This window comes from Corvus moneduloides, chromosome 4 (assembly GCF_009650955.1).
Source record: "Corvus moneduloides isolate bCorMon1 chromosome 4, bCorMon1.pri, whole genome shotgun sequence".
Classification (NCBI taxonomy): Eukaryota; Metazoa; Chordata; class Aves; order Passeriformes; family Corvidae; genus Corvus; species Corvus moneduloides.
The window spans coordinates 4,786,850-5,927,899 of record NC_045479.1 but is presented as its reverse complement, the minus strand read 5'-3'; the positions used below and the strand labels follow the sequence as shown (position 1 = coordinate 5,927,899).

At 44.5% G+C, this 1,141,050-nt stretch overlaps 14 protein-coding genes and 1 long non-coding RNA gene across 63 annotated transcripts; 7 read left to right on the top strand and 8 right to left on the bottom strand.

Moving 5' to 3' along the window:
- The first annotated feature begins 6,424 nt into the window (after positions 1 to 6,424).
- ADIPOR2 (adiponectin receptor 2) lies at positions 6,425 to 51,474 on the top strand. 8 transcript variants are annotated; one of them, XM_032106073.1, is made up of 9 exons: positions 16,688 to 16,698; positions 20,786 to 20,791; positions 29,024 to 29,259; positions 41,779 to 41,898; positions 43,754 to 43,925; positions 44,368 to 44,554; positions 45,617 to 45,804; positions 47,024 to 47,217; positions 48,715 to 49,421. In XM_032106073.1, exons 3-9 carry the CDS (start codon positions 29,092 to 29,094, stop codon positions 48,844 to 48,846), a joined length of 1,161 nt encoding a protein of 386 aa, XP_031961964.1. In that variant the 5' UTR covers positions 16,688 to 16,698; positions 20,786 to 20,791; positions 29,024 to 29,091; the 3' UTR covers positions 48,847 to 49,421. The 8 variants fall into 8 exon arrangements, with proteins under 8 accessions (XP_031961962.1, XP_031961965.1, XP_031961966.1 ...); XM_032106071.1 differs by lacking the exons at positions 16,688 to 16,698; positions 20,786 to 20,791 and adding an exon at positions 6,425 to 6,519 and having other exon boundaries at positions 48,715 to 51,474; XM_032106074.1 differs by lacking the exons at positions 16,688 to 16,698; positions 20,786 to 20,791 and adding an exon at positions 6,775 to 6,886.
- Positions 51,475 to 56,901: 5,427 nt separating this feature from the next.
- On the bottom strand, positions 56,902 to 178,944 carry CACNA2D4 (calcium voltage-gated channel auxiliary subunit alpha2delta 4). 3 transcript variants are annotated; one of them, XM_032106004.1, is made up of 40 exons: positions 178,410 to 178,944; positions 173,522 to 173,603; positions 167,694 to 167,810; positions 166,150 to 166,209; positions 164,397 to 164,559; positions 162,605 to 162,736; positions 161,593 to 161,653; positions 161,005 to 161,155; positions 159,359 to 159,433; positions 158,406 to 158,495; positions 151,603 to 151,716; positions 150,486 to 150,564; positions 148,346 to 148,479; positions 147,454 to 147,471; positions 146,136 to 146,213; positions 144,724 to 144,804; positions 142,274 to 142,348; positions 141,256 to 141,342; positions 137,914 to 137,985; positions 133,645 to 133,706; positions 132,874 to 132,941; positions 132,707 to 132,752; positions 131,158 to 131,255; positions 128,906 to 128,999; positions 127,831 to 127,926; positions 125,501 to 125,628; positions 122,092 to 122,172; positions 81,075 to 81,136; positions 79,968 to 79,982; positions 77,505 to 77,549; positions 76,520 to 76,582; positions 71,171 to 71,241; positions 70,250 to 70,325; positions 68,452 to 68,504; positions 67,438 to 67,493; positions 66,037 to 66,057; positions 60,965 to 61,082; positions 58,672 to 58,784; positions 58,283 to 58,365; positions 56,902 to 57,827 (listed from the first exon to the last, which is right to left on the bottom strand). In XM_032106004.1, exons 1-40 carry the CDS (start codon positions 178,514 to 178,516, stop codon positions 57,741 to 57,743), a joined length of 3,312 nt encoding a protein of 1,103 aa, XP_031961895.1. In that variant the 5' UTR covers positions 178,517 to 178,944; the 3' UTR covers positions 56,902 to 57,740. The 3 variants fall into 3 exon arrangements, with proteins under 3 accessions (XP_031961895.1, XP_031961894.1, XP_031961893.1); XM_032106003.1 differs by lacking the exon at positions 66,037 to 66,057 and having other exon boundaries at positions 56,903 to 57,827; positions 178,410 to 178,673; XM_032106002.1 differs by lacking the exon at positions 147,454 to 147,471 and having other exon boundaries at positions 56,903 to 57,827; positions 178,410 to 178,673.
- Positions 84,689 to 107,900, top strand: LRTM2 (leucine rich repeats and transmembrane domains 2). Of its 3 annotated transcripts, none has more exons than XM_032106006.1 (5): positions 84,690 to 85,481; positions 95,989 to 96,128; positions 97,602 to 97,763; positions 101,483 to 102,073; positions 103,561 to 107,900. In XM_032106006.1, the coding sequence occupies exons 3-5, from the start codon at positions 97,697 to 97,699 to the stop codon at positions 104,013 to 104,015; spliced, it is 1,113 nt and encodes a 370-aa protein (XP_031961897.1). In that variant the 5' UTR covers positions 84,690 to 85,481; positions 95,989 to 96,128; positions 97,602 to 97,696; the 3' UTR covers positions 104,016 to 107,900. The 3 variants fall into 3 exon arrangements, with proteins under 3 accessions (XP_031961896.1, XP_031961897.1, XP_031961898.1); XM_032106007.1 differs by lacking the exon at positions 84,690 to 85,481 and adding an exon at positions 96,943 to 97,094 and having other exon boundaries at positions 90,502 to 96,128; XM_032106005.1 differs by lacking the exon at positions 95,989 to 96,128 and having other exon boundaries at positions 84,689 to 85,481.
- A 17,734-nt stretch (positions 178,945 to 196,678) lies between the features above and the next one.
- DCP1B (decapping mRNA 1B) lies at positions 196,679 to 237,857 on the bottom strand. Of its 5 annotated transcripts, none has more exons than XM_032106996.1 (9): positions 237,692 to 237,856; positions 236,621 to 236,661; positions 234,308 to 234,435; positions 214,353 to 214,419; positions 212,097 to 212,232; positions 207,469 to 207,597; positions 205,883 to 206,722; positions 199,388 to 199,636; positions 196,679 to 197,635 (listed from the first exon to the last, which is right to left on the bottom strand). In XM_032106996.1, the coding sequence occupies exons 1-9, from the start codon at positions 237,824 to 237,826 to the stop codon at positions 197,555 to 197,557; spliced, it is 1,806 nt and encodes a 601-aa protein (XP_031962887.1). In that variant the 5' UTR covers positions 237,827 to 237,856; the 3' UTR covers positions 196,679 to 197,554. The 5 variants fall into 5 exon arrangements, with proteins under 5 accessions (XP_031962887.1, XP_031962888.1, XP_031962889.1 ...); XM_032106997.1 differs by lacking the exon at positions 237,692 to 237,856 and adding an exon at positions 237,161 to 237,333; XM_032106998.1 differs by lacking the exon at positions 237,692 to 237,856 and adding an exon at positions 237,072 to 237,154.
- On the top strand, positions 225,419 to 691,272 carry CACNA1C (calcium voltage-gated channel subunit alpha1 C). Of its 20 annotated transcripts, none has more exons than XM_032106993.1 (49): positions 225,419 to 225,940; positions 295,504 to 295,825; positions 299,481 to 299,586; positions 493,700 to 493,839; positions 500,747 to 500,886; positions 522,019 to 522,180; positions 523,817 to 524,013; positions 544,652 to 544,755; positions 550,740 to 550,912; positions 570,821 to 570,911; positions 580,583 to 580,609; positions 582,555 to 582,715; positions 583,520 to 583,745; positions 589,635 to 589,842; positions 590,664 to 590,784; positions 592,592 to 592,706; positions 593,752 to 593,872; positions 594,000 to 594,069; positions 600,231 to 600,363; positions 602,000 to 602,129; positions 605,684 to 605,743; positions 605,880 to 605,939; positions 609,248 to 609,354; positions 610,789 to 610,876; positions 611,957 to 612,064; positions 612,737 to 612,789; positions 612,896 to 613,042; positions 613,688 to 613,889; positions 614,357 to 614,515; positions 617,241 to 617,351; positions 634,720 to 634,803; positions 635,454 to 635,537; positions 654,899 to 654,931; positions 657,845 to 657,973; positions 661,911 to 661,976; positions 665,132 to 665,223; positions 665,982 to 666,147; positions 667,014 to 667,141; positions 668,812 to 668,908; positions 670,210 to 670,312; positions 671,944 to 672,045; positions 673,012 to 673,139; positions 674,272 to 674,406; positions 675,351 to 675,703; positions 677,897 to 678,025; positions 678,490 to 678,599; positions 680,439 to 680,542; positions 683,451 to 683,768; positions 684,017 to 691,272. In XM_032106993.1, the coding sequence occupies exons 1-49, from the start codon at positions 225,811 to 225,813 to the stop codon at positions 684,311 to 684,313; spliced, it is 6,630 nt and encodes a 2,209-aa protein (XP_031962884.1). In that variant the 5' UTR covers positions 225,419 to 225,810; the 3' UTR covers positions 684,314 to 691,272. The 20 variants fall into 20 exon arrangements, with proteins under 20 accessions (XP_031962884.1, XP_031962869.1, XP_031962881.1 ...); XM_032106979.1 differs by lacking the exons at positions 225,419 to 225,940; positions 544,652 to 544,755; positions 605,684 to 605,743; positions 634,720 to 634,803 and adding exons at positions 267,853 to 268,577; positions 544,172 to 544,275; positions 568,766 to 568,840; positions 676,563 to 676,589 and having other exon boundaries at positions 674,257 to 674,406; XM_032106978.1 differs by lacking the exons at positions 605,880 to 605,939; positions 635,454 to 635,537 and adding an exon at positions 676,563 to 676,589 and having other exon boundaries at positions 674,257 to 674,406.
- A 1,706-nt stretch (positions 691,273 to 692,978) lies between these two features.
- IL17RA (interleukin 17 receptor A) lies at positions 692,979 to 715,644 on the top strand. The gene is made up of 13 exons (XM_032107932.1): positions 692,979 to 693,102; positions 701,334 to 701,358; positions 703,210 to 703,356; positions 704,194 to 704,318; positions 705,322 to 705,448; positions 706,857 to 706,904; positions 706,992 to 707,149; positions 708,362 to 708,439; positions 708,880 to 708,955; positions 709,039 to 709,053; positions 710,276 to 710,377; positions 711,435 to 711,476; positions 712,081 to 715,644. The coding sequence occupies exons 1-13, from the start codon at positions 692,989 to 692,991 to the stop codon at positions 713,583 to 713,585; spliced, it is 2,562 nt and encodes an 853-aa protein (XP_031963823.1). The 5' UTR covers positions 692,979 to 692,988; the 3' UTR covers positions 713,586 to 715,644.
- A 248-nt stretch (positions 715,645 to 715,892) lies between these two features.
- TMEM121B (transmembrane protein 121B) lies at positions 715,893 to 720,758 on the bottom strand. Its single transcript, XM_032105683.1, has 2 exons — positions 720,285 to 720,758; positions 715,893 to 720,233 (listed from the first exon to the last, which is right to left on the bottom strand). The coding sequence occupies exons 1-2, from the start codon at positions 720,714 to 720,716 to the stop codon at positions 719,169 to 719,171; spliced, it is 1,497 nt and encodes a 498-aa protein (XP_031961574.1). The 5' UTR covers positions 720,717 to 720,758; the 3' UTR covers positions 715,893 to 719,168.
- A 6,062-nt stretch (positions 720,759 to 726,820) lies between these two features.
- Positions 726,821 to 735,076, bottom strand: HDHD5 (haloacid dehalogenase like hydrolase domain containing 5). Its single transcript, XM_032107930.1, has 8 exons — positions 734,982 to 735,076; positions 734,698 to 734,898; positions 734,384 to 734,496; positions 733,026 to 733,119; positions 732,503 to 732,536; positions 731,955 to 732,129; positions 731,462 to 731,650; positions 726,821 to 731,014 (listed from the first exon to the last, which is right to left on the bottom strand). Exons 1-8 carry the CDS (start codon positions 735,066 to 735,068, stop codon positions 730,645 to 730,647), a joined length of 1,263 nt encoding a protein of 420 aa, XP_031963821.1. The 5' UTR covers positions 735,069 to 735,076; the 3' UTR covers positions 726,821 to 730,644.
- A 4,806-nt stretch (positions 735,077 to 739,882) lies between these two features.
- Positions 739,883 to 761,628, bottom strand: ADA2 (adenosine deaminase 2). 3 transcript variants are annotated; one of them, XM_032107056.1, is made up of 10 exons: positions 761,451 to 761,626; positions 760,195 to 760,520; positions 757,680 to 757,905; positions 751,124 to 751,334; positions 747,913 to 748,040; positions 746,743 to 746,833; positions 746,335 to 746,443; positions 745,230 to 745,387; positions 744,195 to 744,397; positions 739,883 to 743,267 (listed from the first exon to the last, which is right to left on the bottom strand). In XM_032107056.1, exons 2-10 carry the CDS (start codon positions 760,505 to 760,507, stop codon positions 743,159 to 743,161), a joined length of 1,548 nt encoding a protein of 515 aa, XP_031962947.1. In that variant the 5' UTR covers positions 760,508 to 760,520; positions 761,451 to 761,626; the 3' UTR covers positions 739,883 to 743,158. The 3 variants fall into 3 exon arrangements, with proteins under 3 accessions (XP_031962947.1, XP_031962945.1, XP_031962946.1); XM_032107054.1 differs by having other exon boundaries at positions 761,455 to 761,626; XM_032107055.1 differs by lacking the exon at positions 739,883 to 743,267 and adding an exon at positions 743,274 to 744,040 and having other exon boundaries at positions 761,455 to 761,628.
- A 26,769-nt stretch (positions 761,629 to 788,397) lies between these two features.
- LOC116442919 (cat eye syndrome critical region protein 2) lies at positions 788,398 to 889,444 on the top strand. Of its 2 annotated transcripts, XM_032106590.1 has the most exons (19): positions 788,398 to 788,638; positions 838,165 to 838,259; positions 858,551 to 858,734; positions 859,439 to 859,578; positions 860,070 to 860,174; positions 860,785 to 860,834; positions 863,174 to 863,343; positions 864,089 to 864,166; positions 868,969 to 869,125; positions 872,812 to 872,941; positions 873,228 to 873,265; positions 873,373 to 873,464; positions 873,737 to 873,863; positions 875,229 to 875,662; positions 876,750 to 876,878; positions 876,963 to 877,782; positions 879,284 to 880,691; positions 881,534 to 881,639; positions 881,858 to 889,444. In XM_032106590.1, exons 1-19 carry the CDS (start codon positions 788,453 to 788,455, stop codon positions 881,861 to 881,863), a joined length of 4,455 nt encoding a protein of 1,484 aa, XP_031962481.1. In that variant the 5' UTR covers positions 788,398 to 788,452; the 3' UTR covers positions 881,864 to 889,444. The 2 variants fall into 2 exon arrangements, with proteins under 2 accessions (XP_031962481.1, XP_031962482.1); XM_032106591.1 differs by lacking the exon at positions 864,089 to 864,166.
- A 10,763-nt stretch (positions 889,445 to 900,207) lies between these two features.
- ATP6V1E1 (ATPase H+ transporting V1 subunit E1) lies at positions 900,208 to 911,327 on the bottom strand. The gene is made up of 9 exons (XM_032107489.1): positions 911,138 to 911,327; positions 907,636 to 907,701; positions 906,629 to 906,738; positions 906,081 to 906,147; positions 904,174 to 904,263; positions 902,831 to 902,899; positions 902,353 to 902,447; positions 901,412 to 901,499; positions 900,208 to 900,822 (listed from the first exon to the last, which is right to left on the bottom strand). Exons 1-9 carry the CDS (start codon positions 911,168 to 911,170, stop codon positions 900,760 to 900,762), a joined length of 681 nt encoding a protein of 226 aa, XP_031963380.1. The 5' UTR covers positions 911,171 to 911,327; the 3' UTR covers positions 900,208 to 900,759.
- Positions 911,328 to 911,415: 88 nt separating this feature from the next.
- LOC116443359 lies at positions 911,416 to 912,644 on the top strand. Its single transcript, XR_004239842.1, has 2 exons — positions 911,416 to 911,552; positions 911,667 to 912,644. It is a non-coding gene; the product is annotated as an uncharacterized LOC116443359 (long non-coding RNA).
- Positions 912,645 to 913,089: 445 nt separating this feature from the next.
- On the top strand, positions 913,090 to 953,169 carry BCL2L13 (BCL2 like 13). Of its 4 annotated transcripts, none has more exons than XM_032107485.1 (7): positions 913,090 to 913,182; positions 918,406 to 918,583; positions 927,398 to 927,508; positions 928,457 to 928,613; positions 930,579 to 930,648; positions 935,045 to 935,188; positions 945,443 to 953,169. In XM_032107485.1, the coding sequence occupies exons 2-7, from the start codon at positions 918,463 to 918,465 to the stop codon at positions 946,250 to 946,252; spliced, it is 1,413 nt and encodes a 470-aa protein (XP_031963376.1). In that variant the 5' UTR covers positions 913,090 to 913,182; positions 918,406 to 918,462; the 3' UTR covers positions 946,253 to 953,169. The 4 variants fall into 4 exon arrangements, with proteins under 4 accessions (XP_031963376.1, XP_031963379.1, XP_031963377.1 ...); XM_032107486.1 differs by lacking the exon at positions 913,090 to 913,182 and adding an exon at positions 914,707 to 914,729; XM_032107487.1 differs by lacking the exon at positions 913,090 to 913,182 and adding an exon at positions 915,221 to 915,238.
- Positions 953,170 to 953,387: 218 nt separating this feature from the next.
- BID (BH3 interacting domain death agonist) lies at positions 953,388 to 973,168 on the bottom strand. Of its 3 annotated transcripts, none has more exons than XM_032107491.1 (7): positions 973,084 to 973,168; positions 961,464 to 961,571; positions 959,941 to 960,009; positions 957,925 to 958,114; positions 956,469 to 956,611; positions 955,440 to 955,643; positions 953,388 to 954,257 (listed from the first exon to the last, which is right to left on the bottom strand). In XM_032107491.1, the coding sequence occupies exons 3-7, from the start codon at positions 959,947 to 959,949 to the stop codon at positions 954,246 to 954,248; spliced, it is 558 nt and encodes a 185-aa protein (XP_031963382.1). In that variant the 5' UTR covers positions 959,950 to 960,009; positions 961,464 to 961,571; positions 973,084 to 973,168; the 3' UTR covers positions 953,388 to 954,245. The 3 variants fall into 3 exon arrangements, with proteins under 3 accessions (XP_031963382.1, XP_031963383.1, XP_031963381.1); XM_032107492.1 differs by having other exon boundaries at positions 957,934 to 958,114; positions 973,053 to 973,158; XM_032107490.1 differs by having other exon boundaries at positions 973,053 to 973,157.
- A 3,327-nt stretch (positions 973,169 to 976,495) lies between these two features.
- Positions 976,496 to 1,139,552, bottom strand: MICAL3 (microtubule associated monooxygenase, calponin and LIM domain containing 3). Of its 7 annotated transcripts, XM_032107223.1 has the most exons (44): positions 1,139,239 to 1,139,552; positions 1,084,891 to 1,085,266; positions 1,079,071 to 1,079,278; positions 1,077,576 to 1,077,692; positions 1,076,792 to 1,076,893; positions 1,076,088 to 1,076,243; positions 1,075,454 to 1,075,554; positions 1,074,612 to 1,074,869; positions 1,073,901 to 1,074,016; positions 1,072,506 to 1,072,632; positions 1,071,902 to 1,071,995; positions 1,070,616 to 1,070,763; positions 1,069,164 to 1,069,360; positions 1,068,160 to 1,068,272; positions 1,067,620 to 1,067,682; positions 1,066,735 to 1,066,908; positions 1,065,570 to 1,065,662; positions 1,060,238 to 1,060,333; positions 1,058,088 to 1,058,144; positions 1,056,140 to 1,056,244; positions 1,053,534 to 1,053,641; positions 1,050,843 to 1,050,950; positions 1,050,031 to 1,050,217; positions 1,046,985 to 1,047,073; positions 1,045,772 to 1,045,859; positions 1,026,125 to 1,026,320; positions 1,020,302 to 1,020,540; positions 1,019,103 to 1,019,192; positions 1,015,884 to 1,016,021; positions 1,013,687 to 1,013,749; positions 1,010,394 to 1,010,498; positions 1,009,665 to 1,009,799; positions 1,009,169 to 1,009,260; positions 1,005,783 to 1,007,652; positions 1,004,779 to 1,004,873; positions 1,002,913 to 1,002,960; positions 1,001,018 to 1,001,068; positions 999,320 to 999,427; positions 998,503 to 998,596; positions 993,600 to 993,650; positions 984,962 to 985,027; positions 982,537 to 982,636; positions 981,514 to 981,587; positions 976,496 to 981,429 (listed from the first exon to the last, which is right to left on the bottom strand). In XM_032107223.1, the coding sequence occupies exons 2-44, from the start codon at positions 1,085,152 to 1,085,154 to the stop codon at positions 981,245 to 981,247; spliced, it is 6,969 nt and encodes a 2,322-aa protein (XP_031963114.1). In that variant the 5' UTR covers positions 1,085,155 to 1,085,266; positions 1,139,239 to 1,139,552; the 3' UTR covers positions 976,496 to 981,244. The 7 variants fall into 7 exon arrangements, with proteins under 7 accessions (XP_031963114.1, XP_031963115.1, XP_031963116.1 ...); XM_032107224.1 differs by lacking the exons at positions 993,600 to 993,650; positions 1,002,913 to 1,002,960 and having other exon boundaries at positions 1,139,239 to 1,139,550; XM_032107225.1 differs by lacking the exons at positions 984,962 to 985,027; positions 1,002,913 to 1,002,960 and having other exon boundaries at positions 1,139,239 to 1,139,549.
- Positions 1,139,553 to 1,141,050: the final 1,498 nt, after the last annotated feature.

Below are 1,141,050 nucleotides of genomic sequence, written 5' to 3'. Positions count from 1 at the left end.
ATATATTTGCTGGCATCCCAGAATGTAGTTTTTTGGAATATAAACAGTGGCCTAGATTTACTTTATTATATAAAATCCAAAGCCAGTGGTATTGTAATTCAAAGTAACGGAAATAGTTTTCCATGCATGGAAAAAATGTGAGTGCAGTGGCCTGATCCAACTCCCATTAAACTTCAGTGGGAGCTGGACTGAGCCCAAGATTGGATCAAATGTGTGAGCTGTTCACTCCTGGGATTCTCTGTTTCTAGCCGTGTAATAAAATTCCCTGTACCTTGGATACATCTGAAAAAGACCTTTCCTCCCACCACCCTCACCTCATGTTCTTGCCCATCCTTATTGCATCAGTGCTTGAAGGTGTCAGCTATTTGTGTATGACACCCTCAGGCATTGTTAATGTGTCTAATAGTTCAAAATTACTTCATCTGGCCTTTCTGATAAAGACCACACATTTCTGGGAGTCACAACTCTCCTTGCGGTTTGGCACCACAATTAATTTTGTAGGTGTAAACAACTTTGGGAGCGGAACAGTTGGCATTGTTAGGGCTGCTATTCATCTGGGTGTCCCTGGATATGTCCTTCTTTCTCCACCTAAAATGTTGTCTGGATGGAAAAAAGATGTTTTTTGGCCTTTTGTCCCAGCATTCCAGACCTCTGGCAGCCTGGTTGGAGCCAGCAGTTCCTATTGGACTGGGACCTTATAGCCATAGGAGAGAAGTGACCATTAGATTTCTTTCCTCCCTCTTTTTTTCACAAGACCCAGATTTCAGTATTTTAGATTTTCTGGGAATTTTGTAAGCAAAAATTTGATCCCACTGAATTCTACCTTCAAACTTAATTTCAATGGCGCTCACACATGAAAGAACCTCCATAGGGTGGTAGTAAGTATGAAATGAGAACACAGCCAGATTGGTTCGATGCAAATCCAGAGGAAGTCAAACAGAAAGCTGCAGCAGAACTGCTTCTTTCCTACGGAAGTTAAAGAGCGGTGGATTTTAAGTTGTGCCTTGTTTGATGCACCAAGCGATAGAGAGGGGTATGGGGCTGGGAGCTAAGCTTAATTCTCAGCTCTGCCAATAATCTGCTTTGTAATTTTCAAATAGTTACTTAATTTCTTTGCATTTTAGCCTCCAGCCTCCTTCTGTATAAAATAAGGAGCAGGAGACCTTTTTCTGTAAGGCTCTTTTGAGAAATACGGCTGAAAAAAGTTTAATGGAAGGCCTAGGTTCTCTGCTCATTAACTCTGGCAGGCAGACAGCTGTATCCACACTGGAGGGGGGACACTCAGTTGGGCACAAAGAGGCTCAGCAGCACCTTGCAGGGTCGGAGGTGGTTGCTGGGGGGCTCAGCAGGAGCCTCGGAGGGTCTGGAGCAGCAAAGCATTACTCTGGCACAATGCCGGAGGAAGGACTGTGCTGCAGAAGAGAGGTCAGCTCAGGGCTTGTTTATTTATGGGTATTGAAGATCTTGTAGCTAAAGTAAGGCTTAGGGAGCTCAGCCTGGTTTCTGCCTGCTCAGATTCTGCATGTGGTTTCATATGGAGGAGATACACAATACCCTGTTACACACCGGGGGCTGGTACCTGGCTGCCACATTCCAGCCCTGAAGTCACTGCACTTCAAGGCTGATAGACAAGGCCACCCTTAAGTCAAGTAAAACTAAAATGCTTTGGGCTTAAAGGCACTATGCAAATATACTGTTACTGCAAATCAGTGAATGTGGGCTCCTAAATGGAGCAGAAGAGGATGCAAATCTGTCATCATTTTCCAACTGGCAAGTACTGCCTAAGAGTGGGAATGAATGAGGCCTTAGTATGCTCTGCTGCCAGGTAAGCTAAGCAATAGCTGATCCCAGAACAGAAACTTTCAGTTGATTTTAATCATGCTAAAAAGAAGGTGGCAGGGTTGTGAGAAAATTTAAATGAATCTTTAAACACTGCTGAACTTCAGGCCATTTGACTCAGTTGGAAGCTCCCATTCTTTGTTCCCAAAAAGTCTGTGCCTGCTTAGAGCTCAATGTAACAGAGCAGTTGCTGCCTTTTGCAATTCAGGAAACAGCCACACTGAATGCAGACATGCAGCACTGCTGTTATGTATGCCTTCTGTATGGACCAAAGTTTTGTAGCCCTAACGAAGCACAGATGAAGCAGATCTTGTTCAGTCATATGAAATCAAACATGTGAGAGTCTCTCTCTGCTCACTTGACCCCATCCAGGGAGAAGCCTAGTAGGTTTAAATTACACTGTGGAAGCAATTCCTAATCACCTGTGGCTATGGAGATATAGACAGTATTTTCATCTGCTGACACAGCCACAGAACATCCCAAGGAGAAATGCCTTCCAGTGACTTCAGGGCATTTCTCAAGTGTCTGTCACAAGGCTTTTCCAGAATCAGCAGCTTATATGGTCATTAACTTTCATTTAGCTTTTGTTTAACTACATTTCAGGTTAAATAGTTTCTAGCAGATACTCTATGAAGTCAAGTTCACTGAAGGGCAGGCTCTGAAGGAGCTGTCATAGGACAAACAGAAGATGTGAACACACTATCAGATCCACTTCTCACAGGCAGACTGTGGCTATGTCTAATCCCTGGGACCCAGAGATGCATCCCATCTCCTCGGTGTGGATGTGTATCCTGGCCGTATTCTGACTCCCTGGCACCAGTACGCTGTGTGCAAGGGCTTATGGATGCAGAGACTGTTGAGTGGGTAGCCTGTCCCAGCTCCAGGCTTCGGGACTGGGCCACATCCTGAGCATACCAGCCCTGAAGTCTAAATATAACCAGCTCGAAGATGAGAAAAGATTAGATTTCCATGCCCAACAGAACGTGTGCCAGAAAGGACAAAAAGAATCATGATCAGCAGTTATAAATCCCTAAATAATAATGAGCCCCCCAGTATGATACAATGATCTCAGCATGCTCATGCGTTCCTTCCATCAGTCTTCTCCTGCAGGACCTGCAGATGATACTATACTCCCTTAGTTCTGTTTAAACGACAGTTGAAATCTATTTTTTTTTTTTAATTAGAATTCAAAAGGTATGACCTACATGACAGCATTTCCTTGAAGATAGAGAGAAAGGGGGAGCAAACAGGGTCAGGAGTTCTCCCTGTGAGCGTTGATAACATGCAGCAGCCATAAAAAGAACTACTAAATACCACCCTGTGACACTCAGTTGGACACCTGCCCTAAGCGTCCCAGTTACCTCTCCATGTTACCCACCCAGTGCAAGCTGGCTCTGATGTTCCCCCCAGACCCCAGTACCAGCAACAGTTCCAGCTGTTTGGACTGGGGTGGGTGCAGCAGGCACCAGTCTTCAGCAGCATGCCTGGGAGTGTGGTGAGGGTCAGGCCCTTGGTGATTTGGGAGGAGAGGAAGACTCTGATCTTCGCTGGGAGGCAGGGAGACTGCAGCACCTTCCCCAGGCCCCTTCCCCGTTGGCGCTGTCACATGTGGCAGCTGTCCTGGGGAATTCAGAAGGGAGCTGCTCAGGTATGTTTGCCAACAGAGGTGAAGCAGTTTAAAGGCTTGCAGCAATAACACACATCCTGAAAAAAAAAAAGGTCCAGGCTCTTCCTTACCCTAAGGCAGTTTTATTCTGAATCATCATTTGTCTTATGGCTCTTCCTAGAGTGCCATATCGCTGTGTCAGCCCTTCACAAGACTCCCAGAGCGTTGAGATCACGCGGGATGGGCAGGATGAGGCCTTACCATGCAAGGACAACGCTGCCTTTCAGGGGAAAAAACCTAAAAGATGCGGGGTAGACCCAGTGCTGGAGCAAATTGTAACCCTGTCTTGTGCACAGCCTCAAGGAACTGCAGAAGTGCTCAGCATCTTCTTGGGCTGAGGAAACATCTAGACCAGCTTTTAGAGTGGCAGCTCTCTGCAATTCACTGTGATGATTCTGGCCAGTCTCAGTTTCATTTGCCACAGGCAAATTTGTTTTCTCTTGCTTGGGAACAACAGAGTTAACGTGTAATGACCTGCCAACTTCCACAAATCACAGGGCTGTCTATATAGGACAAACACATTCCGAGGGAATTATGGCAATGAACATTTTATTACTACTACATTTTCTAGGAACCATCTGTAAATGCCCAGGCTGTACATAACACTGTTTTTGAAAATGTGTTTCGCCGTATTGCGGAGCACAGCTTTGCTTTTTGATTTCCAGGCTCCTGAACCAGAATAAACTACCCAAATTCCTTTCATTTAATATTCATTGAATCAGTATTCCTACCTCATTTTCCCTCTTAATTGGCTGCATACACATTAAGTTATGGTGACAGGAAATGACAGATGAAAATGATATGCCGTTTTTACATATATTTTTCGTCAATGAGACTCAAAATATTTGAAAATCATTAGCGCCATTTTACAGAACAAATCCTGAAAGACAGGGCAGGAAATACTTCATCTGACAGGCACAGGGTGGAGCTGGAGCAGCCACTGCAGCTGCTGCTCCCCGTGCTGCTCCCCAATGGCTGTCAAAACACATTTTGATTGATGAGAGCAACCATAAGTACACGTAAGAGTGCAACTGTAATGTTCAGTCACTACCTTGCTCCCTTCACAACAACAAAAACTTTAATGAATGTGTGAGATGGGACATACTTTAAAGCAGACAACAGGGAATCATACTTTTATAAACAGAGTTTTAAGGAAAGGGCGGGATGTATTTATTGTTTGTGGGCATTAGGGATCAAAATAACTCAAATATTAATTTATAGGGATAATTTTGCTTCCATTAATTATCTCATTCACACTCACGGGTTTGAGCTAAAATTTCTGGGTGTGGGGACAAGTGTGTTGATTGGAGCATGGCTCAGCAAAGCACTAAAGTACATAGAGCCACACAAATTACAGACAGGCTCTCCAAATCATCCAGTTATTCTCCCTGGCAATTGCTAAGATTGTCCTCTAACAGAATAGTGTTCCCTTCGTGTTTTGACTGGTAAAACATGCAAGTGTAGGGTTTCCACCATTTTCCCCAAGGACACTATTTTGGGAGGCGAAACCTCCACGTCACATAGGTTTTCCTGCTGCTCTGCCAACACTTCCCATTCCTTAACAGGGCCAGTTCTTGTTCTCTTTGGTGCTCCCCCTCCGTGCCTCTACACTAGACACAGGCGTTTGGGCCCTGTCCCCTGAGCCAGGCTTCCCAGATGCCTCCTGCGACATCAGCCCTGGGAACACTGTCTGGTTTTCGTCATCCTTCTGGGCTTGTACCAGCTGTGGCCTCCCCACCCAGTGCCATGCCCGGAGCAGACAGGTCAGTCCCGAGCACGGAACTCCATCCAGCAGGGCCTCTTCCCCCTCCTCCAGCTGCCCTGGACACGGGGGATGTCCACACCACAGAATCACAAGCTGGGTCAGGCTGGAAGGGACCACAGTGGATCATCTGGACCCACGTCCCTGCTAGAGCAGGAACATCCCGGAGCACATGGCACAGGATTGCATCCAGATGGTTCTGGAGTGTCTCCATAAAGGGACATTCCACACCCTCTCTGGACATTCTGTCCCAGTGCACAGTCACTTGAAAAGTAAAGAAGTTCTTCCTCATATTCAGGTGAAATTTCCTGTGCATCAGTGTCTGCCCATTGCCTCTTGTCCTATTGCTTGGCATCACCGAGAGGAGTCTGGCTCCATCGTCTTGGCACCCCGCTTTGATACTTACAGACATGGATGAGGGCCCCTCCCAATCATCTCTTCTAATGGAAAAAAAAATAGATTTCAACTGTCATTTAAATAGAGCTAAGAAACAACACGGAGGCCATCGCTGGGGGCTGGAAACTCCCTTCTTTGCCAACCCCTGCCGTTCTTTGGCCACAACGATCCCATGTAGTGCTACGGGCTGGGGACAGAGTGGTTGGAAAGCCCGCTGGAAAAGGACCTGGGAGTGTTGGCCAACAGCTGGCTGACCATGAGCCAGTGTGCCCAGGTGGGCAAGCAGGCCAATGGCATCCTGGCTTGTATCAGGAACGAGAGCACAGTCTTAAATTGCGCCAGCTGAAGGCTTAGCTTGCACATTAGGAAGAAGTTCTTCACAGAAAGGGTGATTAGACACAGGAATGGGCTGCCCAGGGAGCCGGTGGAGTCACCGTCCCTGGGGTGTTTCGGAAAGAGTGGACATGGCCCTGCCATGTCCAGCTAACATGGTGGTGGCTGGTCACGGGTTGGACCCGAGGATCCCAGAGCCCCTTCCCCACCGACTCCACGAACCCGTTCCCGGCAGGGAGGGGGATGACCCCGGCCCCGGCCCCCGCTCCACTCTCGGTGCGGCTGCGCGGCCGCGGCGCCGCCTCCCTCCCTCCCCGCGCGGGCCGGGCCGGGCCGGGCCCGCTCCGCGTCCTTCCGGCCCGGGCGCGCAGCCGCGGCGGCGCGTCCCGCATTGGCGGCGGCGGCCTCGTGCGATGGTGACGCCGTAGGGCCGGAGGAGGCGGCGGCCGGGCCGGGCGGGCGGCGGCGGCAGCGGCGGCCGCGGGACGGGGGCGGCGGCAGCACCTCCGCCGGCCGTTGCCAGGTGAGCGAGCGCCGGGGAGCCGCGGCCCCGCTCCGCTCCGCGGCGGCTGCGCGGCCCGGCCGCCCCCCGCGGGGCCGGGGGTTCCCCGCCCGGGCGTGCGGCCGCTCGTCGGGGCGGCGGGAGGGACCCCGCGGCGGCGGGGCGCGGCCTGGGCTGGCGGCGCTCCCCGGCGGGGCCGGGGGAGGCGGGCGGCGGGCGCTGCCCGCGCCGGGCCGGGCTGAGGCCCTGCGGGCGGGTGTCCGGGGCGGCGGCGAGCGCAGCCTGCGGTCAGCGAGGTCGCTCCGGGGCACGGCGGCGCGCCGGGGAATTGCCGGCTGCTGGAGGAGGCTTTAGGCCGGTGGAGCGCTCTAAGTGGGTCAAGAGCACCGTAAGTGGGTCTTGTTTATAGCCTTCCGTGCACTTGTTGCTTGTCAGGGCAGGGAAATCTGCTGCTGCGCCTGAAATCTTCTTACAGAGGCAATATAAATAATAATTCCTCCGCTTGCACAATATGGGAACCTTTTTTTACTCGCAGAGTGTTTTTTAAGTGCGTGTATCTATAAACACTGGAATTACCAGCAGCAGATAACGTAATATAAATATTTGATATTAGAGTAACCACAATTTGGATAGTCTCAAGTGGCATCTGAAGAAACTTTTTTAAAAGTTGGTTTGATTTTTTTTTTCCCTGAGAGAATCAGGTATTCATCTCTTGTTTGCTTGGGATGAACAACAAAGACGTTTAAACATATGGTAATCGCCTGGAAGACAAAGAAGAGATGACAGCTGTTGTTCTTTACTGGGGTTTTCAAGCAGTGTTAGTTTGTTTCTGTGTGTGTTGTAGCCTTACAAGTCAGTTGATTTTGTGGCTTCGGTAGATGTGTGGGCATTTGTTTTGAGAAAACCATTAATATTAAATTATAACTTTTTTTTGTCATACGGGCTTTGTCACTCTGTGTATGTAAACCATCATGCAGTTGTCGCATAGCAGAAAAGCTTTTAGATCTTACCCCTTGTTTAAAGAAACTTTGTGTTCTTCATGCAGCACTGAAGTTCTTCAGGCAGTTGAATTGTCTTGTGTATCACAACTGTGTTGTGTATTTTTAAAAATGGATTGACTTTCACGAAACTGGCCAGGCCCTGTGGGCAAACCCTTCTCGGCATAATCTGGTTTCAAGAGCTGATGTCTTAGAGTGCAATTTAAACTCTTGTTTTCACTCCCTTGCTGTAGTCAGTGTTGCAGAGTATTGAATTTCTGGCCCCATCCTGGCTCTGGTCTTCACAGATCTGTTCTGGAAGTCAGTGAAGAGCTGTGTGCTGCACTTCACTCTCAGTATTGTTGTAAAAATCCTCAGCTTTCAGAGGCGTTTCTGTAGTATTTCAGTGTGGAGGTGCTTGTTTGCTGCAGAACCTTAGTGAGACTACTTCAAATTGGTGGTAGCTGCTGTAACAGAGAAAAATAAGTTTGTGATCTACAGAAGTAGGTGTTGTGTCATGGAATTATGGGTGCAGCACAATCATAAAACATGGCCTTGTTGTCTTTGGCTATGACCTAGTCTTGTTTGTAGGAGAGAGGAAGTTTGTGTTTTGAGTTTGTTTTTTGCTTTTCCTGTAGGGTTGCAAGCCAGTTGCAATTAAGAAGATTTCATGCTATGGTTCTTGCATTAATAGGGATAACTTATAAATAATGTGTAAACTTCATCTGTTCTGTGACACTTAAACCTATATGAAGACTGTAAGTCTGTGTTAGTAGGCAACTTAAAAAGAAGGTCACTGTTGTGTTGGAAGTGTAAGATTAGTTGATAAAATACAGAAATGATTCCCTTGTCTGAGCTGACAACTAAATATGGTTGTGAATAAGGTTGTTGGCAGCTTTGCTGTGAAAGCCATGGAGGATAGTTGCTAATGTGGAAAACTGAATCAGAATAAGTGATGGAGGAGCTAAAAGCTGCATCCCAACTCAGCCCAGGTTTTCAAAATGATGCTTTCTGAGTGTAAATCAGATATGAAAACATAATGTGGTGTGAAGGACAAGAGTGTATTTTTGGCTTCTTCAAGCAAAATCTTTCATGGTGAAAATTTCTTCAACAGATTCTTATATATTATATGTATATTCTCAAGTATAGATCGAGAATGTGATGGGTATAGGAGCTGAAATTGTCTTAAAGAGACAAGAGAGCCAGACCCATGGGGCTTTCCATCAGCCTGTTACCCCAGTCTTTGCCCTGATGGAGTTGGATCAGTGCTGTTGAACCGGTGACACTGCTATGAGTTTGTCCAAGCGGCTAGTGACCAGTGCTTTTGGCAGTGTGGGTGAGATTCAGACTGGAAAGCTGATTCCTGGACACACAGGATTAAAAGACTGGGCTTTGGAAAGCCTGTGCTTGCGTTTCTGTAGATCTGTGGTGAAGGAAAATTAATGGGAATTGGCAGGGCATGTAATGCCAGTGATTTTAATGCTTGGATCTCTGCTCTTATGTCTTCAGTTGCATGTTCAAGGAGCTGTGCCGAGCATTCATGTACGAAAGATGCTCAATATTAGGCACTAAAAATTTTGCAGGTTTTACAGGTTTTGGATTGCATAACCGTATTGTCCAAGACACTGTGCAAAGCAACAAGGCTAGCTTTCATCAGTGGAGATGCTGTTTGTGCATGAGGAAAATCTTGATAAGGAAACGTCAGGAGGTCGTCGGATTATTATGCCATCAGCAATTCAAATCCTTGAACAGAAGTAGTTCTGAAATGGAAATAGCAATTTTGAGTATTTATGATTTGGAAGTGTCTGTCTGAGTCATTCAGTGAATTTTCTGACAGACGGTGTTGGTAGATTTGAAAAGACGTTACAGAAGATAATGGTGGTGATTATGAAAAAGTACTTGGGTCAGTGTTTAAGGGGAGGACTGTTATTTTAGACTGTATTGTTTTCTGATAGGACTTGTTTTAAATGCCTTGTCTTTTTACAAGACATTGTATTTCAGCCGGTTGTGCTTAACATGGTGGCTGTCTGCCTCTGCTTTTTAAAGCACTCTGTTTCTCAAGACAAGTATGACAAAGAAACCGGTTTTTGAAAATTAAGAATATGGAAACAAATAAGATACTAGTTCTGATTCTTCAGGAAACTGATTTCCAAAAACATTTTTAACTTTCGTTTGTTTATTTGAATATGTTCCTACTACTGGAACATTGGACTTTTGAAGTAGGGTGCTGCGGGTCAGTGTGTAAACTGGTAAGAAGCAGGAGGTGAGTTGTTTTCACATAGTTCCTGTTACAGAGCTTTGAAGAGAACAACCCCCTGCCTTTTGTGTTGTGCAGTGAGAGATTCAGGCTTTTACCACCACGTAACCGTAAAACTCAACTTGCCCAGTGATTACATGTGTTTTCTGGAAAGTTTGTCTCAATGGTTTGACATAAAAATATAATCATGGTCCAGCTTGAGGATGGACCTCAAGGTTTCCTTTCAGGACAGAGTGACAGACTTTCTGTTCCCAGAGGCTGTTCACCACGCTGGGATGTGGCAGCTGGTGTGGCGATAAGCGGGCAGCCTCTCTCAGGAAGGGAGGTGCCACGCAGTTGCTACTTGATTTGAGAAATAGCAAAGAACTTGAAGTTAAGGTGCTTAGAAATATGAAAAGCAGATATTGTATGTCTAAATAGCATTTTGCTTACTGATTTAACATGATCACTCATGTATTCTGGAGTTGCAGGTCTCTGCTGTGCTGTTGGTGGAGGAGGGGGTCTCTTTTTCTGTCCCTGATACAGGGACATCTCAGGGCTGTTTCGTGGTTAAATTGACTGCAGAAAGGTGCCTTCAAATGTATAGGTGGATATAAATTTCACAGGACACATAACTGTCAGTGTAGAAAAATGTGCTGCATGGTTCAGATGGATTTCAATAGCTGTGAAAATGCAGTGGAGTCTGCTGGGATGTGCCAGCTGCTGTAGCACTCTGTGAACAGGACTAATTAAGCCCTTGTGAGAACAGAAAATAGTCAGGCACTATTTACAGGAGGAAAGTGTTGGAACAGGCAGAGCTATAATCATTGGCTCTGAGGTACCTTTAGACAGCAGTAGGCAAGAGAGTAGACAATTTTCTTGCACAATGGGCTGAAAGTCGTATCTGAATACCCAGAGTGGGTATTTCAGTGTTCTGCTAGCACATCTAAGTGCATGGCAAACTTCTCTTGAGACCTGCTATGGGAAAGGCTACTTCCTCTTTTTGCCCTGTTTTATTCTCTTCCTTCTGCTAGTATTTTATCTCAAAATGCTGAACGTTCGTGTTTCTCACCTAATGGGGAAAACCAAATTTACACCAGATATAGATGTCATAATGTTACAGTGTTGCCTGCCTTTGAATAGGTCCTGTAAGAGTCTAGCTGTCTGCCAGAGAGAATGGTTGTTTTTCTAAGGGTGTCTGTGATCATCTGCATATATGTAAAGATAAGGTGTCACTAGGCTGCTTTATCACAGCCACACCAAAGCCATTTCTCCTAGCTGTTCATCCAGTTTTCCTCCTTCTCTTAACCAAATTAAATGCTCTTTTTCCCTAACATGTTTGGTTCCATCTGCTTAGAGGATTGCAGAGACTGCCATTCCTTGTTTGAAGCCAAGGTCAATTGTGCTGCGCTGTTTAGGTCTAGAGGATGACAATTTATGTGCTGTGGAACTTCTTGGATCACTGGGTGTGTTAAGCAGTCCTACAACTTCTAGATAGGGTCATTTTGCTGGTAGGAGCCTTTAGTGGGCTTTTCTCTGTTTTAATGACAGCATTGTGGCGAGGTTCCTGTTTTAGCTCCTTACTGATGGATGTTTTTTACTTGTCAAGTTTGATTTTTCTCAAAATGTTGTCGTAAGTGTGTGTTAGTAAATTGGGTGTCATAGATATTTGAATAACAGGGTGTTCCTGGAGGGAACAAGCCATGGGCCTTCCTGCTATATGAAATACTTTCTTCATGTAATTCATTAAAGGCACTTATTTGTGCTCCTTTGGTTTCTTGTGCAAACTACTTGGTAGGTGATACTAGATTTTGGGAGGTGTAACCATGATAAGAACTTCAAGATCAGGTATGTCTGTACATTGTTTCTGTTTTTTTGTAAAATGCAGAACTTGTGATGGAAATGAGATAGTTGAATAGAAGCAGTAAAAGCTGTCTTTTGAGAGCAAATGCCAACTCTGGCTTCTTAGATTAAATCTGAATGGTAAAATTCCTTTAGCTGGTGGTAAAACTCCAGAAGTTAATCTTTAACTCTTGCTTGTATTGGAAACATATCCATGTCTCCTGGACAGCAGTGGGAGCAGTTTGAAAAAGCCATGCAGTGCAAAGATAAGTATAGCTGAGACTGACTGTATCTCAGTCCTGAGAGTCCTGGCAGGCTTTTAGCTGCAGGGAAAGGGATTTTAGCACTTGGAACAAGGAAGTGGCTGGCTAGTAGGACTTGGGGTGAAGAGTCACATGCGTTTCAGCATCTCTCAGCTGACAGCTTAGGTATGCTTTTGTCATGAAGAACTCTGCACTGCATTTCCTGGTGGGCTGCTCCTGAGACTGAGCAGTTGCCATTCCCTAGTGTAAACGGTAGGATTTACCTTTTCTGTTTTCTTTCCTAATGCTTTAATTTGTGTGTTGGTCTCCATGGTTGGTGGATTTTGTGGGCATGTATTACTAAGACAAATACAAAAGCTGTGGAGGTAAGTTAGTGGTGGTGGAATCTGGTGCTTTCAGACATTAGGAGATGATACAGCCAATTTGCTCATGAAGAGCAATGTGCTTTGCAAATTGTGTTAGTTTAAGAATTATTTGTGTGTCTGTGTATTCCCTAGAATGGCATATGGCACTGCAAGGCTGGTCACAGCAATGTTCTGCTGTTCTCAGTATTAATCTTTTAGGAAAATAGTTTTTTGTTTTAATGGAACATGGCTGTAGAAATAAAAGTAAGAGCCTACTCATAATTTTTATTAAAGTAGATATGTGACAAAGCGCCAACTATTGGCTTTCTGCCTGCTGTACCTTCAGTGGGGAACAGAATGGATTATTTTCTGAGATGAGTGTTCTGGGAGTTGAGAAAAGCATAACAAAGTCAACAAAAGCTTTACTTAGTGGTTTTCTGACCTTTACATATTCCAAGCTAGAAGGAGGATGCTGAAAAAGGCCTCTGTCATGGTTATCTTAATGTCCATACTTAAGTGCAACTGCTCTTTGACTTCCTGCTCTGTGACATTTCAATAACTGGCAACCATGTGAAATCCACAGTATTACAGAAATAGTTCAATAATAGGTATCTTATAAAAATCCTTTCCTTTTTACGAGCTTCACTAATGCAGGGAAGGAAGTTGCTAGGTAGCTTAGGCTTGATTTGTAAGGTATTTCTCAAGGGGCAATTTTCAAATACATTTTTGGTATAGAAGAGGAATACTAAATTTAAATATAAATACTATATTTTTTTAAATATATACCAGTTATTTGTTCTCTTTTTAGATCATCCCCCAGAAACAGTATAATTTGCTAAAGTCTCTTTTCTCTCTATTAGGATTTTTCATAGGTGTTTGTTCTGGTGTTCTTGTATCAACCAGGGCTGTAAAGAAAGAGGGTCAGTAATAAAATGTTAAAACTTTCTGGGTTACAAAAGAAATCTTTGATTCAGTAAGAAGTGACTTGTTGCTAAAATAACTGAGGAGGTGTCTATTGGTTTTAGTTACTTTGTCTGTAAAACTCTTCTACTTTGGCCTTGAACCTCTGCTCTAGAGTTTAAGGGTAGGATGTATCAGAATACATCCTCTGCCTTGAAGGCAGTCAATTTCAAGTTAAGCTTGTCCTTGATGGACAGCAAGAGAAGCTGACCAAGTTTCAGAGCCCTGGCATAAATGTTTGTGTTGCAAATGTCCGAGCAGCGCGTGATGCTGTTGAAAATGCCAGTTGTGACAAGTGATTTGGAAGGACTCCAGGATACGGGTCAGTGTGGGGAAAGGGAGATGATGCACAAGACTGTTGGAGATGTTACTCCACAGTCTCAAATACTCAGATAAGGTCAGGGTTGATGTAGCAGCACGGCTCTGCAGGACTGTGGGTAACCAGGGCGCGTGTTGGGTTGGGAGCAGCAGAGTCTTAAAATGCTGTTGGAAAGGTGGTACAAGATGCTCTCAGAAGCACATTAGTTTTTCATTCCTTCGTGTAAGCCCTTTCCAGTGGACTTTTTCTGTGTCAGTTAACTGGATCAAACAGCCCCTTGTTACACATCACAGTAAAGGCATTGTGAGAAACAAAGCATGATCACAGAACCCATGACTGTTTTCCTCTGAAAACTCATGTCTTGGCTCTGCTTCAATAGTTCATTATTATCCAAGTGCCTGAGGGCTTATCTGCCTACAAGACTCACATGAGTGTTTTCTGTAGGCTAAGGCCATCCTTGAAAAGGCACAATTGCACATTCCTGTTCTTTTAGCAGTAAGTGTGATGTGCCCAGTAGTTCCTGTACTACCACCTGAAATCGCATTACTTTTTCAGAGATTATCGCATGTAGACATTAAAACTTCCTTAAAGCTCAGTGCTTCCTTCTTGAAGATCCTGTTTTGAGGTAACACTTTCTCATGTCAAGCCGAAGGGACTCATGAATTGGACAGTAATGGAAGTAATGCCTTTGTAATAAATGAACAGTTCGTAAGTGTATTATTTGTTACAACAGTCAGAGTCACAGGTAACACTGGTGGTATTTGGGGTTGACCAAAGCATAGTTGCATAATTCCTATCGTGGAATGACATTTAGTCATGCTAATGATGGAGCAATTGAGAATTACTGGCACTTAAAATTAATTACTAGGCAAACATAAAAAGGAAAGGTGGGGAATATACTCATTACTGCTGCTTGCATCCGAGACTGCTTCTTCAGGGGATGTGACAGGTAATAGACCAGTACCAATGTGTTGTGCTGGTTGTGGGGATCCAATTGCTAAGCAAACATGCAGGATGTGTATGTTAAAACTGCTTCTCTTCAGGGATTGCCCAGCAGTCTTTATTCATCTTTGAGCTTTTGGTTTGTTTGTACTGAAATCTTGGATCATCTGGTAAGTCGTCTAGAGAATTGATTATATTAGGAAGCAAGTGGTCTGCTAGTGAAAACCAGTTCTGCTTTCTATTGGAAATGTTGAATAAGGAAGCCCTGCAACTGGGGAGGTTTTAAACTGTTTGATGTAAGACTTTGTATAGAAATATTACCAGCACTTACTGTACATAATGTAGTATGTGTAATGTTGGAGCCAGATTTTCTGTCTTGTGTACTACTTGCAGTATGGATGAAGTAGGTTGTATAAATTACAAGCCTTCCCTCCTCCACTGGAGTGCAATGAATGTCAGATTGAGGCTGTCATGCTGGTTCTTTACAACTCCAGCGACACAGGATCCTAAGATAAACTCAGCCTTCATTTAGGGAAATTTTTAGGCTTTAACAACATGCCATGAAGTGAAGCAGAGAAAATGGAAATGGATTACAGGAAAAGTCTTCTGTGTTCGTTGCTGTTTTCATGCTGTAATATTTATGTCATAGAGGATCTCTCCCAAGCTCTGATTTCAAACTCCCATGTGGACCAAAAGCAACATTTTATATGGCTTGACAAAGGTCCCTTTTCACTAACTTCAAGTGACCTGAGGCAGATTAACATGCAGATTAATGTATTTGACAGTAATAAATCAGCTTTAACAAGTACCGAGGCAGAGATTTGTTTGGCAGAGAGTTTGGATAAGATACGGTATCTGGAGTTAAGTTGAACGTTTCATAGAGAATGATATAGTGGAGATGGTTGAAAATTTCCTGTTTTCCTTGATTTTGTGCTGATGCATCTTCATGCAATTTAGCTGTAACTGTGCGGAGTTTTAAGTCAAAGTTATCTGGGTGAGTGAGCCTACAAAAATGGAAGGATGTTAATTTAGATGAATGCATTCATTTTGTCATCCAGCGTGATGTAAATGTTTACAAGCTGCTGCGTAGGACACAGACTCCTTGGACTTTTTTCCCTCTCTGTATAAATATATTATCTAGTTTTTAGTTTTCTCGGAGAAACAGCCTTCATGTTGATTAGACATCTTTCTTGTAGGAGTCTTGGACTGTAACCTTTCCAAGCTTGAATACAAACATCAAGAACCAGTGAGGAATCTGAGGTGAGAGAAATTGATCTGTGCTTCCTCATTTGTAGCACAGCTGTTTGTCAGAGAGCAGTAATAAATTAGAGCTAGGAGTACTTTGTGTGTTGGGGAAAATTATTGCAGGGGTTAAGATAACTGCTGTGTGTTACTCCATGTGGAAGGTACAAGACCTGTTTGTTTCATTGTTCTGTGCTGTATTTCTCAGAAATTTGAATGTTTCTGCAACAAGGTAACAGTGTGACAAGTGGGGCTTCCAAATTGAAGTTGATTGTTGAGGTGAGGTGCAGGAGAATACAAACCAGTCAGAGACAGGACCGGAAGATGTCATTCTTTTTCTCTTCAGGAGGAAAACTGTAGCAATGAATCAAGGAATTAATAGGATTGGGGTTTTTTTGAAGGGTTTGTTTTGTTTATTTTTCAGTTTTGTGAATTTTGGGGGGGGGGGGGTTTTATGCATGGGGTTGGGTATTTTTGCTTAGTTTTTTCTTTTCCATTTGCTCTTACTGTTCTGACTTTTGTCAGTGGAAATCAGTGGTATCAAATTGCTGTGTGTCAGTTTAAACACTATCCCTGAAAGAAATTAGAAGTCATAGTTAACAGATTTTATCTAATCTGTATGTAAGAAAAAAAACTGGGGCACACTGAGTGCTTTGATTTCTTTAAGACTCTGGAAAAAAGCAAGTTAATTCCATCGAAACTTGAAATTCCAGGATAGCTATAACTAGTAAACTATAAACTAGTAAAACTTGCCCTGGATCAGGATTCTGCCTTCATTGTGGAGTTGCTGCTTAGGCTTCTGCCCCCTGAGACTCTCTGAGCACCCTCTTGTGTGTAATCCAAGCAGGCTGTGTGATATCCACCCGTGTGCCTCCAAGCCCTGCTGTTGAAACACCTTTGTGTTCTTGTACTTCACTTGCTCAATTTTCTTGCCCCTGTGTGTCACCCACGCACAAAGTGACAAGACCTCCTTGAAAGAGAGAGGCCAAGAAGCTTTGGGCTGGTTGTGCTCAGCAGGCTATGTGTGTCAGTAGAGCTGAGGTGGGGGGCAGTGTGAGAGTTGTGCCCCGGCCGTGTTCACGGCACGGTTCACTTGATGTGTCCCTGGCTGCAGGATGAAATCCTGACGTGCGTGTGCCAAATGTGCCAGCTTGCAGCACCTCTAACTGAGCCTTTGACTGTGCTTTGTCCCTGACCTTCCTAGTTATACCCTCTGAGTCTGCAGCCTGGCCAAGTTGCAGGACCACCTACCAGTCCCAGCCAAGCTGACCATTCAGGGGAGAAGGAAGAAACTTGGCAGCCACAGGGTTTTTCTGTCCCCTTGTCCTCTTACATAAGTCACTGGCCAGAGCCTCTCAGGGTAGTGCCTACTGGCTTCTTGGATGCCTTTGGGGAGCTATTGGTATTCTTAGGGTGCTTTGCCTGGTATCCCTAGGAAATTTTGTTTCAACCCTCATCCTTTCTTCTGTGGAGTTTTTTGTCTTCTGTCTCATAATAATTTTACTTCCTTCCTGTTGTATTTCATTTCTGTGCATTAGGCCCTTTGCTGTCCTTCCTCAGAGAGAACTCTTCTAGTGAGTTTTTAGTGAGGATGTCCATCCCCTAAGGAAGAAAATAGCTTCAAACCATGAATGTGCAAGCTACATGACATAAATGCACCCTGGTATACAGGGGTTTCTTGAGCTAAAGGTGGCTTCATGTGCTTAATACCCTTTGATGGATTTACCCTGTATGTTTGTCCATTTTCCCTGTGGATCCTCATCCTGTAGCAAGAAGTTCCAAGGTTTATCTATTGCTGTGTCAAAAACGACTTTGTTGTGTTTGAGGTCGCCTAACGTGATCTGCTAACTCTGTGTGGCCTTGCCTTGGTTGATGGGCAGTGGTTGGTATCTTCACTTTCTCTTCTTGCTGTTTGGGGTGGTGTTGTTGTTGTAGACACAAAGATTAGGAACCCTTGTGCTGTGTTGAAATCTTAACTGCAATTTTGGGTGGTCACCTCTGGTTTTACATAAAGCTTGCTTTCCTATCACAAAGGAAACCTTCTCTCAAATAATTTAGTACATGTGTAAAATGTGATGTAAAACTTACGAACTATTACAGATTAACTAGCACATATTAAAGGTAGATACTAGATTTTGTATTTCATAAATTCAAGGCTTGTTTCACTTCTTACTTGTTTACTTAACTGCCAGCTGCTTGCTTATCTACGTAAGTCAGGACTTGCCTGGTTATCTGGGCAGGTCAATGGTCCTCCAAGGTTTTCCTTCTGCTTTTTCTAATGTATTAAATTCATGGCGCTGGTTATTGACTTTCCTGAGGACTTACAGCCTGTCAGTGTCTACTTTTTCTTCCAAAATCATATCTGCCACTACTGTGCTGTCAATACTGGAAGAACCTTTCATGCTTTCCATAATAGTGTACCTAGGGATACAGGTGGGGAAGGCTCTGTTCAGGTCTGACCCCCTGTATGGAGTTCTCAGCTGGAGAACTCAGCTGAGTACATCTTTGGCATACGAATTGGTGGCTGGCTTCTATATGTAGCACTCAGTCTCTGCTGAGAAGCTTGGCCTGTGTCTTCTGTCTGTCTGTGCACATCGGGTGAATCTAAAGAGCTGTGTTGCATCTCGGTCACACTGTGGATATGGTAGTTTGTCTTCACATCAAAATTATATTTGATAGCTTATTTTTCTTACAGAGAGAGAATAAACTTATCCTAGAATAAGATCCTTTATTTGCTAACTCCATGGACAGTAGGTGTTGTGTCAGCCTAAGGTATTTTTTTCTTCTTTTCAGAGCAGTTTATCTGTCTTAGTTCTCCATGTCTTAATACCCCTTATAGATGCAGTTGGGCTAGGGCAAGAGTACCTTCAGTAAGTATTTGAAAACTAGGACAAATAACTATTCAGTAGTTTGCTGACCCAGTTCTTGCCTTCTGCTCGTGTTCCTCCTGTCTGGGCCCTTGTCCAGGAAATCAACTGAAATTCCTGCCCTTCCTACTCTTAAGATTGTGAGGGCTTATTGACTCGGCCATGTTTCCTTCCTGTTCTTAGGGTTTCTTAAAGAAATGGAATGTCTTCTATGATGTCTGCAGATTCTTTCTGCAAACAGAAAGCACAGACAGTGAGTGCCTGGCTCACTGTTTTGTGTTCAGGTGCTGTTGTAGGAGAGTGTGTATGTGTATGAAAGGCCCTTAAGGTACAGAACAACACTGACAGGTCACTCCAGCAGAGTTCACTCTCTGGGCAGAGAGTGTTACCAGTTCAGGTGGCCCATTCGGTTGCTTTTCCTGGGGCTGTTTCAGACCTTGTTACTCTATTGTAATTTTCCTATAACGCTTTAAAGACAACCATGGATGGAGTCTTGCATTCCTTCTCCTTTGTTGTTATGTTCTTTATGGTAAAGAGGAAGTACCCCTTGTGCATGTGGCTATTTATAAAAGTAACATGCATGCAAGTAAGGCCAAGAACTTATTGTTGGTACAATGGAAATTTTAGCAGTGTGACTCAGTTTTTCTTTATGAACGTCTCCCTAATGATTCTAAGAAGAATGTGGCAGTTACATCCACGAAAATGTTACCAAACACAGCTAAAATTGTAACACACGGACTTTTTGGTTTCTGTCCCTTCTCTGTGATTTGTTTTCACCCTTCCATTGCTGCTCTGGGTCTTTAGGTCAGCAGCTTTGGACTGCTGGAGGGGGTAACGGAGGTTGTCAGCCCTAGGAATCATTTGTTGGGAGGGGTGTGATGTTGCTGTTCCCTGTTTCTTCTTCCTCCCTCCAGGATCCACTTGAGTTTCCTTGGTATCTTTGCTAATATGCTTTTATTCCTCTTTTCTTTCTTCATTGGTCTAAAGCTCCAGGTTATGTCTGAATTTACTATATACAGTGTCCCTTATGTATGTTAGTTACAATTTCTTTGTTACCCCGAAAGCCGGCTTTAGGCTACAGGCCTGCCTTTTTTAACTGTCCTTTAATGAGTTCTTTAGCTGTGGGGTCACCATGTGGCAAGGCTGTGTCCTGTCTCGTATCCCATGCCTGTACTCCTGTGTGCTGCATCCTGCCTCTCCACTGTTGTCATGCTAGGCCGGTATTTCTCAACATCGCTGAGAATTCCTCTTTCTGTGGAGTATAACTAGAGGTTGTATCACACCAAGGTAAGCAAAAGTCAATGGCATCTGGGCAGTTAGAAGAGCTCCTGTCACAGCTAAACTGCTTAAAAGCTGAAGTTCTGACAGAGGAAATGTGATAAACCTCAGCGCTGGCCTTGTGGCTCGATATGGAGCACGTGGGCTCCTGCTGGCACCGGCAGTGCTGCGTGTACAAGGTTGCACGTTGTTGATTTTCCCCTCGTTCAATGTCCCCAGATCCCTGCATGTCCCTTGCAAGTCTAGGAAGGGTGTGGCAGACCCTCTTGTGACTCCAGGCTCTGGAGCAGGAGTAAATGATCCTGGATAAATCCTATCTTTTGTATCTTACCTTGCCATGTGGGGATCTGTGTAGGTGAGAGGGTAGTCAGTAGTGCTTAACTGTGATACACATCCATCACTGCTTACTGTAAATGCTTCACATAATGCTGTGTTTCCTTTTGTGAATTTCATAATTAGAGTAAATGCTGTATTTTACCCATGATAAAGGCAACCTGGAGGTCTGGCTTCAACTTTTTCTGTTTATGTGAAATTTAGCCTTTATTCCTGTTTTGTAATAAGAGATTTTTGTAAGTGTAAGCATTGTGTCTGTTTCCCTCGAGGAATTTGTTGCTTAATCTGCTGTTGCTGGTATTTTATGTTGTAAATTATCTTCTGTAAATAGTTTGCCAGAAAAAATAATCTTTATTTTCCTGTAATGGTGCTGATTGTCATTAATCCAATGTTACAGCCAGTCCCCATTGTACTTAGCAAGCAGTGTAGCTCTGTTACCAAAGGGTGGATGGCAATTACATGCTCCAAAGTAGGGACACAGTATTTTTTTTGCACTGGAAGTATCTAGAAGGTAGGTGCTCCTCATTGCCCAGCTCATTTACAGCGTTTTTTTCTCTCAACTCCATTGTGTGTTTGGGGGACTTCTCTGGTTTTGAGGGGGGTTTTTTGAGTTGAAAGCAATGTGGATCACATACACACACCCCCATCACCCCCCCGTGGTTATCTGAATGCACCAGTAAGTAGTGCCAAGTTGTGGAAAACATCTAAGGTGCATATTCACAAAATGCTTCCTGATTACCTGTAAATGAACATGAGGCATGTTTATGATCTTAAGCTGTTTCAAACTTAGAATTTACACTGGTATCGCTGTACTGGTTAGACCACAGACTGCAGCAAAAACCTCTGTGGGGAGCACAGTGGTACTAGCAAAAAGTATTTTGGTCAAACAAACCACAGCAAGATGATGTTTTGTGTGAGTGTCTTGGTCTAGGACCTGCAGATGCGTTTTGAGTTCAAGCTACATCCCCACTTCATTTTAGCAGTATATTCTCATAAGTAGACTGTGGGTGTTTTGAAATCTCTCCTTAGTCATAGGGCAGTAGAAAGTAAAAGATTAACTTAACATTTCTACTTTTAAATTGTGTCAGTGTTGTCTTATGATATCAGTGTCTTTGGTCTTGGTTCAGAAGTCAAGATGATTTTGAACTATGTTACCACAAAAGATATTTGTGTCTGAAGGAGTGGCACTAAATGTAGAGGAGACTAATGTTCACATCAGCTTTTCTTAACTCTCAATAATATTTGTCTTTTAAAACTGAAATTATTCTCTGGCCATTGCATTAAGGAAGTTAAAATAAGTAATTAATAAGTAGCTTTACCCGGTCTTACGTGGAACTTCAGCCACTTGACTAAATCTGCTTCTAATTGGCATAAATTAGATGCAGTCCTAGTTATAGTGGATCTGCTTCTTTTCCTTGAATTTTGGTGGTTAAGAAGGAATCTGAAAGATGATGCACCGCTTTTTGATCCTAGACTGATACAATTCTGTGGATGTTATTTCCAAAATGTTCTTGTAGAATTTTTGCTACAGAAAAGTAGCAGCTTTTTAGTTGTCTGACTTGTGGCAAAACAACAGCATGGCTTTTGAGGAGAGGATGTGCTGCTTTCAGCTGAAGAAATGCCATTGCTGAGGGCAGCTGAAGCAGTAACTTCACTTTGTTCTTATTTTTTTACTAATATGGGAATGCAGATATTCTGTAGACCAAGCCTGTCAGACACAAAACAAAACACTGATGAGCAAGCTCACAACCTCATGTGTAAAGCTTATCAAAATTATCAGTAAAACTAGAGAGCAGGTGCTTCCGAAAACTAGGAAGAGTGTCAGCTTTTTACAACCCGGCCTCCGAATCCTGTGAGCTCAATTAAAAGTAGGGACCTTGGTAGGGTGTCTGGTTTGCTGTGCCAGGTATGGTCTGCCCTGGTTGACAGGTCATAGTAAAGGCCACAGTGTGTACATATATAACGATTAAAGGTTAGGGCCAACAGATAACTGCCAGGTTTTCATTAGGCTAGGAAAATTCTGCCTAGAATATATGTAGAGTTAAACCTTTGGGGCTGGGGTGCTGCCCTTTGTCACGTTGTCCACGCTGCTTCCCCGATAGTGCGTTGAGCCAGTGCACTTTATGCGTTCGACGGCATTTGCGTTTTACGTGGCAAATGATGATCTCATTCCCCTCCCCTGGTTAATGGTTTTCCACGCTGTCACCTGGAAGGGCTTGTGACAAATATCAGAGTGCCTCTGGGGTGGGCAGCTGTGAGAAGTGGAGCTGTTCATTGCCTGTACAGGGGAAAGTGGAGCTGCCCCCTCTGGGCACCAGCCAGGCCTTAAATCTGCGCAGCGGTGGCATCTAAATAAAGAGGTCTCCAAGCAGGCCAGTAAGGAGCACTGAAAGCAGCTGTCCTAAGGATTTGCTGGTGGAAGTTTGCAGCCTGAAATGTGCGTATTCCTCTTTGGTTTTCAAAGCAGGGCTGCAGCGTTTGTTTTTGTACAGTTGCTCCGGGCCTTGGAGCATTTTCTTGATCTGTAAAAGATCTTGATTCAGTTTTTAGAGATTGAAACACAGGCTTCCTAGGAGGAAGGGTAGGGGAATATTTGTCTCTGGATTGCTGCTATCTTGGTGCCCTTTACATTCCCATGCAAAGATTCTCTCTGTAGAGGGGTTAAAGGAATGTAACCTCAGTTCGTGGTCTAGCTCTGGATTTTAGTGCCTGCTCCAAATACTTTGGTTTCTTCATCTTCACCCAACAGTTTTGTGAATTGGATGTCCTTGAGGCAGTAGCTAAAAGTATGTATTCTGAATTTTCACTTAAAAGAAAAGTGATGTTTAATTTCAGTCTTTCACTTCTAGGCAATCTGTGATCCCAAGTGTTACTAACATAAAAGAACTGCATCTTTTTGTTGTTGGCAGCCATGAAGCAAGTTGGTGTGAGTAGCATGCCGCAGAAATAAAATCATTAAAAGGCAAAAGATGGAATGCTTTTCACTTGGAGAAACAGCCATTTAATGAAAAGTGAACCAAAAGCAGGTTTTCCAGGTCTGGGCTGTGGATATTTGTGGAATGTAATGTGAAAGGAACTTGAACTTCTGTTCTTAGTTTTGTACTGCTTTTGTGACAATTCACTTGGTTTTGGTTTATTGAAGAGTAGAACTGATTTACAGCAGTCATCCAGTCTGTAAGGACCGGACACTGTGCTCTGGGGGTGGGCCAGCCTCTGACATAACTCTCAACCCAGTTAAAAAACTGGGGTCCAATTTGCAGTACAAATTGGACAAATGTAACAATGTAATGGGATCCTCTGAAAGGGAAGCATTTCGATAATGCAGGCAGGCTGCTGGCTTGTTCCCTTTCTTTGCATCCAAATGCATCAGAATGTGCTTGATTGTTTGCCTCTGCAGCCTGCTGTGAAGTAGCTTAGGCTGAAGCGTCCAGTGACAGTTTACAAGTTACAAAGACAGCTTTTTGGCCACTGACCCTCTGCGGGAGTCTAATCTTTGTTTTGTAGATGTCTCTTTATCTAGGGAAATTACATCAAGAAAAGAGGTGTTGGATTACTTCCTCATGGCTCCTCATTGTTAAAGATGACCTCCAAAGAATTTTTACAGCCTGATTCGTACTTTTCCTTTAGGGTACATTGAGAAAACAAAGTCTTCTGTGAGAATTTCCTTCTCCTCCTGTTCATACATACCCTTGTTTGCTTTGTTTTTGACTGTAGCTTTAGAGAATATTTGGAATGTGAACTGTGAATGTTTAACTCCTGAATTGAAAAAGACAGCTCAATGGTTGAAAGACTGTTAAATAAAAAAAAAAAAAAAAAAGAATATAAAAATCCTGTATTTCAAGTTGGCCTTACTGTACTATTTGTGAGGGACTACTTGTGACAGAAGCTCCCTACCAGAGGATAGTACTAGAAATACAATGTGCCAAGAAAAGTGCATTTCAATCACTATACCTTGTTTCACTCAAGGTAGCCAGAATCAACTGTTTCATAGGCACAAAATTCCCCATCGCCCTGTGTAAGCTGTGTTCTTATCCCAGTCAGTCTGTCCATGGGTTGTAGTGGAAGTGCTCTGCCATTTGTGCCTGTGCTGACAGTTCTGGGAATGGAATTGTGCCTATTCTATTCCTGAGGCCTTGCCTAAACCGCTGGGGATTCGGTAAAGTCTCACTGTTCGATCAGCTTTGCCCTTCCACTGGCACGGTTGTAGCTGCCATGGCACGTGGACACAGGCAAGGCAAAGTTTGTAGACTGATACAGCATCTCTTACAAAATTTTTTGGGCACTCAAGCCCTTCATTAAACATTAAGCATTAATGAATATTCTGAGAAATGTGTAGCCTGAAATTTTCACGATAGTCTTTTGTTCTTTTGATAAGTTCTGTTAGAGGGAATGAGCTAATCTTAGGAAGAACCATCCACTGTGTATACATTGTTTGTGCTGCTTTAATGGATGCTTTGGAAGAGGTTTATCAAGGAAACAGCATACAGTGGATGCCATTGACTACCTGCACAGGAAAGTTTCTGCCAGAAAGGCAGTTGAGAGGGGAGTGTAGGGAGAAGAATTTTCATTTTCCTACAGGCAGAATTAAATACCTCCTGAGGATCATTCTTGTGCTGCTTACAGGAAAGAACATAACTGATGAGAGTGGAGTACTGGAGAGATTGCTTTGCTTAGGGGTAGTGGGAGGTAGTCTGACCATCCAGGCTGTGTTTTGTCCTAAAAAGGGAGTGACAGATCTTTTAAATTTAATTACAAACACTACCGTTAATGCGTTTGCTTTGTTTTACTACCATGTGTCATGGTTTAGCCTAGGCAGTAAATCAGTCCTTGTGCCAGGTGAATTCTGGGAGGTTAGAAGGGCTATGGTGCTTATCCTAGGGAGTGTCATATAGAGAATAATAGCATTATCCTGTGGTGCTTAAGTTTGTATAACTAGTCTTTCCATATCAAGGAGTGAAGCAGTGTCCTAAATATGCCGATAGCTGTGGGTGTTGACTCCTGTCCATTGCACAGTGGCAGTGAATGCTGGAATAATACTGCCTGCTAGTTCTGTTTGGAAAGATGGCAGGGCTGAGCCTCAGGCTGGCACTGACTGTCCTTGTGTGGGGTTGGCCGCTGCTGAACCGGGCTGGAGGGAGCAGCTGAGGCTGCTCTAGGGGGTGTGTGGCAAGGCAGCAGCACACAGAGTTGGCTGAAGGAGTGCCTCGTTTTGTGTTTGTAGGCTGTGTTTAGAACTCTGCTTCTGTTAAACTGCTAAGTCCTTTCTAAAAGCTGACAGAGCATCTAGAAGTTTTCTGTATTAAAAAACCCAACAGACCAAACTCTGTAGATGCTTTTCTCAGCTTATTTAAACACAGCAGGAACTCACTGATTCATCTACATGCTGATATTATGTATGCAATCATTAAGTAGATTTTAAGTCATAATGGCAACTTCCTCTTTAAATGGAAACTAATTTTAATGAAACCTTTAATTTGCATGCAACAAAAAATGTTGAAGGACTTTATTTATGAGATTTATCATCTCCATGAAACACAAAGCAATATTTTCCAAGACCTCAGGTGTTCTATAGATTTCTTTTTTCTAGTTTTTGTTTTTGTGAACTGTGCAATCTTAGAATGAGGCAGTAAGTCTCCTCACAGTGTTTCAACCATCATCTTCTGGTTAGCTGCTACTGACCATACTTAGACTTCCTAATTTCTTAAGAAAAGGTCATTGTTCACTGAGCTGTGAGTCATAGAAACTTTAAGATAGAACTTAAAGACCACCTATGCCTTTCCTGTTCATAGTCTTCACTGCTTTCTTTCACCTGTGAACAGATATTTCAGGCTATTAGCACTTCTGTGTTGGCACCTTCCTGTTGCATTCAGTCATGTATTTCTTGCTGTTGTAGTACATTTTTAAAAAGAACTAAGGCCCAGTAGAGATGCTTTTGGATTAGCTTTTATCTTGCTTACCTTTGCATGCTCATTTAGGGCAAGCATATTTAGCACTAAGAGGATCCTGCATGAATGACATGGAAACATCTTAGTTCACTGAACAATCTCACTGTATTTTCAAGAAACAACAACCTCTATTTCTGCAGAGCTCTGAAGACCAGCTCTACTGCTGAAGGCAAATCTGACTCGCTGGAGGTGAGATGCATCTTTTATTTTTAACCTTAGTGAATGCTTGGCAGCGAGTGCTCGTGCAGTAAATCCTCAAGGTCTGATGTAAAAGTCTCTTGGCATTCCTGTATCTTGTATTAGCAGAGCCTTTCGCAAGCATCTCGGCCAAATGTGGTTCAGCCTGTTGTGTGGCTGTACTTCATCCCAGAGCATTGCTCCCACAATGTCACAGAGGTGATGTAAGGACAGGCCATTAGGCAATATAGTGGTAATGCAGCACACAGGGGCAGTGCTATTGCTTAAATCTGGCAGAAAGAAAAACCAGTAAAGCTTGCTGGTTAAACGTCTCATGAAATTGCCCAATCTGTGGAACGAGCTAGGGCTGTTAGTACTGACTTCCTGTTTGAAATGTGTGGAATAGCAGGTAGGGGGGTGTGCCTGTGTGTAACTGTTGTTTATAAACAGCTGCTCTGCTTACTTGCATTTTTCTGGTTTTAGCTATGGTTTCAAATTGATTCAGTGTACTTGTTGTGGTCTAACCCTAGCGGGCAGCTAAGCCCTGCACAGCTGCTTGCTCACTCTGCCCCGCTGGGATGGGGGAGAGAATCCTAAGAGTAAAAGAGAGAACCTGTGGGTTCAGATAAAGACAGTTCAATAAGTAAAGCAAAAGTTGTGGATACAAGCAAAGCAAACCAAGGAATTCATTCACCACTTCCCACGGGCAGGCAGGTGTTCAGCCATCCCCAGGAAAGACAGGCTCCATCACATGTAATGGTTACTTGGGAAGAAAATTAGCTGTATCCCAGCCAAAACCAGCGTAGTACTGTACTGAAATGAGTCTCTTACAGGCTGCCTTTTAGATTAAGGTGCCTGTTAGCTTAGTTTCAAGCTGTAGTTGTTGTTGCATACTCTTTTCTTTCTTACATCAGTTTTGCCAAATGGCAGTGTGATTATGCCTTCATGTTTCTTGCATAAAAATAGAATTGTGAATTGGCTGCTTGAAATATGACAAAAACAGTCAAGATTTCAGTTCTCTGGCTTTCTAAATATTTGTTCCTGCTCTTAAAATCTACTTGCTCAACTTCTTCACTGAGCTTCCTGTGTAATGTTGCTAAACTTCATCTTAATTCTCCTGTGGCCCTTGTGTTTACCAAGTAAACAGCTGTGGCTGTTTTAGATGTTGCTTCTCAGATGGAGGTTGCTGACCCTGTAGTGAAGGTAGCAGGAAGGTGGGGATGCCATCTGCTCTACTGTCAGATTGTCACCTTACTATCTTGGGTGATTAAAGCAGTGTGCCATACTGAAATTGGACAACTTGGTATCATTTAGTTCTGCAGAGTCTGTTACCTGCTCATTAGCAGCTCTCTCCTCTGAGGATTGCCAGGCAGCTGAGGGGATATAGTATTACAAACTGCTGCAGCAAAATTACCTATAGCCCATTTGTCAGAGCTGAGAATTACCTTGTAGTGATCATATGTAAATGAAATGAGTTCCTGTAAGGACAGAATACATTATTTATTGGCTTTTTGGAGGTGACATTTTATTACAAAACTGCCAATATCAATTCCCTATCTTATATTTTTAATTTTCCCTCCTACATTATGACAAATTTCAGCATCATTTATTGGCCACTAAAATTCCAATTTAATTATGCATACTGGCAAGTTAAAACTTGTTAGATGGGTTGTCTTAATGTAGTTATGTGTTAGTAACATCTGAGTACTTAGGTGCTACAGTAATAAGAATGACGCCAAGTGATTAGTGCAAAATGAATAGATGGTCATTCAGAGTGATTCTGAAGCCTCAGCTGTGGCTTCATTCTCATAATACATTCTGATGCTTTGTGGCACTCAGATTGTTCTCTGGAGATTGTGCCTCCCAAGGCTACCAGTGTCAAACAGGTATCTCTTAACTGGCTGCTGAAGTGACACCACACAGTGATGTACAAAACAAATGTGACCAATAATACTCTTGGATGAGGGCTCAGATTAACAGTTGTCACCAAATTTCTGTAAATTTGATCAAATCTTTAGCATTTTGAGTTAAATTTACCCTGAATCCTTTTTGCAGTGTTGTAAGTGTAAAATACAATTACTTTTCTGAGTAGAAATCATGGTTATTGTTTTCGGGGGGATTTACCTGTTTCTGATGGCTCTGATGGAATGAACAGTGTTTAAATTTGCGTGCTCTAATTCCTTGCCCAAGTAAAGGTACAAACCCGTTCCTGGCAGTGATTGTGACCGTGTTAATTCAAGCAAGGGAAGCATGACTGCTCTGTGTGCTACTGCCCTCCTTGCAGTCTGTTTAAAATTAGTTGCTGCTTGAGCTCTGCTTGAGCTTTGCTTGATTGCTATAACCAGTACTTAATGTCCTAGTTTTGATGAAACCTAGACTGGATAACTGAGCTTGGGTATGAGCTTCATACCTGCAAAAAATACAATAATTGTGGAGTACTTGTGATAAGTAGATTATTTCTAAATAGTATTTACAGCCTGGTGCTTGCAACTTTGTAGAAATAATTCATAAAAATTTGCTGTGGTTTTGTAGATTTACTGTTTTATGAAGCTCAGTTTTCTATCATCCTTCAGAGTTGTGTTTCACTTGTGTTAGGGTATGAAACCGTTAGTGGTCTCAGGATGAGAATTCATTATCCAGCAGTGTAGAAATCTGTGTGATTGATCTGGTGGGAGTTTGGGCACATATAAAGGCAGTTGTCGTAGCTGTTTGGTAGCTCGTAAGCAAGCTCTTCTTCCAGCCAACTTTTGCACTCTTCTTTTCAACTGCAGTTGAGTTACACAAACCATTTGTCTTTCAGAGCCAAGGCATAATCAGCCAAACTGAACCAAGAAGAAAGAGAATATTTGAGAAGGCTTCCAGCATCTCATGAATGAGCTAACGGAACTCGATAATGCTGGTTCTCCAGAGCCGGGTCTACGGCTCAGAAAAGGACACATGTCTGACACTGCAACAGCACAGGCAACCTTTGAAGAGGACAGCTCTCAGGAGAGCCTTCTTCTAGTGGAGCCACCACTGTCTTCTGATCAGGAAAATGTAAGTCATATGGTTACTTGTTAGGCTTGATAGGAAAAATGAGTTTTGACGTAAGTGCTTCAGCATTTTAAATAGCTTTCAGAAATGTGGACCATGAGCCTACAACCTTTTAATGCCTGCTAAATAACTGTAATAATACCAGGAAGATTCCAGAAGTATGCAGTTGAATGTATGGGAACTTGGGTGACAAGACTGGGCATAACTAGTTTTACCAGCTTTTCTGTTTTTATTTTTTCCTCAAAGAAATGGGACTTGTATTGGTTTGTTCTCTGCTGAGATGCTGCTCATACAAAAATATTTTTGTTCTGTAATTTTCAATTAATTATAGGTGAAAGGAGAAGTATTGACTCCGGCTGCATATAATCAGAACCTTGGCTAATTGATATCTTTCTGATGATTAGGACAGAAAGATCTGTTTGCAAGCATTCCTGCTGGAATTAGACTAAACAATGCACGATATCCTATCTCAGACAGCAGCCAGTAACAGACTCACAAGGAAGAGCAAAAGGATGGGGAAGCACCTTGTGTTGCTTGCCTCAGACACTCTTCCAGCCTTTAGCAGTTGGTGGCTCACACATTTTCTAAGCCAGTGGCAGTGTTTATAAATTTTTGGTGCATGAACCTTTGGAAGTTTTAGCAGCCACAACATGCAGAAAGGCATCTGCAGCTTAATCAGGTGTTCTACAAAGACAATGTCTAAGCACTGGACAAAAGTACCTTCTGGTTAGACAGTTCCAGAAATGTAATTAATGCTTCTCCCAGGATATATTCAGGTAGATATCAGCATAGTTAAGTGGAAGAGGCCTTTGTCTTAGACTCACTATCCAGTTTATCATGGAGTAATGAGTTTACTGTATCAGCTCAGTCACAGCAACTGTGTGGTTTTAGCCAGCAGCAAAAACATGCTGGTGCTACTTAATGTATGTTGGGCGGTGGCTGTAATTGCATTTGCCACAAATTCTGGGTGTGTGTGTGGCCCCCTGTCATGGATCAGCTGACATGAGAACTGGTATTTGCCTTCTCAGCTTGATGAGTTGGAGCCCTTACAGAATTTAGTTCTGTGCATTCTTGTAATGAGAAGTCAGGGTTGGTATTCATGTCTAGTAAGCCAAGCCAAGGCGCTCGCAGCTGTACTGCTGTGACTTCTCTAAGGACATTCTCAGTACCGTGACGAGGGAAATACCCAGAGTCGTCTTCTGCTTTGTACAAGGTTGTGAAGCATGTGTTTAAGGTGGAAGGCCTTGGCCAAGACTGGTTAGAAAAAGAAAAGTTGAGTTGTGCTAGCAGATATTTTGAAGTTACATGTTTATCTGTTGGTGTTTTTGGGATCATCTGTTTTGAAGGCTGTTTTCATTCTTGCCTCTGACTTCCCTGGTTGAATAATGAGAGTTACCTGTTGCCTGTGGATGGAATAGCCAAGGTAAAAGTCCATAATTGGTTATGTGCTTTAATTCTTTCTGTACATTTGCTTAGCTACACAGAAATTATCTGGATGAATCAGTGTTTAATTCTAACATTTTGGAAATGAAATGATTGAAGTACTTTCATTCCCTCTTTCAGACATTCTTAGCACATGTTGTCTTTTTGGTTTTTTGCTTTCATCCATACAACAAAAGTTTGTGGTTTTTTTTGTTTTGGCTCACTACAAATGTTTGGTTTTCTCATGTTTGATTTCTCTTTCCTGGTCTTCTAAAGTGCTGTCACAGAAATTTGTTTTTGCCATTTGGGCCTTGCTGTTCTATCTTAATCTGTATCACTTTCTCTGCCATAGATGGCCTCCTGCCTTTTTGAATTGTTTTTTACCCTTTTATTCCTGTCCTCTGTGATTTCTTGGGTTTGTTAGTATGATGTCTTTAAATTGTTTTTTGTCTTAAAAGGCTGAATAATTGATGCTTCTAATGGATCATCCCAAAACACTTTGCTGTCAAAAGTACCAATATTGGCTTGCCAAATGGCCTTTATTATGTGATATTTTGCAGTGTTCCAAATAATCTGGAAAAAACATTATGCTGTACATCTTCCTCTGCCTTGTGTAAGCCTCAGCACAGCTGTTGCTCGAATGTCAGCTAGGATTCACTCTTCTGCTCTGCTGTGCATTCTGGCTCTGTGCAACTGTCTCAGCAGAGAGACTTATTAGTTCATTAGCATGACTTATAAGTTCAAAAGCCTGGTTTTCCTCTGGTCTGGAAGAGGTTCATGTTTAGATAACAGTAATATAAGGATATTGTTCTTGGCTAGATGGCAATAGTACTCAGGCACTCAAGCTAAACATAGCCTTATAAAAGGTCTCAAGTAGTGCTCACTGCATCAGTGTTTAGTGCTAAATGCAGCCACGATGGAACTGATGGTAACAATTCCTTGTTGGAGGAGGGACGTGGATGAGGGCTGTGTAGTGTCTTGATGGTAGAACCCCCATCATCATTTAATATGCTATTAAATGCTTCTACTTAGGAAAAGCTTTTATCATAATAAATATGTATTCTAAAATGTACTGGGCCTAAGACTTGAGGTATTAGTGTAAAAATGTGTACCTTTTTATCCTGTGATAATACTGCATTGTTTATTTTCCCACTGCCTCCTATTACCCTGCTTACACCATTGCAGCTCTTTACTTGTATAAAATCTTCTCCAAACTCTCCTGTACAACAAGATTGCTTTCCCTTTCCCTACTTGTATATCCACTTCCTGCTCCACTTGTAGAAGTAAGCAGTCTGAGCTCTTAAGAGGTAGTAGTTGATTTTGATGAATTATTTTAATAGTCTTTTCTAAGGAGGAAAGCATGGAAGCATGTCATTATGTTGTTAAGAATTATTTTCCATCTTCCTCACAGCTTGCATTGCATACTGTGTACTCCTCATTTTGATGGGCCACAATATTGGTCCTCATAACTAGTAAAGCATTTTCTTGGGAAAAAAAATGGAGATAATATTAAGAAATAAGATTTACTCCTAAAAGGTTTTTTTCTGAGGCTTTTGACCCTGGCACCAGTAACCTACCTGGGAGGTTGCATAGCTGTGAGCTAAAAATTAAAGATCTTACTTCCTGTAAATTGTGGCATTCAGATACATGTAGCAAAGAATTACTAGCCATATTGAACATGCTTATTCAAAATAATAATGACACAGCTGCATCCTTCTGCCAGTGCTGTTCATCTGCCAATTATATAGTGATTCCTATGAGAAGATACAAGTCATACATCATCAATATCCTATTTATACCCAAACCTCTTAGTCTGTGTTTTATTCCATAACTCTGTTCTCTCCTAGAGTGCAAATATGTCCACAGATTATCCCCTCTTCCAAGTACCAGTTTCAAGAACTAGATACATGTCTTGCTATCTTTAAACATGAAAATAGTGTAGTGGCAGGTGAGTGGTGAGCCTTCTGTGATTTGGAGAAATAGTAACCATTTGTCTGTATGGTAAGCATTTGATGATGAGAAAGGGATCAAGCAAGCTGCATAATTCTTCTCATTCCTTCAGCAGTTTAAACCTTTTTTCCTTTTTCTGGTTTACACTATGTGCTGATAAGGCATTTTTCAGCAGGTGCTTCCCTCCTGTAGCATCCTGGATTGCCTTGCCTTTGGGACAGCATCCTTTCTCGTGTCCCAGAGTTTCTGTGTCTTAACTGCCTTTGCAATTCCATCAGTGATAGTTCCTAAAGAAATCTCTCCTGCTGTGACTTTGTTAAGCTGACACAATCAAATGCATGTGACTTCTTACAATGTGATGAATGGGCTCTTTATGCAGCCCAAAACCCTGTGCTTGACTCTTTCCTTTTGTACTTAAACCTGTCGGTGACAGGAGGTAAACAAAAGAACCGTTTTCTTTCCCTTTGTTTCAGTCATGTCATCGGGTTTTCCGTGCTTGGATGCCGATTGCTTTCATCTTCCATGCAGTTGAGCTGCGTTGTGCAGTTGTCCTGTGTGGCACCAAAATGTGCCCATAAAGTGGAGACCTGTTGCTTTGAAGTGTTTGGTAACCTACAGTAAGGTTCTGGGAGGAGGTTTGTGTAGCCCTCAAGTCATCTGAATGGGCAGAAGAAATTTGGGTAAATACTCCTCTGGATTGCTTCTCAAGGGAGTATGGGCTTTCAAAGGAGAACTTAATTGACCTCTGACAAATTTCATGATATCTCCATGTACCTACAGGAGTCTTTCTAGAACATAAATACCAAAGTGACTTGAAAGAGGAAGGCAGAAGGATGTAACAGGATTTCAGGTACAAAAGAGAATTCTGGAGTAATTGAGGGTGAGCAAATGACTCGAGGCTTTTAATTTGAATCCTAGGACTTACTCAAAGCCTTCTCTGTAACAGAAGTGTTTACATGTTATCTGCGGAAGCAGACTACAGACATACTTTTTGGTATTGCGGAAGGGTGCATGTAAATAAATGGAATCGTCAGCTTGGCTTTCTGGTGCATGCCAGCTGAGTGAAAAAGACTGAGGTGAAGTCTTGAAGGTCAAAGGGAGACATTTGAGTCTTAGGAATAGTCTTTCTGGAGCTAATATTTGTTAATTCTGATTGTGTGAAATTTCATCCTTTGTAGATCTACTTGCAAGTTTAAACCATTTAGCTTCCTTTTCAGTCTGGCGTTTTTCTATTGGTTCTTTGGGGTTATGATTGCAAAGTTGGCATTTGCTTCTGTATTTGCCTTCTTCCTCCATTGCATTGCAGGTTTTATTGGTAGAGTGTGAATGGAAGAGGCCTGGCAAAATCAAGTTTGAGGTCCCACCAAAGCACATTTCCTTTTGTTTTAAAGCTGATTGTGTTCAAATGTTGTTGTTCTGTAGATTTCTTTATTATCTCTTCCTTTCCTCCATTTTTGCAACTCTTGGGAAGAAATGTTATTTCTTTGAAAGCATGTGAGTTGACATTTTGCTTCAGATCAAAAAGATCTTAACATCTGCATTTCTCCTTCACTTGCTGTTCTAAGAACTGGAAGTAATGTGAATTTTACTCAGATTCCTAGTCACTGAAGTGCTTGAGTAGAGTAGGGTTTTTTTTTTTTTTTTTGTACTGGAAAGCATTTTTGGATACACAGAGCAGAATATCTCCAAGTATTCCCACTTAGACAGTATGAGGACAGTGTGACACGTTTATGGAGATGGTTTCCAGGCTCCACAGGCCTGAGTTGGTCAGATGCTGATGCCTCCCTTGCTGGCAGTTGATGTGGCTGGGTTATGAACAGACTGTGAGAGCTTGAAAGGCTGCAGAAAAGGCAACCTGGTGACCCAGTCAGGCATTCTCAGGCAGTGCCCAGAAGGCTGGTAACATGTAGGAAATGTCCATGTCTCTGTGTCTGCTCTGTCTCCCAGAAAACTCTCGCCGAATTACCAAGGAATTTGTCCTAGGTGAAGGCTGTTGAGTTGCAGCTGGGTTCAACTGTGTCCCATTACTGTGGAGTGTTTCCGTGCTTTGGGAGGGAGGGGAAGTGGTGGTGCTCAGAGTTTGCTGCCTGCCAGCAGGTTTTGTAACCATTGCTTGCTGTGCTGCGTGTTGCAACTAGGAGAGGGAGGGAGTAGTTCTGTTTATAATTCACTGGCACAACAGTTTCTCTGGACAAGGGTTGGATTCCATGGGTTTTGCCTTTGTTCTCCTGGAGATCATATCTGCCTGATTTGGGCAGCAGCGGGGGGGTGCGTCGACCTTTCACAGTGATAGAAGAGAAAAAAATAGTGTTATGCTGGTGGGTTAACTTGCATCTTCCTCCAACTGTTTCAGATTGATTGACTCTGCTGTTACGTTAAGTTCAGGAGTACACTTTCAATCTCTCTTTGCTTATTTTTGTAACAGAGCATTTCTTTTTCCATAAGCCCAGCATGCTTGTTTTCTTTTTCTCCTGTCAGGATTGACAATGGCAGAGGAGCAGAAAAAGGCACATGAGACTCTTCTGCAGTAGAGACAATTTGTACAGGCTCTCCTCCAAACTGTACTGATGAGCACATGTGGGCATTGAGGCCTTGGGCCCTCGTCAAATACTGGGCATTAACAGAAAATCAGTAGCAGCTGCTGCTGCTGCTCAGAGGTTCAACAGACCCTTTCCATCTGAAGATACTTAAGAAGGGAGCTAGTTCTAATCAGTGTTCTAGCAAGGCTGCTGAAACCAAAATGTGACTTTGTCCTAGGACTATTTGCTAAATGCGTTTTGAATGTTAGTGCTTGTTTTTAATGAGTGCCAGCAAGCAGTCACCCGTGGCCAGTTGTGTAAAGCTGTTTTCAAGTGCTATATTAAATGGACTGTATCTTTTATAAGAAGGTGACCTACAAAGGAAAAACATTAAACTCCAGGAACCTTCAAGTACTTGACATTTTGACCAACAGGCCTGAAGGGTTTTAAGTGCTAATGAAAGACTTGTTTTGGTCCAGTGACAGCAAACGCAACTTTGCACACCCTGCTTAGAGGATGGATGTAGTCAGCCTTTTGGAAACTGTGGTGTGGCTGTGTTTACAAGCTTGTCAGGGAGAATGTGAATTCTAAAGGACAGAGCTGTTATTTTAAAATAACTTGGTATGTGCAGAAGTTAGGGGAAGTCGAGGAAAGTTTTATGGTGCTGTTCGTTTCCGGTTGATTTCTTACAACACAAAGAATATAAGTTGATGAAATTCTGAAAAATGTGCAACAGGCTTTTAGAAGAGATGGCGTGGCAGTACTTATTGCTGCTTCCCCCTTACAAGAGGCTGGTTGATAAAAGGTCAGTTGACAGAATGGGCACAGAGGAGTTGCTGCTGAAAAAAAGCAATCTGGCCAGCTGAAAAGGATGTTACAGAGCTGTGATTAGAAAAATAACATTTTTATATTATAGCCTTGAACGTATCTTGGCCATTATGCTGAATGCTCTCGAGTTACTGAATCTGGCACACTGCCCCAAGGAACATAAAATGACTTGAATGTCATGTTAAGCACTATTAATCATTCATCTGATGAGATCAAGATAAACAAGAGTAAGAACTCAGAGTCATGTCTAGACTTTGTGACTTCAGTTTAATATGGGGGATAACAGTGGTATTGTAAATGCAGCAACATATGTTTGTAACTTGAGTTTTAGGAAGAAACTAGGGTATAAATACCATGTCATATAATATGCCATGACTCAGTGTTAATCAAGACATTTGGTTTTTCTGAGCTATCTTGCCTGTGTTCCTACCAAAGCACAGAGTTCTGTCAGGGCAGAGATCAAGAAGAGAGGGGGGGAGTGTCTGTCAGCAGCTGAGGGAAGCAAGAATATCAGAACAGATACAGACTGCGTGGTACTTTGAAAATTCCTGCAGTGGTAGGTTTAGGGCACTGGTGACATCGTGGTGGTGACTTGGCATGACAAACAGTTGACCTTTGAGACCTGGGAGTTCATTAGCTGCAGAGCTTAATACTACATAGGTATGTGCACGGTCAGTTAGGCTCCTGGGTAACTGAGTAATGGCTCTGTCTGAAAAGAAGCCCTGATACAGAAAACTTGTGCCCTTTCTGGGGTTTAGGAGAGTTTTATTGCTGTTACTAATTGTCCTAGTTTTGACTGGGATAGCTGATTTTCTCCCTGGCAGCTGGTACAGTTCTGTGGTTTGGATTTAGGATGAGAATAGCATTGATAACACACTGATGTTTTAGTTGTTGCTCAGTGGTGCTTACCCTGAGACAAGGACTTTTCAGCACCCCAGCTCTGCCAGTGAGGAGAGGCACCAGAAGCTGGGAGGGAGCATGGCCAGGGCAGCTGACCTGAACTGGCCAAGGGGATATTCCATAGCGTGGAACATGGAGCCCAGTGTATGAACTGGGGAGAGCCAGTTGGGAGCTGCTGATCTCTGCTGGGGGACGGGATGGGCATTGGTCAGATGGGGGTGAGGAAGGAGATGGCCACTTTTTACAGAGTAAAAGGTGGCTCTGTTCAGATTTAACTTATGTTTTAGTTTGCACACTCAAATCAACAACATTGATGACACTTTCTGAAGTGATGAACCAGAACTTGCTTGTCACCTGTGCAAGCAGCAGTCACGTGCAAACTCTGAAACTTTCTAGAAGTCTTCAAATTGACATCAAGAAACTACAGACCAAAATACGCTTTGACTGCTTGAAGTCCATTGAACATAACTTAGTGAAAAGTGGGAAAAATGTTTCTGGAATCTTTTTCTGCAATTATGAATTGACTTCTGACAGGCTTTTCCATAGTAAGGACATTATTAAACAGCATGTCTATTAACAGATTTGAGAGTGATAGTATAGAAACTGTTAGTCTATGTGAGAAGGATAAGCTGTTGTAGTAGACAAGAGAAGTATGTTGCATTTACTAGAGCAGGTTTTACTGCACTTTTCTCTGTAACAGGATCTTTGGCTATGTGATCTGACATTTTTGGACTGCATTCAGATGAGAAATTCTTGTACTAAATGTAAACCTTTTTTTACCTTTTGTACCATTGCTATATAAGAGTGAGATTTTACTGTTAAACTTTTCTCATGATCAGCACTGTGCGATGGAGCTCTAGGGTGTCTTGCTCTTCGTTTGCTCTGGTGATCTAAGTCTTGGGTTTGGTATTAAACCTCTTTGATCCCTACCAAAACATGCTCTGAAATTCTTGTTTAGATGATGATCTGTCCCTGGAAGTGTGTTGCCTGGTTCTCATACAAAGTGATATAATTAAGTCTGATCTCTACCTTTTTCTTCTACATTCTTGTCTGTCACTGTTATCACAAAAGAAACTGTAACACTTGACAAAATAAAGTGAATATGGATAAACCAGTAAAGCTGGTTCCTCTGGATATTTTCACTTGTCGTTCAGATTTGTTTGATTCTCTGGTACCGTTACTCAACTCAGATTGTACTTATACATCTGTTGGATAATTTCCATCTCATTAGGTACCTGTGCTGGTTTTTGGTGGCTTTAACACTTCGGGAATTTGCAAAGGCAGTAGGATTAAAGTTGGAATGATTGCTTGGCATTTCCATAGAATTAAGTGTCCAGACCTTTTAGAGTGTAAGTACCCAGAAGCCATGATTTCTGATTAATGTGAAAGACTGATTGTATGCATTGCTGCATGTGTGCACTAGAAGAGTGACAGCTGAGGATTGTAACAAGTTTGCTTGTTACAAACAAGGGTTTTTTTTTAAAGGTACTCTAAAATGCTCTGAAGACTTCACAGAATTATTTAGTCAAACCTGGGATGCTTTAAAAGAAGTTGAGTAAATGAGATGATGTAAAAGAACATCTGGAACATCCCTTTGGCCTATGGTCTAGGAACTACAAAGGCAAAAGTTATTCTTGAAGCACTTAATTCAGGATATACCATAGCTCATTAAAAGTGGGAGTATCAGAGTTTTCTTCTGGGCTCTCACTTCCTTCATGGTCTTAGAAACCCAATATGTTTCTGATTTTAAAATGTGATTCTGTGGGCAGGACTTAGAAATAGTTGAAAACGGGTCCTAAAAGAATGTGCCTGCTTGTGTTGTTACGGGCTAGAAGTAGTCTTGAATTTCTGATACAATCAGCCAAAGAGGAGAAAATAGGTGAGTCCTAAGATATGAAGGAACTTGTCATAGTGGAAGTGTTACCTTCGGAGCAGAAGAGTGGTATTTTTTCCTTTCAGTTATTGCCTTAAGAACTGAAGGTCAGTAGACTCCTTCAGATTTCCAAGTGAAAACTGGTGTTGGTGTTGCCCTCCCCTCTGGATTTCTGGCTTCCAACAGACACAGTTTGCTGTTCTTCCCAATGAGACGGTACAGGAGGGAGTCAAGGGAGGATGGATGTTCCAGAACAGGCCTCATTTTGCCTCCTTAGCAAGAAAAGGACTAAGAAGCTGAGCTTTAGTTTTTTTCCCTTGAATGCTAATTTTGCAGTTTAATGGCAGGAAGGAGATAGTAAAATCAATTCCATTTTTTGGCAGTAATCTGGACTGTGTATATGATATGAATTCCTTTTATCACCAAAAGAAGCTCAGTAATGATTTGTTTGTAGGCACGTGGCCAAAATGCAAAGATTTTGGACTAGTTCAGAAATAGCTGTGCTCTTCAAGCTTTACAGTCTGTTCAAATTTAAGCCTTCCCATCATTCTAGAAATGGGAGTATGTGCAGAGGGGGAAATGAACATTTTTTGGCTTTGAGTCACTGGGCTGACCGCAATGAATACAGGCTTTGATTCCGTAAGGGACCTTTTTCCTTCAGTCCACCCAGTTGTGTAAGTTGAGGATGACTAACTTGTTCACCCCGTTTGAGCTGGTTACTGTGTGCAGCTGGGGGAGGCAATTCTAGAGCAGCTGAAAGGCATAGCAGTGCTTCCTCTGTCAAACACACTGGAACCTAAGTGCCAGCCTTGCTTTTCCATAAAGCATGCTCCTGGAAACCAAAGGTTTCTTTGGGTGCTAAATTGTGCAGACTGTCATGAGCATCTTATCCAGACCTCCACAGCAGGGGACTTAGGCTAGTTGATCTTTAAAGCTGCCTTCTAACCCAAACCATTCTGTGTTTCTATGACCTTGAGTTAATTATTTATGATACTGAAAACTGAGAATCCTAGAGAGCTCCATTAGTAGAAAAAGCCAGTAAAATTGACAGTGTGAGAAATAATGTCAGTGAATGTTGTTGAGTCAGAATGAAACCAAATTTTTAAAAAATTCCAATGCCTAACAGAAATTGTGCTTGTTTTAGAAGGATATTAAACCTGTTTGCATCTTGCTGGTGCCTTTCTGAGTAGAACTAGTGGGATAACCTAGGCAGAGTGAGTGTATTTAATACTGTCTTACTCTGCTGGAGAATCTGCTTAGAGCTGGTCAATATATCAATCGTTGCTGTAAAATACGAGAGATTGTTCAGAGGGGTTGTTCACTGGAATGATAAATGAAGGTGAGCAGACAGTACAAGGGACATGGGTTATCCACAAAGATTTGTTTATGCAATCAAGTTTTCCTAGTGTGGACAAATGTGAGGTCATATGTAAAACTTGAAGGATGTATATACTGTGTATTACGTACCAGAAATTGCATTCTGGATAAGCAAAATTGGGTCAAGGACTGATTGATGGGACCTCTTTGAAAGATGAAGCTTCAGTGACTGCAGCAAGCATTGGGTACAAAAGCAGGTATTAGCATGTCATTTCTCTATCAAAACCCCAAAAATATTGAAGACTCTGGATAGCTCACTGTAGGCTAGAAGAAGTCTCCTTTTTTTATTCAAAAATTAAAATTTTAAGCAGCTCATTGAGTTAACTTGGCAGAAACAGTTAATAAGGCTTTACACTAAGGAGAGAGCTGTAATGTGGGACAAATGCACAGCCAGCTCCCATCCCTGGCTTGAACATTCAGGGCATTAATCTGCATTACTGATAATAATTTGTAGATAAAGTAAGTGAGGTTATATACTATATTCTCAGCCACTTTGGATGGTGTTATTGATCCATCATCTTGATTTGAAAGCTGTTAACCTTGATACGGGAATAGGAGGGGAAGAAGTGTTCTGGGAAATGTGGAGGAGGCCAGTCTCCCTCTCTGCTGGCTGTGGAGCTTTCTTGGCTTGGTCACGGGGTGCGTGGCAGCTCTCTGCATTAAGTCTGAAGCTCCTTCTCTCTTTCCTAGCTTCCTCCCATTTGTTTTCCTTGGAAGCTGAAGTGTTGAACGGAGTCTCTGATGGGCCATGAGCATTGCAGGAAGCAAACAGGAATGTGGAACTTCCATGGCTCCCTGCATCTCTCCTGCATGGGAAGCTAGAGTGTATCATAATATGCAGATGATGTGATAAGTCGTGATAAGTCATGATAGAGCAGAAAACTACCAAATGTTGTTCCTGTGAAGTTATTAATGATGTGTACCAGCCTGATATCCCAGCTCAGGAGATCGTTTTAGTTTTCCTTTTCATAATTCTCTTGGTACACCTGGAGGAGATGGATGTTTCTCTATATTTGAACTTTGCTTAAAACTCTGATCCCTGTTGCTGCTTTTCTCTGATAATTTGCCTTTGTCTAACTGGCAGAAGTTTCATAGTAGTTTCTGAAATACCTTGAAAAATCAAACAAATGAGTAAATTCCAGTGCTGGATTACAAGCTGAACAGAAGTGTCAGTTAAACAGAATAGGTTTTTGGATTTGGACTGAAAATTGAGGTGAAACATTTCTAACAAGGTAAATGGATTCCTCTCCTTGACTTACCTTTTATTACCCTAAAATGCCAGATACATTATAGAGGCATTAACACCAGCACAGTGACATTGAAACATAAAATAGGGAGTAATCCTTCCCTAGAGGTGGGTATGCTGCAAGCCTCAGACTCCATACCTGGGATTTAATGAAGCATGACTTAGAGGAGCACTGCTTGCTTCCAAACCTGCTGGAAACATATGCAGAATGGATTAGACATGTGAGTTGTTCTCAGATACCTAAGAATGTAATCATTTTTTTGCTTGTTCTTTTGAATTCTTTTCTCAGTGCTGTACATGGAAAGACTTCTTTATTTGCCAGGACCTCAAATCATAGTTCTGTATGGAAAACAACATCACCTTTCTCTGTCTTTCTATAAAGCATTTTCTCTGTTTTTTCCCTCCAGTGTTCTGAGGATAATAAACACAATGATGAGCCACCTCAAGAAGATGAAGGTTTTATGGGTATGTCACCTCTTCTACAAGCCCACCATGCTATGGAGAGAATGGAGGAGTTTGTGTGTAAGGTAAGAGCACGTGGAAACTGCTGAAGTAATTTCCTTTTTCTTGGAAGCTCCAGTGGGCAGCAGCTCCCTCCATTGGAGCGACTGCACTACTGATGTGAGGGAGAGGAGGTTCTCACTGTCCCCAGATGGGCATCTCGTGTTCTAGCTGGCAATAGTACACTTCCTCAGCATCTGTCTGTCATACCGGATTAAATTGTAGAGCGTGGAACAATAGGGATTTACAACTGAGACTCCAGAGCTGATCATGCAACTCAGGTGTGTCCCTTGAGAAACACCTGTGAGTGCAAAGCAGAATAAAAGCCTTCTGGTTCGAGGCACTTTGATGTACAAGGTCATTTGTCCAGATCTTTTCAGATTTGCAAATATTTTGCTTTTCCAGCACCATTTGCATCTATTGTAGAATAAGCTTTGTCCCTGACTTGAAAACAATACTGTATTGAAACCATACGTAAGTAAATCCATTGTAGATTTTGTAATTGTTGACCTTGGCTCAATTTTTGCTACTTTTTAGAGCCACTGGGCTGTGTCAGTCTCTGGCCCTCCTCTCTTGCTGAAAGGAATGCTGCCCCTTTATACACTGGTTCCTGCTGGGTTTATGAACTATTTTTGATGTTTTACAGAGGGACCCTAGTTACTTGGTGGTCTTTTGTGCACGGGTCGTTTTGGGGGTTTTTTTGCTTTTGTTGGTTATTTTTTTTACTATGCATCTTTGCCTCTTATTTTAAAATGTTTTGTAGGGTGGATTGTGTAAATTGAATTCCCTCCTTCTGTTTCTACCTCAATTCACATTTTTTGTTCATGAACTAAACCAGTTATTTCCTTGTTTAATGTATTTAAGAACCCAGTCTTTAACTGGGCTGGTTATTCTGAATGGTTTTGTTTTGCTTCCATGCACGAGTGTGGAGAATTGATTTAAAAACTCTGGGCTCTTGTTGTTGAAACTGAAATAAGAATGTAGCTTTTTAAACTTAGTGTTTCAGGAACCTTCAGCCTTGCTCCTGTAACTCTAGCCAGCCGGCAGATCCAAGGAACCCTGCAGAAACACCCCCGGTACATAAAGCAGTTCCCTGCCACCCCTGTCCTTGGCAGTGCTGCCAGACTGAAGCCTCCATGTGTCTTGTGTTACTGAAGCAGTGCTGGGAACATCTGTGCACACTTATTTCCTGTGGAGCCAGCTGCAAGAATAGCTCTGTGCACAAACCCCTCTCTCCCTTTCAAGAAGAAGTCCCGTGGAATTGAGAGTCACGAGTCTGTTGCCTTAACTGCTCTGTCACCATTTGTTTTGTGAGCCTGGGAGCATTTTTTAGCCAACCTGAATAAGGGGTTGGACTCTTCTAGCTGGGCTCTCGCCCTTTCACATTTTTCTGGCCCCTGTTAGTGCTGATGGGTAGCTGCTTTTGCTAGCCTGCCCCAAATGCTAGCAGACAGTCAGGTTGGCTTGTGGTGGAGGAACAGGCTTACTTATGTATGGGAGAGAACTTACTCAGTTCTTGCAGGCTTCTTCAATTAAATGGAAAAGAATACCTGTAAAATAACAGAACATGGAAGTGAATTAGATGTTTTCCCTTCATTAACAGTAAAAAAGCTCAGTAGCCTTCCTGTCCTATGAAATGCTGAAGTATTTCTTTCTCTGATGATGCAGTTCATAATGACACAGTTTTGAACAGGGAACAGTGACTTTAGCATGGTATTTCCAGTGTAAAGCCTTTTCCCCAGAGACATCCCATCAGCTCTCTTTTGTTTTCTGTACTCATAGGTTAACTCCAGCACTTTTACTAACACGGGTTTTCTGACTATTTCCGTGCACTGATGGAACTCCATTCCCTGCATTTCACTAAAATCTTTCAACCCCTAGGTGTGGGAGGGCCGATGGAGAGTCATTCCTCACGATGTTCTGCCTGACTGGCTAAAGGACAATGACTACCTGCTGCATGGACACAGACCACCCATGCCTTCCTTCCGGGCTTGTTTCAAGAGCATCTTCAGAATACACACAGAGACTGGCAACATCTGGACACATCTCCTAGGTATTCTCAGCTTGCTTTAATCTAATGCTAAATCTAACCCAGTGGTTTCATTGCTCTCAAAGAAAAGAGAGCAAGACAGAAAGGGCTGTGGTTTGGTCAGCATTATCATTCCACTAGTAACCTGTTAAAATTAGCATCTTGGTATACCTCTCCTAATTTTATCCCGCCAGAGTTGGATGGGACTTCCTTAATCATGGCATACCATACAAACAAATGCTATAAACATTTCCTAATAGTTGATAAATTACTGGTAGATCCTTCTTTTCCCAAGTGTGTAGGTGTTAATTGGGATCCCATTTCTTGCCACAGGAACACACTTAAGTTGCAGCTTCTCTGAGTGGTTTCAACTTGTGAGAGCCTTGAAGGGAAGTGGTGATGCTTTTAGACAGAAAAGCTTTCAGTATGCATGAACTTGACACCTCTCTGCCTTGCTGTTTTTCAGGATGTGTGTTCTTCCTTTGTCTGGGAATCTTCTACATGTTCCGGCCAAACATGTCCTTCGTAGCACCTGTGCAGGAGAAAGTGGTCGTTGGATTGTTCTTCTTGGGAGCCATACTCTGCCTCTCCTTCTCATGGCTCTTCCACACAGTTTATTGCCACTCAGAAGGTGTTTCCCGGCTCTTCTCCAAGTAAGTGCCTAGAGAACAGGGTAGGCCAAATAGGAAACAGGTGGGAAAACAGGGCTGGGATTTGTGCCTGGAGCCCTAGTGTGGGAGTTGTTCATTTCATGACTGCATGTACTTTGGAACAGAGTTGAGCAGAGATTTAATGCAGCTTCTTCTAATTATAGTTTGTTTCAGTGTGAGTTTTTGTGCTGTCATTTGAGTCTTAAAACTCCATCATTTTCTGCTGTTTGGCAGGCTTGTGCTTGCATCTTGCTGCTGTAAGTAATACGCCTCGAGCTTAGTTGCAGGACTTTGAATTTTTAGTGCCACCGTTACTTCTTGTCGTTTCAGCCGTTGTGACTAACTTTGAACCTTAAACTTATGTAAGACAGTTTCACAGTGTATCAAGATGTCTTGGTCTTTTGGTTTTACTGCACGTTCTTTTTTGGCTGGCTGCTGAATATCTCATATTTCCTAAGACTGTGCAACCCAGGATTCTGTAATCTGCAAGACCACCTCTAAGGTAGTCCAGCAGTTAAAATCCTCTGCTGAAAAATTAGCTCCATCAACTTTTGCAGGAGTATTTTGTCAGGGTGTGGTAAAAAGCGGTGGCTGTGGATTTCCTTTTTTATACTTGTGTACAAAAAACCAGCGTGGTTGAAAAATTGCAACATTATTCCACTGTGGTCACTGAAGCTGATGCCCAGCTAACTCACACATGTCAGATACTGAAGTGCTTGCCTTGGCTGTGTTCTCAGAACATACTGTGTGCCCTGTCTTTAGAGGGCTCTTGTGCTGCTTTTCTCCTCTTCTGAAACTCAAATGTGAGTTTTCCTCAGAAAGCTTTGGTCTAAAGGCTGCTGAAGGTATTGCTGATGACTGTCTCAAAAATGGCCTTACTGGCTGTGTGTCAAGGTAATCCATCACTGTAGGTGGAAGAGTTGCCATCAGGACCTAAGCTGCAATAGTGAGAGTAATTTAGTTGCAGTGAGAAGTAGACAGCTGGTCCACTAAAGAAGAGTGTGTGGGTGTGAGGACTTCCAAAGGTTCCCATTTCTTATGACACTGATTTTTGTTTTCTTCTAGGCTGGATTATTCTGGCATTGCACTCCTCATAATGGGCAGCTTTGTACCATGGCTGTACTACTCCTTCTATTGCAACCCTCAGCCTTGCTTCATCTACTTGATTGTGATTTGTGTCCTGGGCATTGCAGCCATAATTGTCTCACAATGGGACATGTTTGCCACCCCTGAATACCGGGGTGTAAGGGCAGGTAAGACCTGAAGTTAACTGTTTCACTTCTTGACTTCCTTTCCTGCTTCCTACTTGTCACTTGGAAAAACCACCGTGGGAAGACTTAAGAGAGCTTAATTTTATAGACACTTGATATTCTTGGATTGGGAGCTTGATGGCTTTTCTTTCAGTATTTATTGTACCCAACTGGATGCACAGATAAGGGCTGGTGCAAGTCCTGGAAGTGCATTCCTGAAATGGACAGTAACACATGCAGTAGGAAAGGTGGTGCAAAGAATTTCTAGCTGCATCTAGCAACTTTGCTCTCTCAAAAAACGACTGACTGCTTGGTGTGTGTATGTGTACTTGCAGTGCTTGTCCTTTTTTTGTAACACTAGACTCAGACACCAGCAAATCATTGAATGATTGAATTAATCTGAATGATTTGCCTGGATAAAACACAGAGCTAAGATAAAGACTGTTTTTCTCTTCGCATCATCAAAAGAACAAAACCAGATTTGGTTTCACATTTCGAGGTAGGAAGAAAGAGAGCTTTAGGGGGTAGCTGTGGAATGTGCACACAGCTGGGTTGAATAGTAATATTTCTCATTTCTTAACCTGCACATGCTGTCTACAGTAAATCTAGATTTCCTGGACAAGTTATGGGTACCTTCAGAGCGTTCAGCTTTCCAAACTTAAAATCTCTCTATGGGACAGGAATATTCCCCCCATGCCCACTGTTTTTACAAGTTTTCCGTCCTTGCTGCTAAACTCTAAACAAATAAACAGGGTTCTCTTATATGGCAGATCAGATGAGCACAGATGCTGCTTTTCTGTTTCCTAGGACTGCTTGTGCAGAATATGATAAACAATCTCTTTGTTGTGTCTCCTTGTCTTGCTCTTGAGCGGTTGTGGTGAAGTGAGGCGCAGTCTGTGTGGTGTCAGTTCCCTCTACAGGCCGAGAGCAGGAACTGGCCTCACGTACACTGGAGCTGGCAGGCACGGTCAGGAAATGAAATACTCCAGCTATCTGCTGGAACACAGAACTGAGTAGCTTCTGGTATATGAAGGAAGTTTGTGCATTCTTTAGCTTCCTTTCCAATAAATCTCTTCTGGGGACCTCCAGCTTCAAGAGCTGTCACCTCTCTGCTGCTTTGGCAAATACTGAGTTTTCCTTCCGTAGCTTTTGTGTTTTCATTGTCTCCCTTTACCGCCAATGTGTTCAAACCTGACTCTCCCGCATTTTCTTTACCTCCCAGGAGTATTTCTAGGTCTGGGTCTTAGTGGGGTGATTCCCACTCTGCACTTTGTCATCTCTGAGGGGCTCCTGAAAGCAGCCACAATGGGGCAGATAGGCTGGCTGGCACTCATGGCATGCCTGTACATCACTGGTGCTGCACTATATGCTGCCCGCATCCCGGAGAGATTCTTCCCTGGCAAGTGTGACATCTGGGTGAGTCTACTGAGTGACTGGATGAGGAGACCAATTTGAAAGCTGGTTCCCCTTGAGCCTGAAGGATGTTGTGTCAATGTTTTCTTATTGCAAGTGTCAAACTGCTGCACCAGGAGCAATAGGTCTTCAGGGGCCAAACCACGGGGCTTTCTGAGCCTGCCTTAGCTGGTGCCTCTCTTCCCAAGTTGTCACAACCTGGCTGGTCTGAGGTAACTGCTGGTGTGCAGATTCACCTCAGCACAGTTCTGGAGAGCTTTAACAGATGGGCAAGGAATTCTGCAAACATTTTTGTGTGTGTGTGTTGAGGATCCTACAAAGACACGTCTTTACCTTGCTTCTTTGCAGAGCAGTGCATGGTTATTTCAGTGGTGTTCAGTGTGTTCTCTGGGATCTTCCCCCTGTCTGGCTCCTCATCTTGTTATAGCCAGTGAAAATGCTGGACAGAGATGGTAGGCTTTGGGGGGATCCCTGGCCCAGAAGGGAAAGTGGGGTGAGCAAGTGGGTGGTGGGGGAAACTTGGTATGAGGGAAAGCATCAATGAAGGCTTGAGGAGAAATACCTGAGGAAGTGTAAGGAAAGGAGTTGGGTGGAGCAAGAGTAGAGGGGAAGTGTACCTTTTGAAGGCCACTGTACTTGCACTTAGGATTGTTTAAGACCCCTAAAGAAGACTAGAAGTGAGAGTGAGGCCTGGTTGTTTGGCTTTTGCACAGCACCAGTTTGCTTGGTTTGTTTAAGTGGCCAAAGCATTGTAACTACAATGAGCTAAGCTCCAAAAGCACTGGTGCACCACCAGCTCTTTTCCAAGCTTCCCATGAAGCCTGCAAATACACATTTGTAGGAATATTTCAGGAGCATTATCCACAGTGGTATGGCTTCCCTCAGACAAGGCATGCTTTGTCATGTAGCTCCCTCACGGATTTCGTTCTGCTCTGCTCCAGTCAGTGACATCCTGGGCATTCATTCAGAACATCCAGTTGTTTCTAGGTTTTATTATAATGCCACGTTTCTCTGTTCTGTTTCTTGGTGGTAAGAGAAACAAAATACCAGCATGCAGAACCCACTTGGTAAAACTTACACCTGTGACCAGAGCAGAGTTTGTACCTGTTATCTGTAGGAGAGGACCCTTTTTATCCATAAACCACCATTGTGTCTTGTGGAGGAACTAATTTTGAAAGTGTCCTGCTTAAGCCTTTTGCCTAGGGTTCTGAAATGATCCTTGTCCCTTTGCAAAGATGAGTTACAACACTTCTGTTGCACAATTTTGGGTTGACCAGCTGGTTCAGGTGACTCTGAAGGGAAGGGGGGGGATGTGTGTGTGCGGAGAATTGGATTATTTTGCTGAAGACAGTAGAGGGGTGGGCTTTAACACACAGCTTGGAGAGCTCTGCAGCCCGTGGTGTGAGGCACTGCTCTGTGTTACTGTGTACTTCAGCTGAATGTGGGGCTGCTGAGGGCCAGGGGGCCCCGGGGCTGAACAGAAGCGTTTCCTCCCCGCAGTTCCACTCCCATCAGCTGTTCCACGTGTTCGTCGTGGCTGGCGCTTTCGTGCACTTCCACGGAGTCTCCAACCTGCAGGAGTTCCGCTTCACGGTCGGAGGGGGCTGCACAGAGGAGGAGGGGATGCAGTAGGAGCAGCCTTCAGCCCAAGGTCACAACCAAAAGAGAGCCGCCGGCACGGGCCAAGCATCCAGGCTCAGCAAAAGGAATACCTAAGAAGAATCCAAGTTTCAGCTGATGAGGCATGGAGCTTCATGGGGATTCTGACTAACCAAGATAAATTCTATACCTCAAGCAATGGAATAAATCAATTTGAAGACCAGGAAATTCTGAAAACCTAATTTATTCTTGGGATCTACAGATTGAGCTACAGAGGACCCTTTCCAAATCGGCTTCTGTTCAATGCCATATTTATTTGTAGAATTGGGGAGGGATAGCTTAGCAGTTTCCTTTTTTTTTTAAAAAAAAAGAAAAAAAAAAGTCAAGGTTAAATTTATATCCTCTTGGAGGGTTTGGGCGTTGATTTTAGATGCTCTTTTGGGAGAAAAACAAATTGTAAATAAGATTTCTAACTTTCTGTTTAAATAAAATTTATATAAATGTTTTAAACAATGGGTGGGGGGAAAAGGGTTTTTGTAAAGAATGCAACATGCAAGTACCACACACTGTTTCAATTTTGCACAAAACAAACGACTGCAGGAGGACCAGGTAAAATTCCCAGGAGTGAAGCACGTTGGCCCTGTAGATTTTCCTGGTGGCCAGCATGCCCTGGGCAATGTGGGGTCCTGGCCAGCACCTGGAGTAGGTTCAGGACATGTACACGAGGGTTGTGAAGGCTGGATTAATCATGGTGTCATTCAGGTCACAGTGTGAGCAAATGGATTTGCTCCAGTAGCTGGGAAGGTGCATCTGCTCCCTGCAGATGTGTGGGACAGCTGCCTTCCCAGCCCGGGTGGAGTGGGCAGTTGGGATCATGGATCCTACAGTTGGTTGGTTTGGGTGTCACCCTAGGAACTGCAGCGTGGTGGGATAACTGCACTTGAATGGCAAACAGTCCAACTCCATCAGTGCCTGCCTACACCCAAAGGCCCCCAGGGAGAGGATGGTTGCCATTTGCAAGCTTTGTTTGGTCTGAGGGATGATGGTAATAGACTTGTCAGAAAATAGTTGAGCATGTGAGGGGAAGCAGAGGTGGGGTTAAGATGGACTGGAAAGAGGAAGCTGTGTGCTCCAGTTAACAGGCACTGGCATCACCATCCTGTGTGTCAGGCTCCATATGCCAAGGCAGTTTGAGGGGGTTTTTTTTAGGAGGAATAGATCCCTAACCAGCCCAGTGCAGTTCCTCCTTTTTCTTTTTTTTCCTTTTTTTCTTTCTTTTTTTTTTTTTTTTGTCCTTAGGTCTGCTTTCCATCTGTGCTTTTGCAATGGGACTGCTGGTATTTCTTAAGCCTAGACCTGAGAGTTCAGCTGGATTGCTGTGGAGCAGACACACCTCCTATATAAGGGGAGGCAAATACCCTTCTCCTGTGTAATTGATGTAGCTTGAGCTTTGGAGCCCAGTCAGAAGCCAGACTTGAAGGAGAATCTTTGGAGTCGTAAGGTGAAACTTGAACATTTTGTTTGTTATGGCACAGGTATTGCTTGGAGGCTTTAGCTGGAAATTCAGAGCAATTACCTCTCTCACAGATGAGTTAAACAGCTCACACCATGATGCAGTATTTCACAGGGAAGGAAGGAAAAGGGTGGTTGGTTGTTGTGCAGGGTCGGTTTTTTTGTTGTTGGGTTTTGGTTTGGTTTTTTTTTTTAGATTCCCTCAAGTTTCAGTTTTTATCCTTCAAGATAAAGAGGTGGATTGCAAAGATCTTCCCATCCCCTGGATGTCACAGTGTGTTTTGGGGAGTTAGTTACTTTGTCTAATGGAGTCAGGTAGAAGCAGAATGGCCTCCTAAAGCTGAGTGGGTATTAAGGCTTCACCCCTCGAGTGGAGTAAAGCCTCTGAGAGCAAGGTCAGTGCAGAAGGAGGAGCTGCAGCAGTCTGCAGGCTAGAGGGATGTGTTCTCAGTAGGATCCCTCACTGGATGCCTGCAGGGCTGGAAGTAGTTGATCCCAGGTCTGTGGTATTTAAATGAAGGAAAGAGCAGTATTACCTTGGATGTAAGGGCCAATAGCGCTGGCATCCCAGACAAGGCTGGTGTGTGAGCGAAGCGTGGTACATATCACAACCAGAGCTGGCTGGAAGGTGCTTTGGGATACCTCTGAACAGTACCAGCAGAAGCAGCAGTCTCCATCCTGGGTCATCCCACGTTCACTCCTCGAAGGGTGATTGTAACCTGGTCCTACACAGCACAGAACTATTACAAAAACACAGTACTCCACCTGCTATTCTTAACCCAGTCAGTCTCTCCGTTCAAGAAGTTTGTGTGTTCCAATAAAAACAACCTAGCTGTGCACTTTTCTGTAGCTTTTGCTGAGAACTCTTCCCAGGTTGGCACCTGAATGCCTTACTCTCAGCAGTCAGAGGCTTGCTTGCTCTGTGTGCAGGTTATTGCCATAGAATAGTTAGGACCTACAGCTTCTTTCCTTCCCCATTAAATAGTGGCCTTGTTCAGTATATTTCTTTTTAACAATTGCTTACTGTTGGAAGCAATGAAGCACATTCTGGGGTTTTGATGGCTGGGGGCTCTGGTGATGGTTCCATATAAGATGGGATCTTATTACTTGCTGTATTCTTAACTTCTGCTAATAAAAGAACCAAATGGATTATTGTCTAGTTTGGGTCTTTCTGCACTGTGTGGGCAAGAGGGGGCAGGGGTGCAAAGAACAGGAGGTGGGGGGGAAAAGAGGGTCATTGCTGGAGACTTTGGTGGTTGTGGGCAAAATTTTAGGTGAAGTTCAAGAAGTTCAGGAGGCCTGGGCTTGAATTCCTGGTGTAGAGGAAATGCCTCCTCCCATCCTGTATCCATGTAAAGGATTGATCATCTCCTCATGGTGTGCAGGCTTAGGGGCTGGCATGAGTGGGGCTTGACTGGGGAGGGAGAGGGGCTGGTGGTGGCCAGAACAGCCTGTGCCCAGTGGGGCCTTCTGCTGTTCCCTGGCTGTCAGCAAACATCTGGGAAAGCCTGGGAAGGATACCCCTAATCCTGCTCTTGTGTTGGCTCACACCAGGTCTGGGTATCCACAGCTGAGCTGTGCTTTTTACCAGTTCCTTCACTCAAGATGAGTGTTCAGCAGTGACTGGTAAGAGAGACAGCTCCTGTTAATGACCGTGACAGCTTGATGGATGTTTTGGGATGGATTATTATTATTGTTGTTATTATTATTTTAATGAAAAGCAAATTCAAGGAACGTGGAGAATGTTGGTATCAGATTTCACACAAATTGCACTAAAAGTGCATTTGAATATGAATTGGGTTTATTCTGTTTCCAGAAAGCAGAGTGATACTTAAAAGTTGTCTGGTCAGGATAAAATTGTATATCCTGCCTCCTCTGTGTGTAGCTGTGTCCATGCTCTGCCCTCTCCCAAGAATCACTTGCTTCATTCATTGCCAAGTATCCCAAGTATGGGTTGAAGTGCTGCAATCAAGGTGAGTGTCTGAGGCCACTGCCTAACTTTAAGGAGCTGGAAATAAATGAAGCACATGATTAGGACAGAAGAGCTGACTGGTTTAGTTGAAGCTATTAAAGGCTTCCCTGCAAAACTGAGCTCTTTTTCCTTTTCTCTTTTTTTTACCCCTGCCTCCTGTGTGGCATCAAAGCATCTTGTTTGAACCAAACCCTCCTGTTGCACAGTGCTGCTGTATCTGCCTGGAATGCCCAGGCTGAAATTCTCCAGGCTGATTTCCAGGAGTGCAGAGCACTAATGTGGTTTGAATGAAGTGGCTTAAGAAGATCGATTCCTTGGAGGGGATGTGTGGTAATTCCTAGGTACATACTGCTCTTGAAGGAGGAATACTGGCCTTGAGTGCACGGCAGCATGAAGAATGCCACACCTGGTCATCTCCAGCTCTTTTAACAATGAGCAGTGAAGGAAAAGTGCAGGGGGGGAAACTGCCCAACACCACCTGGGCAGCTGCTGTGAGAGCCTTGCAGTGTGAGCAGTCCCGTGTTCACCACTGGAAGGTTGGTTCCTCGGGCAGGGATGGTGGGCTGAGAGCCCAGCGCTCCTGGCTGAGTGTACAGAGCTGGTTTGCCAGCTTGATCTTACAGAGTCATAGAATGGTTTGGGGTGGGAGGGACCTTAAAGATCACATCGTTCCAACCCCCCTGCCATGGACAGGGACACCTTTCCAACCACGGATGGGGCAGCCACAGCTTCTCTGGGCAACCTGTGCCAGTGACTCACCACCCACATAGTGATGAAATTCTCTGGCACTTCCAGAAGCTTCACCTTTGCCTTTCTCTAGTAAAATTCATGTTTAAACTACAGAGGTTTTGCTGTTCCTGAGCTGGGAGATGCTTGCGCCGGAGATTCACCATGATCTTGTTTAGTAGCAGCTTCATCTCTGTACTGGCACCGCTGAGCACAGAGGCTCTTCACAGCACAAAAACTGAACTGGTCTAGTTGTAAATGAGATGGGAACATCACTGGCCTGGCCGGGTTCCCAGAGCAATGGTGTGTTTCCCTTGGAGAGGCAAATGTCACCCCAGCCAGTTCCAGTGGCTGGCTTTGCTTTCACCTCTAAGCGTGCCCAACCTGTGCCTGTGGTTTGGGGATTGCCTTGGCGCCGGCTGGAGCTGAGCTGCCCCAAACCCAAGTTTTGTGTGTGGCTGTGGCCAGGCTGCGGGGCTGGCGCTGGCAGACGGGGGCTGTGGGGTGGCATCTGCTGCTGGCACGGGCAGCCAGCCCTCCCGGGAGGGAGCAGCCGCTGCCACCACCTCCCTGCCGGCTCCTGGCCACGGCGGCCAGCCCGGGGCTCTGCCCTGGCTCTGGCCCAGCTCCGCCATCCCGCTGCCTGCAGGAGCAGCCGGGCTGGCCTTGCTGCCTTTGCCAGGGAGCCTCCTGCCAGCTTTGGAAGCGATACTGTGTCCCTCGGGGCGGGCAGGAGGAGGTGACAGCAGGCTCCAGCCCCGCTGCCAGGGGCTAAAGAAAGGCGCTGCTGGCCGAGGCAGCCAAGCAGGAGCAGCCGGGGGCTTTGGCCGGTGCCGCTGGTGCGGGGCTTCCCCGGCAGCTCCCTGTCCCTCTCCCTGCTGCCTGAGAGAGGCCAAGCCTTTGTGCAGCGGTGGCCTCCAGTGAGGCCGGCGGCTCCTGTGGCCACAGCCTCTCCTGGAGGAGAGCTGCGGGAGCACCCGCGCACATCCCTGCGCCAGGCAGGCTCTGCTCCCGGCGGCACTGGGGGGAAGGACAGCGGCAGCTGCCGGGCCCCGGCGCAGCCAAAGAGGTCTGAAGACAGGGCTCAGAGCCCAGTCCTGCTCTGCTGCCAGCAGGGGCCTGCCTGGGGAAAGGCGGGGTGCCAGGGCTCCCAAAATCGGAGGCAGCAGCAGCAGCAAGCAAAGCAGGAAGGCTGATGACATTTCCTGCGGGTATTTACAGCAGAAACGGGCTTGGTGGCGTCCGAGTGGGGCCACTCCAGAGTGCAGCAGGCGCTGCTGAGGAGCTGCACGCGTAGCTGTGTCCCGGGACAGTGACAGAGGGACAGTGACTGCCGGCCGAGGGACAGGAGGTGTAAAGGCTCCTGTCAAGGGCAGGCAGAGGTGGCGTGGGGGAGCAGCCTGTGCCGAGGGATGGGGGAGCCCAGCTGGTGATGGAGTGTTTGGCACACGGCGTTTGATGCTCCTTCTCTGCTTGCTCTTGAGACTTAGCTTAGCTCAAAAGAATGTGCTGCATTAGGCTGCCCTCAGCTCTCTCCCCTGCAAGCAGAGGCTTGTGAGAGCCCAGGATTTCTGTGCTCACAGTGCCACTGGGCTTTTTCAGCAGAAAAAGCATCCTGGAAAATACTCTGAGGAGCCCGAGTTTGAGGTGTGCATGAAGCCAAGCAGAACTGTGGTACTGGTCCTTTGCTGTGGCAGAGATGGGCCGCACACCCCACACACCTCTTAACACACTTGGAGCCTGTGGCTCCTGGCCGTGGCCACTGCTATGCCCCGCCTGCAATGTGCCAGTCTCTTGCTAAGTGTAAGCCAACTCAGGCCAGCCTCCTTTTGTGGCCAATCCCAACTGCAAACAGCTGCTGTAAATCCAGGGCTGATTTTCCTACTCTTTTGTAGGATGAAGTCATCCCTGTCTGGGCACACTCGAAGGCGTAGCCACCAGCCTGCTCTGTCCCATGCCGTGAGTCAGGGGAGGGCACGCGTGTGACGCTGTGCAAGGTGTGTGTCCCTGCCCACCACAGCGTTTGGGGGAGATCCAGGGTTACCTCAGCCTGCACTGAGGCGATTCTGAAGCCTGTAAGGAGTGTCATGGAGAGAGTTCAGGCCCCTTCCCAGCTCCTGTCCCCCTGCCTGCGAGGAATTTGGCTGCAGATCTGGGGCTTGTGAAGCCCCTGATTTGTACAGCGGTGGGATGTGGGTCTGCTGGACACCCCTGGCTGCAGAGCACCACTCAGGAATTATCTCCCATTGCATCTTCCCATAAGAGAACAAGCCCTGATGGCTCCAGTTTGTGCTCACAGGGGCGGACGGGATGGGGCAGGAGGACAGCTGGGCTCTATGGAGCTGTATCAGGATGGCAGTAGGATGCTGCTCAGCTGCAAGTGAGAGATGGCTCCTCTCACAGCTGCTCCGCTGCTGGTTGGGTCCTCTGGCCTCAGCTTGCTGTTTGCTTTTGCTGACCTGTTTTCATCTGCTGTGCCCAGCACATGGCTGCAGAAGTTGGAAGCTAAGGCAGCTGCTCTTCCTGGGGATTTTTCTCTTGCTGAAGGGCCATGAGTCATTATCTCTGTCAGAGCATGAAATGGAATTTGCTTAACCCCGTGTTGGAGCCCAGAAACAGGTAGGCTTGCTTAGGGTCTGCCTTGCTGCAAAAAAAGAAGGAAGCTGTTCCTGGTGTGTGTTTTGAGTCAGGCAAACCTTTGCTCGTATTTCTCAGTTTAAGGAATAATCCAGTTGTCACCCCTGTCCCATTCCCTTCAGTTACCACCTGTGTACAAACTCAGTGAGCCAACTAAGCCAGGTATAACTCATGTCCTTGCTCTCTCGGTGCAGGTATCGCCACAGGACCGTGTTTATTGTGGATTAATGCACCTGAAACCAAGCACGGCTCATCTGCAGCAGAGCAATGTGTATTTGTGTGTCCTGTTTCAGCTCAGTGGACATGGGGCTGCTAATCCTTTCTGACAGGGAGGTCATCCTTGAGAGTGGTGCCCCAGGAGGGCAGGCACTGTGGGCAGGCACGTGGAGCTGGGGAGCTGTGCCAGCCCAGGGGGTGCCCTGAGCCAGTGGCTCCTCCATCTGCAAGCAGCTCCTGGCTCCTCAGCCTTGACAGCAGCTCCTTTTCCCTCTGTCCTGCCTTCATCTTCCTTGGCTGCTGCTGGCTCTGATAAGGTCACTGCCTCTGAAGTCTGGAACCTTCTCCAGTTTTACTTCCAGGACTGCAGTGGTTCCTCTCCTCTTTGCTCTAACACTGCCTGTAGCAAGGCAAAACCCTGCAGCAGGAGCTCTAAGGTCTTGAAAGGTCCCCACCAGGACCTGGCTGGGACTGATACTGTCCCCTTAGTGTCAGGTGACATGGGTGGCAAGAAGGACAGCATCCCTAGCACGCCTGGAGCACATTTGTGGGTGCCTGCTGTGCAGGGAAGGAACAGACCTGGTGTGAGGATAAAGCCCTTTCCCATCCAACTGCTCTTTGCAGCAGCTGCCCAGGAGTCCAGGCCCGCAGTGGTGGCTGTGGGAGTGGGTGCTGTGGTGGCCCTGGAGAGGAGCCCCCAGCTCCCCGTGGCAGGCACGTGGCAGGGCACGTATGGGCACTGCTGCTTGTCAGGCAGCGAGCGAGGAGGGCCCTTGTCCTGAAGGAGGTGACATCTCGGTGTGACGAGCCACTCTGGGGGCCTGGAGGGGTGCAGGAGGCTCCCAGGGTGACCAGGGAAAGGTTCTGCCTTGCTGCTGTACTACCCTGCTGCCTTAGGGCCACCACAGCTGTGTCTGCAGCCCCTCCACCCACACCCTGTCCCCACGGGTTTCTGGGATTTGTGTGGGGCTGTGATGACCACCAAACATGCTGAAGCTGTGGCGTCTATGTAGAATATGCCATACATTTGTTTTTAATGAGATGGTATGGAACAGTTCATACAAAAAAAAAAAAAAAAAGAGAGAGAAAAATGTGTGCTGCCCACCCATTGTCTGTAAAGCTCTGTGAGAAACAGCCCGTGCCCACCAGCTGGGAATGCCAGGCTCAGGGCAGGGAACAACCATGGGCAGCTGCAATAAGCAGGGCAGAGCTGTTCCCAGGGGAAAAGTGCCTGTTTCTTAGCTGCTTCTGCAATGAAGAGAGCAGGTAAGTCTCTTTCGGTGGGTCATGCAAAACCGCTTTCCAGAGGTAACTCCACACGTAGACAAGAACCAAGGTCTCCTTGGCAGAGCTGGCGTGGCTGCAGCTCTCCAGTGAGGCTGTGCTGCTTCCCACTGTCCAGCTGCAGGTGAGGCTGGTGCAGTTCAGCTTTGGTGCCATGTCCCACCCCGGGGGTCCCGGCTGAGGACCGCCCCCAAGACCAGGAGATGCTGCTTCCAGAGCCGGGTGCTCAAAATCCCGGTGGCTCCCCCTGAGGGACAGGCAGATGGTGTCCGCTGGCCCTCCTGCTCTCCTAAAGCCAGCCCTGCCCCTCCGAGCCGCCTGTAGCCCGAGTGGCTCCGTGGGGGTCAGGCTGGGGGTGGGATGCTGGCCGTGCCGATGGCCGCGGCTTTGGTGTCCGGGGGGAGCCGCTCGGCAGCCGCTGTGCCAGGAGCCGGCCCCGCTGCTTCCCGCATCTCCTTCTGCCACAGCAGCCGGCAGCGAGCTGGGCCGGGCGGTGAAGGTGTCCCAGAAGGGTCGGTATCCACATGTCCTGCCGTGCCACCGCTCCGCCCTGCCGGGTCCCCGCCGCCCGCGGGCAGCGTCACCGCAGCAGCAGCACCAGGGGCAGCAGCAGCAGCGTCGGACACACGGAGATCCCAGCGGTGCCGCCGCAGTCCTGGGCGTTTTCCTGGGAGATGGGAGACAAGGTGTCAGCCTGCCTACTGCCAAGCCCGCCTGTCACCTTTGGAAGAGGGAGCAGTGCCTGTGGCCGAAAGGAAAGATCACCAGGGGCGAAGGAAGGGACTGGTTTGATTCCTGTTGGCCATAGCAGCCCCCATAGTGAGCCAGGAAGCCACTTGCCTCCCGGGCTCCTCGCAGGGGGTGTGTGTGCATGTGTGCTTGCTTCTGACCCCGTGCTATCCCAGCTCAAGCCCTTCCCAGGTGGGACTCAGGTGACAGTCCTCCTGCTAGGAACCCCCTTGGGATTCACAGGCCGTGTCTGGGTCCAGCCAGCAGGATGGGCACCTGAGACAGCGCACGCCAGGGTGCCAGAGGAGACACTTGTGCATTTTGGGTACAGGCATGCCCGTGGTGCCCCCAGCCGTGTGCTCTCCCTCCCTGTCTCCCCGCTCCCCGGGGTACCTCAGGGTGGAACGCGTGGCACGAGTCCGGCCGCCGCCGCAGCTTCTGGGACCGCATCCGCTCACACTTCACTGAGGCGTTATGTGCGAGGCTGTCAAGGACACCTTAAGGACAGGGCAGGCAGGCAAAGGGGGTGAATGCCACACACACCCACGGGGCCCCACGCAGGTTTGTCTGGGTGTAACTGCACGGCCCGGGAGACACAGCGGGGAGGACAAGGGAAGGGCAGGACACCCTGCTCGGGCTGGAGACCTCTGCGAGCTCTCACAGGCTGGGTCATGCTCTCCAGCCCCATGGCAATGGCAGCAGAAGCACATTTTCCACCCTGGCAAACACGGAGATGACAAGGCCTGTGGAGCCCTGCGTCCTGGCTGTGCATGGAAGGATATATTTGACCTCTTTTGCATCCATTGGGACGGGTGGGAAGACACTGCAGTCGCAGACAGCATCCGTGACGAGGAGCAGGAGGTTGCTGCTGATGATCTGCTGTGCCACAAACATCCTGCAAGGGAAGAGCAGGTGAGACAAAGCACAACTCTCCAGCTACAGTGCCAGAGCAGCAGCCCTGGCATTGCCTGAACCACAGCAAAGAATTGACAGAAAACAGAGATCATTGGAAACAGGGTGTCAGTAGGAAGCAGGAGAGACCAGTGAGCAGCTGTACACAGGGAGAAGTGCCATTGGCACTCCTTTTTGGCCTCAGAAAGCTCTGAACTGGCTCGAATCTACAACTCCATGCTTTTAGGCACAAAAGTCAAAATCAACCCAAAAACACAACCAACCAACCAAACCCAACGCAAGGCCTCCCCAGACGGGGCAGCATGTCACAGCAGATGACACCTGAGAAAGCCTGGTTTCACCCAGAGGTATGGCAATGTCTATTTAATGTATATTTACGTGTGCTTGCACAATGCAAGGGTGTCTGCATTCGGAGGTCCTGCGACGAGCAGAGTTGTGCTAAATTTCCTGTTACTTGAGAGAGAAATAGAGGATCCCAGTAATGCTGTGCGTTACACTGGTGTGATGGGACTGACCAGCTGGTGCTTGGCAGGGAGCCAGCAAGCTGTCCTGGAGCCACTGGGCACAGGGAAGGCTGGGGACATCAGGCTCAGCGTGCCTGCACTGGTGGCAGGGCTGCGAGGCTGCAGCCGGTGCATGGCTCGGTGACCCCCCATCCTGCTAACCACGGCCCAGCCAAGGGAGAGGGCTTCTGGAATAGAAATAGAGGCTTGTGGGGAAGTGCCCACTGCACTGACTGTGCTGGAGGAGTGCCCAGGCTCCCTGGTTATTCACCACCTGGCCTTGCTGCCTTCGAGCCTTCAGGGATTTCCGTGTTCCCTTTTAAAGGTGTTGAATGCCACACACACAGCTGACCATTTCATTAGTGTTCCCTGACTAATGACTGCCTTCGGAGCTTTGACAAGCAGCCCTCAACCCATGCACAAATCCAGTCACCAGGACAGAGGTGGCCCATGCAGCAATCAATCCACAAGCCAAAGTTTTTGCCCAGGATGGAGCACCCAGCCTACCCCTGCTCCACCAGGACCTTGTGGAATGTGATCAGGAACGCCTGCATGCCAGCCCCTGGCTAATGTTCCACAGAGCCTGTGGCAGGGGGTGTGTCTCTGACAAATATCTGGAGAAAAGATGCACAAGAGATGCACCTGGGAGCCAGAGGCTGTAACTACGAAGGAGCTGAGTGGGACCGGCACTGGTGAGATGCTGCCTCCAGCAGGGAAGGGTCAGTCCCAGGCCTCGTTTGTGGCAGAGATGTGTGACCCAAATAGGTCACTCAGTTCCTCTGGATCTGCCCAGAGCTTAATACACCACCTTGTTGTCATCAAATCTGCAGTCTCTTCTGAAACAATGTTTGGCAAGGCCTGGTTTTCCTAAAGTCATGCTGACTAGTGGAGGCTGTTTTTCTAACCTTTGAGTCTTTCCTGCAGTTGATCAAACACTGCAGAATAGGTAGGATTGTTTTGGGGTTTTTTTAAGAGAAATCCCAGTCAGATCTGTTTGGCCTCCTCACATTAGGAAAAGCTGGATCAGTGGAAACTCATCTTTTTGTCACCTTTCCACATGTGATTGCTGATGGCACTGTGCAACCACTGAGAACAGCCTCTTTTCACAATGACTCTCCTGTTACTTTTGAGTGTCCATTCTCTTACAGTGAAAATAGGAAATATAAAAGTGGACCCTTGTTTTCAGTTCTTTCAGTCTAACACTTCCTTTTTTTTTTTTTTCATGATCCCTGTTTTTTTTTTTTTGTTTCTGTAGAAATACATAAAAAGGGGGAAATAAAAAAAAAAGGAAAGCCAAAAGCATTGCAAAAAGGAAAACTTGCTAAGAAGAAAACTTTCACCAGAAACATGAAAAAACAGAAAAAGTTGCTTTCTGAAATCTGTGGAATGGAAAGATATATATATATATATTTTAATGTTGTTTTCTTTGTTCTCCAGCCACCTCTGCTTATTAACAGATGGTTTTAATTTTTTTTTTTTTTTGCCAAGGATCAGTACCCTGGACTCTTCATGTCTCTCTGCCCAGCATGGCTGTTTATCTCTGCAGGTGTCGTGGTGGCCGAGCCATGGGCACAGCGGCAGGTGACCCTTCTCAGGTTGCTGTCACCACCAGCAGCCCTGGGACAAGGCCCCCAGATGAAAGGGAAGCTGCAAGCCTTACTTTTGGCAGTCTCCACACTCGATGAGCCCGTTGGTCTCCTTGATGGCCGGCTCGTACACGAACACGGGGTACTCGGTGTCGCAGGGCTGCAGCGTGTCGTGCTTCTTGTGCTTGTGAGCTGCCGGGGGGGCGAGACAAGGGCACAAGTGAGGGGCACAGGAGCACACGGCAGCTGCCTGCACTGAGCTGGGAACGTTCCAGAGCGGCGGTGGACCTTGGAGGAGCAGCCCTGCGTGCCCGCTACCCCCAGCAGTGGCCGGGAGCAGGTGCCCACCGGAGAAGAAGGGGAAGGAGATGCTGCGGAGAGCAGCCAGGCAGTGATCCCTGCTCCCACTAGGTGGTGCGGGAAAACCAGCCTATGTGAGCAATGCCTTCAATGCTGCCACTCGCCTTCCCCCAGCGAGCCCGGACCCTGCCGTGCCGGAGCTGCAGCCGAGGGGCCGCAGTGGCCACAGCAGCCCAGGGACCCCCCCAGCCAGGCAGGCAGGGACATTTGGCACAGGTACGCCCCTGTGTTCAAAGGAGCGGGGGTTCCTACTGAACCAGCAGCGTTAATGAAATCCCTCCTGCCTAAGGCAGCCCTGGTTCTTGTGCTTTTTAAAACGCTGAAACCTGTGCCTGGGCTGGTCCTCTGTGCCCGTGCCAAGGCTCTGCCCCTGCGGGAACCCTGCGTGTCTGTGCCGGGGCTCTCCATCGGCTGCTGATCCCTCCTGAGCCCACTGACATTTCAGAGCGAGCTCACAGCAGGACATTTGAGGGGTTCAATACGTGTCATGTTGAGAAGAAACCACCACCAGCAAACAGATCTGGCCTGAGACCACAGGGAAACAGATGACAGCTCTCGAGGACCAGCAGAGACCCAGCTAATGAACAGCACTGGCTCCTGGAGGGAGCAGCTGCTCCATCACTCATCAGTCACACTCTGTGGGACTCCCAAACTAATTTGGGGATGAGGGGGAGCCGAACTGCCTTACTAAGCCTCCCTCAAGAAGGAAGAGCATTCTTTCTAGGAGTTCAGCAAAATCTATCTTGCCTGAAACTACTGCCTTGGGCCCTTCTGGCAATTATTTTCTGCAGTTGGAGGTAGCAAAGCCAGCTCCTGCCTCTGTAGGACACAGGGGACTGCTGCTGATGGAAATGTGAAGCTTTGTTGCTAGGGCAGAGGTGGTTGTGGCTCAGCCAGCAGCAAGTACGAGAAACGGTTTCTCCATCAGCTTTGGGCCTGAGCACAAAAGCCTCACTTTGCAGCCCCCCACCCACACAGCAGCCACAGGCAGAGCTCCTGGGGGGACCAGCAGGAAAGAGGGTCCTCCTGACGTGGAGGACACCCAGTTTATCCCTTGCAGCAGAAGCGCTGAAGATTTATAAAAAAACGCAGCAACCTGGGTTTTAATCAGCAAATGTATGGTGAGAAGGCATCGAGAGGGCATCCGTGATTGGATGGGTGATTTGCATCACTATGAAACCCTCACTGCTGAGAGCAATGGTCTCCTCTCCCTCGGCACTGCCAGAGCAGGCAGAAAGCAGCAGGCACCTCCCCGCAGAGCTTGCCGTCCAAACAATGTGGATTACATGAGAGAGAGAAAAACTGCTTGATTTTCTCTGATTTTTCTCTCCACCATGGCAATCCAGCAACACAAGACATCCATTAAGAGCCAGGAACCGCAGCCCAATCTTCCCTCTAATGCCTTGCCCAGGTGAATATGATGGGCACTCAAACCTCTCCCTGCAGTGCAGTCTCTGGTAATTGTGCTTTGTGCTTTTCTTCAGAAGTCTCAGAAGAGCAGCGCTCAGGAGGCAGCCCCCTGCTTAAATCCTCCCAGACTGTGGGACCCACCTTTCGGTGTCATGGTTAGGTTCATTTTGCACAGATTCAAAGGCACGCAGAGCCTGACTGCAGCACAGTGCCTTGTTCTGTATTCACCCTGGATTCACACTGAATTAATCAACTGAACTTGTCATTCCAGGGGCCGGCAGCACCTCTGCCACCAGCCAGGAGCTGTCTGGCTGTGCTCTGCCACCCCTCGCTGTCCCTCCCTGTGCAAACCCCACACTGCAGAAGCAGGGAAAAGCCTCTCCCATTTCTGCTGATGGAGAATGCCTCTGACTAGGACCTGCCTCAGGGACTGACAGTCCTGAGGAGATGAGATGGGATGTGCAGAAGAAGACTATGTTTCTGAGGTGAATTTCAAAGACTTCAACACTTCTGGTAGGGCACGCAGAATATCCCCGTTTGTGCTGTAAGGAGAGAGCTGCAAACACTTTCTAGCTCTGACAGCTGCAGGGCTGGTAGCTGTATTCTGACCAGGAAAGTCCCCAAACTAAGACTAAAGGAGTGTGAGAAACAGAGCAGGAGCCCTTTCTTTCAGCCTGAATTCACTGTACTTGGGGCTGGGAAAGCAGCTCCAAATCCTGAGACAGGTGGCCTGGCTATCACAGTCTGGACCAGGGACAGCCCTTCTCAGGGACATGCTTGTGGCAAGACCACACACTGGTCCCTCAGCCACAAACCACCGGAGTCCTGTTGAGCTGCCCCTGGATTTACAGCAGTGCCACTGCAGCACAGCTGTTGGCAATGGACTGTGCAGTTCTTGCTCCGAAGAATCGCTGGGATGACCACAAGGGTGACCTCATAAAGCTGGGGCAAACTGCTTGCAAGGATTTAACGTATGGCTCATGGCATGAGTGGCAAAGAGCCCTGACACACCAGGACCTCATTTTTCCCCCGTGCCTGGTAAAGAATGACATCCTTTACTAGCTCCTGTTATAGTATCATATCCTTTACTAGCTTCCTGTCATAACATCATCAAAGCAGATGGAGTTAAAGCAATATAAAATACCGTAGTGTGAAGAACGGGGCACAGGGAGGGGTGAATGAGACCATCAGCCTGGAAAATGCAGAATGGAAGTTGATCTGAGGCCTCTCAGCCTCAGCCAGGGTTGAATGAGGGCTGTCATGGTGGGCTTGGAGAACCAGGCCCCTCAAGGGGAAAGTCAATTAAGGAGACTTCATGAACCACACCCAGGACAAATGTGGCCAGCACCAAGGTGTATTTTTAAACTGGCACAAGTGCCCTGCACAGACCTTAACTCTTTTTCTGGCACAAGCTGAATGAAAAGAAGCTGCTTTAAAATCTCCCAACTCCTGCACAGAGACAAGACCTATGATAGAGATTATGCTTAAGCCTCCTGCCACTTAATTTTCTGGGAAGCAAAGCAGCTGCAGCAGTATTGAGAAGTTCAGAGAAGCCCAGTACATCATCAGCAAAAGGCTCGGGCTGAGCCTCTGCATGCACATGCTGGACATCAGAATGTTATCAGCACCCTCAGAGTCTGCTGGTCAGGGATTAGTAAACAGCCAGAGGAGCTGATAACAAATTGCAAACTTTATAGCAAAGAGTGAGTTAATTCCAGGCTGTCGTTGCTACCATCTGCACTGCCAGAAAGACTTTGTCAGACATTTGGCAACCAATCCTTCAGAGCAGCAAAGGCAGTTGCTGTGCCTCTTTATGAACCATAGAGCCCAGATTGTGAACTCTTTCCCACCAGCATAAATCATGCACCCGAGTCAGTGGATTTACTCCGGGACACGTGACAAAATCTGCCACTTAGTTACCAATATATAACATAGAATTTAACCAATTATCTTGTAAAATATCTTCTGTGTACATTACCATGCAGTAAAAAAAACTTTTATGATCTACAGAATTCTAGAAATAGTTCTTTCTAGGCTGCATGCCTTGGCTGGAGGTATTTTTGGCTTAATTAAAAGCTTTCAAACCTGCAGTGATGTCCATAAAAGCAGAAGCCCTTATAAACACAGAGAGAAATTGAGATGCTGGGAGCAGAGAAAAATCTGTGGCAGCAAACACGTCTTCTCACCACCTCTGAAAAGCAGATTTGTATGATGAGTGCAGTCTGAATACATCATGCCCATATTCCAACAGCAAGTCTCACCTTCCAGGAAAACAAGAGAACTTGGGAAGCAGAAATAGGCTCAGTGCTGCAGAGCCAGAGGTACACAGTCAGGCAAGGGAGAGCATTAGATCCCTGATCGTTAATTCCTCTGCACATAACCCGGAAAAAATGTGTGTGCTCAATTTCTCTCTCACAAAATGTCTCCTTCGCTTCATATTTTTCGCATACACCAGCCTTGGCGTGCAGTCAAGAAAATGTTAACGTCTCTGGCAAAAATCTACAGCCCCTTCTTAACAACATGTGCAATCCATTTCCTCCAGCCCCAATAGTATTCTTCCACCCTGCTACTCCCCCACACACATGGACACTCATTTTTGTCATCTGCAGACACCCTCCCTTGCTCTTCCTCTTCTCCATCCAGTAAGACACATTCCAACTGTCTCTATTTCTCCATCTCTGTCTCACACATACGTCTTGCTGGGCAGAGAGCAAATTGGCAAATACAAGCTAGATATGGAAGCAGGGAGATAGAAACACAGCCACAGTCTGGACTCTGTCTTGGAGGAATTTCTAACTCGCCTGTAGGAGAGGATTTATGAGCTACAGCATATACTTATCAGTTGAACCGCTTGAAAGTCCTTCTGCATTATCCCAGAGCTGGGCTGGGATTTATCAGAAGGAGCTAAGCCATGGGCTGTGGAAAAGAAGACTTAAATTACTTCTTAATAACTGAAGTCTACAAGACCCATATAGTTTTTCCTGCAAGAAGGCACGGGTTGGTCTTTGGTTTGGGAACAACAGCCGAAAAGAAAGGGCCAGCTGGGTGAAGGACATGCCATGGAACACGGGCCACAGGCCCAGCCAGGCCGCAGGAATGAGTGATGACGCTGTCTGTGACTGCAGTTCCTCAGGAGGCTTGTGTGTTCCTTCTTTTATCAGCTTCTCACTGACAGACCTTCAATCACCAGCTCAGCCAGCTAAATGAGCAACAGCATCTCTTCTTTGCAGACCAGGGAAATAGAGCCAGGCACTGCCTTGGCCCTGTCACGCCTTTCTGCAAGTCCCCCACGGTACAAAAGGTGGAAAAAAGTCTTTCCTAGCTTAGGAATTTCTAGTTAATTCTCTTTTTTTCACCATTAAGGGGTTCTACTTACAGTGATGGAAGACAGCCTTGGCTGGAGAAGTCCCATGACACACAGACACACAGGGACGATGGAGCCACGTGACAGTTTCACAAGATGGCAGTGACATGAAGACATGAATTTGCACACAGCAGTCATGGAGGTGATGTGGGAAAGAGATGAAGGAAGCACAAAAGGAAATGGTGATGAGCAGGACAGCAGTGACAACCCCCCTCCCTTTTTGCTCACATCTCCTCAAGCAAAGACTAAATCAGACTGCAGCCACGGACCATCCACAGCAGGAACGCCACGTCGGCCTGTTCTGCAGAATGAGCAGTCTCTCCTGCCCTGCCATGAGTACTGCACCTGCTCACCTGACTCTTCCTCCCCTATTTCTGCACTGGGACACTCCTGTTATCCTGATGTGTGTTAGTCAGCAGCCAGGGCTGCTTAGGGGACAGCTGCATCTCCTACTGCCATCTCTTTGGAGGAGGAGACTGGTACCTGGACAGCACCCACAGACCTCCTTCTCTAGAGGGGAATTTTGCTTTCAAAAAATGACTGTTTCCCCATTGTGCCAGGAAAGTTCAATGCAGAACACCCATCCCCACAGCTGGCATGGAAGGTACCACTGCCTCCACTAAAGGCACTACTAGTGATCAATAATTAGCAAGACTAATGACAGCCCCGACACGGCTGCACAGAGCACACCTGCCCGTCCCCTCTGAGCCTCCTCAGGGCCATTAACATCCCCCCTGCTTGCAGGGGCTGGGATGGGACTGCAGAGATTCCTGGGGTGCTTCCAGCAGGCAGCAGTTCAGCTGCAGGACAGGTCACTGGATTGCAGACCAGAGACACCCACCCCTCTGCTGAAGGCAGCTGCTGTGCAATACCACGTGCCATGATCTTCTCTCTTCCAGAGCAGGCCCGGTGGGTAAGTGAAGACCCCGCGCAAGTTACTGAATTCTAAGGTTTCTGTCTAGCTTCCTGGGACCTCTGCTAGGCTCTGGAGAGCGTGCTGTTCCACCCCTGCTCTGTCCTGTCCTGTAGCAGACTGGAAGGGATACTTTCCAACAGTTCTTTGCAGCTGATGGCCTCTCTCATCCCACTGCACACAGGGTAGGGGTCCTCAGGAAGAAGTGTCCCCCCTCTCCTCAGCAAATTGCCCTCAGGAAAGCAGGCAGTGTGCTCCAAGCAGCACACACCTCACACTGACCACCCTGGTGCTGTGGCATTTCATTAAGGATGAAATGGGGGTGGAAATGGGGGCAGATGGTGGGATCTGGCAGCTGGATTCCAGTGTCCGTGGAGGAAGGGGTGTGGGGCAGATGGCAGGCTCCTTGCACAAGGCCAGGCTTCCCCGTACAGTTTCTTCTGTCACCAGTGGCTGCAACACTCACGTGCTATGGGGTGGCTGGACTCTTGTGTACTCACCATCTGCCAAGTTGTCTGAGTGCCAGAAGCTACTCATGTTAAACTCCAAAAGGAAGCTGTCAAAAGAGCAAGAACAGAGGATGCTTTTTCAGCAGCCTGGAAGGATGCAGGTGTCAGGGAGATGGCCCTGTCGCCCAGCGAGTATCAGTTCTAAAATGTTTACTACAAATTTCTGGCAGTGCAAGTCTGATCTTTCTTTTAAAATTTTAAATCTTTTTTTTTCCCCCTCTCCACATGCTAGAATGTAGCTCTGTATCATGGGATCTGTGCTGTGGAAGATCTGAAGTATATCCTGTGCAAGGGCTCACCAGTGAAGGAAGAAATGAGTTTGGCAGCCCCTGAGGCTGGGAGGGGATTCAGCCACAGTAGGACTCACCTGAGGAGCAGGCATGATGGCCATCAGAAAGCCACTCTCTGGCTACTTGGAGGTAGCTACACTGAATTATTCTGTACCAATAGGCTAAAGCCCTCAGAGCTGGACCTTTACCGCATCTCCCCTTTTGCACACCCAGCAAGTTGAGCAATGGCACTTTCATCCTAATCTGGGCTTGAACTCTGATTCACCCCAGAAGTCTGAGGTGAACCCAAATGCAGAGGAGAGCCTCCCCTCTCCCCCCCCTTGCCTGGCACTCACACCTGAGCTGCTTGGCTTGCTTCCTTCAGCCTCCTCCCCCCGTGAGAGGAAGATGTGCATTCACTCATCACGGGCAAAGGAGACAGGCAAGAGGACTTGGCATCAAGGATCTGCACAGAGCCCCAGGAGACCCAAGTCCTATTTCTGACTCAGGCACTTTGTACTGAGTGACTTCAGGTAAATCCCAGACCCACTCTGGGCCTCTGCCTCTCAAAATGGCAATAGTAATAGCTTTCTGTCTCCCAGGAGCACGGTGCAGAGCTGAATGTCAGGAGAAGGCTGACAGCAGTGCCCTACGCGGGGGCTTCTGCTCCCAGCTTTCCCAGTTCTTGCCCCTCTTGGTCTAAGCCTCCCAAACACCCCCATCTTTTGGTACTCACATGAGGAAATCACTTATCAGCCACTTCACTGCAGCTAGAAAGGCATAAATTGGCTGGAGAACAAAAGAAGAAATGAGAAATACCATAAGGACCTGGTCAGAGAATTTATAATTGTTATGCAGGACCCCACATTTTAGACCAAGTCCCTCCACTGATCAGAGCTCTTGAAGACAGGCTGGAAATTCAAGGTCTGGGCATCACTGGAAAATGTTCAAAATACATCAAAAGCCAGCAGAGCTGCCTTGCTACTAATAATATCTCTTCACCCCCTCCCCATCAGGGTCAGGGAGTTTATCAGGAATGTATGAAGGACTTTGAAGACGTAATTGCTTGATGATTTCTCTCCAGCGTGGATGACCTTCAGAGCTCAGAGCAGGAGAGAAACACAGCTAAATGGGACACTACCAGTTCAGGATGCTTTTGTGTTCTGAGAGCAAGTGGTGTTTCTAGGACAGCACTGCCCAGGATTTGGTATTATCTGCCATTGATTGATTATGCTTAACCGTGCTTTCATCCAGCTTTTCCTCAAGATGGCACGACTTCTATCATCCTCTTGCTTTTCAGCTCCAAACTGGAAATCCAGCATTATCCCAGGGACAATTCATCTGCAGAGGATACTGCTGCTTCTTTTCTTCATGGTAACCACATCTAATTTTCATCTCCCCCTCTCATAATCATGCCCATGTCCTTAAACCCAAAACAGATGCAGCAGTCACAGGACACAGGATAATGTTCCATTACTGCTGACTTATCTTCAGCCAAAATAAGTCAGCAAATAGTAAAATATAGAGATGGTTGGGAATTTGACTGATTTTTATGTCTGTATATGAAAAACTGACTTTTCTTGATTTCTTCCTTTCCAAGGGTTTTGCTAAGAGGGGAAGATGAGAGATAGAGGCTGAATGCTCACCTTTTTATTCTTTTCCCAATTCACCTAATTTTTGGCAGCTCACAGTTTGTGACATTTCTTTCAGTGATCAGGAGGATATAATCAAGCAAATGTTTTCACTACAATCACCATTTATTATCTAGCCAGAGTAAGTATAGCCATTGCAAAACAGATGTTGTTAAAAGTGGTATTCTTAAAAATGCTGTTAAAAGGTAATATGTTGTTGAAAATTCTTTTACTGGAAAAAAATTATAATGTCACGCTGTAAGGAGTACTTCCAGCACTCCTTCCAGTATCAAAGGATCATAACAATAATGAACACACCCCTGATTAGGGTTGTGTCAAGTAGTTTGAAGTGGCCTAAGTGGTGAGTAGTTCCTTTGTTCTGCCTGTTTGAGGCAAGGTTAGGAAGGTGCAGTGGGATTAGATTAAGAGAGGCTGCATTTGGGTACTGGTAAAACCCTTCACTCTTTGTTTGCTCCCTGGGTTACCAGCATTCTCACTCTTTCTCTTGCTCCAGGCTCAGTCTTCCTTTCCCAATGACTGCCAGTTTTCCCCACATGCTCTGCTCCCTGAGAGTGCAACTGTCCTTCTTGAGCTGCTGAGTAAACCATGCCCTGTAAAAGCATTCCTATTCACTTCAGCTGCTGGCTGATTCCTTGGCTTTTAGGAGAACCTGCCATCGTCTAGTTCCTGTCCTTTCCCTGGTCCTTCCAATTTTCAGTGAGATCCTATATGGCAATAGAGAGCCACACTGGAAACCACCATCACTGGCCACCACTGCTTCAGGAATCTGCCTGAGGTGAGTCTGGACACTCCCATCACTTGACAGCAAACATCTCCTCAAGTCTTTTGGGGAATGTTGGAGAGGCCTAGCCCAGGGAGGGCTGCACGGTGACAGATACGTACGCTGAGCAGGGGCCGGGCGCCGCTGTGGTGGTGGTAGGGCACCTTGCACATTGCCTGGTAATCATACATGGTCACTCTGCAAGCAGAACAAAACAAGCAAGCAGTCAAAAGCAAGCAATGCAGCCGCCCATGGGACAGACACGTCAGCTTTTTCTCAAAAAATGTCATGTATGAACTGTTTCCTGTATTCAGTAAAGCAGTGACCTGCTTACATGTGTCTTTGCTGTTTGGCCAGTGCTGGATCTTGCAGAGCAAGAAATACAGGCTCTGGATTAATGTAACTGGGTCAGTACAGGAGGAAATACGTCCCTAATTTCAGACAGTGAGTAAACCAGGCTGTGAAGCAGAGGAATTACAATTGTAACTACCTCAGGTCCCCCTAGTTCCTGTTTTCAAGCCACTGAAACCCTGAACTCTCTTTTGACATCGGCTGGGGGAGTGGAGAGAGATGAACAGAGGTATTTTTAAGAGAGAGAGAAACATGGTCAGCCAGCTGCAATGCTGCATCTGTGGGGCTCTCAGACAACCACTCCACAGAAAGGCTTTCCGAGTGGCAGGAGGAACTGAAGCACTTCTGCGCCCAAAATGCCAAGAAATGCTTCCCATAACATCTTGCCCTGGAAAAGACAGAGAAGCAGCTGCTCTCTGGCCACACAGAGACTGGAAGTTTCTGTCTCTCTGTGTTTTGCAGCAGGTGGAAGAGCAAGAGATGAGGAGAAACAGTGTGTGTGGTGACGACGGCTGAGCGAGTCAGCAGAGGGGGCAGGTAGCTAAAGGAGCTCTTGTGTCTAAGCAAGAGAGTCACATGCATCATCAGCATGTGCATTTTCCCCGGCTCAAGTGCTTCTTAGAGGGACCAATATGCTCTGACCCACACACCAGCGGAGAACAAGAAGTACAGGGTGGAGATCCCCCACTTACCGCCTGAACATGCCCATGTTTAGCAGCTGGGTCATCACTGAGCCATCCACTGCACCAAAAAATTTTCCAGTCTGCAAGCACAAAAAGGGAAAAACAGAATAAGCAAAATTTTCCAAATGCCTGATGGCTCCAGCTGATCTAGTCTGTCTGGAGGCCTGCTGTACACAACCAGGGTTTTTGCAAGGAGGCAATGCCAGGCTTTGTCCTTTGGCTGGCTGGAAAGCTTGAGGAAGGACTTCCCCCATCACCAGCTGGGCATCCTGCACCATTCCTACCACGCGTGGAAATGATTTAGCCCACGTAAGTCCCTGCAGCTTGTGACAGAAAAAGGCAGACTCTCAAGCTGCAGAGACCCAGGCATGCTGAATCATTGGAAGCCTGGACTCTCCTGTGGGTTGTTGGGAATCCATGTTGTCTGGATCTGAATGCCTGAGTCTTCCATTTGAGTCTCTCTGCTACCCGTGGCCACAGTGGATTTGGAAACCTCTGCTCTCCTGCTGCCCTAGGTGAACTGGCCCACCATGCATGACTGTGACATACGGATTTATTTAGGTAGCAAATACAATTTTACAACTTGCTGCTGTGCGAGTTCTGAGCAGGCAGTAACCCAAACAACACAACACGAACTCTCCCACCCCTGTAGCTTTCATACTGTGCACTGGCATAGCTAGAACTAAGTTGCATTTGTGGGGGAAAAACAACCCCCCAGTCCCCTTGCATGCCTCAACTAAAGGTGGAGCTTGTGGCCCTCTGGTCCCATGAACGCCTCAGAGTGAATAACCTCAAATATGGACCCGATCTCAAATCTGGTAACTGCTGCTTTAAACATTTCCTCAAACAAACAATTCTGGCCTTCCTGATTACTAAACCATGACAAATGTATTGCAAAAACACTTCAAACCTGTCAAGTCCACTGCTTTGTTCACAGGCAAGTAAATGAAATGTTTGTAAATAATAGAAGTGCAGATATGAGCTGTCCTCTCTCTGTTTCCTGGCTCATGGGTCCTGACAGAGTAAATAGCTCCCATGCGTTGTGGAAGCATTCCCATAGTCTGGGATGTTTTGCTTATCCACTGATGGGCTAGCAGTCATTTAGCACGTATTAGCACATGACAGATGACTTCATTTATTTGAGTGGGACATTTTCACAAGCAAAGCCCGAACCTTAGGCAGATTTACCTAAGATCGCATGGTAATCATCTAACAGTAGTGTTACATGGTTATGAGCCTTTTCCCAAAAGGCTTTAGAAGTCATTTCACTGTATTTCACATACATTGTTGTGTATCAATCACCCAAATTGATACTCAACTCCGCTTTGAGCATTTAGGCTGTAATTGTTTCAGGCAATCCAATGTGCCTGAGCAAGCACTAACTTTTTTCACCTCCCTCGCTCTTTCAATCTGATTAGGGTGGTGAAGAGGCCAGCTGCTTCCATTTAATACCAGTCTGCAAACCCAGCAGGAGCCAGAGCAGTGGGATTTAACACAGTGAAAGCTGCAGACAGTGGGGCAAGGAGAGGGGGTTTGTAAATGAGGCCCATCCTGTCAAGAGATGCTGATGTCTGACCGAATTTCTCCATGTAGGACATCATCTGTATAGGTGTAAGAATGAGGAGCTATTAGTGTGCGTATGGCTGAGGGAGTGTGCTCAGAAAGGCATCAGCAAACTGGCCTCTAACACCAAACCAGACATTCAGAGCTTGCTGCTGTTTCAGGTGCCCTGTGCAGGCAGTAACACAGAAAAGCATCACCCGGCAGAAACGCAACGTTTTGTAAAGCAGCTCTCACTACACCCCGCTTCCTCCAGTGACTGCTGCTCTCCCAGGCAGCCCTCTGCTGGGTTTCTCCTGACTCCCATCTCTGGACAAGTTTCCACAGGCCCTTGCCCTCTCAGAGGCTCACGGCACGCAGCTCTGCTCTGCCATCCCCGCGGCACACGCTGTGCCACACCCCCTGCAGCTGAGCGCACATGTGCGGGCTGTGCACAGGAAGGAGACGCAACCCAGGCACACGTGTGACTCAAAAGCTACATCACTGCTCACATGCATCCGTGCTTTGCTGGCTTATTGAGCAATTTACACTTTTGGTACACTCAGAAGCTGTGGACAAGCAGGATCTGCCAAAGTGCCCAGCTTTGTGGGCAGGCAGGCAGCCTCTTGTTGCGTGGCTCAAACAGAGCCAGCCCTTGCTTCTCCACAAGCTCTGAGCTCTGGTGGCATCTTGACCTTTTAGCTGCCTCCCTGCAGCCTGCCCGGAGTCCCACCTGGGCAGAGCTTGCAGATGTACTCTGCAAAATGCCTCAGGCAGAAGGCAGCAATCCTAGAAAAAGAGGTTTAGTGATCGAGGGAACATCTGGATGCAGCAGGCGGAGGGAGCTCAAGGCCTGTGATCCACAGCTGTGCCTACGACTGGCAGCGAGAGGCAGCTAAAAACTCAGGGGTGGTTGTGGGGCCACAACGAACGTGGCAGAAAACGCAGAGCAGCCCTCCCAGCAGCACAGCCTGACTCTGCCTCTTATTTTCCCTTCCTCCCCAGCCCAAGAACATCTAGTCCTCACTCACTCCCTTCTCCTGCATTTTAACTCTTTGCTCCCTCTGGGATGAGACTGGATGGGGAGATTAGCTCGAATTAAGAGATTACCCGTTCTTTCCCAAGTAATCCTGCAGGGAGCTTCCAACTTGTCACTCATTAAAATCCTGAGTTCCTTTTCCATGGTGGTTTCCAACTGTCAATAAGCTTCCTGCTGCCTTCATACAGAGGTTATTAGAGCCAATCCCCCATCCTGGTCCCCCATGCCAAGGGCAGAGGAGAGCACAGCCGGAGCTACGCTGTCCTCGCCCTGTTCTTGCAGGAAGCTGCTCTGATTTCCAGTGTGGTCACCCAGGCAGCAGGCAGCTCTGGCAGGCAGAAAAGCCAAAATACCCACAAAAATCCAGGTATGGGATTTTTTTTTTTTTTGGCATTATGTTAAAGGATGACTTGAGGGAAGAGGATGGGGCAGGGAAGGCCACATAGCAGCAAGTGATCCCATGCAGCAATACCCAGGTGGCAAAGCTGTGAAACCCAGGATATTGATTTAATGCTGCTGTTTTGAATTCCCTGTAGGGTTTAACAGTGTGGACACTCATGGTGCCATCAGGAAATAAAAACAGTAACTGCAATAGGATAAAGAAATCAGAAAGAAAAGCAGTGGTGAACTTTCTGAGGTCAGGGAAGGTAAAAGCTGGAGGAGGACAGCTCTGGTGCTTGCCAAAATGCCTGATCTTGGAGGCATGTGGATAATGTTTATAATTTACCCAAATCCACTATAATGCCATGTTTCTGTTAGTCAGATCTTTCAGACATGAACTTTGGAAAAACCTATTTTCCATAAGATGCAGGAAAAAATACAGAGGCAGAACCCAGGAGGGCAGTGCTGAGGACACACAGGAGACAGAGTAGCTAAAGGGTGTAGTTGTCTCCACTGATGGACACACGTCATAGGACTCAGTAGAGCATCTTTGAAAATGCCATGGGGGTCAGAGGAGAAAACAGCAATTCCTAAGACCACCAGCCCACCCCAAACACGCAGTAGGACCTGGCCTCCCAGAGGAGGGAGCCAATACAACTTTTACAGCATTTCTCCTCCTTATTTTTCAAGCTCTATTTGCTTTTTTGTTTTTTGGCACACCACTTCACTGAAGGGACACCTCTACCAGACCATTCAGTGTGCTGGGTGGGGCACTTTTCACTTTTCCACACAAAAGAGGTTGGTTATTGCTTGCAATAAGCCCCCCTTGGCATCTGTATCCCCCCTGGCGCCTCTGTTTTGCCAATTGGCTTTGCTCTGTGACTCTCAAGAGTTCTTATCTTGGCCTCTCTGAACTCACTGTGCAGTGCCTGCAGAATGCACAGTCTCACCTTTTCTTTTGCCAGCCCATTCTGAATATGCTAACCAACCCAAGTCCAGGTGGGAAACCATGGGACTCATACAGCTGATGTTTTCCATCTAAATAACCATCTAAAAATTCTTCTTTCTTTTCTGTCCCAGCTACTTTGAGATCAATGTCACTACTTCATGCTTCATCGTTTCACCAGCTTCTTGTAAGGGACTCTGTTCAAGGCTGAGGAGAACTGAAATTCAGTAGGTTATCTAGCCTCCCTTATCTCCTGATTTTGTCACACTTTCAAAGAACTTAGCTGGTAAGTGTTCTTCCTTCTGGAAGCTGTGCTGCTTGTGCCAATCACATCCACCAGGAGTTCTGTTACCTTAAGTTCCATTTCAATCTGTTTGTCACATCTTGAAGAAAGTAATTTCTGGGATTGGATCTGCTGCCTTTTGGAAATACCCAAACTGCATTTGTTAACTCCAGTACAATGGCAATTTTAATGAAACTCCACAATTCTGTCAGTAACAAAACCCCTTTGTTTCCCATTTCTTGTCTAAGCCCACTCTTACTATTGACTTATTGCTCTGTAGTTTATGAGACTGTTCCCATTCATCACTTTCTGACGCCCAGAACTGTGGGGTTTAATTATTTTGAAACAAGTAGCTCTGTGGTGAATTTATCAGAGAACAGAAAAGTGTAGCTCAACTGTGCAGTGGCTGCTAGTGTTGACTCTACCCAGCTGCACAGGATGTCACATCAAACTTGCACCCCTTCAGCTCCCTAGAAATGGCTGTGGAACCACACACCTTGTTTTTATTTCTGTTCTGAGCCTTTTCCCTTGCTCCTTTCACCTCTGCAAGTCCAGTAAACCCTCCAGTTCTTTAGGCGTGTTCCTGTTTCCAATTTGCTTAAATTCTTTTGTCTGTTTTTCACCTTTAGCATTTTGCTCTTACTATCCCCTCAGTTTCCTTTCCTGAAGAACACCCACTTTGGCTTCAGAAACACTCAAAAGTGCTGCTCCCTTCCCTTCCCTTCCCTTCCCTTCCCTTCCCTTCCCTTCCCTTCCCTTCCCTTCCCTTCCCTTCCCTTCCCTTCCCTTCCCTTCCCTTCCCTTCCCTTCCCTTCCCTTCCCTTCCCTTCCCTTCCCTTCCCTTCCCTTCCCTTCCCTTCCCATGCCTGCCTTCTGGGACTGTCTCAGATCATCTTTCAATAGCATCTGTGCCAAGGGAAAGGAGTCTAATTTCCTTTCTTCTGATCAAAAGATATTTTGACTAGTTCCTTCCTTATCACTGCAAACTCCTTCCTCACCTAGGATGTGCTGTCACTCTGCTGGGAGCCTTCCCCCTCACTGCACAGTTGAATTTAATTACACCACAGCCACCCTCATTGCACAATTGAACTTCATTTGTTTTAAGCTGCTCTGGTGGGTTATTCAGGAACAAGCAGACCCCACTCTCCTCCTTCTCTTAGGCTCTCTTACCTCTTCAGGTATTTTGGAAACAAGTATAAAGCCGTTGTTGTCAATGAGGAAGCAGTTCAGAATCTGTAGAGATGAAAGAGAAGCGATATTAAAGATGGCTTTTTCCCTGTTTGTGTTCAGGATGCAGCAGTGTGGGTTTGTGATGATGGCAACAGCCTCAGCATTTCCATGCCAAGCCCCACAGCTCGGCTACCACGAGTTTTACACAATTCTTTTCCCTTTCTGCCTCCACTTTGAGGCATTGAGTTCCTGAGCTGTGACAGAGATTGTCTCTTGCCAGGGCTCTGTGCAGGCCTAGCAGGCTGTGAGCCACACTTCAGGCAAGGCATCCTTCAGGAAGAGAAAGGATATCTGGAGTGCTCTTCTCTTTAATAATATGGTATCTAATGCTTTCCATCTTCAGATTTCAGAGTTTTATAACCACTCATGAAATAACCCTCTCCCCACCACTGAGTATCAGCACTGATCTTATTTTTACTTTGCAAAGCAGGAAATGGAGGCACAGAATTTAGATGAAAACCTGCAGGTCTTGCAGGGAAAAACTAGGAGGCAGAGAAAATCCTGCATGAACACACAACAAAAAATCTCCGGTGATCTCACTTTTCAGGGCAGAGGAGCTCCTGTCCCAAATATTCTTGAGAACAAGGCTGAAGCAGTGGCATAAACACAAAGAGAGGTGCCCAGCATGCATGTCATGCTGACAGCCACTTTTTTTGGGAAGAGCTGGGATGCCAGGGAGACAGACTTAAAGGAGATGGACTTTCCTCAGAGTCACTGGCTGGAATCCCAATGTCTCTGCCCTGGCCCTGCTGTGGGGAAGACCTAAACTGCAGACTTGTCTCATTAGTATGAGGTCCTGCCCCAGCTGTGCAACCTCTTATGAGGAGACAACAGGCAATACCTTTTTGGGGAGACCGAGATCTCCACAGAGCAGGTGGTCAATCACACCCATCACAGGTACAGACAAGAAACCGAGGCAACTTACATCATCCTGACAGCTGAGTGGACAGGCACCGTCCAAGGCACTGCACTGGGAAGGAAAAGCAGAGAATTAACCATGGCATTGAGGAAACTTCCCAGTCTGACCATGTGTGAGCTGCTCTGGCAGTCCCACTCCCACCACCAGAGGCTTTCACTGCTGGGACTGAGGCAGCAGCAGCTCCAGTGACCCCACGGGTCCCCTCCTGACTCCCCATACACCCCACCCTCACACCCAGACAAGTTTTCCTTACTGGTTCAACTCCATGTTTCCCACAGCAGAGTCTCAGAGATCCAGAACCTTACAGCAATTTATTCGTGGTGCAGCAACACAGGAAGAGCTCAAGCTGGTGCCTCTGAGGAGGGGCCCTGAACAAAGGAAACTGGGCTTTTATACCCTCACAGTCTATGCGTGTGATTGTCCGGGGTCGTCCTGGTGAGACATCTGCTCCTGCTGTGCCTCCAGGTGGCTGGACACCTGGCTGTCCCACATGTCCCTGTGGTGCCCTTTGTTGTGCAAAGGGTCAGTGCCAGTTCAGGGCTTCTTGCCTGGGGCTCCCAGAGCTCAACCTGCAGCTGCACCCTGAGCTACCTGCACGGGGTGTATCCCTCAACACATGGCATGAGCTCATCTTACTGTCTCGCCCTTGGGACTGCTGGGCTAAAGGATTCCATACCAGTATCCCAGACAGCTCTGCAATTCAGCTGGCATTTCCACCAGGACAAGCTCGACAGCATGCACAGGTACCCAAGCCAGCCACTCGAACTCCTGCCTCTACGAGCAACATCCCCTTTCCTGAGGGCTCAGATCCTGCACCTGCCTCCCCGACATGCTCCCAGCAGGACCTGTGCACTCCAAGCAGAGGTGGCACTTGTAAAGAAAGGGCGAAAGCAAAGGTTACTGTGCACCAGGGAGAAACCAGCATGCATTTCAGCATCTGTCAGTATCCAGACTCAGAACATAGCATGGTATTTTAGATCAGGGTTCTTCTCAGGCAGGGATTTTTTTGTTGTTGTTGCTGTTGGTTTCTTTATTCTCCAGACAGCTAATGATAAAATAGGATGTGAATGGTGCACATGTAGCCCAAGGCACCATCCATTTGCTTCATTTAGAATTTCTGCGTACTGGACTTGACATGTGTTTCACAACCCTGAACGGGGTGGGGACACGAGGGGTTAAGTGGTGAGTAACAAAGCCCTTCAGGTGCTTATTGATTTCATAATTGTTCAGAGTTTGCTGCATGTGTCTGTCTCTTTGTGTTATTTTTTAATTCTATTTTCTCCAGCAGCAGAGGGAAGAAAGCTGACACGGTGTGGCCATTTCTGTGCATGGAGTCCCCCTCCTGCCAGAGGTTTTCTGGGGTCAGGAAGGACACTGGCAGAGCACACAGCCTGTCTGCTCTCAGCCAGCTACCCACTATTTTCTCAAAACCCTTAGACATAAAACCCAACCCCCTTTCTGGGTGATTCTCAGTAACAAGAGGTAAATTGGCCATTCCAGACCACAACAAGATCGCAACTTTCAGTTAGAATTTGTTTCTGCTCTTGAGTTTTGCAGAACAAAACCAGTTTTCTGTCCCTCTGTTTAACTTCAGAGGAGGTTTAGAGATGCCTGAGTTTGTTTCAAGTCCCATGGCTTTGCAATATCACATGTTCACACTCTGAATCCAGCTGGCTTTTTGAGACTCTAGGGATGATAGCTTAAAAACATTCCTTTATCCACAGTTGCAAGCATCATCTCACCCCTGCCTCACCACAAAACAGCACATGGTTGTTTTGTTTCCCCGGATATATTCCTAGAGGTGGCCTTGCACTTCACCCTGGCAGGTTCCTTCCTTTGGTCAGCAGAGGAACATGATCACAACAAACCACAGTTATGGCCTTGGGGAATAACAAATACAGAGCCCAGGGTTCAGATACCAGAACAGAAACCCAGGTGAACCACAGTGGTTCTCCACAAGAAGGGCTGGTGTCTCACACATCCTCCTCAGCAGTCTGAGGGCTGAGTCTCACTGCCACTGCACTTCCAGACCTGGAGAAGTTCCAACAGTGCCTGGGGCTGGACTGGCCATACAGCAGCAGCACCACAGCAAGGACCCTGGTTTGAGAGCACGGGCAGCCTGCAGGGAGCCCCTGAGATGGGGGCAGAACTGAGCCTGTGCTCCCTGGTTGCTCTGAGACCACATCTGCTGCTTCATGGGCACAGCTCCCTCCTCAGAGACCAGCCTACCTCACAGCATCCTCCTGCTGTTGGTCAGGTCTCTGTGACCCAGAGCACTTTGAGCTTTGCCAAAGACACTTAATTACTGTGAAGACAAACACAGCCTATGACAGGTTTGGACCCTCTCCAGTGACTACAGACAAGGGACAGTGCCTATAATATGCTGGCACACAAATGACACAATTAGGAAGCCAAGCTGCAGCGAGGCATGCCAGGATGCCTCCCTGTCCCCAGCTTTTGTCTACTTACATCACTGTCATTGGGCTGAGAGGCACAGCGTGGACATCCAGAGCAGCACAGCATCAGTGAAGCAGGAGAGAGAGAGAAAACAAAATCTGTTAGTCATTCCTCTGTCAAACGGCGGTCACATCCTGGGACACCACACCAGCACCTACCAGGGCCATGGCTCGCAGCCACTTGGCACACAGGCCTCCTTCACCTGCTTTAATAAGGCTTCCCAGCTTCACCTAACACCCATGAGGGCTTGCTTGTGTGAGAACTTTCTGCGTATGGCCCTCAGCAGGTTTTTAAAACCAATCTCTCTGCTGCTGTTTCAGGATGAGCTCATGTGCTTTGCAGAAATCCTTTTAGCTCAGGTTATGTTTATGTGATCTCCCACCTGTGAGGATGCTCCTGCCTCCACAGAGCAGCTTCCTGCCCTCCCATCTTCTCTGTCACCCCCGTCTGATGAGTTCCCTCTCCTGACAGCAGAGAGCCACTTCTGCTGTGGGCTGCTACAGTCCTGTCACTCTCACCCTTCCACAAGACCTCCCTGAATGCAAAGCCTGGGGAGAAAGCCCCTGGGTGGTAAGGGAAAAGTGTTTCATTTTTCTTGCTCCTCAGACTGGGGGAGTTGTTTTAATTATTCCACTTCTCTCAGTCCAGAAGAGTATCTAATATTAGGACAACACCAAATGCTTATCCCTGGGGCAAATAATTTTTATTTTGGCAAGCTGGTAGTGTTTTGTTATCATTATCAAGATGATAAGAGAAGGCAGTTGATATTTTTTGCTGTGTGCCCAAAATCACAGATTTCCATGAGGTTTCTGAAAGGCTGAATGAGCACAAGCATATTTCCACAATTAAATGTGTCATATGCAGCAGAGCTAATGCCAGGCCAGGATGCTGACACTGTCACCACGGCATTTGCAGAACAGACTCACGGCTCACACGGCATTAGTGCCGTCAAAGGATTACAGAAATGTGTGACTTCAAACTAATCTACTTCATAAATCTTTTAATATGAATTTCACAAGAGCCCTCATTAAAATGCCTTCATATGTGATGTAACATAGTATCGACCTTGCTGATGAAGAGCATTAAATTGTCTCTCTACATGCTTGCTGATGCTCCTACCTGTTGCATGGCCATCCAAAACTTGCGTTGGAGCAAATCCAGCTTGATTTGCACACCCACCGCTGCAGAAAACAAAAAGAGGGGAGGATCAAAAGAGGAGCATGAAAGACAAATACAAATCAGGAAAATAGGAGTAAGTATTTGCCCAAGGTGATGGGATGGAAATCACAATTGCAACCTGCTTCCAAATGTGAATGATAAGCGCTGAGTCAGACTGCCAAGTGAGAGTCAGAGGGTTAGCAAGGGAGAGGGAAAGGGGACACTGACTGTACTGAGGTACTGAGATTTTCCCTCACACTAAACACTATGAAGCTACAAACAAATTAACAAACAAACAAACAAACAAATCCCCCAAAAGCCCTCCAATGTGGCATGGGCTTTTGCCTTTGTCTTTTTCAGATTTTGCCTGGCCAGAATGGATGTTTGTGATCGCCCCAGCCTCAACTCCTATACCACGCAGCATCAGTCAGAAATAAAGTAGGCCAGTGAGGAAGGGATTAATTTGAAAACCCACCTGTCTCAAGGGGGAACCACAGAGATTTAGATTTTTCCTAAGCCACTACAAAAGCACAGAATTATGAATGCCACTTGACAGAAAGTGTCGATTATGAATAGTGATTTGTTACCTGGTCCCAGCCTAGTGCACGGTGAGCTAAGCAGCACTCTGTGTGTGTGTGTTTCCTAATGAAGTGTGTCCTAATTTCGTGGCTTAATTTCTCTTCTATTCCCAGCATCATGCTCCTGAATTAAGGCATAGCTCCAGAGGAGAAGGAACAGTGCAGGGTCTCCCTGACAGGACAACCTGGCTGTCCCTGGGTAGGCTGCCTATGAGCATGCACAATAACCAGTGCAGTCGTGCATAGCCTGGCACGGTGATGGGGAACAACTGGGCTGTGTGTCAACTAGTTGAATCCAAGAGCTCTGGAGGAATTACACCCTCAAGCAGGACCTTGAAATAGAATATAAAGTGCAAGGGGAGGGTGAAAAAGAAATACAGGGAGGGAGATCTGTAGCCTTTTTTCACAACCACCAATATCAGGCGGATGAAATGTTGCTGTTTCTACAGATTTCCTCTGAATTAGAAGGAGCGTCAAAGGGGGGAACAGATCCTTTAAATGTGAATCATGCCGTGTGGGTGCTTTTAAGCTAACGGTATGATATGATGCTCTAATTCAGATGGGTATGAATTAAAACTGGAGTATGCAATGGTGTATTTTCTTGCTGCATGTACAGAGACCCTGGCACCTGGCATCGGCTCTGCCTTTTACACCAGTGTCCTTGCCACATTCCTGCTGCAGGTACATCTTACAAATCCCATGTATCAGAGGCACATTTCTTTTCCAGCTCTCCTGCTGTAAACTGAATTTGCCTGTCTGAGGGGGAAAGGAATGATCCTGTGGAGCTACATTGCCCTAAGCCTCGCAGAGCACAAACCAGACAAGACAAAGAATGCAAACAAAGGAGGAAGGACAGGGCTGAGTCTGGCCTGGGCGAGATTCCTGTACTTCAGCAGGGCTATGGCAGGCATGGTTTGGCTTGGTGCCCCTGCTGACAAACCGGCACTCCGTGACAGAAGGCAAGCGGTGCTGTTGCTGCTGAGTCCCATGAGGCCCACGCACCCGATTTGGTACGGCGCTTTAAATAAATTCATCCTTCCAAACCATCTCAAGAAAGAGTCATTCCCTTTATCACAGCAGATCACATCAATGGGACTGAGCATTACCCAGGACATATAGTTTTCATGAGACTTGAAGAGGAGTCAATACCTACATAACTAACCTTGCAATGCACTTACTCAGTGGCTCATGTTTTTGCCAGTGGGAACACTTGGCCTCAAATTGTTCTTCAGAGAGATCTTAGCCCCTGGTTGTAAATCCTTGCTTCTGCCCAGGAGGCATAAGTAGCACATACCCAGCCTGGACAGAGCTGCCTGCAACGTGACGAGGAAGAAAACCTGGAGGGCTGCACTGGTGGCCAGTGGCAGGGACAAAAGGTGGAAGCTACTGGTAAGAACTGTAAGAAACTTTCAGACATTCAGGTGACCTGAGTAAGACATGGGAGGTGAGGAGAAGCAGGCCACAATCAACCCCCCCAGTGCTAGTAACAGTCATCTGGGCGTCTTCACACTGCTGGTGAGGTCAAGGAGAAAGGAGGAAAGCAGTGATTCAGTCTGACATAAGGATGATGCTATAGCTCAAGTGAGAGGGGAAAAACTGGAATAAACTCCTCTGTGCTTGTTCCAAAGAATAACAGATTGTTAATGAGCCTTTTTGCTCTGGTGGCAAAGGGTAGGCTGCATCAGTGGGAAGATCTGAGGTCCATGAAATGATGAGTGGCCGCTGCAGAGTCCCCAGAGAGACCATGGCTAATAGTTCTATTCCTGCTCACATGCAAGAGACCTGTGCCACTGCAGCACCCCGGCAGTGCAGTAGAACAGGAGGACAGGCGGTCCTGAACACCTTGCACAGGTAGGCGTTGCTTCCCTGTGTTGATATGGTGCCCCAAGCTGTGCACGACTTCCCACCCTGCCTGCAAAGCCATGGCTGCAGTGGGCCCTCTCTGGAGCTGTGCACTGCCATTCATCATGGAGATCAGAGCCGTCCCCTCCACCTGTTCATCCCTCTGTTGAGCACGCCTGCTTCATTAGCTCATCCTCTGCTTGCCTCTCTTTCTGCCTGCAGTCTCTGGCTTCTCTCTTTGATTATCCATATGTTGTTCTCATAAGGAGCTTTCCCCAAGATTTAATTCTTGGGCCTGCTGCACAACAAAAAGGCATAACAACGAGTCTCAAGATTGCATCCTGCAGAGTGCTTATCAAGATTTACCTTGCCATTCACAACCTGTTTTTGTGGCAGCTGGTCCAGCAGTTAAATAAAACCTGTGATTCAAATGGAAGGTACCAGAACAGCAGAGCAGCCATGCCCATACTACCCATTTGCATTCTCCATTCCCTATTTCTGAAATATTTGTATTTTCCCTCTTGAGTCAGTAACCTGAAATTTTACTTTGAGTCCTCTAAAAATTTTACTTAAAAAGATAACTTCCAGACAAATCAAAATGAACAAAAAGCCCAAATTGGCCTGTTTATTACACTGGACCTGACAGAAGGGGCAGTTTAAGTAGATCAGCAAAAGAGTAATTCTTGCAAATGTGAGCTACTGAGGTCCTCATCAAGATGGAGAAAGGCAAGATAGGGGTCTGATTTTGGGAGGGAAGGCTACAGGAGCCCACGGGAGAGCACAGAGGGAATCCTAACAGAGGCAGTGGGCTGGATTTGGCTGCTTACAGCACCCCTGTACTAGCAGGCTATGTCAGGGAGGGCAGGGAATGCCTGTCACTGATGGATGTTACCACACCTGACACGTGCGCCGGACCTATGGCTGAGCACAGTCTCTGCTGCACACAAAGTTCAGGGGAATAAACTGTGGATCTTTCACCCATTCCCCTCGTCCCAGCCCCCTCCTAACAGCACCCCTCAAGTTTTCCCTGAATCCCTAAGGAAACAGACACAGGATTGTGCTGGCTGCCGTGGGCACCTCTCAGTTAAGTCTCCCTGTTGGATGTGCTGCCTCCCCACTGCCGTCTCTGGAGCACCAGCGGGAAGGGGCTGCCTTTCTCCCAAGCCCCCCGGATTCTCCCCCGCTGTCTCCCCATCGCTGCAGCCGCTCGCCTCGCTCCCATACAAAAGCCAGGGCTCGTCCCTTCTCATCCCGACGCCTTTCTCCCTGAGTTTATTGTCATCAGCCGTAGCAGGCGAGAGATGAAGGGAGGGGAGGAACTGTTTAGCTCGGTGCCTTCTCTTGTAACCTGTGCCTGACCAATCTACCTCCTGAGGGGCTGTGGGGAGCTCCTCCCGCCTGGCATCTCCTCACCCCTCCTCGAGCCCCTCGGCTCCTGGCACGCGGAGAGGGATGGCAGCGAGGGCGGGATGAGGGAGAGAGACGGACTGACAGCAACTGCCCTTTCTCCAGGATGCGTTGAACGGAATGAAAACCTCCCGAGCTCCTTCCTCCGGGTGTCTGGGAGCAGATCCTGCCTGCCTGGCGGGGTGACTCCTCTGCACTGTCTGTGCGCGTTCCTGTGCGTGTGCTGCTGCCATCGCAGATGTACCCCCAGCTGTCACTTCACCGCGCACAGTCGCTCCCTCTCCCGCCTCTCTCTCTCTTTCTCTCTCCCCCTATTTATTATTTACGGAGGATTACAGTCCCTTTCCCACGCTGTCATCTCGCTGTGCGGCTCCTCTGCCCTCCACGCGAGGCAAGCGGCTGGCTAGGGAGGGCTCCTGCCAGCTAGGGTCCAGCTGCGAACAGAGGCACTTTCTGCTGGATTTGCTTTGGGATTGTACCGGGTCAAGAGAGCTGGAAGAGCTGCCGTTCTCACAGGAGGGTCCCTTCCAGCCTGACAGAGGTAAGTAAAGACGTCTCCCTTTGGCGTTTTTCCCCATCCCCAGCTAAGCGAGGTGAGCGGAGCTGCCCCCAGGAAGCGGCTTCCCCGGGGAGGAGAGTGTCAGGCAGGGGCAGCGCTGTCTGCCAGACAGCTCAGTGCAGGAGGCTCCCTTGTGCGAGACTGTCGGGCAGCGACTTCCCCCGTAAAGCAGAACGGCAGACCTGCTGCAGAGGTTGCTGGTTCCAGTCCAGTTTCAGTGCAGGCAGACAGGAGCAACTTCTCCCAGCTGAGAATGGCACCGGCACCTTTCCTTGCGCCACGGGCGGCTCCAGGTGCGGCTTTGAGGCTGAGAGCTCGGTGCTGGGGTCACCCCGTACCGGGCAGCTCCTGCTGAGCCCTGCCTTTTGTCCCCTCCTCGGGGCTCTCAGAGGGGTCAGCATGAGAGGTGCCACTCGCCTGACCTGTGATGGCTTTGCTGGCTATCATTTTGGACTCGGCTGTCTTAGTAACAACAACCTAAAATGGAGAAGTACGGACCAAAATTGAACAGGTTCAGCACTCAGTACACAGCTTTAGGATCGGGGCGGGGGGGGGGGGGGGGGGTGTATGTGTGTAAGTGTGTGGGTGTGTGTGCTCACAGACATGACCACAGGACACCAAGTGAAGGATGCCAAATCACAAGCAGAGCCAAAAATAAGTCCCAAGTTGCTTTCAGCATCTCTGCAGGCTGAGCCTGTGATTTCTGAACTTTTGGGTGGAAGGCACAGCACCGAGGGGGGTGGGTGAAACACAGCACAGAGAAGCTTCACACCCTTTTCCAGCCCTGACTGGGAGGAAGGGGTGAGAATGAGCCCCAAATGAGCCGAGGTGAAGTGCACTATGGATAGGGGTGTATCTGTAAGCGTTAGCCTCTGTGTGTGTGTGTGCACATACATACGCATGCACAGACATGTGCACACATACATCCCACACAGGGCATTCTGCCCCCTCCTCCTCCCTCTGCCTGACCAGTTTATTACCGTCCCTGCATCTCCTGCTAATTATGAAAGACTCGTTAAACTGGAGCTCTCCCGATCTGGGGAGAGAGGATATTTGAAGCTGTTGCTCCAACCAGGTCATGACCAAGCTGGGCCCCAGGCCCACCACGTGGACTGTCAGGTAACCTGAATGTGCCACATCCAGCACAGCCCTGATGGGAATGGCAGCGAGCAGGATACAGCACTGCTCTGCTGCTGGTGTCTGACCTGCCACTCAAGGATGGAGAGAGAAATTAAGATCTCATTTGGGGAAGGATTGGAGTAGCTCCTATTGCAGGGTTTAGAGAAGGAAACCCTTAAAAGACAGGGGAACCCTTAAAGGCACTCAGCGACTTGTCCCAAAGCAAGGGATCTTTCTAGCAGTGAGGAGAAGAGAGCCTTTCCAGAACTGCAAACAATTTTTCTTCCGAGCTTTGTCACTCAGGTCTGTTGGGGGAGCAGGGGGGTTGGATCTTCCTCTAACTGCTGTGGGCAAACAACATTTGCAAGGGAATTATTCCACATGAGCGAAAGGCTTGCGGGAGTTGTCTCCCTGTCAGACATCAGTGCTGCCTCTGTTAGTGCATCCTGTCCACTTGGAGGAACTATGGTAAATCCTGAGCAAAGGAGCTGCTTGCAAAGAGAAAGGGGGGAAGCCTTCTTACGTAATTTTTATACCAGATCATAGCTTTACCCTTTCCTCCAGCCAACTGAATGTCACATGCTAGCAAGGTGCACTCTCAGCTCAGGTATCTTTAAGAGTTACTCCAGCTTCCTGCCCTTCCTCTGGCTTTTTTTAAAGCCTGATGCAGAAATGATTTTCTAGGCTCTTCTGCACCACAGAAGCCTGATGAAGGCAGACCTGTGTCTCAGTAGGGCTGGGAGGGTCAGCAGCAGCATGGGGCCATAAGGATACCTCAGCAGGAGCATTCAGGGAGCAACAGAGGCTGGAACAGGATGGGGAGAGGCTCAAGCCTGTGGGAGGGCATTTCTGGCTAGTTCTTTGGTGACTCTTCAGCACTTGCCTGCTGCTGACTCAAAAGACAGAGCAGGCAGTTTCCTTCACTTGCCATGTTTGGTTACAAGCAGCTGCTTACACTGCTTGACAACTGTCCCAGTCCTGGGTGGCTCAAACCATAACTCAAACGACCATACTGGGATGCTGCTGCCAGCTGGCTAATGCTTCAGCGTGCTACACCACGACACACGCTCAGCTCTCAGTGGAAAGAAGCAGGAGTGGGAGTTCTGGGATGTTCCTCCTGCTGCAGGGAAATACCTTGTCACACAGACCTTATTCCTGCTGTGGCTTTACTAAAATGCTGGTTCACAAAAAAGCTTTCTGTGACTGAGGGTATGATAACAGCAAGAAGATGTACATTTTTTTCTAGAAACCAGTTCAATTCCAGACTCGAGAGATGGAAGGAAAAGTTGCTTCACCTGTGAGGGGTTGGATTATGTGAAATATATTATTCGCATTGCAAAAACAAGCAGTTGAAAGTTAGGAAATGTCGCTACTGGAGGCAGCGTGCCACTTGCATGGGGTTGCAGTCCTGACTGGTGGGATCACGTGCTGTATTTCCATGAGCTGCTTCATCCAGGGTACTGGCTACATGGTGCTCAAGGAGTGAAGCAGGGGGCTGTTATTTTTTTTTGGGTACTGCAAAATGCGTGCCTGTTTTATTTGTTTACTGCCTGCCAAGCAAGCCCTGCAGGCAATACATCACTATTCATTGTCTTGTGGTGTTCTGAAGATGTTAGCTGCTACAGTTGCCTTGTAGCTGATGATAGAGGATTTATGCTCCTGATGAGGCAAGAGACAGAGTGGTTGTTTTCCTGGCTTTTGAAGGGAAAAGAGACTTCCCCTTTTAGCCACACGGGGAAGGAGCAGCAGGTGCAGGGCCAGAGCCTGGGACCTCTTGGCTCTCAGTGCTATTGAGTCCTCAAGGCTGTACCAGTTTGCTGGCTAAGCTGCCAGCATTTTGGAAAACAGCTGCGAGTGTTCAGCAGTTCTGCAAAATGGCCCCTAGGGTCTTGTGTTGGGCACCCGCAAAATTAGGAATGTACAGACTGTGGCCTCCTGCCAAAACTGTGGTTTAATATTTAATTCTGACCATACAAAAATAGCCTTATTTATTACAGCATCCTCATTGTTAGCTCGAGTATCGTGTGTCCTTTGCACTGAGTATGGGACGGGGTCCTGTGAAAAAAGAAGCAGTACTTGGTCGGGTAAGCAGTGCTGCGCTGCATCCACACAAGTGGCTGAATGAAGGCTGGGCAAGTATAAGCTCACGTTAAAGTCCTTGGCTTTGCAAGCCTATTTTATCATATGGCAAATTTTTTCTTCTTTTCATGAGAATGACACTTAATTGGTTATTTTTTTATGAATGGGAAAACAAGAGCCTGTCTGTTATTTATGCCCTGCAATGCCCCATGCCCATCACAGGAAGAACTGAGACTTAAATTTACAGCAAAGCCGCACAAGTCAGAACTTCTCGACTGACTGCAAGCAAAAGCTGTTACTTGGAAGACATGCTCTGCTACCACGCTCCTCCTCCCTTCAGGGAGGCTGGGAAGATTTCTTCCCCATGAACCATGCTCTCACACAAGGGATAGAAAAGGAAGACCTCACCCTGAGTCTGGAGATGAGCTGTTAGAGGCAACTTGCCCTGGCACTCATCTCTTGGGCTCCCTTCCCACTCCTGCTGAGACTCTCTAGAGCCAGTGCTGCCCAAAGCAGGGTGTGGTGCTGCTGTGACTGTGCTGTGAGAGACCTGTGCAGGGGCAGAGGGGTGAAGGTGTGCCCTGCTCTCCACACCACTCCCATCTAGTGATTTTGATGGGATGTGAACTTTGCCACAAAGGCGTCTCTTCTGTGCCTGCAAACCCGGTAGAGAACTGAAGTCACATCAAATTTGCAGACCTTCCTCAGCCTCGGCAAGCCCTGCAGCATGAGGCTGTGGGCTGTGTGCTAACCCACATGCATCCCAAGATCCTGGCTGGAGCTCTGGGTTGTGAGAGCTGTCACCACATCTTGTTGAGCTATGGGCAATGTTCCCAGCTTGTAAAAAGCGTAACTGTGTCTCAGAGACCCGCAGGCACCCTTGGAGCTGAAGGCAGCAGCCCAGATCCAGTCTGAGTGGACTTTGCAGGGTTGCTCTGGGAAGGTGATGGGGGCCAATGGGGCAGCAGAACAGCTCCAGGCTCTTGCAGACAGCACCAACACCCTTGTGCCACAGTGGGAACCAAGTGAGACAGATCCCTGCAACTCACTAAGGCAGAAAAAGGCCTCCTTCAGAGTCCAGTACAAATGCATGGTGTGGGAATGATGAGAGCCAGCCTTTCCTCGGGAGGTTTGCCAGGAGCTGTGTGCATGCTGGGACACCAATCCCCTTATGATAAGAGCTGAGAGGATTTTTACTGCCAGCATCTTGTGCTCTGCCCCACCACTGTGCAGGCATGGATGGTCCCTGCCCCTCTGGACATGCCCAGGGCACAACCTCGTGAGACCTTAGCGAAGTTCTTCCCTTGTTCCAGTGTCTCTCTCTCCTCCTGCTCCAGCTGCCAGAGTGACAAGCCACTACCCTGGCAGCCAGTGGTTTCATTTTGGGAGTCTGGCACCCAGGGAAGCACAGCCAACGTGGGGAGTGAGCAAAAGGAGGAGGGATCCGAGGGATTCTCTTGCTCAGCAGCCTGGGCGGCAGCAGTTCATCACCATGCTCTCGTCTTCACCGTAAGAAAGAAAGAGCAACAAGAGTCGAGCACAAGGAAGACCAGTGAGCTCAAGGGCCCAGTGTATTTCAAAGTGCAGGCTTTGAAAAAAGCAAAGCCAGTTTTTGGGCTGATGCAGACATGAATGATGGGAAACAAGCAGCTGTGGGGCATTTTGTGTGCAAGGGATCACTCAGGCTTGCAGAAGCTTGCCTCATTTTTGGAATGAGAAATCACAAGGAGAAAGGCTTATGGCTGAAGTGCCTTGACCTCCGTAAGATGTGAAAGGGGCCTCTTGGTATTGATCTGGAAGCCCCTTGATTTGGCAGTCTGGTCATGCTGTTCAGCACACATCTGGCCTAGTGCTTCAGGGACAGAGCTTATATTGATTACAAACCTACATTTTCCTATCTTGCAGCTAAATTGATGCACCTCCATCTACTATTCTGTGCATGTAAATGTATCTCTTATCTCAAGACAGGCTGGCACCTTCCCTCTTAAAGATCTGCTGCATCCTTTGACTCTAAATAAGAGACCCAGGGAAGGTATTGGGCCATGTCCAAATTCCTGAGCCCTCAGAGAATCCTTCACAAATGTGGGCCCATACATACCTTCCTTCTTGAACACCACCTGAACAAAAACAAGAAAGAGAATCCTTTGGGATTCAGAGCACTGTCCAACCAAGAAGTGCAGGAAATACCTGTGTGCACAACAGTGATGGGAATGAGGACCAGAGAACCAGGATTCTCCCACCAAGCTGTCTTCTCTCCCTGCAACCTTTTCCTGGTTGTACCACCCACCCACACCCCCGGGGTAGGCTTGCCAGGAAGGGGAGAGAGCATTTTAAATGCCAGTGAGCTGGAGGATGCTCGTGGGGTGTAGAGGAGGAACTGGGAGCAGAAGGTGCCTCCCTCAGACCTGCCAGGTCAGGAGCAGCTGCAGTCCTTCTGTCAAGGGACCGAGCGAAAGGATTAAGGGCCTGAGCTACCACTGACCATGGGATTAACCCCTGCAGGAAATTAAAGTTGTAGAGGAGGCTCTTCACTCCACAGCTGAGAGAAAGAGAAAAACTGGGATCTGGAATAGAACTGGCAGGGCTGGTGACAAGCCACCACCCACAGCCAACTGTTCCCGGCTGGATCAGAAAATGTTATCTCAACCTCCATGTAGAACCCCCCTCCACATCTCACTTGGTTACCAATTTTTGCCAACGGTGTGAGAACAACAAAAACATCACCCTGTGGCAAGAAAAAGAGGAGGAAACTGGGTAGTCGGCTCACGTGTCCCTCCTCTGAGCCCCTCTCCCACTCCCTCACCCGCTTCCCTTCTCAGCTGCCTCCGTTTTGCAGGGAGGAAACATGCACGTGGTCTGTCGCGTTCAGCAAGACTTGGAGAAGATGCTGGCACACACATGGCTGGATTTCTTCCTGTCAGCTGCCCCCTCAGCTCTCCTCCTGCTGCTGCTCTGGGCCTCCTCCATATGCCGCACTCTCACTGTGCTGGGACTTTCCTGTCACTCCTGGTTGGATATCCCGGTCTCTCCACCTGCTTCCACAGCTTCCCAAGGAATTCCACATCTCCACAGCAATCTGGGTCTTTCCCAGCAGTGCTACCTTCCCTGTCTCCCCTTCCGATGCTCTGTATTTCTCAGAGGATTTGCTGAGGCTTCATGCCCTTGGTGTTTCCAGCTCCTCCAGAATTTCCCAGTCTCATTATTGTGCATTGGTCAGGGAGGCTTGGGAAGCAAATAGTGTTTTCTGCTTAAGGTATGGAATGAGGTATCAAGAAAAGTGGCCTCTCTCCTGTTTTTGCCACAAGCCTTCAGGAAAACCTGGCTAAAAATCCTTTATTCTGTGTAACTTTGAAAAGGCCTACAAATACTCTTTGCAGGACAGGAGAGCATTTACAAGCCCAAGTGCAAACGCTGCACTTGATAGCTTTGAAAATCCTGAGTGAGTGAGGAAGTGTTGTGGACTAATGATGAACTATCAAAAGCAAGGCAGCTGAAATTTCAGCCAGCCAAAATCAGCAGCCAGTTTTACCTGCATCATACTTTACTCCTCCATAAAATGGGGATAAAGTTGATCTTTCTTGGAGGGTCCTGAGGAAGAAACATTTTTTACCATCAACATATTTGCACTTCAGAGGTGCCCACATTGCCAATCCAAAAATCAGAAGCTTTTTGACCTTTTCACATCACAGAGAAAAGGGTGAGGTTTTTATTCATACCAGGCCAGGAATGTGGCATAGTCCCTTACAAGACCAAGTGGGTTTTACACTTTTTCTACTCACTTTACAGCTTTCTGTATGAGGTGTTTTGCTTAGCTGTGATTGATCACTGCAAGTCAGAGGGCACTATTTCTTCTGCAGCTGTGTTTCTCGTATGAATTTAAAATGTGCTTTCCATTGATTGTGACAGCACAACACTAATGAATCTTGAACACATGTGTTAATAAATCAGCAAGTGCTGCAAATGAAGCCCCCAGCTCTTTAGCTTGGAAGCTCACTGGGGCAGTGACACGCACTGGATCTTTCCACTTACCTTTCCAGTCCTGCTGAGCTTCTCTGCCACCTCTGAGTGCTTTTGCATTCCAGAGAGGACAAATGAGGGGCTGCCACTGAAACAAAGTGACCTCTTTCGATCGATAATTTGCACAACTAACAGGTCTGTTGGGGGACCAAGAATGGGTGAGGTCTCCATGCCATCTGAAGCCATTCGTGATGTAGTAGTCAGGCCACACAGATTATGAGTCTCTGCTGTCAATTGTCCCTCCAAGGGCAGATGAAGGAGCATGCATAGAACAACATGCTTTGGTCACTAAATGCTGGGGTACCACTGTCCCCCTCCATTATGGGGTGATAGCAATAAAACATGAATCCTAAAACCAACAAGGAAAGGGGAAGGAAAGAAGATAATCGCCTTAAAGTGTCCTCCATGCCCTCCCTCATGCTGCTGCTTTTCTGATAAAGGCTAAAGCAATTCAGCACCAGAAAGGGGAAAGGGACTTTGCCATCAAGGAGAGTGTGGGGGAGGGATGAAAAGTCTGTGCACACTTTCTGATAATTTATTGCTGGCATCTGTTGCAGTCTCTGCTACCCACCCTTCTGTAATATAGGTCACCCACATGCCCTGCCAATGCTCATAAGCCAGGCTGTTAACGGAGTCTGATCCCTCAGCCATGATCCAAGGGTTAGTGCAAGGGACTTGGAGAGATAATCACAGACAGAGGTTGCTGGACTCTGTTTGTGACAGTGTCTCATCCTAGTGACACAGTCACCTGTGTCTCCAGCTTCAGTGGTGGTGTCTGGAGAATGGGATAGATTTATCCACCTACCTAGAGCAGAGGCACTACCAGCTCTTACCTCAGCCTTACTTCTGGGGGCCATTAAACACAAAATAACACCACCTACAGCTACGGTAAGAGCCATTCACAGAGCACATGGCAAGCTTTGGATAGAAGGTGACACGGAATTGGGAAGAGTTACTAAGCCAGTGCATGGATGCAGTAAACTGAAACCCTCCCCGCCGTTCTAGCATGATCCTTGGGACCTTCCCCACAAAAGCTACGGCTTTGGAGTGATACTGCAAACATTACCAGTGTCTGGGCACAGAGAAGCAAGCACGAGGCAGGAATAGTGCCTGCTGTAGATTTTAGGCCCTGGCAAGGGCTGCAGAGTCATTACAATCCCCTCTTTTCCCTCCTCCTGCCCCCAGCAGTAAGGTTTGCTGTTCAATCTAATTAGGGGAATCCTCATTAGAGAGTCCTCTAGAGTCTGACAGCAGGCCAAATGTCCAAGTGGCACTTCAGCTCGGTGTATTTTTGGCCACTGGAGCCCATGGGCCAGAAACGGATGATTTCATTTTTGTTGCTTTGAGCTGAAACTAAAAAAGTTGTCTTTTACTGTCCTATTTGAAACAGTAATAAGAAAAGGCCATCACCAGCCCCACAGGCTACCCTGTTTTCTCCAGAATCTGGAAAGACATTCAACTCCAAGCACATGGAAGAAAGCTCTGGACACCGTGCCCCATGGATCATAGGGCGTTCAGTTGACATGTTGCTCTAGGGAGAAGGAACCATCTAGAAAGCCCATGAGAAAGACTAATGCCTGGTTTGTGGAGCCCTTGGGTGACTTCAGAGCATTCAGAGCTTCAGCAGCACTGACCAGCCTTGAGCCCCCAAACCCAAGCAATGCCAGGCAAGTTCAGAAGAGATGGCATGGTGCCTCTCTTGTTGAGCTGGGGGCACACAGGGAGCACTCCTAGGTCTGGCAGAGTGCTTGCTGCTGGAAAAATCCCTGACTGTCAGGCTGAAAGCAGCCAGACAGATCTGGTGCTGCTCTGCAGAGGCTTGAGGTGTGGGCAGGTGCTACTTGCCCCAAGATGACACGTTCCCAGTGCGGCACTGGCAGTGAGCGCAGTTGGCCTGGTGCTCCGCAGAGCAGAAGGCATCTCTTGGGCCACAAGAAAACTGCTAATTAAGTCAGAATTCAAGACAAGCCAGAGGAAATCTTTAAAAAAGAAACTCTTAAAAATCCTCTCTGCCTCCTTGCTCTCTCCTGACTGTGGAATATTAATCACTAAGAGTATAATGTTCTTATGGGCAGTAGATGCATAGGAGAAACTGGTTTTCTTCTGGATCCTTGGAATTTAAATTTCTCCATGAACGTACTTCTTCAAGGTATAAATGCAGAAGCCCATTGACCCTCACCCTTCAGCAGCCAAGAACCTCTATGTATTCCAAATCTACTGCTCTGCCACCTGGGCATATGTTATGCTTGGAGAAGCAGGCAGCTTTGTGAAGACACGGAGGTTAATAAATATGGGTTACAGAAGAGTCTCCGGCACATGTGCAAGCCCAACTCTGTGCACACACTTGTAAATGTAAGCTAGATTGGTGACTCTGTGCATTTGTACATGAAGGTGGCTGCTTTTAAGTCTTGGAAACACGTGTATGAGTGCACACAGGGTGGCTGCTATCTATGGAGTATGGCATATATGTGACATGCTTTAAAATAATCTCGGGTTTATCAAGGCCCCTCCATCTTTGTGCATGTTGCAGCGCAGGAGACAGCATTAAAGCCTGAACAGGTGTTAATCACTATGCACTGTAATAAATTCTAAACATAGGGAAAAGGCTTATTTATACATGGCTGCTCCTCCCACCCTGCACTCTCTGCTTGAGCCTTGGTGCTGCTTGAGGGAAAGAGGCGCCCATGAGGTACCAGAAATGAGTGCAAGAGCTGGACCTGCCAGAGCAGAAGGAGCTGGGGGTAGAAACCCTGACCCTGTCCCCATCCTCGTGCCTGGGTGTTCCAGCCTTGCCCTCGGCCCCCCACCGTCGCCTGGGGATGGCGTGGATGGATTGCACAGGGCACGGTGGGAGAGACACCAGTGCATGGCCTGAGCGGGGGCCCGGGCTGAGGGGACACTGCAGAGGGAAACCGTGTCACAAAGCACCCGAAGAAGCTGGTTTTGGTTTTGGTTTGTTTTTTGTTTTTTGGGGTTTTTTTTTTAATTGCTTAGCCCCCCTAATTGGAACCAAGCCAGCTGATACAGATGGGGTGTTACAAAACAGAGCCAAAAGGCAAGAGCACAAGGAACAGAGCTATCTATAACCCTGACAAAGTTAGACGGAGTGAAGGTGGGGAAAGAGGGAAAGGCAGAGCATGGCAGGCGGCTGCCCCTGATGCTGAGAGCAAGGACGTGATCATTTGGCAACAGGATTTGGAGCTGATCGACTGGCGCTATCCAGCAGGCAGATAAGGCTCTGTGGCTGTCAGCTTAACTCTGCCGTTTATTCCAGTGCTGTAGGGAGTTAAATAGAGCACACGGAAAGCTTGCTGCTGGGGAGTGAAAGTCAAGGAGGGAGAGGGAAGGAAGAGGCTGTAATTGGGCAGTGTCCGGGGAGTCGGGTGGAAGTGGCTGCAGGCAGAACCCCTCCAGGTAAGTGCTTGTGGCTTTTCATCCTCCTTTTCGATATGGACAGGTGGGGACAGGAGACTTCAGGGGTGGCATTTAGGATGGAGACGTTTCTATGGGGGAGGCTGAAAGTCTCCTCAGTGAGGTTGAGCGCAAACACCAAATGGGGACAGCTATTTGTTGCAGCTTCTCCTTCAGGGGGGACTGCAGGGAAAGGGCTCCAGCTCAGTTTGGGGAGTGGGGGGCTGCAGCGGATGAAGGCTGAATTGGTTTCTGTACCATGAGAGGTATTTGGTGCATTGGCATTTAGGTAAATGATCTAAACAGCCTTGCAAATGTGCTAGTCTAGGTACTGAACCTGCTCATAATTTTCATCAAGATGCTAATTTTAATATCTCCTGGTGGTTTACATTCTCATATAAAATAAATCAGTCCTGGGAGCCTGGGGGAGGGTAGGCACCTGGCACGTGTGTGGGGAGAGAGTCCTGGTGGCAGTGCAGCACCCAGCTAAAACAGCCGCTATGGATGTTGTCAGAGCCCCTCAGAGGGGATGGAGAATGGCTTATTTCTGTACTCTGGTTGAAATGTGTCCATCTAACTGCTGCTGCGACTGTGGGTGGCACGTCAGAGAGTACGCAGGGGGACAGAAGGGTTCGTGGTGTTTTCATTTTTCCTGCCTCCTTGTATCCAAAAGGGAAGCAGGAGGGAAGTTGAAACCTGTTGTCAGTCACTTATTGTCAGGGGAGAGTTTATGGTCTTTGGGTTTACTAATTAAACTGAGGATTTTTCCTTCTACTAATTAAGATGCAATTCCTCTCTTTTCAACACTCCCACTCAGTCTCCCCCGCCTCAGGTCCTTCCTTCTCCTTCTCCTCCGAGGCTCGCTCGCTCTTCAGCTCCTGCAGTTGCTGCAGTGGGAAATCCCCAAGCTGAAGCTGTGCTGCTCTAGCCACCACATCCATTTTACCTTAAAACAGACAGGAAGTGCTGGTAGGGAATACGGCATGGGGGGGTGTGGTGGAGTGGGGGGAGGAGGAGGGGGGAGAGAAGCAGCTTGGCAGCCGCTGGTGCCCAGCTCTCAGTGAGCCTGAGCCGTGCGTCAGGCAGAGGATGCACAGGTGGCACCAGCCTGCATGGAGGCGACAGGAATGAGCCAGAGTCTGCTGCCCTGGCAGGGTCACCTTAGCAATTCATCAGGTTAACCTTGAGCATGAGGCTAATGTAGCTACCATGGCAGGCTATTCAAGCACAAACTTCTCTCTGGCACTTAGGTGAATCAGGTTTTATTTCTGCACCGTGAGGTTCAAAATGAATTAATGTTGCGCCTTCAACGTGCTGCGCCTCCTGGAATATCCCCCGTTTCTCCTCCAAAACAGAACTGATGCCTCAAAGGCAAAACACTCATTGCGGAGGGCAAAGGACAGCACTGAGCTCAGCCCCGTGTGCTGCACCCAGGGAAGTGAATCTCATCCGCTCTGCTCTGCTTTCCCACTCCAGGATCTGGCAGGCAGGCTACAAGGTCATTCCTTCTCCCTTTGGGGCCGTGTGCCAGGCTGGCTGTTGGATGTGAAGGCACACTGGAGAAGACAACGATGCTGCCTACAAGTGCTGGCCACCGGTGGAGGAGCAGGTTCCTCATGAGCTGGCAGGAGGCTTGTCGTAAGTAATGCCTGCTCAGGTACCAAGTACAGTATTCCTGTTTGTCAAGGGAGTGGGAAGAAAATAGGTCACATCAGGGTTAAGAACAGGGGAGAGGGACAGCTAAGAATGGAGATGTTTGAACTAATTCCTGATTCCTTTAGAGGCCAGGCTAGCTGGGAGGGAGAGTGATATTCTAAAGCTGAAGATGGGCTTAAAGTGGGACAGTGAGTGATGATTGCTTCTGAATTCCAGTGGGCCTGGCAGGTGAGAAACAGCATGACAGACACCATTGCACAAACATCCACCCCAAACAGTTCTCAAATCAGTATCTTGTAAGCTGCAGACTCCTCTCTGTGGCTGGGGTTTATACACAGGCTGCTGAGCAAGGCTCCCAGCTCTTCACAGCAAAAGTCATGACAGATCTTAGAAGGACATGCAGGATGTGAAGGCAGAATTCTCCTACTGGGCACTGCCACATGTAGTGAAAATCAAAGAGTAAATAAAGAAGCTCTCTTTCAAATTAAATTGTAAATGTTCAGCCTGTGCATATTCCCAGTGGGCTGGGGCAGCTGCTACAGTACCCCTGAGTGCAGAGCAGGCACTGCTGGGGTGATGTGCGGCTTCTGGGAGTGTATCTGCATCTCAGAGAAGCATCTGGGGACCACAGCAGAGTAAAGGGGACACTTGGAGCGTGTCTCTCACTACTGCATGCCCAGGCACCAAGTAGGTCTGTGGTTTCCCTTGTTCCAGTCCTCCTGATCCCATTTGGAGCTGCAGCTGTAAGAAGCTGGGGGAATTATTTCCTTCCCCAGAAAGCAGGCATCTTTGTAATCCATCCTCACAGACTAGACTGTATAAATAATTTGTAATGAAAGCTACTGAGTCTTGACTTAATCTGATATACCTGGATCAGCTTTCTGCCACCTACTAGAGTCACCAAACACCCCACAAAGTAACTTCATCTTCCCCAAACACAAAACCACTTATTACTCATCCTTCTGTAGGGCTGGAAGTTGGCTTCAAGTTCTGTCTATTGCTTCCCTGGCTCCCTTTCCTGTAGAGCTGCATCCTAACCAACGCAATGAATTCCCTGGCCTCAGCTCACATCCTCGTGGATGCACTTCTTGCAGGGAAATGAAAACAAAATCAGACTTTCTCTTCTCTGTGTGATTTTAGTAAAATATTTCCAAAAGCATACAGCAATATATGGGTAACAACAAGACATTTTTGGCATATCCTACATGGCTGCAGAAGCTTGGCATAAATCCATTTCCTGAACATAACCACAGCCAGCTGCCTGAGACTTTGTTCCTGCCAGCCACTGCCAGCATACACACTGGTGGAACCCCACAGCCACCCAGTCGGCGCCGGAGGCGGCCAGGCATTCTGAGAGATAAGCCCTGAACAGAATGCCACCTGTATAGCATTACACACGGGCTGCTCTTGCCTTTCTTGGTGTACAAAGCAGCTAAGTGTTATCTCATCATCACAGCTGCCAATCTATTATTAATACTGGGCTTTTGTTAAGCATCCAGGAAAAGACGGGGTCACTTGAGTGACTCATGGCTCTTTCCCTTCCCCACTCCAGCTCCCATTCTTTTAATTCTCTCCCTACAACAAGAGTGTGACGTAGTCGGAACAGAATTAAATATCAGCCAGCCAGTCAGTACCTGTACTGCAGTAGTCCATAGGCCATGATCTACTTTCATGGCACTTTCTGCTGTGGGCCCCAGCCTTTGCATGACAAGAAAGTACAGAGGTGCTCAGGGTAAAGCTTTGTCTTGCATTTCACCACAAGGATCCATAATTCTCCTTAAAAGAGCACATTTATTGGCATGGCCTGGGCTGATGTACACCTGAGATCTCAACTGTAGGACAGTAAAAAATTATTGAAGAATTGCAAAAGACGGATGAAATAACAGAGGACTGACATATTATCTCTGAACATTCATCCCTTGGTCTTTGATAAAGTCATATAGCTTAGGATTCAAACTGGATAGCTCTCTTTAGACCACCAGTCCATGAATCTGCCAATTTGCACAAGGATTGCTGGGAACACAAAACCTGCCCTATGCAGGATGACGGGGTTGGAGTATGAAGGCACAACACTGACAGAAGCAAAGTCGCTATACAAAAATGTGCTGTGGGTCAGATTAAACTCTAGAGAGTGGCACAAGGGAGGAGAGGAAGAGCACAGCTGACTGCAAAGCTGCTCCAGGCAGACCTTCTCCAGAGCATGGGTCTCCTTTGGCTCCCTCTCTTGTGGCAGTCCTTTCTCAATGCCTTTAGGATTAAGAAGCCAAACACCTGCTTGTTGGTTCTTTGAAGAAAAGCAGGACAGAAGAACCTGATTTCCAGTTCAGGAGGGAATGGTGAGACAATAAATGCATCCACTTTAGCTACTGTTCACCTCTAAAAAGACTCTACCAACCCAAGTGACTGCCTTCTCTGAAGAAAAGTGAGAAAGGGAGAGGACAGGCATGATGTACAGACAAACCTGCTTCAGTTTTAGTCAAATGCTCAAACTTGTCACCTTAAAAACCGCGAGGGAGCTGAATTTGCTTCCCACACTGAAGAATAATGGAATTCATTGTGCAATCTCAATTCCACAAAAGGCATTAAGATGAAGGATGCAAATGTTTTACATTGTCTGCTTAAACATAACTCCCACTCCTCTAATGACAGGAGGCACAAAGCTTGCTTTCTTGTTGATAATGCTTCTTTGTCACAAAAATGAGAGTTTGAAAAGCCACTGGCTCCCAGGGAAGGTTGGTAACCAGTGCCACTGGCAGGATCTGGCCCCATGTCTGGAATCCAGAGCAGCTCTAAAGAAATGCTGATTTGTGGATTGTCCGACCTTAACTTTGAGATAGTGCAGGAGAAAGGAGGTGTGTGTGTTAACCCTTTCCCTGACACTCCTTTTGCCAATTACCAACTTACACTTCTTTTCCTCGTTCCATTGCTGTGGGCAATTTTGGTCAGAGGAGCTATTTTGGGGCTATTGCTGTGGGATTCAGGAACTGTTTTGAGAGCAATGGCAAGAACCAGGTGTCCAGTGATTTAGGGACTCCTTGTTACTTTTTAGCGGTTTTCTTGGTCATCCCTTTGTAATGTAATGTAATTCATTAAAAAGTGGACACAAGGCCCATACGACACACTGTGAATATGCTAAGCAAATGATACCGTGATTTAGAGTCTTAGATCTGAGTCTTATCTATCACAAATATTAAGATTCAAACTGCAGGAGCACATCTGAAATGTAGGTTGCTTTATTTTCATTTTTCTTAAAAGCTTTTTAATAACATATCTATTCCTGAAAAATTGGAACTTCTTAAATATACCTGGTCCCTCGTCTCTCTACCTTGACTGTTTAGAAAGAGTTGTCCTTTATCAGAGGTGACACCTCCCACCACTCTCTGCTCCATTCTCCTCTGACAGGTACCAGTGCTCCAGTGTCTCTCGGCAGAGCCCTCTGGGATGCACTGTTCTGACTCCATTGTGAAACTGGAAGGATATTTACTTGCTTGTTCATTAAAAAAAAAGGCTAAGAGGAAAGTCATGCTGTCAGGATGCAGGCCAGCAGTAAAGGGATGTAGCTGTGAGGAAAGTCATTACACTGCAGGGCACTGCAGTGAAGAGCCCTGCTGTGAGGGCTGTGCTGTAGTCGGTGGTGGGTGAGGATGGGAAAGCACTCGTCTAATCCATGCCCTCTTTCTTCCCTGCTTTTCACCTACCAGTGCTTGGCTGCTGGCTCTCACTATGTGCTGCTGAGTCCTTCTTTGCTTGTCCTTCCTCCTGCAAGTGTAACAGTGGCAACCTGGAAGTGGACTGTAGTGGCTTGGGCCTCTCTTCCATTCCCTCAGACATCCCCACAAACACCAGGACCTTCCTCTTTCTCAACAACAAACTCAGCATCCTGCCAGGAGCAGTGTTTTCCAACCTCTCTGCTCTACAGAGGCTGGATCTATCCAACAACTTCTTGGACCAGCTCCCTCAGAACATCTTCAGTGACCTGGGGAACCTCACAGAGCTCCAGCTGAGGAACAACAGCATCCGGGCCTTGGACAAGGACCTGCTACAACACACGGCCCTGCTGCGCCAGCTGGACCTCTCCATCAACGGCCTGGCCCAGATTCCTTCGGGCATCTTTGACGACCTGCCTGCTCTCCGCTCCCTCTCTCTCAGGTCCAATCGCCTGCAGAGCCTAGACAGGGTGACCTTCGAGCCTCTAACCAGCCTGCAGCAGCTCCAGGTTGGGGATAACCCCTGGGAATGCGACTGCAACCTCCGAGACTTCAAGCACTGGATGGAGTGGTTCTCCTACCGAGGTAGGTGCTCGCGCTGCGGGAGGCAGGTGGAGGAGTGCTGCTGTGCCATGGAAAGGCAAACAAAGGCAGGCAGGGGAGAAACAGGAGCAGATACAACTGGCAGGTCAGGCTGACCTGAGTGACAGGTCTCAGCCAAAGAGCATGAGGACCCTGCTACAGTTTAGTGCCACTGCACCTTCATATAGCAACACTGCCAGTCTATGAAGTCCTCAGCAGCCCTAGATCTCCTATTTCCTTGTTTTGTTTCTAATCTGAACTGTTACCTGTTTTTTTTAATCTTGAGAGAAGAAAGAACTTTCCTCAAGTAACATTAAAATTTTAGGATTATGAATTCACCTCACTCTTTCTGCCTAAAGAGAAGAAATGCTTTTCACACTCGGAAATAACCATCCCATTCTCTTTCTTAAGCTGAGAGAATTAGAAGTCAGATTTGGCTGTAAAGCATCAGGTTTGCTGCCAACAAAAGAACCCTAGGGAACAGTGACACTTAGGAAAAACACTGCAACTAATATTGGAGAACCCAACCTACAGCTCAAATTAGCAAGCCAGGCCCCAAGTCAGGCTGGCTATAAAATCATCATTTCAAACTCAGCAGTCTTTGACAAGTTTGTATTTCCAGATTTTCCTTGAAACACAGAAGACTAGAAAGGTACATGTCACTTATCAGGAATGCTGATGGGATGACATGCTTTCAGGAGCTGCAACTCAAAGAAAGATGGCACATTTTACAGGAATGACGATTGAGGGCTTGACCTTCTGTTTCTGGAACCAATGAGTAGGAAAGGGTCTCAAATCACACGGATAGCAACAGTCAGCTGTCACATCCCTGCTGCTCACAGCCATGCTGCAAGGAGATTATCTCTGCCTATGGCTACACTGCAGTCTGAAATATGCATTTGTGTGAGCAGAATCAAACAAGCATATGAGTACCACTTTTCACTTTTTAAAAATTTTTTTTTCTTAACTGCCATATCACAGTCAGTGCAAAGCACACAGACATAACTTTGCTCTTTTTCTCCCCTTCCAAAGAAATTGCCCAAACTCATTCAAGCATTTGTTTCAACATCTGTCATTATTTTCACAGAGATGGATTAGTTGTCAGAAGATGAGATGTGTATCTGTTGTTTTTTTGAGAAGATACAGCCTGGTCCTATCTTTTTGCTTTAATTTCTTCTTTTTAAAAGTGGTTCTACTGACACTTACATAACTCACTAAACAGTATGAGGCTGACTTAAATGGTTTCAGAGGGCTTTCATATCTTGGCCTGAAAGATGCCTATGCAGATAGCATGTGCCAGGAGCTCTAGTGTCAAACCCAACCTAGGCAGAGGCACACTGGCCAGCTGACATGGTTGAAGCTTCTGCAGGGAAAATACTTTAGCAGGTGTGAATGGAGGCCCGTGAACTCACCCTGCCTGAGGATCTCACCCTGCTGCCTTTGTATGGGGATGAAGCTGTGATTCACCCCTGTTATCTCTATTGGAACAGGTGGGAAAATCGACCAGCTGGCCTGCACCTTGCCCAAGGAGCTGAAAGGAAAGGACATGCGGATGGTGCCCATGGAGATGTTTAACTACTGCTCCCAGCTGGATGACGAGAACAGCTCTACAGTGCTGGACAATACTGGCCCACCTTGCACTAAAGGAAGCCCAACTCCTTCCAAATCTAAATCAGGCCCAGAAACAGAAGTGGAGCCCAGTGTGGGATGCCCTCAGAAACAGCGGTACAGGCCTGTGAGCGTGCGCCGGGCTATTGGAACTGTGATCATTGCAGGGGTGGTTTGTGGCATCGTTTGCATCATGATGGTGGTGGCAGCTGCCTACGGTTGCATCTATGCCTCCCTCATGGCCAAGTACCACCAGGAGCTGAAGAAGAGGCAGCCACTCATGGGTGACACAGAGGGTGAACATGAAGAACAAAAACAAATCTCTTCTGTGGCGTGAAACTGTTCTAGGAAGGAAGGGACAGCGATGAAAAAAGGTACCTGAGAGCAGTCAAGCATGGGGTCCTCCCAAAATACATCTTCCCAGACAGACTGTGCTATTGCTCCACTCACCCAAGTAGTACAACATGCTTCTGGGGGGTCAGGGCACCTGGCTCAATTTCTTTTCCTCTGCCCCAGGCCCATTTTGTGCCCTTTCACCCTTGGGCCCTCCCAGACAAATAAAGTAGAGTCAGACCTCGAGTGCTTGCTGTGCCTCATGCCCTTGCACAGAGCTTCCCTCACATGCCTGCTGCAAAGGCAGCTGGCACCTTCTGGGAACCTGTGTCATCCTCTCAGCTTCGGTCCTGAGTCGTCCTGTACCCTGTCAAGAGTTCTCTGCAAACAGAGAGCAGCTGTGTGAAACCTTATGTGGGGAGCAGGGCACCAGAAGTGTCCGTGCCTCACTGTCAGGTCACTGCTGTTGTGTGACACTAAGTTGCTGCCTACCCTACAAACCAGTGCTGGCAAGATTACATCAGAAGGGAGGCAAGGTCCCTAGGGTAGGGCAACAGTCAGTGGGAGATTTCCCTTCTCACTTTTAGAGGAGGAAAGGTACCTGTATCACTCCAACACACTGCCAGGGAGCACAGTGTCCCTCTCTTTGCTCCTGGCCAAGTCCAAACCTTTGAGCTGACACGCACGTCACCTGCTGTAGGTGCACAGGCCCAGAGTCATCCTCCTGTACACACACACACTGACTCATTCTGATCCCAACACGCACACATGGCCAGTCCCGGTTCCAGGCATCCAGGCACCCCACCTGCCCATGCAGAGCTATCACACATGCCCATGCTGACCTGCCCTCTGCATGCAGCCATGGATACACTCAGCCACTTTACCTTACCCTGATCATAGTAGTGCGTATCGCCTTCTGCTTCAGACAAAAAACATACACACCACTGAGGAGTAACAAAAACATCTCAGCCATAGTGCAGAGCCAGTGGAAACTGGCAGGAGAGGGTGGGGAGAGGCAAATTTATTGAGATTACAGCACCAGTCTGTGGAAATAAGTACACAGCATGAAAAAAAAAAAGGAAGTGTGTTCCTATCTATTTTATGTCTCCTCTGATAAATGGAGAGGGTAAGGATATGAAGCCTCCATTTAGAAATGTTTGACTGGCAGATCAGAAGTGGGTCATCAGGAAAGACTAGAGGAGGAGGTGGCTTACCCATCGTGCAAGCCGTGCTGAGTAGTGTGAGCCGAGGGGAAGGTGTCAGGGGAAGAAGTCGCACAACCCAGGAGCTGCCATGGCTGGCACAGGGGCCAGCACGGTGTGTGGAACAAGGTGATGCAGCCGGGGTGACCAAAAAAGAGTGCCAGAATTCTGGAGGGTGTTGAGGTGAAGGCTGGAACCTGGAACACAGCGTGGCACTTGTGGGAGAGCCCAGGAAGGGTCTGGCACGGAAGGCAGCAGAGCCCACAGGCACTCCCTTCACCATCACTGGGGTGTTCAGTGCCACCCACAGCTGCACCCGAGTGTGCCCACACACAGAGCCGTGCACACTGCCACTGTCATGTAGGGTGACCTCCCCCAACCAGATTTTAAAGCCCTCAGACTGCAGTGCCTCCTATTAGTCTTAGCTCATTCTGACCTGACAGGGAAAAAAAAAAGTGAGAGGGGAAAAAAAAAAAGAAAGGAACTCAACATAAGGACTCATTTTGTATCACTGGAAGTGGGATAAAATGCTGTCTCCAGGGGAGAGCGCACATTGCCATGGTAACCTGCTCTAACCCGTCACAGTGGGTATTCCTGGGCGCAGAAGATGACACCGGAGGTCGTGCATCCACAGTGCCTGTGGATGGTGTGATCCCTGCCATCAGGAAACAAGCTGGCAGCCAGCCCAGCTTTGCAGGGTGTTTCGCTAGCAACCTGTGTTCAGAGCCCTGCATGCTCTGCGGGTGGACCCTGCCAGGGCACATCACCTCTTCCACCTGCTCCATCTGAATCCCAGTGCCGTCTGACATCTCACAGCCCGCCTGCTCGCTGTGACTGGACCCCTGTGGAAGCAATGCACGCTGGCTCCTCACTCCTTCTGGTCCCAGGCAGGTGTTTGTACCGTCTCATGGGCACACGACATCATTAATCAAACCTGGAGTGGCAAAATCCCTCCTGGTCTACCCAGGGTCACCAGAGTAAAGGAGACAGGACGCTCTGGACTGTTTTAGCATGACTTCCCTTCAACACAGGGATGCATGGGACAGGGGAGGATGTTCTTCAGGGAAGCAGAAGACCAGGCTGCCATGGAGGAAGAACTGGGAGAAGCAGTCAGTCCACCCACCAGTGTGCGCACACACTTTCCCCCCGCTTCCAGCACACTGTTTGTGGGGAAGAGGAAGAGAAGGAGGGGGGCTGGTGAGACATGAGGAGGAAGGACTCTTCCCCCATGCACTGTACAGCCACTCCAACCATCCCATCTGCTCCAAGTGTAGCCCGCTCTGAAGGGCAGAACTGGTGCACTGCAGACTCCGTATGCGTGTTACTGCTGCTCCACATTCCCAGCAAGCCAGGACTAGACTCTGCCTGCTGGATCCAAACCTCTCCCCAACCTCCCTCTCAGGGGAACTTCTCCCTTTACCATACTGGACTCCGCAATCATACTTGAAATGGGACTTAAGTCAGAGCGGTATATTTATAGATCTATATTTTACTTGCATCAAATAATGGTGACATGTTGCACAAAACAAATGGGATCTATATATGTGTGTGTGTGTGTATGTGTGTGTGTGTGTGTGTGTGTGTGAGATAAGAGAGAGACTGTTTTTAAGGGAATAGACTGGAGGTGAAATGAATGGGAAGAGGGGTAAGGGACAATGCAGGGGTTGAGGGTGTGAAATCCTCCTTTTCCTGCACCTTCCCTGTGACTTCCTCCTGCCCTGACCAATTTTTCTTTGTTGCTAATAATATTTTCTATATCCTGTGTTGTGGGGCTGGTGATGACCTTGCCCATCCTTTCCTTTTTTTGTTTTAATTTATACGGCAGAAAGTCTGGATTTATCTCAACCCTAGACAAGGGACTGCTATGTTTAGAAACCCACCCAGGAAAGGAGAAGACAGGAAAGGGGAGAACTGAGTGTTGCTGGGAAACACGAAGGCAGGCTATGAGGAGTCCACTGGAAAGCAAATACTCTGTTCAGCAGGATGAGGACCTGTCCTTTCACACGCAGAGCAGAGCAATAGAGTTCACTGGGAAGGGCCCTCTTCATGGCACTGTTTGCAAACAGGCTCTTTCTCCATTCCCCAGTGCCCCTGGAAATCAGGCTGCCCTGGTGTGACTGCGCTGCCCACGGGCCCTGTAGGGAACTGGGCATCCCGAGCGGGCAGAAACGAGTCTCTCCTACAGGATGCTCGCTACAGAATGAGACCCGGTGCTCCTTGTGTGCCCAGCTGACAGGTTCCTCTGCTGTGTGGGGACAGCAGCTCCTGTTGTCCCTGCAGGCACAGCTGGGCATGAGGGAAATCCCCCTGGATGCACCCTTTGCTGAGGCAGGTGCTCCAATGCCACATGCAGGAGCCTGCCCTCAGGAAAGGGTCTTCTGGGGCCGGCAGGTCCAACGCATGCCAGGGCGATGGAGGGCTGGCAGGGCCACCAGGAACGCCCCTCCTGCTCCCCCCGCTCCTCTTCCCCACACATCCACCTGTGGGACAGGCAGGCACATTCCTTGCAGGGAACAGATAGCACTTGTAATTCCTTTTTCTTTTTTGTTACCGTTTGAGGGAGAGCGACAAGATTTTCTAAAATGATTGAATGGAGGTTTCTTTGGCATGAGACAGACAATTTTTAAAGGTATATTATATTTCTGGCTTGTTGTTACAGAATAATAATAAAGAATGTATTTTCCTATGCTCCTTCTTGTTTAAATGAGATCTCTGATGGTAACATTCACTCTTTCCCTACCCACTGCAAAAGCAAATACCACAGGGATACAGCCAGCCAAAGGAGAAAGCCCCTCAATTCCCACAGATGGATCCTTGTCTGTACACAGTCTGAAGTTGGAGTGACCATGCACACACACACACACACAGTATCAGTGTAAGTCAGGACTCAACACACAGTCAGTCAAGGTGAGATCCTAGATCTAGAAACACACACACAGAATGCTCCAGGGACACAGCCAGCCAAGGGTGATTGTGTAACAAGGATAAGATACTGTGGCAATCAGCTCATTACATAAAAGTAGAAAGGGCCAAATTAATCCCTAGTGTAAGAACACAGGAGCCAATGGAGTTATATTCAGGTCAAATTTGATTCCAAAAGCTTTTTTTTTTTTTTTAAATTAGAACATAATGTAACAAATAGGGAGCTATGGGTTCCTACATCTCCAGATTCCTGACCCTCTTGAGCAAGGTTATTTTGAAATGGATGGAAAATGCTGTCTAATCCTATTGCACCCCCAAGTACACAAGCTGTCACCCCTAGAGCTAAAAGAGTCTGTCCACCAGCTGTTCCCTGGCTAGGTCTATCACACACAGCTAAGAAGTTTAAATTCCCCACTTTGCCACTTTCAGTGCTAAGCATACACAACTCATCACATTCCCTTGCTGTAAGAATAAGCTCATCCTGACGCATGTGGAAACGCAAAAGATGTTAAACCCCACCACAAGCAAACCCTTGTGCCACCCTACTCACACTGTTATACTCGGCCACCCTGCTATGCTCAGTCTGATCTTCAGAGAGAAACCGGGAGCAGAACCCAGCTACTCTTAATCCGCTCACAGCTGAGACATCTGTTCTGCTCAAAAAGTATGTGCTGCAGGAGAATCACCATTATTGCTTAATAGCATGGTGTCTATGACACATAGTTTAATCTAATTTTGCCAGGTAGGTAGAGGAGTGCACACAGATACTACTCAGCTGTTCATATAATACCAGAAACACAGAGCAGAAAAAAAGCAAAGCCAACACACTCATCTGATGACTCTAGGCTTTTTCAGTTCATGAACCATCTGGGAGCAGGCTGCCATTTTCTGCAATTTGATTTATTATTTTTATTACTATTTGATATTGATAAACATGTTTGTCCTGCTGACATACCTACTCATGCACACATATAACACCCTACATAACCATGTAATTCTGTATATATAACATGCAAAATACATAAAATAGGATTCCTCCTCAGTATCTCATCCATCAGAAGCCCACCATGCTGGCTTGAAGAGTGTTTGCTAGCACTGATTGGAAGCACAGGTCAGAGGGTCAGCTTCTATCCTCTGACCAGATAAATGCAAGTCCTAGCATGGGATTTCTGAGGACCAAAAAGACTTCCCTCCAAGAATAATGGGAAATACAACAAGCATTCACCAATGAATACAGTTACAGAATGACATGTGAGTAAATAAAGATTTCCTGCGTCATTTTGGGGTGCTCTCCACGTCTGTCGCAGCCCTGGAAACATGGGGACAAGGCAGCATCCTCACAGCTTTGCTCCCTTTAGGGAATGGGGGAAAAGCACCCAACAAGGGCCAGATCTGTCTTTCCCACAGTGATGCTGTGCTGCAGCCAGGCAGAGGCCATGTGCAGGGCACCTGGATCCAAGGAGAAAGCAAAGCGTGATGCTAATAATAACTCTGCCTCGCGTGGAGCTTCTGGGCCAGGACAACAACGTGCCGCTCTCTGCTTGGGGCTCCAGGCAGAGATTTGCCCCTTCACATTTGCTTTTGCTGAGTCCTAACTTGGGAATAAACTTGTTTGTTAGCACAGCCGCAGGAAATCAACTGCAGGAGTGAGGAATGCAGGTATTTCATTTGAGGGAATACACACAGACGATACCGCGCGATATTCAACCAGCCCCGCGTAAAGCTCAAAGGGAAATATGCAGAGTAACAACAGTGCTTTGCATTTCTATAGTGCTTGCCTTTGGCAGCTCTCTGGGAGCTTGCAAACATTAATGAATTCACAGAGGCAGAGATTCAGAGAATATAAAGGCCAGAAGGGACTTTAGATCATCCAGTCTGACCTTCTGTGTATTGCACGCTACTTGGAAATTGTGTGGAAAAGAACCACAAACATTATTTGAGGGTGGCAGAAAATGCCTTCCTGTGAAAGGCTTAAAGAGCTCAATCTGTTTAGCTTATGAAACAGAAATTAGAGAAGCTATGCTGTAGAAATACCAACAGTATTTACATGCAGCGAAGTCGAATCTTCCAGAAAGGCATCTACCTTTGATTAGAAAAACACTCAAGAAAGGGAAAAATACTGTTTCCCTCGGTATCTTATGACAATACCTATTCATGGTCATTGTTAGCATTCACGTTTACTAACTCATTTCAATCTGTTTGGTTTTTCTGTCACAGTTTCTGTTATTTTCTCCCCTAGATTAAAAAAATGAACCTTCAGTAACCAGCAGCTCTCTCTGTGGAGGCACTTTATACTCTAAATCAAATAATCTCTGTCTTCTTTTAGGTACAATAGGCAGATTGAGTTCATTAAGCCTTTCACTGAAAGCATTCCCTCACCTCTGAACAACACTGTAGCCTATTGTCACACTGCTTCCAGTTTTTTCTCCTCCTTTTAGAAGTATTTTCCACATTCACTACTGTCTGTGCTCTATATTGTAGACACTACATGACTTTTGCCACTTTTCTCTACTCCTTCTCACCAAAGAATGTCTCACAGCACACTCACTAGGCTGTGTGAATATTGTTCCTGCTTTAAAGATGGAGGCAAATGGAAATGCTAGGACAAAACCCTAACAAGTAATTTTGAGGGAGGCAGATTATGGGTAAGTGGTTCTGATCCTACTCATAACCACCTTTACAGTAGTACAAAATCAGTGCATTTTAAACATGAACCTCCAGATTTATGCAATTCTTGGCAAGAGAAAATCTAGCCCTTTATTTAAAAGGATGATCCCCTTCCAGCATTTTCCAATTTTTCATCCACTCATGGCCTCATATGGTTATTTTTCACATATTTTTCACTGGACATAAATGTCTTGGATTCCCCAGTTATTCCTTCTCTTTCCCCTTATTTTCATCTTCTTGTGACTGATCATCCCCTTTTCAGAGAGTGCCTCTGACCAGCTGCTTCTCAGATTCTCCCTTCTCTGGTCTGCTCAACTGCTCAGCTGCCACAAAACACATCAGCCCCCACATCCCCATCTGCTTTTCAAGGGCTTGTTACCATAAGCAGGGGTTTTTCTACTCACTATTCTTTACTTTGCAAAACCCAATGCACTCAAGAGAAACCACCACAACATCAAAGGCTGAGAGGGGGGTTTAGGTCAGCCTTAGCTTCTTCCTGCCTCCCAGGTGCTGTGCTGGGACTCTCACCTGCATTAACAAACACCTTTTTATTCAGTCATGACTAAAATCCTGGAGTGTGTGAACTACAGGGTAAGAATGCCCAGCCTTGTACCCAAGGGGAACGCTGCAGTGAGTGGGAAGTTCCCTGAGTGTTCACCTTGCTTGCTGCTGGTTTTTGTACTGTGACATGGTGACACCCGGGACTTCAGCTGTTCCCTGGTGAAGGGATGACAGGCTAACAGAGTCTCAGCTCTTTCTATTCAAGGCACCACCACTTTCTTACACACTTTTCAAGCTCCAGCTTAAAGCCGTTGTCTTCATGCTCAGATTCTGGGTAAAGCTGCAGTACTCTAACAGACAGAATCCCACTTCTAGTTTTGCACCCTAAGTGTTTTGCTGGCCGGCCTATACTACACTATCTCCATACAGCTGTGTGCTTCAGTTTAACCGTGTCCCCCAAGATGCATTTATTGCAGCAATCCTATCTGCTCTGGCCTCGGCTGCATGTGGTTAAAGAAGCTGGGTGCTCCCAGGTTCCTCTCACAGAGTCAGACTTCCTTTTCCTCTCATCATCTGTCTGTCCAGTCTGCTCCTGTCTCAGCCTGTATTCCTTTGACCAAAACTGTAACACAGACTAGAGAGAGGTCTCACAGGGCTTTGGGTAGGAGCATCAATGTATTTTCCCACTGGGAACACCTCCCTGAGTACTAGCACGGCATTTGCTTTGCCCATAACTGCATCACACTGTGACTCACCATCATCCCACCACCACCTAATACAGAAGATCCCAGCATTTTTTTCCTGAGCTTTCTCAGGGTATGTCTACCATTAAGTCCATCCATCTGCCTTTCCGCAAGGTTCTCAGGACAGATCTTGGCAGATGACAATGGTTCCCTGAATTTTATGTGGGCATCAGGGAGCAAAACAGCTTATGCTGATGATCCACACTGAAGATCCTCACTGAGACTTGGCAAAATTGGCTCAACAGTTCCCAGAAGACAAAGACTGCCTCTAGTCCTGCTTGCTGTGCTCTCTGCCAGATCTCTCAGAGTTCCCAGCTTACAGAAGATTTCTATTATTAGTTGTCAAGCATATGACCTTGTCTGTCGTACTACTGAAATTCATTCTGTTTCTGGTACTCCTGCCAAGGTCAAATAAGGCTTTCTCTACAATATCCTGGTCCTTCCCTGTAGTAGCAATGCCTTCTAGTGTTGAATTATTAGGATACTCCCTCACTCTCCACAGCTATCCGAGTCAGGGTCTCAGGTTAATATTAGCTAATCCCATGGGTGACCACGGGGAGTGTAACAAGTAACCTTTTGCTAGACTTTAACAGGTGATCTTGCTGCTGCTCTCTTCCCAGATTGCCTTCTCCCTCCCTCCCTTTTACAACTCCTCTGCCTCCCTTGATCTTCTCCAGTCTAACTAATTGTTTCTTATGTGGCATGTATCAATGCTTTACTGAAATACAGAGATGAGACCTTTGAAATTTCTTTTGCCTTCCAGGAAAACAATCATCTGAAAGCTGTTGGCTTGGCCTGGTGTTATCCAGCCCTGATAAACTCATATAGCCTGACTTTCTTTTCCCCTAATTGCTTGGTAGTAATTATACTTTCCTTGAAGATCTCCTCTAAAGTTCTACAAACATTGCAGAGGTCACACTTAAAAGTCTGAGACTGACAAACTTATTTCTCATCCTTCTTTAGTCCTAACTGCTGAATTTTCACTTTTCCAGACTGCACGGAGTCACCACTGTGTGCAGAGCTGAAAAAAGCCCTTTGCTGTAAGTGTGTGTTTCCATGTGCCAGCTCTCCCAGGGCCAGAGAGCACCCAGGCCCAGCACTGGGAGTGCACTAATCAGCTTGAGCTGCTTAATCACAGTAGTCAGCTTGTTTCTTTCCCCAAGGCTGATATTTCTGTCCTTATCAATAACTTGGGCACAGAGTCTTCTTTGGTTTTGGCTCAGACTATAGACTCCTTGATCCCAACTTCACTCTTATTGACCACAAGTGGCCCTAATTCTTCTTCTTCTTTCTTTCTTATTTTTTCTTTCCAAATAGCTGAAGAATATTATGCTGTTTGTTTTAACCTCCTTTGCAAGGTCTAACTCAGCTTGATATGTAAGCAATCCTCACTTTATCCTTACAATTCTGACCTCTAAGGGAGGGCAGGGCAGGGCAGGGCTAGGCAGCCTTCTTTGCTGTCTTTTTTCCATTCCACATAGCCTCTCTCTGCAGAGCCAGCTTAAGCAGTTGCTTGTCATGGCAGACAGATGGAGGGCAAGAGAATCAGGATCCTCACAGAAATGGGGGCTCTACACTGTCCCCAAAAGCTCAACTGCTCCCTCCCCACACTCCAGACTTTGCACAGCTGCCTGTGAAAGCAGTGCCAGGAGCCAGCAGCAGAACACCCTCCACACACTCAGGGCCATCTAACCAGAATTATCTGTGATCCTATCAGTGGGGTTTCTGTAACCCAGTGAGAGAAAGGAAGAGAAGTAAAAGGTCTTGTGAAGCAAAAGGGATGGCAGTCAGAGTCCCATTACAAAGCCTTATGATGGGGGAGATTTGTGCCTTAGGTAACAGGTCGGGCAGGAGAAAAAGAATTTGGGCTGATTTTGGTGGTTAAAAGAATGTATCTTAGGAGGAGGCTGGAGCTGTACTCAGATCTGCTAAGTTTCTGTGGTTCTCACCCTGCAAAACTTGTCTGCTTCTGCCTTGGCTGAATTTAAGCGACACCACCATACAAGACATTTCCTATAACCTCCTCTGCTGTGACATTTAGCTCCTTCATCCTTACATCTACAGACAGTTCATGTGATCCTTTTCAGCATCTTCTCATGTGGCTTTGCTCCTCTGCTGAGCTGTAGGTGCTGATACAGCTCAGGACATCAGCTATACCTGGGCTAAGACTACAGACAAAGCACTTTACTCCATGCATTTTGGGTAAAAGACATGGGGCACTGTGGGGATAGGTGTGAGCAGGGTAATGAACTGGCCTTGCATTCACACAGAGATTTGGGTGGTGTCAGGGGTGTCAGTGCCGCTTGCCTGGCAGCCTGAGGATCTTCACACAGCTTCAAGTGGAAGGTCCTGCACCATTCGTGACCCTTGCACTTTGTCAGTCCCCCTGAATACCCAGTGCTTATTGACAGCCCCTGCACACTGGGTAAAACTGCATGGCCACAGGGATCAATCCTGGACCTACCTGGAAAACACCACAGACAGGAATAGGTGCAAATTGCTCAGTGGTTCTGAGTGTCTGTGCATGTCCCCAGCGAGATGTGCAGACAGGGATCCCAGGATGTCACAGCACACCGCACAGGAGCTGTTTACGTATGCAGATGCACACACATATGCACAAATCCCCTCACACATCGCTTATCTACACATCCTACGCACTCCCACGAGCACCTCTGTGCAGGGATACAGGGCCCTGCTGATGCTGGGTAGGCAGGAGTTAATGGAAGAGAGGCTGGGAAGGAAATTAAAAGCAAAAAGAAGTTGAAAGCCCAGCACATGATTCTTCTCCTATCACATCTGTGAATCCTGGAGCGCAAGAGTAATTGTCTGCAATGAGTCAGACCAAAAGGCACAAGGAAATGGTTGCTATGGCAACCCGTGCACTGCTCTAATTCGGCTCAGAATTAAAATGGTATCAAATAATTTGCAAGCAAAGGGAACATGGCAAAGGCGCTGGGTGCCAATCTAAAAAATCCAGCTATATGCAAGTCTCCCCTGAGTCAGTGTCAAGGGCCCCTTTTGCTTCAAGAGTGACAACCATGGCAATCAGAGGAGCTGTAGAGGCGGCGGTGATGGATAACCTTGGGTGAGCAGATTTCTGCTAGGCACAGGCAAGAATGGGGTCCTGGGCTGGCTCCAGCCTGGAACAGGCTCCGGGGCTGAGGATGTCCTGGAGAGATGCCTCACCAGACCCCAAATGGGAAAACTCTTTGCTCACAATTTTTTGTTTGGGTCCCATTGAGAAAATTCCCTGAGAGGGCTGGTGAGGGCAGGGCCTGGGCACAGGAACCTACCCACAGGGTCTGTGCTGGGTGAAGCACTGCCTGCATGGGCTGAGGACGGCAGGGCTCACCCCTTTATGCTTTTTCCCTGGTAAGTGGTGCAGTGTACATAGTCAGGCACTCAGCAGAGCCTACAAAGGAATATTTACTCTACAAAATTGGCTATTGTCTTCGATTTTTTCCCCAGACAAGGACGCATCCCAAGGCAATAGACAATGTCTGCACACACAGGGAGGAGGCATGGTCCCTGTGCTGAAGATCTTACAGCCTAAGCAGGCAGCACACACACCATGGAAGAAAAGGAATTTGCTAAGGTCCAGCCAGGGTGAGCAGAATGCTATGAAAGATGCCCCATGTGACTATTTTTAGCATTCTTTTGAGGTCAAAATAGACTTATTTGTCCCTCTTGTCCCCAGTTACTGTCTGTGCATGGAGACATCTATATGGAGTTCTGCAGGCAGATGTTGCTCTCTCTGCCTGTTCACTGACCCAGCTGGAGGACAATCAGCTCTGAAAAGGGAACCATGTGGCCCCAGCACTGATGCCAAACCTTGACGAAAGGCAAAGTTTGTAAGACCAGAGCCAGTGCAAAATGATGCAACCACCTCCCTTTTGTCTGGCTCATAGAACAGCTTGTGTGGGCCCCAGAAACACCCCAAAAAGCAGCCTGTGTGCTTGCAGGTGTCCCCCAGGGCTCAGTGTGTAAGTAGAATGCAATGGGAGGCAGGCAGGCAGACGGGTGGATGAAGGGTGCAAGAGACACTGCTTTTGGCACACCAATGGCCCCATGCCATGGGGATACTGGCTCAACCCTCAGGGCAGTCAAATGTCTACCCACTGCTAACAGCCCCCAGACAGATGTGCTGGGAGGTGGAGACAGCACAGCTGCTCTCAGCACTAAAACCAGCAGCATTTCTGTCTTACGAGTGCCCCTAACACTTTCTGTGACTCAGTTCCAGGGCACAGCCTGTTCAGATGTCTCTGATTTTGCTGGATCAAATGGATACGTGAGAAACTGCTCGGGCTAGCGGGATTGCCAGGAGGGGCTGGCACCAGGAAGAGACCAGACATAGCAGGTGATGGGCTGAAAATGAGTTGTCTTCCTTCTTTTTATCCATCCTACCACTGCACGCTGGGGGGACCAGGATTTCCATAAAGGCACCTGGTGTTGCCTCAGGAGCTCACGGAAGTCTCTGCACTGAGACAACTTTGGCACAACCTTCGGCATGAAAAGAGGGACAGCATTCCTTGTGAATACTGCAGCACACATTCAAGAGATCAGCTACCCTCATATTTTGTATGGGTATCTCAATGCTGCTTTCCGAACCGGCCTAGTGAAATAATTTTAATTCTCCAGTTTATATGCAGCTATTTCTGTGGAAAAGGGGCTTATGCTATTAGAGCTTATTTCCGTGCATTTTAACAGCTTCTGCTGATGCTACTGGCACTTTCCAGAGAGAAGGTTGAAATGTTTTATCCATCCAAGCAACAAAACTGTAGGAATACAGAATTGTGTGCAGATTAGCTTGAAAAATGCCACGGCAACAGTCCTGCTGAAAAAGCCACGTGTACCTCCTGTTCCTGCTTGCTGGTAGCAGACAGCAGGTAGCCAAAATTGGAGACCAAGGAAGAGGAGAGACATCAAGCTGGCCAGGAATTGCTTTTCAAATGAAGAGCTTCCATCAGACTGATAGAGGCTGGATTCTAACCAGAGGTAAAATGGCAAAATTACTCCTCATTACCTGCTTTTCAGACTGATTGATTTCAAATTCTTTTGAAAAAAAAAATCAAAATACATTTTTAAAATCTGCTCCTGCTGTGAGTACAGAGCTCTTGTAAAAATACTGGTCTTGATAGCTCAGTGCCCCAAAACTCTGTCTTCAAAACAGAGACAACATTTCTCTTCTCTGCCCCTGGTTTGAGTTTGCCTAGGGCTCTCCCCAAATCCATCTGCATGAATTGCTGGTGTCATGGGATAACGATTTCACTGTGGTCCAATAACTGCTGGTAAGAACAGCAACTTCCAATACAAACAGAGGAGAGAAGTGTTGTATAAAATAAACCCACACCTCCCATTTGGATTATTTTTATTGGGCACCATGTGCACCCCCCATTGTCTGTTTCCCACCCCTGACACATGACAACCATGGCAGGGAACCTCACCCTACCTGTCCCTGTGGGGACTGGCAGCCAGCTGACAGCCACGGAAGTTGAACAGCAAGAAGGTCAGGCAATGAAAGAGACGTCATCCACAGCCCAAAGTGACAGCTCAACTCCTGCACAGATTCCAGCGGTTTCACTGGGGCTTTAAATCACTAAAGCTTCTGTCAGCAACTCCATGTGATTTCTGCCTTGCAGCCTGGGGATCAGAAAGCCCCAGGCTACTGACTCACGGGAGGGAGCAGATGACAGTGCTATCTGGGGCAGGACATGGCTTGGGGAGAATGCCATCAACATTCCTTATTTCTCATTTCCAACGCAGTTAGTGTGCGTGAAAGGTACTGGACTGACGTCCCAGGAGAATAGCTGCCTTCTAATTAACTATAATTAATCATCCAGGCATTACTTAATGTTTGCACAGTGCTTTGAAGTGCCAAAGCACAATAAAGCAGGTAGATAATATTCATTCCAAGAAATGGGTATCGTCAAACCAGAGCTGCCTGTGTGGCTTCCCACCAAAGAGACCACACCAACTCAGCTCATACAAGTGGACCCTGCCTTGGCTCCACCATGTCCTCCAAGAAATCTGTGTGCACACTGAACCCCTTGTGCACCCCTTCCAGGCCCATGGGGAAAGGAGAGGGATGGATGAAAGGGGGGAGGCGAGGGCAGGGCAAAGGACAATGCTTTTTCCTCCTGAATTTGGCCACCTCTCCATCTGGAGCATGGAGGAGCATCTCTAATGGCAAGAGGTGCAGCTTGGACTTCCCCTCAAACCCATTCTGGGATTTCCCACTGAGCTAAGACAGACTGAACCAGGAGGAAGGAGGCCCTTGGGCTTCCCCCGCCATCCCTTCTCTCAGCCCTCCAGACTGTAACTCTCTAATACCATCTGACTGCTCCCTCACTCCCTGACAGCAGCCAGGCCTTTGTCATCTTCCTGGACATTTGATTTCACCAGTTTGCCTTACTCTGCCCTGGCTGGGCACTGCCATTCATCTGCCAGAAGAAAAGGGGCCCAACACTCCCTGTCACTGACATTCTCCCCAAGGGGGCACTGGGGGTGCTCCCTCCCCATGAGCACGGCTGTAAATCCTGCAGCTTAATTTTTCACTGCATGCATAGTGAACATTTCAAAGTGCTTACAAATCCCCTCAAGCACCAAGTCAGACAAGTGACAGTGTTTGTAATGATCAGTGACAGAATGACAGGCCAGTTCATACCACTTGTTCTTTTAGAGGGGCACTTAAAAAGTCTCTGTTGTTCCCCTTTTACAGAACTGTGGCTGCATTTGTTCAGAAACTACAAGTCTACACAGATATTTGGCTTTCTGGGAACCAATGCTGGGTACCAAACTTCTGGTAGTATCATAACTCTAAATTACCATGGTATCATCCCACTGAGAGCTGATGCCATCAGAATAACAATAACACCAATCTGCATCCCATTCTGCTCTGATTGCCTCTTCTGTGCCTCCACGCTCCCTCCCCTTCCTTCACCTCTCTCCCATACCCAGGATGGTGTTGCAGCACTGTCCAGTGTAATTTCTGCTGCAGCCTCTGCTGTGGAATGAAGTTCCCTAGAATCAGGATCTAGCCACTCAGGAGGATGATATTACTGTGAGGAGAGATGAAGTGAGATCTATATCCTTACTCTCAAAGCTGACATCCTCAAGAAACAAACCAGTATTTCAATTGGCAGTGTGACCACTAGTTATTGCCCTTTTTTTAAATGACTGCTGGTATGAAAGATTCAGATGATGAACCTTTCACTACTGGAAACAGAGCAAATGGTAATACAGTACCTTTTTGCTCCCTGAACCCCCCCAAGCATGGTGTGAACTGACACCCAAGCCAGCACATGGGACATATCTCAGCAAACCCTTGCACTCCTGCTGAAGTCCTTGGAAGCTACAGCTGGGGACATGAGGAACTTTGGACACTTTGGGAGATGCTATTTGTCCTGATGCTGTTATTTAGCCCACCCATACCATGGATCAAAGATGGGTTGTTTTCATCAGAGCAAAGGAAACCAAGAATGAAGAACATCCACCATGTGTGGGAGCAGCAGAAGATGCTTATGGTCAGGCCACCTGAAGTACCTGCTAGTGACAGGGACCATGGTACCTTTAAGGAACAAAAGCAATTTAAAATTCATTTCTCTGTCTCAACTTCGTGGTTGCCAGTGAGAAAACTGGTTCTGCATCATTTCCTCAAATGACAGATTTTTTTCCTTATTGTTACTGTTTTAACACGATTTGTTTCCCTATCCTCTGCTGTTTCCTCCACCCTCTGCAGAGGATCCTGTCCCTTCACAGCATGTCCACAGACAGTATTCAGCATAACTGAGTGGGTGGAAATCTCCACAGGGGTTGTGAAAAGCACTGCTGGCAGAAGAGAAATGGCTCTGTCAGGGGCAGATCCTCCTGGCACTTGTTCTTGCTCCAGTGCTTCCACTGAGAAGTTTCCTTCCTTGTATTTATGCTGAGTGCCAGATTGTCCTGGTTTCAGCTAGGCTAGAGTTAATTTCTTCTCAGTAGCTGTTAGAGTGCTGCGTTTTGAATTCATAATGAGAATGGTGTTGATAACACACTGATGTTTCGGGTTTTTGCTAAGTTGTGTTTATCCTAAGTCGAGGGCTTTTTTCCTTGTCTCGTGCTCCGCCAGTGAGGAGGAGAACAAAGGAAACTGGGAGGGAGCATAGCTGGGACAGGTGACCTGAACTGACCAAAGGGACATTCTACACCACAGAACATCATGCCCAGTATATAAACTGGGGGGAGTTACCCAGAAGGGGGACCAGTCTGGGCTTGGGAAGAGGGGTCTGGCATGGGGCAGTGGGTGGTGAGCAATTGTATGGTGCATTGCTTGTTTTTCCCTTTTCATTATTATCATTCTTTATCATGTACCATTGTTGTTGTTGTATTTTACTTTATTTTCAATTATTCAACTCTTCTTATCTCAAACTGCGAGTTTTACTTTGATTCTCCTCCCTGTTCCACCACGGTGGAGGGGTGAGAGGGAGGTTGGGTGAGCGGCTGTGTGGTGCTTAATTTCCAGCTGGGCTTAAACCACAACACAGATGAACTGCTTGTGCCTCTGCTCTAATCCACAGGTCAGGACGGCGAAGGAAAAAGATCATGAAAAACAAACTCCTTTAAAAAAAAAAATGTTCTTTTCTCCTCTCAAATTAATGCTTAGAAAAATGCTTCAGTGCTGTACTGAGACCCTTGGTGCAGTTTCAGTGCTCTTTCATTTTCTGCTGGGTATAACAGTGTCAGGTGGTACCAATTTTGGGAGCAGTTTCTATCATCCAAGCACCTATTGATGTGAACTTTGCTGAAACTATCTCTGTTCACAGGTGTCTCTGGACAGACCTCATAATAATTTTCTCCCTTTGGGTATAACATAGTGAAATGTTCTACTTCATAACACCTATCCTTCAGCTTATAAGTACTTTCTCAATGCCCATGTGATAATTAAAGACTATCATTGTCAGCTAGAACTTAGTGAAATCCTGGAAATTAAGGAATGCTTCATCAGGTGAAGTTAAATTGCTATAGTTTTACTGGCTAGTAGCATTGAAGAGCATTCAATGTATCCTACCCAACCTAGGCAAATGCAGTGGCAGACTCTGTGATCTGAAGGTTATCTGCTGTATGGCCTTCTCTCTTCCCTATCCTATCTATAGGATACTCCTATAACAAAATTGTTCTTTGGTGTCTCTTATCAGTCATTCCTTCCACCATACAAAGTTCCATTAACACTGACCATTCTTTCACAAGAAGCTTTGCATCACAGCACATTTCTGGTGATAATTACTCCATTACCTGTTCCATCAACCTCTTCCTTTAGTCACTGCTTCCAGGAATAAAAAAATTTCCATGGAGCTGCATCTTCTCTTACCCCAATACTCCCATGCTGAGTGGTTAAATTGGGCATGGTGCCAGGGTTACTGATAGTGTTGATTTGTTTTGTTGAATGGCTGCTCTGTTTTGCTTCTGAGTTCAGTGTACTTCTGTAAAGGCTGAAGCAATTAATACAGAAAATGGCAACTCTTCAAAAGCTTTGGGGTTCTCTTGGAAACAATGTGCTGTATGAATTTTCCAAAAGAAGGTGCAATCTAGTGAAGGTCTGCCAAAAGGAGTTTAAAGCTCAGATACAACAATAAGTTTGGCAATCTGTAGATCTGAGTTGGAGATCTAGCAACATGCCCATTCCACCAGCAGAAGTTATTTTTCATTTGAGATAATAATGGAGACACATAAACATGATGCTGTTCCAAAGCCAAAAGCTTTTCTTGCAAAGTTTTAAACCTGCATGGACTTCCCAACCTACTCATGCTCCAGAGAAAGAGTCTCAATCCCCAATTCACCAGCACTGGAGATGGGAAGCTTCCATTCAAACAGCCTGTTTCCCTTTTGGAAGCCTGTCAGCCACTCAGTACCTGTTCCATTATTCTCTGTTTAGCCTAGTTTTCAATACCACAAGCTATTGTGGCTCCTGTCACTTCCTCTGAATGACAAGCTAACAGCTCTCAGCTCCCACTCTGAATGCAAGATGCAGCCATTTCATTCAAGATAAAAAGAGAAACCAGTGTCCTACCTGCAGCAATTCCCATCTTCCCATCCACAGACACAGACACAGACGTGCTCACTGTCACCACTTTTGGCAGGCCACCTCCCTCTGTCAAGACACAAATACAGCAGGCTTGGTTAACTTACCCCCAAAAAGGAGTAAAATACAGCAGGAGAAGCTTGCCGACACATTTTCCCATCCAGGACAGTGTGTACATATGCCTCAACTCTGAAACACCCCAGAATTTGGACGGCTGCATCTTTCAAGACACATAAGCAGCCTAATGGACTATGAGTGGATTTTCTTTTTCTCTTCTCTCTGGCTCATGATACAAGTGGCATCCTCAGCATAAAGGAAGCACCCAAGGCTGGATGGGGCTTCGAGCAACCTGGTCTCATGGAAGACATGCCTGCCCATGGCAAGAGGTATGGAACTAAGTGACCTTTAAGGTCCCTTTCAGTCCCAAACGTTCCATGATTCTGGGATAAAATGTAAAGGATTGGCCTCCTCGATTTTGGGCATGTGGAGCTTCTCTTCGGCCTTCTCTTAGCTGTTCTGCTCAATGTGCCATCTGAACTCTGGAGACAGAGGAGAAGCAGGACAGGTAATTCCAACACCACTTGCACAGTGAAGGCCAGGCTTATGTCTAACTCTTACCCAAGCCAGGCCAGCACTTCAAACTGCAGACACAGCACTTCCAGGTGCTTCCAGAGTGCACTCCATTTTAGGAACAAAGTCTTCTGGGACTTTGTTGCCTAAACTCTCTTATGCTCCAGGGTCTCCCAGTTCTCCTTGAGCTACTTCTGTAAGCATTCTGTAGGTCCTGTGACACATCTGCCAGCCCTGTGCAGACCTCTGAGCTCCCACAGGGCATTTAAAACCACATGGCTGGATAGGCTCAAGCAACTGAACCCCACCTCCCTTTGTCGGTGCAGTTGTTTCAGCCTGCAATTGTCCATGTGGCAGATTCCCTTTGTGTATTTTTTTAAAGTGATTAGATAGCTTCAGCTGGGGCACCTCTTTGGGAGCTGCCAGGGGACAGTCTGGAGGCCAGTCTGATGGATGTAGTCCGCACCTGCTTCCCTCCTCACGTGCTCTGTGGAAATCTCTTGCTTAGACAGATGGGTCAGGGACTCTTCCCTTCCCCACATCTCCAGCATTTGTTTCTGCTTTCCACGTCTGCCTTTATCATTCTAGGTGTGTCCAGAGCACAATTCAGCACCTACCACAGTTCAGCCTGCAAGCTCTGACTATTCTGGCTTTGTTTTTTGATCAAAGCCAGATTAACCTGCTCAAGTGTCTCAAAAGTGGTAAAACTCTTGCAAAACAAATACTCAGCTCACATCCCTTGGGCATGATCCTGCCTTTATGGTGAACCCCAAATGTCTTGTTCTAGGATGGGACAAAGAAGCAAAATACACACAGGCTTTCTAGAAAAAAAAAATCTGCCCAACACATGAAAAATCTGGGTTGTAAGAACAGTACTACTTGACATGCAGAGGCTTCCCTGCTGTCCTTTTATCTCTGAGACTTCTGGACACTGGAAGTAGGTGCTGTGCCTAAATGATCCTGATGACCTGCAGTCATTTCCTGCTGGTCTCCTCCTCAACAGAGAGCTCTTGGGGGTTTTCCTTTTTAGATGATTAGAAGTCCATCTGCCATGAAAACCTCCTGAAACAGCAGGGGATTTGTGGAAAACATGAAAAGGGGACTTCAGCATCTGATAGAATTTAATAAGAAACTGGGTGGCCTATTTTGGCTAAAATGTGGGGCAGCCCTGCTTCATCAGATGTCGAGGAAGGCCCTGGACTGTGCTTTACAGTGAACCACTGTCTCAGAAGCACTGGGTAGTATTTCCTGATGCTTTCCAGGCATATTGTGTGATCCCATGGATCACAGTCTCTCTAAGCCCAACTGCTCATCCCTAAACAGGCTAATAATCTCCCTTACAGTTTAGGGCATGAGGTCTTCAGGGCCAAGTGCTACTTCTTACAATGTGCCTGCAGGGTTTCCAGGTGAATGGGGTTCTGAACTTGATTGAAGCTTCTGACCCATGGCCATGTGAAACCAAGAACAGTGCCAGCTACTTGTCTTCTGGCTTCATCCCAAACTAGCTATGACTTCTAAGAAGGCCACAGCAAGCCACAACCTCAATGTTTAGCCAGCAATGACTACTGTGGCCTGGGTAATGGCTGCCCTGGGAAGTCCCACAGGGTGTCACTGCCTGGTTTTCCAACCAGTGCTCTATTCCAAAGAGCAGATGCCATGGCTTGCAGGGGAGTAAAAGGTCCCTCCTGCCATCTCTCCACACCTGCCTTTTAAGTGAGATGTAAGAGTGCTGGGCAGAGAGAGGCTTTTGTAGGTTTCGAGTATTTTCTCTTTCCATTCCTTTCCCTTTCCATCCTGGTTCATCTCTTGCCTCCCAGGCTGGTTTTCTTCTCTTTGCTACTTGCTTTCCCACCCACCAGACTCCCACCACTGTGCCACAAAAAGCTTTAACAGCTACAGTGCCGAGCTCTGTGACAGAGGAGGAGAGCTAGGGGCCAGGGAGGAGCACAGAGGGGATTTCTGCCTTCTGTGGAGGAGTCTCACATGAGTATTTTGTTTTGCTTGTTTCTATTTAGGCTCTTCTGCTCTCTTCCAGCCTTTGAGAAGGTCCTGGCTGGCCCTGCATACTCACAGGAACCAACACCCTAAGCAAGAGATACTGAAAAGCCACTCCTTGCTTTCTTCTAGCGTTTGAACTTCTTTGCCAAGCAAGAGATGCCATATTCTAGTACTAGGATTGGAAGGATGCAGGGCACCAATGCTATGGAAAAGCCTTCCCCCTCCACCCTTTTCCTCCATCATCTTCCATAACAAACCCATCCTTTCCTGTCATGGAAAGCGGTGATGGAAAAAATGATACCCTCTAAACTTAGACTTCCTGACTGTTTGCTGGTCCCTCACCAGTGCCAGCTGTTACTGTCATCCAGCAGGGCTGATGTTGTTCCCTCCCAAGCCTGGCCACACCTATGTGTCTCATCCCTTCTGCAACACCTTTCCTGTTCCCTTGTCACGTTTCGTGTGTTTTCCAGCCCCACAAAAACCTTGTGTTCCCCCAGCTCCTGCCTACCTAAACCTTTCCATCTACCCGAGCCCTGCATTTCCATTTCCATTTCCATTTCCATCCTTCCCCTCCCCTGTAGCCCTGCATTTCTCATTCCTGACTGCCTTCCCCACACCTTGTAGCTTCATCTTTCCGCTGTGATTGGTATCGTGGCCATGACCTCTCTGTCCCTACGCTGGTGCGAAGGTAACGCCAAGAGGGCAGGTCTCAGCCCTTCCCAGCAGGCGGGAGGCAGCGATAAAGGGATCGGGATGGGCGTGCTGTGGGATGCAAGGTGTGAAAAGCTTTTTTCTCTTTCCCTCTGCTCTGTGTTCAGGCTGGCGTTACCTGAATCATCTTCTGAGACAATGCTGTAGATGAAGCTCCCGGGGGGATGCTCGGCCGCCCTGCGGTACCACAGAGGGAAGTGGTCCATGGTGAAGATACTTTCCTTGTCCTTCTGTGTCAGGAATTTCCTGCCGGGAGAAAACACGTTGCTCACGGTGCGGAGGAGCGGCAGCCCTCCTCGGGACAACGCAGTGGGACACCTGAGGCAGGGTGCACGGCCGGCATCTCATCGCCCGGGGCTTTCCCGTGGGCGAGGGCACACGGTGTCTCCCGGTGTCTCCCGGTGTCCCCCGGTGTCCCCCCGGGGCAGCACCGGGCCCTCCCCGGCTCCTGAGGGGCGGCCGCTCCCGCCGCGCCTCCCGCCGCCGCCGCCAGGTGCCGCTGTTGGCCCGGCCGAGGCCCGCGGCGGCGGCCCCGGGGCGGGCGGTGGGGCCGGGCCGCCCGCGGGCTCTGAGGGCCGGGCCGGGCGGGAGGGGAACCGGGCAGGATGGAAGGGTTACCGGGCAGGATGGGAGGGTTACCGGGCAGCACACCCCGCGAGGAGCAGGGGCAGCGCCGGAGCGTGGATGAGGCGCGGCAGGTGTGAGCAGGTGGGCGAGGGAGGAGCAGGTGCGGCTGGCTTGTGGCCATTGCTCACTGCAGGGGCTGGGGAGCGGGGGAGGCAAGGGGATTAGGCAGTCTCCTACAAAAACAAACAACCCACCCCAAACATAAGGTTATGCAACTGTGGGTAAATCCTCATCTCCTCGGGAGACTCTCTCTTTGAGCAGAGACCTCCTAGCAGCCTTCTAGTATCTGAAGGGGGCCTATTGGGAAGGTGGAGAGGGACTCTGCTAGGAACTGTAGTGACAGGACAAGGAGGAATGGGTACAGATTGAAAGAGGGGAAATTTAGGTAAGATACTGGGAAGAATTTTTTTACTGTGAGGGTGGTGAGGAAGCTGCAACAGGTTGCTGAAGGAGTTGTGGATGCCCCAACCCTGACAGTGTTCAAGACTGGATAAGTCCTTGAATAACCCAGGCTAGTGGGAGGTGTCCCTCCCCATGGCAGAGTGGGTCGGGAACAGATGATCTTTCAAGTCCATTCCAACCCCTTAATAAATTCTATGATTCTGTGATTCCTAGAGATGCAGGGATTGAAGTGTTAGAGAAAAGGGGTCCTTCCAAAGGTAAGAGGATGTATCGTGGGGGCATGGCAAGACAGGCAGTGGGTGCTCAGGAGAGACCACATGAAAATCAGGTCATTTCCTTCCCTGGAGGTTCATACAGCTTGCCTGGCAAATCCCTTTGTTTTCAGGCTCTTGTTTTGCTGTATATTTTGACGTAATGATAATTCCTCATTTATGATTCCTTCCTTTCAGGGGATTCCAGAAGCTGCTCCTGTGGGATGTGTGGGGGTCTGTCTCTGCAGCGTGGTGACTGTGCCTCTTTAAAGCATTGACCGCTGTTCCTGATGAGCAGTGGGGAATCAGGAGTCCTGTTAGCCTCCTGCAGCACACGGCATTTCTCCCTTGTTGCCAGAGGCTGCTACTCTGAATTGTTCAGACTGCTTCGAACACATGAAGAATGTCACCTTTCAGGCACAGCAGAGCTTAAATGTAGGACTCATGTTAGGGGAACTTGGGGACAGTGAAACAGCTGCCAAGAAGCTAATAACCACCACCTGCATGGTCCCTTTCTGTTCCATCTGCTGGTGTGCCTCTGTGACCTGTCCTTTCTTACAGCAGCATGCACCAGCCTTCGTGTTCAAAATGCAGCAGAATGCAAACTACCCTTTCCACGTCAAAACCCTTCACTGCACACACACTCCTGCCTTGAGGGAGAGGACAAGAGAATGAATGGGATGTGACAGATGTCAGTCACGTCACTTAATGCCTCACTGCAAGGCACTGGGATGCTGCTGCGATGTGGGCAATGTAAGAGGCAGAACAGAATAAATCTGGAAGAGGAATTGAGACAGAAAGATCAAACATAGCCAAGCTGCAATGTCGCTGGGGCACTGGAGTGCAGAGCCTTTGCACTGCAAAATGGTCCTGGGGGTATGTAGTAACTGTGGGCATTGTCTGGGTCAGATGACTGAAGTCAGGGAATGGTTGAAGGTTTTCATTCAAATGAGTGCACTTGGGGATAGTATTTTAAGCAGAACTCAAAAAGAGAGGAAGACAAAGGCCCCCTACTCTGACTCTGTGAATCAGCCTGAATGCCATTAAGGTGTTGCTTCTTTCCATTCTATTTCTGTCTCCCCAAAAACATTTCTAAGGCTGGTGGTGATTTCATGCTGCCCCTTCAGAGACACTGACAGAGACCCCTTAATGCAGTTTAGGGACTTACTTGTTGGAAATTTTCTCCGAGCCCACATACAGGGCACTCCTCATGAGTCCAGCCCGAGTGCCCAGAAACGCCATCTCAACACCTGCCTCAGTGTCCCTGTGGAACAGAAACACACAGGCAGAAGCAAACAGTTCTCAGAAGAACAGCTGTGATCCCTGCCCCAGGGTGAGGGCCTTTCAAGCTCGAAGCTACATCTGGACACCTGGTCCCAAGTTCATTTGCAATATAACCCACCTACACCAGGAGTGATACTGGCTCCTCCCTGCTAATGGCAACAGGTTGTTACTGGCTGACAACTGGCAGGTTTAAGACTTGTCCTCAGATTTAAACCTTTGAAGTCTGCTTATTTCATTCTTTTTTAAGTAGACCATAAGCTCCTCTGTCCCTGCTAGCTTTGCTCCAGGCTGCTCTCATGAGGCTGAAGTGCAGGAGAGGAACAGCAGAAGGAGAATGGCTGGATCAGGGATGCAGAGAATGGCCAGGGTAGCAGAATGTGATTGAAGAGGGTGTGTTGGTGTAGCTGTTTAAAGCTGTGCTGATAATTGGGTATCCTAGCAGGATTGTCACTGGCTCAGCTTCTGTCGGTTCAGGGATACAAGGAACTGAAATGGAGACAGGAGGCCAGTGGCCATGTGTATCTGTAAGTAACACGTTGTCTGCTGGAAGAAGATCTGTGTGACATGATACAAGATACCACAAGCAACAGGTGCCTCACTGGAAGTAATAAAACAGAAAGTTGTTTGCTGAAGCCAGCCTGTGCAGTACCTGCCTGCGGTTCAATCTGAAGGCATCACCAACAGAGACAAGACTAAACTCCCTTTCTCCGCTGGAAAAACCCTTACCAAACTAAAGGCTCTCCCAAGGAGGCCCAGCCTACTGGAGTTCACTCCCAAGAGACGCTTTTCAAGTTATTTCTAAAGCTATTGTGCTATTTCTATCAGCTTTTGAGCTATTTCTACAGGGTCTTGTATGCTGTGCAAAAGTTCGTGACTGTTTCAGGCACTGCATAAATACACAGCATCTGGAGATGCATCTTCAGTGGTGTTCTACCCATATTTATTTCTCCTAGACTTACAAGGACATATTGAGGGCTAGTGTTGTCCAGTAGGCCTCCATGGGGGCAGTGACCACTGCATCAAACAGCACTTCCTGGACCAACTCTTCATCACCTAAGGAGAGAAAGGAAGAACAAAAATCAGGAGAGAAAGACATCTTTCTCCCTAGATGTTTTAGAGAGTCCCTTGGTGAGGAACATCTGCCTGTCCAGGACAGTGGATCAGTGTGGCACAAAAAAGAGGCCTCCCATTACAGGGCAGAGAAGTGGTCCTAGCACCCTGGGTGGTGGGAAGCACAGGAGCTGATGTCACAGCCAAGATCACAGAATTACAGAATCAATGAGGTTGGGAAAGACCTCTGAGAGCATCGAGTCCAACCTATGACCCAATACCACCAGACCAACCAGACCACACTGAGTGCCATGTCCAGTCTTTCCTTAAACGCCTCCAGGGACAGTGACCCCACCATCTCCCTGGGCAGCTAATAACTAATCACCCTTTCTGCGAAGAATTTCTTCCTAATATTCAAAATCATCAGACCCGTTCCCCTCCAAACTCTGTGGAAGGGTGGGTGCCCAAACAAGTGTGGGCAAGTGAGAGGCTTTCAACTGAAGTTATTCATTAGACCTTCACTTGACTCTTCCATTGAACAGGCTGTCCATAGCCATTGCCTCAAATCCCTGCCTTGAACTTTCTTCTGGGTATCCTGTAGAGAGGATACCAGCCACCATCTTCCACTCAAGTAGCTTCCTTCAAAACCACTAATGACTTTTTTGTGGCTTCTACTCTGTCCCTTTGCTCACTGGCTTCTCTGTTAGCCCTCCTTCCTTACTGTGAGTCACAAAACATTGTCCTGTCCTGGTTTTCACCAGATGCTCAAGCCAGTCCAGGCTCTGACTCTAATCCCCTTTGCACTGGAGCTAAGAAGCGATTAGGAATCTTCCAGGTATCATCATGTTCTAAATGACGTGCCCCAGAATCCCATTTCTTTGACCTGCTTCGTTTCTCTATTGCCCTGCTTGCACTAATTGGTGAGAACATGGTGACCATTGTGCAGAAATGCCCCTTTCAGTGCTGTTCTAGGTGGAGCCACCTAGAACACCCATCACTTCAGTGTTTCTGGCACTGAACTTTCTGGGTTGATGTTCCAGGTGTCCCTTAATGTTTTATCTCAAGTTCTCCCAAATTTCTTTGTCACAGATCTCGGGATCCTCCTCTCCATAGTTGTTGTTATTCAAGCCTCAAAATCAGAGCCCATCATGAGATCTTTCCCTCTTCAGGTCCCCCATGTCTAGGATGTGTTCAAATCATATTTTTCCTCCACAGCACTTCCAAGTCTGCGTATTTCTCACCATCAGCTCTCCTGAAACTTTCCTCTTCCCTGGCCTCTTCAACTCATACATCTCCTCTTTCCAGCCTACCCCAAGGACAGCCAGGAGGGGACTGCTCACATTGTGCAAGAGAGGAAGAATTACCAGATTACAGTTGATTTTACTTTTAAGAGATTCCCATCCTTGTGCCAAAGCTTTGTGCCTGCCTCTCAGGTGCAGCATTACAGGCAAAAGCTTGTACTTGGCACAGCTAAGGGGGCTGAAGGACGTCCTAAAACCCAATTGCTGTAAGGAATTCCTGTGTACAGCTGCCCATCTCTGCCCCCTGATAGAGATCCCATTCTTTAGTGGTGCTGTATCAACTGTAGGAAAATGGGACCTGGTGCAAGGGATGAGCAGCAGGGGGAGCAGGAAAGATGATAATCCTGTGACCACTTTTTTCTCCTGGATCAGTTACCTGCTGTGTTTGGAAAACAAAATTAATAATCCTTGTTCTGAAAGAATCCATCTCTCTCTAGAGGGCACCGTGAGTCCTTGGAGGATGATGCCTGGGGTCCCTGGGAAACTGAATCATCTCAGCACTTTTCCTGGCTTCTGCTATTGCCCCCCTCTAGCCCAGTCAGTCAGTCTTAAACCTGGTGTGCAGCCCCTGCCAAGCTCCATTCAAGCCTTCCATTTTCCAGTATTTCCTGTGTTGAGACCTCCAATAAGGTTGAGTTTTGTGTCAGCTTTGAAATGGAAAAAATCCCCTGACAGAGACAAGGAAGTGGATCCTCAGCTCATTTCCACTTGTGAATTAATCTGGCTTGAGTTCAGTCCTGCCTGTGTGAGCAAACGGCACAGGAGTTCAGTCTGACACCAATCAGTTTGTCACAGTCCCCTCTCCCTTGTGATGGGTACAGGAAGACCCCAGCAGGGCCCTTTCAGTGCCTGGGACTCACATTCCAGGTCAGGCTCCTCTCCAGTGAGGAAACGGATCACAGCCTCCAGCTGGCTGAGCTTTCGGTGGTCGGGATCAATGTCGGTGATGCAGTAAATCCTGGTGGGAAGTGGAGAAGAAGCCCAAAAGGGCAAAGAGAAACAACAGTCAAACAAATGCTCCTGAAAGATAATAACTGCAAAAAGAAAGTCAGCAAGAAACCTTGGTCTACAAAGTCTTTACCATTGCTGCATGTTGTGCCCACTCTAAATCCAACAATGTGACTGTAAGTCAAACCCTACCACTAAACCAAACACCAATTAACCCAACTGCTGTGCTTAGTGGGGCTGCTGTGTTCTCCAGCATAAGCTCACCATGCAACAGAGCTGTTCCAAATCCTGCCAGCAGCCTCCTGCGCTAAGCTGTGTAAGATGTGTACGTGTGCCTGTATAGACAATAACACTGATGGAGAGACCTGAAAAGCAGAGGGTCATGTGCAATGTGAGAGCAGACCAGAAGCAGAAAAAATAAAGAGAGGAACAAAATGTGGTATGAGGAATGATCCTGCAGTGTGATAGGGTGACAACAAAAGCTGTCCCACAGGGACAACTGCAGGAGCCTCAGAACACAGTTTAGGGAGAAGTGGAAGAATGTATTGGAAATGCTCTGTGCTGTAAAAGAAACCAGTCTTTTAATCCTGCTTCCAATTTTGACCGCTCCGTTGTCAGGACAAGGGAGAGGAAGGGGTTATAAGAGAGAATCAAAACTCATAAAGGGGCTGAAAGGAGTGATTTATGAGAAAGTCTTAAGCGAAATGAATATGTAAAGTGTGGTAAGCTGACACCTGAAGTCAGGAGTAAAAGGAGAAGTCGCTGTTTGTGTCTCAAATGTGCTGCTTGTGAAACTTGACAGTGTAATGAGAGGTGAGAAGGGGTGCAGGGATTCTTGGATATAGTTATTTTGGCTTTGATACAGCCTGGGTTCATGTGACTGAGTGGGACTGAATGTTGGGTTCGTGAAAACCCCAAACCTCACAGCAATAAATGGAAAGTGCCGTGCTTCACCCTGTTTCATATCCAAACCAAGCAAAACCGTAAGTTCTGCTTGCTATTGAAACAGGGGTCATAAATCACCTTCATGTTCACCAGAAGTTAGGTCTAGGCTCAGTTCAGAAGGATGCCAACCAAAAATAAAACTAGAATTTTAAAAAGCATTTGAATCTCTCACCAAGCTTGCAACAAAATTCCCTAACAGGTCTGACATACTGTAGGTTTTGTAAGACAATTCTGAGCAACACGAGGGGGAACAAAGTAAGTCTGAGCACAGAAGACTGAGGATAAATCTCAGCTGTTTCTTAGGAGAGGAATGTGCCAGGTCTTGATGGGATGTCCCAAAGGAAAAGGTGAAACTCAATTGCATGGAGACAACCAGGTCTTTGCAGATACAGCACCTGAACAGCACTGCTTTTTGTCTGGGCCACAGAGGGTGGTGAACTCGAGCCAGATTGCTGGGAACTTTGCCCAAATATCATGACAAAGTCCTGTGTCACTGACAGGATTTCCTCCACTTACCATTCATTTGCTAAAGACAAGTCTGGCTGGAGCAGGTCGTGCAAACCTGAAACCAGAGAGTACATGGAGTATTCAGTGAGGAAGCAGACAGACACATGCAGGCTCTGAAGGAGAAGTGAAGTGGTGACATTCAGAGTAGCTCCCTTGTCCCTTTCAGATTAACCTACCTTCTTCCACTGACGTGTTCCCCAGCAGAATGTACTCCCCGTGCCCCCTGGACAGCACAACACCCAGGCTGTGGGCAAGAAGGAAAACAGAGGGCTTGTCAGCAAGGAGAGGTGGCATTCCCAAACACGACACTGCATTCCCTGCAGTCACAACCCTTAAAGACATTAACTCCCTCCACAGCTATTACACACAAGAACATCACTGGAAGAGGATTAAGTGAGATCCGATTTCAGCACAGGGGGCTAAGGAAACTGTATGCAGAGCTCTGAGGCATTGCTGGTGACAACTATTTTGGCCAACATTGTAGGTCCAGGTCAACGATAACATTTCTCAAATCTGTGCCAGCTTCAAACCATCTCAGCTGGGGGGAAAAAACCAACACCCCCTCCCTCCCCTTCCTCCCCTCCCCCAATTTCATTCATTTGTTATTTGTTGTTTTATAATTTTCAGTGTGTAACAATGTTGAGGTTTTTTAAAGCCATACACCATATTCAGTGGAAATGAAAATTTAAGCTGTCTCATTTCTCTGAAATGAAACAACATGCTTTACCTAAGGTATAGATTTTGGACTCTGAATTTCAGGTAAATCATAATATACCTTTTGAATTGACCCCAAATAATATTCTAATGGCTATAGGAACAAAGAAGTCAGTTATGCCTACTGCTCTACCTATGACTTGTAGCAAGATTTATGAAGAGAAGGGACCAATGTGCTGTCCCTGATCAGACTTCTGATACACTGTATTGGTGCCACACGAGTCCTTGCTCACCTGAAGGGTGTGCCACTGATGTCCGTGAAGAAATAATCATTGGTGAGGAAGAGAACTCGTTTCTGAAATAAGAGGATGAATAAGAGAGACCATCTGACACACCAAGGGCGTAGTGGTGATGGAGACCTGGGATACATGTCCCCAAGGCTAGGCAAAACCAACACCTCACACCCTGCTAGGGCTGGCTGGAGGCAGGGATGAATGTGCAGTATTCAGCACACCCAGCACCTTGGGACTTTCAGGATCCAGGCAGCCACTCTATCTTTCCAATAAGGGCTTCAGATAAACCCTTCTTTGTTCCAGGGCTCCTGCACTGGCTGCAGGAAGGGGTGGGGGGAAGCTGCCCTCCCTCTTGCCTCCTCCATGCACAAGTGCTGGGGCCCTGCTGCTCTTCTGCTAGACACAGCAACCTTGACAGCCTTGCACATCATCATCATCATCATCTCCAGCAGGAGCGGGGCTCAGGGGCAGATAGGAAGGAGGGGTGGAGTTGAAGGAGAGGCAGAATGGCAAATCTACCCTCTGTGTGGGTGGGCAGCCAGGGCCAAGTCTCCCCACTCCTGTGGGAAACACTGATATTCCTGACATTTGCTTTCATGCCAGAGTGGAACAAAACATTAGCATATTCCAATTTTGTTTAAAAAATCAGTACAAAAAAAATTCACATTTTCAATTTGGAAAAAAAGTGCTGTTTCAAATCCAAGCCATTCTGATTCCCATGCAAATATTTTTTTCAGACTGACATTTCAACTGAAGACATTTCAGATTATTGAAAGCTGCTTCAGAACTTCATCTGTTTGCCAGACTGGCCTTTTCCTGTAGGAAAGTGTTGATTTCAGTGGAACTCTTTTCCAAAGGAGAAAAGTTTCTGGAAAGTTTCTATCCAAGCCTTATGCCAGTATATGAACCCTAATATGTTTAAAATCCTAGACCCAGTCTGAGAACGAGGTGAGAGGATGTGTGTGGGAGACAGGGGAGTGAACACAGAAAACTCAGTGTTCCCCAGGGAAAGTTGTGCCTGCTCTGACCTGCTCGAGCTGTGCAGCCCTGGAAGTGGAGCGGGGCACAAAGGGCTCCAGCTGCACAGTGTGCACCAAGTTTGTGCTCGCTGGGCTGATGGGGCTGGGGGATATCGTTAGGTGTGACGGGGATTCAGGATATTGTTAGGCGAGGAGGTGGCAAGTGGCTTAACCCCTTTCCTCCTCTCTCTCCTCCTCCATGTGTGGCAACTGTACTGCTGAACAACAGGATCTTCTGCTGTGCCAAGACCACACAGAGTCACCAAGGTTGGAAAAGACCTCTGAGATCGCTAAGCCCATCCTCTGACTTATCACCACCTTGTCAAGTAGACCATAGCACTGAGTGCCGTGTCCAGTGGTTTCTTGAACATCTCCAGGGATGGTGACTCCACCACCTCCCTGGGCAGTCCATTCCAATTTTTAAATAACCTTTTCCATGAAGTTATTTCTCTCAGTGTGCAAGATCTTCCAAAGGGCTGTGATACCCCCAAAGAATGTCACTTGGTGGTGTTTTGGTGGCTGTGGGTGGTACAAAACCCTCCCTTTTCTTGCCTGTCTGATCTGATGACGGATGCAGGGAGGCATGGAAAAGACCTGGCCACTACTCTGAGACCCTTTCTTTTAGCAGGGCTTGTTCTGCTCATCATTTTCCCCCCTAACCTGCCCCTCTTCTGGTGTGTGCCCAGCCATCCCCAAGACAGCTGAAGGTACCCTCACTTATCCAGGGGATGGAAGAGAAGCAGAGGCACCCTTGAGCCAAGGGGGGCTGAGGATGATCAGGCAGGACTTTGCTGCATAGTGAGGATCAAGGGAGAAGAGCCTGGGCACGTTGGCACAGTGACAGGACGGCGGACTGCCATCCCCTGCAGTCTGGGAACACGTGGCTTTCCAGACTGGATGCTGTGCTAGGCATCCAGGCCTGACTATTGCCATTTCCAGAGCTTTGCCACAGCTTCTACCCGTGTCCTCTCTCTTTTGCTTTCACATTCACAGCCCTTTTGTACTCAAGCTGCAAGCAAAGGCAGTTCTGCCACTAGATCTCCCTAACGACTGCCTCTTGTATTTGTTCCTTATTTTTCCCTCTCTACCTCACTCTGTTCTCGATACCTTCCTGAAATCAATGTGGGGTATTGACATTTACATGGCTGACAGAATAATTTCTATCCCCTTCACTCAGGTCTTCTCTGCACAGTCTGGCTGCCTCATTCTCTTTGTTTCAAGGCTCTGTCAGCACTTTCTTTGTTTCGATGCTGCTCTGCTTCATCAGCTAGCAGAGTACAAGTGGGAATTACTGAGCTTCATTTCTGGTTTCCACGCCATGTGTATTCTGATAACAGTAAAACTGTCACATACTCAGCCTCAGTCCCCTACTGTGCTTCATAAGGCTTCCAGAGCTGCAGAATGAAACAAATAATATCTCTTTACCAAGGCTACTTTTTATTATCTTCTTTTTCCCCTGGCTAGGGGAGCAGAAGGATGTCTCTAAAATATTGAACTACAAAGATTATCATTGGATGACTCAGAAGAAGTGTTACTGAGGGTGCACAAAGAGGTTAAACTAGCAAAATAAGCCATCTAGACCTACAAAGAACAGATCTTGCTTTAAAACCTTGATTACTTTTCTGACAGAATAACTAAGGTAATGGATGAAGGAAATAAAGGATATGCAATATATCTGGGTTTATATAAAGTACTTGAAACAGCTTCTCATGAACGTTTATTCCAAAGAATCGGTTAAAGTGGGCTTAAATAAGATATGGAGGGAGAACCAGCTGCAGCACTGTAAACAAAAAGAAACAGTAAACAACAGGCCATCAGGTGAAAAAAATCTAATGGGAGGAACAGACTCTGCCTTAGCAGCCCTTCTGCACAGGGATCTATCTGTAAGACAAAATAGAACAACATTTCTCTGCATACTGAAAAAAGTGTCTCAACAGCCCTTAAAATTAGAAAGGCTGGATGAAAAGGAGAAGTGGGTTCCATGTGGAAAAATGGCAACTGGAAAAAATAGCTAAGAAACACAGAAGTGAGGGTGGCAGCTCCAGCGCAGCCGTGGGAGGGAACAAAAATTGAAGGGACAGCAGAAAGGAGATTGGGGGCTCCCTGTTCAGAAATACCCTATTGCAGAGAATAGCTGCTTTGTACACAGCAACAGGGAAACAGGCACATAATTCAGTGAAGCCCTGGTACTTGTGCACCAGAAACAATAGAAGAATCAACAGAACAGTCATAATAGCTGAGAAGTGTGCAAATATTTCAAATGCAGATGTTGGCAAAGCCCAGGAGACAAAAGGCAAAGCCATTGACAGGTACCTGAGCGTTGCAAACACCAAGAAAAGAGAGAAAAAAATTAGTGACAAGATCTAGCAGGACAAGCACTCAGAGGAAACAGAGGGGTGTCTTCATTAGGAAATGGCACCATTTCAGCAGTGGCTGGGAGCATTTGGTTTGTTGGAATTGGTGCTGACTGTGGCTTAGCATGGGAGCAGTTCAGCCAGCTGCTGAAAAAAATGCCCTCTATAAAGGATGGAAAATTTTCCTGAAATATGGAAGACTTCTGGGCAGTGTAACTTGCAGGACTCTGGAATACTTCCTAACAGGAAACGATGAAAGCCAAAATCTTTGAGAGAGTTAAATAAACGTGAATGAAAAAGTACCAGTGAACATAAACGTACAAGATAATTTCACACTGACTCCATAGGAAGATGTATAACCCTGCCCTAGAGCTGGTAGGGAGTGTTCAAAAGTCTCCATTTCACTAAGGTTTTTCATAAAACCTCTGCAAATATTTGCATAGAAATTTAATCCTGGACCTGGATAAAGGGAATCACAGTCTGACGAAGTGAGGGACTAAGTTTTCATGAGTGGTTTTAGGTAGGGAAAGAGGGTGGCAAAATAGTCTCCAAATCTCGTTATAAGTCAGTTCAGCATTCTAACTCTTGAAGATCTCTGATTCATTTCACAGCCCTATAAACAATGAACAACATGCTTTTTGGCTTTGCCTGGACAAAGTAGGGAGCTGAGAGACGTTTCCAATGCCTTTCCAGGAGCAGAATATTGGTAGGTGTAATGAGCACTTCTAATGATGCTCTCTTGTATGTCTTTAGCACATGCGTTATATACGTGGTGAAACAATAAAATCCTCACGCTCAGGAATGCTGAACATTAAAAACCACATCCTTTGTGGTTTTTCAGCATCCACTTCCCATCCACTCCCCTGTGTGACCTGAACAGAAGGATAATTTCTTACCCCTTTGTCCACGGGGACCTTCACATCCATAGAGAGGTAGCCTGTTTCCCCATTGATCATAGCAGTTCTCAGCTGCAGAGGTGAACAAGCTTGGTATTAGTGACTCCAGGCAGGGCAGAGCAGGAATGAACAGAGCCACTTGTCATTAACACACATGGGCTGGCAGAAAGAATCACTGTTGGTTCCCTCTCCTCCCCAGCTCTGTCTTGCTTCTTTTGAACAGAAAACCTGTTTGCAGTGATCAAAATCCTTGTACGGTCAAGCTGATAAGTGATAAAGAATAGTAATAGTTTATCCTGAAAGCTTGTTGATATGTCCTTTTAGCAAAAAGAAAGGATCTGGAATCTATGAAATTGCCAGTCCCAGTTACAGACTTCACTGTTTGGCAGCCAGAAATTCATTAGCACAGTGCTTTGAGAGCCTGGAAGAGGAGAAAACTGAGAAACCCACTAACTCCCTCAGACTGAATCCAAAGCTCTTTGACATTTTTAAAACTGATTTATAAATTATAGGCTGTATTCAGCACCACTTCTGAGGTGCAGCAAAGCAGCTGTTTAGCACAGCAAAGCAAGACTGTGTGAGAGCAGGGTAGGCAGTGAGGAGACCACTTTATTCAATCCAGGTTCCAAAAGTAAAATGTAATCTTCACAGTGACTCCCAGCCTCTTGCAAGAAAGATCCAGGAAATTTTTCCATAAATACAGAGGCTTTGACTTCAGGTCCAGCCTGCCAGAGCATATCAAGTCTATTGCTTCAGGCTGGATAGAAAAAAATAGGTGGAAAGTAACTTACTCATTCACAAATTGTTTCCTTACTTCCAGAGACAGGCCCCCATTCAGGTGCTAGCCAGTCTCAACTGCACTGGCTTTACAAGGCCACGGTTTTGTTTATTATGGCTGTTTGATGTGGGTTATTTACAGACCTAGAATATGAAGCTCACGTTTCCCAAGGCCCACATCTTGGAAATGAAAACACTGACTGGTACTATTACTCGTTTTTGGCTAAGAGTGTTTGACCTCCTTCCAGAGCCTCGGCATACTCTCTGTTCTGGTCTGACAGCCTGCAGGATTTGCCGTGGGTTCTGGGTTTAGAATCATAGAATATCCTGAATTGGAAACAAGGATCATCAAGTCCAGCTCCTGGCCCTGCACAGCACCATCCCCAGGAGCCACACCATGTGCCTGGAGCGTTGTCCAAACGCTTCCCGAGCTCCGTCAGGCTGGTGCTGTGCCCAGTGCCCTGGGGAGCCTGGTCCAGTGCCCAGCCACCCTCGGGGGGAAAAACCTTCTCTGAGACCCAACCTAAACCTCCCCTGGCACAGCTTCGGGCCATTCCCTCGGGTCCTGTCCCTGGTCACTGCAGAGAGGAGACCAGTGCCTGCCCCTCCTCTTCCCCTCTCAGGGAAGCTCTAACAGCAGTGAGGTCTCTCCTCAGCCTCCTCCAGGCTGAACAGACCAAGAGACCTCAGCCACTCCTTGTATGGCTTCCCCATCAGACTGTGGCCCTTTTTCCTCTCACACTGTGAATATCCCTGTGTTGCTTTACAGGCAAGCCCAAGCCCTTGCTGCTGCCTGGCTGCAAGTGGCATCAGTTGGCATTTTCCAGGCAATGCCATCTTCCCTCCCCTGGATTTCTTTTTAGCAGCTGGCTGTATTACACATCATTAGCACTTGGGCATTTTTTTCCAGTCTGAATGTGCTGCTTATCAGTGTTGCTGAGATTATACTGCAACTGATGTTGAGTCTGTCATTGATCTAATACCATAGCTACAAATTGGAGTGTTGAAATGTTGGCAGCTTTCTACTGCAGTGGGTGTATCTTGAGAGTCTCTAGACTTGCTGAAGTCACACTGCAGATATCACTCACGTCACTGAATGTCTCTGCACCCTCAGCGACTGCAACCTTTCTTTCTTCTGGAAGATGCAGTACAAGAACACAAAGTGGCTTTTGTTTTTCATGCTGGCTTCATGACGTTTTTTTTCCCCTGGATAGTTTTACTCTGGTTGCCTATAGAACCTTACACTTGGTATCATATTTGCATTCAGGTGTCAGTGTTAGCTGGTCAGATAGGAACCCGTTAGCCAAATAAATATCAGAGCAAAGCAAATTCCTTTCATTTCCTGGACTTTTTTTTTTTTTTTTTTTAATAGCAAACTAGGCAAAGAGGAACAGATCTAAAAGTGGCTCCAGTGAGAGAGAAAACTACAGTGGGAGCAAAGTCCTATAAGAGATCAGTGAACCTATACAAAGCTGCTGGCAACTTGCATCTTGATGGTTCCACTGTATGTAGGACCTCTTTATTTTTGTCTTGCTTTCCATGTTACACAGCCAGTTCTGCTGTGTTCCCTTTCTCAATTTGCCACTCTTCCACTTCCCAAGTTCCTTTGATGTTGCCCTTGTACTTGGCCTGCACTAGTGGCAGTAGCTACTTTGATCCTCTTGCTGCTCTGTTTGTCCTACCTGTTTAAGTGGATATCTATAGCATCAGATCCGTTTATCTCAGCAGTCTCCCCTGTAATCCAGAAGCATGTGTCTCACAGCTAATTCTATCTTACTCCAAATTCAGTTCTTATCTTAGTAATTTAAGTATCTATTTCCTCCTAGTTCTGAGTAAAATGAAACCAGCCACAGAAGAACCTCTCTTTATTCTGATTTTGTCTGGGTTCCTAGATGTGCAAAGCAGCAATGTGCAGCTATTAAAGGTGCATGCTGTTTCTTCTTTATCACTTTTTAATAATTTTGCTCCAAAGACAGTAGAGAAGGTTCTTTTTTAATCTTTTTCCTCTGGTCAGTTATTGTTTTCAGTGCAATAAGGTGGTTTCTGGATTTTTTTTCCACCCAAGTGTCTAAGTCCTTTATCCTCTGTGTCCACTATTAATAGTGACTGCAAGCTTTAGTCTCTTGGTGAATGTACTTTCTTCCTTGTTGCAGATCTCGTTAGTTGAGTGGCTTCAGCTGCATCTCACATTCTGCATGGATGGTGACATCACAGGACACTGCCACACTCCTCAACTACTCTGGCTCTGTATTAAGGCAGCATCAGAGCCTTGTACACACAGACTGGCTCCCTGGAGCATCCTCCAAAGTGCTTCCTTCCTCCTCCCAGCACTTCTCCTTCTTTGTTCCACGAGAAGGAAGACTCATACTGGGAAGGAAGACAAGCACTTGGTAGGGGAGCTTCATGCTTTGTCCTCTTGTAGACCACCTGTCTCTTAGCCAGAGCCAGTCAGGCACAGAAAACCACCAGGAGTGCCCACTGCTCCCCCACACCTTCTGTACGGGCACACAAAGTAGTAGAAAGAAGGTGCTACAAAAAAGGCTGAATTCACTTTCTCATACTCACTATTTCATCCCGGTCTTCCCACTCCACTTCTGAGAGATCTACGCTGTTGTAGTTCGGCTTAGGCTTCAGTTTCTTTCCTTCTTTATACTGGCATTTAAAAAGAAAAAAAAAGAAAAAAAGAAAGAAAAATACTCAAGTAAGCAGCTAGATAACTTCCTAAGCTAAGCCTTTAAGAACTGGTGTATAATTTGAAAAATAGGGGTGTCTCATTTATTCACTGACGAGGAAGGCAGCGTTTGTGCAAGTATCTCCTTGGTCTCATGTCACGTATTTCTGTATGCAGGCTGCTAGGGGAGTTCGAGTGGGACAGGCTGCTCCAGGAGCAAGGGACAGACAGGAACACAGCTAAACGTGCAAGTGAAGGCTGTGGCCTTCTTCTAAACAGATCAGTACAACACATTTGCCTGCAGGAAATCAGGTTTTTCCCTGCAGCTAAGAGTATAATCCCATTAACATTATAATACCAGCAGGAGATCTCTTCTGATGGGAGTCAGGCTTTGACTCCGCTGATGGGAGACTTTTCACCTGGAGCTAATTGACGCAAGATCCCACTAATCTCCGGGGTGAGGGAAAAGGCGTGAATGGGACTAGGAGAGGCCAATTTACGGTGGAAGGATGAAGCAGCGCCCTCGCCTAGCTTTGCCTTGCCCCGCCCTGCAAACACGGCGTGTCCCTTCTCTTCGCACCCTGAAGCAGCTCCCCGTGCCTGTGGTCTCGCTGTGCGAAGCTGCCTTTTTGAAGACAGCTGCTGTGGTGGCCCTCTCTCTTGTGGTGACCACACTAATGCTTACAGCTGTGTGCAGGTGGCTTTGTGCTGACCAGCACGTGTCTGAAATGGAAAATCATCGCGTGCCCGGGCACCTCAGCAACGAGGCCAGCTGGTCCTCGGGCTCCTGGGTGCCTGTATGTCAGAGGCTGGTGGCCTTCACAGCTCAAAAAGCCCAAAGAAATCAGAAGCAGCACTGAAAGTCACTGTTTTCAAGCCAGCAAAGGTTCTCAGATCCACAGCTCTACGTACCAAGGGACGGAGGTCTGGGTGTGAAAGGATGTAGCCGTTGTTGGTGTTCAGGAAGGCGTATCCATGGACACCCAGCTGGAGAAAGAGGCAACAGAATAATCAGAGCTTTAGCTACAAACACTGCTGTGGAATGGGTGCTACTGATACCCTGGCACCACCAATATTGAGAAGTATTTCCCTTTTAAAGGTATTGATCAGCAGAAGATAGAATCCATCCCAAAGCAGGTATCTGTCTGCTCTGTCTGCGCTTGGATGCACACAAGGATGTGCAGGTAGTAGGTTTCTGTACACATTCAGAAAAATATGCCCTGCTAGAGCCTGACTATCATCGTGGACAATTACCATGCAGAGGCAGACTGAGCTCTCCAGAGCAGGCACAGCAGAGCTGCACAGGGAATGGGCAATGACGGGCAATGTTGCAAACAGCACAGAAACAGTGGGGACAGGTCTGTGTGCCCATCACTGCACTGCAGAGCACCGAATGCACAAGTGAGGATGAATCTCACTGATGGCTTCCCTGGAAACCCGGTGAGCCTTCAGAGGAGCTCTGTGCTATGTTTCAGTATTGGCAAGACCAGACCTAACCCAGGCCAATTGTACAAGCCTGTAGCCTTAAAATGCTGTTTAAGGAATAGCAGAATCTAACAAGAGCAGACACTGGCTGACCCGATCTGCGAGCGATTTCCGAGAGAGCAATTACTCAGCTCAAGCCCATATATAATGCAAGTTCCAGCTATACCCTGAGTTGCTAAAAAACTGCAGAGAGCCTGTGCTTGCCAAAACAAGAGGTGTCTCAAGGAAAACAATAATGGATAAGGTTTCTGTCTTCAATAAAAAAAAGTTGCACCTTTATTTTCCTATAGAGCCAATCCTGGAGGGATTACAGTAGGGAAGTGAGGAGGTAAGTCATTTACAATCTGTCTGTGCATTCAGGGAATCAGTTCTGTATTTCACACATGCCAGACCAAAACTTTGGACCGTCTCTATGTGAAGCAGTTTTTTGAAAGGCACACTTGGCTTAACTGAGTGTGGCAAGAATGAAACCAAGACACTGGATCAGCAAATTTCTTTTTTGGCCTGTAAAAGCTGAAATTTCCCAGCCTAGTAAAAGCACGATCATTAATGTACAAGCTCCAGAGGGCTGGGACTCTGGAACTGGTCCTTTTGGAACCCATATGCCAGGGAATTCGAGTTGAGGATCCTACATTTCCAAACTGGTCTGGAGTTGGAAGAGTTTCTGAGAAGATGTGTCCTGCCTCTGATACGAGGAAATCCAAATTTTTTCCCCCTCCTTTCCTGGCACTGCTTGGAGGAAAGGACAGTAACCCTCCTTAGCCCAGAAGAAAAATTATTGTCTATCTGTCCTTTGAGTGACATGGAGAAAGGAAGATGAAAAGGCATTATTCTTATAGAGACCATAATCATACAAAAATTGGCCCAGACCAGCCAGCTTTGCATGCTGAAGGCAGGCACCCTGGCATGCACAGTCCCAGGGTTGTCCGAAGGATCATTTCCTGCAGCTGCCTGTTCATGGTCTGCCCTGCATCCATGTCTGGAAGTGCCACAGAAATTCACAGCTTCTGACAGCACTTTCAGTCCTGTGAGTCTTCAGCAATCGGATTCTGGACAACTGCCTCACTGGTAGTAGTTGTCTGATAGTTATTTAAGAGAAACCGAGAACTTGAAATGTTGGCTCAAATTGCCAGATTTCATGGTGGTCCTTGGATGTGCTTGTTGTCTCCTGGTGTGCAGCCTGACTGAGCAAAGGGTCACTGCACGGAATTTACAGCAGAAACCAAACCAAACAGTGCACCTCTGGGGGAATTTCCTAGGGATGAACATTTTTTTTAAGATACACTGAACGTAGAGCTAATGGAAAGTTTTTTGACTAACAATTGTGGAGAGCAAATACTCTATCCAGGTACCGCACTGAGTGAGAGCCAACTTTCTGTATGCTGTCCTGCCAAGAAACCATCATGCTGATCTGGAGAAAGGAACCTCTAGGCATGACAGGAGAGCTGGCTCTCCACAATCCATTCAGCCCTCAGTTTTTCTGCTAAGAATATTGACAGTGAAACGAGAACATTTTTTGCCAGCTGGCATGGCAACTCTTGCCCACTGGGAACTGGATATAAAACTTTAATTCTTCTAAGGCTGTCATCTCTGAGGGATCTAGGTTGGTGACCATCAGCATGCGAAGGTTCTGTGACCTTTTGCCAACCTGCTGGATCACCCAGTCCTTGTTTTCCTGAAGCAGCCTAAAAGCTTGTAATAGTGAATGATTTCATATGTGCTGTACAGAAACCACACACCACTCCACTGAACAACTCTTCCTTTATGCTGGTAGTTTTTTTCTGCAGAGCAGAGAAATGGCTTTTCAGTCGTGCCCGTGGAAGTATGAGTAGTGACTCTGCTGTGCAAAGGAGCAAATTGCATTAGCTCAGTCTTACCTTATACCGTGGAGCAAGTTTCAACAGCTCTCTCAGTGGTACATCGGAGCCCACCACACCCAGAAGAATGCCATGGGATCGCTTTAAAACAAAGGAGAATCCATTTTCAGAAGCAGACCTGGGTAGCTTTCTACCTGAAAACACATTATTGTCTCCCTAGTAGTCTCTCACCTGTCCCCTCTAGGCTTGTGAGAATGTGTTTATTCAAAACCAATTAGCATACTTCAAAAAGTCCAAAGAGGTTATTCCAGTGTTTATGCAGAAGAGTATTTCTACACAACACTAGTCAGTATTGGTTACTGCGATTCAGAAGCAACATAAAATCACTGGGAACAAGGTTTGAGGGCAAACCCCTGCATTCAGTATGTGTAAATACCAATAAGGTCAAGACAATAATGCAAACCAACATGAATGGGTTGATAAATTGGGCCAACTAAATCAAATGCCAAATACAAAACTGTTAACCTAGAAAAAAGGATATCTCCCCTCCATGACATGGGGATCTGGTTGTTTAATGAGCATCTGGAGAGCACAATGGAGAATTACACACAGGCTCCCACTGCAGTGCTGTGCTAATGCAGGCTAAGGCCAGCCCCAGGTGGAGAAGGCAGACAGTTGTTTGTAGGACCTGGATGAAGAGTTTGTCCCTCATACAGCAATGGTAAGGTACCATTTTCCAATTTAAAAGGATGCTGAGAAGTTAGAAATGGTGCAGAAAAGAGTGTCTAAAGGGTTTCAAACCCCAGAGGAAATGCCCTTATCAAATAATCTAAATGATTCGACCTTTTAATCTTATCAACATGGACAGGTTTGACTTTATGGCAGTGTAGAAGATACTTCCCACGAGAACTTACTAAAGGGTACAGGCTTTTTAATCTAACAGAGGAAGCCATTATGACAGGAAGGTGAGGTCAGACAAATTAAAAGCGGAATTTAGACACCAGTTTTTCATGAAGAGTTAGAAACCACAGTGGAGAGAGCTTGGGGCTGGATGCCTTTCTTCAGTGATGCTTTTGCCCAAACCAGGGTATTTAGCTCATCTATGTGAGATGTAAAGATCTGCAATAAAATGCAGACTAGACAAGGTAATCACTAGAAGAGGTAATCACTAGAAGAGGTAATCACCTCTTCCAGCCTGAAATTTTAGGGTCTGTGAACTAGGCTCTGAAAATGGAACGGATAAAACAAGGAGAAGTGTTGTATTTAAGGGGTATTTTGAAGAAATAGCATCCAGAGGAAATGATGGACTATCATTCTGACAGATAAATTATCAGCCATGCACCCTGCCAGAGGTCTGCTGCCTTCCCTAATGGCTGGATGTTCATTCAGAGGCCCTTTAAAACCCCACAAGTCCCGCTGCATCCCGTGCCCTCTGCCGGCAGAGGAGAGCGAGCCCACGCCCACTCACTCACCGTCTCATTCTTCTTGCTGAAGACGGGCATGGCCACTGTCGTCATGAGCAACAGGCTCTGAGCCTGCGATGCAAAGAGCTGCCACGGGACAACAGGATGGGTGTTAGCGAGTGCAGGACCCCAGAGAGCCCCAGGGAAAGGCGCTGCAATTCCCAAGGACCCAGATGTTGACTGCAATTGGCCACCTCCTTGCCTCCCACACTTCTTGAAGAACAGATGGCAGCACTTTTAAATACTGGGTTGTGGGATGGACGCTTGCTCGTGTGGGGTGATGAGGATGGGATGAAAGCCAGTGAAATGCGTTGAAGAGTTGTTTTAATGAAGAGACAGGAACGTGTAGAAGCGGTGGCACAATTCGTATCCACCACTCTTTAAGAGTGTACACATGAGCACTTCCACAATGAGTGCAAAAACCACCACCAAGGAGCACAGCACAGAGAAAAGCAACGCAAATATGAGCAAAACCACAAACAAGGTATCATCTACACTACAAACATATGAACACCACAAACGAAAAACACCACAGACAAATATTTAAATGACACAAATACACACAAAGCCTACTTATATATACTTGTCACTCAACCCTCTAAGCTTAGGAAAAAGAGACAAAATCATGATCCAACAGATAACACCACAGTGAGCTATCTCTATGAGGGACACGGGACACGCATGTATAATGGCATAACAGATGCTCCCAATTCAACAGAAGACAGATGCTCCAAAAGCACACATGAGAGGAGGTAAAACAGGCAAGCCATATGCAAAGGAGTCTCCCAAACATGCCTAGCTATCAAAAGACTCTAATCCTTTGCTGCCAGTAGCATCCATCATTCCATCTCTCATTTGGTCAAGTAAGGAAGGCAAGGAAGGACCTCCTGTCCCTATTACAGAACATGCTGGGAGCCATAAAGGAGCCAGCCAATAACCTATAGGGTCACTTGATAGAGATTTGAACTTGGTATCTTGAGTTACTAGGCTGGATGATTTTTTGTGGAAACTTCCCGTTCACAGCAAGACTCACACTAACACACAGCAAGCAAACTTCTCCTGCACTTCTTGGACGTAGGGGACACGAGATCAGGTGAATTAAACTACTGCACAACACAGCCCTACCTACTCTGAACCAACAGCACAGCACAGCTCTCCAGTACATCCAGCACTTCCTCTCCTCTTCTTGCCAGCGTGAGAGGACTCTGCGTGCTGCAGCCCCCACCCCCTCCAGATGTACAGGCCAGCTGTGGCTGTGGAGGCCAGCACTCACACACTGACGGGCACTGGGGAAACAGCACGCTCACAAAACACAGGGTGCAGTTACCTCCTCAGACTGTGGCAGCTGGTGAGAGACATGGACGAACACATAAATGAATACATGAATGCAGGAATGAATCAAAAGACAGGAGAGGAAGGGACAGAGGAAGAGAATGGCAAGCCAAGACAAGAGGCACGAAAAGAGATGCAGAAAAAAAATGTGCGGCAAACAAATCGCTGTGGCTGCCTTGGGAAGTGCGACCCTATACACCAGTGCCAGGGGTGGCAAGTCTGCTGATAAAATAAACTTCCTGGGTAATTAGTACCATTTCTGGAGGTTTTGATTAGTACCATGTCCCAGACCTCACTTGGCACAGTTCAGGCAGCAGAAGATAACCCCATGTCACCCTCACAGAGCCAAATGTCTTCCCACAGTGCAGGCCTGATTCAAAGCAGGGGGCACTGGGAGTGCTGACTGTCTGGTCCTTTGCAATGTGTCCTTTGCCCACAGGGCTGGGCTCAGGACCACTGTGGTGAGTCGGGTCATGCTAGTTTAAGGAAGGAAAGAGTGAGCCTGCTGCCCCAGCTGAAATCTGTATCTTTGAGTAGCAAACAATTTGCAGTCAGAGACTAGGCTGGAGGAAATCAATCTCTGTGACCCTACCCTGAGCCACGAATAATCTATTCTGTGAATAATCCTTTAGAAGGTAACCTGCTTGCACAGAAGCACTACTTAAGTGATGTTGTGCCTGTGTGATTAGTCCTGGGCATGTGAGTCACTGCAGATTCAGATCTGAGCCTGCATACGCATCTTAGCTCCAGAAGCAAGCAGAAAAGAAATATTGTCCATGTCAGTAAAGCCAGAGACCACTAATTTCTATCAATCAACCAACTCCTGCCTTGTTTTACCTAAATGTCAGGAGTTTATTTAGGTTTTGACTTGTGCTCGAGGCCCTTACCGCGCTGTCCATGTAGGCTTCGGTCCAGATGATGTCGTGGTCGTGGTTGATGACCATGGGCCGGCTGAGCACGTGCAGGTACTCCATGACGTTCTCCTGGACATCTGCCAGCGTGGAGATCTGAGTGTAGTAGCCTTTGTGGAGAAACAGAGGTGTGAGTCACTCTGCTGACACGTCTCCCCTATTTCTAAATGAGTGCAAAGCTAGAAAACTGGATGTCAAAGGCTGTATCTACCCAGGGGGATAATCTGCTCTTTGTAAAATGGGCCTTGACATGCCTTGCATCCACAAGCTTCTGTGGAAATCTAGAGTTTCACAGCAGTGGCTCTGCTCTTCTAAAAATGCTGAAGCAATGTGCAAGATGAGAGTCTTGATATAACCAGATTTGTGCAAAGCAGATGAAAAATGTTGCTTTGAGTCTCAGGAAAACCTTCCACTGATCAGGCTGCCTTTAGTCTGGAAGGCCAAACATACACAAGCAAAGTGTTTCACCAGGCTACCCACTTGCCCTGCCCTATTTTATATTAAGACCAAATTCCCACCTCCTCTTCCAGATTTTTTCCAGCACTCTTCAGTCTGCCTAGCTTTACATCCAAGGATGGCAACTACTTCCATCTGCACATTGGAAGCAGAATAAAAAGGGCAAGTTACCTATTTCCAAAGCTTTGTCCCTGCAGTTGCACCTGTAACAGTCTAAAACTACAACACAATACAGGGGAAGAATGTTTTCAAGTTACCAAAAGGTCCTTAAAACCAGCTGCTGGTTAGAAGTGCTAACACAGAGTAATGGCATGAGGATTCTTGTGTCCTGCTTCTCACCACAGGCATTGGTTGTACTTGGTGTAGAACACATCAGATAGATGGAAAACCTTCCTACCACTAGGAAAACACTGTCATGTGAAAGGGCTTGTGTTCTGACAAGCTTTGTGATGTGGAAACAGACCTAGTGTGCTCGAAAACAAGGACCACAAGAGTTATACAATGCACCGAAACAGAAGAACCAAAATCAGGGAGCCTTCTGCACAGCTCAGATCTGGTAAGTGAGAACCCAAGTGCAAAGAGCACATTTTTGTTCTCTGGTTATTCAGAAGAACCCATTCTGACGTTTCACAGTGAACCAACAGTACCATGATTTCTCTGTCACTGATCTTCTGGCTGAATACGCAATCTGAAACCCAGGGGTTTGTTTCATTTAACAAAACCTGAAAACATTAAGTGTAATTCATAGTGCTAATTAGATGAATGCTTGAGCCTTGAGCATCCCCAGCTCACAGACATTCTGCAGGCCAGCAACTCTCCTGTCAACAGTTTTCAGCAGCAAATGCTCCCATGCCTTTCATGGTCTGCTGGAACCACTGCTCAGGGTGGAAAACAGTTTGTACCCCACACTCAGCTTCAGTTTTCCCTTCCTTTCCCTGTTTAAACAGGACACTGATGTAACAAGCATCCCTGTCTCCAGAGGCCAGGTCACTCCCAAACATAGATGGCTTTTCTCCCCCCTCCCTTTCTTCCTTTACTCTTGCAGACTCTGACAGTGCTAACTTGACCTTTTTAACTGGCCCCAATGCATAGAGGTGACTCACCTACTGTGGATGGATTTTCTCATTCACGTAATTTCATGCTAGTTAGAGAGAACAGTGGGTTTGGGGTGGGATTAACAAGCTATTTTGGTGCCTCAGTGAAAACCACTTACACACAAAGAATTTGGCCGGGATACAGGGGTTAACCTGCAGACCTTGTGAAAATTGCTGTAAAATCTTTAAAGCAGCAGTGTTTGTTTTATATCTCAGCCAAAAGATGTCAGGCTCTCTGACAGAGCTTTAGACGGATTGTCAAAAGCCAGCAACTGGGACACAATAAGCACAGGGACTTAGGTGGACTACAGCCAGCATGAATCTCGGTCATAGTGTCCCTTGGCACGGTGACAGGAAAATGCGGTGGCTCAGCATGGAGGACTTGTGTTAGTTGGACACAGGCACCCTTCATGTGGGCCAGCAGGGTCTGCTTTTTCCTTAGGTATCTTCCAAGCAAGGGCTCGTGGGCCCCAGCAGTAGTGGGTAAGCCTTAGAGGGGTGCAGGACTGGCTGCAGCCCACGCGTGACGTGCGAGATGGAGACTGGGAACCGCTGCCACACGGCACCTTTGTTGTTGCAGGCGATCCATTTCACATTCGGGGCAAAAGTGACCTCCCGTCCGATGAGGTACGTGAACACCCGGACCTGGGAACAAGGATGCAAGGACAGGAGAATTAGGCTGTAACGTGCTACCAAATCCAAGTGGCTGAAGTTTGGCATCCCCTTTTCCACTGGTGTGAATGTGGCGAGAGCAGTAGCTCTGCCTTCACAGAGACAGGAGCCTCTTGTGCCATTTGTTTCCTCTTTTGTGGCCTGGAACTTAATTTCCTATTACAATAAGGCCAGAAAGCCAAGTAGCACCTGAGATCATCTGAATAACAAAGCAAAAGTGCAAATTCTGCTTGATTTTATGATAGCAGCTCTGCCAGGCAGTCAGCAACCAAATGCAGAGAGGTTTACAGCTCCCAGGAATCCTTTACCCAGGGGAACAACTGCCCACATGAATCATTTAGAGAGATGTTTACCATTTCTCTTGAGTTTGACCACCAAGAAAAGAGCCAATCCTGAAATAAACTGTTTCAACAGCCCCCTGCTTTGGTCTCTCAGTAGGCTGCTTCTCTGCCTTTGTGCATTGCTGGGATGAGATAAACAAATAAATCAGAAGGGTTTAGGATGAACAGTGGTCTATTCCACTTGCACAGTCAGCTCTGCTAGTGCAAGCCTGTAATCACAGACATCAGAGTAAAGAGGGCTGGAAGGCACCTAGAGAGGGTGTTCGGATCATTCCCCTGGCCACCATAAGAACTGGTAATAGCCAAACCTTTCCCAAACAGGACCAATTATAAACAGTCCTGCATGGGATTAAAACTCTCTGCAAAAGTTGGTTTTAAATTTTGAAATACTCCAGTCAGTCTTTATAATCTCATCAGGAGAACGTTTTGATTGCCCACACCTTTAGAAAAGAAAGTGTACGAAAAAGAAAAGCTTCCCTGACCTAGAGATGTGTGTTTGTAATCCTCTCACCTCGGGAATCACTGCAGTATGCTCCTGCCTGGCTGCTTGGTTTGCATTTACAGTCAGGAGCACATGGGTAGGCAGGTACTGGAATATGTGAATGCTCAGCTGTGCCTGATACCCTGGCCCCTTTCCCCTCCCTTTCTATTTATCACTTCCCAGACAAACCTTCCGATCGGGCCAGTTGTATTTTTCAAACACAGCTTCATAATCCTCCACGGCTCCGTCGGTGATCAGCATGATGGCTTGGTTACACAGACCTCCTTGGCCAGCATCTCTGAACTGCAGACAGAGAGGGAGAGCACTGCTTATCCCAGCACAGGCTGCTTCTGAGTAACTGCACCCTATTTATTCACGGTGGGCCAGATCCTGACTTCCACTCACAACCCTCACACTGCTCAGAAAGAGGATTGTGTTTGCGCACTGCATGTAAATTTTTTATTTATACAGCCCTGCCAGGCACATGCAGACACAGGAGGCTTTGCAGAAGTAAAATAATGAGGAGAAGATAAGCGTTGTGGAGGAAGGGTGCGATTCCCTGCTGCTTCACATCTTGCACAGTTGCATTAGTTTATGCAAAACAACTATAGATCGACCATAAACATGGCAATTCTGATTTGACAGCAATAACTGTCACTCTTTATGGCCGAAAATGTGAGAGGAGTGGGAAATCAGACTCATTATTTCAGGGTGAATCCATCAATCTGCCAAAGAATAGCAAAGAAAGGCAGGAGCATATGAAAAAAGAAGGCTACTGCCACTGGAGCTGGGAAAGGTTATGGATGTGCCAGATAGAGAGGCCCTACACTGACATGACAGATGACCTATTACCTATGCAAAGGTGATATTTAAGGCAGAGCAGAAGCGCACCAGGACTCTGGTACAAATGCTGACGTGCTTCCAAGGGCACCTGCAGAGGTGTTGGGCAGACTTGCTCCTACAAGCAAGCCAGACCCTGCCTGTCCAGCCAGGCAGAAGCAGCCTTGGAATGCTGCCTGTGTCCTGCTCCTGCAGAGCCGTGTGCCTCCCATGCCCTCAGGTACCCACTCTAGAGAACTGAGGGCCTTATGCAGCACCAACAGAGTGTTAAAGCCAGCAGCAGGGGCAGCTGAGGACATCCCAGGGACAAAACCGAGCAGCCACTTCGCTGCAGCTCCCAGCTCGGTGGCACTCTGAGCTCCTCCTTGTGCTGTCTCTCACTGCTTCTATGCCCTGAGCAAGGAAAAGCCTGATCAACAGAGGAGGGTACAGAAACTGATGCAGAGCTAAAACATTATGGGAAGAAGGAGACATGGCAGGTCCCCTGATAACGAAGATTAACGAGAGGCAATAGCGCAGGATGGAGAGTATACAGGAGCCCAGCTGAAGGGTGACTAAGGTTACATCAAACAGCAGCAATTTTAAACTGGAGAGAATAGTCGTATCTTATAAATGAGAAAAAAGGTATCCAAGTGGCAAGATTAATTGCATAAAATGAAATCCCTGCATGGGGGAGCAAGAGCACACACCATGAATCGGGAGTTTTTAGATGCTTTAGGGCTCAATTTACAACTCCTTTCGGGTTTGCTAACGCTATGTTACGACAGACAAATGCCTTTACCAACGTGGCTGGTCCTGTGGTTGCACTGCAGATTAACATCACAACCACTAATACCTCAAAGCCAGCTCTAAGCCCAGACCTCCCCAGTAATTTCACCACTCCTACAATTACATTTGTGATTGTCCCTTATCATGAAATTACCAGGTTCAGTGCTGATATCACCATAACGTCACCTTCCACCACCATCTGTGTTATCAGTCCTGCCTCCTCCAGCTTTACACTGCACCTATAACTACACTGCAGGAAGCATGGATTCAACAGCTTCTGAATGACCACAGGGATAAACCCCTCTCTGGCTGTGCCACTGCTTGTAGCAGTGTCCAGGACCAGGACAGATGACCATAAGTGAGAAGGGTGCTGGAATAGGGTCATTCCTAGCGGGTTGTTCTCAGGTGAAACATCCGTGGGAAATACCGAGTCAGGGTGAGGCATTTGGATGTGCTCCTCCTCCCTTCTGTCCCCACATTCAGAGGGGAGACAGACAGTAAAGGCTGAGGGTGTACAACAGGAACAAGCACAGGATGCTCTTAGGAGCAAGCCAAAGGAGAAAAGCAGGTGAGAGCCACATGGGATTCTGCTAAAGACCAGCAGGTAGGAAAAAACCAGAGCCTCAAGTGAGCTACTTCTAGGACAGAGATCAAGTGGGTGCAGATTAGCAGAGAGAACAGACAGTGTGAGCGTCCACCAGGGAGGCACAGGGTGCAGGAGATCCTGTCAGAATGAGGCTCAGGTCACAGATACATGAACCTTGGTACGAAAGCAGCTTATTCCAAACTGTTGCAATCTACAACATGTTTGTTCAGATTATTATTAAATTAACACTTAATTAAGGTCACCCACCATTTCATCAAACTACTTAAGATCTCTTCATGAAGCTTACTTCAGAACTCATAATACTGAGATACTGAGAAATTAGACGTTGTATCAGAACCAGCAATCTCCTAATTACAGGAGTAGATGATATTTTCAACAGGGAAAATGAGATCATCAGTGTCATAGAAATGGAGATTAAAAAGACAGATTTAGAAAACAAACGAACAAGAGGTAATCCCTGGTTTTTAGGTCCTTTGTGACTGGCTGCAGCTGTAGCAAACGATCTGACAGCACTCACATCAAGCTCTGAGCATAATTCCCTGCTCTGACTGCAGTCTCAGGAGCGTGAACGAAGGGGAGGTGAGGAATAGCATGTCCACAGAAGAGATGTCTGAAGGAATGCAGGCTAGAGCTGGGTCTGTGAAGGAGGCACAGGGCTGTGTGTTCTCCTATATAACTTCAGTCACGTTGCCAGGACTAACAGGCATGATCTCATTAATTCAGGGTCACAGTCTCTTGTACTCCCTTGTTTGCTCATTGCCTCTTACTCTGCAGTTACAGGCTGGCACAGAGCTCCTAGTGAAGCAAGAGGAACCATCAGCATCGCTCAGAGATGCGCAGGCACGCGTGCTGATTATGTGCACATCTGACCAGGGCACTGAGCAGCCCCTCTCCATCTCCTCATGCCCCATTATTATGCAGACCTGCCTCTGGAATGGCCTCCAGAACTACTGAAAATTCAAACTTGGTGCAAAGCGTCTCATGGGGAGAAAAATCAGCAGTAGTCAAGAAAACAAAGCCAGTGAAGAAGAAACAAGAAAGGGCATTAAGCAAAATAGTAGGAACTGGTAAACAGGAAAGTCTGAGCTTTGCATACCCTGAAAAATATGCTGTAGAATCCAGGTCCATAAAAACGTGACTGGAATCAAGAAACAATTTATAAGTGTTCAGAGAAGAAGCAAGAAAGGGAGTAAAAATAATATGATGCCAGATGATAAAAAACAGAGGGAAATGGTCAGGCAGAGATGCTTTAGAGCCTCCATACTTTATCATCAAAAGGACAATATTGTAGTGCCTGAGTACCCACTGAAGTAATAAGAAACAAAGAAAAGAATGAATGAATTACAGGCAGGGTCACAAAGTAGTAGGGTTAAAGAAAAAACTAATTGAAAGCATTTGAATAATCTGTGCTCAGCATGAAGGGAAAGAATTGCAGAAGGTGTAGCTGAACTACTTGCCTCATGGGCTGAGACCTGACTGGGACTATACAAGATCCCAAAGGATGAAGAGGGAATCAATAGAAAACACAGAAAATAGATGGATAAATTGTCCTTAACCATCTAGCATGCTACTAGAAAAATTAGTAACACATGCATCTTGTGAGTGTGTAAATGAAGTGCTTCCCCACACAAGTGGGACATAAGAGGCCACAAACCTTTGTTTACTTAAATCAGCACACAGCTTCATCCTTTTTACAGCCCCAGTTTGCTCGAGTTAGGCAGAATTTTATGTCTCACTGAAATCCAGTCTGTTACCAGTTTCATCATCCTTTTTTCACCTACAGTTGTTTTGAAATGACCCACTCAGTTAACCTCAATGCTTACGTGATTTCTGAGATTGGCAGAGAGTCCAGGCATGATTAAACCTTGGTGATAAGAGGAAACATCATTCCAAGGTGGCCTTGGAAAGCAGAACTTGGCTTTTCTTTTCCTCCACAGCATGGGAAAAGCAACAGCTTTCAAAATACTTGTTCTGAGTGTATCCTGAGAAAGGAGAACACGTGCACATGGGAAAGGAGAGGCAGCAGCTCAAACGCAGAAGAGGAGGGTGGATACTGCCTGGGGAGGGATGCTGCAGAGACGCATCAGCTGGATAGGAATTAACAATGTGACAGTGCCTGAAAAAAAACAGAGCTGTTGTCTTACGTCGTGTTAAGAGGACGAGGGTGTGTAAAACAGGGAAGGCAATTATTCTGCTCTGCTTAGCTCTTGATAGCTCTCAGCTGCAGCACTCACAAGCTGTTGGGAGCATGGTGTTTCAGGGGAGGCAGCCTGGAAGCAGAGCAGGGCCAGAACAAAGGGGTATAAATCCTGCAGGAAAAAGGGGAGAGAACAAGACGGGCCAAGCTTGTTGAAACAAGGAAGAGAAGATAGCAGCCAGAGAGACTAAAACTTAATAAATAAGAAAAGACCTCAAAAGATCGCACTTGACACCTGAGAATGTTGAAGCACTTCGTAAAGGTGTGCTTAAGAACATGGTTCCCTGGAATGCATATTTTATTGAAACCACTTTGTTTGTGGCTAAATCGAAATGGAGTTCAAGTGGTTTATTGAGCATGGCAGAGAGGGACAGGGGGCTCTGGCTAACTGTTCTCCTGAAACTGGTCTGCAAATTGTGTCGTGGATTAAAACATGCCCTGTCTCCCCCAGAGGATAATGGAGGAAAACAAAGACAGTGAGGGATTTGTGCTCTTCTGCAACCCCTCTTTGCTCGAGTAGTTCTCTGCTGGGCTATTAATTCTGTGAGCAATTGGACTGAGGAAAATTACCAGGGAAATTTTGCAGCCACTTTCATTACAGATATTATGACTGGTTGTCTGTTGTAATCAGCAAAGCCTGTTTCATCAGTGCGGTGTCACAATTTTCATTCTCTTGCGTGTGCTCCCGTGGACAATAACAGGAGAACCAGCGAGGAACAGCAGAGAATGGGAATTTTGTCTGATGAGAAGGAGGTGGTCAATTCCACCAAAGTTCCCCTTTCTCCTGCCTGCATGACTGCAGCAGCACAGATTTGTTTCAGGGCACACTGAGGAAAACCCTTTTCCTTTGCTATTACTGATACAGGTGGTCTAAGAACCTTGAGGAGAGGATTTCAGAGAGCCCTTAAACCACATGAGCACTTGGCAGGTGGCACACTTTCACCTTCAGCTGTGGTACTTGCAGAGCCTGAGGTGCTCCAGCTCCTGCTATCAAGGCACTCTGTAGATAAGCCTTATCAGGGAATCCACAGTCTGAGGAAGGCTGCCACAGGACAACAGGAATGAGTCCACACTTCCATGCCTACGTACGCGCAGCCTCTGGAGCTGCCACGCGTGCACAGAGACAATGTCTGTCTCTTCTGAATGCCACCAGAAATCCTGGCATGAAAATGCAAAGTGACTTGCAAGAGGTCCTGCAGGTCTCCTGCTGCACGTGCAGCTGTCCCACAACTGGCTGGCAGCACAGCTCCCAGCTGAGGGTGGCCTTGGACTGAGGTCCTGTTGCACTGAAGGGCACACAATCACAGCCCGTGCTGCAGCGAACGGCACACAGCAGGACAGCTGGAGCCTGGGGAAGGAAAGCTGTCTGGAAGAGATATGGAGCCCTGCTTCACACATTTCTTTGATAAAGGTACTGTTTGTGAACCACTGCTCTTTGGTGTAAGCCATTTCCAAGGCACAGGAAAGCATAACACCTTTCCTCATCTGCAGGTGCTCAAACGCCGGAGCCAGACAGATCCAAGGTGATAGCAAAAGGCACGAGGGAAGCAGTACTTCACCTTGTGAGTGAATAACAGCAGAAGGTTTTATCACCACTGGGTGCTGCACTGTCCAAGAGCGATCTCAGAGCTGTTTTGAGCTCATTAAGCAAGAGAGGATCAACAAGAATCAAGATAAGCAATGACTACTAGAACTGTTGACTGCATTTTTTAACACTAAATAGAGAGAAAATAAATTCTTTACCCACCAAGGAGTTTCTTCTCTATTACTGCAGTGGAGTCACCTTAGTCCACTAGGGTGCATGGGCAACACTCTCTCCCTGGAGGTATTTTTGGTTCAGAGGACATTTTGTCTCAGCTTTTAAGGTCCCTTCCAACCCAAGCCTTTCTATGATTCTATGATCCACTGGCATCTTTAGGCCAGCCCCACTATGGACAGTGCCATGAGGGGACGGGGGTGTTCAGCTGGTTCTTGCTCCTTTTTCTTGTTACCATTCCTTAAGAAACAGAATTAAATTGTATGTTTACCTCCAGGCTACTGAATTTCCCATTCACATGAGGCAATGAATCATTTATGGTTCTTATCAGAGGGCATGATCAGAGTGATTAATTCTCCTGTACCTGTGATTTCTTCCCCAAGCACTGGTACTCAGCAAAGTGACATTGAAATAAATCTGAAGAATAATCTTTCATGTCTTCATCATCTTCTACTGCTCACTAATAATATTACTTACAGCCAGAACTGTGGCCCTCAGCTGATCAGTTATATTTTATTGCCACCATCTGTAAAGGTGCCTGGGCAATGCCCAGTTGTAGAGCTCATTACAAAAACTCAAGAGGCCCCAGCCTTGCTGGCTCCTGATCCTCCCTGGGCAGGGACTGGTGGCTGTGGACATCATGCACAAACCACCATTTCCCCTAAGATGGGTGAGCCCTGCACACTGTTTGTCACAGATTTGGGATCCGTGAGATTAGCTCATGCCCGCTCCCCGCTGCAGCGCCCTGAGGGATGTGCTGGCACTGGCTGCAGGGGTGGGCAGGGACACTCGTGCCCCACACAAGCATCAGCACCAACTCTTACCTCTCTCAGGATTTTGAAGGACTCTGTCAAAGCCTTGCTCACAGTCCCCACTCCTTTCGCCTGCAGTTCCTCCACCAGCTGCTTGAAGTGCTGGCAAGAAGAGAGGGAAAAACCAGGAATGAGTTGCAGGTAGGGTGTTCCCTGTGACCAGGGGAGGAAAGGGTAGCCTGGAAAAGGTTGTGCCCATGCAGCTACAGCAGGACTGCATTTCTCAGTCTCTGGACCAACAATCCATGTAAGATCATGGAAAGGGCAGAACTACTGGAAATCTGACCTTCCCTTATCTGCCTCTTCAGGAAAAAAAAAACATCCTATGCACCCAAAAGCAACAGGAGAGGAAAAAAGAAAAAATCTGAATGCTTGTCTATGACTTAAGAGGCATTGATCTGCTTAAAGGAAACCCTCTCTGCAAGATAGTGTCAAGGAGGTTTGGGAATCCTTTGCGAAACACTGCAGAAGACTTCATCCTCCAGAGTCATACTCTGAGACCCAGGGCTAAGCTGGGAAAGAAATATGGTTGTTGAAGGCATGGAAGGATGTATTAATACAAACTAAAAAAATTGAAAGTGAAAGGAAAAAAAACCAGAGAGAGAAGCTAAAACTACCAGTCAGCCCAGAGGGTGGTGGAGCACCTGGACACAGGCTGGCCACCTCAGGGCTGCTGAACCCTGCTGGATCAGAGCACCAAAAGCCCTCCTCAGTGGGGACACAGGGAAGCCTTTGCTACTGCTCACCCCACCAGCTGACCCCGTGTTGCAGCAGCTTGGTGTAAGCCAAGGTGAGCCACGGAGCCAGCACACACCTCTGAACTGGTGCTGGCTTCTGAAGGGCAAACCCTGCTGGGAGAGGGCTGTTCCTTGTCCCTGGAGCTCCATCTCACAGCATCTTAACCCCATGCTCTGCTTACATGAAGAGAGCTACCTGAGCTCCATCGAGAGGGGCCCAGCACTCACCTCTCTGTTATCTCTGTCTGCTTGGACCAGGATACCCTTAAAACAGGGTTCAATAAAATGAACATAATCATTGTACTGCAAAGAGAAAGCAAAAAGAAAGGGGTTGTCATGGGAGAAAATTCACAAAATGGGCTCGTGTCCTAGGTGGATGTTGAGAAAACAGCATGGAGAATTATACCATTTGATACCTATTTCCCTTAAAATTGTTTATAGTGATCACAGCAAATCAGGATTTTGAAGAATCTTCTGTTTGTTTAAATAACGCATTAATTCTTGCGTTTTGCTGAGTTCTAGCATATCTACACATACAAAGTTCCTTTTTTTTCCCCCCCCCCTCACACCATAAAGTTTTTATCCACACTCTATGGACTTGTATGCCTGGCCTTGCTTCTAGCACTTTTTGCACCTAGTTTTGACTTCTGGAGATTTTGTGAGTCCCCAGCCACCAGCTGAACCTTGCAACCTGAAGTCTGAAGCCTCTGGTGCACAGCTGAGCAATAACAAACCAGGTTAGCACACACCCACTGAACTGGGATACTTAGGGGAGTGGATGATTCTAGGCTGTTACATGTGAGGTGAAGCTTGGCAATGCCCCTGTGAACCTTTTCCTGCAAGGTTCAGCAGAGTGCAGTTCCTAAGAGGCCACTGATGCTCAGCTGATCAATGGGAGCTTAGGTCAGGCTATAATGTCTCTGAGCCAGTGGGTTCTTGGTGTGAGTGCAGTAAAGGAATATATATATATATATATATATATATATAAAAACCAGGGTATTTCTGGGGCTGTTTTTGAAGAACAGATGATATTTCAAACTCCTTAATGACTCCCCCCTCCATTTTTCTGCCAACACTGTTCACTCTTCCATCTGTCCAGTCATATAAAGACAGAATTGTTGCCACTGGAGTTTCTAATTAGCTAGCATAAGAAGCTATCAACAGAAAGTAGAATTTATATCTCAGTGGCTGTGCCCTGGCACGCTAGCATAGAAAGAAGCCCGGGGAAAGAGATGGTGTTTCAATTAGCTTTGAAAATTAGAAGGTGAGGAGCCTTTAACATGGCACCAGTCTTGGCATGAATCATGGAAAGAAGTTTTGCTTTCTGTGGTCAGTGGAGCTGGTTCTCTGCAGGTAACCAGCCCATCCTCACCCTGCCAGGGCTTAAAAAGGAAGAGAGTAACCCTGAGCCTTCATGACCAAGCTCAATGCAGGCCCAGCTGATGGACTCAGAACCATATGGGCAGCCTGGCAGGATGCTGGAGCACAAGAAGGCATAGAGTGGTACTTTTCTAGCCTGGAAGTGTTATCCCGAGGATCATACTGCTGCTGCTGGACCCAAACATAGTGTTATGGCAAGCTGGGTGAATTTATTAGCTCAGGTCCTTGCTAGCTCAGGTGTCTCTCTACAGCCTTTTGTTATCTGTTGCAGTCACATCCCTAAGCAAGCAAAAAGATGCAGCCAACATCCTCTGTGGAGGAGGGATGAAGTGACCTGGCAGCCACCCTGCTGACCACACAAAGCTGGCTTGCCAAGGGTAATTTGGGTTAATCCCCCACCCAGCACAGGTGCTGCTGTAGGTAGGTCACTGTGATTTGCTGAGGGGATGAGGCTCAAGGGAGACAGCTCAGCACTGCAGTGGAGACAGACATACTGCAATGATGTTGACAAAGTCGTTTTCTCCCAGAGTATCCAAAATGGTGACGATGGTGTGCTTGGCAATGGTCATCCTCAGGCCCTTCATGCTGCCACTGACATCCACAATGATGACGATGTCCTTGGGAGAGGTGGCTGCTTGGATGTACCTGCACAAAAAAAGAACACAGGGAAGCAGGGTGAGCAGCCAGGGAGGAGGAATGCTGGACATGCCACCGTCACACTGTGCCAGCCACGGCACCACATGCACCGTGACCACAGCTACCCAGCAGCATCAGGCTGCCCCAGCACCTCGCTTCCCACAGACTGAGTAAACACACCACACTTCTGAAGGCTGAATATCCCCTTCTCCCAGTCACAGAAGGGTAATTTCCATGTGGCACACGAGATGCCACAGGGGAAGCTGTTGCTGGCAGCTGGCAAAGCTTCCTAACCTGCTGTTACCTTTGTTTATGTACCCCCCCACCTCCAGCAGGAGTGTCACAGGACACCAATTATTGATCAGCAACTCACCAAGGCATCACCTTGGAGAAGGGGGAGAGAGGAAGGATGACAGGTGCTTCAGCCAAGGCTCTCCAAAACTTACCAGCCACGGTTCCTGCAGTCAAAGGAGATGACTCCGTTCTCATCTGGTAACCACTTTATTCCTGAAGAGAGCAGCAAGAGGAGCAGTCAACACACACAGGCAGGCAGGCCTCTGCTCCTGCTCTGCTGCTGTTCCCTGCTGAGCCCTGGCTACCCCAGGGAGCACACGAGTCTGGCCAGCCATAGCAGTGGCCATTCTGCAGAAATACAAGCAGAGCTGCTCGGTCTCCGGCAGTTTTGAGTAAACTGCTTATTAAGTTTCCATTTAAAAAACTGTACCTAGGCATAGTCTGTTGAAATTTGGGAAGCAATTGCGTGCACTTTGGACTTTTTGTCACTTTGATGTAGTTCTCAACAACAGATGTTTTTTCTCCCAGAGGGTGGTTGAGAGCATAAAAAAAGCAGCAGGGGCAGGGATGCATCCCAGATTCCCTGCTACAGGCTCTGTTCACAGCCCTCTCTGCTTCCCCCTTCCCCCGCACATGCCAGGTCACAGAACACAGGCATGCAGCCACCTGACCAAGTGGCCACCGGGCCAAGCTGCAGCTGCAGAATCTCGTGGGTTCCTCCAAGCACTGGACCTCCCTCCTGTGCCATGAGCTAATGTGCCACTCACAGCTGGTGAGTGGATAACCAGGCAGGCTGGCCACTGCATCTGTCACCTGTATCCTCAGAGAGGCTTTGGCCACCACTCAAACCCACAGGGGAGCCTGAGGCATAGCCCTGCTGTAGTGTTTTGGGAGCTTTTTGGGGGACCCCTGCCAGCAGACTCCTCTGGGGTTGCATGGGCAACGTGCCTGAGGGGCTGGTTCTAATGGGAGAAAGTGGTTTATGCCTGCTGGATCCTACTCCTTCAGCCTTATCAGCCCATGCAGGAGTATTTTGCTCACTGCATCCTGCCCCTCTTGGGGCTGTGCTGCCCCAGACTTCCCAGATTGCACTCTTCTGTGGCACAGACCCTGTCCTGCAAAGCTGCTGTGTTGCACTGAAAGAGCAAAGCCAATCTCTTTTACCTGGGTAGAGCCTGAAGAATCCAGTGGAGCTGCCAAAGTACTGCCAGGTCAGTGTGGGATCCCTTTCAAAGTTGTCCACAAAAATAGGATTCAGGGCTTCTGACATGTAAACTCCATTAAGGATGTCAGGGTCTGTGGGGAAGAAAGGGTGTAAAAGAAGGGAGGACATCTGCCACCCCGACAGAGGAGAAGGATGGGAACAAAGGCAGCTCCAGGAGGAATGCAACCTTATCCAAAGCTTTTACATTGCTACATCCTGTTCCCTGCCCATTCAAGGGAATCCTGGAGGCCAGGCCAGACCACCACTGGCCACTGCAGGTGATCTCAGCTTGGTCAGACACCATTAACCCCATTTCTCCTTCCAGCCTTGGCTGCCCTTGAGCACTGCATCTGGTTGGAATAATGCTCTCAGAGACTCAGGGAGGCCATCACGGTGCTGAGCACAGCTGGCACACCCTACAGGCAGTGCTCAGCTGCTGCCAGACAGGGGACATGTGGCTCTTGAGAAGCAGCTGCCTGATGCATCACTGACAGCCTTTCTACAAAGACTGTCTACATTTATGCTAGGTGTAATCACCTAGGACACAGGAGCCCTAGGATTCACACAGTTGCACTCTCTCTCCTCTTTTCCTCCTCAAATCTGTCTTTTCTTCTTTGCCTGCCATTTCTTTGACAAAGCCTGGGCTGTCCTACCATGCCCCCATCTCCTCAGAATCAATAGGAAGTTGCAGATTCCAAGAACTCCGAGGAGGCAGCCTATATTTGGTGTCTGTGTTGACTCACTGCCTCAGGAGACCAAAGAGCAGCAGCAGTAGGAACAGGGAGTCATGAGAAACTGGTCATTGTCAGATTAACTGTGTTTGTGTTGAAAAGAGTGGAGCTTTGACCTACCACTTCCTCTTTAGTCACTTTAGTAAAGGCAGTTTTGGTCAAAAGGAGGGAAAAACTGGATTGTGACTCCCCAGGGATGAGGCCAAAGTAAGTCCTGCGGGAAGGAAGAGCTAGAAATGCTGGGGAGAGCCAGGGTTGCTGCTGTTTGCCAGAGGGGGAGTGAGCGCTGGGGGACACTGCTCCCTGGAGGATCCGTGGGCATGGAAGCGGCCCTCCTCCTTCACACCTCCTGCTCATCCTGCAGCCACAGCCAGAGGAGCTGGTTGGTTCATGGCGAGGTGTAGAGGCAAGAAATCTGCTGGCTGGGCAGTGCCTCTCTGCTGGCTGGCATTCGACCACCTCTCTCCATACTCTGCTGAGGGCAGCAGTCTGCTTGGTACAGTTCTGCTGCTCCTACCCACAGCCAGCTCTGCTGGTGGCTCTGTTGTGAGCAAGATTGTAGGGTCTGGGGCTGCCAGACCACGTGGAACTGATTTAAAATCATGGGGGAAAGAGAACTCCCTCTATTGTGTCTCTAAATAACAGCAGTTGTGAGCACAGTCACCAATGAGATTCTTGACAACTAAAGGCCTTGACAGAGCCAGCCCTTCATCCAGTGTGACAATTGCCAATAAAGTCTCACCACAGTTTGTCTCACAGCATCTTTGGTTGGGTAGAGGGCCTGCAGGAGAATACTCTACCCACCATAAGAGGTTTTCCAAGAGCAGATAGTACCTAAGCCCTGCCACAGTGACAGTGCAGCACAGACTGACTGTCCCTTGGTCAGCACCTTTCCAACCCTGCCTTTTTTTTCCCCCCCCCTCTGTCAGGTGCTGTTTTTCTATCCCCATCCTTGCTTCCAGTATTAATGCTGATAATTTGCACACCGACCTCCCAGCAGTGAGAAAGTAGAGGCCATTACCTTTGTTGTAGACATTGGTGGGGAGCTGGATATCGCTGTAGGTTGTGTTCACCAGCAGGTTATTGAAATGCTCATTTGGCTCCAGAATGAATTCATCCCCAAGCTCCACGTAATTGTCATTTTCATCCTTATTGTTAATCAGGAGAGAGTTGTAGTAATCAAACTGTTGATGAAGGCAATGGAAGAGAGAAAGACAAAGAGGGAACAGGACAGACTATTACCAGCACTGCTGGGAAAAGCACTCTTTAAAACAAAGAGGGGACATATGGAGAATCAGGGCTTCGAAGAGGATCAAAATGAGCAGCAAACAAGCTGTTACCAACTGGAAGTGTCAGGCTGCCCAAACGATGGTTTCTGGCCAGTTTCTTGTTGTCGTGTGCCCGTATGACCAAAAGCACTGTCAATGCCAGGAGCAGAAGAGCCACTTAGGCACAGAGGGGCAGGGTGGCAGACTGCTGCGGCCCCTCAGAGCTATTTCAGGGATTAGCTGGAGAGCTGAAGTGCCTCACTGGGTCTGGCTCCCAGGTTTAGCACAGGACACGGCAATGCCGACCTCACCTGCCCTGTCCCTGCAGCTGTCACTTACCGAGTTAACTCCTGCTGTACATCCAGCCAGGATTATCCCCTCATCCTGTCACTGCAAGGAGCAGGCACTCATCAAGAGCAAAGGATCAAGCAGAAGGTGCTCAAAGACAACGCAGTGTGCCCCCTGTGAAGGTCACTGGAGATTTACCACCTACAGCCACTTTAGTATATTCAGGGCATTCTTTGTCCTTGGGTAACCTGCGTTTTTAAGATGTTTTGCTGACTTTATCTGAGCCAGAGGTTATGTAAGGATTCATGTTCAAGCACTTACAGCACTCAGAGGGTGCAAATGTAGTGTGCAAATACAGAGTCATGTACCTCAACTCACCCATGACCCTCACTGTGAATGCGGCTGACCCAACTAGCATGACTAATGGGATTCTTTTACAAAAAGGAAAAAAAAAAAAGGCAAGATGAAATTAGTAACTAGCTTGATTTCAAGGAGTGTTTTCATTCCCAGCCTTTCCCAGCACTGAGACATGTACTTGCATGGGTAGCCTGTCCATCTGCTAAGCTGTCTGTGCTTGTGCTGTGGACAGAGGGCTTCCTTCCACAGCCTTTTCACTCCAGCTCCCTTCACCAGCAATAATCCCATAGCTTGGCCACAACAAACAGTTATTAACAGAAAGCCAATTATCCAAATTGCTTGGGCAGCACCAAACTTTCACCTTAAGGGAAGTCCTGACGAGTGGGTGTCTGTCTGGTACAGAAAAGATGATGGGAGCTGTTAAGAAAGATGGTGAGAAACTCAGTTCATTTGGATTAACGGATTGCTGTGGGTATTTGTAACAGCATCCTCCTCATTGTTCATTCACACTCAATTTTTAGCTCATTTTCCAGTCAAGTAACCCACAAAGTGCCAGCTAATTTGCTCTAAAACGTCGCCTAACGACAGTGTTGGCTGTGCAGTGAAAGTAATGCCAATAATATCATGCAGCCCAATGTCTTCCCAAATCCTTCCCCTCCCAGGGCCAAAGGAACTAATCTTCTCGGTGTTTCTGTGTTTGGGATCTGCCAAGGATGTCTCTTACTCGCAGTAGTCTCTAGACAAGCTGAGTGTCCTGAGGAGAAGGTGATTCCTGACCTGCCCAGGAGCCTGCGGGGGTGGGCTCCTGGCTCTGCCCGTTCTCTGTGTGCCACGTTTTGTCACTGACCAGGACAAACTCACCTCCAGCGAGGAGTTGTACTCGTGGTTCAGATCTGCATCTTCTGCTGCTTCCACCAACCTCTAAAGCAAGCACACAGAAAGGAAGGTGAGCGGGTGCTGGGGCAGAGCCCTCCAGAATTTCTTCCAGCTGCATCAGCGACTGCCTCCTTCCCCACAACCATGTCTTGGGTTACAAGCTTCCCTCTTTCCCTCCTTTCCCGCTGACCTGTCGTTCTGTGCTGCACTTTTACAGCTTGGAAGGTATACTATTTGCAGCTATTTATTGCCAAGTGTATTCACACCTACTTACTCCGGAGTCCCTACTAAACCCCTGAGCAATTTTAGGTATCACAGGACATATACAAACAGAAACAGGTCCATTTACAGGAACAACAGACAGATTTAATTTCATTTTCCACAAACCCTTCCAAAAAGCCATGGGAAAGGCATTTCAGCCCCAGCTTGATGTCAGTATCTCATCAAAGGAAAAGGCCTTGTGGGAGTCTCAGTCTGGTATTGTTACTGAGACAAAGACCATGACTGGATTTCGTAAAGGGCTCAGCCATGCTGTGGCCATTTATAAGCTCTTACCATTTATGGAAGGCAATAAAATCAGCCAGTTTTCTCCAGTATGATGCTTCAGGGCACTAATTCTCAATTGGTACAGACTGGGAAGGGATCCAACAGAACACGTACGTGTTTTCAGGGTTGCACAATCAGCAACAGTCTCAGCAAAACTACATTTTGCTCCTTCACAAAGGATAAGGCAATCCAAACCCTGGAAAAGCCTGGCTAAGAATTTCATGCAATGGGCCAAAGCTCTGGGACTAAATATGCCCACATTTCACTTGGAGACTCAAATGATGTGTTTCTGGATGACTTTTCCACATTAGAAACCTTAAACAGTCGAGGCTCTGTGACTACAGAAATATGCTTTTCATAGTAGGTAAACACATGGGAATATGATAAATCCTTAGATGCAGGAAGTAAGAGGGGCCAGGACGATTGCCTGCTCTGATCTCCCACACAGCAACAGCTACAGACCTCTTGCCACCTCCTCCACACTTCCCCGTGTACACAGCTGGAAACCCAAGCACCTTCCTTGCAGCTTGTGTTCAGGAGGTGCAGAAATTCCCCTTGAGCCACACACACAGCTGAAACAAGCGCCTAGTCTTCAGCGGCCAGAGCACATTAGAGAAGGATGAACTCAGTTTTTCACTTCTGAGAGGTTTTTCTTCTCCCCCTCCTTTAAACAGCTTGTCTCCTCAAAGAGTGTTCATTCCCTCATATTTATTCCTAGACTTTGTTTTTATCTTGTTTTCTAATTTGAGCACAGGGAGAAGCCAGCATCCCCTTGTCTGAACGCCCACACCCTCCCACCAGTGTCTGCTTAAAGCTCAGAGCGAGCAGCCAGCTGCACCAGCAGGCTCTTGCTTGGGCAGGGAAGTCCTCACACAACCCCTGCACCCACACACTCCTGGTGCAGGCAGGAGGCCTGTGCCTGCTGCTCCAGGGCTGACAGGACATGAATTCCCTCCCAAAGCCCCAAGCCCCAGTGGTCATACCTCAACAGCTTCGACCTTCCTGCGGAGCATGCTCTCCATCTGATCTGAGAACTTCTTCACCAGCTCCAAGCCATCCACCTCCTTGATTTTCAGAGTTGGCTCCACATCTTTGTACTTCTACCCAAGGGAAAGAAGAAAATCCTGCTGAGCAGGAGGCTCTTAAGGAGAGGGACAAATCTATTATTGCTAGTTGGGTATTGTCTTTGGTGAGGGAGGGTGTGTTGAAACAACTGCTTTGATTTTATCACCTTCTTCCATCTTTGCCTTTCCCTCTTTTCCAGCCTGTAATTCAGGGTGTGCAGATCAGTGGCTGTAACTCAAAGCACTTTGACCAAGTAAAAACAACTGGCCCACTTGAGAGCTTGTGGCTGTTGAAAGCAGCAATGCACCTGCAGCAATTAGTGACTACAAATTAGAGAGAGAAGCAGGAGGCCAGGTTTTAAAAACCCAAACCATGCACTGTGATGACATCTGTAATAGCATTGTACACATCATGCCCCTCCAGCTTGCTTAAGGCAGAGGGAGGAGCAAGGGAGTGGAGCTATGTGCTGTCATTGCACCTCTTCCTGTGTCACATGTGCTCTGGGGGCACTGGTGGGGAGATGTCCTGGCAGTGTCCCTGCTGTCCTGCCCCAGTGCCACCACCTCTGTGAGGGAACTTGCCAGGTCTCCAGCAAGAAGGGCCTGCTTATGTGGGAGCCTGCCAAGGAAAGCTGAGACAGACAGTTATGATGCTACTTTTATTGGGCACCCAGGAGCATAAGCTAGGCCAAGCAATTCCCAGAAACTAGGAGCTACGAGCATGGCTACTTGGTGCTGCCTCCACAGGGAGAGATGCTGTAACAAGGAGGATCTAGATCTCACAGCTTTAGAGATAACCAGTTTATTCTCACCATGTTTCATATAACCTAGGAATTAAAAAAACCCCAAGAGTACATCTAAACTGTGTAACCATAATCTGCCCTGGACTGGATACAGTGGCCTTTATTTCTCCTTTCCAAAAAAAAACCCCACAGCTAACAGAGATAGCCAGAAAGAAAGAGTAATAAAACCCACAAAAGGACACAGGATGATTAACTTATTTCAGAAAAGACAGAGCCTTATCTCCTGAGCTGTGTGGAAACACAAAGGCAACCAACTGCAATTCCCTGGTCCCTCATCATCAGTTTTGTCTGCAGTGTGTACAGCCCCCCTCCATCCTCACGTTGTGTTAGCATCACAGCAGCAATCTCAGCCAGGGCTGGGCTTCTTGTGCTGGGAAAAAAACAAGGTGGTGAAAAGGGCAAGGAGACACCAGGGGCTCTGGTGGCACTTTTGAATTAGAGGGGAGCAGCGGGGAAAGGACTTTGAATGTCATTAGGGTGAGCCAGTGGAGCCCCTTTCGTTCAAGAAGCTCCCTGACCATCCAGGAGGGTGGCTGAGCACGGGCAGAGGAAGAAACGCTGAGGAGGTCAGACAGAAATAGCAGCAGCATCCAGCCTGCAGCAGGCACGGCAGGGAGGCTGCTCGCTCTGCCTGGCACCATTAACAGCAAGGGCTTTACTGGATTAAAAACGCCAGGCCTCGCATCCCCTCCGCTGGGGCTGGGGAGCCGGGACACGCGGGCGGGGGAGCAGCAGGAGGAGAGGAGGGGTTGAGCAGGAAGGCTGGGGTAACCACGCTGCCAAAAGAGGAACGTGCAGCCACAACCCCCACCGAGGTCCCTGGCTGGTGGTGAGACCGCAGCACGGCCCAGCTGGTGTCTGTCCCATTTAGCTCCATGCCACGGGGCCGCCGGGAGAGAGGCGATCTCTGCCAGGCTGGGCTCTAACCAGGCCCTGCTCGGGGCAGGAGGGGAATCTCTCCTGGGAACACTAGCAAAGGGGGGCAAGCGTGCACCTCACAGAGTGACCTGCCCCTGGTTGCCTTGGGTCACAGCTGCAATTAAAAGCAGCAGGGCTTTCCCCCCCCTCTCCATTAATTTTTTTTTTAATGTGCTTTTGACATACTCACAAGCAGATGTTACTGGGGTGAAAGTAATCATGAGAAATCACAAGCAGTCTGACACATCTCAGCCCTGAGCTCTAGCCAGAGATGGGAAAAAACCCCAAAACCAAACCCCAACACAAAACACCATAAAAAACCCCCAACAACTTTCTGCAAAGTTTCATTTCCCTAAGGAATACACCAGGTTTGAGCTGAAATCCTATTTGAGCTTTTTTCCTACGCATGAACCAGCAAACCACTACATGCCTGCATTCCTGCCACTGAAACCTCTGGCTATTGATGACTATTCATCCAAGATTTCCCAATGGTGGGCAATGGAGTGGTGATTCCAACACTGACACCAGACACCATGGCTGAAAGTCAGCTCAGGTGCTTGTAGTTGGCCAAGATTATCCTGTACAACCTGTGCTTAGGGTTCAGGCTATCAGATCATTGTAAAGTACAGAGCGGGGATCAGGCTTGGGAGAACTGGCTGAAAGGATCTGATGTTGAAAAGAGGCCAAAAAGTTAGCTCAGCTCTAACAGAAAATCTTTTCTTATGCATCTAACACTTAGCATTCCCTTAAAACAGCAGGAGCAATTCATTAAGATTCCCCTTCTGCAGTGACGGGGGTGGTGATTTAGAAGTAGAATATCCAGAATTCAGTATCCCGAGTTTTATCTGTGAACAGAGATATGTCACCAAATATATATTCTTGTCCCCACCTCCATAAAATTCAGCCTATTGAAGTACACGGTGCTGCATTACTCACTGCTAGTGGAACTAAATTAAGAGTGTGAAAGACATTCCTTTCATCTTCACCCAGGAAAACGTCTTGACTGAACTTCTCAAGTTTGTCTGGTCTTTGCCACATTTTTTGGGCTTTCTAATAACTGCAGGGCAAAGCTCTCTGATGCAAGGTAAAAGCCTGCCCTTGGGGATTCAAGGGATGTCTGTTAGTTCACCAGGTCTCTGGGAATGATAAAGCCTGGTGGAAAGTCAACCACCTGGGTTTGCAACATATTAGGGCTCTTCTGGAGGAAACAAACAAAAAGTCCAAAGAAAAGCAAGCAAACTCAAAACCACAAAAGAAAGCTTATGTAAGTAGTTCAAGAGTATTAGGCACAAGGGAGACACAAAATAAGATCCAAACTGAGATAACAGCACCTTCTGTATTTCCTCAAAGACAAAATGCCCGTGGACTTAGACAAGCACTGAGAAAAGAATCACCCGGACCTCCGTGCTGTGCTCCCCACCCTTCTGCTGGGTCACACCCATGCATGCAGAGAAATACTTGATGTGAAAAACAGGTAACAGCCTAAAAAAGAGAAATGTGCCTGGGGCACAGGCAAACCCTCGTGCTTGAGTTCCACACTTTGGCGTGTTTGGCTGCCTGGGCCTAATGCACCCACAGTCTGTGCCAATGAGATGATCTACATAAAGATGTTTGGGGTCTGCCAGGGTGCATGAAAACATTGCCTAATAGTCAAAGATCTGTTGGCATCCACTTGTAGTGCTGGAGGTGCCAGGGTCGCAGTGGCAGCCCCCTGGGATGGTCCCTGCTTCGAGATGAGGAACTGGGAGAAGGTGCCCAACCTACCTAAAGAAAAGGAGGCTGAGAGAAGGACTGGAGTGAGGGCTGGCTGGTTTTCCCCGCTTTCCTTATTTCCCAGGGAAATAAGAGGAGATGAAAAGGCTCAAGAAGTGAGGTTGAAAGGTAAACTTGAGCTGCTTAAACTGCTCAAGTTAGGGCAGGGCACGACACAACACAAATTTAGGAGATGGCTCTTTGCTGGAGTGTTTACAGAGCAAGGCTGGATGAAGCTCATCTGTACCCCCTGCTCAAAGTGACATTTTCCTCCTGAGTCACAGGTGACATTGTGTCCAGCTCAGGGATCTCCAGAGACTGTGCCCAGGCATCAACACACGCAAGAGCAAAGCAGACACCTTCCCCTTCAAGAACAAAACTGTGTGTGAGGACTGGGCAGGCAAGTGGTATTATTTCATAAGGCTCATCAGGAAAATACAGCTCTGCTTTAATTCTTCTTGACATGAACACTAGATTGGATTTGGTTACATTCAGGCTTCTTTTTCATCTGAAACTGAGCTTTCTTTGCTTCCAATGAATCATACCAACGGCTGATAAAGAGTTGTGAGTTTTTGTTCAAGAACTAGCTGCTGTAACTCTAATTCTTAGTGGCACTATGAGCACCTGCAGGCCTCATTTAATCCCAATCCCAAAGGAATCAAGATCCTAAGAGACAAAACACATGATGCAACACATCCAGAGGGGCAGCACAGCACAGCTGTCTTGGCACTCACAGCAGTACCACACGTGCCATTCCTGGCCTGCATTGACAACTTTCACAGCACTGGTACTTTCAGGCTAACCCCAGTTCCCCTTCCCCAGTCAGTGTCACTGACTCCTGGGCCCCAAGGAACATGAACTCACTGAATCTCTCAGCAGAAGCAGCACAAGCTGTCTGTCAGCCCACACCTACACAGCATCAGAAAGATGCCTAAATATCAAACAACCCAAATCTGCATTGTCCCCCCACCCAGAGCTCCAGCTCTCACCAGAGATGCTCACATGTCACCTTGCCTCTGGCAGCTATGGCATGGGGACCCCAGGGGACAACAGGCAATGCAGAAGCATCATCAAAACTGCTACAAGGCAAACTTTAGCCTGCATCTACATCCTGCTGCAGCTGCCTCATGGTTAGTGCATGAAGTACCTTTATCAGTGCTGGCAGCCTTTTATTGCATGGTGAATCTTTCCTCCCAAGAGGAGCTGATGATCAGCATAGCCCTTGGTGATGGGTGCTGAAAGCCTGTCTTGGCCAAACCTAGCAAAGTTAGTGCTGCAGGATGTGATCCCTTACTCCAAGCAAAAAGCAGCACTCTGGGGACAGGGAAACAGGGCTCAGCAGCAAGGCAAGGAAAATGATATCCAACTCCTTTGTGCTGCACTAGGATGTGGGTGTAATTGCTAATGTGAGGACAGAACTCAGACCCAGAAGGTGTAAAGGACAACTCATGGCTTGTGTTGAAGGATCAGAGAAAGAGCAAAGACAAAAGAACTGGATGGCTGCAGAGTGGAGTCTGCACTCCTTTGGATGCAATCAGCAGCCACCAGTCCCCCAGAGCAGCACTCGGGAGGTGCAGGGCAGAGATCCCCAAGGCTGAAAGAGAGCAGCCATTCACCACGGACTTAAGGAAGTTTCTCTACAGCCACAAAAGGGACCATTTGTTTAAAGCCCCTGGAGCTACAGCCTTGAATGCTGGTAGAGAGTTTACTGCAGTAGTGCCTGTTTGGTGATCAAGCCAAGCAGAGCTCTGCCTCTGGCTTCCAGGGCACCTGCCTGAAGCAGAGTCTTAAGGGCAAAATTCAAAGAATTGATAAACAACTGGCTGAATACAGATGAGAAAGCAAAAAGAAATTAGTGTCAGCTGGAGAGCTGCAGGAGGGGATGATGGGGTGACAATGAGCAGCTGAGTGATGAGCAGCAGAGGGACTTAGGAAAGGAGGAATGAAGGGTCAGTACAGGGGAGCACGAAGTGATCATCAGAGTGGAAACATGAGGAGTGCTGTTAAAGAGTACTTTTAACAAAAAGTGGTACAATTAAGGTGGTGTGCAGCAGTGGCTGATGAAAGCAGGGAAGGCATTGAATGGATCTCCCTCTCCAGCTCATGCAGAGCTGCCACAGGGCATCTCTCTGTGCTTATGGACACAGAGCTCCGTGATTTTAAAAGGCAGCTGGACACCAGTGCCTCATTCTTTCCTCCACCCTGGGGGGAACCTTGGAAGGCCACATGGGGAGGTGAGATGAAGCAAAGAGAACCCTCACACATTTTGCCTACCTTCTGCAACAGAGGGGAGCCCGAATACTTAGTCACAATGGAGTACAGCTCCCCACCAAAGGCATCTGCCCAGGACTTCACCCTAAAGAAAGGGCAAGAAAAGAAAAATCAATGTTATTAGTGCAAAGTCTGCAAAACTGGTTACTTCTTCAGACAGGCAAAGCTCCATCTTTCTGAGCACAAATCCCCCTATATTTCTCTAAGCCACTCTTCCAACAGTAGCACTGTTCTGTCCCCAGACTCAAGCCAGACAAGCAGCAAGGCAGGAAACAGTGCTGCTCTTGGACATTCTGCCCAGGACACTGGTCAGCAGGGAGAAACACTGAGTTCTGCTGGTCTCAGTCACTGTGCTTCGAGTTGAGTATGTCCCACCTAACTTCAGATGTACAAATTTGGTCTTACAGAGCATCCAAGTTCCTTCTGTTGCTGGCAAAGTGAAATAAATTGCTTTCTGCAGACACCTATCTGTCCTCCCTGACAGGCCCTGGGGTGAAGGGCTAGACACCTAGTGCCAAACCTGCTGAAGAGACATAAGTGTCAGAACTTAAGGAAGGCGTCATGATTCTCCCCTTGGATTCAGCTCCTCCAGCAGAGCAGGCCAGAGACTAATGAGCCAGATGAATCCTCTGCTCTCACTGGTGCTGCTGCTGCTGCTCGATGATGCCACAGCAGACTGTGCCTTGTCACGGTAAGCACCCCTCACACTCGTGCCATCCTGGAAATAATGGATGGCAGCAAGCCCACGTGGAGAACATGCAGATGTCCAGGAGCAGCCTGAACACTGAGCTCTCCAAACCGAAGGAGATGGCTCCCAAAACGGACAGAGCACTTCAGAGAGCTGCTACATGATCCATGTTAGGCAGCTCCACCTATACGGATTCACCTAAGAGAGATTTATTTAATGCAATAAATGGCCTTCTCCACTTACCAGAGTACACCACTTATTCCTGGTGTGTAGAGCCTCACCTACAGCTCCCAGCAGATTTCTTCAAGTCCCAAGCAGGCTTTAACCCCAGGGCCTGATTTCCCAGTGCACTGCACCACAAATAATACACCAACACAGAGATGAGCTCGGGAGCAAAGCCAGCACAGCAATGGTGGAATAATGACAACAGCTCCCTTCAACCCAGGAAAGCCTGCTCAGCCTCCCCTCTCACACACAGGAACACACAGGCAGCTACAGGAGCACACACAAAGCTGCAGCTCTGCACTACACCTCTCCCCGCTACTACAAAAAAAGCATGAGACAGTGGGTGCCTTTTTAAATCAATCCTTAATTGGCAATGAGGCATTCATATTTAACCACTGAGTGTGAACTAGCACCAGCTGAAGTCAATTTTTTTTTTTTTTTTTTTTTGCACTGTGCTCTGCATCTTGTTTTGAGAGCCAGAGCTTTTATCTCATCATTTCGTCCTTAGAGAAAAAGACATACAGGTATTTTCTAGGAGACCAGGATTTATTGGGCTATATCAGAGTTAGTCTAGCAAGCCTAGAATAAAAGAAGGAACGAGAGACAGGGATCCCATGGGATGCTTTCCTGTTTGTTGTAGTAGTGACTAACGCATCCCCTTAGATATGAGGATCTCTGCATCAACGTTTAACCTGATGCCCATCTGCTGCTGCTGGCTTTTTAAGTTTCATGTATGAGCTGTTTTGTGCTGGTATTATTAACTAATATTCTCCAGTCTCCTTGCCTTTTACTGCAGGATGAGAGAACCTAAACATGAAGGGACAGTAATTTTAGCAGGGATGTTTATTTTTACCCCATTTCCCTCCCCCCACCTCTGTTTTGTGTCATGTGTGTGGCCATGTGTGTGCCCCTACTCCTTCCAGCCCTCATCATTTTTCAGCCCAGCAGGGTGGAAGAGTCTGTGGTGTGATTTCTGATTAGTGGGTGCAGTTGAGCATCTTCTTGAAAGTTCTTGAAACTTCCAGCCACAGCAGAACTTGAATTAAAAAGGGGTTTGTGTCATTTTGGGATGTCTGCTCTGGCTCAGGGACTGGTATTTCTTCTGGTCTCAAAGCAGAGGAGGAACGAGGCACAAAGACAGGGGGACCAAAAAGAGGGCCAGAGAGCGGCAGCTTTGGAGGACTGGTTGGAAAGTTAGGGGGCACAGAGGAACGAGAGGGCACAAAGGCACCAAATCCCTGTGTCACAGGGCTAAAGATTGTGTCATTAAAAATATCTGGTGGCATTTCACAGAAGCTGAAAAGTAGGAAAGTGAAGAGGCAGAAATACACCGGCATTTACATCTTTAAAAGACAATTATTTGCCAGGGAAATTAACAATCTTAGAGTACTGGGAGATTAAGAGCAGCCTGCTGAACTTAAATAGGTTTCCTTAATTTTTTAATAAGTGAGAGAAAAGGTCAGTCTAAGACTCATCAGGTTGAGAGGAATTTCTTCTAAGGTCTCTGGCTCTGTCCAACTCACAGGCAGATGTATAAAGGCAATAAGAACAGCCTATAGAGGCCATACCAGATTGAACTCTGCCTCTCCCACCAGCATTCCCCAGTGGTTCCATTACCCCAAGAAGAAGCCAGCCCCAACTCCTCACCATCCTCACAGCTGCCAGCACTCCTGCCCATGCCATGGCTGGCACACAGCCAGAGCTGTGTCCAGTGGGAAGGAAGAGGTGGTTCGGAAAGAAGAGGTGGTTTGTGTGCTGAACTTGCACCCCAGAAGCATCACTAGGAACTGACTGAGCAGATTTTTGCACTGCTGGAGCTAAAGCTGAGTGAGCTTTGGGATAAGCTGGCGGTGATCCAAGCGCGATGCAGCAAAGCCAGACACGGCACAGGCCGAGCAAGCCGTGTGTCGCTTCACCCCGATCGAACCCAGCTGCTGCTTGAAGGACTCTGGTTTTGTGTCCCCAAAATGTCCCCGTGTAACCCAGGAAGCAGATCCATTTTCTGCTCATTTACTCCCTTTGGGCCTCTGGCCAATGTGCTTCTCTACTGAAATTTCACTTCAAAAGGGCGACTTTTGTGTTGTGGTTAAATTCACGAGTGGATTTGAAACAACAGGGATTAATTCAGCCATTGGTCTGGTTTTAGTACCAGAGGAGAAAAGCTCTTTTTCTATTGTTTATTCTTTGTTCTTGTACAGGAATAAGTTCCAAATTGTACAAAGTGACGTAAATATTTTTTTTTCCAGTAGTAAAGGGCTATCACATTATAATGAAACACATCAGAAAAGGATTTGGTCAGAGATTGCCTGCCTCTAATCCCTGCTCTTGTATTCAGTGGCAAGAACAGCAGGAAGGACAGGCTGGCTTCTAAATGCCACAGGCTTCAATGCTGAAAGGTATTCCTTAAATATGCAGTATTTATCCTGGACATGGAAAGTTGATTTGCATGGTTTGAAGTTAGCAGAAGGTGGATTTTATCTTGTGTAACCTCTGTGCCCTTTCTGTGAAACCCCAATCAGAAGCACTTTGCTGGGGAAGGGCTTGGCAGTGCAAGAGTAAAATCGGTAGCAGTTTCCTGAGAGCCCCCTGGATAAGGTCAGTGCAACTCCTGGTCAGATGGGCTGTACTGGTGGCACATCTATAAGGGTGTGATTGGCAATTTTTGAATAAAAAACATTTCCCCAAACGCAGGAAAGGGCTTAAGCTGACTTGATTTTTCAGATGTATCTCCTTCTGAAACCTGCTGGCAGTGTTGTCTCCTCTCCAGACCAAGTCCTGCACCCACAACCCTGGGATACAGCACCCCAGAAGCTGCCCCACAACAACTTTTACCAATCGTGGTGCCGATGTTTTTAATCCTTAAAGGATTTAACTTGTCTAAATCAGCTTACCAAGGTGAAGTTTTATAAACGGGGATTGCTGAGAGCTGTTGTGCTCCTGGGGGGCTGCCAGGGCTGTGTTGCTGGCGGGGAGCTTTCCAGCAGTGACCGTGCTGGAGGAGCCGCTCGTCACACCAACACACGTGGGCGTGGGTGCACTGCAAACCCACATCCCAAAAGCTACATCAAGACTCCCAGCATGTGCAGTGCATGCACAAACCACGGCTGGGTGTGCTCTGTATTGCAGCTCAGCGCCTCATTCCTTTGCTCCAGAGCTCTGGGAAGGACCATTACGCCTTTGTAGAGAGGTGGAGCAAGAACAAGTGAGAAGTGCTGTGGCCTCTTCCTCTATTTAGCTTCCTCCCATTAACATCCTCTGACGGCCACACACGTGAATAACCACGTCTGTGTGTATTACCCAGGCTCTTTTCAGCCAGTAGAGATCCAGACCAACGCAAGGGACCAGAGCTTCGGGGCTGCAAACCTCGCCCTGCACAATCTGGCTGGGTCTTGTGCGTGGCAAAGAGATGCGTCCTCGCTCAAACGTCCCGTGTGCATCCCCCACGGGCAGAACCTGGCCAGTGCTGGGCATCCCCTGGGTGTTCCCAGCACACTGAAACCCAGCAGTGTCACTGAAACCACTCTGCTCAGCTGGGAGCTGCCAAACTGGGGCCACTCGTGTCCTTCTCCATGGTGGGATCTCCGCAAGTTGCAGCAGCAGCAGCAGCAGCAGCAGCAGCAGCGGGGTTTTACGAGTGTGTCTTTAAACTGGTTTTGCCTTCTGTTGCCCAGTGCATTAAGCAGAGCATTAATAGATGTCAAAGTACTTAACTAAAGCAGATGAGTATCATTGCTACTCTTGAATGCGGAAGAAGAGGTATTGCATTCTAGCCTAGATCTGGGCACCAGGTCTGTGGCTCCCATGTCTGTGTCCTCTGCCAGGAGCCAAGGTACAGAAATGCCACTCCGCTGCAGCGATGTGCCCCTCTGGAGGAGCCTGTCCCCGCCGATGCTGCCACTGCCAGGGCGGCATTCCCACCCGCCTGCCCATGCCCTCGGCACTGCTCGCTCCACGCCAGCCACGGAGAGAAACACTTACGTCTCCAGCGGGATCTTCGTCTGGGCCCTGGCAGAGGGCGGGAGGCAGAGCAGACAGAGCATCATCCACGGGACGGCCCAGGGCCCCATCCTCCGGGCACCAGCCATCAGCAGCGGCTCCGGCCGGCGGCATGCGGGGGCTCCCCGCCGTTCCTGCTGCGCTGGGGGGGCTCCCCCGCGGCCCCCGCCATGGTGCCGGGCTGGGAGCCCTGTTCGTGCGGGGCCGGGCCCCGGGGGCACCGCGGGCACCGCGGGCACCGCAGCCGCCTCTGCCCCGGGAGCGCCGCTGCCGCTGCCGGGCGCCGTCGGGGGTGTCCGGCCCGGGGGTGTCCGGCCAGGGGGTGTCCGGCCCGGGGGTGTCCGGCCAGGGGGTGTCCGGCCAGGGGGTGTCCGGCCCGGGGGTGTCCGGCCCAGGGCAGCCGGAGCCGCGGCAGCTGCGGGCGGGGTGCGCACCCAGAGGTGCGGAGCGGCTCCGTGCCCCGGAGCGGCCGCGCCAGGACGGAGCTCCGCGCTGGGAGCTGCAGTGGCTGCGTAATCCCCTGCCAGCCCTTAATCCCCTCGCCAAGCAGCAGCAGCCACAGATTTAGGGAAGTGGAGTGGGATAAAATCACCCGGGATTACTCTGATTTCTGAAGACGGGTCTTGGCTTCTCCAGCCGGAGGTCAGGCCGTGCCTGCTTTAAAGGGGTCGCATCCACATCCCCCAAACCCCTCCCTGACCTTTGATCTCTGCCTAGCAGGGCCTCCCCGACCCGCAGGGTGCTGGCGGGTCCCTGCGGCAGGTAGTCCCAGCATTATCTCCTGCCCGAAGGGGATCTGGGGCTGGCACCAGGAGCGTGGGGGCAGTGGTGGAGCCCTGAAGGTACCAGCAGCGGGTTCGTGCTGGTTCACCCCTGCTCGGTGCTGAGGAATGATGAGTCTGGGCAGAGCCTTGGCAGCAGCCAGGGCAGCTCCGAGGCAATTGCCAAGGCAATCTCCTTCCAAGCCATGTCTGTGGGTCTCACGCTGGCGAGGGGAGAGGAGGGAAAAGGAGCAGTGGAAAGCAAAAGTGGCGTGAAAGAAAGGACTCTGCCAGTTTCAACGGATCACCTCCTAATGTGAATGATTATTTATTAATAGCCAGACCTTTCCGTTTGGCCAACATTCAATTGAGATTGCCATCCCCTCGTCTGTGTCTGGAGACCAATGAATCAAAGGAGCCCAATTGCTGAGCTTGATGAATAGCAGGGAGCAGCAAACTGCATGCTCCGATGGGGGACACGCTATGGAAGCTCATTATCATCATGAGAAGTATGAATTATAAATAACTGCAGATATGGCAGCAGAAAGAGCATAAATTACTACAGCGACCTGTTGAACAGCTTGACTCTATGGCTGTGAATGAACCCATTTATTAGAGTATCTTCCAATCGTCTTTTGCACGTTTACAAATGGCTTGTTTGATATAAAAGGCAAGGCCACATGAGATTATCAGGTTGCTCTTAAGGACGTGGAGGGGGACACTGGCTGTCACAGCACTGAAATAAAATTAAGGCACCTGCTATAGATGTGCTCTGAGTGCAGCTCTGGTACCTGTCATGGTTTGACTCCCGCTGGCAGCTGGGCCCCACACAGTTACTTGGTCACTCTCCCGTGGAGGGATGGGGGAGAGAATCAGAAGAATAGGAGAGAAAACTCATGGGTTGAGCTAAAGACAGTTTAATAAGGAAAGCAAGAGCCGCACACGCAAGCCAAGCAGGAAAAATGGGAATTCATCCACCACTTCACCTGGGCAGGCAGGTGTTCAGCCAGAACCAGGACAGCAGGGCTCCATCACTGGCTCGGGAAGACAAACACCATCACTCTGAATGCCTTCCCTTTTCTCCTTCCTCCCCCCAGTTCGACATGCTGGGCAAGGTACTATAGGGTGTGGAATATCCCTTGGGTCAGCTGGAGTCAGTGATGCTGGCTGCGTCCCCTCACAGCTCCTCGTGCACCTCCCCAGCCCCCTCGCTGGTCAGGTGGGCTGAGAGGCAGAAAAAGCCTTGGCTCTGTGTAAACACTGCTCAGCAATAACCAAAACATCCCTGTAGTACCATCAGTTTTCAGCACAAATCCAAAACACAGCCCCATACAAGCTACTGTAAAGAAAATTAACTGTATCCCAGCCAAAAGCAGCATGGATGCACTTTAAATGGGATAGTAGAAGTGACAGAGGAAATACTGAAAAGGGAATAAAACCAGGAAACATTGAATAGAGGTTAAATTGTATGATAAAGAGGCTGAAAGCCTGTGGTAAGGAATTAAGTAATTCCAGGAATAACTCACCTCAGGATAGGATGGTTTTGTCATTTATTACAATATTTACTCCAGACTGAATGTCTTATTGAAAGTTACAGTCTTCTTCAAGCAGAAGCTGTGGGCCTGGAGGGCATAAATTTCTCTTTATGATTTTAAGTCTGTGTAAAGTGTTACATGGGAAAGTCAAAATGGTTCTTTCTGACCTTAAAATCTGCAAAAAAATCAATTTCTACACAACAAACACTCAAGAGACAGTGCCTTCAGCACATCACATGGCCGCACAGCAGCTGCCTGAGCCAGCTTTGGAAGGCAACAGGCAGAGCAGATCTGGGCCTGTGTGGTTCACCTCTCTCAAATGGCCAAAATGTGCTGCCCCCTCCTGCTCTGCAGCTGGAAAAGAGGAGAAAATCGCTCTTAGAGGAGCTAGGAAGACTGACAATGAAGGCTTCATTTGCCTGTGCTTACCAGGATTAAAGCTGAGGGGAGGCATCCAGGGTGACAGGCTTCCCTGTCCGCACCCTTCAGAAAGAGAGGATAAAAATTCACATTCTGAAAAAAAATCTGAAATGAGATCTGAAGGCAGGAGCATCAACATTTTAGATGGCATTTCCCCTCCATCACTCACAATTGTTGTTGTGAGTGATTTTTGCAGGATCTCTTCACTAATCCTGTGTGCTGTTTGCAGCTGGGACCCAGTTTCACCCAGATGGGTTCTGGCAAGAGCCCTTGTCTGGGTGTGTTTGGTAACCCCTGAAACTCTGATAGAGAAGGCGGTGAGGCAGCAACCCGCTGAACTGGGAGATCCAAATCCCTTTATTTGGATTTATCTCATTTGCTGGATATATCTCACTTAACCCCTTAATGATCTAAAATTGCAAGGAAGCAAGATGGGAAGATTAAATGAAAATAGCACTGAAAACTGAAAACCCCAGGTGCCTGAGGGCCCTTAATGGGATTAGTGTGCATCCAGTCACTCCTGCAGAGCTCAGCCTCCACAGTGTGTGAGCGCAGTTGGAGCAAGGGAAGGAGATAACAGCAGGGTCTGACTGGGGAAAAGGAAAATGCAACCTGTGAGAAAGAATGAAAGCAAACACATAACAAGGAGTGACAATTTAAGGCTGCAAGAGATATGAGGTGAGCAAGTGCAGCAATTTAGAGCTACATTTGCAAAACCATGAGGCGATTAAAAAAACACCAGTGTGGTTTTGTGCTGTAGACACAGGCAGGGGAGAGATTCAGCTGCTCTGTTTATTTCTGGTTTGACTAAAACCAGAGTTCAGTTGGGATTATCACGTTATGAGAAGATCCTGGCAAACGTTACAACCAGCAAAAGAACAAATACCATCGGAACACTGGTTAAGAAGTGCAGTGTCTCCGTGGGTACATACAAGGAGAGTGGGGCAAGATGAAGCGACAGGAACTGTACACCCAGCACCATGGGATCACAGAACAGAGCCATGGAAGCACTGAGGTGGGAAAAGACCTTTAGGGTCACATAGTCCAACCATTAACCTACACTGCCAGGTCAAGCACTAAAGCATGTCCCTAAACCCCGCATGTACACATCTTTCAAAAACCTCCGAGAGCTGATTAGAAGGTGCCAGGTGAGGCACAACCTCTTGAGGCCACCTCCCTCCATGCAGTGCTGCTCAGCAAGGTTTTGTAGTGATGCCTTGAGAGGCCACCTGAGAACAGAGACTGGACAGGAATGAAGGAATAAAGGCAGGTATTTATTTGAAGGGCCTTCAGAGGTACCCTGGGGAGCCAGAGGCCGCTGCTGAGATGGACCCCAAGGTGGACCCCAAGTCATGAGTTCTTCACCCTTTTATAGGTTTGGTTCATTTGCATAGCAGGGTTAATTCTCCAATTAAAGCTTCAGTTAATGATGCAATTTCCCCAAGCTTGCCCCCCTTTCAGAGGCTTTGGTTTACACATTTTGGGCCTCGGACAGTCTGGGTGTCCTCGGGGAGCAGGCCCGGAGAGGCTTTGTTGTGTCTGCCCAGCACAGAGAGCAGAAGTGAACAGGCTCCAAGGAACTCTGGAGTTACACACCAGGCAGTGCAGGATTTGGAAAATATGAAAGTTAAAACCTAAGGCATCAGTAGCAGCCCAGTGTCTCTCTGTTGGAGCAGGGCATATGGCAGCAACCTTGAACACAGCCAAGAGAAGGGGGTACAGCTTCATGGAGGTGAAGAGTAGATGGGGCGGTGTCTCAGCTTCCTCAGGCATCAAACTCATTGTGATGCTGTTTGTGTTGCCGGGAGGTTTGTTGAGTGAAGCTGGTGACCAGAGACACTTCTCCCTGTGGCACCCGTGGTACTGCTCTCCCAGCTGGCCCATGCAGTGAGGCAGGGCTGCTCCAGGGCTCACAGCAGGGTCCTTTGTGCACCACAGATATCAGGACCAGAGAAGAGGTTGCAAGACATCAGCACTGACTTGCTTTTCATTCTTGGAGATTCAGGGATCTTGCTGTGAGCCTACCACCACGGCACACCTCAAGGCAAGTCTTTGCTCCATCATGATCCTGAGCTTGAAACATCTGGGACACAACCACTTAAAATACGAGTCATTTCCTTTGATTTCAAATACTGTAAAATAAGTCATGATGGGAATAAACGATGCAGTCTTGTTCCCAGCAGATATCTTCATCTGAGATCACAGCCTTGTGCCTCTCCTTACCTCTTGACAGGGCTCCTTAGATGAGCATCTGGCACAAAATCGCCTTTCTACCTGGTCAGATACTCTGCTTTTGACACTGCTCTCTCAGCAGTGTTTGAGCTTGTGTCCTGTTGAGGAGACACGAGGAGACTGCCTCGTGTGAGTAGCTGTGACCATTCCTCAGGGTGCTTTGGAAGGCGGGCAGGCAGTGTTTGGCCAATACTACAGAATCCAATCTCCCTATCCCAGCAGCTGCCAGGGGAGGGGATCCTTGCCAGAGGCAGCGATGGAAAAGTACTTTTAGTCATGGTTTTACTGACTGGTCATGCAGGTCTCTTCTGCTGGAGCTGCAGTGCTGTGGAGAGTTAGCACTGCAGAGGTGGGGATTTGATGGCAGTGGGAAGGAGCTGCTCCTGCATGAGTGGTGGTGCTGGACGCTGGACCAGGGGAGGTGTCCCTCAGCTGAGCACTGCCCTCCCAACCCATTTGGTCCCATCAGGGCCTGTGCAATCCCAGCTGAGCTCTGGGAAGCTGCAGTGAAACAGGGAGATGCTGTCTGGTCTAGGACTCTGCTGGCTACAAGACTGGCAGCGCCTGGGACTTGGCAAGTTTGGGATGGTGAGACCTGGAAGATCTTCAGCACTGGCTGGTGCTGGGTGAGCAGAGCCTCTGTGAGTGCCCCCTCCTCACCACAGCCCTGCTGCAAAAACAGCTCCCTCACTTCCAGGTGTGTTTTGGGTTAAACGAGCGAGTTTGAACACCATCTGGGTGCAGGGGAAATGCTTCACACAGCCTGCAGCTGTGCATGGAGAGGTCCTCCTGCCCATGGAGACCAGGCTGGTGAGTGCCAGTGGTCACAAGGACCACTGATATGATCCCCAGAGGAGGCACACAAAGTCTGTTCACCCCGGGAAGGCACTGATACCTGCTCGCCTGACACCTCACTGGAGTCTGCAGAGCAGTAGAGTCACCCCTGGTGTGACACAGGGGTTATGGGTACCCTGACTGGCATGGAGGCAGGCATTACACCCCTGCCTTCCCTCCAGGTGGCCTCAGAGGCTGTGAAGAATGGTGAATGCCTGGCCCGCAGAGCACCATCAGCCATCGGCAGGATGACTCGGAGCACACGTGTCCTCCCAGAGCCCACATCACACCCGGTGCTCGGTACATTTCTGCCTGCAGACCCCATCATCTGCCAGCCACATGCTCTCCCTGCAGTTTATAGAAGCAGCTGCATAGGTGTCACATTAATTAATGCCTTCGGCTGGTTACTTTGCCTTTTTTCCTTTTTAGTTTTTTTCCACAGCTCCGCTCTAAATTTAGACTTGTTTAAATACTCCAAGATGAAATGAGCATTTTTTTAAAATTTGTTTTTGCTAGCAGCATTTTAAACCCTCATCAGACACAGTGTTCTGAGCAGCAGGAAATCTGGGGCACAGAGGGAGACACCAAGGGAGAGCAGAATGCACAGGAAACAAAGAGCACTGGAGCATCTTCCCACCACCTCTGAAGCCATGGCAAGAAAAAGAAGAATGAATTAAAAAAAAAAAAAGAACAAGAAAAGGAAAGTAAGAGAAAGCAGATGCTCTGTTTGGGGAGAACTGTGAGCAGAATGCAGCTTTCCTGTGTGCTGCCACAGAAGCACCCAGAGTGAAAGTCAACTTTATTCTTCCCTCTCCACTATCAAAGGGTTAAACTTAATCTTTTACATTTCACGTCCACCTGAAGGAGCTTGATTAAGAGAAAAAGAAATCCCATTTTAAAAGAGATTAAAGCCTTTTGTGATGAACTGGCTGCACTAGAACAGCTTTCTCATGGGGGGAGGCTTTGCTTTGTGGGGAGCCCCAGGAATTGTGGTGCATCAAGTGACTGAATAAATGATGCCAGTCGTTGTGGTAATCTGTGCTGCAGAGACACCTGACTCAGTGCACATCTAGCAACATCATCTCTGCTGCCAAATCCTTTGTATTAAATGCATGATGCAATGACCCTGTTCGGGGAACACGCTGCAGATCCCTCCTTCTCTCTGTTCCATGTGTTAGTCCGGATTCAGGATTTTGCAAGGTTATCAGGACAGAGGTATTTGGGCCAAATTAAAGTTGTTCCAGCCTGGCAGGGCTACAGAAAAGGAGGGTCCCTCCTCCATCTGTTCCACTGTCAGGGCCAGCAGGTGTGGAAAGCACAGAGATGAGTTACTTGCCTTTACGGTCTGATGTTACTGGTTCACCTATTCTCTGAAATCCTGATAAGGATCTCTTAGGTTATGGCCATAGGGTATTTTGGAAATACAGTAATTCTCTGAGCTGTTGCAGGGGGAGACAGCAGAGCCTCCAGTGCCAAGGACCCTCTTCTGGCTTGGCAAGTGATCCATAGGGACAAAGCAGCAAAGCCCTCTGCTTCCTTGCCCTGTCCCAATGTATTTGGATCACACCGTCAGTTTAGCAGGCTTGGACTGAGCCCACGGGAGGTTTCCTCTGTTCCCAGGCAGTAGAGGTGGATCAGGAGGCAGTGCAGCTGGGCTGCAGCACTCTGCAGGCCTCTCTCTAGTGATCCAGGCATCGAGCATCTGCCTGTCAGGAGAAATGGCATCAGAGCAGCTGAGCTGGCTCTCCCCAGCGCGGTGTCTGTGGGCCACGGGCTCTGCATCTGTGGGCTCGCACGGCACGTACAGAGCTCCTGCCTCATCCTTGGGGAAGCTGCTGCATGCTACCACAGCACAAATAAAGGGCAGTGTCTGGGCAGAAAGAGCTTTTTTTAAAAAAAAATCTTTCAAAGGTTGAGAATCTTTGTACCTTTCCTGCTAATTTTGTTCTGTTGCTGGTACTGGGTGTTCAGGCAAGACCCGTTGTAGAAACGTGTATCAGAATTTCTGGAATATTCAGAACTCAATTAAAAATCTTAAAATTCTTACTAGTATTATTATTATTTTCCTTCCTTTCGATTTCACAGAAGGCAGCAGCCTTGCCAAAATTCTAGGTCACAAATGATAACATTTCATGCTTTTCTCCTTTGAAAACAAGACTGCTTTTTTTTCCCCACAAAAATCAGAGGCGATCAGTTTCAGTGTGATTAAAGATAAAAGCTGGGCTTTGGATACATTTTACCACACATTGATGTAGGTGTAGATAAAAACAGTCCATTCTTTCATGAATATTAATGAAAACATGTTTTGTGATTTCAGGCGACCATCAATTGTTATTAAAAATACCCTGACAGTTTTGAAGAAGAGAAAGAGGTGGGGGAAGGCTCTGCAAAAGGCTTTCCACATCCAATTAACACCATTTCGTGTTTTGCTGTGGAATTACCCTGTACTGAGTGTGAAAGGTGCTTCCCTGACCTCCAGCTGCTCAGCGGGCTGGCAGGGAATGGTGTTCACCCATCCAAGCGTGGCAGCGCCGGCACCGCTCCTTTTAAACTCTTTTAACCTCTGGTTACAATTCAAGTCACTTCCCGTCACCCTAAATTGCCTCCGAGTTCGTAATTAGCTCAGTCACCTGCCAGCTTCCATAGCACACACTCATTCTTCCTCCCTTCGACATCTGACAGCATCTCGCCCGGCGAGTGCCTTTCACACAGAGTTCCCCTCCACCCCAGGGGCTTTTGTGCTGCGAGCCTGCCCTGGAAGGATGAAGACACAAATCACGTTGTGCGCAGAAGGATCATTAAATGCCTGCTTGGATTCCCTTCAAGGAGCACAAACGAGCTGAGGAAGCGAACCAGCGCGTTCCTTGCCAGCATTTTTAGTCGATGTTTTTCAACCCCCCTCGGTGTGGGATGATGGAGCCAGCCACCCTCTGTGGTGGGTGAGGTCTCTCCAGCTCACAGCCATCTCCTCCCGACATGGGTGCTGGCTAAGGACACTGTCAGCCCCCCAGGAAAGAGTGCTTCCCAAGGATTTAGCCTGCTCTGGGCACATACGTTATGATGGAAAAGAATCTCTCTCTTACTGCTGGAACGTGTAGCAGTGGGCAAAGTATGTGTCTGAAAAGATCCGTTTCTAGCAGCCTGGCTCCTTCTGCTTCCCCCTGCTGTTGTCAGCATCTGGGCAGCACATGGGACAGGCAGGAGGGAGACAGGGACAGCTCAGCAAACCACTGGGCCAGGGACAGAGCGGTCTGCAGCACGCTGGAGATAAAACCAAGAACTGTGCTCACTGTCTGTGACCAAAGGTGGAATGTAGGATTACAAGAGGTAGAGATAAATAGTATTTAATATACAGAAAATGTAAATGTAAAATTTTAATAAACATTTCTAAATTTTATGTTGCAAGAAAGAAAATTTCTATTCCAACTCGTGACGTCTGTCTAAAATCATCTTTCATTTGCCAAAGCTGCACTCCAACTCCTGCCCTCTTGTTAGTGCAGCGTTGAGCTGAAGTTTACATCTTTCTGAGCCAGAGGCTCCTGAAGTTTCAGACAGAAGCCAAACAGTTGTGCCCTGAGGGATTCCTTCACAGGAAATCTGATGTGCATAAAGTAGGCAGAGCAGCGCTGAAATCTCGTTAGTGCTGGTTGCTTGCTGCAGCTCTGACCGGCTTAATTCATTCAAGTGATGCTGGAGTTAATTGGCGTTCTCAGTTTGGAGTGATTCCCTTTTCCAAGGGCAGTTTAAGCCTAGATCTACTCTGCTCACAGGCCTGTGACTCCCCTGGACAGGAAAAGCATTACCTGGCTGTTGCTGTGCTCTGATGGACGGTGTCACACTCTGACAGCCCCTGAGCTACTTCATGGCAGCCCCTGAGTGTCAGCCTCCCGTGTGGAGCCCAGGGCTGCAGGGAAGCCACGGCCAAGCACAGCAGCTGGGTTTTACAGTGGATGTTGTTGTGCAGCACTGAGGTTCTCCACACTCTGTCACCAGGCACAGGGACAGCCACCCCTCCCAGCACACTCCACCTGCTCCAGCAAATTCCCCTTACTCACCCCACACCTCTCCCCCTTGCCGGCTCTGGCTCGTGTGGGAGGTGGATTCCTGAGTCTGGCAGTGGCTCTCTGTGGTTGTTGGGGAAGTACACAGGGCCAGAGACACAGCTCTCCTCACCCTCCTCATCCCACCTGGAGATGTTTTTCCCTTTCCAACTGTGCCTGGGATTCCACAAGTCCTTTCCTGGGCCACCTTCAAACTGTGCTGTGCTGTGCTGTTGTCACAGTCCTCAGTTGCTGGTCAGCTTTGTCCCATCCTTGGAGTGCCATAACTTTCTACTTGCCTTCTAGAGGCTTTTCCAGAGCTCTGCTGGTATTTTTTTTTGCTAATACCTATTTTTACACCCACCACCAGCTGGTTTTTTCTCATCTACCCAGGCAGAAACAGCAACCAGAAAGGTCATTCACTTCCAAAGCCTTCCCTCCAAGGATGGTCTGCAGCAGCAAAGGGCAGGCTGGTGTTCTTGCTTATCTCACTGACACAAGCATCTGTTGAGGGTGATCAGGAAAGAAAGGAACTCATTGCTTTCACAGCCCTCCCAAAATGCTGCAGGGAGTCCAGCACACTTCCAAATTCTGCACCACGCTGGTCATGCTCAGGCTAAAAGATTAAAAAGGAATAACACATCCAGTATGGAATGAGATGGAAGCAGAGAAGGTTGATGTGACTAGAACTCCTTAGAACTGGTTGTTTAGGAGGGCTGGGAAATCCAACAGGTTAAAATAGCCATGGAGCCCTTGTCCTGCTTTTGGCAGGGAAGACACGGATTAGCTGGATTCAGTACGCTGCTGAATGTGTTAACCAAGGAGAAAATTGTTATTAGCTCCAGAAAATTGCCACTTGTGCCTGTGGCAGCTCAGGGCCATGAAGGTGTAGAAAGAAATGCAGAGAGCACAGAGGGAGCTCAGTCTCTGGACAGGGGTTTTGTGGAGAAGATCCTGTGTCCAGGAGCCAGGAATGTTTTGCTGCCCACAGTGGGTTGTTTTCAGCATTGCTGAGCAGTGCTGTGCTGGGCCATGAGCTTCCCTGGTGCATGAAGACTGGGGTGGCAAAGGACAAGGGCAGAAACAGATCTCAGCAGCTCAACAGCTCACCCTATTCTGGCAAAGCCATGTTTGTGGGGAAGTAGCTAACATGGGAGGTTTTGCCTTTTCCTCTCCCAGTGCAAATGGACTTTTTGTAATTCTGGACAGTAGCAATTGTTCACCTCTGGACAGACAATCAAAGCCCCTTTAAGACTCCCATTAAGCTGCTGCAGTCATCAGGCAAGGGAAAAACACTTCCAAGGAAGAAGCACAACAGCAGCTTTGACAGCAGCACATTGCAAATCATGTCAAGAGACTGAGCAAAGAGCAAGGGAAGAGCAGACGCTGATGGGACAGGAAGGAAAACAGGAAACTTGCACCAACTGGCCTCCTTAGTGTCCTCTTTACCACACAGCTGGAGAGAGCATTTCTTAGAGCAACTGTAATTTGTTTTTTGATCAATACAGGAGCTGCATGTGAAAATACTCCCGCTGTTCTGGCCACTCCTGCTGGCTTTGTTCATTTGCCTGGCCCACAACAGGCTCAGGGCATGCCAGGCTGCCACATGCCAGCCACTAGGATGCTGCAGAGGAAGGGAGAGGGGAAGGGATTCCTGCTGGGTGATAAAGTACCTGCAAAGGGAAGGGAATATAATATCAGAAGTCCTGCATTTGTCAGGACTAATTTTTGGTTGCTAGGCTGCTGCTGTTGCCTCTATCTGCTCCTTGCTTTCCCAGTTTTCGCTGCCTACACAACTTTCGCTGCTGATCTCTTATGAAGCGCTGAATCTGGGAAACAGAGCAGTTTGGGCTGGACTGAGGGATTTCTCAGTTGGCTGCAAACAAAATTGAAGCGTTGGGAGAGGAGCGAAGCCCCAGTGAGGTGTGACTAAGCATCAGTCTCTGCCTTTCCCTCTTGGCTTCTTCTGTGACCTCCATACATCCATTATGGAACCGCTCTTCATGTCCATTTCAAGTGGGATAATATTCTTCTCTCTCCTTCAGAAGGGTAATGTGTAGAAAAAGCACTTCTAGAGACTTCTATCTAGCTGTTTATGTAAATGCACTTGGAGAGCAATGTTGAAGACTTAAAAAATATATGTAAGAAATAGAAATCCTTTAAAATCCTGTAAGAGTTCTCATCCAAAGGTGTTTCAGGGGATTAAGAAATCATCACTTCCAAAAAAAGGAGGAGAGCACTTTAGGTTAAATACCCACAGAGTGTCTGTGTCCCTCTGTTCAGTATCTGAACAAAGTGGTGTTCCCCTCCCCACCTTCTGTCCGTCCAGGCCTGCCCTCTCAGCACACTGTAATTAAGCAGGTTGTTATGGTGTGAGGAGAAGAGCCCCACTCCTACCCTTCTGTCACCTCCTAAGCTCACATTTTATCTCTGAGATCTTCCCACTTCCTAACCTGGTTTCTCCCAGGTGTGCACCGCAGCCCTGGCAGAGGCACGAGGGCTCGTTGTCTTCATCTCTGGCCATGCGACTGCCCCCTGCTCTGGACACTGGTGAGCCTTGTCTGCTGGATTTAGCAGCCCCCTGCAGTGAGGGATTAGCTTGGTGTCCTGAAATTTAATGCTCTCTAAACTTCTGCTTTTATGCAAGGAAGTGAAAGTTTTCCTAAACACAATCATGTTTCGCTTGTGCTCTTCTATCTCCCTGCTCTCTCTTCTCATTTCCACACCTTTGCTTCTGCCCTTAGAAGTGAGCTGAAAATTTCCAGTTTTCACTTCTATTTAGAATTATTCACTAATTTCAAACTCCTTACTGGATTTTCTGGAGTACACAGTCATCATTTCTTCATATCTCTCAGACAAAGGAGTTAACTGGAGATTCCTCAACTTTATGTTTCTACTCATTCCCTCTACCCTTCCCTTGAAGCTCCTGTTTTATGATCCCTGGAGGGACTTTTCTCAAAGACAACAGTGCTTTTGTTTCATCATCTTCATCTGTGGTCCTGCTGACACTGCTGAGACATTCCTGAGTTGTGGCACACTTTTGGTGGGACGTGGTGGACCTGGGAGGAGCCTGTGGTGATGGCCTGTGCTTGCTCATGGGGCACACAAGGGTTACAACATCTCCCGAAGCTGCTTTGGAGGAACTGGAGGTGGTGATGGTAGGAATTGGGGCAGGGGTGAGGAGGAGGGCACGGCTTGCTTGGAAGCACCGGGTTTTGGCCTTCAGGGGGAAAAACAGGAGAAGGGAAGGAGAGTGAGACAGAAGAGACAAGCAGCTGATCCTGCTTGCAAACACCTCCGGCAGAGATACTGCGCCTCTGCTGCCAAACTTCAAGCATTAAGCAGGGCATTCCTGAACTGTGTTACCATACTGCAACTCTCCAGCTCCCCTAATTCAAACCCTTGGCCACAGCTCGCTGCATCCATGGCAGAAGGCAGGAGAGGCAGGACTTCCCTGATAAGAACCCAAGAGGGGGGCCTCAGGCACACAGAGACGCTGCGCAGCTGAATGGGAAATGCAGGCACTGGCACTAAGTGGTAGGTCTGGGGCTGCTGCTCCAAGCAGAAGGCAGGAGGCTGTTAGTGAGCCAGACTGCAAAGCAGCAGTAAAAATGAAGGAAAACAGAGCTTTTGTTCCCAGCCTGAGTAGCCCTGCTCTGGGAGGGCTGCCAAGAGCCTCCTCTCCTCTCTCCCTCTCAACCTCGTATTTACAGGCAGGTGCTGATGAAAAACCCACAGGTGGGCAGGGTTCTGAGGTGACATACTAATAATCTTTCTCTGCCTTCTAAGATGTCTGAGAAGCAGATTTCAGGTCTGGGTGAAGAAATCCAGGATGAGTGGCTGTACCTGCAGACACAAGAGATGTGTGGCAGCAGCACTTGGGCAAGGAAAATGTTAATATTTGCATAAGGTCTAACCGTGGGATTGGCACCCCTGTATGTGCACAGTAGCAGCTGCAGGAATGCCATCATTTTCCAGAGTTCCCTCATGGCTCTCCCTCATGCTGATAATAAGATGGCATCCCTCCTATTTCTTGGCTCTTGTTTAGTCACCACACGCCGGAGCGTTTTTCCTTCTGCCCTTAGTGACTGGTGGTGTTTGTGCAGACACCTTGTGCTGAACTCAGGGCTTACCTGGCTTTCTGTGGAATTTGTGTCCAAACAGAGAAAAAACGGATTTTAATTTATATGTGCTCCAAAAGGTTTAAAAAATGTTGTGGGTTTTTTGATTACATGTATGACTGAAGCTGCTGCTCTCAAAAAATGTCCAGTGACTTCCTATTGTGTATACCAGATGTTTATTCTAAATTAATTTATTGGGTTTTTTATGTTGTTGCTCACCTATTGAAAGGAAGAAGCATGGAGATTACTTGCAACTTGATTTCTTTCCACAACAGCTATAAAGGAAAGCCATTTCTACATGAAACACATTTCCTCCAAAATTTATTCTTTACAATGACCTAAAAATCTCTTTTTTCTCTTCCCTTTACCTTCCCAGTGCTTATTTCCTGCTTGTTTCAGTAGTTTTTTCAGCTATACATAAAGCAATGTGGTTCCTGCATTTCACATTCACTTCCATGCTGGGCAGATTTATATCTGAACACTCTGTTCTGGTTCGAGGGTACAATCTCCATTAAATTAAAACCCCAGAAATATGAAGGGAAGATTCACCCACCCTCTGCTGTAGTCTGAGGAGAGGTAGGGGCTGGCACTGGTGCCAGTGCTGGTTCAGCACAGGGTGGTGCTGGTGGGGAAGGTGTCTGCACAGGCTAACTTTAGCCCAGACACTCTAATCCCCCACACTAAATTAGGTTTGCACCGAGGCTTGCCCTCACAGAGATCCCGTCTTTCCGCTGGGTCTGCGCTCAGATTAGGCTGGGGATCAGCAGTTACCCCTTGGGAGGGCACCTGCACGGATTCCCAGAGTCAGCCAAGGCAGGGGAAAGAACAAAGTCACTCTTGGAATTTGTGGTGTTTTCCAAGTCTTAATGTCAGCAGAGAGGGGGAGGCCTTTGGATCCCAGTCTCCCCCATGCCTCAGATCAATTTAGTGCAGAGCTGCAGCTCCGCTCTCCTGCCTCTCTCTGCTCTCTCCTCGTCCCAGCCACCCCAGCCCACGGCTGCACACCCCATCCATGCCCTGAAACAGTGCCTGGGCTGCCACCTCTGAGCCCCACCACATCAAACCCAACCTTGGCATGCTGCACTAATTCTGCTGCAAGACATTTTCCCATGCAGCCATCTTAAAATTTAAAAAAAGGAGAAAAATGAAGGGAAAAGGCAGAAAAGACTGGTGTGGGAGCAGGGATGAGCAGCCAGAAGTGGCTTCCTCTTCAGCAGCAGAGCCAGCTCAGAGTATTTATAAAGCCACCACCTTTGTTTCCTCAGGGTCTTGCAGAACCCCATTTGCCACTGGCAGCCCGTATATGCCAAGCTCCCTGCCCCAGCGTTCCCAACTGAGCTGTGCCCGGATCTACAGCTACAGGCCAGAACAAGCTTGTTAGAGATATTCACAGGGGTTTGGAAAAGGCAAGGACTTGTAAGAGTCTCTTAAAAGTCCTTAGAATTAGCAGTGAAGTTTACTGTAGGTTGACTGAGGATTGGTTTCTTAGTGCATTATTCATCTCCAGGAGTGGAATTTTGCCTTTCTGTGGTTTCAGGGACCCCTCTGGGTAAAGCCGCCTTCTCATAACATTTTTTACGTTACAGCCTCAAATGCTTACGGAAAAATGTCTTTTAATTTTGCCTTTTCCTTGGAAGCAAAGACTTCCAAGTTTGCTAAAATATGGAACTATGATTTTAATGTCCTAAAGGGACACTGGTATCTCCAATACCCACTGCTTTTACAACTGAAGTTCAAAGCTCAACACGTTCTAAATAGGCTGTCAGAGGAGGCGAAGCATCCTGTCTGCTCAGCTGCATCCTGCTCCTGGAAAAATTTATTTTGCTGTGCCATTTTAATTATCCCCATTGCAGCTACAACAAGCAGTAATAGAGGAGCAACAGAGAGCTAATGAATAAAAATCAAATTAAGGAGTGGAGTTTTATGTGAGGAAATATTTGGATATTCTGAATAATCACTGAATATCACAGATTTCCATGATAAACACTGACAGAAATGATGCTTCAGTATTTCAGTGACTTTCTACTCCTTGTCTTCTCACTCTAGTTTAATAGGCGTGGAATTTTCTAAGGAAGTGGGCAGTGATTAAGTGGAACTACACTGAAAACTAATATCAACTCAAGGCTGAGAATGGGAGTAATGAATAAAGCACTGCTGCAACTGCTTTTGGAATGCCTGCTAGTCCCAAATGTGCAAGATTTTAATTGTACTGGAAGAAAAAGAAAACCCACCACACAATTCAAAGTGAGCAGTATCTTAAGAAATACACAGACAATAAAAAAATATTACACATGCATACTGTGCAATCGTCTAAAGCAGAGTTAATGTGAGCCTTACATACTTTCTGATTTTCTGCTTGCTCTCTTTTTTCCATCTTCAGATTAAAAAAACCCAAAACAGGCCCAAAGAAAGGCAATTCTAACTGCTGCAGTCTTTTCTTCTCAAAAGGCCTCGTTAGCCTAGGAGCTCATAGCTCTAACAGTGTCCTTAAAAAAAATCCAATCAAATAAAAGAACCCAAATGTTCACAACCACCATATTCAGAGGTGAACTACCAACCCCAGAACAGCCTCTTTGGTGTCAGGCACAGACCTGGCTGCATGGAGACACTCCCAGCTGACACAGAGCTGCTAAAAACCCACAATGCCAAAAGACAGAGATTAAGTTTTCAGTATCACATGGGAATCCTGCAGCTTTCCACGATGCTGGAAGCCTCCAACTATATTTCTGGATGATGCCTTTTCCTGAGACAAGTGCTACAGTTTGCAGTAGAAAGGGACACAGCTCAGTTTGACACTCCAGTATGACTCCAAGCTCAGTCTCCAGTTCCCAAATGCACCTGGTAAAGCAGATCCTGCCCTCTTAAGATGGAAACCTAGACAAAAAGTTTGGCTTCATTTCTCAGCAGATTTCTCTCACTACCTTCCTGCTCATTGTCATAAAACTCAGGGTTTCTTCCTGAGCTGGTTCTATCTTCTTACCACTGCTGTTGTTGGTAAACAGGATAGAGGTTAAAACAGCACCTCCCTTCTCAAGCAACAACTTTTCTTCACTCCACAAAGGGCAAGTTTATGCCTTCTGAATAATCCACAAAATCCCTTACAGTGCAATACAGTGTGAGAAATCCAATTCTGCCAGCATTACTTGGCGTAGATGTAACCAGAGGAGAGGGCAGTGAAAAGAAACCCTGAATTAGCTCAATCCTTGTCTGCTTTCAGAGAAGCCTCAGCTTTTCAAGCATAATGCCAATACTACAGTTTTCATAAGCATCAGGAGTTAACAGATGTTGTAAAAAACATGCCTCTAATTTTTGTAAATTGCTCTGGCAAGCAATAAATAAGAATGTTTTTAAAACTTCTACTTGCCTTTTTGTAAATGAAATATTTCCCCTGTAACTAGAAAATCTATTACCAGGGCAGCTTGAGATGCTTAAGGATTATTTTTACCCACCAATTACAGAAGTTCTGCATGTCAAATGAGGTCTTAACTATGTGTCCCCATCATCTTTAAATTGCACTCTCAGATAATCCAACATCACAGACACCAATTATGCATGCATTTAGTTTCAAACTCTTTTGTGTAGATTGCAATTTCTTCCACACCAGTTCATTCAGAAATAATAGCAATTAACTCAGTAGAATCCCATAAATTATGAAGGCTACAGGATTAGAATTTGCTGTCTTTAAAGTCTGCTTCTCCTGATGTCTGCTCAACACATTCATTTCACTGAATCTGCAAGAATCATGCAGTAACCAAATAAAACGAGGGTATGACTTGCTGTCTAGTGGAGGGCAACTCCAGCAGTTTCCTGGGGTTATTTGCTTATGTGAATAAAGAAACTAGCTCTTCAGTCTGGATTTTTTCCTATTGATTTGTAGCCTTTCCCAAGAAATGTGAACAAATTGCCCCTGCCCTTGCATGGGGTAGGAGCAACTGTTTGACTCATTACAACTCTACCAATGGAAACCTGCAGCCAAATTTCCACTGAAGAACTTTCACAGATGAGGCTACTGAGTTGTGCCTACATCAGTGCCCACAGGAAAGAAGACTGAATAATCATTTATGGATTACAGTTTGGGCTCTCTGCACCCACAGAAGAAATGCCTCCTCAGCAACAACTGTGTATTCCTAAACTGTAGTAAACTGGCACTTCAGCAGCAGATGCTGATAAAAATATACAGAAAAATTCCTTCAATCATTTATTCTAATTGATTTAAAACCTCACGTATCTTCTGCCAAGCATAAAAACACTTTAGAGTCATACAAACTAAATATATAGCCCATGGCACAATAAAATGAAATCAGCACATAGTAGGGATTATCCATTTTATTTCCTTTAGAAATGGATCAATGAAATCACTGTGCTCCAGGAACACGCTTAAAAAAAAAAATTAATACAACAGGTAGCCTTCCCCTTAAAAAATTTTCACATTGCTTATGATTATGCAGATTGGAGCTGGAATAACAGAAACATGAATCCAGTGTCACCCCAGAGCTATGTGATAGCAAGTACATTCACAAACCCCCCCCCCCCCCCCCCACCCCCCCCAATTCCTCAAACGCCTGCAGAATCCCATTTCTACAGCTAGCTAAAAATATTCTTGTCAAAATAGAAAAAGATTTTACTACAAAAATTTTGGGGGAAGTCATGACACTTCTTCTAAATTGCTTTGCAGACAACTAAGTACGATGATCAGTCTTCCCGAAACTTCCCGTTGCAAGGGCTCACGCGGATTTCCGTGTTCCTAAAAATAGTCCAACATTGCCACCATGTGGTCAGGGACGGGCGCGTTCCGGGACAGCTGCGCAGGACGGCTCGGGCAGCACCAGCGGACAAATACCTCGGCAATGAGCAACCACACTGCAAGTGAAAAAGGAAACCGGATCCTGAGAACTGAGTCCTTATGCCGGGAAACCGACTCGAAGTATGGACCAGGGTAAGAAAAATAATTTAAGATATTTTGTGAGTAATTCTTCAGCATCGTGACGCTCCCCTCGCTAAAGGCACAATCCATTTCTGCTCACCTTCTTCTCAGTACAGCACGTACTTGCCAACAAGGAAAATCGAAGTGTACGCAAAATGCCTAAGACCATTCGTTTCTTCAAACATAATCATACTTGAAAACTTCCAAATCTTCTTCCTGGAGTTCAGGAAGCCATGGATATTGGATTTAAAGATCGTCTTTCACATGGACTTTTTCATTGCTGCCTTCCTCACACTGAAGAGGTATGCTTCATAAATAATGTTTAAGAAGTTGTCGTCATTCTGAAAAACAAAACAGGCAATTGTTAGCAGGACAGGCAGTTGGAGTAAAGAGATTAGAAGGTTATTCCATTTTATGGACCAGATACTTTTCAGCCTTACTCTTTTTTTAGAAGAGAGCAATAGCAAAGCCCTTTCCTTCACCAAAGATCTGTTTTATTTCCCATGACTGTACCTCAGTAAGGAGCAACGAGTACACAGAAAGAAGATTTTCTAAACTCACAGTGCATTTAAATTGAGTCCAGTATTGTTGCATAATAACTCAGTGATGATACTGAAATTACAAGCCTGGAATTTCTCTTCTTTGCCCCCTTTATCTAGGGAATTCCTTAGGTTGTGTCCTCCATCAGGTCAGTGATAATTCCAAGCATGTCTGATGGAATAATGAAACACTCTGGATTTTAATCCTAAACTAAAATCCTACCTGGGCAAATCCTTGCATCTTGTTTAGCTCTTGTAGGCCTAATGCTCCTAAGGGATGCTGCTCCCTTTGCTCTGATGCTTAACTTTTTCCTTCTGAAGAAGGTTTTGCAAGAATGAGTCAGCCCACATTAAGAAAGAATGTTATAAGTAGCTCACATAAACATATGAGGATAATTACAATCAAGATAATATTTAAGGAAAATTAGGCACATCTGAGATTGTAGTTTTATATAATGGAAAATAACAGTTAACAAATCAGCAGTGAATAATTTCCAGGTAACTCAGTCAATCCTAGCTACCACCAAGAATAGCAGGGTTAAATATGTATTTTACAAGTACAAAGTTACCAATCTTCCTTGACTAGTTTCCTCTTCATGTATGGTTTTAATGGTATCCACACATTCAAATTATGTAGAGACAAGACAATGGGATATTTTTTTTTTTAATCCCAAAATAAAAATACAGGGAAAAATGAGAAAGCCCTCTGGCTTGTCAGAGATACTATTTCTTTTCTGAATTTATAACTTAAATAATGTTTTAAGTAAGTTACAATAATGACTTTTAATTTTATTCCAAAGCCATACAGGCACATGGTTTGGACCTACAAACTGGATGTGTTTCTCTGCTCCTTGTGTTCTGTAGCCAGGTCTTTAGTTATGTAATGTCTCCTCAACTTCTACTCTTCAGCTGTTACTCACATGGCAAGTTAAGGAAAAAATATTCATAATTATGCATCATGCCAGAGTGGTAAACAATCATCTCATACATAACATTGTTAATGCTTTGTCACAATGAAACCTGAACTACTGCAGCAAAAGGAATTTTATTCAATGTCATTCTCTAGTTCAAATGCTAAACTGAATTAATATATTTATTCATGTTATCTAACTCATATTTTTAAAGTTGCTCACATTCATCCTGCAATTTTAATTTCCCATCTGAATTCCTCTTAGTGCTTACACACATCTCTGAAATTTTTGGCAGCTAGGATAATCACCCATTATTTATCCTTAGCTAAAAATATAAGAGATGTCTCTCTGGCTCATAGGCTGACCTTACAAAGCTTTCAGTCATCTTTGTTCTTTTCCACCAAATTTATTATCTTTCCTGAACCCCAAATCAGATGCATTAATCAAAATGTAGTTAAGCCAGCAGTGTGCAAGGAGAGCCTATTGCATCCCCAGCCTATGCCATGGTGCCCTGTTACCATGCAGCCACAAGCAGCACAATTCATTCATTTCGCCTTTAGACAGATACAGCCAATTACAGGGCGCTCGTACCAAAACAGGCAGCAGGATGTTAAGCAAAGTGGGAGAATTCTTGGCACTTTACCTGGATGAGGTGTAGCAGTGTTTCCTGCAGCTGCATCTTGGTCATGGAGGTGCTGCTGCCCACGGCTGGCTCTGGGGTTGGCAGGGGCAGGAGCAGACTGGCCGAGCTGGCGGCGGGCTCGGGGTTTGCTGCTGCCAAACGGCCGCTCTCAGGGGCTTTTGGAGGAGCAGGCGTGGCCTGGGTGAACACCATTGGGGACATCAGCAGCGTGGGAGTCACCGTGGCAGGAATGCGCTGAGGTGAGATGACCTGTCGGGATAAAAGCACGGCATCAGTGAAAGCTGTCGCTCCATTCTGCGGGAGCCAAGGCACAGAGATTGGCACAGAGATTGGCAGCCGACACAGAGACTGCTGGAGGTCAATACTGTGATCTGAAACTCCAGCTCAGCACCACCTCTATGATCTATTTCCAGATCAAAAGGCCTTCCATCCAATTTGAGATTGCAGCCATAGGCAAATGATCTTAGGACAAGAGGATTTTATTACAGAAATCAGACTACTATGAAATATCAGCACTTAGAGAATGCAGCTGTAAAGTCTTCTACACAGGGACAGTAAGTCAGAAAGTTCAATCTTTGAGAACATGAGACATGTAAATATCACTGTTAGACTAACCCCTGTACCTAAAACTCGAAAGTATTTTCCAATTTATAAACTTTATAAACATCTATATATGTGTGTATTTTACCTTCTCATTTTACTTAAGGAGAGAGGAGACAAAAACAGAGGTTCAGTGATTTAGCTAAAGGTCCATAGTGAGCTCATGGCACTGTCAGAAACAGAACAGACTCACAACCAACACACTGTTGACAAAATCAAAATGGCCCTCAAAGAGAACCTTGATGCTGCCAGCAGTTCTGCAAGTTCCCTCAGCATCCTAGCCACACCAACCTGCATATTTGCCAAATAACTTTCACTTTCAAATCTTGCAGTGCATCTTGGAACTGTAAAACATGCAGGATTAGCAAATACGATCAGATATAATATTAGCAAATACTATCAGATGTAATATACAACATAACAGAAAGTTAATTCACTTGCAGACATCAGATCTCTCCAGGTAATTCCAGTAATAAATCTTAATCCTAATCAGCTATCTTCTTGCTATTCAGGTATCCAGCCTTTTTAAAGAACGTACAAAGGAATTGATACAAGCTCACCAAAGTTCCTCCCTTTTAGACTGGAGCATGATTTATTGCTACCATATTAAGGTGAAAGGCTACTGAATCACTTCACTCTGTCCTGGATTACATTTCAATTTTGAAGAAAAATTAAGCTTAAGAAAATAGGACTGAGGTTGATCTCCTAGGTATGCAAAACCACACAGATTAGCATTAAAGAAGAGTCACATTTTTGTAGCTTGTCTTTCTCCTACCCAAGACATTTCTGAACAATGTTCGTGAGACCATGATACAAAGAGAAATAGAAAGAAACAAAGAGGACTGAGATGTCATGCTGTTTTATGGAAAATTTAAGGAAGCAGAAAGACTAGGGCTCAGGAAAGAAAGCACCAAATATACACCTAATGCAAAAATCTCCTTTTTTTCCCCCCCCACAATATTTACCCTGTTAGGTAAATACTGTGTCTGTTTCTCAAACACAGAGTACTACAAAACTCTTCACTACAGCTTTCTTCCAACCCCACAGCATGTAATCAAACCAGCAATCACCAGGTCTGTGTTCCAAGCCTCTGACTAAGCAGAGGTATTTCTAACTCACTGCAGGTTTGCACACCTATGCTTAGGAAACAACATTTATTTTAGAAGAAAACCAGTGTGAGTCCTAAGTGACACGCCTCTGTGGAGTGAGACCTTCAGACTCTGCACAGATCTGCTCCTGCCTGTGGAACACCAACTACCCCCAGACACTTACCCCAGCACTTCTGCTCTACTCATCCATGCTGCTGGAGCGACTTCTCTTTAATTTACCTCCAGTGAAATTGGCAGGGTTTGCTTAAACAAGATGATTCTTCCTAATGTGATTTCAAGAATGCATATACAAACTGCTCTGCAGGGGCAGAAACCTCCTGCAAAGGGAAGGTTGGGAGCAGCTGGAGGAGATAAAGTGTCCCACTAACGCAGCTGAATCTACTGCAGACTCTGTCAGACCCAGATAACACAGCCCTCGAAACCAGCAGACATTTTTCTCATTTGCCCAAGGCAAATAAACTAAACCCGAGACAAACTGTGCTCTTAATAACACACAGCTCCTCCTGACAAGCACATGTTGTGGTTTAAAAGACATATGAAGAATGATTTGTCTTCTCTGGACAGAAAGGTCTGTTTGGTAGGACACGCCAAGCATATGGAAACTATATGGAATGAGCAATGTTGCCATCTACTGGTGACACAGCCAACAGCTACAGGGGACTGCACAACTTCAGATACTCTCTCAGAAGAAGAATAGAGAGTGTAAGTACCTTTTTTCAGGGCATAGCGTTTGTGTCTGTACTCAACATTAAAATGTATCTTTTGCTAGCAGCTCAAGCTCAAAGCTTCTGCCATTTAACAAACCTTTACATAAAAAACATGGATTGTTTGGGGTTTGTTTTAAACAGAAAGGAGACCTTCCATTTGAGATTCAGCTCAGATCACCTTGAGTCCCTGGGACAACTGACGCCCACCAGAAAACAGGATGCTGATCTTGGCATTACCAGTGCAGTTCCTGTAAGACCATGCTTTTGCAGAAGGCACTGTAAATGCTCTGTAGGGACACTAACAGCCTTTGGACCAATCTTCTAGCTTTGAGTAACTTCTCACAAGTCATAACAGCCCTTCCAAAATCCTGTTGATCGACTCCTTACCCACAGAACCTGAGCTGTTGTTCATCCATTACCTCCGGCTCTGTCAGGTCAACGCTCAACCTCTGAGTCACTAATAACAGAGTAGGAGTCTGCCGTCAGCTGTGCGGCAATGAAGGAAGAACAATGAAAAATGTGCACAACAACTGCTGCTGTATCTAGCATTCCTTCCTTGAAGCCCAAATGCTCACTAAGATAGCAGCTTGGTGCTCTGTGGGGCTGTTGGCAGCTGGATGACACCACAGCTGGCAACTTCCCAGAACACCATGAACCGAGGAGTGCACTGCAATGCAAACTGGCACCTTCTGTTGCCTCCTGTGTGAACAGAATCCCAGGTGGGTCGAGTGCTCCTCTGGAACATCAGTACCCAGTGGGTGCCATGGGCCCTGAGCAGTTTTCAGTGGCATTACTTGAAACTGAGAACATTTAATCTAAGAATGGTTGAGGAACTTCAAAGGCAGTTAATTAAAGCCGGCTACAATGCTAACATTGCTTTGTCTTTCAAGTTTAATTTAGAATATTTTAACTGATGTTTAGCTCCAGAAGCTGAAATTACTTTTGGAAACAAGTTTAATGCAGCTATTTGCATTATACAGTTGCATGCTGAAACTGCAGTCAGGACAAGAGAGAAGCAGTACTGTGATGCTCACACCACATACACTGGGTTTCATGTACATACTCAGAAGATGTAACATTATGCACAAAATACATTCTTGGTGGAAAAATGCTCCAAGAAATGTGAAAAATGAGATGCAAGATATGTGGCCTTCTGAAGAAAAGATGAATTTGTGTCTGGGTTATTGTAAGCACTCTTAAAACCATAATTCTGATTAACATAAACACTTAAGCATGCATGCAACTATAATCAGGATAACACATGCCTAACACTAAACATATCCCTAAAAGCCCACTGTAGATTAATGCTTTTTTATTGTATCTTAAGCACACGTTACTCACTGTCTGCATAAGGAATATTTCACAAAATAGGGCTGGCACCAGACCAGACTGAATGCTTCCAAGCATTATTCTTCAGCTTTTGCTTTTTTCCTTCTTCTCTCTTTTTTTTCCCCATTTTTTTGGTAACTGGTCTCTTCCTTTCCATGTGGGAGATCACAGTTCTTATACCATATGGAGATGCAGCAGAAGCCAATTTAAACTTGGACTTGTAATGTGTCAGTTGTGGAAAGGACTATTGCTTACATTTTCTTAGTGCTGCTGATGGATTTAGGGTGTTCCTTTAATATGATTTTTCCAACGACAGACACTATTCAGATATTTCTCTATTCCTGTCAGACTTTTGCTTTTTCTGTATGCTGAAGCACAGTAGAAGAGGCAATACCAAAAGACAAATAATTACAGAGAACAAACCTTTTGCTGCACTTGTTGTCAGAATCTGCTTTGATCAATTTTGCATGAGCATGTGCAGATATATTTGTGCCAATTCAATTTCACTCAAATATCTACTCTGCAGGCATGGAAGCACTTGAAGCCTCTGGTCTACTGCAAGGATAATATTATAAAAAGATGAATGCTGGTTTTAAAAGTTTTTATCTGCCAGGGTTTTTTTCGAAAGTAGGGAAGTTTCGTGCAGCTAATTAATGGCTTCCAGAGGAACAGAGTCCTTCCCTCATTTTTAACCTCCCTGCTTTTATTTTGTGGCAATCTGCTGCATGTGCAAGAGGCTGTTCCTCCCAGACAGGAGCTTTAGGTGTCCTAAACAATAATTAGTGACACTTTCCTTACCATTTTTGGTCTATGCATGAAATCTCCAAAGCAGCACTAAATGTGTGCATCAATACCATGTCACTAGCAGCTGTGGCAGCCTGCGAAGCCACTCCTAGACAGCCTCAGTCTCCTCTGTCGGCTCACAGCCGTGCAAACAGAGACTGAGAACCTCAGTTGCTTCTGCTTTTTTTAAGGCAAACTTGCAGCAATAATCACAGTGAATGAGCCTTGTTCCAGAGAAGACTTTTCTCACAAGCTAGTGTTCTCTCTGTACTCAAGCAGTCAAACTGTTGCAATTGCATTAGGCCAGACCTCAGGAACTGCCTTTCCATACTGCAACTAATGCTGGCACAACTGTCTTTTTCATATATACAACATTAAAGTCATTGGCCATAGCAGCATCTCTAGGGATTTTTTATCTGAAAAATATATCAGCATATTTCCTTATTTTTTATTCATGCACACTGACTTACAATGTATAGCTTGGACTTGCCTCATTTCACTTTTACCTTCAAAGTAGGAATGCCTTCCTTGTGTCCTCATGCTATCAGTACAAGTATCAGTGAATCACACAATTTCTTATATTTAACGCAGGCAAGTTCCATACCCAGTGAAAACAAATACATTTTTTTGACTCTGGATCCTCCTTTTATTCTTTAGCTCTCCACTGGAAAGTCAGCGTTACCATCTGTAAGCAACTGATCCTGAATAATTTCAATGACTAATCCCCAAAAAACTCTTTTACACAGATTCAAATCCTACTGCATTAATTCAAACAACAAAAATTATGATGGCTATTTGCTGTATCAGATTCATATTCCTCCTGCCTCTCTCATGGAATTAGAAAACTTGACCTGTCACAGACCTGGTGACAGATGTAGCTCTTATGTTATTAAATGACTGATTCAGCCTCTCCATGTACAGGATAACTTTCTAGCACATTGAAATATTCGGTAGTCTTTCATTCAGGTTTTGATAGAAATAGAGAAACAGAATAAAACAGAAATAGAAAAATGGAATAGTTGCAACAGAAAAGCAGCTTCTGAACTTTACACTGGAAAGGGGAATGCTTGGGATCAGTAACTTCCAGATTCCAATACAAGTCAGACTCCAGTACAACCCAGCCTATCCACAATAAAGGAAGCTGAAAGGAGCTTAGGTGCATCCCCAAACAGGACACGTAAAGACACTCTAGTGTAGAAAATCCTACAGAAAATGAAGTTGTTAGACAGTAATTGTTTTGGATGGGATATTTTGTACTTGCACATGTTGCTTTTCCGAAGAACATTAAAATGTATTCAGGAGAGAGATACAGGCTCTTAGCACCTCCTGAATTTTTTAAGACACCAATCTGATGTCTAGCATCAAAATAAACAGAATTTTTTAATGTCATTCAGGCACAAGACCTTTTTTCAGAATAATGCACAGCACATTAAGAAAACCAGCTAATGAATATCTAGAAGTAGCAGGTGAGGTACAAGATAACTAACTGATCAATATACAAATACTTCAAAAAGCTGCTGTTAGAAGACAAGAGACCTTTTAAGTATCTTTAGCAACTGGCATACAAAAGAATGCATATCTACACAGAGAAAGCTATGACTAATTTTGCAGAAAAAAATTATTAAACTCAAAATATTACACTCAGTAGCCAGCAATTACACATAACAGCCCAAGTAAGGCAAGTGAAAACTTGCCTTAAACAAGTGATTTTTCAAAAGGCCTCTGGAAAAACCCAACACTGAAGTATACCTGGTCATCATTGATGGGCAAAAGATGTGGCCTTCAGGATTTACAGTATCACACCTTGGTAAATCAGAATTTACTCGATGTTGGGAAAGCATCACCTGCAAAACGAATGATGTGCAACATGCAGCAGGACAGTGAAGCCAAGACTAACCTAACAAAACATCAAGTTTAAAAGCTTGCTAGATTTGTATCTCTTTATGCTGAAGAAGTTCCCCATTTACCTGCAAGAGAGAGCTCTGTTTTTCCGTGCCCGGAGCCTTTTCTATCCAGGAATCCAGTGGTTTCAGGGCATTGGTGTTCTGGGCAACAACAGGGAACTTAGCTGCCAACGTTGGTCTGCTGGATACATGGAGCTGCTGTTCTTGTTGCACAATCTGGAGCTTTTTCAATAATTCTTGAGGTGAAATCACCCCAGAGTTGGCTGCTTGATTGCCAGAGAGAGGAAGTGGCTGCCTGGGAAGTTTGGACTGTTCTTTACCAAGTGTCTGAGCCTCTAAAGTCTGGCCTGGTAGGGACCCATTGAAATACACCAGAGGGGGCTGGCTCATGTTATTTACTGGTGCTGCTGGTGCTCCAACAGGAGCAGGAGTCCTGCTGAACACGGGAGCTGTCGAGTTCCCAGGTCCTGTGGCACCGGGGTCCATTTTGGTCACCGACCCTGGCTGACTTTGCAGTTTCTGCAGCAAGCTCTGAGTGCCAGCAGTGTCCTGAACCACGTGAGACGCTGCAATCCCGTGGGAAGTCACAGGTTGGAAGAGCCCTGTGAAAGTTTCCCCCACAGGGGGGATATTGCCATTTTCACAGAGGCGGCTCTCAGGGAACTCGGCGAGGGGATGAAGGTCTGTGCCACGCACCATGAGCTTCTGGATGGCAGGGCAGAGCTGCTTCTCTGCACAAGGCGAGTGCCTGCTGGGCTCCTCGTAGGACAGCGAGCGAACCACAGCCTGCCTGACGGGGAGGTTCTCCTGATGCTGCTTATTAAGGGCTTCTGAGACATCCGGCTTGTCCTGCTTGCCGAACAGCGCTGTCAAAGACAAGTGCTGGGGCTCAGGATCCGCATTCTGTGGGGGGACAAAAGAAAAGAGTAAACATAGTTCCCTCATGCATAAGTTACATTAAGTGGCAACAATATTTAGCCAGCAGTATTCAATGAAAAGCTGAGAAAACTGTTATGCTCTTTTTTCCCCAAGAGGATTTTTAGTAGTTTTGTCACATAGGAAGGGCAAGGAGACTGCTGTCAAGCTGCTAATGCGGGAGAAAATCAGCGAATCTGAGATATAGCAGTGGCTTTGCTTTAAATAACATGAAAGAGCATCTTCTCATACAGCCATCAGTACAATATTAGTAAGAGACAGAAATCTGCCTGGGTATGAAGTAGAGCCACTTCTTGTGCATCTGCTGGTCACAGCTGAATTCAGCTTTTAGGATTTTGCAGTGTGATGTGGCTTGAAGATACACCAAGAGACTTTTCTTTATTTAGATCAAATGATTTCCCCTGAAAAAAACCCAAACAAAAACCCACAAAAGGTGTGGTCCAGCAATGGAACAGATCAGCTTGTGATCAAAACACAAATTTGAAAGAGCAGTATTTCTTTGTTGCATCAGGATAGTATGTCTGCAGTTTACGTGTTTCCACATCATACAGTGGGGGTTGGGGAGCTTTTACAACACAGATTAGTTGTGCTTTAAAATCATGCCGTACAGTGGTTCCATCTCAAATCCCTGCAGTGACCTTCAAACTCAAATCAATGCTCCTGTTACTCGGGGACAGCAGCAGCAGTCAGGAAACACCACACACACGCTTTACCTTGCTCTGCTGGGAGATTCGCTGATGCTGATTCTCACTCGGCTTCACTGGAATCGGTTTGATCAGGTTGGGGTTGCTATAGATTGCAGAGGAACTGGTTATTTGTTTTGGCTCTGAGCAGGTCTTACACTGCAACAGGAAAAAAGGATTTCTTAGTATGTGTGACAGTACCTTTTCCCCCAGTTCCCAACCACAGTAAAATGCAGACATAACCGGGTATTCAATAACCAAAAACACTAATTGCAGCACTGACGGTGAAGTGTTATGCTATTAGAAGAACTGTAGCAACTGCAACCTAATTTTCTAAAACCATAAGACATATGTAAAACTGAGCACTTGATTCCAAGATTTCCCTAGTATGAGGCTTCCCTCTAATTTAAATCTCACTACTCCTTTTGGCCTTCTGCTTTTCCTGCACTTAAAAAACATAAAATACTTTTTTAAAGCACCTTCGAAACCAAGCAACAGACAGGCTATTCCTGCATCAACAGGCAGCTAGAAGTAGTTTAGGTCCATGAAGGATTAATGTGCCCATAAAAATCATTTGAAATGCTTTTGTCAAAAAGTGGAATTATAACTCAAACTCTTTTGCATTAATCTTCAAATGGTGGGAACTTGCAGGATGCATATACATGCACAGAAAAGTAATTAAAGATTTAATCAATTTGTAGAATCAGTAGGCTTTCTTATGAAATAATAAATAAATAAATGACCATCATTAACAATATTTATAAAAAAGATGGTCAGAGACAGAAAACTAAAAGTGATCAGGGACAAAAAATGTCATATGGAGAGAAAAGGGCATGATTTAATTCAGAAAAACCCCCACATAAAATGCTCCATGAAAGAGAAATAGTAAATGGAAAAGGAAAATGTGAATAAGATGCTATATATAAGGATATAGTCAATGAAACTAAAAAAGCATTGGGTATACATGGAATACTACTGCCAGCAGAAAAGAAGACAGTATATTTGAAGTCATTGTCACTTGATACAATTGAAACCAAGAAACTGGAAAGATTTTTAAAAGAATTATCTAACAAGAAGTTAATTCTATCCAACAATAATATTCATAGTTCATTATCTGAATTTGATGGGCTCAAAATTTTATGCCACAGGACAAGTGGTTGGGGAAGGACGACCAATTTTGGTTTCTCCTTCACTCCAAAAGTCCAGTCTTGTGCTTTCCTGGGGCCAGAATTCCAGAGTGGGCAGACTGCTCTGTGGACACACGGCAGAGCCACTGCTTTGTGACCCTGAAAATATCAGTGTCCTTTCCAGAACTTTCTGAGACAAACTCCTCAGAATGCAAATGTGCCAGGTGAGAAAACAACCCCCACCCTCAAGTACACAAAACGGATCACTTCACCCATTTCTGACTCCTGCTGCAACAATAAACAGAGACATGCTGGTTCCAGGGCTGCCCACTAAAGCAGAATTTGAGTTCTCGTGGGGACTTCAGGGGCTCTAATATGATCTGGATACGTTCAGTTGTTTTTCAGATTGGACAGATTCTACATGGACCAAAACTGCACTTCAGTAAGATTAAATAGCTTTCTTTTTCCTCCCAAACAGTTCTCTTTCTAATGATGCCGCCTTTTCTTCAACATATATTCTTCTCATTGCTATTTTTCAATATAACTTTCTGGGCAAAAAGCATATAACCTTTTTCTTTAACACGATGGATAACACCCTCTTGAATATTTCACAGTGAGTTCTGCAGAAATTTAAATAATACCCTTATTTCCTCAGGATATTTTAATAGGCTGAATTCTTCAGAAACATTAAGTACCTCAGATTCCACTGTCATTCCCTGCATGATCACAGAACTAAGAACATAAAAATGAGGTGAGAAGCAGTAGTGTTTAACAGAGTTATCACTATATGAGCATTTTTTAGACCAAATTCCTCAGCAAAATGAGCATCAGTACACACAAGGGCCTACAGAGAATGACATTGACCTGACTTGGTATCATTGCTGCGTTTTGATAACAAGGCTAGTAGGCGGCTATCAAACACAGAAGCACATGGAAGAGAAAAGAAGCCTGTGAGGATTTCAGAAGTCTCTGTAACTATTGGAGCACAGAATATAAAGCCATCTTGGCAGATGGGGAGCATGGCCTTGCTGATGAGTAAGTTGGGAGCACTAGCATGACATTTTAAGCAGCTGTCAGGTAGACAGGTAAAGAAGATATCAGATGCTATTATCAACAAACAGCATGAAAGAAATGTCACCGTGCTCTTTAGTGATAGAATCAGAGTCCTCACCAGCTACATTTGGCAATTACTACATCTTGCTTCACAGGTCTGTCCTTAACTCAGGTGTCCTATTCAAAGTTCTGCTGCTACAAAAGATGCCTAAGTAATCAAAAAGGTTCTAAGATCAAGTCAAAGAAAGGCTCAGCAACACTGGAACAAAACCAGAGACACATGGTGAATATGGATCAAGAAGAGCAAGAAAATCACTGAGGGGGTTTTGGCAAGTTTGGTATAGTCAGAGATATTTGAGGCAAACAACTCTCTGCGTTGTGAGAGTCACAGTCTACCTGTACAATATGAAGCTGAAAATGCTGAATGCTGGGAGAAGAACTGTGCAGCACCGAGCTAAACCCAGAGCTTGTCCTGCAGTACAAGACAAGGCACAATGGTTAAGAATAAACCCATTTTGTCATGCTTTGTTCTGTACCCTTGCAGCTCTTCAGCTGTTTTTCTCCCTGGCTATCACTGAGGCCAGCTTTTTCTTACCAGAGATCAAGAGAAGGCAACTGTATAAGAAGTACATTTTTAAAAAAAAACCTCAGGGGTTTAGCATCTTAGAGCTCCATTAATTAAAAAAGGAAGGGGAAAGCTGTGTATTTTATTTTGCATGTGACCTCTAAATGTATAAGATAATCTGGGAACAAGATATACTCTTCAAAATTAGTTACACTCTTAAAAATTGAGCAAAAACTTCCTTAGAAGTTTGGAAAATTGATGTCCTTATTCTACAGCTTCCAACACTTTAAAACACTCTTCACTGAATAAACACAGAATTCAAAGAAGAGAACAACATATTTCATAACTGATTTCAGCACATCAGATTGTAAGTAATAAAACACACACTGACAAGAAAGTAGATGTCATAAACCAGTCAAAAAGCACGATTGCTCTGAAACATATTGACATTAAATAGAAAAATGGTTGTCACTGCCTTTATTTATCACACTCTTGAAATTTATATTACTAGCAATACAAGAAATCACACATATCCTGTTCTTAAGAGGTCAGGCATTCCTAGCACTCATGTCCCAGATGAGGAGGAAGCTTTCATGTTATTTTTTTATTTCCTTGGAAATGCCTTAAATGCAGAAAGATCGAAGATAAAGTAAGAAGCAAATTTGCAAAAGATTCTAAAGGGAAAAGTGTCCTAAAAGCTATTATTTAAACAACAGAATTTCCTCTCCTTTGTCTTGGTTTCTGTGTGCTCATGTAGAAATGGAAGGTAACATCTTTTAGATTTATCACCCTCTTTTCACAGAATCTGAAGATAGCCTGATATTTTTTCCAGTTTTCCATTTGCAGTATTTTTAAGGTTATCTAATGAAAACCTCTTAAACATTTCAGAGCATCTCAAATCCTATTCTCTGATGCCAAGATTAGATACTGATTCAGTATTAAAATATGGGAAAGATACCAGGTTTTGGAAGTGTTTGTCCACTATAATAAATTACATCTCTACTACAGAAAATACAAAGGCCCCAAGCTTCAACAGAAACTATACACAATAAAAAGGGCTGCATTTCACCCTAGCTCAAATAGTGTGCTATCATCTTCCTGAGGATTTTATTAGCAGCTACATTTCAGAAAAAATAAACACAAGAAATGTAAGGAGAGAAAAAGCTAAGATATATGTATATTTCCAGACTCTTATGGAACACTTAGGAGCTCTATTATCGCATGGCAGCACATAAGCAACACAGGAAACAGCAGCAGGAACCTGCAGGCTCTGTAACAATTTGCAGCTTATATATGGATAGTTAAAATTATTAGATTTTTATTCCCCAAAGTAAAACGTTTTTGATTGCTCAATAATAGAGAACATTATTAGTCCATTAGTTACTTCTTTATTTAGAAGCCTCAGAAGACCAAAGCAGCACACGGGCTGAAATCATACTACATTTCAACCTTTTTATTTCCTTCCATTAGTGTCTGAAAGTAGCTAACAACCACAATTAAGAGCACTAACTTCACTGTCAAAAGTCTCCTGAACCAAGTGCTTTGTACAAACCACAGAAACTATTACCAGGTAAATACCTCACCCAGAAAGAAGGCACAGCTTCCAGGTGCTACTCAATAGGCACAGGAGCTCTAAGGGTCAGAATGAAAGGCAATTTATACTTGCTCTTAGCCTCTACCATTCAACAAACAATCATACGCACATTCTCCTTCCAGAACTTTTTATTGACAGCATTAATTTCTTTTGAATTTTTAGCAACTTCTGTCAAAACTTTTTTACCAGCCACTTCCACACAAAATGGGAGAGCACACTGCCCCAAATCACTTTCACTTTGAGCAGAACTATTCAAAACCCACAAAAACCAGAATCAAACATTTTATGTTTCATAATGTAAAGTGGGAGCATGTCTCACCTTGGTATACTCATCTTTGGCCTTGGTAAGCATCCGTAAGATATCCACTTCTTTGTTATTAGCAGAATTCATGATCATGGGGGACGCCCCTGCTCCTGTGCCCTGCTGTGCTTTGAACTGCTCCTGCTGAGTTAGGCTGAAAGGTGGGGCAAATACGAGACAAAAAGTACAGATAAAATAGAAATATTTAACCACAATTACTATACAAGACTTAATGGAAACTCAAATATTTGTCTTCCCTCATCTACATGAAAACACGCATTAAAAAAATCGCTATTGAAAGATCTCTGTAAAATCACAATTTGACATGAGATTAATTTTCTCCAATCTTGAATACACTAGACCATAGAATAAAATTTCCATAACTGAGTCACAATTTCTATACCCAGAAGGAGCAGGGAATTTATAGTGTTATTCAGTTCTGCTGGTGGTGGAGGATGGCAAACACACACAAATCGGGCATTAACTACTAGCAAATGACCAATTTCCTGCCCCAGCTGTTTTATTATTATTGTAGAATGCTGAGAATTAAAACACACAGCCAATTGGCTGAGCAACAGGGTATTTTTTATCTATATGAAATACTGCTATTATAAACCACTACACGTGGTTTACATTTGCATGAATCCTCTGAAAACTAGGTTTTATTGTAGTAAATTACCAGTTTGAGAGTACCTAATCACCACCAACTGAAACTTGAGCTAGTTAACTAAAATGAGCTGTCAAAAACCTGGGTTTCCTAGGGTTCATTGTTTATTTCCGTAAATTCATCCCCATCAATTATTTCTTGGGTCACAACTGACTCATTTTAGAGCTGTAGGATATACAGCAAACCCAACAAACCCCACAGAACAAAACCCCACCCCTGTCACAGTCTGTGTTTCACACTGTTTTGTCACTGCAAAATGAAAAGCAGCAGGTATTACTTTAAAAAAAGGATCTATAGAGGAAAGATGACTACCTTCCCATCCAGGATTTTATCACAAATCCTATCTGGAACATAGTGGTAGGAGAGTGAAAGCAGTTTGCTGTGAACTGGGATGTGTGAGGATGAGCCTTGCGGGGATTTTTACAGAAATGGGCTTTGGGGCCCTTGGCAACTTTGGCAATCAAACTTGATGTCACTCCTCAGCAACTTCTGGCTACAGAAGCTGTTAAAGACTGAGACAGATGAGCAGCAAAGGAGATTCACAGGTCTGGCAGGGCCTTTGCACTGTGCTCTGTTAGTCCCTAATGCTCGACTGCATCCTGTGGGTTTCCTTGGGATGCCAAAGACCCGGATCAACATCATCCCTCCTGTCCGTGACAGGACTTGTGTCTGTGGTGTGTCTACCCCTATACACCACAGACAACTGGAACATCCAATCACTGCCTGCTCCTACCCAGCCCCTTTACTACATCCTCCACATTATAGCTCTAAAAAAAAGTACATTGCATATGCTGATAAAATCTGTACGACTTCAGCTCCTTCCTCCTCCAAGCAAACATGGAAACCTGCAGAACACAGTCCTAAGAAAAGGCTCCCTGCAAACAGTGCAGAATGAGCCCTGTCCATCCTGGACACGTGAAGAAAAGAGTGATACTGAAAACAACTACCCATATGACATTCTAAGGTTAAAATACAGCTGAGAACACAGTTCTGTGTGAAATCTGCACCTCTGGCTGGACTGCAAAAGTAAAGTTTGTGTCATGTGTATAAAACCACATTTTTATGTGTATGAAAGCAATGACTTTAAAGCTAACTGAAGTCTTGCTTTAAATGCCAAAAACAAAGTGGGTTTTGTATATATTGCTAATAAATGAGGAAGCAGGAATTCAGCCATGATGTACAAACAGGACAAAACCCACAGAAATTCTATTAATACAGCATGCCCTCCTGATATCCTGCACTTACCTTGATATCAGGAAAAGAAAAGATAACAATATTAAAAAATAAAATCTCCCCAAATTGAAAAATACATGAAACCCCCAAAGAATACAATTCTTTAAAATAGATCTCTGAGTCATCAGGAAATAAATCATATCAACTGTTACACTCTGATGTAGCTGGAGAGCTGCACTACAAATTAGAAAAAATAGCTGCAATACAGTGACTTATTTCTGATTTTATGAAATGCAGGCTTGACACTTGCAACAAATTTAATACATATAATCTTAAAGTAGAAAGGTATGATTATCCCAAAAACATAAAATGTGCATGTATGTACAGAAATACATACATAAATAGCACAGAATTCTTGTTTACCCATCACTTACTTTTTCATGAGCTCTGCAATTCTTTGGCATTCTTCCTTATCATAAAACCAAATCCCATATATGGACACTGTAAATGCACATCAAACACAAACCATGAGCATCTTCTCAAACAGCAATTCTACCTGGTAGATATTTAAATGTGACCTGTAAACGAATTTTAAAATTTATTTCCATCTTATATTTTCCCCATCTAGAAACACAAAATGACACCTCAGATCCTGTAAAATCAAAAAAGGTCAAAGGCACATCTCCAAGCATGTAAATTACAAGCTCTTAAATATTCAATTAAGGCAAAGGTATTTGATCCTTTTCTTCAGAACACTCAACCAGTGGGGTTTTCCTCTTTAAAATCTTTTTCTCTGTCCTTTATTTCAGTTGCCATACCATGTCCATTAGACTCCACTACCAGCACACAGCAGGAGCATTGCATACCTATGGAAGTAGGAAAATATGTTTAGTTTTCAAACAATATTCAGGTCTATTTTATATAGCATCCAAGTTGGTGGAGTCGTATGAACATACCTCTGCCTCCCTGTAGATTTGCTATAATTCTGCCCATTATTTTCAACAGCAAATGAGCAATTATCTGTAGCCAACCCCAGTATTAGAAATCTGTATTTAAGTTCAGATCTCCTCTGAATGAGAGATTTGAATTTCCTGGTAGCTCAAGTTTCTCAGACACACACAACACAAATGAAAACATCATGATGGTAAGAACCATTAGGGGACTGAGTTAGTGCAGGTTCCACAGTCATTCCGAACTGGGAGCTCTTTCCACTTGCACCCATGCTATATAGCCTGGGGAGGACAGCTGGGAATCAACCCTCAACACTGTCTCCAAACAATCTGTCCACGTTCGGCAGGGCAACTGTCCTAGTTTTAACCTCAGGCATCTGCGGTGAGAAGGGGAGACAGAAGCACTTAAAGGCTTAATCCAGATCTTTCCCTGTCCATCACCACAGCCTGGGGCAACGTCCATGTTCCCAGTAACAAACAAGGAGATCCTGGCTTTCCTCCTCCTTCCCTCCCTACCCTACGGCAGGCAAGAGTCGTGTCAACCTAGCTAAGAATTGGCAGCTCCTAACATGTCTTCAAACATAGTAGAGGCTACATTTCATTTGGAAATGGATTTCATTAGAAATGGGTTGAGCACCTGTTTAAAAACAATTGCAACACTGACCCTGATGATGTAATATTTCCTAATAGTAGGAGAGTCCAAAAGCAATACCTCCTTCAATTCCACAGAGCCAAACCCGTGGCATGTGAAGTGTACCTTGGCTTTGTTAATGCTTGGAAAGAAAATGAATGTACAGCTGCTTGCAAGAGACAAGTATAATATTTTCTCCATTCCCCCCCAAATTTTTAGCTGTGTGTTATCTTCTATAGAACTAAAAATGGTTCCAATTCTTTAATACAGCATATTGGCAAAAAGTCTAAAATATCCCACAAACCAGACATCCTGTAGCCATACAAAAATTAACTTTTAAAATATGCACTGTCCTTTTTATGATTATTGAAAAGTGTGATGATTTCTATTATTCACCTAAAAAAGGCGAGTAACATAACATGCACCAGTGGTTCTACAAATGTGCAATGTAAGAGCTGAACTGCACAAGCAACCTCAGCTTTTTGAACATAAATATTAACATATGCATTTCAAATACACATAATATTCCAGCATATTCCAATGGGCATCCAGTAATAAGCTGTGAACCTGTCGAAAAGTGTGCAAACAACTCATGAGGTTCCAGAAGGCTGAGCTGTTATGCAAAACTTCACATCCTTCTGATGAAACACAGTTGAAAACTTGTTGTCTAAAGCATAAGTAACTCCATATTCTTCAGTGCAACAGCACAGCAAGAAAACTGAGAACCCCAGACAAATCAAATTTGTTTTAATCAAGATTCTTCTTTTTTATAAAACAATATCCAGTAGAGAACTGATGAAATTTTGGCCATCTGCTCCATCTTCTCGAGTTTTCTTCTGTCTACCACAGCTGGTGGCATCATCAATATGCAACACAGGCTGGACAGCTTCACCTTTGGCCAACAGAACAGACCTGTCATAAGACTATTTATGAATATCTCATAAATCTGAAAGCTGGCGGTCCCTTGGAAATGCTGCACTGCTTCTGGCCATTAGAAGCTGAAAGACTCAAACCAACAGCAGAAGCAAGCCAGTTTACCTCAGCTCCGAGACAAACACAAGTAAAGTGATAACCAGAATAAAAGACCATTCTGGATTTTCCAGAACTACAACTAATATTTTGAAGTACAATTGCAACAAATACAACCCGATTTTGGGTCACAGAACAAGGACACTGGGTCTGTGCCACCAAACCAATCCACACCGCCACCCAACAACATATCCCATCTTAACTCCAGTTTTAAGTCGGGATACTGCAGATGCAGAGACCTTTAGCCTAGATGTCAGCTGAGCTTCAAACACACCCACATTTACTTTCTCACCTTGGTTAAATATATTTTCAAGCCAGATTAGGAAGCACTGCTGAAAGCAAGCTAAGACCAAAGCCCAACATCCTCTGAGCTTAGAGGTCACCCAGTAAGTGGTGAAATCTTTCAGAAGTGGACAGTCCTACTGCTCTTCCTTCCACAGTGCTCCCATCTGTCCAGAACAGATGAACACTTCAGAAACACACCGAGAAACAATCACTCAGCTTGTGGCAGCACAACATACCCCCAGCTCTTTCATGCATGTGAGAATGAGGGACCAGTGAGAACGCAGTAACTTGTGGAAATCTGAGATACGTGGAGTAACCGTGGCATAAATTCACAGTGCAGTGGTATATTCTGCTGTAATCCCTATTTAAGAGAAAAATGTGTAAATAGCAGTAGTAAGAGTAAGTATTAATGGCCTCCATCTTGATTAATGATGAAGGCAAAATGGCAAAAGACAATTCTTCTGTGTGTGACAACACATAAAACCCCACAACCAGAAATCTAAGATGATAACGAACTGTAATTGCCATAGAACCCGGCACACTCGTACACACAATGCAATTTCACTGCAAGCTTTCTACCAGCATGAAAACACTGCGGGTCTTATCAGGATTAAACATAAACAGATTACTTTTATCTGCCTTCCCACTCCATCAGACTGTTTGACAAAATAGAATTCCAGATCTAAGTATCATTTGTAGAGTGGTAATTTCATGTTCATGTTAAAAATGAATCACGAAACATCAGAGGCACAAAGCAAATTTTTCTACTGCCACACAGAAGAGGAAATATTAAGTCACTTTTTGGCCCAGCTTCAACCATAAAGTTATGTAAGAAGAGATTATTGTAAAAAACAGAAAAAGATAAAATCAAACCTGAGTAATGAATTGATGACATTAAAGGAAAAAAAGTGCCAAAATTACATTGTTGTTAACAAGATTACACAAAACTATGACATAATGCAGCTATGAAATCAAGAAGATCCAATTAATATTGAATGGGAAGCTAAATAAATTACTTAAACAAACTGACTGAAATTATTAATTAGTAAGGGATATCAGTCTTTAGAATTTTTAGAATTTGAGAAAGGCAGGCTACTCATAAATCGAAACTGAAAAATTATAACAAAATCTGTGAAGCTCCTTTAATAGCTCAGTGATTGAATTTCAGGAAGGACACTATTTAAGTTTTAAATCACGACTTCAGAGCCAATTCGAAAGCTTCCGCCTTACAATTTTCATTTTTTGGCTACGGATTTCTCCTGTCCTCACAGACACTAGAACACTTGATACTATTTATAAGCAGAAGCTGACAGCTGCTATCTCCCAGAATTACAGATAACAATTTCTAACCTCTCGATACTTGAAACATTCGTTTGGTTATTATGATAATACAGGATTTCTTACCAACTTCAATCATTCGTGTTAAGTATTCTGTTAAAAAGAAAGGCATTCTCTAGGATTATTTTTTTCCTCTTCATTATGCCAGTGATTAGATTTTTGTCTTCTGGATAGACATTTCCATTATCAAAGCTTTTGTTTCAGTGTACCTGCAACACGTGATTTTTAAGCTTTTCCTCCACAGACTGCACAAAGTCTTTAAGCTTGGTAAAGACGAATACAGAAATAACTACTGACTAGAGATTCCCCTGTACCTAGGAACTGTTTTATACTTGCTGGTATTAAAAAAGTAAACAAATTCTTAATTTTTTTGTTTTATTCTTGATTTCATGCTTAAGGTATTTTACTTCATGTATAGTCTAGGCTCTTGCTCCTGAATATGTAAATCCACACTTGGCTATGTTAAAAAGAAGTTCCTGTATCCATGTCTTGCAAGGCAGGCAGACACCTTTATGTTGCTCATCTTTTCTCTCTGCTGTCTACCATCCATGCAATATCTGACCCTTCAGCAAACTACCAATGCTTGCATTTCTTTCTCCAGTATTTTTTAAACTACTGCAGCCTCCAATTGCAGGACCTATTGAAAAAAGAACCAAAGTGGGTTATATCCACAACAATGGTTTTCAATCTATGAGTTTGTAGTTTAAAAAAGGAACTAAAGCATGCCATGCTAATTTTGTGCTCTTCTGCTCCAATATGAGTGCGTTCCTCTCATCCATGATGTTTTACAATCACAATACAAGCATATGAGGTTCCTTCTCCTTTGCTCAGGCTCACGTGGTACAGGAGACCTGCCTGTTGAAGCTCTGCATCCTGCTCTCCAGCATAGTGCATGAGAGGACTGCAACAAGGGAAAGAAAATATAAAAAACCTGCAGCTAAGACAGCTGCACACTATCCTGGAAGGCTGAATTCCATCCCAGAGATGTTATGCAATGATACACAAGCTGTGAAATGTCATCTGAAGTGGCTGCACAGGCTGGGTATGCTGCATTTCCCAGGGGCTGAGTTGAGATCCTAGACCTGGGTGCAAGATTTGAGTGCATGACCTGCAAAAACACCAATCATCCCAATCCAAGTCTGTAAGAAGTGTTTTTGAACCTGTGAATAATAAAGACACTGGAAAAATTTGGCTTGAGTAATTAAAATCAGATATTCCATATTTAATTGGTCTCTAATTGTAACCACTCTGCCCTAGGATCCCAATTTGTGAAATGGGAAAAATAACATTCCTAATCTGAGCAAGGTAAAACAGTTTGGTTTGTTCACGAGTTATCAGCTATTATAGTGATGATCATTGGAGAAAACAACAAGAAAACCCAATAATTCTGTCTCTAGTGCAGAACTTCAGTGGTACATAACAAAGAAAGTGACCCATGCATCAGTAATGAGAAAAAAACAGAATACTGAGTAGCCTCTGGATGTGAACACCACCCCAACTATTTGATAACTGAAACAAAGTCCTTATTGCAAAAGAAGACAATCACACAATATAAAATTCCATAAACAGAGAGATTGCACAACCAACCTTAATGCTGGTATTTCCTGGTTTAGGAGCCCTAAAGTTCTTCTAGCTCTAAACAGGCTTTAAGTTCTTTCAAATGCAAAATTTTTCTCTTTAGATACTTAAACCCAGAACACTAGAAAAAACCCCTTCAGTTGTATCCTATTATACCAAATTGATAGAAATGTGGCTCATCAACAGGACTGGGATTTTTAGGCTTCTTGCTTCTTGAGATTGTGCAAAGCTGCACAGTACAAAATATGTATTAGGTAAATGCATTTGTTTCTAAATAGTGGAAATTCCTCTCTGGCTATATCCTGTTATTTCTGGAAGCTTTTAAAGAGAAGTCAAATTTTTTTATGGTTTCTCAGGCACAAAAATTTCGATAAATTGAAGCAAGGTAAGAGTTTTTCAAACAATGAAAATGTGTATTTTGATATGAGCTTCACCTAAATTCCTGAAAAGCTCTGAAAAGGCCCTACCTGTTAAATTATCAGACACTTGCTCTTTCATTTAAAGGTTGATAAAGCTCCTAACCCACTTAATTGGAGAACTGTTAATAAAGACAGAAAAAAGGAAGACTTGCTATTTCCACTATCTCAAATGTTTAAAATATTATATATGAACAAGCAAGCAAGAAGAAAACTCAAAACCCAACCAAACCAGTTATTAAAGGAAAAATAATCCTACTCAGAGACATGTTAATGCCAAGCATTGATTACACATGGCCATTTTTCAGCTTAACCAGTGAAACTCAAGTGAAGAAAGAAGTGTTTAAGCAATTTTATTGAAAAAAACCAAACACAAAATATGAAGCAACAAAATCCCCAACAAAATGAAAAGGCCCCTCCAGACCCCTTCCCCCAAAAGCAAATGGTTTGAGAGTGGGCAATGATTGGCAATGCCACTCAAGTCAAGAATAAGTTCCTCACTACCATCTGTTTGTGCTTGGAACCATGCCTTAAAAGTCAAGACAAAATTTTTGTTAATAGAATGGACCCTGAAATATTCCTGCCATCATCTAGCAGTCCATGAAAGTTGGGGGACCAATTTGCAGACTTCCAGATAGAGCCAGCAAATATTTCTGGTTTCATGAGGCAAAAAAAAAGGGACAGCACAGACACAGTGGATTGTTTAATAAATCTTATCTGTGGCTCTACTGTGAGAGACTGACTTCAGGCAGATTTTAAATCCAAATTTATCAGAATTTTTTTGCGATGAAAAGTCAACTGTGTACCAGTCAAACAAAACAGGGTCACTGGAAACCCCCTAAATGGCCTCAAAGCTGAAGTTCTGTTAGCACTGCAGGAAAATGTAAAGCCCATTGATCCGTTTATTTCCATAAAGCTCAGCAGATCTAAGGGTCCATCAGCAGGTTCTTTACTTTTTTTGGAAAAGAGCCCAAATGCAAACTGTATTTGCAAGATTTCCCTTAAATATGCCTTCTGTTGATGCTACAAGAAATTTTTAGTCATGACACAGGAATAGCATCTATGTTATGATCCATCTGGCTTAGAGAATTTATTTTTTTCCCCCCACACCACTGGTTTTCCAGTCACCTCCTGCCATTGCATCATCAGTTCCAAATAATTTTTAAATCATGATGGTGCGTGACACTGAAATTAAGGCAGGAAGGCTGTAGATGCCAGGCTATCAATTTCTTAAATAACAAGTTGGTCTTAATAAATATTTTTTTCTTATAAATAGGCTCTCTTAAATAACAAGTGGTTCTCGTTACTATTTCACAGTAGACTTCCAAAATGTCCCCATCAGACTAGAGCTCCATTGCCTTTTGTAATGGAAATGACTGAAGAGTCTCACTCAAGGAGTGTAAAAGGTAAGTGAAGAGGTACTAAGAGAAACGAATGGTGGGTGAAAGTCCTGTTCTAGTTTTGATAGAGAAAAATGATAGACACTGACTTTAGAAAGGTAAGTGAAAAAGTCTGCAGCAAAGCTAAAAACTACATCCACATATCCTCAGCCAACACAAGCATGGTTCGTGTGAAATGAAAACCCATCAGAGAAAGGCTTACTGGAAAACAAATGCAACTGCTCAACATCTGAAACTATTCTCTTTTTTAGCTTACCTGTGCTCTATATTCTCTGCTAACTTTCTAAAGCAAACAATAAAACATGTCTTCAACGCACCGAAACGAAGCCAGGCCCTGATCTACAGAACTCATCCGAACACAACACAAAAATGCCTTACACAAATCTAGGCTAAATATAAATCCATACCTTCCAGCAGCAGAAAGGCTTACACTAACAGCACTCTCACAAGTGGAAGAGGTTCAACTAGAAACCTTTTCTTGATTCTGTGCACTTCACTCCTACCTAGTAACAAAGAGCAAAGAGAACTCTCCTCAATCAAGAAGGGGACAACATAGCTTTTCCAGCCTGGGGACAACAGAAGAACTACTTTTATTGGAAAGAACAGAAAGGAGAGCTACCTTCAGTGTCTCAATTTCCATCCCTTTTCTTTCCACCTGCCTTCCACTATGTTAAGAAAAGCAGCAGCTTCTGTATGTTCCTCGTGGAGTATCTGGGCATCCAGTCCCATGGGGAAAAGGTGCTCTGCTGTGTGTGACACACACAGCTGGTAGAGGACTCACCAGGATTCTCACATCAAGGTTTTCATTTATAATTTAGTCCAATCTAAGAATATGTTCCCAATTATTTTTAAAGTGCATCTCTGAGGTACCTGCCAAAGGTACACCTCTAATTCCACAGCTATAGGTAAATTCAAGGTCACGTTGTTTTCCAAACTCTGACAGTGCCATTTTCCAGTACATCTGAAGAGAGGGGAAAAAAGAGAAGACGATTTTAACCTCAAATAGGTGTTCAAGAGCATGTCATTTTTTCCTGAAACCTGAATTTTTACTATAATCAGTATGATGAGCTGTCACTCCAAATGGTTTAACTCCCACAAAATAATGAACTTCAAAAAGGCCTTCATGAGGAAAATAAGCAACCTTAACTATAGATGATGTTTCTAATTCTGACTGTTGTGATCTCATCTCGTATTTCTTAACTGCATACCTTCAGATCCTAAGTAATGGAAATACATTTGCAGATCTGGACTAAGTTCTTAGCCTGCAACAATAAAAGTCTAAGTTACTTGTATATACTTGTAACAAGAAACATGTAAGAAATACCCTAAGATCAAGAGAATTTCAACCCCCTCATTTTTGTATTTTTCCATTTGGATACTCTGTACACACTATCATTTTGGAGGTAGGCAATTGTTTGATTTTTCCTACACCATCTCTAGTTCTAAAATGCTTAGAAGAAGAATTAAAAAATTCACACAGAAATAGGCAAAAGTCAACTACTCCTCCTGAGATCTCACACAGCTCGTATTTACAGCGTATCTCATGCATTCCCTTTTATTGCTTTGCCGCAGCCTGTTAACATGTTATACTCAACACATTAAAGAGTTCTCTGCTGTTCTGTAGCCATTCCTTCTCTTGCAGTCAGCTCTTACACTGCCTTCAGCAACATCTGCTTGGCTGTAGAGCTGCAGAAACTTTTCAGTACAATTTTTAGCAATATAATACAACTTCCAGGCACAGAAAGGACTTCCACTGCTCTCACAGAGTGACAGGCAAACAGTGATAGGCTTACTCCAGTTGTGAGTAGGTTCACACTGTGTTCACAAGCTAAATTTCACCCTGAAGCCTTTATCATTCACATATGGTCACTGCATTTTTACGTGCTTGAAACGTGAAGGATCGTTAAAGTACTAATATAAATGTTACACCTGCATTTTCGTTGTGAAATTGAAATTTAGCAATTTCTTTCATGAAGATACGAATACCATCCCTTTGAAGTACCTTGCTGCTTTTTTCTTTTAATTACTGTAATTCTAATTCACATTTGTATATATTTTAAAATTTTATATTAACTGCTGAAGTTAGTGTTCAGGTTACAGAAGAGTCAGTAAACTTCTGAGTATTCTTGCACACGAGACATTCTGTGTGCAAGAATACAGAATATTGTGTGTACAAAGAGAGAAACAACACACCCCTGAGATCAAATTTGTCACCAAGCAAATGTAATTTAAGTAGTAAACAGTTTCTTATTTAACCTGTAATTCAACAGAAAAGAAACCCCTCACAGTTATCAAATTCATTTTATATTAGCAGCTAAACATTTCACAATAGCAGCACTGGGAGGTAGCCTGCAACTTTGAATCCCTGATTATAGAGATAGTTATATTTAAATAAAAATTTGGGATTTTTGCCTTGGACTATTTTCACTGCAGCAACTGTATTATTTCCACACAAAGTACAAATGCATATTTCATTTTGCTTCAGAAGTCAGCAGTGTTTTACTAGCTTATGCATAATCCTTTAGGAGGAAAACTTAAGGGTTATCATCATCTCCTTCCTCAGTCTCTCCCTTCCTTCAGCTTTTAACTCTCAGTGCAAATTTGAACATCTGCTTTTCTTTCTGTTAAAGAGCGTTAGAGAGAGAGAGAAATAGTCACATGAGAGAAACCAGAATAAGAACAACAGGTAACAATAAACAAAAAGTAGCAAAGCCCTGCAGGAAGACATACCATACCTTACAAAAAAAATTCCAATGTCATTTCTCTCCTTTTTCTAATTATTATGAAATTTCATGAACTTGTTAATTGAGAGATGCTACATGTTCCTGTATAGAGGATTTAACACTGTATGTTGTTTAGGAAAAGATATTGAAATGTTACAGAAAGGCAGTTTGTTTGGCAGAGACAAAAGAATTGGTACAGCTCATCAAACAGAAAGTCCATACCCTGTCTAAGACAATGGCCAGCAGCAGATGATTCACAGAAAGAATCTTCTGAGTCCCTTTATTGTTGACTTCTGACCTGAAGCATGTGTCTTACATCACTTACTTTTTCTTTTCCCCCTGGCTACAGAATCTCTCTGGTTGGTTTAATGCACGTAAATAATACCTCTGTTATGCAAAGGGATTACTAAACCAGGCTCCAAAAGTCCTAGGCATATGTATGTCCAAAATAATGAAGCCAGAAGGAAAAACCCACCAGGGTATTTTTTCAGACTGATTTTAAGCAATGCATTACAATATGAAGACTTTGTATTTTATTAAAGGAAGCTCCTCTGCAAACCCAACAACTGGGTTGCAGCCACAATGATTAAAGCAGAGCAGGCAGCAGGCATTCAGCCCAGTGCTGTTACTGGTTTGTATGCCAGTTAAGACAAAAAAGCCATGCAGCATTTGCAGCCCGAGTGGAATTCCACTGGAGCACTTGCACCGTGGTTCTGTATGTAACACATTCCTTGTCCTTTAAAGGGTATGCTATCTTACACTTGGGAAGGGTTTCTTTCCTTTTCCCTCCTGTAATTGAAAAGTATTCTTTACTGCCGATTTAAGGCTTGTTTTGACAAAGAGAGCACTGATGAGGCACTCAAGAGCTTGTATTAAATCAAAGTTAGACAGAAGTGAGCAGCTTGTATATGTGCTGTGGGATACACTTGCTCACATATTTATCTTCCATGTTTTGAGAGAAGGTTACAAATATTTTTATACACATACACATACATATAAAAGAGTGTGAGTAAGCAAGCTCACATTCCAAGAGAAGTTTTCTGGCTATGTCAGGAGCGTAGTCCACCCTCTGCTAAGCAAACCTATTTTTTTCAAGCACAAGAGGATATTATCAGAGGAGCCCGTGTGGACATACAGAAACCAGAGATCGTCATGGCTCGCTGAGGTGATGAGCTGACGGGTGGACGGCGCCCATTATCTTCACTCCTCAATCCAAGTTTTCCTGAAAAACGGACAGGGGGAGGAGAAGGCTCCAACTGAGTGTAAGGCACAGAGGACAAGCAAAGGATTAGGAGTGAACAGCAAGAAAAGGAAGGAGAATGCAAAAGATATTGCAAACATTTCAAAGAGCTAGAAAATAGTTCCTAGATGAGAAGATCCAGTTGTCAGCAATTTAAAACAATATTCAGGTTTTAAATTCTGTACAAGGCTATTACATAAAATAACTCTGAAGCAAGAAAATTAACCAAAAGGAATGTGCCTTCACTATCTCTAGAAAATACACTTAGGTTCAGCTGCTTCAACGCTCCTTGGAATTTAAAAATGTTTCAAGCCTTGGTTCGGCAAGCGTATCACCCCCTGGCCAGCCACCAGCCAGGGGAACCCGACACGAAGTACAAGGGGAAGGTGGTGCATGAAACTCAGCTGAACTGCTTCTACATCAAACCTGGAGGTAAGACAACATCACCCACTTGTGTGCACAGAACCTGTACTGCTAGCTGCCAGGAGTGTTGTCCTCGTGTTTAAATAGAGCAATCTGTGTAATGTAGGAGACTACACTAATACCTCGCAGCAGTATTTGGTGATAATGTACTGTGAAGCCCTAAATGTGTGATCACACCACCACAGGATCTAGATAATTCTGGTAATTCTCAAATCTGGGGAGTTAAGTAGATGGATGGTTATACATGGTAGATGGATGGTTATATCTTGGTTATATATTGTATTTTGAGCATCTAATGAACATTGCTTCCCCACTTCCACTGTGACATGATTAAAAAAAAAGGAATGCAAGTATAAGAAAAAGAAACAAAAGGGTTTTTTTGTAGACAAAGAGGCTAAGAAGTTTAAAACATACAAAAGCTGGAAATACTAAATACATGCGTGCGTATGTGAAGGGATTAAGCTGCAAAGGCGGTTACACAAGGGATTTGTGAAAAGCAGTCAGCTCTGGGATATCCTTGTTTGCAGGAGAAATACATAGACACTCATGTACGTACTGCCCCTGATCCTGAAACACTTCCCATTTTATGCTATACCAGGAGGGATGTGTGAAGTAGAGGCTGTACAGGTAGCCACATGAAAATAACCCCTCTGAAAAAAAATCATTATCTGTTGCAAGCCGAACTCTTGAGCATTACTGCATCATATGCCTATCTTATCTTGAAAAGACGTCAGGAATGCCCAGCACTGGCACTACACTCTCCACAGTAAACCTCCAGACAAGCTAATTTGTTGCTTATATGCTGACATCCATAAATGGGAAACAAAGACTGTGTCTAGCAGATATATGCAGTATTACTCTCCTGCCATTCCATACAGAAACTCATCACAAAGGTGGGATGCTTGATACATGCTTCTAACTCTATTCCATATTCTGTTCCTACTGATTTGTTTGCCCAGGCAGAGCTACAGCTCCCCCATGCATAAAATAATTACCAGCCATCAAAAAACTACACAGCTTTTTTATCTTAGCTCCGTAGCCTGTTTCTTCTCGCATGGCATAAAGCTGCTCTGACTTCCAGATTGGGCTGAAACTGAAAACCTACATTAGGATTTCTGCACTTCTTTTCCTTACACTTTTTTTAAAGCACCTCCAACACACAACAGAACACATCATTAGAGCAAAAAGATGGCTGCAGTCATCGTATTTACAGCTGCAAAAAGCCACTCGACAAATGAAAACCATTCTTAACTGCTTGCTTTGTTCGGTCAAAGGCTTCCACAATTGGCACCAAATCCTCAGGGTAGGAATGGTGAGGAAGAAACACCTGAAACATCCTTTTTAGAAAGTCTGAATAGAAATACCTATGCTGAGATGGGCGGCGTGACAAGGGACGTGGTGTTACGCATCAAAAATTAAAACTTAAGGCCTTCAGAAGTGGTGCCTACAGCTTCCACTGAAAAACATAAACTGTATTTAGTTTGAAGGAAAATATGAATAATAAGGCAGCCCTGGAAAAACTAAATTTAGAAACACTTATTAGTACAAACTATTTTGCTTTAAAAACAACAAACAAAAAATAGTTTTGCAGTTCGTCCTCCTTTTTTTGTTTTTTAATATGAACTGTAAAAACCTAAATCATAGAACATTTACTCTCCACAATACACAGAAAAAAACCCCCAAACACCCTAAAGCTGAATTAACTAATACCTGCTAATCCTAGAATCACAGTAATAATTTAGTTTGGCTGGGGTCTCTGCAGTTCACTTAGCCCAACCTTCTGCTCAGAATAGTGGCAGCTGCAGCGTGAGAGACACTTAGGGAACGAAGAAATCATGATCAACTACAAGGTTCCATAAAAAACTATATCCTATGGCAAAAATAAATCAGTTGATTTATTTTTAATTAATATTTTTGTTCACTTCCCTATGTTAGAAACCCACTCCCCCTTCCATAGATTTAAGCAGAGTTTAGCTACAGGTTTCAAAACCTGTAGTTTGTGCACTCTAGAACAGGCAAGCCAAAAAGCAACCAGACTGCAAAATCCTAATTCCTGATGTTAAAACCCACTTCCCCTGAGCCAGCACTGCTGCATGTCCATCTATCCCCAAGTGCAATATTAAGTTATACCATCAAGTTATAATAATATTTTTATATCTCAGCAGGCAGGCATTAAAGATTTTCAGGTATCCTTGAAAATTAAAATGAGACAGGAAAGCACAAAAATCTAATATATAAATGCACATATTTTATGGTTCTAGTGATAAAAATGTAAATTGGTATCTATACAATTTCCGAGGGGCAGTTTATTATTTTTCTTGACATTCTGAAGTAATTTTTACCATTTTCTAAGCACATTAAAATCATTGCTTAGTTGAAGTATAGACCACAAAGGCAGGAACTACATGGGAAACGTAGTAGAAAATTAGTAATGCTTTTATCTATGCTTTTACAAACTGGTTTATGAACAGATAATTTCTGAGTGTAGGTACAAGGAAGTCAATAAACTGAGTGCTAGAGGCCACCTCGCATGAAAGAAAAAATTATCAGCACTATGAATCCAATAAATAGAGGCAGGAAGAAACTGGCTCGCCTCTCTCAAGAAAATCTGCAGATGACAAACTATAAAACAGTTAAGTTGGACAGAAACTTAAAAAGGTTTCCAAAAAAATGCATGCAACATGACAAAGCTCATGCTGCATCCTTCATCTTCTGGGTTTAGAATCAACTCTTACAAAAACATTAATTATTTTCAGCGTGCGTGTTTTCTTTGGAAATTTAAAAAAGGGAAATAATGCCTATGCTTAAGAGTGTTAGCATTCCAACACTCAGCAAAACTGAGGTTTCACTTTAAGGTCAGGAACATCCAGGGAAGATAATCATGACCTCTGCTGCTGTTCTGTCTTGCTGGATACAGGATGAATTTTTAAAATGCTGACCAAAGGAGAGAAACTGGAATGGAAAGGAGGAGAGATTTGTTTGTATCTCTGAGACAAAAATGTCTCCAAGGACAGAACCTCAGGTAAACCACAATCATTTGTATTCTGCACAAATGGCAGTAGTCAGTCCAGGCTGACTTTTTAAGAAGAGCTTTACCCAAAACTGTTTAGCAAAAAACCAGGCTGAGAAGAATACATCCCGAAAAAGGACAAGGCCCTTCTGCCAAAACTACTTTGCATTTCTACAGTATGGGTTGACGCTTCTGTTTCAAACTGACAAACACTTTTCAAAGACTTTTAAACTACAGAAATATTTTCTTCAACAAAACATGCAGGTTGTAGCAGGATGGAATAATAATTCTGCAAACAAACTTAACCTTAAAAAACCTGGTTTTAAGTTATTCAGTTGTGACAAAACCACCACATTTTGCTTAATAATGCAGCAACAGAAAGCCATTTCTGAATCAGTAGACCACTGAGTTTAGAGAAAAAATAACACAAACTGGAAAAAGTTAAAACTATTTACAGGTATTTGTTTCAAAATTCTGAAAGACGAATGAGCATTTGGGGAATAATCAACTGAATACACATTTCAGTTTTCTGCATTTATCCTGCTGGGCTTTTGATACTGGACCTGATAATGCATGTTGGCAGGGAGGAGGTTGATAAATAAGGTTCTCCTTTCTAAACTGACATTTTTACCCAAACCAAAAACATTGAACAGAAACTACTACATCATAAAGACAAAGGCTGGAATATCTATTTTGCCTGTCTCAATGGACCAAGTAGTAGTTTATTGGTCAATATACAGAAGACCGAGTCTAAATATACACACAAGTAAATTTAACCACCAAATACTGGTTTCATTCTCAAATTAGAAAAAAAAAATCAGAATGAAGAATAGGTTTAAAATATTGTATTACACAATAACGTAGTATAGACTATGAACACATTTCAAGGGGAGAAAGACACCATGGTAGCCAAAAGACTGTTTGTCATCATATTTTACATGTCACTCAGATTCTCTTCTTTTTGCCTCCTACTTTCCCTTCAGAAGTAAACTTTATAAGTCTTCAAGCTAAGATGCTCTTTACAAGAGAAATGTCACTTGCAGGGTCACTGCAGAGGTGAGACACTTATTATCCATTTGTATTTTTACCAGGATGTATCACCTTAGAAGGGTGAACTAAAATGAGCCATGATCAGCCTCAAAAGAAGATGAGTTGTTCTATTTGAGAGGGCTCATGGATGCTGTAACACAATCTAAGAATGAAAAATAATAGTTTGAGGAAAATATACACTGTTACCTTTTCCTAAACATTTTACAATCACTTGCCCTCAAGCATATATTTAGAAAAATTTTCATACATAATTATGAACGACGGGGGAAGAACAAAAAATACCCATGAACAAAAGATAAAACCCACAAAATTTCTTTAGACACCTGGCAAACTTCCCTCTCCCTCCTGTCCCATTTACCAGATGTCTCTGCAGTGTAGGAATCTGGGAAAATACTACCAAATTTTCAGGGTTCTGATAGACATATGGTGGCAGGTTAAACTGCAGAACTGAAACAAGTGTGAGGTTATGTACATACCACATGCGTCTGCACAGCTTTGCCCAAACCAGGCATGCCTGTACTCCTTGCTGAGCCTCTGCAGAAGGCCAAATCCAGCAGACACATCTCACTAGAAGGCTTTATTCCATGGCAAGCTTAGGAGATGACATGAGCAAAGCCCTTGCTACAATGTGGCACAGAAGTAAAAAGTAACTTCTGTGTCCAAATAGGTACAGAAACTGTCAGAGAGAATTGGTTGACGCGTCACACAATTCTTCTCCACTCAATATAGCATAAAAGCACCCAGTTAACCTGTATCAGATCATTGTCACAATTAGCATACTATTTTAAGGTAGGATCTTGTGTTCTTGGCAGCTGAAATGCTCAAGGTGAAGCCAGCTCTGAGATAAGCAACTTGATATTCCCCAAATTCTCTGTTTCCTATAAGCATCAAAACCAATGTTCAGCCATGAAAAGGTAAATGAGTGAAATCAAGAAATAATTCACTGACCCAGCACACAGACAAACACCTGGCACAGACTGGGGAATAGCTGTTATTATTATATAGCTGCTAAAGGGAGAAAACGAAGATAATTTAATCAATAATTTACTGCTATGTATGTCTTCTGAACTATCTCATATCAATCAACATCAAGGCTTAAGCAGCAGGCTCTAAATATTGGCTTTCCCAATAACTATCACCAAAAACTAATGAAAAAAGTTGTAGTTATGTAGTTTAGTCAAATACACGACTCCTGAAATTTTAAAAAATCTTTAAAACTGTTAGATCATCTACACAAAACCAGAACTACTGTCTTGCTCTCAGAAAGCAAACATCTGAAATTGCAGTTAACTATGTGAGTTTAAAGGTCTCATTGCAAATTGCCTGTTTGATCCATAAACCTTCTGTTCCTTGGTGGACAAAGATTTCTGCTGGCATTAAAAACTGTAATTTGAGCTTCCCTCCTGGCTTTGAAATGAATAAGCCCAGCTCTACCCTAACAGATTCCCCAAACAAAACTTTTCTGTGAAATAGTGGATCAGTGCAAACATTAACTGGCATGGATCCCAAATCCAGCCTGAAAAGTCCTGGGACTAGACTGTGTCTCCAACATGGTGTTTAGACAATATTTCAGCTTAAGATGACCAGGATCATATGAAACAATAGAAGAAATATGAAAAAATAATCAAGTAAAAAGATGAAATATACCTTTTTTATTTTAACCATTCTAAAATATGTATTTATTGTGTATCATTTTGGAAAATTTTGTCTGTTGGAATCATATACTGGATACAAAGCAAGCTTTATAAAAGGATAGCTATTACATGACAAAATGTTGTTGGACTTGTCCAGTACACAAGTACCACCTTTTGCTGCCAAGAGGATTTATTTTAGACTGTGTGATACAACCAGCCACAGAAATTCAGCTGTACAAAATGAATTTTGAATACTGGAACAAACAAAACAATGGGGAGAGCCAGCAATTAGAAACACAGAGGAAATGGTTAGTTTTGTTAGATCTAATAAGAAGACATGTATGAAAAACAGCATAAGAAGTCACCAAGTCAAACAACACGTTAGAAAAAGATAATTTGTTTCCAGTTACTGTTAAGTATTACTGCCAAACTGTCCACTGTTCTGCCAAGTAAACAGCTATTACTGAGTACTCCTTGCTAGTATGTGAAAGCAGGAGATAAAAATAATATGACAACACAAGGGCCTGAGCCCCCCAGTTTTGTATGAGAACTTCATTTAACAAGGAATAAGCCTCAAGCCTTAGTTTTGCAAAAAGCTATAAAGACAAGTTGTACAATAAAGCACAACAGCAGGAAAATATTCCTATAGAAAATTCAAGAGGACATTCAGAACTGTGTTTGGATGAGACCCTTGTGAAAACACATCCTTAAGGTTGAGGAGATTATTTTATGTTGCAAAGGCTTTGAAATACAAAGTAAGGAAGAAAGGGCAAGAGGTATCTGCAACTCAGTGAAGAAATCACCACATGAACTATTTGTAGGGACCTAAAGAAAAGTCAAATGAGCTGGCAAATAACTTGTCTTCCAATTTGCTCTGGAAACAGATGTCCTCATGAAAATCCGAGAAAACAACAGTTTTTCCTTTGAAGTATCAAACCTTCAGTTTTCTTGAAGAAATAATAATTAAACCTTTGTAAGATTATTTTAGGAAGGTAAACAGCTAGGGGTAACATATCCTTATACCAGAACTCACCTGACACTGACAGATTTTATAGGGTTTTTTTAGTAAAACAAACATGAATCTTCTCTCAAACAACCAAATTCTTGATTCAATTAAGAGGTATAGATTTACCTAGGTTAGATCAAACAGCTAACCCTGGTAAAAATCAGATCCACAGACCCAGGCATCCTGCTCAGAAGCACAGGCTACTTCTTATATTTGAGACCCCACAAATCTAAAATTTTGACATCTCTTAGTGAAAAGACAGCTTACATCCCTCAACCCCTGATTTTTCTGCTAGTAAAAAAAATAAATTACTACACATAAACTGTGATTACTGCACATAAACACTTATTTTCTGTCCCTACAGAATTATGACAATTTCTAATTACTCATTATACCACTTGTCTCAACAAAAATAAAAAATTAAGAGATCAGGTTTCAAAAGGTAGATATTAGTATCTACATAAATAAACTCCTATGGAGTTTCAAAACGAGATTAAACAAGATTACACCTACGTAAGAAAAACCCTTCCAAATCAGAGGGAATAAAGAGGTGTCATAGTACTTCAAATCCTAATGGCTGGTCCAGTCTAGGTTAGCCTGGATATGTCTGCGAATCTTTTCAGTTTCTTTCTGAATTCCAATTCTTTGTCAACCTAGCAAATACTCTCAAAAATAGCAGTTTCATTTAGGCTATTTAGAATGTTCTTTCTCTATTGTTTCTACCACACAGTGTGTGTGAACAACAGGATTCCCTCTTGAAATATTTTCCAACTCCAAATTAGTTTATGAAATAAAAAGGTCTAGCACATTATCAAATTGGGCTGCTTTGCAAGCCACAGATTGCTTCTGCCTTTCCTTCACCCAGAGGGAACACTTGAGCATCACAGTTCACATAAACCACTTGTGCAATCTGATTTTATGCATAAAGGACAAAGCCCAGATCATGTGCTACAGCTCTGCTTCAAGCACAGCTACGAACTGTGGATTTACAACTGCTCCCTGCACATTGTAACAGTCTGTGTGCGGATCTGCATGCACAAGTGAGCTTCCTCACATCTTCCACTCATTTCTGAGCTTGCCTGACACTTGCTAATTCTTGTGCAAAGATAATCATGCAATATAAACAGAAAGCCCAAAGTAATAACTTTGTCTTTCAGCGGGGTTTAAATTAGACTCAGCATTATGTTGTCAAGAGTTACGCCTAATAGTTGAGAAGCAACCTGCCTTCCAGCGTGCTCCAAGAACAGTATTTTGGAGCTGAAGCAGAACACAGGGTTTGGATTGGCTGCATTTGTCTATTTTTATGCAGAAAATCAAGACTACAAATATTACACTGAGACTTCCCAGCACTGACTGGGGTATATTCAGAAAACACACGCACACACAGAGACTTTCTCTGTCTCTCGCAGCCCATCACAGACACGCAACCATAAGGATCCAAATTTGTCAGTGGAACTAGGAGATTACTCCTAAGCTCATTCTAACGCTTTCTTTAGCAGAGTGGCATTTTAGGGAGCACTGAGCAATTCTTCTCTCTCAGCACACCAAAAAAGCAAAATGCATTCCTTCAATTTCAGCCCGTGGAAGCTGCAGTCTAAGCACTTGGACTACCTTAACCAAGAACAGACTGAAGGGAACCCGACTCCAGCATTTAACCCAACGTGTCACATACTTACACCTGGCATTTCTGTAGAGTAGGAAGGGGTCCTGTAGCTGGAAATCGAGGTCTTTAGTAATAGGTTCTGTTCGATTTTCCATGCTCAGTCTGTTCATGATTGTGAAACCATGCCTTGGAGAAGCCGATCTGAAAAGGAACAAGTAGAAACCCCATCGAGTCGAGGAAAAAGGAAATAATGAGAATTTCTTTGCTGTGTAGTGCTCCAAATTCATTATTTATTTATTTCTAGGAGATGCTACAAAAATCTAGTTTTGTTGCCAAGGAAATAACAATTGACTCCTGCAGTTTCGTTAATCCTTTTAATTATGACAAAGCCCTACATGATACATGAGGAATAAACAGACCCTCAGCATCACATGATCCAATGCCACCATCTGCCCTATAGTTCCTCACTGGACAAGAGGGCAGCAAATAAAACAAGTCAGAGCAAGCAAACTTTTCAGCACCCAGGTTAACAACTGCAGATACTAACAGTCATCAAAGAGAGAATGTCCTGTACCACCTAAAGCATAAGGACAAAAGTGACCATGTGAGGAACTGAAACAGGCTGCCCCAGAGCAGCTGTGAATCCTCCCCCAGCCATGAATGATCCCTGATAAACGATGAACCTGAACCACTCTATGACTCTAAATCATTATGCTCATTCATGGGGATTACGTGTCAAGTCTCTCAGATAAAAGTGAGCTGTGAAACTTATCATGATCCTGACAGGAAATACTCCTTTCAAACCAAGTTTGGCAACAAAGGAAAATAAGATGGCTAAATACTGGGGGAAAGTGCCATCTCTGCTTAATTGCTGGAGTGTGGATTTCTCTATGGAACCAAAACACAGGAACCTGTATTACAGGATTGGTGTCAACCAAAAAATAAACGAAAGGGAAATTTTTGACAAGAATCCTTGTTTGCAAGGGTCAATATTTCACTTAAAACAAACAAACAGTCCACTTCCACTGGTAGTAACCCAGCTGGAAGTCTGGCTTTTTAACTGCTCCTCAGAACTCACAAAGATGAGCTGGGCAGTAAATAAGCCAGCCCAAGTAATGTCATTTTACATTGTGACTGTGGTAATGAGAAGCAACAAAGGCAACACCAGTGGTCGCCAAAATGTCTGTTGGCAATGTCTTTTCTGCAGAAGTCACAGAAAGTTAAAACTGATGATGATGTTACTCTCAGTTCACAACCTGTTCCATACTGCTGCCTAAAGGGCAGCCAGGCAGTAACCTCTGCCCTAAATGGAAACTTCCTCAGGCAACAAAAAGAACAGTGAAAGGTAACAAATACCAGAAGAAGCAGGTTTCGTGTTGTCAGTTCTGGAGCTCTGAAACCAACATACCAGGAAACACTGCTTCTGCTTTGCAGCACACAAGTTGCCACATCCACCTACTGCCACCACAACAAAGGGCTGCTTCTTTCCTCTCGTGGTGGTAATTTTAACAGCATCTGATCTCCACTCACCTGAGAGCAGTTTAGAAAAATTACTGATGACCATTGCCACTGCTGGTACAAGAGAGCCGGAAAGACTGGAACCAGCATTCCCACTTCCCATAAAGCTGACAGGCTCTTGGGCCTCTCTGTCACCTCACACGCACCCCTCTCGTCTTCTCAAAACCATCTCTTGCTTTCTCAGCTCTCCTACCGGATCCTCTTTGACATAAAAGTTGAAAAAGTAACTTTATGCTTTGGCCTTATACCCCAGCAGCTACTGCAAGACCTGCTGACTGTGTAACTTTCTGATTTTAACAACAGTCACAGAGAAATGCTGGGGCACCAGCATGGAAACCCCAGCATGAGGCAGGCTTTGCAACAGAACAAACATTATGTGCATTTTTACAAATGCCGTAAAAAATGATGCTCTGAAAGCCACAACCGGAGTTGCTGCTAAAAGAAAGGATTAAAATCACCCAAAATGTTGGACGTATTATGCACGAAAAATGAATAGACACAGGTAGTATGACAGTTCCCCAAGTAGGGAACACAATATTTCAAAAGCTCTGCCATTCCCTTCCTTTAAGCAATATCATTATTTATTTCACTCCTTTTTGTTCAGACACTTTTAAACTGCAAATCTTATTTAAATTTACACAAAAAATTCCTACAGTTTACCCATACCGAGATTTAAATCACATTTGGAAGTCCTATCAAAATACAAGGTAATGTCTCCTTCAGAGTGTTTTCTTCCCCACTTTCCTTTTGTTTCTGCTAGTTTCAGTTTCTTTTCACCCTTGAGCAAGGGGGAGCATTTTACTTCATTCCAGCCAGCTTTTCCATATCCACAGCTTTCACCCGTTAGGTTAAAATGTAGCCTCCTCACCTCGTGTAAACAAACAGCGTTCCCTCCACATCTGTCTTCTCCTGCAGAAATGGAACATTAAAGAAGTTGAAGACAGGGCAGTGTTTTGCTCACCATCAGTGAGCCCCCTTTCCTCTGTTTTACCAGTACCATCAGTTACACCTGTCTCACCCAAGCCAGGAAAAAATAACTAAACCCAGCTTCATGGGCTGGTGGGGACAGGCTGGAGCTAGCACAGGTCACCATGCAGCTGACCCAAGTTTCGAGGTAAGGTATGAAAATGCTAAAGGCACACCACCATTGCACTGGGTTAATTCTAGGCTACACATGAGCACAACACACAGGCAAGAGGGAGAGAGAGGACTTTCCAAAGGACACCTGCTTTGGAACAGAATGTTTGGGACAGAAATGGGGGAAAACAACACAGAAGGCAGACTGGGCAGGTTCTTCAAATACAGGACCTGAGCCTCACCATTACAACAAGCCAAGAACCACCTGCAACGAGCCTGAATGTTCTATTAGCCAAAGTTTCCCCATGGATATTCCATTCGTGCATCTTACACCAGCGCTGTTAGCGCTGCTGACTCCACCACTCCCCCGGGCACGCCTGGGTTCCATTACAGCTGCTGGAAGGGCAGCGCAGCGCCTGAGGCCCACAGCCCGGGGCTGCACCCCACTCTCCCATGGCCTTGCTTAAAAACGAGACCTGGGCTAAACTCCAGCCTCCACAACCCTCCATGGGCTCGCACTAAACTCCAGCCTCCATAATCCTAGATTAAACCCCAGGCGTCCATGACCCGAGGTTAAACCCCAGCCTCCACAGCCCCTGCTGCACGCGGCACAGCTGCTGCACGCGGCACAGCTCCTCCACGCTGCAGCCCCCCCCCCCAGAGCCTTCCCGAGCACCGCGGGGCCCCTCAGCGGGCCCAGAGCGGCCGAACCGGGGAGCCCCGGGGAGCCCCTCCCGCTCCCCACCCTCACACCTCGCCCACGGCGGGGGGCGGGGCCGGCGGGGGGCGGGGCGTGTCCCGCGAGGCCCCGCCCCCGGCGCGCGCGGTGGGCGGGGCGGGGCGGGGCGGCGCGCGCACGTACCCACTGGCTGGCGCGGTGCCCGAAGGTGTAGAGCGCCACCTGGCTGGCCACGTCCACGATGCCGCTGATGTAGGGGTCGTGCTGCCGCAGCGCCGCCAGGCTGATGTCCAGCCCCCGGCCCAGCGCCGCCGCCATCTTGCGCCCGCCGCGCAGCCCCGACCAATCCACCGCCGAGCCGCGCCGCGCCGGCTCCCGCCCGAGAGCAGCCGCCGCAATCGAGCGCCGAGCGCCGGCCGCGCGGGATGGCGGGCGGTGGCGAGGGGCGGGCCGGAGACGGACGGACGGACGGACGGACGGACGGAGGGACGCGGGGGCGCTGGGAGTGGGAAGCCCGCAGCTGGACACAGCATGCAGGCACACACCGTCCCTCACACGACGCCGTGTGCCGGGTTGAGGCTGGTGGCTGCAGCTCCGGCTTAGCGTGTGGCTCCCTGTCCTGCTGGGAGGGTTGCGGTGCTCCCGCTCCTGCTCCGGCTGGACTCATCCCTTAGGAGTCTAGTCCAGGAGAGAGAAAGCTAAGGGGGATCTCATCAATACATGTAAATATCTCCAAGGCAGGTGCCAAGAGGAAAGTGCCAGCCTTGAGTGGAGCCCAGCGACAGGAGGAGGAGCAGCGGACACAAACTAAAACACGAGGAGCTCCACCTCAACACGCAGAACTTTACACTGAGGCTGGCAGAGCCCTGGAACGCTGCCCAGGGTGGTCATGGAGTCTCTCTGGAGACATCCCAAACCCACCTGGACGCGTTCCTGTGCCACCTGCTCCAGGTCATCCTCCTCTGGGATGACCCCCACAGGTCCCTCCCAGCCCGAACAAGTCCGTGGCTCCGTGTGGGCGCTCTGGCGTCCCCGCGGGGAGCAGCACCGAGCCCGTCCAGCCCGTGTGTCTGTAAGCGCCGCTGGCCGGGAGCTCCTGTGCGCTTCCCGGGCGCTCAGCCCGGCTCCAGCCCCGGGCCAGGAGCGGGGTGGGATCGCTGAGCACACGCAGTCCGTGTTTGCTGGCACACACTCCCACAGCCCTGCACCGAGCCGAGGGGAACAGCGCTGCAAACTAAACCAGCACACACCCCTCGTGTGGATATATATACACACGCACACGTATTTATATATATACTCATACGTGCGGCAAGCAGCTGAAACCTAAACAGGCATACTATAATATGGAGTTACACAAACAGCAAGCAACAGATGGACAAGACCAAGGATTCAGTTGCCACATTTTCCCGTCAGACATACATATTTATTATTAATCTATTGGTACCAACAGTTTACAGCAAATACGTGAGCTTTATGTGGCATGCAGATAAGCTCAGTACATACTTACATTGGAAAGATTTGCTTAACTCTCCTGCCTGAACCCCTGCAAGAGCAAATTTTTTTTACCTCATCACCTCAGACTGATGTAGCAGTTCTGGAGGCAGTTACCACCTTCCCTATATGGAAGCAGTAGGGTGATATATTTAATTCCAGAGAGCAAGGTACCCTGGAAGAACCAAGGTGGTGGTAGTGGATGCTGTCTTAATTGTTTGCGATATTCCCGACACAACATTTTTAGAAGGACAGTAGCTGGACAGAGAGGATGAGGTCTGCTATAGTGTTTTCTTCCCTTCTTCTCACTCCAGGCCAGATGGAGCCTGTGGGATAGAGTGAGCAGCAGCATCTGTTCCAAGAGCAAATGGGCAAGCCTAGGGAAAAGACTGCCACAGTGTGAAGTGGGGAGAGGAGAGAACTGAGGGACAGCAAGCTGGGAATTCATAGCATTAAATGTAGGGACAGTGAGTCTCTTGAGCAGGGTTAGGAATGGCCATGTTGTCAAAAAGGACAGAAAGAAAGGCTGGGTTTTGGGACTTAGGAGAGACTGTGTAGGTTTTATTGTATCTCAGAAGGCCACTAAAAATTTCATCACGAAGAATGAGGACCTACAGCTTGCTCTGCAAACATGTATTAGGAGAGGAAACATCTGAGCATACTCTAGTTATAATCTATCTCACTCTCCCTCCTTGTCTAAAGCCACCTTGTTTCATTTGGGGCTGTGATGAAACACAGCTTTAGAGTTTAGAATTTTATAAGTGTTTTTGTGATACTTGTGGTAGGAAAATGGCTCTAAGCAGTTCCACTGCCAAGCTCTGGCTGACCTGCAGATCCGGTAACAGCAAGGAAGATACATGGGCTCATGGTGGACAAGGAAAACTGCTGTCCTTGGTCTGGACATGATCAGAGTAGAAAGGCAAAAAAAAGAAAAAAGAGGAAAAGTAGTAAGTAGGAAAGATAAGTCAGCTGTTGCTTAAGTTTTTAACAGATGCACATTAGTTTCTTTTTGCTGATTAAATAGTTCTCAATTCACAGTTTCCGGGCACCCTTAAGCACATTCCTCCTCACGTGCTGGGGCTTCTGTTTACCATCATCTTCAATTCTTTAGCAATTCTCCTGCTAACACGAAGTACAAACTTGTCACCAAGGCTTAGAAGTGTGAAACTCTGGGAGTCCCAGTACTGGATTTTTCCTTCACAGATGCTTTCCCTGCCTCCAACAATAATACTTTAAAGAAGTGCCCTGCTTTCTCCTTCTTTTTTTTTTTTTTTTGGTGATGGTTGGGTGGGGTGCACACTGAAAAGGTCCCATAAGGAAGAGTGCGCTGCAGAAATTGTGTTTGAAAGGCTATTTATTTGAATTTAAAAAGTTACTGTTACTGTGTAGGAGAAAGCAGTGTATAGATTATAGAAGGTATATTGCAGGCCTGAAAAAAAATGTTTGAGGCAGAAATAAGGTGCCTTTTGGTTGTCACAACTTACCTTGTTTCTGTTGTTGCCTCTTTTGCCAGGCCAAGCAGTAAGCAATACTCGAAGCCTTGCACATCTGTTGTGTTAGAGAGGCTGACTGGCTCCAGATTATCTCCTGTGCCCTTTTCTTGCTGTAGGAAGGCTGTAGAGCATCCTGTTTCCTTGAGGTCCCTGGAACAAAATTCAGCTGTGAGGTTAAATATCTTGAAGCAGACCTGTCAGATATTTTGCCTGTGTGTTTCTGGTGCCCTGTTTGTAGCTGCTTTTTACCACCTCCCTCCCAGGTCCCTGTGCCCCTTTCTCACACAGCTGGACAGATGTGGTGTTTTGAGTCAGCAAACCTGTCAAGCTTCTGATCAGGCCTTTTTATATTTTCTGTTGCACCCTGAGGTACCTTCAGCTGGTTCCAGCTGTTTTCCTGCATAAGTGGGATGTAATTGCTCCTTCCATTTAGCCTGAAGTAAATACACTTAATAAAGCCATTAATTCTGCCCTGCTTTATGGGATCACTTGAGAGTAGACTAAAACTTTTCCAATGAAACAGGATGCTGTTAAAAAGAGAAACACTGTGAATTCTCACTGTGTCTAAAAACTTAAGGATGTTTCAGCAAAAACGTCACAGCTTAAAAACATTGATTCTTTAAACTATGGTTCTTTCTCTCACAGTCAGTAATCCGGTAGTTCATAATAACTATAAAATCGAGTCAGAGTGATTTTGCTGTAATTTTGTTTATGAAACAAAGTAATTTTCTAGCTTTCAAAATGTCATAATTCCATGAAGTATATAATTAGAATGTCACTTTTTTGTCTTCTACCTACCTGGATAGTGTTCTGTTAAAAAAACCCCAACCTGTTCCAGTTTGGGCAAATTTAGAAATATATCCTCTGAGAGAAGGCACAACCACCCCTCCCCCACCAGGTTCGGGAAAAAATAAATTTTCCTCGAAGGAAAGTGAAGAAGATAAAACTATTTATTTAACAAACACATGGGAAGGAAAATAATGTTAGATGGTAAAATCTTTCGCGGTAGAGGAAAAAACCTGGGAAAGTGTTCGAGTCCTCCCTTTGGTCTCCTCGGAGCTGGGGCTTGGCCCAGGGCCAGGCCCTCTGTGCCCGGTGGAAAGTCCTCCCGATGTGCTCTGATGTTACAGCAATCAAGCAGTCCAGTAGAAAAGGGGAAAAAATCCGGAATTCCAGAGAAGGAAATCCAAAGTCCAACTCTCAGTCTCTCTCCAGAGAACAAGAAGAAGAAAAAACTGGCCAAAAACTCACTGGAAAAAAACAAGCCGGGTGCTTCCTCCCTCCCCTGCCCCAGCTAGGGAAAAAAAAAAAAACCTGCTATCTTTTTGTAACCTTGAACGAGCTGCAAACTGCTTTGAGAAAGTTTTGCTCAGTTTTTTCCTTCCCCCTTTCAGGCTCAGTTTAGAGGCATAGAAAGGCACAAAAATTAATTTCTGGGCATAGGCAGCGATATGGGATACACATCATAAGGTCACCCCAAGACACAACCACATCTTGCTTTTGATATGGTATGAAGAGGATTTTGTGTAGGTAATATTCACACCAATTTAAGGTGAAATCCATGCAGCATGACATTTGGAAGGTCTCCTTTAAAACAAATGTGGAGATGCTTAGGCCGAACCTTTTCACGAGGGTTGTTCCAGCAGTTGTTAAACCTTCACAGTCAAGAATCTGTGACACTTGTAAAGATTCAGGCATGCTTCCTCCAGCAAATCATTGGCACTGAGCGTGTGCTTCTCTGCGGATGTATTTGGTGGCACTGCTGAGCGTGTGCCAGCCCTGCCCCAGGTCCCAGGCGTTCAGTCCTGCCCTGCTGGCACCTTGGTTCTGGCCTGGCACAGGTGTGTCCGTGGCCTCAGTGTGAACCAGACAGATGGTGGAAGTGAACTGTGTGAGGAACAAGTGTTTGCAGCACTGCTGAGCTCACAGCCTCCCCGGCTGCCTGCCTACCTGCCCACATTCGCTCCTTTCTCTGAGCTGCACCTGTTTCTGATAAACAGCAGCAATCTTGAGCCAGTGTAGTGTTGAGCACCTCATTTGCCTCACTTCCTCTTCCCCAGCCCCTTTGGAGTTGTTATTGCATGGTAGTTGCCTCTTCATTTTCATTCCTTCCCAAAGGCTGCCATCATTTTCTTCTCACTCTGACTGGTAGCACCACTGCTGCCCCTGCTAGAGGAGAGCTTGCTGAGGCAGCATTAATAAGTTCCCCTTACTCATGCAGGGCCACTGAAACACGTTTGTGTGATGCCTTCCAGCACGCTGGTTTCCTGGGAGCAGCAGGTTGCTCTGGTGGAGCCAGGATGATCCAACAAGGCTTGGTTATCCGTGCTCCACGTATTCCTGGGCGTGTGCCTTCAGTGCTGCAGCAGGGCGCCTCTCCCCCTTTGGGAACCAGAGCCCTGTGCTTTGAGCTGGAGTCTGGCTGCATCCCTTCCCAGGCTCAACTGAAATACGTGGTCTTTTCAGGCCACATTTATAAAGGCTTTCAGTAGATTGCACTGGAATACTTTCCTCATGCTCAAAAGTTCAAAGTCTCCGTCACTCTCTGAGACCACTTCTTAACTGCAGCCCTAATGGTTAAAACAATTTGAGTCTTTTCATTAGGAATTTGTTGCTTGCTGAAGGCTCCTTCATGAGTGTAGGGTCAGACCATTATAGTTTCATCTGCTGCTGTTATTGAAATACTCTCTCTCTGCACTAGAGCTAAATTTGGCTGCTTTCATTCCGATTTTAAACAGCTCCCCCCTGCCCCCAGATAAACCCCGGCACACTGGGTTCTTAGCAGGCACGTGCTTGTCTGCAATGTGGCTCCCTGGTGAAGTTTAGGAGACTGTTTTGAGAATTTCTGCAAATGCTAGTCCACCCAGGAATGGGATAGTGCTCTTTAGCATTGTTGGATTTGGAATGCTGATATTACACATAATAATTAACTGTAATTTACTATGATTTTCAGTTGAGGGTTGCATTTTTCCTGCATGTAAGAGCCTAGGTTTTTACCAAAGGACTTTTTTCTCTTTGACTGACTTACTGTCAGAATCATTTAGCAAAATATATCTCTTTACTTCCTCTTTTGCTATGCATTTATTTGCAAGGTACTGAGCTTTTACCTTTTTTATAGGCCTAGTTCTTGCCCGTGGCCTAGCTTGAGGAGAGCTAGAGGAGAGTTACCCACAATCATTAGTAGAGCTACATTTTTTTCTTTCTAAATTCCTGTCTACATCTTATACTTGTGGAGTGAAAAATTCTTTCAGATTTACCTTCAGTCACTTTTCAGAGGGCACAATCCAAGCTGGAAAAGCAAGTTTAACACCAGGAAAAGACTTATTTCAGGTGGAGGAAGGGAGAGTCTATACCAATCGAACTGCATTGAATTGTAGTGTTATTCAGGAAAAGAAAAAGTCTTCCTTGTGTACATTTAATCAGTAAAAAAAATTATCAATGTGAGATTTTCAATGTTTTAAGCAACTATGTAATTTCAATGTCTTATCTTTAGATGACCAGAAATGAGAATATGATAAACCTAAAGAAGATATGTGGAATGTTTTGTGTGTGGAATATTTTTCCTGGTTGTGTTGCCTTTATCCCCCAAATTTGCCTGACTTCTATAGCTATACATTTGTGAGTATGATTCTGTCAGATCTCTTAATAGAAGTCTAGATTTCATCCTCCAGTCTCTCTCGAATGCTGATAATGTTCCACACATATATTGTTGATTTTCCTGCTATAGCAAAGAAGAAATACTGTCAGAACTTACAGAAGGCTTTTTCCTCCTCCTTTATTTATTTAATGCAACAGAATACACTGACTTCAGCAGCATTTCTCGTAAGGTTTAACTTTGCAAATTCCTTTACTTCCACCTCCATACCACTTTAATCACAGTTAAAATTTGACACTAGATTTTATCATGAGAAGGCAGCCGTTTGGAGCCAGTGTGTGATCTTTTTCTGTGATTTTGTTACCACAACTGTATGGGCTGAAGTTCATTAAAAATTATTGCTAGCCATTACTTTATTGCTGTCCTGACAAACTGGCATAAACTGTTTGGGGCCATCAGTTTCATTCTTTGCTCAGCTGTTTGGCTAGACAAACCACCAAAATATTGAAGAGGATCAGGCAGTCCTGCTATTTCCCACAGGTTAATAAGATTCAGTAGCAATTATATCTTCCCTAAGATAATACCTTTCCAACCACATCTCCCTGCTAATCACCATTTAATTTGGCAGAATCAAACACCTGTTGCTCGAAAAGAGGTGTTTTCCAACCAGTTCCAGAGAAGATGGCCCCATTTAATTAATTCCCAGTATGGAAAGTTCCATCAGATAATTACATTAAGTCAGGACCTCATTTTTACACCTCACCTGGCATAGCAGCTCTTGCCCTGTGAAGGGAATGGAGTCATCACAGAGCCACTGTTGCTGCTGCAGAGAGTCTGGTGGTGCTGGGGAGCTGTGCCTGTGGTGCCAAAATATCTTGTTATGAGTTCTAAACGTTCCCACCAGCTTTTGTTTGAGCTAATTGAGGAAGTGGAAGGAGAAAGTCTGAATAACTTCATGCTTTTAGCTGTCACAGTGTTACTTTATTAAGAGAATTTGCATTATTTCCTTCTCAAGCGACAGAAGCCTCTTCTTGGGTTTTGCTGTCATGTTTGTTTGTTTTTGAAATGAAGAATGTTGGTGTTAAAGGCTGACACAGCTTTTCATGGCTTTAGATATAAGCAAATGAAGAGTAACAGTACTGAATTTCAGAGAGCAGATAAATGATGATATAAGGAAGGATCCCTAAACTTAAAGCAACCAAGCAAATAAAGGGAAGTTTCTGTCGTAAATATTCCCCCATTGCTTTTGTATTTTTGATGGCTGCCCGTGGATATTGCTGTGGGGAAATTCTTGTGGTGCTAATGGCTATTTCAGCTCTGCTCCTCCAGGTGGGCAGAGCTGCTGAAGGCTCTCACAAATATACCTTCTGTGGTTAAAGTTAGCCTTAAAAGCTATTTTAAGTGTCTTTTAAGGTGAGATCACCTAAACTATAATAGCATGTTCTTTATATTTTGGCACAACACCTTGGATGATCATTTTTATTTGTTACTGGGTTTATTTGGCTAGAAAATATGAAGGAGAGATTTGTTTTAAAGTAAGCTTCCTTTCAAGCCGAAATTTGACCTTTTTTTTTTCTTTTGTTATGCAGCATGTTGCAGTAAGGATCCACAATTACCTCTATGCTTCAAATGCAGTTACCTGCAGCTTCCTGAAGAGTAAAAATGTTTCATTTTTATTTTAAAGCTTCATTCTGGTCATTATTTGTGTTGCTTTAAGGTTTGTGGGTATGAGGAGAAAGGCCTGGGTAGAAAAAGGAGTTCAGATTTGTGTAACTGTACCAGAAAATAAAACTTGGTAACATTTGAAGTGTTGCCCTTGGAAACAATAAATGCAGTCTATCTCTGGTTTTTAGAAGGGTTGGATTTGGGCAAAGGCACCTTCCATCAGGCAGTCAGTAGAAGATTTAAGCACTTTTGAATGAGATTTTGAAGTGGAAACTAAAGGTATTATCACCACAAACCTCCAGTAAGTGTCTGAGTCTGGGTTTATTACAGTTGTGTGAATTTGTTTCTCTCAGTAGATTCTGAGAGCTGTGAAGGCATTTGGCTGTCCCTGTCTTGCAATCTGATTTTGTCATTTTCTGGCGATGCTGTGCTGCTTCTTCTGTCAGATTAGATTTACAGGCATATTACCTCGCCTGACAGAAACATGAACTGCATGGATTTTTCAAAGGAAAGCTTCCATGAGGAGTAACACGACAGGGTTTCTTCTTTTCCCCCCTCTTATTTTTCATGCTGGACTGCCCAAATCTGTTAATTTTATTATCATCCTAAATTAATCTTACAATATTCAGCTGAGCTTGCTTTCTTATCTACAGTGAAATTGCTGTGTCATCGAGGCACTAGTAAACCTACCAAGACTGTGTACAACTAAATCGGGTTCAGGGCATTTTTGTTGGGGGTTTTTTGTTATTTACTTTTGACTTGCTACTCAGCTTTAAGGAAAGATCCTTCTGCAACTGTTTTACATGGCTTCTGAGGGAGTTCTGTTATTAAAAGGTCAGCTAATACAGCATTTCTTGGTGCTCTCAGAATTGCAGAAGGGTTCAGGTTGAAAGGGGCATCTGGAGGTCGTGTTGTTCAGCACAATTGTGGAGGGGAGGCGAGGATTGGAAGAAAACTGCTGAGAGTGTTGTGTCATTGTTGGTGCAGTACAGGAACATCCAGACTGGGCAGGTGGGATGCATGAACCCCAGCTGGTGTCATGAGGGGACAGAAGGACCAGGAAGCTTGGGATGGACTACAGGAGGCAGGGCTGAGGTGGAGCAAGACCTGCCGTGGTGGAGTGGAAGGCAGGATTAGCATGCAGGCAGAACTGAAGGAGGTTTGCAGCCAGAATGGGACACCTGCTAGGAAGAAAATGAAATGGAAAGGACATTTCATGTAGGTCTCAGGGCAGGAAAATTCAGGTAGATTTTACAACTGGAAATGGAGTAAGAGGAGTGTTTTGATGGAAGGAAAATGCTGAGCACAAGGATGGGTAAACAGTGTGCTGTCATTACCAAGAACTGTCCTTCTGCCACAGCCATTTTTTGGGTGACTTTAATTGCTGGTTGTGATGTGACCTAGTTGGAAGTGGCTGCTGCTATGGAACAGAACCTATGGAGAGTCTCCCCTCATGCAGCACTGAGCAATTGGAAAGCAGATACAGCATCACACACATTTTCTGTCTCTTTGTCTCCGAGGGGTTTCTGAGGGATACAGACCAACAGACATTTTCTCTCGAGGAAGAAAGAGATGTAGACTTAACAGTTGTGGGAGAAGTTGATTGATCACCGAGAAAAAAGTTGTAATGATTGAGGAAGCATTTATGAAATGATAAAGCCTGCTAGAAAGCATCTCTGTTTTCCCTACTACTTGGCAACAGTTGCCACAAGATGTAGAAGCCCTCTGTACAGTTCCAAGAGAGATGATGCGGTCTAACATTTTCAAATGTCTAGGTGTCATTAACTCCAGCTTACAAACAGCAGTTACATTTTATCCTGAAAGTCATACTTATCCTAAAAGTATGTCAATAGAGACTGTGGTTTGAATTGGGGTTTAGGATCCAGAGGAAGGAAAAGGTGTGGGGTACTATTTTTAACATTCTATCTTCGATATTGCTGTTTGCAAAAATTATGTAAACCAAGCTGTTTTGTCTGAGCTTTAGGTAATATGTGTGATTGTATGCAAAAAACCCACAGGCCCAAAAGGAGAGAGAGGCTCATTTTACTTATCACTAAAAATTTCAAGCAATGAGACAATGTAAAGCTTTCCTGAAGTTTGATTGCCTCTTATCTGCATTGGGTCCATCAGTGATGACTCCATTTTCATTCAGTGTAAGTGAATAAGATCGCCTGACTTATGGGTTTTTCCTTTCACATGGCAAATCCAGCTTGCTGTACTGGGGGAGAATGATAACCACATTAGTTCTATAGTTGCATTGATTCTGAGCTGTCCTGTGGTACTGAGGAATATGATCTTTGTTCTGTGAATGAGAATACTGTACTTCAACTGCTACAGTAACAGGAGAAAAAGATCCCCAATTTGCCTTTTCTGTAAAAATGTTTCTGAACAGATCTTTGGCTAAAACTAAAGTAGTAGCAACAGCAATGGAGATTCCACAGCATTTCTGGGCGACCTATTCCAGTGTCTTACTACCCTCATAATAAAAATTCTTTTCCCTGCATCTAATGGGAGTTTCTTCCTTTATGATTTGTCTGCTGCCTCTCATCCTTTTGCTGTGCACCTCTGATAAGAGGCAGGCACCAACTGCTCTATACCCTCCTCTTGAACCCCTGAAGACAGCAACAAGTAATCTAAGTAATCTCTTCTTCAATCTTAGCCCAGTTCTCTCAGCCTGTACTCATACACTCAGCCCCCTAATTCCCTTAGAGGCTCTGGACTTGTTCTTATTGCAGTGTCTTGTACTGAGCAGCCCCAAACTAGATGGGGCATTCCAGTGGTGGTCTCACGGAATGACTTCCCTGTGGCCTGCTGGCAACATCCTTGTTGAGTAGGTCCAGGATGTGGTTGGCCTCCCTCACAGCCAGGGCATGCTACTTGCTCATGTTCAGCTTTTTGTCTGCCACGACACCTGGCTCTTTTCTGCAAAGCTGCTTCCCAACCTCTCCTAGTGCATGGGATTATTCCATCCCAGGGGCAGGGTTTGGCATTTGCAATTTGTGCCAGTCCAGGGAAGTTTTCATCTTTCTTCCACACCTATATTACAGCTCTGCAACTGAGCCACAAAGTTGTATGGGAGACTGTCAAAAGTCGTGTTAAAGTCAAGGTAAGTGGAACCCATTACCCTCTCCTTGTCCACAGAGCCAGTGATCTTACCATAGAAGGTAGTCAGGTTGGTGTGGCACTGTGTGCCTGTGGTCATTCCAACCTGGCTGTTCCTTTTTACCCTTTGTGTGCTTGGATATGGCTTCTAAGATGACTTACTCCATGAGCTTTCCAGGAACTGAAGTTAGGTTGACTGCCCTACAGCTCCCTGGCTCCTCCTTCTTGGAGATGGATATGGTGTTTGTCTTGCTGTTCATCAAGAACCTCACCTGATAGTCCTGACCTTTCAAAAATGAGAGGACAGCTTTCATTGACACTGGCCTCCTTTCTCCACACCTTCGGATACAGCTCATGTTGTTCCAAGGATCTGGGTATGTCCTACTGGCTGAAGTGCTCCTCTCCCACTGACTGACACTGGGCTTGGAGACTCTGAAGGCCTAAAGACAAACCTTACCAGGAACTAAACTCCTTCCCCACAAAAAAACCCAAACAACCCCTCTAAACCCAAAAATAAACAGGAAAAGATGTAAGGCAAAACAGTCATTGAGTACCTGAGCCTCATGCATGTCCTCTCTCACTGCTTTCCCTGCCAGACTGAGCTGTGGGACCATATTCTTCCCAGCCTTCCCTTTGCTGCCAAAGTACTTACAGCAGCCCTTCTTCCCGTTAATCTCTCAGTTTTTCCATCTATGTCTGAGCTTTGGCATTGGCCTTCCACCTCCATGTTCTTGAGCTGAGATGGGAGTTCCCTGTTCATCCGTGCTAGCTTCCTGCCTGTCAGACTGACCTGTGCACTCAAAAGGGGCTCCATGAGGACCAACCACATGTCCTGGGTCACTTAACCCAGCAGGGCTGGCTTCTAAGGGATCCCCCACAGCCCATTCCTAAACAAGCCGAAATATGGTCCGAATTCCAAAGCTGTGATTCCAGTATTTCTCTTGCTCAACTTGTTCCAGGATGTTGAACTGCAGAATGCTGTGTTTGCTGCAGCCTAGGCTGCCCTTGACCTTCACACCGCCCAGCTCCTCATCCTTTTTTTATGAATAGCAGGCTGAATGCCTCTCCCAGCCATCTTCTTGATAAGCCACATCAAGAAATTGTCATCGACATATTAACATGATTATTCATGAGAAGGAGTTGATTTCATGAAGTGTCTAGTTCAAAATTACAGACTAAAGAAGTTTGAATAAGTTTCCCAAACTACTGGGTAATTATCCAAACAGAACCATCCAACGCTTTTCCACTCCTTGTATTAATAGGAGCCACAATATTCCCATGCTGACTATGAGAGGAAAAATCAATATCAGCAAATGTACATTCATATTGATTTATCTTCCCTTCTGGTTTTCTAATTTAGTAAAGGCTACTAATGCAACATTACATAAAGATTCTCAGGAGAGTAAAAAGGCTAATAAGAGCAGGTATTGCTGTTTGTTCTGGGGAAGTGAACTGACTGTACTGTTCATAGTCAATTGTTGCCCAGCCTCTGGTACGTGGACTTTCGAGCCGTGTATCAGAGAGCATTATTCCAGGGAAAGGGATTAGAAGGTCAAGATGACTTTTTGGAATGCAGGCCCAGCCCACTGTTAGGATTTTTGAGTGTCCTTGTGTATATGTACAGAGCAGTTAGTGACCTTTGTGAAATTAGGTTAGAAACGGCTTTTCAGGTCATGTTCAATTCTTCCGTGTATATTTGATTTTTAATACATTGTTTTGTGTCTGGTGTGAGGAAAAAGGAATGCCTTATGAAAATGACCATCTTGTTTTGGTCACTCATTCTAAACAAAGCAAAGGGAAGCAAATGAGGGGAGGAGATATTTTGTATGATTGGAAAACTGAAGTTTATGACTGTCCAGGACACCAGAAAGTTGTCATGTGGGGAAATGAGTCAGCTACACACCTCTATGTTACATCCTCAGAGATTAAATGGGGATGTGGTATAGTACAAGCTATTGCATGTTTCAGCTGATATAAAGCTTAAAAAAACCCCCCTTTTAGTAAAAAAATACTCCTTGTGACGTTACAAACGTGGAAGTGCAACAGGTTATAAAATGGGAAGAGCATTCTCTGTGCTCTTACTATGCACCATCAATAGGCACAGGTTCATGACTGGAAGTGTTCCACATGGTTGGGGTATTTTTTTCCTCCCCTTTTTGAGGATAGGGCATTCATGAGGACACTGTCAAAATGTAGGACATTTCCTTATCCTACCAAAGGACAAGGAAAACAAGAGATTACTGAAAAATAAGACAGAATAATTAGGTCGTTGAAGGTCTGGGCTCATAGAGGTATTTAGTGTCCCAGAAGAACAGCTGATAATCTACAGCTGAAAAATCACCTTTTGAGGATGATTGTAAAAGTTGAGTTCCATCTTCTAAGGCCCAAATTCCTAGCTTTTTTTGTTTCAACTTTTATTGAATTTGGCCATCAAGGCATTCTATTAGAGAAGTACGTGCAAGGACAGCCTTTGTCCCTCTCTAACTGATGGAAAATTAATTTACCTTAGTCGCCTTCATTGAACCATCACCGAGTTCTTGCATAGGAAGGAGGATTACAGCTTGATTTGGAGTACCAAATGACAGGGTGGTTGTCTCTAAATGGCCATGACATCATAGTTGGAAAAACTGTGTTCAAACTGCTCTTCCCTGTTGTCCATCAGCCAAGACTGTGACTCCTGCTGGGACTTACAGAGTGGTTCACTACAGAGATGTGCCTTTTTCCTAGGGAAAGGGATTTCACTGTAAATACAACCTCTTCACTCAGTCTTTTAGTTCCAAAGGTAGAGAAGATAAATCAGTGTCACAGAAGTAAGGTATTCCAGGGGTTCTGTCAGGAAGTAGTACTTGAACATAATGTAAATATTATAATTCCATGGAAACAGAGTGAGGATTTTACTCACAGAGGCTTCATTCTTGTATCATTCAGAGCCTTTTGGATGTCATTTTCTTGGTGTGCATCTCCTGAAACACACACTTTCACCTACCCCCAAATTCAAATAAGCAAAATGGTTTTTACTGCTCAGTTTATTAAAACAGCTGAAACATTTCTGTTCATAGCCCTTATTTTACCATTTGGAAACCAGGAGTAACTGGTGACAAGTGCAGGTGGTCACACTCTTATGTCAGCCCTGAGGAAAAAACAGGGGCTACGCCTGCAGCAGTGTGTAGAGAGCCAGGTATGAAGTTCCAGTTAGTTTTTAAGGTCAGTGCCTTGTGTGTTCTGGGATGGTTCTGGCCCTATAGCATACTGAGCATATGGAAGTCACAATTCCTTTATGGAACTTTAACTTGACAAGATTCAAGTCATGTACATGACAGAAGGCCTTGAAATCTGGGCAACGTTGCTCATCAGATTGCAAGTCCTGGCTCTGAAGCATTTATTACCCATTTTCATTGGGAATTTCTAGTGTGTGAATTTTTGAATATTGTGGGATAAAGCACTTCTTACCCTTCTTTTAAAAATGACTGATTTTTTTCTCCAGAAACCTGCAGAATAAAGTCAACCTCCAACCTGAGAAATTTCAATCCAAACAGCTAGAAGTTTGTTATCAAAAACTGAAAAGAAAGCCTTGTAGTAGTGTTGCCTTGTACTTATGTTGTGTTAAAGAGGGGTTATTTTTAAATGAAAATCAAACTACAGAGTGCCATTTAGTAACACTGTAGCTCATGTGGATTTTCAGTTCTTTCATTACAAGGTCTCAACTTCACGAATACCTCAGTGAGATGCAGAAATACTATATTCATCTTATTTTGAAATAAAAATAGGGTGGGAAAGGCTGCATTTGGTCAATGTGAGTGAAGAGGCAACCAGTGTTTGTGGTTAGAGATGAAATAATTTACCAAGTCCTTCCTGTTAACCTTTGAAACTGCAGATTTAGGGAATACTTAATAGTTCCATTTTTGTTTAGGATGGCTGCAATATTCACTGAGGTCAGTGTGGCCCTGTGACTTCAGTAACTTTTGATTAAGGTCTCTTATTGCTTGCACAGTCACGAAAACCTTGCTTAGTTGCGAAAATGTATGGGTTCCTTTAGCCTCCACGTTCCATTGTAGGGAATGCCTGGGCATGTCCTGCCCAGGTGCCTGGTTAGTGAATACCAGACTTCAGCTATTTCAGATATTCACTACTTTAGATATTCACTTCCACCATTCTGGTCTGGCTAGGGCAAAGCCACGATCACCTGGGATACCTGGTCTAGAAAAACGCTTCTCAAGGCAAAGATTAACTTGGAAGTAATTATGGATAGCTTCTAATAGAGGACTCTCTTGGTGCCCTTTCTTTAAAGAGAGTCTATTGACTGGAAGTTAAATGGATACTCTCAAGAAAAAATTTGCAAGAGGAAAATTTTGAATGTATTTTAGCTGTGGGCCTGTAGCTTTTAGGAATGTTTTTTTTTTTAATCAATGCTGATCATGTTTGTGTACATTTTGCTTTGGAATCTTATTGCAATGACCATGGTCATTCTGCATTTACAATCATTTTTACCTTCTATTTCTAATGCACTGTCCAGTAGTTTATCTCATGTAACTTGGTGAAGTTATTAACCTCTTTACACTCACAGATTTGCCCATATTAATGAAATACCTCTGAAGATACCTAATATATCATCTGTCTAGATGATTTTCTGCTGGTGAAAAAATAGGAACGTTTTTTTCAGAAATATTTCCAGTATTTAGCAAGTTTGCCAGTCAAAATATTGACAGTGTTGTGTGCAAATGATGTAGTTTCCCTCATGGAGAGTTTAGCAAGGAGATGTCAAGTGTGTGTTTCTTAAATGTGATCTGAACCCAGAAAGCTGAGTAGGGGTAAGAATGATAGACCACGAGGGAAGTATGCAGAAGATGCAATGAATTGATACCTTAAACAGCACTGAGTATTGGAAAAACAAAAGTAAAATATGTTGTATGTTTTTTCCTTTTTTGGGGGGGAGGGTGGGGGCAAAGGTGGGACAGCTGGTAAATCTCCTATTTAAATACAGTGCATTTTATGGTGTACTCTGGCTTATCCTTTGGAACTGACTAGGAGCAAGTGTCTGATAACAAAGGCTTTGAGTATTTCAGAAGTCATTAATCTTTCTCTGAGTATTCAGTAGTCATTGTCACTTGGGGATTCAGGGTGACAGCACTCTTTTCCTCAATGTTTTGTTATTGTGAGAGTAAATTATTCAGGAGCACCTTCTTTATGCACCACTTGTAGTAACTTCCACGTGTTGGCCTCTCACAGGATGACATTTTACTCACTGAGTTCATGGTTTCATGTGGTTTTCCCTCCCCACTTTATGGGGGAGCACATGGCTCAGGTCACTTGGTGGGTGTATTCCCTGATCAGAGCTGAAAGGGGGTTGTGTAGGGAGGGCAGTGCAGGGTGCTTTTTGCTTTTTTGGATACTCTGTGGTACACAGAGGTAAGTGGTACCCTCAGTCCCTCCTGGGATCGCTTTTTACACTCCGAAGAAATAAGGTGGTGGAAAACAGCTTCCTTCCCACCCTGCTGCATGGGTGTTTTCTGGTGGGAGAGGATAATCCAGTTGGTGATGCCTTCGTGATGTGCACTGTAGTTTTGTGGGTCCAGTTCTGCCAAGTGTGTAGATGGTAGCAGGCCAAATGCAGCCTTTTACTTTCGTCTACAAAGAGCTTAATTTCATCCTGGCATAAATTCTGATTGCTTAAAGCCACAAAGCAACTTTTTCCCTTTCTTTTAACCCTATACAAAAGGAGACTGCTGCTACTGTTGCAAAATCATTGAGCCAGAGCCTCTCGCAATCAAAAGATGATTAGCTTCTTGTGTTTATGTGTGTTCTGATGTGAACCAATCTATTATGTCTGTTTTGTGTTCCTAGGGATGCACTATTTTTGTGTGGAACTTGCAAAAGCAGACACAGTTCACTGATGTTTATCCGTGACCTTGTCTTGTCCTCTGAATTATGGACAGTCTGCTTTGAACACGGGGAAATGCTACTAGCAGTCATTAAGTGGATGTTAGGGGTTTTTGTAGTTGTTTAACCTCTCCAAGGCCCTGCTGCAATTCTAGATGTAAAAAAAAGGAGAAACTGAATTATGGGTGTTTAAAGCTGAAATATTTATAGAAGCAGTTTTTTATTTAAAAATAGCATTTGTGCCTGAGAAGATCAGATGTACCACTTCAGTATGAAAAACCAAACCAGATTTTAGTTCATATTGTTAATAAAAATTGCATGAAATTTGATAATGTAATTTAGCTGAAAATATTTTCTTCCAGCCTAGGTTTTGGAGTGGCTTTTGTGTTACTAAATATTACAAAGAAAACAATTTTTAAAAAATTCTGTGTTTTTTATGGTTATAGAATACAAAGAGCAGTAGTTGAATTACTGTTTATTAAAGAAGAGAATATACCAAGTATCAGAACACGAGCAATAGAGATGAGACCTTTCAAATGAAAACAAAGGCAAATGATATTAGAAAAACCATTTTGCTTACCATGGGAAGATAGAAGGGGGTTCCATCACCAACAAAATGCAATATATTAAGATGAAAGTGTGTTTCAGAAATAGATTACAATTAAAAACTGGATTATTTAGGATCAAAAATTACCTTAATTGCCTGTGAAGGAAGCTGATGTGGACTTCAGAAATCCATCCTTATTAAAAATGAAAAGCGACAGTATGTGAAATCATGAAGTCCTTGTTGATTTGAAGTCACTATTTAGGTTGATTAGCATTTTACCTGAGTGAGTGTAAGTGCTGCAGGATGTGGCCCAAGTGATTTTAAGGTGGTGGCAATTGTTAGTGCTCCAGTATCAAAATTGTATCCAAATTTGGGTTGTTTGGAAATGCTTCCTTCTTTGAGAAATCCTACACTGATGGGATTGAAAGAGTAAAGAAATATCCTGAATTTCTCTGTTGAAGCTCAGGAAAAGGATGTATCACTGTGGTGTTTTTTCAGTTCAGTGAAAGGAACTCTTGCAAATTCTTTGTAAAGTGCTGAATTGTGGCAGGGAGTAAAAGAAGTGACTATTGTGAGTTACTGCTTTTACTTATCAAATATTATCTTAGAGCACAATCTGGGGGGGGAGAGAAGTCCCACAGAGCAATGATCCACAACTCCAAATAAAAAATGTCAATTTGAGTGCATTTTGAAGAGGGGTGTTCCCAATACTGTGACAACTCTCTAAAATAAAAATTTACTGAAAAAAATCTGCCTAAACCTTTGGGTACCGACTACAGAAACCAAATCCTGTCTGAACAAGGAGAAATTCCTGCTTCATGTTTCCCTAGAATGACAGATCTCCTTGGCTTTGCAGCCTTCTTCCCCCAGCCAGCATGAAGCAGCACTCTTGATTAGTCCAGAGAAGGCAGCATGCAAACATTAATAGTAACTCTATCACATCACACCATCTGGCTCCACCAGCTTGGAAAGGATGGCCTCAGTCGTGTAGCTTTCCTTACTCATGGCTGACAGGAAACAGCAAATTAATTGGGGGTACAGTTGTGATTTACCTTTTACCCCTTACTCTTGGCCCCCCGTCGTCTACCTTCATTTTGTCTTTGGAAGGCCTCACACTTCTAAGAGTCTTGTTTGATCTGTTAAGAAGAGAATATTTGTTGTTTACCAGAGCACTAAGTATATAAAGAAAGACAAAAAGTAGGTGGAAGCTGGCATAGAGCTTAAGTTTTCTTTTAAAAAGCCACAAAACTCTTTTTAAGCTGCAGAGTTGAAGGAATATGCTTTTCTGTGAGGGCCCATTAAACATTTTTTTCTCAGAGGTATTTATGGACAGAGAGGGGAATGTTAACATCCAGGAATACTGCAAGGCAGCCACCTACTCACCTTTTTATTTCCTAGCACAGGATTGACCTGACATCCTGCTTTATTTGAAAATACACTGCATCTTGCCTCCACAGGTATAATTTTGCTACAAGGTGTCCAAGCTCCCTGCAATTTAGGCAGGCTCAATCCAAGCATAAAGAACAAGATCTTATTTGCTGTCTTCATGGATACTCTAAGAATTAATTAGTCAATATTTTGCAATGCTTTAAAGAGTTACGGTTCTATGTAAACATGACAATTTGGTTCTTCACTCCAGTGTAGCCCAGCTTTTAGTTGTTCTGCTTGCCATAGTACCAGGAATTGAGCTCTTGCAAAATCAGTTGTAGTTACTAATCCAAGGAGACTTCAAGAAGAAATTAGGGTGGCAGCAGATGTAAGGAGGCTGGTCAGCAGATTCCACTCTTCTCCTGGAATAAGCACTGAGCTGACAAAACTATGGCTGGGGTTTCCCCTTGCTGCCCAGTGTGCAGCCTCTCTGGAATTGTAACATCCAACTGATAGCTCAACAGTTTATGGTCGTTCTACACCTCGCTGAGCCTCCTCATGTTCATATTCTCAGCAAGTTCTTACGATAGTAAATCATGTCACACGGCGTTTTTCAGTTCCAATTCCAAAGTGTGGTGCGGTGTTAATTCAAAATGAAGCTTTAACTCAAATGTCAATTGTGACTAGTAAAATTATTTTTAAACACTTTTTGTGTGCTCTGAAGTTTTTTTGGATGCACTCTGGATATCATCAGTGACTGTATTTTATGCTGCTGCAGACTATGGGAGCTTCATCTCAAGGACTGAGGAACTCAGAACAGGGGAGTCACGAGTATGTTCTTAACTAGTGCCAGAACATCAGCTCAAGCTGATTGCTGCTTTGTGCCACTCTTAGGGCAAGAGTGTGATTCATCACTTCCATTTTGCTGAACACCAAAGTGCAGATGCATCTTTATGGGTTAGATTTTGCTTCCATTGAAGGCTAAATGGCATCGTGATCTCATTTGTAATAATGTAAGTTGGGAGCAATTTGGTAAAAGTGATTGACCTACATCAGTATAATTCTTGTGAGAGACCTTATCAGATTTCACAGCTTCTCTGGAAACAGTGTGGGTCTTAGCAAACACATGTGTTTAGTTTCCCAGGAATGCACGTGGATTTCCCCTGCACTGGGGAGCGTCTGTGGATTCTGCTGCTTATTCGTCACTAGAATATCTGTAAAATAAATTAAGACATTGAAACCTTGTGTTCTCCACGTGTGGAAGTTGAGGCACGATGTAGCTCTCAATGAATTACTAGACTTGACCACCAGCTCGCTTCCATTTTGACAATAATACCATCTGCCATTCTTTCGTAGTGTGCTTGTTCCTCTATCTTTGTAACTCTCTTGATGACTACATTGTTTTGATATGCTAGGCCAGTTAAGCTGCAAAAATCTAGTTTAAAAATAGCTGTATGATTTTAAAATGATTTTTAAAAACTGGAGGAGCACAGAAGAAAAAATTGTTTATATATGGTTATAGATCTATTTTTGTAGTTCTATTTCTGGTAAACTGAAGCTGATACACCAGCACAAAGGGGAAGATTTATGTGAGTATAGATATGGAGTCATTTCAGGCTGTGGTCAGGATCATCTTACTGGCATGTCTTTGGGTCACTGGGCCAAGCAGGATTTGTTTAGGTTTTGGTGTGCATTTTTTTTTTTTCCCCCCCCGCCCCGTTTGTAGCATTCTTCTTCTGTCAACCTATTTTATTCTGAGAGCAGAATTTCCTCCCTAGTTTCTTCCTTCTTCAACTAATTGATGTCTTTTGCTTCTAGACACCCGCTGGGCTGCAAAAACAGCAGTACAGTAGTGTACAGCTAAATAGAGATATTCAAAATGTGAAACCCGTCGGTCCATCCTTTGGGCACAAACCTGTGCCTACTCATGTTAGAACAACAGCCACATGCCTTATGAGATCAGGTGCTCTTTATGCAGCCCGTGTACTGTGGAGTTTCTCTGCTCTGTGGTGCATAAGCTCCACTGTTGTGCTTGTGCTGATAAGAGTGCCTTCCTCGGGCTGCAGTGGAACCCAGCAGCCCCTGTTGTGCATGGCAGCAATTGCCACAGACACTACAGATTCGAATGGGAGACAGAGGGAGTCAGAGGGATGTAAAGGTCCCATATTATTTATTTCTACTATTTTACTTAGTATTCATCTCCTACATTCTCAGAATCTGCCAGCCCGGAACCTTCAGGCTGCGCTTTTCCTCTGGGACTGACAGGCAGCACTGACCAGTAGAGAGCTCCGATTGTCGATGCCTCCATTTCCCAGCCTTTCTCCAAAGTTCAAGCTGTGTTTCTTCAGGAGATGGCAGCAGATGATACAATAACTGTAAAAGTCAGACTCTCCTCTGAGACTGAAGAGGGAAAGGTGTCCAGCAGTTACTCAGTTAAATAACAGAATCATCGAGCCTTTTGCACTGCAATGATACCGATGGAACCGAGTCAGATTTTGAGCCTTTTGTGTTCCTTTGATGCAAGAGAAGAACCCTTCAGACTATAGAAAGGTGGTCCGGTGCCTGACAGCTCACAGTGTGAAAAAGAGTTTTCATGTCAGGTTGGATCCTCCTGGTTTTAGCTCATGAGCACTGGCACTCGTGCCTGTTTGTAAGGAGCCTGGCTTTGTTTTGCTCTGGAAGTCTAGAAGAAGAAACTAAGGAACTGGACAGAGACTTCTTCAGGAGTTTAGTTGTTAAGGAGCCAGGTCTGAAATGTTCATCTTGCTTTCACTCACCCAATCTTCTTCTGAAGTCACGAGACTCGCACTGTCTTATGGGAGCACAGGTAAATGAGACATAGAGGACACTGAAATGGCCATCAGGGAACAAAGTGGGAAGTGGGGCTCCTTCTGTTCTCTTTGCAGCTTGGTTCTTGTGCAACACTGGGTCAGGCATTTATTCTGTTTTTACCAGTATGAAAGATTACCTATGAAAAGTATCATTATCTTTTATCAGGATCAAGACCTCAGTTCTTTACAACTCCTGGTTTTTTTTTTTTTCTGATTTAAGAAAACAGTGCAAAAATCTGGGGAAGGGGGCAGGAAAGGAGGATAATGTCAAGGAATGAAATGATGCAATTACATGAACTTGCTATATGTGTAATTGGCATGAGCTTTCCATTCTCTTCCTTATTTTATTTGATTTTTTAAATTCTTATTAAAAAATATTAGTTTCTCTTCCCATAATGTAAAAGGAAAAATCAAATAAAGACTTAAAAATTCCACAGTGCTTTAAAAAAGGGTGAGTTATGAATAACAGTTGAAGCAGTCTTAGCCAGTGATGTAACCTATTCTGAAACCTACCTGTTTTCTACTCAGTGTAAAACTATTGCTATTTGAAGTTCAAGCAGGAGGTGGTTTTTCTCTATATCTCTCTTACTCTCCCATTAATCAAAGAGGATATTAAACCTGATCTATAAAACTTATTTCTTCTGATGCATTTCTTTCAGATAAAACTATTCTTTTTCTTTTTCTTTTTCTTTTTCTTTTTCTTTTTCTTTTTCTTTTTCTTTTTCTTTTTCTTTTTCTTTTTCTCTTTTCTTTTCTTTTCTATTTTCTTCTCTTCTTGTGTATGTTGGGAGCTTAGCTTGGTCATTCATGGTCTCATGGGGTTCTGGAGAGGCAACTCTTATAAACTAGTGTACACATTGATGGCATTATAAAATAACTGAACTCTTAACCATTTCTGCTAAGGAAATATAAATAATTCCTTCAGAACATGTGGAAACAGTGAGTAAAGATTTTAAAGTCGCTTATTGTTTTATTTTGATTGTCTTCATGTTTAAGCAAAGATGGGCAAATTAAAAGGCGAGACATAAATAAACTGTTCTGATTGCATGTTGGAGGGGTAGTTTAAATAACAGTCAAACATTTTTCTGGGCTTCTAAAGCTTCAGATTTTTTGGAGAAACTGCAAACATAACATGAACATTTCTTACACTATGTTGATTCAGAACCTACTACCTTGCTGTGTTATCCTCCAAATCAAGAAATGCTCTCGACTTTGCTGTCTGTCACTTCACCTGTTTTTCTGCTTCTGTTCCATCAAGGTTCCACTGCAGCTGAGGGAGCTTTAGAGAGCACATATTCAGGCAACCACCCATTACATGTTGCTACAAGTATTTGGAATTGTCTTCAGCAGTCTTGGAGTTCACAGTCACAGCCACACAACCATTTTTAAATTAAAGCTATTTGAATAATAGCTTTATTGTTGCGTGCAAGCCCAAATCTGTGCAACTGAAGCAGATTTAATTTATCCAGTGTTCAGGAACCTTTAATATCTCTCCTGCAAAACACACTTCCAAACGCTTTGTTTCACACTCCCAGAACTTCTGTAACATTTTATTAAAGTCCCCCTAAATGACTTTTTGGATGTCCTAGGAGAGGGATTAGTCAAGATGGTACCTTAATGAAATACACAGCTTTAACATTGATGATGTAACCAAATCAATTAGGGTTTGTGTAGCGTTTGCTTGTGGTGTTTTGACAATTTTTTTTCTTTTTTTTTGAAATAAAGAGAGCTCTTTTGAGCAATCTCTTGGAACTAATTTTTGTTTTAAAGGGCAGTTTGCAAAAAATCAAACACAATGTTTAGGTGGTGCTGAGACAACCCTGGTTTGTCTGTAGTCTGCAACCATACAAGTCTGGAAAATGGGGTTGAAATCAAACATTGCTACATGTGGAAGTTGTTTCTAACTTAGTGCCCTTTTTGAACTGACCACAAAATCATTGTTCAACTAAACACAATTACCAGCCATTTTAACAGAAGGCAATGGGAGAACTGCAAGTTGTAGGACAGACTTTAAGATCACACAAAAAAAAGTTGCTGCAGTTGAAACAGAGGCTGATTGCTGGATGAGTTGTGTTTTTCTTCATTTTGGAGAGAAATAATTGGGGGAAAAAAAGCCAGAGGGACACCACAAAGATTGCATTATAATCAAATACACTTACTAAGCAGTTCAGCCCTTCAGTATAGAAAGAGCCATTGTTGAAGATGAAATGTTGATATTGTATATCAGGCCAACATCACAGTAACTGACTATTCTAACAAATTAATCTAATCATCTTCCTTGCAGCTGATACGTAAGATGGAGTATTTTTAGACCATTTTATCTCATTAGTGATTATTGCAGATCCTCCAGAATCTGTCAGAACTCCAAATTGCTGGCTTCCTTGAGTTTGTCAATAATTTTCTGTGTTGACAAAGCATATTTAAAAGTTCTGAATCTTTAAATTCCAAAAGACAAGGAAGGAACTTGGTCTTACAGCCTTCCCCAACATTAACTTTTTTCTCTTTTTTGAACTCAGTTTATGAATTTTATACTTGGAATTGGTTGTCCTAGCTAAATATGTTTTTCTGCATTGCCTTCTTATTTTGACTTTGTGTAGTTTTCATTGTTTGCTAATTAGGTCCACTGAGGTTTCCAAATGTCAGCATCATGTAATTCTTCCAGTCACTGTCAGGTCTTCCTCAACAACTTGCAAAAGTTTATTCTTTGAAGAATCCCTCTCTTCCAAAATAGTCTCTTTGTGCTTGCCCTGAATCTCAGCTTCTGTGTGGTTCTTAGTTGAGAGCAAGCTACAAACGACATATTCTTGTGTATTTTCTAGAGCTATGTTAGAAGATTAGAATGGTAGTAAGTTCTTAATTTTTGTTGTGTTAGCAGTGGCAAGTAGCAAAGATACCCTCAGGAGTGTGCATGATTATTTTCACTGATGTAGGCTGATTGGATGAAAATTTCATTTTTCATTGTACATCTCCTTGTAGACATTATAAATTCATGTCTTTTGTTTAACTGGTGATTTTAGACTATTATTAACAGCAATAATTTTGCTCTTTTCTCTCTTTTTTTCTCTTTTTAATTGGCAGAAGCTAATGAACCAATGCTGAATTTAAATCTCTTTATATCAGTACATAACCAGTCTAGATAGACTCAATTATTTCTTATTGAAAGTAGAAACAGTGCAACACTTTTTGTTAAGTTTGAGTCTTTCTCTTAAGCTGTAGTGGCAGAGCCACCAAATTTTTCCTCCTTGAGGAACAGAGAATGCTTTTGTATTTAAATTCTGCAAAGGTGTTCAACCTTCCTCCCTGGCCAGGTACCCATGATGGTGATGGCATAATGAAAACTGCCAGAAGTTCTTTTCAAGTCCTATAAGCATAGCTGCATTTATATTTTAACGTGGGTCAAATGTCTGCTTTGTTGTTTCAGAGAGTTCAAGCAGTTGTTTGCTGTTACACCTTGAAACTGTGCGTGGACTCGTGCAATGCTGCCTGGCCATAAACATCAGTCACCTCTTCCCATGGTGACTTCTTCCTTTTCTACAGCTGGGATTAAAAAAAGCACCTCTGCCACCACCCACTGAGTCACAGACCACGGCTGAAAGCTAGGCTAGCCAGTGAGATGTGAATAAAATCCCACTTGCACACATCCAGGTTACTGTCTAGAGGCTTCTGCAGTCTAGAAAAGCAAAACCTGCTTGAAGGCTTTCAATTTCATCTACTTCCTTCTCTTCTGTGTCTAATGACCATTTATTCTCCTTCCTAGCTGCTTCCTACCCAGCTGTCAATTATTTCATTCTTTCCTTTTTCCCCCTTAGATCTAATATTTTCTGTCACTTACCACTACTGGGCCTTCATGTGCTTTAGTGGACCATGCAACTACCTCACTAATAATTTCCCTTCTAGCTTTTTGTAGTTGCTTGACAACATTTAAATGTAAATATAAAAGCTAGTGACTGAAATTTCAAAGCCTAATAACCACTCCTTTTAATTTGAATGGGAAAAATACAGCTAAGTTCCTCAAGCTGACTTTGAAAATCAATCTTTTTTACTGTATAAAATTTCAAGAGTTCCTGTGTGTATGTCACTGTTCCAGATTTTAAGAAGGGAAATCACCTAGGAATCCTGATCATCAATCTTCTGTTTTCCATCCATCCCAGATTTTTTTTTATCTTGAGAAAGTCTCCTGTGTTCTAGCTAGCTGATAATTTTGAAATGTCTGCAGTTTCCTGACCACGCTTGGAATAGCTTTAGATAGCTCTATCAGTTGCTTTCATTTCAATTAAAATTGAGCAACCAAGAAAAGTCAAATAAAGAACATTTTTATAAATCTATATTCATAGGTTCAAACAGGTATTTTTTTCCATTAACAAATAAGAAGTTCAAGTGTAGAGCATGATACGGTTTTAGATGATATGTAGTTCAAAAGAATCAAAAATAAATTGGAGAACAATTCACAGTGCTCCTGAAATATGAGAAAAATTTGTTATCATCAATATTTCATTTAAAAGAAAAAAATTACATTGCAGTCATGCAACAGCAGCAAATACTCAATATTGGTATTATCCCGTGGATGGACCAACAGTGCAGTGTTGTCAGAAAGGGCAGAGGTTGTCAGGAGTACCATGCTGCTCGTGCACAGTGATTCTTTAGGGTACCCAGGGCTGCTCAGGCTGTTGCTTGAGGCTGGAATGGCCACTAGACAGAAACCAGAATTAGTGACATGTTAGCCTTTGAAGGAAAGGAGGGTCGGACTTCATGCAAAGACTGCATTGTGTTTAGATCCCATTTATTTGAATCTATGGAAAAAAAGATATCCCATAGCCTTCAGGGCAAGAAAGTGCAGATTCTTATGGGAAGCCTTCTCTGTTTGTTGGCAGAGGTGCAAAACCTAAAATCTGCAGGGAAAAAACACCTTTCAGCAGAGTAATACAGAGCTCTGGCACTGTTTTCTCTGAGCTGGCCCTGGAAGGAATTGCATTTGTATTGTGAGCATTAGTACTGTTTCTGGGATAAAATACATTTCTTTTCCACTTTTGAATAATTTACCCTTTTCTTTTAGAGTAGAAGGCATTACTGCCAAAAGAGTGTGAGCATAATCTACTGCAATTAGACAGCCTGTGCAGTAGGCCCAATGAAAACCCTACATCATTTTAGAAGCACTGAGACTGCTTAAAAGAGCCTTACAAATAATGTTATAAGTTACAAAAATAGTTCAGTGCAGAGTTTTTGCACGCTCTGGTCTGTTTCTAACCCATGGCTTTCCGGCCCCATCGTTCCACACAGCATGGCAGTAACTCCTCCTTTGGGAGCCAGGGAGATGCTCTCCTGCTCAACATTCAGGTGATTTCTGCTCTGAAGACAGAGGCAGGTCCTGCTACTGGATTTTGATGAAGCTGTTGTGGCCAGTATACTCTTTATAAGGCTGGATAAGAGGGAAGGGCTGCATGCTGTACACAGAAGAAAACATTCCTGACATGCAGAGTGGACTTGCACGTTCACAGTAGGTGCCCTACGAGTCATTTTTTGATGCTTTATAACTTTAAATAGCAGTTTTCCAGGAATCTCTGGCTTGGTGCTTTGTATGGCCCTCATCACAATTGTTCTCAGAGCGACTGGAGAACAGTTTTTCTTCTTGCATGGGATAGAAAATTTATGTCTCCACCTTTGGGAGGCCTAAGGCTGAATGCACGTTGGATCATTTGTGCAATCTATTGTCATGTGCTTAGAGGAAGTTCACAAGCACAGAAGCAGGCCACTGTGAGATACCCTTGTGTCTGATCTGTCCATTGTCCATCTTCCCTCCAAATCTGCTGGCTGCCCCATCAGGCAGGGACTAACAACTTTTGAATTTGTTTGGTATTGAAATAATAATTCTTTCATGATTTTCTTTGAAGATGATCTCTCACTAGTGCTCTCCTCTTTGGGTGTGTCTGTGGGGATTGAACTCTGCAGAAGGCTAATTTTCCTAGCTTCTGTGAAGGCTGACACCTCAAGTTCCTTCCTGATGGAATCAATATTAAATGTGCATTTCAGTAGTCACATTAAGGAAAAGTCTTACAAGCAGCTTTAGTTCACATGCCACCTCCTTACCAAGCCTGCTTGCATGGACTGCATCTCCTTTGTGTACTTGGACAATACAAATTGTACTTGGACAAAACAAATACTTTTAGGGGAAGGTGTGATGTTCACTCTTACGCCACCTGATCCATTAGCAGGATCTTTCCATCTTAATCCTACAACCAGTTTCTTCCCATTTCTCTGCATAGGAAATGATTTTATTAGAATTGCTGAGTAAGGAAACCTCAAGTCATAGTAGAATTTTATTTATGCTGGAGAAATTAATGCCAGCTAATAGCCTTGTTTCTTGTTCTATTTTTCTTTGGTATTTGATTTTTGGTAATTGGCCCAACTTGTGTCCTACTGTGGGAGCTTGGCAGAGAGAGAGGGATAAAGAACGGAGAAAAAGATTTGTAGGTGTCAGAGACAGCTTGTGTATGTGCCTGCATACATATGTGAGCTGGCATAAAGCAGGGCTATGTGGATTTTAACTGTTTAAATAATACTGTACATAAATCTTTAGCTAGCTGAGAATGTGACCCGAGAATGGCAAAAGAAATATTTACAGGTGCTCCACCAGTGTCTGATGTCTGGACAGGGGTGATCAGCATGTGCTTACTTCCCAAGATACTTTGTCCATGCAAGGGTGAATCACCCAAGACTCAGTTGACTCATGGATGGAAAAAAATGGAGTTAGCACAACCCAAAGTGGCAAGGATTTGTGGTCGCAAGGAGAAAAACAAAATCTACATTTACACAACAAATGCAGGCAGCGAAGGATTTTCTATTCAGTCCTTTTTATAATGGTGAAGGGAGGACTTGACTTTTTTTAAGAGAAGGAAACTTGAACTGAAAATGAAAGCCAATATATTGCCATTCTACCTCTAGCTGTGATCTTGCCTGTTCTGGTAAGTTAAATGGGTAAGTGCATGTGACATTATTAGAGAAAAACTAGGCAAGAGAGGACAGAGTATTTTAATTGCTCAGAGGAACTCTTCCTCCTGAGTCAGAAGTAAAGCTGTGCCTCTACATGCTGTCAATGGCAATATGGTGTTGGTTAATTACCCTTTGAATAGCATCTAATGCAGAAGTTTTGATGATCAGTGGTTATTAGGAACCAAAATGACCTTTATTTAGAACAAGTGATTTGGCTGCATCCAGTTTTTGGTAAGTGCTTTACATCTATTCTAGTTTTTCTTGTAGTTCCAAATGGGTGTGGGATTTTTTTGTTTCTTTCCATAAATCTGTTAGGTGGTGATGCTTTCTGTAATATTTTGAGTTCCAGCTGAGAGACAGCTCAATTAAAGTGGTGGGGAGGAAGCCTCATGAAGAGATGGATATTTGATACATCCCACTGAAATGTGTTTGTAGAGAAGGCGCTGAGTTTGTTCAGAAGTAATTCCTTTATAGGGGTATTACCAATTGTAAATACTCTTTTTTTTTTTTTCTAGTTAAAATGGAAAACCACTTGAAAGGAAATAACCACGGCGTTTTAAGCTCCACAAATAGTATTGCATGCATGTGCTGTTAGGTGGATGCTGGGTTATGGTGAGAACCTACAGCCACGGGTTTGCAGGTAGGACAGGGTATTCCAGGCGTTCACCTCCGTGGATGTCAGAGTGCTTTAGTTCTTCAGCTTGTGGCAGTTTCTGCAGTGGTTCTGAGAGGTGTTTCAGAACTGTGCATCTCTTGTTTAACATGGCAGCTCGGAGAGTCCAGATAGCTTTAACATGTACTGCATTCAGTTCGCATTTCATTTTAGAGGAGTCATTTCTGCTCTCTGCGGAGGCTTCAATTATAGAGGGCCAACTGACAGGCATAATTAAGGCAAGTGGTGGGATACCAGCGGAGCACTTTGGCGTTTCCACCAAGGATTTTGCAAATCCTAGCTTGATTAATCTGTTTAAACATCTGTGCATCCTCTCGTCTGTGCAGCTCACCCCCGGGCATCTCTCCCTTGCGCTGCCTGCCTACCGTGCCTGTGTCTGCCTGCTCGCGGGGGCTCAGGCGGAGCCGCAGCCGCTCTGCCGCCGCGTTCAGCGCTCGCACACGATGCGAACGGCTCCGTGCTCCTTGCAATGCAGCTCACACTCGCATTCCGTGGCGGAACCGCAGGGCAGAGCCCACACTGTTGAGAAAGCGGATCGCAGCGGGGCGCGGTGCCGGGGCCGTGCCGCTGTCCGGCCGCGCCGCCGCTGCCCCTGCCCGGCCGGCGCTGCCCCGGCCGCCGCCCCCGGGCCGGCCCCGCCGCCGCCCCCTCGCCGTCCCCCCGCTCCTCCGGCAGCCGGCTCCAGCTCGCCTCCTTGACGTCATGTCTGTAGCCAGGCTTCAGCAGGCGCAGTGGAGGCAGGCAGCGTGTTAAACTTTCAGATCAAGTCCGGCGGCTCCCAACGCCGTGCGCGGGGAGCTGCGTGCAGCCGCCGCAGCTGGAACATCTGGAAGCGTTCAGTGTGTCTGTCTGTCGGCGAGAGGGAGAGAGCGGGGAGCGAGCGCGCTGAGGGAGGGGAGGGAGTAAGGGGCTGGGACTGTGCTCTCTTCCTCTGCAGAAACAGCTCCCTGCCAACACAACGCGCTCAGAATGGCTTTGAAGAGGAGGAGCAGCAGCGTTTGAACATCTCCCTTTTTTTTCCGCTCTTCCTCCTGTTCTTACTCTTGTAGTTGGTGGATTTTAAAAAGACATTTAACCCTCAGAGGTTTGTTCTGGATGCTTTTGCTTTTTTCCGTTTTTTTTTTTCCCCCCCCTCTCGCGTTTCCCCCCTTCCTGTTCTTTTTTATGGTTTAACAGCCAGAGGTGCTGTGCTAAATTCTTGGAAGGGGCCCGGATGTACTGAGGATGCATTGCAATTTCACTAAAGGAGGCAGTAGTGGAAAGGATCAGTTTTTGGTGTTTGATGCAATAATGGGAATCAGGTAATAATAAAAGGGGAAATTCTGCAGCTCCATTCTTCCTTGTATCTTACCAAGCCGATTTTCGGAGGGATTATTCTGGACTCGTTTTAAATGGTCAATGAAAACAAGAGGATGTACATTCCAGAAGAAAACCATCAAGGTAAGCCTGAGATTTACCTCCGAGGACCTAGCAACCATTCCCTACCCTGCCCTTTGTCCCTTATCTCTCGGTTCAGCTCAGCCGCTGCCGGCGCCGGAGGCGGGCGCGGGGCCGGGGCAGAGGACAGCCTTTGACACCGGGTTCCATTCGGAGCACACAGCTCCCCTCGGCCGGGAGACCCCCGCAGCCCCTCGCGGAACGGCTGCTTCTTAGGAAAGCCTGGGCAAAGAAAAGTTGCTTTAAGTCGCCGTCGTCGCCTTCCCAGGCGAAGGGACGAGGAGGGGCGGCCGGCGAGGGGGCTGCGCGCTGGGGCCGGGGGCTCAGGGGAGCCGCGGAGCGGCCGCTCCTCCGTGTCAGACGAGGATTAACTCGCAGGCCGGCCGGGATTAGGGGATCTTTCCCAATTAACGTCGTCCCGGTCCTCCTAGCCTCCATCTGGGTACGGCTTCCTAAGGCACCGGGAGAGGAGCCCTTCCCTTCTCTTACGCTATTTCTAATCTCTCACACGAAAGGGGAGGGGAAGGGAGAATTATCTGTTTACACACATATGCACCATACATGCGCCCATCCTGAGAGAACGAGGGACACCGGGGGTGCCTGTATTAAAATTAAAGTTGGGTTTTACTCGGGGCAGTGATTTCTCGCCGAGCTCCTCTCAGGATCGCCTGCATCATGGATACCACCAACCCGTGCTGTTGCTCCTCGGCATTAGCAAATGTCCCCCGCTATTCCCTGTAGTAAAACTTTGTTTGTCCAAACTCCAGAAGCCTTCCCCCGCCCCCCCCGCCCAAGCCCGATGTGCCGTTCCTGGAGTTATTTTTATCCTGTTACCTGCATGGTGTCACCCCCTCCCTTCCCTTCCCTCCAGCCCTGGCTGCACACACACGTCGGTGTTGCAGAGCAGGCAGAGCCATTTCCTCCCCTCGGCGAGGCAGGAGCAGCGCTCCGCCGGGAGCGGCTGCCGGGGTGTCTCTCTCTGCACAGCAGAGCCCCCCGCCCCGGCCAACTTCTTCCTCATCTCCCCCTCGCCCCCCGCCTGCTGCTCAGGGCAGCCCCTCCCTCGGCCGGTGACAACTTCCCCGCTGGCAAACGTGCCCCCGCCCGCTGGCATCCAACACCTGCTCCGGGGCGAGCCCCCAGGTACCCCCGAGTGCCTTGGAGGGGCGGCTGACGGTGCAGCTGGGGAGGGGCAGCAGAGCTGTGGCAGCCCTCAGTGGTGGAAGGGTAGTGGGGTTTTAAGAGATAACACCACCCTCCTTCCGATTAAATACAGATTAAAAAGAATAAAACCACCCGGCACCCCCACCCCTAACCACTCCATCGAAATGAGGTGGGAGGGGAAAGGAAGCAGCCCCTGATCCAGAGTGCTTCTTCCAAGTGGGAGCGAGTCTGCAGTGCAGGCATTCAGCAGGCATAATTGGGCTGCTCTTCCTGGTCCAGAGCTGATAAAGTGGATGAAGAGCTCAGCCTCCATAGCAATATGCCAACGCTATGGCAACCTAAATCCAGCTCCCTCCTTATCAGCTGCAGTGATTATATAATTGGAGGAACAGTTTTGCATCTGTCTCTTGATGCGGATTGCCATTGCTTGCAGGTGAAAGAGCAACTTCTAAAGCAAACAGAAAATCAGCCAGGTGGAAGAGAGTTCTGTTCCCTAGTAGTGCTCCGGCTGCCATTTATTTACAATCTATTCTTATTTTGTGCAAACAGCACCTGAAAGGTTAAATTGATCAGTAGTCAAGAAAACCTGGTGGTGAGGAGATGGGAGCAAACCAATCACAACGTGGAATGGAGCCATTAAAGCAACCACGGATTGCTAGTTGCAAGGTAGTGATAGGAGGGGAGTAGAAGATGAAGCCAGGTCTGGGATCCTGGTCTGCTCCTCTCTTCTGCCGTGGAAGACTGATTTGGATCAGTCCTTACTCTTGCATCCTGCTCAGCTGCTGGCAGCAAGGTGAATGTTCCAGGTACTAGTGGCGCAAGGTAAATTTTGATGTCTGTTCTTGAAATGTGACTGACACAAGTAGGCCTCTGCCAGCAGTTGCTGTCTGCACAGGACTGGTATCAGTCAGCCCCTTCTCAGGCTACCTGGGCAGCAGGGGAGCTGCTGTAATGGAGCTTAAAGAAAATAATTAAATAGAGCATTGAGAGGCTGTTAGTGACATTGTGAGAACTGTGGGGAAGAGGAATTGTATTTGAAAGTGCTTCATGGACTTCTGAACTGCTAGCTTGGGTAGGTTTGCAAGATACTTGTTTTACACTTCTGAATGTGGCTACGTGTCCTGAAAATCTTCGACCCTGAAGTAAGAATTTCCTCATTTTTTTGGATGTTAAGCCTGCTGTGCTTTCATTGCAGTCTCTTATTGCACAAAAGCAAGTAAATAGTCTGTTATTTGTTGATGCTGAGACACAACGTTCCTTTTTTGCTGCTCAATGGAGTATTTTTTTTTAAATAATAATTATTCGTTAATAGTGTTTGTCTAGAAAATTACAAAGCCCCACCCAAGAAGCACCAGCAAAAGCTTCCAAAACTAACTACATCACATCTACTGCACATGTGGGCTGGGTGGAATTCTAGATGGGCATCTCCAGCGCCTTCCCTCGTAATACTTTTGAAAACTTGCTCTCTCAACGTAGAAAAACATAGAGAACCAGTTCGCAATCCCACGTGTTGCAGCCCCCTCCAGGCAGGGAGCGAGCGGAACGAGCCCGCCCGGCTCGGACACCCGGTTAACCTGGGCGCCGGCGGGACCTGCGCGGGGCGGATGGGGCAGGACGGGAGCGGGGGCTGCGGTGGGGCGGGGAGCGGGGGGTCCCGGGGATCCTGGGGAGCGGGGTTCCGGGCAGCAGGGTCTCGGGTTGCGGGGTCCCGGGCTGCGCTCCCGGAAGGTGGCGGTGCAGGGCCGCGGAGGCCGGCGGCGCGGCGGGAGGCGCTGCCCGGGATGCCGCAGCCGGCTCCGCGGGCACGGGCAGGTGCGGCCCCGGGACACGGGTGCCCATCCCGGAATAGAGCCCCTGGTAGGTCATTTATTCCGCACAGGAATGAGCCTCTGAGTGGAAAGCCGTTTCTGATGCCGTGCCTGAACTATCCTTCCTTCAATTTCAGCTAATGCCTTTGGGCTTTGTCCTTATTGCATATTTTGAACAGATTGCTACCTGCTGCTTGTAGAAAAGAACCCCCTCAGGTATTTGTCAACCATAATTAGGTCTTCTTGCAACCTCCTTTCCTAACCTGCACATACCCTGTTCTTGAAATGTTTCCCTGTAAGACACTCTTTTCATAGTCCTTGTATCTCCTGTATCTGTTAAATTAAGAACTAATTAGTATACCCTTTATTTCTCGGAAGCCTATTGATAGCGAGAGGGTTAAGTCACAAGCACAGTCCCTAATGCATTTTCTGACCTGAAATGAGGGTCAAACCCACAAATATTCCCCTTAACTTTGCAGGTATAAATAGAGATGAGTGTGTACACTTCACAGCTGATTTCAGTTGGAGGCTTGAAATCTGTCTCATGCTGTGCTGCAAAACAAAACCATTGGCTATAGGCACTGGAATTTATTGGATGTTTCCTTTAATTTTCTGCTCTATTTTCAGAATACCAATTTCATTTCCTGTTTGCTTTGGGGCACTGTTTTCATGTGTAGGAGAAACCACGCTCTTTCCATGGTGACAAAGTGACCAGATTAGCAAACTTAGTCGTCATGTTTGAGTATTTGTTCTTGTGCTCTTCTTTTGCTATAAAGGTTGGTCAGAGTAGGTATTAGTCATGGGGCATAAAGAATTTCCATGTGGTCTGAAACAGCTTATCTTCAGGATTTTTGGAGAAAAAGAGTCTGAATCACTGTTTAAAGATGCAGTACTAGAATTCCAACTTCCCCTGATTTGACAATAAACGCTTGTATTTATGAAGTATCATCTTCCGCCTCAAAGTACTTGGAACTTTAGGTTGGTGCAAAGCATTTAATTCAATATAATGTGAAATAGCAGTGTAATATAAAGATATTTAATGCATGTTAAGTAACAGTACTTAAACATTCTGCATAACACAGTGCACTGCATTTCATTGTGAAAGTTGCCAGTAGAGTCTTCGGGAAGGTATTTAAGTGCTTTCAAGCATTTCCTATCCTTAAAAGGAGTATTTAAGTATCCTGCTAAAGGCATGGAATTTAAAGTATATACTTTTGAAAGGTTTTCTTTGAAATTATCTGCAGTCTCAGAGACCACTTTGGTTAGGTCATCATCAGTGCTCCTGCTGACTGGTTCTTCCTGAAGTTTGCACTGCTGTCATGAGCTCTTACCTGGTGTGCTCTCTGCAGCCAAGGCACCCTTATGAACCCCCTCTTGCTTGCATCTCTACTCTGCAATCAAATATGGTTTTTGGGGTTACATCTGAGTAATTTGGTGTGGCAGATGTGACACAGCCTAGCCATGTGGAATTAATTTATCCTAGCGAGATATTTACTTTGAATTATTTGTCCTCATCTTTTTGTTTTGTTTCCTCAAAACACTTCAGAGGACATGTTCTATAGCTGCAGTGCTGCCATGTATGTTTAGTTTTGGCTTACTTGCTTTCAGTTTTGTGGAAAATGGTTCAGCATCCATGCTTTAAATAGGATTTGTCTGAATGGCAATCACTCTTAAATTTACTTCTTGTGTGTGTGTATTGTCATTGTGGCCATTCGAAGTGCTAGGAAGTGTCTTGTTTAACCCTTTCGGGGAGAGAATGAAAGGAACAGAGTCATTCAAGTTCAGGAACAGCAAATAAAAGACCTCTTCTGTGCAAGTGTTCTCTAAATTTATTGACTATCAACCAGCATAACAGATGTAACTGTGTGCAGTAAATGTCTCTCTTAAATTATTGAACACAACGAATCAGATCAACACCAAAGAAAGCTTTTACCAGTGGCAGACATATGCTTTACAAAACATAATGTTATTAAATGCTTCAATTGCCTATATTTTTTTTTAAACTGTACGCACACCCAGTATATTTTTTGTCAATCATTTATCTGAAACACTGGTTTTATTTAGGTAGTGGGGATGATATGAATTTGAGAGCAAGTGTATTCATTAAAATGTTTATTGCTGGATTTCAGCATCATTAATTTTACAAAGAGGAAACACTGTTAAGGGTTCAGATGTGTTGGTGGCCACTGAACACTTTTCCTTTTTCTGGTAGTTCCTCTATCACCCAACATAAAATTGGCATTTCTTCTTTGTAATATTACCAATGACAGTTAAAAAAAAAAAAGAGTTACCATTTTTGGAAATTTTCTGTTTCATTGGAGTAAAAGCATCACTGTGCATTTAAGCTACTTCAGGCTTTATTTTTTTTTCCTCAGCCTTCCTTTTTTTTCTAATGAGAGAGGAAGTCCCAGCCAGTCCTCAGTGCAGAGAGGGCAGTGATGGGCTCCCAGTGCTTCTGCCAGAGAGCAGCTGTGGTTTCAGGTGGTGGAGTGGGCCTGTTGGGATCTCTGATACCCAGGGCTGAGGTTATATGATCACAAAGGCAAGTGTTGCTCTTGCAAGGTTGCTGTGGAATGTGTCAGGGCACAGCTGATAGTAAATAGAAACCTTCTTCTGAAAGAGTCCCTGGAAACGTTTCTGTCAGTTTCTATAGCTGAGACGTAATTGCGAGAGGAGTATAAACTTCTTAAAGAACTTGAGCTGGTTTTGGGATAGGTCTGTTCCAGCTGGAAGAGTCACAGGTGTCTCTGTACCACGTATGGAGATTTCCAGAACAAAAGGCCTGGCCAAATTTCCCCCAGAACCCCAAATACAACATTAGAGATTGCATGGTTTGGATAGGTGCATTTGCTGGTCTGTGAGAGGTGTGGGGTGGCAAAAAAAGGAGAAAACATTAATATATGTGTCATAGAAGGTGACAGAAGATTTGATGGAATCACATTTTGTCTTTATTTGGTCAAATTGGCAGTTGGCCAGGCACCAAGGTTGTGTTATTGCAATCTAGAGCTGAGAGGTTATTAGCACAGCTCCTCCTCAAGAGGAGATGAGATTGAGGAGAACTGACTGCTGCTGGCTTTGAAGGTGGTCTGCTCTGCGTGTCACCTTCCCAGGCACCCTTCCCAAAAAGAGTTCTGGGAGGTGCTGCTCTCACTGGCTCAGCTTTCACTGCAAAAATTGCATTTCTGGGAAGTGAGGATTAAATGAAATGGTGCTGTGTGATGGAAGGGACCTGCTGAGGCTGGGTGGTTCAACACCCTACTCCAAGCAGATCTGACTAGGTGGGGTTGTCCAGGGCCGTGTCCTGGCAAATCCTGAGTATCTTTGAGGATGGAGCTTCCACAAACTCACTGGGCAGCAGAGTTTAACTACCCTCACAACAACAACCAAACCAACTCCACACGTTGTTCCTGGTACCTGCTCTGGATGTTTCAATCTGTACCTGTGAAGATGGAGAGCTCATTTCCGAACGGCACCCAACAGCTGAGCTGCTGCCACGTCTCTGTGCTTAGTCAGACACAGAAGGTGTCTGAGGGCCTTCTGCCTCAGTGCATCACACCAGTTTTGGAGCAATTTGCCTTTCTGGGAATCTCTGGGATGTTCAAGCTGATACAGGGATGCTAAAACTGTGTATTTGTAGAGGATCTCTGCAATTTTCCCTTTTTTTTTTTTTTTTTTTTCTGTATGTGTCTGTGGTTTTTTTCAGTCCCACATGTAAGATTCTAAATTTCAGTGGCTGTCTCAGCAGGCAAAACATTCAGAATTCATGAAAAAACACCAGCAAGTTGAGTGTCCTTCAACAGCTGGGAGAAATTAGCAGAGTACCAGTTGAAGCTTTGTCTGTGGGGGGAGGGAGTGTTATTTAACCCAGCACCTGTCAAGAAATAAAGGAAATCCACAAGTCTTACCTGGGCACCAAGAAACTCAATAAATTTAGGAGGGAGGAAAAGTTTGCTTCTTTGATAAAAAGACAAAAGAGTAAAATAAAATAATTATTCAGGGTGACTGGAAACTTAGTGGTTTTCAAACCAGACACAGTAATAAAACAAAACAAAAATCTGGCTAATTGCACAGGAACTCTTTTTGAGTTTTGTACATAAACCTTAAAGTTAATTGTTGCAAGGAAAATATTGTCTGTGAGCCACCTAACCTTAGAGAATAATCTATGATATATTTAAAACATGCCTTTCTAAATGGTATTGTTATTTATCTAAAATATTCAGGTTTTTAACCCACTATGTGTATGGTTGCCCTTGGGTATTTTGGAAAAAACAATTAAATATGACTGAACATGACATTATAATTACAAAGTAAATATGCTCTAATTGAGTAATTAACTCAACATTTCTTCCTAAAGGCATTGTAGGAACGAATTCTTGTTACTGATCAGATTTCAGAATCTTTATTCCAAAGGAGAAAAAAAAAAGCTTCCATTCTCCAAGATGGCTGGCTGGATGCAAGACTCCCTAAGATGCCTCAGTTTTTAAATGTAAAGTGTAATTTTTGAAATTTATTATTGATACATCAGATATTCTTCCAATGTTTTTTGTCAGATGAAATTATCTTTTATATAGACAGACTACTTGTGTCTCTTTGCTTATAAGTCAGCTCAACTCTTTTAGGTAGCAGCTATATTCTGCTTCACGTACTATTGGCAAAAGTAATGATTCTGAAATTGAAACTGAAAGAATAATAATAATTCTGAAATGGAAATCCTGTGTGGTCTGGCTGTCAGTAGCAGAGTTCCTGAGTCATGGCTACAGGAATGCAACAATGAACTGTGTGAGAAGCAAATGCAATCTGTGTGAATAGAGGAATTAAAATTGATGTGTGCTGAAGACAGAGGGGAAGATGAATTATTGCACCTAAATACACTGCGTGGAGGATTCATGTTGAACCTTACTTGTGATGCAGGCTGGCAAATACCAGGAAGCTGATAGTTAAGAGTGATCTGTAATGCCCAACTTTGCTGGGTTTTCTATCTCGTAGCTTCCGTAGAGTTCACAGAAGAACGTTTTCCATGCAGACCCTAAATGTAAATATCAGACATTTGAATTAAGTACCAAGGGGTCGGATGGCCTGGGCAGGAATTTAACATGTTGACAGCAGAGTCAGCAGAGGAAGTCAGATAAACCCAAGGGTCATTAAGAAAACAGAGGAAATCCATGGTATTCCTGACTCTCTGGAGTTGTGAACAAATTGACTCATGCAGGGAGGAAAGCTTCACCTGTGTGCTGAAACTCGTGTATGATAATTAAATTGCCTATTATTGCTTTTATAAATTGTATACTGCCGGTTATTATTGCCTGTTATAAATTGTATAGATGCACAGAGTGTTTTCAGGTGTAATTTAAATTCAAATTGGTGTCTTTAGAGAGAAGTAAAAGGCATTTATGGAGTGAAAATTGAAAGTGATCAGGTTTAATTGTGGGTTTAATGGAACTTTAGTATGACTATATTCAGGAGCAATAACTAGGAGTAGATTACATGAAATTTTTACATCACTTTCACCTAAGTGAAAATTTTAAGTGGAAAGCCTGAGATTTGCAGACATCAGTTATGTTTAGTGATGGCAGCACCAAAGTTGAATTCATAGATCAGTGAATTTGTTGAGCAACAGAACTCCAGTACCTTGCCTGGCAGGTTCTCGCTGGCTTTGGCTCAATTGCACAAATTCTGTGAGTGTGAAATGTTTATTAGCAGGTGTTTGGCATGTGCTGGTCCTGCACACTGCTGAGGTCTCGAAAATTTTTCTCCATTGTTTTCTTTGAGAATTGTTTGCTATTTGTTTAGTGTAACAAAGCTTTTTGCTTAAATCAGAAATGAGCAAAATCCTGAGGGAATATGCTGAAAAAACAAATCCTTAATTTAGTGTTTTCGAGTTATGTTATGACCAAAAGAGTTAATAGTTGCATTTTAATTTCGGATTTGAAAGCAAATGCAATGGGACAGTGATGACTGGCACCGAGCATCTCTGAGTAGCTCTTGTCTTTTCAGCCATTATGGCAAAAGTCAGAAATAAAAGCAGAGAGTGAAAGCCCAAGACGAACATGGCTTGAATTCTTTTCTCTGCTTTAGAGCAAAGAGTGTCAAGAAAGATGGTAAGAGATGAAAGGCTGTGTCCCAACTTGCATGCAGTGATAAAAGCTGTTATGCATGCCAGGAAATCTGTCAAAAATAACAAGAGGGACTTGCTACTGGCAGTTCTTAAAGACAACCAAAGTGTTTTGAAATAAAATTAAAAAAAAATTCAGGTCTCAAACTTCAGAAAAACTGAGCATGGAGCTTTACAGGTGCCTGGCAGAATCCCTGGGAAAGTATCATGGCACATGGTCAAATGTGAAGTGCTTAAAAAAGGATCTCATCTTGAGGCATGAATAATTCAACAAAACATTGCAGGAAGTTTTTAATGCTGATAATGCAACTTCTGCTACTTTCTATGAAACGTTGTGCTTAGGCATCTCCTTAAGTGCTTTTAATTTGTGATGTGGTTTACACAGCTTGGAGTATTTCTGTAGAGAGAGATGCATTTGACTGGAGCATACATCCTGCTGTTTCAGGGCAAAGCTTGTATCTAAACGAGTACATATGGGTCAGCAGTTCTTTATCTCTTTTTCCAGTACTTAGCATCCTTATTGAGAGCTCTGCTGTTATCTTGTTTTGCCTTGAACTTGCTCTTATTTCACCAGAACGCTTTTTTTACTTTTATTTTGGGGCATGCATTCCTGAGATTGTTGTCTGTTGTGCTTTAAGGTGGTTTCTGATGGAGAACATCAGTGCACAGAACATGGAGCTAGGTCTGGCTGGGTGCTCCTAAGGATGCTGTAGGGCCAGAGGACTCATTATTTGTGAGAAATACGGATGGGAAAGCCCTGTGTGGAGTCGATGCTACAAATATCAGAGGGAAGGAAATGCATTCTTTTAGCACATATCAGTGGTGCTTGATACTTCAAAAGGAATGTGATGTAAGCTCATCCAGATGGCTTAATACATTGGTGAATTTTATTACTCGTCTCCCTATGGCAGTGCTGGAATACTATTTTAGAATGCTATCTATTTAAAGACAGAATTACTGCAGAAGATGGAAAGCCCCACTCGTCATCTTAGGCTTTAGACCTCTAGTTCACGTAGCTTGTTGTTCTGATAACAGCAGTAGAAAGTATCTAAACCTGATTCTGCAGCTACAACATCATGAATTCTGACAGAATTTCAGATGCTGTTTGGGAGATTAACGTAAAGAATGGAGTATGGACATTTAGAGGATCAGAATGTACTCTAATTTATTTCTGTGGTAGGATGGAGACTTTCAGAAAGTCTCGTACCTCCACAAAAGCTGTACTTCTTTGCCTTTGGAAGCGTGAATAAGATATGTTCTCTGAAGTTATTTATTTCCCCTCTTATATATTTACAGGGTCACAATCCCTGTAATATGAACATCTTCCTGGATTAAAAAACTCTCTCCATCTTCCCAGTGTGCAGGGTTAATAGGCTTGGAAAATTAATTTTCTCTTCCTTCATCAGCTATGTTGTGTGTGCTTATGTGGAGAGATTATCCTGGAAGGTGCATGCAAAGAAATTAATAAGGCATTTAATTTTCATAAGATCCATGTTATGAAATGGTGTTTAGTTACTGATGTCATCAAGTGTGGGCCAGACACAGCAGTACTGGGTGTCTGATCCCCGTGTCTGGGTGCAAATCAGGCAGAGCAGCCCCTGCCCAGGTCCTCCTGAGTGCACAAGTAGGTTTGGGTTTTGTGGTACGATTAGAACAACAGCTTGGGTATTTTGTCCTGGCCCAGCTGTGGTGATCAAGGGCAGGGCTCCTGATGGAGACCCCCATGCCACTGTTGTGCCATGATTTGCATTATCCTGTTCCAGTTCTTCTGACTTGCTTTTTCTCTGTCTTTGTGTCTCCCTTCTCACTCCAGTGTTCTCCAGAATAAACAACCCAACCCTAGTTTTGTTGGTTTTTTTTCCCCACTGCACCAGCTTTTCTACCTCCATACCCAAATTTGGTGTTTCTGGTACCGGTTTTCAGTAATCCTGGCCTTATTTCACATTCCTAACACAGTTACCTGGGCACTGTTGTCCCTGTGGTACTCCCCTGTAGGACTCCAGTACTTTCCTCAACTAAGTGTGAAGTTTGTTCCTCTGTGACTCAGCTCCCTCTGAACTGTCTGGAATCTGGCCATTTCTCACAATGCCACCTGTAACTCTTGTCAGCTTCTCACTTTATTATCACTTCTGGTAATTTCTCATGTCACAGCCAGTAGTTTTCCATGTCCTGCTTGGTTACCCAGGCCAGGCTGAGCCTGCAGCCCTAATACCAATTATTCTGAGGACTCTGAACTTCAGTAATGAGTGCTGTGTATGAATAAGCAAGGAGGGTTCTCTTCTTTGCAAGTGCAATCTTTCCCTGGTGATGATCAGTTCTATAGTTGGGATGTAACAGCCATGGAAGGAGGCTGATGTCCTAGGAACTGGAAAGAAATGATCAGACAGGTTTATGAGGAGTCGTTTGAATTTTGAACCAGGTGCTTTATGTGTGTGGTTTCCCTCTCAGATGTAAATTGCAGAGATAAAGTGTGTTTCTCTTGAATGTAGACATTGCCATGGTCCAATGGGAGTCTGATAGGAAAGGGAGCTGCTGTCTGGTCTCTCTCTGGGGACTGCACTGGTGCTCTGTGGTGTGCACAGAGCCTACTTGGATAGGAGGAGGCAGACCTCTCTTTTCTTCCCAGATCTACACACACTCATCACTAGGCACCTCTGGGGCTTGAATAGCAACCTGGATACACAGATATTTCTGATTTTTATCTGCCATCTTTCCAGTGTGGGTATCATGAGGCATTTTTATGTTTGTTTCCAAATAGCTGGGAAAAATGATCTACTCTTGGGAACCATTAGAGAGTCTTTGAGATGTCTGCAGTTGCACTGTGCCTACACAGTTGAGTGTATATATAGGCAGAAGTATAATTTGCTTAGTGGACCAGAATGAATAAGTGACTGTGATTGGAGGCATCTAGCTGTGTTATAAAGGATTTTGAAAGAAATAGAATAGTATGAAATTAAAGAGAAATGGTCTGTGTTTCCAGATTGTCATTCTTCATCTAGTAAAACTGATCGTTCGGCATAGATTTCACTTTACCTCACTGAAGGTGCTTAAATTGCCTAGTTAGAACTAATCCTTTAGAGCTGGTGTGTAGCGAGTGGAGAGGAAGGCAGCCATGGCCAAAGAACATTAGAGATATCTAAAACAGGTGGGGTAGGCTGCTTTTTTGGGAGCTACTTAACTCTGCCTTGACTATATTGCTAAAGCTTTGATGACTAAGTCAGACTAAATGTCAGATTTTAGATTCCTAGAGCTAGTGAACTGAATTCTACCTTCTGCATGTGTGTTGATTTCCAATTCTGGTTGTCAACAACAGAAGCACGGTGTGAAGGAAGGACTTCTATGCCTGTATTAGGTTTAAGTCACCTGTCTTTCGGGTGCCCTGTGTGAAGGCAAATGCTTTCAGTGTGTGCTTCCTGCCTGGATGCATGCCGTTAAACAAAAGAAATTGGCAAAGACAAGCATGATAAGAAAAATAATAACCTGGGAAAAATCCCAGTTGGAAATTCATGGAAGCTGCTTCTCGAGGAATGTCCCTGTCTCCATCTAGGTTGAGAACAATTCATTTTTCCTAAGGTTGTGTTTGGGAGTGGGGGACTTTGTGAATGCAGACCAGGTAGCTTCAGGAGAGAGATGGGCTTCCCAGGCAGTGTCAGAGAGGGATGGCAAGCGTGGCAGGAGGCACAGCATCAGAGGAATTACAGTGCCATCAGTCCAGCCTTTACTCCCTGGCTGCTGAGTGTGGGCAGCTGAGCTGGCTGGGATGTACCAAACTCAGCAGGAAAGATTAGTAGCTGGGTGACAGCAGTGTGGAGAGGGCTCTCTGCAGTAACTCTGGTTGGTGTGGGCTGCTTTGGGGCGAACCAATGCAGCAGACCTGGGTTTGAGAGTCATGGACCACTCCTCCTCTAGCAGGGTCTCAAAGAGAAGATAAATGAGGTGTGAAATTCATTTGGTCTCATGAACTTGGTGACTTTGTTCAACCGTGGGCGTGTTGGCAGATGGGGTTCTGCCTACCAGAGCCCGGAGTGGCAGGTGGGGTGTGCTGGATCTGTGATTTCAGTCACAGGGAGAGCCCTTGTCCCTCCAGGACGCAGCCAGAGGAGTGATGCTTCTGGTGACATCAGAAGAAAAGGAGAACCTGTCTTGGCAGAGAAAGTTTTTATCATTGTAAATAAAGGGTGGCACACTCTTTCTTTATACCTTTGTGCTCCTGTACAAAGAATGTGTATCCTTTCAAATGTCTCCCTCTCGCTGCCACGAGCGAGGACACAAAGTCTTTCTGTATCATCCTGTTGTCTCTTCAGGGGCTCTTTCCTCAGAGTTTACGGCTCTGGCTCTGTCCTGCTGCCCTTTGCCCAGGCTCTTCAGGGGCTCTTTCCTCAGAATTTACGGCTCTGGCTCTGTCCTGCTGCCCTTTGCCCAGGCTCTTCAGGGGCTCTTTCCTCAGAATTTACGGCTCTGGCTCTGTCCTGCTGCCCTTTGCCCAGGCTCTGTAGTGCCCAAACACCTGCTGTGCCCCGGGAGAAGGGCTGTGCACGGCACCCACGGCGTGTGGGGCAGCTGTTAGAGCTTCCTGGAGGGCACCAGCGAGAGGCTCTCCCCACAGAAGCTGGAGTCTGCAGTGGGACAGACCAGCTCAAAGCAATGCTCGCCCTTCTCGTGGGGTGCTGGCGAAACAACTGAACTTTGTGAGCTCAGCTGTGGGATCTGAGTTTTGAAAAAAGGAAGCAAGGGGATTTTTTTAACGAAATAACAGCCCTTAGACATAGTATTTACCGTTAGTGGCTTCCGGTTTAATCTCTTGAAAGAAATCACAAACATATGTTTTGCCTCTTTGAAATGCTATTCTGTAATTTTGCATGGGGTTGTCTCTGATGTTTTCTGTCATCGTTTCACCATTTGCTTTTGAATGCTCATTTACTGTCTGTGCCTAGTAATGATACAATGACTCAAAACAAGAGGAAATGTATGGATTTAAGTGGGAGTAATTTACTTAAAATAATGTAACTGTTTTTGTAACACTGCTTTTCTGATTGAGCCATTGTACTGCAAATAACTCGAAATAAGGACAATGGGGATCCCTAGCCTACGTGAAAATGTTGCATTTGTCCCACTACAGGCCTCAACGTGTTGCAAAAGATGCAGTTTTTTACAGAGACATTTCCAATTGGTGTACTTTAAATATCATCCTGATAGCTTTGAGGTTCCTACTGTCCTTGGGCTGTCTGGGGGTAACAGATTTTTGGGGACATCTGCCAAGCTGAAGAGTCTCTCCCAGCAGTTTCTGAATCTAGTTTCTGATCTGAATTGTTTGATCACCAAAAGGGTCATTAGAAAATTAAGCAGACCTGCCCTGGGGAGATGAAGTGGAAGCGACCCCTGACATTTCACAGTGAAGTTTTCCCTGGTTAGGCCTCCTCATTGTCACCCGTGTACACCTTCTTACACATCCGAATTTGCTTAGTTACAGCTACCAAATATTGAATATTTGGTTATTCCATTCAGTTGGAAGGGTCATGAGGCGTGTCAAAAGCCTTTCACGTGCTCGTGCTCGTTAATTCCGATCAATTTTTTAAAACTCTCTCTTACGTAAGGCTAAACGGTTCAGCTATTTTTGGTCTCTCATTGAAGATATTATCCCGCTCTACATTTCTTACACCTCTTTTTTTCTCAGTTCCTTAAGCTATTTTACTATTCTTTTTGAGGAGTGGGCTCTGGAACCGGGGCCTGCCATGTTGGGTTGCATGGTTATGCTCTGTACAGCCACACTCCCTGGACTTTTAGGCTCACACATAGGTTGAAATTCGTCCAGGGCTGTGTTTCTGTGTGCTGGTTCATTCTGTCCAGTGGTTAGAGCCAACAAGGACAAAGCAGCTCAGTCATGGAGGAGGAGTGAACCTGCATGCACCTTCTTCCTGCAGACAGGGAGGGCATGAGACTGATGGGAGACTCCAGAGGTAATAAGAGATTCTTAATCCTTGTGAATAGGCTGGATGTTTTGAGGTTTTCTGCTATGTTTTTGTTAGTTTGTCGGTTTGGGTTTTTGTGGTTTTCTTTTTGTTTTGATTCTCTAAGGAGCTGTAAAAACACAGAATCTCTTGGCCAGTGCTCAGATGCTGTCAGAGTAAATGGTTTATAGGAAATTTCCTGCTGCTTTTGTGATGCTGATCCTGCAAAGTGCAGAGCATCCCAAGAAAGGAACACAAAAGCCTCAGCTTTCACCGTCCTTGGTGTGATCTGCAAACTCTGAAGCCAGAGCTGGAGCAGCTGCCAGAGCCTTCTCTCAGTGGCAGTGCTCACACACAGCCTGCTGAGCTCTAATCAAGTGCTCTGCAAACCTGGTGTGGATCTGCTCGTGCCACCTTTGCTCTGCTCTGCGTAAATTCAGCAATGATCAATGGATCTGCTTCCATATAAACAGGAGCCTTTATTTTTAGAAAGAATCTCCAAAGACTGCCTCAAACACTTGTCTGCATCCACTGTAGAAAAGGTCACAGGGAAGCAGCTTAACAATCTTTGTATAGTCAACCAGTGACACAAGAACTATTTTGGGGTTCTGTGTGACAGCGTTGAGCCTGAGATGTAAAGCAGATGCTGATTTGCCTCATACAGGTGCTTGCAAAGATTGTCTCCTGCTAATTTTCCCCACCCCTTATTATCTCTCTCCCTTAGTTCCCCTCTTTGGTACAGTTGCAATCTTCTGATTAGTGCCTTGTTTAGTTTGGAAAGGCTCGTAACTAGCAGGGTAAGCCAAGAGCTCTTGGTTCTGCATCTGTACATTAGACATGCTTAATATTTAGACTTGGAACATTCAGTGAGAAGATACCAGATAAAAAGTATTAGAGGAAAGTCTGCATGCTGGAAATAGAACCCGTTACTTTAGGTACCAAACAACTCAGTTGAATTATTTTCCTCTATGCAAGGTTTGCTGTAAAAATATGACTCTAAATCTGTTATGCAATAATACCTCTGGATCACAAAGTTCTGCTTTGAGTAAATGAATGGTTTGGGGTTGGGTTTTTTTTGTTGTTTACTTATCTTTTAATGTCACCCTGAATATTAACTGAGCTACTGTTTTCCTTGGGTGTATAGCATGGTTTACATTCGTGTGGCTAGTGATTTGCTGTGGGTTTGTTTGAAGGGAGGTTCACAAGGACTTCCTTTACCTTGGTTTGCAGAGCATGTTGGATATAAAGCATCCCCCTGAGATTTTGTGGATGAAAGGAAATAGCATGGAAGAAGCTTTTATTCTTCCCTCAGTTCAAATTTTCCCTTTTTCTGCATGATCTTTTTCCAGTACCTTAATGATGCCAAATTACAAAGAGCCCTCCTGTTTGAATACTTTTATTTTGTCTAAAGTTGTTCAAAAATGAGATAACATTAATTAGATGACTGAAATTAGGAGAAACACCAAACTTTTCTATTTTTACTTACTAAATTCTTAGGATTTGGTAGAACTTTTTGTATAATTTGTTTCAAAACTTTCCTCTTCAGTTGGTTTTGGCGATGTTTTGTTGGTATAATTGCAAGCAGCAGGGGAAGAAAAATAAATCACATTTTAAGAATAGAAAAATGTGGTTTTTAGAACACTAAGATTAATAGCTGAAGTCAAAGTCAGTTTTGACACTTGAAGCATCTTATAATACCTTTTCCTTTGAAACTGCCTGCATTTCAAGAAGGGAGTGCATCTTTAATTTATTAGGATATTGCATGCCTAATCTAAAATTAGATAAATGCATCTTAAAATAAATTGTTGCCCTTCTGGAAAGCAGCAAACAGTTTTTAAGTGGCTGTTTTGTGTGTGTGCCAATGTCTGGTTTCCACTGAGGATAATGTAGTAGGTACCTCTGGAAATCAGAGAGATTATACACTGAGATGTATTTTTATATATATATGTGTGTGTGTATATATATATATATATTCATATATATTCTCCTGAATTGTATGCCCAGTAGCTGAATGAATCTTTGATTTGGGTGAGTTCTCCCAACCCCACACAGACTCAGAGGTAACAGTACAGCTGCAAAGTGTGCTGCTGGAGAGCCAAAGAGGTCGATGAAATTTGCCCACTTTGAAGGAGGGGGCTGAAAAGGAGGAGGATGTGGAGCAGATGGCCTTTGGAGGTCCCTTTTAATCTGAGTTATTGTGTCATAATGCGGATTAATGGCTTCCTGGGGTGGGTATGGCACTGTGAGGGAGGGCTGGCACCAAGCTCTTATGGCTTGTATAGGAGGTAAATGTAAACTCTCCTTCTCTGCGCTTGCTGAGCTCCTTCCCACAAACTCTGCTGCTATCTGGCTTTGTGCAGCTGAACACTGACTCTGTGAACAGCAAGAGGAAGCAAAAGCCCTCAGCCTGTCAGAATTGCCACTGTCTATTGTTTGTCAGGGCTGATCTCCATTTAGATCTGGCTGCAAAAGTTTGATTTCTTTTTGTGTCGGTTTGGGTGAGTCTGTCTTTATAGAAATGTCTGTTGTCTGTAACTCAGATACAGACCTATATAGAGATCCCTTTGTGCTTTTTAGCCACCCTCTGCTGTAAATGGGAACAGACTGCTATTTCTGGACTGAGAATACTATGAGTTGTGGAAGAACTGTGATTGATTTTTCTAGGATGAAGACTATTGAGATTGCAGGCTTTGAATTATTTAGATCTCATATGCTTGTACATATTTTCCAAACTGTGTCACATGTTTAGGGCCAAAGGCAGCTACAGAATTGGGCTAAAAGCAGCTGCAGAGCTGCTCTCTACCTTGTGCACAAGCACATGTGCATGCATGTGCTCCCCTCAAATAAATGGGCATCATTTAATCTTATTTAATCCACTTAAATTTGTTGTGCAGTTAAACTTATGTTTTAGATTACTTCTGTACAGTAAGAGAAACTGGCACTTTGAGCAGCTGCTTTCACTTGTGTTTCAGAAATCCATCCTAAGGGTGGGGGAAATGATCCTCTGCACTGACTATGGAGGGGGTTTAGACCAAATCCCTTTTTTAAAATGGTTTGGGTAGGATGAGGCAAATCAAATTCACAGGTTTGTGTATTGGTTTCTATCCCACTCTGCATTCTCAGACAAGGAATCTGGAGACCATCTAATACAGCGAGGATTATTTTTGAAGTGTAAGAGCTTAATTTCTGTAAAGAAGTTATATTTAGATTACTCACTAAGTGGAGAACAATCATTCACCAATAAGAAAATGACGAGCAGTTAAGATGACAGGTTTGTCAGAAGAATCCAATTTATTGAGTTACAGTTAATCTCCAGAGAAATTTTACTGAAGTCTAGGAAATCTCACCAAAGATGTGCTTGGGCCCAGGATCTGGAATGGTGGTAACAAGAATTTAGACAAATGGTGGAAAAAAATTGCATTTAAACAAGAAAGCTCTTTTTTGGTGTCTCCAAAAAGGAGGATCTGTGCCTGGAGTTTGCCCAGGAAGCCTGGTGTTGCTCCAAGAAGCTCACCATGATGTGCGTGCATGGTACTGCAAAGGTTTTGTGCTGACAGGTGCCCTACTTTAGGCAGATGTATCAAAGCACTACCCCATGAGACAGGTGTCTCCAGCTGCCTCAAGGTGAGGAACTTTGGGCTTTTACTTACTTGCCCTTTGGTGTTGGAATTGCCCCTGTGCTCTGCTGGGGATTGTGCTATCCCAGGAGAAACGTGGGTTTCTGTAAAAACCCTTGCTAGCTGTTCCTTCAAACACACGGCTGATTGGGTTCTCTCAGGCTTGTTTGAGACAAGTACAGATGCTGTTACCAGCACAAAGGTGTTTGTCACTCCTCCTCTCTTGCTGTTGGTGGGTTTTATGGACGCTTCACCTAGCTGTGGTTGAAGGAAAGTGTTCCCTGGCTTGACTTCTGGTGCCACCAGAAACTCATCCCAAGCAGCCGAAAAGGATTCTCTGAGAGTTTCTTTGGGCTTTCTTGTAGCTTGAAGGTTGCAAAAGAAAAAAATGCAAGTGTTTTGAAGGAAATTGCCCCCTTAATGCCTCCTCACCCTAATAAATTTATCTCCTAATAGAATCTGTGATTCAGCTGAGTTGACCTCTATCAATTATCACACCTTTCACATTAGACTCTTGCCTAGGGGCTTATTATGTAGTAGGGTTCATGCTTCCCCCCCCCCCCCTTCATCCTCTCTAAAAAACCCCACCTCCCAGTCTGGTTCTCTTGAATCCATAGTTACAGAAGAGAAACTTCCCAAGCTAGATGGATTTTTGTGTCTGCTGAGAATTTTCAAACTTGGAGCTTTCTACTTTCTCCTGGGCAAGGTTTGGTGAGATGCCTCTTTGGTGAAGGAGGCAGAACAGAGTTGCTTTAAACCCCAAGTTTATCAGTAAATAGGAATATAATTTGTTTTTACTACAAGTAAAAGATTGTGTCTTTTATTAAAAAAAGCCCACAATGCAACAGAAACAGCGCCCCTTCCTTTCTCCCCACCCTCAAGAAAATAAAAGCCTCAAAAAACTCAAACCACCCTAAACACTGGAACTGTGTTCATTGAAAACCACAGCATTCTCAAGGGAAATCCTAGAAATCTGTATCTTGCTGTCTGGATCTCTTGTATGGCCAAGATTTGTGCATGTAGAAAGAATAACCTGATTAGGAAGCAAGGAGTTTGCAAAATATTCTGAAATACGGAATTTTTGCATGGAGAGAACTTAATTTTAAGAAGATTTTAAGGAAGAGTTGTCCCATGCTTTATCTCAGTAAGGAATTATTATTGCTTGTAGTCTTGTGCCTCATTCAGGAGCCAGGAATCCACTGTGCTGCCTGTTCTACTGGTCTGGAACCTTCCTCAGAAAATTCAAAATCTCAGTGGTGTTGGCAAAGCTTCAGTGATTTGCCATGCAGTGTCAGGAGTTAATTTTCAAGCCTAAATATTTAACTTGGAGGCACTGGAAGTGAGAGCAGCCTGTTCACTTGTGCTCTTTGTTGAAATGGACTTTTTTTCACATTGCTAGAAGCTCACTGCATCTTCTGTTAATGGCATGCAGGAAAAACCTCCTAGTTTTTGAGGAGGGAAATAAAGGAAGATCAAGATCTTGTTTCAAATGAAGCACAGTTTTTGAAAACGGTATTTTTGTTGAGATTTTAAAAGAAATGTTTAGTCTCAACTATGGCAAACAAACTGCCTTAAATCATGTATTTTCTATGTGTGTGTGTGTTCTGAAACCCTCAATTTACAGGAGAAATTCTTTAGCCCTCTTATCTGGGCTAACAACTACACACTGGGACTCAGCCTGTGATGTTTAAAACTCTATGTGTCTATTATAAATCTTGTAGAAAAAAATCCTAGTTCAAGTTGTGACCCAGCTTTCATCATAATTCCTACTTCTACTTACAAAATGCCTTCAGATAAAGCTTCTATTTGGGGGAAAAACACCTAGTGTCGCTTTTAGCCAATAGAGATCAGGATTAATGTCTTTTCAACTTCTTTTAAAAAGGCTAATAGGGAAAAATATACACCTCATGCTTCAAAGAAAGAGCTTTAGTTGTATGTGCAGCCTTGCACTCACTACAGGAAGTTTCCAGGTGTGGCAACTGAAAAGTTACTAAAGATTTCTGGGTAAAAACCCCCTGTTTTGTCATACAAATAATTGGGTCCATTTCATGTCAAGATTTTAAAGTTTGTGTGTGGCTGGTCGCTGTCCTGAGATCCTGAAAGTCTTTGAGACTTTTAATATTTGCAAAGTGAGGTTTTAAAACCAAAGAAAGAGTTCCAGGTCGATGGTCCTGAGCATCCCCATCCTCCCCCCACCGTGGATGATGAACACACACACGGAAAAGGGAGCCTTGCCAGGTGCTGAGGTAGCTGTGATCATCTGAAGTTTGGAGTGAAGCAGGGCTTATGCAGAGGGGTCTCTTTTGATGGAGTAACTGATGGAATAAATCCATAATCTTTCTGTGCAAAGGCTTTTCTTCATGTCAAACTTGCTTTAAACTAACAAAAGGAACTACTGCTCACTAGAAATCTCACCTCAGGTGTGTGATTGCAGATAGAGGTTTTTTCCTGGCCTGATCTAAGAGACTTGAGAGTGTGGAAGGAATTTTTCTTACTGCCAAACCCACTGCTTATTGCCTGTGAGTTTGGTGATAGATATTGCCTTTTTGTTCTTTGGAATACATACATATATGTCTAGAAATGTATATTAACCCCAGATATATTATATATATACAGACACATGGTTCAAGACTGCTATCCTGCCATGCTCCCCCTCACATCCCCAGGAACAGCAGGCTGACTCCTGCCATTCCTGTTTCTGGGACTTTGGCTCACCTTTTCCAGGCCTTTGGTTGCTTTCCTTGCTCCCTTCTGGGCAGCCTGAACTGAGCCAGTGTGTCTGGAGTGTGGAACCCAAACCTGCCCACTGTGTTTCAGCTGAAGCCCTGCCAATGCTGAGCTGAAGGGGAGGATTGCTTGTGGTGTTGCATGGATGTTATCCCTGTTTGTACACTACTCTGGGATGACTGCATTTTAATGGGAACAAGGCAGAATGACAATATCAGCTTCTGTTCTGTTGGGGATCCAATATAAACCCCAAGGCTTTTCTGAAAATAATTCAGGCAGATGATTCATTTTGCTTAAATACTTTCCATTTGTCCCTGCTGAACTCCAGCCTCTTTTAAAGATTTTTTTTCTTCAATTCATGAAGTTAATTTTAAATTCAGATCCTGTCCTTCAGTGTATTTGCTTTACCTCCCAGCTTCACAGTTACCTGTGTGTTTAATAACACTATTCACCGTTTAATCATCCAGATCATTAATTGAGCAGAATCAAAACGTGGAACAGAATCAGACCCAGGGCAGGCAGCTGGGTACTTCCCTGTGACACATCCTCCAATTTAGATGTACAGCAATGATAATCCACTGGTTTCATACTCATGATACACCAATTTTTTTCTTGCTTCTACGTCCCCAGAATTCTTATGAAACTATCCTGATTAATAAAATCAGGAGACATGGACCCTACTGCTTCCATCTTGCCTGTGAATTCTGTTGCTCGCTTCTGGAAGAAGCTGGTTTTCTTTGATGCAATGTGTTCATGACAGGTCCATGTCTCTTGCTCTTTTTCTGCTTGTCCTGCAAGTACTTGCTGATGTTTGTTTATTTTACTCATTCCAGATTTTTTCTCTTTTTTGAAACTGAAGTTAAACCGGTTGGTAAATTTGCCCTCCTTCTCCTTTTTAGCTGGGGATTCAATTTACCCTTTCTGAGTCCTCTGAGATCTCTTCCATGAGTCCAAACCCAGCAGCCAACAGCTTTGAGGTTACTTCAGAGAGTGCTTTAAATACCCTAGGACATTCTAGGGTGCAGTACCAAAGTAGCTGGAAGCATGGGCATTATCCAAGTACTTGTTTCCCTTTTCCAGCTGGAAACAATACCTGCTTTGGTTTGAGGATTGTTTGTCCTAGGCACCAGCTCTTGATGGATTTTTTTTTTTTTCTTTTGTAAAAATTGATGCAAAAATGTCATGTAATACTTAATCCTTCTTGCAACCATATATCAAATGCTCTCCTTTTTCCATTGGTTAATGGATCAATGTTTTCCACATTCTTCCTCATTAACTGATGATCTCACACACTGACTTTTTTTGGTGTGTTGTTCTTTGTGCTTCTGATTTTGACACCTCTCACTTCAGTATTTGATAACATTTTTCCTGTGTGCTTGAACTGGTTTCACACATGATCTTAATGATGTGACCCATTCCCTACTTCCTGTTTGCTTTCATTCTGAGGGCAGTTAAGACACTGAGTGAACCAATCTCACCTTTTACTGTACCCAGCTCTACTCTGCTTTGGGGAAAAACGCAGCAGTGCCAAGGTGTGTGGCTTTAGGGTTCTGCTGTCTTGAAAGTGATGGGGGAAAAAGAATAATGACACTCCACATCAGGATCTTTCTGTTTTCATTTAAATAATTAGTCTAAGCCCAAATTTCTCTAAAATAAAGATATGGCAAATTAGATGAAGTCAAAAAACCTCAGAAGCTAGGATTCCATTGTGTCAGTCACTTGCCCATGCCTTGTGTCAGATGGTCACTGCAGAGTTGGGGTTTTTTTATGATCTTTTGTTGAGATCGTTAGTAGGTGGCATGACAGATGGTATTAGAATGCAAATACCACTTATGAAACTATGAATGGTCATCACTGGGTATTTTAATAGGGTTTTTGGTAATGGCAGTTTTGGTGATTTAGTTGTAAGCTTTCAGCATCAGGTACTTTGTGAGATGTGGTTTATTTCCTGTTGTAAAGCAACATTACCTGCTATTTTGTGACTTACCTCTGATTCTCGAGACCTGTTTTTCTGTTGTTTCTGCATCTGTTTTAGCTCTGCACATCTGCATTTTTTCAGAAGTGAAAGTCTTTTCCAAAGACTTTGTAATCAAACTTGTTCATGTATATGGACTTTTCAGTTTAATTATATTGAGATGCTTAAATTAATGAACCGTAGCACAGAAGGACTTGAGAGAGCAGAATTTTGTGCACCAGCTGGACACAGTCAACAACACAAATTCTTGCTGAAGGGTGGTGGGGATTAGCAGGGTGATGATGCTGTGGATCACAGTGTTTACTTAGTTACTGCATTTGGGTGGGGGCTCAATCTCCATTTCCTAGTTCTGCTCAACATCCAGCTTAATAATGGTGTGTTTGGTAGCATGAAACTTTATCTGTAGTGGGGAAATTGAATGAAGTATTTCACTGCTACACTGCAAAAAGAAAAGCCCCAAATCCAGTAAATGCAGCTCTCAGGTTGCAGCAAAAATTTTGTGGTGGGGAGAAATGAGAGCTGTAGGTGAAATTTCAGCATGGTGCCTCACGAGTTCAATATGAACTGTGCTCTCCTTATTTCCCAGGAATTAACCCTAAGCGTTTAGATTACAGGGTGGAATTTCATTCTCCCTGAGACTTTGGCTATGCTGTCTTTGAAAATATTTTGCTTGGTTCTTGAATGTAGCTGTAGGAGCTTCACTCTTTTATTCAAACTATTTCTATAAAGTACCTCTAGAACAAGTCATTTGTCACTGTCATTAGTCATTTACTACAGATCGTGTCTGCAGCCTCTGAGCTTCATAAAACAGACAGATCCTTATCAGTAATCAATATTAGTAATATTTGTTAATATAAATCTGTCATTACTGACTCATCGTTTGAAATTAATTTGAGACAAAGCACTTTGTTATGGGGCTGCTGATTATATTAGAAGCAAAACCAATGAAAGCACCAAAAGCTGGATCCTTAACTTTGCTGGCACATCAAAGTCAAAATGCACAGGCTTAGATCCTCATATGGAACCTAACTAATCTGAAATAACAATGAAGATGCTTGGCACGTTCCCAAATTGCAGAAAAGTCTTCATTAAGATCCAGCAGCTCTTTATTTACAGGACCACATGGTCTAGTCAGCATGATAAGAACACTGTGGAGAGGGATCAGCAAGTTTGCTTTTGCTGGAAAACACACATCTTTCTTATCCCCTCTAATGGGTCAGCATTAAAGAAGAGCTGGAGTTGGAGAATAATTAGAGTAATTTTCCATTTATTTTTCCTTTCCAGCATGCCTCAGGCTAGGGAGGTCAAATAGATGCTAAAGAGAAAAACTGCATCTGGAACTAGTCTGAAAATAAATACGTATCCCATGAGTAGTGCTGTGCACAATTTGCTTAGCCTTAGGAAACTAAGTTTGTCTGCCACTTGATTGCCTGCTTCATCGAGGAAATCTGCTTAGCCTGTATGATTCTGAAAGCTCTTTTTCTTCACTTTCAAAATCCGAGGGATGTGAATTAACCATTTCCCATTCCTTGTTTCTTTCAGCTTTCCCTTTCACATATCAGAGTCGCATTACTCATCAGCTTCCTTTGGCTGGTTTGCAGCTAGGAGGCTTTTCAGTGAGCAGAGACAAGCTCTAGGTTTCTCTGCTATGTCATGGGACTATGACAGCCTGAAAACCTTATGGCAATGCCTGTCATAAAATAACATCTGACTCTAGCACGTCCTTCCTTGAGAGCCAGTGAGATGAATTTACAAATCTCAAATGCTTTCGAGGTGGAGGCATATCCTGTTGCACTCTGCGTCAGTGTCATTGTATTGATTCTACCTGCTTTAATTCATCAGTAGTGCAGTCAGTGCTGTGATACCTTGGCACTGCACATCCAGCTATGAAATATGCATCTTGAGTAATTATTTCCATTTGAGAAGAGCTTGCCAGCTCCCTGGTTTTAAATGTCTTTCATCTGATACTGTAAATGAAACACAGTTAGAAGTGGTCTTTGTCTGATGGTCTACAGGAGCCTGTCTGTCCTGTTCAGTTCTGCACAAATCCAAAGTGGAGCATGGTGAGCAGGAGGCTTTGAGCTTGCTTTGAGATAGGTGATCTAACTCCTTGACTGGCTTCCTGCTCTCTGCCCCTTGTGTGTGCACTTTCTCTGAAGCGTTGTCTGCTGCTCAGATGTAAATGGAAGCACCAGTCTCAGGGCAAGGTTTTGAAGCTGGGCTGTGGAGAAATAAGATCTGTTGACCCCTCAGGCCTCCTTTTACCTGTACCTCAACATATAGGCCACAGGCAAACTCACAAGACCACAACAAATAAAAGTAGTCTCTTAAATATGACATAGGACATACATAAATAAGGCACTCTTTTTAATCAAAGTTTGCTGTTGTGACTTTGTGTAGATTCTATGTTGCACTTTTTAAGCAGGGCTTACATTTTCTTCTGTAAAGTGTCTGGGGAAAATTCAGTTATCTTTCACAAGTTCTTGCAGAACTCAGCTGAAGCACAGTCCAAAGAGTAAGGCTATCTGTTTTGAAGTTTCAAAATTCTCTCCTCTCGAAGTGATTGAGGTTTTAATTTCAGTCACTGGAAGAGCCTCATTGAAGAGGCACAGGTGACTTAGCTGTCTCTACTGAAACACTGGAACAACTGCACTAGCTTGAAAGAGTGACTTTGTTTCTTGTACTGCTAAGACCTTCTCAGTATCAGCCACATGTCACCTGATGTGTATATTCCATTATTATGATTGGACAAATGCATACACTTCCTCACATTCTGCTAAAGAAGCTGCAAAACTTGGGACTGCTGGGTTTTGGAATTCTTATTAATTCATGCTTTTAAAACCCATTTCTCCATTGGTTCAGCAGGTCGTCTATCGCTTTATCAGGATATGGAATTGGTTCCAATTTCTAAATATATGTTGGTTGGCCTAAACTCTGTACAGGAACATATAGAGTACAAAGGCCATGAGCCCTGCCTTTGTGTGCTGGTTTCTGCTCCACTGCATCTTCTGGTCAGGCTATTCCGAGGCTCATACATAGGTACTGTTTGCAGAGGGAATTTAGCTTATTGGTAAAATTTCACTTTACCTTGAGGTAATCTTGAAAAAGCATAAAGATTTTTATGGTAAGAGTTGACAGTCTCGTTTGGCTCCTTTGCCACGTGCTGGATAGCATAGTGCTGCATGTCTGAGTGATAAGGGGATGAGGGCTGGCCTCACCTTTTGAGCTTTCAAACAGTCTGACTTGCAAAATATGTGGGTAAAAAAGAAAAAGAAGGGTAGTTTCTTTTCTGTGACTCTCTAGAGACTGTATTGATTGGAGGCACTTTGAACAGCTCAGTATCCATCAGTCTTACTTGGGAGTCTCTTGCAAGACAAAGGATTGCAGAGTAGTATCACTTTACAATGAAGAATTTGAGTTACCTGCAATACCCTACACTTCTCCTTAACCTCAGCTCTCGAGGTTTGCTGACGCTGGAGGTTTTTTCAAAAACTCTAGCTACCTCTCCTGCAGTTTAAAAAAAAAGCCTCTTCACAATTTTCTCCGGTTTAGTTTACTTCTGTTTTTTTCCCCACCAGGTTCCAACTATGGGAGTCCCCGTCCAGCTCATGCCAACATGAACGCCAATGCGGCCGCAGGGCTCGCCCCGGAGCACATCCCCACGCCGGGGGCAGCTCTGTCCTGGCAAGCTGCGATCGATGCTGCCAGGCAGGCCAAGCTGATGGGCAGCGCTGGCAACGCAACCATCTCCACAGCCAGCTCCACGCAGAGGAAACGGCAGCAGTATGGCAAGCAGAAGAAGCAGGGTACCACCACAGCCACGCGTCCGCCTCGGGCGCTGCTGTGCCTCACGCTGAAGAATCCCATCCGGAGGGCGTGCATCAGCATCGTCGAATGGAAATATCCTTTGGCAGGGGCTGGGCGGGCAGCGGAGCGTGTGTGCACATCAGCTCCTGCTCCTCAGCGCGGGGGAGTCCATGCATTGAGTTGAAAGGCACTGCCGGGAGCTTAAAGCCCACGGAGAGTTTTGGTGTCTTCACTGAGATCCTTTATGCTGGGGGGGCGGCAGGAAAGGGGATTAGAACTGAAATCTGAACTATACCTGCGTGTGAGAAACCACTGGGAGCTTGAAAGGTAAAGGTTAGTGGTTGAATTCTGCTCTTAGAAAAACATATGGGCCAGGCTAAAATGCATGGGAGATACTCAAGGTGTCTGAGGTCAGAATTGAACTGATTCAGTGGGGGACAGCAGCTTCTGGCTTTCCCTTTATTTATTTTAAAGTTCTGGTACTTTGAATCCCACGCTTTTTTTTGTTAAACATGTGACATCACACTTTCCACAGTATGAAGAAAAGAGTGGGGCAGAAGGACAAGGTAAAAAAACCCCAAAGGTATTGCAGTAAGACCCTGAGACAGGGCTGAGGACTGTGGTTAAATTCTGGTTAAAATAATAAGGCTCAGTAATGTATGGTGAGGGATAATGGTTCTGTAGGAGAAGGGAAAAGGAAATACAGTTAAAGCAATCCTGCAACATGTACAAATGCAGTGCAGAGGCAGATCTCATAGTCTGAACTAGAGACAGTGTCACAGATGACAGACAGTGTCACAGATGATAGATGATAACCACTGGCACAGAACTGCGGAGTGTAGGGGTCGGTGCTGCTTCCCTGGAAAGCCAGGGAGAGCTGCACCATCACTTTATTATGTGCAAGGAGCAAAGCCTTTTTAGTCACCCAAGTCTGAGCAGTGCAAGCTGGAATTTGAGTCTTTGGTGTGGAACTCAAACTGAAATGAGGTGTGCCTCCTTGGCACCCTCAAAGAGAAACCAGGATCAACCCTGAGCAGTAATCACAAGCTAATGGGGTTCTTCAGGAAATACAAAAGAAAAAGAATGTTTTTAGGGACACATAAGCATGTCAGGGAAAGGCAGTACAGAACTTGGCAGTAGTTAATACGATAAAAAACGAATTAAGGCATTTAAGACAATGTGATAATATTATTCCTTTGGGTGTCTGGTGGGATGCTGGGTGAAAACAGAAAATGAGTATATTAGGTATTGCTGACATGGACATGTTTTTCAGATGAAGAACTTGTTAAAAATGCTCTTGTCAATCCTTCCATGTCCTTAAACTACCTGCCTGCCTGTTCCTTTCTTCTTTACATGCTAATTTTTGATCCCCTGATTAAGTTTGCTACTTTTTATTGCTTCTGACATAAGTCTGATACTTTAAGCATGAGATGATGGGTGATGACTAACAGCATAAAACTGAATCTTGGTTTACTTAGCAGCACCCCAGTAACCACATGTCTTCAGAGAAAGCAGTGAGTGACATTTGATAGATGAATAAGATCAGCAGTGAATGATGGGAATGATGCCTTGTAAACCAGGATACAGCACTGCTGAGATCAAGAGATGACCAAACAAAGCCATTAAAACCATACAAAGATGCTGAAGCTTGCAGTTTTTGGGTTTTGTTTGGTTTTAGGTGAGTTGATGGAAGTACTTTTTTTTCCCATCAGAACCTCTCATTGGACACCTAGAATTTGTAAACATGAAACACTTCGATGACAAGAAGCAGTGTCAAAGGGTTGTGACAAGGTTTAGTTTAACTCTATATTCTGGCTTTTCCAACTTGCTGAAAACTACTGAGAAAGGGTTAACTTAATTGGTTGTGCCACTAAAGTTTAAGCATAAGATATTAAACAAGTATCAGGTGGTACTTCAGTGGTGTTTCTTACAACCCAAATCTTACAATGTTAAGAGCTTGAATGAACAATTGCATTTAAGAGAAACGAAATGAAGCAATTACCTTATTTTGCAAAGACTTAGCTGTGTATTTGATTTTCTGCCTTTCGTATTTTTAGATTTTACAGAATTTAATGTTTAGAGTTCAAAAAGGGAAAAGAAGTAAAAGAAAATATGTGTAAACAGCGATAAGTTAATGGACAATAACCCTGCCAAAACAAAAAATCTGTGGGAAAAAATGATTAAGAAAGTGAAAGCCTGTGGAAATTCAGGTCTTTAAACAGTAAACATTATACAAACAGCCTGAGGTGTAGTATATGCCTGAGAATTCTTCCTGATTTCTGGTGTAGCCTTCCTATCTTGATCTGCTCTTCTTCCTCTGTGGTACCACTTATTTCCTATTATTCACAGGCTTGAGCACAGTAGTCTGGTGAGTTGGGAACCCTTTGACTGTTCCATCTGTGAAATGTAGAATGTGTTGGAGTATAAACAGTGGTCAGGTGCCTGGAATTTGTGTGTATCTTGCAGCTCAGCTTAACATTCAAAGATCTCCTGTTCTCTCCTGCTAAAGCCTGCTGAGAACAGTGCTCTGCTGACCAAAATCATACATGCTGCGTTGACATTTGGCAGTGCTGTAGAGCCAGTCCCGTGGTAGATAAATTCATGCTTGAATGCACTCTGGGGCACAGGTTATGCTTGGCATCCTCCCTGTTCTATCCTGCTCCTCATTCCCCTCCAGGGTACTGGTGAGTTATCCCAGAACTAGCCTCCAGGATATTCTTGCAGGCCAGTAAATGTAGACAGACCATAAATCTGGTCTCTAGTCTCAGTTTGGAGACACTTCACAGCAACTGAGATTAAGGAGACCCCTGAAGTAGATAAAGTGCAGTGCCAGGAGACTGGGCAGTAGAAAAATGCCCTTTGATTCCAGTGGACAGTCAGGGGGGCATTGAGCCTGTGCAGGATTTCTTTGTTGAGCATTCCAAATGTTTGGTTTTTCTTTTCCCTAACAGAGTTGATGCAAGGCTGAAATGCCTATGGATTGTTTCTCTGTCAGAAGGGACTTTCAGCTTCCTGGTGTTCCTAATATAATGTGCAGGGACATTTGTGTTCCCTCTGATGCCAAATGAAATGCAACTAAGGGAAAAAGAAATACTCCCTCAAATAATTTAAAAGCAAAACAAGTATACATGGCAGTGTGCAGCGTAAGCATGTTTTGGACAAAGACCTTTTTTTTTTGCCTTAATAAAATCTATCCTTTTTAAAATGTCTTCTAAACGTGTATGCATGTATTGCTTGGGCCCTCACATTGAACTCTGAGATATGAGAGAGAAACTGAGAAAGGTGGGAAAAACTACAGCAACAACAGCTAAAAGAAAAACCCCAAAATGTTTGTTAAAATTATCTGTGAATTTATAAATGCAGATTAAAACAACCAAGAAAAATTGATCCTGAAAGGAACAAGGGCAATCATTATAAAACAGGTTTCTCTCATTAAAACTAGTGCAGCCACACTCGAAGGAAAGTTGGGAAAATGCAATCTAAACAAGTAAAAGAAGAAAAAACTTTTAAGAAATCTGTGTTTACTCTGGCACGCGACTGGCCTACACTGCTTTTGACATATTAGGAAGAGTCTTGGCTGGGAGCGCCTAAAAGCACTTAAAAAGGCATATGTTTCTTTTCAGAATATAAGGGGCTTGGAATGCTTCCTTTAAACAGAATTCTTATAAATCTTTTTTTTTTTTTTTTTTAATTTCGTTTTATTTTTGTGTGCTCATTTTGAAACAATTTCCTTAACTCCATTCCTCAGACCATTTGAAATAATTATTTTACTGACTATTTTTGCCAATTGTGTGGCCTTAGCTATCTATATCCCCTTTCCAGAAGATGATTCCAATGCCACCAATTCCAATCTGGTAAGTCCTCAATGGTGTTGTCTTGCTATTTTGAAAGTCCTTTTGAAAATTGGTCGTGGAGACTTTTGAAGGTAGGGAATGTAAATATATCCACCAAAGGTTAGAACATCATAAAAATTGGTTTTGACTGCTATGTCTTGTCAATTCATGTTAGTACCTGTATCAGCTGAGCTGGTTTTAGAGAAGAATATTCCAAAAAATTGCACAGGTGCTGGATGTGATGTTTAGATTAACAAATTTCTGCATGCTGCAAAAAACACTTGGTGGATTTCAATCTGCAGGTATTTGTGGGAGATAACCCCTGATTAAAAGATATCTGGTGGCTTTTGTCTTACTGTGTGCCATTGTGAGGTTGGTACTGTCCTCTTCCCAAGTGATAGCTGAGAGCACAACTTGATGACTTTTTAATGCTTGCATTTCAGACCCATGCATTGATTTGGCTGAACAATATTTGTGGGGTTGGGGTTTTTTGTTTGTTTTGGTGTTTGGTTGGGGTTGGTTGGGTCTTTTTAATTTTATTTTTGGGTTTTTTGATTACTCCCTCTTGTTGGGGGAATACAGCTTTTCTTCTGTCCCCACTGATACCAGTGTTGGTACTTTGGGATTGAGCTGTCTGTATAAAAAGGAAGAGTGTTTACTTTTGGCTTAGCATGAAGCCATAGCAAAGGATTCTGTTCAGTAAGGGCAAAACACAAACCAGCTCTGGAACGCGCTTCACTGAATTAGCAGAAAACATTTTTTTTCCTCTCAAATATGTGAATAAATCTGCTGCTTGTTGGGTTGGATCAGGGTGAAAACTTACTCCCAGAGTTTAGGAAGGAGTAGGGATGCTATTTCCTGGATAAAATTTATTGAGACTTAAGAAACTTTCGAGCAACAGTGGAGGAAAACAAAATCCATACTTCTAAAGTAGCGACAGCTGGGGTGGCTGACAGGCATTGTAATTAAAAAGATTCATGCTGCTCTTGGAAGTCAGTCATTTGATTAAATATCTCTTGAAGTTTTAGAAAACACATTGCAAACTTCAGGAATTGCTGAAAACAATACTTTTGTGTTTAAAAGAAAAAGAGGTTAGTAAAAACTTGTCGTGCGGTGCCTTTGCAAGGTAACTCCTTAAAGAAGTAGAAAAAGAGGAGCAGGAGGTGATGAGTGGTTGTTAACCACTCCCTACATGTACAGTGCACATGAGTTGGTCTTGTTTCTCTTTGCCTGCTCTTTGCTAGTGTCACTTGGCGTTTAACAATGATGAATTGTGGGGTGTACAATTAAAAAGCTTCAGTAGGCCACCTCTGAAAAGTTACCATATTTTATTTAATAAAAAGCAGATTCACTTGATCCCCGGGTGAGGAAAACAGGTATGTTCATGCATGTTCTGACTTGCAAGGCTGAAAGAGGAAGATGAAGCAGATTTGAAGGTTAAAGGACTCACAGTTTGTGTTGTCTTTATTTGGGTTGTGGGTATTTGCCTTAATTCAGTGAGGAGACTGCTGGCTAAAACCAGGTTGGAAGTATGTTTGTAATTGGACGAGATGTATTGAAACTGTTCTGCTGTCGAGGAATATGTGCACCTTTTGAGTTAAGTTTCTCTTCTGCATCTGTTTTCCAAGACATCTTTTGCATCATTTAGAATGTCTATAAAAACACTCATGTTTTTTGTTGGTAGGGTTTAAAAAAACCTAGCCAAGCAGGAGTTATCATCTCAGGAAAGTTTGGAGATGCTACAGCCTTGAGGATGAGGAGGAATTGTTAATTTACCTAAATAGCTGCTTCACAGAAGTAGAGGAAGAATAAAGTCAAATGAGTAATCTGCTTGACTCCACTTTGTGTCTTAATGGAAAAAATAATTAAACCTGGAAAACGGAATACTTAGTGTGTACTGGTGAAGTCGAGACTCTTCTATGGTACAGATCAAACCCTGGAGCTCTGACTCCTCACTAGCCTGTGATCTCCTGTTGGTCTGTGTTTGTGGCTGTTGGGTTTTGTGTGTTTTGCTGTTGTTTTCTCAGCTGATGTACTCGTCCCTTGGCGTGTATGCACCGGTATTGGGGAACACACTTTGAGTACATAGCATCTGCTGCACAATGTGAGTAAAGTCCTGAGCAACAGGGAGGGGAAGAGAGGGCAAATGGGTGAGATAAGGGTGGAAAAAGGCATTAGTTGTGTTTTGGAATGGGATGAAAGAATGGGTGACAGCTAAAGGAAAGCTCTTCCACAAGGCAGGAAATGTGTAAGAGTGGGACCTTACTGTCAAAGAGCCAAACTGTACGTGGAAGAGACTAGAAAGAAGCTGGGGTTCCTGTATAAGCTCATGTACTCCATCTTTTAATTTTTTTTTCTACTTGGGAGCATCTATTTCACAATCAGATTAATTTTGTAGCCATGAAGTTGAGGGCTGCAAAGGCTGTGATGTGACACAGGCAAGGGGTGTCTGAGTGAAATGTGTGTGGGGGCCATGCTCTGATGTGTGTGCTGTGCAGAAAAGTGATTGAATGCATGCAGAATCTTTCTAGCTGAAAACGAATCAGAGCTCTTGATTTATTTTCATGTTGCAATTTAGCTTTTTCAGGGTTAAAGCTACCAGAGAAACTCCCACATCCCTAGTTTCCTAAGCCATCTCTAACTCCTTGAGATACAAGGACCTACCTACAGAGAACATGACGGGCAGTAACTGTTTTACAAGCTCTGAAAGAGTCATAACACTTTTCCAATAAGCTGCCAGATTTGCCTCAGGCTCTGAGTATTCCTTCTCCAAGGTTTCATCATATCTTTTCAAATAATGTTTTCCTTGGTGACCGAGGTTAAAAATTCAGTCAACTGCCTTCAACAAGCTAATGGAGAAGAGGATGGGGAGGGAAGAGAAAGGAATCCTGAATCGTGTGGGTGCCTTCTTTCCTTCTCTCTGTAAAAGTAGAAAAATGGTACCTAAATAATACTTTGGTAAATAATTTCTGTGTGTGGATGTCAGATGTGTGACCAGCCACTGGCCACATGGGGCACGTGCAGTGCTGTGTGCCTCCACTGAAGTCTTGGAGACACGAGCCCCACTTACCTGAACAAAACCAGGAACCTCCTGCATGTCTTCATTTGTCTTTAGCTGCAAGACCTGTGTGATAGGATGCCTCAGAGATGAGCACTGGAGCTAGGTACAGAAGAGTCCAGTAAATAATTCCTTCCCTTTTGCATTAGCCAGGAATTGTGAATAGCTGTTATGTGTTACAAGTTTAGGCTAAATACCACAAAGATATTCTGCCTGTTTCTCTGCAATCTATCTTCCTGTGATAATAATTCCTATAAGTCTTCAGGCCTTTTTTATCAAGTCTAGGGATGGTAACTTGGACTGTGAAGCACTTTCAGTTTTGGAATGCACATTTATCCTAAACCCCAAATTTCCTATTTTTATGCTCATTGCAGTGTCTTTGTCACTGGCTTTAAGAAATATGCCAGAATAGTATAATGTAGTCATAAAAATGTTTGAAATTGGCTTCAGCAGTTTTTATGGAGTATGCAGTAGCACTGCAAAAGTAACTGTAAAACTATTGTTACTGGCAAGTTACTGGAAACTATTGAACTTACACAAATGGGGGAGAGTTGTATTAGGTGCAAAATATTTTTTTTTCTATTAATGAACTTGCTGAGACTTAATTTAAATTTACAAGTGAAGTGAGCTCATGTATAAGCCTGTGCAAAGAACAGTTGTGTGTTAATGCAATCAGAAAAAATGGAGGTGGTTTGAGGGGAATTAAAGTCAGCCTGCATCAGAGGCTGTAACTGATACGGAGGCTTTCTGGTTGTTATCCCTGCAATTCTGCATTAGGACAGAGATAACGTACATGTAGGAATAAAAACTATAGACTGCCTAAGATAGGAAGCTGAGAGGAAAATGCTTCTGTCACTTTACTGGCAACTGCAAATGGCACAAGCCTGGCGGTATCACAGCATGGTGATAACATAATGAGGTTAAGACCAAGGTTTACAGCACCTTCCAGGGAAGGCAACTCGGTTGGTTGTTTATCCTTTGGATAAGGAGCAGGGAAATCTTTCTTCTGGTGTTTTGATAGTTCTGCTTTCCCTTCCTTGTAGGAAGGAAATCCTCTTGTATACTACTTAAATATAAAGAAAGATCTCTTGTGTTTATATATGAGCTTATAATGGGATGTCACCTTTGGACTAATTTGTTAAACCTCAAATAGGACCCTGTGGAAAGGAAGATGGGATTTCTGCTTGCTTGTCAGTTCTCGTGCCAGCCAGTGTTTGTGTCCCCCCATGGAAAGGGGGCTTGCCTTTCTGGAAGTATGGTTGCTTTATTACTTGGTTATTATGGGAGTATCCTGTAGAGCAGGTGATTCCTGTATTAAAAAAGAAGGAAGTGGTCTTAATTTTGTTTTTTCTGGCATTTTCAGGAGACTGACACAATAGGTGTGGATGTGGTTATCTATTACATTTCTATCTATTGGCATAATAAACTGCAGCAATTTTTGTATCAGAGAATTCTGGAGTCACCAGATAGAACAGGCTCAATTTTTCCTGTGTGAAGTCAGAAAGTGTTAGAGAGCAAAGTGGGGGTGATGGGGTTGGGAGAGGAAAGAATGGTTTTTCTGGAAAAGGGTGGGGAAGAGCGCTGCACAAAAGCATTTGGTTCTGTTGTGTCACTGCTATCATCCTCCTGTGTGCCAGTTCCCAGCTAGTGAGTGAAGAGGGCAATGAGAGATGCTAACATCAGGGCTGAGGGACAGAGTGCATGCTGAGCTAATAAGCGCTGATAGGTTTATTACCTTGGGCCCCGTGCCAGCACTGCTCCAGCTGGGGGAGCTTACACAGTTGTAGTATTTGAGGAGTGAGGACTGAGTGACAGAAGCTGGAAGAGCGATGCTGAGGCGGCTGGAATGGGATTGGAGTCAGGATGAGAAGAAAGGAAATTGTGCCAAAAAATCCTTGAGGGTTTCTTCCAGAAAGACTGTTGAATCACTGTGTGATTCTGAGGAGGTTGAATATAATGGAATTTAGGCTCAGTGTTTCCCAAAGTTCTCAGAAACCCTGATTCTGACAGGGTGATACTCAGCATCCCTGGCTGTAGAGGAGCACAGTGTGGAAGAATAAGCACTGGGTTTAAGAGGAAGGCACTCAACTTGTGTGCTGGCCCTGGTATTGGCAAGCTGTGTGGCCTTGGATGAATTTCTATCTCAATTTTTCCATCACACCATTACAAGAAATGATGTAGAAAAGACTGTAAAAAAGAAGAAAATCCCTAGCAATCAATTCCAAGACAGTAGTCACTAACTAAAAAAGAAATGTAAAAAGTAGGTTGTTTGTTTGTTTGTTTAATAGTGGTGTCATTTCCTAGGCTTTGTGAAGATGGAACTGGTAAAGCAGACACTGATATATGTATTACTAGCAGGAACAAAACTGTTGGGTTTGGAGTCCCAACCAAGTCCCAGCTTCTCTTTGTACCAGTGGCCCCAGAGTCCTCAACCAGCCTGTGCTTGTTGCTGTTTGCCATCTCTTTGTCAGGTCTGAGATCTCTTGTGGCTGTGTCCCCCCCCGGTTTTGTTGCTTTTTAAATTCATAATCCTTGCCAAGTAATTCTCCTTGTTCCAGTGCACATTCTGACGGACCTGTCCCTTTTGCTTTTCCTTTTTCCTCCCAACTGCAAGTCTCCCTTCCACAGTGGTTTCATGTTTCCCACCTGTTTTCTCATTTGTTCTCATTGCTCTGCTTACTCAGCTTCAGCTTCCAACTACTTCTCTTGCTAATTTTGCTCTTGAATTCCCTTTTTTTCCCTTAAACCTGGACTCTGTGAGTGATTAATCCCAGTGCACATTCTAGCTCCTTATTTTCTAGCTCTGTTCTCAACACCTTGGTCTCCTAATCTGAGCCTTTTGCTTTTGAAATCAGTGTTCTTCCCAATGTAGACATGGATACTTGTATGCACTTACAGTAGGACTGTAGGTTGTGTAAAAAACAAAGAATAATAAACTGTTCCACTAACTAATCCAACGCCAAGAAAATAGTAACTTGAAATTTGGAGGCTGTATGTTTCTGTGTAAGTCATTTTGACATTTTAGCTGTATGTTTTGGTTCTGATTGATGGCAAGTTTATCGAGTTAGTCCAAACATTAAACCATTTATCCCATTTTTGTATTCAGCTCTGATTACCATTTTCCCTTTTTTTATGTGTAGGCTTTCTAAATCTTAACAAGTGTGTTAGTTGGTTTTTTTCAGGTGGTAATTATTCTTGTTTATCAAACCTCAGGTTCAGCGTAGAATTCAGTGCGTGTGATTCGTTTGGATTTTTTTACCTCTTTTTGTACTTGTTTAGGAAAGATAGAAAAAATGTGGAAGCAGGCCAAACAAGAGTATTTAAGTACTGATGTTTTCACTGCAGTCTAATTCCTTCCACTGCAAAAATAACAGTCTTTTAAAAGCAGTGGAAATTTTCAATATAGCAGGTCATTTTTGTACTGTCCTTTTGGTACAAGTATCCTTATCCTTCTATGAGTCTTTGGGATGTTTGACTTTTGTTCATGAGCTCTTCAGAATCTTTTAATGACATCAGGAAGGAAATAAGCATCTAGAAAACCTAGAAATTCAATTGAGTATATTACATACGACCTTTGGATTCCTTTATGTGTAGTTTGTATTGCACCATGTTCTTGGGTTTTAAGTCAGGCAAACTTCCCATGGCCTTCTCTGGAGTTTGACTGTCACTGAAAACCATCCACTAATTCAGTGCATGCCACTGACAAACAATCCTTGGAACATCAGGCTTTGCTGACATGTACAAAATCATTGAGTCTAAAGGCAATGCTCCACGTATTGCTCAAGCTAGAAAAAACCCCAAGAACTTTTCATAGTTCCCTTAGAAGTAAAATAATGGACGTGCTGCTTGCCAAGGGACAGAATTGCCAAAAGGGAAGGATGGTTTGTGTGTTTGTCAGAGTTTTGACTGGCTGTTCCTCTCAAGGACTATTCCTATTTTCTCCTATGCTTTCTAATTCCGAAAACATGAGGGTCTGTATGTCATAGCAGCTCTTCATTCCTCTTGGCTGAATGACAGACAGCCTCAAAGCAAGATGGATTTCACCTTCAAGAAAAGCTGGACAATATATAATCAATGTTGTCTGTAACCTCCTGGAAGGAAATTTCTTTTCCTGCTTGTAGAATACAATGAAGAGCCTGTACTTAGCAAAGATACTTCTTGATTAAGAATATGATGTTGAAAGAGCACTGGTTAGGGCAGGACTTCCAGCAAGCAGCAGGAAACGTTCATTAGTGTCTTTGCAGTATGTTGCCTCTCTGGCAGATGCTGGAAAGTTGGCTCAGCAGGTTATCTCCTGAAGACACCCTTAGCAAGTTCTGTTTCACCTGAGCCTAGGCAAGGCAGCTGGACCATCCTTGGACAGCAGTGTTTCCCTAAGCTTTTGCTCTAACCTTAACAGCTTGTGATGATCTGTGGGACACTGAGGATTGCACATTTTGCTCAGCAGAGACACTTTAATGGTGTAGAGCTGTAAAGTTTGATAGACATGATGTAAATTAATGTCTTGGTGCTTGTGGTGAGCTTACCTGTACAGAGCTTGAATGGTGAGCAGCCAGAGGAGCATCTTTGGAGGCTGCTCCCTTCCTGGGGTTGCTGCTGGTACAGTTCCTCTACAGCCTCTCTAACAGTGTGTCAACACCTTTAGCCCTGTGTGCTAAATTTGGCAATGGCACGTGTGAGATGCCCAGCTCCCACAGCAGAATCTCCCTGGAATGGAAATGGGATGTGTGTGGTTCCCTGGCTAGCTGTGCTGGCAAGTGTGCAGCTGCTTTTCAGGCTGCCCTGATAAACTTGCATTGGTGGAGAGCTTGGGGTTTTGGAATTCATCATTCTGCTGGTTTGCCATTGTCTGTTGCTTGTAAAACTTATATTTAGGTAGCTTGTATTAGGAACTGAAGCAAACATCTTTTGCATATGGTTAGCTTCATCTGGTATGTTGAAATGTTTTTCTACTTAGCAATAAATGTGCTTAATCTTTTACTATTACTCTTTGATCTGAAGCATGGGGAATGCTTTTTATGCAGATGTTTTAAAATGTTTCTGTTCTATTACATGCCCTCAAATAGAAAACCCCACACAAAAGTGGAACTTGCATGTAATTTTATTATTATTATTTTTATCCATTGAAAACCACTTAGAGTGCTGTTATCCTTGTGTGGCCTTATTGTCTGAGTCACTTTTAAACAAGAATCCCTGTTTAGATGAGATTATGCAGGCAAATACGTGGTCACAAAGATTTTTTTAAAGATCTAGTTGCATAATTTTTTCACAATCTAAACCTGTATTTGAAGACAAACAAACAGAAAGCATGTCCTCATTATGGTCACCACAACAATTAATGTCTGAATCTGTTCAAAAGGCACATCAATGCCCTTCAGGAGCAGTTGGATGAGGTGAAAAATGGATTGAAATACCATTGAATGCACAGCTTCTACAGTGGTAGCTAAATCATAACAATGACAAGAGATGATCTCAAGCACTCACGGGGCTGGTGTCACTGTGGTGACAGCTGTTGGGGCATTTAATTGTTAAGGATTGTTTTGCTGTAGAACAAGGAAATCAGCTGCTTCTGCTCTTTAAAATCCCTGCTGTCCCTGCAACAGAGGGAAGGAAATAGAGGAATCCCAGCTTCCTGCTTCTGTTAAATGCCTCAGGTGCCTCCTGAGTCCAAGCACCTAACGGGGCATTTGCTTGTGCAGGTACTGAATAATCATATGCAGGTACTGAATAATCATGTGTATAGTGATACCAGGGTTCCATCTGGAGCTCTCTGCAAAATCCAGTGCTGTATGTCCAAGCAGGGAGAGCAGTAAAAGCTGGCATCTACATGGAAATTCCTGGGCTGAATGTGCAGCTGTGGTTTACAACTTAAGTTGCATTGATTTAGACCAGCTAGAATCTGATAAATCTCCCTTAAACCAACCAACTTGCATCCTAATTGTTATAAGTCATTAACCATGATATATTCTTCCCTTATTCAACCTGAACCAAGTTTTAGCTGTGAATCAAGTCACTGGCTCTTTTATAGATCATCTTATTTAATGTTTTCATTGTATCCTACTTCTCATTTGACAGTTACACAATTTTTATCCATCTCAGGGGTGTGATGCTTTCCTCCTGACATAAATAAATTTTTGTTTATAGCAGTTCATACTCCAGCATTACCCTTAACTTACTTAAATTGTTTGCTACATTTTACAACATGCTTAAAAATTACATTCCACTTTCAGCCTTTTTTTTTTAATATTGGATATAAATATTAATGTCCAGATCACTTGATCTCCAATTTCATTGTCCCTAGGATAAAACCAGCACTGCTGCTGCTTTGTTTTCCTTTTGACACACCAGGCTGTTGCATGCAAGTATTTGACAGCTCATAGGGGAAAAAGGAAGAAGCAGCTGAAGCAAAATTGAGTGTTTAAGTCTTTCAGAGGCCATGAATATGATAATGTTTGAGTATTTTTGATGTTTGTTCTGTACCGAAATCTTACGGAGTGAAAGAAAAATAAAAAGAGGCGGAAAAAATAAATGAGGAAATGGATTTGTAACTTTCAGAAAGTCTAATTCTGTTAAGTTTTGAGCTTGTAGTTAGCAGTCCTTGTACAGAGGATAGGCAGTATGAGGGACAGAGCAGTATAAAGAGCAGGAGCTAATCTAGGGAAAATGCAGTGTGGTATTTGAGAGAAGTAACTGCTGATACAGCCCTGGAAATACTGCTGATAAATAGCTCTTGAAATAAATTCAGTCCTGGCTGACAGTTCCTTTTGGAAATGTTTACCTTTGCTTTTGCATTTTGGTATGTATTGAAAAGGGAGACTGCAGAAGGTTAATCCCTCTTTCAGAGGAAGAAGGACCATAGCTTGTGTTCAAGGTGCTGCTCATGGGTTTCCCTCAGCTCATCTTGGTTACTCAGGTAATTTTCCTTGGTACACAGGTAACACTGTGGGGCTCTGATGTGAATTTAAGGAGCACGTTTAAAACAGACTTTTTGTGGTTCACTCTCTCCTTCCACCACCCAGCCCTGAGTCAGATGTGTCTGCCAGTTTGTGTGTCCACTGCTGCTCTTTGATAATGTGCAAAGAAAAGTTTCATTGGATGAAAAGCATTCTTGAAAGAACAGTCATTTCCCAAGTAGGATTTTCATATCACTGGTTCTTCAGTATGTCTTGGGCTTTATTTATTTTTTTTTTTTTTTTTTAATGCCTCTGTTGAACTAAGACATTGAAGCAGAACTGATGAAGAGCACGGTTCTACCTTTGCTGGGATCCACTTCTGCGCTCTTCCTGTGGGTGAGGGTTATGGGCATTTCTGGGTGATGCTCGTAGCAACTCACACCACTGGGAGGCTGTGTAATTGTCAGAGCTAGGTCTTTTCCCTGCCATTCCCAGTCTTTTCCAAAAGTACCCCGTGGTGCTGACACAGACCTTGAGGGGACAGGCACGAGGCTGGGGCTGCTCCCTCGCCTCTGAGTGCGAAGGAGGGGAGCCTCTTCCTCTGCCTTGCACCTTCCCTCCTGGCTCCCCGGGATGGGGGGCAGGCTCTCTCAGCGGTCCGTGCAGGAAAGAAGGCTGCTGTGCCTTTGGAACAGAGCAGGTGCTGTGTTCTCCCCTGGGCACTGCTTTAGCTTTGATCAGGAGAGTGCTCAAACCCGCCTCTGATCGATGCATCCCCACACGTGGGCAGAGCGACAGCCACGCTGCCCCGTGTGCCTCTGGCCACAGAAACTGATGGGCCTTTACTGTTCCAGCCCAGAAGGCAAACTGGGCTCTGCAGAGCCTTTGACCTTTTGAAAGCACTAAAATCCATAGGGAGCTGAGAATTATTCCTTTTTCATTGAACTGCTTAATATAAAGTGGCCTACGACCTCTCGAAGGTGTGTCTGACCCTATGGGACTAGGGAGAGACCAAATGAACTAGACCATAGCAGGACCGAGTGGTGAGCACAGATTCCAAGTTTTAGGCAAATTCTATAGGTCAGACTATATTTTAAAGTGGGAAAAGATGATTTCAAGAATCTAGTGTTGCTTTCTGCTGGTCATATAAATTCATGCTGTAACTGCTTTATCAAGAAAAGGGAAGGTGTTTAGAACATACTTGTAAGAACAGGCTCACTTGTAATTTAAAGCTGTTGAAGAATGATATAACCTGAAAAAATGTAGAGGGTTTTTTCCTCCATACATTCCTCTACTGCTTGACACATTTACACTGAAGAATGAAAATGTATTTCTTAACTCTGTGTAAATTCTGACAGATTATGCTTGATTGTACTAAAAGGGATGTAACTTTTTCTAAGTTCCTGATGATGGTAATTCTTTTTGTTCTTTTTTTTCTCCTGAAGATGCTCATCAACATCATGTTTGAAGGATGGCCACTGAAGGTAGATAAAGCTTTCGATTTTGCTGTCACTAGCACAGCAAAGACGTTAACAACTCATTGGCCATCCTGGAATCTTATTAGCCATGTTATCCAAAAGCTGTGCCCTGATGCTTGTGTTCAGTTGACCTTGGGCATGATCTGGAAGCCACCCTGAGAAGCTGTTGCTCTCCAATGCATAATAAGAGTTGGATAAGCTTGACCTGCGTTCCTTGATCCCAAGCACATGCCTTTGCTTCTGGCTATGCTGAGAATGATGGTTCAATAGTTCCCAATTCTCTAATAAATACACTTAAGCCTGCCCTGCTTCAGGAAAATTGGAAACATGCAGGCTGATCTCAGTGGGTGAGTGAGTGTTGCTTGCACAGCTTGCAGACACACTGTTGTGTTTCCTCTGCTGTTTGGCTACTCCTGTCATGTCTCTACATCTTCTCTCCTTCATACCTGCTGGAGCCCTGTGCTGTACACCACTGATTATGTAGTTATTCTCCTCTGCTATCAGTAAATATGTTTTAATTGGACTACAGAGTGAAGAGAGACTGATTGTGAGCTTTGAGTCTGTTCTATTTGCTTGCCATGCTAAAACCTGTTATTTTAGATCCCCTGGTCTGATTCAGAAAAGCAAGGTCTGAAAGCTTGTAAGCAAATCCAGATCTTGCTTCCTAAGACACAGATGAGAATGTATTCTGCCACGTCATACATAAGTGAGTAAAGGGGTGATGATTATAAAGCAAACACTGAGCAGAAAATGGCTCCTAGAATAATGCACAGAAAAAGCACTGAGTAAATTTTTAAAAAGCCCTCATGTTATTCCTGGCCATCAAGGATTGTACAACAGTTTCTTCAGGCATTTAACGTAAGAAAAAGAAATTGTTCCCACTTCAGGATATTTGCCATTTTCTTTACAATAGTGAAATGCTTTATATGGCCCTAAATATTTTGGAATCTAATCTCATCATGTCCATCAGATGACCATGCGTGAGGTATTTATTGATGAGGCTGGATAAATCCAAGCTGAAGAGAACACCACTTGTCACAGAGTGAGTAAAATCCTGGGCATGATGCCAGGCTCTCAGGGACAGTTTTGCCTTGATGGCATACCATGATTTATACTTTGCTTCCATCACCGGGTGCTAGAACAGGGAGAAGAGAGGCAGGAGGAAAGCAAAAGCACTGTGTTCTCACATGGATGTTATTTACTTAGAAATTAAAATCTGCTCATTGCCTCATCATTTTCTGTAAAAAAAATACTCCTAGCTTCATTTTAGGTGATAGTCTGTGCTATTATACAGATGTGATGGTTGTTGGGTCTTTCTCAACCTAACCTTTTTTTTTTTTTTTCTCTGAAATACTCGCAATCCTGTGACAGCAGAAAGTCATTTGTTAAATAATCTTACTCTGGACTGCTTATATATAGGCTGAGTTCTTGGTAGATTTTTTTCTTGCTACTTGGTGATGTTTTGTTTCAGTGAGCAAAAGTTCATTTTCCAGCCTGCTTTCAGTGAATCAGAGAAGTCTATCCACTTTGTGTTGGTCAGCTTCCATCTTTAAGCAGCCTTCTATGACTTTCAGTAAAACCTTTTGTTTTGGTAGCTTATTAAAATGAGCTTTTGCACTTGGGAGCTGAGTGACTGACTTGTGCAAGGAGCAATAGTTTCCACCTATTCCCCATAGCCTCACAGGAAAATAGCATTCCCGGACAAAAGTTGAATCAGGAGACAGGAATGACTCATTCTTCTCACTGTTCCCCTCTGACATTACTTCAAGAACAAGCAAGAGGTTTAGTCTGAAGTATTACTGTTGTATAAGAATGCAGCAAGTTTACATTAACTCTAGAGGAGAGTGGAACAAGAATTTGGAAGACGGGGCCCATTGAGGATTAGTAATTAGATAAACTGCATCCAGCTGAGGAAATCCCCTGAGCTGAAAGTAATTGAAGGCTGGGAGAAGGATGAAGGAGAGGTAGAAGCCTGTCTGGTCGTTGATCTCCCTTTGGCTTTCAATTTGGTCACTCCTGAAGGCACAGTTCTGAGTTAGATGAAGCCTTTTTTGGAGGGATGAGAGAGAACTTTGGGATTCAAAATACAGAAGAAGGAGTTCAACATTTTTTGCTTTAGGGCTTTGTGGCCAACATTCTGCTGTCATGGTGGAGGGGGGAGGACAGTAAAGGAACCAGTGTATTCTGAATATCCTTGACTGTCCCTAAAGGCATAGGATTTTTTGGGTTGGAAGGGACCTTAAAGATCCTCTACTTCCAATGCCCCTGTGATACACAGGGACACTTCGTGCTAGCCCAGGTTGCTCAAAGGCCTGTCCAGCCCGGCCTTTCAGTGAATTTGGTTTAAGAGGATTGTAAGTGAAGCTGAAGATTTGTGGCTTGTTATTGTAATTAAATCTGAGGAAAGAGGAAGGTTCAGGGTTGTCAGCTGAGATGTTCTTCCTGAGACAGTAATGTAGGAACCACCAAACTCAGACATCTGAAAAGGCACTGGTATCTCAAACTGCTGATTTTGTTGGTAAAAATGTTTGGCTTCATATGTATTGTGGACACAGATCTGAATGAATTTGGGAAATGAAATCTGGTTGTGACAAGTAAAACTATATACAGGGAATTTCCTACTTCTGCATCCCTTCACATGGGAGAATTCCTCCCAAGAAAATGCCTTTAATTTCCTCTTAGTAGGTTTTTAATTAGGCTGGTCATCAAAGTCATATCTTGTAAACCAAACCCACCAGAGATTCCTGCCTATCCCATTATCCCATTATCCATGTGATAATCCTGGTCATATGTATATTAACCTGGCATTGCCAATAGCTAAATTCTGTGCTTTCCTGGACCTTTCAGGATGCTGTCATGTGTTGTTCAAAGCACTGAAGGTGAAAGTGGTCTTCCTGTTAAGTAAGGAAGTATTTCTTTTGGGAGTTTAGAAATTGTGAAAGAATATTCAGCAAAAACTCTTCTTCTCAGAAAGGTACACAGACTTAGAAGAGTGATATTAAGCTGAGGTGGCACTCTCAGCTAGAAATTAAGGGGAAGGGAGACAGATAATTTCACAGTGTTGGTGTGTTCATTTGTGATATAGCCCTATATACAAAACATGTATTTTTAAATCTAATTTTGTTTTCACACTGCAGTTAAGCAAGAGAAACTGGAAATCTGTGAAGTGGCACTGCATTAGTCTTGGCAATGTAGGGTCACAAAGAAGCTGACAATTCAGCATCAGGCTGGTGACACTTTGGTATATTCATGATGCCCTTCAGTAGCTTTATTTCAAGGAGCTTTTAGTGGAGAGTCACATACAAGGACTATAAAGGAGATGGCAGGACCCAAGACATTTCAGCCTCTCTGAGGAAAACAGACCTAGCAGCATGGTCTAGATACTGTCCCTATTTTCATCAATTCCCTTGCCAGTTTGAATCCAGAAATAAGTGTCCCAGATATCTGAAAAAATGGTTCCCTCTAAGGCCTCAGAAACCTTGCTGGAACAGAATCCTCTCAGTCTTTCCAATAAAGTTCCTGACGGGGGAACTTTCGCAGAAGACATCTTAGGGGACCAAGTTGTGCTCAGTCCTCACACGCAGCATCAACAAGTGCCAGCTCTGGTGACACAGGGGTGTCCCACCCTCTTCTGACAAGGTGTCTGCCTCCCTTCCAGCCCTGCCCCTGCTGGGGAGGGGCAGCACACCACCGGTCTGACATCATTCCCAGGTGGCTCAGCCACTTTGCCAGCTGTGCAGAGATCCTACTGGAACCCATTCAAAGCTGGGCACAGCAGAATGTGGAGGCGACTGCACTCTCTGTATCAATAAGGAAAGGGAGTTTCTCTGGGCCCAGGAACTAGCCTGGGATGAGCTCTGTGGTATCTAGGGCAGTCTCTAGTGTTGTCTGGATGCTGACTCTTTTTTGGAAAATATGCTGCTGGTTTTGCATTAGTTTTTGGCAATTCTCAGATTTTCTAGGAAGACAGTTCAGCAAAATTGTCCTGAAAGCTGGTAAAAATAAGTTGAAAAAAATTTTTTAGCTCACTAATATATCACCAGGATGCCATTATAATCCAGACATTGATGCATTTGCAAATGGGGATATTTTTCTCTGTACGCATGCTTCTGTCAAATTTTGCTGTTAAATTTATCTTTTGTTGATAAGGTTTCCTTTATGGACTGCTATTGGTTGTTGCTCATTTCCTGAGGATGTTAAAATACTCTAGCACAACTTGGAATCACAGTTGTGAATTTCTTAAGATGGGTAAGCAAATCTGCTGTGTTACATAATCTGTGATTGGATCTGTGGACTTCCAGTTGGCCACTGTGCCCTCTGTATCAGCAGCTGTGGAGGGTGATTAGCACAGGCCACCTGCTGGATCAGTGAGCTTCTGGGAACCTCACATTCAAAACAGGACAGCAATACAGGAACATATCCCACAGGGTTAAGAGGGTCCTATAATGGCTCTTCAGATCACCAGATTCACTTCTTGCACTTTATCTAAATCCAATCTGTGTGAAAATGTTTACGGAGCTACTTTGTCTCTTTTTTTTTTTTTTTTTTTTTTTTTTTTTTTTTGTGGCCTGGAAGTCTGATATAACCATTCTCGTTATATCATTCCTCTTTTCACAACTTTTCTAAGAATAGAGCTGTCATGTAAAGACAATCATCCAGTCACAGCTGATAAGGAAATGAGTGATATGTTAGTTGTTTCTCTACATTTGCTTTCACTCCAGAGTTGGGTACCCAGAGTTAGGACAGGCATCAGTTCCTGTCAGACACTTCTTAAAGAGAACAATTTTAACAATGTCATGAGAAGGTCACAGAACCCACATAAGTATAATCTGTGAGGGGTTATAGTAATTCTGCACCTGTAAATTATAAATGTGTATCATGACAATGCCTTTGTCATTTTAGTAACAGTTAATATAGCAATTCTATGAAAAGCAGTTCAGTCCTATTAGGAACACTAATTATACACTTTTGAAAAGACTCTGATGGTACATAGGACAAAGGAGTTATAAAATGGTTATAAAAATCCTTGAGTTGAAACTTTCCGGTAAGTGACTCAGGCTGATAGGCCTAATTCAACCAGCACAAATAAATCCAGTAAAAATATGTGACCTAAATTATGTGAATAGCACTATGGGCTCTGAGAAGGCTCTGTTTGTTATCACTGATAGACTATTTTAAAAAGACTAATTTAAAACTGGACAAGTAAATATTTTTATATTTCTCTCCAAATTATGTCATTATCAGATAAACAGTCATTAGCAGTAAAATTATGTGCTTGTTTCTTGAAAGAACTTTTTTGGAAAAGAGAAGGAAGCTGCACTTACTGATATTCATCTGATTTTTTTTTTTTTTAAGCAGCACTGAACTAGATCAAATAACACGAGCAAGACAATGTGTAAATACGGATGTTGGAAATGTTAACAATTGTGAATCGGTTCACTGTTTTTGCATTATGTCGATGCTCTGAGAGGGTCTGTGTCCCTTCATTACTGATATGAACATTTTGTGGCTGGCAAAATGTGAGTTCTGCCCACGGATCAGTGTTTGCTGTTTTGGGTGTGCCTGTGAGTGCATTTGGGGGGATGGCCTGTGGTCATCCCTGTTCAGGTGAAAGCAGTACAGCAGCAGGGCTTTCAGAACTGAAGCATGAGGCTGAATTTCAGTGCGCTAGAGCCGCTTCTAGAAGCGTTTTGTGTATCCTGCTGAGAATGTCTTCAACACAGCCTTAAGTGAGGCTTGTCATCTCAGCTTTGCTCTCCTGAGTGAGTGCAGCCACAGAGTGAAATGCCACAGGAGCAGCCCAGAGCACTTGCAGCAGCAGCAGCAGCGTGGAGGAGTGCACAGATTGACCCACCTGTGCCATCCGTGCCGTTAGAGTGCCCGGAAATTATTTAGGGAACCAAAGCTGCTCAAGGCCTTCCAGATAGGCCCAACCCCATTGCGCTAAGCGTTACAGAGAATAAAAGCTGAGCCCTGCCCCAAATCTTTCAGTGTAGTGCTTGGAAGAAGCAATCCTGTGTGGCTTGAACAGTTTTCTGCAAGTGCTAGGTTCTTTCTCACAAATGTGAGCACGGGATTTGTCTGTCAATACTCGCGGTTATCTGAGTGAGTTTATCTGTGTATCAAGAGCTATCTTGAAGCCAGAGACATGTATCAAAGCAAGTGGCAGATATCATAGCAATTACTGCTTTACAAGCCTATTTTTAAGAATGTGTGAGGTTACAGAACATTTTCAGTTTCTTAAGATGAGTATCAAAACAGAAGGAGAGGGTTTAGGATTATTCTGTCATAGCACTATATCTGTCAGTGTAAAATTGAAGTTAATTTGGTTTTTAAGGTACATTTTCTGATAGGATGCAACTGGAAGAAGAGGTGTCTCATTGCTTCTTGTGTGTCTAGAAGTACAATAAAGCACCACTGCCTCTAAATAAAATATTTTAGAATACAAAAATATCACTGGGGGTTTTTGTGCTTTATTGTAGCTCTGAATTATGATCACTGTGTTTTCAGCTGTATCTAATGAATATAAGACAAAAAAAAAAAATCAGAAGAGGACAAAGTAAATTTAAAAGAAACTAAACCAACCAAAAAGATAATCCCATAAAGTGGGATTTTGCCATCTTTACAGAGCTTTTTCCTCTGCCTGGACTAAATGTTGTGACTCTACTATATTATATTGCTGGCAAGTGTTCAGCTCCTGGGTATTTAGCCCCATAATGGCTCACTGAGGATTAGAAGGGAAGAAGATGCCCTCTATAATTACCCAGTCCACTTTCTATAACACTTCTGCTCACATTCTGTGTCTAGGTTCTCCTTGTGCCCAGACCTCCTTAGTTTTTGTGATTTAATGTTTGAGAACTGTCGTAACTTAAACGGATTGAGCACCAAGGATCCTGGATATAGCCACAGTATTTTGAAACGAATTTTTGAGTGGCTGGCTTGAGACTGCTGCCAAAGGGTTATGTTTTTTAATTGACAGAAAGTTTCCAACTTTGTGGTGTAGGAACAAAAAGTAAATCAGGAAACTGAACTAGGTTGAGAGAAGGAACAATAGGCTTAAGGAATCTATTCTCTCGTTGCCTTCAGGTACTCTACAGGTGGGTAAAAATTCTAGATTGAATGAAGCACAGTTTGTAAAGAACTATGGGTTATAATAACTTTGTTTAAAAAAAAAAGAGGAAAATAAGCTTTTTAACTAGCAATTTGGAATGGAGTCATCATGATAAGCTGAACCCTTATTTTGTGGCCTTTGCAGTTCTGCTTTCTCCTCCCTTCTTCGATCGCTTAAAGCCAGATGACATATAGACACTAAATTTTTCACCCCATTCTTGAAGAATAACTCTTGGAGGAAGATTCATTGTTACAGATTTACACGGTATAAAACCTTGATGTAGGACCAGGAAGGAGAAGGAGAGTTTTCTTCTGGATCTAGAGTAATTCCAATCAAACAGTGTAATAATTCAGCTTCAGTCATTGCAGTGAGTCACTGTCCTGAAGGCTTTGTGGTCTGACACTGCAGTGGATTAAGACAGACTCTTGCATCTTTTCTTTGTGCATGACAAGCGATTTGGAAGAGCTGTGCAGCTGGCAGAGCAGAGGTGTGACCACGTCCATCTCCTTGACAGGCCTGACACTCTTCCAGCTACATTAGGTAAAATGAACTTATTGACTGGGGGCAGCTTCTAGTTTGTGCCAGGATAAGGAAGAAGACCTTCAGCATGATTTACCTTCATTCTTATTTTCATAAACTTCATAGTATGTGATTGTATCAAGGGTAAATGTATTTGCTAGCAACACAAGTGGCTTTGTTTTATTCACATTCACACGTAACTGTGCGCAGAAATTCATGAAATGCTTATAAAGATGTTAATCTGTAGGACTTCTGATAAAACAATGTGGTAGCAGGACTCCAAAGCAGGAAATTAATGATTAGCATAGTTTAATTATGCAGTGGCCTTTGGCATAAGAGGTCCCACTGCCTTGGGGGAGTCCGTGAAATTCCTCGCACCTCTGTACTTCCCACGTGCTCACAGATTTCTGATCTCGTCCAAAGGTACGATGGAGACTTTGGGCTTTTCTAGGAAATGTTAGAAACTGGCCACTACCCAGCATAGGTTATCTGACCAGACCAGAGATCTGGCTGCATTGGATATGAGTTCATAGGTTACTTTCATTATTCTCCTCTGTGATTTTTTTGTGAGTGGCGGAACTTTCATCCTGTGATTGCTCCTGAAATTCGGTGGGCTGGATATTGTTGTCTTTGATCTGGGATGTCAAAATTTGTATTCTTGATAAACTCTTGGCAGTGCATTCCTATTAAGACCAAAAAGGAAAACCATAGCTATTTTTGTGTCCCTGTATGGAGAATGTGGCAATGAATTCCAGTACTGATATAAAAGCTTTTTATTTATTCAGGCTTTTCTGCTCCACCTGTTAAATTTTCTAGCTGTATCATGAAAAAGAAAAGAAAGCATGTCAAATAAACTTTGAAAACCACACTTTCTTAGGAAAAAACCCCAAGAATTTCAGTGGCTTAGAATCTCTGTTCTGAAAAGTCAAGCAGAAGCAGTATGCTCAGCACTTTAGAGAATTAAACCACTGCTTCAGAGGCTGAGGAAGAGGCACAGAATGCCAACTTCAAGCAGTTGCTATACAAACTCTTGCTTTTTGTAACAAATATCGGTGAGCAGCAGTATGGCACAACATGCCAGAAGCTAAAAAAATGAAAACTCCTGTATGATAATAGGTTAAAATCTATTTAAATTTCTGTTTCCTTGGCTGATTCTGCTGCACTCTGGATCAAAGAACTGGCTGAAGGCCTGGAGATAGCTATCTCCCTGCTATTTTGTAGAATGATGATACTATTTCCCAGTTTATAAGGGCTGAAATTCACAGCCCAATCCTCTCCCTAGAAGGTTAGAAGTAATTCAGTTTTTAAGTGGGGGAACTCTAATTTATTAGCAGATGTGTTTTGAGACCAATTTACATGGTTTCATTTGTGAGGCTTGAAGAAAAATAGTTCAAGTATGGTTGAAAGTTAGATGGGAAAACAAGAGAAAACTTGAACTATAAAATTATATTGGAGAAGGCCATTTACATGCATTTTTCTACAGGAGTAAATTGAATAACAAAATAAAGGTATTAAGGTTGACACAATAAATCATGCAAAAGAACTAATTCATTAGAGCCTAACAAACTTTTTAAAAGTGGAAATTCTGTCCAAACACCATTAGTAGATTGAAGCACAATTTATGACACAATCTCAAAATAATATTTTTTAAAAGATGGTAAGATAAGGATGAAAAATAAAATGCTCTGGAGATGTGATGCAAGATAACTGAATATTTAAACAGAGGCTTCTGCTTCTACTATCAGATGACCTGCAGAATTTTTTTTGCAGAAAATATTGAGGAAATTGTTCATGAAAACTAAATTTCTCTCTAAAAAAAAAAAAAGTGTGTGGCCTCAACTGAAAATGAAACTTTTGAAGTAGAGTTATGTCTCTTTGTGTATTTGTAGTTTGATGTAGTTTCATGTTCTCCTTGACTGGCACAGGATTGTTTGGAGTTTTTTGAATTGGAGTGATGGCAGCTTGAAGATTTTTTTTTTTAATTGCTTCTATTTAAGTACCTGTAGTAATCAGAAACTATGTTCAAACTAAGTACTTTGAACAGATAGACAAAACCAGAGAAGTTAATATCTGTGTTTCAGAATCTGGGATGATTTAGGATATTATTTTATTCCCAGTCAGCTTCTAGATCTAAACCATGAAGAGAAATGGCAGATAAGGGTTGAGGAAACATCATGGATCCACAAAAACAACTTTGATCAAAGACCTGAACTTGCAAAAAAAAGGAAAAAAAGAAAATCCCCAAACTGTGAAGACTCAGAAACTGAATCTATTTAAGGGCAGAATGGTTTAAAGACCTGAAGTCTGCATTGAGCCCAGAGCCTGCCTTGGGTTGGATTACCTCCAGAGGTCCCTTCCAACCTAGATACCTTTACAATTCTTTGTCTCTCTGGCCTGTTTACAGTAGGCACAGAGAGGTACTTGTTACCCTGGGCTTGTGCCAGATGAATTCAAAGGGATTGCAGCTCCCCTGGCCGTGCCTCGGGGTGTGGTACAATTTGGCACACAGAAATGCCACTTTTGGGGGCCCTGCTGACTGGCAAGGATGAAGTTAGGGTTTGGATTCTCATCCTGCCACAGGTGCTTTGCAAGTGAACCACTGAACTTATGCTCAGGAGGAGTCTTGAATGCAATTCAATCCTCCTTTCCTTGGGAATTAAATGTGATGAGCTGTGTTCAAACTGTCGCTGCGTTCACCTACAGATACGAATCTGTTTTCAAAGATGTGGCTAAGATGAAATTATTTTCCTTCTTCAGTCTTCTGGTCAAAATTATTTAAACCAGACCTTGGCTTTTAATGACACTCTGTGTTCATTAGAACAATATCTAAATCTGCTTGAAACTTGGCCAGTAGTAGTCTTCTCTGCACTGCTTGGTGCCTAGCAACCATCATCAGGGCCAGTATTTTCATCCACTTTCCCTCTGAAGTGTTTTCCAGTTTCTTGTGGCTAAGGTATGAAATAAAAACAGCCTGAGAGACACTTACCTCTGTATGTAATGGCAATAGCTGATTTTATGTACTTCAGGGCAAGCTTCCTGTGGTAGGCAGCCCTCCAAATTGTTCTTTATTATTCTAATATTATGATTTGGACTCCTTGACTTTAATCGCTTGGAAACCCATCCCATGCAGGTGGTGGAAGGATGCAAGAATTTGTGTGCTCTCTGTCACTTAAAAAAAAAATAAAAATCACAGACAATCTACAGGGAGGAAAAGAAATAAAAAACTAGTCCTAAAGAACAGCTTTCCCAAAGTTGCTCTTTATATGTGTTATCAAGAGGAAATGAGTGCTTTCTAAATAAGCAGACAGCTTGCAGATACAAACAGTTCTTCTTCTTCGTGCTGTTCAGAAAATAATCCTATTTTCTCAGTATTAATAACTGCAGTGGCTTGGGGGGGAAATCCACTCTTGCAGCAGATGTTAAACCAAAACTGCGCAGCCTGGGCCTTACGTGCAGACTTCTTGCTTTCTTTGCCGGGTTTCAGTTGGAAGGTCCATTGTTCTGGTACCATCCTTTTTCTTTTTTTTTTCATGTTTTTACTCTGTAAGGAAGGATATTGTGCCTGCATTATTTGAACAGTATCGTGAGACTTGTAAATGTATTTGCAAGTGCCATTTGTCTGTTGCATAAGGCTGCTTTCCCTTGTCCTGCCTTAGTATGATTATTTCTCTTGGCAGTAAAGCAAAAGAAGGAAATAAGGATGTTGCTTTCTTTTAAATCAAATAGCTTTAAAGAGGCCCGTGTGCCTTGTGAGCTGCAGCATTTTGTTTCTTAGAGTGTAATAGCTCAGCCAGAGCTTGTAGTTCATGGAGGTTCTGCAGAGGCAGCTCAGGCCACGCTGCAGAACTCGCAGTTCACTTGCACAATAGCAATCCTTGCTCTAATGAAAACACAATTAAAACCAGGCAGGAGCCTCAGGACTCCTACTATAAGTTATTTAATTACAGCTCATGGATGGCCAGTGAGATGAGATCATTTCTGCCCATATGAGGCTCCTATGGTGATGAGTTATTTGTGAAGATGAAACAGTTTGCAATAAAATATCCCAAACAAACAGCAGTCTTAGAGCTAGGTCCTCAGACTGTGTAAACTCGTGTAACCACACAGATTTCAATGAAACTGGCTTATAACTGTTTGAAAACTGGGTTTTCATGTTAAAAACAAGCTCAGTTGTGGTGAGGGTGGGGAACAACCAACAACTATAAGCTCCTCTTCCCTGGGCATTTCCTTATTTTTCTGCTTTCCTGCAGTCTTTCCACCTACATAGCGGTCTTTCTTCTTTAGCTGTCACACCGAGGAACAAAAGCTATTTGTGCAGTTACAATTCGTTTTGGGACACTGTCCTCAGGCACTGGTTGCTGTAGCACAAACATAAACTAAAGATGTGTTACTTGAGCCACACAAAGTTGGATGCTTGAGTGAGAAAAGATGATCTGCAAATATTCTTGCAGATGGTGACTGACCTTTGCCTAATGGAGGTTTGGGGTTTCTTATCTGGTTACCTCACTCTGCTGAAACATTGCACTTCAAACTGGGGTTCAGGATTTCTTTCAAGCAAATTTAATGCTTACAGCTGTGAAATCAAATGTTCTGCATTGGAGTCTGGCTGTCTTATCCAGTGAGAAATACATGTCTGTTATCTCTTGCTGAGCCAAGGGATGTTCTGTGTCTTATGCACAGATACAGTACTGCCAGGATGTATTTGTAATTCATTTTCTCACATTCCAGGTAAAATTTTAAAATATTACATTTGTCATGTTGATTTATTTCCTTGAAGTACCAGTTCTGTTTCAGAAGCACCTTCAGATTTTAAAAACCATTGCTATGTATTGCATGTTATATAACGTAGGTAGTGATGTTCCTTAATTTGGTTGTAAACCTTCGTTTGGAATGTCCTACTGTCCTGGATTTGGCTGGAGGGGAGAAAGAATTTAACAACAGAGGGATTGGTTATTTTTTTTTTTTTTTTTTTTTTTTTTTTTTCCTGGTTCTCTCACCTTTGGGCTCCTCAGTGCATGAGGAGAAAGAAGATGAGGAACATGATCATCAGAGTGTGCTTGTTAAAATGTGTGGAAGGAAGGTGGTTAAATTCATCCAAGATGGCATTGTCATATTTACCATCATACAGCTCATTTATGCCAGATCTTCACTTGAGTCATCCAGATTCTTGTGGTAGCCTTGTTTACAGAGAGATGGAGGAGGCAAGGCAGTGGATTTTTTTTTTTTTTTTTTGATAGAAGCCTCATTTTTAAGACAGAAAAGCCGGCAATTATGTCCTCTAATACAGATCCAGTTGTATAATTGCATAAATCAGACTGGAACGTCTGCGTGTGTCACAATAGTCACTTTTTATAGCAGTGTACACTACCATTTCCTGCAGGAAAAGCTGGTTAGTCTCAGAGAGGAATTTATAGTTAAGATGAGAAAGCACAGAACCTGAAACAGCTGCTGGCAGCTCAGTGGCCAGGGCCCTCACTCAATGCAGTGACTCAGATTCAAGTCTTCAAGCAGCTCAGCAGCTTAAAGTAGTGGCTTCTCTACCCAGCAAATGCCCCAACCATCAGGCTACAGAATCATTCCTGGCTTTTTTTCCTGCCAGATATATTCTTGGTGAGCTTAATTACAGTGCGGAACAAGTGAGGGGAGCTGAATCCATGTCCACAGTAAGGACAATCGCTAGAGATGTACAAAAGGGATTCAAGACTGGTCTGCAGTGAGTCAACCATTTATACACAATGAGGTCTCTCCAACAGGAAACTTTGGGAGGCAATGATTCTCTATTTATTTACTAAGAAATTCTTTTAAAAAATTTAAGATTCACCTCCTTAAATAGGTGGAGTAAAGATCTGTATTGGAATTTCCCAAAACCCCAAGATGGATGCCATAGTCAGTTGCAGAGATTCTACTTAATGCAGTGGGTAAGGGCTCTGTTTTTTCCTTCTAGGCTCCAGAATACCTTCATCTGTAAGAAAAATTAGTTTCCAGCTCTTGCAATATGAAGCAATGGACCTGTTTCATGCTTAGATTCAGTTGCCTGGGTCTGGATGGGGTGTTCCATAGTGCCTCAGCGCTGAGTACGATAGGTGGCTTCACTCCATTTTACGTGTATATTCTTTGGCTGCTGTTGCATTGTGATCCTCTGTGGACAAAGGATGTCCATTTATGTACCAAGTTACTTGTAGCTGCCTTCTTTGCAGCTCCCCGTATAAATGGGCAGAAAGAATTACGAAAGCCAGTAAAAAAGCAATACCATTTGTGTCATTAAACTGCCTTTGTTGTTTTGCAATGTCTCAAGTGCAACAGGAGATAATTTGGAAAAAGGCCCGTGTATGTTTCACCGTGATGTTTCAATTACTTTAACCCTTATTCAATGAACTGTACTAAACTAAGTGCTTAAAAGCCTTATAAATTGTCACAAAATTTGTAAGCAGCCTTTTTGAACCCAAAGCAGGCTAATGAGAAACACTGATTTAAAGGAACCAAATAACTTCGGCTGAAATTAGAAATGAGACAAGAGAACATTTTACTTGCTTCAGTAGCTTGTGTGAAATGAATTGGTGGCCCCAGTCCAGTTTCTAGTAAATGTTTCTCTGCTACAGTAATAGTCTCTCTATAAATCATCAGTAGTGCCCACATCAGAAAAGTCACCACTGGTATTTGACCATAATTGGCTGAGTGATCGTCCTCAATGCCTTTCAAAGGAGTTCTGCTTTGCCAATGCTAAAAAGCAGTGGCAAGGAATATGGAGGGTGGGGAGGGAGAGGGGAGACAAAGTTTGGTGATTGTGGTGCAGATGTTCTTTGGGTAAACCCCCTCAATTTCTAATTCTGTAAAAGTTTCCTTTTTGTCCGAACTAAAATTCAATGAAAATGAAGAGGAGGAAGAAAGAGGATAAAGAAAGGTATTGAACTGTACAGTCCTGACTCTCTTCTGTTCTTCTGACTGGCGTTTCGGTTATTCTTGTGCTGCTGCCTTCCCAGTGGCATGGACAAGAGTGTCAGTAGTAATTCTATTTTTGGGTGTTCACAGAAAATGTATTCTGCAATTCTTTACTTTGTTCCAACACTCACTGGTGTTTTCTTTACCTTTAATCCAGTAAACCTGTTTTATACGCTCCGATTTGTCCTGAGTTGGCTGCTGGTTTAAGTTTTCTTCATGGGCTGTACTGTCTTGCCAGATTACCTTTACTGGATTACCTTTACTGATTACCTTTACTGGATTACCTTTAATCCAGTAAACCTGTTTTATACTCTCCAATTTGTCCTGAGTTGGCTGCTGGTTTAAGTTTTCTTCATGGGCTCTACTGTCTTGCCTGCTGTCCCCTCATTTGTCCTAGGCAATCTCCACAATATGTGCCCCTTAATGGGAGCTAGTAAGGTGTGCTTGGTCAAGCTGCCAGTTTGTCAGCATAAAAACCTCTTCAGAGTCTTAAAAATCTGAAACCTATGTCACAGCATTGGTTTAAATCCACAGGACTGTGTTATTAGAGCACATAGGACAGCCATTATGGATAGGTGAATCAGCTCTGATAAAATTAGAACTGACTGCCTTTACCAAGTCCTTGAACTAAACCTAGATCAGATTACTTTTGAAGTAACTGTGGAGTCTCTCACATATTTTTAATTGGAATCACTCAGTCAGGACTCTGATATTTCCCTTTTATTAAAGTTAATCCACTTTTGTTCACTTTTATGAAGTCTATACATCCTTGTTCTAGCGAAGGCCTTTTGCTCAAGATCTGCACCTTAGAAGGGTAACTTCCATCCAGGCCAGACTTGGGAGGGATCAGAATCCTTACCATGGAAAAATAATACCAACCAAATACAGCAAAGCAAGAAACACAAATTCCCACATCTGCTCTTGCCAGATTTATTCTGTGTTAAGAAACCAAAGAGGTTTGGTAAAGGTTTGGGAAATCAGCCATTTGGTGTACTTAACAGAACCTCAAGTCTCCAGTGGTCTGACTGTCACTGGTCAGAGTTAAAAAGGTTTTTCTTGATTGAGAGTAGGAGGCATATCTAACAGCCAGTCTCTTCCATAGTGTGCTCCAGACACAGCAGTATGCTATTAGCGTTAGCAGACAGTCCTCTTAAAGGTCAGATGAAGTCAGAGAAGCATATTCCTCAGTGATAATAAAATAAAGCCAAAGCTGACACTTCAGTAGTGACAAGGAAAATGCAGACTGTTTTTGTGTGCATGCGTGCACAGGCACCTGAATCAGAAAGCCAGACTCTGCATTCTTTTATACCACCACAATAACTTCATAAGGAGTAGGTTCCACAGAGAAACATCATATTGGCACTTGTAATGAGAATGTATTTTTTGTTTTCTTGAGACACTGATTAATAAGCAGCAGTGAGCCACATGCTGTGGCTAGGAAACTGTGGCCCGTGCTGGTTGCATTTGTATCTTTTTTGCTTATGACAGATTAAAATAATAGAATCATGGGAGATATCTGAAGACAAATTCATTAGGAAGGATAAAATCATGGTACCTTTTGTTTTACCTCATCCTACTTTATTTCCATGTACTATTCAAGGTAATTAGTAAGGCTTTGGAGTGTGGCATGACAGACGATGCTGGGAATGTTACTTTGATTAGGTTATTTCAGTATTTACTCTACAAACATATTTAGTCTAATTGGGGCAGTCAGGTAAAAAAATCAGAACAAGCAGAAACAAATGAATGGCCCAAAGGCACTTCCTCCGCAGCGAGTAATTCACAGTTGGATTTTGGAAGGCTGTTTTCTTACTCAGCACTACGGATGAGAAGTCCAAATTGAAGTAAACCACAGCAGTGTAACTCAGCCACGTCTGCTGGGTTGTACTGCAGCCCATAGTCTGGGTACGAGTTAAAAACCATGGGAATTTCCTGCTGAGTAGAAAAATGAAGCCCAGGAGGTACACAGAACTGGGCATGGCTTGTATGCCAGCTGTACAGAAGAATCAGTGGAGCAGAAGTGATCACATGTGGTGCTTCTCAGGCTGCAGGTGGGCCAGCAGCTGTGTGCCCATCGACGGTTAAAAAAGAGAAAAGCAATCAGCTTGGGTTGTTGTGACCCAAGCTCGGGTTGTTGGAGGTCTGTTCTTCCTTCCAATCCCTATCTAACATATTGGCATAATTCTCTTCAGAAATTAAAGCTGCTTCCTAATGAGGCTGATCTATGGAAACGGATGGAATTTCTAGAACATCGATGATAAAATATATTCTCTGCAGAACGGTAGCTGTCAACATCACGTTTGTTGGTCGTTTCCAAAATCAAGAATGAGGTGTCTTATTGCATACAAGAAGACCTTCAACACTAGAAAGTTAAAATTCTAGCAAGGCTGAAGAGACCTTTGGCATAAGTCCTGGGAGTGTAAATCATTCCTATCTTTTGGTGCAGGTGTCTCTTATCTTGCATTCTTGCCTCATCTAGTTTCAAGCTCATGATCTTCTGACTGCTGCACTTACATATCTCCCATCTGAACCACAATGTGGAGATGAATGTTCTGCTCCCCTTCCTGGTACAGATGCAAATGTCTGAATGAGACAAAAGTACAGAAACTCCACTTCAAAATTGCACCAGGGTCCCTCCTCCTTCAGGACTCTGAGGTGTGTGAGAGGGTGGATGCTCACAGAAAACCTCAGAGGGGCTGGAAATATGTGCCGGCCTCAGTGGTGACTGGCTAGAGGGAGGTGGTCACTCAATGTAAGATGTGCTTTGAAAACAGACCTGGCAAAAGAACAGCAGGTGGAACTCTGTGGAGGATCATCACAGCAGTGTGATAACTTCAGCCTGTACTCCTGAGAGTTATAGGATGCTTCTGTCCTTAACCTGGAAAGGCTGACCTTGGAGACAAAGTCACAGAATGAATTAGGTGGCTGGGGACTTCTCAGGGTCATCAGATCTGAGCCACCACTGAAATTAGAGGCAGCTTTGAGGTTACAGTGAGCTTACTGCTCAGTGCCCTGTCTGGGTGAGTTTTGATTGTCTTTAAGGATGGAGATTCCACAGCTTGTCACTTTGATCACATCTGTGATGAAGTGTTTTTGCTAATATCCTATCGGAAATGCTGTGGTAAGGCTTTCTATATATATATTAAGTCTGGTCTGAGTTACATCCTGTCATCACAGAAAGCAGATATATGTAGTTGGAAACTGCAGTTTATTTTAATAATTCAGAACACTTCAATACTAATTTGTTTTTATAATTCTATTCAATTTTTTTTTTTGTGGCAAACTGAGTTTGCAAAAGTAGAGGAAATGCTTCCATTCTCAATAATTTTGAGGCATATAATATTGGGAGAGAAAACAAATGAGGAGTCTGAACTCTTAAGAACTAGATAGCTTTTTCTATCATGCTTCAGTCTTCAACATTTGTGTGTTTCTGTGGGACACTGAAATGGAAGGTATTATTTCTTAAAGATAAGTTTGGTTCTTTTTCATTAGCAAGAGTCTTTCATGGACATATAAGGTCATGTTATTCCAAAATTGCACTAAAAAGGTGAATGAAATCCAAAGCGCTTAGATGTAATATTTCTATGCTGATATATACCTGTGAAAATCATACTGTTTTCTGAAGCAACAAAGCCTACATATAGAGAAAATCACTATCTAAACATCTTTTCAATGCTCCAGGAATTAGATATCTGTGTGCTTAACTTTGTTATGTAGGCAGTGAAGAACTAGAAATCAATTTTTCAATTTTTTATTTCAGATTATACCTATTTGTTGGGTTTCTACTGAAGATTTGAGAGGAATGTGTCACTTTCAGTTGCAATCACATATATGTAAAAGAAATGTTAGAAACTTTTTTTTATGATCTTCTAAAAACATAGCATGGTGTCTGCCATTTTTCTGGTGTAAATATTACATATATGTAGACATTTCTTCTGTGGTTTTGCTTTCTTCAATGAAACTCTTCTAACCAAACAGCTTTTTTTCCATCTTTTGCACCTTGATTTGACCTTGGTTCACGTGGACTGCTCCTTAACCTGAGTTAATTTTGCTAAGATGTGCCTGCGCACTTTGCCCTTCCGTTGGGGAACTAAATAGTCACTTCTTGTTTTATTTTAGTTCAGATCCACCACTGCTCTTGGATGGTGCCCACATCCAGACTGTGCTGGTGTCCTTTCTGTAAACCTTCTGAGTAGCAACAGTTTTTGTTTCCTTGGAGTGGAACTGATGCTTGTTGTTCAAGTAATCCTGAAAGGGAGAACATTATGATGCTAAGTATCATTGCTTTAGGAATGAAGATGGAACAAATAGTGTGAGATAGAATATCTGAGATGATGGCATTTCAGTCATGTGAGGAAAGCTATTTCATAGTTAGGAACTGGCTCATAATCTTCAGCATAAATACATTCACAGCTTGAATATTCCTAGATCTTCCATCATTTCTGTCAGCTTCTTAAATCTCATTAGAGGCTGGTATAGATGTGTCCTGGAAAATCAGGGTGCATGTATATCATATCTAGATTTGATGAAACAGGAAGCATAAATAGAATGTTTTAACATGTTTGTAGTTGCCAGGACATCATCAATCAAAGATTTAGCAGGAGTCTGTGGCCGGTAGATTTGGATGTGTGAAAGAGACCCAACAAAGTCCTTTTTAGTGCTTCTGTCTTTTGTGAAATTTTTGGGGGTTTTTCTGAGTAGGCAATGAAGAAAACATGAAGGGATTTCAAAAATCTGATTTGGAAATGTAAATTTTATCTTTCTTTGAGGTCTGACATTTAGTTAGGGAGCAGTCCTATTTCGTATAATTAGATGATGATTTGGGAGTTTTTTGTTTCCTATGATGGAAATTCCCTGAATGCTAACATGTTTTGTTAAATATATTGTTTATTATTATTGACTTCGAGTGAAATAATTAATAATGTACTGATGGAAGTTGCTGGTCACTAAAGTTATGAGACATTATACTGCCAAAGAAGATCTGATATACTTGATGATTAGACCAAAGTAGTAAAAATCAAGTACTCTTGTAGCCCAAAATGCCTTAAGGAACTAACAAGAAGAAATGGTGGTATCATCTGAAGAGCATGTTTTGGAAAAAGCTGAGGTGGTTATAGTCTGGCTAGAGGGTGAGTGTGAATTTCCAGTGCAACTTAGCCCAGAAGGAGGTTAATATGTTCCTGGTGTCAAGAGAAGTCCAGTAGACTGAAAGAGGTAATAACCCTGTTGTACATGGTACTCCACAGCTGGTGATCGTTGATGTTAGATGTGAATGAGCCCAAGGGGTGGGGAAAGTCCTAACAGGAGTAAGAGAATGAAAACTGTTATCTGTCAAGTTGATTGCAGTATTTGCACTAGTCCTGCTCACAAAACGAAGCTGAAGAGGAGGTACAGTTACTGCCTACAAGTTCTTAGAGAATAAGTATTACAGAGAAAAATACTGTGTTTATGGCATTGCCAGGGAAATAGTTTATCATACAGTGAAGCCTCATTTTAAATTTGCATTGATTTTATATAGAAAAAAATAGAATTTTTTTTCATTCCTTCCTACAGCCCAAACAACCCCTGCATATTTTGAAGCAGAGAATGTATGAATAACATTGTCCCCAGATGCAAGTTCAAGTTATGCTGTTGGGCAAGGTCCTTGCTACAAGTCTTGGTTGCTAAGGGAGTGGTGGAGGTTGAGCTGAGTGAAGGCTGAGTGTGTTGGTGAAGCAAAAGGAGCTCAGGTGTACCAGTGCTGAGGAATGTTATGTAGAAACACTGAGAAATTTATATTATTTCCACGGCCTATCCATGTTAAATTGATGTCCATGCTTCTCTTGAGAGCAGCAGAGAGACTGATAGTGTAACTTCATACACCTGGAGTGTCCCACTCAAATATTGGAGACAAGACCTGCTTTGGTTTTTAACCCTAACAGAGTCCAAAATCCATTGCATCTGCAACTGTGAAGTAGGGTTTGCTGGTTTCTTAGAGTTGGAATAAATAGAATACTGGTCACAGCTGAAGTAAGCACATCATCTAACAGGTGCTGGAGATTTATAGGTTTCCACAAAACCAGCTTGAATTTGTCCTCCAGTATCCCCTTCCTTGTGGGCAATGAAAGCATTCCTGAGGAGCTAATACCCCAAGGTCACTTTGAAAGTTTGTGAGGCTTTCCTGGTCCTTTCCTGTTCACATTTGTTTGTGGACAAGTATGGCCACAGTTTAAAACCAGGAACAACAAAGAAAATCTAAATTTAGTGAAATACTGACAAATACTTGCTTTTGGGAGTCTGTTTTTTCATAAGGGTCTACAAATCCCATAAAAAGGATTGTCTAACAACTGTGAATAGGGCTGGTAAGGACTGCCTTTTTTTTTTTTTTTTTTTTTTACATATAAATGATTCCATCTGAGAATGAGTTCACTGAAAAGAAAGCTTTTTTAGGAATCTAGTGTTTTTGACAGAACTTAAATCAGAAAGGGTTCTGAAATCTTGGATGGGGTTCCTGGCTAACAGCACTTCTAGCATGGCCAGTGTTCTGGCTGATGAAGCACTGATTTGGGACACAGGAAAGAGGGGTCTGAGTTCTCTTCTGATTCCTTCTGGGAATCTGGGACAGGAGTTCAGCTGGAATGGTTTGACTGCTGGAAAAATGTAGCTTTGTTCATTGCAGTGAGCAGGTGAAACTTGGTTTTCCTCATCCCACAAGAGACTGGTGAACAGTGAGGGCTACGTTTTTCTGTCCCTGTTACTACTTACTCATCCAAAACAGGATTATTACATGAGGAGGAAGTGGAAGAGAACAGCTGTGCCTGAGTCTTCAGCTGGGTTTAGACTGTGTAGGATTAAAAGCTTTGTTGTCCTGGCTGTGGGAAGGGGTTTTAAGATTCCATGTTCTACATGTCAGAGGCATTGTCTGCCATGTACCTAGGTGGATCTTTACAGTACAGCACTAGGATTCCTTTTAAACTGAAAAAATATGAAGTATTTCGCATTTTTGAGGCAAACAGTTTTCCAAGTCTTAAAAACCTTACATGGGAGGAAAGAGATTTTATAAAATTTCTGTCGTTCTTTGCAGATGAAGTGTTGCTTCTTGAGGAAGGAATATTTCCCTCTTGAGTCAGCAACTGCTCTGCATGGAGTCTGTAGGGACAATCAGTGGTCCACAGGCCAGAGTTTGCAAGTCGCTGGTTTCAGTAGGGGTCATTGTAGAGCTCTTAGAGCCTGGAGAGTGTAACAAGGGTGGAGAGCAGAACTAGCCAGAAAAGAGTTATGTACCTGAAATAACAGAAATTAACACATGTAGTACTGTGTCAGGGGCTGTTGGAATAACACATTTTTTCAGAAACCATGTACTATTTAAACCAATAACTATTTTCCAAACAAAATAAACCCCTGAAATGATGAAAATAGAAGGGTATTTTCATCTGCTGCAGTTAATCTCTCTTGCATTTGATATATATACAACAGAAATTTAAGAATGAGGTTGTGGGCTGTTTTGCAAGAAAGGATATAAAATGTTATGACCTTCTTGTGTGGTTTCATTTAAGACCTGAGGTGCACCATATTCAATCAAATGGGTCAGTGCTGCATGTTCAATCTGTCGAAATAGGAGTCACTTATTTGGTAGAGGGACCATTGTATTTATTTTTAACACTTTGCAGAAAGATTTGGTAGAAAACTGACAGTATTCTTGACTGATTATTTATTAATTTTATAGTGAATTATTAATCAAAGTATTTAAAGGCAAAAACTCATAGAAACCAAATGCTCAATCATGTTTAGGTTGGAAAAATCCCATCAAAATTATTGCAGCAGCATTTCAGTCTTTTTAAGAGTTTTCCATCTGCCACCCCTTGGTGAACTGCCTTAATGACTAGAATGGAATGTTTTTCTGGCAAGTTTGCCCTGATTTCTCCTGTGTGTTCTTAGATACCTTCCTTCTATAAAGAAGGTGAAATTCACATCCTCTTAGAAGGACCAATACAAGGCCACACTTTGTTTTCCGGTGTTGAAAAACAACGAATAGAAGATTTTTGGTATAGGAGGGAAGGGGGAAAGAGACTGAATAGGGAAATAGGAACTAGAATCATCAAATAATTAAGGCTGGAAAAGAACTTTAAGATAAATAAGTCCAACCACTAATGCAGCACTGATGAGGCCACCTCCAAACCATGTCCCCAAGTGCCACCTCTACCCACCTTTTAAATACCTCCAGGGATGGTGACTCAAACACTGCCCTGGGCAGCCTGTTCTAGGGCTCGGCAACACTTTGGGGGAAGAAAATTTTCCTAATATCCAATCCAAACCTCTCGTGGCACAACTTCAGGCCATTTGGTGTCATTCTGTTGCTCGGGAGAAGAGACTGACCCCCACCTCGCTACCACCTCCTTTCAGGTCTTTCTAGAGAGCAGAGAGGTTGCCCCTCAGGCTCTTTTCTCGAGGTTTAATAGCCTGTAGTGGGAATGACACATTGCACGACCTTGAGCAAAACAACTTGCAATTTCTCCTAACTCTGTATGAAGCTCCAGCTGAGCTGGCCAAGGAAAAAAGTGTAATATAACAAGAAAAGTTACACTGAGATCACGTTAGTTATAGCAATCTGAGATGAGTTTTGTGACAAAAGAAAGAATAACGCCACGAATGACAGCTCTTTGAACTGTGTTTTTGCATAAGTTCTTGAAGAAAAAAGTATGTGATAGCACCTTCTGTCAGTCTCCTGCTAATAAGTTTTGAGTTTGTTGGCAAATTTTAATCAAAGTTAGAATGTAGACAGATATCTCAGAGGTGGTGAGTTCCTAAAACAATTATCAGAAAGCGTGGCTAATGGAAGCAGGGAAAACCTGTTAATGGCCCCACAGCAGAGAAACTTGGCCATTATCTACGGAGTTTGGCAGGAGCCAGTCAGGCAGAAGCACAAGGGTACAACTCAGGCAACCAGCACAGAATCACAGAATGAACTAGGCTGGAAAAGACCTTTGAGATCACCGAGTCCAACCTGTGACCCAGCACCTCCTCATCAACTAAACCATGGCACTGAGTGCCACGGCCAACCATCAGCTAAGAGCATGCACAGCTTTGGGCAGACAGGTCAATGAGTTCTAGGACAAATGAGGAATATTGCTGCCAGGAGATGGGGTAAAGGAACATAACCAACAATATGGAGTAATAATGCAAATGTGGGGAGGAGCAGAAGGTCTTTAGCAGGTAGCTGTTGTTGCAGGTATCTGGGGAAGCCTGGAAATCTCATGGAAGTACAACAGGAAACATGGGGTGGGCTGAGATTCTCATCATGAAAGTAGAGGAGGCAGAAGACATGGTGGAAATTTGCTGGAAAAGCCTAAGGAGCCATTTTCCCCCTTTAATTTTGCATGTGTGTGTTTGTGCACTCTTATTCCTTTTAGATAGAGCTGAATCTGGCCAAGGTTTAGTGCTTGCATCTCTGCATAAGGGTCCTCACCCCACAGATAGATCTGAATTTTTTAAAGTTTTACTTTAAATATTGTGTGTATTTAAAGACTCCATTACAGAGAAAGAAGAGAATCGTTTGCTTTAATTTGACTCTGTCTTGGTTGTCACATTCAAGTTTTCTTTGAAAATTGTAAATTAGAGATTTGTGCTATGTCAGAGACCTTTCAAAAGAGTCAGAAATACCCATATTCAAGAACCTCATGTTCCTTGGATGCTGATCAACATCTCTGTTTTTCCTTTGTGTCTCTTACTAGTTGGAGCAAAAAGGATGTGTCATGCTACCTTTCTCTTCTTTTTTCTGGTCATTGGGGCTCTGTTTGGAAGTTGGTGTTTAATTTATCGTTTCATGTCGGCTTGTTCCTCACTCGAAGTCATAACTAAGGCCGATTAAATCTTTCCTTTTCTCCCCAAGAAGTGAGATGCTTCAGTTTTGATGGCAATTACATAAAATCTCAGTCAGAATTTCAGCAAAACAGGTACGGATTAGTGTAAATTAGTGCATGCACGAGGCATGGCAGATAAGTGATCAAGTCCTTCATTCCATCAAAAAAAAAAAGAGATCAAAACTTCAAACAGGTTCACTATGTAAATTTGTTGTTTTCCTGCCAGTCTTACCAATATTCCATACGGAAAAATTTATTATTTGAAGGTGATGAGTTTGTTTCTATGAGATGGGCTAGAATAATTAAGAAGTAATAAACTGGAAAAAATATAGATGACTTTCTGATCTTAGCCTTTCAGATGGTGTAACTGGTTTTCAAAATGCATTCATCCCTATCTGAGTTGTTTTGAGGAAAAACCCAGCAGTGGTGGACTACTGTGGGTGATGTGAAGAAATGAGGTTGGAGCAGCAGGGTGGAGAGACAGGAAAGAGGCTGACTGGAGGCTGACAGGTCTTAGGCCTCTCTTAGGAAGCAATTCTCAGCAAAGTAGTGCAAACTGCTGCACTGGAGCACTGGATGATTTCTAGCCTGCTTTCCAGAGCTTCCCAGGAGATGGGATGTGGTGATCACTCCTGAAGGACAAAGTTCTGTTCATTTCTCCTGGGCACCTCTGAAGGAAAGCCACCCTTCCAAGGGGTATGTGAAATGATTGATGTGAATCTAAAGGTGTCTGCTGGAGCTTTGCATGTTCATTATGCCCGCTTTCTGCTTTCATAACTGACTCAGACCTCAAAACTTGAAAGACTCCTGAAATTGCAGTTCTTCTCAAAATGTGACTTTGTTCAAAAAGAAAAAAGGTGTGATAGGTTGTCATGTTTCTTTCTCCATAACTTCAGATCAAATATATTTAGATTACAGATATTTTTGCTGTCAGCCTTGCAGACTTAGCAAAGAAAGACAAATCTGATTCCTTCCTACTTTGTGCATCATCACTGATAATATTCTGCAGCATAACTTGACTCTCGATGGTTTTACAGGTGCCATAAACTTCCAAATCTGGCTCTTCAATGGAAACTTATAAATTGATAAATAAGCCAAAAATGAGCTTGTCTGACTTTGACCAACATGGTTTTTCTCCTCTTTGATAGGAAGAAGAAAAGGAACTTATAGCAGCATCTAAGGCAGTTAGGTATAAAAAAGTCGTGTAGCTACTGTTCGCGTTGATGGAATTATTTTTATGGGTTGCTTTGTAGAAGAGAAGCCATGAAGAGATTTGTGAATCTTTCAAGTATATTTGAGTCAACTATAAGTTTTTAGTGTAAATTAGCTGCAACTCAATGATTTTAGGGAAAATTTTACTCTAAGTTTTAGGTTTCACTAGAGTTAAACTGGCAAAAAGGCATTGTTCCCAGCAAAATGTATATATGTTCATTTTAGGTGTGTATTTTTGACTCAGAAATTTTTCAGTTCTTACCCAGTCAAGGGACAAGAGTCCTGTAACTACTGAATTAACTACAACTGAGCAAAACCACAGAGAAGTCTAGCAAAGGAAAAGGATAAATAATTTTTTTCTGCTATCCATTTGGAAGAAAATAAACTTTCCCAGCTGACAAACCACTTTTATAGTGATATATATGCCTTTACCTTGCAATTAGGGTGACGTTTTCTCAAACTGAACAATGGTCCAGTGGACCTGGGGAGACGAGATCCAGTGCTGCACTAGAATGAGATCTATGTTCCTTCTGGCTACAGGTCTTATCAGCAGTTTTCCCTTCACTGTGCAATCTCTACATTTTGGGTTAATAGAGAGGTTTGTTGTGTCTTACACGATTCCTGCTCTGGGACTCCAACCAGATGCATTTCCCTGCTCCTCTCATTTGTTATTCGAACACATTTCTATGTTGCAAGGAAAGAAGTTAATGTCGTGAGAGCTTTCTCATTGTATTTCATGGGATAACTGTTATTCTAACTATAAAATATAAAGCAGATATGAAGGAAAAAAAAAGGAAAAAGAGTAAGTATAAAATTGTTCTGGAGGCTAGAGAAGAGACACATATGAAATTTTTCGAATTTAAATTCTATGCTAATGCCAATATTCTGGAGATAAATTAATAATCACTTTTTCTTGAGTGTATTCAATTTAGCTGATGCCCCTGGTGATGCCTTTTCCTGGTCTTAAAATCAAGAGTCAAACACGGTTAGAAGGGGAAAAGGGATTTTACCTTGGTATTTATTTTAAGGATCCTTAGGTGCACACGGCCAGGTCATGTGCACCGAGATGTACCCCACCGAGTCTATCCCCAAAGATCGGGTGTGTCATTATAGGTGTTACTAATTAGCAGATCTCTCAAAGATTCCCCAATGAGAGGCTCAAGTGATTCCCCCTCCCCAAGGAACCTTCCCCTGGATTGTTCTATCTTGGTTTACAGAATGTGTTCTGGAGAGGACCTCGGGCTCTGGGGCACACTGATCCCTAGCTACAAAGCTTCTAAAATGTTTAATCTCTCAGCTTGACAAACAAGTCCAAGAATGTAGGCAAAAAGCATTGAGAATACAGGAGTTGAAAAAGGTAAAATGGGTATAAAAGAAAAGGCAAAAATCTTCATGGCATCACTGGACTTCAACTTCTTCCCCAGAAGATTCATGTGAATGTATGACAGTTGTTTGTCTAAAATATCAGTTTTCCTCTTCAAATTTCAAAATTCAAGTAGAAAATATTTTCAAGTTGGAATATATATTTAATATTTTTAAAAATTAAAATTCAAAATATAGCAATCAATTTAGTGGTATCAAAACATTTTCATTAATTTTACTTCCACATTTTTATTGTATTACCTCCTTAAGTATAATATATATTATTTTTACATTTACAATTACAAGTAATAGTTTAGAGTGAGAGTAAATTAATTGCTATGTTCAACACCTGGAGTGGAAAGCTTTGACAATGTTCTGTCAAAAACTTAGTTGATATCCACATGCTGCAAAAATTCGCAATTTTGTAAAAGTTATTTTTATGTAAATTCTCCACCATTGTGGGTTTTTTTTTTTTTTTGGAAGGGGGGGAAGGAGGAGGTTTGGTGGGGTTTTTTTTAAGCATTAAAAGATGCAAAAGAAAAACTTACTATAGGTAAAAGAAGCACAGCAAAAATGATGTGAGAAAGACAGGACACCACCTGATGATGGCTGTTCCCTCATTTTCTCGTAGTTCTGTCCTGTTAAAACTAGAAATAAGAGCTCACCTCTTCCTTCTGCTTCCCCCTACCCCTCCCAGCTGTCTCTGTGACTCTGTAAGTGAGGGACTTTTGCTCCAACATAACCAGAAGCCCTCGCTGGGCTTTGCTCTGTCCCTCAGGCAGCATCCAGACCCCGGTTTTGGGGCTGCTGTGGGGTTTGCCATGAAAGGCTCCTTGGGGCAGCACTGTCTCCCTGGCTTGGTTAAGCAGCCTGGAGACAAAGGGAGTCTCGAGCATGGCACAGGGAACAGAATGTCTTTATAAAGTCATCCCACTTGGTGCCCTGCTTCAGGGGAGCTGAGAACGGGCACCTCCATATACGCCAGAACTTGGCTTGGGCTGAGCAATCTCTAACTGTGCTTTAGAAACAAAGCCCAGAAACTCAGAGAGTTCAAAATAACTCCTTTGAACTTCAGAAAACATTGTATCTCTGGAAACCATCCCTAGGATGGGCATTTGTCTTTCCCCAAGGGATGGAACACGACGGAATAATCAAGTCAGATTTTTTTCTGCATTCAATTTTGTGGCTCCTTTAAAGATTATCACCACACTTGCAATTGCTTAGTGTTTCTGGGGGAGCTGAAGCCCATCTGGACAAAAATCAAACTCTAGCAGAGTTAACACACAGTTACATTAAGTGTTCTGTGTGTCTGCCTATGTTTGTGTAAATTGATCTTATCTGATTCTCAGCAGGTCAAAACGTATAAAATTCAGTCATGGGTGCCAGAACAAAAGGAAGAGGATAAGAATGATTCTTATAACTTGAAGAGGCGTTTTGATTTTCAGTCCTTTCTTAAAACAAACAGTCACTACTAAGAAACCCAGCTCTCATTGTTTTAGCTTCCTTTATATTGTTTTTGTTCACTTTTGGAAGTAATTTTCCACTCAAATTTGGCCTCTTTTTTTTTTTTTTTCTCTTTTTTTTGGGTGCCTTTGTGTGGTGTCTAAAAATATGTTTTTAGGATATTCTCAATAAACCCACTGCTTCTTTATGTCACTATTTCAAATGTTTTTGTGCACAGGGATGTTATTCCAGTTTCTGAAATACACCATGCTGCTATTAAGTGTTTGTTGTGACATTTTCCACTTCCCATTGATTTTAATATACACTGAAGAATATATATTATTCGCTGAAATATGGAAAAGAAAAAGTGAGGGAATCGTCCTTATAGTGCGGTTTAGTGCTCTATCTCTCTAAACATTAGGGTCACATACAACATAGAATTTAGGAGGAAATATTTTTCTGGGCTAGTTGCTTGAGATAGAAGACTGAACATTTTCATCGGATTATACTGCTACTGAAATGCAGCTTTTGCAACATGCAAGATGTTTTAGAAATTGTTTTTTTTGTTGCCAAGTTACTCATTTGAAGCAACGCTGTTCAAAAACTACCAAATGTTTCATTTTAACATCTTAAGCATTGAAAGTTTACACTGTTTAAATCTGAAGTTACTTTCAATTTCCTAATTCCTCTTTTGGTTTACGTCATTACATTTTGTTTTCAGCTTACAGAAAAAGGAAGAAAACAGTGTTTCCTAATAGAAAGAATTAATGTTTCAACAGATTTTCCTTACTTGAAATGAAGGGGGAGGGGGGGAAAGAAAAATTCCTTTTTTTTTTTTTTTTTTTTTAGTTAATCCAAAGGAATTGTTTATTTTGTACATTGAAATGGATTCAGATGTGATATTTCATTCATTGTCTAATTTTTCCTGTAAAAGGAGTCATCCTGAGAAGCAGCTTGGCCCAATCCTGCAGTATTTCTGCCATGGACTTATCCGTTGAAACCTCTAAGGAATGATTCCGGGGAATCCAGTAGCACAAATGCATGCAGATCTTGGAGTCAATAACTGTAAAACACAAGTGGTCACAATTACACTCAATTTTTGGTATTTTACTTTGCAGGGACTCTTACAGCTTTCTCTCCTTTAAAATACTTGCTCCTGGGAAGAAAGATGATGCAGATCTGTCTTTCCACGTGGCCTGGGGTGACCTGTGGCTTTTTTGGTTTGGGGCTTTTTTTTTTGGTTATGCATCCATGTAGTGACTAGGAAGAAGCAGGAAAGGCCACGTTTTCTCTTCTTAGTAACTTGTGTTGAAAAATTTTTTGCTGCAACAGCCTTTCATTGCTTAGGGATGAGCCTTTGCAACATTTGCTTTCACAAACCCTGTGGCAATGAGTGAGATATGGCACATCCTGTATTCCCATCATGTCTTCGATCCAAGGGTGCCAAGGCCCTTGATGTGCTCTGTTGCATAATCTTCTAAGTTGCATTTTCTCCTATTTTATAGGGTCCATATGCAGAATGTTTAGGGATGAAAATTAAGTCAATTTTTTCCCTACCCCTTAAGTACAGGACAGGTGATGTAAACCAGCAGAGCTGCCACACTTTCTGACTCTGCTGATGCAGAGATTTAGAAAGGATTTAGTCTTTTATCTGTCAGTTTCTTTGAATATTCGAAAGGGTTTATCTCCTTTCCTGCTTTTCTGTCTCATGTTTTCATTGATTTGGAATATCTTCCCACTGTCATGATTTGGTTGTTTTTGTTGCCTAGAAAAACATGCTAATTTTAGAAGGTGATCAAAGCCTGTGGAATAGAAACACCCCGTAACTGCCGAGATCTTGAGGGAGTTTTATTATTATTTTGCCTGTTACATACGAGCATCTAGGAAAAAAAAAAGCCCCGACACCTTTATTTTTAGGCCTTGCTAATTCTTAGCCTTCTCTTAGTTGCCGGCTACCTGGCAACAGCTGATTGCCATGGCAACGGTTCTGCTGCTCCAGGCTCGGCCTGGCTGCGGGATGCAGGCCCGTAATGGCCACTGAGGGCCGCAGCCCCACGGGCTCCTGGCTCGCTGCAGGTGCTGCCGTGTGCCAGGGCCTCCTGTGTGCTGGGAGAGAGGGAAGGAAGGAACTCATTGCCTGGAGTTCAGAATTTTGTTGGGAAATAGAGATCTCCTCCTGTCGAATTCATCTCGTCCCTTGAGTCGTTATCCAGACTCCCGATGCGCTCGTTGTGTTTGTTGGGATCACTGCTGCAGTTGCATTGGTACCTGTTTGTGCTCCTTACTCTGCTTGCTGACAAAGCTTTTCCTTTAACTCTCTGAATTCTGCTCTCAGCCAAAGGCACCCAGCTTGTGGTGCTGGGACATTTCCTGGTTACGTTCAGATGGTTCATGCCTGGTATTGCGCCTTCTGCAAGACACCAGGGGTAGCTTTGTCACTGATGCTACAGCTTTACCTGGAACTTTAGTGTGGGGGCTGTAAATCAGAGCAGAATGTTGACCATTTCATGCAATGAGGTGAGACTGGTACAACAGGAGAAAGCTATGTGTCCATTTGTAAATTAATGCTAGTTCAGATGTAAGGGTTTTTTTGATTTTTATGCTTATTCCACTGTCACTCAAAATACAAAATTTAGAGTTTTTGAGTTTTCGGGATCTTAGCATGAAAGTTTGCTAGAGAAAGTTGTTGCACAAAGACTGTTCTCTCCCCTGGATGCTGTGACACATTGCTTGGTTTGCTAACAGCTTTGGGTTGCTGCAGCTTCCACATCTTGGTTTTAGCTCTGAAAGTAACTCAGGCTTGACTGCTCTTGTTTGTGAGATGGATGCAAATTAGAAATGATCAACACATTTAATTAGGAAACGTTTTTATTGAAAGTCTTCTCAGTGTGGCTTGGGAAGGAGTGGGTGGATCCTACAGGTGATCAACTGGTGGCAAAGCTGCTTTTCACAGCAAAGTTTCTACTTCTGTCACTCTGGGATTCTCCTTAAGAATCGAGGACTGCTAAGGAGGGATGGGATCTGCCTTACTGAGTGGGTCAAAAGTAACTTTGCCAACAGGCTGGGTGAGAATGTTAAACTAGGAGCAGCTGGGGAAAGGAATAATGACCCACAATGAAGTGAAGAAGGGGTGCACTGAGTTTGTAAGCAAAGGGTGCAGGGTTTTGTAGGCAGGAGAGAGCTCTTAATCCACAGCAGTGAAGGGGGGCCCACATCAAGCCTATGCACACAATAAGGAAATGCCTACAGGACAGCATTACAGGGAAAGCTTTCACGCCTTTCCTGGGAAATGAATGTGACCAGGTACCCTTCTGAAGGGTCTGTCTGCTCAAGCAGATGGTGTAGGGAAGAACCAGGAGGAGTTAGGGTCTGTGTGCACTTTCAGAGCTACAGAATCATCTGAACTGCAGATGTGGTGGGATAGCTCACACAAGAGTAGCACAGTAGTGGGTGTACACACAAGCTTGTCAGGAAGGATGGGCCAGGACAGCATAGGAAGAGTTAATTTTCATGTGAGTGAGGTGGAGGAGTGCATGGAGCTCTCCCTCTGATGAGCCAGATGAGATCTTATATGTTCGGGCTATAGGTTAGGGAGCATTCAAACAAAATGGACATACACAAATCCATGGGTCCTCATGGGATGCACTCATGAGAGCTGAGGGAGCTGCCCTGGTCATCGTGAGACAACTTTTGATTATATTTTTAATTAGTTTTGATAGAAAGCATCAGTGTGTTATCAACATTATTCTTGTACTGAATCTAAAACAACAGCACTGTACCAGATACTAAGAAAAAATGAGCCCTATTCCAGCCAAAACCAGGACAAAGGTATGGCAATAGGGGGTTTCCTCGCGACTGGAGCATGCTGTAGTTTTTTCCTCTGTAGTGTGCAAATGAAATTATGTACTAATCATAACAATGGAAGAAAAAGTAGATTCAAGGATGCTCTCAGACTGGTAATCAGAAGCTGAATTTGTCTTGGTTTTCAAAAAATCTGAACCTACTAAACACTGTATGTTAAAACTAAATCAGTGTTATCTACAGAAAAGCAGGCTTGTTTTTCCCAGAAGGTTTGCTGGTTCCAAAATTTGATTTTGCCCACGGAAGTTTCTGTGGGGACCAAAAGGTTGCTCTGAATCATTCTTGTTTGACATGATACCTGCTGGTTTGCCATTCTTTTTGGGTTGATGTCAATGTAACCAAAGTGATCAATAAGCAGTGTGTCATGAAGGTCTTTGATGTTGCCACTGCCTTTTTGAATGTGTAAGGCAGCTCTGAACAAAATTCCTTTCAGCAGAGGAGCAGCCTCGGCACATGTGCTAATGGTCAAACACAGAAGGGATGAAGTGGCACAGAGCAGATCCAGCACCAATGGAGATCTGGGGCATCAGGCTCACTCAAAAACACTTGCAAGGACAAATTCCTCCCAGAGCCTGCTTTCAGAACTGAGTGGGAGTCTGCCTTGTACTCATGAAGTGACTGACACCAGCATTCCTTGGGTTCTGCTGAGTTTCCACCAGCATATTCCAATATTCCCAGTCTTACCTGGGAAAGAAGCATGACATTTGATATACTGTACTTGGCAGGTAGATCACCGACATCTGCCTTGGCATTTCTCATCTTGAAGATGAATTGGTAGGTTTGGAACTTTTTTTTTTTAATTGCATTTTAATGTCTTAGATTTTCTATGTGTTACTGCACATTGGGCTCAGTGGTACCACTTGGAGGGTTTTGATAATATAGAAGTGAAAAGTTTTTCATTTTTACCAACAATACTCAAATACACACTCTTAAACCCCAGGTACACTTCCCTTTGAGGGCCTGTAGTTGCCCGTAAGAGCACTGATTTGATACCCTGATTTCCCTTATCTTTCAGAGGAATAAAATACTCTCTGACTGATCTGGTATTTTAGCAGCTGTCATCTCATACCTCTGTTAAGAGTAGTAAACCACCAACTGCTAATGCTAAATTCCACACTTTTGAACTTGACTGAAATTTCTGTGTTAGTGCAAACTACAGAATTAATGACTGTGTAGAATATGCATCTTGATTTAGAAAACACTGGAGGGGAACTTGAATGTGCAGGTATGTATGTTACAAGAAATGATGACATCTAGTATTTTTACCATTTGCCTTCTACACCATTCCTCATTATGGTTAAAATGCTGTATCATGTGGCATGTGAAATTATGTTGATTTCAAGCAGCTGCACTTAGTAATTTGGATTGAGTTTAAAAAAAAAATGCTGTAAAGCTACAGACGAAATCCTTATTGATACTTGCTGATCGAGAGTATTCTGTTTAGTATCACTGGGTGGACTCTACATTGTTGAACACTATGACTTAAATGATTTTGTTGGTCAAGATAGTGACCTACTTATGGGAGATTACTTTTAAATTTTGTAAAGGCATGGAGTTCTTGTAAACTCCTTAGCTAAGTGAGATAACAATCAGTACAGTCTCATTCCATCAGTAATTGATCTTTACTCTGAGTCTAAATATCACTGTTAGATCGCTGAGGTTCTCATGTAAAGATTGGTGGAAATCCTAATAAGTAAGAATCTTAAAAGAATTTAATTAGTACAAAATACTTAAAAGGGTTCAACCTAACATTTATAAAGAGATTCTTTGTCATTTTGATCCAAAATCTACAGTACAGTTTGGAGCTTTGAAATCTTCGGTAATAATTTTGCAGTTTGTCAATCCTATTCAGGCCTCTGGAAAAGCTAAGTGTATCTTATGTTAAAAACTCATTTTACTCAAGAAAGGCTTCCAAGAGTCTTATTTTAACACTTTAAAGCTGAAGTTATGATCTTTGTTGCCTCTACTTCAGTTTCAGGGCTTTGTAATACACCCTAAGCCCTTAACACAAGGCTTGAGGACCTTCTGAGTCTTTTTGGTATCTGTAGAAGTTGTTGCTGGAAGCCTTAGACAAACTTTGTAGTGGGAAAAAATATATCTCCTTTACTATTAAGAGTGAGGGAGCTATTGGAAAGAATGCATAAACAAAAGAGAAACCTCTAATCACTCAAATGCTCTTCCAGGATAAGGAGTCGGCAGCACTGGGCTGCGTTGTGCTCACAGCGATAAGATAGAAGATGACTGACACCCTTGGAAGATAGGGAGGAAAGGATGGGATGCTGTGAGCTCTGCAAGACAAAATTCTCTTCTGGTTGAGAATATTTGTACAGATATCACTCTTTATTTTAGCACATAGGTCTATTTTGGGGAGAGACTCTGAACGTTCATGTGGGGTTTTTTCCCCGATATAGTTACCCTGCTGACACAGTAAACATTTTATTCTCTCAATAATAATAATAATCTGTTCAACAAGCTGTTGGCAGGATGGAAAATGCCTTAGAATACAACCAAGCTACGAGTCCTTTTGCAATTATTGCATGGTTGCAGGTGGTTGCTTGTAGTTCATCGTTCCTTTGGAAATAAAAGCCTTAAAAATTTATAGAAAAACACAGCTATTGCAAATAGGACTATTGCCAAGGGGCAGGACTCTGTTGCCCTGGTAGGCTTTTAGAAATATATTCAGGATTGTAGTTGTTAGTTGAGCCACAGTTTGTTGTCTCTTGGCACCTCAGTTCCTCAAACTGGGTGATTAAAAGAAATAAAAATGTTGTTTCTCTCTCCTTCCTGTAGGTCTGGCAGCACCTTTGTGTCCAGAGTTTCCTCTCTTACCCTGAAGTATCTTGCCCAAGCTGTGGTGTAAACATTTGTGGTGCAAATACTCAGCACTTAGGAGAAGAGAAGGGTATGGGAGGGTTTTGGGGAGAAACAAAACCTGAGGTGCATTCCAACAGCAGCTTTGAGGGGTGTACGGATAGTTTGCTTTAACTTTCTATCAATTGCCTGCAAGCAACAAAAGCAGAAAACAAGGACACTTTGGAACTGATCTTTTTTGTTCCTAATCCAGTAGAGTCCCTGTGTGTGTGTGTGCAGCTTGCCTGAAGAGAGAAGTGGGATGATTCACAGTGCTAAAAAGAGGAATAAATACTGAAATTCTTTAGGAGAATACATCTATGCAATTCTTCATTGTAAATTACAATTATGGAGCAGAGTCTGAATCCTTTTATTTTTAACTGTGAAGGGTTGACAGTGTGTTATGTAACTTCAAAATATTGCCCTCACGCTTTCCTCGAACATCTCACTTAAGACCCAGGAACAAAAGCATATAAAAAAAGCAGTGCTTTGTGTTGTGTGCCCTGTAAGCATCATCAGCCTGGGCTGAATATGCAGTGCTGTGTAGTGTTGCTATCACAGATGCATTTCTGCAATCAAAAATTTTCCCTTTCACAAGATGAAAAGATATTTTCTTAATGTTCATTACAGTGTATTAAAACATTAGTGCTCGGATCCTTTCAGTGCATTAGAGAGAGCATTGTCATTCTATTTTCTCATTAGATGAAATAATCGTTTATCTGAAATTGCATTACCTTCAGAGAAAACAGGGAAGGATATGGGCTCAAGCTTTGACAATCAGGGCTTACTTTAGGTAATGCAGTTAACCACTTGAAATAGCAGAGTGAGACACCTGAGCCATTGCCACGTAGCAAAACAGCAGAAGATGGGCAAGGCTTTTGACTTGTTCTACAACACTGCATGCCTATTTAAGACAAAACCTAAAGCAAAGGTCAGTCTACTTGTGATAAACTTTCAAGCTGATTTTGCATTTATAGGTGAGAGAGACAAGAAACTGTTAAGGAAAAATAAGAACATGGTATTTTCATGACTTTTTTTCCTATTTTTTACAGAGCCACAGATGTTTGTGGCACTCTACAGACAAATAAAACAACAGGTCCTGACACTGAGGAATTAATACTACAGTGAAATGTTACACAAAAGGATAACAGTATTCACAGGGAGATTGGAGGAAAATGTTTTCACAGCAGTGAAATATCTTGAAATGTGTTTATTACACACATTTTGATGTCTGTCTAATGAAATGTCAAAGCAAAGATATGCTTAATACTGTAACTAGTGTCCCAGAATGAGGGTTGAGCTGAAGGTCACTGATGGAATGATGTCTGGAAAACTTAGAGCCATCAGGCATCTGAAGATGGAGAGATGAAAGACAGGATCTGGGAGAAAATTACAAGCCATGGGCAGGGCATGGTAGGAAAAAACATGGATTCTGCCAAACCTCAGCAAGTGATACTCAAACTATAGGTCCCTGAAATTTTCGTTGTGGTTGCCAACCCACGGAAATAGATCTGTGCAAGACTAATCAAAGACCCCATGCGCTTCCAGCCCCCTGTGAAACAGTGTCTGTTTTCTCTCCCAGTTTCATGTGAGTGAAGGGATAGTCTGTTAGAGGTAGTGGAAGTGACTGAGCAGTCAGTGCAGGGAAGGAAAGAGCAGGAGACAGCGATGCCCTGGGTTCAAGCAATCGATGGAGGGACCATTTAGCCTCTGTGGAAATGAGAAACTTAAGGGAAGTGGGAGAATTTTGTAGAAACAGCCTGCTCTGCTGATCACATCATACAAGCTTTGGAGCACACTGGGTTGGGGAAATTGTCTGTTTTCTTCTGGAGAGCTTTTAATGGGGCTGTTCTCTGGGTGCTGTGGTGGTAAACAGGCAGAGTTTGGTTGGAGATGTTCAGCAGAGCCTTCTGTGAGTTTCATGACTAGAATGTTCTTGCTGCTTTTCCTTGTGAAACAAAACGACAAGGAATGTTTTCAAAGAAAGTTTCATTTTTACCTCTTCTCCAGGAATTGAAATAAACTCTGTTCATAGAAAAGAAAACCTGCAGAGATTTGCTGTTTCTTGGAAAGACCATTTCCTGTTTGATAGCTGTAGCGCTGAGTGTCTTAAAAGAGACTTCATGGTGATGTGTAGTTTGCTTATTTTCTTTTGAATCCAAATGCATGAAGATCAAAGAATTGAATTCAATTTCTGAACGACTTCTAAAGTACTTGAGCCTGGACAGAAAGAGAGTGGCATTATCAATTGGCAGAATTTTATGTACCATGAAATTGTTAGTGTTTGTCATCTGCTTAGCAGTACCTCTGTGTTGAAGTGGAGATGGGGAATGGAGTAATGATTGTATATTGAAAATAAAACTCTGAATTTAAGTGGACTATGAAAGGCTTTGGAAACTGTCTGCCAGATGTAGTTTAGTCAAAATAAAGACATTCATCAGCTTTAGGGGGTTATCGTTCAGATATGTGATTTTTCAGACAGGAGTACTGAATTGAAAATAAAAACATTGTTATGGATGTGCTTTTTCCAAATGCATTTTGAACTCAGGAATCCTTTAATCCTGATTTTTTTTTTTGTTTGTTTTTGGATTTTTTATGTTTTTTAATTAATCTGCCTAGAGATGCTCCTGAAGATTTTAGGAATAAAACAATGTGCTTTGCTTCTTTGATAAGCTTATTTTTTTGAGTAAATAATTTTAGCTATTTTAAAACTTATCTGAATAAATTTAGCATGACAAATGAGAGCTGGAATGCACATTGTGTGATGCTGAGGGGTGTTTCTCTTAACTAAGAATAGTAACAACCTACCAAATCTATTTCACTGTATTATAACAAAGGTAATGTCTAGGGAAGGTCAATTGCTTCCTGTTCCATGTGCATAGGAAAATGATACTTTCCTGACTCAATCCTGAATTCCTTAATCAGTTTTCCCTCCATCATTATTTAAAGAGACACTTTATTCAGTCAAGGTGAAGTTAGTAAAGAATGAATGAAAATGTGGGAACTTGTCCCTTGAGGCTTTTTCATGGTAATTTAATACAATGAAAGTATATTTTGGGATTAGGAGAGAACTCCATCGGAAGAGATGTTTTTGAAATGGAGAAATTTCAGTTAGCTGCCACAGAGCCATTCTCCACAACAATTTGCATAATAATAATAAATAGTTTACACTTCTATAGGTTCTTTCAGCCAAGAATCATGAAATGCTTTTGAAAAAGGCCTCATATTATTTATCCTCACTTTGCAGATAAGAAATTGAATTAAATAGTGTTTGAAGCGCAGGTTGAAGGTCTCAAATGAAGCAGGCATATCCAAGCTCACAAATAAACTTACTTTTGAAACCATGAGACCATCCTGCCAATCCTTGTGTCACTTCTTTTTAGCACACAAACTTCAGCAGATTGCAGTGAGGTTTTTCTGAACTGACAACCATTTGGGCTTTATGGGTGGCTGGTCTTAATTAAGCAGATTTGCAATCCTTGCACAAACTGAGATTTAGGTCTAGTTGGTAATTATATCTTTTCATTGATGACAGGGCAATCATCAATGCTTTCGGATGACTGAACAGATTCACACTTGGCTGTTAGCTTGACCTCTCTGTGAGCTGATTTTTCTCCTTTTTTTTAATAGGTTTATTCAGGAGTCTTTTGATACATATTTTATGAGTTTCATATCTTCACACAAAATTTGATTTAGTTAAATATTTCAGTCACTAATTTCCACACAAGAAAAATTGCATAAATTATACTTAAGAATAGCTGAATCCAGATCTATAAGAAACGTTAAATTCTTGCTGCACACTTCCACTCTCCTTCTAAGCAATTGCACAGCAGTGGATTTAAATGGACATTTTGACATTCAAGTTTGTTGTTTGATATTAAAGGCACGTGCTCTAACTTCCCAAGCCAGCAGAAATTAGGAGTCTTAAATTTAAGTCTAAGCTCCACAATATTGTATATTTTAAGTCAATGGGAATGCATGAGAACAGATTAGCCTTCCCTTCCCATTATTAGCATCCTTCAGCTCCACTTTTCCTTCTGAAAAAAATATTGTACATCTTGGGTTCGTGTTCTCCCAGTTCTTTTTTTTTTTTGGTGGTTACTTCCTGTTACTCTTTTATTGCCCTCAGTTCTCTCACATTTGTCTTCCTTGTCCATGTAACATCATAATATCATTGAGAGAGGCACTGTCTCAGCTGATGTAGAAATATGATCCCTGAAGTGATGGGAATTGAACTTCCATAAGCACTCTCAGTAGCAAAAAGATAAAGCTTCGGGGAAAATAATAATTCCTGCATCTTGGGTGATGTGGAAAAATATTACACAGACTAAAACTTCTGCAAAACCTGCTCAGGAAAGTACTTTAGCGTTTGTGTCAGTCTCTTTGTAAGACTGCTGTACAGGTCCAAAGTAAATAATTTTCTTAAGCACTCTTCCGTATCCAGAGCCTACATTATAATCTGTTGCTGTATGTTTGTTTTTTCTAACAAAACCTTCATTAAAATGCAAGTTTTCATTACTGTTATTCATTGTTATTTGGGAAACTGCATAGAGGAGTCACTGGAGAAATAAAAGCCAAAAGGACAGGTAAAATGGCATAATTGACAAACACAGAGAGAGCCCCAGTGAGACTAAATCTCATTAACACTGCTGTAGAACTGAACTGGGTAATCTCTTTCCTGATTTCCTTCTTTCATGGAAAGATAGTTGTCATGTACATTAGTAGCAGAGAAGAATCCCAGCTACGCAGTTTTATATTTTCTTTATTAACCTTTGAGAAGGTCTATTTATGCTCCCTATTGTTCACTTGTACCCAGCAAATTAACAATGAGGAAATCCCTTCCTAAAGACAATAAACTTCAAGCAAGAATCCCTCTTCATCACTGTGGAGGTTTTTGAAGCTGGGGACAAACTTTGTTCTGAAGCCAAACCGTGCTGTGTTTGACCTACACACCAGTAATGGCTCTTTGGTGCTACTTTTGCTATTAGTTTTATGAACTTTGAAAATTAATTGTATTGGCTATACGCAGGCTGCAGGATTCAACACCTTGATCCTTCAAGACTTGCAAACACAAATCACTTTGTCGTTAGATGAGCATTAGAAGACTGCATTCGATCCAGAGATCTCATATCAGTTTAGGTTATTCTCAGGGAGTTGATATTCTTTTTCATTTGTAGAAAACTGAAAAGAAACCCTCATTCATCATCAGAGAGTATGGCTTCTGTGGAGCTGTATTATTATATAAACCTAGCAGAGATTAATTCACAAAGGATGCCTGCAGAATACTGCCACAGGAAATGAGGACCAAGGAGACCTTCTGCATGGTTCTGTCAAGTTAGGGATGCCAGGAATCAAAACAACACACATCTCTGCTTCTTTTCATGCATGCAAATAGAGAAGATGCTAAACAGACCTTTGGGTTTTAACATGATCTCTCCCAGATTTTATTTATCTGTTTCTCTCCAGTCTTCAGGTAGTGTTGAAGTGGCTGCTATGGTAACTTCTGCTTAAAAGCCAGCACAAAATTTTCTGTTTTAAAGATTTCCTTTTGCCTTTGCCATTCTCTCCACACTTTTACCGGAGTGATATTCCAGGATTCTATTAACAAATAAGTGAAAATAATGAATTAAAATTGTGGTTTGTTTTTTTTTTTTTTTTTCAAGTGAGAATTAACTAGGCCAAGAAACAGCTGGATAAATTGATCCAGATGGAGGAAGGTGAGAGAGAGGAACGCTCACTGCACACCTCCAGTGATGTGTTGTGGTGACAGTATTGGAAAAGAGTTCAAACAGGTCCCTGTCAAAGGTCTGCAATGAAAAGACAACACTAAGAATCATATTTGCAGATCACAAGGCTGTCAGTAGGGTCTGTATGGCACAAGTGCCAAATGGCAGCTTACAGGATTGATTTGGAGCGATCTTTATTGACTCAATAAGTTTAAAAGCAGCTGTGTTAACATCTCCTCATTTGGAGATATGTAATAAATAAATACATATATATATATAAAGGCTCCCTGAAAGCCGATAAAAATGAAGGATGAAATAAACCAAAAGTTTACTAAAAGGGATTCCCTAAGCAATTAGATTTTAGGGGTGAACTGATCAAGAAGAATAATTCTAACAATATATTTATTACCTGATAATTTAAAAATAGATGCTGATAAATTTAAACCTGCACTTTCCAGAACTGTATGCTCAAATTAGCATGAAATTGAATTGCCTTTTTCCTGCCTCTATTTGGTCTGTATTCTCTACAACAAGATTCTCTTAGCCAGAAATAACTTGTCTCATAATGTTTTCCTTGCTGTTGTACAAGTTCTACCCCACTTCACAATGAGGTGGAATTTGCTCTAGTTCTCATCTGGTACCAGAATGCTTGCTGGAAGGAATAAGCCAATTTTATTTTGGTTTTGATATATCTATAAGATCAAGACAACTGTGTCCCCAGTCATGACACCTTCATTTATCTTTCAGTAAAATTTTATGGATATTATTTGATCTGGACTTCAGAGGCAATTAGTAGGAAGGGGCAGAAAGACTGTCTCCTGTCCTGTGAGATGTTGCAACATTTAAAATATTGACTCAATCTGTAGATGGACAACCCTTTCAAAGAAAGGAAAGATGCTCCTCCTAGAGCCGTAGGACAGGTACTCATTTTCCATGATGAAGTCTACGCTTACTGAAGCAAAGTTTTAAACCTCCCATTCTGGGAGGCTAGAATATGAGTTCTCTTTTACTTATTCAGATTCTCTTACTGCCAAACTGAGCTTGGTAAAGCCATTCTCCTTTTTCCAATATCTGTCTTCGTTGGTACAGGCAGAGGTGTTCATTTGAAGTTTTGACTTCAATTTATCAACATCTCTCAGGAAAAAGCCAACAGATGTATAATTGAAAAATCTTTAGCCAGCTTTCACAGATGCTATAGTTGAAACACCTCTCTGGTGACTGGTGGCAGACTTTGGACAGGACTCTTTGCCTCAGAAGATGCAGTTTTCTGTGTAATGGACATCATAACACTTACCTGCCTCATATAAGAGTTGTGGGGGTGAGGGAATTTATGTTTGCGCCTTGCTGGTTTTCTTCCTAAAGCTAAATGCTGCCTGAGAATGAGAGTCCTGACCTTGAAATTGGATGTAGTACTTTTACAGGCAAAACTTATCACCGAGAAAATGTGCCAACCCTCTATTTATCACTTACCCAGCTGTTCTGCTAAATTACAGCTCCTTTAAAATTACACTCTAATTCATCAATAATTCAGGGCTGAAGTCTCATGAAGAAAACACTAGATGCCATTTTGAATAGCTCCACTATCAAATGATAAGCTATTCGGAGGGGAGAGCGGCAATACTGCTGAGGTGCTGTGTCTGTGTTGCCGAGGGAAATCCAGTTCACATTAGAGAAAGCTACAACGCAACAGGGCTCAGGAGATTGTTCCACAGCAGACCTTTGGTAGACACAGACCGGAATGACGGGAGGGGAGCGGGAAGCTGCGGGGTAAATACATGGATGGGATCTTCCTGCCGCTTTGCAGGCTCATCTGGCTATTTAAAGCCCACACGAGCAAAGCAGATCGATGCCTCGCCCGGCGGACCGCGCATGAGCGCCGGGCTCGGCGCGCCTCCAGCCTCGCCAGCGCTGCGATTAGCGCGTGTGTGCTAAACAGATGTGTGTGTGCTATCCCTGGCAGCGAGGATTAACCCTTCTGGGGTGCCTGGCACAGCTCAGGGGGCTGCTGCACTTGTCTGCAGCTCTGGCCTGTGCACCGCGGGCACCTGCTCACCCTGCAGGGTGCTGGGCAGGCGTGGGTGCAGCAGCGCGTTTGGTTCGTTCAGTTTTGCCGTGGCAGAGTCATTTCAGTAGCACTCAGCATCTTGGACGACTGTCCTCTCTGCTGCTCCCTCTTCCGCTGTGTGTTGTGCTGTGTGACAGAACATTTGTGATGATGTCTCCAGACAGAAGCTGGAGGTACGCAGCAATGCTGTGGTAGCAATGGGGGAGACAGTGCATGGTAAATCATGGTTAGATCAAATGGATCGTATCGGTGCAAATGAATTAGCTTGTACAGTAATTCATCTGCCTTCATTTTTGCTTTACACTGAAGTTCTGATGGGCTTTTAAGCTTAAATATAGTTTTGAAAAACATCCCAATATGTTGTAAATTTTCTTCTAATGAGAAGATATTTGTGAGACTGAGAGGACTTTGGTCAAAAATATTCTATGTTTGTAGCTCCAGCTTTTTTGTATGATAGGAGATGAAGAAACCTTCTCCCAAAACAGTTTTCATGCAAAATATCTGACCCTTGGAACCCCCTTGATTCCCTGCAACGCTTGAAAATCAGCACCAAGGTGGAAGCTGCACCACCCGCGATTTGTATGGGTCTGTATGCTCCCATACAAAATTTGAGGTCTATCAGAAGACAAAATTGTCTCTTTTTCAGTTCTGGTTGCTTTTTCACTTGATCCTGTTGATGCTGGTTTCTTATCAGTCATATTTTTCTCTATGCCCTCCCCTTAAGTCCCTGAATTTTTTAGATTTATCTACCTCCTGTTACCTTAGGCTTCCCAGGAGATTTGCTTATTGTTCCATTCCTTGAAGAGAACAGCCTTTAGAGTCTCTGGATCAGGTAACAGCTACATGTCTTTTTCAGGGCCCACCTTGTAACTCTGAAATGAGCCACTCTGTGCAGGTGCTATTTAGCACTTGGTGGGAAAAAGTCACCTTTGCCTCAGAATCTCGGTCCACTACCGATGTTAGCTGTGGTTATTTCTCTATGGTAACACCTAAGAACAGCAGCCCTGTCCTGCCTAGACAATCATTCTGATGGCAGCAGAATTAGAACAGTGCTCTTATGTATAAAGCACTCCTCGTTTCTTGTTTTATTCTGTTTGTTTAAACAAGGAATCACTCATTTGAACATTAAAATTCAGTAACTCTAAATAAATAACGTAGTTTTAAAATGCAAACAGATTAAAAACAAAGGCAGCATCCTACTCTCCTTCTCTCTCTTACACATCTACAGGCTCAGAAGGGAGACTGGGAAAGACACTGCATTAATAAACATAAGGCCAGAAGTAATCATTAAATAAATATCATTTTTAAAATCCCCTTGATATTTAAAAAATGCTGAAGGTTTTGTTTAATAAAAAATGGCTAGGAATGTAAGATGAAATGGATACTGTAGAGCAGTGAATTCCACTATCAGGAAATCAGCCACAACGAAGTACAAAGACCCAATATTTCAACAGGCAGCAGCAGAATCCCTGGAACAAGGGTGGTGCCAGGTCAGTACCGTGGTCTCTGTGCTATAAAGGGTCTTTCCAATGGAGGTTTTAAACCTTAGTGAGATCACCTTCCAGTCAAAATACCAGTCTGAGCAGCCCCTGGAAAGCACTCAGGGCAGACTAAATCTGACAGCGCTTTGGGGAACAGAGGAGCAGATGGGCTAATCCTTCCTGAACAAGCTGCGAGCCTGGGAGCTGCAGAATCACAACCCCTCTGGCCATGTGGTGACCAGGGCACGTGTTGCTGCTGGGAGATTGCAGTAAGTAAGGGCCACCCCAAATGCAAGCTATGCAATGGGAAAAACATGGTCAGACATGTATTTACATCTCTTTCCAGGGGGAGGCGAAATTGGTGGCAGGATTCAGCTCGCTTGTTTTCAGCTTCTGTGAAATGTTGGGCCACAAAAGAGGGAGCCAGGAAGAGAAGTGGGAAATTGTCTAGTTCCAAACTGATGTGTTGGCCTGGTATGCTCAAATCATCAGAAGCTTTAAAGAAAATAATACCTGTTTTTAGAGAAAATAATACCTCTTTTTACACCTGCTGAAGGTTGTAGAGTGGGAAGTCTTTTCCAAATACACACAACATGAAATCTTTTGGGAATTATAAGACTCAGAAGTAGCTTCTTATTCAATCGAAATAGATGACAGATCGATCTGAACAACGGCATATATAACAGCAGCTTGTGCAAAAGTAGCAGCACTAGCTTTAAAACTGAGTATCTTGGCTAGCAGAAGCTCTTTAACCACAGCAAGCTAACTGCCACCCTGTTTTCTGAGCGTCTCATGGAAGCTTTGCACTTTGCTTGGCACCCTGGGATTCCCAGCTGTGCTGGTGGCAGAACATCTGGAAGCTGTGTTCAGGCATAACTGTGGGAATGTGGCTGTTCATAGATTTTGCACCACTTGTGAGTGGGATCTCCACATATGCAACCGTCCCCTACAGCAAATCCAAAGGGTTTTGAGTTGTTCGTTTCTTCTCCCGTGACACATAAGTTGGAACATTTTGCAGTTACCGTGAGCTCAGTCGTAGTATTTGAGTTGTAGAATTCAAAGTTCTTCTAAATGAATGTGTTGGTACTCCTGGCATCATATAGGCAATACTTAGTAATGAGCAGCATTTTTGCTCATAGATGGTGTGAATCCAGAACATTCACTTTTTGATAGACCTTTTACATCTAATTGACTTTTATTGTACCTATGAAATGGGAATGCATTAAAGGGCATCTCCATTTCACTTATAAGACTAATATCCAATTTTCCGTTCTGTCTTTTGAGAATTCTTAATTGTCTTCCATAATTAGGTATTGGGAGTGTAAACAATTATAAGGGCTCTTTTTTAATGCATGTTATACTGTAAATATATGAGTATTGGGCTGCTGCAGCAGTGTTTCCTATTTTTCTTTTGTGCATTGAATTTTACTTTTGTAATTTCTGTTCCTCATTCAGTTCTGCGTAATTTCTTAAATGTAAAGTATTAAAAAATCTAACAGTGTCTAACACTTGCAAATTATGTTGTCCCCAGAATTTTTAAGCAACCGATAGAATATTGAGACACTCCAACGGGATACCCCAGTTTTTAATGTAGAATAGTTACTGTTCTGTAGCATCTGGAGACATCAAAACCCCTATTTTTCCTGGTTTTTGTCTTTTTGGCTTCCCCCCAAAAAATCCACTAGCAAGTTCACACTGCTATACTTTGCAAAACATTACCGACCAGAAAGTTCTGTGAGTGGGGGAACATCTATTTTAGCCCCCAGAGCAAAACCAGGTAAAAGCAGAACTATCCCAAGGTATTTTTTATTGAAATGCAGGTTTGGTATTGTTTGGTCCATTTGAATTCACGTGACATTTGGCAAACAGAGCGCTTTGCCTTGAGTATTTCATTTGGAATGACAGTGGCTCTCATTTCTATCTGATACTCGTTGTGCAGTTTGTGGGTGTCACCACTTTGTATCCAACCTCAGGTGCATTCCTCATATGAACTATCAAGGGGAAGGCTTGGCTACAAGTCTTATATTTGCAGTATTCATCTCTGCTCATTTTGAGGGACTAGTCAGTCCATCCAGTCTGTTCCAGTGAATAAACCATCTGAGCTTTGGAGCTGTAGAAAAGTTACTCAAGTAAATGATCAGATAATATTTGGACAGCCACATGATACCACTTGGCTCTGAAGGACGTACTCAGCTGTAGGAAGGAACAAATTAGCTCAAATAAGCCTTAAATTGGACTTGATGGGCCATAGAGACAGATCTTTGTCCCAAGGTACTTGAGATTGTTGCTGTTGCTTTATAACATATGCTGAAACATGTGCTTTTGTCAAACTTCCCCTTGTGTCCTGCTCCTCTTCCACCCCTGATTTCCACAGTAGTTACCAGGGCATGAACAGGGCAGACTTTGTGTCCCATGATGGATGGGTCTGTACAGTGTGCAAAGCACAAGCTATAGATCACCATTCTCTTCCATTTCCCCCTCAAGTTCCATCTGCTCTGAGAGTTTGACCACATTTCCCTACAGTTAATAACACTTTTTAAATGCAGCAGGCCCTGCTTGCATTAGGAATAAGACTCCCTTTTGGATCTTGGTTTTTTGTTTTTTGGTTGAAAGAGCAGTTTTAATATTAGCAAGTGGCTGCTCCTGCGTTGTTTTTGATATGTTGCTAATCTTAAGTACCTGCTCCTGTCAGTGGCTGAGGGCCTCCTGTGCCGTGGGTAGCGTGCTCAGCTTCCACTGATTTCAGCAGAAGCTGAGGATAATCAGTGCTCTGCAGGACAGGCTGCCAGCGAATGCTCCAGAAAATGGGAGCTCACAAGGGCAATCACAGTGCTAATGAAAGCAATAGGTGGCTGTCTGTGAAATACAGTTTTTCCTATTGAGTTTGTCTTGAGAGATTAAAAAGAGGTTTTGCTCGAATTAAGTGTGTACAACCAAAAAAAGAAAAAAGGAACAGGAGAGAAGATTATTCACATTTCAGGTTTCTGTTCTTAATCTGCCACACTAGGCCTGCTTAAAGGAAATGTCACTGGAGTTCTCAGACAGGACATAGAGGAAAGAATATTTTCCTGTTGGCTAATAGCACAATCATTTTGACTGAAATAATTTCAAAAAAAAATCCTCCCAAACTCAGCTTGAGGTAGGATGAAAAATTTCTAGCAAGATTTCTAACATGTCAGTAATAAGCAGTGGAAAAAATATGTTGTAATAGGAAGCATTTTACAGCCTTGAACTCGATGTGCTGACAGGAATTTTGCCACCTGCGATAGCTTGTTTGCCCAATAGTAGAGAGAAAGTGGGGACGTGGTAGAATGGTGTAAATCTAACACTGAAGAGAACCTTTTTTAGGATGCATCTAGAGGGTTAAACAGAGATAATGACAGGAAATTGTAACAGGCTAGTTTTAGATCTGAGGAGAATAGGTTGTAGAACAGAGAAATGGTGGGAACCCTATTGTTGACACATTTAAATATAGACCGGACAAAATGTTAATAAATGTACAATAGGGAAAAATGTGACTTTGCACTCAAGGAGATGGAAAGGATGCAGTAATGGCTCTTTTCGAAAGAACTGTCAGGTTCTCAATACACTTCATTGTGATATTTATTTCACTTTCAATGTGTTTATATTTAATATAAATACAACAATATTTCTCCTGTTTAATGAAGGAACTTTTAATCTTTTCTTTTCCCCCCTATTCAAACATTGCACTTTTATATTCAACTCCCTGTCCTTGGTTGTCTGGTAGGGCATGGGGCTTTCTGCTGACTTGTACCTAGTGAGTGCATAGACAGTGGTAATTTATCTTTTTGAACCTTAAAGGCACTAACCAGTTTTAGAAAATCATCCCAGAGAAGGGAATGGTGCTCAAATTTGATCCTTTGAATCTGAAAACCCACTGAAACTGTGGAAGGGAGGAATGTTTATATAGAAGCAGTACAGGATCTGTTAGATATTGCTCTTGATATTTTCTGTATATCACAGAGTCTATATATCTATATATTGTCTGTATCCCACAGCCATAAATCACCAATACTAAACTGCTGAAAACAATCACCACTATCAAGAAGGTAATTTTTAATTTGCAGGCAAGACACACTACAGGAGTGATGGAGCTGCCAGCTAAGGAGGAGATACAATGAATGAGCCAAATGAATATGTATTTTATATGATTGCGTTGTGTTAATTTAGTTCATCCTTTTAAACTCAAGCAAATCTTCAGAAAATAACATGTTGAAAGATGGTCCTTGACATAAAAGTTCTAGGTCAAGTGTAAGAACTTACAAATCTAGGAAAAAGTGTCTTTCCAGTGACATATAAAAATAATTTACGTTTGCTGCCGGTTTTCATCCTGGAGGAGGTCCAGCTATTTTAAAGCTTCCACACTTGTGATTAATTTCTCACTAATAGGAATTTAATGTTTATAAATTGTTGGTATACAAAATGTCCTCGACATTCTATAGGTACAGGAGCAGTCAGTCATTGTCCAGAGGGTTTGCTTGCTAATAATACACACAGTGCAGCAAGGGAGGCACTCCAAAACCAGGTCAAGCAGTCTTAGGGTTATAACATTGCTGAGTGAAAGTAAAAGTCTGGTGAGAAAATATTTCTCTCTGCTATAATTGCCTCAGCTTTTACTAAAATGATTTTAGCTTGAGGATATCCTTCCTACTAATTCTCCCTCTGACATTTCACTTCTCAGCACATTCTTCCTGCTTCTCCCTTTCCTTCTGCTGGCCACCAAGCTGGCCACTTCCTTTGGGGTACAGCCCTTGTTGAGTAACACTACAGATCATGGGTTGATGCCTTAGGTTTTAACTTTTGTGTTTCTCAAATCCTGCACTGCCTGGTGTGTAACTCTGAAGTTTCATGCAGCCTGTCAGCTGCTGCTCTCTCATGCTGGTTAGACATAACAAACCTCTCCAGGTTTGCTCTTCAAGGACACCCAGATTGTCCTAGGCCCAAAATGTGTAAACTAAGAGGAGGGGCAAACTTGGGGTAGTTACATCATTAACTGAAGCTTTAATTGGAGAATTAACCCTGATACGCAAATGGACCAAACTTATAAAAGTGTGAAGAACCAGTGACTCAGGGTCTATCTTGGGTGCAGCCTTTGGCCTGCCCAGGGTGTACCTTTGAAGGCCCTTCAAATAAATACCTACCCTTATTCCCTTATTCTTGTCTAGTCTCTGTTTTTAGGTTGGCCACTTCAGGCATTGAGGTGAAATCCAAAAAGTGAGGAGTTCACAGCATTACAAGGTGTTCTGAATATTTTAGTGTTCACCAGGATTCTGCTGCCTATCTGGAAATATATGGCTTTGGAGGTGGATGAGTTTATGAGCAAGCTAATAAATTACAGATGATACCTGAGAACTTTACGGCAAATCAAAAAGAATTACCTTTCTGTGATATTGTATATTTTGAGATTCATAGTCACAGCTCTTGGGAGGAAAACGTGTTCTCCTGTTCATATATAATGTTCATTATCTCTAAATAATATATATTGCAAAAACTTACTTTATGTATCTTTTCTCTTTCTTAGAGGATTTAACTAGATTACATGCTAGGAAACCTTCTTGAAATTCTTATCAGAGGTTTGATGGCATGGTATTAACCCAAGAAGCAAAATAAAGAAACCTAGTGTGACACTGAGCTTACTTTTGAAGAGAGCAAGCGCTGACACAGTTCAGTATTATAGTTCCACCAGTAGACAATGCCCTGGAAGCAGACTTTTGCAAACCTCATATTCCGTTTCATATTTAATTTTTTCTTTACAGTGCTCTGTACATTTCTTATGGTCATACTTTTCATAAGAGAATATTAGATGAGACCTTGTGAGTAAAAATAATGGTATTGAAGGGGTTTTACTTCTTTTAAACTGAGTTGAGCATTAAAACATGAGTTGGTCATCCTGAATGGAAGGTAGTGAACATTCAGCTTTTCTCCCTTCCCTGGAAGTGAGCATCCCATGCCTCAGTTCTAAAGCAGAAGGAACATTTTTTTGTGTTGGAAGGGCTTTGGATCTATAAACATTTAATCTGTGGTCTCTTAAACAGTCAAGGTCCTGTTGATGTCTGAGATAATGACTCTGCTAGCCCTGTTTTCTCCTGGGATATTTCAGCACTGAGGGCTGAAGGAGGATCTGCCTCACCCATGTCACGCCTACATGGTGTGTTGGATGCACTGAAGTGCGTATTACCACTGCAGCTGTAAAAGTGCTTCTCTTGTGGGGTTGTGGGTTTTTCTACCTTAGTAAGCATGGGGGGAGAGGAGGGGATAGGGCAGGCAGTTTGACCTGCTCTTCAGCAAGTCTGAGGGAGCTGACAGTGAGCCTGTGAGCACATCCTCCAGTACTTTCAATCCTTTGTGTATTTGTGATGGGTGAGTGCTGGTAGCTGTAGCTGGGAAGGACAGGAAAATGGGGGCATCCCAAACTCAGAGAACATTGTACCAAACAGAGCAAGACTGAATAGAAGGCTGGCTGTTGCTAAATAATGGTTTGTGTAGCAGGGAGAGAAACAAGTTGAGGAAAGAGTAGACAAGATTAAATGGTTTTTGTATCCTGCACTTTACATTAATTCTAAAACAGCATGAAAGCAACTATGCACCAGCCAGTTCCTTGTGTCACCTCCTGTTCGCCTGCCCTAGAAATGGTTTTTATTAAATGACCTAGATGTATTACTAATACCAATTAAAAGTAAAGAAGGGGGAACATAACTGCATGCGTGAGTTCCTTAGCTGACAGGATGAGAGCGACAAACAGACCCACAGTGGATATCCAGTTTTGTTTTCCTTTTTGTACAAATTGCCATTTGTACAATCTGGTTTGAAAGAACCTCTGCTGCTCTGGAGACCCTTGTGATAGCAGGCTTTTTGTAGCATGGGGGTTAGGCACAGCTTTGTTGCATTCACGTTTGCAGGCTGGCTGACACTCAGTGCAAGGAGCCAACCTCAGTCTGCCAGAGCAAAGCCACCACATCTCCCTCTCATTTGCATTCCACATGCCGTGTTTCGGTTGTCCACCATTAAACAATAATTTGTAGCTCTGTATAATCTTTTATTAGGGATCTCAGAAAGCTTTATGAATATTGCATGAATGAATGGAGCCTCGCAAGACGCCCGTGAAGTACAACTAGGGAAGGGTCATTATCGCTGTTTCATGCAGGAGCAAGATAGGATGCTAAAGTTTAGGAAGATTAGGCTCTGAATTCCATCCCCAAATTGTGAAAGCACTATCTCCTAGTGAAGCACACACCTGTTGAACCAATATATTTGCAAAAGGCTGATATGGCATATGCAGGTAACTCGAGTGCAGCTTCAAACTACAACCTTTTATCTTCAAGGTCGTGTAGTGAGTTCAGTCAGAGCGAGGAAGAGAACTGATGTCTTTAGTCTCCCTGGTCTATGTTTTAAACCCAGAGCTATTTATCCTCCTTGAAAGACTCAAATTAACAGGAAAGTTGATGTGTCCCAGTGAGGATTAATCCTCCCCAAAACTTCGTGTGGGCTTCTCTGATTTATTTTTTTGTGTTTGCGAAATGGTTGGAGTTTTTTTCCTCACATTGTCTTTTCAGTCAGATTGAACCCCCACTGAGTTAAAAGTGAATGTCAAACAATATGACTGAAGGAAAAATCCGTGTGTTCCAGAACTGCTTTCCCCAGGAAACACTAGCCAATTAATTGAGCAGAATGAGGGATTTTGCCTAGGGAGCCATCATGAAATAAGAAGTGTATATAAATACATGCACAAAGAGACACATACAAACACATTAAAAGAGCATTTCATTTGGACAGGATCTACTTATCAGCGTGGAGATTTATGAGGCACTGTAGAGCATGGACAAGCAGAAATCACAGGGAGGATGCTATTTTGAAAGGCTAATGAAATTTTCCTTGTACTTATTTTTTTTGCTACTGCAGCAGGAATCTTCATGAAGACCATGAAGCTGTTACTGGTTAAGCCTCTGCTGCAGAAGTTCTTAAACAGATGTTTTTCCCCAAAACATTTAGGAGGATGTTATAATTCATCTATTTACTAGCATTTTCATGCAACAAGAAATTTTCTTGTCATACAGCTTGAGTATCTCTCTCTGACAGTCTTCAGTAACCATTTAACTGTCTCTGTGGAGGTTTGCTCTAATATCCAGTGACACTTGATATTATTTGCTTATAGCTAGTGGGATTTCTGGCTGGGTTTCAAGCCCAGATTTTCTGTATTGTCTTTGTACAAGTCGCCCGTGTTGTTTCTAAGTGATCTGTGCACATGACATGCAATGTACATTCATCTTCAGATCACCCATCCTTGTCTTAATCTTCCCCACTTAAAGGCTAGTAAATATTCTTAAATAGCTATCCCAGCCATGTCAGGTGGGAAAAAAGACTTCTTAATAGAAAGACTCGCTATTAAAAATGCCAGACTGTTAAAAGAAATAATTCACTTTCTGAAATCTTAGGGATTACTAGTGGCAGAAGCAATAAAAATCTTCTTTAAATATCTTCTGTGAATTATTAAATAAATTTCTTTCAAACTGCTTTATTACTCATAGGAATTGTATCAATCAACAGTGAGAGCTAAATTACTAGATCAGTCAGAAAATATTGTTGCAGCTAAAGAATCAATGCTAATTGAATCATTAAGGCATTATTACACGAAACATAAATACCTCAGGATGATAACTCTTTGCTCTGCTTGATCTATAGTCTACAAAGAAGGCATAATACCAACTACTGTAATGCTTGTTTGTTCTCCTAAGCATAGTATTTTCTCAGTGCAGTATTTTTCTCTATTGGTGTCCTTTTGCTTATAAGTCTCCCACTAGTAAATAAAAAAGAAAAAAAAAGGTGGCTTTTGATTAATGCAATGCACATTTTCTCTGCAGTTCAAAGGCCAAACTCACTTCAGCCAGACTCTCACTGACTGCTATGAAGTTCAGAGCTGGGGGCATTTTTAGCTTGACCTATTTTTGCATTTTTGAAGAGCCTTGTCAGTGCTGCTCTCACTATGTTGGTTGAAGCGAGGCTGGGTCTGATGGAAACTTTTCATGATATGTGTAAAACTTATCTTGATTAAGGGAACTCTGTGCCTTGTGTCTCCTCTACGTGTGTGTTTTGCCCTGGCTCAGTCCTCACTGACAGCCAGAAAAGCTGGATATTACTGCAGGAGAGGAAGGCTGTGGGTGCTGTCATTACCCTTGCTCTGTCACACAGGACGAACACAGATGATGTGGTACCTTCTGAGTGCTGCATGGGCCCCCAGCACTAAATATCTGCAGCCAGTTTGCTAGACTTTGTTCCTGGGAGACTGAATAAACATTTCTCTGACTTCTGGCTGTTGTAATGATGCCGTGATGATTTTTTGCCTTTTCTTTTATACCCCTGTTATACCTTTTTATAACTTCTGTATTCTCAGTGCTTTTTGCCTACATTCTTGGACTTGTCTGTCAAGCTGAGAGACTGAACATTTTAGAAGCTTTGTAGCTAGGGATCAGTGTGCCCCAGACCCCAAGGTCCTCTCCAGAACACATTCTGTAAACTAAGACAGAACCATCCAGGGGAAGGTTCCTTGGGGAGGGGGGCTCACTTGAGCCTCTCACTGGGGAATCTTTGATAGATCTGCTAATTAGTAACTCCTATAATGCTGTACCAGATCTTTTGGGGTGGGCATTGTGGTGTGCACTGAGGTGCATTCCACCTGGCTGTGTGCACCTAAGGATCCTTAAAATAAATACCAAGGTAAAAACCCTTTTTCCCTTCTAACCATGTTTGACTCTGGATTTTAAGACCAGGAAAAGGCATCAGTAACATCATTGTGTCATGGCTAAGGTGCAGTGACAGACTGAGAGCCCATGGACTACTGACGTGTATGCGGGTGAGAAAGTGACTATATGTGAGTGCTGCTGCCTATGTGCCAGCAGCACTGATGAGCATAGTATTTAGGTGGGTAGATGGAGGCTTGCTGGGGTAGATGGGAACAAGAGCATCTCTGTGAGAAAGTGTGTGAATATGTAGGTTAGAGTAGGTTTGAGATGGTGTTTTTGTTTTGATCTTCCTACTCCTTCTTCCCCCCCCCCCCCATGAAAAAACAACTTTGGGTTTAACATATGGGCTTGCAGTCATAGCAGGATTTTGATGTATGGGTTGTGCTTGTTTCTCATCTCCTCCCAACAGTAAAACCTGAATATTGTCTGTCAAAGAAAACAGGGTGTTTCCAGCCTCTTGGTTTTTCATTTTTCTAGATAAGGAACATAATTTTGGTGTATAGGATAATTTTTTTCTGCAAATTGACACCTTCCATTCTCATCAAAGTTTTTGAGTATTGTTTGCATGTAGTGATCACCTAACAAGCTGTATGGAGCTGGGGAAAAAAGTCAAGGAATCACAGAAGCAACAACATATTCTTTAGTTCCAAAGTTCTTTGGCTGCATTAAGAAGACTAAGGAATAAAAGGTCTTGATGCCAGCAATGGCCTGGAGTGCACCTTTGGAATTTGTGTTAATGTAGTTTAGTGGGTAGAACAATACAGATGCATAACTTCTTTTCTGGTTGGGGTTTGGTTTGGGTTTTTTTTTTTTTTCCTTCTCTTCTATTAAATCAAACATTCTGTTTTGTATTCGTGCCGATGGCTCTGCCACAACCTTTCCAGGTGGTTTGCCTGCCAATCTGATACAGCAGCTGGGAAATTTACAAAGCACTTTCTTCTTTCCCCACCCTTTCCACATTTCTGCTCCTCATCGGTGCCCCAGGCAAGCGGTTGCCAAGTTCTGTAATCACAGGACTGCAGAGGCTCATCATCCCAGGCTGGTGTGAAATATGGAGCAAGATGCAGTGGGGAGGCCCCAAAACATCATTAAATCCTTTTCACTCAAGTCAAAATATATCCAAAGATTATTTTCTCCCCTGCCACCCCCACCCCTCACCCCCTTCCTTCACTCCAGTTCCCAGGCCTGTGTAATCCAAGGCAAGGCAGCATGACAGGCATACATTCACATCTCACCTGATGAAGTTCTTATCTGAACCGTAGAAGTTGGGGGTTTCTGCTTGGCAAACAAACAAACCCATGGGAAGATCCCTCCATAGTGAAAAAGAGCAATTGTGTTAAAGCAGGCACAGTTAGAGCAGGATTTTAGAGGAGACATTTCTGGGCATATCAGATAGTTAGGAAGTAACTCCCTAGGTGGAAATTTAGCTGGGGCACAAGGCTGATGATGCACTCTGTGGATATGTGGGGCCTCTTGGGAGAGACGGAGATCTGATTCAAAGCTCCCTCCTGCTTCCTCCTCTGAGGAGTGGTCCCTACCTACAACCACAGAATGCTTCAAAAGTAGCAGGATTCCAGAGCTAATTCACTAACAACCCTTGCAGAATGTTATTTTTTGCCTTTGGATAGTCTCCATTTGGAAATGACCTATTCCCACCTCGTAGAGCTTGAGGTGCTACCGACTGAAACAGCAACCACAATATGGCTGAATCAGAAGATTCTCTGCCATTCAGGGAATTTAACAGCGATTTAACAGTGATTTAACAGTGATTTACTAGCTCATCTGTCTTGTGCATTTCTTTTTTTATATTTCCAATAAGGGCCTGTCAGCAGTTTCTTCAGACCTCTGAAGTTTAGTTCATGGGATCTGTGACTAATCCTACTGAAGTTACTGAGATTTATTCCATATTTTCAGTGAGAACAGGATTTGATCTATAAAGATTGGACGAAATGTTTAAAAGGAAAAGGAAGGATCCTAAGATCTCTTTCAGGTTAGTTAAAGGTAAAAAAGCTCTAACATAGGGAAAAATGAGGCCAAGGATAAAATGAAAAGGAGGACTTACTGCCAAATACTCTAAAAATACCAAGAACAACATCTGAAACTAAGGATGCAGAAATCAACACAACCTTTTCCATCACCTGTGATTGTGAGAAATCCCAAATCCCAAGTTCCTTTTTCAAGTATAGTTCTACATCTTCCTGGCTCTAAAGATTATTAATCTCTCTCACCAAAATAAGTTGATTTTAAGAGGTTTTATTCCCTCCTCCAGTGCTCCATGTTTGAATATCAGGGCTTAGAAATCAAATGTGCTTACCAAGAACAATGAAGCTAAATCCTGTTTTCAACCTGCACCTTCAGAGAGTCACTCCATGCTCCTCTTTCAAATGTGTCACTTAGGCCACATTCTTAACATCATTCACATGAGAGCTGCTGGGGAGACTCAGCCCTCACACTCAGGTACAGCTGGAGATGGTCTTGCCTCCTCATGAAGTCTAACTGTGTGAACTCAATGCTCTCCCGTTCTCGGTGCTGCCAGGCTTCTGTGCACAGGATACATCAGCTGCTCATTCCTGCCTCTAGAGGTGGGCAGTCTGTGAGAACTGGCCTTGACACAGAGCTGCAGGATGGCTAGCAGAGGACTTAGGAACCTAAGAAACGCTCAGAACAGAAAAAGGCCAGTTATTCCTCTATTTCTGTTTTTACTCTGTGTTCCTGATTTTACGTTCTGTCCCTTGGTTCTCCTCCAAAAATAAATCTGGACATTTCTTCAGTTTCTGAAATGCTTTGATTTTGAAGGCTTGTTCCGGCAAGTAAAGTTAGCTCCCTACGGTAAATCCTAAAGAAATCCTCAAAGAAAACAGATGATTAATTTTTTCAGTGTTGGGTTCTCAGAACCTCTTAGACTGCCAGCAGATCATCTAGGCCATGCAAATCAAATCTCACATGAATTCAAACCTAGTTTCTAGGTAGCCTGAAAATAGCTGTTGAATTTGCTCACCAGTTTTATTTGGGTGGACAGCTTCTGGTCTGCAATTCCACGTGACTTTGCATGTTGACCTTCCCTGGAAATTTTCTCCTACTCTTAAAAAAGCTATTGACTGGGATTAGCTGCAGCAACAGACTTCCTGCTCAGTCTGGTGCCAGTAACTGGCTGTGTTGGGATCTGATGGTGTTAAGAAGAGCACAGTGAGATCTGTCTGGAAAGTGCCTTCTGGACCAGCCCTCTGGACACTTGCTGGTGATATTTGAAGGGAATGTTTTGAATGGATTGCGAATGAAAAGTAGGTTTACTGAGCTGGAGCTGATGTGAAACATTCAGGTCAACTTCACTGTTTATGGAAAGACAGTAGGAAGCACTGACTCCCGTGACCATCCCCTTCTGTGTCCTGTAACCTGTGTGTGATCTGTGCAGCTTCCGTCCCTTCCTAGATGAGCTGTGTTACAGCAGGAGAAGATCACAGTCCGGTTGCTCTCTGTCCTGCACCCAACTTCCCAGGCTTTGGAAGTCAAAGGGAAAAAGCATCACCTGCATCTTTCTTGGGGCAGTTCTCCTCCTCCTCCTTCTCCAGAGATGCCTGGGGCAGCTCAGGAAAAGGCAAAAGGAGAACAGGCTGATGGCAGATAATGTGAGACACCAAAAGCAGTTCAGGTTGATTTAATCAGACCAAGAGTTGAAAAAGCAACTGCTCTGTGAACTGTATGCCGAGTGCCCTCCCTTCTGCTGCTGCTGGATCCTGCCCACAGAGCTCTGCCCAGGTGCTCAGGTGAGTAGAGAACTCCAGTGTCCTCTGTGTGTGTCCCTGTAGGCTTCCTCTCTCCACCCCTGCTTCCTGCCTCCATCTCCTGAGCTGGGTGGTGCTGTGGTACTCTCCACGTCCCTGACTCTCGCTGGCAGTCTTGGTAGAGAGCACAGCAGCTCTCTGGCTGCTCTAACTTGACCCTGTTAGCTGTGATTTGTAAGGGCTCTCACACAGTGTGACAGACACCATGCCACAATCACTTCCTTCCCCTCTGCTTGCTGCAGCTCAGACCCCTGGCTGGCTGGATGGATGCTGGCCAGGGCAGTTCTGGCCTGCTGGTGCTTTCCTTGTCTAAATCCTGTTCTGAGTAGAAGAGCAGCTTGGTGATAGAGGATCTGTCCCAAAGCATTTCCTGTGAGCTTTCCAAATCAGTTCTGTTAATACTCACTGTGAATTGATTGGCTTTTGCTTTTTTGCAGGATGGTATGACAGTGCATCATATTGATGTTGAGATGCTTCATTATGCAGAGCTGCATTTGCTGTCTTTGTTGCTGAGCGAATGTGTGGTTGGATAGAGGTCACAGTCCTCAAACCCTCCAATAGCTTTTGCTTTGCTTGAGCATGGATCCTGTGACAGTATTAATTAAAACTTAGAGGTCCCAATAATTTAGGTACAGATTCTGCCTTCGGCTATCTGTGTTCTTTTCACAAACAAGTAAGACTTCCCTGTTTATTTTACATTCATCTATCCTCATCTTCCTTTGATTTTTCAGAAAGGCATTTGCTATTGAAATTCAGGGCAAAAGTAAGGAACAGAAAAATATAGAAATCTTTAAAATTCAGCTTTGAATAAGGCCCTGAGTTTTCCCTTTCTCAGATTTTACTGGGGCATCCCTCACTCACAGAAGCTCGGTTCCTACAATCCTCTCCGAAAAATTCAGATTTCGAATTTAACACTCCTGGTCTATTTTGAAATCTAAAAGCACCTAAAATGGCTCAGGCAGAGTCTCCATTTTGGGATGATCATCCACGCGTTCTGCATTCCTCCTCAGATTGTTTATGCTGAGCATTCTCTTAATCTCACTCACTGTAGTGCCATTCCCTTTGTACGAAATAATAAATCAGGCTCGTGCTGTTCTTCCTCTGCCACCCACCTTTAGTCCAGGGCCCATGCAGAGTGAGCAGACCCAGCTTCAGTGATGGTGCAGGAATGCTTGGAATCTCTCTGATCTGTTTCCAGGGAACATTCCCCCATGGCATGGCCAACCAGCAAGAACATTTTCCTTTACCTTGCAACAAAGCTGGAGCCCTTCCTCCGCTCGGGCTCCTCCGTGCCTTTGGCTTCTGGCTGCAGTGAGGAGCTGTGTCCTTGGTGGCACAGCCCCTGACAGGTGGTGGATGGTGCCAGCTGGCATCCCACCTAGGAAACAGAGCAGAGCGGAGAGGTGCTGGCACTACCTGATGAATGAGAGTGGTTTCCTTCAGCTGGCACCAATCCTGTTATCCAAAGGCTTTACTCTGTGTGGGGAGAGCAGCCAGTGATGCTCAGGTTGTGCCTCTGCTCCCTGAACATTTATGGAACATTTATGGAAGTGGAGTGAGGCAGGGAATAATGGCAGATGGTTCTTCTCATCCACTGCCATGCCCACAGAGGGGGCAAAGGCTAACTGGTGTTTGAATGTCCATCTGTACTTCTCTGCAAAGTCAAACATTTGAGGTACTCAGATGATGGAAAACTCAAGTGATATAATTAGAAGAACATCTAGGACCAGGCCCTAAGTAAAGTTTAAAGGTGTGATGAAAATTAGGCTTCTACATCTTTCCTCATCCCAGGTGGGTAGCTACTGAGATCAGTGCTTTTTAAAACCATGCTGCCTTTCTAAATATTTAAACATGAGTCGGAAGCTTATTTTCAGAAATCTGGTTATGGAAACACATAGCAGAGTAATACAAATATTTTTCTTACTCCTCCTTTTAATGAAGATGGCACTGATTTGCAGCTCTTCAAACTATCTATTAATGTCCAGCAGCTTGACTTCAAAAAATACTTCCTCAAGTGCTGCTCTGTCTTTAATACAAAAAGCCATATCAGATCCTTGTTTGGCAAATTAGTATTATTACTTCTATTTTGAGAATAAGGAGCAGAAGGATTGAAATGTTTGGTCCTATCTGCTGAGAGAGCTGGTGGTAGTGCTTCAAACAAGAAGAAATCTTGACTATCAATTTAAATGTTTTTAAGTCTTTGGCTTTTTCTGCCTTCGGGATATTTTGAAGGTAGACTTTTTTTGACAAACCATAATTTTTTTTATTTGAAAGAACTATAATTATTTCATTCCTTTGTTTTGAATTGAAATTTTATTTGCATTTCCAAGTATAAATTGTAAAAAAACCCAGGACTATTTATGGGTTTTCTCCTTTTCCTTGTTGGCTACCAAACATTATTTTTGACTAAGAAACAGAAAATGAAGAGAAGTAGAAAATTAAGGTTAAGGATTTGGCAGCAGGGAGGGGTAACTCCCCAGACTTGGACAGTGAAAAAAATCTAGGAGAAAATTTTAAAGCTGGGAAAATTAATGACTTTCTCTTATTCAGTTTGCATTCTTCTGATGATGAAAGTTTGAAAGTTTCTTCTTTTTTTTTTTTATCCTTATATTAAAATTGCTTTCCCTTAGATGGAAGTTAATTGATTAAAAAAAAAAAAAGACATTTAAATTCCCTCTTCCCAAAAGTGAAAAGTATAATTATAAAGTAAATATTTTCTGAAACAAATCACACTGATAAGATTATGCTTCCAACCATAATCCAAATTTTGAAGTTACAACTTTTGTTTCAGAGAAACAAGGTTTTCACTAAGCATTGCCTTTCTTCAATATTTTGTGCAATATTAAGTAGATATATTGTTGTGCCTTAGCGTTGGTGGATAAATGTTCACTCAGTTGAAAAAATGATTTTCTTTACCATACGGATACAAAATACAATAAAAAAATACAAAAAAGGTTTAATCTGAAGGATTTCATGTAGCTGCAGTGTAAGTGGTGTCATATCCCTGGATTTATTTTTTGTACTGGATCTTTGAAATCAAGCAGTGCTCAGGAGAGTGAGGGACTAGAGAGTTCTATGGAGTGACCATGTGGAGAACCTTTACCCGACATCCACAAACGTGTCCCTGCTACACACGTCAGCTGTAGGACTGGGTTTTCCAAATCTAAGCTCACCAGAGGAGAGAGAAAATGAAATTCATTATTGGAGTCTGGGGTAATAGCAACCCAAAACAATCTAGATTCAAACCACTGGAAAATGTATTAGTGCTGAATTTGGTAAATATTTTCAATTTTAAGAGGACATTAAACCAAGTTTTTCACCTTATCAGATCCCCATCTTCATTTTGTTGCCTGTTGTGGACAGTCAGAACTTCCTGGCAAAGTCTGAGAACATCTTGCAGTAAGAGCAGGTGCTGTTCCAAGAGCACAAACCACATGAGTTAAATGAGACACTGTCTCATATTGATGAAATTGGAAGGGCCATTGCACACCCATAAAAAATTTGGGTTCTGTTCAACAGAGAGCAGTGGTGTAAAATGCACATTAAGAGACAATTAAAGACAATGTCATTATAAGCAATTTTCTTGTTGGGTAGCTAACGCAGCTCTCTGACTCTGTCTTATCCTCTTATGTTGTGTTGGAAACCTGATTATTCTGCTGCCAAAGGACAAAATGCTCTGGAAGTTGGTCTATTTTATCTTATGTCTCAAGTGCCAGTGCCTGGCTGCCGCTTCTCTTTTCATATTTAGGGTTCTGCATCTATGGACTGTTTCAGAACCAAAAGCAGGCCTCCTCCCAGTAAGTGACAGAGCAGTTCCTTGGGCTGGGTGCTCTGAGCACTTTGCCAGCTCTAAGGGTTTCATTTCACACACATGTAACGATAACATTCGAGAAGAATTAATTAAAATGAGCTTCCAGTCTTTTCCAAGAACCGGTGTGCTCAGGGCACCGGAGCAGTGGAATACATGGCTTCATACCCAGCCATGCCTTTATCCAGCTCTGTGAGCAGGAGCTCAGCTCTCCCAGCTGCTAAAACCAAAACTGGATGGGGGATATAGGAGCCATGCATTCCCTTGACATAAATTTTGGTTTAATTTTGACCATCTGAATTTACATCTGTGTTGGAAAATCCTTCTGGAGGAGCTTCCAGATCAAGGGGAAATCACATATTCAGGTTTATTCTCTGTCTGCTAAGGACTGTGTACTTAAGCCTAGTCTCATATGTGTGTGACCACTATAATCACAAGAGTTACTGCAGGAAGGGGCTGTGCTCTGTTCTAATCAGAGACCCCCCCCCCAAAAAAAAAAAAAAGAAGAAATAGGAGGAGCTTCCATGAAATGTAATTTATGCTTCCTAGCTCTCCTGGTTAGAAGATGGAAGAAAGTGTCTTGTGATATTAGAAAAGTTCACCTGCATTTAAACACGATGTAGAAGTGATGTGCAGGGAGGATGAGCAACACCTTCAATCGACATCAGGGGCTCTACAGCTGGTTTTGTTTCTCCAGACTGGGAAAGCATCTAAGAAATTTCAAATACACTTTTAGTTCAGTAAGAAAGTTCCACTGTTTCTCTTCGGAGAAAGGAAAATGTTTGGTCAGGACACCGAGAAATAGGAAGGGATATGGAACCCTTTCAAGAGTCCAAAAATAAACATTTCTGTTCACCCTGCTCTCAAAAGTTATGTGCTCACACAAACTAACAAGCACTCCTTTGGGAGAGTTAGGACATGAGGACATTTTTGTGACAAGCTTATGTTTTTTGGCCCAGCTTCTGCTTTGGCACCTGTTTGACCTGGCAATTTAAGTGCCTTTCTGAAAAACAGGGTTTGTCTCTTAACTGTGCTGGAAATAGGAATCTCAGTGGGAATTTGTGATCCCAGCAACCTGTGAATAGCCTTTGTCCTTCCACGTATGTCCTCCTAACCCCTGCAGAATTCAAAATGTACAGGAGCCGCCTAAGCAATGACTTGTGCCATTTCACTGACTTGTACTTCTATCACCACCAGTAACAATAAAAGCAGTGAAATGAAAGCTGTAACAAGCTGCTGCTTTGGCATAATAGCTTGGAAGTACTTTATCCATAGTTAATATGCACCTGGTGTACTCTCAGATAAACACCCCAAGCAGGGACCTGAATAAAATATATGCCCAATACATATCTGAAAAGGGCACAAATGATCTTTGACATTATTAGAGTCCTTACTGCACTGTATGCGTGCTCCCCACATCTGGAATGTGTTGTCTGTTGGTCATACTGCTTGGAAGCTCATCTGTCTTAGACTTTTTTTTTTTTAAAAAAAGAGGTCTTCCTGCAGCACTGGGAAATGCAAAGAAGAGTAGGGATGACTGGTTTTAGATGAACAAGCCGTGACTGAATTCAATGCCGGGGATCTGTTTCTCTTATATCCTTTATGTTTTAATTTTCTGTTACTTTGTAGGAATTAGGAGCAATTTCTGAAGAACACAGGGAGGGCATGGTTGGGTTTGCTACCTTGAATCATGTTGTTGGTTCCTCAGCTCTAACACCTTTACCTGGGAATGCTGACCATTTGAGGCATCAGAAGAATATTAAAAACAAAACCAAGAAAGGCCACCGGCATTTAAGGCGTGCAGGGATCTTTTGGGGTGAGGAATGAGCCTCTTATTCCCACAGAAGCACATTTTGGACACCAACAATAGCTTGCATTCTTCCAGATGTTATTGATAAAGTTATGCAACTCATCTTGTCCTTTGGCTTCCCCATGTGATGAATTAATTTCTCAAGTTTAGTATAGAAAGAGTAAGAAAAGATGTATTTCGCTTCAGAAATTCTGTTTCTCTTAAATTTACTGAATTTTAGTTTTAAACTGGCGTTAGGAGTTTTATACATTTTTTCTCATGCCTGCAGTAAGTAATACCTGTCTTTGCATCCTCTACTTCAAAATGCAGTGAGTTGAACTACAGATCTGAATCCATTTGGATCAGAACTGTGGATTTGGATTAGTAACCTTTCTTCCTTGTATACTTGCATGCTTCATTCCATGCTTCTCTTTTCTAGGCCCTTCCTGGCTGCACATTTGAATGGGTTTGTCTGCCTTACACTATAATTAAATCCCATATTTTATTCTATAGTTACAATTTAAGTAAGTAGATTTTTTTAATGTCTAGAGATCTTCAAGCTCTTGGTGCATTTGGTGTAGACCAGACAACTTAGGTAAGAGAACCTCACCTGGAATGAAAACGTAGCCTATTCCTTCACAGCTGGTACTCTGCCGTTTCACTCTCTTCTCTCCCTCTTGGAAGGTCATGTTACAGTGTTAAGTGCAAATTTCCATTCAGTGTTACTTTAATAAGAGTTTTCAAGCTGTTCCATTTTCCACATTGTCCTTTGCTCAGTGGTTTGGTTGTGCTCTGTAAACAGAATGACTCAGATGTGTTGTACTGAGTAGAGGCTTGATGGCAAAGCTGAGACGTTAAGCCTTTTTAGAAAGCATTGTTTTCAGGCTTTTGCAGGTTATTTGGTGAGTCAAACCCAAGTGGAACTCTGCCTTAGAGAATCTCCTCAGTCAGTGTTCGCAGCCAGCCTGAGGCATATGTATCACACCCACCCTACTTACAACATTCACGTTAGAGTTAAATATTTATAGCATTAATTATATCTATCAATAAATATTCATATATTAGGGCTCAAACTTTATGCTGGGCTTTCACACACGGAATTCATCTCCTCACCCACTTAAAAGGAAACTTGCATCAGAACCTCCAGCAGCCTCTTTAATGACATTACTATGCGTGAATTAATTTTAAAAGATTTTTTAAATGGTCTAATTTTCTGTTGAATTGTTTGAGTCTATGAAGGGCTGTGTTAAGCACTGTATCAATTGAATTACATTCTCCCCATCCTGCAGAATCACTGCCAATCTTTGGAGAGTATAAAAATACCATTTACATAAGCTTTTGTCCATTCATAAAATCTGATAACAGGAGTCTTGACTAACATTTTAATATACAAATAAAGGGCCAGCTTGACCTCATTTTTTAACAATTGCTTGTTCACTTTGTTGCTGTAGTTATTTCTAAAAAGAAACAATTGAATGTCTCTAAAGGTAAAAGGACTTTTTCAAACAAAAATATTTTTTCAAACAAGAGTATTTTTGATAGATGCTCTTTTTTGTGCAGACATCTCTTTTTAAATATTTTGGCAGTTAGTAATTCTCAGGACCACAAATCACTTCCAAAACTAAGCCAAATAATTTAGCTCTTACATACCACAGTGTCTTAGCCCGTCAGGGTTGAATGCCCTTAGCAAATATTATGGCTTTGTTGGACTGGAAAATAACAAGTTGGAAAACCAACAGGATTGAAAGCTGCTGCACACCAGACTGGGAAGATAATATTCCCATTATCATATTCAGGGGATTATCATATTCCCATTATAATTCAGGGGATTATAAGAGCTGGGTAGACTTTCAGGTTGTTGAAGTTTCTCTTTGCTGATCATAAAATGATGCAGGGTATATGTTTGCGAAATTTGGTATGCATCTCCTCAGAGAGTAATTTTTCAGATGAAAAAATGTGACCAAAGAAAGAAAGTCTGAGTTCACTGTCTACACTGTGACAGACAAAATAAGTGAACCATACCTTAAAATGAAGTGATGGGCCCCATGTGATATAAATACATCCATGCAGTCCTCACAGTGCTCAGGCCTATTTTTCATAGCTCTATGCCTTTCTGTGTTCCACATCCATTCAAGATACACTCCCATTAAGTACTTCAGTGTTCTTTATTTTTAATTATCCCATTACAGCCAAAATGAGAGGTGGCTTTACCCCAGCATTTTGGTACAGAGGAGCGGTGCAGTTCTGAAACAAATCCTCTGACTGCCCGCACTTACCACCTCTTGCTACATTTCTCATGTGTGGTTTTGGTTCATGCTAAATAGATTCTTCTCAAATTAGAAGCTCTGGTCTGCCTACGTGTCCAGAGGATTCAAAATCCTAAAGGGAGCGTGGGGGTCTGAACCAGGGATCAGTCTTCTGGAGAACTTTACATCCCATACATAGTGGGTATGCTTTGATCCAGGAAAACAGATTAGATTTCATCTGAAGTTACAGCAGAACTTCATATGGGGGAGATGCAGGGGCCTGAGCAGCCACTGCTCTGACCTACTGATCCTCTTCTGCTGTGTTTGAAAAATTTCTCCTGGAGACATAGTAAAAAAAAATGGGTTTTGAACCCATGGGTTCTCAGTGTTGTTATAAAACTGTCACCAACCATTCTTTTTCTCATTCTGCTTTCTACCTCCAAATGATGGGACATTGTACTGCATTCTAGAGCTGCACTTGATGGTTGAAAATAAGGTGTGCTGCAGAATAAAAAGGGAAATACTGCCACAGGACAATAGTCTTCCATTCTTCCAGCTCTGCAGGCAGAGAACAGCTACTAGCTGCCACTGTGAAACCAAACAGAATGACATACAAAATGCTAACATGCCTTCCTAGTGGGAGTGCTTGTAGTGGTACCAGGTAATTGCTCGTACTCCTGCTCTGGAAGGTCATTCTGGATTGAAACACAGATGCTCCCATCTTGTCCTTGCTGTAAGTACAGTTACAGCAAGAAGGAAAGGCAGCCTGCTTTAATGGGAGCCTGCTGCTGCTGAGCCTGCTGAAGGAAATGCAGGATAATATCTTTCTGAGCGTTCTGCTGCTATGAAAAGAAGATTAAAGGATAAGTGGCTTATACTGTTACATTGACTCAAGCCCACAAAACAAAATGGCAGAATTTTTTTCCATGGCAGTTTTGATATGCTGTTTGTCAGTAGTGGGATAGCTTCCATCTGAGAGTTAAAGGAATTTTACTCTGTAGGGAGGAATGTATTCCAGGGCAAGGAGTGTGAGAAACATAGAAATTGGTATTCTAACTAATTGCTCCATGAGTTCAGGTAAGTCATACTTTCCAGCATTTTCAAACATAACTGCCTGAAATTAGGTCATTGCAATGTTGAAGCTTGCCTAACTGTAGGAAAGAAATGAAGGATGCCCAGAGCCCTGCACACACATGGAACATTTTTCTGGTTGAGAACTTTGCTTGTGGGGAATCCTCACTAATCGGGAGAATTTGCTGCTTTCAGAAAAGTAATTGGCTGTATGCTGCCATCCTCTCAGGAATTCCTTTTGAATCAGCTGTTTGAAAATTCTTTTATAAACATGCAGCAAGGTTCCTATGCAAGAGAAATGTGAAGAAATACCAACTTCTAATCCAGCTCTGTCACCTAAAAGGAGTAGGGCTCTACTCAGAGGGTGGAAGCACACCTAATTGCCCCACAGCATTGATGATTTACTACAGGGGTAAGGGGCATCGTGCACAAACGACCTGTAAATTAGTTGTTGCTAAAAAGCACTTTTTTGATGTGCAACATCAGCTTCTTCTTGCCAGGATACAGGCATGTAATTTCTCTCTCTGCCTTCCTAGTTCTACTCTGCTGGAATCCACTTATGAATCCCTTGCAGAGCCAAGGTAGATTCTTTCTGCTAAGCCACAAACAAGGACTCTCGAGGCTTCATTCTTTGAGATCCAAGCATGCTTATATTCCCTTCCCGAAGAACCAACTACATATGTTTGCTGTCTTCACTTCTCTCACCAGGAGCATAAACACAGGTTTAACTCTTCAAAGGCATACAGCCTTTATTATTTTCCACATTGTTACTGACCAACTTAATGCTGAGTGAGTTTGGTAAGCCTTGACTTAAAGCTTCAAGCAAAATTCTCATGGAAGGTTCAGTTTTGTGTCTCCATGGACAACAATGCTCCGAGAAAGTGGGAAGTGGCCCTTCCAGACTGTTCTCATGAAATACAGAGAACTGGAACATTCTTTCTACCTGGACTTTTTGACTCTTGTGGTTCTCACTGTCCTGATGAGTCCTTGGCCACTGTGCTGCAGGCAACTGGGAGGTTGCATCTCCAGGGTCAAGACAGTGTAGAATTAAATGCTCGTGCACTGTCAAAATACTGACAGTTTAAAAAGGCTCCAGCCAGGAACTCGTTGGACAGCGAGCAATGAGCACAATTACTTCAATATGCAGAAGAAATTTAGATGCCCTGAGGGAATACCAGTTCAGAGAGATAGTAATAGGGATTACTACTTGTTTCATAATGTGGCTTGAAAGAAATCAAGCAGACCAGTCCTGCTGCCTGGGAGTGCACTAAGCTGCAGTCACAATGCAGAAAGGAAGATGTTAACCATCCATCTTGCCTTCATCCTGCCTCTTCCTCCTCTGACCTCTTCTGCCCCTCTTCTTTTCTGTCTCTAATTAAACAACCTTTCTGTGACTCCATCTGCCCCTCCCTTTTCCACCTCGTACCTTTCTCTGCCTTACCTGAGAACTTACTGAGTGAATAACCGGCAGATGTTGCCCTGAGTGCTGCCTCCTCCTGTCTGACAACCTGTATAACCCACTTCTACCTGCCTTCTTTTTTCTCTCTTCTGTAGTAACTGCCCTCATTAAGGCCTCGGGAAGTTTCTTTGTAGACAAATCTCCTGTCCTCTTTGCCACCCTGCACCCTTTTTCTTGGGTGTATCACTCCTGAGGAAGTTTTTCTCTGCTCTCTTTTCCGTTCCCTCCTTTGCATCTTCCAGTTACTGTGGAGTTTCTTCTGGCCCACTTAACCTCCAGTTTGGAAAAGGAAATTGCACTTTGGCATGTTAGCTGGGAAATACTGCTGACCCCTCATTTAATTTCAGCTGTCTGACATGCTCAGCCCTCTGCTCTCTTGCTTTGCAATGTTTCTTCTGCCACATTTTATGGAAGAGAGTCAAAAGATGGAAGGATAATCTGTGAGTCACTTGTGCAGTGACGGCTTGCAGATTTTCTTCTTTCCATGCTAATTTTTCTATCCTGACAATCTTTTATTTCAGTTTCTTCTGTAAAAGGGTGAGAATTCATTTGAAGAGAACACTGAATTCCTCTCAATGCAAAGTATTTTTAAAATATTATCAATACTTATAGAAGAATTTCTCCACTTTCATCTGCAGAGTGTATTTAAAGGATTTTTTCTTTTTGGCAGAAAACATAATCTTATCACAGAGATTTTGGAGCCCTATTCATGACAGCTCAGACAGGGAGGTTATACACTCTTTGAGCTCTTCTTCTCTGATTAGAAGCTGACTTTTTCCTTATGTGCTTGTGCTTTTTCTGTCCCACCCCTCGCCTCTTTCTCCCCCACCCTCTGCCATGTTGTTTAAACTCTGTTTGACCATGGAGATACTGTAACCTGATGATTTAGGGTACTGAAAACATATTAGTTATTGGGGATATAGGATGTTTGGTGCTGGTTGAGTGGGGAGGTATAATTTAGTACTGCCCTGGGCACTTTGGTTTTGACATGACTATTCTGGAAGTCATCTGGAGTTTCTGCTTGGGCCAGACAGTTGCCTTGCTATGTGAGTCTATCAGTGACTGTCTGGGTAGAGAAGAGAAACTCTCAAAAGAGAAATGAGAGAGAATATTATATAGTTTTATTTTAATATATTTGCTGATAGCATTGTTTTGAATATATCTTTCGGGCTGCTTTTTTTTGATCTGCCCATGAATTAGTTATTGCCATATGATCTATAAGTAGAATTTGTGTCATTGTTCAACAGTCATCATTGGACTACGAGACTTAACAACGTTTTCAGTTTTCCCTCTTTGACATTTTTAGGATAAATATGTTTTTGCAGTGCCTTGGTTTATTATGTACTCAAAGGTGCTGTCAGATAGAGCTACCCAGGCAGCTCATCCCTGGATTGTGACATCTCAATAATTGAAAATCGTAATTTAAATTAGAGATAAGGTCACTAAATTAACATAGTTAGTAAGATAAAGTGGATTGTTTGCAGATAATCTCAGAATTTAACATGTAAAGGATCCTCTTTTTAATAAGGTTAAAAAATGAGAAATATCTCAAAATATGACTTCAGATTTAAAAATTTTTAGATGACTGATCAACTGATATTTTGTCATCCTTCCAGAGAATACTGGAGCTTTTACAGCTCATAGACCATAAATCTGAAAGACTGTACAAGGCTTTAATATTTCTTTAAGAAAGCAAGCTATGAATAATAAAGGACACATGCAGCCTCCTATTTTGATTTATTTCTGAAATGTAATATATTTCATATATATATTTCATTTCATATATTATATATAAATACGATATATATATTTCATATATATCACTCCAATTCCACGATACATATTGCAATTGGAGTGAGTTACTTCTTCATTTGGTGTTATTTTTTATAGGCTAGGAGTGTTAGCCACTATAATAAAAATGAAATGTGTGATTTCTAACTAAAGAAGCTTAGCATGTTTGTGTTGCTAGCAACATGTGTTTGCATGGAAAAAGTTGCTGAAAGCTGATCCCATACTGGGAAAATTGCTGATCTCCAAGCAGAATCCTAAACAACTTAATACAAACATTTTACTGCATTTATTTGTGAGGTCATCTTGCACATTCTTAGACAGTATTTCATTGCACATTGGCCATGTGAACGGCTTGTGCCTCCAAAATGTTGTTGTTTCGTTTCCCAAGGAATCTTCTCGTCCCTACACTATGCCATGGTCGCCTCATTTAATATTTTCTCAAATGAACACGTGAAGTCAGCCTTTCTTTTTGGGGTTTCTTTGTTGAATTGTAAAAGTCTCTTCCAGCCTTCCAACACTGAGTGAAATCCTGGCTTTGACTGAAATTGGTAGCAGAAGTACTGAGTTCAACGCAGTCATGGCTTCCTCACCTGAACGCATTAACTTTATATTCATTAACAATTCTAAAACCAATAATGATCTCTTATGTCTCAAAGGTCTGATGGCTCAATCTATCATCTTTAAATATCTGAACAGCTTCAGATGAAGTAGATAGGAGTATTATTCTCAGTACTGAAGTGCATATCTTAAAAATACATCTCAATTCCTTTTGCATTTACCTAATGGAGTGTGATAATAAAGTCTTACAGCCATGGTGAGCCTTCCCTTATCCCATCTTCCCATAGCATCTCCCTGGAGAATCTGGCTGCTCATGTCTCCTTACTGGGTGACACACTGGCTGTATGGCTTATCCAATTCTATTTTCTTTCTTTTCTGTATCCACTGGTTTTCATGTTTTTACGAACTGATTCTTTGTAAAAAAGCTGTATTCTGTGGTGTGTCATGAAGTGCCTCGACTCCTGAATCTGAATCCAGGTGACAGCTTACTGTACTGTTAATATGATTAGCAATACCACATTTTACCAAATGCTTCTTTAGTTCTGCACCAACATTTAACACTTAGGTTACATCATTGACATGATATTTGTATGAAATTAGCTTAAAAATATTAGGGATATTTTTAGTTCAACAACAAAAATACAGAAGTTGAGTCAGGGAAATAATAATGTGTGGCTAGCAAGGGGGTGGGACTCGATGATAGAGCTACATTCCCAAACCCTCTTGCTGCTTCCAGGCTCGTGCTGATTTCCCTGGGCAGGCTGCAGTAGGAGCTGTATCACTTGGCTCTGACCTTTGAAATGGGGAACACTGGTTATAAAATAATGCTCCACTGGCCTGGTGGTCTGCAGCTGGATGTGCAGCTAAGCAGGTGTACCACACTCAGGTTACAGTGGCTCTATGGCTTATCAGCTTTCTCCTGAGACCCTTAAGGCTGGCTTTAGGTTTCTCACACTTTAATTGGCTTGGAACAGAGCTGTTTATATGAAGCCCCAACATGGAATTGTTTTCCTGTGCTTCTCCTTTGTTGCATATTAACATTTAATTAGCAAAAAAGATCCTATTACCCCAGCACTAAAAGTGAGAATAGCTAAGGGGCCTGCTAAATATAAAATTAAATGCGCAGTCAACCTTTAAGCTGGTCGTAATGCTGTTACCTAAATATTGTTCTAACTCCTACCATAAACTCCGATTTGATTGATTCTGAAATGTTTGTACCCAGAGTGTCTGGCACAACTTGTTTTTGTGAGTATGCTGAAGTCAAAATGTCTGAACGAAAGAGACAACTACTCCTAACAAGCTTTATTTGGGGTTTTCTTTGGTTCAAGTGTCCTTTCTTCAGAATGGGAACTGAGCTGGAATCCAAGTTGAACTTAAACCAAGAAAAACAATGCTCTAAGCTTACTTTAATCACCCATAAATATTCTCATGGCTCTGAGGACTGTCTTTCAGAGGAATCTGTTTCTGAAGGAATAGAAGGCTTTTCCCCTATGGTGCTAGAAATTGTGGGTGCAGAACTAAAAGGCAGATGTAGCACAGATTATATATAGGAAAATATATTATTTTGATCAGTTCTTGTTTCGGGGTGAGAAGCGTGAAGCCAAAATAGATGGAAGTTTTCCCAGTGGGATACATGAGGAATGGCAAATGAAAGGGTTCTTGGTATCTGCAGCTTTAAGCATATCTTGGCTATTTATTACAACTATTACCACAACAGTGAAATAGGCTTTTGGTAACATGCCCGCTGCAGAATCTCTTGACTATTTTTTCCACTTAGTTTTGGTTGCTAAGTTCTGTTTCTATACATGACAGCTTTCTGGTTTGCTTTGTATTGTGATGTCTCAGCAGCAATATTTCATCACGGACGCTTGTTTCGATACTCATCTATTAATACAGCAATGGACATCTCACACAGCCCTCTATTTGAAATTTGGTTCTCAAATCATGGTCTGAGAACACATACTAAGGTTGCTGGGATGTTATAAGGCATACATCTGAAATTTTCTGACAGCATAGAAAATATGTTTGATCCAGTTCACAGTAAAATCGGAGATATATAACCAAAATTTATATAACTAAAATTTTGATTATGCTTTCCCTTGCAGCCTCCAATTCAGAAAGTCTCTTCATTAGAGAGAATCACACAAGTGATTTGTTTTTATAGTTTCGGAACAGGATATCTCTTGAGAGGATTAGGTTTTGCAACAGTTTTAAGCAGTTTGCAAATGAAAGAGGATTTCTTTGGTCTGTGTTATTATTTATTGCAACATTTTCTTGAAACATTACTTGAAATAAAACTTGTCTTTTGAAAAACTTACATTTTCCTTCAAAAAAAAAAAAAAAGTTACCAGTGTTTTGTTTTCCTTGGAAGAGAAAGCAAAATATTTAATTTTGAGTCTGGTTAGTCTGAAACAAAATTTTTCATTGTGTGGAACAGTACAGGAACATCTTCTTTTTGCTGTTAATTTCCTGAGCTGATTTAATGCCTCACAAGAGAAGTGGTTGAGGTATCTGCTCTGTAGGGATTAGCCTCGGTCTACAACACACTCACAGCCTGTTCTCTGGTTGTACACCAAGCATCCATCATGGGAGATCTAATCCCTGGAATTTGACATGGAACACCACAAACACATCTAAGAAGCAATATCTCAGGTTGCAAGAGTTCCCACTAATATCGTATTAAACTTAGAGAGTTTTCTTTTCAATGGATGGTGTCAAACATAATTAGTGCAGCAATTCCAAACATTTTTTAACATCTTCAAACAATTGCTGGAAATATTTAATTATTAGAGCCTTAACCTTCAGCATGTTTTAGGTACAACAGTGCTGGAGAGATGGTTCTTGTTTGTCATTCTGAGTGGACAGGTATGGAAACATAAATGAGAGAGGAATTGCATTTACTGGTATGAAATCTTGCAACATGGAATGCAATACTTATTAGAAGACTACAAATATAATTCAAATTCCTCTGCCCACCATGCCTTGGCAGGTAGTCTGCAATTTCTGGAGCACACAATTGCTGTTAGTGTATTGATTTTTGTGGTTGGTTCACTGACTAGCTACTCTTGGGACTCTACTCTTTCCTCAGATATTTGCCAATATTATTTTTGTCGTGTATTGATTAAGTTCTCCCATTTGTTTGAGTCTTTAACTGTGTTGCTGGGACAGCTCTGAAGCTTTCCATTAGGCAACAAAAAGAAAGCTGATGGAAGCTCCTAATTTGATCTCTATAACTCCCTGAGGCTGGAGCCAGGTGGGGGTCGGGCTCTTCTCCCAGGCGACAGCAACAGGACAGGAGGCCACTGCCTCAAGCTACACCAGGAGAGGTTCAGGCTGGACATCAGGAGGGATAACTTCATGGGAAAGGCTTGGCAAACCTTGGAGCGGGCTTCCCAGGGAGGCAGGGTGGCCACCATCCCTGGAGGTGTCCAAGAAACAGCTGGGTGTGGCACTCGGTGCCAAGGCCTTGTTGACAAGGTGGTGATTGAAGATTGGACTCGATCTTAAAGGTCTTTTCCAACCTAAATGATTCTGTGATTCTGTAATTCCCTGAGAATACATTTTCCTCTGCATTTTAAGAGCTGTTTATTAGTTCTGGCTCGGAATGAAAAATGCTGACCAAACACTGGAAATGCATTCCAGATTTGCTTGGGGTTGAACCCACTTGATATTGAAGGGGGGAAAGGTTGAGCTTGCCACGATGCATTTTCCTGCTGTGTGCACCAGCAGCTGGGGACAGCTCACTGCTCCTGACTCAAGTGAAGCTCACGTCCCGAGTGACTCTGTGTTTTCTGCCAGTGGCTGCCATGCTGTACCACCACTGTGTTACTCATAAAAGATGTGCTGGAGTCCTCTTTAAAAAGGCCAGGCTCACCTGCTGCAAGGACAGATGGGATTAGTCAGCAGCCTGATGTGGACACAAGGAGACAGAATTGAGGGGAATGTGTGACAGCTTCCAGCTGATCCCAACAGCAGCCAGCCCCAGTACGGGTAGGCATAGCCTTCACCTTAAAGCACCACAGGCTGCAAGCAGGATGGCTCCCTCTCTAAAGCAGGTGAACCATTGCAAATGACTTTTGCACACTACAGTATTCCTGACTTGGTTATATATTTGTCAAATTTCCTTCTTTCCTTTGGTCTCGTGTGCATCTCACTACTGCTTTAAATTTGTGCTGTCTGTGTTAGTTATCCTGATCCCTGCTAGCACAACGTATGTCCTGTGCACTTGTTTTAATGCAGCTCTAGTGCAATGTGATTCTGTGCATAGAATTCTAATTTTCCAGTTCTCTTGCATGAGCTCTTGTTGAACAGTTTTCACTATCATGGTGACCTGATTCCACCCTCAGTGAACTAGATTTATTTGCAAAACTAGAATTAGGGGCCCAGGACTATGTTCTTTTCCAAACAGGTTATTTGGAAAAGAATAAATTTTTCTGCTTCCATAAAAACTTAAGAAAAGCAGAACAAATGAACAAAGAACCTCTTCAATCCACAGACAAGAAATTCTTTTGGTGCTTGTATATGTTATGCAAAGATCAGATTTAATTTAGGTATTTGGAGTGTGAACACCATCTTTCAAAATAGTTTAGAAACAATGTCCTCTTTGGTATTACAGATCTCCAAATGTCCAAACTGAGCAGGAGCACCTGAGAGTGGATGCCAGCTTTTTAGTTACTTTGAGCAGAAGTTGAGTTATTAGCCCTCGTCCTGAGAGAGACAATTGAAATGCCTGCTAATGCAGGCAAAGCAGAGACCAAGAGGGAGATTTTTCAAGTTGTCTAAAAGATCTGGAGTCCCAGAATGGGTGGCTTTGAAAAACTCACCTTAAAATCTGTCAAAATAAAAAAGAAGAAGGGAAAGGAAAAATAATTGCGTGACAATCCGAGTAGAACTCATCCTTCAGGCTTCACCCTTATTTTCCTGGCATCCTTAATAGGTTTTCTGCTCAGACCAGCTCTGTAGCAGGACAACTGGCACTGGAGGTGAAGGAGAATCCAGCAAGTCTCCCCCTGCGGCCCATCCTCTCCCCGTCCTGTGTTTCCTAGCTGGGACCTGAGCTGTTGCATTGCAGGAGCTCCCTCACTGTTCCATTACTAATTTGTGTGCAGAGTTCTAATTACAATTTACCCAAATGTTTTTCCATTTTCCATCTATCATGTTCTGAGTCTATAAAAGAGTGGGTGAGAAGACTTGTCAGTAAGTCACACCTCTTCCATTTTTTAAGCTGTATTTTTAGTTGACTGACTCAGATGGACTTTTGCTGTCAGAATATCAAAAAAGCCTTACCCAGCATGTGTGTCTTCTTCCCTGATCAGTCATTTGGAATTCAGGATTTGAGTTCATGAAGGAATGTATTTGTATCCTCAACTTACTGATTTATTTCAGCTTAGATGTTGTTTCGCTCTCCTGAAGGCTGAGGGTGGATTCCTGGGGGTAGGGATGTGACATACTGCAATCTTACCAGTTGCTTCTTCCCATAGTTTCAGTAGTGAGCATCTGCACTTTGTGGCCTGACTGCTGTTGACACATAACCTGAAATTTAGCTCTAATTATATTGCAGGCACTGATGAGTCTGTGGTCTCTGTAATGGCAGTGAGCATTCTTTTTCTTATCTGGGAGGGTAAAAGACCTTGGAGATGCGATAGGATACGGAGGAGAGCTGTTGCTCCTTGTTTGATTTCTCTCATGATTCCTCCATGTCTAGCACTTTTAGCATTGCTACTCGCTTCTCATTTTTTCATTAGTATTATGTTTTGTTCTTTAGTAATTGTATATGTTCTGGACAAACATCTGTAAATTGTTTTCTCCAATAATAACTTTTTTTTTTCTTATTTATTTCTTGTCTGCTTGCATATACCCACAGTCACTGTGCATTTTTACACCCGCCTGAATACAGCAAACGCACCTGCATGAGCACACACAGTTCTTTTTGTGGAAGATGGAACTGCTAGGAAGCCTTCCTTATGCTTTTTATGTCAGTCATTCCACATAACAGTGTACCATCTTTTCCCAAGATGTATTCTAAAGAGCTGCTTCAAGTTCAAAGCCCAACTCTGAACACCCTAGGGCTGCAAAAACTCTGTTTCTGAGCTGAAAATTTTCAGTTTTATGTGGTCGTCAACACAGAGGCTCAGGGTGAGTCGGTGGTGTGAGGAATTGCTGCTTTCCAAAGTGTATGTCAGTCTTAATTTCAGTCTCTTCCATTATGGTCAGAGTGCTTAAAATGTAAACATCCCCAACAGGAAACAATTCATTCCTCATTGATCTTTCCTGGCAGCTTGCTTCCTCCCTCCAGTGGAGTGGAGTAGTGCACCTTTGGGTTTTCCTGCCACATTGCTGGCTATTTCAAACCGGTATTGACTTTACTGAAGCTTTGTGGAGCCTCTCCACCATGGGGAGTTAAGACCTGAGTGTTTCATGTCTCCTCGGTGCTTGTCACAAAGAGGAACAAAACACTGCTTGAGAGATTGCAGGGACAGACCTGACCCCAGCTGGCCCAGAGAAGGTTAACAGGAGCTGTGCAATATCACCGTACCAGCTTTGCTCCTTTGATCTAATCTTTTCAAGACCTCTTATGGGAGGCAGTGAAATTCCCCCTTTCCTCTTGTTCTGTCTTTGCTGTCAAAGCTGTAGTAAATTTCTGCCCAGCTCTGTACTCTCTCCTCTATGTATACTTTTTCTTGCATCCACATGTGCTAAGAAATGCCTGTTACTAAAGCCTTTGAGCTTATCTTTGTTTCACTAGGTTTCTTCAAGTGCATCACCAGCTTTGATGTCCAGTAAAATATGAAAGTGCAAGTCCACTTACTGCCTTCTGTGGCACAGTATGCAAAGGAGCAAAAGAAATGAAAACCAGGGTGAAGAAAGCTCTGTCTTCAGTTCTCTGGTTCTAGGAATCACAGAAGATCACTGGAGCGACCTTGAGAGGGCTGTGTTACCTCCAAACCTGACTCACTGCTAAGCTGAAAAGAGCACAGGCGTTGATTTGGCCAGCACAGGTTGCTCTCCTTAGAGCAAATCACCTCTAACAAGGTGCTCCTGTGCAGGACAGGGAACCCAGACTGTTGTGCTGAAAATCAGAGGGCTGCCCAGGTGTCCTTCATGACCCTCATTAAGGGTGTGAAGGAGTCCCTCCCCACTGGGGTACTGTGGGGCATAAAGACTGGCTCTCTTGCCTTTCTCTGCAAAGCTGAGCTTGCTTCCCTTCAGACAGGCACCTGCCGAGCAGCAGCTCCCAGCTCTCCCTGACCCCTCTGCTCGAGCACCCATGTGAGTACAGCCCCAGGCTGGCAATCCCTGAGCTGGGGTGTTTGCTGCTGCTTGCCTTTCTTGTTGAGATTGCTGATCCTTGGCCTGCTGGCAATTGTTACAGCACACGTGTGCTTCTAGCGTGTGGCTGGTTTATGGGAAGCCCATGGGGTTTTTGTGTTATGTTCCCTTTCCAAGTGTTCCTCTGCATAGGCTGCACAGTGAATGCTAAGAGCACAGTTGCTTGTGAATGCAGTGAAGGGGTGGGGGAGAGGGCACTGTACATACTGATGAGCACACAGCTCGATTTGCTGCTATCTAGTGGCTCTTGCAGCCTGTGTCGAGTAATGTTTAGTGTGCTTAGTTGGGAGAGTTGTGACTGTCAAAAGGTAGCACTAATAGGTACATCTGACCTGAAAATTGTACTATAAACTGCAGGGCAGTGTATGTAGTATAGCCAATTTTAATTAAACTCTGTTCAAAAGCTATGTAGCTCGTTAAAATGATGGGATGCCAAATTGTCAACCTGCCAGTCAAGCTAAAAAGGTTTCCATCTAACAGAGTGGACTGGTTTGAAAAATATGGTTTGTTAAAATTCGGTGCCTTTGAATAATTACGTACTAAATGTGTCTGCCCTGTGGAGCAACACCACAATGGATGGAGTTGTGCCTGGCAGACAGAAGCTTCCTGAGCAATAAAGAGGCTGTGAGACAAGCAGAGTTTGTGTGTTAGGAGTGCAGAGGGCAAGGGGGGGCTTCACAGTGGCCTAGCTGCAAGACCATCATTATGTGGGTCTCTGCTGGTTTAAAGACGACTTTTCAGCCTGTAAGTTTTGTGATTTGTTGTAGAAATCAGGGATTTTAGGCCACTTGAGATCATGGCTACCTAATGTTTCTTGCTAAGTCACTGAGGTGACTGAATCTGTCTAGATCCAAGGTAATGTGATGCAGGTGTCTCTAGCTGTAGATGCATTTTAATTGTGGCGTGAAAGTGCAAGTTGAGTCCATTACCAATTATTTTAAGTATGCTAATTGAGCTCTATGCAAAATACTATTAAAACTGCTTTACAAAGGAGGAATTCGACACCATTTCTGAATTTAATTAACCCATTAGTAACTGTGGGCACATTCTTTCTGTCTTGTTTTTTCAAGATCAGGGTCATTCACAGGTCCCATGTTAAGACTGGTATTCAGAATTCTAAACATTTTGATGTATTTTATCCTTACCTGAGAAAGAATAATATTGATAATCTCAAGAGGAATGGGCTCTGGAATACTCTTGATGCCAATAACTCAGAAATAAAAGAGGAAAATGCCTGTTTTATTTTGATGACAACTTATGATGTTTTGTGTAAAGAATATTCTCGGGCGTGGATGATTCTACTGTTCATTTGACAGACAGAAGGGAAAGCAAATGAGCTGAGGTGAACAGGAAGGCTCTGGTGTAGTAGACAAATGTCTTTGGTGTCCTTGATTTCTGACTGGCACTATAAATGTTGGACCTTTTTCCTTCAGCAGTACAAACACCAGCCTGTTTTCAGGGCTTTGGTCTGGAAGTGCTGCTCAAACAGCTTCAGGTTATGAAGAGCACCTTAAAGGTGTCAGCCCAGTTGGCATAAGAAAGGTAGAGCCATTACAGCTCTGCAAATAATGAAGTATGGAGCAAACAGGCAGCAGTATGTGTTGAACTTGCCTTGGCATTTCTTGCATCCATTGATTTCCTACTTGGACAAGTTAGGAGTGGATTATACTTTTCAATAAAAAAAAAACCCAACCGAAAACTGGGAGCACTTAAGGTACTGAAGCTGTTTCAACTTGATAACTGCAGCATTTTCACCAACATATACCTTGATTGCATAATAGTGTTGGGTCTCACTTCCTGTGTTTGCAAGCTAAGTCAGGTTCTTGTATGAACTCCAGTCCTTGTGTGAACTATTCGTGGCTATAAGGAAGGCAGTTCCTTTGCTCTGCTCCCCAAGGTGTTGGAGACTTGTTCCTGTCTCCCAGAAGTGAACAAGATGTTGGTGCTCAACAGCTGGGGAGTGCAGCAGAGACAGACAGGTGTTTTTCTAGCACAGTGCAGCAACATCAGAGTGTGCTGCAATCTTGAAGAAGTGCTGAACCAGAAATAATATTCAGGATATTGGGGTTATGGAATATGGGCTGAATGTTGCAGGGCTTTTGTCTTCTTTGAAGGTAATGGGCAAACAAAAGGAAAACTGTGGTTCAGTTATCATTTGTGGACCTTGCCAAAGAGGTGCACTTTCATTTTTCTTGCCTTTAATTATATATTTCTGCCACACCTCTTGTGCTGCTCTGTGGTGAGGCAGATCAGGGTGAAGGATAAACCCGCAGGAGAGCCGTGGCTGGCTTTTGGTGGAGCTGAGGTGCATGGGAAGTGCTCAGGGATGAGGAGCTAAGTGAGCAGACTCCCCCTTTGGACCCCAGAAAGTGCTTAAACATTGGCATTAAGCCTCATGAACAGTGGCTTGAAACCTACAGCGTTCAACCTACTGACAGTCATGAGTTGTGCTTCTTTGGAAGGTTTGGGGTGTCAACCTCTCCAACTCCAGGAAATGCATTCCTCTCTGCTAAATCACTCTTTTGGCTGGATAGGATAAGCTTCACATGTTGTCTTTTATTCTGCTACAAATGTTCTCTTCTCCCTGAATTGAGGTGGGGAAGGCTTCAGCCATGGCTGAAATACAGATTTTTCTTCTTATTTTTTTAATTACTTTTTTTTTCTTTATCTCTTCCCTGCTTCTTGGGAGGTGTTATGATGCCAGTGATTTGAAGATACTCGGAAGCAGTTGGATCTAAAGCAGTGTGGGAAGGCAGAGTGCTCTTAAAAGATATAAGGAACCTCAGCAATATGCTTTTTGCTTATTTGCCCAACAGAAAAATGGTGGTTTCCCTGCCACTTAGCAAAAATTCAACAGCAGAGTGCTGCAGTGAGGTCTTTCAAAAGCAAAGTCTTAAGCAATAAAAATATGCCCAAGGCATTTACTATTACCGTAAGAAATATTATCATAAATAACCCGCACTATAAATGACATTTGGGAAATTATCAAAGTACTTTGTGAGATGTGCATTGTGCTTGCTGTTGTGTTAGTGCCATTTGTTACTTGATACACAAGAAAATTCAGGAATTTTCCCCATTTCATGATGAAAGAAATGGGAGAAATGGCAATTTAATGTATAAATGTAGCATCTGAAGGCTATAGTTTCGTCACGCAGACAAAGAAGTTCAGTGATTTCTGTGAAGTTGTACTCGGTGTCCAACTAATGTTGAAAACATGATAAAAGTGGGCAAAAATATGAAGAATATTGTTTTGTGTACGGTAAATAATGACTAGATGAAAAAGCAAAAATATGTTTTGGGACCTGCAAAATTTTTTAAATCTAAAATATTGCGTTGTATGTACTGTGGACTTAATATTTTGTTAGATTAAGTGCTTTTTTTGAAATTTAATGACAAGCTGAAATATTCTGTTCTGAAACACAGGTATTTTGACATCATCAATGGTTTATTTTTTCTTTCTGCCGCCAAGGTCTGGGATGGCTTGGTGTTTAATCCAATCATTCATGGACTATTTTGCCACAAACTGGCTCTACTTTGATCTTCTATTGTCTCTTTCTCATTTCATGAAAACCAGAGTTAGTTTTCCCACTTGTGGTACAGAGCCAAAGATGTACCTTTGGCTTGGCCTTGTGCCTGAATAAACGTGAACCTTTCATCTCTTGAGGGGAAGATGAACATAACGAGAAGACATCTGAAAATAGGTGATTTGGACCTAGTTCTCATGTTTTATGAATTCCTCAAGAAGCCAGTTCCTGTGTTCAATAATATATTACAATTGGAAGATTAGAAAAAATCTGGTGCCTTGAAAGAGAGAATATAATATCACTATGAAATTTTGTAGGAGTATTAAATCCCCTTTCACTTTAAGGAATGATGGACATATGAAATAGAGCAGAAATTTGAAAGTACAATAGCTGGTCACTGGTATCGTGCAGCCACACAAGAGCTGGTGTTATCAGATGCAGTTTTGATGAGAACATTGGAGAAATTTCTAAATAAAAGAAACTTGATCGTTTCAGAGGGAAATAACAATCCTAAGATAGTAAAGATAAGTGTACTTTAGAAGCCTGCTATTGCAGAATATTGGGTTTGGGTCTTCTTAGTGGGTTTTATTTTGGGGTTTTTTTCCTGTCCTTTTTTTTTTTTTTTTTTGAAATACTTATATCAGCTATTTAGATAACCGGAGAACTTGCTAGCACCACCTATTGGATGAGAAATTTTCCTTAAATCTAGATAGCTCCCGTCAATTTCTGTACAAAAAAAAGCACTGTGTATCCATCTGAAGCTGAAATATCTCCATTTCAAAAGGGCATTTTGTTTTGTCGGTCTTTCCATGAATACAGTAATTTAATAATTGGTTATGAGGACTGAGATTTTTCAGTATTTCATTGCTGCAGTGTGAGGGCTTTCATATGCTGGGAGCACACCTAAAGCTGATTGTTTAGAGGCTGAGCACACTAATACTATAGCTGTCACTCTGGGGACGGGAGGAAGTGCTGGGAGCTCCAGGCACCCATTATTTTTACCAAAAATTGCTTTTTGTTAATGTTTGTAGATGTCTTCTCACAAATAGAAGGTGTTTGGGGAGGGGTGGAACAAACAAAACAACCCTCCTGCCTGAGCTGTTTTCTTTGACAAACCCCTTACACTGAGCTAAAGCTCTAGCTTTGCAGTAACTATATTTAAAATAGAGCTATGCTTTTGACTGCTTTTTAAAAATAGATTATTTATCCTTCCATATACACGAACACAACTGACTCGGCAGGCAGAAAGAATAGTTACTTAATTCCACTCCTACTCTCTTGTTTCTTCCCTATTAACATTATCTCCTTGGTAACACATCCCATGAATTGTGTCTATGATATGCCAGCTCCTGCAGCTTGTTTAGTGTCTTGCTACTTAAATGTATTTCAATTTTGTTTCTGAGGTCCCACCCTAAATGGTGGGACTTTTTTATCATCTTTCCTGAGCGTGTCCAGGGGGTTCTTTTGTGTTCATTGACCCCAGGTGTAACATGACCCCTGCCACTGCAATGAATGCTGTGACCCTAATGGAGCCTGAATTTCTCAGAATTTTTTCTTTTAATCCCGTTGTAATATCTACAACTGCTCAGATGCATATTTTTAGTACAGTAAGTAATATCTCACCCAAATAGATGCTTGTGTATAAACTTAAAAGGAAAGACTGTCATTTCCCCCCCCCCCCGCATTACTGTTGCACAAGAGCCCACAGTCTTTTGTTTTAAATATTTGATAATGTGTAATCAGAATCCATCTGAGCCTACAGCGTTACCACTTTTAATATCAATTATATCCTCCTTGCAGGGGGCTGATCAGACATGTTTATATATAATTTTTTTGAAAATTATGGAGTCTGCCATATTTCTTAAATGTGTACATTCTCTATAGGGCTCCTCACAGCTGCTGAAAAAGCTGGCTTGCCATTGGGATGGGATAATATTAATATCTGCAAATCTCTACGCTGACTTTCGCACAAGGCTACTTGAAGTTAAGGGTTTTAGTGTCAAAGAGAGAACCTCTTTAGCTTCTGTGACTAAATAAAATTGAATTGTGTGCTGGAGATCTTTCTCTTTCACCTGTTAAAATGTTGTTAAATGGCTTCCCAAAGAAATACAGGGACCTAGAAGTTACATCCAGGTCGTAAAAACTCTCCATTGGGAACTAGCTCTCTTTTCTATGCAAAATTTCAACCTCATTGATGCAGAATATCCTAGCAATAAGGAGCACTACATTGGCTAGTTAAAAATTGACTCAACTCTGCTAAAAATCAGTGTCTTCCTTCCTTTTATAGTACTGAACATGGGCACAGACGTGAAGACGCTTCAGTATGGGCTCTGTGAAGTAGGAGCTCACCTGCTTGGGTGTGTCCTGTCCAGCCCTGCAAAGCAGAGGTGTCTGAAACACCTTTGGATACCTTTGCAATACGGCCCAAACGAGCTCCCAAAATCACTGGTTGCTGGCTGCAGTGCTGTCTTTAAAATAGAAAAATGAGATAATAATGGAAGTCATCTTTGTAAAATACATAAACATGAATAGTCACAGAGTGAAACTCCATCCCGTGCAGACTCCAGAAATGCCGAGTGTCCGGAATCCGCAGCAGTGAGCTGGAGACACTGCAGAGGGCAACTGCTGTAATTTAATGCGGAGATAATGCCGGTGAGATAACGGGGTAATGGCTGTGTTGGGGGAAAGGGCTTGGCGTGAACAACCTGCTAATAGCACTTGTATGTCTCAGGTGCTAAAAGCAGCTTAACAACCTGCAGCTGAACGCGTGTGGCTGTGCCTGTTGTGTGTGAGCACATCCACGAATGAATGTGTGTGTCCTGGTGACAGCCGAGGCGTCACAAATATAAACGAAGACTCAAACACCACCTTTGTCACTAAGAAGGCAAGATTATGTTGAGCTACTCCATTTGTCTCACCTGATTTATTCATTGGTGATAAAACTGGCACTTGTCTGTATGTGAAGCATCCAGAAAACAGCCATATTTTCTTGGCAAATAGATGAAGGAATCACTCCAGCGTTAAAAAGCTGGGAGTAGTGTTGTCAGAAGTAAAGATGTGCTTAAAAGTACACTTTTGAAGGCTTATGCATTGTCTTTGTCATTGTCAGCACTTTCCATGCCAGGTGGGGATAAGATCCTTTATTCCAGTAACTTGTACACCTGTGAACATTTTTGTTAAGTAATCCTTGTTTGCTTAGTGAAAGAGGGGTTTGCTTTTGAGTTAGTAGAAATATCCTCAAGATACGAGTGCTTTGGTATGCAAATCTGATACTCAACTATCTTTATGCTTTGTGGTCTCTGTGCGTGCAATCTAGAGAAAGTGGGAAGAGAAGGATGGACAGAGAGAAGAAACAATTTTCAGCTTTTTAAATAATTAGCTGAAAGAAGATTAATAAACCATCCGGGGGGGACAGGTATTTAAGAAAGCTAGCAAACCGTGAATCTGCATCCCTAAATAGCTAGAGAGGCCAATATTTTTGCTGGAGAGAGGAATGACAGGTTCTCTTGTTCTCTGAGGATTTTTGAGATGTGTAAACCAGGCTCATGCAACTTGGCCACTCTGAACTTCGAGAAAGAGCATTTGTCGAGTAGGGTGCCCAAAAATCTGTGCCAACGCTTCTCGGGAATCTCTTGTGAATGACAATGTGGTCTCACAAGTAGGAAAGGAATGGGAATGGAAAGAGACATGATCGTTGCTGGGAGAAGAAAATGTTGATAATGTAATGTAGGCAAGTTGAATTTTATCAGCAAATTTTTGAACTGGCTTATTTGCTGTTGGTTGACGTGTCTAAATGCTTAATGTCAATTACCCACAACGAGGAGGAAGGGGAGAAGGGGCAATTAGCCCCTGTGCTGTCAGCACTGAGAGCTGCGCTATTGACGAGGAGCATTTACCAGCTGTGTTTAAAGGTTGTTTGCTCCATCAGCCACCTTGGCCGCCCTATTAAAGAGACACAGCAGCGTTCACACGAGCTCAACCTGACCAGTTTAAAGCCTTTGACACTGTTATTGGGTTACGCATTCGTAGCAGGGCTTTCTTATGATGCTATCACCTGTTTGAAGAGCATCAGGGCTGCCCAGACGGCAGGCTCGCATTCCAGGCTGTGCTGCCTCTCCCCTGCCAGGGCAGGAAGGTGGAGCTGGGTTTGGCCAAAGAGGAGCGCTGGGTTTGGCTAAAGAGGAGCGCTGATGTAATGTGCTGCTTCAGTCCGCCTTCTGGGAGGGAGGGGAAGCTGACCCCGCCGCTCTGTAGGAGCCCTTTGCATGGGTTCTCTCCTATTTTTGCTTTTTTCCTAAGGATAAATTACCCTCAGGTTTCAGGTACAAGATATAGTTTTGGCTTTTACGATTAGTCGCAAGGGGAAGCTACAATTGTGGCTTTCTAACTTCACGTGTGCAAAAGGCTTGCTGAGCTGTGGTATTTTCAAAAGTTCCCAGACTGTTTTGTGCTAGACTTAATTTAAATCTCAACACAACCATTCCAGCTGAGCTGTTGGGTGTTGTCACCGAGACCACAAGTTTGACCTGTAATTTTGTCAGCATTCAGTAGGAAATGTCTGGACTTGGGTGCCATTAATCAGGCAAACAACATTATATCCATACCCGCAGGATTTAACCTGCGAGCACATCTAAATTTGGCAAGCTGTGTGTGTGTGTTATCCACGTGCATTTTGCATGTGTTTTTATATTAGTCTGGAGGTGTTTGGGCAAGTGGAAAAAGCAGAAGCCTGACAGAGCTTATAGGGACACCACAAGATTATAGTTTGCTTGAGTGGCAAGTGAAAGGGCTCCTTCAGGTGTCAAGGAGGATTTGCAGAGCATTAACAAGAATGAAGAAATTGGGTCAGACAATCTGCAGCCCAGGCAACAAGGACAGGGCATCTTGCTGCCTTCCAGCTGCAGGAACTATTTGGAAGGTAGTGCTTTTTGGATCAGGGATTTAATCTGGGCAATATAGTTATGGTTTTTAGTCAGGAGTCCTGCCAACACGAATGCACAAACCTGTTTCCCTGGCAGAAATTGCAAGGAAAATACTTAACAAAGGGTGACAATGGAAGCATCATAGGAACCTGCTGGCAAAACTGCTTAAGGGACAATTTGTGTCAAGTACAAAATTGCATTTGAAAAAGGTATATAAAAGAAATAATAGTGCGAGTTAACGCAAGCCAGAATGTGTACTGTTTTCTTCCTTGGTTTGAAGAAATTTCTAGCCTTGAACAGTAAAACATTCCTTACGCCTGCCCTGCTCAATTCTCTGTTGGAGGGAATTCCCCTGTTACGTGGCTGAATGGAATAAATTGCCCAAGGTGACGTCTTTAATGGACTAAAATAATTGCTTTTTGTAAATATTTTAAATACAAACAGAAAGTGCCCTTTGGTTTACAAACTGTCCCCAGATTACCATCAGCACATGTAAAATAAATGTCCAAAACACTCAGAAATTATAATGAGTACTTAAGGTATGTCATGAAGGTAGGCAAAGCAGAGTCATGTTGGGATACATGTTGTGGGGAATGCAGCCTGGCAATCAGCCCTCTCCAGCAGAATAAGAAAATGCATAAGGACTTGGTTCCAAATTTTTCTCTGGGGATAGGAAAATAAAATATTACACTGTCCACCTCCCAGTGCATTGACTCCAGATGTGTCAGTGACAGCTTCCTCAGGCTCAAGCTACTACTGAATTAAGGTCTCTTGCATTTGGACCTCCTGAGTTGCTGGAGACCTAACAGCAGAACATAGGATCAATTTCTGGCTGTCAGCAATTCCTCTGAGCAGTTCACAAGGATAGGAACCATGTACACACACACATATAGATGCCATTCACATTCTAATTCAGGAAAGTGAATTTCCCTGCTTTGTTTTATGAGAAGTTACAGCTGTATTCACTTCTAGTCCTAAAATGCTCTGCAGCACTTGTTCCTGGTGGGTCAGTACCTCTATTCTGAGTCCATGCCCTTGCTGGGAAAGTTCCCATGTGTGGAACCTTGGCAGTTCCCCTCTGCCCAGGCTCAGGGCATCTGTTTTTGCTCCATTTCCCAGATTTACCACTTTTCTAATCCCACTGTTCATAATGCACTCCTAAAATGGAGACTTTTATGAAAAAAGTTAGGTATCATGTAAGAGGAAAATGTTTTTAATAAATTAAGGTGTACAGATTGAACTCTGCAACCTTCTTAAAGCCCCTTTTCCCAAAGGAAGGGCATGTTTCTCAAGAACTCTTATGACATGTCTGGGGACATCAGACTGTTCCACGTGAGAGTGTGCTGGAAAATGCTGTCTGCCAAGATGAAGATTTTTGTCTTAAAACTACAGCAGCTTCTGTTGGGTCTTTCTATTTCTTTTGGCAGCTGAGCAGGATAAGGGTTAGCTCCACTCAGGGTTATACCATGACCAGGGATTTTGTGTTGTCTCAGGTCTTTTTGGAGAGAAGGTTGTTGACTTCCTACCTACCTGTGTGCAGCTCAGTGTGCCTTGAGCCAGCTCCTCATTTACCTACAGTTAGTCCCTCTGCTATGGTCACTTTGCACCCCAGAGGTGACAGATTTCAAGGAAGAAGGCAGTGATTTCTGGAAGTGTGTTTCATAAAGTAGTTTAAAAATGTTTGAAGTAAAAGCTGCTGTTTACTCTGCAGCAGGTGTTATAAGCTATTAGAAAATTTTCTTTCTTCTCTTTCACAACCTGCTGATGACTTTTCCATCTAGGCATTACAGCACATCAATTAGTAACCAATGCAATTACTGTTTTCTAGGGGAACATAAGCTCCTCATATTATGGAGTTTTTTGTGGTTTTTTTCTTAGTTTTGAGTGTGCAAATCAATTCTCTATGAACACTACTTATCTGAAAATATGCAGGATCTTCTGAGAACTGTCTATAAATCCTCCTCTTCCCAGCATTGCTAGTGGGGCTGGAAATAGAAACTGAGAAGATGAGGGGTGTGGTCTGCTAATGCCTTTGTCACTTTGAGAAAGGCCTGCTTTGATGAGCTCTAGGTGAGGCTGCATCTAAAAGCTGTTTGGAGGCTGGAGTGATTTACAGGCAGGGAGAGTTATTTTTTTGTTTGTTTTGTTATTTCTTTAATGATTGTGTTGGCTCTGTCCTCCTCAATCCAACCTCTCATTTTAATTGTTTGTTTTCTGGGCAAGCCTTCTCTAGTTTGGATCTACTCTTCGGGAAAGTTACTCACTTATCATAATGTCTGGATATTTTAGGCAAAAATGATATATAAAGGAGGAGGGAGTGAGTAAGTGGAGGATCTTGGATGGCCACACGTGCTTAGGTCTCTTACTCCTTCTTCATTTGCTCAAGAAATGCAGTAATGAGACAATAAGCAAAATATTATGTATATCTCCTTCTCCAAGTGCAAAATGCCTCCTTGTGGAGCTTATTTAACTTAATTGGGGCATGCTTTGGTAGGGTTTTCTGGTGGGTTAGGCTTTGCTTAAAATAAATGGAAATAATTCCATTATTGTTGGGTGACACCACAGACACTGAGGTGTAGATCTCTACCCTAGGATTCTGCTTAAATCCTTAGAGATATTGGTGTTTTCTGGACTGTTGGAAGGAAACAAAAGCTGCAGGAAGTAGGCAAAACACACAGCCTTTAATGGGCTAAAAATAAAACTCGAAGGAATATTGTGAATTTGCTCACTGAAGTTTTGCAGACCTATTTCTGGCTGTTTGAACATGTTGACTCTTACATAAGGTTCATTCAGAATATTCAAACTGTTCGGTAAATATTCCCAAACCCAAAAACTCAGATTTTTCACCCATTTTGTTTGTGTCTTTCACATTTGAAAACAGGCCATGGTAGGATTTCAGATCCATTTCTTCAGTAGCTGCATGAAGTCCTAGGGTGGATTCACAAGCACATGTCATGTATTAATAATGTTGCAGTAAAGTTAGGACTTGGGCAAGGAGAGAGATAATTTAGTGTGTGTATTTAACTAAGGTCTGTATCTGGATAAATACATGTGGTGCTCTTAATTTTTTTTTTTTTGTGTCATGTCTGCCACACTGCCAAGCTAGGGCTATGCTGATGAGTTTGCCATACAGCTGCTCGATCACAGAGCTGCTGCATGATGTATTTAACCAAGGAGATGCCTGATTTCCTGCTCGTAGCTGTGCTTGGAGATCAGACTCTGCACAGAGCAAAGCTGACTTTTAGCCAGCTGCCCAGAGAGGCAGAGGTTGCACTTGAGCCCAGCTTTATGCTCCTGAGATTCTCTTACAGTAGAGGAAAAACCAGAATCTGATTGAACCCTGCTGAGGAACTCTGGTCTCTAGTGCAGGACTGAGCTCTCTGGTACCACGAGATAACCACGTTATCTCTGTTGTTACAAGTTGTTGAGGGTGCCTTTGACTGCATAAGTGCAGAGCAGGCCCCTTGTGCAGGCAAAGCTACAGCTTCCAAAAAAAAAAAAAAATAGGAACTTTTTTCCCCCTCCCCACTGAAAACCACCTAACATTTAAAAAGATAATTTATCTTTAATTCAGTTTGCTATTTCTTGGGTCCTACTAAGTTTAGGTATAACTTCAGTGTGAATGTGTGTTGTTGAAGACCAAGACTCCAAGAGAACCACGGGGGTCTGAGGTTGGAGCAACACATTTCACTCTATGGCATTTTATGTCTGAAACACTGCAGTGCAGTTAGATTTAGCCTGGTCCACTTAGGTTCAAGAAATCTCTTTTGCTATACTTTTTTCTGTTAAAGTTCTGTGTACTAAAGTTTGCCCTAACTTCCTCTTGCTTGTGAAAAAAACTCTCTATTTGGTGACAACCTCAGAGAAGGATAAAATTAATGCCTTGACACTCATACCTTCCCTCTGACCGCTGTCTGTTAAATTCCATTAATCTGGAGCACTATGTAAGGGCTGTTGCTGTCACCAGTAAGGAAAAGGAGATGAAATCTCAGATCCTGTCCGACTTGCCTCACCTTCTGCTTCCTCCGTGCAGAATTAAGAGCCAGCCTGACATAAGTGCTTCCGAGCATACACAGAATAAATAATAGGGAAAGGGAAGTGTTGGAGAGATTTGAAACAAAACAAAGGCTTTCCAGCCCTGCCAAGTTAAATAATTTTAAATACTTTTTCCTTTCAAGAAGCAGAATTTAAAGACCAGCATTGCAAATAAGCAAGTATTACCTGAATATTAATGCCTGCTCCCATTCAAGATTTGGTCAGTCTGTGGGCTGACATGATCTGAGATTACTTAAGGGAATCATGACTGGGCAAAAAAGCTGACTCTAACATCAGAGAGAGGGCTCACAACCTCCTCTTATGTAACTGGAGATGAGTACCCTATACAATCCCAACAAGTAGCATCTTTTCCACAGAAAAGAAACATGGAAAATCTTCCAGGGGAAAGAAATTAGAAAAAATCTTAAGGCCCAGTATAAAATAGCAACTAGTGAAAACAAATGTTGACCAAAACCAGGGCTTGGTGCTAATAACAACCATCTGAAACAAGAGGAAATGGAGGCTTCTGGGTGACTCACAAGATGCATCAGAGGAAGCCAGTTCCAAACCCATGCTGCTGGTGTCTGGAGATGGGCTGCTTGAAAGATGACGATCTTGGCAGCAGCAGTTTTGGAGTCACACCCTGGGTAAAGGAGGGAGACACTTTTTGGGGGAGATGCTGTGCCTGGAGCTGGCAGCAGCTGTGACTTGGGCTAAGGCTGCACAGTGATGCTCCTCTCCCCTGTGAGTTGTTGGGCAGGGAAGAAGCAACAGCCCCCTTCATGTGCCTGCCCTGCTTGACCCTTCTCTGCCACCTCCTTCCTTTGCAATCAGGAAGATGTTCTGCCCTGTAGATTTTTGAGAAAATGATTGATTATGTATGAAGATTTTTATTATAAAATGCACATTAAATATGTAAATACACATGTATGTATGTACACCCCCCCTTTTTTCCCCCCCAAAGCATTAGCAATTTTCTAATAGCATGTTTTCTCATGGAGGAAATGACAGTTTTGATTATACCCCTTGATTTTTTTTTTTTTTTTTTTTTTTTTTTTTTTTTTTTTTTTTTTTTTGAAACTGAAAATGACATTTTACTTTAGAGGTAGAAGCTGCTGAACTAAAAAGTTTTAGGTCAGTTTGATGTTAATCCTTGTTCACCTGAATTGCTGTCATCCCTTGCAAGTGCTCCTATTGAGATGGGGCATGTCCCTGTTCTCTTCCTTAGGCCTTTCCTTTGGGCTTCCTCTGTTCTGATAGCCTTTGTTTGACCATTGCAATGTGTTATGAGACTCGTAAATTCCATGCAAAACAAAATGCTTTTTATTCAAAGCATAGCTTCGTGTTTCAATGTGGTATCAATTAAAAAAAAAATATATTGCCTTTGAAATTTTCTGGGACTTCGTGTTCTACAAAACATGCATGATGTTTTGGCTTTTCATCTGAATTCTGGCACACTACTTGGATAAAAAAGCCAGTGCTGAAATATCAAATGACATGCTGAACTTCCCATTTTTGACTAGTTCTCGTCTATTTACACTGTTCCAGCCTCAGTGTTCTCAGTCTGCTCTGCAGCATTGCAAAACCCCATATTTCACACCAATCAAGGCTTCAGCTTGTCAATAGTAATTTAGATGTATCCCTACCAGTCCTACCAGAACAGAAGGAAACCTGACTTGCCCAAATTGTAGTAAACAGAGAGTAGCACATGGCAGGTGCTGGTAGGGATGGCATGACAGCATCCTCAGCGCAGTATCAGCAGTGTGCCCAGGGAGTGACTTACACTACACGTGGTCTCTCTAGTCGGAAAAGAACCTTCCATAGATGTATCTGTTCAATCAGCTTTATCCACATCATCTCTCTCAGCTCTCAAACCCAAACTGCTGCTGCTTTACCTTTCCTTTTTGGCTTTTTTTTCCTCCCACCCACCCCACCTCCCCAACAGCCACACGTTCTCTCTTAACCTGTGTGACTGTCACTTTGTGACTTTCTGTTACTTCTGTGCTGGAGTCATACATTTTCCTGAATATATTTTCCTGAATATTCGCGTGTTGTCAAATATTTCAGCCAAGGTCACCCATCTCTACTTTCATTGCCACCCCTTTTTTTTTTTTTTTTTTTTTTTTTGAGAAAAGTTCTGCCCAGATGGTGCTTTTTTCGGTGTGTGACTAGTACATTTCCTACCTTCCTAATGAGACTTTTAGTAGCAAAATAACATTCGGCTTCTAGGTCCCATGCAAAATACCCTTGAGACACAGCTGCACAAGCAATAAAATGAGAAATTCACATTGCATTCTTCGTTTCTACTGCATCTCTTTATACCCTGTCAGTTTGACTGCAGCACAGTTGAAAACAGAGATATTTTCCTGTGGTCTTTATGCCCTTTTATGAGCTTTAATGGAAATGTAGCTGCTCCTTGGAAATCTAAACTGTATGTTGATGCCAGTGCACAACTCAGTTGACCTAAGTCTAACATAATAAGAGACCAGTTTAAAGCAAACAAAATCCTGAGGTACTACCTCTAAAAGGTTTTATTCCTCATATTCTAGAAAAAGTTTCACATAGAACCATTGTCCAATAAGATAAGACATAAAAATTCAACTGTTTCACTGATCCACTTCAGGTTTTTTTCTGAGTGATTGCTGAAATCTTAATCTTGTTTAAACAAATAACAGAATTCGTCATGGATGCCTCTCTAACCCAATGCATCCATTTGTACGTCCTTGGCCAACTCCTTAAGTGCAGGGTTGAGCAGTCTGTGGCTTAAATGAGATTCATCTACTTCCATGTAGATGTCTCAAATAATTGGTGGAGTCTTAGCTTAGAACTGTTTCTCATTTGCTGCCAACCTGGAAAATAATCATTAAAAAGTCTCAGTGACTATTTCAGATGGAGACCTTTAATAAAGATGGATCCTTTCTCTTCTGTACTGAAATGCTGGGAATCTCATGATGCATTTCATGTAATCCCCTATGACAAAATGGAAGAACAGTTTCTCCTGGAATAAAACATCTATGATCACTTATGCCAGCAGGCCTGGTGGCTGGTTGAAAACACTTCCATCCAACCTATTAACTTTTACTCAAAGGAGACAGGAAATAGCAGCATATTTGAGCAGAATATGTTATCTGAGCACTTCAACACCTCTCTGCTTGCCTGAGTGTGCTGTCTGCTACTCCTGTTGCCATTTCTGCTGCAGCCTGGAAGATGCCACTAGGGGAAATGGCATCTCATATTGTCACCAAGCATTCCTGGTGTCCCCAGCCCTGGCAGAAGGGACAGAGCTCTGCAGTGTTGTGAGAAGGGATGTGTTTGGTGATTTGTGTGCTTGACACAGGTAGGGAGAGTCTTGGGAAGGATGGATTAGATGCCATGGGAAGAGGCTGTGGATGGAGCAGGGGTCAGTAAAGGTAAAGGAGGGCTGCTTCCCTGCAAAATGACCTTTGACTCAGTTCCCAAGGTATGGATTCATCCAACAATCAGACTGCTTGGTGAAATTAACCTCTCCAGCTGCTGCTAAAAGGACAAAGGCTTTCTTCCCCATCCAAGCATTGTGTTCTTTAAGCTGGTCATAGACTCGTAGTTCCTACTGTAGTTTCTTAAAACTAGTTTGGTTTTTTGTTAGTTATTAGGGCTTTTTAGAAATAGTTAAGGGGTATTATTCAGCTGGATGTGAGGCTATAAAAGTTTGTGTTGGTGATGCAACAACAAAAATGAAATTGTGAGTAATGTAGCCACGACCAGTGTTTTGACTATGTGCCAAGACTAAAATCCAGCCAACACAGCAAAGAATAACAGAACTCTCAAGAAAATAAAATTTTTTTCTTACGTGTATTTTGTGCAGTTACTTTTATAGATTTTTCTCTTGGTTCAAGATAGAGATTATAGTTCTGACTTACACATTATCTTACCTGCAACAGCCTTTTTTATCTCTTTATAAGCACCCTATAACAAAGCAGACAACCTCCCTTAGTGCAGAACTGTAACAAAACAAGACCATATGGACCTGGTCTTGGGTGATAATTGTCTCTTGAGAGAAAAGGATGGCTCTCAGGTCTTGAATGTTAGCAGCCTAATTCCACTCTGACTGAAGTCAGCTGCTGAGGTTTTCCCACGGAATTCTGTGGAAGAGCAACCAGGCTCCAGGTGAATGACAGCCTGGAGATGAAGATTAGAGGTTGGAGTTTTCTTTGCTCGTTTTACAGCCTTGTGGGGGTTTTGGCAGAACTCCACACTGTCTGCTGCCTAACACAGTTTTGTGCATTTTTTTTAAAGGAGGCATCATAGAAATTATTTTTCCTATGTCACCTGACATTAATGTGACAGCATAAGCCTTTAATGTGTTTTGGGTTTGGTGGTGGGTTTCTTTCCAACTGCAGGTTAGTTTTCCTAAAGGGCTTAAATAGCAGACCAGCTAATACTTGTCTACTATTATTAGATATTCTAATAGCATAGCTTGACATTCATTATTTTTTTTACTAAAAATTATGGTTATTTCTTGAGATTTGCAAACACTTAGGGTTTTAATGTAAGAAATTGATTTTTTTAAAATGTTAGAAGATTAAGTATTTAAAGTTATATTAGTTTCAATGACTTAAAATTTAAATTTGTTTTTAAGTAGATTTGTTATCCATATAATTAACATATACTTTATCATTTATAGGTTATCTCTATAGTATCACTGTCATTCTAATTACAAGCAGTAAAACTATTAATTCTTTCAGCACTTTCTCTTTGCCTCCTGCAAGTGAGAAATGCAGGTTGGGCATAGGTATAATCCTAAACCTTGGTCATCAAAAGTTGTTTTGGATTAGTGAGCTGAAAATGTGTTATTTCAGTTTAAAATTAACACTGTTTAGAAGCATCCTTGTCCCTGTTCTTTGAAGTCAGCAAATACTGAAACTTGTAACCCTATGCCTTGTTAGAAATAGGCTGTAAGAAAGATGCTTGTGTGCTATTTAAATGTTTGCAGCTGTCTGGGGTGCAGATGAGTCTGAGAGCTCCACAACAGCCCAAAGCCACGTTACCAAAGAGTTTGGGCTGGGAAGCGAGGCTGAAACTGCAGTGAGGATTTCAAATAATCCATTGGGTGTGTGTGGTGGCTGTGCTGCCACAGACAGGAAATACTGCCACATCCTACGCTGCCAATGCCAGCTATGTTCTTTGAAGGACTCCCGCTAAGCAGATGGCCTGACCCGAGGCCTGAGGATGTGCCAGGTGGGCAGGCTGGGAGGCTCTCAGGGTATGCTGAGATACTGGAGTCTGCAGCAGGGGAGGTGCATGTCAGCTTTGCAGCGGAAATCCCGTGCAGGTGGATGGCCCAGGAGATGTAAGGTTTGCCAGGGCCTCTGCACACATCAGAGGGGACAACAGATAAGGAGCCCTCAGCCTGTAAACGTTGTGCACATTCCCACTGAGGCTGTTCTGCCCGTAGCCTTCATAATTTGGTATTGTTATTTTTGCAATTCATACCCACACAATCAAAAGTAGTTTCTTTTAATGCTGTAGAACATAATTATAGGCCTGACAGGCTCTGACAAGTTGGTTGAGACATTTATTCTTGCAGCCGGCAGATGCTTAAATGATTTTGTATTGGAAAATGCTGTCTGTGAAATATTCTGTCTTAGTCGCTGTTACTAAACCCAGATTCATAATGAAGTCTAGCATCAAATATTTATGCAAAATTACTTTAATCCGTAAATAGTTTTAGCTATGAAAGATAAAAACAGCTGAGAAAATTAGTCAGGGGGGTTTCAGAAGTTTGTGTTGCAAAACAGTGATGTGTTTCTTTTCTGGTCTCCTGAAGTTGTTACCCAGCTGGCACTTTACAGAGAAAGAAGTCCACAATGTCCAAATATCCATTGCTACATGAAAGATGTTCATGTTCTCAGGTATTAATAGCACTGTAACCTATCCCTCTTGGGTCACTGCTATTAAAATCCTCTCACAAGACCCATTTGGAAAAGCAGAAGGCTTTATATGATAACCATGGACCAGTCATAAATAAAACACTTTCCAACAGAGTTGTCCCGAATCAGATTGGTTCTCATCAGGAAAAGCCAAAATGGTATACACTGACTTCTACCTCTCCCTCCTGCCTCTGAGCTTAAACTGTGTTTAAGCAAGCAAACCCTCATCTGCCATGAACCAACTTCCAGTACTTGTAAAGCCACAAGGAAGAGAGGGATGTCTTCAACTCTTTGAGCTCTTACTCAGAGGTTTTGATAGTGACTGATTTTCTTTTAATGAGTTGAGTCATTATTTGGAAGCTTCAGTAGCTGGCGGTTCATCTGCAGCATGGTTGAGTCTGAAAGTGACTGCAGCCTGATCCTATGGAATTGCACATTCCCTAAATATTTTAATAACAGCAAATCTCCCTGGGTCCACTTTTTCTGGCTTACACTCTCTGATGAAGGGCACTACAGAGGCTCTACTGATCCCTACCACGAGGGAGGCATAAATCTCAACCACTGACTCTGCTTACAACTTTGTTTTTCGTAAGGTTCCTAAAAGTAATCCCTTTCTAGCCACTAATCTGACCTAGTTACTATAAACTGATTTCTCTAGGATGAAAGGGTCTGTCTTTCCTCTGGGGCTACTGCAGTGGGACTCTCACATATTACTTAGTGGTTTTTGTACTCTCATCTGTGGCTGTGGAATTTGGATACCATCCACGAAAGTGTTTGTATAGTCTATGTAGCTGTTATATCTGTATATCTCAGAAATATTTAAAAATTAATGGTCTTGGTCAATTCCTTTCCAGTTTGGAGAAAGGAATTGCTTGTTTTAGTCACAGGGTTTTGTTGGTATTTGTTCATTATTTGTTGTGCTTGTGTGTGGGTAAAAATTTTTCGAGGAAAAGCTCAACAGGAAAAAAGCACTGAATTTTGTTCTGAAGCTAATGAATCTATGAACAGCTATTGCTCTTGTAAGTGTAATCTTGACTTAGCTACTCTGAAAGCTGTGACATCATTAGCTGTGTCAGTGAAAACTGGGTGTTGTAGGAAGGCTTGGACAAGGGAAAATGGTAGTTCTACTCTGACCAAAAATAATCCCAGGAAAACTCGTTTTTCTGAACAGGAACCTTCAGCTCTGTATCAGGGAGAGGACTGTAATAGGAAGCTGAATATTGCAGGGAAGTGCCTCTGTGATTTGTGCTTCCAGCTGTACAGATCTCTAAGATAACCAACCACAGCAGCATCTACAGGTACTTAGGTGATATTCTCCTCTCTGGTCCCGTTTCTCTCTAGACATGCCCATGATTGGGCTTTCTTGCTCCAGTGGCTGTTTAGGTGATGTCTCAAGGAATGCAGATGGGACTAAATAAACCCCAGTTAGAAAATCTGAGGACAAATGTCTCTGAGAAGAGAGAAAAAAGCTGCTTCTTACCACTGTTACTCAGTGGTGTGTAGGTTGTTGAGCTGTAGGTAGGTACTGTGCCTCCACATGCTGTTTTCATAGAGGCACTGAGAAAGCTGAGGGATGGTGCTGTTTACATGTGATCAAAAGGAGCCTTGGAGCTGTGGGCTGGCTCACAGACTGCCAGCACCACAGGGTTTGTTATCTCACTGGCTCTCCCAGCAGCTTGGTGCAGACAGTGCCTAACGTGGAGGAAAGATTGCATTCTTGAGGACTCCTCCAAGGAGGACTCTGGGAGTGAAAGAGCAATTTCCCAGACTACTACTGCTCAAGTGAAGCAAAACTATTGCTGTTGATCATTGCTCATTCTCTCCAGCAAGGGTCATGGAGTAAGTGTGAGATCTAGAGCTTTAATGTCTTTATTGAAGTCTTGGAAGGACTAAAGCCATCAGGTTCTCCTCTACTGATGAATGTGTTAGAGAGAAGCCCAAACCTTTCCTCCAGAAGAGTAACTGTTTTGATTTTTGGGTCCTTCATGTAGCACTTATATACAGGTCTCATAATGCTTTTGGTAAAAAACAGATTTTGCCTCAAACTCTGTTAAAGGAAACAGTTCTAGCATAGTCCCTTGGATTATACAGAAGAAGAGGAGGAAAGAGGCTTTCCTCTTTTCAGGAATAAAAAAAAATCAGAGACTTAAAAGAAGAACTGCAGAATATCACTTCTTGCAGACAGGAATCAAGTGTGTTACTGCCAGATTTACTCTGGATTATGTGTACACAGTAGAAAGGTGTTTCTTTTTATGCTTCATTTCTCTACCTGTTGAATATCTTGGAGTTCTTCTGCCTCCATAGGCACCTGTGAATTAGCTCATAAAGAACACTTTTTTTTTTTCAGGCATCTGCTTTTAGTGTCTATGAAATCCACGGACAGGAACAGGACTGGACAACTCAAGAAGGAACTGTACAATTATTGTTGTTTGCCTTTGAAATGCACAGCTTGGATTCCCACTGTTAATTGCATTTTGTGTCTGTTCTTGATGCCACACACTGTTCACCAAACTCCCATGGGAAATTTTACTTGCCATGCAACTCCTTATTTCATTTCAGAAACTGAAAAATAAGTGTGGTCATTTCACTGATGGTGTGAGCTGTATGGAAATTATCCCAGGGTCTGACAGCAGTCATCCCAAAGGCTTGCTCAGGGCTGCTGAAATATTTCCAGTCCTGATGGGAGCTGCAGCTGAACCTCTTAATGTGATAAGAGACATTAAGAATATAAGAGGGCTCCAGCAGGTATTTAAAGCTTTGGAAGGTCTGATTTTATAGGTCCATAATCACATATTCAAAGTGCTTCATTACTCTAAATTAAAGGTATGATAAGCGAAGCAACAGCAACTTTTCAGAGAAGTCAAGAGAAGGCTGCCTGCCTCAGCTGAGCAAGTGGCTGTGTGGTTCAGAACAAGCCAGGAAAACACTATTTGTTCTGCCCTCTGGCAAAAAAAATGAGGAGAGACAGATGTCAGGGAGCAAGGACAGGGAGGAAAAAAGGAGAAGAATATCTATATCTGGCCAAAGCTCCTGTTAAGATTCTGTAATGGAATACAGCAGGTGAGGAAATGTAGAAGTTTTTGATTACAGCATCAAGCTCCCTGCACTGCACAGCTGAGGTACTACCTTGCATCTTTCACTCGCTTACCACTTACCCAAAAAAAGACACACAGTTCAGCTCAAATTCCCTTGAAATGATTAATGTCTGTATTTCCTAGCAAAAGAATGTTTAATATTGAAAAGTAAGATTGTAGCGTCCTAGATTTTTGTGTTTAATTTCCCAAAAGATGATGTAGAAGCACTAAGTGCAGCAAACACTTTAGCAAGGCTTGCTAGTCCTAGGAAGTTACACAATCATTATTCTGGCAGCTCTGTAGCCTGTATGCATGTGCCTTCTGTAGATATAAGAATACAAGGAACCCACAGCTGTGTGATTTACCATTTTATTTGCCTTGCAGCTATAGGAATACATTAGAGATTGTCATGGTTTAATCCCAGCCACCAGCTAAGTACCACGCAGCTGTTTGCTCACTTCCCCCCTCCCCAGCCAGTGGGATGGGGAAGAGAATCCAAAAAAAGGTAAAACCCGTGGGTTGAAATAAGAACAGTTTAATAATTGAAATAAAGTTAAATATTATTATAATAAGAATAGGCAAGAGAGAGAGGAATAAACCCCAAGACAGGCAAGTGATGCACAATGCAATTGCTCACCACCCACTGGTGGATGCCCAGCCTGTCCCCCCAGTGATCAGCAGCTCCCAGCCAGCTCCCCCAGTGTATGTATGGAACATGAAGTGCTGTGCTATGGAATATCCCCTTGGCCAGTTCAGGTCAGCTGCCCTGGCCACGCTCCCTCCCAGCTTCTGGTGCCTCTCCTCACTGGCAGAGCTGGGGTGCTGAAAAGTGCTTGTCTCAGGGTAAGCACCACTGAGCAACAACTAAAACATCAGTGTGTTATCAATGCTATTCTCATCCTAAATCCAAACCACAGAACTGTACCAGCTGCCAGGGAGAAAATCAGCTATCCCAGTCAAAACCAGGACAGGAGTTAATGTATCTAGAAACCTGTTGGCTTTTTGGTTCCTACTCAATGTTAGGTCCTCCACTGCCTTCTAGGCTGCACTTGCTTGGTGTTCTTTCTTGGAGGACACAGCTCTGTTGTGGTGTAGGCTGGGAACTGCTCTAGTCCCGGCATAAGAAGCTCACAGCAGGCGTAAATTATATTCCTAAGGGCTGGGGCCCCAAATGGCTCTTCTGGCATCCAGGAATTGTTGAGGCAAAGGCAAGATGCATCTCTGACAGGAAAGGCAAGGAAGCTGATATTAGGAAGTCAGCACAGAGCCATATAGCCCCTTCCGCTATTTTCAGGAGAGTAGATGCAATCTTTGGGTGTGCTAGCAGGAAAACAGGATGCAGAAGAAAGGACAGAACCCTTCAACCCTACTGAGCATTGGTGAGGCTTTAGATGAACCACTGAGGCTGTCCTGGGTAGTACACGTTAAGGGAGGTGTGCAGCAGCTGCAGAGAATGCAGAGGAAGAAGGATCAAAGCATGACTTGCAGCTTAGGAATGTTTAGTCTAGAGACAGGAAGTACAGACTAGATATTAGGACAGAGATTTGAACAATGAGGATGGTGAAGCTTTGAAATATGTTGCCAAAGAAGGCTGTGGAGTCTTATTCATTGGAAGTTTTCCAAAAGACTAAGCAAACATCTGTAAAAAATGATGTAAGTATATTTGATTCTCCCTTGGAGCATGGGGAAGGAGTAAATTATGGTTAAAGAGATGAAATAAACTAGTGATTCTCCAACTCTGGGTCATGCTACTCTTGAATTCAAAGAACCTGAAAGTGTCAGCAGTGGTTATATCTAATAGCACTTGACCTCGATGTTTCGGCCCCTATTCACATAATTGTTGCATAACCCAAAAGGGAGTTGTGCTTTTCAGAAGATGAAAATCATTGTAATAAATGACTTCTGAAGGTTCTTCCTGGCCTTCTGACTCTGTGATGCCATAGTACTGCTGCTGGAGCAATGTAAAGAAAAGTGGGCAGAGCAGATTGGAAGTGCAGATTTCCATTTAGGTTAATCTCTATCACTCACTCTTAATGGATCAAAAAATACGATGCTGCCAGAAATTCAGCTAAATGGCCATCCGTGTTTCAAGCTGTAGTAATTTTTTTATAGCTGCTCAAAATCTTTCTGCAGAAAGATACAGGAAAGTGTTCTATTCTTCTCCTCATGTAATTCAGAAAAAGGGCAGGAACACTAGCTCAGTCCTGTGGACAAAGTATAATTATAAAAACTTCTCGCCTGCAGACATTTTGCTAAAAAGGCATTTGTGCAAGACAGAGCATGGCAAAACACAGGAAGTTTTGAAAGTCGACCATGAGCAAATCTCCCTTTTGGTCTCAGTAATAGAGGAAGGCGGCGAATTCTGACACTTGGACACAAACGAAAACATCTGTAGAAGTGCAGGAGTGAGCCGTGAAGCAGTTCACTTAGTGGAACAATGCCTGAGTGAGACCTACTGCCCGTGCCTTAGGAGGAGACCATGCCCTTGCATCATTTACACTTGGGATTGACAACTGTCACTGGCTTTTAATATATGCACAACAGAAGAAATATCATTTTCTGAGCAGAAAAACAGAAAACACAACACCCCTCTTCCCCTCCCCCCCAGTTAATACTGCTAGTTAATTATGTGCTGTGCTTTGCTGTGTGTCCAGGTGATATGTAGCAATTCTGTTAAGTTCTCAAGGTAACTGAGGAGCAGTCAGGATTCTTTGCAGAGTTGCCTGTTCTTAGCCCCAAACATCAATGTTTAGTTGTCAAATTTTACCACAGTAAGAATAATTGATGTTGAGAATCTCCTTACTCTCATCTCGAGGTTAACCACGTTCAGCTAATGTTTTCCATGAGGTGCGTGGTTGCAGCTTCTGGTGTTGTCAGAGATTTGGAGTTTAAGAGGATGTAGTGGCAAGTGTCTTCATAAAAGAGAAATGACATCACCAGCCCCAGCAGCGCAGAAGTTGTTCTTTCCACTTGGTTCATAGGGCTCACTATCTCCCAGTATCTGGCAACTAAGATCCAAAACCTCTATTTTTATACCCAAGATCAGATTTCTGAGGGTTTTTTTCAGCACTTGAGGTTTTTGGATCCACCATTATTATTTAGGCCTGTATATTTTCAAATGAAATTTTAAATCACGTTTCACCTTTTTTCTTCCATTCTTTCTTTTCTCTGTTTAAGTCTCTTGATTTTTTTAAACTTTTTTCTTTTCCCAAGCCTATCCTGTGTTTCGACAAAAGTGTGTGCAATCTGTGGTCTCTTATCTTAGATGCATTGGTTGAACATTGCTGTAGTCAGGATAATGAATTCATGGGGTTTTTATATGTATTGATATACAAAATATCACAGAGAAACCAGGAGAGATTTTGTATAGAGCTACAGATGAAATTTTCCTCTCTGGGGGAAAAAATACTCTAAAAAAAGCTGATGCGGATAAAACTCTTTGAGTTGGCTTTTTCCCCCTTTTATGCATACCTATCAAAAGGTATTTTTGCTTAGCATCTGTGCAAGATATTTAAATATACTCAGACCCTAGTAATTCCTGTTTTGGAACTTATCCTAGGAAGAGGAAGGAAAACATTTAATCCTAGCTGAATCAAAGTTTAAGAACAAGCTCTCTGTTTTCTTGCAGGAAGCTTTTGGTTGGGGTTTTTCTCAAATACATTAGATTTTTGGTAAGTTTTTGTCAATGTTCTATTGCACTGATAGCTGGGAAATAGAACAAGCAAAGCATTGCTGTGCTGCCTGGCTGGGCTTGCTCTGTGCGTGTGTTCCTGTGTGCACATGGATACGGGAGAATCCAGTAATTAATTGCAGCTGGGGCTTTGCCTGAGCTAATTATGGGTCAAAGTTTCTAATAGATGTGCTGAGAAGGAGTTGGAGCAGGTGTGGAAGCTGTCCAGGGCTTGTCCCCAGTGGAAGGACTTGCTGAAGTGTGACATGTACTGGTGATGGGATCAGTGCTGTCTTCAATGCAAAATTCATGGGTTTTTTTCTCCGAAGCAGAAAAGAGCTAATGATGTGAGATGGCAAAAAAATGATTACCGCTTCAATGCCATAAAACTGTGGTCCCAGTGAAGATAGAGGAGATGTTTTAATTGGCTTGAGATGTAGGAAGGTCTTAATCATTGAATGTGGAAGTTCTGGTGTGCAGCTATGAACTGATTGTATTTTCTATAGGATCAAGTTATAGCTATCCAAACAGGAGCACCTCGAGATGCATTTGAATCCTGCCAAGAAGAGGTTCATCATTTCATAGATACATATTTGAATCTTTATTGCTAAGAGTGTGCTTGGCGTAATTACGTCTGGTTTGATTCTGCGGCAAAGAGGTTTTCTGGAAAATCTGCTCCACAGTCTGATTATGTCACTACCTGGAATTGCACTCTAATACAGTGGTAAATACAGCAAAGACTTCATTCTAAAGTGACTTTAAAAAAAAAAAAGTCGCCTGAAAGATTAAAATACACTTGAGTAATCTGTTCTGAAGTATGCTTAGTACTACTGCTCTGCTTGAGCTTTTCACACTCAATGTATGCTTTTGAGAGGATGAAGTATGCAATAGTAAAAGCTGCCTTGGCATAAATCATGAAGAAGTTTTCATTACTGGGCTAATAATTCTATCTCTTGCCAAGATTGCCAGGAAGGCCATTTGGCAACAATGGTGCCTGTTACATGGATAATGGTGTAGTGGGAACTGAAAGGAGAATAAGAATTCAGCTTATTTTTTCATAGTAATGTAAAAAAACCCAAAATATACTTGTTTTAGACAGACATTTTGTAACAGGTTAGATCTCCTTGACACATGATCCAGACACAGATGATGACAGGAAATAGCTCAAGTTTCTTCTTTCAAAACCAGTATAAGTCATGTTAGAGAATGATGGTGCATCTTGCTGCTCCCAGCATTCGCTTTTTCTGTGCATCACCAAGTAAGGATTCTTGTGGACCTCTGCAACCACTTTTTTCATTTCATCCTATCGCTTCTTTTGACCAATGTCAAATCAATAAATTTGACAGCACCCAGTAATTTCTACAACTGTTTTCATGGTTGTAATTTCGGAGTGTACTCAGAAAACAAAAACTGGAGGGAAAGGAAGAGAAGAAAAAAAAAAAAGAAATATTTCAAGGTCATTTGATTACCATGGCATGGAGACTTCAAAACCAGTGAGAGCATGCTCTCAAGTGTTAACAAAGATGGTGCCAGAATAAGCGAGCTTTAATTCCTGCATTTAATTCCTTGATTCTCTAAGAAAACTCTGGTTTTTTTCAGAAGGGTTGTAGTTTCAACCTAAATTCCATCTGAAGGTGATGGAAAGCTGATGTTCTAATCAACTATCAGTGCTCTTAATGGATGTGCCATTCTTGCCTGGGGTAGACCAATGGTTTAAGAACGAGCACTTCATTTTTGTTACTTGTGACATAAATACAATAACTTCTGCTCTTGTCAAAGATTCCATGTCCACGTAGCTGTCTACTTACACCTCCCAAGAGCCAGTTCAATGGTGCATTGAATAGAAGCCATTTCAGTCTGTTAGTCAATCTTGGATCATTTTTGGCAGCCATGTTGGGTTTTTACCACTCTCTTATAAAGCACTGTTGCCTAGACTTGACAGGAGTTAATAAAGAGGTCAAAGACTGGACAACTTGGGTTGCAGAACTGTTTTCTGGCATTGAATCACCTTAATCCTTGCTAATCTTATTTCATTTTTCAGAGTTCTATGGATTTTTTCCCACCTTTTCTTCAATATCTATTTTGCAGCTTTACCGGCTGTGCATGACCACGTCCTTTCTGTTTCACTCTAGCCTAGCCTCTTTTAAAATGCTGCTCCAGGGACCAACAAAAATGGATTGCCAGATAAAGCATTATCTCTAATTACAGCCAAAAAGTGCTCCTTGAAACAATGTGGAATAAAGTATTTTTGAGAGAAGGTTGCCCAGTAGAAGCAGTTGTGAGCATAAGTGCAAGTACTTAGGGTAAGAAAAATTTTAGTGTTTAGTGACCTGTTTCCTTCTCTTACATGTTGGGTTGGTGTTTTGGTTTATTTTGATTATGTTTGGGTTCTTTTGTTGCTTTAGTTCTTTATTTTGTTAGGGGTTTTTTTCCAAGGTTGCATCTCAAGATCTAGAACCTGATTGAAGCACTGCTGTCTTTTAAAAACTGACAGTTTTTAAAATCTCTCTTTCAAGCCTAAAATTTTGTTTTCCAAAGCTGGCTGTTTGATAGGATTTTTTTGGAGGTTCTTATACTTGATTTTTCTTCGAAGTTAGCAATTCTCTAACCTTTCCAACTGTAAAGTTGAGCAGTCAGATGCTGTTTGGCATTGATAATCCTGGTTTCTAGGTAACCTATGTGGGCCATTTTACAAGGTAAGAGTATTCAGACTGTGCAAGAAAATGTGCTGATGCAGGAGATCAAAAGCTTAAGCTTTAGGAGTTCCTGCCGATCACGTGTCCCAGTTCTGTATTTGATCAGAATTCCTTCATCACATCGACTCAGACGGCAGTTGGAGTTTCAGTCCTGTGAAATTTTGTCATACAGTTAGGCAGATTAATTTTGTTGGTTTAAATGAATATAATTGAAACACTAATACAAATTCATCATGCTGATGGACAAGTGAACTGTCAGTCTCAGCATCAACAGCAGGTGCAGAATAAAAGGCAGTGTGAATAATCTCTGTGCCTTTTGTGATGGGTTTTCCTGGAAATTTTGTAGGACTAAATACCAGATTACGGTGTTTAGTTTACTTTTATATTTTATATCACAACCATCACACCACTTTAAAGAGCTAGCAGTAACATATGCAAAATTTTACAGACAGATCATCTATTTCAGGGTATCTTTATGGAATCTGTCCTGATTAATTCAGGAATGGCTAACTTGCTAGCACGAACCAAAAGCAAGGAAAAAATAAAGTAAGGAAAGATACTTCTAATGCCTTTGTGCATTAGGATGTGTGTTCTGAGACCTGTGAAAGATGCTGAGGTTTGGGTAGTGGGGTAGGGTATGGCTCCATCATAGTCGTGTTTGGGCATTCCTTCTTAAACACAATCAGGTTCCTTCCAAGCTGGAAACACACATGGTCATTGCGGAGATCTCCCCTACTGATGTTTAGAAACAGTAGCAGAGGCAGTTTCAGACCTGGTTTTCCAACAAAATTGAATGCAGGGGAAGGAGCAGAATGCAAACACTTCTGTTTATGTTTTCCTGATTGCAGGTATTCAGAGGAAATGTGTTTATTTCTGCCCACGTTCAGTTCCAGGGTCTACGGCTCCTATTTTTAGCAGCCACGCACTATTGTTAATCTGAGATTTTTGACTATCCAGTGAGTCAGAAGGCCTGACTGCCCAGAGATACATGAGTCAGACAGGCAGGAATAGCCTGTTCTTCTTCAAGACACCAGGAGACATAGATTTAAAAAAGAGGTTTCATACTTGGTGAACAATACAAATGGAAACATAACATATTAATAGAAATCCTTTTATCCTTCACATTGGATTCTTTTCCCAGGAAATTCTTGCCCCAAAATTGTTACTTACTACACAATCTATTTGTGTATGAGAACAGGTAGCTTGTCACCCCATTCTTTTCATATCCCCTGTCTATTGGTTAGTTAATGTGTTTCTAGGACAGACAATCCTCTCACTGTGACATAGCTATTCCCACAGTAAAAGCTTACAGAAGGGGTGTGGGTCAGGGAGGAGAATGTCATAATAATTTAAATTTATCTTCTGAGACGGTTTGTCTGCAAAGGGCAAGTTTCATTAAAATAGCAAAGACAGGAGTGAATGTGGTCCTGAAGTTTTTTGGGTTTTGTTTACAAATGCTGATACCTTTCTGACTCTCTTCATGACAATGGCAAATTTTTAGCAGCTCTAGAGCTGCACATAACATGTAATCGAGGTATGTAAGAGCAGACTGTAAAAGGATGAGTGTTACACATTGGTGTTCAGCCCCAGCCTCTGCAGAATTTCCCTGTGGAAGGCAGAAATGTCCAACTGGCTATAAAATTTCATGGGTTCTGAGCTGGGGATCAAGTAAATGCAAGGTACAAATGCAGACTGGAATGCTTAGTAATGGAATAACAGTGCTTTGGCAGCTCAACAGTTCAGGAACGAAGCAAAGATATTTCTACTCAAAGGTCATTGGTGTAAAAGCTAAATGATGGGAGACTAAAACGCCAGGCAGAATTCAGAGGGACAGACACTGGTGATCTTAGGCCTAATTAGAACAGATGGGTGCACAAACAGTTTTGGCTGGCTGCCTTTTGGTCAACTGAAGCAGGGAGGCATAGGATGAAGATTCAGTTTATCCACTCTCGGGGTAAGAAAGCACATGAACCTCTAGGAATCCAGAAATTCATTTTCAGAAGGAGTTGCTATGTGATGCAAACAAAATGAATTTTCTAGTGTGGATATTTAGGGAGAGGTTCAAAAGACCTCCATGGGCTTCTAAGTTGAGTGAGTTGAGAAACTTACTTCTTGGTAAGGTCAGAGTACCCTTCAGTTTTGGTTCAAGACAAAGGAGTCCATGAAGTAATTTGGACAGCTAACTCATGGAGCTTTTTAGATGTAGTGGCCTGTAAATGAAGCAGGAGTAAAATACTCCCAGTTAGATTTTTAAAAAGGAAAGCAATTGGTCTTTTACATAACCTTTATTTTGATGTCTGTAATAATTGTATAATCTGTTAAACTCTCCTGGAACTTGAAATGGTACATGAGTTCTTTTGAGCCAAATATCTTCCATGAGGCCAGGAGGTTAGAGTGGAATAGAAGAGACCTACAATAATCATCTAATCCAACTGTCTGACCACTTTAGGGCTGACCAAAAGTTAAAGCCTCTTACTAGCAAGAGAACCTGTCTGAGCCACCTGCATTCTTGGAGCTGTCTGCTCTTAATGTGTCTTCAAGAGCCACCTCCTTTTCTGCCACATGGCCGCTTGGCTGCTATTTCCAGCAGCATATTTAGCTCTGCAGTTGACAATGTAAGAATGTCCCAAAGGCTGCCTGAAAGAGGACATTGTCTTGTAAACACTAATGAGTACATCAGTTTTTCATTGCTGGAGGTATTAAGATGTATGACAAAGTTCACCCAAGTTTAGTATTTTCCCACACAACAATAGGGAACATGCATCCAGGCTTCACTGGATACCACTCATCTGAATTTCAATTGTCTCTGCTCCCTCAAAATGTCCTAGGTAGTGTTGGCTTTGTCAAGATGACTGATCAGAGCCAGCATTTCCACAAAGACATTGCTGAGTGTGCTGGGGGTAAGAGAAGAGTCTGTACAGCAGTTACTGATGGATGGCTGTATTCTCCCAAAAAATGGAACTTCTGTACCTTGTAGTACACACATGTTGGCACATACTTGTTTCATGAAAAGTGCCATTAAAAATGGCAGTTATTTGAGTCTTCGAGCAATGGATGCCAATTTTTGATGAGTGATCAACACGTGATGTGCAGTGATTAATGACAGGAAATCAAGTTTGCATAAGTGAATGCTCATTTCTCCAAGTCAGTGGTCAATTATCATCTTACTGCAAATGTCATCTGACTTCACATTCCAATGAAAAGGATAAAAGAAATATTAAAAGTTCCCTGCAGCTTTTACACTAAGGCCAGTCCTTGTTTTGTTTAACATTTAATTACTTAGACAATTTCAAAATTATTGCATTCATGCAACTTCCTGGTTGATGCTGTCCTTTTTATCTGTCATTCAGTCTCGAGCCAAAGCTGCTTAAATCACAACAATTCCCATATCCAACCCAGGCTTAAGCAAAAAACAGTCATTGAAGCTAGGTAACTTACCAGAAACAGTATTTGAAAGTTGTTTTGTAGAATCTATTTGATTTTGATTGGAGCAGTTTCCCTCCTAAACTGTACCTGTTTGTAAATCCATTGAACAACACTGATACTACTCTTTTAGTAGAGAAATGAGGCATCACTGTCCTGCACTACACCCGGGTGAAGGCAACTGCATGGCCCCTTTGTTTCCACAGGGGGAAAGAGTCTCCCAGATCCACATGCACACAAGAAAAAAACCCCAAACAAACCAAAACCAGGGAAGGAGAACACGCATGAGAGGTGAAAAAGAGAATGAACGTGTTCAGACCAGGCCTGGAAAAATTAAGGAAAAAAGAAAAAAAAAAAAAAAAAAGAAAAAAAGCAGGGATTCCAACTCAAGAAATGGAGGGAGGACTTCTGGTTAGGGCTCACTTCTTGTCCCTTGGGACCCCATTAGTTGGATCCTTTGGTTTTGTCAGTTCTAGTGCATGAATACTGCCTGCTCCTTCAGTAGAAGGCAGCCTGAATCCTGAATTTTGCCCTGAATTCCTGGACAAAACTCTTTTCCATCCCAAAGGAAGAAATTTGAATAGTGATAATAGCAGGAACCAATACATCTGCTAAGGAAAAGATGACCTAATAGATTATTTTCAAATATTAGACAAGTAGAGGATTCCTTGCTATTAAATATTATCGCTTCCATCTCTTCTCTTCTGTCCATCAAGCGTTACTTTGTGACAATCTGTAGCTCAGAGATAATTGTTAAGTTTTATTCAAATTACATTAGTAACCCTGTAACTCATACTGTGCATAATCTTAGCTATCTAAAATGATTCTGTGGGAGGCCTGGCTTTCAATTTAAGCCAATATTTTTAGCATTTCTTTCCCCTCCATTGTGCAAAAAATTAGCAGTAAGTTCTAACAGAATGATATTAATTGAGATAATAAAAACTATTGCTAAAAAAACTTATACTTTTCATCTTAAGTATGCTGTGCTACTATTCTTTAGAGTTTGTTGACTAAGCTGATTTGGCAAAAGCATCTTCTGGAAGTTTCATTATCCCTTGACTGATGCCAGTCTTTACAAAAGCGTCTCCTTCCCATAAGGTTTATCACGATAAAATTAATTTCTTTTCCATGCTAAGAGAGATGAAAGATTTTAGAATTTAGAGTTTTGACCATTAATATTATTTTCTTTACTGGAGCTGCAGTCTGCTACATGAGCAAAAGAAACTGTTGCTAAATTTCTTTTGCTATCTTCTTGCCAAAAAGTTATAATCTCCAGCTGGAGTTGCTCCAGATTTTCACTAACATACATAGAATTAGAGTGAATTGCAAATTTTTCAAGATGGAAAAAGATCTTCAGACTTAAAACCTGAAATGTAAGGTTCTTATTTTTATCTAGAGTGATGAAGATTAGGAACACTCCTGATAAAGCTAGCAGAATCAGCACTAGTGCAAAGTCCATGCAAATGAGATTAGGATCAGGTGGAATGGAAACGATCTTTTCCTGTCAGATTCAAAATCTGGTTCAGCCTTAATTTATGAGCGGGCTAAGGGCCAAGATGATCTTTCTCATGAATATACAAGCTGTGGTTAGGGGTTGAGGAAAGAAGAGGCTTTGTTGTTGGCTGGCAGCAGCTACCTTGATCCTGAATAGCTGTTGTCAGTCTATTTCATAAATTTGACCAAATAGGACAATTCCTATTGTGAAGGACAATGTGTATCAATCAATACAAACATTATTCCCTCGCTAATCTGCAGAGAATAAGTTGGATGCTGCAGACAACAAGGAGATATGAAAGAAGCACATTCCACATCCATATTCAACCCACACAGAGAAGGAGTAAATAGAACCAACAAATACATGAGAAGTATGTGATGAAAGGAGCAGGATGAAAGCTTTCAGCCCTCAAAACTGGATTGACTCTTGTTACTGAGGCTGGCTCTGCCACTGGTGATGAGGAAATCAGAGTGGGACAATTCTCGCTTTCCTTCCATTTCCACTGTACAAAGGTAAATCACAGCATTGTTTAAAAAGTGAAATTTTGTTGTAAGCCTTCATAAATCCCAGCATGAAACAACGTCCAGAGCATTAAAATAGTTATATAGCAAAACCACTTAGGGTAATTTGATAAGGTGATTCCAGAAGAGTAAAAGTCCTCTGCATTGATTCTTAGCTGCTCTTGAATAAAAATCTCAGAAGAAGAGAGAGTCTGGGAAAGAATTCGTATGGGATGTATCTACCATGCTTTATTTTAGAATCGACTTCAGGGGTCTGACTTGCACACATTGTTCATAAATCCTGATAGCCACATGGTCTACATTTATAGAAGGATTGGTACCATATGGAGAAGACACAAGAATATGTGTTAAATGCATAGTCTCATATGATATTTCATAACAAAAAATGTAAAGCTTTTCCAGGTAGAGAAGAAGTTCTACCCAAGGGTCTCTTAGAATATCACTGCTTCTACTCCAGTCAGCAGCTGGGTACCACTTTGATTGAAGTCCTTTATTTGGGTGTTTTTAGACTCATTTGAAAGCAAATTTGGCAAGAACTCCAAGATTCCGCTTAGTTTTTCCTTCTTTTGTTTTTCCTTACTAATGAGAATAATTGTATCAAATTTCTAATTTTAATTCATCTATTTTGTCTTATCTTCAATATCTAAAATTCGTGAGGTCTTTATTGTAGGCTTTCAAAATTAATTTGGTGTCCCAAAAGTTTCTGATTGTAGTGAGGATAAGCCCAATTTAAAAAGCTCTTAAGGAGGCAAATGATCATTTTTTTTTTCAACAAATAAGCTCTATACAGATCTCTTAAATTCAATGCTGTTAGCAGTCTAAATATTTGATTTAAGGATGTAAACTTAAAATTGTGTTACAACCAGGAAAGCCTAGTTGCCAGTTATGTAATTAATCCACTAGACCATGCTGCCACTTAGCTCTGCTATTAAGAAATGTGTGTCTGTGTAGCTTCTCTGAAGTGGGGCCTCCTGATGAGATAATGTATTAGGGAACAATGATAGGTTGTTATGTAATGAAACCAAACTCCTTATAATCTATGCCTGTGCTGGTTAAACAGGAAAAAAAAAATGCTGTTCAGCCTATTCTTTTGAGAGGTATTACTCTGTGCTTAGTCCCTCCTTTAAAAAACACTCCATAAAAAAGCCTTCCAGGATCCCTTTTCCAAGGTCAAAAGCTTACTGCATCTTGTGAGAACCTAGATGTAAGGAAGACTAGGCAAAAAGCAGATAAAAAGGTTGAATTGTAGAGGAAAGAAACCAGAGTTTGAAGGCAGACAGGTATCTGAAGATGCAGATCTGTGCCTAATGAGATTTTCTGAAGTGTATAAGCGGGTTAGGGCTGGGGAGATGGATGCCTGACTTGGTTAGTTGTGTCTGAAAATCTCACTTGGCTCTATTAGCCCTTTTAGTCTTCTCAATAGCTTTGAAAATTTGGCTAAGGGAACTGAAAATCTGTTTTCTCTGTTCTAGAAACCTGGCAAGTCCTGTGTGCCCTGGGTGTTGGGGAAGTTCCAGTGATTTCCAACGGACACATTTTGTTATCTGTCCTCTTGGTTTATAGGCAATGTGTTCCAGACAGTGCAGGCCATTATGATAGCCAAGAACTTCTCTTTCTTTTGTGGGTTTTTATAGTATCTGCTCAATGTGGTGAACTTATTTGCGAGGTACGTGAGCTGCCATGCGAGTTAATCTGCCAGCACAGGAAAATTAGGTGTGTTCTTTGTTCGGGAGTGCTCAGCAAGTGTGATACACACGAGTTTGCTGTCACTTGATCTGCCTCTCAGCAATTCACAGGGAGTCTAAAGCCTGGACCTTCCCAAGCTGTTCATGCCTTGGCTCCCACTCACTCCAGGCAGCAAAGGCAACTGCGTTCCTTTGTTTGCCTTCTCCAGTTCCGAGGTTGCTACCTGGTATAAATTAGCTTTTTTCCTTATTTTTGCATATTAAAGATTAAATTCTGTCTTTCATTCTTAGCACAGATGTGTGGCTGTCTCTATGTCCTTATAACTGAAGGAGACCATATTTTTTTCTAATTTTTCTATTTTTTTTTTTTTTTTTTTTAATTTCTCTCTTTATTCTACCTGTTAATAAGGCTAGGCACTGCAGGCTCCTGGTCTGGGAGAACCAGCCAGGGACATCCCTTTATACAAGGGAATTACATGGATGACACGAGTACTTAATCATTCAAAATAAAAGCCACTAAACAGCGAATGAGAACTGAAAGATAACACAAAATCACTTTTTCTTGGCCTTTCCATGAGTTTGTAAGTCAGCAAAATTAATGTAGCAACTGCAGAAGGCCCAGTGATAAGGCAAGGCTTCAAACCCCCCCTTGCTGTTTCACTGTGCTCTGTTCCTCAGTATGTGCTTCTCAATAAAATGTAACTGATCAAAGGAGACGCAGGGAAAGATGTGGAAAGTAATCCATAGCTGACCCTGCTTTATACAGGGTTTTCTAGCTGATTGGATTCGTAGTAAAGAGGACTAGAAAAAGAAGCCATTTAGTAGCAATTCTTAAAACATTTTATGGTGGGGTGGAGATTGAGGCAGTAGCTCTATAAAATTCAGATGGAAAAAAACCTCACCAAACAGAGCAAGGCACTTGATTTGTTAGGGCTGAATGTAATTATGAAAATTCTGATCAATTCTAGTCCTGAGATGGTAATTGTGTTACCATAGATGCAGAGGCCTGAAGCAAGAAGGTAACAAGAAGAATATATCTGCTCTTTTACCCTATTTTTAAAATCAAAACATGTGGCTTAAATAGGTCTTTGGTTGTTTATAATTAAATTTTCCTGAACAATACAAGAGTTGGCCGTTTCTCGACTGTCTGGGGCATCTGTTTTCACATACTTCAAACACAATAAAGATTTTTGTTGTGCATTGGGTTTGGGGTTTTTTTCTTTGTATTTTATTTGGACTTCCTGTACAACAAAAGTAGGAATGGATGCAAACTTATAATTGGATATGCCTTTTGGGTACAGACAGCTGGAATAAAACCTACATGAACCCAATTTCATCCTTAGTTACTCCTAGATAATCTTATGGAGCTTAAATTCTACACATGTAGAGAAGAGACAAAGCTATGAATTGTTCTGTGCAGAGCAGCTGTGTCCTCTAAGGAACCACTGCATCAGCAACCCTTAACCAAAATAACCTGGGCTCAGGGTTTTCTTGCACTCTGTCTTGCAGTCAAGCTCAGTCCCCACTGTTTGTCAGAGCTGATGTCAAAGTATTTGATTTGTGTGTTTCTTTCATACCTCTTTGGGAACCTGAATTTTTGGAGCACTTTAATAAATTGCAGATGCCTTTGGTAACATGAAAAGCACCCTTGATGCTGGCCTGCTGGACCATTAACTATCCAAGGAGCTAAAAGCTCTTAAACTTTTGTTACACATGAGCTCATCCTGGCTTGGTGTCACAGGCTCTTGGATTTTTTTATATTTTTTCCCTGCTGTTTTTCATAAACTTCTGGTGCTTGGAAACAAAGGCTGGTCATTCTTTTCTCAGGAAAGGCATTTAATATCAAGGTGTTTATCTTTATTTTGCCAGTGAAATAGAACTACATTTGTTGTCCATTTCGCAATAACTTTATTTGCGCTTCTGATGTTAAATCTATGTGAGGAGAACCCATACCATTTTATTTAAAATATGTCAGCAATAATGCAGCCTGCTTTTTTTTTTCCTCCTATGTTGTGAGTTTAATATTCTTATTTATCATATGACTTACAAAATGCATGTTCTGAATGAAGCATATCTGTGACCACTTGAGAAAAAATATCCAGTAGCAGCAGAATGCTACCACATAGGTCTGGGTTTTCTGAATATCAGAAATGGTACAACTGTAGTATGGCACAAGCAAATCGTTCTTCAAAGCTACTTTTACGTTTTAAAGTACTGGACTTTGTGGATTTTTTTTCAATCTTTCCTCTTCTAAAATTTGTGCTGTTATTTGATCTGTTGCTCGAAAAACTAAATTTTAGATTCTAAGGGGAGAAAGTTTTTACTTTGTTCCATAATGGTTACAAACTGCAATGGTTTAGGATGTACCTGCAACACTTCACTCTGGGAAGCCAGACTTACCAGTAGAACATTGCAGATGTTTGGGTTTTTTTCTTCAGAATTCTTACCTTTCCATGTCAAATTTTGTCAGTTTTAGGTAAAGAATCCTTTAAAGTCTTGGGCTTTTTTGGATTTTGTTTTGTTTGTTTGTTTAAAGCAGTACAACACTTTTCAAAGACAGATTGTATTCAGATAAACTCAGCAGGTCTTTTAGAAGAAATAAGAGTGCAAAGAAGATAGCAAAATAGATGAGGGAGTGTATTTAATATTGGGCTAGTTAGTGTGAGGAATTAAATATTGTTTATACAAACTCTTTCTGGCCCCACATACAATTAATTCTGCTTTCACTGTGAATTCAGAGGGGGATTGTCTTTATAAACACAAAAATGGAATCATTTCTTGTTTTCAGCAGAACTGGAGCAAAAAATAGATCACAGAAAGTTTTTCTCTCAGAAACTTTCTTAGGAGAAGGTGATTGGGCCTGGTGTGATCTCTTTTATCTCCTCCTTGCTTCGGTTCCCTGTTGCTTTAATTCCCCTGTTCATGTACATCATTGCTCCAGCTCTGGTTTGAAATTTCTCTTCATAATACAGAGTTCCCCTAGGAACATAAACATCAATATTTCTGTCTAGGTGACTGATCTATCAGGGTTAGAGACTTTTTTTTCCCCCATCACCTAAGTGTCTTTCTGAACCAATAGTTATCTGCTCAGAGTTTGCATAATCTTTTAGTTCATTTTGCAGACCCATGAGCACTGGCACAATTTTTATAAGCCATGGGAAAATATGCCCATGTTGTATGTTTCTGTGAAGCCTGTTTTGCTAGAATGATGTTTTGAATATAGTCCGGTGAGTGAAATTTAGTGTGTGAACAGTGCAGGAATTATGGTTAATATTTGCTTTTGTGTCTTCCTGTACTAAGCTGTAGAATTATTTTTCTGGCTATTTCTGCTTTTTCTCATAATCAGATACTGCGGTGCATTGCACACAGTAGTGATTCTTTCCCTTGATTCACTGCTATGACATTATTTCACTATACTAATGATTGATTGGGACCATTTTTCCTGTCTTTTTCCAAAATCAGTGAAGCCTCTGCTAGCACACAAAAACCTATGCAATTCTTCTTTGTTTTGCTGCAATAAAAAAATGGTACCTAAGGGTTTTGAGGTAACAGGTTAGAATATGATTAAGGTAGTGTTCCTAGCTTAAAGGATTAGAAGAATTCCAAACAGTGCCACCATGAAAGCTGTTCAGGGATATATAAGCAAGCTTAGATAAAATAACAGCTAACTGCAGTCCTCCCACAAACCTCAAATGGAGCTCTCTCTGTAACTCAGAAATGTTTGGCCACTTTTTTGCCTTAATTTTTCATATTTTTCCTCTTTCTGCACTTTGTGCAGAAGCATCAGGAAACCGCAATAAAGACTCTTCTGCAGACCCAAGGGATTATGATAAGTATCAGACATTGTAAATGCTCATCTGAACCTTCAAGGTATTTGAGCTTTGCCCATGACTAATTTCTGCCTGGCTCTGAAGGGAGCAGCTCAGGATGATGATTTTCCCATGGTAATGTACCTGAAGATGCTATTTTTTCACCAAAGAGGCTTTTAAGAAAGTTTTCTTCCCTCTTTCAGGACATCAGCTTGCAAAGCATTCCTTTGATTTTTCTACCACAATATGAAGGGAGGGGGAAAAAACCCTCCAACCCACAACCTCTGTCATTTCTTTTCTTTTGGCTGGTGCTGCTTATCTGCTTGTTCAAAGTGATGCTAGGGGTTGCTAATGCATCACACAGGGTCTGCCAGCTGCCCTTTTGCTGTTGATACAGCTCTTAATGTGCATTTAGTGTAAACAGGTAAAATGTCAGCGTAGCTGGAAAGAAAAGAGCAGCGAAGTCAGTTAATTTGATGAAGCACTCCAAGTGAAGTTCTGCCCTTAGCCATACCTGACCGAGCTCCAGGGCAGGATTTTGGGTGTGAATGGTGGCAGACTTTACCTGCATGTATTTCGTATTTTGAGATCTCCAGGTAGCGCACTTCCCAATAATAACTTGGGAAATTACCTCTTTCCAAGGAGTTCAGTGTGTTTTGATAGTAGGATTTTTCATGATTATTTTGAAGCTCACTACAGAAGTGCAGAAACTTGCAAGTAGAATAAAGGTGGGGTTCCTGACTGATCAAAAGCTAGCTGGAAAGTTTTGAGATTTGCTTTAGATGAGAACAAAAGTGCCGATAATTTCTTTGTGGTTGTGGAATTATATGCTTATGCTAAAATGGCATATACTTCTGTTTTAGTGGAAGTGTATGCCATTTACTTGCCATTTACTTCCATTTAGTTCAACATGTAACTCTTGAAAATGAAGTTTTTGTGTCTTCTAAGTGAGTACTATTCTCATCCAGCTTACACACAATTAGCACTGCATTTAGTCAGGAAAGGAGGAAATGGAGCTGTGAATTCTTTATTGTTATTAATCTTGTTTGTCATTTCTCTTGCATCTGGGAAGCTTCTACTTCTAGAATATTCATAGCAGACAAAGAACTATTTCCCCACATAGCCACAGCAATCCAGGATGCAGAATATTTTCAAAAGAGTATGTTTGACTTTACAGCAGGATAAAGAAGAATGGGTAGCTCTTTTCAGAGACAGGCATACTTCATCCATCTCTGTCTGTTATTTTAATTCTGAATCTCAAGAAATATAATCTATGGTACAAAATAAGGCTTGGTTTCTTTCTGTAGGTTCATTAGTGAAGCACAGATCCACCTTCCCAGCCAATGTTTCAATCTGCACTTCAGTCTGATGTGTGCTTAAGCCTCTTATTAATCATCTGGTTTAAGACAAACTTCACTAGCATCCTAGGCAGATAAAAGGAGAGCCACCCAGCATGACAATTTACTTTTCTTACAGAACTGAGCAAGTAGCTCCACATACCAGAGGATAAACCACTCAAAGCTGTCCTGGGAGTAGCAGGGTACCAATCATTGAGATGAGCCAACACTGAAGTGTATTGAGGCGCTGTGGTTAAATCTGACTTTTAGAGCACTTGTCTCTGCAACGTGGAACCTCTTGGAAGAATCTGTTCTAGCACCAAATGCCTATTCCATGATTTGACTTGCAGTGAAGTGTTTAGAAAATCTTTTCTAAATAAATTGTGCAGCAAACATGAGGCAGAACAGAATATGGGCAGGAGATGGAAGCAAGTTCTCAGTTTGCTTTTTCTGCTGGCTTCTTTATAAATCGTCTCTGTAACATGTTGGGATTTTTTCCTCTTTTGTTCTTGCTTCTCAGCTAGCTGGCTGGTTTGGCATCCTATACTTGTGGGTATTTTTAGCATCTCTTGAAAAACTCAGGGATGGATTCCTGCTGCTGATCAGCCAATGCTGTGTTCTCCAGTAGTCGCCATCAAAATATCTCTGATCCGCTTCCTTGGCACTCTTTACTCACCTATTTTTTTTTTTATTCAATATCCATAATATTTATTTCCTAGCCAGTGTTCCCTCTTTTGAGGGAAGGAGACATATGGATTCTAGCTGCTACTCTGTATGTCTTTTGCTGAGATTCCTGACTTGCTGAGTAAATACCTGTCAAAAACTTTAGGGGTGTATCTCCATGGTGATTGCAACATGTTTACTGTAGTATCTGCCTCGTATTTTTGTGGTGTAAGTGATCCCTTTTCCTCTTTTTGTGGCTTTTTGTGATACTGCAGGAAGGTGCCTTACAGGAGTTCTGTCAAAATAACATTTCTTTGTATTTAATGCAATGGGATTTTTTTTTTTAAATTGCAGAATAACTGAAAATGAGAGGAGAATTGTCTTCTGAACAAAGACTGTAGAGTTGGTTTTCAGTATTTTTTTAGACCTCCCCAGTACATCTCCTGATGCAGTAGCTGCCTTATATAGAAACCTAAGTTTGCTTACTCTAAACACAAAGAAAATGTTCTTACTTATTACCAGCTGTTTATTAGCAATGGCAGGGTTCATATCAGAACTTGCAGGATCTGTACCCTTTTTCCTGACCTCTCTCAGGACACGTGCTGGGAGCCTAGAGGGGCTGTGCAGTACTTACTGCTGCGTTCCTGAGATGCTTCTCGCTGAAGCTTTTGCTAAGATAAAAATGAGTTTGAAACGCAGGCAAACAGGTAAAAGGCAAATCTGAAAGTGAGGCAAGATTGGGTTCACCTCTCCTTACCTGGAGTGCTGTGTGACTGCCACGGCACCTGCCCAGTTCTCAATCCACAGCACAGGTACCCATTTGCAACTGGGTCAAACGAGGACAGTCTTTTACACAATTTCAGTAGGAGAGCTCTGCCACCTACATCCCTGAAATGAACATGCTCGTTATTTCTTTTTAACTCTTCTCACTTTTGAGGGCCAGATTTCCGACCCCCAAAATACACGAGCTGGATTCAAACCAGATTTCTGGATTAGCAGACTTTTCTGGGAGGCCCTCGAGCAACCATGGGAACGTGGCTGTCTTTGTGAGCTCTCTCCACCCCAGCTCACAAAGACAGCATTGCAAACAAGGCACGTAGCACTGGCAGGTATTGCCCAGGTGTTCCTCAGCCCTTTCAGCATTACCCTGGAGAGTGTATTATTTTAGATTTATTACGTGCCCTGTGCCTGTCCACTTCCACTCTTTCCTGCTCATGTGGTAAAGATTAAGCTGTGTTATATTCCCTGCTTACTGGCCTGAAGCAACAGCACCTATACACGCTGCACCTTTGCCATCAAAGGATGGAGCAGCATCTTGGATACTTGGATTTAAGTACTGATAAACTCATGGTTTTATCAGTTGCAGCCTCATGTGCAGAAAGCTCTGGATATCAAGTGTCACAGTAAGGAGCATGATTGTGATGCATGTGCTCAAAACAGGAAAAAAACAGATTTGAAATGCCTGCTGATGAAATCTGGGAGATTTTAGTCTGCTGGGTGTCGCAGGATATTGTGAAGAGAGGGGAAAATTGTGCCTCACTAAAGTGGGGAAACAGAGGCACAGAGAAGCCAGGGCTGATGGAGAGTTTCTGTTCTCACTGAGCTGGGTCTGCATGTGGCTGATGCTTGCTGTACCCTGTCCAGCTGTCATCTCAGTTTTGCGTTTATCTCAAATATATTACTGAAATCTTATTTTTCTCCTCTAGAAGCTTATTTCTCCTTCATTTAAAACTTCCAGTGATGTCAGAGCCTGGGACATGCAAGGAGTACAGCATGGAAGGGAGGCTGGTTTAGAGATGCTCACTCCTTTCCTTCTTGTTCAATATAAATATATAAAGATAGAATTTCTTATGTGGAAAGATAAGGCTTTTGATTTTCAGAAACAACCAATTGAAGCTTGGTAATAACTAAGGTTTTGTTTTCCTCTATCTGGCTAAGGAAAAAAAGACACCAACTAATACGTCTTACATTTTGACAGTGCCTTTCTTTAAACAGCAACTAATTTAACTGAACTCTCAGTTAATTGGTTTAAAAATACGAAACCGCTCAACTAGGGTGTGCAGTCAGCTTTTCATAGCACATCCCGAGTCAGTTTCCATGGCACTGGGAAAGATTTTTGGTCTCCATGGCAACCTCAGGTTGGCTTGTCGCACCTTTTATCTTATGCAGACTGAAAGCAGCAGTGTGTGTGTGGTATCTGGAGTTAATATGTCAAGGAGGAGGCAGATACATTACCAGAGAGGTGTTGGATTTTTGGGGTTAGTTTGGGGACTTTTTTTTCCCCCCTGCTTTAAACTAGGTAAGTCTGTTAATTATTGCTAATCAGGGTAATGGAAGGAAGTGGCAGTAAGGGGTAGGGGGAAGCAGCACTGCCTGGTGGGTGCCTGGACAGCCAGGATGCTCCTGGGGGCTCTGCAGCAGGTGGGAAATCTTTGTTCCTTTCCCTCCCGGAGAGCAGCCTGCAGAGCTGGAAAGCCACAGCTCCGTGGGCTTTTTGGGACCCCTTTGCAGCTGCTTGCTCTGGGCAGCTCTGTGCTAACCCTGCCACGAGATGAGTGCTGCCTTTGGTCCCCTGTACTCGGTGTGTTTAGCCAGGCAGCTCCCGCAGAAGAGTTGGGGTGGGAAGGGACCTTTTAAAGGCCACCTCGTTCAACCTCCCTGCCATGCGCAGGGACATCTTCAACTAGAGCAGGTTCCTCAAAGCCCCGTAGAACCTGGCCTTGAACACTTCCAGGAATTGGGCTTTGGCTCTGGCCAGGGCTAATGCATGGCCTGGACCCTGCTGTAAGGTGCCCTGGTGAGATGCTGTGTCTGCAGCCCTTCAGTCCCTCCTCTCGCTGGTGGCACCAGCTCTTGCAGCGCTGCCATGCAGAGCCATCGAGGTCCTCTCCTGTTGCCTGTGTGCAGCAAGAGGAGCAGGACAGCCCAGCTCAGGGAAGGTTGTCATGGCCTTCAGCAATGAAGGAGAGAGAGAGTAGTCGCCAATTGGGCACTGGGAAATCATGCTTCAGGTACACACTTTCTCATCGTTCTAAGTGTTGGGCAACTTGTCCAGGTGAAGCAATTGTCTCCTTTAGCTTTCTGATCCCTCTATGCAGGCTGTGGCATGTGCTCATGTGGGATTTTTTTTTGCTCACGTTTGCTCATCCCTGTTGAAGCTGTGGAGGTTACACCTTCAGGCACAGTTATTCCCATTAAAACCGGCCCTCTGTAGCTGTCACATCTGGGGCTGGAGGGAAAAGCGGCCGCCTTGGCCTTCTGGCAGAAGGACTTCCTGGCACAGCAGAGTGCAGGAACAAGCAGTGACTCCTGAGCTCCCTCGCTCTCAGTCTTCACTCGCACTTCCCAGGCATTGCTGTGCCTCTCTGCTGGATTGCCGTGGGCAGGGGCTGCTGTTACAGGACACAGGGTCAGGTCAGAGGCCCTGGTAAAGACCTGCCTCTGTTCATGCATCGGGCTTGTCCTATGAAATCACACTGGTGGTGTTCGGGCCCTGCTGCTGGAAATCACCAAAGAGTTCCTGGAGCTGCAAAAAAAAAAGGCAGGTGTGACTCCAGCAATCTAATGCTCACAGCTGCTCAAAGTGGTCTTCTGTCCACTCACTACTTGTTTTCCTTGGAATTGCAATGGCCAGAGAGAGTAGGCTGGTTAGGGAAGGGAGATGGCAATGGAAGCAGGAATTAAGGCACTATTTTCTGGTTCCAGGACAGAATGAAAACCCTTTTTGTCGATCTTATCTGGGCTTTTGCGTGCTCTCGGGGCAGAGGGGCACGTGTAACCAGGAGGTAGTTGTTTAGCAGCGGGTGTGTGGTGTGAGGTGAAGCCTCTCTAGTTACACTGCTGACTAAGAATAGCCAAAGCATAACCCATGTTCACAGTGATCTCGGAATGTTTGGTCTTCCAGGAGCCTCCTTAATATTCCAATACAGACCTCTCCAGCTGCCTGCTTTTAAAGCAGAACATACTACAAACAGCAGGAGCAAAAAAGTTTTGCTTTCGGTGATGAGTAGACTGTGTTCACATGAAACTGGCAGCCCTGAAAACCTTCAGTAGCTGACAGACAAATGAGCAGCACAACCCATTTTAAATGCCCCTACAATTTTCACATGTACTCTCTTTCATTCACACTGATGCCTGTACTGGGCTTGCATGGAAAGGTTGTGGTAGCAGAGGGGCTTCAGGGGTGGCTTCTGTGAGAAGCTGCCAGAAGCTTCCCCATGCCCAACAGAGCTAATCCCAGCCCAGCTCCAAGACTGACCCACAGCCCTCCAAGCCTGAGCCCATCAGGAACAGGGGCAGCACCTCAGGGATAACAAATTTAAAAAGCGGGGGGAAAAAAGTTGCTGGGCAACAGCAATTGTAGCTGGCTAAAAGAGGGGAAATATGTGGCAGGAACAATTCTGCCAACACCAAGGTCAAGGACGAAGGAGGGGGAGGAGAATGCTCCAGGTTCCAGAGCAGAAATCCACCTGCAGCCCATTGGGGACCCCACACCAGAGCAAGAGGATGCCTAAAGGAGGCTGTGACCCCAGGGAAGCCTGTGCTGGTAGGACATGTGCCCCCACAGAGAGAGGAGCCCACCTGGAGCAGGTTTGCTCACAGGAATTGTGACCCTGCTGGGGGCCCACGCTGGAGCAGCTGGTTCCTGAAGCATGGAACTTATGCTGGAACAGTTTGTGAAGACCTGCAGCCCCCTGTGGGGAAGGACGTTGGAGAAGTTCATGGAGGACTGTCTTCCGTGGGATGGACTCCATGCTGGAGCAGCAGAAGAGAGAGAGGAATCCTATCCCCTAGGAAGAAGGAGTGGCAGGAAGCACTGACTGCATCCCCCACTCCCCATCTCACTGCCTTGCTGGTGGGGAGGAGGTAATCCAGAGTAACGTTAAACCCTGAAGGAAGGAGGGGTGGGGGGAAGGTGTTTTTAAGATCTGGTTTTATTTCTCATTATCCTACTCTGATTGGTAGTAAATTAAACTAATTTCCCCAAGTCGAGTGTGTTTTGCCTGTGACCATAATTGAATGATCTCTCGCTGTCTTTATCTCGACCCGTGAGCCTTTTGTTATATATTCTCTCTGCTGTCTGAGCAGGTGATGAAAAAACGTTCAGGAGGCCCATAGATTTATGCAGGAGGCTTTTGTTAAACCTCATTTGGACTACAGAGTTTTCTGCTCCCTTAATGTGGAAAGGAAAAACTTTCCCTCCAAAATCAAATCTTTTCTCAATTTTGTTTCTAGTTCACAACCGATGGAATGAAAATCAAGGCATATGGAATATTTTCAGGCCTCAAAATAGATTTACATTTCATATGGACACAGGCTTTGGTTGAGTCTTATTTTATCATCTGTTCTTAACTTAATGATGAGGCCAAGGAGCAAAGTTTGGATCCAGTTTTGGAGGAGGAAAGTATATGTTGCAATGAAGGCTGTATTTGTGATGGTGTTAAGATTTCTGGCTAAATTTAGCAAGTCCGTTTTAAGATTCAGAAATGGCATTTTTTGTATAAAGAATTGATACATAAGTCTGTATGCTTTTAAATATATGGATTTAATTTAGAAATTTGACAGCCAGAATTGAAAACACTTAGTTGTGACACAGAATTACTCTGTTAAATATCAGGGGGGAAAGAGAGAAGAATTAGCAAAGATGGGAACCAGATGCAAGAGCATGTTTTAGATCAATCCCAGCATTAGAGGGGAGTGCTTCCTCTCTCACCTATGCTCTGGCAGATCTGTGCTGGAGTCGAGCAGCTTTCCTGCAGCTCTCCCAGCAGGCAGCTGCCCTGACAGCATCACACTCCTGCTGCCTCGAGAAGGCAGAGCTGGAAGGATGAAGTTCCTGTTTACATTTCAAACGTTGCTCTGGCCAATACACTGCAAGGCAGAAAAACACACGTGTTGAATTTGTAAAATCCAGCAGCTTTTCAAGTTGGTTCTAACCCTGGATACCTCCTTGTTTATTTTCCTGCAGCACATGTGTTTGAGAAAAACCTGTGACTGCTGTAAGGGGCAATTACTTGCTCTGATAGTGGTGGCTTTCAGTGCTTAAAATAAAGCTTAACAAGTGCATAACATCCCTGTGCGGTGTTTTCAGGGATTGCTCTGTAGCAACAGAGGGAAGGAACGAGCAAAGGCAGAGCATGTTCTGCCTTCTGCCTGACTTGAGATAAATGACAGTAATCACATAGACAGTAATCTGGCCTTTTCTGCTCTGCCCACCTGCTGCTGCTGTTGTCATGCTCTGCACTCTGCTGCCATCCTCCGTGACAGCAGTGCCTCCAGCTTGGCACTGCTGGGAATAATTAGGGGTGGCACAGCTCTGCAGCTGCTGCGGCGGTGAGGGGGGGATGCAGGCAGAGAGGGAGCAAAGAGCTGGGAAGGAGCTGGCATAGCAGGAAATCAGCTGAGCTGTCATGCCTGCAAGCAGGGAGGGTTTCAGCTCTAGCATGAGCTGAGGGCATGAAAGGGAGGTTTTTCCATCTGGGGCATGAGAGGCTGCAGAGAGAGGTGTGGGGGTCCTGGTCGATGGCAAGTTGAACATGAGTGAGCAGTGCCCTGGCAGCCAGGAGGGCCAGCCCTGTCTTGGGGAGCATCAGGCGCAGCATCAGATGGGCAAAGGAGGGGATTGTCCCGCTCTGCTCTGCACTGGGGAGGCCTCACCTTGAATATTGTGTGCAGTTTGGGGTGCCACAGTGTAAGGAAGGCGTCGGGCCATTAAACAGTGTCCAAAGGAGGCCACAAAGGTGGTGAAGGGTCTGGAGGGGAAGCGTGTGAGGAGAGGCTGAGGGCACTCGGTCTGTTCAGCCCGGAAGAGACTGTGGGGAGACCTCACTGCGGTCTTAAATGCCCTCACAAGGGGAAGAGGAGGGGCAGGCACTGGTCTCCTCTCTGCAGTGACCAGGGACAGGACCCGAGGGAATGGCCCGAAGCTGTGCCAGGGGAGGTTTAGGTTGGGTCTCAGAGAAGGTTTTTCCCCCAGAGGGTGGCTGGGCACTGGACCAGGCTCCCCAGGGCACTGGGCACAGCACCAGCCTGACAGAGCTCAAGAAGCATTTAGACAATGCTCTCAAGCACAATGGGATTCTTGGGGAAGTCCTGTGTAGGGCCAGCAGTTGGCCTTGACAATCCTGATGGATCCCTTCCGATTTGGGACATTCTGTGATTCCATCAAGTCGATGACAGTGTTACAGGGGAGAGAATGGGACACCATGAGAAGTCCAGCCATAGCCTGAAGTGTAGATTTCCAGAATGTAGCTCTAAGGACAGGCCTTGGCATCATTAAATATAGTTATGATCCTTTGAAATTACTTCTGCCCCGTACAAGGGGAGCCCTTCACAGAGCAATCACAGCTTCTGTGGGATTGTCCAGGGCAGAATCCTCCTGTGGGCAACAGGCTGTTTGAAAAGGCAGGAACTGTCAGCTTTCAGCCTGGAGCAGATCTTAAAACTCTTCAATACATCCCAGCTGTAATTAACAAGGAAACACAAGTCTTTAAGTGTGGAGTAATTTTTTAAAATAACTGTTACTAGGGAATTTAAGAGTACAAATCCTTCTGGATGTGGCTAATTGGAAATGTGATTGGGGTGTGGAAAATAGGTAATGAATGAGCTGGTGAAGAGAGCAGGGTAAAGAGTAGCACCCTGTAGGACATGGAGGTCTCCCCAGGCCCTGAGTTCACAGACTGGATATTGATGTGATGTTAGTTAGGGCTAAACAGTGACTTACAACTGTGCAGGGATAGGAACAGGTTTCTAGAGATTGGAGGTGTTCCTATTCATGGCATGTGCCAGCACCCATGCCAGGCTGCAGCATGTGAGGTCATTATTTTATCTGATCTAGCTTTTTTGGGCTGACCCTCTAGTTTGGCATGAATAAAGACAATTCGAAGAAATATAAATGTATGGGCTTGTTCTGAGGACATACTACATTGGGTTTTTTGTGTGTGTGTGTGTGTATATATATGCATATATTTTTACGTATTTTTATATATACACAGTGTTACTTATATTTAGTGTAAAATTGTACACCGCCATGACAGCATCCAATTATTTGGGGCTGATTGATTGAAACACATGTAACACAAAAGATTAATTTTCCAGAGTAGATAAGCTGGAACTGATCTTAAAATGTGAAATAAATAGGGACAGTTACACTTTTCTGTATCTTTATTGAAAGTTACTGCTTGGAGGCTTCTGATGTGGAAGATGCTTAGGATTTATCACTAGGGCCATGGGTAGGGCTCTGTGGATGGTGGTTTTGAGTCCTCCCATGGTTTCCATTGCTCCCTGTGGACTTGCTCTAATCAGTCCTTGTGTGGCATCCAGAAATGAGCACCCAGACCTGAAGCCTTCCAGTTGTTCAAGAAAATGGAAAGATAATTTTGCACGTTAACTTTTCTTATACATATTGATATTTCAATATAAGTTATGATTATTGTTTGTATATTGTGAAGTAATCTCTAAAACAGAGTTCCTACTAGTCTGAACTTTTTCACCTGAGTCTAATTTGTCTACATTTGCAGCACATAAGAACACATTACATTAATTACTGAAGTCGAGTTGTACATCTTTTGTCTTTTCTCTCTCTGTTACCAGGTCCTAAAATGAAATTAGATTGGTGTGAGATTTTTTCCCCTACCAATCTCTGCTGGATGTTAATAATTACCTTCCATACAAATATCTCATCATTTGTTCCAGAAATTAAAGTTAAACTGGCTGTTTCTAATTCACTTAATTCTCCTTTAATGTCTTTTAAGAAATAAAAAACTAGAGTGGGTAAGGTATTAGACATCACATTTACCTGTCTTGATAAGTTATCAAAATAACTGCTAAAAGCTCTAGATCTCATCAGTCAAATCTTTAGGTTTGATCTGGAATGGAGCTCATTAGATCTAGGCAATTTGAAAACAATTGAATTTAACTAATACTTGTTAATTGGGGGAGTTTTTTTCCATTCAAAGACTTGGCTGTTGCTCTTTTGTGGCTGGAATCAGACCTGATACCATCTGATGAAGGCTTGTCTTTTGTGATGATCAACACACAAAACATTAACAACTTGACCTTTTTGACCTCATATGTCAATGGCTTTCATGCTCAGTTTCACGGCAGAATATTCTTGAGCCTTCCTCTATTGTTCATGCCTTTACTGAATGATTTCTTACTGTTTCTTGCTGGTTACATCCAACTTTGTAGCCTGAACACTGTTAGGGAGCAACACTCTGTATTTTAATGTGATCTTCTTGGGCTTTTGTACATTTTTGTGGTGATCTGATTTGGTTTTCACTGCTGGTTTGCTTCCTTCTCATGCTTCAGGTCAGCAAAGAGCTCATGGTCTAGGCAAGGTTACTGTGCCACTAGTTTTTCCTCCACTGTGAAACAGCTGGCACATAAGGACATCAAAATTATTTCATTAAAGATCTTCCGTCTCTCCTTAATGTCTTTTTTCCTTACACCAATCCTCTGGAGACCTTTCCTGACAATCCTCTGGGATTGCTGAAGTGTACTCCCTTGAGATCCACTCATTTGACTTTCCTGTTGTACTGCCTTCCTATTCCAAGTTGTTAAGAGTGGAAAAAGGAATGCTTTTTATCCTTTCCCTGTAAGTAGGGCCACCAGATTTTTCCTGTGTTGTCCCAGATTTTACACACAGGAGAATATTCCTTCACAGCACTCCCTTTCTCACGTGCCCAAGTTCAGAGGTTAGTCTCTTGGAATAGTTCATGGGAAGCCATGGGATGTTCGTGTTAGCAGTGTGGATTCACAGGCCACCTCAACTCTTGCTTTGAGTTACAGTCTAGCAGAGCCCCTCAACTGAACACCTAATTTAGGTTTTAAAGTTTGGTGCTCAGAGTTTGGTACTCTTTCACGTGATGCCTTTCTTTGTTCCATCCCCAAGCCCCTTTTAGCTTTAACACTGCATTGCAATGTCTCTTTAGGACAGAAATGGAGGACCTGAAGGCAAGAAATGTGATCTTCTCACAATGCACTGTGCAATTTTCTGCTTTCTGGATGATAAATTATTGTGTCTTCAGTGTGCTCTGGCACGCAGTGCAATTTGTCCATGCAGCAGTGATGACAGGTTGTCCTGAGCTAATAATCAGGACCCCTCTGTTTAGACTCCTCAGCCTTTTAGGGAAGTCTGGAAAAAAAGTTCTTATCTCTTTGTCAGTTGTTATTCTTGTTTTATCATAAATGGAGAAAGCCCTTAGCCTTGAGAGTGATCATGTTAAGGGTGATCACATTAAGAGGCAATTTAAGAGAAGAAAAATAATCAGCCCCGTTTGCACTGACAGATTGTCTTGTGCATCTAAAGAAAACACAGTTAATGGAATGTTGCAAAATGCTTAGAAAAGGAAAGCTGCCTTTCCTGTCATACATCTGAGATCTTTGTGCCACCAAAAAAGCAACACCTCTGGCTTTGCACTGGACTTCTCTCAGCCTTTCAGCCTCCGTGTACAGTTTCACACTACGTTTGTACCCTGTACCTTCCACCTTGCAGTCAGGATCCCACCCAGAACAGGATTCCAGCCTGCTCTCCTGTCTCCCACTCTCCATCTTCTATGAGCTCCTCACCATACAAAAAAAGGTTTCTTTGAAGTTAAAAACTGGCTGGCAGGATCCCAGGAGCAGTGCAATTGCCTTGCAGGAGGACACTGAAGAGGATGAACGTAGCTCTTCAGCTTTAAACCTGCATTATTAACTGCTAAAACTTGATTATCTGCCCCAAAACTATTAATGGGTAACCTCTCATTCTTGAGGGAGTGGGACTGTTTTCTCAGGACAGACAGAGCAGGAATAGTTCCATGGCAAAGTCAGAGGCTGGAGGTTAGTTGTCTCTCTTGAATGTTTGTATTAATAAAATGCTTTCCCTTTCTCAGTATGATCTGTACCTCAGCACTGGCATCTTTCACTGCAAAATGTAAGGCTCCCTTATTGATGTTTTAATTCAATTTAAGAGTTTTCTTGATGTTGTTTAATGGCAGAGATGTTTGTTTTTCAAGATGCCCTTGTTCTTGCTTTGGGGATTTGCTCCATCGTGTTAGTCCAACTTCATGACTGTTTCAAGATCAGTTTTAAGTAATCAAATTACTATAGATGCAACCCAACAGCTCACCTACCTAGAACTTTTAAAGAGGTTTTGCAGCTGATTTCAATGAATGTACCCTCTCAGTTTACTGGGACAGACCAATTTAGCAAAGACTTTTTTTTTCCCCCAATATTTTTTTTCCTATGTCAACAAGGTATAGCCCAGTGAAACTGGTGACTCCAGCTCTGAGACATTACAGCATGTACTGTACTACTAGGAATGCTATGGAGATAGTCATTAATATTTCCATGAAAACGATATTTTTAAAGCAAGTGGATTCATCAAAACCAAACCAGTTCCTGTCACAAGTTAGTTTTGATTAATTTTTCAAGACAAATATTTTTGGGGAAGCAGAAATTTTCCAAATTTGCAATACATCTATTTTGACCTTTTTTAGATGTAAAAATAGTTATTTTTCATTTCAAGATGACCTTTCCTTTAGAAAGCTAAGCTAATTATCATTAAAAACTTTTCAAAACTAAGAGTTTAATATTTAATCGTTTAAGCAACCTGAATGGATTTTTTTTTTTTTAGTTCTTCTGGGACAGAAAATTACATTTCTGCACAGCCCCAGGCACTGCCCAACACTGGCATGGGAGCTGAAAGCCTGCATCAAAGTATAATACAGGGTTTAGTGGGGGTTTTATGGAAAGAAGCTTCCAGTCTTGTTGTTTTTTCCCAGATTATGTAATTGAATAGGAAAAGTTGCTACACAAGGAGATAATTACTGTAGCCTTTTTATAGTTGTATTTATATTTGTAGATCAGCCACCCTTTTAGCACAGATAGCAACTTCTTCAGAACCAAACCTGACCCCTAAATTGGGAGTTATGCTTGCTATGACTGCAACACGTGCATTCAAGAGCCTTTTTACTCCTCTTCTCCCCTTCTCATGAGATTTTCATGTGTGTTTTGTGAGTGCTTAGCAAGCTGTGGACTGAAGTGGTGTACTATTATATTAATTTTTTGAACAATTCCTATGGGAGATCTAAAAGAAGATCTTGTATTCTGCAAAGTAAATAAGTATCAGAAAGATGTGCAAGTGTTTAGTGCAGAAAGAGCTTTTCTAAATGAACTCATCTAACAGCAAATACCACAGCTATTTTTGTTAGGCTCTCCAAAATCATATATTTCTCAAGTAACATCTGCCAGGGCAAGGACTGATGAGCTTTCCAAAGCACTCTGTCTAGAAAATAAAAAATTTCTTTAGCCCATCAAACCGTCAATACAAGTCTTGTATTTTCCCACCGGGGTATGATACCCACATTTTCTTTAAGGCTGCTGTGTGTTGATCCCACCACTCAGAGCCTGCCTTTCTTGATACAGAGCTAATCGCAGTTATAAATTCCACAACCCTTGGCAGGTAGAAGTTCACTGTCAACTGATCCTCCTCACAGCGTGCAATTCATTTGCCTTGTCTCTTCAGGGTCAGCACTGACCACTAATCCTCTGCCTTCAACACTGGTATTTTATGCCTCTTGCTTATTTATGCCCTTTTCTGTGGCTGCACTTCTGTGTGTGCAAATTCACAGGGGATTTTGAGTGGCGCATAAAGGAAGTGCGGAGGTTCTCCTATCTAATGATCCTTCGCTGTATTTATCTGGTCTCCTTCCTTCTGCACAAAGGATCCAGACTCCTCCCTCCTCAGCAGGTTTCTTAGCTCCATGAGATCTCTGAGCACTGGATTCAGGTCCAGGTCTGCTCAAGAGTCTTTGAGTCTTCTTGTTTCTTGCATCTCTCTCAATCTCCAGGACATGTAAGATAAAGGCCCAGTTTCTGACCTCTCTGTGTCCTTGTGTGCATGTTCATCATTATCCATGTCCCAACGTTCTGCACACAGCTTGTGGAAAGCTTCTTTTGGCCATCTCTTGAAGAGAAGCATTGAGGTTTAAAGAGTGCCCATTTTCCTTGACTGGGAGGTACACAATGGTATGAGGGATTGCTCTCGTGTGCTGAAGCATCCTCTGGATCACAAACTGCAAAATTAACAATCTCTACATGGGTAGATTCCACTAGGTGTTAAGCTGGAAGCTAAGATTGATACTCATATAGATGAGAGACTAAATCTGTGTTTTGGAGGATCCTGGGAGTCAGAGGAAGAGATGGAGGTGCCAAGGAGTGACAATAAAGGTCAAAGCTGGTAAACAAAAAAGGGTGGAGAGGAAGAGAAAGCAGCTGCTGTGAAGTCCCCCTTTCAGCAGCACGGCTAGAGATTCTAGCTTTTTGTTCCCTCACCCATCCCAGACAAGTCTGACTTAGGGAGTTTTGCCTGCATTTCCTTATCAGCTGTACTACATTTGCCCTGATCTCATAAAATTAAGACAAAATCCCAGTATCAATGTCCAGTAAAAACAGGACACACCAAGCTTCCAAGTCAGTGTTTACTGTTCTGCATTTTTTGCATGTGGATGTCATTGAGGTTCATACTGTCCCATCAGCCACTTTTCAGTTCTCCAGCACTGTGCCTTCACCGATAACCTTGACATACTTATTATATAAGAAAGCTGAAGTCACGTACTCTATCTTTTTCTTGTGTAATCCTTGCCAGTTGTTCCATTTAGGTCTCCCTGAAACTTCATATGAGATGCTATATGCATTGAGGATCCTTGTGAGGGGGCAGACACAACAGCAGATGAAGCCTTGATAATATTAAAGGAGCTATGGAAGCCTTTGGGACGCTTTTGGGCTGTGAAGGCAGAATAAAAGGAAGCCCATATGTTGAAAGAAGGGCCATGAAATAATCTAGTAGAAGTACATTATATCTTATTGGGGGAAAGATACTTATTCTGAGTCATGTGGCAGATGATTTAGGAAAACAGGTAGAGGAGGACCTGCTGCGGTTATACGTCTTAATGCCCAGCAGCATGTCCATCAACAGTGCTACTGGTGACAGATTCCTGCATTGCTGAGGGGATCACACAACTTAGCGTGTCCAGAAATCATTTCATCACATTTTTATTTCCAAGCACCATGAGTTGATTTTAGTGGCAAGAGTCTGGCACTAAAAAAATCAGGTCTCAGGTTTGCAATTAGTTGGCTTTGTGTTCTAGGATAAGACATCTAACTTCCCTGAGCCTATGTTTAACCATCCATAAATGAGAATAATTCTCACACATCTTGCAGGCTGCTGAAGTGTTTAATTAATTAGTGTTTCAAAACCGTTCTGGATGATGCAGATAGGAGGCACAGTAAAGTGCTGCTATTATTTCTTAACACTACATATACCTTCCTTCTATTTTATTTGTAACTGTAAAAAAACCCCTTTGCTGCAAGCTGCTGAAGCCACAAGGTGTCTTATTCTATCACCCGATACCAGCCTTCCAGCCAGAGAAAAGAACTGAGCCAGACACTGAAACGTTTACAGACACTTTTTGGTAATTGCTGCAGTTAATAGAAACTCCAGTTGCTTTAAGAGAAGTTTCAGTTTATGGCTGTGTTTGAATTTAACGTGCCATGAAACCATTCTGACATGCACAGAGCCTGAAGCTCTTGCTGCTGAAACCTTTCTCCACGAAGCTGAGAATCTTAATGAGAAATGAAGGCCCCAAGCTAAGGATCTCACAACAGGCTGTTGCTGTAAACAGAGCAGAAAATGCCCCCCAAGGTGAGAAATTCTCTTTAAAAGATTACTCTGCTGTGGAGATGGAGCAATGCCAGAGCATCCGTTAGTGACCAAATAATTTGGAGCCAGGTGGGTGTTTTGGCAGCCACCATACGATAAAGAAGGAAAACCCCACAGCACTTTGGAATATTTCTGCAGCAGTGCTCGAGCCACTGTGAGAGTGCCAAAGTAAAGCTCCTCCACTACTGGAGCTTCTCTTTCCTGACAGTTTATTTAATTCTCCCACCCACCAACCCCTTTTCCCCTCCAAAGTATACACTGACCCAAAGGTTGTTGGATGTCTTGGTTAACAGCATTGTGCAGAAGAGAGACAGATCAGCATTAAGTCTGGTGCACTTCTGATATTGGGGGAACATTTGAGATTAAGGTCTGGCCACCATTTCACCAGGCATGTTTTGAGAGCCAGCATGGGCAGCAGCACAGCCGTGTCCTCCCTCTGCCTTCTGAGCAGGCAGGTGAATGCTGCCACTTGCCTCATCGCATTCAGAGCAACCAAGTTGCACTCAGTCAAAGGCTATTTCTGGTATTTGGGTTATTTACAAAGAGAGATTCAGTGCAATGCAGCAAACCTAGCCTGAATTCTTGGTTTGTTAAGCTTCTTCACAAAGTTGGCTCTAGTCTGTGTAGGACATTCTTAGAGGGGTGGCTGCCACCAGCCAGGTGTTCTGGCGTGGTCCTGAGCTACCTACCTCAACAACACCCGTTCCGTGCTGTCCAGAGGGAGATGTGAAGTTTTCAGACAGATTGAGGAGGAAGAGGGTTAGATGCAGAGGGCTGGTTTATAATAACCTCTGTTACTCTGCACAAAATTATCTTGAAATAGATCTACATAGTAATATTGTGGAATTAAAAATTCATTTATAGTTAGAACTTTACATTTCTCAAGGCAGTAGCAAAAAACGTGGACTGGGTGCAGATCTGATTAGTGCTAATTTAATGAGGGTGCAGAATGTCTAACTTACCCCTGCTGCTTTACTTCAGAAACACTGGGGATGATTCTGGTTTTGCTAAATGAAAATGTTTAACAAAATATACACACATTTATATATAAAAATACACACAATTATGAACACACATAAATACATAATTTAATATGTACTAAATACATATGGAAGATCTGGAGAGAGACAATTATTTCATATTTGTGTTGTTGTTGCCAAAACTGAATGAACACAGTAAATTAAACAATGCTCTCTGATCATTATTGTAATCAAATTGAGTGTAAATATTTTGGCAGAGACTCTGATTTCTGTCAACAATTATTAGTAAAAATATATTTGCTCTTTGAAAAGTAATTTTCACGTATGTCACCAAATTTAGCTACCTCAGGGGACATTTTCAGAATTAGGTGTGTTTGTGTATTACATCAACTGTGGAAGTCCCAGCTGTCTTTAATAAATTAATGTGAATTATTTAGCAGCTGCTTGAATCTCTGTACCTGCCCTACCTGGTTGCTCAATGTGGAAAAGGCCTTCTTGTTCCATAATCTTTATAATTTCATGCCATGCCGTGGTAGGTTTGGGAGAGGAGAAAGCCATATGTAATTGTCTGTCTGGAAAAGGATTTGCAGTCTGATTGCTTATTTTGGGGATTTATTTGTCCCATATACTCATGTGCTGTTTGCTTTGAATGTAGATGGCACAAGTGACAGAAAAAATGCCCACTGACATTTTGGCTGATAAAAATTAAAATTTATTAGTGGTGGCCTGCAGCCAGAAGCTGTCTCTATACCTGGGGCCTTGGTCTCCCATTTTACCACACTGCCTGTTCCAGAGCTGCACTGAGAATTTCCAGACTGGGCTTGACTGTTTTCAGTATTTAGATTATTTAATTCAGCTGACCATAACATATAATCTCCTCTTCTATCCTGCTTGGCTCTCTCAGTGGCTTGTCAGAGCAAGAGAGCTCATCAGAGACATTTGAATTCTCATTGTCTGGTCTGGCTGGCTTACTATAAATGGAAAAAGATGGGCCCCCCCAAAGGTTTGCAGCTACTTTTGACAAATGTGCTGCAGAGATGAATTCAAATCCCTTTATTTTTGTAAGTGATTTCTTGTCCACAAGGAAAGTTTACAGTTAGACAGTCGGTATTACCAGAGGCTGCGGAGTCATTAGTAACATCTTTATCTTTCTGAGGAGGGAGGAATAGATTCAGTAAATCAGATTACCTATTAGCTGGGTGGAAGATTGGTTTTACAGGTTGTTTTTTTTCACCCTTTCTCTCACAAAGCGAGAAGGGGGTTTGGAAGGTGGTAGCTTTGAACACCTAAGAAAAGAGGCATGACTCACCTTGTATTGCTCCTGAACAGGGCGGGTTGGGTGGTTCAGGAATGTAACTCGGCTATCAGAAATGATCTTCTCCTGTCAAGACCATTCTGGCAGCAGGATATTCTCCTGGATTTAGTGGCACTGAGTGACAATTTGCCATAAATTCCACATAATCAAGAGGATCCTTTTAGCCTCATTACAAGATGTGATAGAAGTTGCAGGAATTCCTTTGGAGGATCTCTGAGTTCTTATGTGCTACAGTTTCAGAGAGTTGGCAGGGGGCTGGTCTGTCAAGAAACCTTAAAGTGAGTAACATGACAACTAAAATGGAATGAAAATGCCCTTTTTCTGTTCAGCAATACAAGTTTCTTAACTGATGTGGCAGAGCTGTGCCATAACTGAAGCTGGAAAGTTGCAGCGGTCTTTACAGGCAGAGCACTTCTATTTTGCCAGGTTTTGTGACGTGAACAAGCACCAACCAGTAGATGTGGAATGGACATTATAAACAATATTAGTGGGACATCTCTAAGAGCAAATAAACGGAATTGTTTGACCATCCATCACTTATCAATGGAATTGGAGGAATGCTGTTAATTTGGAATACTGTATGGAGAAATCACAGACCTCTAAAAGCCTTTGTTAGCAACAAACACGTAGCAGATGCCACGTTGTTTGTTACTGGTGACACCTTCAGAAAGCAGAGAATAGCAAACAGATTTTCGCTGTACCAGTGGGACCCACATAGCAAAGTGCATATTTGACACATATGAGAAGAGAAAGGAGTGTTCTTCGTGTGCCATCACTGCTACCTCACTGGGAAATGCTGACAGGAGTAGGGTGGAGTCTGCACTGCAAAGAGGAATGGAGGGGAGCACATGAGCCTGGGCTCTGGAAAGGAGGAAGTGGAAGAATTGTAAGGTAATTGCAGAAAGGGGAACTTCTGGTTTAAAGCTGTAACTGAACAATTCAGGACAGGATAAGCAGATGGGGAGAACAAATGTAGGCTGAAAAGTGCACTGTGGAAAAAATAAATGTTGGGGCATCCTCAACTATTTGTATGACCCACCAAAGGTGTCCTTGCTTGTGTGAGACTTATTTTCCAGGGTATCCCAAAAGGGCTGAGCAGTGAGGGTTTGGTTTGGAATCCTTTCTGCTTTGATTAAGCTTTAGGTCATTCTCTGGGCCCTGAAACATGGGCTGGCTGCCTGTACCATGTGGTATCACGTGGCAGCACCAGCACTGGCAGTCTGAATGAAAAAATACGTGGTTTGGTGTCAGGCTTGAGTTGGATGTCCCGGGTTAGTTGAAAGGAAGGAAATGTAACCTGTTAAAGTAAGATACTTGTCTGTGCAACATGCAATTCAACCTGTCTTGCAATGTGCAAATAGGTTAGAAGATTGGACTTGTATTTGAATAGAAGTAGTGATTAGTCTGGTTTGCATAAAAGTATAAATGTCAGCTCCCTGTGTTTTAAGGAACTTGTAGCTGGCATCAGAAAGAAATTGTGCGTGCGTGCAGTTGGCTTATGTTACCAGGATATTCAAGGCTTTGTGGAGGTCAAAGATTTAGATTTTTCTATAGCTCTTTCTTGGCTTTTGTATAGGGAGTAGCTGACCTTGTTGCTGGGGTGTTTCTGTGTGTATTGGTTGTTACTCTGGGGAAAGAAAACCTTAAAGCAAAATTTGGGAATAATCACTGAAGTCTCCTAGTCCTGAAGTCAAACCACAGACTAATCCCTTTTATAGGCTGGTCAAACCCCATCTTACAACAGCTCTCTCTTACTTGAGAGGCTGTTCTAGGCTCTCCGTTCTTTTCTGCTTAGAAACCTTTTTGTAATTCCTGTTCGAGATCATAGGCCTGAGCTGGTTCTTGAGGCACTGCGTCCTTTTGGTTAGATAGATCTTTGCTCTCCCTGCCATATCCCGCAATGACATCCCCATGGTGTGATGTTATCACGGGCTAGCCTCAGGTGAAGAGCTGTCATACCAAACCTGCCTTGACACTAATGGGAATGCATTCCCTTACAAGAGAAAATAACGTAGCCCTGTGTTTTGGAGCTGTTAAAAGAATTTGGAGCGATACAACTTTGAGTGTTGATCAAGCTCGTGGTTGTTGCATTCCTCTAATCAGAAGGGATGAGTCATTCTGCTGTGCAAAGCCAGGCCTGGGGCCTGTCAGCAGCTCCAAGGAGTGAGCGTTTCTGAAGGAGTAACGTCACTTCTGTCGTGCTGCTCGTCTGGCTGAACCCAAAAGCAGTGTGTGTTAGTGAAAGGATCTATAAACTTGACAGGAAAATTGTGTGTCCGCTCCTGAGGTGAAGCTTGGCCCTGTGGTGGGATGCAGCAGTTTCTTAGCACAACTTTTAATTGCCACCATGGCAACCAAGGAGGAGAAGATCATACTTAAAACTGCAGAGTAGCCTGAGGTGTGCTGGAGAAGGTGCTGGGCCAGCCAGGGTACCTGCTTTGGCACTGAGGCCTGGGAGGCTTTTTCTCTTTTTTGTCATTTTTGTCCATTAACTTTGCACTCCCTCGGTTGCGTCTGTCGTGTCTGTCGTTCCCGGTGGAGCAGGAGAAAGCCTTAATGGCAGTGCCGGGCCTGCCTTCCTTTCCTTTTGATTAATTTGGGTTTTTTGATTAAATGACAGCTTTCATCACTTTCAGCAGTCACTTTGTGACAATGCAATTTATAGATGCATTGGCATTATATGATTAGGACAAGCACAGTAAATAACAAATGAGAGCAGTGATTTACTTTGATATTTAAACAGATCCTCCTCCAAAATCAAAGTTCATGCTGTTTTCATACACAGAAATATGTTTTATTTGTTTGCTGAGTGATCTAATACTTGGTGCACCTTTCAAGGATAACTGCTGCCATGCAACACTGAACACAAAAGACAAAATATTCAATATCCCTCTCAAATCTGGTCCATATTTCTGCAAAACCCAAGCTAAATAGATAAAAAGAAGGAAAGGTTAGAGTTCAAATAGCTCTTTTGGTGTTTCCATTTCACACCAAATCTGCTGATAATTAAATGTCATGCTCTGGTTAATCAACAGCAGTTGATCTCCAGCTACCAGTGTGACCTCAAACTCAAAGTTTACAGCCTCTCACTGGGCATCTTAACCTAACTGTGCAGAGACAGATGAGTGCTAGTGATTGCCACAACTGCTGCAATTGGTTAGACATTTTCTGGAAGTATTTCCCTTCTCCAAAAGTAATTTCAGCCAACATGAAATAAGTGAAAGATGTGTGTTAAATTAGACAAAATAAATGAAACACAGGAAGAACAGAGGCAGAACATCCTACCATTTTCTTTCCAGATTTTTTTTGGAACAGAATATTTTGATTCTTCATTATGAAATGTTTATTTTGTTTCCAACAGCTACGTTGATGTTATAATACTAAAAGACGGAATTCAGATGAAAGATTTTACTTGCTGTGAAGAGAAAAGAATTTGTTTCATTTTTCTGGGGGAATATTTGAGAGCTTTGGGGTTCCTTGCTTCTGTTGAGGATGTGGCTAAGTGTCACAGAGTAGGATTTCTCTGAGAAGTCCCAGGTCACACCAGCACTGGCTGCAGTGTAGCCGTGTGCAGTCCCACGGGAGCAAGCTGAAGGATGACTGAGTGAGGAAATTCCTGACGTTACGTGACTTTACCTTCACAAATTCATGTTTGAATACCTCCTCTGGACAGGCAGTAACATGAAGCACACAGGCCCTGAAGTGGTGCATGTGGATAGGGATATTTTCAACCCAGTGCTGAGCAATGCAGGACAAGAGAGTCGCTTTGGTAGCAGGCGTTGTAGGTGCACATGACAGAGCCGGATCAGTGAATTGTCACCTCCTGCTGCCTGATAACAGGTTAGCTGCAGCTACGGATACTTTCTAGCACCTTCCGCTGCAGCTCTTAAACTACCAACCCAGAGCAAATAACAGCATTTAGAAGCTCATGAAGTTGTCAAGGCTGAAGGTAAAACGTGTTCACCTGCCTAGAGAACATGCCACCTTCTCCAGGAATATTCTGAACAGAACCTGCCCCTGTCCTTGCTGAAACAGCTCCCTCAAATGTGGGATTTCTTTGCCCTCTGATACTTGTTTTGTGTTTCCAGGGGCAAATGTTGGAGCAGTGTGTCATTCTCACTTCGTCGTTGTCCCTAAGAACAATTCTTGAGTCTTCTCTTGCCTCAGGAGAGACTCTGCAGGAGTATAATTTTTCTGCTCTCACTTTTGTTTTCCATGTCATACTAATTACCTTGGTTTTGAAAAAGGCTGATTGGTTTATTAGTCTTCTGCTGCTTTATTTGTCTCAAGCCTTTAAGGATGAGATAAAGAAGCAGGTTTCCCTATTTAAGTTAATAAATGGGTGTAAATTTGAATGAGGGCTCAAATAGAAATAAAGGGTTAATGGCAGACTACTACCAGTAAAAAAAGGGCAATTTTGAGGGGGGGTTTAAATATATACAAGAACAGAAGACTGAAACATCATGAAAGGGCTAAGATATCACACCCAGATGGCTGTACATGTTTTCCTGCAGATGTCTACAAAGGTCGCTCAAACTGTCATGCAAAGATCTAGGGTTCTGTGATTCCAGTGTATTTATGCTGATTCACGGATTCGATTAATTTCTCTGAAATTTGAGATCCCCACTAATGATAAATTCTTCCTTAAAAGCATTCTTTTCCTCCTAGATAGCTCTGATATAAGACTCTCTGGCAGACTGAGCAACACGATGTTTTAGCCCTTGTTCAGATTGTCCTGATATCGCTCCTGTTTAATCTTGTTAATCATCTGCCGTTGACTTGCAGCTATAGAACTGGGCAGCAGAATTCTTCTTGTTACAGGGAGGTGCATGGTGCACCCTGGAATTGCTTGACTGGATATGTGCACCTTCTACTGATTGATGGAGAGTTAGTACTCTCTATGCACTGGGAAGGGAGGTCACAGTGTGGAAGTTTACAGTTTGCGGTGGGATTTAACTTTGATTCGCTGAAGGTGCAGGGAGGGACAAAAATCTACCAAGTTAAAAAGTTGCCTGTTGGACAAAAGGTAGAATTGATGAATAAACAACCTAAATCACAGATATCAGGATTCAATAATGCTGTTAAAGATGAAATACTACGGATGCCAGTACCTGACTTTCCCAGAGTTTAAATGCAAGGCATGGTGTTGAAACTTGCCCCTTTTTTGGAACTTGATATTTTGCGTGCAGATCTCTTCATCATAAAACATAAATTCTAACCTAAAGCTCCCTGACAGACTTGGTGATTTCTAGGGAAGATTTATGTAGAGGTTTCCCTGTGGCACACAGAGAAGGGACAAGCCTCCCTAGTGCCAGGAGCCAGGGATGCCCTGCAGTGTTCCTGCAGCTTCTGACTCAACGGCTCGGGCAGATAATCCTCCCTCCCTGCTGAGGTGAGGCTGTACCTCGGCTCAGAGCTCTGGCTGTGTCTCCAGAAGTGCTTCTTCCTCTAGCACACACTTCACTGAAGAACTCTGTGTGGTCTAAGAAGCATTAGTGAACCTCATACCCTGACTCCCAGGTTAGTCACTGTAACCAAAAGGCCTCCGGTTGCTCCTGGTAGGCTTGGTAGCCCTTTCTAAGAGCTGGCAGAGCTGTCCTGCTTGGAAATGTTAACCCCTGTAGGTTAAGCATGTGTTTATTCAAATTCTCAGGAAGCTGTGAGTCGAAGGATGCGTTTTTGTCCTGGTTTCTGTCTGCCTACTTTAAGGTTTTTGCTTCTCTGCTGCTGCTGGTGCTGTATGTGGTGGTTAGAGACACTCAGACTCTGGGACATCCGTGCTTGAGAGGAGAGTGTGGGTGTATTGATGGAACTACCAGGAGGTACTCTACATGCTAAATCTCAGGGGGCTGGAATTAAAACATTTTTATTACCACATGAGAGCAAACGAGTTGAAATGGGTGTGCTACTTACAGAGCTCATGTTAGGACTTCTTATTAACCCTTTTCACATTGCATGTTCCATTATGCCTCTTTGCTTTTTGAAGAGAACAATTAGGTACGGTTGTAAATATTAATTTTGTAGTGGGCATAAATCAAAATCAAATTTGGGTTTGAAAATGTGTGCATGAGGAGTTTTGGTTCCACTGTTATCAGTTAATTCTTTTCCTCTTGATATATAACAAACCTTTCCCCCCCCCCCAAATTTAGACAAGCCAGGACATAAAATAAGAGCATGAGTAAATCTGGACCCTTCCACCCAAGTTCATTTCTACTTTTGGCACTGCCTTGTTAAAGTCAGATTTGCAGCAGTTGCCCAAACTGTGCAGAATGTCAGTGGATGAACATGTCTGCAGAGCAGTGCACAAATGCATTGAAGTGTACATTTGCCCATGAAGAGGCTGCAAATGTCTCTCCAGATCCTGGGTAGGTGTAAACAAGTGACAATTCCTGCACACATGAACGGAGAGCATTTATAGATAGTGAGGAATTGGGATTTTCTGGAGGCTGGTAGGAAATGTGGTCTTTGGATACCTCCTGAAGGCAGCACCATCTCTAAGCTGAGCTTACATCTTCTGTCTCTGTGAAACTTTACTCCAGATTTCTGGATCTTTTTGCTTCTGCTTAGGAGGTGGTATTGAAAATCTTTCTCAGTTATCCTTGGTATTAATTATCCTTAGGTGTCAGCCAGAGCAGTGGGCTCTACACCTCCCCAGCTCCTGAGGAGAAGCAAGTCTTGGAGCAGGAATGTGCAGGCAAGAACAAAGCAGAGACAAACTTTGCCTTGGCTGCTTGATGAGAGGGCTGATCCAAGACCCAAATCTTACTCTTGGTTTCAGCCCTTCTATCAGTAACTGATAATCCCATGCACCTTATTTTCCCTACCACTGACTAATTTTATCATACTTACTTTGGGTATTATCTACATCTAAAAACAATTACAAGTTGCATTGTGGTGGTTCTCTACTGCCCCTACTCAAGATCTTCTGATCTGTAAGTGGAGAAATGTGTGTGGCTTTTCTTTAAATGTGATCTGGGAGCCAAGCTGGGCTGCTCTTGGTTCAAGCTGATGCATTGTTCTGAGGCACAATTAGACTTTGATTAACAGTTTTATTGCTAGTGCTTATGATACAGAGGAATGCAAATAAATGTCCTCCTCTCTTGTATCTTAACTCAAATATTTAATTCAGACTCATGTGGTATTTTTCATTATGAATACTACTATTATTATTTTTACTGCATTTCGCTTTCAGGCAGCTGTTTTTCACAGTGCTTTGCTAGTCCAGTTAACCTGAGGTACAGAGTGAGCCTCTCTGCAACCAGCTGCTGTCACTGAAGACGTGATGACCTACAGCTTTGCTAATGTCAAACGAGATTTCTAAGTGCTTGGGGACATTGTAATCAGGCCAGGGATCTTTTGTTTTCTGTTTTCTACCTGATCTGGTAGGTAGACTAGAACAAGTTTTGTCTGTTTTGGCCCTTACTGGGCAGATTTCCTACCATGGCTGGAAGCAGCCTAACCAGCAAAGCCACCAGCCCTGAGGCTCAGTTTAAGGACAGCTGAAGGTTGCATGCTCCTTCCCTACCGAAGGTGATGCCATGAAGATTTTTTGCCTTTTCTTTTATACCAATTTTATATACCTTTTTATAACTTTTGTATTCTTAGTGGTTTTTAGTCTCCATTCTTAGACTTATTTGTCAAGCTAGGAGACTAAACATCTCAGAAGCTTCAGAGTTAGGAATCAGTGTGCCCCAGACCCCAAGGTCCTCTCCAGAACACATTCTGTAAACTAAGATAGAACCATCCAGGGGAAGGTTCCTTGGGGAGGGGGGCTCACTTGAGCCTCTCATTGGGGAATCTTTGAGAGATCTGCTAATTAGTAACACCTATAATGCTGTACCAGATCTTTTGGGGTGGGCATTGTGGTGTGCACTGAGGTGCATTCCACCTGGCCGTGTGCACCTAAGGATCCTTAAAATAAATACCAAGGTAAAATCCCTTTTTCCCTTCTAACCGTGTTTGATTCTTGATTTTAAGACCAGGAAAAGGCATCAGAGGAATTGCTTGTCTCCCTGCCACACACAGCAGCAGCATATTCCCACATGAGGGAATGCTTTTCTCAGGTGCAGGCCCTGCTCATGGCTGCAGCCAGCACCTGGGTTTTTATGTTGGTGCAAAAGGAGGGAATCTGTAATTTGGGTAACCAGCCGCCTCCAGTCGCAGCTGAATTATGCTTTTGACAGTTGTGCTGCTGTGAGATTTCATAGATCCTGCAGGCAACTGAGTGGAAAATACACTGTGTGTGTTTGTATTGTTTTCTATACTTCTAGAGAAGTTTAGCTCTGTGCATTCACACTCTGAAAGAGAGCATCTAGCAGTTTGTCACCCATCAGGAAAGGAACAGGTTCCACTTAGGTTGGTGCACCTCTCCAGGGAGAGCTCTGACATGGTTTCCTACCAAAATAATGCTTATGGCTCATGTAAGTTTGGCTGGTGCCATATAGAAGAATAAACAATTGTCCAGGAGCTGTGTAGGAACACTGGCTCAGAATGGGGAGAATCCTTTCCATCCTTACTCTCCTTGTGTCTGTAGTTTGGTGTTTGAACCTGTGCCATGTGTGGTAGATTCATTTTTTTCTCCTTGTCACAGCTACTTCAAAGGAGGAATACTTGGAGCAAGCAGCCGTAAGTCCAGATGGAGTGTACAGGTCTCTAAAAATAATGTCTGTGGAACTGAGCGTGCTATTTTAGCCCGAACAAAAGAGGTTCAAACGTGAGTAGTTGTAGGTTAAGGGCTTCAATGGTAAAAGTGTATCTTCAGGTACTTTTCTTCATCACTCATATCTTCAACAAATACCTTGGGTTTCTGTATTGATTAATACAAGGTCAGCAGCTTTACGAAAAGCCAATAAGCCACGTCTTGCCACAACCACATTTCTTGGCTTCTGTGCAGTCAAAACCTAAACTTTATGCCCACATGGATCTTTTTAAACAGTTACATGCATATGCAATGATTTAAAAAGCTCTCCCACAGAGTGTTTCATGTTTGTATTATTGTTTTGTTTATACTACTAGTAGTAGCTGACTAAAGATACATCAGTGTCTTCTGGGGAGGCTCGTCCTTTCTGCACATGTGTTTGTGCATGCACAACAATATACTTTTGTCTTATTTTATAACTCTTAGGCTATTTATGTCATTGCATTTTCTCACCCAGCCTTGGTTAAAAAGCATTAAAAATTATTTCCTACAATAATTTGAATATAGGCATGGAACTCTTGCAAGATGTTTTTAAAACACTTTAAAATTGTGGGTTTCTTTTCCTAGTAGTGCAAAACCCCCAGCAACCAGCTTTCCCAATCCCAAGGAAATCCAGCTTCAGTTACAAAAGCAGTGACTGTGACTTCAGCTCCAATATGCTGCATACAGCTCATTTCAGAAAGAGATGGTTTTGCAGATGGAAATGATTAGCAATAAAATGTATTGCAATAATGGAGCGTGCTGAGGTTACGTAAGTTCAAAAATACACAGTAAAAACAGACTGTCATTTGCCTTCTCACAGAGCTGACCCAATTAAAAATGCTCGCTGTGCTGTGTCACGTGAGCAGCAGTCCTCTCACTTCTCTCCGCTTATCTGCTTTTCTTCATTTCTCCATTGTTTTTCCTCTCCTTGCTTGATCTATCAGTTCTTCCCACTTAACCTTTGCATGTCCCATCTCAGCCTCCCCTCTTCTGTTTCCACTGGAGATTCTTTATTCCTTCTCTGTGGCTCTCTGAGAGAGGGGATATGCAGAAAAGACAAAGGCCTGGTGTCATTCACCCCAAAGTGCAATCCACGCTGACTTAGGGAGCAGTGCTGCTGTGCAGAGCTGGGAATATGTGTGTGGTGATGTGCTGATGGATACGAAGGTTGCCCTCTGTATTTCCTCCAGGAATGTCCAGCCAGCAAATGAATCAGTGAGTTCAGAGGGCAGGTTTATTTAATGATAAACCACACTTTCCTCTTCCCACCCAAGACACATGAAAGAACCTTTCTCCCACAGCAGGAAAGTGCCGGGACTGAGGAAGATCTCCTGTGCCTGGCAGTGCCAGGAGCAGCTGTTCCCTCCTCCTCTGTTCAGGATGGCTGCTGGGCACAGGAGTATCCATGTGCCACAGACAGTGTATTGCATTACAGTAAGCCTGAAAAAGCCATTTTGAATGGGGCTGCATTAGTGAAGGGCATAAAAGTCTGTGTGAAGCTGCTCAATGAGGTTTGCAGTTAACAAGGAAGGATCATCCCACTGAGGAGGGGGAAGATGCAAGAAATTACATTTAGATTGCCTTCCCCCAGCTTGCTCCATCAAGTGTGATTATCTGACTACCCTCTGTCTTGTTAATCATGTACAATAACAACTGTACAGAAAAAAAATAAAAGCCAGCTTGCTCATTCAGGGAAGCACAAATAACACAAACAGGATAAACACCAGAGCTTCTGCATTGAGTGGTTGTGCTTTGTTTTACAACTGGCACGAGGTGGGACTATAGGGAAATAGCTGTCTGCCATCTTTTCCTATGCGTGAATTCTGGCAGGATTACATGAGGCTAGCAAGTGACAGGGCAGGCTCAAAGCAGTCATGAGAACTTGGCTTTTAACACGTCCTAGGAGACATCTGTGGAGCTCCTTCATGCAGGGTGTCATGGATATTAAAGAGTCCACAGAAGTTCAAGAAGAGGCCTGACGCAAAGTTTCTTCTTGGTTTTAGTAACTCTGATCAGTCTGACTACCCTTCGATAGATTGCCCTGGTTTGTACAGTAGTGGCTACAAATATTCAAAGAGTTCAGGGATTTTTTTTATCTGATGAGATTGTTGGAAAATGAGAAAATTTGACTCTGCCAGTGTTCCTCATGATCCTTGTTCTCTTCTTTTCTCGTTGGGTGTCTGGCTCTACCTTGTGCTCTTCCACATTTAGTGTGCAATTCACCTGCTTAAGCTTGGGCACGTGCCCTTTTAGGTACCCAGAGTATCCTGCCTGGCCTCCAAGAGAGCTTGGCTCTTCACTAGGGTCCCTGGCAGATCTGCCAGCCCAGCACAGCTGCCTCAGGAAAATTTTCAAGTTTTTCAAAATGTCTCTGTTCAGAAAACTGAGGCTTGTCCTTAAAACACGTTTTCTTTAGCAGTTTTTGGTACATCTGCATTTGACAGTAGGCTATGAATTCTTTATTTCCCTCCTTCCCTCCTTCTCTCGTTTTTCCTTCATTCTTTTTGGGAATTTCTCTTCTTTTCACTGCCTAACAATGTCACCTCCTCTTCATGCCCTCCCCACTTTGCCAACTCTGTTAATGTGGTTGTTCTCCATTTTCCATCAAAAAGGCATGTTGGAGTATGGGAGGTGCCTTTGATTTGTGTGCTGAAATTAGCCCGTGGATTGTACAGCGAGCTCTGTGTGCATGTGTGTGGCTAGAAACTGTTGACTGACACCTCCCGAAGAGCTAAATTACAGAACAAAAGAAAACCACTTCAGTTTTAGCCGATGACTTGGCCTTCCCACATGCCCACTAGCTAAGCTGCAATTGGGATCATTCATTAATGAAATCATCTTCCCATAATAGTTGTTTGCATTGAATCAGCTGCATCTTTGTACCTCTTCCTTCTGTCTGCCTTTTGTTCGGGGTGTGACTCAAAGGCTGGAGTGCTGGGGCTGCTCCGAGCACCTCGCTAGCCAAGCGTGCAGGCTCTGTTCCGTGGTGTGGGCCCTGAGAGGTGGCCGTGGCAAATGTCAGCCTGGTCCTTGAGCAGCCAGGAGCCCAACCCTTCCTCTGTGGCACCCCCAGCAGCTGCCCCTTCCCACTCGCTTCCCTGCCCTGTCTCCACGACCTTGGGCACCAAAACAGCAAAGCAGTTCCAAATCCACGTCACCGAGGAACGGGTTAAAACGTCGAACTGAGAGAGTGGCTGTGTGTGTAATGCCTGCACAGCCACCCACCCGCGGCCTGAGCCCCAAAGGGAAAGCCTTAGATCTCCTTTTATGGGGATCTTTTTTCTGAAGAAAGTGGTCAAGGATGGGGCCGTGTGTGTGCTCAGCCTGTGTGTGAGCACAGTGCTCTCACCTCCCGCATCTCAGTGCTGCTGAGCTCAGCGCAGGCTTTCTCCAAGGCACGAGGGAAGCGGTGGGGGTCAGGACAGCTCAAATACTGCTGCTTTTAGTAGTACAGTGCACTTACAAAGAAACCCGGTGGGTATGATCTTTACTTTTGCAGCCTTTTTTTTTTTTTGAGACCAGCAGACCCTGTTTGAATATTGTGTTATTATACATTTCCTGCTCCAGCTCTCCTGTCCAGAATTATTCTTGTATTCTTCTCTGATTTTTTTTTTTTCTCTTGCTGCTTTCCAGGCATGGGCACGTTTGTGCACGGGAATACCCCACAGCCACTCAACCCCGTACAGCTGGCCTGCACATAAGCACAAGGGTATCTGAATGTGCAGGGGGCTTGGGATGATTATTTACATTTCCTTTTATGGGGATCTCTGCAAGTGTAGTTTTCTGGTGATTCATGTTTTGGCCAAGGCTTGGGTCTTTTTCAGCGTTTTTGTTAAAAAGGCTGTTGTGTTTAGTGATACTTCGCACTTTTGCCCCGCCTGGCTGCCTTGAGCCGTGCAGTGCTGCGGGTTGCACTGGTAGGGTGGAGAGAAGGAAAAGCAAGCTGGGACACACGGGTGGGTGGCTGGTCGGTGTAGTCAGGGACCGTGGGCTACAGACCTGCCCAGTCATTCCCGGTGTCCTTCCAGAGAGTGACAAACAGTGACTTCCATCTTCCCTGCCTGTCAGCCAGCGCCTCCAGCTTCTTGTTTCATTTCAGAGCTGTACCCAGGGTGAGAGGGGCTGTGCTCTACACACAGGCTCATCTCAGAGCCACAGTCACCCCTGCCTTTCTCTTATGAGTGTGTTCCCCTTCCTGCTGCCTGGAGTGGCTCTGGCGTGTATCCTGACGGGCAGCCCCAAGCTGAGCTGGGGTTTGGCTCTCCCAGTCAGCTCTGCACTGCAAGGAGGTTCCTGTGGCTCTGCATGTGGAGCCTGTTCCTCGGGCTATGCCTTTTTAGCAGGCTCACCTCGGAGCAGCTGCGTGGAATAAAGGCGGTGATGTCTGTCCAACAGGCTCAACAGGGTGGGGGCTGCCTGGTCCCACGGCAGTGTAAAGGATATGTACGACTGCACATGCTGTGGTGGGGAAAACTGAGGATGAGCACAAAATAAGAGAGAAGCAGCTGTCAAGCCATGTGGCACAACCATCGCCAGCCCTGGGCTCTGGGCTGTTAGTGACTCCAACACCTCAGTGCTTCTTTTCCTCTTTGTTTGATGCAGTAGCTGTAAGCAATGCTTCTCCCTCCTCTCCCCATCCTTTCAGCTTCACTGTAAGTCCTAAACTGAAGGAAAAGGCAGGGTTTGCAGAGACCAGAAAACCTTCAGAGCTTCTTTCACTGGGAGACCTCAGTTGTCAAAGCAGAGAGGTGGGCTCTGCAGAAACTGCAGCAGGGTTTAGCCAGTGCCTCTGCACATTGCTCTGAAACCTTAGCCTCACGCCAGTACAGGGGAGCCAGGGAGCCCTGACTGCCTGTGTGAGATGGCAGTGTCCCCATCTCCCAGCTGGCAAGGAGTGGCACTGTCCCCTCACTGGTGTTTCGACCTCACAGAAAGCCTCCTCTTGCAGCAGTGCGTGTGCCACGCTGGGAGCAGGCAGTCACACACTGTGTGACAGGGATCCACCAGCAGCATGAACACAGCAGCTCTTTGCTGCTAGAGATGCAGTCACTAAGTTTTGTTTCCTAGGTGAGGTTACAGCTGGATCCGGTCTATCTGATGCCTTAGGTTTTAACTTTTATGTTTCTCAAATCTGGTACTGCCTGGTGTTGTAACTCTGAAGTTTCGTGCAGCCTGTCAGCTGCTGCTCTCTCATGCTGGTTAGACATAACAAACCTCTCCAGGTTTGCTCTTCAAGGAGACCTCAGTTGTCCCAGATCCTAAAATGTGTAAAATAAAAGCCTTTGAAGAGGAAGGGCAAACTTGGGGTAATTACATCATTAACTGAAGCTATAATTGGAGAATTAACCCTGATATGCAAATGGACCAAACTTATAAAAGTGTGAAGAACCAGTGAGCCAGCATCCATCTTGGGTGGAGCCCCTTGTAGGCTTTACACTCCCAGGGTGTACCTTTGAAGGCCCTTCAAATAAATACCTACTTCTGTTCTCTTAATCTTGTCTAGACTCTGTTTTTAGGTAGCTGCTTCAAGGCATCATACCCTGCCCCCCATTTTTTGGGGATCCTGCAGTAAATTCTCTCTGCCTTTAGCTGCCATAGCTTCAGTCTCTTAGCAGAGGCTTAACCCACTGCATGAGAGCTGTGGGCAACCGCAAAGTGATCCAGTGGGATCCAGCTGCTGCCCTTTGGTTCCATCAGTGAGCAGTGACTTTCAGCTGATGCTTTACTTTTCCACTGGTGATGCAATTGCTTCATCCCTTTAGAAGGCCTTGAATTAATTTCCGAGGGATTGGACTCTTCTCATCAGGCTGTCTGTGAACCCCTGACAGTACTTATTCTGCAAACCCAGACTTGATTAATCATTAGGCTTTTAAAGAAGATTTCCAAGCCTAGCTGCGTGGATTATCTGCAGCCACTGCTAACACGGACACGACAACCTTGAGGAGAAAGGGACATGGCTGGTGTTCAGCTATATAAACAAACTAGCATTGCTATTTCTTCTCTGTGAGACTAAAATTTGGGAAGGGCTTTTTAGTTGCATTGAGTGTTTTCAGAACCACAAAGTAATTACCTCATTTAAGGTCAGAAAGGTCTCTCTCCAGTTCTCCAGCAGATATAAAAAATCACCCAAATAATTCAATACCTGAATGAGAACATGATTTGTGGATTCAAACCTGGCCATGTGTAACAGCTGCAAATCTTTTACTTTTGACCCTTCAGGCTATAAGGTCCCATTCTTTTGAAAGATCCTTGTGGGTCCCTTCCTACCCAGAATACTCTGTGATCTGTGAAAAGGGCTGTTAGTAGTTTTAATATAAAAATATTTGTACTTTTGTTGTTACATTCCATTAATACAGCTCAGTGTGTTCGTTCTGCCACGTGACTGGTTTGAGCTGAACCTCTTTCATTTTCTGTGATTGCTGGCAGGCTTCTTGGTACCTCTTAGATTAGCTTAGATTTACCTAACTGAGCTTTTAGTCATGACATAAGCAGGTACCTATCCCACTGGTTTAAGAAAGGAATCCAGAGTGCCCATCTTCGTGATACTCCTGGAATCAATTCTTGGCTTCACCACTGCCTAGTTCTGGACTCTGAGGAAGTCATTCAAACTACCATTTCCTGAGTGTGTTTTTGTATCTGATTCCTTGTGTTGTGAAGGCTTGTATCCTTCAGATATAAAAGAGAGATGTCTGTTGAGCTCTCCTTCTTTGTCTCTTTGCCAAAGTCTGCATATTTATCTTTTCCTTAGCCCTTCCTTTTAAACGGGTTACTCTGAGTTTAGATGCAGTGATGTCAAACAGTATTCTGTAAGTAACGTGTAATACTTGTGTAATTTGTGGGTCCTCTTGAGCAAGAGAAGACAAATTGGCTTTTGCTATCGTCATGAGGTAGAAAATCTTCCTCTAATGGCTTGTTTCAAAGTAGATATTCAGAGAAGTCAGGGTAAGGAAAAAACTTACTAAATCATGAAACTTCTCTGGCTCCTAATATGGAATATTTTCCTTATAGAGCACTTTCAATTATTTGTCCAAAATCCTTCTAAATACCCTTAGCAATGGATCTTTTGAACTTGCTGTTGGAAGACTGCTTGATATCATACTAGGACTACTTGTAAAGACAAATTGATGTTTCAGTGAAAGTTTATCTTTTCATAATTTAATGTCATTACTCATAGATTTACTACTTCTTGCACGACCCAAAATTCCTCTCCTTTCTTGGTGTTTATAGTCTTCAAGTATTTGTCATTTCTGGTTGTATTCTTTTTCTTTGTTGTCTTCGAGCCAAGGTCTGCGTATTTCATTTTCCTAACATCTTTTAAATCAGCCCCTGGATGTTCTTGTTTCTTTTCTGCTACTGCTTTAGCTCCATTTTTATTTAAGTTAATGAGATATCTCAAGGCAAATGAAACATCCCTGAGTGTTCTAGAAAGGGGGGGGACAGAGCCTTGCAAAACCATTTTAATTCATGGGCTTGTGAGAAGGTCAAAAGAGCCCTGCATCAATGTGGGAATTCCCAGATATCCTGTTTATTACAGGATTCCCCTTGTAAATAGAACACCTTGTAAAACAGATTTGTTTTCTCTGTTTCTGGGCAGGCAGCACTCACAGCTTGCAAAGGCTCCTAATGTACCTGTGCAAATAAATTGTGCATGTAGAGCAAATCTGCTGGGTTGAATTTAGGGGGGAGGCCTGTCTGAACCCTGTCACTTGCTGTGTGAACACAGTCAGACTGGCTGTCCTCATGTGCCTGTCGGGAGCTGTAGAGATGTTTACTCATAGTTCTGCCATGGGCCACCAAAATCCTTCGGGCAGCCCTACCTGATCCTCTGCAATGGTTACTCTGCACGTCTTGAGCCCTGAAGCTCTTTTTCAAGGTTGTTAGAGGGACAGTGACACTTTTGCAGGCTGTGTGGAAAACCTGGCAGTGACATTTTTGCACCGTTGCAACCCACAGCAGCCGATACAACCCTCACACCCCAGCTGTGACACTGGCTACCACCTCTGTATAGAGCTGCCTTCTGTCTCATGGTTTCCAGTTGTCATTCCAGCCCTTAAGTCTGCTTTCTCCTAACTTTCTGATCTAACATTTTAGCCGGTTTTGATTTTTTTTAGTTTATAACCATGGCATTCTTTAGTAAACCCTTCATTTTTTCTGGAGCAGTGATGAAGCAGTTAGGTAAAAAGTGGACTAATGTACTTCCATAGAATATTCCAGTAAGCTAAGTGTGCAAACTTGATGTAGTGCCAAAAAATGGATTTTGTTTACTGTCCTTCAGCCTGCTTTGGCTGTGGTTGATTTTGTTCCCATCGAGATCCAAGCAAATTAATTCTGTGAGTAATGTTTCCTGAGATGCTCTGTCAAATGCTTGTGCTTCAGATACATCACGTATACTATATTTCCTACAGCCACTAATTTTACAATTCTGTAAAAGGCACTCAGGTTTTTCTGGCAGTCTATATTCTTCAGAAACTAGTGCAGCTGAAAATTTTGTTGCATCGTTCTGTAGATTAGACCTGACTGACTGTGGTCTGCAAACCCTAGTTTTGTGTTTCATGTAGTCTGCAAAGAATTGTCTGGTCACAAAGTCCAGTCCCTTCCCTTGGACACTAAATTTCATTATAGGCACTTAGAGTGCATTAAACACTTTTCTTAATATTAGTCATGTGTATAAGCTGCTCTTCTATTTGCCACAGGACTATGTTCTCAAATAAAAGGAAAGTAATGTATATAATAGAATGAAGAAAGAGTGTTGTGTCTTAATTAGTTTGGATTAAGCTGTTGACCACCCTCCAGAGCAGAATATACTCTCTGGTAAGAAAGCTCAGCATCTCTTTGGCCTTTGAAGATGTGCACAGGGAGCTACAAAGGATTTCCACACCTTTCATATCCACTGCTTTTGCTGGGAATCTTTGCAGTCCTCCTTATGCAGAAAGGAACTTCTCCACCTGTGTGTTGCCAGCCTCACATATTCCTCTTTAGGTACTAGAGAGTAGAGAAAATTGTAGCACAGACCACTGTCCTGGCCTCTGGGTGGTTGTTCTGGAGTCACCTCCCTCCTCCAGTTCTCCTTGTAGAGAGGACTGCAGAACAAGTCTCCTGGTGTTCCCTGGTGAGATGCCGTCCTTGTCCTGGTGATTGTTGTTTCCTCTTTCGTTTTAGACTTCCTGTTTTGATCTGTTCCAGTTTGTTGCCAAACAGAACAAACCAGAATAATCATCAGTGCAGCTTCACAGCTTGTGCTTTGCAGGTGTGTAAGTGCATTTGCACTTAAAGGCTTCCAGGCATCTGTGTGTTTTCCTGCCCTGTTGAGCCACCTGTGTTTCTTGTCCATGTCCTGTGACATGGCTCCCTTCCTGCCACGGGCCCTGTGCGTCTTTCTGCACCTTTAGCTCTCGTGTCTGCAGTCTTGCACCCCTGGTTTCCCTCAGAAGCCAGGTTGTTCCCTTAGTCTGTCTGTGCCACGGCCCCAGGGGTTCCTCCCTTTTGTAAGGGGCTCATGGCTCATTTTTTCCCCTTCTTGTGCTCTCCATTTATCATGGAGAGGATCTTTTATCCTCCCAAATACTTACTAGCTTTATACCATTTTCCTCTTTCCTTTTCTATCATAGAGACTGAAGTGAAGCCTTGCAAAGAGCCAGTGTTAAAATCCCTAGATCTGTCATTTCAGATACTGCAAGTTTTACTTTCTCATACCTTTCTACATGGTCTGTACTTTTAAAATGTGTTCAAGCCTTTGTCATCTTGACCAAAACTGCCCTTTGAATTCTTATGTTGCAGAACATAAATACTCTTTATTTTCTTCCCTCCTCTAATATTCATACTTACATTTAATGTTTTATTCTATTTCACCCAAGTGGGATAGGGTTTTTTGCAAGGTCTATCTCCTGCAGATGAGTAAAATGAGATTCGTTTTACTTTGTAATCCTTCATCTTCTTCATTAAATATGGTCACAAAACTGCCAGTGGAGCTCACTTGATATTAGTTCCTTAAATCTCTGTTTAGGACAAATACCAGTATGTTACTGACCTAGGAAAACTGTTGTAAAAATAAAATAGATAAGCAAAATAAAATCTTATACCATGATGATAAATTTTGGGGCAAAGAGAACTATTTCTCAGCATATCTTTGTCTCCCATTACTACAAGAACCGCACAAATTCTTTCACGAGTGAAGGCAGATAAGAGAGCCACATAAAGACTATCTTTGGATGGCTCTGACCCACTTAGCTCTCCTCAGCCGGGAACCAGAATGCCTTTGTCTTATTTTTTGCTGGCCTGTGTTTTTCTGAGTAAATTTTTTACCTGCTGGTATCTCTAATTTTATATTATTGTTCCTATTACTGCAATCCTAAGAGATTTATCTAGTGCATATTAGCGTCCTCTTCTGTTGAACTTTTAACACCTGCTGCATTCCCACTGATGGAAAGAGCCCTTACTCCCCTGGGCTTCATTTGGCTAACAGCTGCCCCATTTGCCTAAGCACCAGGATGGAAAGAAATTGTCCTTACTGCTGTTTCTACACTGACAAGTGAATTTTCCTAGTTGTTTGATTATACACCATTTTTCCCTTCTCCTCGACTTTCACTGTTCCGTGCACATATTTCACTGAGCTGTAACTTGCAAGGAGTCAATGAAGTAGGGAGGTATTGGGTAGCTCTTCCAGCTGGCTGAAGCCACAGAGAAGGGTATTGTAGTGAGGGTGTGGGGTATTGTGGGAAGGACAGAGGGAGCAAAAAAGAAGCAGATTAATAAGATGATCTCAAAGCAAAAGGACCTTGGTTTTGTTTCTGTGCTGCCTCATACTTGTGCCCCTGTGCCATCATGTCAGTCAGGATTTGGGGAAGACAGGTAACTGATGTTTTCTGAAGCGCTCCTAACTCTGATCAAGCAGCTGCTGGCTCTCCACTATCTAAAGGCTGATCCAGAACCTTCCAATGTCAGACACAGCCAAGCTGTCTCAGGTGAGTCATGAAGGAGAAGGTCACACACTAGCTTTGGATCAGGCAAACAGGAGTTAAGCAACTTGGCTCATGAAATGTCCTAGATTTGTTTGAACAGCAGTGAGAAAATTCCCTCTGTTAACAAGATTGACTGCATTCACCCAGCCACCTTGGGACAGCAGAAGGAGAACAGCGTGCCAGCGTGTCCTGCCAGTGCAGCTGGTGGGGTCTTCTCTCTCTCGTTGTGAGTCCTGCCTTGGAGCTTTCCCAGGATTAAATTGCTGGCACTCGTTGCATCAGCAATGAGCCAGAGGAAAGTCTAAGTTGTCTCTGCTTTGTGCTGCTTTGTTTAGATCACCTGAGCTCCCTCCCTCCAGGCTTTACCTTTTTGGTCTAAAGTTGGAGACTTTGCATATTGCATTTTGCTGTCCTTGCACTCAGTTATTTTGTCCTTCCTCCTGCTGACGTAGGTGAAGGTTGAAGAGGAGCATGCCATTCTCCATGTGGGTCACTTCATGCCCTCAGGACCTGTGGTGATAAGATGGGGTATCAGAAATAATCTTCCTGCCTTTCAGCTGCTTATTAAGAAATGTTGGTGTGAGTGTGCATGTCTGAGATTTTAGAGAGAGCAGACATGTGCTTGTAGCGAGGCCGCCTTGGGGAGGGAGCTCATAGGCTGTGAAGGCCCCTGAGGGTCACTCCAGAGGCTCCAGAACCCCCAACATACAATTTTGCCAGTGAGTGCCACAAAAGCACCTCCTGAAGCTAGTGAGACAGTCAATGTGGATGCCTACTTGATGACTGAGTGTCCAGAACAGTCCATCTTGGAGAGGCTAAAGACACACCAAATAACTGAGCTTTACCCGTTTTTAATCTCCTCTCAATCCAGGACCAGCAGATTCCAAATCACAGTGGCTAGCTGTATGACTTTCTCCAATTCCAGAATCTTAAAGTCCCAGATTAAATGGATGTACTATGAATTTATAACTGACAGCAGCATCTTTTATGGTCTGAGTACCTTTTGTCCTTTTTGTGCAAGCTGTGAGGTGCATGTACCTGAGACTGATCAAATGTTGAAGTGTACCTACTGCCCACCTCAGAGAATGTCATTTGTCTTCTCCAGACCCACATTCCTGCAGTCATTGAAGAGCAGGCTTCAGAAGGAAAAGTTTGATGCACTTGTCTGCAAACTACTGTTTTCATCTGTACCTCCAAAAATTTGTACATTAACACAGAACTTGCACATGTAACGGGCTTCATCTGCAGCTTCATGTATTTTCCATTCAGAATAACCCGAAAAAGCAAGTTCTAAGCATGCATTAGTAAAGAGAAATATTTTCTAGGGTAACCATTACCCCAGACTGCACAACAAGCCTTGACCCTGAGGACTCTTGTTCTCTTGGGAATGGGAGGGAGAAGGGAAGTGCACTGGGCAGAGTCCCAGTCCTCAGGGCATTGCTTAATGCACATCCATCCTTGTGTTCAGTCCAGCAATAAACAAACAGCGAGGTCCGAGTGTGCCTTGCACTGTTTGGGTCTAAATGTATTTCCTGGCTGCTTCCAAATGCTGTGCCTGAAGGCATGCAGTCCTTTCCTGGGGAGGAAATCAGGGATAATGGGGGAACCAGAAGGCTGAGGCATGCTGCACCGCGATTTACTTAGAGCCCAGTGATTAAGCCTCGTGTGCTGGATCCAGGCTGCTCTTCCATCCTGTCCTGATTGCAGCCCTGTGGCTGGAGGGTGCTCAGCTTCCTCCAGCTGCAGCAGCAAAACCACTTGTGTTTGTTTTGGTCTCGCTTATCCTGTTGCTGATTTCATCCTTATACCAGCTGACAAACCTGGAGCAAAGATACAATCTGCAGCCTCGCTGCTTGGGCAGCACAGAGATCTTCCCTGGGAACGTGTAATTGTGTAATTTGAAACAAGGTGACTTTATCTGAGCCTAATTCACTTTTCAGTCTCATTTCTGTTTTGCATACTCTGGGGATGAATCTGTACTCCATTTCCCGCCCTGGTTTAAAACTTCTCTGATCCTATTTCAGTAGATTTTTTTTTGCTAAGCCCTGAAGAAAAAAGGGTTGATTTCCTAGTGCAGACAAAATGCAACACTTTTGCAGTATATTCCCAAAAGACTCAAAAGAGAACTCCTTGGGTTTGGAAGCTGGTTTGGAGAAGGGAGACAGAGTAAAAACTCGTAGTATTTAACAAGTAAAATGGTGACTGAAGTATTAGGAAACATTCTAGTTGTGAAGCTGCCTGGCTTGTAGAAGAGGCTTGGAAAGTGGAGTGGAAGCTCCATCTGTATAACGTGAGCATAATAAAAGTGTTGCAGGGGACAATATGCTGTAGAGCCCAGCCCTGTTCCTTCAACTGCCACTGCTACAATTTTTCTGGCTTTCCTGCCTGTGCTATTGGTAGCTTTGCTTCTGCCAAGATGAGAAGTACGTGTCCCTGTATGGTGTTAACCACCAAATGAGAAAAAGGGGGCTCCTTCAAGGCTGGGGTGAAAAAAGTGTGTAAATCTCTTCTTTGTTTCTCTGATCATCTCTGAAAGCATTTTACCTCCCCTTGCTCTGCCTCATTCTCTCTCCTACTCTTTGCCCACAATAGGAACGGAAATCTAAGTGTTATATATAGCATTTCTGGGGCCTCTGTGCTTGGCAGCACATTCCCTTGTGGGTTTGGGGCTGGAAAACAATGGGTAATGGGGTATTGTGGCATTTTTTTCTATCCTTGGCTGCCAGTTAATATCTGCAAAAAATCAAATTTAAGTGAACTCTGCAAATCTTGGTTCATAATGACTGTAATACCTGGGCTGAGACACGAGGGACGCCGTGGCTAAATTGATTAGACGTCCTAAGAAATTTTCCTAATGAAGGTGGGGTTTTTTAAATTTTGCATCATGAGACATAAGAGTCGTCTTGGCTCTTGATCATCTACGTATGTTGCTGGGAGGGAGTTTACAACATTTGCTCTGGCTCCAAAGTGATCTTTTTAAAACACACAGGTAGCATTGCTGACTTAAAATGCAACCAGCCTACGCCAGGGGCTCTGCACAAGACAAGTGTCATTATTGGATTCCAAGGAATCTGAAATTTTGGAGGGTTTTTCCCCAGCTGTGAACATAGCTCAACGCTCCAGCTGTAAGCATGCAGCAGTTGTCTGTGGCTCTGCAATCTGGCCAGCCCTGGAGGGAACGTGACTCCAAATTACTGGATGTACATGTGTGTTTTGCATATTTGTCACAGTGCTGTAGGTCTTGATGATCTATGACCTCAAGGTGTTTGAAAAAGTATAAGCCTTTAATATTAATTAGTCAGTTTAGATGGGTCATACAACTGAGGGAAGAACAATTATTGATAATTAAAAATTAGGTTATGAAAATTATATAAGCTAGATTTTAAAAGTGTTCAGGCAATAAAATGTTCGTATAGGCAAGATATTAATTAACAGTGAAATGCTGGACTGGACTCTGCTCTCAATTGATAACTCCACTCTAGTTTAAAAAAAAAAAAATCGTACTTGTGAGAAAATGGTGTGAGGGCATGGAGGCTTAAGGCTCATACATCTAATTTCACTGCACACATGTCATTAATAAACTGTGAAGCTGTGAGTTGCAGTGATATGAATACCTGAGAGCAACTTTCCTCTCACATGATACCAAGGCACTTGAAATTGCCTGGAATGCTCTGACAACAGCCTCAAGGTTAAGGCAGGATGAAGCTGATGGCAGGTTATATTTAGCCCAGGTCCTTGACTCCAGGACTCACTCCCCTGCTGCTGCAGCTGGACCCATCTCCAATGACCTTCAGCTCACATTGTGAGATGGATTTAATTTTTGGGACCTTTGTAAATAGGAGCTGGGTGTGGGTGGATTCTGGAGTGCTACGATGGATGTTGCTTGCATGCTTAGTCTAATCTGCGCATCTTGCCAAATCCCTTGGTTTTACCTTGAGTTTTGCAGTTGTTGATTATTTTGTGACAGCCTGGTCTTCTGCAGCTATGTTGCTTTCAGCTTTAGTTTTAAAAACATTGACATTCTAGCCTGCGTAGTTTTCGTAGTAAAGTTTGAAAACGTGTAGGAAAGCCTCAGAAATTATAAATCAAATAAAAATATCTATAAACACAGTTCTGCTGTTCTTATTAGGCCCTTTTAAGGTAAATCCAGGATTTGTGTATTTACGTGCTGTTAGTTTTAATGTGTCCTGGTTTGAAACAGATTCAGAGTTCTTAGAAAAAAAATCATTTGAAAAGAGCAGCCAGCAGTATACAAGAAAGGGCAAAATGGAGTGTGGAAGAGCTGATTTATGATTTACCCTAAAATTTGCTGGAAAAGGAGCAAAATAGGGAACACGTTACCAGGCAGGTTGGCTTGTTTATCCTTCTCATCCATTAATGGTGCTGGAAGCAGTGCTGCTGAAAACTGTAGGAGCTGTGCTGGGGTTTTGTTTTTTTTTTTTTTTTTAAATAGAAGTCAGCCTTTGGGAGGGAACTGAAGTGTAGATATCCTACAGGCATCTCTCCTTTCTAGACGCTGTCGCATAAAGTAGACTGGCAGGAACGTGTTGTTTCTCTCACCCTGAGACAACACACTGCACATTTTGCTCCTCATTTTGCATTCTCAAAGACTAAAAAGTCTTCCCAGCTGCCCCTGAAACTGCCAAATGGAGGTCTTAAAACCATGCTCAGTTAAGCTGGAATGTCTGAGTAATGTATGTCCCAAATTGAGAGGCTGGGAAATTGAGCGATAATGAGGAGGCCAAGGTCTTCACACTGTATTGTTTCTGTATCCTTCATCCCGTTCCACGCTGTCCCCCACTGGAAGGGAAGTGGGAGTGCCACAGGTAGGACCTGATCCTGGGACATTATTACCAATATTCAAGGCACACCATGGCCAGGCTGGCATGAGTTTCTTCAGACCTCCTTCACAGCCTGTGCATTCTGAAATCTTCCTGGGGCTGTATAAATCTGATCACTTGCCATTCGTGGCAGAGCAGAGCTGCAGCAGATGCGCTCCTGCCTCGCCCTCTCGGGATCCTGCTGGAAGAGAGAGAGGCTCGGTGTGTCTGCCTGCACTGCTCCTGCTCATTCCTTCTACCCAGGCCTGCTGCTGGTTGCTGGCAGCCTGTCTGGTTTGGTAGTGCCAGGAGAATCAGGCAGAGCCTTCCTGAGCAGAGAGCTGCTCTGGGGCACACGAGATGAACGTGGGCTCTCAAATACAGCTGCTGTGTGCAGACCACGAGGACCATGGGTGACCCACTGAGATGTTTCCTTTTGCATACAGCTTGACAGGGTGAGGAGGGAATTGGAAGCTGTTTGTGCTGGCTTTGATGGCAGACAGGTGAATTGGGTATTGTGCAAAGCCTTCAGAATGCAGTGGGTCTTTCTACGTGTAACTGGTCTCCTTCCTTGACTGCTAATCTACATCTGCTTTCTACATCCTAATAAGTATTTCCAGATTGGTTATAGTATAACCAATATAGATAATCCACCAGAAGCCCAAAGCCTACAGTCATGGAAATTTACTTCTCCTTTCAGTGTACCAAGATATAAGCAAATAATTACGCTTTTAATATTTGGTAGCGCTGCACAGAAAAGTAATATTCGTAAATTTCCCAACACCAAAATCATATGGAACCCACTTAATTACTAACAAGTAAACAGTGATTCTTCCTCCTTAAAATACCCAAACACGTTTGTAATTAGCTAATTAAACTACCACATAAATGATTATTCAATATAAAAGAGCGATGGAGGGGTGGGCAGAGGAAGAAAAGCAGTGAAATCGTTACCCGCAGACACATTTCTTTCTCCAAGGAAGCCAGTGAATTGTTACAGGAGAGATGATGAGTGGAAAATAATAAGAACAGCAGCAATAATTAACTTGCAATATCTGCAGCTTGAAGCCAAGCAGTGCTTTTGTTTGGCCCAGAGAAGACCACGTGTGAGAAGATACCTTTTTCTCAGCACTTTGCCATTTCTGCAGTGGACAGAGGAGTTGCCCTCATTCAGTGCTGCTGAATGGCCCACGTAAACCATTTGTTCACTGGAAGCCCAGGATAGAAGAAATACCCAGATTTCCCCTCTCTCCTTTTCACTGTAACTTGAGAAATCCTCGAGGTTATGAAAGATCTGTTTTGGTTGGAGAGGCCAATTAGACAACTACAATTGGATGTCTCTTCTGCAAATTGGCAAGAATTGGATAAAAAAAATTTAAAAGGTCCTCTCTCTCCCTGGTGATTGGGTGTCAGTGCTGAGTTTTTAATGGCACTCCATGCAAACCAGCAAACTCCTGCTGGTGTATAATTTTACATAGACAAATTAGTTCATTTGAGTAAGGTTGACATACCCAAACACGAGCATTTTGTAAGGAGCACCACTGGTTTAAAAAATAAAGTTATAGAATCATGGAATGGTTTGGTTGTAAGGAACCTTAAAGATCCTCTCGTTCCAACCCCCCCACCATGGGCAGGGAAACCTTCCACTGGGCTGGGCTCTTCAGAGCCCCATCCAGCCTGGCCTGGAACACTTCCAGAGATGGAGCATTTGCAGTTTCTCTGGGTAACCTGTGTCTCACCACCCACACAGTGAAGAATTTCTTCAACTATCTAATCTAAACCTGGCCTCTTTCAGCTTAAAGCCGTGACCCCTTGTCCTGCCACTCCATGCTCCTGCAAAAAGAGCCTCTCCAGTGCTCTTGTAGACCCATGTTGTGCAGGTTGAATTTGTATTTCCAAAAGCATAACAAAGACAATCGGCATTCCTTAATTTCTGCATCTTTTCAGTGTTTCTACTGCCCTTGTCACTCTTGTACCTGAGCCTTGTCTTCCAGCTTCAAGGCAGCAGAGTTCCTCTTTCCCTGTAGGGATCAGGCTGAGGGGCTTTTAGTGTCTGCCTTCCATAATCTGCCCTATACAGAAAATATCCTACGTGGATATTCTGATTATTTAATGTTTTGGGTTATTTTTTGCCTTTAGGTTTTCTTTGTTTTGGTTTTCTTTTAGTTGAATAACAGCTAAAAAGCAACAAGACTAAAAAGGCTATTTGTTAACCAGGAAAGAAAAAAAAAAGTTGGAAATACTGCTCAACGGGATGAAAAATGAAGTTGCCTACTGGGTTATGGAGATGAATGTCCTTTAGTAATTGTATGAGTCAGATTAATTCTTCCCCAATGTTGTAAATCAGTATGCTTAAACCTTTTTCCTTCAGCAGATTGGTGGACAACATAGATCTGTCAGTTGTCTTTCCTCCCTTATACCTAAACAATTTTTATAAGGCTCTTTCGTATTTTGGTATTGGAGACGCTGTTTTCCTGATCCCTTGTAATGTAATAAAGTGGTAACATTCCTGAACAAGCACTGCAGAGCTGAGGAATGAGTTTTGCACCCTTCAGATTCTGTTTTAAGAGAGAACTGTGTTTGGGCCTTGATAACTTGAACTGGGCAGTAAATTGAAGTGGTATCTTAATCGCTCTGTGTTTTAGCTTTTATGTCATGTCACTGGGACGTTTGTGCTGTTGGAAGGGGAATTTTTGTTCAGAGCCTACTTAACAAGAAAACTGCTAGAGGTAAAAAGAGAAGAAAAACAGAAATGAAGCATAGGGAGAGGGACTAGACATTGAGGGATCCCTGCAGAATTGATCAGTGTTGCCTGCAGCACCCAGCCAGGAGCAGCTTCTGGGCAGGCAGGTGAGCAACTGGACTGAAGACCAAGTGGACCAATTTTGGACAGCTCCTGGCAGTTAGACATGAGGGGGAATTGAAAAGAATGAGATGCATATCTGCCACAAAGACAATTAATTGTAAAATTTTGTGTACAAGGTACGAAGCTCCTTGCTTACTTGGAAAAGACAACCCTCTCTCTTTTTCCGTGAAAGACAGTGAGAGCTGCTGAATAGCTCAGGAAATGTTGGTAGATGCTTTGATAGAGACAGGGAACCCAGAACCTGGATGGGTGGCTTTTAAAATATTGCCCCTGATTCACTGTTATGCCCTTTGCAGGACTAACAAAAGCATGGGGAATGTGGCTGTGGGATTTTGGGGTTTTCTGGGAGTTGCTAGGGAGTCATCTTATCCATAATACAGGTTAGAAGTTCAGCAGCTCTTGCCTCCAGAGGTCTGGGCTAACAGCTGGGAATAGTGTGCTGTCAATGTACCCTCTGTTCTTAGCCCTTGAGGGGCAGCAGCATGATTTCATCCCATCATTTCTCTGCCAGCCAGAAGGGAGGCAGATGTGAGCCGTGAGTTCAGCGCAGGCTGGTAAGGAAGAGACAGGGTACCACTGATCCTCAGACCATTTGTTTTCCCCCAAGCCACGTCTGGCTTTGCACTTATGCTTTCCTGGTGCTGTCTTGTTTGGACTTCTCATGCCTCACTGTCAGCTTCTGCTGACTCCCAAGGAACACACTTTTCTTGTAAGCCTCCATTAAAAAAAAAGTAGCCTAGGGATTAAAACCATCATTACTACAGGGTGCTTGCAGTGTTTTATCAGGAGCTTGGGAACTCTCTCAGAGTGTGACAGAAGTAAAAACAAAAAGTATCTAAATGGGGGTGATAAAGTGGGATGAAAATGGGAGAAGCCGTGGGTAGGAGGACAAGAGACAAAAGCCATCAAGTGTGAGGAAGAAAACCAAAGGAGAATCGAAGTAACAAGCAGTTAATTTGTAAAACAGTTTCCAAGTTAAGCTCTGTTTCTGTGGCTGTGCTTGCTGCAGTGCTCCATGTTGTCTTGTATCCACAATGAGGGACCCTGGAGACAGCAAACCATCTCCCTAAAATAGGCATCTGTCCTGTTTGTGGTGCCATTGTTCTCTCTCCTGCAAAGCTGCCTTGACTCAGTCCCTGTGGTAAACTGCCTTCAGGCCCTTCAAAACCACATTCAGCTGTCAAGTGCCTCCAGGAGAAGCTGGCCAAAGAGTTGTTTTTTTTTTTTGTTGTTGTTTTTGTGTTTTGTTTTTGTTGTTTTTGGTTGTGTGTTTTTTTGTGGTTTTTTTTTTTTTTTTTTTTTTTTTTTTGTATATTCCTCACCTTTCTTAAGTATTCTGAGTTTAAATATCTTTGCTTATATGGAGCACATCTTATTTCTGTTCTCTTCATCCATCTTGTCTATGTAGCTTTGTTATTCCTGGGTAAGCTTCACAGCCAAGTAATCTTTTTCAGTTATTGTTTTTACCCATTAAAAAAGGGTGCTCACGCTTTAGAGGGGAATCCTCGGGCTAAATTGCTTTCACCACTGTTCATGGCCCACCACTGAAGCCGGTGCTGTGATCCTCTGCTTCACCTTGAGGCAGCTTGGCTTCTTTCTGTGTGCTCTTTTGAAAGCTGTCTGATGTGCTGACTGAGAGCTAAATGCTGTAATAGGAGAGGGAGAGGAGAAAAAAATTATTTTTTGGATATAGGATTTTTCTTTCCTTAAGTGATTTGAGGCAGATGTCAACACTTCAAAATAGGCAGCAAAAGTCATTATTTGGCGCGCAGATGGCTTTCCTCATGTTCTGAAAGAGTTTTAGGGGCATTTGGGAGTTAGGTATTTTTGAGGAAAATTTGAGGTATGGAGGGGTTTGCTGCTTTTAGGGACATTCACTATGAAAAGGAAGGTACCTTGAGCTTAAATTGGTATAATTGAGAGAAGACCTACAAGTGGCCCAAAAAAAAAAAAAAATTAAAAATAAAAAATGGAATGTGAATTCTTTCTTCCCATGCCCTGGAAGTCTGTTTCTCATCCTGCTTTGGTTTATAATTTCTTTCTCCCTCTTTATTTGCCTGTACCATTTTTGTTTATCATTCTCTGTCCACTCTAGTTTTAACATCCCAAGTTAACATAGCACAATGTAAATATCATGCACCACTCTCTTACCTAGTAAACAAGTGTACATGTTAAATATTAGAACATGATTAAGCAACTCTGAACACATCCTGTGTCCTAGATCCTGTGTGACTCATATGTCATGGCAGTTAATCAGCTATAATTGAGTAAAGCAGGAAAAAAGGATAATACCAAAAAAGAGGGGGCTTGGTTGATTTTTGTTTTCTCTTTTTAAATAGTACAGGAATTCTTGTCCATTAATAAAAGAAAGGAGATTTTTGTGTTGCCTCAATTTAAAGATCTGGGACTGCTCTGTGTGTTTCTTGCAGGCAGATTGGGAGTATACAGAGGGATTAAGCAACTCTCCACAGGAATGCAGGCATGCTGAGCAGAGATACAGATTTTAAATGAGGCAAAGCCACTGAAGAGCTCAGGGTACAAAGTAAAGAAAGCCTCACCAGTCAAAAAATGCAGAACATGGGAATTTCTCTAATCAAGGTAGACCTTATTTATCTGGCAGAAATTAGTCAAAACAGAGAGAGTGACACTTCTAATTCATGAGGGGGAAACTGTTGGGATGTTAATATCACATCATATTAAATTGTTCTGAAAGGAAAGTTTCCTAAGGAGACTTGGGATTTTGGGTTACAGAGCAATACAGATGATGCAGTGCTTTTGCAGGTTTCGCTCAGAGGTGGAAAAACTCAGAGGCTAGATATCAGAGAAAAATGTTTCCATTAAAATATATTAATGCTCACAGGCTTGTATATATGACTGCAATTTTTTTTTCCTCCTCCTAAATAGCCTGAATTTCAAAGAGGAAAAATCAGAAATTCATAGTACCTGTTATTCTTGGATTCTTTTTTACCTAAACACCAACATATTCTTAAACAGCAAAGAATAACTGCTAAAGCTGCAGTATTTCTCTCAGAAATTACTGCCTGGTAAAATGCAGACCCATAAAAATTATTTTAAAGGGCTGTAAAGCTCCTCTTGGGAGAGTGCAGAGTAGGAGTCCTGCTGAAGGGAAGGGTATTGTGGGCACAGCTGGGGCTGGAACAACACCACATCCCTCCTTCTGGAGCTCCACCAGTCTTACCTCTGATTATTAGAGCCCTGATTTCCCTTCTTGGGAAGGTCTTCCTTGCTCACACTGCAATGCTCTAGAGCAACACCAGCCTTACCCAAAGTGTACCAGCAGGGATTTCTAAGGAGAGTGGTGAGTTTACATGAGGAAGAATGCTTGCTGTCAATAAAAAGCCAATATTCTCTCTTTTTACTTCTGACCTGCTCAGAATTTGATCTCGAATCTCCATTTTCATCAATCTACCCACAGCATGAGTTCTTTTGATTGCCTTCAAGGAGGAGTGCTGCAGCAGGGAGCTGGGCTGTGCCTGTTTTACAAGAGACACCTAGAGATGTACGCCTTGTTGTGCACTCATTACATGCACCATCTTTTTAGATAGTCGTTTCTTCTTCTGTGTTTCAAAGAGCTGAGTCCTTCTGCGTTGTTCTGTCACAGTCCTGGAGAGTTCATCCTGTCAGATACTGTTTCACTCGAACTGAATCACAATTTTGTGAGGGAAGTTTTGGTTCTGCAGAGATAAAAAGCACAGTGACAGGTAGGAGGAGCAGCAGGCTGATGCACTGGGTGTAACAACTTCATTGGGACCCTGGTGACTGGTCCAAGTCAGGTTTTATAGAGAACAGGAGAATTGTGTTGTGCAGATAAGTATTGCAAGTCCCTCTCTGGTGAGTGCAGCTACTGTCAGTAATCAACTGTGGGTCAAACAGCAGTGAACTTTTAGCAAATGAAAGTTCATACCAGCTGCAATGCAATGATGAATTCTTGCTGTGATATATCACATCCTCCCTGTAAGCATGGCGCAACAAAAGGCTGCTCGACTTGTTGATAACTTCTTGTTCAGACAGTTTTCCTGCTGAGAGACAATTCTGGTGCTTCTGGTCCCCATTGGTACCGCAGTTGCATTTGTGATGTGCTGGGGTCATTTTGGTGTTACAGTGCAAATGTCACCAAATAATGGGTGTGTTCCTAGGGCACTATGTGTTAGCTTGCAAAAGTGAGGAAAAAACGTCCTTTTGGATAAAGAAGTTTCTTTGGCACCTCACAACCTTTGCCTGATATGCACACCATGTCTGTGGTGTGGAATAGCAAAGCATCCCCCCAGGATTCCCCCATCCCTCTCCTGATTTTGTCGTGAGGTGGTAATCAGGTAGGTCCAATTTCCAAACTTGTCTCTCAGTTTTGAACAGCTTTTCTTTTGGAGATGGAGGTCATGACACCTGCACTTTCAGCTGAACCTCTGGAAATCCCTGTAGACAAAAAGAAAAGTGGAGTGCAAAACAAAGCAAGAAAAGACACAAAAGATTAACAAGATGGCAGAAGCATGAGGCAAGAGGTGGAGTCTAAGCAATAGAGAGGGGCAGAGACAGCAACATCTCAGTTTTCATCCACCAGGAATTAATCAAAGATTTCTAAACATTTAGACAAGGTCTTTTCATGCTTGTCAGAGGTTCGTTTTCTGTAAATTGCTATTAGCTTGTTAGCTGGTTAAATCAGTCAAGTCACTGTGCCAAGCTCCTATCCCTAGAGGCATCATCACTCCAATTAGTCAACAAACCACTTGGTGTCTCTGAAAAAATGAGAAATAAAATCAGGCTGTCATTGTCCTAAAATGGGTACTTAAAAATTGGAAGACCTCAAACCTTCAAATACCTTCATCCTATGTATTTCTCCATTTTCCCAGTTGTGAAATAGAGACAGTTTCTCTTTTGCCCATGGGGTATGATTTATATTTTAATTCATTCATTACTGTCTGGGGAGTCTTACTGCAACCTTTGGATGAAGGAGACTGTATTTATTCAAGCTGGTAGTACTGCTGCTTTGAAGACTTCTCTGATCTGTGGAAATCAGTATGTTCAGTGGCCTAAGCCAAATTCTCAGCAAATTCCGACTCTTTCTCCGCTGCTTGTAACAAGGAAACTCCAGCATTGCTCCAGAGACATAAGGAGTTCAGCAATCCACTAATCCCCACGTTTCTCTTAAGTCTAGGATTAATTACAAATATGCTCAGCAAAGCTCACAGATTTCTGCTGCAGGGGCTCTGTGGACCCAAGGCAAAAGAGATCAAAAGAAGACTAAACATTCACAAGGTCGTGTTCCTGAATGCCCTTCAGAACCAGATCCACTGAGGAAGAGAAACTCCTGTTACAAATATCACCACTCTAGATGAGAATCAGTCAGAATGATGGTGCTTGAGAGCCTTCTCAGGGAGGGCAAAACCCCCCCTCTTAGCAAGGACTCTGCAGCATAATCTTGGAAAACCCTGAAACTGCACCATAAGAACAGAAAATCTCACTCCATCCCAGCGCAATTGCAGCTGAGAATGACATTTCTGAACTAATCAGCCCTGGGGAGAAGTCTGAATTCTGTTTCTCCCAAGAGGGATATCGAGCCCTTTTTTCAAATGATGACACATGGAGGCATTCCTTGAAATCCCAGATGACTGATAGATTTCTTGCCTAGATCTACCTTAGCTGCATGGGTGTCAGAAACATTTTGAAAGGCTTTTCACTCGTGAATAGAGAAGGACTATCCCCTGGAGTCTTTCTGCCTAAACCCAACAGACAGCTGCCTCCCTGATGAGACAAATCTGGCTGGATCTTGAGGCCATGGATGACATCTATTAGAGCCTCAGTAATACAAAAGTTAGGGCTGGAAGATACCCTGGTGGGCCATTTAGTTATCCTACCCCACAGGAGAATTTAACTTCTAGGGATTTAAAATCTGTAGCTTCCCAGCCAGTGTGCTCTGTCACAGCCTTCTCACCAATGCTGGCATCCCAAAGAAAAGTTTCCTTAATGTCCATCCTGAACCTTCTTTATGCCAGTGTAAAGCCATTACTTCCTGCCATACCCAAAGTGAAAGCAGGCAAAGGAATTATTCACCATCTCTCTCCAGCAGTCTAGAGCCTTGTCTTGATTTACCTTCACCGTGCTGAACAGCCTCACCACAGCTTTTCCTCTCAGGTAATTTTTATACACTTCAGGAGATCCCTGTTGATCTCTCTTGGATCATCCCCAGTCCATCCATGCATCCCTTTCATTCACAGAATTTCAGCAAAGCTTTCACCCCTGCTGTGTGGAGAAGAAGGAATTTTTCTTGTGTCTTTGTTTACACATCCTAGCATGGTGTTTGCTTTATTTTGTTTTGCAACGGCATGACATTGACTCATATTCAGCATGTGATTGACTGTATAACCCCTGCAGCCTTCTCTGAAGACCTAAAGCACTTACATGATGAGACAAACTTATCCTTCAGTTGGCAATCTCATCCTTTCAGGCAGCTCCAGAAGACTTGTGGGATAAGTCAGCCCTATTAGTTTCATATCTGGCAAGCTGTACAAGAGATTTCACTGTCAGTTCCCATTTCTGTGTAACAGCCCAGCTAACTATAATATAGTGCAGTGAACCTAACAGCACTGGTTCTTGGTAATTGAACTTTTCATGAAGGGAATGATTGCAGAAAGGAAGCTAATTAAAATTAAAGAATTTCTCTTCATTGTTTTATTTTATTTTATGGCATTTGCCATGGGCCAGCAGTTTTATAGTCCTCATTGCTTATGGTTTTTTTATATCCTTGTGAAAACAAATTGGGTTTGAAATAAAGCAGGGTGAGACAGCATAGGAGAGTGAAACAGAGGACTTGCAAGTGACAGAGTTGTTTGGAATATAAGTTGCAGGAAATAGCTTGTGGAGTCATGCTCAGGGGCTTGAGACAAGTCCTTGTTGCATGCTATCCTATGACTGTTTTTCTACATCTTCATGAATCCTATGAAGAGGGAACTGTTAGGAGAGAAAAAAGTATTTTGGAAAATTTCAGTTTAGTCCAGTTGACTAAAATGAGAAGACTTCAGCAAAATACAAAACTGTTTGTGAAAATTTAATCATTGGTTCTTTTTTTCATTCATAAAATATTCTATGAACAAATTTTAGGTTGCTGTGTTTGTTCTTGCAGTCTGTCAAAAGATCTGGATTAACTGTGGACTGAGCAATGCTTATTACCTGCAAAACTGGTTCCCCTTCCATCTGTGTGTTACTAACAGTACCAGAGATAGTCAAAACAGAATGAAGGAGCAGAATCAAAATTATTTTTTCCATGTCTGTGTTTTTTCTTTTAACACCCTTTTCACTGTTTCGTAAATAATAGCAGCTTATTCCATTTAATTATAGTTTTTAATTAGCTCCCCCATTGAACTCAAACAGTAACAGAGCACTGCCTTAGCATAGTTTGTAGACAACTAAAAGAAAATGCTAAAATCCCCCAAGTCTGTGCAATTTGATTTTGTATTACTGTAGAGTATTTTTGGTGTTACTAGGCCAAAGCTTACTATCCTCCATTTTTCCTCAGTTCTTGCTTGTGTAGACCTTCTGGAAGTTGGTGCAAATTATGTCCATAGAAAGACTTAATTTAAAATCTTTTTTCAAAATCAGACCTTTGTTTCATGAGAAATTTCATTGTGCTTGTCAAATTTATATTTTTACCTTTTTTTTTTTAGTCTAAACTTACTATACCATTTTTTAAAAGCTTTGCCTGCAATTCCATCCATTTAAGGCATCTGGCTACACTAAATGTGTATTTTGATTTGACGTTCCTGAATTTAATATGGCAGTCTTCAGTTGAAATAATCACTGCATGTTTGCCTGGGAGATAACACAATAGGAGAAGAATTTTCTTAGAATGGCACCTGGGAGGGAGTTCACCCAGCTCCTTTCCCATGCACTACCTGCAAGGTACAGAAAGCAGTGAAGGGGATGGAGGGGTAAAGAGCCAGCAAATGTCCCACAGTGTGCAGCCTGTGAGGAGTTTGTACTGAGCACCAGGAAACCCCATCCCAGCTCAGGCACAGCCATCAGCTGCCTTTTATTTCTGTGCTGAGAGCTGGGTCTTGGCCAGCAGCAAGGCAGGTGATGGGTTTGGTGTGTTACAGACCAGTCACAACAAGTAGCCAGGATGAAAAACGTGGAGAACATCCATTACAGCAGCCTATAACATTAATAGCATTAAAAATAACGTTCAGATAGATCAATATGAATCCTGTTTGCTCCGAGCCTGAGGGTGATTGAAGAGAAAGGGAGCCTTGGGAACAGAGGGAGTGAAAACACAGAGTGTAACATCTTATTTTCATCAAGTGAACACAAAATCATTGAAATTCGAGTCCATTTGGCAGGATGTTTGCCAGCCCTGAGCAGTACTCTGACGTAGAGGAAATCTGGCTGAGTTCTTAGAGATGTTTTTGCTGGGATTGCCCCCCCTGAGTGATGGGTGTCTAAGAATTTGCCTTAAATGATAAAAGGGAATTCTGGTTGTGGGTGGGATTTAGATCTCTTTTTTTATTTTTTTGCAGATAGGCCAGCTGAAATCTGATTTTCCTTTTAGACAGAGATCCCACAGCCTGCAACGCTTGCAGGAGACAGAGCTACCCCTGAAGCCAGGGAACAGAGGAAGAATACACCTTTTTGTAAACTAGCCAGAAGATAATCAAGCTGAGTTTAATTAAAGGACATTATAGGATATTAATAAGATTCTTGACCTCTCACTGTCCAGACTCTAATATTTTTCTTAGTTTTTATTTTCAGTTTTTCTAGATAAGAATAAATATTGTCTTAAGGGTTTATCACACTAAAAGAAAATACAGATACATGGGATGCCTCTCTTCTGGCATGATAATTAGTGCTCACTATAGTTATTTACAGACTTTTCAATTGCAAAAAATGGCATGGGCTCAATCTTTGTTCTTTATTAGTGTCTGAACTTAATTAGAAATCCTTCTTCCTTGTTTTTAATGAATTAAATGCATTAGCATGTATTAACCCATTTCATAGCTGTTTGTCTTTTTTTTCCAATTTTCTTTCCTGCTGGTTTGCAAGTCAGGCTGGTGGAACTCCAGGCATTGTCCACAAAATTCCAGTATTTCAAAGCTTGGTTTTGTTGAATATTAGTAGGAAAAGCTGGAAGCATTCTATATGCAATATTCCCCCTCTTTACTGCCTGTAAAGGGAAACTCTCAGAGAGTTCCAGTGCAGAAATAGCAGAGCCTTATGTTTAAACATTTTTATTGAACCAAAATGTTTTAACATTCCCAGATCCGTGTGCTTGGCTTGTTTGAAGCAAATCCAAATATTTTGTTATGACGTGACCCCACATTACTCTGCACCCACCCCAGCACTGCTGAGGGCCCTGTGAGGCCGATGGAGAGTCCTGCAGGCTCAGGGTACCCCAGGCTGGCTGCCTGGAAGCTGGTGGCACCCAGTAAGATTACTGGTTTGTCCCTTTACAGTACACACACATAGGAGCATGAAGCACACGCTTGTCTTACAAGAAATGAGAATTCATGCCCTGGTTTGACGAGAGGAGGCCGGGCAAGAATCCGAATTCCATTTCCCAGCTTCTTGTCCCAGTGTCTGTCTCAACATCGGTAGCAGCTACAGTGAGGGTCAGCAGAGTGGCTCTTGGGAGTCAACCAAGGGACTGCAGAACTAGCAAAGTTCTTTGGGGTTTTCCTGGTTTACCTAGATTAGCAAAACTTGCTAAAAACTAAAGCACTTCTTTCACTTGCCTTGCCCAGAAAGTCTTGCTACTCTGCAGAGCTGCAGCCCTGGGAGCTTTATCTGTTTAAAATGAAATCAATTTCTATTCTCTGGGTACTGCACAGGTCACAGTCATGTTTTTAATTACCAATTAGCCTTCCATTAAGGAAATAAAATGAGTTTTATGTGCTGGTTGTCAAAGGTCCTTATAGCTGCCTCATTTCATGTGTCCTGTCTGCTCAAACAGCAAGCCACCGAAGAGAAACTTACTCAGGGGTAGTAAACAAAACCTGAAAACCTTTGTCCCACAAAAAGAAGGATGGAGCCTGAGATGGAGAAGCTGCAAGAACTTTTCATTTTCATCCCCTTCAGTTGTGTTTTTCCTGTCTGCCAGGAGCACTGTGAACAGAATGTTAAATATGCCCATAAATTACTCATGGAAAGAAAAGGTCATACACACGTACACACTCCATTTCTCTGTCCCTTTCTCTCTTTCTTTCATGCATGTGCATTGTGTGTCTGTATGAATGTGTACAGAGAAACCCCAACCCTGGAAGACTGAACTGTGGGACCAATTTATTTGCTGAGAAATTTCAAGAGGGAGAGGTTATAAATAGTCATAAATTCAATTTTTTTATAAAGCACTCCCTGTCAGGAGTCACTGCACAAACAATTATAAAAGAATTGTAGTAGATTAAAAACATAAATTAAAGCATTCTAAAATGTGCAAGAGTGATTGGGTTAAAATGCATTTGACAGAGATGTTTCGAAAGTGGGATTTGATGAGCTGTTCTGGGTGGTCAGTCAGAAAAAAAGCCTGTGCCTGTAAAAATAGAGGTCCAGGGCCAGATCTCTGCAGGGGCTCTCTTGCAGCTCTAGCTCTTAGCTCAGTGGTTGAGAGTGATCCACAGAGGGTCTAAATAGTGCTGGATGTGTCCATGGTTTATTGAGGAGCTCATGTTTGCTGAGGTCTCACCCCATGTGAGCTGCTCAAATCCTCCTTCCTTTGGCTGCTGCTCTCTTCTGGAAATGTGCTTTGTGTTGAGGGCTTGTGGGGGAGAGGCACCACCATCCCTTCTGTCAGCTCAGCACATGGGTGTGCCACCTGCAACCTGGGTTTAGGGGAAGTTTATAATTATTTAGTGTTACCTGAGAAGTTGTAAAGACAAAGAGAAGTGGGCAATTCAGCCTACAGACAAATAAAATTAGTAGCAAAATTCTCCCTGATTAAGACTCTATTTTAGTCTAACCTGGCATGCCACTAGAATTATTCAGAACTTTGTACAAACAGAGAATTTTTAAAAAGTAAAAAAAAACCACAAACAAAAAAAAGCCCCCACCAAAACAACGACAACAACAAAACCCCAAAAAACCCCAAACAAACAAAAAAACCACAACAAAAAAACCAAAACAAACCCCAACTTTCTGTGGGAAATGGTTCTTCATTAAGTTAAGGGCATGGAACACGACTCTTCCACACCTCTTACCCATGAGGGGATTGTAAAAAATCCTTGGCACACAGAAAGTCTCACTCTGGGTATATTTTCAGAGGAACTGTTGGGAATTCAGTCCTTCATTTTGGGGCTCAATTTCTGGTCATCTTTTTGGAAAGATGACTGAATACAGCCATGAATGTTTCTCAGTGTGCCTGTTCATGTGGCAAATCGAAACTTTTAAGGCAGACAAACCACAGCTGCCATGATGTTGATTGCAAGCAGTTAAATGGTCAGCTCCTGAAATCATGTAATTGATTGGAAATTAATCAATCTCACGGGGGCAGGGTCACTTCTTTTTAGCAGTCAGATGGTTGGGGTTCACCTTTGTTAAGCTTTGTGCCTACCACTAAGAATTTGAGAGACTCTGAAAAATAATGTACTGAAAGCACTGATTGTGAAAGGATGATCAGATAAAGTGATGTCATGATAAGAACTCCAGACCTGCGACTTTAGGACTCAGCTCACAGATGGTGCAAAACACTAAAATCATTAGAGCTGTCATTGCTGAGGTCACATGGGTTGTTTCCAAAAGCAAGTGTGCCTGTGTGTCCTGCTTAGATGATGCATTGTGGAGAAGACCTTTTAGAAACTGTCCTAATGAATCATTATTTAATTAGATAGTTCTCTAGAATCCCTCCTAAAGCAGAGATACACACACACACACAGAGTTCTGTCTGGCAACAAAATACTCCATGTTTAACACTAGCATGTTTTTTTAAGATTAATAATGATTTTAAAAATTAATAAAATGGAGCACTGAAGTGCTTTGTGGCTGCTAGACTCGTGTATTTCATTGCATACGTGATTGAGTGCAGACACCTGAGCGTGGTGAGCAGCCAACTTCTCACTTATTAGAGTCATTTTGGGAGGTGGATGAGACACATATGCCTCCTGATGATCTATTAGATACAGCTGTTGTGCTGGGGCTGCTCTGATTTAAATGGATGCTTCTGGTGCCCTGTTCTTGATCAGTGGTTGGTACATGGACAATTGATGGGGGTGTTTCTAATGGCTGTGTTAACCTTGGAAGAAGACACTGAAGTGCCTCACTGCCCCAAAAATACATAAAGGGAACTAGTAAAAGCTTTTTCTAGGGGTGAATTTAATTCCTAGGCATGGTAAAAACACAACACCTTGCCACCTTTTAATTTCTATCCAGAGATCCTAAATGAGGCTCTCTCAGTCATAAACCTTATGCTTCCTTCCCTGATTTTGATTCTTCCTAGAAGGGTAATCTCTTATTGGTCTGATCAGAATATAAAGTGACAGTTCATTTCAGTTTAATCAGAGCAGTGGACCAAAACAAAAAAAAATTAGGATACAACCTTCTTTGCCTCTTCAGAGCTGTTCGGTTTGGAATATTTGTTCATGGCCTGTTTGTATGGCTTCAGTTCTTGGTCATGCCAAAGAAAATCTGAACCCGTAAGGAACATATTCTCTGGATTTGACACATGTATAGGCAGGATCCTATTGTTCTATTTCAGTCAAAAAAAAAAAAATTAATCTTGAGCAACAACACCCAAGAGATTTCTGCTGTTGCTAGACAAAGACAGTAAAGAAAAATCTTATAAGTGTTAGACATTGTCTAATTGGCACCAGAGTTCAGATTTTAAGTTTGAATGGATGCATAATCCTTTATGTATATCCAGAAAGGTGCTTGACCAACTCTATTGTGAAGAATGAGGCATCCCAGTGGGAAGCATTAATGTACAATGGAAAGGAAATATGCAGTTTGTTAGATTATTCTGAGGACTAGAATTAAGAGTTATAAAACATGCATATAGAGCCTCAGAAAAAATATAAGCTGAATAGGGATTTTTGTAGGTTGTCTAGTTTAAATTCTATCTCCAAGCAGGACCATCTTCAAAATTAATCAAGCTGTTCAAAATCTTCTCTAGTATAAATATTTTAAAATAATAGTCCTCTTGTATCATTATCCAAATGTTATTGGCATGTCACCCCTTTCTGAAACGCAGGACTCCCAATAATTACATTATTCTGTATACCTGGGACTTGGTTTTCCACCCTCTGTTAGTGAAAAGTGTAGGTGAAACGATGACAAATCAGAACAGCTGGGGCATTCATCTTCTGCGTTCTGGTTTGGGTGAGTACGAACACGTGGCTGACTGGAAGGGAAGGTGTGTTTGTACAAGGTAACGAGCACAGGGGATTGACCCCCTCTACCTTGGCTCTGCGTCACAGCTGGACTCCGACACACAGCATAGTTCCACTAAACCTGTAAATAAATTCAGCTTGATCCTTGCCAAAGTGCTCTGAGAAAAATAAAGACCTTATAGACTAAATTCTGCAAAAGAGTTATGCGTGAAGTATTCATTGGTTTGCCAAGGGACCCCGGAGTACAGGGCACGTGTATGATGCCCATGATCATTTAAAACTATTTGTGTTCTCTCCTCTATTCATTTCAGGGGAAGTTCTTTAAATACATCGTGGGCACCTTGTGAATTATAAAGTACTGAAGGCTGGCTGGCACTATATTCCTGTTTTATAATTCCTTCTTTCATATTAGTGAGAATTTTGTCTCTCATTTATCCTTCTTGTGTTGGACACCTGTAAAGAGAATCCCCCATTTACCAGGATTAAAAGTTGGTGTTTCTGCAGTGCTTGGTATGAATTGAACTCTGCTCATTTGAAAGCCTGACACCGTCTTTGGCTGGAGTGGAGAGCAGGCAGCGTTTGAATCATATTTGATCATATTTGGAATTTAAACTTCTCAGAAGCACTTCTGACTTCTGTTTACCAAAATGGTGTGTTAATCTTTAGTTCAGTGGTAGTCACCCACTTTCTTCTTTGGGCTTGCTTTGTCAGGTAAAATTAGATAGTGTTCTTTTGCTTAAATTTTCAGATTGTTCTTTTTGGGGAACATGTAGAAGAAGGGACGTTGTGTTTTAGGACCAGAAGTAACAGCAAATTGAGTTATGTTCAGCAGTATGACACCTTATCATCCCTTTCTCTCCATCAAATGGATATGACCTCTTTTTTTTTGCAGTGACAGTAATTTTAGGGAGAAATGTAAAAAAAAATTCAAATATGTTCTTTCCTTTAAGTTTTATTCTCTCACATGCTTGTATATTTTCATGTGTGCTTAGCTGAAAATGTCTCCTGAGTAACTAAGTACACTCAGAAGTAACTCATTGTCAACAAACCTCTCTTAAATTCTTTATTGAATTGATCCTCTAAGTGCACACATGTGGCTCTTCCTCACCAAAGGTCAAAGTTATTCACGTTAGCAGTAGTCTCCAGGTTAGCCATATTCGTACAGCGAGGATATCCATACTCAGAAGTGATCATAACCCCTAATCCAAGAATCATGGAACCACTTTTCATGGAGTCTCCGGGCCGTCTTTCCCAGCACTGCAGTTCAGTCTCCTTACTGAGTGCCAGAAAAGATTGTTTTCCCTACTAGGGAAAAGTCTGAGTGCTTCCACTCGGATTCGTATTTTCAGCGCCTATTTACGCAAACTTTGCCAAAACATCCTATATGACAGAGGCCCTTAAAATACTGCTGTTTTCCTTGGATATCTGGGTATTTGCATTACTGAAGAAATGTATTCTCTTATGTTTAAGGAAGCTTGAGGGAACAATAATGCAGACTCAGGTGTAACTGGGGTCAAACAGGCAGCCCTATAAAGGTTCTAACTGCACAGCGCTTGTGACTCATTACCTCAAACGTATAAACTGTAGTTTTTGAAACAGGGTTTGTAGCAAGCTGATCAGAGTGCAAGTAGAGAGAGACAGCAAAGTCTGAGGAAACATTTAGAGATTGAATTTTAGATTGTAAACTCTTTAGACTGGTGCATATGAAATGCAAGAACCTGATCATGATTTCATCTTTCTTGCAAAGAAAATGTTCTAACCAAGCAGTGCTGCTGGCTGGATGGAGTTTAGAGAGCTGGGATCAAGATATAGTGAATCATTCTGATGACCATTTCTCAGAAATAGCACTGGTCTACTCACTTTCTGACAGGAGAAAGGCCCTACAGTAATTTCCTCGGATTTCCTGTTTTCACGCTCCTTTTATGAACCCAAGATGACATTAGCCACAGTTTAAAAATTATAAACAAACCCAAACCTGTGACTTCTTTGGACGACACATGGGATTAGAGAGGTTTCATACATAATACAGTAATCCTCTTTTGGTAATATATCTTAGAGCCTTAACAGTAAGTTAATGTTTGTTTCCTTGTTAAGAGTAAGATGATGTACAGCTTGTTTCTTGGCAGTGTTAGTGCTGGCTAATCTATCAGCTAGGGCAGCTGATGCTCATGTCCTATACCCACAAAAAAAAACGCAACACAAAATCAAGCAGGCGTAAAGCCAGCCCCAGACCATGTGTGCTCCAGGGACTGTCCCGCTTTCTAAAACTTTTATCCTTCCTCTTCTTCCACTCATATTTTGTTGGTGTTTTTTCTTTGGTTTTCAAAACATTTATGTCCCTGTTGTCCAAGCAGGAAGCTCCTGCTTTGTAATTCTACAGCCTGCAGTATGCTTCATGTCCCTCAGCCACATGATCGTAGTTCCCACTTCTAAGAGACAAATATAAAAATACTATTGCTTTTTTCTCACAGCTCCAAAGTTCCCTCTCTTTTGATGCTGTGGTTTGGATTAGTGTTTCAAGGGGCAATGCTGTTGCTATCTCCTTTCAGTCCCATAAAAGTAGTGCTCAGCTGCCTCCCTTCCTGTCAGCAGGGAACTCTCTCAAAGAGAAATACCAGTATTTGTCTAGCTTGGTTTCTTCTGAAATTGTATCAAATTATGTTCTCAGAAGAGTTGGGATGATGGATGCTTTGCAGTGCTGTGTCCCTTGGGAGATTGAAACACTGGGCCCTGGTCTACCTGATCTGTGAGAGCAAAGCTTCAAATGAGCAGTCAGAAGTGCAGACGCCCATTTAGCAGAGGCAGATTCATTGTTCTGTGGCTGCTGAGGGTGAGAGACGGTCCTGTCACTTCTAACCTGAGGCAGGGAGTGGCTGAGTCACATCTCTGGGCTCACTGGGCAAGGTGGCATCAGAATTCAGACTGCAATCCACATTCCGGGGAACTCAGTTATGCCATGTCATTACTGAGTTATGCTGTGTTCATAGAGGCTCTTTAGTTTTATAGTGTAAGAAGAAAAGGGGACACAAATTATTTAGTAGGCTTTTCAAATTCTTTTTGAGTCTGTGCAGGAGTAGTTTTCTGAAATGGTCTTGGAGCAGCTGCACTGTTTCATCTCAGCAGTATATTTCCTTCAGTTTAAGACCCTGAAATCATTAAATTAAGTGCAGAGGATCATAAAATCTATCCTCTGCTCGAAATTCTGTGTCTTATGTTAATTTCAGAAGCTTTTATAGAATTTTATTTTTTATGGATCTTTCCACCTTAGCTGACTGTAAGGAATTTATTCAAACAGCTTGTAGCTGTGTATGTATATATGTATATATCAATGTGTAGGTGTACATACACGCGTGTGCAAAACTTTGGCACGTTATTAACTCAATGACATGGTTCAACAAGCAGCATTTATTACGATAACAAAAAGTGTCTGTAGTCCCATAGGCATCTTTGAAGACAGAAAAGGTATGAGGCTCCTAAACCCAGCCAAATGGAACACGTTAGTTGTTGATATATTGTCTGCTCTGTGCAGCAGTAAATATTTTTAAAATAGTAATTAAAGAAAAAAAAAGGGGTTCCAGAATTTTCCCAAGTCTTTGCTTCCATGGACTTTTTTGCTTGCATTAGTAGAGGTATTTCAGGGAAATTCATGGAGTGGAAAGGCTGTGCTGGCCAGGCAGGCCTGCCCAGCGCTGTGGCTGTGCAGCACGGAGCCAGGCAGAGCTGGCAGCAGCGTTTGTCCCTGGATGCCAATGACAGTGTTTGCTGTTGAATTGCTGGGCATGGGATCAGCCTTAGGCCTTCCACTTCACCTGTTCTGCCCACCTGCTGCTAATGGGACCTGGAGCTGTTGAACAAGAGGGTGGGCTCCTCCACATCCCCTTGTAGAGACTGAGCTGCAGCTACTGAGAGAGGCTTTAGGGGAAGGCTGGTTTTAGGGCCTGGAACGCTTTGTCATGAGCCCGTGTGTGTTTATAGAGGGAGATGAACTGAGTGTGCAGGGCAGCCTCAAAGGCAGAATGAGGAGCAGTTTGGCCCTTTTTTGTGGGAGGGAAAGGGAGTCTGCCCTCAACTGTGGAAAGCTCCTGGCTGAAACAGGGATTGAGAAAGACTAATTATTGGGTTGGGCTGCCATGAGAGAAATCTTTGTTTCCATCCTCAAAGGTGTTCATTTGGCACTAATGAGGCCATGTCCATCTCAGGCACAGCACTCCCTACTCCCATCCTCAGTTCAGGGCAGGTTCTTCCCCCTCAGAGCCCATTTTTACCTTTCTCCAATCTCTACGCAGGCTTAACTTGTCCTTTCAGACGTGGGGCATTGCTCCATGAGGCAGAGCTTTCATGAGCTGTCTGTGTGGGGTTGTGCCTCGGGCCGTGTTGGCAGAGCCATGTGGCAGCACAAAGGTGCAGGGCAGTTGGGAAGACCGCATGGACTTCCTTCGAGGGCTCATTTTCCATATCTTTTGGGTTTTGTTTGAGAGATTTCACAATAGCTGGTCCTACTTTACAAATGTGTGTGTGGAGACGGATCATTTGGGTCTGTTTCCCTGTGACTTGTGTATTGGTACTCGTTCAGTTCTCAGCTGTAGTGGAAGGACAAGGGCCACTATGTCGGTCCCTTCTAGGAGCGTGCAGGCCATCATGGAGCTCCTTCCTGTGCCCAGGACCACGGTTGGACTCCTGGTTGCAAGCACTTACTGTTTGTAGAGCTGGGAACATAGTATTGTATGCTGTTGTTTCCTTTTCTGAGTTCAAGGGAAGGGAAATCCTTAGTGTGCTGCTGTGTCTCCATCTGGGACAATGACAGACAAATTCTCTGCTGTGGGTGTGTTCAAAAGCTTTACTACTGGATCAGATAACTGCAGAATGACACTTTTTCTTTTTTTACGTGTTCCTTGTACTGAGCACTGGGGGATACTGCAGGCATCGGGAAAGCATTGTCTGAGGGAAGCCAGCAGTATTTTAAAGCACAAACATGTGCCTGCTACTGTCAGATGGAGTTTCTCAGCCATTTAAAATATCACGTTAATGTAAACATGCAGATGAACTGGCAATGGCTGGTTTTGATCTGCAGGCTTCTAGAGAGTTCTTAATTACCTGGAGCTGAATGGAAGATATTCAAATGGGCAGCTGTCAAATGATGGAATTAATATTTTTGTAATCCTGCTCATTTTACAGTGCTGTATAATATGAAAATGCCATACATGCATTCAGCTGGACAGAGGAACAGGGCAGTTGCAATTTGGAGCTGAAAAGAAAACGAGTAACCTGTCTGACTGTTGTGCTGGGTATCCTTTAAGATATGACAGGAATGCCTAGGATGTTTTAATTTGCATTTATCTCGGATTTGATTCCTTCAGTGAGAACTTTCAATAACTTTGTAGTTTAACCTTGTAGGGACTTGGTCTCCTTTTGCTGTCATCTAGTTTTCACGTACTTATCTCCCACTCAGCTTGCCACGCAGCACTTGTGTAGTGATTACCTAATGCTGCAGTTTCCCTCCTACTTAGGTGGAGATCCCTACCATTTCTGCAGTACTGCTATCCTTATTCCACACTTGGGGCTAAAAACCCCAAGGGCGAGAGATGGTGAGCCTGTGCACTGATTCCAGAAGCCTGCTTGTTTGTCCTAAATCGGGCTGTACAGTAACTGGAAGTGCCTTTGTTTGGAGATGCTTAATTGCAGCCTGCATTTCACAGGGATATGTACAATTCTGACAGGATGACTAAAAGCCTCTAGCGTTAGTCAGCCTGATCTGTGAATCACTTATCACCAATATTCAGCCTACTTATTCCCCAGCAATAGAAAAGGGAATCCCAAAGAAGGCTCAGTTTGACACATGCATCAGTCTCAGGTGGGCTCCTCTTATTTTTTCCCCATCTCTCTCCACAGCACTGCATGCAGCAACGTTTCCTCTCCAGAGGCAGATGCAGTTCATCCTGATGGCTGACAATATTTGCCCACGTGCGCTGCAGAGAGCTGAGGGCTGGGAAGTTCCTGTCGACCCTCTCCCCTCCTGCTTGGCACAGACCTGTGCAGGGGTCACTCCCTGCCAAGGCAAGGGCAGCAAATTTCAGAATGTAACTGAAATTTATTGCCATTTGTAGTGCCAGAGTGACTGGAGGCCATGCAAGAGTGAGGAGCAGAGCCCTCTGGGCAGCAAGCTGAGAGTGGGAGGTGTACCCAGGTGGCAGTCAGTGAGCTGGAGGCTGCAGGGCTGGACTAGGACAAAAGAAAACATCCTGCTCCATGATTTGTCACTCACTAACCTTTGTCTCTCTTGTTCTCTTATCTTCCCCAGGAACGAGTGGAATATCTCTTTCTCATAATTTTTACAGTGGAAGCATTTTTAAAAGTAATAGCATACGGACTTCTCTTTCACCCCAACGCTTACCTCCGCAATGGCTGGAATTTACTAGATTTTATAATTGTGGTAGTAGGGTGAGTACCAACAGTTTGTTTTTCAAGGCCCTGTCCACATGGGGATACTGGCAACCTTTGGGAGCACGAGGGTGGGTGAATACTTTATTATATATGGGTGATGTTAGACATTGCTGTCCCGTGTTCCTCCGACAAACACCGTTTTAAGGGCTTGCAGGGAAATTAAACTGCTCTTTGGGAACAGGGATAAAAAGAGAAAGCAATCCAAAGCTGTTGGATAAAGTCAATTGCCTGAATATGCTTAACTGCAAGAAAATGCATTTGGTTTTAAATCTGTATGAATATTAAAAAACAGTATCTAGGTAATCCCCTAATTAAGATTAAGAGTTTGATGACAGATAAATTCTGCCATCTTGTGAATATTTACTGATGTTTCTCATTCTGAAAGATGGAAAAAAGATTTAAATCCCAGGTCTTCCTACTTGAAAATAAAAGTAAGATCCTTCAGTTCTATTGCACTGCTCAGCTGGTGATTTCAATGCTTTTAATTTTTCCCCTTTTAATCTTTTAACCTTTTTAAAGACTAGTTTTACTATTGTAGGTCAAATTGCATCTTTGAGCTGCAACCTTTCTAATTCTCTTATTCCCCTCCATGTTTTTCAAGTTTGGCATTTAATTTATTTGAATAAAAGCAAAATAATACAGCTTCTGCTTTTTCTACCTGAGGGTAAGAGATAAGCAAGTGATTGGAATTGTGGTTGTTGAAGGGAAGAGGTGAAGGATAAACTACCACTGAAGACAAAGAGAACAAGTATTTCTTTGCCTGAATAATTTGTCCCATCCTCCCACTGCTCCATTGTTAGAGAATTTCTTCGCCCACAAAAACTTGTAGTCTTTTCACCTCTTTTACCAAGGAAACCCTGCATCAGCTCATAGGGAAAATGTCAAAGGGGACCCTCCTAGTCATCAAAACCCCCTCATAATTTCTGCCCCAAACCAATCCGCTTTCCTGACCATTTTTGTGGTGGCCCCAAAATATTTAATCAGCAAACTGCTGTGTGCTTCCCAATACCTCCCCCTTCCCGTCACCATGGATAAAAGTGGGTGGAAGGAGAATTCCCAGTGAAGGGGAAGGAGAACAGGCTGAAGCCTATTCTTAGTCTCAAGACCTCTCTGCCTCCATGTGGACATAAAGCTTCTCCTTACTGCAATGTCCACTCTGCTTCTCCTTTGTTCCTACCCACAGAGGATCCCATAGCATATCAGTACCTGAAAATTGGAAAATCCCCACCCCCTCCCCTGGTATTGATGTCCAATTCCATCGTTGGTTCTGCCTTTGAATGCCCTCAGATATCTCACCTGTTTGGAAATTGCTGCCTAAGTTGAAGAAACATTGAAGAACAAAACTCCCGTCAATGTGATTATTCCCTTTTCATTTTTATGAGAAAGAGGCATTTTAAAGAGAGGACACATTACCTCCCTCTTTTTCCATTGGACTGTGAGAGAGCAGCATTATATCTCGTTTAAGTACAGTCCTTTTCAATTTTCCTACTAGGGCAGTTAATCAGCAAGACGATATTCAGGCTGAAATTAATTCCCTTGCCAATGACAGAAGCTGCAGCTCTCCGCTCTTCTATCTGCTTTTGCCTCCAGCAGCTCTTAGTCACTAGATGGGGAACAAAAAATGTAACTGGGGAAGGATTGCATGAGTATAATAAACATGGCCAAGACCCCAAGGTCTCTGTTGAATAGTAACAATCTCAAGTGACAGATCCACTTCAAGGCCGGATGGGTTCCTTTGATGTTTATCTGTTTAAACTCACTCGTACAGTACCACAGCCAAGGCTGGTGCTCTGCTTTTCCTCTCCACAACCCCTCTGCAAAATCTACGTGGTGATACCATCTGTTCCTCTCCTGCCCTGTCCTCTTTTCCTAGGGGCTGTCTGAAATCCCTCAGTGACATTATGTTTAAACTTCAGTGTATTTGAATATTTTGCCAGGCAGGAAGCCCCATGGAAAAGATTTAACATAGATTTTGAAGAGAGAGAGGAAGGAGGAAGAAAGCAAGTGCTGATAACATTTCCCTGTGGTGCCTTTCTCTGCCTGTCAATGGAGCTATTGGGGAAAGCTGAGTAATTTGAACACAGCTGTAGCACCGGGCAGAGGGATCTGTTTGGTGTGTGGGGCAAAGGATGGTACAACTGTTGTAGTTGCCATTTGTGTTTGCTCTGCCTTACCAATCATCTTCATTTTCAATGGTGAATGCCTTTGCTACAGAACATAGGCCGGGTGGGAAGCACTTCTTCAAGTGCTGTTGGAAGTTAAAGGAGCAAAACAAAGAAAAGTTTTAGATCTTTCAAATCCACCTATACCCAGCTCACCACATATAAATTTCAAGAGCTAATAGGGCATCTGTCTTTCTTTACCTTAAAATGAACTAATCGGTAGAGTAAGAGAAAAATGGACACATGTAGGACCGGGTATAAATTTTAGAAGGGAGTCACAGTTCCTGTAAAAAATGTTCATAACAGTGTGCCTGTATAATCTCCCCTGCCTTCTGAAGATAGGTCCCCTGGTATCCAAAGGGATTTTAGAGTCAGTGATTCTAACAAGGCCACAGGAATATGCAACAGCAGCAGAGGGAAGCACTGAACACAACTGCTAGGTTTTCTGGCAAAAGGATGCGCTTTAGACCTGTAGGTTTGCAGCAGCTTGTCATTCTTGAAGTGTGGGAGACCAGCTTATTCATCAGCTATATCTTTTAGAACTTGATTCTGGCTTCTCTTTGAATAGTCTCTGACCTTGCCATAGCAGCACTTTAAATGCTGCTTCAAAGAACGTTTGTGTAAGGGTAGCAATCAAAGGCTCTACCAACATTATTAGTTAAGAGTAGAGACCAGACCCCTAAACTGCTCCATGAGGCACAGCCCACAAACACTAATGGTTAGCCAAATTGTCTCCCACTTCCTTCATTTTTGCTGTTCCTCTTTAGGAAAACACCAAAACTTTCAGGAATCACAGTGACATCCCTTAACGTTAGGAAATTTCTCTTGAGAGAAGACCAGCTTGACAATACTGTGATAGAAGAGTATCTGTCTTTCCTGGTAGTGCTGTGGCTTGTCTGCCAAGCACAGTCATTCTCCAAGGACCTGTAACTTCTGCCAGAAAAAAGGGTGGTGTAATTTGAAAGGCAGTATTATAGTCTTACTTGGGAAGGTAAGCAGTGAAGATATTTGGACAAGATCTGAAGTCAGATCAGGCTGAAAAATGTGGTGACAGTTTATGTCTTTCTGAAGACCTGTGGGGAGTTTCTAGGGGGCAGATCCAAACATTTTCACACTCACAAGTCACAGGTGAAATGTAAAACACTGTGAAAAAACCCTTTGTATTTTACTTTTTTTTTATACCTAAGAGGATTTTTTCAGCTATGTTTTTCTGCTGATTTTTGGCCTTAGAAATACCAAGCCCTCTGTTTTTCTTTTGTATTTTGGAGGCCCTTGACAAGTTCTTCTTTTTATGCTATAAAAATCACGGTGTACTCCCCACAGAGAAAGAGATGAAGAGCAGGTTACAGCCTTATCATGCTGCTGTTGGGGTCACCTAGCAAAGTGAAAACCCTTTTGATATTTCAAATATCTAAAGGGAAATAGAAAAATATAAGAAAGAAAAACAGAACGAAGCTAGCTTCATACATCACAGGTAGCTGTAAAAAACCCCAAACAAACCATGGAGCATGTCCATACGTGTGTGATAAAAATTTGGTTTTCTGCTCTTATAGTTCATGTTTGTCAGATGAATTTAGTTAAGGTGTAGTCGTGTCACAAGCAAAATTCAGAAATTGAGGTGATGCAATTGTGCTTCATCAGTGGGAAGTATGATATCCAAATGAAAATGGGCCATGATTTTAGGCTGGCAGAAAGTAGTTAGGTGGAAGGAAATAAGGTTGATGTCTGGTTTTTGTGGGGTTTTTTTAATGGCAAGATTTTCAGTGGCTGCAAGAGATTATCTCTCTTGCATTTTTTGTGCCATCAAACTTTGATTTCTTTGTCAGCACAGTGTTCTCTCACCCTGTGCTTGGAGCATGCAAACTCACCTACCGAGAAAGAACTGTACCTCGCTCCACCACACCTACTGAAAACTTTCCCAAAAGGTTTTCATCAAAGAGCAGAATTTCCTATACAGATGTAAGACAGAAGGCTCTGGCTTCATCTGTTGTATCAGTAGTTTAACGTCCCTCTGGCTGGTTTAGTCTCAGAAAACATATTATCTGCAAAAACTAAGAGCATTTTGTAGCTGTACATCATGGATATGTGCCCATGCCCTGATTGAGGGAGGTGGTGAGGACAAAGAAGAAGAATTGACAAGACGTACTATAAATTTGAAGAGCAGAGCAGAGATTCAGTAGGCCACACTGGGCACAGTCTGGCCTACTGAAGGCAAAGAGAGTGAAATAAATGAGAGAAATAAGAAGTTGTAATGCATTGGTAAAAAGCAGGATTAGTACAGGGGAGATATTAAGCATGGAGTAAATGCATTAAAGTAGGATTAGCAGGAGTAATGGGATTCGAGTTTAAATGTAGGTTTTTAAATGAGGAGCAGCAGGAATTACTGCAAATTATTCCTGAGGTGCAGTAGGCAGGTGACTGGGGGTACCTCAAAAGAGCACATTTAGCACGTCAGTGCTGCAGCACACAAATAAGGCCAACTGGCCTGCAGTGGAGCTGCACTGGTCCAGGAAGGCAGGCTCTATCTCCAGAGGAGTGAGCTATCCTATGGGTGAGTTTCTGCCCCTCCTGAACTAATTTAGGACATTGCTTGGGCAGCAGAATTCTAGAGCAGTCTGGTTTGGTCACTGTACAAGTGGCAGCAGAAACAGCCTTGGTGCCCAATGCCAGGAGCTGCTCTTTGGTAAAAGAGGGGGCCAGTGAAAATGGGGATCAGGAAAATGGGCCCTCAGTTTTGCACAATTGCTGACTCAGCGTTCCTTGAGATTCCTGGTCTGGAGCTGAAAAACAGTATTAGAAGCCTTCTTGCAGTAAATTCTTTTTCCTTCAGAGGATCCCAGGAGACTGGGACTGTTGTATAGGTATGTCACTCATCACCTATTATGGGAATTCTGTGGACTGGGAAGATAGAAATGTTTGAATGTGAAACAGAGCACATTGCTAGAGCTTAATCAGTTGCTTAGTGAAAATACATTAGGCCAAATTTGACCTACAGTGTTTCTATTATGAAGACCATCAGATAATTGCAACTGTATAATTTGTGTACACAGCTCAAGAAATACATAGATTCCAATAATTCACGTTCTTTGCCTCAACCCTTGTTTGTCTCTCTCTGTGATATCTGTAGTCAATGCAGTATTTCTCATGGGCTCTGTTTTTGTCTTCTCTGCATCCTGCTTCTCAGTCTGCAACACCGACAAACTCAGCATCCAACCTCCCCACACACAGTTTTTCCCACGCTCGTTACCTAGTTGTTAAATCTTTCTGTGGTGCTTGAAGTTGAGGCTTTGAATAGATCCAGTTAGGAGTTCCTCAGTCACATCTGACAAGTTTTATAAGACTCCTAATATGGATTTTAAAAAAATTAAAAAAAAAAAAACCTGCTTAAGAAAGGAATTTCGCATTTGCAGTCCCCTAATCCGCATTTTTGTGTGGATGTAGTGCTGGGGGAAATGCGTTGATTTAGATGCTTCAGTAAATGAATCGTCCTTTTCCTATCCAGGGCAAGCTCCCTGTGTTTGTGGCCCTGTCCCTAAGATTTATCTGCAGGCTGCAGGCATTGCAGCTCCTTGTTAAGCCACCAGCCAGCTCAGCTTCTGCTTGATCCATGGTCTGGGGGCTCTCTGTGGAATGTGCCAGTTGGGATAAGGGTGAGATCCTGACAGGGGCACCGCAGGGAGAAACCACTGCTGTACCCAGGCTGCCCCATCCAGTCTGGTTCTTGCATCCCAGGAAGTTTCTTTCAAGTTGTCTGTGGTACCTCCATGGCACCCTACGGGCCAAGGGGTCTCTGCCTCTCCCAGACAAGCCTTTTTTACAGAGAGCCAAACATCCATTTAGGCTGGAACAGCTTTTAACCTCTACTGAATTTGGCCGGGTTCAAGCTGAGGATTTCAAGGCTGAAAGCAATATCATTAGCAAATTCATGAGGAATCCGTCCTCCCCCAAACGTACTAATGTTTTACCAGAAAAATGGAAGCTGCTTCCTGAAAGCTAATTTATTAAATCAAGTTCTTATTAACAGATAGGGTGAGCCTTCAGGTATTTTACAAAAGAACATTGTCTTTTCTTCCTTGCTCTGCTTTTTAAATGCATTCTGAGTGAGACATCTTCTCCTTAAAGCAACTACTCCTATTAGCCAAGATAAAACATAAAGGCTGGTATAAAAAAACATTCTAATAATAGGACTCCTACAGTTTTGCACTTTCCTTAGCCAGTGCATCAGGGGATTTACAAATGGATCCACAAGCACGCAGTGTGAGCATAGTCCTTTATCTAAAACTGGCCCTTGATGGGTCCTCGAGTTTGCACCAAGTTCTACCTGCAGTGACATTGGTGAATCTTAATTCTTTGTAAAATGGGTGGCAGATAATTAATGATTGGCTTAATTAAGGGTGGTGATTTTCTCCCCCAAGGTGGATAATTGGTTAATAAAGAGAGCAAAGTGTTGGTAGTCCATAGCTGGCTGCAAGGAGCCATGGAGGATCATGAAGGAGGAGCATGTCATGTTTATGTCTGCTCCAGAAACAAGTGTTTTGCAAATGGTATAGACATCACCAATAGGCTGTTGCATATGGGAAGAGTCTGTGTCTCCTGCACCATATGTGAATGTTGAGAGAGAGGTGTGACACTCTTCACAGGTCTGTGAGATAGTCTGGGTGATATGATGGTGACGATCTCTGTTCCTGTTTAGCCCAAGCCTTGCTGTCTGCCTACAGATTGTTTCCTCTTTCTTTTTGCAGGCTTTTTAGTGCAATTTTAGAACAAGCAACCAAAGCAGATGGGGGGAATTCAATAGGAGGAAAAGGTGCCGGATTCGATGTTAAAGCACTGCGGGCTTTCCGAGTATTACGTCCACTACGGCTGGTGTCTGGGGTTCCCAGTAAGTAATGCCATTGCTCTCCCTTTGAGTATGTCTGTGGTGTGGCATGGGGCAGGGGTAATTTGTGTAACAATTTTGAAGACAGAGCGTGATGCAGGTTATTTTTGGTGTGTGGGGGAAGACTTTTTCCAAATGTATGTGTTCGTGATAAACGTGATATTAATCAAAGGATGACCAAAGCAGAGCTGAAGAGAATGGAAATCTCATGGTATATCTGTCTGATTGTGCAACCTTTTTAAACAACGAAAGGGGAAGATCCAGGATTTTTGTGATTTCAAGCATAAAATCCTTTAAAGGTTTGTGAAATCACAGGGAAGTTTTGGTATTACAAATTCTTGACTTTGATGGAAATTCTGTATGCTTATGTGTGTTGGTTTTGGAGGGAGAGGAACTTTTTCATTAAAAATGCATTTTCTTCTTTGCATGTGATGTTCACATCAGGAGCACTGGGAACAATTTAGAAGCAACAGAATACAGGGCAATGACACACTCACGTTCTCTGTTAGCTCGATTTGCTTAAATTATTTGTAATGCCTCTGAGCAAGTCCTCAAGCAGCCTTTGATAGTCTTTCAACCATTTTCTTATTTACAATGAAGCTATGAGTAACTAAGTCTGGTAGTTCCATTGTGGAGGTGGAACATGGACATGACAACGTGAGAAGATTATACCATTTGGCTTGAGAGCTTGTTATGGATGGGACCTGTTTACCTTCTGGAGACAGAGGTGGTTGAAAACTGTCACTGCTTTCCACGTTTATAGCAAAGAGAGATGTAGTAAGCACAAAAGGAGTTAATCTTCTCCAGAATAGCTCTAGGGGGCACTTTGTTTATTTTTATTTGAGGATCTTGCTAGGCTGGTGTCTTAGAGTACTTCTATCTTAGTCATTCAAAACCCTTGAGTGGAGTTGCCATAAACTCTGTGGCATCAGTTGTTCTGACACAGACTGAGCTTAGCTGTGTGCTTGGTGCTCCTGGAGGACCCGAGGAAGCTGAGGGAACCAAGTCTGACACAGTTCGTATCCGTATCCATATACAATCTCAATCCCAGTGTAGACTATCTAACAGTCCGTTTGTGAGTTTTCTCATCAAGGGAAGTATTTAATTTGTACCAGAAGAAAGACAGGGAGCCTGGTGCAGCCTAACAAATATTTGGTCTGGGCAACAAAATGCTAGTGCAGTGTGAAGCAAGCAAACCACCAACTTCACCTGACAGATACCCTCTGTTAATCCTTCTGCTTCTGACTAGGGACATATTTGTTAAACCAGGCTTCTTGGGGGCTGGCGTGGCTTTAAAAAGCCTACTGAGATCTGTAGCTAATACAGCCTCAATCTTGACTGGGCACTTTTTAATTGTACAAATGCCTGTTGATTAGCCTAGAATAGATGTTATCGCATCCATATGTATTAGAGCATAACTCTTCTCATGAGGCCTTTTAGATAAGATTGCCTGAGCTAACCATAAATAGCACATTACAGGATTACATTCTTACGTAAGTTTAGTGCAGAGGTTTAGAAGTCAAGTCTCAGGTCCCATTCAAGTTCGGTCCCTGAGGCACCATAAGCACCAGTGGGTGAGTTACCAATATTGCACTTGCAGTGTTTTGCCATCTCTAAAGAAATGCTTTTTGCTTCCTTGCCCTTCCAAAACGCACAAGACTTTTCCCCTGTAAGGAAGAAAACCTGCACAGATTTGTCCTAAAATTACATGAATGTAACATACGCTGCAATTCCTTCTCACTTAACAGACTCTGTATGGAAGCAGCATCTCTTTAGTAAGGGGGATCCTCTGGGTCACTGGCAGCCGCCTTCTGCATGGAAATTCCAACATCTGCTGCTTGGCTTGAGGTCCAGATCTAACTGCCACTACTTGGAAAAAAGTGTGTAAAGCACAATGATTCCTATAAAACAAATTTGTGAAACACATGGTGAATTTTTGCATGCAAATCTTAAATTCATTAGGATTGGTCTTGGGAAATAGGTTGTCTGAGGTGGAGAGGTTGGCTTGCAGCATGGAATAATTTTTTCTGAGTCACAAGCAGTTTACGTGAGTTTTTTTCTCTCTGGCTCAATCCATAGGAAATAATCCAATTTAAGAGGGACATGTTTTGTGTTCAGGTTCATGCATTTAAAGACTTGTCTTAGCATATAGAGAGTTTCCACATAAGTTTGATTTGAGGTGGGGGAAAGACATATTAGTTGCCCTCTGAAGTAAACCACTGGTGTCTGTCTTTTGCGGATCAAGAGCTGGAAACAAAAGTTCAAGATTTAACACTTCCAGAAGTGGCTTCTAATTATTTATGTCTCCTCTTGGCTACCAGTGCTGGACATTTAGGTCAACACGACAATCTAACAGTTACAGATAGATGGACAGGGGATGTTAAGAACTCACAATCCCTTTTTTCCAAGTCCCATGCATGCTTAATTCCTGGGACTTGGCTGTCTCTTGCCAATAAATGTCTCAACCAAGAAATGGGGGACTGTCCAGTGCAATAAATGGTTCATGTGCAAGCAAAGCTGGTTCACCCACGGGCAGACAAGCAAAAAGGTACCTTTGACAATCTTTGTTAGGCTCAAACTGTCCAAGGCCCCAGATTACGTTAGCACCTCCTAAAATCAAAAGGGTTTGAGATCATGAATTTAACAAAGCCTGAAGACTACATCTGGATGATGGTTGTGGGCATATCAATATTTCATAATCTTTAAGAGAACAGATGACACTTTTACGCTTTGTGGTTGTATGAACATTCACAAGACCCCTTGTCATAAGGAAGAAAACAGACATTTTGTTCAAAAGATAAGACAGACATTTTTTATCCATGTCACAAAAAGCTAACACCATCGTGGGAGAAGGCTTCAAAGGCACTGAACTGAATGTCTTTGGGTTCCCAGTACAACTTCAAAAAATAGCGTTAAGTATTTACACATTTCCAAGAAATTCAATTGGGTTTGGTATGAGGGGTTTTTTGTGCATTAGATTTTGTTTTAAAGTAGTTTGAGTTCTTTTCCAGAAAACTTTTTTTTGAGTGAGCAGTACAGTTCTTATGGTGATTGTGTGAGGTGTGTGGCAGAGCAGTAGATTAGATGCTTCCCACAGCTCTCATCCCAGTGCTGGCAGCTGCTTTGTGTACAAAATAGAGTTTCAGAGCTAATTAAGCAAACTCTTTTTTTTTTTTCCCCTCCCCACTGTTTTTAAAGTCCTGCTGCTTCTGGAAAAATGGCCCACACCCAGTCCTTCTAGGCCAGCATTAATGTGTAGATTAATGGTGATTACTTTGAAAAGCACATGGATGATTTAGGTTTCATCGTAGTTAAGTCACTTTTGAAAATGAGACCTAAGCACTTGATATCATTGATACAGAGGTCAGATTTCACTGTTCCACTATTCTGTTACTGTCATCTTAACACAGTTCTTGCAGTGCATGCTTTATTTTGGTCACTGAAAGAACTTTGCTGCTGGAGTACCAAAGCAGTCTCCTTGTAAGAAAAACTTCACTCATGCCTGGGAGCACCTGTCTTAATGTGTGGCATTAAGATCAATATAATGGTTTGAGAAAGGAGAGAGAAGGAAAACAATTCCCTTGATGGACCTAAGTAGACAAGTGCAAAATCAGCATGTCTACCAAAACTTAATCACTTTAGTGTCTTGGAAACTTACCCAGTATCTCCTTTGGCAGGAGTGTGAAGCATCGTAAAGCTTTCTAGGGACAGAATCAAGTCAGCCCCTTTGTGCTAAGAGTTTTCTGTTGATTACTCTTCTCTCTCGGTTTGATGTTATTACATATTTTAAAACTTGTTTTAAACATTTTGTGCTTGAGGAGGGCAAAAAGAAACATCCAATTGGGCAATGAAGAAACACGATCCAATTAAAAAAGAAAATCACTCCTGACTATTGGAAAGGGCAATGAGTTACTCCTACGCATGCTAGCTCGTGCCCTTTTAACTTATTAAATTCCATTTCTATCACCTTTATTCATGCTGCTCCATTATACCACCTCGTACATTCTGTTTGTTCTCTTTATGTTGTACTTCATCTTAATGTAGCTGCATTTTTGCCACTGGTTGTTGTCTATCTGATATTTGCCAGACTTAATTGATAAGCTCTTCTAGACAATTTGGAAGTCATATAATTTGAGTAGCTACTCTGCTCCATAGTTGTGTTTTCAATGAGATCCTCTGCTGACAACACAGATTTATGTAGGCAGAAGACCCTGCTACCCTTAATGAAGCTAGAGAGGAAACGTGACTGTTCCACTGGAACAAAAACTTGCCATAATTTCTCTCTTTTTTTTTTTTTTTAATTTTAAAACCACAAAAAGCTAAGCCTGTGATCTGTTCAAGCTTCACTGGAGTCTTGTAGCAGGAGAGTTACTCAAAGGCAGTGTAGGTAGCTCTCTAGCACCAGTACTTACATGGTCTACTGGAGATGCAGCAATTACATAACAGGGAAAGAGAGGGTATGAGCAAAAGGACCTAAGCCAAACCCTTCCCATGACAATGCAATGTCCTTCTGTCAGTGACACAGCAGCATGTAACTGACAGAGTACATTTTTGAGTTAAATAAGACCACAATTTTTAGGTGTTAATGCCTGGAGATAACTACCTTTATGTGTATTTAAATAATTAACTACAGCAAATAATTTTTCAAAGTGATACTTCTGTTTAAGTCCATGATTACTCTGAGCTTAAGAGAAAATTGGGCACCTTCAGACTAGGTGGATGAAAAATTTAGACATTTTTAGGTTTTGATCTCTCTCATTGCAATTAGTAATCTGCCCTGAAATTCTCTTTAAAATTTATAATGCTTTCTCAGTCCCAGCAGTGTTCTCTACCCCATATTTATTGCAGTGTTTTCTCATTATCACAGTATTTTTTATCCTTATCCCAGGCTCTCTGGCATTAATCAAAATATTTCTTTGAACTTTGTAACAGGTAGCAAAGTGTCCTGCCTTTCCTTACAATGTCCTGGCAGATCTGAGCCATCCAGGTTTATATATTTGATGCCACATTCACCACATATAGCAGTGAAGATGAGAAGTAAAAAACACCCTGAGGGCTCTGTGGGGAGAGTAATGCACAAGGAAAGGTTTGCTCATTTGAGAGATGCTGGGGTGGCAAAGTCACCCAGTTGTCTTTGCTGTTAATTCACCATATTATTGCAGGTGGATGAAGCAAGGAAATCGCAGGGGTGAGAGACTGGATTTTTTTCCTGTCTAGGTGTTTTTGTGTGGGACACTGCCTTAGTACGTTGTGTGTGCTAAATTGCAGTCTGGGGGCTTTTTTTTGTGGAGAAGTGAGAGCAAAAGCTTTCAAATGCTTACAAGATGTTGAGGTTGTAGTCTGCATTTTCCACTAATGACTGTTCTTAACACTAAGACTGGCAATATCTTTCTCCCCCTTTTCAAGGAATATGATCTAATCTAATATTTGAAATCACAGGGGAATTCTGTCTATATGGGCTCATAATTCAGAGATACATCCCCCTGAAAGAAAAATATGGGGGGGACTTTTATAGCAAAATACAGAGTAACTTAGAGAGTTTAAGACAGCACAGACCTGTCAGAACCACCATGGTCGTCTTCCTGATGTAAGACTAAGCAACTGCTCTATCTCATCTTTGATTCCAGGACTGGGAATTTGCTATTGAATGATTTATAGTAACATGGGTGTTTGATGCTTGTTGCCCATAGGAAGAGGTCTTAGTGCAGTGAGCTAGAGACTGGTACTGTTGCAGAGACTTTGTCTTCCACTACAGCTGATTTGGAGGTAGTGCACTTAACCAGGGGGGAACAGATTCAACATTTTCTCTCTTGCATAGTCCTTGTAAACCTGAACTATTTGAGAAGCCAGATTGAACTGGGTTTTGTAGTTGAAACATCTTCAGAGCCCCTCTACCTGGTGTGTGCAGAAGGCTGTGCCAGTAAGGAGGGATCAAGCACCAAGCAGAGAGCCCAGTTCCTGCTGCAGGCACTCTGCTCCTGGAACCTTCCATTCTGCCTGGACTGTGTAAAGCAGGGAGATCAAAATGGTGATTTTTAGCTACCCTCAAATGTTCTTTCCCAGGGAAAATACACTGTTCTCATCCATAGCATGATTCCAACTCGGGTTTGCCAAACAGCTTTGCTGGAGGGTGAGGACAGGACCTAGAGCAGCCCTAGATGTTGTCAGCTCTCTCTGTGTCTCAGTGTGCAGTGGTGACATTCACCCTAGTCCATCCCAGGCCTGGGATTGCCCTCCTCCTTCCCAGCCACTGAGACAGCACAGCTCAATCCATTGCAATGATTCCCTTTTGCAGCTGTTGAAACAAGGCACTTTCAATGCGATTATCTGGTTTGCATTTGGCATTCTTCGCTTTTTTTATTTTTGGTGCCCAATCGAACATTTCCACCGTAATTTCTCATTATATTCTGCACTGTGAAAGAAAATTAACACTACTTTGTAGAGTTGAGGAAATAATGTAATTGAGGTAATAAACACAGGGAATCCAAGGAATCCAAAATGACTTCTCTTTTGATAACCATGTGTTTTTGGAATATGGCAAAGAAACGTGAGCTATTGACTGTTTCTGTATGTTGAATAGCAGGTATTAAGTCTTAAGGAAATACTAACTGGCAGTAAGGAAGTCCACTTTCTTTTAAAATGTATATGCCTGTAGCAAAGTACAGTTGACAGGGGTGTCTTGCACGTGATTTGCGTTTATTCACTGTCACTGGTGGAGCAAGGGACTTAAATTTGCCCTCCTGCTGCACGTGAGGTTATGCTATGAGCTGCGTACCAGGGGAGGATTGTGGCTTGCCTTCAGTGGGAGGAGAGAGCAGAAGTGGCCTGATCAGACCTCCCCAGGTATGAAAGGTTTGTGGGTAGGAACTAAAGAATACAGTAAGCTTTGTAAGGAGGAAACAAGGTACTTGGCAGTTTACTGCCACTGAACCTAGGAGATAAAAATTCTTGACAACACAGGGAACTACTTCAAACACTTTTAGGCAAAAATTGGCTTCCAAGTATTAGTTCTGCCTTACCTTTTGCTGTTGTTACATTAAATTATGTTAGTTTTTGCCAAGATCAGTTCCTTCCTTTTCTCTTGGGGTTCAGGAGCTGTAACAAACGTGCTCTCAGGCAGATGCCTGACATTCTCCTTCATTCTTGAACAAGACTTCTCAACCCTCTGTGCCGTCTCTCTGGCACATACAGCACCGTGAGAGGACAAGTTGCACCACCTTTCCCATGTCCTTGCCTCGCTGTTTTTAATCTCAAGTAGCCAATTTGTTTTGCTTTCATTACAGATGGGGAGGGAGTGGATTAGAAAGGATAGAACAGTCTGAACCAAATGTCCTCATTAGGCTTGTTTCTTCATAGTTAACTGCAAACTCTACACATGCTTGCAAAGTCCTTTATTGCCTTAGGTCACCATTACTCAAGGGAATAATTTGATTCCAGTGTAACATCTCCCTTAGGTAAAGATCATTCCTGTGAGTAGGGATTCACAGTCAGGACCTTAAGCATGCTTCCTTTTGAGAGGTACAGCCTGCAGAATGATGTCATTTATGGCAGAAGAAGTTGACTGTGTAGCAGAAGCTAAAGAGGAGTTTATCTTGCTAAGGAAGATTACTCATAGAGGCACATTGTTGCTCCAATAAAGATTTCTCTCATATTTTAAGGAATGCCAATGAAAACAGAGAAATATTTATTTGATCTTGTCTATGAGCTCTTTTAAAAATAACACTGACTACAAGTGTACCCAATAACTGCCTCAGTCTCTATCCTACCAGTTACTGTGCATGCTGGCATGATCATTCAGCATGTCTTCACAACAGAAAAAATCCCAATATCGTAATGTGGGACCACATCAGGGTGTAGGCAGTCCCTTCCAAATCAAGAAAACAAACCCCATGCTGACATCAAAGAGCAGACAGGGAGATAGTAAAAGAATTCTCTCTTGGCTTAGTAAGAGAATTTCCAGAAGTGCTCTGGATGGATTGGTCATTTCTAGTACCTTTTATTCGTTCTTCAAGTAATGCCCAGAGTTCTCATTCAGCATGGGTGTCGGGCACAGGTCTGGGAGAGAGCCCATGCCATCAAGATGCTTGTCCTGAAGCATCTGAAAATCTAAGAATGCCATCTGCTGTCTCCTCAGAACAATTTGCATTGTGTCTGTACTGGCTGTAGCTAACTGGTACCAGCAGGATCGTGTTGGGCTCCCAGTTGCTCACTTGTAATTGCTGGCTGCTGCTGTCGCCGTGCTGGGCAAGGGAAGATTTTGCTGTTCCACATCAAAGTATTAAGGGTATGATCTGCTTTGGGTTTTTCTTACCTCCTCTCCCAGATGACACCTCTACTGCATCTGCTGTCATCCCAACAAGTTACAACAAATGCCACTGCAGACTTTGATTTCAGTTGGCTGAATTTTTCATTGCTTAATCATTTATGATCTTGTAAGCAATGATTTGAAGTGCTTTGTTCATTTTCTCTAAAGTAACTGTCTATTAATGTGTTGCTGACCTGATGGGACTTTCTAACATTCTCTTTCTCCTCCTGTCCCAAAGATGTGACTGACACACACACTGGGTAGCAGTTGACTCAGAAGCAGGACACAGGAGAGCTCATAGGATTTGCTCAGGACACAAGGTGGTGCATGGATGTTCTCTGGCATCATTTGAATTACTTCTGTTTGTCCAAGCCTTCCAAAAGCCTTGTTGGATGCCTGTGGTCCTTGTTGTGATTTCCACAAAGCATTATCAAAATATCAGCAAAGCACAGAGCAGCAGACCACTCAGACAGTGCCCTCGACCACTGGATGCATTTTAAGCTTGCCAGTAATTTTTTTTTTTTTTAGTGATGATCTGAATTTATAATAACATTGCATCTTGGACAAATGCTATAGTAGAGAAAAAAAACAAAGCATGAATTAAGAGGAGGCAAAATGAGGAAATAATATTTTAAAATTTCAATGTCTACATAAATCTATTGGAGAACTTCCCTCTTCTCTTGAATGCAGGTTTCTCCAAAATCAGGGGCTGCCTTCTGAGTTATGGCTGCTTGCTGTTACTGTGCTAGATGAGAGCACAGGTATGTTGGCTGGTATGAATAACTAAAAAACTTTTCTGTGCTGAGGATGTTTGTTGACTGAACAAATAATTTTCTGTTCTGATCATGGGGAAGTATGGAAATGAAAGCCCACCTAACCTGCAGAGCCTCTTAAAATTTTATCTAACTTTTCTTTGTGCCAGGGAAAAGGGAAGGAGATCAGACATCTTTCTTAATCTCCCTTTTTTCCAGAAGCAAATCCAATTCCTGTTTAACACATGTAACAATAACCTATCCCATATGTGTGTTGCCCTTTGTTGCAACTATTTTTTATGAGTTGTTTGAGTGGCTATGCCTCTTATTTTTTCAGTTTTAGATTATCTTCTGTTGGTTTGCTCTGCCACATCAATCACAATTCAGAAAACATCTGCTTACCCTCTGCAAAGAGTCTTTTTTTTCAATTTCTGTACTGCTAAAGCTGCTCTACAGTTTTACATCAGAAGCATTTTTGACAGAATGTAGCTCACGGGATAAAAGAAATAGAAGAAATTATAAAAATTCTATTTTTGTCACTTCTTTTCATAGGCCTTACTAAATGTTGTTTTCTTCAGCAGTGGAAAGGGCTATAGAAATTCAATTTCTTTACAGGATTGCAAAACATCCTTTCTAAACTTTATTCAAGCATCTCATCTTTCAACCACACACCATCCTTGGAGGGGGCTAAGGCAGTGGTGTGAGAACTGGGACATATCAATTGCTATATACCTTAGAAGTATAATCTGTTGGGGCAGTTTATTTTCTGTTATTGCTTGCACATTAAGCTAGCAGCTTATCTGACATTTCTCTCCTTTTTCGCATTGGTTGTTGGGTTTGGTGATTGGTTGGGGTTTTTTCCTTGTTCCTTGTTGCTCAGGACATTTCTTCACTTGGCATTTTTTTGTAGGTTGTTGCTGTACATTGATTTTTATTTGTATTGGAAATTACCAAAGGATAAAGTTCCTTTTAATCAGGTTTGATGTCTTGGTCAGAAATCAAACCATTGCATCCACGTATGATTACATACAAGGTTTACAAAGGCCTGTTCTGAATCCAACAGTTACGGTTTTTAACATAAACAGCACCCAGTGAAAGAATTTAGCATTGAGTCTCACCCTTCCCCTCACTATGTAGGTGAAAATTTAAACTCAGCCTTTAGCCCACCTTTTGCTTTTCACACTCCCGTGCTGGGATTATTTCACTTTAAAGCTTTACTTTGGAGGGAGTCAAATTCCTCTCAGATTTATATTTGTATGTTTCTATATCTGTTAAGAATGTAATTTAGCTGTTCAGATTGCAGCAGGAGAGCCTTATGATTCTCTCTTGACAGGTTATTATATGTAAAAGGAAATTAAAAATAAATACATGTTTAGTAAATATTTAATTCCAGTGCATTCTAGCAACACATACCCAATCTGTGCAAAAAGCCTTCGAACTGTGCAAGTTGTAAAGCGAGTTGCAAAGAAAGTAAATACCAATAAAGAGCCATTCTTTTTTCTGACAAATACAACTTTGTGAAAACTGCAACCATTAATTTTTCTGTCCAAACATACTGGGGCTACCAAGTGAGCTAAAGGACGTTTTGCTTGTTATGTCAGAAAGCATTTTTTCCCCCCTAAAGCATTTATTATCTGATGTGTGCAAGCAGAGTTTTAAGTCTAATCAGGTTACTAATGTGGAAAAGAAAGCAAGCTGGAGTTTTAGGTGTTCTGAGATGGGACTGATTAACCACTGAGTTGATACGTCCCTAAATCCACTCCCTGTTCTTAAAACTAAGAGTCAAACTTGCTCAGATTTGTCTGGCCATGTGTTGTCCAGGATTTTGGCATCATACCATAAGTTTTTTATGAACAGCAATTTCAGTTGCTTAGATAGAGAAAACAAATATGTGCATCAAGACAGTAACACTGCAATAATCACCCTTTGTCTGGTTTGCATAAATTCTTTAATTACCTGATCAGGTAGCTTTCTATTGTGTGTTCTCGAAACTCTCCCAAAAACCCCTCTATGGCAGTGATTTGAAAATGTCACACTGTGCCTCTCCAGAGCTCAGTCCCATCGATGCTCATTAAGCACCATCCCAAGTTAAAAGGTGGGGTGAATTCTCCAGGGCTATATAGGCTAATTATTTGTCATATATACTGTGCTGTACTTCTACACAGTCATCTAAAGAGAAAGTTTTAGACTTTATCCAACGTTTTGTTGTAATTCTTCTATCACAAGTAGTTCAAACTTCGTGTAGCTCATGGTGTGCCACTTGTTATATGCTGGAGTGTTTAACCTGCAAGAAGATCAATTTTTCTCATCAATATCTTTTTCCTCATGTACTGCAAAACTGTAATCTTATCGTCCCTGGCTGGACTTCTACATTTACAGAATCCCTGTTAACATTTGTTATCTTTTAAGCTTTTGCCTTTTCTAAACCTGCTCACAAGTGATGAGTTAGAGCACCTGGAGAAGGATATCAAACAATTAAAATACTCTTTATCATTTGTAACACAGAAAGGAGACTAATGCCCACTGACCTGAGGAATTATGACAATAAACTGTAAAAAAATTTAACAATTTTATAAAGCTGTTTGTAACCCAAAAGCCATTAATCTTCCACTCAAATGATTGAGACCCAAGTGCTTTGAGCCCATTTCTTCTACCATGATGCTTTAGTACTTACAGGTTTTCTAAGTTCCTTGTTTGCAAAACTATTTCCTTAAGACGTGTATTCACTTTTCAGAGCTGCATACAAACAGCATTTGAGATGCTGAAACAAGGCTTTTCAATCACTGTCTCAGTTCAAAGCTTATTTAACTATTGGCTTGGGGTTTGTTTTTTAGGTTCACCTGTCCAGAGTGAAGACAGTACAGTACATATGTAGACATATTCCTACACAAGTTTTCTGATTGAATCCAGTGGCACAGGACTAGACCAAAATTCCTCCCGTAAAGACTGTTCCCTGTCACAGCCGTGCTTGCACATGAAGGAGTTTAAAAAGTAGAAATGTGATGGGTCATTTCACTGAGAGCTGGGGCAATCTTTGGGCCAGACTCTCTTTGAGTTTGGATAGCTCCGTAGGAAGAGGAGCCAAGAAAAGTTCTTCCTATCTGTGATCCTTCACAGTGGTTAAGAGTAGACAAAACCTTCACAGTGACCCCAAGAATGGTTTTTTCAGTCCATAATCATCTTGTCAGCACAAAATCAAAGCTATTTCCGGGGAAACAGTGACAGCTGATCCTTGCTGGCCTAGGAACTGCCAGGGCTCCTGAATGCCCTTTACCTGCCTTAACTTTAATCCATCTTTAGAAGTCCCTGTCTGGCAGAGAGTACTTGACCTCATCCTCCCCACTCTGTGTAAGAATATTTTGCAGCACCCTGTGGTCATTGTTCAAAACAGCCTCAGAGTTAGCTCACTGAATTTCATTTTGGTTTTGTTCAAGATGGCTTTTTTTCTGAAACGTGCAATTTTCTGTTGGCACTTAATTGCTGCTTTTCTCTCCATGCTCCTCCTCTATATGCAGGTAGCTGCATGGGAGGGACACTACACCATTTTGGGGTTGGTTTTTTTACATTTGAAGTCTGAAGGTCTTGCCTGGATCTCATCCTCAGCCGAACTGAGCTAAAATCAAATGGTTAGAGAGCAAGGCTGAACTTGCAGGAGCTACCTCATGAAGTGGAACTGAAAAGATGAACAAGGTCTTTTGGTCATCAAACAACTTTATAAGAAACTGGACACTTACATACTTTGAACGAAAGGCTGCTAAAAAAAGCTAAAGGCCCCCAGGAGGAGAGAGGGATGCTTCTATGAGAGGTAGTAGAGGTCTCTTCCAGCACAGAGTCAGGGAGCCTAAGCCATGTGTACATTTATCCAAGCATCCTCCTCAGGCAGCCAAAAGCTGGGCTGTGTGGCCACCCTGCTCAGGGCAAGCTGTATTTTCTGCCTAAGTTAGGTCACTCTGACAGGCAGAGGATACTCAAGCTGAACTTCTTCCCAAGAGAAAAGGATCCAGAAAGAAGAGCTGGGTTTTGTTGTGGCTTTTGGTTTTGTTCTGCTGATCCTTTCTCTCCTCAAAGGATGAGGCGAGGGTGGTGTTGCAAGACATGACAAACATGAAACAATTGTGTTCACGTCCACATGCCCATTTGAATGAATCTCTTTGTGTGTGAGTATTTCAGTTTGGAAATCAGTGAAGACACAGTTTGAAAATGCAGGAATGAGAACATTGTTAGCAGATGCCAAAACTTCCTTTTTTCTATTTTTTACAGCACGTGGTTTTGAATTGAGTGCTTGTACATGTTTAAATGGCATTGCCTACTCCAGAGTAGTCACCCTGCAGCTTGAACATTTTCTTTCCTAATTCTTTTTACATCAGCTAGTTTTCTGTCCTGTGCTGTGTCTTTCCTTACTATTCCAAGACCTTCCCTATTATTCTTGAAATAGAAATGACATCTGCAGCCCCAAGAATGCTGCACTACACCCACAGAATTTACTTTATCTAGCAATCTGCCACTAATATTTTGAGAATCCAGCAAGACAGAAAAAGACTACCTCCCCAAATTGCTATTGTACAGCTGTCCTTAAATGAACTGTGTCATATGAGTTCCCTTTGCAACACTGCTGAAGAAAATGCTCAATGTTTTTCTCACAAATCATTGTAGATGTACTTAGCTCAGATATCTTGCCATGACTGTGGACCTTTTTGTGCTAAAACTATCTGTTGTTTTCCAGTTTTCCTTTGAAATTGCTATAAAACCTTTCATATTTATGAATATTTAATATTTTTCAATTTTCTTAGGCAATGTCTACATTTATTAAGTGATAAACCTCCACTTTGGGGAATATTACTGGTTATATTGCTTGTGCTTTGGAAATAGAACTGTAGTGGCAGTCTCTCTGTGTATTGTCAGAAATAAATGTGATTTGTGGGTAGGCCTGGCTCGTGGCTGGGGATGGTGCATCAGCTCCACCACTTCAGAGTGGTTCCCAGAAGTGATCTGACTCAGGCCCTCTGCTGAGTCACAAATCCTCCCCTGCTTCCTCCTTGCTTGGACAGAGTAGTAGTTTTCTTCTGAACTGTATTAGCAGGAAAAGAATTGCTTCCCACACCCCTGGCACTGGCTGAAGTACAAAAATGTGTATTTTTGTGTGTATAGGGAGGCAGAGGTGGGATGGTCCTCTCTTTTCCCTGTATGCCTGCTCACTTCTAGAGGGTCATTTATGTGAGGCTGCGCCCACTCATACTCCTAGTTCAGGCAACCCTGTGGTGTAGGTAAAATATAGCCCTGCAAAACCAATGGAAGAACAGACTCAGGATATGCTTTCTCTGAAGACCTGGACTGCTAATATGATGAGAACAGGAACTGCTCTGTCCAGCAAACCAAGTTTGATCCAAAATTGAAGACACGGGAAATGTGAGATAGAGCTGTGCTTGACAAGGTCTGAATGTCTTAAGGATATTTTAAGGTTTGCCTGCAGAACTCAGTCATGACTTCCAAGGCAGGCAGCAGGCAGAAGTGTGAGCCCAGAAAATGGGCTCAGGTGAAGGGATGGCTAAAAGTGAAAGGCGCAGTGTTTGGGTGCCCAAACGCACTGCCTGCCGAGCTCACGGTGTAGTGTCCCTTTGACAAAAGCTGCTAGCCCGTGACAATTGCCACGGCACTTCTGGTGTCCAGAGAGCTCCAAAAAGTGCATTGACTGCTTCAAGAGCCGGGCTCCTGGTTACTGAGTGTCCTTGCAAATGACGTAAATCGTAGTGTTGGTGGTCAGGATGAGATCTAAGCAGCCTTCGGGAAGTTAAGAAATCACAACCCCAGGTGTGGTCAGTGAGGATGAGGAGGGATGACCCAGCCCCGGGTGTGGTCAGTGAGGATGAGGAGGGGTGGGGCAGCCCCGGGTGTGGTCAGTGAGGATGAGGAGGGGTGGGGCAGCCCCGGGTGTGGTCAGTGAGGATGAGGAGGGGTGGGGCAGCCCCGGGTGTGGTCAGTGAGGATGAGGAGGGGTGGGGCAGCCCCGGGTGTGGTCAGTGAGGGTGAGGAGGGGTGGGGCAGCCCCGGGTGTGGTCAGTGAGGATGAGGAGGGATGATCCAGCCCCAGGTGTGGTCAGTGAGGATGAGGAGGGATGATCCAGCCCCGGGTGTGGTCAGTGAGGGTGAGGAGGGGTGGGGCAGCCCCAGGTGTGGTCAGTGAGGGTGAGGAGGGATGATCCAGCCCCGGGTGTGGTCAGTGAGGGTGAGGAGGGATGATCCAGCCCCGGGTGTGGTCAGTGAGGATGAGGAGGGATGATCCAGCCCCAGGTGTGGTCAGTGAGGATGAGGAGGGATGATCCAGCCCCGGGTGTGGTCAGTGAGGGTGAGGAGGGGTGGGGCAGCCCCGGGTGTGGTCAGTGAGGATGAGGAGGGGTGGGGCAGCCCCGGGTGTGGTCAGTGAGGATGAGGAGGGATGATCCAGCCCCGGGTGTGGTCAGTGAGGATGAGGAGGGATGATCCAGCCCCAGGTGTGGTCAGTGAGGATGAGGAGGGATGATCCAGCCCCAGGTGTGGTCAGTGAGGATGAGGAGGGGTGGGGCAGCCCCGGGTGTGGTCAGTGAGGATGAGGAGGGGTGGGGCAGCCCCGGGTGTGGTCAGTGAGGATGAGGAGGGATGATCCAGCCCCGGGTGTGGTCAGTGAGGATGAGGAGGGATGATCCAGCCCCGGGTGTGGTCAGTGAGGATGAGGAGGGATGATCCAGCCCCGGGTGTGGTCAGTGAGGATGAGGAGGGATGATCCAGCCCCGGGTGTGGTCAGTGAGGATGAGGAGGGGCAGGTCCTGCTGACGGCTGCTTTCAGGGGTTTCCGGAGCCTCTGGAGCGGGCAATCTCCGGGGGTCTCTCACAGGACAGCAGTGGGAGCATCCTGCAGGACGGGGGAACACCTGGGTGCTCCTGGAGCATTGCTCAGGACGTGCAGAGGGACAAGCCCTGTCCCACAGGGCGGTGCAGGAGAAGGGAGCAGCTCACCTGAGCAGGTGGGGCAGCCGTGGGGGGCAGGGAGGATCCTTGTTCTTTCTCTCTTTGATTTCATCTTCTCAGTCCCATCCCAGTGTCCCCAGTGGAAAGGGAAAACCTTTATTATGCCATTTTATGGGTTTGAGTTGAGGGAAAATTCCCCCTTTCCATCATCTTAAGGTTAAAATTGTAAAGGAATCCTGATTTTCCCTTGTTTTAAAGGTTTAAATTCAGGGAAAATCCTCTTTTTCCCAGTGTTTGGAGTATTTAAATAGAGGGGAAAAGGGCAGGAAAAGAGAGAGAAAAAAGGGGCTAGAAACGTGAGGTGAAAACGGGTGGGAAGAAGGAGAGGGAAAAAGGGTGGGAAAAGAGAGAGAAAAAAGGGCAGGAAACATGAGAGGGACAGAAGGACATGAAACCTAAGGGGGAAAGGGAGGGAAATGTGAGGTAATTGGGCACTCATGCATTAATTACTTGGGAATTTATGAACACCACTGTGCAACAAAGGAGAGAGATTGTCTTTTTGAGAAAAAAATCTGGCAGAATCAGTCCCAGAAAGATTTTTTTTTTTCAGGTCTGGGAGTTCACAACCTTGAAAAAAAGGCAATTTGGGTGATTCTAAGAATTTTCTTACTTTTATAGGCACGTTTTTCTCAAGAGGATTTCTGTATTAGCAAACCTACCATTCATTTCCTTGGATATGTTCCACAGCGCAACAATGCCAAGTGTATTTTAGCAGCTGGGTCTTTTTCTTGGGCCATCTTGCTAAGCATTGGTTGAAATCCAAAAAAGCTTGTAAGTACACAAGGGGATATGTAGGTAATCCCATTGCTTTAAGCGCAGACACTTACATGCTCAAAGATAAAGCACGTTCTTCAATAACTGCCCAAATCGATGAGACAGCAACCAGCCCCTCTCGTCATCTTCCTGAGAGAAAAGCACAGCATCAGATGATAGCTCTAAAACACCTGCAGCAGCCCGAAAAGTGCATTTCCCATGGCTTTGAGAAAGATCAATGTTACTTGATATAAGTTTTTTTTCTTTTTTCTTCCCTAGTCCCTCTTCTTCCCAGTTGTATTCTAAACTTTTGGGTTAATGCAGTCCTCTAGAGGCTAAAAAAGGCTTGACCTGGTATAAAAAGCAATGTTTTTCCCATGTAATAAATATTTAAAATGTTTTATCTGTGTAAATAAATGCTAAATTCTGTGAGCCCGGGGAACGGCATTAACGTCTTTTGCTTGCTGAAACATTTATGGAATCAGTGTCAGCCAACAGAACACAGCCAAGAGGATTTTGTTAAAGGTAAACTGGAGTGCTTTTAAAATAAATACGAAGAGTTGTTTAAGATCTTCAATTATTAACAGAAGAAAAGCGTGGGCTGGAATAGTGCAAACAATCCCTTTCGTTGCACTTTCCCTAATCCCTGTGCTGTTCTCTGGGCCCAGCCTGGAGCGAGCTCCTCAAGGCAGATGCTGCACCTTCACAGATGTCTGGAGAGAGCAGCACCACAAATAAGTAGACTTAAAAATATTTGAAAACCATTTATTTTTATATTTGCTTCTCAGGACTTAAGTTCAAGAGCCTGTGTTTATGGTTGGCCAGCGATGACATTGCCAGCCTCTGAAAACAGCACTGGAAAAATTCGGCTCTGCTGTAGAAAGCAGTTGTTGGCATCACCTCCTTTACATCCAGAGGCCAGCTCTGCAGTCTGATCAGGTCACCAGGCACTCTGATTTAATTATGATTATCAGCTGTACAGCTCATTGCTAGGAGTGCAAGCCTTACCTCCACAAGTGAGAAAAAAATGCCAAAGGTGCGCGATGGTGTGAACACCCGTGTGGGGTGATACCTGTGTATTGCACCATGCAAAGATTAACAGCATACAGGAGTTGGGACAGAGAAACCATTCTTTTATAAGCTGAACTCTCTCTTCTTCCTCTACACAGAGAAAGAGCCCAGAAAAGTATTTAGAATTCTCACCACTGGTTCGAAAAGTCTTTGTGACTGCTTATAAGGGGGTGGTTTGCCTTGGTTTACTCTGATCAGAAGTGCAGCTGCACCTCTGCGGTTTCAGAACACAGATTTGATGTGTTTTGAAGCGTGTGAGGTTTTTATTAAAGAAGTGACTCTGTTCCACCTACCCATGGCTCTTCCCCAGTCCTTTAATCCCTCCTCATCTGCTCTCCCCCTTGCCAGTACAATGAGTTATCCTGACTGTCTGGGCACGGTTCCTCGTACCACTCCTTGCAGCAGCTCTTTGTGTTGCACGTGGCTGCCTGACAGAATAAAGCAATTTGCAGGCAGCAGCTGTGTTGCAGCAATAACCTGACAACAATGTGAGGAGCCTGGTGATGTGCATGGATCTCTTGCCTTTCTGCATTATACCTTCTGAGGGCATTTCTAAAGTCGCTGCACAGTCAGTGGTTTTTTATCTCTTAGAAACTCTCTGAATACTTTGCTGGTAATGTATTTAAGCTTGCTAATTATTAGAATCATCTGGATTTAAAACCAGGCTGCCCTAAAGGGATACTGCACAGCACACACACATCAATTCATGCTAACAGTATTCAGTACCTCGTGTCCTCTTCAACGTTGGCTTCTTATCGTCAAGAAGCTTTTCTCTAATTAAGCTGGCTGAAGGTCCTGTACGTCTGCTGGTGGTACTTGTTCCCCTTGGCCATCTAAACATCATCTCAAGTTCGTGGTGCAAAGCTTTGTTTTCACAAGCGCTGCTTTGTTAGCACGAAGGGCATTGGTTTGTGCAGATATTATCTTCTCTGGACATCTGTAGTAGGCTGAAGCACTTTCATGGCGTGGGTGTTAATGAAGCTGGTTTTGAAATGAGGGAGCTTTTCTGTTCATCTTTTTGTCTGCCCTCAGTACCCTCTCAGGAGTACTGGGTATAACCTACAATGAATGCTAAAATTAATTAGTACTAATAATTAAGGGTAAATTACCTAAAACCTCGTATCAGAACTCTTAACCTCATAAGCTTGACTACATTTTGGATTAACAAGACTCCTGAAATCACTGGGAAATGGGGCCTTTATTTGCTTTTGTGTAGGTTTATTTAAAGGTCCAAGTATTTCAATCTGCAAAGTTTGGGGGGGGAGGGGGGGGTGTTTCATATTTGCAGCCATCCGTAGTCTTTTAACTTTCTTGTACTGTTGTACCTTGTTTGGGAGAAGGTGAGACGTTGCTTTAATTTTCTGGGGAATGTAACATTCCTGACTGATGTAAAGAGTTGGAGCAATGGTGGTGTTGACTGCACTTCATTTTCTGTGCATATTTAGAATTAGTAGACTGAATGACGTGGGCATTTAGCGGAAAAGGTTGGCTGCTTCATGTAAGCACAGCAATTTTTTTTTTTTTTTCTCCAGAGACATTGCTTATTGAGAAAAACACCCAGAGGCAACTGAGCAAGCAGAGTGGCCCACTCTTGTACAGGATATTTTGATCCTGTCAGTAATGCAGTTATTGTAAGAGTCTCTGTGGAAGCCCAAATGTTTCATGCTGAATGTCGCTGCCTTTGGATAGCAGCATATCCTTTGGATAGATAACTGATAACAGATAACTGAACTGCCTGGAGCCACCTGAGAAAATGTTCTGACATCTGAGGGATGTTAGAATCCAGCCAGTATTTGCTAGCAGGCAGTGAGGGATGCTGCTGGCCAGGCAGCTGATGCCACATTTGATTGCTTCTGCTGTGTTCCTTCATGGCTGTGGAGCAAAGGCAGTCTCAGCCTTAGCTGTGAACTGACAAGTGGATTGCCTACAAGGGAGAGGGCTTGTCAAGAGATGTGTCATCCTCATTTGAAAGTATTTAAATTATTTTTTTTAAAAAGGAAAAAAAGAAGAAAGTCTAAGATCTTAGATGATAGATTTTAAAAGTTATTAGTTATCACAAGCTCTCTCGGCAGATGTATAACAGACATTTGCAACCCATGAATCACATTTCTCAAAAATCACAGCTAATACCAACTTCTCTGAGGAGATGACAGCATTTGCAGGAGACACTAATGACTCCTGGCTCTCAGTCATTGCAAAATCATGAGCTTGTAATTGTTCTGATCTGGCTATTTGTAGATTATAGAGTTCTAGAGGTCTCTCAACACTTCCATCATTAATAACTTGCCAGTGATAGTGGTTGCTATCGTTCCTACTCAAAGTGATAACTTTAAGATCTTTGTAAATGCAAATCCTTACTAAAGGCTTACAAGGCTGGCTTTATTCTTCTGGTTTTACAAAATGAGGAGAAGGAGACAGAGGCACACGAATCTGCAACTTGAGTCAAGTGCGTCTGAGGGTACAGCTGCTTGGTGATTTAGAAAACTTGGCTACAAGTCACCTTCCCTGGGCCATTCTGGGAATGTTTGGCTTGCTCATGATTAAGACTTTCAACAGTCTCATACCTTAAAAATCTTGTAATAATATTTTCTCATACCTATTTCTGGGCAACCTCTGTTAAAAGGTGATCCTTGGGACAAAACTAGCACTGCTGATTCTGACTCTCCCTCTGTTGAGACTGAAGTTAGATGAGGTAGATGTGGAGCACAAAAAGATCCTAAGAGGGCGGGGAGCTCTTATTCAGTATGGGTTTGGTGGTTCTTGAGCAGCTCACGCTCTGCCTGGGACTGGCTTGACTTCTGGAAGAGCCCAGCATCAGAGTAGGGACATGACTTCGGTTTGCCACCCCTCCCCATACGCTGGAGTGCATCTCTGTGCACCCCAGCACTTGCCCTCACGTGTGTACCATGGTTCTTGTCCCTCTTCAGGCCTGGTGTTCTTTGTTTTTCTCGTGCTTTAACTCTCCTCAATACCGCGTGGGATATATTCCCTCCTCGGGGAGGGGCTCTTTGGTGACAGGTAAGGTAATACCTGTTTCACTTTGGTCTGTGATCTGGGCAGCTGTGGGAAATTTTTTGCAATGTTGGGGATAGTCTGGAGGGAGGTGTTCTGTAAATGTACCTCTTTACATCATCAAGATGATGAGTTCAGGTGAGGGGAAAAGAAATAAAACTGAAACACTACTGTGGAATGTATAGCCTCTCTGAATTTTGTTCTCTTGCTGATAAGTGCTTCCTTCTGTTCTCTCTGCAGGTCTCCAGGTGGTTTTAAATTCAATTATCAAGGCCATGGTCCCTTTGTTGCATATTGCCCTGCTGGTGCTGTTTGTCATTATTATCTATGCCATCATTGGACTGGAGTTATTCATGGGGAAGATGCACAAGACCTGCTACCATGTGCAAGGGGGACTGATGGGTAAGAGGAACACACATATACCTACAGAGGCTTTCAGAGGGAGGCTTTTGTCGTATGTAATAGAACATTTCTCCTGGCACAGGAGATGAGTGGCTGTTGCTCACTGCTTGTGGACTTCTCATGGGTTTCACAATTTCACCACTGTAGACTGAGCTACACAGGAGATGGCATCACAGAAATGAACAACTCATATATTTTATTATTAATTTCATATACAAGTGCATCTTTGTTTTAAACCAGTATCGTTGTAAAGGAAAATATCATTCAGGGCAGTACTTTTTTTTTTTTCAATCACACAGGCTGCAACTGTGGTTAGAAGTGCAACCAGAAAGAAAACAAAATTATATTAGTGGGAAGAAACTTTTTTCCATCAAATCCATCAGGAAAAAAACTTTCAAATTATTTGCAGAAAGAAATATTCACATTTCAAAACAATTCAATTGCATTGTCACTCATCTAACCATCTGTTCATTTTCATTTGATTTATTGATCTTGAACAGCATCTATTTCTCATGTGGTGGTGGGTGCTAATGCCTAGGACCCAGTTCAGCTCATAAGAAAATATTGAACGGCAGAGAATTGTTTCAGAAGTTTTGTATTTTCTGCTTTTATAATGTTGGCAGATTTCATTTTCTGGAAATGATGCTAGAACTATAATGCACTGTCACTCTGGTTTGCATCTTTAAAGTGGGTTTATTTTTCTCCATTCTGTCTGGAAGTATTTACATTACAGCATCTAATTCTGATATTACTGTTTCTGGCATTCTTCCGTGATCAGAATGTGATCACAATTTTGGAAAACTACATTTTTTTACCACATAAGATGAGAAACAAACATAATTACCTCCTCCCTTACACATATGTACATTCCTGCACCTGTTAAAAATGTAGCACTAAGCTCTGAAATCTGTATATTTTTAAAAAATCACACTGCAGAAGTTTTTGTGCTTATAACAATGTTTCCTTGAGCATTCTGTATATACCAAAGTACTTAGTTTGCTTTGTTGTATAGGTTCTCAGATCTTTGAAAACACCTGTACAGAATAAGGGGTGGATAATCAAGCAGCAGTCTTACAGTTTCTGAGTGCCACTGGGCTACTGATAAAATGCCACACATCATCGAAATGCCAAAAGAGCAGAGCTCCAGACACTCTCTGCTGTAATTCAGCAGTGGCCTGGTGCCACATGAACCTGTCTCCAGAGCACTGGAGCCTGTCTGCTGCAGGGGCTCAGCCTCCCTCAGCAGTGCCAGTCAGTGCTGCACTTCCAAGACTAACCCAGATGCCAGGTGACTGCAGTAGGAAAATGCTGGCCATGACACGCAGCCTAATGAAACATGAGAGGCTTGATCTAATGTTCCCTGTCATGTTGAAAGGCATGAATTCTTCCTCGCAGGCGGGTATGCTTTGGAAAAAAAAGAAGTTAATCTCAGTTTTGACTATAAAATTTGACAGCTTGGCTATTATTTTTTACAAAAAGAAAGCGAAGCGCGACAGTGAGCAGTTGCCTGTGTATTCCTGAGAAATCTGTCAAACTCCCTGCAAAACACACTTGTTAAAATCTGATATCCTTCACTTGCTTATCAGTGTGTCAAGTGGTTTTCTTCAGCTGTTTTTTCCCCCTTCTCTCCTTTAAGATACCCCTGCGGAAGACGATCCATCCCCGTGTGCCCCCCAGTCTGCCCACGGGCGGCAGTGTCAGAACGGCACCGAGTGCAAGGCGGGCTGGGAGGGACCTAAGCACGGCATTACCAACTTTGACAATTTTGCTTTTGCCATGCTCACGGTGTTTCAGTGCATCACCATGGAGGGCTGGACAGATGTTCTGTACTGGGTACGTATCCGAAAATGACAAGCTGAGAGTCCTGCTTGTGCTCACAGCTATGTTGGAACCTGGGGGCTTTAGCTTTCTTGCTCATTCTCTAGAGTGAAGGCATGGTTGCTAGCATGGAGCTTGAATTAACTTGGCTTACTGTTAGGTAAAATGGGAGGGGTTACCTGGTGCAATGAAATCAAATGTAAATGTTGACTTTCCATTGATATTTTAATTTTGAATGACAGCAGATGGCTTATTGATTTGAAAGTTCACAATGTACCTTGGTTGAGCAGAAAGTCATTGAAAGACCCTCTCTGCAGGACTGAAACATCTCATACATCTCCAGATTACTGATGTAGAAGTATTTGTGCTCTACCCATGGCATTTATGTTCCAAAGGCACTGCACTGGTCAGCTCATAGGTTTTATAGGAAAGGCCTCACAAATTCCAGCAGTACTTCTGATTATGACTTTTTTCATAGAAGAATTTATTCTAATGCTATTAGCTCTGATACCGGTATCAATCATGGTCCCGTGTTTAGCCAAAACATGATATTGTCTTTAACATAAATGGAGTCTCATCTTGTCCTGTACCCTAATTCTGGACATTTCAGCAGCTTTAGTTTATACCTTTTAATTCCTAATGTATTGGGAAATTCATTGCAATACAATTTTACTATAGGAGTTAATATCAGGTTCAGCTTTCACCAGTAAATCATATATAATAAACAAGTTTCTGGATGTAGCTCTGGCCATCAGCTTTTGCAGCAGTATGTTATGACCCAGGACCTTCATTCACACACAGCACAGTCCTGTCTGTACAAGGCTAAACCAGACTCTCACCAGCTTGTGAGTCTGGCATGTCATGAGACCTGGTTCTCCAGGATGGTAGGGTGTGTTAAAACACACGGTGCAGTTTAACTCAAGAAGGCTCAAAGCACACAAAAGGGTAATCTGGACTGAGGCAGCTTACACTGTTAGTCAACATCAGCTTTTCTCCTAAACATGAGCCTGAAGCTGCCTTCTACCCACCAGTGATTTAGAGTTTACAAGATTTCCCTTTGAAGATTTAGCTTATCTGCCAAGGATGGTCTCTGTGTGGAACAGTTAGAAGTTGTCTATCTTCTTAAGCTTAGAGTAAAATAGTGACTAAAGCTTCCTTCTAATGTCTGAGATAAAGGGTAGAGATCAAAACACGAGGGGAGTCTGGGTCTCAGAGAAAAAAATTGTCATTACTAGAAAAGATGTTATAAATTAATAAAATAATAAAGAGCAGAAGTTAAAGTCTGGAGAGAAAATGGGAAAAACTTCTCCACAGTTCAAGTATGGCTACATATAGTATACCTGTCTTTTTAGCACATTTATCTCACATTTCTCTATGCTGTGTGTGACTGAGAGGATTTATTTACAGGGGAAGAGGGAGAGAGTAAATGATATCAGAAAAAGACATGAAAATAGTTTTGGCCCTGCATACCATTCAGTATTGTGAAACCTCTCCACAAGTTATCATCAGTTTCTCCAAAGACATGTGCTATGAAAGACCCTTCCAATTCCCACCCTTTAAAGGCCCACGTGTCATTTTCATGACTGGATATGAACCATGCTTAATTCATTATCAGTTATCTAATAACAAGAGCCAAAAGCATATACTCACTTCCAAACGATTTTCTACTATGACTGCAGGAGACAGTCTGATTTTTATGGTGTCCCTTCAGCAAACTGGGTTTTGGTTGCTGGCTTTTGTTTGGTATTCAGTCAGGTTTTTTTTTCACTGATTTCCTGAGCTGTTCTTTTTTTTCTTTACAGACAGTACGGTGAACTTAGACCTGAAATTAATACAGATCAATGGTCATTATTTTTAGGGGCATGCATATCGTGAGCTTTTTAGATTATGGCATTGTTAGAATGCTTGCTTTGGAAAGAGCAGAAATATTTGTTATCATCAGTTCCCAGTTATTCCTAGACAAGACTACAAAAGATAAGAGTTATCACTGCAGAAAAAAGTGTCAGTAATTGAGGAGGAGGAAATTTATTTCATAAAGAAAAAAACCTATCACCTATGTTTAAAGACCATGAAATACAAAGTTTGATTAAATACCTGAACACCTGAGCTGGCAGACATTCTTGGTTAAGCTGCTGGAAACAATCCTAAAATATTATTGTCCCATATGACTTTTTCCTCTCTGTGCTATACTGACAAAGCAGTCAGAGTTCAGCTCTGATCAGTGTTTGCCATATGGTAAGGAGGTATCTGAGGTGTTTCCTCCTGCAGAGGGGTCTGTGCTGTGCTGGGGACAGGGGTTGCTTGGGCACCTACTACAGGGCACCCCTAGGAGAAGCACTGTTGCTTTAATATTTGTATGTAGAAACGGTGTCTAAACACTCACACTGCGATTTTGTCATTTCCAACCATCTCTATCGTGGTTTATACAGTAAGATTTAGAGTCCATGGCAAGGGCATTCCAGCTTAGGTTAGCCAGATCAAAAGGAAGAGTACTCTGGAGAGTAAAGAATAGAAAAGATGCAACGTTTCAGTTGCTAAAGGAAGAATTTTACTAAGTGAGGTGGGATACAAATATCTACCTTAAATTTACTGTTAGCCACTGTTTCCTTAGTGCAGTCTGACTCATTCATAACTTAATTCCCTGGTCTTTGCCTTTTTGGCTGAGGAAGAGAGGGCTTGTCATAGACAACCCATTGGGAGGTGCATCTCCACAGGGTGCAGAGATAGGAGGCTATTCTCTTCTCAGCTCTGAAAGACCTCCTGGAACCACAGTGAGGTCACTGAACTTAAAATTTGCTTTATAAGGAAGTAAATCCACACAGTTATTTAAATTAGAAATATAGTGTTTGTTGTCCATTTTACACTAAAAGTACAGATTAAAAAACAGTGTAGGAAAATTTTGTCAGCAAATTGGACAGTTTTGCAGACAAAAATTTTAGGTGATGATTTTCAGAGGTCATTCATTAAACTTAACAATGTAAGATAATGGGCTAATATTTAAAAGTGCTGAGCATTCAGAGTTCAAGCAGACTACCAAGTTCTTAACTCCTCTGCAATTCAGGGTAGATAACAAGGTTTCAATCTGGGGTCCTGCTGGGGTCAGTGGCAAAATTCTCATTAATTTCAAAAGGTCAGGATCTCACTTCGTATTTTGCAAAATCTTGACCATGCTTGACCATGTTGAGATTTCCCACATGCAGTCATAGTACAACATGAGGACTTACAGATGCCTGATCAGGGCCTTGGTATCTGTTGAGATTAGTCTTCCAAGGACATACATGTGGATGCAGAGTGTTTTCTTTGCTCTCTTCTTAAATCTGAAAATATGTGCCTGACCTAAAACTCAGCAGAACAACAGATGAAGCTCTGGGCTGAATTACTTGGCTGGAAGTGTCGAGACAATGGAGCAATTCCCTTGCTTTGAACTTTTCTATAAGTGTTTCTCAATTATATCTTCTTATTTTCTAAAAAAAAAAAAAATCAACAACCTGACTTTCGAAAGATACCTAGATCTCTGCATTCCTCTCAGTGGGAATGGAGGAAGCTTAGCACATTTCAGCATGTTGCCCTGAAAAATATAGTAGTCATTTCATGAAGCCAATGTCTGTCCTGTGCCACAGTTTGCAAGGTTGAAGCTGCATGATTAAAAGTCAGAAAGCTGTGTGACCTCCCACAAGCCCTAGACTCCTAATCCACTTAAGAGCTCTTCAAATTTTAACTTCAGTTTCCTGCTTCCTTCTTCATGCTTCCTGGTGCAGGCTTTTCACCTGTGTGAAGCCTGTCTCCTCTCTCATGGAATACTGTTTCCCAGCCTGTGATCCACATCCTCACAAAAAGATAATCAGAGACAGGAAAGCAATAAACTTCTATTCCCTAGGAGGACTTGGCATCATTAAGATCAATACACTTTCCAATCTCCCCTCTCTCTCTCTTAGCAGATAAAGACTTTGAGTAGATCAGCTTCTTTTGAAATGAGAAAGAAAAATGTTAGGGAAAACAGTTTGACACTGCTATCGTGGAAAGTAGGGTAATTACTTTAAAGGAGCCAAATTTTTGATGTGAAATAACTGTATTGGACAGGATGAAAATCTGTGCAAAACAGCCTTGTTGACTCTTCACTGAACAATTGATCTTTGTTGAAGAGAGCGTTAAGTGTGCTGCCTCAGTCTTACAAACTTTTTTGGTCCCATGCCAGGTGCCTTTGCCTCATGGGCAGCCAGTCCACAGAACCATTGAGTAGACAGACACCTCTCGTGATAGATCACATTTTAACTTTTCCTAAGCCTTGTAGAATAATTTGAGGATATTATTCTCAAAACTCTCCTTAAAGTATCATTGGCCAGCATTAGCAGCTCACTTGGTGCAGGCACCAAGGCCCATTTCTGAAGACTCATCCTTCTTGGAAACTTCCAGCAGCAGATGAAAATCCAAATGTTGCAAATTGAATCATTTGGTATTTTGTAATCGGTCTCTGCTGCAGTCCATTATTTTGTATTGTCTTGTTGACTAAGGAGGAAAATTAATCTCTGTGCAGTTTATAACACAGTGTTTAAATATTTGTAGGCCTTTGTTGTCTTCACTTAATCTTTTTCTAATTAGAGGAGATTCAGTTCTTTCAACCTTCCCTAATGGATCTTCGTTTTAATTATTTTTAATCAGTTTGTTACTGTCCTTCAGGGGAAGCTTTGTTTCTGAGTTAAATACAATTTGGCCAGCACCCTGTCTCTAGAAAGGTTTTCATCTTTGTGTGAAATGTGCTCTCTGCAGCTGGAGACCTGTGACACTGCATGCAAATCTGTCCACTGCAGCCTGAGTTTTACATGCCTGGTCTCTCCACTGCCCTGCATCCAAGCAATTGTACATATAAATGAGAGCAAAGCACAGAGAAATTGCTAAACACAACCACAGGTTGTATTGGGCTGTTCACACTGCTGGGTAGTGGAGAACCTGGTCCTGAGTTGTTCTGCTTGCCCCTTACAGCTTGAATTCTAGGATTGAGTGACTCTGCTTGATCTGCTTGAAGATTATTAATAATGAGCAACCTTGAGCCTGCCATCAGTTTTGGAGTCTTGGCTTTGACCCATCTCATTTGGACAACACTTCAGAATACTTGGTCGAGCCTCTGAAAATAACACGCAGTGCCTCCAGGAACAATTTACCTCAGGGTTCTAAGTGTAAGCTAAAGAGTGTGGTATTATTATAGATGGACTAAAGCCAAGCCTGGGTGAGATCCAGGGCACTCACCTGTCCCTGGAAGAGATGCCCAAACTGGCATGTAATAACTTGACTCCCTCAGATGTAAAAAATGCTTGTTAGTCTTCCCCAGCCCCTAGGCAAGAAAATGAGTTAATAGTCTAAAACAGAGCAGTAGAGCCACCCCAGTGTAGTGAGAGACACAACGCAGTGAGATTGAGTCAGTGCAAACCTTCAGGAGCATCACATCCCCAGGGACACCAGAGAGAAACATATGTAGATGCAGTGGGTTAAACAGGCTGTCCTGGAACTTCCCTCCAGCTCTCAGTCTTTGTGATCATGCTTTCAAGAGTCGCTTAATCAGCTTGAAACACGGGCTTACAGTCACCCTTACAGTTCCCATCATGAAGTCAAAATGGAACAAATTGAACAACAGATGTAATTTACTTTGCTGACAGCATTGACAGATCCTGTGAGCTTTTCTCACCCCCCTCCTCCAGCCTGTTGCAGCCAATGAGGAAGACGTGAGAAATTCAGAGATATTGCCACAAAGTGGAAGACATTAAACGCAGAGCTACAACCCCCAATTTTCGCCAGCTGTGTTTTTCCTTCTAACCCTTTATTCTTGCAGCACTTAAGCTTGAATTAGAAAGGCTTTCCACAAAAGAGAATGATCTGATTCTAAGAATATATCTGTCTACATGTTTCCATGTTGTTTATTCCCCATCCACCTCCACCCCCTCCAAGAAAATGCTGGGCTTTTATTGTTGTGGGGTTGAGGTTTTTTAATCATCTTTTTGGCAGGGGTTTGCATGAATGTGAAAAATTTACAAAGAATAAGCACGCAACTATGAGCAACCCATCACTGTGATTGCAGAGGTTATTTCATCTCCATCTGCTGTAGCAGTGGTGGGTAAGGGGAGAGGGCCTATAGTTCAGAGCACTGAAGGGCCACAGCATTAATGCACCGAAAAAGCAGTTTCCACATTTAATTTGCATAAATGCTGACCTCAGTCTGTTTTCCTTTTCCTCATTGACAACTGCACATGCAGCTGTGATGGTTGCTGTAGTGCTGACTTACCAATGAGTAACAGCAGTGACTTACTTGTTGGCACCTGCCACAAAAACCTGCTGCTGAACGTGTGTTCAGTAGACTTGTTGTGTGAAACAAAGTTTTTATGAGCCCTTCAGAACTCAACTTTGGACTGCTCAGCCCTCTTCCTCTATATGAAAAGAAACTCTCCATTAAAAATAAGCTTTTTTGGGTTGGTTATGGGAGGTGTTAATAGAGACCCTCTGCCCAGTGCTCCTGTGTGGGAAGGACCTTTTTAATAGCCCTGTCTTTCTGTTGCCCTTTCACTTTTCTTTCTTCTTTTGTTCTTCTTTAGACTGTATCCTAATTGCTGCTGTCTAATCACCACAGAGACCTTTCTAATCTTTAATCTTTTGTCCCAGAGCTATAAAATTAAGAGCTAAACTACTGGGACGTTTATATATGATTTAGGATTTTGAGTGCCTCTGTTTGTGGGTGCACTGCTTGAGCCCTACCACCAGTTTTGTCAAGAAATGATGATTGGTGGCTTCTGAAAAAATAATAATCAGATTTGTTAGCTGTGGACTCATATCTACTAGACAAATTCACAACTAATAGACAGGTTCATTATCTAGATTGTGGGAAAGGAAAAGACAAAAAATATGCCCAAGGCCAGGACACAAGTTATGTCTCTAGAACTATTTATTAAATTAATGTTTATTTGGAGTTTAACTTGTTTCAACATCTTGCTTTTAAGACAAAGGGTGTTAAAACTAAACCTTCACCAGTCTTACTGTGAATTTTAAGTCCTTCCTGCCTGCAAAGAGAATTGGTCCATTAAAATTGGCTTTATCCATTGATTTCAGAGGGATTTCTGCCTGGGCAGGATTTGAGGGCTCAGTATGATGAGTAGTCATGCCATCATAAGTGTAGTTTATCTGCACCCATGGCCCACTCTACAGCTGTCTCCTTGTGATTCCAATCCTCTGAACTGCACCCAAACTGGGGACCTAAAACCAATATTGGGCTCATCTTCTGAAAGATATAAGAAGACCAGAAGTAGAAAATGAAGGGTTTAGAAGTCAATCAGAGGAATCAGTCTTCCTACAGGGAAGGACTTGTGGGTTTTGGTGGATGAGAGGCTGGACCTGGCAATGTGAGTTTGCAGCCCAGAGAGCCAACCATGTCCTGGGCTCCATCCAAAGCACTGTGGGCTGCAGGGGAAGGAGGGGATTCTGCCCCTATGCTGGGCTCTGGTGAGACCCTGCCTGAGTGCTGCATCCAGCTCTGGTAGGACATGGAGTTGTTGAAGTGAGTGCAGAGAAGGGCCATGAAGATGATCAGAGGGATGGAGGACCTCTTCTATGAGGAAATGCTGTGGTTCTGTGAAAGGCTAAGAGAGTTGAGGTTGTTCAGCTGGAGAACAGAAGGCTCCAGGGAGACCTCCCAATACCCAAAGGAGGCCTACAAAGGAGCTGGAGAGGCATTCTTTACAAGGGCATGTAGTGGTGGGACAAGGGGTAATGAATTAAAACTGAGAGTGGGAAGATTTAGATCAGATATAAGGACAAAATGTTTATAATGAGGGTGGGGAAACACTGGCACAGGCTGCCCAGACAGGTGCTGGATGCCCCATCCCCAGAAACATTCAAGGTCATGTTGGACAGGGCTCTGAGCAACCTGATCTCGTGGAAGGTGTCCCTCCTCATTGCAGGGGGTTGGACTAGAAGGCCTTTAAAGGCCCTTTCAAACCCAAACTATTCTATGAATATTTACCACAGACTCTATTGACTCTTAAAGCACATCTAGAACAAATCAGGCAGGACGTTGTGCTGATCTTGCCTATGTGGTGTTGTTTGCAAGACTCCTAAGAGAAGGAGAAGGGGCAGTCTTGTCTGTCAAGAACACAGTTGCACCTCATTCGGGCTCTTTGATAGTAATTTCTCCAGCAAACCTCTAGTGCTTTTACAATATCTCTGAGTGCCTATCAGATGAAGGTTTATTATCTGTGTGCTAGGAGTTCTAGATACTGTACATTTTATTTGAGAATTTTGGATGTGATTCCACAACTGGAAACTGGATGAATTATCTAAAATGTAGAATTTTCCTAGGATTCCTAGATTGGGAACTGGATATGGAGGAACTTGGGTTATACTGATCAAGTGCAAAAAAATAGTTGACAGTCTTGCCTTCACTTATTAAAGAAGGTAGTGATTATCTACATCTTACAGTGCTGTTTTTCTTAATCTTTATTTTCAAGGACTCAGTGGACTACGGAAATCAATGAATAGTGTGTGCTGGATATTCCTGTGCATGCAGCAATCAGTACTGTTCTGATGTAGCTGTGGAAGAATTTGCCACACTGAGATAAATGGAAGCATTTATAAAACAGCAATACAGTAATACAGGCAGGAAATCCTTTCTGGATAATCAGCCATGCAAATGTAAATACAAAATAAACAGAGACAGGAAGGGATAGCCCTTGAAATGAAATTTTTAGGTTTGGTAACCCACCATTGTAAGGGATATTTTTATACTTGAATTGAGGACTTTATTCTTTTGGAGTGAATTTCCATAGACTTTAAAGGACGAAAAGGTTTTTAGGTAACTGAGTAGCAGTAAGAGATGGAGCTGCTGCAGTGGCTGTAATGAAAGAACTGTGGCTAAACAGCCTTTGGGCTCTTGCACTACTTTTTCAAAGCCCAACCTTTTCCTTTTAAAGGGGGAAAAAAAATAGTTGTACACACTTATGTGGGAATCAGGCACCTCACATAAAGCTCTGTGACTTTTAGCTCTGGAGCTCTGAATTCAAATCCTGACTAAGTCACACAAGTTCAAACAATTTTTGGAGGTCACTTCATGGCATTTCTGTAAATTACAAATTCACTCAACAAGCACCAGTGTAATCAGTCACATGAGAGAATGGAGAGTCTTCATAGTCCCTCGACTGGTCCCTGGCTTTGGCAGAATGCAGCAGGTGGATTGATGGCATGAACCTCCTCTAAGGAGATCTACTGTTCAGGAACCAAGAATAGCAGAGAACTGTGCGGGCCAAGGTAATGTCACTGTTGGTGTCAGCTGTTGAGTACCGAAGAAGTAAGGAAGAGGGTCTGTCAGCCATCTATATCGACAACAAGCAGAACGGATCAAGAGCAAGGGCTTGGCACAGCAGACTGCAGGATGTGTTTGTGGAAAGTCCTGAAGACCTGCTCAGTCTGGGCCTCGTGTCCTTAAGAGCTTGCCTGGGTCAGTGCACAGCCTGTTCTTTCCCCTCTGATCTGTATGACCCAGACAGCTTCAGAGCAGACAGACTGACCTGAGCCACCACTGAAAAAAAACAACTAACTTCTGAGGGAACAGCTTAGAGGGAATTTTTTACATCCTCAAAGTGCAGCAGTTTCAGCACACTCTAGAGTGTGAGTTGCTTTATCACTTGGTGGTAATTGAATTTCAGTATTTCACTTTTGGTTAACATGTTCCACGTTAAACTGGATTGAAATGCATTCAATTTTTTTTTTTCTCTCTTCTACATTTTAAGCCTGGAGAAAGCATGTGAGGTGGCAAAGCAAGAGTTTTATTGGAGCTCAGAATTTTTCTTTGATGTAAGCATCCCTTGCTGTATAACTGATGTTTTTAGCGGGAGTTCAGAATCCCTGTATTGCCAAACAGATATATGTAGCACAGATATGTAGCACCCTCCAGTTTTCACAGAAAAACAGAGAAGTTCCTCAAGAAACCACAAAATTACAGGTGGGATGGGAGGATGTGTAAATGGTGGCTTCCTGATTATTTTTGTTTCCCCTCCCCTAGCTGACTAGAGAAATTTCCCAGGGGTAGTTGTACTAACCAAATTTAATATGCTGAGATTTTGTCAGCAAATCCACTCTTCAGATAGCTGATTTGCCATGATAATGTGTGTCCCTTTGGAACACTACTAGCACTAATAAAAGTGGCAACTTTGTGAAAACACTGCTGGGGTTTTTTTTAAGTGAAAGGAGAGCCCAACATTTTTTTCCTCTATTTTGAAGAGTGTGAAGTTAAATGGCCTTTTCCATCTGTTGGAGTTGTACAGTAAACTCGTGTGAAGGCCATTTGAAGTCATAGGTTGAACTAGGACACTGGTAAACACGTTCGGTATTTCCCCTGTAGTGGTGAACAGGGTGTTGATGCCAGGTTGGTGCTTGGACTTGATGTTTAGAGGCCTTTTCCAGCCTTAATGGTTCTATGATTCCCCACCTCTCTAACAATCACAAACTGCTGTGCTGCAGAAGTATGGGATCAGGAAGCATTTTCAACAGAAATAACCTGCAGTGGAAAACAGTTCAGCTCAACCAGTGTGTGCCACAGACATTTTGACCTGCTGGTATTTGAATGCAAGCTGTAATTCTCTTCCTTACCCTCAGACAGAGACCTTGTATTTTCCATAATAGCTCAGTCTGGTAAAGAACATCAGACTGGAGAAAACAATGTGCACCCAAGCCAAAAACAGATGAAATATGAATGTGGAACTTTACTAACGACTGAAATAATGTTGTGGAGTTCAGTGGTTATATACTAAGAGCTAAAAAACACAGTGGAAGGACTCAGTGACAACATACAGTCAGTATCAGTCATCTGGGACTAGATAGCTGAAAGTTTGGTATTTTCTATGTTTCTCTGACTTTATACAGTCTTTCCCAGCTGATAGAATGTGCACATCCTTAGAAAGGTGGGGCCTGTATTAAATGAGTGATGAAAATGTGACTCAGTACTGCTATGAAAAATAAATGTGGCAAATTCTAGTGGTAGCAATGCACTTCCCTCAAACTGTGTGCAACTAAAGCAAGTACAGCTTGCTCCATGTAACAGCAAAATGACATTCCTGTGTAACTTTAGAGAAGCTCATATGAGGTATTTTTCTTGTTTTCACTTTGCCACCAAGCAGATGACCTGGTTCTAAGGCAGAGCTGATCTCAGCTCTAGCCTTGCTCTTGAGCAGGCAGCAGCAACCTGGTAGGACTCTCCTGCAGGACTCCTGCCTTTGCACAGTCTCCCTGAGAAGCTCAAGCCAGTAAAGGTGTATCTCCTGCAGGAGTGTGTTCTCTCATGGCTCTGGAGCTTGAGCCCCAGCACTGCTTCCATTTGTCTTCTGTACAGCTCTGTGTGGGGAAGCTTGGTCACTTCTGGGGACTTCAGCCTCTTGTCAGGAATGTCAGGCAGGATAGCAGTGAACTATAGCTCACTGAAAGCTTTTAATTAATAAACCATGAATTATGGTTCACCTGTATCAGGGCAGTAAATATCAGGGCAGATATTTACTTCAAAATAAAAGTGTGTACATTTATAGCAGATGCAACATCTTTGATCTTTGAAGATCTTCAGTCTTTGTCAGGAAGGGTGAAGAAGCAACCTCTGCAGACTCCATGTTCTCAGATCTGTCTGCCACCTTCCCCTTCTGTCTTCTGGAATCATCCTCCATTGCTGCAGTTTCTTTGATTCTTTCTCAAGGGTTCTCTGTTGCAAATTAATCTTGATGTTTCTGTTGTCCTCATCAAGGCAGTCCTTTCTCAGTTAATGGCTCCATTTAGCTCCTGCAGAGAGTTCTGTACAAATTGCCAATGTTTCTGCCTCAGAGTGGAATTTTAATTTGCTCTTTCCATCACCAAAGAGTATACAGAACGACTGGGGAACCAAGCTGCACATAGGAGTCCTCTTATTTTTCCTACTGCCCACATATGATGAATCTTGCCTACATTATTCATTTTTATCCTACAGTGACTGTATAGCAGAATAACCTGTGTCTGGAGCATTCTCTGCCCCGGTTTATGATCCCTGTGCCTTTGTCTTCACCCAGCTCTGCCTTGCCTTTGTCATGAAGCCATTGAAAAAAACATTATAAATGTTTATACGTGCCTAGAGAAGGAACATAGAGAATTTGTAAAATTCCATCGAGGTAACACAGTAAGTAGAGCCTTTACAATAAGAGCTTGTAGAAAACAACTCAGCTTAAAATTTCCTTTTTCCTTCAGTACTTCAAAATAAAAGAAGTGTGTTTGTCAAAACAGGACCAGCTGATCAAGTGCTGCTTGTTCCTTTGACTGTCATCTGTTCAGACTGAAGCTGGGTTGAACTCTCTGGTCTCTTCTTTGCACCCATCTGATAGCACCAGCTGCAAAATGTGGACTGTTTAGGAACAGTTTGAAGGAGTGCTGTGGCTTAGAGTCCCTCTAAGACTATTAGGGTGTTGATGTTTAGCAAGGAATTCTACCCAAAGAGCAAAGACATCTGAGGGCCTTTCCTGTATTTTAAGCCATTGTTCCTAAGTCAATAGAAGTAAGTCTAGTTTATTTTAGTTTTCACATTTTTGCTTTTTACAAAATTTGGAGGTTTTGTAATTTTTTTACCACCATCTCTCTCCTATTGCCTTGAGTCAGCTCTGAGACCTTAAATTCCTGCTCCTTTTCAGCTGTCCTGAAGACTCAGAACATCTGAAAGACTATTCCAGGTTGACAAGATGATAATACTTTTTGTGACGCATTAGAATTTATAGATGGAAATGCTTAAATGTTTTTGTCAATTTTTTAGTCACTATGTACATTAGGCTTCAATTTTTTCCCAGGGAATTTCTGAAAATAAACTCCTAATCATACATTCCTCCCCGTCCTGTGCCCCAGCCTATTCAAGCAAAGCACTTGTGCATATCAGCTCATTTCCACTGGCAACAATGATATTGACCATTGGCCTCAGTGGAATTATTCATTTGCCTTAAATTATGCACATACATGATTGCTGGATTAAAACCCAACCAAGCAAAGACAACTAATTAGATTTTAAATAATGAAGGATCTGCAAGGTGGAATCTGTATCCTTAGCGTAATAATGCACTAAATCCACTTTTTAGGGTATGTGCTGGGTAATAGGAAATATGATCCTTTCCTTGCTGCTTTTCTGAATGGTGAAGTCAGATGGATATATGTTGCATGTATAGACTCATTTGAAGCGTATGTGGAGAGCAACCAGGAGTTTATCAAGTAAAAGTACTCTTTTTTTCATGTCTTTATTGACATGACATGCAGCAGCTTCACACCATTCAGGCTCCAAACAAACCAGCAGATTCAGGATATGCAGGATTCCAGTGCTAAAGAAATGTAGGAACCCAGAGTGCTGAGAATATTTCTCTGCCTGTTTTTAAGGGTTCTTGCCCCCCTGAACAGCACTGTTTTGGCTTCAAACCTTGGAAAAAATTACCAACAATCAGGCAAGAACTAGAAAATACAGTGGTGGGAATTAGGTGATAGACTACTATGTAAGATTGTCACAGGGTGAAAAATTTAGAGGTTTTGGGCTTCTCTTTGTAGTAAATAGATAAGAGTAAAAAACATCAAAATGGAGGATTGTTGTTGTTCTCTAAACCTTCTTCTCCTTCTTCTACTACTCCATGTTCTGCAGTAAAAGTAGTTTGGAATGACTGGATAGAGAATTCCGCAGTTCCTGCCCGTGTTACTGAATAATTGGTAGGAAAGTGAAAACAATACACGTTTTTAGTAACTATTGGTTAAATGATCTTTAAAAGGCTGTGTAAATCTTGATAATTAGAGACTCCTCTCCTGCTTTTCTGTGCTCTGTGCTGTACCTGGGTCAGGCTGGTGGCTCTGTTCCTCTGATAAGACTTAATAAACAGCTATCCAGCAGCATTGAAACTCCAGGAAAAGTCTTGGTTTATCTTTGAAACTCCTTGCAAGGACTTTTAGAGAATTCTGTCCCATCAGGAGGGATTTGATTTATGGCACAGTTCAGTGTCAAGAAACACCCTCACAGTTTGCCCCACCGGTTGGAAAAAGTGCTTATTGAGCCTATCATACAGGGAAAGTCAATTTTAGTACTGTGTCCCTAGTCACTCTACCTTAATTGTGTGTCACCTCATTGATGTCTTTCTGGGGCTTCTTTTAATCATTTACAGTTTTGTGAAGAAGTTAGAAAGGGTGAATAATAATAAGCAATTTCCTTGTTAAAAGCAGTGAGGTTTACAATACATTTAAAATTGCATAGTTCATATAATTATCACAAGTATTACATTTAAAAGCCCCAGTGTAACATAAGTAGAGTACAGTTAAGAGATCAGATAAAAACATTGGATTCATTACCAGAGCTAACAGCACTAAATTTCTGCATATTTAAAGGTTGATTTATTTGTGTCACAGTCTCAATAGTCCCAATCCTATTACCCACCAACAAGTTAAGAGCAAGATCAAATGAGACAATTCCCAGATGTCTCAGATCTCTAAGTAGAAGTTGAGAGAAAGACAGGAGTCCAACCTCCTCGTCACAAGTCCTCTGACAACTACCAAGAGCTTTCAAGGCAAAGACTCAAAGTACTGGAGAGCCAAGGGTTCTTAAGTCCAAAGCAGGTCTGCAGTTGAGAAGTTAACCAGAAGGTATTGTTTTGTTGAACAAAATTTCTTTTTTGTTTGCAGAGCAGCCTCAAAAACCCTGCTGTCACCAGTTAGAGTTGTTAGTTGGATGTTCTTAGGAGCTGGCAGCAATATAATTTTTCTCATTTGGGATGAATATTTTGTTCTTCATCTGTTTCTGCTGAGGCAATGCATCTAGCATGAGGGAAGGCAGACCTTTCAAAGTTTTGCTTCTTCAGTGGACAGATGTATACAGACACTTTGTAGGAAAATCACAGTACCTTGGTTATTTCTGAAGGATCACATGGATTTATGACATCTTTTTTATTCCCTGACTGTATGAGTGGAAATCATTTGAGTTAGTGAAGTTTCAGAAGCAAAGAAAAGCTTTAATGATCATGAAGATACAATGGAAGCCAAAGAAAATAGTGTAAGAGTAGGAGTACTCTACTTCCTAGGCCACATGACCCTTGTCTGAGATGTAGGGTTTACCTACTGCCTATGATATGGATATTTTTTCTTTAATGTTGTCAACTCAACCATTGCTGTGAAGGGTAAAGTTCCATCCTTTGTTTATTATAATTGGTGTTGTACCCAAATTCCATTTGGAAAGTACAGCAGAGACTATTTTTCCCTCACAGTGCAAAACAGGGCATCATCCTATTAAAAGGAAAAAAAAAAAAAGGCAGAGTCTAAAGTTTTAGTTCCATGACGTTATATATGAATGAAATTTGTTCACCCAAATAATCATGGGAAGAAAAGGAAAGAGGAGGTGGAAAAGGAAAATTTATGTTTCAATCAAAACCTCTTTGATCAATGATAAATATCCCAATCTCACATCAATGGCACTTTATGTATCCCCTGAGCTCTGCCTGCTGGTAGCCTACCATGTCATCTTTGAGCTGAGCTGAGCAAATGACTTCCACACATCCCAAAAGTCATGAAGGCACTTAAGTACTGCTCCTGAAAAAGATGTTCGAGCAGGAGACATTTAGTGACAATTGTTCTCTTCTTTCTGCTGTCTCCTGCTCCCAATATTCTCCAATTTCAGATTGTTACAGGAAGGACTTGGTTTCTGCTAGAGATCTTGCTGCTGGCCATAACCATTACTTTTGGCCAGGTTGTTTTCTGAGGCAGTAAATTCTGCAGACAGGCTGCAGAGAATAGCACTTCTATGCAAAATTTCCGAATTTGCTGCCCTTTAATTTTATTGGATATGCTGCTCCTCTCAATGAACGTTACTCTGTGAAAGGTTATACACTTCATTGTAGAATACTTGTAGCACTTGCATTTAAAAAATGTTATCACAACATTCTATAGTTGTTAGAAGTCAATTAGCAATTTATTCAAGGAACAGAAGCCCAGCCCAGGTGCCCTAACTTGTTTTCCACTGAGCTGCAGCTCTCCAGCACTGTGCACTGAATAAGGCAGATTTCATGTTTTTTCCTTCAGCTTGCTGTTTTCCAGTGACAGCTGCCCTTTTCTGATGGATTAAACTTTTCCTGTAACCCTCTGCTATTTTTGAAAGACGTTTGCCACAAAGTGTCAGGATGTGAGTGTGTGAATTGTAAAGTCAGCAGAATTCAGTGAATTGTGTCTACCCCTCCCACTCAGTGACCGAAAGCCTGTGCTTGGTGATGCTCAGCCACTATGTTAATAGGTTATGTGCCTCTAACATTGTCTGCCTGTGTAAGAAATGAGACACTTGCAAATGTGCCAGACTGTTATCCCTGGGAAAGAAACAAAACCACTAAACAAGTAATGCACGAATGTCTCCTGTGGCCTTACCAATGTGACTTCACCTGTGTCTTCTGAAGAACCAGAAGAAAAAGGCACAAAGGTCGATTGAGAAAGGCAGAGTTTTATTCCTTGGCCCCTGCTGAAACTGCTGATAGTAATTGTGATCAGCAGAGTGCAGAATTAAAAATCCTGGTGTTATTTCTAGGTGATTACAGGTACCATTGAGAGAAAAGCCTTTGCTGAAACGCTACAGGCACAATAGCAATTAAGGATGCTTGGCAAAGAAAGAGCTCTTCCAACAGACCTCATATAGGCTGAAATGACCTCTTTTTGTCATGAAACTGAGTGGTTTCTTTGACAGTACCCAGTGAGGCAAGGTAGTATCCCACTTTGTAGATTGGAAAGCTGAAGCATAATGAGCCAAATGATGTCCCCACAGTGCCAGAGAGGGTATGTAGGAAATAATAATGAGAAGGAATCCTTATCTTCAAGATCTCTGAGAGATGATGCATGAATGCTCTGAAATGTGCCAACTTCCTCACTGTTGAGAATAGTGACATGTAAGTGGTGAGATGTGAGCTGTGAAAGGTCAGGCAGTTTGACTCAGAAAGCAGAATTATTTCCATAAATGACAATCTGCAGATTCCCGCTGATCCTGTGCTTCCAGCTGACGTAACAGTTGTTCCATGCTTGCTAAAGTTGGCATCAGGTTGCAATCACCTGGACTGAAAGTTATAATTCAGACCTACACTGGTTGATGTGATAGTCTTTGTCCAGAGCCACGAATTTAGAAGATGATCCACCTTTTCTGTTGGGATTCCTAGGGTTAGTAGTAAGCACCCAGGGAGAAGTGTTGCACTCAGGCACCAGAAAACTGAGCTGTGTATCAGGAGTTGTTCGTTCTAGAGAGGTAACCTAGTACCGAGCTATTTCCAGTTCAATGGGGGCAACAGTACAAAATATATCTTGCAGACTTCATTTTCTCTGCTCAGTAAATGGTGACACTCCTGGCTTTGCTGTTACTGTTTTGAGTAAGTTTTTTTCCCCCCAACTTTCACCAAACAACCTATTTCTCTGCATTTCTCCTGCAGTTGTTTTTCAGGAGCAAGCAGTAAGCTCACAGTGCAACATTTCCTTATTGCAGGGAGGTTTTAACATAGTTTGCCAAATATTTAACGTTATGAGATCATATAACATACATTCCTGTCACCTGTGGGACAGTCCCACAGTGTATGGAATAATCTCACCTGCTACTAAGGAAAAAAATGACATGATAGCACCAAACACAGGGAAGTCCAGCAACAGAGACGGACTCAGCTGTCTGCCAAATACTGACAGCTTCCCTGTGCTTGAGCAGCTCTCTCTGCCTCTGCCCCTCAGCTTCTCTGTTACGTATATAACTGCGCAGTAAAAAGGAGATGAAAAGCTGACCTCTGAAATTTTCAGTCTGAGAAGTCCCCAATGCTCGGCTGCAGCAGAACGCAGGTCCGTTTTACAGGACTGATTTGTGCTGATGCTAGCTGCTACAATTGTTATGCAATTGTGCAGGCACTGGGAATAACAGAGTGCACTATCTTCTACTTATATACTTTACCAGGACGTGCTGGAAGCTTCTTGCCATCTGGAAATTTCTTCATGCTGGGGAAGAAAGTCCTTCATGTGCTTCTCCTGACATGCACTTGACCTCTGTACCTGGCATCCTGGGCATTTGCTCTTTAGGATTCGCTTGTACCACAGCTTTGAGAAGTTGGACTTTTCCAGCTGACTTTCCCAGCTGACAGAAAAATCCCAAACTGATGATAGATAAATACCATGCAGCTGAGGCTTTTTTATCACCATCTATCATAGTTAGAGGAATGTCAATTCATCATTGTGCCCACAGTGGTAAATTCTTATGGCAGTTTTTCAAAGTCATCCATACTCATTGTTTGTGCAGGTTGCTTTATATAGATGTTGGTGTTCTTTGTAGGAGAGAGAGGGTGTTAAATCTCATTTCTTTACTTAATTCCAACTTGGGCATTTGCATTTTGCCTTCCTGATTTTCCAGCTGGGATCTCAGGTGAATATTTGCTTCCATCTTTATACTCGATGGTGTTTTGTTCTCATTAAAACCCTGATGTGCAGGTAGAGGTATCTACTTTTTGGTCACATGGGATGAAATGTGGCTTGCAAGCATAAAGAATAATTAGTATGATTTATAAACTAACTGAAAAATTCTGCAAAACCATAAAAAGGGAAGATGTTTATTATGCTTAGGGAATGATAGGAGCTCAAGTACTCTTCTGCCCACCAAATGTATTTATCCTGTGAGGAAGGAGCTGATGAACTGTTTTCACAGAGGCAGATTTTGAGCTTATTTTTTAATGAGTCTACTTCAGTCACAGATGAAGGAGCCCTGAGATGGAGTTCTGGATTGGTCCATTGACTGTGGACTATTGCCAGATGAGAACTTTAGTGACTCTACTTTGGAAGAAAAATGGATAATGGACTTCCATCCACAAAGAACTGATTATATTAGTGTTACTCTCCTGCCTTGCCTTACTGAAGGTCTGAAATTCCTTTCCTGAGTTGTTACAAATCTTGAGTGAGATCACCTCCGCTGAGGTGTGTCTTGCTGCCCATGTACGGAAGGATATTTCTTCTGTGATTCCAACAAATGTTTAGGTTGCAAAGGAAAGAGCATTTTCCTGGAAAGAGAAAACAACATAAAATTTTCAGAGCAGTGGAAAACAAAGGAATGTAGATTGCTTTATGCCTTTAGGTACTTTAAAGTCTGCAGTTTATGTTTATAAATCAATTTAGTGCTCCTGAAAATGTTAACCACCATCTGTTTCTTTAATGATGCCACGTCTGGATCCCAAGATAAGTGTTTATGAAGAGTAAAGAAGGGACTCTGGTATTTTTGATACCATTATGAAAGTGAGATTCTATTAAGGTATTTCCGAAATTTTGAACTTTGAAGGAGACTTCAAGATAAAACAGCACTTATGTACTAGATGCTTTCAGAATATATACAAGATCTTATTATGTGCTAGAATTGAATCTCATATAATACAGATTCTGGTGCTAAAATGAGTCTCCCTGCTTCATGTGCAGATGCTTGTAGTAGTGTGAAATCCATGCCATTCAGTTTACAGTCTCAGATTCTCTTAGCATTCCATTGTGTAGGAATCATGTTTTGCTAAGTGAATCATCCTTCAAGTCAAGAGAAGTTTGTGAGGAAGCTTTAGCAAGCACTGGACTAGGTCAGAATGTGGTGGGCCTTGAAAAGCCCTTCCTAGAAAGAACAAAGCTGCTGCCCTCACTGTGGTAAAGGGTGAAGATTCCCAGAGCGGTGCCAGGGAAAGATCAGCGCTGGCCCCCAGTTCCCACCTGCTCCTCTCTGAGGTACCTGTGCTACACACGGGCAGTAACTGTGATCTGGCAATACACTGTGGCAGTGCCTACCAAAAACTAGCAATATTTTCCCTGCCAGGAGAGGGTCATATGTGTGTGCAGCGACCTTTAGAAGTCATGGAGCGGACCTTTCGTGGTGCTGTAAGTAAATTCCAAAAAGTAAGTCCACAATTTTGAGCATCCGAGGAAGTGCCAGTATGGCACATGGTTATGTTTTAAGTTGTATTAAGCACTGACTGTGAGGAAGTAGATGAAGAAAGCAATCAAAGGAATGGTCACATCAGAAAGGACACACAGAAACACGTGGTGTGATTATGTGTAAACCAACCACAGGCTCTGTTTACAAACCTTTCCATCTGTTCCTTTGCCTAATCATTTCTGCTTTCCCTCTCTGTCTTCTAACTTTCCTTCGTCTTTCCAGATGCAGGACGCTATGGGCTATGAGTTACCATGGGTGTATTTTGTCAGTCTGGTCATCTTTGGATCCTTTTTCGTTCTAAATCTGGTTCTTGGTGTGTTGAGCGGGTAAGCTGACAGTTTTGGTGTCCTTTTTCCAATGCTACAGGGCAAGACTCCATAATAAGGGTTCTTCCCTGTCACCAGGATACTTTCAGAGGGATTAAAAATCTGAATCCAAGGAAGCTTCACATCATCTCTGAAATACTTTGACAAAATGTTCAAATATTGCAAATAACAATACAGGTAACAAAAGCGGTGTTATTCTCTGACAGAGAAATCCAACCTCAGGGCCTTCAAAATTATTTATGTCAGCCTGTCATAAATTTCCAGAAAACTGGCTATTGAAGAATCTTACTGCTGGTGACTTGGGATCTCTTTGGCTGGAGCCTTGCAGTGCTCAGAATCTGAGCTTGTCTCACTAATTATCATTCCACTCTTCCAGGTCAATGATGCCATAGGAAGGGACTGGCCCTGGATCTATTTTGTTACACTAATCATCATAGGGTCATTTTTTGTACTTAACTTGGTTCTCGGTGTACTTAGCGGGTAAGCAGTACCAGGAAAATGTTTTATTACTGTTTATTTTTTAAAATTTGTATTTCTATTCCTACTCTCTGGTTTCCAAAACAATGGTCAGTGGCGGGTTGATCTCAGGAACCTCAAGGGGAGTCCTAGACTATTGCTGTGCCATAGCAAAATACAGCATGCCTAGTATCACAGAAGGAGCCTTTTGACTAAATCAAAGGAATATGAGACATTTTTTTTGTCTGTAACACGTTCCTCTACCTGTGCTCTGTGGGAAGAGGACAGCTCTATGCTCTCCTGTGGGCAAAGCAATCCGTGTGCCATAGAAGGGGATTATAGTAGAATTTCTGTAAGTCAGTAGGACTGAAGGAAGAATGAGAGCATGAGACAAATCCCTTCACATCTGTAGGATGAGATTCCTGCCAAATTATGTCTTCTCACAGGAGAAATTTTCGCATTGTTTAGTATAACTAAAGCTCAGCCTACCAGGAGACTATTTTCCCTGGAGAGAGTCTTGGGCACGTTTCTTCTTCAGTAAGCCCATCTTCTCTATTGTGCAGATTACAAGCCTGGCATGATGCAAGGAGAAAAGATCATTTCCTTCTGACCTTTTCCAAGGATGAACAGAGAAGCAGGAGAAGTCCTTTTAGTGTTTAAGCATTCTTAAGACATGCAGACATTTAGCTGTATTTCAGTTCTGCAGTATAACCCTCTCTGCAAAGCATCGTTTTAGTAGCTTTGATTAAAAACAATGGATATTGTCCCCAGCAGTTAAAAACTTTACTGCCCCTGGGGAGCCACATAATTAAAGGAATCAAGCCAGCAAACATTCCTTGCAAGATTAAAAAAATAAAATCTTCTAGGATTAGGCTTCTAGTTCCATATTTGGGCATGACTGGAGGCCTACAGCCATTCTATGTACACAGCTAAATATGGTATGAGGACTTCTATGTGTCCTCTTTTTGTTCCTAATATCCTGCCTCCTTTGATGAGCTCTAAATGAGTTTGATTAGGGCCTGTACCTGTTGCCTGGGTAGGGAGCCCTGAAGTCCCTTGACTTTGGATCAAAAGAGAGGGAAAATGATCTCTGAGCAGGAGAGAGGACTTGATGCCTCATAGAAATTATGTCCTCGGTACTTGGGCCTACAAGATAGGAGGGGCAGTAGTGGGACTGGGAAAAAAGGTCCACCTTTGGCCATCTGGCAAAGAGACAAGTAATAGAAGGTCTGCAGGAGGTAATATTTCTATCTTCATTACTCCATTGAAGGAGACAAGCTACTGCAACAGCTGCTGAAAGGAGAAGGGTTTCCATGCAGTAACGGGAGCGTGGAAAAAATCCCCGCTAATGAAGTGTTAGGCAATAGTCTGTGTTTGCATATCTGGAGAGTGATGCTCTGGTACCATTTTGAAACACACACTCCTCCTTCCTCCAGGTGGATACTCTGCCCAGCAGGTAAGGATGTTAGCACTAGTGGGGGATGATGACCAGCTGACAGGGAAAGGGATCTGTTCTATCAGAGGTGCACTCAAGGACCATACAGAACTGCTGTTAAAGGTTATATGATATCTGACTGGATCAAAAGTGCCTGTGAGCCCAGCCACGAGGAGTGCACAGTATTGAAGCACTGCTGATTCAATTTACCTGCACTTGGATTTGTACTCGTGCATAATTAGCAATTGAATTTCCTCTCTCTTTCCTTTTCAACTCAAGAAAGTGTTTTGGGGCCTAAATCTTCCACCTCCTGCCATTCTGCAGCTAAACCACCAGAGTTAGTGGTAGGAGATGGAAGCAGTCTGTAGAGGAAACTGAAATCAAAGATGAAGTTCACCTTGTTTAAGCTGTGAGTCACCCCTTCTGGCTGTCTTCACAGTGTTATGACAGCTGCACTGTTTCTGCAAAAATTTCCCCAACTGGAGAAAAGTAAAAAAAAAACTTAAGAATTTGCATCCATGAAAAAACACAGAAATTATAGGACAAATATTTCAAATTTTCTTTGGTCTAAATAAGCAGTTCTTAAACAATCAACTTTCTAAAGCAGTTCTAAATTCTGCTGAGTTACAAAGTGTCTTCACTTTGCAGATTCAGCTTTTTCTCTTGGAGGCTTGCTATTGCTATTAGTCTGATGTATGCAGATGATCCACCTGTCTGTTCTAGATAGAAAGCAGCATTCCTGGTTATCTTTGAATATCCGTTCTGGGCATCTCTGATTTTTTTTCCCATTTATCTATTTCAGGAGCTTCAGCAGGCATGTTGTGTAGGTAGACTTCGCAAAAGACAGATTAGCTTGGGGGGTTTTAATCACTTCTGAATACATAAGTGTAATTAATTGTACTCACAAAGACACCTTGATTGCACCTGCAAAATGAAATGCTGAATTCTGCTCCGCTGAAAGAGCTCTTTTGTAATTTGTTTTTCCTCAGGTATGCCATCCATTCATGCTCCTGGTGAATTTACCAGTCACGTACTGGGCTAAATAACGTCAGAGTGTTTATATGTAGAGCTGTAATCTCTTCCTGACTTGGCTGAGCACAGTACAAAATTCATGTACTCCAAAGGAATATCCAGTCAGCAGATCACACAGCAGACCTCCCCAAGCCCAGGCAAAACAATTCCACATCATTGCTCTGAGCAGTGATTAGAAGTCACTTGAGATCAGAGACGTTCATATCTGCGTTATCTGTTTCAGTTAATTAGTGAGGGAAAAAAAAATGGCAGCGCAGGTACAACCTTCAGACAGGCACACCTAAGTACAGAGAGTCACATCTCCTTTATATTTTGATCCAAATCCCAGGCCAGACAAGCAGTTTCCTAAGGCAAATGGAGGGCAAGAGAACAGACGACGCTTCTGCTTTGAGAGGATCCGGCAAAACACAGTCGGCTGCTTTTGATGCTTTTACTGCCAAGGGATAGGTCAGAGTGAATAGGAGGCTGGCTCTGGTTGTAGCTCCTCCTTGAGCAGTTTCTGTGACCTTTCAGCTATTTTTCCCTAGTCTTCTGTCCCCTCTTCCAACCCTTCCCGTTCCTTGGTGTACTTCTCAGGGTGGATGAGATTTGCATCCTCGTGCTCCACTTTGAGTAGTAAGCAAGAGTTTTGAACTGTTAGAATTCTGCTGTTTTGCTCACTTTCCATCTCGCCTCTAAATGTGAGAAATCATATCAACAAGAATAACCTAAATTCCACCATCAGAAAGGGAAAGAGAAATTTTCTTCTGAAACAGCACATGATGCAGAGCTGGGTGTTTATGATCTTGACCCACTCTAACCTCACACAGAGAGAACATCTCTCCAGAATACTCTGCTCCTTGGTATTCCCATTGGCAGGCATTTCTACAGTTTTCTGGGAGAAGTAAAGCAAAGTGGAACAAACTGAGCTCTGGTGAAAACAATGAGATTCACCCACCCTTATACTGATGCTTTTGGGTTCACTGAAAAGAGACAGATTGCTTACTAGTTCTGCAAGCCTTTGCTGACCTTGTCCTGCCATGACAGTGCAGTCTTTTTTGAGAAGACTACCTCCAGACTCAAGATGGTAATTCCATCAAAAGCTTATTTGGTCCTTGGCCTGCTGGAGCTGCAAACAGTGACCATTCATTGCCAGCTGTGCTGGAGGCAGCAGGAATGTGTGCACCTGCAATACTCCCTGGGCTGAGGCCACCAGCTCCTTTCCCATGGGATGGAAAACGACCACTGATAGTAATTCTTGATTGTGAACTACATTTGCCTGAGTACAGGCTACCATGCCACATGGGAGGTGGTTTGAATTGCAGTAGCAATTTCCTGAGCCACCTGTTCTCAATGGTTTAATGTTAGTAGAGCATAGAAATTGAGACAATTTAAATGAGTTGTCTTCTTTGGAGAGTCATCTGAGATGTGGAGTATGTGTGATGTACGAAGGAGAGAGACATGGAGTTGCAGGTCGTTTACACGAGGCAATCACAGTATTTTCCATTGGGCTAGAAAACTCTAGGTTCAGCCCATTTCGAAATTGGACCCATTTGTTTTAGGTTCTAAAATAACACTTTACAAGCCAAAAATTGAAATATTGGAATTTCAACAGGCTTAATAATACATAGATTCATTCAGCGATTATTTTTTTGAGAGTTAATTCATTAATTTGGATACAGCACTGTAGCAGACCCAGGGGGAAGGTGTTACTGAAGCAGAAAATGTAACTACCATTGATGGATTTTTTCCTAACATTCTTTGTAAGGCTTTTATTATTATTGTTGGGGTTGTTTGTTTCTTTTACATTGTAAATAGTAAAATATCACTCCCAGGATAAGAAAATTTCATTTTTCATTTTTTCATGCCTTGAAGCTGAGTTTGGGCCCAGAGATAACTGTAAGCTAACTTTAGGCCAGAGAAGCCAGTGGTTCACTTCCTCACTTCCACCTTCATTATCAAACTCCCATGGGAGAGGCTGAACCCTCAGCAACGTGACGGGGTGCAGATCACACTGGCATACTTTGTCACATATTTTGGCTAGAAATTAAGGGATCATCCTGCTTTGATCCTGCTGCAGTGCTGGTTTCATGCACAGCTCATAATACTGAAAACCTCATCCAAAACCTGTGAAGTCCATGGAAGTCTTTTAGCGGATTTTGGACCAGACAGGAGGAAAGTACCTCATCATCACTGTTAGAAGCCCACCTCCATCTCAGTTACTTGGGTAGCAGCAACATGGCACTCACAAAATTAACATTTTGGCTAGGATTTTCATTATCCTAATATTAGGCCACCAAAATCATTGGTAGGTCTCCTATTTATTTTTGCAGGAGCAAACCTAAGACAGATACTAAGTGGAGCAGCATTTTTTAAGATCCATTCATTGCTGACAGTCTTCAGCAGCAGTAATGGGTAATGCACTGGGAAGAATGGCTTTACCTCTCTTTTCTAGAAGGAGTGGCCTGTATTATCTGCTCTGTGTGTCTTGTGTGGTGATCTGCTTCAGCAGATATAAGATTTAATGCTTAAGTACTCTTGGTCCAGCAATTTTCACAATCATTAAGCTTACTTTTTAAAATACAAGCGTTAAAACCTGGTTTAGAACCACATGAGTCTCTAAATAAGGGAGGTCAGCATTTCTTGAAAAAAATTATTGCTGTATAAGTGTCTCTGAAAGAGGAGAAGAAACAACACTGCAGCCAAAAAGAAGGCAAAGCCAAGCACCCAGGATCATAACTAAGCAACAGGAAATTCTTGTTCTTATGCCCTGTTTTACGTCTATATTCCTAACAATGCTCTTTCATAAAACTGTCATCAGATGTCTGTGACATTTCTAGCAGAATCTATTCCTTTATCTACCCATAATTTATCGTATTTGTCCACCCAATGAGAGATTTGAAAAACAGATTTCATGTCAGATAAGAGCCTTGAATGCTGAAAAGTCTTCAGTAAAACTTTGAGGTCTGAGTTTTTAACTGTATTTTCCAGTACTGTGGCTGAAATGGTCCATAATTGAATGTGTACAGAGTTGTGAGTACCATTAATTACACTTAAACTAGCCCAGTTTGGTTGTGATTACATATATAATCTTAAACACAGATTGAAATCTGGCTAAAAGAGCCACCATCTCACTCTCCAGATGCCAGATTATTGTCAAACAGTTCATCGTTAATCATTATTCATGTAGACATTTGGAGATAACCGTTGGAGAACACCAAGTGTTACAGAATGTTAGAAAATGTCTGGTATTGTACATAAAATTGTACATAAATGTTCCATGTGTGTTCTATTTGAATTGTCAATCAAATGTTGAGAATTAAAGTTTAAAAAAAGGTATTAATCGTTTCCTAAGTATTGATAGGAATGTGGACACTCCAGCTGTTTTACATGTGTGTGTGCGGCAAGGGTGCTCCGTACACATTTGTCTTGCAAAAAATAGAGACAGCTGGGTGTGCTACACAGACTGAGGAGACTTTCTAGTGGAAATCAATCTAACCCATTGTTTTTCCATCTCTTCCTTCTTTCCACCCATGTCCTGTCCCTCCCTCCCTCTTGCTAGGGAGTTTTCCAAAGAAAGAGAAAAGGCTAAGGCTCGAGGCGATTTCCAGAAGCTACGGGAAAAGCAACAGCTGGAGGAGGATTTGAAGGGATACTTAGACTGGATAACTCAAGCAGAAGATATTGATCCAGAAAATGAAGATGAAGGCATGGATGAGGAGAAGCCTCGAAACAGTAAGCAACTTTCTCCTCTCACTTTCTTTTTCTTTCTCCTTCTCCGTCTCCCTCTGTGCTTTTAGCAAAAAGCCTGTGCCCATCTGCTGTAGTGCTGAGGTGGCTTATAAGGAAGAACAAGTTCTTCCTGAGACATGCACTATGCTTATACATGATTCCAATTTAATGCTTGTAGGAAGCCATGGGAAGCAGAAATACGTGTACAGTAATTGATATTCTGCACATCCTCAGTGTTTTGTCTGTGATACTGGCATAAGATCCTGATATTAAATAGATAAAAGGTCAATACTTGCTGTTAAAGTCCACTACTGAAAAGAGTTTTAAGATACAAGTGTGTCTGTTATTCATTTATTCAATTGTAGTTCAGTGTTGCAGGCTCTTTGCCCATGGTTGGTTCCTTTGAAAGCAAAGGTTTCTTAGGGAAAGCAGTGCTACAGTATGGGAGGAGGGCCAAATCAGCTCCGTTGTACATTAAGTGGGCCATCTGTAACTCCACTGAAATCAGTGGATTTGTGTTTGCTTTTGCCAGGCTGGATTAAGCTCTCAGACATTTCTTCTAAGGGTGTTATTTCTTGCTCTTCTTTTTTGGAGTTGACAAGATGTTTGTACAAAGTGGAAATTCACCAACGATCTCTTATCAGAAATCCTGAAGAAGGAGGGGCTTGAAGAAAGCAGTGCTTCCCAACATTTCATTACCTTTCTTGAATCTTCTTCCACCTTCTCTTTTCCCAACACAGGCTGTGTAACACTTTAGAAACACTTAGCAGTTATCATTGCTGTTTCTGCAGTTGGGAAATGTCAGACTTGGAACCTTTACACAGTCAATGGACACTGGCTCTACTCTTGGCTTTCACCATAGGAATGAGCTTTTTCTTCATTTGATTTTGGAAGACATGAAATGTGTCCCTAGATGTCACCCTTCTTGCCAAAAGATCAAAACCTATGGGATGATCCCATCAGAAACATATATTCCTGTAGTAGGAAGATTGGACATGGGAAACTTGTGCCTTTCTTTCTTCAGCAAGATTTTTAACAGATGTTCATGATGTTTAAGATATTCATAAGCACTATTGCTACCAAAAAAATGAAGTTCTTTTAGAAAAAAATAAAGGAAAAAAGTTGGGTCCTTAATATCAGGTTTTACCCATGATATTTAGGTATCTGGACTTGAAGGAGTGACTGTGGTGACTCGCTCAGACTTTTCCCAAATCAGGTTATTTTGATTTTTATGCTGGTGTTTTCATAGGTCATATAGTTTACTTTCACAAATTGCCCTCAGTAGCCATTCAGAAATGAATTTATAAATCACGGCCAAAATTTCCTGCTCTGTGGCATACGATACATGAATAAATCAGATGAGGATTCATTGCATGTGCTGTTGAGTGTGGTCAATCCGTGTTTGAGCTAGCAAGCTCCTTTTATGGGTGGTGATATCAAGAACTGAAAGGTAACGTATCTCCAGCTTGCTTTCAGTTCTTCCTGTTCAATTTGATAAGGTGAGTTTTGTAAGACATGGTTTATCAAAATTAGTCCTCTCACATCTGAGTCGGAAAAAACTGAGAAGTACAGAGCCTTTCCTCAATGGTTTCAGCTTAAGATTACACCACAGAAAAGGTACTGTGATAAGTGACAGGGCAGGTCAGTTTGTTTAGGGTGAAGTTTATTTTTGGTGTGTTATCTCCTGCATTGAATGCTTTGGCATTCATGCCAGCAGTCAATCACCAGCAGGGTCAAATTGAAGGAGAAAGATGGTATTCATTCTCTCCCAAAAGCCATCTACAAAATAAACTCCAAAGGAAGGATTCCAAAGGAATCCTTTTGGCTTGAGTGTTCTTAAGACATTTGAATCCCACCTACTACCAGACCAAGCTTACATCACCAAGACCCCAATGTCTTCCTTGTTTTCTTGTATTTGGCTCAGTTGCCTCAAATGCACCTTCAGTGTCTTTTGTTCAAGTGCTCTTCAAAGCTCATCACTTCATTTCTAGTACAGCATCCTGAACTCCACAGCTGAGTGCAACTGTCCTTTCCAGCACACTTTGCTCAGTGACTAATTAATGTTGACTTTTAAGGTATCAGCCCTGAGAGCTTCAGATGACAATTATCTGAACTGCACAGGGCAGTCCAGACCTCCTTAAGCTGCTGTGTTAGCTCAGTAAACTTCAGGTGTGGCCTTTGCCTCAGTTGTGTTGTACTGATGCTCAGGGGACACATGCTTCTGCCTGACCTCTGACAGTGATTCACAGAGATATTTTAAAGAAGTCACGTCAGTTTTTGCTTCTTTGGTTTTCCCTTGGATGTTGTTTGGAGGTTTGGGGGTTTTTTTAATAAAGAGTATCAGAATAGTTCAGAAGTTCAAATAAAATATACTTATTAATCTAGAGACTCAGCTAATGTAAGTTCTGAGACTCAGCAGTTTACACCATCTGGGCTCTGACCCAGGTAGTCTACCTAAACAGAATCATCCCAAACACAGAGAACATATGTTTCCAGTCTCTTCTCTGTCCTTGGCAGCTACAGAGACAGGTTTTGCTGTCTTTTAACTTTGTAGAGAGTGCTGCCCTCTTGTCAGCATGGGAACTGCTTCCTGTAAAACAAAGGACACAAAGTGGAAGGGAAGAGAAACTCGCTTGCATCCCCTTTCGGTTTAACTGCCTGTGACAGTCCTTAGGGCATCATCAGTCATGATCTGTATATGCTGCTGCTTTCCTGAGGCTGTCAAACCTTGCCCAAAGTGTCACTGGGTGTTTTCAGCCCTTAATGAAGTTATCAAGTCCAAGGATACAACAGAGAGGACCTTAGTGAAGGAAACGGTGAAAAAGAAAGATGAACGGAGCCAGAGCTGGACAAGCTGTGCAGCCTTTAGCTGTTCTCTCCATAGCAGAGGTCTCGGCATTCTGCTGAGGGAGTTCATCACCAGTCATCTCTCACATAGATTGAGAGATGTTCACAGAGCAGGCTGAGCTAATTCCCTGTGTTTTGAGGAAGTACCAAGTTTAAAGCAGTTTTTCCACGTTGTTTACAAACATGGTTTTGCCGTTGTGACAGATGTGAGGTGGGAAATGTGAAAGGATTCTGGGGGCTGTTTGTGTTGATGGTTTTGTTCTGTGCTCTTTCCCTGACGTGCCTTCCACATGGGAAGAAAGCATTAATTTGACAGAGGGGAGAAACACGTCACATCACAGAACAGCTACTGAATTCAAAATTACATGATAGCAAAGAAAACCGTCCCTCCTGTTGCCACAGTTACTGGGAATTTGCCCGTTTATTTTCCCTTCCTGAGAGTGGTCTGGAATGCATCTGTAGCTGTGGGCAGAAGCAGGAAACCTCAATCCAACCCAGATTCTCCTCCTATTGAAATTAATTGGCAAAACTCCCACGGAGTGCAGTGGGGTCACAAATAATCTGTGAATGGGCAGAGCGAAGTAATTTGATGTTTCTGAGTGCTCAGATTTTTTCCTCCCTCTGTTTCCTTCTATTTCAGTTCTATTTGGTGCTACCATGTGCAGTGAGAGCGTGACCTCACTACTGTCAACAGAGTCCCTAAAAGTAAAAAAGCCCACTGCTTTTTAAAGGCATTCCATGATTCAAGACAATTAATTCTTCTGGTTAACTCATATCCAACATAGGACTGTAAAATCAAGAACTGATTTGCAAGTAGCCTACCCTACTAAAATTTAAAGTCTAATCATTCTGCAAGGCCCTATTATAATGGAACTGATGGCTGTAGATAATGACGTTTTTGTGTAACACAGCAGATAAAAAACCAGTACAAATCAACGTGTTCCCTATCAAAATCATATCATATTTCAGATGGTACGTTAAATAATGAAAGGTATGTGTCTGCATATGCAGATTTGTACCTCAGTTTAAGTAGGAATAGTGCACAATTGAAGACAAAAAGTGCAGATATACAGACAGGTTCCAAAATGTATATAAAAAATTAGGCAGTTTAAAAAGAAATAGTCTTCAATCTTCACCTTCAGAGCATTTCTGCAGTGCCTTAGTGACCTTTGGAAATTTTCATTAACATCTGAGTTCACTGCCTCTAAGGAATCAATGACAACCTAACTTTTTGGTGCACTACAGGTTTTGTCTCTCTCTTTAGACTACCGTCACTTGTGAACACCACCATAACTAAGAAGTAGACTGCATTTAATCACAGGTTTATGAGACTGTTCCCTAGAAAAAAAAATGCTTTTGAGACAAGGAAGAAGTTTTCAGGAGCAAAAGCAAAATTTTAGAAGAAATTGGTACCTCTTGGACCATTAGAGCTTTTGGAAAATCTGTGTCTTTCGTGGAAATACTTTGTGCTTCTGCACCATCAGGCCATAAACAAGAACAGGAGAGATGGTAGTTTAAAAAGGAGAAGGGAAGAGTTTTAGAACTCTAGGAGCAGAAGCCTCAGTAATTTCAACCCAAACAGGGTTTTATTTCCAAGAGCTCCTACAGTAGTTTGACTCTATTATGTAACAGGGATAAAAGCATGACCACCTGCCTCTAAAAGTCCAGGCATTTATCTATCCAATTCCTATTGACTTGACTGCCTTTTTCACAGTCAATTTATGTACCTCAAGGAGACTGCGTTGATTTCAGTGAGGTTATGTACGAAATACCCGCCACTGCCTTGAATGAAAGCTGTCACTACATCCTGTGCAGCCCTTTGGGACAGATAGGGATGTGCAGCTGTTGGATGGAGAGAGCTTTGTGTGCAGATCTAATCATGATACCAAGATAAAAGAACAGCAACTTCAACTCGTACATTTGTTCAATTTGTACATTTTGTAATTCCATAAGTCAGCCTGCTCAGTGGCCTCCAAATCATGTGCTTAGTGTACAGACAAGCAAGTGGCTTATTACTTTCAGCCTGAAATAAAATATCATGGTGCTGTGGGATAATGTCTAAGGTAGGAAGGATTTTCAGACTTCATTGCAGGCTAAAATTTCAGGGTGGCCTAAAAAACTCTTGGTCCATCTTCTGCAGTGAAATCTAACAGGCAAGTGCACAGCTGGGGAATTAACATGGAAGATGCAGAGGGGAAAATGAGAGAGTGGATATTTCCAAGATATCTATTTTACATCCAGTCTTGACCCTCGCTGCCTGGAAACCCCTGTCTTCTTACTGTGTGAGCAAAAGGATGCTGTTCTGAGTTAATTTCTGTTTAGCAGAGCATACTTTAACTTGTCTGTTGACAGCAAGTTAGTTCATCCTGTATTATTCTAGTGTCAGCCACAGAATCTGTCCAAGTGTATTTCACATACACATGGAAGGACATGGACAACCACCCCTCGACAGGCAGGTACATAAATTGTCAAAAAGCAATTAAAACAAAAAAAAACCCACAGGGGGCTTGCATGGAATTTAAGATCATCTAAACAAAAGCTCTAAGAGGCACAGGCTGGAAAATGAAATCTTTATCAATTTAATTCCTCCAGTGCCAGTTGGTGGCTTGAGAAATGCATCATAGAACCTGGTTGCATTTTGCTTTCCATGTTTAAATACAAGGAAATCAATGCTGGTGCTGTAAAATGATTTATTGTCTGTCAACACTTCATCCAAAGAGAAAGAAAACACCATCTCTTCTACTTTTATCATTGTCCACTGATGTGGAAAATAATCATCTGGTAACCAAGAAGAGCTTAGCTGCCGTGCCAACAATTTGTAGGCATTTCACAAGGGTGCCTGATAGGTACTTCACAAGGAGTTTAGTAACTGGGATAGATTTATTCTCCTTCGCCTGGAGACAGAGGGACAAAAGAAGTGCTTTTTGGTGTTCACTGTGCCACCAGCTTCTTCTAGGGGAAAAAAAAATCCATGTACTGCTGTGCAGAGGTTCCAACACATGGTTTGCTTGGACAGCAGTGGCAGCAGCTCCCAGCTGTGTGCTGTGCCCAGTAGAAAAACAGTCCCAGTGGCATTTTCCTACCTTGTCGTCTTTTGAAGCAGCTCATACACTGCTCTTGATATAAATACTAGAGTTTGAGGACAGCTAATAAAAGGCCTTTGTAAATGATAAGTCAGCTTTGTTTCTGTTGTGTGGTTCTTCGCAGAGAAGCTCAGGTTGCGAAATGCAGCATGGGTTTGTGCTACAGATGTCGAGCTCCAGCCTATAATTAGGATGCTGCCTAGAAAAAGCTTCTAGGACATTAGTTCTCACATTAGGCTGAATCACTCCTACAGTCCTTAGGCAAAAATTGTACTGAAATTCCTGGGGATTTTGCCTGGGTAAGGACTTGGGCCCCAATCTGTTTCATCCAAGGTCAATAACAAAATGTGCAAATGTCAGCAATTGAAAAGGTTGCCCAACGTGAGGTCTTGGAGCACAGAGGCTTCTCAGTGCTCACACATGACTTCACTATTGTGTAACTGGCATCCACCAAAGGGAGAGCATGAGGTATTTGGGGTCTGAAATCACTTACAGCACAGAGTAGTCCACTGTGTACTGTTTGCCCAGTGCATAATTTCCCTGGCTAAAATGTTGTTGTATCTGGCATGAATTTGACCCACTGTCATTAGAAGCATGTAGCTTCCATAACAATACTGAAATAAATGTGTGATCAGATCCAGGTAAACTCTGATATCCTAGAAAGGAAAAGCTACATATATCAGAAAAAAATAAGAGCATTTGTGAGGCTTTGTAGTGACCCTGCAGGTAGCTGTGGTAGCAGAGTACACAGGGCAATGACATTCAGTGATGTAGGTAAAAGTAAAGCTACCATTAACAAGCATCATTTCCATTGTATAATTTCTATGCAGCTGAAGAAACAAAAAAAAAAGATCATTTAGGGTGATTCTTCTTCCACCTTTACCCCACGTTCCATCAATGTCGACAAAAATATGATGTCAACATTTGACTTTTTCCTATTGATATAAATTCAAAACAGAGAGTAGATTTTCTTCCTGACTCTCTTCACATGTTCTTTTGCTTCCTCTTCATGTTCACATGTTCTTCTGCTTTTTTTTACTGTGAGTGAAAAAGCAAGGAAGCAGTAGGTCCTTATCCTCGATTGTTTTGCATTTCTCCCTTTCAAAGAGGAGGAAATACTTAAGAAAAAAGTTCGTCTTTTCAAAAAAGTGAAATTTAAAACTTTGGGGTTTAAATTGTGCTTTAAAATGCTTCAGCTACAACATTGATTCTTGAAATATGTATGCAGGGTAATATTTGGAGAGGGGTGAAATCTTGTTCTGGACTCTTTTGTCCAATAAAAAAAAAAAAAAGGCACAGGAAGGCTAAATGATGTTCTCAGGATCACCCATCCCCCAGTGGCACGGGCTCTCACACCATTCTCTACCCTCTAGAGCGGAAAGAGCAGAATTTTCACCCCGGATTGCATCACATAATGCATTTCCAGGTTTGATCAGGGTAGTTTTGAACTATTTTCTTTCTCTGGCAATTCACAGTAATCGTGTTAATCATGTTAAGAAATACAGTTTTCTTTTTCCCCTGAATGTCTGGATGGTTCACTCCATGTAAGTTAATCAAAAGGTCTGGTTTTCTGGTTTTTGTTAGTAATCTAATTTAATAACCCAGCCTTTAGCAAAAAGCAGCTTTTAGGTTCATTGTCCCATAGATTTCACAACTGCCCAGTTTTTCTTTCTTTCTGTCTCAAAGGAAGCTTTGATCATAAAACAAAAAGCAAGCAACCATTTGAAAACCTTCTGCCCCTTCCTTCTCTGCTGAGAAGTTACTGCCAGGGTGGGTAAATCCCATCTAACAAAACAAGATGCTAAAGCAGTTTAGCTCAAGCCTGCATCTTCTATCAGAGCACAGTATGGAGAAAATGATGTTTCCTTTGTTTGAACAGAGAGCAAAAGAAGAAGAAGCTGCTGGTATTCAGGACAAAGCTGTGGCCAATGTAACAACCTGTAATTCAGCAGTAATTTGTTCCAACAGAGCATCAAACAGAAGGCCTGATAGAATTTGGTGAAGAAGGAAGAGTGCTTCCAGGAATCAGGGAAATTCCCCCATTTGGGGAAGGCAGGCTATACTCAGGCATGTGCCTGACTCCATCAGCCAGCTTCTGGAGTGAGTGCTGGTGAACAGTGACAGCTCTGAGATAATTAGCTGACTCTAAGAGGGTCACTGTGATGAGCACCAAATCTCTGTGCCACTTCTGCATGGGAGAATGGGTGCCAGAGTGGAGACCAAACTCCAAAACTGTGCTAATTTTTGCCCACAGGCTCATTTTTTTTCTTCTTGCTCCATTGCGGGCATCAGAGGTTACAGCGATTAGTAAAGCTTCCAGGTTACTGTAGTTTACATCTGGGGAAAAAAAAACTCTTCCTATAAGATCCTCTCTGACTGAAAGAGTTTTGTGGTGGTCTACATGTGCTCTTGCTCTCTTGCAGCTGAGCATTTGGCTTGTGTTGTTCAACTCACAGGTCCTTCCAGTTCCTCCCTTCCCTGGCTCTTGTATCCTGAAGCACAAACAGCTTTATACTGAGAACTGCTGGAGCAGTGGTGTGTGGCCAGCTACAGCATATAGAGACTGACATTAATGTTGATAGGGAATTAAGTGTATCTCCTATTAAAGCTATTTCCCTAGCAAAGACTGACTGGTGGGATGACACCTCTGTTTTTCCTGCTGGAACAGAGACTTGTGTTGATGTAGGAATTCTCTTACAGTACTCGTTTGTTACACAGAAATATCTTTGAAGGTAAGGCTTTAGAGGGAATCCATTGTTTATATAGCTGGGGAAGACACCTTTGTGCAAATAAATTAATCTCTATCTGCCCTGTTGGCAAGTGTTTCTTGAAGCTGTCAAGATTAATCCACTGACAGTGGTTCTGCTTCTCAAGAGAGGACATTAGTCAGTGAGAAAGCTGCCTTTGCCATACCTTCTAATGAATTGCTTTACTTCCCGTGGTTAGAGAGGCATAGAAAGCATTTGGTACCAGGATCTCCACAGAAAATTTTTGGAAGAAATGCCATAAACCCCCAAGCTGAGTATTCATAGAGGAAGACCATATTTTATATTATTTTTTAAGCAGATGTCTAAAGCATGCTCTTAAATCTTTGTAAGGACACTTATGAAGTGGTTTTAAAAACTATGGAGTATTCAGCAGTTCCTGCTGAAGTCAGTGAGAATGGCCCATGATCAGTGTTTGAAAATAAGTTATCACTGCAGATGTAGCCTCAGCGGCCTCTTCACTGAGAAGAAAGCACTGGTGAGCAGGACTGATAGCAGCTGAAATCCTGAGCGTTGTTTTGATGTGGTGTGAGGAACTGTCAGGAGAGAGGCTGTGGTGTTCAGGACCGGTAGCTGAGGGACACGAAGCATGTGTTTTGAGTTAGGAACAACTGCTGGGGGTGAGAGCTACTTTTATTACAGTAATGTCAGCCAAGATCAAAGCCACAGTGCGTCTGGCACTGTATATACTGAAATTGAAAGTATGTGTATGTGTTTCCTTTCTACAGGAAATCAAAACTAGTAAAGATGGCGTTCAGCTGACTAAACACATTAATCTAATGCCAATTTAGACACCTCATCAAGAGCTTCACTGTGAACTAACAGGTCAAGTATAGCAGCCAACGCTTGTACTCCTGCAGTGTGATAGTTGGAAGGAGTATCCTAAATGGGGTGTCAAAAATGTCATCCAGTGCCTCAGAAAAGGCAACTGAGTGTGGTTAGTCCAAAGACATGTAGGAAAAGTTTAGTACAAGTGGAACCTTCAATACTGATCCTGTAAGCTGAATGTCTTAAAGGAGTGTGATGGAACCAACTGCAACAGAAGTTGTTCTGACACGATGTTTTTTCCCCCCTTGTCTAAGTGTGTATTCACCATGACCTATCTCTTTGTCTTCCCTCATGTATTTTATGTTATAACTTGAAGATTCATGTGCAGGAAGGTAAATACTGAAGCCCAGACCAAGAGCTCTGTTTGGGAGGGGCTCAAAGCAGGAAGACTCGAAGAGCCCAGGACAGACTGAGGGATGCAGGAGGTGTGCTAGCAGACCTCTCCTAATGGAGAGTAAAAATCTCCTGATGGGGTAAAAATCTCTGGTTGTGTTTGCTCCTGGGGAGAAAAGCAGGTCCCCTCCATGCCAGTTATCTCATAGACAGCATCAAGCCTGGGGAGGTGGCGGGGGAAGGAAAATGTTTCCAACCGAGGAACTGAACTGAAAATAGCTGTGACACTGAGTCTGATTACAGCAGCTCTTCAGTTAGCAGGACTGTAGAGATAAGACAACAGATTAGATTAGAGAATTGGCCTTTCAGATCTTGAGACCTAAATTCAAATTCAGCTTTAGTGCCCACAGGTGTTCGTAGGGCTGCTCATGTCCTCATTCCCATTTACAAAGTTCACAAATCACAGCCTGATGCATCTCTCTTCCCCTTTTTCACTTGAGGAAGGGCTGCACTCAGACGTGTCCCTCTAGATTCAAACTATGAAGGACTTGTAGTGGACCCAAGGATAGGGGTCCCTTTAGATCAGGGTGAGGATGTTACCAACTACATTAAAATTCATAGTCTGAAGCAGCAGAAGGGTTAAGCGTCAGAACAAGGATGCAGAGGCAGAGCTGCTGGATGCTCACAGATGTGCAGATCAAAACATAAGTGTATTATGTAGCTGTTGGAAGAACCAGGAGCAGAATAACAGGGCTATGCCAGGTCACGAATGACTTGTTTTAACACAGCTGTGTGAGGGAAGCTTGCATAACACCTGCCCACACTAAGCTTAACTCAAGCTGTTGTTATCAGTCCCTCACTCTCCTGCATGCTAGAAGTATTTGCAAACCAGGAATCTATTATTTCGAGGCCACTATAAAATGCCTATTTCTTTGCCTCAGGGTAATTAGCTTATTCTCAGTGCCTTGCTCAAGAGGTAGAAAAACTTTAATCATATGTTTGACAAGCTGGCTTTAGGGGCAAGACTCTTTAACTTCAATTTTTGCTTTTCTCCTGGCTGCACAGTAATACACAGCCTGCCCAGCCAGGATGTCTCATGCTTCTGACTCATATGATATTGTGATAGTAGTGTCTAGTATCAGACTAGTCATTATGTTAGTAAAAGTGTCTGAAAGAACACCACATGCAGGAGCAGCTTACAAAATCACAAGCATTTTTATTTCCTAGGCACAGAAGAAATGTAGCAGATTAGGTTTTCCAACCAGAATTATATGCACATTTTGGAATAGGAGAGGTGAGGTCCATTTCAGATCATGAAGCTGAACTGAATTTGTTCAACGCAATGCAAGAGCACAACTCCAAAGGTCCAGTGCTTTCACAGAGCCCTGGCTCTGGAGAGACCTAAATCTCATGGATATGATGGTGTATCTGTTGATCAGTGAACTGAATTGCTTGATTGTTTGCTGTCAAGGAAGGCATCATCCATAAGGTTCCTCACACATCCCACATGAATCCTGCTATTAGAAAACGTCTGTACTTGCTGAGAACTCATTTCAGTCAGGCACTGTCTGTTCAGATGGACAGGGCCTTGCTGCTGTCTTTTCTTGATAAGATTAATGCTTAAATATTTTAAACACTACTCCTATATTGAGTTTTCCCAAATGCAGGGAGCATACACTACTCTTCTAGCTTGCAGAGTGGCATTTCAGATGAAAATTCTGTCACTTGTTCTTTCCTACCATCTCTTTGCCTGTGTTCCAGTCACTACCCAGTTGTTCTGCCTGTCCTTTGAAAGAATACAGCCGAGTTCTTCCCTCATATTCACTTTTCTTTGGGTTGTTTTGTTTGGTTTTTCTGCCGACAAGGGCCAGCCTCCTGGAGAATAGCTTCCTTCTTCTATCCCAGAGAAGATACACCTTCTCACTGGCACAATTCCTGCCTAAGGTCCCTGGTTGTAGGGTTGTGCAATCTTCCTCTGGGGAAAATGTCCATTGCGAGCTACCAGGGCATGACTCCGCACCCACTGCACCACCCAAACAGTCCCTGCTGTCCTGACCTATCCTCTCATGTGCTCTAGATCACAAATTATAGGGCACTCACCAAGTTCTCAGGCATCACTCACCTTGAAATGGCTTTTGACTGGCAGGAATGTCATAAAGCAGCCGGAGCTGCATCTCAGTCACTTTGAAGTTTGGCAGTCCAGGTGTAAAGCAGACACCTAGACTCCCTGGAGAGTTCCTGATGACCTAAGCAGATCAGCTTGGAAGTAGCCTCTGTAATTTTCTTTGCTTCTCCTGGACTCTGCGGGGAAGATGGATTCACAGTGCTGTGCACTGAAAGAACAAAGATGCTGTTGCTGCAGTAGAGATCCTGATCAGGGCTACCACCTCGTCATGCAGGTGTATATTTGTGTGGGTGGGCACATGCAGAAGCTCCCCATGCACAGGAACTGCAGAAAGCAGCACATGGGCTGCTTTAAAACCACCTTTGTGCTTAAAACCCTTGTCCTGTCTATTTTCATTGATAACAACACTAGTGAGAAATATGAATAGCTTCATGGTTACTAGAGGCACAAAAAGTGGAGGGTTTTTTTTTTCTTCTAGTTGTTTTTACTATCTTGAGGGCACTTCCTTTGTGGTTAGCTATTTAGTTCGTGACCAATGTTTGTAGCACTTCCCAACACATTATCTACAGTGTTCGCAGCTCTCATGCCCCATTTCTAAGGCACCTGCAAGACCAGCCTGCAATGATGGAAGCCTTCTGATTTCCAGTGAGATGCCCCTGCTTTTTGTGCCCACATTATCTTTTTGTGGGGTGGTGTTAGGAGCATTTGATGGCACTGCTGCTTGTCCTAAGTTCCTCTGCTAAAAATCATAAAGAATGAGAGAGGAAACCTGTAGAACTCTTACGAATGTGCTGTTGTGATTTGTTTGCAAAATGCTGTTGGAAGAGCAATAGATCCTCAGTTGTTATGCCTTTCCTCCATTTTATCTGTCTGTCCTTGAATTGCTTCAGAATTCTGTGGGGAACCAGGGAGTTTGCTAAAAAGTGTTATAGTGGCACAAGAAACGCTATAAACCACGTCCTGGCAAATAAATGCCTTGCACTTTGGCACCTTAATTGTTGCTCCTAGCAAGGCAAACAATGCCAGTCATTCATCAGACAAGAAAATCAGTTTAGGAGGTCATAGGAGGATCCAGATTCAGGAGAGAGACATCTTTCAAGGTGTGTGTTCTGGTAGCACCTCTGTCACCCTGTGACGCAGCCAGTCTGTCCTCCTTCAGCCACAGGGATTGCAGAGATACTTGCATTGCACTTGCAGGCAGATTCTCTGCATGGAATGGGTTCCTATAGCAGACTTAGGTGTTTGCTCAGCAGTGCAAGCAGTTATGCAGAGAGACTTCCCCTCTTGGCCTTTTCAGCAGAGAGTTAGGCTCCTTTCTGCAAAGTCTACTTTTCGGTGAGTCCCACGTCCTGTGCTTACAAGATATTTTGAGATACCACAGGTTATGCAGAGAAAAGCTTTGTCCTTCAGGCAGGGAAATGCAAAGAGTTTTTAAGTTCTTCCTTTCAAATACAGAACAGAATATGTGTGACACTGGCAAAGGCTGTCACTTGGCAGGGCCAGGAGTCTGACTGTGCCCATTGCTTGGCCCTCTGTGCAATGTGCATTCCACTCACTTGCTGTAATGAACAAATATTTATGGAATGCAGCATATTACTGTCAATATTGCTATAAAAAGAAGGGAAATGGCAGCTGTTCAAACTAGCTGGGGAGTCTGTTACAGTAAAATAAGTCCCAGGAAGATAAATTAGTAGCAAGGTAATGCATTTATAGGTGTGCAGTAATCTGCATGTGATAATGACAGATCTGTTAATCACAGGCCTGCACAATTAATACATTTCACTTTGTCTCCTGCTCCCTTTTGTAAGGTATAAATTTATGTAGCCAATGGCTATATCCCCTCAACAGCATATGATGTGTATGGACATATGGTGACCCTCTGGAAGGGGAGAAGGACAAGGTACACCAAGGCTTCATAAATTAGAGATACACTTTGCAATTTGTATTGTAAAATAGACCATTTCTCCATGAATGAAGCATTCGACGATACAATACTCCCTCTCAGCATTGGCAATGTTCCTGCTTTGTGCTGCTCTGTCCAGTACAGCAATGTTACACTCCATCAGCTTCCGTGGTGCACTCCAGTGCCCAGCCTGGGTTTAGTGTGATCACAGGTCTTGCGGCTGCACGGGGACTGTGATGCCTTCCACTGATGGAAAGGTGTTTTTACCAAAAGGCTTTTCCTGTTTGACTGAAGTGGATGCCACTGGCAATTACTTCACAGCTTTTTATTACTATCCTTGTGTTTTGTGGCTGACCTTGAGTGAGAGTGTGAATCCAGCTCGTTCACCTTACAGTTGTAGTCATCTGTGCATACCCCAAAATCAGGCTATGCAAAGTGTGTATGTTACATATATTTAATGTAATATGGTGTCTAATACTGTCCATTATGAGTATTGGTCTCTGAGCCCTTAGAAAATACTTTTCCAAGGATTTTCACAATTTTTTTCTGGGTATTTTTTACTGTGCTAGATTTATTGTCAACTTCTGTGTAAGTTTGGGAGGTATGCAAGCACCAAGATCCTACATATAGTTCAAGTTCCCTTTCTTCTTCTGCTGTGAAAGCTTTTCTGTCACAGAACTCCTTTTCAAGGCAGGAAACACTAAAGAATTCCCCAGTCATATCTAGTATATTTTCCTGGCAAAACCAGGACATCCAGGGAAAGCTAATGTCTTACCTCTGCAGTTTACCTTCTGGATGCTGCTTGCATTTAAGAGCACAGCCACTGATTGTTCCCAAGGCACAGCATGCATGGAGCAGAATGAAAGCTGTATCTTACTTAAATTAATGAATAAGATGAATGAGTGCAGCATTTTCAAAACAGGCAGAAGAGGAAAACTAGGCAATATTCACATATTAATTAAAATGAGAGCTCTTCACCAAAAAAATATGAGTCAATTGATATTCTGACAGCTGCCCATAGACTCATTCATGAAATGATGGCCATGAAAGGCACCATGGGAAGCAGGGGTTTACTGGAGACAAAGTCATTCACTTGATGCACATACTGTTAAAGGAAGCAGCCTGGCTATTGTCATTTATTCTTGTTGTGCTTGATGGGAAAGGAAATCTGAAATCCCAGCTGGAGAATTCACAGGACGACTTTGCTCTTTAGATCTGCTTTATCGTTGTGCAGAGTCCCACTTGGGAGACATTAGCATCAGTGATAACTATAGTACTTAGCACTTACTGTAATGTGTTCGTCTGCACCTCTCCGAGAGGCTGGCAAGGTGAGTGCAGAATCACAGCCCCCCTGGCAGAGGAACTGAACAGGTATGTAGAAAAGCTTGGTCATATGGCCAAGGTGGCACAATAAAGAGAAATGGTGGGCAAGTGACTTCAGGTCCCTCTGACCTCAACTGCCAGTGGGGGAAAAAAGGGTTATTTAGACCCATATTTTGCAAAATAATTCATTACCAGTAGACACTGAAGTATTGGAGAAATCAGAGTCTGAGTGAGCATATTATAAAAATCAATCAAATGTATTTTTGTTTTTTAAAATCTGAAAACCCCCCACAAGCCTCTTTCACTGTGAGTGAACATTCTGCTGGAAAGTCACACTGTTTCAAGTCAAGTACCTAACCCGAGGACATAAAGTAAATGTGTTTTTTCAGCCTATCCCTAGAATGGAGGGACACATCAGTATGGCATTCAGAAAACCTGTGGCAGGAATCGATCTGCCTCTGTAGCCTAACTCAAACAGCTAAATCAGAGAGGTGAAGTCAGGCAACGTGAATAGCCTCTGATATATCCAGTTTTATAATTAATGCCCAGATCTGCAAAGCCATGTAGTAACATGTCCCATTAAAATCTGTGAAAAGTTTGCTTTGTCTCTATTTCTGGAACTGGGGACCCTTTGCCCAAGCACGATTGCCTCTGAGTCTTCAAATGTCACAGTATTAAAGTGAGATTCAGCAAGATGTGTGACAGCGTTAAATAATCCATGGAAATAAATCTGAATATTAAAATTACTTCCACCACCAAGATGACAAGAATTTCGTAAATGCAAGATGCAACAGTGGTAATGATATCTCTGAACTGGGAAGCAAATATTGTTCTCCCAGTGTGTGAAGGAAAAATCGTCTCAGGACTGCACAGAAGGGTATTTGCTTGTGCCAGCTTTCTGTTTCAGTGGCTGGCTGTCTTTTGGCAACCTGCCATCCAATAATTCATTGCATGCCCATGGGGCACTTCATAGGAGGAGGGACATATGTTAGTGCAAGAGCAGAGCTGGTATCAGTGCTTGATGCCAGTGACATGGAACAGAGGCTCTCAAAGGGTCTTGCACATCTGTCTAGTAGACACAGACTGCAGACTCTGCTCTTATTTTTCTCTGTCTGTTGGGTCTCAGAGCTAGAATTAACACAACACGAAGCATTTTTCAGGTTTTTTTTTTTTTTAGGAAGCTGCTCTATAGCTGTTGTTGCTGCTTTAACTGCTGCAGGAATGCTATATAACTAATGTGAAATTGGAGTTTAGGTAGTCCAGGAGAAAAAGTCTGCATTCAGTGATGAGCCACACTGTGGCAAGATGTAAGAAGTGCAAAGGCTTCAGAAGGAACCAGAGAGAGAATATCAAACCTATTGGTCCTTATGATTTGCACTCTGTTGAAACCATGAAATACTTGCCTGCCTTTAAAAAGTTGTTTCATTGCCCTTTAAAAAAATAGCCATCTGTGCTACCTAGGGAATATGTAATTAATGTGAGATTTCATCAACTACAGTGGGTTATGGTTGCAATGATAAATCTAAAAAAAGGAGATTCCCATATATGCAAAGCCACCGTGATTTGTATCAGCCTCTGGATCTTTTTTGTCTTTGTCTCAGCTCCCAAAATTACAGGGAGGAAATGGCCATTGAGGTGGCATTGTCTGTATGCCACAATCCTAAACACAGCTCTGGTCTGGACTTGAGCCCACCATTTGGGAAAAACATCTCTTCCTGATTAAAACATTCCTGTGGTGGATTTACCACCAGCATTCTTGGTACATGGTTCCAGTAATTAATTGCATGGACTGCAAAAAATGCCTGCCTTGTTTCTAGACTGGAGCCAGGGTGTGGGCACAGGGTCTGGCTTCTCTGAGAACTGAATCAGATAAGAAAGCCATCTGGGCTGCATTTGGTCTTCTTCCCCTCATATTCAGCCCCAGTTTATGCACAACTCTTCTGCAGCATCTTCTGTTTTCTGGTTTTGTTAACTGGCCTGAATGAGCTGGGTAGCACTGCACACCTGATTATCCCCTGGTCATGAGAGTGTTGTGAGGTGCCAGGTCAAGTGACTGTGCTTCTGAGAGCACACGGTGTTGGGGAATGCAGCCCTAATCTCCCCCCTGTCCTGACCTTTATCTTCTGGACCATCATTCCTCTAATACTTCACACAATCCTAATACTTCTGATTGTCCTTAACATTTTCCATGGGTGCAGTGTAATGAGCTCCTGTGAGGTGGTGCCAGCAAAGTGATCTATGGGATCTCTTCATCCCATGTACCACTGCACCAGCATCTCTCACTTTACTGAAGTTTGACTTTCTGCAGCAGTAAGGTCAGGGAAGTACGAGGTACACTCTAAGATGCCTCCGGGATACGACCCATAAACTTTAATTCATTAACTTCATGTTCTCAAGAGCCAGGTATAAAAAAGAACAGAAAGCAAATGAGAGCTATGGTCTGATGATCTGTTAGTGATATTTCATACCTCTGTATACCTTTGTTTTACATTTTTCACCTTTGATTCACATGATGAAGTTCTCAGACAGAAGTGGATCTCATGTGTAAGCTGAGTTCCTTGTGTTTTTTCTTTTGCCTGTCACTGGCTGCATGTTCTCTGTTGATGTCTTGTTCCTGGTACTTGACACTGACCATCTTGTCTGTGAAAGGAAGCCCTCCAGCTGGTTTGCCTGATGAGAAGAAAGGAAAGTTTGCTTGGTTTAGTCACTCCACAGAAAGCCATGGTAATGTTCCACTGCGCTCTGTGTCCACACTGTGTGTGTCTGTGTGTCTGTATATCTCTGTGTAGGCTGGTCTACAGCACAGCTTTGTATTCTCCTGCATGTGTGTGCCTGGCTTTGTCTATTGCTTGTGCAGTGTCCTCTTCATGCACTCAGGATGACAAGCTGCTCTGCAAATCAATCTCTTGCTAATGTCTTCAAAATTGTTTTCCATTTGCAAATAAGCTCAAATATGTCTTGAGAGTGTTTTACCTCATCCTCCAAAATGACTTGCGCAATATCAGCATTTTGGCTTTATTCCTGCAGGGCTTACTCTGGACAAAAAATTTCAATTATGAATGTTGGCTTTTTCTCACAGCTTACTTGACTGTTTCATGTCTATCAGAACATGAATTCAGTTTATTCCTTAATTTGTCTTTCCAAATAGACAAGATTATTAAAACATCTGTCTTCATAAAGGAGCAGGCACCATTAGAGTACAATATTTCGTAGTTCTGTCAAGAGTGCTAGAGAGTCTATTATTTCATAGGGTCCTAAGCACACAGTACAAGAACTTTAGATTTCCCAAGAAGTGTGTTGGAGGTATGTGAATTGTTGTGATGGGATGAAGGAAAGATAGCTCATTTTGAAGGACATTTCTACCGTAATCCTTTCGAAGCAGTAATGCAGAATATTTTTGGGAGGACCTTCTGATGTCTTTTTAGCCCCTGAAAGAAGGCCGTGCCCCCCTGAGCATCTGCCCAGTTGAAATGCAGAACCTATTTCTTTTACACTGCCTCATTTTGCACCAATGACCCACAAATAGATATATTCTTACTACTGAGTTATGTATTCCTACAGGCCATTAGAAATCTCTCCAACAGCCAATAGCACGTGCTCTCAAGTCTCATCTGAGATGTGTATCCAACAGCAAATACAGGTCATGCTCTGAAGTTCTGCCAGGCTCCTGGGAGATCTGTTTAACTCCTCCATTCAGTCTTAAGTGTAATTTTTTCATTTGTTTTGTGCATTCCAAAAAGGGTGAGGAGGGAACAGGACACATAGTGGATCCTCCCCATTTTCCTAACTTTAACTGAATGATTACCTATGAAGAGTGATTGGACCTTATGCAGGAACCATGAACAACTGGGGAAATGAAAATGGTATGGGTTTGAGGAGTTTTTTATGATCTGTAGAAGCAAATAAAATCTTGAGGTTTGATAACAGCTAGACACAGGTTCTTGAATCTAGATGAGAGAGATTGACACCCAAGGCTGCTTTCATTTGATGTTTGTTCCATGGCACTTCTGTAAAAGCCTAGAAGGTTCTGTCCAGTTCTTAGCCATGAATGTCAACATAAAAGCTCCACCACTGTCCGTATTCTTCAGCTCCTTTGTTGGTAATATCTGAGTGGCTCAGAGGGTCTGAATTTCTCTCTTACAACTATAGGTCCAGCTTCTAGGTGTAAGGTTTAATCACATTAACAGTTAGTATATGACAGATGAGCCATCAGTATTCTTTATGTGGTGTTTGCTGGTGGCTATCAGAAGCTGTTTATCTGCATGCATCTCAATCCTGGTACCTTTTGTTTGCGTTCTAAACATTGCACAAAGGATTGGGGAGGGCACTGAGGTGTTTGGGCTGCTGCAGGTAAGGAGGCATTTTTTTTAAAGAGTTCCATGGAATCAAAAAAAAGCTTCTTGTTGCGTTTGTCAGGTTTTTTACTTTCTAGTGGTTCTCATTCATAGAATTTCCAGGAACTGACTCTGAAAGAAGGAGAGCAGCTGCTTCTTCCCTTTTCTTTAGCATTCGAGTAGCTTGTATGTTCCTGAAGTCTACCTGCCCAGCCTGCTCTGTACAGGGAGGCACTAGACTTGCTCAGCAAATTGTTTAATCCCCAGGAGCTGCAGCTGAGGGTTCAGTTCCTTCAATCATGGGCTCATTAAGAGTTGTGCCAGATTCTAATGGCCATCCCTCTCTCTTTCTTCCCTTTGACTCTTGCAGTGAGCATGCCCACCAGCGAGACCGAGTCCGTGAACACCGACAACGTCCCTGGAGCGGATATGGAAGGCGAGAACTGCGGCGCAAGGCTGGCGTGAGTACCTGCACACAGATAAGGTGTTAGGGGCCGGGTTGAACTGGGGGGTAAAGCCAGGGCAAGTGTCAGGCTTTTTAGGATGAAGAAAATCCCACAGGGGGTGAAAGGAGAGGCTGCAGAAGATCCATTGAGCCCGGTTCTTATCTTAATTGCAATGTTAACTCACTGCGGACATTAGTGAAGAGCCTCTGGTTTGACACAGATGTAAATAAAGGACAGGGTGCCCAGAATAAGCAGATCGGGTTTTGCATAACAGCTAAAAGAGGAACTGGCGGATGACAGTGTTCTTCTTTTAAAATTCCTCATTGGTGATAGACTTTTGAAACCAGTATGTGTAGACTGAAGAGTGGAAATGACTGTTTTATTTTAATTTTTCTAAAGATTCTTGTACACTTTACAGTGTCTTGTAATAGAAATACATTGCTGATAACTCCCATCCTGCAGACTGAATTGCACCCTTCAAATGCTGGACAGAGTAGTGTAGTGACAAAGAAATGCAACAGTTAGGAGGGATTAATGCCTCCTTGAAATTGTACCGTTGTAATTAGTGGAGATTCTTAAGAATGTGTGAGATAGCAGTTATGAAATGCCATAATATGTGGTGTATTTTTTAGCCTCACAGAGAGCAAGAATAGGCAGGAAGTGTCCTTTATTCCCTTTTGCATTAAACAAGAATGGACTTTATGCTCTGGGGCAATACATTATTCCTTCCAAATGTCCTTGAAACATGAGCTAAACATATCTGTGCTATAGCTTGTACCATGCTGGAGTATTTTGAGGTTTTTTCCTATCCTGGGAGCTACCTTGAGCCCTTGGGTGTTACTTGAATGGACCAGATGGGATCCATCCTAGGGTGATGAGGGAGCTGGCAGAAGAGCTCTCCAAGCCACTCTCCATCATTTATCTTCAGTCCTGGCTCACCAGGGAGGTCCCAGATGACTGGAAGCTGGACAATGTGATGCCCATCCCTAAAAAGCCAAAAGGAGGATCCAGGAAACTACAGGTTGGGGACACAGTGGCTGGACAGTGGCCAAGCAGGAAGGGGCCTGGGGCTATGACTGACAGCAGCTGAACATGAGCCAGCAGCGTGCCCAGGTGGCCAAGAAGGCCAAGGGCACCTGGCCTGCATCAGGAATATGTGGCCAGCAGGACCAGGGCAGTGATCCATTCTTCCCCTGTACTCGGCCCTGCTGAGGCTGCACCTTGAGTCCTGGGGCCAGTCCCAGGCCCCTCAGAGATGCTGGGGCGAGTCCAGAGAAGGGCAGCAAGGGTGGTGAAGGCTCTGGAGCACGAGTCTTACAAGGAGCAGCTGGGGGAGCTGGGAGTGTTCAGCCTGGAGAGGAGGAGGCTCAGGGGAGAGCTCACCACTCTCTACAAGTACCTGAAAGGAGGCTGGAGCCAGGTGAGGGTCGGGCTCTGCTCCCAGGCAACAGCAACAGGACCAGAGGAGAGTCTGAAGCTGTGCCAGGGGAGGTTTAGTTTGGACATTAGGAAGAAGTTCTTCACAGAAAGGTGATTGGGAATTGGAAAGGGCTGCCCAGAGAGCTGGTGGAGTCACCGTCCCTGGAGGTGTCTCAGCAAAGGCTGGATGTGCCATGGTCTGGTTGACAAGGTGGTGTTTGGCTATAGATTGGACTCAATAATCTCAAAGGTCTTTTCCATGCTAGTCAATTCTGTGTGATTCTGTGATCTGCATTAAAAGATGTGATATGTGGAATATATTGGCATTTCAATCTCTGCTTTCCTTTATCAATTAGTGACTAACAAGCCTCAGGAGAAATTATTTGTGATTGCTTTCCTTCACCTGCCCACTGTTGTGAACCTGCTGAGTCTTTTAGTTTAGATTATGAACGCTTTCCTAGGAACCAGGCCAGATGTATTCACAGCACTGGGGCAGTTGTAGCCCATTCTTTGGCACCTCACAAAGTTGCTTGTGCTCTTGGCACAGTGCAGGAAGCATCAGATGGATCCAGTTTGGAGAACCATCTATATTCTGCAGTTTTGGTTCACAGAATCAAAGAATGGGTCAGGTTGGAAGGGACCACCCTGGGTCATCTGGTCCACTGACCAGAGTGGCAGCCAGAGCTGACCCCGACCTTCACGTCTCCAACAAGGCCTTCCCTGTTTGTTACAATGAAGTTGAGCAGCACACCATTCCTTGGGGGCACCTCCACTACCTGCCTCAGAAAGTTGCCATCCTTGCTTTCCAGGACACCCCTGGACTGTGCTTTGCTGTGTTGCTTCTCCAGAATATATCAGAGTAGTGAAGTCCCTCATAGGTGTGGACACAGGGCCAAGAAGAATGGCAACAGTTACTCTAAGGTTTCATGTATTTTTAATATTACAGCTTGTATTCATTTAATGTTCTTAATCCCAAAGGATCCTAAAGCACTTTATGGACTGTAAATGCAGGGATTGTTTTCACAGCCATAGAGTTCAGCCACCTTCAGGGTAAAATGTGACAGGTGTTTAAATACAACAGGCACAAGTGTTCAAGGAGCTATATGAGGGATAGCTTGTTTTGCACTGAAGCTGCATTGGGAATTTTGGCAACTGGAACATAATTATCTTAGCTGGAATGTGGCCAGGAGGGCTGAAGTTAAACTCAACTCTAAATGTAATCATGACTTAGAATGGAGTTCACTTAAAATAGGCCAGCATGCTCACAGGAGAATGGCAGTACCCTGATCCGGCATTAGGAAAAGGGATGGTTAGGTCCAATATATTTTAGGGAAAAAGACACAGGAAAATTACAGGAAAACAGAGCTTCATTTCTTCTTCTCATGTTGCAAATGTTAAAACAGGGCCCAAAGTTTCAGCAGAGCAGGACACGTAAGATTCAGAGAGACAAACAGTTTCCTTGCCACTTTTCACTTCATCTGAAAATGGGTGATGTATAGTAGGAAAATTGAAGTCTGTTATTGAGAAGAGTTTTTCTAGTCCTTACCCAAGGACAGCTGAGATCCCCAAGGCCTCCCTCAGATTGCTTTTCATCTCTAAGAGATGGATAGGCTCCTTCCTCCATGAAAATTAATGGCTGTATCATTGAATAGGAAATTTTGGAGTGAGATACAAATTTTGCCAATGCTGCCTGCTTTTGTGAAATGTTTGTTTCAAACTTGTGGATCTGCAGATTCCTTAGTTACAGGCCAATTCAGACCTGCCTTTGATTCTGAGGTTTAGAATCCTTTCTGGTTTCTTTTGTCATTGTATCACACACTTTGGCAAACAGAGAAACCAGCTTTCATGGTTTCAAGAAGTATTTAGTGCTCTTCTTTTTGCTGAGTCCTCATTCAAACCCCACATAAGCCAACATTCCTTCTGGAACATATAAAATGCAAGCAAGGATTTATTTGAATGAGCATGTTCTTTTATTGGAACCTGACTAAGAATCAGAATCTGGCCCAGTATTCAAGAATAGTGAAAATCCATGTGGGAAGTCAGTGGAACTTTTCAAAAAAGCTCCTCATCAAGTACTAGATTTTGAGTAAGCATTAATAATTACAGTCATGTCATCCTGATTTGCTCTTGTTGAAGATTAAACCAGGGCTTTTGAGCAGTATCCTACTCCCTGTTTTTGCAGTTGGAATACCCAAGATTTTTGTTCATTTGTTGAGTTACATCTGTTGCAGATGAGACTCGATATTTTTACCAGCATTCTAAACTCACCCCGTGGCCATGAGTCCCCACTGCTTTGCTATGAACACACACTTTCCCAGAGGGCAGGGGCTGCTCTGGGCAGGCTGCAACCAGACATGACTGAAGCAACATCGGGCCTTTCAAGTCAAAGGCAATATATTCATTTATTTATTTATTTATTTATTGGCATCAGGCTGCCTAGGGCGTTTAACCACCCCAGCACCACCACTGCAGTTATAGGCTGAGCTTGCCATCAAAATGCACTCATGATAAAAGGGAAAAAAGGCCCAGGAGACTGAAAGAAAAAGAATTTTTCATTGAAAGCAACTTAGAATTGCTCGCTGTTCTTTCTGTTCTTTTAAAATGCTGTGGAGTTTTGAAAGGCTGGGTCTGTGAATGACAGAAAGATCTGCTTGAGAAGCCAGGCTCTAATGTACCTTTTGGAAAAGGAGATCTTCCCTGACAGCCTTTCTCAGCTCCACAGAGACGTATGCTGTGTGAGATCAGGAGAGTACCTCTCAAACACAAACTACTGCCTACTGATGAATTGTCTCACAGAAGCCTTTATTTCTCCAGTATCCATGCTATAGAAACTGTCTCCATCAACTGTCCTCTCTGGAGTGATGCCAGCCTTCAAACCAGCAGGAGTTTCAGGAGGAATCTAACATCTAATCTCTCTTTACTTGTTGTGTAAATCAAATTTATTAGAACTACAACAAAACAAACAAACAAAAAAACCCCAATTTCATTCGTAATAATTTCTGGTGTAATTCTGCTGGCAACAGGAGTGCTGTGGCACAGCACAGTTTGCTTCCTAAGGGTATTCACTTTATCAGGCATCTGAATTTGAAAATGGTTTCACAGGCTTCCACAGGACATTGAAAAGCATCCCACAACTTCCACAGTATATTATTTCTGTCGTGCTATTGCCTTGTAGTGGGCTGACATCTGCCCTGCAGTAGGAGCACAACAGCTTTTATCCTCAAGAACACTTGGAAGTGGAACTTATTTGGATGTGTCACAGCTTTCACAACCTGTTGCCTCAGGGTACAAAGAAGCACGTTCCTGTGCAGCAGGCGTCAGTGGGATACACCCAGAACCAGGAGCAGCGGGGTTCTGGTTACAGGGTATCCTTACACCCGGGGCTTCTCAACAGAGAGTAATTCCCCTGAGCCTCTGTGGCTGCTGCTGTGCAGGACTCCGATTCCTGAGGACAGGCCATTGCTCATAATCAGGAGTAATCTGTTCTGTGCAGGGTGTCAGCATATATAATCTTCCAATACAAGCAGAATGTTAGTTTTCTAATACGACCATGCAGATCTGGAGTGCCACAAAAGAGCTCGCTTTTATACATATGCATTAGCTAAAAAAAGACCTTTGTGGAAACTAATGCTCAATAGAAAAGTGAAGCACTTGAGCTCAAAGGGAAAGAGAGCTTAAAATTATCTGCTTTCATTGAAACAATAACCTACTTGGCATTTTCGCCTTGGCCAGGATTTCCATACATATGGGGGACAATTCAATTGCTTTTCCGCCAAAGACAGTTCCAACAATAAAACAGGATAAACCAAAATGAACAACCTGCACTGGCTTTCCAACTGAAAACAGTGTGTCCTGAAAATTCTGTGAGCAATGGAAGCTTTCCCTGGCAGCTGAATGGTCAGTGATTTTTCCCTTGGTGCTTTTCTGGCATGGAAAATAATTCCGGTGCAGTTCTTGCAATAATCAGGATAGGAGCCAGTGGTAAAGGTGAAAGTTTTCTTGCAGGTTTGTTGTAGTTGCTGCTGATTTTCACCTTATGAGAAGATGGTCTCCTTGTGATGTGATGGAACCAAAGGAACAACAGTGGGAAGAAAAGTCTGCCAAAAGCTCTGAAACCACTGCTGACTTCAGCAGGAAAACTCACAGGATCAAACCTTATGTGCCAGTATCAGATACTGCTCTCCAACTTATTATGAGCAAGGTGTTTTTAATATTCACAGTCAGCTCTAGGTGTGTGTCTAAAGGACAGTAGCATGCCCTTATGGAAGAGGAAATATCTTCCTGCTTCAGATTCCTGTGACTTGCCACAGCGAGAGCAAGATTATTTACTGAATGCCTAAATGCTGGCCTATTTTCCCAGCCTGTAAGAAAGCTTGTTGAATAGCAAACCAACTCAATTTTATGCTGGACAGATCCAATTTTCTTACATATATTCTGTAGATTCTTATTGCTGCTGGCCAACAACTTCCTCTTAAAACCAGCATCGCTCCCATCAGGTCAGCATGCTCTCCAGTGCTTCTGCAAGAAGAGCAAGAATGTAAAAAAAGAGACAAGAGGCATCACTGTGTGAAGTCTGCTGAAATCCAGTGATTGCCTCAGCAGGAGGATCTCAGTCCACATCAGAATGCATCAGAATTTGTCTCAGTCCACATCAGAAGTTGTCCAGGTCCAGTCACCTGTTCTGTTTTACACTTTTAATTAACGTTCAGAAATGAGAAAGGATCACGGCATGCTCCTGTACAGCTCCCCAGGGTTAGCTGTGTTGTAGCAGGCAGGATGGGGGCCCATTGCTTCAGTGTGAATCACAGAAACTTAGCAAGGGCAGAACCTGGCCCTAATGCTTTATTAGGCTGGGAGTTCATCAAGTGTGCTGCATACACTCCTGAAAAGTGTATGCAGCACACTTTGTGAAGCTCTATCACTATATGTTTTGCCCCAGTAATGTGATGCCACCTTAGGGTGGCTGCCATCTCCTCAGGGGTGCCACCATCCTGACTAGAAGTAATGAAATGTCATCAGCAGGAGCAGAGGGAAAATTGTGCCACCTTACCAGTAACTGCAAGAATGCAGCACATGGCACCAAAACAGAATCCATGTCACACCAGGACTGCCTTCTCACAGTTCTAAAATCTGTAGGATACGGCCAGTGAAGCTCTTGGGATGTTCCCCGAAGTTGTATATAACCTAGAAGCTTAATAATGTCCTTTTCTGTGTTGCTGCTTTTCTGACAGCTTTTGCTGGTATCCAAAGGCTTTTGTGAGTCCTCATGGAGGTATCGTTGCCTCTAAGCTGGGATCACACAGTATAAAAGTAGTTGTGACCAGAGTGTTGGATAATGGCCATGTTTGATAATGCCCACACCCAGAACACAACTGTAACATGGCCTTTGTGTCATGCTTGGTGACCTACAAGGTTTTTCCAGAATTGTCTGTTGTGCATACAATTCCACAGAGCCCTCAATCCCTATTACACAAAACTGTCACATCCTTCCCAAATGCCTTCTCTAGTGTCCACCATGAGCAGGGAAATGGAGACTTTATGTCTCAGAATGTGGGATATCTCATTACATTTGAGTTATGCTGATTATCCAGAGTTTATGTGGATTAGAACCTTTAAATTTCACTGTCTTATCTGTCTGTTGTATGTAACTATGTAAGGTTGGAGGAGTTTTAGAGAATTTCAAAGATAGCTAGTCAAACAGTAGAGATCTGATTTTTGTGTTTGACTTTCTAAAAGATAAGCTGAGTTACATGGCTCCTATGATAAAAACACTCAGTAGCGATCTGAAGTGGTTTTCATTAGGCTCCCATACCATAATTTTAGACAAGAGTTTCTCAAGACATTCCAGAGTTGGACACAGTTGGAGGCACCCTCTTTCTCCCAAAGACCTAAACCTCCCAGGACACCAGGGATGCAAGAGATCCATGTTTAAACTCAGCAGAGAATCTGGTCCACTCTGAACCCATTAAGTGCCACAAGCACTGCAGCAAGGCCCTAAATCCAGGCTATTTGACAGCCTCCAGTGATGCCATAAAAGCATTTTTTATGTGACATTGGTAACCCAAGTTCTGAAAAAAACTTAATCATGAGAGTCACTTGAAAAATGTTGTTTCATATTCGTGCATAATGTTTTCAGAAACATTTATTATACAGTTTATTTCCAAAATTCCATTTCACTCTCTGATTCTACCTCTAAATATAAATCTAATCCTCCTTCCTTGTCCTGTTCTATATATATAGCACACCCACATGTGATAAAGCCTTCTGCCACAGCAGTAAGGCAAGGTGGAGGGAGGGGGATGAAGGCTGTAGGTAACCTGTGGGAGCACTGAATGCACTTGGCTGCTGCTCATAATGCTCCAAAGATATAATTATCACATGCATGATGAGTACTACACCTGCTGCATCTCTTTTGCTTAAATAAATAAAAGATTCCAGTGCAGCCTCACTGGGAAACCATTAACCAGAGAGGTCACCAGAGGATTTCACACTCCCTGTCCTTCCCCTTCCATCTTGCTCTCTGGCTCTCTCTCTCTCTCTCTCTCTCTCTCCCCTCTTCTGTCCCTGCCAAATTTCACCACCTCCTTTCCAGTGCTCAGATTTCTGCTTCCTTGTGATTTTTCCATCTTTCCACTTCCCGTCTTTGAGCCTTCTTTCCTGTTGCCTGTAAATCCGATCCATTACAGTTCGTAGGTAGTGCTTATCAAGCCAGAATTCTCAGTGAGAAGTTGGGATAGCTGTACCATGAAGGATGTGCTTTGTAGGTGCTTCACCTGGCATCCTTGTTAGAGCTTGCTTTGTCTCTGCAGCATAATTTACATTCTGCTCTGCCAGTGCATTATTTCTTCTTTCTCAAGAGTCTTGCACGTGTCTGTAACCTCACTGCTGCCCAGTGTGTGGCCTAGACAAGCTGCCTGTGACACAGCAGGAATGATGTATTTGGGTATTTGGTGCAAAGGCTTTTTTCTTTTTTTGGCTCGGCCCATCTGCTGGTGAAAAGTTCCCCTGACTAAAATCTCTTCCACACAAGGAACCTGACCTATCACTGTTTACTTGTCAGTAACTGATGTCCTCAAGCAGGGACAGGACCATTGTTAGGGCTGCTACAGTAAGTAGTATCAGATGCTTGGAAAATTACATTCTCCCGTCTCTGCTAACAGTGAATCCAATTCTGAGGCAGTGCAGTAAGACCTCTGCTGACTGTTGTCAACAATGACTCACTTTCCCGTCATGGAGGGAACCTTAAGGAATGCTTCAACCCAGCAGAAATACTTCGTTCGTAGTCATTCCCCAGATTCTCATTTCTGATGGTATTGCTAGTTGATTTTGCAGCTTCCTAAATCACCTCTGACTCATGCCATTGTATCCACATACGTTTATTTCCCTCTGTGCACTGTTATGGATTTAGCAAAAGGCAGCCAAAGTGTTCAAAGTCCTTACAGGATGTGTGTCAAGCAGAGCAAGGTAGTGGTTAAAGAGCTGGGGCCTATTTCTAGGTTTGCCTGTGACCTCTCATAAAAGATTAATGAGATTATTTAGGTGAATAAATCCAAATGCCTGGAATTAGATATTTAAACACATACATAGTGGGAATATGGCCAAATCTTATGGGACGCTTAATTCTCAAAATTTCATTGATAGCAACAGAATCTGTTATTGTACAGACCCATTTGAGTGCAAACCAGTTTACACAGATAACCAAGACAAATAAGTGTTAGTATCTAAGTTTGAAAATATTTGCCATGCACTGGTCTTGCTTCAGCTGCTGAAAAAAAAAAAAGCAGTATTTTCACCATTATTGTTTCATAATGTGCTTATGTATCCTGGAGTGACAGGTGACATGTGAAAGCAACAATTCTGTCTGTATAAAGTCATACATATTTTAATATAAGGAAAATAAAAGTAGCTAAATTTTTTTTTAAATAGTCATTCTTAAGAAATACATTTGGCAGCAGTTGTAGAGTGCCCCTAGCATTAGGCCAGCCTTTCACCCAGGAGAAATTCCAGTTCACTGATATCTGTAGGTGGTAGAATCCCACCATGGCATGACTTCTGCTTCATGAGTCCCACCAAAACACAAGATTTGGGTATTGGGGAATTATAGCCATGCCCAGTGCCTACATTGTCTTACAACAGATCCAAGGGGAAACCAGCATGGATTTAAAAAAGCATTGAGCTTAACTTTGTTTCTTTCTATTGATATTTTCATGAAAGATGGGAGGTATGGGACAGCTTCCGAGACTCTAATGACAATTCTTCTCTTTCAGGCATCGGATCTCAAAATCAAAATTTAGGTAAGTAAAACTGACTCTTGTTTTTCTCCTTTTTACTCTTTTTGTTCTTTTCTGAAGTGGTTTACACCAGCATCTCTGGGATGCAGTGGTGATTCTAGGAGATCCTGCTAAATACGTCAGATTTTTGTCATAAATCAAGATTGTTTTTCTTAGTTCCATACTGAAATAAGGCACAGGGACTATTGACCTCTGAAGTACCTATCTATGCTACCTATGTATATCAAACCATAAAACATAAAATCAGAAATAAAAAGCCACTTCAACCCCATAATTATACTACATCCATCAACATCAACCCTGTCAGCTCAAGGCTCTCTGGTGCACTGCTCTGCTTTGCTTGATTGTAAATATTTCAACTGATAAAGTTTCCATCTTATTTGTGAAACTCTCCTGTTCACCCTGGAACGTGGGGAGCTTCTCTGGTGGCGTTTGGTTCTCTGTTGACTTGGAGGTTTTGGAAAAGTGAAGCAGTCCCAAGGTGGCCATTTGTGGGATTTCACTGGGGAGGCTGACTGAACTCATGGATCTTGGTTGTTAAGGTTCACTTCTACCCCTTTGGTAGGAGCTCAGCTGCCTCCATAATCCTGAATCCAAAGTCAATTTTATAGAAAAACTAAATGAATTTTCAGAAAAACTGGAGCAAGTAAGTGTGTGCTTCCAGTTACCTAAGGAGCAATGTCAATTTAGGGATGCACATATGTGACATTTCCCATGTAAAGGTTGTAGATATAAGCACAATCTTTACATACACTGTCATGTGCATGCACATTTGTGCACGAGTACACGCAAAACCGTGTGAGATTGCAAATAGTTTAATGACAACATCAATGTCTAAGTGTGGTGCCCACTTTGGAAGTTGGGAAGATTATTTCTTGTCCCAAATGCACTGCAAAACACACAGTGTATCTGTTTGTGAGGGACCGGGTGCCTTTACAAATTGCATAGGTAAAACACTGTAAATTTGACCACCCGTTGAAATGCTGTTGCCAAATTCTCGTCCACGTTGTGTTTACATCGTCTGGCTTTACTGCCTACAGATGTGAACCCTGATCCTCAAGCATGGCTGTGGTTTGCCACTGGAAATTATACACAGGACAAGAGTAGCCAAGAAAAGTTCTTTCTCCTGAAACATTGTGCATGTGTGTGGCCCTTCAGACACACACACACATATGTATGTAGTACCTATATAAAACTATTAGATTTATTATACAGTGGCAAGTGTTGCCTGGAAACGGGTTGCTATGCAAGTTAAATTCTGAAGAGTAGGAGGTGTGTAATTAGCTTTAAATATCTTCTGTAGTTAGTAATTATCCTGAGAAATCAGTGACACAAGGGGATGTGTTCATGGAAGGCAAACTTTAAAAAGTCTCTTGATTAGCAAATGGTACCCTTAGTTCCAGGCATGAAGGTGAGATGCTGAAGCCCCCAGGCCTCAGGATTTCTTTCAGAACTAGCCCTTGTATTGGGCTTACTCCTGAATGTTGCTGAAAATGTTGCTGGAACTATTCTTTGGATTTTATTTGACTTCACCTGTCCAAAGACTTAATCCTTCAGCTCCATGTGACAGAGTATCTTTCTATTGACTATCCTGAGGCTGGGCAAGGTCCCATTGCAGGCCACAAGCATCAAATACAAGGAGAATATTTATTTTTGTGGCAACTGAGCTAAAAAACCTCTCAGGGTATCTGCAGAGGATGTCTTAATCAGACTAAGATAGTGCTTGAAGACCTTGCAAATTGGTTTAGGACTAACTTGATTCCTATAGCTAAAACGAGGGATGTTCACAACTGTTGACACTGATGAGAGAGTATTTCTCAGGGTGAACTTGAGTTACTCTCTACCATTCTTGAGCAATAAATCAAGACTAGAGTCTCCCTTGACAGAGAGCTGCAATCGCCTAAAGATCCCTATCTGAAAAGAACTTTTCCTTCTTCAATTTTTCAAGTCGCTACTGGCGCCGATGGAATCGATTCTGCAGAAGGAAGTGCCGTGCTGCTGTCAAGTCCAACGTTTTCTACTGGCTGGTGATCTTCCTCGTGTTTCTCAACACCCTCACCATTGCCTCTGAGCACTACAACCAGCCAGACTGGCTCACGGAGGTCCAAGGTGAGCAGAAGCTGCTGGTTCTGTTTATTACGGTCGGTGTCAAAAAAGGGAGCTGAGAGAAGAGCTGATGCGTTAAACCACACAATGTGAAAGGAGTGTGCACAGCTCCAAACAGTCCTGTGTCTGTGGAGGATCTTAAATAATACAATAAACTTATCTGCCTGCTGTGGGAGAAGTTACAGGAAAAATGTAAATACCTCGTTTCCAGTCAAAGCAGTATTCCATTGGGTGGAAGTGAAATCAGGTGTTTATGCTTAATTTATATTTGCAGCAACTGGATTCCCAATTTATGGATAGCTACTGGGAGCCTCACATTGTCCGAGGTTTCCCCTGAAATGGCATTTATTATAAATTCTGATTATTAGGGAGGTGATGAAGAGTGATTTGTGAAGTTTTTCTGTCTGCAGAACAGAATTCTGAATTCTCTCTGGAGGTGAGAGCAGCTGAAAAGGCTTAATTAAGCAACAGTAGGTAGCACAGCAGCTCCTCTATTCCCACCCTCCTCTGCAGATGATGGGTGTGAAGGCAGGTTGTGCACAGGAAGGCGTGTCCCTGCCACTGGAGGTTGTGTAATACATTGCAGCTGTATGTGCAGTACGCAGGAACTGCTGTAACCATCTTGCTAAAACATTTCTGTGAATGAGATGCCCACGCTTTCCAAGTTCATTCTTTGACCCAAGCTTACATGAAGTTCACTTTTAAGACTGATCCTTAAAGTGCTTTCTTAGAAGCAAGGGCCAAGGATTAGTTGTGATGATCTTTTGACTAAGTTTCCTTAATCTGTTTCTTTTTGTTTTTCATGAGACACTGCCAATAAGGTGCTGCTAGCTCTTTTCACGGCAGAGATGCTGCTGAAGATGTACAGCCTCGGTCTCCAGGCCTATTTTGTGTCCCTCTTCAACCGCTTTGACTGCTTCATTGTGTGCGGAGGCATCCTGGAAACGATCCTGGTGGAGACAAAGATCATGTCACCGCTGGGCATTTCGGTTTTGAGATGTGTCAGACTCCTGAGAATATTTAAAATCACAAGGTACTTTATTGCTTCTTTGGGACTGGAGGAGGGCTACTGCTCAATGCACAACATGTAGAGGTACAGGTCACTCACGGGCCTGTTTATTTTCACTTTTTCTGCCACTAATTAGGCACTGAGAGCGCTAGATTAGCAGTCCTCATCTTCTGAAGTCTGTAGCAGGGTGGGGAGGGCTGTACAGACTGGATATCTAACCCTGATGTGAGTGCTGAGGAGTCTGGCATAGGCAGCTGGAGACACCTGATACTGTGTAAAGTGCTACATTGAAATCTGGAACAGTGTGAACTGAGCTCAGGCTCTTACAGTCCGCTGCAAAAGACAGAGAAAACCAAAACAGCAGATAGCCTTGTGACCTTCTCTGATGCTTTTTGGTGACAGAGAGGAGCCTGAAAGACTGCTTTGAGCCAAAAGAACATTTGAGTGAGGAGCCCATGCCAGCTCTAGTAGACTCAACAGTGACCCGAGTGGGAGATCGTGCCAACACCAGCAGCTATAGGCAAAGGATATTGCCAGCTATTCCCCTTCCAGGGAGTCCAGCATGAAGCAGCAGCTTTATGAAGAAACCAGACTTTTTCCAGCTTCCAGTATCTCCTCTTCTTCCTTTTTGTTCTTTTCCCTCTCCCTCTGCATAAAGGCACAGTGATATCTATTAAACAGTCACTGCTTGCTGAGCCAGGCACAACCAAAACACCAGCTTGGTGTGATAGGTCTTTTTCAGCTTGAGGGGAGTTTGTAGGAGAGATCAGCTCCAAACTTACCCAGAGCTCTTGAACCAAGTCTATCCAAGTACTATCCAAGCAGCACCAGGTCTGTCTTTTCCCATGTGGGTACCAGTCAGCACTTCATAAGAAGCTTGACTGGGGTGGTGAAAGAGTGCTTCTTCTGCATACTCAGCTTCCAAAATGTCCCTAGAATCCCTGTAACACCCCCCCACACCCCACCAGAGGAAATTGCTGACAAATTAGAGAGAGAAAACACAGCACATAAGAAAAACAAGTCCAAAACTGGAAGATAGTCAAGATGGCTGAGCTGAGAGGCAGGAAAAAACAACAGGCTTGGACATGTGCATCATACAAGATTTGCCCTTAAAGCTTCTGAGGCTCAGATCTCTGGCAGGATGGATGGATTTCAGGGTCAGATGGCAGAGGCAGAAAATCAGTTCACAGTCTCAGAGAGAGAGGCCAAAGCAAGCCTGGAACTATTTCAAAAGGAGGAAAAAGTGGTCAATTTAGACGTGTGACCATAGAAGAGGGGAAAACATTCCAGAGGGGAACGTTGCCTTCGAGAGAGGGGAAACAAGAGTTTCCAGTAAGAAAGGCATCTTTGCTCTTTCAGAAAGAGTGGGGCTCTCTGGTCTGGGGACTGTTTTTCCTGGGTCTTTGGGTCTGAAGTGTACCCATTACCGACTCCCAGGCCTGGTTTCTGAGGAAAGCAGTAGCTGTTTCAGGCACTGGGTAATCAGATACACCCGGGGCAACAAACCAATAGCTGTAAAAGCATGAGCTTCAACATAGCATCCTGGAGAGGTCATTCTTTTTTCAAGACATGTCTCCACTCCTGCACAAAATATATAAGCTAGCTAAGAGAATTCTCTAACAGAAAGGCAAACACTGAGAGAATATCATTAATGCTTTGGAAAGCATGAGCTGGTGGAGTACTCAAATATTGCTAAAGCTTCTGGCAAAGATGTGAGGATGGAACCAATCAGCAGTAGGACTTGTTATACTTGCCTTCTTTCTGCAGAACAATTAAAGTACAAAATTTCATGGAAAAAAGTGTTACCTGGAATATATCTCCTGCAATTTGTGCATGGGTCTGTGTGTAAAGCACAGAGCTAAGGAAGAACTCATGATGCATAATGTATTAATCAGGTTTTTCTTTCTTTCCTGTTCCTAAAATATTGACAAGTAGGCTGCAGTAGTTTCAAATTTATATGTTTTGTAATTATTCATAATTTTCTTCATAATTCTTCCCTCTATTGGTGAAGTTCACCCTCATGTGGAAGGCCCTAAAAAGAGCCTCCAAAACAGTATTTTAGGCCCACTCATGCCTTACTGCAGGACAGAATGTTTTGGCATTAAAGCAAAACTTTTACCTTCTCTAGTAAATTACAATTTTTTTCTATTATTCACTAAATACAATGAGGATTTATTAATGACATGATCAGCACTGGTGGAATATCCCACCTGAGTGCAATGATAGTACAGAAAGATACAACACTGGAACACTGGGAGGGGTAGGAGGAATGACAGTGTCGTGTTTTATATCAAACATACATTCATGGGCATCATATACATCATGGGCATGGGGACATACAGTGGAGGTGAGAATTATGATAATCTAGAACATTTAAAAGGCACAAAGCTGGAAAATTACTCTGGTGAGAATATATCAGTGGGTGGACTATTCTTTATATATTTGTATGGGTTTTCCATGGTAGACACCATGCACAAGCAAATTCTGGGTCATCAAGATGATACAATTCTACAAGAAGCACAAATGTAGCTCCACAGTAGAATAGAAACAAATAAAGACACCATCAGATGAACAATGCATCATTTTAGAAACACTGTTTAGAATGTCAAGAGCAAACATTTCTTCCAAGATTATAAATACATTAGACAAGCAGACAATATAATCTGTTTGTTTTATTCTCCCTAATTTTTAAAATGCTGTGCAGAACATCTCACTTTGTGATGAGAAGACAAATTATTTTCTCATTATAAATAATCCTTTCCTGCTTTATAGGTACTATAGTCCTTTATATGCAAAATATAAATCATTTCATTTGCAACAGCATACAGAAATTTGATGTTTTATACCTAATCATGCCACTAGGTAAGTCGCTGTTAACTGTAGGGGTGCCCTGGTTTTTGTACCTTCTGTCAAAAATCACTGTCAAAGTGGTTTTATGTTGGATAAACAGGGTGGGAAGCTCTCCAATAGTGAGTCTGCCAGCTGTGGCTGCTGTTTTAAGCCCTGCATCTATGGTCGCCAGTGATGTGATCATAAAGACATGGTGGAAGGCAATGGAGAGAGAGGAGAGGGAAGAGAGTAGAACACATTAAGTTCTAGTCCAGTTCTTCAATTGATTATTGTGTGAGATGTTGAGCAAACCATTTGGCTTCTGTGCATCGCTCCTCCACTTTGAAGCAGGGATCATATCCACGTCCTGCTCACCTGGGGTTTTGCAGTGCCTCGTGTTCACTGGCACCCTCAAGGGCCTGGAATCTGCAGTGGGAGCTGTTAAGAGGCACATTCATTTCCCCAAAAGTCTGAGGCAGCAGCACTGCTTTCTCTCATACTTCCCATTAAAAGATGCCTGGTCCAAAACCTCCTATTCCATCCAGCACCCAGTGCTGTTTTTTCCTTTGTAGTAAGGGGCTAACCAGAGAGGGTGAAGTAGTGAGACCCTTCTTCTTTGGGCTTCAACCATTGCTGGGTTAAAAACCTCGTGTTTCACTGAGTAATCCCAGATCTCCCTTTGGGGGAGTTCATGTTAGTTCTGCAACCACCGAATGTGACAGATGGTAACCTCAGGTCAGGCTTCTAGAACCCTGAGATAACACTGTTGTTATTTTCACATCCTAATCAGTCAAGCATTTCTTATCCTCTCCTTTTTCCTTTTTCTCTTTTTTTTTTTTTTTTTCCCCTTGATAGGTTTGTTTACTTTTGTAATGGTGCTGTCTTTCTAGCTAGCACCAGTACACAGATAAAACAGCACTAATCTTATCACCGGGCCATCTCAGTTAATTGCTTGAAGCTTGATACTTATATAGGAATCTGAATCCCAGGTATTGAGCCATTGGTAAGGAATGCAGAGCTGATAGAAGAATGCAGAGTTGTGAGCTGAGATAGTAAGGCATTTAAACTTAAATTCAGTCACTGGGACTGTTCAGACTGCTCAACTTTACTGCTTCTTAAGGGTACTGCGAGAAAGACCTAGAAAATGTGTGTCCTGGCTGACATTGGAGGACTTGGAGATATTCTGGAGCCCATCAACAACTGCTTTAAGGATGCTGAATTCATTTGACTTTCATCAGAATGAATTTTTCCCTTCTCCTGTGTCACTTCCCCTTCTTTCCAAAGTGTGAAAGTATGTGAGCTGTAAGCATAAACGCAAACACAGGGAGCTGTTACATTGCACATTCCGTGTGGATATTCGGTGGCACTGAGCCCACAGCTTCCATGCCCTTACCTTTGCTCTGTAGTTTTTCATTGCTCATCTCTTTAATTGCAGTTAAACTTTAAAGCATTCTAGTTTTCTCTGAAGTGCTAAAGCTGGGCTGGAGGGAAAACATCACAGCTCTCTTTGAAGCTCCGTCCTTGGAGATGAACCCGCTGCTGACCTTGAGAGGACATGGCCATGTCCCTCTGCAGATCAGATTGCTAACCTTCCTGCAGTGATTGGGCTGCTCAGGCAGTCCTGCCTTCCATGGGACAAGAAAAGTATTCTTTTTGGATTGATACTTGAAAAATATTAATTTAACTGTGATTTTAAGAACCTTTGTCTCTAATGAATATACTACCTTCAGAAAAAAATTATGAGTTGAAGGATCAGGCTTCCACAAAAGAGCCAGAGCACCAGCCTGCCATCCTTTTTACATGGAACCTCTGTCTTCAAGGACAACGTGGTTAGAAATGCAGAATCCTCTGAGTAAAGAAAGTTCAAAGTTATGGGCTTTAGGAGAAGGGACTGGAGGACATTGTCCTGGGTGGATTCTCAAAGCATGGTGGCAGGCCAGGTAGAAGGAAGAACACAGGCAAACATTGCTGGCTTGCTGAAAGCTGTTGAGGCTTGCTAATAATGTGCATCAAAATGAGACGACTGGAAGATGTCAGCTAATCTTCAGCCCAATCTGAAAGCTGTGGCAGCCTCAAAGCACAAAAGAGAAGAGCTCGTGACCAGCTAAGCAGTAGATAGGAGTGATTGAGCAGATGCAAGACCAAAGCGGAAGCTGCTTCATGGGTGATGTGGTGAATTCTTTAGAAATTTTTTCTAAAGCCTCTTTCCAGCTCATGACTACTCTGCAGGCTGGCAAAGAGTGCAAACTTATGTGCTGCAGCAAACATGCTGCAGCAACTCTTTGAACCCTAAAGTGGAATCACAAGGGCAAGAAGATCCTTTCCCTGCATCATACATGAGTCAGAAGTGGGCACAAGCCTGACTGCACTGGGAGAACAGGTCTTAACCAGCCTCTCTCTTGAATGAAGCCATTTGAAAATGTTCTGCAGCCTGTTTGAGGAAGTATAGAAGGTTTGATAACCAAAAAACCCAGTGATGTTGTGCTCTTCCAAACGAATGTAGATCTGGAGCTTGTTTTAGGGTCCTTGTAAAAGGAGCATTGGTATCTTTCCTCTCAATCCCAGAGAGCTCAGCAACCTCTCTGTGAGTGAGCCTAAGCGCATACACACACACACACCAAATTTTGGGCAAGTTTGTATTCGCATCCAAACAGTTTCCCCATCTGTTCTTGTTAGTTATTACAGGCCATTCTCTGGAGTGAGGTATTCTGGCTGCCATAACATCTGTGAGTGTTGTAATGAGGTTGGTTAGAATGTAACTCACTGAAGCAGCAAGAACTAATCACGGTATATTGATATAAGATGAGCAGAGCCTTAGATGGAGAGGGCTGTAATAATCTTCTGGGTGTGTGTGTGGAGTGGGGGGTGGAAGGAATTGTGCATGTACACGTGTGGTAGTAAAATTACTCATTAGCTGCAGTAGGTCTCGTTATCTTAGGGAAGCACATCAATGATTCACGGCTTAACAGGGTGTTTGGAAATGCCTGCTTTACACAGAAGGCAGCCTGAACCAATATCCTGTGCAGTCCATGAGCACCTGTCTCAAACTGAAGGAATTTTAACTGCTTCTATTTTCTCTCCCAGATATTGGAACTCCCTGAGTAATCTTGTGGCTTCACTCCTGAATTCAGTCCGCTCCATTGCCTCCCTGTTGCTGCTTCTCTTCCTCTTCATCATCATCTTCTCCCTCCTGGGGATGCAGCTCTTTGGGGGCAAGTTTAACTTTGATGAGATGCAGACCAGGAGGAGTACATTTGACAACTTCCCTCAGTCCCTCCTGACTGTGTTTCAGGTAAGGGCACGAGTGGTCCCTGTGGGGCCAGCACGTTGTTTCCATGGGGCAAGATAGGTCCTGCAGCCTGACAGTCCCCAGGACAGCACATGACCCTAACAGCTGCAGGAGCAGGGTGCCTGGTTGTGCTGCCAGCACACGGCATTCCCTCTCAAAGTGGGAAACGAGGATAAAACCCCTCTGTGCTGCAAGGCCACTGGGTCATTGCAGGGCAGGGCAAGAGAACAGCCACTGCCATGTCCCAGGGCAGCACAGCGTGCCAAAGCCCAGCCCTGCTGCTGTCCTCCCCGCGCTGGGGAACAAATATCTGCTCACAGCCCCGCAGAAGTAATCCCGCAGCCTTTAAGCCCTCTGCAGTTTTGGGAGTGATCCACCAAGAGCATCAGGATCAGGATTTCACTGACATGTGAGGAGAAGGGAAACGGCCTGGAGGGCTGTGCTGAGGGCAGTGCTAGAGGCTGTGCAGCCTGTCTGAAACCACAGGCTCGTGGGAGGGAAATGCTTGCAGCAAGTGGGGAGACTCGAACAGAGTTGTCTGGGAGAGCCATTTGCCTTCAGCTATCATCTTCAAGGAGACACTGTTTGGGGTTTTTCACACTTTGAGCACAGACCTTCTTTGCATTTTCTTTGTTCTGTGGTTTGTTGTTTGGGTTTGGTGGTTTTTTTAATGTTCTAGATGGACACAGCCAGAGTCTCCATCAGCTCCATCCTGGGGGAGGGGGTGTTCTCTAGGACAGTGGATATCTTTGTGTTAATGGGGTTTTCAAATTCTCTGTGTGGTCTAACACTGTATCCCTTATTGGTGGGAATGTGTCATTTAGATCCTGACTGGGGAGGACTGGAATTCGGTGATGTATGATGGGATCATGGCTTATGGCGGCCCCTCTTTTCCAGGAATGTTGGTCTGTATTTACTTCATCATCCTCTTCATCTGTGGAAACTGTATCCTTTGATGCTACTCTTTTCTGCAAGAGGGGATGAATTAAAACCACTATTTACTTTGTTGTGTCAGAAAATAGTGAATTTCTTACCTCATGTGTTTGCCTTTTCTCTAGGTCTGAATTTTGGCTTTGCACTGCCAAAAGTTAAATAATTTGTTTAATTTTAGCTGGTGCTAAGGCATATAAACAGTCGTAAGAGCCAGCTACGTGCCACTTCCACATGCTAGCTTTTATTTAGTATCTTTATGTGTTTAATGTTTTTATTCTTCATTCCCTTTAATTCTCTCATAGGTTTTTCTTTCCTGCCTTCTCTACAAACTAATCTCTGTGTGTTCCTACAGTACCTACTGCATATCTTTTACTTTGATTGCGTTTTTAGTAGTATATTCCATGTGCTTCCATCCAAGCCTTATGTGGAATAAAAATAACGTATAATCTGCAATATGCTATATACAAATGCTGTAATAGGAGTAACGTATGTTTGACATAATTGATTCATGTGAGATCATATATTAATTCATGTATAAACCAACAGGACCCCTGTTCCATTTCAGTCCCTGCAATCTGTGTGCTCTTCAGACAGAAAATTGTGTGCTCTGTTATCTTCCAGCCTGTGCTGGTTTTGAGTAACTTCAGTTCTCTCTGGCTTCAAGGTGAAGTGAGGGCACTGTACATACCCCAGGAGGCACAAAGCACATTGCATGATGAGGCTGTGAGTGTCTCTTCACAGGAATTTGCATATCACATAGAGCTGCCATTCTGTTCCCCATCTCAGTTTGCTGCAAATTTGTCCATGTTTAGTTTCTGCTTCCCTAATAAATGGCCCTCCTGTGTCAGAGGTGACATTTCCTTTTATATTGATGCTTCTAAAAAGCCACCTTGTAGACTCAGCCCAGCTCCTCTGGCCTTTGCCCATAATTCAGATCTCTCAAACCCTGTCATTTGACGTTTCAGTTGACCTGCATGCCCTCACTTCAAAGTGAGGTGGTGCAATTCCACTTGTCTGAAGGTCAAGGTAGGCAATCTGGCTGACAGCTTAAAAAAAAACTCTACAACTTGGATCTCCTTGTGAAAACGTGAGACAAATCTACATGCTGGCTGACTTTGGAGCCTTTAGACCTTGGAGCCCGGGGAGGGGGGGGATCTCTGTGTGTCCAGAATAAGCCTTGAACAGGGTTTGCTTAAAAGTTATCACGGTATAATAAGACCTACACTCAAGAAATTTGTAAAATGACCTTATGGACAGATTTGTAACATGAGATCTGAACACTGACTGGTAAGACAAGAAAACAGTTGTGATTCCATGCCCTTCAGCTACATGGGCATGACGGGCCATGCATGGATTCTGCTGGGAGGTGGCAGAGTTGTCAGCTCAACCCTTCACTGTCCAGACTAAATGAACCTTGGAAACACTCATCAGAGTACTGTGCTTGCTATCCATAAAATCCACTCGTGTAACCTCAACTGTCAGAAGATGCAAAGCATTCAGGGCTTCTCTTATGTTCAGTGGAATTCTCTGCACAAAGGGAGACACTCTTGGGAAACTGGAAACTAAAATGTAAATCTAGGCTTAGATGTTTTATATGAGCCACTCTGTTGTGAAATTTTGAAAACCCACAAAGTGTGTTATCTGTGTGGAAGGAAGGTGTAGGTTTGTGCATGATGGATATGCAGTTGTGTGAAATGGAAGTTTGGAAAATCCAAGAGATCTGATGACAGGTTGCTAAAACTTTTCAATTAAGAAACCTTTGGTATAATCTTTTTCTGCAGTTTTCAAAGCCCGTTTTCTTTAAGTAGCACACAAACAGATATCCTGCTGAATGTATTTTTGGCCATTGCTGTGGACAACCTTGCTGATGCTGAGAGTTTAACATCTGCACAGAAAGAGGAAGAAGAGGAAAAAGAAAGGAAAAAGCTAGCTAGGTAAATCCATTTGCATACACCTACCTGCACACGTTCCTGTAATTACACACAGCATATATATATATATATGTATGTATATGATGTCTATACACACACGTGTGTAATATATATAACTTGTCTGTATGTGTATAGATTACATATGTGATTAATGTGATTATAGATGGAATTATATATATATAAATTTTTATGCAAAGGAATTCTAACCATAAGAAAAGAAAGTGTTGTGAGCTGGGAGTCCCCCCAGCTGCAGTGATGTGAGCAGAGGAAAGGAAGTCTGGGTTACTGATGAGCTTTCAGAGCAGCAGTAGAGACTGAGTGTGAAATGGTGTCAATCCCATTTGAATCTCCCTACTATGTTCCGACTGTTTTGGGCCACGAGGCATATTTTCTGTCATTCCCATGATGAGATTTAGCAGCTTCTTTTTCTTTTGATGCCACATGCTGTTCTTCTCTTGCCAGTTCTTTTAGTGTTTCTGCAGACACTTAGGGGCACAAGCTGGATGAGACGAAGCTTCTCTGTCATTCCCAGCTGCCAGCAGCAGGGAAGCCTCTCCTCTCTGGTTATTTCTATTCACTGTCTTCCAGGCTGCTTGGAGGGGATCTCTTGTGTACATCTTTCTGCTTCATCCTGCATGCAACTCAGCAGATTTCCCTCCCTCTAGGGGTGCAGTGAGGGGCAAAACTTTTGTAGGCAACGTAGTTGGAAGTTCGCAAGATATGGGTTGAAAATGGTCCTTTGTCATTGGGTGAACAAAGAGATCTCTGCTGACAGACCTAAAATATGCATTTGCACAAACACACACACAAACACAGGCCATTGAGAAAGCTGCAAAATAAGGGACACTAAATAAAAATAGATCAGAGCCTCTGCCTTTGCCTGCAGATGAGGACAAGGTGGAGCCACTGATATGGAAGCTGAACTCAGAATGGAGATTCCAGTCAGCTGATTGTTCTCATGGTGTGTGCTGTACTACATGAAGTTCCTGAAAGGGAAGCAGCTTTCCACCTTTGTAACTCTTCGGTTTTTATCTTGTAAAATTGCTAGGACTGCTAGTCCTGAAAAGAAACAGGAGATGGAAAAAACAGCTGTGGAGGAAGAGACAAAGGAGGAGAAAATTGAGCTGAAATCGATCACTGCTGATGGAGAATCCCCACCTGCTACCAAGGTAAGGTCTGCTGGCAGCCAGCGCTCTCTGTGCAGCGATGGCATGAACAGCTTGGGTTTCTAAGGGAATGAAAACTCTCTGCTTTATCAGACAAGGTCTTTGATGCTTCTCCTTCCATTTCTGTCAGATCAATGTGGATGATTATCAGCCCAACGAAAACGAAGAAAAGAGCCCTTATCCCACAACAGAAGCACCAGGTATACATCTCCTTCCTTCAACCCTCACTCAACAGAAGCCCCAGTTGCTAATGCACACAAAGACAAATTGTGGTAGCAGGTATGCTGGAAATGCCTTCATGATGGGGCAGCATGATGTGCTTGCCTGTGTTTGCACAGGTGTGGACGTGGTCCTTTGCAGCCCCTATACTGATCAGTCATGTTTGACTGGGCTCTCTGTGAAGCTCTTTAATGGAAAACACAGAGCTTTACGGAGAATCAAATCGTATAAAAATCTCCCTATTTGAAAATATACATATGACACTGTTTTCAGTGTGCTTTTTCAGTCCTCAGCAGTCAGGGGAGTCTCACAGCAGATAGTCATGAAAGGGAAAGTGCTGAACGCCTTTTTGCACTGTTTACTAATCAAAAAGGACATGACCTTAATACAAGTCTAATGGCATAAGATCTCAGCCTCGGATTTTGAGAAACAAGCTGTAGCATTAGGCTGGTTTTCAAGTCAGGTGGGCCTAATTAACTTCATTCTCAGATACTTGAAAGATTGGTTGAAGAAATCTTAGAACTTTTGACAGTGCTCAAGAGATCCTGAATGGGGGTTGGGATTGGAGCTAGTCAGTTCAGCTTCCATTCTTGGAAAAGTGCTGGAACAAAGGATTAAACAAACTATATGGCCGCAAGATAAGGAGATGACTAGCAGCCAACATAGTTTTGCCAAGAGCTAATCACATCAAACCACCCTCATTTTCTTCTAAAAGGAGCTGAAAACACTTGTAGACAGGAGAAAAGAAGTAGATATCATATTCTTTTATTTTTGTAAGGCTTCTGACTGTCTCTTACAGTGCTCTCATAAGCTGACTAGAAAAATATGGTCGAGAGGATCAGGAGAGAAATGATCAGACCCTTTATGGGGAGAGCAGTGGTAGCCCAAGTGAGTTTGTGCAACCCAAAAGCCTGTCTAGAGTTCAGTCCAGTTCATTGTTAATGACCTGAGTGATGGAAGAGGCAATATGCTTATTACATTTGTAGATGACACAAAGCTAGGAAGGACAAGAAGCATGCTGGAGGGCAGCATTAGAATTCAAAGAGCTCCTGAGGTCCTGGATAAATGGTCTAAATGAAATTGGAAGTGCCAGGCTCTACACATAGACAGGAATAAACAATTGACAAATAAAGGATCTTAGGTGACAGCTAGTTAGGTAACAGTCCTTGAGAAAAGGATCTGCATCTTATGATCACAAGCGCAACAGATGCCAGCAACAGTTTGCTGTCTTTGAAAAGGCAAGCAAGTAGTGAGATTTATAAACAGAGAAAGAATGACCCTTTTGTCCAGTTATGGGTTTGTTTTCACTGGTCAGTGAAAGCGAATCAGAGCAAAGCTGTTGTTTTACTGTGTTCACCATTGATAAGATCTCCACTGGGATATCATATCCCATTTTGGGTGCTCTGGTTAAGAGAAGTAGGGCTGAATTTGAAGGAGTCTAGAAGAGAATGGGGAAAACAATGCTAGTAGGTAGCAAGGATTAAGATTGAATGAACCTTGGTCATTTGACTTAGGAAAGGCAGGAGAAACATCTTCAAATACAAAGAAGACTTCTACAGGTAGGAGGAGAATTATCTCCTATATCACTATAAAGTAACAGATCTAAGATTCACAGCAAAGAGAATTTTCTAATGGTGAGGCTGGAAAAGTTCACAGAGACAGCTGTGGAAGCCCAGCATTGCTGAATGTCATTAAGGACAGGTCAGAAAAATGTCTCCCAGAAAAGGCTTAGATATTATAATTAACTGAACCTGGCTTGGCAGAGGCATGAACCAGGGGGCCTTTTGTGATCCTTCCCTGCTCTGCTCTTCCGTGTTTCTGTGCTTATGGAACAGGCTATAAGAGGCCATAAAACACTTTCTCTTCTATTCCACAATTCCTGATAAATAAATGACTGGTAATAGGTTGATTTGATAGGGTAAAAAGGACACAAGAGCTCATTTTGAGGAGATGGACAAGGGTTTCAGAGAAGCAAAATGGAAAACCATTCATTGTATTTGATTGTCAGTCCAAGAAGCTCTCACACATGCTATACTTGTATTCTTCCATGTTTATAGCCAGTTTATCAGAAATAGGGTGTGGTTCTAACTCTGTGCAGTCCTGCTTTTGCTCTGCCTGAGGCAGATCACTCTGGATTTAATCTTCCCATCACCTCTGTAGGCACAGGCGCTTACTGGACACACATCCCCAGTTGCTAAGGGGTTTGTGGGAGTCTTTAGTAAGAAGCACAGATTAAAACAGCTTGATACAGTTTTGTTTCTGTTTCTCAGCTGGCTTGGATTTGCAGACCATTACCTTTTTTTCAAGTGAAGGAACAGTCACCTGGATGTCGATTTTAAGTCTACTGCTAATAGAATTGAGGTTTATTTACTTTCTGTAGATAGCTTAGAAATAATAGCTTACAAATGAACTATGTAACAAAAACCTACACCCACATTTTTTTTGTCGTGCAGCCACGCATAGAGTTAGAGTGAGGAAAATTAAGTGAAAACATTTTTAATGGCTGCCTAGGGATGCCAGTCCCTGGCTGAACATAGTTTTGAACACAACCTAAAATTTGAATGGATTATCAGGTTTTCTCCTGTCTCCTACTAGAAATGCAAAGGGACACCACCCTGGTCTCTTGCCATTGTATGGCATTGATGCCTTTTCTAAACAGGCCTGTTCCCTGAATTGTTTATCAATTCTTTGTGAAGAGTGAAGATGATCTCTAACAGCTCACAAAATCCACATTTGGACCTTATGGAAGCCAACCATAAGGCTCAGATGCAGTAAGGTTTTGTAAACCCCTTATTAGATCAGATTTACCACAGTCATCTGTTCCACTCTGCTGGATCAAGCCCAGAAACACCAAGGCACTCTCAGAGCTGACGTGACAGGTCACCTCTGCCTCGTGCAGTTGGCTTTGGAAAGCAAGTCCTCAAGGCTTCCCCCAGCACTGGCAAGCAAGAATTTCCCAGTCCCCACCCATACACCCGTCCAGTTCCCTTGTGGACATCTGAGCAGTCCAGAATCCTTCTGCTGGTTGCTGACCAGTCTGGCTGTGCTGCAGGAGATGCTGTGCAGCCATATCCAGCCCAGCTGGGCGCACCTTTTCCTGCAGCTTGCACACGGATCCATTTTCAGCTGTGCTCTAAGTGAAACATCCTGTTGCTTCCTAGATGCAGCCAGTTGGTTCTACCTATTTCCTCTTTATGATTTAAGCTGTCAGTGCCTGTGGCACTTCCCATGACTGTCCATCCTCTGAAAACATCATTCACCCTAATTCAGTGTTCAGAAACCATTTGGATTGGTCACTTCATTTGTTTTTCCTAACAAGGCAGGGTCTTTCCTAACCTACCTTGCTCCTTCTCTGATTTGTTTCTGCTCCTTCAGCCAGTTTTCTCAATAACCCCTCCTGACTCTGTTTGCCACACAGTGTTGCTCCTTGGCCCCAGAACACTTGCAGCTCCTCAGATCACCTAGCCTCTTTTTCAGAAGGACAGACTAGTTCTCCCAGAGATTTGTGTACACTAGAAGGATTATTATGATGATATGTTTATTACAGGAAGACAGGGAGCTAGTCTTGCAGTCTAGTACAGAAATAGACAAAGAATTCAGAATGTCAAATGAAGGTAAATCTTGGGATGATTCATGGGAGCTTGAAGCAAAATAATGTCCTTATACGAGAGTTCTGGTCTTTGTACAGGAAAAATAAACCTCCCCATCATCGAATTTCTCACTGATATTGCACTGTAGCCTGTTTGTGCTTGTCCCCACAGCCAAAGCACATTTGCTTCTACAAATGTGAGCAGCTGTGCTGCTTCCATATGGAGGCAGATAGCATGGGTGGTGACCTGGGATGAGGCTGGAATCACGTTCTTCTTTGTGAATTTGGCCCTCAATGTTTCCTTTCTTCTGTGTCCTAGACTCTAAGCGAAAAGTAGAACATTACTCTCTATCTATGGCAGAGGAACTGAATGTGTTTTTCAGTCTGAAGGTATTTGGTTCCCAGAGTCATTAATACATTTCTTGCTGTATGGCAGACATGAGAAGAAGAGGAGAGGAACAATGTTCTTTATGGTCTTCATGGGGCTGATTCTTCTGCTGAGTGTCGATTTTCCAGAGGCATTGTTCCATGCCTATTTAAAAGTGTATTTTAAGCATTCCTCTGAGAAATAAAAGAAGAATGATCTCACATTGAAGGCACAGAGCAGGACCCAGAATACTCTTCTTAAGTAAGAGCTTCAAATACCCCACGTGATCCTAGGCATTGGTTTTCTGGCCTGTTAAGAAAAAGAATTTGCTTACCTCGCTCTTTGTCAGCCTACTCTGAAATCTACAGATTAAAGGTGCAAGTGCAAAATATGGTTATATTACATAAACATGAGTATTAACATTAACACCTGTTTTACAAGTCCTGTGCAAAAAAGTAGTTCTGAAAGATGTTTCTTCAACTAACACAGCCTGTAGAAAGAGTATTATGAAGTATATTACACATAAAATTGAGCTGTTAAAAAACAGATTGACTTAAAAAGTACAGACTCCATGTACCAGCTCAAACATTTATGCAATGATCTATCAAGCGAATTTGAGCTGAACTCTTGGTACTGGAAGTGTAAAGAAAGAATCCTATTTGCATGTAATAATGGCCTGCATTCAAAAAGGGCATTTTTCTCCTCTCTCTGGTATCTAGATCAGGATCTGTGCTGATTCATCTGTTCTTTCTGATGTGTCCTGTAACCAGATCAAGTACAGTACCTCACCCTAAAGGAACACCATTCCGGGAAATTATCTCTCTTTATGGACTCAAGATGAACCTTTCAATTAGAGTTTCCTCCTTTGCAGTGCCTGGAAGATGAATCAGTTTTATCTAACTTGTCAGGCTCCTTTCTTAAAGATTTTTCCTGTCTTGTTGATTAAGTGAAAGGATTGGGATCTTTGAAATAGCAAAATCCTATCATGTCATTTACAAAACAACATCTGACTTCAGCAGGTAGAAGAAATCCTCAAAGGTGGAAGCTTCTCTTTCACGTAGCACTTAGCCTTCATCTCTCATTTTCTGTCTTGGGGTTGCTCACTGATCTGCCTGGAGATGTACTCCATAAGTGTCAGGTTCAAGAGTCTCAGCCTCCCATCTTTCTAATCTTCCCCCCACTAAATTTTAAAAGGGGACAATTTTAAGGCTTTTTAATCAGTGTAAGTCAGTGTGCATATGCTCACTGTTTGTTCTGGGGCATACATGTGCTTGTCCAGACATGGTTCCAGATGTGGCAGCAGCTCCATGGAGATCCTCACAAATAGAGAAAAACAATCTTGAAGAACTGGAGGACTGGTCAGAATAATAAAAAAAAAATGCCCTTCAGTAAGGATGAAGTCTAAGTGCCCCTTTTGGGAACAGCGAGCAGCAGGAGTGCAGAGGAGGGAGTGACAGACCAGACTGTTGCTCTGTGGTAAATAATCTGTGCTTTGTGCATATCAGACACTGATGGCAAATTAATGCCAGAGTATAATGAAACATCTCCAAGGAGGATGTTTAACAGGAAGATAGTATTACAAGATATAAGAACTAATCTAGCCCTCCTCTGCAGCAGTGAAACCTCAGCTGCAGGTTAATCCTGCAGATAATCTGGAAGCAAGGAGGAAGAATAATCAGAGACCTGGGGGACACAGCACCTCAGGAAAGGCTGCTGCTGTTTTGCTCTAGGAACCAGATATTGTCCCAGAGGCATAATAGTGGTCCTCAAGTGTGCAAAAGCTTTCTGCTAGAGGAAGGCGATTTTTAATTTTCTGTGTCCATGGAAAATAAGAAAACAGAAAATGGATCTAGACCACAGCAAGAAAGATTCAAATGAGTCATTAGAAGTAGCCTTTTCATTTGTTTTTTGCAGAAGGGACTGTGAAGCATCTGAGGAGAGTGTTGTGGGAATATCGTAGGTTTTCCAGCACTAATGGTTTTACAGAGAGGCGAGATCAATGTCTGCCAGGGTGAGCCCTGGGTAAAGGGCACTGCCTCGAAGGAAGGAAGGGCAAGGAGCCTCAAGCTTTCAGCATCCTGTTTTAATGGTCCTTAGCTTTTAGCTCTAATTATGACAGAGACAAATGCCCCAGCGCTTCAGAATGGGTTGTATTGTGCATTAAAAGATAAAAATGCTCCTTGCAGCAGAGGAAGATGAGGAAGAACCAGAGATGCCTGTTGGCCCTCGACCTCGCCCGATGTCTGAGCTCCACCTCAAGGAAAAGGCTGTGCCCATGCCTGATGCCAGTGCTTTTTTCATCTTCAGTCCTAACAACAGGTATTTAAAAGATTGGTTAGCCAGAAGAAGGAGGTGAAGAGCAGGTACCCCTTTCACGTTGGGCCCCAATAGTTACGAGGTGCAGAGCTCCCTTTCAGCAGTTCATACCAGAAGGCTCCTTTGACCCTATCTCCTTTAAGGCATGAAATCCTCAGGAAACCACAACTGTAGGGAGTGCCATGAAAATATTCAATGGGAGCCCATGGCACGTGCAAGGCTGATTGAAGAGACAAGTCATGAAAACTTCAGAAGTAAGGGAGGCAGAGGCGAGTAGCTGGAATTCCCCATCATATTCAGGTCCAAATTGCAGGAGACCCACCATGCAATCCATCAAGAGGGAGGTAGCAGCTTCCTGTCCTAAGGGCTGCTCAAAATCCACTCCCAGCAGGGAGTTCATGTGTCTCTGCTCACTGCTGCACATCAAGAATGAGCATAAAAGAAGAAATGAGAGGAGGAGGAGGAGAGTCCATAGCTCTGAGGGGAGCCTGGGAAGAGCAATTCTTCCCTCACTCTTTTCCCACGGGCTCCTGCAATGCAGCTTCACATTGTCACACCTGCCTGTCCAAAACAGACGTGCAGGACCTCTGGGTGGGTGCAGGGCTGGTAGGACACAGGTGAGTTTGTCTTTGCAAGGGTGCAGCAATGAGCTCACTGCCCAATGGTCTGTGCAGCACCCTGCATTCCAGTATCTCTCCTAAGGACTCAGCCTCCAAACACAGCCCCAGAGGAAGGCAGGGCTGTGCCTGCTAATTCAGAGCCAGTTTTCTCCCAGCAGAGCTTGTGCCACTCCTCCTTGGGTATGTGTAACAGGGAGGGACTGAGGGTGGCTGGGGCTCATGGGCTGTAATGCTAGCTGTGCCACCCACCCCCTGTCATTTGGAGAACTAAATTAACCTCTGCAGTCATCTGTAAAATTGCTATAATAGGGACTTGGAGCCCTAACAGCCAAGAGTAGAGCTAAATAGATTAATGAAGTGCCTGTAGAATTGTGCACAGAGCTATTATGGGGTTTAACTCCTCACAGCCTGCTACCAGCATATGGAAGGTGGTGTAATGGTCTCCAGTAAGCAAGTTTGATGGGACACTGCTCCTTCTTTACCTGCTTGTTTGCCACTGAGAGCAGCAAGTGGGCTTATGTTCATCACGCAACCTGCATGGCACGATGTCTCTCAGAAGTCATTTGCTGATGCCAGCCTGCCCTATATCCATTTGGCCAGGCCTGTACCCTGTTAGCAAGGTAGATCCCCCATAGCTCCTGTGAAGCTCCAGTCCCAGCTCAGGACACTGGCACCCTAAAACCTGTTTCTGCTACTTTGCTCCTAAATGAATCAGGAATGGTTCTGTAAATGAAAGCAAGGGCAATAGTTCTGGGCTGGCAGGTTTCAGACCACATGGAAATCACAAAAAGCTCTGTCAGGAGGGAGTGACTGTTCTCCATCCAAACACACCGAGTGTGAGTCCTGAGTGATGTGTAGAGCCAGCATTGCCCTGCACAGGTTGTCCCTGTGCTGGAGCAGAGGGAAGGTGCTCTGCAGGGCAATCCTCTGGTCCTGCTGGCAGAAGAGGAGGGGGGAAATATTTCCCACGTCTTGGTGTTCTTTGAGAGATAAAGTCGTGCCTCTCCTCTCTCTTGCAGGTTTCGTGTCCACTGCCATCGAATCGTTAACGATAACATTTTCACCAACCTGATCCTATTTTTCATCTTGCTCAGCAGCATCTCCCTGGCAGCTGAGGACCCCGTGCGACACCTCTCCTTTAGGAACCAAGTATGCTTCACATCCTCCTTCTCTCGCTGGGTATTGCAAGTGTGGTATGAGCAGATCATGAGCTGAAGCCAGGAAAGGCAGAAGAGGCTGCATCAGAGGCTTTGGGAGTGCCTATCTTCCATGATTTCTGCCTTTTGTAGGCTGCGTGTGAAATCATTAGCTTTTGCAGGAAACATGAGTCAGTGCAGGATTTGGCCTCTAGTTCACTTCAGAAGTGTGTGCAGGGAAAGGAGGAACAGGAGGCTGAAGCAAAATTGTTCTTCCCTGGGATTAAAGCATTAGAAATGAGCTGTAGAAACAGTGATTGGGATACAGATAATTCAATTTTGAGGAATTTTCGGGTTCCTGTGGGACCATTTGTTCTGCTGCCACATGCTGCCTTTTGAACTAAAAAGCCCAGGGCCTGATTTCATTTTTATTCTCACTGGTGTAAATTTGGAGTAACATTCTTGAGTTTGATGCAGTCACTCTGAGATGACATCCAGGTTAGAATCAGACTATTTGAACACAGGCTGCAAAGCTATCATCAAATTTGAGATAACCCTCAAAAAATATGCTGTGCTCATCTCCTTACCTGCCTGAGGGGAGAAGAGGAATGCATTCAGCACAGAGATACATTCTCACCCTCTTTCCTGACCTTTTGAAATGTTCAGTGCTCCCTTAACTTTGCCAGTGGTTGTGCCATTAGTCAGGGGTCATGGCAGAAAAATGAAGGGTCAGCAGACATATGCAAGACCTCTGATTTCTGGTGTCCGCAGTGGCATTTTGGTGCCTTGATGCCTGAAGAGTTTGCTAGGATTGAAGAGTAGGATGGTTTTTTCTTGTTTAATAATAAAACCTAAATTTAATGCTCCCTGACGTATCCTGGCCTGAGCATGCATTAGAATACATATGTGCATGCAGAGAAGGTGTTAATGGAAGTTTATCCCTGAGAATTTCTCAGAGGGGCTTTGCATTTTGTCCTGAAGGAGGATGCTAAATAATCCAGTCAAACCTGTGCCACCAATAACCCACTTGTGCACAAATGAGTGTGCCCACCACGTAGGGATAACTGAATGCCAATATGTATCAGTGCTGCAGCATGTCAGCTGGCAGATGGGCTCCTGACATGCCACAGAAACTGTCTCAGAGTCTGTAGCAGAGAGATTTAAATGAGAGGGGAAAAAAAAAAGAGTCAGAGCAGATTGTCCTGGATTAAAGAGCTGAAGGTTTGAGGCAAAGCATTGTTTTGTGTATTTGAAGCCACTGGTGCTGCATGAAAATCTGTGTTTAATTTTTGCAGGTACAGATGTTTAAAAGTATCATACAAGGGGACACTGACAAGATGTGTGGGTTGCAAATGTGGCCTGCCTTTGCACTGCGACAGTAGAACAGTAGGATTGTGTCCTCCCCTGTGCCCACACGGAGGCCTGGGAGGAGAAGGAAGAAAGCAAGCTGAAAGCAAATCTGCCTCTGCCTTCACTCAGCACGAGCCTGTGCACAAGGACTCGTGCAGACTGGGGATGCTGCTGGCACAGACTATCCCAGAGCAGGAAGACAGAGCCCAGCAAGGGCTAGCAAAGAGGCTTGGACTGCTTCTTTCCTGGGGCAGGCTGTGTCTTTCTTGTGTCACACAGGGCTCAGGCAGTGTTTGGAAGTGCCAGCCCAGTCCGATCAAACAGCCTTTGAAGTCCAAACAAGTCCCAAGACTGTGCTCACAATATTCTCCCGTTTGCACCTTGGCAAGGTGCTCCTTCATTTTAATATATTCTAGAGGAAGTTCATGTTTAGGTAATAATAAATATGCCAGCTGAGAAATGGAACTTCCTGCACAGGTGGGGCCGTGGCCATCTTCATTAGGCATTATTTCATCTGTGAGGGGTATCTTTGCTAGCTGCAGATTCACCAGTGTGTTCTAGCTCCTTTGCAGCACTCTGGTGAGGTAAAGCAGCGACAGGTACGGCTTAATCATTCATTTAATCAAGTTTACAGCTTCTTTATGTTGGTGGAGTCATGCAAAGCAGCCAGAGAGTACCCATGAATCTGGCCCATTGACTATAAAATTATTCCATTGATAAAATAATCAAATGTCAGGACTTACAAAGCAACATGGCAAAAGGATATTTCCAGTTATAATGTATGTAAATTAATATAGGTTGAAATTGAGATCTGTCCCCCTGAAGTGGCCCTTTTTTAATTCTCTAAGCAGCAAAACTTGATAGAGCCCAAGACAGCCTTGAGAAGAATTTGGGATTAAAAATTGAGCAGTGACCTGAAGACTTTTGAGTTATATGGTAGCAGTAAGTGATACGTCCCCCCATTTGACGTGCAGTGTCTGTAAATCAGTCCAGATTTGGATTATGCTTAAATAGTGCAATGTAAAATGACCCTGGAATTCGCAGTAGCTGCCCCACTGCATACCAAGCTCTAAGAATTTAGCCACTTATAAATCTGAGTGAGGATACAGGCACTAAGATACAATAAACGCCTGTGGGATGGGAGAAGGCAGTTTCCTGTTTTATGTTGGTTAATGTTTTAGCAGCAAAGGTCTAAATTTCATAAATTATCAGTTTTCTACAGCTTCCACTTACTGGCCTTCTGGTTTAGAACTTGACTATGGTAAAACAACAGTAAACCATGGGCATGATGCTTTTGATATTCAACATTTGTAGTGTAGGCAGCACTAAAGTGGCCTGGGATGTTGAAATATATTGGAAACAAAGAGAGCTCAATTCTGGTCCCATAAGTCAAGGAGAAAGTTCCCACTTACTGTGGGATGCCAACTGATTGGCAGTGAAGGACATTCCTGTCCTTGATGCCGATACTTTGAAAGCTCCTTTACACTTCCAGACTTCTCACTGCCTCCTGTGATGCCCCAGGGGCACTGTCTGTGGTCTGCTGTGCATGTCATGGGTATCTCCATCCCCAGGTCTATGTTCCTGGGAATGGGGGCTTGTTATTCAGGATGCAAATAGAAAGCTGCGAGATCTAGTTAGGCACCTTTAGCAAATGACCAAATTCTGGTTGCAATACAAGTGCTGAGATTCTGGTCAATTGGCAGGGTCTTTGTTATTCATCCTAATCCAGAGCAATTCGGGATAGAGAAAGAAAGAATAGCTAGAGTATGAATTTGCAGTTTGCTTTTCTTCCTTTGAGAGAGGCACAGGACAAGACTGAATGGAAGCTAATAAGAAGGAATCTCACGTTTTCCACTGAGAGACCAGGCTTTCTTTGTGTTCTCAGTTTGGAATCCTATTTGGGAAAACCCTTGAATGTTCTCGATGAGATTTAAAAAAGAAAAAAAAAAAATCCTGTAGCAACCAAAAAGTTACTTTGCCTCTGTAGTGCTCATGGGATTGTAACTCAGGAAAGATTTCATGTAATGTGTTTCTTGTCCTCTGTGCCAGGACCTTCACTGCATTCAACAGGACATTGTTACAAAACCATTCCCCATAGAGTCGTCCCCATTCCCTTGTGAAAAGAACATATGTATTTAATTTTGAACTGTGATTTCCCATTCAAGTGATCAGTCACTGACCTACCCTCCCCGCTCCTATCCCCTTTTGTTTTTACAGATTCTCTTTTATTTTGATATAGTTTTTACTGTCATTTTCACCATTGAAATTGCTCTGAAGGTAAAGTGCCCATCTTCTCTCCCATGACTTGCTCACAAGCTTTCTAGTTTTCTGCCAGTCTCTGTTGCTAACACACACTCCTGTTTGTTCCTGGGTCACGCTCAGTACCACTAACCCAATTGTGCTTATTTTTCAGATCCTAGGCAATGCAGACTATGTCTTCACTAGTATCTTTACATTAGAAATTATTCTTAAGGTAACCAATCTGAGAAATACACTTGTTTTCTCCTTTTCTTTCTTTCTTTCACTCTTTCTCTCTTTTGCTCTTTCTCTCCCTCTCTCTTTTCTTTTTTTTTTTTTTTTTTGTAACCCCATTACTATCTCTACTCCAAGGGTTGTTTTTCTTTTGATTTTGACGTTTCGGTAGTTGCTTAAAAAGTCTCCTGGGAAATTTGGGTATTCAAACTTGTAACTGAGGGCCTATAACAAAACAATGCTTTCCAGGGGAATTGCAACAAAAGGGTGCAATGGTGGGAAATGTAAGAGAGGACCAAGAAAAAGGCCATTCCCTCATAAATTTTTCCCTCTACCCTGGCCAGTCTTTCCCAAACAGGACTTTTCTGCTCTGCAAGAACCTCTGAATACACACACCTCTTACACAGGCTACACCCAAAGAGAAGGTCTCTGTTCTGCAGAAACCAGCCCAAAGGGTGGCTGACAACTTCTGTGAGCTTACAGGCTGCACATCCAAGTAGGAGGCAGGGAGCACAGTGCAAAAGCTCACTTTTTAGGTGTAGAGAGAGAACCAAGAGTACAAACCACTGAAACACCAAGGACAGTAGCTGCCAACGAAAATTGCATCAAAACCCAGCTTCCTGTTTCCCAGGAATGTGCTCAATACCAAGGGGAATGCGCAGGAGAATGGTTTAGCTTGGAAGAAAACAAAAATAGGCTGCCTTGTTCTTAACTCTAATTTTCCCAAATTGGTAGGCTAATAATTTAAATAACAGTAATTGAGCAAAGTTCTGGCTTTCTAAATGCTAGGTTCACTTGGCAGCTGGGTTTTTTTTCTCAGCAAGCTAGCTCTAAGTGCTGGCAGGCAGTGCCTTGGAGCTGCTCAAACTTTGCAGCTCAAGACCCTAATAACAGTATCTACATGGAAGGCTGGCAAGCAGGGTGGCCCCTGCATATTTTTGTAGAGAAATGTGCTTTTTTTGATATGCCTTGAAATTACCAAAGCCATAATGTTCTCCAGGGAGATGTAGGCATTAAGCCTGTGTGCAGTTTGCATCTGTGTTTACACAGTAACTCTGAACGTGCACAGATCACATGGCAGATCCAAAAGGCCTGTCAAGAAAAGGAAAACATCCCAACAGCAACATTGAAAAATGAAAGGACAGCTCAAGGCACCTGTTTGGACTCACTAATTCTTCTCCCTCTGAAGGAAGCTGTAACTCTCCTGGTGACTTCAGTGTTAGCAGAGCATAACCCAGCCCGTTGGCCCGCTGCTCTGCTCTCATCAGGGGAGTACCTGCAGAGTTCCTGAGCCTTCCCCAGGTCCTCCTGTCAACTTGGGTGATTTATGACAACATCCCCAGGTATTCTCTAAGTTCAAGTGGGAGAGCAGTGCGAGGACCCTAAGTTTAAGTCACAAATAGCTTGGTTTCTCGGTGCATGTTTCTCTGCTGCCTTGCACTGGGCACAATGTTTTGCAGAACAGCAAAGTTAATGTAAATGGTAAAAAAAAGAAAAAGAATGAGTGGCCATGGGATATTCAAGGCTGCAGAGAAACCAGCTTCATGTGCCCTCGTGTTGGTGATAATACCACCTGCATTCAGGTCAATATGGGCAAGGTGACTGCCAAGGTTTTTTAATTGGCATCTTAAAAGGCTGTAACTTGTTTAATGCTCCAGATAGGAGGCAAATATAGATTATAAACGCCCTGAGAGTCTCTTCTGAGATGACAAAATCTCTCAACAGGCTTGAGAGAACCACAGTTTGTATAGAACCTAAACTCAGCAGAGCTTCCCCTCCTGATTTCAATGGTGTCTTTCTTTCAAGATTGCCATACAAAATCTAACCAGTAAAGGGCATCTTTACCACCTTTGTTATGGCAAGAACCCCTCCTCCCTTCCCCAGCTGAATGTGTCTATAAGTATAAATTCTAAGCCAAGACCAGAGTTTATACTTCCTCCCCCTCTAATTTCTGTCTGATTGATAGTCAGTTCCCTGATGTCATGGATGTTTGGTGAAGAAAATAATCTGATATACCATGTGCCCTTCCACCCTGCTCTGAATAGAGTTGCCACAGGTTGGAAACCTCCAGCCAATATGCCACCCTGAGCTACTGGTAGGAGCCAGAAAACTCCAGTTTGACTTTCCAGTTCACACTTGTCAGCTGGGAGTCTGGCTACAGCTCGTCACTGAGCAACAGTCTCATGGTGTCTGCCCCGGGTTACTGTAGACACCTAACTTAGATGAGGTTCAGAGGACCAGACTTAGAAGCCTGTATTCCTGGATGGGAATGAGAATTCTTAAGGAATGAACATTAGCAGTTGTGGGGATGGGGTTTCTTCAAAGCAGCTGCATTAGATCACTCACCAAGTCTAAGGTAGGTGGTACAAATACTCCATCACCTCACCCTCCTGAACTGTGCCAGGCTCGTTTAGTCCCAGTCTGTAACAGAGACCAGTCTAAACTTCTCTGTTTACACTGTCACTTGATCCAGCTCTGGAGCTGTGACATCCTCCTCAAAGCCAGCAGGTATTCAATACCCTTCATACCCTGGCAGGGCAGAGCCTCCCTTGCAAAACCGTTTAACTATTTTCCCTCCCTCTGCCTGGTTAATTATAATGATTACCTCCACAAAGAAATTACTCTGTTTCAAGGAATATAGCCTTGGGCTTTGTCAGGAAAACTAAGGGGAAAATGCAACTCCATCTAGAGTAAGAATGAATGAAGATGGGTAGGAAAAGGGATATGGGATTGAGCTGAACAGAAGGAGCAAGCTGAAGAGAGCAGTAATTTCTCCTGTCATTTCAGTTCAGCTCTAAAGCATCAAATCCCAAGGGATTCTGGTTTTCCTTCACAAAGGGAAGAGTGATCAACTGTCCACTGCAGCTGGTCTAAGTACTGAAAAGAATTACAGGAGAGCCCGTTTTATTTTATATTTTTTACTCCATTTTGCTAAAGGGGCCTTTATATGATACAAGTGCCTTCTGTCACTGAAGAAAAAGGGAAAAGCACGTGATTGCAAAGAGTAGTTTTTGCAAACAGTCATTCTGCTGCTTTGCTAATTCTAAATGTTATTTACTCAGTGCACTCAAAGTGCATATTTTCCCCGCTTTCTTTATTTAGGCCTTTCATAGTTATCTTGCTGTCTTTTTCACTCTCTTTTCTTTCCATGGGGGCTCAACTCCTTTGGGGTCTGTGGGTAAATTGTCTGCCATGTTAGAAATACTGTCCCCTCCCCAGTTATACACTCTGAGCATCACCAGGTGGGTTTGGTTCCTGGGCAGCTGCTGATGGCAAAGTGTGTTTGTGTCTCCGTGTGCCTCCCTGCAGATGACCGCATACGGGGCTTTCCTCCACAAGGGCTCCTTCTGCAGGAACTATTTCAACATCTTAGACCTGCTGGTGGTCAGCGTTTCTCTCATCTCCTTTGGGATCCAGTGAGTGAGCTATTTCCAACTGGCTGCTTTTGGGGGTGGTTGTAGGGCTGGGCTGGGAGGGATGGCTCAGGCTCGTTGTCTCATCTGGGTAAGATTTTCCTTATGAGCCTGTTGAGGTGTTCATGAGGTGTTTTTCTCAGATGATTCAAGACCATTAAAATTCAGCCTCAAGAGAGGAGGTAGTAACTGGGAAATGCTACTCTGGTGACCTGGAAGGGGGAATCTTTCTGAAAGAGCAAATGAGAACAAAGAATGGGTGTATTGGGAATCACAACACTTAGCTTTGTTCCAAGGCCTTTGTTTCGGTTCAGGACAGTTCGGTGACTTACGGTTCACTCCTAGACCTATCATAACTTCTTTGGAAAACGGGGTGATAATGTTTTCCTACTTCCTAGGATGTTGTGAGTCTTAGTCAATGGAAGGCCACCAAGCACTTGAACAGTTTTGTGAGAATATTCAGAGTGGTGGTGGCTGATCTGTTTCTGTCATGCAGTTTTCTTTTGGTTCATCTGTTAATTTGCTTAATAAGTTTACAGATTTACCCAACTATGTCTTGGGTAGGAAGTTTCCTAATTAGTTTCACATCTGATAAGAAACAAGCTCCCAGTTGTTACCATTACGGGTTAGCAGCTCGCCCATGTTGCACACTTAAGTCAAGCAGGAGAATTTGTAAGATCCACTGGGCTTTCAGTCAAGGTCTTAAAAATGGCACAGTTCTTTTTTTGACCTGCTGTTTCTTTCTTACAGACCTAATTCAGACTCTTGGTATGTTAACATAGAAACTGTTCCCAGAATCAATAGAACATGATGTCATTGAGCACCAGGAAGATTCTCAGTCAGGGTTTCAGTCTTGGAAGGTGCAGAGAGCTCTGCTGCAGTAGATAGTTGTGTTCAGTACTTAAAAGTGAGCACAAAAGTCATCCTCATCAATTCAGTGGGAGTTTTCACATCCTTAAATTTATGCACACACTTAAATTATTTGTGGGTTCAGGGGCCAAACACACTGTAGGATCAAAATCCGAGTGGATAATATACCTTTAATGCTGGAGTCTCCTGGATTTTTCACTCTTCTATGAATATTTCAATGGAGTGCTTCTTTGAGCCTTACCTGAAAATGCCTTGGTAATGACTACATCTTGGCATAATTCCTATATCATGGGTATCTACGGAGTCCATTTGCCCTGCTCTAAAAATGTACCTTGCCCATGTTCCATTCCCCTGTCATTAATCCAGCAGAGATGATGAAAGCCAGAACAAGAAGCAGGACCTCTGAAGATAACATCAGAGACTGGTTTCCTTACCCCTGAAGTGCCATGGCAAGGAGTTGACTAAACACCTCAGGCAGGCTAAGGCTGTGCAGAATTCCAAGACCTGCCCTTGCAGCACACTCCCTGCATTGCTGTATCTCTCAAACCTTCCAACGCTTTCTTCCAGGTCCAGTGCCATTAACGTGGTGAAGATCCTGCGTGTTCTGCGGGTCCTTAGGCCCCTGAGGGCCATCAACAGAGCCAAAGGACTAAAGGTTAGATAAGTCCCAGTGCATTCTATAAACTATAAATTCAGGTTATTTCAGGCTACATGGACTTTTGCAGTGGCTCAAGTAATGTTTCAGCAGAATCACAGTATGGCTGAGGTTGAAAGGGACCTGCTCAAGCAGGGCCACTGAGAACAGGTTGCCCAGGATTTAGAGTACCTCCAAGGAGAGAAACTCTACAACTTCTCTGGACAACCTGTTCCAATGCTCAGTCACCCTGACAGTAAAAGTGTTTCTCAATGTTCAGATGAACCTACTCTGTGTCAGTTTGTGCCTGTTGTCTTGTCAGTGGGAGCCACTGAAAAGAGCCTGGCTCTGCCTCCTCTGCATCCTCCCTTCAGCCATTTATCTACATTGATCAGGTTCCCCCGAGCCTCCTCTTAGACAAACAGACCCAGCTCTCTCAGCCTTTTCTCCCAGGACACAGGCTCCAATCCCTTAAGTCATCTTTGTGACTCTTTGCTGGACTTCCTCCAGTATGTCCATGGTTCTCTTGTACTGAGGAGCCAGAACTGGACCCAGTACAACAGGCACAGTCTCACCAGTGCTGAGTAAAGAGGAAGAATCACCTCTTTCAGCTTGCTAAAAGTTCTGTGCCTAATGCAGCCCAGGATGCCACTTGCCATCTTTGTAGTGAGGGCTCATATTCAACTTTGTGTCCACCACGCTTGCCAGGTCCTTTTCTGACACGCTGCTTTTGAGCTGAATGGCCCCATCAGCACAGAGGTGAAATTATGTGGTTTTCTAGGGTTACAGATGGGCCCACAACCCTAGACACAACCTCTCTGTATTAGATAAACTGCTTCCTATGTGCTGGTGGGTGCCCAGCTATGTGGGAAGTTTCAGAGAGCTGAGTTCTGGTACTTTTCTATCCCTTTCTGCCTGTTTCTAAAAGTACAGCAAGGAATGAAAGAGGTTGGTCCCTTTCCTGAGACATGACTTGGGTAATGGGTATTAGGTAAATAATTTTTTCTTATTATTTGCATTTTTATTCTTGGGCTTCTCCCTCAGCCAGGACAGTTGAGAACAATCCTACAAGTGACTTTTGTTCCTCTCTTCCACTTGCAGCATGTGGTCCAGTGTGTGTTTGTGGCCATCCGAACCATCGGGAACATTGTGATTGTCACCACTCTGCTGCAGTTCATGTTTGCCTGCATTGGAGTTCAGCTGTTTAAGGTAAAACCACTGGACCCATTCATTCACCCTTTACACTGAGCTGTATTAAGGGATGGGAAGAAAAATTGCATGAAAAGCATGAGAAAGGGAAAATGGAGTCTTTGTGTTGAAAGGCAAGACATTTGGGGCATTGTCAGTGTTACCCAGGCTTCTGCTACCAGCAGTTCTCCACAACTGAGCCAGGCACGTGCAGAACTCTTGCCCACCATCCGTGATCATAAGGAATCATCACTAATGTCGTTCTTACCTAAAGAGCTTGACACTGGCATGGCATGGTCCCAGGAAGGTGAAGGGGGCTGTTCAAAAGGATTGGTCCTTGCAGGCTGTGCACCTCCCATCTTGCAGAGGAAGACGCATGCCAGACAACCAAGGGGGGGTTGTTCATGCACTTCTTTATGTCTGCTTTTATCTCCTTGCTTTTCACCATCCTCCTGACAACAAGTGTTCAGGACGTGCACGTAAAAGTACTGTGCAAGCAGACAGAAGCCTGTGCTCTGTGCTACCCACATTCAGGCAACCCTCAAGCCAGTTTGCTTACATCTATCTGCAAAAGGCCATGCAAACACACGGCTGGTTAACCAAGGGGTAAATGCAGACACCCTGCTACATGATCTCCCCTAACCCTTGTGCTGTCAGAAGTGGAAGCTTCATTCCTCTTTCTTCCTTTCCAAGGGCAAGCTGTACAGCTGCACTGACAGCTCCAAGCAGACAGAAGCAGAATGCAGGTGGGTCTGACCTTTTCCAATCCCTCCCCTTCGCTGGCCGCCCACGCGCGGCGCCTCGTGCTGGCAGTGCAGGTCTGCCATGTTTTGTCTCCACTCTCACACACAGAGGGTACTACATCACCTACAAGGATGGGGAGGTCAGCCAGCCCATGATACAGCCCCGCAGCTGGGAGAACAGCAAGTTCGACTTCGACAACGTCCTGACTGCCATGATGGCTCTCTTCACCGTCTCCACCTTTGAGGGCTGGCCAGAGTGAGTGTTTCTTGGACCAGTGCAACACTAGCAATGTCCTCATTCATTTCAAAAGAGAAAATTCAAAGGCAGAGCATAGTCTTTCCCTTTCTAAGTATTTAAGTAAGCCTAGAGCTTTAAATATAGCAAGAGTAGCAGCAGTCGCTGTGGTATTATGTACTCTATAAATTCCTACAGGAATTTCTGTCCCTGTACTTGTAAACGGTGCAAAGCACTGTCTCTGGTTCTTAAAAGATGATTTCCAGCAGTAGCAGTGATACCAGTATTTGTTACAATTATTATGTGTATAAATGAATATAAAATGGATATCAGGTTCTTTCCAGCATTGTCAGGTTTCAGGTTTCTCCATTTAAACTCAGTTCCCAACAGCTCTGTTGGGACTCTCCTGTCTTTTGTTAACTGAAGAGCATGATTTTGTTCAACTATGTTCAACCCTGAACAGGTTCAAATGTGTAAAATTAACAAGAGCCAGGTCTTCTCTTTTGCAAGTGTTTGCACTCAAAGCAGCGCAAGTCTGCACATCTCTGAGTGAATTAATTTTGATACAAGCAGAAGAAAACTACAAAGTTTAACTTTATAACATCACCTATAAGGCCTCAAGGCAGTTGCAGATTTTCTCTGCATTTGGCTCCTGTTTGCTTTCAGGTTGCTGTATAGGTCCATTGATTCCCACATGGAGGATGTGGGACCCATCTATAATCACAGGGTTGAGATCTCCATCTTCTTTATTATCTACATCATCATCATTGCTTTCTTCATGATGAACATCTTCGTTGGTTTCGTCATCGTCACATTTCAGGAACAAGGAGAGCAAGAGTACAAGAACTGTGAGCTGGACAAAAACCAGGTAATTTACAACACCTTGCTGTCACTAAAGGTAGAAAATGCATTGGGAATAAGATTTTAAAAGATAAATGCACACAAAGAGGAATATGTGAAGCTTGCCAACAAGATAAAACTGTAAGCTGGCTTTGCCGACATCTTTCAGGAGCCAGGTAGAAAAAAATCTTGGTGTAAGATTTTCTGAAGGGACAGCAATGACTTAAAAATGTTTGCTGTACCATTTGTTTCACTGAGATCAGATCAGCACAACAGCAGTGTTGGCCAAAGTAAATGGCCAAAGTAATTGTATATAGAACTCTTTAACAGGTAGAACGTGCACATTGGCATTATGACCTAATAGAAATTCTTCTACCAAGCTTTTTCATTTCAGTAAAAAACTTGAATCATATTGTATTTTTATTACATTTGAAGGTGGCTGACCACCCAGACATTTTGGGTTTGGGTTTTAAATGTACCCTGCCTCTTCCACAGCGCCAGTGTGTAGAGTATGCCCTGAAAGCCCGGCCTCTGCGGAGATACATCCCTAAAAACCAGTACCAGTACAAAGTTTGGTATGTGGTCAACTCCACCTATTTTGAATACCTGATGTTCGTTCTGATCCTGCTGAACACCATCTGCCTGGCCATGCAAGTAAGTGAGCAAGTGGAAAACCTCCAGGTGATGAAGCAGTAGAGTGTGTTGGGGAAACTGTAAAAAGGTCTGGGGTTCAGACCTACTTTAACCTGCACACCATGTGTTGAGAGAGGGAAAAGCACGTTAAAAAGAACCATTGTACCCTGTTCACTTCTGATGACACGTAGTTACCATGAGGAATCTGCCTCTCATCCTCTTCCTGGTAACATCTGACACTTTCAACTCCTTAAAAAAAAAAACAAATGGAGGGGAAAAGACCCCAAAAGTGTTATATCACAGAACAGTTCAGTGGCCGCTAACAAGTGACTTCTCAATTCTGATTTGTCTTCTATGAAATGCAGCAATAAGCCTGGAACTGCCACTCACCTGAGATGTGAATTTTAAACTTGAGTCTTCTCTGTGTCAAAAAGTAGAGAGAAAATATTTTGGCAAATGAGGTAATCAAGGAAACTGGAGAGAGAGAGGGTAGGAAGGCTTAGTATAGCCTTTATTTTCAATTAAGAACCACAGAAACATTTCTAGAAAGAACCTCAAGAGGCCATATTGTCTATCCCCCCACTTAAAGGCAGCATCAGCTCCACCTAAAGCATTTCTTGAGAGGTATTTGCCTGCCTTGCTTCACTACTGATGCTCCTGATTGCCTTATGACCTGCTGCGGTGTGTGTTCATTTTCCTTACTGTAGGAAGGTTTTCCAAACATCCAATGTGAATCCACCAAAGGAACATTTGCAGCTGGATCTACAGGAACAGCAAAGAGAGGCAATAGGTGGAACAGCAGTAAAGAGGAAGGAGTCAAAGCCTTTACTAAGTAGCCAGCTTATAAAAAAGCAGTCTTACATTCCGTTCAGTCAGGAAATGGACCCTCATACGCCCGAACTGTTCTGTACATTTCCCCAAGGCTGTACTTTCCTGACTTGTTCCTCCCAGTCTGTGTCTGCCCAAGGCCTCCCTGTGTGTCTCTCTCCTCCCCAAAACCCATCCTTCCCCCTCACCCAGCGGGTCTGTGCACCCTCTTCCCTGGGCTTTGGCCCAAACAGTCCAGATCCCCACTCTTCAACCAGCCCTTCACAGGCTCACCATTGTAGTTATATTTCCTGGGTTTTCCATGGATTTCCTTTCCACCCCCTTACCATTTCATTCTCAGCTACACCTTTTCCACTTCGCTCGTTTGTCCCTTCCTGTGGATTCAACTTCCCATGCACTTCTACACCAACTTTCCTTTTAACTACATTTTCCAGTGGATCAATCCCACTCTGCTCCACTCCCTGTCTCCCTGCAAATCCAGACACAGTTTCCCATCTCTCACTAACAGTTCAAGTCTATATTCACAGGCAATTTTCATCTTATCTCCTCTCACTGTCTTCAGCCCAGTCTCATCAGATTTCTTGACCTCCCTACTTTTTCATCACCTGGTCCAGCTCTTTTCCATCCCCATTGCAAAGTCTTCCTCTGCTCTTTCACCCAAGGTCCCAAACAAGGAGTGAGGCAACAGGAGCACAGGAAAGTGCCGTGCTCCCAGCTCAAGTCTCTCCTGCCCTGGTCACTCTGAAGGTGTGAAGCTGCTCAGTTTCTGTAACAATGGTACACACCCAGGGCAGAGAGAGCCAGAAGAGGTGAGATGTTTGTGAGCTCACAGGCAGGACTGCATCTCTGGAGATGCTAGGAAGTCTGAATCCATCTTGAGAAAAGTACAGGTTCTCAGAGGTTTATGCTGAGGCCAGATTTGGGTCAAATGTCATAATAGACAGCAAAAAAAGGCACATGCCAGTAAAATCTCAAGTTTCTAAACAGCGTCCTGCAAGTATTAGAGCCTTTCACGAAAAATGTTGCAAGAAACTTTGAAAATGCTTCAACATTGTGTTTTTCCCTGGCCTTGCATTCAGCTGCAGCTGAATTGTTTTAACTGAAACTGCTTTGAATAAATCACCCTGTGCCAATACAGAATATGAAAATCCATCCCAGCTGGTTGAAGTTTATTAAAGTTAAGCAACTACAAGTGGGGTCTTGTAACACGAACTGGAAGGTGACCTTAGAACAAGACAGTGCAATCAGTCTCAAGTATTATGATCTGGAAATAGTGGTATGAAAAGTGAGGCAACACTTGCAGAAGACACTGCTTGAATTAATCAATAGAAGATGGAGAGTAACTTCATAAGATCTTAATAAAGTTAAGTGAATGGGCAGCATGATTGCAAATTCAATTCAGAGCTGACAAATGCAAGATAATGCATATTGGAAAGATATGATTTGAGCTGCTCATGTACTTTGCAGAATCCTGAATTTAGTGTAATTACTTGGGGAATGGCTTGGTATCATTATGAACAGCTCAGTGAAACCCCTGCTTGCTGTGCAATCACAATCAAACAAAAAGGCAATCCAAGGGTTAGGAAGGTTCAGATAAAAAACACAATTGGAGATTGTATTGTAACATTGTGCAAATTTATAACGAGCCCTGAACTGGGATGATAAGTATGATTTTGGTAGCCACTCCTCAAAAAGATTCTTTTAAAAAGAGGACATCCAGAGCCAGGTGGCAAAAATGAATAGAGGCATGGAAATCCTTATGTATGAAGGGAGATGGGACTTCTTAACTGGAAAAATGGAACACGTTGGGGTCTTCCTTAGAGCACCTTGGCATGAAGGGAGGCTGGGAGGGGTCCTGTGTATTCCTGACTACTGGCATGTCCTACCCTCACACTCCTGCTGGGATGCTATTTTTCAGCACTACGGTCAGAGCTGCATGTTCAAGGAAGCCATGAATATCCTCAACATGCTCTTCACTGGCCTCTTCACTGTGGAGATGGTCCTGAAATTAATTGCCTTCAAACCCAAGGTAGGTGCTCTAGGAGTAGACTTCCCTGGCCTCTGTGTGTGTGTGCATGTGTGTGGGGCAGCTGTGAGGAGAAGGAGGAGGTGAAACTTTCTCATCTATTACCCCACCAAGAACTGAGCTGGACAGTTGCTCTCTGGATTGGAGTCTCACTTATATTTAATAACTTTTTTGCTGGAGAGTAGACACACTTAAAAAAAAAAAAAAGAAAGTGAAAAGAGACAACACCTGCTAATAGAGAAGGTTCCTAGTTTTCATTAAGTTATCAGAGTGACACTGTGCTAAGGCTGTAACATGTCTTCCATTCTGAATGGTATTCTAATGCTCTCTCTCTGACTTTCCTTATATAATTTATAAATAGCATCTCATGATTAGTCTCCTGACCCAAGTGAAGTTAATCAAGCATGACTCATTTTGAGTTATGAGCTTTGGAAAAAAATGTTTCTTCTGGGAGGGCTACATCTCAGTGATGGTTTGGATTGCTCTAGTCTTGAATTTAAGACTTCATTGATACTATTCAGTACCCCAGCAGGTCCTGTCTGAAAGTATTGTCCTGTGCATTGGGCCATGATATTATGCTAGTATAGCTGCACCATGGGGTATGATTACAACCTGCAAGCTCTTCCAGCTGAGTTCTTACAGCTGCTGCAGGACAAGGACAAAGATCCTGACCTCACAGAATTACCCAAGACTTTCTTCTATGGCGTTTAAATTCGGTGATGTCTCATACAGACTTGAATCCAGATACCTAAATATAGGTCCCTCAAGTCATTTCATATCTTCATTGGTGCCTTGACACATGGGGGGTTGAGTCTTGAAGGATGCTTTGAAACACTGTGGAGATGGTCAAGATACTCTCTGAAGCATCAGTTACGACATTGGTAAAGATGAGAACTTTTATGTCTGGCAGTTGTCCTTCATGTTAAGCAGTTAGGGGATCATTGAAGTTATCTCCTCCCAGGTGTAATCAAACATCTTCCTCATCCTCAGCTCAGAAACTTTGCTCTCCATTTCTACTGGATTCGGTCGTATTTTTTTCTTTTTAACTCCATGTTGACTTTCCTCCCACCCAGCTTCTCTCTTTCTTCCACACTTTCCAGGACTTCTTCTTGGAATAGTCACAATTTTATTTTTCCCCCAAGCCCAATATCACTATCCTATTTCAGATGTATTTCTCTTGCAAGTTAGGAGCATCTTGTGCAGTCCTGATGAGGACAGACTTTTTTTTTTTTTTTTTTTTTTGGTGAGATCTGAAACACTGTCCTGGGAAATTTAGAAGCATCGTTATCTGTTTCAGCAGGGATTTTAATTTTCAGGAGAGATCTACCTTTCATTTTTGAGGCTTCATCACATCTGTTAGCAAGCAAATTTTCTGTCACTTCATAAAAGTTTTATCTGCACACCATGTACCCAGAAGTGTATCTCACAGGCTTTATAATGCTCTTCTGATTTTGCAGTTACACTTTGCAGGAGACTCTTAACTTTCAGAAAGATGAGAATCTCAGCAGAATTTGGTTTAAAACATTTAGGGCAGAAGTTCTACCAGGTCAACACTGAGCTCTGTACATATACAAGGAACCTGACATGGTTGTTTGTAACAGTAAGGAAATGGCATTGATGATATTGGAAGTCCTTTCCACTTCCTGTGTTTTACTTTCCTCTGTTCAATCTCCTTTTCAAGTTTCACTGCACAAAAAAGTTTTTAAAAAATCAACTGAAGGTAAACATGTATCCTCTGGATGGAAAAACATTGAAACAGATTTCTTGAAGCAATTGTGGAATCTATAATTTGAGGTTTTAAAATTAAGCTGGGGGAACCTTTCATTCAAAACAGTTTAAGAATCGATGATCTGCCTTGAGACAGGCAAATGGAATAGACCATGAGGCCCCTCTCAGCCCAATTTTCCATGATTCTGTAATTTCCAAAATAAATCCCCAGCTACTACACTATAGTAAAAGCGAGAGTGAAAAAGAAATTTTCCTTGTGAAAATTTCAGAATAGTAGAGTTTTAGTGAAATCTTTTGTGCTAGGAGCCAGACAACAACCTCAGGTGAAAGAATAGCCAGCAATAACAATAAATGTTTCAAATCCTGGTCTGGCCTGTATGCCAAAGATGGTACCAACTCATACCTCTATTTTAATTAAATCCCTTAATGAAAAAAACCCCAACATTTAAAAAATTGAAGCAAAGGATTACAGGGAAGAAAACAGGACTGACCTTGCAAAAACAGCCAATACAGCCAAAAGACTTTCCTCTAGCCCTATATTCACACTGGATTATGTCGAGTACCAGCTCAGTGAGTCGGGTTTGGAAACACCAGATTCCTTGTGTCACTTGTCATCGTCTGTTACACACAAAGAATTGGGTGCAGCCCATTCCCTGCTCCATACTGACTGAGCCTGCTCTGCAAAGAAGGCAACCTTCTCTCCCAGGTGAGCACTCGGACCAGCTCTGGGGAGCACTGGCTGCTTCTTGTCAGGTTGCACACTAGTACTGAAGATGAACTTGCCTAGAATGTGTTCTGAAGTGGGAGTTTCCAGCATGGAGAAAGTAGTTGCCTTGATCTACTTGGCTACACCTTGTGGCCAAACTACATTTGCAGATGGAAGGTGTCCCCAGGAACACCAGCCGGGAAAGTCCAAAAGTATTTCATTGTCACCTGGGAGATCACTACCTATCCCCTCCAACCAACCGAGTCCCCCCAACAAAGAAATGAGATGCTGAGTGTTATTAGTGTTTCCCAGATGGGAAATGGCAAGATTAAATGCTCATCTCTGCTGCAGACAGATTTGTCTGTCATTTCCTGAGCAATAAAACACAAACCAGCCTTTGTTTAAGCTGCTTTGTCTCATTTGTGCCCAAACATCACTCTTTTCTGTCTGAAGAATACCCTAAAATAAAAGAGCTGTAAGCTTTGTGACTGACAACAAAAAAGGAGGAAACTTGGTTAGCTGAAGGTGTTGTGTTCTAATGACAAGCCCCAGGAGAATGTGGCAGAACAGAACTGAGCAGAGAACTGAAGCTGGCAATATTCAGTCTGTTTTCTCCTTTTTTTTTTTTGGGTGCTTAACCCAGTCGTGGATGCTGCACCTTAACCTTCAACTACAGCAAGACAAGCAGTAACCGAGTTGTGACTCTGTTGCACAGCCACTTCCTAAAGGCACCTTGGAATGAAGGGTCTGCAGTAGCAACAGAGGGATAAGGCTTTCTCCATCTACACAAGGTGGAGCAAGCTGCTGTTTGTTCATACCTTCACCAGGGAGAGTTGGAAAGGGAACTAGGACAGATCCCCGAGGTATTGGGAGCTGCTATCGTGCTACCTTCTCACAGAAGTCACCACAGGCATGTGCCCATGTGGAACAGCTTCGGGGGAAGCCCAATATGCAGAGTTCCTGCTGCTGCCCACGGTGTGGCATCCACTATTATATACTCACAGATTCAATTGGAAATGGGTTGGAAAATCATCAGGATCATTCAAGATCATCAAGTCCAACTGTTAACCTGCCACTGCCAAGGTCCACTAAATACAATGCATGCCAGTGTGTGTTACGTGCATAGCAACAGAGGAGGTGGCAGCCTGACTGAATAGATTGTTTTACTGTATCCCTTTTTTATTTCTTCACTCCTGTTCTGTGAGATGTCCTCCTTACTTGCTACTCTTGATACTAAAGGTGAAAAAAGCAAGCACAGTTGCACAGATAAGAAGCAGGTTCACATATGTGCCTGCCTACAAAGAACCAGCATGGATAATCCAGCCCTGCCTCTAGTTCTTATGGTGGGAGCAAGGCTTTACTTACTGAAAGGCCAGCTGCAGGAGTAAGGAGCCAAGTCCAAGTCAGGGCTCATCTCCCAACACTTACAGAAAATATGCAAAGGGGGTAGGAAGACAAGGGCTTTCCTAGCTAAACATACTGTTACTGCTGAGATTGGTTGTTCTGGTCAGCAAGTCCCTTTGATACTTGTCCCTTTGACTGGCCATCCTCTGTGAGCAGTGTTTTGGTTTGCTTGGTCTCCTGGGAGGCCGTAGAGAGGAGGGGCACATCAGCTGGAGCAGCTGCTGCTGTGGCACGGTCAGTGCATGCCAGGCAGGGACAAGGCTTCTGAGAACCCTGTGGGTTTGTGTGACACTTCTTCTGCTGCAGAGGGTCAGTTACCCCATTTTTTTTGCTGGATTACTCTAAGCGCTGTGTAAGACAGCTCATCCGTGTCTGCAGTCTTGTCAGGAGGGTGTGCTAACAGTGAGATAGAGAGATTTGGGATGATTAGGGCTGCTGATAAAGAAAACATCCACTACATGCCCTGCATCTCCTTACAGAGTATTAATATGCTGCTCTGAAGCAAAACTCCCAAAAGGACCTCAGTGTTTGTCTTGGCTGATGCTCATAAACTGATTCAGGACTAGTTACTTCAAAGAGGCAGACAGACTAAAAGTAATGCTGTTGAGCCAAGGCCTTTTGCTGCTTTGTTTTTCTAATTTTATAAATTCTCCAGCCAGTCTGGTGAGCTATTTTCCAATTCCTGCTTGGAGAAAGCTGATGCTGCTGCTGCTTCAGGCTTTTTCCAGGGAAAACTACTAAAGGGAATGAGGTGTTGTGCTGTGCTGTCTGTGGTGCTCACAGCTACCACTGTTCCATCTTCTTAAAGAAGAAATCCCCACCAGAAGCAGTCCATGAAGGGCCAGCTGATCTACAAAACCTGCCTGGGGTTTATCTTTGCGAGTCAAAGACAGTGACTTAAAATTCCTACTCATATGAAGCTGCGCCATCTGTCAGTGTACATGCTAATGTGAGGATGGATATTCCTCCAGGAATCTCAGATCTTTCCAGCTCCCTGGAACGGGCTGTTTTCCTGATAAGCCACATCTACTTTTTCTTTCAGGAAACATTTCACCTGTCCCCTTATTAGCTAGGGCAGGACCACTAATCCAAGAGCTGTGAATTTTCTCCTGCTGTGCCTGTCATCTCAAACCAGGGAAGACATACCCATGAAACTACTGCTATGCATAAAGCAAAGCACAGGATGGTGTATTTTGTCAAATCCGTTTCTGCGTGTAGAAAGGGAATCTTGGAGGTTTCCTCCATGGAATTATGACTGTCAGAGAGACTGCAGATCACAAGTCTATTCCATTTACCAGACACTGTCAGCACCTTTCTTCCCGGGGTGTTCATGGATGTTGCTTGTAAAGCAGCCTGTAACAGCGCCATCTGTCCTGCCTCAGACAGCTTCCTCTGCCCCTCGTTTATCACTGTTGCTTTACTCTGAATTCTTGCCGTTCTCACATGTCATTTTTGTGCAGCAGTTCAGATTTCAGGGGGCTGTTTCAAGCAAGCTTTGCATTCAGCACAAGACACATAATCCCATGTGATCCCAGGAAGAGCTGTGACCCTCTGTGTAGTGGAAATCATAAGTGCCACCCATGGTCATTTCTTAGCCTCCACGTACTGATGGATCTACGTGTCCTCAGTGTTTCTTTCTCCCCTGATGCATTTGCACTTCTTTATTCCTCTTTAAGCTCCTCTCAGTCAGCGTTTATCATGCATTTGATGTACAGATATCTCTTCTAAAACCTGCAAAATGACTCATCTGTTTTTGTTCCCTTTTTACCAGTACATTTCTCATACATTTATGCCTATAAACAGATCTTTGAGCAGTCTCTCCTAAAGTAACACTGGCTGCTTCATACTACTTGCATTCCTCTTTTTCACCAAAACCATACTTTGTTATTCCTTGGTCGGGATAGAGGCTTCAGCATTCTCACAAACAGCTGAAATTTATATCCATGCTATCCTCTCTCACCGCAGAAACAATGTTGGTTAATTCTGAAAATCTAATTCGTTTCGTAATTCTTCATTCCAGTACCTGTAGAAATACCTGTATAGCTTAGGATGCTGCCCTGGCATCACTCATCACAGTGTTTTGTTTCTCCAGCCTATACAGGGAAAGGGAAGTAAAGACATTCAGCACTGTCAAAAAGCATCAGGAAAACTGGTTACAACTGAGTGGTCTTTTGCTCAGAGCTGAATAACACTTCAGCTCCATCCAACAGGAATCATATTTAGTTACAAATCACATGCTCTGGGATGCAGTATGGTGGTATAAATTAGTGGTTTAAGTTGTGTAAATGTGAGCCCGTGGTGCAGGCAGCTGCCTCCCTCCATGGAGTGTGGCCACACGATGCTGTGTGGCCAGATGTGATCAAATGTTGTCAAATGGCTCTTACTCTGCAGATCTCCTTTACTGCTTTTGGCAGTTCCTTAACCTTGGTAGCCACCTAATTTTTTCCTCTCCTCAGTTTCAGTATTTTCTGTTTTGGAGGGGCAGCCTCTACATGTGGAGTATTTGATGACTGAGCCATGTACCCACTGCAAGAGGAAGGGCAGTCTCCAACCAGCACCCTGGCTTTGGGTGAAAGAAATGCTTTAAAAGGCAAAAGAAAGCCCAAGAAAGCTGATTATGTGTCGAAACCTGTGGGTGGGGAATAATATACACCATTTAACAAAGAGGAAGAGTGAGCTCTGCTTGATGTTGGGTAAGAAAGAGTGAGCATGGAGAGAACTAGGAAGAGCCAGGTAAGAGAGTGTGTGAACTGAAGAAAAGGAAACAACTAAATCAACAGGAAGGACCAGGTCTGGGAGGAAAAGAGAGAAAACCCAAACCTGCAGAGGAAGAAAGGCCATACAGATAATAAAAAATGGGAAAAGATAGAATATCCTTAAAGGCAGAAAAAAAAAATAAATTGAAGACATTGAAACAGTAAAGTATTAATAAAATGGAGGAAGAAGTGATTGGACAAAAAGTGATGCAAGGAAAAGAAAAACAGAAACAGGACTGAAAGAAAAAGTAAACAGGGGAAGGGATTTTTAGAAAATTAAAAACTGAATTAAAACCCATACCTTTTAAGCTAATGAGCATCTTTTTCTGCTTCTACATTTTATTGAAATTCCCTGGCAGACATCCCAGGTCTCCATGTTCAAACACATTAGTATCTCAGCCACAGAGCCTCCCTGGGTACTGTCTCATCAGAATAATTTGCAGTAAAAATTGGGTACAGTGTGTTTCCCTACTTCTGTGGATTAATCTCAGCCCTGTTTCAAAATGCATCAGCATGTTACCTCAGAAAGGCTTTCCTTTTTCACCCCAAATCTTGTTGTGGGTGAAGTCTGAATGTCTTTCATATTCCTCTGGATCTTCTATACCACCAGTAGCCCAGCTGGAATTAATCTCAGCTGCTTCAGTGAGCCCAGCAGCTGCCCTATGACCAGAACCCCTCTGACACCTTTGTTGTGCTCACCCAGACACTGCCCTGCACGTGTGCAGTCAGCCTGAGGCTCTCGAGGAATTGCGGAATCAGCCTCGAGGGTTGTGGAAATAAACTAGAGAAGGGGGAAAAAATCTTAGCCCTTCATTAATCCCTCCTCTGCTTTCTCTTTACTGTGATTACCTGTCTGCCAGGATCCCCATGCATTTTGCACAGCATACACATCATGCAGAGACTTGACCATATTGTCTTTCACATCTATATCTCTGGGAGGAAGAAGGAGCCTCTTCTCTAACCCTTCCTGAAAAGTAAATGCTAAAAGTACTGTATGACAGAGCAGCATGTTTAGGTGGGAAGAAATATTGGAGTAATTATTCTGGGCAGGAATGTCCAGGTCATCCCAGTCCTTTATACACATCAGTGGGTTGGCACAGTAGTGCCCTGGTAGACTTGCTCCTGGATGCTGCTTTCCTGACAGAATTTCTGTCTGCCCATATGTCCAGGAAAGGGAAGGAAAAGAGAGGCTAAGAAAGTAACTGGGCCTCCTGTAGCCCAGTCTGTGCCACAGCATTCTCCCAGCAGTTCAGCACTGAGGCTTTCTCACAGACCGTGGAAGGGCACCAGCCAAGAGCCAGAGCAGCTGGATTTGTTATTCCAGCATTAAAAAGAAACTACTCAGCAGAGAGTGCTGCCAAGATGTTACAAGGCAGTGAAATTTTTAAAAAAGGGGAACTGCATCCTGCTGCTTTAGAGTGTTGGCCCATCAAGTAGAGCCTTGAATAATAAATCTTCCAGCTAATACAGAAGAAGAAAATTTTCAAAAGGATGCTCAGGGATGAGGTTGATTTAGCGACAGTTTCCACAAACGAGGAGTTAGCTAGCAGATAACTGCCTTCTCTGTCATGTGGAAGCACAGGGAATCCTCTTTGATGGCTTCTAGTTTTCACTGAGCTCCTCACCATTTCCTGAGTGTGTGTGGGAGAGGAAATCTGGCCCTTCCAAACACTTTAAAGGAGAAGAAAGCAGTGCCAGACTAAAGTTGTTCTATTGTGCATATGCTTATATTCTGAGATGGCATAGGCGTGACTGAACCTAAACAAGTCATGCAGTGTGAAAAACACTTGGTAGGTGAATGTAACAGAAGAAATGAGATGGATGATGAGAAATGAAACTTTCACCCTAAATCCTAGCTCATAACTCTACTTGAATCTGGGTCAGGAGGCATCAAAGCCTTCCTTGTCAGCACTTGTTGACATCCTGTATGAAGTAGGCTCTTTCCCATTTCATTGCAGAAAATAAATATAACTGGCACAAAGTCAGGAGCAGAGTGCACCTCATTTGGTTTCTTTGTTGGTGCCCCTAAGAAAGAGGCCAGCAACGAAATGAGTATCCAGAACAAACTTCCTTCTTCATAAAAAGAACTTGTCCTTTCATGTTCTGGTGGGAACAGTTGGTGAGGGACAAAAAGGCTGTTTGATCTGCTGCTCCCCATGTTACATCTGTTGTTTAAATGCAGGATGTTCTCTTTCCTGGAGGACAAGGCCAGCAATTTTCTGCAAATAGATCCTCTAATTACCATAGAGAGTGTGTGAAATCTCTAACAATGATCAGCCAGAGCTGCGCAATCCACCAGCTTTCCGAAGGATCAATGGAGAATGCAGTAGGCAGAAAAGACTGTTAAAGGATCTGTGTAAGCTTCAATGATGGAGGACCTTTTCCTTCACAGCAAACGTACCCAGAGAATTCGCATCTGGCTGCCACATTATGACAGGTGTGTTTTCAGTCTGGCACTTGGGGGCTTTAATATCATTATAAATGATCAAAAATAATGATATGACTGCACAATGCAGCAGTGTGGGAAGCACTGTATTAGCTGTTGCACTTAATTATTTAATACAGAAGATTATTTGCACGGTGTTAAGAGCCCAGTGGGATGGTGAGCCAGGGCCTTGCTCACAGCAGCATCCACGGCAGCAGCAGCCTGCAAAGGGAACGGTGCCAGGGAAAAAAAAGCCTGGCACTTGCTCTCCCTCTCAGACAAAAAATCCCAAACCTCCATCACTTCATGTGAGGTTGTTTCAAAGGGTCAAAAGCTCTCACAGATGTGAATCTTCACGTAAGAATGGTACCAGATAACAGACTGCGATACAACGCCTGTTAAGAACCATTCATCGTGTTGGAAAGTGATATTTGACTGGCAAATGGTCACCTGGCCCACATCTGAGAGGTGATTTCTCTTCTCTCATGCATCTGGCTTTTGGAGACCTTGGAAACTTTAGTCTTCTTTCTTTCTGCTTCCCCGAGAGTAAAATGAGAGTAATCCTTCTCTTTTGGTGAGTTATGATTGATGGATTACATAAAAATAAGTATTATTTTACTAACTATTCTAATCCATATAAAATTAAGCCTTTTACGAAAATGGAGATAACTTACCAAAGGAAAGAAACTATGTAAAAGCCCTACTGCTCATACCTGCTGCCCTGTTTCTTGAACATTGTGCCCTCCTGCCAGTCAGTACCCACTATCCACTCAGCAACCACGTCAGAGCAGTCCATAGCCTCCTCCCAGCCTTCATATGGAGAGAGGGAAGCTGTTCTGAATCCAGCCCCATTTTCAGAATGGTTCTTCACCCACTGCTTGCCACTGTCTCATCTTCCCACAACATGAAGCAACTCTTCACCCTGAGAGATTTGTCACTTCTGTTCTTACAGGCTGAGTTTTACTTCTTTTTAATCATTCTTCCCTGGGCTGGGATGTCAGTCCAGCTTTAGAAGACAGACTCTCTTAAACAGTAAAGCCCATCCTTTAGCTCTTTTCATAGGACTGTTTGATATTGCTGGGTTGGTTTATTGCCCTCAGGAGTTATTTATTGGCTCTCATCAAGACATGCTGCTTCCAGACCTTCCAAAGTCTTTGAGCACTTGCAGCTTCTTCCAAATGGAATTTGACAGCAAAATTCTCATGGAATGCATTTTGGGATAAATGATCTGTTCAGCCATCACGTTCACTTTTCAGTCTTTCTGGTAAAACTGGTACTGATTTTGTTTCTCTTCACTGAGAACGAGTCTGGTTTGTGGCTGCAGGGCAGTAATTGTTAAATGACTGCAGTGTTCTTACTGTTCATGAGAAAAAGGGCCTAACTCCTCGTGGGGTATTGCTGTGCCACAATATACCTGTAGGAAGGCTGAGAATGTTTATCTTACTTTCTAGTTTTGTTACTTTTCTAGCAAAATTTATAAGAGAGCTTTCAGCTGTTCTGCCACCATTTTCATGCATTTATATCAAGGAGGCCTTAGTCATTATTGTTGAGAGGCATTACTCACCCTTCCTTCGAAGGCAGTTAAGAGCAATCCAGGCCAAAAATTACATCAGGACCAGCTAGTTTAATCATCTGGTTTCAGCATGTTTTACTTTATAATTTTCTCAGGCCTTCTCAGCATATTGCCTTGAAATACAATCTTTGCTATGTCTAAGAGATGCTTTCATAATAAATGCTTCCATCTTGCCTTTGCCATGCTTCTTTCCCAGTCTTTGGAGGATCTGGGACCATAATGTCGCACTTCAAGCCTCCCCTGTGGCTGAGAACTTGTGTACTTCTAACCACTTTGCAGTAAATGAAACAGAGGGAGATGTGTGGGTCTGTGTCACCAAGTGCCACCACCTTCAGCACCTAAACGGGGCCTGTGAGAAGGCTGGAGAGGGTCTTTTTACAAGGACACCCAGTGATAGGACAGGGGGGAATGGCCTTGAAAGAAGGCAGGGTTAGCCTAGGTAATGGGAAGAAATTCATTACTGTGAGGGTGGTGAGGCCCTGGCACAGGCTGCCCAGAGAAGCTGTGGATGCCCCATCCTTGGAAGTGTTCAAGGCCAGGCAGGACTGAGCTTTGAGCAACCTGGCCTGGTGGAAAGTGTCCCTGACCACAGCAGGGATTGGAACTACATGACCTTTAATGTCCCTTCCAGCCCAAACCATCCCATGAGTCCATGTAGATGAGCATGGAGGCACCACGGGGCCGTTTAGAAAATACAGTTCTGGTGAAATGAACTGGATTGCAAAATCTGGAAATGGAAATTCCCAGTTCACAGATCAGATATGATACAGTCTTTTCTAGTCATGTCGTCCAGACACTATCGCTTATCAGTAGGTGTGTAGAGCATAAAAAAGGATCTGTTGACACATAAGAGATTCTGTATTTCCAGCCCCCATAAATGTTAAAGTTTGTCAAATAGTGGCTTGGGCACCTTGGTTCAGGCAGTGGGTCTTTTTCCTGTGATGGAGATATTTGCTCACCAGAAGCACAGGTGTGAGACCTGTAATTCGCTTTAGGACCTACAGGATCTCAAACAATAATCAGGTGTCCACTTCCAGGTGGCTGTAACGAGGTACCTCAGTTTTCTACCCTGGACCTAGAAATAAACATCTGAGGTCTTTTTCCAGATCACAGAGCCATTCAGTTCCTCCAACTCTTTTGTTTCTATCAAGCAGAGTGTTCAGGATGTCCAAGCAGGCCCTCAGACCTCAAGGGACACCTGTCTGCTTTCACAGGTGCCCTCATTGTGAGAGAGAGCATGAAAAAAGTGAGGGAGGTTAAAGGAAAACATCAACGTTTTTGGGTGTCCATCTCAGTCTACAAGTTGGCCTTGTCTTCTTATGGACTAAGCAAAGAGTCACAAGGCTCCTTCAGAACTCACCAGAATAGTCTGGAGTGATGAAATGCTGCTCTTCTCTTTGCCTGTCTGTGGAAAGATTTGATGGAGTAGAAGGGAGCCTTGTTTAATTCCCTGCAGCAGTGACTCATTACAGCGACTGGTAGGTGAACCGCAGGGACTCCGTGTCTCGGAATTAATCCATCAGTGGATGAGAGTTGATAGATAGTATGCAAATAGATGCTGTTTTCCTGCAGCCTGTCAGGAACTCCAAGCAGCTGCATCCTCCACTTGATTCCTTCTCTATTAGGTTCTGCTAATTCCCCTGATTGCTGTTATGGCTAAATGGCATCTTAGCACAACGGAATTTGCATCTGACACACGTCTCCATTCCATGTCAGGAGCTTTTGTAGCTTTGTAAGATTGTTCAGGGCACACGTGAATCCCCCAAATCTGCTGTGGGAGCGAGTGCCAAGAGCCATGGAACTGTGTAAATGTCCTTTGATTCTATGCTGTCCCTTTTGCAAAAGTACTTTCAGGGAAAGCCTCTTTTAATGAAGTCTGAGAAGAGACTCTCACAGCTCTAAACAGCCTGCAGCATTTTCAGAAATGAATTCTTGCATTAACTAAACATCAGCCAGACTAGCAGTTCATCTCATTTTGCAATTCCCTAGCAAAGTCTGCTTTGCCCTTTACAATCAGCAGGAAATTTTTGCTAACAAATCCCCCTGAGTATCAGGGTATCAGCCCCTTTCTCTCCTTCCTGTATACTCTCTTCAGCTGATTTAGACTTGATGCTTCTTTTTGTTGTTTTAGCATGCAGGATTATTTCTGAGAAGCGGTAGCAAGCTTCTCCCGTGCTTTGCCCACCTTTTAGGCTGTGCAGTTTTCTCTGTGTCTTAGTTTCTCCTCCCCAACGCTTCATGTCTGTATTCATAAATGCAAACGTGCATGCAGGTAAGCAGGTCCTTCCCTTTTATCCTACAACACTGCAGCATCATCTTCCACTGGGGACCATCCCACCTACATTCAGATCCCACCCAGTGAATAGCCTTGACCTTGCTGTGCTCTTCATCTTTAGAGGCTTTTTTCTCAGAGGGGTTTGTTAAGCTTTGCTGGCCGCCTCAGAAGAGGCAGAAATGAAAGCCTGTGACTAAGCAGATAAACAGCTGCACGTAAACTAACACACAAGTGACCCTGCAGGTCCCACAGGGCTCGATGCTCAAAACCCAGCCAGTACCATGACTCAACAGCACCCTTCCCCTGAGGACTTCTGTGCTTCAGTGTGGATGCACAGCACTCCAGACACCCCATATTCTTACTGTGGGCTCCAGGTGACTCTGAACTTCAGACAGATTCCAGTGGGAAATTTTCCTTGTTGTTATTATTGAGGCTTCTTAGATATCCTATTTAGGATCTCACATTTACAAAAAGTAGGAAAAATGGTGTCCAGAGATGTCAATGCCTCCATTAGCACCTAAATAAACCCTAATTTCTTTAACAGCTAATCTCAGCAACTAGGAAACCTAAAAATGATTGGTATACTCATTCTGAAATGTCTGCTCCTCTCGCACAAATGAGATTCCATTCCAGTCAGCTACTGCATATTTATGCTCAGCCTTTCATTAACTTATTGATCATGTGGTGATACACTATCATTTGCTACCTTTGGGGGGAAAAAAATGGGGAAAAAATGTTCTCTACTGGTGGGGCTATCTCATGCTTCCTGAATATTCAATCCAATCCTCCTGGTCTCTCTCTGTCCTCTTTTCTCCCCAAAAGCTTCATGGATCTCCAAAGACATCCCACAAGAGAGGGTGACTACCATTCCCCAGTAAAGCCCTGAGGATGCCATCATGTGGCATGCAATTATAGCTAAGTCAGGGTCAAGCGTCTCCCTTTACGGGTAAAATATGGTATTACACTCTAAATTCCTGTCCTGCAAAAACAAACAGTGCCATCAATTCATTTCCAGTCAAACCTCCACCCTCTTGGGAAAAGTATGCAGAACTTTCTGGTGGGAAAAGTATTTTGGAAATGCAACCTCTTTATTAGAGTGAAAGCTCTTCCTTCATTCAGCTTGTCTGTCATGAGCCACCCTGGTACACTCCAGTGAGGAATGTGGCTCAAAGAGGCACTTTGAGGTCACAAGAGGCAAGTCCTGAAGGGGTGTAGTTCACTCTCATTACACACTCATAACTCATGGCCAGGTTATGAGGTCTGGTCCAAAGCTAAGTCCCACATGGCCATTTGTAGGTAAATGTCTCTAAAGAGGGTGGGAGGCTTTTCAGGGAAGGATTCCATCACCTTACACCCCAATGAAGCGTCTGTGTTCTCTGTTTCCTTGAGCTCTCTTACTGTAAATAACATCTTCCTATTTTTCACCCTTCTGTTTGAAACACAGAGGGAGCAGGTGAGGAGGAAAGGAAAGTTTTAAAATTCGTGTGTTTCCTTAATTCAACACTAGCATTTTGGATGTGGGGTTGAGTAAAACTGCATTCATACCCAATGTTCCTCTCTATCACCTATCTGAGAGGCACAGGAGGAAGAGAAGAGCCCTCTGGGGTCACCTTACAGCCACACAATAACAGTCTGGGATAATGCTCTTTCTGGGATCCCAGAGCAGACCAGCCCATGACTTTCAAGCAAGGATCTGGCTGCTGAGACTCAGTGGAGCATCCCAGGAGAAAGAGCTCGCAGTGTAAATTTGGAGCAGCGCTGTTGAAGTCAGCAGAGTGACTCCAGACACACTGTGGTGTCTCAAAGGTCCAAAGCAGCTGGTTTTGATGACAGTGGAAAAGGGACCTTTTCTTTCCAGGCCTGAATCTCTCCTGAGTTGTGCCAACTCTGTCAGCGCAGTGTCATTGCTTCCAGCGAGGTTGTATTACTTCTGCTGGGAGCAATATTTAGCTCACTGGCTTTGGTGGTCATCTGAGGACAGGATTTGATGCCATTTGTTACCTGGGTTCTGTATCAACAGCAAATGCTGTTTTACCAGCAGCAGTGCTTATTGGGCTCTATGTAAAAAGCAGCTGAGTAAAAAGAAATTGTAAATTTGGTTACACCCAAAACATTCTTTGCAGTATGATGCCAATCATAGTAAAAATACTAACTATCCATCATTACAGACTTGAAAGTCATTAAAAGTCATCATTTTCATGGGTAAACCTAAACAGCGTGTTTTGAATCTTAACCCTTGCAGCTGCCCAAAACCAAACTCTTGGTTTTTATGAAGTTGTTTGGATTCCTGCTGAAATCCTTAGTAATTCCTAAATGATGCAACTTGAGAGGAAATAGAAGAGAACCATGCTGTTGAACACATGTATTCATCTGGCATGTGGGCAGTGCCGGTGCCTTCTGCAGGACTGTGCACACGGACGGGGCAGGAGGATTGGGTCTGTTGTCTTCTACTCTGTTCTTTGATGCTGCAAGTGCACTGTCTGCCAAGGTCGCAGCAGGCTGCAAAGGCACTTTGTGTAACTCTGTATGATCTGTGTCTGTCCTTTATTTATTCAAAATGCGTTTGCCTCTCCAATTTAATCTGCTGTTCTCTCCCTCCCCTTCCTCTTGCTGAAGTCTAATTACAGTTTTATTCCAGGTCCATCTGGTTGCTAATGATGCTGGACATCACCGCTGAATTCATTCTAATATTTGTTGTGTATTTCTAGGCTGGACGCTGAATAATAATATTCTCTGAATTTGCTTTTGCTCCTGTTTCCTTCCTCCCTGTTCCTAGCTAATTGTGTAGTAACGTGTAGCCATGGGATTGTTGCTCCTCCCAGTGTAGATCTGCTAAGAGAGTTGCCTATTTCAGGCTGCAGAATAAAGGTGTTTTATTCTGGTTTTGAGGAGAAGATTTCAAAGTCCCCTCTACCAGCTCCCTTCACTGGCGTGGGACCAGCTGGGCAGTGGCTTTTTCTGCTTCATCTTTTCTTTTCTTTTTTTTTTCCCCTGCCCAAAATGTAATGCTGTTCATAAATGTGAGTCCCGAAGTCTCACAGAGGCAATGTTTCAGCAGATAGACACTTTTGCCAGTGCCTGCTCCATGTGATGGTTGAACCCACAGCAATCTGAGGCTCCCAAGCCTGACTTTGTACAGTGCCAGTACTGAGATAATTATTTTTTTCTTTCTTTTTTTAAATTTTTTTACTTTTCTCCTTTTTGCTTTCTGCAATGCTGCCTGGGAACACAGGCTCACACTTTACCCATGACCTGACTCTTTGACTAAGAATAGCAGTCACAGTGCAACTCGGGTTCAGTCTCACAGGAGACATGCTGCAGCTGGGAAACAGGGAGGTCACATTAGCCCATGCTCACGAAACCAAACACATGAAAGGAGGACGGAGGATTTTGTATGTTTGCCTCCTTTTAAGACTGCAGAACAAGGGGAAGAGATTGGCACAGGTGCTCAGTGAGCCAAGATGAATTTTCTTTGCTCGTGACATTGACTTGTAGAGGAAGTTTACATACAGAGGTTCATCTTCTAGGCTGAACAGGACCTTTTCCAGAAGGGTCCTGTATCCTTGCAGCCTATCCAGCCAAAAGTTATGCAGGATGAGGACAGCAAGCAGTGCTGATTAGCATCTCCTGAGCTCTGCTTAGGATGAGATGTTTGAGATAGCCCCTGAAGTGATCTGGACAGCCAAGGTGACAGTGCTGCTGTGGCCCTGGCTTTAGCAGGAGTGAGCAACAGCTCTTGCTCTGAGCAATGCTAAAGCCAGCTTTGCTCCTGTTCTCACCCCTTCCTGGTGGGATGAGCCAGGCTACGTTCACAGCTCCATTTTGAGGGGCGGATGTGCTTTCAGAGTAACAGAGACACCAGTCCTGCTCTGTATTATAGAGACAGGACCTAAAGCATTACTAAAAGAAACTGTTAGGCTGATGCCTGTTGTAATCCTGACTGTGGCTGGGTAAAGATAAAGGTGAGATTTAGATAGCACATCCCCAGCTTGACTGTGCCCTCTCCTCCTCCCTGGCGCAGCAGCAGGCTATTCCCTGCGCCCGCACAGAGCGTTACAGCTGGAACATGGACTGGGCCATTGATACTGACAGTGGGGAGCCATTTTTTGAGGGAACCATGTTACACTATTCCTGTACTCTCCCCTCTAAGTCAAATGGGAAGGGTGCTGCGTTGCCAGGAATGGAGATGTCTGGAGGAGCTGGTCCTGCAAGCCCCATTCCTGCCAGCAGCCGTGCTCAAAGTGATCTGTGTGGCTTCCCTTCAGCCCCTGTCCCAGAGTTGGAGGGGAGGGGTGGCTTCCCTGGAATCCCATGAGCTGGAGCGGGGCTGCTCGCACAAGTCAGGGAACCCAGGCCTGGGCTACAGCTTGAGACACAACAAGTAGACTTAAGAGGAGAACCCCTTGAGGTATCAGGGCAGAAATTCTAATGGTAATTTTGAACTGTTTTTGTCTGTCTAACATTCCTTTTTAATCCCCATCCTGCCTGCCCCTTCCTTATGTAGGGTTACTTTAGTGATCCTTGGAATGTTTTTGACTTCCTCATCGTAATTGGCAGCATTATAGACGTCATTCTCAGTGAAACTAATGTGAGTATTACTCTACCCTCCCCAGGATACCACCACCTCCTCCTCCTCTGCTGTTCCTTCTCTCTTTCTCTCTTTTTTTCTCTCTCTTTTTGTTTTCTGGTTTTTTTCCCTCTAGTCATGCTTTTATTGAACTTGCCGTCGTCCTTCTCCTTCTCCCAGGGAAAAAAAAAGGAGGGGGGGAAATGCCTCCTTCTTTTTCACTTGTCATAGCTGGCCCCAAGGCTGTGACTGGTGAAAGCGCACAGAGTTTGGGGTGTGTGTGCTTTTTTTCCCTCCAAAAGGTAGACATGCTTGAGTGTAACTTTCTGACTAACCAGGCTTTTGTTGATACCCTCCATCATGTGAAACGTTACAGAGGTTTGAGCAACCAATACTGTAGAGTGGTAAGAGACTATTTAATATGCCCACGTAACCTCTTTCTTTTCTTATTTTTTTCCTCTTCTCTCCCTCTTTCATGCTTTTGTTTTGTTTTTATTTTCATTTTATTTTATTTTACTTTTTACTTTTTTCCCCTCTTTTCTCCCTTTCCCTCTTTCTCTCCCTTCTCTCTCTCTCTCTCTCATTCTTTCTTCCTCTTCCTTCTTTCCTCTCTCTCTCTCTTTCTCTCTCTCTCTCTCTCTCTCTCTCCTTGGCTTCTCTGCCACATGCAGCACTATTTCTGTGATGCATGGAATACATTTGACGCCTTGATTGTTGTGGGTAGCATTGTTGATATAGCAATCACCGAGGTGAACGTAAGTAGCTGGCGTCTGTCCATGATCGTGCCTGCTCTAACATTCATTTGTCTTTCCCGGGTCTTTTTTTTTTTTTTCTTTCTCCCCCTCCCATTTCTTTTGAGTTTATTTTCAGAAATTTTGTTTAGTTTCAAAGCTCTTTCTTTTCTTTTTTTTTTTTCTTTTTTTTTTTTTTTTTTTTTAGTTTTATTTGGTTTGGTTTTATTCCGTTTTAATTTTTTTGGAACGACTTTAAGGACTTTTTGACTGCTGCATCATTTTCTTCCCTTCATAATCCGCCTGGCATGAATTAAACTGTATAGCAGGAAAAGTGATGGGAAACATGGAGTGTAAGTGAAAAAGCTCTTTGTGCCATGGGAAGCTGCTCGAATAGTCCCAGGCCAGCACTTTGGTCTGCCCAGTGTTATGCTTTGCTTCCCATGGCTGTTCAATACTCTCCACCCCACAGAGAGATAAAAGGTCAGTTCTTTCGAGGTGGAACTGAGGGAACCAAAACAGGAATCCTCCCTGTGCCTCCTCGCTCAGGCTTCCTCCAAATGAAACAAAGACCAAATCATCTCTGATTAGAGGAACCTGCTCCTAATGTTCCATTTCAAATGTGAAAATAATAAAAAAAAATAGGTAGACAAAGTAAAAACAAAGCAGAAATCCCAAAGGAAAACAAAGCACCAGAGTTCCAACCCTTTTTTTTTGTTTTGGTTTGCAACTTGATTTGCTCCATCCCTCAAATTGCACCAGCCCAATTGACACCAATTGGCCCCACTCATGGCCATCTCGGCAGAAAGGTGAAGGACTCAGTGAGCCACGGAGACTGAAATGAGCATCTGGTGTTCAGGAAATAAATCACACCAGGCAAATTTTTTCCTATATCTCTTTTTTTGGAGGTGGATGGATACAGAATTATAGGGTAAATAGGCAAAGGGTGGGGAAGAACACACAGATTTCCAAAAGAAAGGCTATGATGGGTTTATGAGCATAGACAAAAATTATGCTGAAAAATCCAGCTTATAAATGCCAGGAAAACAGAAAGATTGAAAGAAAATTGCTGTAAATACATTAAAGAACAGCAAATTAGTCTTGGATTTTGAAAATTATGTAGCCTTTGAATAAACAGTCCATCTTGGAATTGCTGTGTACTGTAGAGGCAATCCATTGCAAGGGGAAAAATGACAACATAGTTTTCACTCAGTGCTGTGTTTAGGGAAAAAAAATTAGGCAGCGTTTTAAAAAATACAAATGCCTTACTTGGAACTTTCCAAACAAAATATTTTTATATCTTGGTTCTAGTTTAATTTCTGTTCAGGTTCTTTTTTCTTTTTTTTTTTTTTTTTTTTTTTTAATTCTGAAACAGGACTATTTATTCAAGCTGTAACATTTTGATTTTGAATAAATGAATTTTTTTTTAACTAGTTTATTTTCCTTGTCTTTTAAAAGAATGGAAAATAGTTTTTAACTGAAAAGGAAGTTTTATTTTGCATCTCTTAAATGTCCTACCTTCTGGACACAAAGAATTGCTTACAACATTTGCCACAGAATGTTGTAAACAATTTTCATTACTCTTTTACTAGGTAGATATTAGGATTAGGCTGACTTTGTAGAGGGAGGTTACAGTGAGGCTGAAGTTGATAATTTTTAAGAGTGAAATTAAAACCTTTTCTCTGCCACACTCATCACAAGAAAACTAAATAGGGAACCTGGCAATAGCCCTCAGATTGTGGAAAAGTTCAATTCTCATGCACAGAGGGAGAACTGTACATGGCAATGGAGGGAATAAGCACAGTTAACTGGAGATGAATCATATTAAACATCAAGACTTCCCTGACTGATGTATTAGAATCCATACAAAAGTCTCGTAAGCAGAAAGGAAAGAAATCTGTGTGTTTTGGTCAATAAATGGAAGTTTATCATAGTCAGAAGCCCTAGACTGCAGGAAAATCCAATGGGTCCTTTTGAAGAAATTCAGATTAATGTCTTCATTAACTTCCACTGTCTGAGAGGAAGACAGTCACCCAGGTCTCCTCTTGCTGTGAGTGGGGAGGGATGCTCCCCTCCCCAGGCGCCCTGGACATGTCCGTGACAGGGAAATGAATTGCTCTTTGGAGGTGCCCACCAGTGGCTGGTGAGTGTCTAGGTTTGTTAGGTTTGTCTAGACGCACAGCTCCCAGACATTCAATTTAAAGCAGCATAAATCACATTCACTCTCAGCATCTTGTCGAGATAGTCATGCTGCTGCTGATTGTTGTGATCTTCAGTCTCCAGGGCTGTCCATACTGGTGCGCTTAATTGCCAGCGACAAGGCTCTCTCTAAATTCAAGTTCATGTCAGGCAAGGCCCAGAATCCAGTTTTTAGTTAGAGAAGCCTATGAAAAATGAGGGCATGCCTCTCTCCAAACAGCCAGCACCTGTCTTAGTTGAGGAGGCAGCAGGGTTGGCCCTGACTCTTTCAGTAAGGGCTGTGTAGAGCATTGTGTGATGGTCCCTCTGTTTCCTCTAAAGAATCCTTTCCTTCTATACAGTTTTACAGATCTCTGCACACGTCTTTTTGTTACCTGGCATGTTTAAATCTTCTTTTTTTATCTAGGCAAGTTCTTTGCTACTAGTTTCTAATGTTTGTTACTAAAAACTTGCACAACCTTTTGATGCACTGATAAATAAGCGGCAGCTATGGATTGAGTTTGTTCTGAAATGTTCTGAAATCCCTTTGCACTTATAACCCTTATTGAATAAGAGAATGTTTTGTATGTCGGTTTGTCCTGTCAGATTCCCTCTCTGCTAGCAGCACTTGGTATGTTACACCTGTAGAAAATGGGCTTTGGAAGTAGCAGCCCATCTTGGACGGACGGTTGTCATCCTCCCAAGCAGTGAGAGGCAGTTTATCAGACACACTTCTCCTGTCTCCTCAGGGGCTCGTTGCTTTCTTGCTGTCTGTGGGTTTGAGCAAACCCTGCCCTGTGTTTCTGTACACTGTCTTGTCTTGTTCCGAGAGACCTGAGGTCTGAAAAGGAAAGAAACAATAAACCCTGAAGTGCCAATCAGCTCCATGAATAGGAGACGTTTAGACTGGTCAGGTGCAGGGAAAACTTTTCTGCTTAACTCCTTAGAAGCTGAAGAGTGCTTGTGGTAGGATCTTGGAAGGTGCTCTTCTTGGAGGGAAGGGTCAGTTCTTATTGTGGTCAGTTAGAAGGGAAGATGGAGACTCCTGGCACAGGTCAGTTTGACCTGCAGCCATAGACACGTAAGCCTGAAATCTATGAGGTTCACCAGACGTTTGCACTCAGGGGAAGCAAACCCAGCAGGCACTGAGCTGTAGTTGTGAGGAGAGCCCTGACTGACTGACAGCCTCCACGGTGTGTGTGTGTAGGTCCGTGCTCGCTTTTGTTTGTGCAGTTCCCCATGCTCTGGTTTGTTGGTTTGTTTTTTTTTTTTTTTTTTCTTTTTGACATTTGTTTTTGTTTCTCGAAAAGGAATTTCCTAGACCAAAACCTTCGTTAAGACATATGTGAGTGTGCATGGGTGGGTCTTTGTGTATGCACTCCATTAATCGTATTGTATGGCCCTGAGTGTGTTTGGATGCCTGTATGGGCCACAAATCCACAGGAGAGTGTTCAGACATAAATCCATGTGTGGAGGGAAAAGAGTGTGAATGCAAGCACGTGTATTTCATGTGTATTTGTGCAGTGAATGGTTGATGAGGGATTCACAGGGGTCACTGTGTGTGTAACTGAGCCCATGTGACTGTCTGCCTGTGCGAGTTGGACCTGCTTATGGATGAGGGTTTGTGCCTGGGAGTTCCCTGAATGCTGGAATGTTCCCCTGCATGAGTGTGCACGTGCACGTCCAGCTCGGCAGACGTTCATTAGCATGGCTGTGCATTCCAAAACAGTGAAGAGCCATGTGCTCGCAAGGCAGGCTCCCCGCAGCATTTCTGAGTCCTTCAGGAAGCCTTTGCTTAAAACACCTCCATGGTGGGGAAATCTGTCAATCAGTAAGTCCAATCACGTCCAATCACTTGCCTCCTGCAGCCTGAGAATATCCCCTAAGTCCCCCCAACGAGCTCCACAGACACACAAAGGCATCTCACACAATTGAGTAAGTGCAAAGGGCACAGAGAAGGTTAAAATCTGAGGGGTTTAAAAACTTCAGAGTGGCACAGTTTCTGCCAAATTCACCTTTAAATTGCCTGACTCTGAAGCTGCCTTTTCAGAGCGTTGTTCTCAGTGGCTGTTGTACAGCTAACTTTGTAGCCACAAAAGGAAGATTTTTCTTTTTCCCCAAAATTTTTTGGAAATATTTAATGTTTGTTTTGGGACACTCTGAAGCCACTTCTTAAGTAACTAAAGAAGGAGGAGAGGACTTTTTAATCTTTTGCTAAAAAAAAGAACTTCCAAGGCAGAGACCACATCTACTACTGTGTCAACTCTCTTTAAGATCAAGAATGACTTCTGGGGAGTAAGATGAAAGATGGTATAATATATGAGGCCCGGGATGTAGGGCCTGTGGATTATATTCCTTGGACTCTGATTAGATCCCTGTACCTCAGTCTTCCCATCACTGGAGACTGTTATTATTCCTTACGTTAAAAAAGTATTGTTATTAGAGTTTGCAAAACCCTGTAAGCTCCTTATAAGAAAATCTTAAGGTGGTAAAAATTATTACTCTCTATTATAATTGGAAATAAATTTTATAGGAGCTGAATAAAAAACAGCAGGTTTGGACTACATCATCCAGAAGTAGCCCCAAGCACAGAATAGCACTTCCTTCCTTTCCACATCAGCAGACACAGCCTGGAGTTGAGTACTGTAAAGGTGACTAACAGCCTGCTGTCCCCTCCTCCAGGCAAAGAAAGTGGCTCATTACTGTTTGTTGCTCTGTATCAAACGGGGAAATCAAGTTCGATTTGTGCTGTGCTACAGTGCCCAAAGAAATGAAAGACAAACAGTCAGACCCTGAGTCGCTGGGAAAGCTGTTAATGTGACCTCCTTCCTCGCAGTCAGAGAGGAAAGCTGACACTTCCTTAGTCCATAGGGTCCTTTTTCCTTCATCCTTTCCCCTGCCAGTGTCAGACCAAAGAGACTGCATGGCTCAGTCTTCATTTGCCACCAAAGAACTGCTCGTATCAGTGCCCACTGAGCTGGATGAGTCTCTGGCCAGCTGAGGGGCTGTTCACCCAGCTGCAGCCGGCAGCTTGTGGCCTGCAGATGTTCCAGAGGCATGTCCAGGTGGAAGCACGTGTGTCTCCAGAGCACCACAGTGACAGTGGGGGTGTTGTGTGTTTGATTCCGTCTGTCTGTCTGGACAGGATGTCAGGGAGGGAGGGTTTGTGCCTCTCTGTGGGCCTGTCTCTGAGGGCTTCTGCCAGTGCCTCTGAGCGTGTCTGCATGTGCAGGTGCCTCTGTGTTCGTCAGCTGTGCTTGGGGATGCATGAGGATGACTGAGCAAACCATCTGGGCTGGTATCCATCCTGCCTGTTCATTCAGCACCACAGCTGCGTGTCTGAGTGTGTCTGTGAACACTGCAGGAGGCACAGAGGAGGAGGAGTTACCCCCCACAGGTACACAAGGCGATGCAGCAGATGTGATGAGCCAGGGGCGTGAGCATGGTCACAAGATGAGAATTGTCAGGGACAGAGAACCGGTGACTTGAGGGATTTTGTGAAATAATGGAATATTTCCGTGCATAAAATGCCCTCCTGTTGTAGCAGCACACGTTTTCCTAAGCGTGAACATTGCGACTGGTTTGAGGGTTGATGGACATGGTGGGGTTTTAATGGGAGACATGACAGGAGGAGAGTGCAGTGTTGTGTGTGGGCTGATCCATGGTGGCATCTGGGAGACACAGGACTTGGGTGTTTCAGGAAGTAGCACTCCTGTGAAGAAGGCTAGGGAAACCCAAACCCCACCTTGGTGTATCCCTTCCCTAAAAAATGTTGGTCAGGTCTGTTTTGCCCAAGCCTTCTGGGTAATGGTTTGGTGTTTGTCCATCAGGTATTCAGGAGAGCTGAGCACTTCATGCCTTGCACTTCTGAAAAGATTTCCAAATTCTGTTAGGAAGTCAGCAGAGGGTTGCAGCTTGCTTGAATCCTAAGTACTCATGCAGTAAGGTCAGAAAAATATCAAAGCATTGAGCTCCCAAGACTTGGAGACCTGTGCAGTGATTTCTCATTTAGCCTATTTTATTTCTGATGTAAAGCAGCTCAGGCTTAAACCAGGCGCATGAGGCCCTTTTTTACAATCATCTCGCTTTTGGTGTCAAGAGGCTTCATATTATTTGCCATGATCTCCTGCTCCCATTCTTTGGAATATCTGAAAGCCTATACTTAAATCTCCCTCTCACCTTCTCCTGCACTCCTCCCTTTTAACCCACACCCCGCCTTTCTTCCTTTTCTCCCTTGCTCTCCTCTCCCCCGTCTCCAGCCACACTAAACCTCACGAGTTCATTTTCACTCTCAACCAATGTGTCTGAAGGCAGAGAACCAGTGGCTTGACTGCTGCAGTCCTTATTCAGGCGCGGTAGCCCCGGGCACGCGGCCTGCGCAAGGACTGCAGCGCTGGGCCCTGCGGCACAGCCCTGTGCACACACCCCTCCATGGGAGCAAGGATCGCGGGAAGGACGACATACATCCAGCCTGCACCTCAGTTGGGACTGGCATTCATATCTGTCGCTGTGTCTGTCTGTCTGTCTTTCTCTGCCTGTCTGGTTCTCTCTGCTTCCACGCCCTTTGCTGCTCAGATTTTGGCCATCAGCTGCCACCGGACGCAAATCTTTGCAATTCCTACAACTTGCAAGCTCGTTTACCCAAACCTTCCGGAAGAGGCAGAAAACATCTCCCTCCCTGTCCTTTCTCTCCCTCTCAAATGCCATCTGGGTAGAAGAGGCCTCCAAATTATGTAGCAAAGGGCTGGGGAAGCATAGTGGCTTCTTTTGACATCTTGTGTTGTCACACCCTTACTGCTGCCATCCCAGAAGTTGTCCGTAGTCCTGAGCTCTCCCTGTGTGCGTGTATATGTATGTATATATGACTTGTTTTCTTTTTGGAAAAGCTACTGATAAAATTGATGGGGGTGGGGAGGGTGGATTTGGTTTGTTTTGGGGTTTTTTTAACATCTGGTGGTGTTCTTATCATTGGAATGATTCAGGTAACGCACCACGGCGGCCCCAGCTGTAGGAAGCCACGTTGAAGCATGGTTGTGAGCTGTAGCAGTGGCAAGGGCTTTATTTTGCCTTTGAAGAACATCAGGAGAGCTGCCCTGAACTCTTCCAGAGATTAGGCTTAGATCAATTTGAATTTGATTACCTCCCATGCTTAATCAACAATTTCAGTGCATGTTTTTCACCCTGTCTTGGTGAGAAAGAAGTATGGTATGACTATCCAACCACAACCATGTTTGAACAGGGTTATTTTTGGTTTTATTTATGTATATATTTGTCATGATGATGGGGCCTCTTTTTTTTTCTTTTTAAACCTCTTGTCTTTAAAATGTTGGTATTTTGAGTGCATTTCTAGAGTTCATAATGTGATTTGCTCTTTAAAAGAGGTGGTTTTGGTAACTGCGCAACTTTTTCTGTATGGAAATCTATATGAAATATGGACAATCAGAAAAAAGTATGTATTTTCTGCAAAAAAAGGGGATAGTAAATGCAAATTACTCCTTACCCAGTTTACCTGAGTGTTTGAGCTGTTGCTAGCAGTGTTAGCACCACAAGAAGAAGGCAGGTAGTTCCCACGTTGAAAGACTGTTCATACTACCCAGTTTTAAGGAAGTACCTCAATATTGTGATTTCCACAAAATTGTTATACTTGGCTTCTGACGTTATTCCAGGCCCACGGAAAAATCAGAACATATTCTAATGCAGGGAAGACTTTAGCATAAAAATAAATGTGCCTTACTGGAAAAATTTAACCACACACATTCTCGTTAGTTAAAACAGGCAAAACAGAAGATAGAGAATCCAGGAGACCAAATTCTTAGAAGCTGAATGTGAAAGCAGCAAAAAGAAAGTTAGACAGCCCTGTGACTGTAAGACCTGATGCACAAACCTGTCTGGAGTCCTTCTGAGTGAAAATGTTTAAAATGGTGGGCCATAGCATCTCACTGACTGCCCTGAGGAGTGAATTGTGCTTTTAATTAGTGTAGGCTTGCACAAACACAAAACCTTGGTGGGTTTTAAGGCCTTTAGAGAAGTCCTGTTTTCTTATTTGACTGTAAATTATTGTTACAATAACAGTAAAAGCTAATAGTGGGAACACAAAGAACCACAGGCCTTGTCCTGTGTTGGTTCAATAGTAAAAATAAGTGTATGACATCTACATTTCAGTACAAAGAACTCTTTAAAAAGCCTACATCCAGGTTTTCTGACCAGTATTTAATTTTACTTGCCATTTTTCTATCATAGCACTTTGAAGAAAAAACCCACTACAATATTCTGCCATCAACATCCCTGATATATTACAGTTATATTTCATTTTCCTTTTAATCCCAATGTGTTTTTCCACAAAGCCAGTTAAAACACTCAAATTAAAAAGAACTACTCCAAGCTGATTATATTTTTCCATTGGCTTGCTAGCCAGGATAAATCATTCCTTTTGCCTAGCAAAAGTTTCTTTTAACTTTCCCTGAACTCTAATAGAGGTTGTATCTTTATACAAATCCACAGAAAAATCTCTGACTCTTGATTCCTTAGATCATCTCTGAATATATTAATGTTAATTAATGATCCCTAAGCGCCCTAAGTTAGATGGTCAAAAAGGTGCTTGTGTGAGTTCAAATCCAGTTGGTTCTGTTATCTTAGGCAATTCCTTGAAGCCATGAAAGATGCTTCTGGAGTTTAGATCTCTTTTTTCTCAGACCTACCTTGCTGAGAATGCCCAAGGAATTTTCCAGCCTCGCTGTTCTGCATTCACAGACTGCAGTAACAGAGAGGGCACAATCCCCTGCATTTCACTCGCTCAGTTTTGCTGCAAAAGCTCCTGTTCTTCATGCAAATCACAAGGGCTTTTAGATTCAGTGCTACAAGACCTCACTGCATGCACCATCTTGTACTATTGTGCATATTTGAAGAAATTCTAACCGGTCCCAGGCTGCACTGCCAGTGGCAGTGACAGCAACAGAGGTGAGGGAAGAAGGGAAGACACACACAAGCGTTTTACTTGTTTTCCTCTTTGACTTGCTCTTCTCCCCCATCTTCTTCTCCCCAGTGACTTTCTCCACATTTTGCTGAAATCTGGGGCAGCCAAGGTTTTCAGCAAGGCAGTAGGCAGTTCCCCTCTACTTTGTGTCACAGTAGTTTTTCCTCTCTGTCTTCAGCCAAGATCCCATCAGCCCAGGGGAAGAGCTGCTCCCCTTTGTGAGGGTTTTTGTGCCAGGCATTGGACAGCCTTTGAGCATGGTGATGGTACCAGTTTGCAAACCCAAATGCACAGACTTCCCATTAAATACAGACCCAGTTGTGGGGAGTTCGCTGCTCACCCAGATTTGTAATTGAAGGTAAACACATATAAATTAATTTTACCCTTTCTAATACAGTCAGTACAACACCCTCATTTAGCTCTTGCCTTGCTTCCCCTACACTCTCATGCACCAGCCAGCCAAACACAAGAGGGGTGTTTCTTTTATTATTTCTTAATAGACATCTGGTTTTAAAATGACTGTGCTCTTGCCATCGCTCCCTGCTCTGTTCTTTGTGGAGACTGTCTGGCACAACCTGCCAACAAAATGACTTCTGCTTCATATATCTTCCTGGGCATCTGCTAAACAGGACCCATTCCCTGCTGCATCCAGAGGACCAAGCTGTAGGGACTGGCTTGCTGCTTATGGTCAGCTGTTCGATGGCCAAAAATTATGACTTCGCTCTAATTGCTGTTGCAGAGTAATGGACATCCCAGCTGGTCACATCCCAGCTGTTGTCTCCAAGTCCACTTTGAAGCTCAGAGACACCAGTCAGCTGTGCTGCCTGCTGAGCCTTGTCTGAGTGGCTGAGAGAAAATCTCCTTCATCCAAAGCCAGACATCTTCACATAAGATGAACAGACATGAAGGCAAGGATGCCTCAGCTGTAAAGAAACACTTGTTAATTGAAAAAACATCAAAACAAATTGATGTTTAGAGACAGGGAATTTTAGGCTCAACTGTTTGACCATACTCGAACATAGTAAATCACATACACTGAGCATTACATATCATCTAAACTATCCCTACCTTTGTTTTTTTTAATCAAAGAATTAATCAAATCAATACTAATTTATTCTTGGAAAGATGTGTAGAACAATAAAATGTTGCTCAGTAGCTTTGTAAGATCTATCCCCAGTCTCCATATGACCACTTCTAATGTTTTCTGATAATGCCTGTGATTGGCATTTCAAATCCCAGAATGACTCGTAGGCTTTATTGTATCCCATATTATCATACAGAAATCCAATATGAGTCTGTAGGCTGGCTTTTTTGTAGGAAGTGTTCTGCATCAACATTAAATAACTTTCTAATTTAAAAGGCAATGAAAAGACATGGACTGGGAATTAAATACGAGCTGCTACAAATCTCAGATGAAAATGGTCCATAACAAACTCTCTGTTTGTGCTGCTGGTATCTCTGGATATCCCCCCTTGAGAAAAGATTAATTACACAAAACTGACAGGGGCTGAGTTCACCTACAGTCATCTAGAGCCTCTTGCAATCCACAGTCCTGCTGCTTTGGAGTGAAGGTGGATTGGGTTTTCTCCTGCTTCCACTGGCATGTGCAGTTTCTTTAAGCACCTTCATCAAAGCACAAGATGGTTCATTCAACATCACACTGTCCCAGAGCCTTTGGGCTTCCCAAAGGATGGATCCTGCAACACTGCGTGTGGAATCTTTCAGCTGGTAGCCTACCTGCCTTCCTTCCCGAAAAAACTTCTCCTGGTCCAGTCTCCATCTGGCTCCAAGAGTCTCCAAAAAGTTATACTGAGGAGTGGGGATTTTACTGCAGACCACAGGCCTCCTTCCGACCTTAACACCTCCAGTGTAATTCCCCATCACTTATCCAGGACTTGTACAGTACCACAAAAAGGCTACTGAAGTTTCCTTCTGGATTCGTGTGCTCCTGGAGTCCTACAAATTCCAAAGGTCTCCCTCCTCTCTTCGGCCTGAGGCTGCCCAGAGAAACCCGAGGAACACCAATACACAGAGAACACCACGTTTCACTCTGCTCTTCATTTTTCCTTCTTTCTTGTCCTTTTCCCACACCATGAAATCCTATCAGCTAATTCAGAAATAATTAACCAATATCTGCAGAAGTGCTCAAACATTCAGTGCACAGAAGACAAGCACAGCCACGGCAGAGGAAGGACATGCCTCTCTGGGAGTTTGCTGAATTCCTCAAATCTCCAGTCTGTGGGGAAGAAGAAGCCAGTAGATGTCACTGATCCTCTCAGGACACAAAGCTCCTGCCTATCAATGGCTCAGGAAGTTCATCTCAGAGAAGAGCTTTGTTGCCATTCCCATTTCCAAGGTAGGCCGTGGGATGCTACAAGAAATGGAAAAATCAGTTCTTATACAGTGCACAACAGCATGCCTTTAAAGTCATTAAGACTGCTGTGAATGTTTTGAACAGTCTCTTTCTTCTGTTTTATTTTGACATCAAAATCAGTGTCATGGTCCTAGTTCACAAGAACCTGAGCAGGCCAAGTGTGTCAGAGACCATCTCCGTGCTTGCAGACCTCTAGAGCAGCTGTGCCTTCACAACACTGCTACAGATAAGAAGTCAAGATGATGGATTTATTTGAGTGTTTGGGATGAAGGAACCTGGATGTGAAAATAACTTACTTGGAATGAGTCAAAACCAGATACAGGCTGTGCTCCTTTTGGAAAACCTGTCCCACAGATTTCTCTCCCTCTTCCCTCCCAGACAACAACAACAACAACAACAACAACAAAAAAAAAAAAAAAAAAAAAAAAAAAAAAAAAAAAAAAAAGAGAGAGAGAGAATAATGAGCAATGTAATGCAGAATGTAAGTCTTTCTAAAGAGGTGGAGGAAAAGACTGCCCTTTCCAGCACAGTGATAAATACACTGCTGAGTTTGATGTTTAAAAGCCATGTTAACTTTGCCTTAGGAAATGCACATTGGACTGCTTAGGAGCAGCAATGAGGACACTGTTGGATGATAATAAAACTGAGGAAAGCTGGAGAGATACGGGAACTTAAATTCTCACTCTTGCTCTCTCTCCATCTTGCTCAGTGGTCTGTTCTCTCCCCAAGGTCGTGTCCCTCAGGCTGCTCCAGGCTGGGACAGACTGATCATCTCCTTTGGGAGCCATTGCCCTGTGAATCAAGAACTGGTCAAAGGAAAAGGCAAGTTTAATGAAAAAAAGTTCATCACACATGGCTCCTGGCAGCGGTGTTCAAATCAGCAAAACCTCTCCTCTGTTACTCAAACAGAAAATCCTCAAAGTCACTCTACCTGTAAAACAAAAGTAAAAGGTCCTGCACACAAGTAGCTTTCAACATTTATTTTCATGGCTCAATTTATCTTCAGCAGCTTCTCATCCAGATGTTCTAGGGCTTTTTTTGGCTGCCTGTCCCACAAAACACAAATGATGAAACACAGGCAAGCTGCACCTGCCTCTCTGAGTCAGACCAGTACCTGTACCTGAAGATGAGCACTACATCTCTGATAGTGGTTAGTAGCTGCTTCTTTCACAGGAGTCCCCCAGCCTTGATTACCGTAAGACTTGATTACCCAGAGCTAATGAGAAGGATTATTAAAACATCCTGAAAATTAAGAATAATTTGCATAGATATACTTTACCAATTGTTCTGCTTTTCTGGAAGTCATGGGAAAAAATAGAGCTTTTAGCTGTGTAAAAAAGCAGCCTTTTCATTACTTGTCCTCTAATTGTCAATCTAGGGTAATCTGCATAACCAAATTAAAGCAATTGACTTTCCTTATATTTACCTTAAGCACTTGGAACCATAAGACTACTGTCTGACAATTTCATGGGTATATATATGAAATTAATTAATAAGCTATTCAAATTGGTATGATTTGCATATTTGAAGCTAATTAGAAAAGCAAGCTCCAGAATTTCAAAATCTTAGAATACATAGGAAATGAAGGGGAAAAAACTGATAGCTGCAGGACTCATTTGCTTAAAAAGTTACCTTGACCTTATTAACTGTATTCAAAACAGGCTTTTGTTGCATAGGGATATGGTAATGTTTCCCCTGAGGTCTGAGATCATGTGGAATCAGTGAAGGATAAATGCATATATATTGCATTGGGATGAGCTGACACTTGGTGTCTGTTGGCCCCCATGAGTTGGTGCAGGCAGAAATGTAATGGCAACTTCATTGCAGATGTCACATTTCTCCTAATTCCCCTTATTGCAACAAAGGAAATTTTAAGTCCCTGCTGCAGGAGTTCAGTCTCCTCTGCAGAGCTGTCTGAGTATTAGCATGTTATGCTGCACTGGAACACCCAGAGCTTTTTCCAGGGAAATCAGCAAGGCGTTCACCATTTGCCCCAGTAAAGGCAGCATCACACGCCTCAATTCCCTGTTTTCCTGTAAGATGATGCCCCTTTCTAATAGGCATTAAGTGATCCAAAAAAGCCTCTAGTGCTTCACCCAGATTAGAGCTATAGGGAGGCTGGATTTATTTTGTTTCCAAAAGCCCCTTGGAACATTTTTTTGTGTTTTAAAATAGAATGAAAATTTAAAGTTGAAAAACTTTCAGTAAAAAATAATTTCTGTTGAAATAATCAAGATTCAAAACATATGCTTAAGTAAAGTAAAAGCCGTTTAATCTGGCACGGATTTTTTTTCCTTAGTTATATATGATTTATAATGGAAATGTAAACCAAATTAAAATGTGTGAGGACAAAATGTGAGATATCAACCTTACATTTCTGAAATGCCTGTTTCAAAATTGGCATGTTTCTAGAGAACATTTGACTTTCAGCATCAGCATTCTTCTGACAGAAAATATTTTTGTAGGGAAAAAAAAGTTTTATTTGAAATGTTCCCAGAAATTCTCAAAGAGCTGCACACTTAAAGGAAGAATGCACAGTTTGAGAAGCTTTTCTGGTTTGGTTTCTTTTTCTTTCCTCTGCTAATAATTTGATTTCACTGTAAGGTTGTGGGAATTGACAATTACGCCATCTGCAATCCAGTAGTTTTCCCTGTCAGAGAAATACCAGATACGTTTCTGCCTGGCCTTATAATAACTTCACAGACTTTGGTGGCTGGTGGGTTATCTCCAGGGTTCTTGTGATTAAAACCTCAGACAGCAGTGGCAGACAGATGGCTCTGGAAGGGGCTGTGGTAACTCCCCAGTGGAATGGCAGACTATTACCTGCCAGCAGCCAAGGTTGATTTGAAACCCTGACTTCTTCCAGCTCTCCACAAAGACTTGTGTAACTCAGCCTCCTGAGGTCACTTCAGAGTTTTGACACTACAGATACAAGAGGACATCTTGTGTCTTCTTCTACCATGGCACAGATAACTTCTAAACCTCTTTTTTTCCCATACTTTGGTAAATTCTTGTTCTTCTTGAAACTCACGGCCTTGCAGATCCCATCTCAGTGTAACCACGTGGGAAGGAAAACTCTGGGGAAGAGCAGTATGGTTTGTCATTGCCGTATTTGCACTTTTAATTCCCCTCCACGGCTTGCCTATGGTTTTGATGAGTTCATTTCCCCAGAATGGCTCTTTCCACCCTTCATCTTGTGTCCAAAGTCACAGATGCAGCATGGCTGAAGCAGGACTCTTGGAGGAAACCTCTATATACAAAGACCTTGATCTAGAAAAGACTGACAGCCTACAAATGCAAAGGAACAACACAACAGCCCACTCAGGCGAGCTCTGCAGAGCAGATTCTCGGAGGGCACCCTTTCTGCAGGGAGGAGAAAAAAGCAAGAAGTGAACATTTATTACCCCCTTCCTCATGGGACAAGGCTGACAGACCAATTATCAAGTTTCCAACAGATACAGCATCTTCATAGGCAACTTCTCATTCCCCAACTTCAACAAAAATCAAGGAAATACCTTAGCAGACATCCATCACCAACAACCACCCACTCTAAGTAGTCTCCTGAAAGCTTCATCCACGAGCCACAGTTTCCTCAGTGGAGAAATGCCATTACAGATTGTTTGTCACAAAAAGCAGCGTAAGCATCTGACCACTCCTTCTCTTGAGAAATACGAAGCTACTCTGTCATGTTGTGGTGCCAGCATCTCAAGCACACATTTCCTCTCATATCTTCTAACCTAGGGCTATCAGGCATAACTAGAAGGCTGCAGTTGTACCTCTGCATTGACTGAGACAACTCTAACTAGCAAAGCAGCTGTAGCATTGTGCATTCAGCTGCCTAAATGCTCTCCAGCTCCATTAAATGCTCTCTTGCAGAAGGAGATTCCTCCCTATGAATAAAAGTGTTGTTAGAAAGTAAAAAACAATCAGCAAGGAAGTTTTGCTCCTCAAACATCAGGGAAGAAGTCAGTTTGGACTTCCTAGCAAAGGCTGGATCCCCTCCAAGGGAATTGAACTCATCTTCAGTGTGTCCTGTGGTGTAAAAGAATTATTACCATCAGCAGTGCTGGCAGTGGGAATGCTCCCTGCCTGTCCTGTCATCTCAGTGCTTCAACAGCTACTGAACAGCTACTGATACTTATGCAGCAGTCAAGGAGGCTCCGTGGTTATATGGATTAAATATATACTGCACAGACCTAATGAAGCTCCCTTTCAGGCATTCCAGGTGCTGCTTCTCTGGAGAGCCATTACAGTTGTCAGCCAAAAGCCCCAGGGAACTCAAGCCTCCCAACGTGGTCCCCCATCTCTAGTGTTTCACAAGGGTGAGGTGGGATTAATATCTCTTCTCAGGAATTTTCTACTGAAACTTCCATTTGAATCTGTTTATTAAGACACTATGATTCTCTTCCAAAGCTTTATCTGTAAGATATGCTAAGCCATGGATGTTTTAGGGAACTTTGATATTGCTGTCACTATACAAAGCCTTTTTGCCCATATTTTTGCTGCTGTTTTTCCAGCTCTGAAAAGCCACATCATCCCTTCTCAGAATTTCAGAATGGATTGCGTTACAGCATAAATACCCGACTATTTTCACTGTTACATATTGCTCTTGAAAGATTGAGACTGGTTCTCCTGGAGTGCAAATTTTATCCTCTCCTAGCACAACCTATCCTCTTCCAAAGCACAAGCCATTAAAAACTTTATCCTTGACCTGATGGCAGTATCAGACACCAAGTTTGATTTGTGAGACATTATGGAGGTTCCAGAGGACTCGGAGGAAGTTATGTTCTTATGTCCCCAGTAAACCTCACTCTCACCTACCCAGGCAGAGCGTGATTAGCAGGAACAGAATTACCTTATCCAGTGCTGTGGTCTCTGAGATTTTAAGTATCTCTCCATTGAATAAACCTGGCTTCTTTCCCAGAGACTTCTTTACCTGTGATCCCTGACTTCATGATGGGCGCAAGCTTTGCCTTTCTCTTTTGTACCTGTAGGGGCTCTAAGGATGCTCACAGGTTTGCAGCAGCTTAAGCAATTTATATGTTTAGAAAGCTGGTGTTCTGGTACATACTGAACATGAATGAGATGTATGCAGGCAACAATATTCTGAGGAGGTTTTCAGACATGTTCCAGGGATCACTCAGTCTTTATCCTACTGAATTTTCACTTGGGCTTCTAGAACCTTCTCTTCTCTTTCTTGGCCTCTTTTGACCTCTCCTTAGCATCTCTGTTGCCTTTTTAGATATAGTGACATCAAAAGAAAGAAAAGAACCAAACCAAACAGTTCTCGTTGTACTCATCCCCCCGAGTGTCTTTACACAGGTTCATCCTGCCTCAGCTATCTCTTTTCCCACTCAGCCTGCAGGTTCCCTTCTACATCACTCTAAACATGGCCTTGGACTTGTGATTTATACCTCAGGTCCCTTTTCTGTATGAGGTAAACTGCTCAGAACATCATCTGTGCCTGATCTCCCTGCTGTGGAGCTTTCCCATTCAGTGTGTTCTGGCTACTCATGCCCCAAAAGAGAAGGGCAGGATGGAAGGCTTGAAGTTCCTTTGCAGGTTAAACCCCATGCAGGAGCAGAGACAGCTGTAAATTAAACACTACAGCCAAGAGTGCTTTCTGCTCAGTGGTGTAGCTTCTCCAAAAGCTCTTTCAGAGACGTTAAACAGACAAGGATTTGTTTTTCCACTTTGCTCTGAGACTTGTAGAAATGAAATCCTGTCCATTTCAGATGGGCAACAGACACTGGCTTTCATTCCCTGTACTTGTCACCATGCCTCCATCTCTGGGAACTGATGTGACCACTACATTATCAGGTGCCGCTTGCCTGGCCTTGTCGTAAAATTGGCATTCCCATATTACTGGCAAGGCTGAAGATTCTTGGATAATCCAGCAGTAGCTCTCTCAGCTTTAGAGTTCAGAATGGCCACACTTGAAAGTTCCAGTAATGGGTTCTCAGATACCTGTGCTTGGGTCCATGGCACAGGTGGTAGGATTTGTCTCCTTTCTGAAACCTTTTTGGGTATGAGAAAATGCATTCAGCAACCCAAAGCTGGGGATTGATTTCCCCCTCATGAACTCACACACTGTGCACAAGCACAGCAGGAACCTCAGCCCACAGTGCCACAGTTTGTATAAATCCCATCTTCCCAGCATTAGCAGAGCCTTTCCCGTGCTGCTTTTGAGCCCCTACCATAGGTTGTGATATAATTTGCTACATTTTTGACCACATCTTAAAACACCAGCCAGTTAGCTCAGGGAATAAGAGAAGAAATTACAATAAATGCACAATTTCCCACAGCACCTCAAAAGGCTTCTTCAGCCTGTCAGTCAGATGCACCAACACTGTCAGCCAGAAAGGATGGAGAACCCCAAAAATTTTCTGGCTTTCTTCACTTATTTGGAAGGTAGTTTCTATCAGGAATGCAGCAAGTAACAGAATAAGGGTTCTTCCACTGTTAGAAAAGGTGATTTGCAGAACTAGAAAGAGGAAGGGGGATGGGACAGAGAAGCACTTTGCTGGAAAGATGTTTGCCTAGCAACACAAAATCAAAATCTATGCCTGACCTGTACGAAATGTCTCTATGGGCACTGCTGCTTTATTTGGTATTCAAGCCAACTTTCACCTGTATGTGATCTGAAAACACAAGAGCAAACATGTGAAAGAGGAGGATGAAAGCAATGAAAGCTGACACTACCAAATCAATGAGTTAAACCCGAATTATTATATGATAGGTGTACCCTGGCTTTTTAATTGTTCTCATTTGCCTGTATCACCAAATAGGCTGTGCATCCAAACTACAGTTTTTCTTTAGGTAATACAATGCCAGTTTGATTACTGCAGCATCCTTGGAGAGCAGGAGCATGCTGCAGGAGTCCTCCATGTCACTAGAGGGGGATTCTGACTCTGACAGAAGAAGAAATACATCAGTTCCCACTTTGCTAAAGTAGCAGACAAGTTTGGCATATGGTAGGGGTTAGGCCTGAAGGATTATGTTACTATTGAACTGAAGGACTCCTAATAAAGACAGTTCTATTTAATTTACAATTCTGCTTCTTACACCTAAGGATACTTGCAGCCTTGGGTACATTTTAGAATTGCTCTCAGCATTGGAAATGGCCCCAGAGGTTAATCAAAATGTCAGGCCGAGTGTCTGCAGCAATTTGACTCTTCCAGGCGTGACCAGGGCTTGGCTCAGCTCAGCCTGGCCTCCAAGAACACGTCCATTGGGTCCCTAGGGCTTTGCTGGGAGGTGGGTGAAGGTGGAGCAAGCTAATTAGCTGCACCAACCCACTTTCCAGAGCTGGTGGTGGGTGTTGTAGGGTTGCCAAGAGCCAGACTCTCCCAACCCATTGTCTCACCCGGAGCTGTGTGTAAGGGGATGAGGATATATAAACAGAAAGTGTTGCTTTAGCACTGGGATATTATGGGTTTACAAATCAGACGGATGCACTAGAAGCTGGCTGGTCCCTGTGCAGACATGGCCTGGATCTGAGTTGGAGAGCTAAATCAGCCCCTGTATTGAACTCACAGTAGTGATACAAGAAACGTTTTAACAGTTCAGTACCTCCACTGCCAGGGTGTCCAGCACTCAGGAGACACTGGGTGTGATTCACATGTGCTGGTAGTGGAGAGAGCTGACATCAAATTCACTGGCAGTTGTAGCTACTTCTGCCACAGCCAGTGTTGATCCTGGGCATCCTAGGGAATAAGCCCAGCCTCTTGTGCATTTCTTTCAAATTCCCTTTTGCCCTCTTCTGCCATTTTGTTGCTCCTGTGTTAGCCAAGACCTAGTTTACTAGGGCTCTTGATTGGAGACTTATTACAGCTTATTTCTGTCTGCCTTTCTTTAAAGCCAGCTGAACATACCCAATGCTCTTCCTCTATGGTAAGACCGAAAATACAGACCACCCTCCCAGCTTCTGTGACACTCTTTCTAACACACTCCTTTTTTCTCTTCTCCGTGATCACAAGTTCTCTCTCCAAGCCCAGCCTAGTTATTTGTGCATGAAGCTGCCATGTCGTGTATTGGTGTGAGTCTGGTGTTCACATGAGCTGTGAATATGCTGCACATGTGTATCTCTTGTGCATCCCGAGCTTTCCTTTGGTCGAGTTAACTGTTGTTCTGCCTTCTAATGAACCACCAAGAGAGAACTGGACCTGGTAAGATTTCTTGTTAGCCGCAAGCCATGCCCCTGTGTCACTGTCAATGTGACGCTGAATGAGTTTGCAGCGTGACTTCATGGCCAAGCCTCCAGAAAATAAAGCGTTGGGACTCTGAAGCTCCTCTTCAATGAGGTGATTCACTGTAACATTTGAGTTTCTATTTTGCACAAAAAAGAGTAAGCGTGGTGAAATGGTGCACAAAACACTCTGCTGCCTTGGTGTGCAAGGCAGTTCCCACACCACCCCAACAGAGCTGCAGTAACTCCAGTTTCTGGATTGCCACTCTGCAGAACCTCCCTCCTCTGGCAAGGATACGCCTTCAAAAAGCTGGATGAAAGCCAGGAGGAAGCAAGCAGGGCTACTCAAGCATCAGCTAATCTGTAGCCACCTAGTTTTAAAAGGCCTGTAATCTTCTGAGGCATCACTGAGTTTTTGGCTAAGTGGTTTGATGCAGATTTGCGTCAGGGAGGAATTTGTTCTATTTCATCTGCTGCTTAGACTTTGCTTGCTCTAGGACGCTAAGAGGGCAGAGAGAAATTTCTGCCTACAGTAGCTGCCTCCTCTCAGCAAGGAAGGACAAAGGAATACTAAAACCTCTGTCCAGATCCATTTCCCAACTTGCTGCCACCTAAAAAGCCAAACCAGCAAGAAGAGCATCAGGTAGAATAAGAAAACACTGGTTTTTCAGACACAACCGCAGCAGGATTGCTGTCCGCACTACCTTTAAATCTGGATCTCAGCTCTGTTTTAGATGGTATTAGAGCTTGGCTGCTATAGGACTGGGAGAGCTATTTGACCTTACAGTTAGCTCTCTGGGACCATAGCACTGAGAGTATTCAGTGCCATGATTTTTGATTCCTTGGAGACCACATTCCCTCCTTCACCTCAGAGCTACTCCCTCCAATTCACTGAAGCCCACAGCCTGATGTCCAAGTAATCAAACAAGGATGATGTGAGGTGTAGGGAGCACTCAGGCTTTTCCTTGACACAGCCTGTCTCCCTAATCTTTTTCACCCAGTTACTCCACGGGCAGCGAGTGTCAGCTTTTGCTACAGACTGGAGGAAGCTACCTGGTGACAGATACACCACAGACAGACAGACAAACAAACTGCAGCTGGGTGCAATCCTGAACTGTTGCACATGGTGCTGAGCTCTCTGTGCGAGCCAGGGTCACACCCCAGCACGCAGCTATGGCCCCTGTGTGAGGGGACAGGGACAGAGCTGAGCACCAATCTGCCCATCCTGGCTCAGAAACAGGAGCACACACAGGTGCACATCTGCATTTGGATATTTAATCCCAGAAACATCCATCCGGGCTGCTCCTGTGCCTTGGGGTTTATCAGAAGAAGACAGGCCAGCAGCTGCTGTTTTCACTGCCCAGTGACAGGAAATCCAAAGGGTCTGTTCTCTCTTGGTTTGCACAGTGGTGAGTAGTTAACAGCAGGGGTGATCTGCACTGTTTCTTCCTCCTAAATGTTGCTCTTTCAGTGGTGTTTAGACTCCAACTGCAGTCTTTGCAGCCTGGGTGGGGACAGAGAGGGGGTTTCCACGCACTTTGCTCCACAGCAGGTCAAGTGGCAGGGTGACAGTGTTATCTCCCCCTGTGACAGGAGGTCACATTCCCACAGTGCTGCTACCAGAAGACACCATCTCCACAGGCTTGTCACAGTATTTTAGGGGGTTAATAAACTGGAAAATGTGGCATTTGCTGTGCCCTTGAGCTAGGCAGTGAGTCCTCTGCCAAGGCCAGGTGAGCCTGCTGCTGCAGCAGCCTTCAGATGGATGTTGCCTTCACGCATGTGAAGGCTGAGGAACGTGAGAGCTGGTTACAACCCCAGGGGAAAATGCTTAGGGACAAAGCAGATGCTGTGAGAAAAAACAGGCCAGAAGAAAGACTATTTTAAAATACTCCACGCTTGAACAGTAGCAGCGAAGCCAAAATAAAATGTTCAAAAAAAAAACAAAAGTCAGTGCGCAGACTGTGGGAAATACAAAGGGGTCATGAGAAATGAAAAAGGCCCAGCAGCGGGAGCGAGTGACCAGGGCCCAGCCCCCAGGAGCATGGCCACAGCAGCACAGGGGCAGCCAGGCTGCCAGCGGTGCCAGTGACACCAGCACACACCGTGCCCCCACGGGGTTTTGCACCCCGGGGCAAATCTGGGAGCTGCTCCTGTTTCCCAGCAGAGCAAGCAGCATGTGGCTGGTGCCCGACACCAGATTCACCAGAACTGCTGGCTGAGGCACTCACTCAGGTGAAACACTCAAGACAGGTCAAAAGGGAAAGTGTCTTTCTCCTCCAGTGCAACGTCAATGGGGAATTGCCTCTTTCCAATGTGAGGAGATGTAATGGAGGGGTTTACAGCATAGCCTATCCCTAATCCCTGAACGCCCAGGCAAACTGAGGGGAAATGCTGATGGCCTTGAGAGCCCCTGTTGAGTAACCTCACCACCATGGGAGACAGGGCAGGCTTGAGCAGCATTGGCCTGTCCCTGGGGTGCCAGGAGTGAAAGCTCAGGGAGCAGTACCAGGACAAGGAACAGTGCAGTGAACTCTCAGCGTAGCGTCCTCTGTGGCCCAGGGCCCTCGTTCCTCTCGTGCTGTTGTAACTCCTGCCTCTGTGCCAATGGCTTCCAGAACGCAGAGGAAAACTCTCGCATCTCAATCACCTTCTTCCGACTCTTCCGCGTGATGCGTCTCGTGAAGCTCCTGAGCCGAGGGGAGGGCATCCGGACACTGCTTTGGACCTTCATCAAGTCCTTCCAGGTATTCCTTCACTTATCTCTAAGAAAGACCTAACTCCTTTCGATTTCCCTTGGTGGCCTCTCGGGGAAGAGGTTTCACCCCAGTCCCTGAGCTCAAAGGCACCCAGGGACAAGTGGCACGAATGACTCAAGCAAATGGGACTCGCAGGGAGTGACTGCCTGGGTATGAGTTTCATCTTTAAAGCAGGAGTTAATTGCTGGAGACCCTCCTGAACAGCCTTAATAGTTCAGTTCAACTCAATTACTGCCTGTCTGTAACCCTTTGATCTCATCTTTTTTTTTCCTTATTTGAGCTGTATTTTATATGTGTAACTTTAAGTGAAATACACAGCTATGGGGGGAAGGCCTGGGTGCCAATTAAGTTTCCTTTAAGCCTTGTTTTGAGGATTTCCAGTGAGTATTAGAGGTGTGTGGCCTCCATACTTTCATCCAGGAAGAATTCACCTTTTTAGCCCCACTCTTTTGAGCTGGTAACAATGCCGAGTTATTAAATTGCTGCTGCTTTTTTCCTCGGAGACAGGTTGCATTTCAGCGGTAGGTAAAGTTCCAGAGTAGATAGGAGGAAGTGAAGGAGACCAGACTGGATAAGAATCACCACTTTTGGAGGAAAAGAAACACCACAGTTATTTTCTAGAAAAAAAACTAGCCGCATATAGCAAACTGATAGTTAGAGATAAAACATAGCATATTCCCGCATTTTAAAAGTACTTGAGCTGGATTTACTGGACCAGCACAACCTGGATGTCAGCTGGGGCATATCCAAAGGAAGTGTCAGGGAAACACAGCACAGGAATACAAATGGTGATCCAAACATGAGAAAATATGCAGGACACACCGCTGGACAAAAGTGTGAAAGAGTAACTTGTGCAACACACAAGTCTTGAAACAGCAACTACATACCCCTCAGACTGAGGCTTTAAATGATCAATAGCTTTTGTATTGACTCAAATGGAAAAGGAACTGACCCCCACTTTAAAACTTAAACCTCACCAGCCACAACACAAGCTGGGACCAAAGCCTGCAGTGCTGTGGCCCATCGCAGCTTCTGTCTCTTGTCAGCAGAACTAGCACATGTGCATACCAGGGATCAGCATGGACTTTTTCCAGTGCAGCTCTCAGAGGTCTCAGTAGCCAGACCACCAGGCTTATTCAAAAGACTCATTCTGCACACTCCTTGACTTCCAGAGGATCTAACCCTGCACAGCAGGTTTCTGACACGTCCATGCCACAGTGACTTTTTCCATTGCTTGCACAGTTGCCAACTTCCAGGTCGTTATTTGAGCAGCACCACTGGGAACCATTTTGTTTGCATGCGTAGGAATGAGATTCCCTTGGCACAGCTCAGCCATCCCTGATGCAGGGGACAGTCACACTTTCCAGTTTCAGCTTCTCCTCCCCTTGCCCCTGTGCCCCTTCAGCCTCTTTAGCAATAGCTCGCCCTGAGCTGAACTTGTCACGGCTCATGGCTGGAGAGAAGGAGATGGATGGGAAAGGGAGCACCTGGTACTTCCCTCCAGTGACCTTCAGACCTCTTCAAATGGAGAGTCACTTTAGGCAGGGTTGGAGGGTGGTGGGAGAAATTATGAAGGGAGGGATCTTCCACAGCAGGGGAGGGGAAAAAAAATCAAGGTATTGCAAGCAAGTGCGTTTTCCCTTGAAAGCCTTTAGCCATTTATAACATGGAATTCTCTGCTCCAAGCTCCTCCTCTTGCACCTACTGGGAGGCTCCTTTGGTAGCTAAGAACAGCCACTGTGCCGCTCTTAACTCAGCCACTCCCACTGCCAGAATGTGGGATCCCAGCAGACTTTGGCACAGGCTCTTCAGTGTCCCCACATGCTTCCAGGAAGCATCTCCGCTCACACAGGGCAGCCGAAAAAGCAACAAAGTTATGGAGTTGGATCCCATGGTAACTTCCACGTGCCCTGGGCATGGCATGAAGTGCTGATGTACAAGCTGGGGCACTGGTCAGAGTGGTGGGAAAATGCTCAGCGGGGTTTCCGTCTGCAGAGAGAGCAGCAGGGTCAGGCTGGGGAGTGGGAGGAGTAGGAAGTGACAGGGTGCTGAGGGCATGGCAAGGCCGTGGGAATCACAAGGACAGAGCGGTAACGCCAGGGAAGGACAGAGCCAGAGCAGGACAGAGGCAGAAGAGTAGAATATGGGAGGTGAGGAGATGAAGGAGCCACGGGGAACAAGGGGCACAGATGAACAGGAAGGTGCATTAGTGGAGAAGAGTGGGCTGAGCAGAACATGGAAAGGAAGTGGAGGGGCAGACAGACAGGAGAGAAGACACCCATCCCCATCTGAAAAACAGAAGTTGTACTGTTATAAGTTTTACACCTCAGGTCCTGTCTGGACACTATCCCAGCAGCTCTCAGGTGTTGTGTGTGTCAAGTCCCAACTAAATCATCACAAAATGTTTGGAGCCCAATTCTGAGTTGGTGCTCTCTCCAGTGACATTTTGGGGTAAACATACCGATTTTTCTGACCCCCTAAAAAGCCAGACGAATCTGGCCCGAGCCTCAAGATGACGATTACAGACATTGTCTAAAGGATTTGATCATTTTTTGCTATTTTAATATTCAGATCTCTTTGAGATGATTTATGGCGATCTCAGTCAAATCTCCATGGTGGCCAGTGAAAATATTCCCTTGATTTTTCCAGCGGGATTTAGTTGTGTTGAATTCAGGATTACAGATGGGTTTGAGTTGGAAGGGACCTTAAAGATCACCTAGTTTCAACCATTCTGCCATGGACAGGGACAACTTCCACCAGACCAGGTTGCTCAGAGCTCCAGCCAACCTGGCCTTGAATGCTTCCAGGGACGGGGCATCCACAGTTTCTCTGGGTAACCTGTTCATATCTCACCCACCCACCCAGTAAAGAATTTTTTCCTAATATTTCATCTAAAGCTGTTCTCTTTCAGTTGAAAACCATCACCCCTTCTCCTATCACTGCATGCCCTTGAAAAAATATCCCTCTATGTCTTTATTGTAGGCCTCTTTTAGGTGTTGGAAGGTAATCTAGAGTCTCTCTGGAGCCTTCTCCAGGCTGAACAACCCCAACTCTCCCAGCCTGTCTCCATAGCAGAGGTGCTGCAGCCCTCTGATAGTGTTGCAGTCTCATTATATTCTGTGAAATTGGGTGTTCAAAATCCATATCAGGGACTGTGCTCACATTTTCAGGATGAATGTATCCACCCATTGCCTCTGAAGCAAGGTCTGAAAGCCTCTGATCTGAGCACTATGTATTTCAAAAAATTCCTGCTCAAAAGCCTGAGCCTGTGAGGTCCCGAGCCCTTGATTCCTGTTAGTGGTGGAGGAAACGGGTAGCACTCAACACTTGGCTGATTGCACTGACCTCTTCCTTGGGAGGCAGCTCTGCATATCAGGGCTCTGCATTTCCTCTTCAGCAGCTGATCACTGACACTCAGTGCATGCCAGACACCACCAGGCACACCTAACACTGACCAGGGAAGATGCTGATGCTGCTCTAGGTACCTGGAGTGGTACCAGCCATTGTAGCAGAAGCCTTGAATTCAGATTTCAGCAGCTGTTGCATCTTTTATTTCACCAGACTGGATGCAGGAAAATATCCCATTGCCATTAGTGCCAGAGTAATGCTGGCTGTGAGAGCTTTCTCCTCCTGGTAAGCCGGGGTAGGCACTGCTTTTCCCTCGCTTTCCTGGCTCGGTCAAGGGCGGGAGTGACGGGAAGGCAGCGGAGCTCCATCCATCCCCCACGGCACAGAGCCGAGCCTGCTGGGCTGGGCGGGCAACCAAGCGTGGGCCTGTGGAGGCATCTAGTGGCCACCTGCCCGCACTACAGAGCCCGCGCCGGGCCGGCCGCGCCCCGGGTCCCAAAGCCAGGAGCACGGACCGGGCTCCTGCCTGCCAGCCTCCGCGGAGACACAGCGCTCTCTTTTTTCCTTTCGTTTCTAGGCTCTCCCCTATGTGGCTCTTTTAATAGTGATGTTGTTCTTCATCTACGCTGTGATTGGGATGCAGGTAAGTGATACTTAAAGAGCTCAGCTGTGTCTGTCTTCTCCTACTAGAGCATGGGAACAGGCTTGCATAGTAACTAGATCCACGTGTGGTTGTGGGGGCTTACAGGAGTGTTTTCAGCCAGTAAGGTAAGATGGCAGCTAACCTTGGCTGGAAAACGTCGTCTGACTCTGTACTTCCAGCAGCAGCACAACACACTCCAGGAAAGGGCAAACAGAAAAGTACTGACCCGTTCAATGGCAGAACACAATATGCAAACAGTAAAAGGACCATGCCTGGCCTCCACATTCTAGAAGGAATAACCACAAAGAAGATTTACTGCCTTGCTTGTTGGTTCAAAATAGTTTTTTAACTGGGCTTATGGCCATGCTGCACTGAACAAACCCAAATGTTCTCTTGCATCTCTTTCACACTGGTATAACTTCCACTGAGTTGTAAAGAGCAGATTTTCATCTACGCCCATGAAGGTAAGTATGGGATCAGACCCAATGTACCAACATGCAGAGTTTCTCCAGGCAGCTGCATCAACATAACATCTTATTCAGTTTGCAAAATGCGCTTGGAACCATCCTGAGCATTCACCTGTGCGAGGAACTGATGTTGCGCGCAGACCTTTGAAGACTGCGTGTGTCTGTCTGAAGATAGGCACAGTCTGTGACAGACCCAGCCTCATTTGCTGCTGTTCAAGCTAAGCTTCACTTTCCACTTTGGTGTTAAACAAAGTCCTCAGACAAGTCAGCCATCTGAGACCAGAGGCCACAGCATAGAAAGGCATGGCATAATTGCTTCCAGAGGTCTTCAAACATGGCAGGCTTCTTGGTTTCACAATGACAACAGAATTTGTAATGAAATTCATCTGACTTCTGTGACCTTGTTTTAAATTGTTTCCTGTTATTATAATCACGTGTTTTCACAGACTCCATCTACCCTGCCTCACTGTGAAAAATAAAACTAATCTTTTATTGAATTATCACAGGTTATCTCAATAGCCCCAGTAATCACAGCTGCCATTTACTCTACTAGGCTCATACTGTAAACTTGCCAGTTTTCCTTTAATACCTAACTAATGGCCAAGATCTTACAGAATTACCTGTGTTATACAGAAGATCACTTCAGAGTATTAACCTGGTGTTATGTTGCTGTACAAAGCATTATCAGTGGCGTCCAAGCACCCACGCAGACAGGGTCTACAGTGACCAGGGTACTGCCAGGGCCAAATGCTTTATTCTGTAATTCTACTCCTTTCTTCTGTCGGCTAGTTCTGAGTTACCTATTTAACCCTTGGCTTACATTCAAGCCTCTGTTTAAATCATCTCAGCAGCCTGAAGATCATACACCTGTCTTTCACATTGATCTAGATTACTAGGTGACTTCATGCCCTCATGTCTTCCAATAAGAAAACCAACTTTTTCCATTTTCCCTGTTTGCTCAGAGCCCACAGACCTGTTATTATCACTTTTTGTCCAAAGGGCATCTCAGGCATTTTGTGTGCAGCTCTCTTGAACATGCTGACACAAAGAGTTCCCTCACACATAGGGACACATAGGAAGGAAAATCATCCCTCGCTCCATTAAGCAGCTACCATGAAAGACTGGATGTACTAGATCTGATAAAAGTATCAGAATTTCCCATATAAAGGAGACCTACTACTTTATGTCAGCTACTGCCATGACTTGGAGCGTAACAACATTCAAGCCTCACTACCTAACGTGCTCGAGTGGAAAAAATCCAAGTTGATGCTGATGGATGAAGCCACTCATAAGATGGCCCAGGAGGCACAGATTGGAGAGGCCATGAGGGAGGAACCTCCACTTACAGCTCCTGCCAGGTACCTAATGCCAGACACCCACAGCAGCTGCTGCCAGCACCTCATGTGTGAGGGGAAGCTGCGGGGTCCAAAGGAAGATCAGACTTCCCGCATAGGAAGCTCCTTTACCTACATTTGCAATGAAAAATATGGGCTGCCTCGGCTCAAATTGGCTCTGAGCATTGCACTGTGCTGCTGCTCCTCCTCGGCGCAGCTGGGGCTGTCAGTGCTGCCTGTGGTGTGGGGCTGCTCAGGCAGGGCAAGGCCCATGCATCTGTGAGGAACCCCTGAGGAAAAGTGCCATGTGCTGACCCTCCCTCCCGTCTGGCAAGGCCTTCCCACCACTGTCTCCCTGCTCCTCTCCACGCCACCGTTTCTCTCGGGGTGCTAATTATTTGTGACATTTCCTTGAAAAGAAGCTCGGTGTTCTCTCAGAGCTGCTCTGTTCCTGCTGCTTGTTTTGGCTACAGAGATTACAGCTCTCAGCCCCCAAGATCTCCGCCACGTTGTTATCAATGGGAAATAAATAGTCCTGACTATCCTGTGCAGCGACCTTTCTGCTCCACTAGGTTTGTTAAGCTCCCAGTCCCACTGCCTGAAAGTACCACAGCTATCCAAGATTTTTTCAAAGAAGCCTGAAAATCTGTTGCACTGGGGACTTCACACTCGAGGACAGGCCCCTAAAAAGGTTTGCTGATGGTTGCAGGCTTCGTGCCATGGCTGGATGAACTAGCTGGTGTGGCATGGGAGGAAGCTCTAGGACATCCTTGTCTGGGCAGATCTGGTCATCATCTTCATGCTGCTGCATTCTGGGAGGACCCCTGAAACACCTGCTGGTGACAAGCACGACTATAGAAGGGCAGGCACTTGGACAATTCCAGATCCAAGGCAACTTCACATGGTTTTGTGAAGATCCAAGGCCCCCCACAGAGATGGAAGGTCGAGGCTTTGCAGCTGCTGGTCTTTTGCTATCATTTCCCCCTGACAAAGATAAGCAATGAAGGAAAGAGCCTTTTCTTCTCTATTACTGATTTCTTTCAGCTGGACTCCCTTCCCATTTGAGTGCCTGTTAAAACAAGGCCCCATGCCATGCATTCAGTGTATGAATAAGGAAGGATACCTTGTTTTGACAGAAGATGCCTCTTGTTGCAAAATTAGTGCTTTTCTGGTGATAAAGCACAAGCTTTATCATGGAAGCAACAACAAATATGAAAGACACACAGAAATGTTTTTTTAATAGAAGAGCAGATTCCATTAAATATCAGAGTCAGGGTGAGGCCGAGAGTTACGGGTGACAAGAGGTTTGGGGATTTTGCAGGGCTAATCTGAAAAGACCTCTGCTTTCTGCCAGGTGTTTGGTAAAATTGCGCTGAACGATACCACAGAAATCAACCGCAACAATAACTTCCAGACCTTCCCCCAGGCAGTGCTGCTGCTTTTCAGGTGGGTGTATGACAGCTCTGGATTGTGTCAGTCTGGGAGCACAATTCCTCTGCTCTCGGGCACAGCTTATCTCCTTCTACCATGTCATGTTCCTGAGGTGAGTAGTAACATGTCCTTCAGCAGGGGAGCCTGGGAATTGTGTCAGATTAAGTCCATTAAGTCTCTTGTACCCCAGCAGCTCACCCTGGTAATGCTCAGTGCTGGGGAGGGAGGCAAGTGGAAGGAAGGTAGCCAGTTTTCAGTGCTCTCCAGTGCTGACATGCATCAAAAACATCTTTGGGTCAAATCTGACCAGTGTGACTTCCAGCAGAGAAAGGGACATGATGAACTCATGCTGTGGCATGGCCATGCCTAGCTCAGCTTAGCACATCATCCCACTCCAGCTGGGGCCAGGGAGGGGTGCTGAAGGGGTGGGAAGCTGGCACAAATTCAACACTGCTGTAATTTTGAAGGACATTTTTAGATGCAATCCACAGCCTTGTCACACACATCTCCATGACTGTGGTTGGAGCATGAGAGCCCTGTACCCACAGCAGGCAAAGCCAGTCAGAAATGATACACTGATGATGGCAACAAAACCAAACAGAGGAGCAGGGTATGCCAGGGGATGTCAAAGCCATCGGCCTAACTTGCTCTTAATTGACCTCAGTGGCAAAATTCCCATTTATATTCATGGGAGCAGGAACAGGTTGCTAATGGGCCAGTCCCTGTCACATCTGAGGTCACTGCTGTCTTCCCCTGCCCTTTGCCTCGCCCAGGTGTGCCACAGGTGAGGCCTGGCAGGAAATCATGCTGGCATGTCTCCCGGACAAGAAGTGCGACCCGGAGTCGGAGCCAGCCAACTCCACAGAAGCCGATCACTCCTGTGGCAGCAGCTTCGCCGTCTTCTATTTCATCAGCTTCTACATGCTCTGTGCCTTCCTGGTGAGTCCACCCAACCCAAAACCTTCCCTCTGTCAGACTGAGCTTCCCCAGACATGAGCAATGCACAGGAGAAGAATGATCTCAAAGAGGGGGAATGTCCCCATGGGGTCTTTCCCAGCAGCATCCCTTCAGTGACAACACCCCTTCCCTGCCTCCCTCCAGCTCTGGGGGGATGCTCTGTTTCCAAGCCCAATCCTTTGTGCACAGCAAAGGACCCCTCTTCTGCCCTCCCTCTCAATGAGAAAACCAAATTAGTGTGTTGTGGGCTATGCTGAGGCTAGCAACGCCTCAGCCACACTTCCCACCTTCCCTCCTACGTTCCTTCTGGCTGCTGAGCAGGTTTTTCCTCCCCTGCCAGCAGCAATGACTGTGAGAATACACATATCCCACTTGCATCTGCTCCGTGTTGGCAATGCGGCATTGCTCAGAGCGACAGCACACGCTCTGCAGCTGGCAGCAGTGCCCAAAACTCTCCCAGTGAACAGCAGCAACATTTTAAAAGTTTTAGTCTCAGGCCAGAAGAAAGGACTTTTATCTCAGCCCCACTGCCTATCGAAGATAAATCCCAGGTTCTCCCACCCCCTTCTGCCAGGCAAAGACACAGGTAAATTAAAAAGCCACAACAGCACATCTAAGAATTCAGCAAATTTGTGCCTCATCCATTTAGTAGGGAAGAGAAAAATGTAACCAGCTGAGATTATTCCACCTCTGGGCTCTTCCCATTTAAACTGGGGGGATGCCATGGAGGAATAACCCCAACGGCTTCCTAGTTTTTGTGAGTCCAAATCCAGACATTAAATGGAGAACCTGGTAAAATCTGCTGTTCCTTGCCTCATCCATCCCATCATCTCTGTCCTTGTTTGCAGATCATCAACCTTTTTGTAGCTGTTATAATGGATAACTTCGATTACCTGACACGGGACTGGTCCATTTTAGGACCACACCACCTGGATGAGTTTAAAAGGATCTGGGCAGAGTATGACCCTGAAGCTAAGTAAGTAACCCAGCCTGGATATCAGAGCTCCTCGGGAGAACAGGCCCATTATTTTCTGTGCTCTAGAGCCAGTGCAGTAAGTGCCATGTTCCTCCTGCAGGAACTGTTGGGGTTTGTTGGGGTTTTTTGTACAAAACTCCTAAAATAGGTATCACCACAAGGCACTGCTGGTGAATCCATAAGCCCATAGTGCAAAGACACTCACAGAAATCTCAGCATTTAGGCTGCACTCTTACCTGTCGGGCCATTGCTTTACTTTCTGTCGGGGAGAGATACAGACTTGGTGAGGGGCAGCAGGAGATTGAGAAAAGGAGATGAGAGGGTTGGTTTATTGTTGTATTTGTTTGGGATATTGAGCTGTGACTCTTCTGCTTGACTTTGAACTCACAGCAGAGCTGCTGTGCTCAAATCTCTGGTTTTGTCATATGTCATATATGCCCATCACAACCTGTGCATTCACACGGCTGCATTACGTTGTCTGCGGGGTTATTCACAACAGCAAACTTGCAGGGATTTAAAGTTACACTAGAGCAACTCACATGAGGGCTTAACTGACACTCAGTATTATATGCTCTGTTTGACACATGCTTAGGCTTGAAGTGCATTTAGATCCCTGTGGCATGACTGTACAGTTGACAATTGTAATTGCAAAGCCCCCTTCATAATGCAGAAGCATAATGCAAAAGAGATTTGGGTGTAAACTAAAAGCAGATTTCTTTAGGAGACATAGTGCCAAGATTAATCTGGGCTCAGGTTCTGCCATATGTAAGGTCGTGTCACATTACGAGAGTGATACATAAATTTAAACACTCCTTCCCATTCATGGTGACTTCCTGTGGGGGGATTTTTAATATCGATGGAGAATAAGCACAGACTTCTAATAAATACACCATTTGTTAATGAAACAGATGCTACTATTTGTGCTTGTTTGAAGGCAAGACTGCAGTGGTTGAAGCCATATAATAGATAGCCACTCAGTTCAGATGACATCCTGTTCCTCCCTGTTCATAAATCGGAAGCTCTTTTATTCCTCTTCCCCATCCATCTCCCATGCCCTTCCTCTGACTCTGGTAGAGCCTCCCTCCATGAGAGAATTCTTCTTTCGAGATGCCATTTACCAAACTTAAGAGAAACCCAACTGCTGCTGTGGAGGAAGTTCAGTACTTTGTTTTGTGCTCACTCTAGTGACAGCCCAAAGCATAAACAAGTATTAAAAGACAGTGGCTTGGGGCTATCTACGTGGGAGGTAAACCACAAGGAAAAAAACAGACCCTTTGCACCTCTCTGCCTGCTATAGGTCTCAGACCAACAAGTAAATAAGCAGATATTTATTTTGAGCAGGTCAGCAATGGGGGGACAACCCCAAATTGTTGGTTCACGCACTAAGAAACTGCAACATTGAAAAGGTTGAGGTCAGTTCTTGCAAGTATTGACTCAAGTATGAGTGACAGCTGGGATTTCTGCACAAGTAGAAGTTAAATGGGTGCTGGGCAAATCCTGCAGAAGGCACCAAATGCAAGAGGCCTGAAATAGTACTTTAAGCTATGCCTGGGCTACAGGGAGCAGCAGCATGAGGCTGGCGAGATCTTAGTGACCCTTTTAGCTGTAGCTGCACTCTGCAGGCAGGCCAGCAGGTCAGGCTGCAGCCCTCACTGTGCTTTCTTCTCTAGGGGCCGGATCAAACACTTGGATGTGGTGACGCTGCTCCGGCGGATCCAGCCCCCGCTGGGCTTCGGGAAGCTCTGCCCTCACCGCGTGGCTTGCAAAGTAAGGGACTCTGCGGCTCGGGGCAGGCTGGGCTCACAGCAGCTAAACCAGAGAGTCCTCAGAGAATGCAGAGAACTTTGCCTTGAAAGGCACCTTAAAGATCCTCTGATTCCAACCCCCATGCTGTGGGCAGGGCTGCCTCCCACCAGACCAGTTGTTTTACACTGAACAGCCTGCAGTGGCATTTTCTAGCTTACCCTGCCTCACTCACTGGCACATCCCAGCTGGGCACATCCCAGCTCGCTGCCCACCAGGCAGAGCTGGCAACAGCGTGTGTCTGTGTGCCAGTTTGGCCAAATTTAGAGATATATCCTCTGAGAGAAGGCAGGTCACCACCCCTCCCCCACCAGGTTCAGGAAAAATAAATTTTCTTCAAAGGAAAGTGAGAGAGATAAAAACTATGTATTTAACAAACACACAGGAGAAGGAAAATAATGCTAAATAATAAAATCTCTCGCTGTGGAGAAAAAAACTGGGAAAGTGTCAGAGTCCTCCCTTTGGTCTCCTCGGAGCTGGGGCTTGGCCCAGGGCCAGGCCTTCTGTGCCTGGTGGAAAGTCCTCCTGATGTGCTCTGATATTGAAGCAGTCCAGTGGAAAAGGGAGAAAATCTGAAATTCCAGGGAAGGAAAAAAAAAATTCAACTCTCAGTCTCTCTCCGGAGAAAAAGAAGCTGAACAACTGGCCAAAAACTGGGAACAGCAAGCCAGGTGCTTCCTCCCTCCCCTGCCGCAGCTGGGAAAAAAAAGTTATCGCTGTTGACCTTGAACAAGCTGCAAACTGCTTTGAGAAAGTTTTGCTCAGTTTTTCCTTCCCCCTCTTAGGCTCAGTTTAGAGGCATAGAAAGGCACAGAGTTAATTTCTGGGCATAGGGCAGCAATATGGGATATACATCATAAAGTCACCCCAAGACAGTCTGAACAACCCCTGGGCTGCCCTGTGCCTCTCTCCAGCTCCTCTGGGCTGCAGCCACTCAGTGGAGGGCTGGAGGGTCACCAGCAAGTGGGTTGTGCACTAGCCAGGGCCATCAGCCCTCTGTCTGGTTAGGAGAGCACACCTGTGCTAAACACAGCTCTCAAGCACCAAGAACACACATCTGCTTGTACTGCTAAACACCCATCTCAAGAGAGATTAGGGCAGATAGAAATAACAGGGCATTCTCATTGTGTAACTAAATCCACAAGCCACGGATATTCACATAAGAGCGACGGCAGGTCTGGAGGGCATCATGAGGAGTGAGGAGGAGCATGCTTCAGTCCATGCGTGGCAGTGTGATTGTTGTCTTTCTTCTCTTCATCCCACAGCGCCTTGTCTCCATGAATATGCCACTGAACAGTGATGGGACCGTCATGTTCAATGCCACTCTCTTTGCATTGGTCAGAACAGCACTGAGGATCAAGACAGAAGGTGAGAAGTTTGCTGACTGCAAGGGTACAAAGGTAGCAGAGCGGTTCTCGTGCCAAGGTGTCCTGAGCAGGAATAAACCAACAGGGACATCTTGTGTAAAATGATCCAAATTACTCATATGCAGCACATGGGACAAAAAGCTATGTAAAGAGGTTTGGAGGAATAATATCTTCTAGGGAGAACACAGTGTTTCCCACTACCTAGGAAGCCAGTGCTTCCTATAGTATCATCTCAAATTATTGATCATATTCTTCACAGTGATCTGAAAGTTTAAAGTTTTAGATCAATGTCTGCTCACACAGCAATTAGGAGAAGGACAAAGGGCAAAGAAGCCTCTTCTTTGTACCCTGTCTGCAGAGCTGAGCCACTTTTTGACTGCTGTTGCCACTGATCTTCCAGTCCAAGAGAGAAAAAAAGAGCTTGGACTCGAGAGTCTCATCTCACAAAAACTCCTCCTGCGCTTCCACTAGCATGAATTAACATTACATTGTAGTAACAGTGGTGCTGTAAAGACAAATGAGAAGTAAAGGGACTGATAACGGCTTTGCATAGACGGCAGGTATATTTGAGGAAAGCAGACAAGATTTGGGGCTCAGCTTGTCCTCTTTGTTGCACTCTGTCACCTGCTGTAATGAAAGCTATTGGTCCTGAGTCAAAATCTGGCTTCATGCATTAATGAGATGCATTAAAAGAGCGTGAAAGTCTGTGATTCACAGCTAAACACCTCTGCCTCAGGAGTGGCTGCATTACATTTCAGGCATGGGGAAGCAGAGACCAGCAGAACTCTACCTTACTGTGCCAGCTGTACACAGCTGAGCCATAAAACAGTGGCAAAATGAAAAAATTATATTAAGGCTTTGAAAGTTGTGCTAAACAGAATTTGACTGCAGCTCAAGAGACTCTCCTGAGGAAAAGCCACCCACAATCCCTGTAAGACATCTTGTGTCTTATGAAACAGAGACCCAAAAAGGACTCAATTTTCTTGTCTGTCTGAGTCTCAAACTCTCAGAGTCATTGCCAGTGAACTCCTGGGAAACCATCTAAAGCCTCAAACTGCTTTCTCTCTTGCTGTAGCAGAATCTTTCAAGTGGTCAGAGCAGGAGTTTGGAAACAGCCCTCCTGAGTCAGATTTCTGCCTTTGATGCTGTCCATGTGTTGCATCCTCAGCAAGTTACTCAGTGTCCCTATCTTCACTGCATCCTGTTACAGGAGCTACTGCCATGCAGAGCCTTGTGCAACACCCTCAGCAGCCTTAGTGCTGGGGAGAAATAAGAAAAACTGCAGGAACAGCACCTTTAGGAGGACAAGATACTGGTTTCAGACACCTACAGAGAGAAGAGAGGGGTTTGAATGTACATAAATCAAGAAATAAAATTGAAGGTGACCCATTTGAGAGGAAATGGATATCTAGAAGGAAAGTCACCTACCTACCCAGAGATGACTATGCATATTTAGAAGAAAGCGTCTTGCTGTGAGGGAGCTTTAGGAATGCTCTGAGCATCTCTTGGCCCAAAACTTTCCACTCCTGAAAACACTCTGATATTTACCTCCTGAGACTGCCATGCCAGACATTAAATTGCTCCTCTGCAGGGTCTGTGTAATTCCTGTCTCTGATGATTTTCACCCTGCAGGTAACCTGGAGCAAGCCAACGAAGAGCTGAGAGCAATAATTAAGAAAATCTGGAAGCGCACCAGTATGAAGCTGCTGGACCAGGTGGTGCCTCCCGCAGGTGGTGAGTGCAGGGTCTTGTCCCTGTCTCTGAATCGCTCTGATTTTTTCCCCCACCTGTCATGTCCTACTGCACTTTGTGATCATCAGGTGGAGTATGGGGGACAGGCTTTCTTCTACAAGCTATCTGTGTTTCATCAGGCTGAGATCAGTTCTATACTAACATAAATGTCCTGTTCTTACTGCTGAGAAATCAGGGAAAGAAGAAAATGTGGATAACGAGGAGTTGGTGCATAGTCATCCTGTGTGGCGTTCACTGACATTCCAGGTGGCCCCATGGGCACAAAACAGCGCTTGGCAGGCGGCCAGCAGGTGCAGCCAGGTCCTGAGCCTTGCTCAGCCTGTCTGAAGTCAGTGGACCATGTCTTCTAAAATTGCCAGTGGCTTTGAAGAAGGGAGGAGAGCTACCTGGAGAAAATGGTAGTGCCCATTTTGGCTGACTGACAGTTTTTATTGAGTGGGAACACAGCTGTGAGCACATTTCAGGGGAGAGATGATCTTCTCTGTTCACTCACACCCATGTTTAGGCACAAAGGGACAGAATTCCAGTGCAGGGAAGGGTCAGATCAGGCCTGGGATGGCTGATCGGTCAGATGCTGTTGGTGAGCCCAGCCTGTGAATAAGTCTGACCCCAGGCTGTCACAAGACAGCCGCATGTGTTGACCCAGACTGGGAGGCTGCTGCTGTAACGAGATCCTTTGTGGTTAACCAACACCAGAGACTGCAAAGGTTAGATGTACTCCCACTACAGGGGTTCTCTGCCTGCAGAGCCAGTCTGCCCAAATGCCACCTGCACCTCTCCTCCTGACTATTTGCAGCAAGCTCTGGCTGTGGAGCAATCCCTTCCTTCGGCCCCGCATCCTGATGCCATGAAAAGCAGAGATGGACTGCAGTGCCCAGTGTTTCTGCGAGGCTCACGTGAGCACATACACTGTTAAAATCAGCTGCTTATTTAATTTATTGCTTGCAGATGACGAAGTGACCGTCGGGAAGTTCTACGCCACCTTCTTGATCCAGGAGTATTTCCGGAAGTTCAAGAAACGTAAAGAGCAGGGGCTGGTGGGGAAGCCCTCCCAGCGCAATGCGCTGTCCTTACAGGTGACAAGCGGGCCCCGAGTGGACAGGGGTGGTACAGTAGAGACAGGTGGCCCCACTTCCCTCTTAACCATTCTGGGGGTTGCAATGGGCTGTCCCTACTGGAAAGGAGCTCACAGACTCCTTGAATTATCACACCAATCCTTTTGGATAAATACCTGTGTACCATGGGCTCACAATCCCTTGGCTCTGGAAATGGAAGGCACACGTGAGGTATAATCACAGTTTATCAATCTGCCAGTAATACTTGAAATTTGGGATCCTTTTAGAGAACTGGTATGAAATGTCCTACAGACATTTGCTTACTCCCACATACATTTGACCCATTCTGAGGAGTCTGCATGTTGCCAGGAGGCAAAATCACTTAAAAAGCAAAAAGCAGACCTGGATGCCAAGGCCATCTAATGGACAAGGCATCAGACTGTAAGGACTGGGATCTGTTCCCCACTGTGATACATGTTCACTCAGTAGACTACCAGGCTGTGTGACAGAAAGAGAAAGCCCCACTGACTGTACAAGCAGTACTATTTATGTCCCTTGAGGGTACATTGAGGAAAAAGGGTGACTCTGGAGTTTCAGCAAGCTGAAAAGTGCTGTGATGTGGGCATAAACACAGAATGAGGCCTCGGTACACCCACAGCTTACCACCCTAGATGGACTCTTTGGAACAGACTACAGTCAGTGAGGGGTTTGAGGACTCTCCAGGTCAAGATGCCAGAAGCTTAGTTATTAAATCCATATTTAAGCTGCTGATTAAAAAAAAAGAGATTTTCAGAGGCACCAGAGTACACGGTTCAACTGGAACTGCGGCTGCTCTAGAGCTTCTGGTTGTGGATCTGAGAACTCAGAGTTGAAAGCACAACACCAAGAGCTGCTTAGTCAAGCCTGTGGATTTACATCTATGTCCTGTTGTGATGAAGCCAGGGACTAGCAACAAACATTCCTTGGTTTGTATTGCTAGGAGTTTCTCTCTCTCTAAGGTGGAGATGAAAGGACAGAATCTGTTGGTGTTCTAGGAGCTGGGGGTGCTATGCTAAGTAAAAGGGCTCCACAGTGTTTAGGGAGAAATGGCAATGCTGTTGTCTCTCCTGTGCCCACTCGGAGATATGAAGCTCTATAGTTTGCTGTTTTGCAGGCTGGTCTGCGCACACTCCACGACATAGGGCCGGAGATCCGACGAGCAATCTCTGGAGACCTGACAGCTGAAGAAGAGCTGGACAAGGCCATGAAAGAAGCTGTTTCTGCTGCCTCTGAAGATGATATCTTCCGGGTAGGTTCTGAACAAGTTTGTGAGCTGAGGCTGAGTTCAGAGTGTTACATTCTCTTTTGTGTATTCTGCATTTCAGCTGGGCGCTCCTTGTTTTGTAGATCTTACTAGAAAACAGTGGTGGACCTAGATCCTAAGTGAAAGGTCCTAAGGTCTTGGCACAATTTTATCCCAATTCCTTCTCTCTCTCTCTCAAGGGAAACTTCTCACTGGAAGATTCCCTCATGAAACCTAAATTAAAGAACAGATCAGTGCAGCCATCTTGCAATCTGCAAAGCAGCAGCCAGGCACACTTCAGTGTTTTGTTCACTCCTTTCAGTGGCACTGGTAGCATCCTTCCAAAAAGTGCACTAGAACCCAATAGAGCTCCTATGGCAAGAGAAAATTTTCTGAGCTACTTAGCTAAATCTTTTCTTTCTTATTTCATTCCTATTTTTTATAATTGTTTCCTCTGGTAACTTTTCTTCTCCTTTGGAATTTTCCTCCTTTCTTTACAGAAAGATGCTGTCAGTCCCTCATTACTCACCATCTAAACAGTACATAACTGGCTCATTAAATTTCTCTTCATTTCTTCCCCCAGGTGATTAATAGTTTCTGGTGCTCTTCTCAAATTCCCTCTCATGTCTAAATGTTCCTTTGCAACTGCACTGGGAAAACCAGTCAGCAGCTACCTGAGCCTTGCATCCATACTGCATCCTGGACTCCCAGGACTGGTGGGAGGTGTACAGACATATATTCACCTGCCAGTCCTCTGGAATCCCAGCCTGTGTGTACCTAGTCCGTGACAGAGAAGTCCACACACTGCCTGCTGGAAGAGGGAGCACCAGTGCCACCATGCTCACTTTGCTCCTCACTTTTTTTCCCTCAAGAACAGTCTAAGAATGAAAACACCTGGGCCCTTGCACATCTCACTAACAAAGGAAAAATCCTTTCTGTTTCTCTGACAGAGGGCTGGAGGCTTGTTTGGAAACCATGTGAGCTATTACCAAAGTGACGGCAGGAGTGGCTTCCCCCAGACATTCACCACCCAGAGACCTTTGCACATCAATAAGTCTGGCAACAACCACGGAGATACCGAGTCTCCATCTCACGAGAAGCTGGTGGACTCCACCTTCACTCCCAGCAGCTACTCATCTTCAGGCTCCAATGCCAATATCAACAATGCCAACAACACTGCCCTGTGTCGCTTCCCCAGCCCGCCCAGCTACCCCAGCACTGTCAGCACAGTGGAAGGCCATGGGACCCCCTTGTCACCCACCATATGTGTGCAGGAGGCTCCTTGGAAACTCCCATCCAAAAGGTAAGTTTTGGAGCACAGAGGGAGCCAAGGGAGCAGGTGTTGGAAGGTGCATGCAAACACCAGAGCACTGCTGCCGAGCTGAAGTCACTCCCAGACATTGCCCAGCCTGCAGCCTGGATTGAGCCTTCTGGTTCTCCACCTGTGCCAAAGCCCACAGCGCAACAGATAGGCACCAATCGGCCACTGCAAAGCACCTTACTGACCAACACACTCGGTTTCTTTGGGCTTTATCAGGAAAGATAACCTTTGTAATTTACCTTTGTAAGATCCAAACCCTCCTTCATCACAGGGAGGTGTTTTATCAACTGGTAGCTCAAGGAGACTGCTCTTCATGTCTTAATCACCCGACAGGGAGCTTTGTTGAAGTCAGTGGTTTTTCATTCAGCAGGTCACATCCCTACAGAGGTCACCAAAGACATTCTGGGAGCAGGGAGGCAAGGTTTTCAGAAACAAAGCAAAGAAAATCCCCTTCTCTGGACAGGCTCTCTACACACAGATGACTAATACAAAAGGAATATCATTTTTCTCAGTGGGAGATTTTTTTTAATACTTTCAGAAACAGCAGGAAGGAGATGGATTTTTTTTCAGTGCAGGGAGTGAGCAGTGTGAAAAGGTGGACAAATGCTGCCCCCGGAAAGGACAGAATAGAAAATAAGACAGAGGAACTTCAGTGGGTGCAGAATTGCCCAAGTGAAGAGTCACATGGTTTTTCTATTTTGTGCCTTCCTGAGGGAGGCCACAGGAGCTGCACAACTTGTGTTACCATCTGCCCTCCTCCTTGCTGACTTGTGCTGGTGTGACACTGCTAACGTGGTGTTCTTTTCTCTCCTTGCTTCCCTGGGCACGTTCCTTGAATTAGGACACATTACTACGAGACCCTGGGACGGTACGTGTTCTCCATAACCCTCTAATGCTGGCTGGGTGCAACACCCACACTGTTCATCCTACTCAAACTCCAAATTCCCATTAATGCTGAACATGAGCTCTCCTTTCTGGTGTCAGTAGGGCTGAAATAGAGATACTGATCACCATGACAGCTCCAGAAAATACTCCCAGCTCGGGGCAAGTAGTGGTTCGTGTTCTGGCTGTTTTCTAGATCCGGGGTTTTTTAGAGATTCTAGCTGGGCTCACACACCTGATCACAGCATAGTGAAGTACACCCTGGCATGTTCATACAAAAATTCTGTATGTTTTTGGCTACACACAGACTGTTGAGCAGGAGGAGATGCCAGGTACAGATATTTTTCCTCTCTGCACCTTAGCAGTTTTACTTGCCTCTCATTTCAGAGGAAGGCCACTGCAGCACTGCCCTACAGGCTCTCTTATACAATGCATACCCACACTTCTCGCAGTGGTTTTTGCTTTAACCAGATGAGGTTAATGTTGCCTCTCCAATCCCTAAAAGATGAAAAAAAAAAAAAAAAAAGCCACCCTGCTCTCTTCTGCAAATACTAGTAAGAAACTGAAATTGTTTCCAATACCTCCATGTCCACACCTCAAAGATTCAAGCTACCTCCAAGTCCAAATGAAGTGAAATACGGGTGCTGAAATGTGAAACAGAGGGACAGAGAAGGCAAGCAGGGAATGAAGGGCTGGCACACCTAAGGCTTTGAACAGAGCCTATTGAATTCAGTAGAAGCACTCTGCAGTTGAAAAAAGGGACGAAAGATGGAAAAGCCAGCAAGGAAGAGAACGTGACCAGGCGGCAGAGGCCAGAGCTGGTGCAGAGAGAGGGATTTGGGGAGACAAAGGCCACACATCATAGAGATGAGAAGGTTACTGTGAGTGGCCAGGAGGCTTCTCTGAAATCCATAACCAAGTTTTTTGCAACAAGGGAAAAAGCTTATTGCTGAGAGCCCATCTCAGATTTTACTGTGAGTTCAGTGAGGTGTATCTTTGGAAACGTGGTCAGTGTGATGTGCACATTAATAGAGTACGGGTAGTCACAAATGACAAAATACATTTACAGTGTTGTTCAGCACTGGTTTAAGAAACTCATCCTGTGAAAGAGGACACAGACAAAGGTTGTTGCCTTGTATTTGTGAACTCTGTAGCTCTGCTCAGTCATTGATTTTTCTATGATGGCTCTTCAGCATTATAATAAACGGAGACAGATGGAGCCTGTCATTCTTGTCTTTGTAACAGGTTGTCTTTACCATCTCCATATCTTGACTTGTCTTTTTTGCTCATTAGCTCCAGTTCCAGAGACAGCCAGCTGGCAATTGTTTGCCAAGAGGAAGTGTCTCAGGATGAGACTTATGACGAAAATTTGAATGAAGACATTGAGTACTGTAGTGAACCAAGTCTGCTCTCTACCGAAATGTGAGCTTTGCAGCTTTAGTCAAGGTGTTTGGGTGGTTCTTTAATTAAGGGGGAGAGGTGGGAAGAGGTGACTTTTTCTATAAAAGTTTCAATTTATGGGGGAAGGTCAGAAAATTTGAGTCAGACAACTCAAATATCAGAAAACAATTTTTTTAAAAAGTGCAGTTCAGCCCTAGAAGTAATATTGAAAAGGGTATCTTTCACCTAGGATTCTCTGAATGAGACATCTGGATCTGCAGGGCCTCCCCCACATTCCCTTCTACCTCCTGATGTTCCCAGACCTCATTTTCAGAGGGTTCTCTGTCTCACAGTCTCTTGTTACTGCTCCTGGACCAGTAACAGTTTGAAGCTAGCTCACTCTTGCATCCCTTTGCTAGCATGATCTTCCTGGCCTCCTTGCTGGAAAAGGGCTTATTCTGCCCAGTATCAGCTGCTTTTCTAATTGCCTCTGCTCTCCTTCCCAGGCTTGCATACCAAGATGATGAAAACAGACAACTCACTCCACCAGAAAACAACAAAGGAGAGGACACCCGGCACTCTCCGAAGAAGGGGTTTCTGTGCTCCTCAGCACTAGGTAACCTCCCAGCAGGGCTGGGCTGGGTTTCTTCTACCTTGGTGAAGTTCCCACATCTCCCTGCAGGAATCCCAGCCTGTGTGGGCACGGGTGTTGCTGTTTGCTGCATTCAGCTTGTGAGACCAGGAATCCCAGGATGTGCAGACAATCCTGATCAGGCACATGGCTCTGCTGGCTTCACACTCAGTCAGCAGATGAACCTGTGGCTGTTTGGACAGTCCCTGTGATCTGTTTGATTAAGCCTGCCTGTGAATTAGGGCCGTTTATTTGAGAACTGTAGACTCTCCAAACAATCACCAGGGAGTCACCGAGTGGGTGAGCCTTGAGTCTGTGGTGTTCTGCTCTGTGTATTCAGCAAGGAGAAATGAGAGATTGTCTCCTTTCTCTGCTACCAGGAACACACTGAATGTCAGATTAAGTTAATACAACATAAATTTGCCTTCTGATCTAATTGTACCTGGAGATTTGCAAGTGCCTCACTGTCAGGTGAAACCCATGAATCACAAGGTTTTATGAAGTATCAAGAGAGTCTGTGAGAAAATGAACTCTTTTAGGTATAACATTTTCAACCTTTTTCTGAGTATTGGTGTGGCGAAGAAGGGCATTGAAGGGAGAAACTAAAAAGAATCATGTATATAAAATACATTTTTACAGAATAACAGTGACAGACTAGATATGTTTAAAGTGAGGCTACTGAGTCTTCACTCAAATCCATCAGGATGCCTGAGTGTTCTAATAACATTTACTTTATTTCAAATCTTAAAATATTAGGCAATGACAACTTTATATCTATCTGTAAGGTAGTCAGCCCTTGATACTAACTACATTCCAGTGAATATTTATACGTTGATGTCATACTCATTTTACTAGTTGGGTTTTTTCTCTAGAAAGAGGAAGTACTTTTAACCTGCATTGTAATATTCATTCTCTGGGTTATAACATATTTTCTCTAACCCTGAGAGAGCTTTTTCTCAACAAACCAATATTAGATACTTACTATTTTCAGAATTCTAATTTTCTTTTCTTCGTTAGAAAAATGTCAACAAAATCAAGAAGACCACAAAATATTTTAGCGTGCCATGTATTGAATCTTTAATATTGGATTTATTTGCCATTTTTCAGAACTAAAACACTTCATCATAAACATACTTTTCAGTAGTTTTTAATTCCTCATTGGGAGTACCTTTCTCATATTTAGAGAAGTAAAGTTTAATTTTATAGCAAGTAAACAATGTGACCGTTTCAACAGCTCCCTCTAAAGTATTTTTTTTTTCCTTCCTTCCAAATTCTGAAAATGCTTCACGTCTGTCTAAGTCACCTTCCATTCACCAGTAAATTCACCACTGATTAATTCAGTTCCACTCGACCTTGCTCTAGACACAGTCTCGTACACTGGGGTATGTCTGGCAGCTGAGGGACACAGATCACATGCAAGCAGGGCTCCAGTGCCACCTGAGCAGTGTCTGCGTGTTGTGTACAGCCAGCACAGCTCCGGAGCCTCAGCTGCCACCATCCTGGTGAGGGCTTTGCCCCAGTCACAGAGGTCTGAGAGCACTGCCACTGCTCAGGAGGGAAATCAGCTGCATGTGCTCTAAAGGAGAAAAGTGTTCAGAACCCCACCTTGCAGCTTGCTTGGAAGGTAGCGTTGATTGGTTCGTGATGCCCGAGTGCTTTCTGTAAATACATTTGCTGTGGAGAGTGTTGAGGGAAACTGGACAGAGCCTAAAGCATGTGTGTCTTTGCTGTATGTCCAGTGGGGCTGCACTAAAAGAAACTGGAAGCAGATGACCTGTGGTGTATTATGAGTGATGAACACATTGTGTGTGGTTGCTGTTTCAGGTCGAAGAGCATCTTTTCACTTAGAGTGTTTGAAAAGACAGAAAAACCAGGGCGTGGACGTCTCGCAGAAGACAGTCCTGCCTTTGCATCTGGTCCATCATCAGGTGAGTGTTAATAACCACACAGGTGAGTGTTAATAACCACACAGCCAGCTGCAGTGCCGCCCCAGAGCGTCCCAACCCACTGCTTAAAAACCATTTGGGATAGATTCTCACCCACACCAAAGGCCCAGGTTTTAGCACTCAGGACTTCTATCATTCCCAGAATGCTACAGGAATATGTCCCTTGCAGTCAGCCACAGTTATCATTTTCTGATGCCCATGAAAGAATAAAATAAAATACTAGCAAAAAGATGAAAACAACTACCCAAATTGCATGCTGCAGCACAATTACACTGGCTTTGATGGCAGTATGCACATGAATGAACTGTGCACAGTCTACTTTCATATTAATTAAAGGTAACCAGTAAGCGTAATTAACCATTTTAAAACATAAACTGATTACACATAATCAATCAGCTTCTTAAGCCCTTTGTAACTGTGTTCAGCAGCCTAGCAAATGTATGCTTGGGCACGTACCTAGATGATTAGCCAGCTGTCAGACTCCAAAGGAGAGCTGTGTCTGTTGGTTTGACAATGCCACTTTTTGTCACCATAAAAGAAACAAGTGCAGATGGCAGTGCCAGCCTTGCAAGTGCGGCATCCTGCTCTGTGCAGTCCACCCAGGCAGGGCAGAATGGCCTTGCCACCTCTTTAGGCTGCCACGAGGGCAGAAAATGCCACACAGCAGGAATGGGAAGAGTGAGAAGTCAGAGGAGTGAGAAAGGAGTGGGCTTGAGGCTCCTTGGCTTTTCTCACCTCCACTTCCAGAGAGTTATCCTTTAATTCTTGTGCTCCAGAAAGCAGTGGTCTGCAGAGAGGTACAGCTGTGGCAGGGACAACCAGAAAATGTGTTGGAGCAGGGAGGATTGGTCAGGAAACAGCTTCCCACGTTCACCACAGCAGCAACAGCCCTCCCATGGCAGGCCAGGCAGAGGGAACACAGGCCTCCCAGCCCTCTCAGCCCACACAGCTGACAGAATCACCTCCCTCCAACCTCTACAAATAAGATGGAGCTACTTCACCCTTCCTCAACCCACCAGGCAGTCCTGGAGGGATGGGGCTCTGCCCACACAAGTGTCACTCAACCAGACCGAAGGGCTACCCTGACAGAGGCATCTGGCTACCAGCTGACAACACTCAGCAATGTTTGCATGCTTACAAAAATGTTAACAGTGCCTAAAATAAGACCACAGAGTGGAAAGGTTGCCTCTGCTAAGCCTAATGGATTCTGTTGCTGTGAATGCTTGAAGAGGTGTTCTCATAGAATACCTGTACATCACGATATGTAAATGTATGCAGCTGAAGCTCAAAGCAATCCCACAGAGCTTCTTTCAGCTTCCTCAGAACCTTACATTTTTGATAAAACATTTTGTATATGTTTCTGCCAACAAGCTGAAAAATTGGTTCCGTTGCCCTGCCTGACAGATCTAGGTCTCTCCTTGAAGTCCTGGCTGTTTAAGGGATGTGCTGAGGCCATCAGAGCCTGCAGGGCATAACTTATTCAGAAGAAGTTTTAAGGGCTTTCTTCCTCACTGAAATTTCATAGGAGTCTGACATCTAATTTCTGAGAAAGCCTTGGTGAACTTTCAGGTGACTAATAATTAATTCTGTTGTTTACCTGACACTGAAGCCACCAGCACAACATAGTTATCAGTTCCCAAGGACTTCAGTGGCAGATGGACTGAGCTTCACTGAACATTAGATAGCTTAAAGTGAGCTGTCTGGTTTAAGTTATTCAGTTCAGTCCCACTGTGGGCCATGGAGGGAAGGAGCATCACCAAAAGGCAAGTTTAAGTCTTGTGTAACTCATGTCTTTGAGGCAGCGTTTTCAGGCAGGCATTGAAGAGAAGGGAGGCTTGCCAGTGCCTCTCTGCACAGCTAGCTTAGACTAAACACAGAGCTTCCCCATAGCTGAAGCTGGGTGAGCCTAACACCAGCCTGAACACAACACAATCCACGTGCTTTTGCATTTTCTATGCGTTTATTTCATTGCTCAGCCATGAGCTGTCTGAGATGAGCTTATGACTCTGACAGTCTTGCTCATAGAACAAGGAAGCAGTCACCATCAATAAGGCATCAGATCAGCCCTGTGCAACAAGAGGCTTCCTGAGAATTTGTTATAAGAGGAGGCTGGATGACTCAGGGGTTGTGTATATGACTAGAGGAAGGACTGGATGGCTGAAAGTATAATCATCAGATATTGATCCTCCCACCAACAGCAGATGCCTTAAAATCCCGTGGTGGATTTAAAGTTATTGCCAACTGCACACACATCTAAAATTCACATCTGGTATCAGTAAATATCATCAGTAGACACTTAAAACAGCAACTGGTAGTAAAAGCCTGTGCTATGTGTGGTGTCAGTGGTGGGAAAATTAGTTGCTGTCTCCCCCACTAGAGAAGAGGTAATGTTTCTGGCAGTGCCGTGGGAATGGGGCTGCATCCCTCCTGGCAGTGCCGTGGGAATGAGGCTGCATCCCTCCTGGCAGTGCCAGGGGAATGGGGCTGCATCCCTCCTGGCAGTGCCAGGGGAATGGGGCTGCATCCCTCCTGGCAGTGCCGTGGGAATGGGGCTGCATCCCTCCTGGCAGTGCCGTGGGAATGAGGCTGCATCCCTCCTGGCAGTGCCAGGGGAATGGGGCTGCATCCCTCCTGGCAGTGCCGTGGCTCCCAGGCTGAAGAGCTGCAGTTCTGAAAGTTTCCAATCCAGTGCTTGGCACTAGCACAGGGTACACCATTTAAAGGAAAGCTTGCAAAATGAGTTTGCAGCACACATCTAAACCCTTCAAGGAGTCGGCAGCTGTTTTCACAAGCCTCGAGACTCTCCAGACCTTTCTCGGATGGTTTCTTCAGCACCTCCTTGTTCCAGCCCTGCAAGCTCTCATTCACCTTGTCCCTCCTCTGTCCACAGGCATTAGCAGTGGCCGGCCTGAGTCCCCTGCTCCAGCGAAGCCATTCCCCCACCATGTTCTCTCGGCTGTGTGCTACGCCCCCGGCCACGCCCTGCAACCGGGGCTGGCCGCAACAGACCATCCCAACCCTGCGCCTCGACGGGGCAGAGTCCTCGGAGAAGCTCAACAGCAGCTTGCCGTCCGTCCACTGCGGCTCCCGGTACCCTGAGAGCGGCGGCAGCCCCAGGAGAGCCCGGCCGGTGTCCCTGACCGTGCCCAGCCAGACCGCAGGGAGCAGCCGGCAGCTCCACGGCAGCGCCAGCAGCCTGGTGGAAGCGGTAAGAATGCACACTCTCGAAGGACACGGTGTCCGCTAGAAACATGGCCCTCGGAAGAGCTGGGCGACAGATCCACTGCTGCCCACAGTGGCAGGAGTAGGAGAGCCCAGCTCCCAGCAGGGGTGTAGCAGCATGAATGGGAGAAGGAACACAGCAGCAAAGAGGGTTGTGTTAGAGGTGTGACGGGGTTGGTGCTGCAGAGTACTAACGCGTGTCTTTGTGTTCTGGTTCCCCACCTGCTTTTGAAGGTCTTGATTTCGGAAGGACTGATGCAGTTTGCTCAAGATCCAAAGTTCATTGAGGTCACAACCCAGGAGCTCGCAGACGCCTGCGACATGACGATAGAAGAGATGGAAAATGCAGCAGACAACATTCTCAATGGTAACAGCAAGCAGAGCCCCAATGGCAACCTCTTGCCTTTTGCTAACTGCAGGGACCCAGGGCAGGACAGTGCAGGAGAGGAAGAGGAAGAGGTGCAGAACCCGGATTGTAGGATAAGTCAGGAGGAGCTCAAGGACAGCAGGATTTATATCAGCAGCCTGTAGTTGCCAGGGCTGGAAGCGATGCTGGTTTTTTATTTGTTTCAATGTTCCTAATGGGTTTGTTTCAGAAGTGCCTCACTGTTCTCGTGACCTGGAGTAACCGGAACAGCGTTCTTCATTCATTTCTGTTGGGACGAGTCGCAGAGTTGGGTGGTGTAAGAAAGCTTTTCAGGAGCGGATATAACCCCAGCACGTGTCCATGAAGGAAGAGTGAGGAGGAGGAGAAGAAGAGGAGGAGAGCCAGCTCCCTCTTTTTTTCAGTCCCTGCACAAGGAACGACAGCTGCCTCTGGAGCACGAAGGGGAACCTCAGCTTCCTGTGGATGGCCCTAGCCAAAAGGACCCTGCGCCAAACGGGTGTCTTTCAACTTTGCTTGTAAAAATCATTTTGCACATATTCTGTATGAGCCTCACCGTCTCCATAAAGCCAAGGCCCTTTGATTCAGAAGGAGAGGAAGACTTCTGCTGTGGATTCCCACACGGCCACGGGGAGGAGGAAGCAGGAGAAGCCCGCGGGCGCCCGAGGCGCAACCCAGCCCTGCTGAGACTCCGGCAGCAGCCCCTGCCGGCCAATCAGACCTCGGGCAGTCACTCGCCAGCCAATCAGAGCTCAGGCGGTCTCCTGCCGGCCAGTCAGAGCTCAGCACGCCAACTGTGCCAGCCAATGGGAGAGCAGGCATGGCGGCGGGGCCCAGGGGCCGCCGGGCCTGTGCAGAGTTATTGTTTCGCAGTTTGGTATTTTCTTGAAAGCATGTTGCAGTTTTTATTTTGACTATTTTATTATTATTATTTTTTTGAGGGAGAAGGGAGTGTTTACAGCATTTTGTAATCACCTACCTTTTTTGTTTTGGTTTTATTTTCACCTTTGCAGATGTTAAATTGGTTTGATCATGTTGTATTATTTAAACTGGGGGGTGGGGGGGGCTTCTCCATTGGAATTTGGTAGAAGTATAATGATAGATGAGTTTTACCAACCATTATGTACACCGAGAATTTGTAATTTTATTTACTAGTAACTGAAACCTTTTTTTGTTGTTGTTTTATAATTTAAAGATAGTAGGCAATGCACTTGATATAGTCTTGCACATTTGAGTGATTGATTTGGGTTCTTTTTAGTGCTAAGTGTATCTGTGAGTGTGGGAGCAACAGGAGCGAGTGTGTGCGCGTGTGTGCGTGTAAGTGCAGTTCTCCACATCCTGGTTTGAGCTGCAGGAGATCTGTATCTGGGGCCATTCGAATGCAAAAACAAACCACTGTCTCTGCTTTCGAAAAGGGAATCAGTAACTTTGCATTTTCTGTTCCACAAGATATGCAAAAACAATGCAATAATATTAATTTTAAAATAAAATTGTAAGTTGTGTTGGCATTAAAACTGTATAGAAAAGAAAAATTACCGGGGTGGGGGGAAACAACAAACAAAAAACAAACAAAAAAAACAAACCAGAAGACGTTACGCTTCGATATATTCCGTGTGATGTTTTATTGCATTGATAATGTTTCTGTTGAAGAAACCGTTATACTTGAATTCAGGTCAGTTTCAGTATTTTTCAAATATTTTTTTAAAATGAATTGCAATTGTGCCAAGCAAAGATAATGAATTGAATTAAGTTTGTTTAAAAAAAAAAAAGAAAAAAAAAGAATCACTTCTTGTATATTTTGCTGCATGTCAAGTGAATCATTTCGTATTTGGAATGTGCCAAGCTTTACCTTTGAACTTTTAAGTGCTTTTTTACGTGTGGTTGGGGAAAGGGTACTATTTTTTTTTTTTTTTCCTTTTTTAATTTGTACAATGAACAAAGTGTACCTGGTGTAAGTAACTATTCTGCAATCCACTGACAGGTTGAACGTTACTGATTTTGCATATCTTGTGTTCATTTTCCTTCTTCCTTGCTCCCTTTTAACGTGCACGATGACTTTATTGGTAGAGAATCTTTCTTCCAGAGACTGGGACATTTTATTCAGGCTTTGTTTTCTTTCCTTTTGCTCAGTTCCTCTAAAGGTCTTGTCCCACTCGAGGGTGGCAAGACCCTCAAGCCCATTTGGCAGATCCATCCTACATGTTCAGCTGGCACCAGCAATTCCAGGAGTGGGGAGGGAATATCTGGCTTCAAAATTATTTTATTAAACAGCTAAACCCTGATCAATTATAGCAGGATCCGGGGATAAGAAATGCAAGAATAGTTGGCAAAGTAAAGTTATCTAACCCTAAAAGCAGAGGACTAAAAGCTGAGGGAGAGAGCTCTGGATCTTTATTAAGAGAATTGCTGCAGTCTGGTCAAGATGCAGGTGCCAAGTGACTTTTTGGTGTTCCTATGCATGGTCTCAGTCCTCTTCCCAGACTTTAGTGGATGGGTCAGATACTAAGTCACAAAACATCTGGCAGCACAGCATGTCCCAGCCATATTCCTGACTAGTAAGTGTGAAACTCTCTCGATTCTCTCACACTGAAGGTTGGCCCTAACCCCGGAGAGAGGCTGAAAAAACAGGCACGTATTGTTAGATTTTATGCAACCGATTTTTGTCTAGACTACTGCTGTTTTTTCTCCCTCCTCAGGATGATTCACAAACTTGCAGACCAGTTCTGAGCTCCAAGGTGTGATCTGACTCAGAGCTAAACTTTGATTCAAATCTTGAGCTTCTGCAGATGTCCGAGAACACCCTTCATTGCATACATTGATTACATTATTTTTGTAACACTCTTCTTCTTCTTCTCAATCCTCTGGGGCATAAAGGAGAAATAGCAAAGGCTATTTTTGACTGTACTTTTTGAACCGGCCAGTATCAGCTCAAGATACCTTGAAAAAAACCAAATACATTTAAACTAGAGAAATACAAATCCATTTGTACAAGCATCTGTCATTAAAGTCGTAATTCAAGACTTCCCTGGAGAATGTAACCAGCTGATGTGGGTCAGTCCCATCCTTCCATCCCTGGTCCCCGTATGGAGACAGGCACGCAAGTGTGTCTCCCTTTGAGTTTGCTGCTGCTGGTGCTGATGTGCTCCAAAGGTACTTGAAGGGGGAAAGGCCCGTGTTGGCTGTTTCTGAAAATGCCCTGTAAGGGCTCCCTAACTCATTTTCTTTCACTGCAAAGTCCATCTGACCCTCCCAATGGAAGACTCCTGAAAAACAGTGCTAACCTAAATTAGTGGTGACAATGAGCATTTTGGATCATCTTTTAGGATTTTTCTTGATGAGAAGGAAGATGGTAGGAAGGATTGTGCCCCACGCATTCTTGGTGAAAGCTGCTACTCCCTCGGGGGTCAGAGCCTACAATGGCCAGGGGAAACCCCGCTCTCTCCTGGAAGACCCCGTAGGTGCTGCAGAGTGGAAAATGTATGACTAGCAGAGAATGCAAATGACTTTTGCAGTTTGAGGGGCAGGTGTTAAATTTAGTAATTGCTGGTGCCAGCTGTGCAAATTTCTGGGGAGGGCGGTTTTGGGGGTTTTTTTTTCATTTGAGGTACTTCCAATGTGCACATTGTGACAGGCCTGAGCAAAGAGCTGCTGCCTCCTGCGAGTGAGGCAGAGTCTGGGGGACAGTGGGAAGGAGGGGGCAGGTTTAGTTCCTGGAGCGTTTCCCTGCGTATGGAAGTGGATGGTGGGTACAATCACTGTGCTGTGGATGGAAGCGTGGAAGGAACCAATGGCTGAGAAGTGGCATGGAAGGAAAGAATGGGGAAAACCATCTGCTGTTTGCCTCTGAGCATCTCTGACTTGCTAGAGTACGCTGCAGACTAAAGACGTTTCTTACAAAACAGCAAACCTCCTCCCTGTATCACTCCTGCTCATTAGTCCAGACAGTACTGGGCCAGCCACATTGGGTGCATTTCTTTTTTTCTTCCTTATTTCTGTGTGGCTGACGTGATGGGAAAGCAAGTGGAACTCATGATCCAGAGCTGGAGTTTTGTTGTCCACAGACCTTTTGTGCATCATCTGCCTCTTCAGCTGGACACGGGGACAATGATGGTGTAGATGCTGCTGCTACTGCAGGGGTCCCATCTGTTTTCTTGCCCTGCCCACCACACCCCAGCACGGAGGGACAGCCAGAGAGGCGCCGTGTACAGAACCGCATCTATTTCTGCTTTGTTTTCTGACTCAGAACCCTGCCCCAGTGACTACGACAACGACGACAACAACAACAAAAAAAGGGCAAATGCATTTTTTACATTTCTTGATAATTTCCAAAGCAATGTATCATTGCTTTCTTTAGACTGACGCCAATATAACAGTTGTATGGGTCTCAGCCAGGCTCCTGTGTCTTTTCTGCCTGAGTTTCAGATTGCTGTATGAAATGTATGCGCGTTTGCACACAGACACAACCAGACGAGGTGGCGGGACCCCAAGCCCGTGGGGTTGGTCACCTGTGTCACAGATGGAGTTGGAGGCCTTGCTTCGTACGTGTAGATGAGAAACCCCAACCCACTGGTCCCGTGAGCTGAAGTGAAGCAGCCCTACTGAGACAGAACTGAGTATCCTGAGATACATCCATGGTCCTGTTGTGACTGTCCCCACAGCAGGGGCAGCAGGGGGGAGAGGAACACTGAATGGGGAATTTGGAGCACAATAATATTGAAGGAGAATCCAGTCGGGGGTTTTGGTTAACGGTGAGATTTTATCAGTTCCCATAATGAAAACTGTAGTGCATATAAAGAAAACGTTCCAGGCCATCAGAAGCCCCAGTTCCCATCTTGCTAACATAAGGCTTGAGGGCACTAGAGGCCAGGGAGGTTGTATTGAGGTGAAGAATGTGGAAAACAGCACTGGGCCCTGAAAAATTTAATTATATCTTTCCCCCATTTATTTTCTTCCTCAGAGAAGTCTAAGAAATATAATTCTCAATAGCTGCACAGGATTTTTTTTTTTCTTCTTTTGAATGTTGTGAAACTTTTAAAGTTTTATTCTGGGTGAGCAAGCCCAAGGATCCAGAAGGTTTCCAACGGGATCTCAGTCCGTGGAGCTTTTACCTCTGTTCCTGCTTTGTTTCTGGAAAGTTGAAACCACTATGGCCTCACTACTACAGCTCCCTGAGGTTGGGTGGGTGAGGGCAGAAGTACAGCAACAGGTATGTCCTGTTCTGAAGACAGATTGGGCTCCAGCTGCTTTCAGTAAAGTCAGTAGCATCACACTGGAATGGAAAAAAACCCCTCTTCTGATACAAACTTTAGTGTTCTAGTTAAATTCTCCATTCTTCTCCTCCCCCTTATGGGGAACTTAACACTTGAGCATAAAAAACAGGCCTTCTTTAGGGGCACAGGGCTCGACTCAGTTGCCTACATGTGGTTGTCTGCTGTCACTTGAGATACCCTACAGTATCCTCTGCCAGGTCTGCCGCAGCTGGTGGGGAGAGGCACAGCGCTGCCCCAGCCAGGGCTGGTGCCACAGCCCTCAGCCCCAGACCGTGGCAGAGGTCTCAGGTGGTGGGAGACATTTAGGCAACTTAATCTAGTCCCTTTCTAAAGGGCTAATTGAGAGGAGCAGCACCAATGACTGATGTAATGAGGGAATCTTCATTAGCATTACCAAGGGCTTAGTTAGGCAGGATCTGGAGCTTGTCTCCACACTCCCATGCTATTGTTTTCCTAGCCCATGTCAGGCACTCTGCCTCCACTCCTGCGGCCTGAAGTTGGCAGCGCTCTGCCCAGTCCTTTCCTTAGGCCAGGGTTAGTGGCTGCATCCCAGGCCCAGTGGAGCAGGGACAGAGACAGGCCCAGGCGAGAGCAGGCGTCACTCCATTCAACCACAGATTTTTCTGCCAGCCCCTTTCCAAAGCTTTTTCCTGTTCGAGACAGACTCACAAACTCAGACACCATTTGTTAGCCTCATCATTCAGGTGATTAAATACCTGTGTTTTTCTGTTAGCGCTTTCTCAATTAGGCTGAAATGCTTTCAGTATTTTAAGCATCCTAAAGTCAGTCTGCTCCCATCTCAAGCACCTAGGCAGACTGGCAGCCAATACTATCTAAACATCATCAACTTTATGATTGCTCATAGAAATGATTGTTTCAAGCTTATTTAGTCTTGACAGTTTGAATGTGGGAAGATTTTGGAGGAGGAGGAGTGAGATTGTAAATATCTCTGACAAACATTGCTGCATCACACACACACAAAAAAAGGGGAGATACTTATAAAACTGCCTTAAAAATCAATTCTGAATGATGACATCTCCCTCCAAACAATTGCCGCTTGATAGAGCAAGGAATGAGTCACTTTGGGTGAATTCTGGCAAGAAGTGGTTGGAATCTAGTCCAGTTTCAGGAACGAAAGTGTCATTTAGGAGTTGATCTCTCAGTCTGAATTCACATCAGCACCAATGACTGAGCACTGCAGGATCGAAAGGGTTTAAGGTCTGGGGGTACTGTCCGTGCATGGTTTGGGTCGGGCCCAGCAAGGTACTGCGTACCGGTGTTTCCCAGTGACTTCAGGGAAGATGGGGTTCCTCAGCACCTCTTAAGTTCAGGCCCTGGAGCACCATTTCCTGCTCTGATCATCAGCTATAAATGTTGATAAATATAAGTGTTTTGCCTTCATTTGAATTGCCCAGAGCTGTAAAATGACCTCTCTCAAGTATAAATCAGTCCAGATACAAACCTCCTCTCCCACTCTTCCCTACACTCCCTGCCCACCTTCCCAGCCCTCCCTTGCCCCTCCACCCAAGCCCTTCCCTGTCTCAATTCTTTACCTCCTTCCACACTTTTATATCTAGTTTTCATGAACCCACAGAAATGCTTTTGTAAATACTGCTGTACAGTTTGTAACCGTCATGTAAGCCTGTCATCAGTGCCAGAGTCCGTCTTGCCCTCTCGCACGTTTTAAAATCAACAGAGGAAAGTTAGAGCGAATGGCCCGCCAGTGAGCTATAGGGTCATCTCTGTGTGGGACAAATGTATATTCCTGTAAGATTGCATTTTTATCTAAGGAATGATGTTATTTTAAAATTGCTAATAAATTTCTAAACAATGTCCAGATTTGTTCAATATTGTAAATGGTATCAAAACTCCTTTGACATTGCTCCCTCCTCCCAGCAGTGGCTGAAAAATAAGACAGCTTCCTGCAGCCCCTTATTTCCCACTGGCAGCCCCGCTGCCACTCACAGGCTCTTGTCCCTATTTAAGGGGCTGCAGAACGGTCTTGACAGCCACAGCCTGTCCTGTTAAACAGTAACTTAGGAGATCCAACTGCTCTCTGCACTGCTGTCACCACAGAAATTCTGCCCTGTCATGATGTCCAACACGTGACTCACGCGTAACCACACACTTAACATTTTCTCTACTGGATTCCTTTTTACCAAGCACATGCAATAGAAAATGAGTGCCCTCAGCTTAAATACAGTGTAATTATACATAAGCCATGAAGCTAATGGGATGATAACAAGTAACGTTCCACACATTTGCTTGTCGATTGAGCAAATTTGTTCTACCATGGTTATCAAGAAATTACACCACAATGCCAGCTGAGCGCTGCATTTCTGTCACAGCATTATAAATCACAGTGTGCTCAGCCCAAGTAACATTCAGTAAAATAACACCTAAAGAAAAATGAATGGTTTTTTTCAGTTACACATGTATATATACTTTTCCCTGACTTGCACACACTTGCAGTTCCCTTGTCAGAACTGCAGGCTTTGCTGCTACTATTAAATAGTGGTGGCACAAAATGTTAAAACCCAGGAGGTGATGAAAACCTGTGGATGTTGTCAGTGCAGGGCAGAAGGAATGGCAGAAGGAACGGCAGAAGGATCACAAACAGAAACCTCGTTATCTGCACACTCAGACTGGCCACCAGTTAGACATTTGCCACCACAAAACCATACGAAACCGCTGTGCTCACAGGTGTTGGTCAAAGCCCAGCAAAGGGCTCAGCTTTGCTGGAAAACTCCCTGAGCTGGCAACTCGGCTGAGTTACAGCTCTGTGTGAGACCTTGAGGTGAAAACTATGGCAAAGAACAGGTGAAAGTGGCTGTGGGTGTGCTGCAGTGTGAAAACAGTGCGAAACCTGTGAGACAGCTGAAATGGGGTGAGCATCAGGAACGAGTAACAGGTTTGCACAGCCCCACAACTGGAAAAGCAGAGCACACATCTGTAATGCTTTTAGTTCAGCGGCTGCAGAGCGCTGCTGATGCCAGTTTTTAATGCTCACGGCATTTACCCGAAACCAGAGGCGTGCACTGGGAGTTCCACCTCAACACGAGAAAGAACTTCTTTACGTTCAGGCTGGCAGAGCCCTGGAACAGCTGCCCAGGGAGGCCCCGGAGTCTCCCTCCCTGGAGACATCCCAAACCCACCTGGACGCGTTCCTGTGTCACCTGCTCCAGGTGACCCTGCCTGGGCAGGGGGTTGGACGGGACGATCCCCAGAGGTCCCTTCCAACCCTGGCGATTCTGTGATGAGCACGCAGACCTCGGGACCCTCCCGCTGACTGGCGAACAGGAAGACGACCGCCAGGTAGCAGCAGGTTTGGCTCTTTAACCCCAGCCTCTGCCCACGGACAGCGCTGTCCCCGGCGGGGAGGAGCCGTTCGGGGCTCCCGCGGCCCAGCACAGGCCCGGCCCAGCCCCGCTCCCGCCGGCCCCACACGGCGGGCGGGCCCCGCTCCGCACCGCCCCGGCCCCTCCTCAGGTGCGGCCGGCGCCGCCCCGCCCGGCCCGAGCCCGGAAGCGCCGGGCGGCGGTGCGGGGGCGATGGCGGGCGCGGGGCTGCGGCTGCCGCTGCTGCTCCTGCTGGCCTGGCCGCCCGCTGTCACGGCCCTGCGGCTGCTGCTGGACGCCGCGCCGCCCTTCACCTGCTCGCAGCCGGTAAGCGGCGCCGGGAGCGGCGGGCCCGGGCGGGCGCCGGGAGGCTGGGACGGGGGAGCTGCGGGGCGGGCGGTGTGGCTGCCCGGGGAGCGCTCGCTCCCTGGCGGAGGCTGGGCGCGGGGAGCGCTGCGAGCCCCGCCGGCTTCCCCGGGCCGGGGGATGGCTGCCGGGAAGCGCCCGTCACGGGCACCGCCGGGCGGCCGCGGCTGAGCCGTGCTGGAAGCGCCCGGAGTCCCGGAGCAGGATGTGAGCCTTTGCTAAGAGCTGACGTTGCCCAATGTCCTAAAAGTTTTAACTAGCTCCTTGCGGCTGAGGGTTCTTCAGGAGAACGCGGGGAAATAAAGATTCCGTGTACCCGGGGTTTTGGAACAGCTAGGTTTTGGTTGCCTTTTCTCCCTGTGAAACCGGCCAGACAGGAGCTGCAAATGTGGTGTCTCTGTAAAAAGCGAACCAACCAGCCCGAGCGAACTTTGGCAGCCCGGAGTATGAACTCGGGCTGGTCGCTCTCTCTGGTGGTTTTTGAGGATTGTTTTGGATTTGTTTTGTTGGTCGCTTTTTTTGTTTTGGAGGGGTTTTTTTTTGTCTCAGATACATGTAAAGAGTGTGTAGTAAGGGGAAGAGATCTGCTTTTGCTTTTTAATTCTGTTAACAATAGCAGTGAGACGGGAAAATGGGCAGCTGTCTGCTAAGCTGGACAGCTTTACGTGCCATGGTGTACTTTCAGCAGTCTGGCAAAGGCAAATAGGTACAGCTATAGACAAAAACGTGCCCTTTGGGATGAAAGCTTCTATAATCTTTTTCTGTACACATTTTCTATCTTTTGTCTAGTCTGACACCTCTCCTAATGTTTGACTATATCCTTAGCCCTGTTTTACCTGACCTCTGCTCTGCTGCCTTCTCTCTTATTTAAAGAGACCCTAAGAAAACAGACCAGTTCTGCAGTTTTACTTTAGGCTGGACATTGTAGAATTACAAAATGTAAAGCCTTGGCAAAGGAAAAATTACAATATTGCTTAGGCATCTCACATAACCATGATATCCCAAACGTTGTTAGTCACAGAGATTGACAGTAATATGTTGAAGAGTCTCTGTAAGTCCTTGAATGCTTGGGCTCTGACTGACTTTGTCTTGCTGCCTGTACCTCTGTTTTGAGGAAATGTGACCACAGTAGCTGGGTGAGAGGCTCACCAGAACATCACCAACTTTCACAGAGAAGCTTTGTTGCCCCCCCCTCTCTGGTGTGCACACAGAGCAGTGAATGTACAGGGCTGCTACACTGGCCTTTTCTATCAAAAAGACAATTTCTAAAGTGCAGATAGACTTACAAAAAAGGAATCCACTTAAGCCCGGGAGCAGCCTCTTTAAGCAGTTGTGAAGCTGCTGACACACGTAGGAAAAAGCACCACCTTCTGAAGCTGTGACAGTTGAAAACAGTTCCCCCTTCCCTTTCTGTGGGTTGCACTGTTTTCAGAGGATGATTCAGTAACCCTCCCAATGCGTGACTGTGGTGTGGTTCAAAAGCAAAGCTGCTGCTGCGCAGGGTGGGTGAGATTCACTTCCTTTGTCTAACCCATCGCGCTCAGGCTGCTGTTGCTGAGCTTTGGAGCAGGTCAGGGTGAGCCACGGCGGCTTCCTCAGCAAAACTCTCATGTGGCAGAGGCTGTTTGGGAGATGAAGTGGTGGACGGAAAGTGTCATATGTGGTGTCAGTAGACACCTGAAAGTAAAATTAAACGCTTGTTAACAGCTCATCTTATTAAAATGCCAACAAATGCACTTAATGGGCCTCATTCACCACTACTCCATCAAACATGCTCAGCTGTAGGGCTGAATAGCACAGCTGCAAATACAGTTCCTATCAGTAGCTGTCATCTGCAGTGGCTTTTTTCCTATGTGCAGGGCAAAAACATCCCACAGCTTAAATACCCATCTGTTTTTTCACTATCGAGTGTTAAATCACTGTGTTCAGTCATTGTGCTGTAACAGTTTTGAGACATGGCATGCCTGGGTGTCCTGGAGGAATGCAGCGTTTATAACCCTGCTATCTTTGAGGGGCTGGATAGCTGTACATGTCTCTGAAATTTATCTTGCCAGCTTGATTCAGTGGAAGTCTCTGGAGAAGAATTGGTGTAGCATCTCTTATGAAGACGAGCCGTGGTGGTGCATGTGAGGAAGACTTTTCCCTGGTCTCCTTTGCAAATGTGTTCTCTCATTCCCTTCTGTGGCATCTTTCTGCTGTGTAGGATGTTAACATAATCACACTGAGTGCTGTTAAGGTATTTTGAACTCATTGGCATGAAAACGATTACTGATCAAAACTACTGAACTTCATCATAAAAAGGGTTACTGATCAAAACTAAGAAAATATGATAAAGACAACTTTAGAACTGATTGTTATGAAGAAAATTTAACTTTTGAATTTGGATTTGATTTTTCTGAGAATTTATATGAGGGCAAGACAAAAAGTTAGGAACAATAGAGAAAAAGGCTTTAAAAGATTAAAACAATTTTGTAAAAGATGCTGGCTTCCTAGCAGCCTTACACAAATCATCCTTCAGCATTTATTCCTGTAATGTGTTCATGTGCTGATCTCTGCTTCTTTTTACTAAGGAGTTGGAAAAGGGAAACTGCAGTAAACTTCAAATCATCCAAGCCTCAGAAGATACACAGAATGGTTCAAAGGTGAAAGGCAGATTTTGGGAAGCCGGAGTCCTTCCCTTTCAGCAGCCACTCTTTAAAGGAAAACTGGACCCTTGCCCGGCTCACAGTGGTTTTTTGTAGTTACCAGAGCATCCTGCTGGGAAATCTTTGCCTCCCATTACTTTAATTGAATTGTTATGGGGTGGTGCTGTTAATCAGTTTCCCAGGTTTTTTTCATTCAGATCCATATGATTCTTCACAGTGTATGGTCTGTTGTTTTTAATGTCAAAAGCGAAACAAAAATCATTTTAAAAGACTGAAAGAAACAGTTGCTTAGCTTTCTGTGAAAATACAGCAAGTAAACATGAAGAGTTGACTGTGCCTGTCCTGCTGATAATAGTTTCAGCATCACCTCACAATCAACTTCTCATATTTATGCCTCCCATGTCTGTAGCTTTGCTTGTTGGGCCAGTTGGCGAGTGAGCCCCACACAGCCACCTACTCACTCCCTCACCACTGGGATGGGGGAGAGAATCAGAAGGGTAAAAGTGAGAAAACTCATGGGTTGAGACAAAGTTTAATAGGGAAAGCAAAAGCTGCACACACAAGCAAAGAGAAGCCAGGTGTTCATTCACCACTTCCTATGGGCAGGTAAGTGGATCTCCACTCCACCATGGACTCATCCACAGTCCCTTCAGGTCCAGTTCACCCAGGAATTCCAGCCTGTCCAGTACAGCAGTGGTGCTCTGGCCATTTCCCAGCCTAGGTGCATCACCTCTGCTGTTACCAGAATGTTCCAGGTGCTGCAGAGTGGTGGGATGAGCAGCACTGCAAAGCAGTGGAAGCAAAACCAGCCACTAACAAGCACCAGACTCCCATGTACAGGTGAGCCCCATGGCAAGCACAGGAACCTGTCAGTGGCTACCAGAATAACATCTCTAAATTTGACCTGGCACATTCCTGTCTGCTCTGTTGTTCTCTCAAACCCTTCAAGCCCCATGGTGGGTGCCAAAAAGGACTGTTGTGGTTTAACCCCAGCTGACAACTATGCACACATCTGCTCACTTACTCCCCCACCAGTGGGATGGGTGAGAGAATCAGAAAGGTGAAAGTGAGAAAAGTTGTGGGTTGAGATAAAGACCATTTAATAAGTAAAGCAAAAGCCATGTCTGCAAGCAAAGGAAAACAAGTTGTTTTTCACCACTTCCCATGGGTAGGCAGGTGTTCAGCTGCCTCCAGGACAGCAGGGATCCATCATGCATAACAATGACTCTTGAGGACAAGCACCATCACTCTGAACTTCCCCCTCTTCATCTTTCTTCCCCCAACTTTATATGCTGATCTTGATGCCTTACGGTATGGAATATCCCTGTGGGTACCTGGGGTCAGCAATCCCAGGTATGTCCACTCCTGACTCCTGCACCCCCAGCCTTCTGGCTGGCAGGGCTATTAAAGCAGCAGAAAAGGCCTGTGCAAGCCCTGCTCAGCAATAACAAAAACATCTCTCTGTTACCAGCACTGTTTCCAGCCCAAATCCAAAACACCCATACCAGCTACTGTGAAGAAAATCGACTCTATTACAGCCCAAACCAGCACACTCAAGTAGGGAAACTAGGTGAAATACTTCTGCTATGCAGAGCTTTGTTAATGTACTCTGCATGAGCCAATGCATCAGATAAGGTTTTGGGTTGGTTGGACCTTTACAAGGGAAAACCAACAAGTATTCCCTCAGGTGCTGAGGAGGTAGCCAGTTGATTTACTTTGCTGCAAACCCAACTGGTCTTTTTCTCTACTTTCTTCCTGGCTTTTGAATGTCATTGTCTGGAGTTACATTTCTTGGTATGAAAGTGTGGCCTCAGCTGCAGCCCAGACCTGTTCACCTGGGTACACTACAAAAAAGAGGTGATGGTTTTCAGGGCAAAGCCTTTCTAGGACTTGCCTTTCCTTGAACTTCTTATACCTCTGCCTGCACTGTGGCTTTATCTTCACGTATCTTTGCTTCCTTATGCCAATAGTGAGGACTTCCCGTGTGGATGAGTTGTTCTTCAAGGCATTTTCAGCTCTTGGGTCATCCCTGTAGTCCTTTGGGGACTGGGAAGGGAGTGTGCCGAGAAGTTAATTGGTGCAGGCTACCTTGTGCTGGGAGAATCATTCCCCTCTTCTTGTGGTAGACCTGCTAAGTGCTTGACTACCTGATGGCAGCTTAAAACACTTCAGCATAGTCAGCTGCACATGCAAAAGTTGGTGTCACAGCAGGTAAACAGGTTAGAAAAAACACACGTGTAGGTAGTCCCTTGAAAGCCCTGAGCGGGGCTGGGGCATGGCGATGCACCAGATAAAATACTGTTGTTTCTCCCCATAGAAACCCAGCGTTGAAAAGGTAAGAAAGGCTTTAATTACCAAGTGTTGGTTCTGAATCCTCATCAACAGATGGATGGCTCCTCGTTTAGCTCTGGAGTTTTTAATGAATGTTAGAAAGGGCACCACAGCCTCATCAAAGCTGGGAACATCCTTGTGAGCACTTCACCTGGAATAATAGACCTGGAGGAAGAGAGGATCCATTTGTAAGCTGTAATGAATCAATATTCATGTTGATCATTAAACAAAAAAGGGGAAACGCAGCATTTCCTCACTTAACCATGTGTTGTCAGCTAAGAAGCAGAACACCAGCACTCAAATGAAAGCAGATGTTGCTGCTCTTCAGACTAATAATGCCTTATATTTTTTTATAAGGGCTTTATCGTGATGCCATTTACAATAATTACTGATAACTGCAACAGAACGAGGACAAAATGACTGAATATTAAGTGATAGGCTTGAACAGAGATCACTACATTAGAAAAAAACCCTATGGGTAGTAACCAGTTATTTTTGTTTCCTCTTGAGGGTTCATCCCAGAGCAGCTCGGCCCCACACAGCCACTTGCTCTTTGCCCTCAGTGGAAAGCACCGTAGCAGCTGCTGTGAAGAAAATTAACTCCATCTCAGACAAAACCACTGCACCTTTTTACATGAGGGGCTTTGTCAGGCCACATAATTTACCTTAAAAAGTCTGATTAAGTGTCTGGAGTGTTAGGAGTAATTTTTTTTCATAGCTTAATCTGCTCTTCCATACTGGTATTCACAATTTACGTTGTTCTCTTTTTCAGGGATTGTAGTTAGCTGGTTTGGGTCTGGTTTAATCAGCGTTTGCTTCCTTGCTTTCCATTTCTTTTTTTTTTTTCCCCAATAATAAAGGATTTAGGTTGCAGGTGCTACATGGCAGTGTCCTGCAGTGGCAGGGAGGGAAAGGAAACCTGCTCTGGGACGTACCAAGTTGCAATAACATTTCTGTTAACTGTACTTGTAACCGGTTTTTTCAAGTATGACAGGATCTAAATACTTAGTGGAGGATTTTTCTGTACATTTGTCTGCAATAATTAGGTCCAGTATAATTGTGAATGTGCAGTTCAGACTAAATTGGTATTTATGTGCCAAAATATTTGTTCTGACTGTGGGATGTTGCCTTAGTCCTAACAGGGCACCAAAGATGATTTCATTTTGGAAAACAGAACATAGCTAGCTGGCTGCTGAGAAAACCATTCCTCAGCAAAGTTCAGTTCTCAGGCAAAATGCCACGTAGATTTGGGTACGCTTAGAAGTTCAGGGTAGCCCATAAGGCAGATTCCATCCTTGGAGCTGATTGAAATGTTCCCTAAACAATCATAAAGTTGATTAACATTACACAACTTGGGTGTCGCACTGAATCTTTTTCAGTATACCTCTATCTTGAGGGCATTTGTGGTGCAGTAATTGGAGTGTGGATGTGTTTCTTGTGAAGGTTGGATTTGTACCTGTGTGTATTGTTGTGACTTGTGTAGCAAAAGCCTGGAAGATATTCTCAGGCTTTATTTTTTATATAAGCATGAGGAGCTTAATGCCAAATCTTCCTGCTTTCGCTCCAGGTTTGCAGGAACCCAGATACATGAGCTGAAGTGTGAGCATTAATCTCTGAAGTATTTCCTTCATAGTCAGTAGAACTCTGCCCATGTTTGAAATTGGTTGCTCAGCTCGTGTGGTACTTGATCTCACCAAACTTTATACTTCGTATTTCCCTCAAAAAACAGAAAGGTTATTAATTGATGTGATGTTTTGCCTCTGCTAGGACTGCTCTAAAGGCAGGATGTAATTCTGTCCTGTCATAAGCAGACAAAAGCCAGCACAGCTATGAAAAAGCAGTGCCCACCTTCCTCTTCAGAGCTGGTGGTTTGTTGCCAAGCAGGAGCAGAAGGGCAGAAGATCTGGTTCACAGATTCTGGACCTTGCTTCCCTTTCAGGCCATATCCAGGTGCCTGCCTGGTGCCAGCTCAGGGCAGGCTGCAGTGCTGGGCTTAAGGGAAGGGAGGTTGAGGGCTGTGCCTCTGGCAGTGATGCTGTGTAATGCCAGCTCAGTGTCTATGAAACTTTAGCTTTTTGTGCCATGCGTGTTCACTACCAAAAAGGCACAGTTGGCTTTTTCAAGCAACCATCCCTAAAAATGTAAGTATACCCTTGGATGCTAAGCCCCAAATACACTTGGAGCTGACCGTAGGAAGTTGTGGAGTTTAAAAACCCAACTGCCTTCCCCCCTCCACTGAAATGAATTATATGATGGCAATAGTATGACAGTAATATCCAGCTTTATTCATCAGGGCATAGGAAATGAGTGAGAGGAAACCTAGCCCTCATTTTGATTTATATGTCAGTGACTTTAGGCTTCCTTCTCACTGGGATTTTGCATCACACTAACCAAGCAAGCTGACATGCTTCTTCCTGGTGACCATGGGGTCTTCCAGTATCAACAAAACATAACTTGGAGGAGCCAGGCAGAGCCCACAAAACTTCTAGTTGCTTCTTTATGATCAGGGCATCTTTATTCTTAATAAGAAAGCGCCTAATTCTGATTAATTGTTTTTTCCTTAATGGGTTGCCTCTCAAATACATTGCTTGAAAATATAGAATCGCCCTCAGTGTCAAGCCTTGCTGCAGAGGGCTTGTGCTCCTGGGCTGATGGGCTTAAGCTCAGAGGAGACCTCACCACTCTCTACAAGTACCTGAAAGGAGGCTGGAGCCAGGTGGGGGTCGGGCTCTGCTCCCAGGCAACAGCGACAGAACAAGAGGGCATAGCCTCAAGCTGCACCACAGGAGGTTTAGGTTGGACATTAGGAAGAAGTTCTTCACAGAAAGGTGATTGGACATTGGAATACCAGGGAGTTGCCTCGGGCTGCCCAGGGAGCTGGTGGAGTCACCATCCCTAGAGGTGTTCGAGGAGAAACTGGACGGGCACTCAGTTGACACGATGGCGTTTGGTCACAGGTTGGACTGGATGATCTCAGAGGTCTTTTCCAATTGAATCTGTCATTCTGTGATACTGATGTCACGTAAGTTGTGCACACGTTTCATGCCCTGAGTCCCTGGATTTTTGATCAACACCTTAGTCCGGTGTTTCCATCATGGTTCATTCTTCCAATTTGTGTGTGTCACTGAAGTGGTTTTTTCTGCCCCTCTCCCAACACTGAGCAAGTTACTGTCAATTTTATTCTGAGAGTAACATTCTTGTTTTTTTCCCCCACAGGATTTAAACTGTCTCGTAAGAAGTAGTAAGTAATTTTTTTCTTTGTTGCAGTTTTCTCATCAGATCATGCTCTTTTCTTCTATTTTTTTCGTTTTCTTTTCTTTTTTTAGCTGGGTTCATACAGGATGTTTTTCCTGCTAGAATCAGATGGCTGTAAAGGGAAACACTGCTATCATGCCTTGCTTTGGGAGTTTCCAGTTTGATCCATTATAAGCTCCAGCTAGAAGAGGAATGGAAAGTTATGTCTTTTTTGGGACAGAGTTTGGGGGGTAGGCAGTGGCATGAGTAGAACCCAACCCAACTTGTTTAGTTTCTATTTAAAGCTGGGATCGTCAGTTTTTAAAGAAATGGGAATTTTAGGACAAGTTTGCCAGTAAATGTTCATTACAAGCCATTATGATAGTACTTGATGAAAAAATAGTGTATGAACTAGAATTTAAAAAGGGGCATAGAGGGGTGCAGTTGAGAGTAATTAGTGTAAATTATTGGGTGTAAGGGGTCAAGTCTTAGCAATGACATGCATCTGAATGACTTTAACATAATTATGGGTAACGTTCTGAAAAACATTCTTGAAAACCAGAAAATGTTCTGTAGGTGTCCATTTGGTACCTGGAGGCAACTGGGCAGTGCTGCAGAGCTCCTTGGCTTTTCCTTGCAGCCCTTGTTCTAAGCAGGCTCATTCCTGCCTCGGTGCCCAACCCTGTGTCATACTGGCACAAGTGCTTTTGTAGCCAGTAGTATTTTTTGTAGTGTTTCTGTTTGACTTGCCAGATCAGGGAGACGACTGTGCTGAAAATAACCAGATTTAAAACTTCTTTGGCAAGAGAGGGCTTGGGTGGGATCGGGTTGGACCGTATTTCCCACTGGCACACAGCCATTGGAATACAGCTTGACAACACGGCTGAGCCAAACTGCAGCACCATCATTAAAATGCTGCCTAATTTGAATATTTGGTTTAAATTCTGCCTTATGGCTCTTGTTTTTCTGCTCATGGGGAAATCTATATTTTTTTTTTAGTGTTTAGTACACTCTTTGCTGAAAGGTACTTTATTCTTGTCAGGCTTTTTATAGATATTTTTTGGTAGAATGAGCATTTGAGGATTGTCTAATTACTCCTAAGCCTAAAACCATACTGTTACATGAAGGGATACTGCCCACTTTCCACTATTCCATCACAGATCCAGCAAAATAGACCCAAAGTGTGCTGGGGCAGGGGGAGGGGGCTGACTGTGCTATTTTTAACATTCTCTGGTAAGTCAAATGTCTTACAAAAGCCTAAGTAGATCATGTCTGTCTTATGCCTGTCGTACTTGATTTCACTTTCTGATAACATTACAGGACCAGTTGACCTAACACTGTGTTGACAAGCATAGTTTATTTTTCTGTCCAGGGAGCTCATTAATTTAGACAAGGCATAACAGGCAGTTGTTGGAAGCTGAATTCAGATGTATATTCAAATTTGAGGAAAAGCAGTTTGTAGACCCAAGGTAATTAACTATTGGAACAATTTTCCTGGGTATCTGACAGATTTCTTATGATTGGGAGGCTGGAAATTAGTACTAGCATAGGTCTGTTTCAGCAGAAGGTTGAAGGAGATACTGAATAAACTTACTTGACCTGTTTAGCCTCTCTGCATTGATTGTGATAAGTACTAAGGGATTTTAAGGAAAAGAGGAAGTTACTAGAATAAGTTCAGACCATTCCAGGCAGTTTACAGAGTAAATTTTCCATGCTGAAAACTGCCTTTCTGAGCTGGAAGCAGTCTGTCACCCAGTTTTCCCCTCAGAGTAACCCTGACCCAAAGAGCAGACCATAATTGCAATTAAGCAGAGCTTCCTCAGCCCCACTCTAAGTGTGGTTTTCATTTGCTGGACAGGCACCTGCATGGAGTCGAGCTGGCTGAAGGTTCCTGCGTGGACTCCTTCTGCTCCAAGCAGTCTCCACGTTTCTTCGGATGTTTTCCGTCGGGAGGATGGAAAACTACTCCCTGTGCTTCAGATAGAGTGGAAAGTGGCCACGGATGGTAAGTGGTGGTTGTTTAATTTGAGCATGGAGCAGATGAAGTAGGTGTGATCTAGTAAAGACAGCGAGGAGAATTATGACTTCAAGTCATGAAAGCAGGTCTTTGAAATTTGACAGGTTGTCTGCTTAATTTTGTTTGTTTGGTGGGTGTAATCTCATCTTTGTGTGCCTTGATAAAGGAATAATTGTCTCATTGTTGGAGCCTAAATGACTGCCAATAAGTCCGGTTTTCTCACTCTCCAAATACCTTTGATTTTTTTGTCTGTAAATGATGCTTCCCTTGCATACTCATGTCCAAAGTTTAAGACAGAACTGAACACATTCATTTCTTCCTTCTGCATGGCCTGTGTCTGAGGGCTGTAGAGTTACAATCTCTAGCTATGGTAGTGTAGAAGCAGGTGTGACTCAGGCAGCCCAGTCATTTCCCTCAGCTGTGCTTGTAAACTCTCTCGCTGGCACCGTGTGTACCAAAATAAAGGCGTGTTTGCTTTGGCTCCCAAACTGCACCAAGCAGCTTGGAGAGGCAGAGCTGAACATGACACTGCATCCGTGGAGCTGCCAGGGTGTGTGGAGAATGCAGTCTCCTTCTCCTCTGCTCCTTCATTTGCATGGATGTAGCTTTGCCATGTGGGCAGCCTTTAGGCTGAGAGTTCTGTTAGTCAACCCTGCATGCCCACTTTTCCACGGCCAGTTATCTTTGTGTTGGGATCCTCAGCGCCTCAAAGGAGTAAGACTGTGGCAAGACTAGGCACAGTGGGGCTCTCTGTGGGGGCTGCAGCCTCTGCATGTGCAGAGGAGAGGAAAAGATGAACATGTCCCTCTGTCCCTGTGCCTGCAGCCAGCATCCGCTGTCTGGAAGGGGCGGAGCTCGCCGTGATGCAAGTGAGCAGCAATCAGCAGATCTGTGCCCAGTTTGACTTCCAGAACAATTTGCCTCTTCAGGTCCGTCCAGATGGAGGCCGGGTGAGTGCTAAGGGCTCCAAATTCCGTTTTCTAGTCCCTGGATTTGTTTCTGCTTTCACTGTCTTATGGCAAGGTTATTGATTAAAAAGTGCAGACTGCTTAGAGTCTGTATTGGGCTCGAGATCTGCTGTCATTTCCCATTTCTCTTTCACTCTTCCTACCCTTCAGGTTTTAAGAATTGTTGCTCTTAGTACCTAGCATGTGTCATCACTCTGGATGTTGCTTAAAGCAAATAGTTGTAGGGGGTTTTGCATTCTGCTTGAGAGCATGACATTTTATAGCTTTTTAAACTCAGCTCTTCCTATTGCTTCCACTTCTTTCTTGTACTCTCTTGTTGTGGAGGAAAGCACCATGGTCCTTCAGCTTACACTCCTCCTAGGAAACTCATCAGAAAAGTGCTGAGCATCCACAACAGTAAGGAATATAAACAATAAGGAGTTCATTCCTTACCACACAGAATTTGGTCATAGTTAGCTTACCACTTACCACATACCACTGGCCTAGGAGCCAATGGCTCTTCCAGAATTTGCACAGGATTGCTGATGCAGAAAATGTTACAGATTTAAGAAAATATGTATGGAATAGCCAGGTACAGAACTACATATGTATAAATGCAATTCTAAATGCTTAGCACTTGCACAGTGCTGCAAAATTCATTCTAGACTGAAATTTCCATCTTGAAACTGCGTATTTTATTCTAATCTCCTTTCAGTTCAGCATGTAGTTTGGTGGAAACTCCACACAGTGGTTTGGCATAGAACTGTTGTATCAGCTCAAAGATCCTAAGAAAAATCTAATTCCAAACAGAACAATTGAGACAGACGAAGGGGGGATGGGTATATTTAATATACTTGAGTTCTAATTTTTTATAGTCAAGCTTCAGTAAAAGGGTTATATGGGATGAGGGAGCACCGTGGGACAGGGCCAGGTCAGCTGTTAATTTCAGTGCCTTTAAAGAGCAACATTGTCCTTTAAAGTCCTTGTGGATGTGTTTTGTTTTCAGTGGAATTTCACTTTTGACCGTTTTGAAGTGGAACCTGGCCAGACTTACCAAGTGACCGTGTATCACCTGCCCAAACTGGGGGTAAATGGAGACTACAATTGCAAGTCCACGTCTCTCACAATACCTGGTAAGAGGTGATTTAGTTCACTTAGGCCTTGAGTTTAGGAATGCAGTGGTTTGTGGACCTGGGGCAGGAATGTGGTGGTTTGTGGGCCTGACATCACTGCTGCTTTTACTTAATTTAAAATCTTTCAAAGTTGCCCCTCTGCTTGTGGCAGCTGGAAGTACAGGCCAGAATTTCCAAATCATAGGTTTGCCTTCTAGTATTAAATCTTAGGTGTGTGAAGTTCAATTTCAAAGGTACAGCTAGGTATAATTTACCAAGAAACTTGGTAGTGCTGAGTGCTTGACCCTTTCTTGTATATGTGAAAATTTTCCTATTGCTAAAAGAGTTTTTATTGTTTTCCCCAAGGTTGCTGAGCATCTGCAGTGCCCTCTGCCTTCACTAACTACTTCATAAATATTTGTTGCTTAGTACAGAGCTTGAAAACTGGTTCTTAACTTTTTTCTTAACTTGCTTGTAGTTGTCAGCCTGACTTTGTAGTTATAAAATGGCAAAGTGTGGAGCGTGTCAGTCAATGTGAGCTGGAAAAGGAGAGGGAGCACTTCATTTTCAGCCCTCTTATCCTTTCTTATGCCTTTTCACACTAAGAACTTCCTGCCTTTTATCCTCCACTGTTCTTCAGAAACCTAATTCATGCTGTCAAGCTCAGGAGTTGCAGGGAGCTTTGCTGATTGGAGCTTACACATGAATTATGGAGACACTGTAAATTTGTAAACTTTGTAAAGTTTAAATTGATAACTTTGGAAGTTGGAAATTTGAGATATGCAGTTTTATCTCAACTGTCTAAGGAAGGAGTTGTTCCTTTTCCTTTGTCCAAACCCTGGAGAAGAGGCATAATTTAAGGCTGAGAGTTGTAAATCCCACACTGCTAACTGTTGAATATGTGACTCTGGATTTGACTCTGAAGGAAGTCCCAAAAAGCAGGGCCAATCTGTTAAATAAAGCGAATTAGAAATGTGGAAGAGTGTTTTGGGATTAAGAAAGATTCCAGCCTCCTAATTTTCCTGTGTCAGAATGCCTCTGGAGGAATCTATTGCTGAGGTGTGATTACAAGGTGTGGGGATGAAGATGAAGTTTTAATTCCACTATTGTGACCCTTTCTGCACCAGTGTTACATCAGCAAGCGTTCTCAGATACTGCTGCACTATTAAGTGTTTTTAGTCTCGTTAATTTTCTCTGTTCTGAGAAGAAAAAGAAGAACAAAACACACCATGACATCAGTGAAGGGACTGGTTTATTCACTGGAAACCAATACTGTTCTTCTACAGAATTTTGCCACTGCTTTGGAACAAAGGTGCCTACTCATTTAGGAGAGCTTGGTTAGGTGTCTGGCTTCTGATAAGAAAATGTGGTTTTTTTCCTAAATGGAAGTACAATGTTTCTGACTAGCTACTGATGGTCTTTCTTGCAGACTGCAGGGATTCTCTGATGAAAAGAACCATCCCATGTATAAAGACAGGTAACAATTTTGGAGTCGCGTAGACGTGGGCGCTCTGTTGGAATATTTGACAGCTGAGAAACCTGGGAATATCTGCCCCACTTCCAGGTAGCTTGTGGGAACCCAGGATCCGGGGTGAAAGTCTGGATGATACAACTGTGCTCGTGAGCTTCAACCCATGGATGGAGCCAGCCCAATACCGAATTCATGTGGCCAGTTACCTGAACGAGAAGAAGTGCAAAGTGATCACACGGGACTTCACTGGGGTAATTAATTGCCTTCCCAGGTCATACCGTCTCTGGGGATTTAGGCAAACATCTTAAATGCTTGCTAAAGCAGGACGTTTGAACAACAATTTTCAAGGGATCATTTTTATAGATTTTTAATTGTCTTTGGAAAGAGGAATTTGGTGGATAAAAGATCAAAAAAGAGGTTTTATAATGCATGAAGCAGCCTATAAACATCTGCAAAGTCAAATTTTATATCTGACTGTCTGGGCTTTATTACCTTTTTCAAGCCAGTGCCTAGAGAGCTAAGACTCAGGAAGCTAACCAAAACTGAGGTGCAAAGTTTCAATAAATCTTTGAAGTATTTTATCAAATATGATCACAGGAAGGTGTTAATTAAATTTTTTAGATAAAGAACAAGTGATTTAATAAAAGATGCTTCATTCAAGCTGAGAATCAGTTTCTGTGGTTCTTGCAGTCTGTGTTGCTGAGAAGCTCCAAGTGTCCAGACTGTCTTCCAATATAAGAAATGTTTTCCTTCAGGCATCTGAGGGAGGAGAAATACTGAATATTTGGAACCACTCTCTACCCTTCCTTGGGTGAGGGCAGATATATTGGCATGCAGTTTGTTTAATCTGTCTGTTCCTTAACACTTAAAACCCTTAGTACTGCATGCACTGATCTGTTTAAGTTGTTACTGACACAGATGGGACAGCTGTGTGAGTATTCCCCTGGTAGAGGGGAACACACCTCATTTTGGAGTTTGTATCTGCTAATCACTGTGAAAAATTAGATTATCATGATACTGATTGTGTACAGCAGGTAGCAAGGGCGACTTACTTGCCTGTTCTAGTGTCAGAAGCAGCAGTGTTGACAGCTGCTTCTAATTAAACAAGGAAGCTTGTTAATGTTTACACATTACAAAGCTGAAGACATCTACATTGTTAAGAAACTGTAAGTTCAGCTCCTTTGAAGTTATACAGTGTACATCCCTAATTGTTTCCTGTTACCTGTGCAATCTTAGCCTGCTGTTTTAATTGTATTACCATGTCTGTCACACAGGACACCTGTAGTGATGGTAGCCAGATCCTTTACCCATTTTGTTCTCTGTGGGCTTCCTGTTCAAAGGAAAAAAAATAGCAGCTTCTGCTTCTTTGGACCCCTCTGTGTTGTCATGTCAACTTCTCTTCTTTTTTTCCTCTTTCATCCGGTTTTCTTCCTTCCCTTTTAACTTGCATCTGATTTCTGCAGGATGGACTACAACAGCAAGTGAATGTCACAATCAAAATAGAGAATAACATAAAAGCTTGCTGCAGCTACAAAATACAGGTGGGACCGCACTGTTGTCCCTGTGTCCTTCCTTCACAAACAAGGCAGTGAGCACCTGAGGATTGTTAGGGGTTTTTTTCACAGCATTTTGTTCTGAGATTGGCTAATCTGTAATTACCTGCATCAGGGAAATACTATGGCTGAATGGCTGAAAGAATTTTTATATAGGTATTCTCTGTAGTCAGTGGCTTTTCCTTAGTATAGGACTGCCAAGTCAGAAATTATGGGAGTGAGAATGGCAAATGTGCAACCTCAGGAGCTCACAGTCTTCTTCATGTGTAGTGTAAGAATTCTTGATTAATATTGTTTTCTGAAGGGCAATGGGAATTCTGTGTCTCTGTGCTAAAATAGAAGGAATGTTGAGGCAGGGAGAAAGTAAATCAGGGAATAAAATTTCTTGTAAGAATAACTTCTGTTTTCTGAATTCATTTCAACTGCAGATTCAGCCATTTTTTGCGAACTGTAGCACAGACTGTCTGAGACACTCTGCTTTCATCCCATGTGAACCAGTTCCAAGTGAGAACCACTTTTCTGTAAATTAGATTCCATTGTCTTACAGATGAGAACTGAAGTTTTAACATAACTCTTGTCTTTTGCAGGTACAGAACCATCAGGTAAGAAGTTCTTCCAATACCCTGAGACTCTTTTTGCTGCTCTTTTCTTGTTGTGTGGAATAAGAAATGATCCTTCCTGGGAACGAGCCAACAGGCAGGAAATGTCCCTGTTGAAAATGTTATATTATTTGAAAATAGTACCATGGATGATGGTATACGAACTGTAACAACCATATTGGGAACCCACCAAAGCTCCCACTGAAACCTCAGAGGATGTGAAGATGAGAACGTGGCAACCACTTGGTAACAAACCAACAAAGAGCAAGGAGACCTCAGACCCCAATAATGCTCTTTATCTGGACTGTCACATGAGGAATGGGGAGTTCAGGTCATAAGGGTTTCACTGCCCAGGGATTTCTTTGTTCAGGGTCCCTCTTTTGAGCCAACCAAGCTCAACCAGCCAAGTATCATAATCAATATGTGCCAATAAATCTGTCTGATGGAGATGAGAGCTCAGTGTCTAAAATTTAACAGTCCCCTTGTAACACTGAGTTCAGAATTAATTGTGCTAAGAATGACTTCACCATGATTTAATGAGGCAAGTATTTGTATGCAGTGTGAACCTTGGAGCAGTTTTTTTAGAGACACTTCACTTGCATGGGATTCTTTGAGAAGCAGTTTTGACAAGAAGAGTCTTAATATAAAATACTTTCTGTCACTTTGCTCAGTGTTAAAAAATTTGCATAATACAAAGCAGCTTTTGGAGAGAATAGCTTGCATATATTCATTTTTATGAATGTCAAGATAACTTGTGCATAATGATTTGACATCTTTGTTTTTGGCTGCAACACCTGTAAGGATCTGCTTTGCTCAAGATAAAAAAAAAAAAAACAACCAAAAAAACACCTGTAAACTGAAATTCATGACCCAAAATGGTGATTTTTTAAAATATTTTTTGAGTTGGATTACATGAACAGGCAGGACATGGGCGGCATGCCTGTCAAAGCTGGGTAAACATTGCTATTTAGAGGAAGGTTCTTGATCTGTGTTTTCAGTGTGCTGCACATATGGTTCTTTGTGTGGAGCAGGTTTATGGTGCATAGCAGCATCATGGGAGCAGGGATGGGTTTGGAGAAGTTACTGTGTTTTTTAAGGAGGAAGTACTGGTCTACCCAGCACAACCAGGGTCCTCCTCCCTTGGCCTGTGCTGCTCAAGAACCTTCTGCTCTCTAGTGAAACTCTTTGTGTAAGGCAGTGTCTGAGGAGTGTTTCTGTTTTGCAGATGATATGATGATATGGCTGTACTGGTGTATCACTGGCATCTGTGTGTTACTGGTGGGGTCAGTCATTACAGGTGTGCTGTGTATGACTAGAAAACGAGCAGGTAAGACTCATACCAGGCAGGAGGAGAAAGTCCAATGCTAAAGAATACTTTTTCCTCCTTCTGTATCTATTCTTGTTGCACTTTTGTCCCTTGCTGTTCTGATGCCTTGCCACTGAGATAATGCCTATGAAAACACCTTCTTCTGTTTTACATTATAGGACCTGCAATGTCCTAATACCATCCACTGGATAAGTAAAGCCTTACACAGGTTATCCTGTCTGATACTCCATGTTCATAGCACTTCAGAGCTCATGAGGGGATAAAGGAATCTTGTAGTTCAGCTTTTTGTTTCCTGCAGATTGCTGCAGATATCTTTGCAGTTATTTTTCTCCTGCATTGCATAAGAGTGTTGCAGAACAGAAGCTTCCTGTTTGTCCACACTTTAGTCTTCCCCCTGATCCCCAAAGTCTCTGCAAAATTAATTTTATACTATTTTGAGATTAGATATGGTTTTTAAATTAAAATGGGAGGAAAAAGAATACAGGACATAGAGATTGAGATCAAGCACATGGGAAAACTGGGTACTTAAGGGCTAACTCCTGGTCTTCTGTGCTGCAGCCATGAGGCAGTAATCACAGGGAAGCTGTGTCACTCACTGCTTGTTTTGCTTTCTTTTTACATGAGAGGGAGAATTGGTAATCTTTTGTAAAATTTCTCAACATCAAACTTGTCTATATGATGTTGCTAGGGACGTTTTAGTCACCTCTTCAGAAAAGCTTCTTAAGAAAAGGACATATTTTGAAAAGCCCCTTCTCCTTAAGGAGAGATAGTTGGGGGTTCTTTACTTGAGACTGCCTGGATTTGGGGGAGATGGTGAAAGTTCATTTTAAGTGCTTTCTGTCACCTCTCAAAGAAAAAATGTAGCAAGAACTGGCTGTGGAAGAGTATTCATTCAGTATGTTTTTTTTATTAGGCTTGTCCCTCCCTACGGCTTTATCTCCCTACACAGTGAAAGATTATTATTTTTGTTTAACCTAAGCTGTGGAAGGTGGTGTGATTTTAAGCATTTAATCTTACTTCATGTTTTCAGAACTGACAGTGACTTTGTCTCTTCCAGGACGCTGGCAAGGGAAGTGCAGCCACAACGATTTGCAAGCTGGTAAGATGCCACCTGTGTTTTATCAAGCACCTGTCATGCATTCGGCAGGTCTCACACAGCTGCCTAGAAGGGGCTTTTGTAGCCTTTAACTACTCTATAGATGCTTCCTGAAACCAAAAGATAGCCTTAGGATCTTCCTGTTTAGCTAAAAGAAGCTTTGTATATGGACTTTGAAATGCCACATTTGTCAGATGGGAGGTAATTGCTTTGGAATGTGGTGAGGCTTTTGGCCCAGCTGAGGCTGCACTAGCAGAAGAACATTTGCCGATCATCTAGGCCACAGCAATAGGAGACTGGTTTGGGGTAGTACACTCAGCTCTCCACCAGAGAATACAGCAATATTTGCAAACCTCTTGAAGCTGGTGTAGTGTTTTTGTGAGGTGGAAGTCGATGAATCATCTGGACATTATTATAAATCACAGCTTCACTGTGTCTGTACTTTCATATTAAATTTACACAATGAGATGTTGTCCACATACGTTGCCAAAAACAGCATTAAAACTTAAAAGTTTTATTCATACCCTCCTATGCTGATTGGTGCTGACTCACCCCATTGCAGTTTGGGGAATGTGGCTGTAATTAATGCTTTTCTGTCTTCCATCAGCACCAGACACCGAGCTCTCCCTGCCGCCCTTGAAGCCCCGGAAAGTTTGGATTGTGTACTCTGCTGATCACCTGCTCTACGTGGACGTGGTGCTGAAGTTTGCCGAGTTCCTGATGACAGTCTGTGGCACTGCTGTAGCCCTGGATCTTCTGGAGGACCACCACATCTCGGAGCTGGGGCCGCTACCCTGGCTCACGCGGCAGAAGAAGGAAATGGAGGAGCTGTCCTCAAAGATCATCATCCTGTGTTCTCGGGGCACCCAGGCCAAGTGGCAGGCCATGCTCGGGAGTGAGCCTGTGTGTCTCAAGCAGGATCTGCAAAAGCCAGTGGGAGACCTGTTCACCCCAGCCTTGAATCTGATCCTGCCAGATTTCAAGAAGCCAGCCTGTTTTGGAATGTACATAGTCTGCTACTTTGAGGGAATAAGTAGCGAGAGAGATATACCTGATCTGTTCAATGTCACATCCAGGTACCAACTGATGGACAAGTTTGAGGATATTTATTTCCGCATTCAGGATCTGGAGAAGTTTGAACCTGGGCGGATCCATCGAATCCTGGAAATCACGGCCGAGAATTACATCGATACCCCCAGTGGGAGGAAGCTGAAAGAGGCCATAGAGAAGTTCAAGAACTGGCAGACTGAGCACCCAGACTGGTTTGAGAGTGAAACCATCTGCTTGGATAGTGATGAAGAGTTGCATTCCCTAAACAGAGAGAGCCAGGTGGATTCACTGCTGAGTGAGCCAGGAGGAATTGTGAAACACCAGCTGCACCTACGTGAGCCTGACCCCAGCTGCTGTTACGTCATCAACCTCCACATGCATGAAGGCCAAAGTACAGGCTGTAAACTGCAGCCTCAGCTTAATCCATGTGGGGATCCAAATTCCCAGACTGTGGTCCTTCCTGTGGATGTTCCTCGAGTTCAGGTAGTGGAGCCGGTCTCTTCCTTGGAAGACAGAAATATTCTCAGTCATCATGTGCTGAGCAATGAGGACTGCATGGAAGGAGCTCCTCTTCTGGAGATGAGCTTTCCAATGAGGAATAACCTCATCCTCCATGAGGACTCTGAGGTTTCAGCAGTAGCTGACCAGAGTCCTGCAAACCTCTCAGATGACCTGAGTGACCATCTGAATGGACTCATGTACCCTCTTTATCAGCAGAGGGTCATTCCTTCAGAGCCGTATCTCTGCCAGGGGGAGGCTGACAAGCAGCACCAGCTGGTCTTTGATGACCAGTGCAATGACCAAAGACAGTCAGTGCAGTCAGACCAGGGCTACATCTCCAGATGCTCCCCTCTGCCTCCTGAGGACCTTCTAGAGGAGGAGGAGGAAGAGGAGGAGGAGGATCAGGAACAACAGGTGGACTTCCATGAGCTCTCTCCAGAGGTCTTGGACAGTCTAAAGAGCCTCCAAAAGAAACTGTTTTACCAGGACATTCAGAGGAGCTCCAGCTGGAACTATCCATCAGAGGTGATGGACATTGACCAATCTTTGGAGGAGTGTTAGGCTCTGCCTGGGACCTGCTCTATTTGATATAGAGGGATGGAAGGTGGTCCCATGCAGAGCAGTACTGAGACTGCATTTCCAACACCATCCTTGTCCTTGTATTCTAAATGACTAAGTGATGGGATCTTCCTGTGTGCTGCTGGGATGCAGCACTCCCCAGCAGAGGTGAAGTGTTGCTTCCAGTCTCTGTGGAAAGAAGCCGTGAATGTTGGCCACCCCTGTGAAAGAACAGGCAGTGGTTCTGTTCCTTGGGGAAAGGCATTACACTGAATTCTCACTGATGGATGGCAGAAAAATTACTATGGCTCATCCACTCGTGCCTTCACAATGCCCTCCAGCTGTGCTGATTCTATTGCACTGGATAAAAGTCACAGGCAGGGTTTAGAAGATAGGTTTAGATAACATGGTAAAATTTGCATTGCCATTTTAATACACATTTTAAACATTTGGTTGTAAATACTGCGTTAAAGATGCGTGCCTTGAATTTCAGCTGGATTAGGGCTGTCTCTACCTGGTTGATACATGTGCCTGGAGTTTTTTTTGTTCCCCCTCATCATTCATTTGCAGCTGCAGTTCCATGGTCATTTCAGAAATCAAGTGGAGTAACTAAGTGGGATAAACATTTGAATTGAAAGTCTCCATAACTCTCCCTGCCTCCCTACTGGGAGGTGTGTGCTTGAAAACCAGCAACAGCAGGGAGGGGGAAGAGGAGACCAGAAAATGGAATTTGGGTTTGTTACACAGTTTTAAGAAATGTGGGGCTGAATACAGCATCACAGAATCGGGGGAATCTGGGGTATTCTGTGACACACTGCTGCAGTGCTGTTTGCTTTTGGGTGTCTTAGCACCAGGAAGATGTGAACTGAAGATATAGATAGTGACACACAAGGAAATGAAGGACTATTTTGGAGGAGAAAAAAGTGTAGCCTCAGCAGATGCTGTTTCAGAGTGGAAATTATATCTGAGTTAGGGGAGGCTGAGCGAGAACGACTGCGAGATGTGCTTGTGTGGGCTTAAGCTCAAGCACAGGTTGTTATCCACAGTGAAATACTGAACAGACTACAGGGTTCATCTTCCAGGAGCACTGATGGTAACTCTGTCAGTCCCAGCAGTTTTTTAGAATAGGCTGGATGCACTAGAAGAAATTATTCCCTGCAAGTGATGGCATGTTGGCCCTTGTAGCACTGGCTGGGTGCCAGACTAGTTGAGGCTGGCATTTACCCTGTTTCTTATCACTGTTTCTGCAGCCCACTGGGTAACAACCTGTGAGGTGGAAATACATCCAGGCCTTTCTGCTTTGTCGTCTTCCCGTCCATCTAAGTTTACTTGTCAAAAAATCTTACAATAATTTTATCTCAGCTTTTTTTAAAATCTGATGTCTCAGAAAAGAATCTCTTCTTTCGACTTGCAATTTATTTTGTATTGTGTATATTTTATAATTTTATTCGTGTCTAACCTGTGGGGTATTTTTCCTTAAATTATAAAACCAAGAATACTTTTTGGATATATTTACTTAAACACTTCTGTGTCCTCAATTCTGCCTAACTCCTTATGTTGAGTTATGTTAAGTTCTTGGTATTTGTTACAGAAATCTGAGGCAAAACTGAGTCAGAACTGAACTGGCTCACAGATGTCAAAATATTCCTGCAAAGCACAGTATGGAGAGACCTGGATAGAGCTGAGGGCCTGCAGCCGTGGGAAGGGCACATCCCTTCCAAACGGGTGGTAAAGGAATTGTTTGTAATTTCCATGCAGGACTCTTAGGACAGCTTGGTAACAAAGGGACAGGGCCTGCAGACATCCAAACTTAAGGCTGGGAGCCTTCCTGCTCCAGCAGGAATCCAATCTAACCCAACAGGAGCTAAGCAAGAGGCAGCTGTGATCTCAGTGCTTCTCCAGTGAGAACCCATTTCCCAGATTATGTCAGTAATTGCCATCTTGATGATCCCACTTCTAAAAGTTTCTTTTATCTTACGGCAATTAACATGTAAATCTGATTCTTTTTTCCCATGAGTCTTTTTCAAGTGGTATAAATTCCTATAAATCACTTAAATAGGAAGCTCAGAAGTGTCATCTGAATTTCCTTGCCTTAGTCGTTCCCTTCTCAAATAACTCCCTTGGTGTTACAGCTCTTAGAATTTGCTTTCACTTACAAAAAGTTTGTTTGAGGGGAAAATCCAGACACTATTTTAGCAATCCAGTATGAGGAAAACAAGTAACTTTAACGCATCTGTTAGTCCCTATTCAATACAAAATTGAATAGCCCAGCAAGACTCAAAGGAGGAAAAAAAAAAAAGAGGAGCAAAATCAGTCACAAGTTTCTAATTTTATTTTAACAATCTTGCTTTTTAAAAAATACAAGTTCTGATTAATGCCAGGGGGATGCCAAGTGTCCATCAGCCACAGGCCTTATCTCTCACTTCCATTTCCCCTCCTGGGAGTAGTCATCTCTTTTGTCAGGATAGCAAACAAAGAGCAATAAAATGCTAAATAACTGAGTTGCGTTACGAGGCTCGTAACAGAATCCCAAGGGACATGTGTCTTAGTATGGCACAATTTCATTCGGCAAAGTGTTACTGACCTGGACCAGCAATTTAATGTTGGCAGAACGTAGAGGAGTTGTGCAAGGTGCATCGGGAGAGGTATTGTTTGCACTTCCGTGGTACCACCGTCTCTCTTCTGCAAACAGAGAGGTTTAAATGGAAGCAAGAGCTCGATTACCAAAGAGGAGGGAATTCAAAGGAGGAGCAGGTTTATAAACAAGACCTTGAAGATCTTTAAATGTTTTTTCAAAGTAAGTAATTGCAGGAGCAGCAGAGCTGCCCTTTTAGTTGCAAGGGGGCTTCTGTGTAGCCAACTACAAAAGCTTTACACTCTCCAAACAGCACATGTCCTAACAACCTAGAAACCATGGCACCACAAAGAACAACTTTTTCTACAAAGGAATTCTAAGCAACAGAAGTGTCATTTTGCAGGGTCATCTGTCCCGGGCAACCTTTTAATCCACGGACAAATCTGAACTGTGAGTTCACTGCCAATGGGTTCAATATGCCATGGCCAGATAAATTCCAAATATGCCATTTTTCTCAATAATATCCTAACTGGAAAAAGGCACTCACTGTTGAAACAGCAAACTTTGTTATGGGCTATGAAGGGGTACTGAAGTAAGACTTGTTAATAATCCTGCTGTGATTCTTTTGATGTCTCAGCTATGCTCACGCTTCAGTGTATTAGGGGTTAGCACTTTGGTGCTGTTGGGAACTTGGCCGTAGGAGCAGCAAAACACAGTTGGTGATGAAAAGCTTTTTTTTTTTCTTTTTTCCCTTCTGCTTTTTTTTTGCAAAGTTGGTTGGGGATTTTTTTTTTTTTTTTCCTTCAGCTGTTTGACTGAAGAATGGAGCAGTCCTAGGTTCAGGTATCACCTTATTCTCTCTTGAATAATTATTTCTGAGCTTCTACTATCTATTTAATGCTGAAAAAGGAAGGTGCAAGGAAACAAATACCTGTACAAGCATCATGTACCTGTAATTACACCTCCTTTGGCCAGGAACTTAGCATCCCCTCGACACATTTCACATCACATAGGAAAAGTTCACAGTACCAAGTTTTACAATCACAGTCACTCACAGCACCAAGATTGTCCAGACAAGAAGAAGTTACCAAAGAGAAAGGCCACTGGCCAAAATTCACACAATTGCCCATGTAAGGGCTCAGGTTAAAAATAAAGCACTGGTGGGAAAGTTAAGCCTAGCTTTTGCCAACTCTCCATTTGGCATGAGGAGAGCAGCAAGTCACCCATCCTAGCTGCACTTCTGAACAGAACAGCACTATTGACCCATCTTTTCTAGGGGCTGTTCTAGCCCCTTAAAACCCATCAGCCACCGAGAGCTGGGGGAGAAGAGCCCCATGGCAGCCCCACTTCTGCCTCTGGGAGCTGGAAGTTACCAGACTGTAAACATTTTGTTGAAGCAGTCCACCGGAGCAGGCAGTTGATCCCACTCTGTGAAAAGGAAGGTGGGACAGAGGCTCTGAAGCCCCAAGCCCTGAAGGAAAGAATGAATGTGTGTGTGGAAGAAGTCTGGGCCGTGCCTGCAGTCCTGCTGTGGGCTCTGGGTAGCAGTTGGTCGTGCTTTATTTCCCCTTCCCATCAGGACAGCTTGAAAAAAAAACTTGTGACAGGAAACTGTCGTTTTTCACAATTATTGCAGCCTTGCCCAGATAACAAAATATAAGCCTGGGAGGGGCAAAGTCCTTCCTCCGAACGTGGCCTGTGTGCTCCTGCTTCCATGGGGCTGGTTTCAGGAGCAGCGGCAGCCAGGCAGAAGAGCAGGCCTTAACCCCACCCAACATTCATGGAGCTTAAAACCAAAGAAAACTGTGTTCCTGTGAAAGGTTGCTAACAATTTTTCCCCACCTACCCTAAACCACATGCACACAGAGGACAGGATGCTGATACGTGGGCTTTCGGCAAAGCTCGAGAGCCCTTCTGCCTCGAGGGCTGCTGCAGCACTTAGCTTTCTGTGCTGAAAAGTGAGGTTCACTGAGCATGGAGCCCAGCCCCAGCAGTGCCAGCGTCCTCTGCTCTGCTCTGCTCTTTGAGAGGGGGCACTTTGCAGGCTTAGCCCCATCTCTGCTCTCTCAAGCAGGCATGGAAGGGGGCCGGAGGAAATTTTCCAGCCTTTCTGGCTGTGTAAAGGAAGACCCTACGCTCCGTGTAAAAGAAAACCAACGCTGATCCCGTAAACATGCATATTCACAGAGAAATGAGAGCCCCAGCACCTGGGGATGCCAGCAGTAGGCTGCTGTAAACCCTGTTCTCACCAGAAATCAATGTCTTGGTGGTTATGAAATGGGGCCTAAGCCCTGGTTTATGTCCATGCTGGATTGGTTTCTTTAGCATGTGAAGTCAATGTAAGATGCAAAAGGTTGAAGCACAGAGGTAGACATTTTGGCTAGGAGAAGGTGGGTCATGGGCTTGAAGTGACCAAGTGGCCAGCGTGCTTCCAGAGGTTCCTTAGCTGGTACACAAAGGCCTGGGAAGCAGAGGCAGCAGCTTTGCAAGACCCAGGGAAACCAAAGCGTGCTTCCTTCTGTCCTTCCCGTACCTGGAGGCAACGTCTGCTGGTCAGGCCCCTCTCGCATCTCATTATTGTGGTCAGCAGGAGTTCTTAAAGGAGGGGACAAAATGTACTGGTCCCTGCTTAGGATGAAAAGGAAAAAAGTGAACCTTTATGGATACAAAGCAACACAATGTCCGGGGGGGGGCGGGGAAGAGCGGGACCCTCCAGAGAGTGGAGGGGCAGAAGCACTAGAAGAAGTCTTGTCATGAAGGACAGGTGCGTTTTCTGGGGACAAGTGTCATCCGTAGGCTCCTGCAGGTAGTCGGGTTTGTGCGGAGCTTCCGCTGCTGGATTTGTCCATGAGGAAAGGAGTAGGGGAGCGGGAGTCTGACAGGGAAGCCCACGTCCCCTTCCCCTGCTCGGCCACGGCGGAGGGAACCTGAGCAGAACGCAGAGAGACAGAGACTCTGCCGGGAGCGAGCCCGGAGGCGGCGGGAGCTCCTCCGGGGGCGGCCAGCGGGGCTCAGCCCTGGGCCGTGACCGCCAAGGCGTTCACGTACCCGTGGGGACCCACGTCCACGTCGGAGAGCCCGTGGGCCAGCGGGGCGGCGGCGGGGGCGGCGGCGGCCGGGCCGTACTTGGCGGGCGGCGGGGCGGCGGCGGGGCGGAGGAGGCAGCAGGTCTCCAGCGCCTCCAGGCCGCGGCAGGTCAGGAAGAAGAGGTTCTTCAGCATGAAGAGGGACAGCGGCTGCTGGTAGCGCAGGAGCAGGAGGCAGCGCAGCGCCAGCAGCGGGGCGTCCAGCAGCCCGGCGGGCAGCAGGAGGTGCAGGGCGAGGCGGGCGGCGCCGGGCGGGCGGGCGGCGCTGAGCTCGTACAGCCACAGCACCGGCGAGGCCAGGCAGAGGAAATAGACGGCGATGAGCAGGTAGCGCAGCGGGGCGGGCAGCGGCGCCGGCCGCCCGGGCTGCAGCACCAGCTCCAGCAGGGAGAAGCTGTCGAGCAGGTCGAGGCAGGTGGCGAGGAAGGCGGCGGCGGCGCGGTGCTGCGGCGGCGGCTGCGGCGGCAGGAGCAGCTGCCCGGCGCCCTCGGTGCCGATGGCCCGCAGCAGGCAGTACAGCAGCGGCGCGGACAGCGCCAGGGTGATGCGGAAGCCGGTGGTGCCCAGCGGCAGGCGCAGCTCGATCAGCTCCAGGATGGAGGTGCCCAGGATCAGCGCCGCCTTGGGCGTGAAGGCGATGGAGTAGATGAGCCAGGCGAGGTGCGCGTAGGCGAAGTCGCCTCCGCGGGGGGGGACCCCGGCCCCGCGGCCCCCGGCCCCGCGGCCGCCGGGGGGGCCGTGCAGCAGCAGCGGGTGCGGCGGCGGCGGCCCGGGGGGCGGCGGGGGCCGCTCCCGGCGGCGCGCCCGGCTGTTGCGGCAGAAGAAGATGCCCCAGCCGGCCGCCAGCACCAGGTCGGTGGCGATCCAGCTGCACCAGTAGAGGTCGGTGACGGCGATCAGGTAGAGGTCCAGCAGCGCGCCCTGCCCCAGCAGCAGCACCAGGGACAGCGCCTGGAAGCCCCAGCGCCGCCCGCCCCCCGCCCCGCCGGGCCCCAGCAGCGCCCCCGCCGCCGCCCCGCCGCCCCCCGCCCCGCCGCCCGCCGCCGCCGCCCCGTACAGCTCCGCCGCCGTCATGCTGCGGCCCGGGCTCCCCCCGCCGCCGCCGCCGCCGCCGCCGCTGCTGCTGCTGCTGGGGAGCGGCGAGGCGGCGGCGGGCAGCGGGGTGGCGGGCGGCGGCACCAGGGGCTTGCTGATGCTGATGCTGTCCTCCTCCTCTTCCTCCTCCTCCTCCTCTTCCTCTTCCTCGGTGCTGCTGCGGGGGCTGCGAGGGCGGCGGGCCCGCGCCGAGCCCGAGCTCGACCCCGAGCCCCGCCGGCTGCCGCCGCTGCTGGAGCCCCCCGGGAAGAGGGGCTGCCGGTCGGCGGCGTGCGGCGGCAGCGGCGGCGGCGGCGGCGGCGGCGGCGGCGGCGGCGGCGGCTGGAAGGAGCCCGAGGAGGAGGAGACCGAGCGCTGGTTGGAGGCAGCGCGGTGCATGGTCCTCCCCGGCCCCCCGAGCCGGCGCGCCGGGCCCGACGGCCGCGCCGCGGCCCCCGGCCCGCCCCCGGCCCGCCCCCCGCGCCGCCGCACCGGCCCCGGCCCCGGCAGCGGCAGCGGCAGCGGTGCCGAGAGCCCGAGCGGCGGCAGCCGGCGGGGGAGCCCGGGGGCGGCGCCGAGCAGCAGCCGCAGCAGCTGCCGGAGCCGGGGCGGGCGGCTGGCGGCGGTGGGTGGGCTGGGGCTGGGGGAGAGGCTGCGCGGCCGGGGGAGAGGAGGAGGGGGGCGAGAAGGGGAGGGGTAGGAAGGCGCCCCCGCCCCGTCCCCGGGGATGCTCCCCTTGCACATCTCGGGGAGCATCCTGCCTCCTGCCCCGCAGGACCCCCGCGAATGGAGCGAGCCGCGCCCGAGCGAGTCGCCCATGGACACGCCAGAGCACCCCGACAGCCACTCCGTAACATCGGAAGCGCTTCGGTCTCCCCTGTTCGCTCTAGGCTGACCAAGACAAAGACCACTTGGCCTGGCACAGAGCCTACAGTGAAGCACTCACTCGTGGCTCATCTGTGCTGCTGGACATTCATCTGTCCCTACATTGGTGTGATTGTTCATCAAACTAAGTGTCTTTTTTCCCACCAATTTTCTGAGCTGAGCCAATCCACATGCTGAGGGCCCTTCCCAGCTTGCCATGATGGGACAGAGCCTTTAAATTGATATGAATAGCCCTAAAGTTCCTACTTCTACTGAAAGCACCAGTCAGGACCTTTATTGACCCACTATCAATGGCCTCGAATTGAGGTTAATAGCTGGCTGCATCCATTCATCACCAGCACTAATGGCTTGGCACATCATGTTCCAAAGTGGCTCGGTGCTCAGCATCACCAGTCCCTCATTCGTACCTGTGCCCACCAGTGATGAGCCAGGCGCTGCCTGACAATGATGTGAAGCACATCAAATAAACTGTCTCCACAAATGTCTGTATTAACTACACTTTGAGATAAAGATCCAAAATAGCTCCATGTTTTGAGGGTGTTGCTAAATCAACACATGGGACTGAGAAAATGCTGCTTAGTACTTGGAAAGGACATCGAGGACAGCAGTGACAACCATCTAATACATGTTGGTGCAGGCTCCCTGAGGAGCCCTTCTCCAGTCAATGTCCCTGGCTGCTCTGGGCAGCAAGGAGAATTCATGCTTAAACTTGAAGCAAAGAGATAACTGAGAAAGGGAAAGAGAGAACTTGGGATGGATGGACACAAAGATTTCTTTGGACACACGGCAATAATCAGGAGGAAAGGCAGGGGAAGGAAAGGTCACGGCAGAAGCATTGCTGTCAGTGGAGACTGGAGCGAGGGGGCACAGATAAATCAGTTTTCTAAAAGCATGGTGAGAACAGAGGGAAAGAGAGAATGTAACTGGAGGCTATGCAAGCTTTAACACGGTTACTTGGGCAGCACAGGGCTGAAATGGTACCACCTCTCAACTGGGATAGCAACAAGCAGGAGTTCCCGTGGTCCCCCCCAAAGCTGCTGCCCTGCTTCCAAGTCCGTGCTGCTGCATCCCTGCTGCTGCATCCTGCTTGGCTGGGGTGCAGCTCGGAGGGGGAACATCTATTTTCTGCTACACTCACGTTATGTTTGCAATTCTGGGACACACTTGCCAAGATCCAACTTCGCATCAGCACTACCTGTGCCACTGCCTTCCTCTCTTCCATGACCTTGTCATGGTCCCCAGCACCAGATGAGGCTGAACGCACCATGTGCTCTCTTGCTGAGGGCTTTGTCACTAATTCCACGTTTCCATTAGCAAATAAAACCAGTTCATTTCAAGAAGGTCACCAATTTTAGCCCTCCAAAGAGGGCTGTTGCCACTTCTTTTCCAGCAGGTGGCTGCATGACAGCCTGAGGCCAAGGACCTCTCAGAGCAGGCTCCCAGCAGCTCTGTACAGCACTGCCTGCATTTAGCCCAGGCAGCTCGAGGGCCTCTGTCAAGGTGCTTGGCCCAGGCATCACACCTCTGGCACCCCCTCTGCCCTCTGCCTTGCCCAGGGGCTGCTCCCCATGATCCACATCCCACATCAGTGCCTCGAAGGTGCTGCCAGGTTGCTGCAAGTGACACCGGGGACACTATTCCCTCTGCATTGTGAGGGAACAGCCACCCATCACAGGAATGTGGCAAGGTTTTGTGTGCTGGAAGCAATGCAGCAGCAATCTCAGGTGAGCAGCTTGGTCCAAGGTCATTCACGATGCAAGAAGACAGAGCAGTGAGCCACCTCCCTTCCTTGCCAGATACACTCCCATCATGTTGGCTTTGCTCTCCAGCCTCTAGGGTTGTGTGGATTGTCAGGCATGAGAGCCTGGGCTCTGCTGCTGAGCCCTGTGTGTTTTGCTGGCAAGGCTTTCTCTCTTTGACTGACTTTGCTGCCAAAGAAAAATCCGTGGCTAAACAATTGCTTAGACTACAATTTTTGTACAACCCCACAAACACTTCATTTAGGCTTCTGTGGACGGTCTCTGTTTGATAGGGAGCATGAGGCTGGAGGCCACGGCCAGGGAGGATGATTGCTCTCTATGTTGCTCTTTCATGTTCAAGCAGAGCCTGGTCCTCCTTGGGAGTTCAGGACAGCTCAGAGTGCTGTGAATGACACCAGCTGTGCCTCCTAATTTGGTTTCCACAGAAAGGCTGGGGTAGATGGCAGTGTAAGTGTGTGTGGTCCACGGTAGAGGGTAAAACCACATTCTTATGCTCTGGATCCTGGCTTTTATCCAACATGGGTGGGCACCTTCACCTGGCTGTCCTCAGGGTAAGCCAATACTTGTGTCACTGGCATGATCCATGCGTGAGCAGCTAAACTGGTCTTGGTCTTGCACATTCTGCTGCAAGAGGAGTTTTCCACTTCTACAAGAGGATGTGGAATGAAAACCAAGCATCCACCTGGGCCACTCAGGGCAACAGCCCTCATGCAGAGAGGGCTGGTCCTGCCCTGCCTGGGCAGCAGACAGTGACAGCTTTGCCTCGTTGGCTGCCATGCTCTGGATTTCCTGAGCAGTGCAATTCCCTGTGTGCCATAGGCTGGACATGCTCACTTAGCTGCCCTGGCAGCCTGCCACAGGCACTCACATCTCTGCTTTTGATCCAGGCACTCATTCCACAAAGAAGCCTCATTTCCCAAAGCTTTAGGTGGCCATCCAGTGTCCCACCTGCTGGGGTAAATGGAACTGGGTGGGGAGCCCTGAGCTTTGGAGGGGTGGGCTGTCGCCTGCAGCTGGTCTGCAAACCCGGGAAATGGGCTCTGACCATGCCACCCAGGTGATGTGGGGAGCTGGGCACAGGGAATTGAGGCAGCTGGGAGGAAGCTGGGTGCTCAGGGGGCCTGCTGGGCTGAGGCTGCGTGAGCAGGGCAAGAGCAGGCTCGTGGAAATGGTTCTCCAGACACCACAGGATGCCTGCAGGGGCTGGGGAGGTTCCTGCATCCAAGGTAGGCAGGCAGGAACAGGGAGGACCTGTGGTTGCAGGGCAAGGGGAGTTATGACCAGGGATGGGAGAGCACCAGGAAGGAGGGTGGAAGCTCAAGGGCTTCCTTGGGCTGAACATGGGCTCCAGCACTGCAAACACAACCCAAACAAACAGGTGAGAATAAGAAAGAAGCTTATTTGTAGGAAAGGAAGCAGAAATTGTGCCTCTTCCTTAAAATGGGAATGAGGGGAGAAATGCCTTCTACTCGAGAAAGCACTGAAGAGCTTTTTGTAGCACACTGTAGGATGAGATATGACAAGTTGATGCTTCCCATGTGATCTAGTTATTTAATGCAATGTGCAGCCCTTGGATGTGTTAGTGCTTAACCATTACTGTTAAAACATTAAAAAGCTAAACTATACATAGCTTCTACTCTTCAGCAGCTCCCAGGCTACGTTTTTGGCTTTTTTATGTAGTGATGTGTATGCACAGAGATGTGTGTGTATACATATATTTAAAGGCAAACAGCAGACAACAGAGTTTTGTGCAATAGTCATACTGAATATCTAAAATGCTGCCATTTTTAGTTTACACTACAAGTGGAAACAAGTAGTGTGCCCTCAAAAATACCCCTGCTGGGGGAAGGCAAAACTTTGTTGAGGGCTGAACTTGGGAGGAAACAAAATAATGACCCAATTTCTTGGGGGAAGGAGAAGAAAGAAGAGGCAGATACATGCCTGAAAGAAAGACCAGAAACCAGATACCTAATTATACCCTGCAGTAAGCTGTCAGAAACTGGCAGCAGTGGGAGGGAAGGAGGCAAAGCTGATCTCAGTGAGTTTGAGCATAATCTGCTCCAACCATACTTAAAATGCCTTTTGTGTGGGAAAGGAAGCTTCTGGGATTCTCTGACACACGCTCTGTACTGCACTTACCTAATCCATTCGAATGGTCAGGGCTGAAGTTACAGACAAGTGTAAAAAAGTTTCACCTGGCCAGCACCAAAAGTCAACGATGCCTTGGCTGCTGAAGGCAGTCTTTGTAAGGAAACTGCTGATCCCGAGTTACGGGGCAGGGAATGCAGATACTCTTCCAAAGGATACACAAGTGTAACAGTCTATTGCTCGTAATTACATGTCGGTTCAAAGAGCTTTCAACACCGGCAGAAAATGCCAAGATGTTTCTTTTCATGCTTGTAGCGGGGTAGGGGTTTGGAGAGCGGAACTGGGGTTTGCTCTTGGTATTTTGTAGTTGCTCAGTCTTAGCATGGAGCATGTATTGATCTGACCTTGAGGAGAAAATGAAAGTTCTTCATAGTAGAAATGGTTGAAAAGGAAAATTAGGTTTATTATAGTGAATGAAGTGTTTTCTTGATGAATGTTTTCTTGATGGAGTTTTGGTTCCTAGAGAACATGTAGCTGCCTTGCTGGTGTGGGGTTTTAAGCTGCTGCAGACTGGCTCTGTGAAGGTCTGTAAGTGCATAGTGTTCATCAAATTGACTGTGGCAGTAAAAAAAAAAAAAAAGAAGAAGAAGATTTGTGCTTTTATAATTGGGGTTAGGAAGGTCCAGTAATGGAAGGGTTTGGGCAGGGCCCCAAAGGTACGAGGGTGAGGAGGGAGCAAGCACTTCCCAGGGGTTACCCTGGCAGGCATTTCTCACAGCACGCCCCTGGGAGCAAACTCCTCCAGGGCTCTCAATCCTGTAGTTCAGGTTGGTCCTTCTTCAGTGTTTAAGTCTGCACCTTAGGCTGGGTAAGGATTTCTCTGGAAATCTAACTCCCAGCTAAGGCTCTCCTACAAGGGACACCTTAACCCTAGGCTGCCCTTGCCCTGCAACCACAGGTCCTCCCTCTTCCCGCCTGCCTACCTTGGATTCAGGAACCTCCCCAGCCCCTGCAGGCATCCTGTGGTGTCTGGAGAACCATTTCCACGAGCCTGCTCTTGCCCTGCTCACACAGCCTCAGCCCACTAAGCTGACAAGTGTAGTGATTAAAACACGCAGCACCTGGGAGTTTCAGCTTGTGATCTCTCTCTGCTTAACTAAACCTTGATTAGCCCCGTCCTGGGTGAGTGCTCCAACTACCAGAGCACTGGCTAAAAGGAGAAGGCTGATTAACACGTTTTATCGTTATTTATTAGAGGTCAGGGCCATAGGTTGCTTCTCCAGGATGCAGAAAATAATTCAATTCCTCTCTCTGCTGAGAATGGGAATCCTTGTCCCATCCCTCCAAAACTGCTTTACTGATTGTTGCTTTCAACACCAAGTTCTCAGGACTCTGCATCACGCCTGTTTTGCTGTCTAATGTGCACCCTGTGAGCTGTGAACTTTGTAGATGGGAAACCTTCTGATGAAATATGAGAACTATGCAAGTGAATTGGCTGTTTCTAGATCATTAAAGATGATGGTTTCACCTAGCAGGATCTTTAATTTTCCATTGAAGTCAGGGGAAGCTTTTGGTTCTGGTCTGAAAGTTTGCCACTTAATTGCTGAAGGGGTATCTTTCAGGGTGGTTCCCTCAAGAAAATCTGGTAACAGTTTGAAGAGCAGGGATAAAATGAAAAAGTGAACAGAAGTTGCCCTAACAATCTTCTAGGGCAAAGACGTGAAAGAGAGCAGGATAATACCCATTAAATGTACACACAGAAAGTCAAAATTTATTTCAAAGCAAACATCTTTTATTATTTTCCATATGTGCTTGATCAAAGTAGCAGCTCTGTAACTGCACTGAAATTAATATGAAATCTAAAATAATCACAGTTTGTGATTTCTCTGAATGATATACAATCACTCTTCTACAGTGCACATGACACAATCTGAAACATTGGAGGGAGAAAGACGTGGCAGGATTAGGACTGGAAGGAAGGGGACAGTAGTGTTATCTGATTCCCTGAATGCAATGTTAGTGCTTGCATGTGTCCCTGGAATAGAGGAACTGACTTCTCTGGCCACCATGTTACTGCATGCCACAAAAGCTCTTGGCTTCAGATCCAAAACAAGGTCTATCCCTTGGTTCCTTCCTGCTGTTCTCAGTTGCAAGCTCCCTTCTGCCTTGACTAAAACCTGTTCATCTTTGGAAGATGGAGTTGTTAGGATCAGGTCTTGACCCTGTTTGTTGTACAGGGCAGTGCATCCTATAAACGTTAAGGTGCTGGATCAGGAGTGAAGTCCCCTCTCCTGCTTGGCCCCATGATCTGCACAGAAGTATCCCTGCTCTGAAGGACAGAAATATGGCTTCAGAGACACCACTTCTGAGCAATATATGAGGCAAAGGAAGAGTTTCACACCAGCCACGCTTGAAGCTAATTCCAGGAAGCTGCACTTCCAAGGAAAAAGGACTGAATTCTAGCAGTAACAGATGTCCATAAATGAACTGCAGATAAGCTAGAAGCTAGTACAGCACTCTAGCACAACTCATGAACACAGGAGACCTGCCAAGCACTTTCATTAATAGTAACCTTCCAGAATCAAGCCAGTGTCCAACAGCAGCTGGAGAAGCCAGATTTCCTACTCCATCCACTGGGTCCACGCAATTCCCAGGCAGGGACTTGGACAAAGTGCACTGTTTCAAGGAGCTGAGAAGGGGAAGAGGGGAAAGGTCTTGGCATTGCTCAGATCAAGGGCAGCCCATCTGGCTAATTAGTGCAGAGAGCAACAAGCAGGGTTTTTATGCAGCCTTATTTGGCATGAACTAGGGAAAGGGTACAAGATATTTCTAGATTCCTTCTCCTCCCTTCTGTTCAATTTCAACTCACAAGCAAAGCACTTTCTTCAGTTCTTTATCACTGAAGTTCCTCCTACGCATTTTTAAGACTCCCAGAACACTGGTGGAAAAACCCCCCAAATCCAGAGCTAAAAGCAGATTTGGCATCTGAAGCAGATTCACATCAGTCAGCTCACCTCCACTGCTGCTCCAAAGATGGAGATGCCTGGCTCCCTCTCGCTGCAAATGCAAACCTCTTCCTTCCTTGGAAGAGATGCTGCAGCCCCCAGGGCACAGTGGTTCAGCAGCACCTTTTCTCTGAGTAGCTGGCACCACACTTTTAACAAGGCAGAGCTCTGCTGAAGGCTTGCTGCAGGTGGACAGACCACAGCATTTCTGCAAGCAGCACCCACCACACTGAAGGCATGGCTCGTTTTTCCTGCCAGCAGCCAGCTCCCTGAGGTCTGGGTAATCATGGCGTAGAGGACCATTCCAAGGAAGCCCGTGGAAGTTACCACCCAAGTCAGCAAATGCTGCAAGCAAAGGGAGTGCTCCTCTTCCTGCAGTGGATGGAAAGCGAGACTGAGGGACACTGGAGCTACCCCATGAATAAATGGGGCTTGGGCTCCAGTTTCAGGCCTCGCACAGCACAGCTGTGGCTGTGAGAGGTGCTGCAGCTAAAGGACCTTCCCTATGGCATACACCAAGTCCTTCCCTGCGCCTCCTCTTCTGGCAAGTGGAGACAGGCCCATGTCTTGTGCAACTAGATGAAATGGTAATTTCTTTTTCTCTCCAGTGAAAGGAAAAGGATTCAAATCTGTGTCCCTCTCATTACAGCTGCTTTTAGAAGCAGCCACGCAATTCTTGTCCTGGTGAGACAAAGGAGAAGAGCCCCAAGTAGTGCTGAGAGGAAGAAACTGCTTCCCACTGTGGATTTCACATACAAAGAGGTATTTTTCTGCTCCTATTCATAAAGTAAAGAATAGAGAAACAGAGACGGACCTCTTTTGCCTGGCTAACTGAAAGAGCACCTGGTCTGCTTCATACACAGAGCCTGGCACAACATAAGACTAGAGCAGTGACCTTCCTAGGAAGATACATCAGTATTGAGAGGATGGAGAGCTGCTGGAGCAGAATTGCAGTGCACATGGATGCTGAGATTTGAATTAAGAACTCAAACTTCTGTGCAGAACATCTTGTTTGTACCCTGTGTGTGGAGCTGCCTGGTAAAGCAGGAAGGAGGAAAGAAGAGGCAGAGCAGACCTACTTCTGATACTTCAGAAGTGGTGTGAGCTGACTGCAATTAGGAAAACCAACTCAGCTGTGTTGGCTCCAAGGCTTTGCATCATATACACAGACTGATCTGTGCTTCTAAAATCACAATGCTCCTCTGACACTCCTCGCTAAGCCCGATCTTTCACAGGAGTTTCTCATGCAAACCTTGCTTATCTTTGGAATGTCTATGGAGGCACAAGTCTTATCTTTCTCTGGATAGCCTGAGCTGGGAGAACAGAGGCAATAGAAGGTGAATGTTTTTAGGGAAATGTTCCTGGGCAGGCAAGCCCCAGCTGCTGATTCATGTTAGGGGGATTCTACCTGCACGTTAAAGGAAGAGGAGGGACCAGAGGTCAGACTGCATGGGGTATCCCTGAGCTGCAAACCACATGAGGGATGAGAGGAACAAAGGAACTGAAAGACACTGACATTTGTATTCTAAAAGATCAGGCCTGGGGATCTAGGGCTCTGGTACCACCCTGGCTTGATGATCTTCTCTTTGAATCCTTGCATGCAAGGAAGGAGCAAAGGTGGACTGTGACTCTTTTTGTTTGGCAAAAGAAGGGCCCCTCTTGGAAGCTGTGCCAGCTGGAGCAGGTGGATGTTCCTTGCAACAGTTGGGATCAGAGTGGGTGCCAAAACAGCCTCTTGCTGCAGCACTGAGTTCTGGGCAAAGACAACTCTGTCAATTCAAACTCTGGTGGTTTCCTCTGCTACTGAGAGCAGGCTGCTGGCTCCCTAGCGGGATGTGAAAAGGCAGGACTGTTCACAGAATGCTAAACAGGGGGGAGGGAACAATATAACTTTCACCTCAGCCCTGCAGCAAGTTGCTCTGGCTACGGCAGCTTCCTTTGAGGGGCCCTGCCTCTCCAGAGCTGCCGGATGACTGCAAAACAGAACTTTGTTTCAGACTGACAGTGATACAGTGGCAAATCCCCAGGCAAAGAGAATTTGTTAAAGTCCGTAGGCACTTCTTCTTCACAAGGAGAATGTTAAGACTTAAAGCCTTCTCTTGGCACAGTGCCACCACAGCCCAGCTTCTGGTGTGCTGGAGTCACGGACTGGACAAACAGCACATTGTAAAATGGTTCGCTGGCTGATGGCGGCTCCTTGTGTGGGGAAGAGTTTCGCCCTCAAACACCTCCCAAGGAGGAGGGTGGGCTCCCTTGATCTTTGCACACAAAGTGTGGAAAAGAATGAGCTGTGAGAGCTGAACAAAACTGGGATTGCTGGGACAAGCCTGCTCCTTATACCCTGTTTCCATTATGGTTCAATTATGGCTGGCAGCAATGTATGGTCACAGCTGAAAGTCTGTGGGTGGCTGTCAGGATGGCAGATGAGTACCAAAAAAATTAAGGGGCTTTTAGTGCTGCAACAGGGAGTTTTCTTTCACGTTACCTAGATTAGAAGATCATCCCAGGTCCCTGCCCATTCTCCCCATCTTCCCTTTCCAGTACATAAAATCCCTTACAGTAGATCTTTAGGCACACCTGTCTTAACCCCTAGCTCCAGTTTTCTTTTTTAAAGGCAAGTTGCACAGCATCATCCACATCCTGCACTATGTACGATGCCTCCACCAGGCTGGGGTCAAAGCAGAAGTCCCGATGTCCATGGAACACTGCCTCCACTGTGTGTGGCTCTGTTTTCTTGGGAACATCACCACTGTGGCGGTAGACCCCAGTGCAGACCAGAATCGACTCGCAGCTCTCCACTGAGTTGTTGCAGTCATTCCTCAGCTCCAGGTAAACCTCAGTCTGGGGACTGGCTGCCTGTGGGCTCCTCTTCACCCCAGCCTGGACCTGGTTCTGCTGAGCTGACTTGAGGTAGCTGTTGTAGAGGTTTGCCCCATAGACATCAGACATAGGGTTGTCCCTGGATAAGGTCACAGTGTGAAACAGAAATGAGAAACAAGCCCAAGCATCTCCCTCTGGCTCTGGGGGATTGGGATTAAGACAGCACTGAAGGAGGAAGGGGTGTGAGATATTTGCTAACATCAAGAGGAGCACCCAGAGTGGGCCACTGAGTCTACCGAGCAGTGTGTCCTGCTCAGGCCTACAGTACTACATCTGGGTCTCTTAATTTTGTCTTTAATCCAGTCACTTTATGTGCACTCTGCATCCTACAGTCCACAGCTCTGCTGCGTAGGGCACAAAAGGCTAGCAAGGCTCTGTTCCAGGATGCGAGGCTCCAGAGACACCACTGGGATTTTGGTATTAAACCCACCAAATTAAACCAAAAAAACCCCAAAACAAACCAACCCACTAAAGGGCAGTTAGTATACAACTCCCTACGGGAAACCAGCAGGAAAAAGCCTCTTACCCAACTGCATAGAGGCGGCGGATGGGAGCCTTCCAGCCCTGCTTCTCTGCCTGCTGTTGGATCAAGAACTGGGCATAGCGGTAAGTGACCGGGCTGGGTTTGCCAATCAGGGCCTCGTACTTCAGTTCCCTGCCTGTCACCTTCTTGTAGATGTTCTCCAAGCACAGAAGGAAAGTGCCATGGCCAAACCTGCCCCAGAAAGGAGGTCATGAGTACCCCAGTAACACCACTGAAGCAGCAAGCACTCCTTGGTTACTGCCTGTTTCGGGTATGGTGTCCACCCACACACACCATCCACAGGCAGTGGTCTGGCTTTTGCTTGTCCCAGGTTTCAATCTTTGTTTCTCATGCAGCTTTCATGCGTCTGATGCTAATTACATCGTAAAGTCAAACTCTTAAAACATTCAAATGCTGAAAAAATGCAGTAGGAAAAGATCATCTGCATGAGAGAAGTATGAAATAGGCTAAATCAAACACCACATGTGCTTTTCACCTGGGCATCTTGGCTTCAGCCATCCACAGGAGGTCCATGTTGCAGGCAAGGATAGGCAGATGAGGGTATGGTACATCTTGCAGCTCTGCCCCAGGGTTCCCATTGCTCAGCAGTACATCAGTGATGAGCTGCAGGCTTGTCTCCCACCTCACCGGCTCGCCAAACAGAATCACCCCTGCACGATTTTGAGAGCTCTTTGGAAACTCACAGCATCCAAAAGCCACCTGCTAACAAAACCCCTCCTCTGCTGGGATGCCCTGGAACATACAGCTACCACTGGAACACGGCTGGTGCCAGGGCTCCAGTCTGCACAGCACCACACTGTGTGCACCACTGGTCCCAGATACTGGAGCATGGCACAGAGGAAAGTCGGCTTTGCTTTCATCCAGCTTTTTCCAGCAGTGAGGCTGCCTCCTGGCTGTGCCCTCTGAATATGCTGCCCGTGGATACCAGCGAGCTGACAGCACATCATTAGCTCCCATCCCAGCTGGCCTGCCTTGCTGCTAGTTCTGCTTGCTGCTCATATGTAAACACAGGCCACTGCTTACCTTCTATAGTGGGGAAGCCAGTGGTTGGAGGAGGCTGCCAGAAGAAAAAGAAGGCTGGGTTAGTAATGCAAAACCTAATGCCATCTCCAAAACAAAACTAAAAATGCCTCCTTTGAACCTGCCAATGCGATTCCATAAAAAGGCAGGACAAAGCCACCTGGAATACCGAAAGAAAATTTTTTTCCCCCTCCCGCCATCCCAGATGGGATTTCACAAATCTTGTACTCCTCTCTCAGAGCTGCAGATGTCAACCAAGCCATCTTACCCCTCACTGCAAGGAACAGCAATGGAAGACAGGTGTGGCATGAGAAAGGCGAGGGGAGAGTCGCTGCCCTTCCTGCAGGAGCCAACACTGGGAAGAGCAGAGGTGCTGCTTGCTCAGTGTCAGTGCCAGGCTCTTGCTAAGGGACGTCACCAGCAGCCAGCTGCCCTGTCCCTTTGCAGCCTCCCTGCCCTGAGCTGTGTGCTGTGACCCCCTCTGCAGCAGAACAGCCCTTCTGCTGCTGCTGCTTCAGGGAATTACCAGTTCTTTTGGCCTCCGGCTCAGGTCCACCATGTCTAAAAGGGGATATGCCTTCCTCAGTGCCTCTATGGTGACCACGTGCTTGAAGCCCAGGCTAGTTCAGACCATCAAGGAATGTTGTGGAGACTGGTTTGTTTGGGGGTTTCTAAGTGACTGGTTTTTTTTAAGTTACTTGCAAAAGTATCTGTAGGACTAAAGAATACGAGTCCTAGAGCAGTGTGGTAATGCAAAACCTCATAGCCTTCAGCCAGACTGTGTTCCAACCTATGGATGGCCCTAAAGGTTACCAAAAAAACCCCAAAACCTGGCTGAGGTGACTCAACAGCAATCCCTGGAACTGGGCAAAGAGCAGAGGCTGCCACTTCAAGACAGAATAGATGTGCTTTGGGAGACCTTTATGCCAGGGTGCTGATATTGGTGCAGCACAGGGGGCTGGGGAGGCTCAAACAGAATCAGTGAAGCCTTGGTCAGCTCAGTTAGTGCAAGGAAAACGGTCTGTGCTGATAAAAACATACAGGTGAAGGATGAGCTGCGTTTGCTTGCAGAACACCTTGTCCTTAGCTCACCCTATGTGCCTTGGGGAAACACAGAGAAGGGCCATGTTTTTGGAACAAATGAAGTTAAACATTGAGTCCGGGGTGTGACCCTGCGTGCAAGGCTGAGATGGTGCAAGCACTGAAGGCAGTTCTTACCTCCCTGCAGACACGTCTGACCTGCTGGTCCTTCGCCTCAGCCAGGCACTATGCACGTGGGATTGCTACTTAGACCACTTCCCTGTGCTGGGATGCTCTGACTCTAATGACATTTCATAAAACAGTTTAAGTTGGAAGGGACCTTAAAGATCATCTAGTTCTCAAACCCCTGCCACAGACAGGGACACCTTCCACTAGACCAGATTGCTCAAAGCCCCACTGTATTTGAGTTCCTTCAAGTGCTGTCAGATTCTGGGGAAAAATCTATCCATGAGACAGTTGGAAGTGATCTCTAATGGGCTTCGCCATGAAAGAATGGGAGGAGCACAACTTTAACTCAAAAGTGAGAGACACCCAAAGCTGATGGAGTCCTCATGGTCGCATCCCACCAACAGAACAGCAACCACAGGAGAGGTAATGAGCATGAGAAGCCAATGCTGAATAGGGGAGCCAGGAGGTGACCAAAATGGAGATCAACAGCGTCTGCACCTGACCATGAGGACTCTGCCCCATAAGGTAAGCCCAGTGACCTTTGTGTCTCCTTGTGCTTCTAGAAGCTGAGCGAGCGGGAGCGAGCGGTAGGGGCAGGGCAGGAGCAGCAGCCTTTAGCTGGGATGCCGCAGCGGGATGTACAGAGCACCATGAGGCACACGGAGCAAAGGATACGCGTGGGCGTTCTCCTCCACGGGCCCCTGCCCGGCCACCAGCATGCACCTCTGGTGGAAGCGGCTGAAGAGCTGCAGCGGGCTGTGGGACAGGATCACCTGCTCCGGAGACACCTGCGGGACAGAGCAGAGGCCGGCTGGGAACCGCAGGCAGGACTTCGCCCCCATCTCCCGGCGGTGGCGTGGCTGCCGCCCGCCCCTGTCCAGCGCCTCGGGCCGAGGCACAGCACTCGCGGTGCTTCCCTGCCGTGGGCTCCCTCCTCCCACGGCCGGCACACCGCGCCGGGAGCGCTCCCGCTGCCCCGTCCCCGTTACCTGCAGCCCCAGCGCCTGGGACAGCTCTCGGGCCTTGGCCGAGCGCAGGCAGTTCCCGGCGTTGGTCAGGAACACGAGGGGCACCCGCAGCCGCCCGCTGCCGTCCGAGAGCCGCTGGAAGGCGCGGCGGGCGGCGGGCAGGGCCTGGCTGCCCCGCACCAGCACGCCGTCCACATCGAAGAGGAACCCGAAGGCCGGCGGCTGCAAGGCGAGCGGAGGGCACGGTCACCCGGGAGCCCGCCCGCCCGTGCCCCGCCCGCCCCGCGCCCCGGCCGCGCACGCACCCGGCTGTGGGCGCAGAGCCCGCGGGCGGGCGGCCCCGGGGCGCGCAGCAGCGCCCGGCCGGCCCGCAGGGAGCCGCGCAGCGCCATCCGCCCGCTCCGGCCTCGGGCACGCCGCCCTGCCCGGACTACAGCTCCCAGCGAGGCGCGGGCCGCGGGGCGGGAGCGGGGCGGGAGCGGGGCGGGCGCGGCGGGGCGGGGCGGGGCGGGAGAGCGGCCGGCAGCCGCGGGGCCGGGGAGCGGTGCTGCCGGGGAAAGGGGCTGCCGGCGGAGGGGGTGCACCCCCTGCTTCGGGGCAAAGTTGTGGGGGTTGTGGGTTTGGGGAGAGCTGGAGAGAGGAGCGGGTGTTGGAACGGGACGTGGACGGAAAGGGGTGCGCTGGCTACATGGTAGATGCGTGCAGAATCACCGGCGAGGAGAGGTTTGGGCAGGAGGGAGCGAAAGGCTTTGACCCCTACAAAGCAATCAGACCGGGTTTATCTCAGCCCTTCACAGAAACAAAGAACAGGAGACTCTCGGTCTGTGAGCAAAACTGCTGCCGAGCTGTGCGGCCCGGGCTTCATGATAACAAAGGCGTCGCTCCGGGCATAGCCTGGTATCAGTCTAGCGTGGTTACTGCTTACCCTGCCTGCAGTATGCATGCCAAGGAATTGCACTGCAGCTTGTTATCTCTGCCAGCTGACCAGAGCAGTGATTGTCCCCCCGTACTCGGCACTGGTGAGGTCCCACCTTGACTGCTGTGTCCAGTCCTGCGCCCCTCACTACAAGAAATTGAGGTGTGGAACAAGTCGACAGAAGGGCAACAAGGCTGGTGAAGGTTTTGGAGTACAAATTCTATGAGGAGTAGCTGGGGGAGCTGGGAGTGTTTAGCCTGTAAAAGAGGCTCAGGGGAGAGCTCATCACTCTCTACAAGTACCTGAAAGGAGGCTGGAGCCAGGTGAGGGTCAGGCTCTTCTCCCAGGCAACAGCGACAGGACAAGCGGACATAGCCTCAAGCTGTGCCAGGGTAAGACAGGTTGGGCATCAGGAAGAATTTCTTCTCTGAAACTGTGGTCAGGTGTTGGAACGGACTGCCCAGGGAGGTGGTGGAATCACCATCCCTGGAGGTGTTCAAGAAATTACTGGATGTGGCACTCAGTTCCGTGGTCTGGTTGACAGGGTGGTGATCAGCTGAAGTTCGGACTTGGTGACCTTGCAGGTCTTTTCCAACCTTGAGAATTCTGTGAGTTGCTGCCCTGCCTTTGCTCAGCCTTTTCTATGCAAACCCTTTTTCCTGCAGATAATAAGGTTCTCTAAAACTCTGGTCACTTTTTTTGCTCTTGGACAGACTCCGTCCCTCTTTCCTGCACTGTGAAACAGAAATCTTGCCACTAAATTCTGCTGAGGCCCTTCCAAACCTGGGGAAAGTAAAAGGTTCATTTCACATCCATGGAGATGAAACAATGTTTGTTTGCTTTCTGACTGGGCTTAAGATCTCCTGAGTCCCTCGACAGGGCAGGTTTAACACGTATGACTTTAGGCATCAATTACACAAACAGTGTAATTGTTTGTTTTTACGCTTCCATTGCCATGAACACCAACCTTAATTTGTTTTTGACCCACTTCAACACCCAGAGCCCTATTTGCAGAGCTATTAAAGCACTGGCAACTCAGAGGTATACATTTGTACAGATGGTTATTCCTCCTTAAGTGCTTTTGCCTTAACTGAATTACCTACCGTTTATTTTTTGTAATTTCCTCAATTTGCCAGGATCACTTTAATTTCTCAGAAGTGTTTGCAGCTCCTCCTGCTCTGGCACAATTTATGCTGGCCTTGGAGACGTTACTGGAAGTATTTAGCTCCCTGTAGAACTGGGCTTCAAACCTTCTCCCACCAGCACAAGGAAGCCAGCTACAGCTATTTTGAAATGTGCCTTCTCAACTATGTACAAACCAGAGGCCTCCAACCCTCGCCTTCCTTGGCTGTCGATGAAAAATAGGCAGAGAGAGAGGCAAAGAGTTTCTGAAATTAATGACAAACACAAGAGCCTGGTCTCGAGTGCTTCTCGCCCATCCACCGAGGCGGTCCCTCCTGGCAGAGTGAAAATGTGATTGATTTGCTGTGATTTCTGCTTGGGGTATTTGCTAACGTGGATTTATGGCCTTTTAATGATACAGCCACTTGCAAGTTAGACGGGTTGTTTTGGTTGCTGGTTTCGGTGCCTCTAGACTGAACTGCTTTGTGGGGCTCTGTCAGTCCCTTTTTTTTAAATGTAGGGATACTTTTGCCCCTTTCTTCCCGTTCCCGACGCTTGCAAAAGAGCTGGGAGAGACATCCAGTCCATTCCCTATCGCAGAGAGGATTTCACTGCTAAAAAAAACCCTTTAGTGTATTAAATATCCAGGAGTTCGGGGGTGGGGGGTTGTGGGTAGGGGTTTTGGGGGTAGGGGTTTTGAGGGTAGGGGTTTTGGGGGTTTTATCCCCCCCCTCCCCGATGCGGGTTGTTATCCCGGCGCATCCCTGCGGGAGGCGCTCCTGCTCCACGGCGCGGGCAGGCCCGCAGCGCTCACCTGCGCCCCGCCCCGGGGGGCTCCGGGCACGGGGGATGCGGGTGGGGATGTGGGGTCTGCCCGGAGGGAGGGAAGGGAACGCGTTGTTCTGCTCCCGAGGGGACTTTGGGGGGTATCCGAGGTGTCCCCGGAGCGTGCGGGTGCGCTCCGCTGCGGGCTGCCGGCGCTGCCGTGTTTATTTTTCCAAGCAAGGCTGTCCAACAGGCTGCAGAGCTTATTTTTAAACCACCGCGGAGGGACTTTGCCAGCGGCCGGGCTCAGGCTGAGCAGCGGCAGGGCTGCCGAGCCCCAGCACCCGCAGGCAGGCTTTAGCCCATCATCCCTGTGCTAAACGCCCGGTTGTGCCATTTTCCCTTCAAGAGCTGGGAATTTCTCTGTGACTCTGCTAGGAGCTTCCCGTTCCTCGTGCTGTTCGTGGACGGACCTCGCGATTTCCTCTGCGGGTACATCCGGCAACAGCCATACCCCAAATACCCCTGGGGATCGCCTGTCTGCCCTTCTCACACCAGCCCACAGGAGACTCCCTCTTCTTCCCCTGTCCACACCGTGCTTGGATGTCTCTCCCACCCCTTCCACAGCTCACTACAAAGACAAGCAAAACAGGCAGTTGCCCACAGCCTTCTCCCGTGGGTCCCTGTGTAAACTTTGCAGCTTTGTTTTCCCTGGACTCACAGTCCTGTCATCACCCCCCCTCTTCCTGACCTTCTCACACTCCCCTCGAAAGTAGCCGTACCTTCCATCTCTTTCCTTGCTGCAGAGGCTCTAATGGCCCGAACCAACCCTCCCCCCACCGTCTATCTCTTCTCTCCCCACGCTGCAGCCTGCTCATGGAATGATGGACAAGCTAAAGGTTGAGAAAATACAGTAAAATGCCTTTCTTATCCTGTAATGACCAAGGGGGAGGACACAACCTGATAAAAATGACAAGCCAGGAGAATTGAGAGCCAGACCCTTCACCTGCCTGTCCCTCAGTGCACAGAAAACACTCAATAGACCTGCTGTGATTGCAACTGCTGCAAGCCTGGAAAGAAAGGAATTAAGGACTGAGCCAGTTAGAGCTACAAGTTTCTGACCAAAGAAATGTCCTTCTGCTACCTGCAAAGAGACTAATTCAGAGACTTACACAGGAAGAAAACCTGAAGCAGGCTGATCATTTGGAGCTGGTGGAAAAGGCATCTGCAGCCCTGTGTTTTATGACCAGAAGGGTTTGCTTAGCATCTGGCATCTGCATAGTCCCTCTGCAGTGAGAGAGGCTCACATGACAGATAGATCCAGCTGCTTGCTTGGGCCTATCTCTGTTTTCAACCACTTACTCCTCTGTTTTTACTGGCATGATTTTTGACAGCAACCACTAGTGCTGGATCAGCCATTTCCTGACAGTGAGTGACCAGGAGGCAAACATTTCATTCTCTAAATTGCCCCAAAGGCAGTCTAAGGTGCTCTGCAGCAAACACTTGTGCTGCAAACAAAGCTCCATCCACCTCCCATTTAAACAAATTGAACCTGAAGAGGCCACAGGGAGAGGAAGATGGGGGAGATAACAGGCGTAAGGCTTCAGGTATTGCTATGGCTGCTTGAAGGAACCGTAACAGAAACTTCCATGAATTTTCTGCTCTCCTTCTTTGCTCCTGAGTCTGGATGGAGACTGAAGTAGCCTCTTTTTGCCTCTTTATGTCTGTCCTACTCAGCCTCCCACCACCCTTGTGGCTGCCTCCACCTCTTCTATCTCAGATATTGAAGCTCTCTCAAGCTGGCGCTTTCTTCCCATGCCCACCAGCAGTACTTTGGGCAAAGAGCCCCAAGTTGTACCCTGTAGTCACCTGGTGCTCCTCAAGGCACTTGCCAGCTTTGAAAAGAATGGGCTGATCGTTTAGTCTTCTTGTTTCCCTCTATTCCCTTCCTGAAACCATGTTAAAGCAGGTTAAATGACCTTCAGTAGTCCCTTTATTTTCCTGTGCTGTAACCACCACAGAGATGGTACAAAACTGTGGTGGGAGGAGCGGCAGCACACACAAATCCTGTCTGTCAGGTGGTCTCTGTATCAAAACACAGCCCTGAGCTGGATGCAGCTGCTGTGGGGTTTGAGGAAGGGGGAACAGGGGACCTGTGTAGTGTCTTGGCCAGGTGACTCAGGCTTAACACTGTGCTAGCTCCACAGATCAAACCGCCCTTTGCAGCCTGCTGTGAAGGTATTTCAGACTCCCTGATCACTCCAGGCTGAGTGATGTGAGACATCCCCCTGCACTGCATGTTCCAGATTAAAACCTCCCATGAAATCCGAGTATCCCCCATTCTTTTTAACAGGAAAAAAATTACAAAAAAAAAAAAAGAAGAAGGAAAAATAACCCCCACAATACAGACAGGTTAAAAAATTTAATTATAGGCTATTTTCTGAAAGAGAAAGGCAGGAAAGCATTATATGTGATGTATTTGCCAACAAATGTGAGCAGGGAGCCAAGGTACTGGGGAAAAGGGAATAGACTGGCGGCAAAACCCTTGAAATACTGCTGCTAAAAGCCGAGTCTCACTGAAGCCCTGCAGCCAAATTTACCCAAAGCTTTGGAGCTGAATGGATTGATCTTTTATAACTGCTGTGGTCCAGCCTAAATTCCTCCTTTTTTGCACACCTGGAGTTAGAGAGGCAAGCATGCAGCTGGGTTTCTCACTTTGCACCTTCCTCCGAACTAAGGCGTGCTCTGAGGAAGAGCAGATTCCCAGCAGTAAAGCAGGCTGGCCCTCCCTCTGTCACCCTCACCAAGGCCCTAATATGGTGGGAACCCATCTGCTGCCAGAGGAAGCTTGGGAAGCCCCAGTCACCACACATGGCAATGCCCGCTGCAAGGAGGGATCTAAGGAAGGCCACACCACTGGAGTCAGCCCCTCCGTGTGGTGCAGGTTCACGTTTAAACAGACATACATGATCAGGATGGAAAAGTTTCTGCCCTCTGCCCACCCCTGAGGTGGATACCTTCAGCAGAAGTGGGGCTGCTAAGCCAGTCCCAAATGCAGACATAGCCCTGCAGAGTCAAGGTTGACCTTTTTGAGGGCTGCTTCTGAAGGTGCCTCAGACCTGTGTCATTTTGAACCCTTGGGATTTCTGTAGAAACCCGATTCTGCTGTAACCCCGAACAGCATCACACACTGGTGGCTCCAGGCACCTGGCCCCATCACAGCACAGTTGTGAAGCAGGTAAAGGGCCATGTGCACAACAGGAAAGCATGAAATTTCCTTTTCCTGGGAAGGCAATAACAAACTGGACACAACAGGTAGACTGGTTCCAGCAAGCATTTGGCAAATGGAAGCTCTAGCCCTGCAACTACTGCAGGTAATGAGGAGAAAGGAGGACTACAGGTAACAAAAAAATGGTTCAAGACCTCCAGAGACCACGTGCAGGAAGAGCTGAAAGCTCTCCTTCTGTGGTAAAAAAGGAAGGGGCATGGGTCAACCTGTGTGTTGAGGAGCTCAGCTCCTCCCACGATGGCTCTCTAATGACTAGCTTCACCTTGGCAGCAAAGAGGCTTATTTAGGGGAGAATCAACTCATGGCAAATAAAGATCCTCATCCATCCACATATAGCAAAGCTGAAAGATCAGGTTGCTGAGAGGGACGTGGCTTTGGGTCACTGGTTGGAAGCCATTCTGCTTGTTTGCAGCGATTCTCCTCAGCAGCATTGCATGTAAGGCATTTCCCAAGTCAGCATTTATAACCTGGCCATGATCAAAGCCTCCCCTGGGGACTTTAGTCTGAGCTGAGTATGCAGCACCCATGGAGGAGGAGGGAGGGTGGCTCTGCTCTGGCTACTCCTCTAGTATAAAGCTCCTCCCAGGAGCTAATCTGCATCCAGGCCCAGGAAAGGTCAGCCTGAAAAAAAAACATCAGAATGCTTCAGAGAAAGATGTTGGGGGTGTGAGCAGAGAGAGCTGGAGTAGAGACAGCTGTGGCTGAAAAGGGCTGGGGGTGTGAGGCACTTCAACCCCCCCAGTGAGCAAGGGGTGTGTGTGGCTGGGTACTCACTGTTTCATTTCTGGGGTTTGTGCTGCTGCCTTCTGCAATGCACACATGTGTGGCTTGTTGTGATTTTATTTGTGTTCTGTGATGGGGTTTGTAGTGTGTTCGGTTTGGTTGGGTTTTTTTTCCTCTGGGATAACCAGAGTTGAAGTTGCAGCCTGTGAACTGTGGGCAATTTAACACAGGGCATGCAGGCTGTGCAGCCTGATCCACTTCTGTAGTAAGTGCATTTGCCTCCTGCTAAGGTGTTCTGGCCAAGGTCAGTGGAAATAAACACTATGGCCAGGCAGCTTGAGACAATTAACAGAAAGCATAAAGAGAGCCAATTGGCCCAGGCTGGTCAGATTAGGAAACAAAACAGTCTTTGCAAGTCTGTGGTTCAGAGGAGGGAGATGTCTTTCAGTAGGAACTTTTGTCAAGTCTTCCTTGGCTGATGCAAACCAGCATAATTGCACTGAAGTCAGGGAAAGATGCTGTTTGATCCTGGCTGCATGCTTAGGGTAGGTGTGCTTAAGGGATTTTCTGAATATATTTAGCAACCTGATTGAGATTTTTTGGTTTTTTTGGATGATGATGATGTTAAGAAAGTGAATCTGCTTGTCTAGAGACTATTTCTTGTGTAGTTTTAGTTTTTTGCCAAGGAGCTGGAAACCACAGAGGTCCAATTGAGCACTGTGGATATCCTCAGCAGTTCTTTACCAAGGTGAAAATCTCTCTGACAGGCTGAATAAGGCCCCATTTGCATGATGAGTTGGGCAACAAAGGCTGGTAGTGGAACCCCTTGAAACCAAAAGGTGTTTCCTATAAATGCCTGTGTTAACATGGCCTTGTGCAGGGGGATAGTTCTAATCAAGCTGGGTGTGGGAAGCCAGGATGTTTTTGACTTAACCTGAAATGTGTTTTGTCTTCCTTTTGACCAGAGGACAGGAAAAGACTTCGTAGTAAAAAAACAGCTGGCAACTGAGGCACCTCTTTTCTGGCTTTACGATCACTGTGCAACCAGGCTTAAATGTTCTGGGAGCAAGTTCCACCAGCTTGTTTGCAGCCATGGTAGGTCCTGAAATAGCAGCCACCAGACCTATGACTGGTTCTTCGACCTAGCAGTGCTATTTTGGCAGCAGGCCCAGGGTTAAACATAACAAGAGTCATTTTCAGTCCTTGCTCTCTTGAAGGTCAGTGGCCCAAATGGTTGGATGTTTGTCTTAGCTGCTTCCGGACAAGGTCTGCATTTTGTAATGATAAGGCAAAATTCAGAGATCCTCGTGTTGGCAACCTCCTGCTGACTCTAATTGGAAAGCGTGTTTTTCCTGAATAAGGATGTCGGGATTTGGTCATTGGCAATTTTTAATTGTTTTGACTCTTTTGAGAGGGGGGATTTCTTGTGGGTGCTACAAAGGCTCACTGCTCCCTTTTACCTCCAGTCCATGACTTTCACAGGATGGTGCAGCTGACTCTTAGCTTTAAGCCCATTAAGCCTGGCTTACCAGAGTCATCCACTGCCAGGTGAGACTTTGACATCCGTTCATCTGCTCAGGTCACATGGAAGAAGCAGTCTCCCTCTTAGCAATCAGTCTGGCTCACGCTAGCTTGCCAAATGCCTTCTGAGATGAGCCTTGTCCTCTCTACAGCTGCCTTAGAAAGCTATCAGAGAGGTCAGCCACAAATTGGTCCCATTTTTTCTGCCAGACCTCTTTGGCCTTGGCTTTCTCATCCGGTAGCATGGCACTGTATCTGCGAGGAGGACAAAAGTCAGTATCAGGCAGGAGACAAGGGGACAGCTATTTCAGGAGCAGGAGCAGCACCGAAATGAAAAGGCAGGAGGCAGCAAGAGATTAACCCTTGCAGGACATGCCTAGGCCACAGAGAGTAACATGGTGTAAAGAGCCTGGAGCCCACTTGGGACAAGAAATACCACGGCCACATCAGCAGCTCCTGAATCCTGCAGCAGGAGGACAAACAGCTCAGTCTGCAGAAGCTGGAGGCTCTCTGGGCAGCACCCAGTGACTAGTACAGAACAGACAGCACTGCTGCTGCTCTCAGACGTGCCCTGAGCTTGTCCAGACCGCTGGGAAATCAGAGTATTTGCTGTCTCCCTGGCCATGTGGGGACTTGGGATAGCTTTGAGGATTGGCACAGGATTTGGCAAACAGGCAAGAGCCGAGGAATGTGCAGGAAGACCCTGGGCATCATATCCAAAGTATTTTGGGAGTATTTTATTTCAGAGCTGTCCAGTTAATAGAAAAAGTGGTTAAGCACTCAAACTAAATGCTAATTGTTTTCCCGTGTTTCCCAGATGAGTCATGGCAAACACTGCAGCAAGCCAAATTTTGGCAGAAATAGACAAGGGATACAAAGACATACAATTGATTTCTCCCAAACTCAGAACCAGGTGGTGGAGGCAAGTTCACAAAGGATGGAAAAGGAGGATTACACTGAGGCATGGAGTTAAGAGAAAGGCACTTGAGAGCACAGGCAGAGGAGCCTCTGGGGTCCCTGTGTCCTGCCTTTGGAGAAGACACACAGAGGAGATTCCGGATTAACAAAGCCCAGCTCGTGTGGCAGAGGAGACTCGGGCCAAAACCCAAATGCAAGCAAGGGGAGCAAGCTGATGGTCTCCTTATGATTACTATGACTAGGTGAGAGAGGTGATGAACTTACTTTATGGAGTTGAGTGCAAGTTGTTTCAGGGTCCTCAGGTCAGCATTCATCCCTCCGATGGCCATGAACACCTCGTAGAAGTCATAGGAGACCCCCTTTGCCCCAAAGATAGGGGGATCATCGGGGCTGATCACAATGGGGTGCCCCTCAGCCATGAGGTCAGCTGCGGGGTGACTCCTCAAGTCAGCTACCAGCAGCAGGACCTGGGTGGGGAAGAGTGGGAGACAACAACAACAACCACACCAGGTTATTGCTACAGCTGGGTCACACTGCACACCTGCCTGTGTCAGTGTGCTCAGGGAGGGACAGCCTCCAGAGGGATGTTCAGAGTGTCCTCTGCTCTGAACTGCTGCAGGAGGAACCAGCTTGTCTCCATTGCCTATACAGAGAGATTAATTTCTTAAATAAATCACCTTCATCAAGGCCAGTGGGGTGAATAACTTGTGCTTATTTAGAACAATTGACTGTGAGCAATTCAGGAGCAATCTTTTGGTTACACATTTGCTGTAATGCTTAGCTCATGGCGTGTGGAGCTGGTATCAGGATTCTCTCCCTTACGGCTCACACCAGTAAATCTCCACCCAAAGCATCCTTTCTGCTGCCCCCAGGGGACAATGGCACCATCCTAATGTGCTGCAGAAGAGTTCCCACTGGTTATGAATTCTGCAAAACCAAGGACTTCCAGTTACAATCCCAGCTTCTCAGCCTCTGGCCCTCCTGGCTTTGAAGTATTTTCAATTATGTCTCTTAAGACACCTCTGTGGCTCTGGGCCTCATCTCCACTAGGGAGGACTGCCTTCCCAAGTTCCTCTGAATAGGAATTTAATTTTCTTTTTTGCTGACTGGCATTACAAGCCTTATATATACTCACAGTGTGTGTGTCTGCGTAGCAAACTGAGGTATAAGGTGGTGCAAAGGAAACTAAGCCAGCCTGTCTGCATCAAAACTCGTAGGTGGCACCCAGCTGACCCTCACAGTTATGGTAAACCCCTTTCCAGTGACCCAGCCACAAGACCTAAGCTTTTAACAACATACCTGGTTGGAGATGGGACAGACTTCTACAGGAATATCCTTCTTCAGAGACAAACTTTTGGCTACTGGGTGTTTAGTGAGAGCAAGTCCATGGCCAATCCTGCTGGTATTCAGTAGCAATGCATCCAGCACATTATTGTCGACAGAGGTGCCCTGCCAGTCTGAGCAGAGACAGATAAGAGTCACTGCAGTGCTGGGAGGAAACTTCTCAAACTGCTAGATGATTTTGTTAATAGATGTCCCACTTGTGAGGTGAGAGGGTTGCTCATGCTCAGAGTTTCCACTTGCGTTTTCAGTGAAACGGGGATCTAAATCTGCTCCGGATATGGCCCAGCATAGAGATACCCACTCATCTCACCTGGCTTTGGATGTTTACAGTATTGCTCTTACAGCTGAGCTAATTATGCTGGACTCCATTAATTGTCAATGGAGAGAAGGGATAATTATTGGCCTGTGCATTAGGATGAGACGTATTGTGGCTTACAAGTGCTTGCTCCTGCCTGTGGCTATAAAGGGAGCCCAGGGTAACCAACCACACTTTTTCTGTAGATGTCAACGTGCAACACACAAGGTACAAGTTAGACATGGCTCTCACACGTGGTCAGGATAAATCCCACCCACTCAGACTGAATAATACGTTGCCAATAATAACACATTGCCCCAGGAATGAATGGTACATCAGTTACTTTGATGAGCCTGTTCAGTTAAGCCTCAAGCCTGGCTCAAACGTTATTTCACCTTAAAATGTAAAATAATGGCTGGGGCACTCTGCTGCTGTTGTGGATGAGAAGTGAGTGCAGTTCCAAGGAGGAAATGGCTACCAGCAATAACTCTTACACGTGGCTCCTTGTCACACCAGGTCAAAGATGCTGAGCAATGTGACACCTACAGTCAAAAGCAGGGAGTAGGTAAGGAAGGGGTCCTGTGGGAATGCCACAGCTCCAAACTGATATGGGGAGAAGCATAGGGGAAACTGGTTATGCACACATGTATACACACACAAACCCTATAGATACAGCCAGCAAGCAAGCCAGGCTTGCTTCTGCTCTTTGCAAGACTTCAGTCTTGCCTCTGCAAGCAGTAACAAGCCTTGAGTCCTCATGCTTACCAGTCTCCCCAGCATGGAAGAAGTACGGCAAGTTGACCCCCATGGAATATGGGATGGTCAGGGCATCCTTCAGGTCCCATAAAGAATGACCTTCATCCTCATTACCAACCTGGGGGAAGGCAAAAAGGTATTTTTGAGCATGCTTGGGAAGATGGAGGGACTTGCAGCCCTAATAAATGAGGTGCCAGCTGTGCTGAAATTACAATGCTGTGGGGTAGGGAGCTGATTCTTTCAGGGGATTTTGTCAATTACACCGAACAAAATCCCGAGCTGGAGGATTTGCAATTCATTAATGCTGATTTCAGTGTGGCAGCGCAGGTTCTGGCTCTGGTATACAACACATGCCATGGTATATATGTGGTTGTAACACCAGGGGTTCATGTGAAGCCCCAGAAGAAATACAGTTACCAGGTCGAAGCCTGCCAGGGTGTCTGGGAAGCGGGCTCTGAGTGCCATGGCAGTGACGATGGCTTCTTTAATCTGGGAAACATTCAGCATCCTAGAGAGCAAGAGAGAGAAAGTGCTGCAGAAGCTGACTCCCATGGGCCTGCCTTGTCGGGGTTTGAGTTGTGAAATGGGGCCCCCAGGGGCATTTCCAAAATGCAAGTTGCTCCTGAAGCTGACAACCAGCTTCAGGTCTCTAGAGGAACAGCAGTAGAAAATTGATGTTATGAAAGGAAACCCATGAATGACCAGGAAATGCCTGGCTAGACCCTGCTGTCACTTGAGTTGAGGCATGCTTGTCTAACTCACTGGCTTTCCCACTTACCAAGCAGGGACGGGAACAGAGCAGTGTGGAGAGAAAATGTTTAGTTGTTTTTCTTTCCTCCCGACTGTTTTGTTGGGAGGTGAGACAGTAACTGCATTTCAATAGAGTTTTACATTTAGGTTTCTTCCAGCCCTATCAGACTTAAACTTCTCAGTGCATTTTGCAGACTGTGTCCATACCCCAAGCTGGCCAGAGAGGCAAGCCAGCTCTGAACTGGAAAGCTCATTGTGCCAAACCAGAGACTGCTGAGAGGTCTGCTCTCCTTGCTGAGCATCACCTCACATGACTTCATGGCATCTGGCTGACTTGGAGAGCAGCCTTGTGCCCGCCTGCCCGGGCAGCAGCACGAACATCCCGTACACAGGCTGCCGGGGAGCAGCGCCTGCAGGGTCCCACGGGGAGCTCTGCCACACCGAGTGCCCATACTCGGGCACTGCTGTCACTGCTGTCTCTGCACGGAGTGGGAGTGAGTCCAGCCTCAGGAAGAGAGCAGGCACGGCTTGGACACGCACACAGGCAGCCCTGCCCTGGCTCATTCCCGCTGCCAGGGCTCACGGACGCTCCTCTGGCGCTCACCCTGCTCGCTTCGCACGTACACAGACTTATATAGATGAGTTCTCACCCTCAGCCTTTTACACATGCCAGGGAATGCTTCAGGAGTCAACACCCCGGGTCTATGAATGCACATGGACATTGCCAACCAACTGTGGCACTCCAGCCCAGCCCTCAGCGCTGCTTCTCCCGGCCCGGTCCTCCCTCTGCCTGCCTCCGACATGGCACAGGCGCTCTTAGCCATGCTCAGCCTCTACCTGTGCGCTGCAAATACAATCTTGGCTCCAACAAAGTCTGGGTGCTCCTTCACAAACTGCCTGGTCACTTCCCGGTAGGTTGCCACAGACCACGATTTGTTGTGCCGGGTGCCATCCAGCTCATACACCTGCAGCGTGAACAGCACGTGACAAGCAGTGGTTAGAAGAGGTGTTTTACGGGAAGGTGGGAGAAATGAACTGACAAAAACCTTGGGAGAAGCAAAGTGCTATGGTCCTGAGAGCAGGGCAGGAAAACAAAAGCAGTAAAATCTGTGCAGAACATTTTCTTCTCCAAGCCTTTACAAGCTGGCAAGAACCAAGGAATGGTTTTCCTCCCTCCCATGTGATATGAGTTTCTCCATGTTCAGACGTGGCAAGCAAGCGCCCTTGAGTACCCAGCCGAGACCGTGACCTCTTACTCGTGTCTGTATCAAATGCTGGAGTGTTTTGTCCAGCTGTCTGGCGGCTCACACACGCTCTGTGCCTTGCAGTGGCAGTCTGTCAGCCGAGGCAGCCCCAAGGCACGCGATGGCTGAGCTCCATAAGCTACCAGCTGAGCTGGGCTTCTGCTCCCCTCCGCCAGAGGTTTGCTTCATGACCTTGAGTCAGTCATTTAGTCTTGCCATGCTTTCCCAGGTCTCTGGCTGCAAACTGGGAAAAGGAATCCTTTCGGCATGCTCTCTCTCATCAACTTGCTCTGGAGGTTCCTCACTACCAGGGCTGTTCTCAGGGCTTTTCTCAGGGCTTTTGCCCTGATTTCAGCAGGGGTGGAGACCCTGAATGCCCCCACTGATACGAACCCACAAAGGCCCTGCCTGGAGTCACTCACAGACAGTGGCTGAAACCACTCCATCGGTTCTCCTCTCACCCTTCTCACCATTCTTTTCTCTGTCACCTTTGTCCTCCAGCCTTCAACTGCTCCACTTTACCCCCTAACTTCCTCTCTGGAGCTGTCCCGTGCAAGGATGCCCCTCGCAAAGCCCCGCACCCCGTCACAACAGGGTGTCCCCCCTGCAGGCACCAGCAGCCGTGGGGCAGCTGCAGATGCTCAGAGGGAATTTTCCCCAGCTGCAGCCCATGGGAATGTGAGACTTTACACAGCTGAATCTGCAAACACAGCTGGGCTTAGGGGGCTTTTCCACAATGTTTGCTGTTTCGCACTAAATCCCAGTTTTCATTTACTTTACCTCAGGGGCCACTTCTGGCAGGCTTTGCTGCAAGGAGAGCTTTTGCAGTGTCAGCGCTGCTGTCCGAGCTTCGTGGAGGATCTCCAGCCACACGAGCATCTTGCTATTCCCATCACACCCTGCTCACCTTGACTTTCACCACGAAGCATTACCTGCCCTCTCACCCCGGCTTCAGCCTAGCTGTCCCCTCGCTGCCCACACTGCCCTCCATCCCAGCGTGGTGCGGCTCCTGGCGTTCCCTGCCGTGGTGCCTGAGCTGCAGGCAGCCTGCCTGGAGCTCACAGCACGTCAGCTGCCGGCTGCGAGTGAGCCCCAGGGCTCTGCAGGCTCCCACGGCCACCGCCAGCATCAGGAGCTGGATGGGAAGCGAATCTTCCCTGCCAAGCCTCTCTTCAAAAGGACTTACCACCATGTCTAAGGGCTGATGGAAAAGGCAGGGTATTTTCCAGTCAGGCCCACGCACTTGTACCATGGCAGATACTCTTGGCCTGGAAACCTGGGTGGCCTGAGGGGATGCCAGCGCTCGCACTGCCTCACAGCACAGGCATTTTGACACTGCTGTTGTTTTCTCTCTCCAGGTATCCCAAAGACAGGTGGCGGCTGAGTTCTGAGCAACCGGCTCACGGCAACCCCCAGCAAAGTAAGACACACGTAAACTTTGTGGCCTTCTCCACACCCCTTTTTTTTCCCCCCCTTTGCAATACATCCTTCTCCTCTCAGGCACGACAGAGCAGTGGCCTGCAGCCCTGACACTGAGCCCTATCTTGCTGTGGGGCCAGCCCAAGCTGCAGCAGGGCAGGGTCAGCAGCCCCGCTCCCCAGCTGCTGGGACAAAGCCAGATCAGCCTCCAAACCTGTGACAGCACCTGCCTGTCTGCTGGCGGGGTGGCTGTGGAGGCCTGCCCAGCAGCAGCAGTGGTTGCTGGGGCACAGATATTCCTCTGCAGCTGTCTGGAGCCCACCAGCCATGGCATGCATGGGCTGTGAGCTAAGGAAGCTGCTGGCAGGCACGCTCAGGAGCTGGGATGCCAGCAGGACATCAGCATAGCTGGTGCATCCGCTGGATGCCGTGGGGCCAGCAGCAAGCTGCCACCTGCATTCCCAGGCACGAACCACCGCCACCTGGTCCTTCAGGTGCTGCCGGAGGGACCTCGCACAGCAGCTCCAGTCCCGTTGTAGTGGACTGCTGAGAACATGGGTGGTGAGGACCAGCAGACCCAGAATGTTTGTTTTGGTAAGTCATCTGCCCCTCTGACAGAACTCCCACCCCCATGGAGTCCTGCGTGGAGCTGGGCTGGAGAATTGTATGGGAAAGGCATGTCTGCAGTGACAAAACTGTCACTGGGAAAGTGGGAACACGTATTGGTGTGGTCTGCTGGTGCCTGGGGAGGCGTTAGGGCAGAGTAGGTTTGTAGGACAATCTGACCAGCTCTGGGTGACACGCAGGGAGAAACGCCTGAACCATTACCAGCAGATTTTGGTGTTAGTAGCAATGAAAGGAGCAGTTCATACTTCAGACACACAGCTGAATTTTTAAGTTGTCTGCAAATTGTGGAAGGTTGTGTTTTTCCAATTGATTAACTCGCCTGTTCAGAGCAATCATTCTGAAATAAGCCGAGGGTTTAAAATGACATAAACTATTCCAGAATAAGTCTCTATTCAAGACAGGAAACTTGTTCAGAATAGCTGCCACAGAACACGTGATTCTGGTGCAGACAAAACTGAGCTGCATCTTCCCAATGAGCAAGGTTTTGACACAGCTCCCAGTCTCACTGTACACTGTAGTTTTGTGCTGGTGTGACAGCAGGTATCTCCCTTAGCCATTAAGAACAAAGAATCCCTCACTCTCAAGCCCTTCCCTATGCAAATCTCCAAGAAAGACTTTTGAATATGATCAAGGTTTTCCAGCATCCTTAGAAGGGCAGGTAGGCAAACATCCAAAAACTAAATTCAAGATAGGGCTTGAGAAAGGTTATGGAGAAAAAGGGATTTAAAAGACTACTAGAGAAGCCAAACCCCACGTACCGCGGGCAGGATAGCTCTTATCTCGACATACTGTATGTTATCTTCATAGAGCTCCAGCAGCCCCTGGTAGAAATAGGCCTTGAACACAGGTGCATAGCAGATAAGTCCAGAGGCAGTGAGAAAGATTTCTTCAAATCTTTTCCAAATGAAAGCCTGAGAGGGGTAGGCCAGCTCAGGGGCATCTGTCACCAGGGTCAGGTTTCTCAGCAAGCTATAGAAAAGGGAGAAGAGAAGGAATGAGGAGAACAAACAGAGCCTGTTGGCACTGCAATACAACAGGCATAACAGCGACTGGTGCAATGAGGAAGCATTCGGGTCATTTTTCTGCCACCTGTATTTACTCCTCTAATGGCTGGCACAGAATTCATATGGTACACACTGAGCTGTAAGCAGGGTAGGAGTAGGTGTTTAAGACCTGCCCCTCCCTTTCTCAAGGGCAAAATCTTGAGGAGGAATAGAGTTACAAAAGCAAGTATGGTGCTTTTGTATCAATTACACTCTGCTGCCCAGGGTATCCCTAATCTGAAAGCAGGCATGCACATTACTCCTGCAGACAACATATTTTCCCAAGAATCTTCAATGCACATAAAATGTTACAACACCTGACCCTCTGTTCAGCACCTAAAAGGCAGACTGAGTTTACAGGAGATGCCATGGGCTGGGCCACCACCAACCTGCCTACTGAGCCCGTAAGTTGTCCTGGTACCTTTCTATTGTCAGAGTATGCCATCTGAAAAACGCAAGGGGAAAACAATTCCGAATCAGAAATCATTTTTCCCCACCAGTGAGAACAAACCTGATGCCCTGCCTGCCTTGCTGATAGCTACTTCAGGGAAACAGCTGATAGGAATCTCAGTCCTGGCTTTTCCTTGGCATGACAGAAATGTATTTATTCCTCCATACACTCAGCTGGCACATAAGCCTCTTTCGGAAGTCCAGAGAGACAGTGGGTTGTTTTATCAAGCAGAGTTTAAGGGAATCAGTAAATCACAAGATTATGTAATTGTGGGTGACAGCTTGCATTTAGGACAGGGTGAACATCTGTGCCACACCACTACCCTCTGGCAAGCTGATAGCCTTCATCCCACCTGAAGCCTTGCCTCTGGCAAAAGCCCCCCTTCTTCCACCTGAAGAGTAGCTCATAATAAATTTCTCATACCAGTGGGCAAAGTCTAAATGGCAATGCAGGGGTGATTCACTTCATTCCTGGGTGGAGAAATGGAAGCCATCACAGCACCTATAGATCGGTTTTCTTGCTGGCACAGTGCTTATCTCGTGTCAGGGACTAAGCAAGTTTAGGTAGAAGTACTTTCAGCCATGCTTCAGCTTTCATCTGAGTATATTGTTTCCCCTCAAGAACAGCTACTGATCTATAATAATGTTTCCTGTTTGATGTCTTGGCCCCCATCCTCGTGCAGTGCTCTGCTCTGTTATATGGGAGGTGTGGCTTTGATTTGTGATCTTATTATCTTCATCCAGGACACTGGATGGAATTAAACCCCCACAGCCCCCCTACAGACGTAAAATGTGATCTGGTCCAAATTCATAAACTAAGACATGCTGGGCAGATATGCCTTCTGAATCCCTCCATCCTGCCCATAAAACAGAGCCCATTCCCCCAGGATTTGCCTGCTCTTTCACTCTCTAAGGATTCTCTTCCAGGGGCTGCAGTTTCATTTCTCCCTCACTCTGTTAATTTCTTTGCCAGGAACAAACCTGTACCTAAAGAGATGCTCCTGCTGTTAAGGATGAGATTTTAAATGCTCAGCAGTCAGGAAAACTCAGAGTTAAGGTTTCCACAGCAACTTGGGCTCTGCCTTCCCATGCATTACAATGGGGGCTTTGGTGCCATTATCACAGGACACTGGGCAACCCCAACCACTGCTCAGTAATCCATGCAACCGGAGAAGACCGAGCCGGACCACGGAAGGGGCGGGCAGCGAGAGCACGCAGCGGTGGGAGACACCGCGGCATCGCCCCAGAAACCAGGAAGGCAGGAGCCGGGAGCATCTTGGAAGGCGCTGATCCAGCTGCCCGAGCTGCGGAGAGGGAGGCAGCCTCCGGCAGAAAGGGTGTGCTGCTGCTCACCGGGGAGGTTTCGTGTGGGAAGAGCTGGGGAAAAGAGATTTTTCCCCTTCCCTCCTGGCCGAAGGGCAGCTCCCCTCCAGCTCCGCACGCCGGCGGAGAGCACCTGCCCGGAGCCGGGAGCCGAGCGGGGCTGCTCCCGCCGGCGCTGCGAGCACCGAGGGAAAAACCTCCCCGTGGATCAAAAGGCCGTGCAAGCCCGTTCTCGCCACTCCAGGCAGCTCTGTTTCAGATAAGGATGGGTGGTTAGTCGGGCTCCCACCACCTTCTCCCCTTGTCCTGTGAGAACTCGGCTCCTCCAGCGATGCGCGCACGCAGGGCTCCGCTCCCTGCCTTTAAATCTGGCTGTACAAACTCGTGGTTGTTTACTTAGCCTGTGCTCTTGGGCTAGAAACAGCAATAAATCCCCACACCACCCTGCTCCTAAAAGCACATAAATCAAATTGTGCTCCTCTTTATAATCCCCTTCCCTTTGAGACTGATTATTGATCCTTACAACTGTTGAAGATTTATTGCATAATAGTGATCCATCCTTGATAACCAGATAATCTCCTAAGGATTCGGGGGGTTTTGTCATCAGTAGCTCATGCAGATGAACCAATGCTTCATAAATACTTTTTTTTTTTTTTTTTTTTGCTTCTTTTCTGGAATGGGCCTTTGCCAGTGATCAGGTGCAGACTACAAATAGCCTTCCATGTCATGTCATATATGCACTGAACAATGCTATTGCAACGCATATGCCCAAAGGGGCACAGCTAAAATGACCAGCCAAGGATTATTTATTTTCTGCTGTGGGTTTGCTTTCTCTTTTCCTGAATTTCTTCCCCCATTTTCCTTTCCTGTGCTATGTAATACAGAAGTGAAAGGTTTTGTTGCCTTGTTTTTAAAGGGATTCTTTTTCCTGCTTCTCTTTCTGTTCTCGATGGGTAATTATGCCCCTCTCCTCACCGTAGTATCTAAATGTCTTCCAGTGGTGCATTAAATAGTGTGACTAACATCTGTCACATGTGGTTCATTCGCTTTCTCTAGCTCTCTCTCATCCCCTCTTCTTCTCCCCAAGGGGAGACTTGTAGAGGGAGCGGAGTGCTTTGTTTCTGTAGTGGGTTTTTATTCCCTTTTTTCCCCTCGTAATGCACACACTGCCCTATTTTTCTGTGAGATAAGGCAGTCAGAGGACACAGAGGGGAAGGTGATGGCGGCCTGGGCAGCCGCCAGCGCCCAGGGGAGTTGTCCCTGCAGCCTCGGCCATGGTGTCAGCTCCCTCACAGATGACTTCATCCTGGTGATAGAGAGCTCTGCTGGGCACAGCCTCAATCCTTGGGCTGCTGGCGGGGGGTGTGCGGTGGTATTTTACAAATATCTGGAATGTCAATGCTGCTTCCCTAAATATCCGGGGGCATGCTCTTGCTTTAGAGATGGTAGCCATTACGTTGCCTCTTGAGGGAAAGAATGACATTCTCCTGTATCGTAATTGATTGTGAAGAAAATAAGTGAGGATTGTTTTTCCTTTTAAGTATGAAAGCAAAATTCCCTTCCTTTCGCTGTCCCTTGGCCCACGGTCTCCTGGCTCTCCTAACAGCATCCTTTTGGAAGCTTACCAGTAACACAATACTCCAGGGTCTTGGCCCATGAGATGTGTGTTTTGAATAGGAATGATTAGACTTTCTCTTGAGGGAAACAAATAAAAGGAGTCCCTTCCAAAGCACACACACATATGTATATGTACCTAAAAATGCAAACAGCACAAATTATGCAGATTCCCCTTTCTTCCACCCCTTCCTGGTCAGAAATGCTGTAAGGTGAAAGAGGTGTAGTGTCTCAGAAACATTTCCATTGTTCCTTCACATTTTGCTGATCCACCCTGTCTTGCATGAGAGCCCTTCCCTGCTGCCATATTCCCTTGACACTTCCTTGAAACCACCCAACTATCCATCCGTTCTTTCCTCTGACATCTGCTTTCTCTCAGCTTGTCAGTGCTCAAGGGCAAAGAGGAGTGCAGGATAGAGGTAGCCTGGGATGCACATGTTCAAGAGACTGGGAGAGTTTCCAGAAACTGAGAAGCAGAACAGATTGGCGCCTATTCCTGGCTAGAGACCTATTTCCAGACGGCCAAAAACATTCCTAACCCCTAGACTAGTACCCAGGGATTAGATGAAAATAGGAGGGGAAGTGCCTCAGTGTGGCTGTTGTTGGTGTGTTTGCACATTATGTGCAATGGCTCCTCTGTGATTTTGTGGTGATGAACACGGAAGGAGAAGAAATGAAGGACAACATACTCAAATGGGTAAGTGAGCACCCAGGATGCGAGAGATCCAAGTTTGTACTTGGCTCAGGCACACGTCTGCTGAGGAAAATCACTTCCTTGGCCTCTGCTTTGGTTTCCCCTCCACATTTGGGAAGACCCTTGCAGCAGGGCTCTGTCTTGTGCCCTGTGCAGTGCCTGCCACTCTGAAGTCCTGCTCTGACTTGTGGCCACTAAACATTGTCAGACAAACACAAAAGAAGAGGAATGTGGCAATACTGCCTCTGGAAACAAGTGTTTCCACACAGGAGCAGAGGGAAGCACACAGTGCACAGCTCCAGTCACCCAGGTGTACAGGATGCCCTGGCCTTTAGCCTCTGCCAGAAAGTCACGGAATCACGAAAATCACGCCATGGAAACACAACTGAAACCAAGTGCAATGAAGGGTTGCTCCTAAGACAGTTCTAAATGCCCAGTGCAATCGCTTGGGCTTTAAGGAAGTGAAGCTGTTTCAAAATCCAATCTCTTGCACATGATTTATGGGTCTCCTGGTGAGGCTGAAGAGAGCTGGCGCTGTCATCTTTCCTTCCTCATCACTCCCAGCAGAAATGGAAGGGAGCTAATGGAGAACCAGTTTTCTCTTTGGAAGACAGAGATGAGTGACTTCTCACTGGATATTATTTCGTCCATCACGTGTCAAGGCAGTTGAGCCTCAGGATACAAAAGGTCAAGAGCCCAGGGTCTGGCATCACTTTCTCCTTCCCTCTGGACCTCCATAAGAGAGGGATGGTGGATGCCCTCAAGAGTCAGACCCCTCTGCCCTGCCCATTGCTGGTTTTGGGGAGGGAAGGCAATACCATGCCACGAGTCTGGAAGCTTCAGCTTCTCAACCTGACCTTCTTCCCAGATCTGCAGGGAGGGGATACCAGCTCACTAAGAGTTAAAAGGTCTCTCTTTAAGAGCACAAAACCTCACTGAAGAGCACTGCAGTAAAACCCACCAAGTTTCACTTCGGGAATGCAGGAATTAGGGTCATCTGCACTGCCTTAATCCAGCCCTCTCCTTGTGTGTTGGCATGGCAATACTCTCTGTCATTACATGACACCCCGCACTCTTTTTTTTCCTGCAGGACCCCAGCCCCCGGAGCGCCACGGACAGCAGTGCCCTCTGAATGGATGGCTACTCAATATTTTCCTTTGTCCTCATCGCTCAGTGTCTGCCTTCATGCATTATTTAGCGTGCTCTCTCCAGCCCCCCACACACCGCGGCAGAACTGCAGGCTTCCTCTTGGCCTTTTCAGCGGGGCTTTGTCCCGGGATCAATGGCCCCTGGATGGGGAGATAGGATTCTGTCTTCCCATCACCACTGGCTGGAGGGGGAGCCAGGCTCTTGCCAGCCACCTGTAAGTGATTAAATGCTAGGTGGTTCAGAACAGCCTGGTCCTGATAAAAGGCAGGAGGGTGAGTGATGCTCTGGGGAGCTGTGTGAGCTCCTGGACATCTGCAGGAGCCTTGCCTGTAAGGGCAGAAGCTCTGTTAGCAGGAGGGTGTTTGGGGGGAAGGAGCCCTACCAGGCAGGGCTCCTGTGCCCAGGAGGGTGAGCTGCAGTTCCTGGTGCCTGAGGGTCCTGTTGGGAAGGAATGCCTCGTGCTTCCAGGTGCTGGGTGCCAGTGGGGTTTCAAAGGCAGTCCTCAGAAAACAAGTTTGGTGTTTGGAGGGAGAGCTGGGTTGGGTTTTATTTCGGGAAGTTTGAGGGTTTTTTGCCAGTGCAGTAATTAACATAAGTCGTTTGCCCAACTTCTTGCTCTGAATGAAAACAATTACTTTGCAAATGACTTTTGAGCTGTTGGGGAGAGCCTGTTCTTCAGCTCCTGGCTTCCTCATCCAGTTTTTGCATACCTCACTGGATGAGGCACCGTGCAGCCCTGTCCCACATTGAGAGTCCATCCAGCCTGGGTGCTGAGGTGGGGACAGGTCTCATAAATCTACTTAAACCACTGTCCCCAGCATGTCAGTGTGCACAGAAGAATTCAGTTCTTAAGGTCCCTGACTCTGGTGTACTTAAAGCAGCAGCCATCAAGCTCTTATACTGCTGTTTGCTTTTTCATGTGCACAGCCCTAAACGGAGTTCCTCACTTCCAGAGCAGCAAGCAAACGGGAAAGCTGGACCAGGATGACCCTGCTGGCTACACACAATGCTGCCGTGGAGCACCAACCCCTCTTCACTCACCCTCTGTCAAACTCGGTCACGTTGCTCAGCTGTCTCCGGTAGGTCTCCAGCAGAAGCCACTGGGAGCACTGGGCCGGCAGAGGGTGGGGAGGGCTCGGCTTGGAGAAGCGGAAGCGCACGGAGCCCGTGTGGGTGAAGCAGATGTAGCAGTCGGGGAGGTAGGAGGCATTGTACACCAGCCAGCCCACGCTCAGCATGGCGTAGTCGTGCAGGTGGAGGACAGCACCTGGTGGGGGACAAGGACATCCTGATAAGTCCAGGCGGCTGGGGAGAAGGTTTGACGTGATAACAGTTTGTTTGCCCATCCAGGGGCATCTGGAAATGCTTCTAGAAGGCTGTGAGTGATCTCTCCCAGCAAGGACTGCACGGCTGCTCTGCCTCCCCCAGGCTGGAGGATGTGGCCCCCTCCACATCAGACACTGGGCAGGCAGAGCGTGACAGCTCCCTGGGAGCACAGGGAGGGGGGAAATCAATAGGGAGCTCTGCTTCTCCACTGGGATGGAAAATGCTCCGAGTTATTAAAGGTCTTTCAGACAGACTTTGCTGTGAGCTGGCTCTGGCTGCACTGATTTAAAGAGGAGCTCTCACAGTAGGCAGCAGTTTACAAGGCATGCTGGCTAAAGCACACCTGAAGCAAAGCTCTGTTTGGATCTCAGCTTCAATTTTTGTGTCTAGTCTGTGTCTCTTCTTTCAGCTCTCTGAACTCTGGCATACACCAAAATCCCAGACCATGTTACACTGGGGAATTGCACTCAGATGCAGAAGTACAATTTTATTCTGTGCTTTACCAAAAGCATGCTCGCTTACGTTGTGCATCTGCTGCTGGCCAGCACGAAGGGCCTCTGGGACACTCTGTTATTGTGCAGTATGTTGGCAACTGCCAGTCTTCCTGGCACAGGAAGCATCCTCTGCATGCTCACCTTCCTTATCATTTCATTTTGCTGAAATCTCTCCTTTTCCAAAGACTCCTGATGTTATCGGTACTTGAACTAAGCTTCACCTTTGTAAAGGGAAGATACTGTGAGAGCTGAAGTCTTAGAGATGTATTTTATTAGTCTAGGGGAGACCTCTTAGTCAAAACAGCTTTGATGCCCTTAGGGGTAAAGGGAGACCATGAGCAGCAAGACCAAGACACAAGACTGGTATATATTTGACATTAGATTAGGTTCAAGACTGTAATTTATAGTGGACTAATCTAATATGGACTCTAATGTCTGTGATCTCCCACTAGAGAGGGTCTGGCTGTAAAGATGCTGAGGAGCTGTGGTTGCAGCTCCCAGCAGAGCTGGTGCACCAGACTGGGCATGCTGCAGCTGTCTGACCCTCCTCTGGCTGCCAATGTCACCTTCTTCCAGATGTGAGCAGCAACAGGAATTACAATAGTGCTTGAAACAACAGGAACTCCCCGGGGCTCAAGTCCTACTCAAACAGCTATGAGGATGTGGTCTTGGCCCTGAAAGCTTATGGCCCTTGCAAAGATTCCAAGAACCCATTTTAACATCACCTGGATTGAAGAGTGTTAATTATTTGTTTTGACTCCCACTTGGTATCAGTGACACTGGAGGTGAAGAGGGGCGTTTTAAATTCCCAGCTGTTCAATTCAGCCATGAAAGGATGACAGCATTTCTGACATACTAATCATTTATGGTAACAGATCAGGATGCTGCAAGACAGGGATCTGCATCCCACAGCAGAGACAGTGAGGGAGAAGTTGGGAAGATTGGATGGGGCCCTGAGCAATCTGGCCTTGAACACTTCCAGGGACGGGCATCCACAACTTCTCTGGGCAAGCTGTGCCAGTGCCTCATTACCCTCTGAGTAAAGACTTTCTTCCTAAACTCTAATCTAAATCTCTCCTCTTTTAGTTCAATGCTGTTCCCCCTGGCTGTGTCACTATCTGCCCATGTAAAAAGTTGCTTCTCTCCCTTTTACAAGCCCACCTTAAGTGCTGGAGGTACAGAGGCTTTAGCTTGTACACAACAAGCAAAGAAACTTCCAGTGCTAGAGGTAGCCCCTTCCTCCTCTAGTGCCCCCAGACTTTCCAGTAGACTTCCAGGTCTGCCACAGAACCACCTGCAGAAACACTTTTTGGGGGATACAACACTTTTGGCTAAGACAGAGAATAACACAAGGTTGGTAGCCTGTTTGTGGAATGTATATGTGGGAAAAAGAGAGGCCCTGGCTGGAACATGCTGAGTAAATGGGGATGTCTGCTATTTCTTGTTGTCTTTGCTTCCTCTGCCCCTTCTCCACTCTTGAAAGACTTAAAGGATCCATATTGTAAGTTAAACCAAAAGCCACAATTGCTGGAAATGGGTATTCATCCAATCCATCCCCCTCTTCCTCTCTCCCCCTACCCCGCCCCTGAGCTCAGAGTCAGGGCTTTTCCTGGAACCCAATGAGCACAATTTACAGCTCTCATAAGCTTGTCTCCCACATCTCGTGTTTTGTCCCAGCTCAGAAAGCAAAAGGTGAGAAAGGATGAGTAAGATGAGACTCCTTAAGCCAAGCCTACCTTTTGGCATGCGCTTTAAGATGCTGAACACCGTGCTCTGATCAATGAGGCTCTTTGCCCGGAAGAAGTGCATGCTTGGAGGAAACTGTCCCGTAGTTATGGCTGCTTCCACTTCCTTCTTCTTGAGGTTTACGAGCTTAGTGCTGAGCTGCTGCTCCTGCCTACTCAGCACCAAGTTGCCACCTGTCTGATGGGCTTTCTCCTCCTGCATCAGGGAGTCCCGGTCCTTCCAGAGAGGGGTGGGAAGGCAGAGGGAAGCCAGACTCAGGAGAAGATATGCCAGCCTTATGCCTTGCCCAGATGGAGGTTTCATCTTAGAGCTGCACCTTGACAGGGAGAAAAGACTGAAGCGTTAGCAGAGGTCAGGAGGTGACACCTCAGCAATGGGATGTGAAGCTGTTGGCCCATCCTGCAGGAGTAGGGGGTTAATGGGATGCTCAGTACTGGCAGGAGCACCTGGTACCAGTGTCCCCTGAATTTAGGGCTCACTCCCTATGTATCAGCACACTCCCTATGGCTGGATAGGGTGAAGAGAAATTGCTCCTTGGATCAGATTAGCACATCAAGGCAAAGGTCTAGCCCTGGAATGGGGGATCGGTGGCATCAGGACTCTGCTTGCCAGCTGGGATGGAGCCCCAGTGAATAAGGGATGCTGGTGCCAAGGTGCTGGCTGTGCTGACAGTAAGGAGCTTGGCTTGAGCTAATCAGATCCCAATTCCCTCCAGTCGAGAGAAGATCCTGTTGCACCCTTTTAGTATATTCCAGCTATGGGCAGAAAACCCCAAGGCTTCCTCTGCAGGAACAGAGGTGTGTCCTTTCCTTGCAATCCCAGAAGAAAGAAGACGGAAGTGAGACCATGGGAGTAGTAAGAGATCAGAGGAGACAGGCACATGTGAACTCTGCGAGCCCTCCCTCCCCCCAAAAAGCACAACTGCAACACCAGGCTTTAGTGACCCTCCACGCCAATCTCTCCAGAGCAAAGCAGGCTGGAGAAAGGCTCAACATTTTGAAATAATCCTATGCGAATTACACAGAAAGGCCCTGCTTGTGCATGTGTCTTCTGCTTCCAGCCTCTCCTCCACCTGTGGCCCAGGAGGACATCCTCATGCCCTTTAGTTGGTCCCAGGGGATGAAGGCGTGCTGGGGCAGCCAACAGAGCAGGGGTGGATGCAGCCCCATATCAGGCCTGGCTCTGGGCTTAGAAAAGGAAACATCCTAAAGAAAGTGTTATCTTATCCGTGGTGAGACTGACTCACTTACTGTTGACTCTGCTCCTGCTGGCATCCAGAGCTCATCCAGCAGCTGCTGCCCGAGGGAGCGGCTCTCTCCCTCGCCAGCCAGCACTGTCCGGCACGGGTCAGGAGCAGGGTCCGACCCTGCAGCGAGGCACACCGAGTTCCTCTTCCTGTGCTGCCGCCCCGGCTCGCCCAGCTTTTATTTCTCCCCAGCTGGGCTGCTTCATGAATATATAAGGAGGAGGAGGAGGCAGGGGAGGTCATGAGAAAGTGGGACACGGGCGCTGAAGGGAGCCGAGCTGGGAACCGGGCTGCCAAAAAAGCGGGGTCGCTCAGGAGAAGCCCCCAGCTCCTGCACGGGGTGGGCTCTTTAACCCATCGCTGCCTGCCAGCGAGGGCATCGGGGCTCGTCTGTGCAGCCGTCCCGAGATCCCTGGCACACGCACGCGGCTTTTAGATCAGTATCCTGGGGGCAGCGCTTCGGCACGCATTCCTGCTGCAGGGAGCTCTTCAACCCCGCTCCCTGTCCCAGGAAAACGCACAGGCTTGGATACCCCACCCGATACAGGGCGCCGTGCGCTCCGTGCCGGCGGCGCTGCAAACTCGCCTTACGAATGCTCTTGGAGCTGAGAAAGCAGCCATTTGTACAAGCACCTTCAAATGGTCCTGCCCAGTCTCTGCCAGCTTCGGGAATGGGGCAGACATCGATCCAGCCGGCTGCCCTGAGACACGCGGGGCTAAGCTCGAGCCTGGGAAGTCACTCAGCTGGAGGGGGGGGATGGACTTATTTAAAAAAAAAAAAAAAAAAACAAACCCCAAAACCAAAAACTGAACCACAACAAATACAGTAATTTCAGCGTTTTATTTCACACAGTTCAACAGACTGAGTTTTAAACTACTTAAAACAGATGTTACATAAACAGCTTCCAGGGGAGAACAAAGTCCAGTTGGTTTAATTTAGTCAAAAAATTTAATTTTAAGTGTTAGTAAAAAAAAGAAAGATCTTGTAAGTTAAGAAAGGTTGTTTTTGAGGCAGAGACAGAAGAGTCTGGTCAATAATATGTTAAATTTCATTAGCTGGCACTACTACAACAGACTGAAAGCAAGGTGTCCAGGCTGCCCACCCTCCCTGAATGTCCCAGCTGGACACCTGCCAGCTTCTCCTCCTCTCCTGGTCCCTTCACTCTCTGCTGTCACTGAGATCAGTCCCAGCAACCATGCAGGGATCAGTCAGGGATCCCAAATACTCTCTAAACCCTGTCCAGAGGGTGGCTGTGCCCCCTTGCCTGCCCCTCAGCAGGATGGGGTATTCCTTGAGTCTCTAGATGAGCCTGCTCCCAAAGGGAGACCAGAGGAGTGAAAAGATGACCCAAATATGCTCAGCAGCAACTATTGGTTGATGAAAGCAGCTTGAGGGTGGGAGGTATGAGGAGGGAAGCCCATGGAGAGAAAAGGGATGGTTCAGTAGGGACAAGAGTTCCACCTCCAAATACATTCAAGGGAGCAATGTAAGTGAAGGAAGGGAATTGCTCTAATTTTCTTGTAGTAATAACGCCTAGCATTAGTTCCATGAAACCAAACTCAGCCCAGGCATTTGGAAAACTGGGTCTGTAGTGAGCAATTGGGTGCAAGAGACAGGTTCCCACTGTGGAGCACTGAGGGGGCTTAAAGTGCCGTGTGAGGGATCTCAAATAGCTTACAGCCAGGCAGGGGTCTTGGAAATGCCTGCCAGGGGGCCTCAGAGATTTGGGGTGGTTCATCCTGTCAAATCACATTTGAAAAACAAAACCTAAGTCCAGTGCCCAAACACTTCCTTGACGGGACTTTTCCACTAAAATAGTTGCAGACATTGCCAGGAGAGTTTTGTACAGATGTTGCAATGGTTGGGCTAGGAAATAAGAAGGTGTTGGAGATGCTTTGCTCTCTATTAAAATGTGGTACATGCTCTGAAAATAAAAAATCCTGGTGAAATAAGACGACAGCTGCTTTTAGGCAGGATCTGTCTGGACATGAAGGGTGGAAAGAGGGAGGACAACCTAAGCCAGGCACTGGATGCCACTAGCCAGGAGCCCCATCTGGAGGAGGATTGGGTCCAGCTAGTGCCTACAAGCAGCCAAAATCCTGGCTCCAGACCTCCCTGGGAACTGAGGCATGGTATAGGGAGACTTGCCCTGTCTAAAGGACTCTAACAAGGAATGTTGCAGTTGTCATTTCCACACCAACACATCTCTCAGCTTGTTTGAATTCTTCCTGAGAACCAAGTAGCCTGTTTGGAGGTTTTGCAATAGCTCTGTGTCTGTTCACAAGACCACGATTGCAGTTCCTGTCCAGTCTTGACTGGCCCCTGGAACAGTCTTCAGCTCCCTGGCTCTGGTCCCACGGGCTGTTTAGCCAGGGCTATAGGGGCACCAGTCATGCCCTGCTCCTTCATCAAACAGCCCAGCTTGTCCTTGGTGTCTGGGATGGTTCCCAGCCCCTGCTGACCTCTCAGCTGCTGCAGCTGTACCCAGCAGTGCTCCAGAGCCCCTGTCCTGGCTGTTTCTGTGCAAGCTGCGGGCGTGCCTCTTCTTTATGCCCAGCTGCACGTCAGACGCCATCTGAAGCTTTAAATAGCTGGTGGCCAGCACTTGGTGCTCGCAGTGAGTTCCCCTTGCTTCAGTTTCAGTTCCATATGTGAACCGCTTTCCTGCAAGCCTTTCAAGCTTCTTGAAGGTGACAGGTACCGTTTCCAGCGTGTTTCCTCACCCCTCCCTCCTCACCTTCCCTGCTGTGCTGCTGTGGCCACAGCTGTGTCTGCTCCCACCATGCTGTGCCTTGCAGCAGCAGCGGCCGTGCAAAGGGGAGTGTGGGCAGCCGTGGGGGTGCAGGAAGGGGGAAGGACCACAGAGGCGGCAGCAGCAGCAGCAACAGGCTTGCAGATGTGTGTTTCTCACTTCATCTTTCAGCTCAGCATCCTGCAGAGCCCATCCTTCTGCTTTGGAGGGTCAGCCTGCTGCGTGCCACTGCAGCTGCCAGGGTTAGAGCCTGCGTGTAGGTGACAGCAAAAGCTACCGTGATAAACCCAGCAGAGGCAAGACCTGGGGGTGATGCAGACCTGGCTGGGTTTTCTGTGTGGGCAACCCATTTTTGTGTAAGCCAAATGCAAACCAAGAAGCACTTCTGAGAGCACCGAGGGCAGGGGTGCCTTTTAGCTTCCTAGCCTCTCTGAACATGTTGTAATCTAAGCTGTTCTCTGGAAATATCACTGTAAGGCTGGGAAGAGAAGACTGAAGCCAGGAAATGTGTTCCTAGCTCACCAGTTAGCTATTCTTTCTGTGCCAGCTGCCTCATTTGTGAAATGGAACCAACTCCCTGCCTAGCTGCGATGATCATTTGCTGTATTTGCTGGTGAAACAGCCGTGGTCCCCAGGCCAGCAGCTGGAAAGCAAGTCTGCATAGGAGACATAGTCTAGTTTGGAGAGGAAAACAATGAGGTGGGACATGGGGCAGGAAAACAGCCAGAGATGAGCAGGTGAATGAGGGCAGGCTGTGGAGAGTCCCTGCCTCTCTGCTGGGCCTGAGTGAGACCACAGTGCCACTCCCAGTCTCTGGTTAATGCCTGCAGAATGCTAAGAACATGTAAAAAGTGCTAAGTGCTATAAATTATTATTAAGGATAGACTGTCCTGGGATGTTTGGGATCATTAAAAGCTCCCCACTGGACCTCTAAATAACCCCTGCTTTGGTCTGGCTGGGCACAGGTTGGTATTTTTATTTCTTTCCACCCCACTTTATGCCCAGCCAGGCAAAAATATAGACAATTCCCCAGCCCAACAGGGACATCAGTGGGAGCCCTGCAGCAGAGAGAACGCTGGTGTGCCCTGGGTCTTGCTGGCAGCATTGCTCCCCAGTCTCTGCCAAGCTCTGCTCACCCTCAAGGTGCCCCTTCAAAAACCCTCCCTCCCCTTAGCTGCCCAACCATGTCTCGGTGCATCTGTCCTTCCGCTCCTCCTCAGCTACATCCACGGCTATCCAATGATTTAAAATGAATAAGACACTTGAGATGCTACAGGAATGGGAGCTGCTGATGGAGAGAGCCGGGGAAAGAGCTAAATTCCCAGGTTAATGATGAATCACTCTGGGAGTGGAGTCATTGATTTGTAATCATTGCTTGGCTCCCAAATATAATAGCCATGAATTCCTCTGACCAGCAACCAAGACAAGGTGCTTTGGGCTATTCCCAGCACAGCTGCAAAAGTTCAAATCTTGCTCACAATAGCGGGGCTCAGAGCTCCAGGAGCCAAACAACTCCATCAGCGTTTGCCCTCTAACCAGAGGGGCTCAGCAGCCAGCACACACACCAGGCTGTCACTGTGCTGCTGCTGAGCTTAGCATGCAAATAAATAAGTGAAACTGCATCGTTTCCTTCCAGTCCTCCACCCCAATTCCCTGCTGCTGTCACCCCGCCCTGGAGGTCTGGGAAGGGGAAGTACAAAACCAAGTGAGCCGGCGTGTATTAACACCCCGTTGCTTTAGGGGCAACCATCAGGCTGCCAAGGGCTCCCAGGGCACGAGCTGAGAGCCTGGGGTGTTTGGGAAAGGGGCTCAGAGCCATCCAGGGCAGATCCCAAGCTGTCACCAAGCCTTCTGTGCAAAGATTCCCAGAGCCTCAAGTTTATTATTTGTATTCTTGTATTCTCTTCCTCTCCCACCCACAGGGGCAAAACTGAGAGCAAACCAGGCAACCAAAACATCCTGGATTAGCGAGTGTACTTGACTCTCTCTCTCTGGGGGACGACTTTAGGGAGGGTAGAAGCCCAGTGCTACCATGGGAAGTGTTTTCCTGCTTTTTTGCACTAGTCACATCAGGTTTCCTGCTCAACCTCTGGTGTCTATCCATCACCAGGCTGTGGTGACTCACAGGGGTTAATGTGGTTTTGGAAGGATTTGCCCTAGCATAAAAGCAGGCAAAATTCCTGTCCCTAGGAGCTATACTCCATATAAACATCTTCCCCACTCCCAGCCTCCTACTCCACCCACCTGACTTCCCCAACCACAACCAAAAGCCAGCCGCATCTCTCTGTCCTAATCCTTTCACCTCTGCCCCTGAGGTCCATCACACCTTGACACGGGTTCATCCCTGGTCACTCTGCAGCTGCGAGCATCCCCATGACCTCTGCCAGGACATCCTGTGTTTCTATGTCAACCATCTCCTCATCTCACTGCCTCTCCATTTCCCTGTGCCTACACCACCCACACGGCTCCACCATCACACAGACCTCAAACCCAATCAGTAAGATTGCAGTGACACTGCACCATGTTTCTCTCTCTCTCTCTCTCTCACCCTGGCCTCTCATGGAAATCTCACCAGAAGAGACATTCTATGCTGCATCCCAGAGCTATGGCTCTGTCTTATACTCTGAGGCTCCAGAAAAGCTTTGGAAGAGAGGATAGCAAAGGCTGGGGAGCACATCAGCAGATGCACCCAACCTTCAGCTGCTCAGAAGTCACCCCGCTCTGTACGGTTTCTTTTCCTCCTGTGCATGAGACTAGCAAGCCAGGATTTAGAATGGGTTTATACTAAAAAATTAATGGTAGTGAGGAGCATTTGGGTTAAAACATGACTGGCCAAAAGTGCCTGTCTTGTAGCCAAACTTCATCCTGCCTAGGCAAGCCTCCAAACTTTATTAAAGCCTTGGGATGTCAAAACAAGGCTTCTGCATGGTTCCCTTTAGAGGTACCTCCAGATACCCTGCCACAAATGCAGATGCTGGCTTCAAGCCAGTCAGCACTAGCAGCCCTGCCAGCAAAACCTCATTCCCCCAAGCTTCTTAGGCAGGGTTGTGCTCTGCAGGGATTTGTGTTGCTCTCAGCTGTAGCAACACCTGAGCAACAGAGTTGAAAGCAAGGTGAAGGGTGCTCATCCCAGCACCAGTCACCTGCCCAGGGTACACACTGAACAGCAGAGCCCAGCCACTTGTGATCATTACAGACAAAGCTCAGGGCATTTCTGGCATGCCTAGGCTTGTTCATCCTGTTCTTCAGAGGCATTTCAGCCCAGCCCATAACACTCTTGTCCCCTGGCACCTCCCAGCCTTACCCTGCAGGTAAGTGATAGGTACAATGTGACCTTCGGCTAAATCGCTGCACCTCCCCAAGAGATGCTCTTCCCCTACAGCACTGCAGCACTGCCTGCATCACCACAGCAAGCAGCCAAGCCCTCAGGGCACCCATCCTAACACCAAGGGCATGGAGCACACAGCTGGTGCCACTTTTACCACACCTTCAGCAACAAGCTGCACTGTGATCACTGAACTCACAAAGTGAGGCACAGACAGAGACTTCAAGGAGGTCTTTGACCCAAACAGCCCGTGTCTTTTGGTAGCCATGAGAATACAACGACTTTTCAGCCCACTCTAGGAACAAATAGCTCAAGTCCTCCTTCTTTTAGTGTCGGTAGGCAAGCCTTGTCTCTTGAACCTCACAGTCAGCTCTGAGCGTGGCTCTGGTGTGAGTGTGCTGCTGCGAGGCCACCATCTGTGGGAGCCAGCAGGGCTGCAGGGCCCACCTCCTCCAGCTCACCCTGGGATCCCAATCCACACCTAGCACAGCCCTCTCCAGAGGGGCCTGTTAGGAGCCCTGGGGAGCCATTATCACCATCTGCCTGAAATTCCCCTTTCCCGTGGCCTCCTTCAGTTTGTGGAACCTCCCTCCCTGCTCCAGCACACATGAAGATTTTGGTATGTGGCACATCTGTTCAGGAACACTGCTGCCCATTGCTGCTGTGCATTGTAATATGGGAGAGCTTCTTCCTTTCTATCCTGCCTGACCAGTATGTCCTCTGCAGACAAAGAGTGACTATTTCCTGCTGTGGTCTCACTCTGCTGGTGACAACCCAGGCAAAATCACGTAGGCATCAATCAGCGTGTCAGCTGGGAGGGCTGGCTCCATGGGGAAAGGTGAGCCTGGAGCTGAGGGTGGCAGAAGGCAGGCATGGGGCAGTGGCCGCACTGGCAGAGGTGCAGTCTCACAGCACCCAAGCAAGCACAGCAGAGCAGGTCTGGTGATGGCAATCAGGTTCAGTGACAGCCCAGCGACCACTGGGCAAGTCCACGGTGAAAAGACAGATCCAAGGTCAGCTCAGGGACCGAAGTCCACAGGCCAAGGTCCGTATAAACAGGGTACATGGCACAGGCATAGCTGCAAGGTAGCCCAGCTGGGGGGCAAGGACGAGAGCCTCAGCTAGCAAACAGCAGGACAGCTCCTCACTGGGGCTTTTAGCAGAGCTTTCTTGAAGAGCTCTCTTCGACATCAGACACTTGTGTGATTAGCTAAGTCAGCCCTGAACCCAGGGAGTCAAACCCCCAGGGGATGCTCTCAGAGCCCTGACACTAGCTGCCATGCTGTGTGAGCCTTCTGAAGGCAGGTAGAGATGCAAGGGATGAATATAATCTGCTGTCAATCTCCAGGCTGAAGCACCGCAGCTCCTCAAATGCTGATGGTCACAGCAGTGGGCATTTTAAAGTAAAAGATCTTTACCAGACAACCCTCTGCCTTCTGCAGCAGTGAAGTTCTCCACTCCTATGATGATCACATGGAAAGGATGTGGAAAGTTGCTGTTAAGAAAGGGAGCAAATAGTGAAATTGTAAACTGCTTAAAAATAACTGTTTTAACAAAGTTTTGAAGCAGAGCTGGGGACAGAAGTCCATGCAGTGCACAGGAGGGAACACTGTCTCAGGGATAATATATATGTGCACAGACCTTCTTGAGCTAAAACAGTATTCACATTTTCACTCTGGAGAGGGAGAACTATCAGCCAAAACAAGCTTCTAACTGACCAGTGGTTGTGGTATTTTCTGTTTATTCACCCTGCTATGAGTTGACCCAAAGCAGATCCTGTCGGCATCTCTCTCGGGTGTTCAAAACCCACCTCTGGGAGACAGCAGGAAAGATGAAATGCTCAGCATTCGTGCCGTGCTCACCAGTCCCTGGGCAGAAGAGGTAGCTAGCAGTCACCAGCACCTTTTCTGGACCAAGATGATGATGATGATGTATCAAGGTGCTGGGTCCAGAGATTTTAGCCTAAATTCTGCAGTCAGCTTCTCTCCAGCAGGGCCCTACAGCAGTACCAGAAATCAGCTTTATAAAAGATATGAAGGGCTGTGCCACAGGCACTGAGACACAGCCAGGCTGCAGCTTGCTGAAAGGGCCCACCTCCATTAGTGTGAAGAAAGAAGATCCAACAACTGCATTTAGTCTGTGGGCATCTTAATGTCTCTGAAACTGCCGGCCAACCTCCTCTTGCCACTGTCCCAGCACCACCCATGGCCACGCCGAGGTAAAGCAGTAATTCCCAGCACGGGATGGGGGCCAAGGGGAATTCACTGAGGCAGACAGGCTCTCCAGCAGCCTGGCAGCTCCGAGGTCCGCAATGGAAATGAACCACTGATCTCAGGGAAGCACACCTTAAATGAAAAAGCAAACACCACCAACTTTGCTGAGGAGGCGCTTTAAATGAAAGAATCCCATACCGCAACTATGCACGTCCAGCCTGTTGAAATGACATTGTAATTAAAACTTAATGAAAAGCGCCATTCATCGATGAGCTGTATTAACCTTGTCTAAAACCATTTGGACAAATTAAAACTCCTCTTGGTCTTTTCCTGCCACGCTAAAAGCAGCAAGTCACAAAACAAATCAATAACGCTGGCCACATTGGTTCTTTGTTCGAGGCAGAAGAAAGCTTTGCTGTTGGAAAGCTTCAGCTGGCATGGCTTCAGCCACCGAGACGCTGCCTCCTGGCCTCTGCCAGGGCCCCTGCTGGCGAGCCCCAAAAGAGATTGCCAGGGTACTTACATGGGCACATAAAGAATGCTCCCAAAAGCGCTGCCGGGGACCAGCTGTCCCACTCCGGGGGACACTTCCAGGTTATTTGCATGAGCAGATATAAATCTATGCCCCAGAGAGCACTGCCAAGGCCCTGCTGGCACACAGCAGGGGCTGCTGCCAGGGTACTCACCCCAGCACAAAGCAGCGGGGTGAGGCTGTCACGGACCCTGTGTGTGCACATCTCACCCCTTTGAGGGTGCTTCGTGGCACTGCCCCCCACGGGATCAGAACCACACAGGGCCCTGCATCCCAGCTGGATCGCTTTCTGCTGTTCCCTTGCCGGCCACAGACCTGTAAAGCAGAAAGACTCCCAGACCTTGAGCTCTTTCCTTCCCTCACCCAGCTGCGTCCGTCTCTCTCCAGCCACACAACAGCTGAGCAGCTCAGCACTGTGCCACCTGCTCCCCACCTCCAATATATCCCCTCCAAATCCCACACACAGCCACCCCAGGGATGCTCAGCGCTTCGCCTCTAGCGCTGCACCCTCCTTCCGCAAGGCTCCGGCCCCACAGCGGCCACGGGGCCACTCAAGCTGTGTGCAGTGGCCAGAAAACAAGTGGAAACCTTGGGAGGAAACTAAATACACCTGGCTGAGGCAGGCTCACACGTGCTGTTGGGCTTGCTTAGGCTGTGACCCTGGTTCTTCCCCTGGGGCCCTGCTGTGGCTGCTCTTCTCCCCCTTCGCTCCTCCGCTGTACTCTCAGCACTTGCCATGGGCAAGTGAACGCCACTGAGAGTGTGGATGTGGTGGGTTAACTCCAGTTGTTCTCATACAATCCAGCAGACACCAGGCTGGGCCCTTTTTGGGTGCTGGTAAGCCCTTGGCTTCCATTACAGCCCAGGGGGATTGTGTCACTGGGCTTGTGCATGTGCGTTGCAGGCAATCTGCAGGGGTGTTCAAACGGGTAAAACGCTCGTGGAGAGAAAACATTTAGGAGCTTTCTCTTTGGAAATGCCACTGCTGCAGCACAGCCAGTGAAATCAACCTCTGTGAGAAATTAATAAGACGAAAGTTTACTTGTCTGCTTCCCTCCTAAGTACTCAAGCTGTGGAACTTGCTGCCCTAAGACATTTGTTTAAGGCAAAGGATTTTTTGTGCCTTTTCATAAGTGCCCAACACGAGCCCTTACTGGAGCCAGGACTCTATGGACACCACCCTGGAGCCACTCCTCTAACCTTGCATTGCCCTCAGGACTGATCAGGATTACAGTGGGCATATTCAATGTTTAGCAGTTTAAATAGAAATAGAAAAATTGATTTGTGTTAGTCAGACAAACTCTTACTCTCCTCTACATCTTTGTTTTTGCCAGGGATCAGCATCATGGGCAGGGGCACAAAAATCTTCAGTAGGAGCAGGAGAACATCCCTAGTGATGAAACACTTCCCAAACTCCACTGGCAAAGGTTGAATTCAGCTTTGGCAAGCAGGGCTTACATCACCAGCAGCCTTTGTTACTTTAATTATAGCTTTTAATATTGCCTATAAAAATGCTTGGGACCTGCTGAACTCTTTTCTGAATCCTACTGAGACCCCTGGGCTCCATCACACATGGCAGAAGCACATTCCATAGGTAAATGAGCACAGTGTGAAAAGGGATTGCCTTCAATTGCCCTCATATGATTTCTAATGTAATTGAGTATCTCTGCTTTTCACACAGTGAAACACAGTGATGAGTTCCCAGTGAATCTTTCTGAGCTGCTCATTCTTTCATGGAATTTTATCAAGCTGCAGCCACAAAGAAAGGAAAAAAAGACTTTGACTCAACTCTGTCTGGGGACTCAGCTCTGCTTTTGCTCTTACTGTGGGGTTCTGCTTCCCATTTGCATTCAGAATTACAAGCAAGTACTCTGTCTAGTGTCAAAAGTAAGTTCTTGACACTCTTACCTTTCCTGCTCTTTGGGTTTGTCCAGTCTTCTTGCAATAGCAACACCAGTGTAGGAGACTGATCTAAAGTGTTTGCGAGCAAAATCTGCCCTGTTGATAAGTGCATATGGAGAGGAAACCCCCACTACAGCCTCAGGCCTCCTGTTTAGTTTGCAGGGTTGCAAAACATAAAAAAACTCCCTGTTTATTACATTGGGCAAACGTGGTCCAGAGCAACTGAGAGACAGATGTGGAACCCTATGATGCCAGCACTACAGACTCGCTTTTCAAGCTAGAACAATACTTTAAAATGAGCAATTCATTACTCAGATCTGTGAAAAGCAAATGAAGCTCAGCCTTTCCTAACCTTGACATTTTCCAGACGGCTGGCCAAATCCATGGGTAGAACGTTTCATGTTGGTAGAATAGAGGAAATAAGGCAATAACTGTTTTTCTGCTGTCAGTAATGGTTTAAAATATAATAGGATAAAAGCTTTACTTTAAGTGCTGAAGACACCAAAGGAAGAAAATATGCATCTTCATTTTATACAGAACTTGCTCTGTAGGAAGGCATAGTCTTTAAAGGTAGCTGAACTTCCTGCTTTCTCCCTCTATTTGAGGTGGGATTTTTTAAAACAGTAGTTTCAAGGAATTTGTTTGCACTAATTCACTCCTCACAAACATTAAAGCCCTTCATTTATCTCTGAGGTCCTTTGACAAAGTTGTCTGCCTGTGAAGAGCATCAGGAAATGCTTCTAACAGGAAAAAAGGTGTGCAGGTGTCTTGTCTGTGTCACTGCAGAAAATGAGCCAAAGAATTGAACTGTGGCCTGGGTCAGTGTTGTGTGTTCTTTTGAGTGCAAGGCTTCTCCATTAAAGATTTTTCTCTTTCTTCTCACATGGTTTGTTAGCTTTCTAAAAGGAGACCTGAGGATGTGACTTGACCTTGCAGAAGGAAGGAAACCTCAAATGCAGGCTGTTCTCCCATTCTGAACTTACAGCAAACCTTTGCAGAGGGTTCAGTCTTCTTGCTAAATAAATGTAGAACCACTGCACTGTGCACGGAAAATAGGGAAAGCCTGGCTCTGTATGAGTGTTCCTTGCTTTATGGAAAAGACATTCCCTTAATGACATCTTGTATGTGAGTAAAACAGAACACGACTTCAATAATTTCAGCCCAAAGGAATATAAAATCCCATTCTTCCCTCCCCACCTTTCTTAGGATGTGGGGACAAAATCCTTGTTGATACACAGTGGAGGACTGGTCCTTATGGCAGGTGGCTGCTAAGGACTCTGGGGGTGCTGGCTCTGGCCCTCTGATTGGGGTCTCTCTGGATAGAATGTAAGGCTCCCTGTGTCCCACTCTGCCCCCAACACCCTCCCCGATCCCTCATGGGATGGAAAAGGGTTTGGGGGGCTGGGGGTGGCTGATGGGTGCTGTGTTTGGAGTGCCTTGGGCTGGAAGCTTTGGCCAGTTCCCAGCGTGGGGCTACTGATGGCAGTGAGACTCGGTGAGATGAGTCCCACACCCTGAGGGCTGTGCAAGATGATCAGAGGGACAGAACTCCTCTCCTCTGAGGAAAGACTGAATTGGGATTATTCAGCCTGGAGAAGGCTCTTGGGAGAAGTTATTGCAGACTTTTAGTACGGAAATAGGTTTTTACAAGAAACATAAAGATGGGACACATTTTTTAGCAGGGTATGTTGCAATAGGATAAGCGGCACTGTGTTTAAACCAAGAGGGGCTAGATTTAGACCAGATAATAAGGGAAAAAAAATTTGTGGTGAAGGTGGTGGAACACAGGAACAGGCTGCACATCGAAATCGTGGATTCCCCATCCCTGGAAACATTGGATTGGGCTCTGAGCAATACAATGTAGCTGAAGATCTCCCTTCTCATTGCAGGGCAATTGGAGCTAAATAACCTTTAAAGGCCCCTCCCAACACAAGCCATTCTGTGACTCTATGACACATGCATGCGCATGCACACTCCCCCTTCAGAGGGCTAGCTGGCCTGATAGAGAATGCCTTTCTGATATGACTTATCTTGTCTGAACGACACCACAGAGTCCCAGAGCACGAGGTGCTGCACATCTCTGTTTCTAATGACTAAAACTGGCCATGGTAAAGCTTTATGGCTCGGAGTGCTCCCTGTTCTGATAGAGTCCCCAAAGACACAAACCAGAGGAAGACTGAGTGAAAGCAAAGTGCAACAATTAGTAAGTTCATTCACCAGAAGGCCATTTGCATGTGCTATTGCAATTGCTGCTCCACTTAGCCACTGCAGGCTACTTTGGCAACCAGGGGCTGCACACCGGCATAGCTTAAGGTCGCCCTCTTTGCTGTGTGTTTTGTCCCCGTCCTCCCCCAGTTCTGCCTGTTATGTGACAGTTTCTGCCAAACAGTGTTAGTGCATTAGACACTTTTCAAACGATTGCCTCCCCACTGGGCAGGGTCTCTTCAGAGCAAGAGGATGGAGGCCGCGAGCGTCTCAGCTCCAAAGAGATTTTTCCCCTCTCCGGTTAGTGGTATTCCCTGAGCCCTGCTGATGAAAGACACAGATGTGTCTGCAGAGGAGCAGCTCTCAGTGGCTGCCTCATTCCCCAGAGTCCTCTTCAGCCAGTTTGATGTCTAAGTGGAAGGGAAGAAAATAAGCTGACAGTGGGGTTACCACCCAGATGATTTTCTGAATTGATTAGCTGCTTTTTCACGGGTCTCACAGCCACACAAACAGCCACCTCGCTGGATCTCGCAAGCTAAGTAATGACCTCGCCTAGGAGAGCTCTAGAGAAAGACCAGCCGTAATGATGTGCTGCTTCCTATGAAAGAAACAAAGAAAAAGCCAGGGGAAAACAACATGAAGGGAACTAAATAACAGCTAGAAAGGGGCAAGGGAAATGCAGCTTGCAAGAGTGAGGTGAAAAATAAGCACCTTTCAGCAGCAGCTGAAATTTGTATGTAAGGGGCTGGGCAGGCAAGGAAAGGGGAGCTCAGACCACAACTTTTTGAGGTCAAGCCTGTGAGCACAGGGCAGGTTCATCAGCAGCTGAAGGCCTTCTTTGGGTGTGTTATTATAGGGGTGATGTTGTAATAAAATACAGATCCCTTCGAGGTGTCATGTGCTGGCCAGCCCACTGCCATGTGTGGGATGGCCAGGAGCAGCCTTAGCATTACCTCCCTGACAATCACCCCCTAACCTGGGCTCCTGCCCCCCAAACCTTCCCAAGCAGGGGGTTTCAGCTCCAGTGAGCACCATCCACGCTGCAGAACCCCCACCAGTGCTGCCCCCCACTCCCAGTCTCTGCCCTGCTGTTGCCGGGTGGGGACAGCAGGCAGCAGCGCCGGCTCTCGGTGCACAATGCCAGTCCATCTGTCTGTCCGTGGTCTTGTGCCCCAACGGCAAAACCTCTGGGATGTGCCAACGGGAGGGGCCAGGGCAGGACTGCCCAGCCCAGCAGCCGGAATTGGGTTTCTCCCAACCTTACTAAGGGGGAATGCTCTCCTTCAGCATCCTTGGGCAGCCCCACTCCGAGGAGGACGCACCGCGGGCCGGGAGGGAAGGTGAAAGGCCCTGCAGTGCGCTTTGGGGTCCGTAAGTGTCCCACAGGATGCGTGAGCTTCGCGTGCCTCTGGGCGGAGCCTGCCACCGGGGCACGCCGTGCTGGACTCCACTGAGGTCGGGGGCAGCTTAAGAGGGGTGAGCTGTGGAAGTGGGGAGGCTTAGGCTGGCCTTTGAGGGATTTAGATCACACACTGAAAATCTGTCTTTGAATGGGAACAAATGGTCCAGCCCTCCTTATCTTTTATTCCCACCTCCTTCTCATACCACAGAATAATGTAAGATTAGAAGAGGGTGAGTGAGAAGGGTGCTATGGAGCCTCATCCCTCTGCTCTTTCCCATCTGTGCTGTGCTATCCTGCCAGAGGTTTTTACTTGACCATAAGGGAAAAAAAAAAAAAGCTAGAAATAAACCCCACACACTCTATACTCCCTCTGCAAGTGCCCCAGCCCAGAACTGCAGCCTGCTGCTTTCAGTGCCTCTAATTAGCTAAGCAAGGCAAGCACTCATTAGCCCCACCTGGGTCACTCTGCAACTGGGAGAGGGAGCATTAACCCCCACATGGCTCCAGAATAAAGAGGTGAGAGGCAGATTTGCTCCCTGTGCCAGCCCCCCCTGGCAGCAGGGCCACAGACAGCCTGGCTCTGGAGCTGGGTGCCTTTGGGGGGTGGCAGCGGTGGTGCTGGGAGGGTGGATGTGCTGATGCTGCTCCTCTGCAGAGCCCAATCTCCTGGGGAGGTGCTATCAGCTCAGATTTGGAGAGGAACTCTGGGAGGGGCAAATATTTGTTACAGCACTGCAATTTTAGCTGTTCTCGTGCTGTAAGTGCCTTGCTGGTAGTGTCTCCCAGAGTATATCTCAGTGGGGAGAGAGGGAGGCTCTGGCACGATGGGAATGACTGCAGTGATGGAGTTTGGCTTGACACTGATCTGCTGTTTCATAGCCATAACTTCAGGCAGCTAAGCAAATCCAGCTGCCAGCTTAATTTAAAAAATTAGATGTGTTTTTTGCTGATGTTATGGCATAAGGGATAAGTGAAAACCAAAACTATTCCCTGTGCTATCACACAGCTATTTCTGTCCTTCTAGATCAAGGTTTTTCTTAGATCGGTTGGTTTTTTCAGCTGTGGTTGTGCATCAAGCCCCAGTGGAGAGCCCAGGGTGAAGGGTAAAACACATACATGTGGGACAAATCAGTCAGTCTCAGGCTGTTTGAAGCCTTTAAGTAAAGGCATTTACAGGCTGGATTCACCCAAAATGGGCAGGTGGAGTAAGTTTTAGAATAAAAATAAGTGTGTGGTTCCTTGTTCAGTTAATTCTCATTATTATTTTCAGGAAATTGGTGCTAAACCATAGAAGGCACCTCACTAGGAAAGGACAAGAGAGGGATAGGAGTAACTGCTCTGCCTGGAGAAAGGAGACGGTGAAGAACACTGAGCTAAGTCCTGAAAAGAGAATCTGCCTCTGTCCTTCTCTCTGTGTTGCAAAGAAACAGCATGGGGCACAGCAGCTGCAGCAGCCAGCAGCAGGGCAAGGATGGGGAGTGCTTGAAGTGCCTCTTGACTCTGACTGAATCTTGGGACTGCAGAGAAGTTCTGCCTTCCTCTGTGTCCCCCACGGTGGGAGGAAAGCCAGTGGTGGAGCCTGGCATGAAAGACACCCCTGTCAGAACTGGGATCTTGAGGCAGAATGATCACTGATACTACCAGCACAAAAAATAAAAGGATACTATTTTTGCTAGCTCTTTCCCTCCTGTATTTTGTTTTTTTCTCAACTGGATCAAAGGAATTAGTTTGGCTGGTTTATCTTTTATTTCAAGTTATCTTTACTTTTCTTGCTGTTTGTTAATCTTCCCCAGAATGGTCTTCAAAGTTGGGGTTGGAAAGGCTGCAGGGGAATTTTGGTTGTCAGTTTGCTTTATATTTAATATCACTGCTGTAATGGTATCTGAATGTTTTGCTAAATGAATTCTTGTTTGGTTTTGCTTTCAACTTGCTTTGGAAAGATGAGGATAGAGTTGTCATGGCTGTTCAGAGACTCTACATGAGAAAGAGAACTGTGCCCCATAAATCTCCCATCCGAGGTGGGTGAGAGAGCACTTCTCTAGCACATCTCACGCTGTGCCCAGAGCATGTGTGCCCAAACACTACCAAGGGCGTTTTAACCACCAGGACTGACTAAAATCTATATACAACATTGCCTCTTAAAAGATAGGATCTCTGGAAATTCCATCCCCCTCCCTCCCTGAACACATATTTGCCCCGTGGAAACTGAGCTTTTCCCCCATGGAGTCCAGGTGAGGTTGCACACTTTGTGTCACTGGTAGGAACAGCCCTAGCTGGGTGTTTGTGGTGACAGGAGGTGGTGGGAGGATTTGCTGTTTGCCTGTTGTGCTGGCTCTCTGATTTAAGTTTCTCAGCCCCCTCAGGCTCAGCTGTGGCTCACTGCCAGTATTTGATCATCTTTTCAGAGCAGGATTAATTATGCTTTATTGCTCGTTCGCATAACGGACCAGTAGCATTTAGGTTGGAAAAGATCTTTGTGATCATCAAGCCCAACCATTACCCAGCACTGCCAAGCCATGTCCCTAGAGCCACATCTACATGTCTTTTAAATATCTCCAGTGCTGGTGACACAACCACTTCCCTGGGCAGCCTGTTCCAGTGTTTGACAACCCTTTCGGTGAAGAAATTTTTCCTAATGTCCAACCTAAACCTCTTGAGGTACAACTTGAGGCCATTGCCTTTCGTCATACCATTTGTTACCTGGAAAAAGAGACCAACACTCACCTTGCTACAACTTCCTTTCAGGTAGTTGTAGAGAGTAAGGTCCCCACCGAGTCTCCTTTTCTCCAGGCTAAACACCCTCAGCTCTTCCTCATAAAGCCCATTCTTTGGAGGAGGAGGGAGGAGATGTGCCCTGTAATTTAGTGACCATTCATTTTAAATGAGAAGGTTAATAGCTTGGCCACTTCATATTTTAACCCTAAGCTTTTCCCCTCTCTAATTGTGAAGCATAATAGGTTTTATTTCCATACGGCTGTTCCCTATGGGGCTTTGTCTGGATGTATAAATCAAAGCCTTCCCGCCACATTTTGGGGCTTGGGGGCAGATTCTGCCCTCACCCAGAGCATAAAGCGGGGTCATCCAGCTGCCAGCAAAGTTACCCCATTTTGCCTGCATTGCTGGGAGTGGCCCCTGGGAACAGGGAAGGGAGAGATGGCCCCTCAGATAACTGGCAGGGTGGTTGGCTGCTGAGGACTTTGCAAATCGGGAGTGTTGATCTAGGTGATTAACTTCGAGTGGTTGGGTTTTTCTGATGCCATGGTCTAGCCAAGCAGACAGTGTCTTAGGGGCTGGGGCAGACGGAGCTGCTGGCATACATTCCTCTCTTCCCAGCAGGAAAATGAGGCTTAGACACGAAGGTGAACTAGGAAGGCTGGATGTGGGAAATCCAAACCTCGAAAGCTGTTAAGTGCAGAAGAAGGAATAAATCAGCTGGCCCTTCTCCCTGCCAATGCAGGCCTTTCTCCATTGCCTAGTTACTTGTATTTTCATCGGGTCATAGGTTTAAAACAAGTCAGTACTTCCACAGGCAGGTGGCTTGCAGCAGGATCCTCATCTTGAACTCCAGAAAAAGCAGAAGTACATTGGCAGAGCTATTTGGGGAGCTGGGAACAGGAACAGAGGTTCTTCTGGCCAGGACTGTGATCTGTTTATCAGATCTCTGCTCAGAAGCCTATGGCATCCTTCCTGCCTAACTGTGAGGAGCACTAGCAGCTTGTACTGATATCCTGCTAGCATGGGAACCTCTGGAGCTGAGCCTCAGGTGTTTAGTGAGAGCTGGTAAAAGTGAACCAGCTGGAGGGGTCAGTGGATGACAGTGTCATTAATAGCACAAGCAGGTCTTTTCTTTCTACTTCTGCACTGCTGGTTTAAACTGGGCTGGTGACAAAGAGAGGTGAGCAGCCACTGTCAATGTGTGGCTGTTTCCAGCCCTGGGGAGGCACGTTTCTGAGCTGAGCACCAGGCTGATGTACAGGGGTGTGCTTCTGGTGCCTTGGAAGAATGGAACTGATACCTGCAAAATGCAAAATGTAAAGCCATTTGCCAGCCCCTCTGGAAATGCAGTGGGAGCAGCAGCCTGCCTCTTCCAGGCTACTGTCAGCCCTTGGCTACCCAGGCCCCGCCCCTCAGCTGACACAGCTACTGGAGAGGCTGGCGTGAGAAGGGGTCCAGGCAGCCCCCCGTCCTGCTTCCAGCATCTCAGGTCTTTTGTAATGGCCCCTGAGTTCAAGGCTGTGCTCCTGTGGACAGTCAGGCTCTCTCTTAACCCGCGACAGAAAAAGCTGAGTATCTCAGAACTCCTTAGCTGCAAGCAGGACTGTTCTGGGAAAGGTCTGGAGATGACTCACTGGATTAGTCACTAGCTCTTTTTTTTTTGAGGCTGGGCACCTAAAATCCATGAACCTGCCAGCCATCCCCCATTTCAAGCTGCCTCCAGTCACTTTCCTCTGAGTAACTTGACAGGTTTTGAAAGTCTTTTATGGACATTGTTATGTTTCCCTTACGCTGGAACCAACACTGTGTCCAAACCAGTTTAAATTACGTTTATCCTGGGTGAGTTTAATTACACATACTGAGTTAAGTAAACCAGTAAAAGTTCAGCCTAACTGTTTCAAGAGCAACTACATTAGGAATCTGGAAGTAAATCAGTTTTGTTATATGTCAGGGAGATTTTTCTACAGGTAGGGCAGACCTCACTCTAAAGCCAATACTAGGAATGCCAACTCTCTGCCCTTGGTATTTACAGGGAAACTGGATTAAGTCACTCCATCTCATCTGGAATAATAATGTTTAGCATGTAAGTAGCATTTTACAATTTCAAAGCAATAAACACAGAGATACCATGGTAATGAGAACTGACAAGGCACTAGCATTAACTAATTAAGCCTCACAGCTTCCCTGAGGTATCTAAATATGATCGTTCCCATTTTATAGATGAGGAAAATATACATGAATTGATTTACTCACAGACACAGGGCAATTCAGTGAGAGCTAGAACCATGACTCAGTCCTGCTAATGTTTGGATGGCTGCTCAGCCCCGTGTGAGACTCTGCCTTATTTCTAGACCCGTGCATCAGCACAACCTAGTATCCCCTTCTTAGCAAGATTTAGAGATCAATCGCTTTTAATTTCTGCTGACTGCTGTGGAAGGAATGGGATTTGAATATCTCTCTAGCCAAATGCAGCAGCAATAAGTGGAGGTATTGGTGATGTTGGAAATGGATGCTGGTGAAGTCACAACAAGTTAGCACTGGAGAGCTGCACTCACCACAGAAGCAGCATAGCAGGAAAAGCAACTAGCAGGTGGGTGTCAAATGAAGCCTTGGAAAGGCCTGTGTTGGCTGAAACCACCACGGGCTTTGCCTTTCCAAGCCCTGCCACAGCTGCAGGATTTGGTATGCACACAGCCAGACCATTTTTAATCCATATGGGCTTAGTGGTTTACACCAACACTGAATCTGGCCCAGAAAGCTCCGTGGGGAGAGCAGCTCTGGCACCAGCACTGAACAGGAACCATCTTGCTCTGTGCAGTAGGTGATCACCACTTCTCATAGCGTATGAGATCAGCAGATTCAGACAAGAAATCCAGCTTTCCCTCATATCACGTCTCTAGGTCCAGACTACAGAACGCTGGTTACAACAAAGAAACTTTCAGCCACTCTGCCAGTTCTGCTTAGACACCACTAATCCCCATCTAAGAAGGTGTTGAACAGAGATCTGAATTGTCACGGCTTGTAAGCAAAATGGTATTTTAGCTCCCCTCAAGGAACATAGTTTATCTCTCCTGGAGTGCCTGATGAGGACTCCTCTGTGCATGGAGCACTGCCCTGCTGTGCAGCATCCTCTGCATTTTGTCTGGGGCTGTTCCCTCTGCCTGGGAGTGCTTTACCTCCACAGCATGCTGCACCTGAGCCCAATGAGCCCAGGCTGCAGCCATGAATCCCAATGAGCCTCTCGCTGGGGTTTGGAGGCAGTCTGTAGGAACCAGTCCTGGGGCACCCGGCACACGTATCAGCACCACTGCTAACTGCTGGTCTGGAAACAATTAGATATCTCTTTGTTTATGCTGAAATACTGCTGCCTGCCTGTGGAATAGCTGTGGACAGCAGGAGTAGAGACAACAGACCTGGGGAGGCATAAAAACGTAGAGGTTTGTGTGTGTCTCCATTCCGCTTCCCAGTGAGGTTTCCAGGGCAGATCACTGGCTCTCCATCTTGCTTTGTGGCCGTTCATGCCAGCCCGTGTCTGACTCATCTCTCTGCCACATGTACCCTGCAGCAGCTGGGAGCATGGATGACCGCAAACAAACCCCTGCACAGTGGGCCCCTCTCTGCTGCTCTTTGGGGAAGGCTTGGAAAGATCCAGATTCCCTGGCTTTAAATCCATTGCCACGAATTATCATTCGCCTGTTGATTGCTCTCAAGGGGACAGAACATCAAGTTACAACCTGTGGTTTTCAGCCCCAATGGATTAGGAGCAGAAAATCTGTTGAGACCTAAGGCTTAGATCTGTTGGTTTGATATGTAGTTCAGTAAATCCCACAGGAGAGGAGCTGTGATGGAGGGTGCTTTGCCACATCAGTGCTAGCCAAATTCCCAGTAGGAAGGTGCTTTTCAAGGAAGAGAGTCGATGCAAGCTTAAGAGGCCCAGTGTTGCTAATTTTCTGCCTAAACCAATGGTGATGTGTATGACTGCTGCTATGCTTCATGGAAAGTGTGGCTACACTTCAGTAATGTGAAATTACTCCTCCTTTCCAGAGGTTCGTTCAGCTGAAAATAGTGTTGTGGAGTAAATATCTGGGATGTTACAAAGAGCATCCATCAGTTTTTCAGATGCTAGGTCAGGTTCTCAGAGTGACTGCTTTCACATTAGCTTGCACACTGGACAAACTGAATGTGTACATCCAGGAGACAAAACAAATACTGCATGGCTCTTTCACAGTTGCAGTGTCCACGGTGTAACAGCTGGGTCTGTGCCTGGAGAGTGCATTCTGGCCAAGCAACAGGTTCTCCAGCAGATCAGCCTCAAACCCACACTGCTCAGGATGCAGGCGGCAGGAACCATGGAAAACCTTCTGGTGATTCAAAGCTAAAGAGAAATGTTTGTGTCCCAGCTAAACCTGCAGCCCTGTTTGTGTTAGCTGAAGTTTAACTGTAGCTGTATTGATACCATATATCCGACCTCTGTGCAGGCTGGTTCACTGCATCACAGCGCCAAAAAAAGTGGGAATGACAGTTTTCTCTTGTTCTACTTCTGCTTCCAATTCCTGTCTCCCACGCTTTCCAGCACTGTCCAGGCAGACCCTGCTCTCGCTCGTGCCTCCCTTTCACAGCTGTTGTCTGTGCCCACCCATGTCTCAACTGGCTCCCCTTTTTATTGACTCCCTCATCTTTTCTCTTGGTAACTTAAAACTTCACATTGTTAAGCTGTTTAGATCAAACATTTTCTACCTTCCTCATCTCACCTTCTTCTTCAGCCCTGCAGCATCCCACTCACCAGCAGACCTTGCCCTCACTGTGCATTTCTTCATTCATTCAGCTTCTCCCTCCCTGACTTTGCCATCTCAGACATTCCTCACCCTTTCTCTCTCTCTCTCTCTCTCTCTCCCTCACTGCATTCCAGCTCCTTCCACTCCACAAGTGTTTGTGACTACAGACTTTTCCTTACTCGCTGCTAATTAGGAAGGAGATGTATTTACTTCCCCCTCTCAGAGTATTTACCAGCTTCTCTCATCCCCTGCTTCCCTTGTATCTCTCTCATCCTACACAGTCTCTTGACTACAGTGCTGTCCTCCGTCAAATCTGTTTTGCTCTCTTTCAACCACTCCTGTTGGCTTTCATGCATCTTGTGTGCCACTGCTTTCCCTACTTCTTATGAAATCATAACTAGTGGCTCAAAAGAAGTAATTATCAAAATGCAACGTGGCTTTTTTCTCTTGACTCTCCTGGTTTAGTTGAAAGAAGCAAAATTTCTCATCTGCTTCCACACCTCTTCTGTGATCCCCGTGGCTGCCTCCATGGCTCTAGCTCCAGCATTACCCAGAAAAATCTGTGCCTTCATTTTCACTGTGTGTGCCTCAGTTTCCTTGATTTGTTGTCTGAGTAGGAAAAGCAGATCCAGGGATCAAAGCCAGACCTCCCAGGGCTGAGTACTGCAGCCTCTGCTCTGTTCAGGAAGGCTTTTCAACTGTGCTATGTAAACCACAAAATCTCTTCAGGAGGCATTGAAAAGGGAACAAGCAACTTGAAGATGGATCCAAATATGAAGAATCCTACAAGGAAGAAGTAACTTGGGGCGAAAGTAGCAGGTGAAATCACATCTGTCTTCTACTCCATAACTCAGCAAAGAGAAGCAAAGGCAGTGAGATTTGCTGGTGATAGATGTTGAGGGAGGTCAACACAAAGAAGGAAGCAGTAAAATTCAGACAGGCTAGAAAAGGGAGATGAAGCTCTTCACAGCCAGAAATGCAAAAGTTCTGTTTTGAAGAAACAGAAATGTTAGGCTTTATCTATTGTTAAAGCATTTCCCCTGAATTGGGAAAACTTGAACTTCCCAAAGCCACGTCCTTCTGAGAACATGCTGCCAGTAAGAACAGAGTCTGAGGTTTGGTTGGTCCTTCTGCAAGTGCTTTTGAGTCCTTGCAAGGGAAGACTGCAGTTCCTACTGAACCTAGTTTATAGGAACATAGTCTGCCGGGCTTTAGCTTAAAGCCGGGTGGTGGAAATGCAAGGAACTCAAGAGTCCCTTTAAAAGAGATCTTTATTAATGATAATATCACTTCAGCTGGCGAGGAACTGACCTGTGCCTGTCAGTAATCCATTGCCTTTCAGAAGCAGGCCACAAGAAATCTACCTGTCATTTAAGCTTTAGATCAGGCACAGATGACAGGTGTTTCTGGAGAAAGTGGGGAACACTCCTCTCTTCTTTTTGTTCTTAGGTGAAATTATTTGTCATACAAGACTAGGGACATGCAGTCCCTGCAGATCTACAACCTTTTTTTAATTTGCTTTTGGCACTTTGAATTTGTTTGGGGTTTTTTCTTTTTTTCTCATGAAAGCAAGTTTGGAAATCTAGAGATGACCTGGAGCAACAAAAACAAGAGGCTTTGATTTGGTCCATCAGCCTCAGTGTGGCTCTACATGGCACAAGGACTCAACCCTCAGTCAGTCTGGGAAGAAAGGAAGAGAAAGAGCACAGAAGACAGGAGAGGAGTGTAAGTATGGAAGGTAGTGAGCAGCCAGGGTTGGATATTGAGCTAAAAAATCAGTGGTAGGGGAAGTCTTATCAACAGCCTAGAAAAAAAAATATGGTCCAAAAGAAGAATATAGCATACTTGGAAAGGACACTGGCCAGAGCAGGCTTTGGTTTTGTTAGTTATGGACAGGAAACTCACAACCAAGGGTGGCTTGGAAGAGAAGAAGCACATGGATCAAAGAAGAGGAAACACCGTAGTGTATTCACCAAATCTCTGTCCACTGTTGAACAGCAGTGGGAGAGCAGAGATTTTTGTGCTTGAATAAGAAATTTAAAGAAGTAATTTAAGAACAGTGTAAAAATCTAGAAAAGGGAAGCAGCCTTAAGTGATTGTGGGCAGCCCCCAGCATCCTGGAATAAAAAGAACATTGTAAGAGAAAACACAGTCCAACAGAAATAATGGGGACGATAGAGGGAGCCAAATTAATTCAAAAAAACATTAGGCAAAATTGGTACCGTAGCTCTTCTGACAAAAAGAGAGATTAGGAGTCTTCATTAAAGTTCACAAAGTTCTTAGCAGGGTAGAGAGTGGGGATACTACAAAGCTGTTTGACCTAGTGTCAAGAACAAGCCGAGATGCAGCAGCAAGATAAGCCACGGCTGGACATTACAGGAATTCAGGGAGGAATGCCAGCACAGAGCAAGACAGAAATGCAACATAAACTCCCCTTACATGGCCAGGGGACCAAAAGTTAGCTCTGTGGAAGAATTAGGCATTAGGTAATACTGTAGAATTCTGTAACTGGCCCAGAGGAAGCTGTGCCCGAGGATCTCTGTGCTCGAGATTTTTCACGCAGAGCTGTTGGTACTTTATAGTGATCCTCCATGTTGACAAAGTGCTCTGAGTTAGCCTGCCCTCTCCTCTCACAGTTACTGCAGTGCAGCTGGAGCTGGCTCGATCCAGTGCAGGCAGACACAATACACAAGAGATCAGATCCTGTCTTGCTCAAGATCAAGTCTTGCAGTCATTGTGCCTTGAAACACAGTCAGGGTTTCAGTATAACATATTGGTCTCCTTCAAACAATAAATGAACTAAGTCAAAAGCTTTTAGGGAAAACAGATGCAAAGGCCGAACTTAGAAAGATAGCTAATAAACCACTTTAAAAACAGTGTACATTGGTGGGGGAGGCATAGGAAACCTATTTCCTGAGTGAAATTTACAGCAAAGGAAAGCAAGGTCTGGGTCTGAAGAAAAAGAGGCTTGGTGGTACCTCTTGTGTCATCCTCTTTGCCACTCCATTTCTCAGGCGACCCTCACAGACCCCCAAAGAGCACAGCAGCTGCCACACCAGATGAGCCTGGTAGCCCTCCTAATTCAGTCTTCTTACTTCAACAGTTGCTACTCTCTGATACTTCAAAGAAAGGTGCAAGAAACCCCATAGTGGACAATTATAGAAGAACCCGCCCACAAGGGAAGTTTTTCCCTAATCCCTCGCCATCAGTTAGTGGTTATGTTGTGCCTTGAAGCCTGACAGTTTATATCCCTTCTAAAATTTATTTATATCCTGTCTAATGTGACCATGAATGTTCTTGGTGTCCATATAAATGTCTAATCCTTTTCTGAATCCTGCTAATCTCCCGGCCTCAATGAAAGCTCATGGTAACAAATGCCATGTGTTAATTACACATGGTACAAATATTTCCTTGCACCATTTTAAATTCGCTTCCTTCCAATTTCACTGGGTATCCCTTGATCCCGCGATAGGAAAAAGGGCAATGAAATTAGAGCTTGTTCATTCTTGCTGAGCCACACTGCTGCTCCTTGATTTGTTTCTTCTCTAAACTAGCTGTTCCCATGCTCAGCCAGTTTTCCCCGGTCAGGCTGTTAGGCAGTGGCCTGAGACACAGCACCGAGCTTACGCCTTCACCTTATTCTCTGTCGATACGTTCATTTTGAAGGGAAAAAGGGAGAGGAAACCCCGGAGACCTCAAAAGTACATGCTTGTTGGAGACTCTGAAATCAGACTGCTTTATGTCAGCAGGTGTTAGCTCAGCAGCAATACGATGACGCTGACTGAGGCCACCAGCATTTCCCTCTCTGACGCCTCCAAGTCAGAGTGGGATATCTGCAGTGTGTTTTCCCCCTTGGATCTTCAGGCTGCTCCTGAAAGGGGATATCCCCCTCCCACTCCAACTCAGGCATTTTACTGCTTCCTTGCATCCACGCTAGTTAAGACCAGCCCATGGGATTAGTCCAGTTCTGAAGGAATTGCCTTCAGCCACAGCCTAAGCTCGGCAAATCTCTGCTGTGCCGTGACTGTGGTTGAACACCAGTTTTACAGAGGTTTCACTGGAGGTAGGACCCTGAGCCGAGGCAGCTGGGCACAGTGATCCTTTGTACCTGTTTTGCAGCTGGACTGTGGTGGCCACAGAGAGGCTGTCAGGTGATGCAGTGACAGCACACAAAGTCACAGCTGCTTGGTGTTTCACGGAAGCTCGGTCCCATTAAGGCAGTTCCACAAGCAGGTCATTAATACCTATTTGTTGCTGAATATTTTCCCCTAATGCAACTCAAAACAGGGCAGCGTTGCTCTTCATTTCAGGAGGAATGAAGGCACTGGGAGTGCGGGTGACACTCCGAAGGCTGTGCGGCTCCTCCGCGCACGCGGAGAACAAGAAGCGCCGCTCGGGCTCCCTCACTCAGAGGCACGAGTGAGAGCAGAAACCCTGGGGGATTCCCAGGGGCTCGCTGCACCCAGGAGCCATCCGCGGTAGCTCCCGGGCGCTCCCAGTGACCAGCCAAGGGACCGGGACCGGGACCGGGAGCACCGGAGCGAGCGGAAGCCCCGGCCCGCCGGCCCCGGCCGCCGCGCTGCCCCCGCCCCTGTGGGCGTGTCCGTGGCGCCGTGGGCCTGTTGTTGTGATGAGCGCCGGGCCCGCCCCCTCCTCGTGCCCGGCCGCGCGCCGCCCCGCCCGCCCCGCCCTCACGCCTTTTGTCCCCTCCCCGCGCCCGCCCCGCCGGGCCCGCTCCGCCCCGCCCCCCGCGCGGCCGCGCCTTCCCATTGGCCCCGGGGCCCCGTGACACGCCCCCCGCGCCCCGCGCCCCGCCCCGCCCTCCCGCGCCCATCTGTTCCCGGCGGCGCGGCGGTTCCTGCGCGGGGCGCGGGCGGCGGCGCGGGGAGGCGGAGGATGAGGGTGATGAGGGTGGTGAGGGTGGTGAGGATGGGCCCGCGCAGCGGCGGCCGCCCGCGGTAGGGGGGGCAGCGGCAGCAGCAGCAGCGCCCCCGCCGGCCCTGAGCCGCCCCGTGCGCGGGCGGCAGCGAGGGGGCAGCGCGGGGCCGCCGGGGGGCGGCCGCTGAGCGGCGTGGCGCCGGGGGGCGGGCGGGGCCGCAGCGCCGAGCGGCGGCGGCACACGCAGCCGCCCGCGGAGTGAGGGAGGCAGCGACCGAGCGGGCGGACGGCGGCCGCGGGAGATGTGCCCGGAGGAGGACGGCGGCTGCGGCGGCGGCGGCGGCGGCAGCGTAGCCGGCACCGGCGGCCCCGAGGCGGCGGCTGCGGTGGCGCTGGACGAGCTCCGCTCCTGGTGGGAAGTCCCGGCCATCGCGCACTTTTGCTCGCTCTTCCGCACCGCCTTCCGCTTGCCCGACTTCGAGATCGAGGTGAGAGCCCCGCGGACGCCGCGCCCCGTCCCGCCGGACAGCCCGCGGGCTGCGTCCCCGCCGCCGTCCCCGCTGCGCCCCCGCTGCCCGGCGGATCCCGCACGCCGCTGCCGCTGCCCCGCGATGTGGCGGGGGGCACCCCCCGGCCCCCGGCGAGGCGCTGGATTCCGACGTGATGCAGCGCGGCGTGTCCCCCTCCGCTTGCGGCGGACCCGGCAACTTCCCCGTCCCTCCGGGGCGCGTTCGCAAACTTTCGGCGCGCCCGTCCCGGGCGCCGGTGGGCGGCGGCGGGCAGGAGCCCCCCGCTCCAGGGCCGGCGGGGCGCACGGCGGGGGCGGCCGCGGGCGGAGCGGGGCCGGCCCCGCCGGGCCGCATTGTTCCGCCGGGCCGGTGTCCGCACACAAAGGTGGCGGGGGGACGGACGCGGCACGGAGCCCGCGGTGGGTCTCCCGTGCCCAAAATGGTGGCGGCGAGAGGCGGGCCCGGGCCGGTAACCCCCCACCTCCCCCGCGGGTGCCAGCGGCTGTTGTTGGGGGGTTTCCCCAGCCCGCTCAGCTGTGCCCGGGTCGGCTCCTTTTGTTGCGGGTGGGGGTCCCCACCTGGCCGGTGCCGCCGCGGGGTGGGGGGCGCGGAGGGTCCTGCCGAGCCTTTCTCCCGCATCCCGGCGAGGCCGGAGAGCTCCGCGGGGCACCGCGCCGCTCATTGTGCGGCTCAGCGGAGCCGCCGGGGGGATCGACGGTGCCTTCACCACCGCCCCTGTCCCTCACGGAGGGAAAGCTCTCCGCTTTCGTACCTCCTTACCCGTTTTCCCGTGTAACTTTCTTGTTGGGTTGTTTGGGTTTGGGTTTTTTTTTTTTTTTTTTTTATTTACTTATTTTCATGTGCGCCGCTAATGTCCCGTAAATATTTTGTGCGCTGGCTACAAATGTTACAAACAAAGTGTGTCCTGGTAGGAAATCTTTTGTGCTTGCTGTGAAAAGCTATTCTTGCCAGCGCGTTGGCAATAAACCGGGTGAATAACGTGGTGGCGTGTGTTTTTTAAAGACAGTAATTGCCCCGTGAATGCGAATTCCAAAGATGCTTAAAAGTTCAATGAGATGCGCGGAGTCCTAAAGAGCAAAACTCCTCGAGCAGGATGTGAATTTCTGAAGAGGGGGAATCCCTTATGCGGTACGAAATCTTGAAAGGGGATAAGATCTCTCAATGATGCAACTTCTTGCGACAGGGAACTCCCCTCCCCCTCCTATTGATGCCAAACCATTAAAGGGGGAGGCTCTCCGGGCCCAGCAGCGCAAAGTCTTGAAGGAACCTGAATTTACAATGATAAAAGGGCCAAGGCACTAGCCTTTCACCTTTGGAGGCAATTAGCATCTGGCTTGCTTCACAAATGAAGTAAATGTGGGCTCCCCTTTGGTTCCTGGAGCACGCTTAGGCTGGGGGAGTTAACATCATCACTCGGAACAAATTAACTTGCTTTTTTTTTGGGGGGGGGGATGCCCGGGAGCAGGAGGAGGAGTGCGGGCGCGTTGGTGCGGGGGGTGTTGCAGAGCAGAAGCAGCACACTGAAAACATCGCCAAAAAACTCCGTGCACGTGGATGGCATGCAACCCTTGGCAGAAATGGGTTTTAAAGCGTGGCGTTTGTTCGAGGGTCGGTGGAAATTGCGGTTAAAATCGGGATGCTGTGAGAGGACGGATGCGGCTGTCAGAACTCTGCTTCTTCAGGCACGTGGAGTAAATCTCCTTCCCCGGCACAGCGTGAGCAGCCCAGCTCGAGCAGTTTCCAAAGTTGCTGTTCCTTGAAGCTCACCATCTTGTTACCTCTTGCCTGGTGTAGTTGTTCCAGTCTCATCGCTGTTTTCAGGGATGTCTGGGAACAGATCTTTGCACAAAGAGCTTGCCCAAATTGGTTTGAAACCAGTGGCCAGCTATGAGACTTACACTTTTTTCTAAGAGTACTGCTCTGTGTGATTTTTTTAAAATTTGTGCTTTATTTAGCTGCATAAGGAAGATTTCTTCTATGGTTTTTGACCTAATAATGTCAGTGCCCCTTCTGGCTGTCTCACTGCTACCTCTGAGACATGCTTGAGTTTCAGGGGTGTCTGAATAAAATGGAGGTGGCTATTTTTCTAGGGGTTTGTAGAGATGCTAGGATTTAAAGCACATGTTAGGGGGAAATAAAACCCTAGCTAGCCATAAAAAGTGAGTCTGTGCTCATGTATATTTTCTTGCTTTAGCTTTGTTTATTGTGGGGAGCTGTGCTTGTGGCTGAACACCAGTGGATTAAGGAGTGCCCCTCCCCTCAAGAGTCACTGCCCCTCATGTGTAACCCAGGGGTGATTACCCCAATCCATTTGGGTGCAGAGTAAAATGGGTGCTTTGAGTCAATCTGTGTATGTGGAAGGAGAAAAGGAGATCTCAGGCTCAGAGGGTTTCAGCTGGAGGATGGTCATGCTCAAACTCCTTGAGCTTCACAGCTGATGTTTGTCCAACTCTGTCTTATGCTGGATGCAGCTGGATCTTGTTGGATATTCTCTCCTTCCTAGGAGAACTGAGCTCCTCTGAGCTTAAATTCTGGTTGGTGGCTCTTTTCTTTGCTGTTTTTGATACCAGTGTATCTCCAGTGGGGAGTTTGGTGCTAAACTCTTACAACATCGTTACAAAAGGCAAAAGTTTTAAACAAGCCCTAATTCTGCTTGAAACAAATATCCCCTGCTCTCACTCTCCCTCCAATTTCAGCAGGCGAGTGAGGTTAAGGTTTCACAGCTACCGTCCCTGCAGTCCTCAAACCAGACAAAACCTGATCTTCCAATTTGTGGTGTTCTGTTGGACATTTTTTAAAAGCCCTAGCTATTTTTTGGTTTTCTCCCCTCCTGCCCTCCCCCCCCCCACCCCTTCCCACCTGATATTTTTTTTCTTCTGGTGGATCTGTCCATAGCTAGCTGGAAGGCTCTGTAATGATAGGCCATCTAGACCCATCGCTCCCATGCCGAGCAGATTTGCTGAGGGTATTTGAGAAATTTGGGGTCGTTAGTAATATACAGAGGCAGAATGGAAATCTTCTCTTCTTTTTTTTTTTTTCCACCTCTTCACTTTTATAAATGCAAACCCTTTACCCTCTACTTATTGGCCCAAAAGAAAATGAAGCTTCCAGGCTGCCAGATGCGGGGCTGCCATCAGCAGCTGAGTGGCAGGAACCTGGGAAGCAAATGTTTTGTTTTTCCTTTTGCTGGACCGGTGTGTAGCCAGAGACTGCAGGGAAAGGGATGTCCAGAAAGAAAAAGGCGCATCCATCAGGCTGGACCCTGGGCATTGTTTGGGGAGGGGGTGGGCACAGCTGGCCCTCATGCTGGCTCTGGCAGATGCAGGCGCCTGACGAGGTTCGTCTTTCTAAATCTCTGCTGCAGCATCACCCGGCAATGGACTCAGGAGGGGTTCAGCCACCGCCAGCAGGTCAAAAGTTCAGTGGGACAGAAGCGGGTGCTTCGGGACGTGTTCGGCTTCATGCCGTGTTTTTACATGGATCTGAGGATGGCAGAGAGCACTTCTGCCTTCTGGGGTGGGTTGGTTGTTTTTTTTTCTTCTGGCTTTTAAATGGCTGCCTTGTCAGCCATCTGCTGTACAAAACTTTCATGCCACTTCAAAAGTGCTCTTTTAGTTGTGTTGGCTTGGTTGTCATGGCATATTTCTTGGTGGTTTGTAAAATCACAGAATCACAGGATGGGTAAAGTTGCGAGGGACCACACTGGGTCATCTGATCCAACCTCCCTGCATCAAACTAATCTGCATCAGTGAGTTTGTCCTTACCTACTCTAACAGCACTGCGGCAGGAGGAGGTGTGGCTGTGTGGGGCACGTCATTTCTTTTGGTTGTCATTGCCTTGATGGACAGAAAGGATGCTTTCCACAGTCAAGTTAGTGCAAGTGATGATAGGGAGTGATTTATTTCCCTCTTCAAGACTGGACTGTAATGTGGGACACCTCTTGTGTCAAAGTATCTTCTGGCCATGTGCCCTTCCCCTCTGCAACTGAAATATCCTCCTGGCAGCTGTGGGGATTGTTTGTATCAAAAATATTGGGAGAATATTTAACGTTTTCAACCGTATTTCAGCGCAACTTGGAAACGCTGGACAGGAGCCAGTGTGGCGTAGCCACCCAGCTCTTTGGCATGTGCTCCCAGGAGCTGTGGACTCAAACATTTAGGGACTTCTGCCTGGGTAGGTCGAGGGGAGGTGACTTTCCACAACGTGCTTGAAAATAGTCAAAACATTGTTGTTAACTTAGTTTATTTGGAAAAGGGGGAAAAGCCACATTACACAGGGAAAACATAAATCTTTTCCTGTGGTTTTTAAAAGCGCCTTTGGGCAAATTGCCTCTGCTGTTAACTTCACTACAGCTTTAAGCTTGCCTCTTGCCCCTTCCTGGCACTTCAGGCTCTGGCTCTGGCTTTAGGTACATTCCTCCCACCCACAGGCAGGGCACTGCTGCTCTTGCCTACCTTTTTCCTTCTGTAGTGTGGTATCTCCGTGGCAGTTCTTGAACAGGCTCTTTCTGTCAGGAATATTATGTGGCTGTTAGAAACCAGCGGCTGCTACTGCTCCCCTGGGTCCCCCAGGAGGAGGGAAGAGTGTGGAGAGAGGGAGAGCTGGAGAAGGAGAGAGCAGAGAACAGGGTTTCTTCTATCTGTGCAAATCAGATACAGCTTTAAAAGAAAGAAAAAAATTAATGTGTTAAACAGAGTGTTAGAATTTTGATACTTTGAAAAGAACTTTTCCTAGTGAGAGCAGGATGGCCAAATATGCTCTGACCTCTGCTGTCCTATCACGTTAAGTCCTGCTGAGAATTCTCTGTGGATCCCCTTGCTCTGCCCTTTGGGTGTGTCTCTTGGGATCCATGACACCAAAATGGCACAACCTTCCTGTTCTGTCAGTGGCTTGTATGGGGTTAATTACATGGACAGTAGGGTACGGTACCCGGGTACAGCCTTCACCCCTCTGTAGCTATTCGGGTCTGGTGCTGCATTATTATTTGTATTACAGTAGCATATACAACGTCTACTGGGGCCTCATCCTGCTCTGTGATAGTTGAGATGGCCAGGTAGTTTCTGAGCAGAAGAATTTAAAATCTAAGTAAGATCAATGCAGCAAGAAGGTGCCGCAAGCTGATTAAAATGTTGGTGAATTCATGGTGGTCAGCTGTGATCATTGAGGGTAGTTCTGGGTTTAAACGCCTTTTCAGTAGAATAGTTCGGTCATGAGGACGTCCGCCGCTCTTGCCATTTGCCTGTTCACAGTCGGCAACATTGAAATGGAAGGGAGTGAGCAGTGACTGAAGCAGCAGCGAACAATAGATCTGCTCACTAAAACTTCCCTCTCCTGTGAAGCACCTTGCTTTAGGAAAAACACGTTGTCCGAGGAAAGGTGGAGTAACTGGCAGTGCAGGGAGAGGTGCTGTACAGAGAGTAGACAGGGTTGGAAAAGATTATGGAATTCAAATAGACTGAAAAGAAAGTGTTGGTCCTGATTTGTGGAGGGACCCATTTATGGACCACTGTGTGAATTTGGGATATGTACTACAGTCACTCTGTGATGGTTCTGCTTCCCCTGGGCAGCACCAGCTTCACCAGAGTAGAGGGTGCGAGCTGGGTGTTTGTTGTTTAAAAAACAAAACAAAATCAAGGCTTGATACTGGTTTTGTTGTTCTTTCTACCTGTCCCATCCGCTGTTTGGTTCAGTTGCTGCAGTGCCCCATCCCTCTCCCCTTGTCTGCTCCAGCGCCAGCTCTTGCTTTGCTGGTCTTCGCTTTTGCTGTCTTGGTTATTCTGTTCATAATAGAATCATTAACACTCTACGTGTCCGTGTTGGGCTCTAGAGTTCATTGAGATTAATGGAGGGGGGAGGCAGAGAGATACTTCTCAGAGCTGTTGTTTCAAGTGGTCTGCAAATTGGGCAGCATTGTATCAGTTTCCATTTCAAATGCAAGTCACATCTTTCCGAACTGTAGATCTTAAACTTTTGCACTCGTGTTTACATTTTGTATAATGATACTCTAGTGTAATTGGATACAAAAAACAACAACAAAAAAGGAATAGGTGGTTCAGGAGGCTGATATGTGAGTTAAAACGTTATCTTAAGCCTATGAAAAGGAACAAGTAGTGAGTGCACGAAGCCAAAGGGTGTCTGAACAATGGGTAAGGAAGGTTATTTTGACAACAACATTTTGAATGGATCTGAGTTAGGTGACAGGGGAGTTGGGGAATGACTGCAGCAGTCGAAGGCAGAAGAGAAGGAGGAACACGGTAAGAATTTCAGAGATTCGATGGAGCACATGGAGGCTGATATTACAGAATTTATGTGGTGTTAGTATAGGCAGTTCTTCTGCTGGCACAGCTGACACTGAAAATCATGCCTGGTGTTAGCTGAAGTGTTTGTGTACCCACAAGTTTAACAGTTTAAGCTGATTTTAAGACTGATTTAAGACAATCAGGTGCGAGTCTTTCCCCACTAGAAAAAAAAAATAGTATTTTGTGTAGGAGCTTAAATATGACTTTGTTTTGCTTAAGAACACCCAAATACCACAAAAAAACCCGTGCCAATTCAATCAGCCGATTTAAACTTCTGCACAGCGCCTCTAAATTAGGCCTCAAAAGTTTTTCCTTGTGGAATTTGCTCTGACCAAACCAGCTAAAAGTAACACCTTTAAAGTGTTGCAGTTTTATATGTAGACCTGCTTAACTGCGGTCTTTCTCTCCCAGCGCATAATGCCGGCAGAGCTGTGCCATTCTGCCCCTGGCATCTGTTAAGTGCCTGCATGAAGGGTGAAGAATTAACTTTTGTAATGGCAATGGATGCTTTCATAGACTTCTTTCAGGCAAAAATCTCCTCAAGAAAAGGGCTGTGGGTAGAAATGACAACAGCCAAGGAGGTAAAATTCCCGAATTAAAAGTTTATCGTGTAAACCTTATTGTAGGTAGGTATGAATTTTTTTAAAAATTTTTTCTCCCCCTCCTCGTTACCAGAAGCAACAGCATCTGCTGTGGTGGTGGGAACAATGCAGCCTAGTGATTCCTCCTTCCTTACAGTAGAGAATCCTGTTAAACACACAAGGCTGTGCCTCAGAGTGTATCCTTTCAGCAGGCTTGTTCCTTTTAATGGGTGCCCATTCCTGGGGTCTCCATTGTTTCACCAACAATAGCACTAGGGGCAGCTGATTTGGTTGACAGAAAATGCGTTAATTTAACAGATCTATTCCCTTTAGCCGGTCTCCTTCCTATTGTGCCCCAGTTCTCCCCCAGTTCCTGGGGAGGAGGGCCTCGAGAGCAGGGTCTGTTAGGTGGAAGGCTCCTGCAATTAGGAGGGGTTTGCAGCCTTTTGTGTGAGGAACAGCAAACAGCTGATGGGGAAAAGTGGTGAGAGTGCAGTTTGCTTACTGGCAGAACACTCATTTTTCTGCTTTTTGGGGGGAGCTTTATGGACCGCCTTTACAAGGGACGGGGGAATAACTCTACACTAAGCACCGATGGCAGTCAAGGTCTTTGCTTTGCTCAGAGGTGGTCTTGCAGCCCAATGTGGCAACTCCTTTCAGGGCTGGCTCAACTTCTTGACAAACTCTTTATATACTATAAATGCTTAACTAAAACACCAGCTTTCCACTGAAAAAGCAAAGCTGCTGGTATTATCCGGGGTAGGACTGCTGAGGGCTGGCTGGGGAAGGCAGCATGTAAAGTTAACACCAAATTATTAGAAACATGAGGGGCGTAATGGTCCTCAGGGACCCCTACCCTGGGCTAGGCCACCAGTTTAGTGTAGTTTTTGGACTGGTCTGATTTGAACAGTGCAAGCTCTTCACCCTTGGGTGCACTCACACTGGATCAGCTCTTCCCTGCAGTAACTTACCTTGCTTCAGTAACGGAGGGGGAGTGTCTTTGTTGGTTTTTGCATCAGTGTGGTCAAGCTGACTCCTTCAGCCTGGTGGGAAGGAGAGCACATGCACTGCCGAGGGGGCAGTGAAACACGAAGCTCTGCTTTGGGGGCTGCCGGCTGCCAGAAGGATTTTGGCTGCCAGAAAGAAGATCTCGCTCCCTTTCAAGCCTTCGCTTCAGCCACGCTTCTGCCTCTGTGGTTTGCCCCTTTCCTGGCACCATCCCAGCTGCTCGCTGGGCCCTGGCCGGGTTTTTGCAGGGGTTGTAGTCCTGTGGTGGGAGCGGGACCTCCTGCTTTTGGTGGTTGCAAGCTGCAGGGTCAATCCACTGTGGCTCTTGAAACTCTAGCCGTAGTTTAGTTCTGGTTGCTGGGGCTGGTGATGTAAAAGGAGCTCTGGAGGGTCTTTTTCCTTCTCTTTGGTAAAGCCATTAATTCTCTGGCTCCTTCTCTCCAGCTAAGTCTGCTATAAAGGGGCTGGAGCTTTGTATGGCTGGAGGGCTGGAAGGCAGATCTAGTATTCTCCTTTCTGGTGAGCCCTCTATGTAGGGAGTTGTGTGGCAGCAAAAATATTTATATATCTATAACACAAGGCAAAGAGGGTTGTGGTTGGAGGCTTTTTTTTTTTTTGCTTGCTTGCTTGCTTGGGTTTTTTTGTTTGTTTTAGGAGGCAAAGGGTTAGAGTTCACTTAAAGAGCTTGACTCTTAATAGAGCTTGTCATTGTTGCTAATATAAAACAAATGATGAGCATGGGAGAGGAGTCAAAGGCTCCCTCTTCTGGTGTGCTGGGAAGGTTCAAATGCTGAAAAATAAGCAAGGAAAAAGACCCCTTCCATGCTTTCTTGTGGTATTTGGTGACCTCACTTAGTTGTAACCCTTACTGGCCCACCATGTAAGCCTCTTCATGTCCCCTGAATACACAACATTAACGGCTCTCTGTGGAAGTGAAATGCATTTGCAAATGCAAAATACACTGTACTTGCAAGAGAAAGTGGGTCCTGGTTTCAGAAGGGCTCCCAGTCTGAGCATGGAAGATGGCAGCCCTGCGTGCCCCTGCGTATGACATTTCTCAGTGCTTCCCTTTGCTTCTCCTCTTTACTGCGCCCTCCTCTTGCAAAGATCACGTCGAGTCCGTGCATTTCCCAGGCCACATGGGTGCATTGGCATGTAAACATGTTTGGGATGATTGGAGTGGCCAAGTATGCTGAGCACTCCCTCTAGGAAAGCGTGTCCAAGGCTCCGGCACTCCTGTTGCTTTAGGTTGAGCCAGTCGAGAATTCAAAACTTATTAGTGGTGGATTGATGGAGAAATGTGCACAAGGAGTAGTACTTTGTTGGGATTTTTGGATGAGTTTTCTAAAAACCGTTATATACCGTAGTACCCCTGAAATGAAAAGGATTTCGGAGCATTAGAGAAGGGACTTTTTTTTTCTTTCATATTTTTGTGTTCTTCATGGAGAGTTGGCCATCACGTGGCTGTTTTTCCCTGCGTTGCTAGCGTGGACTCAGGAGCAGTGGCTGGTGGAACCTGAGGACATCAATTCTCAAGCTGCCTTCCCACAGCAGCTCCTGCCACCATCTCGGCTGGCAGCAAAACTGCTTGCCCGCATTAAAAACCGCAACGCTTCTTTCTTTAAAGTGAGCTATGCCTCACCAGAAGCAGTTCCCCCAGCCAGCTCCCTCCACAGCCCCACAAAAGGGTTGTACCAGCATGACTGAGGCAGTGGCACAGGAATGGAAACAGGCAGCGGGGAGGGGAAGGGCTTTTTATAGCTGCCACTTCTGCTGAAAGAAGCGCTTATCGCGCTGCAGCCCTGGATAGCAGGTGGAGTGAGCCTGCACAGGTAACAAGAGGTCACGCAGCAGTGAGGGCACCTGGGGAAGAAACCTTGTCAGTAAAACCCTCCGTGAAAGGGTTTTGGGCTACATCAAGCCTCGCTACATTTCATTTTTTCTTTTTCAAGTTAACGTTCTGGTTAGAAAAGTTTTAAATTGGAGTTAGATGGTGAGCCTGTGAATTGTTCATTCTGTAGTCAGTGCTGAACATGCAGCTGAAATCAGTTAAACTTCCCTGTAGCTGAGAGTCTTGCACAAAACCAGAATAGTGCAAAACTCTTTTTTAGAAATTCAGGCTTTTTTTAAAAAAAGGCAAAACAAAACAAACAAACAATTTTTCCCCAGAAAAAGGTTTCAGTGTGGCTCTGGTCACCCAGCTATGCAGATATCTACCCGTCAGGATTTGTTTGCCTGTGCTGAAGAGGCTGGAGCAGCTTGTCTTGTCGGACAGGGCAGCCATGTAGAATAAACAGGGAATAGCAGTCTCGATTTCCATTCTTTCAGCCTGATACAAGGTGCCGAGGCACTGAAGACTATTTTGCCCTTAAGATAATTGTGAGTTGGAGAGGATCAAAGGGCTTGAGGGGTTTTTTTTGGTTGAAAGGGGATTTTCTCCATGGACAGCTGCAGTAGTGCATTAGTAGTGCAATGGATTATCTTTCCATGATCTGTAGGATCTCAACCAGCTATCGAGGGGCCCCGCTGAAGGCTGCTGCTTGGGGGAGGCAGAGTGGAAGTCTCCTCTAGCAGGGAGACCTGTAACGCCTGGGAGCTCGGACCACTTGACTCCCCCTGCCCCAGCAGGGTGGGTGGTGCTGGATATTCTTAGACTGCAGATAGTGCTGGGAGCATGAGGAAAGGGAGCCCAGCTCTCAGTCATGACTAACTGCAGCTGATGCCCTGCATCCACCCTGCTCTCCAGTGGAAGTGCTTATTAAGGAATGTGAGGAGCGAGCTGATTCCAGCTGCTGTGGCATCCCCTAAAGGGCAATGTGTAATTTGGGAGGGTGTTGCGAGTCCCTTGGTGGAACAAACTGCTCTCTGTACTAAACATGTGACCTGCCAAATGCCCGGACTTTGTCATTTTGGGAAGTTTTGGATGATGGCTGATCTGCAAATAGCTGTGGCATTGAGAGGGTGTCCCTGCACATGCCTGGATGGGTATCTGTGTCCTTGCTCTGCGCTTTTCACTGCGGGGAAGCAACACATCTGGCCTGACTGTGGCAAGGGTGGCAAGAGGGGACGAGACAGGGCTTGGTGCTATCAGAGGTGGAGATCAGGTCATGCTGTGCCTCCCTGACCTGGTTTCAGGGCCGGAGGACGAGGGGGCTGGAATGTGCGGGGCGGCAGAGCTGTCAAGGAATGCAGGTCCCCAGGTGGCTGCTTCAGTGGCTTGTGCTCAAGTCGGGCTCGAATTGCATCTGTGCTGGTTAATGAGTGCTGGGGCAGCCCTGTCCTGCCAGCTTCTCCCGTGCACACCTCCTCAGGTAGTGAGTGGGATGCCAGCAAGAGCGGGGTGACAATGGTATCTTGGGAGGTGTTAAACTCACCCTCCCAGCACTCCTAGAATTTTCTGTTAACCTCAGTGATGGAAGCTTTATTGCTTTTTGGTTGGTTGGGGATTTTTTGTGACTAGTGAAATACAAGCTGTGATGAACCCAGCTTTGGATTTCAGGGCTGGTTTTTTTGGGACAGGCAGTTAGAAAGAATTGTCTCTTTTTGTAGGCAGGACTGGTTTCAGAATTTAAGGGCCGCCATATGATGTTGTGTTGTTTTTCCTTGGAGTAGCAACTACAGTTTATAATCATTGCCTAGTCCTTAGCCAGTTGGCAGGAAGACTGCTGTGAAGGGATTGATTATTAGTGGATGCTTCATTGTGCTGTCCAAGCCTGACTTTCTTGATCTAACCAGTTTCCTTGAGTTGGAATGACTGTATTCAGCAGAGAGAAGAGAGGGAGATGTCTCTTCCTGCTCAGCAGTGCTGGTTCTTGTTCATGGGGTATTCTCAGGATAGGAAGGGTCAACAAAAAGTGTCAACACTTGAGCATTCTCACAGAAAGCCAGCTGGCTGGCTGCTGGGGACTGCTCACAACTTTTCTGTTCCCTCTCGTGATTCTCTCAGTATTTGTTTTCGGAGGGGTGACTTAAACAAAACTAGTGCTGTTTGGCGTGAGCATCCTGGAGGCTCCGCCCTTTCCCTGCCGTAGAGGCACTGGCAGAGTGGAAACACCATCCGGAAGATGATCTAGAGCTCAGAAACACGAAGACACGCTGGCAGCTGTGGCAATTGGAGACGAGTTAGCATTTAAACTGGCAGTGAGGACACGCTCAATACAGAGGCAGCAGCACAGGCTGGAGCTTGGACAGCAACATCTGCCAGGCTCCTTGGATAGAAGCTGGGATGGTTTGGTCGTGCTGAACCACATCCTGCTGCAGCTCCTCTGATAAACCTGGGCTAGCTAATTAAAAGTTAGGATATGTGCAGCTACGCACGAAGCAGCCGTGCTGTAGTGGAGTAGCTGGTGCTGCTGTTCGGGAAAGGGAGTTTGAGCTGGGTGTGAGCAGGTTTGTGAGGAAGGGGCCAAAGGAGGAGGTGTGTGTCAGGCTTGGGCTGGGCTGCACATCCCACCCTGCTGTGCTTCGGCTGAACAGTAGCAGTTGGAAGAGAACAGCTGAGCTAATGCTTAAAAGGTGGAGGGATGGGAGACTCCACGCCAGGTCTTGGAAGTATGATCCTAGCCCTCTGCTTGTCTCCTCCTTTCCTCCCCCACTCCCAAAGTCCCTCTTGGGCTGTGTGGAAGTGTCCCAGTTCTTGCAGCTGTGTTAATTGTAATGGGTCATTTAGTCCTGAAATCCCTGTTTAAAAGGGGCAAGTCCTTGCCTCGTGTGACAGCTGCCGCCTTGCACTTTTCCCCAGGCTGGAAATAACTGCATATGACACAGGAGCAGAGCGTGGCATGGGGGAGGGAGGAAGGTTTCTGGCTTCCTCTTAGTGCTATAATGGCTTTGCTGTGTGACTCTTCTCCCATGCAGACCACAGCAGAGCCATGCCTCACATATTTAGCAGATCTCTCAGCTGGCAGTGCCCAGGCAATACTCTTGACAGCCTGGCACTCTCCAGGCTCTGTAGACTGGAGTCTTCCCGTGCATCTGGGAGCAGGAGAGAAGGGTGGTGGTGGTGGCGATGCAGGACGCTTGCCTGGAGCATCAGGGAGCCTCTCTGGAACTGGAGACAGGGAGAGGCAAGGTGGGAATGTTTCTGCTCCCTGCTCCCCTCTTCAAAACCCAAAGCCTTGAGCCCATGGAAACCTGGCCAGCTTTTCCTTCTAGCTGAAGGGCTGTCTCCTGATTGGAATGACAGCTTTGAACTGGAAGACATTATTTCATTAGTGTGCTAATCAGATACAGAGATTACCTGATTGGCTACTTAATAATTAAATGAAGTTGCCTGTAATTCTTTGAGCACACACAGAACTAATTAAATTAACCCTTCACTGCCCTGCATGCCTGGGATGCACTTGTGTGAAATGGAGAGGGCAGCTTCCCCGATGTGGGGACTGTGAGCAGAAGGGGGTGGTGGTCGTGAAGCAGCCACTGCTGTACTGCCAGAGTGGTCTTATCGGGAGCCTGGAGAGGAGAAGATGATGCGCTCTTATACCCTTTCACTTCAGTTGGTGTTTGGCACACCTGGTATGTGATCAGTGTGCCTGGCAATGGTCTACGGACAAATCCGGTCTCCAAACAGCCCAAAGAATGCGCTGGGCTCATGGAGTTGGTGCCAAGGCATGCACAGTAACCCAGCCCATGGCTTAGAATCACCTGGTGAAAAGCAGAGAGAAGGAAAGATGCACTTGACAGTTCTTGAGGAGAAACAGAGACCAGAAGATGTTCTCCTGTACTTTTGAAGCATTATTCTTCTGTGTCCCCACTGGCACGTAGGCACAGGCTGGGTTCTTTCCTTGCATTTGGCAGGATTCCACTGATTAAACTTCTTGTTGGCCACCTATTTCTCTCTACTGCTGCAGTGTCCGCTCCAGGAACTGCATTTTGCACATGCTCACAAGGGTATATTTCCAATGGTTTGAGGAGGACACAGAAGTCGTATCAGTGGCGTAACTTTCTCTTATTATAGATTGAAAAAAAAAGGTGAAAAGAGAAATAAACAGAAGGTTTCCTTGTGTTTTCCAGCCGCAGTGCTGTGCCCAAGCTTTCAGCTTCTGTAATGCTAGAGGTGTGGCAGTTTGAAATTCGTAGTGAAAGGCTGATTTTTATAATGTGTGAGGGATTTGTTACCATGTTGAAGACACTCTGTGTTTGATCATTTCATTGCTAGGGTGAGGAGTTAGCATCTGTAATTTTTTTGTATCCATTTTTAGTGCTAAACACTGGGTTGAGGCAACAGGAAAGCTACCTTATAATAATCCAACTCTCTTCCCTTGCTGCTGCCACTGTCTCCTTCTAGACTTTGCCCATACATGTTAAAATGAAACTGTCAAATTAAGCACATTTCACTGTCATCCAGAGCTAAACTTGGCAGAGAAGAGCCCTTGGACCTTCTGGCCTAAGTTAACCACGGCTGGCTTCAGCTACCCCAGTAAGGAATTGCTGCGGCATGCAGAACAGCTCTCCCCTTTCCCCGTGGTCCGTGTTGCTGACTCTGTCCTCTTTTCCCCTGAAGATTGGTTGTAGCAGCAGTGTCCTTGGAGCCAGCAGAGGGATAAATATCTTGAGCCACTGCTTTGTCTTCAAAATCTGGCTTCCACATGACAGGCAGCCCAAAATGCTTTCGAAAACAGGTCAGGAGACAGAAGAAAACAGGGAGGGTGGGAAACAAAAGGGCCGCTTTCAGGGTAATTAGGTGGTTTCAGTGCTCCTTCTGGCAGGGAGCATTCGCTGGTGAGACGTGGCCCCCCGTGCTGACTCTCTGCAGATGTGGATGTGCTGGGAGGGTTTGAAGGAAGAGCAGAGAGAACAGCCAGCGAGCCTTGGCATGCCCTTGTGTCCCTACTGATCTCTGAGATTCAGCATCTCCACTTCCAAGCGCTTGGATCTGCTCTCCCCACAAGCCGACCTTTGCTGTCCTTCCTACCCTCCCCTCTGCCTTCCTGGGTCAGAGCAGACCCAGATCTGTGATTCCCACTCCGACTCCCAGCCAGGGTCTCTGGGCAGGTGCTTGCCCCCATTTTATGAGCCATGGGCAGGCATAGGTCTTAAAAGTGTGGGTTTGGGGGAGGCAGGGAAAGTGGGACAGTGCATGCAAGGTCAAGCTGGAGCCCAGATACAGAAGCCAGTTAAGCTTTGGTGTAATTATTTGATGGTGTCCTGTTGTAAAAGGGCAGTAAGTAAGGCTAGCAGATCTGTGTCTGGCCTGTCGCTGCAGTAGAAAGCTGTTTTCAGAGATTTCTGAAACAAAGGATATTTCAGTGTGTGATGGAAGTGGCCATTTAAATGCATCTGACCATAAAGATGCTGCCTGCCAGCGATTTTGATATCAGAGCTTGTGGGACTCACTCCTGTGGGCAAAATCGTGCTCTGTCAGACAGAGCCTGAATGCTGGAGATTGGGTTTGGGGATGGAGTTCAGGGAGGCTTTTTACCTCTTGTGTCCTCCTCTTTGTTTTTGTTTATGGGTTTACAGAGTCAGATTAGCATTTCAATGTTGGAGGCGAAAGCCCTTGGGCAGTGGTGGAAGGCGGCCTGGTTGAGCCGGTTTGGGATTACTGCTCCTTTCCCAGCAGCCGTCCTTCCTTTCCTTCCTTCCCAGCTCCGGTGAGCAGCAAAGCCCGAGGCCTCTCCCTGTTGGGAATGCACCCAAGCTACAGCTGCCCCTCCAGCGTGTCTGAAGGTAGATGGGCAGTGTCACCGGGAAGGGTAATTAGCCGCCTCTTCAGGCAAGGATAATTGTTTTATTATTTTAAATGGTAGCACGAGTTCTACAAGGGGGAATTAAAAAAACAACCCCCTAAGAGCTCTCAATCCAGAAGCTGTTCACTTTTTCTGGTTGTAGCTGCTGGTCTAATAGGTGTTGCCTGTCCACAAGCTTGACTTTGCTTTAATCCTGGGGATCTCTGAATCCAGAGTCCTATTACTTTAGTAAAACAGTGTATTGAATAAAAGAGAAGTCCATGCCCCTTTCCTCTCCCTGTCAGGCATAATGCTGTATTCAGTCACACCGGTGCAAATTTAGGGCAAGTCCAGTGAGTTCAAGTCAACGTACTCCAGACTTATGTTGTAATTGCAGAAGGTGGCATCTCTCTGAAACCAAAGTTTTCTCTTTGGGCTGATCTATGTTTGTTCACCAGGGCTGTACCCAATCCATATGCTGAATACACAGCACATGGGAACAGGTTTAGGTGCTCCTGCAATGCAAGACTCTTGCATGTGGTTGAGCTTGCAAACTTACATTCACACAAGAAGCTTAAAGAGGAAGTAGCTTAAGCATAAGAGCTTATTTGTGTTTATTGCTTCTTTATTCTGAGGAAAATGTGAAGATCTTTTTGAAATGTTGCCCCAGTTTGATTAAATTTTTCCCATGGTTTTTCCACCCCTGTGCAAAGAGGACACTGTCTTCTTTGTTGGAAGACTCTAAAAAAATCTTCTCAGCTTGTAGCTATTAACTAAAAGTGGTCTGAGTCTGTGTAAAAAAGTATTTCTCTAGATTTGTTGCACCTTCTCAGGTGTCTCAAGTCGAGTTCCAATTTATTTTGTTCTGATATGTTTTACAACTGCCAGTATTTGTGCTGCCTCACTTATGCTAGGACACTGCACACACCTTCATTCCTCACTCCCCTCCACATTACTGTTTGTCTGCTGTCTGGGAGGGGAGTCATTCAGGGTGCCAATATGTTAAGGTGTTGAGAGAATGGGGAGAGATGAGATGAAGGTATTGTTATGATGGAAGGTGTTAATTGGTGCTATCAGCCACTTGTTTGATTTCTAGACAATTACAGCAGTCCTTGAAGTTGTGTCTGAGCCAAGCAAATGGCAGGAGCTCTGCAAGTCCCCCATCTTCTCTTTTTTTTGAGTGCTTATTTCCCCACTGCCGCTCGCAAAAATGAGCAGGGCTCTCTCTACACACTCGAGCAGAGAGGATGTGCCTGGGTGTTGAGGAGCTGCCTGGGTGTACTGCACAAAAGTTGTCACATGGCTTGTGAGCCCTGGCCTATGGCAAGGGATGGACAGGAGATGCTGAACGGTGTGGGGATGTTTCTGGGTTCCTTAGAAGCAGAGCAACTCCTGTACTTGGGTGATGTTTTCGTGTTGTTTCCTGTTTTAGAGGCACATGCTTGAAACTATTTAGGGCAGAGTCCTCTTGTAGGGCCAATACCCAGCTGCCAAATAGGACCTTTTATTTGTAGTCCAGGACTTCTACCCAGAGAGAGGAAAGGTGAGGGTCTCCCCCTGTAGGAGGGACAAGATCTGACCTGTGGCAGCAGAAGAATGGCTGGCTTCTCTGCAGCCAGAGGAGAAATGCTCTCCACAGCTGCCCTTTCTCCTACAGCTGGGAAGTAAGGAACCATCCTGATTTCCCTGATTTATTTTTCTACTTTTTTCCTGGGTGCAGTAAAAAGTGGGATGGGGAGTAGCACCTGCAGAAGCTTGGAGACAGGGTACATAAAGGCTCCTTCTTCCATTTGAAGGTCCAAGCTATGTTGAACATTACTCAACCATAACCTTGTGTGGACCTCTTGGGATACATAGAGGCACCTGAATCCAACCCCAAGTGCCTGTTCATGACGTTCCTTTGGTCGTGGTGGTTGGAGTATTGCCACCCCGGTGTCCTTCCCTGGTGTCATGGCTTTGCTTGCTGCTTTTCCTGAGTGTTCATGCTGAGCACCTGGTTTTGTGCTATGTCATACATGGAAAATGGAGTGAGGGAAGGCAGCTGAACAGAGAGGTGATGCTAAATGGAGGCTGAGACCTTGAAGGTGTAAATGGCCTTTGAGGACTATTATGAGAGGAAAGTCAGTCAAGACTTGATTTCAGAAAAGACTGATAAGGAAACCTCAATATAGAATCACAAAAATGTATAGTCGGAGTGGACCTCTGGCAGTCTCTTATCCAACCTCTTTGTTGGATTCAGGCTGTCACCAACAGTAGGTCAGGCTAACCATGGTCTGAAGAGTGCATAATTTCTCTGTTCTTTTCTGTTCTCTGAATGCTTTTCTCTGTTCCTTTCCCTTTTCCTATTCCCCCAAAAAGAGCAGAATTATGAAAGGAGTTGTTTTAAGAGACTGTTTAGCAATGCATGGTCTAAAACTGCTGAAATTCAGCTTGGGCAGAAGGGGAGCTTTTAGTTCTGAAGTAGGGATACATCTTTTGCTAGAGTTTTTTTCAAAACTCCATTTGAACTGTGACTGACAATAAGTCAGGGTTGGAAACTGCCGGTTCTTTTTTTCATTCTGTTTGCCTTTGAGGGATGGTTGCTGCTTGTGCAGGAATACCTGACTTCAGGAGTCATTATGCAGGCACTCCAAATGGGACCTGTGGGTGAGCACTGCACAAAATAGCAGCTGTTGCCTTGAGAGAAGTGCCTTAGGCCAGACAGGAAGATTTTTATTTGCTTTATTGTTGAGAACAGATAGCCAAGAGCTCTGGCCTTTGGTCTTTTAATAATACATAGCTTGTTTTCATCCACTCCTGCATGCCTGAAATCTGTGTGATTATCTGGTCTCTATATCCCTATCAGCACCTTCACAGGTGTTCCAGTGCAACTCCTTCTGGGGCTACACTGAAACAGGTCAGGCAGCTGATCTGGACAGTGGATAAAAAAACCTAAAGCACCTCAACTCCCATTCCCTCCAGTTATTTTTTGCCTGGATTAGTTTCATGAGCTGGCTTATAGAGTGGCCTGGCAAATAGTTGTGCCAGCCATACCGTGGTATGGAGTTTGAATAAGTGGTGGGGATGAGCAAAGGGGCAAGAATATTTAGTGTTCAAAGTGGACTGTCATGTCAGACTGATCATGCAGGCATTTATCACTGTCACTGGAAAGAAATTGAACTTTGAGAGATGAGAGGAGTCTATTTTAGAATGACATGAATCACTCTGAAGGTGTTCCCCTCTTTTCTCCATGGATGACGATGGGGAACTGAGTGCACCAGCTCTGACAAGGCATCAAACTTAAACCTCACTTTTTGACTCTTATATTTTAATAATGGAAATATTGGCATGCCTGATTATTGTTCATAATGCTTCAGTGCTGTTGGAAATATAGAAAATGTCACTAGCTGGAAGCAGAATCCCAAACTTCCTAGCAGGGCAGTTGTGAGCAATAGCAATGCCATGAAAATCCAGCTGCTCACCATGTAACTGGTTGAGGAGCTAAATAGTAGCTCTGGGAGGAAAAACTCACTTTTAACCTCTACCTGTTACCTTACCTTTGGGTAAGGCTGCCCAGAAAATGGGGATGTTCCTGCACACTTTTTAGTGTTTCTGTCCTGCAATGCTGGCTTCAAACACCAATATTGTCTGCTTGCCTGCTAATGTAATTTGTACTTGAGCTCAAGTGGTGGTGATGGTAGAGAACGTGCCTGCTTCAAGTCACCACTGTGACATGATAGTGAGGGGTTTGTTGTACATGACTGGGGTTTTTTTTGTGTTGAAACCGATGCTAAATGATTACAAATTCAGTTATTTGACAGGAAACACTGCAACCTTTAATTCAGTGCCTTGTACCTGTAGATGATGATTGGTTTTAATTACAGGGTCGTGTGCTTTTCCATGGGCTTGCTCTGTAGGGTAGGTGGTGCTGAGAGCACAAGCCAAGGCTGTGCACTGAAGGAAGTTGCTGGCTGTGTGGTTCTCACCTTGTTTGCTGAAGAAGCTCGGAAGTGGGCAGGATATGAGAGATGGAGGCTGCCACAGGAAAAGAAAAGGACGTCTGTTGGTCACATGAGGGTGTAGTGCTGTATCTGTCTAGCCAGAGGCAAGGCAGTTGTGAGGTCCACAGCTCTCCCTCCCCTCTCCCACCCTAAGAGATGACAGCTCCTTTTCATCCACCAGTTCAACTTCGTGGGGCTGTGCTTGTGCGGGGAGGAGAAGGAATGATCCAGGTTTCAGAAGCTAAATTTTGGTGGGATTTTAGTTTGTTTTTCTTTTTCAACTGAAATTACTTTGGTTGTCTGGCTTATAATAAAGCCCTAAAATGAGTGGAATAGGAGTAGGAATAGAGGAACAATAGAGGAACAAGGATGGGTCTTTCTAATTGAAACATACTGATGTTAACTTGCATTTTCAGTCTCAGCACTCATTTTTTGCAGACTTATGACTGGAGGTGAGTGGCTTATGCCTCATTTCTTACAAGAAATCTTCATTTACCTGGCTGGGTGGCCATGCTCTCCCCCAGAGCAGCTTAGGTGATGTGCCTCTCCTCAGCTGTGGAAATAAAATGCTTCACAAACTATTGTGGGAGCTGGGAAAGAGTTTAGGTGAAGCCAAGGGAGACTGGCATAAGTTACTGCATCAGGTGGAGCACAGAGGGCAAAAGCTCCTCCAGCCACCATTTGTGCTCCAGAGCTCCAGCTTGGGCCCTGGCTCCTTCCATGTGTCTCCATTCCCAGCAGCTGGTCATCCAGATGATCCAGATAAGAACATGTTTTTCATTTGCTGAATTAGCCAGCTGAGGAGCAGCCGTGGGCATTGGCCGGTACAGGGAGCCAAAACTGGGAGGTGTATTAAAAATGGCAGAGTTGAATTTACGTCAGTACTGCTCTGGCATTTCTGGTTCAGGCTGCAGCATTTTAACTGTGTTGCCAAACTTCAGCTTTAGAAAGTGTTGAACGTTTGGTGCTGAAGTTGGAATTGCTAACAGTGCTGCAGGGAAGAGCCATCTCTGTCCCAGGTTCTCTGGGTGGCCTTGGATAAGGCACCGTACTCCTCCTTGCGTTCCCTGCCTCTGGGGTGTATTGCTACCTACCCACCTTCTCCCAGCCCTGGGAAAAATAACAATTAAGTCTCTGTTGTGTTTTAAATACTGCCATAAAAATGCCAAGGATGGGGCTTGTGGGATTCTTTTCGGGGGTGGGGGGAACAATCTCAAATAGAGGTGCAGCCGTTGGATGCTTAAATAGAGAGGTGAGTTTTGCTAGTGTTAGTCAATTTTTTCCCCACCAACTTCTCATCTGTCAAATCAGATTAAAAATCATTAACTTGAAAATAGATTGAGAAAGAGTTAATGCTTATTGGATTGAGATGCTGTGTGGAGGCCACCACAGAAAAAAGGTCTGTGAAGCGATTAATAGCTTATTTGGTGGCCAGGCTCGGAAGCAATGTAGCAAATTAGGCATAGGGATACATAAAGAATAAGAAGGATAAAAATCAATATTGAACAGCTGTCTTTACTTCCTAGTCTCACACTCCCATGTACTGAATGAAGTGTAATGGAGATGTGATTACTCATTTTATTACTATTGTAAAGGCTTTGAATAATGGGACAGACCTCAGGCTGGTTTTATAGTCCTGAAGGTAGCGTTTCCCCCTTCACATGCTGTCACCTGAACCGTTGCAGAGAGACAGCAGCAGCCTGCATGGAATACGTGAAAGAAGTAGTAATAAGTGAGGCAGCAATGTAAAACCTGAAATACACCACTTAACAATGAGTGAAGAGTGGAATAAAGCTTTGGCTGTCCTCACTTGGGCGAGGACAGGAGGGAACAGGGGATGAAATGAGTACTGAGGCTACTGGAATTGAAGGAACTGAGAATGGAGGGAATTGCCTGGATCAGCAATATGCAGAGTGCCCTACTGGTTGTTGGTTTGAAGTGTCCTGGTGTCAGATGGCTTTCTGACTGTGTGATTACTAGCAGACTCGAAATTGTTGGATATGCAGCTCTGACTCAGAAGACAGATGTTTCTTCTGATATATATCCATAAAACCTAACTTTTTCTTTTTAATAACCTAACCATTGTAGTCTCAACAGATCAGTGATTGCAAAAATGCAAATTTCTGTATGTCTGATGAGGTCAGATGTAGAAGTGGATGTTGTCAACAAGCTGGCTGGTGCTGCTGCTGCTGCTCCAGTCTCTTCGGGGATAATAGAATCTGGGAACAATTAAGAGGCAGCGTAATCAGTTCCTGGGGGCAGGAGCATACCCTCTTGCTTTTCAGCATTCCCTTGGCTGACTCATGAACTCTGTTGATTGACTTGGGAAGCAAATGGATCCAGCTCTCCTCCACAAGGAAGAGTTATGGAGGCAAGGTGGTGAGAGGAATACATCAGATCCCAGGCAGCTTCTGCCCTCTGTGCTGTGAAATGTGTGGAATTTACAATGGTTACTTAGCTGCTAAGCAAGTGGGATTTTTTTTTTTTTACTTTGTTTTTGCCCTTAAGCCCCGTCCATCCTTTAAACTAAGGACTACAACAAGCTATAGCTGGGAAATGCTCACATGCAAGCACAGAGGACAGTCTTGGCAGCTTGCTAGGAAACAAACTGTAACCAGCTATAGTTGTCCAAAAATATATGCAGCCGTAAGATTTGCAAGCACTTTGTATGGGCTTTGGTAAATTAAGGAAGTGGCATGTTTGGATTCACAGCTTCTTGGGCTCTCCTCTGTTATTCAGCTGTTCCCAAGCTGGTCACTAAGAACTTTAGGGTGCAGGTAGACATCCCTAGTTTAATGCACTCTCTGTTTCCACATTTTCTTCCACCCAGGAACCCTAGGAGTGTCCATGGCTGGTTACTGACAGACAGGCAGGATCCCTGGGAGCCAGGCAGCATCCTGGTCTCTCAGGTGGGGCTCGGTGTGGTGTGGAAGGGTGAGGTGACGTGCCACAAGCCTGCTGTGTGAGTGTGGGCAGCCTGCAACACAGACCAGATCCTCTGTCTTCCAGCCCTACATGTGGGGAACACAAGAGTGCTTAAAGCACGAGAGTGCTTGAAACGTTTCTTTTTTTCTTTAGCATTACTTAGTTCTTTTGCCAAACGGTCTCTTCTTTTTTCCCTTTTATTTTAACTACTCTGTTTTGATGGTGGTGTGCTGTAGGTAGTTACTCATTTCCCAGGCACATGGGGAATAAAAGCTTGCAATACGCCAAAGTGTATGCAAGGAAGGGATGGGCTGCACGAGCAGGGCTTGCCCCTAACCCAATCTAGTTTATGGAGTCTTACATTCAAGGATGAGAAAAAGGCCAGTAAGGTAAAAAGTACTCCCAGAGGCTGAGTGTACTGGTGACAGGAGAAGCTGCTGAGGGAAGAAGAGACAAGCACATGGAAAATGAGCTCCTGCTCCCTCAAAAACATGCATGCAGAATGATAGCGGGGTGGGTGTGGGGGTGTGTAAGCAAGTAACATCCCAGAAGCTGGAAGAATAAAATGAAAAGGCAGCAGGATCAGCCTGCAGATGAAAGGCAGCCCCTTTAACATTTGCTCCCGGACTCCGGCGACTCTCAGCAGTTGGCTGGAGACTAAGCTGGACGGTCCTGTGGAGCTCCAACAAAGGGACGAAACAAACCCCCGTCCCCCGGGGCCCCCCTCCCCGACAACGCGTGAAACAACTTGATAAATGATTGCTCTGTCAGGGGACGAGGGGATGGAGACGTCTGGGAGTGCAGGGGGAATGTATCTAATTCAGGCATGAGGGGAGCTTGGGGTGGGAGAGGGGAGCTGGCCAAGGGGCGCTGGGATGGGAGCGTGAGGATCCCCTGCCTTGGCAGCAAAATTAATAAATATAGCAGAGTGGGAAGGGGTGAGTGGCTCTCTGGAGAGGTTTCTGGGGAGCAGGCTGTCGGGGCTTGGGGGGCTCGGGTGAGTCCCCCCGGCTGTGCCCTGCCTCCAGCCCCCATGCTCGCATTACCTCATTTACTGGGGATGGCAGGAAATACAAACCTCCCCCCGCTGCTCCCAGCCCAGTCCAGTCCGGGCTGCTGATAGCATTGAAAGCTGCAGAAACAGGAGCCCATGCCCTAGCTCTATTCAAGGGAACATTAATTACCCTAAAACAAAAACAAGAGGAGTTCACAGCTGGGGCCCAACACTTCAGATTCCCCCTCCCTCCATCCCTCCCTCTCTCGTTCCCTGCTGCTCCTCCAGTTTGTGCACACCAGCTATTTATACAGTCTCCCCTCCTAAATGACTGAGAGTGGGCCCGAGCACCCTTGGTGCCCAAAGCGCTGCCAGCTGGATTTGTAGGGACTGTGCAGGCATCCTGCAGGCAGAGATGGTCCGAGGGCTGAATCTGTGCTGTGAGAGAAGCAGCGTGCCACCACCACCACGCATCAAAACCAGGCTGTGTAGTTTGTGAGGAGCCGTGGCAGCTGGAATAACGCGCGGTCCTGCGCAGTCCGGATGGTTGCCGACAGAAACCAGGCCTTGGGCCGCTTATCCTGGCAAGTGCAGGAGGGAGCACTGGGGAAACTTCAGTGAGTCCCGCTGGAGGAAAATAAGGATTTGGTGGTGGTGTATTTTTCTCCCTCCCCCTCTGTGGGAATGGAGCAGAGAACTTAATTTAGAGCCCTCCCGAGCTGCTGGTTAATAGACGCTTGATCCAGGAGGCAGCTGCTGCCACCACTTACAAGGTGACCCAGAGCCCTGTTCCAGCGTGTCCCAGGCCACTATGTCATGAGCACCAGTTGCCAGGAATAGAGGGTGCAGCAATGTGTATAAATAAATAAAATGGGGTTTGAGTGCACTTCTGTGTTTGGTTGATGAAGAGGGAAGGGCCTGGCTTCAGGAGAATGCTAAACACTGAGTTTTATTACTGTTTTGGTAGCTGTCACCCTTCCAGAGAAGTTGGCCCCAAGCCTCACTCTTGGGGCACATCAGCAATAAATGATAACAAAAATAGGTAAAACGTGAGGAGGAGTGTTCTGAAACATGTGGAGGGCAGTGCTTGCCAGCTGTCAGCTTCCTGTCTTCACAGGAGAATTTGATCTCCCCAGGAATTGCCCTTCCCCTTCTCCTCTATGCTCTTGCCCTAAGGTCTGTGATGAGCTTATAGCAAGTGCTTTGGCACAGGGTAAGGTGGCTTGCCTGCAGTGGAAGCTTTGTGTTCCTTTAGGCTGCTGACCCTCTGACTGGGCACTAAAGGCTAAAATGCCTGAGTCTTCAAAACCCTCTAGGACCTCCTCTCATGTCTCCAGGAAATTACCAAATACCCCACGGTTTGTCGGAAAATGGTTTTTTACCAGCTGCAGTTCTGGTGTGAAAGTTGTGAGGGGAGCACCTGGAAGTGCTGGTGTGAGCAGCCCCTGGCAGAACCCAGCAGCTGCAGGGTAGGCGCTGGCACTCGTTTTGGGTTAGGTGAAGCGGCGTTCAGCTCAGTTAAGCAGACCTATTTATAATGTAGAGCAGCCTGGTTCAAGCACGGCTGCAGATTAGGAGGACAGCAGATAGGGAATTAGTCAACCCTGTTAATGCTTTACCCGGCAGTGAGGAGGAACTGCAGATGGCCATGCCTGCTTTCCTCTTGGCGATGCAAAGGCCACCAGTGCTTTGGTTTGTTACTGAGATCGCTGTTGGCCCTGGTAACTCCCTTGCACTTCAATTTTGAAAAGCGGCAGGTACAGTTTGCCCAAGTTGCCCTGCGTCAAAAAAACCCAACGTGTAGAAAGACTCTTTGTGCTTTTCGGTTTGGACTGTTGAGAAAGGAGGGGAGAGTACAAAGATGTTTCATAGAACATTATCTCTACAGTCTTCTTCTGTACTTCGGTTTATTTCTTGTGGACCTGAAACAGTGAGAGTACATAGCCACTAAACCCACAAAAAATAATTATACAAGCAAGGCAACGAATGATGTTCTTATGATCACTCGCATTGGGTTGCAGCACCTAACGTTATGCAAGTGTAACACAGGATACTTTTTAGAATGCAAGACCCTTTCTCGCAGTCTCGCAGGAAACAAATCCTGTCTTGAAACACTGGATTTTTGCAAATGTATACAACAGTCAGGAACGTAGGCAGACATTTGTTTTCGGCCTGGGGCAAGTTGCCAGCTCATTTAGACCATCATCCACCACCATGATGTAGAACTCCACCTTTCTCCCCAGCAGCCTTGTCTAATAGTCTGGGCAGTAACCTTTGCAGAAGGCCAGAGGGGGACAACTGAATGCAGTGGTTTCTTCTAAAGCCCTTACAGAACTACCAGAACTTGTAGTCTTACATAGTGATAGTTGCTGGTTGATGGTTTTTGGGGAGGTTTTTTTTGGTGTTTTCTTTTTTTTAAGGAAGTAATTTCCTTCACAAAAGGGAAGTATTTTTTCATGCAAGACATAATTAAACTGGAATTCATTGCCACAGGATGTTGTGGATGCCAGAAGTCGAGATAGGTTCAAAAAGCAATTAAACAAATTCATGGAAGTGAAGTTCATCGAGGGCAATTAAGCACAAAGATACAATCTCTGGCACAGGAAGTCTTAAGCCACAGCTTGCTGGAAGCTGGTAGGGGGGAAGCCTTATGGTATGCTTGCACCATTCTTACGCACCCACCAAGCATTTGCTGCTGGTCCCTGTCTGGGGCAGGATATTGGGCTCCATGGCCCTTTGGTCTGACCCGATCTGGCGGATATATTCCTCTGTTGTGCTTCAGCCAAGATGTGAGGCATCCCAGTTTTGCTGAGGAAATGCTAACAGCATGTAGAGATGTGAGTGATCCTTCGGAGTCCCTTTCCTGTGTCTTTTTTTGCCAGCAGAAAGCAGAATCATGACCAGGTCTTCTGGTGGCACAGAGAGCCGGGCTCGCAAGCGAGGGAGGGGGGCAGTGGGGAAGGAAATGAAACCAAGCTGCTCCACCACTGTCCTGCTGGCTCATGACGTGGTCTGCAGAGCTCACGGTGTGGTGTTCATGGATGAGCTCCAGACACTTCATGTGCTTCCAGAAAATTTGTCTGTGTGAGAGTCCTGTCTTCCAATAACCTGCCCTCATCAGCCAACTGCTATCTCTGGTATGCCCAAAACACAGGGCCTTTGAAAGTGGACTTAAAATGAGACTTCATGCTGATTAATAGCATGTAAATACATAGAGTAATTCTTCAGATGGAAGTTAACTTGACTTTTAGCCTTTTCTTTAATTTTATGCTTCCTGCTTTGCTGAAGAAATTTAAGTGAAGCGCTGCTAATATGATGTTGTATTAAGTGGTGTCATTCAATGTAAATAACACATGATTATAACTTAGTTATTAGAAAACACCTGATTTATCTCAATTGTGCCTCTTAGTTTATATTGAGAACCGTAAAAGCAATAATCAAACCCCCTCAGGTCCTCCCTCCCTTCCCTGGGCAAGCCTGTAACTAACCTGTGCTAGGAGCGGATATTTATCAGGGTGCCACAGGGACCAGAATTTGTTTCTGTCCCAAATTTGCTGATGATTCAGAGAAAGAAGTAGGCAGTGTATTAATTCATTGATGTAAAAAAGTGCTAAAGGAGTACTACTCAAAAGTACAAGAGCCTAGAGAGGGATTAAAATTATGGATAAGGAAATTCAAGTTGGAAAGTGTATGTTATCACATGTGGACATAAATAATATAAAGCAGAGCTAGTTGGTGGGAACATTCCAGATGTGAGGACAAGTGTGCCGTGTCTTGTGACTTTTAGCCAAAACCAGTATTTCATATTTGCTTGAACCTTCAGTTCTTGAAGATGCTTTGAGAACATGATCCAAGTGTATTCCCAGTTCAGAGAACCAAATTGCACCCAGTATTTATTACAATTTTAGAAACACTGTGAATCCCATGGGTCATGTTTGTGTTTTTTTACGGAGTAAAGCAGACCACTGGACCAAGAGAGGTTGTAAAAGCATGATGTTTTTCTTCTTGAATGTAGCCCCTGCCCTTTTGTGTAACTTCATTTCTGAATACCTTGGCACAAAAAAAGATGTATAAAATTGTGAGGAAGTCACAAAGTGTCAACCAAAAACCAGCATGAGAATGATCCTATTGTAAAGAAATATTGAAAGGCCTGAATGTACTGGATACTCACCTGCATCTATAGGACAGAGACACCAAGAGAGACAAGGAAATTGGGTGATTGAAATAATAGGACAAAGGAGAACAAAAATTATTCTAAACACAAAGAAGTGTTCCTAAGCAGGAATAGGAAGTTCTGCTCTTGAAACACTTGAACTAGACAAATACATTGTGTCTGTCAGAGAATAGCCTCCAAATAGTCCTGGGTTAGAAATAGAATTTTGTATGCCTTTTGTGTCTCTGAATTTTATCCCCAGTAGAGTGGGTTGGAGAGCAGGGGATGGTTAGAATCATGAATCAGTAGTGGGTTCAACTCAGTGGCTGATACTGGGATTATTTGAAAAAGTGGGAGAATAGAGACAATTCAGATGTGTATTCTTTTGGCAGATGAGGGCTACGTACTGATCAAGTGACTTGGGATTTATTGGAAAGTCTAAGAAGGAATTAGATGGCACATATACAATGGTTTTGCTGTGCACGTCAGTGCTCTGGAAGCCAGCCAGCTGTGCTCAGAAGTCGGTTTTTGATGGAGACGTTTTCCCTCACCAACAGGGAGAAAAGGTTGGCATCTCATTAAACTCTGGTTTTTTATGCCACTGGTGCATGGCCATCAGGTTGGCAATCTCACACCCACCTTTCTCTTTGCCTGAAGTGGGCCATGCTACGTGACCTCCCAGGGCAGAAGTGCAGCCCTCCTCCCCTTTAGCATGGCAACGATACCCACTCCAGGTTTTGTCTGTGTACACTGCAGTTCAGCAGCAGCTATTCTGCTTTTCAGTCTCACTCTCATCTGAATGAATAGGAAGGTGTTGGGAAGACCTGCAGAAGAAGTCTCTTCTTGGATGGAAGAGTTGGTGATAGTAACTGCAGAGTTGATATTGGCTCCTTCCACTTTTCAGAGAAGACTGAATGTTTTAAAAGATGAAAAGCTCTGTTCCTCAGCATTTTTTTCTGCTGTTCTTGTGGTGACTTAAGGCATCTTTTCCTTGAATGCAACGCACACAATGAAGTTAAAATCACGTCTTCCCGGTTTCCTTCCTCTTTCATTTTGAGTTACTTTCATGTACAAACCATCCACCTCCTCACAGTGAACCCTCTGAGCAGGTTCTGGATGAAGCCACTGGCCCAGCTTGTTCTCATTTCTAGTCCTAACTCATGCCTAATATTAGATACCTTGGAAGAAAGAGTAAAGTCCTGCAAAGGCAAGTGGGAAAACTGAGGAATTCTCTTGACTCCAATTGCTGACACTGCCTATGTTTTGTGGTTTTTAATCTTATTAGTATTATTGCTTCAATAAATACCTTGCAGAGAAGAGTTCTGTGGGTTACTTTTGTAAGTGTGGGTGCAGCAATATTTTCTTTCATCACTTCTAAATCTATTGTCTTTCATTTAGTTGGACAACTCCTTGCTCCTGTCCTATTGGGAGAAAAAGAGGGTGGGAATGGAGAATAAGTGCATCCAGATGGCTTTCTCTGCCTGTTTTGGGTTATCATATGCTTGGATTGTTTCACCTCTTACTTACCGCCCCTTGAACGTAGCCCAGAAATTTGAAAATCATTAAAGTTCCTATTCACCAGACTTTTTAATGGACTGTATGCCATCCAAAGTCATGCTAACAAGGGTTCAATGAGTCTTGAGTTTTGTAATGTGTGTGTTTTGTGACTGGGTCCTTAGATGAGCATCTTTCTGGGGCTATAAAATTTATGTCCGTTCTTTCTGGGCTTCTAAGTTTCTGAGGTTTTGTTTTGTTACAAAGGCAAACGGGCTGAACGCAGTGTTCGAGAGAGAAATTCTGCTTTCCATATTATTCTTTATCTCTCTCTAATACAAAGCTCCACATCTGGTTTGTGGTTTTGACGATGACTGGAAACTAAGCAGATGTTTTCCCTGTGCTGTCCACAAGGCCACTTAGATCTTTCTCCAAATGGTTACAATTAATGTGAAACCCATCCGTGTCTACAATTAGTTCAAGCTCTCCTTGCCAATTTGCATAACCTTGCACTTGTGTGCAGTAACATTTATTTGCTGTAACTTGGGTGGATCCTTCAGATTCGTACTGTTAGTTCTTGCTGGTTTTGTTTAATTTACAGAGCAGTATCATCAACAGTTTCTTTTCCCCTATTTCACATTGTATATGCCCCTTTCCAGATCATTTAATATATTAAATGTTGATCATAGTATCCACCCCTGGGACTTCCCCCATTAACCTTCTTGAAAACTGGCCATTTATTCATGCTGTTCGTTTTTCCTAAATTAGCTTTAATCTATTGACAGATGTTTACCTCTCACCCCATGACTAGTTTCCCTAATAGACTGTGGTGATTAATATTACCAAAGGCTGTTTGAAAATTCAAATTAATTATATCTACCAATTTTTCTTTAACCACCGTCTTGGCACTCCTTATAGAAAATACGGATGTGTCCATTTTTCTTATGGAAATACCACGCTAATGTGGGCCTGCTGTATGGCATTAATCTAACTTTCATAACTACCCAGTTGAGCCATTTTACCAGGTACTAAAGTAAGGGTTTACAAGTGTCTGTAATTCCCAAGTTTACTGTTGCTTTTTATACACAAATCCACGGCATCACCTGCCCTGCAGCTTTGCCACTTCCTATTTAATTTTAATGATCAAGCTGCCAGCAAAATGTGTAATGCGCCGCTTAGCTCTGAACATTGTTTGAAACTCGGGCGAGCGCTACCTGGGCCAGTTTGTTTCCAATTTAAATTAATTTTATGTGACTCCAGGCATCAGTGGCAGGCTGCCCTGGGTTTTTACAGCGCCTGCTCTTGAGCTGCTCGTTACCGGCGCCCGCCAAGGGCCCCTGCAGGGCTCTGCTCTCGATGCCTTCCTATATCCTTCCTATATCCCTCCTATACCCCTCCTGTACCTCTCCTATACCAACCTGTTTGGTGTAGCCAGCCTGGCCTCTCGCTCTGGAGAGGTTCTTTGAAAAGCTCTTCCAAGTATCTTGACAACCCCTTACCCTCAAACTTCTGGGAAGCTTAACCAGCTCCATTAAAACTGGAGATTTTAATTTTTTAATTCAAACAAGCAAGCCAATAGAGGATCATTTGAGTATGATTTTAATGATTTTTGCCTTTTATGTTAGTTAAAGTTGGATTATTTCTGGATCTTGCTGCGATCTCGAAGTTTACAGCCAAATTAAGTCTCTACATTCAAGTCAGTATTTTCTTCTGTACATGTCTGAGCAATTTATGTCTTTAATGCACATATGCTTGAATTTGTTTTAATGTTTTAAGTTACAAAATCGTAATTGTTTCTTCCTGTTTGCAGAATGAACTATTTGCTTTTGACCTGTATTAAAGTGCTTTTGGTTAAAATAAATGGGTTTAAAAATGCATTGAAACTTTTTAAAAGTTGCTTTGGTGATGAAGTTTAGTGTTCCACTGTGCTAAATGAGATGCTTAGCACCTAAACCTGATTTACTGCAGTTAGCCAGCTGTTCTGGTTTGTTTCCAGTCTTTAGGTTTTCTCACACGCCCCTGAGCACTCAGGTCTGTGATCAGGTTGTAGGGAGGTGCTGAGCAGCAGCCAGGGGCACTGTGAGATGGGTAGAGAAAGGCTGATCTGCTGCAAAAAACCCAGCAAAGAAAACTCAGCCGGATCATCAGTTCTGGGATTAAAAACCCTAAAGCCTCCCCGTAGCCTGGCCATCGGTGGTGCCCAGGGCTGTGGGCAAGCACAGGGGTCATGCAGGTGGAGGAGCTGGGCAGCAGCCTGGCAATGTTGCTATAAAGTTATCCCTGAAATTTCATCCAGCCTGAAGGGAATAAACAGAAATGAAGCGCGTACTCCTCGTCGCTCGCAGATGGGCTCCACACATGTCAAGGCTCAATTTATCCTATCAGTAAGGTCTATTCTGGGCTCTTCTGTGTTTTCTGCCAGTTCAGTCTGGGAGTTGTTTTACACCTCTTGGCAAATATTTGGTTTGGGAGTTTCTAAGTATAATTTAAGTGATTGATTAAAAGTCAGGGAAAGCTTCAGCGCTGACTGGTTAGAGTAATTTCAAATTTACCAGTTCATAAGTTTTAAAGGTATTAGTGTATCTTAAGCATTTAAGAGTAAAGCAGTGGATCCAAACAGCCTGCACTGCTGTTCTTGTAGACTTTGTGCTGGTGCTGGTATTCCAAGTCAGAGCCTGTTTACATCTGCTTTAGTGATACAATTAATATTCAAATGATTTAAGTTTTATATTCCTGAGAGCAGGGGGGGAAAAAATCAGCAGAAAGCATTAAAAACGTTAGGTAAGCATTGTTTCTTTATTTTTGAGTACTGGAGTGCATCTTGGCTGTAGACAGACATTGCAGTACTTGGTACATTGTACCAAATTATCCCATTTCTCTCCCCTCCTGTTAGTGTCAGGCTGATTCCTTCCTATAGTTTGCAGCATTATCCTTCAGAGGCGTTGCAAACTTGCCAGCTCCTTAAGCACACTTCCTGCATCTTATATTTTGTCTGGCTTTGAAACCTGTTCCCTTCACACCTTCTAGGGTTTAATTTCTCTGAGCTGATTTCCTGCGATGGAATTCTTTGCCCTGTCCCTGCCGCTGCGGTTTCATCCCACGCTGCAACTAGTCCCAGCAGCCCATGAGACGTGGCCCTTGGCCTGGGAGTGCTGGGTGTTTGCTGTCCTAACCGTGCTTCTTCAGGCCCCACAGGGCATCTAGGATGTTTAAAGAATTCAGCCTCACGGCTTTCCTGTGCATTAAGAAAATACTGTCTCGGTTTTATGGAACAACAAAGCGAAATGCCCAGCATCATGAAGGAAGTCTGTGGCGCAGCTGGGGGATGAACTCTGATCTCCACGTGTCTGTCCAGTACCTTGATTACGTGATCATCTCCACTGCTCATCTCAAATTCATCTGGTGAAGTTGAACGAGCGTGTCAAACTGCATTTTTCATCTTTTTCTCTTGACTCTGCTTATAGCTTGAGGCACTGGAGGAGAGTGGAGTTTTTACACGTTGGGAGTCTTCTTCAATACTGTTCTTTTATCCCCTCTTTTTTTGCCTCCCTTCTTACATCCCAAGTTGTGTGAAATCAAGTCTCTAGTCCCTTCTACATCTGAAATGCAGTTTTCTGTATTCATGCACATACTTGCCATCAAAAGTTTAATCTCTGCCCTCCGTTTTAATGCTGTAACAAGATTTTATTATTTTTTTTTAGGACCCTCACATTTTCCTTCCTCTATGACATTCAACTCTAGGCAACCAGTATTTTCTGCATTTGGCATCTAAGTCACGTTCTTTCCTGGTCAAATTTTAGTATCCCCAGCCTGATTCAGCATGGAATACAAACCCTTTCTGCCTTGTACACAGAAATGGATGTACAGGGTTAGATCAAAGGTCCCCCTAGCCCAGCATCCTGTCTCTTGCTGTACAGCAGATACCCAGGGAAGAGTGTCAGTTCAGGGCAATCCAGCAATGATACTTCCCTAGACTGTGCTACCAGTCTCTGGCTCATTTGCAGCTCAAAAACTTCATTTTGTACTTAACAGCTGTTGATAGATTTTTTCCCCCCCCCCTTCTGTTAACTTGCCTTTCTTCTGTGAACCCATGTACTCTTACAGCATCCATAACATTCCGTGGCCAAGAGGCAGAAGAGTTATTACTTGTGCGAAGAAGTGTCTCCTTTTTGTTGTTTCTGTCCTGATAATTTAATTTGCTGTCTGCCCATTCTTTTTTCAGAAGGGACTACAAGCACTCATTCATTCTCTATGCCATTTCTGGCTTTTTATTGTGTTGCATAATTGTTTTTCCTGCAGAAGCTGTTTCATGCATTTAATCACCGTTGTTGTCCTCCTCCAGCTTTTCAGTTCTTCTGTGTCTTCTTTTTCCCCAAACCTGGGGTCCAGAACTGTGTGTAGTGCTCGTGGTGTAGATTCACTCTGCATTCATACAGAGATATACTGATGTTTTATGTTCCTTTCCTCAGCATGCCTACTATTATTATTTCATTTTTGACAGCTTCCACTATATTGCTTCTACTTTCAGGGTTCTGCACACTGCTGCCCCAGCTGCACCTCTGCTTCTTGCACTTTTGCTTGTGATCTGGACCCTGACAGTTACTCTTGCTTCACCTGAATTTTCCTTTCCTGTTTTTTCTCCCTTTTTATGCTCCCACCATATCTGAAAGGGCTTTTTTCCTCCAGTGCTCCTACCCACCTTGATCTCTAAATTTCTGTTGAAGAGTCATACTACAAAGCCCTTCAAAAGCATCTGCTCTTTTTCTCCCCCCTTACCTAGTCTACCAGCACTGTCAGGCAACTTTCTATTATGCTGGAAATAAAAAATGTCTCTAAGATGTGTGCCAAGCTCACAGAATGTAAATCCACATATGTATATCAAATCCACTCTTCTTTTTTCTTCTTTCCTCTTCACCATCTGTCTTCTAATCTGGTTTCTGTGGGCATTAAGGTATAATTTTACACCAGTCCGGTTAATTCCAAGTTTAGTTCTGGTTTGTACTGTTCAAAAGTCTCTCATGCTAATAGAGCTTAATCTGCTCGCACCGTGCACAGCATCTCAAGGAAAGCAGCTCTGATTTTAAGAAGCAGTCCAGGAAGGTCTGGGGCCTCCTCTATTCCTGTCTGGGAACTTTTGGATAGAAATCACTCACATGGTCCGTGTAACTTGTGCCTAATAAGCCTGATGTTCCTTTTCTGTGCTGGACCCGCCGCACCACTGATGTGCAGATGTGCATGCTGTTTGTGTCCCAGACGTGTTGGATTGCGCACAGACGGACTCTGTGATCAGGGAACACGCACGTGTGAGGTTGGAGACATACCAAGAGCATCATGTTTGTTGCTTATGCTGAGCACTGCGTCAGCACATAAGCGTTTGTCCAGAGTTGTCTTCGATTAGTGGTGCTGGCTGGACCTGTGAGAGAGGAATCTGCCATCAGGTGCAAGTCCTAGTACTGCTGTGAGCTTTAACCACGACCAAGGTATTGTGGGGAACTCTGTTTTTATAGCAGTGTAACCCTCAGTCGCTATATCAACATTGCAGATGATCAAATTACCCTGATTCCCTCTCTCTGCCCTAAGAGTGTAGAGCCTCTTCCAGAAAGGCGTTGTTATGGGCTCCGAGCATGTGAAAAGTTGGTGTTGTGTTCAGTTGCTCCCACAAGGACTTTGGACCTTGATGGGTGGCAGGGATATGCATCATCCTGTGGATGCAGTGATCAAGGAACAGTGTCCTCCTTCCCCTCTCCTCCACAGCCACAGAGTTTGGCTGCAGTGTGGTTTTGAAGACCAGCAGCATTTCAGGTGCTCTGGTTGTGGAGATGCTGAGGATAGCTCTGTCCTTTAGGCTGCATCATTACATTGACATGTAAAGATGTGATTCACAGAAAAGCCCAGATCTCTAATGTGTAACTCCACACACGCAATAGTGGGTTGGCAGAAATCTGTTAGCTGAGCATTAAGTTCAATTAAACTAAATTAGAAACGGATTAATGCTGTGATGCCCAGAGGTCTAGGCTGAGAGTTGTTGTGCTCAGTTTTAGTGCTCTGCATTTGGCTTCCTGTGTGATCTTGGACAAGTCACTTAGCTTGTCTGTGAGAAGCCCACGTGGGTGTTGTGAGGTTAAATGCCATAGGGATGCAGGAAGTCTTCTTGTGCGTGTGTGTGTTACTGCGCTTATACAGAGTTTGAAGATAAAGTTAGCAAAACTGGTCCTTCTTCATCAGCCCTTTCTGTGTCCCAAATGATTTCTGTGTTTGGAAAAAACCCCACACTTGAAAGTTGCCATATAACCAGATTTCACAAATACACTTTCATACATACCTGAACAAATGATCCCGCACTTCAGTGGTCACTGTTGAATCTGATGTCGATGGCGATATGGGCAGTGTGATCTGCTTCTGCAGTGAGTGTGGCTCAGAGCCATTCTGATGTTAAAAAAGGGACAGAAACAATCAGTAACCCCCGCTGCCAGGCAAAGGAAGGATGAGGGCTGGAGCAGACAAAAGCTTAATCTTTCTCTTTCTCTCTGTTTTTCTAAGAGTTTGAGCTAATCGCTGATAACCAACACTAAAACATCTGAATCATAAATCTGTTCAGCTGCTGTGTGACTCACAACAAACAGAGTACGAACTGTTTGTGCCTTAGCTATTCTCTTCCCTGCTGAGCTCTGCCATGTGTTATCTCACATATAGCCCCTTCTCATAGTCTTCGCAGGTTTAAAGCAAAATTCCTGTGATGCTTTTTACATTTAAGTCATTGGGGCACTCTTTCCATGCTAGCTCCCTTTTAAGGTAACTTTAGGCAGAAGATGAAATCACAGCAAGGAAGTCCAAAGATCAGGGATGCAGCGTACACACTCATCTTTCTCCCTTCTCCCCCACTCAACACCCCCAAGAGCTGGGACTCCTGCTTCCCACTATTGTGAGAATTAATCCTTTAGTGCTCCTTGCTGCTCTACCTTCCATATAGCCAATAAGCACAGAGTGACTGAAAGATTGGGTCTGTGTCCAAAGGAATGAATAGCAATGAATCACACTGCTCTAGCTCCTTTGCAAGTGCTGTTAGGAAAATAGCATCATTTGGTTTTCATTTGAAAAATAATTAAGATATCTCAGTTTATACAAAAGTGAGTCTGAACATTTTGGGATCTTCTTTCTTTCTTCTTGGATCAATGGACAGCTGGGGAGGAGGGGGGAAGGAAATTCCTAACTTTGGACCCCAGCTGGAAGTCAATCCAGAGATAGTCCTGAAGGCCGTTCCTTGGCTGCTGGCTGTGGATGTGCTCCTGTGCTGGCTGAGGCTGCCCACAGTAAATGAATAGGTGGACTTTTTCAACACTCAAATTTATTTTGGAGGAAAAGGAAGTGACGTTACTTTGTTGTGGTTGGTTAACTCTCTTCTGTGCAAGAAACCCTGGAATGAGCAGATTCTGTATGCTGCAGAGTAGGATGTGATGGTTGTTTTTTTTGTTGTTGTTTGCCTTTTCTTCTTCTATTTTGACGGTGTGGAAATGGTGTGGAGGTTATTGAGTTCAAACGACTTCCTGAGATTTCTGCGTGCTAGAAGGGAATGACTTGGGAAACAGTCTTTGGAGTTCCTCTTACTGAAGCTTTTATTAGCAAGGCTGAGTCAGAGGAAATGTTGCCAGACATCAACACAGTGGGACCGAGTTCTCTGGGAGTGACCAGTTCAGAGTCACCTGAACTCATGGGCAACAAGTAGGTTTGTCAAACAGTCGCAGCATGTGAATGCATTGATCTAAGAGCAGGGGTGTGCAGAAAAGATGCGAGTCTAAAATGGTGCAGAGCACAAGTAAGGCTCTCTGTGGTCTCTTTTAAGGAGCTTTGGAAATCACAGGATTGTTTTGTGCTCAAATGTTTTGTACACATTTTATCTGAAAGCTTGAAGGGCACTGCTATAGGGACACTAAAATGTGAGGAGTATGTAACTCCCAACAGTTTGGGAGGGATGGCAGGCACCTTCTGAAGGGAGACTCTAAGCCGGTATTGGTTTTCACAGTGGAGATGCCTAGGATGAATTTGTTAGGAAGGAAAGTAGTGATCCTTGTTCGCAGCACTGGATGTTCTGTGTCATCTCACACTTTTGGTATTTTTTTGTATTGTGCTTTTGAAATGCTTGATTATTCTTGTAATTGAATTTGTTTTGTTGTCTTTTGAAGTTGTTTTTAACATTCTTGCCATGAAATCAGATCCTGCGGAGGAAAGCTGTTTGTTGAGTTGCCCAGGCAGCAGCATGGCTTTTCCTAAACTTGAATTTTTCCTAATTTCTCAGTTTTGCTCCTTTTGAGCACCTCCTTTGGACAGTAACGCCAGACAGGATTTCCTTCACTGCTGAAAAAAAAATGTAGATGGTGACGTTGTGGTTCAGGATTCTTGCCCATGTGAAATGCCCAGTGCAGGTGTCCTTTTCTGGTATCTCTGGGACCTTCTATTTGGAGAAGTTTGAGCAACCCTGCTGTATGGAATGGCTGGACATCATCTGCTTGGAGGGGTCTGCAAAGAGTTAAGCTGGTTCTCGTTGTCTTACAAATATTATGCCTCGTGGGAGATTTAGGTATTTGTCTCTGCTGTGCATATTGAGAGAGAGCAGAGAATAGTCAAGTGGGTTGCCTGAAGTCACCCAGCCTGGCAGAGCTGGGAATAGGTTTCCTGGCTCACAGTACTGTACTTTAAACCACAAGATTAGTCTTTTTTGAAAAGGATAATCTGTATGTTCAAAGAAGGCTTTATAAAGCTCCCATTAACCCCGATGCCATACCTAGTGAGGAATCTAATTTATGTTCTGGCAAATGAAAGCAGTTCCAGAGACCTTGGTGCTGCAGGTCACTGTCAGACCTTCAAGGTTCGTTGCCACCAGTTTAATTTTTCTCCTGCTTGGATTCGCCTCTGTTGTTCCTGAGGAAGGAGGAGCAAAACTGTGCTCCTGAGGAAAGATTTCCAGAGACATCCTGTTGTGCATAACTGAGAACAAGGTCCATGCAAGGGTTTTTGCTATGCTCAGTTAGTGTATAAAATGTCTAATGTTCCCATTCCTTCCTTGAAAGAAAGAGAGACCTTCTGGCAAAGCTGTCTTTTTTTTATTGTGTTTTATCACTTAGTCAGGATCTCAAGATCTGAATTCCAGTAGCCAATGACTGGAAATGTCCTTTCAAACTAAAATGCTGAACTTTAGAGTTTTCCCCTGAGTCCTCAAGCTACCTTATCTGAACAGCAGAGGAAATTTTTTTTCCAGTTTTCTTCTGTTATCAAGGTGGAACACAGCATCTGAATGTTAGAGAAGTAGCAGTACATTAACCTCAGCCTTGCTTTTACTCAAAGATTGCAAGTGTTTTACAGGGCTGGCTAAAAATTATCTAACATTTGAGTGGGGGAGGAGGGAGAGACGGACAGAGATTTAGCTCTCATCACTGTGAATGCATGAAGTGAGAATAAAAGCCAGGCCTTTCCTGATCCCATGCCCTACTAATAACACTTTTACAAGCTGGTTATATAATTATCTGTTATCGTGAGCTTTTTTCCCCACTTCAGGCAGATCAGCTATTTCATCCAACCAAAGTGTTTTGTGCGGGTCTTTGGGTAATCCAAAGTCATCAGTTCTGCACTGAATTGCCGAAACAAAACTGCCTATTACAGTTTATGAGATGTAACAGACTTTTGGGTCGGTTTTTTGTTTGTTTTTAAGTATAATGAAACAAGTCTGGAGTTTTTTTTCTTTTTTTAATTCTGGATGGCAGGAAAATTTAGAAGAAAAATGTACTCCAACTAATGTCTGTTGAATAAGTGTTATAGCATTAGAGCTGGTTTCCTCTGTGTCTGGGCAATAGTTTACTGCCCTTCTCTCAAATTACCATGCTTTTTATAATATGTGTTTTAAGAGCATAGTTAGCATTAACATTTATGAACATCATAATAGTAATTATTAGCTGTTTCTGGCAGATATAACTATTATTGTGTAAGTAGCCAAGTGTTTGTGGCAATCTGCAAATTTATTGGCCATAAAGACAGCTTTAAATTAAGCTGGAGAAGAATTCCTGCATGGCGTGTGTGTTGAAGAAGATTTTCATCCCGTGCTCTGGAAGGAGAGCCACAAGCACTCCATCACCTTTTTTATGGAGCAGCCTTGCCAGATGTGGAGTAAAACGTGGAGCGTGTCTCCTAAGCACGCAATGGGCTCTGTGTTGTTTCCCTTGGCAAACACACATGTGAGCCAAGCTCCTTCCAGATGGGAGTGGAAGTGGATGGTGGTTCATGGCCACCTCGGGCCATGGGGAGCATGAGTTACTTGCAGTGTGTTGCAAGAAGCGGCTCCTGAGTTTTTGCACTTCACTCAGACTTACCCTGGGACCGCCAGCTTTTTGCTTTGTTTTTTTGAGCACCTCCTCCTCCCCTCTGCCTTTCCCCAGCTCTAGGGAAGGGAATGGGAATTCCCTTGGGGCTCCTGGCTGCTCCCAGCCCCAAGAGCAGTTGCCTTGGTCACCAGGCAACCCTGTTGGGTCCTGCTTGGGTTTTCATTAGGGCAGCATCGCGTGTTCCACAGGACGTCGGAACAAGCACCAGATGGGGAAGGTGTATTAGGCAGCAGTCGCTGGGGTAGAGGCTCTGAGCCCCAACCAGGCTTTAAAAGCTGTGGCAGGGGAGTCTTTCCCACATATCCAATGAAATACAGATCTTTTTGGACAGGGCTGAAGATAGAGTGTGAGTCGGAAGAGATAACTTCTTGTATTTATTTTGACATTGGATCCTGCAGTGACGTGCCTTAGGAAGCCAGCTCTGTGTGACTCGCATTACAATATTCAACTGGCTTGAAACACCATTTCCTATTTCAAGCCTATTCCTTAGTGCATACACATCTCATTAAGGTGGCAGCATCTGTGTTTGTTATAATAATTTTTAAAAATGGTATAAAAGCCATTAATTTTTGTATTGAAGTATGTCTGGACTGTATAAGCTTGGAATAAGTTCAGAAAGTCTGATAGATAAACAAGATGATGCTTTTGGCTATCCAGAGTAGAGCAGACACTGATCTAAGAGTATAGAAAAGACCTATTAGCTCTAGTTCTAGCAACTGTTATGCCACAGAATAGGTGTGTGTTTTTAAAACATATTCTTAGGCCTGAGACTAAGCCTGTTGCAAACAGGCAGCTCACACATCCAAGTAGCTGGCTGGCTGATCCATCAGGGCTGATAGCAGTAGGCAGCTCTTTCATACTTTTTCAAATCCTCCTTTGCTAAATTAGCAGGAAAAAAAGGTGCCGGAACCTGGATTTCACCGTGGCACTGCGGTGGAATTCGCCCACCTTTCACCTTGGCAGTGGCAGAAACGTGTGGGGTACCTGTGTGTGGCACCTGTGTGTGGCTGCTGGCTCCCTCTCTCTCGGTGGCTTTCCTTTTGTCCCAGCCCCAGAGCAAGGAAGAGTTTTCAGTGCCGGCAGCACTTTCAGGCCATTCTCCCCACTGAGCCCCAGGCAGGGTTTGTTTGCTGTGTGTACACTGTGGGCTGCACTCTGCACAGCATCCAAGGGGAGGCAGAGGAATGGCTGCAGAGATCAGATTAAAGGGAAAAGCAAGGCTTTACAGCCTGTTTCTACCTTAACATATTTTACTGGTTCACCCTGCTTTTTCAGGCAGTGGTGAGCAGGGATCTCTCTTCCTCCCGTTCAAAAGCCAGGTTGTTGTTTTTGTTTGAGGGGCTGAAGGGATGCGAGGAAATCACCTGACTCCTTAAGGGATGATCTGGACTTTCTGTTTATCTCGAGGCTCATGGAGATAAGTTGTTTCATGGCTTGCCTATCACCTGGCAGCTAATAACATCCTGGAGGTGGGGAGCGATGTAAATGCCGGAGGAGCAGCACTTGTTGCAGTTACAGGAGAAGTTTTGTGGGGAGGGTACAAACCAGCCACACAGCTCGAATGCCCTGGTGCCTCAGGAGTGCCTGATGGCAGGGAGTAAACCCCCCCAAGAGTTTTGGCCAGTGCATGAACTAGAAACGTGGATGTTGCTTAGATAGACCAGTCCAGCTGCATCAAAAGCAGCGAAAATTCCCTTTAAAAAATTATTTTCCCAGTAAGTTTTGAAATCTTTGCAGAAACTTTAGCCAAGCAATCCATTCCAGATTTTGGCACTCATCCTTCCCCTTCCCAGTGCTCATGCTGAGCAGATGAGTGCAATGGCCAGACCTAAAATGAAGAGCATCTACAGTCTGATCTCATCCTCCCTTGCTGCCTTTGGCTGGAGAGGAGGAGGAGCTTTGAAATCGGATTATTACTTCGAGCCTCTTGGCTTTGGAGCTACAGACTGTTCCCCACGTTGCCAATGGGCTTAAAAGCTTAGCAGAACTCCCACTAGGTACCCAGGAAGCCTCTTACCGCAGGAGATGGTGACACGGCAGGATCAGCTGTTCTTTATTTATCGTGCAGCTGAATTGTCTGGGGAGGGACCATTGCTAACCCGCTGGTGTTGTTTCCAGAAACAACATCAAAACAGGTAGAGCCGAGCTGGTGCTGTTTCCCACCAACAGGACTGTGCTCACCCAACGTGCTGTGTAAAACACTTGCTAAAATTTTTAGTCTTTAGCGGCTGGTAGTACCTAGCCCATGAATGGGGATCCTAAATCCAGCATATGTGGAGAGAAAGAGTTTGGGGTTGTTTTGGTTGGGTTTTACCTGCAAGGGACTGCTGGCATGGGACTGCAAGAGCTTAATGATACATAATCTATACAATATTTTGGGTTAATTTCACAATGGTGCCAATCTCTAGCTGCCTGCTCACCACTTTCCTCACCCTTTCTTCCCAGAAAAAAGCCCAAAAACAAAATCCTAAACCAGCACAGTCTACAAGTAGTTTAGTAGGGTTAGAGTTAGGTTCTCCATACAAGCGCAGCTATTGGGAGAGGGCCTTTCTAGGAGATGATAAATGATACCTTTCTGAGGGTGAAGCAAACAGGATGCAATTCAAACAGACTGTGTTTCCTCTCACACTGTTGTGTTTGGAGGTTATTTTCAGCTGGAGGAGTTGGACTTGTGGCTTGGGCAATAGTAGTCTGACACTTTGGGATGGTGGGGAGGAGGGTAGTGTTCTGGTTTGGGTTTTTTTTAAGACCACAGTGCCAATACTTTTCCCATAAAGGCATAGACCCATGATTAGAAATTTAAGCGGACTGGTGATAGGCTTGCTTTTCTTATTTGCCCTTTACAGGCCTCTTGGAAGTCTTCCACAAGATCTGCAAGAGGTCTGCAAACCACAGGCTGGAGGTTCTGCTGAGCCTGAAATTTCCTGTAAAGCCAGCTCAGTGCCCAGAGCGATGCTTGCCCCTCAGCCAGCATAACTGGCTTATGGTAAATGGTGTAGATTATCTGCACTGAAGGAAGAGGGGATTATTTTGAAACGGAGAAATTATCCTTTGGAGGGAAATAGCACGATCTCCAAAGGCTTTGGCTGCTCATAAAACCGCGGAAAAAGAGAGATAATTGCAGTGGCATCAAGTGTCAAGCCTTACAGCTTCTCTCTTGGCCCCAGCGAGGAGTGAAGCATGCCCATGGTGTGGATGCTGGGGCTTGTGTTAGTTGGGCTGTCTGTAAAATTGCTCTGCATGTGGGGGTGTGCCTCCCCTTTCTTCACAGGTTCTACAGGGCTTAGTAAATGTTAAGTGCTTTGATGCTCTGAGAGGGCAGCTGCTCTAGAGGCATGAAGTACTAATATGTAGCTACTAAACAGAAACTAATCACTTGTTACTTCAGAGCTCCGGATGCGCCCTGTCCATCTGAAAAGGTTCTTTGCCAGGGAGAGGGAATGGAATGAGTAGCAGTTTTTACATCTTTAAAGTGCTGACAATGCATACATTTGTAACAATGTAGTTCTTGTGACAGATCGCTTGCACTGCAGCCAAGATGAGCTAGGAGGAGAAGAAAGCTTTATTAGCACTGGTACATGGCTATGGGGCATGAGGGAGACTGGATTGATCAGTCTGAAATCTCTTTTCAGTACAGTTTAGCCACCCAGCGTGAGCTGCTCGTTTTTGTTTGTATGACACAGCAGTGAAAAATTCCACTCGGAGAGCAAGGAGCGGCGTGCTGTGCAAATAGGGGAGGGTCCCTGTCCCAGGGGAGAGATCAGGCAGCAGGTTAATGTGGATGGAGAATTCCAGCTGTTTCAGTAAGTGGGATAGGTGGTAGGTAGAGAGCACGGTGGTCTCAGAGTTTTAAGCATTCTGACAGAGGGGGTAAAGGAAGACAAAATGTAAGTTTGCCTATAAAACAAGCCTGGAAAATTCTAGCCTGACCAAAATGTCCATGGGCATGGCAAACAATTTGCATTTGCAAACGTACTTGGGCTGAACTGAGCAGAATTCAGTGTTTGTTGCATCTCCTTTCATAGCTGGAGGGAGCTGCTGGAGGAGAGGGTGGCTGACGTTACCCCTTGTGCTGCTGGCACCGGCGGGGAGCACGTGGGATTTGTTCTTTGCAAACAGCCATGATGTGGAGGCAAAACGACACATTCTCCCTGGCTTTCTGTTTATAGCCAATCTCCCTCATACAAAGCTGTCATCTCACACCCTGCCCAGCCCTGGAGTAACATTATGCTCCTATTTACAACATGTTTGAAATAGCCTTCAAAGTCTGCACTCAGAAAGTCGAGGAAGGTGGACATCTCAAGGCACTGACAGACATTAAGGGGGAACCCGAAGAAACAGGAAAAGGGAATACCTTTGCTGCCCTTGCTTTGTCCCCCTCCCCAGATGATAGTCCCTTTCTGACAGGATAGCTTTTCTCCTCCCTCAGGTATTTGCTCTTCATCCCTTGACCTCGCACACACCAGAACGGAGCCTCAGAGAGGAGCTGGGGCCACTGTGCTGACGAGTGTTGTTAACCTCTTCACCTCACACCCCAAACCTACTGGTGAGGGCCAGCTTGGCTCCCTCTGAGCTCGTGGTCCCGAGGGTGAGGTGAAGATGATGATGTTTCCTTCATCCCCACTGCCAGGAGCACAGGGAGGGTATTTAGCACCCATTTTCCTTGCTGTGGAAAGGCACAGTGGAGAAGTTGGGGATCCTTTTATCTTAGGAAACCTTAAAGCCCTGGAGGATCATAGAGAGAGGGCAGCATGCAGGCTCCTGCAGGACTGTGGGGAAGCTGGGAGAGGTGCATCCAGCTGCAGACTTGGATAACACATAGTGTTTCCAACTAGCCACTTAAAATTAAGATGGCATGTCTGGGAGACTCCATCAGGACCAGGAGCCTTAACTTCTTTCTGAATTTATGGCAGCCAGCTAAACCCACTGCTGTTTGCCCTTGTAGGGTACCATGGCCCTAGGAACACCCCTAATGCCCTGTAGTGCCCTCCCGGCTTGTCATGCAGAACACGGCACTCTCAGTGGGCTTCATGTTTTGGAAACTATTTCCATATGACAGCAGGGATCCCAAGCAAGGAGAACGTGGCACTGGGCTGCAGGCAGCATGCTGGGTGCTGGGTGGGTCCTAGGGGCTGAGCACACTGACAGACCAACAGACTGAGCCGTGGGGGTTGCCAGAGCAGCTGGCTCGTGGTGTAGCTGATCCTGCCACCTCAGCTCCAAGAGCGTGTCCAGGGAGCGCTGCTATTCATTGCAATGGCCTGCTGCTGCTGCTGCTGCTGCTGTGAATTGGCTGGGAGTGTGATGTGGACAAAAGGAGGTTGCTACCCTTTCCTCTCTGGGATGTGTTGGGAGGAGGAGTGGTCGCTTCCCAAGTCTCAGCATCATCAGGGACAGCAGGCTCTTTGGTGGGGAGGACAGCAGGAGCTCCTACTCAGGGATGTGAAGTACACAGGCTGGCTTCACACAAGCAGGGATACATCGTGCTTCTTGGAAGCATTTCAGGCCTGCAGCTGACTTTCCATCTTCCTACCCAATCCCAGTACCCTTTGGCACGAGTTTGCCAAACTTTTGCCCGGATGCCCGTCGTCATTAGTTATCTGCGAGGGAAAATGAACATCCTGACTTGACTCAGTGACAGCATTGAAATTTCAGAGCATGGGTTGGGGCTGGCTCAGCAGGTCCCTCTGGTAGCTTTTGGTGATCTCCTAAAGCCTCTGCAAAAGCCTGTTGAGTCACTTTGGAGCATTGCAATGGAAAGCTGATAACGGCAGCAGTATGGAAATAGAGCTGAAGGGATTGGGGTTTTTAAACTGGTGGCTAACTTGGAGAAGGCTTAGCTGTGCTTAAACTGGTTATGTCCATCAGATTCAGTTATAGATGATTCAGCTCCAGCACAAAAGAAACCTCTAAACTGTAGTCCTATCCCTCAGCACCCAGCTGGCTCACACTGGGCTCTTGCAGGTTTGGAGGAGCCTGGGTTCCGAAATGAAGGCCCCAGGCTTTGTGAGGCTGCCCTCTGTGCAGACAGCTTGCTGGAGCAGGAGCTGGAGGCTGGCTGGCTGCTTTCCACTGCTCAAAAAGCAGCGCGTGCAGCAGCCCCGCCGTCACCCCACGCTGGCTTGGTGACAGTGGTGTCGCTGTTGTGGACTCATTTGTTTACATTTCTCGGGAAAGTTGACCGTCCTCCCTCTCAAAAATCTGGGCAGATAGCAAAAAGGCATCCAAAGCACCGTTTGTTTCAGGCCCCCAGCCGGTGGGGTTAGCCGTACCTGCCCGGGAGCCGGGTGTGGGGCCGGCAGCAGGACTGGGGTACTGGCCCTTCTGTCCCGGCCCGCTTTCCCAGGGAGCGGGGAGGGACGGGTTGGTGCCTCTCGCCCGCCCCGCTAACCCTGCTTTGGGCCAGTGCCTCTCCTGGGAGAGGTGGCCACCCTTGCTCCCACCCTTGCTCTGGCAACTGCCTCTTCCCAACAGTCCTTGCCTGACTCAGGGGGGATTTAGTACCGGGCTGGGGGGAGGGAAAGACGTTAAACAGGCTTTTCCCTAATGAGGTGTGACGCCAGCTGGAGAGGGGGAGAATCCTGCTTTTCTCCTGTCTGTTGCTCTCTCCAGCTAGAGGAGGAGGAGGAGATGTGTGTCCCCCCCTTTTCCTCTGCTGATTTGCTGCCTCTTCTGTTTCCTTTCTGTGCTGTCCCCAAAGCGTTTTGGCAAGGTTCAGATTTCTGTGCTCACAGCTCAGTGCTCAAAGAGAAAAGGGGAAAAACAAAAGGATTGGAGGCGTGGGGAGGATGGTGGCGGGGAGGAAGCTGAGCCGCTCCTCCTGGCCAGGCTGGAGGAGTGTGGGGATGGGTGACTGGGGCAGAGTTTGCCCTTAGGACCAGGGGGGTTTTAGTGGCCTCTTTTTCCCGAGAGTCTCTGGCATCACTTCAGCCCTCCCTCTGTTCAGATGTGCTGCTCGAGCACCGTGCTGCTTTGCTAGCTGTCCCTTGTTGGAGGAGAGGGCTGGAAAAATCCTCCTGCAAAATGGGAGCTGAAGCATTAGGTGAAAACCTGAGGGGATGCTAACTCTTTGTTCCTGTTCCTGAGATGTTGAGATTTGCATCACATCTTCCTGGTGTGTCTGTCATTCCCACAGCACTGTGGGTGTGTGGGAAGAGTCTAGGATTTAGGTGCTTTGGGACAGGAAGCCAGAGAATCCCATGGAATAGAAAATTATGACATTCAGTGAAACAGGGCTGATGGACCCAACCCTGGGTTCATTGTTCAAGCCCTGTGTTCATCCATCAGGTTCCTCTCACCGCTCTTACCCTTCTGTCGCAAGCAGCAATAGCAAAAATGTAGACATAAACTTTACAGGACAATGTCAATATCTTTTCTCCAAGGCAAATTATCATGGTAATACTTGGACTGTGCCTTTGCTGTAGCATTCTGGCGCTGAGCATTACTGTTAGCAGGGACCAGAGGATCAGGATGGGCTCCGGGAAGCACCCATGGCATTGGGGAGCACGGTGCAAGAGTCTTTCTACAGAAGCACCAACAGCCTCATGCCTGCCAGGGATGGACCTTCATTAGCCCCATGTTATGTGTGTGCTGATTAATCTTGGCTTGTTCCAGAGCCCCTTACCCCAGTGTGGCACTGGAACCTTGCACCCTGCCCCACATTGGCCTGCATGCCCAGAGCCCTCTTCAAACAGTGGATGTGAGATCCATCTGGGTCTGGGTCGGGTCCCCAGATTGGTGCTACCCCTGCCTTGAGGACAAGGACAAGGAGCATCCATCTGGGACAGAGAAAGCAGCAGGAGAGGGAGGGGAACAACCCAGCCAGGTGTTTTAGTCCCTGCCCAGGAGATGGCATCTTGCCCAGTGCCCCAGGAATGTCCCCCTGCTCCTGGGGTGACCTGCCAACTCCAGAAATGTAAAGGTCACTCTGGGGCCTGGAAAACAATGGCAGCAGATAGGGGCTATCTGAGGCAGTTGTGGCCACTGCTTAAGGAGTGTTAGTCAAACAGCAGGCTGAAAGGGCTCATGGGAAGCAGTTTAAATATTCCTTCATACAAAAGGCTGTCACATCCTGGCAGGGGCAGACTGCTGACTGGCAGCTTTAATGCACAAGTGTATGTGGATGAGGGAGAGGCTGAATGCGGGGAGGCATCCTGGAGGCTGACTTTCCCCCTGCCCATCATTCTGGGTTCTAACATGTCATTTTCACAAGCTGCAAGTTTATTGTGGTAATGTGGTAACATACCTGGGATGGTTTAGAGTATCACATACTTTAGGTGCTCCCTCCTCCCCTCTCCCCCAGGGGTATTTATGGAAGGCATATGTCCACAAAAATATTCTGCAAATAAAGTAAGTCAACACCTCTAAAACACCAACCACTTATCAAGTGGTAAGTAGGGCCAGGGCCAGGAGCTGGACTCAGTCCTTGTGGGTCCCTTCCAACTCGGGACATTCCGTGATTCCGAGTGAATTCACTCAGTAATTACTGTTTATATAGCGTGATTACTATTTATACAACAATAATATCACTCTCTCCAAGGGATGGCAAGCAGCAACTGTAGTTTTTTGTATTAACTAGTCATTAAGCAGGGTGCTCACCTAGAGGCAGAGAACAGAGATTCCTGGTTCTTTCCCTAGCTCTGTGGCAGGGGCGCTGCATCAGGCTTTGGCTGCACACTGCCCTTTCCTTACCTCCAGTTTCCACATGTAATAGATGTGTTTAGTACATTCTTCACAGGGCAGGTGTCAGGCTTCCTCTCCTGAAGCACTTTGGATGTTGCACAGGAGGTAAATAAGAGCAGTGTTGATAATGAAAATATGCCATTAATACATTTCCAATAAAAAACTACAAGCGGCGTTTAAGCTGCAATCTGTTATCAATAATTTTATTACTGCAGTTACTACGGTCTAATAAAAAAGCACTTTCTCTTCTTTATTGGGTAAGTGCCAAAACATTTATCCTTTATTCTCTGGCCATTAACCTTTATTCTGTAGCCATTAGCTTAGCTATTTGTGTAACAGTCTGTTGAGTAACATTCAAGTAGGAATTTGTATTCAATCCATTATTTACTCTGAGACCCAAAAAGAATAGCTTCTTATGCCTATATTGTTTATCCATATTAAATCTTGTTAAGTGCTGTATGCTAGTGATGATAAGTCTTATCATTACTGTGAGTAATTTTCTGGCATACAAATAAAACTGTAATTAACCAAATAATATTTGGAGAATAAAGCTCGAAACAGCTAGCTGAAAAAAAGATATTTCTCACAATATGTGCAAAATTCATAATAACTTGCAGGAGTTTATCCTTTTTGTGGATCAGTTTTTGCCTCACATCGTTGTGAACTCCACTCTGCTGAAATAAGCTGTGCTACCCTCCATTGAGGATTGAGATCTTGGGTCACGAAATCTGACATCCCTCCATCCTTTCTTTCTCTCTTACTAGAGTTGGAAAAAAAAGTAACCCAATGAGAAATAAGTTATCAAAATGCCTGCATTTCTTTGAGGCATTTGCTTGCTGGCTTTCAGCCATTTCTGGCAATCCATCTGAAACTGCTATTTCTGGGCATAAGTGGCTTTTAGGGCCCTGCTTTCCGAGCACATCTTTTAAATTGAGCTCACCAGCCTTAGTGAGTGGAAGTAAAGCAGGAGAATGAAAGTGTTGATTCCTGTCCATCAGGTGAACATGGGAGAAATCGTGCCTTTCTTATTAGGCTGTAGTGGATCTCAACCTCACTGAACCCTATTTTTCTGCATCCAGACATAAGCATTTGTCTTCTGGCTGGAGAGTGACATTCAGTAAAAGCCTTTCAAGGTCTTCCCATAAACTCTTGCAATGAAGAGGTGGTAGAAGCAGTATTTTTAATGATGAGGAAGGTCAGTTTACCCCGTGTGTGCTCTGCTGCTGTACACATACGTGAGGCTGTTTGGGTCCTTTTGGAGCTAGCAGGAAAAGCTAAGGAATTAGTTTAATGGTTGGATTTTTTTTTTCTCTCTCCTTTCTGCTCACTAGGAACTGGAAGCTGCTCTTCACAGGGATGATGTGGAGTTTATCAGCGACCTGATTGCTTGCCTTCTTCAAGGTTGCTATCAGCGCAGAGACATCACGTGAGTAACCTCGCTCTATGGCTTAAGCACTTTGCACGGGGAGCTAATTAACACGGTGGCGGGGATGTTTCACGGCTTTAGAGTGATGACATGGCAGTGATCAGCAGCCACCAGCAATCAGGCCAGATGCTTCACCGAGTGGAAGGGAATTCCAGTTCTCTTGGGTCGAGATGTAGGCTTTTAATTGTACAGACCCGTTAAGCAAACTCCTTTGTTCGGATGCCGTGCAAAACTGTGTTTGATGCTCTGCCGTAGCACTAGTGCACACAGTGAACGTTCACGTCTGCTGTTGTGCTCTGCACTCTGCTTGATCAAATTAGTGATATTAAATCATCACATATGTTTTCAACATTTATATGTATTGCATAGCATAAAACTTGCTGCTCTGCACACACCTCACTTGCATGAAAGATCCCGTTGCTTTACGAAGGGACAGCTATGATTATTTTCTTAGAAATAAAAGGAGTATTGGAATCGCTTCAGCTGCAGGATGTTAGAAAGTGATTTGACATGCTCTCTTGAAGTTTTGACATCCAGAGACACTTTGTTAGTGTCCACTAAAGCAGCCTCCCAAATGGAGACATCTGCAGAACATCGCTCTTTAGAGGACTGCCGCTCGCACAGCAAAATGTGCTTCCAGTAATAGCGAAGGCTTGATGCAGTGTATTTGATTTGTTCTTTTGTGAATCATGTTAATAGCAAAGCATAATTGTGGGGACAAAGACGGCTTGGCAACACATGCAGTTGCTTGGAAGTAATCCTGCTCCCTAAGATCCCCCTGTTGTGGAGAGGCTTAGGCTGGTGCATAGGCATAGCCATAGGTGCTTGCATTGAAAGCTCTATTTCTAATAAACTGATTAAGTTCAACAAAATTTATATAGTTTATGTGTATATACACGCCACTTAATTAAGTTCTCTTGCATTGCTGCATAGACATTCAGCATCAGTGGGTATCAGGACCTGAAGCAGGCAGCTGCACTGCATTTACTGCCTCCAAACGAAACTGATGTGCTGAGAAGATTGATTGTAAAGGAACCGCAGTCATGTGTATCCTCTTCATCAAAATAGCCACAGAGCAATATATACCTGTTTGTACATGCAGCAAGTTTATTTCTTCATACCAACGCCATCAGAAAGTAGTGGCTTAAGTGTTTTGCCCACCTGAACCAGCTCACCCTTGTAGCAGCAGCAGCAGATTTCTCTTTGATAAAATTAATGAATTCCACATTGTGAGGTTCTCCAAAACTCTCCAGATCTGAGAGTGTCCACTTAGTGATTGCATTGTGTAATTGCCTCCCCATTTGCAACTCTTTTAACTAAGAGAATTCAGGGATGAATCATGGGTGAGTCGCTGGGCACTGGCAAGTTGTCTGTCCGTCTGTCTGTCTGGGGAAGGTCACACATACATGGCAGCTGAACAGTGTGTAGTTGTTCAGCACTGCATGTAGGTCCAGGCTTGTGCCTGTGCAAGTACAGCTTTGAGTATCTTTGAGATGCAGAATCTGTGAGGAGGTAATGCTGTCACAGGGGGAAGAGCTGGTAACCCGAGGATGGCTCTGGCAGCCTGGCCAGGGTGCACATGCAGCACAGGCAGGTACCACAGGCAGCTGTGTGTCCCTCCACACACCAGAGGTGCCCTGGGAAACACAGGAGTGTGAAGCCACTTAGTGAAATTGTGAGAACTTACATCTCACCCAAACAGTCGTGCTGGGGAAAGCGTGAGGTGCGTGAAGGAGAAACCAGCGGCGCCATTTCTGCAGTGCCTCCTGCAGAAGGGGGTTATTACCTCGTGGCCATGGGGATAACGAGGTGGAGGAGATGGGGAAGAGGGCACAACAGGAGCAGTGCAGTGGGAACGGCTTAGGGAATATATCAGGAAAACTGCCTGAAGCTGCTGGGATGTCAGAGAGATGAGCTCTGAAGCACTGCAGAGGAAGCAGTGGGGGAGGCTACCTGGAAACACAGGGAAAGGTGCTGTGTGCAGAGGGATGTCACGAAGGAAGAAGCAAGCATTAAGATGTAGTCTAAATATGAAAATATGTAGGTAAATAAGAATAAACATGATGGCTTGGATATACTTCTCAGAAACAAACTTGCCACACTGTTTTACACTTAAAACCAACTGTGGAATATTCATCCAAAAGCCTGAAATTCTTCAGGTTCCTTACATGTTGCTTTCCAACACCTTTTGCCCCTCTAACCCCAGTTCAAGAGGCATAGGTCTTGGCCGGTGCACAGCTTCACTGCTGTACCTTGTTTTTCTGCAGTTAGTGGTAAGGAGCTGAGCCTCTAATCAATTTTTTGAGTGCTCAGCAGACAAAGACCTGCAAATGTAAGAGGCAGAATTTGTGTGGAGTTTAGAGGGCTTTTCACAGTGGCCCAGGACTCCCTGCTTCTCTGTTGCAGGCAGATAAGAGCTATCTGTCTTGGGTGGGAAAAATCAGCGGTGTCACAGATCATCCTGGTGCTGTTCCTGCGGCATCTCTCCAGTCGTTTGTGCCCTGCATCCTCGTGCTGAGGCTGGGAGCTGTTAACATCGAGGCTGTACACTTTTGTTCCCTGCTGCACCTCGGAGAGAAAGGCAGGAGCTTGTTCTCATGCTTGTTCTCAGGCTGGGGCACTGCGGCTGAAGCACAGGATGCTTCCTAAAACCTCAGTTTGCCTACCTCTCTGAGGGGTTTCGAGGTTTAATTAGTTTTGTATCGGGTCTTACATCTTTGATGGCCAAAATGTTATCTGCCTCTGCTTTCTCACAGTCTGGCTGGGAGCAGCTTGCAGTTCTTGTCACATCTGTTTTGACGGCATGCAGGACTTGTGGCAGAGCTGGGCTGCCTGGCTTTAATCATGCATCATAGAGGGGTATAAAACTGTCACATACCTTTCCTAATTATAATGTGCTCTCAAGTAATTTTGGAAGTGGCTGAGAGCCCTTCTAATGCTCAATTTAACATGCTCTAGTTTGATTTGCTTTCCATTCTTTGAAAAAAAAAAAGAGATTAATACTTTTGTAGGGTTCTATGATCCTTGGTTTTGAAGTAGAGCAACTTTGCCTTGGTTTTGATATAATTTATGACAAACGTTTTGGAAAAAAAAAAAAGAATCACATACAAAAGGGAGACTGCTTTTTACCCTTGCTTGATGGCTAAGGAGTGTTGAATGTCTGGTAACGTAAGACTTTCTTTGAGTTATGGATATCTGTGTTTAACTACAGAGACTACTTAATGGGATGCTACGTGATCTTCTCCAAACTCTTATTTGTCATAACCTATCATAGCTGTTAGGAACACTCCATTGACCTTATTCTTGCTGTGTTAAATACTGTAGAAGTACAGAATAAAAACCAGTTGCCTGCACTTCTGCATCTTTAGCAATGACCCTGTAGTTGTCCTTGCCTGGCACCGGGTGGTTTGAGCACTTGGCCAGGACAGTTTCCCCGTTGCTCTCCTCTTTTTACTGAGACAAAACACTTGTGTGTCATGATCTGCAGCTTTTGTTGTTTTATAAATACCCCTCATAGTCTGCATAGACCATCTGTACCATCTGTATGTAACTACTATGGGTGCAATAGGTACCTCAGGCATGCCTTGGTTTGATGCCAGTGAGATTGCCCACAGGTTTTTCCTGCTCCCAGCTTTTTTGCACAGGTTTTAGAATGTCCATGTTTTCTTTTAATTGCTTCAAAAGGCAAATGCCTGGAAAAACTCTTATTAGAATTTGGGGTTACAAAAAAAAAAAAAAAAAAAAAAAAATTAAGCAGTTTGAAAAAATCCTGGTGCTTGCTTCAGATTTTCTCTGATATAAATTGGGTAGCTGCATAGTCCCTAGGGGCTGCCACTTTAATTCCAGCAGGAAATGTGACTTGATGACTTGTATGAAGACAGGAAGATCAGAGCTTCAGCTAACGGCAGCGGCCGCAGCAGGAGCCTTCTGCAGCTGTTTTTAAGTAAGAAGTGATGGTGTGGCATGGATGTCTACAGTAAACTAAAATATTCCAGAAAAGCTCCTGCTGTTCAGCTTTTCTTTGGGTGAAACTCGTTCTTCAATGTTCTGTTATTGCACTTCTGCTGTTTTTCTAATATGATGGCATAAAATGTTTCAGTAACTTTATCGTATTTCTTATTGGGAGGCATTTTGTGTGCTGCTACTTTGTCTCAAAAAGCATCTTAGCTGCTTTCTCTTATGTTTTATTTTTTCAACAAGCACAAAGGCCACGAGGTGAGGAGGAAGAAAAACATTATCTCTTGCCTTTTTTTTTCCTATGCCCCATGAGATTCTTTTCTTTTTTTACACCTCAGGAGATTGCTCCATCACTGTGGCTGAAAACTCTCTAACTGACTTCTGTGGCACCAGAGGGGATTTGCTTCCTTAGGAGCCTCAGTTGTTTTTTTCTTGTTGTTTCTTCCCTAATGCATTGGAATTTTTTTCTTCCGAAGCGGATCATGGGTTTTGCACCCACCTTAAGCTCTTTTGGGATCCGTAAACTCTCCTGGGAGTCTTTGACTTGTAGTTTGCACCTGGTTTGTTCTAATGGGGATAATAAGAGGATATTCCTTAACTCCTCTTCCCTTCCCCACAGTTGTCTTAATTATTTCTTTCCTATCCTTAGTGGTGGCATTGGGAAGCACTCACAGTATGGCATCTGAAGATCTGCATTTCCTACTTGTTGAGCTGCCAGTCAAGAGTACTGGGTGTTCTGTGTATTTTCTAACACTCGTTCCATAATCACTTGTTTGAGCTTTCATCAGAAGGAGAGAGAGACAATATGAAATCTTTCAACCTACTGAGGCACAATGCCTGTTTCTGGGGACTCTGTTTAATAGCTCTGGGTATTTTGCTTCTTCCTTCTGCTTTGTTGTTTTGTCCATCCTTGTCCTTTATTCCGAGTGGACTGTGTCCTTACAGGTACTTTGGGGGTTACCCCAGCTCTCATACTGTGGTAAAAGAGACCTCGGTAAAATGCTTAACATCTTGAAATCACCCTTGTGCATGTGCCTACATGAGCTGTGTCCTTCCAGAAGTGCTGTTTGTCAGTCTGGTCTAGGGGATAAAGTGGCAGGTCAACAGGAATAGCTGGCAAACCAGTGCCAAGATTTCAGTCTCGTGGATACTGTGTGAACTAGGCTGTGGGAATAGCTAAGCCAGGCTACTAACACTGGTTTGAATGAATTCACCATTTCAGTCCATGCCATAACCTCTGGGGCAGCCAGCCTAGGCTCAGTCACAGCAGACCTCATGCCCACCTCCTTTGGAAAGAGTTTTAACAGCCGGGCTCTTGCAGTTGAGCCAGTGACCTTGGTTATAACAACTGCTTCCATGGCCCAGCCACAAAGCACCCCAGTAACTCAGAATCATATTCATGAATGCCAAGTGAATATCAACAAGATCAGCATTATTTACAGTCTGACTTTTAACAAGTGCTGCCTTGCATACATCATGGATATTGGTGGATGGCCTCTGGAATCAACCCGGTATCATCGGCACAGGAGATACCGTGAGGGGGCAGGGGAGATGAAGTGGCTACATTGCTCATCTTGAATCTAATTTTAATATTTATTATAATAATAGCCAAGCTATGCAAGGTGAGCCTTTTAAAGGGTAAAAAGTGAAAATGAAGCAGCTGGCAGGTGTTGGGAAAGGAAGGATGAGATTACAGCAGTAAAATAACACGGTCATTCAGAGATTAATGAGAAGCACAGTGGAATAAAATTATAGAGTTGAAATATAACTAAAGCTAAGTAAATGTCTTTGATTCTCAGATGGATAAAATGAATCTTTAAAGAAGAATTTGAAGAAGAGTTGGTAGCATGTTCTGGAAGTGCTATTCCATAGATGTGGTGGAGAATAAGGACTGAAAACGGTGGAAGAAAAAGAGGAAAAGCTGTGCTGTTATTGTCAGGGCAGATGGATGACAGACAAACAGATTGGATTGCTGGGGAGAGGGAGTTATGCAAAACACTGACAGGGAGGAATAGGTGGCTAAACTTCAAAGGAGGAATAGAGAACAGTCAGCAAAGGGTCTTGGAGACTGCAGTGATGTCATCATGCCAATGTCAGAGCATGAAATATGAAAGCGGCAGCTGTATTTATAAGTTCTTGATGTTGCAAACCAAGTACTCTGGAGAGGAGGAAGAAAGCAATGATGAAAACAGAAACTGAGAAGGCAAGTGAAAATATCTTCTCCTTTCAAGGAAGAAGGCAAAGAATTGTGGAGAGAGACAGATGGGGTGTGGAAGTTCACCCGATGTGAAACCTTTGCCCTTACTTTTGAGACTTGTGATGCTCCAAAACACTGGTGCAGGATTTTTGTTCCAGCACAGTTGGTTTCGCAGGCCCCTTCCCAGCACCTCATCCAAGCTCAGAAACCAATGTTTCGTCCAAGGGTGAATATTGGAGAAGATCTGAAGTCATTTTTTTGGAGCCTTTCAGCCTCAGTGGACTTGATGAACAGCTGCTAGGCCACTGTGATAATGTGGTGTGTCATGTCAGTCTCTCTTCTAAGTCACCTATGCTTTTACTTTTCCTCCCATTTTACCTTCCAGCCTTCCAGTTTCTTTTTGGCTCAACCAGTGTAGTGGTTGTGGTTTCAACTTCAGAGAAAAGAAGATGAAAGATCTGTTCTGAAACAAATCCCAAAAGTGATTCTTTAGGACCTATTCATCTGTAAAAACTTGGGTTTATCCGTGGTCTCCAGAAACTTATAATGTGTGGGGCTGGTTCTAAGAAATAAATTTGCTAAGCTTATTTGCTTCAAGGCAGCTCCACGCTAGGTATTTTGTGCCTCACAGGGGACTCTTTTCTCTGACATTAAGTGTATTTTTCTATGAGTAGCAAGGCACATAAGGGCTTGTTTCATATGGATTTGTGCTGTAATATACGGCATGTGTCCTATTTCCCCATCATCATCAAGACAATAACTCCAGCTTCTTCCCCACAGTGTTCATCATCACTGCAATACCCTAAGGTCCTCTCTGCAGCCCCCAAACAATCAGAAGTGCTTATGGCACAGCAACACTCTTGTCTTTCCTTGTGGCAATGAATTGGGAGCATGCTTTCTGTTGATGGGCACTAGGAATGAACAATGCAGCATTAAGCTGGCTTCACTTGTTCTTCAAGGATCCAGGGATGAATAGTAAGTAATGATCCTCTTCCAGTCTGAATGTGGAGCACGGTAAGCCCCATTCCTATTTGCTCCTTCAGAATATAGGAGATGTATTTGGGTCTTTTGTAAGTTAATCAGCTCCCACTCCCAAGGGTTGATCTGCTTCTCCTCAAAAAGAATCAAATAACGGTAGTAGAAAGAAAGAGGCCTGTGGATTAAAATTGGCAAGTACCTATTGAAGCCTGGCTAGATGCAGGTGAAGGTCATTGATGGGAGAAGTGAATTATCATTGCAGAAAAACCAAAGCCCTTGCTGTTCAGTCACAAGGTGAAATTTGGGCTGCGGGTACATTCCTTTATTCTGGACCATCCAGAAGACTGTGTTCATCCCTCCTGAGACAGAGACTACTATGGCTTGATCTTCGTTTCATCATGTCCAGAGTGGCTTCTTGTTGGGACATACCTTGTGTGGTTGGCTGTTGAGGTCACACAGAACAGGACACTAAACAAAGGGGAAAAATCCATGCTTTAAAAGTCACAAGTGTGCACAGGAAGCAGCGCGTGGCAAGAACGGGGAGTGCAGCAGCCATTCTCACACTTCATTTGTCTGTGTGGCCACCAGCATCCCTCCCTGCACTTTTCCAGGTCAGATCAGTATGTGCTGGCTGTGTACCCATCCTGCAGGAACCGAAGTCTGCCTCAGCAGAGCCCCTCAAAGCAGTAGCCAGCAGCCTGCATCTTGCCATGCCTCTCGTCCCTCGACAATGTTACCCAAATCCCCCCCAGCTGTCTTCCCCAAAGGAACTTGTTCATTCCTTTTTGAGCACTCAGATCTCTCCCTCTCTTTTTTTTCCATCAAACAACCTGTAACTAGTTCTTGGGTTAGTTAATAGTTCTAACACTGGTTCTTTTTGTTTTCTGTTTTGATCCTTCAAGAGATTGCCTTTTGTTATTCAAAGCCGAAGGTACTTGACACAGAAGCAATGCAGAAGCCCCCGGGCTTTAAACGCCCGTCCTGGCTGTGTGATCGTTTTGCCTGTGAGCGATTCCCATCCTCAGTGTCTGATAAGCCTTGGGGAAGAAATAGGAAAAGAATGCAGCACTCCGAATTCCTGAGAGGTGCTGGGAGGCATCCATCCATGTGGAGACTGGAGGATGTCCACCTGCTGACCCAGGGCCTTTCAGATTCAGCATTTCACACTGCCAAGGGACACTCCTGCCTTTGACTTTCTTCACAAGGCTGACAAAAAATCTGGCTTCCTATCTGTCTGTTGGGGAGAAAGATATCTTGCTTTGCTAAATTGTTTGCAGAAATGTCCAGGTCCGATGGTTTTGTGTTCAGGCCCAGGAATTGTTTTTTGAGCTCTAAAACTGACCCTAGGAACTGCTGTGTCTTGGACTTACTGTATTGCTCTGTGGAGAACCCAGGTTCTTTGTTTTTCTGTTGCATCCAAAAAGTGGCATAATTTACTGATAGTGTTAAGTCCAGCGTGCTGATGTGCCTGTAAAATCTCCAGTTTGGCATCAGCGTGGCTTAATCTTCTCTTGGTGATCTTAAATTTCACCAGGGGACCAGCTGCGGTCTGCAGGTCAGTCCATTCTTCCTTCAGTCTTACTCTGCACCTCTGTCTTGTGCACCAGTACTGCTGACCTGTCATGAAAACCTCTCTTTGCAATTATCTTCCCATCCTTTGGTACCAGTGTATGTCCTGTGCCTTAAGCACACAGCCTGGTGTTGGCTCTGGGACTCAGGACCTCGTTTCCACCTCCTGCTATTCTGCCTTGGCCACTGGTCTCAGTCACTCACTTTCTGGTTTTGAACATGACAGAGTTCTCTGCACTTCGGGGTCTCAGGAGATTCTTGTCTCTTGTTCTGAACGTGCTCTGAGGGAAAAATTCATATTCCCAGTCTGGCTGCAGTGAGAGATCTTGCTGGATAAGGAAGTGTTGGGCTCCAGCTCTCCTCAGCTCTCCAAGCCTATTCACTGGCATGCCAGGGAATTCATTGCTTAATGAAAGCCATTTTCCCTGCTCTTCCCCAGCCAAGATCAATGTTATCACATGGCGAGAGATGGCCTACACTTAGACATCTCCCTTGTGTGTTCTTGCAGAATCATGTGGCAAAGCTTTTTAGGTGTAATAGGCATTTTCAGTTCTATTGTTAATTTATCATAGGTGATGGCGTGAGATAACTTCTCTCCTTGGCCCTTTGCACCTCAGACATAAAATTTGATGGCATCAGCAGTGGTACCACCCTAATCTAGTACCTGCCGTGCCTCCCTTGCTGGGTAAAGCTTTAGAAACTGATATTGCCTCTTTCTTGGGCTCCCTTGGCTCAACAGATTGATTCCTCAAGGCAGCAAAAGAGTAGCTGACCCTTCTGGGGACACTCAGCTTGTCTCCTCTTTGGCTGCTGAACTGTTCAGTGCAACCCCACTAAAGAAGCAGGAAGCTCTTACTTCTTGACAGACACTGAAGTTTCCTTCCCATTCAGACAGGCAGGATGTCTGACCAACCTTCTCACCGGGAGTTTTCTGGAAGTTCCTATCTATTTCCAGGGACACAGTATTTTACCATTTCAGCCATATCCCAGGGAACTGAGGTCTCTGTTTTCAGGCCTTCCTCCATGCTGGAGCTGTAGTGCAAGTTCCAACATGATGGTTGAAAATGCATGTCAGTGACTGATTACAGAGCTGTTTTGCTTTTGGAGTTTAAAGCTGCCCTAGCTGCTTTCATGGGCTGTATATCACACTGAATGCAATTGATTTGTTACTGCACCCTTTGACTAATGCATTCAGGGCAGTACCCTAAAGGTAAAATGGAATAAACTGTGAAGTACAGAGTATCTGTGGGGTTAGTGTGTCAGCAAAGCCGGGCAGGTGTGTTTAAACACACCTTTGGTGTGAACGTGCTCACCCTGAGTCAAAAACAACAATGCTCATGGAAAATAGCATCATCACTCTTAATTTATTGTATTTATGCAGGTGTAATTAAGGGACAAGACAGTTTTTAATACTGTCTGAAATTGCCTTCTCTTTCTATTCATTCAAGGTAAATAATCCTTTCTGTTCATCTAATGCTACATTAATTCATGTTTTCACAAATACATGTAGCAATACTTTTTGCTCAACATAATGATGTTTCTGAATCTTTTAGCAGAATGACTTTTCCTATTTTAATCCAGTTATCCAACTCATTGATTCGTCCTTACCAGTTTTCACTCAAATTGCAGCATCAGTAGTGGGGGGTGGAGTTCCTGCTTCTCTGTCCAGAGCCCTGCATGTACTGAGAGCACAAGTTATCCCTTGATGGAGATTGTGCAAAGACTCACTGAGTTTGAAGGAGGGGTTGAGCTAGCGTTGGAAGATAAATACATTTTATTTTAATCCCATTAGTATTCCCTGAATCTGACTGGGCAGTGTTTGTATCCTCCTGCCTATCCCCTTTGCCCCCAGGGTTTTCTCTTCCTGTGGTACCATGTACCTTCAGCTGTTGTTTGGGATGTTTCTGGCTGCTCTGGTTTCGCTGAGACTCATATTCCTATTTCTTCCTTTCCTTAACCAAGCAACAAAAACACACAAGCAGCCCTTGCTCCTACCTAAAAAACATATGCAGGCCCCTGCACCCAGCATGCATCTAGTTAACCATATGTGTCTTCCTCATCCTCCAAGAACTGCATAATCCACCAGGCTTGGCAAATCCAACCCCTTTTTCCTCCAATGTTTCACATCTTCACACCAATCTCTTTCCCTGTCTCACTTGGCCATGTTAAGCTGCTGGTCTCTTGGGATGGGGAGATGGATGCTGGGCATCTGCTCGCTCCTTTCTGGCATTGTAGGGGGGAGGGTGAGGGAGAAAACAGCAAGGCAGATAAGGGCAGTGAGGAGCAGCTGGGCACAGGTGAAAGAAGGGCCATCAGTGCCTTCAGGTTGTGTTTCCTTCACCTAAAATGACTTTCACCTTCTCACACGGAAGGAGAAACAGCAATATGCCTCTTTGTTGCCTCCCTGTACTTTGAGGTGTTAGAGGCAGGGCCACAGCACGAAACACTTGTGGCCCCTCCTGCTGATCCTGGGGATGGTGATGAAAATAGAGCAGCCCTGGCTCACAGAAGGGTGCTTGGAGCTCCTGCAAGCAGGGAGAGGGAATATGACGGGACAGTTCAAAGTAACAGGTATGTGTGATTTCTCCTGCCAGTGCTGCCTTTCTCTCACCCAGCCCAATTAACAGGGGTCACAGAGCACTGATTAGCTGCCTTGGCGTTTTGGGAACATAAAGCAGTGAAAAATCCAGGGTGAATGGGGGAAAAAAGATCAAATAGACACTTATCTCAGCACTCCTGCCTGTCCCTGGCATTTGCCAGCCTAAGGAAAGAGCCTTTCCAGAAGAGACCAGTGCAGGACAGTGCTGTATCTGTGCTGATATCTCTGCTGCTTTTCTGCCTTTTCTCAGCAAAATAACAAACACAGCACCCCCAGCAGCCGTGTCATTGGTAGGGCTGTTGCTAGATAAGAGCCAAGTCACTGGAGAAGCGTGGGCCTTTGGCAGCTGGGGAAGATCAGAGCGTGCCCTTTTGCCACACTGCTGTGTGAGATGACTTCAGTCCCTCCTTAGGAGGAGTGGACTTGCTGCCTCCTGTCCTTCGTGTGAGGGAAAAGGGGTGGAAGGCAGCACACAGCAGCTCAGGGGAGGTAAAAGGGCATCTCCATCTGGTTCAAGACTTGCTGAGCATGGTCTACTAGTGCTAAGGAGCCCAAGCCAGAAACTTCCATGGTTGCTCAGGCTGTGGCTGGGGTGAGAAATCTGGACAAGCAGACCTGGAATGTTCCTGATGGGTAGGCAGCTGTGGTGACCTTGTGCCTTCCCCTCCCTTCCTTCATACTCCCCTCTTTTTGGGGGTAGCAAAGCAACGCTCCCACTTCAGCTGTCATACCCAGGTTAAGTGGCTGCACTTGCTTCTGTCAAGCCAACACATGCTCCTGTGGTGTGATCCCTTATTAGACTAGACAGCCCACATCAGCTCTCCATTCTCCCTGCCTCCCCGGAGACACTGCCTCGCTCCATAGCTGTTCCTATTCTGCTTCTCTGTGGGATACAGCATGTCTGCCAGCTCCCCTCCCAGCCTCCCCAGGTTTGAGTGCATGGAAGATTGCTCAGGGTAAGATGGAGGAAGACAAGGAGTAGGAGTGTTCTTAGCTGCTGGCAGCCGTGGGTTTTCGTAGATGATTTTTTCCCCTCTCCTAAAGACGAACGCTTTTGGAGTTCGGGTGGGAGGTCCGCAGCATCCAACCCTGTAAATCAGATTTCTTTAGCAGGGTTGTGCAGCCCTTCTGCTGGTGAACCTCCTGTCCTAGCTTGGAGGAAAATCCAGAACCCTGATGTCTTCTCTAAGCATTGCTTCAGCGTATTCTTGGGGCGGTCTCTGGTCTCTGCCACATTTGAGTTCTGGAAGTGAGTTATGGGATGGACAAATGAGGAGCAGGGAGCAGGAGTTCCTAGAGTGCTGAAATTACTCTGCTGTCCTTTACTCGTGTGGAAGACATGGGTGTATCTTTCATGGATGTGGAAACCTCCAGTTGCTCATGTTTCAGACTGCCAAATCCAGGAGTTAGGCCAGACTATTTTAGGGAAGAACTGCTGCTACTTAACATTTGCTAACTAGGTAATCTTTTGTCCTTCTGTTTGAAACAAAACAATGGTTCTAATGCAGAAAGATTTTATTCCCTTGTTCAGCAATGGTGAAGACAAATGTCCTTGTGTATAGAGCCCAGTGCCATCCACCTACTTAACTCTTGAGATGTCTTTCTCTTCCCCTTCACTGCCAGTGCTCCTGATGGCCACACAGAATTGGCAAGAATAAGGCACAGAATTACTTAGATTTGGGCAATATCTGCATTCAAAGAACTAGTTCTGGCTTGCCGTGGGGGACAAAAGGCAGACCTGTACATGCCTTGTGATGGTCTTGTGCTCCAGCAATCTCCACTGTCTTTACAACTCTGGGAGGGGAAACTTCACTCTGGAGGTCTGATCAGTGTAATTTGAAGTTTCCCCCCCACACACAGACACTGTGATCTCATTCAGGGTCCATTAATGTCAGCTGTCCTCCTTTTGTTCACAGCCACTAGTAGGCCCGCAGGTTTTCTCCAAGCATGATTCAAAACAGTCCCTGAAAAGCAGGATGTACCTGGGTGTTTGTTTCCTTCATCACAAGAGCTCTGCTAGGGTTGGACCTTGCTGAGGTCTGTCACAAGTGTGCTGTGGAGTTACTGCTCCCTCTAGACTGTCCTTGGCTGGAATTTTTGAAGTCTGTCCCCATCAGTGGTGCAGCTGAATGTGGCTGCTAAAGCCTAAGGTCATGATTCCTGGATCTCCAGCTTCTTGGTCCTTTTGCTCTGCTGCAATGAAGTGTTTTGTGGAGAGACCCTTCAGGGTGCTCATGGCCCTTGGGCCTCTGGCAGTTTGGTCACCCTGATGACAAGTTGGTCTGAGGAATACATGCTGCCTGTTGGCTCGTGTGCTTTCTGAGCCAGCTGCACATGCAGGGCTTGGAGGGATTCCTCTCCAGCCCTCTTCTCCCCCTGAAGGATGGGGTAGTGTCTTTTTCCCCCTGCATCATGCTTGACTTAGTTTCTCGGTAGGGTAAATTGAAGGTGAAGTACAAGCTGGTCCATAAAGCTTCCTCCCCCACCTCAGATAAGAAAGCTCATTAATACAGTAAAAAAAAGGTCTCCATTGTTACATGAGAGCTCAAGGTCAGGCTGGTAGTAGTAACTCATATTGCTTCTAAGGTCAGCCTAAGCTTTCTCTTTCTGACAAGCCACGATAGATTGATCATGGGGGCCCTTACATTATTTTTTTTCTTCTGAAATAGGCTTTGCTTCTCCAGACCCTGTTAATGATGTTTGACTGAGGTCATCCCAGCAAACCCTGAATCCTTCCCATTACCTTCCAGAGGGCTTGCCTTTGTGCCAAAGCATTGTATGCTTGTTAAGAATTAAGCTTTCCTGATCTCTGCTGTAGCAAAGAAGCTGTCTTCATTGGAGAGGCGAGAAATATCTTGAATGCCATCTGTCAGTTAATGCTCTCATTAACACCTGAGTGGCTCCCAACACCAAGCTGGTGCCTTTTTGCCAATTCAGAACTTAAAAGGTGCCAGCCCATAAGGTGAAATATCTTCAGTCCATAAAATTAATTCCATTATAAAACTGGTAAGTTCTGATAAGACCTAGATTTTTGTTGTTTCATTTAACTAGAGAGATCACAGAGGCAAAGCCATTCTCTTGTGTGCTGTGAATTAGATGTCCAAGAAGTCTATTTTCGTTTAGTACTGAGAACCTCCTAAAAGCAACACTTGTCCTGGGTGGCTGAATGTATCCAAGTCTTTTTTAGCTTTAAAGCCTTTACCAGAGAGAAGTATCACCTCTGTTATTTCCCTTACTGGCTAACTCTGTAATAGGAACTGCAAGAGTAATTACATTTACGTTTAAATGGTCTTTGGTAGAAAGTCTGAGCTCTCCCTGTCTTGTTTTCCATGTTCCTCCCACATACAACTCTTGGGCAGGAGTTGCAAGAGGTCTGTTGTTGTTCCTGCTCTCTTGTCATCCTCTGGTTTTGTCAGGGTTCTTGGTTTTAATCTCAAGAGCAATATACTGTCTGGCATTAGATGCAGGTCAGGCTTGCCTTTTTCCCAGTAGTTTAGCTCAAGAGCATGCCAGTATTTACTCTGCCGTTGCATTTTGTAAATTAATGAAACAAGAGACTTAAAACACTGTCAGCATGATAGATATTCTAGCTAGTGGGTCCAGGCAATTACTTGGCATCTAAACTTTCAGAAGGCTTATTCATGTGTGCCAGCAGTGTCCAAGCTTCGTTGGTAAATTTTTGTCTCCGATATTTCAACTCCTTATTCTAATGTTTCCTTTAATTCAATATTTACTCCCACAGGACCAGAGATTTTGTGAGGGGTGGGTTTTAGAGGTTTTTTTTAAGAGATGTGTGGGGGGAGGGCTTGTAAAAAAATTGGCAGCAGTAGACCAGATAGGGCAATGTGCTGTGACAGTAATTCCACACTTGGGCCATGGCATGCTGCCTGCGGGAAGCGCAGATTGACACGGGGACTCTCTTACTGAATCAGTGTTTGGTTTAGCTTTTGTTTGTTTGGCTTGATTTTGTTTACAGTTTTCCAGCCAAGATTTGATTTACTTTGGAGTCTTTAAAACTAAAAGCACAAGTGACTCCGCTTCCTTTGGGCATGAGGATAAAAAAAATAAGCACTTGTGTCTGTACACATAATTCCAGCCCCAATTTGCTCAGAAGGAATTTCACATTGAGTTTGCTCCTACAGGGTCCCAGTGGGTCTCTAGGTGCAGCTGTTCCCTCCCAAGCATGCACACCAGAAGCTCCAACCAAATTTTTCCATATATCCTGTCAACTCTGTGAAATTCTCACCCTCTCTTCCTGAGGTCTCCAAAGGAGCCCCTCTAGGAAGCCGGGCACGGTGACGAGCGCACTGGCCAAGCTTCTTTTTGTGACAGCAGAGCATGACCCCACGCGTTAAAAACCCAGGCGGTGGGAAAGGTGCCTCTCCTTTGAGCAGGGGAAAGCACTGGGATGGCCAGGCGGGGGGAGGAGTCCTCAGCTCCCCTCTCCTGGAGCACAGAGAAACCTCCCTCTTTGGGAGGCAGCCGGGCAGCAGATGGCCGGGCTGCGGCGCTGAGCTGTCAGGGGTGGATCATTTCTCTGGCTGTTCGGGGCGCTGATACCCATGGTGGAGAGGAGCCCCTCCCTCAACTTGCTCCATCTTCTTTATGCCCTGATTTTTTTGCAGCTGCTGCTAAAGATCACAGGCAACTTGAGCTGCAGCCTCAGTGGTACTCTTGTGGATTGTCTGACGCTGTTCCTCCCCTTTGACACGGATGTGCTAGGTCGTGTCCTTCCCAGTGCCCCAGATTTCCTTCTGTATATGCAACATACGACTAAAACTTTCAACCACAGTTGCAATTCAGCTTTGACCTCCTTTCTGATCTTTGCAAAAAAAGATGGGGACCTCTGACAACAACCCTGTGGTTTCAGAGCGTAGGCAGGGATAAGATTAAGAATTGCAGTGGGCTCTCGAAAAATCGTCTGCATCCATGTGGGGTGTACCACATAGATATGCATGAGCCGTTCCACCACTGCCCCACTACAGCTATCCAAATTGCTTCGCACATCAGGGGGCAGCTGCAAAGCAAGGGATCTTTTGACAAGGGAGGGAAACTTTATCTCCGTTTTATGAAATATTAATGGTACTAGTCAAGTTGGGATGGGAGAAGTTTTACAGTTGCAGAGTTCTTTGAGGTACTTTTTCTGATCTGTTGTAGCTGATTTTTGTAGTACTTTTCCTTGGTTAATGAGCTGTATGGAAGCTGCTGGTGCTGTACATCAGGAAGTGGTTGAGATGTGGTGAGAGTCGTGGCCCGTGGTCTCACACTTTTTTTTATAAATTGTTTCTAGGACTCCCAGTTTACTTTCGGAAGAGGGTTGGTTTTCCTTTGGATACATGCCCTGAGACAGAATGTGACCGTATACCAGTTCAACCTCCTTGGGAAGGCTCCAGTTTGTAGAGAAAAGGATATGACTGACCTAACACTGCCTCCACTGGTCGAGTGTTTTTACAGGTCCCAGGGATGCTGAGAACCTCTGGAGAAGAGATACGTCTGCCTCCTTAGCTCAGTGATTTCCTTCCTGTCTTCTTCTTACAAAAGAGTTTTTTGGAGGTTCTCAGTTGCAGCAGAGACTCTGTAGGACTTGCAAGTGTATTGCTATCCTGCTACTGAGCTTGAAAAAAGGGTGTTTAACAGACTGTATCCAGGTCATTCCATTCCTGGATGCAGCCTCTTTGATTCTTGGGTTTGAATTTTACAGGTAATTCTAAACAGTTATTCCTGGGCATTTCTGCTTTGCACAGGGAAGAACCCCAAGGGCAGGGTTCTCACAGATTGCTGTGCTCCCTGCAGATTTTCTTCTCCAAACCAAGGGAGCTGTTTCAGAAACTTTTTCAAAGGGAAATATAATAGAGGTGGGATAAGTGAAACTAAGTGTAGGTGTGGCAGACAGGGTGAAGACGAACACCCTACATTTGTCTGGAGAAAAGAGGTCGGTTCCCATTAAGAGGGAAAATATAAATTGGGTAAGATTGAGAGTGATTGGGAATGCTTTGAGACATCTGTTTCCCATCTCTGGTTCTCATTTCTATCCTTATTCAAAGCGACAAATGCACAGTAGCTGTCTTTGAAAATTGATGGGGATAGGAACTCAAAAGTACTCTTTAAGAACAGAGCTTGTAGTGCATTGAACACCGGGTGGATGGCGGAAATTTCTAGTGTTAGCCACTTACGTGAAAGCCAAACTAAAACAAAATTGGTTAAATCAACAGAGGCAATCCCTAGGAGGAAAGGGAGTTACATGGGCAAAGATTTCAAATGATCTTCTGGAATTAAATGGCTTCCGGGATCAGTTTTCTTTGAGAGCAGCCAAAATGATAGAGCAAGATAAGTGAACTCATGCAAGTGGTAAAAGTGTCTGTCTGATCCATGCCTTCCTTTTTTTTTAGGTAGAAAAAAAAATAGGAGCAGATAAAACCCTTTTACTTTTGTGTTTTCTTCCTGGCAATCGTTTTCATCCACTAGTTATTCGGGATCTTAGGGAAACTGCTTTTTCAGTCAATTTTATTGGAAATAGCCAGAACCTCTGTATCAATTCGGTGAAATCATCTTCTGCCTTGAGCTCTGACAGAGTTAAAGAACTGAACTTGGGGGGGGCTGAAACTCAAATGCTGTCTGAGAGCTTGCAGTCATTTCCCTTCTGTTTCTGGACTAAGCATCCAAATACAAATGATGTTTTCCTGCTTCCAGGAGAAGATGTTCTTGTCACTATTTCTGTTCTGGAAGACAATCAAAGCTGCCTTTCTTCCTTTGTTTTTCTTCTTTATTTTAATCTGATTGCTTCTGTAAATACCTGACATTTAAGGTGTGGGATCAAGTAGCACTCTTCATTAAAAAGTCTGTAAAGGGAATATATTATTGCCCGCTTTCCCAAATCTAAGTCCTTGCTGGAAGTTAGGTCTTGAGGTATTTGAGAAAGACACTGCAGGAATGCACATCTACTTCAGGTAGGTGTACTGTGTGCTGAATATCTCACTTTAAAAAAGGATATTTGCTGTAATTTTTACCCTAAAATTATTACTTGAGGCAGTTCTGAGGCATTTCATAAAAGTCAGTCCTCCCTTTCTGACTGAACTTTGTCAGCATAGCGGACTGTTTTCAAGTTACATTTGTCTGATTGCTGGTATTAGTGGGGGTGAAACAACAATACTTGGGAACACTGATGCTTTGCTTGTGTCAGGCAGAAAGGAGCAAACTCCAGGTTTCTGAGGGCACAAGGTCCAGGTATGCTCAAGCATCTGTTGTTAAAGACAACCAGAGCGCTGGTAACAGTCATGTGGTGAGGGGAGATATCTCTGGGAGGTCAGCTTGCGTTTGACGTCAGAAAGAAGCAGGCTGGTGAGGAGGGATCTGCAGGGTGGGAGCATCAACTTCTCTCTACTCAAGGAGGAAGGGAAACGCTGCCAGGTGGACGTGGCTTGAGGCATCTGTTCCTTCATTCTCCCAGTCACTGTCCAGTCATGGTCCTTGCAAAGAAATCCAGTCTTTACCAAATGCATAAAGACCCCTGCCTAATAGCTAACTTCTTGTTGACTTTTAATGATCCTCCTTCAGCTGGATCACACTCCTCTACCTCTTTGTTAAAATATAATAGCTTTTGTAGAAGTTAGCGATTTCTCAGGGAAATGCAATTCTGTAGTGCTGGCGCCGTTCCATTAATCATATAGAGTAATCTGCTTGTGCCAAAAACCTATCAAGTGGAGCTGCCTTTTTGAGAGCTGGTGGGAATGTGTACCCAGTGGTGTTCTTGCTGGCATATGGACTTCCCGTGTGTGCAAGAATGGCTGGGGCATGGGGGGGTCCCCTTTTGCTGTGCTCAGAGTACACAGCTCGAGCAGGCTGAGCGAGCCTGGCAAGTCTCAGGACTCAAAGTCATATGGACAGATCTTCAGAAAGTTTTATAGTTAGGGACACATGGCCTCCCCAGCCCTTTTTCTTGCCCTCCCCTGGAATTTTGAGCATTCAGAAGGAAGGCTTAAGTCTCACTAAAATATAGACAGGAGTTCTTTCAGCCTTAAGCTCCATCAGTGGTCCTATACGTATCAGATGGGGACATTCACTCTCAGTGCTAGATGAGGGTAAGAAATACCTGCTTCCTTGGGTTATATGGTGAACTGCTGGCAGCGAAAGTACGACTTAATGTGACCCAGCTAGAAAATGAGAAAAATCATTTTAGTAGTAATGTTTATGAAGAGCTCGAGTGTTCAGCTTGATCATCTGGGAGAGTACAGAGCGGGGGCTCCTCTGTACTGACTCCTTTTTGGGAGGTGCATTCCTGTTGGGGATGAGCCTTGCTGTGTGGCAGGGTCCAGGCCACGTGTGTGAGAGGGGCTGTGCTGATGTCCCACCAGAGCCACCAACGGAGGAACAGGCAGAAAGCAGCAGCACCTTTGGGGATGGAGGGAGAGGAGACCGGGGACCACAACAGGAGTATGGGAAGCACACAGCAGCAAAGTGGGGAGGAAGTGATCAGCTATGCAAAGTCTCAAGGCACTGAACCAGGGCATGGAAAATTTCTTTAGAAGTAGAGGGGAGCAGGGCTTGGCAATGACAGATGTGGGGGGCAAAGGGAAATCTGAAGAAAATGGTCTCCACATCAAATGGGAGGAGTTGGAATGGGACCACACTCATAAATTTTGTTGCATCCTATTGTAGTAAAGGGTGGTTGTTGGTGCTAGCACAAGGCACTGCCCATTGGGAGAGAAAGGGGATGAGTTGCTACCATGTTTGACTCGTCCTTTCAGCTTAGAAAGAAATAACAGTCTGTGTATAAAGAGCTGTCTATGTATAACATGAAATCCTGTGGTGTTGCAATGAAGTTGCTGTGGTTTAGGAATGTGAATGACAGAGCTGCACCCAACCATAGCTGACAGCTTTCCTTCAGGTGCTATCTGTCTCTGTGTTGTGTTTGTTGGAGTTGCTTGGTGCACCAGGTGTTTCTGGACACGGCAAACTACAGTAATTGTGTATGACTTTTTCCTCCTTGGTTAGATCCGAGACGTTTCACAGCTACCTGGAGGACATCATCAACTACCGCTGGGAGCTGGAGGAAGGGAAGCCCAACCCTTTGCGGGAGTCCACTTTCCAGGAGCTGCCCCTGCGCACGCGCGTGGAGATCCTGCACCGCCTCTGTGACTACCGCCTCGATGCAGATGATGTCTTCGACCTGCTCAAGGTGCTTTAGGCAGCAGGAATGAGGGAAGCTGTGTGGCCACAGGAGTTGGGCCAGATCAGAATCTTCCTGGGATGAGAAGGGGTCACAGTGGGTCAGCAGTTCCCTTTCCTCTCCCATGCTTTGCACTGGTTTGCTCAGGACTTGGGCCCTTGTCCTGTGTGGATGTATCCATAACATGGGAGTCGCTAAGTAAATTGGCTTCTCTGGCTACTCCTTCTGCAAAGGGTGAATTTGGAGATGCTTTAATGGTAGTGGCAGGGCTGTGAGAGCCAAGACGGCTGCCTTGCTGAGGGATGCTGTGAGATGAAAGGATGGGGATGAAGTATACTGGGGGAGCTGGGGGAGGGTAGAGGAAGGGAAGGGGGGAGGGAGCTTCTCAGGGCTGTGCATGACTGTCGCCAGCACTAATTAGACCTTCCCTGTCAGGAGCACCAGAGATGAAATGTTAAAACGAGGGAGGCCATTCAAATTAGAGATGCCAATCTAAATCCCTCCCTGGACAGAGAGCGAACCGTCGCCTTCCCCCTGGAGTAACATTTTCCCAGCTCGGCCGGGAGGAGCAGCTGTACTGCTGCTGTGCCATGGTGGGAGGGGAAGGAGGGAGGGAGGGAGGTGTTTGCGGAGGGGTGTCATCATGTTTTGTGTGACAATGTGGCCGCTTTTCAACTTGTCACCGTCTGGCGGGGGGCTCCCGGTGGGCGCAGGGCTTGGACGCCGACAGCCTCCGCGTGGAGCCGCTGGGTGAGGACAGCAGTGGTGCCCTGTACTGGTACTTCTACGGCACGAGGATGTACAAGGAGGACCCGGTGCAGGGCAAAACCAACGGAGAGCTGGCTCCAGACAGGTAACAGCCCCCACACATCCCCCTCCCCGTGTCTGGGTGCAGGGACGAGGGGGGCACGGCCCAGCCAGCCCGGCTGGAGGGGGCTCCGCCTGACTGCTGTTGTGCCGGGGGGAGCGGGCAGGGGGGCCTGGAGAGGGGCAGCGCGGGCGGGACCGGAGTTGCCAAGCAGACTGGGAGCTGCCCCGCGCCGCGCTTTGTGTCGCAGCCTTTGTGGCACCGGGAGAGCCTGCTGTGGGAGCGATGCTGCCTGCCCCACCGCATTCCTGCCTGTCTGCCCCACACCGTTCCGTGCCATGCCGGCGGCTCCCAGATCAGGCTCCCAGCCAGTGGGAATCCCTCCTCTCCCCTCCCCGTCCTGTTGCTGCTCTGATTTAATCTCTCCTTTGGTTGGGTTCCTAGCAGCTGTTCCGATTTCCGTGCCCTTCTCCCGTCCTGCCAGCCTCGGTTCCCTTGCTCGGCAGATATTTCATGGTGGTTTTGCCGTTTTTCAGGGGATGTGGGGGGCAGACAAACACCCCAAATGTTCCTGGGAAAACAGGCAAGAGACGAGGGCGACCTCCAAAGCGGAAAAAACTACTGGAGGAAAATTTGCTGAGGTATGGAAGGGCTCTTCCTGCAACAGACATAAAATACGTACATTCCCAGAGGGAAGTATAATGTATTTCTGGGATTCCCCCAGTAAGTGTGTATATACCATGCAGCCATAATTTCAATGCAGCTCAGAAGTGAAGCAAGCTCAGACTTGGTGGATGCTTTGATCACCCTCCAAAACAAATTCTGACGGAGCTGGAAGTTTGGTGAAACAGTGGGCATCACTCTTCCAACCACCTCACTTCAAATGCAGTTCCACCGTGGAGTGCTAGGGAATTTGCTCCTGATAAAGAATACTTTCATTGTGTGGCTTGAAGCCAGAAATCCTGGCCACTTGAGTCCATTTAGATTTTGGGATGCTTCCCATAAGAACTGAAATACTGTACTTGCCAAACTTCAGCCTGCACCCTTCACTTTATAAAAAGTTTACAAAGCTATGATAAATATATGTGTGAATATGTATTTCAACTCTGTGTTCTGCAGTGTTCTTTTCATGGTTTTGCTCTGCATTGAATAATTGTGGTATTCCCTATTCTTCTCCTCAGGAACAGCTGCATTTCAGTGATGTGAAGTAATGTGCTTATTGTATCACTCCTTCTCTTTCTTTTTTGGTAGGGAGAAGGCAGAAGAAAACTTGCTTATCCATGAGACTCAGATAAGAAATGGTAAAGAGATTTTGCAGTATCAGGGGCTGATACCACCAGCTAATAAGGCTCTTAAATTATCAAAACCCAGAGAGATGCCTGAGAGACAACCCCAGCTTTTCTCAGGAAAGAGAGTCTTTCTGCTGGTGGTTGGGGCCAAGTTTGGAAGGAGGGGTTTGTGTTACAGACTGCCTGGCAGCTGGGAGCCTGGGCACCTGCAGGCTTCCTGTTTTATCATGGCTGAGTTTGGGATGAAGAAACCTAACCTACTGGGATACACTAGAATGTGAGGGCTCACCTAAAAAAGCAGGAGGTGAATGGTCCTCAATCTTCCAGGGGTGCGGTAAAAACACCCCTCTTGTTAGCAGGTGTGTTTTTTCAGCTGGGGGAGAGAGTGGAGTCAGTGATGCCAAGATAGGGAAGGAAGAACCATTTTGATCCTCCTCACTTTTTCTTCCTCGTGCCCAGTGGGTGGCTGAGAGTGGTAAATGATGTCTTGGGGGTTCCACCTAAGGGTTAACAAGGCAAAAAGCGAGTTAGCAACATGATGTGAAAGTGAGTTCGAGCGAGCTGGGACTCATTTGTCATACATGTGTATCCACTGGCTCCCACAAAACCCAGGGACTCAGCCTGCCTGTTGCCTCACAATAAAAGGCAAGGGTGGCATTGTCTTTCCCATGCCTCCTTCCCTTTGCCCTTTGTCTTCAGATTTCCTGGCTGCTCCGGAGCTGGGCGGCAGAGCCGGAGCGATGCGCGTGAGGCGCTGGGGGTTTTATCAGATCATTGTCTTCCAGCAAGTTGTGTCACTTCAGCTGCAGAGTAATCTTCTGCTGGCACAAAGCAGTGCCTTAGTCCTGTTTGCTATTGAAATGAGTCCTCCGTAGGCAGCTGGCAAGGGGATGAGAAGCAAGGGTACAGGCTTTGGGGGCAGGATGCAGGTAAGCTCCCTGCTGCAGGTGGGCAAGGGATGGCTTTGCGTAGCCAGAGCAGCAGAACCAGCACATGGCTGGACCTTTGCTCTCCTGGTTACCAGTCCCCAGGGCAGTCACTTGAGGGCAGGCTGAGCTCCAGGCTGGCCTGTGACCTGGGGCCAGCGCACGCTCACTCTGTGCCACTGCTGCTGCACCCAGGCACCTGAGAGAGGGCAGGTGCTGGAGGGAGCCTGCAGCTTTCCAGTCTTCCTAGGACAACCTGACAGCTTGCATGTTGGAGCCACTCGCAGCTCAGATGCACAAAGGGCCCAGAGTCAGGTTCAGGCTTTTCATTTCTTTATATTTTTTCATTGTTAGTTTGCTTGAAAATTTGGTCAGAAGGTACATGGCATCTGCCAGTGGTGCTGATGACCACTGCTTTCTTTCCAGGAGCCAGTAGTTAGCCCCAGAAAAGTCTAGAGGGAGCTGAGAAGCCCCTCAGCCTGAAGGTGTTTGATCCAAGACTTCCCCACTCCAAAAAAAAAAAAAAGGCCATAACCTTTTTTGCTTAGAGAGCATCCTGGGGCAAAAGCATACAAGTTGCAACCCATGAGGCTTCCCTGCTCTGTGTAAACATTTGTGGAGCAGGAACCACACTCCCCCTCTCCAGGTGGGTGTTCCAACCACAATGCAAGAGAGCCCTTCCTTTGCAATTAATATTCAAGTGTTTCGCACAAGGTGGAACAGCTCTCAAAGTGTCTTGGTGGTTGGGACATGCTTCAGAGCAGTGGGTGATCTGCTTCAATCCCACTCTGGATCGAGCAGGGATGGGATGTGAACTTTTGGAACTTCCCCCCCATCTGGCAGCCCGATGAACCCTGTCCTTCGCTTCCTCTTCTGCTCTTTCAAGTGCCTGCAAACAAAATGTTTCATTTGTGGGGAGCAGGAGGATTTTTTTCACTGCAGAAATGGTTTGCAGTACTCTTAAAAAAAAAAAAAAAAGCTCATTTCAAGTTACATTATTTCTTGATAGCTTTATTCTGCTGCCAGACTAAATCAGATATTTGCATTTCCCTATGTCCTGCTCTGGCTGACAGCCTCCATTACAAGAAACAAATTAAGTTCTTTTCTCCAGTCTGCCATTACTGGAATGTGGACTTGCTACAGGGATGTCACACTACCCGAGTGTTGCCATGTGCCACCATTATTTCTTCACCTGTGTGCTTCCTCTGTGTCTTGGCATCACTCTCAGTTGTCACTAGGGGAGGTAGCAGTGCTTCTGGTGCATGAAGAGAGCTTTGGGTCTATGGCAAAGGGAATGTTTTCCACAGCAGTGGCCACTGCCAGTGTCTTTTGCTTTTCCTGAGCCCTGAGGAGAGAAGGGAAGGGATCGAGAAGAGCTGTTAGTCATAACTGCTGTGGAGGTAACATCCTTTCATGTTTTTGAAGGGTCCCAAGGGCCTGGCCGTGGGACATGGTGGTTGCTGTGCCAGACGGAAGAGGAGTGGAGGCAGGTCACAGAGAGCTTCAGAGAGAGGACTTCCCTTAGAGAGAGGCAGCTCTACAAACTCTTGAGTGAAGACTTCCTGCCGGAGATCTGCAACATGATTGCACAGAAGGTGAGGAGACATGACATCCTGTTTACCTCTCTCTGACCGCTTCCAAGAGCGTGGATGCTTGCTGAGTGAAGGAGAGCTAAATCCAAGCAGCCTGTCACCCCGTTGTGCTCCCTCCACCCACAGCCTGCAAGCGTCACGGATGTGGGGGCTGTTGAGCTTGTGAATGGGGGGAAGACTCTCCCCCATGCTGTGGCAGGGCTGGAGTCGGTGCTCGAGGATCTGGCTCGTGATGGCATGGCAGCGTAGGTAGGATGGCTGAAGGGGTTACTGTCTTCAGCCATGTTCTGTGTCCCTTTCCTGCTAGCAGGGGATCTCTGTGCTTTTGAACTGCTGCGATTTACAGCCTGGCTTTTCTATGCAAACTGCCCGTGATTCCACTTTTACTGCCGTTTCTCTGCTGGCTCTGCTGAGGGGGCACTGGCTGCTTAGCTGTCCTAGCTAAGTCTGCTTTGAGCTGGTGTGTCAGAGCCCCAAAACTCTGAAAGGTATTGTCTGTCAGCTGAATGTTTTCAGGTGGGACAGATCTGGAAAGGGATCCTTCGGCTAGATGGCTTTGTAAAACAGGCTCTGCAGTCAGCGTGAAGTTCTTGGATTGAGTTCAGTTTGCTTGTTTGCTACCCTTGTAAAGTTAATAGGGATTTCATGGTCACTTCTAGCCCTCAGAGTTTCTCCTGCCAGTGTCACCGATGTGCCCTAATTTCCTCCACTCTCTTTTTCCTTCCCTCAATTCTCAACCCTGTTTCAGGAGAAGCGTCTGCAGCGGACAGAGTTTTCTCCCAGGTGGATGTCTGACCATCAGCCCATCAAACCAATCAAGCAGGAGGTGAGGGGGGGTGCGAGGGGGAGGACGACGGAGGGAGGCGAGAGCAGATGCCTCCTGGGGGAAAAAATAAACCGCAGCATCGCTATTCAGTGGGAAGGAGTCGCTTGAAAGTGCTTGTGCTGAAAGAGAGATGGGTGGTAATGCCCGTCAAAGGCAGGCTGACACCCGGGGTTTCTATGGCGAGCAGGGAGGTGCTGCCCTCTGCATCGCAGAGGTAACCGGCCTCGCCGCAGAGCCCGCTGCAGCTGCATATGGAAATCTGCGCTCAGTCTGGGGAATTCCACTTCAATGAAAGTGCTGGCACATTCGAGGCAGTTCAAAGAAAAGTTGAAGAAGGATGAGAGGGCTAGAAGAACCGGCTTACAAAGGGAAATGACAGAAATTCAGCCAAGGGGAAAACGTGAGGCTGCAAACACATGAGGGTGCAGATAGCGCCGAGGGAGAGAATGACTGATGCAGTACGGAGCTGAGCTAGGAGGGGGTCAGCTGGAAATGGAAGTCGCAATTTAGGCTGCTTAAAGAAATGCTTATCAAACTGCAGCCTTGTGGGCTCAAATGATGCTTTCCATGCCTCCTCACCCTCATCTCCTCCCCACCCCATCAGTGTAACAGCATTGCTGCTGCTGCTTGTGGGTCTGTGCAGTGAACCAGACCCAGGGAAATGACTGGAGTTAAATATAACCTTTTTCTTTGGTCGGGGTTATTTTTAACATAGATCAGTTTTCCGATCCAGTTCACCACGCAGCCCCTAACAGTCACGCCGGCACAGCTGGGGACACGGGGCCGTGGAGATGGGGGGTCTTTGAACTGGCAACTGCTACCCAAAGCAATCGGTCAGACAACACAGGATTAGCTTCAGAGGAAAAAATTGTCTCGATTCTATCAGGCTGTGGCATAATCTCTCACTGTAGATGTAATGGAAAAGCAGTTACCTGGTGTTTTGTCAAACCCTGGGAAATCAAGCTGCAGGGAATATGCCGCGTGAGCCAGAGTCAGGGGTTCCCCAAAACAAAGGAGAAAGTACTGTTCCCTCTGCAATAAATGTAATTACTTAGAACAGATAAATAAAAGGAAGGAAGATCCTCTCGTCGTGCTGCAGATAAAAGCCTGCCGAGAGGAAAACAAGACCCCAGCGATGGTCGGTTTGGGGCCAGAATTGCTGCCTGCAAAGCCCACCATGCAGGAAGCACAGGGACACATGTTTGTTCACAGGCAGCAGAAATCCCAGAGGAGGAGGGGAGTGGGAAACACATGGAGCCTGAATGATGCTAATCAGTACCGCAGGTGCTCCAGGTCTGCAGCGGCAGAGGGCTGTTAATTGCCGCCTGTGGGCCAGTGAAACGTTTCCAGCGAGCAGGGGGCCCTCCTGGCACCCGCTGCGCCGGGACACAGGGAGCCAGCCAGCGCCAGAGCAGTGATGCTCCCACTGCTCCCAGCAGGATGTGGCAGTCCTCCCTGCCGTGGGGGAGCCAGGGAAGGTGCCAGCGTGTCTGATGGCTTGTTTGTCAAGCGACGGTGGGCAGCAGGCGAGCCTGGGGGAGAAAAGCTCAGCCCGGTGCAGGTGACTCCTTTTTCCTGGCTGCTGCTTGAGTTCGAGATGTAACTGCTCCAAGGGCTCCTGATCCTGCGGGGGATTTCTCAACAGGTGGTTCAGATTAGCTCCTCATTAAGAGCCGCCTGAGCAGCACCCTCATTAGGAGAGTGCTTCAGAAACCTGAGCAGGGAAGGTTTGGCCGATGAGGGGCCAGGGCACTCAGGGTACCCGCGCCTTCTGGCCTTCTGCCCCTGAGGTCTGATACCCACTGTCTGGAGAGCAAAGCTAAAGGCAGGAGTTTGGCCCTTTCAGAGTCCCGGGGCCAGGGGACGGTGGTGATGTTGTGTCCTGGAGTGCTCTCTGCCGGAGGGAAGGAGGCAGTGATGCCTTGGTCACAGTGGTTTTTATCCTCTGAGTGGGGAGGAGGCTGGAGAAACATCCTTTTGCCACCTCCATGGTCAGGAAGGAAGTTTAACTTATGTTTGGTTCTTGCTTTTATCGTTCCAATGAGCGTCTGCTTCCACCAATCCAGGAGGAGTTTACTGGTTCATGTTTGCGTGGTTTTTTAACCCTGAGTTGAGCACACTTATCCCCAATGGACTTAGGTGGGACACCAGGCAGAGGGTCCCTCTGAAAATCAGGTTGTTTCTGTGCCTGAAGTGTCTCAAAGAGCCCGTGCAGCGCTGTTGCTGCCCTGCAAGTGCTGCAGGGAGCAAGTGCAGTTGTGGGTGTCTACTGCAGTCCTTGGGGCTCACTCTGCTGAGTTTGTGGTTTCTGCTTTTCTCTGCTTTCTAGATCGGGTGGGATGACATCCTCTCCTTCATTTGAAAGTGTTCCCTTGCTTTGTCGATGCCGTAAGTGTGGTGGGTTGATCTGGAGCGTGCTGTGGATCCTGTGTCATGCCATTAAAGCATAGGGTGCTGAATGTGCCCTGCAGGCTTGGAGAGGTCCTGGTGTGAGCACTGCAGCTTGGATGTTGTGTTCCTGTTTCCCCAGGACGTGAATGGTGGAAGTTGTATTAATCCAGGGAAAGGGAAGGTCTCACCTGTGTAGCAACAATCAAAAGAAATCAACGTGTCATGCCAGGCTGGCTTACATCTGCTGGTTGGAGAATGTAAAGGCTGATGGTCACATCCTCATTAAAATATCTTGGCATACCAAGTTTGGTGGCTGGTTCCTGCTCACCTCTTTCTCGTACTACACAACCTGACTCTTTTGGTTCCTATTGCAATTTAAAGATTTATCAAGAAGGTTAGAGTAAAACTGTTTGAAAGTGGTGTCAGGATCAGTTCTGAAAGGAAGTTGTTTGCAGCTCATGAGTAGCAAATCAGATGGTAGAGCTATTGAGAAAGGGATATAAAAAGAATCAAAAGTGGAAATGTAGAACTCAAATCTCTAGGTTCTTGACCTCTTGTACTTGTCGTAGTACAATCCTGGGCATCCTGGTGTTTGGATATTGATCGGGGATGAAAAGTCTGAGAGACAACTGGAACAATCATTCCAGGGAGCTGAGAGGGTTGCTTTATAAGAAAACATTTAATCTAACTGTAGAAAGGTGTGAGTGTTGTGTGTCTGAGGAAGTCCATAAGGTAAAGGCTGGAAAGTGCCTGAAGAAGAGGAGAATTTATGTTCACCCAGAAGAGCGTAACTAGGAATAATTGGATGGAATGAGGGGTTGAGAAACAAACTTCAGACTGATTGTGAGGAGAAGCAGGCTAATCTCAAGGCATCTGAACTCACAGAATGATTTCCCTGAGAAAGAGAGAGAAAAGTGATAACATTTTGATGAAGATATAAAATGGAAAAGAAGATAGGCAGAGTTCCCTCGTGGTGAGATGAACTTCTGGGTTTTACCTTAAAGTATCAGCACAGAATAGGTGGGTTTTTTTGCCCAATCTGCCCCTAAATGCAGGATATGGTCCTAATTTTGTCAGGAGTCCCATCACCCTCTCTTGGATAGTTCTCTGTGACTGTTGGTGGTTGAAGCATAATTCTCTTAATGTATTGTTGCCTCTGGAGACAGGGAGATGATGCATGGCGCTCATCTACAGAGAACTGGAGTGGGAGTTTGTAGGGCAGCACAGGGCTGTGTAGGGGAAGGGGAGGCAGAGGGGGAATGAATGTGCAGTGAAACCAGACAACATTTCTAGGCGTTCATCAAAACACCCCCAGGTTCCATTCCTGGGCGATGAAACAAGGACAAAATAGTAATCGTGGTGCCAGAATTTTATTTTTTTTCCTGGGGATTTATAGTGGGCCTGGAGAAGTTGATGGTCTGAGCAGCAGCCAGCGGACCCCGGCTGATTGCTAATCCTCAGGAAATTCCTTCTGCCTAAGTGGTGGTTGCTGGTTATTCCCTGAAAAATGAAGTTGGAGCAAACTGTATGTACACTGTTCTTTTCTGATTGATATTCCCTGCTGATAAGGCACACATATCTTGGTCACAGAGGTAGGAGTGGCTGATGGATGACTGATACCTTTGTCTTATAATTACATTAAGGTAATAAAGATAATTCCGCGCTTCCATATACATACCTCATACTTTATTGGAGAAATAGGAGCAGACAGTCCCTGGTCTGGGAAGCTTGCAGTCCTAAGTAGGATCAAACACAGCCTTGCAGCCTGCTGGCAGTGGGGAGGTGAGAAAGTGGGGCAATAAAGAGCCAGGTGTCCTTGAATGAGAGAACTGGTTTTGGGACCCAGCAGGAAAACTGTCCAAACAAACAAACGAGAGCCAGGTCAGGGGAGATTAGCACAGAGAAATTCTGAACGGGAAAGGAAAACATTCCTAATGATACCTTGATGCAATGCTGTACCAGACGCTTTCCTTACTGAAGTATTCTGTGTTTCACAGCAGAGACAGGTTTGGCGAAGTAGTCCTTTCTTCTCACACTTGCACTCAGAGTTCTGCTAGCTGGAAGAGGTAGAGGTGTTGTGTAAGGGTGTCAACAGCCTGAATCCTTTGCCCAGAAGGGAGGAGAAATGCACACAGTGCATCCCTGACAGAGTGGCAGCTTGTCTAACCCATCGCTTCTCCTTCCATTGTCCTTGTATCCGTAGGATTTCATTGCTTGACAAATAACTTCCCTTTCCATGTTGCTTTTCATCTAGGAAATCATTCATACAAATCCTTTTTTTTTTTTCCCATTTTTTTCCTCCCAGTCATTCATTGTAGGTGTGCTTTAATACTTCCTCAAAGCAAACCTGCCTCTGCTCAGCTCTCAACAAGCCAGTGCATTACAGTTTTTGGTGCACCATTCTGTTGCAGGTAAACCCAAATGTGTTGAGCTCCATGGAGAAGCAGAGGCGCAGAGAGGAAGAAGAGGAGCGCCAGATCCTTATAGCAGTGCAGAAGAGGGAGCAGGAACAGCTGCTGAAGGAGGAGAGGAAGAGGGAGATGGAGGAGAAGGTCAAAGCAGTGGAAGGTAACGTGCTGCCAGTGTGGAGATCAGTGTGGAGACTGAGATCTTGAATTAAAGTCTTCCATTTGCGTTCCTTCCCTGCCAGGCTTGCTAATGAGAATCTTTTCTTGCGCTTACCTCTGTTTAATTGGTTTGACTGTAGCTTCTTTTCCTTCATCTGTCCTTTCAGTGTTGGTGGCTGTTCTCAAGGGCACCTTTCCACTGCGTTGTCTTCTTCAAATTGTGCTCATTTTCTCCTTGCCTCAGCTGTCCATTTTTTTCTCCTGCTATTCATGTTATTTCTTGGTTCTGTCTCCCCACTTGCCTCCTCATGATTTCTCTGTGTGTAGGATTAGCTGGTTTTGCTCTCACTGAATAGCATTTGGTTCTTTTGGCCCATTGCATGATGAAAGAAGAATTCCCTTTGAGGAGAAAGGGAATGGGATAACATGGGAGTAGCAAGAGTAGTATTTTTATATTGCTACTGGCCTTATCAATTGGAAAGCTAAAGATGAAGGGACCAGGCTACACAGAGCACCAGAGGTGCCAATTTCAGGTGTTGGTCTAAAATGTTTACGATTATGAATTAAATGCTGATTTAAGCTGTTCTGCAACAAACAGCCATGTTGTGATTAATACATCAAATCAAGGCACAGACAGCAGGCAGTCAGCCAGTACCTGCAGGTGTGGGGTCAGAGCGATTCCTGAGCACCTTCTTTCTCTCTGTTGGCCTCCCTTATGGGGGATTCCCTTAGCTGCTGCTTTAGCCACGGTGACTGGCTGGGCTGTTGTAGTTCTAGGGAAAGGCTGAACATCCTCAGAAAACTGTGGCAATGTGTGGCAGTATCAGTATCATGAGTCCCAAAGTGGATAAAGAATCAGAAGAGGAAAAAAAGACTAAGTTCATGCAAACCTTGTAAACTTTCCAAAATGAAACAGTTTGCTACCAGATGTTTGGTAGGAGGCCAGATGTTGTCTAAGAATAGCTTCTTTTACCTGCTTACCTTTCTAACCTTTAAAACATCCCATTACTTCCTTGGTCTTCATGTATTCCTGGTTGCTATCCCTAGCTAATCAGGTGCTTTGAATTGAGACTCATCCATATCTCTGCCACAGATATCTGTTTCCCTTGGCAAATTGCATGTTCTCTGTGGTTTAATGCTTCATCTCTATAGACAAAATTAGTCTTGAAGTTCCACAAGAGCTGCAAAGATAAGTGTTCCTGTGAAATGGTTTTGTTTTGGTATGAGCCATTTCCTTTTCTGGGTAAGTGCAATCATTACATCATCTGATTCAAAGGCACCAGAGCCACTCAAAGAAACTGGCATGGGGTTGAGCAGTAGCCTCTTTTAAGCCAAGTTAGCATACATTCATGCTTTTATTGGCAGAGATGCTTTCACTTTGTTTTGTGCAGTTTCTTTCAGTTTAGTTTAAACTCTTCCCTAGTCCATTTAGGCTTAGTCAGGAGAAGTCTCCTTTTAAACTGGTGCAAAAGCTGTTTGCAAAGGTTATGTTGACTTGTTCTGTTAAATACAGTATTTTTATCCCTAGAACCAGCAGCTATCCAGGTAAAACTGGCTTCTTAATGATCTTTCCTTAGTGCCAAGCACACCCACCACTAGCATTTGCTGTCATGACAGTTCTTATGATGGAGAGGAAGTGATTTGAAAATGATGTCATTTGTTTTAATTGGTTCAGACTTGTTAAAACTGGACATCCATCAACAGAAATTTTAGGGTAACATTTTTCTTCTAATTTTCAGTCTGTTTGGAATACAATGTTAATTTTATGTGGCCTTCTGTAGAGGGGGGGATGTGAAATACAGGATGAAATATCTGCTCTCTTATGAATTTCACCTTCTTCTCGGTTTTGGATGGTATTCCTGTTTTTACATCGCATTCCGGTTTGAAGCCTGAGATTACACTTCCCCCAACTCCAACACACCCCCCCTAGGTAGCAGGTTTCCTGCTGGGCCCATCTGTACTCTCCTGAATTTGTAAGTTAAGGCAGCTTTCTAGATTTCTACCACAACAGCAGGTTAGAGTTTCCCAGTTCTCTTTCCAGATGCTGCTTCAACGTAATCTTTCACATATATGACTTTCTAGAAGGTTGAGGTACTTTTTAGGGCATTATTTAGATTTTGAAAGCTGCTGGGTGAGACTCAACCCAGGCCAACAGTAGGAGAATGAGCTCTGCCAGTAATCTTGAACACACAGTGTTAATCACTAGCTGTGGTAGAGGCTCCTGCTATTAATCCTAACTGAGATCCAGTACCAGGGTAGCACTCCTTGATTCCTGTCAGTTTATCAGGTCAGATCCTTGGCAGATGTTGGTGGATTTCCAAAATCTACACAATCTTTACCTCTTGGCTGCTGTTGTCATGACATTTTCCATTTGCTGCCCAAATAATTACGTCATGTTCTCCTCAGCTTTCTCAGTTAGGCATCCATTGCAATGACATCTAAAGATTGCTCATTTTATGAAAGAAGCATGAATTCTGAACAGTGCTTGGACAGACTCAGATATTCTCTATTACCTGCAATTGAGTGTTGACTTCTGGTCATGTAGTATTATAATAGATGCTGTTAGATTCTGTAGGACACCTTAGATACTCCCAGCTCCAGTGCTAACCTCAGTCTTCTAACAGGAAATTCAGGCTTTCTTTTACCAGTCTTTGACATATCTGGCCATGGATGTCCCTACAAACACCTTGTAGCTATTCCTACTTTTCTTGTACTCTCAAGCCACATTCCAAATTTGGTTTTGACCGACAGAGCAGGACAATAAATAAATATTTTTCCACCAGAGCTGGTACTTCTTAAGTAGTTGGCATTTTCCAAAGGCAGACCCTCTGCTAGAGGGTGTTAGATAAGTCTCCCTCATCTTTCTTTCACTCTGGGTGTTCCCTGATGTGGCCTGTTCCTGTGACATCTCTCCCTGAACATTACTTTCACAGAATTCTGCTCCAACTGCAGGTGTTTTGCAAGTCAAATGAATTGAGATTTCCTATAAGAAAAAGGAAATGAGGTTCATGAGAGCCCATAAACTTTCTATTATGAAGCAATCTGTTAGCCAGCTGTCTGGTTGCAAACCACAGGTTATATTACCAGCATTGCTTCTTCCTGTGCCTCACCTCTTTAAACGAAAGCTGTCCCAGTGGCCCTCGTGTGTGGCAGCCTGCTTGCTCTGGCCGCTGGCCATGAAGATCTACCTGAGCAACCTTCCCAAAGCCAGCCATGGAGGATAATAATGACCCCAGTTACTCATTGCCACTCAGCTGGTAGAACTTCCCTCAGCACTGCTCTTCATCCCATTCCATGCAAAGCCAGCTGCCTCAAAGTTCACCTGCCTGAGGTGAAGCACCTAAAGGAAGATAACAACAAGCCAGCTCTTTCCATAGTGCTGAGCTGTGCCTAGGGCTGGGTGTTGAGCTTCCCTCTTTGTACCACACCACTTCTGGAAGCTGCCTAAGGGAGCATCTGTGTCACAGTGGTGCTTCAAAATTGATGATTGTAACCATGGGAGGATGATGAGGCATGTTGATGGTGCACCGTATGCTCATCTCACCTGCTCCTGTGCTGTTGCTGCTTTTGCTGAAAGAACAAGACCATCTCACTGGAGTTCTTGAGAGCTGCAGAAGCACCTTCTGTTTCCCTGCAAGATGTGGGCAAGGAGAGTGCTGAATGGTTTTTTATCTCTTCCCACTGCAGAACGGGCCAGGAGGAGGAAACTTCGTGAAGAGCGCGCCTGGCTGCTGGCGCAGGGGAAGGAGCTCCCCCCTGAGCTTTCCCACTTGGATCCCAGTTCCCCTACCAGGGAAGAGCGAAGGACCAAGGATATGTGAGTATACAATGGGGCATTGCAGCACACAAGTGTGTCGAAGCTGTGAGTATGGCAAGGAGAGGAGTGTGATCACTCACAGGAATGCGGAGGGAGAAGTGAGGTTGGAGAACAGTGAGAGGAGTAAGCTGAGAAACGTCTGGGTCTGGTCCATATGAGAGGAGGGTTTGTGATGAGGCCTATTTGCCAGCTTTGTGGCACTGCATGGGTGGAGGAGAAGATGAAGTACAGAGCATGTCTTACCTGTCCTCAGTCTGCATATTCACTGTGGTGCTTCCCGTTGCAGCTTTGAACTGGATGACGAGTTCACAGCCATGTACAAAGGTTAGACCCACCCCAGCTTTTCCCCTTTGTGTGACTTCCTCCAAGTGAAATGCTTCTGTGTGTGTGTGTGTGTGTGTAACCATTCACCTTTCTCTTGCTACTGCCAGTTCTAGATGTGGTGAAGGCTCACAAGGACTCTTGGCCCTTCTTGGAACCCGTTGATGAATCGTATGCTCCCAACTACTACCAGATCATTAAGGTATGGGAAGTGGCCCAGCCATCTTGACTGATGTACTTTGTTGACTGGCATGCAGTTTTTTGGAAGTGTTTTGAAGTTTTGTGGGCTGTATTACTCTCACAGTCAAACTCCATGATTCTGGCAGTCCCTTCTAGCCTTACAAGTCAAGAAAACCAAAGATGGATGGCTGCCTCTCTGGAGACCATCCTCTGCTGCCCATGCCCTCTCTGAGTGCAGCTTTGTAAGCCCCACTATGCTTGCTGTAACTGAAGGGAAGTTTGGTTGTGTTCCAGGCCCCCATGGATATCTCTAGCATGGAGAAGAAGTTGAATGGAGGTCAGTACTGCACCAAGGAAGAATTTGTGGGTGATATGAAGACCATGTTCAGGAACTGTCTTAAGTACAACGGTGAAGGCAGTGGTAAGAGCAGTAAGATGCTAAATTTGTCTGTTTGCAGTGCTCAGCCAAAGTAGTGCCCTCTTCCTCCTCACCAGTACTTGATTTGTGTTTCTTCTCTTTCAGAATATTTTTGGGAGACCAGATGAAAGGGTAGTAGCTACTGAGACCTGCATTTTAGTGAGGCTTTTAGCACAGTTTGGTCATGCTGAATTGGGGCATGGCATCCTAAGGGCTGCCATGTTGGTAGATGGTGAGGGCAGAGCATACAGAGAAAGGAGAGTCTGTTTCTTTCTGAGCTCATTCCTTCATGTGCTTATGTGTGCCCCTTTTTCTCCTAGTAACTAATACAGACTTTGAAAAGCATTGGAGTCTGGTTAACTCCCAGTGTTCGTTGAGTACCACAGGAAAGTGAAGAGTGAGCTAGGCCTGTCCTTTGGATGGAAAATGTAGTTTTTAGGTTCCTTGGCTATTGAAGGAACAACATGAGTGTGCAAATGGGAAATCCTGGGTTTAATTGCCACGCCAATTAAAATTCTATGTGTTGCTTAGATAAGAAACCAGTTCCCATATGGTGGGTCATCACTGTAGACTGTCTCACCAGCAACACTTGAGAAAGGGAAAACAACATTAAGAACAAATCAGCTTGTTGCTGTTGGCTGCAAGAAAAAGTATACCTGCACACTGCCACTGGGAGAGCTCTGCTCCCCAAGGAACTTCAGGGTTAGTTTAGTGGAAACAACTGGAAAGTCACTTGCTTCAAGGCCTTTGTCACCAACACCTCTCACATGTCTTTTCCTTCCTATCCACTCAACAAAAAGTAAAAGCTCATCTCAGCAGAACTGTCCAGTGGAAATGATGCAGTGGGGACACTGGTGTTGGCAATAGCTTTCGTGTCAGGGTCAGCAAGCGCTTTGGAAACTACATGGATAAATGTGTTTGCTGATTTTCCTTTGTCTTGTGGCCCACAGCAGAGATTTGAATGAGTCCAAGAAAAGCCTCTGAATGTAATCAAATAGCATTGCTGGAAGTTCACATTTCTTCTCTCAGCACTCTTGCTGGCTAACTGTGCAGGTCACACATCTCTGCGAGCAGAGGTGGTGCTCCTCCTAATGTGATTCTTGGCACTAGGCTGGAGCACTGAGTTAATGCTGACTCTGCAGGCCCTGCTGCCAGTGGTACTTTGTCATGGCTGTGTGCCTGTCCTCTGGTAGGCTTACTGAACAGAACTGATGCTGTGTTGCTTATGGAGTTTAGGAACCAAAGCCAACTAGTTAGAAACAAAAGTCTTCCTCAGAGAAACTTGGCAGACGGGAGATTGTTTATCTGATGTTGCATAATTGTTTCTCTCTATGAGGCTCTGACGTTCTTGGGGGTTTTTGACTGCAGAATATACAAAGATGGCTTACAACCTGGAGAGGTGTTTCCACCGAGCAATGATGAAGCACTTCCCTGGGGAAGATGGAGACACTGATGAGGAGTTTTGGATCAGAGAGGACGGGAGACGAGAGAAGAGGAGCCGGCGCTCCGGCCGCTCCGGCACAGGCAGTGTCTGGACTCGGTCACGAGACCCAGATGGGCCTGGCAAGAGACAGCAGCGCCTGGAAAATGGAGGAAAACCTCCACCATATCGAGCTACTTCCAGGGCTCCTGCTTCTTCCTCCTCTTCCTCTTCCTCCTCCTTCTCGTCGTCCTCTGTAGATGACCCAAGTGGCAACTCAATGCCGACTACTCGAGAAGTGGGCCCTTCCAATGGGCGAGGCTTCCCCCGCTCCCTGCAGTACGGCGGCATGCCCAGCCCTGTGCCACATCCTGGACAGATGGTAAGGAGCAGTTCCTGCTGTCCTTTGCCCATCAGGCCGAGAGAGGGAGGGAGGGAAAGGGGAATGGAGCTTCCTACCATTAAATCCTTAGTGCATGTCAGGAACCTTTTCCCAGAGATAAAGGGTCAGAGGTATGGTTCCTCCAAGTGAAACTTTTCAGCCCTTAGATTTAAACTGGTACAATTTAAGTCTTTTCCACACTAGGTGGGAGCAATCTCCTAATGTTACCCATGGCTGGCATGTCCCAGTGTAGGCTTGCACAAACTAGTTCTGCCAGTTCTCTTCTCTCCTTGGAGAGTTACCCCAGTGTGCATGGAAAGCTGTAACATTTCTTCCATTACCCCCCCCGTTTATGAAGCTGAACAAGCTGGTCTTCTTTTGTCTCAATTGTTTACAGATGCCTGGTAACTTCGTGCCATCTGTGTACTACTGCATTTCGTGCCTTGGGTATTTATAAAAGCAGTGAACTAAATCAAACAAAGGCCACCCTGGACTGCAGCAGTGACCTATCTTTAGCCCAGTGTTTCTTCTCTGAATGCCACCTGTTCTGCCTCCCTTCTGAGCTGTTCCTCACCCATCCTTCATTGCCTTTTCCATTTTAGCCAGTGATGGCTGGTGGTGTGATCTATCTGCTGTTCCCCTGAGATCTAGGCTATCCCTTGCCCTTTTAGCTAGAGACAAAACAAAATTTTTAGAGTGATTCTTGTGCTGCAGATAGTGCGAGGCATTGGGTATTTTGAAGGAAATCCAGCACATTCCCTGTTGTCTTCCTGCTTTCATATTCTTGGGGTCCATTCCTCTTGAAGCAAACCACTGCCCCCTCCAGTCGTCTTGCTTGCTCTCCAGTATTTGGGTGGTGAGTGAGTGTATTGCAGCCTTAAGTCCGGGGGTGAGTGGCTTTGATAAGGCTGTGTCCCCTTGGAGAAGAGGGTGTACAGGTTTTCCATGGTACCTCCAAAACAGTCCAGCTCCTCATCCCCGTGGTTACTCCAGCCTTGTCTTCCCCTCACCTGCAGTATTTCTGCTGCTTCTATGCACTTCACAAATTGTTTTATTTCTCCCCCCCGCACCCCTCCCCATCCCTCAGAGACCAGCGGTGCCAGGAACGTTTGGTCCTTTGCGTGGATCCGATCCCACAAAACTGTACGGCTCTCCGCGAGTGCCTGAGCCCCATCCCGGAGAGCCGCTCCAGCAGCACCAGCACTTTGCCATGCAGGTACGACCCTCCTGCCGAGGGCTGCAGTACCCCAGGCCCCGCAGCTGTGGTGGCTCTCACTGAGACCCCCCTCTCTCTCCGCAGCCGGCCGTGGAACTGAGCGAGCACCGCGGGCACCGGCTGGGCACTCCGGAGAAGCAGGCGTGCGCGGCACCGGCCCACGTGGCCGGGCTGGGCCCCCGGCCGGGCTCCCTGCAGCTGGGCCGCGTGGGCGGCCCCCCGCCCGACGCCGTCTATCCGCCAGCCCAGTTCCAGCAGGGCTTCCTCCCGCCACGGCACAACGGGCCCCCCGTGAAGCCGCCGGAGGGCTCCGAGGTCCCCCCAGGACACATGTACCGGCCCTACAAGTACCTGAACCGCGCGCATCCGGCCCTGTGGAACGGCAGCCACGGCCCCGCTGGCCAGGCTGCCATGGGCCCGGAGGAGAAGGTGCCCATGGGGCCGGGGCCCTCGCTCCAGCCCCGTGTCCTGGGTCATATGATGGACCCCCGGGCCATGAGGCCGCCGCTGCCTCCGAGCCAGTGGAGCGAGCAATCGAATTTCCTACCTCACGGGGTGCCTCCCTCAGGGTACATCCGACCGCCCGGGAAAGCTCCCGGTCAGAGGATGCCGCAGCCGCCGGCCGCTCTGTTTGGAGGACCGCCTCAGGTTCCAAGAGGGTGCCAGGGTGGGGACTCCATGCTGGACAGCCCGGAGATGATCGCCATGCAGCAGCTGTCCTCCCGCGTGTGCCCGCCGGGTGTGCCTTACCACCCTCGCCAGCCGCCCCCGCCGCACCTCCCCGGGCCCTTTCCCCAGCTGGCTCACGCCGCCTCCGCCGGCGGCCAGCCCCCAAAACCCGTCATGGGGAACGGGAGCTCGCAGGATCCAACCGGCCAGACCATGGACATGGACAGCAACCAAGGTAACGCCCTGAGTGCCCACTGGTAGCACTTGACCTTCCCTGCCTGCATCTGTCGCCTTCACCTCCCAGAAAATAAGTCAGATCTTGTTTAAATACTTGGGGGGGAGCAGAGTTTTTACTCATATTTTAATTTTTTTAATGTAAATTGAAATATATTTTCTACTCTGGCCACTGCTTAGATTTTTCTAGGACTGTTTTGTTTCACTGTAGCCTGCCAGAGGTCCCCTCTGTCCCAGCTTTACCTGCAAGTTATCAGTTTGCCACAGGGTGTAAATGCAAAGCATAGGCTGTGATGCTTCTAGAGCTCACCTGGAGTTAATGTAAATATTGGATCTGCAGAGAGTTAGGTAAGGAGAGGAGATGTTATGTGAATAAATGTCTCAAATATACTCCTTTGAGCGTGTGTCAGTATGGCTTCTCCTCTTAAATGCACATCTGCCTTATGAGCTCTCAGCATCTTAAAATCTTCACACACCAGGACTGCCCAAAAGCCCCTGAGCAGCTGTATTAGTTCAGGTGGGATGGCAGCATGTCATGCTTGCCCTCACCAGTTTCTTTCTGGTTGAATTTCATTTGTTCTATCCGGTAAACTACAGATAATAAAAAAAAAAAAAGAACCTTAAAAATAAAACCTGAAGTAGAGATCAAAAAAATTCAGAGATCAAAAAAAATTTTTTTCATTAATTCTAGCTGGTAAACTAGAGATCAAAACCCTTGCATCTTTTATCAATCCCTTGTGTGCCTTGCACTAAGAGGAAACTCTTTCCTTGTGTGGCATTGCTTAAAAGTTATCATCATAATTTAGCTTGCTGGATACAGAACAGAGACAGGGGAGAGCGTTGAGTGATTGCGGGACAGGGTAGTCACATCTCCAAACCACAGTTGGAGTGATCATCTCTGCAGCATCTCAGGGTGTGGTGGTGTTTCTGCCGAAGCTGTGGGCAAACAGGGTTTGTGGAGGGTGGGCTTAAATTCAATGTTAAGAGGAAATTCTTTACTGTGGGGATGGGAAGGCACTGCAGATTGCCCAGAGAAGCTGTGGATACCACATCCACACCCTGAAAGTGTTCAAGACCAGGCTGGATGAACAATCTGACCTAGTGGAAGGTGTCTCTTTCCTTAGCAAGGGGGGTTGGAACCACTTGATCTTCCAACCCAAACTGTTCTGTAAGTCTATGACCAGAAGGCGTAAGGCAGCCTGAAATCAAGCTGCCACTACACCAACACCTCATGTTGCCGTCAGGTGGACCCCAACTCTGCCTCTCCTTTAGGCAGCCTCTGCACACCTCTGTGTCAGACCAAACACATGCCATGTTACTCCAGGGGGGCTGTGACTTAGCGGTGGCTTGCAAACTGCAGTGTCCACCTGTGCCATCTTTCAGAGGGAGACACAACCTCATGAGCAGTTCTTAAAAGAGAACTTTTAAAAGAAGCAGCTATTAAAGGTCACTCAAATTTGCAAAAATTAGGCATGTGTGTGACTTTCTTCCCTCTCTTTCAGTGGAGACACCGGCAGGCATGGACGAGAAGGCTCAGTGCATCAGCATTCCCGACGGGGCCTACGCCAAACTCCTACCTCATCCCAAGCCCCCGCTGCCCATGGAGTGCACGAGGCGCGCCTTGCCCCCGGATGGGGAGGGGGATGGCCCCGGTGTGAAGGGCAACCTGAAGGCAGGGCAGGGCAAAGGCGCGTGGTCGGCAGAGAGCGGCTACGCCGGCGACCCGGGCTGCGTGAGGGACCTGGTGCCCACCTCCGAAAGAGGGGGTCCCCTGCCTCAGAATGGGGCGGCAGGTGAGGGGCCGGCAGCTGGCCCTGAGGGGAAGGGGCTAGCTGCCAACCTGCTGGAGAAGCCCCTCTGTGGCGGGGGAAAGGCTCTGCCCGAAGCAGCCGTGCCTTGCATGGGACAGGGCACCGGCCTGCCTGGCGTGGATGCCACCTCCATGGGGGCCACCCCCAACCAGTTTCATCCTCTCTACATGTCCGGTCTGGAATACCCAAATTCAGCAGGGCGGTACCACATCAACCCAAGCCTGCAGGGGTTCAGCCCCATGATGGGGGGGAAGCCACCTCCTCCTGCCTCCCATCCCCAGCATTTTCCCCCACGGGGTTTCCAGCCAAGCAGCGCCCACCCCGGTGTCTTCCCGCGGTATCGGCCCCCCCAGGGAATGCCATATCCTTACCAGCCGCAGCCTCAACCCTCCTACCACCACTACCAGCGACCGCCCTACTATGGCTGCCCACAGGGCTACTCGGACTGGCAGAGACCTCTCCACCCCCAGGCCAGCCCCAGTGGGCACCCCAGCGCGCACCCGCCCCTGGCCAGGCCCCCTTTCCCGGAGCGGGGCTCTGCCGGCGGCCTGCAGGGCTGCGAGGCACTGAGCGCCGCCCTGGCCTCTCCCACCCGCATGGACATAGCAAGTGCCAAAGAGGTTTCTCCAAGCAACGGGCAGGAGCTGGGGCCTGAAGATGAGAAGTCCGAGGAGTCCCAGGAAAGACCGGAGAGTCCCAAAGAGTTTCTTGATTTGGACAACCACAATGCAGCTACTAAGAGGCAGAGCTCGGTGGCAGCGGGGGAGTTCCTCTATGGAGCCCCCCCCCCACACCTGGGTGCAGGGATGGGATTCGGCCCTTCAGCTTTCCCTCCCCATGGGGTGATGCTACAGACTGGCTCTCCTTATGGATCCCGGCATCCTGCCAGCCACTTCCAGCCCAGGACGTATGGATCGCCCATGAATGCTCACCTGTCTCACCATCCAGCCTCCAGCCAGGCCAATGGCCTCTCTCAGGAGGGCCCTCTGTACCGCTGCCGAGAGGAGAACGTGGGTCACTTTCAGGCCTTGCTGATGGAGCAGAGAGGCAGTGGAGGTGGCATGGGGGGGCCACCCCAGGACTTGTATAGACCCTCGGGGTAAGATCGTGTTTTCTGCAAGAAGGAGAGGGGGGAGGGGGGTGATGCCTGGGTGACCATCAGTGTTGGATACCCTTGAAAGGGATATGGCTTGAAGTCACAGGAGATGGCAAGTGAAGTTGAACAGGTGGCTCTTAGAGTAAGAGGTCTGCTAAGATGGAGAGAGAGTTTCATTGCATCTCCTTAAAACAAGGAGCACACGCTGTCATGTGTTAGCCTGTTAGCCTGCCCCGTCCATCCCCACACCAGTGCTGTGTTTCACCAGGCAGTGTTTTGTTAATGTGTCGTCCAGGGTTGAGCTTCTCTTAATCACACGGAGTCTTGCCATTTTCTTTGCAAGTGTTTTATTTCACGTTGCTTCTAGTGGGGCAGAATCACTGACTAAAGTGGAAGTGTGCCTCTTGTTATGAACACCTTTAATGTTGCCTTCTTTTTCCCTCCTCTTGCTTTGCCCCTCCTCTCTGTGTCAAATTTCCATCACAGAAAGTTACTTCTCACTGAGTCTGCATATGACATTTTATTCCCAAGTGGAAAATACTGCTACTCCAAAAATTCCCTGTTCAGTTCTTATGAATGTGCTTCAACTGTTACTGTTTTATCATCATCACAGCATGACAGTCCTTCCTTCTTCTAGTATTCAGGGAACTTGGCTCACAGCTAAGCCATTGGGGGAATGGCATGGGTTGAGGGCTGTGTTTTGGGGGAAGCCAGACAGAATATACAAGACAAATGCTTGTATGCTAATGTTGTATGTATGCCTTCAGTGAAGTAGTTTAACGAAGAGTGGGGATTTGCTCCTGACATTCATGTGCTAAAACTCTCTCCATTCAACCTGACTCCAGAATGCAAATGCATCAGGCTCAAGTCCCTTTCCCGAAGATGCCTACAGCAACCATGTCCCGGGAAGATCTGACATCACAAAAACCATCAGCGTTGCCTCTGGATCAAGTAAGGGCTGCTAGAGAGAGCAGAGCTGAAATGCAAGTCTTCGTCTTCCCAATGGCTAAAGGACTGAGGTGTTTGATGAGGGTGGGAAGAACTGGAGGAAGCTGTGAACTTGAGCAGATCAATAGTGTTAGCTTTTGATCTGGTTGCATGCAATCATGAGGTTATTCCTTTCTAAAGCTGCCAGTTAAAGCCTCCCATTCTTGTTCTTCCTCTTCCAGAGCTAGTCCAAGAAAGAGCGGACTTCATGAAGACGAAAGCCACACGTGATTTGGACAACAGAGAGGAGGGACAGGCCTTGCTCCCACCCTCCCCTCGCCCGAGCAGCATGGAGCTTCCTGGGTCTGTGGAACACGGTGCCGTGCCGGCTTTTGTGTTGGAAACCCGCAGCGGTGCCGGGCCCCAGCCAGCCGAGCAGCTGGCTCGCCATCGCAGAGCACCCCAAACTAGTGGCTTTCCGTGACCGGAGACTGCGTCTCATTCAGGGTTTGAGGGATTTTTTGGGTGGGGAGGGCGGGGGTGGGGGTGGAAACTTTCATTGACTGCTAAACTCAGGTATATTTTTCAGGGTGGAAGAGGACGATGATGGAATTTTACTTGTAGTATTAACGTGTGTGTTTTGGAGCTGGATCCAGTTTACAGAATTTAACCTGTTGCCTTTCTAAATAAATTTCTGTTGTTGGTGAATGTATTGTACATAATGGGGGAGAGGGTGGGCCCAGCTTGTAGTGGGCTTAGCACTGGAGGAATCGTTAACTGTTTACAATCATATCACGCTGAAATCTTTCAGGATAGGATGACGGTTTGGGGGGACTGGGGAGAGGTGAGGAAATGTGTGATGGATGACTTGCTGTCCTCTGCAACCAAGACATGACCCAACAGTTGGTTGACTTAATAGCGGGAATTGCTCAGGAGCATAACATGTCCTCCTCTTTCTCTTGCCTTCTTCCTCCTTCCCCTCTCACCCCCACCTCCACCCCTCTGGATCCAGGGCCTGAGTGCACTTCCAGCTCCTGTCATCATGGGGGAACAAGGAAACCAGGACCAGGAATTGAAACTGGGGCAGGACACCCATGGCATTGTCCCTTCTGCTAGAGTAGTACCCTTCTCCCTGCCTTTCTAATGGAAGAAATGTGTGCTCTAGAAAACAGAAAATGGCATAACTGGTCGTTTTAGAACTTATTTTGGGGAAACTGGTGCAGCTGCGGGTGGAGCAGCACCTCTCCAGTAGAACAAACTTTGTGCAAATCCATACTGCCCTGCTGCCCAAGGAGAGGAGCCAAGTCCCCACCTCTTTCTCTGACCCTGGGCTATATTCACTTCTTAGCAGCAGTGAGGCAGAAAGTGCCACAGGCTTCCTGAGCACTCTTGCTGAGGAGGAAGAGCACGAGGCTGCCTTGGAGGAATGGTAGGATTACTGCAGTGTGAGCCATTTGTTGGATTTGGCATTTGCAAGTTGCAGGTGAACTGGAAAGCACTCAAGCACTCATTCAGAGTTAGATGTTGAGGTTGATTGGCTCAGAAATTGAGGGACAAGAGGGCTGCATGCTCGAGTTGAGTTGGTTTAACTTTGTCATCAAGCAGCAGGTCCTACAGGGCCAGTGGCAGCTTCCCTGAGCACAGGCTGCAGGGGCTCTCGCCAGTGGCAGTACTGCACTGGGATACCCTGTGTGCCAGTGCTTGGACAGCCACTGCTGTTCAAGTGAGTTCCACAGGAATTCCATCTGCATTTGTTCACATCTTAAAGCCAGCAAGCAGCTGATTATTCTTGGGGAAGCTGGAGTAAAATAGGGGAGTTGTTAAGCTATGAGACTGGGCAGCAAGAGCTGCTGGGAGCATAGCCCTTGTGGGCTGGCTGCTGGTAGCACTGGGAGAGGACAGTGGTTAAAAAGAGGATCTGCCAAGGAGTCGGATGGAGTATGGCAGCAGGAGAAGGACAGAGCAGTGTGCCCTTTAGTCTGTGCTCCCAGCTAGAGGGGGGGATATAGTCTCCAGTTTCTGGAGAATTTTTCTGGCTGCTTTCTTATCTTGGATGGTGTCATCACCCATATCTTCAGCTGGATTGCACCAGGATGCATGACTGTACTGCCTCCATCCTGCTGTGTAGATCTACCACAAGCTGGCAAAGCTGCACACGCAAATGGCAGGTAGCATCTGACTGAGCCATTACTCCTTCTGTCCTAAGCTTTTAGAAGAACAAAAAGGCTAAAAGATGAGAAATATTCTTTCCTGAAATAGTTAGAAAAAGGAAGGACTGCCACGTTAGTGCCCAATGAGCCTCGCTTTTCTGTTGCTACAGTACTTTTGCCTCTGATGAGCTGTGTAGAGCCAAGGCATTTTCCAAGCCTAAAAGGAGTTAAAATTCTTCATGCAATTGCGCAAGTGTGCTTCCAGATGCAGTTCTTACCCTCTGCTGCAGCCAACCTGTGAACTGTAGCTGCTGGCTGCTTAGGCCAGTCAGTTCCCTGGGACATCTGTCAATGTAATGTGAATTACTTCCAATATCTACCTACAGATGCCATTACGTTAGGAAAGAGAAGGTGGGGGTTTTGCTGTGGTTTCTTTTCATTTGTATTCATCTGTCAGGGAGCAGTTGTGACTGGTGGATTGATCTAAACTGGAAGAGATGATCCTGAAGGTTGACCTTTGAGAAATGGGTAACTGCTTTCCTCAGCCAAGAAGATTATGTTGTGTCTTTCCAAATTTGTCCCAAATGTGGCTCCTCAGCTGGCAGTGGTTTTCAGAGGTGCCCCAGCCAAAAGGCAGCTCTAGATCCTTCACTGAACAGAGCTACAGAAGCAGTAGTAGATTCTAATGAAAAATTGTGCAAGTACAACTCCTCTTTAAGACAGCAAACCTGGGACAAACACAATTGCTTCTCCTTGTAAAGCAGTCTTTAGTTCACCGTGGATATAAAAATAATTGGAAATAACAGATTTAAAAGCAGAGGAACTGGAAAGTACAACTTGTAGCAAAGCATTGGAAACTCTGGAAATGTGAATGTAGATTCTGCAATGAAGCCCTGCTGTACGTCAGCTTGTCTTCTGTATCACAGACAGCTGAATATTTGAAGTGCCTTTCGTTCAGCCCATTGTGAATGTTGTGGGACAGGTGGTTTTTAGAAGCTATAAAAATTCTCCAAGCAAGATGAAGCACACTTCATCTGGAACTGGCACTGAAAACGTGGTTCTAGTGGTCTTGGTCTCTGGATGAGTACCAAGCCTCAATCAAAACAGGAGACAACTAAGGAGGGCAAGAATTGCTTGTGGTCTGCCTAGAGAGCCCAGTGGAGTGTTAGTGATAGATACCCTCACCTGACATGAGGCAAACCTGGGAGAAGGGTTTGACTTGCACATGGTAGACAAAACCAAGTAGTGAAGCTGACTTGTCCAGGCAGGGTTTCTAGGTAAATGGCTTTTGAGGTAGTCAGTAATTTTTGTTGAAGTGGCTAACAAGCTGCTGTTGTGAGGAGAGATGGTTTCTGTTAGAAAAGTACTCATATAGAATACAGGGAACTATGGCTGGGCTTCCCTGAGGACAGGACATGCTGAGCTGGAGAGGTGCTGGTGGAATCTTAGAGCAGAGTTTCCAGACTTTCAAATGCTTTGTTCGTAAGTCAGGATTGGTTTGGGGTTTTTTCCCCCCTCTTACAATATCTAGGGATCCTCTGAAAATCAGAGCTTAATCTCTCTAGGTACAATCTGAGCAAATCACAGAAAACTGGCTCCCCTCAGAGGGCACAGCCCTGGGAGAGGATTGCTGAGCTGCAATACCCGTGGAAATGTAAGGAGGAGCAGATAATGTGAATTTTACGATTTCCCAACCCATGCTGCACAGGGCTGCTTTGTAGATCTCGTGGAAGAGAGGTTTGAGGGATTTAGAAGAGGAACATTGCAGCTCTGTACGTGCAGAGTGCTGTATTGTGCCATGGGTTGGCTTGCAGTGCGGAAGTGTAGCTGCCTTTTAAAATAACATGGCTTTTGAGTGCCATACTTGTGCCACTATCTTTAATCTTTAACACAATACAGAGAAACTCTAGTGCTTCCCCCAGCATTGTTGTAGTACAGTATATTACCAGGTGGTCCTTTTTCAGAAAGCCTCCTGAGCTAGTGACTTTGCCAAATTTCCTGTAGCTATTACTTTTCCCATGTGGAGGATGTGTTTTGCTATAATTACGGATTTCATGTTAAACGAGATTATGTAATACAGAGAACAATTATGATGGTGACCATGCTCAAGCATGACAGAAATTTCCAATATTCTCAGAAGAGCTTTGTATGCATTTTTAGGCTCTTGCTCTCCCCACCACTTCCTCCTTTCTGAGTGGTGTGTGGTGTTCCCAAGCTCCCGAGATGTCAAGCTGCCTTTGCAAAGGCCATTGTATAAACTCCCTCTGAGACTCTGAAGCTTTGGGTGTCTTAGGTAGTACAGGCCCTGGCAATTTAACTGGAAAGGGCAGTCACTGAGGCTTCACAGTGACTTTTATCTGTGTTTAGAATGAGTTTGCAGTCTATAAATTCCATGGTGTGACCCACCAAACCACTCAGTAGCAATCCAAGGCACCAGCCTGCAATGAGGAGGACAAAAGAGGAAGGTAAATTTGAAGCTTCAAGGCCCAACTGGTTTGATTTGTGACTTTAAAGTACAAGGAGACACTTTTCTTGGAAGCTTCTGATTCTTTCTTGTCTGCCAAATGCCTTTCTCATGCAGACTTTCCGAAGCAAATCGCCTGTGTATATTTTTGTAAGTGTGGTTTCTCAGGGTCTTGGAGAGCTATCAGCTTTATGATGTCTTATCTGAAAGCAAGTCACAGAGGCTGTCTTTCATTCTGCTGACTGAGGCAGCTCCCCTGCAGGTTCTCACCCCAACACTTCTCCATTTAAAATGAAAGTATAATTAGAAAACAACCTTTCTTTATTTTCTCCACTGTTCCTTGTCAGGCTTTTGTTCATCTCTCTGTTCAACCAGGGTTGTTTCTTTGTTCTTGATGGCTTCATTGTGCTTTCCTTTTCTGAGAAGACTGTATTGCTGTATGCTCTGTGGATTTTCAGAGAGGGTGCTGAAGTGAGTGACAGGGAGTTGTCATCCCAAAGGGTGGCTTGGAGAAGACCCAACAATGGAATCTGTGATGGTGTAGTTGCTCCTGGTCTCCCTTGCTGCAGAACAACCACGCAACTGGGTCTGCACTTAATCAGAGCAACCCCCTAAGAAGTTTTTATTGTGGTGCATCAGTGGAGGAGTAGAGGAGTTTGCTCTTGCAGAATTCCCACCTCCCACTCTGAAAAAGAGCTGGGGAGGGACTCATTTCCAGCTCTCTCTCAGTATGAGCTCCTGGGAACAACCAGGGCAAGGCTCAGTGCACCCCTAGGCAGGGAAATTCAGGACAGCATTTAATGTATTTGAGGCTAGATGGTAACATCCAAGTGTACCTTTGAAGCGAGCTGTGTTGTGCCCTTCCCTTTTTGGTTACTTGTCTTGCCTTGGCTCATATGCAGGGTTTGAGAGACCATGGAGCTTTTTGTAGATCTAACACTGCTGGTCTTGCATTGACTGAGGGCCCTTTTTCCTTCATTTGCAGCAGTGGCCTAGATTTCTTTTGGCAAAGGTCTTCCTTTTGAAACGTGGATATCAAAGTGAACAGTGCATCCAGGAGAGGGCAAGAGCTACGTCCACCGGGGAAAGAGGGGAGAAAGGATTAATTAGGACTGAGGCTTAATTGGGATTTTCACGAGCTCTAGCAAGTCCCTCTGTCCTTTGCCCTTTTTATTTGGAAACACTTGGCTCACTTAGCAGAAGGGCAGTAAGTGGAGTATCTTCTAAATGAGAGCAGAACTGACTCCGTGTGAGCACAATTCCCTTGTTGTGAACAAAGTAAGACCAGACAGCCATTGGGGACTCCTTTGGGCATCAAATGAGTAAGAGGCCCGCAGCCACCTGGTGCACTCAAACACTGGAGCACGGCAGGGGAGCAGTGTCCCTTTCTGAAGCCAGCCAGGCAGCTACAGGAGCTCAGGCCTCAACTGGAAAGTCCTCTGATCCCCTTTTGTATCATATGCCAACTCTTCCCCTCTCCTTGCTTCCCAGCTTTCAAGTCTCTTTCCCTCTGCTGGCTTCGCTGCAGTCGGTGGCTGTCGAGTGCAGAGATGACAGCTCACTGCCCACGCGAGCACAAGGGCAGAGGGTTGACCTTGCCAGCTGGCTCCTCTGCACACACATAGACAGCAGGTGGGGAGGGCACATTCACTCTCCTGATGAAATTAAGGTGTCCTCAGTGGCTCACGCGTGTTCTCTTGTGTGCCCCTGGGGTTTGCCACCCAGGCACAGCGGTGTCTGTCCATCTGCCAGTACAAGGATTTGTTCCTGGTCCCACTGCAGGGCTCCCACATGTGATCCTGGCATGTCTACCTCCAGGAGGGTTTAGGTTACAAATGTTTGTGCATATACTGTGTGCAACTGTGAAAACTCTTGTCTCTCCTCCTTGAGGGATCAACGAATGCTGCTGCCTGATCTTTTCCTGAGCAATAATAACACGCAGCAGTGCAACTTTGACCTTCCCATACTATTTTAGGGCTAAGATGGCTATGGAACACACTGGGGGGGGATCTGCACAGTTTCAGTGGGAAGCAAGGTGCTCTCTGTGGCCCTGCATTTTATCATGCCACGTTCCTGCTTTCCCAGAGACTGGTGGGTTGATTTAGGTAGTCATGAGAGAGCTGGTTGCTGCTTCTGTGTTTGGGAAGGCAGAGAGGGAAGGGAGCAACTGTCTGAAGTTGAGCCTCATCCACAGAGCAGAGCACATGGAAGAGGGGTGGGTGGACCACTGATTTAATGCCTCTGGGGGAGGAGAGTGACCCACTGCTGCTTCACTTGGCATTGCAGGGGAGGTAGTGGGGGAGCCTATGCCACTACGTCCATTCATTTTTCCGAAGTTGGGTAACAGTGGGGTTGTTTTTGTATTATTGTAAGTTTGTAAAGAATGTAATCTGTCTGTCGGGGGCACAAGGAGAAAACGGGGGCCTTTCTCTTTTTGGGTGAGGCTGTTCTTATGTTGCTGTGCTTTTTGTTGTTGGGCAGGGAGGGGTCTAGTGGCCGTGGGGGCAAAAGCCTGGCCCTTGTCAACAGCTTGCAGCTGTCCCAGGGTGACAGGAGGGTGAGCTGAGGCTGCAGCAGGGAACTCCCACACCAAGCTGTGAAAATGCCTCTGCCTGTGTCCCTCAGTGGGGGAAATCTGACCTCTGCAGCGGGGCTCTGTGCTGGCACGTTTTGCTGGGAGCTGGGATGTAACACTCGAGGTCTGGGCTTGCTTGTCCTTGGCTCAGTTGGAAACTGAGCTGAGCAGCTGCCCATGCTGTTTAGGAAAGGTTGGACTGGATGGGCTCCATTTATCAGCTCAAGAAGGAGTTCGTGTTGGAGCTGCTCAGCCCAGCACTTCTGTCCCCAGCAGGGCCTCAGGGGCTGCACCTCTCCATCACCTGCTGCCCAGGAGCCCCTGCCTCCCTCCCCATCCTGTAGAGCACAGTGTCAGGGATCCTCTTCTCTCTCCTGCTGCTGCAAAGTTGTGTGAACTTTCCTGGTCAATACTGGAAAGGGGAATGCTATTTATTTTTATATTGTGTATATTTTGTCTTGGTCTGCTGATTACCTTTGTTCCCCAAGAGCGACAGTTACCTCAATAGTTAGTTTAATACTGTGTGTTGGGTAATTTTTTTAAAGAACTTTTTTAAAATCTTGATCCTCGGAGGTCTGTAGATTTTATTTCCATATGAATTGGTTATTTTGTATAAAGTACATTCTTAAAATAGCAATCATCCTTGCTGTATGTGTGTTTTCTTGTCTCCCGGATGGTCTCCCTTTGCAAGGGGAAGCAGATGGGGGTGGGAGGATAACACAGAGGGCTTTTTTTCAGAGAGACAAAGCCCTGGACTGCAGTCAGACACCGTGGTACCACCTGTAATCCATTTACAAGAGAGCACCTGGAAAGCTAATTGGGATCATTTCCCGTTCAGAAGCACAGCTGTCTGCCTATGAACAACCCAGCTCTGGAAATGAGGTGGTGTCACTGCTTTCCCCCCAAAGTCCCTGGTGGGCTGTGGGATTTCCTGCAGCCCAGGTGTGCTTCTCCCCAAAACACCCCGTGCTTTTGGGGCACAGGTAGTCTGTTCCCCCACACCCACGTGAAACCTCTCAGCTTTAAAAGTGGTGGCTGCCCGGAGTGATGCTGCTTCGAAGGAGGAGCTGATGTAGCCTCTGCAATTCCCCTTTGTGCTGATTTCATGATGGCCCTCAGGGGCTGTTAGAGGAATGGAAAGCCTTCGAGCCCATCTGTAGTGGTCCAAATCCATATTGGGCCCCAAAGGACACTTGCTGTTTGCCATTGATTCAATCTCCCATGTGAGATCAGCCAGGGGTTGCAGCCCTCCCAACAGGGAGGTGTTTAAAGACAACTTAGCTGCTTCTCACAGGGGTTTCAGCATCACAGCCGTACTGTTTCATGCTGGAAGGTGCCTGCTGTAGGTGCATGGGAGCAGCTTGCACTTGGCCATTGCTCAGCTGCTCCCTGAAAAAGTAATTTGCTCAGTTCTGCTGATTCAGCAGCTTTGCATCAGGACAAAATTAAGGTGATTTTCCTTAAAAGCTGGTGCCAGCAAACAGAGGCATGTGGGGGTGAACAGCAGAAGGCTGGGGGCACGAAGGCTCCCCAGGTGCATGCTGCAAGCCCTTTCCCTCTCCTCCTCAGCTCTAGCCAGTGAAATCTCCCTCTGTTTCCTCCAGGGCTGGTAACAGACGCTCACATCTCCTGCCAAAACAGCCCTGCAGCGTAGCCTGCTTGCTCCATGGGCTCCATCTGCCCCTCCTGTGGGATCCTCACTGGGGCTGGGGTTGCTCCCAAGCTGAGCACACTCTGCTGGCTCTCAGCACCAGCGCTGCCTCTGCAAAGAGATGCCCAGGAAATATTTGTCTGTGGTGCAGGACTCCATACTCGTTGGCCAAGCCAGGGGCCAGCATCTTTTCTGGCCAATGAAGTTCACAGGAGCACATGTAGGCAACTTCCCATCCTGGGCCTTTGGAGGAGCCTGAGCTGCACCCTGACGTCTTCAGTACCCCAAACCCACCAGCCAGGTGCCAGAGCTGCCCCTGCTGTCCAGGGCAGGCAGATGGAGTCAAACATCCTAGCAGGGCTTTTCCCAGCATGGCTGCAGCTCCAGGCCCTGCAAAGGCTTCTGAGGAGCTGGGCTCCTTGTTCCTGGGGAGGACGAAGGGCTGCTCTCTGTCACGTATCCCCCTGCACAGGGGCCAGAGTTTGGGGTGACAAGAGCAAGCTGTCCAATTTAGGAAGGGGAGGAATTTGGTCGCCCCTGTCAGTCCCAGGAAGTGTTTGGGTCAGAGGGGATTGGCACGGGGAGATTTTTAATCCTGGGGCTAAGCCGGCACAGAGTGGAGTCAGCACTAATTGGAACCAGTCCTGGGGAAGGGGCAGATGGAGAGCTGCTCCTTTTAGAGCTGCCTTGCAGCCCAGGCAAAGACAAAGCTTATCTGTGCTATAGGAAATGCCATGTCTTGATCTTGACAAGATGCTATCACGAGTGTAACAGGCGGTGTCAAACCAAGCCACGTGCCCCCTTATTTTTTTCTACCTTTTTTTCCTACTACTATCCACAATTCTTTATTCTTCTCCTCTTTCCTTACTTCCATGGGTTGGCAAAGCTACTCCCACCCCCTTGTGAAAAAGGGAGCTTTTCTGAGCTCTTAGACTGAGGTTTTAAACCCTCTCTAGCCTCCTTCTCCCTGAGAACAGGGATGCTTCCCAAACTCAGCTTATTTTCCCAAAAAAAGCCATTTCAAAGAAACTTACTTGTTCATATAGGCTTGAACTGGGGATGGATTTGATGAATCAGTTTCAATAGGGACCAGTTCAGTGCCCAGTTTGGGTGTGGAAATAAATGGCAGCCACTCACCCCCATGATGGGGCAGACCCTGGGGAAAGCTCTGACTCCAGGCAAGCTTTGCTACAGCTGGAGGATGATGAATCTTTCAAAAATTCCTAATGGTGAGGGAAGAACCGGAGTGTATTTGGCACCATCAGTGGATTTTGGGGGTTTTGGGTTTGGGTTTTGGTTGGTTTGGAGGTTTGGTTTGGGTTTTTTTTGGGGGGGGGGGGGGGGGTGGTGTTAGTTGGTTTTGTGTTTTTCTCTAAAAAATAAACCATCTTGCAGGTAAAGTTCCTATCTTGAATTTTCCCATTGCTTTAGCATGGGAGAGACTACCTTGCACAGAAAGGCAGGACTAGGGCATTTGGGATAGCTCAGGAAGCCTCTGTTTTAGGCTAAAACAAATTATTTCTAATAGCAGAAATGTTCAGTTATGGGTATTAGGAAAAATAAATGCACTCCTAAGTTCAAAATTTTTATTTTTTTTTTCCCACATTGAGATGTAAAATGCAACTTCTCCAAGCAGGTGGGGATCTCTTGAAGGGTGGGACCCTGCTGTATCCCCTCCAGCCCTCAAACCTGCAGATTTGCTTGGTAGAGAAGTCAGAGGCAGAGGAGGGCAAAGCAAAGCCATTGGCCTGGTGGGCAGCTCCCACCCCTGCCTGGTGAGAATGTACCTGAACCCCTTGTTCCCAGCCATAGGCTTGGTCTGAGGTACAGTGGTGGTGCCTGGATATTTATACACTCACGAAACGAGTATTAAGGTCTCCTAAGAGCTAAAATAAAAGTAAACTTGTTCTGGACCATAACAAGAGCCCCCAAATGGGGACTCGCAAGGGCCCTTTCTTCGCCCGGCAGCAAAGAGACAGAGAGGTTTTGCTGGAGGAGAGGGAGGAGGTGGGAAGGGGCAGTGGCTGGGGCTTGCCGTGGGCTGGGGCAGCGTTTCAGGGCTGCTCCCTCCTCTCCTGTCAGCTCCCGGAAGCCTCGTGTTCCCTGGCCACTTTTTAAAATGCCTTTTCCAAAGAGACTGCCAGGGTGGAGGGATCATAAAAAGTTCACCCCCTTGTCACAAATGCTCCCGTCCTTCCGGGGCCGGTGGGCAAAAGTTGTTAGCAATTTCCTCGGGCCGTGACCTTTGTTTTGACCATGGCAGAGGAGGATTGCAATCCATCAAACGCCGGCCTGGCCTGGGGAGAGGGCTGAGTGGAGAAGGGGGAGCCTTTACAAGGGGCAGGGGGCACAAGGACACGGTTTTGCCCCTCAGGTTTGGTGAGGAGGCAGGGGGAATGCCTCGCTGCTGGCTCAGCTGGAAACTCGAGCTTCCCGACGTGGGATGCAGCGAGGGAAACTTCATTGTGTGGGCCACAAGAGAGATTTGAGAGTTTGCTTTCATTTTCTTTCCCAAGAGGGACACTGGATTACAATTTGCTGCATCAGTAGAGTGGGGAAAGATGCGTTGCAGAGCTTGTGCCCAGAGCCAGCCCTGCAGACCAGCCGGCTGCATCAGCAGCGTAATTCCAGCAGGAACTTGGGCAAAATGGGAGATGCCAGTAGATTTACAACCTCCCAAGTCCCAGCCTCTGTTGGTCCCCGGCTTTTCCAGGCTGCATGGGTGCTTGGAAGATCCCGGAGGACTGTGTTTTGTTAGGAAAATCAGCGGCAAACTAGAAGTGCCCCCTGGGAAATGGCTGGCTCCCACAGACACCCGCCTCTCCACTCGAGTTCCCAGGGGGGCAATTCATCCCTGGAGCACGTGTTCCCCTGCACCCTGGTGTCCCCTTTGAAGACATACCTGCATATGAAACAAATCCCCCCTGAGGAAATGCAGCCTGTGCATACCAGTCTACTCTGCTTCCCTTGGCTGCCTGCCCCTGTCTCCTCTCCTTCTGATCTCCGCTTCCCTAGGGAAATGCATCCTACCACACTTCCTGGCTGTTAAATACAGATTCCCTTGGGAAGTTACTCTGTCAGTTATCGCCCTGATCAGGCCCTTGGAGAGCTTCTAGGGTTTGGGGTCAGAAGGGAGGGTTGCAGTGTTTCACCTGTCCCCTTTGTAATGCCAAGCACGGCCTTGTAACACCCAGACCTTCCTTTCCAGCCCAATCATTTGCATGACAACCAGGGTAGTTTTTTCCCCTATGAAGCAGCTGTGTGCTCATTTCCAGGCACAGCTGACCACGATATAGAGAAATGTGCTCCTTATTTCCTTGCTTGAGAGGATCTGTCCAGCTCAGGGAGAAGAAGAGACGGGAAACACCTTTTACACCTCAAAGTGAGAACCTTATGCTATGTGAGGTAGCTCCTTGGACTGGGAGGCACATGAGGCCCCGAGAAAGTCAGGAGAAGGCAAAGCAGACCTCTCTGTAGGACTGATCCTCTGCTCCCATGTCAAACGCTGCTACGCTTGATAGCCTGTGTGCCTGAATGCCCACACCACTTCTCTGTAGTTCTCCCCCTGCATCTGTATGTTGGCTGCCTGACTCACACCAAACCCAAACCTCTCTTTGTGTGCACTTGAGCACTGGGGTTTGACGTCTTTGACATCCCCCCACACCACGATCAATTGTGCAGAGACTTTGTACGCTGGGTGTTGACCCCAGGCCTGCTGGCATTTAGCATCTGCCACCACCAAAACACTGAACACATCTCTCCTTGTCACCCCGTGTCCCATGCCCATCCCAAAGGGCATGTCATGCTGTCTGGGCTCAGAGCACCCATTCTCAGGCCTCACTGAAATTAAAGCCCCAAAGGCCGCTCTCCTTTCCCCAGGCCGAGCTTTAGCTGCTCTCCCTCCACGCCGTGGCCGTAGCCCCACGTGGCTCAGACAGGTTTATGGGGCTGGGGGGGCCGGGCACCAAAGCGTTTTCCCCGGGCACTGGCGGGCGTGGGAACGGCGAGGAGCCAGGGCCGGAGCCACAAGCGCCTGCCTTTTCTGCAGGGCTGATGCCGCCCGACTGCTTTGAAGGAGAGGGGCTGTGGAGCATGGGAAACAGCGTGGGGCTGTGGGTTTGCATCCCCTCTCCCAGTCATGCATGGCTCTGGGCCTGCCCCATAGGCGGATGCCCACGGACCAGATGTTCTGGGAGATCAAAGTGGCTGCTCACTGCATCCTCCGTTCACGTGTGCGCACACACCCCCCTGCGCCTCCCCAGAGACTTGTAATGCTCTCTATCTTCTCTCCAAGATATTTTCCTTCCCTTCCTTTGTTTGCTTTCCAAGCCCCCATTCTGTCTTTGGCACTCCCTGCAGTCCGGGCTGCGCCAGCAGGGAAAGGCACCCTTTGCTCCCACTAACCGCATCCAGCGGCATGGGGTGAGCCTGGAATGCCTCATGGGTTTTCCACTCTGCTTCCCTGCTTCTGGCATTCGCTGCTTTTTGGGTGGGAGGCACAGGGACCCATCACCCAGGGGGTGCTTCGCCTGAACCTCTCACCCCACATGCTGGGAGGAGCTGAGGGGTGCCACAGCTTCCCACAGTGACCAGGAAACCCTCTGGAGACATCTGCCTTTGCCCCCTGCAAATTCCTGCAGCCCTCTTATCCCCTCATAGTCCTGGGGGGTTTCCCAGCCTCTGCTGAGGTCCTGAGACCCCTGTGGATGCACCGGGTGTGATACAACACCTCTAGCACAGAGGTTACTACTATTCACCAGCATGGAAAGAATTTTTGGTACATCAGAAGTCTCCAAAGTGAGGTGCGTGCAGAAGAAAACACTGTTGGGGTGCAGAAGGAAAATACAGTTTGCACTATTAATAAATAAAAAAATATTTATTTCATATTTATATAATCCTTTCTTAATTTCTAATTTTGTAATGCTTTATAATATAGTTAGTACAGTAGTACCTGCATAAAATTTAAAAATCAACATATTTATTTGGGGCATATGCCCCTAGTATATGTTTTTTACTTTTACCAATATGGGTGCACAACCAATAGGGCTGGCCTAAATTACCAGCCAAAAGGTTGAAATCGAAGTAAAGGGTGATGCCTGAATGCCAGAAACCCACTCAGCAGCATGGACACCTCTTCATGGAGATGTCAAGCAGCCAAGCTTTGGTGATCTCCAAGGGTTTGCTCCGAGGGTTTGCCTCTCTCCTCCTTTTCCCCCTAGCACAACACAGCCAGAGACTTCCAGTGACGACGCGTAGCTGGTGCTCCATGAGAAAGGGAAACGCGGGATGAAAAAGGAATGGTTAGCAAAGAGCAATAAAACCATTCAGATGCAGGCAGATATGGTAGCAATATATTAAATGGGGAACAGAAAAAAAGCCAGATGGTTGATCCAATTTACTTTACAACTCCAGATGACTTCACAAGAGGTCACTTAGTGAAACTGAAAGGCAAATGCTTCAGCTTGGATGAAAGCAAACAGCTCGTGCCTGCCAACTTAACGCGGAGGAGGCCGAGGAATGTCCTGCTACAGAACAGCATTGACAGAGCTGGAGAAGTAACATTTTTAAAGGTTTTTAATAGGTGATCACCTTAAGCCTGCATTGCAGATGTAGTCACTGTCATGCTGGGATTAGCACTTCAAATGGCAGGATTTTAGAGCATGAGTGATGAGCTGCTCATGCTCTTAATCAAGAATGGTTCCTCCACACACAGAACAGCAGCACTTCGTGCCACACAGAGGTGGCTTGGGGATGTCCTGAGTGTTAAGATTCTCATGTGCCCATTCCTAAAGGCCAGTGACACAGCAGTCCTATCCCACAGAGCCCACCAGTGGTGGCAAGGACACCTGCCAAGTCACCCAGGCAGCAGGTGGAAGGAGCCTCCCAATTCTGCTGTCCCAGCCCTGGCTAGTGATGCTACCATCTTCCTTCAAAGTGTTTGGAGCTGAGAGCAGAAGCATGAACAACTGGCTGTGCTTGAACTGCTTTATTTCATGTGCACGTGGGAAAAGCGGTCATAATTTAATTTTTTAGATGTTAATAATTTTCTTGTGCTGCCACCCAAGCACTGCTTTGGGATTAACTTCTGGCATTTTGCTGCTGATAGTAAAGGTCCTCTCTCCTTCTGGAGGCCTCTGAGGAGAAGCACCAGCCTTTCTCCAGAAGATGTTCCAAGAAGGATTTGTCTGTGACCACCTGAGTGAAAGTGGCCTTTGCTGGGAGAAAGGAGTTAGAGTGGCACTGCAGGCAATGGTCCCAAGGGAGCGAGGTGGAGACCATGCACGTGTGGATGAAAGAAGTTTTGCAAAAGATAACTGCCCCTCCCAATACCAGGAATACTTCAATGTGTCCCTCTCTCCCTTGTGTTCAGTTCTCCAGCTAAGACAGCTGTTCCTTTCTCCTGTCCCCTTCCAGCCACGTGTCAGGGTGCTGCCTTTCTATTTGGTACCCTGCAGCCATGCAGAGCTGAACAGCCCCAAGGTTTGCACTGGGGTCGGGTTTGTGCAGTCACTTGGTGTTCAGGCAGTGGATATGTGGATTAGGGGCTGTCTGGGAAAAGGAGCTGATCTCCTGCAAACCCTCTTGGACACAGGAAGGAAAAGACTCTCCAGAAATGCTGTGGGGGACCACCCTTGATAGTTTCGTTGCAGTCTCTCCCAACAGATCAGCCTTGAACTACCTAAAATAATGTGGTAGCCTTGATTTCCACAGCTTTTGATTTCCAGCATGTAACAAGGGCTGGGAAATGACATTTTTGGCACATTGTCAGTATGATTTTAACTCAAGAATGCTCCTGTACAGATGTTTTTCTTGCTTTCTCTAAAGCAAAGCCAAAGAAACAGTATGGGATGCTCTGAATGAGATGCCGAGGAAGACAGATTTGGGGTTTCCCAGCCAGCTCTACTTTGGCTGAGAGCAGCAGGAACTTCCCAGCCCTGGAAGGGTCTTCTTGTCACGGCCTGTTCCCTGCAAACATGTTTGAGAGGCAGGATGGGGCCCCCACCTGCCTCTCTCAGCTGCCTGTCTCAAACAGTGCACCCAGCCAAACCATGCTGAAGTCTGTCTGGGCTCTTGCTTAGGGCTAAACACCTTTTGCCAAGTTGCTTTACTGCACTATCAAGCCTTTGCTCCCCAGAATCACAGCTCAGAGTTCACTTCACCAAAGAAATTTTTTTGCTTTGCATTTTTCCTTGGGGTGGTTCACTTTTATTTCCAGATTCTTCCATTCCTCCTTCAGTGCACTTTCTTTGGAAAAGAATAAATGGGTAATTTTGTTTTAAGCTTCCCAGCTATTTCAGGCACAGGCTGTGTCCATGGAGGTGGCCCCAGCCTGGCTGCTCTGTGTGTGCTATTGGGCTGTATAAGGTATTAACTTACACTTCTCTGTTTTCCAGGAGATGCAGATTCTGCTTGCTAACATCAGCAGCTCAGGACAGGGGCATGCAACAAGGAAGGTACCCTCCCTTCTGCCAGCTTCTGGGTGTTTTCTTCCAGGCTTTCTCTCTTCTTGACTCTTGCATGCACTTCCAGGGATCCTTCATACAGCCTGATATCCCTGATTAATGTTAATACCCCTCGGTGTGAAAACCACCTTCTAAAACAGGGTTGTGATTCAGGTGTGCAGGAACATTTCAAGTCCTCTGGTGACCACTTAGTGTCAAACCTGCTCTTAAATTTTCCATTGCCAGCTCTGCAGAACAAGTGCAATATTATCCATTTCCCTGGCTCCTTTTCCATTAGACTGAACCATCTCACTGTTAATCTGCAGTGCTGGCCTCTCCCATCACAACTTCGCAGAGAATTTTTTTCCTGATTTAATGCCTCCTTTGTTCCCTGTATTTGTCCAGTTTCTTAATGTGCTGATCTGGCTTTGGGCTTGTTTACTGTGCCCAAACTGGAATATTATGCATGCTTATACAAAGATGAATAAAGATCAATATTCTCATTGATTTGCCCGAGGTCATGAGGCTACGTTCAGCAGTACAGTTCAACTTACACAAGTGTGCTGCAACAGTGCTCCAGTAGGAACTCTGAAATCCTCCTGAAATGCTGCTTTTGTTTCACATTTGACTTTCAAAAATCTATGTACAAACACTGCAGGAAGTTTGGGTGAAGATGTAACATGGTTGCTAACTACACTAGGTACACCTGGATGGGATATCCCATTTTTCTCTGCCTCTCCAAGGTAAAAAATTTGGTAACAGCTCCTATTACCTGGAATGAAGGACCAGGATGTTTCAGATAATGCCTCAGTCAGCTTGGGGGAGAGCTGTAGGGGGTACAGTCCCACAAGTCCTGGAAATTCAGCTGTGATGTACATAAAGCTCAGGCCCTTTGTTAATGACCTGCTTTGAATCACTGCTGTCATTGACTGACACTGAACACATTCTGGACAACACCAATTTTTGAATGCAAGTGTAACAAGTTTCTTCCTCTTTCCTGGGCAGGAAGATACAAAACTAACAGAGAAAAGTAAACAGTAAGTAACACCAACATCTTCCAGTGTGAGAATCACAGTCAAACACGTAGCTAGTTATTATTTTGCTTTTCAAAAGTATGCAAGACCTGGATTTGTGAAAGTCTTGCTACCTTCATGAAAGTAACAGACCATCAGATCCTGTACAAAGAATCTCCTTTTGTCACAGACAAGCATCTGCAGATAGAGCTGGATGAAACCATCAGAAAGGACCAAAACAAATCTGCTTCACAAAGTCTCTTTGGACCAAGAAACAACACAGCTAAGCATGCCCATGCACAGGCTTATCCTTCACTACGTGTGTGTCACAAAACCAGAGCCCAGCACTTAGTCAGGAAGCTGGATCAGTGACTGTTGCAAAAAAAAAAGCTGTAACAGGTATCCAAAATCTAGAAAGGGGGACTTTAATCCAGATACACTTATTGCCCCATCACAGAAGCATGTGCTGAAAAGCAAAGCACTAAAGGAATAAATACTGTAACTATGTGGGAAAAAACAAGAACTGGCACCTAAACGCAACAGGGAAGAGCAGTAAAACCAAAAAACCCAACCTTGCTAAATAATCTTATTTCCTAAGAGAAAATTTAAAGCATTTCTTCCAGACACAGATTAAATAAGCTTGGAATCAGGATTTTCTTAGCAGAAAATCTCCATTTGAGAGAAGTGAGGCAGTAAAAGGCTTATCTAGCGTTTGGAGTCTACTTTACATGAGGGCACACAGGCCTTGTGTAAAGTAGGGGCCTCAGGTTAAAAACACTGCATAAAGCAGTGCTGCTGCAGCTTGGCAGGTGCTCTTTGTGACACTCTGTAAAACTCCTACCATTCCTGATTCACTGCAACACTTAGAGAGATGATTTCAAAACATATTTAAGTAGTAATTCATCAGCTTCTGTTTTCACAAAAGGAAGTCTCAGAATTGAGCATCAGGAAGAGTCAGGGCATGGTTTGGATCTCCTGCACAGAAGCAACAAACTTGTGACTGGAAAGGGATTGTGTTTGTTTTATCTAAGTAGCACAGTTGTGTTACTGTAGTTCTCTCTTGTGACACAAGGTTGTGGGAGCAGAACTACTGACCCATTTTTCAGGGAGAATGATGCTCCAAAATCCTGGAACCCTATTCAAAAGCCTTGCCTACAATCCAACATTATTCCAGCAAATAGCTTGACACTACACCTTGCACTGGAATTCCAGCTTCACAGAACAGTTCAAACACACAGCTCATGTAGGAAGTCCTTACACAAACAATCCCACTTTTCAAAGAGAAGTGACAAGGAACTCCATACACACACACATTTTATTTCAATAAATAGAGCTTTACAGGCTCAGGCTTTTTTTTTTTTTTTAAATCACATATACAGAACAGGAAATGCCTGACCAAGTAACATTAATTAAACTACTAACCCTGGGAAGGAATACATGCCCTCTATAACACTGAAGACCATAACTGAAAGGGGATTTGCCATCAGCAGCACAGTAATTTACTTCACAGATCAGACAACTTGAGAGACGTGGCCAAAGCAAACAGAGTGACCCTAAATGGACCACTTGTCTTTATAGAGTCACAACAGTGTAAGGAAAGCCAAGAGCCCAAGTGCCTCCATTTTCTAGTGCCACTTCTGGATGAATATGTATGTCTTCACATCCTTTGAGCAATGCATTCTAACCACAAGTAGAGAGGCTAAGCACAGCAGGTATGCAAAATTATTCGATTGAAGAACAGATACTGGATGACACAGTAATGTTAAATTTCAAGATTTTAAATTAGCAGATGCTTTTGCATCCCCTTCAGTATGGCAGTGGAACAGATCCCACCTTCTCTCATAGAGGTTTAGTCCAAAAACTTCCTGTTGGCATTAGCACCAAAGAGAGCCACTCTGATTTCTGGCATCATCTGTGGAGAAAGAGCACGTCAGTTATGTGAAATGGGCAATAAAATGTTCTTCCTGCAGGCACTGTGGGATAGTTAGGTTGGCTTCAAAATTTACAAGTCAGTTCATCTGAGCTTTCTGAAGCCTTTCTCTGATCACACATTGCCTGCTACTCTATAAGACTGAAAGGACTGCCTGTACTGCAGCATAAGAAAGAGATGCCAGAGCTAGGGTTTTTCTGCACTTGGGTGTAATTGGTCTCAGCCAAAGTTTGTACTCGAGCTGGCTTCAGTAATTCAAGGTAGCCTCAGCATTTCAGCATCTTGACTGCAGTGCAGTCATAACCAAGGCTTTCAGTATCATAATTTATAGAGCTTAAGCTTGATTAAGCTTAATTCAAAAGGGGTCATTCTGGGAAAGCCCCAGTTTTTTGCTGCACAAATAGTAGGTAATTTGCTTCTTCCCATTCAAAAATAACCTCCCACTTGTCATTCCCAATCAAATCTGATCCCATGCATTATTGTGACTGACACCTTGGAAACACAAGGATTTAATTACAAGAACAAACTAGTTAACTGTATTTTGTTTACCTTGGTTGTTGGAGAAACTCACCTGCTGGGCTACAAGGTCCAGCCGACTTTCCAGGGTATTGGAAACTTTAATTTTACCATCACTGTTGTAGATTTCAACACCTCCAGCACTAGAGATGGACAATTAAAAAAGAAATAATTCAGTGATATCCATGGGTCAGAGTCAGAACGTGGCAAAGATATCCCAAATGAGCATTTATAGGCAAGTCAGATACATGGGTAAGATTTCTCTTTTTAAAAAAAACCAACCTTTTTGATCATGTCTTAATAGGAATCAGCACAAAGAGATCCAGTGAAGCAGCAGTGCAAAGCATCTTTGGAGTTACCAGAGACCACAGCTATGTGCAAGGGTCCTCATTAGCATGATCTAAATCTAAGTGGAGCTGTGCAATTTGTCCCTTCAAAACAGCTTCAGACTCTGTGTTATTAAGACAGCTGTCACGTTTTGGAAAGTGAGGAAAAGTGCTAGAAGTATTGTTTGTTGGCCCATACATAAAGATGATAGAATACACAGCTTTGTATAAGGTATCTCTATAATACCATATGGAAATAGAGCCTTGCAGAGAGAACACACACAAACCCCATCAAGTGATTATCCTGCAGCACCTTATGACTCAATTTGCTCCGTCTTGAGACAGAAAGCATGGCTACACCCATATTCTCTCTCCCTAAAAGACCAGTGGTTCAGTTCCTATGTACAGTTATTCCTACTTCAGTACCGTGAATCAGGCTGGAGATAGCACAAAACTTTTCCTGACGTTTTTGATGGAGACAGTGCTTGTCTGGAGAAAACTGCAGAGTCTGTATCTGATAAACACAAAGAAGTGCCAGTTCTGCAAGAACAGCAGCACCCATTTTGAGGACATTCCATACTTAATTTTCTGACACTGTTCTAATGTGAGCTGTGGCTTGAAAAGTTGCATTAAGTTAGTGCTCTGCATAAAACAATCCCATTTTCCTTACATATCTTCTGGCAGGAAGCTGTCTTGGTCAACATGAACATCCACATCCCTTTTTATGGCATTTTTGTAGATGGGAATGCTCTTCTGTACAGCAGTCTAGGACACAAGATGAATCTCCAGTTAGCACTGACAAACACTACTGCAGCACTCGGGTTTGATCACTCAATCACTTGTCCTAATAAAATGAAGGGATTGAGGCCTTTTTTTTTTTTTTAATTAAGAAAATGCATTTCAGTTTGGCTCTTGAGCCAAACCCAGTTATTATTCTTAATACAATAACAATGTCTAAAGTTTCCAAGGTAATCTCCAAGCAGGGAAATGATCCCCAACTTTGGAAGCACATTGTAGCTGGAACAGAAGTGCAACAAGCAAAGCTTGTTTTCCTGTCACACAGAGAGGGGGATCAGAGCAGCAAATATTTGCAGTCAGGTCTCAGCCTCTGTGAGCAGGGCACTGTCCAACTATTCCAGGTGTCTTACCTTAACCATGGGGAGATCCTGCTTCCTGCACCGAACGACTAATCTGGGCTCAAGCAGCTGGTAGAATCCCTGCAAGGAATAACCTTCCGTTTCAGAAGTCAACATTTTAATTGTCAGAATTATTTAACCCCAAGAAAGGAAAGAAGCTGATCAATTTGAAACCCAAGCCCCAGCAGTATCAGCCTCTTTTATTTAGTTCTTCACTCACAAGTTCACCTCCCGCAGACATTCTGAGAGGACAGCACCAATACTTGGGGAAGAGCCCAAATATGGATGATGTGCTTGGAACTCAAGTGCAACTAAACAAATGGAATCTCAGGACTGTGTTGGCCAGTTAATGCTCATGTACACATAAGGATCACTGCTAAGTAGACAGAGCATGCAACCAAGCTCTTGAAGACATGCAGCAGTTTCAGATGCCTGCTCTAGTAACTCCTGCCTTGCAGTTCCTGTGGTAACACCTGAGACTAGAACAGAATAAAGTAAGTTTAGTTCCAGTTTGAAGGGACCTGCAATGATCATCTAGTCCAGGTGTGAGCACAGATCCCTCACTGAATCCAAAATAACAAGCCAAGACAAGCGTGACCAATTTCCAAGAACAGGAAAGGTTTGTTTGATGTACAGCAATACCAGGCCTGCGCATGACAAAGAAACAACACCCAGCTGGAGGCACAAGCTGGTAGGAGACGCTACTGAGCAAACTCAGCCACCCAAGTGTGGCAGGAGAGCAGGGTGGCTCCGGGAGTTCACAGCAACAGGACCAATGTGTGCCAGAAGGAGGCACCAGAGCTCACAGGACTGACCTGGCCAATGCTTACTGGACTTTCAGTAGTTCACTTCTGGGGCTTGAGGATGTGCTTCTAGGCAAGCAAAGCTCTGGTTTCTGCTTTCTGTGCCTGCTTCTGTCACAGGCACATTCCATATTACAGTAAATTTGTCAGGGCTTGTTAAGTCTCAAATGCCAAAAAGACTTTTGAAGGGGGTATCGACTGACCCGTCCATTTGGAGAAACAGCCTCTGCCAAAGGTGCATTCGATCCAACTGATTACTACAGGAGCATTTTAATGTGTGCACCCTAAAATGTGTATGTGCACATCTGCAATTATTCTTACAATGGAACTGCTGCTGGTATACCAGGTTCTACACCTCAAAATAAGCCACAACCTCTTTGTTTGGAATCCAAGACTCAAAGATATTGAAGTGAGGTTTAAAACTCAAGGATCACCCAGCAGCATTTGATCCATACTCCAGTACAAGTGTAACTTCCAGTGGGCTATTTCTGACAAGAGAAATTTAGGGGTTTAGGGCAGCAATGATCCTTTTTTTACAATTTAAATATTTACCTGTAGAACTAGTCCATCCAGCAGTGTCTGGTACCTGGCAGTATCCTTCACCACCTTGGCAAGTCTCTGCTTGGCCTCATTCAGCAAATCCTACATTCAGAAGAAATCAGATCAGCAGAGCCCATCTGTTTGGCATTTGGTTTCATGCCTACCAACTTTCTGTACTTCTATTATAGCTCTCACACCCTGCCAACACGTAAACGTACACTCCAGCTGGTGTTCATCCAAGCTAGACCTCCCTCTCTGTGCATGGCACACTATCCCTGCCCAACACTTCTCTTCTTCCTGCCCTGAGCTGAACTCATTAGAACCTGACAATAATTCCTTTTGTGTGAAAAAGGGAGAGCTCAGTAGCAAAGGGATGGTACTTAGAATGTTAAGTGAGATAACCTAAATATGTAGTAAACAATTGCTTAATGTAAAATAATATGGTTGTCCAAATATATTTTTTCAGCTTTATGGTTGAGAAAAGAAGGCTAATCTATTTTTCCACCAAATAATATGCAGGTTAGGTATTCTTTAATTGTAAGTAAATGCAAGTCAAAAATTAAAAGAGAGAGCTTATTTTTAATTTTAAGTAGCTATCTTGATTATCTTTACTCAGCAAATCAGTTTTGGATGGGATTGAATTTTTAAGAAAATTTTAAAGAACTTTGAGTCAACTCATAGCTCCTACAATTCAACCATCAGAAATACTTCAGATAAAGAAACTCTATGACTTGGTATAAACCTTTCTTTCCTGTTCTACCTTATGGTGTTTAGAGAAAGAGTGCACAGTAACACAATGAGTACAAGGACATAAAACTATCACAATTTACTGTCATGGTCAAACCTAGTTGTTCTGTCCTCCCTAGAGTAACACTGCATTTCTGGAACTGCTCATCTCTCTTCATCAAAGAAGCCAAAGATCTGATAAGGGAAGAAAGAGTGAGCAGCATGTGATTTTAAATGTCTTAAAATGAGGAAGGGTGTTTAGAATTACTCAGAAGCATGAGGTTGAGTCAGCAGATAAATGAGGAAGAGATTACCCAGCAGAGACTATCACAACAGAGTTAGCTCCTGAGCCACCCACCTTCCTCCTCTCTGGAAATACAATCCAAAGTTTGAAACTCGGTTTAAAGAGTCAATAAACTGATGATTTTCTTCCGCTCACTCCTCTTTTTCATGGTAGCGTCAACCTGAACATTTACCCCATCTTTTATTTTTGACTTCCACGGGTCTCTCAAGCTTTTCCAACGGCTCAACAGCCCCATCTAGCAGAACATGAAACACCCAAACCGGTGGGAGAGCACAGCAAACCTGCTCACTGCTCAGTGAGCAGAATGGGGACACACTGCACGTGGGGAGAGATAAACACAGGAAACCCAAACCAAGCCTGAACGTAGCCTGCTCTGATGAATGATTGATTGCTCACCCTCTATGTCAACACCCACACTGGTCCCTACCAGAACAAGAAGCAAACTTTTTCATGTACTATGGGCCACTGAAGGACACAAGAAATCGCAGCTGGTGGTGTCTTAAGCCTCCTTGCTTATGCCATGCTGGGTTTTTCACGTCAACGTTGCTTCAGGCAAACAGAATTTCAAAGTTCTACCAACTGTGCAAGAGACAGTTCCTGCTCTTTAAAGAAACAAGCTACTGTGCAAATGACAGATACAACACTGCCTGCAATGTTCCTGGCAGACCAATGTATTTCCCTAAAACAGCAGGTAATGGAAACTGTGCAAATAAGATTAGCAAAGATGGACTGAATCCCCAAGGCCTTTTCAGAGCAGCTTGGGAAGCCATTTTCGTATGTTGAAGCAAATGTCAGTCAATCAAAAATCATGTTTTCTTTAGAGAATGGTTGCATTTCCTAACATATGGTAGGAACAGAGACTCAGCGTGTTTACTTCAGAGATACTCACTGCAATAAGGTCATCCCTTGCCTTGAGGACCTTCAGCCTTGCTTGATTCATCAGGTTGGACATCTGACTGCAAGTTGCATGATAAAGTTGAATCAATCCATCAGCCTTTGGCAGAAGAACTGTAACATTTAACTGCACGCTTTGCATTTAAAGATAACAATCCTACAACACTGAATAACGAGGTCTGTCAACCTGTTTGAATCTGTTTCTGAACTTGCACAAGAGATTGAACTGCAGAACCCCTTTCTTCAGTGAAGACCCATCCAAATTAAACGTGACATGATCATTTGTTCCAGGGTAACAGACCAGGGTAGAGTTCTAGACATTAACTACATAAAGAAATAGGAAGGGTTTTTCATCATGGTAAGTTACACTATTGTGGCTCAGCTTTGATAATTTCTCCCCAGAAAAAAATAGAAGCTCATAATTAGAACTAAATATGTTGTCTACAATTTGCCTTTTTGCAAGGGAAGAAGAATTTTGTATAAAATTAGGAACAAAATGTGAGCTCAGGCTCTGAAGTCAGTCATCTAACCCAAGCAACTTACATTTTCTTTTGCTGTTCAATTTGCTTCTCCTTCTTTTCATAATACTCCATGATTTTCAGCCTCTGTGTCTGAACTAGGCGACCCTTCTCAATGTTGAATTCTTCTTCTGCCTACAGTAAAAATTAAATAACTGAAGTGGAAATTGATTCCTTGGGCTGAAAAAAACAGAACCAAAATGTAACAGAGCACATTCACAGACAAGATAGGATGATACAATTTACGGTTCCATATAAAAACCCTTCACCTCTTTAAGTAATTCCTACATAAGGAGAATGACAGCACAGCTGTTTCCTTTTTTTTGCAAAGCCTCACCAGACAGCATGTAAAAACATGGACAACTCTCCTACTTATGCCTGAGAATCCAATGTCAACTTCTGAATTCTGTTTGCAGATCTTCAGGATTACCTGCTTTAGTACTGATTAAATATTTGTGTAAATCTAAATGTTTAAGGGAGATTAAATATTATTAGCAACACATATGCTGGGTCCAATACCAACAAGGCATTTCAGCAGTGGTATAATGCAGATTGTTAGGACTGAAAAGCACCATTAATCCTTCTTTAGTAAACATCTATACTCTATCACCAGGTTAATCTTAAACCCAGTCTCTCATGGCTTAACCTAAGTGAAGAATTGTGCAAGCAATTCAACTCATGCCTTAAATACTAATTTAGTGGGGGAAGGTGTTCTACTTAATCCAACTGAGTCACGTTACCACTCAGCTCTCCTGATTGCTTAAAACAAAGAAGTGAACTTTGATATGAATAAATTTATAGTCAAGAACCACCAAAACTTTGACCAAAAGCAGCTCTGAGTCGTTTTCATTTGTCAAAAGCTAAGAAATGCTAACTTCATTTGGTACACCACTTTATGCTAAGTAATAACTGAACAGAAATCAGCTGTAGCTTACAAAGGTGCTCTAGTTCTGCTCTGACTTCAACTTTCAAAGCAGGACGTGGGATGCAGTTTTCCTTCTGCACTTACTGACAGTGAACTTCCATTTTTACCTTTGCATCTATTTCTTCAGCCTTTTCATTGGCTTCCTGCTCAATGAAAGCCATCATGTGCTTGATCTGTACAAGAGAGAGGAAAGAAAATATTTTCTGTAGGAAAGAACATTGACTAGAAGAAGTAGGTGTATATATATCCTCATCTGTACATCCTCCACATCCATTTACTAATTCATACAATGTTGTTTGCCAAGGAAATTTGAGTATAAACACTAAAGAGTCAGTTCATCTTGACATATATTACAAGAAATTATTTTCCCCAATAATTCTATATAATGCTGTTTCACTGGCTGCCATTAGAAGAATGCACTTCAGGTATGCAACTATAAAAAAACCCGAAACAAACCAACCACCCCAAAGATAAATTTGTATAAATGTGAGGCTGGGTATTTTCATTCTTCATTAATGAGACCAACTTTTTCAAAACCCCTGGGTGTATTAAAAAAACCTCTCCTAGACTTCAAAGATCCTCACACAGCAAAATTAGTCTGTTTGTTAGGGCATTTACATGCAACAGAAAGATTAACACAGATGGCATCTGAATGAACCTGGGCCTCCCACAGGTGAACGGTGAAGCAAAGCAAAGGGCTCCTGACCACTCTGGTCAGATTTGTACAGCCAGAAGTTCCTTGGAACACCAGAGACACTCACCTTGAAAAACTGTAATAAATCCTGTAAAGACTTATAAGGTCAGTTTGGAGGGGCTGGGGATGGAGACATGGGCAGCAGTGCTCCGTGACCCAGACCACATGAACAATGTCACATGCTGCTTCAGAGCCCCACAGGCACCAATAAGTTCTACTTGAAAAACATTCCTGAAGCCACCTCAAAGCACTACAAAGCCCAGGTCCAGCAGCTTAAAGACCAGGAAAGCAATTAGACCAAGTTCTGTTCATCCCATCACATGCCTTTCTGTGACAGACCTCAGTTCAGGTTCCCATTTGGGGCAGATTGGAAGGGCTCATTCCCAACCAAACTGCAATTGGGATGAAGTACAGACACTTCCATGGCCAGATGGAGAAGACCATAAAAACCTACTGACTTCTTGCTTGCACTTAGCAATGAGACACATTTTGCAGAAAATCCAGTCTGAATACACTCACACAAAAGACTCTATTTATAGAATCTCATGTTAAAATTACATGTTTTAAAGAGATTAGAAAGGTGCCAAGGTGAAAACTGAGCCAACGTGCAGAACAGCACTGAGCCCATAGAGATGAAAAAACAGAAGTGAAGAGACAAGTGGAAGATTTTAAACACATGTTAACACAGTGGAAGAAGTGAACAGTAATATCTACATCCTCAAAATCAAATCAGCAGGTTTTCTTTTAATTCATGTCTGCAAAGACTCTCAAGTGCTTGCCTACCTACAGCATCAGCTTCCTACCCTGCACTTCAGAAAGGGCAAGAGAGGCATATAAAAAAAGGATATTATTTTGCTCAACAGCCTATTGTTGAAGAAGACTGGGAACTAAGCAGCCTTTACATTACTGAGTCACTTCCTCCCATGTGGTCTGGTTTCTGAATTTTGGAAAAGCACTTCTGGGTGTTCAGGAAACATCCTCTGCATAGAGAAAAGGAATGAGATGGAAGCAAGGTAATAAAGAATCCACTTCTCCTACATTGATAAGACTGAACAGTGTTACTTCCTTCAAAAGCTGCTGTACTGAAATCCCTTTTTGCTTTTTATAGAAATGAAGAGCGATCCAAAGTGAGAGTCTCACATCTATAAATAGGTTTAGTTTTAATACTAATACTGACAAAAATGTACTCTGAAATGAGAGATTAATTTTAAAGTAATACTTCCTATAGAAAAGAAGAAGGGGTTTTCCCATCAGGAGCAGTGTGATTATGCTTTCCAAGGGAAGTTCTAGATGTTAGATGGGCTTTAGAAGTGACCAGATGGAACAACATATTAAACACCTTTAACAGAATAACAAAGCGAGTCTGCCAGTGGGAAAAAGTCTCAATCAGAGATGATTTTCAAAGTGAAAATTATTGGAAGTGCAGTGGCAAGTAGTTACAAGGACCAGCTGGCAAGTTCATGCCAGACTCATATACCTGCAGGACTGTCACCACCAGCACTCTCCTTTCCAGTTAACAGGATCACCCTGGGCTCAGGAGTGAAAAGCAATGACAGGAATGCTGCAGATGTGAAAAGCTATTAGTATTACATGCTTAGTACATCACCAGAGCCTGAACTAACCTTTGAAGTTCAGGTCCATTCTGGCTGAGCAAGACCACCCTAATGTCAGCTTTATTTTTATTATATTCACGGAAGAGGCAGGAAAAAGCAAACGAGCTTTGCAGATAAAAGGAAAACAATGTAATGTTACAATTCTCCTTCTGGAGAAAGGCAACCTACCAATTTTACTTTCATTGTGGTGCTTCCTTGCCAAGAGACAATGTTTACTGAATGAGAAAGTGAGACATGAGTACTTGTGATGCAGAGGACAAAGGGAACTTGCCTGATCTGCTCATCACCTGCAGGAAGCTGCCCAGAGCAGTGCTGACTGGATCCCTGCAGCCTTTAACACCACACACCATCTCCAACCCAGCTGAAAGCAGCTTTTTTAGGTGAGGGCAGTGTTTACTGTCAACAGGGACAGGGTGTCCTGCCTCTGGAGGAGTGTCCACAGCCAGACTTCACGGCTGGAAGTTTCCATTGCAAGCCAACCCCAGGCTGCACCACTCTGCTTAAGAAACAGACCTAGGAATGCCGAGCAGCCCACCCAAATGCTAAGGTACAGCTAACTGCAGGTAGCACAGCTACAAGGAAAAAGAGATGGGAAATCCTTAGGGAACCATAGAATCATTAAGGCTGGAAGAGACCTTCAAGATCGCCCAGTGCAACCATCAGCGTAGCACTATCACTGTAACCTTTAAACCACCAAACCACATCAGATCCAGACACCTCCTAAACACCTCCAGGGATGCTGACTCCACCACCTCCCTGGGCAACCTATTCCAGCGCCTGACCACCCTAACAGTGACCATTTTTTTTTTACTATCTGATGTGAATCTCCCCTGTCTCAGCTTAAGGCCACTTCCTCTGGTTCTCCCACTGCAGGCATGGAACAAGAGACTGGCCCTCACCTCTAACCATCTACCCACAGCAACATGGAAAAACACAGTACTCGTCTAAGGCTGTGCATTTACCTGCCTTGAGGTGCAATTAGACACTGCAGATAGCACTCAGCCTGCTCATGAACCCCGTCGTTGTAATCGGGCGTAACATGTCACCAAAATGCCACAAGGAAGTACTCGGGTGAGGCCCATCCCCCCCGACAGAGGAAAAACCACTTTGTCCGGAGACTCCTCTTTCCCAGCCAAGATCCTTCCCCCTCACCAGCGATCCTCCCTTCCCACGGGAGCGCCCAGATCCCCGGGGCAGAGCAGCAGACCCGGGCCAAGCTCTGCACTGCGGGCCCCACCGCGGTAAGCCCCGATCCCCACGGCCCTTCAGGGGCTCCGCTCGGGCCGGGGCGCGCGGCCCTACCTGCTTCTGCACGTCGGCATCGCTGAGCGCCATGGCGGTGACAGTGGCGGTGACAGTGGCGGTGACAGTGGCGGTGACAGTGGCGGTGACGGCGGCGCTGGCAGCCGCAGGCCCGAGGAGACGCGGCCGGCGCCGTCGGTGGCCGCGAGTGGAATCAGATCCGGTTCGGGTCACGGCCGGGGCGGGGTCGCCGCACGCCCCGCCCACCGCGCCTCCGGACCAATAGGAACGCGCAGAGCACGTGACGTCACCCCGCGCTGTGTGGCGGGGCGGGCGCGTGTCGCTGCCGCGGCCGGGAGGGATCGCGAGGAGCGCGGAGCCAGGGAACGGCCAGGGACGGACCTCTGGGGGTCATCCCGTCCGAGCCCTGCCCGGGCAGGGTCACCTGGAGCAGGTGGCACAGGAACGCGTCCAGGTGGGTTTGGGATGTCTCCAGAGAGACTCCATGACCACCCTGGGCAGCGTTCCAGGGCTCTGCCAGCCTCAGTGTGAAGTTCTGCGTGTTGAGGTGGAGCTCCTCGTGTTTTAGTTTGTGTCCGCTGCTCCTCGTCCTGTCGCTGGGCACCACCAGAGAGAGGCTGGCACCTTCGCCTTGGCACCTTTGAGATATTTGCATGCATTGATGAGATCCTCCTCAGTCTTTTCTTCCCTGGACTAAACAGTCCCAGCTCCCGCAGATTCCCCTCGTAACAGAGACACTCCAGACCCCTCATCATCTCCGTGGCCTCCACTGGCCCCTCTGCAGTAGATCCAGTCTCTGTTGTACTGAGGAGACCAGAGCTGGGCACAATAACCCGTTGGCTTTGGTGACAGTTCCACGAGCACTGTCACAGAAAACGGAGCCACTTCACAGAAACACTGCAATGAGTTGAACCTGCAGCAGACAGAAATGGAACACGGCGACAAACTTGCTTGTAGGGCCCTAAAGTAGCTTTGTGTTGGCAGTGCCCTGAGCTCCTCATCACAGGAGAAGCAGAAGGATGCAGGAAATAGCTGGACAAGGGGAGGGGAAGGATGGCCTTGCAGGAGTTCTGTTACTGCTGCCATTCTTTTCTTTATAGCAAAATTCCAGAAAACTTCTATAATAGTACTTGTTTGTTCTAATCAGCAAGAGGCTTCCATCTCCATTCTGCAGGAACATTTGGTGGAAAAGACAGAATTATTCCTTTAAAATCAGTGCTGAATGCGGTATTTGTCACATCCATGCTTCTTCCTGGTTCATTTCTATTTCCTTATTTTTTTCTGTGCTTTTTTTTTTTCTACATAAAAGTTTATTATAAAACTATGTGTGTAACTTTGATGTTTTATCATATTGCAGGTGCAACGCAGGAAATCGACTTGCATTTTGGGTCTTCAGAACGCTTCACTATTATTTCAGACACCATTTAAATAATATTTAAACCAAGTTTTAATAAATAAAAGAAGAAATAATATATAATAGTACGTGACAATAATGTGTATTTTTAAAAAATAAATATTACTAAATAAACCAGCAAATATGGTTGCAGCTGTATCCAGACTGTTTCTTTTCCTGCCTTGCGGGTGGGTTCGGTTTGGGACTGTGACCCTCCTAACCCACACCTGTAGCCACGTGACCTCGAGGTCAAGGCCGCGGAAACTGGACTGCCCAGGGCTCCTGTTCCTCCGAGTCCATGAGGAAAACGGGAGCGGTGGGCACAAGGCGCCCCACCCGCGCTCTCCCGGCTGACCGAGTCCCTCCGGCCCCCGCAGGCCCCGCCAGCCCGCCCCGCCCCGTCACGTGACGCGGGCGGAGCCCCCGCCGGGCCCCGCCCCCCCCCCGGCGCGAGCCGTGACGCGCGGCACGCGCCGCGACGCGCCCCGCGCGCTCCTGCCCCCGCCCCCTCCATCATGGCGGCGGCGGCGGCGGCGAATTAGGGCAGAGCCCGCGCACCGGCCGAGCGCGCGAGCGCGCGCGCGCGCCCGCCCCCCCCCCCCCCCCACACCGCCCCCGGCGGGAGCGACCCGGGAGCGGCGGCCGCTCCTCCGCCTTCTCCACCTCCAGTTCCTCCCCGCGGCGCCTGCAGGTGAGGAACGGGCATGGAAGCGGGCGGGCGGACGGGCTGTTTATTTATTTCTTTACCTACCTGTCTGTCTGCATCTACTTTTTAATATAAGGGTGGGGGAGCGGGCACCGGCGGCACCGCGCGCTCCCGCCCCCCTCCCGCGCGCGCACCCCCGTCCGCGACGGGCGGGTTGGGGGGGGGGGGGAGGGGGGAGTCGGGCGCGCGCCCCGGTGAGGGCGCGGCGGGGGCAGACGCGCCCCCTGGCGGCCGGTGCCGCTCCCGCCCCCCCCGCGGCCGAGGGACGCGCGGACCCCGCTCCGCCCGGACACCCCCGGGACACCCCCGGGACACCCCGGACCCGGCGGGCAGCGGTGTGCAAAGGGGCCGTGCCGGGCCCCCGGCGGCAGCTCCCGGACGGCGGCGGCGAGGAGAGCCGGCGGCTCCCCCGCTGCAGGGGCCGCGGCAGCGCGCAGGCTGCGAGTCCCGCACGGCCCCACCGGTGACTCATCCCGACGCCGTGCCCGCCCGCCCGGGTATAAATATCTCATTCATCGCCGTAGTAACTGAGGGGCTCACGGCTGCGCTCCCGGGGGCGGCTCCGGCGCCGCTGAAACTTGGAGCGGCTGTTTCGGATTCTCAAACCCAAATAGGCACGTCATGACAGAAAGCGAATGGAAGCTCGTTAGTAAAAGCTGTGTTTGCCGGTATTTAATGTTGTGGTGAGATGGGTTGAAGCTGCAAAAAATTGAGGACCTTTATAGTGGATAACTCATGCAGCTTTTGTTTTACTTTCTAGAAGAGAAATCATACCGTTTGCCTAGGATGCTCACTTAATTGCATTTCTCTCAAAAGTCAGCTACAAACACTGTCCAGATAAAGAACAATTATGTTTTCCAGTATTTCTACCCATTAAGTGCCACCAGGGGATCAGTAGTGGCTGCAGTATTGATTCATTTCCAGTAGGAACTGACATGTTTGAACTGAGTAGTTCTCAGTTTACTACAAAGTCTCTTAGTCATACCCTCATACAGAGTTGGAAAAGTACTCTGGAGAATTTATCTCCCAAGTTGATCACAACTGGGTGCTTTGGATAGTCCTGCCTGTTATGGGAAGTGTTTTCAGAGACAAACTGTTGCAAGGTTAAACTAGTCCACACATGCAAGTCTCATCCAAAATCCCTACGCAAGCCTTCTGCTAAGGCTGCAGAGTGCCTGAATATTTTCCATCTTGCTGATACGGGGTGTGGTTTTGTAGACCTGCAACTCCTTGGAATTTGGTATGTTTGGTGAAGAGCACCGTGTAAACCCGAGGCTGTAAATGCAGCTGAACTGAGAGTGGCCGCCTGTTGCAGAGATTGATACCGGCAAGACGACCCAAACCGTGAGCGTATCGATGTCAGGCGGCCCTAAAAATGATCTGAGCTGCGCTGCTGCCGTCGCGTTGCCTCTGTGCCTGCCCGTGCTCGGCTGAGCGCTCGCTGGCTCAGGCCGTGCGTGCGTTGCAATAATTCAGCAGCAGCAGGAGGTGTTCGGCCACAGCGGCTCTTGGGGTGATTGAGTTTGTAGCTGGTAAGTGAGGCCTGGCGACCCAGGCTCTAGGTGGGGAATGCATCCAGCTCTGGAGTGATTCCGTTTCGGAGTGGAAGCCGAGGGCGGTGGTGCTGCTGTTTGGATAAAGCAGGTGGTCTGTGGCGGTGCTGATGTTTCTGAAATCCGTAGGTGACATTGGTTGCCTGCTGTTTTGTTTGTAAAATCCAGCTGAACTGCTCTGGGCGCTAGAGCAGTGATGTTGCGTTTTGGGGTTTGAACGATGCACAGTAAACACATCTTGATGCAGGGTAGGGTTTTACAGACAGGGACTAAAACACAGCCCGGCCTCATCGCTGGGGATTATATTCGCTGTATTCATTGGTAGGCTTGTGCTGCCCGTTATCCAATGTATAACTCTGCCGTGGATTAGGACGTGACAGATTGCATGAGGAAATGTCAGTCCTGCTGCAACTCCTGCTCTCAGGTCGCTTGAGCAGCTCAGCCCACATGAAACAAGTGACAGCAGGGCCGGAGGAGTGACAAGCTAAGTAAGCTTCAACAGGTATCGCCTTCTATCCCCCAAGGGCGCAGGAACTGGGAAAGGCGAATTTTTTGTAGGGAGTAATGGGTAATAATGTTGATCTCTCTAGCTTTTTGAGGACAGTATTCCTGCAGGGAACCTGTCAAACCAGAAGCAGCCCTCTTTTCCTGGTGTTGAGACACAGACTCTGTGTAATGCCTTATTTCCTCTGCTCCATTGCATCTCCTGTACAAGCTTATCCTCTTAAACACTTTCTGGACTCTCTTCCATTTTGCTCCTTTAGTGGAGAGCTCTCTTTCCTCTGATCTGGTCTCTCAAGCTGTGTGTCCTTTCTCAATCCCACTCATTCCTGAAAAAATGGCCTTTTCTGAGATATTTACAGTATCTGAGTCAATATTTCTGTATTTCTCTTTGTAAACAAAACCAGTCATTCACAATGCAAAACGAGTCATTCAGTTACTGTGCTGTGGGCTTCTCTCAAAGGAAGACGAGTGATTCTGAAGTGCACTTCCACTCATGACATTCTTTTATGTGAATTTGAAGATTTCTTCCATTCAAGTTCTTAAGTCTCCCTTCTCATTTCAGTATAAAACTGCCTCTCAAAATATATCCACCAAGGTAATTTTTTTTTTTCATCCTTCTTTTCCCAGGGAAACATTAGCCACTATTTAAATAAGCAGTGGTCCGATTCTCTCGCTCTCTGTTGTTTTTTTTCCCCTTCGTCCCCTCAGAAGTGCTGAGCTAAGCACACTGAAATTTTTGTGAATTAGGCCTCCCTGTTGCCCTGTGCTGCTTTGGATGTCATGCTTGTTTTGATCAACTTTTTTCTTTCATTTTCTGCATTGATTTGGAATTATATTTTGAAGAATAATCTCTGTTATATATACAGACTTTTTCTTTGGCCCACAGCACAGTTTCTGGATGTCTCTGGACCATCTCTCAGGCTAATTTTTTTCAGGAGAGATCAGTTCAGGTTGTCTGGAAGGGCTCCCATTCACTGTGTAGGCATTGTGAGAAGCATTTTGATTTTCAGGCCTGTGGATCTCTACTGAACAAACCAGAACTGAAATGTGCCGGGGAGCTTTTGGTTTTTGGTGCATGGCACATTTCACACCTGGTGATGTGAACATGTGATGTGGTGATTGCGTGTGGGGGTCTGGTCTGAAGAGCAGATCTATTGTTAAAGGATCCTAAAGTCTTCAGAGCAATTATTTTTTCCCAAATCCTCTTGCTCTATGAAAATCTCAGCTATGGAAGAGGCTCAAGGGTAACTGTGTTGTGAAAAAGCTGTGGTTCTTCTCTGCTGTGATTTCTTAGGTTTCTGAAGCAGGATATGTTGCCTGTAGAGTACTTTGGGATGGAAGAGGCAGCATAGATGAAGTGTTGACTCCAAGTTTATTGCTTCCTCTGTATATAATTCACTACTTAGGTTCAAGCTGCAGCAAAGACAACCAAACCTTTCTGGTAAAGGCTTTCAGGCATTTTCAAATACATGGAGCAAGAGGCAGGGCTGCCATAGTATGGTCTTCACGAGAGATCCCTTTTCTGTTTTCAATACTGAATGAGTTTCAGAAACTAGAGTTTCTAAAGAGCCAATTTTATACCAGTTCTTTTCCTTTTGCACCTTTTAGTTTGGTGGTAAATTTTTCTTTGCCAAGCTATCCACTCCCACAGCAACCGTGCCACAGCACAATTCTAGTTCAGTTTATGGGCAGTAACCAGTGTACAACTGCTATTAATCTGAATTCCTTCTCAGGGAGGAGGGGTTAGAAGTTAGCCCAGACATCTTGAATAGCTAGACAGGCAAGTGCTTTTCTTTTGCTTTCTCAGTTTATTATTATTATTATTTTTAATCTTGAGGCTTCATTTGCAGATTGTTCTTTGGTTTTGGAACCTGGTTCTTTCTTTTAGTCTCAAGGCATTTCCAGTGTAATCCATAACTCTCTTGAGAGGGTCCAAGTTCTAGTCCCTGTGTATAGCATGTTGCTCATTCTAACTGCTTTAAACTTGATATAAATTTTTCTTCTAAATGTGACTGCAGTCTCACATTAAATTGCCTGTCTCTTTCAGTGCCTGTTCAGCAGTTGTTCCGTAGCACAAACTTTCTTGTGTGTCTTTCATTTAGACATCCATTCTGGAGGCCAAGAATGGGCTACTGCTTGTTTGGGAATGACTCTTTGAAGTCCTGGAGAACTTAATTTGAAGAGTTTATCAGAAACCCCTGGATAGTGTTATTTGATTCATTAAGTTGACAGCATGTTGGAAGTAGTTATCCAGACTTTGCCAAATAAAAAGAGCTAAAACATGTTGATTAATCTCAAACATCTTTTTAGTCTGTTGCATGGCTTTTTCCCCACTTCCATGGTGTTGTTTGAAATTTTACTTTTTACCTCGTTGCTTTTAATTTCTCTCTACCTTAGTTTTCCTGCTGGTCTTATTTGGATATTTGAAAAAAGCAACAAAACAATTAGAGTGAAACAGGGTGGAGTTCTTTGGCCAGATGTTGCTGTTAGGTGTGGATTTCTGGTTTATACTTAATAATGTCTGGGTGAGAAATCCAGGACAAACAACCATCTGTTCTTCCAATCCCTGCAATGAACATGGAATTTACTCTGTTGACCATATGTTTTCCATTGCTGTTGGAACAGTAAAATGAATTTGAGGCAATTGTGGTCACTTTTTCTGCATTGCAATTTTTGAGCATCATAGTAGTGAACCTGAGAAAGCAGAGACTTGGGAAAATATTCATGGGAGGCTTAGGGAAAGAGACACTCCTTGGAACCTGTCTTTTTACCTCATGTTGTGATTAACAAAGTCTTCAGAATCCGTTGAAGCCTCTTTGCATGAGCACGTGCATTTTTGTGTGTGGTTGGGATGGGTGGCGTTGGGAGGAGGACACGTGGTGAGGAACTGCTCGTTTTGCTTCCCTGGGAGTGTGTATGTCAGGCAGGAGTGAGAAATGCCACTGCTGGCAGCAGGCAGGCAGCTGGACTGGGGCGCAGTTGGGTTTACTCTGCATGGTTCTTATTAAAATAAGAATGCATAGGATATCAGGGCAAAAACCTGGATATTGCTTCAGGATTGTTGCATAACTCCTTGTTCTGTACGAGTGCATGACCTGTTGCAGCCTTATAAACAAACAAACAAACAAAACCCTTTCCTCTTTCCTGACAGCCTTCCTGGGTTCCCCAGAGCGCAGCCGACGTGCCCCACACGAACACAGCCAAGCCGATGGCGTCCGCTATCGCCGTGCCTGTAGGATTTCACTATGAAACCAAATACGTAGTGCTCAGCTACCTGGGCCTTTTAGCACAGGACAAGCCACAGGAGCATCCTCCTCCTCCAACTCAAGGTAATATTTGCGTATTCATCTGTAGCCATTTACATATGCAGCTGTATTTACAGTTAGTTCTTCAGGTTTTTCTGCAGGGATGCAGCGCGTGAGCCTGATGTTTGGTGTAATGAATCTCTTGGTTCATTCATTGAAAATTGAATAAATTTCAGTTGAGAGATGAGCGATGCTGATGGAAACAAAGCTGTTTGTGTGCAGATTACTGTTTTAATTTGAGCTGTGCCAGGGCTGACTGGTGTTTAGGAAGCAAATAAGTGGTTTTAGTTGCTGTCTTGAGACCAGGGGGGATGGATATATGTTACCTTTGTTGAGCCATCATGAGAACTTCAGCCCATGCTTGCTATTTGTTCGGGACACAAGTGGAAGTAAGCAGGGGTGAGGTGGTGTTTACTGCCGTAAACTGAGTGGTGGCTTGAGCAATCTGCTGTGCTAAATAGTTTTGCCCTGTTGCATTGAGGCTCCTGTTGTTGTCAGTCAGTGCTGGTGCAGAGACGTGGCCTATGCTACTTCTGTTTATTTATTTATTTAGAAGTCAAGGACTGCATGGAGTCAGATGTTTCTTCTAGGACAGTTTTGTGGATAAAAGAGGTTAAGTAAAGAAATAGAAGGCAGAATTAAACAAGTTTGGTAGATTGTGTTTCACATAAACCTAGGGGGTAAAACTTTTCTTTATTTTGTGGTGGCAAGCACTTAAGCAATGGTGTTTGTCAAGATTGCCTGGGTGACTTGTCACTTCTTAATGATGTTTTAGTCACTGCTAGTTCTGTGATTCAGAACTTATTCTGATGAAAGGAGGATAAAAAACCACCTAAACCAAATAGAGAGAGTCTTCAGAATCTACTTTTTCTCTTTGAACAATCATTTAAGAATGCATATGCTGTCATTTACTGAACTTACCTGTCATGAAGTGAGAAATTCTTGAAAAGAAAAGATTGCATCAAAGTTATGACAGAACTGCTTTTCAGTTTGGCACTAGAGCATATACCATATGCTGGTTATATTATATATAATTATAATTTTTTATATATATATATATATATAAAATATTAATGTTAGTATATTTAAGGTATGTTTGCTACTTCCACTTTGACTGCATCTGTGGTCCATGAAAGAAGAGGCACCCTAGCTGTTTCATAAAACCCTTTGTTTCATAAAACCCTTTGTTGAAAGATGTGCTTATTTTAGTGATGACATCTCATTCTGGACATCCCACCCATTTATAACTGGGCTGTAACTGGAAATGTATTGAGTACGTATAAAAGTTCAATATGTAAGAGTCTGCTTTGTTGCATAAATACAACAAGATTCAGAAAGGAAAATGTCAGTCTTAAAGCTTTTCAAAAATAATTTGGCTATAGTTGCCTTTGAAGTATTTGCAAATTGAGGTGAAACCTTTCAAGTAATTCTCGTTACTGAAACCTCTGAGCTTCTAATCTGAATTACAGCAGTATATTTAAACTTTCTGAAGAGGAAACTAGAAATGCTTAAATGAAAATTTTGTAGTCAATTAAGAGGACTTCTCAGATAGTGTTTAGATGTTTTAGCTTGTGTGACAGCAGGGTGTAGTTGGACTTGCTATTAGGATTCTCTAAAGCATTCATACTTTACAACTTCTAAACAGGAAATCTTCCTACATTTTCCCCACCCCATTCCCCAAACCAGAGAGTGACCACAGTGATCCTGCTCATGTTTCACTTTAATTAGGTCTCTCTTTCAGTGTTTTTGCTGCTTTCTGGTCAAAGGCTCTGGATTAAATAATTTTGCCTTACTTTTAATTTGCCAACTTGTTTCTCACTCTATTTTGTAATGCTTTGAATGGACTTCAGGCTGTATTGAACTAAGCAAACACTTCATCCTTCTGCTTCAGGATTTGTTTCGTTCTTTTCTAATTCACTTTTCCTGGTGGTGGTTTTCTGCTCTCCATGCTTCTGAGAGGTTTCTTTTGTCTGCTAGCTACATTTTAAAAATCCTTTCTCCTACTTTTTCTCTCCTTGCTTGTAATTAAAGAGTGTTTGAGCTGCACTCCTGGGCTGTGTGTGGTTATTTTGGAGCACTGTGTGCATCTCCTTGGACTACTGAGCAGTTCCAGTAGTCCATGTAGCCAGTCTGTACCTCCTTGTTGTTTGGCACTGGCTGATGCCCCCTTGCTGTAATCTGCTCCCTGGGCTCCATGTTCTCCCCAAGGAGGAGAGCACAGCCCATAATGGATATTTCCTGCCCTGCCTAATGCACTGCTGGGAGGTAGCTGGGTGTTACAGTCCCAAGTGTGGGCTGAGAAACCTGGTTAGACCAAGGGAGACGGGAGAGCCGGGAAATGGAAATGAACAGTTGTTGTCTGGAATCCTGTCCTGAGGAGGAGACTTCTTGGGTTGGTAACAAGGGAGGGGTAACAACAGCACAACATTGCTTCCTGCTTGTCAGTGTGTTTTCCAAGCACCGTCACCAGTTGTTGGTACAACACTTTGAGTGATCCCAAGTTCCTTCTTCCATTGTGGATTTCTGTGGCACTTCAAAATGCTGGTCAGGAGTCTCTCTGCTCTATGGTTGAACACCATTGATTTCTGAATTGAGAGGATTCCAATAAAAAACACCTGTCCTTAATCTTATTTCGCTCTGATTTGGTTGTTGTGCTGACAGACCTTTCATAGGAAGCAGTGAAGCAGTGATTTTGGCTATTGCCTGTTTCCTTTCCAGTTGCAGAACACTCCTGTATTTTGTGTTTCACTGATATGAGGCATTGACTCTGGTTTGTAGTACTTTCCCTTCATTTGTTTTTCTTAGATCCAAATGGGCCTGTAGTCCTGGTCTGTTTTCTGAATCATATTACAGTATAATGGGAGTATCCAGGAAGACAAGTTTTAGCTTGCCCTGGTGGTGTTAACCTCCTTGTCTGCCTGAGTGGGAGAGTGAGGGACTCCTCTAGAGGGCAGTTCAGCATCCCAATTACAGCCACCTTGTGTCACCCGCTGGAGGATCTTCTGCCTTTCCGTTGCGTGTGTACAGAACACGGGAGATAAGGAAAAAAGGCACACTAGGTGTTAGGATTTCTGTGTCTCCCTTGAGTCTCCTCCTACAGCAGTCTCCCAGATCTCAGTGAAGTTTCAGCACTCCAGTTAAACTCGAAAGCGTATCTGGTGGTCAAAAACACCCAACCAAAAAAGGGATCCTTCCCAACAGGAGTGGTACTATTTTATCTCTTCCAGAACTGGTAGGAGAGATTGAATGCTTTTGTTTGTTCCCCTTTCTTTCCTCCTACCATCATATGCCTCTGTTTCCCCTCATTTTGTACTAGGTTTTTTCTGGTGTACGTCTTGCTGTTTCAAAAACTGAGATAAGAATAAAACTTTAAGATAGGTTGATAGGTTTCCAGTTAAAACTTCTCATGTTTTGCAGGCATAGTGTGCTTTGCAAGACCGATGGTTTTGGGAGGATTTTTATTCAGTGAATAGAAAATTCAGAGAAATTACATAGAAAATTACCTCACTGTGTTTCCTTTTGGGTCTCCTGGTTGGTCTTGGTTTTGTTGCAAGAAGGATGGCTTCAATTGCAAACACTGAAATCACTTCTGGCTTCAAGCAAATAAGGTTGATCTAAATCAACACCTGATGAGCACTTGGAAATTTTTGTTTTGTTATCTTCTCTTCAGTGCAGCGGCTGAAGAAAGAGCCATCCACAGTATTCCAGACCCTTGAAGAAAAGACAGTTTTACTGGACAAGCCAATCTTTTAGCATTACAGCTCTATAGTATTCTGTAATGGATTTCAGTGTCTCCAGAGGTGAATCCAGCAAATTTAACTGGCCAGTACTTTAAGAGATTTTTCCTGTTAGTTTTGCCAGAATGCTGATTCTGCGTAACAGTCATTGCAGTTTATTTAAATCAAAATCCGTTAGCAGTAAATTCTGTTACTTTTGGTGACTTTTCAGGTAGGTGGACAAACTCAGATAAATTGATAAAACACACAGAGTAGCATCACCTGTGTAAGTTGATGTGGTTTGAGGCAACAGATATATTTTAAATCTGTGGAAACTCTCAGTTGTCTGTTCATTAGATTGTGGAGAGATGCTTTGTGTTTTTTCAGAACTCTTGTCATACCTATGAGTACTGGTTCAGACACAGAAAATAAGTATCGAGTATTGGAAAACATCTCTACACTTTCCTCCCTGAAGTCACTCTCATTACAGGAACTTCCACTCAGCTGCAGTTGTTAGTATTACTGACTTTTTCAAGTGAGTCAAAGTACTTTGGTTTTGTGATTCAGTATATTTGTATTATAAGTGTTTCTTTGTATTTTATCGAGGAGTGACTTTTAATGTATTTTTCTTTTTTAATCTATTTCCCCATTGCTTGACACCATCCCATGAGCTTGCAGCTACGACTAACAGTGTGAAGAAAAGTAGTTTTTCTGTGTTTTCCTTGACAGAGTGAAAAATCTTAAATAATCCCTTATCTTGCAGAGCATCTGAAAGATTTATAGCCAGTGCCATTACTGCATGGTGACATAGGTTGGTCAAGAGGTGAGCAAGGTTTTGACAGCTTTACAGTTTCCCTGAGGTGCATGCTATCCACAGTACTTTAATCCAGTTATTGTGCACGGTGTTCTTTTGACCATTTATTATCTTCTTGGAATTACCTATGAAGTGCTGTATGTAGTTAGTGATCAAGCCATTTTCATGGTTTCCCACACACATGGTACCTACTGTTGGCCTGTAGGAAATGAAGGAGTTTTTTAGGTTGAACTTACTTGTTAGAGACTTTGCTCTTAGGGCAAACACACGTGTTTGGGCTGTAAAGATTCACACTGCAGGTCGGAGCAGTCCAGTTCATGCTAGTAAGGGAGCTATTCCCTGAACTGAGGCAAGGAAAGGGAGCTTTTTGGGGTGTGAATTCCCACTTGATTAAGCCTCCTCTCTGCCCACAAAAACAAACAAAAAAAAAGGCTGCTAGTTGGGAATATCTTGTCTCTTTTTGGCTGGTAATATTTTAGACTTTTTTAGTGTCTTTTAAGCTGAGCCTTCATATGGTTTATAAAGAGCTTCTTTTAAACATTTCTGAAATTGAGGGCTACATCTATGTGTGGCAGTCCATGTTCTGGAATGTGCTGGAGTAATGGATGTACTTTTCATTGAAGGAAAGAGATAAAAACATTTGTAAAGAGATTTTTTATATATCTGTCACTTCTCAGTGCTCAGAGTAATTTTAGAATCTTAATGTTCAAAAAGGTCTGAGATGTTAAAGAAATACTACTGTCATGCTGAAAGTAAATTTTTAAGTTAGCTGTACAGAAGTTAATATAGAGACCTAAGAGAAGTTGAAAACGAAGGTATTGCTAAATTAAAAGTACAAGCATGAAAGAAAAGAAGTCTGGAGCAATCTGTGACACCAGTAGCTTTCTTTTCCAATCATCCTGCATTCCCTTGAACTAAAAAGGCATAAGATCTTTTCAGTCCCCTTATAGTTGCTATTGTCCCTTGTTAGCTGAAGTTTTGGCACAAGCATTGTAGAATCAGATGTGCAGACTCTGTAGCTCTGATGAATGACTTCCCATTCCATCCCTCCTCCTCCTGGGATCAACTCTGGCAAACGGGTTAGTCTCGTATTGTTACTGAGCTTCTGGAGTTTTACTGAAGTATTACATTTATTTAGTAGTCTGATGGTCCCTGATGTGATGCCTGATGGACTTTCAGAACACATTTTCCTCTGCTTTTCAGGTTAGTTCCAAATACCTGAAACCCAAAATCTTAACATAATTGTGGCAAAGGGAACATTTATTCCATAAATAGAAAGTAGAATGCTCTAACTTGGTTGTGTAAGAACATGTAACAGAGGTTTGTTGTGCCTCTGGGTTGGGAAGAGGCCTTGCAGAGTTGGTTTACCAAAAGCCCAGAAGAGGCAAACCCATTTCTTGAGCACAGGAAAGCATTCAATGCTTATGGCTCTTACAAGCACCATTTCTGGTGTGACCATTTGCATCCTTAATAATGAAAATATATTCTCATCTAAAATAAGCTGGTTTTACTTTTTTCTTCTACCTGTTGGCAACTTGGAAGTTGACTAATTGAGAAAAATATGCCCCTCACTTAGGACCTTTGCTATTGGAATATGCTGTTCTCCCACACTCTGTGCAGTGTTTGTTGGTAGCAGTCAATATCCAGGAGATGCAGAAAGCTCAAATCCATTTGTTATCAGGGGAATAAACAGTGCAGAGTCACTGCTCTGGGAGGGGTAGGGTTTTGATGTTCTGGCATGACTGAATAGTCAGGTGCTCTCGGAATCAGCAGCTGCTGCAAAGTTGTGGGTGTTACGAGATGGAAACCATTGACTGCAGTGCTGATTATCTAAACAGCTCTTTTGTATGCTGGCAGCACTGGAATTTCTCTTCCTTCCATCTTCCGGGTGACTTCTTATCAAGTATGACAGCTTGTCATGTGTGATCATCGTCACATTAGTCCCGTGAGAATGGGTGCTCCTCTGAGCCCCTCGTCCCTTCCATACACGGGGGGAAGCGCAGGTTCAGACAGGGCTTGGCACTTGCACACACTTGTTGCACTTGACTCTGAAGCAGTGGTTCAGTTCTTCAAAGAAGCAACTGACAGGGACTGACAGGGCATTAACCAAAAGGAGGAATGGTTTGCTCCTCTCTGGAATTTATTACTCAGAGTGGCAAAGAGAGACTACTTGGGAAGGGATTTAAGAAGCTAAATAAAGTTATTCTGAACATGTGTGGTTAAGTAAAATGGAATTAAACTGATTATCCTTTGTTCTTTTAGACCGGTCACAGAAATATATGAGAACATTTTACACTGACTTAAGCATACATTGGTTTAGAGGGGTACTTGTGCTGAGTTTTTAAGCATTAACACACGTTCAGTGGGTTGATACTGTGGATTTGTAACTTATTTTTCAATTGTAGGAGACCTTGAAAGCTTACTGTCTAGTGGTTTTTTAAATACAGAAAATGACAGTGTACTTCAGTAGTGGGTAGTTAACTACACATTTGCATGTGTTAAGTGCTTTTACAGTTTTCACACACCCTTATACGAAATTTAGTGATTATATGTGCCCATTGTGGAAGAAAAGGGAAGGCAGTACAACACTTAGAGTGAGTTCCAGCAGAGAAACAAACCAAAGAAAACAGGCCGTAAAGCTGTCGTTCACAAGACCACCAAATTATGATTTAGTGCCTTTGAAACAGGAATGAAAAAAGGTTTGCCAGAAAGCTCCACTGGCTGTTAACAGGACTTACCTGAAGATCTGGATGTGAAATGAAAGTGATGAGGAGGAAATTGAGTCAGATGATACCAACATTACAGATACAAATAGTTTCCCTTTTTGTTTTCTTCAACTGAGTGAAGAATGTCTGTAGAGCAGAACATTGTGTGGATGCCCTGGTAGAGCTGTAGCCCTTGGTGTAGGTGCAGAAAGGGTGAGGTAGGTTGGCTCATCAGTATTTGGGGGAATGAGGAAGAGACAGTGGACATGGTAACCAGAAGCTCAGTCAGGATGTGGTATGTGAGTCGTGGGTGTGAGAGAACATGAAGTCCCAAAGAATGTCTTCAGAAAAAAAAAGAATTCTGAGGGATATTACGAAGCAATTCCATTTTGTCTCTAAGTAGAACATTTTAAGGAATTGAGTGAAAGGAAGAAGAAGATTTCAGTGGTGGACTCTTGGTTGGTGAAGTTCAGTGAAAGCAAGAAGTGAAGCAGTTAATGGAACAGTTCATGTAGTGTGCCCTAAGAAAGGGGTTTGAAAACATGCCTGAAAGCTGATGGAAGAAACAGAGATGAGCAAACCCAAAGAAAAAGCAGCTAAATAGCAAGAGTTTGGAGCTGGAACTCTGTCAAGGACATATAATCTTCGTGTTAGTACCACCTCATAAAATTTACTTGAGTGGTTACCTTCGCCATACCCACCTTATGTTGGAAATGCTGACATTTAGCAGGCAGTTCCTTAAAGATTCAAATGTCCTAAATACCTTGGTTTGTTTGGAAACAGTTTTGCGTCTCTTGGTACAGCATAATGATTAAGATGATAGAGAGTCTATGTAATCCTGACTACATGGCTGAAACAATTTTTTGTTACCAGTATCTCGAGTCAGCACATAGAATATGTATTTGTGATCCCAAACCATGGCATGTGAACTTCTGGGGATATGTAGCCATTTCAAATTCCTAAATTTCTTGGTTGGGAGAGGAGAATTGACAACTGACTGACAATTGTGGGGTCCTTTGCCTGAACCCAGTCTTAAATTCTTTCACTGTGGCCTGTAGACTCCTCACGACCAGGGAAATGAAGCACAGTTCACAGGTTTCAGGATTCTTCATTGATGTCATTGCAGAGTTGCTCTGAGAATGTTGTCGATTTTGCAGGCATCAATATAAATTTTATATTTTGCCACTAAAAATCAAGTTCATGCCAGTCTGCTTTTTTTCGGTGTAGTTTGATAATAAGTGTATTAGGTATAATGGCTGCTTGTTTATGTACCTTGGTTTGATTTGGTCTTCAGTTGAAGATGTTGCTTTTAAAGCTGCTGTGTATTCTGTTTTAAGCCTTACAGTTCTGTTGGTTTTGGGTTTTTTTTCATATTTAAAGCACCAGTTCTACCTTGAATAGGCCTGGAAGTTTATCTGTCTCTGGGTTCATGTAATAAAACTTTTGTAATAAGTCCTCTTGAGGAATCATACTTGTTGCTGTCTGAAACAGAACTTTCACCTTGAATTCCTTTATACTTAAGATTTCAATATCGTTTTCCATTATCTACCTGATTTGAAACATGGAATTAAAACATTTAAATGATTTCTCTGGTTTCTTTCAGGGACTCAACAACAGCTTATGGCACAACATGCTTTGGAGAAAGAGGCTTTGGAGAAGATTAAAATAGAAATCGAGGAGGAGCTAAAACGTCTTGATGAAGAAATCTTGGAAGGTGCTCTTCAGGTTTTCCCGTTTCAATCCATAATCTCTATGCACTGTAATGGTGGTTAATTTGTAACAGGTACTCTAGTTAAAGAGATTTTTGAATACATTGAATCTCTTTATTCTCCTCCCCCCACAAGATTTGTACACATTGTCACATGGAGTAAAATAGTTAAACGTTACCATTTGGAGTGGTGGAGCCCAGCCAAAGCAAACAGCTGGATGACATTTAATAGGCTACAATAAATAATGAAAAGTAAGCAGCCCTTAAGCTGCTGCAGTTGATGGCAGAAGCCCTCAGGAGCTAGTATTTTGAGGAGTGTGGACTTAAACCATCAGATTTCTCCCTTCCACCAGGTTTATTTTTTGTGATGTGCTTTGACCTGTGGATGTGGCTTTTATAGGACTCCCAGCAAGGAATGATTTCAAACCCATCTTTGCTTTGCATGTGTGTTGCAAATTGGAAATCTGAAATAGAAACACTCTAGAGCTGTTTAAGTTCATTCATATGGAGCTTTCTTAGAAATTTTAAACTGAGAAGGAAAAGGTTAAATGAACAAAATAATATTTTAAAAAATGATACTCTAGTACTGCTGCAGAGATGTCCATGTGTGGGCAAATTTACCATGAAAAGAGGCTCTTTGCTGCTCCATCAGGGTTGGCATCAGCTTAAAATGGGAGAATAGCTGCCCATTCAGCAAACTTGCTGGTTGGGATGCAGTTGTGAAACAAGAGCTGGAGGGGAAATGTAGTTCAAAGTCATCTCTGCCTTGTAAGTAGCACTTTCAGAATGTATTTGGACATTTTTTTACCCTGATTTGTTCACTGCATACTTTGATTACAGAGCTGTGATTTTTTCATCCCTCATGTAAACTGTGTTAACTGCTAGGATAAGAAATCTGAGACTGTTGATGTTCTTCTGTGAATCTGTTTTATTTTGTGTACCTTCTTCTCTCAGCATTTACCACCACAGGGTTTGACTGCCACACTTCCCCAGTGTTCAGCCCTGCCAATCCAGAGAGCTCGATAGAAGACTGCCTGGCTCATCTGGGGGAGAAAGTGTCCCAGGAGTTGAAGGAACATCTGCACAAAGCACTGCAGAGCTTGCTTAGCAAGTGAGTTTCCATTTGCTTTTTCAAAGGGAAGGTGTTTCCTTTTGCACTGTGACTGCTGCTGAAATGCTGAAGTTGGGACTGCTTCTTGTATTGTATTTCTTTCTTTTTCAGTGTTCCTTTATCTGGCTGGGGTTTTTTTTGTTTGTTTGTTTTGTGATGTAATGTGCAAATATTTCTTGGTGGTATTTGGCCTTTGCAGCAATGTAAGTTGTAAAATTTTTCTAAGCTTTTGTTACTGAATTTCTGAGGCTGCTCCAAGCAGTTTGAGTTGCTGGTGAAACTGGCAGCTGCCATTGCCAGTTTTGTGAATGCTGGGCTGTAGCCACGTTAACTTCTTTGGCCTTACAGCTAAGAGTGGAGCTGAAGCTGTGTTTGTGGTCTGGCCCATGATGAGTGGGAGAGTTTCCCTGAAAGGATGGTGTTTAGAAACCTTGTGACCACCCTTCAGGTACACATCTGAAGCAGGTGTGGGCTCCTGGGCTAACCTTGGTGCTCTAAGAGCTGTCCTGCCAGTTTAAGCTTACTGTTTAAATAGCACGTTGCAGTTGGCATGCTAGTATCTTAATTAATGTGTTTGCAAATTGGTACAGTTGTTGCGGTTGCTTGGTTTTCTATTATGAATTACCAGCCTGCAATTTATGGGTTCACATGAACTACTTGGGGCTTTTCTGAGTGACCTCCAAAATGTGTTGGTAGAGAGCTGGAGTTGGAAGGTGCTGCTTTAGGAACAGTTGCATAAATGCAGTCGTGCATTGAAGTGGTTCCAGCTTGTTGATACCCTGATGATCTAGGCTTCCTATGTTTTCTATAGGAAAATATTTGCATTCTGAGTAATTTTTTTGTTTATATATGTACATACATAAAGTCTGAAGTGCCTGTGAAACCGTGTTGCCTTTTTCTAAGGCAAACTAGAGTTACTATTTAATCTCTTGATGATATCCTTCCTGCAGCTGTTGCCGCTCTTCTCATCCCACTGATTGATTTGGATTTGGTTTCAAAGAATTAATGTGCCAAGGAAGTCAAGAGAGTGCCCTTAAAATGACAAACCCAAATTATGCTTTCCCCAGTGTGCTTTAACTCTGTTCTTTTCCCCCTGTTGCTAGAGCAGTGCTATTTGATGCAATATTTACTTGGCTTGTATTTTCCTGCCCTCTTACATGCATATAAAAAAGTGTTAGTTACCGTAGGCTGTCAGATCATGACAGGTTCCTGGAGTTCAGTAAGCAGTTCTCTGTCCAATGCCAGTTACCACTATTTCCATTAAGCTAAAGTCTGAACTTGCCTTTTGTAATGATGTGGCTGAGGACAGCTGCTTTTGAAGCAGTGCATCTTCTGCTGTCACTTGGCAGGAAGCCTTTGCTGTTACTGACTCTTAGATGCCATTTTGGAAGAAAGAGTATGGAAGAGAGGAATTTCATCATCCCAATTCAGAGAAGTAGAGACATAAATCTAGAACAGAGGTATCTACTGAAATATGAAGGGGTTTTGGGATCAAAAGTGCTGTTTCTTGCAAATAAAGGTTTCAAATCTAATGCAGTCAAACAGTCTGTGTTGGTCCACAGCCTGTATTGTTGATAAAATTTTACTCTGCATTGGCCTCTAGCCTCAGGTACGAATTTCTTAGTGGAATGTTCTTTAAAGTCTTAGATTATAAAAAACCCATATGCAAGAGCTTAGAAATTTTGTAGCATATCAGAGAACGTGCTTATCTAATGTCTTTTAAGTTGTAGAATATCACATTATTACGAAATTCACCCAACCAGGTATATGAAAGTGTGTAAGTAGGAGAAGGGGATGACCCTGTCTGGTGCTGGTCTTTTATGTCCTGAAATGCGAGACTTGTTAGCTCTTGAAAATTATTTGCTGTAATACATGTGAAAATACTTTGTTCTCTGGAAACGGAGAACTTTATTCATGTTCTTTTGTTTCCTTGTATAACTTTCAGTGTTGGTTTAACTTCTGCAGGCCGGTGACATATCAGGAATATCGGGAGCGCACGCAGGAGGCAGCTGCTCATGCCAGTGGATGGAACAAGGTACCAGATCAGTGACTTTCACTTGCATATGTCCCGTGTCTCTTTGATGTCCATATTATTTGTACTGGGTACAGTTGTGCTTCACAGAGGGCCAAGAATAGAAAGAATTTTGTTTTAGTATGAAATAAATTGCACTGCCAGAGTGGTAGATGTGCACACAGTGGGTAGTTTTGTAGATAATTTAGCTAGAAGTTAGTGAATGGAAGTGTTAAGTCAACCTTCCTTTAGTAAAATGAAAAGTTAGACATGTTGCTTGATTTATTTTCTTTTAATTCCCAAGAGAGGTTAATTTCTGCAGCAGTTTTAGAACAAAATCTGAGACAGTTTTTTCATAATACTTTCTACTCTTTCCGTGCTCCAATATCAGGTTTAAAATATATGTAAGAAAGAGCACTGAACATGGTGAAAATAAAAATTGACAGGATCTTCATGATATTTAAATTGTTCAGAAAACATAAAGATGGAAACCTACCTGGTTTCAAGAGTAGTTATCTCAAATGATAGGAATCTTCTTTTTTAAACAAAATGCAAATCTGTAAACGACTTATCTTAAAATACTTTTAATGTAGAATGAGTAAATTATTCTTCCCAGATTAATCTTTCATTAATCATTCAAATTCATCACCCTAATCATTCTCTGATGAGTTCAGTGGGTACTAGAAAAAGAATGAAAGAATGAAGTAACTACTTGCAAATTCGATCACAATTTGAGTGTTAAAATGTAGTCTTAAATTTAAATTAGAACAAGAGCTCTTTTTCCCCCTCTTTACCTTTTTTTGCCAGAAAGACTTTTCCCTGACTAGATTTCCCTGCTTACTTCAGAAATTGTTCATCTAACCAAGGGTGTGGGCACTTGTAAAAGCAGTTTAATAAACACTGCATGACAAGTTACTGCCCATGGCTCCAGCAATTATCATTGCTTTATGTGTGTGCTCTTTCAATTTGTCATCTTGTGATTCACAGCATTTCAGTTTAAACAACCATGAAATCTGATTATCAAGAAGGTGGCTTAAGCTAGCACATTGTACTTTTCAGCTGGTGAAAGCTAAAACCAAGCATAAAAACAGACATTGTGGCTCAGCTGGCAAGGGAGGAGGTGCATGGGGTTTCTCAGGTCAATATGCTTTGGGTCCCCACCTCCTGAAGATGCAGCCCTGGGTGGCTGAATGGGCTGCATTTGGGGGTTTAGGATTCAGCCTTCATTGCTGCTGCATTCCTGCAGCCCCTGGGGCTCGTGGGCTTTGGTCCCCATCAGCTTGTGGGGGAGAGCATCATCCAGAACATGTCTTTGTCATCAGCTCTGCTTGCCCCTAACATTTGTTGCTACAAAACATACAGTCCAAAAGCAAACCAGAATGGAAATTTTGTACCCTAGCACAGCACCTGTTTGTATTGTTTTTGTGGTAGCTTGGAGCTCCAGGAATGCCCAGCAGTTCCTTCAATAATCCTTGTTTTGAGGAGATGGAATACATTTGTGTTGGTTTCATTTCCTTTTAATTTCCTTTATCATCTCAATCAGAATTGTATTTTATAACAGAAGAGATCTAGATACCTTTCCTGCCATCTCAGCCCAGCTTAATTCTTTCCCTAAAGAAGCTGTTAGAACAACATGTTGATGTTGAATTCTACAAAGGAAAAGGGTCTTCATTGTCTGTTTGAAATAAGGCTCTCATTAAAGTAAAACAAATCCCAAACCACCACAAAAGGGCCAAATTGAATTTCTATAATAAAATAAACGTAGTAAAAAAATTTGAAGTCCTCCACTGCTGAGTTTTCACGCTTTTTGCTTAAAACTGAATGTTATATACACATCTACAAAATGCATAATCCCACTTTTGTGCATCATCTGAAGGGATAACAGATGCTGAGAGCCAGTTGAGCTGGTGAGTGGGTTAGCAGTCATCTTAGTGTCCCATTCTTACTGATTAATGGGGGCAAAGAATAATGCAACAAAAATGTAAGAGATTAATGTGAAGAACTAGATTAATTTTAAGTTGAAATAGTCAAAAGGTACACAGAACTGCAATAATTTTGGATATAGCTTCCTCAAAGCCTGTGAACTTTTTTTGTAATATTTTTTTGGTGTACATTTAAATTTGTAATACTATACAGTGGGATTGCAATAGTAGAGTGGACCCTAGTGTTTCATTTACACTATCAGCTATCTTCTGATAGTAAAGTGGCTTTTGTAATGATTCCCTAGAAGTTTTCTCCTGCCAACTATTTTTTGTGTATGCTTTTCTTCGGTCAAAATATAAATAGCCCCTAGCATTCCTTCCCAGGCATCCTGGTGGAGGGAGTTGCAGTTGCTTTGAATTGCAAAGGCTGTATTTTTACTTGGCTCTGGTTAAATCTCACCACCATTCCCACAGCTACTCTTCTGTACAGAATGGTGTTGTTATCTTTTATGGAAGTACTGCGAGGTGCTTTCTTTCATGAGTTTAAGGACAGTCTTGTACAAACCTTCAGGATCCTGTTCCTACTGGGTCTCAGAGGCAGCAGTGTCAGTAATTTCAGCAGGAAAGGAAAGCTGGGTGGTGTTTGTTGGTCTGTGCAGGACTGGATGTTAGAGTTTGAGCTTGGTCCCTCACTGTGAGGCCTTGAAGAGGCTTGCTGAATTTGGGGGGAATGGATGAATTAGGCATCAGGTTGGCAAAGGAAGAAGGTAATAATCATGTTCACTATGCCAGCGTTTGAGCTCCCTTCATTTCCCAAGCAGCCTTTCTTGCCTTTGTTTCTCTTGCCTTCGGCTTACAGTAAATGTCAAATATTTTGAGATCTCAGTGTTCATGCTGCTGTAGAGTTATGTGGGTGTGCCCAAAGCCTCTGAAAGATGCCTAGCCTTGACAGCTTGGGTTTTTTTGATCTAAAAAGACTGAATTTTCCTCTGACACGTCACCTTGACCTGCTCCTTATATCTGTGCACTGATCTTGCACCTCTTCTGCCTTCGAGTTGAGATTAATTGCAAGAAACTCAAAAAACCCCAACGCTTTTAAAATTCTGGCACCATGACATTCCTACTGAAGTGTTAACAGTTACCAGTGTTAACTGTTCATCACAGAGCAACAGTACTATAACCTGTCTGCCACAGTCTTGGACTCCTTTGCTAATCAGCTGGAGCATTTTAAATTTATCAGATTATGGGCATTTTTTAGGCCCCATCTGGTTTTAGTAGTTAAGCTCAGTGTGAGGCCACCATGAATTTAGTACAAATCTCAATTTCAGCTTACTTTGTCTATTCATCTTCCTCCAGCTTCGCACCCTAAGGTGTGATTTCTGGGAATAGTAATGCAGGATATTTACAGAAAAGAAAACCAGGCTGAAGGGGGAAGAGACTGGAAAAGGAAGGAGGCATTAGGAGTTCAGTATGAGCAGTAGTAGAGCCTTCATCTCCCTTGTGCAGCTGGGAAACAGCGTTCCAGGCTGCACAGTGAATAGATGTACAGTGCAGTGGCCTCAATTAAAATGCAGTAAAACAAATATTATTCTCTTGTGTCATAATAATGCTTTTTCAGATGCTAATGACTTCGGTTCATACCAGTTTCCTGACCTTGGCGAGGTGCTGCATATAAACATTGCCCAGAGGGCCACTTGTGTGCTCTAGGAGAATAAATTTAGAGCGTAAAATTTCGACTGCATGTTGTTTAGGCAAACAAAAACATAATTTCAGAAGGAAGTGTCTAGAACTGTATAATGTGAAGGAGGTGGATTCGCAGAGTCCTGCATCTTCCAGAGCAATTTAGGTTAAGGCTGAGCATTCAGTTAAAAGGTTTCCAAAGAGGAATGGGAGTAGGAAATGAGGGAGGAAAATCTGTATGTGTTAAATTTGACATCAGAGGGAGCATTTGACATGGGAAGGGCTTTGTGTTTGTCATTTTAAACATGTTTGTAATGTTATGTTGCTGGGTGGAGGTGTTTGTTTTTGTCCTGTCTCAAAGCCAAGTGTGAACTTCTAAACAGACTGTCTGGTGCCGTGTTCCTGTTCCAGGATGTGTATGAGTGTGTTGTTTGCTTTTGGATGCATATCCCTTCAAGCTATTTACAATGTCGCATCTTTCCACTTCTGGGGTAGCAAGTTCTGGACCTGTTCTGCTTCTCTACCTGAATCCTGTGTTGGGAAAAAAGTGGGGCTTAAGAAAACATTTCTGCATGTAGTTCTGTGAAATTCTCAAGAATTTCAGACTGTGGGTTTTTGCTTAGCAGGTTAAGTGCTTCTGTTTTAGTGCATTTTATTGTTTGTTTGCCTTGTGTCTTCTCAGAAATGAAGTGTATAGTCCCCGGTATATTTGGACTTGAAGATTCAGGCCTTTTCTGCGGACACATGAATTCTGTTCTAGCTGCACAGTAGTATTGATAATGCTTTCTGTATTTATTCACAACTCTTGTTTTTTGAAGGTCTTGGTGCCCCTGGTTCTGTTACAACAATTTCTGATGGAGTTGACCAGACGGGGCCAGGAACCACTGAGTGCCCTTGTGAACTTCGGGGTGACATATCTAGAAGATTATTCTGCAGATTATATCATTCAACAAGGAGGATGGGTAAGAAGACCTTATTTCTAAGTGTGATCCTAGTAGGAGTGAAAGCTGAGAGGGGTTGCTAGAAGTAAGCAGATGCAAGAAGGAATGCCTCAGGAAAAGAAATAAAACAATAATTGGGGGTCAGGACCAGCAAGGGATCTTGGGCAGTCATCTATTTCTCTTCTCTGCTCCAAGGCAGAACTGACTTTCACCCATTCATTTCTGATGTTGATATTAAAGACCTGTGTGATTGGACTCCACAATTTCCCAGACAGTCTGTGCCAGTTCTTTGCACTTCTGGTTTGTTGGATTGCTGCTGAAATTGAAGAGGTCCTTAGGTGTCAGATAACAATTAATTTTCGTAGAGAGTGTGTTAAGGTGCTAATTTGTTGCAGTATGGTGAGCTTTGTGCTTCCCTGTTAATATCCATGGAGCGCTTCATTTGGAAACGGACACCCGTAACAAAAGGTACTGTGCCCAAGAGGTTCCTCTTTTTAATGGCATCTTCATCCTCTGGTGACTGCTGGAAAAGGTATATGGGTTTTTTCCTCTTCTTAGATTTCAGAGAGTTTCGTAGCAGATCAGTAGTTGGGGAGCACTTCATACAGAAATGTCAATAGGTACTAACTTATTTTTATAATAAGTGATAAGATAGCTAATGCATATTAGACTTTGTAGCTGTATGGGAACATGCATAGAATGAGCAATCAGGATTTCTTTGTGCTGCATTTTTCCTTGTAGAAATCTTTAATTCATGGTAACCAGTGTTCCTGAGTCATGGCGTGCTGAGAGAGTTTCATTTAGAAATACTTCAGAAATGCAGCTCACAGCTGATGAGCTGGGTCTTGAAGGCTGAGCCTAAGATTACTGGGTTTGGGAGCAATGCCAGATTTGAATGGAATTAATCTGGGATTTGTGAAATGGCTCCAGCAAGCTGATTCATTCTAAAAGGAAAAGCTGTTCAGGAAAACCCAGTGATTAAAAAAAAAGTGCTAGTAGGAAAACTCTCATTCAGAAGCTTTTTGTATTTCAAGAGTTTACCTGAGGGTTTTTTTAAAGAGCAGCTTGTTCCAGAATTTCTGCACATCTGCACCTTCTTTATCTGTTCCCAGCAGTTGTGGAGGATAGTTCCCAAGGCCTGCAGGAGGGATTATTTGTCTCTAAGGAACAGAAGCACTAACAGTGTGCAGCCAAATGACCTTAGGTCATTTGATAAATGCACTCATACCTCAATGTTTTTTCATCCCAGGGCAGGCCCTTACTGGCAGCCCTTAGACAGATCAATGTCAGTACTTTTTTGCTTTTCTGCCTTGTTTTTTGACCTCCAAAAGGGCTGTGCTCTGTTTTCCAGCACGGCCTGCGAGGGAGGAGGCTGTGCTTTGTGTTTGGGTGACTGTGCAGGGATGTACAGATCCGGGTGCTGGTGTCCAGCAGGCTCTGAGCGTGGCTGTGCACATCCAGCCAGGCAGAAAATCAGACTGACACAGGCAGGGCAGCAAACAAGCCAGAGCTATTTTTGAAACAGCACAAGAGGCGAGGAAAGAGACAAGGTGATGAAAATCCTTTCCAGATGAATTAATGTAGCTGCACTGACCTTTGTGAGTTGCTCTGGGGATGGGCTTGGGGTGCCACTGGGCATGTGGCTTTTTGTGGAGGAAGGGGAATATATGGTTATATTGTATTTTTTCTTCCCTGTAAGGAAAGGGTTCATTTTTACCCTGTGGCTTGTCTCTGGGTTTGTTCTGAGTCTGTGGGATGGCAGTGCTGGGAGCAGGGCATGGGGCCAGCGTGGGAGAGGTTGTGTTCTGAGAAGGGCTGGGAAGAGCCCCGCAGGCTGGTAGCCACAGGAAGTGTTGGAGTGTATGCATTTTTTAAGGTAAGCATCTGCCACAGGGGCTCTGTGGGCCAGATCAAGTTGTTAGTAATCGTTTGCTCGAGCCATAAGGGCAGTGTATAAACCTGGGAGTCTCCAGTGACTCGTGTTGCTGTGACAGTAAGAGGTTCAATGTTTGTGTTACTTTGGAGTGGTATGAAGATAGGTCTTTCCTGCAGCTGCTAAGAGCTTGCTTAAAAGTGAGAAGATGCAAGAATAGCCTGTCTGGTTTTCAAGTCAGCTTTTCAGGGGCAGACCTGAAAAGCTCTGTAGTGTCTCATCCCTTGGCACCATGTAATTTGGGATCGTCCTCAATTTTTGGATTGAGGTCAGCCTTTGCCAGGAGGGGAGTAGCCAGTCAAAGGTAAGGGGTCAGCAGAGCCCTTCCTGTGCCCCACTGCAGATCTGTGGAGTCGGAGTTGTACAGAGCTGTGTCATCCCTTTGCTGCATCATTCTGTGCAGCCACAGTGCGGCTGGAGGAGCTCCCAGGGCTCTGCATGTGTGCGAGACTTGAGGTTCCCTTGTGGGCTCAGGAGGCCTGTGGGTCCAGGAAAGCATCTGGCTGAGGCTGGTGGACAGCTGACAAGAAGCAAAATTTCCAGCTCAAGGGAATAAAGGTTTACAAATTGGGTAGCTGTGCAGATTTCAAGAAATTGGCATGGCTTGTGGGAAATGAGAAATTTGATACACCGGAGGATGAGAAGTTGCATTTTGGTTTTCCACGCCAGTCCCACAGAGATAGGGTGCTGAGATGGTGTGTTGGAACAATGAGTGTTCCCCTCCCATTCTCCCTCCAGGCACTAAAATGGTAATTCAGCTAACTTTTGGTGGCAGTGTGGGACTGGTGGGTTGGTTGGTGAGGGAATGGCTGGCATATTTTTATGCTCCCTCTTTCACTAATTGCTCTGACAGGTTTGGCTGCAGCTCTTGCATTGTTTGACTCTTAGTATGGCCTCTCTTTTGGAGCAAAAAGCATTCTGGGCATTCCAGGTTCTCTAAACAGACATGTGGGGGCACACATTTCTTCCTCCTGACTAATGGTCCTACTAAGACCTTCTTCCTTTTTCATCTTGAGCCGTTGCAAAACAACACCCAGCCTCATTAACAAGTAGCTTTTTTCTTTTCTTTCCCAAAACCAATGTTAGGGCTTAGCCAACAGACATGCAGTGTGTACATGCTCTCCCCACCCCTTCCCTCATCTCCCCACCCCTTCCCTCATCTTCCCTCCCCTTCCCTCCTCTCCACTCCCTTCTCTCCTGGTACCTCCCCTGCCTTTTTGCTCTCTCTGACTCCTCCGTGGCTCAATGCTGCTGCATCAGAAGCAATTCTTGGTCTCCTGGAAAAGTGCACAGTAAGACCAGTCAGTTGGTAAGGATTTTTTCCTGCTTCCTTTCCCACCCCTCCCCAAATAATTTATTTCTCCTCAAGTCCTGCAGATCCTGTTTTCCATGGTTAGGTTTCATCTGTGTAGAAGTATCTGGGAATGCCTATAAGGAGGAAAGAGTGTAAGATTTCTTGGAAGCTAGCTGCCTTTTTTTTCTCTCAGATTCCCATTCCTGTTAGCAGCCCCTCTGCTTTTCCCTTGTTTGAACCTGTTTATCAGCGTGCAGTTAATAACCTTTCTTCTCAGCACAAGCCTGGGAGTTATAATTGTGACCCATGGCAGAAATTGTCTCTGCCTTCCCAGGGGTCTTGTCTCATGAAGTTCAGACCTGGATTTGCATTTAACTAGTTAACTGCCCGTGCTGAAGGGAATAAAAGTAAATTTGCTTGAAATCTGCATAGTGTTTACAGTTTCGTGTCTCAGCATTAGAGGAGCTGTTTTCTCCGTGTCTCCAGTGTTTTGTCTTGGGCTTTGCAGCTGGTTTAGTTGTTCTCTTTGCTGCTGGTGATTGAATAATACACATATTAGAGAGTGTTAACAATCTGGAGGAGAAAGAGAGTAAAGAGCCAATTGTCATCGTAAGGAACCGAGGTAGTCAGTTTGTGCTTCTGGAGATGAAGATCTCCTTCTGCAGCAGTCCAGGTGTCTGCCCTGGGAATGACAGTGCAGAAATAGAGAGACGTGCTCTGCTGGAGGACAGAGAAGTAAGTTTAATGTGGCAGAGATGCAGGAAAGGGCAGTCTAGTTAGAGGAGTCCTAGCAAGGAGTTTTCCTTTCAAAATAACTATGCTTTATGCTTGTATCGTCGAATACTGCAGTGAAGTGTCCACTTTTATTTATATGCAACTTCTTTGGTACAGTAATAGATTCTTTTAAAATTTTAGGCACTGTGGCTGAAGGACATTAAATGGTAAAAGAGCAACTAGATCTCCTTTCTGTTTTCCCTTCCAATAACTTCAAATCTGAACAAGTGGTCTATAAAAAACTGAATTTACCTCATTTTAAACCCATAAGACTGAAACCTTAAAGGGTGTTGCTTTGGTGCTGACTTCCTGCCGGTTGTATAGGTTGTATTGGAAGGCAGGGATGGAAGAGGATCATTTCTGCAGGCTGTTGTAGCTAAAGCATTCCTTGAAGGGAATGGGAGTGGTGGCTGCAATGTCAGAGTGCTTTGATGTGGTTCACTCGACCTTTTTTTTGCTTTTTTTCTCCTTAATAAAAAGTGCAGTCCTATTTGTAAGAACTCTACTCTCTTTTTCTTGGCTCCACCTATCTTGACGGTTTCAGAGGGATGAACAGAGGGGCACAGTAAGTGCCTGAGGGCTTTTTGTGACTTCTTTATATTTTAAAATGTTTTGTTCTGGATCTGAGTGTTGTCAGCAGCTCCTTTATAATCCATTGCTCTGAAGGATTAGCCGGGTGGTGCTGTCAGGTCTGACTTCCATGAGGGTCTGAAAAGGTTTGGTATAATGGGGCTGGGGATGGAGACAGGGAGCAGATGGAGCGGCAGCCTGGGCACAGCCACGTGGGAGTGAAGCTTCCTGACCGCAGCAGCCATCCCTGGGCACAGGCACCCCTGCTCCAGCACACAGCTGCTCCTCTGCCACAGCTACAAATCATGAAATAGACACATTCCCAGCTCTAGGGAAGTTTGTTGTTGTGGGAAGTTTGCTTATTTCCCCGAGGGAGGTGTCTTAGGATCCCTGGACACAGGCCAGTTTGTCCCTCCTTGCCTCTTGTTTTTCAGACACTGGATTTTAAGCACAAGTGCATTTAATGGGTTCCTAGTGCTCATTGCTGTGACACTGTTGGTGTGGGGAAAGCAGCTGTAGAAGCATAGAATATCCTGAGTTGGAAGGGACCCACAAGGATCACCGAGTCCAAGCCCTGAGTCACACCATGTGCCTGGGAGCATTGTCCAAACGCTTCTTGAACTTCATTTCTCTCTAGGATAGTCAGGGATAGTCAGTGCCCTCACCTAAGAAACCTTCTAGCTGAGTTGAGTGTTTGAAATTTTTATGATAGCCACTATTGCTCTCCTGGGATAATGTGTTCTGCCAGCATTTCCTCTTGAACCTCAAGATACTGTTTTTCTCAGGGATTTTATATGGCTCTGTTTAGTTTTGTGTTGAGGGGTTGAAGCCCAGGGAACGTGGAGATTTTTTCCCCTGGTGGCACTTTCTGGCCTGTACAGAATTTCTGCCTGTGTTAGAAAAAATCAGGGTCTGGGGTGTACAGGTGGCTGGGCTGTATATTTTTTCAGGTGGGCTTTTTTGTGTCTTCGGAAATGGGTTTTGTGTGAGTTGCCTGTCCACATCATTCCTTGTTTATACTTTCAGAACTGAACCAGAGAGACCAGTAGAGCTTCTAAGAACACTTAAAACCAAACCCTAGAAGAAGCTTCAACAGGAGTTAGGCACAGTTGTTTTGCATTTTCCTGCTCTTTGGAGTTTACAGGGCAGGGCATTCAAAGCCTGCTCTAAGATGCAGCAAATGCTCTGTTGGACACCTTAATGGGGATCTCTTATGTTCACGGTCTAATCACATCTCCATTACAGATGCAATGTGTGCTGCTACTCCTACTATTTTTGGTAGAGAAAAGAGTTGCTTTTATCTTTGAGACATTCAGAATTTTGATTTCAATATATCTCTTGGCACCAGAAGCAGCTTCGCATAAATGATGCTGGAATTACTTAGTTAAAGGTTTTGCTGTTTAGCAAATACATATTGTAGTTAATGAGTCTGTTTGTCTGTATACACTTAATAATAGACATATTAGAAAACTATGAAAGATAATACAGACAACATAAGAGTCAGTTTCTGTGTCTTGGGGGAGGCTTTGTTATGTTTGCTGCCTTTAAATCATAATTGAAAGTTAACAGGTGTTTTTAAGTATCAGTTCTATACTATATTACTGGAGGAGCTTTCAGACAGTTCTGTACTATATTACTGGAAGAGCTTTCAGACATTTTTTCCCTTCCTTTCTTAGCAGTGTGCAGTTGTCCAGTGTAGCTCACCCTGTAGCATACTGGCTGTAGCCCCTCCTGAGGGCAGGTGTGCCACATTTGTTAATAGTGCTTCCTGTCATGTGCAGAAGCATCGTGGAACATTCCTGCAAGTCAAACCCCATAGGCAGAGGACGGTGATTGATTCTGGTAGCTGATCTTTTCCTCAAGACTGCCTCATGGCACGTGGCTATTCTTGCTGTTCTAGCCAAGCAGGGAAGTCTGCAGTTCTCTGTCTCCTCGTAAGTTGTGCCAGCTCTTCCCTCAAGTGGCAGTGGTTGGGATCAGGAGTGGCAGGAAGCTGCAGTGAGGGATTTGAGCTTCTCTGCCACACCTGACGTGGTTCTCTAAATATGCTGGATGAGGAGAAGCACTCCCAAGTTTGCAAGTTTCCCACTGCAAATATGAAAAAGAGCAGCTATGATCTTTCTGGTTTGAAGCAGTAGACTGTCTGTTTACAATAAACAAAGCAGATAAAGAAATGCTTACATACATTACTTGCTTACTATTAAATCTAAAGTGTAGGGCTTATATAAGGCCTCCTCAGGTTATTAAAAATCCTTCCACATGTTTCATCCTGTCCTGGAATAATCTGCCTGCTGGAGCTTTGCTTCTGGGTCACATCTGTAGATGAATCAAGAGAATTGTCCTAAATGTCATTCAGTTTTTATTGCAACTGCTCTAAAAGGGAAAAAACCCCACCAAAGTGCAAACCTCAACTGAACCAGCACAAAATCCGAGCTTTATCCGCTTGACTTTACGTATTAAATCTTAATTCAGCTCAAGAAATATTAATCATGTATCCTAAATAATGCCTATTACTGTCTGGATTTTCAATTAAAGCTTCATAAGCTTTTAACGAAAAAGTGCTGGAATTACCCACTGCTAGTGTGTCAGCTCTGCCCCAACCTTCCCAGCCACGGGCAATCTGTCTCTCCAAGCCTGGGGAGTTGTGTCCCTGAGGCACTGACACGGAAGGTAAATTGTCTGTAAAGACAGAAAGGAATCAGCCAGGCTGCATAAGGCTCTGATTTATGGGGAGCCAGCAACTGATAACTCTTTTGAGGTCAGCACAGTTTGCGTGAGAAAAGGAACAATAAAACTCTTGAGCCTCTTGGGCCCTCCTCCCTCCTGCTGAAGGCAGGCTGCGTGTGTAGTGTTGGCACACGTATTAACGGGGTGTTCGGAATGGGGAGGATTGCCCCTGTTCCTCGTGTAACCATCCCTTCATTTCCTTACCCTCTCCAGAGCACTTTATCCTGCATTACCCTATGCCCAGATCTTACCTGTATTTTGTGAGAAGCATATCTCCAGTGAAAGTATGTATTTAGAAGTCTCAAGGTGGTTTAAATTTCAGGGCAGTCTCTGTACACGCTGTCCCCACTGACTACAGGTGGCTCCATCCTCCCCTCCGTGGGCTGCTGAGTCATGGCTCAAAGCTTTCACCAGTGCACAGTGTGTGACTTCAGGGGAATTCAGGCTGTCTGAATGTAGCCCTTGTTGGTGCTTTTTTTGCTACAATGGCCAGAGCTCACAAATCCTCAGCAGCATAGTGTGTTTTTGGAATATTTTGGTATATGCCTCATGCTGAGTGAGTCACAGCAGCATGGGTACGCTTCCATTGGAATGTTAAGAGCAGAGCTGTTATCAGCGGTGTGTGCCCCTGTTCTTTCTTCTAATGTCACACCACAGATGTAGTCTAGTGTGTTGTGATGTGGTGTGGACAGGAAATAAATTCATCCTGATTTGTGGAAGTGTAGAGCTGAACAGAGAGGAGGATAGTACAGAGGTTCGTGAGACTGCAGGTTTTACCCCTAATTATTTCATTGTTTGATTGCCATTTTTCTGAGTCTGTGTCACCTGTGGAAGTAAAAAATTGGCTTCGATTGTAGGTGTCTATTAGTGGCTTATATTCCAGTGAGAGTATTGCCTACTTTAACAACATCCAGAGTAAAACCTGATGGTCAGAGGAGTGAGCGTGCAATCTCAGAGTGTGTGGGCAGCGGGCTGCCTGTCCATTCTCAGCACAGGGTGGTGGAAGCCAGCCACAGTGGCTGACCTGTGCTGTGCTGCTCTCCAGTGTCTGCTGGAGCAGGACAGCTTGGTGCTGTGTGTGGAGTCCTGTCCTCCCACGCTGCACAGCAGCCCTGGCCCACGCAGCTCAGTACTTGGTCTCTTTGGATCCAGTAACCTCTGCCTTTACTTAAGTTTCTTGGCTCTTTTCCGTCACCCTTAATTTGTAATGCTGGTTGCTTCCTCCTACGTGTAGAGCTCTATTTTGTTTTAACGGCCTGAGTTGGATTAAAAAAAAATGAGCTCTTCTACTGGAATGTGACTTTCAAGAGGGTGCTGGAGTCTTGACTTGTCAGTGCCTGCTTGCAGAGCAGAGCTTGCTTTGGGTTTGGCATGTGGGTGGTGTCTGAACATTTTTACAAATGTAATGCTTTACTCATTTTTATTGCATTCTGAATTAAGACTTTGTGGTGATCCTCAAGTGGTTAGTAAACAGCTTAATTGCTTTTAACCCTTTCCCTGAGGAACTCTGTGCATCCTTTCACTTCAGTTTCTGAACATCTTACCAAGCTGGATCATGTTTCCCACACCTGAGCAGTTTAAAAGCATTTATGAAGGAAAGTTCTTTTGTAAGTGTTCTATAATAGTCCTTTGTCCATGTCCTAATATCTTCCAAAATTCCATGGGCTGAGGGTTAAAAATATCTCTGCAAAATAAAAAGCGTGTTTGTTTTTAACTGGGATCAGTTCCTGACACAGGACACTGTGTGGATCCATAAAAAGTTGTGAAACAACCAAGGAGGTGTCTTGGAATGGGAAACTATAGGTAGGAATCAAGCCCCAAATTCACAGGTGTTGGGAAGGGTTTAAAGCTCGGAGTGCTTTAGGAGAGCTATTGCATGCAGAAGGGAGAAGGAGAATGAATGGAATTTTTTGTTATGATGGACTGTACAGGAAAGCTTGGAATTTGCACAGAAGGGGCTCCTAGCACTGCAGTACTTGGTAGAATGTTCAAATCATTTTTGTTACAAGCAAGAAAGTTACTGAATCTTTGTTAATTGTTTCACAGACTTCTATTATATGGCATAGGAAACTTCGGGGTTCCTCTCTGCTGCCATCTCTTTGTCCTCAGTTCAGTGGGGATAGAGTTAATTTTCTTCCTAGCTGGTACAGAGCTGTGTTTTGGATTTAGAATGAGAGTAACATTGATAACACCCTGATGGTTTAGTTGTTGCTGAGTAGTGCTACCCTTAAATCAAGGACTTTTCAGTGTCCCATGCTCTGCCAGTGAGGAGAGGCACCAGAAGCTGGGAGGGAGCGTGGCCAGGGCAGCTGATGCAAACTTGCCAAAGGGATATTCCATACCATGGACCATCTAGCCCAGTGTATGAACTGGGGCTGATCACAGGGAATCAGTATTTTACACTTGCAGTTTCTCCAGCTGGAGCCCACTGTCAAATTTTCAGGATGCCTACAGATTTTCCCTAGCTAAATAGAAGCAAGCAAACCCTGTCACCGTCTCTGGGTGTCTGTGCTTGGTTGGTTGTTTCAACTTCAGTTGTGTAGCCAAAGTTATGACGGCCGTCTTCAAAAGTAAACTTGTTTAAGAATAGCTAAAATGGTAGTAAAATACTAGAATTACTGTAGATTCCATCTTGTTGGTACAAAGTAGAAATACAGGCTTCAGATAGCACTGGAAATGGGATAAAATTAATGTAAGAGGAACACTGTTAGATGAAAATGGACAAGCAATAGAGAGCACTTGCACAGAAAGGAGTGGGGAGTGGTATCGAGCACCTGAATTTGCTTTCTTTTTCTTTGTTCTGTTGCAGTTTGGTTTCAGACTTTAGTCTGAAATGTAGGTCAGGCAGCTGCTGCTCCTGCAGAGCCCCTCTCATCTTTCTTCCAGCTCACAAAGTTTCCAGGTGTCCTGTTCTCCCGTACAGGGGAGGGAACGCTGAAGCCGTTGTTCACATGTTGTGTCCTCCTTTTGTTTGTAGGGAACAGTCTTTACTTTGGAATCCGAAGAGGAAGAGTATCCCGGGCTCATTGCAGAGGACAGCAATGACATCTACATCCTGACCAGTGACAACTCAGGACAGGTGAGCCCCCCGGAGTCCCCCACGGTGACCACGTCGTGGCAGTCGGAGAGCCTGCCCGTCTCCCTGTCGGCGAGCCAGAGCTGGCACACAGAGAGCCTGCCAGTGTCCCTGGGACCTGAGTCCTGGCAGCAGGTGGCTATGGATCCTGAAGAAGTCAAAAGCCTGGACAGCAACGGAGGGGGTGAAGAGAGGAGTGAGAACAACTCTTCCAACTCCGACATTGTGCATGTGGAGAAGGAAGAGATACCAGAGGGGATTGAGGAAGCGGTGGTGTCAGCCGGCGCTGCAGAGACCATGCAGGCAGCGTTTCCAGAAACCTCTGCTGCTTTACAGGAAACAAAGCCTCCTGAAATTGCTGCTGCTGAAAAAGCACATCTCTCTGCACTGCTGCGTACAAAACAGGAGGAAAAGGGAAAAGCAGCTGAAGAGCTTATTGAACCTGAAATCCCCGTGTTAAGTAAACCTGTCCCAAAGTTAGCCCCATCAGAAGAAAAGGCTGCACCAGAACCTGCGAAAATACTGCTTCCAGGGGAAAAAAAAGTGGGGAAAGAGGGCCATTTGGAAGAAATAGAAGAGAAATCCTCAGCTGCAGAGGAGAAGCCTATCCTATTGCCAGAAGGGAAATCTATACTGCTGTATGGCGGGGCTGCTGCAGTTGCTATATTGGCTGTAGCAGTCGGAGTAGCGCTGGCGCTTAGGAAAAAGTAACGCAGCTCTCTTGAGGAGGAGGGGGGAGAGAAGAGAGCACATCCAATTTTTGTAGTTGTGTTACCTAAAGGTTGAGCTGCCTGCTGTTTAATTGGACATTTGAGTAACTCAGTGGTGATGAGGTGAGGTTGTTCAATAAGCCTCCAGCTACGGACAATCATGTTTTTAGTAGAATTGGGGCGGGGACTGGTTTTTCGTGATTAAAGTATGGGGGTATTTTTAAAAAAAAAAAAAAATCTGCAAATTTAAGAACTTAAGTGCAGGTGCTGAAGAAAGGGGTGCTCATACTCTAGGAACTGGAACAGAGAATCCCCAGGGGAAGGGGAGAGCCAGCTGCTGCCAGCCCCTGGAGATTTTGGCTTCTCAGATTGACCGCTATTGCAGCTGTGCTGTCTTGTCACTTCCTGTTGCGCCCCTGAGCCCCTCCTAACAAACATTAGCCAACCTGAGTCCTGTAGCGAGAGGCTGGTCTCCCTTTTGTCTCAGCTTCCTCTCAGGTACAGCACTGCTCCTCATAACCTTCCAGGTTCCTCCTAAGCCCCAGTGGGACAGTGCTTATTCTTACCTCTTGGCTCACACCGGTTTTGGCCCCTAACGTTTACTGGAGCCCCATCCTGTGAAGATGCTGCCTCTCTATAGCTGTATTATCTCTGAGCATCCTGGTGTTCCTGGGGCAGAGGTGCTGCCCAGGAGGGTGCGGGGGGACACTGCTATTTGCTGGTTTGAGAATCCATTTGCTCTGCTCCTGCCCAGCCCACTTTACTGCAACTCTTCAGTTATCAGAGGTACGAAATTCATGCTGGACACGGTGCCATTGGGATCAGTACTCTGATATCTGGGGTATATTCAGCAAAAATACAGCAAAACCGTGTGGAAGCAAGGCCAGTGCCTCAAGTGCAATTCAGATGTTAGACGCTCTGCTGTGTCACGCTGCAGTCTGCATTGTCTTTCCCAAGTTAAGCACAGAGTGTATTTAGTCCTCACTTGGTCTTGCCTGTGACAGAATCCCAGATATATAAAGCAATGGATTCTAGTAACTGAGCAAAAGAGCATTAAACATCTCTATCTGCTTCTTCCTGACCTGGCCCGGAGTGGTGTTCAGTGCGATTTCTTTTGCCACTGTGAATCTGTAATTAGCTAAGCTTACAGCTTCACAAAGGATGAGCAAGTTACTTTGGCAAAAAAGGAAATGCCCCTTCCTGCAGTCACAACACTTCAGGTGTGTGTGGAGAGAAACCTTGCAAGTATTGCCCTGCTCCTTAGTCGGATCCAGCCACAAGCGTTGCTCTTTCAGCGCGTGTTTGTGTGTCTGTCCTTGTCCATCCTGCAGCTCCGTGGGCAAGACCTTGGGCTTCCCAGGAAGAACTGTGGATGCATCTCTGAGGGTTGGTGCTGGCACTGTGGCTTAGACCAGATGGAGGAAGGTGAAAGGGAACTCGTGATAATGTAAAAAACTAAACATGAGCTTATGGGAATCTTCGCAAAGCACAAAGATAAGGTACTTTTATTTCTAAATAACCATATCAAGAGTACATCTCCTGATGAGCCTGTTTCTTACAGGATCTCAGAATGAAGAGATCTTAGTATATTCTCTATTTTAGAATATTCTTGCTGCATTTTCCTATCCCAGGATGCTGGAAAGTTAGTCAGAATGTGTCAGATTCTGAGGAATTATTTTTGTTTAAGCTTTTGTGAAATGGATTTTTTAGAAAACTTACTGGATTTTGAACTCTGTGTGTGTGAAGTTGAATATTAAGAGGAAGGGTTGTCATGTATATACTGCTGCTGTGGACTGAACTTGGGAGCTCTGGAGTTCTGGACTGTACTGTTGATCGATTGCTCTTCTTCCACGTACAAAACATAGTAGGTTGGCCTTATCAGAAAAAAACCCCCAAATCTTTTACCACATTGCTGAATGAGATTGACTTTTTTTTGCCATTTTCTGGTGCCCTGCTGGTACTCGTTGTTGTGCTGTGTCCGCAGAATGGGTCACTGGGACCTCTTCACGCCACATACTCTGGTGTCTGCCTTCCCCCACCACAGCAGTTCCCTCTCCTGGCCCCTTGCAGGAGTTCCCCTCACGTGGAGGAGAGGTCTCTTCATGCTCTGTCACGGACATGCAGGACCAGTTTTGCTTCGTTTCACGTGTCGTGTTTATCGAGGAATGCTGCAGTCTCTGAGGTGGCAAGGGCAGCTTTATTGCTTGGTCAGTCAGGGTAGGGCTGCCCCTCTCCTGCTGCTTTGCTGGTGGCTTTGGGTTCTTCTCTGGGCACGTTCTCTGTGGGAGAGAACTGTTCTTAACCTACAGCCTCTCCTTACTGAAGATGATGAACCTACTTTTGGTACATCCCCACCTCTAGCCACACAGCAGGTTACTCTGAAGCAGAGATGGAGTCTGTGGACACTGGATAAGTTGTGAACCGACGGGGGGAGGATGGAGGCAGGGCTGGTGTTACTTCATCTCTTCTGTGGATGTGGTTGTTTGGGTAGTAGTGTGGAGATGGGTAGAGGATAGACAAGAATAAATCCAGACTGGCTAGGGAGGAAATTCCTAACTTACTGGCACAAGGAGCCCAGTGGGGCATGAAATAAAAAGCTTCCACGCACAGCAGTGAGAAGGTGGCAGTAGCAGTAAGGAAAATAGATTACTGTGTTAGGCATTTTTGTGGTCAGGCAGAAGCCTTGAGTATCCGGTGTGTTGCTACATGTAATGGAGCGTCAGTTGCACCATGTTTTGGTTGCTTGGTCCTTTCTTTATAAAATTCTTCTCCTTTTAGGGTCTTTCAGATTTGACAAGTCAGCAAGATTTTGTACCCTCTTGTCCCCCACCCCACTGACCACGTGTTCAGAAAATTCCTTGTATGAGTCTTTCCTCCAGGAGCACTCTGCCAGTTAACAAGGTCAGCTGTGGGGTGACTTGAGTCAGAGTTTGGAGTCCTGTGGTCAGAGCTGGGACAGGCTTTGTGGAAGTCACCAAAGGGTGGATAAGCTCAGATGGCAGCGTTCTTACAGACCTGAGTGAGAGGCTGCACTGCTAAGAGGTGTGAATTAGAAAATGGAAGTTTTCTTCCCCCCATCTTCAAGTATATTACAGTATTCTTGAACTGCAGGGTCCAGTTACCCCGAAAGGTATGATGCAGCCTCTCTTCAGTGGATCTCTTGTAGCTGGCAGAGGGAAGGCAGGAGCTATATACTTAGAACAGGGCATATAGAATTACTTTTGCTTGTTTTGCTTATCCCCTTCCCAGAAGTGCCTCAATATCTGTCCTCGAGTGGCCTCTACTTTAACAAAATAATCTACCTTAGACCCATTCTGTCTTCACTTTATCCTTAGCATACCCTAAAGCTGAGATGCTAAAACAGCAGAGGACTGGATCTATGAAAAAAGTGGCAAATACTTAGGGAACTGCAGTGGGCAGCACGCTCAATAAAGAGCTGTCAGGGGAGAGGCTTTCTCTCTAAGATAAGGTGCAACTTAAATTCAGCTGTGCTTAATTCTAAGCTAGGCTTAGTTGGGCACTGTGGCTGGGAGCTGGGCAAGGACTTTCTTAAGCTGGCACTGCAGGAACAAGAGGCTGAGAGCAAAGACTGAAACCCCGATTCCTCTGTTGCCCAAAAGCCCAAAGTGCAGATGCGGAGCCACGTCCCAGCCTGTTGCAGCTCTTGGGTGCTGGGTGGAGCCTGGTGGCTCCTGCCTCCTGCATCCCTTGAGCTTCAGAACATCCAGGCTGTGAGGCTGTAGGTGGCATGGCAGTGCTGAGCTGCTCAACTGGCCCAAACAGGAATATTACTGGGTGCACAGAGAGGCAGCTTAAAAACTCAAGGTTTTGGTTCTCACTGGTCTGGGTGGATGCTGAGTAGAGGTTCTCATGGTGGGAATTCGGCTGCTGAAAACTACTGAAAATGACTTCAATCTAAAATACTAGGTCTGGCCCAACAAAACAAGCAGAGGCAAGGAAGCAGCACTTCTGCAGCTTTCTGTCCTTTCAGATGTGAATCTGCAGGTACTCACCAGTCCAAAGAGAAGCCCCAACCACAGAGCCGGGCAATGCAGCAGAAGCGTGGTCTCTGTTCAGTATTGCACTGGGGTTTGGTAAATTCTGGCTGGGGGTGAAGTGCCTGTTGTGGTGGTTGCAGTTTCTTTCCTAACTTGCCTTCTGGAGAGCAAGTCAGTGTTACAGGAATCCATCCTTGCTGTCTGCAAGGGCTTCATTTTTCATCCTGCCTGGGGCTGTGCTCAGGCAGCTGCAGCTCAAGGGCCAGGTGGAAGCTGCAGTGCTGAGTGCTCTTACACAGGACAAGTTTTGCTGCCAGAATCCTATTTCCTTCCTTCCCACATAGCACCGATCACAGCTAGGCTAACACTTGGGACTGGATTTTTAAACTAATTAATGCTTTCTAATGGTCACAAACGAAAAATTTAATTAGCACTAAACAAGCAAGCTTCTGAAGTTTGGTCTTCTTCCATTTTAATGATTGTAGTAGATAAAATAATGTGAGGGTATAACCCTTCGCTGTAGTTAATGTCAGTTACAGAGGTATGGCAGTACTGGCAAAGCCCTAGGAAGGTAGATCTTGCTGTTCTGGCAAAAAGCTAGAAATGCTTTTGTCATTGCAGTCTCTCATTCACTAAGCCAGAGCAAGCTCCTGTTAGGGAATTTGAGAGTGTCTTTACTAGATTCTTTTGCTGTGAAATGGGGGAGTGGGATGGAGAGATGCACATGGCCAGCCCAGCTGTGATGGCTATGGGCATCAGAAAAACCCAGGGCTTCAGTAGAATGTCACATTCCAGGCTCTATTTGTGTCTGCTCATATTGGAGCACAATGGGAAAAATTCCTCTTTAGTATCTTTATTGATGATCTGGATGAGGGGATTGAGTTTAACATTAGCAGGTTTGCAGATGACACCAAGCTGGGTGCAAGTGTCAGTCTGCTGGAGGGTAGGAGGGTTCTGGGAGGGACCCGGACAGGCTGGAGCAATAAGCTGAGTCCAGTGCTACAATGTTCAAGGAGACCAAGTGCCTGGTCCTACACTTCGGCTACAACAACCCCCTGCAAAACTACAGGTTGGGGACACAAACTACAGGTTGGGGACACAGTGGCTGGACAGTGGCCAAGCAGGAAGGGGCCTGGGGCTATGACTGACAGCAGCTGAACATGAGCCAGCAGCGTGCCCAGGTGGCCAAGAAGGCCAAGGGCACCTGGCCTGCATCAGGAATATGTGGCCAGCAGGACCAGGGCAGTGATCCATTCTTCCCCTGTACTCGGCCCTGCTGAGGCTGCACCTTGAGTCCTGGGGCCAGTCCCAGGCCCCTCAGAGATGCTGGGGCGAGTCCAGAGAAGGGCAGCAAGGCTGGTGAAGGCTCTGGAGCACGAGTCTTACAAGGAGCAGCTGGGGGAGCTGGGAGTGTTCAGCCTGGAGAGGAGGAGGCTCAGGGGAGAGCTCACCACTCTCTACAAGTACCTGAAAGGAGGCTGGAGCCAGGTGAGGGTCGGGCTCTGCTCCCAGGAAACAGCAACAGGACCAGAGGAGAGTCTGAAGCTGTGCCAGGGGAGGTTTAGTTTGGACATTAGGAAGAAGTTCTTCACAGAAAGGTGATTGGGAATTGGAAAGGGCTGCCCAGAGAGTCACCATCCCTGCAGGTGTTTAAGAAAAGACTGGATCTGGCACTCAGTAGTGCCATGGTTGAGTTGGCAAGGTGGTGTTTGGCCATAAATTGGACTCGATCTGGAAGGTCTTTTCCAACCTATGTGATTCTGTGAAATATGGAGGGGTGAAGCACAGTATCTGCTCTACCTAGTGAGGGCAGAAGCTCTGCATGACTGTATTTGGCTTGGACTGCTTAATTTCAGCACTAGGAGGGATGCAAGAACAGTATTGCTTTGACTTCATGTACGTACCCGTGCTTAAAAGTGCAAGCTCTGTATTGCCATTAAAAAAAAAAGGAGGGGGGGGGATGTTTATAAAATTTAAACCAGCACTACTTGACTCTGGTAGACCAAGCTTGCAGGGCCAGGTCTAGGCAACAGAACTCAGTGTGTGTCCAACAGAGTGACCTCTCCTAACCAGGCCTTGGCTGGGGAATGACAGCAGCTTGGAAGGGTCAGTAGTGTTAAGTCCAGGGGAACCACAACACATCACTCACATCCACCTCCTTAAGTAACTTTATCACTTTTTTTTCTACGTAGAGCTGACCTTCTCTCAGTCTCTTGGGTAGGCTGACTTGCTTCCTCCAAGCTAGAGGTCTATGGTCATGCTGTAGAAGTGGGGGAGCTCCTGTTAGCTTCCAGTGGAAGCTGCTTTTGATCTCCCTGCAGTATCTGCAGGGCAGGCAAGGGACACTATCGACATGGACACAACAAACTGCCGAGGATGCATCTTACTGCTATACCTGTAGGGGCTTTGTCCTCATTTTTAACTTGCAGGATAAGCTTTTATTCAAGTGTAAACCTAAATCCCACTCAGACCAAAAGAATGCCACTTGCTTTGTTAAGTAGCAGAGACTAATGGGACTGACTGAAGCTGCAGGTTAGGGGATCTCTTCTGCTAGGCTGCTGCTGGGTGTAAGCAAATGGTGACAGACTTGCAGGGATTTTGGATTCTGTTCTCAAGAGGCCTGCCTGGGGGAAGAGACCCTGCTGCTCATCAGGTCACCCATTATCCCAGGAACTCGTTATACTGTTCCTTCCAATATGCAAGTGCAGCCCTCTTGGGGAAAACTGTCTAAAGCTTCGTGTGCCATTTGGTTAATAAAAGTGTTTCCACCTTGACAAGAAAGTTCTTTCCAGCGTCATGGTTCAATATATTCTGTTCAAGTGAAAGGGTATGTACATTTTTTCCTTCTGCTAATGGGACACTGCTGTAAGACCATGCCCCCAGGTTGCACTTTAATAAATGGTACAGTTTTCAAAAACAACGTGTAGACTACTTCTGTGCTTCCCCTCTCCCCCCGTGTTGGTGCAGGCACCGAAAGAAAAGGTGGTTTTATTTACATGAAACTTGCCTGCACAGGGACAGGACCAGAGTGTCTCTACTGCCGCCAGCTGCATCATAAGCCATGGTGAATTAGAAGAATGCCATGAATATTTGCACAAAAGAATTTTAGGTGGAAACTGAAAGTCTGCAGAGCAGTAGTAGCCATCAGAAATGAAATTTTTATTTAAGTTAAAAAACCCCACAAAATATTTACATACTTTAAAAAGTCCTGAGGCAGCCAGATCACAGGTGACACATTTGCCACCTTGTGTGATTATCAAACAACCTGAGTCCAAATTTGTTCAACCTGAGATGTAACTACAAGACATCCTACTTTTTCTTAAGCATATCCAGGTTGCATTGGCAAAAAGACTTGCCCTGTGCCTACCCTGCCCTTTTCTTTACAATTTTTCCGTCAGTTTTATTTTTCAAGCCAACACAGGTGTAAGGGGATTGATAGTGAAGTTATCTTCAGCCTTCTGTACCCACATCCCCCTCCATCCCTCAGGACTCTGTTCCCTCTTGCTGCCTGCTTCTCATCAAGATAGACCTGATTCCCACCCACCCCCCTCCATGATCTCTGGTGATCAACCACCCATTCCACAGCCTGAGACCCTCCTGGGAACAACACTCAGCATGGCTCAGCTGCAGGAGTAGGGCTGGGAAGTGAATACTAAAGCAAAATGCTACAGCTGCTTAGAAAAAACACTTGAGAGGGCAGGCCCTGTGCCCACTGGGCCTCTGGAGGCACAAGGCAGGCTCTGCACAAAGGCTGCTGATGCTAAGATAAAAAATATTCTAGAAGGAGAGAGGCAAGCACTACTCCCTACAGGTACTGGCAGAGCTGGCAGGCAGTTCCCACTACTATTACTGCTGTGCTAGTCTACAAAAGCCTATCTATGAAGCTCTGCCATCCCTTTCACAGCTGTATTTTGGAAGTTAAGAGTAAATCAAGTGATCTTCATCAATCAAGGGAAGTCTTGAGGAATCCACGTTCTCCAGACAAGGCTGGAGAGCTCACTCACCGAGCTAGAGGGAGAGAAACAAGGGCATTATTAACAGCAGCAGGGTTCTCCCACGGCAAGCCCTGCCCTGCGCGTGCCCAGGAGCCCGACGGATCCAGCACCGCGAACCAGCACTGCCACCTGCCGTGCTCCTTCCGGGCCAGCAGCAGCCACAAGGCCCGGCAGGACAGGGCACAACAGCCCCTGGGCCCTTGTGCTATGAGCCAGCAGCACGGGCCAGTCTCACACAAGTGGCTCATTCCTGGCATCATTCAGCACCCCGGAGCCAAACTGCGTGAAGGGAAGGGCAGTGCCCAGTGACACGGCACAGTGACACCGTGCCCAGGCTGCTGGGTGAGGCAGAGTGACAGCGTGAGCCGGGCTGCCCCTCTGCAGGTTGCTGCCAACACTGTCCATGGCAAGGCTGCAGTGCAGGAGCGTCCCTCAGGCCTGCAGCACAGCACAGCTGTGTCACCTCTGCTTCACAGGGTGGCAGGATCAGCCCTGCCCACTCAAATCTCATTCTCGAGCACCACCCAGTCTTAGCACGGGTGTGTTCGTCCTCTCCCCTCCCCAGAGTCGTTAAGTTACTGAAGCTGGGGCCAAATGCCCTGGCCTCTATAGCCTGGCTTGCCTGCGAGCTGCACAGCCTCCCCACATCTGCTCAAGTGCCAACAGAACAAGAACAGATTTGACCATTTCTCATTGTTCCTCTGCTAGTGTTAATTCTCAGGAGCAATTCCATTCCCCCTTCCAGTTCTCCCAAGCACTGGGGAGCTGAGAAAGACAAGAGCAGAGACCTCAGGGTCAAGAGACTGGGGAAATGCAGCCAAGAGAGCTCAGGTCAGGCTTTTTCTTCCCTGAGGGAATGAAAGAATCATTAACCAGAATCTAACTGGCACAGCTCCCTGAGGAGATTGCAGGGAGGAGATGAGCAGTCACAGCTCTCTCTGCCTGACAGAACAAATGCACTGCTTGCTGGCTGGTGTGAGAGGGGAGCAAGCAGAAACTGTGACATGTCCCCCTCAGGCACACTCATCTCCAGAGCTCTGCAGAGACCGACATTCCCTTCTGGCCCAACCTCCAGAGCACTACAGGGAAACCAGCAGGCCACAGGCAGTTCAGAGCTAGGCCACCCCTGAGGGAAAAACGCAGGACAGCGAAAAGGCTGGCTGTGACTCCCACAGAGCTGTTTGACAGCACTCACCATCTCAACAATGTAGTTGTGGAGCTGCTGGTTCATGTAGTTCAGAGTGGTGTTAAAGACACGGTGTAGAAGGGAGGGCACTGTATTCACAATTTTCTTAGTCAAGACCATTGCTAGCACCAACATGGCCTTTTCCTGTTCCATGTCTGAGGGGATGGATCGTGTAAGCTCTCTCACCACACTGGACATGTGCAGGATTATCTCCTGTATGGAAGGAAGAGAGGGATCTCAGTGCAACAGTTGTGGCAGAAAGGGGTCTCAGCACAGCCTGCCAGGACTGTGCTAGTAAGTAACTGATGTGCTTGTTGCAACACTCCACAGGATGCTGCTCCCCTTCCTCCCAGCCATGGCAGCCAGCCTGATACATAAAAAAACACCCCCAAAGAAACTGTGGCCCTTGATCCAGATGTAGACCTAATCCTTAGATAGCCTTCTTGTTCCTTTTTGACAGAAGGAACCTCAAACTCTACTTCTCTTGCACAGCAGCAAGGGCTGTTAGATGCTGGGCCAACTGCATCTATGAAGAGGCCAGCCCAGCAGGTCACCCAGCCAGGCCTAAGCCCACTGCTACTGCCAAAACTGTGCCTATGAACACACAGCACCAGAAAAGGGTCTCATGACTTGCTGTCTCTTCAGTGCTCAGTAACAAGCACAAGTTAAGCGCCTGTCACTAACCTGCTCAATTTTTACCCACATGATGATCAGCAGATATACAGGACTTGGCACCAAAGTCCAAAGATTTTAAGGACTAAAAGTAAGCCTTAGCCACACAGTTCATTTTCCAAGATAAGCCATTGGGCCATCAAAAGAAGGACAAAATGCCTCTGAAAGTCAGTCCTTTTCTACAACCACCATTCACCATCTGCAGAAAGGAGATGAGCCCAAGGAACCCAACCGACACATTAACTTCTGCCACAGAATCACCTCTAACAAATCTTCAAAGCTAAGTGTTTGGGATGAATTTTAAGATGCCTTCAAAGTCACAGCAGGAAGGATGCAGAATATTTAAAAGGAGAACTGCTCACTCACCTCTCTAGACAGATTCTCATTCAGAAAGTGCTGCACTAGGTTGTTTACTACTCTTCCTTGGATTTCTTTATCAAACTGGTCTCCAATCTCAGCGAGCTGAGCAGCAATGATCCGGATAACATCTTCATTTGTTGGAGCCAACCCTGCCAACACAAAGAGCAGAATTCAGTTCACAGGCTGTAGTCAGACCAGGTTCAGTGCAGGTCTCAACATTCTGCTCATCTCCATTAGCGACCTCCTTCCAACCCCAATCAGAGTGTGTTCGTGACAGGTCCAAGCACAATTTCTTTTAAGTGCACCTGAGTTGCTTACCAGAGATAGTGGCAAACATGTTTTTCTATCTGTAGTTTAGGTAAAGTGCAGCCTCACCCTGCCCAAAAAAATCACTACAGGGCACGTTAGAACATCTCCAACCAAAACTTGAACAGCACAGTTACAGCCAACATCCTCCCCAGAGAGGGGAATTGAGAAGCTGTGCATGACCTTGACTTTCTTCTTCAACCTAATAATTCTAGAATTGAGTGACTTGCCAGGACTTGTCTCTTAAGCACCATCTAAAATACAGCACCTCATAGAATAGTTTGAGTTGGAAGGGACCTTGAAAGGCCATCTCATCCAAATCCCCTGCAATAAGCAGGGACATCTTCAACTAGATTAGATTGCTCAACACCCCAGCCAAACTGACCTTGAATGCTTCCAGGGATGGGGCATCCATCGCCTCTTTGGGCAACCTGTGCCAGTGTTTTGCCACCCTCACTCTAAAAATCTTCGTTACCTCTAGTCTGAATCTGTCCTTTTTCAGCTTAGAACCCCACACCTTGTCCTACCTCCTTTTGGCAAAGCTTGCCATAGTCACTTTTGGCATGAGACCTATGCAAATCTGTGTGAGAGAGCACATTCACTGCAGCAGTTCCTCTTCACCCTGCTTCAGTTGAGGTCAATGTGCCAGCATTGACACACCCTGGGCAAGGGGCAATAGCCACCCTGCAGATGGCTAGCAAAGCAGGAACAGGACCAGAAGCTGTTTGAGAAACAGTTTCCACCACACTGGTAGAGCAGAAAGGGATTCACCTGGTACCAGAACTCGAGTTGCTCCAAGATGCTAGCCCAAGCACTGATACTGCCTGAGGAGCAGTGTGAGGCCTAACTTAACTGCCTTGTATCACTCTCCTTGAGGGCAGCTATCACCAGTACCAGCTTTGTGCCCTTGTCTGATGTGCTGCAGACAAAACTCAGTGACAGGTGCTCTAGAAATCCATGGAGAGATAAAGCACTAAGCACCAGTTGTCTTAACTTAAGTGTTAAAACTCCCAACCAACACCACCAACAGCCACACTGCGAGGTTTCTCAATAGAGAAAACATTACTCCTCTGAAACAGACAACAGCAAAGATAGGAAATGGGGAAAGAAAAACACTGTGTTCAGAGAGACGTGGGATGGAGAAAAGCCTGCTCACCTAGCTCACCATTCTGAAAGTGGCCACTCCGATTGCCATCGGTCTGAAGCTCATCGTCATCGCTTGCGTGGCACCAAAGCACTGCCTGCTGGTTTTGCAGGGACTGCAGCTGGTCTCTGAACTGACAGTCAGAGGATGCCTCCAGGAAGGTGAACAGCAGTGCATGTTCCATCTGAAGAGATCCATTGATCTGAAACATAAGGAAATCACCGTTAAGCCCACACCTTGAAAGCGTCCCACTCAAAGCGCCTACGCACGCACTGTTTTCCAACCCTCAACACGTCTCTGTGCCTCCTTTGGGCACCCTGAACAGCACCAGCCAGGGCGTCCTGGATGTGGACCCACACAGGACTGTCCCATGGTGAATGACAGAGGCTCTGCTCTTACAAACTGGCGTTGCAAGAGCCAGCTCACCTTCTCCTCCCATTTCCAGCTGTGGCAATGGCAGCAACCAAAATCCAAGCTCCTCTTTCAAAACAGGTGTTTCAGCAAAAACCTTCCATTTCCCTTACTTACACATCTGTGTTTAGATGGGTTCCACCCCTGTATCTGGGAATTGGGCATTCTACTTGCTGTGCATAAAGAAGGCAGCAGCTCCCCATGTCAATGTAATCAGAGCAGAGCAGTAACAAGGTGGGAAACAGAGATAAAAGCATAAGCCTGCAAAAACCCCCAAGGTTCACATTTCTTCTCCCTCTTCAAAGGAACCTCAACCAGTTCCATAATAAACCTGTTCAGCTCCTCATAGAGGGCCAAGCAGCTGCTCACAAGAACAGTGACATGAGATGGGAGATCACTGCCACCTCCAGTGGCACATTCACCCCCAGTAAATGGGCATGTGCTGTCTCCATGGCCACACAACCTGCAGCCTTCAAGCGAGGCAGCACAGTGTGCCCAAATTAATTAGGTTGAAGAGGTCCATGAGGCAGGCAGACTGATAGACAAGAGGCCCCACTGGAACACCAGGCCTCATAACCAACTAAGGCCTCCAGAAAACCAGGAGGCTCTTCAGTAATTTTAGTTAAACAGCTAAGAGAGCAGGATACAGTGTAAGCACAGAAATAAAGAAAGAAAATCCTTACTCTGGAATGCAGATGGTCTGCCTGTAAGAAAATACTTAGGTTTAATTTTATCTAGGGAGAAGAAAAATAGTTAAAGAAGAATGGTTTGTTATGTCAACAACAGGCAACCAGGATGAACTTGGTAACTGAAAGGGAGTTTTGGGGAGTGGAACCTTACAAGGCCATCAACATAACCATATCTGACTGGGCAGACAAGAGGAGGAACAGTCAACAAAAGGCAGGAGTTGAGAAGTGGAAGCAAACGGAAAATAAAGAATATGATCAGTCAGAGATGAACAGAAGGCACATCTTCCATGATCTGAGCATGCATGTTTACAGACAGTAGTGCAGTTCACCCGGTGACCCAAACTCACTGGGGCACCAGTGACAATCCTCTTGAACAACCTGCTGGACTGGTCATTGGGTTTATCACTGATACATTTTTTAATCCTATTGTGTTCAAAAGGCTCGTGAGAGGGCAGAGTAGGGGGTTAGAACTGTATCCTAACTTGAACTGGGCTGGGGGAGGATGACAGATATTTCAGTTACAGTTCAGTGTATACGATTTAAGTGTGCTAAATAACAGCATCATAATTGTGTTTAACATTGTACAAACCCATGCAATACACTGATCACAGGGCTGTGCCCATTCATTTATTAGTTTCAGCAGTTTGTAGCTTTATCAATAAACATTGTAGTCTCTTACATAGCTACATCTCCAGTCCCAAGGGGAAGTGCCACACAGAGAAAACAAGGAAGTAGCCTGCAACCTAACTGGTTCCATCCACTTCTCTGTATCCAGAGCAGTGCCAGGAACCCTGCAGGAATTCTGGGAAGTTCAAGAAGGACACGAGCCAACACTGAGACTTATCCCCTTCAAAGTATCTCAGGACAAGTGCACCAGAGAACCACTGTACACTGTAAACAGCTGGCCTCAGCCATGTTTGACTCTAACCTGTTCCATAATGGATTCAGGGACAGAGCAGCTCGGGTCACCCTCCGTTTCAGACCAGGAGTCCTCGTCCTGTGAAAGCGTAAGAAAGAGAAGTGTGAAAGGAATAAAAATTCCCATAAGTCCACATCTTTCAGCAGTACTCATGTGTCTGGCTGCGTCTCATAGTAAATGTCCCTTTTAGTGATGCATATCCCTATTTCTGGAGAGAGCTGCCCATCACACACCGTCAGTCACGAAAAAGGGCTGAGGAAGCCACAGCTGTCTCAGTGAGAAGGGCCCTGTGCACGTGAATGAGAGGCACAAATCTCCCTCCTGCCACAGACGTGTGCCAGACAGTGGAGTGCCATAACCTACAAACAGGGCTTTAAGGCCAAGAGCTGGTGTGGGGGAAGGGAAGGGCAACCCTCCATGGTGCCAGAGGCTGAAAGGAAGAGCAGGGTTATCAGAGAGGAACTCCTGAGAGCAGGTGAGCTGATGGGTCTGCATGCACAGCAGAATATTCTGAAGTGAAACACCCAGCTGACGTTGCTACACATCTGCAGGGTCCTGAGGGTACCTCTCCCCACCCCTCCATGCAAGAGATCCACGTGGATACTCAGGCTCATTTCAATACTTCCCAACAAATATCTGTGATGGGGAAGGTTGGATCAAGGGCCAACAAAGGCTCCCAGTCACATGAGAGCAACTCTGCTAAGTCTCCAGGGAGGGCAGCTAGGAAGAAGGGAGAAAGCAGGACAGATGCCACCAGCTCCTGTGCTGGTGCTCAGGGCTGATAGCCTGGCCTGTCCTGAGGCTGGGCAGTGCCCAAGGGAAGAGGCACCCAGGGAGGGAGAGCACAGGGCACAGGGGAGCCTCCCTCCCTCCCTTGCAAAGGGGAGATGTAGGAGCACAGTGCTCCCTCCTCATCCTGCCAGGAGCAGCTGATGGGTGGGTCAGAACCTTGCATTTGCTGCCTTAGGCACAACAGTCCCACAGCTGCACACAGAAGTCTCGGTTCAACTCTTGATGAACAGGGCCTGGCTGAAAGTGGGCACTACCTCCCCACCAAGCCTTCTTCACCCAAGGCAATAACTTGGTTGTTATGTAGGCACCTTCTAACCAAAAAAGGGCTGAAAGCAATAAGGAACCCAAACAAAAGGCCTGCTAACCATCAAAGACCTGGGCTAGTGATAAATGACCCTATTTCACAGTAACAACCCCTCACATCTGTTTTTTAAATAACTAAGTGTGCTGGTATAAAAGAGGGAAGTGAGAGCAGAAATAAATTCAAATTCTGAAGCAAACCACAGTCATATTTCAAGAGACCATGAATCTCCCAACTTTTCAAAGGCTCTTAGAAGTCCAAGACCAAAACACAATCTCAAATATGTCTGAAACACACAACAGCCCACAGGAAGCCTCTCAACCATGAGCTCTTCTTTCCATGGAGTTATGCCAGACTAACAGCTACAACACACACGGCTTAGCCCTTGCTGCTTTGCATTTTCCTCTGTTCCATTCAAATCCCTATTGCTGCTACTCACCTCTACCTAAGGAGTGTTCTGGCTGGGGAGAGTCCTCTGTCCTGTTCTCTGGGACCTGAAGGGGCTCTGAAACAGGTCAGGGTGACCCTTCTTCTGGGCTTGACTTTGCTGGAAGAGACACATATGTTAATTCAGGTTTGAGAACTCGAAGCAGAACCCTGAGATTAAGAGGAAAGTGGGGATTTAGAATGCAGTCTGTGGCAGGACTTTGGCTTTGTGCAAACTCCTCAAGAGATGTCCACACCAGCAGCATTTCTGTAGGTTAGGTAAGGCCTCAGTTTGCACATATTCTGGTTTTAGACAAAACATTTCTTTTCAATTCAATTTTCCCACTCTCTGCATTAAATGAAGAGGCAACCACTGCTCCAGCCCAGCCAGGTACCTGCTGCACCTGGAGATGTCAGTGGCTGTGCAGGGAGAAGAAACCTGCAACACACGTGGGTTCTTCCCTCACGGATCGAATCAGCTCTGTGTAAATACAGACACTCCTCAGGCCAAGTCCACAGAAATAGAGACATTAAAACAAAATCACCCACCACCACAGTTGCAAACTGCACTTTTGTCTACTCCTGCACATGAGCAGAGATAAAACAAACAAATAAAAAGAACAATAAAAAGTTTCACCACACTCCAAAGTACTAATATGGTAAAAATTGGAGACAAGAGAGCTTGAACATGACAACTTCCCAAACTGAATTTCCTAAATCAAAGACTGACCACCCATGCAGTGAATGCTCCTGAAGGCAATACCTGCCCTCAGCTAAGAAAGTTCTGCTTGGGTGGTCAAAAACACACCAGAGAAGAGGAAAAAGGATTTCTCTCACGCCACAAAATGGCTTCCTACTACTACAGTACAGAGCAAACTATTTTTTATTTTAGTTAACTAGAAATTACAGGAACCTCAAGTTTTACATAACTACTTTGAATCAATGCAAAGGGCTTTGATAGTCACAAAGTTCCTCCTGAGAAGTCAAATTCCTTAATGGAATCTCAAAAAAAAAAAAAAAAAAACAACACCAACCCAAAAACCAAAGCAAAAAAAACCCAAACAAAAAGAAAGACCCCAAACAAAAAAAAAAAGTCCCCTAAAGAACAAAGCCCAAACAGTCCAATGTAATCGTGCCAATACCACCCAAATTTCTTAATCATTAAGACTTCAGAATCCTAGTAGTTTTAGATTCCAATTAAGACTCTTTCTGGTGGAGGGAAAAAGGTTACTTTATACTGAGTAAAAAGAATCTTTAGTTGGAGAAGGAGAAAAGATGGATAAAGGGTACAAGCACCAGCTGCACTCAGATTCAGAGTCAAACTAGATCATTTGCTAAGGCTGCTTCAGGGCTGCTGAAATCTTGGAATGAATTTTTACAGAATATGGTATTTTAATTGAAATACCAACTAATTTTAATACATTATTCATTTTTGCTTCTATTCACTCATTAGACAAATGAGTTTTGTGTGTTAACAGCTGATTCTGAGAAATCACTAAACGCCTTGAAGTGTTCAACAGATAAGACTACAGCCAGTTTTTCAGTCCTGTTCTTTTTCTCTTTCTTAGAAAAAAATGAAGGGGGTACTTTAGGCACAAGTTTAAGACCCTTAAATCAGTTCTACAGAGTCAGTGCAGGGCATGTTCATTCGGACTCAACACTGTATGGGATGCAGGACTGTGGAGAGGCATATGGTAAGAAAACATAATCACAGCTGGAGAAGCACATCCACCAGCAGCCTGTCAGTGCAGTAGGAAAGACCTCACTCCACCCATACACAGCAGTTTTCACAAGTGAATTCTGTGGATGCTTCTTCCAAGGCAATCACAGCTCTTTAGATGGGCTGAGCACATCCTGAGGGGTGGTACTTACTGCTCTCCAACCCACAGCTCCTTCAGGAGATGGTGTCCCATCTTCTGTTTCTCCCTCTCATCCCCAAGTTGTGCTATCCTTTAAATCTCACAAGGACCTCACCAGAGGAGCTTTTCCCATCTGCAGTCCACCAATGAGGGGTGGCAACACTAGAGGCAACAGCAAGCAGGGCCAGAAGCCCCTGACTCCAGGCCTTAAGTAGAGATGGCACTGCAAGTTTGCAGGGTGGAAAAAAGGGAGAAGCAGGACTGCAAGACAGCTGGCACTCCACGCCTCTGCTCCACACCTCAACTCTTCCCACATCACGCAGTGAGGGGTAATGGAAAGGTAAAGGCTCACACAGCGTACTGCACTGCTCCCACAGCCCTTGCTGATGGTGCCATGCCACCCTGGAGAAAGAGGAAGCACTGGCCCTTGTGCTGGAGAGACCAGACTAAGTCCTCCCTGCCATACCATTGCCACATACTGTGGATGGCAAGGGCAAGCACTGCAAGCATGCATTTACCTTCCCAGGTGGGGAGCTACACATGCAAACAGTGCAGCTGCAGAGCATGCAAGGTGTCACCAGCACTAAACCCAGCCTGGGGTTCTGCTGGTCTCCACGCCCTGCAGGCCTGTCAGCAGCAGCTCTCTGCAGGGCAGCAAGAATCGGCCAGGAGCCCGTGGTTGTCTGCTGGGGGGAGCTCCCAACAGCTCTCAGGGCTGCCATACCAGAATCCCTGCAGCAGCAGTGCTAAGCCACCCTACAAATCAGTTTTCATCTCCACACGTGTGCTACATCTTCAAGACAGCTCAGAAAAGAAGCCGCCCCACAAACAGTGCCTCTGCTTACCATCACTTCCCCTCAGATTCTTCACCTCTCCTCACAGCTCTGCCTGGGAGTTACTGTTCTCAGCTCTAGCAGACACTGGCTGCTTAGTAAAACACTCTTTTCAGCAGGGAAGCCACAGGCCTGCAGGACTGACTCCTTTAATACTGTGTCTGGATTCCCAGACACCTCCCATACAAACACCAGCCAGTCAATGGACCTATTGTGTGAGCTGTCAAGATGTTTATGTCTCACGTTTGAGTCAGGAGCAATTAAAGTCTCCAAAGCAGAAACCACAATAAAGGATCAGTCACGGTGAAGTCAAAGACTTGCAACCTGAGCATTGCTTTCCCTGTGTGGCAGCTGGAAGTTAAGAACTTTGGGTGTGGCAGTCAGGATGACACCATTATTGGAAGAAATAACACCGTGCCTATTTGTCCCTTCCTCGACCTGCTGGCACTTACCTGTCTTGTAGGCAGATATTTTACTGCTGAGCTACAGAGCTTTTTACAGAGCAAGGCATCATTTTACAGGCAGGGAAACCAAGTATTTGACATGTCCTGACATTTTAAATCCACATATTAAGCCATAACCACTCAATTTCACTGTCTTCATGAGAACTTGCCACAGGCACAACTACTTTACATAACCAGTCACTACTGGAAAATAAAGAAACAGGAACAGCATCACAGACTTAAAATCCTTCCTTGAGGATATTCTGAGCTGTGCCACTGTTGTCTGCAGCACTTCAAGTCATGAGTGTAAGCAAACACCACAAAGTCACCAAAGAAAGCCCTATCACTCCACAATGCACTTCTAGCCCATAAACCCAACAGGAACTGAACGGCCCAGGGAAGGTATTTTGTTGGTGTGCAAAACCAGCAGAGGTGAGTAAATAGGATGTTATCATTGCCGCAGGAAACCTGTCCCCATCGCTCCTTACTCTGCAAAGGATTTGCCAGCCTGTAACAGTGTTTAGAACGCTCCAAGATTTTGCTTCATTTGAGACTCACAGCACTCCTAAAGTAGAATTTGTTTCTAGGCTTTGGAAGGAGAAGCAGGGTGGTGGGAGAACAGGGACATCGCAATGTATAAGCCAGGTGGAGGGTGGGCTCAACAAGACCCTCTGGGCACGTAGGCAGGCACACACACACACAGCTGTGAACCTAAAGCCACGGTTTGGTGCATCTGTTTAATACTTGGAGAGCCTCAGGACTTTCCCACCACAGGGAACACTGCTTCCAAACTAAGGGTATTTTCCATCCATTTGCCTTTGAGGGAGGATACAACATCAACAGCTCATTTTGGAACTGGCAAAACTGACAAGCCACGAGGAGCGTACTTGGAGACGCCAGCAGCTCAGTGGCCCAGAGCAGAACACACCTCCTCCCCCAGTCACTTGCAGTTTATTTGCCAGGTGCTTAGGAAAGATGCCCTGTTCCTCAGGAACCAGGAGACTACTTAAAATCCAACCAGGACAACCTCTCCCTGATACTCCTAAGCACAACCACCCGACTGCTTGAGGTTTTCAGCTTCTGTGTCTCTTCCTTTCAGTTTCAGATGCATCCTTCTTTAGGATGCAAATAATGCCACTACCAACCACTCCAGCAAGGGAAAACAAAACCCACCACCAACACGTTTACTCCTCATCCCTTTGATGCAAATGTACACTGAAACATGCTGAATACTTACTACTACCTTAGCTGAAGCATTCTTACCTTTGCTTCTTTATGCTGCTTTAGTACAGAATTATCATCTCAGCCTTTACACCAAGCACTCTCAGCTGTGTATTCTGGCTTAGAAATACATTGCACACTTTATTTAAAGGGGTTTATCTTCCTCTTTGGAAGAAAAACTTTATTAGAGACAATTCTAAAAAGAAGGTGTCAGTTTGCCTTTTTGATAGAAATTTATTTAAGTTCCTGGAGGTCTTTTGCTGTTTCATGATGACATGAATTGCAGCAATCTTCTGGTTACCAGGGCAGTACTTTGACTTCCTAGGAAGAAAAACATCCAAATCCCTCAACAACCACTCTCCTCATTTGGCTCAAAAAGCTCTGGTGACCAGCCCACACACAGCACATGAATGAGTGTGAAGGAACACTGCCATACTGCTAATGCTCTTAAAAAAACAGATAGGCAGGAACTTATCATCAGCGTGGTTTCTGTATCAGATCAGTGACAGAGGCAGCATAACAACACTTTATTCTTCAGAAGCCAGCCTACAGACACAGCTGTGCTTAAACTGAGTCAGCAGGAAGACTGCAGCTGGAATTTTAATTCAGCTAACTACAGCTCGACCCAAGCAGAATTTCCACATCTCCCACGTTTCAGGCATAGCCACGCCTAAGAGGCAAGGGCAGAACTTGGATCTTGGCTGTCAGAGTGCAGTTTCTTGGATCTGGTACTGGGCTGTTTTTCCCCTCTGGTGTTGCACAAAGGAACTCTGGCCAGGTAACCTCACCCTGCACTTCACCTTCTCGGTAGGGTTAGGAAAATACTTTTACCTTTCCTCAGGACCTGGCTGGAGGGAGCAGAGCAAATCCTGACAAAAAAGCACCATCACCACTATCACACAAGACTGCTGGTCTTTACAGGGTTAGCTTCCTGTTCAAAATCTGACTACTTCAGCCCAGCAGCTGCAACAGACCCCTGCTATAAAGGCACAGCATGTGCAAGCAGCTCTTACATTTGCCTCTTGGAAATCACAGAAGCAGGAAGGGCTGAGGAATCATAGTTCCAGTGTTTTGACCTTACCAAGGAAGGACAACCAGACTGAGAGCAGGCAGCACTGGGACAAACTCCAGCCATCACTGGATGTGCAAGTGACAGCGTCCAACCACAGAAACAGAAGACTTGCTTCTGGCTTTAGAGCATGCCCCAGCTGGGCCATGGGCACTGGACCCTTGCACTCCAGAAAAGCTGCTTTTACACTGGAGCAGCAACAAAGCGCTCAGTTCCTGCAGCAGACACAGTCTCAGCACTTGGCAACAGTGCTCTGAGGGGCACAAGTGCTACTTGGACAGGCTCTGCCAGCCATAACACCTCAGAAAGTAGGACTGGATACGAGAACTGCCATGCCACCTACAGGTCAAGAGAATCCTCCTGGTTTTAGTTTTTGCATAGGTACTACCGTTCTGTGCCAGCATGAGCATGGACCACCCATCAGACAGAAAATCAAGAATGCCACGTCATTTTGCAACTTGGATGCATTTCACAGCTGATACTTACAGTAAAGAGGAATGTAAATCTGTCTTTCCTTTGCCTGACTGGCAAGTTAGATAAGCAAAACCAGAAACTGGTCAGAAATAATTAAAAAAAGAATTCAAAAAGTCAGCTGTATGGATACAGGTGGCCCCTAACAGCTGCATTCCCTCTGCCTTTGGTTACCTTCAGGCCATATGAGTAGACAAGAACTCTCTTTCTAGACTGGTAAGCACCAGGAATATCTGCACTGCTTTCTGGAACAAAGAGAAGCTGTGAAGATGCTTCAGTGTGACATTTAAACACTGGATCAGAGTGGCCCATTGGAGATAACATGTCCAAGGAACAACAGTTCAGCAGCACTTCAGGAGCTCCCTGCTTAGGTAAAACAAGAGTGCTGATGGATGCAACAGCCAGGATGGCACTCAAGGAGCAGCTAAGCAACAGTTCAGTGCACTGGACAGTTTACTGTCAAGGGAATTCTCACTGCTGGTACTCCCCAGAATGACTTCAGTGGAGCCTCTCGGACTGAACATTCATCATAAAAAGACCCAAAGCATTTCTAGAGGAAGGGATACAAAGACAAATCTTCATAGCCACACGTTCATATGCCCTGAGAGCATCCAGAACCCTGTGTCAATATTTGACAGCTTTTCCAAAACATGAAAGTGAATTTTAAACGGGCTCCCCCCCTCCTAAACATCAAGTGTATCAGAGATGTAAACATCTCTTACACTCCTCACTTTTATGAGACAACTGTGCACCAGCACAGCCAGAGACGATCCCCAGAAGGAAAGTCTGACACGGATCCTTTGATTCCCTTCTCCCACTGTGCTGCACAGCAACCTCCATTCCCACCATGACAGTTAAAGTGATGAAGCCAGTACAAAAATATTAAAAAAAAAAGAAAACAATATAATCTTGAAGGAATCTCTTATGACAGGAGCCCAGAAATCCTCAAAAACCTTAAAGAAAAAGCTGTGCATCAAACCAGGCAGCCAAAAATGATGGTAACTCACAGCAGCATTCATAATCCTGATCAAAGCCGTTTGACAGCAGCACCTCATACACAGTAAGCACAAAAGAAATCATCATCTCTTTTAAACACCTTTCACAATGATACAGAACTAAGAAAATACTCCCTCTCAAAGAAACACTGCAGGAGCCATTTGGGAGCTGTGACAGAAAAATTGCAAATAGGTGCCTCCCAGAGTACACATTTCCTAGTGCCAGGCAAACAGGAGATGCCTCAGCATGTTGCTGCTTCTGCTCAACAGCTATGGGCTCTCTTAGCTGTAGGTCTACAAGCACAGTGAAAAAGTGTTTTTTTTTCTAGGAGAAAACACATGACTCTGCATGAAACAAAGCAAAACCATGTCACTTTCAGTTCTACCTTAGGAGGAACAGGTTGATGTTGAAACACAGGAAGAGCATATAAACCCCAAATATAGCAACTGCTGATCTAAGTGGATTTGTTTTGTGTAGCTGTCAATCAGAAACTACACTTACCAAAGAAAGTAGAAAGGACATGAAGGAAATGACCCAAAATGTTTGAGAGACCTGGGTATTGCCCATTCCATAAACAGCAGTAAGAGCACTACAAACTGGCCGAAGATCACAGTCACAGCATTTTACCAGGAAATAGAGCAGGTTTGCAGACATTTAAACAAAAATCCAACATCCATGTGTGCCACGATTGCACACACAGTCCAATTCCCCTGCTCATGCTTCAGTGAAGCTGAATAAAAGCTCTGAGAGTTTAAAGGAAAGTAGGGAGCAAGCTACCGAGGTAGGAGGAGTTTAAAGCCACAATGACACTGTCCTCTCGTGGGAGAAAGAGCAGAATTCCCATAATGCATGAAGGGGTACAGCTCTTTCCTCATGTTTGCCAGCAAGGCAGCCCAGCCAAAGCCCACCAGGGCCAAGAAGCACCTCCAAGCAGTGCCATAGTGGTGCAAAGAGGCAGGAAAAGCAGCAGACTGCATCAAGAGCAGAAGTTACCAAGTGCCCAAGGCAGTGCTAACAATGCTCCCAGCCATGGGGCTACTCAAGGGGAGCTGAAGGATTCTTGGAGCAGCTGTTGCCAGGAAGGGTGTGGAAGTGGCATCAACACAGCCCTATGCTCTACACGGGGCAATTCCTTCAAAAAGCGCCCAGGAGACAATCCCTGCCATCTCATCCAGGTGCAAGGAGGTGCCTAATGGCAGCTCTAGAGAGTCCTGTTCTCTTCCCAGGATAGATGGGGTGACAGCAGGATGCCAGGAGACAGTTCACTACAGACATCTGGGACAAATTGAGGCAGTCACAGAAGCTTAACAGATTGCTACCAAACCTAAAGAATGCCATTGGATACTGTGTGACTCAACATTTCTTTCTACATTTTACCCCTCCTTTCCCTACATACTTCCTATCTTGCCTGGGTCAAAAAAATCAGACTTGTAAAACCTCTAAGGAAGGGACCACCTATGCACATACTATAATCATAACTGATAAGCTTCAATTAAAGCTAAACTCAGCCCCCTGCAACCTCTTCCAACCCCAAGGGAAGCCATTGAAAACTAAAAGGGGCTCAGACTTCCAAGAGTTTTGCACCTTTGGCTAAGCCACACGTTCCACTCACTAATTAGAAATACTTGCATGTACTTGGCTTTGCACAGCACACAGATACGCAGGTAATTCCAGCCCCCAAAACTCTGTAATCTGACACAGACAAAAAGCCATAGCATGCCAAGAAAAAAAGGAAGAAGGCTCCTAGAGGAAAAAAAAACAACCCGAAAAACCAACCCAAAATTGATAGTAAATTCTGCTCTTTCACTCATCTAGGAACTGCTAAGCAGCGAAAATGAAACCTGCCTATCTGCACACAATTCCCCTCAGCAGAGAAACCGCTGACTCCTTCCTGCTGGAGAGTTCGTAGCCAGAAGCCAGAGGAGCTGCTCTATCAAGGAACCAACACCTTGAGGCTGCTCGTCCACAGTCACACCAGCAGTCCTTGCACCAGGTGCAGAAACCTGTTCAGAGTTATCAGAGACAGTCCCTTCTCCCCCATCCAATGCCTTCCAAGCACCAGGCTGCTCCAGGAAGGCCTCCAAAGGTGACAGTCACTGATTTATGTGTCTGCCTGCTTCCACTATAAACATTTTCATTCTATTACAGAAAAAAAAAAAATCTGTTTGATCTGTTAGCTCCTCAGACTCCTGCTGAGTGTGGATAACTTCTGTCATCCTGTTACACAAGAAAAAAAAATATAGGGAAGCATGGCATAACTGACCTCAGGTGAGAGTGTTCAGTGAACACACACGCACCCCTCCCATATAATTCCCAAATTATATGCCATAGTTCTTACTGGTTTAGGATCTAACAGAAATAAAAAGCCACACTGAGCTCCTTTACAAGGCCCTCACATTATCCAGAGATGCTGCATCCTGGTTCTGGGCACAGGCATGCCCAAACCCCAGGAGCACAGACTCCTGGTTTGCACAGGCAGCCCTGGTGGAGTGCTGCACACTGTTCTGCTGCCTGTGCACGGTGAGAAACTGAGCTGAACTCACGGTCTCAGCTGGCCTAATCTGGTTTTAAGAAATTGGGAGGGCAGGAACACAACAAAACCACCTAACCAAAAATCAGTCATATTTTTTTCTTCCTAAATTCAGCAAATGTCACCAGATGCAAACAAGAAGGCGCTGACAAATCAGAAGGGAAGATTTTTCACACTGACCCTTCTTAGTACAGGGCAGCCTATCCACAAGCTTTACAATCACCTGTTACACTCTGCACAGGCACAAATGAAGTGTTTTGCCTCAGCAGGTCCCTAAGCCCTGCCAGTTACCTGTAATGACAGACAAGAGACCTAAAAAGGAAGACAAGAAAATGGGAAGAGACAAGCTGCAGAAATCCAAGCAAATAACACAGTGCTAGAATGCTACTTTTTATACAATGCATTCCCCCAGTGTTTTTGTGTAACACCAGTGGCACAGAGGAGATCTCCAGGAATAGGTGGTGCAAAGTTATCCTAAAGAAGACACTGAACAGGACTAAACTTATGTAAATAGGCTGAAAAGGAAAGGGGGAGAAAAAAAAAAAAAGAACCACACAGAAACCCCCTTCTTTTTAAATAACACCTTTTAAGACGTTATGCTTCCAAAGGCAGGTGAAAACAGTTTCGGTCTGATTAGTGATAAAAAGTTACAACAGAATAAAAACCACTCTTCCCCATGTGGACTTTTGCAAAAAGTCCTTTACCAAAAAACCAAACCAAAACTTTCAAAAATAATTTCCTGTTGGGGAACCACTTTGCTCCTTCCTCCATCAAACATTTTAACCATTTTGAACAGATAACAAGTATCTCATGACAAGATTATGGCCCAGATGCCTCAAGAGACATAAAGAAAAAGTTCACCACTTTTCACTCACTTCTGAAATAAGCATTGACTTTCTGAATTCAGTGATTTAAATAACTCTGAGGCACTGTACCTTCTTTTTTTTTATAGTTAAAGCTACAAAATATCATCGTTTAAAAGAAGACAAGAACATCATCCCCCCGCCAAACCCACCAGTTTCAGACCCACTGTCACTCCAAGGTACAGAGACCATCTCCAGAGCACATAACTTACAGAAACACCCTTCTAAGGAAGGGGACCTGCTCACTCCGTTCCCTTCCACTTCATACACTACCCAGTCTCCTGCTCCAGCCTTCGCTCATCCTGAATCCAACACGTCCTTGTGGTCACGGGAACGTGAGCGCTGCTCACGGGAAACAAAGGGCAGCCACAGGCGCTCAGCACCTCAACAGGCAGCCACTGACATACAGCTCTGGGGAAGGCAAAGCGCGGATAAAAGCTCACACTGAGTTGATTCATCCGTATCAATCACCTGCTCCTCCTAAAAATGCTGGCGCTATTATTAGAAATCCTTCCTTGCCTTGCTTTCTTCCTGGAGCTGCCACTCCCACATCCCTCTGTTGTTGGAAGGCTGAGGCAAGCGCGGGTCCCTCTGGAGTCGCCGCTTCAGGACTAACTCCTTCCTCTCCCCTGCCCGGCCAAAATCGCTCCTGACAACGCTCACCAGAAACCGAGGGCGAGATGCTGCTGCACTTTTACCACGTAGTCCAAAGGCGAGAGACCTTTTCGTGGTTTTATGAAATACCACCTGAGCGGGAGGGAGGACGGTTCGCGACAGAGGCGGGGAAGAGGGGGAAGCGCGCAGTGGCTCGATCCCGCCGGGGGAAGCAGCGGAGGGGCCGGAGTCGGTGGCGGAGCGGAGGGGTCACTCCCAGCACAGGCGAGGAGGAACGAGCGGGACAGCGGCAGCGACCGAGCAGGAAGCGGCAAAGGAAGAAACAACCGCACCGCTGAAAGGCAAGGCCGGATTCGGCGGGCAGAAAGGAACCGGGAAGAACGGCCGGGAAGTGGAGGAGTTTCCAGCACCCGTGAGAGAAAGAAGAACGCGCACACGGCCCCCCGCGGGGTCACTTCACCCTCCCCTCCCCCCAGGCTGGGGGGCTGCGAGCTGCACCCCGCGGCCCGGGAGCCAGCGGGCCCGGCACTCGCCCCGACACCGCCACGGCCACCGCCGCTTCCCGGGCGGGCCCGCGCCGCACCGAGTCTCGGGCTGCTCCCGGGCCGCGGCCCTCGCTCACCCCGCGAACTTCCCGCCCAACGCGGTGTCCCCGCCAAGCTGCTCCCACGGCCGGGGGGGGGGCCCACGGGCAGCACTCACCCGGAGCGGAGCGCGATCCCGCACCACTCACCCGGAGCGGAGCGCGGCCGCCCGTATTTGAGGGCCGAGTCGGCCCCGCCTCGCGGGCGGCAACGGCGGCACGCGCCCGCCAACGGCCGCGCGGGCCGCGCGTGAGGGCTCGGGAATTGCCCCGGGCCTCGGGATCCGCCCGGGCCTCGGGATCCGCCCGGGCCGAGCCGGCAGCGATCGTCGCGCTGGAATTGTCATGGGTCCCCACCTGGTGCTGGTTAGCCAAAGGCTGGCTCCTCATGCCCCATCTACAGCCACTTCCCTCCCTGCCAAATAAATGCAAATTTTCCTTTAAGATCGTTTTATGGGCTTAAAATCACAGAACCAGTTACGTTGGAAAAGACCTCTGAGGTCATCGACTCCAACCTGTGACCAAAGACCACCACATCAACCAGCCCATGGCACTGAGCACCACACCCAGGCTTTCCTTAAACACCTCCAGGGACAGCGACTCCACCAGCTCCCTGGGCAGCCCATTCCAATGTCTGATCACCTTTCTGGGAAGAAACTCCTGATGTCCAATTCGAACCGTGCCTGGTGCAGTTTAAGACTTTGTGCTCTCATTCTGTCACTTTCTGCCTGGGAGAAGAGGCCGGTTCCCACCTTGCTACAACCTCCTTTCAAGTATAGCAATACAGTCCTACTTCAACTAATTCCTATTTAATACAGCCTTACACTTCAACATAGCTCTGTTGAAGCAGTGCTTACCTGGTATTCAGTACAGGTGTCCTTTCTGTCACACTTTTCTTCCTAACATGCCCAGTCACGGTGCCAATGCCACACTCAAGCTTTGGATTGCCCCACAGGGCGTGCCAAGGGTGCCTGATGTTAGGCTGCTTTTTGAAGTCCTGGGATCCTGAAGCAATTCTGATTTAGCTTTGAGTCACACCACCAGGTGGCTTCCCGCTAGGAAGGGTGTTGGGGGGAAAAATGACACACAAATACGTGATTTCAAGGAACTGAAGAGAAGTTTCTGTTTCCTCAGACTTAGCTTTGTCTTGGTAAGTCAGCACTGCCCCAAGCAGCCCCCCTCTGTCCCTTCTGTCCAAAGTGTATTTCTTTCTTTTGAGAAATCGCTGTGGGTTTTTTAATACCTTTCTATTTCCGGTATCTGAGTAATATGGATTGTATATTTGTATAGAAAATGTGAATAATAAAAACGAGATGTTATCTTTTGCTTACAGAAAGCCACATGATTCCCATACCTGAGATATGCAGAAAAGCACCACACACTCAGCAGGTTAGGAAATACTAGTTTATCCACTTTCCTGGTGTCCACAGGCATTCACACTGTTCCCAAGGTGCCAAGGCAAAATAGTGCTTTGTCTGGAGCTGATTTCTGGAGCAGGGTTTTTTTCCTTCCTTATTTTGAGTGCTGTGTAAAAGGGTGCAGGCTAAGGAAGGAGGCAACTCTTCCTCACATCCCTCAAGTAATATCTACAAAATGAAGCATGAGGCCCCCTTCTTCCCTGTGGCTCCAGGAGGAGATGCAGCCTCATGCCAGCACTGTTGCTTTCACCCATTACCACCTATAGGATCATGTTCCTGGTAACTGCTCCATTCCTGCTTAGGATTTAAAGCAGGAAGATACACTCAGGACTTGCTGGAATTCTTAAGAGATGCGTGGCCAGGTAGAATCCTTACAGGATTAGGTTTACATTCTCTGACATGCAGGACTTAAAAATTCAAATACTAATGTAGGCAGCAATTGCTAATTGCTGTCACAGCACTGATGGTGAGGACTTTTCAAAAAAAAAAACCCTGTAAAACATGAGGGAAGCCAGAATGGCAGGGGGTTGTAGGCATGACTTTCCCATAGTTGTTGTTCCTGACAAGTTACATTCATTGTCTTCAGCCAGGCCGAGTGCAGCCAGGAGGGCTGTAGAAGATAATATATATCTGCTGCTGCCAGAAAGAGGCTCTGCACGCTTCTCAATGAACCCACGGACATCCTCCTTCCTGCGCTCCCGAGGGCACACTCCCCCTCCCACCTCGGTAACTTCCGTGCTGTTCCTCACCTCTGCACGCAAGGCAAAGGGCTGGGGAGGGGCTGTGGTTCTGCGCCAAGGGGAACGGCGCAGGGTGGGTGGGGCAGCTTCGTGGGCATGGAATAGCACCTGTGGAAACGGTCAGAGGCTCCTGAAGGCTACTTTCATTATCAAGGGAAAAGGAAAGCAGCAGCTGCCACCAGGCTGGGCTCCTGGGGCAGGGTTTACTTGTTAGAAGATCCTTTTCTGGTGTAATTTCTTAGTCACGCGTAGCTAATCTGTGCAGGAGCACTTATCTCGGACGGCCAGCGTAGGTCTTCACCCAAGCAAGCAACAGATAAAAGTTCTCCCTAGACCTGTTGTTCCATCCACAGTTTATAAAACAGCCGAATGTCTTTGTTCCTAATTGAGATTGAGGACCAGCGAGTTTGCAGTGTACCCGTGAGGAAGTGTTGCAAGACTGGTCTCCTAAGCGATGGATGGGAGCCAACCTCCTGCGTTCCAGAGTCCAGCAGTCGCTTTCCAGACATCCATTTTTCTTTTGGCATCCAGTGAGAAATCCTCGGGGGCTGGACTTTGGAGAGCAGAGAGATCCTCCATCCCTGGGTAACCACAGCTTTCTCCCACTACTATTTTTATTCCCACTACTATTTGGGAGCAAGAGACCAAAAGAACAGGAAGAATTACAAGGTTTGAAGCATACCCAACGAGCTGCTGCCCTAGTGAGCTGCACAATTGAGGCAGCAAGTGCTGTCACTCCTGCCACCTGCAGCACGGCCTGCCAGCCCAGCCTCCAGGCAAGGGGAAATCCAAGGCCTGTCATCCCTCCTGCTGCAGTAATAGGTTTCCTTTAATCACACCACCATAGGAACACCAGGGTTTATCCTTTGTTTTGAGAATGGTTGAGTGAACAAGAAAATAAAACACATTGTTTGGGATTTCCCCAGCTGGGATTTCCCCCAACATCCTGTGTGAAACCTCTGCTTCTTAAAAAAAAAAAAAATTTAAAAAAAAGTCAGCACAGAGGCATTCATGTAATTCTCCCATTATTTTACTGAATGCTGCTACAGCAGCATCAGATGTTCAGGCTAGTACTGCAGGCTGAGGAAGTGAGCTTCAGCTACAGAAATGAAATCCTCGTTTCTACAATCCAGTTTATATTATCTTCATCCCTTCTTGGATGTAACTGCTCTTCACAGAGAATCTGAAGAAACAATGTAGAGTATGTACATGCACTGGGGGTGTATCATTGATATAAAGATATCAGATAATTCAGAGTGGCTGAGAGTGAGCCAGCAAAAGAGAAACTGAAGCCAGGCCCTTTAACACCCAGATTTACCTCTAGATCACCTCCTCTCAGCTCCTCATTAATCATCAACCAAGGGAGTGAGAGCAGAGGAAAGAAACGATAACGCCACCAACAAAAAAGAAAAAATAATTAATGACTTTATTTTTTTTTTTTTTAGTTCAGTTGGCCATCTGAGGTGCTAAAATCTCAACACCAATGAAGCAAGTGTGCATAAAAACAAACAATAAAACACAACCAAATAGAAGAAAACAGGCTGGAACAGAGTTGGTTTTGTACAGGTAGGGTATCCGCTTTTCTGTTAACGCTCCATACATGCCAACCGTAAAAGCCTTGAACAATCTGAATATCAGAGTTCACTTTCATACAAAAGGGCAGATGCCAAAGCAACTCCCTTTGCCTGGATTAGACTTCACACACACACGCATGCACCCACAGATACAGAAGTATTTAAATTACTGCAATGCCATCAGAACATGGCATCCTCCCCTTCACATCTGCTTTTAGTGACATCCTCATCTGCCTGCTACCCTGCCTAGTACCTGCCAAGAAGTACTTGAATAATCCAAAAGCAGGAGCTTTTGGAAGGCTTCTCATCTCTGTTATTTTGCAGAGGTCAACAAGCCAGCGATCTCTTTTTCTGTGAACTATATACAGGCTGGTTTTTAGTATGCTTTAGAGCTCTCTTTCTTGCAGACAGTGACAACTGAAATTCCCATTGCAGCTTTTCAGTTTGTACACGGGAGATTTTACAATGCAACACCTCTCTCCTCCACTGGTGTGTGGTGTAAACACTTAATTGAAAACTCATTTTAGAAGAATGTTAACCAAACAAGGTGTAGCTGCTCACAAAAGGGAACTGCCGGCTGCTCTAGATCATGCTGTCTAGACCACTTAGAATACTTCATAACGTTCAGGATTAGGATGTATAAAAATATTAAAACCCACCAGAGTGCACACAAATGTGATGACTAGCTCTACACAAGCACCGTGTTCTAACAGAGGCCTAGGCGTTGCACAAAACTCAGATTCTTGACCGTGGGGATAGCCCAAGGATCCACTGGTGCCTTTACATACAAACAAATATTTACAGAAAATGCAGAGACGGCGAGAGAAGGACAGACTTTTAAAACTTGCAGTTTGCTCTAAAATATGTTCAGCAATGTCGTTTATAACATGCCCTAGTGAGACCAGGGGGTATTGGTTAACTGAAAGAAGGAATATGTCTGAAAGTTGGAGCTGAAATGTCTTATCACCTCCCCACACACTAGTTCTCTGAAGCTCAGAATTTTACAGGCAGCTGTGACTTTTAATGAGAATATGGTTAAAAGGAACAGAACAGTTAAAAAAAAAAAGGTATTGTGAAAACAGCAGATTAGTTGTTCTGGCAGTCCTCACTCCCCCATCTCCATTTGCGTCCTGGGCGTTTCCTTCCAGGAGTTGGTATTCCCCTCCCTTCCCCGCAGGGGGCTGAAGTGCTTTGCCCCATCCTCAGTGTGCCCATTTCAAAACGAACACGGGGCAGGTTCCAAGCCCGGCTCTCTTCCCCACCTCCTGCGGGGATGAAGCGGCCAGCCCCGGGGCAGGACCATGTCACCTGTGGACAGACACCCTTTCGTGCCCACGTCTCGGGAGCTGAGGGTCTCTTTGCTCTCCTCACACGTGAAATGGACACATGTCACTGAATGCACACGGCTGGGTCACTGCTGCTGCCCACGTGGGCAGCGCAAAGAGCTAGAACATCCTGCTGGGATTCGGATACAAATAAGGAATCTTGTGCTCACAAGAGCCTTCTTCAGCTTCAAAAATACAAAATTTGAATTAAAAATATTCAGAGAGTAAAAAAACCCACTATCTGATATGCAAGTCATATTCTTAAAGTGCAACTGAACAGCAAATACAAGTTGTGCCTTTTACAACCATTTTGATATAAAAAGGCCTTTTAACATTCCCTTTTGTGTATTTTTAATCAATTTGTGTGTGCGATGTTAGCTCTTCGTTTTCATTCTTGCTGCTGGAGGATTTCAGCACAACCCAAAGAGTTTAGGGTTAGAATATGTGGGTTTTCTGTGCAGTAAGGTACTACACCCTCAAGTGGTATCACTCTTCAGCATTGCAAAGATCTGGCCAATGTCCCCCAGCATGAAAGGGAAAAGGAACCATCTGGTATTTCTTCCTCAGGACTTTTTTCTGTTCTACAGCTCACATTCAATGACCTTTTATTACAAGTTAGATGTGGTCCATTATACCGAGTGCACTATAAAATGGACTGAGGTCAATTCTCTGCACAAGACAATTTACAGTAAACTTTCTATCCATCTTTCTTCCCTCCTCCTGTGCTCCAGCTTCCACTGGCCCCTCAAATGCAGACTTTGTAAACTACCATTGCCAACTACCATTTGACTCGGGCAGCAGGCCCCTGCACTGGCAAATGGGGGGAATTCTGTTTGTTGGACATCCTGTTGGTAAAGCCAACACTCGGGGATGCTGCTATGGCAGGTACCACTTGCTAACGTGCAGAGTTGTGAAGTAGCACTGCAGCTGCCTGTCTGCTTGGTTTCACGAGTATCTGGATTTAATTTGTAATGCCTTAGCATAAAACACTAGGGGGAATAAAGGGAGAACACTTTGGGTGGAAAACACGTTTCCACCGTTAGCAACCAGCACTGCTCAGAGTCCCCGCGGACACTCCTACACATTCTCCCTCAGCCTGGGGTGTTCTTCCAAGTCAGAGGTGAATTCAAATCATAGACCTTGACTTACAGGAGACCCCTCTGAAGGAAGTAGAGAGCCAATAGCAAGAAACCATGCAAACTTCTGTGCCGGGGCGAAAGACTGAAGGATGTTCAGCCCTGCTGGGGTGCCTCGCGCCAGCAGTGTAAATTCAAGCTGGAAGAGTCAGTACGCTGTACAAACGTGCTTGGGAGTGGGACACGCTCTCAAAGACATCAGGAAGCAGGCTTAGCACTTCTTTAACAGGAAAAGAGCACAGTCAGCATCCCAAGGAGGGAAAACCTCTGAACACCATCATGTGAAGGATGGGATGCATCCCCAGTGCACGGTGCTGTTTCAGCTCTGCAGGATAAGTTAAGGACACGGTTTGCCCAGGGAGTCTGTCCAACAGGGAATGGTGCTGAGCTGCTCAGTGCTTATCCTGCTCATCGGTTATTGTGTGGTCAGGACCCTCCTGGCTGAAAAGCAGCAGATTCACTTACTGGGCCAAAAGGAGCTTCTTCCAACAGATGCAGCAGGAAATGGGCTATTTTTGTTTTCATGGAAATCCCTCTAACTGTATCCAGGAGTGTGAGGATCCCCTCTTTCAGTGAGAGAGAGTCATAAGCGATAGTTCTACCTCATAGTTTTGGCTTTCTTGTTATAAAAATGTAAAATTTAAATAAATATAGGTTTGTAAGTCCGAAAGAGAGAATCTGGGATGTGGAAGAAAAGGATGCTAAGAACACAAATAGATTCTTAAACTCCATGAGTGCACAGGATTTTTTCATAAAGGAAAACTCCTAGGGCAGGATGCATCCATGGGTACATAAAGGCTGCCCTTGCTGTGAAGCAGGACCAATCTGCAGTAGTGTCTTTCTCTAACAGAGTTAAAACACTCCCTCCACAATCAAATATGTGTAACAATCAAATTATTAATAAGAACACTAATAAATAGCCACAGGTAACAATGTCCAGTAATTTTGAAGTGGAAGTTGTAGGATGCAGCAGGCACACACACCCATCACTCGTCCATTTTTTTCCTAAAAGATACAAAAATGAATCTTCTTTCAAGTATTAAAAAAATAAGTTAATTGACATAAAAGGGTCAAAGTGACTGAGGGCCCAGGCAGGTCTTAAGCTTCGTTTCCAATGTGCAAAAACAAAATACAGAGGAAAAAAAAAATAAAATAAAAACACTGAAAAGTCTTAATGGTGGTTCAGTCACTTAAGGGCTTCTCCCTTTTAGGGGCCTAATAACCAGGGAATGCTGCCTGGGAACACCCCTGCCCCAGCACACACTTACCACTGTCCCACAGCAGTATTTTCCAGTGTCAAAACAGTCACAATAAAAACAGAACATGGAAGCCCACCAGCCTCTGAGCTGTGGCCATGAAGACTAAGGCCAGCAGTAGCTGTCTCTCCAGTGTGTAGCAAAGCAGATGGGCATCTTCCCTCTCTCTTCTGCTCCCCTTGTTCCCCACAAGAAGATTTAGGAGGCTAAGGTAGGGAAAGAGTCCACTGATGCCCACTTCTCTCCAAAAACCAAGAGGCAGAGAGTTCCATCACACATAGCAGTATCTTCTCTGTCTTGCATTTCTTCATATCCATGAATAAGGGATCAACTGCAGATTTCTTTGGTGGGGAGGAAGACTAAAGCAAAGAAGGTGTTGCCCTGGGCTCCTGGAGCTCTCTCAGACAGCTGACTCCACTGCTACAGGCTGCTGTGGTTTTTCAGAGAGGGTTGCCACTTCCCTCCCTTTTATTAAAACTGGTGTAGAAAAACGGGAAAGGAACGGACTGCCTTAAATCCAGTGTAGTTAAGGGTACTTCTTCCCTTAACCTCCTTCCCCACACATGGATTATTCCCCCCTCCCTCCTGCCACACACACAAAAATACGGTCCATCGTACAGGACCTCAAGGAGACTCCACAGTCTCAACTCTTTTCTTCAACTTGGCTTGCAGACATGTAAAACTTAAGCTTCTGGAACCAACACACTTATCAAAAGGCTTCTGAGTACTTCAAACCAAATCCCTGCATGCTGTTGGACCCTTCGGAGGTTTCCCCTTCAACATCTTCCTATCCATGTAATTCTGGCAAACACAGGGTAGGCCAACTGGACAACACAGACCAGCAGAGGTAAATGTGTTAAGCTCAGGACCAGTTCAAGCTAAAACCTTTGGAAAGCATGACTGCCTCCAGGTCCTTGTCTTCTTCTTTTTCTCGAAGCCGCTGCTCCTCAAGGAGAGCCACAAGAGAATCTCTCTGCTCCACTACTTCGAGCATTTCGTTCAGGATCCTCTTCTCCTCCGAGAGCTCCTCATCTGTCTTCAGATGATCTACAGAGATATCAAAAACTATCAGCATACACGAGGCTAGAAATACACACATAAAATCCATGAAATATTCCCTTTTGCTCGCACCTTCTACTGCCATCCTCTCACGGAGTTCCTGCTGCAGTCGACTCTGCCTGTCTTCCAGTTCTAGCTCCCGAGCACTGAAAGGGAAAGAGCAGAAATCCAAGTTCCAGGTATATTAAAATACTGCATACGTTGCTTCATATTCATTCTCAGTTTCTGCTCCCTCTCGAGATATCTGCTGTGCATTTTATCAATCTGGTTTGGAGCAACTCTTAAATAAGACATATAACTGTGTTTTTAAAAGATTTAATTGTGCTTTTAACATTTCGGGTTCTTTGCCTTCAGCTAGGAAGTGCAATGCCAAAAGAGGAGTGAACTAAATACAGAGCAGAGTCAAAGAGCAAATAAATCTGCAATACCTCTATGTATATCCCCTGCTACTTCCCATTCTAAAACCAAAGTTACTTATTAACAAATTACTTATTACTTAAGGACATGTCAGGCCATTGCAAACAGCACCTTGGGACTTTTCTGCCACTAAGGCCATCAGCTTCCACTTTACTGAGGTGAGCTGACACACTCCAAAACGAATTTCAGTGAATTTGCACAATGGCAACAGAAAAAACTCCCAATTTCATTAACAGGAAAACAGCTTTACCATCTGAGACCACGTGAGAGGCTCTGGGGTCTCACTACAGGCAGAAAAGAGGGCCACATGGCAAAGGTGACTGAATTAAATACTTTTGGCTATGCTTAGAAGCCAACTTCACTAAAACCAGAAGGAGTCACACATTATTTCTGCATTGCTCAAAAACACTTTCATAAACAGGATGTGTTTTATACAAGAACAGCATGGGAAGGGCTCACATACCTGTACTTCTGCATGTGCACAAATAATTGGGACTTTCATCCCTTACCACTATTATTCCTTCTTCTACCACTCCTCTGAAATGTACTTGAATTCCTGTCTCAGCCACGAATCAGCCTAAGAGGTTGCTGACCTCCTGCCCTTACAGGGATGACAATATTGACAGATCTTCCACTACTGTTTATAACAAAATCCCCCTTTTTTCCACATTCACTCACAATATCATCAGTTCAGACTCGTAGCGAACCAAGGCATTCTTCTCCTGCACCAGCTTGAACCACTCCTGCATCAGCTTTGGGTCATCCTTCTTACCCATGCCTGCCAAGAAAGAAACCTGGTAAATTTTCAGGTATGCCCTGCAATCCTTACAAGCCCAAACTGCAAAAACAACAATGGGGCAAAATGTGCAAAGAAAGCCGAGCAAGATGCTGCCAGAGCACTCCCAAGCCGGGTCCGTTCAGTTTGCCTACAGCACACAGTTGAGTGGAAGCCACCTCCAAAACAATTCTCTTCTCTTTGGAGCCTACTTTTTTTTTTGTTTCTGATATCCTTGTGATTACTTGTTTCTTCCTCACTCTTTCTGCGGAAAGCCCCAATTTCTACAAGTATTTAACTTTTCTTTCATTAGAAGAGTTTTATAAACGCTCATGCCAGCTACTTAAACATATGCTCATCAGAAAAGGATTCAATTGCCACTCCATGTGTTTTACCTTTATTTTCTTCAATTGCATGTCCTCAAGTTTTTCTTTTACTAGCCAAAATTAACATCTTGTCTCTTCTTCTTCCAACAGTTGAATAAAACTTTTCTGACTGCTCCTCCTAGCCACATATATCTATTCATCTTGAAGATCCCCCTGCACAGTGAACACAGAAACTAATTCTGCTGTACTGCATACCAGTGCTAGAAAGAAGAAGAACCCCCAAACACATTTGCTAATATGAAAGCAGAATAAAGAAACCTTGGGCCTTCACCACCTAGTACAGAACTCTTAGCTGGTCCTTCTATTTTAGAACGAACTCCTAAACTTACTCAACAGTCCACTGGTGAATCTTGTGTCTGTCAGGAGTCACGTAGAATAAACGCAGAATGCTGTTCCCAAAGCCTTCTGTTGGTATTTATCAAACACAGGAACTTACCAAGGAGGCTCCTCCTGGCAAGCTCTTGGTCTGGGCCACTTATTCCACACTGAACCACCTGCATATGATTGCTGTGATTTACATCAGACCCCATCAAGGCCAGTAGCAATGCTCCTGCCTGTGTGGAAGCAGAGCAAGGCCTCAAATCAAGCTCAACAGCACTTTTGGGTTGCTGCATCCCATCAGCTTGCACTGCACGTAACCTAGGCATCCCAAGGTAACTAACATCCCTGTCTCTGGTATTATGGATACATGATCTCTACATCAAGAACAAAAACTCTCACATAGCCCAGCTAATGCTCAAATAATCAAGCAGCAAGCTTACTATTCAAACTCTATGACACAGACACATCACAAATACCACATTAATGGCGACTTAATTCCGACCCGTGCCCTGCCTCATCCTCAGCATGTCAGAGAAGCGCTGCCCTGGAGCTACACAACGGAGAGCCTACAACTCCTAGGAAGCTGCAGCTTGGGCTGCCTTTCACCTGCCTTTGCAAAGGTGTCATACCAGCCCCTTGGGGAATACCAGACCTGGCTGTACCACCCTAAGAGCCCCCGGCTCCGTGGACTTTATACCAGTGTGTTGCTCAGTTCCAAGCATTCCTTTCTGAGCATCTCTGCACAATATGCCCACGTGGCGACAGGAGAGGGAGACTGTACATGCAGATGTCCAGTGCTGTGGCGCCATGAAAACACTGGGAAGTCTCCCCTTCCTTTCCGATGCCAGGATGTATAGAAAACAAATGCCTCTAAGATAAAGCCAAAAACACAACGCTACTGACCTATGGAATACGTAAGTATATTTAAACAGCCAATGAGTAGAGGAAAAATGGGAGGATTGGAAAGGGAGCACTGACAACTGATGTGAGGGAGCACCATGGAAAGCAGATAAGTGGTTAGCAAAATTACACCATGAACACACAAACAACCCCTTCCCCATGCCTTGGCAATGGAAACTCTACAGCAAACTCCATTTGGGATAGTTAAAGAATGCACTCAGCAAGACAGATGAGGGAAAACTAGTCTTACTTAAGGTCTGTTGGTTTTTAAAGTTCAAGGATGCTTTTCAAATCAGTCCTTATAAAGACACAGTATTCCTTTAATCCCTATAGGCTAATTAAAAGGCCATATTTAAGGAAACAGATTGTAATCCCTTATCCCAACTTCCAAACATCTTTCAGGAGGAATAGAGAAATTGAAGCCACCAAATGAAAATAGAAACTTTTGAGTGTGACATTTCTGGTCCCAGAGCTGCTGCCCATTGTCCCTCCCAGTCACTGCACCTTCTCTTGCACAGCTGGGACTAGCAAAAGGGATACTGTACCTTTAACAACTTGCCACAGGCTCAGAGAAGCTGGTTACCAGGTAGCTACAGACAAGGTTGGTTTGGGGACACAGCAAGAAAAAAGGCTGGGGGCCTTGTGGTCACTAGCTGGCTAGTGCTGCTATGACAACCCAGCTGTGGTCAGGGAGGACACGGGGTGTGTGAGGTTACGTTACCTTCATGGGCACAGCAAGGGCAGAAGGAGAGAGGTCTACGACGTGGTGTCCCGGCATTGGGCTCAACTTCAATAGGACCAAACGAGGAAGAGGAAGAGGCAGGAGAGGAAGAGGAAGTTGGAAGTGGAACGGAAGAGGAGGAAAGGGGTGAAATAAAAGACAAGCAAAGGACAAAAAGCATAAGAGTGAGAAAGAAAGGAAACACAAGAAGAAAAGAAAAGAAAAAATACAAGAAATGGAGAAGCAGAAACAAGGGACACAGTCTACAGATGAATAATGTCCCTAATAAGCACAGATAACAGGTAAGAGGTAGACTGAGGTACTGGTGAACTCTTACTGAGCTGTACAAATACCAGGCAGGAGGTTACTGTTACTGCACTTTTCCTAAGGAACAGTTTTCAGTTGCAAGGTCTTTAATCGTGACCCAGAAGTCAGGATGAGTCAGACACGTATTTAACTTTTGCTGATAAATGTCAGATTTCAAGCAGGGTTACAGTAAGTCTCACCTGCATGCATAAGACACCAGCTGTAAGCAGCCACCCTACCTTAAAGCTCTATCAGGACCATGCTCTTATCACCGTGGCAGCATCCACTGATGGTAAAAGTGTCCTTTATAACGGAATAGAATGTCTTCAGACAGGGAACATCACAGGGAGAATCTGATTACCGTGGAACCAGCCTGCCAGGATCTGCTGTGCCAAGTATGGTGAGTACACATGTACCCCACTGGATTCTTGTCCTTAGAGGGGAAAAGGCTTTTACACCTATAAAGTGATTCACATCAGGGTCTGCAGGGGCAGTGACCGAGTGAGGACTTTGCAGAGTTAAACCAGTAAATTTAAAGCTCTCCCTTGATGTTTTCATTCCACAAAGCATTTTAAAGCTTACAAGTCCTGTTAGTATTGGTGACTTACTGAATCTTAATCATCTTTTCCATCAGCCATTGAAGGACAAACATTTCTCATCTCTCAAAAGGTTCAGCTGTTTTAACACCAAGAACTTGCTTTTCAGCTGTACTTAACATTACAGAGATAAACAGTAGGCAGTAACCAATGTCACTAATAGTTACAGGAGAACATGCACCAGGGAGATGATGAACTCTGAAATGTCAGAGCTACCAGAGTGGAACACTTACTGGGCTCAGGGCACAGCTGCATTTATAAAAAGGAGGCATTTCTGTCTTGGGAAAAGGCATAAACTCCACAACAACAGTATGATAAGAATAACACTCATTTTGGAGAAGTCAGCAGAGTTTGACGTTTGTGGTTCAGAGAAAGCTCTACACAATTAGAGTACCAGTGAACTGGGAAGGCTTTAGAAGGGACCATCACAGAACTAGACCAGCACATGGAGGACACACTGGAGCTAGAGGGAGAGCACACCAGCTTCAGAGCCCGTGACTGAGCAGCATGGCTTTCTCAGAAGAAGAAACCTCTGCACTGGAAGCAGGAAGGGGCAACATTAGGAGAGGTGCCACAGATGGCCATAGGGCAGTTACAAATGAAGCATTGTACCAACAATAGTTGAGACAGTACCAGAAGATAAATTACAGTTGTTCTGAATTTTCCAATTTCTTCATTTAAAATAGAAAAATACTAAGGATTTTTTTCCTACAACTGCCATTTCACAGAGACCAGGTTACAAAAGCAAAAACAAACAAGAAAAACCCCAGACCACAAAGTTATGGTGAAGAATATGCTTCCACACAAAGCAGAGCTTTTAGTGCATGTGTTAAGCATTTTTTATTTCCCATCCTATCTTATTCCAAATTAATTCTTCTGTATAAGCTTTAATACTCTAACTTGGTCTAACCACTATTTTGAAGGTGGTTGGGAGATGGAGATTTAACTGTACAGAAAAATCTGCTTCTTTCAGGGTTTGGGATTTCATTCAGAACTGGGGTTTGACAAATTTCAAGCCATGGACATAGAGACTTGGTGAGGAACTTCCAGTTTTCCGTATTTGAGCTGAAAATAAATACCCAGTATGTGAAAATGTCATTCATCTAATTGTAAAATGGCCACAAACTACTAGCTTTTGTCATCAGTGAGCAAGTGGTCTGATACTAGGAGAGGATCCCATCCTTGATCTCCAGTAAAAAGCCCCAGGGATTACACAGCACCTGACTAATATGGAGCTCACTCCCCACAACTGTATTTTCCTCCCTTGCTCTTAGTTATCTTCCCACTTCTGTCTAAAGAAAATCTGTCCTTGAATCAAGTTACAAAGTCCATGGTATCTACACTAGTCCTGCTACTAGAAAAGTCAACATGTTTTTTTAGTAAGATAATAAACATAACCTTTGCAACTAAGATCCTTTGCAGCTACTCTAGATGTAAATTACAGTTAATTACATCAGTGAATACAGGTAATGATCATTACAATTACTTTGGAAACAACTGCTGTCTAAAACAGGATGATCAGCAAGGCTTTAGAAAGTGTTCCTTATGTATTGGAGGTTCTTAACAGCAAGAACAAAGTGCAACCTGAAAACTTACTTCCCATGGTTCTCCTAACCTTATTTCATGGCTTAGTGCTCCAAAAGCTATTACCAATCCTACAGTAAATAGTATTATTATAGTGTTGTTTAGAGAAGAGAAATCACCACCTCCTAGTCTCATTAAATTATAAATAGGATCATCACTGCAAGACAATTTTTCTGGATGTGGTGCCAGGGCCAGAGAGGAAAAAACCCACTCGTTGTGCAAATTAAAAAAAACTCAACAAACCTAACCCCCTTCCTGTTTAAGTCTCCTTCACCACCAATATACTGACACAGGTCTTCATCCACAACAAAAAAGAGTGCTGCTGGCAGCAGCAACACCTGCTGATGCAGTTTGTTTGGAATGAGCTGAAGGGCAAGAGAAGAACCATTTCTGTGACAATTCCCTTCTTAGGTTCCCCCTTATGCTGCCAGCAAGTCTAAGGTGTGGCTATAGCTTCTGGAGAGAAAATTACCATTTTTCCTCACCAGAGGGATAGAGCTGCCAACAGACTGTGTTAGTCACGAGCTGCTCCCTTTTAATGCCACAGGCCAGCTCTTCTTGTGTGTGGCAGCAGAGCTCAGCAGTCCAAGCTGCCGGCAAGCTGGAGCATGGTTTGGAGGCAGGAGCTGCAGCTCGTTAAGGAAAGGAGCATGCCCCAGTTCCTGAGCACACTGAACAGTCTTGAGAGGCAGAAGCTCTGCCTTGCACATCCCATCTATAAAGTGACTGCAATTACCTTGCTTCTGTGTAAAAAAGCCAAAAGAATGACCTTGTTTGTCACAGTACTCTTGAGAGATTGCAAACTTTGCTACAGTTGTGGAAACCAAGAGCCAGGTCAAGAATAAATACCATAGCTTCAAAAGCCTCTTCAAAACAAGGACCAGAAATTGTATTGCCACTATGAAAATACACCTTCATTTTCACTGTACACTGCTCTTTGTTACAGAAGCTACACTGGACTGTTGCATTCTTTTCTAATCTTTATTTACCTGTTGATTAAAGAGCAATTCTTCTTGGTTTTGTCCTTTTCCTCTCTCACTCCATATTACTTCTTCACAATCAGAAGCACAGTGGTCAAAATGATCGATCAGAGGGAAGAGAGCACAGCACAAAGTTTGGGGTGGCAGACCCCATTATCCCCAGCTACAGCTCACACTGATCCCCTTCACTGTTTGCCCCTGTTTTTTGATATGACAGCTGTGATGATTTCTAAGAAGTGGTGAATCATTTCAAGTTAAATTTACTTGAACAGATATACCACAGACCAAGTGGTATCACAACCTTGGCAAGCTTTGCATCCAAAGATTTTGATTTCTATACTGTTGACTAATCATGGTGGTTTGGAAAACAGCAACACTGGCCAGGAAATCCAGCTCTGAGGCCAGTCTCAGTTCTACTGAATCGTTGTGTGGCACTTGCCCTCACAAGCTAAAAGCGTGACACTTTGGAAACTTACTCTACTAACAAACTTCATCCCTCACTTATCAGGAATACTAAAAGCTCTAATTTTAAAATCACTGCTTAAAATATGGATCAGTCCAAAAGAGATCAGTAAGTCAAACTGCACTGATCATAGTAAATGTCCTCTTTTCCACCCTTAAAAAAAATCAGGTTATGGTCAGAAACCCAAGTACTGAAAAATAAAGCATTCCGACTTTACTGTTTGGTGAAGTTGTTCAACAGCAGCATTGTTAAAAACCAAGGATTCAGAAAGCCAACTCTTGGAGAATAGCATCCACAGAACTGCAGGTTGAGAGCAAGGATTCTGACAAATATCCCACAAGCACATCACTCAGCACGTCTGACTGAACAGTTTATTAAATCTGGGTCAAACTCAATATCCTCTAAAAAGCACAACCACTAGAAGAAACCTGGGGAAAACTCACAGACTGCATGGATTGTCATGCAAACTGAACCACTTTTATTTATCCAGCAGAAGGGGGTGGGGGAAGGCAGGGAAGGGAAGGAAAAAAATAGGGAAAGCAATAGTTGGAGCAGAACACACACACAAATGACTCCACAGAAGTCTTCTGCTCCTACTAGACCTTGAGGCACTTCGAAATGCAATCAGAATGAATACAGTCCTGCACTGACCCTGTCTCCCAAGACTGTTGTCTTGGTGTGCAGAAAGAAGCAGGTAAATGGCAATTGCCTAACAAGTACTGGTACTTAACAAGTTCTGCTTATCAAGTGCTCTTTCCTGCTCAAAATTCACAGCAAAGAAAACATGCTACCAATTCAAAAACAGGTGCAGACTGCGAAAACAGTATTTGTCTTACAACTCCACTCCCCTTCCAGGAGAGCTGTGTTTGCCAATCACAAGAAATAGGACGGATCCCTCTTGAATATATCAGACTCCAGCCTTGCAGAGTCAGACCTGCAGGACTTTAAAGGACGTAGTAAGCTCAAATATTTTAAAAACGTTAATAAAAAGTGAAGTTGTTGTAGAATGTGCTTTAAACAGAGTACAAAGATTTTTAAAAACCCAAACAATTGCACTTCCCTGCCCTGTTTACCTGATGTTCGTAAGGCTCTTGTCAAGAAGGGAGAACATGAGTCTGAAATCAACACTATCAAATGGACCAGCTCTCTTCCCTACATCCTTCTTGCCTCTCTTGGCATACCCCTGCCAAGAACAAAGCAAGATGGGAGTGTGTGGCTGTTTACTTAATGATTCCCTGTTGGGTGCAAGGAAAAGGAAGCTGCTCACTTGAATGAAGAGGAAATAACGGAGGTACTTTCCAGAGGCAGACAAGGAGCAAACTGGGACAAGGAGTCAGTGGGTTGGGAGGCTGGGACTAAGGAGGCAAGGTGACTAATGGAGAACAAACAAAGGAGAGGGGAAAAAAGGGGAAGGGGTGAAAGGAGAAGGCAGACTTGAGAAGAGGGCAGGACCTAACATTTTCCAGACAAATAATGCTGGGCAGAAGAGGGAGCAGAGCCCAAAAAATTTTTGGAAGAAGTCCAAAGGCTGGGATTTAGACTGTGGAGACTGTGTCAGTGGGAAGACCAGAGCAGGAGTAGCTAGTGGAGAGGAATAGGAGGTCTGAGGGGTAGAATTCTAGGATTTCTTTGTCAAGATTAAAATTAAATGCCTGAGAAGGAGAAACTGGGACTGAGAATGACAGTGGAAGTGGGGTAAGGAGCTCTGGATGAAGTAAGACAGGATCAGGACAAGGACTGTCTGAAAAGAAGGAATAAAAGGACAAAGAGTATATATCCACCAGACCACTGCAATCTTCCACTGTCTGGCTCAGAATCCATATTTTCAAGTCTCACTATTCCACAGCTGCCAACAAACAGCTATAAAATCACTGATTGTGTCCCCTTTCCTCTCCATAAGGATCTACAGAGAAGATGACAACCTAGTGTTGCTACCAGTTATTCCATAAGGACATGAGACCGCTGTCTGTGGTGGATCCGAAGGTTTTTAATCTGTTGATATATCAACATAATATAAAGTCTTCATTTCAGTTGACTTTGCAACTTTTGCAATGTTCTTTTAACAACACCATGCACACAATATACACACAGGAATAATTACTCAGAATTGAAATGCGACCATCTGTAGCGTGAAATGAAACATCTGCGTTACAGCAACGGTACAAAACATTTCAGAACAGGAAGAGAGGATTATGACATCTGAGCAGAGCAAGGGAGCTAGTTAAGTCAGCAATCTGTAATCCTACACAATGCAAGTTGACCAGGATGGCAGAAGTTACCGCTCTCCTTGCAGAAGTTGTTGCGCAATCTGTAACAACTAAATATTACCAGTTTACAGATAACTTTCCCAAGTACTTTGCAAGTTTTGTTAATCTTCTAGGACAGCATGACTAGAGTCATGCCCATGCCTCAGAGACACGGGTTGCCAATAGAATCCAAGCTGCTTGCAGTGCTCAGCAGGACCTCCAGGGATTTTAATGGCACTCCACCCAGATGCACATCCTGCACAGACATGTTAATCTCGAAGCTGAGCTCTGTATCTGCTGCTTGAGGTGACAAGTATCACCACAGCAATGTATCCGTTCTGGCAAAAGTGTTCTGGCAGCCCCAAAAGCAAATATAAAGCAAATTACAGAGGCAATAAAATAATACTATAAAGCCACGTACTCCAGGCTATACTGGCTCACTGCATTTAAAGGGATACTGCCCGACATAGTTTTTTAAAATTTGTTTTGAAAACAGTATTTTTGAGGTGACCAGAAATTTGATAGAGTTTTAAGATGTACCAACTGTTTTTAAAAACACGTGAATATTGACTCTTGACTGTTGGAAGCCCAAGTGACTGAGTCACCATATGAATAAAAGCAGCCTGTTCAAAAATGACCACTCTGAGGTGACTGAGCTCAGAGAAACAGAAAAAGCAAACACGCAGAGAGATAAACAGTGAATTCCATTTCCAATTAAGATTTTTCTGCAACACAACAATTTTTTGAAGTGACAGTGTCCCTTTAAGTGAAGATTATTTTGCTTTTCTTAAAGCCACTATTAGTGATTTGGATGGGATCGCTGTCTCTAAAGAGGCATTAGGAGCAGAGGCAGGAGGAGGGAGAGGTGTAGTAGAGATAGCATTAAATAGGGATAAGGGTCTGTTAAGTGTAATTCAGCATCAACCCTTTTACAGCTCCTACTCTATGCACATATGGGTATGGGCCAGCCCTGGTGGATAAAACCATGAAGAGGGTTTCAAAGTCTCTCTGCAGGAGATACCCCAGGAAAGAATGCCAGAGGGACTGAACAATGAGTGAAGCACAGGGCTAGCAGAGGACTATCACATCAAAATTAGCACAGGGGAACTGGGCAACAAATTAGGTTGACTAAGAAGGAAAGTTTTCCATTCTGAAACTTGCACTTGGGTGGATATTCTTAACTCAGGTGGATGTTCTTCAATAAAAGTCTATTGTGCCATGAGTAATTCACAACAGATAGGTACAGGTAGATATTATGTGGGACAACCTCCCTGGAGCAGGAGAAAAAAAATGGCAGTTAAAAACCCGGGAAAGATTGTGTTTGAAGGATCAAATGCAGAACACAATGAAATCAGGGAAGACTTCCAGTGATGTGTCTTGGATCAGGCCTAGAGAGTGTGGATCTCTCCCTCTGCAGAGCTGGTCTGCAGTGCAGTCCCTCAAAAAAACACAACTTAGAATGAGCAAGTTCATACTCTGAAAGAAACTAAACGAGACCCTCAGATAACAAGGCAACTGAACAGAGTTTGCTTTCTCCTGGACCTGCTGACAGACAGATGTGTTCACTTCATAAGAACAGATTTTGGGTGGTTAAACTAGCAAAGGAAATTTTAATTTTCAAAATAGGCAAATGCTAAACAAAAGTTAATCACCTACTAAGGGACTCGGGAAGTAACATTAATTAAAGCAAAGGCAGAACCATGGTATAGAGCGATGACCAGATTCGCAAGTGAAAATGAGAACTAAACACTGTAATGTGTGTTTAGCACTAAATGGGGTATTAAAGCAATAGCATAGCAAGCAGCTTAATAGCTGTGTAATGATGCAAACCGGACTGCTTGGAAACTAACAGCAGATTCCAGCAAAAATGACTGGAATTCTTAACAGCAGATTCTTTTCTAACCTTATAGTAAGACAAAACAAGAAAGAAGATATCTGTCATCTGCAAGTGTTTTCAAAGTCCCTTGAGGGAGCATTTTCATTTTGTTAGATCAACAACACACTCTGGCTTTTTTGGAAGGAAAAAAATGATCCTCAGAAGGGCAAGACGGAGGCAATAGCATGACTAATCCTTGACAGTGCTGTTTGCTCTTGCTGTCCCCCTTAAAATTCTTTCCTAAAGAAAATTTCAGTGATAAGTTGTACGTTTCAAAGGAGAAGCAAAAAACCAGAATGACCTTCCACTGCTAACTGGGAAGGTGGCTGGAGTGAAAACAGTAAGCGAATTTTGAAAAAAAAAAAAATCAGCACTGTGAAAAATAGAAGAGGGAGCCTTACACATGGTTTGTGGAACATGCCAGGATCTCCTCCTCCTGAGCTGGAAAAGGGGTTCTGCTATCATCAGTCATGTGCAAGGGCTGTTTCTTCTTGTTTGTGAGCCAAGGATGGGAGAAGTAGGTGAAGGGAGGGGTGGGGAGGAGTGTCAGCAGGGTTAGTGTCAGCAGGAGGTTCAGCCATACATACCACCCAGATGCAAGTCGATGAGGTCACTGTAATAAGACTCTCCCCAATAGTCTACAACAAGGAATTGGTGAAGACAGAGTTATTGAGTCAGATACCCACCCTAGCCCCATACAATCAAAGCAATATATGAGAGAGACATAGAAACAAAAAAAAGGGCAAACAGGAGACAGGCAGCTACACGTGGGCACACACATATATACAAACACTATACGTCTGTCTTTCTCTGTAGATATACATATATGTACACACACACACAAATATATCACAAACATATATATTGGGAAGATGAAGAGAAAATTTCCAGCAGGCAGGCAAGGACTCCCGAGGGGAAAAATCAAGAAGTTTACACAGAGACACTTCACCTATTTGTGTTTGCAGCAGTACCTGTCACTGATGTCTCTCCTGTTCTTGCTGAGAAAAGCAGAATTAATCCCGTTGCTTTGGAGCTGAGCAATATGTCAGAAGGAAACAGTGTAATTTCTTAGGACAGCTACAGGAAAGGCGTAAGGGTTGATTTCTTGGAGGTGGGTGAGTGGAGGATGGTGTATGGCACACAGGTGGAAGGCACTGAGTGAGTGCCCACATGAATGGCAAACACTCAGGCGTAGGAAGATGGGATTGTGTGCTCCTGCTAATGCAGTCTCTGTGCCAGGCAAGAACTGCACAGCAGCTTTCAGGACAGAGATGTGCATTTCCACAGCTGCTAGAGACAAGTGCACCATGAGTCTAGCACTGTGGAACATTTCGTTGGGAGGAGACAGATGGAAACACTGAGAGCAATATTTCTCACTGCATAGGATTCATTTGATGTAAAGAGGGGGCTCTTAAACTTTTCAGTATTGATCTGACAGTAGATGTTTTCCAAGCTCTTAAAAACAACTGTCAAGGTTTATGCTAAAGGGAATAAAAGAAAGGTTCTGGAAATTTCTGATTTGACATCTCTTTAAGTTAATAATTGAAAAAAAGAAAAATTCACAGAGGAAATTAAAGTCATTAGCATGTCCAAACAGGCGAATGCACTATAATACAAAGTACTGTTGCATTAGTAATATTATATTACATTAATTAACTCATCCAAGGTGTCTCTTGGGACACCACAAAAAACTGAGAAAATTCTTCACTGAGATCCTACTTTACCACTGTAGTGAAATACCATGGTGCAATAGGAAGGGGGGAGGGAGGGAAGGAAAACAAGGAATGACAGTAGCTTAGGCCACCTGTGTATGACAAACTTGCCCCTGGAACAGAGCTTACACTGCCACTTGAAATAGAGTTTACCCTCCTAATCATTCATTCTTGCTATGAATGCAACTATCAAAGGCTGAGATTTTCAAAGATAATCACAGAGAACATATTAAGGCAATTAAGTAATCATAGGTTGTGAGATTTTCTGAATCAGAAATGAAATGTTAGACTGAGCATTCAGCTTTTGAAAGAATAAAAGACCAACTGTGCCATGCCTGAGGCTGAGCTAATTTTAAAAAGGAAAAGACAAGGAGGTGGCCAACAAGGTACAATTATTTTGTCAGAATTAAAGTTGATGGTGACATCCAAAACATTTCTGAGTTTGATTAGTTGAAGAGCAAGTACCACCCTGTAAGTATTCCAACTTCACAAACAGCAGATAATGTGTGAAATTCCTGGAAAGAATATTGAGCTGCCTCTATCTATTGCTAGGATCTAAAGCTATAACCTCTCAGGAAGACAGCAGGGCATCACTGTGAAGAATTTATTGAGAGTCTTCTCAGTGTAAGTTACTTGCCAGTAACATATTAAGGATGATGCAAAGTGGATAGAAAGTAGAAACAAAACTATTCTAAGTAAAGAAATTTTTATCTAGAGAACTGGTTTTGTTCTTACCAGTCAAACTGAAAAACCCTTTTTTTCTACAAATGGAAAGTGGTCCAGAGCTGAGAGATCTGAGGAATTAAAGTTAGTGGAAGACCTCTACAAAAGAAAAATTTGCAATTCTTTACAGACAGGAAAGATGACTAAAGCAATATGCTAGAAGATGATAAACTACATAGAGAAGTAGTTCAGATGGTCTTGTCTGTCTTTTTCTGTAACAGAAAAAGAAAAGAATCATTGCAAGTTACAGAATTGTGTTTCCTCTGCCTGGATTTTTAAGTAGTAAGAAACTACCATTAACATTACCCAAACCTCATATTTAAATGCTAACCAATAAGTGATTTTTTCTTTCCCTACAGGGAGGGAACCTAAAAAACCCACTCATTATGGAGCCTAATACATTGTCCCTGAACAGTTAATACTGGCTGCTGTCTATGGAAAAGCCATTATTTTGATGCTGTACTGCAATCCTTCTCTATTTATGTGGACAAACTAAGTGCACAGCAGACATACCTCGCAAGCTCCCCCATTTTTTCTCCTTGTACAACCTCATAAAGAGATTTTTTTTTTTTTTTTGGATGGCAACACCACTTTACACACTGCATTTCCCTTTTTGAACTTTTGTTTTCATGGTTTCATTAGGGGAGAGACTGATCAGAGACAAGAGCAGGACTCCTCACCTTTACACAGCAGCCCTTGCTGAATGTAGTGGTCACCGTTAGGTCACAATGCAGATGACAGAAAAATGATGCTTCCCTCTCGAATAATTAGTGGATATTGCAGGCAGAAATTAACTGTATTTAAGGAATGTGATGCCACAGATCTCAAAAAGAAGGAATTCAGTTACTTTATTGCAAACATATGTAAAATGTCTGGAAAAGAGAAAGCTGAGGGGAAACCTTATTGCTCTCTAAACCTCTGGAAAGGAGGTTGTAGCCAGATGGGGGTCAGTCTCTTCTCCCAGGTAACAAGCAACACAACAAGAGGAAATGGCCTACAGTTGTACCAGGGCAGGTTTAGATTGGATATTAGGAAACACTTCTTCATGGAAAGGTTTGTCAAGCCCTGCAACAGGTTGCCCAGGGCAGGAGTGGAGTCCCCACCCTGCAGGTATTTAAAAGAGGTGTGGATGTGGCATTTTAGGAACGTGGTTTAGTGGTGGGCTTGGCAGTGTTGGGTTCATGGTTGGACTCATGACCTTAAAGTTCTTTTCCAACCTAAATGATTCTATGGCCATGCAAGAGTACCTGAAGGGGTGAAGCACGGAATTGATTTATAATCTTGTGTTTCAGTCAACACAGATTAGAATATGGTTGGGGTTTTTTTTCCACCCCAACGAATGTGTTTCTGGCTGATCTCCTGAAATAAGGGGAAGAGTTGAGGATGGTAAATTCTTTATGCCAGAGTTAAGCTTCTGCAAAGATAATGTATGACCTGTTGATAGAAACATTTAGCAAGAGCAAGGCACACCCTAGAGACTTCCTGAAGAAAAGATCCCTTTTGCAAAGCAGGACCCACAATTTCACAGCTCTGCTAGGAAATTCACAAATACACAAGCTCATCTCAGACTTCTTCCATTTGGGAGAGCTGGGAGTGAGAAGCTATTTTTCCAAAGGTTTAATTCTGCAGTCTCCCATTATACTATCTTACTCTTGGTGATATTCTGTCCTCTCTGAATGTGCTCTAGGCATTTTGTGATTCTTCAGTGAGAAAACTCTATCATGAATAATATTTTCTCAGCTGCTAAGATTTTCCACTTGTGCTGGTATGTCTTACATGAAAGTCATTCAGCAGCTCAATAATCAAGATGGACTTCCAGATGAAAAGAAGGAAAATGAAAAGAACCATCAGAAACAATGGAGGTGGGTTTAGTAAGTGCAGTAACTGGCAGGCCAGAGAACAGAGTGGGGCCACACAGGAACACACAGCATAAAGAAGGAGGCAGCTCCGCAAACACAGGGGTTTGCACAAGGCTATTTTTTTGATCCCACAAATGAAAAAGCCTGATCATAAACATATTGAAGTCCTCAAGATTGTTCTTCACACCTGTAGTGCCTATTTGCTTTGGTAAGCACTCAGTCCTGCTTCTTTGGCACACCCTTACAGAGCACCAGACATACCTAATTCTGGCTGAGTAGTAATTGGCAGGAAGTCACAACTTACTTTTTCTCGGGTGCACCCTCACTGCTTAACCAAGCTCCATTTTCAGAGGCGTAGATGTGGCTCTTCAAGCAACAAGCAAACATTTTCCAAACACTTGTTCCACTCTTGCCATTTCTGAACTCTGCCCCTTGTAATCAGGTACATAATCCTGGCCTTGTCAGGTACACGCACACTGCATTTGCCTGTTGGATATTTGACTCCTTGCAAATTGAGGATTTTTTTTCCAAATCATTATACTACTATCAGCATTATCTGAACCAGGTATTCCTCCACTCGTATGCTTGCCAGATCAGATGATACTCATTTAATTTAAGTACACACAACATTTCTCCAGCAGCTTGACATGGATACCTTTCAGGACACGTGTGCATTTCTGCTCTGCACAACTTTGTCAGAAGTAGCCAGTGTGATGGGCTGTGCAGTGAGGAAGATGTTCTGTGATGGTCCCTTTTAAGGACACTACCTTGATAATCCAACACAATAGAGAAAGCACACACAGTTTCACAATTATTTCCTTAACAGGCAAACAGGGTTGTCTTACTGTGACAACTTTGTGTGAATGGTGGCTAGGAAACCTCTGCAATTTTCTAGCTGTAGGATCCAGTGGTATGCAGAAACAGTCAGCCATTATTAGTAGCTGGAGAATTACCTCCTACACCTCAAATAAAGGTAAGTGAACTAAGTCTCTGCCAACAGGGAAGCTGCAGAATTAGAAGAAACATAGGAAAAACAAGGCCTCAAAAAGAGAGCAGAAAAGGGAGAACGGATTCACACTGGGCTCAGTCTCTAGGCTATAATGGTCCAATGGCCTCTAAAATCCAAACAGCTATGGATTACTGCACAAGCACTTGATAAGAAAACATGGAAAACCAAACCAAGTTGTGATGGATACCTGCTTCTCCTCGAAGGGCCTTCTCCACAGCAACTCCCCTCTCCTCAAGTTGCCTCTGCTTCTCTTCCACTTGTTCCAACTGCCGCTGGATAATCTGTTCAGAGGAGAATGGAGCAGAACCTCACCAAAGCAATTCTCTTGCTCTATCTGCAGCACACATCCAGCACTAAGAGACTTCAGTCAAATTTGCCTTTTCAAAACCAAGTATTTGTATTCAACAATAATACCCTGCTTCAACAGCAAGCATCACAGATTCTGGTGACAACATACTCCTCACCCTGTTACATCCTAACCCCTAAATTTGCAAACACCTTGATATTCACTCATTTGCTACAACTCCTATCACCTTCCTGAACACTGAACTGAAAGGTGATGCTATTCAGTCAACTGAGCCCCTGCCCTGAGTTTTTGACAAATCCCATCACCTATAGATGATGTTAACAGTTTTCCAGCAGATTCTCTGGTAATTAAAGGTTCATTTGATAACACTTCACCCACCAGCATAAACTAGCAAAGCAATCAATGATAGGTGAAGCTCCATCAGGCATTATCTGTGTATCACTGTTCCTTTCAGTGCATCTCCAGCTATAAAGGTGTTACAGGCATTATTTTTCTCCCTGTAAAACTCTCATGATAGGTTCCTGCCATTCTTCACTTCTCTGTGGCATGACATGAAATTTGAAAGAGGGGGCAGGAGCAGGAACACTCCCGTAGAAAGAGAGGATTCTGTTCTGACACCCTCAGAGGAATGTCAGGATCAGGGTGCTTTCACACAGAGGTGAGTGTGTGCCATGACAAGAGGCTTGTGAGACGCTACCTGAGCTCTGTGTAACCTCTTTAGCTCCTCCTGCTTGGCTTGTCTGCGGGCAGCTTTCTGCACTCGCCGCGTCAGCTTGGCATTCAGCTCCTCTTCTGTGTAGGCCCTCTGAAGGAAGGAAAAACAGCAGCAGATCTTATTTACATGCTCAGAGATATGGGGGCAGGGATGACCATTTTCTCTTCCAAAAATCACAGAAGGGAGGTGTTCTGTCTTTGCCATGGTTGTGTCAAAAGTCAAGCTTCTGTAGGCAAAGGTGTTCACAGTGCAGTGAGCAACAATTTCAGGATCAAATCAGGAGTGAAGAAGCATTTAAGCCAGCTGCAAAGCTGTGATTTTATATAACATCCCACCCCTGCCTTCCACCACTATATGAAACATCTTCCCAAAGATCAAATCAGTTTTTATTCTCAGTAACTTTCATTTCTCAATAAATTTAGCCAAATGGATTTAGATAAATCAGTCAGTACCATAGAGAGGGTTCATCTTGATGGGGTCCCCTTGATTTCATTTCAAAAGAGGATAAAGGCTTGTCTACATGTACAGTGACAGCAGTGTAAGCTAAGAAATTATTATAGGCTAGTGTAGAATATTACACCACCAGAAGCCATCCAAAAGGGGAAAAGCTATGTTTATAGAAATAGAAAGGTATTTACTCTTCTGTCAGTGAAACTAGTTTAAGAATACGTCTTTCTAACACTACTGAAATTTGGTTTACGATCTTACCAGATACATTAGTTGGATATATTGTAGCCTAGAAAGGCTTTCTCTCAAAAAGTTTTGAGAGTGTCAAAAAAACTTCACAACTGCACTAAGTAAACTACAGCGAAGAAAAAGCCTCTTTTCTCATGTACATGTATGTAAGCCTTAAGGGACTGCTGTAAACATGTGTCTTCCACTTCTGGAAGGAGATCTCCTCCGTAGATGGTCAATTTCAAGAACAGAATGTTATGTCAGGCCACCCTGAAATTTGCTTTATCTAGTTATTGTACTGCCACGTTGGTCAGTCTGCCTCTGTTGATGGTTCTCAGTGAACAGAGTTTCAGGCAGGATTACAGTTTAATTAAAAATCCCTCAGGTAGGTCATTGGCAAGCACCATTGTTAAAGCTTCAAGAAGCTCATGCCTTACTCTTTCTTTTTTTAAAGCACAAAATCCACAATTGTACTCAAATCAGAAGGTAAAGTGACAGAGCATGTGGCCTTCCTATCCCCTGTAACACTGTTGTGACTGTAAAGACAAGACAATAAGAATTTCAGAAAGCAGCAACTTCTGCCTTGATTTTAGCTTGATACAGAATTCCACTAAGATTTGAGGGAACCCAGCAATTTTGAAAGCTGCTGATTAAAGTGTGATGATTCCTTTGACCTCACATTCTAAGTATCAAAAAAGAAGAATATGCAAACATATTTAAGTGCCTTGGAAACCAATTTGTTCTGAAGCTCACAGATCATCCACATCACGGTACAGTGGTGCACTGATAAACGCATGCATTCCAACCAGACATTTCGGAGCTTAATGCATTTTTGGGACATATCCTCTACAAAGAACTTGCTGCCCATGTCTGCTAACATCTCAGGCATGCACAGTCAGTGTTGATGTTAGTGCACATGTGATGGGGAGCTATGGATTCAATGGGTTAATGGAGAGGGGGACATGCAATGCAACAATGGCCAGCTAGTGGGAATGGAGACACTACCTTTGACGAGTATGATCTCTTGAATGCCAAGGCGTGTGGTACATAGATCGACTTTAAAGGGGGAATGGTAAAGGGAAAAAAATAAAAAAGAAACGTACAAAATGAAGCAAAATCAGTTCAACATTGAAAACAGATGCACAGTAATAAAACAAAGTGGTTTTTACAAGAAACAAAATTGTGCAAATGCTGAACGTGACCCAGACTGATGAAGCACAATGGAACTTCTGGCTACAAAATCAAGTTTCTAGCACTTTTCTGAAGGCAATTAGTTTTGGCAGCCTCCCTGAAGATACAGTCAACTTGGAAATACCTTTTTCCAGAGGAATTATTTGGCCTTTTTCTGCCCGTATGAGTACAGAATTCCGGCTTAAGATTTGGAATAATGGCTTATTTCTGGAGCATATTTAGTTTGAAGTGGCTCAGCCAACCATGTATTTACTCTGTCACACAACTCTCCACTTACATTCTGATTTACAATCTCTCCTAGGAGTTGTGTTTATTCCATAGTTTTAAATTATCTCTATTTCATAGAAATTATAATTTACATGTAACCAACATCATAAATATTATTCACTGCTTCGTGAACTAAGAAACACCAGATGGGCTCAGAGTGGGTTGTGTCTCCTGCAGTAATGGAATCTCCTTGCCTAAAAGGAGAGCCTCCAAAGATCTTGAGGAGCTAAAATTGGAGGGGGAAAGGAGCAGGAAAAGGAGGGGGAAATCACTACTTTCTCTAGCCAAGGACATTCTATGCTACCCTGTACCGAAATATAAGGCAAGTAAAGCACTTAGCTTTATTTGCTAATAAGAGAGGTAAATTTCCCTTCATGTCATGAAGTCCAGAAGGCATTGTGCCACTCTGGGCAAACAGACAGCATTTTGCACTTTCACATTCAATTAACTAAAACCAGTCACAAATGAGAAGCCAGAGAACACCACCAGCACGTTTGCACGCTCCAGGAAAAAGCAAGCTACCTGTGGTGGTAAAACAGATGTGAGCACACCACCACAGCAGTACAGGAACAATGACAAACACACACACAGTGACATACACCTACAAACACAACACCCACGGGGCAGGAATGCTTTACAAGATGCTTCTCTTCAAAGACACCACCTTAAACAACACTGAATTAATTCACTGCTGATCACAAAGAACAGGCTAAACAGAGCAGGCTGTCTGGGAAGCAAGCTCACTACATTAGCAAAAAAGCAGCACGAACAGGATTTCAGTTTGGAGAAGGGGTTCACATAAAAGTTAAGAAGCACACAGTAAGTCAGCTCTCACCCATAATAAGTAGCAGGCAGTTTATAACTTAAAAAATACAACTCCTGCCCCAAATCAGTACAAACCCAGCTTGGTCAGACTCGAAGTTTGGTTACATTTCTTTTGACAACAAGGCATTCCAGTGTTTGCATATATATTCTACATCCTTAGACAGGATGCAACAAAACAAGCTAAGTCGAGTTTTCCCATCCATGTCCTCTAAATAAACACATTCTCAAAACTAGTCTTAAGAAAACTCAGCAGAGGCTGAGTAAATAAACTCTTAATGTAACTCCAGTAACAGCAATTGAGGGAAAATGAGACACTACCCCCATACCCTCGGCAGAGCTTGTGAGATACTTTCAGTATGAGGATTCCAGGCATCTGCCACTGTCACCTACCATCCCCTCCAGTGCTTAGAGATGTGATCTTTCTTTCTGCAAGAGCCATTTTAAATCTAAGTGGCTCAGCATAGAAACAAAATTACCATCAAGGCAGTCCAAAGCCTGCAAACAAGGACATTACTGCATCCTTGCCTCCTCTGGAAGGAGCTCCGAGGGCAGAGCAGTAACTCTAACTCTTATCTGAACCCCAGGTATTGGGTATGTCCTCTGCTGGCCCCAGGTACCTCATTCTTCTGCATCTCTTGGAAAATGCAGAATTTCTCATGAAACGCCTTGAGGGCATGCAAGGGGGAATGGAAGGGGGAGAGAAAAAAGGGAATAAAATAAAAACAGAATAATCTTCCTCTCAGATGAGATCTAGACCAACTAGGGAAAGAGATTAAAAGAGAGATAAGTAAATACAGAAAATTCCTATTTAGTTCATCAATTTCTTCCACCAGCCTTAAATTCATTAGCTATTCTAGTTCATTCTACTACATATACTTAGAAAACATTTCATATGACACTTCAATTTGCAGTACTGCCACACCTTTGCCATCTCAGCCAAGGATTAACTCGGCATCTGAGACCGATTTGTGCACATGGGACGACAGGTTTGAGACAGGAGGAACAGGCCTGTGCCTGTCACATTGCCCTCCCAGATGCTCTCTTCTTCTTGAGCTTTTTTAACATGTGTACCAGGCACCATCAGGAAAGAACAGTGGGAACACAGTTTTCATTTTGGTGTACCAGAAGAGCCTTAGTGTTCTGTGGGGTCAGTACAATCTCTACTTACTCCTCCAAACCTTGTCAATTCTGTCTAGCAGGGCTTAGAGGCTCCCAGGAATGAAAATAGGGTTCTTCATTACTCTGAGCAAACAATTCCTTAAATTATTCCCTTGTTTTTGCTTTAATAGTGACATTCTAAAATTGAATCAAATAGCTGAAAAACAGCTAGCTTTGAAACTTTGCTTTCACCATGTATTTTCCACATAAAAATGTGTGCAATTAAACTAAATCCTTATAATAGATCTTTAGGCCAGTAAGGAGGGTGCACAGTGAGCTCCCTACCCTGGACTTCAGGAGAGCAGACTTTGGCTTCTTCATGGATCTGCTTAGTAGAGTGCCATGGGATAAAGCCCTGGAGAGAGGAGGGGCCCAGGAGAGCTGGTTAATATTCAAGGATTGCCTCCTCCAACCTCAGAAGCAATGCATCCCAACAAACAGGAAGTCAGGCAAAAATGCTGGGAGGTCTGTGTGGATGAACAAGGGGCTCCTGGACAAACTCAAACAGGAAAAGAAGTCTACAGAGGGTAGAAGCAAGGACAGGTAGCCTGGGAGGAATACAGAGAAATTCTCCAAGCAGCCAGGGATCAGGTTAGGACAGCTAAGGCCCTGATAAATTAAATCTGCCCAGGGACATCAATGGCAACAAGGAAAGCTTCTGTAGGTATGTCACTGATAAAGGAATACTAGGGAAAACACAGGCCCTCTCCAGAAGGAAACTGGAAATCTGGTTATCCAAGATATAGAAAAGGCTGAAGTACTCTAACTTTATTGCCTTGATTTTCACCAGCAAGTGGCTCCAGCCACACCATCCCAGTCATAGAAGGGGCTGGGAGAATGAAGAACTGCCCGTGTAGGAGAAAGTCACATTTGAGAACATCTAAGGCATCTGAAGGTGCACAGGTTCTGAAGGAATTGGCAGAGAAAGGGCCTAAGCCACAATCCATCATATTTGAGAAGCTGTGACAGTCGGGTGGAGTTCCCACTGACTGGAAAAGGGGAAACAAAATCCCATTTTTTAAAAGGGGAAAAAGGAATACCCAGGAGACTACACGCCAGTCCGTCTCCTTGCAGTGCCCAGTACACTAATGGGACAGTGAGACAATGGATCCTCCTTATAACAGTAGAGAGTAGCTTGTAATCATGAAAACAAGTGAAACCATCTTATTTTAGATAGGACAGTCAGCAGACTTACAGGAAAACCTGCTCCCTGGGAGAAAGAGTAAAAACAACAACATTAATCACCCAAGTTTCTGATGGGATTCTCTGAGTCTGTGATCTGAACGGTGCTAGATCCATCTAAAAGGCATTTCCCACCTACGTACCTCTCGTTTGGATTTCTGGGAGGAGCGTTCCAGAATATCGTCACTGGAGAGGTCGGAGTCCTCTGAGAAACTCAGGTGCTGACGGAGCTGTAAATCTGCAAAGTCGGGAATAAAAAAGGGAAGTTAGAGAAGTGGTAATGATCCTTTCTGTAAACTCTTCAGAGCTCGGTTGAAGGCTGTTTGAGTACGAAAAATACTCAGTCCTTTCATGTCAGTCTCAAGTTGTTTTGCCTGTGAGGGACCAAAGAAGCCCTGCTCCACAAAATGACCAGCACAAGTATGAGCTTTGTTTTAAGAGAGCATCACTTACTTCAAATGCTGTCAGAAATGGTCATGGTTCTCTCTTTGTACTGTATCAATGCTCTTAGCACAGATACAGCACTTGGAAGGACAGCAGCTGGCTCTATTTTGGCTGTTTGTACAATGCCAGAGAAATGTAACGTGTTCGCTTTCAATCGCATTTAGGGGTAACTTCTTTGCTGTATCCCAAGCTGCCATTAAACATCTCGGCCTGCAACTGGTGGACATGGGAAAGATTTACAGGAGGCTGCAAAATCCCTCCTTCAGAGATCAGCAGACAGCCATCAGATTGCTGAGAACAGGAGTAACGGCATCTCTCAAGTCTTCAACCACCATGGAGCCAGGTGGAAAGAAAGAAAAGAGACCAGCCAAAGGAAACATGAAGATCAGATTTAAAATAGGGATGAAATGCCACAAATCCCAACAAAAAATTGTTTCTCAAATGTAAGGCAGAAAAAAGATGTGCCTTGTACACATTGAGAGTTGAACTCTTAGTTAGGGTTCCATTTTTTTTTCAGTGGATTCTGTCAATACACAGACGCACAAATCCAGTCCCTTGCACTTACCCTGCTCTGCCCGTTTGACACTGGGGAGCAGCAGCATTCAGCAAAGCAGCTGAATGACAAAGCAAACCAAAACTACTTTGAAGGATACTTTGGAAAAGTAGGAAAAGCACACAGTGCAGAGGCACATATCTGTTATACCTGCAGCTGTAATCAATGGAGAGGCCTTGTGCTTGCCAGAATCCACAGTGGCATTACTTGAGGGAGTACTTGGGCAGGATTTCTCATCAGCCTTTTTCTTCTTGTCTTTCTTATAGCCAGAGAAAACAGACTTCCATAACGACCTAGGCTTTGTTGCTTCCTCTGTCCCACCACTAGATTTGTCAGAAAGTCTGCTATCATTTTTGGATTTCTTCTCCTTTTTGTTCTTACGAGGGGAGAAGAGAGAACTTCTTTTCTTACTCTTCCCACTGGAGCCTTCTGAAGAGCTGACAGACCCTTCAGGTCCAGCCATATCAGCAGGAGGAGTGGAGAACTTCTCAGTAGCAGAATTATGTTTTCGTGCGGATCCCTCTGCTAATTTCAAGGCCAAATGCTTTGGAGAGTCATAGAACAGCTCTTTGGTCTTCAAGGGCATGGAAGATGCCTTTCGTGCCCTTGTGGCCCCAGCAGCAGCAGCCATCTCCATATCTTTCATCTTACACAATTGTTTAGCCATGGCATCACGGAGCACCTGGCTCTTGACAGACTTCTCTCTGGCTCTCATTCTTTCTTCAGCAAGCTCCTTGGCCTCCACAGAAATGTCAGGGAACACTCTCTTCTTTTGGTGACCCCCTCCTTCCAGTGAGGGTGGACCACCATTTTCTTTGACCAAGGGCAAAAGATGTGGTTTCTCTGGCCTTGGCCTACTGGTAGGAGGTGTAAAGAACTTCTCGTGAAGGCTTGAGTCCTCTGTTCTGTCATCATACGTGTCCTCCACATCATCAGCGAACGGAATCTCATCCACGCTCTCTGCAAACGACTTCCGCACGTCGTCTCTCTTGGCCGGGGGGGACTCCTTGGCAGGAGGGGCAGGCTCCTGGTGTCGAGGAGCAGGAGGTGTTGATGCTGGTGTTGGAGGTGACCTGGCTTCGACCTCGTTCTGCCAGAGTGCTTGGTACCTCTTTCTACGCAGCGTGGCTGGTTCCTCATTCTGAGGAGGTGGTGGGGGCGGGCTCGATGGAGGAGTCAGCATGGTGGAGTCGGAAGTGTTGAAGCTCTGGCTAGCCATAGTTCTCATGTTAGATGAGCTCTCCTGAAGGCCAAGCCCAGAACTGCTGGATACATCCCCCCGTACTTCACTGGAAATCCTTAGCTCTTTTTCTGATGGAGACTTCGGAGTGAGCAGAGAAATCTGCTCGTTTTCTAACTTGGACAGTCCCTGTCTTCTTGGGGCAGGCTGGGGTTTCACAGGAGGGATCCTTTCATCCCCTGAAATATTCCTGCTATTGAAAGTCTTCTGAGGAGTTGTCTCCAGAGCAGACACAGTGAAGTTACTCTCTGAGCGCTTGTTTCTGTCCACGGGGGTGAGCCCTAAGCTCCTCCGGATTTCAGCACTCTTCATCCAGAACTCTTCCACAAGGCTGCTCCGTTTCAGGGCTTCTTCTGCAGTAGTAGGGCTCCCCAGTTTTTCCACCTCACCATCCTGGCCCCTAAGGGCCAGTTTGGCCAAAGGAGTAGACGTTAAGGCTGGGACAGGTTGGAAACATACTGGAGGCTCCACTGGGGATGGAATGGCTGTTTCAGCAGAAGGCAAAGGCTGGGAACAGATAGGCAGTTGAGGAGACACTGGGGATGAAGCCAGTGCTGGGGCTCCTGGCTGAGACTCTGCTAGTGATGGGGGTGCAATGGCCTCTGGTGATGCAACCGGCTGGGACAACACTGGAGAAGGTGGCACCAAAGGGCTCTTAACTTTCCTGTCTTTGGGAATTTCATCCTTTGGACTTTCCTCAAGAACAAAAGGCTCAGGAAAAAAGCGTGGCTCTGGGGACTTTATTGCACGGCACACTTCGGCCAGGGGATCTTCTACATCCTACAAAAAAATGAAAAAGGGAAATATTAATAGTCACTGGGCACACCAGAATACGTTTCTTTTTTTTTTTTTTTTTTTTTTTTTTGCTTTTAACAAATCTAGAAATAAGGAAACCATCTAAGTATCAAAGTATGAAAAAACCCACGTATGGCATCCCATCAGCAGGCATTGAACATCACTTAGGATTTCTCAACAGTGTGGTGTGCTTTTCTGCCCCATTGTAAACTGTGCTTGGTAGATGACAAGGCAAATTGGATTTTTTGAAGAAAAACCACTAAATTAAAATCCGTAAGTCTATTTCTATCTTTTCTCTCTCTCCCTTTGAATCTCCAACTCTGTGTATTGCGGTGGTCCCTTACCTCTGACAGATTTGATCCAAGTCTCCCCAGCTCCCACTCGTATGGCACTTTGCTGCTGAGGAGCACCTGCTGCCATGTTTTCTCTGTTAAGAGTAAATTAGGCTGCAATTACCTTGTCCCTTAATAAGCTGAGAAATTTTGGTTTTCCTCTCCTGCATCCAGACTGCCCTTTTACTCAAGAGCACAGCTCATTGTTTGACAATTTAACCCTTTGGCAGCAGACTCCTCTGACTGAGTTCTGGTGTTCCAACAGCATCTTCTGCTCCAGTTTTCTTTGGAATGCAGACACACGACCATCAGAGCATAAGCCTCCCCCACTGTGTGTTTGTATGACACATTAAACACACAGGTCTTGAGAACTGCATTTAGGCCTTGTCCTAACATCTGCCTGCTAAACAATAACTGCGTCTGATAGAATCATTAGATGGACATAAAAAACCAAACTTTTTTTTAATGGAAAGTGAATGTTGTCAGCAATTGCTGTCAGCAAACCACACCCAGCCCACTGTAAAAGTGGGTCTATGCCAAAACTCTCCAAGATAATATTTTAGCAATTCCTTAAAAAAAAACCAAAACCCCAAAACATTTGGAAGGGAAAACTTGAATTGAACATTTTAAGGATCATGTACTTCCAGCTCTTAGACACTGCAGTAGACTTGCAAGCTGCCTCCCAGGGCTGCCAATATGACAGTACAACACTGACATGCCTCACATCCTTAAGCTGAGCTATGTTGAACTCTGGAATAAAGAGGTACTGCTTTGGTCACTACTGTAATTTTCAACTACAACTGTACAGAATCTGCTGTTGGTACATAAAAGACAGCCAGACCAGGCTAAACAGGAAACACCTTCCTTATGGCTCCCCTCATTTGTCACATTTCCCTGTTGTTAACTGCTCACTGAAATTAAAATGCCCTGTGTAATTCTTCCTGGGGCTTTGTGGCTGTGATAAAGCCACTACACTCTGAAGATAGGAAAAAAAGATAGTATACGTTATATTTTAAGCCTAAATGAAGTGAGATTTCAAGATCAACATAAATATTAGAGACAGGAAAGAAGGAGAGCCCACTGATGTCAGCCCTCATTAGGTTATCCAACAAACTCTTTCATTGAACTACAGGTGCTAAGTAGAAAATGTCAAAGACTCCCTTTCTTACCTCTGCTTGTTTTGCTTTGGGACTAGCAGCTGGAGACAGAGGAAGAACACTGTCACTAGGGGGCTGGATAGGGATGGATGGCTTGCATGGATCTAGGGAAAGGAAAAATGTTCCAAAAACACGTAAGACCATTAATATTCTACTTTTTTTAAATGTTATACACAGAGAGTAGTGACAAATATCTCGGCTTTTTACAAATTCTGGATGCACATCTGTAACACAGACATAACTTTTTAAATGTCCAAAATAGTACAAGCTTTTTAATGTAACAACTTCTACAAGAAAAAAGAAGTTAGAAGCGCTCTCACATTTTACAAAGCTGTAATTAATGGATTCAGAACATTCTTCTCAAAATGTTAATGCAAGCACAGACCTTGCCACTGAGAATACTGAGATGGTTCAAATCCAAGAGACTCTCTTCTCCTAAACCCCATAACTGTATAGACTATCTCAAATGCAATTAACATCATTCAAGCACTGAAGAGAAAGTGATTACCTTCTGTCACACTGTGAGAAGCACCTTCTGCTTCTTCTTCTTCATCTTCTTCATCCTCAGAGACTTTTAGCTCTGGCCCTTCTACGTGTCCCCGACGTAAGCGAAACTCCGCCTCTGCATCAGACGCGATGTCATCTGACCATGGATGGGTGGGAAAAAACCAAGAGAACCTGGATACAAGTCCATCAGGACATAATATTTCCTATTCATGTGGTGCTAACCACTTTCATAACCTGAACACCTAAATGTTCACTCCTTTCTCGGTGTGACAATTAGTCATTTAAGCAGTAAATGTAAGCAGTAAATGATTGGACTGTTAGTACCAAGAGTTAAACCAGCAACTGAAGTCCTGCCTTATCAGTTCTCTGGAAAATTTTCAGTGTTTTCTGCCATATGCAGTTAATTTTACAATAGCAAGGGAAGGATTCTGATGCAGTATTATGGAACTTTCACAAGTTTAATTCTATTTTTGTTATTCATCAGGATCAGCAGTGAATACAGACACAAGACACGTGGTGAGAGGACATGAGAAATTCATTACATAATCCAGGACACTGAGGTTCTTCTCTTTCTTTTTGTCCCTCACTCCTGGCTGCCTCTCGAATATTTGAAACAAACTCCCACACCTCTAAAAATAAGACCAGGTTTAAGTACCCTCATGCAAAGTGTTCATTGCCAACACAGTTCTGTTCACACAACAGGTTTAAAGGCGGCACAGTGGTACCCTACCATCGTCCAGCTCTGCACCCGTGTCTCCCTCTTCACCTGCCTGCCCTTCTGTGTCTGCAGGCTCTGTGCCCAGCTCATCCTCCACATCATCCTCCTCACATGGAGCTAGAATATATTCAAATATTGAGGAAAAAAAAAGAAAAGAAAACAAACACTACACAGTGAAAACGTTCAATATAGAACTGTACCAACAGTTTATACTGGAGATGTTTATTAATTACTGTCAAAACAAGAAATCCTGACGTGTCACCTGGAGAGACATCTATGGTGAAGTGACACTTGCAGACTCCACCGAATCAAGGAACGCCTGCCCTTGGGGAGTCTCCAAAGGCACTTGCAGTGAAAGCTGCCAGGGCTTTTCTGAGCAACAGATGTTATAAAAAATTAAACAAGAAGGGGACTGGGAGGACCTCAAACCAGAATAAAGGTTACTGTTCTCCCAGGAAGATTTTGGTTTTTTCTTTACCACACCAGAAAATTACCACCACTTGATAGCATGTGTGTATTAGGTCAAAACTGAAACCTCACAATTAACCAGGACTGTTCATCTTGAAACAGGCTTTGAGGGTGTAAGTAAAAGACGGAGTCTAGGTATGGGACTGACCATTATTACACTTGGAAACTGTTTAACTCTGTGCAGCTACAGCAGTCTTTGGTAATAAGGTCTAAGAAAATGCAAATGCTGTACAAGCGACTAGCGCACAAATTGAGATACTTTCAAGTAATTAAAATGACATATATAAAACCTTTTTTCTGTCACAGATCATTAATTGAGATACTTTTAAGTAATTAAAATTACATATTCAAAACTCTTTTTTTCATTTACAGACCACAATTTGATTTGCTGGGTCAAAATAAAGAAGGGACTCTTGAATTTGTAACTCTGAGAACTATGACATCTGACACTACTGCTTGTGACAGGATTTAATTACAGGAGGAGAGACAAGACCAAAGTGTGGTGTATAAATTTCATAATTAAATGATACTTTAAAAAAAACCTGTGCAATGGATGATTTGCTGCCTTTTTTGGGTTTTTTTTGGTTAAACATTTTCATCAAACATAACTTATATATTAAAAAAAGCGAGCACTTCCAGTTTTTGTTTCCACAGTAGCATCAGTGAACTACAATTTTAAAAGTGTGCAGCGAGTTATCAATTCACATTCAACAACATGCAGACATTTAACTCTGTTGTACACCCTGCTGCAAATGTGTACACAGCCAGCATGTCTTATGAGGCAATTTGCCAATTTTACACATAGGATACAGCTCTATACCAATGATAAGAGATGTTTATAACTACCTTGATTGCACCTGTACCAGTAACCCAAGTGGTGCAAGTCTCTAGGCCTGAACATGCAGTGTCACACTGTCCTCCTGAGGAGGGCACCAGGCACAGCTCCCAGCAGTGAATTCCCAGGGGAGGGCTGGAGGCTGTTTCCAGCCCAAATGCAGCCCCCTGATTCTGGATGGCACAAGTTAAGCCATGTGGGAATGAACCATGGTGGGCCAGCTTCCTCCCGAGTCAGGGAGCAGGATCTGATCCTTTGGTTTTTTACTAGTGACTCTTGGAACTATTTCTATCACTGCTAATTAAGACAATCTTGAAAACAAACTAACCCTCCCTAAAACTGAGGTCTTGCAGCCTCTCCCTTAATAAGGGTGTTTGCTTATTTCAAAACAGCCTTCAGCAGGTGGTTTGTCTTCTTCCTTCAACCTGAGAACTTTCTTTTTTTCATGCTCTGTAGTATTATTCAGACAGAAATGTATGGACTAGTTTATTTTGTCAGCTACTCTGAAAAGGCAGTTCCACTCGTGTGATCACGTACGGGCCTATTCCTTTACATCAGAGGATTATCAAATCCAGACCCTCACCAATGCCAAGCACAGGAAAACTTAATCATGTGGCAAAGGCTGGACTGCCCACAGGAGCATTTATAAATCTACTGAACAAAATCAAACCATACTCCAGTTTGATTGCTGCTTAGGTACGCAATAGCTTATGTTATTCTGGAAATGATAATGTCATGGAATGGCTTTATGGTAACAGCAAATGTGAGTAATCTTAATCAAAACTTGCAAAAAACATGATTGATGTTAAGAATATCTGAATCCACAATTATGTATGTGTGGGTCTTCAGATCCGGAAACCATGAATGAACGTGACACACACAGATTGTGTTGGAGAGAGAGGAGAAAATCAGGTTTTAAATAGGTTGATACACAAAAACTCAATGGAAGATTACAGATGCATCAATAAGTAACAACTTGGTGCAAGGGTGGATCCCCTTCTGAGGGACACGGAAAGCTTGCAGGTGGCTGGTTATATTATACATATACTGTGCATATACATATATGCAGTTAGGGTAAGGAGCAAGAGGCCAAAAGCTGTCACACAGTAACTCGGAAGTTACACACTACGGCAGCCAGAAACTGGGATCAGCACTTGGTTCGTATTAGCTGGCAGCTGTGAGCAGCCTGCATCGTGTGCAGACATCTTGTAAACACTGCTGACTTGCCAAAGCAGCAGCAGAAGCGAAGTTTAAAAGGCAAGCTGGCTATTCTGATGTGCCAAAGCAACTCAGCTGTAGGTCAACTACCTAGCACAGACTCTTCCACTGATTTAGACACCTTCACAGCTTTACACAATGTACTCCCTCACTGTCATCCCAGAATCTTCAGGCTCATCAGTTTGTAAGAGAGCTTAGAGGACCACACAAAAAGAATCAGCTGAGCTCTGCCACCCTTCAACATTCTTGAGGCTTTCCTGAATAACGTGAATGCCAGGTCAAAGGAGACACAACAACCACTATTCCTAAAGACCTTAGCTTCGACTTATTCTTCTTTCCCGTTTTCTTCACCACATAACTACAGTTTGCAGCTGCTACAGAGAAGTGCACTTGCTTTAAGCACTCTCTGGCACTTAAGCTTTCAACTGCAAGAAAGCCCCATGTTCCTTTACTCTAGGGGCTGGGGGAAGAAAAACCGGTCCCATCTTCAGTTTACAAAGCAAATCAAAGCACTCAGCTAGATCCCTCCTCCATGATTCCACCCAGGATGAGCTGTCTTTGGCCTGCCTTCAGAGGGGTTACGATGAGTGTGGAGTTCATGCGAGAAGGGGCTGCCTGAGCAAGGCGGACATGCACACTCCCCTTCCCCCCTCCACGTCCACTCATGCAGTAGCGACAGGGCCGTAAGTTCCAGGGTTAAGGTACCAGCTCAGCTGCTGAAGGCACGGAGAAGAGACGGGCAGGGTTATTGTGCATTGGAATACATAGAACATCACCAAACTACCTCCAGGGACCGTCTCCAGCCACGCCTGTACCGCCTCATGGCGTACGGAGGGAAGGTCGGATGCTGAATTTAAAAAACAATAAATTGTAAGAAACCAAAATTAGACCATCAGTCAGTGTCTAAAACAGAAGAGTGACAGAGGGAAACTTTTCAGTAGCAAATACAGGAATAAAACCTATGAAATTTCAAACAACCAGCTCCAGGCTTGAGAATTAAATCAAGATAACACACAGATGTCAGGGGCCTAATCTTCCTTTTGAATCTGTAATGTCAGAGGAAACATGTGTGGCACAGTGAGAAGAACACTCCATCTGAACAGCAGGTTGCTGCTACTGTGCTCCCCTAGAAACTGTGCAGAGGAGGGAGACTGAGAGAAGGAAGAGCTGAGCAATGAGAGGGGTCTCAGGTGTCCCAGAAGCTGTGCTGCCCAGGGGCCCACGCCAGCAGGTGAAGAGCAGCTCCCAAAGCAAAATGAGAGGGACTCCAGGGAACTGTGACACTGTCCCAGGCTGTCACATCAAACCTCATCACTGCTGCTGCCAGTGGGCTCTCCAAACACCTCGGATCACAGAATACAGCTCCTCAGACAGGAACAATCTGCCTATTGAACTGAAGTTGAAAACTTAAGAGTGTGGCCACAAACACATATCGACAACAGCCTTTTAAATACCCAAACTGCTGATCATACCTGCACACACCTACAGCAATAGAAGAAGTTAATCACAAATCAGGATAGTCCTAGCTTGGCCCAGTTTCAGGGGACAGAAAGGAAATACTGACTCCCTTCCCGAAGGAATTTGGAAAGGCCACAAAATCAATTTTGGAAAGATCACCTGTTGCTGGCAACTGTAACAGTATGCCACAGAAAAGTAAGGATTATAAAATACAAATTAAAATAAAAAATTGGAAACCAGAGTGACACAGACCCCCAAGCAGAAGCACAAGTAACCTTAATTGTTGTAAAGTTAAGAAACCATGTTAACATTTTTTACTCCGTGTTTTTTAAACAATAATCAAGCACTCTAGAAATACTGTAAGTTTCACACAGTTGGACACAGCCTATTTCTGTGGCCGCAGTGGGAACAAAATACCCATCTCTAATTTGTAGGGAGCTGATTTCACACCAGAAAGTCCCAGTGCATTCTACAAACTGCAAATAAAAGTACAGCCAAACTGATCTGCAATTGTGTATCAAGCTAGACCAGGATTAAAAAAACAAACTACACCAAACATCTAAAACTATAAGGAAAAGATGATTATCTGGAATAGAAGAGAATCAAGTATCATGAGGTAGAGCTGCAGACTTTTTAACCTAATTTCACATTTGCTGTGAAAGTCACCCCTTCTCACAGCATATATACTCCCTCTACAATTCTGTCACCGTAGCTGCAGACTGAGAGAAGACCACTGCTCATCGACTGCATGGTGGAGTTTTATTTAAACCCACAGGTAAAGCACTTATGACATACTTACCTTAAAACACGCTGTAACACAGCCTAGAACAAGGTCAGCAGGGACTGCTGGAAGCTGCTCACATGAGATCTAGACTATAGGCATTTTCCCCCTCCAGAGTTTTCCTTTGAGTAACTGACAGCTTGCATCTCACATTCAAGGTAGATACACTGTCAAATCTTACACACAGCGAGTCAAACCCCCACTGATCAGATTTGCAAGCCCTTTGACTCCCACCATTCCCTGCTAATACCAGAGGCAGTTACATACTTGAAAAAGAAGCTGCAGAGAAATATGCTCCATACAGAAGCTGACCCTGTTCAATCTTTGTTCTAGTAGCTACACAACGCAGCCCCTCAGTTTTCCCTAAAAAGTGTAGAGTCCTCACTGACACAAAAAGCACGAGACTACTACCACTGGCATCCCTAGTCAGTTACAGAGGGCTGATTGCCAGCACTACCAAATTGTGTGTGGTGAGGACAAATGCTATGGACTCAAAGCAGGCAGACAAATAGGTCAGAAGTCACAGAGTCACGGAGCTCAGAAAGCAGCAATTTTAAACACACACTGACCTGAAAAGCAAAATGTTTAACCAAGTGTAATTTCAGTGCAATTTGAAAGTAGTTCCTTTCAATCACTGCTGCCCCTGCTGAAGTCACTGCTCTTGAAGGGCGCAGAAGCAACAGAGTTAAACAGCTGCAACTGTGATCCAAGAACTGATGGTGTGGGACTTGGGGGAGATTACCTCTGGAGGTGGAGGACTTTGAGGCTGAGACCATTTTTTCCTCCTCCTCTTTTTCACGGATGTGTGTCCAGTGCACATCTGCCAGGATCTCCAGAGGATCAACCGGATTTACAATCTGCTGCAGCCTAAGGTTTCCAGCTAGCAGGAGGAGGGCAATGGCATAACAGGTTGCAGGCGGGGTGTATGAAGGGCAGGGAGGAAAAGATGGGAGAACAGTGGAAAGGAAAGGTAGCACATCATAGGAAAGGAAATAAGAAAAGAAAATATTATTGGCTAAGGTCAGTTTGCAAGACAGACAGAAAAAGCTCAGCATTGTGTGTGCACGCATACACCAATACAGCGCTCCTCAGGCTTCCCATCAAAGCTGAATAACGCCATTCCAAAGGCAGAGGGATGCTACTAAAACCATCTTTAGAGATCATGTCTGCTGCAAGAAGCTTCCCTGAAATGAAAGACGTTCTCTGGGTGTCCGACAGTACATGGTATGTAAATACCAATTTAGCAGAAATTTCCAGCTCCTTCAGCCCATTCATTATGATTACTGCCAAAGATGTATTGCTGCTGAAGGGGAGGGACAATCTCCATCTGATTGATGCACCAAGACAAAAGGTTTTTCATTCCCCACTACTGGGTTAGATACTTCTTTCTAGGCTGGGTACACACTTCTTTGTGAATTAAGTAACATGATGGATTGGAGAGTTTCATATATGTATGTGCATATGAACACATGGGCACATGCTAATTTTAGCACCTAAAACACCTCTTTGTTTACTCCTGGCTCTTTTGTACTGACTTGCTCAAAGGGAGAATACTTTTCTGAAGGGTAACAGCATTTTGGTTGTGACTTAACAGCTCCCCAGCAGGGAATTCCTGTCGCACAAATTACTCTGTTTAAGAGAAATTGCATTACTCCTCAAACCCCTGCCTACACAAAGCTTAGCTACTTATGGAATGTCAAAGAGAACAATGGGCACCTAAAGCCATTGATGAGCTTGTTTAACTTTTGCAGAATAGCTGCCTTGGGAGCACTTACTCTGAGGTATTAAATTTATAGACCCTGTCTCTATTGCTGTCTGCTCTGGGACAGTAACTCATAATTCATTTATCCATAATAAAATGGACAGGTGTTCACCTGTTCACTGTCTGCAGGAGGGTCTTCCAAAGAAAATGTCTTAACCTGGAAGGAAAATGCCCACTTACTTTATAAAGCAGGAAGTCAATTTTCACAACTGTATTACCACTGAGTAGGGCAAAGCACTGCTGCAGCTCTTTAGAACCTCAAAAGCAGTTAGATTTTCATACGGTGCTCGAGTGTTTGAAGGAAACAAGACACATTAGCAGCATTTAGAGCTTGCGCTCATTATTTCCTGCTGTCTCATTTTAACAAGTTCCTCTCTCCCAGCCATGTTTTCCCCAGACATGACAAAGTGTTTGGGATTTCCGTTTCAGGAATGACTACGTGTGAGATTTGGCATTAAAACCGCAGAAGAAACAGGCAGAAGGAACTGCAGGAAGGACAGAATCAGCAGACGGTTATTAAAGGGAAAAGGGCTCAGAGGCACAAACTCAAATGCAGAGCAGGATTCACAACGTAGCCAAGTATTCTGCAGCTTTATGTCTCTTTTGCCTCACAGAGAGTTTTTGTATCAATTGGCACAACCACATGGGCTACCAGCGGCACTGGACATCCTGCAGGGACAGGAACCCGGGCTGTTCCCGCTCCGTACCAAAGCACTCGCATGCAGGCCCCAGGATGAGTAGAGTTAGCGTTTGCATCGCCACACAAAGTTTTGTGTTAAAGGGTTTAGGTTTGCCAGCAATGGCTGAGAAGTACAGAGTCACTCAGCAAGGCTCGGAAAGAGCAGGTCCCACGTGATCTACATGTTTTAAAATGGATTGCTCTGGGATTTAGACCACTGTAACATACACACCTTTAGTTTCTCCACAAGCCTCTGCACCGAGGCCTGAGCCTGTCCCGTCCCTCTCACCTTCTCCAACAAATAATGAGCAGCACAGCCAGACATGAAGGGCTGCTGCTTGGCTTAGAGGCAAACCTAACACTTCTTTAATGTCTAAGTGCTTGAGAACGTCAAACAACACCTGGCACAGCCTTTCCTCAGGACTGTCTGCTAAGCTTTGCAGGAAGCTGAACATTAATTGCACTTAGATTTGGAATGGTAGCTTTCCTCCATTGCCATTGTAGCACCCACCAGCACTTTATAAGCTGTGGGCTGGCTCAATGTTTTCACTTCATTGGAATAAGGAGCCACCTGCAAACCAGCTCCTTAAGAGTCAGGTCTGAAGCACTCTAGCAACTGCAACAGGGGGAACTTCTCCAGGGATGCCCTTCAGCCACCTTACTAATACTTCTCATTCTTATCACAGAAGAGTTAAATGGCAAAAAAATTATAACACTTCCACTTTTTTTTCTCTTGAGAAAAAAAAAAGTTAGTTGGAAGCTAAGCTACTGTTATTACAATAATAAACTGCAAAATATGCAGTCTGACAACTGCATATGCCCCCTTACATGCAGAAAGGCACTTGGATTTTCCTCTTATGTATTCTGGCTCTAATGAACCACAGGGAGGGAATCAGAGATTAACAAGCTATTAGGACCAAGTGTTACAAAAAAACCCAACTATTAAAAATAAACTGCAAGAAAATGCATCATGGAAAATGACACAACCAGTTAGATTTGAATGTCTGATTAATTTTATGACCATTATGTAACTGTTTGAAGAATCTTGAGGGATTGCTGTAGCTTGATTAGTTGCCTTCCAGACTCTCCCCACAGACAGACACACACAGAGGACAACAAAAAAAGCAAATTTACTGGCACAAGCAGTCTAAAGGCAGTACTTCTGATGTGTCCCATGTGTCTGAGATAATGCACAGGTGCAAGCAGTCTGCATGTATAGAACAAATCTGGAACTCCTTATTACCTGGGGGTCACTGCTCATGCAAATTACAGTAGCAAATTGTCCAGGTTTTCTAGACATCCTGAGGTACTCAGCAGCTTTATCACCTGCCTAAAACAGTGGCAATGACAGATCTGATTTATGGCACTTGAACCACGAGATGAACAACAGCTACTGAATCGGTTTTGAGGGAGCTGGTAACGCAATTAAATAAAACACAGAAACTCTTCATGTGGGACCTGCTCTTTAATACATTCCCTGCTCCTTTGGGGAAGTGGAAGTGGAGATGGTGTACGGGTACCTTTCTGTGTACCCGAGTCCTCTTCATCTGAGAGATGTTGAAGCCAGAGGCCTTGCTGCAGCTCTCTCTCCCAAGGGTTATACTCCCCCTCTACAGCAGAGGGAAGCACACATCCACATTTAACACCAGACACGCGTGTACACACACAAGCCATGGAGAGAGGGAAAGAGAGAAACAGAGAGGACAGGATCAGAAAGAGAGACTGTCTGGAAATGCAGCAACTCCCCGTACTCCCGCTGTATCCAAAGTGCCTGACAGGAAAACTGCTGGAATGAAACAACATCCGTCCAAGAGCACCACAGCTCAGCAGACTGAACACACGACATGCATGTTACCATACTTATAAAGAAGTCTTGATTTCCACAGACTTCACTCATGAACATTCAGCTCCTACATTGAGAAAGTAGCCAAAGAGCCTGCTGAGCTCATCAATGACACTGCCACAAAGACTCACAAAACTGGACCTCTGCTTGCAGTAGGCAGCCAAAGACCTTTACGAAAAAGCTCTTTGGAGCCTACAAGTCTCCACAAAAAGGAAATGTGAGTATAAAGACAAAGACAAGAGCAGTGAAAAATTTGGCATGGTGGTGAAACACTGGAAACATGTCTATTCTGAGCACAAACTTTGCGTTTTGATGACTGAGACAAACACAGGGGAAGGAGTCTTTCCCTAAGATTTTCCACAGAAATCTTTCAAAGCTAAAATGGGAACTACCTGAACTCCCTTATTTCTCAAGGCCATCTTTTAACCAAAGAGAGCTACAAGCACCTTCTTGTGGAACATCCTGCTGACAGTGACAGGCCCCTTAGTGAGGCACTCTCAAACTGAAAACACTGCAAATACAATGCTTCCAGTTCCTGCTGTCAAAGAACAAAGGGCACATTCAAATCTAATTCCAAATAATAATAAAAACCAACCATAAACCAATACAGCAGCACTAAGCTGTGCATTGACATGCTGGCAAGCTGTAGGGAAGCATATTGTGTTGGTACTAGTACTCTAAACTGTCCTGTGGCAAAGTCCTTCAGTATCCAGAATGATCCACTTCAAGCTTTCCTTGAAAATAACCCCCTCAAAAATCAGAGCAACAAAGAAGTAAAAGAAGTAAAGTTTTCCAAGGCAAATCTTTCTCAATCTGCATGGAAAATACTCATTTTTCCCTGCTGGCTAGCAGACAGAAAGGACAAGCCAAGCTAACCTTCACTTGACTCCTCATCTTCTTCCTCTTCGTATTCCTCCTCATCATCATCATATTTGTACTCGATCTCATGATTTTGCTCAGCCTCAATCTCTTCTTCACTCTTTCCCTTCAGGAGGGCATGGATACGCACGGCCTCTTTCCATGGCACACCACCCAAGTCTGAAGGGGGTTGCTGAGGCAGCAGTAGTTCATCATCTTCCTCCTCATCTTCCTCCTCCATCTCAGATTCTGAACTACTGTAAGGTTTTAGAAAAAAAATAAACATTTTATTGCTAACAATAAATAATAGTATTAAAGATTATGAAGTCAATGTTTTCTTGATCAGTCTTAGATCACTATCAAGTCATTTCAACACACATAAGCCTGAAACATAACTAATTTTCAGCTTTCAATATTTCATAGGCCTTCTAGTGACAGCATCACCTGTGGGCTGCAGTATGGTCCTTGTCCTGTTTCTTTTAAAGAAGGTGAGGCAGCAGAAAAGTGCCTGTGAAGCCAAGTCCAAACATTTCTGCAGCATTTATTGTTACAGTTCTAGACAATTGAATACAACAGAAAGAAACTATTTTCTTCATATCACACTGCTCTGGATAAACTGGTGCAAGAGTTCTTCACAGTGTCAGAGTGCAGAAGGCCACATCTTTTGATATGGCAGCTACTGCTAAGATAGCTAAGATGATTTTGGCACTTGCTCCTGTGAACCAGAGAAGGCTTTGGGAGTAGAAAGAATACAAAACACATCAGGCAAAGGATACAGCATGTGAACTAAGCAGAGATGGAGAAAAAAAATTTACAAAATTCCTCACTTTTCTGCATCACAGACAGAAATATGTATCCAGTTAAGTACACAGTGTACATGGTGGCAGGAAACTGTAGGAAGCAGTGCAAAGATAATTACAATAATGAGCTTATTATTCCCACAGCAAAGTCTAAACCATGCAAAGCAATAAATCATTAGTGCCTTTTAGAAGTCATCTCTGTTTAATTCTAACAGTTCCTCAGCATACGCAGCAGGGGCAAGAAGTGTAACCACTTATCCAATGATATGTAATCCAGCTCACTCTGACATGCCAGAATACCTACAGGGACTGGGGAGAAAGATGGTTGCATTTGTCACTGGAAAATGAATGAAAACTACAACACACTCACAGATCCTCTCTGCAGGGTGAAAAGGTGCTCTAGCTTTGTTTTACCTTAATAGATCATTGTCATAACAGAACTGCATTTAGTAGAGCAACTGTTGGATGCTTCCCCTAGAAATCTTAAAAGGCCCAATTCATCTGACTGAAGGAGAAAACTGTTTGAGAATAATTAAAGTTTGGGTGAATAACCTGAGAACAGTATTTCTGCTACCTCCTTATGCTCAGTATCACTGGCTAACAGCCTTTGGCAGAACCCATTCCATAAAGACAATGAAAGGGAAAACCAGCAAGTGGAAAGTAATGAAGCTTACACTTCATGTAGATCTGTAACTTGTACAGATGCAGTATGATATTTACATAATTTTATTCATCTGCTTGTCTGAGAGCCTGTTTTTGATAGCGAACCTAATAAGGAAAACACTTTGTTCATGCTCTGATTGTCACACACTTCTGAACATAGGATCTTCAAATTCTCCTCACTGTTCTGCATACAAACAACATTATTTTGCTCAAATTACAACCCACTTTTTCACAGCATAGACTCAACAGTTCTTTTTAACATGCTGCTTGATTTTCCCATGTGGAATACGGAACACAAATGCTGCTGCAAGCCATGGACTTGGTGCATGGAAACCAAAGCATACTCCAAAGGCTCTATGCAGATATTGTCACAAAGATAAAAAGTGATGCTCCCCTTCTCCCTGATTTGCTTTCCCACCCCTTGGTATGGAAATAAACCTGACAGGTGCTGCATGCTGGGGGCTTGGTGTGCTGTCAATAAAGTTTAAATTGTTGCCATGGGTGCTGAACAGGATGAGCTGTTCGACCAGCTGGCTTATCTCATGGAGGAGTGACGACACAAATTCCTCACCACATAGCTCACTTTACCTTCTTTGGCTTTTATTTTATCACTTGGCTTTTGTTTGACCTTTGAACACTGAGAAATGAGAAGCTGAAAGACAGCAGTGAGAGATGGCCTGGTATAGTGAGCCTGGTATAGTTTCAACATGGAAACTCTGTGCCACAGGAATTAATTCTATAAAGCAGAAATCAAAGACCAAGGTAGGTTGCTCTATAGAATTTGCATAAGCAGTTGAGTATCTCTTCAGATTTAGTGCTGAGGAGAGGAACTGAAACCTAAGCTGTGGCAATGAATCTCTTCTCCTCCCTTGCCGTACAGACCTACACAGCACAAGCTGTCCTATGACACTCCTTTGAAAGGCCACAGGGCACGACACCAAAACTAGACATGGCAATCTGGGGCTTACTGCAACTTAAAGGCAATGAATATGGCATATAAAAGGTTTCCCACACCTCATACTACTGTGTAGTCTGGGTTTAGTTGCCTAATCGATCTTTTTTCTTACTGAAGCTTAAATAAGATTGACTCTCTTTTGAAAAATTCTACTTTGAATACTGTTTCCCATAACCTTTCTCTTCAGTGTGTGTGTGATGGGAAGCTGTGCACCAAAATGTGAGGTCTCTGCCTGATTTCCATCAGCCATCTCAGTGAACCCTGAAAGCCCAACCCATCCTTTGTATTTGTAAGAACAAAGAGTTCCCCATCCCCTCTGCCTGCTCCTAACCCTGCAGCGCTGCACCAAGACAGTGAAGATGATTAAATCAGGACCTTGGTTGGCTTGTTGCAGGAGTCAAAACTTTTTTTTTGTTGCTGAAAAAGTAGTCAGACTTCTTTTTGCAGTCTTTCTGCGACATTCCATGGAGTGGATATAGCTGGACAGAGAATATCCAATAGCTACATCACCTAGAAAATTCTCCCTCTGCTCTCTCTGATATTGGGCCCACATAGCCTTGTCCATTCTCTAAGTAAGCTGCTTGCAGTATTTGGATTTGGAACATAAACTTCCAGGTCAAACTGACAGGGAATTTGATGTATTTTCTCTTTTCTCCCTATGACAGAATGTGAGTTGCCCACACTGCTTCTCACATGTGAAATTATGCAGCACAGTCTCCTATAGACCGAAATACTCATATTGATAACAAGTTACGGGTGTGGATGTAGGACAAAGGGAAATAAATGTAACACCCTACAAGACAAAATCAAATTTGGTAACCTAATAGTGTACTGCCCTCCACCTCCAGAATCTCACAAAACACCTCCTGGAGATGACCATCAGCTTCATGCCAAAACTCCACTTTTTCTTAAACTAACTCTTGGCCTAGTAAGTCTACTGCCATTTATTGAGCAGGTCTATTGTGTCCTGATTTACTGAAATCAAGACAAAGAATAACAACAGTCAATAGGTCCATACTTTTGTTTTAGAGCTAGAAACATGTAAGGACTAGAACCCCCTGATATCATCAATGCTTATACTGCCATAGTTGATATAATTCCTAAACCTGAGCAGGTAACTAAGGGAAGACTGAGTTAAGAAAATATAGTTTGCACCTCTCACAAATAGACCAAGATTATTCAACTTCTCACACAGATCTGTATCTGCAGGTAATGCATACACAGAACATGATTGCAGGATCTAAGTTTCAGGAAACAAATACCAGCGTTTTCTGAGTTTATTTCAAGGCTACTGGACAGACTCAGAGCTGAAAAGGTAAGGGCTGCTACTGCTACAAAGACAAGTAGATGAGAAATTGTACTAAGAGATCAAGACTCTGCAAAAGTGTGTGACTGACTGTAAAGTTCAGGAGCATTCTTCCTCAAGGATTTCCTCTCAATGATTCTTGCAACAATTGTTTCCAGTATCTCTACCCGCATGGATGTGGGTCCTGGTGTGCTTGCACAGATTTTTTGCAGATAAAGAGAAATTCATGAAGGTACAACACATTTATATACCTTCATTTTATTATCATGAAGGTACAACATATTTTTCAACAGCCATAGCTATTGTTTCCCACTAATACCTCTCAGGCATTGCACCAGCATTCAGTCAGGATTACATGTGTGCCAAGCCTGAATCTGGAAACCAAACATGGTTTTGAATTGCAATGCAAAACATACAGAAAAGAACATAACTTTGGAACCCCCTTCCATGTTGTCATGGGTTAGCAAGCATAGTCCCGGAAGGGATGTCCTGGCTAAGGGGTGCTTACAGCTTCCTCTGGGACCTGACAGAACCTATCAGCTGGCCAGTTTGAATATGGACAATTCTCTAAGCCACTTAAAGTTGTGACCGCCTCTGTGATGCACACTTAAGAACAGACAAAGCCTGCCCACAGCTCTCTCTCATTTCTGTGCTGGGACAGGTGGCTGCGGGCCCCGTGTGGGGGTCAGTGGGCTCAGCCCAGGCCCTGCTCGGGCCAGGCCAGGCCGGGCCATGGCCACCCTGGAGCTGATGGGCCCTGTTCCACCTGCGGAACCCCCCCCCCCCCCCCCAGCCCTGCTGTGTGCAGACAGAGCGGCTCGGCTCCCCCTCTCCAGTGTGGCCAAGATTCAGCTGAAGCTGCCCAGCTGTCCGGCAAAGATCATGTGGCCAACAGCGATAAGTGAAATTCCAGCTGCAAGGTCTGGGTGAGATTAACCCTTTTAGTGCTGTGAAGAGCTGAAAACCTGAGGGAAGAGAAAGAGGAGATGCTTAAAGCTGAAATTCTGTTGTAAAGCTATGATGTATCAGAGTACCCATTGTAATTTCATGAAGGCATGGGCGGTGGAGTGTTCAACTTGTACTTGTGAGCAAAAGCACCTGCGCTGAGATGGGCAGATGCTGAAGCAGCTGTAATTTCATGAGAAGTTTGAACAGGGAGAGATGGAAGCAATGAGGACTTTTGCTCCAAATGGAAAAGGAGAAGACCTCAGGTCCTAGAGATGCTCCCAGAGATAGTCCTAGAGATGAAGATGAGGAGGACCCTTTACTCCCAGGGAAGGAGAAGGGCCTCTGTTCTTAGAGATGAAATGCTCCCAGAGATGGGTGAAGAAAACTCTTGTTTCTGAACGGCTCAACCTTAATATTGTACCCTAAAAACTTCAAGAGTGGACCCTCGAAAGCAGTTGTGGGAAAAGCTGCAAGTCAGGGGAAGGGACTCACATGCGAGCAGAGAACCAACCCAGGCAGCTGTCTCGTTGTGATAATGTTTTCACAGCATGGGCAAGAGAGACTCCTCTTCCTAAATGGACTGAACAAGGTTATTATGGAAGTGATAGACTGAACATCTCAAGGGTTGTCTTTTTACATTGCCAGTGGGAGAAGGGAAAAAGGTGGGGGGAGGAGAAGTGTTCTGAAGGTGTGGTATGATTTTTTTCCCCCCCTCTTTTAGGTCAGTTAATAAACTTCTTTATATTCTTTCAAGTTTGGTGCCTGCTTTGCGTTTCTCCTAATTCTTATCTCACAGAAAGTAAACAGTAATGAGTATTTTGGACCAAACTACTACAACTAAATTGGTGTTTCTGCCTGGTTACAAACCCAACCCGATACACATGCAAATGCATGTTCTGTTTGCTCAAGAGACTCACTTACCTTTGATACAATTGAAAAAGTAAATTAAAAAATCCCTTCCAATTTAGAACTTAATCTCATGGTATTATGGTGCTATAGGTGTCTTCTAACAGTAAGAAGCTATTTAGAACAGAAACTACAAGATGAAATACCCGTGTGTTTCAAAAGCTTTAGAAAGGGCAACACAGTAAATAGTTAAAGAAAAGGGAAAGGCAGGCAAAGTCAGCTGGGATGAGTGTAGAAAAAGCTGCTGGGCGATGTGTGCTCACCTGCTGGGCACATCCTCTTCTGTCCCTTTGTCCAGCACGCTGCTCAGGTTGTGCTCTGCCAGCGTCTCCTCGGGAACCTCTTCCAGCTCCTCCTCCCGCTGCAGGGAGAGCCGGTAGTTCTCCAGCTCGATGCGCTCGGGAGTGCCGCGCAGCCGCTTGGCCAGGCTGGGCTCCTCCAGCCCGTTCACGTTCGAACCTAAGAGCGAGCCAGGGAATAAACAGTAAATGCAACAGGCAGAACTGCACACTTCTGAGAAAACTGAGCGATTGGGAGAAAAGGGGCACGAGGCAGAGGGAGGTAAATAAAGAGAGAATACCTTATGTCATTATCCTGTTCGCCACTACTGGGAAGCCAGACTGCAAAAGGGAATCTTAGTGGTTTTGGCTAATAAATGCTAAAAAGAATGTTAAATGTCCTAGTTGAGAGAGGAAATAGGGTCATTTTAGCTGCAAAAGTTAGAGATACAATGAAGTCTATGTGGTAAGTAGTGAGGAAGGCCTGGGCACAGGCTGGATGTATTATCTGAGACACAGCAGGAATGCTGTGGGGCAATCCTGCTGCATGTTAAAACTGTTACCAGCCAAGGGAAATCTACAGAGTGAAGGAGCAAGACAATACTGTTACTACTTAAAGATGAGGGAAGGAATTGAAAAGGCCCATTTGGAGCAAGTTTTAAAACTTTTTATAGACTTGAATTGATTTACTTTTTAATCAGAATTTGTAATGAAATTAATCACAGGGAAAAAGCTCAGAGAGACAGGCAAGCAAAAATCCCAGAAATCCCAAAAAATTGCAAGGATATGTGAACAAGACAGTTGGAGAAAAGTACTGAGAAGCTTCACTCACAGTAGCACTCAATGAATTCTATTCTATCCTGCTTTCATCCATTTATTTTTTAAATTGTAATATTTTAGCTTGAATAGCATGCCTCTGCTGACCCCTTACCCAGCTTACTATTCACAGAGCCCATTATTTCCATGCTTTTGTTTTGCTTTGCTGAACAAGCCAACCTTCTTCTCACAAGATAAGCTCTTCAGTGCACTGATCATCCCCTAGGTCTCTGCACCTGTCCCAGTTTGGATTAATCTTTCCAGAACCTGAGTGATTAAAGCTGAACGTGGCTTTCCAGATGAGGCCTTATCAGTGTAACAAACAACCCTGCCACAAATCTCTCATCTGATTCATGCTGAGAACACACCTGCCTATTTATATGCCACATAATACCGGTGGCTTACGATGTTTAGATCTTTCTCCTTCTTTGTTTCAACTGATAAGCACTCTGTTGGTAGCCAAAATTCTCAACATCTTCTCAGTGCATGAGCTGGTACTTTCCATTATTACATTGCTAAGTTTAATCTTACAGCTGGCAACATTTTGCAGTTCTTAGTGAACGATGTGCCTGTCCTCCTCTGCATTGATGAGGGTTTGAAATGCTGCCTCAGCACTGAATTGCATTAGCAAATATTTTCCTTTTTTTTTTTTTTTGGGCCGGTAACCTTAGTGACAGTATTACAAAGATCAGTCCCTAGATCACTTTTTGGGACACTGCACAGTCTGTAGGTGACATCCAACCCCATTATTTCCTTCTTTAATAAAACCTCTCATCTCTAATTCAGGCCAACTTCTTAGTTACTCACACTTCATGTACTACTCCCCCATTTTATCCAGTTCCAATAATTATTTCCATGTGTCAGCATTCCTGTGCTTTACTCAAGTCCAGACAGTTTAAATGCACTACAGTTTCCCTCATGGAGGTATCAGTTTGACAAAAGCTGTCAAACCAGTCCAGCACAGTCTCTGGTGAAGCCATGTCACATTTTATAGCACTTACCTGCATGAGGTCAAAGGACTTCCCTTGCAGAACTAGCAGGTTTTAGTTATTCCTTAAAAAGTGTTATACCTACTGTTTAACTGATATGTACTTGTTCAGATCAGCTTTTAAAGTTTTTTGTTAGTTTTGTTTTCTTTTTAGTTTTTTTATCTGCAGGACATACTTCTGTTACCCAGTGGTCACATAGTACTGCCCGAATTAGACAGTCAAAGTACATCAGGATAGCTTGATTTCATCACAGATGGTTACCACAAAGCTCACAATTTCATTTTACACCTCTTCCACTCTTCTGAGACAAAGACTATTTGCTTCACTGTATTAGTCCTCATTTCCCAATCTTGCTGCACACTCTTTTGCTCCCATGTCTGATTGACTACACATAAAATTGCATTTTATGTCAGCTCCATCTTCACTATGAACTCACTTCTACTTTCCCTTACCTTGCTTTTACTTATATGCTTAAGAAATAGAGCTCTTTGCTTTGCTTTCCTTTGTGAAGTCTAAGCCAGCATGAGCTTTGGCAACATTTACTTTATCCTCACACATTTTAACCTCCAAGACAGTTTTTGTTTCCTTTCTTCAGCCTTTGTAGTTTCTCACTTTATTCCTAACAGGTTTTTTTTCAGGACAGCCACTCACTCAGTACCACCTTTGTATTTCACACAAAATTACACAGGTCTTTACATAATTAGTGGCATCTATTTCCAGCCCCCCTCCTGAAAGATGAAATCTCAAAGACGACTGCCAGAAGTGTTTTTCTCTCTTTGTTAGTACGATTTAATCCTTCTGTGATGTGGGCAAGTGGCTGTCATGCTTTTTGCTGGAACTACAGAGCTTCTTCATGGTATAAACAAATAAGCTTGGTCAGGTGGCAGGTGGGAACACCGCCTTGCATTTCCAGGGATACTGTGGTCTCCACCATTTGCTGCTGCTAAGTCTCCTGTTGTGCTTTGATTTGCAAAGTTTAGAGGAACTGGACTGCCTTTTTCACTGGGATTCACATTTCATTTCATTCTCTCTCTTGACGGTGATACCAACTCGGCCAAATCTATTTTTGCAATCCGTGTTACATTCCCCAGCCCTGAGTTCACAGTAACAGGGGAACTGACCTCGAATTTTGCTCTGCCACTTTGGCTGACAGTGAAGAAACATTGGACTCTGGGTAACACAGTAACACCAAGGTCAGGGAAAACAAACAAGGAATATACTGAAATAATGATAAAATTAAAAAAGGGTTTGTACTAGTCAGAACTCTTTATACACACAGAGCTGTCAGCAAGCTCAGCTGCTTTAACAGGAACATCTTTCCACAAGCTGTTTTTAACTTATTCTCTTCTGATGCAAACCCTGACATAGCTACAAAGTTCGCAAGAAGAAAAAGAACTCTGAAAACCAAAGAGCAAGAACTTTTATCCATCTGACATTATTTCACTCCTTTTGTTTTCTAACTATTTTAGGGGCTTTTTGTCAGCCTTTTCAAAGCAAAAAAAAAACCCAAACCAACCAACCAAGCAAAAAATAATCACCATATAATTAAATTAAATGGAATAGAGTTCTTAAAAAAAAGGTTGTTTCAGTACTCCAATATCTAGTGTGGGGAGAAAGTCTGGCAGCAAACACTGTAAGGTAGAAAAGGACTGAAAATCAAGCTGACATCTGTTTATCTGCATTTCATGAACACACATGATCCTTCAGGTAAGTTTTTCAAAACACAAATCATCACTGCCCTTCTCATCACAAAGACCCAGCGTGACTGGTACACAGAGAATCAAACAAATTCTATTACAGCACAAGCTCTAAGTGGGAGTGACTCAGTGCAACTGTGCTAAAAATCTTAAAAGATGGAAAATCAGCCTGAACTTTAATGCAAAAAGATGTGCTCAAGCCAAGATGTCCTGTGAGCTTGACAAGCACTCCGTGCTTCAAAGTCTCAGAGTTGGAAGGGCACTTCCAGTATTTCCTCTAATTCATTTATATATCCATACACTTGAGATGCAAGAATGGTCACATCCCTCCACTTCACTCTGCCAAGAAAACAGCTCTGCATCAGAGGATATAATACAGAAACTCCCCTGATTACCAATCTAAGCATGGGATTTCTAGGAATTTGCACTACATGGACCATTTAACCTACTTCACCTATTAGTTTTGTTTCTAAAAGATGCCTGTTTCTAAAAGATGCCACGCATTTAGCCCACCTGGCTGTCCGCAAAGCCACGGTCCAGCTTATTACCAAATATGAAACAAGAGAAATGCTACTGATAGCCAACTCTCTGCACCGTGAAGCCATCGGCTGCCAGAAGGAAAAGCACTGCACAAACTTATGTGAGATGAAATAAGTGTGAGACACAGGTATCACTGAAGTGTTCAGACGATGGACAATTTCCCCACTTTATGCTATAAAATTCACACCAACTAATTTGATGCTACAAGAAAAAAAACCATAAAAATAGTACAATAAAAATATAAATAAGACTGAGAGATTGCCTACTCTCATTTCTCCCTCATATATATATGGTGCTAAATGCATGGGCAAAGTCTATTCCAATGCAGTTCTTGCAGACTTGAAGTTCCTCTGGAGGGGAAAGCTGCCTCTCTCCAGTCAATCTACTGTATTCCCCTGACTGTTTTGTAGCTTGCTGGCAGAAGACAGCTACAGAGTGCACTCAGCCAGTACCTGAGCTCCTACTTGGTCACTGCATCTGGGCCCACAGAGACAAAAGTCAGCAACCATTCACAAGTGAGAGAAAAAGGGCTGATGTGGCTGCACTTACCAGAAAAAAAAGCTGTGTTACTACCCAGAGAGTAGCTTCTTGTACAGTCAACTGAGCAGCTAAAAACCCACAAACAACATCCAAAATAGGACATATTTTAAATCTGACTTTACTTTGGAAGAGTCAGTGGGCCATGAACATTACATAGATCATCTGAAGGGAACTGTTTTTCTTAACAGGACAGGCTGCTTAGCTGGTGCATGAAAGCTGCCAGAGCCCTTTATTTATCCCAGCTTTGACAGAGCTTGCCTCCTGAAATAAGTGTAGGATCAGAGATAACGTTCCTAACAGAACCACCACTCCTTGCCTGCATGAGCGTGTCCTATTCCAGCAACTCTGGCAATTCCTGGAAGGCTCGAGCAGCTCCTCTTGAGAGAGGATCCTATCTCAATTCACCTACACTATTACCTTGCTCCCATGGCCTCAATGAAATCCTGCCAAGGTTACTCCCTGACACAACACTTCCATGCTGAAGATGCAGGAGAGAACTGGGAATCTGAGAACAATGAACTCTTCCCAAAGGGAAAATACCTGTCTATTTTACTAGAAGCTATTTTTCAATAATCATGCAGTACCTCTTTAGATTTGCTTTTCTTAGCTTCCAATCTTAATATCTAAGTTACATGCCATCGCTTGTCCAGTATTTTGGACAGACTTAGCTGTGGCCCTGGGGAGTTATGGAAATTCAAATAAAGGAGTCTACTTTGAAACATATGCAAAAGGGGGAAGGAATTAATACACTCTCAGGAAAATCTTCATTATGGATTTCCCGGAGCTTGTGGTTTTGTGGTAATGTGAAACACTCTACCTGTTTGTTTTCACTTGTCTTTTCCAAACACTTCAATTACTTCTACCTCCACACAATTGTTTGAGAACACAGCTGTGTCAGATAAAGCAACCCCTATAAAAACAGCAGCAGACTGCCTATGACCAAGTACTGAAAAGGGAGATGGGAACTTTTCCAAGGGAGTTTAAAAGTGATGCAGTGAGCTCTGAGTTTAAAATGCTGGAAGTCCTCATATTCCCTTGTCATTAATTTCTAAGAAATACCTTTTGGGGTAAGGTTTCTGAAGTGTGCTATCAATTCAGCAAACATTATCACTGAGGTATAGAGAAGGCAGCAAGTGAGATCCAGCAGTATTTTTAGGCTTCTCATTTTTCATCTGTGTTCATGTCACACTGAGTTTCAGGATTTTCCTGGAAGTTTCACCCTCACCCACTTCAGTTGCATTAACTGCCTGATTGTATTCCAACTCCACTTCTCATCCAAGGGCCTCAAAATGCTTTACAAGTACTAGCCTACTAAAACAAACCTATTTTGGAAGTAGGTAAGTACTGTAGAGTCACTGCACAGGTCCAGACACAGAGATTAAATACCAGCAAGGCAATCTCACAACAGTCTGGTGGCAGTGCCAAAAACAGGCTCCAGAATCCACAACACCAAGCACTTCACTCTCAACTTCACTTTAAGTCAAGAAAAAACACTTGGATGTAAGGAAGTGCCCAGCACTGTGAGCACAATAGAAAGGAAATCTTGGTATCGAGGCTCATTGTTAGATGCTGCACACATTCAAACAGCAAGCCAATTAAGACATTCCATTGAAATAAGTGCAACTGATTGCTTCTGAAATCCTTTCCTTAACCTCTCAAAAATTACTATCTGGACACTGTTAACAATTTCTGTGCTGCACAGTAACAGATACATAAACCATGTACACGGCAACTCTAAACTGGCTTCAGAAAGGTGCCAAATGGAGTGGATTTTTTAAGGGTTAGTAAGAAGTTCAAAGTTTTAAGTCTGGATTCACCTGCCCTTTTACATTTATCTTCCCTTTAAGAAAATTTCTCCAGGAAACCCCTGGAAAGAGCCCAGCAGATCTGGTGCATTCTTGTCAGTGCTTGTTTGCACAGCCTCACATCACAAACTGCAGAACTGCACATTTCCTGGTAGGATGCCCTGAATTTGGGTAAGCATGTCCTCAAAGACAAAAGGGGCAATGCAACACCTCTGATGCCATGATGATTTTTTGCCTTTTCTTTTATACCCCTGTTATACCTTTTTACAACTCCTGTATTCTCAGTGCTTTTTGCCTACATTCTTGGACTTGTTTGTCAAGCTGAGAGATTAAACACTTTAGAAGCTTCGTAGTTAGGGATCAGTGTGCCCCAGAGCCCAAGGTCCTCTCCAGAACACATTCTGTAAACTAAGATAGAACCATCCAGGGGAAGGCTCCTTGGGGAGAGGGGCTCACTTGAACCTCTCATTGGGGAATCTTTGAGAGATCTGCTAATTAGTAACACCTATAATGACACACCCGATCTTTGGGGATAGACTCGGTGGGGTACATCTCGGTGCACATGACCTGGCCGTGTGCACCTAAGGATCCTTAAAACAAATACCAAGGTAAAATCCCTTTTTCCCTTCTAACCGTGTTTGACTCATTTATTTGAATTTAAATACTTAATAGTATCCCCGTTTTGGGCTGGGATAGAGTTAATTTTCTTCCTAGTAGCTGGTACCATGCTGTGTTTCGGGTTTAGCGTGATACAACACTGGTGACACACTCATGTTTTGGCTATTGCTAAGCAGCGCTTACTCTGAGTCAAGGACTTGTCAGCATCTCATGCTCTGCCAGCGAGCAGGTGCACAAGAGGCTGGAAGGGAGCATGGTCAGGGCAGCTGACCCCAAATGGCCAAAGGGATATTCCATACATAGAATGTCATGGCCAGAACATAAACTGGGGGGAGCTGGCCAGGAGGGACTGATAGCTGCTCAGGGATTAGTTGGGAATCAGTCAGTGGGTGGTGAACAAATTGCATTGTGCATCAATTTTTTGGGGTTATTCCTCTCATTTTCATTACTATTATTATTATTATTATTATTATTATTATTATTTTATTTTGCTTCAATTATCAAATTGTTCTTATCTCAATCCACAAGTTTTACTTTCTTTCTGACTCTGCTCCCCACCAGGGCTGCTGGGGGTGAGCGAGCAAGCAGCTGTGTGGTACTTAGTTGCCAGCTGGGGTTAAACCATGACTAGCACTCATCAAATGTCAATGTTATTTTGATACAATGCCTCAACTTTCTCTCTTACTATCCTAGAGTACTCCCAAGCCCTCGGGAAGTTTGAATTACTCAGCTGTACTAAGAAGCCATTACATCTTGAATTTCCTCAAGTTTCCCGTTTGATCCATAACACACTCTGCTAAATATAAAAGGCCTGAATTCAAAGAGGACAGTATGATAAGAAAAACAAAGTCTATTCACAAGCAAGATACCCAGTATCCATGCATAGCCATCAAAATGTGCTCAAACCTGAAGAGAGCCCTCCTGAAATTCTCCTGTAATGCACGTGTACCAATCCTAACAGTAAATAGTAACCAAGCTTTCTAGAAGATGTGCTGTACTGAGTCAAAGCTCAGGGAATTGTAAATGCAAACTGGCTTATGCTGGACTTGATCAATAAAACTGTCCTTAAACTGATAAGCAACCAATATTCTCAAGACCTCTGCTACCATGTCAGGCTCAGTCCCCACCACATCAGTCTAGAAATTCTTCCCAGCAAACTGGGGACCTAAACAGAGAAATGGGGAGATTGAGCTGTACAGACAGAAAGGCGTTTTATCAAAAAATCCTCTGATGCAGAAGTACCCAGTAGAGTTATCAAAGAACCACTCCTAGTGCTGACCAAGAAGTTTTACAGCATTACTTAACTCAACAGCACATGAAATAAAAATCAGTGAGATGGTGCCCTAACCAATGAAGAGCAGAAAGCTCCCCAAAAATCCCCCCAAAACCATTATAATGTGTATAAGAACAGCTGACAGCTAAAATACTCAAGGGATTCTGGAACAGACATCCCAGAAACAAACATATGAAGGTGTAAGTCCTCCTCCACACATTCCACAACGTCCAGCTAGAATTAAGTTCTCCATTCTCAGATACTCTCAGTAAATGTGGAAGCTCGTTCTCTTCATAATAGTGGAAATTAACAGGACTGGCTATTGAATGAAAACTTACACATTTGTCTTATGGGTGTTGCAACGCTTTCCCTCACTCCCCCCATTACTTTGGTTAAAACAGACTTCTAGAATTCCCAAAGCAGACACTGACAAAACAGTTGCTTACTGCATCAGTAGGGCAGAGCTTAGAAACAGCTGGCAATTGCATTGGTCTGACCTTTCTCTGGTTTTAGTGGAAGCAACCAGAAGTGAATATAATTAGCCAGTTTAAGATCAAGGTCATCTGTAACTTGTATTTATGTCTTGGAAACAAACAGAAATTCATCTAACTTATACTGTAAGTTATGTTGGAGAAATAGTGTTCCCCACATGCACATGCATGAATGAGCAGCTTTATGTAATGAAGGTTAGGAGTTCAATATATGGTTTAACAACACAGAAAAGTTGTCTTCCTTACAGCAGAGGTATAGAATAACCCAGGAATACGGCTATTTTTGACTCCTGGAAAGCAGCCAGTGTTGTCACTGGTGGGTGGAGAAGAGAATCAGGGGAAAGGAGGTATTAGGTCACCTAATCCAAGCCCCAGGGAACACTGCTAAGCTCTATATTCCTTATTACATCTCTTCTGGCAGAAAAATCTTTGTTTGTACAGAATTCACTTTTACTGCTGCCCAAACATGTTTCCAGTACTAGAGATACAATATAAGTTATGCAGGGACTTGAAGCCTGTGAATCACTCAGGAGCACTGGTAAGGCAGTAACCTATTACCAATCATTCTCCATTTTGCTGGTATCATCTAGGATGTCAGAGCTCTCTCTGGTATTTTGATCAGCTCTGTCATATGTTGCCTGGCCTCATTTCCATTCTCTGAAAGAAGATGAGTGTGGGAAAGCTGAAGAGGATAAAATAACATTACTTTGCAGGCAAAAATTTTGTTCTGGAAGCAATTCAAGGTACGGTACCTCAAAGAACCACCTGGGATGAGGCACATCGAGGGACTGGCAGGGAGAAAAAGGAAGAAAGAGAAAAGGACATACTAGATCCTAAAATCATCATGACTTTGGTTGATGTGGTTTTCCACTTTTTGAGTGGAAATTCTCTTAATTTTTGTTAAGTAACTTAGAAATTGCTATTTAAGATTGATTGTCCAGTTATAATCCAAAGTGTAACACCTTTTATGTTGTTACAAAGAGAGCCTCTGCTATCTTTCATACTACATAACCCTTTGTACAGTTTATTTGTTGTAGCATCTACTTCTTGCCACTCATGTAGCAGATCTCTGCAATCTCTCATTTCACTGTCAGGGATCAGGTGATTCCCACTGTGCCAATCACACCAAGCCAAACCAAGGGTATTTCCACCTAAAAGTAGCAGTGGAATCTTTGCTGGCAAGTGCTCCAGGCACGTGGCTCAAATCACAGAAGGCAAAGGCAGGGACTAGGGGGATGAAGAACCACCCAATGCAGAAGGTTTGAGAAGGACTTGGGGTGTTGGTGGACAAGAAGCTCAACATGACCTAGCAATGTGCACTCCCAGCCCAGAATGCCAAACGTGTCCTGAGCTGCATCCAAAGCACCGTGGGCTGCAGGGCAAGGGAGGGGATTCTGTCCCTCTGCTCTGCTCTGGTGAGACCCCACCTGAGTGCTGCATCCAGCTCTGGGGGCCCCAATGTAAGAAGGACATGGATCTACTGGAGCAAGTCCAGAGGATGCCACGAAGATGATTAGAGGGATGAAACATTTCTCCTATGAGGAAAGGCTGAGAGAGTTGGGGTTGCTCAGCCTGGAGAAGAGAAGCCTCTGTGGAGACCTTAGAGCAGCCTGTCAGTACCTAAAGGGGGCCAGCAAGAGAGCTGAAGAGAGACTTTGTACAAGGGCATGGAGTGATAAGAAAATGGAGAATGGCTTTAAACTGAAAGAAGGTAGGTTTAGATTGGATATCAGGAAAAAATTCTTTACTGTGAGGGTGATGAAGCACGGGAACAGATTGCCCAAAGATGTGGACGCCCCACCCCTGGAGGTGTCCAAGGTGAGGCTGGACAGGACTTTGAGCCATTTGGTCTAGTGGAAAGTGCCCCTGGTCAAGGGCAAGGGGTTGAAACTGAACGATCTTTAAGGTCCCTTCCAACCCAAACCATTCTATGATTCATTCTATGAATCTTTCAGTACAAATTTTGCTTATTTTTAATAGAAACTGGCACTCCTAGTTCCACCTGGGATAATGGACAATATTTTGATCATTAAAGAAACTTAAAATTTTATCATGCAATTTTATAATAAAAATGTGATGTTTCCAGGTTCCTGTCCAATTTGTGATCAGATGCAAAACACCACCTGTGAACAGCTATCTTCTTTCAACTACTGAGCTAATAACCATTATAACTCTTCTGCGGCAACATCCTACAGATTTCCATAATCACTGGATCTCAGAATATATTTAGATACTAAGCACGTCTTTACCTAATTTCTCCCATTTATGTCAAGATTATCAGGTGCTGCAAATGGAACAGGCTGAGATCTTAGGCTGGCAGTTACAGGAAAATAAAGTAGGGAATACTTGCTTTAAGTAAAAGATCCACATAACTCCAAAAAGTTTCAACATCTGCTCCCCCATTCTGTTGCAGACTTTTCTATTATCTACATTTATATCACATACTCTTGTGCCACTTGTAAAGCAACTGAATATTCCAAGCAATCCAGAGCTTCACACCTTAGTGGAATTTTTTTTCCTAGAACTAGGAAAATTCTTGTAATTATATATGTAGCTAGTTATATTAAAAATCTGGCAGATTTCCAGAAAGAAAGCTTCCAAAAGACTTACTACTGATCAAAAATAATTTACACATCACTTCTGATGTGTTTTCACGTCAGCCTGAAAGTATTCGAAACATCTCTTGGGTAAAAAATTCCTATTTTTAAACACCTCTACCCTCAAGCCATCAGATAAACGTCTAGAACAGCAGAAAGGAGGATTACAAAATTTTCCTAAAAAAGCAAACATGGCCTTCTGGGATGACAGCAAACATAAGAAATGTCAGACTAAACATACATTTTTGAGAGAAGATGTAAGCAACTAAACAGAGTGCAGCAGTGCCATCTCATCCTTAAAGATCATCTGCCCAGTTTTGCTTGGAAAGCCCAAGCTAAACTCCACATTGTCAGGATCAGCTCAGCAACTAATTCACCTTCCTCCATAAATACACTTCAAAGAAGCAGGAGAACAGCTTTGATGTTGACTCTGGATTATCTACTCCTTCCCTTGAGATTATTTCTATTTGTTTTGGTTTTGTGGCTTTTTGTTTTGGTGCTTTTTTTTTTTTTTTTTTTTTTTTTTTTTTGGTTGGTTGTTTTTTTTAATTTGGTTTTCTCACCTTATTTCTTGCATTTTAAGATACATCAACTACACACCTTAATATATTATGCTGCTGATCACAAGCAGGTGGTAAAATTATAACTCCCTTGTTTTAATTTGTATTCATTTTTATTCACTCATTATTTTAGAAGTACCTCCTTCCACTTTCTCACCACTGTTACAGAAGTCATGACACTAGAAAAGAGCCACAGGCACAGAAACAGAAAGTATGAGGTATTTGTGTGGAATTAAAAGAGAATGAGGTGAGGATTGTCTCTCCTACCACTGATGCACTCGGTTACTCCAAGTTTTAGCTGAAAACATGGCTTCCTACACTGGTACAGCAAGAAAGTCTGATTTCTACTCTGATAGGGATGATCTCTGGAAATGCACCTCCCTTCATCCTTTTTTTTTTTTTTCCTCTTAATTCATGAAGCAAACGTTTGATTTCTGGAGAGCTTATATGTAGCTGCAGGGTTAACAGCTTTCCTGACAAGGAACAGCTGAGGCTGTTTGAGTGGTACATCAAAATGACATTTCTAGTTCATGCACCAGCATATGATGTCTTACACTGAATGCTGATGGCTCCTCCTCAGAACTGAAGGCCCATCTTAACCTCAAAACTGGCACTGCTTAACACAGCAATGAAAAATTAAAGGCATAAAGCAAAGGCATAAAGCAATTACCTTCCTCCAAAGAAGGAAATTTTACAGACATGACAGAAGTGGTTTGTGGTTTTAGTTCTGGGACTACCATTTAATGTAACTACTCTGGCCAAATATCGTTCACAATCAAACTTTCAAAAGTCAGCTGCTGTTACAAGCTTTTAGCTGCTGCTGGTGGAGCACGAAGCACAAGAAGCATGTGAGGAAAAAATACAGAACAAGTCCCTAATGTAGACTAACCCAACATATTTTTGAGAACAGGAAAATGAAGCTCAGAACTATGATCCAGGTCTGTTTGTCATGGTGAGAACATCACAGAATAGGCTCTCAATGGCCTGAGGAAGGCAGGTCACCTCCTCGTGTGCAGTTCTCCTCAGAAAAGACAACAGTCCAGCTAGAACAAGAGACACAGGATTTGGCTACAAAACTTAGTATTTACCCATTTTCTGTCTTTTCATCACAACAAAACATGCCCCCACTGCAGCAGATCTACAGCAAGAGGAGGAACCAGAGCCTGTCAAGACTCTTATCTGTCACACTACGTGTCCCTGTTCCCCCGTGGCTGTGACTGCCTTGCTCACAGAGTGAGACAAAGACCTCCGGCCTGCAGCAAAGCACACAAAACCACCTCCTAAAGACACCAAAATCTGTGAAACCACAATGCTGAGAGCACATGTACCCAAAGTCAGCTTTGCCAAAGCAGTAGAATACCTAGCAAGGAGGTCCTCAGCAGGTTTTCTACAGCAAAGTCATGCTGTCTGTGCAATGTGTGCCCTGCACTCCGAGCTAACCACAGTGTAGAAGCAAAATTGAAAAAAACCCCACCATAATCCAGAAAGAACCTGAAAAGTAATACTTTGCAGCGACAGATGGCACATGCCATGGAGCTCCCCAAATGGCTGTTGTGTTTGAGCTTGCTAGATCTATTCATTCCACTGTCCCCCAATTCTGTATCCCCTGCAGCATCCCTCACCTGGAACCAGAGGAGGGACAAGGGGGAGGACAAAGAAAAACTCAGAAACCTGAAGTTTGTTTGGAATTTATTCCCTTGAACATTTCACACAGTTGAACAAAAAATATCTCAATTTCACAGCAACAGGGAAACCACGTGTTACATAATTCAGAGACACACACACCCAAAACAAAAACAGGTTGAAAACAACTGCATAAATCAAAGTCTTCAAAGGGACTATACAGTGGAGACATGAAGCCTTTCTGAGCACTAAATCATCTCACTTGAACATTATCTGTCACTGAACTTATTGTATGCTCAGTCCCTCCTTTACTCTGAGGGAAACAATCTCAAAATAGTATTACTCAGATTCCACTTCTCAAAAAAACAGACATTTTAATTCTGCAATTAAAAGAAAAAACAATCCAACTCCTTCACACAAACTTAATACTATTTTTCTAAGACACAAAAACATTCAATAAAGCTCTTAAAGTGCCCAGAAAAATTCATATCACCCTTTGGAATATACACATACAAACAACAAATATTCCAGTGGCACAAGTCTACAGGTCTGAAAGCTAGAGAGAGGAAGAGTTGGGAGCCTCGTTACTCCCCAGAAAAAGTGTTCTTAGCAGGATCCAGCCACGAGCACAAACTCAGCACATTGTTATTTTGGATATATCCTTCTCAGTCCTCAAAATGTTTTTCAGGATTTTTCAGTGAAACTCCATCAGGTCAGCTGCATCTCCTACTCTTAAGAACAAATAACCTTCCCATCAGGCCTTTTTCTTTCCAAATTTTCTTCAAATAGCTGATCCTTTAGCATTCTCCTTTCCTTTATGCCAAAGCCACTCAAATCCTGATAAGAACACTGAAAAGGAACATGATGGACTGGGAACAGTCAAGCACTTATCCTAACAGATTCCTGGCTTGTTATTGAGGGATGATTCACTGGGCACTGAACCCTGGTTCTAATGGGGCAACCCGTACACTCTCCTCAGCTTCCAAAAATACTGGCTCTGGTTCTTAAGTTTGTATTGTAAGTGTTCCAGAGAAAAATCAATCTTCCATCAGATCTCTCTGCAGCTGAACAATACTCCAATAAAAGGGGTCAGTATCATGTGCCATGTCCTGCTATACACACCACCACGGCTCCTCTAAACAGGTTAGACAATATTCAAGGCACGCTAGTAGAGGAAATAGCTTTCATCCCAATTTGGTGGTGCATCCTGAATTAAGACTGTTTTCCTTTTTGTTTTTTTACTTTTGGCAGGGAAAAGAGTGGGATATGTTTGTAAATGTTCAGTGGTTTAAAATGAAGGCACCTCAAACTGAATGTCATGTCACAGAATTTGTTTGCTGTTATCTTCCGTAATTTAATGCTTAAACCAGACCAAATTAAAACAAGAACAAAACCCAAAGGTGAGTAATAATGAAAAGAAGTGACCAAGTAGAGGATTTCATGAAGATGTTTGTTTGCACAGCAAACAGTATTGCTCTGAGCTAAATCATTTTCACAAGTAAGGCATGTTCAGTGTATGCAGAAGGGTGAAGAGGTAATGCTTCTGAACAATAGAGGCAATGTTTATGAACAAGAAGCTTATTCCTAAACAGAAATATATATTTGTATTTTTTCAGACACAAAAGTTGAATTGTGTACAAATAATATTGGATACATTAAAAAATATTCCTTATACTTGTACAGACACTTAAGATCCTTTTGCAAATGTGGCTCAGATAATTTAGTTCAAAATTTAATTTACTTTACATGACATTTAGAGGAAACAGCCACTCTTTCCTAGCTGTCCCAGTCAGCTAAAGAACTTCCTCATGTATATTGCTCGCTATATACAACAGTACTTGTTTAGGGGTCTACTGTTAAGGGCTTTGCTCTGAATATTTCTCCCTGAAAACACTTAAGGCACATCCATAGGAGGATTTTAACTTTTCAGATTGCATGCCTATACAATATACACTATATATTTATGTGGCATTAAAGCAAAAGTCCTAGTACCTCTACTTTGTATTGCATTTGCCAGTTTTTCATACTATCGCTTATATTTGATTTCTTAATCTCTCACAGGTCAAGTAACTACAGCAAAAGATCTCATGACTTGCCTTTTATTGCTGTGCAAGTATGAGTTTCCCTAGGCAGTCTTTCCTTTACGAACTTCCTACTGCTGATAGGGACAGAAATGCATTATTGTGAAAACACGAGCCTGAAATGGGAAATATTTTACAACAAAACATTGCTGGCTAACATCACCCCAAGGAGCATATCATAAAGCTGATAGGGGTAAAGACTGTTCCAAGTCCATCTGTTAAGAAAGAGCTGAAAACTCGGAAATATATTCTTACAGACCTTTAGAACAAACAGAAGAACAGCATTTGCATTAAAAGCACATTAAAACCATATAAAGTACTGTAAATAATATTCAAAAAAAAAAATCCAAGACACAGCAGTTACAGATTATCAAAGGGAGAGACAGTTGAAAAGCAAAAAATTTTTGTTTGTTTTTTTTTCTTGGCAATAGCAGCATTTTGGCACAAAGGCAAATGCAGAAGATAGAGAAAAACACGCAGACAAGGTACAGAGAAAGTTACAGAATCTACCACAAGCATGCCACAGTTGAGCGGGACCAAAAGCACCGTAAGAGCTGTCCCCAACTTCCCCTTCCCAGAGAGAATGGCAGCCACTGCCCAAAAGCTTGTTGCCACTTCCCACACCAAGGGGTTCCAGGAGCCAGCGTGGCTCCAGGGCAGCAGCCACGCGGGCTCCCTGCAAACCCCTCACAAAGAGGGTGACTCCAGCTGACTGCTGAACAAACCTCCACTTGCTGATCACAGACTGTGCCCTGCAGCTATGGCTGGACAAGGCACAGACAGGACACACCAAATGCCAGCTAGGGCTGTGGCCACCCAGGGAGGGGCTGACACCCTTGAGCAAAGTTAATACATGCCAACCAGGTTAGTGACACAGCACAAGAAGGGGCTTCTTGTGACCAATCTCACCTCACCTGACTAAACCTGCTGATGGCTAGTTTGTGGTTGAATGTATTTTAAGCATTAAGCTGGCTAAAAAAGATTTGGTGGTATAGCAAAGGGGGCAGTGAACGTAAGGAGAAAGCCCACGCAATTTACATCCATTTGGGATTTCATGACAACTAAAAAGCAGGCCTTGCACGAGCCACCACAAAGCTCCCTGAAACAAGCACTTTTGGTAACTCAGGGCTGAATTCAACTCTCAGGTATAAAATTTAAAAATGGCTGGCTTTTTATATATTCCATAATGGATGCTACTGTTGTGCACCTTCCCTTTGCCTTCTCAGCTATCTTTACATGTCCACCAAATATCAAACCTGAGCATGTTACACACTTTTCTGTTTTTAATTAATCCTTTTAGGGGCAACTTACACTCCACACCAAGATCTACCTCACTACCAAGGATAGCTCAGACCTCAGGGCTTGAAATTGCTATTGCCAAATTCCATTTGGTGGCACTTGCCCTAAAGGAAGTAAAACACTTTCAGATGTATGATCTGTACTAGGTGAGTCACCAGATGGGTGAAGTGAAGGCTTGGAAACAGCTCTGCCTCGTCTCCCTCTCAGATGGGTTTTTGCTCAAGGTATTTGTCTAGTTTACAGTGAAAGCTTGCAAGAAAGCATATACACAAATAGTTTAAATTCAGGAGTTACACTGAGATGTAATCTTACAGACTCCTTTTAATTATTTAGGAATAATATCCTGTTGTTCCACTGCATAGCTAAGCTTTTAATTCAAAAAGGTTTGTTTTGTTTTTTCAAACCATAAATAACTGTAAAACCCAGCTTTCCTGACCTACCCACCCAGCAAGAACAGGAGCTGAAGGTAGGCACCTCTAGGACGTGACTGCTACTCTAACAGAGAACTGACCTGCCTTTAATGCCACTGGGGCTTGTTTTTAAAGTACATTCCAATCAACTTCCTCCTGCTTCTTAACCATTGCTAAGTCAGTAGTTCCAAGATATACTTCAATCATACTGCACAAAGAAAACGAAACTCAGCCACTAATGGTGTTTCTTTAGCACAAGAGGCACTGCTCACCTCTCCTACCACTGAGTGTACTTCTGCTATGCACACACAAGAATGCACCACAACACACTGCCTGAAACATGACCCAGCTAAGCTGAGGATGTCCTGATGCACTTTGGGCACTGCAAGGGGCAAAGCTTTAAAAGGTCCAAAAGCCCTAAACATAATGCTACAGTTATACACTGCTTTAAACAAGCAGAAAGCAAACAGAAGGAGCCCTAGATTTCAAGTTTTACCATTAGACAAAATGGTGTCTGTTCCATCTTAGCCCTCTGGAAGTACTACAGTGCTTCTACAGGATGGTGCCACCACTACAGAAGGACATGTCTGATTTACAGCTGACTTATATCTGGTTTACAGAAGTTTATCACAAACTGTGCTCTAGTGTTTGCTCTACTGAGTGATCATTTAGGTTCTACTTGCTGAATGTTCCTTTGTAAAAGTAATTAAATTTGATTTGCTGGAAGGCCTAAATCAAAGGAGATTTTCTGCCAGCAGTTGCTGTGATAAACTAACTGATAAATGTAATTAAAATCTCCTTCCAATTCTCATCACCTACAGCTTCACTCCATGAAATACCTTATTCTCACATTGGTTGCCTGTGCATCAATAAATATTTTTTCTATTCATCTTTGTTTTTTGTAGCTTGGAGCATATTCTTAATGTTTTTTCACTTCCAGAGAAAGAAATATTAACTCTATCCAGTTATGCAAAAAATGCTGCAGTTAATGCATCTGTCCATAGCATTTTGCAAATACCATTCTTCCCTACCTTCTTCCCTTTTCTCACTTTTGCCATATGGAAATTACACACATACAGAAGAGGAAATCTTGAAAGTAACTACACTCCAAGAATCAACTGCACACACTAAGAATAAATTTCTGTCAGACTGCATTCAGTTACAATCTTAGAAACACTTGTAGAATACTATAAAGTCAAAGAACACCATGATTTTTATTTGCTCCTGTGTTGTCAAGGTCCTCTCAAATGGCACTATGAAAACATTCTTTTCTCAAAGTACTGCTCTAAGTATGTTCTCTTTTCTAAAAGCAGCTGATTTAGTTTATCCAGAGTCTTACAGAGCAAGTACTAGAAATTAATATTTCTTCCTTTTTCTGACATCATGAAACGAGCACTTGGGGGCTGGGCAAACGAGCATTTGTAGCACAGACACTTCTCTCGTGTTAGAAGGAATTAGAACTTCAAGTTAAAAGGAAAAACTATGTCACAGTAAGACACACACATTCACCACCCCATTCCCAAAGCCACGGCCAGGAGCAGCACAGATGCTGGCAGAGGGAAGAGCACCATGACCTGCCAGCACCACGAAATTCAAGGGGTTTAAGGAATCCAATCCCATTAGCTGTCAGACACCCAGAATTCCAAAGGAGGCACAATCCAAAGATAATGGGATCTTTCCCATTCAAGTACCAGATTAATGAAGAGAAGCTTGGGAGAACGAGAAACCACACCCAGAATTCAGGAAAACACAGAAATCCAGTTTGTGAGCTATTCCAGTGCTTCAGAAAAACTTTTAATTTCACGAACACTGAGCTGCACACATTACAGGGCTCTTTTACCTGGGCTGACCCAGAGGAGACCCTCAACTGAGCATCTGTGTTTTCCTGGAATTCTTTCAAATAATGTCCTTGAAAGAACTGAGAACATCTAGGCCCCAAAGCCACAGCGCAAAATCATATATTGAGATTTCCACGTAACACACAAAATTCACATGGCACTGCAAAAACCAAACGAGTTACACAGCTCAAAGTTGGGTCACATGAATGCTTACTGGTCAGCAGGCTGCCCACAGAATTCCCCTAGGATCTGCCCGAGAACTTCTGACTGGACATAGAGAAAGGGAACCCCAAATGCCAGCAGCTGACACATGAAAAAGGAGTCCAGAGGGTTCTGGGCTACGTGGTGCCCAATGGAGGAGATTGTGCTGTGCAGGCGCTGGCTCACCACCCTAACTCTGCCCACGAGGCCGAGCGAGTACTGCACCACCCTGCTAAAGAAGGAAGCGGAGCTACCTGGGGCCCTCTCTGCTGAGGCGGGGATGCTGTTGGCCCGTCCGCTCCCATCGCTGGCCATGGCGTCCTGCAGAGGTCCCTTGGTGTCCTGGAAGAACGTGGGGCAAGTTAAATTCACGTTAAAATTGAGATTGCTGTATGTACTGAACACGCTGAGCTAGGAAGGCATCCAGCTTGCAATTGAGATACCCCGCAACCATCACATAAGGCAAGGGCTGGAAAACAAGCATGTTCCTTCTCAATTTGAGGCTTTATTAAAGCTCTGAAAAACAAACTGGATATCCAAGAAAGTCAAAGCAGTAACATCTCTCAAAAGTCTGCTCCCCTGGGAAATAAAACAGGTACCATTTTAAGGGTTTATTTTTGGCAGGAAGGATGGCACATATTGGGATGGATCCATTATCCTTCCAAAAAGGAGTACAGCTTCAGCTTGTACTAATAAAACCTGTGAATCAGGCAGAAGGACAGGCACCACTGCTAGCACAAAGGAAAATAAAATTTAAGGGAAAAGGACAGTTTGCAGCATGCAAGCTTAACAGAACTTAAGAAACCAGCATGTAGCTTGCTCAGTGTATGCAGAAATACTGAAAAGGGGCTTGAGGAGAAAAATTAAGTGCCTTGGATTGTAATGACAAAAGCTGAGGGACTTTTCTGTATTACACAGTGTAATCTTCATCCTGTATTTACAGCACAAATGCTTCTATTATGATAGTATAGGAAAGGGGATATTCTGTCTTTTCATGCAGGTTCCTGTTAACACACAGCAAACTTTCAGAAATGAAGGCATGTGATCTTCAAAGCTTAAGCAAGTGGGGTAGAACTTTATGTTTCAAGGGAAATGCAAACAATTTGTTTCATCTTAAGTAAAACCACAGAGAAACAAAGCAAAACCAGAACTGGTAACATTATTCATTTAGTCTCAGCACAGACTGAGAAAGTATTTCAGCTGACAAGAAAAACAAATCAAAATTCTGTTTTGAATGGGATAATACATCATTTTATAATAAGTACCATGAAAAGAGTAATACTAAGCAGAGGAATTGCTTTTAAATAAAATTTGGTTGAACTCCAAGCTTTCATGATACATAAAGCAACTAAATGCACTCTGAATTTTTCTCCTTTCTGAAAAAACCCCAAACCATCACACATACTTTCCCAACGTTAAGAATCAAAATCTATTAACACAGCACATTAGATGAAAATAATGAGTTACCTTTCCTGACAGAGGACCCACTGCTGGCCTCTTCCTCTGAGCATAACCAGAGACTCGGTAACAGTAGTGAGGTTTACAGTAGAATTTACCTGCAGATAAAACACAAATGATGGTCAGCAACAGGAACACAGGAATTTAGCACACTATAACTGTGCATCTCACTGCAACTTATTTTCTGCTGCTACTCCCGTTGCTCCCTGTAATTTCTTCACTATATGCAGAGGCAAACACTGGCTGAAGTTTTAGCTCCAGCCCTGCTCTCTCCCCTTGTAACTAGCCTCCTTTCCATTGGGTGCCTGACAGCCATTTAGTTGAAAATCCTATCAAACACCAAAGCAAAGCTGTGAGGCTTGTGTGGTATCACATGCTAACAATGCGGCAGTGTGTGAGGAACAAAGAAATCATCATATGAAAAGCTGGCAGAAGCACTTTTGGAAAAAGCAAGAATGAATACAACCAGCAGAGGAAAGTGGGAGAGGACAGTGTTAACTCCCAAAGAACCATCTCTCAAAATGCACAGGGGCTACTTGTAGAAAGGACAATGATTCATTTTCACAAATAAGACCTTTTGTGATCCTACTGGTTTTACTAGCACCCCAGAAGTGTAGAGAGGTTTCTCACTGGTATCTGAGCACTGTCAGGAAGACAAAGCAGCATTAGCAATACTGTAATACAAGTACTACTAGTACCAATAAAAGCAGCAACCTGATGCCTCATAATTATCTTCCACTGTACCTTTGCCAGTGTATCCTGCTTGGCACATGCAGCCAGTAACATCCTCCACTGCTACCCATTCCTAGAGCTTTGCTAATGCATTCCCACCATATATTCTGACCTCTGCCTCTTCCTCTAGTTTCTCTGTGCTGATACTTGCACAATGCTTTATGATGGAAAAGTGACAAACATCTTTCTAGAAATCTTTTCTTCAATAAGTATTTCTTACTATTTACTCTTACCAAAACCTGCTTTTTGAGATTGTCTGAAATGAGCAACAACTGAAAAGCTCTTACACAAAAATTCTCAGACTCTGAAGCCTAAAACCAGACACCGACTACAGAAGGCTGCAGAATGCTTATCAGCCCAAACAGCTAGATGAACAGCAACAATGAGTGCACAGCTTTTTTTTTTTATATTTCCTCTCAAAGAAAACTCAGAAAGAAATATAAGCTACATTTTCACAATGCTTACATTAGATAGGATACCACAGATTTCTGTTTAGCCATATCTGCTTCATACACACACACACACCTTTTAGGCATGTAATATTTAAGAATCAATGCTATAAGCCTGCTGAAACTCCAAGCTTTGTGTTTGCTTCACTAAAAACTATCTGGCCATGACTGCACACACAACTTGCTTGCAGAGGGAATCACTAAAAATCTGGTGGTAGAAACTGTTTCAGCCCATACTGTTTCAGCTGACAGAGGAGCTCAGTCTGTTACCGCTTAACATACAGTCAGATATTCAGTTACTGGTGAATGCCCAAAATAACAGCAGGGCTCAAAAAAAGGTTTTCTCCAACTCTGATTTCTGACAAAGATGTTACTTTTATATGTTGATTTCAAAATGACCACTGGCCCCTTTAAACTTGCATGCCAAGTCTGCTGACCTTCCGGACAAGCAATAAAGGGGTTTCTATTCCTCACTGGGAGTCTGGTTTGATCATTCTAAGTTTCCTCAACTCTTCACAACCCAGCAAGTCCATTACTTAAAGTCATTACATAATGCATCACGAATACACAATTTTAGCTCTTTTTGCCCCTTAACCCAGATGGTGTTTCCACAGCCATTTTTTAACCCAGTATACACTAAAAAATTCTTCCTAGTTACACTTCCTAGTTATCTACCTAGTGGATACCTATCAATTTCAATCTGCAGTAGAATATCTTGGGATGCCATCCTGTGACTTCAATTCAAAATTTTTACTTCATCTTTGCCTCCATCAGTGGGGAAAACTACTGGTACACTTTTTTCCTGTTATTTTGTTTGCTACACAATCATGTCTGAAGTAGAATCCTAACTTGTCACTAGTTTCACACCATTTTGTACTTATTTTCCTACTGAGTTGGGATTAAAGATAGGCAGCTGTGGAAGGAAATAAACGCATATCTGTTGATGTGAATCAACATTTACCTCAAATACTTTCTCATACATTTTCTTCAGAAACTGTGATGTTTTTGTCAATCAATCACTGCTCAAGCAAAGACTGCAATACATAGCTACTCTTAGAAGGAGATCACAAGTGATGGATGATTTTAAATTATTACTTTCAATATGCACACTTTGTTGATAGACTGAGTTTCACCTGCCATCATATTGTCTGGTTTCTCAGACTCGTAGGGTATGTCTGAAGTTTCCCTTAATTCTTAGCATGTTAGATGCTGTTAATTGAGGCACCAGCAAGTTTTGTAATCATAGTCTTTCCTCCTTAGTCTCTCAGATACAGAAAATGAGTCATTACTAAATCTTCAGTAACTACTGCAAAAACACTCTAACACTGACTTACCTCTATTCAACTTTGAGGTTCCATTTTTTTCTGTATAAACAGAACTTAGCTTGTAATGACCTATTATCACAGCCCCTGATTATAAAGTTCCTATTTTATTACATCTAAAATAAACATACAGAGTTGGACAGTTTGTGGTACCTTCAAGAAGAACGAGCTGACTGCATTTATCTCCAACCTGCTATTTTCTCTTAACTGGTATTAAACACTCAGGAGTTTTATTTAAATACTGTCAAATGAGGAGAGTAAAAGGTCTAGCCCTCAAACTCAGCCTGCAGAGCTTTTTAAAAACTCCAGCTATTATTTGTTTCCCTGCATTCTAGCAGCTGTTATGATGTTACATTAATTCCTATGACCTCGGCTGCTTTGCTGCCGGCATGACCTGGCCACAGGAAACCCACGCAGTTCCAACAGTTTGAGAGATGCTGTCTTGGGAACGGAAGTTACTCTCTTCCCTAACTCACCAAATAATTTTTAAGCAACGAAAGAGCCCCCCCAGGAGTGTGAAGAGACTTGTGAGCAGAAGGCCCTTTCCCTCACCGTCCTCGATGTCGTAGGCGTAGGACGACAGGCGCAGGGTGGTGGCGCAGTACTCGCACTTGAAGCAGCTGCGGTGGAAGAACTTGCCCTCAGCACTGAGCCTCTCCATCACATAGACCCGCTTGCGGCAGAAGTAACACACGTCGCTGCCTCCCAGGTTCTGGGGGAACTCCTTCTTCAGCGAGCCCTGGACAGAAACAAGCATGGCTGAATGTGTGTATGTCCAGCCTCACCGAGGTCACACGGTCATGTTTTCTTCTCATTTACGTGGTGGATACGGGAGCACCTGGATGCTGCTGCAGTTCTCGGACACAGCTCACGGTTTTAACCAGGACACCAAAAACTAACCTTGTTGTCCAGGAAAAAGGGTCCTAGGATGCCATGCCTACATATATCAGGAGTAAAACGATTTCTGGGTAGATGAGTGGACACCAGTACTACTAATGATGACCTTGAAACCAGTGTCTTAAGGAGGTATATGAAGAAAGGCAAAACTATTACAACACCCTCAAACAGCAATTCTTAGACCTACACTATCAAAACCAGCGTCTCCTCCAGAAAGCAGCAGTACAGAAGTGTTAGGAACAGCTTCTCAATCAATTATGCACAACCTTTGCACGCTGGCATTAGATTAAAATATTTGGCAAAGAAAATGAGGACAAGAGTGAGGGTGGATGGAGAAAGGGAAACAAAAATCTCTCACAAAGCTACGACAGATTCCATCAGTGGTGTAACAACTGGACACTCACAAAACTTCAGATCTACACAACATCTAATCACAAACACGCGTCATCGCCAGCACATCGTCTTACCAGTTCCTTCTTGTCTAGAAGGGTTTTGGGCTGCTCTTTCCTTTGAAGCTGATTGGCTATCTGCTCAGCCAATGAGCTCACTCCGCCTGTGTACATCTTTATATACTTCTACCAGATGGGTTGAATAAAACAAGAGTGATGTGAGAAAAGAAAAAAAGAGTCAAATTAAAAAAAATAACTGGAATGATGATAGGTTAGGCGGTGAAAAGGTGCAGAGAGGTCAAATCATGCCAAGACAGTGGACAATATGAAGTGACAAGTAGTAATAACAAAGCCAGTGTCATCAGAAATCACCAGTACAGTCCAGGATCACCTGTAGGAACGGACAGGAAGGCTTGCATTTTGCATTTTTAAGTGTCCTAGAAATACTATGATGATGAAGGGAGCAGATCTTGTTTTTACCTGTGGGGTATTTTGCCCCTGGAAACTTGAGTATAGACACTTCTAAAAGATGAGGCTAAATATAGGTTAAGACTTTAGGTTCAGGTAAAATTGACATCAGAAACAAAGATCTTTTAGAAGACATGTTACACAGTCTATGTAACATGCTGATTACAAAAGTGTATTTGTATGCTTTGCACCTGGACAGAATCAATTTACAGAGCATTCACAGCGCAGGGAGAAGTCCTTAACTAAAGAACTCACAGTGATTCAAAAATATTAATTCTTCCAGTGCTAAAAGTACACAGAAGTTTATATGGGAAAAGATGGAAGAGCCTCATCCAATGCATTAAAGCCATACCTGCATACATCTGGAACGTATATTTGTTCAACCCTGAACACGGCTTTATGACTTGGCTTTTCTCCATCACGGGCACAGACTGACTCCATAACTCTGGATATCTAAAAACCCTCCAGTATTTTCAGCAGTCCAAGCAAGCTGGCTGTTACCTTAGATGGTACCAAGTGAGTGTCTGCAAGCCAAGTTCATTGCTGCAGGAGCGGAGGAAGTGTTTTTCACAGGAAACACAACCGTTGGCAGCAATTACATGGTTAAGAAAATGAGGTGGTTACATCCATGTCAGCTCAATCACACTGCAAATGCCATGGATTTGACTCAGAGCAGCAAAGAGCACGCCAAGCAACTTCCCTTTTTCAGATTAAGCAGCATTAGGAACGTTTCTAGCTGGAGCCTTAGCTAATACAGGATCAGAGAGTCACTCAGCTTCTAGCAAGTGTGAAATGCCAAGGATAACAAAAGGAAAGGACTACAGCTGTATCTTAAAACCCCCTTTACTTTATAGCAGAACTTGCTTGAAGCACAGTAGTTATTTCCCACAACTAAAAACTAATTTAATATGTGGTTATTAGCCTTTTAGGAATGTTTAAAACCTTCACAAGTTCAGACATGAGAACAGCAGGAAGCACCACAAAAACTGAAATTCACCATAGAATGGGTACTGCTTTGGGGAAAAAGATTATGAAAAAGGAGTGCTCAGCCAGAGATTACTGCTGCTGTCAACTACAGTCCTAATTCCTTAAGCTCTTTGTCACTGCAGTAATGAGGGTTTATTTCCACCAAGAATTTATACCTGTCTACTGATTCCATTCCAAGAGGCAGAGCACTTGCAGTATTTCTATATGCAAGAAATAACAAATGATTTGTCTTTCAGAGTTTTCCAGGCTTCATGTGTGCACATACGTATGTGCAGAGTTGCTTTTCAATGACACATATCTTGTCAAACATTACATTTAAGATGCTGCTCGCTTCTAAACTTTTCTTCAGCATTGATTTTTAACTGGCAATCATAATAATTTGGCCAAGAGTTTTCCATTTCCTCTGAACGACTAGAGACCTTTGAGGCTTTTAAAGTTTTCTTAAAAGAGAGATCAAGCACTTCCATGGGAAAATCTTCCTTATAGCTGAACCAGGTTTCCCCGATCAAGTTTTGCTTTGAAACCTTCAACTGCAGATCCTTCAGGATGTTTAAATTTCTGCCAGCACATATGAAATTCCATGCTCAAAAAATGAATATGTTAATATTAACTCACAGTACCTTGGACTATTTGGTGTGAGAAATTTACTTGCTGAATTTTTCATTCGGGGCTGTGCGTTTCTGATTTGTTTTGCTTTTTGACTATATATCACATCTGGCCTAATTATGGATATTAAGTGAAGCATTTTATCTTTCTTCCCATGGTCAAAAGTCTTCAAGACATACAATGTTCTGCAACATTTTCAAGAGGAGGAAAAGAACTTGCTCCAGCCTCCAGCTTAGGTCAAATCAAGTTCCTGCTGTTTATGTAGGAAAACAGTAACTAGTTCAAATTCTCGGTCATTTTCCAAAAAGCCAAAGTACTTTTTATTTCACGCTGTCCAGTAACCATACACACACACACACATTCTGTTGTTTGGCCCAAACCTTCAACAAAAGCAGCAAGCAAAGCCAGAAAGCTTCACTGCAAAGCCAGAAGGACCATCAGTGCTCAAAACCCCTGGTTTGAGTGTGAGATGCACCACAAACTTCTCATGGACACCGAGTGTTAAAAACATTTCGTTTCAAACTGCTTTTATTGGCTGCCAACAACCGAGCTGTGCCAGGCACGGGGGCTGCCTCTGGCTTCTCGCTTGAGCACGAGTATGCACAGAGGTTCTGCAGGTGAAGCAGTGCCAGCCTGGCCGTGGTCCGGGGCGTGTCCTTGGCAAGCAAAGGCAGCTGAGTGCAGCTGGAACGCTCAGGCAAGGGCTACCTGTCGGAGAGAGTCGGATGAGGGTGAGGAAGGGCGATTGGAAGAGCGGAGGCTAAGGGAGAGCTCCCACTGGTCAACAAAGAATCGGCGAGACGGTTCCGTCTCGGGCTAGAACATAAAATAGACATCAACATAATCATATGTGTTCTCCTCCAAGAGAGGAGAGAAAATGAAAAGAAACCCCCAACCCAGGCCTTTCTGGCTACCATCAAGAACAACTTTTTAAAGACTCTTACAGGAAAACTTAGAGAAAAATACCCAGTGTATCTTTACTTTCTCCCTAGCGAGGTAGAGTAGTTATTCTTAATTTGCTCTTTATTAGGTTTTACGTTATTCAGGACCATTTGGAAGCAGTTACCTACTTCCACAGATGTCCAACCTCCTGTAACCCAACAAACTCAGCCACTGGCAAAGACCCCAAATCAATTTCCTCTGCTCCTTCTGTATCTCCCATTGTTCTCTATTACTGGCCCAAGGCACTAGGATCATCTTTCAGGCCGTGTGAGACCTCTTCTACATTTTAACTGTATAAACCAAAAGTCTGCTCTCCTGGGGGATAGAAGAGAAAGAAGTTAGCTTGTATGTATTTCCAGTGATTAACAGCAAATTTCCAACCTAAAATTTACTCTAAGCAGATTAGAAACACCGATCCAAAAAAGAATGAATCAATATAAAATAATCATCTGATCTTGATCATCAAAGGACAAAGAATAAATCACAGACTGAGAACCTGCATCCTTCTGAAACTGGTTCCTCGCAGGAGGACCCAAAATTTGGTCTTCTAATACCCCCTTGTCATTATCTCTATGGATGATTATGCCCATCTCCCAGGAAATACTTCATATAAATAGGAAAAAAACAAAACTTGGAAGTATCAGACAAACAGCACTGGCAGAAATTGTGCATTCCTAAAGATTATAGTCTGTTAAGAAAAAAATATGCATATGTCAAATAACTGGCTTTCTTTGAAAAATAAATTATGGTTTTAGTTATAAAATGGAAAACTAAATGTCATGTAACTGCACAACCCATGAAAACAGCTACTTCTAGCCCCCTGGAATAGGCTAACCTCAAGATTAAATTTACTGAGCAAAATGCAAAAGAGCTTGGCTTTCACAATTTCCCCAATTTATGGAAATATAATTGTTCATACAAAAATTTTCTGTACATCAACATTTAATCAAGTTTCTTCTCTGAAAATGTCAGAGGTTGCTAAGACTTCTCTCTCTTACTATATTTCTTGTTTTCTTCCCTTAAATCCCACATCATAATCCATCATTGCTTGCACTGTTCCAACATCTGTTTCCTCTTTTTCCTCTCTGCCCTACCCACTTTATGCTTTACTTTTTGTTCTCAGTCTCTCCTCCTTTTCAATTCTGCACAATACAGAAATTAGACTATTTCAAAAGTAAATTCTATATTTGCATCAAAATGCTGTAATCTTTTAGACCCTCAGAAGGAGCTTAATATTGCCAGAGAGCACCACAAAAGGTAGAAGCAACATGTTTTGGTCTAGACCTTCATTTCTGTATCATTGTTTCAAGTGAATAAGGAAATACACACAAGCATTAAGGACCATGCTCGAGCTATTAAAAGTCATGGCACCCATTAACAAAGAGGTGCCACTATGTTTAAAGTAGTCTTCTTACTCAGGCCTTCATAGCTTGTCCCCAAATTTCAAATCTAGCCAAAGGTTCACTGTTCCTTCTTGGAGAACAGCTTCTGTGATTTTAACCATCAGAAAAAGACGGCATCCTAAAACCCCCAGCAATGGGAAGTGACCTAGATGTCACAAAATTCTTTTTAGCAGGGCTTGCAAAAGTTATGCCCACCAGCAAAAGTTCTGGGACTGTTCATGCTCCAGCTCAAGAAGCCAGCTTGATTTGGGATGGTTAACTCAAAACAGTAAGTTATGAAAAGAATCACTTCTGTAGATGGTGCTTTCCAAAAAGCACTCTGCAGTTTGCCAAGCACTGCTGAAGATAACTGAAAACAGAGATACGGGCGAGCAACCAAAGAAACCACAGCTCAAACTGGCATGCTCCCATATCCCAAAGACAACACACTGGAGAGAAAATTAAGCACAAAACCAAACCAAACCAAACCAAAAGTGTACACCGGAATCAAAGACAATCTGCACAAACTGCCAGCTCTGCCATTGGAAACAATTCCACAGGAAGTATGGACACAAGAGTAGTACTACAGAGCCAGGAATTATGCTTGGAAAATGTGAATATTCTTGCTTCTAGAGGCAAGTAAAATTTGTGAGCAACTGACTGCTAAATGACCACTGTGAGATGACTTGATCTAGAGCCCAGCTGGTTTTCAGCATTTACTCTGAGAAGTCAAGAGGCTGCTTTTTCCTTCATTGTTTGTATTTTGTTTTGAGGAACAGAAAGGGTCACTCACCAAACAAGGAGACAGCTAAGAACTGGCAAGTCAATTACAGACACTACACAAAATAGTCTTGACAGCTGTTTTAACCACAAGACTGTAGAGCAGTGGTCATCATCTTTTGGTGATTTTTTTCTCTCTCTGACCCCAGATTTCACCTGTACCCAGAATCCCACTGCTGCAGGACACCAGATAGGCAGGGCTGTAGTCACCTGATGCCTCAGTGCACGTCTGGACTCCAGGAGGGCAGCCAGCTGACATGCCCTTTGCTCTACATTCATGGGCACTTGGTCATGAGAAAATAAACGAGGAGATCTCTGCGAGACGAGGAATGAGGCAGGAAGTAAACAAACCAGCACAAAAAGGAAGAGACACCAAAATGCCAGCCAAAAGGTAGGACATCCACATGCACAACAGTAACAGAAGCTCTCATGTGAAGACTGGGGTTTCTTTCCCCAGTATCTACTGTCCTAATGAAGTGCTACATTTTGACCCTGGAGGGCAAGAAAAAACAGTTGAATTAATTGTTATTCACAATTCTCCCTAGGACTCCTGCAGCCAAAATCAAACAAGCACACAGCCTCTCTCTCTGGCATTACCATCAAAAAAAAATTTTAAAATGTGGCTTTATCATGCACAAAGAGCCTTATTTGTCAGTTTAGTTCCTCATGGTTCTCCGTTCTCAAGGGTTTCATTTAAATATCTAAACCTGTACTTCTTTGTTTCTTAGATTTTGTGTACAGAAACACATTTTAGGGTAATATACTTCAGGTCTCACAGAGAAAGAATTAATTTTTTAAAGATGGTGGTATATGTGAAGTAAATACTCTACATGCCAAAGAGAGCATGTTTAATGAGCCTGTCTAAATAAAGCAAAGAACAGCAAAATCAAACACTCACAGAAGCTGCCAGTTTTACTTATGCAACTTCACTGTCCTACTTGTTCTTATTGCACTACCATGTCAATACACCCCAGGCACAATATTTGACACCTCTGCTATTCTGGTCTTTCATATCAATGCTCCTAAACTGTTGTGTGGTGCATTTGGTGACATGAAAAAAGACCTGGCAGGTGGCCTGCTGTACAAGGCAGGAATATCACTGTAGTATCACAGAGTCTTCAGCTAATTTGTTTGTGGAGTACAGAAGTAAATGGACCAGGAACTACAAACATGTGCATCAAGAAATTTGAGGTTTGATCTGTCAAGAATGCCAGGGTGCTGCTCTGTATTGCTAATTGTCCTCCAATGCAGAACAGAAAACTGGGTTCACATCCAGTTTACAAGAAACACTTTTCCCATTCAGATGCATTAATAATATTCTCTACTTTCAAGCTGCTTTCCGTTCCACCTACTCCTTCCTACTGGATCATTTTCACTAAAAGTGGGGCCTATTATAAAGCTGTGGGCTTCTGTGTCATTGCAGACACACGTATCCATTTTCTACTGCCTGTCAGAAAACATTCGGCCCACAAGAGGCTTTTGTTAGAACACATTCTGGAAGTTGCAACAGTTTTATTGCTGCCTCCCATTTATGACTTAATTCATTCAAAGCCTGCACTGGAATGTCAATTAATTTGTCAATATGAATTCAAATCAACCAGTCCTTTTGAGTGCCTATCTTTTCTTTTCCCATGCTTCTGTATAATACTGAACCATTCAGACAGACTGTTGAATATTTCGTTGTTAAGAAGGCTTCAAAGTCTCTATACTAAATAATGCCTCATCATTTTTCCTTTTACTTTGGCCTGTAGGAGGCAAGATGGAATGCCAGTTGCTCAACCATCCAGAAAGCAAGCAGTGAACACAATGCAACCATGTTCGCATGAATTAGCACAAAACATAACTCTTCTTGTTCTGCCACAGCCACAGCATACTTCACTAAAGAGGTGTAAGAGAAAAAGAAGAATGACAAGAGCTCAAGTGCTAGACCTAGGGCAAAATAAAAGCATATAGCAAACTGCTGATGAAGGCTTGTTATGCATTTATGTGGATATCACACAGGAAGAATCACTCCTGACTGACTCTCAGCAGTTCCAGCGTGTTAACAGCAGCATTAGGATAAGTGTGATCACCACCCCCTATATTTGCCCTCTGGATTGCACACACCCACCACAGCTTTGTGTCATCAGCACCCATGCCATTTGTTCATGCTCTTTACCCTTTCCTGTCTGGGACTCTGCTCCCCGGGACAGCTGCCACCAGGTTCCCTGAATCTCTGCAGGCAACAAATGATGAGCTTAAAAACAATCACAGACCAACTTCCTAATCAAAACACACTGTATCTGATTTTTCTTATGATGCAGGCAGAAAAGAAGCCATAATAAGAGCAGGATAGTTTATTAAGAATATTCTAAAACTGGCAATAAGAAGTCAGCTCCTGTAGGGAATTTTTTAAAAAAGTATATATTCATATTAGGTCAATAAACAACAATATAGTACTACAACGTAATCAAATTAGTGCAATAAAGATAGTAAGCCACTCAGTATAACTCATATGGTGATGTTAGTTCAAAGGAAGGAGATGGAAAATTTAAAAGAAGTGACAGAATAAACGCATTAGAAGAGAAGAATTATAGGTTTTAAAAGACATCAGTGTAACACGGACACAGATCCATCTGACTTGCTATGAGGCCTTGGCCAAGACAAGCTTGGGGAAACAAAAATCATTCCTAAGGAAAAAGAGTGCCTCCAAAAGCAGATCACTCAACTGAGTGCAACATCAGTTCTGTAGCACAGAGGGTAAAAATTCCTGAGTTAAAAGAAGGAAAACTTCTACAGGACACAACACAGAAAATGGTCAAAATACACTTGGCAGTAGCTGGCTTTCACGACTGAACTAGGCAACCAGAAAGACACAGGTCAAACAAACACTTGGAGAGGAGACAGAAGGAAAATATAGAGCTACCAGATCCTTAGCGAGTGAAAACTAATTTCTCTACATGGAAAATGAATCCCACACTATAGATTAGAAAGTAAAACTCAGCATTTAACTGCCTTAGTTCCTCTACCTGTAAGCTTGGGGAAAAACCTTTCTTCTCTCATATAATGTATACAACAACATTTTCAAAGGATTTTGACATGAGGAAGGCACCTAGCTATCACATCATCTGATACCATTACACTGCAGTTTAAATGCAGGTTGTGCTAATGAAAAGGGCTTTCCTCACCCATTCTACCTAGATGTCCACTGTGTACCTTTCTAATGAAGTATGCTGATCAGAGTGTGGCAGAAAACCAACCCCCTTTTTTGTTGGGACAGTTTCGAATGGGATCACTAGGCAGACCTGATCTGTCCTGCAGACACCACAGAGGCAGCAAAGAATGTGTGTCCTGGAGGCTGACAATAATTACACCAGATAAGCTGCAACGTGTAATTACAATTCTAGAAGTCACAGCAATAAGGCAAGTCCAACTTTCTGCCAAAATATAAAACTTGTCTACTCTGCTAAAAGGTAATACTCCTTTACAGAGTTTATAGGTATACAAGAGCTCAGCAAAGAGCTCCACCTCTGGGGAAATTCATTTGTACAATCCTTACACGATGTCATGACAGCTCTATGGAACTGCAACTGCCTTTTCAGGACGTCTAGTTCAGGATTGATCAAGAAGTAGATTTGAAAGTAGGAAAACGAAACAAATAACTTAAAAGGATACAACTCAAAGAAACACAATGACAATATACAAGAAGACAGAAATATTAAAGGGTTTCAGGTAATATTTAACTGGGACAACAGATACATGTGCACAAACATCTGGATGCACATTTACACACTGTGCTCAGAACAGCTCTCACTGCTCCAGATTCAAAGTCAGACAGACTCAACACAAACGCTTGTGAGACAAGAGCCTGGTGTGGGAGAAACAGAAGGACCACAGTGGACATGTGCAAGCCACTACAATACTCAAAAAACACTTCATAGAAGCAATCCTAAAAAGTTACATGGATACGAGGGCAAATTTTCAGTCACACCTATTTAAACAGAGAGTGGAGATGGAACAAAGTTTAATTTTCTTTCCCTGCATTACTCCAAACATTTCATTTCTACTTTGCTGCACCTCAAAACTGAAAAAGGCTACTGCAATTAAAAATTTGCCTACAGCAAAATCTCAGAGTCTCCAGTGGAGACTCTTCATGCTTCCAGTGAGCTAGTGCTGCCCTATCTTCCTAACCTAACAGGTTGAGAAAGCCCTATCAGCATCTGAAAGAAAATTGGAAATGTATTTGTAAATAAGCTATTTGGTAACTGATCCAGTCACTGGTACAAGCAGCAATGAAGAGAAAGGGACAGAGCATGCAGAGGGAATCACCTGCTGCCTGGGATACGGTGGAGAGGAAGATGGAGTGGAAGAAGAGAGCATGATCACTTTTTTGGGGCAGGTCCGAGAACGTTCCTTATGCCTCATCTTTTTTTAAAACAGAAAAAGAAAAAAAAAATCATAATAACAGTAGAAAAGAGGTAACATTACCAGTGGTTTGGTGAGACAGGCCAGAATGCATGAACTGAGACCATGATCTTAGGCTCACACCTTTCTCAAATGAACTAAAGCCACGGTGTATCTGAAGCTGAGAGACCCAAGGTCTTATCCAGAGCCACATGATCACATTTGACAGGCAGCAAACACAGACTTGTATCACTCAGCAATTACACCAACAGCTTCTGAGTCAAGGTCTTACAATCAGTTAAAGGCAAAACTTGGAACTCTCCATACTGCTCTCCTTGCTTCATGAAAAATTACTTATTGCTGTGCCTTGCAATGCTTAAAAATATCCATCCCATTGACCTAATTACTCTTGCTTGCAGCTCATTAGTAATACAATTCACAGTGTTCTGCTCCCAGCTTCAGATCCCTCCTCTTTAACTTACAGACATTACACCATCTCAGGCAAGCTAAAATGTACTATATTCTACTAGAACAGAAATCCAGCTGGTTTATAGATAAATGTAGCTGTATCTAATAGTCTGCATATTACACAGCGCACTTACATGTCCTCAATTTAACACACCAGAAAACATGTCCTTCTAGTGCTGTACCTCCTTACTATGCAGTTTTTTCTCCACCATTTCTTGCTTATTAATGTGTCCTCTGCCTGATTTTGCCTTTTAAGTTCTCACCAGAGCATATCTGGAAATGGTTGCACTGGGGAAAAAAAAAAGAATGTTGTGTACCCAAAGCCACTGTTAGGTAAGTCTCAAAAAAACTGCATGTGGTATAGGGATATTACAGATGTTTATTACTGCCCTTGCAGATGAGCTGGCACTAACATCTGTTTGGGTGCTCTCTTCCTTTTCAACAAAACAAATAAATAATACACTCCTCTATCTCAAACAGATGTTACAAGCAGCTTAAACTAAAGCGTAAGACTTTGCACTGCAGTGGATGAGGAACATTTATATGCTGTTTCAAAGGCTTAGCTATGAAGTCACTAATTTCTAACTGAAAGCATGGCAACATTCTCAACCATAGAGCTGCTCATGGATTTTCATCTGTCCAGGCCAAGTTTGCATTTCAAATGTCAAAATTTTCACAAACTTGCTTATTTCTGCAAGGCAGATCTCAGAATATAATATTGTATGAATGCATGAAACATGATCAGTCAGTCCTCCAGTAGAATGTATTTCTGAGCATGCAAAGAAAAGGATAACTACAGGAAAGCAGAAAATAATCAACAGATTTAAGTAAAAATTTAAGGTAAAAAAGCAGTATTTGCAGAAATCATTGGTGTTTTAAGTTCTCTCCTGTTGAGGTTTCAACTCTTGCTGTCTGTGGTCATCTCTTATCTTCAAAAAACACAGTTCCAACAAAATTATTGCAAAGTTTGTACTACTGCTCTTTATCACACTTTAGGGAATGATCTCAAAAGAATAAGCAGCAGATCTCCAAAGGCAGAAAAGATGTGCACCAAAAGACATAGGATCTTCATCTTACAGCTACCTTTGTAGACATCAAACATGAGTTAAGCTTATGTATTACATGCACAAGTTGTTGCTGACAGGAGACCTCTGGAACTATAGCAGAAGACTGCTGAAGGCTATAAGCTGAGAGTCTGGAAATCCAGGGCAAAATTCCATTTCAAAGGCTTGTCTCTCACACCATGCCCAGTCAGATCCTCTTCTGGATAAGACCATATGGCTCTCAATGGCTTCATGATCCCAGTTGAGATGCTCTTTCCCAAAAGCAGCCAGCGTGGCTCAGAAAGCAACGGAGCACATGATGGAAGATGTTCTTATACAAGCAGGCATTGGTTTGAGGAGACCAACCACCACACCATGAAACACAATCCAGCCTTTTTAGGTGGTAATACCATCATATAAAAAAATTACAGACATTTCCACTGTGCACATTCACTTCACAATATCTTCGTGCATTAGTAGATGCTGCTGCGGTGCACGTAAGAACACAAAACCAATTTTGGCAACGCAGGTCAACAACTTCAAAGTGTAACTCAATAAATCCAACTTTATAATCCAATTCACAAGGGATGCAGGCCATACTGTATCCTGTGAACGCTGTGAGGAGCAGATAGGTGAGGTTTTTAACCCCCCTGAAAAGGCAAGACCTTCCAAAGAGCAAGAAAGACAGCATTAAAGGTCTTGTGGTGAAAGTAAAAACTGCTTCCGAATAGATTCTGCCAGGATTTCACTCTTTCTAGGAATTCTGGCTTAGTAAGCCACCCCTACCCCACCTATACAACACACAGAGGAATCCTGCCTTACAAGCTCACTGCTCACCTCATACCTCTTAATTAAGTCAAGGTCAATAGTGAGATTCCAGATTTAAACTGATAAGCAAGTACAGCTAAGGAATTCCATCTGACAGGCACTAGCAGGCAATATGCAAATTTCCCATCAACACTGTGGGTCCAACCCAGAGCATTTCCTTTGCAACTCTCTTCCTTGCAAACACTCTGATGCTTTTTCAGTATACTTTCCTCTTCTATGCAGTTTCCAAAAGACAGGAAGAACCAAACCTGTCAATAACTGCCCTTCTCCCAAAGAGAGGAGCTCAGCTTCATTTTGCCAGCTAGTAAGAACATTAGGCAACCTGTGGTTTCTCTCAGTAACACATCAACTCTTTGTCCCCTCAGGAGCTACTCTGCTCCTCTTCAAAGCACTCTCCATTAGAAGGTATTTGCTATGTGATATATTCAGTCAGTAGCAGAAGTTTCTGCTCATGAACTTCAACACCTGTGCCAAAAGAGAAACCTTCCCAAAAGCTTCATGAACAGCTCTTTTAGCAAACATACATCCTCCCCAAAGAACTTGTCAGAAGCAATACTAATCCTTTACAGCATGTGCAGTGACAGGTACTGGTACTCAGCAGCACCTCCCTGGAGGCAGTCTGGCACCCAGGGATGAGCTATAAAGCCACAGTGCCCAATGTCACCACAGAAGGCCAGTCCAGTACCATCAAAAGGTGCAGTCTCACAGCTTTCAGGTTCTGCCAGAACCAGAAATCTCAGCAGCCAGGCCAAGGTACTGCTTCAGCAACAACTTCTGCGGGAGGGGTTTCTGTCCAGGCTTGGCAAAGCTGGCTGCTTGGCTCAGTGGTCTCAGCTGGTCTCTGTTCAGTCAAGAACAAATGGCTCTGCACAGGTCCATGGCTTTTGAATGAAGGCAACCCATGTTCTTCCCTTCCCCAGGCCAACTGCAAGGAACCTTTGGAACAGGGACCCTATCAACTGGGGTTTTGAGCCTACAGTACCCTGCAGATTTTGCATCCGTGAGACCTGGTTTTATACTGTTTCATTACAAAAGCACTGCAAATCCTGCAAGAAATCTGGACCCAGGAATCAATCATCTTCTGCTGACACAGTAAAGTCAATCAAGGAAAGATCATCTCCATGTGTAATCTTGAGAGGGAAATCATCCACATAAGGCAATCACTGCCAGGGTTGAATAAGATAATTTAAATCCTCTGAAAGTAAAACTGTTACAGAAAGATTTTTCAAAGATATGCCCTAAATTGCTTCCTATACAGAGATGCTATTGAAGTCAAGGGAGAGCAGAAGGATTTTCTCTTCCCTTTTAAAAATTTTTTTTAAGTTGTGTAGCGCAAGTACAAACAAGAACAAACAAAAACAACAAACTGCTCTCTGGTGAGGAGAACAATCCTCTTAATAAAAGCAGGAAATAAAAATTTATCCTTTTTTTCTATCAATGACAAAAGGATGACAATAAGAACTTTTGTGTTTCACTATAAATGCTTAATTATAAAGCCTTCATAAAGTTTCAGTAACAAGTTCAAATATAAATCTCAAGGGTGCAGGAATGTGGTATTTTCCAAGTGCTAAAACACAAAACTTCATTTGTTTGAACAGAGAGAGACAGCAGTGCAATCCAATTTTCCTTTTTCCAGGAGGTACTATAAGCAGCGCTCATCAACTCACTCAATATTGTACAGCTTTTTTTGCATCAGGTTTCTTTTTCCCCCCTTGCTGAGTATTCTTGAGGAATAAAATTTGCCTTAATCATGAATGATGTGAATCCATCTCAAAGTGCTCATTAGCCTATAAAGAAGATTTTGATGAAAAAAAAAAGTAAAACAACAAACACTGAGGGAACCAAAGCATCCTGACAGTCCTACTGACAACAACTCCCCTGGGCTTAGGTCTTCTTCCTTGAAGAGAAATCTTCCAGATCGTGGCACCAGTCATGACATGCAGCATTAATTGTGCTGAATGCCTCAGACATGAAGATCACCATGAATCCATATTCATCAAGAACAGTGCATTTCCAAACCAGTGTCATCGTCCTCTTGACTCTGAAGTATGCTCTGATTAAACTACAGCCAGAAAGAAGCAGATGTTTCTCCAAATTATGGCTGTCAGCAAAATACCTCTGAGCACCCTCAGAAACACGAGGCGGCCATTTGCACAGGGAAACAGTGGAAGGAGATAAGTATCCCTAAATGCCTGAAAAGATTGTCTGCCAGAAGCCTTAGCTTTGGAAAAGTGCATGGCTGAAAGACAGCAGCAATGACAATGGGCCAAAACACAGGGGAGAAAATAAAATTTGATACCTGCTGATTTTTCTGCTGTTGGTCCCTATTCTGAACCCCTCTGTGAAAAAAACCTAAAATTTACTGAATTCACAGTAACACAGGAATCAGCAATGCAACAAGTCTGAGAGGTTGGCAAGGAAAGCTGCATTAAAGAGAGTGTCATTAAAGAAAGGGAAACCACAGTAAAGTCTCCTGCAACTACAGAACATCTAAGATTTCACATAGGAACAGCAAAACTGATAACCAATTTTACTGTTTATACCAAGGAAGAGCTTTAATGTCATAGACAGTATGACATCTTTTACCTCATGAGTTTCCATAATTGTTTACATGTTTCCTTTATTTCTTTCTAACAGAAGAATCTAGAAATTCTATAGCAAAAATTTCTGCTCCAACATCCACAAAAGTCTTGGTAGAGTTGAAACTAGCACAAGAGGGCAGGGCAAATTTGATTAAATACTTTTGAAACATTCAACCATGCATCATTACCAAAGGGAGATGTTGACTTTATTCACTGCAAGTTATTTAAAATAATGTACTCAGACTAGGTGCTGGAAAAGGACTGGCTTAAAAACACGACAGTGATAGCTGGTGCTGGGTGCAGGCAATGCATTGTAGTCAGAAAGAGTTTCTTTACCTGTTTCCACTGGGGTATGGGAGCAAGCCGGCCCTGCTCTCGTCTGCTGGATGGCTGGCTGTGAACACGCTCTTGATAAGGCAGGACAGGTTGCTGCATGCAGGTTGTAGGGAAAGTGGGAAGATAAAATAGTGAAGGAAACTCAAAGAAAGCCATAGGAATGGAATACAGAGTAAGACAGACAAACATTTAAGAAAAAAAAATAGGGTAGGGGGAATTCATTTAGCAAGTAAAATATAAAAAGGAAAAAAACATCCAAAAATGGGGAACTTCACATATTTTTGGACCTTTCCTTTAATTTCATTGTTTCTTCAAATCATTGGCTGCGTATTCCAGCCAATGTGTAGCAGCTGAAGAAACATTTGATTGGTAAAAGGTGGTATAGGCATCACCACTGTGATCATGTTACATTACTAATGCTGGTGTGTAGTGTAACATAGACAAACATGACTTGGCTTTCAAGTAGCCAGGTCAGGTCCCACTCACGATGTGGCCATGGCAGCACAGAGCTTGGCACAAGCTGTGGAGATGGACTTATGCAGCAGAGCAAGGACTCTGGCACTTAAACCACACTGAGCCTCATCCTGCTGACACTGCACTGCCAGCAGTAGCTCCAAGGGACTCAATCTAACTTCAAAGACAACTACTCTGCAGTTGCAGCTGTTCAGATACCATCCTGGATAACAAACAAGCCTCACTTGGAATGACACAAACATCCTGATTGCCAAGAAACTCCCAGGCATTTATCTGCTGCACATACATACACATATAAAGCTTAATCACAGCTCACAAGAACAAACAGATGTAACCTGATATGAAAATGTTCAAATCAGAAATTAAATTATTGTTCTTAAACAGTATAAGCAGAACATTCCTGGAAAGCTTTTAAAGAGCAATAGTAGTTATAAAAGAAACTAAATTGCTGGTAATATGTTTGTGAAAAATTACATAATAAGGGCAATAACAGAGAAATAACACTTTTTTTAGGAAGTTCTTCTCCACCCCGTACTTGTAAATTTTAAGCTTTGGGTAAACTTTGCTCTTCTCTAGGAGAGCCTTTGAAGTAGAAAAGCAACACCAGCATCCAGTCTTGAGGAATGCATGCTTTTATTTGTGGTTTTCCTCTACAATTCCAAAACAAAGGTGTTTATTATCCATCTCCTACCTGTCTTCGTAAGTTTGAGGACGGCACTGGTGCATTCTCTTCAAACTTGGCCAGTAGCTGGGTTGCCATGGACTTGACTTTGTTCTGATTCCCAATGGCAGCATCAATTCTCCTCTCTGTCAGGGCACTCACCAGTGTGGGCCTTTCTTCTCTGTAGCTTCGTGGGAGGTCCTCCTAACAATCAGTGACATCAAAATTTAACAAGACACAACCAGATCACCTTTTCCTTTCCACCCCTTTACACTATAGATAACAAATCTCTCAGCCTCACTTGAAAGCTCAGATTTTAATTTCCTTTGGCAAGTCAGCAAATGTTCTGTTAAACTTTACTTATCTTTTCAACCTTATTTGATACACTTACCTACCAAAAAGACCTCAGCTGAAACACCCCTGTGAAGGCCCTGACATATACCAAAGGCCCACCTGCAACCAACAAACTCAAAGCATGAATTTTAATTCACCTGTACCCATTTGGCTACAAACACTGAATTTGAAAGACTGCCTTATGGGGCATACTGGAAGTGGGTGCTTTTTGCACAAACCAAGGCTAAAATTCAAATATGCATCAAATTTCTGACAATACTGCATGACTTCACTAAAAAGTTACGAGTGTTGATGTCCTCATCAAACCATAGTAATTCGCAATAAAAACAGAACATCAGGGAACTGCAACATTTCATTTGTTATGTAGTGTTCTTTCATAAGCATCAGTAAAACATTTGCTCTAAAGATACCATGAAAGTGTAACCTCTGAAGAAGAATTAAATTTTATCTAAAAAATCCTACATAAACCCTGCCTGGATACAAAAAAATGAAAGAACTGAAGTGAGAACAAGGTACCTACCATTTATTTTACTCCCTGACAGCTCTCACTTTAATACTTACATCCTCAGATTGGCTGGTTTTTCTCCTCTTTCCTGCACCATCCAGTTCCTTTTCTTTTTTGTCCTGAAAACAGAAGGAGTAGGGGAAAGAAAAAAAAATAACTCTCATACCTTTTTGGGCTGAGATAACTGTCATCAGTGCACTTAATCAGTTTAGTTGCAAAGCCTATTTAATTCACTGTGCTCATTCTCCATTTGTTTAAGAAAAGGGATTTTTTCCTAGATACTCCTTAGGGAATTCTTACCTTCAACTGCACAATTCTTCAACACTTTCAAATCATTGAAAACTGAGCAAGTAACTATGTTCCAAGAGGAAATATATGCCAAAATACTACCACAAGGCTAAGAGTTTAAGACTGAAAGGCACCACTGTGAGTACATACTACAGATGCAATTCTGCAGTTATGTCATGTATTGTCCCATACCAGGAGCTGGTGAACATGTGATCCCTGCAAACACACACTAACACCTGCATTTTTAGTACCACTGCTTGGACAGCAGCCTGCCAGACACAAGTGTCCCCAGGACTGTGCCTGGTTACCTTGGGAGTGCGCTTCCGAGAGATGCTTTGGCCCAGTTTGCTGAGGAAGGAGATGGGAGACTTGGTACTGGCAATCAGGGCAGCCTTTTCTTCTGCATTCAGGTCCAGGCTGTCTGTTAGTGAAAACAGGCAGAACAAGGGAATTCCATGAAGTTTTTTCTGTGGTGCTGTTATTAAATACACAACTGAAGGACTCATTGATTCTTTTTAACATAGCAGTCTTTTTCTTAAATTCTCTGTACAAAATTACTGATGTCTAGAATTAATACCTTTCTCAGCTATTCTGCTTTTTCATTTTGCCCAAAGCAGTTCTCTCAGGGTTTATAACCACCCATAAGAGATACTGTGTTACTTTTATATTTAAAGAGCATGATTAAAGAGCATGATTATCATTATTCCTAAAAAGAGTCCAGAGTTTTAGAAATAATACCTGATACATACGAGATTTTTAAAAGGCTATTAAAACCAATTTTTTCCCCTCACCAGATGTATACATGAGACTTAAGACCATCAGTAATAAAGAGCTGTAACACTATCAATTTTAAAGGCTGGCCATATTGATTTGGGTTAGGTAATTACATCTTCCAGTCCTAATCAAAGCTGTTCTGTTCCTCGTTGGCCTGAAGTTACTCTCACCATTCACAGATGGTAAATATGTATAAAACTCAGCTGGTGTTTTGAAATTACCTATTCAACAACTATTAGCAAGGCACCTACCACTAGCTAAGACAAACAAACCCCTAACAACATTAGGAAAGCAGAAAACTTATCTAGTAGTGAAGTGAGTTTAGAACTTTTGAGGACATTATTGTATATTAACTCTATTTTACTCCTGCTGCTAATGTGGTCTTTATCAGCATCAGTAACAAGTCAACTTTTTGTAAGGTAAAGCTACAGTGAGTGACTACTCTGTGCTCAGCACAAGCAGCCTGAAGGTAACTGAAGCACACACATTCACCCTGGAGCAGCCTTTAAATCTGACAGAAGTGCCCCAAACTGCTTACCACTAGAGGGGATGGTGTCTTTGAACATCTCATAGAACTGTGTGAGGTACATCACCATCGACAGCTTATCTGGCTCTCCAACAGATGCCATTTCCTTTCCAGTCATAATGGGAGATATTCCAAACTCTTTCTCAGCGATGTCAAAGGCCAGTTGGTTATTCTTCTCCACATCGTGCTCATCCAAAGAATCAAAGTCTCTGCAAAGGGCACAAAGAGGCCTTGCATTGAATCAAGTAGAAACCAGTCTTCTGAAAGAACTCAGGCATCCATCTCTATTTTTTTTTTCCACTCGAAACCTCAATTTATTTGCCACCAACATGGCAAAGTGGATGCTACTTAATTACAGTGAACTTTGGCTCAAACATATTCTTTTGAAATTTGTTTGCTCCTCCTACAAACCTAGATTTCACTTCTTAAAAAGTATTACCCTCTGAAATACATCTTCACTTCCTCTTTTGCTGTAAGACTGTACATTTTCCCCTACATAAAATCTTCTGTGTGCTTGCAACTAAATTAAATCTTCACTTTCTGTCCCCTTTTTTCTTGACTGATCCATATTTTTGTCCTGCTGGATTTTTCCAAAACTTGTGTAACTATATAAAAGGCTATAGCTTGTAGAGAGTTACATTAACTGTTTAAAAAGCTGTTTGAACTCTCCACAAGTTATAGAGCTATTAAGCAGTGTAGCTCAGGTTAACTCCAGTACACCAATGTAGAAGTACTTCAGTGCATATAGACTGGAATAACTCCACAATTTCTCAGTATGTTTTACAGTGGATTATGCCTACAAGTACAGCTCTAGAATTTACTTTTTCTGATGTCCCTTTGGGAAGTTGGAGACATTTCAGATTAAAGTACCAGAGTCTTTGCTACTGTCACTTCTTCCAGCCAGTGTTTTCCCATTCTAGAATCCGGGCACTGTTTTACCCAGTATATCACTGAAGAGGACACCTCTGCCATTCATCCAACCAACAAGTCAGCATGCAAACAGTAACAACGTCTCTATTTAGGCTGTGGGTCACTACTTCTAAAAAGAGCAGCCTGAAAGGCTTTAAAAAGAGTTGCTTTGTTCAACAGGAAATTTATAAAGGCCCATGCAGACACTTGTTCAGGAGAGACTTAACTGAAGCTATGAACTGTTCCTTACTCTCTGCACACATAAAATGTGTCAGTCAATAATGCTTTCCTCTCAGTACCAATTTGAAGGTTAATTCTGCCAATTCATCCAGAAGGGAAAACAACAACACATTTATTTCCAAATTCATCAAGCTATCATGACCTTCCACTCCGCTAGTGAATCACTGAACATTGGTTTCTATGAAGCTTAATTGAATTCATTTGAATCCATTTCTTCATAAGTCACAAATGCATTGCCTCAAACTCCATATTATTATCTCCAAATACCACTCATTTCCTGCCCTTCCCAGTTATTTGAGGCAGCCAGTTACTCACATTAAGTCTGGACGGTATCTGTGGATAATGGCACACAAAGCTAAGCCACTTTTCCATGACATTGTGAGATCTGTCACATTAACACCAGCATACCCATCAGTCTGCCTCTGGCACCAACTGAGCAATTTACTAGAGCGAGCTACAGACTCTGTAAAAAAATTAGCACATTTTAAAGTACAAATGCACAACAGCTCAAATTCTAAATATAATACAAATCCCATAAACCAACAAACAAAACCTTCATGCAAAAAACAAACTTCTGCTACAATGGGTAATGGAAGACAGGATTTTTATTTTCTTTTAAATATACTATCATACCCATTTTAAATCCAAGAAAGTATTTTTAATTTGCTGAAAAGTAATTATCTAAGTTGTAACTTGCCAGACTTTTCACCCCAGCCATCGTAAAAGAGCCCCAGGAAATATAAAACAGTTGCAAAGGCTTGTTAAATACGATCAAAAGGACATTCAGTAGCAATGCTCTCTAAAGCCCAGATATACCATTTCTAGAGGAAGAACTACAAATGTATTTCTGTAACTTCTTCTTTTCCCTTGAAAACTTTCCTTTGAAAGCACTGACCTGTTCTGACCTTGTCTTACCAGAAGATCTGATGAGATTACAGCCTAAAGGGATGTGGCTGCAGGGCAAAGAGCAGAGACTACACAGCTATTCAGCAGTGAAAGGGAGGCTTAGCAGCAAAGAGCCACCCTGAGAATCCCAAAACACTATGTGGGCATCCAAGACAAGGCATGCAAAAGGAAAAGACTGACATACCCCTCAGGGTAGGACAAGTAGACAGATACTGAAATGCTTATCACAAGGCATCTAGCTCTCAGAATAATGCAAGCAAAGTGAGGTTTCATTTGGTTGAGAGATGAGATTAAGAAAAGGAAAGCAGGAACATGCAAGACTGCACAAGCAATACCTTCTGCTATGTTTGTAAGAATTGAGTCTATTGTTAGAGTGAACTCAGTCCAGGCTTCCGCACTTTAAGCAAGGACATTTTTATAGATAAAGGAGGTGAAAAGAACTGCCTGTACAAGCACATATGCTTAGAAAGTTAACAGCATTATAAGGCAAAGGAAAACAGGCAAACAAAAATAAATTCCCATGCTAATGGAAACTTGAAAAATTGTAAGTTCAAACTGTTGACAAAACAATTATTAGACACATTTTCTAAATGCAGAGACTGGTTAAATAATACCCTAGAGCCCTGCTGTTCTCTAGCTCCTGCACTGACCCAGCTCCAGAATACCAAAATGAACAGGGCAGCAGCCAGGCCTACCATTTCGAGTCAGCTTTGGTGTCCTGGAGTTCACAAAGTTCTCTATCTCCAGGTGAATGTCTCTCAAGTCTCCCGTATTATACAAGTGGCGTACCTAAAATGTCACACAAAAACATTTAAGATGATCAGCATGCCATGCACCCCAAATACATACAGAAATAACAGAGGACAATAAGGAGACATCGAAGGCACAAAAAAGAAGACAAGTACATGTAGGTAGCAGAAATCCCACCCCAAGAGCCTCACAACAGTAAGGATCAGCTCATCAGCGCTGAACAGTCCAGCCGACTGCTGCTGCTCCGTGGATATCAAATTGCAATGACAGACTGCTGGACTGGATTATTACAAAGAAAATGCACATGCACACACACAAAAATAAATTTATTGGTTTCCTGTATCGTATCATGGCTAAAATTACCAAAATCAAAAATTCCTAAAAAGGAATCTGTTCAAGTACAAAAGTCTACTCTGGACTGATGTATCTGCCTTTCACTGCTTCCATATTATACACACATCACTGTCTGTTCCCAAAACACTGACATAGCTTCACCTGAGGAAAGACACTGCAGATCACAAGCGCTGAGAAGCACCATTTGTGACCTACCTGCTGTGGCCGCAAGAAGTTGACGTTGATATTGGGGTATCGGGTGGCAGGATCAATGCTGTAATGGCTGAAGTTTTTACTCACGTTCTCTGGGGTGGTCTGAGGCAGCAGCCTATAAATGCTTTCCCTTGGGAAAATAACATAAAAAAAAAAGTTTGGGGTTTTGTTTTGGTTCGTTTGTTTGGTTTAGGCTTTGTGGTGGTTTGAGGTTTTTTGTTTGTTTTGGCTGGTTTGAGGTTTTGTTCTGTTTTGTTTTTTTTTAAAGAGATGTATCACTACTACTATGGCTAAGTAAACTCTGGAGAGATAAACATTCAAATCAGAAATCTAACCACTTCAGACACTGCATAGCTAAGAGTCAGCATAAGCATATTAAAATCTGCACTTCAATGCAACTTCAGAATTCCAAAGGAAGGAAGAGAACAGTACACTAAGCATAAGTGAAAGGGCTGCCCAGTACAATAAAGACACTGAGACACAGGAGGGGCTCAGGAAGAGGGGCCTGGAGCACTTGCTGTGAGAAGAGGCCAAGAGAACTGAGTTGGTTCAGTATGCAGAAGAGAAAGCTCAGAGAAGATCTTACTGTTGTCTGAAGTGGCAAATGGAAAGGTGATGGAAGTCTGGCTTCAACAGTAACATTATTTTCCTCACTGATTTTTTAAATTCAAACAAATGGAATTTTAAGTATGAATTGTGCCATTGTGCAATTTTAGAAATTATACTATGGTTCCTGACGGTCAGAAGCTGCAGTAGCTGAAGTTTAAAATTGGATCTACTAACTGTTGGTTTTACTTACTCCATCTTCTAATTACCTGAGTTCTGATCTCCAAGTGAGCACCTTGAGTCACCAAAACAACACTCAGGCAAAGCTGATAAAAACATCAAGAACTCAATACTTCAAAAGAGACAAGATACTGTTTGGCTTATATGAAACAAAGTGACCAAGGACAACATGAAAAAAAGCAGGTCACAGCTTCCTTAAAAGGAAATAAGAGAAAGTTTTTACAGGACAATAGGAGATGGCAAGAACTTTCGTATCTGGTACTTTAAAAGCACCTACATTTTCATCTGGTTTGCTACTGCAGGGATGGTGACAGTAACTTGGGCTCACTTTGTCAATGCAATGTAAATAAGCACCTAAAGAAAAGATTCCTCATCTAATCTTTTAAAACTAGGACCAAGAATAGCAACATGTCTTACTCCTCCATATACTTCAGTTTATCGACTCCTTTGAAATATTTTTTCTTCAATTGAATTATACCTTCAAGCATTCTCTAAAAACAGTGAGAGTCTGTATCTCCCATTCTGTCTACATATTTGTACTAGAAGAAACTGGAATGAATGATGAGATGTTGAAGGACTCAGAACTGTAAATGCATTCACTTTCTCCATTACCTCTCTGCAAGAACTTCCAAAGGACTGGCTCCAAGCGACCAACTTCGTACCATCCAAGCAGAGTCCATTGCAGCCAAAAATCCCCTGGCTATTCCAGTTCCCATTGGCCAAAACGGCTGATATTAGAGGTTACCAAAAAAAAAAGCAGAGAAAGGAAAAGCATCACTTAGTGAAAATTTTAAAGAAGTATCAAGTACACATTCAGGCAGTAATCTGCTGGGAAATTATAACTCAGTAATTAGCTTCAAGCTCCACTCCCACTAGGTTAGAAGAAAGCAGCTGTATGGTGAACAGCTCATGAACTCTCACAAAGCCAATGTCCCTCTTTCCAACAACAATTCACAGCCCGAGTGCCTTAACAGCTTCTCTTCAAGACTGTACCTTTTAAACAACTACAAAATGCTAATTATTAGCAGGCCTACAGTAGAGGTTCTGTAGAGAGTCAACTCGTCCCAACAAGAAGCAGATGGAACAGACAGAACTTCAGAAAAAGCTCTGCACACATTTTCTTAAGCGAGATCATTACCATGCTAAATATTCTGTTTTCCCAACACTCCCACCCTTCCTTCAAACCTCCCACTTTATTCTATAATAAACAGCAGCTTTCCTCACAGCGCCTCTCTGTCAGGCAGCACACATTTCAGAGACGGGTGCAAAGGTTTGTGCTCATGCTTCCATTCAGGGCTTACACCCAAGAAGTTGAACACACACCTCCAGGAGGCTGTCCCCGACCAGCGCCACGAGGAGCTGGTGGCCGTTCTGCTCGCGCACCAGGGCTGCGTTCTCGGACGCGTACATGCACGTGAAGTCAAACATGGCCACGTCGGGCTGCCCGTAGTGGTTGATGGCAAAGTCCAGCGATGGCAGCTGCTGGTTGGTGGAGAAATCTGCTGCTTCCCTGGCGTAGTTTAGCAAAGCCTCCTGGTCCACGTTCTCCCGTGAGAGCAAGACCTCTGTGTCAGCGTGGTCCTGCCAAAACCGGCGAAGTTTGGTTTGAATTTGACCATTTGCCATGGTCAAATCCACAAGTTTCTTTTAAGATTGGAATAGACAGTGGCTGGCATTAAAATTCTGACAAATCCACTCACACAAGTTTGTCTTCTAATTTCTTTCATTCCTGTGTTAACGCTTCCAGGAGAAAAATCTATAAACCTTTTATTGCAAACAGCAATCAGTCCTGCTTGCATTTCTGACTGTGAAAGGGCGAAGAAACTCTAGAGCATTTTTCATTCCCATAAAATGAGGGAAGCTCAACTAAGCTACCAAATGTTCTTTCAGCATATTTTATCTCAGCATGAACAAAACTCCCAAATCTACAAAGGGATACAAATTTGAAAAGGACAGGTTTTGTAACACTCTTCTGATGGTTTAAAATACATCAGAAGGACATTAACTGCCTTTTAGAACAGAATTACATTCATGTTCTAAAACAACAACTGTATAAACACATTATGTGATGGAGGAAGAGCATGTTTTCCTACTTTCACCCGACCAAAAGTAAATTGTCACCACAATTTTAGCTTACAGAGAATACAGGAGAAGTTAATACCCACATGCCGTATCACTCCTTTATCCAGCAAGCTTTGCTTTTTGGCAGTCATGACAAAGTAGTGTGTATCATCTTTGTAGTAGACAATGTTCTCCAAGTCAATGCCTTGTGAGAGAACAAAAGACATGGTAGTGAAGGAACCAGTTAGGAGTTATGTGCAACAGAAGCTCTATCAGAAGAAAGTAAACCGAAACTGCATGATTAGAAAATGTCAGAGAATGCCAAGCAACTTTCTCCCATGCTCTGGGTGACTTTAAAATCTGAATTGTGAACAAAACCACAGACAGCACATTTCACCTGCATTAAGCTACCTCTATTTAAAAATCCAGTTATCATGACTAAGGTTTGCATTCAGATGTGGAGTGCAAAAAGCTGAACTATGGATTCATGACCTCTTCCCATTTAGGGCTTTGATTTCCTGAAAACCGTAAGTTCTCTGCTTCTGAACCAAAATAACACACATCTGCTCTGTACAGCAGAACAGCTGCAAAAGCAGGGAAGTCAGATTTCAGAGACAGCAATGACTGACTGCCTTGCACAAGATGTTCGTTCCTGACTAAACATACAAATCTGAGCTGCAGAGTTCTAGTAATAAAGACAAATGGTTTCCACTGGAAATCTGTCAAGTGCTGGCAAACCTGTGGCATCTCGGAGATCCTGGAAGAACTTCTGGTTGAAGATGAAGGCCACACCGCTGATCTCCTCTACTTTGGCTTCAGCTGTGGTGTTGCGATTGATGAAGTTTGCTGTGATAGCAATTGCAAGTTTACCGCGGAATTCTTTTCGGCGAAACCCTACAGGAAGGGGAAAGTAGCAACACTGAAAACCAGACACACCTTCAGAGAAGGCTCAGTATGCCACAGACAGGTGCACTCACAAAACAGAGAGAAGGGATGTGATGGGTTACAAACTCGTCCACAGAGGAAAGAACAATTGCTTCATCAGAAGAATAATGTTGTTTAGGGAAAAAGTTCCCCGCCACCCCCTCTCTCATCTCTGGTCCCAAAGCTGCAAGTTCCATAAAAAAATATTAATGTGGGTTTCTTTGCTACACAGAATAATACTCAACACCTTAGTTCCTACACACAAAGGCAGGAGTGGCAACACTACAAATTTAGGAAAAATTATCCAGATCAAAACCCCTTATGTCTTTGCTAGTTTAGTGGAAGAATACAAAGACCACCCACATCTTTGCTACAAATGGATTTTCACATGGACTTTTAATCTCCCTTTCACTTGTCAAGTGTCTTTCCAGATGTTGATTGGCATGTTAAAGGCCATTTCGTTCTAACAAATTTAAGGGTAAGTTCTTTCTGAAGGTGAATTATGGACACACCATTACCTTCTAAGGTGTTTCTCCTGCCATCCCCTCCAATGATTACTTCAAACTCATACTCAGACACTGGATGGGTTTTGGGGTGGACCAACGCACGCCAACCTATTCCTGTAGATAAACTCCAAGTCAGTGACAACACATACATATAATAATAGAAAAAAACAGATTAAACCACTTCTTACTATCAAATAAACCCTTCATCACATGAGCAGTCAAGAAACCCTGCAGGACAGCTACACTGACGACAGGGCTGCTCCTGAACTGTACAGCCATTCCACGTGAATCAGAGGCAGACACAGCTCTGCTAAAATTCCCCTATTTCCTTTAAGGGCCGCTATAAACTTCTCTACTACCTATACAATTAATAAAAGGCCAAAAAACAAGTAAGCCACATCTCCTGTGGTGATCAGAGAACAGGTTTCACAGTGATACTAAAAGCATAACAAGGATCATTCACCAATATAAATACCTTCAGTGAATGCAAAGAAAAAAGTTGTTTCAAAATGTTAGGTAATAGGCTTAGGTATTTTAGAAGCAATTACAATTTACCGTGTCTTGGTCTATTTCTGTGTAGCTGTTCTGGTGACTTTGTTTCATACAGTAACTAATTTGGATTTGTCACTAGAAAAAACAAATCCTACTAAAAACCCAAGCAAAAATGGATTAATAACTACTCCTATTAAAGGAGCAAGAGGAAAGGACTTAACATCATAAGCAGAGTAAAGGAGTAAGAGCCTGTGTATCCTACAACAATTTCCCCCTTCTCTACACCCATTTCAGTGCTACTTGCTTTCATTCTCCTGGTCCTCAGGAGGGTAAACGAGCCCCCGAAACTCCACATTGACATGGATCTCTATTCCCAAGATCAAGGCAACCTTCAAAAGGATGAGCTGGAGCTGACGGATACCTGCAAAAAAGGCAGATGATAAAGAAATAGAAGAAAAAGAAAAGAGCACAAGTGCCCATGTGTGTCTGTGTGACATTACTGATAACACTGACTTGAAGACCAGCTGATACTTTCTTTTTCCCCACGGTGTTCCCAGCACTTCATCCCAGTACCCCTGGTGTGTAATATCACAGCATGACAAGAAAATTCTACACAGCTGAAAAGCCAACCCTTTTCAAAGAAGAAAGAGTAATTTTTTGATGTTTCAGTCCCCTAATCAGCAACAAAGGAAACAACCAGGACATGAACTGCAGTAGAGGAGGGAAGACAGCACGAGCAGGGCTGCACTTGTCACAGATGGCAAAGAGCCACTGGGTCAGCCTGGCTGTAATACTGACCTGCACTTCCATCCCAGCACCTTTGGATTAGTGAGGGCATAGGAAACTCCTCACCACCTCTTTCCTCTTCAGGTAACTTTGACAATGAGAATGAAAATCACAGTGTGCAAACTCAATTAATACAAAGGAAAATACGTTGCTGTCATATTTCAGATGCTGAAATGAAAAAAACCTTCACCTAAACACTAAATTTTAGCTGTGCTGATACACAAAACAAGTGACAAAATGTACAAACACTGGAAGAATAAAAATGAAAAGAAATTAGAAGGAAAAAGCAATCTGCAAGACTGAAGTTACGAAGATCTTCCAGTTTTACCATTTGTTGCCAAATTTCAAATAAAGAGAACACAGACTGGTGGGCAACACCTGGCTGTGCCATGTACAGTCAATTTTGGGGAAGAAAAAAGTAAAGAAAAATAACTCCTGCTCCACCACAGCATTGAGCTTTCAAAGAAGACTGATTTAACAGAATTTAGAAATCAACAAGATTATTCTCAATTTTAACACGTAAACATATATTTAATCAAAACATATCTTCGTCACTCTTCTGAAAATTAAAGCCAAAACCGTTCCTCCTTTCTCCAGACTGACACTCACAAGAATGTTCCAAAAGCAAAGCATTCACTAATTTTTCTTTACAAGTTGCTCAAGAGAAACAGAATAATGTGACAGCTGCAGGAATGTATAAGCAAAAATTAAAAAAATTATCCATCCAAAAAAAGAAAAAACAAACCACCAAGCAGTTTGAGCATTAAGTGTACTTTTCAGAGTAGGAAGAAGCTATGCCTTGGGAATGTCTAAAAGATGACAGATGAACACTGCATGTCTTAATGCCACGACTAGCCCAGAATGAATGATGCAAAGGTAATGCTGGATTGTACCGTAACTACTTGAGAGCAGGGACTGGTGTAGGCTGAATTTTCATTACCCCACAGCCTCACCTCCTCCTCCCCAGGAAGAACCCAGGAGGTGCTGCTGTGTCCAGCAGTGGCTGTACTTACTGATATGGTCTATGGATCCTGCACAGAATTTGCCATAGAACTTTTTGGCGCCGAGGCCCCTCAAGTCATGGATGGTGAACGGCCACAAATGCAGCACGTTATTGCGGGAAAAGGCATCCCTCTTCTCTATGACCACCACCTTGGCTCCCAGGAACGACAGGTCGATGGCTGTACGAAGGCCACAGGGTCCAGCCCCAATTATCAGACACTGCAAAACAACCAGCACACGGTAACTGCACAGTCCTTGGAGGAAATAGGGATTTCTGCAGCAGCTTCCAAGCATCCCATGGCTCTTAGGAGTAAGTGCTCTTTGTCTGAAACATAAGCTGAAATTTCAGGTCAGTCTTTCTATTTCTACCTGCCAAGTTCTGCCATTGATACGGTTAAAATAGTAACCGAGACCTGAAAATGAAGTATATTGCACAGCAGTGAAAAGACTGAGGAAGCAGGCAAGTAAAACGGTGTTCTTGCAACCCTTGCTCTAAGAAGAGCTACCTAGTCATACTCTCCAAGCTCTATAAGTACCTGGAGAACAGCAATACTTCTGAAGGCTTCTCCCTCCCATATTCCATTTTATTTCTTAAAAAAAAAAACAAAACCAAACCTAAAAAAAAAATAAAAAAAAATAAAAAAGGAGCAATGACAAGTTTTCCTCATCTTCCAAATCTTGCGCTGGCCTTTCTTAAGAATATCTTCAGTAGCATTGCAACAGCTACAGCAGATAAACACAAGATACTAATGTTTTTATAAACACCATCACTTCAAAATAACAGAGTAGCCAAGTCAGAGCACTCTAACTTATGCTTTTGTTGGTGCTTTGGTGCTTCTACTACTGCAGCAAAGGAGACTTCAGGGAAGTCAACATCATGTAAATACAAACTTTGTGTGACCAGACAAATCCTTTCTCCAACCCAACCTTTGTCATATCAAAGGTCTTTCACCTTCTCTTATCTTTTTCCACTCTACTCACAAACACCATCAGATGCTAATAAACAACTTGAGAACGCAACATACGTGCGTGTCTAGTGTTGAAGTACCTTCTGAGAACAGAATGATACAGCAAAATAATTTCAGATTAAAAAGCCAAGATAGTCATAGACACTTCTTACCCACAGAAACCGAGGTCCACAAAGAAAGTGTTGGTACGTGCAGTCACATAAATACAGTACACAGTCCATTTTGTCATATCATTATTGTACTTTGATTTCCACTGAGTAAACCAGACACACAGAATAAAGACCTTGCTACAGAGGCGGCTGCTGCTGCCATGTGATTCTTTTCCAGATCCTTATTTATCCTTGTGGCTGCATAAGAAAGCTCTTTGAGAAATTCTTTAAAATGCCAGAATCTAACCATGAGCCAGTGCTCTGATAAACAGCCAATCCCAAAGCAAAACTTTGTGTTCAGTGGTCATCCCCATTGGACAAATTTTACAGGCTGCCACATTGCCACCACTTATTCACTGGGGCAAAAAATTCTGCAAGCACCGTGAAACTGCAAATGTAAAGCCTGAATGATGGAAAACCAGCAGTGATGACATAGCTACTGACATGCAAATTCCATGTAAGACTACTGAGTAAGATAAGAAGTCACATAAATCTGAGGGCAGAGATCCAAGTCTAGACAAAAGGGAAGGGAATAATAACACCACTGCTTCTTTAGTACCTTCAGGAATCTGAAAGTATTTGGAACAAAAGGCAAGCCCAACCTCTGAGCTAATAAATACCTAAATAAAACTGTGTATTGAACAGGTGTCCATGTTGTAATTTGATATACGGGATCCTCAACTAGGATCCTCAATTCTTCCAATCCAATATTGCTGTCTTTGTAGGTAAGTGTAACTCCCAAACACCACCTTGTCTTTTTTTTAAACTTCCTGGAAAATTAGCTCAGCATATCATATTTATCCAGGTAATAATTTTGCTTGGTTGAAAACTACAATCTTCAAAGAGCCTGGATTTCAATAAGCAACAAGAACACACTGAATTGGGTGACTTTCATTCTTTGATAAATTTCCACATATAAAATATTTATGATGGAGTACACAACAGCAAAGGAACTGCACTACAATCAGACTATTCAGACTCAGGTTTCATGGAATTATAAACTAGTTGCCTGCAATTTTGCCACAGGAACCTAAAAGGATTTTTTCTTCTCTATCCTTCCTCCCTGCCCTCATAATAGGATGTGGTTAAAAAGCATTTAGGTTATGTTTCATATTCTAGATGTTCTGAATGTAAAATACTCAGGTAAGTAATTTATGGTCAAAGTTGCCTTTTTTTTAATAGCGTCACAAAAACATTAAATTATGTTGTTATAAAACAAATTCTAAGCACAACTAAAAATAGTAAAGATTTTTTTCCACCTCTAATGCTTCTTCCAGTTTCAGATGTCTCATAAAAAACCACCTTCTGATACTCTCAGACAGCAGTAACTCCATGAGATGCCAAGTCCAGCCAAATAAAGGCAGCTACTGTTATTCCTTGTTCCCTTTCCCCTCAATGACTCCAAGCAATTGCTGCAACTCCCTGCACTGAAGCAGTCTCACCCCTCAAAAACACTTCTTGCTCAAGATCTTTCAGACAGATTATATTAAGTTTCCAGTAACAACACCATGGTAATGGAACATTAAATGCAAACTGAAATGCTGTATTCTCTGTATAACCAATGAAGAGAGAGCACCATTTGTAACTATTTACATTTGAACAACCCATCACGTCCAAAACTTGCTTTCATGAACTCTGATTATCTGAATTCCGGTTAGCCTGGATGCTGGCCATGTGCACAAACTGCCCAACTCCAGGCACAGCACCTCACCCCTGAACAATGTTTAAATGGGCAGTTAAGAGCTATCCTACAAAGTATGAAGTTTATTTTCAAGTGTACAGAAGCCAGGCTTCCTAAAGACATGATCAGCTTCTACTATGCCATGGATAAAACCCTAATCTTTATTTTAAATTCTATCATCTTCACGTGCTCACTTAAATTTCTGTACCTTTTAATCAACAGTTTGCAAATTACATTAAGCATTAGAAATATAAAGCTAAGTGAGTTAGGAAACATCAACTCGGACATGATTCAGTTCTCAAAAGGCCTCTGCTTTGAACAGTTATGATTATCTCCTAGGAACTACATTTAAACATTTAATGGCAGATACCATTAGGATAGGAAACAAAAAATTAATAGAAATATATATGAAAAGATAAGAGGAATACATAGTGAAATTTAGTTTAAAAAATGTCCACTGCAGTCATTGCTCTCTCCCATCACTGTGTCCTTCACACCAACACCAGCAAATTCTGAGGTTTCTCTCTCATCAATTCAATGAGGGACAGTCACATATGAGCTCATGAGCCTCTCTGGTTATCTCATCACCACCTCACCACATGCTACTTCTATAACCACTCTCTTGATTCCAGTTCTCCAATTCCATTTTAACTCTCTTTAGCTTGGCTTTGGTGTATGAAATAGGTTAAGCTTTTGGATGACATGAAATCCCTAGCAACCTCTTCAGTCAAACATCATTCCCAGGATGCTTTACTCCTTTTATCCACTTTATAAGTGTACTTGAAGAGATGTTTTAAAGACACTTGGTTACATGTATTTATTCAAAGCACACCCTTTTCTAATGACTTTTAAGCCTCCATACTCCTCTGGGTCTCCAGCCACTTTCAGAGCACCATCTGAAGGACTCTGATTTCTCTCACTGCCAACTTCCCGGGGGCTTCACCCATGATCTCTTGCATGATCTTCCTCAATAAACTGTCTTTGCATCACCTCATTCAGAGACACTGGTTCAATCAGCTTTGTCAGAGCTGTCAATTCACAAAACTTCTCCAACTCAAGACTTGGCTGCTTTTTTGGCCAAGCTAAAATCTCTACCTTTCTGACATTTCCTTGTGGCTGCCTAGATGTTAATTCAAGCCCAACAAAGCCAAATGGAGCTCTTCATCTTAAAAATGAGTTAAACCCGCTAACAGCAATCAATTTCTTAGGAAAATATGTCAAGACGGAAAAAAGGAAGCCTGTCTGTGTTGCATCAACGCATTTAATGTCCTTCTAAACTCAGCTCACCACTTCCCTTCAAGATAAATGCCACACTCGATTTTCTGAATGCCTTTCATAGATGGATATCACCCTCTGCTCACATCTGGTTTTTCATATGCTCTCACAATCAAGCACTATTCACTTACCCTCCTATCAAATCTCCTCTTTAATGTTTCATCTCTATTATTGAAGCAACATTTTCCACAGTGTTAACAAACACAATCAGAGCCTAGATGCAAAAATCACTCTTATAGTCTATTATTCAAGTAAGTTAAAAGACCTCTGCATCTTGCTCCCTCCCATCTCTTTCTCAGGAAAGCATAAACCACCTATCTTCATTCCACAGACTTAAACACCCTAACTCACTTCAACCCGTTATATTCCATTCAAAATAAAAGCAAATCCTGGATCTAATGAATGCACAGGGCAATAAATTTTTGCAGAAAATTTAGAATTTTTCTCCATGATGCTCATAGCACTTGGAAGGCTTATTCCTAAGTATACACAAACATCATTTACTACCTTTATCTTCCTGTAAATCCTTCCTTTCTTATGTTGCCTGAAAAATGTAAACCTTAACAGTGGTCGGATTTTTGGGGTGTCGAAGCTACTGCCCACTGTGACTACCAACAGTGCCCAATTGTTTGATTGTCAGAGTTTACCAAGTGTTACTATAGTAATTCATTATAAACGCCTCCATCCATATGAAAATGGCCACTGGAAAGTGAAACAAGATAAACAATTAAGAAACTAACATAACTTTCTAATATCTAATTGGGAGAAAATAAAAGTCCACAGATCTGAAACTACATTCTCTAAACAAGATGTATTTGTCCCTCAATTCGATACTAAGGAATTAATCATTAATTCCTCCAATTAAAGTATTTCCTTCTCTCAAGAGGTGACTATTCAAGAGAAAGAGCAGCATCTATTGTCCTCAACGAAGGAAGACAGAATCTTGTTCTAATTTTATCCTCTTCTGCAGTATTTGCCTTTTTTGAGGAAAAAAAAAAAAAAGAGTGCTTAATTATTTACAAAACCAACCTATTCTATTCACGTATCAATAACAGATATAAAGAACTGCTTTCAAACTGCACTGTCCAAGGGGGTGCAGCACCTAAATGCCAGCTCACAATAATTCAGGTAAAAAAAAAAAGTAAAATGCTCTGTGTGTGTGTGTAAAAGCAGGAATTCCTGCAGTAAATACCACACATACCAACCTTTTAAAAAGAACTGGTGTGAGTTTCCACAGCATATTTTTTTTCTTTGAACCTAGAATATAAATGATCACTTTCTAAATAATGGGAAACAGTCTGTTTTGCCAAATTGGCAGAAAAGCTCCGTTTTCCTGAGAGAGTCATGAGAATTTTTAAATTAAAACTGGAAATTTCCAAACATGCATATTTTGTATCCTAGACTCCAACAGCACACATTCCTGTTACCGTCAAAATGCAAAAGAAAGTCGACCAAGATTAAAGGTTTACCAATTAAGATTTTCCAAGCCATCTATAGGACTGATGCCACAGAAACTCACAACGTAAAAACTTGCTGGCTGCTTCTCCTGAATAAAATACAAACATTCAGGTGAGCAGTCAAATCCGGCGGTGACAAAAGGAACTTCTGATTGCTCACCAAATGCTAAAATTGTGAGAACATTCCTGAAACTTGCCTGGGCTTATAGTGACACCAGGCAACATCTTTCTACATCCATACCTTTTTACTGTGTATGCCAGAGAGATTGGGTAATAGGACCACGGCGAATGAGCCTCTTACCTTCGTGTTGGCGCATGCTTTCCCCTTCTTGTAGTCCTTATGGCTGCCTCTTTTATCCAATTTGGCCCACAAGGCTTTGGCTTTCCAGTAATTGAGCTTGGACTTGAGTTTGTGATAGAAGGAACGATAGTCCTTAGGCTTTAGTTCTAGGTAGTCACAGAGCTCTTGGAAAGCCTTGAGAGTCCCCTTGCAGGTGGAAGCCTGGACAAATCTGTCGAAGAGAACGTGAGCCTGGTTCACTTTCTCGTTCTTACTTTCCTCCATGCTTCACACTTGGCAGCTGCCCAGGGGGGCAGCTGTGCTCTTCCAGTCTGCCAGATTTCCCGATGTTGCTCCGCTGAGCCACTTTCACCTCTGGCTTACAAGCATTATTAACCTAGAAAATAAAAAGAAGAAAGTGTAACTGAACTTGCTCTTTTCTTTTTCGTTCCAAAATTTTGTCTTGCTGAACTGAGAGCCCAGATTCCCAGTCAGTCCTCAGCTGATTGATATCCCAAGGATTTCTGCCCAAGCTGACTGAAGCAGAATTCACTGAGCCTCACTGCAGACAGCCGCACATCTCACACCTCTGTTAAATCACAAAATACTTTAACCTGAGCCAGTGCCTTGGAAGTTTTATCAAAACTCTTTCTGCATGAAGAGCAGAGAAGTTACAAATAAACAGGCAGATGTCCCACAATGTCAGGGAGAGGACAGAAGTTGTAAAACAAAACAGGCTGACCTGCTATGTCGCAGTTACTGTGTAACACCACAGCAATGGTTACGGGCTGGTCTTAAAAACACTGCTAACCACAAAGTACTTCAGGAGTTGGTACTCCATCAGTAAAATAAGCTTTGGTTCCTTCATTCTAAAAAGACATGTGTCTTTGGTCATGATAAATAAAGATGAGAAAGGATGGCATAGCACAAGCCAATATAGAGCCCTTGCCAAGACTGGTTTTTGCACAGCGATCATCACTGTGATCTTAAAAATGAGTTAAACCTGCTAATAGCAATCAATTTCTTAGGAAAATATGTCAAGACTGAAAAAAGGAAGCCTGTCTGTGTTGCATCAAGCAGTACAAACATTTCCCTTACCTAAAGCCTACACACATCTTTCTGTCAGTAAGTGAGCAGCCTAAGAGTGAAATATGGCTGGTGCATGATCCTTCTAAGATTCCCATACTAATTCCTCTATTCTGTGGTTCTCAACTTCTTTTGATGTGCAGGCCCATACAAAATTTTGGGGGGCAGCTGGGGTCTACTTTAATCTGCTGGGGCAGATCTGCTATCATGAGCTCTGCTACTCCTTTCTGGGGTCCCTCAGAAGCAGGCTGGAGACCTACAGAATTAATTGTTTCGATCACAATTACAGATTTTGTTTAAAGAATAGATATCTTCTCTTCCTCTCTCTCTCTTTTATATATAATAAGCCTTCTTCTTTCTTTTATGCATAATACTAAGTACATACACTAGATTACCCTGCTCTCTGGGAAAGAATAGCTCTGTTTGCCTTCAGATACGAAGGCAGCATGGGAACATGCATGAACTATTGAAGTGAAAGCACTTCTGAGGTGCTTTTTGCCCTTTGTTTTTTTGCAAACGGTATTAAGGTAAAAAGGGAAATATGTGGACTTGGATAAAACTTTTTAGATTCCCACCAGCTCTTTTCCTGCTTCCAGCAGACAGGAAGCCAAGCCAAACAGTACAGCTCATGTCTCTTCCCCTCCCATATGGCAGCTCTGCAGCAGTTTATTTGGGCACTCCTGCTTTTCAGCCTAACATGGTATTTATCATTTATGTTTAGAAACAGCAGAAGAGGCCTGGAAACCTTTACATACAGCCACAAACTGGTAGTTTTTAAAAATAAAAGTTCCTACAGAAGTCAAAGTACAACAATGGGTTATAGTGCAGAAGGCAATTCTAACTTTATTAGGACAACTGCCTTAGAGGACTCAGTACCCATGAAGCTGCTTTTCTAACTGGCTGACAGCGACGCCCATGCCCATATCAGTACTGCTCACTAAGCAGGATGGAACTGCTTTCCTTATTTTCCATCTTAATTTCACGGCTGTGAAGCTGGAAATGTGCTCCATGCTTGCATCTCAGGGAAACCACTGCACCCCTACAGAGGCCTAAGTCAGAGAACTCTAAAATGGTTTGGTTTGGAAGGGACCTTAAAGATCACATAGTTCCAATGCCCCTGCCATTGGCAGGGACATCTCCCACTAGACCAGGTTGCTCAAACTCCATCTAAACTGGTTCTTGAGCACTTCCAGGGATGGAGCATCCACAGCTTCTCTGGGCAACCTGTGCCAGTGTCTCAGCACCCTCACAGTAAAGAACAACTTTCCAATATCCAGTCTAAACCCGCCCTCTAACAGTTTGAAACCATCCCATCCCCCCCTTGTCCTATAATGCATGTCCTTGTAAAAAGTCCCTCTCCACCTCTCTCCTGGCCCTATCACGTACTGAAAGCCTGTGTCTCCTCTTTTGTTCTCAAGAAAAATATTACAATGAACTCCAACAAAACACCTCTAACTCTGAAGGAGTCATTTCAGTGTGCCTGTGTCATACAAACACAACAAAATACCCACAGTCTAAAGCCATATGCCTCATTAACAGCACAACATTCCAAGCTGAATACTCTTCTCCTATGTTCCCCCACCTCTTGCACCCCCACTCTACCATCCAAACACTCACTTTACACCAGTGCTTTGGATGACTGAGACTTCTTCAGAAAAAGCAATAGAAGTTACATGACCTCAATTAAGTGGAGTCACAACTTAGGTCTGTTAGTCCACATTCCACTACTGATAAACCCAGATGTAAGGACACCATAGGGATCATTTCTTACTCTTGCTTCTCCCGCAGTTTTTCACCAAGGAAGTGAAGCGGCATTGGTTTTGCACTGCTCAAAGACTCCAAAGTTAAAACCCAACCTCCTGTCACTCTAGGAACTTACTGCTCCGTGTCCAGGGTTTGCCAAGCCAGGAGCCAAACCTGCAGAAAGCAGGTCACTTGAGCCAGCACATTCCGGGGGCCACCTTAGCACGGCAGCTCTACTGACATCCTGCTTCACACAGCCTGGGAAATCAGTTATGCCCCCAGGTGAAACACCCAGGCTTCAGTCACCACATTAGGTCACTCCCTAGAACTCTGCATTCCTGATGTAAACACCCCAAGCCCTTGGAACCCATAAGCAACACGTCAGAGAACATGGAAATTACAGGAGGAAAGCAAGGGCAGGCAAGAGTTATTTGCCAGGTTTCCAGGGTACTTGTGTGCCTTGCTGGCTGTTCTGCAAGTCTGCAGTATCCTGCATGTTTTGTCTCGAGGCAGCTGATTGCTGACTCAGAAGCTCTGCGAATTCCTTGGCTGTGGCATTGGGCGAGGAAGACAAAGCCCGTGGAAAAACGCATGCAAGAACAGTGTTCACGTTGCTATTTACAATAATAGCAGGAGGTTGTCACTGACTCATGGCTCCAAGTACCCTCAGGACCTCCAGTACTCGCCCAAGGACAAAAGAAACCAATGAAAAACACAGAGATGCAGGCAGTGAATAATTCCAGGTGGTGGTTCCTTCGAAGAGTCACCACAGATGCAGGAACATGAATATTTTATCAAATGCATACACGAGAAAAGAAGGCCCAGTGCCCTACTTCTGCCAAAGGCAAGAGACAATAAGAGATTTTGCAAATTCTACACGTAATGAATTTGGTTGTACAAATTGAAGTTCTGCAGCAAGTGTTGCAAATGCAGGGCTTATATATTTCAGGCAAATAAACCCCCACTATATGAGTCACCACCCTCCTCTACATTTCCATCCTAATTTTGTTGAAAGTGTTCATTCAAGCAATGCCTTGAGCCCGGGAAAAGAATAAAATACTGTGGGAAAGTATTTTTCAGCAATCTCTTTTTTTCCATCAGAAATTATTGAGTTAATTCCATCTACATTCACAGCTTGTTCCCTCTAGCCTAAACCAGGAGTGAATAAAACATGTGCCAAAGTAACTGCCCAGCTGCACCTCAGAACGCTGAGTTTCTTTGAGCACAATGTAAATGCTTTCTTGCATTTGAGTTATTTCACAGCCAGGCAAACACCCTGGATGCACCCTTGACAGACAAATCTCTGAGAAGTCAGACATCAAGAAGAAGCGGCAATACCACATGGAATCTGAAAGCAGACTGGTCCATGACCATAAAACTGCTCTCCAGCAACATCCCCCATGCCCTTGCCTCCCTTTCACTGCCCCTTCTGTAGCTTCTGCCTAAGCAAGACTCAGAAACATGCTCTGGAAACTCCGAGATTACTGCAGTAGCCAGGCAGCCAGGACACACTTGCAACTTGGCTAGCAAAAGTCTAAGCACAGATTATAGTTAAGCTTATGCTGCAGACAGTGGGGACACCTATTTTTGTCTCTCTCCTCCACCCAGCCTCCAGTTTTCTTGTAGGAAACCAATTACCTTTGAGACTCTTCTTCCTCACTGAATCTGGATGAAATTGTTCAAAAGTTATTAAGGATGAACTGAAAAGCAGATGAACAAACGGCTCAATCCTGTAAGCCTCCTTTCTTTAGGAAGCCAAAAAATCTTTATTCCAACAAATGAAAAAACTCTGTTTTCATTTCCAAGATTTAATTTCTTTTACTTTTAGCTAAAACTGAAGAAATGGATTTTCTACAATATGTTCATGACTTTCTAAGTGATCACAGGTACCAAAAGTACAGCTTTAGGGCAGCGGTAAGACTGTGGAACAGATGGCAAAAAGAGGACAATTTTGACAAGAAAAGCTAAAGCCAAAACTGGCAACTATTTTAGCTCCATATTATGCAGACCAAGAAGGGGAAAGCAGGAGGACAAAGGCGTGGTTGCCATTGTTTGCAGCTTCCCTTTTACATCAGCACTGTCCACAGCATGTTTTAAGATGGTGTTTAGATCGGTTCCCGTTCATAACATTCAAGACTCAAGCAAATAAGCTGTCAAAAAACTGTGTTTTAATAAACCTATTAAACTTGACTTGGTGCTCTTCTGCCCACCACATGGGAGAGAGTCTTTTGGGTCTCCACCTCTTTCCTGTCTACCCTCCCTCCCAAGTGAGGCCAAAAGTGGGAGAAAGAGAAACCAAATATGAACTTGGCTGCAAATACAAGAACCTGTTCTTAGCACATACACAAACACTTCATAGAACTCTCATGTCAAGAAAAACTCTACCCAGTACCGACTTGAGAAGAAATGCTAATTATATCCAAGAACATGGAAACATACAAATACAGAAGCAGTTACAGAAAATGTTTTGGTTCCCAAATTCACATCAAGGTACAGAAGAAAAATGTGTACGTTGCTTATTACTAACCATTTCTTCAATGCCACAACACAACTACTGAAAGCATTTGACTTACAAAGTGCAACCTTTTATCTATGAGAACTCAAAAAACACATTTTGCTGCTGCTCTCATACACAACTCTTTGATCATAGCAGTCCCTACACTGAATGAACACTAACAAAGAAAGAGACCAAGAAACAGATGAACACTTTTCTTTGGAAGAAAAAAAAAGGAAATTATACCGAGGAAGAGGTAGCTGTCCCCTCACAGGATGATAAGGGAATAATAGTAGGACATCTGGATAGGTCTTATTCTCACACCACCACATAACAGAGCAACAAAGTTGAATGTCATTCCCTCATGTGAAGTGCTTTGAAGCTGTTCCTAATGTTACATTTCAACATAGAAATCCATCCTAAAGTTAGTTCCCACCCAGTTTTACAAGCTGCACTTCCCCAGAGTTCTGCAAACACTATAGTAACCTGAGAAAAGTGCCTCTTTAAAAAACAACCAAAAAAAGGCTCCTACAATTACCAGAATTACACTTTCACAAAACTTTATTTCTATGACTTCAAACGGGGATAAAACAAATTGGCTGCCTTAGCACAGCAAGGTATATCAGCTTGTGACACGATACAGGACACGCACCCATTCATTTTTCCAAGCTAGCATGCTGTGGATACCACAAGAAACACCAGAAACACCAGCTTTTTTGAAAAAAGCTTTACTGAACATTGGAGAACAAGAACACTGTTCTGCCCCAATTAGAAACTCTGAGCAGAACGAAGACTGGAGGCTACAAACACACTTTAATGACCTCTGCAGCTCAGTAAGCCAAGTCCACTGAGGTCTCCAGATTCTGCCAGTGCACTGATCACCCCAAATCATTCCATGGCACAGGGAGAAAACAAATAGAGCCTGTATTCGTATTTTGAAAAAAAAAAAAAAAAAATATCTCATAAAAGAAATTCACCAATGAAATTCACATGAACACATTTGCAAAAATTTATATAAGCAAAAGCTTCTATCTGCCAGAACCTAGTACCAAAACACAGACTGTAACGATCACAAAAGCAATTGCAAAGGAGAAAACATAATCAACAGGAACAAAGAGACAGATAGAACCAAAGGATCTGCAAGTGACAAGAGGAAATAAACTACCATTCTTTATTGAGCCTGTAAAATGGTTCAGAGATCTGAAAAATGAAAATCTCTAGCACCTTCTGCAGTATGTGCTTGCTTTCTGTTATGTGCACTTGTTTCCACTTAATGTGCTTCAGCTCTCCCTTTCATTACCTGATTGTCCAGGGAAGGGAACAAAGCTGGTGAAGGCTCTGAAGCACTAGTCCTATGAGGAACAGTTGAGGGAGCTGGGGCTGTTTAGCCTGGAGAAGAGGAAGCTCAGGAGTGCCCTTATCACTTTCTATAACCACATGAAAGGAAGATGTGGCCCAGGGTGGGGTCAGCCTCTTCTCCCAGGGAACAAGTGACAGGACAAGACGACAGTCAAGCTGTGCTAGGGGAGGTTCAGACTGGACATCAGGAAGAATTTCTTCAATGAAAGAGTGGTCAGGCACTGGAACAGACTGCTCAGGGAGCTGGTGGAGTCACCGTCCCTGGAGGTGTTTAAGGAAAGACTGGAGGTGACACTGAGTGCTGTGGTCTGGTTGACATGGTGGTGGTTTGGTCATAGGTTGCACTTGGTGATCCCAGAGGTCTTTTTCAACCTCATTGATTCTGTGATTCCCCCTTACATAGGGCAAAGATTACTTATCACTACTTAGAGTCACGGGATCCAAACGAGGCTGAATTTACCAAAGCCACCTTGATTTGTATCAGTCATTAAGAGAAACACTTAGGCACCTCAGAAGCAAGCTCAAAGACTGGTCATTTGTGCCAGCATTTATTTTAATCACAGCAGATAGATGCCTAGACTTTTAACTCCAAGGCTCACCCCTCTGTGGTTTGGCAAATCCAGACTCTCACAAACAAATATTCCAGCTACAGACAGTAAAAAATGAACACGGAAAGCAAGTTTTATTTGTGCTGCTTCCAACTCTCAGCTGTTATGGGTGTGGAAAAGAGGCAGGCACTTCCCGAAAGGAAGTGGTGGAGGACAAGGGAGTTAGAAAACAGGATTAGAAGATTCCGAATTTCACCATTCTTACACAGTCAGCTAGGTATGGCATCACAAATCCCCTGCACAGAGCAGCTCAAACAGATTACAGATTAGTTAGTGGATGTATAACCATTTTCTGTGGAAGAAGACTGATTACAGAAAGCAGAGGAAGTTTAAGATTTTGGAATCTTCTTCCCTATACACATCTTGCAAGACTCTTCTGGGAGCCAAGAAATCTAAGTAAATAGATATTTGAATAAAAAAGCTATAAAGATTTCTCCAGCCCACAAACCACTTCATTTAGAGGCTGCTGAACTCTAAAAACAAAACAAATCCCAAACTTTATTCTAGGACAAGTTCAGGAAGGGTTGGGATCATGCTATAACCCATGGGCGCAACTGTGGCCTGTATAATTACCATGTAAAATGTACATGCAGAATCGAAAAAAACACCTAAGAAATTGGACCTTAAACCCAGACCTCCAGAACTGCCACCTCCTTTCCCTTAACAAGGAAAGTCCAACCAGGAACAGCGTCTCAAAGACTCACCTGCAGATGAGGTCACTGGTAATCTGTCACTCTACATCCCAGCTATCTGCTGCTCCAATATGCCCTGTCCCCAGCCCATTGCATGCCCAATAAGGCCTAAGCTTCCCCCCAGAGCAGGCTGACACCCTCAAGCTTCAACTGCTGCCAAAGAAAACCCCACCGTGTGTTTATAACCACTCATGGGTATACCCTGCTCCTGTAACTCAAACCACTACACCAGCCTTCCTTTCTCCTTCCAAGTTATGCATGAAAATATGTGCTCTGCAGTCTGTCTGTACATCTAAAATCAGAAATGGCCATGACAACAAACTCAATCTAGGTTAGATCAGGCTGTTTCTTAATGCTCCACAGGCTCCACAGCCATGTACTGTCCTCCCACATCAGCCACTAGATTAGACCATAATATACAATTAAGCAATTTCATTTTGTTTTGCAGAGGCGGAGAATTACACACCTCAGCAAGAGCACTACTGACTGAGCAGAGTCTGAGCAGGGCACCAAGCAGGCTTTGAAAGGAACCAGAAGACTACTTTCCATCATGGCTTGGCTTATCTTTTTTGATCCATTCACTATGGAGTTACACCTCATTCTTACAGTAAAATCTACTTGTTAGACTCAAAAGGTATGGGGCTTCTAGGTAACAGGAGAGATACTGAACATGTTCAATGGACACAATGCTAAATCCCAATTTGTCACAGGAAGAAAACACACCCACACAATAATCCTGTAACTTTTATTTCATAAATTAGATCGTTTGGTTGAGGTCTATTCCACACATCCCACAAAACTCCTCTCTAACCTCTCCCAGGCTGCATTCCTGACTTTATTTTCAGAGGGGAAAAAAGTCTTTATCCCATCCTTTCCTCAAAATACTTTTACTGTGCTTACATTTTGGAGTTCTTGACAGTATCTTAAACTTCGTTTAGTATTAACCCTCGATAAATTTACTCATGTAAATCTTTCCTCTTTCCAAGATAAGAATACCAACCTTTTGCACTCTGGCGTGCTCCACAATTCTCAGTACGGATAATAATTTTTTAAAAAGCAAAGCAAAATCCAACCCTTAGCAACTAACAAACTGTGAGACCATCAAATGACAACTGATCAAATCCAGCAACTTAATGAAAGTTTGTCTCTATCACACAATCTGGTGTGTCTGATACCTCCCCATCATTCATTTTCCTCATAGGTACAAGGAAAGATTTTACCAGCAGACAGGAATGTATTGTAAGCAAATAACCAGTTCAACATCTGGGCTCAACCTTGACAAACAGAATAAAGAGGTTATATTCTGTAGCATGAGAAAATGTACCAGAATCTCAAAAAGTAATACAAACAGTAGGTAGAGAATGGGAAAACCAAAACTCGCAACATCAAACTTTCAGCTCTGGGTATCAGATAGTACCAATTGCACATCTTGTTACACAGGTTATAAATAGTAACCACGCAGCACCCTCCCCCCTTGGCTGGACATTTGACTCTCAGTGAACACTGAGCAGTTTCAATTGCCCAGATAGCGATTCCCCTGCAGCCGTGGAACCCGCATGGTCTCAGCAAAGACCATGCCAAGCTCTGTGCCTGGAGTGAACGAAAATCTGTTAGGAAACCAGTGAGAGGAAAGAGGTGGAGGTGGTTCTGTGTTTTACTCTCCTCTCCCTGAGGCCTTGGCAGGCAGCTCCTGGAATAAGATGGCAGTCATCAGTTCCAGAGGCAGACATTACCAGTCTCCTCAAATACAGCTGCACTGGTGGGGACATGAAAAGACTTGGTACGAATTAGTCAGAGATTAAATTCAACCTAAGTGTAAGGATGCCATCAGCAGAATTTGTTCCTAGTAGCAAGGACACATAAAAGCTTCTCTCTTTGCCTTTCATGCGCAAGGACTGTTCTGTCTAGTCTTTTTAATTCCATCCTCCTTTGGATAAAGGCCATTCCTCTGCAAGGATATCAGGGGGTCTGAGGCAGGTAGTTGGAAGGTTCAGCTGAGGATATCTGGCAGAGGAAGTAGCCCTGTGAGGGGGCATGAGCATTGCCTTTGCTTAATGCGGGTCTGAGAGCCCCCACCAAGGGACCTACGACCACTTTTTGTAGAAGACATCTGTGTGCACCTCCCTAACAGGCAAAGCTCTCCATGCTCACAGACTGCATTGTGAAACAACTTCTGCCCAGCATGGTTTGACAGGACCCAGGCACTGCTTTGCTACTGTGCTGCACACAGGCCAGGATCTGTCCCATAAGGCAGTCCAGCATTTCCACTGGCAGATGATTCAGTTCTGGACCCTGGACTCAAACTGTGTAATTTCCATAAACTCTTATTCCATAACATCCTATATTTGAGCACTAGCCAGAATGACCCTTTTCCAAAGTGCTTTTAATGCAGCAAGGAGGAGCACAAGAGACTGCAGGTCACTTGTGACTTTTCTCAGTGACAATACCAACAGGCTGCTGCTGGCATGTCTGGAAAAGAAAAATACTGCAATTAAGAAGCACTTTCTTCAACTTCATTCAACGTCTGCTTTCAGGCTCAGTCAGCCAGAATGGGCTGGTAACAGCTCTGTAAACTGGGAATGACCAAGAGTGGTGGCAGAACCACAGCATGGCAGTAGCTGCTTTCCTGGAAATCCACACAGTGCTCCTGGAGAGCGTTAACTGCACAGAACAACCTGGGGTCCTCAACATCTGAAAACTACCCTCCCTCTAGTTGTTCACTGGCAATGAACAATTTAATATCTATATATTTACCATTAGTTTATGCTAACAGAAACAAATGCTGCGATTAAGAAAGCTTAGTTTTCTCCAATTTGAGGACTGAGAAATGTGAAGAATTTGTTTCTTATTACATTGGGAGCTACCAGTAAAAGCCACGTCTACTCTCCACTCCCCTGTCATTTCCCATACATACACCCCAGAAATTATCACAAATTCTGTTTTTACCATGGACCCAAAAGATCTGGCTAACTGTAGGGAAAACATTCTTATTCCCTAGGGCAAACCAGAAAACTCTTCAGTATTTGGTTCCTGAAATTCTTGGGAGTGACCACAAGTAATAAGCAATGCTTGTTTTTAACCTTTCATTTCTGTAACACTCCTGTTTCTTTTCTAGGATAGAACAGACTGTTTCAGCTGGAAGAGCCCTGCAGTGATCATCTGGTCCAATTGCCTGGCTGAACAAAAGTTGAAGTGTGCTGTTAAGGGCATCATCACAATGAAAGTTCACTTCTCCTCCCTGGCTGACACCACTGGCTAGACACACACCTTTTGCAGTAACTTCTGCATTATGCTCTGTAACTACAGGGAATAACAGGGAAATGCTCATTTAAAGAGCAAAAGGCAGACAAAAGGATCTAATGCTGATAAAAATGGGCAATTTCCTACCCTTATCACACGGTGGAAACTGAGATTATTAATGCTTTATGCCCCATCCCTGTTATCAACTCAGGCATTTCTTCCTGAGCCAGTTGTTTTTATGATCAATAGCTTTCTTTTAATTTCCAGGCCAAGTTTATACCTCTCTGTTCCTGTGATGATGCTGACCTATGCATTAGCTTTCCCTCCCTTCCCACATATATTTATAGACAATGCCACATCGCCCCTTGATCTTCATTATGCTAAGGTCAAATCAAGCTCTCTTGGACTAAGATAGGCTTTCTTTTCCTAGGCTTCCCAAGGAAAAAACTGCATATTGCTGGGTATGGGGTGGGAGTTCAGGAATTTGAAATGTGGAAAGGTTGTGTGATCTCAAGAAGAATCATAGCTGTACAGTGTATTTGACTAGATGGCACAATAGGGTGTATAGCACATCCCTCTCCTGCCCATTCTGGGCTTGCTTTAGCCTCTTCCACCTCTACAGTCCACAACTAGCACACATTTTAATGTGCTCATTGATCACAGGGATCACTCTTTCTCCTTTCTTTGTCATTTCCAAGTGAAAAGACATCAGACTGTCTCACACTATTGAATTTAATTTGTGTCCTACAAATTCTAGTTCTTTCTATGGAACACCAATGTAAAGATAGAGCTGGTCACAAAGGCAGAGCAATACACCCTTGATCCTTAAAGAGCAGGAACAGGAACCCTTCCCCCCAAAACTAGGTTCTTCCCCTCCTAAACACAAATTGGTACTTTTTGTGAAAGAAACAACTATGGTATTTGGATGCAGCAGTCTTTTCAGAAAAGAGATACAATAGCAATGCCATGGGCCAGGAAACTGGTGGAGCTTCACGTGGAAGATTCCCACAGGCTGTGGTCAGCACTTGTGATCAGCCCTTGCAGTCTCCTCTACTTCCTGACCTATTTATATCAATATAATGACTAGGGTAGAACACCTCTAGGAGTGACAGAAAAACATGCTGGCTTTTGTCCTGCAGCTCAGTGTTTGAAATCAGACAAGTGGCGTTCTAGAGCACTCTCCAGCAAGAAAAGCCCAGGGCAATTACTCAGTTTTAGTGATACTGTAGCCATTTCTGTAACCCTCTGTCCTCTGACAAGTGCTCTGCGGGGTGGGAAGAAGTGTGAGGGAGGTCACCCTGCCATTTGAAACTCTGTTTCCTTGACAGGACAGATGAAACTTTGCTTCTTCCTCTGTTCTAAGGAATTACAGCCTTGAAAGCTGAAGGTGGCAAGAGACTTCCAGAATTGTGCCTGTGTGCATAGGGCTGCCAGAAACAGCGTTGATAACAGTGTTGTTTGGAAAGGCTGCTCACACAATTTCAAGAAAACTGTGCTTTTGGTAGAACAGCTTACTAAAAGCTGCTGGTATGCTCCTGCACGTTGTTTACTTTGGAAAATGAAATTTGAATGTTATTTTCCCTCAAAGGCATAGCTATGCTATGCAAAGAAATACTTCAGGCAATTTATGCCATATCTGTGTCCCCACAGCTAATAAAGGAATGTAAGATGACTACAAGCTATGTGGGTATAATCACTTCACCAGATCACATAAGAGAATTTAAGAGATAAGTACCGTTCTAAGTGCTCCAAGCACATATTTTATGTTGCCCAGGAGTCCATTACCCCAAAAGAAGAAAAATTATTTTGTGTATTTGAATTGCTTTTAGAAATAGCTGAAATACCCCAACAGTGTGGTTGGTTCAGCACTGCTCTAATCTGATCTTGAACGAGCTTGGTTTTTATCTTTTCCACATATGCTATGGAGCAGTGACTTCACTTTCATTAGTCCCCTGGCTAACTCCTTAGATCTGACAGTAATACAGCCATTAAGCAGATCAGCAGGGTCTCAAGTTTAACAGAAAGATCAGTATTTAGACATGTCTGTGACTTCAGTCCAAGGTTGCTGGCACATTTATAAACACCCACAGATTGAGATGCAGTAGTATCTTAGAGGAACAGAACAAAGCAGCAAGTTTACAGTATCCAGCTGTAATTAAATGTGAAACACTGTCCTTGACAAGCATAATACAGCTTTGTTCACTGGATACAAGAGGTGCTCCCTTCTGTAGCTTGGACTGCTACCTGTTCCAGCGCTTCCACGCGCCCCTACGCCCATCACGCTGGCTTTGGAGAGAACAGCCTGCCAGGGTATTGCATGGAGGGTCTAGAGCTCATGTCACTACACACTGCAGGGAGTAACCCTGAGGTTACTCAACGTTCTGGTATCTCAGTAACTCACAAGACACACTGGAGAGAACATCTGTGGTACCCACACGCTTCTCCATGGATTCACCCAGCACTTACTGACTCCGTGTGCCCAGATCTAAGCATTAGACTCCCACATTCTCTGCACTCCAGAGGACAAGGCAGTTCACTTCTAGCACAGAGCTATTTATTAGTTATACCACATGCCACATTAACATGAGCTTACGTAAGTAAATTTAGAGCAAGGTAACACCTAATGAAAATGGCCAACAAAATAGGTACCTTGCTATTAAAGGCTGCTTTCCCTGGAAGAATTTAAAGCCACATAAGGAATGTGTGGGAGAAGCTGACGACACTGCAACAGCCACCTGCAGCAAGGCAGGTGTGGATGCAAAACACCTGCAAACAAACTCAACCCATAACTAAAGGTGAGTTTGACTTTCACGTAACAACTGAACATCACACACAATCCGTGCCCACATCTATTTCAATCCAACCTCGGGTCAGCCTGACAAGTGTTGGGTGTGATGTCCACAGACACACAAACAACCACCCAAAGTGAACAAGAGCAGCTTTCACTCTCTGTGACTGCAATGACCAGGCTCGATGGCTTGCTCTCTCAGCAGTCTTTTCTACAGACAGAATGGAGCAGAGAGAAACTTCCAGCACACTCTTCTCCTGGCTTCCTTCACTGAACACAAGTTACAACCCATTCATGGAAAAACAGCCCATGTCCATGCAAACAAAAACTAGTCTGCCCCAACTGGGCTACACTCAACAACTGGAGTCAGTACTAAGGTGACCGTGACAGGATTAAGCTGGAGACCCGCCACACCATTAGCTGTCATCAGATCAGTATTTGGCTGCAGAAGGAGACAGATCATTTCTGGGGAAAAGGCATCCATAATTCCTTTTGTCTTCTTGGTTAGGAAACTTGATTTGGCTGTTGATTAGGGAAGTACACCAATCCATATTGTTTAAAACTCTTGCTTGAGGAGTACGTCAAACTAAGAAATGGTGAGTCACAGTACCACAGAATAATTAAAGTTGGAAAAGACCTCTGGAGATTGCCTAGGTTGATGCCACTGCTTAAAGCAGAGTCAGCTAAAACAGGTTATTCAGGACTGTGCCCAGTCAAGTTTTGAGTATCTCCAAGGATGGAGTCACAAGGGATGCTCTCAGCCTAACATAGTATCTCTTGCAACAGACAGACCTGCATATTTAACTTCCAAGCAGATTAATTTTTATGTAACCAAGCAATACAAGAGAGGACAGACACTCAAGTCCCAGCACACATCACCCTAAAAGGTAAAGTCAAGGGTGCCAAAAGCAGCAAGTCACTTTTTCCCCTATATTCATGAAACTCATAAGGTCCTCAGATTTCCTCCTTACCCTGAAACAAACTCAAGTGTTTATTCCCAGGTCTAATGGAACATTAAACAAAAGAAAGTTTAACCCACAAAGATAACACATGAAGCTGCTCTAGTGGATGGTATTGAAGCTGTGAATTCCGTTCTACATTCTACTTCCTAAACAAAGGCAACACCTAGTGCAAGGGTTTAACTAAACTGCCTCTTCTCTCCTTGAAAATAGTTCTTCCTGGTCAAGTTTGGTGACATCTGAATTTGCAGTAAACAAGCACTGGCAGAATTAAAAATAACATTTAAGAGAACCTCAAGAAGTGATTGAGTGTCATGTTGGTCCAGATGTTGACCTAAAACACGTGAATTTCTTACAAGCTGCAGCACGAAAGAGGTACCTAATGACATCGAAAAGGATAGCCACACCTAACAGCAAAAAAACTAAGATAAAAAAATCCAAGCTATGTTTTCCAAGGGCAGAGTGCAATTCCTGGCAATGAGGCAACAAAGAATAGTTATGCAGCTGGCAACGGAACCACAAGGTTTTAAATAGATAGTTCAAAGCCAAAGATTATTCTCTTATCCTGTGCTGTCAGTGTTACAAGGCTGCGAGGAAAGATAATAATGTACAGAGAAGACTCAAAAATGTATCACTGCAATTTTAAATTAATCTACCTTTGCCTTTACAAAACCACTTTTTGGATGACTTGCAATGTGTCAATATGATTTAAAACAGTAGCTGTTTGTAGAATCCAAAGACATTCAGTTTGTTCAGTTTTGGTGTAATCAAAAATCTTTAGTTCTTGCAGGGTTGGCATTTTAATTTTGACATGAACTCGCTCAATAAAATAAGGTTCACCTCTGGGATGAGAAGCTGTTTCCAGTCTCAGTTCATGGGAGCTACTTAGAAGTACTTGGGGGAAAAAGTGATTTTGCTAGGAAAGGTCACTCATGGGGGAAGACAGGTTAGGAAACCAGCAGAGCAGGTTGACCCTACAAAGAGCAGATTTAAAAAAAAAACCTTGTTTAGAAGGAATCTATTAAACCTGTGCATGTGGGACTGGAAAACCTACAGCAGGTCAACCCTTTTACACCCAGGGTCCTTCTTTCCTCACCCCCTAATAGGAGGGTCTGGAGACAGGATTTGAGAAGATTACCAGGTCAAAGCTGGAAGTGTGTTCCCGCCAGCAGTCTAAAAGTGAAGTTAATCACCTCAGCACTTACAAAGGGGCAAGGCCCAGGAAAGATTGAGCAAGGCTGCTTTCAGCAACTGGCCTGAAACCAATCACGAGCCATGTAAATACCCCGTCTGATCCCGTGGGCAAACAAGTCCTGGGCAATGGTTACTTGAGGTAACAGATGCCGGGTGACAGAGAACACACTTCTTTACACTGTTCCACACTGAACATTCCAGCAAGTCTCACTGGAACACTGAAGTTCTCCAGTCAAAGGTCTATACTAGAAAGAACTTTTGTTAAAATAAGCAATAATTTGTGTGTGTTTATTTAGAAAACAACTACCTCCATTCAAATCCTGTGGCAAAGAGGGAAAGTGGCACTAAGTCTTTTCCGGGGAAAAGACTTCAGTCTAGACTTAGAAAAGGCTTAGTCTAGACATGGATACCACAAGCACTGAAAATGTGACAACTTTTCTAGTGTCCTCAGTGCACAGGATCAGTGTCTAGCTTCTCAGAGCAGGCAGTCCAGGTAGGGGTCCAAGGCTAAATTCAGCTATCACATTACTATACCCTGTCATGGTGCAGACTTGCTTGAAAACTTAGGGATTTATGCTATTTACGGAAGAAAATATCCCAGTCACCACCTTTTAGCCAAAACTTGAACCAAGTCTCTAGCCTAAAGAGGTCAGCTAGTGATCGTAGGAGCATTCACCGAGTTTCTTCTGCATTTCGTACATGTATACTCATCCTTCCCTTCACATAAAAAGGAAAGTATGGGGTTCTATTTTTAAAAACAAGCTTGTTTTCATTTAAAGAAGAACCTGCACATGTGCAGTTTCAGTATCAAGTATTCCAGATTTTATGGGAAGTCTTTTCTTTAGTGACCTAGCTCCTCATGTAGTGAATCAAAAGCACATCCAAAGGAAACATATTAGGGCTCTGCAAATTATTACTACAATCCTTAAAATTCAGTTCTTCAAAGCCCATTTCAAACACAAACCCCTGATCATGGCTTTAAGATTTTGGAAGGAATAGAAGTGCCTAATTTTAAAACTTGCTACCCCTTACCATTGCTAAATTTATATAAATTATTTCAATGCATCCTTGAGCTTTCCAGTTCACTGCTTAAAGAAAGAAAAACGGGTGTAGGTTTCTTTAGACTCAGAAGACCAAAAATTCATTTTTTAATTAATTTTTATTAAAAACACTAAAAAATTATTCCATATCTTGGTATCCCTAGTAATACTTTACAGATCACTATTATATGAAATTTTGAGATAAGGAAACCAAAACTGTTTTGATTCTTTTGAGGTTTGAATCTGCCACAAACAATGAGCAGGAAAAGCAACAGTTGGTGGTTTTCTTCCCCCCTCCCCCCCCCCCCTCCGTTTTTAGATTCTTCAGTGAAGAGGAAACCCTTTTAGAAAGAAGAGCTATTCCTGCAGTGCTACCTCTCCATTTCAAATTGTTAAGAACAGTGCAGGGATTAGTTTGGGGACAGAGAAATCTTCTTCCAAAAGTTTAAGGACGCTCTTCTCGGACTATTTTGGTCACCAATAATTGCACTGGAATGACACTGGAGATTCCAAAGGGAAAGCTGTTATCCATCACCAGCAAGTCAGCTACACTGAACTCTGTAAATACATCTCAGAGGAATCAAGTGTTAGACTTCTCCTACATTTATAGTACTGCGAGAACAGAACAAGGAATACAGTCTATTTAGCACTTTTTTGCATGTCATGATGTTTCCAGTCTAAATTCCAAAATTTTTTCCTATCACTGAAGTGTACATTTCTTAAAACTGAGCACTTTTAAATGCAATCTCAGCCAAAAAGGACCAAGAGAATATTCAGTACCTATGTCCAAAGAAGAAGTGCTAACAGACATTTCCACCTTGAGAAAGGCCAAAGACAACAAGCTTGTTCATCAAAACCAGTTCCTGAATTTTACAACTTTCTCTTCCAGTCCTGTGGTTTCACTGGGTTTACTAAATCGTATCAGCTGGTATTATTAAGTACTTGATGATCATGCAGAAAGGAACAGCACTTCTGTGGTCGGAAATGCAGCCACACAACCTTCCTGTTAATGCATAACTGGAGGATGTAAGAGCAGATGCAAGCAGGATCTCCATACATACAGATCTGTGCTTCACTTGAATCTATTTATCCAGGAGATCTATTTCATGCTACCACTGAAAGGTATTTGTTTCTCTTCCCCCTGATTTTGGAAATGAGTTTTACCTAAAGACCATGCTGGAAACTCCCTTGCCTAACCAAACACAAGCAGCCTCTTCAGTCAGGTCAGAGATTTGACCTGACTCCCCACATGGCACAACTATCACAAGAGAAATGGAAGAGGAAAACAAAGACAAGGTTTGTGGTGAGATGAGATCCATCCCTTAGGCAGTTGTGGGATCTTCAGCTGTTTTATGCAAATCATGAAGATATCCATATCTTTATACCTCAGGGCAGAGGCTGTAAGAAATGTAACAATCTCCCTTAATTTTCAAAGTCAGTGAAAGTTAAAAAAAATATTAAAAATCAGCAAGGTTTTGGCAGAAGAAAAGATTTATAGCCAGTATTTAAAAAATAAAATCTGCAGTTTCAATCACCTCTGTATGACATGTCTGGGAAAACAAGTTCCTTTTTTTGACTTTTTTTTTTAGCATTGCATTACCATTAACTAGAAATTGCATAAGCAAAGCCAAGAACCCAGCCTGCTTAACAGACAAAGCAAGAAAAAAAATTATTTGTCTGAATCTACCCATTAAATCTCCTGGATGCTTTAAGGACACACCTCTTTAAAAATGCACACATATTTCATCTTTCTTACCCCTTTAAGAAAGGCTCCAATTGCTCTTTTAACATCCCCATTACCTTCACTTTTAAAAACCTGTACGTTTATCACTGCCTTTTCCTTGCGCTCATAGTAGCTGTACACTAAGCAGAATTTTGTTCCAGGATTTTAGTTGTACTTTTTAGGGCTGCAGCTAGCTAGCTTCCAAAAAAATTCTGGAGAAACATCAGTTAGAGCAGTCCCAAGAGCTGCCATCAGAAACTGAGACAAAGCAGTACAAAAAAGCTCATACCCACATCAGGGCTGTTGTGGAACAGAGTCAAACTCAATGTTTGCTCTATTATCAACTTGGCACACTCAAGGGAAGTTGTGGAAGTCTGTTGTTCAAGTAATTTAAAATTAGACTACTTTAAAAAAATAACAGGAGGAATAAACCTTAGATGTCTAGATTATATTTCCTATAATTTTGCAGGAAAATTATACAAATACCCACAGATTTATTTTTGTGCAAGGGTAATAAGCTGGTGGGATGTAAATTACCATAAGGTTTGATGCTTAAGGACAGAACATTTGAAGTGCAATATTCTGCCCACTCTGCATGAGTGTTCTCAGAGCTCTTGGTCGGGTGCCTGACAAAATATATTTGTCTCACTGAGTTCACAGGTCAGCACCTGAGACTTCTCAAGTGTCCCAAGACATTCCCCCTAAAGGCCTCTTCCACACAGCTAGGGAACAAGGCAAAAGACAATCTTGATTGTGTTTCTTCTGGAATCCTGACACAGGGAACATACAATATCTGTGCCAACTGACTGGCATGTTTCCTTGCACAAACTTCAGATGGAGAGGCAGAGGTAAGCACAGGAAAAAAAAAAAAGGCAAGCATACAAACAATCACAGCCCATCTGTAGTGGCAAACAATACATTGGGTGTACTGTAACTTGGAAAAGATCAACCTTTAGGCTCTGGCACCTGTTCTGTTTTAGGTGTGATCATCTAATAATCTAAGAATTTAGAGCAACACTTCTCAAGCTTTCATACTTTATTTGCACTAGAGAGTTTCTCTGAATGAAAGAAAAACTTTTAAGCTACCAATATGGCTCTGAATCAAAAATACAATCAAAACCCTAATTTCCATAAATTACTTTAATTCAGCTTGAAAACCTGTCTGACTTACCATCTTCAGCTAGTAAGCTGCACAAAGAGCAGAGTTTCAGAGCATGCCTACTCTCCTGGAGTATGTAAACCATCTGCGAAATTCTGTCTTTCTTGGGGTGAAGTTATACCACAAAGCAGCTAAAGATATCACAATTATTATAAGATTGCCAGGAAGCAGCTAATTAGGCCTTGCCTAAGCAGGCAGAAAGCAACCACAGCTTAAACAACTACCATTTCTACAATGGTTTCCAATCTTTCTTTCCAGAGCCAAAATACATAGCTGTCCAGATTCTCTAAAAGCTTATGACTGAACTAGACAACCCAGCTTAGATCTACTTTTTCAAATCAGCAGGGATTTTCATGTGGCATCATTAAATCTGAGTTATACAGGTAACAAGTGCACCCAAAGATCCAGAAGGGAGACACATCAGAGGAAAAAGGAAGACAAGTTTACTTGGAAACAATCCTGCAGCTAGAAAAGCACATATTGTTCTCGCTATAAAGTCTATTTACTCTTCAAAGCAGCAAGATGAAAGATTACTGGAAAAGTGCTGGACAAGATAAAGCAACAATTAATTTCAATTAGTGCCATTCAGTTTGTGCTCAGTTTCAAGTCTTTATTCTCCACTTTTTACCAGCTTGCCACCATCTTAAAGGAGAGCTACGACAGGCTCCACAAAGCCTTCCTTTTGAGGAGGTTTATTTGATGGCAACAAAATCTGTCTATTTCCAAGCAATTCCTGAATTCTCAGCTGAAGCTGCTGTCACTTACGTGGTGCAGCACAGCAAGCTGCTCCTGCATTTTTGCTGCCTTACTTCACTGTTCCTCTCGAACAAGAGCACATATCCTGCTGGCTTAACCTCCTGCCTTTCAATTCTGCACTCCAGGGAAATCGATGCAAGTCAATTAGGCACACTTACGTCAGCACCTAGCATCCAGGCAGGACAGGCAGAGTTCAGCTCATCCATTAAACTGTGCTCTCTTTGGCAGCGAGGGAAAGAGGTGTAGGTGGAAAGTGGGAATCCCATCTGTGTTTTGAAGGGCAAGGGTAAATCAGGTAGAGCAGCGGGCAACTGGAATAGCAGCAAGGCAGGAGACTGAGCTGCAATTCTTAAATCACACACAGGCACTTCAGCAAAAACTGAATACTATCACTCTTTTGTGTCCCCATCACATGTACACAGGGTGGTGTGCAGACAGAGCCCTGGTGATGTGGCAGCTGGTTTCTCTTCTCTCCCTAAAGCAGATGATTTATGCCAGAGTATGCACTAATTTCAGTCAAAGAAAATATCCAGAACTGTCATATACTTTTAAAAAAAGCATTTCTGACCACAGTGTGGCAAGATGGGGATAAAAAGGGAGAAGACAGAAAATCAGTTTTGTTTGAGAGCTATTTTAAGTTCACATGTCCACGCACAACAGCTTTTAGCATTGCTATCCTCAGTAAGAAGCTTCAGGGTCAGTTACTTTCATTTGTTGTTTCTTCCCTAAGGAATAACTAGGTTTGCATGAATAGAGCTGCCTAGCTTGCCTTAAACCACACATGTGGAGGGAGGTGGAAAAAGACATGAGAGGGCTGGAAGACAAGAAGACAAGAAAATTGCAGTGCAAACACTGTTTACAAATGCTGCACCACACTAAGACAATTTCCTCAGCTGCTCAGGCAAACCATTACTTTAAACTCCAAGCAAGGGCTACAGAGGTGGAAAAAAGCCTGGTACCATCTCATCCTTCACTCCAAGGGGAGGTGGAAGGGCAAGGATGTTCCATGCAAAGCTTCTAAGAGGACAAGAGAGGAGGTCTTTAGTTTTGCCCAGGAACGAAGCACTTGGCTATGGACTCTAGTAAAGGAAAGTCAGCCTCAATCTCACCACAGCAGAGCAGCAGACAGAGGTCTGAACCATACACCACAAGCAAGAGCTAGATGGGACTCTGAAAAAGCCACTACAATCAAAAAGTGGTAATTTGGTACACATAAAAAGGTGACTCAGAGTCAAAAGGAACTCAAGGACTGCCTATTCTGACCATGAAAGCACAGCTTTGCTGGGGCCTGGCCTACACAGCAATGTTACCATCATGAGTTTCTATTTTTATCTCGACAGTGAACATGTAGATGATGTAGTTAGTTTCTCACCACTTCACTGACTAGTTTTTCTTATTTGAAGTTCATGAAGGAATGTATAAACACTCCATTTATCAGCTGCACAAGCATGAGTGCTCAATGCCTGTTACTCCCTGTACGCCTACTTCATTTCTTTAGATTATCATTGACACCTGTTTATTTCTTTGACTCCAAGTTTATTTGCAAGTACCATTTATGGTTGTTTTTCAGAAACCCGTGCCCTAAGAGCCTGACAGATTGCCAGCTCACATCATTAAAAAACCTCCTGTGGCAACAGCTTTCTTCCACTGCTGACCAAGGCTGTGCTTGAACCGATGACCCCAAACTGAAACCCTTCACATGTCGAATATTGGCTATGCCAAGCCAGCCTGTAACCCCTGAATACAGGGAATTCTTGAAATGGAACTTCTTTACCTGTGGCATCTGTTATTCCCCTAGAAAAGCAGAAGAGCTGGTAAATACGCTTTTACAGTCATCTTTAAGCCTCTAGAAATTACTCTCCTTTCTTTGTCTTGACATGCCTTTCCTCCTCTTGAACATTCAGAATTTTCTATTACCCCAGCACATTTTAGAACACATTCTTTAATCCTTTTGTTGATTGACAACTTCACTTAAGATTTTATCTTCACTCTCTTGAGATTACTTACATGGTCAAACTCTGCCCTTCAAATAGCTTGTGAAGTGAGGATTGAACAATAAGGGGTGGGAGAAATGAATTTAGCATCAGACAGGCAGAACAATTCTGGCTCCTAGGGTTGGGCAAGCCTTGGAAAAGACAAGACTTCTCGCCATCATACTGCGGATCACCTGCCAAATAGTAACAGAAACGCCCCACAAAACATAACAAAAAAACCCCCAACAACTAAAAAGACCACAAAAAAACCCCCTAACCACTTTCAGATCCAGTTACCACCCTGAAATGCAAAGGAACAGGCAACACCACAGAGCTGATAGCCTCCACCCTAGCTACAGCAACAGAGCCTGCCAACCAGCTATTTATCAAGAATCCACAGCCACATGAGCTGGAAAACTCTCCTTTCTTCAGACTCTTCACAACTGTCCCAGCTCAGGTTAATACCAAAACCCCAGTCTGGTACATGCAGAACCTGTGACAGGCTTCACTACACTGAGAATGTGACTAAAACGGTGCTGCTTCAACACCTCATCAACTTAATACTTCTGTTAGGTCTAATATTAGAATGTTGTAAGTCCATTAGTGGTAACTGCTTTCATTAGCCTTTAAATAGTTTTTCCATGGCAGTATCTCTGATTTCTTTCTCTGTCCCAGTGTTCAAGCTCTGGGGCACACAGCTGCCTCACTGTTTTCTGAGGCTGGCACAGGGAGAAAGACTAAGGACAATTAATAAAAACCAAACCACAGTCCCAAAATCCAAAAGGTTCTGCCAGTATAACACTGAAGAGCACCCAAGTGTGAGAGAGCATGCACTCTGCTGCTCTCCTGGCTCAGGTTTTTGCCACTATATCTGGTCACATGCTGAGTTCTGCAAGTGCACATGGGAAAGCAAGTCCCTTCCTCGGGAGTACCAAGCTCAACCAGACCTGCATTCACAACAGGGTTCCCAGAGGATGCCAGAAAAGCTTCCTCTTCTGTTGATGCACCTCAGATGCACAGAGACGCATCTACGCGCGGCCTTGGGTGTAATTAAGAGGGGAAGCTACAGTTACCTTCATTCTCCTCTATTAAAGCTCTTAAGATTAATCATGTTGCACCAGCACCTTTTTAACCACTCTGGTTAAAAAGAGGCCTCTCCAAGCAGTGTTCACACATGCACCTGCTGCCTCCAAAGCTGCCATGCTACAAACCTCCACTCCACAGCTGATGTGCTCCTAACCTTGACAGAACAAAACAAAATGAGGGAAACACACAAGCCTTTCAAGTCTAATTTCTGAAGCCATTTAGACACTGAGAACAAAACTGTTTGATCAGCATTTGATCAGCAACAAGCAGACAGGAATGGCTTGGTCCTGAAAAGACTCTGAAGGGAGAAGGAAACACAGCACAAAGATCCGTTTCACTACTGCTGCTCAAGGACCTAAAGATAATGAACACATGAGGATTGTCTCAATATGTGGTACCTTACATGCCCTCTTGACCAATTCTTGACCCAGTAAAAAATACCCTAAAGGGACAGAGGAAACTACATTAATATTTATGCTCTTTAAGAGCAATAATACGTGTATTGAAATATGTAATATATAAACAGATTACTAAGGGTCAGATTTTGAGTGTTCCATTGTCCAGCCAAAATTTTTTGTTTATAAACTATTACATTAATCAATCTTTTAAGAAAACCTGACAGCCTCCTGCTGAAAACAAGCAAAGTATTAGTCCTTGAAATCTCACACAAGCAGTAATTATTTTTAGACTAAAGGATAATAAGTGAAGGTTATGAAGCAAGCAACGTCATTTGCAAATAAGCTCTCTGAGGCAGGAAACATCTGAATTTGGGCCTGTTGCTGTTCAAAACAAGTTCTCTAGCATTTCTAGCCAAAGGCACATTTTACACACACAAAGGTGCTGGTTTCCAGAAACAAAACACAGCTGCCACTCCTGAGCACCTGTGATAGACACCGAGCCTCCAGAATACAAGACAATGACAGAAGACAGACCCCGCTCCTGCCCAATTTGAAGTTCAGAACCACGTGAGTACTTCAAACAGGGAACAGGAAAGGAGGCTACATCCAAAGTAAGAGGAAGCAAAAGGAGCCATCCCTCCTTTTTAACAACAGACAGCTACAGCAACGATTTCAATTCATGTACCACAACCACGGATATCCATATGAGCTCAAACACTCACTGCCCCTCAGTGGGGCAGGAGGAAGGTGGAATCAAATGGTTACAGTGGACATACCTATTCCTCTCCCATCAAACAGGCTGCCAGGTGGCCAGTTCCCATCACTAGTGGTACAAGTCAGGAACAGTCAGAGTATAAAAGGATGATGAGTAGCCCTGCTGTATTATGGACAATTTGAGATTCAAGGAATAAATATTGTTCTTTCCCAGCCTCCAAATTAGATTTCGGCACAGGAAAAAGGACTGGCCTGCATACTCCACATTTTTGTGCCAGCAAGGAAAAACAGGTTAGTACAAGACCCATTGGAAAATATCCTGCCAGAAGCTTCCCTGTACAAGTCATATTTCTAGGCTTGTTCTCTTACGCTTGACAAAAGCTGTTCCACACAGCTATGTTCATTTCACTAAAACAACTTCTTGGGACTGTGGGGAAACCTGTGAATATCAGAAGTACTTTTTTATGGGTAAGTGGATTTTCACCACCATCACCCTCCCATGTATATTTATTTCTCAGGTTATTGAGCACATGAGCCTTTGGGTACTTCATATTCAAAGGCAGTTATTTGTTTATTTCAAGTTCCAGCCTTTTTGACTATTGTTATTGTTCCCCACATACACTCCTTACCCTGACTACTTAGAGCACTAAACACCAAATGCAGCAGCATTTGCAAGACTCGGGGCCTTGCCAGATCAGAGTTCTTCACGTTTTAGCACACACAATGTGCCTCTCAGCACATAAACTTTTATGCAGGCTATAACCAGCTGCATTACTTTTTAAAACAATTGCTGTTTAAGAAAAAATCATAATATTTGGTGGAGTGTCCCATAAAAGGCATAACATTTGCAGCTGTTGTTCATTTGAGACAAACCCATCTTCTTCCAGAGCTGAGGTCACTAGATGGGCACCTCAAAACTCCTGAAGGCAGGAACTAAGCTGAGAGGCAACAGCTCTACCACATGACTTTAAGACACAGCTTCATTCTCTTCCCATCAATCGTGAGTATTTACATTTATGGCTCAGCATTTTCTTCAGTACAGTATTTCCACATTGTACTAGACGAGGTCTACACTAAATATATTAGAACTGGAACCAAACTTTTTAGTCTTACATACACTCTCAAACAACCAAAAGAATAACTGATTTTAGCCTGTTACTCTCTAGAACAGTCTGAAACCATGAGCAAATTTCTGAACCATCTAAGTTTTAAAGTTAGCACACTGAGCTAGAAAAGATTTTGATTTTTTTAATCAATTTCTTCAACGAGAGACTTGTCATGACCTACAAGTCTTTGTACCAGTTGTGGCTACCAAGCTGTGCAAGATGGAAAGAATGGAGTAATGTACTAGTTTGAAAACAAACCAGTGGGAGGCACCAAGTCAGAATAACAATTTAATGGAAATTAAAGAAATGGAAAAAAAAGTAAAAGAAAACACTGTCAAACTGACAGAGTCAAGGTACAACCTGACACCCTGTTAGGCAGGGTGGTGGTAGCAGTCTGGTAGAATGGTGGCTGCAATCCTCTGAAGCAGTGATCCTGTAGTAAAAGAGTCTGCTCTTACTCAGAAAGTCCAATGGTAGCTGTGTAGCTCCTGTCCTCTGGAAGTCCAGTGGGAAGGGTTGTCTCTGGTGGTCAGAGTCCCAGATTATATCCACGATGGGATGCTTGGTTCCTCCCTCTGGGTGGAGCATCTCACAATGGGGTAATGAGTCATGAGGCCAAGTGTTGATTAGGCTCATTAACAGAAGATAGTCCGGAGGGAGTTATCTCTGAGTCATGCGGCAGGACAATGATGGGCAATTAACAGAAAGATAGTCTGGGGGGAGGAGGCAAGGAAACACTGCCCCACCTGGTTTCAACAGCTCCTGAGGATGGTAACAGAATACACTGCAACCCAGGACAAGTAATTACTGCTTTTCAATGATACTGAAAAATCATAGGATCTATATAGAATGGTTTGGGTTGGAAGGGACCTCAAAGATCACCTAGTTCCAACCCCCCATCACAGGCAGAGACACCTTCCACTAGACCAGGTTGCTCAAAGTCCCATGCAACCTGGCCTTAAACACTTCCAGGATGGTGCATCCACAGGTTCCCTGGGCAGCCTGTGCCAGTGACTCACCACCCTCACAGTAAAGACGTTTTTTTTTAACAGCTAATCTAAGCCCTACTTGCACAGGAGAGGAAAAGATCTACCGTCACTCCCCTCCATCAGCCTGAGCCCAACTCCAGTTGGGAAGGAAAAAACAACAGTGACCAGCAGACTTACCCAAGTTGTTCTCCTGGCCAATCTTTTCTGGAGATGCTATAAATAGCGTTCTTTGAGCAGCACAGCTTCCCTCCCCAGCTCTTCCTGGGGGCTGGAACGAGATGAACTTTAAGGTTGCTTCCAACCCAAAACCATTCCGTGATTTTATGAATTCTCAAACATTTCTCTCAATTAAAAAGCACCACAAGCACCTAGAAACCACTCAATGAACATTAAGCAAACCTGTTGCTCTCCTACACAACAACCTTGCTATGCCCTGAACTTGAAAAGAGTCCTTATGGGAATGGTCCTGAATCCAGAAGGAAGGCTTTACAGTAAGCACTAAATAAACATATGACTTGGGGTGCTTTTAAGAGGCTACTTCACTCAATAAAGTGATAGAAATAACACTAATAACTAATAATATCCTAGAAGGATGAAGGGCCAGCTTATCTTGACAGCACAAGCAGCAGGATAGTCTTTCCCATATTCCTACTGCTTTAAGACAAGGGCAGCTGAGACAGGCAGTAACTCCAGCTCTTTCTGAACTTAAGCACAGAAGGATAATCTCCCTTCAAGGCCACAAACCAACTACTTACAGTCTTCAAAAAACTCTTAGCTAAAGAGCCAACCAGAGGAGCAATGTGACCAGAAATTGCCTGGGTAATGGGTAGACAAGGGATTTGCAAATTTGCTTCATTATGTACTGAGTCACTTTGGTAGTTTTATAGCAGGAAGGTTATAGAATTCACAGCTAGCAGGCCAATTCCAAGGGGACACTTCAACTTGCATCCTATAAATCTCCATCAAGATATTTGTATAACTATGGATTAACAGGCTCTTAGACAAGAAAATTAACAGTTAGTGGATAGACTCTACTGCCAACATTTCTTTGAGACCCAACTGCTTGTGTTATACTCCTGCTAAATCCATTTGTGAAGTCTGATCAACAGGACCAACCTCAGAGAGAACCATCTCTAGGTTTACTGTGTTAGTGAGCAGAAGCCAAGGCTCAGTCTCTGAGCACAGAGCAAAACCATAAGAGTTTAGTCCTAACTCTCACACAAACGAAACTGTCCTTCAAAAGGAACGTTCACTGTAGAGTTCTCTGTGTCTATCCCTTTCCATCATCTTTCCTTTGAAAAGTCAACAACTTATTCCAAAAAATGGAGACTTACCAATAAAATATTTTGTTTCACACAAAGCCACAGCAAGTGAGGGTAGCTGAAGCAAAGTCCACGCCTTTGATCTGTGAAAGAATATTATCTTAAGATTCAAATGGGGACTACTAGCACCAGTGCTGGAAAAACTAAGGGAGACAGAACATCAGTAGAGAAACTGAGAGGCAGGAGTTAAAAGCAAGATCTTAAAGCCCTCTCTCTATCCTCAACCCTGGAACCCCTGTGATAAGGTTTATTTTCCAATAAGCCAGTTTGTCCAGAGTCACAGGATTTCAAGGATTCAAGTTTCTCATCATATGGTTGAATTTAACTTCAAGCTTATTCTTGGGTCTACCAATTTATTCCTTGAAAATGATAAATCATGAACAACAATAACAAAAAAACCCCTAACACCAAACCATTTATTTATCAAATTACCCTAATTACATTGGCAGAGCTACTAAGTGACATAACAGATGGCTGCATGACACAGGCATCCAAATTTTAAAAGCTGGTACCTTGCTTTTACGGCACTTTACTCTTTAGTACTTCTACAATAACCAAAGTTTTTTAGTCAGTTCTTCAAAAATGCACATCTCACCTCTAACCATTTGTTTTGAGATTGGCCTATAATGGTCTATCAGATGAGCTCTTTTCAGAAGACCTTGAAATATCTGCACATCTAAATCCCACCAAGCCTCACAACAATTTGAACCCTGTTTTCCTCAGGCCCTCCAGGGAGCACTACCAGAAGCATGCCATGCCACAAAAAGCCAGCTGCTCCTGCAGAAACTGTTCCTAAATTCTAGAAAGGCTTCCTCAGAGACTGGGAGCATACCTAAGAGTGCAGGGCATTACATCATCATGTCTTAGGATGAATATTCTTGATCAGTGTAAGAACAGCTTCCACTCTTAGAGGTATCTACACTGCCAGAGATCTCCACAGTAAAATAACAGTCATAAACAAGGGCACTTGCCACAAATCCCAAAGTAAAGAACATCATCAGCCAAGCTCTGTTGTGTGCCCTGCCCATCTGCCTCAGCCCGTGCCATCAACCTTTTTTCCTTATTCCTACAGATGCCAGTCCAGGCCTTCACACAAGCAGTACAAATTTACAGTTAAGTGCTGCCCTCCTCAAGGGGAAGATGCACATGCACAAACACATTCTGTGTGCACACAGCTCTCCCCAGCCAGTCTGTAGCACTTCAACACAGGGACACGAAGATCTGGCTCTTGGAGAGCACTATCAGTCCTGTAACAAAGTCCAGAGCGAGCTGACAGCAGCCGGCGATAGAGCCAAGCCCTCTCCTGGAAACATCAACTCCATGGTTATCTGCCTCGCACAGAGCGCTTTGTGCTCCTCCAAACATGGAGCTCTCCTGACAGGACAGGAAAAAGGCTGAGAGCAAGAGGCAAAGCGGCTGTTTTGGGTTATGGGCTGTGGCCCAGAAAAGCAGATAGCCCTGGCACAAAAGATAACAGCACAAACATTAGAGCACTCCTTGGGAACACAATGGGAAAAGGTTTGTTACTTGTACAGTCAGCGAGATGCTGCATTTCTACACCTCACTGCAAACTACAAAAAGGAGCTGTGCTCTTCCCATTTAGAGGGATGGCTGCAGGGAATTAAGTACCCAGAAGTTTTCTTCAGGATTCTCTTATTCCATCCTACCACATTCAAAGCAATGTTTTTAATGCATGCTTCAGACTTCTCTTCCATTTGTAGCAAACAAGTTTTATTCAGACAGAGTTTATGTGCACATTATTGCTGAAAGCAATACCTAAAACCAGTTTTTAAAGAAGAGACTAGAACAGGGCACTTGTGTCAGAACTGGGCTAGTGTCAAGAGGCCTGCCCTCAGCCAAAGGTGCGGTAACCCCACAAAGTCAAACGTGACTATTTGGTGCCTCTGCTTCTGTTTCATAGGAGAAAAACAGCACTGCAATAAATGCAGGTTTGTGAGAGGAAAAGCTCTCCCCAGCTGTCAAGTCTGAACTCCATAGGCAGAAGCATTTCTAGAAACCAGACTGCATGCATGCCCTAGTAACTACTGCACTTGTTCAAATCCCGTGTGTTCTCCTGTTCTAGTAAAGTTTGTAAATGTCTTTTCAGCACAAGAGAAAAGCAGCCACGCGAACAGAAAATCTGAACATGACACACTGTCAAGCTGACAAAAATAACACTGAAATTTCCCTCGCTCTGTTAGCATAGCACACACTTGAGTAGAAACCTGTAAGCAGTAAAGCATTTTCAAGAAAAAACCAGTGAAGATAAGGGCATTTCTTCCATCTGCCAAAACAAATCTCCACTGCTTAGCCATACACAAGTAGTGAGCATAAACCTGGAAAAGAGCAAAGAAATTAGAGTTCAAACCGTAACTGTTGCTGCAGATACACAAACAGATAAAAAACAACTAAAAAATTCTATTAATGCAAACTGCAAGCATTGGATAGTGCTGCTCTAGACTCAATGCAACAATAGTAGGAGATAGAAGTATCTTGCCTTTTTCAGTCAAAATATACAAAACACGAACACACCATGAACCCTAACCATCTTCCAAGTAGCTGCTCTTCCTTTTTCACCTCTACTAAAAGCTCCAAAGCCAAAGGTGTTTCAGTAAGAATTCAGCAGAGCCCTTTCCTCTCACAGTTCAGATGCAAACTTCTGCTTCCCACCACCAGAAAACTGGCATCTACTGCAAAAGCACAAAGTAAATGATTCACTTCTCTCTGATAACCACGCAGCAGATTGTTGCTACAACTACAACAGACCAGAAGAGAACTGGGAAAACACGGGTTTTACTTGTCCTTAACCAGAGATCTGGAATGCATATGGGAGCTGAAGACACAGCTCAATCACAGAATAAATACCACCTAGGCTTCCAGTCAGGCCTTGTAGTTCCAGCTTAGATGTATGAGCTCTGCTCCAACCGCCAAGGAGGGGATTTCTGTCTTTAGGAGAGAACTTACAACAGCACAGGTTAATATCAGCCAGGGCACACAGTCTCATTATTATTGTTTTTACTACTGCTGTTAACCAACAAAAACCCAAGTTGTGCCTTCATATCCAGCAAGTCAGCCATTCAAAAAATCCTGCTTGGACTCTGCGAATGTATCTCAGATGAGGCTGTGAAAGAAGTATCAGATCAGGCAAAGGAGCAAGCCATTTGCTCATTTAAGTGTTTTAAAATCAGAACTGAGCCAAAAAAAGCAACCATACACACTTTCTTCAGATGGCAAACAACACACACTCACATTATGCTCTTAAATAAAAGAAAATAGTCTAGGGGTTGTTTGAATTTCTTTTCAAGCCGCATCACCAGTGACAATACTGGTCTAGGAACCATTCACTGATTATCCTTCTACAAAACCAAAGTGAGGGCTTCTACATATCATATACAGGAGAACCTCCCACTCATCTGGAAGTGTTAAATACAGTCGTAAAATCTGGACTCTTTCAAAAGTCCGATAAAAATACAAGTCAGGTTTACTCTAGTGAATGATCCAGCATAAAAAGACAGAAGCCCCATAAGGCTGCTGGGCTCATATCCCTTCTGAGGGCAGCAAGACTAATTTCATTTTTTTCCTTTTTACTGTTATTTCATCCTTCTTAGCATGCCAAGCAGGAGCAGGAAGAATTCCACGAGTTCCCATACATTAGCCCTGGCAAACTGAGCCACCTCTTTTCCATCAGTTAACTAGAAACACACAAGGAAAGGTCTCTGAGACACTACCTGACAACTTGTGAAATTCATTTCCATAAATTAATTTACAAACAAATAACTCGGTGTGACCAGGAATTAAAACAAACACAACAACAACAAAAAAAAAGGCACACAGGAACAAGCAGGGAAGAAACAATCTGCAGTCAGACTGGCCGATATTAAAAAAGCACACCCGAGGGCATAGTGATTTCCAGGGAGGAAATCCACCCACTGGCAAACATCAGAACTAGATGGAGCACATGCTCTCATGCCAGAAGCAGAAGGTAACATAACTCCAATATGAACAAGTGCTTCACTCACTGCATATTGATCCTCAAATATCAACTGCAATTCAGTTCAAGTCTGTAACTCCTGTTATTGGACTATTTATTCACCAGTTTTCACTGTATGCTCATGCATTCATTTTTCCTGCCTCCATTTTTTTTTTTCACCCGTTGTAGCAGGACACCTTGAGAAAGCACCACAGGGTATGACTGTTGCCAGAACCAGAACAATACCAAAAATTGTTGTACTGTGCATTTCAGCGCAGCTCCCAGGACTGGCCAAGTTATATGAAATTCAGGCACTGATTAGTCATATAGTCTACATGTTTTTTTAAAGGCAGTAGTTGGGATGTTTGCAGGGAAGAACCCAAATTTAGTCCATACTCAAGGTCTGTGTCAATACATTGACAAAGCCACTACACAGCCATAAACACCATTTATTTCTTGGTTTTCTGAAAAAGAACACTTAATGTTACAAAATTACAAAAGGCCCTGGTTAATTAACTCAGGACTGCCCTGAGGAACAGAAGGCTTGAACAATAGAAACCTTCAGACAAAAAATGATAAAATACACACTGAAGCAACAGTTTAAAAAAAGATACTGTGAATGCTAAAAGATACTGTGAATGCTCCACTAGGCCAGTCCTCTGAAAAGGTCAAACACCTTCTAAAAACAAGAGTACAAAGAAAGAGACCATAACAGAGCAGAACACTGTATTCTTACTTTTCAAGTTATCTAGACTGCAGTAAAATAACAGAATTTATTTGTGCTCCCTCCTATGAATCAGGACTCTTTCAACACTTAAATCAGAATGATAATACCACCACCAAATATTTCAGAATCAAATACTGGAGGCTCTTGCTATATATGATTTTGTGAAAGGAACAGAAGTAGTTCATGGGGCACCATCAAGTGCGACAGACATTTCAGAAACACTAGAGGTGTCAAGGAAAGGCTTCAGGAACAACACTGTAGGTAGACAAATAAAACACACCATCCACTTCAGAAACAAACATTCTTGTGACTAACCTCCAAATTTTAGCAGGTCGGATTTTATAATGTATCTGTAAATCACCAATCTCTTAAAAACAAGCAAGCACAGAAGGGAGAGCCATCTTTGTCACAGAAGGGGCTCAATGCACACATCCCTAGAAATAACTCCCAGCATGCAGTCCAAGGAAACTGCCAACTTCCCTGCCAGCCACCCAAATTTTAAATTGCACAGTATATTAAAAAGGGTTTCCAGTTCACTTGAACAGCATTCACTTTCCCACAAGCAGCATTACCAGATTCGCCTACTTGGGGATGTAAACAGTAGTTCCCACTCAAAAAAGTCACCAGAGAAAGGAAGTACAATTAATATTTTCAGCAAGGGATAGTTATGCTTTAAAAAAAAACCCTAGGGTTCATGACTCTTTTGGGAAGGGACGAGAGGGTAGAAATTTTTATTTTGCCTTTTAATACTGTTCTACAAGTAGGCATTTGGACACACTGTATGTGCCAAGTGGCACAATTACAAGCTATCACAACTTTCCCAGGCCTGCATGTATTCACACCCACACTGGTATCTCGCAAGTCCATACCCCTATGTAAAAAGAGATGTAGGACTTCATTCGTACATGTATAAATATTCATTAGTTGCTATTTGTGCCCACAAACACACATATCACATCTGCAAGATAGCAAAAGGTTCCCTCTTCCTGTTCCTGGGATCAGTATATTAAGAGCCCTAGGTTCTTCTCCTAGCTGTGTCTGTGTTCATGAAGGTCAACTCCAGAACAAGAATGCTGCATTTCATTTATCTCCCTTCAGAAACTGAGGGGACAAAGCCTATTACCTGTTTGGTTAAAGGGCAGGAACACCTAGAGATGAAAGAATTTCAGTGTAATGTTAGATCAATAGTATTTTCACCACTTGAAAAGGTAAAGCTGCTTTCCTAGATAAGGACAGACTACAGACAGAAACCCTGCCATGCTGCAAATGCCTAATCTCACCTAGAGAGCAAAGTACAGGAGAAAGGCAGAAAAGCAGCCATTAATATCACACTCCTGAGTAGTACGGAGTAGGTACAGCATGGAGTCTACCTGGCTCGTGTGCAGGTGAAACAGGAAAGCAAGCTGGGTCCTTCCTCTCCAGTTTTGCTTCCTTTCAATTTCTCTTTAGGTGTTGTAAAGCTTAGTAACATTCAGACCCATCAGGGTTAGAACCTCTGATTTTTCTCCAGAATTTGTTTAAAGACTGCACTGACTCCACCTGGTTTACGCTCCTCCTTCACAAAGCAGGCAGGGCATCTTATTTCAAGTTGCTTTGCAGAGACACAAGAAACTCCATTCCTGAGGGTGGCTGCTCATCTTCGAGCAGTGAGACAGGTCACCTCCCTTCATTCTCTGAGTACAGCCAGGATTTAAGTCAATTCCATTCCAATGCCTCACATAAATCCTGGCATAATCTGCCCCTCCTTTTTACATGAAATCAGCATCCCAAGGCCCCACTACGGTAAAAGGTGCCCTCCTGAATTAGTGCCAAACCCTTTAAAGGAATCATAAAAGAGGCACTACATGGCAAGACATCTCAGCCTAACACAAATAGGTACTTAAATACCCACCTGAAAACTAACTTTACAAAAAAAACCCCACAAACAAACAGCTTTTTAGGGTTCCAACATTTCACCAGGCTGCTCTTAATCACCAATTAACAGGAGAATGCAGTCATGTTTTCAGTTATTAAAAGCTTCTTTTTTTTTCCCCACATATTCAGTAGTAATTAAGAATGAGCAAGTAGCATATATTTTGCTAGTAAAAATATTACGAGGCCATGTACAGGAAGAGGCAAATTTTACTATAAAAACAGTTGGTACAGGCAGAAGTGACAACATTCACAAGTGCCCAAGCACACCTGAAGCAGTTGGCAGAGCTAAGAGGAAAAGCAGACAGTAGCTAACAGAAAACTACATTAAGTACTGCTCCTTTTGATTCTCATCTGGGGCCCTGGAGACACAGAACAGTCAGAATACGAGCCTAGGAACCAAAACCCTGCATGGGAAAGGAATAATGGTCCAATAGAAATGGTGATTTTATGGCACCTCATCTAACCACTACATGTATTTTCTCCCCTTTATTAATTTGCATCTCTTGCCTCTTTCTTTCATAAAAGCTTGTAATACTTCTCTTGGAATATTCCTCCCTACGTCCTCCCAAATACACATATCAACAACTTTTCCTTGTCATTCACCACTAAATCCTCCTCCCTGACTAGCAATGCCATCATGGCAGTTATGGATCCCACAGTAAACCCACCCTGTTTCACCATCTTTTATTCCAACGAGGCTATTTTTAAACCCGGATCAGTTTCCTGATAAGACTCTGTGTGCTCTCAGACAGCTGTGCTGTGTGACAAGAGCAGGCAAAGAGGACACAGAACCCCAGGATTTAAAAACCAAGCGACTGAAGGGCAGGGGCCCTACCCAAGACATTCCTAAAAATCCTGTAATTGTTTTTCCTTTTGTATTTAGTTTTAGTGATGGCTTCTGTTGTTTGAGATCTGAAGAACCTGAGGGCCTTAAGGCTTGTCTACTGAAAAAGAATGCACTTCACTGCACAATGTAGTCATAGGAAAGCTGCATCTAAAGCCTGCTTAGAAAACAATGAACAATTGTCTTGATTTAGTATCTTCAGATCTGTAACTCCACTACTATCAATATTTAAACCAAGGGTAAAAAACAACTTCTCACAGCAAGCACTACATACTCACTTTATCCCAATGGCTCTGCAGCAACAAAGCTTAGCTAAGAAAAGTCCTGGTTCTAATACTGCTGCCATATCAGAAAAAGCAGGAAAATCGTTATATAAAGGAAAAGCAGAAGTCAAACAAGAAAGGAATTTTGTTTGTTTGTTTCTAGAGTTGCCTTTTTATTTAAGAAAACACAATGGAAAGCATAAAAACCTCAGAAGAATGAAGCAGACAACAGTGCCCTAAGGGAAAGAGAAAGAACACAGATGCTGTGCTCTAACAGCAGACAAGAGCTATTGGACTGTAGATCACCGAGTGCTGCAGAACCAAAGCCCCCCAAACCCAGAAGTATATATTTATGATTATACCTGGGCTGTCTTCTTAACAGCTGCCATGCTACAGCACACCTGCTAAGCGCCTATTTCATTCTGTCTGTGGGGTTTCCTAAGTTAATTTAACACCCACAAAAGAGAGTCAGCACATCTTGCAGGAGCCTGGAGATAGCAGCATTTACAAGATCACATACAAAGGTGACAAGCAGCAGCTATTACACTTCCATTGGAAAATCAAAATAGATCTCTGAACAAATGCAGGACATTTAAACTGCTTATCCCCCTAACAAAAGGGCCTCCCAGAAAATATTTTCCTAAATACCAGTCACACATGGATTGTTTCACTAGAGCACACATTCAAGGTCACTCAACCCCCCAAATCCTACTTTTTCAGCTAGCTGTTTTCTGTGGATCCTCAGACACAGGACCCTTGAAAGCTTTTTCTCTCTTCATAGCATCCTGTCCAAGCCCTAGCAAAGCCTGCTACATTTTCATTTTGCGGACTCCAGCATTAAGCAATGTTTCGTCCTACATTTACCCAAATTCTCTCTAACAGCAGGGCTATTTCATGGATTCCCCCAGCAGCCCTGCAAAAGCTCATGCCGTGTACCAGATGCTCACTCACCCAGAAGCTCGCAGCCTGCCACCAAGGGGAAAAAAAGGTGGGCAGCAGCTCTTAATTCTTCCATGTCTGGCTGAAGAGCATTCTCCCTCCTGCGTGCTGCATTCCGTAGAGCCACTGCAGTGCTCAGAGCGGGCAGACTTGCAGGAGCAGCTGGAAAACAGCTGTGCTCTCCTATACTGAGCAGAGGTGTCCATCCCAGAGCCAGGGTGGTTCCCTCTCAGCGAACCTATCCTCTATAACCCTCTTACTAGAGGGTGGGTCACACTGACAAGTGGCCATTGGAAGGTGGTAACCAGGGCAAGAGAGGACAATAAAGCCAGAAAAATTGCCAGCGTGTGTGTAGGAAGGGAAAAGAATAAGTGAAGCAAATAATGAGTGAAAAAATGGAGTCAGTATGCAAAGAAAATTATTTACTGAACAGACTATTCGTGCTGCTGACCTCAGTCCATTCCTCTCCAAGTTTTAACTCCTTACAGTCTGGGCTTTGCCTGGGAGAGGAGGTCACAGCTCATCTCCCCCACTGCCCTCCCATGAACCATTCTAGGATGCAACCACCAGATCCTGCAGGTGAGGCTCCAGCAACGCACTGCTGTTCTGTTTCACAGCTCTAGGAAGTTCTCACAAATCAGAACACACGTACCAAAAGCCTGGTTGGTCCATCATGTTTTCCTCCCATACCTGGCAAGAAAAGCCCCTCTAAACCCAGAGCTGAAGAGGGTGGACAGAGTTCATATCACCACCATTTCTAAGACCTTCACAGAAGGTAGCATTTTACTGCAGCACCTGAATATCATCAGGTTATAGAAAGTCGATGCATGCCAAACATTCTTTTCCACAACAAGGACTGCTGTATGCAAGTTAATCTCACACCCATGACCTTGTTCTTGCCACCTAAAGATTTTCCTGTCATAACAAACTCCACAGACACTGCACACATTTAACTGTGGCATAAGCTCCAATATGTCTCAGCAATTTGTATTTCACACAGCAGCAGCTATGCCATCAAATAGGAATAGTAATGTCTTTTGCATTGCTAGTTGGAGATACAGAACAATACAGTTTTTTATACCTGAAAAAAAAAAGTGTATTAAGTCATTACTGCATTTGAGAACAGGCTCACAGAATTTACTTGGCTCTCAGATGCCCTGATACTTATTAAAGATATTCTTTCCATATTGGAGCCTATGTGATGAAGCATGCAGCAAACCCCATCGATATCATGCAATATGCAATGTAACAACCCAGCATTTAATTCTCAGCACTGGAAACACCTTCTACCCCACACCACTGTAAAGAAACTTTTCTAAATACATAACAAAGCCCCTGACTTTGTAGACAGGTTGAAAGCTGCTCCTGTTCTTCTGTCATCTGTCAAAGGACTCCATTCAGTCAAGTCAGGAATTAACACTGAGCATTTCCAAGTGCCATTGCAGCAAACAAAGCACAATTCTAGTAAATAAGCCAACCTAGCTTCTTAAGCTAAGGCAGCTGTTAGAAGAACCAAGCTCAGCTACCCACTCTTGTGAATCATTTCCTGAATTGCTGTAATTAGCACAGCATTGTAAGGCAATTCATGCTCAAATCCAACAGAAGAAGTCAACGCTCATCTTAATTTACTATGTTAATCTCAAAGCACTCGATTCCTAGTCCATTTCGAGTCTTCCCTTCAAGATGCACCTCTGCTGTGACACCACCAAGAAAAGGAAGAACTGAGACCTGTGTGCAACAGGCACTGGCCTGCTGGGTCACATCTGACCTGTGCATTTTGAACCTACTTGGCCGTGTCCTTTCCTCTCTTTTCACAACCCTCTTTTTTTACTTTGATGTGTACTTCATGTTTCTGAAATTCTTTGCTTTCTCCAAAGTCTAGAACCAAAGCACTCTGCTCAACAGCTGAATGCACCGGCAGACAGCAACTGTGAGAGAGCATCGTGCCCAGAAATTACCATCACTGCTTGCATGAATGCTAAGAAGAATTCACCACTGTTTCCTACCATCAAAAAGTCTTGACTGCCTGGGATGTTTCCCTGTATACTGGCTGATCCCTACAGCTTTGTGAAACCTGTTAGCTTCTCTCACGCTTAGAGAGCCAGACTTTTGATATTATAAACCTTGAGCTCATTGAGAGTTTGATGAAGCATAAAATAAGCATACTTTAACAGTCAAATGAACAACAAAGGGCCTTTTGTGATAGCTGGAGAGTACAGGAATGGAGCAGCAAAGGAAACAGGACTTAGAAAAAGACAACTACTTAAATGTGGAGGTGACATCTTGCAACTTTTGATTAATCATTTGATTTATCAGTGACATGATATGATTTCAAATGAATACAATAACTTTAATTCTTGTCCTGACACAACCCATGTGAAAACTTCAGATCTAGAGAGAAAATTATATAAAAGTAGAATGGCTACAATGCTGGAGGAATACAACGTGATAAGGAAATCTGACCTCTGCAAAAACATTTTCTTTGAATTTTTTTGGCAGAGGGTAAACAGTAAAGTCCCCAGGTTTTTGGCACAAGGAAGGAAGACTTACAGAATGCTTCTCTTTAAAGAAGTAAATCTATTTTTCTTGCTTAATAGTACCTTACTGCTCCATGGGAGCTACAGTTCCAAGGTGACTAGCTCAAGATGAAGCTCACCTTAAGATGGCCGAATTCACCACAGGTGAAAACAACTCATCTTTTCATAGCAGAGAATGAAGGACGGTGCACAGCAGCCCCTGAAATAAAACATTTGGGTTTGGCAGTATTTCAGTTTGGGAACGTACACAATTTAAACTAGAGGAGTTCTGAGAAGGGAAAATATGAAGTAAACAAGCCATCTTTAACACAGTTTCAGCCAGCCTTGGAGAACAGAAGATACAAATGTATTTTTTTAATCTAGACTTTCAGAAGATCACTAAACATTTTAATTCCCTCCACCCTAACACTGCAGCATTTTAGAGGACTGTTGTTTCAGTAACTATTTAAAAATAAACTCTCCAGAGAGCAGATGGCACTAAAAACAAACCTCTCCAGACTGATGAGACATCTAGACAATGGTCCAGAAAAGGGCACATTAGCAGAAGAATTCTCCTAAGGAGGAAGCAAACATCTCAAGTGACACTCTGCAAGCAATTTAGCTGGTTTAGATGACAGCTGATACTATACCATTTCTAAATTAGCATTAACCACTTCCCCTCCAAGAAAAGGACACAGCAAACTGCACAGCTAACCCAACGCACAGGGCATGTCCTGGACACATTCCTTGTTCCTACTGGCTCATGGCTATTGCTACCAAAATGTGTAAGCAGCCCTACTATCACTGGAAAGTCCACAGCATGTTTAGATTCTGTTTATAAGCAGCAAGACAAATGACACAAGATCTGGAAGAAACCTGAAGTACCTGGAGTGAGGCACTGGCCTCCCAGGCTTACCAGGGAAACTAGACACAAAGGCTAACTCCAAACCAGTCTTCCTTTACAATCAGCACAGCAAGAGGCACAGCTCTAGAGAGTTCTGAATGGGAACCTTGCCTAATTAATGAATTAGTGATTTGGAGTAGGAAAGTGAATCATCAAAAGCACGGCACATTCTCCAAAGCTGTTTACCCTTCCTGACACAGAAAAACTGTATTAGACTTTCTCAAATGGAGCAGAAGCAGAACTCTGTTTATGCCAGATGGAGTACCATATACCATGTACACAGACTGCTATTAAACAAATTACTTTCTGCCACAAAAAGCCTAGTGAAAAATTGCTAGATTTGACTGTTTAAAGCAAGTCTCCCAGGCAAACACCTGCCCCCATTCCTCACGTCTGTGCATATCACCACAGAACAGAGTCTACTGTCCTCCCCTTCATTCCTTCAGTCACATAACCATGATGTTGGGAGTGCTGGAAGACACATCTCAACACAAGATCCAGAATAATCTATCCTATGGGTATCACTGGATGGATATCAATTGGGTTTGTGCTCTTTAACTGGGTTAGAATCAAATTTGCCTTCTGCTTGCCCTTAGATTCAATTCTTTAATGAACCCTGAAAAACAGGTAAGCAAGTGTTAAATGGAGCAAATCACTACAAGCTGCAGCATCTCACAAAATAGAGCAGAGTTTATATTGTCCTTTACACCAGACCCAACAAGACTTTTTAAACAGTTGTGTAAGCCTACACAACATATTTAGAAACACCAAGAGGAAGGCAAAAAGGGGCTCCTGACCATGCTGTTCAACCGGGGCAGTTCCATCAGGGTCATAAAGAGATAGAAATATTAGATAGGATTTGCACGGCCACAAGCACTTTTACTTGCATGGCAGAGATAAGATATGATCCCACAAAAATGCTGCTGTTCTGCCTACGCTTTCAGTGAGAGCTCTCTCCACAGACCCAGAGTAAAGAGATCTCAGGAATCTAAAGGGAGGTCACTGTAAAAGTTATGCTATCCATTGTCACTTCAGTTAAAAAGCTGCTTAGAAGACTAGAAGATTATACCCCAAGACTTCCTCAGACGCACCACCCAACGTTCATTCCAAAGCATCTTACAGCCATGAAAATAAAAGATATAAAGAAAAGCCTGAAAGAGATTTATTAGAAGCCTTCAATGCATTGCAGTGTCCTCTTCCCTCAACCACATCAGTCCCCAGCAAGCCTCGCCTCACTTCAAAGCACTGCATTTCCAGAGGAATTATTTCCAAACAGCAGGGCAGAGAGCAGTAATACAGAACAATTTTCCTGCTGGCCAAAGAGGAAGTTGATTCTGTAAATGGGCTATTTCCCAGATTTCAATTAAGCTGTGCAATCCTAATGCAGGAAAACGCAGCAAAAGACCCATAATGCAAGACAAATATTCCTGAACTGAGGTTGGAAACAGCACAGAAAACTGCAAGATTCTACCTTTGTTTTGTATCCTACAATAACATTTGAGATCATCAGTCTAAACCAGAACTCCAAAATGTAATATTGAGCAGAACAACAAAACACACCTTTTGCACAGAGACACTCCACCTCATGGGATGAGCTGACTGCTGGACAAGTGGCTCCAAGGAAAGAAGAGACACATCAAAAAGGCAAAATCACTCAAGGCAGATAAGCAGAGGCCTAATGATTCCACTGCCAAGCTGCTCTGGTTCAGTCAGCTCACGGCGGGTGAGAGCGTTACGAGCTTCTCTGAAGGCAGAAGATGAGGCAGCACCAGAGATCTATGGGACTCTTCTGCATGATGGTTGAAAAGCATCCATCTGCCACTCCTCCTTCAGCATGAACAAAGCAAAGAAATGCCACAACAAGGCTTTACTGAATGCCTCAAAGCAAGTAGCATTACCAGGTGAGGCTACCTGTCAAGTGCTCCACAGCATTTCACTCCAGGTGACAGTAGAAAAGGGCCAAGAAAATTAGCTTGTGTCTGTAGCTGTAGAACCCCAGATAGGAATGATTTTCAGTAAAAATGGTCATTGTTTTGAACAGTTGAATGTCAAGGAGAAATCCAGACAAAGTAAGGGCAGCCTAGACTAGTTTTAACCATGTGGCTAGACACAAAAGATCGTATCTCAAAGACACTGTGGAGAAAGAATGGAAAAGGTTAACATATAACAAGGATAAAGATCTGAGAAGAAAGAGATGACAGAATGAGGGAGACGGGAATGCAGTAAAAGGGTTTTCTTCACAATTTCCATACCTTTCTTCAGTGTCCCTTCTCAAAAATGAAAGGCAGTTTCTCATGTTCTCTATTGCAAAAACAACAGGTTCAGAACAGCTGATCTCTATCAGAGCAATCAAGTTTCTGTCTTCAGCAAAAAAACTATGCTGCTACTGCCCACCTTCAGCAGGAAAGTTATGAATTCCCTTAGGAAGTGTGGGATGAAATACATTCCTCTTTCCTGAAGCTGAAATAATTCTATTGTTAATTTACTGCTGTCTAGGAAAAGCAAGAATTTGTATTTCCTTTCTTAGCCTTACTGAATACTTTTGAATGGAGTAAATTTCAGTATCTAAAAAAAAAAAAGAAAGAAAAACATCCTTCAGTTTCCTCTTGCTACCAAGGCAAATAACTGCTGCTTGACTGAACTTTCAAAGGAGAAGAAAAAAGGAGGGGCCTCAGAACAGAGGCTGCCCACACAGGTGAGCAACCTCCCCTTCCTTAAATTGTTTCCCATATCTGGGCACTCCATTTCTATCACAAGCCACTCCATACATAAGAGTATCCCAGTGCCTCTTCAAACCAAGATGCAACACAGGCAGAATGAGAAGAGCCATGTCGGTCTACTGTTAATGCAAAGAAACCAAATGCTGTTAGAGCATTATCAATGCATTAATCCATACTCCAACTACCTCAACATTAGAAGGAATCCACAGGGACAGACAACAAATAATTCGTTGAAATTTAATTCATCGTGTGCCCCAAACACTCAGCTGAAATCCAAATGTTTTCACACCATTCACAAACACCATCTATGTGTCTACGTTCCTGGGTTTTCCTACATGCACTTTTCCCTTTCTCCCTCTCCCTTGTGCAATTACAATGTGAGATGCCATTCAGCTGGGGGAGGGAGGAGAAGAAAAGGAAGGAAAGGGTGGTGAGTTGATGTTCCTATGCTAGCTTACCTCTTGCTCCATCTCCACGGTTTTGGGCTCCCCTCCTAGTAAACAAACAGCACCTGCCTCTTGTATCCTATCACATCATTTCCAAACACCAGCACCAACACCGGCTCGGTATCGCTGCTACTTTATTTCCACCTCTCTAATTATGAGCAGCATCCGTGGAGCCGACATCGCAGTTACATCCTGCTATAGTCTGCTAAGGGTCAGGGCAGGTCTAGGCTCCAGTGCTGCTGGGAGACCTAAGAGAAGACCTGAGAACAAGCACAGCTCCCCCCAAGGGAGCTCATGTAAAATCCCCCATCCTTGGGCTGACCAGCGGGAACTGTTCCCTCCTCCCTTTTTTGGATGAAAGATGAGATTATCATTAGGATCTGCTGCAGTAAAAGCACTCGCCCAGGAAACCTCTCAGGGACCACATCCACATCAGGGGTATCTCAGCAACACAGTACCCAGGGAAAGCTGCCCTTAGCACCGTGTATTAGCACCACACATGTGTAAGAGCAGCCCGCAAGGCAGGTGTGTGCTTTGCTCCTGTGTGAGGACCCTGCACACAGCAGGGCAGCCACAGCTGCGCTGAGCTGGTGGCGTTTCTTCTTACTCCAGGTTGTTAAGACATAGATCAACTGGCAGAGAAAAGATTCCTGAAACATCAGACTGCAACAGCACATACAGGCTCTGCTGTTGCTCTCGTGGGCACTTTCCCGTGACACAGTCAGAGTGGAAGTTTCCTGCCTCTGCCAAGGACAGACAGCAGCAGCACAGACAGTTCTCCCTTCACCTGGAGCTACCCTGAGCACCACTCTGGGATTACACCAGCAGGACAGCCCCTGTGTTTGCAAAAGAGAAAAAACCCTAATCCATTCATGGATTACTTAAGTGACTGAGAAGTCATTTTGAAATCCTGCAAGAAAAGAGGAACGCATCCAAGTAAGGACCAGTTCTGCCTCAGCTTTCTCCAACAAGTGTCATCAGCTCTGCATTACCATGTGTACAACAGTAATTCTCGTTCACTCAGGGCAAAGTAACAGTGCTGGAGCCTTTATCAAGCAACCTGCACCTGCAAAATAACTGAGATTTCTCATGTGAGGCATGTTTGCAGGATATTTGAAACCCAGAAAGGGAAGAAAGCTCAGAACAAAATGTCATCCTGACCTCAACCAGCTGTGTTTAGGTTTAGACCAGGAATATACAGTTACATACTATTTACAGATCCTTTCTTAATACAAGAGATAGTCAGAAACAGGATTTGTATTCAAATTTATTGAGTATTGAAACTGAGATACATGTAGTTCAGCAGCAGCATAACTATTAGTTATTTCTTCTGCACAAATACTTAGAAATAACTGGTAAAAGAAAAATATTTATGGTTGTCCTGTAACACTTAAGAGGAGTTCCCTGACCATTAATTTAATAATTACAGCATTACCAACATCACCAATTAGCTGTAAGGTGCGCCTTCCAATTGTAATTTAAGACATGAATGAATACAAGTCCAGCACACCTAGTTAAGCCATCTACTTACACACAAGTATTTTAACAAGCTAAATACAAACATATCTCTTTTATTAACTGTAGTGTGACTTTTGCAGCTGCAGACGAATGTGCAGTGGACTTTTGGCTGGTTTAAAGGGGCACTGCCAACTTAAATCTAACTCTAAATCTAGTTTTGTCTAAGTAAGCTTTCACAGACTGTCAGACCAGCAGAAATATTCCCATGATTGAAGAATTTAATTCCCATGCAGTGAGTTATTTTTACTGAAAATCCTTGCAGTGCAACCAACCCAAATATAAGTACTGAAAATGTGACAGTGAGAAATAAATAGAATAAGTACATTATAAAAAAATACAGAAAGAAGTATTAGCATAACTATTGGTAAGAGTAGTCTATTTCAAGTAAGTGCATAGTCACACAAAGAAAATCTTGTTTATTAGATTCTTCAAAGCTCAGTTACCTTGTATATTTCAAAGTTTCTAGCTAAAAGGAGCCTAATGGATTATCAGTTTCTGTATATCCAACTTGTGCAGTGAGAGGCCATTTATTTGCTCAGCTTGCCGTAAGTCCACTGCACTAGCACAGACAAAGTTCATTGAAAGTGCAGAATAACCAAGAACACCAATTTTGAGTCTAACACTCAAAGATTTCCCATAGATTCTTCATTTTGTTCAACTTTCAAAGCAGCACAACAGGACCAACAAAGGAAGCAGCATTTTTTGCCGGGTCAGACTTAACAGTAACTTTTACTGAGACGGAGGAATCCTTTCCAAGCGCTCTAGAGCACCAACCTTAAATGGATCACTGCACGAGGTAATTGAGGACTCCTTCAGAATATGGAATTAAGTCATTGCAGTGAATGGATAAGCAGGTTTGTATTATTACAGAAGAAGAAAACCTATGTTTAGAAGCACCTCCCCTTGTTAAGTACTAAACACCATTAAACGCATCTGAGGACAACAGCCTGCAGAGATTAAGAATGAACCATAACACAATAAATAAAGGAGCACAGGCACACGTATTATAACTCCTCGTAATGAACTTATCTAGAAGGACAATAAAAAGGCTAAAGGCAAGACGAGCAGCAGCCTGTGTGAGCTGCGGGCGGTCTATGCCATGCCTCACGTAGAGGTGCCGTGAGCTCCGTGTGACGGAAGCACCGGCAGCACTTTATGACCCTGTGGCGGCCACGGCCGCGGTTCCCGGGCGGTGCGAGGCACCCGCACGGCGCCCTCGGCGATAAGGCCGAGCTCCAGCAGCAGCGCCCGCCCGGCAGCGCGGGCGGACCCGCACGGCGCCCGCCGCTCCTCCGCCCGGCCCGGGATCGCCCGGCGCCCCCGGCTGAGCCACCCCACTGCGGCTCGGGGTCCGCCCCGTTCCTGCCCGGCGCCGAGCCGTGTAACCGGGTCACGGAGCCGGCACGGACCGGCGGCGGGGCTCGCGTTCCGCGGCGGTGCCCGCCGCCCCGTGCCAGCCCCGGCCGCTGCCACCGCTCCGAGCGCCGGGGCCGCTCCCCGCGCGGTGCCGAGGCGCGAGGGGCATCCTCCGCCGCTGCCCCCGCCCAACCTGCCGCCCCGCAGCCCTCCCGCCCCGCCGCGGGCACTTGCCTTCGCCTCATGCCGCTGCTCGGGGGCGGCGGAGCGGGGCTGCGGCTGGAGCGGGGCTGGAGCGGGGCTGGAGCGGAGCGGGACCTGCCCCTCCCTGCCCGCCGCGGGAGGGGCGGGAGCAGCGGCGCGCGCGCACCTTGGCAGCTCGCGCTGCCGCTGCCCCGCCCACCGCCCACCGCGCGGGCAAAGCCCCCTGCCCCGCCCGTCCCTTCGAGCGGCGCACCGGGAAAAGGGGAGGGGCGGCGGAGAGCGGCGGCTCCACAGCCGCTGGGCACGCGGTGAAGAGGGGGGACAAGGGGAGGAGAGCGAAGGCAAAGGGAAAGCAACAGGTGTGGCGGAGAACGGGCACTGTCCCCAGCTCGGTTCTCCCCCTACAGCCCCTCCGCGCTGCCGCTGCTCCCCCGCCCCCTGTGGCAGTGGTACGCTCCCACTGCTCGAATTGCAACAGGCCGGGCGGGGATTGGCGGAGATCAAAAAAAGGGGCGGGGCGAGGCAGCGACCGTTTAAAGCGCCCCCGGGCGGGGAGGTGTGCGTGCCTCGGGAGCGCGCCCCGCGCCACGGGAGCGCGCCCCGGGACGCGCTGATGGAGCGATGGCACCGCAGGAAGCGGCGGGAGGAAGGCGGCAAACAAATCAGATCTAAAAGCGGCCGCAGAGACGCTTGTAAAGTCGTAATGAGAAAAGCCCGAATATATTTGCGGGTCGGGGGCGGCTGGGGAGAAGCTCGCACCGGTGGTCATAGCAGCTCGTCCCGTTTGGATCCCGATGCGCTCGGGAAAAGAAAAGGCTCCTTGCCCCTGCGCTCGGGAAGATGAGCAGCGTTGCAGCAGGTGGATGCTGCTGCCATCATCCTTGTCTCCTGCTAATCAACCCAGCTTGGGAGCCCCAAAATATTGACTAATCCCTCAGGTTGCACCGAGGTGACAGTGCTGGTACTGGCTGGGCAGGGAAATGAGCCAGCCCTGGTCTTCAAGGAAGCACTGAGAGGAGCCCAGAAATGTCCTACTAAAGCCACACAGCCTTCCAACCCTCCCTTAAGAGAAGTTTTGATCTCCATAGCATATTAGAGATTTTGGCATGAAAAGCAGTCGGGTATTGTAATAACACACGATAAAACACCAAGCAGATATCATTCATAAGAGATGTATAAAATGAGTTAATGATATAGCTGAGCAAATTCTTACTACAGTATGACAAATATCAGCCAGAAGTGCACAATTCCCAATTCACTATCTATATCCATGACTGAGAACAGATGGAGGAAAGCCTTTAGCTGATCTAAACTTGGCTCAACCCACCCTGTTTACTGATGGAGTTTCCATGAGCAGAGAAATTAGAGCTACTGGTTGCAATCACCACAGAACCTCAGCCTGCTGATTCAGCTTACATGTTGGAAAATCTGGCAAGGACACCTGTCCTTACCTGAGCAGAGGCAAAGTCATGCCCATACAAGCACCAAAGGGTGGCAAGGGCTCCGGACAGGGGATATTCCCCCTTGGAAGTCACTAAAGGTCACCGACAGAGCAGCTCTTCGCAGGGGAAGGCAGCAGCTTCCATTGTCTGTTCAAAACCTGTATCTGTAGGTGCCCTCCTCTGCCAAGATGCAGGTTGGGGGTGTGTTGGTTATTGAAAGCTGAAAGCAGACAGAGGAGTGGGTTTACATACAGTGATACAGGAGATGTTTCAAAGTGCTCTCCCAGGGCCCAGCTCGCACAGTGTTTGCACTGGTTACTGGCTGAGCACTCTGAACAGTCAGGAGGAGAGCTGGCAAGTTGAACAGTAATCTTTGTAAAGAGCTAATAAGGACCCAAACAATTCCCATTAGGGAACTGAAGAACCATCTGCACTCTAGCATGAGGCTGCCTATGGCATCCACAGCAAGACTTGTATGTCTTGGCTCGATATTTTGGAATCCAGCACCAGAGAGGCTTAGTCATATGACAGGGTTATTTGCATCGTTATGCTGCCGGGTTCCCAGAGAAGTTTTCACAATGCGCTGTAAGAGGAAGGGTTTAAACAAGTAGAACTGAAGCAGAAACAAAGGACTGTACTGCCTCTGCATGTCCCTTGTCACTGCGTGCACGTGGTCTGCAGAGTGGGAGGAGGGTGGCAGGCAGTACTGTACAGAACTTTGGGCTAATAAAGCACACTCACAAAAACTGCAACATCAGTACAAAATGGGCTATTTTGCAATACAAAAACAAGCTAAGACAGCTGAAATCCTGCATCGCAGCTTAGTAGAAGCCTGATGTTCCAGGCTGGTGATGGGCAAGGCAAGCCCAGCACTCTATCTCCCTTGAGGATTTTACAGAACTGCTGGTTTGCGCTGGACTAGGGAACAGTCACCTCGCCCCAGCCAGGCAGTGATTGATTCCCTGTGAATTCGTGCCTGCAGGCACTGTAAAACTGGGTGTTGGCACTCCAGAAGTGACCACTGGTAAGCAGAGCAGCTGTTGAGGAAGCAGTTCCAAACCAACCCAGGGAAAAGTATTGTGGTTCCAGACTGAGCTTTTTAAAGGAGGTGAGCTGCTACCACTCAAAATAATGTCAGAGTATGGCACAGTGTCCTATTTTCAAAAGTCTATATAGAAAAATAAGGCCTGACTTTTTCATGTATTCTGTTTCTAAGAGGAATTATTGAATGCTTGTAAGGGCCAGGTGCTACTCCCAGTCAAACAAGGAGTGTAACAAGGAAGGCAAGTTACAGAAGAAAATTCGAGAAAATTTTGGTGTCTCTATAAAATCAAAGCTATTTTCACTGTAAAAATAGCCAAGGAATCTTAAATTCTATTTTGACAACCTTCCAAAGTTCAGGACTTGCCAGGTGCTTGCTCCTGTGGGAATTTGTAATCACTTTAAACCAAGGGCAGCAAATTCCACTGGAAGCATACTGTCCCAGAGCAGTCAGTCCCTACATCTGGAAATAGGAAGTAAAAACACAGCAAGTGGATTTTCAAACGAGGAGATGATCACCAAATTACAGCGCTGGAAGGGACACTGAGAGGTCATCTAACTTCATCCCTGTGAAAGCATCTCTGTCCCATCTGTTTTACCTCTTAAAGACCTCCCCAGTGTAGGCACCACAGTCTTATCCAGGAAAGATGTTCTCTTCTCATGATTCACTCTTTTTGCCTTTAGAAAGTTTCCCCTAACGATCAGCCTGCATCTGTTTTACCATAATGTACATGTACTTCTCATCCTCCCCAATAGAGACAAAGAAAACATTCGTTCCTCTTGCTCCTGCCACAGCCTTTTAGATGCATGAAGATTTCTCATGTCACTTACTACATTCCCCAGAATTAAAACTCCATTTTTTCTCACCTGTCCTCCTAGTTCAGATTGAGTGAGGCTCTGCTGATCCATGGTGTTCCCCTCTGGAGGCTCTCACTTTAATCCATGTCTTTCCTGAATTTCTCTGTGCAGGAACAGCATACAGCGTGTTCCCAGCTGCGGCCTTATCAGTATGATGCAGAATGGAAGGAGCACTTGGTGTGTCCTGCAATCATCCCTCCTGTTTATACATTTTAGTGTGACATTTACAGTGACAGAGGATTTTTTTGTTTGTTTTTTGCTTCCCACATACGTGGCAGTATTTGTAAAAGTCAAGGCCATAACATGAAACCAAACTGCCACTGAAGCCCCTGAAATGCTCTCCATTAACAGGAACTCTTTTCTCCTGTCTACAAGTGTTTCTCTTAGAAGTCACTGCATCTGAATTGCCATCTGCTGTAAGCAACTGAATTGGGATCTTGATGAGTTATAGCCTTGTTTTCTCATGCTCACACTTACTTGGACAGCTAAACCCTTTTTTTTTTAATGTAAAAGTAATCTGTGTACGAATGAGCTGCTAAGCACTTCCAAAAGAAGAACTGTTTTCAGAAGAAACTGAAGGACTAGTCTAGTCTACAGAGGTCTTAAAATTTGCTCTCTTCTGCAACTGTTAGCAGGAAGACTTGTCCAATTCTGGAGCACTGACTTCCTAAGCAAGAACACAAGCATTCAATCTGTGGTTCAAATGCAAGGCAGAAGTCACTAAGCATTCTCCTGATGCAAGTGATTATTCACTGCATAGGCATTTGAATAGCTGTAATATTTATGAAATGATGTATTCAACCCCTTCCACCACCTCTGAACACACATGCACACCCTAACCCGGACCGATGTTGTGTGCTGAGGTGGGAGCTGAGTTTCAAATGAATTGCTGGTGGTGTTTGTTTGCAAGAAAACAAATACAAGTCTAATTCACTTGAAAAAAACTTTCTCTTGGCTCACTAAGTAGAAACTGTAGGTAAAAACTTCTGCAGTTGAAAAGGAAAATGAAAAGCCAGCTTCTCAGGCCAGTGAGTTTTGATCACGTAGATCAACGTTTCTAACCCTTCACACTGAAAAGATAAGTGTTCTGATAGGAACTAATAAGGAAGTTTTCTCTGGGGCTACATGCAAATCTGCTGAGTGTTCAGTATAGACTTTAGCATTTGGAACTATTTTAAGAATAAGAGAGGCTCTGGGTCTGTGCATATACACTGCAGACAATTTCACTGCTCACAGATTTTGCCAAGCAGTAAAATATAAAGTTGCAGCTGGGTTTGCTGCTATGACTCAGGACCGTGGGCATACGAGAAGCTAAAGAGAAGCAGACAACTTTCACTTCACTATACTGTAACATTTTAAGCAGAATTAACCCAAACCAAAGGCTACACAAGTGCAGAAAACTCTCGCCCAAAATGGTACATTATGCTAAGGGCTGGGAAGAGTAGCCCGGCTGAGTTTCACTTCATGCTTTAGGAACAACACTTCAAGTGTGTAAAGAGGTGTGAGGTCATCCAAAGCAGTCAGACAAGTGCTTGTCAAGGAAGAAAATTTAGATATGCAAGAACACCATACTCAGATGAAGTACTACTAGACAGCTGGCCTACAATTAATACATTAACCAAAAAATCACAAGCACAGCATTTCCTGTACTCAGACAGTCCCCGAGAAGGACCAGAGGGAAGGGATTCAGATGTACCTTGGTGAAATGTAATGGCAACTCCTGCAAGGTCATCATTGAGGCACTTCATTGGTTCTTCATCTAATTTGGGCTATACAAGTTCCTGACAAGAGCTGCCTGTAAAGCTGAGACTGGTTTACTCCACGTAGCACGCATTCAGGTCTGAAAGGCACGTTTACTATTTGGAGTTTGGATTAAGGGAGAGCCTGAGCTATGTTTTCTATGCTTGTTGTTAAAGCAACAGCTTTTTACTCCTTTAATGAAGTGGACAGAGCATCTCCCTTGTGGTGTTGCCTAGAAATAACTGACAGCCCCAAATCTCAAACAGATTTGGAAGTTTCCTTCAAACTTTTAACAATGGCTAGGTTCTCTTTAGCAAAAGGCTGTGTTGTCCTGGTTGAGAAGCTTATTGCTTTACTAGAGCTACTGGGACTGTTCTTTGACAAGCTATAAAAAAGACTCTACCTATGTGCAATCCAAATTCATCCCTGTTTAGAGAAGTATTAATAAAAAGGGAAAAGTAAATCAATGAGGTCACTTTATTGATCTTGAGAACGTGGAACTACTATTAATAAAACATGTTGATGTTGTTTTATGGATAGGTCAAAGTCCTGGTAAGGGTGTGTTTGCCATTCTAATTTTTGTGCAGTTTCATCAACAAAGTATTTGCTATTGCAGTATTGTAGTTATTCATCTCCTGTTTTCCTCCCCCACAGCCAGAACATCTGCTAAACGTTTCTGAATCCGAGCTTGTTGGGATAGGGCCCATTACTTTTCCATATTTATGAACTGTGTGGTACACTGGCACTCATTCAGCAGCCTGCTTCCCAAGGCTCATGCGCGAATGACATCAGCCGCTGTGGGTTTGTGTGCAGGAGATCCACATGTGCAGGGGTCACACAGGGGGCTGCAAATCTGCTGGCGTCCAGAAGTACTTGAACTACCCTGCTGCCCAGGAACAGAACTATCGACTGACATTTGAGTGATGCAGGGATGAGGAAGAGGAACAAGAGGTATTTATGCCGTCCTCTGGAATGGTGATGGAGAGTAATGGGCTAAAATTGAATGAAAAGAGTTGTATCTGACTCCAGAAATATCATCAAAATATTTTTCATTTAGGTCAAAGAGGCCAATAAACAAAAGCTACTATGCTTGTGTTAGTTGTAACAGGCAGGACAAAGCAGAACACAGGACTGGTTCTGGGGATGGAAAAAGGAACACATAATTAATTTCTGACTTCTGTTTTCCCTCTGTAGTAGCCCAGCCTGTCATGCCAACACTCGCACAGGCACAGCTTTATGCTATTTACACGCTGAGGGGAGTGTGCTGTGCTGCTGCTGTGCAGGGCCCTCACACATGTGACTCCCATCACACGAACAGAAGCTCTGCTCACAAGCTGCCCTTGTGTGCCTGGGCTGAGTGGACCTGTCCCTGTTTGCCTTCCCAGCTGCCTTGCAAACAGTGCCTTTCCAAAGTCGAGGATGGAGGATTTTCAAACCTCGTGAGAAACAACGTACCCCCATCTCTCAGCTGTGAGAGCCCCGAGGACCATTTGTCTGCCTAAATGCATGCCAGCGACAGACCCCAAGCACAATCACAGCCTAATAGTCTTAATGAGATTACAGCTAGAGATGCCCCAGTGCTGCCGTCTGACTAAGGAACAGAACAAGCACCAAATTCATCTGGAGAAAAAAAAATATCTCCTTGGTTTTCATGTGAGCAGGCTGCAGGTTGATCAGGATTTCAGATCTGTGGTGTACAACCTTTGATTTCTTTTCCTTTAAAATTCCCTATAATTTTTTATGGTTTTGCATTGCCTTTTTTTTGCATTGCATTTCTTTACAAAGCAATGTGTTCTTTTCACAGATGTCTTAAGTTTCACTAATATTTTTCAGGACATGATTTAAACCCGATGATCACACTGCTCAGTAACATGACTACATTTATAGATGCCTATTGTTAGCCGTGCTAGATTGATCTCACCCATGGCTACTGTCTGTATGCTTGACTGTGACACCCATGTGCTACGGGGGAACGTGGTGGATCTTTGCCAGTATAATAAGTCCTTTTATCAGCAGTTTATCTGGAGCATCTGTTTGTCTCATCAGAATGAAATTGCTTGTAACTCTATCCTACACAGGGCAAATACTCTTTCTGCACCTGTTCAAGCACTTGATTTACTTACTGCTTAAATTCTTAATCTCAACAAAAACAAATAAGTCAGCTTGTACAACAAAGACTCGTGAATTAAATGGAAAAGCTGATATAGGAACATATCAGCTGGCTAGAGCATAAAACCTGGTATAAGGTACAGATTGTGCAGTGCTCACTGCAAACTGCAGATCCTGCCCTGCAGATCTCATCGAGCTTCCTGCAAAAAACCTGCTGCTAAAGGCAAGGCTGCAGCTCCTGCAGGAATTCATGCCTAGGACAAAAAGGCAGTCATAGTGCATCCACGGATTTTGCATGAAGCCTAGAGCTAGCACAAAGGAAAATTCCTCCCCTTAGACACAAGAAACCCCAGAATTTACTAGTCAATGACAAACAATAAATAACATTTGCAGCAGAAGGTAGGAGAGGCTGGCTGGGTCAGTACTCACAGAGCGAGGCTGCGGGAATGACCTTCTTCTCACATGAGTCAACTCCTCTCCGACAGGTGCTCACAGCTCGCCCGCCTCTGCAGGGGCAGGCACCTAAATTAGAGCCCCCTGGCCACTCCTCGTGCCCTGCCTCCACACGGGTTTCTCTTTGGAGGGCTCCTACCAGCAGTATTCTCCTTCTCTACGCTCGCGAGGTAAAGCCAAAATTTAAAAGAAATGGGATCTCGGATGCAAATCTCCTTGTGTGAGTCTTTGCCAAAGCATCTCGCCGAGTCTCGAGTCTCGAGGAGGCTGTGTGATGATGGGTCTGGCTGCCAAGTCGTCACTGTTGCCACAGTAACGGAGCAGTGGTCCCCTGTGGCTTGCTAAGGGAGCGGCAATGGGAGCACAGAATGGATGCATTGCCTCCTCCTTCGAGGATTCCTCTGACCTGGGTAATCCACACATTTCTTTAAAAAGGCTGTTTTATACAGAAGGTATTTCCCTCACACCCCCCATACACCCCCCTCCCGCCTTGGTTACTCCACTCACAGAGCTCTACAGCATCTTAAATCTCGTTTCTGTGGTATAGGAAAGCTGGCATCACCCCCAGAGAGACGCTGGCTTCCCCTGGGAAATACAATGACTTGTGAAAAGAGGAATAAAGAAACGTTGTTTTGGTAAATATCTGACCATGAGCACACGCTCACCAGTGTTTGAAGAAGTGCTGGGACGGCGCGATATGATCTTGTCTTTGTGAGCAGGTGAATGAGCAGTTGAGACAGCAAGAGGGGATTTCTCTGCCAACCGTTTCTCTGCCAACACGACCGAGCACAAGTGTGTCTGAGAGGCCCTGTTACAGCTACGGGGAAGCTCAGGGCCCGCTGAATTCCTTTGTTCCTGTCCCCTCAACTGAAAAGTCTTGGCGCTGCCAGTTCTGAGCCTTAATATCGCTGCTTTCTACTTATTTTTATTATAACATTGACATAAACATTAGCAGCAATGTTAGGCAGGACAGTCCACCACAGTGGAGACCTACAGACTCTGAGCTGTAGTCAGAAAAGCAGCCAAGACTGCAGAAGCAGGCGTTATTTTGCTGGACAATGAACAATTCAGCCTTGTTTGGGAAAGCAACTCCTTGGATAGTTAAATAATACCACTTGTTTATGAGACAGACTATTTATCTCATCTTCTTTATAAAATGTTGCTAATGGTTCTTTGTTGCTTTCCTTATTATTCTCTCTTAAAGCCAAGTGCTTCTTTTAAGGTAATGGATTTCCTCTCTCAGGATGCCAGTAACAAACACAGCTCTGTGTGCACGTAGGTGGTGTGGACAAAAACAAACACAGAGAAGTAAAACCCACACATTTGCTTTCTTAACGAACTTTCCTGTCCTCACTTTCAACCCAGGTTGTTTGGGCAATCTGTGACAGTGGCTCATCCCAACTTGCTAGGTAGGGACAGGCCTCCAGGTGCCAAAATCCAGACATTAAAGATCCCATCATGCCAAGGGGTTAAGTGCCTTTTTGCTCCACTATAATCTGCAGCATCAGAGATGGGACTAGGTAAGCACAGCAGTATCAGCCAGAAGGGCTAAAAAGAATTGAACTAGATAATAAAAGCTGTGAGCAGGCTAAAAAAAATCTCAAGTGTTAAAAGCAGTAAAAATTCTAATCTCTTTACTTATCTTTGCCTCTGCCTTCAGACTGAGTTTCCCAGCTTTTCTCCAACATACTATGAGGATTAGAATTTAATTTGATTTAGAAAAAACCTTCCATTTCTCCTATGTTTACAGGAATCTTCAATGTGGGACTTGGAGAGCATCACCAAACA

Coding starts and splice junctions, on each gene's coding strand:
- MICAL3 (XM_032107223.1), bottom strand. CDS start 1,085,154: ATGGAGGAAAGTAAGAACGAGAAAGTGAACCAGGCTCACGTTCTCTTC. Junction 1,010,499..1,013,686: donor GCTGGAGACGGTCCCTGGAG/GTAGTTTGGTGA, acceptor AATATATTCTAG/CTCCATGTGAGGAGGATGAT. Junction 1,001,069..1,002,912: donor AAGAGATGCAGAAGAATGAG/GTACCTGGGGCC, acceptor CCCCCTTTAAAG/TCGATCTATGTACCACACGC.
- CACNA2D4 (XM_032106004.1), bottom strand. CDS start 178,516: ATGGCTGGTGCCCGGAGGATGGGGCCCTGGGCCGTCCCGTGGATGATG. Junction 122,173..125,500: donor TGTCTCAGAAGATGATTCAG/GTAACGCCAGCC, acceptor GTGTCTTGACAG/AGGGAGGTGGCCTGCCAAAA. Junction 81,137..122,091: donor GAAGATGGGAATTGCTGCAG/GTAGGACACTGG, acceptor TGTTTTCTGCAG/CGGTGGGTGTGCAAATCAAG.
- LOC116442919 (XM_032106590.1), top strand. CDS start 788,453: ATGTGCCCGGAGGAGGACGGCGGCTGCGGCGGCGGCGGCGGCGGCAGC. Junction 864,167..868,968: donor TCAAACCAATCAAGCAGGAG/GTGAGGGGGGGT, acceptor ATTCTGTTGCAG/GTAAACCCAAATGTGTTGAG. Junction 869,126..872,811: donor GAAGGTCAAAGCAGTGGAAG/GTAACGTGCTGC, acceptor TTCCCACTGCAG/AACGGGCCAGGAGGAGGAAA.
- ADA2 (XM_032107054.1), bottom strand. CDS start 761,489: ATGAGCTCTGGATGCCAGCAGGAGCAGAGTCAACA. Junction 751,335..757,679: donor GTGACCGAGTTTGACAGAGG/GTGAGTGAAGAG, acceptor CCTTTTCTATAG/CTTGCTGAGAAACCTGACCC. Junction 748,041..751,123: donor TAAGAGCTATCCTGCCCGCG/GTACGTGGGGTT, acceptor TTCACGCTGCAG/GTGTATGAGCTGGATGGCAC.
- BCL2L13 (XM_032107485.1), top strand. CDS start 918,463: ATGGCGTCCGCTATCGCCGTGCCTGTAGGATTTCACTATGAAACCAAA. Junction 927,509..928,456: donor TGATGAAGAAATCTTGGAAG/GTGCTCTTCAGG, acceptor TTCTTCTCTCAG/CATTTACCACCACAGGGTTT. Junction 930,649..935,044: donor ATGCCAGTGGATGGAACAAG/GTACCAGATCAG, acceptor TGTTTTTTGAAG/GTCTTGGTGCCCCTGGTTCT.
- LRTM2 (XM_032106005.1), top strand. CDS start 97,697: ATGCTGCCTACAAGTGCTGGCCACCGGTGGAGGAGCAGGTTCCTCATG. Junction 97,764..101,482: donor GAGCTGGCAGGAGGCTTGTC/GTAAGTAATGCC, acceptor TTCACCTACCAG/TGCTTGGCTGCTGGCTCTCA. Junction 102,074..103,560: donor GGAGTGGTTCTCCTACCGAG/GTAGGTGCTCGC, acceptor CTATTGGAACAG/GTGGGAAAATCGACCAGCTG.
- ATP6V1E1 (XM_032107489.1), bottom strand. CDS start 911,170: ATGGCGCTCAGCGATGCCGACGTGCAGAAGCAG. Junction 906,148..906,628: donor ATTGAACAGCAAAAGAAAAT/GTAAGTTGCTTG, acceptor TGCAACTTGCAG/TCAGATGTCCAACCTGATGA. Junction 902,448..902,830: donor AGGATCTCCCCATGGTTAAG/GTAAGACACCTG, acceptor CTTGTGTCCTAG/ACTGCTGTACAGAAGAGCAT.
- CACNA1C (XM_032106993.1), top strand. CDS start 225,811: ATGTTTCAAGCCTTGGTTCGGCAAGCGTATCACCCCCTGGCCAGCCAC. Junction 544,756..550,739: donor GTTCTCGGTGTACTTAGCGG/GTAAGCAGTACC, acceptor CCCTCTTGCTAG/GGAGTTTTCCAAAGAAAGAG. Junction 605,744..605,879: donor CCATTGAAATTGCTCTGAAG/GTAAAGTGCCCA, acceptor CTTATTTTTCAG/ATCCTAGGCAATGCAGACTA.
- HDHD5 (XM_032107930.1), bottom strand. CDS start 735,068: ATGGCGCTGCGCGGCTCCCTGCGGGCCGGCCGGGCGCTGCTGCGCGCC. Junction 732,537..733,025: donor GCCGGAGGCCAAAAGAACTG/GTAATTCCCTGA, acceptor TTCTTCTGGCAG/CCTCCTCCAACCACTGGCTT. Junction 731,015..731,461: donor CGCCGCCTCTATGCAGTTGG/GTAAGAGGCTTT, acceptor GACCTTATCCAG/GGACAACCCTATGTCTGATG.
- TMEM121B (XM_032105683.1), bottom strand. CDS start 720,716: ATGCACCGCGCTGCCTCCAACCAGCGCTCGGTCTCCTCCTCCTCGGGC. Junction 720,234..720,284: donor AGCTGTACGGGGCGGCGGCG/GCGGGCGGCGGG, acceptor GCGCTGCTGGGG/CCCGGCGGGGCGGGGGGCGG.
- BID (XM_032107491.1), bottom strand. Junction 956,612..957,924: donor CTTTCAGAATGGTGAGCTAG/GTGAGCAGGCTT, acceptor TTGTGTTGGCAG/GGTTGGCTCCAACAAATGAA. Junction 955,644..956,468: donor ATGAGAATCTGTCTAGAGAG/GTGAGTGAGCAG, acceptor CCTTCCATACAG/GAGATAATCCTGCACATGTC.
- ADIPOR2 (XM_032106071.1), top strand. CDS start 29,092: ATGAATGAGCTAACGGAACTCGATAATGCTGGTTCTCCAGAGCCGGGT. Junction 44,555..45,616: donor GTTTCCCGGCTCTTCTCCAA/GTAAGTGCCTAG, acceptor GTTTTCTTCTAG/GCTGGATTATTCTGGCATTG. Junction 45,805..47,023: donor ATACCGGGGTGTAAGGGCAG/GTAAGACCTGAA, acceptor TTTACCTCCCAG/GAGTATTTCTAGGTCTGGGT.
- IL17RA (XM_032107932.1), top strand. CDS start 692,989: ATGGCGGGCGCGGGGCTGCGGCTGCCGCTGCTGCTCCTGCTGGCCTGG. Junction 703,357..704,193: donor GTGGAAAGTGGCCACGGATG/GTAAGTGGTGGT, acceptor CTGTGCCTGCAG/CCAGCATCCGCTGTCTGGAA. Junction 710,378..711,434: donor TATGACTAGAAAACGAGCAG/GTAAGACTCATA, acceptor TGTCTCTTCCAG/GACGCTGGCAAGGGAAGTGC.
- DCP1B (XM_032106996.1), bottom strand. CDS start 237,826: ATGGCGGCGGCGCTGGGCCGGGGGCTGGACATCAGCCTGGCGGCGCTG. Junction 236,662..237,691: donor GGCACCGCGCCAGCCAGTGG/GTACGTGCGCGC, acceptor CCATTTCTGCAG/GAGAAGACAGATGTGGAGGG. Junction 214,420..234,307: donor ACTCTACAGAAATGCCAGGT/GTAAGTATGTGA, acceptor GTGCATTTACAG/TGTCCATATATGGGATTTGG.